This window comes from Ictidomys tridecemlineatus, chromosome 2 (genome assembly GCF_052094955.1).
Source record: "Ictidomys tridecemlineatus isolate mIctTri1 chromosome 2, mIctTri1.hap1, whole genome shotgun sequence".
Taxonomy (NCBI): domain Eukaryota; kingdom Metazoa; phylum Chordata; class Mammalia; order Rodentia; family Sciuridae; genus Ictidomys; species Ictidomys tridecemlineatus.
This window is the reverse complement of record NC_135478.1, coordinates 138,520,723-139,598,393: the sequence shown is the minus strand read 5'-3', so window position 1 is coordinate 139,598,393 and position 1,077,671 is coordinate 138,520,723. Positions and strand designations below refer to the sequence as shown.

At 38.9% G+C, this 1,077,671-nt stretch overlaps 4 protein-coding genes and 2 long non-coding RNA genes across 10 annotated transcripts; 5 read left to right on the top strand and 1 right to left on the bottom strand.

The window, feature by feature from the left end:
* Positions 1 to 130,493: 130,493 nt before the first annotated feature.
* Elmo1 (engulfment and cell motility 1) lies at positions 130,494 to 688,002 on the bottom strand. 5 transcript variants are annotated; one of them, XM_021722279.3, is made up of 23 exons: positions 687,487 to 688,002; positions 583,460 to 583,614; positions 560,327 to 560,367; positions 559,281 to 559,353; positions 521,185 to 521,235; positions 508,892 to 509,061; positions 499,202 to 499,237; positions 488,511 to 488,610; positions 480,815 to 480,966; positions 478,391 to 478,469; positions 474,071 to 474,115; positions 472,994 to 473,044; positions 469,637 to 469,759; positions 467,688 to 467,819; positions 403,856 to 403,960; positions 375,770 to 375,878; positions 288,145 to 288,281; positions 173,551 to 173,714; positions 166,662 to 166,774; positions 157,048 to 157,155; positions 149,547 to 149,629; positions 138,950 to 139,027; positions 130,494 to 133,625 (listed from the first exon to the last, which is right to left on the bottom strand). In XM_021722279.3, the coding sequence occupies exons 2-23, from the start codon at positions 583,535 to 583,537 to the stop codon at positions 133,425 to 133,427; spliced, it is 2,229 nt and encodes a 742-aa protein (XP_021577954.1). In that variant the 5' UTR covers positions 583,538 to 583,614; positions 687,487 to 688,002; the 3' UTR covers positions 130,494 to 133,424. The 5 variants fall into 5 exon arrangements, with proteins under 5 accessions (XP_021577954.1, XP_077895976.1, XP_077895977.1 ...); XM_078039850.1 differs by having other exon boundaries at positions 687,679 to 688,002; XM_078039851.1 differs by lacking the exon at positions 687,487 to 688,002 and adding an exon at positions 583,893 to 583,907.
* LOC120891974 (uncharacterized) lies at positions 383,766 to 386,122 on the top strand. Its single transcript, XR_005736574.2, has 2 exons — positions 383,766 to 383,951; positions 385,661 to 386,122. It is a non-coding gene; the product is annotated as an uncharacterized LOC120891974 (long non-coding RNA).
* Positions 688,003 to 886,253: 198,251 nt separating the features above from the next.
* On the top strand, positions 886,254 to 921,467 carry LOC144370179 (uncharacterized). Its single transcript, XR_013430094.1, has 3 exons — positions 886,254 to 886,390; positions 905,463 to 905,598; positions 921,371 to 921,467. It is a non-coding gene; the product is annotated as an uncharacterized LOC144370179 (long non-coding RNA).
* Positions 921,468 to 935,757: 14,290 nt separating this feature from the next.
* On the top strand, positions 935,758 to 938,786 carry Gpr141 (G protein-coupled receptor 141). The gene has a single exon (XM_040291155.2). It carries the CDS (start codon positions 935,761 to 935,763, stop codon positions 936,676 to 936,678), a length of 918 nt encoding a protein of 305 aa, XP_040147089.1. The 5' UTR covers positions 935,758 to 935,760; the 3' UTR covers positions 936,679 to 938,786.
* A 27,783-nt stretch (positions 938,787 to 966,569) lies between these two features.
* Positions 966,570 to 967,572, top strand: LOC101954302 (putative G-protein coupled receptor 141). Its single transcript, XM_005319285.3, has one exon. It carries the CDS (start codon positions 966,598 to 966,600, stop codon positions 967,483 to 967,485), a length of 888 nt encoding a protein of 295 aa, XP_005319342.3. The 5' UTR covers positions 966,570 to 966,597; the 3' UTR covers positions 967,486 to 967,572.
* Positions 967,573 to 1,006,293: 38,721 nt separating this feature from the next.
* Positions 1,006,294 to 1,071,180, top strand: Nme8 (NME/NM23 family member 8). Its single transcript, XM_078027775.1, has 15 exons — positions 1,006,294 to 1,006,326; positions 1,006,410 to 1,006,467; positions 1,006,666 to 1,006,772; positions 1,010,327 to 1,010,398; positions 1,015,497 to 1,015,613; positions 1,015,981 to 1,016,047; positions 1,017,106 to 1,017,179; positions 1,019,884 to 1,019,976; positions 1,021,218 to 1,021,462; positions 1,032,010 to 1,032,185; positions 1,054,634 to 1,054,778; positions 1,055,581 to 1,055,688; positions 1,060,226 to 1,060,377; positions 1,069,778 to 1,069,922; positions 1,070,949 to 1,071,180. Exons 1-15 carry the CDS (start codon positions 1,006,294 to 1,006,296, stop codon positions 1,071,178 to 1,071,180), a joined length of 1,824 nt encoding a protein of 607 aa, XP_077883901.1.
* The last annotated feature ends 6,491 nt before the right edge of the window (positions 1,071,181 to 1,077,671 follow it).

Here is a 1,077,671-nt window from a genome sequence, read left to right as displayed (position 1 = left end):
TGTGGTGAGGCTGGTCTCCTTCTTTTGTTTTTAAAGGATATTCTGATCAAGTAGTCACCGTCAAGTTGAAGATTATTCCTCGAAGGATCAAATTTTCTCAAGATCTTTCATCTGATGTGCAGAAAATAATGGGCAGCCAGTCAGCAGGACTGGATTTAAAATTAAGTGAGAAAAAAAGTGTCAGAATTCATCAACTCATATTTATTGTGCTGGATGCATCTTTTTCTCCAGAATTTCAAAATGCATTTACATTTCCCACCTGTGGATATTTGTTCATTTTTAAGAGCCTGATTTTCTGCTTTGAAGGTGAGAACTGAATACTGTTTTTTTCAGGGAGAAAAAAAAATCTTTGAAAGATCAGAGATAAAGAAAAGACATATAATCTGAATACTTTGTTCTAAAATAGGATACAACAGTCATATGCCATTCTCACATAAGATTGGAGGACAAGGTCAAAGTATTACAGTCTAGATAAGTGTGAGAAATCATGCAATTCTTTTTCTCCCTGCTTAGGGTTGAAGGAAAACTTAATACAGATTTGAAATCTTATGAATGCTAATTAAATTGGTAGCATTTTAAAAAAAGAATAACATTTTAAATAGCAGATAAAGTTCTAGAATTGTATCCTTTCCAGGGTATTGGAAGTACTTCCAATTTTTATGGCTTGAAGAATTCTTGGGAAGGCATTGGTCTTGCAGATGTCAATGGGGCTAAAATTCCCAAATCTGCAGCAGAGATGGCACACATTGGGGTGTTTCTCTCATTATGCCCCCAGCGTAGGTTGGGCCAATGAATGCTATGGATATCTGAATGTTCTTGGTCTCCCACAAACTGTGACTTCCTCTGAGGCTAAGATGCTGCTGCTTAAGGCAACCATCACAGGAGTGGAGTTTGGAGAAGTTCTAGAGGCTTCCTGGGAAGACTGGATAATGGAGTGAATAAGACAGAAGGGCCATGTTCAAATCTCATACCTCCTGTTTACTTCCAAGTCACGTATTAGACCAGTGACATAAACTGTCTTCCTTCCGTTTCCTCTTTTATGCAGGGATAATAATATCCCTATATAGAATATGATATGTCCCTATATAAAATAAAATACCTGCTTCACAGGGTTGCTGGAAGGACTCAGGTAGATGATATATCCAACTTATAAAGCAGCCTGCCTGGCAAGAAGTGCTTAGTAAATGGAAGCTCCGGCTATTTCCTCAGTGGGAGTGTGATGAACCTGTGCCCCAGGTCAGGCTTCTAGAGAATTTGAAGGCACTCATGGTGATTGCAGATCAAGCAATACTATGTGGAGAAATGGTATGGTCATTAAGGAGGCAGCAGTTACCAAACATCTTCTCTGTGCCCTGTGTAATTCTAGGAATGCGTGGTCTACTTTGTCCAGCCAGAGATTGGTGAGGCATCTTCCAAAAGAGCATCTGGCACAGGCTCTGGGCCTCCTGAGGATCTCCTGGTCTAGTCGTATAGATGTACACGTCTGGGAAATCTTGAAGTGTGAGGATTTTCTTGCTGCAGGCTGTTCACCAATTTTGTGCCCTTTGTCATGTGTATGTGAGCCAAGCAGTCCACCTACAACCATTCCAAGGATGGTGAGCCCTGACAAAACTGGCATGCTCAGATTTTGGCTTGGCTATGTGAATGTCACTGGCTTAGCTGTACAGCATTAAACCAGTCCCTTACTGCTCCCAGCAGTGAGATTCCTCAGTTGGAAAGGGAGATAAGATGATCTACTTCCCAATGGTGTGTCTTGGTAACACCTGACACATAGTAGGTTTTCAATAAATGGAAGTGCTTTTTTGTGCCTGGAGTGTGATTCTTATTGGGCAGGGCTTCCTTAGAGAAGTTGGGATGTGACTTTGCCACCAGCTGATACGGAGAGCCAAACCAAGGCATGTGCACATGGAATCTTGGTCTCTCATCTCCGTCACCACAGTGGGGTCCTTCTATTTGCACAGGTGTGCTCACGCTGGCTGATGTCATCTGCTGGACAGGGCTGCCTTTGTTCATTGAATACTGAATACAAGTAACTCAGGATCTCTGAACAGCCTACGGAAAAGCCCTGCACCCACCTGTGCTTTGTAACCACCAGCCGGACCCTGTATGAGTCCCCAGAGGAATCCTGCTGTCAGCCGCTCCAATTTTGATTTTCTCAAAATGTCTTCTGGAGGATGAAATTTCTTCCTGGAAGCACTTTGTTACTTCACGCACAGAGTCAGATTCTGACCGCAGCCTTTCTCTCTGCAGCAGGAGGCTGAGGATTTATGGTCCCTAAATGTTCACCTGCGGTTTGGGCTTGTTTAGTCTGAATCTGCTTCCTGATTACTTCTTGACCTGCATTGGCCCTACCATCTCATTCACAGCAAGTTCCCTAATCAGAAAAAAAAAATTAAGAAAAGAAAAAGACCTGGTGACAGTAAAAGCTGGCACTGTCACAGAGGTGCCCTGAGTCTTGGCTTGCTCCTTTTTCTAATGCCTAAGTTCCTGCTGTCTTCTCCTTGCTTCTGGAGGCTTCTTAGGATTGTCTTCTGCACTAATCCATTCCAACCTGGCAAACCCAGGCCCTTCATGGACACGCTTCTCCCGGCTCAAGGATGCCAGCTCTAGGCTAGCCTTCCTCTGCTAAGGAAATGGTAAGTTAGTCCAGGACAAGAAAGAATTCCAAGGTTAGGAGAGGACGACATACATTGTCATCATGATTCTAACACAGTCGCTGTGTGCCTAGGGCTAGCTACTCTCGGTTTCTGAATATCAGTTGATTTAACTATAAAATGGGGTACGTAATGTAATATTATTAAAAATTGTGAAAATTAAAGAGACATCATGTGTGGAAAAAAAAACTAAGTTAAATGCTAGATAAATTTAAAACCAACAATGAGAAATGTCCAAGGGGATATTCACACCAATTATTCTGACCTCATCATTATAAATTGCGTATATGTATAGAAATGTCACACTGTACCCCATAAGTGTGTACAATTACTATGTGTCAATTTAAAAGAAATTAAAAATGTCAAAGCTAACAATGAATTAACATTATCTTTCTCAAGTGACATTGGGTTTTAATGTTTCACATAATATATTATCTCAGAACACTTAAGTGGATTTGTTTTAGTAATGAAGTCACATGCATACAAGGTTAGAATTCAGAAAACTCCAGAGAAATGACATCATAGGTTTTCAATAGGTGGAAGTGATTTTCATGCTTGGAAGGTGAGGTCTTACTGAACAGGCTCAAAAAAGACATCAAGCATGGGTACTGTTACTGGTAAAAACCTGGGAACCCATCTCCTAAGAAGTACACTGGTTACTTACAAAGGAAGAACCATGCACCAGGAAACAGGCCAGTGGTCCTGCATGCCTTATTATCACTGCAGTAGATGCCACAGCTTGCAAAGTCACCAGAGCAGCCAAGTCTCCTTCCCCAACCCCCACCCGTTCCACACCTACACCCATTCCTGCACTTTGAGATGCTTGAGATTTGGGGGAGTACATTCACACCTACTAAGAATAAAAGTCTTAGGACACTTGTATTCAATTTTCAGAAACATACCTCAGAAAAATTATGTCATTTATAACTACAATCACCTTCTAAAGAGGGTAAAGACTCTGAAGTAGAAGTTCCTTTGTCTGCTGGGTACTGATCGTTGGGGAAAGGAGCTGTGCAAGTAGCTTTTCATGAGTCAGGCAGACAAATTTGGACACAAGAAGTAGAGGAAGGAGAGAGAGAGAAGGGGAAGCAGAAACGGGGGAGACACTAGGTTCTTCCTGCCTAAAGAGCCACCAGAGAATTGCTGCGAGGCAGTTGGCAAAAAGACCAGTGCTAACAGGACGGTTTGACGAGGGAGGGGGTAAGTTTGCTGGGTACCTGCAGGAGAAATGGTAGTGTGCCCAGATCCTGAATGGACTTCTGTGGACACCAATGAGGGCCTGATGTTCATGTTTGGATCAAAGGAGGGCAGAGTTAAGAAGGCAGGCAGAAACAAGTGCACAAGTGTGGAGGAATTCAGACTCCCACCTCCTATAAACTGGGGACCCAGGGGATTTAAATCACTCTTACCTCCATCTCCAAGGTGTAAAGTTAAGTCTGAATGCACATAACAGAATAAAACAAAGTAAATATAGCTTAAGCAAGTAGGAAGTTCCTTCATTCATTCATTAACTTTTAGATAGAAAAAATTCCAAAAGTTGGCATTCAGGGCCAGTGTGGTAGTCTCTGGGTGTCTTCAAGAACTCGAGCTCCTCATTTCCTCTTCCACTATTCTAGAACTGACTTGCATCTACAAGATAATTAAAGGTCTAAAATGACTGCTAGAGCCCCAGCCATCATATCTATGTTCCAGGCCTTTAGCAGAACGAAGCCTAGGAAAGTCAGTAGAGCTCACACCTTCCTTTATGAGGAGTTTCCCTCCTGCAGATGTCTCCTCTAACATTTCTGGATGCTGGGAAATAAATTTATGTCACTTCTGATGGCAAGAGAAGTTGGGATATGTAGTCTTTATTTGGCTGGCAATGTGCTAAGCAAAAACAAAACAAAACAAAAAGACAGTGTTTTTTAAAAAGGGAGAGAATGGGACATTGGGAGTCAACTGTCTCCCAGGTATACCACATATACAAACATGCAAATATTTTTCTTCTGAACTAACTATGTTTGACTCCCTCATATCATGGAGTTTTGGAAAGTGAAGAGGAAGCCCACAGTTCTGCCTGTTTTTCCCAGTGGGGTTTTCCTTAAATAATGGGCAGACAGATGTTCCCTACAGTCACATCCCCACCAACCCTTGTCCTGGATTGCTCTGAGAAACAACGGTGACAAAGGCCCCCTGAAAATGTCAGCTGAAACTCAGAGGAGCAGAAGAGCCTGTGTTGTGGGGCCACTGTGAGACAGGCTCCTGCCTTCCAGGGGTTTGCAACTGCATTTCTTATTTAAAAAATTATGGATCAGCTAAATGTCTTCTGGAGATATGTTTTGTGAAGGAGTACAAGTAAAGGGCAGTGTGCTGTACATTAGACGTGAACAGAATGCCAAAAACGGCTTCATCTTTCAGGATGATAAAACAGATCACTGCGAACTGCATGGAATCCTCATAGGATATGGCCAAACTAAGGTATTCCAGGTTGAATGATCTGAGAGGTGAAGTGGTTAGACAAATAGTGTTTTAGTCAGCTTTTTCCTCTCTGTAACCAAGAGACCTGACAAGAATAATCAGGAGGAAAAGTTTATGTGGGCTGACTTCTATAGCTCTGGGCCCAAGGTGAGGCAGAGCATCATGGTGGAGGGATGTTGGGAGGGAAGCAGCTTAGCACATAGCTCTGCTCACCCAGAGGTACCACCCCTCCTGTGACCCACCTCCTGCAGCCAAACCCTACTTGCCTACAGTTACCACCCAGGTAATCCATATCAGTGGATTAACCCACTGATTAGGTCACAACTCATAATTGAAAATTATTGCATTGTCTCACACAGGAGATCTTGGCAAGGGGGACACCTCATATCTAAACTATAATAAATAACAGTTTGCCTATTTTACTGCATGGACAGGAAGGAAAGACTTCTCAGCTGCCCCAAATGCACATGTGAGCTCAGACCAGTTGATTACAGGCTGCTTTGCACTTCCCATATTAGGACTGAAGTTCTCTTCCTGATATTCCAAGTCATTGCCTCAGGAGTTGGGGAAAAGACATGATAAGGGGAGAAGGGGATGGTCTTAAAGTCACTTCACATGGTGCCTAGCACAGCGCAAGTGCTCAAGACGTGGAATCCAAAATCCAAACCTAAACACCATCCAAGTGTTTCCAATGGGAGGTGATGGGAAGGAAGTGAGGGTCAGGATGGTACCTTTTTATAGATTTTTATAGATTTGGGAAATTCAAGAACCAGCATAAATATATCCTTAAATGACCTTATGTTAAGATAACATGGATTTTCAGAAAAGAAGGACACCACAGGAACGTAAGATGAAATTAAAGTGGAAGAAAAGTAGTAACTTCAGCCAAAACACAATGAACTACATCACTCTCCTACTTAAGACCTGTCAAAGCTCTCCATTGCTCATAAAATCAATGAGTAAAAAACTCAAAGGCCTCACAGAGCTCTTCATCATCTGGAACCTGCACATTTCTCCAACTACATTTCCAATCACTTTTTCTCATGTTTCCTGTGCTCTGATTCCCCAATTGCCCGTGATGTTCCCCAGCATGCCCACATGTTCATGCCACAGTACCTTTGAATGAACATCCACCTGCCTGGGATGTCCTCTCCAGCTTCCAGGAGAACACCTCCTTTCCCTTCAAGGTCAACTCTTCTCAGAAGCCCTCCCCATCCCTTGCCAAGCACAGGGTTTGCTCTGTCCTCAATCTCCCAGGACATTTGGGCATTGGTGTACCCTTTATCTTCTCCCATGGGTTCCTGGAGGACAGGTTATTTGGCACCCTCACTATGGGGCATGCATCTGACTCATGGCAGAAACCAAGTCAATGTTCATGGGGTGGGAGAATGAGGAAAATAAAGTAAAAAGAAAGAATATGTTTTAAATATTATAACAGTAGAGTGGAGTAGGTGAGGATGTTTTGAAAAATGTTCTTGGAGTATTATGTAAAATAAATACATGAGAAGCAATAAACTTGTGACCCAGAATTGAACCCTAATGCAAATGCTGAGGTCAGCAAAGGATGGAGTAAAGGTTTAGCATTGAGATTTGAAGCAGTCCCTGGACAGGGTAGTGAGAAAACAGGAAGTGAGAGTGTGGTATTTCCAGGATGGAAAGTCTGAAGTTGTGTAACTTCCTCAAGTCTGACACAATCTTTGTAATAAGATGGCAAAGTTTATTTCTCTAAAGACTTTGGACCTGATTTGACCCAGGGGAGTGGAGAAGGGAGCACTGGTGTCACCTTGGTAAGCTCAGAGCCCCATTGAGTGCTGCTCTTAGGAGTAGGAAGGAGGTGAGCTGACAGATCCCTGATCACCTGAGAGAGAGAGAGAGAGAGAGAGAGAGAGAGAGAAGCCAAAAAGGTCCTGCTGTTTGCTCCTACAGCTGTAGGTCCTCTTCCAGCAGCTCAGGGATGCTTGAGCATCTCTTAGCTAGGACCTTTCAGGATGATAACACAGAACACTGCAGTTGCACAGAATCCTCATAGGATATGGGCAAACTAAGGCATACCAGGTTGAATTATCTGAGAGATGAAGTGATTAGACAAATAGTGTCTTAATCAGCTTTTTCTTGACTGTGACTGGAAGACCTGTCAAGGATAATTAGTGGACGAAAAGTTTATTTTGGCTTACAGTTTCAGAGGTCTCAATCCATAAATGGTGGACTGCACAGCCATAGGCCCAAGGTGAGGCAGAACACCAGTTGCTTCATGCTATGGTTAGTGATTAGGTGTCAGGTTGGAGGAGAAGGGCTGACTTAAATGTGGATGACAGAGCTGGCAAAGTAAGTAAGCAGGTTGCCAGGTGCAATGAGCGAGCGAGTCTGAACTGATCTGTGGTTTTCTTTTTCACCCATACCCCAAGGAGAACTTTCAAAAGTGATTCTCATCTTGCACTCCTTTTTATTATGCAGAGTTTTAGAATATGAGTGTGTGTGTCCGTTGTCAAAGGTAAACAGAGCAGGATGCTTGTTAAAGCATAAGGACAGATAGGAATCAGCAATGTACTGTTTCATCAGGGGAAAGAATTCAGATTGAATTGCACTCAACTCAGGGTTTTTCATTTGTCCTGGGGCATTTTAAAGGGTGAATGGGGACTAGAGGGGAATGATGAGGCATTGGAAAGCTTGGGAAATGAAAAAAAGTTGCAAAAAAGGGGAAGTGGGTCTGATCCAGGTGAAACCTATGGGGTCTTCTACCCGGTACTGCTCAAAATTAGGACCCCTCCCACAGAGACTGGGAGGCCGGTACCTTCTCTTCAGGTGTCATCTGGCACAAACCATCAATTCTTTGGGCATTCTGGAGTATTCTCAGGCAAGCACTTACTTAATGCCCAGAAACGTGGCATTGAGCTTAGAAACCATGTTTGCATTCATTCAAGTCTTTCTAGACCAAGGTGGGACCCTATTTGAGAAGAGGTCTCAGAGGAGCCTGGCTAGAGACTTAGTCACTGTGTGTGCATATATTGGATTAAAGATGGTCCCAAATTCTTTGATAAATCCGCCACTGAGAGATGAGACTCATTTGCCCTCCTTTGGTATCTGGGCTGGCCTGTGGTTGCAATTCCTGGGCTAGAGTCAAGTCTGTCCTTTAAGAGAACTAACTGGTTATTTCTGTCTTGATCTCTTGGAGCCTGGACTTCTATGTAAGAAGTCTGGTTTCCTCTGCCACGGAGACATTGTTCAGATCTTGAGACTACATGGGGAGGCAGGAGGACCTTCCAGCTGTCCCTGCAAAAGGTACCTGACATGTGACTGAGCCCAACTTTAACCTTTCAGACCAAAGTCATCCCTGACTCTGCAGACTAGCCCAATTGCCAGCTGAATACCAGTCAGTCCCTTCAGTTGACACTTCTTTGAGCAAAAGAATCACCCAGCTGAATTCTACCAACAAAACAGAAAATAAAATGGTGATTGTTTGAAACTTCTATGTTTTGGGGTCATTTTTATATAAGAATAGATAATGAGAACAGAGTGTAAGACTGGAAATTAGGGTATGGACGGCCAGTCTGTGTCAAGCAGGTTGTTAAGGGTTTGGGCAGATGTGACTCACATTTTTGGTGCTGTACTTGGGGGAGCATAATCATTCCTTTTGTATCAAACTAAGTCAAAGGTGCTGAGTTTTTCTTGTGATCAGAGGTAATTGGCGTTTATCCCTAAGAAATGATAACCCAGGCTTAGGAAAGAACCGTGTGAGACCTTTAGAGATAAACATCTTTGAATAGGGGGCAACGGTCATATATTCTGACTCACCTTTCCAGTCTCCTGAAGATACTTATGCTGCTTATTGTGGGATGTGGGTCCAATTATGGTGGAAGCAGGGGAGGAGAGTGGGAGGAGGGTGATGAGGTGTCCTGTACAGAGCTTGTTAAACATCCAGGGCACGTTGCAATTGGAGGGGGGACTGAGGCTGTGAAATCATTTGTCACCATTTGCTCTTTGAACTGGGTTTGGAATCAACTATTACCTACTCTTTGCACCAGGAGGTTGATAAAAATCTCTTCAGAGCTGGTGAGTGAGACTTCTTCTGCCTTGATTCCTTTCTCCCCAGAAGTCAAGGTTCCTGAATCAGATTAGAAGCAGGTAACAGAGAGCCCAGCATCCCTGGCTATTCTGGGGTCAAAACCCAAGGTGGAAGCCCATTCTCAGCCAGAACCTGTCCTGCTATTTCCTTTCACATTTCTTCCAATGCATTTGTTTCCCATGTCTTGCTTTCAAGGGAATATCACCATATTCATCATTCATATTTTAATTGAATAAATACTTTGCAGGAAGACGTAAATAGTGAACATAAAAGAATGTTGGCTGAATAGGAATCATGCATAAAATATAATTAGGATAAAATAACTTTGCTTTAATAGATGTACATAGCTATTAAATCCCCAAATTTCCAAAATCATTCATGTGATATGTTTTGCTAAAACAATGGCCCCTTTCATTTGCTCTTGTATATTGAAGCACCAGTTTATAAGGCAAGGATTCGCCACTGAGCAAAAGTCCAGGTGTCCTTTGCTTCGGCCTCATCCCCTAGACAGGTCTGGGTTTGGGTGACACCTGGAGGCCGACCCAGACATTCCAGGGGAGTTGCTCAGGTTGATGGGGACTGGCGTTCCCTTCAGCACATCAAACCTCTTAAAAGGCTTTTCCCTAAACAGGTAGCTTCTCCAGATACTCCTCACCCAATTTACCTCTATCTGCAGCTAGAGAAGCCTGAAATTAGGGACTAGTGCCTCTCAGGGCTTTGTGGCTTCAGGGCAAGCCTGATGCCATGGCCCTGGGCCATCTGTGGGCTCAGCTCTGGTGACTGATGGTTTTAGTTCCCTGCCACACTCTCTGGGTCCCCCTCTGATCTGATTCTCATCCAAGACTGTACATACTAGGTCTCTGCCACCAGCAAGCATTTGCTCCTTCCTTCAGATGGCAGTTGGAGTCTCACTGGGGTGGTGGGATTTTCCAGACCACATCTCACTGTATACCTAACTCACTTGGCATATTCCCTGTTGCTTGCATGTCAATTCCTGAACCAGAACTTCCGGGTTATTAATGTCTGCCTGAAATAAACCCTGATTCCCTGTATGTACCCTTTGGACCCTGAACACTGGACTGTATGTCTTCCCTGATTAGGACCAACCTCAGTAGCTGTGTTGGGGTGACTGCAACTTTGTCCCTCTTGGTCTTAGGATCTTTCCCACCCTTACTGGGTCTGCAAGGCTGAAGTCCAGGTGGCTTTGTAGCAGAGGCCCTCTGGTTAGGATGTCCCAGACTTGATGTCATTCTAAGGTAGAATCAGAACACCACTGCTACCTATCCAGTTTGCTCTGACTGAGAGTGACCTTGTCTTCAGACCCTCATCCCTTGATCCCCAGGAACCAGACTCTCATAGGCCAGTCAATAGACCATCCACTGCCCCTGGAACTCATGGCTTTGCTGGAATGCCTTTCAGTATTTTGACCCTCCACAATCCTTGTTCCATGGCTCCACTGCTTCTGCTGTCCCAAAGTTTGAGCCAAAAGACATTGGGATTATATGGGTATTTCTGTAACCTGATTCATAGGATGCCATTTCCCTACAAACTGAGCCAGGCGGGTAAAGTACCCAGCTAGCACCTCACTTCAAAAGCTCTGGGGAGACTTCTCTCTTGGAGGGGGAGGAAAATCTCCTGGCTGCAGGCCTTGATATAAGAAATCTTAATTTCAGATTCAGAAGCATTCCTTCCCGTCTTTGATGTGAGAAATTGCTTAGACTTCAAAACAGACTTGTGGATTGAAAGGCTGCTGTTTGGTGGACCTGCCTCAATATATGCATTTATAAGTGACGCATGCCGGGCTTCTACCAGGTGCATCAAAGACCACCGAATCAGCACATGACACCTGTGAATGATATCCTTGAATTCTACCATGGAGGGAGAAAATAGTTTATTCCCGAATAGCAACAGCAGAGAACCTTCATCCTGTCGTTATTAACTCTAAAACTTAGATATTTTATTTCCATGGCGTTCTAAATTATATGGCTATGAGTGGAAAGAAACTGGTAGTGTCTTTTCCTCCTCATTTTCTTTCATAAGTGACTTTTCTACATAAATACAATGAAATAGTACATTGATGAAGGTCAAAATGTTTCAGTGAACAGCTTTTAGACTTTCAGCACTACAGCAATTATTAATAAAAGTTATGATTTTGTGTTCAATGCTAATCTATGGCTTTTAAGTAAAATGAAATGCAATTCTTCCTGATGTTAAAATAAGCTAAAAGTCAGTTTAATGTAATTACAACTACAGTCTTCATGGGGGCCTAGAAAAACTATCAATTCATGCTTTCAATGCATGTGCAGTCAGGCACTGTTGTAGGATTGAAAGTTAAAACTATTTCATAAATTTCTGCCTTTTCTGTTGACTTGCTGTGTCACCTGGTAAATCCATTTATTCAAATATGTTAAATTGCTTTTGCATTTTGTCATTATTCATTCACATGATCACAGATGATGCATGTATGCCCAGCTTCTCCTTGGGAAACTCACAAACCCACTATTGCTATAAGGCAGAGAGCTGGACTCACATTGCCATGCCCTTTGACTGGTTGCTGAGGCTGGGCTGAGGCTGCACATAGGTTAGTCCCCGTGGTGAGTATTAGCACATTTCAGGATTAAATGAAACAACTCCCATTCGAGATAGTAATGGCATTGGGACTTTTTATCTGTTCATGATTGATAACCTTATATAAAATACCTTATATTAGAGTCATAGACTCCTGTGACAATATAATAAAAGCTATGTGTCTTCTTTTGGGAAAAAAATGCACACAATACAAGCACAGTAAATGTGATGCATGAAACACATGAATTTTTTAAAATCATGAGCCCTCCAAACCTACTTATTTATGTTGTAGTGGTTCATGAGTCCCAGTCAAGAACACATGGCTTAGAAGACCTTATTTTTCTGCTCTTTTTATTCCATATGCCATATGTTTAAAACTTCTATGAACTAAAATTCTCTTTAAATTTAGCTACTTGGATTGAGGCTTTGTGTGGAACCCTTGGCACACAGTATTAGCATGGTGGTATATCCCTTCCTGTTGAGCAAGACCATCCAGAGAAAAATTGTGACATCCCTGGGTCCAGCTGCTGACATGAGATGGTGTATGGGAAACTCTAGTGCAAACACTGGTCTCCCATCTTTAAGTCAGGAACCACATACTGGCTTTCATTTCTTCTTTTCATTTTGTGATAATAAGACCAGCATTCCTTTGTATATTTGCTTTACATATTTGGGCAAGATTTTTTTGTGTGTAAGTTTGTGCTTCTATTTTTGCCTTTGACAAAATCCGCTGAACACCACATCTTCACAATTCAGAGAAAGAACAGGTGGACAACCACCAGGATGAGTTGTCTTCATTTCCCTGGCCATACAAGGAATGCTTTCAGAAGGAAATGTTGACATTTATTTAAAATTTGTCATGAAAGTTATTGTTCAGTATGGCAACTTGCATAAAAGCTCCCCAAAGATGTTCATGTCCTGATCCTGAGATCTGCTAACATGTTATCTTACATGGTAATAGAGATTTTGCTGATATTTAGATTAATTTAGGTATCTTGAGATAGGGAGATTGGGTCAATCAATCACAAAGGTCCTTATCAAAGAGAAGTAGAAGGGTTTGACTCAGTTATCACATTCCTCAGTATCCAAAGGACTTGAAATCAGCATACGACAGTGATGCAGCCACATCAATTTTCATAGCAGCTCAGTTTACAATAGTTCAGCTTCAACAGATGAATAAAGTAATATACACAATGGAATACTACTAATGATATATATATATATATATATATATATATATATATATATATATATATACACACAATGGAATAACTACTCAACCATAAAGAATAATGAAATTATAGCATTTGCTGGTAAATGAATGGAACTAGAGACCATTATGCTAAGTGAATAAGCTGATCCCCCCCAAACAAAGGCTGAATGTTCTCTATGATATGCAGATACTAACACACAATAAGGGGGCAGGGAATGGAAGTTCATTGGATCAGACAAAGGGGAATAAAGGGAAGGTTGGGGATGGGAATGGGAAAGACAGTAGAATGAATCAAACATAATTTTCCTATGTTTGTATATGAATATGAACAACCAGTGCACTCCACATCATGTACAACTGCAAGAATGGGAAGTCATACTCCATGTATGTATCAAAATACATTCTATTTTCATGTATATCTAAAAAGAACAAAATTTTTAAAAAGAGTCTATGTGACTGTGGAAACATGAAGTTGGAGTGATAAGAGGAGGGGACATGGGCCAAGGAATGCAGGCAGCCTCTGAAGGCTGGGAAAACCAGGAAATGGATTCCCTCCTGGAGCCTCCAGAAAGAAAGCAGCTCTGTTGGCACCTTGATTTAAGCCTGCAAAACCCTTCCTGGCTTTCTTTTTTTTTTTTTTTAATTTTTTATTTATTTATTTATTTATTTTTTTATTGGTCCCTTCCTGGCTTTCTGAGCATCAGAATTTAAGGTAGTAGATTTAGTTTTTTTTTTTAAAAAAAAACAACATTGTTGTAATCTGTTACAATAACAATAGGAGATGAATACAGTCATTAATCATTTCATTAAAAAAGTACAAAAGGGTAAAGAAGAAGCAAGATCAGAATTCCTAAGGAAACTACTTTTTCTTTGTCCTCTAAAGAGTATAAGAGAGTTCATTGAAGTGTATGTGGCTATCACTGTCCCTGGACTGGCTCTAGATTGCTATTCTGTCATAGTCCTTGTTCTTTCTGTCTCCCTGCTCAATGTCTTCCTATAGAGTTTGCAAGCCTCCCTGCTCTCATTTGCCATCTTTGATCTGCAATAGGCTGAAGACCAAACAAATTATGACTGACTTTAAAAGAGAGAGAGAAAAGAGGATTTGAATGTGAACTGAGAATCCCCTATGAAAAGACCACATGATCTTTAAGGATTTTATTGTGGCATCTATTTTTGACCCCAAAGACTTTTAAATTATTTATTTCACTTACATTCTCTTTCTCATTCACTTTCAGAATAGTTGGGTATTCTGGATAAGCATTCCCCAAATAAATTGGGTTATTGCCATATTGTTATTGGATGCAAATCTCTCGAATTGTTTTATAGTGATAATTACTATGGGTCCATGGCATAGGTAGGGAAACTAATTAGGAGACTCCTTACCAGTTGAGTAGCTTTATCCATTTGGATGCACCCTGCCTCTGTTTCCCCCAGTGTAAGAATGAGCATCATAGGACTTGCCCTCTTTTTTTTGTCACCAGATCCTCGAAATGATCAGATGAGATAGCACATGAAACTGTCTTTATTTTAGCTGCAAAACATATTAGACTAATACTTGTTATCAACAGTCACAATGCAAGTTTTATTTATCTACAATTGTTTGGGGATACCAAGGGTGTTTTTTTTTTTTTTTTTTGGTAGAAATCCCTCCCCACCCCCTCCTTTCTTTTTTTGATCATCTGCTTATTCAGTTAGTTGAGCATATTCAATGTGTCAACCAGGGCTGGAGAAGGAGCCCAAACGCCACCCAGGGGTGGTGAGCTGTGATGAACAGATCTTGGGAGTGATGATGTATTTGGGTCTGAATTCTGCCTCTATGTTCTTGCAGGGGCAATCTGTGATCCTAGTTTCTTCATCTTTAAAATGAATCAAATGATACCTACCAGTAAGCCTGCTATAAAATATATAAAATTTTATATATATATATATAAAACATAAGATATAATTATTCATTAATTACAAAATGTATAAAGCACCAGGGACATATGTGGCACTCAACACATGTTTAATAGTTATATTATTGGGAGGCTGTTAGACTCCTGTATTTTCATTTGTGGTCATCCCTAACTCTTCATTGTCCTGCAGCTTTTGTATTGATTGACACCTGAGGAATTTAGCACACAAATGACTTCAGTGGATCCTTTGCTTGAGGCAAGTAGGCCTGAAGAACTTATTGACCAGGTAACTTTATTTTTTATTTTTTTTGGTAGAAATTTTTAGTCAGGCAAAAAAGGAGAGGGAAGCATGTCCCTTTTGAGCCAGTGATGTAGAGGAAAAGAAGAGGATCAGAGACAGGCAAGCAAGTCATCCAATAATACATTATGATTTCTCATCTTGGCCCCAATCAACCATCACAGGTGTGAGAAAGCCATGACAGGAACTCCAGGAGCAGGGGGATTTCCCCCTTGGTGTCTGCTTGGGACTCTGCATAGGGAACCTGCCTACAGGGCAGGAAGAGTGGTGAAGCCCATCTGGCAGGGAGAGGCTCTGAGTTAGCATGCTCACACTTCTCTTGGCTGGAATGTGGTCTAGAAGGGGACTTACAAATGTACACACTGCCTGTGGAGGAAGCAGAAAAGGCTGGTGATATGGCTGGTGACGTTTGCTATGACAGGGACAAAGAGATGCTATACTCAAGGGGCACGGCATACACTTCAGATTGGGACATCAGCTAGGACCAAGTTGGGGTCAATGCTATGGGGAAGGCCACAGGCTGAGATGGAGCCCAGAGATCAGCAACAAATGTACCAAGTACAAATTTCCACCCCAGAGTCAGCATGGTGCAGGGACTGTCCTCCTGACATGCAGCTTGCCAAATGACACTGGGGCAACCAAACAAGTGATATCAGTCCACTCCTCCCATCGCCCTGAAATCTGTCTATCTTCCACATCTGCAGGTCATCTTAAAAAGCAAGGGATGGAGACACCTGAAAGTTTAAGCCCTTCCCCAAAAGTGACCTAAGTACCCCCCCAAAAGACTATCCTAACTCACAGACGCTGAGAGATTACTTACTAATTGACAAGATTATAATGTAAGTCCTATGTAGGCTCTTAACAAGATGAAAAGAAAATTCCTACCGTTAGTAAATAAAAAGAAAACAGCACCCCATTAACCTGAGTGAGCTGGCAATGTGTGCAATTTTTGATTCCAGAACCCATGACAGCCATGATGAGAAGAGTAGGGGCTACACTGAGGGCCACTCAGCCTTGCTCTCAAGTAAGGTCTCTTGGTCACACTTGTTAGTGACCAAGGCTGAAGGGCTGAGGGCTATGGCAGAAGCATGTTAGGAGAGGCAGGGAGCACAGAGCCAAGATACATAGCCTCAGCTCAGGGAGCAGAGACAATTTCCCCAAGGAAGGTGGTGTAGTGAACTAGGCAGGGAACATGCTTCCCTTTTATAGGAAGCAAAGGTCTCTTAGGCTGTGAATTGAGCTACAGAAGCCTGGCACCTTCATTATGGTTACAAGATATAGGAATATACTGGAGCTGGCTTGGCAAAACCTAAACCACAACAGGATACTGCACAAACCCATAGGTTCCAAAAGCAGAGAGACCATGGGAATAGGGAAGGCTCAGGTTAGGAGGGAACCTGTAAAACATCCAAGAAGATCGGCTGCATTCTTCCCCTTGGCGTTGGACTATCCTTCCATTTCCAGTAGGAATGGCCTGAGATGATATGTTGCAAGGCCAAGATCCTCTCTGTCTTGGTTGAAATTTCTCACAATGGAAGTGTTCTGCCTCATCTACACCCATCAACTCTAGACAAGAGAAAGGGAGATTCCGGGTGCAAAACTCTTGCAAAGCAACTTTGTAGGTTATAAGGGGAGGGATGACTTATTAGTAAAGGGGTAAAGGCTCCACCCTTTTGATTCCATGACATTCTCCTCTGTACATTAAGAAAATTCTAGAGAGAACAGAGCATGACTTGGGGAAGGAGATTGGGAGTGGGCAGAAGAGAGCTGTGTACTTACCTCTCCTTGGACTTGGGCTATCACTTTTCTGCTCTTAAGTCAAAAAGCAGAGATGCAGGGGTGGCTCACCTAGCTTTTTAAAAAATATTCTTTCATAATACCACCTTAAGAAAAACAAGTAAAACCATCATTAAGTAAGAAAGAAAACATGGTGGGGATGTTACTCAAAGGCAGAGATTGCTTAAACATTACACTGGGATTTCACAACAGCTGGTAGTATTGATGATACAATTTTAACGTAGTGTTGATTGCTTTATTCTTGGGTCAGCCTAAGATGTTTCTTGTGACATTATATTATTTATTTTTACTAGAAGCTATGTAAATACAAGTGTAAGTACTGAGATGTCAGTTACGAAATTTTAGAAACTTGGAGAAAGGGGAAGGAGAAGATAAAAATAAGGGGAAAAGCAGGAGGTAGCCAAGAAGAGTGGCTTTGTTCATTTCCAGAATCAGGGCATTATAGAGAGCTAACTCTAGGCCTCATATATAATTTGATGTTAATGTATGCCCTGCAGCCTAAGAACACCTGGGACATACCTGTAGTCAACAAAGTTAAGCTTTATTACTGCTGTGGACACTTATTAATGCTACCCTCCATGGTGGACTCAGGGTCATCTCCAAAAGGAAGACTAGGGAGGGGATTCACAGCAAAGTTTTGTGGTGGTTGGGGGTGGGGGCTGGAGTTAGTTACTGGATGTTCTCAGCATGATTTGTTCAACTTTTGTAAACTAGAGTGTTCCTAGAAAAGCATGTGATATCAACTTTGGTGCATGCGAGTCTGTGTGGAGTTACATTAGATTAATTTCTCTGTGGTCTTATCTTGGAATAAATGGGCCTGTTAGGGCTGGTGTTTTGAAACTTGGATCTTAGATCATCTGATGCCCAGCATGGTATGGTCTGACATAACAAATCTGGTTTTGTGAGCAGGCTTATGCTTTGAAAGTTGTAGTTTCTGTTTCAACTCTCAATCCTTCCCCACTTCCACCTCCAGTCTCCTAGTCTAGCTGTCAGCAGACTCACTTTTCATTGAATCACTGTTTTTTCTATTTCCCAGCTATGGTTATTCTTCCAGCATGATGCATGTATAACACAAACGGACCTAAAGTCAAATAAACTCCTAAAAGGTGACTTCTTCAGTTTGCAATGGAGAATCAGGAACGGTGTTCACTCACAAAACCCTAACACTCATTCGGCATGTTATTTTGCTCAATTCCTCTCTCCTCACAGATCTGTATCATAGCTATGCATGGCAGATGTTCTGTGACTTAGATTTAGCCAACAATTCATCTCAACAAATGGCCATAGCAGAAACCTATGAAGAGTTGCAAGAATTACCTCCCCTTTCCTCCTGGCCAGGCCTTCAGTATGGCCAGCTGCTTCCTGGGACTGCGTCCTGTGGTGGGTGAGCTGATGGGTGAGATATCACCTCCCACTCATTGTTAGGATGGCTACTATCAAAACACCAGAAAAGAATAGCTGATGTCAAGGATGTGAAGAGATTGGAGCCATTGTGCACTGTTGATGGGAATGTAAAATGGTGCAGCTACTGCAGAAAACAGTCTGACAGTTCTTAAAACAAAATATAGAATCACCATAGGAGCCAGCAGTTCCACTGTGGGGTATAACTAAAAGAACAGAAATCGGGGCCTTGAAAAGGTATTTGTGTAACAATGTTAATAGCAGTATTATTCGGGAGCCAGAAGGTAGAAGCAAACCAAGTGTCCATTGATGCATGAATAGGTAAACAAAGTGTGGTATATGCATACAGTGGAATATTATTCAGCCTTAAAAAGCAGATAAAAAATATAGTTTTTAAGCAGATAAACTCAGACATGGTACAACATGGGTAAACCTTAAAGACATTATGTAAACTGAAATAAGCTGGTCATAAAAAAAATAAATACTATGTGACTCTACTTATATGAGATACCTACAACAATAAAGCTGATAGAGACAGAAAGATGATTCTTGGGGCTGGAGGATGGCAAAAGGGAGTTATTGTTCAATAGGTATAGAGTTTCATTTTGAGAAAAAGAAAATGTTTTAGAGATTAATGTTGGTGATGATTGCACAGTTATGTGAGTGGCACTTAGACATGGTTAAAATGGTAAATTTTATGTTATATATATTTCATCATAATCTAAAAATTGTTTCAAAGCTTAAAAACAGTTCACCTGGGGGATTTTTCAAGATGGTGAAATAGAGCATGTTGCTCTCTCTCCTGGCTGCTCCAAGGCATGAAACCAAGAAAACAGACAGGCAGCTTCTCAGCAAAGCGGGTGAACAAAAGAAAAGAGAAGGAACTTGACTGGAATTTAATGCTGGGCCCTCAAAGCAGATCGCGGACTCAGGAGGTTGGATATAATAAAATAAGGAAGAAATGTTCAAGTGCCACAGCTGCTACTGCAGCTGGAGGCACCAGCCAGGGCAGTCCCTCCACAAGCACAGAGGAGGGACAAGGGAATTAAAGGAACCTTCATTTTTTAGGAGGCCTGAGGTATGTAGGTATGGAGAGTTTAGAGATCAAGGACACTGCCTTACTAAATGGAAATGTGCACCGTGCAATATCCTTGTATGGGAAAGGAACCGCCTCTCTCCCAGCAGCATGTGGAGGACAGAGGAAGGAAACATTTTGCGGCTGTGGCACAGGGGCCAGTAGCTAAGCCAGTGAATCCTGGCAAACCTGAGTCTGGCCCAAAATACAAGCCTGGCAAACCCACACTGTACAACATACAGTGTGCCTAAGTGACCAGGAGAAAATCAAACATGGAGGTCAGGAACTGGGGCGCATGCCTGTAACCCCGGTGGCTCAGGAGGCTGAGGCAGCAGGATTACAAGTTCAAAGCCAGCCTCAGCAAAAATGAGGTGTGAAGCGACTCAGTGAGACTCTGTCTCTGAATAAAATACAAAGATGTGGTTGAGTGCCCCAAGTTCAGTCCCGGGCATCCCATCCCCATCCCCCGGCCCGCAAAAGAAAAAACAAAAACAAAAACAAAACAAAACTGAAGTGAGGTTTACACAGAGGACGACTGGTTCTGGGAACCAGTCCTCTGGCTCTCCCCTCCCCTTCCAATCTGGCTGCTTACAGGACTGGCTGGGAGAGATGCACCTGCTAGAAATTTGAAAGGGCAGAGGTGGGAAAGATTGAGTTTGGAGACTGAACCCTAGATTAGAAAATGTGGAGTCTGCAGGTAATCTAGTGGAATAAGAATTGGATTCTCCAGCACGTGAGTGGAATCCAGGGGAGATTCCTGGGGTACAGTCTTGTAAAGTGGACCAGCAATGGCTGGGCCATGCAGATGCAGTGATTTAAAAATCTCCAGACTAACTGGCATTTAGCAAAGAGCCTGGAGCCTACCTAAACCTAAACCCTGCCTCCAGAAACTCCATCTATGGGATTGCCATTCTCACCCTAGCAAACCCACCTGGGGTAGAGCAAGCATCATACTCCAGATGACCCCACCTAACACTGCTGAGAAGGAAAGTGAGAATCTTTTGAACTCCAGTTCTGTCACTTTTCATCGAGGGCTTTTCCCCTTTTTTATTTTCTCTACTTAATTGTGACCTTAATGATTCATGGACATTTAAACATATTCATATTTGTTTTCTTTCCTTCTCATTTCTAGTATTTTTGAAACAGTTATTTTTCATGAATTAGTTTTTTGAAGACTAGGAAGTTTGATTAGTATATTTCATATATATACAATACACACATATACACATATATGTTTCTCTCACTTATTTTGTGAGAGAAATATATATTGTGTCCAATTATAAAAAAAATAGCAAAACACTAAGCATCATCTTGTAAGTATTCAACAAATAGTAAATCTTCTTCCATATTGGCAAGGTTAATTTTTCATAATTTTTTTTAAAGAGAGAGCACGAGAGAGGGAGAAAGAGAGAGAGAAAGAATTTTAATATTTATTTTTTGGTTATCGGAGGACACAACATCTTTGTATGTGGTGCTGAGGATCGAACCCGGGACACACACATGCCAGGCAAGCACGCTATCGCTTGAGCCACATCCCAGCCCAATTTTTCATAAAATTGAGAAATAAAAGTAGGCTGCATCTTGTGACTGTCTGATCAATTTTCTGCTCAGACGTGCTTACTTATTGTCATCTAGAAAGTCCTGTGAGAATTTGTTTCCAGATTGTACATCTGGGGCCATGAGTTTATCATCTGCAACAGCATGCCTTCCAGGATGACCACATGGTACCATGTAGATCCTTTTTGGATCAAAGCCAGGGGGGTTGCATCAATCTGTGCCAGGTATCAGGGAGAGGAAAGGGAGGAAGAGAGGAAGGAGAAAGAAAAAAAGAAAAAAGGAGAGAAGGAGGAGTTGAAAGAGGTAGGGATGAAAATTTTATTCAGGACTTAATTTTTTAAAGGTTTCCTGGGTTTTTTTTGAGACAATCAACCATTCACTTTTAGCTATTTTTAAACAAACTATTGTGTTGTTTCTTATTTAGACAGCATTTCCTGCAAACTTGTTCAAATTTATTTACTACCTGACTGTGAGCAGCCACAACCCAGGATGGATAGACCTGTGGTTTCCTGAATTCTGAGCCAGGAAGGCAAGCTACCGGATGTCACAGGTTATTCATATGCTTGCAAATGCCTATGACATGCAAAATTGAAGAATTGGCTGCCTGCATCCATATCATGATGGAGAACATTTCAGAAAACTGTCTCCATGTGGGGCTCTGAACACAGCCAGGGGAGCCAAGCAGCAGCTCCAGGTACCTAACTGTCCCAATTACTCAGGAGTTTGGGGTTCAGGTCACTGTCACCTCAGTTAACCCAGGAGAAATTGGATGGGCACTCAAACCACAGGAGTGTGTGCATGTGAGAAAAGTGCTTTAAGCTCTTACTGGAAGGTCTGATTTACCGTCCCATCATGCTGGGAGCTTTGGTCATTGATAAAAGGAGTAAGTCTGCTTGTGACAAATATCTGAACAACTGCCTCCATGTCTAATTTAAGCCATTGCATTGCAAATTGAGAAAAATGTCTTTTTATTGTCCATATACAGAGAAGTTGAATGTGTTGTGTTGCTGGATTCCTCTTGTCCCCATGACTAGTAAATGTACTGTTGAGATAAATATATTGTCTCTTGAGGGCCAGAGCTGGATCATTTCTACATCTGCAGAAACCTCTGCTTCTCAGTATAGTACCCGTGTGCATATGTACATGTGATCATACCTGGGAATACACTCCAAGCATATGCCTCAGTAAAACACTGACCTGCTATTATTCCTCACAGAGATTTTTAAAAATAATATAGTCCATTGCCATTTTAAATATGTATCTTGAGCTTCACTTCGAGGGCTTTGATTAGTTAGCATCATAGCCCCAGTGCTTGAGAGGAACTCTAGACTGACCAAAGTCAGAACGATGGCTGCAGTGACTGGTGGGTAAACAGAGGGCAAAATCAAGTGCAAAGTCTCACCCACGTTCATTTCACTGAGGATCATGAGACAGTGAGTACATCCGAAAGTCACAGAGAAGTCAAATGTGCATAGAACATGTAGATGTATGGCTTGGTATGCAGAAAACAAGTGGTCCATACTAAGCCTATGTTTGTTCATTTCACTTTTTTGGAGGCTTAATGAATGTGTAATATACATAAAGTAAAATGCATGAACCTTGGCTTTACGACTTGAATTTTAACAAAATGAACACATCCAGGCACTTACCACCCACAGTGAGAACTCTATTAGCATTCAAGAAGTTTCTCTTGTGACCCATCTCAGACATTACCCACTCTGAAGAGGAACTCCATTCTGACTTCTATTACCTAGATTAATTTGGCCTAGTTTGAATTTCATATAAAAGGAAACACACAGGGTGAGTTCTTGAATGTCATTGTTCTTTTATTTAACATTATGTTAATATTGTTATATTTGTCCATGTTGTTAAAAAAGCAGTAGTTCATTACCTTTCATTCATACATACTAGTAAGTATTAAATACACATATCCTTTCCAGTGTCCATGGTTATTTGGGTGATTCAACTTTAACTTTTGTGAATAGTGCTGCTATGAAAAATCCTGTTCATAACTTTTGCTGCACATATATACAATTTTTTGTTGAGGGTCTAGGAGTAGAAATGCTGGATCATAGAGAATGTACATAGACATTGCCAAATAGTTTTTCAAAACAAAGCAATTATTGTATTTATTTACAACTCTACCAGAATAATTTGAGAGCTCCTTCTACCTTCTCATCAATACCTGGGTTTATTAGGTTTTGTTGTTGAATTTTCGTGGTATATTATAGTCTCTGTTTTCCCTAAAGAGTAGTGACTGTGCACACTTTAAAAATTCTCATTCAAATATCCTCTTTTATGATTTATGTAACTAAGTGTTTCCCCATTTATTGGTCAAAGCTTTTTCTTACTGATTGACAGAAGCAAGTTTTACACAATCACGTATCACTTAACAACAGGGATACACCCTGAGAAATGACACCCTGGCTGTCCAATATTGAGATTTGGTGAAATCCCTCTTTTATCCACCTCACAGAGAAAGTAGTACTCCTGCTGCCTCAATCCTGTGTCACATATTGATTAGGAATGCAGCCTTCTTCTAATCTACCATCTTGAAACTCTATCCTTGGGAGAACTGTAGTTGTGTGAACATCATAGAATTTTTTTTTTTTTTTTTTTTTTTTTTTGTACCTGGGATTGAACCCAGGGGCACTTAACAATTAAGCCTCATCCCCAGCTCTTTTTTTTTTTTCCTCAAGACAGTCTTGCTAAGTTGTTTTGTGCCTCTCTATTTGCTGAATCTGCTTTGCACATGTTTTTACACAAACCTAGATAGTGTAGGTCAATTGCTCAACATCACCTTTTGAGACAATCCAAAAGACACAATAAACTTGAGACACTGGCATAATAGGTATACTCTTTTACAATAAACTTTCTTTTCTAAGCAGAGGTACACTCTAAAATAATGATTAAAAGTATAGTATAGTAAATATATAGGTGTGATAGATTTATCCCAGCAATAGTCATTTCTAATCATTATCAAGTACTATATACTATATGTATTGCTATATGCTATACCTTTATACAACTAACAGCAAGTAGGTTTCCTTACACAGCATCACCACAAATATCCATGAGTAATGGTAGCACTGTGACAACACTGAGTGCTAGGGATTTTTCAGCTCCATTATAATCCTGTAGGGCTAACATCACATATGTGGTACCATCAATGACTATATTCTTGATACAAATCCTTTGTTGCCTATGTGTATTTCAGGTATTATCTTCTATTTGGTGTTTTCATTTTCACTTTCTTAATAATGTTTTTTGGTGAAAAGTTCTTAATTTTAAGGCCAAGTGATTACTCTTTTCCTTTATGATTAGCTCTTTTTTTGTGTGTTTTGTTTTGGAAATATTTGTATATATCAAAATCATGAAGATTTTTTCCTTTTACCTTTCCTCTTGAAATTGGATTTGTACATGTGAGGAAATAAAGATAATTTTTAAATTGTAAGTAGTCATATAATCCAATATCATTTACTAAAAATATTATCTTTTTGTAGTTGAATTGTAATGGTATATTGATTTAAAATAGGGTGTTTTAGGTCCTTTATTGGTTTATTTATCTTTACATGAATTCAATAGTTTTTAATTGGTGTAGCTTTTTGAAAGGCTATATCTGTTAGCACAAGTCTGGCAATTTCATTATTCTTCTTCAAGAAAATTGTCTTGATTATTCTTTAGCATTTGCATTTTCATAAAATTTTACATTCATCTTTTCATTTTCCAGAGACACAACATTTACACTGAGATTTTGAGTAGGATTGCACTAAATCTATAGACCAATGTAGGGGAGGATACACATCTTTATAACAGCTTCCAATCCATGAATATGGTACAGCCCCCTGATATTTGGGTTTCTTTATCTCAGGAATATCTTAAAGAGATATTTCATGTCTTCTTTTTTACATTTAGTTCTAGATATTTAAATATTTTTTATTCTAACAGTTGCTATTTCAGTTTTGGAACACTGAATCTTTCAAAACATTCAATTTTATCTACATTTGAATTTTCTGTTGGTGTAAAATTGTTCATAGTGTCTTCTTTTCTTGGTACTATCTGTTGGGTTTACAGTGGTGACACATTTTTTCATTCTGGTTATTATTAATTTGTACTTATCTCCTCTTTTTTTTTATCAGCAATGCTAGTGAACCATCAATGATATCAGTCTTTTAAAAGAATCAACTTTTTGGCTAAATTGATTACCTTTCAGTGCATTTTTTATTTTCATTTCAGTCTTTTCCACTTTTATCTTTATTATTTACTTTGGAAATGCTATTCCTGGTTAATTTATTGTTCTTTTTCTGTTTTTTTCTGAAAAATAATTGATCATTGGCTTAATTTATTTCCTTTGTCTAATGTAAACTTTCCCTTTACAGCTTTAGTGACATTCTACAAATTTCAATGCTATATTTTCATCATTATTCACTTAAAATATTTTCTAATTTTCCTTCTTGTTGGTTCATGGATTATTTATATGTATGTTGATGTATTTCAATATTCACAGGAATTTTCTGATTATATTTTTATTATTGATTCAACTATGATCAGAAAACATACTTAGAATAATTTTCATCCTTAGACTTTATTGACCTAGTATCTAGTTTATTTTAGCTGATATTCCATGTGTACTGAAAGAGATTGTGCATTTTTTTTCAATTATTTGGTTACCTATTTTATGTGTAAATTAGAACATGTTTTATATTTGTCATAAAAAAGTTTTATACATATGTTTTAAGCCTTTGGTTAATTGTTCTGTTAATTTAGAAAGCTATATTAAATTCTCTAAGTATTAATATGGATTTATCTTTTTTGACCTTTTAGTTAAGTTGGTTTTGCTTATGAACGTTTGAGGTCATAGTACTGAGAACTTAAAATTTTGGTGTTTTTATACCTTTTCTCCTTACAAAATAACCTGTTTTATCTCTAGCAATATATCCTGCCTTGAACCTAATTTGTTTCTTTTTTTTTTTTTTTGGTGTATGTTTTCATAGCATATTTCTTTTTTGTCCTTTTATTTTCAATTATTTTGTATCTTTATAGAAAAGTTTTTCTGTTTGAAGAAGCATATACATACAAACACCCCTTGGTATCCACAGGGGATTGGTTCTAGGAACACTAGAGGATACCAAAATTTGTGGATGCTCAAGTAAGTCTCTTATGTAAAACCACAGTATTAACATATAGCCTAGATACATCCACCTACATACTCTAAATTACCTCTAGATTACTTAATATACCTAATACAATGTAATATATGTTATATTGTATTGCTTAGGGAATAATGACAAGGAAAACTGTTTTTCCTGGATATTTTCAATTTGTGATTACTCGAATCCCCTGACATGGAACCCACAGATACAGAAATCTGATCTAGATAAGCTTTTGGTTTTTAACCCAGTCTGTTAACTAGAATACTTAATCTATTCATACTTAATGTAATTACGGATCAAGTTTTGACTAACATCTTAACCCTTTTTTAAAAATTTCTCTTATCTATTATTTGTTTCTTGAGAAAAATCTTTTCTAGTCTTTTGAATTATTTTATTATTACATTGACAACATCAAGTTCATTAGCCGTGCATGTGATTATCATTGTTTTAGTAGCTACATGAAGCAGGAGTTTTCAAGCTATTTTGTGGAGAAACGATTCTTTGTTGTGGAGAAATGATTCTTGTTGTGAGGGTTTTTTCTATGCATCGCAAGATAAAGTGTCCTCGGACATTACACATCAGATGCCAAAAGCAGGCTCACCACTTCTGCCTTCCACCATTGAATATGACAATCAAAGACTTCTCCAGACATTTCCAAAATCCTCTGGAGACCAAAATTACCCGTGGTTGAGAGCTACGGATAACAATAAGCTACAATAATAATGAGCTACTGATAACAAAGAGCTACATGATGACAATATGTATGAATTATTACTTTCACCACTTCTCATGTAATGTAAGGACAGTCTAACACTTTAGCTCCAGTTAATTCCTCCTGAATTCATTTTCTTCCACCTTTCATTAATATGCTTCCTTATGAAATCACTATTATTCTTCCTAAAGAATTTTCCTTAATACCTGTGAATCTACTAGGGTTGAATCTGATCTGATTTTGTGTGTCTGAAAATGTTAGTTTAATCTCCATTTTTTGAGGGAAAATTTCTAAGTTGGCAGTTATTATCTTTCAGCCCTTTAATGATACTGTCCCATTGTGTTCTGAATTCCATAGTTTCTGTTGAATAACGGCCACAGACTGTCTGTAATTCGTTTGAAGCTAATGTTTCTTTTATTTTCTCTGTTTTAAAGATTTTTGCCTTGCCTTTGGTTTCTAGCAGTTTAGTTATTTGTGCATAGAACTGGTTTTCTTTGTATTTGTCCTACTTGGGGATTGCTGATCTTCTTGAAGCTGGCTTGACTTTTTTTTTTATATCAGTATTGGAAAATTCAACAATTTCTTCAAATATTGTGCTTCATTACCACTCTTTTCTATATTTCTAGTTATTAATTACATACTTCTTGTGTCTTCTTTGTTCATTTTTATATTTTCATTTCTTGCCTTGTTTGTGGTTTAATTTCATTATTTTCTATTCATCAACTTCCTGGTAACTGCTTCCTTCTTCAGTGCCTACTATGCTGTTAAATTCACCTACTGAATTCCTAATAGAATTTACCACTTTTTTTATTTCCAGGTTTTCCAATTCTTTTGTAAAACTTCCATCTTTCATTATTCTTTGGCATTCGTTAGTTATAGTTAAATTTAGTATTTGATGACTTAAATATTTATGTCTCTTTGGGTATCATTCTATTTTCTGGGCTTTTAGTCCCTTAGTTTTTAATGATTTCTTTCTATTTCTTGTCATACTTGCTAATTTTTCCTTAAATTACAGAAATGTGTAATAAAAAAAAAAACATGGACGTTCTGGAGGATGTTATTTTATTCTGCCAGGCAGATAGAAAATGGGCAGATTTTCTGGGACCAGTTGAGCCCGGCCTTTTTTGAATTGTCCTTCCTGATCGGCTGTGTCATTCGGGAGTTTTAGTTATAAGCCTGGAAGTTTATCAGGGCCCTTTCTTTGCAAGTCCTCAACTTACTCTTTTCCTTCTCCAGTACTTCATAGGACTTAAATATTTATGAAGTTTTACCACTTTTCAGCACCTACTTTTCTTTTTTTGTTTCTCATTTAGTTTCACACAAGCACAACTTATGGGCAGAAAATGTCTTGAGAACCACTCCATCCATTATAAGTGGAATTACTTTTGTGTTTAGTTTTTAATTGATTCAATATAGTAGACTTGGCGACCCATTAGAAATTTAAAATAAGAGCCAGGTGTGGTGGTGCATGCCTGCAATCCCAATAACTGGAGAGGCTGAGGCAGAAGGATGGTAAGTTCAAAGCCAGCCTCAGCAACTTAGTGAGGCCCTCAGTAACTTAGCAAGGCCCTGTCTCAAAACAAAAAAATAGATTAATAAATAAAAGGGCTAGGGATGTGGTTCAGTTATTAAGTGCCCCTGGATTTGATTCCTGGCAATAAGTAAATAAATAAGACAAAACCAAGATATTTTGTGTCATTTTTTTTAATGTAAGCTTTTGTCTGCCTTCATGTTTTTGAGATATGATTGTATACAGCAAAATGTGCAGATCTAAATGTGTAGTTTGATGACTTTTGACAGATGTTTATACTCATGTAACTGTGATATTTTATTTTAAAATCTATTTTATTTATATTACCTAACTTAATCAACACTAAAGTAGCTTTAGCATGATAGTCAAAATTCATAAATCAAAACCAATTTTCATAAATCGGATTTTCACAATGTTTACTTAAGCAACTCTGTGAATTACCATTTTAATACAGCTCTTCCAAGCACATCTCCATGTCTGGCTTTTGCAAGGTAAATAAGTGTTTTCTAGATTGAAGTAAATTGCTGACTTTATTTTAAAATTAAGTTGTTCAAGTCTTTGCTTTCAACCACAAACAATTTTAAGTTTAGCAATTTTGTTTGCATTGTTTTTTAAATTACTTTTTACCATAGAGTAAAACATTTTATTGTTTAAAAAATAGGAAAATGTAGACAGAATTCTTCAAAATTTCTTCACCAATAAGTCTATGTTGGATATAATTAATACTTACAGTTTGAATATACCCTTTTTGATATTTTATGTGTATATAACTTTTTTAAAAAGTAAGAATATTGTACATAAATTTGTGTAAAATATTTCCTCTTAACATTTCCAAGTTACAATTAGTCTCATATCAATAATCACACTACCACATTTCCCTTTTAAATAGGACCAAAGAATCTATTAAAATATCCTATTGTTAGAGCTTTGGATTGTTTCTAGTAATTTTCCATTAAAAATTGTGCTGCATTATTCATCTCCAAAGAGAAAAAATTTCTCAATCAACTGCATATAGCCTTAGGATAAGTTCATGTCAGTGAAATTACTTAGTTATACACATTTTTAAAAGCTTCTTTTTAATTCATTGAGGTTTCTCATGAGAAATTGCTTGCCATTTTGTACTTCACACACTTCACAGAAAAGGTGAAGTGATTTCCCTCACTTCACTAATATAGGTAGAAAATTCATATCATTGTTTTATAATTTATACATCTCTTGTTACTTTGAGGCTGGGCCTCTTATATTTATTTGCCTCATGTGTGTTGTAGACCTATTTTTTGAATGGCTGTTTACATCTTTTAACCTTTTTGGATGTTCATGTTTTTCTTATTGATCTGTAATAGCTCTTTATATATTAACTATTCAAGTTTCATATATATTACAGATACTGTCCCCTAATTGTCACTTGCCTTCTAGTTATACTTGAGTTTATGGTGCAGGACCTGAGTGGGCTGAGGCTGAGATTTAGTCTTAGACTAAGTCACCTAAGGGTTTGCTGGTCATGCAAAGGATTGAGAAGTTCTACTAAAAAGAGAAGCATTTTAAAATATGTAAGAGATAAAATATTTGGATTATTCTGGTTGGATGAGGAATGTCCAAGAGAAAAGGTGGCACAGACAACACCTGGAGTACTGGCCTCAACAGTGAGGTAGACTTGTTTCCTTGAACTAAATGTGGGTCACCAGATAGAAGCTGATTTGTAATGAAAATGATTAGCATTAGGGTCATTGTCTTTGCAGTACCAGTAGCCAGTACAATTGGCCACCAAAACCTCATAACTGGGTAGTCCCTGGTACAGAGTGGATTCCCAAGAAAAGTTGAAATGAACTCATTACCAGCTTCCATAAAATATAATTATAATTTTCTTCTCTATGGTGACATTTTTAAACCTCTGTGCCTGATTTCACAAACAATTTAAATAATCTCAGTTCTTCTTTTTAGGAACTTATAGGACCCCAAAAGAATGAAGGTTAAAAATGACATACTTTCTATGTCTGGTACATGACCAGGACTTTCCTGGGTTCCTTTTTCTTTTCTTTCTCTACTCTGGGTTTTGTGTGACTGATAAAGCCAGTATTTCTACAAGGATTTCCTGGGAGACTTCAACAAGTGGCTTTCAATCATCAGCAATAGTTGTAACAGCTCGTAGTAGATTACTCTCAGCCCTGGGTAACTCAGACAGCATCCAGAGGGGCACTGCTCTGATCCACGGTGGACTGAGACACTTCTGTGCCACAGGCAGATTTGGGGAACTACAGTCCATCCTGCTTGGAGCTGGTGGGCAAGATAATGTTCTAGTTCTGTAGAAAACAAAACCGAGGGGTCTTTTGGAGGTACGTGGGGAGGTAGTGGGTCAGAGGGGGTGAAAAAGTGAAGGATCTAAAAGAAAACCTTAAAGAAAAGTCAGAACAAAACCTACTTTGCAATCCTACAGTTCCAATATTCACCATTGTTATAAAGCTCCCATTTGGGCTAATTCCACAAGTCATTAATCATCCACTACTAGTTGTGTTGGACTTGTGTTCACATCGAAGTTCCACAAGCAATTAAAAATTTTCCCTTGCATGTAGCCTGCTCTAGTTATAAATCTCGGAAGGGCAGGCCAAGTAGAAGAGGCTGCTGCATCCGTTCTCTATCTAAGACACCCGGAATGCAAGCATGCATCTGATTTCTGTTCATCCACTGCATGAACAGGTCTAAAAATTCTGCAGTGACCTAAGTGCAGTGACCAGGATTAAAGGTAGAGTAAGGAAGTAACACGGGATATCCCATAAGCAAACGTTTGCACCCCTCTGATCTTTCATCTCATCTCTTCTTTTTTATTCACGTTTAAAGCATTATCAGACACCTTTTTGGTGCCCTGCCATGCCAGGCATGGATAATTCAGAGATGAATAAGTGCCATAGTTCTTGCCTTGGAAGCTAATGAGCAGGCACATCAAAATTGGCAACTCAGTACCACTGTTGCCCTACAGATGCAAACTCAGAATCCTGTGGGCCCTGAAAAGGGGCACATGTAATTGTGTGGTAGGTTATCAGAAGGGCTTTGTAGAGAGAAGGTCTACAATGCAAAAGAGATTTAATGTAAAAGGGATTTCAGCTGGAGTCCAATCTGAAAGAACGCTATGAAGCGGAAGGAACGATCATGTATACAGAGGCACAGAGGATTCCTGAAGATAGTGGCTAGAGCTGAAGCTGGAAACACAGAAAGGCTCTATCCTGGGAAAAGCTCGGTGCCTTGACTGTGCATTTTCTGCCGATCAAAAGCAAAGCACTCTCCTTGGGTTACATGAGGTCACATGTGCAGCGGTGGGACATAGGATGGGGAACTCAGGCTCTTAACCTGTAATTCCATTTCATTATCAATATCAAATGGTTGTTCAGCCTCTTTAGGGAAGAGTCCCACCGTCAGCAAGGGGTGGAAGTCACAGGGTCAGGAAGACACAGTTCTGGGTTCTTATCTTTGTGACTTAAAATGGACGCACTGAGGTAGAAACACATGAGAACGGATGATGAAAGAGGTAACACTGGAGTTAATCAGACATTATCTACAAGGCTTTGCTATGTCCTTCTAGTTTGTTGACATCTTAGCACTTTGGTTTTCAAACATGTTTTCCCGTGACACCAAATAAGAAGTACATTTTATGCTCTGACCTAGAATACATACAATAGTTTCACTGAGTAATACAGAGATGCACTCTGATATTTTATATCCTATTATACTTAATTTTTTAAAAAAATGCTGTTTCCTAACCCTGTAAATTGATTCCATGACCCACTTCTGGCTTTAAAATTCCTGTCTTCCTGTATCTTTGAGGAGGAGATGTAGGCAGTGGATGAGATTGCAGATGGCGGGTGGGGTGAGGGAGTGAGTGTGTTTGTAGAGAAGGAAAAGGCAGTAAGTGTCTATGCTGAAAGAAGGGCCTCACTATTAAGAGATATTTATTTGCACAAATGAGAAGGCAGTTTTCTGATGTCTGGTAAAAGTATACAGGAACATTGACAAAACTGTTGCTTGGAAGATTTTGAGATAATGACAGGCACTCTTTTAAAAGCCAGTCCCAGCCGTGTACACCTATAATCCCAGATACCTGGAAGGCTAAGACAGGAGGATCACAAGTTGGAGGCCAGCTGTGGCAACTTAGTGAGATTCTGTCTCAAAAGAAAAAGTAAAAAGGGCTGGGGATATATCTCAGTGGTAAAGCACTCCTGGGTTCAATCCCCAGTACTGAAAAAAAAAATCAGTTTGGCACATGGTAAAATTAGTATCCCATGTGGACAGTCACAGTACATATTTAAAAAGCTGAAAACATCTGCAGTAACAAAATCCTTTTTTAAAACCATGATTGAATTTATTTGACTATAGAAGCTTTTTTTCCCCTTGGTATCAAGGATTGCATCCAGGGGCACTTAACCACTGAGCCTCATTCCTAGCTTATATATATATATAAAATTTGGAGACAAGGTCTCACTAAGTCACTTAGGGCCTTGCTAAATTGCTGAGGCTGGCTTTGAATTTATGATCCTCCTTCTTCAGCCTTCTGAGCCACTGGGATTATGGGTGTAATCCCAGCTCTACAGAGCCTTTTATATTCTTTGAAATACATGCACCCATCTTACGGAGCACAGTTTGAGAAATTCAGGTGTAGATAGTTCACTACAGAAGACAAGTTTGGGGTGAGCTGACAGATGGGAGAGAGTTAGGGTCTGTGAGAACCTCCCTCTGTGTGAAGGGTATAATCAGGCAAACTTTTTCTATAAAGGGCCAAATGTAAATATGCTGGGTTTTCAAGCCATTGTTCTCTGCTGCAACTGCCCAACTCTGTCATTGCAGCGCAAAAACATCTGAAGAGGATGTTCATATTTTCAACTTTATTTATGGAAACTTGGGAGTTAATTGTAATTTGATTTTCCTGTATCAAGAAATCTTACTTTTCTTTGTATGTTTTCACCAAGCATTTAAAAATGTAAAAGCCATGCTATCTCCTGTGTTGTGTAAAAACAGGTGGCAGGCTGGGTTTCATCCACAGGCCATAGTTGACCAACCACTGGTCTAAATATTAAGGTGCTGGCCTCTTTGAAACTCAAAGGAGAGTTCAGGATAGCAGACTGTTCCTCCTCTCCTCCAATGCAACACCCTATCGAAGTACCCCAAATCCCAGGGAGGAAATCCCCAAAAGTCTAACCTATTCTTGCCATAGGAATTTCAGCTGTAAGTTTTAAACTTGTTTTCTCGTTTCATGCTGGTAAGAGACCATGGCTTAGCCTAGGGACTCTTTGGGAATCCTCCTTGACCCCAGAGCTGCTTGACAGCCTCCCATCTGTCCTTTACCTACCATGTCTCACTGACTGCTCATGTTCTGCACACCTATGTCTTAAAACTTTCCACCAGGGCCGTAGGGACTATTATTACTGGAAGTCTCAAACTTTATCTTAAACAGAAATTAATTTTCATTTTGCATTTTCCTTTATGATACTTACCCTAATATTAAAAATAATGTTTTTCTCTCAGAAAAGTCTTTGAGTTAAATCAATGCTCCATAAAGGACTCTGCTTGCTTGGCTTGACCATCTACCCCCGACATAATGCCACTCAGCCTTTTTGTGTCCTATGTGGTACATTTCAAAGTTTTGGCACTTGCCAAACAAATCTTGTTCCAGCCTATCCTCCTAGACTCTCATACCACTAAGTTCCCTCTGTTTTCAGAAGCCACATTGGAGGCACTCCTCCAGAAAATCCCCATGAGGTTTCAAGCAGATGTGATCTTTGTTGCCCATAGATTTTGACATTCCTATTTTATATGTTATTACATGTTTTAAGCACATCTTATGATGTTTATGCCTCATGCATGTGGTATGATGATTATTTGAAATGCATTGAAGGAGATTTTATCTGCATGTGTACATTTATGTTTACATGTGTGTGTTTTCTCAAAAAGTTTTTGAGAACTGCAGAAATCTCAGCACACGAAAACTTAGTCTAAACTTCTATTCTAAGAGACCACCAAACTCTAGAATGGTTTCCAGCATCCATGTCCTCACCATGACCCCAGGTCCCACTTAAATGCCTGTTAGAGGAAGCCTAAAGCTGCCAGGAAAATCTACTATTCATTGTAGACAACACCTGATATAGGCCCAACCCCTCTTCCTTGAAGCAGTTACTAAAATAGGCTTAGACTTGTTCATCCTGCATGTACAACATAAGGAATATGGTTCATAATAGTGTATGGTATTCAGGATTTTTGCTAAAGGCATAGAATATACCTGTTCTTGCCAGGGGTGGGGAGGGGGATGGATGATTATATGAGATGATGGATATATTAATTTGTTTCATTATAGTAACCTTTTTATTTTATATATATACATATGTATGTATATATATATATTTCATTTTGTAACTTAAATATATACAAAAACATTAAAAAGTTAAAAATAAATTTAATAAATATGAAATAAAAAGCTTACACTTATGAATGTGTATCTCCTACGATTCTGAAATATCTTTCTCAAGGATATGAAAGCCTTTCCGTGAAATGTATTTTATCAGGAGGGACAAGGTGTCTGTCCTAAGTATCAGTGGGAGGATACAAGCCTAACTTCCATAATTGCCAGTCCATAAACACCTGGCCTAATACCATGGGCCAGCCCTTGGTAATTTTTCACTTCTCTGTGCTAACAAACCTCTGCTTGCCCTCTCCCTGATTTAAAAAGTCCAAATAGGGGCTGGGGATATAGCTCAATTGGTAGAGTACTTGCCTCACATGCAAAAGGCCCTGGGTCCAATCCCCAGCACCACAAAGAAAAAAAAAGCCCCAATAGGCATGGGGCTCAGCTCTTACCCCTATGTTAGTAGTTCCTGAATAAAATAGGTTTTGACTTCTTGAACTGATGTACAGCTTTGTTTGTCTTTGATAACATATGTGTGTATGTATTAGTATGTATGATATTTACAATATTTTAAAAGAAAACAGAGGAAGATCCGCCCTAACCCCATCCAAGGGAGTTGGAAAAGGCCGTCAGATCCTTAGTCTTGTCAAGGAGGTCTGTTAGTAGAGAACCTAGGAGAAAAACAATTATGCAAATGTTAGCAATCAAATTCTTTAAAAAGTAAGCCACCTTTTTGTTGGTATATTTGTTTGGGGTATTATTTTGCTCATCAAATCAGTTTGATGGGACAATTTGGCCCTGTAAGAACAAGTAATCAATTAGAAGTGATTCCAGGAGGAAATAATTGTTCTGCAAACAAAGAAGAGAACATTTTGCTTTTCCAATGGCTACTCAAAAGGAAGGACTGAGGGAGGGGGGAACAGGCTGAATCCAAGTAGAAATGAGAAGAGGCAGGTGAGAGTAAGGACTGCAAGAGGGAGGAGGCTGCAGAGAAATGTCCCCAGTGGCAGCCTGGCATGGTGGCTCTCTCCGATAATCCCAGAGGTTTAGGAGGCAGAGGCAGGAGGTTGGCAACTTCAAAGCCAGCCTCAGCAATTTAGCAAGGCCCTCAGCAACTTAGTGGGTCTCTGGCAAAACAAAACAAAACAATTAAAAATTAAAAGGGCTGGGGATATGACTGAGTGATTAAGCACCACTGAGTTCAATCCCTGGCACCAAAAAAAAAAAAAAAAAAAAAAAAGTCCTCAGTGGTAGGTTGGGAAAGGATGTTAAAAATTAGGGGTTCATTATCCAACTTGAAGTTTTTTGTTATGTGAGAATTGCAGCCCCAAATATGCGGGATGTGACCAGTAACTATTGCCTGAACTTCTGGTTATATTTTTGCCCCTCATCAGACTTAAAGCATGACTTAGTACTAAATTCCTTAAGGGCAAATCCACCTCATGAACATTGCCGCAGTCTGACTGGGCACAAATCATGAGCCACTCAAGCAGGAACAAACTTTATTTCTGAACTCCACCAGCACACTCCCCTGGGAACTCTCCCAAACGCCACCCACATGGCTCCTCCAGGACCACACCAACCGGAAATCCCTCCTCCCGCACTTCCCCAACCAATGCGAACTCTCCAGGAATCCCCGCGAGAACTCCAAAGTAGCAGGCCAAGGCGGACAGCAAAGGTCTAATATACAATTGAATCAATCCAGCATCATCTTAATGGCTCACCTCTCAACCAATACTATTTTGGCAAAATGCCAGGGGCCATTTCGACTCAGCTGTGGCTCTCAGCAGAACATCACCTGCAATTTCAGTTGAAGAGTCAGAAGAGGTTTTCCCATTATGCACAATCTTTATCAATCCTTTCTTCAATCCATTACTTTTTGTCCACACCTCACTAAAATGCTTGACCTGCTGGTGACAGGAGAGGAGGAGAGGTGTCTTTTTTCCAGGATCAGATTCACAGTCCCATGGCCTGTGCAGTCACAGAGAGCCCCAAACTCAAAAAAGTTCCATGTGAGATTTAATGTCATGCTTGCTTTCTCTTGAAATTATTAATAAATTTAAACTCTGTCCATGGGATAAGGGAGCACGTGTGGGACCCCGGGTGATACATATAATACACACATCAGCTGTTCTGCCTATGCATTCTCATGGAGCATTGCTGGACACCATCAGCACAGTACACTGGGGCTCCATGGTGTGGGAGTTTAGGAACACTAAAGGGAGTGCAGAGAATGTGCATTACAACTACCACTGATTAAGCAAGGCACTGACAGGCACAAGAAACGCTTCTCTTTTACATCAGAGTTTGACTGCAACATAGAAAAAGACGATGGTGCTCTAAGGAACACAGGTGACCAAGGAACCCTCTCATATTCTTTTTTTCCTTGTACAATGTCAGAGCAAGATATGACTAGGAGAAATGCAAGGCTTTCTGGAAACCAGGTGTTATTAGGGGGCAGAAATGGGAGGAGGAGAACTCTGACATTTCCCTTAAGTATTTTTGATAGACCCAACCTGATCTTTTATTAAAATTGGGAGCCATCTTGCCACAAAGCCATAAAAAGCTAATTTCGGCTTTACTATAAATTACTGCAAATTCTGAACCTGCTTGGAATGCCTGCCCGTGCCTTGAACTCACCCGTGCCTGGCTCTCTGACCAGATAGCAGCCCTCTCTGAAACTTTAGTGACACCTCATAAATATTGGCCTTCCCTGGCCAGACAACGACCCTCTCTGAGGCTCTAATGGTCTTCATAAGTTCTGATGTTGGGGCCAGCAAAAAAAAAAAATATATATATATAAACTACCATTAGTGTGATCCTTGTCAGAGTTCTGTTATCTGTAACCCCCCTTTTGTGTAACTTTCTGGGCTATAAAGCTGGGCTGTAGGAAAGGTGGGGCTGCTGTTTTGTTCCCACCGTTTTGGGAGGGAAAGGCAGCCTGGCCAGTCGAAATAATAAGCTTGCTTTAATTTGATTTTAATTGGAGTCAGTGGTCTTTTCTTGCGTCCTGGTCTAACATTTTCCCTCATTTCAGTCTTTAAAATTAAATATCACGGAACAGGAAGCCAGAGCTAGAGGACATTCGAAAACCTAACATATGGGTTGCGGCTATGGCATAATCCCCAGGAGGAGGAAGAATATTATTAGGGGTCTTTTGAATTAGTTATGGTAAGTAACACTGGCTGCTGAAACAACCCTAAAGGAACATAAGAAAAGTTCATTTATTACTTGGATAGAGTCCAGACTGGACTGGACTGTATCAGGTGGCTCTCCTCCAAGTATCTATTAAAGAACCTACACTGTGTCCTTCCTGTGGCCCTTTCTTCCATGGCTCTCATGACGTTCTGGTTAGTCTAAAAGAAACGTTGGAAGGACCTGTGGGGGCATTCTCATGGGTCAGGTCAGGAAGTGACCAACAACACTTCTGCTCACATTCTTTGGGTAGAACTCAGTCACCTGGCTACACCAATAGCAAAGAAGGCTGGGAAATGTAGTCCTTTCTGTGAGGAGCAGAGGAAGAAGAAATGTGTTTGATGAATGCCAGACAATGAAGGAGTAGGAAAGGCATTCCAAGAGGGGAGGCAGCTTCAAAAAAAAAAAAAAAAAAAAAGGCCGCAAGAGAATAATACAGTGGCATCAGCAGGGAGCTACAAGCCACTTGGCATTGTCAGAAGCTGTGAAAAAAGCCAGGTTAGAAGTAGAGGGCCCACATATAGCATGCAGCCTGCCTCTCTGGTGTGGGCCTAGCAGTGGTTGGAGCATTGAATTTGAAGTCCAAAGAGAACACAGAGATGAGCTGTACAACAAACTTTGGTCAACAACAGGTAACACGTAGGAGAGTGGTCCTATGGGATTAAAATGAAGCTAGAAAATCCCTACCACCTAGTGGCGTCATAGCTGCTGCAAGGTCATAGAGCAACACGTCAGTCACATGTTTGTGGGGATGCTGGAGGAAATTAACCCACTGCACTGCCAGTTGTATAAAAGTATAGCATAGCTCATGATTTTTGATGATTATCATAAATTCTAATGTTACTGCTTTATATGTTTCTATACTCTATTTTAATCATTAGAGTGTACATTTTCTACTTCTAAAAAAAAAAGTTTTCTGTAAGATAGTCCACTGTGGTACACTGGCAGCAGCCTTGTGTATCTTTATATTTACCACATCTCTTGATTGCCTCAAGAGGCCACTTCTGGTGACTCACCTGGACCCTCTAAGTCTAAGTACATGTCACGATGTTCACACAACAATGAAATCATCTCACAATGCATTTCGCAGAGTGCAGGTCCATCATGAGGGGACATATGACTGTATTTGTAGAGCAACTCTCTTTCCTCTCCTCTTCCCTACCTTCAAAGTAATAAGATGAGGAATGAAACGGAGCAGGGAAGAAGAGGATGGAGTAGGGTGATCAGGCTGCTGTTGAGGTACAGGGCTCTATGTCACCATGCTTCCTGACTACTCACCACTGCAGTCAATCAGAAACTCAGAGCTGACATTCCAGATATAAAGAATCGACATACTGTGAGTGTTTTTATTCTAATTTTCCTAGGAACTTGTTAGACACCAGCAGATGTAACATGTGACTAGACACAGGAAACGGAGTCACAATTCCCATTTTAACATGACCACCAGCAGCCATGCGACTCACCTGACTCTTCTCCTGTCCAGGCACACCCTCCTGCTGATGGCTTTCTCAGGATCTTATTGCACTGTTTTATCTCCTCTTTCAAAAAATGCCTCAAGAAAGAGCCCAAAGCCTTCTAGGAAAACAGTGATATCCTTCTGAGAATGCAGTCCATGGTGGATGTGAGGTGTATTAAAGGGTAAAGGAATCAGCTATCTGCATTAACTAAGTCTAGCCAAGGAAATTGTTTCTGTCTGCCTGGGCTTGACAAATCAATTGATCAATTACACCATTCCCTGGGTTTCCTGAGAGCAAGCACTCAGCTTTTCTGCACAAATATATCCCAATATTGAACTCAAGTAACAGAGGGAAGGTTATCAGCGATGATAAGAGAACAGAACCTTTCTCTAACATCACTTCTTAACACTAAATTGCTCTCATCCAAACAGTTTAAAGGGAGGAACCTGCCTCTTTACACCAGGCATCCCTCGTTTAGTCATGCTGTCCCCGTTGTCCCTTGCAGGCTGCACAAAGCACACAGCTGAACAATACTAGCCAACATCACCACCTTTCTTCCAGACTGCCTTTTCTCTTCCTGAGTCCCCCTTAATAATGTTCATGCAGGAGGGGGTATGGGGTAAGGAAAGGCTGTGGAATGAGATCGACATCATTCCTCTAAGTACACGTATGTAGACATGAATGGTGTGAGTCTGTGTTGTGTGCAACCAGAGATATGAAAAATTGTGTTCTATATGCGTAATAAGAATTGAAATGCATATATACAAATTATAATAAATTTTAAAAAATGTTCATGCAACTTCTCAGTCTCCATCCCTGCCCCATCAAGTTCTGAACAAAATGTTCCAAGGCCACATGGGTCATGCTCTCCTGGGCAAGGCTAACTACCTAATTTGCATGGCTCACTGCAAAAGGAAAAGATGGTTCAAATAGGAGGGGGAAAGTAGCATTAAGGTAATAAAATGAATACTTGTATTTTTTTTTCACAGTTTCTCTCTTGTTTTGTCATGGTGTTTTAAAATCTATTTGTGTCATATCATCCTCAGTAAGGAAAAATTGAACTTTTCTATTATTATCTAGAATTTTTCCATTTACATTTGTGTTATACTTTATAAATTTAAAAGCAATTATAAGGTTTAAATGCAAATGTAAAAACACTAAATCTTGTGTGGAATCTCCCAAGTCATGTAGTTCGTATTTCATAGTATATATAAGCATATATATTTTCATCCTCCCCTTCAGTGGAAACACCGCACAAAATTAGAAACCAAAAGTAAACTCTCTCTGTTTTTATTTCACATGTTCTATCAGTGCTCCCTACCCTTAGCATACTGATGAGAAAGGAAGGACTGAGAGGAATGAGAACTATGGTCGTTTCATTTTTTTACCCTTTCCTTCTAGGTCATCATTTTTTAGTATGTGGTCAGCTGCCACAGGGCAGTAACAATAGTAGGACTTCTTGGACATTCATGTTAGAATGCTGTTGCCTCCTTTCTGCACTCAAAGCAAGCTCTGGTTGGAACAATGAGCAGGGCCTCTCAGGGCAGTCTGCACCTCACTCAACACATTTAATTTGCATGTGGACCAACAAGGATTCTAGGCTCATGGTGCATCTCAAAGGCTAACTGTGCACAAAAGGGGCAGAGGGGTTCCATGGAAATATACTCTTTGCTGAGGCTCCAGGGTCCCATCTGGCTTACAATATACAGGATCAAAGGAACATGTAATAAAAATTTCAGGATGGCCATAGCAAAACAAGAAACAAAGCATGGAGTCCTTGTGAACTTGGCTCTTAATCTCCCACCCCAGAAGCCATCCCTGATGGGAGAGCATACCCAGACAGAAATAACCTGCATGTGGAAAATCATTCCTGACTTTCTGATATTCCCACCAGAATTTTGGCCACAGTTCCTTAAGGCATGCATACATCTCGTGAATTTAAAAAAAAAAAATTTTAAGAATCTTGGACCTTGGAGACATTAAAGTACAGGAAGTGAAAATCATGAAGTTGCAATACTGTTAACTTAGTTGTCACTATTTTCAACACTCTGAAAAGACCATCTGCAGGGTTCCAATATTAACTCCACCAAAGAACTGGTAAAAAGACTTAGTCTAGAATTACCTGGAGAATGATGATATTTGCTCTAAACTGTGTTTTGGTCTCTAAGACTCTATCTGCAGCAGTTATGGGCAGGTTGTTTAGATAACCTGAAGGTTAATAACCAGAAGGTTATTTAGATCATGTGTTCCTTCCTCTCTTCCTTTTACACACTGGCTCATTTTCTGAGGTCCATCACTCAAACCATGTTTTATCTATGGGAAAATATAAAGAGCTTAATTCTTGGAGAGAAGTTGAATTTTGAAGGGGAACCTTTTCCATTTTTAGGATGTCAGAGAGCCATATGTAAATTGCTGTTGGTACCAATTAATCATGACTGGTTGATTTAAGCAAAAGCACAAAGAAAGAAACTATTGTTACAAAAGGGAGGTAGCTCATTAAATTGGAGGAGAAGCTGACCAACTACACTTCAGAAAGTGCAGGAACAGAATCACTCCTGTGGGTTTAATAGGAGAAAGTCAGGGAAGGTCAAGTTTGAGTCATACCATTGCCATGTTTGCTACACTGTCCCTTTTTCTAGAATTAAAATTCCAGAGGAATAGAAATATATATATATATATATATATATATATATATATATATATATATATATATATATATATATATTAGAGAGAGGGAGAGAGAGAGAGAAAAGAGAAATTGATCTAGCTGGATGGAATAGTGGGCATGGATTGTGATGTGGGAATGTCTTAGCTTGGGACCAGCACTGATTTTGTCATGTCACAAATAACAAGAGAATTTTAATCTCTGATAGGACCACAATGACAACCACACACTGGCTGACTTAAACAACATTCATTTTCCCACAGTTCTGGAGGATGGGAGTCCAAGATGGTGGCATTGGCAGGTTTGGCTTCTCCTGAGGCCTCTCTCCTTGGCTTGCAGTTGGTTGCTGCTCACTCTTTTCACATGGCCTTTTCTCTGTGCACCTGTCTCTGGTGTCTCCACCTGATTCTTAAAATAACAGCAGTCGTACTGAATTGGAACACCATCCTTGTGACCTCATTTAAAGGTCTCGTCTCCAAATGCAATCACACTGGGCGATGGTGCTTTAGCATATGGATTTGGAAGAGCCACGATTCAGTTCAAAACACCCCATTGGTAAATGTGCTATTGTCACCAAATGAAGTGGTAGGACATGCCAGGCAGGCAAGAGCAGTGCCACAGTCTGGCTGGGCACAATTCAGGAGCCACTTGTCAAAAGAAAATAACTTTATTTTTAGAACTACAAACGCCAAACAAAACAGCTCCTCAGGAAAAAACCCTCAGAGCCCAACTGCCACCACCGGCTTCCACAAGCCTCTCACACACACAAACCTTACCACCTCCCACAATCCTCCTGCTCTTGAGGCCGATTGGCTGGGTCGCGTGGGCGGAGCCAAAGAAGTCCCCCAATGAGCAGCTTCGTGGTCTGAAAGGGCAGGGAAACAGCCCAATGAGCAGCTCCGTGGAGGAGCCAATCAGCTTGATGTTGCTGGGGCTGCTGTGAGCCAATCATCAGCTGGCAGCTGGAAGTTTCCTGGGGCCTCTTTGGCTGTGACTCTCAACAGAGCAGCATCTTGCTCTTCTGTACTATCACAATAAAAACCAAGGTGCTGCCTCTCCTATAGTTTTTTGTGTCATTTATAAGATGATAATTTTGTTTTTTAATGGCATAAATGATTTCTGGTTAAGGGAGAAAGTTTGGGAAGCCAACGGAGAAAGGGTTCTTCCCAACTAACCTCAGCTCTGTTCAATCCCACACTCCCATTGCAATACTGTGAGCAGAGCAAAGGAGAAGGAGGCATTGAACCCAGGGACACTCAGGGGGAATGGGAGTGCAATGAATTACACCAGACTGCATGGCCCATCTCAAGCACTGATCAGTTTTCTTTACAGAATCCTCAAGTTAAATAATGCATTGATACTCCTATGAGATTAACCAGAAGCAATGACCAAATAACAACTTCACTGGCTCTTTCCTTTTCTGAAATAAATTAAACCTCTTTCATGCCTCTCTCTTTCTCCACCATCCCCTTTCCTAACTCCTTCTATACTGGGAGGATTAGAGATCTGTCACGAGCATATCAGCAATTTGGTTGCAGTATTCTTCATCTCTTTCCCTATATCCACAATTCATGACTTTCACTCATCAGTATGTATTTATTGAACACCTACTATACATCAGGCACTGTTTTAGGTAATTTGAAGGTGTCTGCTAAAAGAGTTTATTTTTGAGTGGGGAGACAACATACCATGACATAAATGTAGATATATCATAAATGGTAGAGGATGAGTACCACAGAGGAAAAAGCAGAGTGGGGTAAAGAGGATGGGCAGTGTTGGAGGCTGGGGACATGTTGTAGACTGCTTAGGATGGTGGAGATGAATCCTCTCCAGTAGACCCTTCTGTTCCACTATTTGTTCTTTGCTCTGTGCCCTATATGTACTGCCCAATAGGCCCTCTTGGCTTGGCCTTTGCCTTCTCATTGGGTTGAGCTAATGGATGACACTAGCAAGACAATGAAAGACAATACAAAAGAGGTCAAGTTATTAATTCCAGCTATAAACATCCCCTGCCATCAACTTCCTTCCTTGCTATGCCACAGAATCTTCACTGAGGGGTACAGTTCTTTCTGGGCTCTAATAACTATCCCCTCAACCTTGAGTTCCAATAAGTGCTCCCCACTATTGCTGATCTCTTGGTGCTTCTCTATTTCGATAGGTTTCCATTAAGTCTGCCCACACTTTTGCAAAATGCCCCTTTATTACATTTTCCAATTACCTCATTTGAATGTACAATGAGTTTCCTGCTGGAATCTTGACTTATATAGTAATTAGTCCTAGGAGAAGTGGTCCCAGGATAGAGCTTCCTTCTATGATTGGGTTGCCAAAATTTGAGGAGGCACAGCTAACCTCTTTGGGAGGAGGAAGAGATGTATACATGGCATGCAAAGTATATCTTCTTACTTGGTTCATATGCTGCATTTATTTTTCCACTCTCCCAAAATATAATAAAAACTCATAATCTCATTGGGCAGAATACTCACATTAGATCCCAAGCTTGTGTAATGAGTGTTATATAGACAAGAAGAATCAAGTGGAAGCTCCAAAATAATAAACTCAAAGCAATATGGTATCTCTGGGGAGTTGCAAGGATTAATGCCATGAACAGAGATTTGGGAGATGAAGGGATGATTATTCCTACCACATCTCCATTTCACTGGTCTGTTTGGCTGGTGCAAAAGCCAGATGGGTCTTAGAGAATAATTGTGGATTGTTCCAGACTTTATCAGGTGGTTATGGCAATTACAGCTGAGGCTTCAGATGTGATATCTTCATTGGAGCGAATTAGTAACCACTTTGTCACTGGTTTTCAGCTATTGGTTTGCAAAAATTCTCAGTAGAGAGGTGGGAAAAGTTGCTGTCAACCAGCCTTCTTCCACAGACACAGTGATGTTTGCTCAATGAGCTCATGTCCAGAGTAGTGACAGAGACAGAAATGGAGGCTTACCATAGACTTCTCATCTTCAAGACTGACTTGACCAGAACCTCATCTAAGTCCCTAATAAAGCACTAGTCCATGAAATGGGCAGTGATTTATCCTCACAGGAATAGATACATATTCTAAATATGCATTTGTCTTTCTCTTTCAGAATTCTTCTCCAAGGATTTCTACTTGTCTACCTACAGATGCTCTATCTTTTGACATGTATCTCACAAAATGCTATAACTATCTAATCTTCTTAGCTGGTGGCAATGAACTTTTGACTTTTTTTGCCTGTCACTCAGAAACAGATGGATGTAGAGATCATCAGAATGGACTGATTAAGATAATTATAAACTCATGTCTTAAACAAGCAATCACCAATAACTAATGCCATCTCCTTGTAATCAGAAATGCATGGGCCTAGAAAACAAGGGAAATAAAAGTGGATGGATGAATGGTGTTAAGCCAAGATCTTAAGATTTGTGCCCTTCCAGAAAACAAGATCAGCATTTAATTAAGCTGAGTGTTGAATCTATTTTTGGTCCAATTTTTTTTCTCCTCCTGCCCCTGAACTAACAAACAAGAAAGTGGTAGTCACTTTTCTTGTATTTGGTATACTGAACTTGTCAAATAAACTTCTAAAAATCCTGTAATAAGTTTATAACCAACTGAAATAAATCTTTAAATAAACAGAAACCACGAATGTACCACGAAAAAAGGTGGTTAAGTGAAAATTTTAAAAGATTTCTCCTTCTTAAGAGAAGCAAAGGGCAAAAGTCCTATCTCTTCTCTTCCAAGGACAGCATCTGCCAAGATGTTCTCCCATCCTGGCACATATTCTTTGGAATCTGCAAAACTTCCATAACCATCTCTGTAATTTGTTTTTCATATTCTACATAATCTTTATTCATAGCCACATCAGTGTTTTATGATTGGCCTATAAAGAAAGCTTGATGCCAAAAGCACACAAGCTTTAGCCAAGACTAAAACAATTGCCAGCAATTTTTGTTTGGGGAAGAAGGCAATTTTTTTTCCCTATTTGCAGCAATTTTTACTCCAGGATGTTTTAAGCACCATGATTCGGCAATAACACAGTGCTGCCTCACATTAACAGAAATGACCATCAAACTGCATGGCCTGTTGGGTCTTCCAGACATGGTGTCCCCCAGTAGTGTCAAGGTCATAGAGCCAGGAATGGTGAAGCAGTAATAGCAAAGCAATAATATGGTTTGATAGTTGGGTTGTTGTCTATCACCTGAGGCAGAGAGGCTTGGCAAAGAAAAGATCTGGCTGTCCTTTGTGTGAGAGTGGAGAATGGCATCCAGGAAATTTGCAAAGCTGCATTGGAAACTAAAGACAAAAGAAACCTGGAATTATACCAGCTAGGATAGAGACCTACAGCTGCAGTGATTTCAACAGTCACCTGAGGACTATTGTCAACTTTTAAGATGGAGCTACCTGCTCAGCTTTGCCACGGCGGGCCAGATGCTCTGGGTTTAAATGGCCTTTACCAATTATGCTCTCATTGCCCATAAATTCTAATAAAGGCAGTATTTCTCATTGGTTAGAGCTTAGGTAAAGAGTATAAATCTTAACTCTGGTATCTATTAGTGTGAGACCTAAGGCCACTTGTATAATCTTTCCCAAATTCTTAGTTTTCTCCTAAGGAAAATGTGAATCCTGTCTACTTTACATGGGAGTTATAAGGATTCAATGAGATTATGTTTGTAAGGCACCTTAAATAACATCTATGAATAGAAGACTCAGTAAGAGGTAATCATGTAGATGCAGATGTTATTATTATTGATGTTGACGATTATGGTGATGGTGAAGGCAATTTCTCCAAGGTCCAGAAGAACATAAGATTTAAAATATCTTGGGGCTATTCTCCTTTGTCATGCATTCTTCATTAACTGAGCTGGGCAAGAACTACACTAAGAGACTCCAGCATGGTAAAAATGAGAAGTATATATCAAAGTAACTGGCATTAAGTATAGTCAAAATCAGGAGAATTGAAGAGTACCTGTATATGACAGGAGGAAGAAGTATAATACACAGCAAGAATATGCTCAGGAAAATGATGAAAGTTAGAGGAACTAGGAATGGAGAAAAATAAAGGCTGGTGAGGGATTCTGAAAGCTATTTCCAGAGAAGTGACTTAAACGGGGACTGTTTGTAGAAGGGTCATATGAAATTGAGAGTGAGAATGTTCTTGGAGTTGGAAGGCAAGGAAATCTTGGTCTCATGAAATGAGCAGTTTCTGGTGGCAGTACGGACCAGTCAGAACTCAGAGGGGTAAATCCAGTAAGAGATGTATGCAGAAAATACACTTTAATTACCTGTGTCAATATATTCATCGGTATTAACCATATTGAGGGATTTATTGTAGGTGATTGGCTTGCACGGTTGTGGAGACTGGTTTAGAAAGCCTGGAGTCTGTAGGAAGAGACCACAAGCAGCTTAGAATCCCACAGGCATGAGCTAGAACTTGTCCCCAGTCAGGCAGTGGAAGTGGAAGGTCCAAAGGGAACGGAGAGCCACCGCAGGGCTGGCAGCTGTTTGCTATCTCTAGCTCAGAAGGTCTATGCCCTCTTTAAAGGCTTCCAACTGAATAGATTGGGTCTCCTCAGGTTCATCTCCTTTTTGATGAGCTTAAAGTCATCTAATGAGACATGTTAACAGCTGTAAATCCCTTCACAGCAGCATGTAGATCAGTGTTTGAGTAACAGTGAGAACAGGCCTTCCAATTCTCATTGAAGAGTGTGCCTTGTAGCCTGCCCTCAGGGGGAACATACTGGAGAGAGCATTTTGGGGACTAGTTTAGCTTAGCCCAGTTGACACATCACAGAAGCATTGCACAGGGACTGAGGGCTGGAGACATGAATAAAGTGTGAAAATTTTGGAAATAAAGTAAGAGATGTTTGCAACTAGAAAGAGACACAACTAGAAGAATGGTTCCAATGGAGAAAAAATGTATAAAAATGTAAGTCGGAGGGGATAATTAGGCATCAAGAACTCAGTATTGCCAATGGAAGGACTTGGTGTGGGAAGAAGCAATCCACTATGGTTGCTGAGCCTCTCTACCCATTCTTGTTGGGTTTGCCTAAAATGCAAGGGCCTGGGCTGGTTCTCAGAGTTGTGTTTGCAGTGGGTGATCTTGAGGGATGAGAGAGCATCTTATGGAGGCAAAGAATGAGGTTGCTTTTGGCTGCTGTAAATGCAGTGAATTCCCTAATTTTAGTGTTTTCTCTCCTGCAATGCAGCCCATGAATATGCAGGTACCCATCATTGGCTCTCTGTGTCATCCTCATGGGACTTGAGTGATGAGGGTGAAGAACCAACAGACACAAACCAACATGAAACTATGGCTACGCCTTTGCCACAAAATCCTTTGTCTCAGACTTGGGAGATTTAGATCTCCTATTAGCATCCATAAAATAGCAGGCTAGTTTATGAGCATCTTAAGTAGGGTAAAATTGCAGACCCTTTACAATTCTTGACACTGGTAAGCAGAAACAATCTTTTAGTAACTATTGAAAGCACTAGACTTTAAATCTAGCAGAAAACCATACACAACTTTTTTTATTCTGCTTATTCATTTGTTTAAACAAGCTCTGGCTTTCTTCAAAATGCTGATTCATTGGTTCATACAATCTGGAAAGAGAACTAAGCATATTTTCATCTAGCTCCTAAATTGGAGTTTCAAATGGATTCTATGGACGGTGAGGTAATATGGTGGTCCTGTTTTAGAATCATAAGATCTGGCCTTGAGGTTTTGGAAGGTCTGGGTCTTATTTTTCACAAATATAAAATGGAGACAATAACACTTGACTTTCATAGTGTTGTTTCATGGATGAAGTGACATAGCACATGTGATACAAAGGACCCAAGATACAGTAGCACCTTATAAACACTGGAACCCCTCCCCTCTGTTTCTTACTATTCCTACCTCATTCTCAGCCTTAAAATTGTTTCCTAGGAGTTATGTATGTTTTGAATAATTTTTTACTTCAACCAGTGACATTCAGTACAAAGTCTGCCCTTCAGATATTTTAAAGATCCAGCTATTGATTGATTTCCATATTCCTCTTTTAAGATTTCAGCTACTTCCATTCTAATCTTTTGCTTTTTACTGTTTCGATCCATACTTTTATTAAATGTTTTGCTTTCTGTGTGAGTGCAGATTGTAAGCATTTAACATTTTACAAAGAATACTCACCTTTATTGTCTTAGGTGAACTTCCTACAAGGCACTGTTAGGTGTGGCAGCGATATCGTAGTCCCTCACTCTGTAGACCATGAAACCCAAATGCTGCTGTTATGATTTGGATCTTACATGTCCCCAGATGACCATGTGCTAAAGGCTTGGTCACACTCCTGTGGTACTATTGGGAGATGGTGGAAGTTTTAGGAGGCAGAGCTTAAGGGAAGGAAGTTAGGTAATTGGAGGCATGCCTTTGAAGGGGACTGAGACCCTGGCTGCATCCCATCTCTCTCTTTTCCTTGCTGGCTACCATGTGTGAACATCCTCCTCTGCCACATATCCCCACTATGATGTAGTGTACAGGCCCAAACCAATGTGACCAACTGACCAGGGACTGGAACCTCTGGAATCATGAGAGTAAATTAACCTTTCCTCCTCATAAGTTGATGATTCTGTGTATTTGTCACTGTGATGGAAAGCCACCTATCACGGTTATGCTATCACCCAAGGTCTCGTCATAGGTAGATGGCAGAGCTAGACGTAGATCCAAGGGCTCTGACTCTGAGCCTCTGTCTCTTCCCACTTCACCTACTGCCTGCTCTATCCATTTGTCTCTTCTGCCCCTGTTTTCCCCACCTCTGCGTTTGTTTTTCCAAGGTCTCTTTCTGACATTGTTTTTGCAATGACCCTGTGTATTAGCTGAGGTTCTTTCCATTTCCAGGGACAGGAATCCCTCTCAAAAGAGATCGATTGGCTCATGTACAGAGAAAGGGAGGTGTTAAGTGCTGCAGGGCACAGCTGGGGCTGAAGACTCAGAACTGTCAGGGTGGTTTTTTTTTTTTTTTTTTCTCTTTATTTCTCAGCCTTGCCTCTTTCTAGTTTGGACCTTTCTTCACTTCCTGCAGGTGTGCTCCCTTTTTGTGGCAGAAACAGGCTCCACATACGTGTCCACAGCTTGATATCCCAAAGGAAAGAGAGAAAAGCATGCTCTTCATCTGTCCTTACAAATGGAAGCAGCTCCATCTGGTTCAGATGTCCATTCAGGGGCCCAATCAACAGCCAGGGTCAGTGTCACAAATCGGTTCCTTCAGTTAAGGTAGGGGTTCTATGTCAAGCAGCTCACCAGGGTCACCTGATCAGAATGGGGGAAGCATGCATGCCTCTGAGGAAAAGAGCAGGGGAAGGGGAGGCACCTGACAGTAAATAAACCAAAATGAAACCCCACAGGCATGCTCACCAAACCTGGCATTCTCCACTGACTCAGACATTTCTAAATATTATAAAAACCCATCTAGATTTCCCCTGAATTTTCACAGGAGATTGTATCCTTCACAGTACAGACTATGCTCTAAAATTCACGTGATTTAATTTAATATCTGTGAAAGCCTTTTCATAAAAATAAATTTCAACTGAGGAGGAAAAGTGTTTGTCAGAACGCATGTCTTGCTTTGGAGCTTGGAAAATGTGGTCCTTCTCACAGGTAAGGACAGCATAGTCTACGGGCAGCTGGGTGTCTCTCGTTCCTACACCTGCCCACCTACAGGGCTCCACTTCTTGGCAGGAGAGCCAGCCTGCTTGAGCACTCATGAATGTATATTTAATAGTGCGACATTTATACAATGCCAAGGAGATTTTGAAATGACTAAATTTAAAGGAAACCTTAATACCTAAAGTAAGAGAGAGAAAGCAGAGGAAATGAAATTCTGCAAGTTAAGAAGATACATTACAAAAGTGCTGAAGCCTAAATATGCCTAAAAACTTCCAAAATAGATGTTTATTGTTTTATATTCTGCTTCTGTCTCTTCCTGCCTCTCTAATCTAAATGCACCAGGAAAATTAGTGAGCAATAATAGCAATGATGATGCTAATGATGTCATTATTACTAAGAACAACTATCAATGGAGCACTCATTATGTGCCGAACGTGTATAGTTTTAAATGATGTTATATCTCATTTAATTCTTTATTATAAGTGAAAATTATCTATATGTTGTAGGAAGAGACTGAGAATTAGGAACACTAGTATCTTGTCCATGTTTATACTTTTATTAGTTTCCTGTTGCTGCTGAAACACATTACCATAAATTTCATGGTTTAAAAATCCATACATCTATTATTGTACTGTTTTGAAGGTCATAAGTCCAAAATAGTCCACAATAGATATTAAACACTAGGCTAAAGTCAAAGTGTTGGCAAGACTACTTCCCTTTTGGAGGCTCTGTGGGATAAATCATTTCCTTACCTCTTTCAGCTTCAAAAGGATGTCCACATTCGTTGGCTGGTGGCCTCCTTCCATTATCAAAGCCGGTGAGTCCTTCTCATGTGGCCATCTTCATGCTTCTTCATCTTGCATCTTTAAGGATCCTTGTGATTACATTGGGCCCACTGGGATAGTCCAGGATAATCTCTTTATATTAAGGTCTGATGATGAACAACCTTAATTTCATCCCTTCTATTAATTGACCATCATCATGTAGCCTTATAGATGCTCAGGTTCCAGGGATTAGGACTTGGGCATTTATATGGGACCATTATTCTGCTCACCACAGGATTGCCCTCCATTACCCTTCTCTTGCCCCTTTTGGTTGCTTGCACCCTTTCTCCTGACCCTTGGACTTAATTTTTGAACCCCTAGCCACAGCTTTGCCCCTCAGCACTCTCTAAAGATGCTGGCTATGCTCTCAGCACCTGCCTTTTTAGGCTCCTGGTACTTCAGTTAAGATGGCTCAGTCCCAGATGCACATACACATATTCATAGGTAAATGCAAAGGTTCTCCAGGGAACCTCAGGATAGCATGAGCTTCTCTGGCTCTTCGCTTACTACATTATTTGTTTTGTCCCAACTATGTGTCTGAGATTAAAGATAGTCCCTGCTATCCAGATGCTCACAAAGGGCAACCAGCGATTATGGGACCTTGTGATAAAGTGCACAGGGTGCTGTGGGAGCAAAGAGGAGTAGGGGAGGGAGGGGGTATCTTAGGGAAAGAGTCAAATAGAGGTGACGCCTCTCAAGATCTCTAAGGCGTGAATAGGAGTTATTCAGGCAGAATAAAAAGGAGACAGACTAGACAGAGGCAACAGCAAGTGCATAAACATGGAAGGCGACTGTGCAGCATTTGGACACTGCAGCTCCCTGGAATGGAGGGACTATGAGACCCGATTGAAAAAGAGGGCAACTGTGGCTTGAGGATAAAGCAGACTTCCTAGTTAGAGTCAAGACTAGTGTAGAATATTAAAAGGCTCCAAAATGCAATGGCCCAAATAAGAAATATTTTTATTTCCTTTCATACTCTCTCTGACTGGCCTGGAATGGCAGGAGATTTGCGGTAAGAGAATATCTGGGAGCCATCTTATTCTTGAACCTCTGCCCAGTTGAGGATGGGTCATGGCCATTTCTGTGTTCCAACTTCAGTAAGTAGAAAATGAAGCCTAGGCTAGCAATGTCTTATTAAGCAAATAAAATGCAAACTTTATTTAAGTGTGGCCAGACTTAAACTTAAGGGAAATATAATTGATGGCTGGACAATTCCGAGGGAATCAAGAGCAGATTGTATATGGGGGTGACAACAAAGACTGTCCCAATGGGAGAGGAAGGCAGGGCTGATTAGAAGGACACCAGAGGTTACATAACAGAATTTCAACTGCATCTTGAAAGCAATGAGACATCATTAAGGAGTAAATAATTTAATTTCAAAAATGCAAATTCTAACACAAACAAGGACAGTACACTAGAGAAAAAGCAAGACGAAGAAGTAGGGAGCCCACGTAAGATGCATTTTATTTTTATCAGTAATCCAAGCTGTGGATAAATTATAGGAAAAGTGATGAAACAGTAGATGGAATTGAGAACTATTTGAGGAATGTACAGGGTTTGTGACTGTCCTGCTGTGGGGTAAGGGTAGAGAGAGGCATACGGGAAGATTCTAAAGTTCCTGAACAAAAAGAGTGAATGGAAGTGGCACTCACCCAGATATCTAATATAAACAGAGAAATACAATGAAGCAATCAGATGTGTTCTTTGGACACCTGAAGAATAATCTGCCCTGAAGACAGATTGGACTGTGCCCAGGATATGACTGGGTCCTTGAGACCGTGGGAGTCAATGAGACATCTCAAGGAGAGAGGATCAAGTGAGCAAAGGCCCAGAGGTCTGGGAGGAAAACCAAGAGCCAACCATATGCAAAGAGACAGTTATCTAAAATGAGGATGTGCTAAACTGCCAAATGCCGCAAAGTAGTCAAACAAAATGTGCATGGCAAACTCATTCTTTGAGTTGACACTAGAAGCTCATTGGTCAGCTTGGGGAGAGCAGTTTCAGTAGTGTTGGGGCAGAAGCTGGTGGAGAACTGCCAATAAGGAGTACAGACAGTTCTCCAAGATGTTTGGCTATAAGGTGGCATCTGTTGGTTCTTTTTAAAAAAAATTAATATGAAAAAAGTTGAAGAGGGAAGGGTTGAACATAAATGAAATCAGGGAGTAATTACCAAAGAAAAGTAGTTAAAAGGAGGGAGAGAATGGGAAATCAATTCAGCGACAGAAGACAGACCCAAAGCCATAAAACAGTAGCATTTCAATCCTCAATCGAGAAAAATAGAGAAAATGCCAGCAAAGCAGTCAGACATAAAGGTAGAAGACAGTAAGCCAAATATGGTAATGCCTATTTTTGGTCTAATTGTTTGAAAAAATATTGCTAGATGCAGGAAATAGACCAAAACCCAAAAGAGTCAGGGAATTTTCTAGGATTAGAACATTTAACCATAAGGAAAAATTATAATAGGAATCGAGTCAAATTATTATTGTGATATGTAACTAATGTAATTAATTCCCTGCAGGTGCAACTAGAATTACCTTAACAGCCATAAAATGATGCCTTACAATGAGGTAAATTTGTTTTCTTCCATTATCTTATTCTGTAGATTCTGTACTAAATCATCCTAACAATGGGCCTGCTCTGATTTGGGTTTTCCCCTTTTCCTGTGGCTTTATCTGACTTCCTAACTCACTGAGTTCCATCTCATGGTCTACAGTATTCCCCTGAGGACTTTTTAGGCATCTCCACCCTAGTTTCAATTAAGTTATCTTCACTAGACTTTTGCACTACATCAATAGACTGTTCATCCTAGACTTTTCCTTTAGTAATAAGTTAGTTAATATATGATTTTGAAAGTGTAAATACAAATACACACCATGAAGTGCATTGGAGTTGGGAGGAGGAAAAAGCAGTCTGTGTTTGCCTAAAGCTGCAAAACCACACAGTATGCTAAGCACTGAATCTATAAAGATGAATTCAAATTGGTTGCTGCTCACTCAAATGATATATGTGAATTTCCCAGTGCAATGCTTGGTTCATTACAGGTACTTAAATGCTGGTTCTCTCTCTTTATTCACATTCTCTCACAGACTTCACTATCAAGGGAGAGGGAGACAAGCATAATTAAATACTTATAAATGAAGTGGAAGGGGACTTCAGAAATAATGGAACTTCACAAGTGAAGGAACATAGGCACAGAAAAGCATAGAGAGTACAAGGAAGAATGACAAGAAAAAAAGTCCACACTGCAATTTTCTCCAGGATCTTATTAATGACCACATTTCTATTTTGGGAAATCACTCACTTAAATTGTTTTGTTTTGAGAGATCATTGAATAAGAATCTAGGCTGAGCCAGGTATGGTGGTGCACGCCTGTAATCCCAGCAGTTCAGGAGGCTGAGGCAGAAGGATCACAAGTTCAAAGCCAACCTTAGCAATTTAGGGAGGGTCTCAGTAACTTAGTGAGACACACTGTCTCAAAATAAAAATTAAACGGGTCTGGGGATGTGCCTTGGTGGTAAAGCATCCCCGAGTTCAATTCCAAGGTATAATAATAATAATAATAATAATAATAATAACACTAATAATAATAATAATAATAATCTAGGCTGAAACATTTCACAAGAGAAGGCATTTTTTTTCTATGTAATTGCTCTAGCATTTTCATTTCACTGTTAACTTACTCAGGCAAATTCAATACTTTTAGATACCATCTTTTTTAGTTCTAAATTTTTAAAATTTGATTCTTTGTATCTTTCTACTTCTCTACCTAGACTTCCTGTCTCGCCAGGCTTTGCTTACATATTTTTTTACTTACTTTTTTTTTTTTTACTTTGAACTATTGTTATAAATGGATGTTTCAAACCTTTTGTATGCTAATTCCTATATATGAATAATCTCAGGGTTGGTCTCAATTGATATTTCTTTTCTCCTGAGAATGTGTTTCATTGTTTTTTGGACATTTGCAACCTGAATAATTTCTCACTGTATCCAGAACATTGTGAATGCAAAGTCACAGAGATCCTGTGCTTTGTCTTTTAGCTTCAATAAGGAAAACTATTAAGTACAAACTATTTGGAGTGGCTGCTTGTGTCTCCATTAAAACTTTGTGTTTTTATTTAAGCTTTTTTTTAGCCTATGAGGTATAACGTGGTTCAAGGATTGGCCAGAGTTGGGGCAGGCAAATTTTGGGAATCCTCTCTCTGACTCTTTCCTTTTTGAATTCTCTTTCTTTCTATGGCTGTGGTGTCCTTGGATTTAAATTCTCATTTTTCAGGCTAGAAAAACTGATTTTTTTTTTCTACTAGGGCTCTGCCACTCTCTGGGCCACTCTGATTACATTGGTCTACAAGTGAAAAGCTGTCCCTATAAGCCCCCTCATCTGAGTATGGATTATTCCCCCTGAATCTGCTCATTGTTCTGTCAAATGCCTCCTGAAATCTACTTCTTGTATTATGTCCTAACCTGAACATTGTTCTTTCTGTTCAGAAAGGTCAGTCTGGGAAGATCTTACTCACCCCTTATTGAAAGCAGAAATTAAAAATCTGGCACTGATCCAAGTTGGATTTCAACCTGGAATTAGCATAAACAATTGTATTAGTCATGTTTTCATTACCATGACCAAAATATCCAACAAGAACAATTTAGAGGAAGAAAAGTTTATTTTGGTTCACGGTGTCAAAGGTTCAGTGCATGGTGGGCTGACTCCAATGCTCTGGGCCCAATGTGAGACAGAACATCATGGTAGAAGGGTGGAAGAAAGTTGCTCAGTTCATGGAAGCCATGAAGCAGAGGAAGAAAGTGGAATGAGCCATAGGATCTAACCTTTCCAGGGTGTGTCCCCAGTGACTCACCTCCTCCAGCCATACTCCACCTGCCTAGAGTTACTACCCATTCAAACTAGGATGGATTGATTAGGTTACAGCTCTAATAATTTAATCATTTTACCTTCCAACATTCCTGCACTGACACAGGAGCTTTGGGGAGACACCTCATATCCAAATGGTAATGACAATGAAAACGGAGACAAAAGAAGTAAGGAGCCTAGCATTGTCTTACCATGATGTGCCAATCTTTCCAATTAAAAATTCATATTTTCCTTAAAATCAAAGGGAGATCAGTACAGGAAAGGGACTGTGGCTGGAAGGAGTGGAGGGAGGAGTGAAGTTCTGGGGATGATATTGGCCAAATGATATTGTTATATTGTGTTCTGGGTGAATGTATAACAAGAAATCCCATCATTATGCACAATTGCAATGCACCAATAAAAATGCAGAAGGGAGGAGATTCCTATTCTCTTACAATTCTTTGTGAACTGGTTAGTATTTTCCCCCATTTTATAGTTGAGAAAACTGAGCCCCATAAAAGGGGCTCACATAGCTAAGAAAACTTACATAGCTAGGAAATGGCAATGCTGAGATTCAAATATAGGGTACAAGTTTCAAAATAAATGAGGCTTTCATCACACCATGCTGCATTCCATTCTTTACAATCCTATGAAGTTATAAAGAGAAATTTGAACATTTTCCTTTTCTCCTGAAATGGAGAGATGATAATTGCTTCTATTTTCCCAATAAAAATTAGATTCCTAAAAGATATTTAGACTACTTTGATCAAATCTTTAAAATTTTATATGGTAGGTTCTCAGTTCCATTATAAAGAAATATTTTAAATCCGATACACATTAGATTTAATCGAACTAAGAAAGCAGAGAATCAAAAAACTATGGGAAATGGAATCCATTTTTCCTCCAATTCATTTCAGATACAGCAACAAAATTGAAATACAAAAGGATGAGCCAGGCCAAGACAGTTTTTCAAACATGGTCTCATGCTCCGTTTCTTTCAAAGCACTGTATATGCCTCATGTGTGCTTGCCAATATGCCACAGGGGTGATAATTCTATGCTTTATTTATCTTTTTTTGTGAAATTCCTGCACAGTTATCTTTCTGTCTGGCTTCAGATGAGAGCAGAAAAGAAACCAGAAGAATGTGTTCCACACTGATCAAAAACACTAAAGAGAAGAGAGTTTCTCTCATGGTATTGAGAAAAATTATGCAATTTTCATACATATAATTCTATACAGGTTATTTGGATTGTAAAGAGCACAGAATTGCTTAGGGCACCCCCAAAATTACACAAGGAAGTGAATAAACAGAGGAATTTGTCTTAGAGTTGCAAGCTTCAGGAGGAATTGGATCATCTTTCAGGACATTGTAGCAGCTCTGTTATCTTTGTGGCTTAACTTCTGTCACTTTTTGCTTCTTGGTCTATGGTCAGGGCTTGACTAGGAATAGATGGTTAGCCAGCATTTCATTGCTGTGACAAATGCCTGCGAAAAACTACTTAGAGAAAGGAAGATTTATTTTGGCTCACGGTTTCAAAGGTTTCGGTCCATAGTTGCTGGCTTCAGACAGAATCATCAGGGCAGAAAAGGCATGGTGGAGAAAAACTGGTCATTTCATGGCAGCTGGGAAGCAGAGAGAGTGGGAAAGGTAGAGGGAGAAGGAAGGGGTCAGGGAAAAGATCCTGTCCCCAAGGGCACACTCCTAAGGACCCACTCCTTCAACTAGGTCCCTCCTCCTATCATTTCTAACGCCTTACAATCATGCCATCAGATTATTCACCTACTAATGAGATTAGAGCCCTCATGATCCAATTACTTCCCAAAGCCTCACCTGTGGACCATGCTGCACTGCGGACCAGGCCTTCAACACACGGGCCTTTGAGGGACATTCCAGATGCAAACTAAAACAATAGTATTCTCCAAAAGATTCTGTATGAAAGGCTTGGCTGCTAGGGTGGCACTGTTGGGAGATGCGGTGAAATCTTTAGGAAGTGCAGTCAAGTGGGACATGCTATAGAGGGTTCCTAAGGTCATTGGGTCATTCTTTCAAAGGATATTGTGGGACCTCTGTCTCTTCCTGTCTCTCTTTGCTTCCTGGCTCATGATACAATCAGTATGCTTTACCATGTGCTACCCTCACAAGAGTCCCAAAGTAATGGCACCACTTAATCTTGTACTAGAACTTGTGAAACTAAGTCAAAATAGACCTTTTAACTTTTAAGTTAATAGACTCAAGTATTTTGTTATAGTAACACAAAGCTGACTAATATATCTACTTTATCTGTTGTTTTCATCTACTTTCTACAGATCTCTTCACCCTTGGACAACTGTAGCTTCTGTTTATAGCTTACTCTCTACTTTTCCTGCCTTCTTCTACATACTTATTCCACAAAAAAAAATAGAAATGATGCCACTTCTAATAGTAGATATCACTTTTATAATGCCTACTTTGGGTCAAGCATGATTCCAAGTGCTCAACTCCAAGTTACCTCAATTAGTTCACTTAAGTGTCAGTCCTGCTTACTACTCTAACGGAACACTTCCCACAGTGTTAGACACATAAAAGATGCTCAATTTAAAAAAATTTTTTTTAGAAATGTATGTATTTCTGGGTATTTTGCATTTAAATCTGCAGGAGACAAGTGCCAATTAACCTGATACAAAAGGTAGCACTCCCATCACTCTGGGATCCTATGGCCCATTGAAGGTGAAGACTTTTAATTTGTATAGTGAATTTCTGCTTTTCTAGACTGTGGATAGAAAAGTGGGGCAAAGAAACATGGTGACCTGTGAATTTCTTAGACAGGAACATTGAAGATGCCATTTGCTACTGCAGTGCAGATACCACCAGTATCTTATACATATTTGTGAAATGCATTACATGACTTAAAAAGCTACTTTATATAGTAGCTACTTTATATAGAATTAGAAGAGAATGTCTGTTCTCTTTTATTTTGCCACTAATATTCATTAGGAAAGAGAAATATTAAGTAAAATGTTAACCAATTACCCAAGTGCCCAGGCCAATATTGCAGTATGTGGGTGAAAGGAATTCTCAAGTGCCAGGAGAATCAAGGCTCCAACCAGGGCACTGGATTGGATATGCAGGCCCTTGTCCTTAAAATTCAGTAGCTACTTGAATCCCTATATTCTCTAATCACAGCCATTCCTTCATTTGTAAAGAGGTAGACAAAACTCTTTGCCATTACATTAGAAATATCCAGATAATAACAATAACCCTGCCAGTGAAATAGAGTAATTATAAAGATATCTTTAAAAACATTATTTAAAATGGAAAATATTGAAAAGAATCTAAATCTCCAACAATAGGGAATAAGATGACAAATATTTTCCCAGTTATAAAAATGATGGTATAGAAGAATAGGCAATAACCTGGAAATACATTAAAACATATTGTTAAACAAAAACAGCCAGTTATAAAACATGCACATTTGATAGGTTTTTGCTAGGCAATATCCACCTCTCCTGTCTTCACTTAGCTTCACGTCAGTCATCCACCTATTGAAGGATACACACCAAACTGCTAAAACTGGTTATCTCTGTGTGGAAAGATTGTGGGTCGTTTTAGATTTTATTTTCTTTTTGCTTATCTTTATTTCTACAGTATTTTTTCCTCTGCTGGGTATTTTTTACTTCTAAAGTAAGAAAAATGTGGTGCATTATAATGAGCGAGGGTGAGGGGGCAAAAAGAGCAAATGCCAGCATGCTAGGAAGAATGTTCCTGTGAGACAGAAGAGATGGTGTTCTTTTATAGTTCATTTATAGCTCAGCTGGATCTCCAGTGGTTAGTTACCCACCTTAACCCTGATGATGACTCTAGCTATCTACCTCCTAAACTAAAGTGATTTAAACCAGGTTTTAAAATAGATCCTTTTGATTATCAGCTATCTTTAAGTTGCTCATGCCTGTCACTTGAAACCAACACATGCCTGAGTCTGAGCCCCGCTTAGCCCCTACCTCCCTAAACCCATGTAGTTACAACAGAAAAAGATTTTTGTTCTTTGTGAGAAGTTGGACCACAGATGATGTTCCCAGGCTGCATCTATTAATTTTATAAAATATTAGCACTCTTTTGCAATGCATCTACATACATGTAGCAAGCTTGCACTCCATAATATATGTATAAGCTACTTTCCAGTTTTTATTTATCAGTGCTCTTAGTATTTTTTGTCTTAAAACCACATCAATTTTCTCAACTACATTCCCTGTCCCAACCACTAGCATATTTTACATAAAAATAAAAACACCTTTTTTATTATAACTTAAATATTTCATACATAATGAAATTTAAATTGATTCAATTGTATATAGACTCCTGCTGTCCGCCTGGGGCACCCGCTACTTTGGAGTTCTTGTGGGGATTTCCTGGGGAGTTCGTGTTAGTTGGTGAAGTTCTGGTGGAGGGAGTTCGGGTTGGTGTGGTGTGGTGTGCGGGAGAGTTCCCGGGGAGTGTGCATGGAGTGCTGTTGGAGTTCAGGCAATAAAGTTTCCTGTTTGAACTTACAAGTACTTTGTGGCAGCTCGGTGATTTGTGCCCAGCCAGACTGCGGCAAGTAATTGGGATTTTGTTGGTTTGGGAAACAGATTTTATATTGACAGTTTTATTTCTTAATGTTATAAATAATATTTCTTGAATCAGTTTTAAGGTGGTTTTCCAAAACTTTTCATTGGGGTAACTATTTTATCTATTTAGTGCTAGGATACTGGTAAAAAAAAAAAAAATATATATATATATATATATATATATATATATATATATATATATCTCACCTGGTTCATGGAAAGGGTTTAACAAAGGAACGATTTACTGAGATGGGAGTGAGGTTGAAGAAACCAAAACTGATGTGAAGACAGCCAAGAAGGTAGGAAGCTGTCACTAGGCCTAGGAATAGAGAGGAAAGAAGAGCAAAAGATATTCCTGGGACCTAAGAAGAAGAGGCATCACAGAGGAAGGTGTCACCCCATGGGTGATGTCATTGGCCAAAACCAGGCCAGCGCAAAATACAGAAGCTGATGGGAATGGTAGGGAAAACCCAAAGTATGTTGTTTTCCACCTTCCAATTTCCCATTGTGGTAGCCAGAGGAACCAGCAGCAGGTGAACCACAGTTTTGCAGTCCTCCGGGGTAAGGACAGAAGTGACCAGTAGAGGATGGACAGTCGAGAATGAATGGCAAAAGGGGAAATAAACATAGTTTATTAACTCAACAAATATTTTTAAAATAATCGCTGTGCTCCAGACGCGAGGTAAGACACACTTGACTCAACAAGCTTTGTTTGGGGTGTGTAAAAAGATCTATGGGGCATCGCCCTTGAGGCAATTTCTTTTTTCTTGAATATTATTTCTATTTACAGCATTTCAATAGGGACGGCTCTGTGCAAGAGTAGACTGCCAATCAGGTTCACTACCTTTTGCGTCTGCTTGCTGTTCTACATAATGGCACATTTTGAAAAGCCATCAGTATAAAATAGGCCTGACTTCTTATAATTAAAGCCTCGGGTACAAACACAGTTGAAATTTTAGAATTTTACAGAAGGGAGCTTTCTGGGCTCTTTGTTGGCTGTAAAGGAAAAGCACAAATAAGGCAGCAGAACACGGGAGAGGAGACAGGAGGCAGGAACAAAAGCAAATAACTTAATGAGCGATTCAAAGAGAAATTCATAAACTGCGCTTCCTGGAGCCTTGCTTAAAAAGGTGGAGGCAATCAAGTGAGCAGTTCATATTATTTCCGGGAACGTGTCCTAGGGAGGAAGGCAACGGATTACCAAAGAACGGTTCTGATAAACATTCTAGGTCAGAAATGGCAAAACATGTGTCTTAATTCAGAGCTTCATAACCCAGTCAGGTTATGAAGGATTGACAGGTTTACATTTCCCTCTTCTATCTTCTGACAACTCTGAAGGCCATTCCTTATCTAAAGACTTCCCTGTGCCTTTCCTTCATAAAGGATAAGCAGCATAGAATTTGCAGGGAAATGGATGGCACTAGAGCAGATTATGCTAAGCGGAGCTAGCCAATCCTTAAAAAACAAATGCCAAATGTCTTCTTTGATATAAAGAGAGCAACTAAGAACAGAACAGGGAGGAAGAGCAGGAGGAAAAGATTAACATTAAACAGAGACGAGTGGGGGGAGAGAAAGGGAGAGAGAAGGGAAAGCATATGGAAATGGTAGGAGACCCTCAATGTTACACAAAATTACATAGAAGAGGTTGTGAGGGGAAAGGGGGGGGGAACAAGGGAGAGAATTGAACAACAGCAGATGAGGTAGAGAGGGATGATGGGAGGGGAGGGGAGGGGAGGGGGGATAGTTGGGGATAGGAAAGGTAGCAGAATACACAGTCACTAATATGCCATTATGTAAAAATGTGAGTGTGTAACTGATGTGATTCTGCAATTTGTATTTGGGGTAAAAATGGGAGTTCATAACCCAATTGAGTAAATTTATTAAAGATGATATATCATGAGCTTTGTAATGTTTTGAACAACCAATATATATATATATATATATATATATATATATATATATATATATATATATAGGATAAGCAGCAGAATTTTGAATAGTGCAAAGACGTCTTTCAGTACACAGGAGATGAGTTCCTTTACTGCTTTATACAAATTAGGCACTTCTAAATGAATATAAAGCCTCTTGGGAATTGGAATACCTATCGATTCACCAGATTCTCCAAGACCTTTATGACCCCTAAAAAAAAATCCCAGTGCAAATCAAATCCCCCCAATATTAGGCAAATCATACTTTAAATTTGAAACTTCTATAACTTTGGTTGTGACTGAGATTTCAGTTTCCCCATCTGTGAAATACTATTAGTTATGGCAACCAGAGGTAGTTTTGGATTAAATGCAAGAGCATCCATTAAATGCTTAGATATTATTAGTAATAATAATAACAGCATCCTACTTTCTGGTTGTACTAATTATTATATTTCATCAGATGTGATCCCCCCAGTGATTTTGTATATGGTTATTCTTATTTGAGAAAGAAAAAAAATGTTGATATTCCCATGGGTGAAGTGACATGCTCAAGGGCAGGTCAGTTCATCCAGTGCCATGCACCAAAAAGACCTTGGACCAATTTCATGTTCTTACCTTGGGTGTTGGTGAGGGCTCAGTCTGTGTGTCCCAGGGATTAGGAGTTTTGTATAGTAATCAGGGGTCCATGCAACCTTTGGAAGAACCTAAGATGCATAAGGCAGGGAAGCTGCCAGCCAAGGCCTTGTCCAGAATTGCTAGAACTGGGGATTCTCAGGAGGACCTTGGAAGCTTTCGTGAAGCCCCATTCGCCCAGGTGTCTGAACATAGAGCCATCTTCACAGAATAAAGACCCCTGCTCCTCTTCTGCATTCCAGACTCCTGTCCTTCACCTGGCTCCTTGGAGAATGGCCCTGTAGGAATGTCCCTCCTGTTCTTCCACTGGAGAGGACTAGATGAAGCTTTTAGAGATACTGAGTCCATACTGGAGAACACAGCACATGTTCAGGGGATTCATTTGGTCATAGCAGACTATAGGAGGCAAAGTGATATGTGAGAAATTCTCTGGACCCTGATGCCTCTTTTGTCACCTATAGTTATTAGTAGACAAATCACTCTCTCTCAGGTTCTTTGTCTGTTAGGATCAAATAAACACTCTCTAGATGATTCTCAGAGCATCTGGGACACATTTACTGCTGTCCACATACCTCCAGCTATGAAAAGACAATTGTATTTTTTTTTTTAAAAAAATTTTAATTGACATGTAATAATTGTACACATGGTGGGATACAGTGTAATATTTTTCTACATGTGTACACCAGACAAGGGAATTCTGAGGGCTGTTTGCCCTGCAAGCTCTTGAATATCCTGAAGTCAATGCTTTCTGTGCAAAAATTGCTGATTACCCCCAATATCCACTCTTCCTTTCATCCATAAAGGCAGAAGCCTCAAGAGGGCCCAAGTGAAGACCGCATTCTGGCCTCTTTTGAAGCCAGGTGTGGCTACATTTTCATCTGTGGGTGTGGGGAGGTGATGCATGCACTTGCAGATCTCACCTCTTACAGCAAATGGCCTCACACCGCCCTTTATCTCTCCCTTTTCCTGGAATAGACCTCACTGATGGCAGCCAGGGAGACATTTTAAACCATAGACTGGCAGCCATGGATTGAAGGTAGCTGAGCAATGAGCCAGATGAATGGGGTTCCTCGTCCCTCCGGTGCCACAGTATCATCCAGAATAGTTTAGTCTCAGTCTACTAGATAAGTGTGAAATAAACTTTTGTCTTGTTGCAGCCACTGAGTTCTCTTTGCTATAGCAGCTTGGTTTGTACTCTAGCTTATGCCAGTGGGTTCAGAAACTCCTACATAATTATACTATTAAGGCATTTTCTTGTAGGGGTGTGAACACTCGCTTGAGACAGATTTCAAGCCAGAATGGCCGAGATCATACTCAGCCAGTTAATTTTATTTTGAAAGACAGAGCCTGAAAACGATGGGTGAGCAAAACGAGCAAAAGAATAGGAAATGACATGAGCGTGATGCTCGGACTCTGAACAGAGCTCAGACATCCTTCTGGGAAAGCAGGCAGCCTTGGAAAGCAGCAAGGTGTTCAGCCCCAGATGACGGGAGGGGTGATGGAAAATGCTTCAGAGGCAGAAGCCAGTGACATTTCTTGGCTTTCATGAGCACTGCTAGTATTAAAAGCAAACAAACTTGACAGATAGAGCAATGCTTCCCACAGCTGATGCCTGGGTGATCGTCCGTGTTGAGCAGAGCTGTGTGCATGCTTCCATCAATAATCATAACTTAAAGAATCCAAGCTATAAAAGCATCACACTGAAATATCTTCCTGCCTTCACTGCAGGGCTGGCTTCACAGACACAAAGCACTGGAAGGTTGGGATCCTGGCATGCATGTTTATTGTGGCATTTACTATGTTGTAATCTCATCAGTTGTATAGATGTCCTTTCTTGACTGTGAGCCCTCTATGAATTATTTGTCCTTATACTTTTTGCTCTTAGGATGATCAATAAATATTTAAATGAATGAGTCCAGCTCAACCTCTTCACTTTGCAGTGACTTGTCCAAAGTCAAAATTAATTAATAGTTAAAAAAATCTGACAATTTTTCCTGGTAAGTGGAGAGTTCTATTTTTCCCAGACAAATCTTTAACCCAGGTCCACATATAAGCACACAGATACAATATAAAATGCCTATTTATATATATGCACATATACTTAGAGACACACAAATATGAAAGCATATGAGAAAACGCAAGATACATAATCACATATATGTAAAACACACTAACAGACATATGTTACACATTTGAATTTCAGGTAGCAATTGGGTAATTACATTAGAGTAGGTAAATCATAAGCATTGCATGCACAAACACACATGGGATATATTTATACCAAAGAAATCATTTGCTGCTTTAAACCAGAAATTGGAGTTTAGCTGTGCATCCTGTATTTTTATTTGCTAAATCTGGCAACCTAACAAAAACACATATGCAAAGACATACAGAAACACACAAGTTCATACATCCAAATATGCACTCAAACACACCTACACACCCAACATTTAGTTCCTGCTGACAGATTCTTCCACTACCAAATTAGTTGTTAGAATGATCAGTTTTAGCTTTCACTCAGAGAGTTGGGGAGATTATATAGTGGGATGGGGAAATAGGAGATGATGCAGTTGGAAAAGGTTGCAGAAGATTGATTCTTTGCTTAGAGTGGTCCTGTGTGTCACAGGAAAAGGAAGCCCCATTCTGCAATCATATGAGGAAGTGCTTTGGAAGGGGCATATTCTTCCCCACAGACCTATTTACCTCAGTATCTGCAATCACAACCAATACCATGATCACTTCCTCATCATGGTTTTGTAAAGAGACTCAGGCTCCAGGGAGAAACTTCTTTCCCTGGAAACTATATCCTTGGTAATGAATGGTGGAGTAGGTTTGCAATAAATTCTGCCTCCATTTATGGGACAGCCATGGACCTGGAACAGCATTTGGGTAATTCCTGGCCCTACTTTCTTTGCTGCCCCTCTCTGTGACCCTTTTCCATTATACACCCACCAGTGTCTATTGAAGTCACTAAAAAAATTCTTGGATATGCCTTTTGCTATCATTCTCATAGTCACCTGTCATCCTTAGCTTCTTATTATCTCTCGCCTGGATGTTGTCCTCATTTCTACTGCCTCACTCCAAATGTGCCAAGTAATTCATCTTCTGAGAAGTGACCAGAATGAGGTGTCCAATGTACCTGTCTGTTCATGGTCTTCATTTCTTAAAGTCCTTTGATGGTGACCCATTTTCTCCCCAAGAAGTCCAAACACCTTAGCATGGCCTCCAAGGCCCTTCACTATCAGAACTCATTCCAGCTACAGTTCCCATCTTTTCACCTTAGACATTCATATGGTCTTAACAAAATGAATTATTTTTTCCCACAAACACCCAGCCACTTCCACATCTCAGCCTTTCTCACATCATTCTCTATGCAGGAGGCATCCTTCACCTCCTCCCCTGCCTAGTAATTTATTTATTTATTTTCTCATTAAGAATTTTTTTATTTCCCTCTTTTCCTTTTAAAACTTTTAAAATTTTTAATTTAATTTTAATTTTTAATTTTTTCTTTTTTTGAATTTTGATAATTTTATTTTTATTTTTTAAAAATTTTTTTAAATTTTTTTATTGTTGGTTGTTCAAAACATTACATAGTTCTTGATATATCATATTTCACACTTTGATTCAAGTGGGTTATAAACTCCCATTTTTACCCCGTATACAGATTGCAGCATCACATCAGTTACACTTCCATTGATTTATATATTGCCATACTAGTGTCTGTTGTATTCTGCTGCCTTTCCTATCCTCTTCTATCTCCCCTCCCCTCCCCTCCCCTCCCCTCTCTCTACCCCCTCTACTGTAATTCATTTCTCCCCCTTGTATTATTTTTCCCTTTCCCCTCACTTCCTCTTGTATGTAATTTTGTATAACTCTGAGGGTCTCCTTCCATTTCCATGCAATTTCCCTTCTCTCTCCCTTTCCCTCCCACCTCTCATCCCTGTTTAATGTTAATCTTCTTCTCATGCTCTTCATCCCTACTCTGTTCTTAGTTACTCTCCTTATATCAAAGAAGACATTTGGCATTTGTTTTTTAGGGATTGGCTAGCTTCACTTAGCATAATCTGCTCTAATGCCATCCATTTCCCTGCAAATTCTATGATTTTGTCATTTTTTAATGCAGAGTAATACTCCATTGTGTATAAATGCCACATTTTTTTTTTATCCATTCGTCTATTGAAGGGCATCTAGGTTGGTTCCACAGTCTTGCTATTGTGAATTGTGCTGCTATGAACATCGATGTAGCAGTGTCCCTGTAGCATGCTCTTTTTAGGTCTTTAGGGCATAGACCGAGAAGGGGAATAGCTGGGTCAAATGGTGGTTCCAATCCCAGCTTTCCAAGAAATCTCCATACTGCTTTCCAAATTGGCTGCACCAATTTGCAGTCCCACCAACAGTGTACAAGGGTACCCTTTTCCCCACATCCTCGCCAGCACTTGTTGTTGTTTGACTTCATAATAGCAATTTAATTATCCTTCAGATCTACTTCAAATATCCTCTCCAACTCCATCTCACACTGCCTTCCACTCCTTTAGAATTAATCACTCCTCCTCGGTGCACCCACAGCATTTTGCATAAACTTCTTTCTCCTTTACCATTATAGTTATTTATTGACATTTGCAGGCCTCTCTTCCCCACAAGCCTGTGAGCTGTTCTGGGGCAGGGTCAACTCATTTTCCTATATGAACCACCAGTATCCAAAACAGTGTCTGAGAAAAGAGATCTTAGGAAGTGATGTTGTGGATAGAATTTTACTGGCAGCAGAGTGCATTGTGGCAAATAGTAGAGATTTTGCCATGAGACAGATCAAGATTCAAATCTAAAAAATTCCATTTATTAGCTCTAAATTATGTAATATCTCTGTGGTAGATAGAAATAATGTCCCCCCCAAAGATATTCACATCTAATTCTCAGAAGCTGTGAATATGTTGCATACATATCAGAGGAAAATTAAGATTGCAGGTGGAATTAATGTTGCTAATCAACCAACCTTTAGATAGGGAGTGTATGCTGAGTTAGCCAGGGAAACAAAAGGTACTGTTGTCCCTCTGTATCCATGGGAGATTGGTTTTATGACTTCCTGCAGAAACCAAAATCTATGGATGCTCAAATCCTTATATAAAATTGTGTTTGCATATAACTTATACATACATTCCTAAAACTTTAAATCATCTCTAGATAACTTTCAATACCTAATACAATGTTAATGCTATATAATTAGTTGTTACTCTGTAGTGTTTAGGAATCATGATGAGAAAACTTTAAAATTGTTAAATTCACAGATGCATAACCCACAGACACAGAGAGCCAACTGTAATCACAAAGGTACTTATAAATGAGAGATTGAGATGCAAGAGATTTGGGGTGATGTAGTATGAGAAATCAACCTACCATTACCAGCTTTGAAGATGGAAAGAGGTCACAAGGTCTAGCGTGGGAAGCATCTAAAAGCTGGAAAAGTTAAGGGCATGTATTCTCCCCCTAAAGCCTCCAAAAAGGGATCTGCCAACCTTGATTTGAGCCCAGTGAGACTCATTTCAGACTTCTGGCTTCCAGAATTGTAAGTTTCTGAATTTGTGTTTTAAGACATTAAGTTGGTGTACCCAGAAAAGAAAAAGACAGAAATTAAGGCCAATCTGTGTTTTGGAGGCAGCCTCTACAAAAGGATCTTCAAGGAAGCCTAAAGAAAAGGATGGAAAAGACCTCCTTCATTGCATATCAATATAAGAAAAAGACACCAAAGGAGACTTTGGATACAATTGACAGTGGGGAACTCAAAGTTAATGGCATCATGATAATGATAAGGCAGACAGGTCAGGCTCAAAAAATATTCTGTGCTCCAATGCTTTGAATGCAACCTGGGAGAAAAAAGATTAAGGTGTAGTTTTTGTATATGGCAGATTGTCCAATCCTCTCCTGGGTTAAAATTTTTTGTATCAATTAAATGCATAGACAACATTCATAAGGATCGTCTCAGAATATAAATTTAAGAAAGGGTCTAAAACTAAAGAAGATAAAAGAAAATTATAGATATGGAAGTTTTATATTAGTACAGAAAATTAGAAGGGAAAAGAAATGTTTCTGGATGAGAAAGTATGTTGTCTGGTAAAGTAAAATTCTTGTGCTAAAATCCAAGACAAAAGAGAACCAAAGGATGTAAACAAGTTGTAAATGTCTAAGGAAGTCACAGAAGGTTTGAGAAAGGTAAATCTCAAAAAGTTTATGTTTGTGATTTAATTGGCCATAATTAGCACAGTAATCAATGTTATTTGAACTTTAATGTATTGATATGAAGCAAAGTCTGAAACATTGTTCTTTTTCTGTCTAGATCATTTTCTTCTATCTGTTAGGTTTTATTATGTAGGGAAACTAAATCTTAAAGGAATTAGGGTTTGTCCTGTTTTAAAGTTTTTTTAAATGATTATTTTGTAACTGGTTAACTAAACAATTTATTTTAGGTTATTACAATATAGTTGACAGCATAAATTTATGTGACTTTATTGTATGTTTGCATCTAAAAACTATATCTGTCTAAGCCTTGTCTAAGTATTATGTAAAAGTTTATAAAATGAAAGTTTCTATAAGTTCACTGGCAAGATAACCAATAAGTGCTCTCTTTTACACATGGTATCTAATGTAGAAGGGTTATACTGACATTTGAAGACCTGCCTTATATGTGTTTGTTTTGACTAAGTCAATTTCTAGTCACTAATATTGTTTCTTCAATGTACAAAAGATTTAAGGTTATCCTTTGATTTTTGCTAGTACTGCTAACCCATGCAGACCTATGATCATTGTTTACCATACACTATGGGTTCTAAATTGTACTTTAAAAGTTAAATTTATTTAAATGTAAAGCTTAGGGGAGAGTACTTTACCAAGTTGGTGTTTTCCAGACTAAAATTATCTGTAGCAATAGTGTCTAGTTTGTACAAAAAATAATAAATTTGGTTGGTATTTATTCATCTTATTTGATGTTTTATAGCTGGATAAAGTCACATGTTGTCAATAAGTTATATACACACTTTTGTGTTATTCTTCACAGTGGAATAGGAATTTAAATGTATTTTTGGAAGGTAATAAGGACAGCCCTATCTGTTTAAAGGTTAGACTATAAAATATTGAAGCATTTCACCACTTTTTCCACAAAAAGAAAGTTAAAAGCTCTCTTAGCATTTCCTTGATTCATGTTTCAGTTGTAATATTGTATTGTGTTATTTTTCAAGAGTCCCACCTTACCTGAGATAAAGCTCTGCCTCTCACCTTATTCCATGTTAGAATGTTTCCAAAATAGGCTAGACTTTAGCTCATTTAAAGTTATATTCAAAAGATTGGTTTTGTTGTAAAGATTATTGTGATCCCAAAATAAACAGGGGATATAATATATAACCAAGTAAAGGTTTAACATTATAAAAATCACTTTTCTTAGTTCATAGTTATTACACAAATGGGAATGGTTTTGTTTTGTTTTGTTTCGGCTTGGTTAATTTTATTTTCTATTTTCCTTGTAAACTTTATAACTATTACCTAGGTTAGTGTTTTGTAGAGGTTCTGCTTCTAATAAAACAACTTGAGTTAATTTGAGATAATAAGTCATCCTCTGTAAGATAGTATATAATGCTGACTTCCAGCACTAATACTGACTGCAATTTAATGAAAGGGGTGACTGTAAAATTAAAGATATTAAAGTTTTAACCTATTACTCACTTTAAGACTGGTGAAACTGGCCTGCTGGTGAAACTAACCTCCTGCATCGATACATTCAATAAGATTACAAGGTACTATCTTCATGGTGTTCAGAGACTGGCTGAAATACTAATTGCTTTTGTGATAATTACTTTAAAAAAGTAATGCTTAGTTATCTTTATTGTTGTATTACCATAATCCCTGCCCTATATATGCCTGGTCCAGCTCCCTGCCATCTGCCACTGTGGACCTCTGAACTGCTCTGATGCTGGATGCCCTTAACTGTCCATGCCCCACCTGATAGAGAACAGGGATTCTGAATTACTTTCCCCAACTTCACCCTTTTTCAGCAGGAATATCTTGGAGATATCTTCACTCAGTTTTCCACAGATACGAAATGTAGAATTTGACAGTGGAGAAATGTAATAATGGTTCCCTTTATGCTTTGAATGTAGCCCTTGCTGCTCTGCCACTGGGGGGAAAAGACATATAGTTGGAAGTAATTTGTTATGGCACTCCTAAGAAACTTATCCAAGTTGTTCATCTGTTTCTAATCTAAAATGAGATGCCAATAAAGGATGATGGTGAGAACCAAGTGTTATGCAGCTTATCATCACTGTGACCAAACTACCTGAAAAGAAAAATATAGAAAAGAAAAGGTTCATTTGGGGCTCATGGTTTCAGAAGTTCAGCCCATGATCAGCGGAAGCCATAGCTCTGGGACTCAGGTGAGGCAGATCATCATGGCAGAAGGGCATGATGGAGGAAAGCTGCTCGACTCATGGCAGCTGGGCAACACAGAAGGAGATGCAGGGTAGAAGTCAGGAACAAGACATAACCCCCAAGGGCATACCACCAACCCCCTCCATGGGCCACTTCCCCCAGCCATGCGCCACCTGCCTACAGTTACCACCCAGTTGTCCACTCAGATTATGAATCCATCAAAAGGTTTAATCCACTTCTGAACCTTCCTGCACTGGGAATCATACGTTCAATACCATGAGTTTTTAAGGAGATGTTTCTATACCAAACTAAAGCACCAAGTCAGCTGATCATGTAATTCATTAGCACCATGCTTTTCACAGGATGAGCACTGAATAAAGACTGTAAATGAATAGAAACCTATAGTAATAGTTGTCCTAGTCCTAATACTGATGCCATTTAGGCAGACTGGAGGATAAGTTCAGAGTTCAAAGAATCACCTGGGGAGCAGCAATCTGACTGAATCCTTCACGAGCAGGCAGTGGGTATGAGAGAGGGAATGAAGGGTCACTATATTGGGAAAGGGGATTCAGAAAGAGGAGACAGGCATCATCCTAAGAACATCCATATCTGCCTCTAACTCACTGCATGAGATTAGGGGATGGGAAAGTTGGCCTCATCCTTGTCCTCCCACCTGAAACTCCCTGGCTAATCCCACATTGTTCCACAATGTTGGCAAAGATAAGTGGCTGGAGACAGAGGAAGAAAAGGTCAACTTTCTGTAGATCCCGAAAACAAGTCCTCTGGGCCTTTTCCATCTATTCTGTATATCTCCTAAGAGACTTCTGAAATGACATCCATAAAGAAGCCCATCTTTACTGGTATAGATCAGCCATTTCACTCAGAGAGAGCTGATTTTGATGTTGGGAACCCAAGTTTCAGACCAGGCAGAGTTCTTGACCAGCTGGTGCCCTTGAACTGGGAAACCTCTCAGATCCTTATTTCCTGGTAAAGGAAGAAGTAATAGATTTATAGTTTTCAATCTATGTTTCTTAAGAGGCATCTCAGGGCCTCCCTTTTATGTGCAGCTTAAGTTAGTTTTCTGGTTCTCACTTCCCAATTTCAACCCCAGAAGATACTGCATCTCATAGAGATCAGAATTTCACAAATCTGCTACAGGCATTGGGGGAGATGCTAAAAAGAACTTTGAAGACCACCCGAAACAGATTGTTTCTGGCCTAAAATTTGATAATGTTGGGCCCAAACACACATTGAAGACAGATGACTTGAGAGAGAATCAAGCAGGATCTTTGGAAGAGGCAAACTACCATTCCTATTTCAGAGAATGAAGGTGTAGTCAGGAGAATATGGGTTTTATTTCCAGAAAGCTTTTGTCTAGAGGCTTCACTATCTGGGGAGAATTGTCCTCTAGAATGCAAGAGACTTTGCAGATTCACTACTTGTGGGAGTGACAATGACCCAAGGCCAGTTCTACCCTTCCCCACCATATGGGAAATGATGACAGGTCACCAATGTCTGGCTTCTGAAGTCCTAGCAGCTCCAGTCTGGGTCCTTTCCAGGTGTGTCTCCAATTTACAAAGGGAAACGGAGAGTCCTAGTTCTCAGTCCTGGTTGTGCATTAGAATCATCTTGAGAGTTTTAAAATTTTTGATGCTCAGGTTTTTAACCTATGAAATCAGAATCTCTGGTCGCTGGACCTGCTGCAGTAATTCAACTGAGGCTCACTGCCCTGGAATATAAGGGTGGGGTAATCCAGTGGGAGACTGCTTGCTCCCCAAAGGGGCCAAAGTCTTTTGTCCCAGAGATCCCCTGGGACTGACTCTGGGATGGCAAAAAGAGTTAAATATATTGTCACTCCCCTTCTCACTCAAATTCTAGAGTAATGGCAGTTGTGCATGTGTAGGGTATCTTAAACACGTAGCTCACCACATCAGCTTGTAGCTCATACAGATGAAAAGCTGTCCTTTATTTCTCAGTGATTTTTCTCCTGTGATCACTTTACTGGAGAAATGTTTTAACTTTGTCTTTTGAGAAAACTTGGGATCTTGCATGTGCTATGTGTCAGGGCCTCAAAAACAGCAGAGGAGCTTAATGACTAACTTCAGTTGAGTGAGAGATACTGTGTAAGTTGAATAACAATGAACTGCATTACTACTACTATTATTATTACTCCACGGGAAGCAAAATAACTGTACAGGGAAACAAGCCAGATTCTATTAGCCAGCTTACCCATCACATATTTGAAATAAATTTAGTATGCATTGTCTTTAATGTGACTTCTGAGATTAAGAGTCTTTGTCAAAGTCAATGCCAGGAGAAAACAAGAAAACTAAAACAAACACATAGCTCTCTTGAAGGGTCTATTTTCATTAGAATTTGCACGCCTAAGGCGTTTTTTTCTTCTTATTATTTTTTTTTTTCCTTTTTTTCTGGATCCACAGATATCCAGACTTGTAATCAGATAAACACATTGCGTGTCAACCCTTAGACAGAATTTTACAGGTAGGCAGATGTGTTTATATTCAGGTAAAATCCATATGCCTTAGCTCATTATTTAATATTTAGTTTACACTCTCACCAGTGTGTCGGTCTTTATAGCCATAGAAAGCTTTGTTAATGTGGGCTTCCTGCCCTTTCCCATCCTCCATCCCAAGCTCATTTGGAGGAATTACTGAGCAATGGAGTGACTGAAGGAAGCATGGAAAAGAGACAATGAGGGAAATGTGTGTGTGTGGGGGGGGGGTGTATGGACAGATAGGAACAATTGTTGAGCCCCTACTATATATCAGACTCATACTTTGCAGCTATTAACTCTACTGAAACCTCATAATGGCATTGCAAGGTAGCCCCATTCTCACAAACAGGACCCTGTTGAACTCTAAGCCCCAGGACCATCTGGTTGGGCTCATCACTGGATCTCCAGGGACTGACACAGGCATGCCTGTCAGAGTGACTCATATGACTTGGTAAAGGCAGTACAGTCAGTAAGGGAGCCAAGCTTTGGACCCAGGCCCATCTGAAGCTCACAGCACATCAGCACACAACACTGTGATCTGGACGACTGGGCTTCCCAACTAGGACTGTATGCATAACAGTCATGCTCACCTTGCAGGGTGGGGAGTTAGGGTATAAAGTGCTCTTTCTAAACAACAACACCTTCAGTCATGGTAGAAGTGTGTTTGTGTATGTTTGCAAGAGGCAGACTGATGGTGGGAGAGACTGCAACTGACTGGGAAGTGGAATCATAAGTCCTACCTACCTGCCTCTTTCAACCAATACACACGTCTGTACTAGTGTGTGACATTTCTGTCACCATAAGAACCTGTGGCATCTCAGGGCAAATTGAATGATTCTCTGCTTCTAGATCCTTGTAGGCTTTCCCAATTACTAACAAGTGGTGCAAGATGAGGGTGCAGCAGCCTCAGCAGGTGCAAAATACTGCTAAAGAAGGCTTTCCATTGCTCAGCCCATGTTGATATGCCTCACAACCTACCTTAGCTTATGAGTAGAAAATATACATTGAAGTGAAGTGTCTGGTCCACAACACAGTTGTGCCAAGGGAGTGGAATAGGTTGAAGACAGGCCAAAGAAAGTGCCCAGAGACAGCATGGGAGACATATGATGTATTGGGGAAAGTTTGCAAGAGATCAGTGACTACTCAAAAAGCAGCAACAGACTCGACAGGTAGCACCTCCACCCCTTACTGTGCTTCACCAAGCAGTGCCTTTTCTCCCTAATAGTGTTTTGGTCAGTGGCAGCTGGCTAGATGAGTGATATATCCTTTCCATAGTGCCCTAGTTTCACACCTGTCTCTGCTCAGAGAAGAGTTTTTATATTTGGCTACAGAAGCAGTAACATCATCAGTATTGGCTTGCTTAGTGCTATATCACCAGCATTGCAAAGAGCAATTGCCCTGTTGTACATGCAAGAAAGTAGCTTTCGGTAGATAATGCTAACTTGTCCTAGTTCCCAGTGTGCATAAGAGAAAGCTAATGTCCCTCAAGACAAGATGCATCTGGACTTTCTGGTCTAGGCTCTCTCTCATTATTTTCTTAAGTTGGCTAGGTTTAGGGAACAGAAAGGGGGCATTCAGGGACATGGTGTTTTATGTGTCTCCCTTTGCTTTAAAGATGATACAAGAAGTTAGGGAACACAGGAATTTAGAAATTGTGAACAAATGAACGATTATGCATTACATGACCTGAGAAGGATGAAAAATCAGAAAATTAAGTTGGTTGTGGTTCTTTACCTGTGATTTTTCTGAGTTTTTAATGAAGCCGGGAAAATTTGGAAGGAATGATTTCCAGCTCCCTCTCAAGGTACATATTTATTTTTCACTAGTAAATCAGAGTTTAGTCTTGAAAAACTCAAAAGAAAATCATGTTGATTTTTTTTAAAATTAACAGATAAATCACCAAAAATGACACTGCTGAGTAATCACATTTGAAATTTTGGTGAATATGATGTCAGAGGTGTGTGTGTGTATGCATGTACACACATATCTACTCTTACAAACATGGCATTAAAGTGCATGTAATATTGTTTAATTCAGGATTACTTTGATGGTGAAATGCAATCCTGCAATATTTACAGGTTTTCTCCTCAGTAACATAACATGGATCATCTTGACATTGATTTTTCTTCTTGTGCTCTTCAGACACAAAAGAATTAGTTTCTTTAGAAAGGTTTAACACATTTCTGATTCAATCTGCAGAATTTTCCATTTGGGTGGTTATAGTACAGCTTTTTTGGTACATTTTCCAGGAGATTAATGATTTTTAAAAAAATTTGTATGTAAGCTATGTATTTTTTACTATTATTTGTTACTATCTTACTGAACTCTCATATTAATTCTAGTAGCCTTTTGGTTGATTCTCATGAATTTTCCAAAAAAGGCAATTATATTTTCTAAAATAGTAGTAAATTTTCCTCCCTCCAAAGCCATTGTTCTTATTTAATTTTCTATCAAATTGAAAAATGCTGCACTCTCAGAACAATGTTCACTGACAGATATAAGTGATTGAGGGCATATATGCTTTGTGCTTTACTCTGTGAAGTTGCCTTTGTTATTTCAGCGTTAAGTATAGTGTCAAGTATTTGACCTAGGCATTTCAGGATTTATTTATTATATTAAGAAAAAAATCCTTCCTTTTAAAAAATTTTTTAAAGAATATTCTTTTTTAAAAAAAATTAGTTGTTGATGAATATTTATTTATTTAAAGGCAGTGATGAGAATCAACCCAGTACCTCACATGTGGTAGGCAAGCACTCTACTGCTGAGCACACCCCAGTTCTCTTTCTGATTCTTATTTGTTAAAAAAATTAAAGAAACAATGAGTGCTAAATTTTACCAAATGTCTTTGGGTGTCTGTTGAGACCATTAAATATTTTTCCCTCTCCTTTAGCCTGTTAATATGAAAATTACCTGATTAGAATATATTAGATACATACATTCCACAATGATATAACAGATGGGAGGAGTGTGTAGAGAGAAAGAGAGAAGGGAAAAGTAGAATCAGGATTAGGATCCCCAGATGGACAGAGGTTCATCTCTGGAGAATACTGGCCTTGGAAGTTGATGGGAGTTGGAGAGAGAACATTACCAAGGTATCAGAAAACCATTAGTAGGATACTTCATCTAGGACATTCTCGTATTTTTAGTGTAGTAACTAAGATAAATTTTCAGGAATGTCATACAATGAACAATACAATCAAATTTCTTATAAAAAATGAAAAAGTAAAAAAGAGATATATCAGGTTTGTTATGTGGCTAAAACTAGATGGCTGGTTAGAGTCAGTGATGGAGCAGAAACCCAAAAGCAATAAAGTCTGAGACTTACAAAAACTGCTTCATGAAACTCCACAAGCAGGGAATGGAGTCCAAATTTATAAGGAGCTGAGAGATCTTAATTGATGTGTAGGCTACAAAGAGAGTTTCCAAAGTTGAACCATCCTTGCATTCCAGCCATCAATTTTGCTTGTTTATAGTGCCTTATTCTATTAGCACCCTGCCGGTTTTCATTTGCTAGTATTTTATGAACAATGGTTGCACTCATAATCATAAAATTGATTTAAAGTTTTTATTTTTTAGTGTTACTGGTCAAACATTTTGGTATAAAATTTATACTTTCCTTAGAAAATGAATCACAAAAGATTAATTCTTTATATTTGTTAAAATAATTCAAATAAAATGGAACTTATCTGTAGCTCAAAAGTTTTATAAAAATTTTCTATAAAATTATTTGTATTTTGAGACAGATGTAGTTCAGTGATTTTGTTTTTTCAATTCTTTAGTGATTATCATTCCACGTAAGTTTTCTACCATTTCTTGGAATTCATGTTTTTCTAGAAAACAATTAACATTCTCAAATTTATATATCATTTTATCTAAATTCTTTTGTAGTTTTTTAATCACAACCCATTTAGCCATAGTTTAATGTTCTTCATTTCTAATGTTTTAATTGCTTTCTTTGTTTCTTTCTTTTTCTTTCTCTTTGTTTTGAAGGCTGGACACTTTAAGAACTAGGGTACAGGAATAAGAAGGGCTAGGAAAATGAAAATTGCAGTTATATTAATATAGTAAAAGCTCTTTAATTTCTTCTATTGATGCACTAGTTTCACCAAAGCTTTTCACTCACCTTGTAAAATTGATGTCTGATATACTGTATTTATAATGTTCACAAAAAGCATTTCACCTCCACTAGGCTTCTGACCCTCTCCCCCTAGCTGAGTTATAGGTTTATTTGAAATTTTTTTATGCCAGTTGAATATTTTTGTAAGTAAATTATCTATATAAATATTGTACCAAACAATTACTATGAACTTTTTTAAAAAATGTTGTTTCCATGAAAACTAGGTTGAATGTTTTGAAGTCCCCATATTTCAAAAATTACTTAAGTTTTGCTGTTGAATTTGGTGTAGGAGAGATAACTGTTAAAATATGGAAGAGAACTGCCAATCACTAGGATTTTGCTTTCATATTGCTTCTTGAGGAGTGTTTTAGTTCTCTTCCTACTTTAAAGAAATTGAAAGTAGCAATCAGAGAAGATTCATTACAGACGTGATTGATGGGAGGAAGATGATGGAGCACTCTAATTAGCAGACCCTACTAACAAAAAGCTTCAGTCCCAAAAGATGGGAGAATAACAGTGTGTTTATATTTTAGGTTCAAATAAAGTGTATGTTAATTTGAAAATCTCTGGCTCAATTTGAATTTTTCAGTTAATTGCTCTTGATTATGACAAAAAGAGAACTTCTATTGGTGTTAAGTACTCTGTTTGTTATTTCTCTGTTTACTTTCCTGTGGTTTATTTTGCTGTATTTTCCTAGCTCTGGAATAGAAATAAAGAGTGTAGTGAATCGATCTCCTGTTCCCTTCTTTCTCCCCACCCCCTGACATTTTTCTTCTGCTCAGTGTCTCTTCTTCAAGAAATGGTTCTTTCTTCTACCATCTGTGATTCTACTAGGTCCCAAATAATGTGGTCCTGGCTTTACTGGAAGAGGTTACCTAAGATAGTACCTTAAGACCTTCTTGGGATGTTGAATCAGGCATGCCAACATTCAGAGGTGGATGGCAGTGGCAACCCAGTCCTCTCATTTCAGCATCTTGAAGAAAAAGTCCATTCCTGAGGCTGAGCTCTGACTTCCCTTTTCTGCTTTGTTTCTGTGGTCGATTCTAGTGGGAAAATTGGAATTCCCAAATGATCAGGTCATGGAGAACTGGGGGAACTTTTGAATACATTCCAGGATCAGTATTTTTATTGTTGTTTTTGTTTTATTTATTTTTGTAATTAAAGGTATCTAGCAGAGACACTTCATTTATTTATCTTAAATCTTGCTTCTCTAATAATAAAATCATTAAATGCTATGAATTTCTCCTGAGGTACAGTTCATTAGAATATATTTATCATTACTATTTTGTAGAGTATATAATCGCACTTAGATTTATTATTTGATTCCAGAGTTATTTGGAGAAATATTTTTTAGTTCCACAAAACTCAAAAGTGTGAAGATTTTTAAAAAATTTTTGGCATCTAGCTTATTGCTTGGCAGCTCAGAGGTTCTCAGTAATATTGAATGAGTGAATGGATGAGTGAATAAATCATAGAATGGGACCTAGAATTTTTACTCTTGAATTGATTGGTGCTGTATTTGTAGCCAAGTTTGTTAAACCTTTATAAATGTTTCAGGAATAATTTAAAGAGTACAATTTGGGGGTAGGGTAAACAGTTCTATGTTTATTAGAGCAACATAAGTATATATTTCAGAGCCTTTTCATATTTTTGTTTGATTTCCCAGTTTATTAAGAAAACAGATTAAAAACCTTACATCATGTTTGAAATGTTACCAAAGTAGAGATAATTATTTTTCTGGACTAGGCTATATTTTTAATCTTCAGAAAGCAATGAGATGTTTGATGGCCTCAGAAGACAAAGCCCAAACCAATACAAGACAAGACTAATCTATTCAGATGTTACCCAAATTATTTTTATCCTTCTGATAAGAACAAATTAAATAAAGCTTTTTTTCCTACTCTCATGTGTCCCACACTCTCATGTTAGTCTAGTTCCATTGAATACAAGGTGGGCAGGAGCAATTGGCTTTGACTCAAGGACTCAGGTTGGTGAGCACTTCTGGGTCACTGGTTCCAACGGGGTTGTGTTATGTCCCCTTTTATTATTTCTCCTGGGGTGGAATTAGAGTGCTTAAGGATGACATCAAATCACAAAGCTATTAGATTTGAAATGCTAAGGGACCATCTTTATTTGTTTGTTGTTTCTTTTTCTCTAATAGAAACATTAAACAGCAAGCAGGCATCATTTCTAGACAGAGACAGTGCTTGAAGGAATTTTGCAAACATTACATGGTCTCTCTGGGACGGAATATGAAGCTTGGAAAAACAGCCACAGTTTATTAATTCCATTTGTTTTACAAGAGAATGATGTTTTTCTCATACAGTAGTGCTAAAGAGCCCCAGTCCATGAAAAGAGGTTTTCCAAGGATTTTTCTTATGTGTGTCACCGTTGTGGTCTGCTGTTTTTTCTTGTCTTTCTGTCTTTATTTCTGGACTATGTTGTTTGACATATAAAGATGCATGGTTGCTATATCTACCAATTATTCTCTTACCATTAAACTTTTTGGTTTTATTTAATGTTTTGCTTCAAATTCTACCTTGTCAGATAATATTTCTACCCTCTACCTTTTTTCATGTGTGTATTCACTTAGATCTCTGCTTCCTCTTTCATTTAAAACTTTTTTCTTGTTGGTGTTTAAATATGCCTCTTGTTAAAAAAAAAACTCACATAATCTGAGGATCCTTGTTTTATAGTGGGAGAATGTGATCTATTTATATTCTTTGCTTGATCTCCTCCCTGTCATCTCTAATAATTATTTTTTTTTCTTTTTCTGTACTCATATATGCTTTCTCACTCTTAAGGTTGTATATTGATGTTCTATATCCTTTGTTTTATGACTTAACCTTGTCAAAATTAACTCTTTTTCCTTTGTATATTAATTGTTCTGTTTATGGTTTATGAATTTCAGTTTAGATATTCCTTTTCTTGTGTTAATATTGGCAAAAGCACGGGTTATGCATTTTATTCTTTATGAAATGTCTTTTATATAACTTTGGTTATGTCCCTTTGAAATGTGAGATTCAGTCTAGCCATTATAGACACTTTCTAAATCATCCTTAATTGCTTTTTTAATTTCTTCTTTGATTCTACTGCTTAGTGTTTTTTTTTTTCTGTTCCCAAGTAGAATTTTTAAAAAATCACGTTCTGTAAATTTGCAGTTTTTTTGCACTGTGGTGAAAAATCTAATACAATCTCTCTTTTAGAATTATTAAAATTTGCTTTGTAGTCTAAGAAATTGATTTTTATAAATATTTTATGGATGATTGTAAAATATTCAATTCAAAATAACTAGCTAGAGATTCAAGTTTATTAATCAAATTAATTTTTTATATTCTTGATAATTTTCTCTGCTACTCTATACTAAAATTTTCTGTTATATACATTTTTAATCAATGTTCCCTAATATTTCTAAAATATTTTCAATATTTGATGACATATTATTCATTGAATAAATTCAACCATCATTTGTCTAATATGCCTTTGTTATAGATATTGTTCAAAAGATAAAGCAACCTACTTTGTCCCATGTAGTGATTATTTCTCTTTATCCCAACTTTATTTGGTATTATTATTGCCATATCTGTCTATCTATTTATTTTGTTCAGTGTATCTTTATCCACTTCATTATTTTTAAATTTTCTTATTTAGTTGAATCTCTGGAAAAAACACATATAGTTGAGTTTTTATTAACCAAATTGGAAGGTTTTTTTTTCTAATACTTCTATTTAATGTATTTATATTCATCTTAATAATTTTTTTATTTCTTTCAACCTAATTTTGTCAACTTATTTTGTACTTTTAGTTATTTTTTCTTATATTTTACTGTTTCCTTTTCTTGTTTTTTATTACATTGGCCAGATTTTTCTATTTTTTCCTAATTTCCTTAGAAATTAAATTTTCATCTATCAAGATAATGCTTTTTTTTGGGGGGGGTACAGGGATTGAATTCAGGAGTGCTCAACTACTGAGCTATATCCCCAGCCCTTTTAAAATTTTATTTAGAGACAGGGTCTTGCTGAGTTGCATAGGACCTTTTAAGATGCTGAGGCTAGTTTTGGACTTGCAATACTTCTGCATCAGCCTCCCAAGTGGCTGTGGATTATAGGCATGCACCATTGCACCTGGCCCAATGATAATCTTTAAACTGAAAAAATGTGTCTTGTTAATACCTCCATTATTATGAGAATTAGTAATTCATATTTCCTCTCCCTTCCTTCCTAAGGACAGCAGTGGTTCTCTTTAATGTTGTAAATCTGAACAGAGTTTTTCTTTTCTTTCTTTCTTTCTTTCTTTTTTTTTTTTTTGGTATTGAGAATTGAACTCAGGTGCACTCACCACTGAGCCACATCCCTTGTATTTTATTTAGAGACAAGGTCTCATTGAGTTGCTTAGTGTCTCACTAAGTTGCTGAGGCACGTTATGTGTATGAGGCTCTCTGATGATACTCTTGCACAAGTTACTAGAGACCCCTTAAGTGGTATATAGGACCACTAAATATAGGTCATGTTATTTCCTCTCCAGATTCTGTTACTATTCTCTGTTGACTTTTGGCATTCGGCATTTTTGTAAAAATCTGATATCAATTGAACTGCTTTTATATTTGAAAGATAACCTGCTTTTAACTTCTCAATGCTTGTTAATCTTTGACATTTGTGATGTCTTTTGTATTTATAAATTCTACCATATAGTTGTGAATTTCTTTTTGGATATTTTGTCTGGTACTTGGAGACTCTTTTGCTCTAAAGATTTCAGTCCTTTTCAATCCAAGTAATTTTTATTCTATTATTTGTTGAATTATTGCTTCTTTTCTTTTGTTCTACTTGTTTCTAGGGTTTCTTTCATATGAAACTGCCAAGGTCTCGGCTTGGCACCAGAATCACGAGCCAGCACACACCTTTGTAGGTTCAAACAGCAATTCTTTATTCCCGCTCTCACACTGCCTCCACACAGGTCCAGGGGCAATCGCCTTCTGCCGTCTCCCGCACAATTCACCTACTCCACGAGGCTATCTCCAAATCCCATTTTAATCTCACGAGAACTCAACGGGAACAAGCAGCAGGAACACCCTAATCCCAGCAATAATCTTCAATCTCCAACTTCCCTAAAACCCATTATCTTAAACTGGCAACGCCTTAAATTTAAGGAGCCAGTTACTTCCTCAAACCCGATCAGCTCTAAACCCAGATCCGCCTTGGTCCTTGAGCAAGGTCACCTTATTAAAGCATGCATGCAATGTCCCATCGAATGTCCTCTAAGCAGCATGGGGTACGCTTGGCAAGGAAATTTCGATGCGTCATTCCTACTTGGTAATGGCCCTCAGCATGAAACACACACACACACACACACACACACACACACACACACACACACACTCCTCTGGGTTCACTTTTAAACTTTTAAAAAAATATTTCCATGCATTGTATTCATTTATTTATTGCCTATGTTTGGGAGACTCTACATCATCTTCTTATGAACTCCTTTGCATCTGCAGTATCTCACAACTCTGAATGCTGCTTCCATTGTATTGTTTAAAAGATTAAAGTCAATAAACTTACTTTAATAATACAAAGTACTGATTTTTGATCCATCTTATTGATAAAAATTCAACTAATTCAATAAAAACTAACCTTAATATCTTTCTCAACTTATTTCTCTTTCCTAAAGTAAAAAGGTATATTCTCTCTATTCATTTTTTGAGTATTTATTTACACACATATAGAAATGTTTACTTTTGTTTTTTTCTAATTATTTACCTAGAAACTTTATATTATAGTTTTGCAATTTCCTTTTTTCATTCAGCAATAGGTAGTGGAGGTCTTTCTGTGCTAGCTCAGGTCAGGTTTCCCGGGAAACAGAAGCCGAGTTGGAGATTTGTGTGTAGGAGGTTCATTGGCCAGAGCTCTTAAGAATTGCACCTGTGGAGGAGTAGTGAGAGTGGGCTTGATCAGAAGGAAACAGCCAGCCAAAATGCCACCACAGCAAGAGGTGTCTTTATCTCAACATGGTTGGATGTGAACCAACCCTAGGGAAAGGCTGCGAACTTGCATAAGGCAGATCTCCAGAGCCAAGGACAGTTCAGCCTTTGAGACATCAACAACCCTTTGGGAAACTGGGAAAATAGAAACTGGAGCATCCGATCAGCCACCACTCCCTGGTGCCCGTAGATCTCATGGTATGAAGTTAGTGTGTGATGCATTTTAGAGTAGAAGATCCAAAAATGAATATTGTGTTCCCGTGGCTGCCTGTTGTGAGTAGCATATTGGATGGTGGAGATGATGTCCAGTTTGACCAAAGTATCATGATTATAATAAAAAATAAATAAAAATTTCAAATATACTAAAAGAGAGAGAAACTAGTACAATAAACATCCTATAGTAAATTCCTATAATTTATGTTTCCTGAAGCAGGCCTGGCTCACCCTTGATGTTTTCTAGTTTTTCCCTCCTCCCAATTCCTCAATGGGGTAGATCCAGATAGCTGCCTTATACAGTTGCTTCCTGGTCCCACTTCTGTCTGAGATAGCCAGATACTGCCAGCTTGATCCAGGGATTCCCCACATGGACGACACAGATATGTCACAGAGACCAGCTCTCACGCCCCATGAGAACATGCACCAGCTTCCTCTAAACCCACCAACTAGAACTCCTCACAGGAGTAATGTGGGTAATGGGTAATGCCCTAGCCCCAATGAAGCCTTCAGCTCCCAGATTCCCCAATTTTTCTCTCTTCCTCCCCCGCTGCTGGTTGAGCATGCATTTGTCCAAAAACTTCTCCACTCTGACGGATCACAAGGCATGCTGCCTTCTTCTCTCCACTGAATGTGACACACTGCTTCTGTTATTCATGTGTTTGTTGAGTAGCCTCCTCTGTTTCTGCTGACTGCCACATCTGAAGGTAACTTCTTTTGCCATCAGGACTCCCCCAATCTTGGTAGAGACAAACCACACAAGAGCCATAATGGCATCTGCCAGTATAATCAAGTTTCCCATGAAAGGGTCACCTGGTCATGATTGGACACTTAGACATTAGGCCATCCACTAGGATTGTTGAAAGTAGTGGTGGACACCTGTAATCCCAGCAGGTTGGGAGGCTGAGGCAGGAGGGTGGTAAGTTCAAAGCGAACGTAAGCAACTTAGTAAGATCCTAAGCAACTTAGTGAGACCCTATCTCAAAATAAAATATAAAGAAAAAAACTGGAGATGTTGCTCAGTGGTTAAGTGTCCTTGGATTTAATCCGTGGTACCAGAAGAAAGAGAAAGAGGGGGGTATCCCATAAAAGATGCACTGTACCCCTTTATTATCAGCTCCGCTGAAGAGCCACAGGGCAGGGATAGAGTTCAAAGCAACTCTCCAGACAGAGGCCTCAAGATGAAATTAGAAGAAAATTATAACACTCCCATACCACCAGCACCCAGATTCAATAATAATCAAGCTTTTGCAACACTTTAATTTATTTCTTTTTCTTTTTCTCTCTTTCTGCTGAGATATTTTAAAACAATCATGTCACTCCTGATCACTGAAGTATGCATAACTAAAATAAGATGGATATTTTCTTACATGACCATAATGCTACCATCACACCTAGTAAAATTGAAAACAACAAAAAAAATTCTTAGTATTACACAATATTCAATTTTGTAATCAAGATTCTCTAAACTTTCCTAAAATTGTCTTTTGGTTTGATTGAATTGGAACCAACCCCTGCCTCATATTTCATCATTTTTTTTTCTTATAAGTTCTTTCTAAATCTTCCCTTCTTATTTTTTGCTTTATGCCAGCTGCTTGTCTTATAAAATGTCCTGTACTCTGTATTTGCAGAATTGTGGTAGCAATTAACATGTCCTTTCCCCCATGTTTTCTATAAATGGCTAACTTTAAAGACTTAATTAGATTCTGTTTCACATTTTCTGGCAGGAATCCATCGTGGTGGGACTGTGTGCCTCCACTGTATCACCCCTGAGAGAAAGACGACATCTGGATGAAATGCCTTCAGTGCCACAGGCCCATGCTAAGGTGGTATTGGTCACAACAGTGATGACTTCAGCCTGAGCTCTCTCCAAAACGTCCCATTCCTCTAGTGGTGACCTATGCTGACCATCACCATTTGAATTGGATTATGCACTTAAAAATCTACTAACCAAGTTTTTCATATTCAAATAATCTTTTCTCTCATCATCTTGATTTCCTTTCAAGGTGTACTTTCTCTCAAATCCTGTCAAGATGCTAAAAGCATAGTTTTCAAATACATTATTTGTATTTATTTGTCCTGTTAGTCTATGTTGTAGGATGATTTTTTTAAAAGTATTCCTTACATAAAGTTCTTTTCTTTTGAAGCACTGAGACTTGTCAAATGTTGGGTGATTTGTCCGTGTTTGCTTACCATTACAGAGAAAAGTCTTTCTCAAGTATGTACACTTTCAGTGATTCCAGCACAACAAAAGGAACAGCGCTTGCCTGGCATGTGTGAGGCACTGGGTTCCATTCTCAGCATCACCAATAAGTAAATAAAGGTCCATCTACAACTAATAAAATGTTTTCAAAAAAGAAAAGGGACAGACATTCCAAAGGTGGCAGGGACAGAAGCTGTAACTGAGGGGAGGAGGCGGACAAACTACACTCTTCCTACTTCCAAATTTTGTAGCCTGAGAGTTGCTGCCTCCTGTGTGCCCCAAGGACTGCCCTGACTTCTGGCTCCTCTCTGCCAGGATTGTGAGAGCTGGGGGGCTCGGAACAAGTCCCCTCCACCTTCTAGGCTGTTCCTTAGTTTTTTATTCTTTTGCCATTGAAGTTAGGGGAAAAAGGGGAGTTACATAGAGGATCTCCCATGTCTCATCAAATCTAAACAACAAAACATTTGTTCACACAAATGAAACTGAATTAGGGAGCCATCACTTTTGCTACAAGATCATGCAATGTTGCAATCAGAATGTGTACCAAGAAATCAAAGACACCTGTGTACAGTGAGTTTCATTGTTAAGTATGAGCTTTTCTTTTAAACATGTTTGCTTCTTTCATCTTTCTCCCATTTGCAGGATTTCCCCACAGCTTTGTCTCCTCCACAGCAAGATGAACTTTTACTGTGGAATAGAGGTGTCCATCACCTCATTTATACATTTTTCTTCCCACTGAGCTCCAAAGTCTTCCTCACTGGTTCTGACTTTTTTCTTTCCCAGTGGGGCACATGACCTGAAACCCAAAAGCTCATTTTCTCAGGTGACTTTCCCATCTATCCAGTGTTTTGTGTGATAACACACAATGTGTATATATATATATATATATATATATATATATATATATATATATATATATATATATATATCTGACTGCTCCTAATTTGGTTTTCAGGTTCATCTTGGTAATCAATTTAGCATGTTAATAAAAAAGCCAGGTCTACCTATCTTAAAATGTTTTTAAACCATTCATGAAAATGAAACACAGATTTTACCAAGTTAGATTCCATGTTTCACTGCAGGGACTAGAAAATATTCTGCTTTGAGGCTTGTTCTCCTGGGAATTAACTCTAAACCTATTTAATTTCAACTTAATGCCATCATTACTGCTTCAGAAAATTCTACCATCGTATTATTGCATAATATAAGCATGATTGGTGCATGCACAATCAGGGTCAGATGATCTACCCAGTTTATACCTATATAGGCTCCAAGGTTGCACAAACCCCCAAACATCAGGTATCTGAAAGGGAAACCTATTTAAAAGTCATCGTGGAAAGTGGGCTTGAGTAGAAATCACCTGGACTTTGGCTTCAATCTTCATCCTCTAATTTCAGCTTTGCTGAACCTTAAATTCCCCATTTATGGAGAGAGAATAGCAATTGGTCAGGAGAGGCCACAGAAAAGCTTAAACTAAATATTTCCCCAAATCTCCATTCCATGGTAGTTCTTAAACTTTCTCATTTGCAATCTACTTGTTGGAATCTGCCTTTCCACTGGAAATTGATTTTTAATTGATTCTTTTTCATTATGTATGATAGTAAAATCCATTTGACATAATTATAAAAGCACAGAATATATCTTGTTCTAATTCAGTCTCCACTATCTCCTCTTGCTCTTTCCTCGCCCACCCTCTATGCTCCTTCCTCTACTGATCTTTCTGCCATTTACCCATAGTTATTTCTTCAGATTAATTTCTTATGGATACACACAATGGTGAAATTCACCATGGCTTATTCACATATGTACATAGGCAAATTATGCCAGATTCATTTCACTGTCTTAGAAATTGACTTTTTAAAAAATCTGTTCTAATTAGTTCTACATAACAATAGAATGTATTTTGACACATCATAATACATGGAGTATAACTTCTCATTCTTATGGTTGTACATGATGTAGAATTACACTGGTCATGAAATCATATGTGCACATAGGGTCATAATGTCTGATTCATTCTGTCATCCTTCCTACCCCTCTACCCATTTGTCAGTACATGGATACAGCTAGAGAATATCATGCTAAGCAAAATAAGCCAATCCCAAAGAACAAAAGGTAGAATGTTTTCTCTGATATGCAGATGCTAATTCACAATAAGTGTGGGGGCTAAAAATGAATAGAGGTACTTTGGATTAGACAGAAGAAAGTAAAGGGTGGACATTGATTTAAAAAATTATTTTTGTGAGCATTAAATATGTGCCAAGTTCTATCTATCTTAGGATAAGGGTCTTACTCCACTTACCCTAAGACAAATTTATGAGATTATCCCTGTGGAAATGCATGAAGACCATTCCAAGGAGAACACACACAGAAGCTATTCAGAGCTCACTATGGCCAGGGAGTCAGCAACCGTCTCTTGTGCTTGGCAGGACTCAAAGGTGAGCACAGGAGTGTGTGTGTGTGTGGGGGGGTGGTTTGAGAGGTAGTTTCAGGCATGCTTTGTCAGCAGGCATTAGGGGGACCAACTAGAGGTGGTGCACCTGACGTGATTTATTTGGGGAGCATACTTGGCTCTTTCTGGATGGTTCTGAGTTGGAAGGAAGGGTGCGTGAATGAGGCAGCTGCCAATTATTTCCCATATCCTGACTGTCTTGGACAGTTGCTCCAGAGGTTGTGGTTTGATTTCCTGAGCTGGTTGCTGCTGAGGTAGAGAGTAGTTCTCTTGTTAAGTAAGTATGGCTATTGGCCTTTTATAGATTCATTCTCTCATTACAGATCTGTCCTTACTGGCTGCAATGCCTAAGGCATTGTTACTTAAGATACCTGTGCCTCAGTGTCCTCAGGTGTAATGCAACAATAAAAGACTGACTATGCAATCAGATGATGGCCCTAGAGCCAGTGCTGCAAACCACCAGGTGACACCAGAGCTTCTCTGTCAGACCCGGCCCTCCCAGCGCCTTCCCTTCCCTGGCTGACTGCAGGACCCAGAGCAAGTGGCTTCATTCTCTTTGCCTCCCTTTCTTCATCTGGAAGATAAATGGGTTAGGGGTGGGACAACTCTCTTACAGGGTTTTAAAAATAAATATAAGAATCAATGAGATAAGGGTTGTAAAGTGCCTGGCACAAATGTGACCCTCTGAATATTTAATGTTCCATTTTTTTTTTTTGAGAGAACAAGAAGGCATTTTGTTGAATGTAAGTTGCACTTGAAAGCCCAGTTGGTAACTGGACATCCTGTCACTCATTTACATTCCCAAATTGCTTTTGTTTTCCTTGTTTTTGACAAGGAGATTGGAGAAGTTTATTTGAAAAATATTTCAGGCAGCTTTTCTCTGAGAAGAATAAAGTGTTATGGCTGTACCCGCCTCCTACTACATATAATAAGACATCTAAAAACTTACACATTATTTCTTCAAATCCCTTTCATTGAAATTATTACAGCTTGAAGTCATTTCTGCTATTTTCCTTATTCTGGCAGCCCCCACAGTGGCATCTGCTTTCTATTTACAGAGCCAAACCTACAGACTGTCAGTTGGTCTGATTAATCAGAGATTGCCATAGTGGGATGGACTCTCTTTTTCCTCTCCCCAAATATAACAGTGAATATTTTTTATCCAGCTTATGTCTCCAAAATTAAAGCATTTGGCCTTCACAGTTGGCTTATTTCAGGCCCCATCAGAGACTGATATCTTGACTGATAATGTTTCTGATTGCTGGAGGGGCTCCATGAGTTACTTTGGGGGAATAAATGACCCAAACTAAACTTTGGAGAACCAAAGTGGGAGAGCTGAGATTCGGGTAACCCTAACTGCTATTCACCAGGAGCTAGGGCTGAGCTCATAGGGACAAAAGGTTGGGTGAGACCCAGTGAGCCATTCAAAGCAGAGTTCTATTTCTGAGTTTGCACACACACCTATGGTGCAACCTGTGGGTGAGTCACAGGCTCAGAGAGTATAGGGCTCACCTTCCAGGCTTACCGTGAGTAGGAATAGTATGCCATTTTCCCAATAACCATCTTACCAAACTGTCAAAGAGCCCATAATTGTAATTCGCCAGAGTCAGATGCAGAGATTTAGCTAAGGTTATTGTCAAAAGACTATTTAATGTTATAGAGAAGAAGAACGAGATCGGGCCTTGAACCCTCAGCGGCTTTTCACTGTCATCAGGTCCATCCACCAGCTGGATGAGCCGATGCCAATGGAGACGGGGAGCAGGCTAAGATAAGGGGACTGGCATCTGTGCCTGACTCTGAGTCTGAGGCTATACAACTTTTATTTCTTTTATTAGTGCATTATAGTTATATGTAATAGTTGGGTTCATTTTGACAAAATCACATATGAATGAAATTTAATTTACTCCATCTCAGCTCTGGTTTTCCCATTACCCACTTCCTCCTATTTTTTCTCTAGTGGTCTTCCTCTCACTCATTTTATTTATTTATTTATTTATTTATGTTTGGTTGGTGCTTTATAGATATTCATAAAGGTGGAATCATTGTGGTATATTTATATATGCACATAGCATAGTTTCATCTAATCATTCCTTATTTCTTCCTTTTTCCTATCCCTCTTCCCTCCCTCTTGAAGTCTTTCTTCTACTCCACTAATCTTCCCTATATTTTTATGATATCTGATCCCCCACTTTTATTTCTTCTTATTTTGCTCTAACTTCTGTATAATGAAAGAAGATATTCAACACTTGGCTTTCTGAATCTGTTTATTTTACTTAGCGTGATGTTCTCCAGTTTCATTCATTTAATGGAAAATGCCAAAACTTCATTCTTCTTTGTGATTGTGTAAAATCCCATTGTGTATATGTATCACATATTCTTAATCCATTCATTTGCTGGTGGGCGTCTTGGCTGATTGTGTAATTCGGCTGTTATGGCATCAGTGACTCTATCGGTGTAGTATGCTGATTTTAGTTCTTTTGGATAAATGCCAAGGAATGAGATGACTGGATCATATGGTGGTTCCATTTATAGTTTTTTGAGGAACCTCTATGATGCTTTACAGAGTGGTCATACTAATTTGTGGTCATACTAACCCCACCAACAATACATTGTACATCCATTGACTGGCAACGTATACATTGCCAGTATTTATTATTGTTTGTGTTCTTGACATCTAACCGAATTGAGGTGAAATCTTAGTGTAGTTTTGATTTATATGTCCCTGATTACTAGAGATGGTAAACATTTTTTTTTCATGTATTTGTTGGTTATTTATGTTTCTTCTTTTGAGAAATACCTGTTTGGTTCTTTTTCTTATTATTATTATTAAGCTTTTTGAGTTCTTTATATATTTTGGATATTACTCTCCTGTCAGAGGACCAGCTGGCAAAGATTTTATCCCATTCTGTAGGCTCTCCCTTCATGCTCCTAATCATTCCTTTTTCTGTGCAGAACCTTTTAAATTTGATGCTATCCCACTTACTGATTCTTGGTTTTATTTCTTGAGCTTTAACAGTCTTTTTAAAGAAGTCGATGCCAGCATCTATATGATGGAGTGTTGAGTCTATGTTTTCTCCTAGCAGTTGCATAGTTTCTGGTCTAATTCCAAAGTCTTTGATTCACTTTGACTTGATTTTTGTGTGGGGTGGGAGATAGAGATCTAATTTTATTCTTCTACATATGGATATCCAGTTTTCCCTGAACTATTTGTTAAAAAGGCTATCTTTTCTCCCAAAATAGATATTTTTGGCACCTTTGTCAAGTATCAGATGACTGTAAGTATTGGGGTTGTCTCTGTGTCTTCTATTCATTGGTCTTTATGTTTATTTTGATGCCAACATTATGCTGTTATAAGAGCCATATAGCATAATTTGAAATAAGTATTGTGATGCCTCCAGTTTTGCTCTTCTTTCTCTGGTTGCTTTGGCTATGCTGGGTCCCTTATTCTTCTGAAAGAATTTGAGAACTTTTGTTTTCCAGTTCTGTGAAGGATGTCATTGGTATTTTAATGGGGATTGCACTGAATCTGGGCTAGACAACTTTTTGAGATTCTCACAATAAAGAACCCTATGGGTTTGAAAATCTACATGTTAAAGAAGAGCAAACAGGTTTGTTAAGGCTGAATGAATTGCCTAAATTTCAACTAACTCACAACAAATTCCTCAAGCTCATGGGAGTGACAGTCTGGCTTGGAGGGAATCACCTGATCAAGCATCAGGGAGAGCAACATTCTTTTCTCTTTTCTGTGTTTCCAGTCTCTTCCATACCTTTTCTTTAATCCTCACCACAACCCTATAAGGAAAGTGGTTCATCCCAGTTTTATAAGAGCTGGAACTGCAGCCAAGAGAGGTTAATTGACTTCCCCAAGTCAAACTGCAATTAAATGAGAAAGAATCTGAAGCCAGATCTGATGGCTTCCAAAGTAACTGCATCTTTTAATTACATCACATGGAATCAGGAAGCCTGGAAAGTAATATTCACTCTGTTTAAAGCCAAAGGACTTGAACTCTTGGCTACAGCAACTCCCAAGAAGAGGGGCTGGCATGGGAGAGAGGCTGGCAGAAAGCTCTCGTTTGGCCCTTGGTTATATTGTCTTTTGCCATTTCTGCTCTGACATTCTCTTTTGCTATTAACTTGTCACATATTATTGCCCTGGTGAGCCTGTTTAGCTCTTGAACCTAGGAATGTTCTTTAACTTCTCCGGGAACCCTAAATTCATAGGGAAAAAAAATCTGTATACATAACAAGATTTTGGTATTGAAATTCAGATGATGATGCATAAAGGGCTGTCCCCATAAGTCCAGTAGGCTGTCCTCCAAGAGAGCTCACAAGGAGAAAATTGGAAAATGGGGGATTTAGACCATCTCTCAAGCTTGGGGAGCGGGCATAAAAAATCTGGACTAATGGACACACACAAAATGAGATGGGCTTCATTTCTCAGAAGCTGAATCATGTAACCACATTCATGAAGTCAAAGTTGACTTAAATGAGAATTTTCCATTGCAGGTACAAGAATACTTGTTGACAAGATTCGCTGTTCCTTGGATAGAACACATATTAACTGAAAATATCCCTTTCTATGCTTCCTCACCAATTCATTCTCATCCTAATGGACTGTGTCACATCTTGAATGTATTAATGTGGGAATTTCAAATTTTGTTGACCAGGAAGATATACTTTTCTTTATTATTTTAATGTAATTTGTATATCCTCCATGGGTCAATTAAGCTTTGATTTTATATTTATATCTAATGTCAATTTTATTTATAAATTATTGGTGGAGCATCAAGCTGTAGGTTTTAGGCACTGACAACACTGAGTACTTCTTGTATGAATAAATGAATCAGGTTTTAAATAGACCCCCACCATCCTAATAAAATTATCCTTGACATTATTATCAGTGACCACAGTGCTGTCAAAACTGTTGACTAATTTTCAGCCCCAATCTTATTTGACTAAATAGCATTTAACAAAACTGATCGCTCTTTCTCATTTGGTTTCTTCACTTGTTTATTATGTAAATGGTTTCATCGCCTCTTTTTGATGGTTTCTTCTTTTTTTCACCACATTTTATTTTTTTACATTTGAGAGCCCCAAAGCTTAGGCTTTGGTTCTGTTCTTTGTGCCACAAAGGGGGATCTTAGCCTCTTGATTTTAAATATCATATATATGCTAACACTCTCACATTTGAATCTCAGGTCCAGACATCATTCCTGAATGCAAAGCTCACAAACTCAGCCCAAGGAAAATTAAAAAATAGCATGAAATGGCAAAAAAATACCATAATTTCTGTGATGCAGAAAATGTATTTTAATGAAGTTCCTTTATTAAAGATCTCTACTAAGATACAATCTCAAAACTTCTGAAGGGAAAGCAAATGAAAGGAAAGCAGAAGGAAGGAAATGATAAAGATTATTGTTTAATAAACTAGATAATAGAAAAACAATAGAGAAAAATCAGTGAAACAAAAATTGATTCTTTTTTATTCTAATTTGTTATATATGACAGCAGAATGCATTACAATTCATATTATACATATAGAGCACAATTTTTCATCTCTCTGGTTGTGTACAAAGTATATTCAAACCTTTCATGTCTTCATACATGTACTTAGGGTAATGATGTCCATCTCATTCCACCATCTTTTTACCCCCATGCCCTCTCCCTTCCCCTCCTACACTTCGGCCCTATCTAGAGTTTGTCTATTCCTCCCATGCTTCCTCTCTCTACCCCACTAGTCAGCCTCCTTATATCAGAGAAAATATTTGGCATTTGTTTTTTTGGTATTGGCTAATTTCACTTAGCATTATCTTCTCCAACTTCTCCATTTACCTGCAAATACCATGTTCATTCTTTCATATTGCTGAGTAATACTTCATTGTGTATATATATCACATTTTCTTTATCCATTTATGGACTGAAGGGAATCTAGGTTGGCTCCACAGTTTAGCTATGGTGAATTCTGCTGCTACAAACATTGATGTGGCTGTGTCCCTTTAGTATGCTGTTTTTAAGTCCTTTGGGTATAGACCAAGGAGTGGGATAGCTTGAGTCAAATGGTAGTTCCATTCCCAGTTTTCCAAGGAATTTCCATACTGCTTTCCATATTGGCTGCACAATTTTCAGTCCCATCAGCAATGCATGAGTGTGCCTTTTCCTCCATATCCTTGCCAACACTTTTTGTTTAATAGCTGCCATTTTGACTGGAGTGAGATGAAATCTTAGTTTTTTTAAATATTTATTTTTTAGTTGTAGTTGAATACAATACCTTTATTTTATTTTATTTTTATGTGGTGCTGAGGATTGAACCCAGGGCATCTCACATGCTAGGTGAGCGCTCTACTGCTGAGCCACAACCCCAGCCCAATGCAAATTTAAACCCCAGTAGTTTAATTTGCATTTCTCTAATTGTTAGAGATGTTGAACATTTTTTCATATATTTATTGATTGATTGTGTATCATCTTCTGAGAAGTATCTATTCAGTTTTTTGGTCCATTTATTGATAGGGTTATTTGGTTTTTTGGTGTTTAGTTTTTTGAGTTCTTTATATACCCTAGAGATTAGTGCTTTATCATTACCGTCAGATAAAGCACTAATCTCTAGGTTATATAAAGAACTCAAAAGTTGCTCCCATAACGTGAGCTCTCTATTTACTTAAATGATTCTTTTTGTTTCTTTAGCTGAGAAGAAGCTTTTTAGTTTGAATCCATCCCATTTAATAATTCTTATTTTTAATTCTTTCACTATAGGAGTCTTATTAAGGAAGTAGGGGCCTAATCCTACATGATGGAGATTTGGGCCTACTTTTTCTTCTATTAGACTTAGGTTTCTTGTTTCTTTCCTAGGTCCTTGATCCACTTTGAGTTGAGTTTTTTGCATGGTAAGAGATAGGGGTTTAATTTAATTTTGTTGCATATGGATTTCCAGTTTTCCCAGCACCATTTGTTGAAGAAGCTATCTTTTATCCAATGTGTGTTTTTGGCAACCTTTTCTAATATAACTGTAATTATGTAGTTTAGTCTCTGTGTTCTCTATTTTGTACCATTGGTCTACAGGTCTATTTTGGTGCCAATACCATGCTGTTTTTGTTACATTTGTTCTGTAGTATAGTTTAAGGTCTGGTATAGTGATACCACCTGCTTCACTCTTCTTACTAAGGATTGCTTTAGCTATTCTGGGTCTCTTATTTTTCCAGATGAATTTCATGACTGCCTTTTCTATTTCTATGAAGAATGCCATTGATATTTTGATTAGAATTGCATTAAATATATATAATGCTTTTGGTAGTATGGTCATTATGATAATATTAATTCTTCCTATCCAAAAATAAGGGAAATCTTTCCATCTTCTAAGGTCTTCTTTAATTTCTTTCTTTAGTGTTCTGTAGTTTTCATTGTTGAGGGCTAACTCTTTTGTTAGGCTGATTCTCAAGGTATTGTTTTTTTCTTTTTTTCTTTTAGGCTACTGTAAATGGGGTAGTTTCCCTCATTTCCCTTTCAGAGGATTTATCACTGATATACAGAAATACCTTTGATTTATGGGTGTTAATTTTATATCCTACTTTGCTGAACTCATTTATTAATTCTAAAAGTTTTCTGGGAATTTTTTTGGGTCTTCTAGGAATAGAATCATATCATTGGCAAATAGTACTTATTTGAGTTCTTCTTTTCCTATCTGTATCCCTTTAATTTCTTTCATCTATCTAACTGCTCTGGCCAGTGTTTCAAGAACTATGTTAAATAGAAGTGGTGAAAGAGCATATCCCTGTCTTGTTCCAGTTTTTAGAGGGAATGCTTTCAATATTTCTCCATTTAGAATGATGTTGGCTTGGGGATTATCATAGATAGCTTTTACAATGTTGAGATATGTTCCTGTTACCCCTAGTTTTTCTAGTGTTTTGAACATGAATGTTTGCTGTATTTTGTTGAATACTTTTTCTGCATCTATTGAGATGATCATATGATTCTTATCTTTAAGTCTATTAATGTGATAAATTACATTTATTGATTTCCATATGGTGAACCAACCTTGAATCCCTGGGATGAATCCCACTTGGTCGTGGTGGTGTACTATCTTTGTGATACATTTTTGTATTTGATTTGCCAGAATTTTATTGAAATTTTTTATATCTGTGTTCATTAGAGATATTGCTCTGAGGTTTTCTTTATTTGATGTGTCTTTGCCTGGTTTTGGAATCAGAGTGATATTGCCCTCATAGACTGAGTTTGGAAACTCATTCTATGAGGGCAATATCACTCTGATTCCAAATAGAAAATAGTTATTTTCTATTTTACAAAATAACTTGAAGAATATAGGTGTTAGTTCTTCTTTATAGGTCTTGTATCCATCTGGTCCTGTGCTTTTCATTGTTGGTAGGCATCTGATGGTCTCTTTTATTTCATTGCTTGTAATTGATCTCTTTAAATTGTGCATATCATTCTGGTTCAATTTGGGCAAATCATATGACTCCAGAAATTTGTCGATGCCTTCAATATTTTCTATTTTATTGAAATACAAGTTTTCAAAATAATTTCTAATCATCTTCTGATATTTCTTTTCTTCAACATGGATATTAGTAATTTGAGTTATCTCTTTGCTTCTCTTTGTTACCATGGCTAAGGGTTTGTCAATTTTATTTTTTATTTCCAAGAACCAACTTTTTCTTTTGTCAATTTTTTCAATTGTTTCTTTTGTTTCAATTTCATTGATTCAGCTCTGGTTTTAATTATTTCCTGTCTTCTGCTGCTTTGGGTGTTGATTTGTTCTTCTTTTTCTATGGCTTTGAAATATAGTGTTATGTCATTTATTTGTTGGCTTTTTCTTCTTTTAAGGAATGAACTCCATGCAATAAACTTTCCTCTTAATACTGTCTTCATAGTGTTTCAGAGATTTTGATATGTTGTATCTGTGTTCTCATTCACCAATCATTCATTCATCTCATTTTTTAGTCTCCTCCTTGAAATTGATGTGTTCTAAACTATTGAGAGGAGATTGAGAGAGCTTGGAGAGAATATGAGCAAATTCAAAGGAAACTACATTTAATGATCTGGGTTTCCCAGAGAAAGAACTATGAGATAAGATATATGGATAGACAGATAGACACAGATATGAGATTCAGTATAAGAATTGAGCTTACATGGCTCCATGCTTCTGGAGACTTAGTATTTGCAAGATCTGCAGTTGGCATGCTAGAATCCCAAGAGAATGGGTGATATAAATGCTTGTTCAAGTCTGAATCCAAACTCAGAAGATGAGAGTCCCAGTATGAAGGTGGTTAGGTAGAGAGCAAACTCTCCCTTCCTCAGCTTTTTGTCCTCTCCAGGCCTTAACAGGTTGAAGGAGGCATATCCACATAGAGAAGGGCAATTCCAGTTACTCAATCTACCAATCTAAACGTTAACTTCATCCAAAAACATCCTCCTGGACAAACACAGAATAATATTTAACCAAAATAACTGGGCCCTCAATGACCCAGTCAATTTCACACATAAATTTAAACTTCACTTTGTTTCGTTACTATTGCTCTGTAGTATAGTTTAAGGTCTGGTATAGTGATGCCACCTGCTTCACTCTTGCTGCTAAGAATTGCTTTGGCTATTCTGGGTCTCTTATTTTTCCAGATGAATTTCATGACTGCTTTTTCTATTTCTATGAGGAATGTCATTGGGATTTTGATTGGAATTGCATTAAATCTGTATAGTGTTTTTGGCAGTATGGTAATTTTGATAATATTAATTATGCCTATTCAAGAGCAAGGTAGATCTTTCCATCTTCTAAGGTCTTCTTTGACTCTTTCTTTAGGGTTTTGTAATTTTTATTATATAGATCTTCCATCTCTTTCAGTAAGTTGATTCCCAAGTATTTTTTATGAGGCTATTGTAAATAGGGTAGTGTTCCTCATTTCCCTTTCTGAAGATTCATCACTGATATACAGAAATGCCTATTATTTATGGGTATTGATTTTATATCCTGGTACTTTGCTGAATTCATTTACTAGTTCTAGAAGTTTCCTGGTGGAACTTTTAGGGTCTTCTACATATAGAATCATATCATCAGCAATAGTGCCAATTTGAGTTCTTTTCCTGTGTGTATCCCTTTAATTTCTTTGATTTGTATAATTGCTCTGGCCAGTGTTTCAAGAACTATGTTAAATAGAAGTGACGAAAAAGGGCATCCCTGTCTTGTTCCAGTTTTCAGAGGGATTGCTTTCAGTTTTTCTCCATTTAGAAAGATGTTGCCCTGGGGCTTAGCATAAATAGCCTTTATAATGTTGAGATATGTTCCTGTTATCCCTAATTTTTCTAGTGTTTTGAACATAAAGGGGTGCTATATTTCATCAAATGCTTTTTCTACATCTCTTGAAATAATCATATAATTCTTATCTTTAAGTCTATTGATGTGATTAATTACACTTATTGATTTCCATATGTTGAAACAACCTTGTATCCATGGGATGAATCCCACTTGATTGTGGTGTAAGATCTTTTTTGATATGTTTTTGTATTTGGTTTGCTAGAATTTTATTGAGAATTTTTGCATCTATATTCACCAGAGATATTGGTCTAAAGTTTTCTTTTTTTTCTTTCTTTCTTTTTTTTTTGATGTGTCTTTGCCTGGTTTTGGAATCAGGGTGATATTGGCCTCACACCAAAACAGACTGGTAGACCAATGGTACAGAATAGAGGACACAGAGACTAACCCACAAAATTACAATTATCTTATATTAGACAAAGGCACTAAAAACATGCATTGGAGAAAATATAGTCTCTTCAACAAATGGAGCTGGGAAAACTATAAATCCATATGTAACAAAATGAAATTAAACTCCTATCTCTCACCATGTACAAAACTCAACTCAAAATGGATCAAGGACTTAGGAATAAAACCATAGATCAGTGTCTAATATAAGATAAAGTAGGTCCTAATATCCATCAGGTGGGATTAGGCCCTAACTTCCTTAATAAGACTTCTTTGGCTCAAGAATTAAAATCAAGAATCAATAAATGGGATAGACTCAGACTTAAAAGTTTCTTCTCAGCAAAAGAAACAATCTGTGGGTGAATAGAGAGCCTACATCTTGGGAGCAAATGTTTACCCCTCACACATCAGATAGAGCACTAATCACTAGGGAATATAAAGAACTCAAAAAACTAAACACACACACACACACACAAAAAAAAAAAAACCCAACCAAATAACTCAATCAATAAATGGGCCAAGGAACTGAACAAACACTTCTCAGAAGATAATATATAATCAATCAACAAATATATGAAAAAATATTCATCATCGCTAGCAATTAGAGAAACGCAAATCAAAACCACTCTAAGATTTCATCTCACTCCAGTTAGAATGGCAGCTATTATGAATACAAACAACAATAAGTGTTGGCAAGGATGTGGGGGAAAAGGCACACTCATACATTGCTGGTGGGACTGCAAATTGGTGCAGCCAATATAGAAAGCAGTATGGAGATTCCTTGGAAAACTGGGAATGGAACCACCATTTGACCCAACTATCCCACTCCTTGGTCTATACCCAAAGAACTTAAAACCAGCATACTACAGGGACATAGTCACATCAATGTTTGTAGCAGCAGAATTCACCATAGCTTAACTGTGGAACCAGCCTAGAGCCCTTCAATACATGAATGGACAAAAAAAAAATGTGGGATATATACACAATGGAATATTACTCAGCAATAAAAGAGATAAAATCATGGCATTTACAGGTAAATTGATGGAGTTAGAGAAGATAATGCTAAGTGAAGTTAGCCAATCCCTCCAAAAACCAAATGCCAAATGTTTTCTCTTATATAAGTAGGCTGATTCATAGTTGGATAGGGAGAAGGAGCATGGGAGAAATAGACAAACTCTAGATAGGGCAAAGGGGTAGGAAGGGAAGGGAGGGAGCATGGGGTTAGAAATGATGGTAGAATGTGATGATCATTATTATCCAAAGTTCATGTATGAAAACATGAATTGGTGTGTGTATACTTGTATACAAACAGAAATAAGAAAAATTGTGCTCTTTATGTGTAATAAGAATTGTAATGCTGTCATATATAAATAAAAAATAATTAAAAATAAAAGAAAAAAATTAAACTTCACTGTAAATTTTTTTAAAAGAGCAACTAAGTTATTAATTTCACAGGAAACAGTTGTGCATATTCTACGTGGTTCAGCTGAGTATTCTCAGCTTATATAATTATAATGTCAACATTAAATATTCAGTTAATCAAAATTTTGACATAGGATAACTGGAATGTGAGGGGAAGAGAGAGAGAGAGGGAGAGAGAGAGGAGAGAGAGAGAGAGAGAGAGAGAGAGAGAGAGAGAGAGAGAGAGAGAGAGAGAAGGGGAGATAATGGTGAGAGGAAGAGTGAAAGAGTACTAAATGCTCACCTTCCTTCCACTGTGGGAAATTATCTTAAGCTGCCTAATACTGAAAAAGTATAAGTGTGCTAAAAGAAGTATTTTAAATATTGAAGGAATGTGAAAAACAAGAAAAATAGTATAAAAAGTTACAAAAGGTAGCCTCTTGGAAATAAAATCTTGAGATTGTGATGGGGAACAAAAAAATTGTTTTTTATTTTGTTTTGATTTTGGGTTTTGATTTTGGTGAAACTATTTGAGTGGATATATGCATATGTAACTTTGATAAAAAGAAAAGTTGATTTAAGAAATAAATGGTGTCTAAGTCTTTGATTTACTTTGAGTTGAGTTTTGTGCAGGGTGAGATAGGGGTTTAATTTCATTTTGTTCTATGTGGATTTCCAGTTTTCCCAACATCATTTGTTGAAGAGGCTATCTTTTCTCCAGTGAATATTTTTGGTGCCTTTGTCTAGTAAGAGATAATTTTATTTATGTGGATTTGTCTCTGTGTCTTCTATTCTGTACCATTGGTCTATGTATTCATTTTGGTGCCAATACCATGCTGTTTTTGTTACTATGGATATGTGGTATAGAACAGAGACCCTGTGCCTAACAGAAGGAAAAGTAGGCCCAAATCTTCACCATGTCAGCTTAAGATCTGACTTCCTAAACAAGACCCCTAAAGCACAAAAAGCAAAATCAAGAATCAATTAATAGGATGAACTCAAATGAAAAAGCTTCTTTTCACCAAAGGAAACAATAAATAATGTGAAGAGAGAGCCTATAGAATGGGAGAAAATCTTTGCCTCATGCCCCTTAGATAGAGCACTAATCTACAGGATATATTAAGAACTCAAAAACCTCAACACCAAAAAACACAAATAATCCAATCAATAAATGGACAAAGGAACTGAACAGATACTTCACAGAAGAAAAAATATAATCAATCAACAAATATATGAAAAAAAATGTTCAATATCTCTAGCAATTAAAGAAATGCAAATTAAAACTACTTTGATTTCATCTCACTCCAGTAAGAATGGCAATTATCAAAAATACAAGCAACAATAAATGTTGGTGAGGATGTGCGGGGAAAGGTACCCTCATACACTGCTGGTGGGACTGCAAATTGGTATAAACACTATGGAAAGCAGTACAGAGATTCCTCAGAAAACTTGGAATGGAACCATTATTTGACCTAGTTATCCCACTCTTCATGTTATACCCAAAGGACTTAAAATCAGTATATTGCAGTGATGCAGCCACATCAATGTTTATAGCTGCTCAATTCACAATAGCCAAACTATGGAATCAACCTAGATGCCCTTCAACAGATGAATGGATAAAGAAAATGTGGTATATATACACAGTGGAATATTACACAGCCTAAGGAAGAATGAAATTATGGTATTTGCAGGTAAATGGATGGAGCTAGAGAATATCATGCTAAGCAAAATAAGGCACTCCCAATAAAACAAAAGCCAGAATATTTTCTCTGACATATGGAAGCTAATTTATAATAAGTGGGTGGGAGCACTAGGGAAAAATAGAAATAGTTTAGATTAGAAAGTGGGGAGTGAAAGGAGGGTAGTGGGTGTTGGTATAGGAAGGATAGAAGAATGAATAAGATATTATTAGCGTAAGTACATATGTGATTACATGATCTGTGTGATTCTACATCCTGTACAACCAGAAGAATGAGAATTATACTCCTTTTGTGTATGATGTGTCAAAATGCATTCCACTATCATGTGTGTGTGTCTGTGTGTGTGTGTATGTGTGTGTGTGTGTGTGTGTGTGCATATATACATATATATATATATATATATCATGGTATTTGAACCTGGAGAAGATTAATGACAATATTCTATTTTCCCTGGTTATTTATAGCTCTGTATGGACTGCAAAGTTGATTAGGGGAGACAATTCTTTCTGCATGTGGTCACACAAGTATTATGTGTGTATGGAAAATATGCACACGTATATTCATGGGTATGCAGAGATGTGCTTGTTCATTCACGTGTGCTGAAATGAAAGGAGATACATTCATCCATATTAATGCAGGCTGGCTTACAAGCAGCAGGAGAGTCAATAATGTGGTGCTTATAAGAAAAGATAAGGGACAGTTTAAAGTAATTGAATTTATTAAACAAACCATAAGCAGACAGACATTACTTTTTTCTTTAAATCTCACTAAATAGTTCTTCTTGAAAATGTATAGGCACTCCCTAGATGAAATAATTGAGGATATAGAAATGACTATTGCTTTTTGATTTGTATTCATTTTCTATTAATAGAGAAATCTGATAATCATCATTGTTAAAAACAGTCTATTATTCATTATGAAACTTATGGATGCAATTAACAAGTTCTTGATAGTTTCTGGGGGAAAAATCACTGAAAGAAGCATAGAATGAAGCAAATCTTTAAATGCCATCTGATTTCTTTAAAAAAAATTTGTATTCAAAATATATAAATTTGGTCTATTAAAAATTAACAACTGTTTTAGAAAGATTTGTGCAGTAGTTGAGCACTGGAGACTTGCATGCTCCCAGAAGGAAACAAGCTCTGTCAAGATACAATTCTGCAGTGGAAAATATGCACCTGATTCTAACCCTGGAATCATAGCTTGCCCTGCCTGCTAGCAACCATCTAGCTTAGAGAATTCGTATTATAATTCTTGGAGATATGGTTTAGTTTAGACTGGATAGAGATTACCAGGGGCTACTTGAGGACATCTGGACTCACCCACTAGTGAAAACCAGTGTTTGGCAATTTTCCCTTGGTGGTGCCCTCAGGTGTCCATCTGCATTTATTTGTCCTGTTCTCTATGCCTCCTCTTCTGGTGAAAAAGAAAAAAGACAACAACAATAATAATAACAACAACAACAAAACCCTCCTTGACAATTGAAGAATGCATTCCATGAAATTTAGGAAGTCTGATTTCCCCAACTCCTTACCCCTGTTGAGATAGAAAACATTAGGAGTCTAGAAACTAGGAACATGGGAGAGCTAGTATGGCATAGGAATTCATTCTCAGGACTTTGCCTACGTAAGTTACAGAGATATACGGCATCCCATTTCCTTCTAGAAGCTCATGTTAGCACATATGAAATTCGGATATGACTTTAGTCTAAGGTCTCTTTACCACTTCCTATGTTCCTGTTAGCCTACCACAAGTGTTTTCACACTCTGATCATCAGAATCACTCAAGGAGCTTGAAAAAGAACATAGACAAACTGAACCTGAATATTTTTGAAATTATATATCAGAAATGGTTTTTAACGGAAGCTACCCACATAGCTCTTCAGATCAAGCAAATTTGGAATTCGCTAGCCTGCCTACATTATGGCATTCACTGGTTAAACCTTTGATTAAATGATTAATTCTCTGATCACCTCAGAGTGGCAGACGTTGGACAGAGTCCTTGTGGTATTTTGCAGCATCCACGTGTTTGCTTTGAAGAGCCTGATGCTTTCCAAAGAGAGCAGGAGAAACTCTACTTCCCACTCCTCAGAGAAGGCTGAAATCAGGACAATCAGTGATGGTACAGAACAGAGATGCTCCAATTAGAGAGTAGAGAGGCCACATCCTGCAGAAGAACCCACTTGAGAACAAAAATGATCAGTGGCCAATGCTTTGCAGGGCATATTTGAGTGACATACAATCTTTGTATCACTGAAAATGGATCTAACTAAAGTGAATAGTGAACTAGTTCACAAGCTTAGGATGAAGGATCCTGCTTCAAAACAGAGCCATGTCGAGACAGATGAACCCAGAGTGAGAACAGAACAGGACCTCCCAAACAAGCAGCAGATGATGGACAATCAGGACAGACCAGAGAACCAGACCAGAAAGGAGAGTCCTCTCTTTGCTAAATGGAGAGTCAGCTTGCAAGGTAGCCACCAATGATCCCAGCCTCTGGGTATTTGCATAGTGATGTAGTAGTCCCTTCACACACTGTGCCCAGTTGGTCTGTGGGACCAATAGCATGTGATACAAATGACATATGCCCCTTATGACATTGGGTCATAGAAGACTGCAGTCTGCCTTGGGTGTCTTCTCATTTGTCTGTGTTCTCCCTCTTGGATTACTTGCTCCACAGGAAGCTGTGTTGTGGGCCGTCCTATGGCAAGGCTCACACCAGAGGAACTGACAGCTTCTGCCAGTAGCCACATGAGTGTATTTGGACCTGGGTCCTTAAGCCTCAGTCAATTCTGACTGAAACCTCATATGCCACCCTCTAGCTTAGGCAGTCCTGGATCCCAACTCATCAGAAACCGTGTGATAACAAATGGTTATTATTTTCACCTGCTAAGCTTTGGAGTCATTTATCACAAGGCAATACATAACCAATGCACCATGCCAACTTCACAGTGTGGAGGTCTGTACATTTATTGTCAGAAACCACCATATCTTCAGAACTTGCAATACATTGATGCTTTCATTGTCTTAGTGTGCCATTTATATTCCAGAATGTTGGTCAGTAATACTTAACTAATTGTCACTGTCATTCATTTATTCCACTAATATTTAATCATCTACTATACCAGCTCCTGTTTCAGGCTCCATGAATATAGCAGTGAACAAGTAACAAAGTCCCTCTCCCATGCAGGGTTCATTTTATTGGTGACAGACCATAAAAGGGAAATTAATATTTTAAAAGGTAATTGCATTTGGTGATAATTTCAATGGAAGGTGATCTGAATATACAGGTGATCTGAATGAAGGTAGCTAGCTGCATAACTGGGATGCGGTAATTTCTCTTGATAGGGTGGTCCAGAAGGTTCCTGGAGGAATGGCATTTGAGCTGAGGTCTAAAAGGTGAGAAAGAGCAAGGAATGGGAAAGGATTGGGGTAAGAAGATAAGATTGTTTTCATCAGCTTTTTTCACTGCTATGACTAAAAGACCTGACTATAACAATCATAGAGGAGGAGATTATTTAAGTAAGGCTTACAGTTTCAGAGGTCTCAGTCCACAGAAGGCCAGCTCCATTCCTCAGGGCTTGAGATGAGGCAGAACATCATGGTGGAAGAGTGTGGCAGAGAGTATGTGGTGGGGAGTGGCTCACATGTTGATCAGGATGCAGAGATCACTCCAGATCCAAAATAGATACTCCAAAGTCACACTCCCAATGCCTACCTCTTCCAGCCACTCCCTACCCACCTTCAGTTACCTCTCAGTTAATCCCTATGAGGGGATCAATCCACTGATTGGGTTGACTCTTATAACCCAATCATTTCTCCTCTAAACTTTCTTGCATTGTCTCACACATGAGCTCTTGGGGACACCTCACATCCAAACCATAATGAAGATAGAACACAGCTAGAGCAAGGTACTAAGGTGGCAAAGTGGACCAGAAGGAAATACTTTCCATAAAGAGCTCCTATCTGAACTCTGGCTCCTACCTGATTAAGGCTCCCAAGATGTTGGTGCCCAGATAAGCAGCCATCCCTTCATTGTGCTGCTAATTCCAGATTCTGCTCCCCTAACATCCTTGATTCTTTTTGAACAGCAATTGAAAACACTCTTGTTATTTTATTGAGATTCATTTCATGGGTTAGATCCTTACCCAAGCTAACCCATTCTTAACTCTTAACACATCACAGTTTTTAAACAATCTTTTCTTTTATTCTTAGCTTCTTATCCACTGCTTCCTCCTAAATTTTGAGAGGATCATGTGTTTTAGACACAAGATCACATATATTTTGTCACATTTTCCTGGGCTGTTCTCTTTTCCAGCCTCTGGGGAAACTATCCCACAGGGCTCAGTCTTAGTGTGAACACCTTCTGTGTAAATTTAGGAGTGAGTCTTGCCATACTTCTTAATGAAGAGTGCTCTGAAGTTTCTCAGACAGAGCTTACCATCACTGTGAAATGCAGGTACTGCCCTCTGTGAGGGCACTAGACCCTCTGATGCACTGTCTAACTGTTCTGAGCACCCATGAATCAGTCCTTCTTTAACAATTTAGTTGTGCAATTTAGCTTGTACTTGGCATCAGTTAATTTGGAGGAAATTGGGTTTTGCATTTTTCAGTGTGATGTAGTATCACAATTAGTCATCACAGTTAGCTCAATGCCTAATATACACATGATAATGTGTATATTAGGGTGAACTGAGGAAGGTGTTGTGACCCTTGGAGAGAAGCTGGCCTGTGTGCAGAAACCTGTTTCATGTGACAGTGCAATGTCATTGCAAATCAGGCTAATTTCTGCTTTCTGCAAAGTGAATTATGATGATGCTCAACGTGTCACCAGATTGGTAATGAAAGAACACTTGGCATCTTCAAGAAGAGTTCAGATGGGGAGATAAATCTAACAGAACTTTGTAGAGCTGCCCCGCCCCTATTGTTCCTTACTCCTGCCTGAACTGGTTATAAACTAACTTAATACAATCATGAAGTGTGGTTTCTACTTAGCTGAAAAGACAGAGATTAATGAGTCTAAACTGATTGTCACAAATGAAGATGATGTACAAGTTGGAAAGAAATTAAAGTTACAACAAAGAACTCCAGTTGAAACAGCTCTGACTCATGTTCCTTGAAAGACTAACAGAGAAGAGCTTGCAGATTGTGGGGTGTTGGCAAATCATATGACTTGCCCCTTTGTTCTGTTTTCATTCACAGTATCTCTAAGACATTGTGTACCCCTCTTGACAGGGTCATAATGGATGTTTATTTACCATTTAGCATGGAGCTGAAAAGTAGAAAACATTTCAATGTCAAACACAATCTCATGACCCTGGGGGAGGAAAAGTTTTCTTAAGCATAATATTTCAAAAAATCACTAACCATAAAGGAAAACATTGGTAAACTTGATCACATTCAAAGAAGTCTGATTTTATTTGTGAAAACTTCAAAAATAATCAAAATGGATCTATGGAGTTAGAAGTGGTTGTAGTGGGAGGGTGGGTAGGGACTGGGAAAGGAATGGGGGGCTTTGGAGATTCTGGAGATGTTCTGTTTCTTGATCGAGGCGTGGGTGACTCACTTGGTGAAAATTCATCAAGGTTTATGTCTATGACTGGAATTTTTTTCTGGATGAATTCTATATTTAAAGGTTTACATTAAAAAACTTCCCACAGATGATTGGCTAGCCACAAGAAAGGACTATTCATATAATAAAGCATTATTCAACAACAAAAAGGAGTAAAGTACCTGATATGCTACAATATCAAAGAACCTTGAAAGCATTATGCTAAATGAAAGAAGTCAATCACACAAGTTACATATTAAGTGATTCTATTTATATGAAATTTCCAGAATAGGCAAATCCAGAAAGAAAGAAAGCAGATTATTTATTGCCAAGGGCTGAAGGGTGGAGAACTAGCCAGTGACTGGTAATGAATATGGGGATTCTTTTTGGAGTAATGAAAGTATTCTGGAATTAGTGGTGCTATTTGAACAATGTAGTGGATATTCTAAAACCCATGGATTTGTACAGTTTAAAGGATAAATCATATGATATATAAATTATATCTGAATTTTAAAAACCCTTCCCAACATAAGTATATTATATGCAAGATACCACCTTTCAAAAATCATCAAGACTCATGAATTCTTTAGTGTTTCAGTTGACATAGCCTACTTGGATCATTTGAACTGTGTATTCCACCTTGATTTGAGTATCCTGGTCAGGAACCCTCAGCTGTTACACTGAGCACGTCATTGCCATAGAAAGCTTTGTGGACCACAATGAACAGTTTTAAACATTTTAAGCCAAAGTAGTAGACTGGGATAAGAAGTTTATGAAGATTAAAGAGCATTAAAGCCCAATTATTTCTAACAAGTTGTCACTCATGTGCCTATAAAACACATCAGTTACAGAATACTATCTCTAATAGGGCATCCATCAGGAAAAAGCAAACATTTGCCTAACAAATGGACATGAATCAAGGTTCTCAAAGTTGTTTATGTTCTTTGACTTAGTAATTAATTCTACTTCTAGAAATCTCTCCTAAAGAGACAATTATTAATGCTTATCCAGATAAATTTAAAGGTGGTGTTTGGTACCAGGCTTTCTCAGTGAAACAAAAGTGCCCAAATGATAAGGGATGAACAAAGAGAAATGGAGGCAGAGGCTTTCTACACTGGAGAGTGGTTCTGGGCACAGAGCTAGGGGAGTTAACCTGAGGGCTTCCAACACAGCACTCTCACTCCAGATTCACACACTCCCCAGAGATCAGAGTAGTGTTGATAATGGGATAATATAAAGCCATATATGCCCAAATCCGCCAAATCACAAATCCGCCAAATTTGTGATTGCAAATTTCCTCTGTATCACCCTTTTCATCTCTGGCTTCCATTTGTCTTTCTTACCTCCTTGCCCAGGCCTTGACCCTGGCTAAAATCCCTGGAGAGAACACTGACCAGCTTTTGGCCTTGACCAATTAAAGTCTGCAGGGGAGCTTTGATCTGGAAACATCTCTAGAAGTGGCATGGGGCTGTGTAAATACACGTTGAAAGTAGGACAATGAAAGTAGTTGGGGTGTTAAAACAAGGACATCCTCATTCACTCGCACCAATGAGTTCTCTGCCAAAGTGTTTGATCTCTATCCTGTAGAAGCATTCAAACTAAGAGAGGAGGGGAAAGGTAGAGAAACTGGGCCGCCTTGCCTCTTCTTGATTAGCTTCCAGTTCTTTGAAGAGGAACATGGCAGAGCCAGAACAGGTGCATTTCCATTAGTGGCTCTCCATGGAATTCTAACTTCTGTCCTAAAGTAGCAGGAAACTGAGTCAATATTGGAGCCTAGGTTCTTGTGTCTTTTTCAGCTTTCTATCTTGGAGTCCAGATAGATTTCTACATCATAGGAAGACATTCAAAGGGATTGCATAATAACACTTAAAGTCACTTAATTAAAATCCCATTAGAAAAGTGGTACCTGCTTATTATTCAGGTAGTGATACTTGTCCCTATCGCTCTATCTGGCTCCACAAAACAATCATGCATAATAACTTCTGTGTTTGTATATTCACAAATGTGTATATATAGACATGTTTAAATGCAGTAAAGTAATTATTCTTAAAATTTAGTGTAGATCATGTAGTCATCTCGGAAGCTTGTTAAAAACACAGATGGGGACCTAAAACAGCATACTACAGTGACGCAACCACATCAATGTTTATAGCAGCACAATTCACAAAGGCTAAATTGTGGAACCAATCTAGATGTCCTTCAATAGATGAGTGGATAAAGAAACTGTGGTATATAAACACAATGGAATATTACTCAGCATTAAAAGAGAATAAAATCATGGGCATTTTCAGATAAATGGATGGAACTGGAGAATATCATGCTAAGTGAAGTAAGCCAACCCCCAAAAAATCAAAGGTCAAATGTTTGATCTGATAAATGGATGCTGATCCATAATGGGAGTTTGGGAAGCATGGGAGGAATGGAGGAACTTTGGATAGGGCAAAGGGGAGACAGGGGAAGAAGGATAATAGGGTAGGAAAGATGATAGAATGACATGAATATCATTACCCTAGGTACATGTATGAAGACACGAATGGTGTGACTCTACTTTGTGTACCACCAGAGACGTGAAAAAATTGTGTTCCATATGTGTACTATGAATTGAAATGCATTTTGCTGTCATGCATAACAAATTAGAACTAATTAATTAATTTTTTACAATGCAGGTGGAATTCAAATGATTTTGACAAACAGAATGATGCAGGTGATCTGCAGACCAGTCTCCAAAGTGGCCTCCAAGAGTCCTTCTATAATTGGCAGAGTATGTCAGATACAATAAAGTGTGACTTCCACAGCAAGATCATAAAAGTCATTTAAACTTCTACCTGGTGTTCTCACCCTGTCTGGAGGGAGTCAACTGCTGGGCCCTGAGGACACAGGAGTCCTGTGGAGAGATTGCTGTGGCAAGGAACTGAGGCCTCCAGCCAGGGGCAGCTTCTTCCTGAGAGTGAGCCACATGGGAAGCAGGTCCTTGGCTCCAGTCAGGCTGGCAGAGGCAGCCACAGCCATGGTCTCAACTGAAGCCCCAGGAGGGACCCTCAGCCACACACACAGCCCAGCTCAGCCTTCCTGCATTCCTGACCCACAGAAATGGTGTGAAAGGATACATGTTGATTACTTTAAGTTGATTACACTGTTTTGTGGTAATTCGAGAGACAGCAATAGATAATAACATAACACTGCTAATAAAGTATACTATTGATCCCATCAGCTACTCTTTAAAAACAGTTACATACACTAGTTCCATACACTTTGGTGTATACACACACACACACACACACACACACACACACACACCCCTTCTGGTCACTACCAGAAGGAGGATGGGAGACTCTGGCTCTGCAGACATCTTGTTTTAGAACACTTGGCCTCTGTAAAAAAAAAAAATAAAAATAAAAAAATAAATAAATAAATAAATAAATATATATATATTATAAAAGAGATGAAGAGATGATGTTTGGTGACAAATTAATGTTCAGTATTATAATATTAATCTCCAATATAATAAAAGTTTCTACAGACAAAATTATTTTACTTCCAAATATACATTAATGCCTTAAGAAGGGATCTTTCTTGCTTCTATTTAATAATACTATAGTTCTGTATACAAAGTTGAGCATAGATCTCTTAGAGGTACTTTTATTTATTTTTTAATTGAATTTTTTTCTATTTAATTAAGAGGTCCAGCAATTGAATCCAGGATCTTACTCACATGGTAAGTAAGTGTTCTACCACTGATCTACATCCTGAGTCCTGGGTACTTTTTTTATATGTCAGGGACAGGGCCAAGTGTATCTATATAAGTTATTCACTAGGTATTGCCAACCATCATGCTATGAAATTTACTAATCTGCAATCCTTAGTGACCTTCACTAGCAAAGTATCATTCCTATTTTACAGAGGAGAGGACTGAGATTCAGAGAGATGGATTTAAACACCTACATACCTTCAGTTACTAAGAGGAAGAGTCAGAAATGTGATTTTCAAAGTATCAGACTCATTTTTTGTTACCGACTTTGATTTACTACTCTGGGTTGGTATGGGGATAGGTGCACCTACACTAGAATGTTCCTTATAGGTATAGCATTCAGATGGTCAACAACTATTTTGATTGTTCCCTGTGTTCCAGACGTGAGTGATAAGAAGTTAGTGGTGGAAAAAAAGTGAAGAAGCACAAGCTTTACCTTGTACTTTGGTCAGCCAATTAACCAGAATTTATCCTTATTTCAGTGGAAGTCACAGAGGTTAAGAATCCCTTGAATAGCAGGTGCCTTATAATTGCAAATAATGAATTCAATAACATAATATGAAGTGTTTTTAATAGCATACAGGGTACTTGGAACACATCTAGCCCAACCATCTCATAGAAAAATCTGAGGTTCTGGTTGAGGGCTAAGAGGGGAAACAACTAGTGAAAAAGAACTTGAACCTAAATCTCTGGGAGAAACAAGTCCAGAAGCTTCTCAAATCCCTAGGGGCACGAGGTAAAGCCACTCCAATTATCTTGCCTGTTATGACCCTGGAGTCTGGATGATTGCTCACCTCCAAAGGGTTCTGCACTATGATTCTCAATCCTGACCTTCAAACCCCCAAGGCCCAGGCTGCTCTGGGACCAATTAACTGAGAATCTCGAGAGGTGGGCTGGGCTTACAGGTGATTCCACAGTGCAGTCAAGTACAAGAACCGTGGACTAAGATCCTGGTGATGGAGTGTCACATGGTCTCACAGGTCGCTTGTGCTACTTGGCTTCTCACATTCTTTGGGTTTGGATAGTGCCCCCAAATTATTATTCTTCCCAGAATCTCAGGCTATAACTGTCTTTGGACATAGGTTGTTGCCATGTAATTAATTTAACAGGAGGTTAAACTGGAGTAGAGAAGGCCCTGAGTCCAATGTGACTTGTGTCATTGGAAGAGGAGATTCAGAGACACAGGCTTACAGGAGGGTGCCCCTTTAGGAGTTGTAAATGCATGGAGGAAAGACAGAGGCTGAGAGTGGAGTCATGCTGCCAGCTGAGGAATGCCAAGGATTGCTGGTCACTACCAGAAGGAGGATGGGAGACTACAGCTCTGCAGACACCTTTGTTTTAGGACCCTTGGCCTCTGTAAAATGAGAGAAAATAAGTTTGTATTGAGTTAAGCAATAAAATTTGTGGTGGTTTGTCATGACAGTCCTAAGAAACTATCCACACTCCAACTAACCTAGGGGTCCCCCATATGCCATCTTCCACTTGTGTGGTACAATTCCAGGAGACCCGGCCTCAGTTCTCCTCCCGGTCCTCCTGTGGCCCCCTGCCCTCCCTCACATGGCTTCTCTTTGGTCCACTGTGACTGTCTGATGCTTTTTCCTTCCGTTGTCTCCAGATTGCCCTAGCAGCAAAAACACCTTGTCCCCTCTCCCTGATTAATATCCTTCAACTCTAAAGTGCCCTGATTCTGTACTTGGAGAACATTTCCCATGTCCTACTTTTGGATCTCCAATCTTTCATCCTTTGCCTTCACCCAGGGAGGGAGGAGAGGACAGTATTTAGAGCACAAACATCAGAACCAGAGAGGACCAGTCAATTCCCTGGCTCCATTATTTAGTATCCATGTGGTCTGGTTTTTTTTTGTTTTGTTTTTAAACTGTCTTGAAAATCTAGGAACTTTTTAAACTTCCATAAACCTTAGTTTTCTACAATATAAGGTGCCTGATAATACATTCCACACAAGGTAGAATCATAAGGATGAAGGAGATGATGTCTCAATAGCATTTAGAATGGTGACTTCAATCCATAGTAGGGGATGGAGGACTTCTCCCTAACTCTCCAACTGTTCTTTCTAGTGAACCCCAACTTTGCATTCATATTACCCCTATTAGTGGATCCAATTTCCTATTTTTTTTTTTTTGCACCCATGAGATACAGTCTCTTTGAACATGACTACAGCCTATGGAATTTCCTCTCTTCCATTGTTCTTTGAATTGTTCGGAGTCAAGAGTTGAACCCCAACCTCTTTAAGCAGTGAGGTGGCACTAGCCCTTTAGATGTGCTGTTGGCAGGGGCAGAATTATTGACAGGAAAGGAATTTTGTTCCAGAAGATAAGTATGAACCTGAGCATGTGTGTATGTGTGTGCACACTGTTTTAGAATTCATTTCTAAAAATCTATGTCGAAAATATATTGGGGTTATCCAGATAGAGACAGAGTACTCAGCTAAAAGGGGGAAAAATATTTAATTTCTGTGTGTGAAAAACTGGGGGAATTATATTCAAACCTTCAAAGAAAATGTCAGCCTTACTATATAATAAAATCAAACCCAGCAGTAACCAATGACTGGGAAGAAGAATAGACTTAAAGTAAAAATAAATAAAAAAGAATATTAAAAAGAGGTAAAATAGCCAGGCATGGTGGTACACACCTGTAATCCCAGTGGCTCAGGAGATGGAGGAAGGAGGATTGCGAGTTCAAAGCCACCCTCAGAAAAAGTGAGGTGCTAAGCAACTCAGTGAGACCCTGACTCTAAATAAAATATGAAAAAGGGCTGGGATATGGCTCAGTGTTCGAGTCCTCCTGAGTTCAATCCCTAGTATCTCCCCATCCCCTCAAAGAGAGATAAAATTAGTAAGATAATGGTTGAGAGATGCAGGATACAATCTTCAGGGTAAAACTTTTGAAAAACTCAAAAGAATGAAACAAAACTTTCCAATGAATTAATTTAAAGATTGAAGTAAACAGAATTTTAGTAAATGAGTGATTCAATGATTTTAAAATAATCAATTAAAAATAAAAGCTCAAAAGGTAAGGTGGAAACCAAAACAAATTCACATTTACATAAAATAATGAAAAAGAGAATGCTAAAAATGAAAACATGAATGAATACTTAAAAAGGAAGTCCTGGCTCTAAAACCCGGAAGGTTGAAGATCAAACGGGAAAGTGGTTAAACAAGACTAGATATGGCACTGGGGTAGAAAGGCATTTTAAAGTTGAGATATTGAAAACAAAAATGTCAATAAGGAATGGCTTGAAAAAACAAGTACGGTGCTCTTTACGGAGGCAGCAGATTCTTTGAGCTCAAAGGTTCTTTAGGGCTGAGGTCTGAGGTCCTCCAAACTGAACCTGGAGATCACAGATGCAGTCACTTTTCTAGAACGTGAAGCGTTTGATTTGCAAAGCAAAGAAGAAATCAGTAGCGTCCTTCCACTCCCTCCACACTGCCAAAGTCTTACTGTGAGACCCTGACTTGCCATTTCCCCTGAGGTCCTGCTATGGTTTGGTGTCTTAGTTAGCTTCTGTGCTGCTGTGACTAAAGAACCCGAACAGAACCACTGTGAAAGGAGAAAGGTTTGTTTAGGGACTCACGATTTTAGAGATCCAAGTCCACAGAAGGCCATCTTCATTCCTCCGGGCTCCAGGTGAGGCTGAACATCTTGGCAGAAGAGTGTGGTAGAGGATAGTGGCTCACAGGATGATCGGGAAGGGGAGGGAGAGGGAGACAGGGAGAGATCTCCACTTGTCAGGTACAAATATATACCCGCAAGCCACACCCCCAAGGCCCACCTCCTGTAGCCACACCTCACCTGCTTTCAATTACCACTCAACTAATCCCACCAGGTGACTATTTCAGGGATTGAGTTAAGGCTCTCATAACTCAATCATTTATCTGAACCTTCTTGCATTGTCTCACATGAGCTTTTGGAGGGCACTTCATATGCAAACTATAACATTTGGACAGGGTCTGTCTCCCCGAGGTCTATGGCTGAGAACTTGGGTCTACAGTGTGCTGGTGTTAAGGTGGTGGAAACTTTAAGAACTAAGGCCTTGTGGAAGGTGACTAGGTCATAGGGGCTCCACTCTCATGAATGGACTAATGCTGTCCCTAAGGAGCGGGTCAGATCTCATGGGACTGGACTAATTCTAAGACAGTGTGTTATTGTACATAAGTCAGCCTGGTCTTTCCCTGGCTTCTTGCTTCTTATCTCACCATATAATATTTCTCTTTTGTACACACTCCTTCCATGCGTTGCCATCTGCCTTGTTATGATATAGCCAGAAGGTTCTCATCAGAGGTCAACCAGATCACTGCCTGATCTTAGATGTTGAGTCTCCAAAATGTGAGCTAAAGAAATCTTTTTGTTTGTTTGTTTGTTTAAGTACCAAGCCTCTGGTATTTTGTTATAGCTACAGAAAACATACTTAAGATAAGGTCACCTTCCCAGTTAGAAGAAATCTGAGTAGACAATGGAGCAGGAATCTTGAATGTTCTAGTGAACAGGCAGAACAAGTGGGCACTGAAAGTCACTGCAGGGAAAACTTACTTCCTCTCATTGCTTGTTTCCTGGAATGTCCCACAGGTGCCTAAACCCCCATGCCCTAAATTCAGTAACCTTTTTTCTCCAAGAACTGTTCCTCCAAGCCGACCCCTGCCCATCTCATGTTTCTTCTGGTTAATGTCTTGTATCATCAGCCTCATCAATCAAGAAGACAGCCTCTTGGCCACTCGGGACTGTTCCCATTCCCACATCCCATGGGTCATGAGGTGCTCTCTTCTAACTTCCCAAATCTCTCTTCCATCTTGGTCACCTCTGTACTTTTTCAAGGCTTCACTGAAGAGAAGTAAGTTTGAGGAGAGACATAGGACTGTAACATGAAGGGCTTTCACTTTCTTATTAGGATGCAAGAAATTTGGGTAAAAGATACTACTTTATGGTGGTATGTTATATCTCCAGAGCGGACCATGCACAGAAGCTGGGGTAAATTGACATTCAGAAAATGGTTGCTAAGCACCAGACCTAGATGGACAGATGAATTTTAGAATGACTTTCATGGCATGGGGCCTGCCTTGTGTTGTCCCACTTGACATGGCTTGATACTCTTTACTGGACACCATGTCCTTTTCAGCAGTGGAGGCGGACTGGCCAGCTCGTCCACCAGTGCAAGTGGGTCTCCAGAGATCAGCCTTTTCAATGCCTGTCTTGCTTAACATGTGTTTTATTCAAAGACAGGAAGATCTGAGAGACAATGAAAGGCTTTGGGGCCAAGAGGCTTTTTAATAATCCGTGTCAATCCCTCTCTGCCTTTATCCCTCCACAACAGAGCAGAGGCCACACATGCCATGTCTTATTGTTATTAATACAGGAGGATTCAAGTCAAGTGACCTCAGGCCAGGGCCCAAGAGTCTTTTCTCTCACTAATCTGATTAGACCTTCAATCTTCTGCTGCTATCTGATTCAGGACAACACTTGGACGCCACAGCATTTCCAGGCTCTTGAGAGATGCGTCGGGACTTCCTTTGCATGAAAGCACTTTAGCTTAACACACTGTGGACCTACTGTGTCTCAAGGGGCTTCCAGGGCTGGGAGAAGATGATGTACCAGCAGAGATTTCTGGTAACACACTCTGACACTGACATCCCTGGGAAAAATCACTGCTGCTTATTTAAAAAGCAGCTTCAAGTGGTGTGCCGTGCTGATGGTAATCAGATTTAAAATTAGCCCTAACATGTCTTCATCAAGGGAGGCTTAATTGCAGGGTCCAATCAGTACGCAAAATACACCAATGACAATTTTGCTGATGAAGTAATTCTAAACAAACGGAAAGATTTCAAAGTGGATAAAAGTCTTCCCAGTGAAATGAGTCAGTTTTTGGTGTCACATAAACCTGTCTCCCTGTAAGTTGATGTCTTCATGTTCCAGGTTTTCTGATTTATAATTTATATACTTAGTCTTTATAAGATTTACTTACTCCTAACTCCAGGAATTGTGACTTTTTTTTTTTTTCTGGCCAGGTTAGATAGACTATTGCAGAGCAAGATGCTCTACTTTTTACCTGCTGTGCGGGCAAGTTATTTATCTTAACTGAGCCTCAGTTTCCCCACCTAGAATACAAGGAAAATAAGTTCTAATTTAAAGGGTTGTTAAAAGGATTCCAATAAATGAGCTTTCATCCATTTTCATTTCCTTTCTTCTTAATCACTCTTTGCTTTAGGGATGTTGCTGCTGACGCTTTTGTGATTTACATGTAGAATCATTCACATATCTAGTTCAGTGGTCCTCAAGGGAGATTTGGCAGATCCTGGAGACATTTTGGTTGTCACAATTAGGGGAGAGGGAGAAGTACTACTGTCATCTAAAGTGTAGAGGCCAGGGATGTGGCTAAACATCCTATAAGGACAGGACAGCCACCACCACAAAGGTGATCCGGTCTTAACGTGATAGTAGTGGAGTCGAGGATCTTGGCCCTAGAAGACAATAAGTCGTTACCCATGAGTTCCTTAAAAGTTAGGTGTGTACCTTGTACATCCTCCTTTCTTGAAGGTTTTAAGGAGGGTTGGTTGGTGGGGGCTGGGGGACATGCAAGTGGGATTGCCGTGAGCTCCAATTACTGAGCATAAGGCAAATGGATCTAAATTCAGCCTCAACTGAGATTCTAAATCCAGTATCTCTCTCCTCTTTGTTCTTCAAGCTGAAGTCTGTTAACAGTTTGCTAACATCCTGCATCATCTCATTTCCTTTGGACTTGAAGTATTTCTTCAAATTTTCCCCATGTGGTATGTGGGATTTATGTAATTTTGCTACTGTTCTCATGTATCCACATTAGACATTGAGAAATAAACATGGAGAGATTTGGTGTGTGAAGGCAAGAGTACCTAGACCTGCCAAGGGTCCAGAACTTGTGGGGAGATATCTCATGAAGCAAGATGCTGAGCCCTGGAAGGTCAAGAGGATCACTTGATGGGATCCCAAGGAAATCCAGCTAAACTGAGGGCAGTCGTAGGAATTGACTCATTCTCCCTGGCTGATGCCGTTCAGTCGGTGATACAAAGGCATATAAATACACAAGATATTCTCAATTTTGTATACTAGAAAGGGGAAGATATTAAAATATTAATGATGTTCTCTTCTTGATTGGAAATGATTTTTCCCTTCGGTACCTGCTTTTGGATTTTTTCCAAGTTTTCTGAGTGTTTTATATATTAGAAACAATAGACATGATTTTCAAAAAAGATCTGAAAAGACATTTTGAATACGTCTGCCTAAACCTCATGTTCTGAGGATTTCTCCTCCTCTGAAAGTCGCAGGTTAGGTGTTGGCAAGCTGCTGCTAAGAGATAAATTGCTCTCCCACCTCCCCAGCTGAGAGTCACGTCTGGGTAACAGCTGCTTCGATAATGACTTTATTTGTTGATAGATGAATTCTGGCTTTACAGACGCTGAAATGACTAGGGCTAAATGAAATTGCACGTATGACTGTTCATCTCTCTCTTCTCCACTCACAGCAGGTGTCAGGAATAGATGGCCCCAAGACAGGGCAGGAGGAACGGTGTAGCATCACTTTCCTCTTCACAGGGGCAAAGTCAGCCCTGGCACAGGCTCCTGGAGAGCTGCAGGTTCGGAGCTGGAAGCACAGCAGTGCAGCAATACTGTCCCCCAGGTGGGAGGCTGAGTTTGAAGCACGTCCCACACCAGGCCCTCACCGCTCTCTTCCTTTGCATGCTGTGGTGATGCCATATCACTCTTTCCTAAATGTAAACAGTAAAATGCAAAATTCAGTCTTGAGAAGGAAATGTTCTCCTTCTCTAAGAGCCACTGGAGATGCTGTAAAGCTGCTGATAAGAAGAACCATGGATGCTCTTTGTCCTAAGTGGGTGACAAAGCCAAAAGTATAGTACTTTGGAACTACAACAACCACTTATATATTTTTTTTAACCTAAGCTTCTCAAAAAGCTACCCTGACAGCTTTCAGAGGCCACAATGGTCTCAACGAGAATGGAGAAGTACCTGAAGAAATTAGCCAAGAGCAGATATAAACCAGAGAGAAGGACCAGGAAAAAAGAGGAGTTGGGAAAACCTAGGATAATCAAGGTTCGCAGGGAATACACAGAACAGTGAGAAAGTTGTCGTACAATTTATGACCAGGATAAAATTTTATGTGAGTCCTGGAGCCCAGGGTCCACCCAGGGATTGTAGGCTTCCAAGCAGGCTGTGGTATGGCACATAGCTCAGAGGGTTGGAAGGCAATGTGTAAAAACTAAGGGGTTCCAGTAGCCTAAACAGGTGGTCTGTATCCCCTATGCAAGACTGAAATAGGAAACCCCAAGCTTAGGATGAAAGAGAATGAATGGCATAATCATCAACAGGTAAAGGTCTACCTCCAACGGTCTTTATGAGCATAGTAGTGTCTATGGCGTCAGAGAAAGCCCGACAACTCCCGATTCAATCCTTTCCTTACTGGGTGGCCTTGGGAAGTGCCCTAAATTTTCTGAGATTTTGACTTTTCAACTGGGATATAGATAACCATACCAACTGCCTGGAGGGAGTTATGAAAGGAAAATGAAATACAGTAATCCCTCCTTATCCAGTGGGAACTGTGGCATTGCCCCAAAAGTAGGCCTTTTCTCAATGATTAGTAATTATCATACATACAACAATGTAGCCCACCCATATACACAGGCACAATTTGGTAGAAAGGCATTCGTGGGTTATTTATGACTTTTTAATGTCCTTTGTTATTTTTAAAATTTTTATGTCTTTATTATTATTTTATTTATTTATTTTTATGTGGTGCTGAGGATCAAACCGAGTGCCTCATGAACCTTGTGCACTCTTACCACTGAGCTATAACCCCAGCCCATGTCTGTCCTTTGTTCTTGAAAATTATGTTTATTATTACCAAATTTTGCCAAATCTCTTAGAAGTTTGTGGTCCACAGTGCTACCTGGTTCTAAAAATGAAATTGGATGAAACAATAAAGCGAAAGTGATTGCATTCTTGAGCTTTAATCATGAAAAAAAAATACTTTGTAAATTAAGTAGTCTTTTGTTTGTGGGATAGCCCAAACACACTTAGAAAGCCATTGGTTTCATTGATCTGTTTTAAGTGGATCATTGTCAAACTGGAATTGAACCATTGGAGGTGAGCAACAAGCTCTGTCACATTGAAAGGGTTGGGGGAAAACTAAAAACAGGAAAAGAGAAAACTCAAAAGGTACATAATAGCTGCCTTCAAGTATTTAAAGGTTTTCAGAAGAAGGATTGAACATATATCTATGTGACCTGTAAGGGGTGCACATGTAATTGTTCAATGAAAACTACTTAATGGAGCAAGTGTTCTCATATTCTTGTATATATTTTGTGTTAGGGGCATTTTGGTGGTTAGTTGGACTTTTTTATTTTTTTTTTGTACCAGGGATTGAACTCAGGGGCACTTGACCACTGAGCCACCTCCCCAGCCCTATTTTGTATTTTATTTAGAGACAGGGTCTCACTGAGTTGCTCAGTGCCTTACTTTGCTGAGGCTGGCTGTGAACTCGAAATCATCCTGCCTCAACTTTCCGAGTCGCTGGGATTACAGGCGTGCAACACAGCGCCCAGCCACCAATTGGTCTTTTGACTCTATCATTTCCTCACTGGCTTGAGGATGAAATTTTTGTACTGGGCAGGTCAGATTAATCATTAAGGTTCTGTTACTAAGACTCTGAAATATCCTCATCCAAATAGGTGGGAATCTTTATCATTGTTGGAAGGTTTACAAGAATCTAGTTTGGACAACCTAAAGATGGGAATAGGGGTGCTACTGCCATAGGCTAAGCGGGGTTGGGGGGGAGGGGGTGTGGTCAGAGAAGGGGGATATGAGAGGAGAGATAGTGAGATGAGGTCAGAGGTCAAGAAGAGCCAGTCAAGAGGGCCAGCTATGCCTGGTAGAGCAATAGGGCATAGAGAATTGGTGGAGGTAGCAACAAAGCAAGAATCAGGATACATGAGCAATGTGAGAGACCAAGTGGTAGTCCAGGACTGAATCTGCTGACACTGGTTTTTAAAACACAAAGTGTATTTTTAAAGGCAAGGAATGTTCATTATAGAAATCTGAAACAGAATTTCAATAAGAAACAAGCAACAACAACAACAAAAATCCCAAAATTCTACCCAATCAAGAAAAAAAGTTAAAAACACCTCAGAGTATATTTTTCTAAATCCTTTTCTAGGCAGATATATATGCACATTTATAAAAATACATGTCTATCTCATACCGTTTGATAATCTGTTTTTTTTTTTCAGTTAATATCTTTCCTTTGAATGAAGCATTTCATATTATTTTAAATGTTGTTCATGTGTGTCATGGTGTAAATGGAAACATGGTGTAAATACACATTTTATGTAGCCTGAGGTTTTAAATTTTATTTTAAACCGTAGGCTCCTTTTGCCAAACAGAATCATACACAGGGGCTTAGTATGTAAGCAGACAGAACAAACCAGAGCCACTCCGTTTGATGAGTAGAATGCACATCAGTCATATTTTGGAAATTTTGAATATGTGTGACAAAATTCTCCAGAGAGATGTGACAGCCTGTTTCCTTACCTTTCTACCATTGATGAACAAGCACCTTAGCTAAAATTTTGTCTTGTGATTTTGATGTGTTTTTTAATATCATTCATAACCTTGAACATTTCCTTTGCTTATTCGTTATTCATGATTCTTTGAAAATTTACTATCTTATATTCACATTTCTTACAGATTGTCCTGCTTTTCTTTTTTAAACAATTTTTTTAAAAAAATTAAATTTTTTTTTAAAATTAATTTTTTAAGTTTATATATGATAGCAGAATGCATTACAATTCTTATTACATACATAGAGCACAATTTTTCATATCTCTGGTTGTATACAAAGTATATGCATACCCATTCGTGTCTTCATACATACACTTTGGATAATAATGTCCATCACATTCCACCATCATTTCTAACTCCCTTCCCCTCCCACCCCTTTGTCCTACCTACATATACTGCATTTTTATTGTTCTCTTCTTCTGGAATTCTTATTGAATTCTCACCTTCATGACGGCTATCCTTCAGAATTTTTTAAAATCTCTAATTTCTCTGTGTGGCTTTCTTGATAGTTTACTCAGATCTGACTCTCAGCTCATTGATTGTTTCTTTAGTTGTGTTTACCCTGTGTTTGACATGTCTCTGAGCCCTTTTTTGCAGTGATTATATTTTTAATATTTTATTGCTTTTGACATTTTTATTATTACTGGAGTTTCAATTTCTTTTAAAGTATATTTGTTTTGTTAGATTCATGTTTTATTCTATTATGTTGATTTAAGGGTATTTAATCTCTTACTTGTTATAGATTGTTTCCATATGTTGCCTTGCTTTGAATTGTAGTTGTTTTTGTCAGCCTAAAAGACCTAACAAGAGCAATTAGAGGAGGAAAGTTTATTTTACCACTCAACCGTTTCAAAGGTCTCAGTCCATAGAGAGGCGGCTCCATTCTTTGGGGCTTGAGGTGAAATAGAACGCGTCATGGTGGAAGAGTGTGGAGAATGGAAAGTAGAGGGGGACATGCCCCCAGGAAGAAAGAGAGAGAGGGGAGGGGAGTCTTCTGAACGAGGACAAAATATATAATGTAAAGGTACGTCCCCAATGACCCATCCCCTGTGGCCACACCCTACCTGCCTCCAGTTACCCACTCAGTTTAATCTGTATCAGGGGATTAATTCACTGATTGGGCTAAGGCTCATAGCCCAGTCATTTCACTTTAAACCTTGCATTGTTTCATACATGAGCTTTTGGGGGCACCTCATATTTAAACCATTACAGTAACCAGGACTTTTAAATGGTATTTGTTTTTTCTATGGAAATCTCTTGTAGCATAGCTTTATAGAATCATGCCTAGATTTTGTTTGTTTGTTTGTTTGTTACCAGGGATTGAACTCAGGGGTGCTTAACCACTGAGCCACAACCCCAGCCCTTTTTATTTTGAAACAGAGTCTCTATAAGGTGCTCAGGGCCTCGATAAGCTGCTGAGGCTGGCCTTGAACTTTCAATCCTCCTGACTCAGTCTCCTGAGTCCCTGGGATTACAGGTGTGTACAACCATCCTTGGTTTCAGAATAATTGTTTAGTTTACTTTTGCAAGGAGATCCATTGTTGTGCAGCCTAGGGCCTTGTGTTATATTAGTCTTTAAAGTGGGCATTCTAGGACATATGGAAGCTTTGTAAATTTGAACCTGAAAATCATGATTTATAGGCTCAAGGTATGAAAATTTTGGCAAATCTTTTTGGATCTAGAGTCTAGTCAGACAGATAAGCTTTAATGTTATCTTCCTTTGCCAGTGGAGAGATATTCTTTTTCCCTCATATAACCTACAACTGAAGGTGTAGCCTTTTAAGGATCCTGGCAATTATGGGAAGACCCAAGTTCCACCCAGTGCGCACATGGGCTGTGTTCTCCACCCCACCTGGACGTTGAGAGCCCATACCCCTGTCAAGACGGTGAACATGTTGAAGAGAATATAGTCTTACCTACAAGCCTACTGCTTTGGATTTCAGTTCCCTCCTTATTGCTGGTACTTATGGATTTTCTTTTCTTTAAGAAAGTTAAGGTTAAATAATGTAAAAATCACTTTTATTATATCAACATGTTTTTGCTGTATTTAAGATTATTTTGGGAAGAGGATGTTTTAGGTACTACCATGAAACCAGAAGTTCTTTAGACTTTATTTCTATTTTAGGATCTCAATATTTTCTTTGTGATAAACTGTTATGAACATATTCTTAAGATCCATAAAGAGTATATTCTTTGCCTACATTAAAACATCTATTGAATCCAGTTTAATAATTTTGTTAAAATGTATGTGATATTATTTAAAGTTGCAGCCTAAGGAATGGTACTCATCAATTCTCTTGTATCTATGTTCAACTTGTGCAACTGTGGTTGGCTTTCTTTTATTTATTTTGGTACTGGAGATTGAACCCAGGGGCACTCTACCACTGAGCTATTTCCCAGCCCTTTAATTTTTATCAATTTTTAAAAAATTCTGAGACAGAGTCTTGCTAATTTGCTCAGGGCCTTACTAAGTTGCTGAGTTTGACCCTGGGCTTGCAATCCTCTTGCCTCAGCCTCCTGAGTCAGTGAAGTAACCTTGACATGAGGTTATCTTGGTCTCCCTGCCTCTAGTCTCACTCTTCCCTAACTAGTATGATGCTGCCAGTGTGATGGTGGTGACCTTTAAATGCAAGTCTGCTTATGCCACTCACCCAAACAAAATGTTAGTGACTCCTGGTCAGATGAAGGTGACTCTCCCAACTTTTTGACAGACTATTCAAGGTTCTTTGCCCTGTTCTCTAAGCTCATCTCTTATTTTCTGCCTCCTATTCTCCTCTCTGTTTCAGTCATAGATTTCTGCTTCTATCCCCTTCAAAGGGGTTAATTCTTCCTGAAAAACCCTGTATCTATTTAGAAAGTACAGTTGGTCCTCTGTATCTGTGGGTACATCTAAGAATTCATCTAAGAATTCAACCCACCATAGATCAAAAACACTTGAAAAAGAAATCATATCTGTATTGAACATATACAGCCTTCTCTTCTTGTCATTATTTCCTAAACAAGACAGTATAACAACTATCCACACAGCATTGACATTGTACTAGGCATTATAAGTGATCTACAGATGATTGAAAGCATAGGGGAGGACGTGCACAGGTTATGCAAAACTACTGTGCCTTTTATGTAGGAGGGACTTGAGCACCCATGGGTCTGGTATCCGGGGAGCTGTATAACTAATCCCTCACAGACACCAAGGGATGGTTGTATTTATGGAGCATCCTAAATGCTGGTACTGTGCTAAACATACAGTGTAGGAGTGGTAAGAACAACTAGATTTGTTCCTGCTCCCAGGGAACTCACAACTGGTGATAAAGAGAGTGAAATATTCCATCAGTTACAACGTGGGGTAAGTAGGGGTGGCTATGGAGTCCCTCCCTGGATTTTGATGTCCAGGAAATATCTTCCAGGAAAAGGGATGACCAAACTGACCCTCCAAGGATGAGTGGTGATTGAGCATGGCCATGCCCACCAGAAGCCTTCTTTCCTCAGCCCCTGACGGGCAGTTCCTGCTCATCCTGTCAAGTCCTTCGGTCCTCATGTCATCCGGACAGAGCAGTCACCTTCTGCTCGGTGTGCCAAGTATCTGTGCACTGTGGTCCTTTTAGCATTGATCTGTCTGCAGGTCCTTGAAGGCAGTCCATTTCTTATTACTCCTGTGTTCTGGGCACTTTGCCTAGTGCATAGTGAGTGTCCAATGTATGTCCCCTTCTTGCTGCTCTGTTGTTCTCTGGTCCCTGTTCTCTCTTTGCTCAGTATCTGTCTTCTAGCCCTGGAGACACCCTGTGCATTTCTGAACATTTCTCTGCTCAGTCCTTTCAGACTTCTCTTCTGATTCCTGATTCTTGAATTCCTTTGTCCCTAAATTCAATCCAGGACTCAAATGTCTCCTTCTCTGGTGCCTTTTTAAAAAGTTTTTTAATCCCTTGAAGGGCTGAAGGGTAACATCCTTCATTCTGCAAAACAGAACAACAAAGAGCACCTTCTAAGAGACAGCTAACGAAGGAGGCAAGTGCTTTTAATAGCTTACCTTCTTCAACACTGGGAGCCCAAGAAAGAATATTTTCTTGTGAGAGAAAGAAACTTTTTAAAAAAAAAAAAAACTAAGAGCTACATATCCCAATTTACTTTCTTATTTACATGGGTTTCCAGGAAGCCCAGATTTAAGTTTAACACTCAAGTGGAGCAACTATCTTTATATCATGTTTCTCATGGGATTATGGAATTATTTCCCTCCTTTATCTGAGCATGTGCTGGTTATTTTTCTGAAATTCTTTTTAAAGCACTTAACTTGATGTGTTTATTTTACATATATACAGTCAGAAAATATGTAATTACTTAAAAAAAAGACTTAGGGTGTAATTATGCATTCATATGGGATTATGCCACATACGTCCCTCCTGAATGTATTTTAAATTGTGGTTTTACCGCATTACCTCACATCCTTAATTCAAGAGGCATGTTATGATGCTTAACTGTTCCCTTCTTCTACTCCCTCTCTTATTTTTCTTTCTCATAAAACAGGCTGAGTGGGTTGAAATGTCTGGTTTAGTTCAACTGTGCTAAAATCCTATGCTTAAGTCACCCTGGGTCACCAAAGAAAGAGACTGAAGGAAGGAGTAGGGACAGGAAGGGAAGGGAGGGGACTTACCTTCTGGACAGTGACAGTTTCCAGGCACCTCATGTACAGCCCCCTGAAGTAATGAGATTTCCATTTCATAAATGAAATAAGAGGCTCACGTGGTTAAATGACTCACCCCAGATCTTATTTTTCTGTTTGGAGGAATCCAACAAATGCCTACTACCTCATTACCTGATTTCATTATCATTTCCTAAAATCTCCTGCTCCTCCTCTCTTGTGGAATGTAGGCAACAGCCCTGTTATCTCATTCTGCTTATTCACCCATTCCAGAAGCTCCAGTGCTATCTGCATTGTTCTCCCCGCCACCACCACCATCCCCTGCTTCCAGCCCATTCTGCTTTTTAATAATAACTTTGTCCCCCTTCCTCTTCCCATTGCTGACACCAAAGTCTGGGGCCCCGTGGTTCTGGTTTGGGGCTATTTCAATAATCTCTTTGCTAATATCTCTGCTTCCAGTTTTCTCCCCCTCTAATCCTTGCCCTCACGTGGCTGTTTTGTGATATTTCTGAATGGCGGGTTTGACAACATGACTCCTCTTAATGCACTCTCCTTTTCCCTGAAGAAAAAGTCTCTAGCCAACTCTGTCAGAGTCGTCATGATCTGGGCCATTTTCCTCGCAAGTATCGTGCCCCTTTGCTCTGTCCCGTGCATCCTTCACCAGCTACGTGGAATGGTTCAAGTTTCCTGAGCGGCTGCAGGAAACACCAAGCTCTGTTGGTACTCTTTGCTCCACTTGGAAGGTTCCTCTCTTGCCTGGAAAACATCTTCTCCCTTCTAAGACCTAACTGGATTCTCTACTCCTCTCACTTTCTCTTTACCCCACTTTTGAAAATGGGGGTCACCACCTCCTTTCCCCTGCTCTTCCTTGAATGTACTTATATAATACCATCTACTATGCTCGGCTGCAACTTTTTGGTTTGGTATTTGAGTACATGACTTAATTGCCGTTTCACCAAAGGTACAAATTATGTTCTTGATGTATTCCTGGTGCCTGAATTTTAAGAATGCTTTTGATGGTGAATGTTTTTGTTTCCTTAAAGGTTTATGTTAAGTGTAAAATATTTTTATAACTCAAAACAAAATAGATGAGAGTTTTATATGTCACAGGGTTACCAACTTTCATTATTAAGTGCAGGTAGGCAGAGTGTGCTTGAGTTGATTATTGGAAGATGGTTTAGAATGGACTTGTAAGTAGATCAAGGAAACATTCAGACTTGTACTTTTTATTCTGCAGTAACCATTAGCCTTCCCTGCTTGTTGGGGTTGGGATATAAGCTGTCCCTGCAAAGCTCCTGTGTTAATGAAGGAATATTCAGAGGTGAAATGACTAGATTTTTGACAGCTGTAACCTTATCCTACTTTGATAGACTGTCTGGGTGGTAACTGTAGGTAGGGGAGTTGTGTGAGAGGAGCTGGGTCACTGGGGTATGCCCTGGAAGATTCATTTTCCCTGTGACCCTTCCCTTGCCTTCTGTGCTTCCTGGCTGCCATGAATGGAGCAGTGCTCCCCTACCAAGCCCTTCCACCATGATGTTTTGACTCACCTTGGGCCCAGAGCAATGGACTCCACCAACCACAGACCCCCCACTCTAGAACCATGAGCCAAAATAAATTTTTCTCTCCTCTCAGTTTTTTTTATTGTTTATTTTGGTCACAGTGACAAAAAGCTGACACATACATTGCCCTTAAAATTATTCACAGGGAACCTGGTGTGGCGGTGCCCACCTGTAATCTCAGCAGCTCCGGAGGCTGAGGCAGGAGGATCACAAGTTCAAAGCCAGCCTCAGCAAAAGCGAGGTGCTAGGCAACTCAGGGAGACCCTGTCTCTAAATAAAATACAAAGTAGGGCTGGGCAGGTGGCTCAGTGGTTGAGTGTCCTGAGTTCAAGCCCTGGCATAAAGTAGTCACAGGGGTCAAAAGACCCAATTAATTACCCTTCCTCCTTTGAGTTCTGAATGAGAGTAAGATAAGAAGTAAATTATCAGCAGATTCAAATTAAATCATCAGTTTTATTTTTAGGTAAAGCCAAATTGGAGAACATGACTTAGACTTAATGACAAAATCGGGTTTCCTGTTTCACTTCTGCCTTGGATGTGGCTGATTTGCTTGGGCTTAGAGAACTGTGGGAAGCAAGGGCTCAACGTGAGGAGGTGTGCTCACTGTGTGCAAAAAAAGCTTTGGGTGCCTCAGGAGAGAAGTTGAGGTGTTCAGATCGGGCAGCAACCCTTCACCTCACTGCCACAAAATGAAGGAATAGAGAACAATGTCAACACACTCTGAGGATCACACTAGTCTATAGAAAAGTAGAAAATGATTTAACAGTCTTGGGTATATTCCCAAAGGAGACAGAATCAGCATGTTAGAGATACCTCCACTCCCATATTTATGGTAGCACCAACCACAATAGCAAGTATATGGAATCAACTCAAAAGTCCATCAACAAGTACAGAAAGTAGTTAAACTATAAATCTAATAGGGAATCGTTGAACTCTGAATTGGGCCTTGGTGAGCAGAAAACAAAAGTAATTTTGACTACTTTAAACTCAGTAACTCAGTGAGGGTTTTTTTTTTCCTTCTTTCCCCCCCTCCTCTGGAGGTATAGACTAGCATAAACATTCCTCTTACTTTAACACCCTCACCACATTTTCTTGTAAAAATTGTAATTAGCAAAATTCATATAACAATGATTTAAATTAGTATTTCAAGAATTGTATATTATTCATTTAATATTAAGATAAGGATTGGAATAACTGATTTCCATAAATATTTTTATTAAAACTGAAATAAACAACTAATGACATTAAAAAAATCCATCAACAGATGAATAGGTAAAGAAAATATGGTATATATACACAATGAAATACTATACAGCCACGGAAGGATGAAATTCTGTCATTTGCGGCAACATAGATGGAACTGGAGGACTCGCGTTAAGTGAAATAAATCAAGCACAGAGAGACAAACACCATATGATCTCACTCATGCAGAATCTAAAAAAAAAGGTCTCATTGATGTTGAGAGTACAGGAGTAGTTACCAGAGATTGGGGAGTGTGCAGGAAGGATGGAGAGAGATTGGTCAATGGCTACAATGTTACAATTAGCCTGGAGGAATAAGTTCTAGTGAATAGGTGAATATAGTTAGCAAAAATGCATTGACCACCTCAAGAGAGCTAGAAGAGAGGAATTTTAATGTAATGTGATGATGACCTAAAGAAATGATAAAAGTTTAAGGCAATGGATATTCTAATTACCCTGGACGGTTACCTAATGTGTATACACTAATTAAAATGTCATATTGTATCTCAAATGTGTAACTATGTGTCAAAAAAAAAAAAAAAAAAGGGAAAGAGAAATCCCTGACTGAAAGTGTTCCTTTTTATTTAATAAATGAAAGTAGGAATACCAGAAGACCAGGGTAGAGGCCAATTCTTTCCAGCCAGAGTCACAGGCTAGATCATTCTCTTAAACTCAAAGTCAGATATCTTGGTTCAGGGAATTCTCTTTTTTCATGGATAGGCTCTTATGCTCTAAGTAAAAAATGTTATGACTCTCTGTGTTTTTACCTAATGTTTATTTTATCATGATGCTGGTTAGAACAATATTTTCTGATCCGTAGTCAGACGCGTTATCCATTGTACCACTGGCCCAAACTTAGAACAATGATATTTTCAACACAAAGGACACATATGTCAATAACGGAAGTTTAATGATAAGAACAGTTGTTGACTTGACACAAGGGTGTGAGTGCTTTGATGGGAAGACTGACCCTGTTTGAATGACTAGGAATTACAAGGGACTTTTTCCTGCAATTTATGGAGTGCTCTGGACCATGTCATCTCAACCCCAGGTCAGTGTGTAATTGCACATCCTGATGGCAGTGAAGAGCAGTCACCTGGATGCACCCAAAAGCTTGTGCTGTGAGTTCAGTGGCTCGTGCTGCCTATGCCGAGTTCTGCATGCTTGGGTCAGTCCTTTAAGCTCATGGAGTTTATGATCCAGATGAAGTTTCTAGTGGAACTAAATTATGACAAATATTAGGCTGTGCTCTGACCTGTAATTTATTAATTCACAGTTAGATTTTAGTTCTGACTTACTTTCTGTGGGTTTGTATTCTTTTTTACTGCTAAATATATTCCCTAAAAGTTGGGATCTATTTAATTTGATCCATTCTAAAAGTTATCATAGTAAAGGGAAAAAAAAATTATGGTCAGGAGGCAACAATGTAAAATGGGTAGATCAGATTTTTACACAGCAAAGTCTGTTTTTCCAGGTGAGTTAAGATGATCTTCCTAGAAGTAACATCCTTTACGGATGCTCAGCGCCTACGATGCCCTATCAGTGGAAGACGGAACTTTAGACCAGTGCTTCCCAAATTAAAAACAAAATGTGCACACAAAGCACCGACTCAGAAGGTGTGGGGTGAGGTCCCAGGTTTAGCATTTCTAACAAGCTCCCAGATGATGCCAACGACCAAGGAGACCGAACCCAAGTTACCAAATCAAAACACCAGCTCCCAACTCATCATGATTAATTTTATTCCACAGCATGTTTAAGGGAATGTTATTCTCAGGAGGATGTTTGGGATTAAAATAATTAAAAAAAAAACCTGGAAAGTACACACACATTTATGTATCTCTTCTTTTCATTAAATATATATCTGTTTGGCAAAAAATGTTAGACTCTTTTGTACAAAAACAAAGCGAAAAAAAGAAAAAAGAAAAAAAACCCTTGCAAATTGTAAATACCTGTAATAATTACAACGATGTAAACTTGGATGTCTGACAGCTTGACCATCCCATGGAAAACCTGTGTTGCAGCAGGTTCCCTAGGAGAAGGTGACACGAAACCCTAGGATAGTGACAGCCCGTCATAGAGGCATTTAGGTTTAGTCTATTAGAGATGGAGTGTAACTACTGATTTCATTTGTGCTTTCAGCTAAGAGGCTGGGAGCATGTGTGGAAAGGAGGAAGGCAGGTCTGGGCTGGGGCAGGGAGAGGAAGCCCAAGACTAGCTAGCGCAGAGGGCGGCGGGAGGCTGGTCACGGTCACAGTGCAGATGCGGAGTGGGCGTGGGCTCTGTGGACTGTTTGGGAGACCCAGTGCTGGCGAGGCTTACTATGAGAATACTGGCGCTGCCCTTGGGACCCAAGAGGACAAGGGCAAGGCCAAGTCAGGAGACGGGGAGAGAGATCCCAAAGCAGACCTCAACTCAAATGAACCCGGTGACATGAGCTGACCCTCGAGAGAAGGGAAAGGAGAGCATGGCGTCTGTCTTCCCATCAGGTAGCTGCGCCATTTCTTCCAGGCACAGGCCATGGGGTATTCATTCCTTGAGGTCTGGGGCTGCTGGCTTTCCTACTCTAGGAAGGAAGGACTTTCCTGCCAGGGATTAGGATGGAAATGCCCAATGGCTCTCTTGCTAGCAGTGGCTTTTGGCTATTGTCCCACCAAGTGAACTGCAGCAATGGGCAGAGATCTAAAGCAGCGAGTCCAGAAACAGATCCAAGGAGGTGGAAGGGGCCAAAACATTTTGGGTTAGAGGTGACGCCAAAGAGAGGGTGACCTGCAGCTTCCCTTTACCAAAAGATGATTCCAAAGCACGAGTTATGTTTTCGTTCCTCTCTCCTGTTAGCTAGATTTTCCAGTTTGGGAGGTGTGGGGGCTTGTCTGGGCCCGGCCACTTCAGTTACAGTCATAGACGAAGTCGTAGTTGCTGGGCTCCTTGGGGATGGGTGGAGGTGCGTCAGGGATCTGGATGTTTTCCAGGTCCAGGAGGCGGAGCTTAATTTCCATGCTGAGCAAGGTGTCCAGGTCATTCCGTGTCAGGTCGCTCATCATGTCTTTCCCAAGCAGCGCATTCAGCCCGTCCGTCCAGATACAGTACTGGCAGGGAAAGGAGGCAATGGTGATCACGATTGCTGGCAATTACAAGAGCAGTGCAAACAGCTAACACCTAGGGAATACTCAACATTGCTAGGCTCTGCCCTAAGAGCTTTCTGCCATTTAATATTTGCTGCTGCCTCTCTACAAATTGGACATTTCTGTTGTCATCTCTATTTTATAAGTTAGAGAGCCGAGGCAGAGAAATTAAGTAAAAGGGTAGTAAGTGGAGTGGGTGGAATTGGAAATCAGGCAACCTGCCTCCAGAGTCTTTGCTCTTCCATGTAGAAATGTGTCCCTAGGGAGCAGCAGAGGGTCTGAGTTCTCCACGGTTGTGCAGCACAGTATTGCTAATAACCTACCAGTGCATGCCTGGCTTTAAGGTATAGTGGGATATATATATTCCAACACTCCTGGACACGGCATCATGCCAAGCTTGCTTCTTTCTTGACTCCAATCATTGTTCCTAGTCCACTAGCTAATGTCTGCCTGACCTGATTCCTAGCATGCACAATGCCAGCTCCATTCCACTCTACAAAGATGTTCTAACCTGTGTTTCTCAGTGAAAGAGTAAGGAAACAGCTTTTGGCTGCCCAATGTCTGGTAGCCAACATGGCTAAAATGATTGAGTGATCTCAATGGGAGATGGGAAAGAGGACCATGATACTTGGAGAAGGAGTCAACTTCTGTTGTCAGCATCTCAGAAAACTGCCTGTATTTGGATGCTGTGCTTCCCTACCAGGTATGTTGTCCTTGGTCCTACACAGGGCTCTATAATAGCATTTGCTCTGCTTCCTGCCTCACTGGTCTTTCTTCTAGCATACACTCTAGATTCAGTTCTTTCCACACTTTATTGGATCAAGTTGCAATTTCAGATCCTCCTTAAGTCTATCCTTGGATTGTGGCTACCTGGGCCACAGAATATACAAGAATTATAGCCCAGAATATTCAAGCATATCTCAACATAGCATTAAAAGACTGGTGGCATTATATAAGTCTTAAGTCACTGTGATGGGATGGAAATCTGCCATGATACACGCCAATGGCATCATTTTTGGGGCTGAAGTGCACCTGCTGTGTGAGGAGTGCCGCAGTGAACTGTTGGACTTTGGTTCTGCCTTGGTTATGTGATCTCAGCCAAAGCATTTAACCTATCTAAACATAGGTTTAGTGCTAAGGGATTTCTGGAAGCATTAGTGTCCTCATGAATACCTCAGCCAGATTCTGAACATGTCTAACCATCTGTTTCCTCACAAATAACCTTGATAGAAATAGATACCTAGTTTCTACCCTGGAGATCCTGATTTTTTTTTTGTTCTTGGATGAGGAAATTTTATCTGTAAAAGCTTCCTAGGTAATTCTGATGAATATCCACATATGGGTACCACCGAATACCATGCTCTCAAAGTTCACTACCAGCTCTGACACTACTTTATGGGGAATCCCCCAATCCTGGGGATAACTGCTCCTATACACAACTTTGATAGCCCTGGCCAGACTCCTGGTGCAAATTAACCCAGAGGAACATTTTTTTGAGAAGTGACCTACAAAGAACATTTTATTAAAAATAATGCTGAACAATCAATTAGAAATCCTGTAATACTTGCTTTGAGTTGGAACTATCAGTATCAACTCATGGTATATTTTATCTCAAAAAAATCATAACTTCTAGTTTTGTCCCCCAAAAGACCTAAAGATAATGATCAAATGTTAATAATCATACCTCATGTCCAGATTCTCATAGCTACCATTTCCTATCACAAGTAACCAAGGGTTTAGAGAGAAAAGGCAGGAAAGATGAACCTGGTGTATCTTGTCATAGCAGAATGCAGAACATTATCAAAAACACAGGGTCATGTCATTAGTATCCATAAGCCAACTTGATGGTGTACCTACTTGCCCCAGATAGAATAATTTGGATGCTAACATTGGTAATAACTGCAATATGTTGACACAGATATGTTTAAACCCTAACTTTAGGGTAATCAAATAGTTGATGAGGCCAGTTTCTCTTTCTATATCCCACTAATAAATGAAGACAGAATGACAGAATTGAGATATCAACATTTGGCAACTCTAGTGGACTCAAAGATCAAGGCAATGATCATCAGTAGCTGCCAACATTCAAAAAAGAAAGACAAGAAGTAGAAAACACTATTGCTACTGCTTAAAAATTGAGCCCGACTTTGGTTAGTCTTCTAAACACCAATTTATAGGCAATATTAGGTAGGGATGAATGTATAAAATGACATTGCAGTCTGTGGAGGGTAGAACAACATCTACCTGTCAAAGATATCCACATCCTACTCCCTGAGCCCTGTGAAAATGTTATGTGATGTGGCACAGGGAATGAAGGTTACCACCAGATGACCTTAAATTAGCAGATTATTGGAAAACTGGATTTTCCACCTGTGTCCAATGTAGTCACATGGGTCCTTAAATTGAGAAAGAGAGGGGAGGGGCAGAGGGACATTTGACTACAGAAGAGGAGGCTGATTTGATGAGAGGGCTCAAGCTGTCACTGCTGCAGACGGATGGAGGCCAAGGAATGCAAGAGGCATTCAGAAGTAGGAATGATAATTTGGATTCTCCCCTGAGCTTCCAGAAAGGAATGCAGCCCGTACCATGTTGATGGTACCTCAGGCTCATCTGACTTTCAACCTCCGGAATTCTAATATAATACATTTGTGTTGTTTAATACTAACAGTCTGTGGTAGTGTATTGCAGTAGCAACAGTAACAAATACACAGAATTACAATCAGCACCATCTTAGCCTATTGACCACATTAGAAGAGTAATGACCTGGTATCTTCAATAAGTAACTTGCAAGGAAGAGAGAAGCACATGCACATTATTGTGAAAGCAGGAGAAACAGAGAGGGACCCAAAGATTCAGAGAGACCTAAAACTTGGCAACCAACTGCAGTGTACGCATCTTAGTTAGATTCTCATTTGAACAAAGTATAAAAGAAAAGAAGAAACATGCAAGTTAGACAACTGTAGGGGTCTGGGAGTTGACTGTGCGTGATGATATAAAAACTACCACAAGAGTAGTTTGGACTGGCAGGAAATACTGAGCTCAATTCTGGCTCTGTCCCTCTAGTGTAGGGGTTAATGGGAAAGGGTTTCAGGAGAAAGACTACCAGGGTTCAAATCCTAGCTCTATTATTATTTGAGTGATCTCGAGAACTGTTTTTTTTTTAATTTGTTTTTTAGTTGTAGATGAACACAATACCTTTATGTTATGTATTTATTTATTTGTTTATTTATTTTTAATGTGGTGCTGAAGAGTGAACTTGGTGTCTCTCATGTGCTAGGCAAGTGCTCTGTCACTGAGCTACAACCCCAACCCAAGTTTCTTAACCTCTGTATGCCTCGTTTGTCTTTTTTTTTTTTTTTTTACAAAATAGGGATACTATTAGTTTGTTTCTCGTAGAGTTACATAAGGATTGAGGTGATCCACACATAAAATTATATATCTATACGTTTAGATCAGTATTTATAATATGTAATAGGGACTGTCACAGGATGAATGAGGCTAGTTATAATTACTATTATCCTTTCTGTTGTTGAGGTCTTCAATTTGGGAAACCTTTCTCCCCTCATTTGATAAATAATATGTGTAATAGAACTTTCCATTTTATGGAGTGATTGTGAAAATAAGATGAGGTAATCAATATGCAAGTGTTTTGAAGACGCTATAAGCATTCATAAGCATATGCTATCTCTGTCCTCGTTGCCTCTATAAGAAGTGACAGGAATAAAAATCTAGCAGTCCTAGAGCATATATTCTTATCTGAAATTAATGTACTTACACAGGGGAAAATAGCCTTGCATTGATTTAAATTACAGCTGACGTTCTACTATTCGGAGTAGTTTTCTATAACGTTCTATACATTTTGAATATGGTGGCCTGTGTATAACCACTCTTTTACTTAAAAACAGAAATAGTAGGACACAGTGTCTATTTTCAGAAAGATGAAGACAACGTCTTACCCTTCTGCAAACTAAATGTCAAGTGACACAGAATTATATTTAAGCACCATTCTAAATGCAGGATTTGTGTCTAATCTTTCCTCTTTCTTTGGGATGTACGATTTTATTCAAGAGCTTCAAACCAGTGAAAACCAGATACTAAAGACCTTCTAAATGAGCTACATCTCCTAGGGGAAATGAGGAACAAAAGTCAGATTTCACTAAAATGTTCCCTTCCCTTTCTAAAACCTGTTTATGCAATGACATGCAAAACAAAAACTTGAATGGTATCGTCTAAAAATAAAATTTTCAAGCATGATGTTGGGTTCCAGTTTACAAGAGAAAAAGTTAAATCAACCATAACTGCTACTTTGTCTTACAAATGCATTTTCCTAGATTTATGCTAAACCTTTTAAATATAGCTGACAGTGTGCTTCAAGAAGAGAAACAAATTATACATATAACAAGATGTCAAAAAGGAATAAAAGCATCTTGGAAATAAAATTCCAACAGCAGAGACAGCCCTAACCCTCTTAAAATAGCTTAAAGAAACTTGGAGAGAACCTACTTCATCAGATGTTTTAAAGAATAGAGACTAGTTTATCTTGGGAAAATCCAGACCAAAAACCTAAACATTCAATGAAAACCAAAGCTCTAGCCAGGGCTGCTTCTTCCTCTGGATTAACAATTATGCCTTTGCTAAATATGAAGCATTTGTGCATCTATTTTCTTTACTATTATGCTATAATTTGGACCTTAAATGTCCCCTTAAGTCTCATTTGTTAAAGGTTTGGTACCAGCCTGTGGTACTACTGGAAAGTGGTAGAACCTTTAAGAAATGGAGCCTAGTTGAAGGCAGTTAGGCCATTTATAGTTGCCTTCAAAAGGATATTGGGACTCTGAACCCTTCCTTTTCTCTTGTTTACTTCCCAGTCACCATGAAGTAAGGAGCTTCCTCTTTCATAGGCTTCTTGCCATGATGTTCTGTTTTACCAGATGCTTAAAAATCATAATAGATTCAACCAACCACAGCCTAAAACCTCTTGAACCCTGAGCCAAGATAAACCTTTCCTGCTTGTTAAGTTGATTATCTCAAGTATTTTGTCACAGTAATGGAAAGATGACTAACACACATGAAATATCAACCAAACTACTAAGAAGTTGGACCTGTTATAACTGGCAATTTTTAAAGAGGTTTCTAGTCTATCTCAAGATAATAAGATTCCCTTTTGTTTATGATTATTTCGGGCAGACTTCAAAATATTTTTCTTCCTTTCCAGTATTTTTCCTTGTACTGTTTTTCTAGAAACAATATAACATTCTGTAATAAATTAACCCCATTGAGACTCTTACCTCATGCTTGTCAGGAGCAATGAAGTTCAGTTGGCAGTTTGAGTCATACAAGATGGAGAAAGCAAGTTCAAGCACCTCCTACAAGAGATCCAAGAAAACACTACATTAAAGAAGATTGGCATTTTCTTTTTACAGTTATAATTGGCTGCAGCTTGAACATGGAGTAGAGCTTGCTGCCTGTTTGGACAAGAGAAGCAGCAACGAAGATAGCAGGAAGAGGGAGCATGCTTTTCAAGGTTTGCGGCATGAATCCTTCTCTCCATTCAGGAGAGATCTGTGGGAATCACCTGATCTCTCATAACAGCCATGTAAGTGATGTCTCTACCCTTATATGGGGCAGAGTTGAGAGAGGTTAAGGCCACATGGCTCCAAAGCTGTTCTCTTCTTCTTTCTGCAGTATCTCCCTCCCAGGGAGACATAGCAAACACTAAACTCTCCCACAAGCAGCAGCATGAAGGGCTGCTCTATCTTCTATCACCCCCAAACAGACAGAGGTCCATAAAGGTCTGACCTCCCCAAAACATAGAGGCTATCTCCAAGGCAACGAGGCTTCTGGGTGAACCCAAATCTCAATGGCTGTCCTTTGCCCTTTGCACTACTGTGGAGCAAATGCACACACAGATTTTATTCACTAGAGGCTGCAGGATATTAAGGAGAAGCATAGGTTCAAGTGACAGACCTGGACTCATTCACTGTGGAGGGCAGACTGCAGGCCAGGCCCAGAGTTTCAAGAACCAAAGGACACTTTCATTTCACTGCAGCTAAATGACTTTGGCCAAGGTGCTGAGTGTCATGTCTAAAATGTAAGTTAAAAACCACTTTTCTAGGCATGCAATCTACCAATATCAAGCACTATGATCATCCTGCTGGCCTGAGCAGTCAGCAGAGTGGAATCTCTGGAAAATGAGAGTCCTCAGTACATCCCAACACCCCGAGGCTCCAAATCTGGAGGAGAAGGGTCAAGTGTATCCATACCCCTTCTCTCCTGTGGTGATCTGGGAACTGCACTGCTCAGTAACTGCCCCAGGGAACATTCTCTCCTAGGGAGCCAGACTTCTCCACTTTATTCTCCACCTCAGTACGCGTCAGAGGATTTGCCTTTGGTGAGTGAGCCCTGGCGCCAATGCCCCAGAGAAAAGGTGGAAGGCAGCCAAAGTCAATGCCTCCAGATTTCAGAAGAATTAAAGAATTTTTCCAAAATAAACTCTGAAGACCTACTGTGAGCCGAATCCTCTCTCAAGAGAGTCCACCAAAAAGTTCTTTCCCATTCTCGTGGAGTTCCTGTGTGCCCTGGCTCACCTCTAGCTGTTCCCTCATCGAGAGGAAACAGCTTTAGTTCTGAGGCCAGACCTTCCAGAATCTCACACTCGAATGGCTTCCCTCACTCCACCAGAAATCGAAGGAAAGAAGGATGTTGTGGCCTGGAAGCTATTCTGAAAAAACACTCCTCCATTTTTTTTTTTTGTTGTTGTTGTTGTTCTTTTTATTCCTTAGGATTCCATGCAGGTCTCTGCCCAGTGAAGATGACATGTAAAGGAACTCACCCAAACCAATAACAAACAAATCCTATTTTCCCTTAAGTTTGGCACCTGTTTCCATAACCATATCTCACAGGTCTCTTAATTTACAATTAAATCATCATAGCTTTACTAGTAGTAGCATCAATCGATATTATCCTTAAAAAAAAAAAGCAATACACATCAAGAACCAAAAATCCCCCTTCTGAAGTTATTCCAGAAAGAATATTCAAAAGCAAGCAAAAGTTACATACTACTACCTGTAAGAAAATTATGACAAAGTAACTATCTCTCCCTTCTTCTTGGGTACTAAGGAAATCACAAATTAGCAACTGAAAAAAAATATATATGGTCAGTCATTCAGTAAGATAATTATGAACACCTGATATTAAGTGAAAAGCAGAAGAAATGAACACTGTGCACACACAGATCATAATTATGAACAACTGTAGATAGAATACTAGAGACCAGTATGTGAAATGAAAATTGCGTTAAGGTGCTGGGATTATAAATCTTTTCTCTTCAAAATATTTTTTTTCCAATAAAACCTTGAACTCTAATCTCAAAAATTCACAAAAAAATTATTGTTGGATAAGGAATGTTGTGTAAGCAACTATTTCTTTACTCATCGGGGAGTCATTCATTAGAAAAAACTCTGACTCATTCTTAAGAGAAGGGAGAAGATGGGCTTTGCTTTTGAACAACCAGTCTGGATATCACAGCAGCACGAGGGGACTTTTCGTGGTAAACAGGACAAGGCAAAACTCATCAAAATCTTTCTGGCTGAGCCCGGATGACAACTGCCACTTTGCTCAGGGAAATCGCATGGCCAATCACCCCTGGTGGCAGCAGCCGGTTTGAACATCACCATGGCTGGCCGGGACTGCGAGCTCCTGACAAGGTGCTGAAGTCTCCTGAGACCAGGGTCCTGGCAAGGTCAGCGCTGTGACCCTGTAACACTTTCTCCTCTCCAGAGGGATGGAGAAGGAAGAGAAATAAAGGGGTGTGCTGACTTTGGGCTTTGCCCTTGTATGCCTTACTTAGGACGCAAATGATCAGAGCTGTCCTGACCTAGATTGCTGATAAACACAGGCAGGAAATGGGAAATTCGTGAGAATGTCAATCCCCACTTTAATTTCACTGAGGCTTCCTGGGAGGGTGGGAGGAATTAATTCTCTGAACCACAGGCCTGTGTGAAAGGGTGCTATCGCTTATAATGGGTTTTATTGACGTCTTCAGCTTGCTGTCATTGAATCATTGGTGGAGGTCAGCTCTGCAGCTGACTTGGAGCAGGGAGGCTGCCGAGCTGGGAGCGATGGCGCCTCTCAGGCCAACACTCTGGAAGATGCCACCTGTCCAAACTGCCTGGGAGGGAGAAAGGCGCCAGGTGGTGGCTGAGCAGGCTGTCACAAAACTGGGGCAGTGTCCCCCTCAGGGGCTTCCAGCCACAGACCACAACAATCATACAGACATCGAACGCTCTGGGGCTTTGCTGCTCACTTCCGAAGGCCTTTCATTCCCTCTGGATTGAATTCAGTGAAAAATCACACCCAGGAGCAGCTCATCTCCTCCCGTTTTGGTGACGCACACCTGCCAGCCTGCCATGTGGAGGAAGGTTCTGGAGGGGCTGAGTTCTAGGGAAGGGAGGGATCATCCCTCTATATCCTCAGGTCCCTCTGTATTGTCAGGTCTCTGACTTTGAACTCAATCCTCTGGCCCTGGGATCAGTGACAAGGCACACTGGGTCAGGGATGTTCAGAGAAACAGCACCTCGGTGCAGAAAGTGTATGGATGCATTTTCTTCCATGAGTCAAAAGATAGACTGGCAATACAAGAACAGAATCTTACACAACATATTTTCAGTGCATAGCACTGGTTCAGGTTTTAGGGCAACTTAACGTATCTGGACATTTTACCCAGCATCCCCTTAAATACGTTGGTTCTCCATCTATTCAGATCATCCGGAGGACAAAGTATGCTGATGAAAGACACAGGATGGAACTTGGCCTATGCGTAGGTGTTAAATAGGGCCCCAGAAATAATAGTAGATTTGATAGCTACAGTGCATTGCTGCTCATCTATATATCTGTGGACCTGAGCTTCTGTTTTAAAAAGCAAACAAATTTGCTCATTCGGATAGTGCACAGTAGAAGAGGATGCTTTTTTCAGGCACCTATACCTTCTAGGCTTCAATCCATCTTAATAGCATTAACTACTGGTTCTCCAACCCATTTTCTTCTCCCTGTCCCCGGGTATCCTAGGCTCCCAATTCACTGGTTCCCAGTCAGAGAATGCTCTTTCACACCTGGAGAGGCCCCTGGGCCTTTTGACACGCTGTGTCCTCCTCCTGGAAAGTCTCACCCTCATTTCTCCACCTGGCCAATTCCTTTTCAAAACCCAGCTCAAGTGCCGTTTTCTCCATGAACTGTTCTCAACTCTACTACTCTGTTTAAATTATTATTTTTTTTTGGCGTAGATGATGAATTGTAATTGTACATTTATAAATAAATCATATCAGTGGACATCTAGGCCCAGGGCCAGGTAATATTTACCTTTGGATTCCTGGTACCTAGCACAAAGAAGATGCTGGATGGATAAGGAGTGCAGTAAATCTGAATAAAAGTCTTTTTAATTAAGACCAGGATTTCAAGCTGACTCTAAGACATCACCTTCTAGGAGAATCTGTTTCTTATTTAAGATTTAAGAATTGCAGTATAAAAGCAAAAGCTGGATTCTGGAATGTTGGAAGATGCTAGCTTCACTGATAACCCGTATTCTCCTATCAGAATCAGGATCCAGTGAGATCCGCCCTCTGATGATTACCCAGTGACGGTCTAAGCTCCAAATCCAGTGAGACAGCACTGCATGTCCAAGTTAAGCCACACAACAAGAAGTCAACTTATTTTTATAAATTATGGAGTTTGAATTTAGAATCCTTAATCCTTAAAAATCGAAAGTCTTACAATTGAATTTCCACCCACCCATGACAATTCCTTTCAAATCTCAGTCAGAAATTTTCCACTCTCTGTGAAGAACCTGGCATTTGTTTCCACAGAGATTTGCCTGTTGCACAGAGCTTTGTTAGACTCTTAGATTCTAAGCTCCTGGAGGCTGGGCCATGTCTCCACCGTTGGCCACCCCATACCCAGTGCTCACCAGATCTCAGGCACCTCAATGCTGAACGACTAAATGTGTGAATAAATGCCTCTACTATGGAGGGCCAGTTCTCTTCATCTCTCTATAACAGTGCCAGAGACATTAGCAAACGTTGAATAGGTGAGAGGATGCTAGTCGCTAATATTTTTCTATTAACAAAATGTCTTTTGTGGATTCTAGTAGATGAGTTGGCCTTGCTCAGCAGCAATTCAGCCAACCAAGTCCCGCGGCACAAAATGTGAGAAGCTACGGAGTTTCTAGAGATTCTGTGGGAAGGGTCAGCAGCAAGACTGGGTTGTTGCCCATCCTATACTTAAAGATCTCCTATGGACAGATTTTGGCTAATTCTTCTTTGAAGTTGCAAGTGTCCCCCCTCTTACTCAGAAGTCCCAAAGGTAGGGAGGAAGGGGCCTCTGGGTTCCTAGAAGAAAGGGTATGGGTGTGGGGAGTTGAGGAAGAACTGTGGATTTCCTTTCTACCTTTTGACATTTTGCCTAAAGAAGTAGGTATATGAACCAAATGTTATAGGACAAGTAATTTTCATGAATATGCAAATGAGAATCCAGACTGATGGAGATACTGCTGTCCTCACTCCTCAAGTCAGATTGAAAGAGGGTGGTGGGTGGCCAAAACATCAGGGCCACTGAGTTCAAGAAAGCAGCTTCCTGATTTGGAGTCTTGTTTATGTGTTTAATAAAGTGTAGCCCATCCATCCACCCACCCACCTACCCACCCATCTATTCATTCATCCTTCCATTTATTATGAGTGCCATGACAATAATAATTTTAAAAGTATAGAAAACATCATTGACTATGTTAATCCTATAAGGGAAGAGGAATGAAAAGTAAGAAGGCCAAATCTACACATATATATTATGTTCAAATGTGATCATCCTCTCCACACCTGTTTTGATCTTGGCAACTTGTGTCTTTTGTTGTTAGGCTGGAAGAGAATCAATTTTATTCATCTTTTCAAAGACCCAGCTTTTGCTTTGTTGATTTTTCTCTACTATTTTCCTGTTTTCAGTTTCATTGGTTTCTACTCTAATTTTTATTCTTTCTTTTCTTTTGCTTGTTTTAGGCTTAAATTGCTCCTCTTTCTCTAGGGACCTAAGGTAGAAACCTTAATGATTTGAGATTGTTATTTTTTTCTCACATATTCATCTAATGTTATGAATTTCTTCATAAGCACCATTTTTTTTTTACTGCATCCCACACATTTCAATAAGTTTTATTTTTATTTTATTTGGTTTAAAACATGTTGATATTTTTTCTTGAAACTTCCTCTTCAAACTATGGGTTATTTAGAAGTCAACTGTCAGATTTCCAAATATTTGGGGGATTTTTAAAATTTATATTTTTGCTATTGATTTTTAGTTTGTGTTTTGAAAATATACATTGTTATTTTTTTTAAGTTTAAAATATATTTTATGGTCTAGAATGTAGTCTATCTTGGCAAATGTTTCCTGTGAGCTTGAGAAGAATGTATAGTCTTTTGTTTCTTTGGTGGATTATTTTATTAATGTCAATTAGATCAGGTTGATTAATTGTGCTGTTCAAGTCATCGATATACTTTTTTGATTTTCTGCCTGCTTGATCTATCAATTACTGACGATGGAATGTTGAAATCTCCAATATAATAATGGATTTGTCTATTTCTCCTTTTAATGCTATCAGTTCATGACTCGTACTATGAAAATTTCTTGTTAAATTCATATATGTGCAAGACTGTTATGTCTTCTTGGAGAATTGACTCCTCGATAATTTTCTTTTTTCTCAAGTTTGCTCTGCCTGAAATTAATATAGCTACTCCAGTTTTCTCTAGATTAGTGTTAACATGGTATGTCTATCCCTATCTAGTACTTTTAACCTATCTTAGTCTTATATGGCAAGGGGTTTCTGGTAGAGAGCAGACAGTTAGGTCTTGCTTTTAAAAAAAATTGACAATATCTTTTGATTAATGTAGTAGACCACTTATTTTTCAAAGGATCACTGATATAGCTAGATGAATGTGGATGTGTTGGTAACTCTTTTCTATTTGTTGATTTTGTTCTTTGTTTCTTCTTTTTTGCCTTCTCCTTTTTAATTACTGTCATTCATTTCACTTATCTATATGCTATAATCATCAATGCATGCTTACTATTATAACCTTAAAAATGGGAAGTTATCTTTTTGATGTGTTAATGATAAAAACTAATATTTTTATTTTACCTTTTATTTATTCTTTCTCTGATACTCTGTCCTTTCAAATGTAGATTCAAGTTTCTCATCCTTATAATTTTCTTTCTGATTGGACCAATTCTTCTAACATTTCTTGCAGAGTAGGTCTGCTGACAATGAATTCTTGTCACCAAGTTTATTTCAGTTTTTGTTTATTTGAAAAAAACCTTATTTTCCCTTCTTATATGTGAGTAACATCACTGGATTTAGTATTCAAGGTAAGTGGGCTTTTTTCTTTCAACCATCTGCTCCAATCTACTCTCCTTGCTTGCAAGTTTCTTATGAGAAGAAACTAATTCTTATCTCTAATTCCTATCTTTGTCTTTGAAGAGTAAGGTGTTTCTCTCCCTATAGCTTCTTCCAAATTTTTCTCTCTGCCTTTGGTTTTCTATAGCTTGAAAATGATATGTTTAAGTGTGGGTTTTTTTGGTGTATTTATCCCCGCTGGTGTCCTCTAAATTTTCTGGATTTGTGGTTTGATGTCTGTCATTATTTTGGAAATTTCTTGACCATTATCACTTCAATAGTTTTTCCGTTCCAATCTCTTTCTTCTCCTTTATTCTTGGAATTATACATATGTTATGCCTTTTGCAAATGTCTCATGGTTCTTTGACATTTTGTTGTGATTTTTTCTTTTCTCTTTGCAGTTCAATTTAGGAAGTTTCTACCAACTCAATTCATCTTCAAGCTCACCGAGTCTTCCCTCAACCATGTTAAGACTACTCATGAGCCCACTGAAAGCATCCTTCATTTTCATTACAATGTTTTTAACTGATAGACTTTCCTTTGGACTCATAAAGTTTCCATCTCTATGCTTACATGATCTCTCTGTTCTCGAACATGATCTACTTTTCTCCACTAGAGCCTGTAACATTTTATTTTAAATTCCCCACCCAACAATTTAATATTTATGTCATACTGGAGTCTGGTTTTTATCATTGTTTTGTTCTTCAGACTTCTTTTTATTTTTCTTTATTGGCATGTCTCTAATTTTTTGTTAAAATGTAGACATGTTCTATCAAGTAATAGGAAGTAAGATATTTAGGCCCTTAGAGCGATAGCCTATGCTAAATTGGCAAGGAACTGGGTTATGTTTACATTTGTTATAGTTATTAAGTGCCAGAGGCCTCCAAAGTCTTCTTGTGTCATTGTTTTTGTGTCCTTTACTGTCTCTGGTTTCCCTAAGTAACTCTCTTCAGAGAGGCAGTATCTTGCAGATCTTTCATCTACAATCCACGGTTATTACTTTGGAGTCTGAGGATGTGGCAGTGGGGTACAGGGAAGATATATAGCATTCTATAATCTTCCAATTAAATCTCAATCTTTTAGGGGCTCTTTGTCTTGGGGATGTCAGTTTTCCAATAATATAGCTTCTCTAGTAGTATACCTTTATTCCTCCTGTCCCTTCCCCTTTTCCCTGGCTATAAAATTCCCAATTAATTTCTTTTAGACCCTGATTGCTGTTTGACTATGTCTCTTATCACCTCCAACCCCACAGCTGAGATAGGGATGCTAAAAGGGGATGAAATCAGATAAATTCCTTGCCCCTAGTTGGAAAAGGGCCTGGAGAATTAGGACTTTTTAATGAAAAGGGCTCTGGAATATTTCATAACTATTCTTTCCCATCCCTGACTATGAGGGATTTTTCTCAAAGAGAGAACCTCCTGAGGTTACTGAAATCCATGGAAGTATACCCCGCTTGACAATGGAACCTCTAGGAGTTTCTTTCTCTCAACATGAGTCTATACTCAGCCTGAAGAAATTCATCTAAAGTTTCACAAGTGTTCCTACTGTTTAGGAACAGAAATCCAGTGGATTCAGCTCCAGGTAAACAGATCTGGGTTGTGTCTCTCTTGATGACCCTGAGTCTACATTTCAGGGTGATGATTTGCCTGCATCTTCAACTCTCTGAAAGGTTCAAGAAAAGTTGTTAATTTCTAGTTTGCTCAACTGTTTTTGTTGTTGTTGTTGATGTTGTTTGTTTGTTTGTTTGTTTTACTATAAGGATGGGAGTGACAGTTTTCAAGCTCTTTACCTGTTGGGGATGAAGCAGGAAGTCTCTCTGATCTATTTTACTTAATTCCTTCTGTCTCTCTTCAGCATGCTTGAGTCCTGGCAGGCTGTCCCATGGCCAGCTAGGGCCTTCTCTGGGTTAGACTCCCATTGCTATAAATTTCCTCTAGTTTTCTGCTAGGCTTCAAACATTGTATAACCAGGGCTCCTTAGCTGGAACTGAGCAGGGACAGTGCTCTCTGAGACTGCGGAGGGAACACTGATGTGCACAACATATGGTAAACCCTACTGGTGTTACAAGAAGGCAGTGCCACAGGAGGCAAATCAGGAAAGCGGGGACCTTGCTGCTACAGTTAAGGATGCTCTTTGGAATCTGAAGAGCTGCACAATCCCTGTTGTCCCACATCATGGCAAAGAGAGACATGGGAATCGCTATAGGTACTGTATAACTGGTGATCTACAGACCCTGGCCTCTGAGACATGCACTTACATCATTATTCTTGTATTTTAAGGACATTATATGAAAGTGTTCTGATGGGCTTTCAAAAGGAGGAATACACATGGACTTGGGTTACACATATAACTTAAGAAGCAAACATCTTATGTTCAGCTTCCCTGGCTGCATCTGCATCCTTCTATTAAACTGAATGATAATTTAATTGTAGTTTTGTTTTTTCCTTAAGTATAAGTAGAGTCATCTCACAAAGACCTAGGTTCCTCTTTATCTGACAACATTTGAAATTACAGACCAGGGACTATTTATTTTAATTCTGATTAATAAGGATATATGTGATATTGTTTTCCTCTTAGATACTGATGCTGGAAATAAAGAAGCAACCTATTGATCCATGTGACACTTTTGGCGCCAAAGTGTCTAGAGCAGCCAGAAAAATCTAGATATGTTTGTTCGCTGATGATATATATATCACAAGATACCAAGAAGTATAAGAAAAGGATTGGATCCTCGATGGCCCCTCTGAAGGCAAATCCCTCCAAACTGGGGACAAAGAAAATTATTCCATCTTTCCAAATAATGCCCCCTGCTGTACCCTCTGTAATGAAATAAGGACTATCTATCATGGTGGCAGCTGGTTGGTAGACTAGGAGGGGTGGTGAGCAATGTGCAATGGGAAAGAGGCTGAAACAATATAACAAGCTGGGAGATTTTCCTCCTTTCATCTGGGTTTGAGATTTTTCACAGACTATTTTTTCCACAATGCTGAATGATAGCAGGTCCCTATAGTTTTCTGCAAGTTTTTGAGTCATCTGGTATCTGCCTTTTCCAGGCCCCATTGACCCCCACCCCTCCAGCAAGGTTGCTGTGGTGCCAAGTCGGGAAGGGAGAATGAACACAAACAAAAGTTTAAGAGAAGCCCCAGAATGGACAGGGATGTGTAGAGGAGGTTGGAGATGCCAGATTAGAAGAACCAGGGCAATTCCCAGGGTTGGAAGTAAATGGGAAGTGAGAGAATGGTAGAGATAGTGGGCATTAAAAAAAGTGCTGGGGGAGAGAAGGAGTAAGGGTGAGAAGTACAAAATGAATCAGGAAAGGAAAAAGGAATGTGACCCTACATAATACACACAGACACACACACACTCACACACACAGAGCTATAAAGGAGGGCTGAGACATCACAGTCGCTGACTGCACTGTGCAGATAGAGCTATTTGCAATAATTTGGAAATCATACCTTGTTTTGTTTAAGGGCACCTTTCTCTTTCATGTGAGGACAGTCCTTTCCCGTCACCACAGCTTTGATATCTGCCACCGGCACTGCAATTCATAAAAGAAAATGAAAGTAATGACACCATTGAAAGCTTCAGCATCAATAAAGAAGCAGAACTAAGCACTGAGTCTGCTTCCACGTTTGCCGTTCCCAGAAATGAGTGCAAAAAAAGAGACAAGAAGAGTGGTGAAAAAAAGAGAAGTCAGGCTGTGTCCCAGGACTAGAAACTAAAACACATTCTTATATTCTGGTAAAAATGCATCTGTGGGGAGAAAGAACTATGTCCACAAAGTCTGGTTCACTAAAACAAAGACACTAAAAAAAAAAAAATACCATTCTAGGAGTGTTAAAGTGATGGCATTAGAAGCAGCAATGGATAACAGTGATTGTAAATGCATCAACAGATGAACACTGTCATTACAGAGGGCTTCTGTGTGCCAGGAGCAGTGCCAAGTGCTTTTTCCATGTCAGTATCTCTCTCTACAGCATCTGCATTTATGTAGTTTCCAAGTTTGGGATAAAGAAGGAAAGCAGCCTTATTTCAAAAAACTTACCTGACTCTCAACAGTTCTCAACTCTCACTCCTTGATCTCTCTCTATACCATCTCATTATTTCTTGGGATAATTCCAAAAAGTAGGTAATATTATCCTTATTTTATAGACAATGAAATTAAACTGAAATAAAGGAAACCTTAATCTGATAGGGAATTCTTAAAATAATGCAGTTAGATAAAATGATGTTATCTCATGTCTTAGGAGTTGGAGGAAGATAAGAAAAGATATGAAAACATCTCTGCATTTAAAACTTTTGTTAAAAATCAACTAAGAGAAGATAGTAGGAGGCTGGTTTGAAACTTTAAGGTAAAAATACAAAGTCATCCCTCCTTCTCCAATCACTAATCCTTCAGTCCCAGGAGGATTGTGAATCTATGGGCACATTGCAGACTAGCTCGTCTTTACCAAAGGTGGGAATTTAGGATCTCTGAGTGATCCATTTTTTATGCTGCTTCAAATCAGGAGAATGTGAGATTTCACAGTTAAAGATTGTATGATTTTTTTTTCAGAAAATTGGTTGTAAAGTTGATAAATATAAAATTACAGAACATAAAGAATGTTGAAACAACTAAACAGGAAGGCTTATGTTTTCTGAATAAACTAAAATCAAATCTGTTGACAGCCCTCAAGCTCTCTCTATCATAAAAGCAGTGGGGTTGTAGAAGCCCTTCCAGGATTCTTTGTAGGCTCCTCACCTCATGGGTTCCTCCATCTTGAAGCCCTGATTTTAGACCCTTTTGGTAGACATTATTCTATCTTGAAGCCCTGATTCTAGACCCTTTTGGTAGACATTATTTGCTCACTCCTTTCTGCTTCTTTTGGCTACATGAAAGACTACATTTCCCAATAGCCTTTGTACATAGGTGGGTCATGTGACTAGCCTTGGCCAATGAAATGTAAGAGGAAGTGCTTCTTTTCTAGATTGAGCCAGTAAAAAGCCCACATTCTATTCTGTTTCCCCAGCTGCAGAAACTGAAGGAGTACAAGTCTCATTCAGAAGGTGCAACTATGGATGGCAAAGCCAACATTGGCTTGTGTTCCTAAGTGCAAGTTAGATAACATGAGAAACAAACTTTTGTTGGGCTTAAGCCACTGAGATTTTTGGATAGTTTGTTTCTACAGCAAAATGTGGCAGTGCAGTCTGTCCTGAGTATTATAATTCTTTACTTCAAGATGCCTTTTCTGTCTCCCTACCTGGACCCCTTTAAATTGGCATCTTGCTGTAGGTTGTCTGTATGGTTCCTGAACCTACCTTTGACTGTAAATTCTGACTTCAGTACTCCTCAAATCCATTTTCATAATGAAAAAAATCAGTCTTATTGCTCTTAGTAGCTGAGCTGGCTGCCTAATCAATACCCTAAAGAGGGCAGATTCAGACACTTTGGGAAGTTGATTAAAATTTCAATGGGCACAGTGAAGTGAATTTTTAATATGACTAGCACACCAATTCAATAAACCTCAAGCTTCATATGAAGTTTGGATTACAAGTACATTGTAGAAAGTCTTTTGTATAATATATTATGTGGCCAGTAAATTATAGAGAGGGTTCACAATCTACAAATAGTAAGTTACCTGTTGGCTTTGAGAACTCATTATATGGAATGGGACAAGAGGAAGATAGAAATGAGTTCATCTGTAATGGGAAGAATTCAGGGATGAAGTTACTTCCCCAGTGGGTTTTGTGGAAGTACACTACTTTATCTTTTTAAATATGTATTGCCCCTTGTTAGAGAGATAAACTGCTGTCTCACTCATAGGATTATGAAACTCACAAAAGAAAACCAAATATAAAGTAGCTTTGCATTTTGCATGGTTTTTCCTCTAGATGCACCAGAAGATTAAGCCTAGGAAGGACTGAAAATGCCATACTTGCGAGTCCTAGGGGCAGAAACAGAGGGGTCAAGAGGGGTCAGCCTTATGCTCTTGAATATTTGTTCTAAGGAGGTCATAGAGGGATTTTAATGACTTCAAAGCCAAGCCAGTATTTACATTGGAGCAAAATAAAGAGGTGAGGCCCAGAGATAAGCGAACCAGGAGGGCTACTACTGCAAGAAGTACAGCCCTACTCTTATCCTCTGAGATGGGGCCTCTTTTATTAGAATTATTCAGTTCAAGTTTGATTGAGACCATCTTGATTCAACATTCCCATTTTATATATGGGAAGACAGAGGTTTTGAGAGAAGAAATCAGTTATACAATGTCATATATCTAGTGAAAGACAGAGCTGGGCTTAGTGCTCCATGTTCCAGTGTTAAGATGTAATTTATTACTATGTTTTGAAAATGCCAGCACCCCAAATCATACTGAGCATAATTGTCACTTCTGACATGTTTAGGAAACCCTTTGCTAGTATCTGTGGAAGAAACTTTAATTTGAAACAAAAATATCACTGAAAAAAGTAAATGTGGCCACCATGATGAACAGAATTTCAGTTTTACTACTGGGAACTAAGCAAGGCAAAGCTGTCTCCAGAGAGCAGCTGATAAGTCTTGAGCACTTGCTTGAGTACATAGCTCCATAGCAGAAGCTCCTGTGGGTGGAGACTCAGAGGAGGGGCAGGATGACTTCAGGAGAGCTGACTGCAGAATCTGGTCTCTCCAACCTGAGTAGGCTGGTCAAGCAGTATAGCATGATGGGAAGAGCTGTGCTTTTGGAATCAGGAACCCAGGGTTTGAGTTCTAGATCCTTTTACTTTACTACCACTTTGGGCTTAAGTTCTCAGAGCCTCAACTTCCTCATTTGCAAGGTGACATTATAACATTATCTATCTTAGGAGTTGCTCTAAGAATTCATTCCTAACACTGGAGCCAAGATCACATATGATTTTTAATCTAGTCAGTAGAGAGTATGGGGAAATATTTGGGCCATGATGTTGGATGGCTGCATTTAGATCTTTGCTCTACTATTTACTAATCTTGTGATCTTTAACCAAGGTGCAGAAAAATAAGGATGTAAAATGAGGATGGTAATGTGTACTTCTTTAATGTAGGTCGAAGGAAATTTATGTCAAGCTCTCAGCACAGTGCCCAGCATATTATATGCACTTAACAAAGGTCATTTGCAATTATTCTCATTATCAATAATCAAAGTTCACTCTCTCTGTAGATGGAAGGACCCAAATCCTTTACTGTGCTTCTATGACCCAAATGCACCACTTTGCCTGGCTGTATCAGCACTATCCTCACCTACCATGACAGGCTTAATCTCCTTCTGGGAGGGCATCAGCCTGTGCTTTTCTGCCTGTCCCTTTGATGTGGGAGTGAGGAGTGCTGGCCTAGATTCTTTCAAAAGGAGGCTGCGAGGGGCCTGGGGCATGGCTGGGAAGCAATAGAGCCCTGTGTCTAGTGGGGACAATGACAGCTTATAAATCCCTCCCCACCCCGGGGAGGGGAGGGAAGTAGGATGAGAAGGATATAAGGAAATATGGATTGCAAGGACCGCATTTCCTGGCAAACAAAAAGCATATGAAAAGAGAGATTTCCTAAACCTTTAGGGAAGAAGACAGCCAAGGACAGGCCCTCAATCTTTCCTAGTGCTAGTTGAATTAAGAGGATTCAATTACACTATTGGATTCATCAATATCTCAATATTCAGCCCTGATTAACTCAAAGAGCGGAAGACAATTTTTTCCCTCAGTCTTAAGAGAGGGCAATTGTACATGGCAAGAGCAAAGGCACTTAACATTAATTAAAGGAATGTCTCATTTTCCTAGTGGAATAAGTTTTTCTGACTTTTAAGGGCTCCAAGAGAGGAGCTATTTTGCTCCAGGCAGAATGCAGAATTGGAAAGAAATGCAAACCAGGACACTGGTGTGTGTTTTCATAAAGCTAATTTATTCATCAGAAGGAACAGTCTTTTATTCTAAGAGTAGATCCTTCTTACCTACTATTTTGTAACCAAGGGTCCTTTGTTTTGTGAAGAAAACTGTGATTTGTAACTTTTGTTATAATTTTTTTTAGTTATATTTTATTTTTTAAATAAAATATGCATGCTTGAAGCAGTAAACTTCAGTTTCCCAGGCCAGGGAAATAGGTGGACACAGATACAATCTCACCCTCCCCCCAAACACACCCCACAAGCACACTCACTCACAACTTCTCATTATCAATCTATATTGCAATGGATGAAGTGTTTGTGGAGTGGGCTTTTTTTGTGTGCATGGGGGGCGTGGTACCAGGAATTGAACTCAGGGACACTTGACCAATGAGCTACCTCCACAGCCCTATTTTGTATTTTATTTAGAGTCAGGGTCTCACTGAGTTGCTTAGCACCTCAGTGTTGCTGGAGTTGGTTTTGAATGCATGATCCTCCTGCCTCAGTGTCCCCAGCCTCTGGGATTACAGGTGTTCACCACTGTGCCAGGCTAAGGAGTGGGCTTTGAAATTTCATATTACTGGATTTCCAAGGCAGCAGAGGAAAGAGAGGGACAAGGAACAAGCATTTTGAAGGCACTGCCAGGAGGGACTGCTGAAACCTCCCAGATCTAGCATCATTCCATGACCACCACCAAAAGCCATGAGATTTGCAGCTCAGGCTTTGCTCCTCTGCAACCGCTCTGGAAAAGTGGCTGTCCCTGCCATCGACACTCCTGGCTGCCAGACAGCCGTTTCCATTCTGGGTTCTTGGAGGCGAGGTCTTAAGTAAAGTGGAGAGGGCATCAGCTTGAGTATGAACCCAGGAGGGGGTGTCAGCTTGTGTGTTGTTCACATGCAAGAACCTTCTTAGGAGAGGGGTTGCCCATGTCCTAAGCAACTGGTCAGCTGGAACGGGTGTGCTGTACCTAGCAGCTAGCAAATCTCCAAATCACATGAGTACTCTAGGATTGAGAAGTGGATTTTATCCCTATAATTATGAGGATATATAACATGTCCTGTGAGTGGGAGAGTCGATTCACTGGACTACAGGGGAAGGAGTGAAATAAACTGATTTTCCCATCCAGATCACTTTTTCTGTGTTTCGAGCAGGTGAAGAATAGGGCTGGGGAGTCCTCCCAGAGAGCTGCTGGTTACTCTGACCTCTAAGAACCTCGGACTCTTCATCAAACCACAGTGATGAGCAATGATTCCAAATTACCATCCCTGGATGGTCCCTAGTTCACAAGTTTTCACCAGTGAGTTTTCATCAATTTAAGTGGGGGGAAATGAGGGTACTAGTATGTTTTCATAAAGCTAATTTATACAGCAGAAGGAACTGTCCATTATTCTAAGATTAGGTCCTTTTTTGTGTATGTATGATCAAGTATCCTTTCTTTTGTGACAAAAGTTGTGATATGAAACTTTAGTTAGATTTTTTTTTTCAGTTGTTGTCGAACACAATACCTTTATTTTATTTATTTATTTTTTTGTGGTAGTGAGGATCAAACCCAGCGCTTCACACATGCTAGGCAAGCATTCTGCCACTGAGCCACAACCCCAGATTTTAATTTTTAACGTTCATTTTTACAAAATTTAAAGTAGGCAATACACTAGCCATTCACTTAAAAATTGTTACTTATTGGTGAAAGCCAGGTTCAGGGACTCACTATGTGGAGTATCAGGAAATATCTAGCTCAGCAGTTCCCAAACCTGTGTGGACGTCAGAGTCACCTGGAGGGTCTGTTTAAACAGAGTTTGCCAGACCCTACCCCAGAGTTTCTGATTCAGCAGGTCTGGGGTGTAGGTCTAATAATCTGAATGGCTAAGAAGTTCCCACACCTAGAGAACCACCCTCCTGGATATTTGAACTATGATCATAGAGTCCTCATCTACAGGCAAAAGCCCAGGACCCCCCTGGGTAGGTATGCAAAGGCACAGACCACTTAGACTTTGCAGCAGATTTCAGATTTCTTGCTTCCTGCTTTAGGGTGGTAATGATGTGGGCTAGGAAGGGAATTGTCCTATGGAAGGAAAAGAACTATATTATTCCCATTTTTAAGTTGCCGGAAGACAGAGTGTTCCAGGTTATCTGCCTGAGATGTCAGCCCAGAGTCTGAAAGTGTCAGGAAGTCTCTCACTTGTGGTTTATTTTCGTCTTTGATGGCCATGAGCTGTAAGGAAAGTATTCCAAATTTGACTTCCATGGGCCCTGGGGCGACAAGAGGAAGGAGTGAAATAGGGTTGGGGTGAGGCTCAAGACTCTGGGACATGCTTATCTGAACACCACAGGGTTGGTATGACTTCTAGAGGTTATGTAAAATGTCCTAACTGCTCCCTCTTTGCTTTCTCTACCTAAGATATCCTCCAAGGCTGTGCTCCCTTTTTCTCATTTCTCTTCCAAATTAAATCATCACCCTTGTGTATTTTATTGTTTCTGTAATGCCTTGTTTAATCTGCATTTAACACTGAACTTGCACTTGGTTTGTTGTAGGGCTAAAAGAAGCCTTCCCATAACTCCCTCTTCAAAAGCATGCATATTAAAACAGGCAACATACAAAAAAGTGCAAATAAACATAAGTAATATATATCTTGTGGAATATTTAGCAAATAATAGAATTTCATTCATCATAAGTTTTCAAAGTGTTTGAATTACTTCTCTGAAGCAACTCAACCATACTTGAATCTGCCATTGGCTCTACATTTCCATTATGCGATACATTAAACCATCATGAATAAATATGGTAAAGATCAAGTATGTAAGTTATGTGAAAGTCTTCTGGGTAATTAAAAAAAGACAATTGACAAAATTAGGCTTATGTTATTTTGGATCCCTGAAATATCCATCTGGATAAATTATGTGAAAAGCAGATATCTGAGCTCTAAATTTTTATCTTTCAGGAACAATGTCTGAGCATCCCATTTACACTCTCTGTGTGGATGCACAAGATGAACCAAATTCAAAGGGTTTATTTAGACAGTTTTGTTGCACGACATATTGTGACTAAGAAAAAACAACCAACCAAAACTCAGGTGTCCTACGTGAGAGAGCCACTTACATTTGTCCTGCAAGGAATCATGGGGCACTTCTCCCTGAGGGCTTTCTTCCAAGTCTCCATAATGTAGGACCTTGTGATTTGGAGAAAGCCGACAATACCAAAACTTGTCTGTGGAGAAAAAACATAAATTAATATGATAAGTGATTCTGGTATTCAAAAATATTAGTATGATTATTTCCTAATACTCTAACCTGGAGGAACAGCTAAAAGTTATAATTCCTTTGATTTTAAATCTTGAGAAAGTATGAATTCTAGTGCCCCAGGCAGTAAGCCTCCTTCTGATTTTGATATTTAGGTATCACCTATCCTGCTTGGTCCTATTTGGTAACTATTGCAAAGTTACCAAATCCTGGTGGTTTCCAGAGGGTATTTAACCAGTATCTGTAACCACCCAGGGGACCATTCCTTAGGTCTGGTAAAAGTGGCAAGAGAGCTAAGTGCAGAGACATGATCTGTAATCCCAGGACTTGTCATGCCAGCTACTTGGGGGCTGAGGAATGAGGATCACAAGTTCAAGGCCAGCCTGGGAAATTTAATAAGACCTGGTCTCAACAATTAAAAAGGGGGGGGGGGGCTTGGGTATAGCTTACTTGCAAAGCATTGTCACTGAGAGATAATGGGTTCAGTTCCTAGCCAATACTACCACTATCACCAGCAGTATCACAGCTACAAATTGGGTGGAAGATGAAGGAGAAATAACTTTCTTAAAACTTTTTGACTTCCACTTTCCTCTCTGAGGGGTTCAGACTGCTGAGATAGTTGTCTACGAGGCCACGTCTTGGTTGACATAACAAACCCCCACACATAATGACCATTGAATGAATTGCTAGGGACTAGTGATACACAGAGGCCCTAGGAATCATGAGAGGCTCACTTGAATGATTGAGGAATTTAGCAAAAGAATAAAGACACAATTATCTCCTTCCTAATATCTTAAAGTTTAGTTTTCTGAATAGGCATGACCCAGGCCTTAGGATTATTCTTACAAATAATTTCCTTGATTTTACCCCGTCATCCCCCAAAGATAATAAGAAATACTGAATAAGCCTGTGAGGCAGGGAGAGGGAAGTAAGAGCCCTTTATATAGATCTACAGACGTACAGATAAGGAACTTGAACTTCAATGTTCCTGAAGCTAGATAGGCTCTGCTCCAGCCACCTCCTCCAGGAAGTTTCCCTTGACCATTTCAGCAGAAGGGCCTCTCGTCCTCTGAGCTGCTCCAGCATGTTCTTTGTACCATGAACACAGATTAGACTGGCATTACCGGTTCTCACATGTCAACCACCTTAGTACCCCCCTGTATCTGCCTCCTCCCTAGGTAAGCAACTTGCCCTAGTGGGTGTACTGTGAACAATGACAGAAGGGGAAAGAGGGCTCCTGGATCCTCATTGGCCCTGACCGTGTGTAGAAGTCAGGGTCTCTCTGCTGACAGCCACTGTCCTCTCATAATTGCAATGTTCCAATGCTTGGGTGCAGTCCCTAGCATATAAACACTTCGTAGTAGGTGTTGGCTAAATTTATCAATGAGGACCCAAGGGCACTGGGTTATAGCACCTCAGGGCACACGGCATCCGTTATCTACAAGCCCTTTGTAGCTTTATGCAGCTGGATAATGCTATGGTTTCGGTCAAGTCATCTCATTACTGTGCTTGCAATCCCAAATTGTTTTGAAACCACTCTGACAAGAAAGCTCTCCACTACATTTTAAGAAAAGTGGTTTTCTCTCTAAAATTGCTTTCACTGCAAAATCATGTTTTAATAGTATTTCCTCTAATAGTCAAACACATTTTAAGAATGGAAGTAAAAGTCACAACGAACAAGGAAAATACCCCAACTTGAGCCACAAAATCTGAGTGCCTCTGTGATTCCTATCTTCCTTTTAGTGTGCCAATGAGGCTTGAGATTTCCTGAGTGTAGTCAGAATATGGCAACCCATATTTACAGGAATCTGACCTCCGGTGGAAAAGTTTGAGAGGGTGGAGAAGGTCATTTAATGGCTAGGAAAACATCTTCAATTGCTCAATTTTCAACATTATATATACACAAAGCTCAGGGTTGTTTTTCTGGGAGAGCACTTCAAAGGGACAGAAGTTATTCCCTGAGTATCTCACAGCCATTTTAATTAGGCAAATGTGCAATTACTGGTTTTCCATGAGGAGCACGCATTTGAGAATTTGATTTGAAATTCACAATAGGAATTGTGAATTCCAAAGGAGGATGTTCTCTTTTCTGAGCATCCAGTGTGCTCTTGGGAACCTGGCATGACAGGTTTTGGTGGCTGTCTCCCCACAAGGACCTTTCATCTGGTCTCCATGCCCCATGATGACCACAATTGGCTGTATAAGGCTTTTCCTCCTCAGCTACCTCTGAGGTAGGATTTTGGGCTAAGTGAGTGACAGAAAACTAGGAAGGAAGTCAGTGAGACTTGACACTTGGAGAAGGCAATCTTATACTGAATAATGTCTTAGCCTGTTCTTTTAGGAATCCTCTCTTCAAACTGGGATAACTCAAGGGGTGAGGGGTGGTACTAGAAGACAAGGAGTCAATAGGGCACAACAATCAAAGATCATTTATATCACAATATTTTGAGGGGAGGAGTAAAGAAATTTAACTGATACATACAATTTAATGCAAACATATGAGTAAATTGTACAACACACCCATCTGTAAGATATATTCACTTGTGAGACTTTGAAACACTTTGCTGCTTATATTTTCAGGAGAAATTTATTCATCCACTAAATAATTATAGTGTCGCTGCAATGCAGACAGCATTCTACTGGGTGTAGCAAGAAATCATTAGAACAAATGGCAGACATGAGAGAGAAAATAGAAAAGCTCAAGGAAAAGGAGTCCCCTCTGTTTTTCATGTTGGCTAAGAGAAAGATGGCAGAAATGCTTGTTTCCCAGGTCTAGGAAGTAGGGACAAAGACAAATCAGGAATTTGGGATATACTATAGGGAAAATAGGAAAGGGAGGACCTCCCAGGCAATACCTTTTTGTGTTCATAAACTATCAGGGAACAGTGACTCTTTAATCAGGGTTCTAGCAGGCAAACAACCATCTTCCTTGCAAATCTACCATAGAGGCTTATTTAAAAGAAACACTAAAGTCCACCTGGAACTCTGCCATAACTATCTGGTATGTCCCTGACAGAATGTCCTTTCAGGAGATTAAAGTCTCTTGATTTATACTATGCCACTCTTCGCTGGTTTTCTTCCTACCTCTGGCTAATCCTGCTCTCATACAAGTTTCTCTTTCTCTGTCATTTACCAAAATGATAGAGTAAAGAGATCTGTGCATCACCAACATCAGTGATGTGTTTAGCTCTTCTTCATCAAATAGGAAGTCTTGGATGGATGACAGAACATTGGAAGAAGGGGGCTGTAAGGCTGACAAGCTTGCCTTGACCAGTAATCCAAACAGGAGTGCTCAGCCAGCACGGTCCTCAGGTTGAAGGCTGGAGTTTTGGAAGACTTAGAATCATCATCGCCATGCATTTCTATCTCAAAGGTGGGGCTGCAGGAGAGTCCAACTGCCAGCAACTACCAGCACAGCACACTGACATGTTGGTGGAGACAATTTTGGTGTCAGCTACCAGCAGCAGCTTGATTTGCAGATTCTTTTATGGTAAGAAAAATGTGCCTTTTCCTTTCAAAACCCAGCAGGATGTTACTAGTTCCTCAATCCCTCTGGGCAAAGAAAAGAGTGGATTTCGTCACTAAAGGCAATCAGCAGGAAATGATGAGAACATTATCAAAGATTGTTTACTAGCATTTAAGGAGAAAATAAGCATTAATATGGAGGTCTTCTAGTCAATTACGAATGAGAATATGTTAATAGCCATCTCTCCATTCCTAAACTCAAAAATATGGAGACAATTTTGTACTTCAATCTTTTCCTCCCCCCATCCCCGTGGTGTGCGTGTGTGTGTGTGTGTGTGTGTGTGTGTGTGTGTGTGTGTGTGAGAGAGAGAGAGAGAGAGAGAGAGAGAGAGAGAGAGAGAGAGAGAGATTGTGTTTAAAGGATTAAAAGGAAAAGTTGGTTTCATAGCTCATAAACCTGGTAAGAAGGACTGTTAAAGCTACCCCCAAAGTCACATAGATTATTATGGAGCTAATTACCACCGACAACTAGATTCCTTGCAGTGTTGTCCAACAGAACTTTCTGCAGTGATGGAAATGTTCTATATCTGCTTTATTCCATAGTAAGGAAACAAATTTTAAAATTTCTTTCACTTTAATTAACTTAGCTACAGGTAGCTGGTCATCAGGTCTTCAGGGGAGACTTGGCAAGCTACATAATTGTGTCCATTGGAAAGTGTGACATGCTGGCCTTTCTGTGAGGCAGAAAGCACAGCAAGAATCAAGTCCTAATCAATTCTGGTAGGGAATCAGGGGACATCCTCATTTTGGGCACAGAGCCCACAGTTGGGAGCTGGCTACTGACCCACAAGGCCTCAGAATCCTGCGTTCAGGAAGCAGAGTTTATACAAACTACATTCTTAGAGCACTTCCACTAGGATTTCCTATTTGTCCTAGGTCGACCTAAAATATGTCAAGTTTCCCTGTGTTCAGGAGAAGGACTGCTTCCTGCCTGAGATGGAAACATTCCAAGTCACAAAACAAGAAGGACCCAGCAATGCCTTCAAAGGAAAATGTCACCTTCTAGGTGATGAGATGCACAACTTCTCTATTGGTCCAAGAAAAGGAAAAAAAAAAAAAACAGCTAAAGATAGAGAAGAAGGTCAGCATACCTTTCAAATCTTTCTCACTTCACTGAATGTTCAAAACCAGGGAATTCAGAATTCTGTCTCCCTAGAGACATCTGTCTCTTCTCACAGCTGGTGAATCCAGAGGCCCTAACTAAATATTTGCAAAGAGGACTTGAGATGCCTTGAAATCATAATGGCCCCTAAACTTATTACCTGGGAGCCTTGGCCAAATTATAAAAAAAGTCCTGCTCTTCATTTGTTATGTAATGGTCATAAATGCATGAATGAAACACATGTAAAGTACATACAAAGTCTAACTACATGAGTAAAACTCGTAAAGTATCCATCAAGTGTCTTCCATCGGGTTGGCTGGCTGGCCACAATAAATCATCAAGTCTTTCTGCTTTTCCATTCCATGGTGGCCTCTCTCATCCACACTACAGGGCCCTCCACATTTAGGGAACAGAGATCATTCATTATTCTGATTTATTGAAAAGTGTCCCTTTCCTGAAAATGAACTAGCTTTTACTTGAAAAATATGCATTTATTTATATCTGCCTTTTTGTTAAAATGAGTTACAGTTATGTTTAATAAAATATTTAAAGGAAATTTCCATCAAATATAGAGGAAGAAATAGCCTGATGCCCCGAGGGTTTATATGGTGCTATGCATGAACATCCTGTTTCCTTCCAGGCTTTCTGACTAGGCCACAGGAGTCAGGGAAGGCTGTGGGCACAAGTGGGGAGGCACGCCTGTTCTGTAAGGGTGGAATAGGGCAACTTTTGTCCAGTGTTGAATTCCAAGGTCATTTTGTCATGTTAGCACACAGAGAAGTCATGCTGCTCACTGAAATGGACAGTGTCCTCGATAAGAAGTAAACTTTCATGTTATCATTTCTTTTTTTTTTAATTTTTTTTAAATTTTTTTATTGGTTGTTCACAACATTACAAAGCTCTTGACATATCATATTTCATACATTAGATTGAAGTGGGTTATGAACTCCCAATTTTTACCCCAAATGCAGATTGCAGAATCATGTCGGTTACACATCCATATTTTTACATAGTGCCATATTAGTGACTGTTGTATTCTGCTACCTTTCCTATCCTCAACTATCCCCCCTCCCCTTCCCTCCCATCTTCTCTCTCTACCCCACCTACTGTAATTCATTTCTCTCCTTGTTTATTTTCCCATTCCCCTCACAACCTCTCATATGTAATTTTGTATAGCAATGAGGGTCTCCCTTCATTTCCATGCAATTTCCCTTTTCTCTCCCTTTCCCTCCCACCTCATGACTCTGTTTAATGTTAATCTTTTCTTCCTGCTCTTCCTCCCTGCTCTGTTCATAGTTGCTCTCATTATATCAAAGAAGACATTTGGTATTTGTTTTTTAGGGATTGGCTAGCTTCACTAAGCATAATCTGCTCTAGTGCCATCCATTTACCTGCACTCTTTAGCCCTGGAGTCTTATTAACATCATTTCAATGCAAGGGATTCTGGAAGACCTTAATTTCCAAAATATAGAAAGCAGAAGGCAGATCTTGAGACTACAGATTCTCAGGAAGCAAATAATGGCCTTAACACAGACAACTCCTCGTATTTCTTTCTTTCTTTCTTTCTTTCTTTTTTCTCTCCTCTATGGGAGTCCAGGTAACACAGAAGGTAAAGCCTTAGATTCCATGGTGAGGACAGAGCAGGGAGAAGTAGGTATGTGACATCCAAAACCACTCTACCTCCTGTATTTAAAAGTCTATATTCTGAATTACTACAAGTTAAAAGCAAGAATACACATCATTAATGAATGTTTGATTGATGGGCGAATTACCATACTAAGTGGGACACATGTATGATTTTATTTAACCCCTGAAACTATTTGATGTTAACCAGCAGCATCCTTGCTTGAGAGGAGAGGAAACAGAATTACAGAGATGAGAAGCTAGAGCAAGGCCATCCAGCTCTTGAGTGAGGAGGCAGGGACTTGAACCTAGCTTCATTTGGGTTACTGCCTCCCAGTTCTAATGTGCCTAGTATTCCCAGAAACCCAGATTTGTCTTGTTTGAATAAGACTATCCATGTAGCAGAGCTGTGAATGAGATGAGGAAAATAATGGGCAAGAATCAGTCAGGGTGCCTTCCAAACAAATGTGGCATAGGGAAAGACACTTTGATCCTCCCCTTTCTAGCTCTGTGGGACTGGAAGTGCCTTCCTACTTTCCTCCATAAATTTAATTACTTAAATCCACTCATCTGTGTCCTCCTCACTGTTGGACAAGCTTAAAGGGAGTGTGGCCCTGGTTCCTGCACAGGGAGCACCTGTTCTGTAACCTGGTAGAGAGGTGTGAGATCCCCGTGGAAGCAAATCTCTCTTAAAGGGATTAAAGTTGATTTTACGTCACATTCTCATTAATCTGTGTAAATCTAAACAGAATGTTTTGATGGGTGATAGGAAACCAATTTCAGCACAGTCTATTTTGAATCCCTATTTTTTAAGCACAGAAGCAGTCATCCATTTTCAAATCCACTTACCAAGCATCAAAATGCCTTCCTTTCTGCACATGGAAGGATGATCTTGTATTAAACACAGATGGTCATGCTCCCTAGGGAGCTCAGCTAATAAATTCATCATCTAGATGCTAATTTTTTTTTTGTTCATAAGGTAGCTCATTTCAAGAAAGTTGAAAAAAATCAAGACAAGGGATGAACACTTTATTTAAAGAAAAAAGAATCTGTAGTTATTTCATCTAGAAATAGTATTATTCTGGTAAGTCTCACAGCAAAGCAGAATGGAAAGTTAAAAATTAGGATTTTACCTGGGCATCAGAGGAGGCAATTGGTGGTATTGTTCTATTTGCCATCTTGCATCCCTAGACTCCTGTGCTCTTTGCCCAGTGTCAAATAAATAAAAACTTTCTAAGTCACCTTGATGGGGGGGCCCTGTAATCCTAAATATCACTTTTTCCCGAAGGCAATGAAATCAGGGCACATAATGGACCATGTGACTTACTTGAGTTCTCTGAGTCTCTAGTGCTGTCCTCCAATTTATAGATGGGAATTTGTGGCCCTGAGAGATGACATCCTGTTTGAAGATGCCGAGGTGGTTAAGAGCCAAGAGGCTTAGAACCAAATCTATTCACTCTCAGCTCACTTCTTTAACCCTACGTAATCTTCCAGAATAATAGTGGCTGTCTTTTGTGTTGTTTTTGAAAAGCTACATTCAGGAGTGCCTTCTTCCTTGCAATAACCTTAGGAGATGGGTATTGTTATCTGAGAGGGAAGCTGCCTAAGATCACATGGCTGAAGAGGGGTGCGGGCAAGCTGAATCACCTCGTTCCTATGTTCTTTGGCCACCGTGCTACTCTGTCTTCCTGGAACACCAGTTATTCTGACACGATGCCCAATGAAAAACTGCAGTAAGTAAGGAGGCCATGAACTCATCCTTCGGTGGATGAATGGGAGAGGTGCGTCCTCTTCCACTGCTTTTCTAATGTGAGCTTTTCTTGTCCCAGCTATAACTCAGTCTTTTGTTATTTTTCCCCTTTTCCTCTCCTGAGGCCCAGTGTAAAGCTCACTGTGAATCTTACAATTTCCTTCCTCCAGGAAGCTCTGCCTTTGGAAGTTCCTCAAAGTCATTTTTAATGGCAGCACTGAAATATTTCAAAGTTTCTTAATACTCAGTATTGAGAAGTTATACAGAATGGCCAGAGGGGTGGGTTTAACACAGACACAAAATGTTGATGGTCATCCATTAGGTTTCTAAAACATCTGCCAGAGTTTCTCCTGGGCTGTAACTAATGATTTCCTTAGTACAGCTGTTAATACCTTCACTTATTCCTGACTCTTCCTCCATCTCTTTATCTCTCTCCAAACCTTACTTTTCAGTTTCATTTTCTGGTGGTTTGTTTCTAGGGCAATATGATAGGGACATTTTGACTATACAATCAGCAGCAGATCAAGAGAGCAAGAAACTGTTCAAGGTGAATAAATAGCTGGAAATGCTTCCCAGCTATTGGATCTTGTCTACTGGCACCATTTTGACTGGACATTTTCAGGTCAAAGATTGTAAAGACAATTTATAAATCTGTCTTGAAAAAATTGTAAAAATAGATTCTACCTCACTCAATTCATTGTTACTCATATCCCCAAATAAAATACCTCTGACCTGGGAGAGAATCCGTGTTGGATATTTAAGAATAAGGGTCATCTATGCTGAAAGCTCTCAGATCCAATCCAATGATGGGTGGTGTGCCAATAGCACAAAGAGGCAGGTAAGGAAGGACCATGGAGCTATGGAAGATGAACCCTGCTCTTCTGTGGCTTTGGGTAAGTTACTTCACCCCTCAGTGGTAAGTTTTCTTATCTGTAAATGAAGCATCATCACAATAGCTACTATATAGGGTAATTGTGCATTAATACAGTCATGCTTTGCTTGATAACGGGATATATTCTGAGAAATGTGTTGTTAGGTGGTTTCATCACTGTGTGAACATCATAAAGTATGCTTACACAAACTAAGATGGCTACAATGTTGCTAGCTGATAAAACCTTATGGGACCACCACTATGTATAAGGGTCATTGTTGGCTGAAATCTTATGAGGCACACAGCTGAAAAAATAACGTTTTGAGAAAAGTCTTGCATATGGTAAGCAAAGAGTACACATTAGTTATTATTGACACCAACAACTTTGTATTATTAAATGACAAAGAATGGCTTTTAAGTTCTAAGGGCCTTTTGACAATTCTGGACTTGGTTTTCCCCAGGTGAGCATGGAAACAAGGACTTCCCTGGACTGCTATTCCTGTCCTGAGAACAGTGCTGCTAGACCAGTATCATGCTCTTGTAATACCCCAGGAGCAGTCCACTGTTGACCTAGCTCAAGTGTGGAGTGTCCCCAAACAATACCTTGCCTCCGCCGGGCATTGAGTTTCCTAAAGCAGGTCCCTTCCACCAGACGGTTCAGGCGTTGTTGTTTGATCAGCTCTAAGATTTCTGGCTGGATCTTCTCCTTTAGTTCCCTGTTGGAGGATAAACACATATTCCACCATGCACCTTGAAAAACAGGGATGGGTCAATAGGGATCATAGAAAGATGGGCAGGGGAGTGTGAGCCTCACCTTTTCATGAACCCATCCTAGAACCTGCCAAGTTCGTGCTTTAGAGAATCATTTATTACGCGTCAGTGGCCAGGGTTATCTGTCACCGTAACTCTACGGAGTCTCTGACATTTGCAGTCTATCCACAAAAGCACCAGTGGCTTTAGTGGTGTTTTTCCAGAACAAAGTATCCTGTGAAATGTCTTATTGTACAAAGGCATAGATATAACTAATGCAAAAGTCCAGAGAGTAAAATCCCTGGCCATACTTTTTTTTTCCCCTTGCAGCAAGTAAACACCTAGATTATATTTGTGATCTGACCAAACAGGATTATTGAGAAATTATGTGATTGCTATTCCACAGCAAATGTAGCTTGGGCAAAACATAGGATCACTTTTTGCTTTCTATTCCATCTCATAAGTGGGAACCACAATAGTGTCCTAGATTCTAGTCCATAGAGATTGAGATAATTATGGGATAAATTGAACATTATTTGCATCTTGTTTCAGGCTAATAGGATGTAATTTAGTTTCAGATGCACTATGCTACAAAGATAGTATGATAGACTGCTGTGGTCTTCCTAGTTTTAAAAAATATTTTTTTTCATTTTTTTGTTGGTTCATATTAGTTATACATAGCATTAGGATTAATTTTGACATAATTATATATTCATGGAATATAATTGGCTTCAATTCAGACCCCAGTACTAGCCCTTCTCCTTCCCCCTCCCTCTACCTGATCCTTTTCCTGCACTCCACTGATCTAAAAGACATCTTTATAGAAATTCTATGTAGCACCCTGGTATTCCAGTCTAATAAAACCAAAGATGATCTAGCTGAAGCTGGACTGGGAGATTCAGAGCCCAGCCCCCAGAGCCATGTTGAAAGTACTGGCTAGAGCACAGATTCAAAAGCCAGAAGACTAGACTTACAGTCTAGGCTGTGCACATGATTGGGTTTTTGTGTAGCTCATCTAAGTCTTAGTTTTCTTATCTGTAAAATGGGGATAAGAATCTCTCCTGGAATCAGACATAACATTCCTATGTTCATATATGAATATATGACCAGTGAAACTTCACATCATGTATGACTGCGAGAATGGGATCCTAATTAGAATACCCATGTATGTGTCATATGTCAAAATACAGTCTACTGTCATGTGTATCTACAAAGAACCAATTAAAAATTTAAAAACTTTAAATTTTTTAAAATAAAAGCAGATAAGGAAGAAAAAAGTTTGATCATCATGTTTACTAACATTCTCAGCTATTTTAATTTTTTGTCTTCAAGTATTTATTTCATATGCTTACACTTAAATTTTGAATTTTGTTATCAATATTTTACTTGCAACATATTTGTAGTACGTCTACAAAACTGGGTGGGAAAGCAAGGCATCACTGAATTTGCTTTGGTGACCATCTCTCCTTTCCTCAGCCCAAACACTCCAAATGCCTATATTCCTCTGTAGTCGAGACCCACATACTCATCAGTTTCGGCTTTGACTTTGCACGTGCCCTGACACTGGATAGCACACAACCTGTTCACCGGATGCCCTGCCCAGGTGGGGAAGGTGCTGACGCTCTGCAAGCACCTGCTCTGAATCTAACATGTCGTGCAAATAACTGACACACCCTAAATAAAACAACTTTTGAGGACAGGTATTAATATCATCATTCCCATATAACCAATGGGGAAACAGGTCATGGAGTTTAAGTGTAGGATAGGGTACAGACTCAGGTCTGCCTCTTGCAAGCTTCTCTATTTAAACATGAGCAAAAAGAAAAAAGATGTACATAAAAGGATTCAGCCATCTAACAGGGTATTCTAGTACTGCACTGATACATATTTGGGAGCTGATTAAATGGCTTCAAACCTCTTATCATTTGATAATGTTCAAAGTGAATACTTATAAAGCATAATATGAAAATTCTGCCTTAGTAATAATACAGCGTGGAACATTTGTAAAGGCTTCTCTGCACAGGTCTCTTAGGGTCTCATCTCGGGCTTTCAGATCACTATAAAACTATTTATCATCAGCGTTCAGCTTTTGTAAAATGGACTCAGTAAACTGAAGCTTTGATGAACCCTGAACTGAATGAAGAAGAAGGTGAGGAATTGCTTAAACAGTCACACACAGCAATAAATCACCACTACCGACTTCTAAGTCCTGGCGACTGGGGAGAGAGGATGAGATGGGACCTGTGGATGAAACCACAAGAGAATGGGTTTTCAAATTTCAGCAACTCTTAGGTTATAGATGTGTCTTTAAGTAGTAGTTTCACTGAGCTATAGTTGAGTTATTAAAAAGGAAAGAAAGGTGCAGAGACTAAGGGAGGGAATTCTGAGTAATTTTAACTGATGGTTAATACTCAAATATTCTTGTCACAGCATACTTCAGAACCATCTTCGGGGAACACACTATCAGAAGTGAAAATGTTGCTATAAGAGTTTCCAGGAGGGGAGGGAAGAAAACGGAAGAGGCAAGGGATTAGCAAGGATGGTGGAATGTGATGGACATCATTATCCAAAGTACATGTGCGAACACACAAATTGGGTATCAACCTACTTTATATACAGAGATATGAAAAATTGTGCTTTATATGTGTAATAAGAATTGTAATGCATTCCTCTGTCTTGTATTTAAAAAAATAAAATCAATTTTAAAAAAAGAGTTACCAAGTATTTTTAATTTTTGTCTTTAATTCCAAAGTCTCCAAAACCTGATTGGGTAATGAGGGAAAATGAGCCAACGTTTCTTTCTAACTGATTTCTTCTTCTTTTCTTATGAATGGACTTGGAGCTATAAGATTCACACATATTAAGAAACTTTATTAATTCCCACAATATGCTTCTGTGGCTGAGATCTGACCTTCTGGGTGACTTAGGTAGTAATAATGTAACTGGGTTTTGAAATTTTTAGCTTGGGGTCAGTGAGGGTAGGGTCGTGGGTTCAGTGACTTTGCTTTGATAGATATTCCTTTAATTCCATCCAAAGGATTTGCAAATTAGGAAAAAAAAAGGAGGAGGGAGGGTAAAAGAATGTGTGAAGAGGAATTCAAACTAGCACCATTTCTGGAAAACAATTACATGTCCATCCCCGAAGAGGCCACTACATTACAAAGAAGACAGATAGCATGATTAGACAGGTGAATTCCTTCCTCAACCTGGAGTCTGTCCACTGAGCTACTACCCACTGTTCATCTAAAACATGGGTTGGTAAACTTTTTCTGTAAAAGGTCAGACTTTAAATTCTTTAGGCTTTGTGGGCCATATGGTTAACTTTCAAAAATAGATGTGGGCACATTTGGCCAAAGAGACATAGTTTGTGGGTCCCTGATCTAGAATCACTTTGTATAGACTCTGGGCTGATTGACAGTGTCAGTTTCAGAGAAATTGATCTGTTTTTGTCTTGATACTATAAGGACTCAGGATTTAGTCTTTGAACATCTTTTGTTCTTTCTATAACCGACACATGGCTTCAAATACCAACTTTACACTGACAGCTTCCAAATTTATATTTCTAACCTAGAACTCTCTGATGAACTTCAAACTCACTTGTCTGACTGCCTGCTTGGATGTCTCACAGCTTTGACATGTACAGAGCTGAACTCCTGATCCCCTTGTCCAAATCTGCTCCACCCACTCTGCCCACTGGCTGTCCTTTAGTTGTTTAAATTCAAACTTTGAGCTCATCCTGACTCTTCTCTTTCTTATAACTACATCTAATCCATCAGAAAATAACATTGTCTCTTCAAAATATATCAAGTTCATAGTAAAGATTCTAAATCACTTCTCATCACCTCTTGCTTGGATTATTGAATGTGCTTCCTAAGATCTTCCCATTTCCAAACTTTGCTTCCTTACTTCCTGTTCCCAGTATAGCACTCATGTCAGTCCTCCACTCAAAACCCTCCAATGGCTTCCAACAAGACCCTATGTAATCAGACTCATGAGTACCTTAGAGGTCTTGCCTCCTATTTCTCTCCCCCTTGCTTATTCTGATCCAGCCACATTGGCTTCCTTGCTATTCACTGAACACTCTGATCTGATCTGTTCTCAGGGCCTTTCCAGTGATTCTCTTTGCCAAGAATACTCTTCTTCCAAATACCCACATGCATGCTCCCCGAATCTCTTACCATCCTAATCAGACAGATCTACTCTTAAACTCTTTGCAAAACTAGATTCTCTATTCCCCTTATCCTGCTTCATCACTCAATGGATGAATTCCTTCTTAACATGATACATCTAATTTACCACATGTTTTTCTGTTTCTCCACAATGAAATATAATCTTCATGGGGGCAAGAGTTGTGCCTGAATCATCAACACATGGAAGAGTGGCTGACATGTAATAGGCCCTAAACGCTGAACACTGTATACCTGACCAGACCATCAGGTCTGTTTTAGCTATGGGTGAGCTTTGAGTGACGTACACGGCCAGTCTTTAGGGAGGATGCAGATGGGCGGAATAGGTGTATTTCTGGACTGATTGTTTTCACTTTTCCTGTCTAGTAGAGCACTGAAATAGACAAAACATACCCTATCTCCTGCCTGCTGGTTCCAGAGACTGGGAGAATGATCCCTGAACTTCCCGTTGAAGTGCTTCACCTTCTATCACCCCTTTATGATTTTACCACAGCTGTATATACCCAGAGCTCCAGTGGGGCTGTGGTGCTTTTCAGTCTCTCACCCACCAATGATGCAAAAGCTATGTCTGTAGGATTTCCTCTATTTGTATTGCTTCCCTTTACAGAGCCAACGTAATGGTGAGAGTTTCTTGTAACAAAAGAAAAGAAACTTCCCAGTGTGACAGGTAGAACCCTGGGAACTGAAAATATGAAGGCAAAGCAGGAGCCAAGTGTTCACCCTGGACACGCAGCTGACATTCTTCCTTGGAACAAAGTCATGGTCAAACATCAATTTAGAATCACTTGGCTTTAACTGAAGTGATATTAATTTAGAATCACTTGGCTTTCACTTAAGGGATTCCTCAAGTATCCCTTTAGGTTTTAAGAATTGTTGTCAAAAGCATAATGAAGTATCCTTGTGTAGCACATCTGCTGAAACTGATGCTATGAAACGCAGCATTTCAGGAATGTGGGACCTAGACAGGCCAAGGCACCATTGTCCCTCTTCACAGGTGAGAACTCACATCTGCAAGGAGCCAGTCACTTATTCCAAGTGAATTCCCCTTCATGTTTCTAGCTGTTGCCATCTTCTGGCCGAGGGCCAAGGCAACACCCCGGCAGCCTAACCTCCACTAAGGCTGGCTGGTGCACAGTGTGGGTGTGACGGGATTTACAAGGATGCTAGCCAAAGCTCTCTGGAAGTATTTCCTGCTCTCTGCTGACTAATGCCATGCCCTCTAAAGTCAGTAGTTCTACTCTACAGTTTTTAGTGGTGCTTAAGATTTGGAAACAAACATATATCCAGTATTATTACTGTTTGGCTGTTGTCATTTAAGACCTGTTCACTTTCTTAGCCTCATTTCAGTCTCACACATGGCAAAGAGGCTCTGATGGGGTGAACAAAGCAGTCATGGAGGGATAAGCAGCCTTGAGTTCAAGTCCAGGATCTCCACTTGTCAGCAAGACTATATCTGAGACTTTGAATGGGAACAAGACCTGCCCATCTCATAGGGATGCAAGGAAATGAAATAGCATGAAGGATGCTTTGCAAATTGCTATGCATTAAACATGCCAAATATGAGAGGAAGAAATGAGGTGCAGAAAGAGAAAGAATTAGGAACATAGAGGTGAGGCTGAGTTGAAGATGGGCTCCAGAATCACACCTGTGGTATGATTTGGCATACACGTGCACACACACACACACACCACACACACACACACACACACACACACATACATATTCAGAAGAAGCGGGGCCATTTTTCTGAGGGCAGATGAGAATTAATGTCAAACACCTTTCCTCTTCCCTACCCATTCTCTGTTTTCTTTTCAATAAAATGTAAGGGTAAAAAAACTGAGTTCTTAGAAAAAGACATGGCAAGAGATGAGGCAAGCAAAACAGTTCTCTTATTGGAGGTTCAGAACATTTTAAAGACAAACATACATGAAAATTTGTACAAGCTATCTATGACATTTTATGCAAAGTCCTGTAAAAAGGGGGTGTGCTGCCTTCTACTGTGAGCCTGCAGGTTATAGCCATAGGGTAATTAATATGAGATGCTCCAATGCCAACCACTGCCAAGTGGGCAGGGGGAGGGTGGCTCTCTCTCTCTGCCTCTCACTTTCTCTCACCACTCACACATGCACTACTTTGGGGTTCACTGCTTTAACTATTGGTGGGTTTCACTCTGGGTAGGTTGGGACATCTTGCCACTCAAAGGGCACCTATGTAAAATACAGTTTCATAGGCAAAAAAATTTGCTCAGATTGTTAGAAAAAGTCCAGAACATTTTAGCTATAAATCCCTGGAGGATTGCCAGTAACTGGGCCAGCTCCTGGTTTAGATCCATTCTGCCAATACCTGACCCTACCACCCCCTCAGCTCAGCCCACCTGCTCAGCCCTTCCTCAGGGAGCTGCCAAGACTGCTTTACGTAACTGGAAATCATTTGGAAGGTCTTCTGTTGACCTTCCCTAGTGAGGTCATGACATCTCATTTGGGTGATTGGCACTCACTACAGAAATGGTATGTTAGAGCCTTCAGGGAGATGGAAGTCAGAAGTGGGTAACTTACAAAATCGGACGGGATTGGAAATCTTCCTGGTTCATCCTCTCAGACTGGCGGATTTTCAGGATCTCGGTGTAGCTCAGGTTCTGCAGTTTGCTCTTGAACTGGTCCAGGGAGCTAGGCTTGGTTGTAAGTGCTCTCATAACCTGCTCCTTCACCACCTGCATTACCTGCAGACGAAAGAAGGAAGACCATCAGTATCCTGGGGGCTGTCATATCCTGTTCAAAAAAGTCTTCAGGAGTTAATAGCTCACTGCCTCCTCCCCGGTTGCTGCTGCATATACTCTCAGCCCCAGGCTTGCGTGTGCTTTTCCAAAGAGTAAACTTCCATTATGTGCATCTTCATCTTATCTTTTTTTTTTAAAACCACAAGGAAGGAAATGGACTGATTAACTTGAAATGGAGGGGAGTGAAGCTTGGGAAAGGAGGAGAGTTCCATTTGTTCCATACATTATGTGATTGCTGCTGAAACACCACTGTAAACAATACAAACTCAAGAGTCAGAAATAAGCAAAGGCCAAACAATAGCTAGCAAGCCTGCCTGCTAACTATTTTTTTTTCCAGGAAAAATTGCTAAGACACAATTAACTGTGGAAGTTTGGTTTCAGTTGGCATCAGTTCCAATGAATGCATACAGATACCCACACTTCCCAGTCTTTTTTCCCCATATTGTTAGGGCCTGAGTATTCATGAAAACTATACACTTGGTTATAAGCATGTGGTTTAAACAAAGAGGTTTATTAAATTAGAATAGGTAGATCCCATTGGAAACCTCAAGAAAGAAAGAAAGAAAGAAAGAAAGAAAGAAAGAAAGAAAGAAAGAAAGAAAGAAAGAAAGAAAGAAAGAAAAGGTAATTTGCTGCCTCAAGACAGGTCTAGCTCACCAGAAGGCAATTAACCACTGCCTTTGTGAAAGTAGATTCATCCACAGGATTTGTAATATTGCATAGATCTTTTCATTTTTCATTACATATGAAAGCAAGTATTATCCTTTATAAGGTGTCTACTATGTGCTGGATGTTATCGTATATTTTATATGTATACACATACACACATACACACACACACACACACACACACACACACACACTCTTTGTCCACTCAAATCTATAAGGTGGGTATAACATCATCTTAACATATTGAAGAAACAGCTTTGCAGCATTAAAAAATTAGTTAAAAATCACATGGTTAGGTGATAGTGGCTGAGTTGGGATTTGATCCTAGGCTTTTAAACGTTTTACTACATTGCCACTCATTCCACCATTCTTGATGTCTGGAGACTGTCATATCCTGTTTCTTTTGGAAACTTAAAAATAAGACAAAACCAAACACAGACCTCTTATCCAATGAGTTCTGTGCAAAGCACTTTGCTATTCATCATCTCATTTAATTTTCTCTCTAATACACTGGACTAGGTGTGTGATCATTATTTTAAAGGTAAAAGGACTGAGAAAAGATCGACAACTTGCCCAATGTCACAGATCACTGAATCCTAAGAGAGCAAGTCGCCCAGATGGATACTCCACAGACCTGATGCTGAACAAACATGAATGAAGTATGGTCTTGCCTTCTGTGAACTGAGGGTCTAATGAGAAATGTGGGCATGGCCAAAGATCATCACAGGGGAGTGTGGAAAAGACAGAGAATGATGGATTTTGTTGGCAGGGACACAAGGAGGGGGATTTCATTGAAGATGACATTTGATATAGGGTTTAAAGGAAGAACAGCTATTCAGTAGTGTGGAAATAGATGAATTCCCTGGAATGTCACCACACATTAGCCATTTTGGACTGGGCTACATCTAAATTGGAACCAGTTATATAAGCATCATTTCATGCTCTCAGCAGAATGGCATAAAGGAAAATTCCCAGTTGATTTTCCCCAATCTGCTTCTTTTTTTACTCAAGCAAAAATGCTAAATTTGGGATGCATGACAAATTTTGAAATAGTGACCATCTTACACCATGCTGCATAAATGGTGCTGATTTTAGCCGACTATAACACTTTGCCATCTTTTGTGAGGGACACCCCTTTCTCCATTTAGAGAAGCCTCGGAGTTAAGGCAAAGAGGTCATCATTGCCTCCCAATGTTTTTTGACCTTCTAGTGAGAAGGAGGACATGTAAAAGAGACAAAGAGAATGAAAGGAAAAAGGATTCTAATGTTGACCCTCTCCTCATCTTGTCGAGAAAGAAACAATTTCAGAGGGCCAAGTGATGATGCCCTCACTTCTTAAAGGGTTGTCACAGAGATGACAATTTCCATGCCACATCTGCCTAGACTCCAGCAACAGGGCTAATAACTGAGCCTATGACCTGAACTGACTAACTCATGTCCTTGCCCAGACTTCTCTGATCTGATCCGAGATGGGGCAGTTTCCCCCTCAAATTGGGAACTATAAAACTATGTCCCTTAATATTGGGGAGAGTGGAAGATAAGGAGACCAATGCCAATAAAAGACAGAATCGTGATCCTGAGACAGTGTTCGTAGGTTAAACTTTAACCATCAGGTAATTTCAACCCTTATCTTTGGTGCTTTGGTTAAATGAATCTTTTCTTTTTCCTAAGATGGTTTGAATGGGATTCCTGTCACTTGAAACCAGAGTAACATATAGATGCAATGAAGTCTAAGAGGAGGTACCAACTTGTGGGGCTGAGGTTACCCAGACAGAGGGAGAAACAGGGAAGCTGGATAAGAAACAACAAAGGTACCTCATGAAGAAAACACCTTTAAAAAAACCACCTTTCATTTATGTGTGCCTGGTTGTGCCTTTGCATGGAAATGATGATGTATTATGGAATGTGGGGAACACAACTCCTACCTCATGCTTAAAATCCATTCTTAGAGCTTCATTACTCTAGCTTAAGACTTTGATCCCTGCTAGATGCAAGAATACATAGTAGAGAAATCCTTTAAATTCCCCTAAATGACTCACACTTCAATTTGAGCAAAGTATAGAATCTTTCCTAAAAATAGGTTGGGTGATTGGGAGAAGGGACCACACCACCATCAGGTCCTAAGGGAATGGAGGCTAGTGGTGTGTCTAAAGCACAAAATAGTCTGGTGGAGCTCAAGGATAGGTCTCCCTTGGTTACTGCCCAGTTTTGCTTGGTGTTGGCTTTGAGAAATTCTATTGTTATTCTGTATGCCAAGGAAAGCAACCTCAGTGAAAGATGTCATTGTTTGTTTATGTTTAAAGCTTTTTAGTTGTTGATGGACCTTTATTTTATTTCTTTATTTATATGTAGTGCTGAGAATTGAACCCAGTGCCTCTGCTAGGCAAGCACTCTACCACTGAGCTACAATCCTAGCCCTCTGTTATTGTTTATTTTAAGAAGATAACATAGTTATGTAAGTCAAATACTCCTCTGTGCCTTTGCAAAGTAGCTTCTACAACTGTCGTAATGAATCATGCTAAGTATCTGTGAATGCTCCATGTGTACAATTTAAATCAAGACTTTCACAACCACCATTGTTAACTTTGTCCTCAAGAAAATAGCAGACCTTTTACTATTTGTTTGAAAAACCTGCAGAAGGTGTTGCAGAGGCGTCAGCAAATCAACAGAGTTATATTTTCTAGTTACAGCACATGCTTTTTGCCATAGACATCAAAGAAAAGAATGCTCTTAGAATCTCCATTTGCTGGTGGTATTGACGCCTTCTTCAAGCAATGTCTGCAACTCACCAGTGGTATGCTTCTGGAATTTTCCGAGTATTTGTCTGTTCTCTGTAATAATGTCATATTTTACAAAAATGTAGGATTCCCACAAGATGATTGTACTTCAAACCGAGAAACATTTTGGCTGCTTGGAAGACTGGATTAGAGAATGGAATCAAAATTGTTGCTGGCAAAGTAGTTTAACTGTGCACCTGGTTTCATTGTTGTTTATTTAAACGTGTTCTTGCATCTTAATCCAAGATCTACTGAGCCTCTGTGTGTTCCTGGTTTAATCACTTCTCTGATCCTGCTTTAATACCCACAATCCTCAACAGCATCATTCACCCATTCATTCAACAAATGGGCTTCAAGCACCTACTTGGGGAAGGGCAATGGATGACACTGGGAGCCTTGTATGAAATGAGCTCTAGGTAGGTGACTCAGACACACACAGGATGTCACAGTGGATTAAGAGGCTGTGCATTCATTCTATAAATACAGAGCCCCTCTCAGGTTCCAGCAGGATGAGGATATATCTTGGGAACTTTGGCTGCAGCTTGAGGAGAGGCCACAGGTAGACACACCAAGGTGCAGGGGAGAGGCCATTCTTGGGAGAAATAATGTGATCAAAGACTTGGAGGGAGGAGACGCAGCTGTGAGTGGGGAAGGGTATATGTATATGCTGTTCTCCTTTGGGTGGAGAAATGAGATCGGGCTCCAAGGTGTAGTTGAAAGGCAAGCTGGGCCACATGGTGGCTGGCTTTGAGAGCTAAGGTGAAAAATTTGGAATTTTTGTTTTCTGTAACTAATGATAAGTACCTAGAGGATTTGGGGAGGTGTGCAATGGAATTCATTCAAGCTTGCTAGGACACCTATGAAATAGTCATTATTTGTGCTCGAGTTGGGGTAAGGAAGGGATGTTAGGGAAGAAGTCTTCATGGCTGAGACTAAATTTGTGCTGAGTCTTGGAGGATGAATGGAAGTTATTCACTGAAGAGAGGAAGGAAATTCTAGGCAGAGGGAGGTATAATAGCAAAGGCAGGGAGGTGAGACGGTTATGCCTCCAGACATTAAAGAAAATATACTTTTTGGAGTCTACACCAGCAACTTTCCACAAATGGGGGTTATGGTTGCACTAGATCATTTCAGCCTCTAGAATCTGCCACCCTGGCTTTGAATAAGGCTGTGTGTTTCTTGAAGTTGTACCCTTCCTCAAGATACTCAAACTCTCCACGACTCATTGTTACCATCTGGAAGCTAGGAATACTAATAATGTAGAGTTCAAGGGACTGTGATTAGATAATGCCTGACACTTTAGCAAAGGCCATTTCCCCTTCCTCACTGTATTTTGCTCACTGTAAAGTCATCATAGTGATACAGAATTAATAGAATCATATAACAAAGAATTATCATGAAATATAAATAATACATGTATGCAAAGTACCTCATACATCCAATGGAGAATACTACATGCCCAATAAATATCCATTCTCTTTCCCTCCCAGGAGGAAATTACTTAAGTCAGAGGTTTCTCCTATAAAGATATCTTCCACAGGGTGTTCTTAGATCACATCTGTATCATCTGGGAACTTGCTAAAATTGAAATGTGTTGAGCCGACATAGACCTGCTGAATCAGAAACCCCAAGTGTAGTTCCAGTAAACAGGGTTTTAGCAGTCCTCCAGATGGTTCTGATGCTCAAATGTGAAGACTACCAATCTCAGCAAATTCAGCTCCTCCTCTGGGCCTTCTGTATGACATTTATGACCTGGAGTGATTTTTTATTTTTGGTCATAGTCTTTTTATTTGCTTTATCAGAAAGTAGTTCAATTAGTTATTGGTGTGCCCTTCACCCCATCTAGATTTCCAAGTCCCTGGAAGATAAATCTGTTTCCTATTTGTACGGTGGCCCATAGATTTGAACACAGTATCTCCTAGACTAGAATAGTGAGTTATATGTTTAATGTCTTTAAAGACCATTTCATGTCAAAGACTCATCTGTAGAATTAAACAACAAATAAGTTCTTAATAGAATGATAAGACTGCTGGCATAATTTGGTAATATACTTCTGCAAAGCCTAAAGAATGAAGTCTGGCTTGGGGATGGTATATTAGGGTGCCAGAGGTCACTGTGGGCTTCCATACAGGGCTGAGCTGAAAGGGAATGATCTATAGTTGGGCAGAGGGCTTCTAGGGAAGCCATAGTGGTGTACACGACTGGGTACTGCACCATTAATGGGTGCAAAAAAGTACTATTTATCTCCACCTCAGTGGTACCCATTAAATTGATTTATCTTCACAATGAAGAGAAAAGGTTGTCTAGTGGAAGACAGATGCCAACACAGTCCAGCTTAAAAACAGCTCATGTGGGAGACGTTTTCAGTGCTGGACTATTTTTCTTCTCAGGAATGTTTCTTCTACAAAACAATATGACCAAAGGCTCATAGCAACAAAAAAAAAAAAAAAAAATGGAGGGATTTGGTGCCCAGAGAGAATTCTTGGGGAAAGAAGACCTTATATGTGTATGTGTGTAAAGGATAATTTCCCAGAGGCCAGGAATAATTTGGGGGCTATACGGTAAGGGTAGAATGTGGAGAAATAGCCTTGCTCAGAAAAAGCACTGGGAAATTAGGATAAACATTGGTGAATCAGCTGGCAAAATAATTATTGACCCAGAAGCAGGCTAGCCACTGATTCTTCCCTGCCCTCAACTCACCAGAGAGGTCTTTAAAATTAGGTGGTGCATGAGGATCACAGTTCAAGGCCAGCATTAGCAATTTAGCAAGATCCTATCTCAAAAAAAAAAAAAAGAAAAAAAAAGGCTGGAGATGTGGTTTAGTGGTTAAGTGCCCTTGAGTTCAATCCCTGGTATTCTCCCTCCCAAAAAGTAAAAATAAATAAATAAATAAAATAAAATAAAATTAGGGCGGCTTCTGGAAAATCAAGATGGCTTTACTTTGCAGTTTTGCCATTGTCAGGGAATGGATAATTTAGGCTAGGACCTGTATGCAGGACATTTTTTCTGAGTTGTGTCAAGTGTATTACAAGAAAAGACAGCAAAAAATAAAAGTGCTCTCTGGATTCAAGAGGAGCATTTGAGTTTTCAGAATTTATTTTGGGGCAAAGAGAGAGAGAGCAGTAGTTGGCAAAGTTCTTCTGTTGAGGGGCAAATAGTAAATATTGTAGGCTTTGCTGGGGCCCTGTGGAGTCTTCTGAAGTGTCAGAGTGAAAGTCATTGCCAGCAAAATGTCAATGAATGGGTGTGGCTGTGTTCCAATAAAACTTATTTACAAAACACAGGTGGGGCTGGATTTGGCCTGCAGCAGTAGTTTTGCCAACTGCTGGTTTGAGAAAAAAACATGGCTGATAGTTAGTGTTCATACTGAAGTCTGGCTCTGCCATTCCCCACCTGGGCAAATGGCTCAGCTTCTCTGCTTCCTGATTTATAGAGTGGGGGTGGTTATCTTTAGTCAGGTTTAGGAGATGCGGAGCATTAAGCCCAACACCTTATGGGGTTCCCTCTTGAACCACAGCCCTAAAGATAGTTTATCTAAAGAAAATAAACTTCCTTGAAGCTTGCAAACAAGCTACACATCCTCACACGATGACACCATGGGTTCGTGGAACACCCAGGGCAATTCATGATTATATTTTGGTTGCATTAAACATAATTGGTTCCAACAGATTACAGAGAGGTTTTTTCTTTAAACAGTATTTTCAACTCTTACCCTGAATAGTTTCACTGCCTTGGCAGGCCCATGCTCCCTTCTGCCATACAATCTGCCCTGGTGTGACCACAGAAGTCCCCTGGTGCAGAGCCCAGGTTGCTCAGAGCCCTGTGGGTCAGGCTTAATGTAAATGAAGAGAAACTGCTCTGAAATCACAGAGGGCCAGTTCAGCCAGTGCACAACCTCTGACCCCTCTCAATTTCTCCATGTGTCCTCAATTATACCAGAGGAATTTGAAATATTTTGTTCATTAATAAATGCAAAATAGATTTCCTGCATTTCACAAAGGACATGGTCTCATCTTGGCTTCTAGTAATAAGACTTAGCAAGTCATTAAAATTTCTCTCTGCCTCTATTTCTCCAGTGTGTCTCTAATGACCTTTTGTGCCTCCAGGTCTGGTGAGCATCTTTTTGAAGCCTGATTCCAAGCTAAAAGCTGGTGCTGTGCTTGATGTGAGTAGTGAGGTTCTGAAAGATAGCATTTCACAGTCCAACAAGTGCTAGGCTTGTGGCACCTTATATCAAGAACTAAGTATGATGAGCCAAGACAATAACAATTGGCTGCAGACTGGATCTTTTCAATGGTTTCATTCCTCCTAAGTTAGAGTTCTGGAATGCAAACTGCTGCTAACCCAAGGCCTGATCTCTGGGTGCCACATGCCTGCCTAAATTTGTGGTCATCAAGCAACCCTGAAAGGTATCTTTGGATAAGGCCAGTAGACTTTGCATGTGGGTTTGGGAACAGCACATTCACAAGAGCTGGGAATTTTGCTCTGTAGTGCATAGTTGTCAGATGTAGTATGATGAAATGTTGGCTCTGCCTCTTGAATACTTGTTCCTTCTGTTTACTTGACGTCATTCACACTGACCTCTCCTGCTGCCCTGTCACCTTTCCTGGTTTACCCAATATCTTTATAACTTCCCCTCTTTTCCTCTTAGTCTCTCATCACAGAAGCCTGCTTACTTCAAACTTATTTCAAACATCATTTGCCTGCTGAAAACCTACACTGGCTCAGTATTGCCTTTGGGGTACAGACTAGTCTATCTAATGTATGACCTTCCTCCTCCTCTCTAGCAGATTTGTACTTACAGCCCTTGTACCCAATGATCTCACCAGGAGAACTTCTCAGTGCCTAGAACTTCATTCTTACCTGTGACTAATACCTTTCTTCTGACACCTGTTCATTTGTAATGTCTAGGCTTAGAAGCTACCACCCTTGATAATCATTATCTGACTTTATGCTCTACCTGCAAAATAAGGGTTAATGCCACATCCTCCCATGACTGGTGTTCTTCTTGTTTCTATTTTTATCTCTGGTCCCTGCATATGCTAGATGTTTTTTTGGGGGGAAATATATATATGCCTGTTTAATTTGTGACTGATGGGCTCATTGATTGATGGAAGAAAGAAACAGCCTCCAAAATCAGTAGGTCTCTACTCTCACAGAAAAACAGAATTTATGAGGTGTCTTTGTGTGCCTTATCCCTGGAGTTCTGATTGGGGAATAGGTTCTGGAAACAGGTCATATTTTACCAAGCTTCCCTGGGAATGCTAATGTGCAGCTGGGCTTGAGGAACACTGGTCCTACTGCAAGGACACAAGGAGGGAGAAGGGGAGAGGACTGCGGTTCCCTGGAAAAGGAAGACGGAGCTGCTCCTGCCTTCAGCACTACCAAGTGTGATCTACAGACGACATCCAAGGAGCTGAGTCCTTAGCTTCCTGAAGTGTGGACAGGATCCGTGCTCTCATCAGGGTCATCAGAAAAACACCTGGGGGACTGTGCCTGCTCTCTGTCTGCTCAGACAGGTCCTCAGGTAGCCTCCCTACACTGGGGACAGACCACGTTCCCTCAGGCTCTCACTGAAGTGGCTGGCTGCAGCCACAGTGTAGAAGGCATTTATCTGCCTGCCTCTACTTGGATCAGGAACTATTTTACCGCGGTCAGCCAAACATCATCAAAGTAGCCCATGATTCCTTGGGCATCAATCAGAGTCGGTACCCCAGACCCCTGATTAGAGCAGGGCAGCAGCTTGTACGCCGAGCCTGAGGGGCAAGCCTGTGGCTGGCAGCATTCAGGCAGGGCCTAGAAACCCCAGAGAGGGTTGTTATGAAAGAGGATCAAAGGTGACTTTTCAAGTGTGCCCGGAGAGCAAAACAGATGGCACTGATGCCATGGGAAAGGGAGCTGCTGCCCAGTTCTGCCACTGCCTTGCTCTGGTTTTGATTTCTGATGACATAGAAGCAGAAGGGAAGAGGGACACAGTGTTTGGGCAACTTCAGGAATCCTGAGAATCTGACCATGATCCAAATGGAGAGCTTTGAGGGCCTTGGTGTTAGCCCCTAATGTAACATAATAATAAAATAATATAATACATAATAAAATAATCCATTACATAATGCCTCACCCTGCAGTTCGGCACAGGTGCTAACCAGGAGATGTGCCACTGCAAAGACTAAGATGGGTGGCGTTACCAGCTGCCCTTTTCCTCCCGAGAAGGCATTTTCATTTAAGGTTTAAGGCATTTTTATAGCCAGTAAAAAAATAAAATAAACATTTCAACAAGTGATTCATCTAAAAATCAATTAGGGGTAGGTTTGCTGGAGAACAATGGATACAAATACAACATCCTTCCCCGCTTCCTTTTGCATCTGCAGGAAGCCAATCCGAAAGAGGAGACACGAAAGGTGAGGTTTGGGATCACTGCTTTCTTTTATTGCAGCCTACCCTCGAGGGGAGAGAGATCAGGAGGCAACAGCTGTGTGACAAACTGCTCTTCCCCACTGAAACGGGGAGCCAAATTAATACAGCAATCAGACTAAATTTGCTGGTTAGCTAATTGAAGGCCCCGGTCGGACCACACGAAGCTATTTTCACCAGTGTCTGTTGGAGTCCGCCTCAGGCTGACAGAAGTCCAAGCAAATCACATTAGTGGGTGGCATTTAATCCACAGCTTTAAATAAACAACATGTCAAGCAAGTCCATCAAAACATGTAGCGGTGTGTGTGTGTGTGTGTGTGTATAAGAGGAGGGGGCACTAATTCTCTTTCTTGCACCCACTCCAGCAGGATTGGGGGTAAAAAAGATACACATTTCTTAATAATCATGCTATCTGTTGCTTTTCTAAGGCCAGGTCAGAACACTTTTCCAAGTATGGAGGCTGAAAGTAGTCTTATTGAAGTTGCAGTGACCTTCACCAATAGGAGTTCTCCCAAATTGGAGCAGCTAGTGTAGTGCTAGTTTTCTGATGCTATGGTTGCCTGATTATGGGGAGCGGGGTGAGGAAATGATGATATGACTTTACTGAGAGGTCCTCAAAGTCAGGAGGGGAATTTCATTGAAGAAGTGACTGAGCTTGGGTGGATTTTTCTTTTTTAAGTTCCATAGTCATGGTCTTAAACTATAAGGTGCTAAAAAAGATGAGTGCCTCATTGTCTTAATAAAGAAATGGTATTTACAGTACCTTCTTAAAACATTTTATGGGCTTCTTGCCAACTCACCTGGGAGCTGATCACTGCCCCTTCTTCACTCTCTTAATTAAAGCCTAGAAAAGGAGCAAGTGGTAACTGTGCTGATCTCCCTGGGTATGTCCCTACCTCTCTGAAGGTTGAAACTTTACCTAATTCATCTCCATGTTTCCAGTATTTAATATCATTTCCTACACATCTGTGGATAAGATTAGTCCTTATTAAGAAATAAATGAAATGTCTCTGGTCTCATTTTGAGAGGCAAAACCTGAAGCCCTGCATGTTTAGATTTCTCAGCCTATTCTAGATCCATTATTAAACAGTGAAAAATGAAATGGGACAAGCTGCCCCTCTGGAAGTGACATTTAATAAACTTTTCTTAAGCAGACTGCTCAGGCAAGACCACAGGGGAAAAGGAGTCGGAGGAGCAAAGTTTGATTCCCATGAACCAGCTCTGCCACCAAGCAAGGCTGCTGGGCCCAGAGCAAACTTGGACAGCTGCTTCACCAAATCCCTCGGCAAGGAGAGAGCAGCCAACATGAGACTGCTGGTGGATGCTTCTCAGCAGACAGACCCTGCCATGGAGGTGGCCACATGGTCAGAGTCCACTGGTCAAAACTCTGACAGATAGAGCCTTCTCTTGGTAACCATAAAGGATTGGTCCCAAGACCGTCATGATACTAAAATTCAAGGAAGCTCAAAGTCTCTTGTGTAAAATGGTATTTTCTGATAGCTTCCTCACATTATCCTATGTACTTTAAATCATCTCTAGATTACCTATAATACAGAATACAATGTCAGTGGTTGTTATTAGGCATTGTTTAGGAAATAATGACAAGAAAAAGTCTGTACTTGTTCAGCTCAAAGGCAATTTCTTTCTTCCTAATATTTTTGACCTGTAGTTGGTTGAATCAGTGGATATGGAACCCACGGATACAGAAGACTTGACTGCCAAGAAAAGGCTGTTCTTGTCACCACCCTCCAAATTCTCTCACCCTTCTAGCAAACACCAGACTCAGTGTGAGATATCAAATGGCCCATTGTTTGTTGGCACAGTGAGAACACCATGATATGCATTTTAATTTCCAAATAAACATAGCGGAATTATCAACAGAATATCCTAAGAATAAATATGTTTGGATTTTCTAAATTTATCTGACAAGTATTGGTTCCTGTTATTGCCTTAGAGGCTTTGGAAGTATAATCAGTCCTGCATTTGCTTAGCTAACATTTACCCAGCACCTAACGTGCTCATCATCGGTGAGGTGTTGGCAATGCAAAGAACCAGACCCAGTGGTTACCCCGTAGAATTGCAGAAGCAGCTAAGGGGAACCTGAGGTGTACATAAAGAATAACAGTGGTAAGTTATTCAACAGAATTTGGGGGCAGGGGAAAAAAGTGATTATTAAACACACCATTGATTTTTTTTTGCTCATATAAATATATTTCTATTATTACTCTATAGTTTCGACAATCACATTTCTCAGAGTGCATTGAAACTACTTACTCACTACTCATCTCCCCAGAAAGAACTTGAACCCTTTCAAGGAAGAGACCACACTTAATTTGTCTTTCAATTCACTGGAGGATTTAAAAGTCCTTCATACCTGGAAAATATTCCCCTCAGTCTAGCAAACTGAAGGTCAACTAGATTGTGTTTCTAGAATTACATGTTAAAAAAAATGATTTCTGACAAGTCTTTGTAAAGGCTGGGGACAAATTCCTGGGATGGTTTTTAAGTAGAAGGAAAGAGAGGGTTTATAGCAGGAGCAATGATAGATTAACTCTGGTTAACACACTGTCATGCCAGCCTCCTGCTGTATTTCTCCCAGATGGTTGAAAATTGGGACACTTCATAAATCCCCAGGCTTTTTCCTCTCTCTGGCCAGTTATTATAGTGTCCCAGGGCAGAAGAGCACTTTCCAAAGTAAAATAATTGCAAGCCATTTATTATCTTTAAAGGATGACCTGTCACCCACCAGAGCCACAAGGCTCAGACAATTAAAACAGCACAAAGTGTTCTGACTCTGCAAAACCTGGACAGACATTTTTTTGGTAGTTTTAGAGCCAATGAGCCCAAAGGGATCTGAAATGGTTCTTGTGTTTCTCTACTCAACAGCCATGCCTCTCACAGCTGTGAAGCTAGCTGTTCCTGGGGTTTCCCCCAATCCACCAGAATGCCATGCTTTCACCTGAATGTGGTCCCCTTCTTTACTGAGGTGTCTATCACAGCAAACAACATAGATAGACATTGGATGACATATATACTACCATTCCTCTCTCCCATAAAATAATATAAATATAAAATAAAATAATAAAAATATAAAATAATATAAAATAAAATAATATAAATATAAAATAATATAATACATACTCTCCCATGCCCATGCCCATCTTTTTTCCTGCTAAAAGAGGAATCCACCTGCAAGTAACCACTATCAATCAATTCAATTTGACATTCACAATGGCACCCATCCTCCATTTCTGATGTTAGTGAGCACTAGTTAATCTTACTAAAGGCAAAAGACTGATCATTTAATTTTGGATTAAATTTTCTTAAAAGTCCCAATGTCCTCTAATCAAATTTTCTTGAAGATCAACCCAAGTATTTTTAGAATTTGAACTTCTGTTCAATTTTATGTCCTCATGAAAGTTCCTCAACCTAATAGCTAAACAGAACTTTTACACCGCTTACCATCTTAGTCACTTAAGCCCATACATACCTCTGGAAATGGTGTAATGGTTTTAGTAAGGACAAAGTCACGGGCCCTATAACAATGTGAAGCCCTTAGGAGTAGCTGACAAATGTTGTTGACTGAGGGAAACAGAGGGGCAGATCCAGGTCAAACTGTAGACCTTCTGATTAAAGTCGAGTATGACTATCTTTTTATTTTTTTCAAATTTCAATGATTTTTGTTATTCTAGAAAAAAAATACTGGCTATAATCCATCTCTAAGGAACTCCCTTGAAATTGTAATTTGGATGAAACTAACTGGGGATTTATTTTTAGAAATAATATGTATCTATAAAATAGAAATGCGGCTCTTCCTATTTTTATATCAAACATAAAATTTCCAAAAGGATTTAATTTGTTTTAGAATTCAGTTATACAGTCAGTCATATACTGCTCATGGATGGAACACATAGACGACAATGGTCCTATAAGGTTATGTCACTTAATGACATCAAAGCCATCTTAGTTTGTGCAAGTACATTCTATGATAGTCAGGCAGTAATGAAATCACCTAACAACACATTTCTCAGACATCCCTGTTGTTAAGTGATATGAAACTCTAGAGTCAATGTCATATTAGGTTTTATTATTTTTTACAAGAGATAGAGTGTGAAAGAAGAAGGGGGAAAAAAGGCACACATCATGTAAAGTGACAACCAAAGCAAGCTTTCATAAATAAATAAACATTAAACTACACCGTGGCATAAATAAATAAATGTTAAATACCACTATGGCAGTTCTCAATTTCTTATTTAAGGAAAGTATACAAGTTACATTGCATCTCTCCATGCATCTCATTCTTGAATTAGAAAATATATTTTTAAACTGAAAACAAATTCAAACCCCACCCAGTTTGGCACAGTCATAGAGGTCAAACAGTGTGAGTGCATGTAAAGCAGTCATTTGACCTCTTTGGGGGCAACAGTGCAATGATGGTTAGTGTTTCCTGTGCACATCCTGAGTATAGTCCAGGCCAGCTTCTCTAAACTCACTGTATTTTCACCACAATCCTATCAAATAGAGACTATCTACTTTTCTTGGTTCTAGAAACCCCAAGATTCAGGGAATTTATGTTGGCAAATGACAGGGGAGGTATAGGAATCCAGATTCCTATGCTTTAAACTTTTACAATGAAAATCTTGAGCTGCAGTTGATATCAGACTACAAGTGCTGAATAAAAAATGTGTTTCTAATGTATAGCTAATGAATACCATTGCACTAAGCAGACAGAAAGACTTGAAGATAATGCAGATCTAGTAAGTTGTAGGCAAGTAGTAATCAAACAAAAAAGAGTATATTATAAATAAAATACATCCAATATGGGAACTTTAATTTTTTATGATTATTATGAAGGGCTCCACAAATTAGCACACACATCAAGTGGAAATTGAATTTCTGTTGGGGCAGGGACATAAAGACGACTTCTACTTTGCACATGGCGCCTAGTGATGGATAGGTGGAATAGCCACCAACTAAATTGAATGACTGAGTACCTGCAGGAGCTAAAAGTGACTTAAGACTTTATAATCTAAAGGGGACAATCATCCCTGAAGGAGATACAGAAGGTGATACTCTTAAAACCCAAATGGAGCCTGGTGACTTGAATTAATTGGCCACCATCTATTTTTCTATGCAGCTTCGTAACTATGGGCTTGTTTGTACAGGTGCCTGGGGATTGATGAAATGCTAGAAAAACTGTGATGCTGAAAATGTCACAAATGCTATGGGTATTTGTCCAAATTTCTTTTTCTGAGATCTCATATTATAAAAGTGACTTTTCCTTATTTGCTTTGGTTATAAAAAATGGAAAGTCCTTACCCTTGAGGACTCAGTCCAAACCTATAATTACATTTTCCAAAAGCAGAGATAAGGCTTCCAGAAGATCTCATGAAGGATCTTGGGAAGTAACTGGAAAAATTCAATGCCAGCACTAAATAAAAGAATGATTAACTAAATAGACAAATGAGCAAACAAGTGGGAGTGAGTTAGAATGGATGAGCAAAAGCCAAGGTCTATCGACAATATTCAATTGACCCCTCTTCTGCATAAGGCATTCCACAAGACAGTGGGAAAGTGGGAAGATGTGGGCGCAAGTGAGAATAGGATTCAATTTATACTCACTGGAAATTTTATACATATAAATAAATAAAATAACCTTATAATCCTGGAATTTTTTGGCTGGTTGGGACTTCAGAGGTCAGGCTGCAACATAGGTTAGGACAGAATTAAGTGACTTACTCAAAATCTCCCATCACATAGTGGCAGAGCAGGGATTTGAACCTAAAGCTCATGACGCCTACCTGCTCCCTAATATCTTCCCTAGTGCCATGTAGTTTAAGGAGGAAGACCTAGTTCTGGTGGTTAGAAGACAGCTCCGGTGGTATGAGCATGGTAGGTTCTGGGTGGATCCTAAAGGTGGGTATGGTTTAGGTCTAAAAGGAAGGATGAGGGGTTAGGATTCTCCAGGTCAATGGAAAAACAACTGCTTAAAATTCTTTATGGAAAGGCTGAAAGAAACTATTACAGTCAAATAAATCCTTGGCTCTCTCACCTAGCACCTGTACATCCTTGGACAAATGTCAAAACCTCTTTAGGTCTCAGATTCCCAATAAACTGGAGAGTGCAATACAGATCCCACAGTGTGGGGGATGAAGCAAAGAGAGGATGTGTCAAGGAGCTTCCATGGGACTCGACATAAAAAAAAGTCTGTTGCTTATTAATTTAGGAAGAGGTAGAAGGTAGAAGTCAGGTTGAGATCAAACTGAGGGCATCCATATCTGTCTTAGGGAAGAGTTTGAATTGTATCTTGCACAAAGTGGGAAGATGCAAGAAATTTTCATGGAAAATTTCAGTCACAGATTACCAGCTAAGCTAGAATACCTGGTGCCTCCCTGGCTTCCCATCTTGCTGCACATTCTTCCTCTTGTGGAACCTTTGCCATAATTCTTTTCATATTTCTGTATTTTTCACTCAAAATGGTTTTGTAACTTGTGACTAGAAGATTATGGGTAGGCTCTTGAGAAAACGCATTCCAAACAAGGGCTTATTTATCTTTGGGAAACAGATGTTCCTAAGGTTTCTGCCCAGGAGTTGCCAATGAAAGTTACAGTAAGACAGAGAAAGGTGTTTTCTGCCAGGAACAAACATCCACATGGTGCTAGAGAGAAAGGGACTATTCTGTAAAAGAAAATTAAAAAAAAAAAAGTTCTATTCTCAGCTTAGGCATACTGTTAAAAAGATAGTATCCCAAGTAGAGCTGAGCTACTTTCTCTACCAAAACCTTTTCCTAATTGCTCTACCTAAATAATAGAAAGAGGCACAAAGGAGAAAATTTGTGTAAAGAAATTGATGCCAAACCAACATGGTGCAACAGGTAAATGAAACAGGGAAGGAAAACCAAAGAGGAAATACTTAAGGCAGAATAAGTACAAAATGGGACAACATCAAAACATTCCTCAGTGTAAAATCCATTTGGTAAAGAAAAAGCAAGCTTTTCATGGCATAATATATTCTGAAGTCAAGATACTTTACTGATTCAAGTGCATTTTGTCTCAGGGCATAACTTGGACATTGGCAGTCTCCATCATTAAGTTGATAAATGGTGATACCCAAAGTACAGAGTTTAATGCGTACAGATATAATGTGATGCAGTTTAATGTGTACAGATATTCTCTAGCTTATGATGGATTAGCTTGTGATTTTCTGACATTAAGATAGTGCAAAAAAGAATATGCATTCAGCAAAAACAGTATTTTGAATTTTGATCTGCTCCTGAGCTCATAATATGTGATATGATACTCTCTCTCTTGACACTGGGCAGTGGTAAGTAAGCCACAACTCCCAGGCACTTTCATGGCTATGAGAGCAAACAACTGATACCGTACAGGGCACTGTGTTGCTAAGCTATGGTGTTTAGGTAGGTTAAGTGTATTGATTTTTTTTTTTTTTTTTTTTTTTTTGAGAACGGATTTCATTATGTTACCAAGGTTTACCTCAAACTTCTGGGCTCAAACAATTCTCCTGCCTGAGACTTCTGAGTAGCTGGAAATACAGGGGCACATCACCTTGCTCAGCTAAATGCAGTTTGACTTCTGATGTTTTCAACTTACTTTGGACTTATTGGGTCATAACCTCTTCATAAGTTGAGGAGCATCTGAACCAAGAAATCAGACCTGAAAACATAATCCACCATAGAATCTATCCCTTTCACTAGTTAGGGTACCCAAAAGTCATACTGGTGTCTCTGAAGGACTCCTCTTATTTAGGAACCCACATTTGTAGCTGCCAGCAGCCAACTTTCAGCTATTTGTCTTTGGCTAACTAGGTTTCTAAGGTAGCTCTGCAAACTGCATGCTCCCCACACATCATTAATCAGTGCCAAACTAAGCAGGCTCCAGGCCCAGCTGAGAATACAGTGGCTTGGCTCATCACCCCAACACCTCATGAACAAACATGAGTGATGACTGTTGGGTAAACATATCCAGAGAATTCGAGTCAGCTAAACGAGGATTGCTTTAGACGTGACATCGAGGAAGTCTGTATGGCAAATATTGATATCCAAGTTGTTTTAGACATATAGTAATTTTCCAATGCGTTCAAGCTTGCTGGCATTTATTTAGAGTGTTAAATTGTGAGAGGGATAAAATCTGGGTCATTTAGTGAGCACATCCAGCAATTTCTGTGATACTAAATAGATATATTAGAGTGGTAATAATCCCCTTCCAGAAAAGGAAGACATCAGGGTTGGCTTGTTAGCAGCTTTGTTAAAAGGAACATGAGAGGCCCTGAATTACAAGAGAAGGTGCCTGTCATGCCTGTGTCTGGGTAGGAAATGCTCATGCCTTAGGGGAAAAGATGGCGGCCCGTGGAAAATCACCTTGTAAAGCAGCATGGTTAATTATCCCTAATAAGAATGCTACCAGGGATAGTGTACATTACAGGAGAAGAGAGGAGAGTTGCTCAGCCACATCCAAGGTGTTTCTATTTGAAATTATCAGAATATTCATACTAGTTAGAGCTGTTGAGGGACAAACCCTAAGGATGTTCCAGGGTATACATTTACCTCTTCTGGGAAGGAGAAAAAGAAATTGAGAGAAAACTAGAAGACTGAGTTGTAGCTAAATGGGTCCAATTCTTTTTCACTTTGATATCTTTTATATGACATTTTAGTGATATAGAGTAGAAATAGCATGAGGTTAAGAAATAAGGAGATCTTCAGCAACTTTTATTATCACCTCTGAAACTGAATCACCTCCTCTCTGACATGGGGATAACTTCTGTCTCAAAGCCTAGCTAGGAGTTCTAAATTAGATAATGTAATGAAAGTGCTAAAAAAGATTCCTGGCATGTAGCATGTGTTCAATAAATATTAAATCCCCCCCAATTTGGTCTCCATCATCTCTCTTTCCATTATAACATGTCTCTATATATTGGTTAAGCTGTGAAAGTATTTCAAATTCAAGATTTACTTGAGGATCTGTCTCTGAAGTGCCTAGCTTGTTTCTTAAGAGAGGTCTAACAATAAAAGCCAACTAAACAACATGAACCTTCAGGTAAGGGACAGCATGGCAAATATATTATGAAATTCTAGGCCTGCCTCTATGGCAATTATACCATGTACAACATATGATACATATTTGCCTTCCTTCATCAGATTGGATTCTCCAAGGGACCCTGTATATAACAAGTACTCAATAAATACACCTTTGTATCTGTCTGGGGCCTCTTGATCTGAAGGACTACTTATTGCATTAGGGAGAGGAGTATCGAAAGATACTTTTCTTGGTGAACAGAATGTGTGAAAAAGCTTATTTCAAGGAAACCTGTTCAGAGATTGTGGAAAAAGAGTCAAATTATAAATGTGAAAACTGCAGAATGTTTATATTCTTGTGATAAGAAAAGTTAGTTGAGTTCCATGTACAGTTTGACTAGCTCAAGCAAAGGGTAGAATGGAATGTTAAGCGTGTGCACACCATTCTGACTGTCCTCACAACACAATCCTGCCTTATACAATGAATCAGGACAAGTAAGACTGTTTACAAGTCAGTAATTGATAAAAGCCTGAACATGTGTTCTACAGTCTCCACCTTGGAAGGAATCTTGGAGAAGTTTATAAATCAGGCTAAGAGTGGGGTCATGCGGGGGGGGGGGGCTGAGGCAGGAAGGATGGTGAATTTAAAACCAGCCTCAGCAAAGGCAAGGCACGAAGCAACTCAGTGAGACCCTGTCTCTAAATAAAATACAAAATAGAACTAGGGATGTGGCTTAGTGGTCGAGTGCCCCTGAATTCAATCTCCGATACCAAGAAAAATAAAAGAGTGGGGTCATGAGGAAAAGTTTCTGAATAATGAATTACTAAGTTAAAATGAAGCTGTATGTTACAGTTTTTGGGTACCACGACTATTTGCTAATCTGTGGTTTGCTGTTAATAATACATCCTGGGGCTAAAACGAGAACCCTCCAATCATATAGCAGGGGAACCGGGTTCTTGAAGTCTTTCAATATATAACTTGGCAGCTCAAAGACTTGTTTGGAATTTTAAAACTCTATGTCCCATTTAAAACAAGAGTTATTAAATTGGGTTCCAAAAAAATAATACACCCTGAAATTCTGTCATATTTCATGAATATGTCCATGTGTGGTTTTCCACCCCCATAGTTTCTGGCTGTTTGAAATTGGCCAAGTGAAGAATTATAGGAAGCTGTCCTGAAAGGAAAGGGGAAAGAGAGAAAACAAAATAAAATACAACAATATCTCTTTAATTTCTTTCTTTTGCCTAATTGCTCTGGCTAAAGTTTCAAGAATTATGTTGAACAGAAGTGGTGAAAAAGGGCAGCCTGTCTTGTCCCTGTTTTTGTAAGGAATGTTTTCAGTTTTTCTCCATTTAGAATAATGTGTGCCTTGGGTTTGTCATGTATACCTTTTATAATGTTTAGGTATATTTCATCTTTCCTTTTTATTGTAGTTTTAAACATGAATGGATGCTGTATTTTGTCAAACACTATTTCTGCATCTATTGAGGTAATCACTGATTCCTAGATATGAATAGGAAAAGAAGAACTCAAACTATCTGTTTGTCAATGATATAATTCTATATTTAGAAGACCCACAATACCAGAAACCTTCTAGAACTCATAAACAAATTTGGCAAAGTAGCAGGATATAGAATTAAAAACTAGAAAATAATTGTGTTCCTAAACTCTAACGATGAATCAGCAGAAAGGGAAATTAGGAAAACCACCCCATTCACAATAGCCTCAAACACACACACACACACACACACACACACACACACACACACACACACACTTCAATAACAACAAAAACTTGGGAATCAATCTAACAAAAGAAGTGAAAGATCTCTACAATGAAAATGAAAGAACACTTAAGAAATTGATGAAGACCTTAGAAGATGAAAAGATCTCTTATGCTTTTGGCAGGCAGAATTAATATTATCAAAATGGCCATACTACCAAAAGTGCTATACATAGTCAATGCAATTCCCATCAAAATTCAAATGAAATAGAAAAAGCAGTCATGAAATTCATCTGGAAAAATAGATGGCGAGAATAATCAAAGCAATACTTAGTGAGAAAAGTGAAGCAGGTCGCATCACAATACCAGACCTTAAATTATTCTACAGAGCTATAGTAACAAAACCAGTATGGTATTGGCATCCCAAAACAGGCAGGAAGATCAACGGAACAGAATACAAGACACAGAGACAAACCCACAAAAATACTTCATACTAGATAAAGGCTCTAAAAACATACATTGGAGAAAAGAAAGCCTCTTCAGCAAATGGTGCTGGGAAAACTGGAAATGAATAAAATTTAATCCCTATCTCTCACTCTGCATAAAACCCAACTCAAAGTATATCAAGGATCTAGGCACTTGACCAAAAACCTTGCACCTACTAGAAGAAAATGTAGGCCCAACACTCCCACATATTGGCTCAGGAACTGAATTCCTTAACAAGACTCCTAAAGCACAAGAAGTAAAATCAATATCAACAAATGGGATGATATCAAACTAAAATTCTTCTTCACAGCAAAGAAAATCAAGAATGTGAAGAGAGAGCCTACAGAATGGGAGAAAATCTTTGTCATCTGCACCTCAGATAGGGCATTAATTCCTAGGATATATAAAGAACTAATATATTTTAGCATCCAAATCCTAAATAATCTAATCAATAAATGGGCAAAAAAACCAGGTACTTCTTAGAAGACCAAGTACAATTGGTCAACACATATATGAAAAAATGTTCAACATTTCTAGCAATTAGAGAAATGCAAATTAAAAACTACACTGAGATTCCATCTCACTATAGTCAGAATGGCTTTTACCAAGGATACAGGTAACAGTAAACGTTGATGAGGATGTGGGGAAAAAGGTACACTCATACATTACTGGTGAGATTACAAATTGGTACAACTAATCTGGGAAGCAGTATGGAGATTCCTCAGAAAATTAGGGGTGGTACCACATTTGATCCAACGATCCCACTCCTTGATTCATATCCAAAGGAGCTAAAATCAGCATACTACAGTGACATAGCCACATCAATGTTTATAGCAGCTCAATTCTCAGTACCTAAGCTTTGGCTTTCAACTTAGGTGTCCTTCAACAAATAAATGAATAAAGAAATTGTGGATCATGCTAAGTGAAATAAGCCAGTGTCCCCAAACCAAAGATTGTATATTTTTGTTGAAGGTGGAAGCTAACCAACAATAATGGGGGAGGAGAAGAATAGATACTCAGTAGATAAGACAAAGGGTTAAAGGGAAGGAAGGGGAGCTAGGAAAAGGAAAGATAGTGGAATGAATCAGAAATAATTTTCCTAAGTACTTGTATGAATCTCACCATCATGTACATCCATAAGAATGGGGACCTAAAGAGAATAAGATACATTCCATGCTTGTATCAAAATTGAATTCTACTATGATGTATAACTAAAAAGAACTAAAAAACCAGAATAACAAAAACAACAAACAACAACAACAACAACACACACACACACACACACACAATGCAGTTCCCAACTAAGGACCTGACTCTTCACAGGAAAATATACAGCCCTGCTTAATTTCATAAATCCTGACCCTCTAACATTGACCTGAGTGTCAGTTGTCTAAATAACAATTCAGTCTTATCTCAATTTATCATACAGATCAGCTGTCTCAAAGAATACTTTTTTTTTAAATTTCTTCATCAACGTAGTGTTGTATGTGGCAAAAGAGATAATTGCTTGCATGTGTTAGGCCCAGGTGACTCTGCTGAAGTTTTTAGAAACTAATGCTCTATTATACAATTTAAGGCTTTTTGCATCCGAATTTGTTACCTGAATAGGGATGATACAATCGATCCCACAGTCATTGTGTTAAAATAGACAACATATATAAAAGCACTCCCTAAATTTCAAGGTGCTACAGATATGTACATTTTTACTCTCCTATGACTTAGAAAGATCAGAATCATTTGAATAAACAGCCTCCTGGTATAAAACACATGATAGCCTCAGTTCAAGTTCTGAAATTCAGGCAGATTTCACTTAACAAAGCAGTTTCTAAAAAAACACTAAAATAAAAAATAAAGAGAACCCTAGTAATAAAAGACTAAATTTAAATGAACTTATTTTTGGTGACTCTTCTGTTTTGCTCAGGGCATTAGTCATAATACATGCATATATTTGAAACAAAACTTTTCAGCCATGTAATTCAATATGTTTATTCATTTACTTAAGATGGGAAGAGAAAAGAGTGATTTCATACCTTGAGGGATTTGAGTTGGAAGAGTGAAAACAAAGATAATCAAAGTTGAGAACACAATGAGCCACTGTTTTGGGTCCCAAAGATTCACCCACGTCAAGGAGGGAAGAGCTTTTTAGTCTCGCAAACCTCTTCAGCTTGAAGTATAAGAAGAATTCATGAATGAAGAGGGAAAGCCAGGAGAAACAACAACTTGGTAAACCAGAAGGCTGCACTGCTGCTTTCCAATCTTTCTATCCTAGGCAAACTTAAAATAGCATGGCTTTTGTGTTGGCAACCCAAGAAATCAAAGCAGGAAAGATGCTCCCAGCTGAGTCATGGCAAGTGACCTAATCTATAAGGAGGATGAATGCAGCTGTGAATGACAGATGATGTGGCTCGACCCTCAAGCAGAAAATTCTGGAAGACTGGAAAGGACCAAGAGATCAACATGAAGCCCAGTGTGAGCCAGAGCTACTTCTAAAGAACTTCCTTCCAAAACAGCAGTTGCTTCAGTAGGTTTTGGAGAGGCTAATTTATGTGTTGCTTATGTGGAATTATTATGCAGTGGAAAGGGCACTGGTTTGGGGGCTAGAGAGCTTGGGTAGAGAATCTAAGCTTTCCTACTTTGCCTTCACCAGGTTCAGTCTGGTCATCTTTACAAAGGGTCCAATAATCACTCTCCCCCAGCGCAGCCCTAAGGATTTGGTGAAAAGAGGCCCCTGGCATGATGACTACAACAGAACTGGTGTTCAGTGAGTGTGGGAAGCCCTTCCTCCCCACCACCATTAGATGACAGGCTTAGTTTAGGTTTTCAACATTAATTTCCAATCATTTTTAGATTTTCATAACATCTTTGGAGACAATCAGGATATTAGAGATCACTTAGTTCCATCTTCTAGCCAAGCTGGGGACAAACTCCTACCATGCTCCTGCGGCCTACTGCTGAAATGGATTCTGCTACACAGAGCTTTAATTGTGAGAAAATATTGCCACAGCTGCTAAAATATGCATACCTTTTGATTGATAAATTCAAATAATATAAAAGTGTCTTTTCAAAATGTGAAGCACTATATAAATGTGACATAAGGAGATGGAATTGTATCAGTTTATATTAAGTAGTCTAGTTCTCTAAGATGGTGCTTCTTATCCTCCACCCCAAGCTTTGCAGGAGAATGCCTTTTCAAACAGATCTTACATTTCCCTAATATACAAAACTGATAAAGGCGACATTTGTGTGGGTTAAACGGGAGGAGGGGGTGTGTGCTCAGCCTCCTCTGCAGTTCCTATTTTATTCCTGATTTCATTTATACCCTCTACAAGCACTGGAGCCACCTCCCCAGAGCTCCTTAGAGAAATATAGCTTGAGATCTCTCCCTAAAGAGAGACAAAATTGGGGCTGGGGCTGGGGCTCAGTGGTAGAGCCCTTGTCTAGCCGGTGCGAGGCCCTGGGTTTGATCCTCAGCACCACATAAAATCAAATAAATAAAATAAAGATATTGTGTCCATCTACAACTAAAAAATAAATATTTAAAACAACAACAACAACAAAGAAAGACAAAATTCTGCTATGGGCCCCATACTTTCCTAGACAAGGCAGAGACATCGCAGAAAAAAGACTGGTTTACAGTGTTACTTGAGTGAAATGGCTCCATTTGGATACAAGTAGTAATTAGCTTAATGAAGGCCAAAGCTATAATTTTGACTAGCCTGGTTGCAATACAATTTGAGACACTTTGCAAGAATTTAGGGGCAGAAAGGAAAATTCAGTGAAATCTGACTGACAGAAGTTGCAAGTTGATGTTTTTGAGAGATCTCAGAGTGAAATTCAGAGAATGATTTTTTGTGCGAATAATACTTGATTGTTTACAAAATATTGAGAATATTGTGATTTAATTAACAGCTAATTATTAGTAGTTTCAAATCATGCTGCAACAGTGTAACTTCAGGCAATATTACTAGATAAGGAATAATTTCTTCATTTACAAAAATAGGAATCAAAATTCTTACTTTGGATGGGAAATTATTTCATAAAAGAGATCCTAGAATTGCTAACTATTATATATATATATTATATATATATATATATTACACATATATATATACATATGTATACACATATTATATATGTAATATATAATATATATCTATGTATAAGCTGTTGGATTTACTTATTTAAGAAGTAAGGATATTTGTTTTACAAAAGAAATTATTGTTAAGTTATCAAATCACAACCTGGTGAGGGTTAATACTTAATAAAAACAAAATAGAAAAGTCGATAAAGGACATGGAAAAGCCATTTGCAGAAAGGGAAAACTCCTAATGGGTACAAAGCACATGAAAAGTGCTTTCACTCACTAGTAATCCATGGTACAAAAAAATTAAAACAACAATAAAATGCCACTCTCTGACATCGAAATTACCAAAACTTAAAGGTTTTTCATACTGAATATTGGTGAGGATGTGGGAGATGGGAATTCCCATGCAATGTTTCCATTCAGGAAACCAATCTGAAATTAAATATGTATACTTCTATGACCTCAGGTTCTACCTCCTGGGCATGCATCCCAGAAATTATTCTATACAGGTCCCCATCGGTCACAAATGACGATGTTAGTTGCAGAATTCCTATGATAGTGGGGAACTGGAGGTATCATGGGTCAACTGGGCAAGATATAAATAAAATGGAGTGAATGCAGACAAGGAAACACTAGACAAGTGGACACAGCAACACGGATATATCTGAGAACACAATATTGAGTGAAAAAGTTAAAAACATTCTTACTTTTTATGATCTATTTGTAGAGGTTTATCATTTATGTAAATTAAAACACACAATACATGCATGCACGTATTTTATAAATACATGCCAATTTCAGTTCCAGCATATTGGGAACTGTCTATGGAAGAAGAGAAATGAATGTGGGGAACAATGACAAAATAAGAAGAGGGTCATGCATGGACTTGTGATGATTAACAGCTCTGAACTGAGAAATATACACAATTCCTTATCTGAGTGCCACTTCATTCCTTAAGTGATTTCTTGTGAAGATTAAGTGAGATCTGTAAGTCAAATTTCCTGGTAACGTAGGAGCTGCTCACTACCTATTCCTCTCCTACAAATTGTAGAAAACATAGAAGGGATGGAGTCTCCTTTTCTTTTTTCCTCTATTGTACAGATGAAAACACAAGTCTCAAGAGAATGAAGGATAATTAGTTCTCAAACATGGGTGCAAATCAGAATCACCCAGAGGATTTATTAAAAATAGACAACCGGGCTCAATCCCCTCACTCCCTCTTCTCCTTATGACAGAGTGGAACATTATCTCTAGAATGGGAGGACCTAAGTCCCAGGGCCAGGTTCAGCAGAGCAGAATCTGAAAGGCATTAGTATTGTGCCTGAGTATCTGTCCACCAGCATCTGAGCCACTCATGTTCTTTGGATTGTTGCTTTTAAAACTTTCAGTGGCTTTTTGCTAAATAAAGCAGCACCAAACTGCTCAAAAAGAAATACATTTCAAAATATATGACTAGTGTATACAGTATGGTACTCCATCTGCTCTTCCAAAATACTTGAGTTTTAGAAAATAATGTGTAGATAGGTCTATAAATTGCTACCTCCCACAAAACAAAGTAGACTCGCTTTAAGGGGTAAGGGAAAATATGTTTTCCTTTGGTTTGCCTGTAGCAAGAGAGCTAATCTATAAGAGCGAGCAAGCGTGCCTTCATTCATTCAGTCAGCCGACACCTGCACTAACATCAAGTACTTTATTCTGAGATTGGTTCAACTAATTTATAGGAATTCAGCATTCATAAAGACAACTTGCATGAACTTAACAATTTCTCTTCTCACAGTTCAATATTCAAAAAAGTAACTGTGTGCCTTTGGTTGGAAGAGCCTAGGTGGTAGAGAATGTAACTCTCTGCTAGATATCACTCTGTGCTCTATGGAATCCAGCATTTAGTTAATATTAACTTGGACAATCATTCACTTGTGTTACATTTCCCACAGCATTTAGTACCATGTCAGTCTCTGACTTTTTTAGTGCTGCTCAGGTGCAGGTTGGAGACCCAGGAGACATAAGGTCATTCCTGACAAGTTCCTGAACCAGTCTTTCTGGCCAGTGGTTGGAGCTTAGATTTTCTTACGGAAAGTAGCATAGTAAAACAGGAAAATCAAGACACTTTGGGGTCAGATGGTTCTGGATTTAAAGCTTGGCTCGGTTACTTACTAGATAAGTCTAAGTCTCTATATCTGTACAATGGGACAATGGCATCAATTGTGCTGGGTTGCTGTGAGAATCACATAATGTACATATAGTGCCCAGAGTAGAGTAGGTGTGGACACTATGGACACGAAGCTGCAGCTGATTCGAGTGTGTTGCTGCAAATCCAGTATTGATTGAGTCCTCCTATGAGCATCCCTGATACCCCAGTGCTCACGAGTTCCAGTTCACATTTCTATGCTCTGTGACGAACGCTGTGCTCCTGTGGAGGACATTCTGTAATCCAAAGCTCTTATCAGATATGGGAGCCCTTCTTGAACTCCATTGTCAATCTGGATGCAACTAGAACAATCTATTGAATCATTTCCAGCTCCTGTTCCTGATGTCCTAGTCCCTGGCATCAATAAATTTCCAACCAATGTCTGAACTTTCAGAACTATAACGTGTCACTATTAGAAACTCTCAAAGGGCGGGGGGGGGGGGTGAAAAGATCCTTCCCTTTGACATCAACACTGACCTAGACCAAGGATGCTTTGGTTCTTCCCTTTGGACATTCTAGTTTAGATTGATGTCGAATAGAGTTCTCCTCCAAGACAAGCCTTAGACTTCATCCCTCCAGCCTGGGTAGCAAGTCCCAGCTCTTGCCTCTTCTGCCCTGACTAACATGCTCCTTGGCCAAGGCACCCAAGGGCCAACCTATGGGGCTTGGGACCTACTCAGAAAGTATTTGTGGAATAAAAGAGTCAATGAGTCCATGAAAATGAATGACTGAGTGAATGAAACGAGTCACTCCTCATCTCCGAATGAGATTTGGATTGATTGGCTAGCTGGACGGTTGCCCAGAGCAGGCAGCCATTGCCTGGCTCTACCTCTGGAGAGAGAGGCTGACCTCATACAGCTCCAGAGGGTTTATGTGTTCTCATTCAGCTGATTTGTAGATATTAAAAACAATTGCCACAGTGTCCAAAATTACATGGTTGTTTAAAATTTAATCATAACATGGTTTCTAGTTCATATTCTAAAGCATAATCTTTCACCTGATACATTAATTTACACATCTACATAATGGAATTCATGCATATATATGTGCACATATTTTAATGAATCTCAATAGATCACTATGGCTTTATGCATAAAAAATCTGGCATAAAACATATTCATATTAAATCAGTCTCCAAAATCATAAGAATAGATTTTTTTTTCATGTTATTTTCCACTGCTGACTTAATTTTCTGCTGTTAGACTGACCATCTTGCCTCTCTTGAAATGTCATCTCGTTCAAGGAGTCCTTTTTGATTCTCTCATGAGGCACCTATTCTTTATATACCCCCAATTTTTTTTTACAGGTCTTCATGAGTACATCTTAGTATTAATTTCAAGGTCTGTTATGGTCTGAATGTTTGTGTCCTCCCCAGATTCATATGCTGAAACCTAATCTGGAATGCAACAGTATTAAGAAGTGGGGCTGCTGGGCACGGTGGCAGATGCCTGTAATCCTAGTGGCTCCGGAGGCTGAGGCAGGAGGATCACAAGTTCAAAGACAGCCTCTGCAAAGGTGAGGAGCTAAACAACTCAGTGAGACCCTTCTCTAAATAAAATACAAAATAGGGCTGGGGATGTGGCTCCGTGGATAAATGCTCCTGGGTTCTCTCACCCCTTCCCTCCCCCAAAAAAGAAGTGGGGACTTTGAGAGGCATTCAGGGTGGGATTAGTGCTGTTATAAAAGAGGCCAGAGGGAGTGTGTTAACTTCTCTGCCACCAAAGATGAAGAAAGAAAGTGTCATCATCTATAGACCAGAGAGCAGTCCTCATCAACAGGGATTTGCCAGCTCCTGGATCTTGGATTTCCCAGCCTGTGGGAAGGGTAAGTAATACATTTTTGTTGTTTACAGATTACCCAGTCTAATATATTTTGTCAAGCAGCCTGAAGGGATTAAGACAACTACCTTGAGAAGCAGTGTGGCCTTGTGGTCAAGAGCAGGCCCAATGGACCAGAACTTCTGCCTTCAGAACTTGTCTTACTAGCTACATAGTTTCAGCAAGTTACTTAACCTCTCCTGGCCTCAGTTGCTTCAACTATAAAAAGGAAACAATAGCATTCTTCAACCTTAAAATATTGTGAAAAGGGTGGGACATGATCTGCAGTCATTTATGTTCTGGCGCTAAAAGCACAGCAGCAAGCCTAGTGATGAATATGATTATTGCTACACTACTCACTTCTCACCGGGTCTGTGGCTTCCTTTGTACTTAGAAGAGGATCTTTGTTTTTCACTTCACTCAAGAGTCAAATATTAACTGTTGGCATACTACAGGCATTCAATAACTATAGAAGCATTCCCCAGAACTCTTATTTTACACAAAGAAAAGATGATGTTGATGCTTTTTGACTCATTAAAAACAAAACAAAATAAAACAAAACAATTCACTATAGTTCTGAATTCAAGGAGGTGCCTAAAAAACTTCCCACCCAATCTCTTCCTCTGGGGAAGGCCTCACCAATCTTAAACCCATGCATAATTCTCTGCTGTTGTGTAGTCAACCATCTCATTTTCCAGAATGGCAAATTCTAAGATTTTTTTTTTGATGGAAAAAAGAATTGAGATAAGACACATTGCACAAGCTCCTATGATTATGGCAGCCTTTTATTTTCCAAGATTGTAAATCTCCCGAAAAAGTTCCCTGAGAAAAGAGGGTATCTGGGGTGCTTTCTGGTCTTTAGGTATTGGATAGTCCCCAGGTAAAGTCAAGTCATTCTAAAGAGTGAGGGAACCCTATGCATATGCCTGGTTGGCACTGTCTACATCTCTGTTTCTTTCCCCATTGCTCTCCAATCATTTGAAATTCTAAACATTTGCTCCCTGCTAATTTTGAATTTTTAATTGCCTTATGAGACTGAGACAAATTTTAGGGAAACAAAGTATGGTACCTATTTGTAGTAAACTGGTTAAAAGTTCTAATAACAATAAATAGGCAGTCAAGTACCCAGTTGTCTGACAACTTTAACATAAAATTGTTAAATAACAGTTGTTTTTTTAAAATTTATTTGTTCCAATTTGTTATACATGGCAGCAGAATGCATTTCAGTTCATAGTACACAAATGGAGTACAAATTTTCATGTCTGGTTGTATACAAAGTAGAGTCACACCATTCGTGTCTTCATATTTTGTATTAGTGTAATGATGTCCATCCCATTCCGCCATCTTTCCTACCACCACGCCCCTCCCTTCCTCTTCCACCCCTTTGCCTTATCCAAAGTTCCCCTATTCCTCCCTTACCCACCCACCTCCATTATGGATCAGCATCCACTTATCAGAGAAAACATTTGGCCTTTGGTTTTTGGGGGTTATCTTTCTTCACTTAGCATGATATTCTACAATTCCATCATTTACCTGCAAATTCCATGATTTACCTGCAAATACTGGTTGGCTCTGTGGCAACAGAGAAGTATATGTGGGTTTAAGATTGGTGAGGCCCTTCCTAGAGGAAGAGACTGCTAATATTCCATTGTGTATATATGCCACAGTTTCTTTATCCATTCATCTAATGAAGGACAGATTAACTGGCTGCTATTTGGGAGTATAGCAAAGGGAACGAGTGGCTAGTTTCACAATTTAGCTATTGTGAATTATAAATAGCAATTATTTTTTAAAAAAAATAAATTGCTTTATATTAAACAGCAATTTAACAGAAAGGAGAGAAGGCCAGCTGAGGGATGCAGATTTTGAAAATAAACCTATAGATTCATTAGCTATTTTACTATAATATACTTTCTCTCAACCTCCAAATTCACAAAGGCCCATGAATTTCTATTATTATTTTGCCTTATATCCTTAAAAATTTGGCCATTTTCTCCCTTTTAAAGTCAGATATCATAGACTTAAAAAAAAAAACCCAACTCAATAGATAATTGAGTTTCTTTTATCAGCCTCCTCCACCAGGCACTATAAGAGACATTTTATTTATTCCTGGCTTTTGGGGAAATTTCAGACCACAGATTATTTGTCATTTTTCTCATTTTGGTCAATTTGTCATTATAATTAGTTTTATTCTTGGATTGTGGAAACTTTTCCCTCTGAAAATTAAGAAAGCTTCCCCAAAACGACTTGTCAGAGAAGGAAAAGGAAGGAAAACAAGCAAGACAAAGAAAAAAAAATTGAAAACCTCCAAGTATAAATGAATTTGACTTAACAATTTTAACTGGCTGTTGCTTGGGAGTGCAGCAAGGGGAACCAGGGGCCAAGTTCCAGGCCATGGTGAACGTGTCCATTGCGGATGCTGTCCTTGGCCACCAGCACTAATGAAGTCTCTTAGAACCTCCACTCACATTCATATTCCATGATAATTTTAAAAATTGGACAAGTGCAGGCCTAAAACTTCAATCTAATGACATACTTCCTGTGAAACATGCTCTCAGAGTCCCTCATTGTACTTCTTTTCTTTTTTAAAGGTGATAATGAGTAGGAATGACCACCATTAAAGGAGGTCAGGGAGGATAAATGACAAGCCGGTCTGAATCAAGAGGCTACAACTCAGGTAGGCTGGTGATAAGAACCTTTGTACTGGTTGGCTCTGTGGCAACAGAGAAGTATATATGGGTTTAAGATGGGTGAGGCCCTTCCTAGAGGAAGAGACTGACCAGGTAATTTTCTAGGTACCTCTTAAAATTTAGAACTTCAGCGAATTGATTAAAACAATTTTTTTTTCTCCAGAATAGCAAATCCTAAATTATCTTTATGGGATTGGGATCATGCCTTACTTAATTCATGTAGTTACACTGAGAGAATGTCTACTTTGTATCAAGTATTGAAAATTCAGAAAGGAATATAAATAATGCCAATATATCATGAAAAGAACTAGGAAATGCCGTAAATACTAGGCAGAAGTAGTATTAAAGAGATGTTTTAATTAGGTTAAGAGTGAGTAGGAGTTCCCCAGGCCCAAGAGAGGGAAGGGATGGTTCAAGGAACAGCATAAATAGCCTGGCTTGTATGGAACAGACAGACAGAGCCATGGCCAGAGGAACACTGGCAAGGAGATAAGTATAGGCAAGTCATAGAAGCCTGCACTCCAGGCCAGGGAAGCCAGATGCATCCCTCAGGAGCCACCAAGGAGCTCTGAATGAGGAGGAGGATATGGTCACTGGAGCCATGTATTGGAACAATTGCTCTTCTAAATACTACTGGTTCCAGCCAGCTTCTACTGCCAAATTCTAAATTTAGATCTTATTAAACATTTAGATCTTAGGCCTTGATTTCATGACTTAGCTACCTTTTCTTGATTTCATGACTTAGCTACCTTTTCTTAGGAAAAATGTCTTTCTCCCTTCTACCTGGGTGCCCCACATCTGGGAATACATTATCATTCTGGTTATATGACATGTAGGTGCTGTGACATGAGACCTTTCTGCTGGAAATATATCTCCCTGTTCTCCTTCTGGGCCTCAAAGTATTGAGAAGATCTAAAAGGAAACTAACACTACCAAAAACGGAACCATAGAGGCCTCAGGAGGAATGCGTCCTCTTGGCTCTGCCTTTGAAGAAACACATACAAACAAAGCCAAATGGAAACACTGAGTGGAAATGTGTTTTCTCCTGCTGAAGTAGCACATTTGGCAAACTTTTACTTAAGGAAATATATTTGGTAAATATAATGCAAACATTTCCTGACAAGAACAGTGTGCACTGCACTGGATATATCTTAGTGTGGGGGTGGGGTAGGAGGGGTGTAGAATGCATATCATCTGACGAAAGTGAGCAGAGGATGGAAGGGGAACAGTGTCCTCATGGGAGGTGGCACAGGAGAGAGGACACAAGGGAGGCTGACTGGCTGAAGTGTGGAGCTGACCACTGCAGAATACAATGCAGGGGCTGGAGGACAGGTTGTTTCCTGTCTCCACTTTGCATTCATTCTATCAAGGACAGAAAGTTGATGACTTTGAAATCAACTTGGGATAATCTTGTGCCTCCTGGAACAATGGCAATGTGTGGTCATCCCAGACGCAGGTGGGGGGGTCTACCGGCATCTGGTTTGCAGAGGCCAGGCATGCTGCTGCTCATCGCACTACACACAGGAGAGTCCCCCACAGCCCAGAACTATCCAACCCAAAATACCAGGAGTGCTAGGCTGATGCACCTTCGCCACCTCACAAAGTCCCTGCCAGTGCCCACCCTCAGCTGCACTGTTCTACTCTTTGTGGCTGCCTCTGAAGACAACCGTCAGCAGATTAGGGAAAAAAAAGTAATATCTAAAAATAAAACCATTTTTATACTTCAAGGAACAAACAGAGTGATCATTTCTTCGTGACTCTCTGCGTGCTTGAAGTTTCCCCAAGTCTGGGAGAAGCAGCTCTGCAATCTATACTTAGCTCCTAGCCTCAGATCCTCTCTATTGGTGCCTCAGGCCTCCCTGGGCTAGCTGCTGCACAAAAGATAAAACCTTAATTTATGAAAGGATGCTATTCTCAGCAGGAAATGGCCAGAAACTTCCAGTAAAGATTTCCTTCCTTATGACCAGAATCTCTCTCCGCCTATTATTCAATCCCCAGCATTTGGTCCCAAGATTGCCCCTGACTCATTTTAATTTTCATGGGCCCCCACTGCAGGCCTCAAAAGCCCAGAAAGTGTTTGCTCCTTTTCATTTTATCCTGACTCCTCCAACTGATTGCCAAGATAGGGTGAAAAAAATGAATTTTGTAATGAGCAATTTTTAAAAAGGCAAAAGGTCTAAATGCCAGTAAGAATCCAGAACCCAGCCTAGCGATTACCTCAGACAAATCACCTACTCGTAATTTTCTTCCAACAAATGTCTGTGAAGGCTGCCAGGCTGCAGCCGAAATTTGTTTAATGACAGTCTCTGGAAAATTAAACACTCTGAGCAATGGTGATGGATGTGTCTCCCCTCCAGCCCCACCCCCGCGGCCTCTTTTCCAACCACAGCCCCAGCAACCATGCAGAGGGCTGAATACAGATGAAGGCCTGGGGCCCGAGGAATCAATCTCCATTTTACGTCTGCTGTGCTTCTGCCCATTTCCCTGCACGTCCCTTCATCTTCATTCTCCCAATTCTTCCATCCCCAGGACCAGCACAGTACTGGCTTGGCTACAATTGCGGGGTAATCTTTTTACCTTCCTGCCCTCTTTTTACTGAACACATTACATAAGGACGATCCCAGCTGCCCAAGGCAAGGAGGTGGAGAGATGGAAACATTCCAAATTCCATATGGAGCGTCCATCCTCAGCTCTACTCTGTTTTGTAAGTCTCAGCACAATTCGCCAGGGGCAGGGCGATCACAGACTATTCCCCTCATTTCACCGATGAAGAACCAGGTTTGGGCCTGCATGACTTGCTCAAGGTCATGCAGTGACAAGGTCAGAGTCCAGGCCTTACTGGACTCCTATTTCTCTTTCTCATAATTCAGAGAATGGCTGAATTTTTAACATGAGGCAAGGTGAGGGTCCGTTACTCATTTGCAGGGGTGGCCAGAATGCCAAGGGGAAGCTGGCTCACTCAAACTGAGGTTGGAATCCCAGGTTTGGCCTCGTTTAGCTTTTGACTGTGCTCAGAACTGTATTGAGCCTTTCCCTTCTTCCTTCTCTTCTTAGCAAGAAGGAAAGGAAACCCAGCCACACAGTGCCTTATACTCCCTGTGAGGGAGGGTGCTGTCACACCAGCTCTCAAGTTATGGAGTTGCAAACAGGAGCAGGTGATCTGACCCTGGAGCTTCCCTTTCACCACTTCTTGACAAAGCTCAGAGGCCTGCCTCTCAATGTTCCCAAAATATGATGTTCAAATTCCTTCTTGACTCTCACAATTTGTATTTTTCTATATTTATAAAGCAAATTAGTGCTAGTCATCTATCATGCAACGGAATCCCATAATTTTAGCATGCTTCCTGCTTTTTGAATTAATTTTATCCTAATTACATATGTGCTAGAGGAAGAAAAAAAGGTACCATAACTTACTTGAAAGCAAAAAATAAACAATTAATGCTGAAAAAATTTGTTTCTTATGGGAGTTGTCAGTAGGTGCTTAGTACCATTTAAAAAGATGTCTGGCCTTACAGTTTCAAAACTTATAAAATCCATAATATCAACACGTACAGAATACTTACTGTGTACTACTAACATCTCTAAATGTTTTGTAGAGTTAAAGTCACTCAATTATCTCAAAAAAAAAAAAAAAAACCTCAAACCCTAGGAGGTAGGTACTACTATCATTCCCCACTTTACAGATCAGGAAACTGAGGCGCCCTGCCAGGCCAAACAGCAAGTGAGTGGTGGAGTAGGGATTTGAACCCAGACTGTCTGGCTTCAGAGTCTTTAATTGCTACACTCCCCTGTGTCAAGAGATGGTCTTTCATAAATGGGTTTAAGGAACAAAGGGGAATGCAAAGGATATATTGGAGATTTTTAAGCAATTAGCAAATTTGAGATTCTTTACTTAACCAGTGTTTCTCAAGTGAGTTGGCCGCAGAACACTCTGATGTATTTTTTTATACCTGTTAACATCCTTGAAACACATATTACGTGCAATCTAATTTAGAATTTGGTGCTCCGGAGCAATCCCATATATAGGAATCCTTGTCTAAATTAGTGCCAGGAAAGGCCTAGAGTCTTTCAAGGCTGATTCTCATACTAACATGAAGGAGTGAGCTATAATAATCTTTCCTTGAGATAAATCTGAGGAGCAGAGTTAAAAGCTTACAGTACTTGAGGTATCCCAGAACTGGGGACTCCCAACTGGGGTACCACATCTAGTCCTACTTTTTAGGAGACAGTACTAAACTATTTTGGTATTTTTTCCCTTCTCCCCAACACATTTAGCTAACTCTTAGGATCGACTTGAACTAGTTGATGCTAGAGTTATGAAGGACTGACAGTGGCCCAAAGGATATTTACATACTTAAAGAAATTGATTACTTCCAAGAACTGTCATTTCAACCACTAAAATAGAGTCAGGTTGAAGAGATTGGGGGGGGGGGCGCGGTTGAATAGTATAAAATAGGTGACCCATCTCTTAACTGTTTTGGGAAGGTAGACTTTCATTTAACTTTAATAACCATCCCAGTTAGTCCTTATTCAGAAACTCAAAGTTTGTCTCTTTGTGTTTATAGTTTACCTTGGGTATTGGTAAACCTCTGAAATATCTCAAAAGGCAAGTAAGGGAAAAAATGATTTGAAAGTCCCCCTCCCACCCTACTTTTTTTTTTTTTTTTTACACTACTCACTAACCAAGAAGATAAATTCCTTTGATTCAAGTGAAGTTTCAGGATTAACTTCAGTATTCATAAGTGCACTTCCCTTTGCTCCAAGAAAGAGAAATCTGGCTGTCTCTACCGCCTGCTCTTCTACCCAAGAAGAGGATTATTTTAAGACCTTCTGGACCTCTCCCCCTTCTTTCCTGCAGACTTTGACAGCACTGCTTGCCCTTCCCCATCCAATCAATAAGATGAAGCAAATCACTGAGTGTAACCAGTCAACAGGAACCTTCTGGAACTCAGGTGCAGAAGGCAATTACAACAGTAGCAGTGACACACGGAGGACAGCGTTCTATATTTGAAAAGCTGAGACTCTTAAGAATGTCATAATGTGCCATCTTTTTTTTTTTTTTTTTTAAATCCCCATCCAGGAAGCACTGACAAGAAAAGCCGAGGGGCAGCGACGTCCTGCAACAATGAGTGAGTGCAGACATCTATTTCAGGGCCTGCTTGTTCTGCTGCCTGGTGAGCACTACTCGCCACTGAGGAGTCGGCCAGGCATCCCCCAGCTCCCTTCCCAGTCCAGACTGTAAATATTAACTGTGGACTAAAATGCAGTCAGTCATCCCACCCACTGAGTTTGTTTAAAGAGGCCCTGGGGAATCAGACATCCCCCTTGTGGAAGTAGGGGCCTCTCTAAACTAGACTGAGTGTGAAATAGCTTTTCTGAAGGCTGGGAATGTTCCAAATGCTACATATGATACCCACAGAGCCTCACCGTGGGCACAATCCACTTGTGCACACCTGTGGATGTCCACGAGGGGTCAGAAAGACAGGACTGACAGCACCAGCCAAGGACAGCCATCATCTAAGGAATGTTTCTTTCTCTGGTCAGTCACTGAGCCAAGAACTCTATCTGTCCTACTAGTGGCAATTACTAAGAAAGGGCAGTTGAGAGAGGTTAAGAGTGTTTACTTAAGCTCACAGGAGACAATAAAGCTCAGATTCTTTGCTCTTGTCTCTGACAAGGTGACGTTGGTCTGTAGCCAGACTAGAGTGTGGACTCCTGTGGGGTTCACTGCCTCATGTCCAGAGTCTGGCTACACTGTCAGTTTGGTACCAACTCTTTCCTTCACACAGAGGTGGGGCTGAGCTTTGCATCCCCTCTTGTGTGGAGGAAAGAGTTGGTACTACCATCTTCTCTTAGTTCCATAGAGCCACTCCTCCTCTTCCCCCAAAATCTGAATTTTGTGATTGAGGGCAGGTAAACACATATCAAGATGCTGGATAAAAAATTTCCCATACCTACTTCTTAATGGGCCAATATATCATGACCCTCAACATCACCCTCCAAACCTTTGTTAAGTACCCTTAATAGACCTCCAGCCCCAAGTTCAGTGTGGCCCACCCCAGAATAGCTCAGTTTGTCTTGGAGCCACTATAATGAAACAGTATGAACGTAGCTAGTGACATGTAATAAAATATGAAATATTAAAGTCTGTGATGGTCAAATCTATTGTATTGGCTTTCAAATGCACTAGAACAACATCACTCCCAAATGAATGTCCTGAGTATGGACCAGAGCTTGTCTGGTCAATGAGTTGTTCCTAAAGTGTAAGTAAGGAGGTCCATCTGCTTTGCACACCCCCTTGGGAGCAACTGAGAAAATGAATAGACTACTGCTCCATGAGATCCAAGTGGCCTAATGAAATAATGCATCTCCACAAGGGTATAAATTATCTTTAGCAAGTACTTTCTCATTAGTTAGCATCCCTGCTATGAGGAGAACTGGTCAACCCAAAGTAAAGAGACGGGGGCAATACATTCAGTCACTGAGCAGCCATGAAACATTTCTACAACATGCATCTGAATCAACTCCTCTGGTGTGCAGATTACCTGACCCATGTGTCAGCTGCTGTTGACTAGGGAATAGTTAGACCCTCTGGATGTGTCCAGAAATTATAAGGTGGCTTTCTGGGCCCAAAGCAGTTATGTTAATAACATAAATAGCAGGCCAATGTTAGGCTAATTCAAAAGCTATATTTTGCTTCCAAATTACAGATTCAATGAATTTTATTCCACATGCATATATTGTAATATTTTAGGATGTGCCTTTTTAAGATGAAAAGAGTAGAAAGCCTAGCTTCATGCAATTCCCCCAAGTTAAAGTTAAAATTTCCTAGCCTTTGAAGGTTCGTTTCTCTTAGGCTGTCATTTAAATTACTTATGCCTTTAATTTTCTGGGTTTCACTTAGTGGGAAACCTCCCAAACTGCATGCTGTGCTCACTCCTGTGTGGATACTCACTCCTGCACTCCAGGAGCATCACAAGAGTAGCCATAATTGAAATACCCCTGAGATAGGAGAAAAATCTTCTACAGAGCATGCACAGGTATGTCTTTTATTTTTATTTTTTTGGTACCAGGGATTGAACTCAGGGACAATCAACCACTGAGCCACATCCCCAGCCCTATTCTATTTTATTTAGAGACAGGGTCTCACCGAGTTGCTTAGTGCCTCAATAAGTTGCTGAGGCTAGCTTTGAACTAGCGATCCTCCTGCCTCAGCCTCCCAAACCACTGGGATTATATGCATGTGCTACCGTGCCTGGCAGGCACATCATTTTTTAACAATGTGTTTTTAGAAATATCTCACTGATTTTTAAAAATTAAACTGGATTTTGCTTTCTTCCCTTAATGAGCAAGTTTATGGTTCTAACCATGTCATGGTTCCAAGGAGGCAAGTGAAAAAAAAAAAAAATAGAAGTCGGAGCACGTTCTCTAGGGTGGAAAAGATGTACTTCCCCCTCTTGTGCATAATGAATGTTTGCAGGAAAAGCCAGTGGACCTGTGAAGGATCACATGTGAGTTGTGACTCAGGGCCTCCTCAGCAGCCTTTCTGTCTACCCCCATCAGTCTTTAAAAGGGGTAAGAATGGAAATGAATTTCTGGCTTTCCTATTACACTTGATCCATTAGTGTCAATTTGCTAGTCGAGGAATTTCGTCTTAAATAATGTAGAATTTAATAAGATGGAAAGTTTGGCCACTGCCACGCTATTGAGTGCCATGTTACAGAGAAAGGAAGGATGAAGATTTGGAAAAAGTCCTTCTTTCAGCAGGTTTATTAGGTGAAGTTTTGGGATTTATCCCAGAGGGTCAATCTTTCAGAACCAATACTAGCTGCTTGAGCTGTAATGGATACTCCTGAAAAGAGACTTGCCATTTGAAAAATTGTAGCCTTAATAAAACTCATTTATCTTCTTATGACCTCAATTTCATAATCTCTTTAAATCACAATATGAATATAGACAAGCAGAGATGTTGTAGGATTAAATTACAAACACAAGGATAGCACCCAGTGGTACACCCAACACCTAGTAAGTCCTTAATATATGATAAGTGAACACAAATCCCAAACTTGAGTGGTGTGACCTGGGACAGAAAAAGGAGAGGTTATTCGCTAGCTGACAGAGTTTTCTTAATAACCATATGCATTTACACAGTGACTGAGCAAATTATATATGCTAGGAATTTTTGCTTATATGTGTATGTCACTCTTTAAAGATGTGCCTGAAAATCAGAAAGCTCTACATCACATAAGGCATTATTTTAGGTAACCAAAAGAATTTACATGAGCCCAGATACCAATACACATGTGCTGAGATGTAAGATGACCTGTCCTTCAGAGTATAAGCTTCAGTCATTCATTCAAAAAACATCTGTTGTAGGTGTGTTAAAAGGCAGGTAAGGAACTACTGGACACAGTTTCATAAAACATGGCTGTTGCACTCCTACCAAAGTGGGTTCCCATACAGTGCCTAACCCAGTGTCCTTCATCCTAAGTATAAGTTTTCTTTTCCCTCAAGAAGATTCCTGGTTAACTGGGATACAAATTAAAATTTATTCAGGATTAGATAATAGGTGGCAAAAGAGATAAATGTACTAAACACCCTTTGGTTACTTGCAGTTTGATGAACGGAGAAAGAAGTGTGTTAGGATTCAGGAGTGTCTCTATTTTCTAGTGGGGATCTTGAAATTCATGAATAATATATGTCATGAATGCAGACCCCCCACTAATTGAGTCTTTGTAATTCAGGGATTGATTGACATTGCGTACTCTTGTAAAAGTATGGGATTGGGAGGGGTAAAGCCCTAGGAAATACTAAGCAAAAAAAGAAAAAAAAAAGTCTATTATGTTTTGTTAACTCAAGAAAAAGCAGGCTGTGAAGATTCAGAGAGCAGAGACAGAGAGGATGAAGCCAAGAGCTGATTTCCTTCTTCTCTCTGTGCCTCTAGTTCCAATAGCCTTGTAAAATGAAGGCTCCCCATAACTCTCCAGCTGTGTCAGGCTGGCAACACCCTCTGTGTGTGCCACTCATCACCAAGTGCCCAGGCTCAGTGCCTGACACAGAGAGGGCTCCATAAATATTTGTTGTGGCAACAGATGAATGGGAAATGCCTGCTTCCCACAACTGGAATCCTTCTGGTGCTACAGAGACAGTGGGTGGAGAAAAGCCTTCCCAGGATTGGTGCTCTAACCAGGACTCAGGGATTCTATTCATTCCGGCATTGAAAAGACAAGAAGAATCAGTTCTGCCCATTCTTTACAGCAACCCAGCACTACAGTAATAGACAGTGAAGTGTCCTTTGGCTCAGTTAACCCTTGCCTCAAAGTGGCTCAGAACATGTAGGGCTGGAAAGCATCAGCTATGCCACTCATTCCTCCTTTGAGGTTACTATGGAACTTCAGGATGTGGGCTAGGAATGACTGACTGTTCAAGAGGCTCAGACGTGACTGTTCACAAGGACACAGATTTTCGACAGGGTGCGACAATGGTAGTTTCGAGGACACCAACCCATTTGGTCAAAGGAACCCCAGATAGGAATAATGTGTTACTTTCTTCTAGAAACTCTGAAAGGGCTCTAGGTCTGCACTCTTCTCTGGGTATTGGGGTGTGGAATGATGAAGCGTAAGCTCCTGCCAAGCCTCCCGGTTGAGAAAGGAGCTGTGAAATCACGATTGCCTGAAAAACACTTTCAAATCTCTGTATGGAATACTCGGGGTTCTTGGAATGCCAGAATGAGAGGCAGGCAACCAACACAAGCTCTTGGAGCACAGAAATCCAGGACCAGGGCAAGCAGATGAAAGCCACAGTTTCCTGCCAAGGGATTGTCTCTGTGGGAAGAAGGGCAATCCAATGTCACTCTCCCAGACATATGGAAAAGTGGAGAAGTTTGAGGTCTTCAGCAAAGGAGGTAGGGGCTAGAGAACAAAACACAGGAACAGGGAGGCATCCTAGCCAGATGGGCAGCATCCTTGTGGTTTGAGGTCTGTGATATTTTACAGAGTTCAAAATATGTAGAGGGATTCCAAAGAGGTGATGTGAGCTAAGGGCTCATCTCAGAGGACCAAGTTGTCTTTCCCATCTGAATGATTAAAGTTCTGCTCTTTTTTTTTTTTTGGTACTGAAGAGTGAATCCACATCATCATCCTTTTTATTTTTTATTTTGAGACAGGTTCTCACTAAGTTGCTTAGGGTTTCACTAAATTGCTGAGACTGGCTTTGACTTGCTGTCCTCTTGTCTCAGCTTCCAGAATCACTAGGATTACAGGCATGCACTATTGGGTCCAGTTAAAAAAAAAAAAAAAAAAAAAAAAAAAAAAAAAAAAAAAAAGCTCTACTTTGAACTCTGAGCTTCTTCTAAACCTTTTTCTGAAGCAAGGGTTTGGCTGTGAAAAAGCTGGATATGGGCTGATATGGGTTTTGCATGTAGGATCCCAGTGACTTTAGTTGGCTTTCAGGGGTTGGAGAGAACCCTCCAGAAATGAAGCCAAGGAAAGTGGGCTGAGGGCAAGTCTAGACCTGGAGAAACTATGGAGCAGCAGGCAGGGAGGTAAGGTCTCGATGAGGCTCTGGGCCAACGTGGAAGCAGCTGAATGTGGAGAAGTGGGCAACATGAATAATAAGTCTCGTTCCTGGCAAACTTCATTCAAGCCTTTCCCTGACCAAGACAGTGAGAACAGGTTGCTAAAACACTTTCCCAGCAGGCTGAGGAAGGAAAAGGGAGGTGAGGGCCAACCATAGCTGCCTGAACTCTGGAAATTCTGCAGGTCAGAAAGGGAGCTGGGCTGTGTAGTATCCACACTCGATTTCATTCTTTTGCACACATGTGTGACACCAAACCTTGGAAGTGCCTTCCAAGGTGAGAAGAAACCTTCAGGCAGGGCAAGGTGAGGCTCAGACATGTTTACTTAACACTATAAAAGTTAATATCATTGGGACTGTTTCTGTTTTGGAAGCAAATAATCAAAATTATTGAAATGGAAATGAAAACATGTGCTTTTGATGATTAGGAGATGAAAAAAGAAACAATTAGTGTGAAGGTTAATAATGGTCAAAAAATAGTTTTGTGTTTTTTTTTTTCTTTTCTCCTTGACAAAAAGTCAAATGTTCATAAAAGGAAATGTCCTTGAAAAACTTTTGGGTGTTGCAGTCCTCCTCTGGTGACACCAGAAAAAGCTTTAAATAGCCGAGGGCCAGAGAAATTCTAAAGAAAACACCTGGAAAGAGTTCAACTCAGGGTTAGAACCAAAGCCCAGGCTGCCCCTAAGGTTTTGCTTGACTGAGATGAGAGGTACAGAAGGAAGTTCCCTCACACCTCGCATAACTCCTGTTTCTGCTCAACAATACTGTTAAGTACCACTGCAGGCTCCAGAGGCTGTTCAAATCCTGTCTTTTTCTCTTTTGAAAAAAGACCCAAAGGAAATAACTGCAAAGTTGGAGAGAGTACCTCTCTTTTTGTTGACATCATTACCTTGTGACTCAGCCTATCTGGTAATCTTTATCAAAGAGCATTAAAGTACAAAATGAAAAATAACAAGGTAGTGATTCTATTGAGGAGTGGGATCTTCCCATCACAAGCATCCTCAGAATTCTCTCTCTACCCTCAATGATACTTCAACAGCACATGATGAGGCTTTTTGTGCTCTTACTAGGAAATGCACAGTCAAGGGTTTTGACGACCAGGTTTTCAATAAGCTGAGACTGTGTGACTACTCCCCAACCACTAGGAGATGGCTAGCCACTCCCATACCAATGTCCACTCAGAAACATGTCATGGAAAGAAATCTGGTGGAAACCACCAAATTTAAACCACTTGTCTTTTAGAGAATTAAACTATACTTCTATTGATGGTAGTTTATATCTGATTCCAAAAAGTCTAAGATTTCCTCTCTAAAGCATTCCAATATACCTTGTTTTAAGATACTATCATTTTCTAAGTCTTTTTTTTTTTAAATGAAATTAAATGCAGCAGTCAGCTATATAAAGCAGATGAAAAGTGGAGCTCCTAGAGTTGATGAGAGGAAGGGAAATTCAGACCTGCTTCCAGTTCTCTAGAAGTGACTTCTGAGGCCACAAGACCCCCAAGTTTCCCTAGCACTCATGCTGAGAAAAAACTGTCTTAGGGGTTACAAATAACAGGTGCATATGGCCACATTCAGGAGTGATTGCCACGGAACTGACTTGCCAGAATCAGAAACAACTATAGTTCTTTCTGTAAAATGTACCGACTGATGCCCAAGCTGACACTCCAAGCTAACAGTCAAACTGCTGAAACGCTCCCACACTTTTGCTTCCACCAACTGAGATGTTAGATTTAGGAGTCTCTGTTTCCAAATGTGCTTCTGCCAGTTACACTTGTTATTGTTATTATGTAATTTGGTTGTGTATCATGTACACTGATGAAATAGGAATGTGAAAAAGAAAGAGTTGTAAGTTGAATGCTTGGAAAGACTAGATAAGGAAAAGTTGCTGAGACCGAACCAAACCCGATGTCCATCCAGGTTTGGGTGGGTCAACCACAAAAGACTAGAAGATTCTGGATGTAGGTTTCTTCCAAAGTGTCTTTAAGATGTCATTCCATTTAAAGAAAACTGAAATTGGAAAAGACAGATGACGTCTTTTAGGCATGGTTTGGCTAAGAATGGTAACTAGAAACTCCAATCAGCAAACCTAAGAAAATGCCTGGGTTCTATAATAAAAAGTGACTGAATGTACATTTGAATGTTTTTAAGTTAAAATGTTTAATGGATGCATGTATCATGTTATGATTAACCATAACCATTACTATGATTTGAATATGTTAGTCCCCTAAAGAAAACCAAACAAAAACAACAACAACAACAATAAACTCATGTTAATATTTGCCATCATGGTGGTATTGGAACATAAGGTCTTTAAGATAAGGATTAATAATTTTCTCAAGTGCTTGGGGCATCCCAGCTCCCAGAACTGTGATTAAAAAATAAACATTCTTTCTTTATAAATTAAAAATCCTTGGGTATTCTATTATAGCTACAGAAAACAGACTAAGACAACCATTTTATTAACTTTTCAATGTGCTAAGAGGATATCTCCTGCAGTTGCTTCATTTTGGGCGCTGTGTTCTTGAATGGGCAAATGCCATTTTTTTTTTCCTACAATAATGTCATTTAAAATGAAAGTCCCATAAGAGAGAGGATGTTTGTTTTGTTCAGTGGTGTTAATTCTTAAAAAATATATATTGTCTCAAAATTCTATTGATTCATTATATACATTGTAAATTTTTTTAAAAATGAGAATGCATTTGTCTGTATAATTTTCTAAGCTACTAAGATCCAAATAACCCATAAGTTACCTTCTCGTGGATATAACCGTGCATCTCAACATATCTCAGAAGACATGTCTTTGTTGCTTTTCCAGTCCTATCATATTGAGGCCAAATACTCAAGCCACTACTTACAAGCAACAGAAATCAAACCTGCTCCAAGAATTAACCCAGTCATCCGTGGGGGCCTGAGTATTCCTAGAATAGCTCTTTGTGTGGACTCTGCATAACTTCACCTTTTGCAGATAAAGGTCTACAGACAGAAGTCTCCACTCCAACTGGTGCTTCTGTTTTGATTTCGCTCATGGAGCTGTGTTCTTTTAACGATGAAGTGGTGGGTAGAGAATGCCAGATGCACTTCAGTGCTTCCTACTGTGCAGTGTGCAGACAAGGATCCTCAACCCTTCAGTTTACAGAGAAATCTTTTTCCTGGGAAGGCATTCCTGCTCTCAGAAAGCCAGACCAAGAAGCAGAGAGCAGGGAATGCAATATCCCCCTCTCCTACTTTAGTGCAGTGAGGACTGTGAGCAGGAGGGACAAGTAACTGGTCCATGGCACAAGGATTAGCATCTGACCCAGAGCAAAAAGTCAAAAATCTCCAGCTGAACTCGTTAGCATACTCTAAGCCCTTAGTAAAAGCACACCAGGATGAAGGATCAAAATGAGCACAGATGAGTTTGCAATGCCCATTCTGGCCTTAGACTTGGGGCATGTGCTCCATAAAATACTGGTTGGTTTGACATTCTGACTCCACAGGTGGCCATAGACTGAATTTCGAGTATAGAAATCATCAAGACTTTGTAAATGAGAAGAATCTGGAGTGGCATATGTTGTTGGCATCCTCCTAACCCCATTAGCAGCTGGGCAAGTGGAGTGCAAACAGAAAACCATCTCCCAGTTTGGAGGCTGTTCTCCCTGGAGGGACTTTTTAAACTCCAACACTGCCTAAATTGGCAATTAACCCAAGCTTAACAAGGGCTTACAGTCACAGCAGGGCAGATCTGGTGAAAGCAACCTCAGATAGAATAGGCCAAGGAGAGGCTTCCAAACTATGTGATAAAAAGAAATTGCTCGTGGCCAATGAGCCTTTCATTTCTGGAAGTGATTATCTCTACAGTGGGACTTAAGTGGGAAGAACCAAAAATGTTCTTCTGAGGCCACTCTTGGGTTGTGGGTATTTGTGTATTCTTTAGTCCCGAAGAAGGCAATTTAGTAATTTGTAACAGACTCAGTGAGATACAGGTGTAGTCTATAATACTGGTTATAATACTGGGCAAGATACAGATAGCTTTTTAATGCCTAAGTTTCTTTATTTGTAAACTGAAGGGAAAAGAGTATCTATTTCAGCCAGGTGTGGTGGCACATGCCTGTAATCCCAGTGGCTCAGAGGCTGAGGCAGAAGGATCGTGAATTCAAAGCCAGCCTCAGCAACTTAACAAGACCCTAAGCAACTCAGTGGGATACTCTCTCTAAATAAAATATAAAAAAATGGGATAGGGATGTGGTTCACTAGTTAAGTGCTCCTGGGTACAATTCCAGGTACCAAACAAACAAACAACAACAAAAATAAAACAAAAACAAAAACAAAAAAAGTATTTCAATATTTCAGAATTGTGTTATGAATACCAAATAAAATAACTTGTTCAATAAGTATAAGTTACTGAGTAATAACAATAATAATGGCAATTAAGTAAACTTAGGGGAACAAACTCTCTAAGTGAGCCATTTGAGTGTCTAGCACGTGCAAGTTCTCTGCTAGGCATTGTGGAACTCAATAACAGGAGTTTCTTCATCAGTTTAGCAAGATAAGCCACCGGCTCTTGCATGGGGGGAAATTATAAAAGCATGAGCAAGATGCAGAAAAACGTGATAAATGGTTAGGAACAAGAAAACACAACTTTTAGCTGAGGAATCTAGAGCAGCTTCATGTAAGAGGTGGTTTGGGCCCTCAGCTATGTGTTTTATGAAAAATCTCTAAGCAAGGTAAACTGAATTTCTAGTTAGTTTCCAATTAGATTGTACATTCTTTGAATAAAGTCCATTACTTCTTACCCATAATGGTTCTAGAAAAAAAGTAAGTCAATTACTGAAATTTCAACTGAACAAAGAACATGTAGGAAAAAAAAAGGCCTGGTGCTCCAATCACCTTTACTTACTGTAGTGCACATTCAGAAGTCACTCTTTATATAGTGTTATGTATTTGGCTTTATCTATGACACAAAACCTTTCTCTTAGCACAGGTGGTCAAGAGCTGATAGTCACTTTATGTATCCTTAATTAGCAGTTTTGGGAGTATGGTCCTGGTTACATTAGTTCCATGATATACTAGGTGGGGTAGGGGAAAGAAAGGGAGTGGGAGATGGAGGAAAGAATTTTAAGATGTAAAGTTTTGAGAAATTCAATTTCTTACCCTCCCCTTCTCGAGTCTCACTATGATATTAGCACACATAAATCCAATATGCTCAATTTCTTAAACAGCATACCACAATCATGTTTGTCCTTTGATCTCTTAGAGGCTAATAGATATTAAACTTTTGACTCTCCAATACCTTGCAAACTGTCACTGTGAGTGACTGGCACAGCTCTGCCAAAGTGTGAATGCTAAACCTAAAACCTTTCTGGCAATCCAGAAAACCAGGAAGGTAGGTCTGTGGTGTCTGCCTTGTGACTATTCCTGGGTAAATGATCAAGCACATACTTCCAAAAGATTGGACTCACCTTCTCCTTTTAGAAATCACTATATCTACTCCTCTACAACACCTTATGTGTCCTGCCATATCACCCTCTTTAAGAGGGCCTTATTCCTCTCTTTACTGGTAAGAAAACTGGAGTTCAGAGAGGTGAACCAACTTACCTACCATTCCTCAGCTGGGAAGTGGCAGGACTTGAATTCTTTCCTTATTCTGCCTGGTTGCTCCATTCCAGCCCCCTTGATTCATAATAGTGTTAGGAAGCTATCATCACCTTATCTCCTTGCTGGGTAATTCCAGGGAGCAATAATTTGGAGGCTAAAGACAAATATTAATTTGTAATTTGCATAAAAACTTATAGACAATGCAGTCATCATTTAACCAACATCTGTATATAAATTTTCTAAAGGAAAAACAATCTCTACATGCTGATTCACAAGCTGATGGACACTGACCACAGAACTGTGTAGGTCCCTGAGCCAGACCCACTAAACAGCCCTCTTCTCTCTTCCACAGTAGAAAATCTTTTCTCTTCTACCAGCAAGTGCAGCTGCATGCTACTTCCAAGACCCCTCAGCTATATCTGGAAGAAACAAAATGATTTTGCCAGAGCATGTCAACAACCCTTAAAATAGAAATCTGAAGTAATTACAAGTGACAACCCTCGAATTGTAGAAAGACTCAAAAGCAGCGTTTTCTTTGTCTCAGGAGACAGGTTGGTGCTGCCGCCCTCTGAGGAAGCTTATAACACAGGATGGGAACGTCAGGTGAGAAATGGAGAGCACGTTTTCTTTGATGTAGACAATGAATTATCTCAGTTGCATGAAAACCACAGATTTTACACTGTAAAGAAAGAAATCTGTACAAATGGCATGGTTTATTCTACCTGAAGGAAGTGCTCACTGTGATGACAGGCTTACCATATTTTAGTTTGGAGGAATTATAGCTTGAGATCATTGATGGTTTTGCATGCTAATTAAAAGACTTAATGCCCCAGCCTGGACATTTTTTTTAGATTCTGTGAAAAAAAAATCTACAAGTATGAAAAGGAATTCACAGTACAGGAACGCCAGGATGCTCCCGGGAAGGAGGAAAGATGTCCAAGGAGCCAGAGTGGGAAAAGGCAGTCACTACAGCATGCCACTGACCTACTGTATTCCAGAATAATGAGAATCACAGTTAAGAAGACTATCAGGTAACTCACTCAGTACAGTACCCCGCACATAGTACATTCTCAATAAAGATGACAGATTCCAGAGTTTGGGGGAAGCAATAAATCATCAGGGTGGACCACTTCAGAGCATGGTGGTAGCAGATGGCACAGTAGGCAGAAAACTGTGGCACAGACCACAGCCACCTATGGAACTTGGTTTTCCATCAGAGAGGGCTCCTCGTGAATGCTCTGCCCTCATTTTCTTTGAGTTTCAGTTTCTTCACTTGAATAATGGGGTCATCCCTGATGGTCAACCCTGCAGTGGCTAGAGGAGGAGCCCCATACAAATGAGCAGGAAGCAAACTCACTCAAGGGACTGCTGAGGGTTGATTGCAGGTGTCCCTCCAAGTCCATGTTAGAACCTAATTCCCAGTGTGATCCTATTAAGGGGGAGGGGGAGCTTTGGGGAAATGGTTGAGTCTTGAGCATTCCATTCTCATGAAGGAGTGGGGCTGTTGTTCTTAGTAAAGCCCTAGTCCCTTTGCCCTTCCGTCCTTTCTGCCATGAGAGGACACAGAAAAAGGTAACAATTCGAAAAGTGAGAGTGAACATTTACCAGGCACAAAATCTGCTGGTTCCTTGATCTTGGATTTCCCAGCCTCCATGAGAAATAAATTCCTAATGTTGATAAACTATGTAGACTATGGTATTTTGTTATTGCAGCAGGAATGGATTAAGAGGCTCCTTCCAACTAGGTGAGGTGGTGCATGCCTGTAATCCCAGAGGCTCAGGACGCTGAGGAAGGAGAACATGAGTTTAAAGCCAGCCTCAGCAATGTAGTGAGACCCTAAGAACTTAGTGAGACCCTGTCTCAAAATCAAATATAAAAATGGCTGGTTGTGGTTCAGTGGTTAAGCACCCCTGAGTTCAAGCTTCTTCTATTGTACATGTTCATTATTACTTATCTACTTAGGCTATGTACTTCTGACATTGTTCACAATATCTTATCTTCTATTTTTTAAGTCTCAAAAAAGGAATTCAAAGTGAAATTGGTGTTTATTTACCAATTTAGTCTTCCTTTTCCCTCCTTTTCTCTTGAGCTCTACCTCAGCGTAGGTACTACTCTAGTCCTAACGCAAGGCTAAGTGCTTTCCCCTTTTCTGTACTCTCCTTGTTGGTATTTTGGATCTTTACTCATGAATGGATCTTTCTTCAATTGCTTGCCTCACTAAATTTCTTTCCTTGACTTTACTAATTTGATTGGAATTTTAGGGGCAAGGACAGTCATATTCCTATTTCTACCCCCAGTTCCTGGCTTGAATGTACAATTGCTAGATAAGAAAGTTTGAATAAAGGAATAATCGAGAGTATTTACCTACATCTTGAATACATGAGATTTATTACATATCTATGAATAGTTCACTCCTTACTCAATAAACTGTATATTAGTTTAGCTTTCAGAACACTTTGCACTCTTTTTCCATTGAAGAAGCTATTTTCACAATGATGAAGAGAAAAAAAAAAAAGAAAAAAACCTTAACCACTCTTCTGAAGGACAGCATGCATTCATTTCTCTCCTGGGGCCTCAAGAGCTTCCTTTTCGGCTTAGTATGAGGCAGGCACAAGATTTCCTCACAGAGAGGCAATGCACACTAAAGAATATTGTGTGCAGTCCTTGATAAAAATGAGAACCATATGGGTGGTTCCAAATCTTATGTTTCTGAAGCTGAGATGGAGGAGAGAACCTTAGGCAGGGCATCTCTTTTCTTTGCCACAAGGTCATACAAAGTACTTATGTGCCACATTGTTCTAAGATGTGGCACATATAACTACTCTTCACTGAAACTCTCCCCATTTTATTTTCAATGCTGGGGATTGAACTTGTGGCCTTGCACATGTTAAGCACCTGCTCTGTCACCGAGCTACACCTCCAGGCCCCATCCCATTTTGAACATGATGACATTCGGGCACAGAAAGTTTCAGTAATTTGTTACAGATTACTCAGCTAGTATATGTCAGGGCAGGGATTTGAACTTGGCAGTACAGCTTCAGAGTCCCTGCTTTGCAATTGTAATATTTTATTAGCTTTTGGATAGGACAACCTGGAGAGTTCAGTTATTATTATCTGTATTGTAAAAATGAAGAAGCAGAGATTCAAAGAGACTCAAATGTGACAAAGTCCGTCAGTTCACATGAAAGGGTGCACAATTCAAATGGAAGTCTGCTTGATTTCAAAGCCCACAAGCTTTTCATGATACTACTGGGGACTCCTGCACAATCTTTTCTATCCTTCTTACAAGTTTAATAGAAGATGATACATTGTTTTCTATGCTGATCAAATTTCTCAGCTCTACTATAGAACACCGGGCTGCAATTTTACTTATGAAGAATTTCTCTAGTCTCTTCTCCATATGGAAATCAGATTTCCTGATAACCAGAGCTCACTGAAGTCATCTCCACAAACACTGATCTGTTGCCTGCTGGATGCTAAGAACTGTATAATCTGCAGTGAACACAATGTACAAAAGGTTTTCTCAGGCCTTGTTGAAAACATAGGCCCTCATCCATGGAGATAAGACTTGAAGGAAAACCTTACAGCCCAGAGTCCTAATACAACAGCAGTACTTCTTTATGTTGAATTATAACTAGAAAGCATTATCCTGCCAGGAATGCAAAGAAGCCTGTGCTAATGGTGATCAGTTGTCTAAGAGTGGGAATTAAGGGCCATGAATTCACTCTTTGCACACAGAAGAGTAGGAGATGCATTTGATGTGCTACTCAATGCCTGCTGACTCACATCAGCTCTGCTCCCCTCTCCCATCATGAGGCCAAAGAAACCACCAGAACCACTCTGCACCAGGTGTGGACCCATTGGGACTTCACCATTCACATGTTAGCTCCTGCTCCAGATGTCAACACTATATTCCTTCTCATTTTCTGTTATGATATTTTTTTTAAAGAGAGAGTAAGAGAGAGAGAGGGAGAGAGAGAGAATTTTAATATTTATTTTTTAGTTATCGGCGGACACAACATCTTTGTTTGTATGTGGTGCTGAGGATCGAACCCGGGCCGCACGCATGCCAGGCGAGCGTACTACCGCTTGAGCCACATCCCCAGCCCAACTGTTATGATATTTTGATTCCACAGTGTCTATTTGTGTCAGATGTTTTTTCAAGGCATTTGTAGAAGGAGAATAAACAGTACATTTTTGAGGACTATTGGTATCTTAACGAACCTTATATAATTGTTTGACTTGCCTTTACACAATGTATACCTGGTCTAGTTCCAAAAGAGATGGAAAGAGGCTTACAATAAGATGTACTAAATCAATGAAACCAAAGAAATAAAGAGGAGCAGAAAATAAACATTAAGGAGGAAGGGGAGTCTAGATGTAACCTAAATCAGATCCTGGCCATGATACCAAAGCATGTAACTTGGCACTAAGCTTTGTGGGCAACCCTAGAACGATTGTTTACAACGTCATCACCTCACTCGGCTTTACTCTGGTGACAGGCTCTTAACTCAGCATTTGAAAAATAAGAATGCCCCTGTGTTTCTCTAACAGGGGCTCACTGGGCTCTCTTTAAGCTTCTGGAAGGGGTGAGGTGACCGCTGGACAACTTCCCTGCTGAGATGGCTTGCTGATATGAGGGGCTTCCTGCCCCACACCTTTTCCCTCAGGTCAGAGTCCACAATGTGCCCACAGACAATGTCTGCCATTCTTCCCAGAGCCTCAGAAGCCCTATTATTAGCAGCACAGCCATATGGCATGCAGTTCAGAATGACTGTGTCTCATCCCACCTGATTTTCTCTTCAATAGGACCAACTTTAATTAAAAGAGGACAACAAATCCCCAGATCAGACAAATTCCCACTTTGACTGTAAAACCTGAAGAAGAGACAGTTTTAAGAAACCCTTTTGGAATCCTGGAACGAAAGGCCCGGAAGGTAGGTTATTGAAATGATTGATCTCCACCTGTCCTCAACTCCTCCTGCCAAAGGAGGATGGGACACGGATGGTCTGCAGCACAGCAGAGGCGGCCTGGGCTCGGAACAGGAACAGCAAAGCTGACAGCTGTGCTTTTCTGCACCACGCACCCTGGGAAAAATCAACGCCTGGGCAGCCCTGCTGCCATCTGTGGAGTTTCTGCTGCAGACAGGTTATTTATAGAAACTTGTTTGTGCAAAGCCAATATTTACCTGTCGGGGTTGTCAAAATTTACAATTCATCTGTGCCATTAGCCTGCTGTTTCCCCGTCAATAATGGAAATTTTCATCACCAGGAAGGGAGGCTTGGGGCAGCTAGGAGCACCAGGCTCCCCTCCCAGGAGGTGAGAGGATGAGTGGTATGAATGGCTAACTGTATCTGTTGTCCAAGGGGCCACTGGACACTCCCACTGTGCTGTGAAGATGAAGGCTTGTCAGGATGCTAAAGTGGAATTCTCCCAATCACTTCTTTGTGCTGAACCTTCAAAGACACACCTACTAAAACCAGGATGATATTTTCTGCAACAACCTCTATGTTGTGTTTTTCTGTGCCTTCCACAGGAAGACTGTTATTAGGATAAGCAGGAAGGGCCAGGTGGATCCCATAAAAACCCACCTTCTTCTGAAGGCAGGAGCAGCTTCCATTTTTTTCACTGCAAACACCATCTTGTCTACCTCTCTGATCATCCTTGTGAGTCATTTTATATATATATATACCCTCAATGCAGGTACATAGTGCCAGGTCTTCCTTCTCATGTCCCTCTCCACCTTCTGTCTCAATATGGCCATTATTCAAATGACTTACCATTTTATCTAATACTTATGACTCCAACTTTGTGTCTCCAGCCCATCCCTCTCAGCTTTCCTCCGTAGTCTTCTAGCTTTGACCAAGACATTATCTCCCATGTGGACTTACCCAAAGCACCTCCCTCAAGTTCATATGCTGAACTCATCTTCTCTTCCCCCAATTCTGGTTTTCTCCTACTTCTCTATTCTCTAGCTTTAGATATAGGCCAAATATCTCTTATCTGAAACACTTGGGACCAGAAATGTATCAAATTTCAAATTGGATTTTGAAATACTTGCATATACATAATAAGATATATTGAGGGTAGGATCCTGGTCTAAAAACAGAATTCATTTATGTTTCATTTATACCTTATAAACAGAGGCTGAAGGTATTTTACACATTTTTAATGTACACATATTTTGATGGCAACTTGTCACATGAGATCAGGTGTAAACTTTTTCCACTTATGGCATTATGTCTGCTCTCAAAAGATTTTGGAGCATTTTAGATTTTTCAGTTTAGCTTATAGATATTCAGTGTACACCAAAATTCACCAAGAAATCATCCTCAATTTCTCATTCTCCAATTCAATCTCAATCACATGCAATCAACCACTGAATCTATTGAGTCCACAGTCTAACTAGCTATTGACCTCATTCCCATTTTGGGTCACAACATTGATTTAGGCCTCTATCATCTCAAGCTTAGATTTGGCAACAGCCTCTGAAATTGGTCTCTCCTCCAGTGATCTTTGTTTTACCAGCCTACAGTGTTCTCTTTCTAAAGCACAAATCTGTTCATGTCTCTCCTAGACTTAACATGTTTCTGTGGTCCTCAGTGACCTCAGGTCAAAGCCTGAACTCCATAGAACTTTACATAAGGGCCTTCCCACTCATCCCTGCCCCTCATTCACTCACACTTTGACCGGTAACCTGAAGTGTCCTTGTTCCCTCTAGCTTCCACAAACAAGACCAGTGTGCTATGTCTGCCTGGAATGTCCCATACCTGCACCCTTAGCTAGAGATTCTTCTCATGGCTGACCCCATCCTCCCTTAGGAAGTGTCCCAAGCACATTTAATTAAATAATATGGACAATTTCATGAAGGTAGAAACCAAATTATGCAAGATGAGCAAACCCTCATCTATAAAAATGTCAAGTGAGGCATTGTGCATTCTTTGACTTGTTATGTCCCCGATACAGAAGAGGTGAGAAGCATAACTTAAATCAACAGGTACTTAATTTTATATGAAATATTCATCTTAGAACAGCTTATAAGCACTTTGGTGGGCATATATTTTGTTCTTAAAATTGTTTGGTAAGATAGACAATGGAAGCTGGGGCTGCTCCTTGTATGGATGGGAAAAGTGAGGGATCCTGAGGCAACATGCTGAACCTGAGTTCACATAAGGGCATGCAGAAGAAGCTCGACTCCTTCAGCCAGCTCCTTCTGGTGCAAGGGGGAGATTCAGTATTTGGTTAGTATGTCAGCCATGGACCAGGTACTTTGCATACATTATCATTTTATCCTTACAAAGCTTCTACAAAATAAATGATTTTATCTCCCTTTTGCGGATGAAGAAACTGAGGTTCAGAAAAATTACAATAAATTATATTAACATGAGTCACAGGAGCTATTTGAACCATTTTAGATGATCTCATTTTTTTCCTCACTGTAATTCTATTGATCTCTGCTATTTAGAAGGAAATGAAGATCAAACCCAGTTTTCACCTCTTTTAACTCTCACCCTTAAACATGACTGCACATCAAGATGGACATGTTCCCTACAGAAGACCCTGGTCACTCTTCAAAACCCCATGATACTTGGTTTTTCACCCTATCAGAGGTGCCTACTTTAATCTACCTTGCATGATGGGGACTCCACCAGTGAACTATAAATTTCATGAGGGTGGAGATCACCTCTTCTTATCCTCTATCTTCCCCACATTGCTTTGCCTTGTTCTTTACCTGCAGATAAAGGGTGATAGACATTTGCTGATTTTCAGAGAGACTTACATACGAGCTGAAATTACAGGCAGAATTTTGCCTCATTTCTTCATCTAGTCCTCTGATGATGGTCAGCTGATGAGCACCCTTTCCCCACATGCATGGCCATTCCCTCTTTTAATGGCAGGCATCGGACTGTGCTTTCTTGATCTGTACTCCTCCCATGAACTAGCCTTGTGTTCTTCAACTTTGGCAGTACTGAACTTGGCCCAGATAATTCTATGCATTGGAGGGTGTTTAGCAGTAACACTGGTCTCCATCCACTTCCCAGTGGGCCCCTCTCCCAATCCAGTTGTGACAAACAAACCACCTCCCAATATTGTCAAATCTCCCACCCCAGGCAAATCCTTCCCCTCATTTGTGAATTACTAATCTAGCCTCATGCCAAACACATAGACACCATGAACATCTTTCCAAAGCAAATCTTCAAAGTCCCACTGGTTCAACTTCTTGGACTTAGTTCATGGCTCTTTGGGTGACAGTTCCAATGTTCTATGTTCTCCCCATCTTTTTACATTTGTCCTGTGTAACCCCCATCTGTCTCACCACTTTTCCCAGGTTTGCATCTAGACTATGTAGCCTCCTGATAACCCAAACATGCACTGTAAAATAGGGACAAGGAACTGTACAAGAGGCACCAAAATAAGACAGTTAGAGGTGACAAACTGCTGACTGGGTGGACTGTTTGGCATGCTCCTTCTTGATGGGCATGAAAGACGGAGGGAATGTTTCCTACAGCCTCATAAGCAAGACTCAGGAATTGAGCAGCCTACCTTCTCTGTAGGAGAAGAGTTTTAAAATCTGTTTTCCTCCCTATTCCCTTCTGCAGTTCACTCTTCACAGTGGGTGACTGCTCAAAGGTTCACTTATAACAGAGCTATAGATTTCTCCAATTTCCTCTCCTGCCCCTGGCCACTCCTATCTTCTGTTTCTGGGTTTTGTTTTTGGTTTGGCCCCCACTGGATTCTTGGACTGTGTGTGCTTCAGGGCTCCAGGCCTTTTGTCTCTCCTTTCTACTCTTTTCTCTTCTGCAGTCAAAGAAACAATAGATACCTCAGGCAAGGCTAAGACAGACTCAGTCCTGTTTGAATGGGAACACTGCTCTCCACGCAGACATGGTCATTTAGGTATTCCTCAAATTTCAGAGAACAAGACACCCTGCTATCTAGGGACAGAATCCTTATGGAATCAGTCCAGTGGCTCCCTGTTCAGGGGTCTGGGATGGATAGAGGATGTAGCCTATGAACGAATCTGAGGATGGGCTCCAAGAAGCTAAGTGGGATTATAATCTGAACACATTTGGGAAATTTGACAGAAAGAGCCTCTCCAAAGCAGAAAATGATACCTCTATCCACCTGGTTACTCAACTCAGACATGAGTCTAGAACTTCAAAATCACCGCACCTATTGCCAATTCATTAATGAGTCTTTTTGAGCTTCTTTCTAAACAATCTAAGGATTATCTTCTTACTTCTCTTCATACTGTAGCCACTTGGTCCAGGTCACGACCATCTACTGCTTGGACCATGAATCAGCCTCCTAAGAGGTCTCACTTTTTACTCTTAAGCCACTCCAGCTTATTGTGGAATTAGCAAGAGACATCATCTTAGACCATGGCATAGCATTGCTTAGCACACTTGAACAGCTTCTCACTTGAATACATTAGGTAGTTCTAGGAGAACCTGTATGCTGTGATTGGGTGATGAATATTCCTCAAAGGAATATAAAGACTTGGTCCCTAGGGTCGTGATATTAGGGGAGTATAATGTGCCATTAAGATTTGGGACCTCATGGGTCATTGAGGGTATACCTTCAAAAGTGATTATGGGCCCTTGCCCATGCTTTCTCTCTCTGATCTGGTTTAGGGGTGACTATTTGCTCATATATCACTCCTGCTATTATGTTTCCCTGCTTGCTGCCCTTACCAGTGGCCAAACCAATAGTATCACCAATCTTAGACTCAGAACTTCCAAAACTGAGATATAAATAAACTTTTTTCTCTTTATAAAGTTAGATGCCTTGGGTATTTCATTGCAGTAATGCATAACTGACTAATACACTGTATGATTTGATATAGGTCCACATCACCAACAACATCTTCTGCCACCTTCCCCTTTGTTTTGCCCTACCCAATATGATCTTGGTTTTAGTTCTTTGAGCAAGATGGGTTCTTTCAAATCTTTGAAATTTTGTACCCTCTGCCTGGAATGTACTTTTGTACCTATATGACTGCCTGCTTCTCATCATACACTTGCAGCCTAAATCACTGTCTCTCAAACTGGTGTGGGCACCAGAATCTCTTCAAGGGCTCATTAAATAGATGGCAGGGTCTCTGATGAGTCAGAGGTTGAAGTAGGTTTGAAAGTCTACATTATGAACAATGCTCCTGCTCTAGGGACAGTAGCCTTTCCTGACAACCCTACTTGCAATCGGGTCTGTCCATTCCTAATAAAGTCTGTCTCTGCACTTTTTTTGTTTACTTATAGCACTTCTTATACTTGAGGACGTATTTACTCTTTTGTTGTGATTTTGCATCTCTTTTCTGCTAGAGTGTTAATCTCATGAAGGTAGAGCCATGTCTCTTTGGCTCAGCATTATGTCCCCAGATATTGGTGCAGGTCCTGGTACACAATAGTTACTCAATAAACATGTATTGAAGAATGACTTAAATGAAGGTCAAAGGCCAAAGCAAAGACGCCAAACTCAAAAATGTTTATATGGAAATTGGTGGTGCATAAGGAAAGGAGCTGGCTGGGAATCAGAAAGGAAGGTCTGTCACCAGCAGGATGTCCCCAGATGGATGGGGGGCAGTGACTGATGAACAGGGCTGTCATACTGGCAAACCCACTCCAAACAGATGCTCAGTGGCATGCTGAGGCCCATCTTCACTCTGGGGGGCTGCCATTTGGCTCAGTGTAGAACACAAATCTTGAGAAGAAGCTTCCCAAGGATCCAAGGATTTGAAAGGAAATCAGTCAAAGAGGCCATCAGAGGCCCTTTAATTAAATGTTCTGCTTAGTAACCTCTTAGTGATCTTTCCCTGCACCCAGGAGGGCAAACACAGCACCTGGCCATGGGAGGTGAGAGACAGCGAGGGAGCGGGTGACTGGAGTGATGGAGGCGTTCTAATGAAAGCCACAGGAGAAGGAGCAGGGTAGGGAGAGGACAGCAGTGAAAGATGACACTAATGAATCTCACCCAGCTGTGCGGGTGTGTGTGATTAATGCTCAGCACAGAGCACACGTTTTGATTAATAAGGCAGCACCTCCGTATCATCAGCTAACCTTCTGAGGCTCCCAGGTAAAAGGGGGCTCTTGTCAAAGGGATGGGGGACACTTTCACGTAAGGTTCAAAGACAAAGAATCACTTTAGAGTCAGTTATGAAAATGAATGGAGGGAAAGTGGGAATTGTAATGACACTATAAAAAAAAAGAGAAAAAAGAAGAAGAGAAGGAAAAAAAAAACACAAAACCTCAGTACATTGTTTTCTATCACAGAAAGTTTTACTGGAGGTCAACTTCCATGAGAGAAATTCTATGGCTCTGTGGACAGCTGAGGAGGAAATAAATACACAGAGGATCCAGAAGGTCTGGAGCAGTTTCTGCTCTGAGAGGGGTCAGATCTTTCTGTCGTTCCCAAAGTATTTTCGAGGGGGCCCACAGGAAGGTGAACACCCCTGAGGATGTCCTCAATATAATGACATCAGGGTGCTGAATGATGGAAAGAACGGCTCTCTTGACATAGAGAAGAAGATACCACCCAAAAGCCTCAAGTAGCTGGGCAAATATTTTTAGGTCTGCAGCTAATGTCTCAAAGCCCCAGATGTTACAATCTATTAGATCTATCTGGTTTATCACACAAGTATATTAAATTAAATGTAATTAAATTCGAATGAATAGATAAGCAATATTTTAAAAAAATAATCTCTAATTATACTATTTACAGAAAGCCACTGTTAAAAATTTCAGTGCTTGGGGGCTGGAGCTGTAGCTCAGTGGAAGAGTGCTTGCCTAACATGTGTGAAGTCCTGGGTTTGATCCTTAGCACCACGTAAAAAACTCAACAAATAAAGGCATGCTGTTCATCTACAACTATAAATTAAAAAAAAATTGGTACTTATCTTCCTAAAAATTTTTCTAAGCATGGTTGTATATCATACAGTACATTTTGCTTTTAAACTTTTTAGGGTAACAACATAAACACTTTTCCTATATAAATAATGAACTTCTGCAGCTCTTGAAAAGGGCTCAGAAGCCAGGAGGAAATCACATCTTATAAATAATGATGCTTACATATCATTATCTTTAAAGTAACACAGTTTTCTATTTATGGAACTGTTGAACATGTAGGTTATTTTCAATGTTAGCTTGTGGGAAATGAACCCACTGTGAGACTGGCAGCTCATAGGGCTTATGCTTTGCACTTTACTGAATGAATGACTAGTATTGACCCTTTCATTGCCCATTCCTGGTACATTCAATATGATGATGTGGTGGTGGTGGTGGTGATAGCGGTGGTGTGTGTGTGTGTGTGTGTGTGTGTGTGTGTGTGTGTGTGTGTGTGTATGTTGGTCATTTTGATGGAAATTTTAAAAGGAAGAGAATGAAATGTTGCAATCTAAAATTACCTTCTTTATTCAGAAGCGATGTAGTATTCTCCCCTTATCTGTGGTTTTGCTTTCTGTAGTTTGTTACCTGAACCAACTGTGGTCTGAAAATATTAAATAGAAAATTCCAGGAATAAAAAAATTCATGAGTTTTAAATAACTTTCCTTACAGTATACCATTAGAATAGTCCTATTTTATTATTAGCTATTTTTGCTAATCTCTGATTGTTCCTAATTTAATTTATAAATTAAACTTGATCACAGGTGCCTATGTAGAGGAAAAAACGACATAGTATATCTAGAATTTGGTGGTATCTGTGGTTTCATGCATCCCCTGGGGGTGTTGGCATGTGTCTCCCTGAAGATAAATGTCTTTTAGTGAAAATTTAAAAGCTGCTTTCTGCTGTCATGCGTACTACTCAGTCCCCTCACTTTGACTCCTGGGCAAGCTTTCCAAAGACACTGTTGCTCCTCAGAAGTGCATCAATGCACAAGCTCCTGGGACACCTCGCTCAGTGTGGTCCAGACAGCCGACCCCATACGGCAAGCACACAGACAGCATCAAGCTCCCTGCCACACTGCTTCATCTTCATGGCAAAGCTGTGAGTTCCATATGTCATCCTCATTTACAGTTGAGAAAACAGAGACTTAGAAGGCAAGGGTATTGCCTGAGGTCCCAGAACCACTTAGTATCAGAATTAGAATTCAGGTAACTTCCACTGCACCACAGATGTTCTCTTGAGGCAAGAGGAAGTAGGAAGCAGATGGAGGAGAAGAGGCTTCAGAAGGCAGTTAGACTGATTCCCATGTAGGGACACTGCTGACAAAGAAGGGTCCATTGGATAGGAGGCAGCAGCTGGGAACCCAGGGGTCTGAACTTATGCAGCTCTTGAAAAGGGCTCAGAAGCCAGGAGGAAATCACTCTTTAATCCTCTACCCAAACACAATCATAGGAGTCAAAAAATGCATGTGCCCTCTTTATTTGGTGCAAAACAACAAGGTTAACCTCAGATGTGGAGCCCATCAAAGAAGACCCTCAGAAGCTAAACAGGGGCATCTGCACATCCAGAAGGCAAGAATCCAAGGTCTTCTTACTAGGCTGAGCAATTCTTGGCCTGATTTTACTGAATGCATATATCTTTGAAGATCTTTTAGGACAGTTTCTTTAAAAAATTCCACCTACTTTGGAATCTCATGGGATGCTTGCTAAAAATATAGATTCCTAAACCCTATCCCAGTCCTACTGAATCAGAAACCCCGGGGGTGGTTCCCAAGATTTGACATTTTTACAAGTTTAACAGGTAAGAGATGTTTCCAAAGCTTGAGAATCATTCTTAAATTCATCCCCAAATCTGTGACTCTGAGGCTATAATAAAGCAGAGTTTAAAAAGTACACGGAGAGATTAGCACGATCATCTGCTCTCATTTCTGTTGTGCTTTATGGCACACCAAGGGGCTTTCTCATGTCTCACATGGGGCATCGATGAGTCTTAGGTCAACTTATCATCTCTCTTACACAGAGAAAGGAAGGAAACTCAGGAGGTCAAGAGACTTGAACGTAAGGTCACATGGCTCTTAACTGGTTCCTTAGGAAGTAAACCCTTCTCTTTTGGCTCACATTTCTGCTTCTTTTACTACACCATCTTATTTCTCTTCTTTCTTATTATCATACCCTTTGATTCTCATTCCCCCAAAGTTGGAATATCCATTTTCAAGAATAAACTCTAAAGTAAACATACTTGGAAGGACAAGGAACTGAACAAGTATAAAACTTTCCTTTACAAAAATACCCACCAGATGAATTACTTTATCATGGAACAATGGTCCAATTCCATGTTAGTTCAGTACCATAATCTAATTTCTGAATGGCTTGGAGTTGTATAAGTAATGAACAAAAACTAGTGTCCTCCATAATATCTTGAAACTCATATTTATTGTAAAAGTTCTCCATTGATGTGTCAAAGATAGGGTGCCAGGATTCAATCAGAGTCTTTTCCAAGGACCTAGCTCACCAGGAACTTCTTTCTACCCCTTGCTACCACCCCAGGATCCCAAAGGCCACATTATCCATCCTGTCACTCCTGTGCTCGGGCTCTTGCCTCATCTTTGAATTCCTGCTCGGACACCCTCTGCCCTGTTCCTGTCCATAATGGATGATAAATTATTAACTTACATCTGAAAGTCCAGTTCTAACATCTCATTTCTTCCTAGGCTCCTAGCTTTCCCTCCCACCCATTCCTCACCTACTCTGCTTCCTCTTCAAGGCAACAAACTGTTCCCATGTCCTCTATTTAAGTCTGAGGCTAACTCAACAGGGTTAATGGATTACATGTCTCTCCGCCTGCTAGACCATTCCCCTTAGATAAGATTCTCTTTTTTTTCCATTTTTATACTGCTATCTCTTATCACAGTGTCTGAGGCACAATAGGCGCCCAGTTCAAATTTATTTATCTCCATATCTGCTCTTTTTCTAAGAACCTTCTCTTATCTAGGGTGTCCTTAAGGCTATAAACATTTCTAGTGAGGAACAGGTCAGAGCAAAATCTATACTTGCTTTCAAATTCTGAATTTGCCTTCTTCCCTTTTGAAAGAAAATCATTAAGTCAGAAACTTTCAAAGCAAGGCCTTGTTCTTGCTTATATCCAAGAAGTAATTTTAGACCCAAATGCCATCCAATCAATCAATGTGTTATATGTTTGTAAAGGACAATTCTGAAATGGGCTAGATTGCATATAGGAAAAAGGTCACTTTGTTCAACAAGTTTTATTTTATAGTTCCAAAAGTCACCCAGGCGTACAAGAAAACTAATTAAGACTTTAAGACTACCAAGTGAGGCCATCTTGTGACAGCCTGTAGAGACAAAGTCTTTTAGCAGTTGCTGAAGAAACCATCATCAAAAACGTGTTTTTCTTACATAAAATTAATCAGTTGGGCAATTTTTCAATGACTACTTTGAAATGGGAAAAAGCAAGAAAGCTGAACTTGTAATAAATAGGTAAATAATGAGTGGTCTATGGATTTGATTATAATGCAGGGGAAAAGTGGCAAGAAATCATTAACTGAAGCAAGTACCCTTCATAAGTATTGCTTCACAAGTAAGCAAAAATATTACCCTTTCATAATAACTACTCCTCTGGTAGTCTGAATTTCCTGAATCCAAAATGTTCAGTGGTGAGCAAAGAAAAATATCATTTCCAAGTTATGTTCCATGGTAATGTCGATTTCCCACCAACTGTGATCTCCCAACGAGATAGCCAAAGCTATTTAAGTGCTGTCAGCCTTGTTTCTGTGGAGAGGATGGCACCAGCTCCTCTCCAATGTAAATGCAAAGTGCTTTCCATGAAAACAGTATTTGTTGAAGCATTCAACCAACCTAGTAATTCTGAAATACATTCAGGCAAAGACCCCAGTCACTGCATGATGATTTTCCAATCTAGGGAAGATAATGGACAATTGAAGGAGTACAGTTTCTGGAAACCTTAAGGTTGCCCTTGACAAATTTGAGGCATCAGCTAGAGCTCTGCAGCCCCTGGATCTTGCTGCAATTCCTACTCTCCCTCCTTCAGCCCTTCCCACCCTCCTCATGAAAACCCACCAAAGTGGCTCCACCTAGTACTGAGTATCCTATTCTGAGACCCTGCCAGAATCAGCTTGTCTTCTCATTCCTGTGTACTTCAGCCAGGGGCAGGAGGCCAGGACCCCATCCAGCTCATCCCACAGCACTAATTCTCATAGATTTACACTCCCAAAGGCTCTGCTTACTGCCTGATCTAAGCTCTTCTCTCCACTATCACCAAACCTTTGCAGGATGCCCTCTAGGAATTGGGGCCTGTCCTCAGTAAATTCCCCTGTATTTGCTTCTCCAAGCATTTGCTTCTCTTTCTTGTCCTAATAGAAACCTGGCTGAGTCTCCAGGTGATTGCTGTTCTCTCTCAGCCTTCTCAAGTTTTTTCCTCCCACACCCTGGTTCCTCGTGATCTTAGAAGTTGTACAGATGTCCTTGCTCTGTGTCTTGCTGCTTCCAGTCCACAGTCTTTTCTACTTCCCAAATCCCTGCCTGGTTCCTTAGAGACTCTGCCAGCAGACTTTTCTACCCAGGATTCCTCCTTATGTTATATAATCTCCTCCTGGTTATAACACAGTTCATGGAAGATTTTCTTGCCTTGCTTTCTCCTCATTATCAAGATTCCTAAATTCAGTGTCCTCCATAGATGATCCCTCCAATGTCTAGCTTCTCAGTCCCATAACCTCCTCGACCAATGATCTTGCCCCTTAAAAGTCCTTCACCATCCTTTGTTGTGATTGGATTCTAAACCCTCTTATTTTCCAATACAGACACCCAGGTCTCAGGCTTACCATCACCGTCTCAACATCCAATTCACTCTTTCTAGTATCTCACTGCAAAGCGTCTCTGATCCTAACAATCTGTGCTGTCACCACTTTCCTCCTTGCCCTCCACTCCATTCATGTCTCTGCTTCTCTCTATACCTAACTTCTATTTCATGATAGTTATCATCACTGTCCTTACAGTCACTGCCAAATCCATAACCCTTCATATGTGCCTAGTAAAACGCTGACCTTACTTAAATCCTGCTCTCTTCCTCCCTTCATCTGAAGAGCTGAACAAGGCTGAAGACAAGAATTCAGGGGTGCTGTCTAGTCTCATTTTAAGTTTTGATCTGAACTACCCAGCGGGTTCTTCATTTTGTTCAGGGATCTTCCTGCTTCCCTAGCTGATTCACTCTTCAGATGACCATGCCATGGCATCTGCTCCACTCACAAACCTCCAGGCCACTTCCTCCCTTCTCATTTGTCATCATGTAACTTTGATTCTTTTTCACTAAGAAACTAAAACCAATCATAAAGGAACTTCTCTAATCGGGCAGTGAATGAGAGCGGAGACTGCTCGAACCACGGGCACAGATGACCTCCAAGAGGCCAAAGGCAGCAATTTAAGATCTTCATTTCGCAAGAGCTCTTGGAACTGCCTCCCCTTACAGAGGCTTCCTTTTCACGGCGTCCACAGCACTGTGGTTTTGTTGTGGTTGTTTGCATCTTCCTACCTTCAGCATCTCCTTCTCAGTCTCCTTTGCTAGGTTTCTCTCAGTTGTCTGACCTCTCCTGTGGCAGTGCTCTGGGGTCTTCTCTTCACTCACCCTCTAGGTGATTTGACCTAGAATCATCATGTGTGGACCCCTTCCAGATTGTACCTCTAATCCTGAACTCTTCCTTGGGCTCAGATTCATCTATTACACTGCTTTCTCAACATCTGTGTGTGGATATCTATCCATCATCTCAAATCCAACAACTCCAAACTCAACTCTTCCTTTCTCTTGCCTTGCCTAAACTCTTCTCTTCCCAACTGTTCCTCATCTCCATTAATGGTGCCATCCAAACCTTGAGTCATACTCGACTTCATTCTCTCCCACCCAGCCCTCCATCTGTCATATCCTGTTAGTACATCCTATCAGTTCTACCTTTAAGAAGCTTCACAATGTAACCCCTTCCCATCATCTATAATCCTTACCTTGGTCTGAAGCATCATTCATTTCTTGCCTGATCTATGGCATTAGCCTCTTCATCTGCTTCATTTCGTCCTCACTACCCCGAGGTCACAGTGATCCAGAGATCTCTGATCCTTAAAGCCTTCCAGTGGTTCCCTTTCTCACTCAAAATGAAAACAAGAGTTCTTACCATTCTTACAAGGCCCTGCAAAATCTGGTCCATGGTTAGGTATCTGACCCACTTCCCAATTGCTTTATTCCTTGGTTCACTGGCCCCCAGGCACAATGATTCCCTTGACTTAAAGTTTTTTACTTATTAATTTTGTTTGAACTTTTGCCTTGCTCTTGTGGAAAAACCAAACAACCAAACCACATTACACTTGCTCCCACCTCAAGCCCTTTTCAAACATGTTCTTCTTTAAGGAACACTCTTCTCCCGTTAGATTTCTATAGCTCCTTCCTCATAGTTCAAGTTATCACTTCCTCAGAGGAAACCATTCACAAGCCTTCTGTTTCAAAAAAAAAAAAAACTTCTTTATTTTTCCCATGACAGTATTTCTACCTGACATGACATCTATCCAACTAGCTCCATAAAAAAATTGCTGACATCTTAAGTTTAAAAGAAATTCAACAAATTGAAATTGGCTCCTTAAAAAGGCAGTTTGGAGATTTTTTTTTTTTTTTGGATTAGAAAAGACTTTGATGAAAATCAATACCTATTCAATGCCTGGTTATAGATTAGTGATAGTCCATGAACAATTTGAAACCAGTTTACAGCAAGAACGAGAGCTTGGGTAAGAAGGCAAGTAATTCACAGCTTCCTTCATCTAGAAAGTCTTACTAGGAAAAGGAAATGCATTAACTTAACATGGCTTGATCACACGCTTGATTTGCAATTGGTGTAAGCTCCTTATCCTGTTACAGGTCAGCCACAAAGGGCTTGCTGATCAGCATTTTGAGTAACATTGATGTAGCTTATCTAGTTCTGTCTTCCCTGCAATTCTTTACCTATGGTTTTGAAAACTGTTTTTTAATTTCTCAACATGGCTGGAGAGAAGTGGGAGAAAGCATGCTTTCTTGATCTCAACACACACATACACATATGATATACATGTCATGAAAGTTTTGGAATACATGTATTGAGGATGTGAATAAAGGGTGATGAGAAAAAGCAGATATGAAAAAAGAAATAGATTTTCTGTTGAAAAGTCTGTTTTCCAATGTGCACAGCATGTTAATGATTTGATGATAAATCAGGCAGGTCAGAACAAAAAGGTGCTTTCCGCTACTGTAAGCTTCCTTCAGGTCAAGGATTCAGATTGTCCTTTTTTATTTTATTTCTCCTTGTAGGAGTATGCTACATGACATATCATTCATTTGGCAGATTTTTACCATGAACCAAGTACTGGGGGACATAGTGCTTGTGTCCCAGACAGACAGAGATACTGACTTTGTGGACATTATATTCTTGTGGGAGGAAAGACAACCAAATTGTTTTGAAATAACATCTCTATATTTTTAGAATGCTATTAAACAGTATTAGTGACTATACAGCATGTGCACATTACATGATATGGAAATTAGAGAATTTCAACCCATCAAGTGACTTCAAGATTAGCGAGAACGATGGCACAAAGTAAAATAAAGTATTATTGTTGCAATATCCTTTTCAGTATCACACACAAACATTTTTTTCTGAAAACTTCACTATTGATCCCAGGGAAATATACAATTGCTCAAAAAAAATCTTTTCTTCATCGTTTGATGATATCTATAAACACCTTTCTTAGAAACACAAAGAATTACCTTTCAGGTTTTTTCCCCCTCTAAACAACCCAAAATTGAAATGTCTTAATTGAAAAATATTAACATAATGCTGCCATAGAATTTAAGCCAAAATACTCTTTGCTCGTCTGCCCCACAGAACAATTCTCTCTGCTCTGACCTTTGTTGTAGGCTGGCAGGACTGTAGTATTCTGCTGAAGCCAGTTTCTAATTTCAACTACCTGCTTTACTTAGCAGAGAGGCAAAAAAAAAAAAAAAAAAAAAAAAAAAGTCCTTACTCAGCAGGAAAAGCTTTCATATCTCAAAAAATGTGTCACTTAATTAAATTAGGCTTCCTAAATGGAAATGATCTTCTAATCTATACTTACAAACATGCTTCTCTTTGGCAGAGGAATGCTTTTGAAATTTTTCCTAAAATAGCCACATTGTACTGGATAATTTGAAGCCCTGGCTGAGGGAAGTTTCCATCTGTAGCTGGCCTGCAGCCCTTAGAGAGGGTTCCAAGCAGACCAGGGTGTCCTCCATGTACATCTTGGGATCTGTGAAGGGCCAAGCTGCTTGCACTACAATCAGAGAGGAGGTTTACAAAAATATGGATTCTCGGGTCTCATCCCTGGGACTAGATCCAGAAATGAAAGTCTGAGTGTAAAGCTGGGGAGTTTGAAGTTTATCTAGAGAGCAAGTAGAAGGCACTAAAAATTTTGAGGTAGGGCATCACAACAGCAGATGGACATTAGAAAGAAGTACAGGAGATGAACTAGAGTGGGAGCCAAACCCCCAAAGAAGAGTGTATGTAGAAAATTTTATAGTGACCCAGGGTAGGTGATCAGAGCCAGATGAAAGGTGTGGGTAGAAGGCAAAAATGCATACTCAGGGCAGTTTTTAGGAGGCAGAACTTAAAAGAACTTGGTGACTAATTGGACATGGTAGGTGTTGAATAAACAGGAGGAGTTGAAATGCCTTCCACGCTCTGGCTTGATTTAAGGGAATGAACATGAACCCCAGGGAGGAAAAGAAGAAAGGAAAAGCAAATGAGACTCTAAACCTGATAATCTCATTAGGTGCTTTGAAGTCCTTCCTTCTGCAAAAAAAGTGCAATAGCTTAGCATTGTCTGCAGTTAGAGCCAAGGAGCAAAGATCTGAAATAAAAGCTTTGGGCAGGTGTGTGACTCATAAAGAGCAGGATCAAAACCCTCTGTTCTACATCTACACAAGTATTAGAGAAAATTGGAAAAGTGAGAAGAGATGTATTTTAAAGAATGTTCAGCCCACCATTGCATCTAATAGTGAAATAATGGGAACAAGATGGGTTAAGATGCTGATCCACTTATGTCCTCGTGTGTGACATAGCAATTAAGAGTGGCACCTTCAAACTGCATGACTTCATGCCAAAACAGGGTAAGAAAAGGGCCACAGAACAGTTGAGACTGAGTGACATTCCCCCTATCTACACAGAAAAGTGTCTGAGAGCCTATAGAACAAAGTGTTGGTAGTGTTTTTCTTTGGGTGGACGGATTAGAGACATTTTTCCTTTTGTAATACACACATTTAAACATTTTTTTTGCCCACAGCTTGAATTGATTCAATATAAAAGATGCATTTTAATAGGGAAAAAAAGCATTATTCAAGTTTCACAGTGTTGATCTGTCATGGATACATTTGATATCCAATGGCCCTTCAATTAGTGATGCAGAAAACCTGCCCCAGGATCTTGACAGAGTCCACTCTGAATTGAAGGAGGATAAGCTTCTGCATCTGAGAATGATACCAGTGGGTGATACCCTAAAGAAGCTACCCTGGTGTCCTGCCTGTGGGTCTTGAGTTAACTTCCTGTTTACATAAAAAATATAAACCTGACTGGCTAATAATTTCACCTTCTCCTCACCCTGAAATGTCCCAGAGTCATGCTTTAGTACCACATCTATGATTGACGAAAAGTTCTATGAAAGCCCATCTCTCGATACTCTGAAAATGAATCTCATATTTATACTCTCTGCCTTGTAGTAGAATCATTCGTGTTTGTTCGTTATACACCCTATTAAACTACAAGCTCCTGGAAGGTAGAATTTATGTCTGATTAGGGTTTGTATTCCCTGCAGTGCCAATAGTTTGCATACATTAGGTATTCAATGTTCATAAAGAGAATTATTGATGTTTCTTATATAAGACCCAGTGGAATAGGTTATATTTAGAATTTAATGCTAACCATTTCTTCCCTTAAGAATGGAGAACCTTTCTTTATAACTAATCAAAATTATGTAAGTCATCATTTTCTTTTTTTGTCTTTTTTACCTGGGCTTTAAGGAAATGGAAAACTATATTTTAAATCCTCCATCTTACTATCTACAACATCCTGCAGTTTCAAAAACACATTTGCTTCCTTCTCTCTTGCCATGGTCTTGAGCTTTCACTTGAATGAACCTGTGGACAGACAGAACTCTATGGGAGCTTCCTCAAAGTCACTTTGAAAGTCAATGGGATGAACACTTAGAGAGCTTAGTCATGAGTACTAATCTGACAATTAAAACAAGATTAAAAGTGGATTTAAAATAAAGTGACTTTCCATCATGGATATAGAGGTTCCTTCTGCAGGCTTAACGGTGACCCCTTGTCCTTTCCCAGCCCCAGAACTTTCACATCCTTGAATGGGTTCTGGCCATTTGGCTAGTCCTGGAATACTTCTATCTCAGGGCTTTTAGGACATTTATTTGCCTGAAATACTCTTTCCTGAGCTCTCCTCAGCATTCAGGTTTCTTCCCCAGGCCCTTCCTGCCCATTCTCCCCACATGAGTGCCCTCCCGAGGAAGGGTCCCTCTCTGTTCCCCACCCTTCTTTGCTTTCTCCAGGGCACCAGCACCCACTGGTTGCCTGGCTGCTTCTCTGGGACCCTGAGGACAGGCACCTTGTCTTTCTTCTTCACAGCTAATTCCCTATGTCTAGGAAGAGGGCTTGGCCTATAATGGGCACTGAATGAAGATTTGCTTCATCACAGAATGAATGAATGCTTCACACACTCCCCCACTAGGTCACAGAGAGAAAATTTGGTCTTTCTCAGCATGGCCAAAAGGGAAGTGAGAGAGGCCTTGGGGTCTGGGGGCCGGGAGGGAGGGAAGCTCAGCAGGGGGCATGGCTGAGAAGTCTCACATGGTGTCCACTAGAGCCACACTTCACTGTGTTCTTTATACGTGGTTCCCCTCTGTTTCATAGAAAGGTGTGGCAGCTAAAATAAAATGTGAAAAGCAATGATCAACACGATGATATGCCTGCAAAAGAGCCCTCTCTCTAGTCAGCACTGAAAACTGGACTCTAGCTTCTATTAAAAACCCAATCCTGATCATTATATGTTGCAGTCCATAAAGATGAGAGTGGAAAGGTACAAATGGGACCCGGATCCACTCGAAACACCGTTTCCTCGGCATCACCTAGCAGATTGTTAACACTGCTTGGGAGCAGCATGTTTGCCTGTATGTTATGGTCTTAATTGGAAGCATGCCTATCTCTTCACACAAGGATACACACACCAGATATAAGGCTTGCATTCTGATGTCTTGATTGCCCCAGACTGCCTGTGTTAGTATTTCATATTTTTTCCTTCCTTACAGAATGTCTTCAAAGCAAAACTCTGAAGGAAAAATGAATACACTTCATTTATTTTTAAACTCTGCCAAATCATCACAGGCAGGCAATAGAAAAGAAAAGAGGAAAGTGCGTGGTGTAATAGAGCTATATTTTTTTCTGTAGCTGCTTCATTAATTCTCAGGACCTCTGGCCGCCTTCCTTTCAGAATGCAACTCCATTCAAATCTTACATTATCTTACCTTCTTCCAGCCGTTCGTTATTGCACAAGTCATGCTACCATGGCATTCTGCCAACATGAGTTTAATGTCGGTTTTATACCACCTAACTGTCCACCTTGGAAACCATTTGTGAGGTGGGAATTAGACCTGATTCTAGCTCAAAGGTTATCTATATTTGGAATCCTTTGTATAGCATCAAACGTCAAGACCACGGATTTTTAAATGAAATCCTGAAAAGTTGGTCTATATATACTGGTCTCCAAATAATGCTATTTCACATGACAAGGATACTCCTTCCTGAAGCAGAATCAGTAATGGCAAGAAGCTGCCAGTCTGTGATTCCACAACACAAAGTCTATTTCCTTGCTCATTCAATAATACTGACAAACCTAATTTCTCAAACTTTACATGTAAATGATAAATGATTGGGGCAATGTGTTGATATCAATATGAACAACCTCCTCCTTCCTGCATGTATGACTAACATCTATGAATCGAATTAATGTGCCATTTGACAGTTTTGAACATAGTGGTGAAAAGAGATCACAGAAGATGACAGAGTAATAATGAAAGAGGAACTTTGACCATAAAACAAATTATTCTATAAAAAGGACCAGAATAGAAACCTAGTTAGAATTAGGACCAGTTTTATTTAAGAGACCCATTAGCCATCTGGAAAACATGATAAGCAGCGTGTTGATTAAATCAGCAGACTGTTTCAAATGGGGCTGGCTGATTGGCAACCGGCAAGAAAATCCAAGGTGTAGAGGATGTTTAGAAATGTGCGTAGAAATAATTAAGCATCCATGTCCTGGGGTAACTTGCTTGTTTGTAATCTACACTTGTGTACATTGTCAGAAAGCATAAAGTAGCAGCCAATGTTTCCGCAAATTTTTATTGTAGGGAGTTAATAGAAGCTAATGTACAAGAGCCTCCTTATATATTACCTTTGTTTTCTAAAACACATAGGAATATATAATTCAGGTAGATAGAAAACTTCAATATTTCCATGATATGGGCTTCTAGCTAAAAAAGATGACATACTTCTAAGCCACACTCCTGAGGTGGATCCCATGATATGTTCTATTAACAATCACCCCAATTAACTCAGGCTGGCCTCAGTTCTCAGCCCTGGCTTGGGGTAGGCCATCTTAGGACGTTTCCTAAACTGCCACTAGGGGGAGTGTTGGCTAAACTTTGTGCTTCTGGGAAAGGGAGGGTGCTGCTTCCAGAAGCTCAGACTCAGTGAAAGGAAGGATAGAGAGACAAAAAGAGAGAGAGAGAGAAGTCATGGTCCCTGCGTGAGTAAAACCAAGAGCATGTCTGGCAGAGTTTCGAGTACTTGGCAATGAACAGCTGATTGACTTATTAGGGGTTAATGATAAAAGACTCATAACCAAAGACCTCAAGTTCTGGAAAGAGAACCTGACCCAGCTCACATCTCCCCTCTCTGACTCTCAGCCATATTCCTTCCAGGAAAATGGAAAGTACACAAACTACCCAGGGAATATCAGGATCATTGGGCACCTTCACTCTTGATATGACATGCACACATACTTTTTGTTTGTGCTTTTCCTGGTGGTATAACCCTTCCATTGTTTTTATATTGAACTTTCTCTTTCTGTATTAGTAATTTTTCTGTCCATTTGAAAAACCATTACAATTTAATTGAAGAATATTTGGAAGATATACAAAAATACAAAGAAGTTAAAAACCACTTGTGATCTGTACGCTCCGAGTGTTAACATGGCGGTATGGAGTTTTTCAGAATTATTTTCCAAGATTATAATTGCATGTTTTCTTCTAGATGAAATCATTATATTTGTCGTATGTTTCACCACAAACATTAAAGTCATTAGCTCACTCGCATGATAGTCTTCTTAAATACCTATATTTTAAAATGCCAGTGTTTAATCTGAATTTCTGATTTTTCTTAGGATAAACTCCTTGCTTTGGAACCAAGTGTTAAAGATTGGAGAAACTTTTAAGTTCTTGATACCACCTGCCATTTTCAGGAAAATACTAATCCGTACTTTAAACAGCAAAGTGTGAGATTTTGCTTTATTAGTAATTTATATATTTTTCCCGAACTCTGAACATTCATCAGTAGTCTATGGTTATTTTTCTCTGTGCAGTGGTCTGTGTGTGTGAGTACTAACTGAGCTCTGTCAAGCACCCTGGCATGCTGACACCCATCAAGCCATTAATAAGGTTTTAACCTCCTCTGTTTTCACATAATTTTAATTATAATTTTGTTAATTCATGTCTCCTCTATATTTGATCTGAGAAATATGTTAATGGTTTATTTTATTTAATAAAAGTAGTTCTTGAATTCACTTACGGGTTGAATTATTTCCTTATTTTCTAGTTTACCACTTTTCATTACCTTTCCTTTTGTATTCTTTGGGTGCTTTTGTTGTTATTTTCTAACACAAATTAAATCCTGAGTTTATTTATTTTCATTCTTTCTATAAATAAGTTTTTAATGATGACTGTAGGGCTATAAATACATTATTTGAAGGCAGCTTTGGCTGTATTCCATAAGTGTTTTTGTTGTTGTTGTTGTTGTTTTCTGTTTTTTTTTTTTGGGGGGGGGTATTGAGAATTGAACTCAGGAGTGCTTAATTACTGATCCAAATGCCCAGCTCTTTTAATATTTTTATTTAGAGACAGGATCTTGATGAGTTGCTTAGGGCCTCACTAAGTTGCAGAGGCTGGTTTTGAACTCCCACCTCAGCCTCCTGAGCTGCTGGGATTACAGGGGTGGGCCACCACGCCCAGCTCCCATAAGTTTTGACATGCCATGTTTCAGTGTCATTGTTTTCTAGATAGTATTTTTTAAAAATTATTTATTTTGTAGTTGTGGATGGACACCATGCTATTACTTTATTTGTTTATTTTTATGTGGTGCTGAGGATCAAACCCAGTGCCTCACACGGGCAAGGCAAGTGCTCTATCACCAAGCTACAGCCCCAGCCATGGATAGTTCTTTTTTTTTTTTTTTTCAAGTGTTTATTTTTTAGTTGTGGTTGGACACAATACCTTTATTTTATTTTTTTATTTTTTTATGTGGTGCTGAGGATCGAACCCAGGGCCTTACACATGCGAGGCAAGTGCTCTACTGCTGAGCCACATAAATAGTCTTTAATAGTAGTTTTTACTTCTTTGATTCAATAGTTATTTAAGAGTCTGTTGTTTTCAGAATCTATGAAGATCTTTAGGCATATAGGAGATACATTTTTTTTCCAGTACCAATGACTGATCTGATGGCCTTGTACATGGTTGGCAAGTGCTCTACGGTGATCCCTTTTATAAAAGTTGTTTGGATATTGAGGTATACTCTCAATGAAAGGTACCAACTCAATATGAAGCTATTAGTAGACTCTTACTAATTATTTAAGTATTCTATATATTATTTATTTATTTTTACTGCATGGAGTATTGAACACAGGGATGCTCTATCACTGAGCCCTGATTCCCTTTGCCTTTTAATTTTTTATGTTGAGATGGGATCTCACAAAGTTGCCAAGGCTGGCCTCCAACTTGCAATCCCTCTGCCTTAGCTTTCCAAGTTGCAGGGATTACAGGCTTGTGCTACCATGCCCAGCTATATATTTTTAACATAATATGGTGATAATGTAATATGTCATCATGATTCTATTTTTGTCCTTTTCTTCTTGCATTTCTAGCTTCCCCCATATTTTGATGATACTGGGTTAAGAATAAAGATTCATGATTGTCATTATTCTCATAGCTTGAACTTCTAATCTCTAAAATGACTCTGTCACATTTAAAGCATTTTAGCTTTGTGATGCCCCTATCACCATTCCTACTTTCTGCTCTTTTCATTTGTGTGCTATAATTTTTAAAATTTTTTTTCTACCATTGAAGTTGTTGTTTTGAGTGGTATATGATTGTATATTTTTAGCTTCAATTTGAGATCTTTGTCATCTCACAAGAAGTTTAACTCAGTGTGATTATGGCCCAGTGTGTTGTTTTTATCCTTGACATTTCCTCTTTAGTTCCATACTGTAAGTTTGTGCACATCAGAATCAACTGAAGAACAGTAAGTGGTGGTGGTTTATTTGTATACTATGTGGTGTGTGTGTTATTTTTAAACACACATTGCTTAAGCTTCACTACACTTGTGGTTTAGAAACTGCGGTAATTCTGGATCAGGTCTGTCAATTTTTAAAAGATTCTATATGTGAGTCTGATGTGCAGCAAAGGATGAGAACACTGCTTTAAATATTTCCAAACTCTTCATTATATTTCTTTCATAACTGAGTCACGAGTTAAAAGAGCTCCATTAGCAAAATTCTTCATTCACTTCCCTATTGTCAATAATATTTTGCAGAATTTTGTTTTCTTATTAATAGTCTAGAAATTTTTTTTTAAAGAATTCACACTGTGAGTTGACTCTTACTAATTATTTAAGTATTCTATATATTATTTATTTATTTTTACTCTATGCAGTATTGAACACAGGGGTGCTCTATCACTGAGTCCTGACAATTAAAAAGTTATTATAGAAGTTGGTACATTCTGATAGTAAAATTTAGTGCAGAAGAACATTGTTTGGATCATACATGTCTACCAAAGGTCCCCTGTGGTAAAGACTCAGTCCCCAGTTCGTGGTGCTTTGGGGATGTATGGAATCTTTACAAGCTGGGGCCTAGTGGAAGGTCTTCAGGTCATTGGGAGCATGTCCTTGAAAGGTATGATAATGGACCCTCACCTTTATTTTTTCTTTGTTGCTTCCTTCCAATGAAGTGAGTGGCTGTGCTTTGCCATGTACTCCCTGCCATAATGTGCTGCCTTGCTACAGGTCCCAAAGCAACAAAGCTGACTATCCATGGAGAGAAACCTCCAACACTGTGAGCCAAACTAATAATCCTCTTAATAAACTGGTTATCTTAGGTATTTGTCATAGTGATGGGAAGCTGACTAACACAATTCTCATACTAAAAATTAAAGCCCTCTCTGGATTCCCTAGGCTCATTCTTCAACAGCCACCCTTACAAACATACAAATACATTCATACACTTAAAACAAATATACAATACACACAGAGGTCACATTTGGTATATTGTTCTACAGTCTTCTTTGTTCAACAAAATATTTCTTGGCAATTTTTCCATGTCAAATATACATAGATGCACTTCATTCTATGCAATAAATTCATATTATTACAATATATTTATCCAGATACCACCATATAGCAGACATGATAACCCATATAGCAGACATGGAATAACCAAGTAAGTATGGAGCATGGAGCTTCCAAACGTGGCTCCAGAACAGTGTCCTTGGACTTAATCCACTTGAGGTTTAAAAACTCTATGATTTAACTAGATAATATTGTTTTCTCCCCTGTAGGTTTTCACTGTTTTTTGAAATCCCTGACTGCAAAATCAGGATCCGTCCTGAGCACTTAATATGTATCTGATAACAGTTTTGTTGAATCAATGAATATTGATAAGAATTCATAATGACCACACTTTTACTACTCTTATAAAATAAGAGTTAAATAGTTTACTGTTTTCTATTCTCCTCGATGTAGGAACAAAAACCAAAATCTGAGTCAATTAGGTATATGTTTGTGCAAAGTCAGAGATGGTCACTCCATCTGGAATTCCTGTTCACCCAGAACCCTGCTCAGTGGAATCAGGTAGAGGTGGAGATCATTCAGAAGAACCTGATGCTCAGTGTAAGGCTCTCTGAGTGAAGAGATATCAGGGGAGAGGCCAGGAGCCTCCGGTGACCAATAGGGCTGGACACCAGAATGGATACACCATTCTCAAGGTGTATCCATTCTGGTGTCCAGGAGATGGTGAAGCCATGTTTATGCATCATTTCAACATGAGGGGAGTTTGAAAAGGACTATCTGAGAGGTCTTTTCTAGAAAAGAATTTAAGGTCTAAAAATATGGAGTATTGGGCTGGAGATGTGGCTCAAGCGGTAGCGCGCTCGCCTGGCATGCATGCGGCCCGGGTTCGATCCTCAGCACCACATACCAACAAAGATGTTGTGTCCGCCGAGAACTAAAAAAAATAAATATTTAAAAATTCTTTCTCTCTCTCTCTCTCTCTCTCTCCTCTCACTCTCTCTTTAAAAAAAAAAATATGGAGTATCCCCAGACTCTATGGGGGCATGGTAATTATCTACAAGTACTTAGCAGGCCTAGCACCAAAGTGAAACATGTACATTGTAGAGGTGTGAGAAAGTCTTGGCAGGTAGAGGTAATTAAATTAAATTAAGAAAAATGACATTGCAACTGGGGATCCAGGGAAATCTCCCTTTGAGAGAGGTCTATTAAACAAGGGTCCCAAAGCGTACACTTAAGCCATTAAACTGGGCCAGTTATTTGAGAATATAAGAGGTCATTTCAATAGGGATGTGTGGTGATGGGAAGGGTAGAGACAGCTGGTTTAATTAGTTACATTTTTTCTATTGTTTTGGAAGAGTTGTAAACATCGAGCTTCCATTTCTTGCTTGGAGTCCAGCGATTAGGAAAACATTACCAAGAGATCTAAGCCTAGCATTATTTGCCCACCAAATTTGCTCTTTGAAATGTGTTTGGTCAGCTGTGCTTGGCCTCTGTGACTAGCTATATTTGTTCAAAGGCTAATTACCTCGAAGGGTAAAAAGATCAGTGAGTTAATCCATAATCTCGAGTGACTGATCAAATCTAACGGCCAAGTGATGCTGGAGCAGATTCTCCCCTTTTCTTTTAAAGGATTAATAAGGGATGCTCACAATTCTCAAATATTAGCCTTTCCAAGAATAAGACTGGATGAAACAAGAGAAAAAACAATCAGATATTTTTAAACCCACCCCCCAACATTTATACAATCATTTTGCCAATAAAACTTCTAGAATTTCAGGGAAGTATGCAAGCCATCCTTGTTGGGTCATTCAGGGGTCTGGTATAGATTTAGGCAGAGTTGCCTTTTTGGTTTCCCAATAGTTGCAATGAAGGCTTCTTTGTGAGCACAGACTGTGCCAAGCACTAAGTGTTTTACATGTTATTAACTTACTTGGTGCTCACAAAATTCTAATAAGACAGGTATTGTGCTTCAATTTTGTGAATGAGGCCATTTAAGTCCAAGGTCACATGTCAGCTACTGAAATTTAAACCCAAGAGCTCTGGCTCCAGTCTTGATCTTGACTGTCCTTAGGGAAAGAAGAGAGGCTAGGTAGGGGTCGGTATAACTTGTCCTGGTGGACACTGTCATGAAGTAGTTTTAAAACATAGCTATAGTAAACATAAAGATGACCAGGTTTTGGAAAATCCATTAAAAGATTTTGAGTGTACTATATTAGGCTGCTCGAGCTGCTATAACAAAAACAGAATGGCACGAATAACAGAAAATCATTGCCTTGTGATTCTGAAGGCCAGGGGTCTGAGATCAAGGTGTTAACAGAGTTGGTTCCTTTTCAGGGCTATGAGGAAGAATCTGTTCAGGCCTTCCCCCTTGGCAGATAGATGGCCATTTTTTCTCTATGTCTCTTCACATTATCCCTTCAAGAATGCCTGTCTCTCCAACCAAATTTTCTTTCTTTTCTTTTATAAAAACATCAGTCATATTAAGGTTCGACCCATCTAATGACCTCATTTCTTACTTCATCTCCAAAACAGGTCACCTCTTAGCATACTTTTTTTGGGGGGTGATACACAACTCAACCCATAACATGCACCAAGATTACCAAGGAGGATTAAATATCCACTTGGTTAATATAACCCACAGTCAGGATAGCCCGAGCACAGTGCAGGTTCCCTCCAGCTCTGCAAGTATATCCTGGAAGGCCAGCCTTCCACCTCCCAGAGAGCACTGCTGTTCTTTCTCCCCCTAGCTAGCTGATGGAAGGGCCACATTTTGAGGATTTCTCTGATCTCCATGACTGAGCCTAGAAGTTAAGAAACTAGTCTTTGACAGTGTCTCGTGAGGTACTGGGTTCTATCCTCAGCACCACATAAAATGAATAAATAAAATTATTGTGTCCATCTACAACTTTAAAAAATATATAAAAAATTTTAAAAACTCAACTATTAATCGTACCATCATATTTCCCTGAAATAAAAATATATACCAACTAAAATTTAATTCAAAAATATATATTCTGTGAACAGAGGCTCTAACAAAAATTTTTTTCTTGATTATGATCAATAGTGCAACTGTTAATATGAATAAATTATTATTAAAACAAAAGAAGATCTCACTGGGCAGGTATCTCTTTAATAGGATTGGGATCTATGTATGGATCCTTATTTAAAGAATCCACCACAGATCCTTTGTTTGGCTCTCAGAGAAGGTTTACCTACTTTGGGAAACAAATACCTTAGTAAGGTCGGCTGGAGGTGAGAAGGGGGTCTTTCTTTGGACAAGAGGAAAATGGATGGCTGGCAACAGTCATTGGGAAAGCCCCAGGTAGAAGAGTGTCAGTTTTAATGTGCTTGTGGAAGCTGGAGATGGATTACTTTAAAACTATCCACACCTGCCTTTCCAGTGAATAGTCTCAGGTTGAATGCTACTTATCTAGTGCATTAGCTACCACTTAACATACAGGTGGTGTTGAAATGGAGTTGTTAGACATCAGAAAAACCATGGACTTGGGAAAAAGATGCACTTGGATTTGAACTTCACTCTGCCACTTACTAGGTGGATAATAAGGTAACATTCTAGGTGTCTATTTCCTTACCTGCAAAATGGGATATAGTGCCTTTTGATATTGCTTTTAACACTATAGAAACTCTTAGGAAAAGGATGGGGACTGAAAATTGGAGTCTTCTTGATTAGAGATCTTCATCCTTTGAATATAACATGCATTCTCATAAACCTTGTTTCTTAACAGACTACCTCATGTGGTAATTTAAAAATAATTAAAAACATAATTTAGGAAATTGCACTAACAATGTATTTGAATATGCGAAGTGCCTAGCACACTACACAATTCTTATAACTATCAGTATATGCATTTCCAAGTTAGGTCTGACCTTGAAGCAAGCGATGGGGAGTCAGCTTATGAAGGACATTATTAGGATGCCAGAGAAAGACGACTTGCCACACACAGTTGGTCAGGTTATTATATTTAGTTTCGGTGCTCAAATTCGGGAACAAGAGAATTTTATGTATATTATCATTCATACCTCTACCCAGAAAACATGGATAGCAGTCTAGATTGCCATAATTGCAAATTCTTTCTTCCTTGACAATTCTAACTGTTCAGAACCCCTTTGTAAACTGGAAAAAAAATTTTGTTTCATCCAGGCCTGATCTTGTAGGTTGCTATCTAGAACTAGGGTAATGTATAGCTATAATTCCTCAGCTGTTGTGGTTCAACTTCTCCTAGGTATTCAGAGGGCAGGAAGTTAGAGGGCAAGGACAGTTATTGGCCAATTTGTTTTCATCAATTAATTTCGGGTTGTTTTCAAGCAAGGGCCCTGTTTTTTTTTTAAGTGGGTAGTTTTTCTTCACTTTAAAGGACATGAAAACGAATGCCTAAGTATGCACACAACTGATTTAGTGAATATATAAATAAATGTGGTTTCTTGGAACACTTTCTTATTATAGCCTCCATATTCTGGGAAATTCCAACATTGAAGCTAATGATTGCATAAATAACATGCAGACTAGATCAGATCACAACCTGTAATCCCAAGGCTTAGAATAGTAACTGATGTATAAGGCATTCACAAAATATTGTTGAAGAAATCAAGAGAGCAAGGAAATGTGAATTTTTCCCCTTGTTAGAAGTGGCATGTTAGCGAGTCAATTAATTTTTCTGAATCTCTGTTTCTTCCCCTGTTTTAGGGTAATTTTGGGTCCAGTTATAAGGCCACAGGTAGTCATCACCAGTGGACCAAGTCATCTCCAGAAGAAATCTATTTGCCATCTCAGGACTCAAAATTTCAAGTTGTTCTAGGATGCTATGGATTTATACTAATTATATGCCCAGATGTGATATAGAAAGAAATCACCTTTTTTTCCCTGTCTTGACAGAATGTAAAATTCAGGGATGAGACGTACGTGGGCAATGGAGGGGTCGGGGGTGGAAAAGCCAACAAGAAAGGGGTGGACATCTGCATACACAGGAATTAAAATGTACATGTTTTTCAAAGCTTTTATGAGGCCTTCACAAAGAAGAAAGACGAGATCAAGTGTAGAATGGCTAAAGCTTGGTTATACAGGAAGATTTATGGGCCCTCTGCAGACTCCAAGAACGTCTTGTGACGCACAAATGCAAAAGCCACCAATTATTTACAGCAGGTCATACCCTTTCAGAATGCCACAGGCAGCTGCCTAGAAGCACGATTGTCTGATCTTGACTGGCTTCCAAAATCAGGAAGGCATACATCACTACCCTGAAGCTTCTGGTACTCTGGCTCCAGAAACAGGTTTCCAATAATTCCTCCTTAAAAAATGAAGGTGGGGTCGTTGAAAATATTAGATTTGGAATGATAAGAGTAATATTTTATTTGACAGTCCACAAAGCATATGTGATCATGTGGGCTCCCTAAACATTTCTATGTATCAGTATAGATATTATCAATATTTCATCTATGAGGAAGACATATTGAAGATTAGAGAGTCAATATGGCGAATCTCAACTTTTACTTGGTGGCTAACGCTGGGACTTGACCACAGGCTCTTGACTGTAAGTGTAGTGTCTCTTTTATTTGGATGGCCTTCAGGGCTAGGAGGGTCAGGGTCATTGCTGAAGATGTAGGAAGTAGAATCTCAGAGTGGGAGAGTCAAACTTGACATTTTGTGAGATCTGGAAAAAAAAAAAGGCTTCTACCCAAGAATGTAACCCATACCATTCTCCCCTCACATAGAAGCTTGTTGTTTGCTAAACACTCACCATTCTCATTTTTTATTCTTTCTGGACCCCGTGATAAATGTAGTTTACCTCCATTTTTACAGGTGAGAAACTAAGGTTCAAAGAGATTCTGCAGTTCATCTACTCAGCTCTAAGAGAAGTTTAAAGGGGGGCAGAGGCTGATCATAGAGTGTTCTTTGCAAAGCCCTGGGTGTTGACTCTGCAGTTGTTTGAGTCAGGCTCTTGGAATCAAGAATGAATTTTTACAGCTGGGTGTGGTGGCGCATGCCTGTAATCCCAGCGGCTCTGGAGGCTGAGGCAGGAGGATCGTGAGTTCAAAGCCAGCCTCAGAAGTTCAAAGCCAGCCTCAGCAGTTTTAGCGAGGCCCTAAGCAACTCAGTGAGACCTTGTCTCTAAATAAAATAAAAAATAGGGCTGGGAATGTGGCTTAGTGGTCGAGTGTCCCCGAGTTCAATCCCTGGTACCCAAAAAGAGAATGAGTTTTTACACCTTGACTCCCATTATCCTCTGAAGCCAAAGGGTGTGTGTGTCCTTGCTTCTACCATTATGGGTTCTAGAAGAGTGTGGATGGAACCCTTTACACTATGTCATCTTGGTCTAGGAGCAGTACCAATGTCATTGGCTTCCAAACCACTTCCTGCCTAGATATCACTCTTTGTAATATGATTAAGCTTTTGAAATGAAGATTTCAAAATGTTGGCCCATTAGACAGGAGTGGGCTCCATTTTGCCTGCTGAGACCATGGCCTGGCTGACTCTAATTAGAACTGAGTTGCTCTGAGGGGTACTGCCTTGGTGTGCCAGTGTGAAGGCCCAAGTTCCATTAGCTGATGAGTGCTTCTTTCCAACCAGGCAAGAATTGCCCCAGATGCCATCTTAAATGTTGAGCTGCAAGAATTCCAACTGAGTCGGAATGAAACTTTATTTCATTATGCCTCAGGGTCTGGGAATGATGCCAGTGAACAGCTCTCCTTGACAGGTCTCTCATCACTTACAGCTCAAAGGAAAAGAAAAGTGAGCTCCCCAAGTGCCAGGCTGCAGCCCTCTCTGTCAGATGGCAACACCTCCACGGAACAGCTGAGCAAGAGGATGGGTAAAGAGCTGCTATTGCTGCCTTATCATTGAAACACTGCATGCTGATGATAATACCCTGCATGGTCCTTTTCAAGGTCTTGCACAAGGCACAGAGCTGAGGAAAGGACCTAGGAGCAGGATGAAAAGATAGTTTCAGCTGTAATCCAATTCTGCTATGTCAGTAGTGCCTGACTTCAGGCTGTGTTAGGAAGGATTCTGAAGCCCTATCTGGATACACTGGAAAAGGTCCATAGGATCAATTGAACATATGCCCCAGTGGAGAGATGGCTACATTGTTCAGAAGTTGGACACCTATTTGACATAGGAAGCCGACTCTTCTTTATTCATGCTGAAGGTCCAGAGCATAAAAGTTCAGTAACTTGCTAAACTAGAAACAATAAACCAAGGCCTTAAATTCTAAGTTAATTCTCTGTCATCCACATGAATTCTGGAAGTTCCAGATTTCTAGAATATTGCAGTTTGCATGAAATAGACTTGCAAGTCAGTAGATGTCAAAATCCCATAGTGATCCAAAGACATTATAATGATAACTTATATAATGTACAGATATCTCCCAGTGTCTCTGTACTCACTGAAATCCCAAAGGACATCTTTCTCTCTTTATGATTGAGGTCATTGGTGTTTGGGTTGGCCAAATATCAGCATGCCAGAGTTGGATTCAACCTACTCATGGTTTAATCAACTTGGTCTACCAGTGATGCCTTAGTGGAGAGGGGTTAAGTCATGCTGTGCAAATGAAGGAGTTGTGAAGAACTCACTTGATTGACTCCAATAAAACATCTCCAGTGTCTGGGCACAGGAGGCATTCTCCCTGGGGATTCCATCTAACATGCAGGACATGGGGACCAATGGAACAACAGGCATCCCTGATATGATAGGTGAAAAAATTCTGTATGATGTAATACCATCTCTCAATGTTTTTAATAATTTTTAGAAGAAAAATTATTAAAAACATTGATTTCGTTTCTAAAGAGATTGCTTACATTTGAAGGCTGGTTTTACATGAAAAAATCTTTTTGGGCAATAGATAAACAACATGCTGTCTGGTGCTGAAAGTAAAGATTTTAAGACCAGATATTTTCTTGCTTAAAAATTTGCAGAATTGAACAATATAGGGGTAAAGTAAATTGCCTCTTAGCCTTAATTTATACTTGTCTTCATGTTTGCAACAGAGATACCTTCTCAGTCATGGTCTGCTCGTTGTTAAAATTAAATCCATCCATGTTCCATGCTGAGTTGAGAAATGCTATGGTTAGCATGTGTCCCTCCTTCCAAAGTTCATGTGTTGGAAACTCAATCCCCCAATTCCAAATATCAACGGTATTTGGATGTGGGCCCTTTGGGAGGTAATTAGGTTAATGAGATGAGGTCCTAAAGGTGGGGCCTGACAGGAGTAGCGGCTTTATAAGAAGCAGAAGGGAGAATTGAGTTTACACCCTCTCTCATTCCTCAGCATGTCATACCTTCCACCACATTATAATGCGGCCAAGAGGTCCTTGCCAAATGCTAACACCTTGACATTGGACTTCCTGGCCTCCAGAACTGTGACAAATACATTTCTTTATAAATGATCTAGTCTTGGGTAGTGTTGTAGCAGAAGAAAATGAACTAAGACAGAGAGGTGGCTTCAAACCACACTAAAAGGCAGTGCCAAAATATTCGGGGACTGAAAAATGCCCTAGAAGGATGAAAGTTAACTTTCTGCCAAAGGAAAAGGCTCACCTTTTCATTTTCCAGGTCAAACACTGTAGTGGAAAATTTAGCTATGTGTTGAGTTTGTCATGTGCAATGGTCAGAGCCAAGGGCAACATATTTATAAATACTAACACTTTATTTCTCTGTGTACCAGAGCATTCTTCTAACGATGGAGGCAAAGGAACAACTTGTGTAGTATCAGAGGAAAGTTCCTTGAGAGTCTAGCCCCACACTGTCCCTGTGAAACAGCCCCTGAACATGGGGTTATGGAAGCCTTGAAACGTGGGCTACTGTGATTTTCTTGAATTTCACTTGAATTTCAAATTTCGTTTAATTTTAGCTAACTCAAATTCAGAAATCGATATTCAGTTCGGCTATTGGAAAACTTCTATGTGTATGTGGAACAACTTGCATATGTGAATCTACTTTTTTAACTATAAATTTTATGAAGTCTAAATACAGATTTCCTGTGAAAATGCAGTATCCAAATCAAGCTGGGTTGTAAGTATGAAACACATGTCAGTTTTCAAAGACTGAACATGAAAAATTCAATGTAAATATTTTGTTAATAATTCTGCAGCTATCTGCTAAAATGATAGCATCTAAGATATAATGGGTTAAATTAAGTATACTATTAAAACAGCCATTTCTTTTTACTTTTTAAGGTGACTACTGAATATTTTAAGTAATTTGTGCTATAGTTCCATTGGAATATATGCAGTAATTATACTTGTAATGTATTTTTGTATAATTATTAAAATTGTCTATTATACCTATACATACATAGTGTAATACTAGCATGTACTTAACATTAGGCATGCATAGTAAATGACCTAGGTTTTAAAAACCTGCTACTAAGACGTCTACAGATTCCTTTTCCATTTAGAAATGTGATCTTGCTTAAGTTCTCCAGTCTTCCATTTCTTTTTTTGTTGAATGGGAAGTGTTGATGAGATCCATAGTTTTTCTTTTTCCTCATAGCAAGGTAACCCCTTCCTTCTCATTTTTTATTAATACATCTTCCATGTGAATGTCAGTTTATAAAACAGATAGAAGTGAAGATGCTAGTTCAATTCACAACAGCCTAGCTAGGAAATCAACCTTGGTGCCCTTCAATAGATGAACAGATAAAGAAAATGTGGTATATATACAAAATGGAATATTACTCCGCCATAAAAAGAATGAAATTGTGGCATTTGCCAGAAAATGGATAGAACTGGAGATTATCCTAAAAAACAAAGACCGAATGTTCTCTCTGATATGTGGACGCTAACACATAATAAGGGGTGTAGGATTGAATTAGACAAAGGGGAATGAAGGGAAGGGACAGGGAATGGGAATAGAAAAGTCAGTAGAATGAATGGGATGCAACTTTTCCTCTGTTCACATATGAATACATGACCAGTGCAACTCATCATGTACAACCATAAGAATGGGATCCTAATTAAAATAAGTTATGCTCCATGTATATAGAATATGTCAAAATACACTCTATGGTCATATATATCTAGAAAGAACAAATTAAAAAAAATAAAGGAGTGGCCATGCTAGGTTTGAATGGGGCTGAAAGATTCCCATGCCCACTCAATTCCACATTACACTAGCAGCCATCCATTTTCTCTGGAACTCTGAGGAGTATGGTTTGAAAACCATTTCACCCAGTGATTTCCAAGATTAATCTTCTATGAGCCTTTGATTGCTCCGTCAATGTGTGTTCCTGGTCACTACATGGAACTGATTTCTAATCTGAGCCTCACTCCTGCTCACAAGGTCTTCAGAAAGACTTAAAAATGGCAGCCCTGGGGATTCCTGCAGCACTATGGATCATGCACACCCCCAATTTGGTTACCCTGTTGTTCTTGGTTCTTCACAACCTTAGCCACTGCTCTGGCTACCTAGAAAATGGAAGCAGAGGGTAGATGTATCTTGACACGTACCTGTATGTGTCACCTCTCTCGGATGGCCCAGCAGGATTGATCTCCCTATGAAAACAGATCTAATTCATAATACCAGTCAAGTAAACATCATGGAATGAAGTCATCTGTCATGTAACCAATGGGGCTAAGAATGTTGGTGATAATTTTTGCTTAGCTCAAACCTGTTTTCCTTAATGGAATTATTCATAATTCAACCATCCACTCCAGAATGCCTTTTTGTTTTGATTTTAATTGTTGTGACGATCACTGAATTTAACTAAATGTGGCCTGACTTCACTACACAGACTGGTAAGCTGATGAGAACTCTTCCCTATCTGCTTACTCTCCTCCCATCTACAAACATGCACTAAATAAATCCACATGAATGAAACCCCAGATTCTTGCCATTCCTAGCTATAACGTGGGCAAGTTCGTTAATTATTTGGTGACTCAATTTCCTCATCTGTAAAATACCAAAGTGTCCCGTTAGGGCCACCGTGAAAATCAAAGTGTTATTACCCCTACATATGAAATGTGTTGCACTGTGCCTGACACAGAAAAAAATCCAGGCAGATCAGTTATCAACATTGTGATTGATTTTATTCCAATTGCTAGAAAAACTGGGGAATCTTATCATTCAAACTCTTGATACTTAATTTCAAATCATGGATTCAGCAAATTTATATTTGTTTTGACCTATATGGGGTAACCCTGAAGTGCACTTGAAAATCTAAGGGAATTCATCTTCCTTTATCTTTACATTTGTCTTTTCAATATGTCCCACATCCTACAAATGCCAGGAGAAGGCAGTGGGAAGAAGCCTTTTCTTTGGGGAATGAACAGAATATTTAAAAGGATGCAGTTCTCATTCTGGCACAAGAAAGAGCACTTTCAGTTCAAGACCCAGTAATTCTAGTTTCATCAACCCTCCAAGCTCAGCAGTCAGAAAACCACGTTTCAGAATAATTTCCAAGACATTTTTTCCTCCCAGTGCTGAGGATCAAACCCAGGGCCTCACACATGCTAAGCAAGTTCTACTGCTAAGCTACACCCCCAGACTCAAGACTTCTTAATATGAATAGTTACTGAGAATACCCACGACCTCATTCGGGTATCAATGTCATTGTCAAGTCCTGCAGTTGACTGAGGTGGGGCTATAGCATCATTTAGTGGACCCATTTGAAAAAAAAAAAAGTTGATGATGAACTCCAGGATATAATAATTCTTGAATATTCTCTCAGGACAGGGATCCTACTTTACTCTGAAATAGCTTGTCATCAAAGTATTAAGAGAATTCTGCAAAATACACTTTCTTGTGGGCAGGGAAGAGGTTTGTAGCTTTCACATTCTTAAAGAGTTCCACCATCCAAAAATAGACTATGAAATCCAGTTTTAGATTTTTTTTTTTTTTAAGAAACATTTTCACTGCTTCCATAAAAGGCTGGTTTCTTCTCTCATTCTTGCCAACAGGTGCCAGCACTTCAGTGTGAAGCGACCATACTGGGTGAGAGAAGAGGCCAAGAGAGGATGGAGAGTCACTCTCATGAGATGACGGTCACTTAAAACACATCCACTGGAAACCAGACTTCCTCAAAATCATGCATGCATGGGGATGGATGGCAGAACGAGAAGCTGCAGGGGAGAGTTAACCTGCAGCAGAGACCTCAGATCAGGTGCAATTCTCAATGTATGCAACCACCAGGAGCCTCTTGGGGCCAAAGGCCAACCCACATCTCCAGAAAGGTCATCAGCTAACAAACAGGTCACTGAACTGATCAGATGACAGGTATCCCCTAATGCACCACTACCCTGTCGGAAAACTCGCCTTCTCCTCCTGCAGCATAAGCCCTGCTTCGTGAATGGTCACAGAGTGGAAGGGCTCTTTCCCAGACACCCATTGCCTTTCCTGCCTTGAGTCTCACACAGGCGAAACATTCCTAGCTCTTTTGTTTTTTCAGGAGTTCATCACAGATCCCCATTTGGGACACTGAAAATTCCATTCTAGAGCAATAAGAAGACCCAGAACACTATCAAAAGGACATTTTTAGAAAAGGACAAATCAGTAAGAATTCCTATCTATAATTATTTGACTTGCATTTCTTTATAAACCTGATGATAATGTTCTATCCTCTTTTCCTCTCTCCATTATTTGAACCCAAGTGGACTGTAGAACACACAAAAGTGTGCTATGACACTTTTTGCACATAGGATAGGCAAATCACATTTTCATAAAAAGCAGCACCGATAAAGCCTCAATATCAGTAGGCAGACACAGAACAGATCTTCAGCAGAGACAGAAACCCAAGTTTGGCCCCCATGCTCTGCACCCCAAGGCAAAGGCAATATACCTTTCCTCTCGTGTCTGGAAAGATTATAGCTTCCTCTGGAATCCTGCACTATGCTTTGGGTTCTGCCTTGCCATGTATATTTTTAAGTTTGCAGCTAGAAAGATCCCTAAAGGCAAAGAGTTTCCCCTTCCCCAAGCTGCCCCTCCATCGCCTGTTTATAATATTGCTTTCCTGTTCTTCCTGTTTCTACCCAACGAAATTGAAAATTTCATCACCAATGTCAGAAAATTAAACCCCAGGGAGCACAGCAATAGCTCAGAGCATCCTTTCTCTGGCAAAGAGCCAATCCTTGAATATAAGTTTGCAAACCCTCTCTGGTTTGCAGAGGTTTGAAAGGATGCAAAGCAGAGTCATTTCAAAGCATGCTTTTTGACTGCTCAAATCTTTCTGACAGCACGTCAACTCATCTTTGAAATTAGTTAAAAAATATTTCAATTTGGAGACGGGATTCATGAAAGAATGAAGGGACACAACCGAGCTCGGATGCACATTTACCAAGCAGAGAATAGCATCACAGAGAGAGGAGATGCTTCGTTCCGTGGCCAGGGGTCTGAAGAAGTGTTTGATAGACCATTGTAATAACATCTCTCTCCACAATGCAAACACCGGCAACACAATCAAGCAGCTCTGGGCTCCGTGCCTGTACCTTTCTCTTCCTAGCAATGCACAGGGGTGACTCTAATTAATTTAGTTTGAAAAACATTTTCTTTTTAAATAAATCAATATCCAGGGAGATAAGGCAGAACTGAACTCCTCACACTAATCCTAACTAGACCACCAATGTCCAAATATAATATACAGTCAACCACAAATCGGATCAAACCAAGCAAAGCATGCAGCCTTTTGAATACAGAGTCTCCCACATGATGGGAACCCCTGAATGCCTGTTCATCCATGTGCTTGCTCCAATTCAGTTTCTGTGGCAGACAATAAGACAAAGCTACAGTCTCACTCAGGCTGCTAATACCAGTGGACAGATGTGTAAGACTGAGCTTTACTCACCCAGCTCCCGTAAGTCCATCTTCTCCAACTACAAACACTGCTTCCAAGCTGCTGCCACCACAAAATGACTTAGAGTCGTCCCCCAGAAGAACAATGTGCTAGAACACCAGATGGTTCCCGAGTAAGCTTGTTCATGAAACAGGTTTCCAGTTGAGCCATGTGAACTGAGACCCGCCGCACACCTTTGAATGGTATACACTCCAAGTCCAGAAGAATAAGCATGTAGCTTTGCTTATGTTTATGGAGCTGGAGCCCAGGGGTGCTCCGATTGGCAGGAGTCGTGGAAAGATCAGCCAATCAAAGGGAGCCTCCATTTCAGGGAAACTCCTGCTCATTTATTTAGCATCTTCAGAGATCATCGGCTTTTTCTGGGAAGAGCTTTTCTCTTATAGTATCACAGGGAAAAATAATAACTTCACTTCTGTTTCAGTATCCTATGCTCTTTATCAAGCAAACAGCTCCCCTTCTTGGTGCTACACAATACCCCCTCTTTTTCTTATAAAGAATTTAAAGAAAAAGAGAAAAGAAGAGAAAGAGAAAGAGCTAGTGATGGGCTGGGGATAGTTCATATTCATCAGCCTCCACCTTGTTGGGAGAAAGGGTGGGGGGAGTGCCTGGGCTCAATAATTACTGATTCTGTTGCCATGGAAACAGACTGGCTGCAGCGAGTTGGATTCGTGTAGAACATCTGCTGCCAGACCCATAATCAACTGCAATCTCATCTCTTCCCCCCCCCTCTACTTTTATTTGATTGTGAGTTTGCTCACTTCCACCTTCTCTTCCCATACAGTTTTTTTTGTCCAGAAATGTCAATGTAAGCACCTTGCTTTGTATACATTAGGTGTGCACACCAGAGATGCTCACATAACCAGGAATGCATGCAGGCAAGAGTGCATCCCAGCAGGGAATCCTAGGGGATTCCTATTCAGGATGTAAACAAACACAAACAACCTACACCCCTAATTAAACTTCCAACCTAAAGAATTAGTGGGAGTGTGTTTTGAAGTATTTTCTAACAGCCTAGAAAGCCCCCAAATAAGTTTGCCATGATATTCTCAGAGGGCACTGTGGTGGTTCTTCCTAGCAAACCTTTGGAATAAGTGATTAAACCAGGAGGCTTATGGAAGACTTTGTAAGGCTCAACTCGTTTCTGACTAGCACTTCACCACGGAGCTCCCAATCCTGGGAATCTCCCTGGATTTCCTCAACCCATTCCCGTGCCCCCCTCCCCCCTCCCCCCCTCCCTCCTTGCTTGCTCTAAATTTTCCTGATTGCATGATCAGAATTAATGTCACTGACTCTGCATGTGCTGCCATCTTTCTCCATAGCAGCAGGGGCCGCCACTGAGCAATAAAGGGCTGCCTGAATGGCCTGGTCAAACACAGGAAGGTGATCCCATGGTGGCAATCTCTCAGAGATGCATCTGTTGAAGCCCTCAGTTCTACACAGATGTGTCAATCTCTGGTAAAGGATAAGTGTGAAAGAAGCTATGATTTGTGTTGAAGTTAGGGAGAAGGAAACTCCATCCCCCATCATTAATCTAAACATCATCCTAATTTCAAGGAACCTTCTCTTACATAAAAGTCTTGCAAGTCAGGGACCCTCACATGTTAGTGACACAGACCAGGCTTTTGAAGAGGTTGGGACTGAAATGGCTCATTGCATGTCTCTGGGAAGGTGTGCAATGAATGTCTTGTAGCCAAGGTGGATTATCGATTTACCACATCCTCTGTCCCACAAGTAGTGGTAGTAGCCCTGAGCCTCCTTTATTCCTGAAGCAACTCTTGGTACAAAAGTCCCATATCTATCTGTTTTCTAGTACTCAGCTCTGCTTCTTTGTCCCAACAATGGATTTGCTTTTTTAAGAATCTTGAATAAGAATCCTGACGTTCCATTTTATTTCTTTATGCCCCCATGAACTTAGGAAGTCTCACCTAAATTCTGTCTCCCAGGCACAAAATCCATCGCTGGTAATTTTTCTCAACTCTTTTTCAGCTATCTCCAAGGCTTTAGATAGCTCAGGTTTCCTCTACACCTTTCCATACCATCTCTAAACCTGCTCAGTCTCCTCTGCCATAGAGATGCCCACCCACCCTTTGCCCTCTCACCCTCTTGAAACCATCCAGATCCTTTCTGTTTGTTTTCCAATGTCATTTCAATCAGATCTTCCCTTAATCAAAATCGAACATTATTTTCAACAAATATTCAGTGAGTGTCTGTTTGTCAGGCGGTTGTGACTAGTGACAGGACAAATGGACATGGTTCCTGCCTTACAGCCATGGGCTCTTGTGTAGGATGCAAAAATATTAAAGCATAGCTGTGTATGGGGCATAAAGAAGACCTATGAACTTTAAGTGCTATGAACACTAATTATCAGACCTAATGGAGTCAATGACATCAGGAAAAGCATCTTTGAGGAAGTGATATTTCAGCTAAAATCTAAAGGAAATGAAAGTTAATGAGCTGAAAGTGAGAGAAGAATATCTCAGACATAAGGGATAACACATGCGAAAGCTTGTGCTAGGAGGTAGTAATGGCACCTCTGAAAACATGAAAGAAGCCAAGTGATGGCTGGTGACTGCAGAATGATTGGGAGGATGGTGTGAGACCAGGATCCTAGAGGCCAGGTTAAGAGTTTGGATTTTATCCTACAAGCAGGTTTCCATAGATGAATTCTTTGCCCCTGCCATACCAACACATATCTTCTCCAGTTGATCTCAATGATGTATTAGTAGAATAGCAATCTGATGAAAACCATCTGTTGTAAGACATTCATAAGTTGTTGGCTTGATCTAGTGAACATTGAGTTGTGAATAGCACAGGTAGCATTCTAAGGACTTTATCTGGATTAGGAAATTAAATCCTTCCTACAACCCTGTGAAAGATTATCATTATCCCTTTTATACGGGTGAAGGAACTGAGGTATAAGGAGGTCTGATAACACGACCAAGTGGCAGAGCTGGGATGTGAACAAAGGGATTCTAGCTCCAGCTTCTCTAAGTGTGATCCATAGGGACTACTAGATCAAAATCATTTGGAATTTTCCTAAAAATATAGATTGTTGGAACCCTATTGCATTCCTACTAAACCTGAAGATCAGGCTACACTAGAAACATTTTCAAACACTTTGGAGGATCTTACATCTAATTCAGATTGAGAATAATTGCTTTGTTTATATAAAGGAGGGGGAAACTAACCCTGAATTACTGTATATACATTATGATCCCTAAGATCTGTAAAACTGGGATAATAACACATAAAGGGGAAAGGACATTTGGGGGGAATGCAGACTCTCAATACTTGAAGCCATCACAAAAGGCCCATCCTTATCAGAACGAGGTTACTTTCTTTTGAATGACTGCAAATTCCCATTGTATCTCACAATACAGATACCTTGGATAGCTATGGGGCTCAGGAGCAGCCTTACTGAGCATGTTCATGAAGAAACATAAGTTCCTCAAACCCACATTCACTAAGGAATTACAGATGCTTTAAGACTCTCCAGTAGTAACGCTGAGTGATCATGTATTATTGTGGACACTGTGAAATGTCATAAATTTGTTTTATGTAATTTTTTCCTGGAAAACTCATTTTAAGACAAAACTGCAAGATAGATGAATAATGTTTTTAACCTTTAGGTTAATCCATAACCCCTAGTCCATTCAAAAGCTAGTAAATAATCATTTGGGTTCACTTAGCTAATCATGGGTTCAGTTTTGAAAAACAACCAACTTCATTGATATTTCCAAGGGGTCAGTTCATACAAAATAGCTACAGCATCTCTGAAGACATGTGCAAATAATTTTTCCATGGAATCTTGTCCAATAGTTTTGTTACTAAGATCACAGACTGGGTGCTCTATTTAGTTAACCTGGCCTTATTGATTACTCTTCCCTTTCTAGACTGTGCAATGAAAAGGATACACAAAGCTGCTACTGAACCACAAAAATAGGGAGACCTATTGCCAGGTCCCAAGAACTGGCAAAAGAAATTCAACATATATCTGAACACTCCCATGGCTCAGACTGTAGCATAGCATCAAGCTTCTGAACATGTCTAGATTTATTATTTACTATCCATAGGTAGAGGGTGGAATCACAGATTCAGATACCTGGAAAATTCAGGGGGTAAAAATTACCTCTGGGTATCTGAATAAGAGTCAGAAGAAATTTCTTTCCACTTTGACCATATATTAAAACCTGTATTTTTGTTCTGCTCGGGGTAGACAAACATTTCCAGTACCATTTATTCTGTGTTTCCTTTGGGGCAGATTCAATCAAATGAAATTTTATTCCTTTCCATAAATATGATTTATTAAATGAATTATTACTAAATCTGGTACAGTTCATGTACCTTTATAATACTTTTAAACTAATTCACAAAACAAAGTGTTCTGTTAGGTGATAAGCTGTGTATTTTGGGTGAGGGGGTCACACAATATAGTGACTACTACCGAATGATTTCTAAACTTGCTGTTCAAATTTTCCTTAGCCCACCCACTGGGCTAAAATGAGCACCTTTTATATTAAGCATTTAAAAGAAGGCAGGAAGCCTCCACTTACTTCATCCCAGAGAAGTGACACTAATAGCCAGCTCTTCATTTTCCAACTCATGGTTCCAAAAAGGTTGCTTCCCTAGTCTGAGTATCCATTTCATCAGGATGCATCTTAATCACAGGAAATGGATGTGATGGTAATGATCCCCATAGTTCATAACATGGCTACATGCCCCTGCTACTCATTCTTACCATGAGGTCATGAGGGTCAAATTGAGCTTCCAGCAAAGTCCAAATGAGTAGGGTGTGTATTGCAGCAGGTTAGAGGCTCACCTCTAACTACACCTGTGTCTTTTCTTAAAGCACCTCTTGAATGTCCATGAATCTTTCTCTGACTTTGCTTCTATAACAGAACCAGGCTCAGTGCAAACTGGACCAGACCATATAAGATATAAGATTAGAATGGAGACTCTGACATAATTGGCCAGAAATAAAGTTCCTGCTTTTCATTCTCTCATCATTTGGACTGACTAGTATACAGTTATCTCTGACTGTTTTACATGGTGCATTTAAAAAACCCCCAACATGTAAAACCTCAACTAAATATGGCCAGGATGACTTTTACATATTTTTGATCACCAAGGGGGAGATAATCAATAATGTCTCAGAAAGAGATTCCCATAGACAGCTACCTTTTTCTTACTTTTATGGAGAGGAGATCCTAACAGAACATACGAAGCCTACTACACTGTCCCTTGATGTTACAAGATGCTAGGCTGTATGTGACAGGCCTGGGTATCCATGGGATTACAGAGGCATCACAGTGCTTACCCCTGGTCAATTCCACAAAAACCCCCATTTCCACATGGAGATATTAAGGCCCAAGACATATAAATAACATGTCTATGGTCACCCTGAGTAGGCGAAGAACTCTTAGGACTGAAACACAGGAGACCATCAAGCATCAGAAGCAGCAGATTATACTGTAGCATCAGACCTCACCAGACAAGTAACTGGAGCAGGATCACTCTCATAACACATAAAGCTGAGTTATGAACTATGAGGCATTAATATGAGGATATTTATTTTCCTAGACTTTGCTATATTTATATAGCTCACAAAAATGCCTAAAATATGAGCAAATCCTACAAACACCATGAAATAAAACCAGATCTACAAAATGAAAACCCACTTATAAGCAGATCTCTAGCCCATACATTTCTTCTTCCCTCTTTCTGAGAATCAACCTCTCACAGGTAGCTGTGATTTGCATTTATAGAGTTGGAGAGTCACAGTCTGAAATCTTTGGGGCATGATCGAATTGGCCAAATGGAATGAGCTGATCTAAGAAGTACATGGGGGCCAAAAAAGCAAGGCCTGGTATGATGCACCTCTAATAATTCTGAGTGCCCGTGGAGGGATAGCTGGAGAAATTCCGGAAGATTACCATCTTGCCAATTTGATTTTCCAAATATACCAGGGAAATGAAATAGAGAATCGCAGGCTGATTAAAAAAAAAATGTGCCAAAAGGAAAAATGAAAATGCCAAAATTCTCAGCTCAGTCTTGCCAAGCATTTCCAAGGACAATATGGTAGCAAAAAGCTACGGGCCAAAAGTAGGATACTCTTTTGATGATGCAAAGTGGGGAATAATTTCCTTACCATTAGAAAAAGAAATTATATTCCATTTACGTATGATGCATCAAAATGCAGGTACTTTGGCAGATGAAAGGCCCATTGATAACCTGTGCATCTTGGTCCTTTATCCCAACAGGAATTACACTGCAACAGAATGAGTCAAGCCAGGGATAAGGGAAAGTGTGGAGAGTGCTGAGCAAGAAAGAAACCAAGAAGATCAAGAAGACATGTGGACTCTGAGCACTGAGGCCACCAAGGAGAAAGAGGGGATAATCAGAAATTTAAAGAGTCCATGCCAGGGATGTCATGTTCTGAGATGTTGAAAGAGGCAGGCAAAACAGAGGGGACTTGAAGGAGATCCAAAAGGTCTGCACAGGGCCAAGTATGGAACCACCCAATGGGGGAAGCACAGAGTTAAGGGGGTCACCCATGGAATTCTAAAGTGAGACTTCTTTCAACCCAGTTATTTTTACTTTGTCTCTCTATAAAGATACTAGGCTTTATCAGAAGCCAGTCACATCACTATGTCCCCAGAGTTTCAACGAACACCATAAACAAACCCTTGCCTCTCTAGGAAAACCAGCCCGAGTGTGTGCCTGGTCATGGTGAACCACCAGTGCCTTCTCTGCACCTCTCGGTTGTTCTCTAGTGAGAGACCTCTTGTTCTTCTACCTCATTCTTCTGTATCAACAGCTCCTAAAAGCCATGTTGCTTCACACTCTTCTCTACCTACTCCCAGAAAAGGAAATGGAGAGCCATGACCCCTAGGCAAAGAAAATTGATAGATAGACGAGACTCTGATGGAGAACAAGCTCTACAACCTAAGTTGTACAGAAATTAGATTTGGATAAAAATACAATCTTGTTTTGTTGCTCAGTCAGTACTTGCCTTCATCTTTAAGTCACTAATTTCAGAAAGAACGTAATTTGAAAACATAAATAAAAACAAGGGCAATAACTAATCTACTAATATGCAATGCAAAAGGGCTCCTGTGCCCTCACCAAGTCATCCCAAGGCAAATATGAGACATAATTTACAAAATGTGCTGCCTACAATTCTATCAGCACAGTGATAAACGAGAATGGTGAAGCAAATATTTCAAATAAGCACATCAATTGAACCATGAATAAGTGCTCTTGCTCGTGTTTGGGGAGTTGATTGTGTATTCATTCGACACCTCAGCTATTCGGAACATACACTGAAAAAATAACTTGTACCAAAAAAAGCCAAGTTTGGAAGTAAGAAATGGACTTCTAGCTATTCAACTAATATTTAGGAAGTGTCTATAATGTGCTTTTGCATATTGCCTCATGTTTCTTTCATGTCTTTGGAATCTAAGAATATTGACTTAATATCTGGAAAGTAATAAAGTTCTACTTTATTAAGTTTAATCTTCATGTATTTTGTGTCTTTCCCAGCAGACTCTGTCCCACTCATCTAGTGAACTCCTATTCATACATTAAAGCTCTCCTAATAAAGTCTTTCCTCTAAGAAGTAACTCCTCCCTTTGGATAATTTCCAATGGATGGGCTATTGCTATTGCATATGTCATCTTATTGCAAACTTATCTCTTTCTAGAGCTACCCATAGTATTGGGAACCCAGCAACACAACATCAGGAGTACCATTTCTAGATGTTTTGATACCTCAGTAGAGAAGTAAAAATCCAATTGCAAACCTTCACACTTAGGCACGTCCATAAATGCCTTCTGCATACCTCTCTGTTGTTCTACCCAACATCGTGTATGAAGTCAGGAGATGAGGGTATCTGAAAACATCTCAGTGACTCATTCTCTGTTTTCTCCCATTCCTTCCTCCTCCCACTCATGCAATCCCAGCCTGAGAGGGAGGAGACTTCTCTGGAAAGCACTCCTGCACATCCTCCACTTCAGAAACCCACTTCACAAGCAGCGCAGGTGCTGGGCTCACCTCTGTCAGCAGTCTAGCTTATTTTTCCAAGGATGCCATATCTACTCAGAAGCTCCTTCCAGTTAATGAGTATTCTTCAAATCAATCCTCAGAGGGCTTCTGATCTCAGTACCAATCAACTTTAGGATAAGTTGCTGGCCCCTGGCTGACTGAACCCATGCTTTATTTCAAGGAACATTCAACACACAGCCTGAATTTATAATGTGGAGTATGAAGACTAAGGAATTCCCCTCAGATCAGCACCACTGATTAGACCACACTTGGAACTCAGTGATGTTTTTGAACCCATGTGGTTCAAAGTGTGTTTTAAAAATACAATTTTATTTACATTTGAAATTATAAAGAAAAAACTTCAAACAATCATACTATGCAGAAGAAACCATTGTTAAAATCATTCAAAACTTTTTGTGTTTTTTCTTAGCAGAGATAATCTTGTATCATGGGTCTCATAACATTAAATATAATATAGGATGTGTTTTTTGATATTTAGAGACTATGCACCGATTTTCTGAATGAAAAATTCTAACATATAAATACTATAACCATATTTTAATTTATCAATTTATTTTTATAGAAATGCATGTTTTCTCTTTTTCACTTTTACAAGTAACAATGAAATGAACATCTGTATGCATACCTTTGTTCCCCCCACCCCAGAATGTCTACAATTCTAAATGGCTGCATTGTACTGATGGGCTTTATAGCTGAGATCACCCACTCTTGGTGGATTTCTCAACAAGAATGTTGTCCCAATTTTTAAAAAATTCAACTTGAAATGTTGAGTTCTTTACCAGTAAGTGAGACAAAGGGCACTGGCCATCAATGTCTGATGCCAATTCTTCCCTTCCTCTTTGCAGAAAGAGCTATGGGTCTTCTGCCCATGCAGAGGTGAGTAATCAACGCCTTACCCAGCTGGCAGCAAATCTTCATAGCCTCTGCCACAGTGTGGTCTGGGATGTGCATTTGGTCTCTGTGCAGGGGGCAAATGCCAGCTTGAAAAATCAATTGGCTTCTGTATGGCAATCAATATCACCAAAACAAAACCCAAAGGTCTTTTTAAGGCAAGAGAGAAAACAGCCCTTTTCTTTTCTCTTAGAAATATCTTAATATTTTTTTCTGGTCATAAAAAAAATTGCCACTATGAAGAATCATTCTGTCATAACAGCCTACAATGCCTTTCACTTACAAACTTAATTTGTTCCAAGGTAGCAAAGTTTGCTCTAGAATAAACTTTTTCCTTTTATAACATTTTATCAGCTGTTTTTAGAAAAAATGAATATTATTAGCTACTGTTTTTCATCAATGGCAGGGTAAAAATTCAATGTGGGCAATGTGTGTTGACTGTCTCTACTGTTTTCTTTTTGTTAAAAATGAGTCCCAGTGTTCAAGAGTAGAGTCCAAAGGGAGAGGTAGTAGAGACCCTAAGGAGAGAAGAATTGGTTTCTTCCAGGATTCTGCAGTATTGCCTCAAGGCAGCCATGTGGTAGGACAGGGGGTGACTAGGGACCCAGCTCAAGCAAAGCTAATTGGCTGAAGGAAGTTTCTAAGGTCAATATATGGCTCAACACTCAGTGCTACAGGAGGGAAAAGAAAGTGCTCTAAAGAGGGAGCAATCACTTTGTTCCATGAGAGGGCTCTGAAGGGTCCATGAGCTAGGTCTTGAAGGAAAGGCAGGTTTTCTTTCTTTTTTTTTTTAACATTGTAACAGAATGATTTTATTTTATTTTCCCCCTCAGTGGGATTTATTTTTTTATTTTTTTAAAGTATTTTCTTTTTTATTATTATTATTATTAGTTGTTCAAAACATTACACCGCTCGGAAAGGCAGGTTTTCAACAGAAAGGATGAAGGTCTTCCTTGATAAGGGAACACAGTGGAGGACAGCTATTTGGAGGTACAAGGCATGCTCAGGGAATGATTACTTATAGGTTAGCAGGGGCTGTGTTGCTGGGAATACTATGTCTGTTATTTGGGAAATGGTTTGGGACAGAATGTGGAGCTTTGTTATCATGCTGTAAGAAGAGGAAATAGAAGACTTTTTTAGTGTGAATGCGTGAGGTAGAGTGAGGTAGAATGGGGAGGTAGAGTTGCCATTCTCTCCTGGTAGATCTGGCAGCATAGGGAATGACAGGGATTGGATTAGACCATGAAAGGGGAACAAGGTTGAAATGTATTGTTGAAGATTAGAGTGATTTTGGTATATTTTTAGGCTGAAGAGAAGACGTGGGAGTGGAGGGAGGAGGGGATGAAAATAAGCATGAAGGTATAAAGGGATAAAAGATTTATCATTTTTTTGATGTCTGTCTTCTTCATCAGAGCAGAGATTCATAAGAACATGATTTCTTTCCAGTCTTAAATTTAGAACAACTAAATGACTACTCTCAATCCCCACGTGTCTCTTGGAAATCATGTCTTTTAGGGGTTTGGGGATGCAGCTCAGTGGTACAGTGCTTGCCCAGCATGCAAGAGGCCCTGGGTTCCATCCCCCACATTGAAAAAAAAATCAGGTTTTCTATGGGTAAAGAAGTTTTCAAAAGTGTTACATTGTTTTGGTGCTTTCTGGAATCATATTTCCCTTTTTGACCTTGGTGTTTTCTCCTAAAAATAACACTAGTAGCAGAAACAATGCTAATTACTGAGTCTCCCATGTATATATATGATGTGCTATTTGTATATGTATCTTATGTGCATTGTGTAGATATCATGTATATGTGTGTTTCAAAAAAAACCACAGCAAGAGAGTTTTCAAGGACCTTCACAACAGGGTCCAAGTGCTGCAAAGAAGGCAAGTAAGATGGAAATTTGAATCTGTCCATCAGAGATTATCCTTGACTTGGTCAGTGGTTTTTGTGGCTGAAGAGGTTTTCAAGGACCGACAATATATTTTAGTGCATTTTAAAGCCATATTTTTCTTCCTCTGCTTAGGTGTATTTTTATTGAGGTCGTGAGTCAGATTGCAGCAAATTGATAAGGGAATAGGAGAGAAGGTGAGTGGTGTCAGCCATTTAAGGAAGTCTGGCTTCGAAGGGGCCAGGGGTGAAGAGAAGGTTGAGAAAGTTACTTGCTTTTTAAAATATGAGAGATACAATGTATTTGTATGCTGGTGAGAAGACAGAGTGGAGAGGAAGGGACTGATGATGTAAGGATTAGAAGTGATAACTGGTAGAGCAGAGTCTCAGAGTAGCCAAAAGGGAGAGAATTCAAAGCACCACAGAACCCACCTTAGGTGTCTCTAGGGACAAAACCTTTATCCAGGAGAGGGGTTGCGAGTGCAGATACAGGAGAAAGGCCCATGGTTATGCAGTGAGTTACAGGCAGAACAGGATAGAAGCCAAGCCTCCTCACACCTAATCTAGGGTGCATGTTAATGTTTCCTGTTTCCCTCCCAGAATGGTCCCTATACTTTACATACATTGGTATGTTATATATAACCTCTACTTTTGCAATTCAGAAATGGTTGAATAGTGACCATTGCAGATGGTTCTGCCTCATATTGATTGATTTAACCTTCACAACAACTATGTTAAGATCCATACTTTTCCAAATGAAGAGACTGTGGTACAGGATGGGTTAATTACCCAGCAAGGAAATGGTGGAGCTGGGGTTTGAACTCTATTCTTTGGGTTCAGGGTCAATGCTTTTGCCTATCAGACTTAATTGCAATTTATTTAATAAGTTAAATGGTTACAGAACAAGGGTGCATGAAATAGATTTAGATACTATGGATAATACACAAGAAGACTGAGTCCAAAATCAATGACTATGTGAATCAGTAACACCCCTGGATCCCACATGACCCACAACTATTATGTTGAACCATTTGAAATTGTTCGTCAGAAAAAAAGTAAAATATTCACAATGTCTTATAGTGCTATCTAATCCTCCCCCCCACAACCTTAATTCTCCAAATCCCTCTCTTGGTTCCTTGCCCATGGGAATGAAGGGAGACAAAGACTAAGGTTGCATCTGTGACAGCTTCAGATATCCTTTATCAACCAAGTAAGTCCTATAGTGTTTTATAGCTCAAAAATTTAATGAATAAAAAATTCTGATAAACTGCATCCAATAAACATGGATATCTTGTACTTACAGTCTTATTTTTCTGGTACATGCCCAAGTGAATTCTTATCTATTTGAAAAAAATTCAAAAACAACTCTCCATCACTTCCTGACTAACCTCTGCTTCTCTGTGGCTTGGGAGCACGTCCCAGTCTGCCAAGTGCCCTGACCACAACAGAACAAGTGAAGCGGTTTTTTTCTGACACTCGAGGGCACCAGCATGTCTGCCTCAAACATACTTTTTATCACAATAAGTGCATCTTAATAGGAATGGCATCTTTCCGTGATGCATGGCTCTTACCCTTTTCTACTTCTGCTTTAAGAACACGGAGCGGCCAGGGAGCTTTCGGACAGAATTCCATGCTCTGTGATTCACAAAATGGAAATCTGGCATTCTATGCCAATGACATTTACTTCCGTGGCAGCTCAAGCGGCAAAAAGCCATATGCCATACACTTCGGATTCAGCCAAGCCACGCAAACGGATGTGTGAAAGAGAAATCAGAAAAACAGGACCAGAGCAGTCCCAGGGAGCTGACTACCTCCAGCAAATACACACCACTGTGGCAATTTGTGGGGGGGATGAGATTCTTTTTTCTAATTTAAGAGAACTTTGGGAGGTAAAGGTAAAATGCTTATGATTTTGTTTTGAACCGCATGATGTATTCATGTTTGTGATTTAATATGTCTGGCAGGCACATGTTTCTCGGATCTGCTTGGGTAGCAACCAGTCAGTCACCTAAACGGGATGGACAGCCAGAAGCTGCAGTTGTCCTCTGCACTGAAGGTCTCTTGACAGTCATCCTGGGAAAGGATAAGTGCCCTTATAGATATTATTTTCCCCACTGGCCAGGAAACCAGTCAAATGGGGAAATAGAGTATTCCCTGAATTGCAAGGGCATGTGGGCTAAGCTGCCTAAGAGTGACATAATAAACTACTTACGGTGAAAAATGAAAGAGGGATTATTTATTTATTTATTTGTTTTAACCAGGAGGTTGCAACAAAACTCATTGGAAAAGAGGAAATTCAGGTATTGTTTGTTTGGTTTTTTTCCCCCCTAACAATTCAATCTGTTCAAAGTTTTCCATTCACCTTCTATAAAGTTATATAGATGGGAAAATACTACTATGATTTTTATTAAGAAACAAACTGTAGAATAATTTTATAACTTCCTCAAGCATTGATACCTGAAAAAGCAGATGGGGTTGGTTCTAGAAGTGTTTCTCAGTATGACCTATCTGGATTTGGGGCAAGAAAATTCTTTATTCCATTGAAGTACAAAATACTTAACTATGATTCCTGGGAATTGAACAACACTGATCACCCATGTTTAAATGGTAATAAATTCAGATAATTTTAGCCAATTGAATCAATTTAATTAATGAGTGAATTAGACATATCTAGCCATTCATTCATTCAACACTCAACCCAAAATAATTGAGCAGATACTACTTAAAAAGCATCTGGAAGACACTAAGCCTTAAAAGTTCTTGCTTCCAATGATATACTGACTTAATTTGGAAAGATAGATTTATAAATAAATAACTACTATAGAGCTGGAAGATATTTTTCAAAAGAAATTCTGAATTCCATACTGTGGAGGCAGAGGTGCAAAAATTCATACTGAATGAAAGGAGATGGTAACCATCTAAGGTGGTGCTTGTGCAAAATCCTAAAGGATAAGGAGAATTTCAACAGGCAGATGGGGGAAGACATTCCTGGCAGAGGAAATGAGTATGAGCTAATTCCTGTGATATGAAAGTGTTACAGCACATACCAGAACTGGTGGGCATTCAGGATGTGCTGGTATTGCCCAGGGCAGGTGCAGGGTAAAGATGTGTGGGATGAAGCAGGAAAAGTACTCATCAAGTAGAGATCAGAACATCTTGTTAAGGCCCTGAAACTTTCTAAGCCAGGCAATGTACACACATGGAAGGATAAAAATCAAGAATGATATGGTCATATCTGTGTTGGGGGAAATTTGGAAATGAGAAGATTTCAAAGCTGGGAGATAAGTTAGTGCAACAGTTGATATCGTAGTTTTTCCATAATGATGCTGAGTGATGAACAGTTCCTACAGTTAAGAGGAAGTTTTTCTCACATCCACAGGCCTGTAGGTCAGCTGAGACGGCTGTTTCATTCTAGGGGATGGCTTGGGGAAACTGTGCCCCACATGTCTCATTGTGGGGCCTACACTAAGAGCAGTGGCTGTCCATGGTACATTGTCCTCATGATGAAGGCAGAAGTACAAGAGCCCAATCCCACTGGGCAAGCTAAGCCTCTGCTCACTTCACAACCTCCCCAGCTCAAGCAGGTCATTGACCAAGTCAAAAGTCAAAAGGTGGAGAAATACACTTCACATTCCATGAGTGGTACCAAGGAAGTGAAGGTATACTACCACCAAGAAGCCGTGAGGAATTGTGACCAGCCAGTCACTAGACCATGTTTGGGGTGAGAGAAGAGGAAGACATGAATCAAGGCAATGATAAGAAGGCAGAGGACCAGATAGAGACTATAGTGACTTTGTCCAATGATTGGATTCACAAAGAGTCAGTCCTTAAGTTTCCAAATAGAAATGTACCAGGCTTCCAACTTCAGGAGGGTAGAAAACAACCTGTCTTGTAACCTCCATATTCCTATGCCTGTCACAGTGCACACTGAGTTGCAGATGCAAATAAACATTTGTAGAAAGAATGGAGAGCATTGAAAGTGTAGCTCGGATTGTGACTGTTAACCAAGATGACAACACTGGTGTGGCCATGATGCAGCATGAAGGTTGTGGGACAATAACTTTGCATGTCTTTTAAATCACAGACCCAGTGGCAGATTTGAGATATAGAAAATGCAAGCCTCTGCTCTCAGAAGGCCTGAGAATTGCAGTTCACTGTGATAAGTTCTAGGGTATGTGCATCCACAGGGCCAGAGCTGGAGGAACATCTCAGAGGCATTAGAGTAAGTTGAAGCCAAAAGTGATAGCTTCAGGCTCGAACATTTCTTAAAAGGTGTTGGTTACCCCAATTGGGGGAATGATATCTGTTTAGATGACTTTCTCCCCCACAGAAGCACAGAGCACCTATTATTTTTAATTTTACCAGAACAGCAGGCAAACACAGAGAAACAACAAAAGAAAGAGAAGTGGAGGGGGACTAGCAATCTGGAAACCTCATATCACAAATTCAAATTTCAACATTCATTTTTCTCCCCATAACAACTGCCATGAAAGAGCTGGAGAAAAAGCTGGAAAATTTAACCTTCCTTTCAAGGCACACTTCTGACCTGTTTCCACTCAGTGGCTAAGCCCTGTGCCTGATGATGGAGCAGACAAGCCAGTGTTGGGGGTTGAACAAGGGAGACCAGTGTTTCAGGTCCTGTTTGGCAAAGAGAAAGTGGATAATCTTTACCGATAATTTCATTGTTTCGCAGATACGGAAGCATGATTTTGAAAAATCTGCACAGACATTTAAGCAAGGCAAATTAGCACTTTAATATTTAATGCATATTTAAATAATTAAATATATATTTAAACTCCTGACCCCCCAGATCTGGCATTTTTGCAGAGGATATTAGGAGACTTCAGTTAGGATTTTCTCACTTCTCTTGTTTTAAACTTGTTGCAAATGGCTTCTGGTCCCACTCATTCATTCTGTTTCCTCATCTCATCTTATCCTGGAATCCTCTTTGCCCTCAATCCTCCACCCATCTCATCTAGTACCCTCAGCTGGCTCCTATATATGCTCTTCTTTTTGTTCTGTAGGAAACAGATCTGTTTCTAGTGGTGTGTCCCCAACCTCCCATTTAACATAATTTACTTTGTAATAACAAGATAAATATTTTTTTAAATCAATGAGGACTTATATTTTATCAGAGATCTCCACCTAATATACCCTTCTTAACTAAACAATTCATTCCTATCCACCCTTTAATTTAAAATGCCTCAGTCCTCATTATGCCTTACTTAAAATATAGGTAATTTCCTTTTAATTGGACATATGCTGAAAAATGGTTTCTGTGCCATTATCAAATCCCTTGTATAATCCACAATGGAATCTGAAATTCAGGTCATAGGTACCTGTTAACAACTTGCACAGAGCCCCAAAGTGGAGTTAATAAAAGGGAAAGAAGTTTCAGAAGTCAATGAATAGACAGCTATGTAAAGCAGTTCACTTGGAGAACAGTCTTTATTCCTATGTTCAGGGATGGTCTGAAATTGAACCAAGGGATTGGCATATCACCTTGCTGCCCAGCAAAGGAGCCTAACAATTATTTCCTTCTCATAATTGGCAAGTCTCAATTTAGCTCCTGTTGTACATGCAAAGGAAGATAAACCAGCTTTAGAAAGACTTAAGTATTGCAAACTCTGCCAGACCTCTATCTCAAAGAAACACTCCCCAAATATTTTTTACTGTTGTCCCTCTTGTTCAAATTTTATACTCACTCATGGTAAGCACAATTTGTTTAAATGTGCACATTTACACAAATGTGCACATTTGTGTCATTACAGATAATGATCAGAAAGCAAAAACCTTTAGCAATGATTTTGACCAACTAAAGTTCACAGTTAAATTTTAAGCAAATTTTAAACCGTTTAACCATTTTTATAGCAACTACAGGAACAGGTCAAGAAAATCTAAACCTTCCTCGATAACTGTGGGTCTTCACATGTTTTCCTTTGTGAATGCAAGGATCCAGTGGGAGGAGGGGTGGTGCAAAGCCCCTGGGAATAGATCCCTTTTAGGGTCACCTCTATGTGCCTCATAAATGTTGCATGGGTGTGCACATCTGGGACCACCACGATGGGAGCTCCATTAAGTTAGCTGCCCTAAATCCAAGGGGGAAGCTTGTCTACCTTTCCTAGATTGCCTGCATTAGCATTGCCATAAGGATCCTTTTCCTTTTACAGAGGCAATTAGAATCCTGTGTCACCCCGTCTTCTCCCAGCTCGACATTACCATTGACTGGTGCTGGCTCCAGGCCTGGACTGAGCCAAACAGTTTATATGCCCGGTACATGAAGGTTCAGACCATTCTAGCCGTGGGTAATGTCCGTTTTTCTATCTCACAGATGAGGAAATCTGAAGCTGACAGGGCTGAGCCCTTGTTCAAGGTTATCCAGCTAGAAGAGAGGACCTGGCTCTTTAATCTACAGTGTCCAGCCTTGGGTCACCTGCAGAGGGTTGTGGGTGTGCTCATAAATAAACATGAGGGTTCCTTTCACTTAGGAGTTGATTTCCATTGTGGTCAAAATTGTTCAGGGATCCAACCTAACTTCAACGGTATGAGAAAATTTTTATTTCTACGGAGTTGAACAATCTATCTTGGGAACTCAAAGCAGCAAATTACACTGTAGAACCAAGTGCAAAGTACTGCCAATTTAGGTTTTGAGATTATTATCTGTTGAGATTAATATCTCTCATATATATGGGACCATTTGCAAAGCAAACTTTAGGAGGTCTCTCCTCACAGCGACTCTGGGAAATACCATTATTATTATTGCTTTTACCAGTGTACAAATGAGAAGGGACTTGTTGGTTAAAGGAAATGTTCAAGGTCATGCTGCTTGTGAGGGGTCAACCTGGCACTGCCACCAGGTCTTCCTGATGGCTCTTAGCCTTGCTGCATCAAGGAGGGAGGAGTATCTCAACCTTAGGAGGATGAAAATTGGTTCTTGGAGGGGCAATAAAATCCATTCTTTATATGTCTAAAGCACAGATAAACGTCCATAACACAAACATATAACAATTTTAAGAGGAAGGTGATTGGGGGATAAAATGTCTAAAAAGGCTCCTGGGGGTGGGGACAGGTTGGTAATGCAAGAGGTTGAGAAATTCTGCTCTATAGCACAGGGGCCTTTCACACTTGGCCTGACCTATGTTACCTATTATGAATATATTTCATTTTCTAAAGCCTACACACTTGAATCTATTTAAACAAATGCCTATTTTTTTTTTTTTTAAAAAAAAAGGTAAGTTAATGAAGTCACTCTTGGTCATCTGCCTCTGGCTAGTATAATTGTTACAGATGAGGACTATAGGGGACATAACTCCATAGTTTGTTTAACAGAAAGTGTCAAAGTCCATGAGAAAAAGGCTAATGCTACCTTAAATGAGTTGCTTAAGTGCAAACACACACAAAACCATTTGCTATCTATTCAATGGGAAACATCAAAGGAAAAAAAATAAATCTCTTCACATAAGGCATTTGGTTCCAGAGGTCTGCCCGTGCAGCAACCCCAAAGACCTGTGTGAAGCTTGAAAAGCCTTTTGAATAAATACTAGTTAATGGTCTCGACAGTTGAAAAATGGATAACCTCATCGTACAACATCAGGGCTCTTTAAAAGACTTCTCCTCTACTTAAATATTCATGTTTCAATTAAAACGTACACCTACTTTATTAGCCACACCAGGCCCAGTTCAGATCAATAACAGCAGCACTCGATGGAATTCTAATGAAGATAAACAACTCTGAGTCCTCCCAGCTTCCCCTGGGCACAGACACACAGAGCTTCCTTTCATAACTTGCTCCAAGATATTTTACAGTCACCTGCCTCATGCAAATGCGGAGATTCATGTTTATTCATGGCGAGATTTACAGACCACCTTTCATTCCCTAGGCCAGCTCAGCTAACCAACAGAGCGCTGTCTGCACCGCTATGAAGTTGAGCTGGCCTAGGAAGGGGACTCCTGAATGTGTAATTGTCCCTTGAAAAACATGCACAGAAAGTCAGTAAGCTGAAAGCAGCTTCAAGAGCAAACATATTCTCCTATTTTATTCATGCCTTTGCTGCCTTTAAAGTTTTAAATGTGATCCCTTTTTATACCATACCATAATCCACTAGATGTGACCAGTTGGCAGTAATTTTCTATGGATACTTTTCCAGAAGATTTCTCAGGATCTTTTCTTCTGGCCTGATCTCCAATTCTTCCTAATTGAGATTTTTCTCCCATTGACTCGGAAGAAGCTCATCCGAGCTGGCCAGGGGCAGCTGCGTCTTTGTTGGGCCTGGGTTCCCCCATTGCACAGTCTTTGCTCTTTTAAGCAGGGATGGTTTCTCATCTGCAAGCCTGAGATTCTAACCCCATCCTGTGTACTTAGCTTATTATACCACTGGATAAAGTTTCAAAATCGTCTTTTTGTACTAGAATGACTACATTTTTCAAATCACTCGTTTCTTCCATTTTGGTAATTTGAAAGTGTGGCAAAGTCATGTGATCTTGGTTTACAACGTTGATTTGATAGTCTAAAGTAGCACCAATACTACAAACAAGTATTTTGATGGTCTCTAAAAAGACTCAGCTACCCCAGACAGCAGGTGGTTGTTGGAGAGGCCTTCATTCTGGTCAGCCACAAAGTACAAGAGAATCGTAAGACCTGCTGATTTTTAGGCTGCTACTCACGAGAAACAAAAGTACCTAATAAAGTGGTTTGAAAGAAGATTGTGCCAACATCCATGAACATTTCAGCTTAGGGCCTATTTTTTTTTTTTTGCCAAAGTTAAATGGGTTATTAATTCAGTTCAGAACTTAATATGGGAATTATAGACAGCTTCACTTTTCTTTTTCATTTTAACATAATGGACAAAATAAGTCTTCTTTGGAAAAGGGCAATTTACTCATACTTCATAGGCAGGATTGATCTTGTGATTAAGAAAAGAGCGCTTTCCACCTGCATATGACTCTTTACTTCCTCAAAGCATTTTTACATTTATTACTTCCATTTAATATTGTCCCACCATAGGAGAGGGTGATGGGATCCCAGTCTCCATTTATTTTTTATTTTTCATTAATTTTCTGGGTAGCAGAATGAGGATTAAAATTGCTTCTTACAGACCAACAGACATGCTACCCTATCCATGTACACAATCTGCCCTAGTTGGTGATACATATCCTATGCAACAGCTGATGGTAATTCTTTTTTTTTTTTTTTCCTACTGAGCTGATGGTAATTCTGTTGACACAAATCACCAATAGGGAGCAAATCTGCCTTAATGAAAATACTCATTGATAGCTTTGTCCCTACCCCATGGGTTAATTTTTCTTTGTGCAGTTGGGTCTGATAACAGGCCCCAGATGATCCTAATGCACAGTCAAGGTTGAGAAACACAGATTCCCAGAGATCTATTTTTTACATGTATACTCTTGTTAGAATTTTTAACAGGGAGCAGTCAGCCACATGAGCTTTAAATGAGATTCCTGTACCTGAAATTTCCGTATCACTTGTGTCCTCTTTCCTATCCTCAAAAAGGAAGGCTTCCATGAAATGATTATGGGGCCACTTGTGTGCCGAGGTAACCAGCTGCAGTTTAGCTCTTCTCTAATGCCCATAAAAATGAATAATGCATGCTCTAAAATATTGGTAATAAAAGGCAAAAACATAGAATACAAACTCAATGGTCTGAATCAATGGATTATTCTGCAGACGGCTATATTGAAAAACTGAAAGAAAGTACTTTTCAAAGCATAAATATTTTAATCACTCTCCAATTCTACTTCTCTTATATAAATAAAAAAAACATCCCATCTGCTACTTCCAAAGCCTGGAAGAGCAGAAGACAGCTGCTTTTCCAAACATTCTTTTCTAGCTGCAGCATTAACCATGCATCAGATATCTGCAAATTAATGTCCCAGGCAAAGCAGTTGCAGGAGCTGTTCCTGCCCTGGACAGACTCATATAGTTTGCTGGATAAATTAAAATTTTGAGTTGCAGGGGACTGCTTCTCCATTGAGGAACCCAGGAAGGCAGATGAGTGAGCCCTTCTCACAGAGCCCTGGATCTCAGAGTTGACAATGCATCTGCCTTTCATACTCTGTTCAAAGTGGCAAGAGCCTGAGATGGTGTCCAAGAAAGTTCAAAAGAAATTGTTTCATGTTGGATCTTTTAAGATATTTCTGAATTCAAATTTGGACAGTCTTAGGGGACAAGAAAAACATTAAATCGACCAGTAACTCCAAGTCCCTATTTGTTCCTAAATTCAATCTCCTCTGCTACCAAGTTAATAACAAGAAGAAAAGTGAACTGATTTCAATTTCGGCACTTCTCTCCTCTTCAATTTATTATGGAGTAAAGCAGAACAGTGGCTGATAGGCAGGTGGAAGAAAAAAAAATTAGAAAGACAAACTTTAAACTGAACTAGTGACTCTTACACAGGGCCCTTCTTTGTTAAAAAGGCTAGTGGAGGCAGAACAGGGACATAAAAGAAAAGGGACATAAATATATTTGGATTTGAGCAGCCACTGGCAGAATACCATAAGTGAGATTATATCTGCCCACAAAAAGAAAAACAAAAGGCTCGTCTCGTCCAAATTTCATTAATTTAGATTGATATACACACCTAAAAATCAAATATAGCTACTAATAAAATGTATGCATACATTATTCTGATGGACAGAATAATGGTCCCAAGGATGCCCTGTTCCAACTCCCAGAACCTGTGAATATGTTACCTTATATGGCATAGGGGAATTAAATTGCAGGTGGAATTTAGTTTGTTATCTGCTGATCTTAAGACAAAGAGATGATCTCAGATTATCTAAATTCAATGTAATCACAAGGGTCCTTAAAAGTGGATGGCCAAGGCTGAAGAGGGACCACAGTGATGGACCATCTGAAAGGCTGGACCTGCAGCTTCTGGCTTTGAAGATGGAGAAACAGGGCACAGCCTGAGGAAGGCAGACAGCCTCTAGAAGATGGGAAAAGTCTAGCTTCCCCCTGAGAGCTTCCAGGAAGAAACACAGTTCTGCTGACACCTTAATTTTAGCCCAGCAAAACGCATTTTTGGCTTCTGAACTATAGAATTGTGAGATAATAAATTTGTATTGTCTAAGCTGCTAAATTCGTGGTAATTTGTTACAGCAACAATAGAAAATGAAACATATGTGATAACTATGCATATAATGGTTGCACTTTTCTGGTCACAAAAGTAATCAGGAAGACAAAGCAAAAAAATATATATATTTAATGTAGAAAATTAAATTCCCTTGTCTTTCCTATCTCTGACCCTTCTTTGATATCCACTCTTGACTGACACCAAGACACGGGCTGGTTGGTGGGGTCTCCTTGCCCTGGAGAAGCACATGTCCTCACACATAAGGCTGAGGACTAGAAGTATTTCACAACCCAGCCCTTGCGGAGAGGAACTGATCCAGGACAAAGTGGCTGTAGCCACTTTCAAAGACTATTAATTTATATCTCCTTCTTTTTTTTTTTTTTGGCTTGATTGGATGAAGACTATCCTGTAGATGATTTGCACCGAATTGCAGAGTCTCCCATAATCAACTTAAGTACACTGAAGAGGTTCAGTTATAATCACAGGAGAACTAATGGGTTTCTTTCCTTCGCTGTGCTCCTTGAGTCATGCCTGTCCTCTGGCATAGCTGCTTAGGCACATGGAAGCTCTGGACTGCAGCTTCTAGATCAAAGAGTGTGCTCCATAAAGGAACATCACTATCGCCTAATTCAGTGAAATCAATAGGTGGCCTGAGGTGCAAAGGAAAGATGGCAGACACAACTGAGACAGAATGGTGTACATCCATAAAGGCAGATGATGAGATCCCTATGTTGAGGGAGACAGGTTAGAACCTAAGGATAGAGTCCTTTTCCTGATTTTTTACCTGCAACCAATGTTAATTCAAGATGCCACCCACCAGAAACGCAGCAGAAAGGAAGGATGAGACAGAAATTTAGAGATAAGGAGACAGGGAGGCAAAGACTAACAAGATCATTAAGTGCAGTTGGAATTCAGATAGGTTAAGCTTCAAGCCACAGCCCACAAAGGCCCCAGGGTGTGAGTATGAGACCAGATTCTTAGACTTAGGTTATATTCATAATACTGGGTGAATGGGCTTGTGTGCAGGGAGCCAACCATACCAGAGCCATTTATAAGAGCATATCTAAGGCATTAAAGGCCAACATATGTCTGATCCAGTCCTACAAACAGTTATTAGTCATAGTATTATTATTCCTAGGGCTTTTATTGAAGGATATAGAGTTTATTTATCTTTAAAAACATGGACTTTGCTTCTGTTTCCTTTAGGTTGGTCAACACCTCTCTCTCTTTACTTGACATTCACATATAGATGGTTGTGGGAAAGTTGCACTCTTGTGTGAAATCATACCACAGAAAAACCAAACGACAGCACAGTGCAAAGGATTCATTGCTTATAAACCAAGAATGCTCCACAAAAACCTATACAATTCCCTGAAAAATACCTTTCCTTTAATAAAAATTCTTTTTTTAAAGAGAGAGAGAGAGAGAGAGAGAGAGAGAGAGAGAGAGAGAGAGAGAGAGAATTTTTAATATTTATTTTTCAGTTTTCAGTGGACACAACATCTTTGTTTGTATGTGGTGCTGAGGATCGAACCCGAGCTGCACGCAAGCCAGGCAAGAGCGCTACTTCTTGAGCCACATCCCCAGCCCATAATAAAAATTCTTTTTAACAAAGCACAGGGCAGATGATCTCAACACCTCCATAATCCACAAAGAGACAAATGGCTAAGACAAGGCTGTCTTCCTGATCCGATTGGCTCTGTGCTTGTCTACTCAACAGGTGGAGGAAGGGCACCCTCCCCATTAATTTTATAGTATTGACAAGACATCCCAAACTAAAGCCACAAAGTGATAAGTTCACCTTGACAAAGTTGAAAAGAAAGGGTCTCTACCAGGGGACTCTGACTTGGACAAAAGGGACAAATCTGCTTATACCCAGAGGTTGCTTTCATTGTTGCAGCAACCCAAAGCTGCAGTCTTCTTCTTTCTCTTGCCTTGCCCACCACCTTCTCCAGACAGCTGAGAGACCATACTATAGGTTGAGGATGATGCCCCTCTAACAAGATGGGGAGCCCCTTCCTCTGCCCAAGACCCACTTTACCTTGTTGAAGTCTTCAGAAGTTGCCCTCATTTCCTTCCATGTCTTATTCAGGAGCTGGATACAGATGCAGAAAAACTCCTCAAAGGATCTGTCGTGGGTGAAGAACATCGGGTGGAAGTCATTGCAGGTCTCACTAGCTAGAGGAAGGAGATGGGAAATGAGGAAGTTTTAGAACAGTGAAACAACCACAGGCAGGTTCCCCAAAGAGAGACAAGGACAGCATCTTTACTTAAGCGGCCATGGACAGAAGGGATTTTAAAAAGGCAATCAAAGGCTAGCCCTCATAAAACAAAGAAGTTTAAGGTCAGATTGGCAGACCTACACTTCAGCATATATTTTTTTCTAAAGAACATCAGCTCCAGGACACAGAACTTATGGCTTTGTTTCAAGACTATGTCGAATATGAGCCCTGTATGTGCCTTTTTGACCTTATAGAGATTATTCCAGTTGTCCCCTTGGGCATAGTGCCTCCATCACCCTTAATTTCCCCTTTCTTAACAGAATGACTGGCAGAAGATGGGCTTTCTTGAATACACAATTAATTCCAACTTTGGAAATAGCATCCGTGATTGTGTTTCCAGGGGGCTCTTTTTCCTCTTATGGCAGTGAGGAGGGGACATTTGTGATCATTAACCATCTGATGCCATTAACCATTTGTTTTACATTCCCAGGCACAGATGGCTGGAGGTCAGAGCAAACAAAATGGCTGCGAAGGCTGCATTGGGTCCAGCCTTGCAATCAGTCAAAATTGCATATGAGCCCACCCCTGGTAAGCTTTTTCAGGTCAGATTCAGTGCCCTGGGCTCTAGGTCTGGACACCTCCCACCTCCTCCTCCTCCTCCTCCTCCTCAAACCAGAGCCCAAGCCCCTCCCTGGATCTGTGTCACCTGCCAAGCTTATACTTTCATAGCCCTTTAATGCATATGACACCTCATTTGGTCTTTGTAAGGTCCCTTACTACTCACAAGAACATTGCAGAGCTCAAGGAACTAGGCTTTGTGATCCAACCCACCCCAAACAAATATATATGCTGTTACATATAGTGTAAGTGTTTTTATTTTATTTGGAATCTCTAAAGACCAATTAGTCCTCAAGGCCCAGGATGGTGAAATTTCAGGCATTGGAAGTCCAAGAGAGAAGGGGGAAGGGTCGAAGTGGAGTGAAGAGAAGAGACTTTAGGTTGGGGAGAGCCCTGGTGCCTACCATGTGGATGCACAGCAACTCCACACATACAGAAGATTCTGGTACAGGCCCCCAGAAGCTGGATGAACCCTGACCAGATCTAAGGGGAACATGCTATGCTCTGGCACAGCTAAAGTTGTTGCATACCCAAATCGCCTCTCTTCAAACTTTCTGAATATAGTGGATTCCAGAACTCTGAACATCCTCAAACAGTCACAAATGGGTATGTGTTTGTATAGCTCACCCTGAAAGGCACAACCAGATCTGAATACAAGGCAATGCTATTTTGTCCCAGACAGCTAAGGGCAAAGGTCAACTGCTATATGCAGTCATGGAGAAAGGGTTTGAGCACACAAGATTTAGGTTCATAAGTTCTGTCCATGCCAATCAGAAGCGAAACCTGAAACCGTTTTCCTTTCTGGGTCTGGATTTTCCTAACTAGAAAATAGAAATGAAATCTCCTGTGCCTTTTCCCTAGGCTTTTTCAAGGATCAAATGACACAATTCATGGGAAAGAGCTTTAGAGAGGATAAAAGTTAACACAGATACACCGGGAGGTGGGGACAATGACATGAACCCTATATCAGCACAGTAGTTTCAGGATCATGGGTGACTGTGTGACATTTCCCCTAATTCCTAGTCAAGTGTGTTCATATCTCAGCAATTAGAAGCAAGAACACACAAGTCACCCTCTCTCCCAGCCTGGGTTACTGGCAGTGAGACACTGGCAAATGTGAAGTTTTGACCTGAGACACAAAGCTATTTAGGGAACTTGGAACATCAACACAGGCAAATTGTGCTGTTTGCTGCCCTGGGTAATGAGCTGTCAGTCTCACTTTCATAAGCACTGAAGCCAATGAAATTTACAAGTCCACAGAAGCACCTTAAAACACTATTACCGTCCAAGAACTCGTTATTAATCACATTATCACAGAATCATTTTGGGGCCAAGTGTGATTATGTGTGTACTTTATGCCCCAGATAAAATGTTTATGGGATTACTGGAGCTGAGATTGCCAGGCGAAACTGAGACCCAAAAGCCCCATTCTTGCTTGGGTGAAGAGGGAGGAAGTAACCTCATTAATAACAGGCATGTTAGCTGGCTGCACATTAGGTGCCAGGGCTCCTCCAGGCACTATCTCAACCATCCCTGGAAGGCAGGCATCATGGCATCCTCACTTTATATATAAGGAAGGTGAAACTTGGAGAAAATAAAACCATCCATCATGAGCTTCTTTTAGGTGGCCCCAAGTGCAAGCTTGAAACCCACAATTTAGCTGACCCAGCAGCAGCCTTCCTGCTTTCGTTGACATCAAGAGCCCCGGGCATTTCTTTGTGGTGGCTGCTTTGAAAATTAATTTCTCCACCCACTCTCCTGGATCTCCTGTCATCTCTTTCAACAGAAACCCAGATTGTGACCTGCAGTCCAATGGGGCTCCCAGCAAGTGCAAAGCCAGCGCCTGCTGATTGAGGACACCTGGCCCTATGATAACAGTACCAACGCCAACAACACCACTGCCTGTGACCACAGGCCAGGTGCTGGATGGCAGAGTCTATGTAAATTATGGTCATTTATTGCAACAAGCACTCAAGAGAGAGCTGTTATTAATCTTCCTTTTTTTTTAAATGTTAGAAATAGGATATTTAAGCAGGGGAGGCTCAAGGTTGTATGGATTACAAACCATAAAAGCAGGATTGCAACTTGGATCCACTTGGCTCCAAAACCCATCATCGGTGTAATGTTCCCCTGTTTCCTCATTCTGTTTCTCAGTGAACTCTGTCTCTATTAGACATCAGGATAAAGTATTAAGTACTTATGTCTTTCCTCCAAAACTTTCAAAATGCAGATATTTAAGATTGAAGGGCATTTTGTAGGAAGGGACTGTTCAGATAATCTGATCCATTTGTAGGTAAGCACTGTCAGAAAAGGCAAAATCACTCACTCAGGAGACGATCGTGGTAGGTGGGGCACAAGGATGCCAGAAGCTAGACTACTGAGGCTCGAGTTCTGGCTCTACTACCTCCAAATGAGTTGCCTGGGCAAGTAATTTCACCTCTCTGTGCCTCAGTTCTCATCTGAGGGACAGCAATAACATGTATTTTATAAGGTTGCTGTGAGGATGGGAGGAGTAACTGTCTTTATGACTTAATGCTTTCAACTATGAGGATCATTCGGTGCAACATTTATCAAGTGAACTCTGTCCCAGCCTACCCATTTATAAATGTGAACTCATGTTGGATTACAGGGACATACTGTGTCTTAAGAATAGTGTCCTTCATTTGAGGGTTTAAAAAATACACAAGTAAAATGAGGAAGGTAAGATTTATTGTGCTTTTAATAGAAAACAACACTTATTGAGAAAAAGAAAAGAATTAGCAAGCAATGATTTTATAAATGAAATTTAGAGAGAAGCTTTCAATGAGACAAAAATAGTAAGACATTTTAAAAATCAAATTGTTTTTAAGCACACTATTTTTAACACAATGAGATTCTGCTTTATAAAAAAAGAATCAACTCACTGGTCTTTTAAGTCTGGAATATAAAGATATTTTCAGAGTTCAGTGTAGAATGGATTCTATTAATTTGCTGACATCTAATTTATTTAGAAGTAGGCCAGCTTTGAAAGCAACTATAACCTACACTATAGGTTTAAAAAATAAAAACAAGAATGTAGTACATTTATGTAGCATTTTGTTGTTGTATTAGTCCATTTTCTATTTCTATAACAAAATGCCTGAGGCGGGGTTCTTTGTAAAGAAAAAGAGGCCTATTTAGCTCACAGTTTTGAATGTCCAAGACCTTGGAACCTGAATCTGCTGGCTCAGATGAAGGCCTTTTGGCTACATCACAACATGGCAGATGGAATAACTGTGGGAGTGTGTGCTAGAGGATAGATCACATGGTGAGAAAGAAAGCCAGAGAGATTTGGGGACCAGCTTTGCTCTTTTATAAAAATTCATAAGGGAATGAACTCCCTTCAAGACACGAGCATTAAACCTTTCCAAGGGCATGTCTCTAATGACCTAACTAGCTTCTGCTAGGTTCCACCTTTTAAAGGTCCCGGCATTTCTTAATACAACTGGGAACCACGCCTCCAACACAAGAATGCTTGAGTTACAAACCACATCCTAATCATAGCACTTGTCAAAGCAGGTTCATTCCTCTTCCAAAGGATAATATGAAGTGAAATAGGTATTGTTATGAGAGACTCAGAAGACAGGGATGCTGCAGAGTAACAGCTAAATATGAAAAGAGGAGTATGAAGAATGGGGTCAGGAGTTGCCCTGCAACTTTGAGAAGTTCATTTCAGCTCTCTGGGCTCTGGGTGTCTTAGCTATAAATGAGGTAGAGCAGTGGATTTCTAAGGTTCCTGCCAAGTCTAAAATCCCATCTGTCTGTACACACACACACACACACACACACACACACACAGATTAGATCATGTATTTTTAATACTCTAGCGTCCATCAAACTTAATAGAATTTGGAGACTGTGCCTGCACTGAACTTTAGTCGCTTAACTATGATTTCCTTTATTGACAGAACGGCTACACATTTCACTTCGGGTGTTAAGGCAGCAGAGTGGTATTTGATAGGCTTAGCAAATGTTGATGAGCTAGTATTTACTCTTCATAAGAAAATTGTTACTTGGTTTTATACCCTTTCAACCTATTCATACCACGAAATGTAGACCATTACATAAGAAAATTACTTGATTAAAGATAGAATGACAAAATGACACAGGCAAATACAGACCCTTTTAGTTCTTTCATGAGAATTTTCTAAGACACATATAATTTTCTAGATGCTGAAAAGCTTTCTATGACCCCTGTTATACTAAAAGAGACATTGAACCCATTTTGAAATGACTAGTAGGATACAGATTTAGGAGGCTCTGGGAAAATTAGAATATTTTTACCACAGCATTATAAGCTATTTTGCTAGCAATGGTCTTTGGAAATTGTGCATTTTGAAAGAGATAAGTAGTTCTAATAGAAAGGGCACTTTGCTGTAAAATTATGAATTACAGAAAAAAGGGGAGTAAATCAGACATCCCCCAAAGCATTTAACACATGAAAATTGCCAGAATAGTCATGAAATCTTATTAGTAATGAACAGCACAGAAACTCAGATTAGAGTTATTTGTGGTTTTAGGGTCAGTGTGGATTATATATTTATGAACTCTCAGATGCAAATGCATATTTATACCTTTGCAGAAAAATCATCTTACTCTACCTAGAAAACCTTGAGTTTTCTATTTTTAGATCTGGTATTCCATAACCGTTTGATTTTAAAGGATGGGACTGTGGGGGAAGATGCTAAAAGTTCAGAACCTTTTGTAGGCAGAAGAGGTGAAAAGAGGAGAGTGAGGGCAAAGAACTTCAAGTTCCCTCAAGTTTAGCCAATACAGAAGCCACCACCCCCACTGTTTCAGGATAGGGGATCAGAGGCTTCCTGCCTCCCCAGCTCTTCCCAGCTCCTGAAGTCTGGTTTAATAGGACTCTGAATAGACTTTTCTATCTTTTTCCATGCCTAAAAATAGCATGAAATCTACACTGAAAAGACACACAGGAGCTAATCCAATGCTTCATTGTTCACTTTCCCTATGTGCCTTATTTATTTATTTGAGGACATGGAGAGAAGGAAAAAAAATAACCAAACAAACAAACTAGTGTTAGGGCTGTAAATCAGATACAGAGCACCAAAAGCCAGTCCATTCAGCAAAAGTGAATGAGGCCACATTGCAGGCAGGCAGTATGTGTTAACAAAAGAGCAGAGGTTCTGTAGTCAGGTTGGCCTGATAGCAAATCTTGGCATCATTACTGAACAGCTAGGTGACTTTGACCACCTTAAAATTCTTCTGGACTTCAATATTCTCATTTAAACAAACAAACAAAAAATGGCAAAGCCAGGCATGGTGGCGCCCGCCTATAATCCCAGCGAGCTAGGGGCATTTTGAGTTCAAACCCAGCCTCAGCAACTTAGCAAGGCCCTAAGCAACTCAGAGAGATCCTGTCTCTAATAAAAACTATAAAAACTGGGCTGGGAATGTGGCTTGGTGGTTAAGTGCCCCTGGGTTCAATCCCTGGTACAAAAAAAAAAAAAAAAAAAAAAAGAAGACAATACCATCTACCTCATTGAGGTACTGTTAGGATTAAATATAAATGTAAAGTGACTCTGAGAAAAAATAAGCACTCAATAAATATTAGCCAAAATGGCAGATTTAGAGGACTTAATACTACCAAATATAAAGACTTAAAATAAACCTCAACAATAAGGACAGTGTGGGACATAGTTAAAAAAACAGGATGATGGAATAGAATAGAGTCCAGAGAAAAAGACCTGCATATACAGTCACTAGATTTATGGCATGAGTGGCACCATGGAGGAGAGGATTTCCAAAACATTGGGTTGTGCCAATTGTATATGCATCTGGAAGAAATTATTTATGACTCTCTCACACCATCTACAAAAATCAATTCTAAATGGATTATAAATCTCCGTGTAAAAGGAAAAACAATGGGGCTCCTATCTAAAACAAGAGACTTTAAAGTTGGCAAAAGGTTCTTAAAACAAAACCATCAACCATAAGGAAAAGGTGTGATTGTATTATACTAAATGCAAAAATTTCTGTTTATCAAAAAATACATTAAAATGGCAGCCTCAGAATAGGAAAAAAACATTTACAACATTATCTGACAGAGAACTGGTATATATATATGTTATTAATTTATAGAAATTCTGATTTATTTATAGAAATATGCATTTCTATAAATAAGAAAATGACAACCCAGTAGGAACATGGGCAAAATGTAATATGCATTTTAAGAAGTAGAATATCTTAGTGATAAACACGTGTAAAGGTATTAAGATTTTTTAAATCATAAAGGAATGCAACTTTAAAAAATAAGACACTTTTGAACATTCACTAGAATGGCTAAAGTGAAAAGGTTACACATATTAATTGTTGATAATACCATAGTACAAATGGAATCATCATACACTGATCATGGGCATGCAAAATGGTTCAACCACTTAAAAATTTTTTTTTTTGGTACCAGGGACTGAAACCAGGGGCATTTAACCACTGAGCCACACTCCCAGCCTTTTTTATTTGAGACGGGGTCTTTCTAAGTTGCTGAGGCTGGCCTCCAACTTGTGATACCTCTGCCTCAGCCTCATGATGTCCTGGTATTACAAGCATGTGCCAAGGCTGCTGGCATCTCAAGCACTTTGAAAAATAGTTTAGCAGTATTTACTAAAGTTAAAACATTCTTACTCTATGAAACAATAACTCGAGCCAAAGGCATAAACCCAACAGATAGACACACAAATGTGCTCTAAAAAAATGTTCATCAATGTTCATAGCAGCAGTATTTATTACAGCTCCAAACTTGAAGCCATCAAAATGTGCATCCAGCAGTAGATTAGATAAATAAATCATGGTTCATATAGCAGCATACTTTACTGCAAAGAAATTATTTTTCAAAATGCTACACACAATATAAATATATTGAGATGACAGTCACAATACATGAAACAAATATACTGTTGATGGGAAGGAGTCCTACCAAAAGAAAAAAGAGTACATTATTTGATCCTCTTTATCTAAAGCTCCAAACAGCCATGAGTCATCTAGGATAATGGAAATAGGATAAGTGTTCCTTTGGAAGGGAGAAGGGATTGGGAGTTTGGGGGATGGCCTAAGAGAACCTCTGGGGGTTGCATAATACTCTCTTGCATGTAGCCCTCTTTCTTGGTAGGTACGAGGATGATAGATGGACAGGTAAGCCACTTAAGGATAGTTGATGGTTGAAGACGGGGTTAACTATTTCATATGCTATATATGAGTTCAGTAAGCTTTTCAGAATTTGTGCCACACTTGCCCTGTATGTAACCTCTGGAAAAGGAAACTGGTGTCTCATGTAGCTAGGTTTCCTGGATGGATTTTAAAAAATGATATAACCTATCTATGCAGGCAAACTTGTTTATACCTAACTTGATCAGCTTCTGAAGCTGGATAGAGGCTATCTCTCCATACCTCAACTTTAGTTGGATTTCATCTGTTGGGTGAATAAAGTATATGTATGCATGTTCTTTTGCAGGTGGGGACCCCAACCTTACTGCAAAAAGTACTGCAGAGGCTAATGCAAAACTATACTAGATTTGGCTTATTGTATAAGATGTAAGTTTCTGTTAAATGGATCATCCCCTTTCTTTCCTTCCTCCTTTAATCCACTAATTTATAGATCTATTCTTCCTTCTTTCCTCCCTCCCTCTCTTCCTTCTATCCATCCATCCATGCACATATTCATCCATCTATGAGCCCCTTCATTCATCCAACTAGCAAAGCATTTCAAAGCCTATGGTTGTAAAGCCAGTCTTTCTGAATCTGGATCCTGGCTCTGCTTATTATCTGTGTGATCTTGAGCTCATGAGCAAGGAGAAATGGGTAAAAGATGAGGCTGAAGAAGCAGGCCAGACTCATACAATGCTTTGTAGACCCCACTATGGAGTGTGGACTTTATTCCACCTGCAATGGACAACAATGAAGAGGATTAAACAGGACTGTGATGAGGGGACAACTTCTATCTTTTTTTTTTTTAGTTTTTAGTTTTTGGCTCTTTTTAATGGAATGAACACTCTGGCAATTTTAAGAGTCTTGTTAATCTTGCATCTAATTAATTGATACTTTAGTGTATCAAGGATGAGTGGTGACCAGGTAAAAATGTTAGCACAAAGTAGTTAGAAGTATTCATTCTGAACTTAGGAGGATGGTGATTTTCCCCTTTGAAACTTAACTGTGTTCTCAACCAGGTCCTTTGAGGTCTCTGGGCCTCTCCTGCTATGATGAGAATAACAATAACTTATGTCTAGTAGAATTGAGTGAAGATTATAGATATATAGTAAGAGGATTCCCATAAAACACTTAGCACAGTGCCCAGCATGTACTAAGCACTCAATAAATGTTAGTCATAAAAATGTTGTGCAGAATATAAATATGATATATAAAATTTTTTTCCCAAACATCTTTAGTTTAAGGTTTAATTTGTGATGAAATCTTATGTACTTAACTTTCCATCCCCTAAAAAGTTATAGAGCAGGGCTCCCAAGGTCATCTCATGAGATGCCTAATCAAAAGACAAGATATGCAGAAATTCTAGTAAATGAAGATTTCTGATAAGAGGAGCAAAGTGACCCCTGGAAGTTTGCTTATGATTAAAAAATGATCTTGCTGATATGTATCTACTCTTTTTCTTTGTTTTCTAATTGAAGCCATCAATACATGCAGGAAACAGAAATTGTATCCTTGACGCCTCATCTGTTTCTAAAGTAATTGTTTCTGGAACCACCTACACATCTTCCTACAAAAGTGTATCAAGTTTGTGGTGTGTTAGCAAATCAAAGCTAAGTGTGGGGCACATTTACCTTGCCTTATATACTTTACTACCTTTTGAGGGCGAATTCTGTATATCAACTTGACTGGGCTAAGATGTCAAGTCTGGTCCAGAGAGTAGCTCTGGTTGAGATTAGTGCCTAGATGAGTAGATGTGTATGTCACTGTTCCCAGTGTAGTAGCATTGTAGCATTGAACGAAAGTTGGAGGAAGGAGGATGTGGTCTTTTTGCTTCTTCACTGAGCTGGGACATGTCATTTCATTTTCGGGGATGAAATGGGATTGGCACTATCACCACCCCTAGTTCTCAAGCCTCTAGCCAGGGAATGAATGACACCACCAGCTTTCCTGGGTCTCTAGCTTGTCAATGGCAGATGCTGGGACTTCTCTGCCACCATAATGTGTGAGATAATTCCTCATAATAAATCTCATATATATTCATATATTTATGATATTTAGCATGAGGAAACACACACACATACATATATATGAGTGTGTTTGTGCATATATATATATGTGTGTGTGTGTATATATATATATATATAATCTCCTCTGTTGGCTTCATTTCTCTGGAAAATCCTAATACAGGAAGGAATAGTGAAAGATTAAAAAATGAAAATTCTAGTCATGTGGTAAATAGTCCAAGGCAGGGCAAAGGACTGCATATTTAAGAAGTGATTTCTGTGTGCCCTTGTTGAACTTTCTTTATGAAGAAAATTATTCTGAGAGGTGGCACATTAAGAGACTGTCATATAGTAAATTTAGCATGGACATAAATAATTGCCTGTCCAACCATGTGAGATAGGCACTTGAGGGTTATGTTGGGTTAAAGGCAGATTAATGAGCTTAATGATGAGCCTCACTGAAGACCCAGTAAGAACACTGTGTGTTGTGCAGGATCATAATGTGATCTTAGATTACACCTCGACATGGAGCTCATACATTAGCCAGGTCTAGGGAGACAACAAAAACAAGATAAAAATAGGATAGATGTGACTTTAAGAAAAGGGGCTTGCCAAGGCTTGCTCTTAGCACATGTTCTTCCTTGTCTTCAGGGAAGAACAGTAAATGCCGCCCTTAGTAAGTCATGACCACACAGTGAGCACCTGTAGGTATCGGGATAAAACACACAAATGCTTCAGCAATGTGGTCAACTCACCTGACCCTATTCCACCACTTCTCACTTTTCTCTGATCTATGAGCCAATCCTGAAGTCAATCATCATTTCTACCTCTTTACCAGACAAACCACTTATGGCTTAGCTCTTGTTTTTCCCTCTGCATAAACCCATTGAGCGTTCTTCCTAAGCCCATCCCTTTGCTAAAGGCACTTCTGACTTCCTCTTCCTTTGTACTTCCACAGACCTTTTATCTTCACCTGTTGGGATTGGCACTCTTCATTGTGGGCTTAGAAGAAATATCAACCTCAATTCAGTCGTTTCTGCCCTCTTGGTGTTCTCCCTTGACTAGCTTCCCATGAACATGTATGTGATGGCACCCTCTTCCTCACGGGGCCTCCAGCTCCACATTTCCCTGCTATGTGGTTTCATGAAGTCCCACTTCATGCACAGGATGAAGAAGAGTGTCCTCCAGCTTGTGTATACCCAATGTCAGAGCAGTGCTGCGGGGGAGCCAGGACACACAGAGGGTGCTTGCTCATGAAGGTTCCACACATGCCTTCACCTATTGGTCTTAAATGACCCATGGCCCACCCAGTCTTTTTTCCTATCTCCCCCAACTTTCTTTTATTATGTAAATATTGTTTTTAGTTGCTGGTGGACCTTTGTTTATTTTTACTTAGTGCTGAGGATCAAACCCAGTGCCTCACACATGCTAGGCGAGCGCTCTACCACCGAGCCACCACCTCAACCCTCCCTCAACTTTCTGAAGTCAAGGATAGGTGTTCTCTTAAAAGGGAATAATGAAGACCATTATAAAGAAAGCAAGATTCTTACACAAATTCAACAGAAAAGAAAAACAAATCTGATGACACAGATATAATCCTCTTTTGTAGATCAATTGCCAACACCTAGTCCCCAGCAAGCAGCTCCTTCTAGCATTCATTTACTACGCACAGGCTCTGAGCAGGGGCATGGGCTCAGTGGCATCCTCAGCCTTTCTCAGACTCTGTCAGGATGAACATATAACCACAAGGTTTGCCTAACAGCATTAACAACGTGTTAACCCTGGGTGGTGGAATTAAGGGAGATATGGGAGATATAAAGGGAATAATCCATTGACAATCATGCTTTTGCCAATGTGGGATTTGAGAAGATAGAGATTTATATCAGTAAACACCCTCCCCCCCCTCAAAAAAATTTTAAATCTCTAACATTTCAGCTTTTATACTGTTCTATTCAGTCCCTTCAGGAAGAAAGTATAAAGACCACGCTCTCTGCAGCTCAGGATCACATGGAAGCATTGTGAGGGGAACACAAAGAGGCCCCCTCAGCACATGGACAGGACACCAGGCCCCATGGAGCACATCCTCAAGCATCATGAAACTAATTTAGGAAAAGGCCAAGCTTCACACAGGCACTTGACTGAGATTTACAAAAATAAATAAATAAATAAATGGGGAGTTTGGAGTGGAGAAGGGATAAAGCATTAAAGATCAAAGCAGTAACAGCTGGCTAGAAAATCTGAAAAGGACACAATCTGAATAACATGACACTTGGGGAATCTGCTTCTGCAAAAGCAGCCACGCAGCCTGGAGAGGTGAGATATTTTAGAGTAATGACATGACATGTACTGGCAGCTATTTTCTTATAAGTATTTTCCTTAATCTGCATAATAATTCCATGAGTTTGGTGCAGCTATTATTAGCCTCACTGTGCAGATGAGAAACTGAGGCACAGAGACTGAAGGGGCTCAACCAGACACACAGAGATAAAGGGAGGAAGAGCTGGAGTTTCACACGAGTTTGGGGGTCACAGTTCCTGGTATCCTGCCACTCACCAGAAGGAGACTCTTAACGGAGGAAAGGTAGTACTTTCTAGAGTGCTTATTTGTTGTGATTTCAAAAAGAAAAAAATCTACATCTTTCTTTTTTAACCCACCATTTCGAATAAGGCTTGATCTTGCCAATTAGGTTTTGAATATGCAATGCTTACAGTTGATAAGAAAGCACTGCATTTTCGGGTTAATCTATGGCAAATATGTACTCCCATAGAAATGTTACTCCTGGAAGGCCTGAAAATAATAAACAATTTGTAGGCTGTTAATTTCAGAGGTCTTTTAATTCTTCATTAGTTTAAAAGATCCTTATCTTAATAAAGAAGGCATGAAATGTGCTCCATTAATGCAAGGGTAATACCCTGAAAGATTAGGAAAATCAAGGAAAATCAAGCTAATCAGACTGGTTTATTTTTGTTATACAATTATTCAGAATTCTGTATACATGCCCCTCTGTTCTTGGTGCTTTACAACTGCTGAATTATTTAATTCTCATATGACCCCCATGAGAATGGTTTGATTCTTACACAAGTAAGATATTTGAGGCCCAGAGAAACTATGTGACTTGACAACTTGCCTGCTTCACATAACCAGAGAGGCAGAGCCAGGGTGTAGGTCCAGGAGGCACTACTTATAACCGAATTTGTGGGTAATAAGTGCACTTAGAGGGCTCTTGGTCCAGAGGCTAACTATCTAGATGCAGCAACTGCTTTTAACCAGAATTTGTAGGTGGATGTGAACTTGCCCAGAGTTTCCACAACAGGGACTCAGCCTCCTTGATGCTGACTGATTCACGCATACCCATAATTACTCCAAGATTTCTCATATTTTACAATCTCTTATCAACAGTAGCTAAACTGATGTGCTAATTACCCTGAGCTGATCATTATACTTTGAGTACACATAGTAAAATGTCACCCAGCATCCCATAAATATGTACAATTACTGTGTGTCAATTAACAAAAACAAGGGAAAAAAAGAAACAGTAGCCAAATTATATGACTTCCATTCATTAAAAACAATTCCATGGGGGCTGAGGTGGTGGCTCAGTGATAGAGCACTTGCCTAGCACGTGTGAGGCATTGGGTTCGATTCTCAGCACCGCATATAAATAAGTAAAATAAAGGTCCATTGACAAATGAAAAAAAATATGTATTTATTAAACAATTCCATGGGCTCTATTTTTTTAAAAAAAATAATGTAAGGCCTGGATCTCTTTCGTTCTCAGAAAGAGGCTCAAAACCAAAGTAAAACAAAATAGGCGTTAGATATTTGGTGATACTTTAGGGGAAAAAAAAATTGAGTAGACCATGCCTATTCACTAGAGTGTACTCCCGGAATGCATTAAATTGTCTTGACCATGCAGACATCCTAGTAGTGAATCTGGTTTTGCAGATGATAAAAAATATTTGCACTACAAAATAAGCACTAATAAAATTAAGTTTAAGCTCTTGTTATTGCTTTAATGAGATTATTTTTTTCATCCCACATGCACTGTAAGCTAATTGGTGCTGCAACAAATGAAACATTGGTTTCTTGTTCCCAGGCCACAGGGAAGGATGTGTTTTAGTCAGCCTTTTCACTGCCATAACTAAAGGACCTGACCAGAACAACTGTAAAGGAGGAAAAGTTTATTTAGGGGCTCAAAGTTTCAGAGGTCTTAGTCCACAGATAGCCATCTCCATTTTGTGAGGCTTGAGGTGAGGCAGGACATAATGGTGGAAGAATGTGGCAGAGAGAAACAGCTCACATTATGATCAGAAAGCAGAGAGAGGCTCTGCCTGCCAGATACAATGTATACCCCAAAGCCACGCCCCCCAGTGCCCACCTCCTCTAGCCACACCCCCTTGCCTCCAGTTACCACTCAAACCTCTCAGATGATTAAATCACTAATTGGCTTAAGGCTCTCCTAACTGGATCATTTCTCTAAACCTTCTTGCATTGTCTCATATGTCAGCTTTGGTGGCGGGGGAAACCTCACATCCAAATCATAACAGATGTGTAAGTAAATGTACTTTAGAACATTTAGAAATGTACATTTGTGAAAAATGTACATTTGTGAGAAATTCAGAGTCTTAAATTGATGACTGGAGATGACTTTGGTGAAATGAGTTGTCTCCCCAGTTCTTGATAATGAATGCTGGCTACTTCTGCACCCCCACACCTGGTCTTAGTAACTTATAATGATTAGCCTCTGAGGTTTCAATAAAATCCCTGCAAATCTTTCCAGGTGGGTGTTATGCAATTACAGACTTCGCCTCCAGTTCAATTGGTCCTAAACCAAATTCAGCAAGAGTTGCTCCAGCCTCCAGCTTCTTGAGTGCCATTTTTCTTTTTCTCTTTCTTTTTTAAACTCCCACCAAGAAGAGATCATTTTAGATAAGGACCCATCTAATAGAAAAACCTCACTGAAGATGGGACCAAAAATAAGATGTGTTTCACCTCAGGAGGAAGATACTGATGGAATTTATCAGACCTTCCTTCTAGGTGAATGCTCTTGGACATTTTCATTCTCATTCCTGGCAGATTGTTTATATTTTATTTTATATTTTAGTCATTTAATTTGGTGATTGATATTCTGAAACTGTTTTTTTCTTTCCCCCCTGAAAAATACCTTCTGGACATTTCATAAAAACTTCCCAATTCTCTAAAAGCAGAGGATGGTTTTTTTTGTTTTTTTTTTTTTAAAGAGAGTGAGAGGAGAGAGAGAGAGAGAGAGAGAGAGAGAGAGAGAGAGAGAGAGAGAGAGAGAGAGAGAGAATTTTTTTTAATATTTATTTTTTAGTTCTTGGCGGACACAACATCTTTGTTGGTATGTGGTGCTGAGGATCGAACCCGGGCCGCACGCATGCCAGGTGAGCGCAATACCGCTTGAGCCACATCCCCAGCCCAGCAGAGGATGGTTTTGTTATTGCTACTGTTCTCTTATACACACAAGACCCAGAATGTCTTGTATGGTCATTCGAATGCATCAGAAGATGTCCAAGACAATACCATGCTTCTTACTAAGAAAGGTGTTGTATCTACTGTGTGTCACTCATGTGGAGTCCTTATGAATACCTCAAAATTATTTGGCAGCCCTTTGTATCTCAGGGAGGAAAAAATAATAGCCTGCTAACACTGGAAAAAAAAAAACACCTGGATAATTGTTCTTTTCAATGTTGGAATTCTCATCTATGTAACAGATGTGGTTTTCCTTTTTTCTTATCAAGATTCTATTACACCCGTCTTGTTCTCTCGCTCTTCATTCTTGTCCTAGGAGAACTCCTGAGACTTGCAGTTTCCATGCTCACAGATGCCAAAACTTTATTTCGAGTCAGTATATTTCCTTGACTTCCAGACCTCTAACTCCTAACAGGGTATGCCCATTTCAATGTCCCTGAGTCACTTAAACTGAAAACAAACAAAACAGAACTCACTGTCTTGATGGTCAATCCAGACATACCACAGACCCTGACTCAGCTCCTATCCAATCCACTGCCCAGCTCAGCCTGGACTCTGCCACCTCCATCTGGTAAACGTTTACCTCTTTCCTTTCCCACTGCCACTGGCCCTGTTCAGTTGCTGTCCAGTGTAGCGCAGTTCATTGCTGCTCTCCAGATTGACAGGGCCACTACAGTCACCCAGCACCAAGACAGATCCATTTTCCACAAAGTCCTTGGGGGGGGGGGGATCTCATTAACGTTTAACTCAGCCACTTGCCTCTCCTTAAAAACCTCCAGCAAAATCCTCACTCCTCTTCATGAGGTAGACCCCATCTTCCCTGGAATGAGCCCACTTCAGGCCCAGTTTTTTTTTAAACTGAAATTTCCAGAATGCATCTATCTATCTGTCGGGAGAGAGAACAACACAATTTCAACATTTTGAAAATAAAATAGAATGACCCAAACCACAGTAAACTGTTTGCACGGCTTCTGGAATTTAACATATGCTTTTCCCTCTGCCTTAAACACTTTTCCTCATCTCATTCTGCTTCAGTGACAACTACTACAGATATTTAAAGAGCCAGTGCAGTTGTTCCCAGCTCTAAGGAATCTTTTACTCCCATTATCGACAGACTGATTCTTAGGAGTGTCTCCATCTCACACTCTGCCAAGTTTCCAACACTATTTGCTTTTCTGTCTCCCTGTAGAAATTCTAAGATCCTTGTGGTTTGGGACTATGCTTTCTCTGTCTTTGTTTACTCAGTACTTAAGACCTGATAAATGTTTGTGGAATGCACGGTTAGACATAAAATGATCCTCATCCAATGGAGCAAAGCCAGACTGAAGTCGCTATGGTGGAATGGTCTTCATCTCCTTACCTTAAAATACTGCACTGGAATCTTGTATCCTTGCTAGTGCCAGTTAATCATTAAACATCCCTCCCAAACATGGCAAAACAAAACATGACCACGGGGGAAAGCTCCGTGGAGATAATACCCACACATTTCAGGGCCTGGGCTAAAATAAGCCTGCAAGTGTGTAGGACTCATCATCATATTGTACCAGGAAATGTGCCCTCCCGTATTTAAAAATATACTTGTTTGGCTTGATTCAGGCTCCTCATTGCAAGCCCGCGTGAGTCACTGGAGAAACATCCTATTAGAGCGCACCCCGCGGATTGGCTTCCTTTGTATGTTCATGGTGAGTCACAAAAGATGACTCACAGTTCACACTTATGACAAAAAGAGCTTGCTCCCCCTTCCTTCCCATTACCCATGGCTTTCAGGCTTTATTGGCACCTTGAAAAACATCTAAGTGAGCGAGGGAAAGGGAAAGGCAGGGGGCAGATGGAGAACTGGCATTACTTATTTTTAACAAGCAGCTCCACTTAAAGAGTCTTTTATCAGAGCAACACAGCCCCACTTGGGAGGACCAACATGTCCAAGCTCACAACACTCCCTGGAGGTCAGAAACTGGACACTATTCTCTGCCCTATCAATAGGTGGAGAGCAGGAAGGCTCATCTGAGGTTGAGAGGTTGCTCAGTGTCCCTCTGCAGGTTTCAGATCTGTGGTGACAAAACGGCAGTTTGGATCCTGCTCTCTTGGTCATCCTATCTTAAGCCTTGACCAAGGAGACAGACATGTGGCCATGAAGCAAACTGAGAGGGCCGTAAACAAAACCAGTCTTCTACATGCCTTTCAAGGCACTCATGAAAGAAATGTTTAGGTTCAGTGACAGTTAAAAACAATAGATGTTAATTCCTTTCATTCTGTTCCAGAAAACATTTTTGAGTACTTATCCACAGAGGTAAAAAAAAAGACATAGACTTTACTCAGGAGAACAACAATATAAAGTACCAAGAGTGACACCAGTCCCCTATTATTTGCAAGGGACATGTTCCATGACCCCCAGTGAATGACTGAAAACCACAAACAGTGCTAAAATGTATACATCGTATGTTTTTTCCTGCACATATATACCTAGGATATAGTTAAGAATGTCATCTTTTTACTTAAAGAAAGTACTTTACAGCTTCTCTTGGGCATATCTGAATTGCAGTGCACTACTCTTACACTTTGGGGCCATTATTAAGTAAAATAAAGTTCACATGAGCACTGTGATACCAGGACAGTCAATCTGATAACTGAGACAGCTACCAAGTAGCCAATGGGTGGGTAGCATAGACAGTAAGGATACACTGGACAAAGGGATAATTCATATCCTAGGCAGGATACAGGAGCATGGTGCAAAATGTCATCTTGTATGCTCAGAACAGTGTGTAATTTAAAACTTATGAGTTATTTATTTCTGTAATTTAACTTAATATTTTTGGACTATGGTTGATCATGGCTAACTAAAACTGCAGGAAGCAAAACCATAGATGAAGGGAGACAACTAAACAACAAAGGAAGAATTAGGCAATAGATTCAAAGAGTCCCGAGCAAGAGTATGTATTTTTTCTTAGAGTACTAGCATTTGAATTGGACCAAAGGATGGGTAGAATCTAATTTATGGTTCTGAATGTGTTTTTCTTTCTGAACAATTTTCCAGTCAGGCACATCTCAAATTCCATTTACATTCAAACTCCAAATTCCATAATCACTGTCACTTGGAAGCCTTTGAAATGCATGCACATAATCCTGCCTGCAAAGGACACTCTTCTGTGCACGGTTCTGTCAGGAGTGGGTTTATGGTGGCCAATAAATGAAGCAAAGCAGAGTCTAGCTCAGTCCAAATTGCTCTGCTTTCCAGGGGATCCTTGTGCAGCGAATTCTGCCTCTGCTTTAATAAAAGTAGATAAAAATACTTGCCACCTACCTACTTACCTCAGAGGCACATTGCAAGGATGGATCCTGTTCACAGAACTCTGAATTCTTCAGGAGAGAAGTACTTTTATGAAAAATAAAGCTTCATTATCAGGAATGCTGGGTGAAAATGAAGGCAGGCCGATATCTAGGACATGATCTTAGAGAGGAAACCACTGAAGGGACACAGGATTATAACTTTCAAGCAAGTCAGCATTCCCAGTCAAGGTCCAAATGCCTTCCCTGGCCCCTGCAGGAAGTAGGGGATTAATGGTCCAGGGTAATAAGAATAAATAAAGAAATGAGGTGAATGCATTGTCTTTGATGATAGAAGTTTCTGATAAGAATAAAGAATCTGGAAAAGGAATCTCAACACAAATTTGTCCCATGATGTGGTATCAGGGACAGGAACATTGGAGGTCAAAGTAAAGGAACTGATTCTTTGAGAGCCCAGAAGAGGACCCATGGAAAACATTAATGTCCAAGGCAGAAAGAGGCTTGTGGTCCAGTATACTCAGTGGTTCAGAATAAAGACCACATACAATAAAGGAAAGGGGGGGATGCTTTGTGAGCAACTTTAAATCAGATCTGAGATAAGAGGAGAGTGAAGCAGGGAAATTAAGATTGAGACTTAGAGGAGTTAAGTTAAAGCTCTTCTCTGGTAAAAAATAGAAGTCTGTTTTGGTGGGGTGAGTTGCTTAATTTCCTCAAACCTCACACAGATGAGATCATCAAAAGAGAAAATGTATGATAACATTAGCTGAGTTGTGTCTCCCAAAATCCATATGTTCAAGTCCTAACACCCAGTACTTCAGAATGTGATTGTATTCGGAGTCAGGGCTTTTAAAGTGATAACTAAGGTAAAGTGAGACCCTACTACAACATAACTGGGGCCCTTCTTTGAAGAGGGGGTCAGAACACAGAAAACAAACAGAGGGAAGACTTTGTGCAGGCAAGGGGGAAGACAGGGTCTACAAGTCAGGGAGAAAGGCTCCAAGAAGAACCCAGTCTTGATCTTGGACATTGAGCTTCCAAGACAGTGAAAAAAGAATTCCCATGTTGAAACAACCTATGGTACTTTAAATAGCACCTTCAAAGACACCTAATGCCATATATATGTTAGGATTATTGTAGTTGGGCTGGGTTCTAGGAAATAATGGAAAATTAGGAGAAAGTTCATAAATAGGAATCACACGTTTTGATTGTGGAATTCTTTTCTTTTCAAAATGGATGCAACAAACTGAAGTTAGAGGGAATTTTGTGACAGGGATCTAGGGGGCCCAGAAGTGATATTGCTAGGATTTAACTGACGTGGCAGGAAAATATTCAAACACACTTTAAAAAATTTTTATATAGAAGACAAAGGTTACTTTGCAGATGGAATTCATAGAAATCATAGGAGAATGAAATGATCAAATCAATAGAAACCCAGGTAGAAACAAAACAGTGATAAATCAGTGAGAAATAAGGATTTTACTGGTGATAAATACAAATGGGATTATTACAGAATAGGACAAGTTTCTGATAAAATAATAAAATGAAGGCTTGAAATTAATTTGTGACATTTTCTCCTTCCACTAGTCAAACTTGCAGCAAATAAAATGGCAACTGTCCCTATGAAGAAGAGCAGAACATGCCCTTCAATGTTTTAATGAAAGAAAATCTGTGATGAAGAGGTTTCTTGAGAGAATAGGTTCGATGCCAACAGTTCTTGGGCATCATGTGGGAGATTCACACATGCTTTTCTGTTATTTTCAATAACCTTAAAAGCTTTTGTTTATTCTAGGTTGACATTTATGTTTACATTTCCTTCCTCAAGTCAGCCAAAATCTGATCAGCCGTTCGTTCACTGGGTTCCAGCCAATTCCATCCACTAACTCCCATGGGAGAGGAGATGGGAAAATAAATGTGCTGCTAGCTGGAAGTCACCATCTCTTCCTGTGGCAAGGACTTAGCAAGCAGTACCAGGAGCGAGTGGAAAATGAGCTGGAGGAAATAACAGTTCTGTATCAGAAGCCACAGAATCTCATTAGCCTGGGCACCTCACCTGCCAAAAATACAGGTTTATGTTTTTATATTTCAAGATATCATCCCGTTCTGTCTGAGTGGATGATACTGAAATGCACACACAGATACATTAATGTATGGCTTCAAGATATGGTCAACCTGGGAGTTGACACCTCTTAAATGTTAATACTGAATAAGAGAAAGATGGGAATTATGGACAAGTCAGTCCATTTGAACAACACTGCCTGAAGACTGCAACTGAGAGGACAACAAATGCTCAAGCACCATTGGAACCATCTGCTCTGGTTATCATCCCCTATAGCCTAATAATATATATTCCCTAACTGTTCTCCATGGCTTTGAGGCTTTCTGCTAAGAAACCAGGCACAGATGGTTTCACTAGAAACCAAACAAAATGAGCATCAGACAGATGCCCATGAGACACAACTGCCCTGGAGCGTCCAGCTTTACCTGAACAATTGCCCAGTCCCCTCTCATGGGTTCCAATGTTTCCCAGACTCACACGTTCTTGACTTTCTCCCGTTTACATGGCTTCCATCTCATGGAACACAAAATGCACTCGGTTGCATGTTCATCCTGCCTCCGTAAGCTTGAGGTCACTGGTCATAAGACTACACTGCCTGTATAGGCTTATGTACCCTGGAACTCCACACCTGTAGTACCTTTGTTTCCCAGAACTGTTACTTTTATTCAAATAGAAGCCTCATAGAGGTAAGGACTTCAGTCTATGCCTCTGACCAAAAGAATGCACATGATATTTTAGGGAAACTTTCTGATCTCCTTCAATTCTTAACACAAAAGTTGTTGTTTTTCCTGAATAGCAACATATACCTCTCAAATTCTCAGCAGCAGAAGATAGAAATGGAAAGATGTTATAAGCTTCTTCTTTGCTTAAAGATTTTCCTTCTAATATCATGTCATAACAAAAATACCATATTTTGGGAGGGTTCAACAATAAAAATTTATTTTCTCACAGTTTTGAAGACTGGAAGTTCTGCGCCATAGGCTGGCATCTGTCTGCCAATGGTTGTTATGGTTTAGAATATGAAATATCCTCCAAAAGCTCATGTGTGATACAACACATGAAAGTTAAGAAGTGAAATGATTGGGTTATGAGAGCCTTAACCTAATCAGTGCATTAATCCCCTGATAGGGATTAGCTGGTGGATAAATGTAGACAAGTAAGGTATAGCTGGAGGAGGTGAGTTCCTGAGGGCATATCTTTAGGGTATATATTTTGTTCTGGTTGAGTAGAGCTCTCTCTGCATCCTAGAGCCATGTTCCCCACTGCTTTCCTTTACCACACTCTTCCATGATGTGCTGTTTCTCCTCTGGCCCAGAACAAAGAAGTTGGCCATCTATAGATTAAGACATCTGAAACCATGAATCCCCAAATAAACTTTTCCTCCTCTTATTTTTCCTGTCAGGTCTCTTGGTCACAGCAGCAAAAAAAAAAAAAAAAAAAAAAAAAGCTGACTGAAATAGGCCCCATCTCTAAATTCTATCCTATTGTAGGTCTGGGCTTCAATATATGAATTAAGTGAGAGGGGCATACTTAAGTCTATATAGCACTGGGGAAACTGAGATTCATGACTTTCTTCAAAGAATTAGAAAAAGTTCTATATTATGTTTAGAAAAGCCGTTGCTATGAATAAATATAATTTAGTTTGCAAGGGCTGTCATATGGATAGACACAGGACAGAATGAGTGGTCTTTTACATTAAATATTAACCAAGGGACAGGACACAAAGACTATGACATTCGTAGCATTTGGAAAAATGATTTGTTTCAAAATACTGATGTGTGGGCTGGGGACTTGGCTCAGTGGTAGAGTGCTCACCTAGCATGCGTGAGGCCTTGGATTTCATCCTCAGCACCATACACACACTGGGTGACATTCTTTCCTTAGTCAGAGCTGCATTACCTCCATCCTCCCAGAAGCTTCTTTAACACAGGCCCAGGAGCAGGGGAGTTACAAGAAGGTTTCTACTCTACCTGGTTCCCTGAAGTAAGCAACATGCTCTGGGTCCAGATGGACAGGGCACTTAGCACACAATGTCTTTGATCCTTTGAACGTAGATTCACTATTCCAGTTTGTCTTAATACGGACCCAACAAAGAAAGCAACTGAAATGCTAAGAGGGCCATTTTCACTTTCCAGTGACTGCACTGTAAGTAAGCACAACACAGACACAGAACCACTCAACATCAACCATTCAACAGGAGAGTCGTAAAAATAACAAAGCAGAAATGCCGTGACAGTCCTGCATAGACTCCTTAGGAGAAAATTCTCTTTTTCATCTAGAGTGCAGTTGTACCTTAATCCAGTCTGTAACTAATCCCTCTTACCCACTACTGACAATCAAAACTTACCTTCTTTGTGACTTATGGGATACATAAAATTTTTGGTTTTACTTATTTGATAGTATGAATTTATCTCCTCTCTATACATGATCAATACCTTGTTTTGATTTAACTTAGAATATAGGTAACTAATTCCAAATAATTAAAAAGTGCTAAGATTTTTTATTCATTTTGCCTTAGAAAAGGTTACATGACAGTGCTCTTCAACAGAAATTTCTGTGATAATGGAAATGTTCCTGTGTATATATGTGTCAGGGTGTGTATTGAGCTTTTTCAATGGGGCTAGAGTGACCAAGTGGCTGAATTTTACAATTTTACTTATTTATCCTTAATTCAGAGTTAAATAGACACATGTGGCTGGTGGCTAAGGTCCTGGACAGCACAGCTTTAGGAAGACTGGTGTTCCGATTAGACACTTACAACAGACATCATTCCCAAGCCAGAAAGTGAAAGCCAAGCAGAAGCAGTTTGGGATCATTTTATTCATCATTACCTGCTGGGTTGATGATTACATATTGGTGAATTTATTAGGTTCAAAAGTAGCTGTGATGCTGTACACATCATTCATGCATATTAGATCTCCCAATGCAAGATGAACACAAGGGAACCCACAAGTAAAAGGGTTTAGTATAACTTTATGACAAAAAAACATAACTGATAAAAAGAATAACAAGAATGTAAGCCATAGGGCACCTGACATTGCCATGTGCCTGATGTGATACGCAGAAGTCTATGGATGGTAAACCCCTACTCCTCAAGATAAGACATTGTTTACAGTGGGCCCTGGAATAAAAACAGCCCATCACAAACGAAGAAGTGCATATTTCACATACTATGTTCTTATTGCCTATTGGTATGTTTCTCTATTAGCGAAGAATAGGATATTATGTCACTCATCAGCCAACACAGCAGTTATAAGGAATACCCCTCCCCTTCGGATTCTATAGCCTAAAAGCTATATGGGAACAGGAAGTTGGCAGAAGGGAGGAAAAGCCACATACATCACAGTTAACATCAATGCTTTGTATAGGAAAGGGAAGAAGGGAAAACTGTACCCAGATTCCATTGTTGCACTGACCTTGGCTATCCCTGTAATGTCCGTACCAAAAGAAACAACACAAAGATGAATGTCATCGTTTGTCATTTCATAGCCATAAGCCTGAACAACATGAAGCCCTTATTCATCACAAATAGACCTTAAAACACACAAGGTCTCTTTCAAATAGGAAGGTCCTCACCTGCCTAGCTGATCTACAGTGGGCTCCTGAGCTATGGCGGCCACAGGGGGGTGGGGGGGGGCCCAGGAAGGCTTCCATGGCAGTCCTATGGTAAGAATCTTAAGGTTGGTGTTTATCATGTCACTCACATTAAGTTCTGTGCATAACATTTTCTATTCTTCCTCTGCATGTATGTTTATTCTTCATTGCCTATCTCCACTCTCTTGCTACAAGCATCACTGGAGTCTCTTAATCTCACCTGTTTCTCCCAGAAGTTCACAGCCAGAGTGAGGGAGGGGGGCACAAGATAGAGGCATTGTTTGAAAAGCATGATCAAAGAGACAAAATGGTGGGTTTGTGGCATGTGTCAAAAATAAACACATAAGTTTAAAAGTGAAAATACAGCACCTGAAACGCTGGCTAAAGGAAGCAGGGTGAAAAGACGAGCATGGAGCTATGCAGAGCCGTGGACTTATTGGCCCATACACGCAGTTAACACGGCAGAGCAGCAGCCCACCCAGGGACCCACTGTTCCTGAATAGCTAGCTGCCCACTGAGTTAACCAGAGTGGTCACAGTCTTTCTAGATTTTATTTTCTATCTAGATGAAACACACATAGTTAATTATGCTTTAGAAAATAAAGAGATTCATGATTTCTGTTTTACAACATATGCAATTGTTTTTATGTATTCCTGACAGCTCTATTTTGTTCAAGAGAGTCACACATTCACCGAGACTTTGAATTTCATATTTTACTTTATGTTACACAGTAAAAACAGATTCAGAGCCTTATCTTTTTAGAAACGCAGCTTGTTTGGGGCATACAGTAGTAATTAATTGAATATTCCTCTATTTAACCCTATTTCCATGTTTAACCCTATGGCTGTACTGATTTTTCTGTTGTAGTCTGATTTCTTTCCACCTGCTGTTAATTGGCAGAAGCACAACAGTCCAAAGTCAGCAGCTGCTCAATTGCTAGGTCGGCAACATCATGGGTACAGTTTACATCTTTGGGCCCAATGAGTTGGAATTCCAGGTAGTGACTGGGGATCTATATGGAAAGACACAGCTTCTATCAAATGAAGACAGTGGAAATCTATCACAAGTGACCTGAAAGTGTTCAATCTGTGATGTCTTGAACTTATTCTTTCTTTCATGCCCCATACCCAATAATCAGTAAGTCCAGAGGATACTTGTCCAAAATAGCTGTGTCTAAAGTCCACCTGAATGGACCACTACTCTCCCACCTAGGGTGACTGACTGGTGGCTTATGCAGTCCATTGCCATCTCTGTTAGCCTAGACCAATCATCCTCCATCAACATCTTAAATAGTCTTCCAGACCCCATTTGGGCCCTATTCTAACCCTATGAACCATTTTCCACACAGCACCCCAAAAAAGGAGTATTTTTAAACATTGCAAACCATGTTACTTTCGGGTAGCCAAGACAGGCCAGTCACACTTAGAATGAAAACTGCTTGGATGTCATTGTAAAAGTCCCAGGAGACGTGACCCCTGCCTGCCTCCCTCCTCCACTCACCTCCACCACTCTCCCTCTGCCCCACAGGCACAGTGGCCTGCTTTATGTGTTCACTGACATGATTATTCTTTCCAACTCTAAATCTTCCCACTGCCTATTCTCTCAGCCAGAAATATTCCTTCACTGTGCAAGGCTACTTTTCTTGTGACATTCAATCTTAAATGGGACCAGAAAAATCCTTCCTGGGCCACCAAATGTAAAGTAGCCCCCGAACCCTCTCTATCACATCACTCAGATTCAGTTTTGGGTATAATATTTTCTAGAACATATTCCCTTCTTTGTTTCCATGGTCTATCTCCCCTCACTTGAAACAAACTGCCCTTGAGCAGGGACGCTGTACACGAGGCTCATCATCGTGGCCACAGTGCTGTGGACTTTGTTAGCACGATGAAGGGCTGTGAATGTCTCTGGTGCCCCCACAGTGTCCACCCTGGCAGATAGTGGATGTAGACCCTCCCCAGACAATAGCTCAGAGTCTCCCACTGACCCCATTCCTTTCTCCCTTTGAGCCATTTCTAAAAACAACAACAACAACAACAAAACTGCAGAAGCAAAGAGTAAATAGTAGAGCTCTCTTCTCTGGGTGATCATCCTAACAAAGCCTAACTCTGATGCCATGGGATGGACTCCCTATACTGTGTTAGCAGAGCCCAGGGCTTCCCTCCCCTTGCCCTGCCATTCTATTAAAGGCTGCTAAGGCAGCTATACTCCTCAACTGCATAATAGAATCAGCTAGCTTTAAAAATTGCTGATGCTGCGGGAAATAGATGAGTTATCCCCAGGGCCCCGGGTGAGAGGACTGGAAAGGACACAGGGAGTTGTTTGGAGTGACACAAATGACAGCATCTAGGCTGGAGTTGGCCGCATGGCTGTGGGCATGCCTCAGAACTCGAGGAACTGCACATGCAAAATGGTAAATTCTACCATTTGTAATTTATATCTCAATAAACTTAAAGACGTACTGGTGTCTGGGTTGACCCCTAGGTGAATTAAACCAGAAAATTAGAGAGCATGAATGAGAACATGGGCACAATTTTTAAAGTTGCCCACTGATTCCACAGGTTTGGGAAGGATGGGAGCCTTTGAAACTTGGGTCAAAATTAGAGGAGATGAGCATAGAAGGAGCTGGGGCCTAAGCTTTGCTGCCTGACCTGGATGCAGAATTCAGGGTCCTTGTTATTCAGTTCGGGTTCCTCTGTCTCTTTCTTGCAGTGAGGCCATCTCCATTACTCGAAAAGGGGTTAGGAAATCATAAACAGTCTGTTTCTTAAATAAACACACTTGATAAGGAGCAGAATGAAGCATGGGATGTTTATTTATAAAGGAAAAGCTCTAAAACCCACTTGCTTTTTAAAATGACGAATTACAATAAACAGTTTTGTTTTTGTTTTAGTTTTTGTAATACAGCAAACAAGTGATTCTTGGGACCAGATGTGAAATTTCTCAGGGAAGAATGGATTGGGAAGCATTCTGTCTCGGTCACCTTGCTATTCCCTCTGACTTCTCAGAAGATAAGCAACTTCACCAATAATCAAGGACAATGACTGAAAAGGCCTCCACTTGCTTCCAGATCATCCAGGAGGCTAAGGACCAATGTCAAAGTGATCTATGAACTTTAGCCCATTAAGGCCGCTAATGTGAATTGCATATTTGCTGTGCTAAGCATTTCACATGCACTATATATTGATCCCTATTAACACTGTAGGTATGTGCTATTATTATCTTCAGCTCCCTACCATCTCTGCAATACCAAATCCAAAGGTTTGGGTAAGATCCACCTTTCTCTACCTATAGGAGAATTTGATATGGTGACTGCCCTTTCCCTTGCAGGTGGAATTTCACTCCCTCTTGGCTTTTTTTTGGAGGGTGGATACTGAGGGATAAACCCAGGGGTGCTTTACCTGAGCTACATCTGCAACCCATTTTAAATTCTCAGACAGGGTCTTGCTAAGATACTGAGGTTTCACAAGATGGCTGAAGCTAGTCTCGAACTTGTGATCCTCCTGCCTCAGCCTCCCAAGTTGTTGAAATTGCTAGCAATGTACCCCTGCACCCGGCTCTTCTTAAGATTAGTTGCCTGCTTTGCTGGCTCCTTTTCCAGTCTTCAACCTCCAAACCTGGAGCTCCAGCCATCTGGTCTTTGCCTCTCTACCTGCATTTACTTATCCTGTATCACAGCTCAAGAGTGCTCTGCTGCAGCTAGATGCAAGCTTTCAACCACCTCCCAACATCTCCATTCAGATGTCTCACTGACATCTAAACCTGAGACTCTTGTTTCCTTCCTCAGGTTCCCTGTTCCCTGGTCAAAGTGATCAAAGACTCTGAAGCATCCTCCTCTTTTCTCAAATCCCATATCCAACCCACCAATGGAGCCTGCTGGCTTTATTTGCAGAATAAATTCAGAATTGCATTACTTGTCACTATCCCCACTGTCACCACCTGGTCCAAATCACATTGCCTTCTTTCTAAGTGGCCTCCTCCTAATTGTCTTGTCCCTCCCTTTCTTCCACAAAGAAACCAGAGTGATTCTTTGATAACACTAAGGTGTGGGCCTCACTGTCACTCTGCCTCACAAATATTCCGGTCTTACTCAGGGAAAATGCCCCAGTCCTTATCTTGATCTTGCTGAAGTCTCTGACACACCAATTCCCCACCTTGTGCCTGGTCACACCTGCCTCCTGACTTTGCTTCTCAGAAGCTGAAAAACTGATTCCCAGCTCAGGGTCTCAGGATCTGAGGTTTCCAGAGACCCTCACTGCTCACTCCCCTGCTTCTTCTGTCCTCTCCTAGGGTGTCATCTCATCTCAGAGGCTCCCTCTGACGTACCCATAGCCAAATATATCCCTCACCATTCTCCTTTGTTTTTTTTCTTGGCTTGGACTGCCACCTGATATTATATATTTATACAAACAGAGATTACTCCAGAGAACAGAGCATGGGCTCCAGGAGATGGGGCCTTTCCTTTGTCTCATCTGTTCATTTTGTAACTCTAGTGTCTTTGCACTGGAGTGTTAGTTCAGCAAACAGATGAGTTCACAGATAACTTCCACATCAGGTCACACAGCTGATGAGCGGCATGGCCACAAGCTTGACCTAGGTTTAGCTGACTTTGATGCTGGCCTTCTTCCCAAGGCCTCTCAGGTGGAATAAGAAGTCACAATTACTGAGTCATTTGCTGACTCTAGCTTTACAAAGGGAAATCTCCTAGTGGTTTCATGTACAAACCACTCTCCCAGTTCTATACTCTCCTCTGAGATAAGCAGAGCCTAGATTTAGCCTTGCTCTTCACAGTTTCCTTGATCACGTGCACACCACTATTATTGTCTGGACTGTATCCACCTTCATTCTTATCATCATGCTGGATTCAAAGCCACTACAATTAGTAAAAGGATAACTCTTTTACCCATACTATCTTACGGGTCCTTGGGCTCCAAGATTTATTCCAGATTGTCAAATACCACATGCTTGTGGATATGGACTGATTCTGAAAGGTAAGTCTTCAAACTAATCTATAATGGTTATATATAATGGTTAGTTGTGTATAAAATGAAAACCAATAAGTATGAATGTCAGGTACGTTAAATATATTATCTCTCTGTCATTTGCTGTGGCTGCTCTGTGCTAAATGTTGCCTGTGTTTGGCTTAGATAAAGAGGCTATAATTGCTGAGTTCTGGAGTAGAGATAATATTACTATCCCAGTGTGAGGCTGGCATGATCAATAGAGACTTGTAGAAAGAGTAACTAGTTTAATACACAGATACACCTGCAGACACACACAGTACAAACTGAGACTGAGCTCTTCACCACCTATAGGACAAATCAACCACTAAATGTAATGTGGTGCTATGGATAAGATCCTAAAACAGAAATAGGGCATTGCATAAAAGCTGAGGAAATCTGAATAGAGTATAAACTTTAGCAAATATTACTATTACTAATGGTGTGGAATCTAACATACTAACAAGAAATTCTAACAACAGGAAGACTAGGTTCTGGTATATGAGGCCTGTTTGTACTATATTTGTATTTTCCTTACATTTTTTCCCTAAAATGTACTAAAAAAATATTTTGGTGATCTAATAATGAAAGTACTTGCACTATCTACTTGCTACCCCAAACTTATGACATGTCATTATTACCAAAAACAAAACAAAACAAAACAAAAAACCCAACAAATATTTTTTTTTCAAATAACAATAGTTCAAAATCTTTTTAAAAATTGTCTTTCTCACTTCTTTCACACAGCAGCAATTTCCTTTTCCTTTCTTCTCTACTAAACTTTAGCATAAAAGAAGGAAAAATACCATTTATTTGAACTTGAGAGGAAGACTTATGTATTTATATATTTATAAGGTACCTCATTCCACAAAAGAACAAGAGAAAAGGAAAACAGTTAAATAAAATCTCTCTTCCCAGATTCCCTAAAATAGCCTAAGATTATGAAAGTCTTTATTTCCATGATAATAAGTATCTTGTATGCAATAGTTCAGAGTCAACAAAGCCTTTCCCCACACATTTCCATGCATTATCTAGATAAGCACAACTGTGGGGTTTAGAACATTCCTTTGCCGTCTCAAGTAAAACCTTCCTAGTCAGGCAGGGCTGCCTGCTTCCTGAAAAATCCCATATCCTCTCCCCTGCCCTGCTGGCCCTAGGTTCCACTGCTGCCCCACCAGAGGCAGCCACAAGGGCATTATGTCCACAGAAGCATCTTGCCAAAATCTAAATCAATCCTAAATTTATAATCAACATGTCCACCTTTCCAGTCATACAACGTCCCTGCTTCTTGAATAAAAATAAGCCAAGAACCAGCTGTTATTTTCCTGTCACCTATAACATAGATTTTCCTTCTTTCCTTTTAAAACTGTAGAGTCTGTACAACTGCCCAGTAATTATATGCAATTTCAACAGACTGAAACAGACTAGCTCAAGGTCAAGGTTTGAAAGAGGGAGACTGTTTCTATATATATGAAGTCATATATTTTTTTAGAAGTCAGAAAGTCACAGATGACTCCACCAATAACATCAAGCTTTCTTTGCATTTCCCCCATGAAGATTCCCAAGATATGTGCACTTGCTAATGCGAGGAAAAAGTGGAGAGGCCCAGGCCTCTGCCCAGTGACCTCCTTATTGGAGAACAACAATGTGGAGCATTTCCCCCAAAGCTATAATCTGGGGTTAGGGTTGTGCAAGGAAAGAATCCCAGTGTGACTGTTCTCGTTAGACCAGAGGTTCAGGTTTTATGTTTTGATGTTTTATAATCATGGATGAATCAAATAGGGGAACAGGAACGATGAAAACAAAACAAAAAGAAATGAAAGTATGAGACAATCAAAGAATAAAGCCAATGTCTGCAGTTAACCCTAATGCTCTGAAATTCATGGAGGGATCAAGGGGAAGGCAATGGTATGTACCTCACATCAGATTTTGTTAGATCAAGAAGGAGGTCTTTGAAAGATCAAGGGAGTTTGGGGAGCAAAATAACAGCTGACACAAATTCACTTTCTGATTTTTTAAAGGGAACCTGGGAACTCTAAGCAATTCCAGTACAAAGCACAAAGGGATTTTCAAGATCCTTTCAAGCTTGGGGAAGCAACTGGGAGATGCTGGGAACAAATCAGTGTGTTCACTAATGAAACAAATTCTCCTATGTTTACAAGCCATAAATTCCAGTATAAGGAAATTATAAATGAGGATGAATCAAACATTATACTTAAAAAAAAAGATTGTTTTAGGCACTTGCTTTTGTTGCTTATTTAACTTATAAAGGAAAAACAGAAAGAGCTGAATCACATAAGTGAATGTCTACAGGGGCAGGGCTGTGTCTTGCTCACCTTTCTGTCCCCAGCCTCCAGCATTTTTGTCTGCAGTGTATGTTTGTTGAATACAAATGACCTGGCATTTCATTTTATAGGCCAATTTAACAAAATAGCTTGTTAAATACAGAAATAGCTCATTAATCAGAGTTACCTTCCTGTTGCAACCTTTCCTTGTCTTTATACACCTGATGTTTGCTGGTTTGTACAAGCTTTAAAACATATGACCAAGAGAATTGGATTGACCACACCACCTGGGTTCAGTTTAAAAAAATGGACATGAATGACAGGCTGGCCCTCGTGAAGACTGAACCTATTTTGGTTTATGAGCACTTGAGATAAATCAAAGAGAACAAATATCCAAGAGAGTGACTGCAGCTAGCTATGCAATTGTCATTTGTTCCCTATGGGATTCACACTTCAAAATTTCAGCATCTTCCCCAGTAAGAAAACTCTAGGTAAACACTCCAGCTGCAAACTATTCCTTATCAGGTCATTAGATAAGACTCATAAGCATCACCCTGGCTTGCCACCACGGATATGTCTGAATTATGCCTCCACTAATTATAAACCCACTCTGTGCATCTGTTTGAGGGGCACTTTATTGAATAAAGTATGTGAACTTCAGTCCATGAACTTGGAAGTTATCTATTTGTCAGCAAAAAACATTTGTGCATTCATTTGAGGATACTGGGTAAGTATGCCCAGGAAAAAAATTCTGTTATAGTTGTTTTTCTCTTTTCTTTCCTTTCCCTATTTTCTTAGTAAGAGAATTTTTTTTTTAATATTAACAAAAGGGAAGCCTTTTTTTTTTTTAAAATCAGAGTATGTCACTATCTTACATATTTACTCTGATAGTTGATCTGGAAAAAATCTTCTACTTCATTGTAAATCAATGGTTTTGCCTTATAAAACTAAATCTTCACATCTTGAAGTCTGAAACATATATATATATATATATATATTTTTCTTTTTAACAGCTTAGGTCACGTCACGGTCCCTCAACCTTGGTACTATTGACAGTTGTTGAAAGGTTACTGTCTTGTTGGTTAAATGAAGTTTGCCAGTCTACCTGGCCCTTTACCCACTGGATGCCAATAACATTCTCCACCAGTTGTGACAACCCAGAATATTTCCAGACATTACCAAATCTACTGCTATCAATGCAACATTTTATTCCCACTATAAATAACTACATTTTTTCTCTAAACATTTTGGTGAATTTTTGACACACATCATCTCAGTTCTCCTCACAACAACTGCATGAAGTGGTCTACTTATCTCTGAGAGATGAGGAAACTGAGACGCAGAAACAGTAAATAGTCTACCCATTGACAGCCAACTATTAGCTACAAATTTATGAGGCTTTAAAACCAAGTAATCTTGTTGCTATTTTAAAATACCACTTTGTCACTCTCTTAAAAACTTAACAGCTTTATTGAGATCTAATCTATTTACCATGAAATTCACCCTGTTAAGTATGCAAGCCAATGGTCGTTATGTGTTTTCAGATGGTGTAACTGACACCATCATATATATTTTTAGAATATTTTCATAATTAAAGAAAAAACTCGTTAGCCATCAATAGTCACTCCCTATCTACTTCAGTATTTAAATTTATTTTCTTATCTTCTGTAGTTCTAGCTACTGGAAATGACTTTGTTTAGCTTAATAAATTTTAAATTTTATACCATGTCAATCTATCTATACCTGCTTCCTCAAGTGTGGCTTCTTAAAAGTCTGCCTTTTCCTTTTCTCTATGACAACTGGATAAAGCAAGAATTTAGATTATTTGTCATATTTAGACTTGGATTGGAAGAGCATTGCCCCTGCCCTCATAAATATCCCCTATAGGAGGAGATGGGATTCCTCATAGACTTACTATGAAATTATGTTAGAGGCAAATGATATCTAGGCACTTAAGCATTCTGATACTAACTGGCAGGAATAATTTTTTTCTTCCTAGTTCTCTATTTTAGAAGTACTTACTTTAACATTGAAAGAAAGCCAACAGGTACTGTGTCCCTACTATGTTCAAGCTCCTTACAGCAACTCCATGAGGTTATTTATACAAGTCTAAAGATCTAAAGTGTATCAAGAGGACTAAAGTTAATAATATAACATTGTACACCAAAAATTTGCTAAAAGACTAAATTCTAGGTAAATTTATGTATTTATTTATTTGGTACTAGGAATTGAACCCATCCATGCTGTATTCTATAGATAAATTGCCTTCCTGGATGGTACTTAAAATTCAATTGAAGTAAACTAAATATCAGCAACATTTCTTCCACTGAAATACAAATGAGGCTGTGATAAAAAACACTTCAAGTTGGCCTTTGATCTTGGCTTCTACATCTATAAACATCTATCAAATAGGGATTATCAAAGAGGGATTATTTTTAGTCGTATACATTTACAGTATGCAACATGATGTACCACAGGTGTACTCTGAGAGCTTCAGGTGGGATGCCCTAACTTAACCATGGAATTTCCCCTGGGTATTACTTCTTCCTTCTTTCTCGGAAAGTACTTAGTACACGTTCTGTGAAGTCAAGGATCGAATGCTGTTTTCCATAAGAGTGGAAGTTAAGTATCACCACAACTTGAAAGAATAGCAATGCTAAAAGGACAGGGAAACAATGAGAAATGGGCCTTGTCTACTTGGACTATTGAACATGCTAGGTGAGGTATGATAATGAGAGCTTTTAAATTAACACAGGGACACCTTAGCTCTGGAGATCATCTTACTCAGGGGATAAAAACTTTAAATGAATTATTCAATAAATGGACTGCTTCTTTAGTGACTCTTCCCAATTTGGATAATTTTTCTAATACTAATAAATCTGACCTTGAATTTGACCATATGTTAAAAGACTGTTCTAAATTATGAAAGAGTATGAATTCTGTCACTCTTCAAATTCTTTATATAAATTATTATTCAATCACAAAATCTCATTGGGTGAATCCTGAGGATTAAATGTTCCACTTGTTATATTTCCTGAAACCCTATTCCTGTATCTCCCCTTATTTTTTAAGGATTTTTTTCTTCTTTTTACTAAACTCACATGAATCATAGAATGCATCTACTAACTGCATAATTGGGTGCAGCAACATTCTATAAATTATATCTAGTAAAGTACTCTGAATGAATCCTTTCCTCAAGGAATTTTGCCATTAAATTCTGGCTGTATAATTTATGAATCTGAAATGGTTTTCCTTCTGTGCGGGTTTTTTATATACGTTAATTGTCATAAATAGTAGAGGTTCTCAGCATTCTCTTTCCAATGAAGACTCTTTTCTTGTAGTAGATCCTTTTCCTCCCTTTAATGCTGATATTCCCCCAATCCTCTCATTCAAAGTCAATTCCAGTTTCCTGGGCTCATGGGAAGCAATGATCACCAGTGAATTTCTGTCTGTGAAGACCCCACAGTAGGGCTAAAGTACCGTTCCCTGCCAGTCCAGTAGTGTCCTCCTCTCCTCTATAAGAGTATGACTGTATTCTGAACAGCCTGAGTTCATCAGATATCTGCTTTTGTTTTTGAGATATTCTGTCCATGTCATTCTTCTAGTTGTCATTTGGTGACCTTTACTGAAAGCTTCAGTATGCAAAGCCCATGCTAGTTCAAGGAATTTATATCTCTAGTCACCAAAAACTATGCTTTGTATGTATGAAATAAATCAAAAGCATAAAAATACAAAATTTTCAAAAATATGTAGCCTATCCATGGCTTCATCAAACCTTTAAGATGTCTTTTCCACAGGCAGAGCAACCAATGTCCAATATGAGTCTTCAGGTTTAAGTTTACTAAGAATCAATGCACAGATGGCTTTGGAGGTGATAAGAAGTACAAATGCTTATCCAGTTAATACAGACTTGTGAAAATTATGTTTCACCTGCCACAGCACACTCTCAAATCTCTTCAATAACTCATATTTCTTGAGAGACAGGATAGAGATGCCAGCCCAGTTTAAGCAAAGGCTGGCCATCAGAAGGCTTGATGTAAAGATGTAATCTATATGGTTTGGAGCCATAATACTAAGGCAGATCAATAAGCATAAAGTGTAGTATGAATTGATGCAGAGGAGGAAAAAGAAAAAGCAAATCCTTAGCCTGGGAGGGAGCTTGAAAGGCTGTGTCTAAACTCAGCACCAAGGAGAGTTCCTCCTCAAGCCTACTAACTAGTCTGAGAGTCTCTAATGTTTCAGTCTGGCCTCTTCCATAGAAAGCTGGACAGATGTGTCAGTGGATCACTCAATGTTCAACAGATGTTTTGGAGTCAGGAGTCAGGTAAAAACAACAACAACAAACAAACAAACAAAAAACAACCCAGCTGCTGGCGGCTCTCCTAAAACTCCCAATTGCTTTGGTAATAGCTTATCCTCTAGAATAATATTCACAAAGTCTAATATCTTTTCACTTGACTTAAAATACCTGGAGAGTTATTGTGTCTCCTCTTAGCTTTCTCTACTCAGGGCTTATCATGCATCATTCATCAACTGCTGCTTAAAGATATCATTACTAATTTCTGAATGTGGTTTTGTTTGCCAAAGACTTTCTTAAAATACATACCCCAGAACTATTCCTAGAATCCCAGGCATAGTCTTAGGCAAGTACACTTGTCATGAGACTATTAACTCCCTCCTTGGATCTGGAAACTATTTCTTAGTATCTTGATATGACATTGGTTTTACTTAACAACCATTTATCCTGGGTATTGACTGACATTGTTGTTGTACCCAGAGTTATTGATTAAAGCCTTCTTACTTCTACACTTGTGCAATTGACTTAACACCCTAAGTTTAGAATTCTATTAAAGTTAAGCTACATCTTGATATTTGTCCCATTGTTTCATCAGTCTATTATGATATTAAAAAATCTTTAATTATCAAATATGCCTCTCTTGGTCTGGGGTATTCTGAAAGAAAAAGTCTGGTAAGTACAGTTTGCATGCCTTTATTCTGATTATGGATTCCCATCTTTACAAACATTCAGCCAAGGATAGATCTGCACTTCTTCCAGAGAAATCATTCTAAGAACTCTCAAAATATGTCTTCAGACTAGATCCCAGATAATCTAGAGTTAGATCACTTGTGTAATTCATCATTTTAGTATTTCTAGCTGACAAGAAAGTGATTTGGGGATAAAAATTAAATTTAATGAATCAAACATGGCCCCATATTATATGTTACTTTCTTCTATAAACACTAAAAACTACTATTTTTCAATAATCCATTAAAAATGGTCACAAGTATAGTTTTTCAGAATCTACTTCTTAAAAGACTCTAAAAATTACATGGATCCTCAGTCTCCAAGCATATACTGATTAACTGCCTACCACAAGATGCTTAAAACATGGCCTGTATTTTCAAAGATCTGGGAAGAGTGGGAGATTGTTTATGAGCCCAAGGACTGCTTTGTTCAAAGGAAAGTGATGTGTGCCACAATAAAGTAACATACACTTTTTCAAGGAGCCATTTTGCTTTGAGATTAACAATAATTAGTAAAGATGTGATAATATTCTATTAAATACATTAAGGAAATATCAGGCAACAAATTAAAAAGTAAATTTTTTTTCTATGTTATATTTATTTATTTATTTATATTTATTTATTTTTTTTATATTTTTTTTATTGGTTGTTCAAAACATTACAAAGCTCATGATATATCATCTTTCATACATTTGACTCAATTGGGTTATGAACTCCCATTTTTACCCCAAATACAAATTGCAGAATCACATCGGTTACACACTCACATTTTTACATAATGGCATATTAGTGACTGTTGTATTCTGCTACCTTTCCTATCCCCTACTATCCCCCCTCCCCTCCCCTCCCATCTTCCCTCTCTACCTCATCTGCTGTTGTTCAATTCTCTCCCTTGTTTCCCCCGCCCTTTCCCCTCACAACCTCTTCTATGTAATTTTGTGTAACATTGAGGGTCTCCTACCATTTCCATATGCTTTCCCTTCTCTCTCCCTTTCTCTCCCCCAACTCGTCTTTGTTTAATGTTAATCTTTTCCTCATGCTCTTCCTCCCTGTTCTGTTCTTAGTTGCTCTCGTAAAAAGTAAAATTTAAGTATTTTGTATAATCCCAATTTAAGGTCAATTTAAGAACCTGTGTTTATTCATAGTAGGTTCAGTGTATATGAGGAGCTGATCTAATATATATATCGTGTAGTATTTTAGAGAATCTTAGGATTTCAAGATTGACAATCATTCCATCCAGTCCCTTATAAATAGCATGCCTGCTTACAGCAATTCAAAGGAGGGCATCACTATGTAGCATTCTCCAGTTTCTGGCACTTCTTCACTTTCATTGAAAACCTGCTAAAATTTTTTCTTTTCAATTTCATTGGCTGTAAATGTAAAACAGACACGCTTCTTTGATAAAAACATCTTTCCTAACATTCATGTACATATTAGCATATGTATTGCATTTCTTGTCCTAGCAGGAATGTGACTGCTTACAAACAATAGAACTGAGCATATTCCATCACCCAGGGAATAGATTTCTAAGGAGCTAATCATTTAGCTTTCCCCAAGATACCCATGTCTCCCTGTCAGCCATGTCAACATGCGGTTGCAACTCATCTTGCAACAAAACCACCAAACACAGAAGCAAATATGAGCAAATGGTTTCCGTGACCAGTGGATAATGATACAGGAATGATAACAAGAAACCCAAAGCTGAAATTTCTATTGAAGAAACCTGTCCAAACTAGAAGCAGCACAGTATACTGTAAAGAACACAAGCTCTAAAGATTTGGGTGAATTCCATCTATACTCTTAGTAGCTATGTGAATTTGGGCAAGCTGAATTACCTCTTGGAACTTCAATTTCTTTATCTTTTGGCAACTGATACTATAGCAAGAGCCAAACTAAAACTTCTGGGGCCATAATTATGGATTTCAGAATTTCTGATATGACTATGAATATAGAATCAAAGTTTATGCAGTCAAGAACCATAGCCCCCAGCAACTTATTTTTCAATATTGTCCCAAGAACCAGCAAAATGTGGTCTCTAATCATTCATTTGTAGGAAAGACCCAACAAGCTAGGAAGTCAGGGTTTAACCAGTTGTTAGTACCCACCCTCCAGCAAGTGGAATCTCTTACGGGAATGTCTCCTGGGATTCTGAGGGTGAGAAGTTGTCCAGGATTAAGTCTCATCTATGGGTCTGGCAGTATCCACTCCTGGGCCACTACACCTGGTTGAATGGTGCCTAGTCTAGTGACACCAATATCCCCAAGGTTTTATGTGAATGATATACCCGAGAGATGGGCAGACCCCATTATGGGCTGTCACAATCTTTCCAAGGGAGATGTCCTACTCATGCCTCTGCTGAAAGAGCAGTCCTGTAAACCATTAATAATCAGTGCCGAACTTAACCTTAATTAGAAACCTATTAACCACAAAATATTTAGTAAACACCGGTGCTTTGGGAGGAACAAGAGAAATGTAAAAACATAATCCTACCCAGAAAGAATTTATAATTTCCGATAGCCTGCTTTCCTCAGTTATTTCAAGAAGATTTTTCGTTCTAGTGAAATTTGTGGAGAAGTTTTTACACTTTGGGGGAAAGGTGATTTATAAACACAAGTTATTTTTATTGACTATAGATTTCTAGCCAGTTCTTTACAAGGCTAGTGTACCCAGGAGGAAAGAAATACAATGATTAAAAAGCAACAATAGTGGCTGTTTCTTCTAAGTGACTTTCGCCACATGGGCACCAGGCAGGGATGGTTTTTCACACATCAGTCCACAACGAGATAAGTCATTCTGGGTGCATCATCCTTCAGAATTTCTACTGTAGCCACCTTGCTCAGTCCATCCAGATGGACTGTCAGTGCCCGTTAGAAACCCAAACAGGATGTCTCTACCACCAGCTGCTTTTAATCTGTAAGTTTTTAAAGAAGATAATATGGAGAATCAAAGAAACATGCTTTTCTTCTGATTCTTTCCAGCAAGTAGATTCGATAGCCAGCCTAGCCTGGGTTATAAGGCACCAAAGGTGAAACCCCTTTGCACACTAATAGGAAAGGTTCTTGAAATACCATGTGAGATCATCCACCATCAAAAAAGCTGATTTGATTTTTGCATGTGTATGCATGTCATGGAGGGGAGAAGTGGGGGGAAAAGAAATATAATGATATACTCTGGGAAAGAACAGTGGAGCCTAGTGGTGGTGGCAGCGTTTGGATTGGAGATACAATTTCTGAGTTCCAGTTGTTATTTGATTTCCTATCCATTATGCAATTTGTTCTAGTTGCTTGACCTCTGAATAAACACCCTCCTATCAAATAGAGATAAAGGCACCTGTGTGTTAGTCAGTTTTCTACCACTGTAACAGAATACCTGAGACAATCAACTTATAAGGAGACTCATGGTTTCAGAGGTTTCAGTCCCTGGTTGCTTGAGCACATTACAGCAGGGACAGCATGCCAGAGGAAGCTGCTCACCTCACGACAGCCCAAAAGCAGAGAGAGAGAGAGAGAGAGAGAGAGAGAGAGAGAGGGAGAGAGAGAGAGAGGGAGAGAGAGAGAGAGAGAGAAAGGGGAAAGGATCCCAATATCCCCTTCAAGGCAATATCCCCTTCAAGGGCACATCCCAGTGACCTTCCTTCCTTCCACTAGGCCTCACATTCTAAACATTCTACCATCCCCCAACAGCACCACATGTTGGCAACCTACCTTTAACACATGGCACTTCAGCATATTGAGCCAAACTATAGCAATCTGTCTCATAGGATGGCTGAAGTATTACATGTGATAATAAATGAAAAAATTTTAGCAAACTGTCCAGCCCATGTTAAGTACTCAGAAACATTCTTGTTTTTATTTTTAATATGTCAGGTCTGACACAGAAAAGAGAAAGAGGAAGGGAAGGTGCTTAATAAATGAAGACACATGGATTGAAGCAAACATTGTAACAAGACAGGCATTAATTCTAATCTCTTTGAAGGAAATTATGTTACCTAGGGAGTTTATATATGACTCTTTTCCATGTAGAGGTTCTTTGGTGGGCTTTGCATCCTGACTCTGGATTAAGATTTAAAATCAGTGATCTTATGCTACATAGTTGTCATGATTTTTGAGAAAAAAAAATTAATTTTAACAACCTTTTACACCAGTGTCTAACTTATAGGATTAAAGAGAATGAGAGAAGACTAATTCTCCTGGTAGTCTCCTCAGGCACAGTTATACATTAGCATGTCCTACCAACAGAATTTCAGGTACAACCTGGTAATATCCTTCTGAGGTTGAAATCAAGGTCTCCCAAACTATGAGACTCTCACTAAATTCTTTACAAAAGAAATTATTTATTTTATTCATTTATATATATGTGGCTCTAAGAATCAAACCCAGTGCCTTACACATGTGAGGCAAGTGCTCTTCCACAGAGCCATAACCCAGCCCTAGTCACAGCTTGTGATGCACATGTGTGTATATCCATGTACACACTCATGCCCACAGTGAGCTGACTTTTAAGTCTCTTATTAGTGAGAATGCTTGTCTTCAACTTTTCTGAGTTTAATCTAAACATGATGGAAGGGAGTGGGTACTGGCAGTTCCTCTAGTTATTGATCTCTAGCTGGGGCTTTTTCAGACTAGAAAGCATTATCTTCAAAATTTGGGCCTTGACATAATGTTTACCAACTTCCTATTGTGTTAAGTAATACCATGTGAAGATTCTTCTACCATTACCCCCAATACAAATTAAAGAAAAAGGCTTATTTTTCCCCTAAAGAAGTTGGCAGGAAACAATTACAGGGAAAGGTTAGTCCTTCAGTGACACAAGGGAGAAGACAGATGCCCATTACCCATGGGCATGCACATGCATAGGCACATGTACGCACATAGACATTACATATTATATTATTATACTGTATTATATGTCTTGTTTGATTCTGTGGGGTTGGTTTCCTATAAATGTTGTTTTCTTCAGGATATATCACACAAGTCAAAGCAACAGAGGTATAAAATGTTTTTAAAATCACCCACTCTTACACACCCACATAAATACAGTTACCTCATCTTAGACAAAAGCGCCATAAACATACATTGGAGAAAAGATAGCCTCTTCAACAAATGGTGCTGGGAAAACTGGAAACCCATATGTAATAGAATGAAATTGAAGCCCTATTTCTCATCCTACACTCAACTCTAAGTGGATCAAGGTCCTAGGCATTAGACAAGAGATCTTGTATTCGCTAGGAAGAAAAAGTAGGCCCAACTCTATCATGTTGGCTTAGGAACAGACTTTCTCAATAAGACTCCTGAAGCACAAGAAGTAAAATCAAGAATCAATAAAGGGAATTGTATCAAACTGAAAAGCTTCTTCACAGCAAAGGAAACAAGAAAGTGAACAGAGATCCTAAATAATGAGAGAAAATGAAAATGTTTACCACATGAACCTCAGATAAGCAATTAATTTCTAGGACAAAATAATAAGTCAAAAAACTTAACAGAAAAATAAATAACCCAATCAACAAATAGGCAAAGGAACTAAATACATACTTCACAGAAGAAATACAAATGCTAAAAATATATAAAAAATTCTCTAGAAATTAGAGAAATGCAAATTAAAACTACACTGAGATTCCAACTCACTCTAGTCAGATTGGCAATTATAAATAATACAAGTCACAATAAGTGCTGGCAAGGATGTGGGAGGAAAGCACTCTCATACATTGTTGGTAGGACTGAAAATTGGTGCAACCGCTATGGAAAGCAGTATGGAGATGACTTGGAAAACTTGGAATGGAACCACCATTTGATCCACCCATCCCACTCCTCAGTCTATACCCAAAAGACTTAAAAAGAGAATTCTACAGTGACACAACCACATCAATGTTTATAGCAGCTCAACTCACAATAGCCAAGCTATAGAAACAACTTAGGTTTCCTTCAACAGATGAATGGATAAAGAAAACGTAGTATATATACACAATGAAATATTACTCATCCATAAATAAGAATGACATTATGGCATTTGCCAGTAAATGGGTGGAACTTGAGAGTCTCATGCTAAGTGGAATAACCCAATCACCCAAAACCAAAGTCCAAATGTTCTCTCTGATTTGTTAATGCTAACCCAAAACAAGAGAAGTTGGGGAGGGGAATGACAGAAATCCATTGGATTAGACAAAGGGAAATGAAGGGAAGGGTGGGGGAGGTAATAGGAAAGATAGTAGATTTAACTGGACATAACTTTCCTAGCATTCTATTTGAAAACACGATCAGGGTAACTCCGCATCATGTACAGCCACAAAAGTGGGATCCTAAATAGAATAAGTTGCACTCTTATGTCTGTATAATTTGCCAATATGCATTCTACTGTAACTAAAAATAACAAATTTAAAAAGATTTTTTTAAAATTTCCCACTCTTGGGGGAGAGTTTCTAGCTGGCTTATTGCATTTCATTGTTTTAAAATTCACTTTAAAAATCTGAGATGTCAGGAGCCATGCACCAATTGCTCTATCTCCTTCTGTCCTCAAGGGCACACCTCTGCTGCCCTGCCACATGGAGGTGCAGGTGACAGGCACACCAACCAGAAGTGGATGGGAAGAAAGTGAGGAAAAGGAAGGAATACTGTAAGCTTTTATCAGAGTGATGGGAGGAAGTGATGGAACTTGATTCTGTGCCTGCCTCTAGGATAAATCACTTTGGTTCTACAAGCACTCAGTTCCTTCTATCAGAGCATAATGTGACCTTTCCTCCACAGAATCTCAATTCAGGAACTCCGTGGGTAGTTCTCCAGGACCAGGACCATTTCTGGATCTGTGAACTATTTAGTAAAGTCTTTAAAAAAATATATATATATATATATATACACACACACACACAAACACACACACACACACACACACAAACACACACACATATTTTAGTTGTCAATGGATCTTTTATTTTATTTATTTATTTATTTATATTTGGTGCTGAGGATTGAAACCAGGACCTCACACATGCCAAGCAAGTGCTCTACCACTAAGTCACTACACTACTTCAGCCCCTTAAGTAAAGTCTTGAGTTAGCAGTTTGATTGTATCCACACTCAACAAGGATTTATCAGAGATTTCTGGAACTCATGGTAGGCTCCTTCCAAGAAAGAATGGGACATCCGAGAAGGGATTGAGAAGGACTGTGGGAAGGGGCCTAGACTCCTCAAAGAATTACTATCCATGAGGCAGTCCACTGGCTCAAGATTTCCCACCAGGACCACAAAGACAGAGGGAGGTCTCACTGTGGTTGCAATCTCAGGTGAGAGCTGGATGCTGGAATCTCTTCCAAAGTCCAGTGAACCCCTTCAGACAGCTCCTTTATGTTCACTCCTATATTATTCTTCATCCTGAAGAATTCTCTCCACGAACCCAAGGAGACCAATTCCAATCCACCTAGGGCAGCTACCACCTCACAGAGCTTTTACAGATAGATGCTGTGAGTACCAGCAAATCAATGCAATCCTCATCCAAAGTCAGTTCTGAATCCATGTCTTTCCTTGCAGCCATCTTTCCTTATTTATCTATCTTCTTCCTGCGATGGTATCAAAGAAGCCCTTGGAAGTGATGATAACTAAATGCCAACAGGTAGCCTATGTGTGGGCCTGTACCCGCCCTTGGGCAAGTCGTTTATTTATCATTCCTTTCCCTTTCTGCATTTCCAGCTCTGATGGGTAATTTGGAGCCACTGGGAACTAATGAGAAAATGAAAGACATTGTTATCATTATTGTTCTGGTGCCATGAGGTCTCTGGTGGGAACCCCAGATTGTGGGTGCCAGCACATCACAATCCTTTGCAGCATTTTTTTTAAGAGTGGTGGCTTAAAATTATTTTGAAGCAAGAATGCAAGATTAGGAGGACCACTGTCTCAGCTTGTGCATATGGAATACCATAAAAATTGAACAGCTTCTCCTTGTGGAAAACTAATAATATGTGTGTTAAACTTCTAGTGTACAGTAGTAGAAACTATTTTATGGCCTGTTAATTAGCTATTATATTTTTCCCTTTCCTTGTATGGCAGAAGCCATTTCTCTGTTTCATTGCTTTTCAGTAGGGACTGCCATCAATAGTATCTCACAGAGCCAAAAAATGATTCAGTATTATGTTAATCATTAGGAATTATTTCTAACTGGCAGGGAGATTAAGCCTTTAACTCCCACTTGGGGAAATGTGGCTTTGAAGTCATGTGCAGGAGGCACCAGGCAGCGTGGCTTAAATCTGGGCAGGTTTCTCTTTTTCTTTATTATCCTTTTCCTCCCTCAAAGGTTCCCACCAGAGACCTCACGGCACCAGAGCAATAATGGTAACAATGCCTTTCATTTTCTCATTAGTTCCCAGTGGCTCCAAATTACCCATCAGAGCTGGAAATGCAGAAAGGGAAAGGAATGATAAATAAACGACTTGCCCAAGGGCGGGTACAGGCCCACACATTGGCCACCTGTTAGTGTTTTAGTTATGACAATCATCACTTCCAGAGGCTTCTGTGATACCATCACAGGAAGCGGATGGAAACAAGGAAAGATACATATTTGGCATCCACTATGAATTCAGCCCTGTCCAGGACTTCTAGACCTGTGATTGCTTATTACCTTCACAAGAGGTAGGAATTACTACCCACACTTTTAAAGGCCAGAGGAGAGTTTAAATTAAATAACTTGTCTGATGTCACAGAACCAACAAGAGGCAAAATGAGAGTTTAGTGGTTGAATTCTAACCCTGCCACTGAACTGTCTTTTGTGGTTGGAAATAGACCTACAAAATTCTAGAATAATGAACCAAACCATAAAAACTAGAGTCAAAAATTCTTTTGGGTTTTGATGCCTATGGAATATTAGATATTGACTTTAATTTATTTGAGTCACCTGATTCTAACCCCATTTGGCAGTGCACTGGGCAGGAGGGAGGCCAAGGAGGGGAAGAAGGAGGACTCAGACAGAAGGCTATGGCTACGGAGGATCCTCAGACTAAAATTCAGATTTCCAAGTATACAAATAAATGGCTGCTTTTGTCAATGACTGGTTTTTATTTTCCAAGCTTATTTATTATTTGTTTCGCATTTTGGCAAAGAGAATACCTGTTATGGTTTAGATATGAGGTGTCCTCCAAAAGTGCATGTGTGAGACAATGCAAGAAAGTTTAGATGTAAAATAATGGGGTCATGAGAGCCTTAACTTAATCATTGTATTAGTCCCCTTATAAGGATTAACTGTCTGGTAACTATAGGGGGTGGCTGAAGGAGATGGGTCACTGGAGATGTGCCTTTGAGGTATATATTGTGTCCATGGTGGGGAGAGTCTCTCTGTTTCCTGGTTCCACGTTCTGAGCCACTTCCTTCTACCACACTCTTTAGCCATGATGTTCCACCTCACCTCAGGTCCCAAGGAATGGAACCAACTGTTTGTGGACTGAGACCTCTTCCAAAATTGTGAGCCCCAAAATAAATGTTTCCTTCCTCTCTAAAATTGTTCTTGTCAGGTCTTTGGGTCATAGCAGTGAAAAAGCCGACTAAAACACTGACTGAGCAATATCAGGTTTGTTTTAGCCTAAAATGTGTACCTTCAGTTGTCATTAACAGACTCTGGTACTCAGAGAACCAGATATAGTTAGATGAATGAGGGAAGGAGGGAGTCATTTTACAAGGAAATCAGGTCAGATGGAAAAAGCAGTTTGTTTTTTAATGTACAAGGAATTTAAAATGAACAGACTTCTATGATGATAAAGATCAGTTGAATTGTCACCTTCTATTTTTTGCCAAGATATAGTTACAAAAAGGTAGCCCCTCCCCGCCCCATTTAAAACACTGGACACAGCCACAACTTGGAGATCTACTCTGAACAAAGAAACTTGTTCTAAAGAGAAGCTTTTGACTGTTTTTATTTTTTTATTTTTTATTTTTTTTAACAAATGGCTGAAGAAAGAAGGGACTGGGCTGCAAACTTCCTCCCTTCCTATCCCCCTTCCTTCATTCCTCCCTCCCTCCCTTCTTCCTTCCTTCCTAGTTTCTATGTTGTTTCCTTGATCGCCATATACAGAATAAATACTAAAGCTAGACTAGTGGGGAACAGTGTGCTAAGTCAGTCAGTGGTTTTCAAAGAGCACATGTAAGCAGTTAATAGAATAATGAAGGCATTTAGGAATAGGTTTGCTTTGGCTTGAATGTGTCCTACCAATTCATGTGTTAGAAACCTAATCCCTAATGCAGCAGTGTTGTTGAAAGCTGAGACGTTTAAGAGATGGTTAGATGGTTAATACTATTTTCTGAATGAGTTCAATCTCTTTCCTTTCTGTCTTGCTCTTGGGCTTTCCTGTCCTTACATCCTTCATTGCAGAATGTGGAAGCACAAAGGCCCTTGCCAGATGCTGATGCCATAACTTTCAAACTCCAGACCATGAGCCAGACAAATTTCTCTTCTTAAAAAGTACCCAATGTTAAGTATTCTGTTATAGTAGAAGAAAACAGGCTAAGGTGATGTACTTTAAGAAGGCTATTCTATTTGCTGCATTTTACAACAATAATGAATTTTTTAAATAAAAAAGAAAAGCAGACAAATTATATTCAAATGAACATATTGAGAAACCTCAATACTCATGGAACTTTATAACTCAAACTTTAGATTAAGTACCAACCTTTTCACATTTTAATATTTTACATCCAAAATCTTATTCTTTTAATCTCTGATATTCTATGACTGGATACAACCCCAAATATGCTTCATCTAGAAAAAATGCAGACTTTCACTGAAAGCCAACGTGTGACTCAAGTTGAAGATGAATGCCGTCAGGGCTACATTTCATTTTATGGGAAGTGTTGAGCATTCAACCTGCAGTGTAGTAGTTGACACAGCAGCATCCTGTAATCACCCCTAAAGGCCATTTGATTTGATAATATATTCACCACCATGTGCAATTTACATAATGTTTTATAATTATCCATTAATATGCAAATGTTAGGCTAAAGATTAGGTGGCCTAGAAATGCAATGCAAGTACTTCTCTGACAATCACACTCTGTGTGTATATAGATATCTGACCTGAAAGGCCTTTCAATTTTAGGGGAGAAATGACTTGTCGTGATTAAGAAGAAATGTGAATGAGCACAGCGTTCTAAGTTTGCAGTTCACTTACCTTAGTACCCAAAGCCATGGTAAGTGCTATAAACTGTATGAAGATGAACATTTTTTCTAACTTTCTGCATGAGTCTCTCATATGTTTGAAAGCCTGTCAAAACCAGCACCAAAGGTGACAAATAAAGTTTATGTACATGCATCCTTTGGACACCTAATTACCATGAAAATGATTCGCCAGGTGAATACTATGTATGATACATGAATCAGATCAAACAGCCTGTGAAATTAAATCCTTTCTCTTTCCCAATAATATTCCAACTAAAAAGGGAAAAGGAAAAGAAAGTGGGGAAAGGAAGAAATACTTATGTCACTGTAATATCACTGTGGATGTGTTCAATGTATGAAAGCCAGGAAATTCAGTTACTGTTCCCACAGCAACTGTACCCTGCCTCCCAGACCTGGTAAATTAAGTTATGAAAATTAATACTACTTAGGGCATAAGGAAACATGGCACCTGAGCAAGGGAAACCACAGTTGGATCGAAATTTAGATTAACCGAGTAGCAAACTCTCCTGGAGATGAGATGTAAGGGAAGAAGCAACACTTTCATTAGTTATTTTTCAGGAAGAAAAATGCAGCCTTCTACTAGTCCCACCAAGTGAGTGAGAGGCCAGATATTCCAGCGAGAACAAAGCAGGAATACAGACATATTTCCACTACACACCAGGCAAGGGATACAAATTTATCTCACCCACCTAGTAAGAAAAGAAGTCCCAATACATTCAATATAAATTTATACCACTTATGAAGGCCAGTTTTAAGGTGCAGAAATCTGCAACTTCTGTGAAAGTCAAACTTTCAAGTCTTCTGTGATTATCATTCCAATTTATGATATTTACACCTGACAAAGTCTGATTGCATTACTGCACTTAAAATAAGCCAGTAGTTTTTGGTGAATAACTAAACCTTGATGAATATTAACCTAACGACTTCTTTATTATGCAGGACTCATTTTCAGGTTCAAAAGAAGTCTAAATCTTCAAAATAACCCCTGGCAAAGGTCCTTATCTTAGATAAAGTTTAATAAAAACTAAGACATGTAGATATTTTTCCTCTAATGCAACAAATTAGTATAAGTAAACTGAAAAGTTGTCTACGATATCAGCAAAACTAAGTTCAAAGACATGCTATTTAAAAATAAATATTCTAGAGCCATGATCACCATCTTTTTCTTCACCATCCTGGACTACTTGCAAATTCACATGTGTGACCCTTGACTTCCTTTCCAAAGACCCTTGCTCTTCCTCACATCCCCTTCCAAAATCTGACCTTGAGCAGAGTATGAGAAAAGACACTGTCACCAAAATCAATACATTGCAAAGCTTAGTTCTCAGTGATGTCTTCCTCTCCTCCCTCTTTAACTGGCTTAAGTTTTCCAACAGCCACAGATGTTCAACCTCACCTAAACCTCAAGTTCAACCAATCCTCTCTGCCTCCACAACTTTTCTCCAATGCAGATCCACAATTACTGACATTTTCTTTCTTCCAAATTCTCTAGACCCCTAAATTCCTTCATCTTTCCATCCACCTGTTATAATCCAAACCATGGAAGACTCTTACAGGCCACTTTCTCTGCACCGAAGCAAAACAGCTAGGAGTCTACAGGAGAACAATTCTACCCAATATTTTCACTATACCTTTAAAGTATAAACCACAACTGGACTCTCTGCTTACCTGGGCATCTTTTCATGTTTCCCTGGTCAGTCTGCTCCCTCTGCTCCACCACATAATTTCAATACATTTTTTACTTTCTTTAAACATTGTTCACTGGCTCCCCTCACTCTATGGTCATGTTGCTGCATTCTTCATAGAGAAAAAGAAACCAACAGCAGGGAGTGCAGGTCAGCATCCTGCTGTGGATTCTGCACAACCTCTGGAATGCTGCAGAGATGGCAGGAGCCAGGTATGAGGCAGAAGCACCAGGTCATTGGGTTTAAATATTGGATTTGTGATTTGGCAGTTGTTGGGCACTGAACAAACTACTTCACCTCTGTGGGCTTGCCCCAGATCCCTCATTTATGAAGACATAATGATAATACCTGTCTCAGTGATATAGCTGTCACAGGACATAATCCAGGCTAGGAAAAATGTTTTGCACATGAGAGACACTCAGGAGGGTTAGCTGAATAATTATCACGGTTTTGGTTCTTGTCTGTCTTATGTCACCCTCTTTTCCTTCCCTTCTCCTAAAATCCAGTCTCCCAATAAGTACTTGGATCTAATCTCCTCCCCCATCCTCAGGGCCAAGCTCCATCACTCAGTACCCCCTCTCTCCTACACCATTGTCAGTGCCTTCGTTATCCTGGCTGTCTGCATTTAGATGTGCTCAGTGGTATTCTAGTAAATGTTTAGCAGCCAACCCTTGGTGGTGATAGAGGGGGCTTATTTGTGTTTGCCAGTTTCTGTGGTATAAATACTCCCACTATGGCCAATTTTAAGCTGTCAACTGTTTCACAACTGGCTACCAAACTTGCTGAAAATTTAATAATTGGCTCTAGTACATCAAATCCCAAATATCAACATGAACAAAAAAATCAAATGCAAAGGCCCCCAGAATTTCAACAGCCCTCTTCACTCAACCAGCTATTATGCTCTCTTTTCACCCCCCACAATCTTGGAAGGAGATGGCTCTGTCAGCCTGGACTATCCACCATCAAGCCTCTCCTCCCTGCCTTATATTCACTCTGTCTTCCATCTCTATGCCTCCATGGAAACTGCTCTTCCTGAGGTCTCCAATGAATATCAGGACACATTTTAGCCCCCCTCAACTGTGGGTCTGTCTCATTTATCTCTGTGTCCATGTCTTCTGATCTGTGCTTCCTCCTCCACCCAGTCTTTACATGGTTATTCTCTCCTTCCTCTATGAGGCCTTCCACGTGTCTGCTTCCTGAACCTCTGTGTTTCTTGCTTTGAATTCTCTTGAGACAACACTGGCTAATCTCATGACCTTAGCACCAACTCACAGGGCAAGGAGTGCAATTTATTTTCTAACATAGGCTTTTCCCTGTGTTCCCCTATCCTAGTATGTATCTATTTTGAAAGGGAAAATATTCTTATACTAGCATATGGGACCAATAAAACAAGGATAGTAAACTTAATAGCTTTAAACAATATCCAGGCTATCTTGGAAAAATAACCCCCAAAGTTGGTCAACTATGCAAATCACAACTATGCAAGTGACAAACTTGGAATACACTGGGTATGGTGTGTCCATCAATGCCCAACTCTTCTGAATCTGGTATTTTGCTACTTGAAGACAGTGACAAGAACTGGGAAAAGTTGAATTTCCCTCTACACATATGATTCTCCAGGGACAAATGCAGGCCCCAACTGCAGCCAATGAGATGTCCCTCAGCACCCGTGCTCAGGCTTTATGGGGTTATTCTCCAAAGAGGGCAATGTGGATACAGGTCAGTGGAACTCAATGCCTCAAAGAAATATTGATCCTGAGAAAATTGGACTCCAAGAGCTCACATCAATTTTAGAGTAAAGCAAAATTAATTTTAAAAACCCAGAAACTTGAGGATACTATATTTTTGACATGTTCTGATTATTAGAAATCCACTTGCATTCTCAGTTAAGAAATGTTATGGTAACTAGGTTGCAGTAATCTGCAAGATCTTCAGATGATTAGACAGCCATCAATCAAAAGGATTTGGGAGTAAATTCTCTGGGCAATTTTAAGGGCAAAATCTGTTTTATGGAAGCTACATTTATGAAGCAGACTTTGTCAGGATTTTAGAAAGATCTCATAAAAATCAGAACTCATGTATTCTCCAGAAACTCTTCCAATCGTCTTTAGGTAAAGCCCTTAAATTTGTGGATGCTGCTGGTTACTGAGGTGTGGCAGGCAGCACAGACAACCATCTGTACATGTGATGCTTTGGAAGTAAACATTCTGATCAACAGTACTAAGGTGCCAGACCATTCACAAAGAGTGAATAATCAACATGTAGAAGATCATCCAGCCACAGCCAAGCTGAGCATCTTATTCCTCTTCAGAAAGTCTGCTGGAAGCTGAGTTACAGTGATAAACAGGATTTCTGAACATGTGCATCCAAGATCGACAAAGTATATTAGCAATGGCCACTAAGATAATGTTTATTTTCTTTTTTACCATTTCATTTTCTAATTATTCTAGTGTATAAAGTATCTCTTTCATTATCAAAAAATAAAAAACAAAAAGCAAAACTTTGTTTAAGGACAATTCAGAAACGGCTTCAGACTGTTAAAACATTAAGCCAATTTTTGCTTCAACATTATCTCTATTAGCTTTACAATCACAAAATTAATAAATCAGAAATAGAAACATCCTGGAACAGCTTGAAAACTCACATAATATTTTTTTGTTGTTTAAAGGAGGAATTTTCCTGGTTAAAAATAGGAATATTTCCTATTTTTAACCATGAAGGTTAAAAAGTTTCCTGGAATTGAAGGTTATATGGCTGATAAATGTGTTCTTGTAGGCTCTCCTTGGACTGTATTCATTCACAAATCTCAGAAGGATGAGTTGAAATACAAACTCCAGGCAGGTTATTCTCACTCATAAATAAACTAGATCAATTTCTGCTTGGTGTTATGAGAACCCCAAATGGATGATCATGGAGGTATCCAGAAGATTTGCATTTGAGTATTAGAGACAAAGATCATCCAGAGCTAAAAGAATGGAGAACAACAGATAGCAGACCCCAGATTGCCTTGGCACTTGTCAGCTCCACTGGGGTGGAACTGAATGGGGGTCTCCTCTAACACTTGGCCACATGTGAAAGTTCACATGCCCAATTGCTACCCCAGGGAGACCCTAAATTAAGACTGGGATGATATAAGATGGGCCTTGCAGTTCTCCTGTCCCTAAGCAATCCTGGTGAAACTTGATCCAGTCCTCTCCATCTTGGGAAAGTATGTCAGTCAGCAGGAATGATCTCTCCAGGAGACATTCTTGAATTTACTCTCAGAAATCAGCACAAGCTTTGGTATTTTATCTACTCTCAGTAACAATGTTTTTGTGGCCACTAATGTAGGATAATATCAGTTGACAGTGACAAGTGTATCTGATACTTGTCTACGTTAATTTCCAGGATGTACCCTCGGCTTCTTCCTACTGTAGATGCCAGAGTATACCTATAAGGCCCATTTCATAAGGCAAATGAATTTAAAGATAAGTCTGAGCAAACCATAAAGAAGAAAATCAATTTCGTGAAAGGAAATAACACTTAAGATACAGGCAACTCAGAAACCAACATGATCCACGATATTCCAAACCTACAGAACTGATGACGCAGAGTATGGTTGTTGGCTCATGACCTGAAATACTGAAACCAAGCAGTGCTCAGGCAGGCTTACCAATGGGGGATGTGATTCTCACTCAAGCATGGATCTCTTGGGGGTGGGGGTGGGGGTGTCCCTAGAGAAATTCCTTGAAGAAGGCCTGGCCCTTGATCATACCTGAACCCTACATTATCAGATGGCCCCCCCAAACTATTTGAAGGCTGTTGATCTTAAATATCAAGGTGACTGATACAAATTCATTTTAAGCTAGCAGTTTGAGGGTAAATAACAATTCTGTGGCTGAAATATATACGTGTTTAATGACCTCATTTAAAAATGATTGGTAGAGTCACTTGTCCCTAAATGCCTGGTCTCTCCTCATTATTCAGGGCTGGCCCTGGAAGTCCCACAGTGAGCTGCTATTTCCTGTGGAGCTCCCAGGGCCCCACTTTCACCTGCACCACCTGGAGCTGTAAGAACTTTTACTTCCCTGTTGGGCCCACCAGTCCTTCTCTTTTCCCCACTGGGTCTAGGGAGGACTGGAACACATATGAAAGTTGGCTTTACCCACAACCTGCAAGTCTATTCCTAAGTCTGATCTATTAAGAAGGGGAAAACTTGTTTCGAAATTCAAACCAGTGGAATTAGAAAGCTAATCTTCAGACTGAGAGACTAAAACCAAATTTCTCTCCATCACTTTTTAGCTCCTTCACCTATGAGGCAGGATACAAATCTAGAGCCACAAGAACTACAAGGAGAAAAGCTCTAGCAGCTGCAAATACGAAAGGAAGAAATCCCTTAGAAGAGAACGTCTCAAATTGTGCCAAAAATGAATCACTAATAGGAGCTAAAATCTCTAATGTTTCAAAGCTCATAACATTCCCACATTTTAATTTATCTCATAACAAGAGTTTTCAGCTGAATGTTTGGGAGAATTATTTTAAATGGAGCCCATCTCTAATTTTATGCTAAAAGTTAATGAGAAAATGGGTCTCAGACTTAGTAATCAACTTTGCTACAATGTTCCTACTGACTCTGTTAAATATTATGAATTGGAAGAATTTTGGGATCTAATTATGTGCTATATTCTATGTTGCTCCCTGGTACTAGCATAAGTTGAAAATTTTCTTATGTGAAGTTACTCCAATTTCACCCTTTTTAACTTTGAGAACATGAGTTAATTTGTGTGCTCACTCTGCATATTTATATCTAAATCCTAGATTTGCTTGAAAATGTGAATTTTATCAGTTGTCAGAAGCAACTCAACACGGGATGGTGAGAGGGGGAGAAAAATCAAATTATATTCCTATGAAACTTAAGCTGGCTCCCATCTGGTTAAACTTTAAGCTTAAAATAAATGTGATTTTCTTTTCTTTGCCTTATCCTATCAGACATGGAAGATATTCTTCTGGGGGGGGGCAGAGATAACAATCTAGGGAGGGAAAGAAGAGGAAACTGTAACTATATTATTTTGCATCCTTACTACCCCACCTTTGAGGAACCATTGTCGCCCAGCTGTTTAAGACTTCCTTCTGCAGCTTTTTAAGAGCCTTTTTGCATCTTGTGGGAGTGTGATAACCAGACTTAAAGAGGCTCTTGAAAAGACCTTGTCTGAAGACACATGTGAAAGAATATAGAAGAATATAAAAGAGGGTTAAGACCTAAAAAAAAAAAAAAATACCGATTTATTAATTTGGTTTCACCCTTTCTTGAATTTTGCTGGAATCTGAACTATGCATGTATTACACTCAGAATATGTGTCTAACTTATCACTTTGGGATAATATCTCTAAATTCTCTAAATTAGCAACAACGATTAACAAATACAGTGGGTTTGTCCCCTGCTGTGTTGATGTATAACCCCTTGTTTTCTTGGCTGGAACCTTATATTTGATCCTGGGCATGACTGACTTCTAAAAGATGATGGATGCATTTCATAGTAACGGGTATCAGATCTACTGTATTGTCCAAGAGGAGTCCTGGAAATGAGATTCAAGATGGCAGAATGCATTTAAGTTGCTCCCTGGCTAAGGATTTAAGTACTGCATCTCAGCAAGGTGAGTGAAAGAGGGAATTCAGTGAATTTCAACATCAGACAGGCAGAGACACTTAAAGACCACAAAATTCAGACACTCTGAATAAAAGACAATAAGGTGCACATGGAAGCCAAGCTGGTGCCTGCAGTGGTGCTGGTTCACCATAGCGGGAAGGGATAACACACAGAGAGAAACACTACAGACAAATTTGGCACAGAGAAAAACGTAGAACAGAAATGCAGCCTGAATGTAGCTGATCCAGAGGCTACAAAAAGAACTGGTACTTGAAAAATGCTCTCTGTTCCTCAACTGGCAATAGAGAGCTGAAGCAGGAGTCATTTTGATAGGCCATTCTGAAGCTTGATACCACAGGAGTCTGGAAGGTCATAGCAAATATTGCCATACTGTCCTGGCAAGCACCTACCATGTGGCCTAGGCTGCACCTAGCAGAACATGAGTGAAACAGAGAGAGAGAAAACTGTACCCACAGGGATTCAAGCCAGAATAAGGAAGGAAATGCAACTCTCTTTTCCACTGAGTTTGGCAGCTTGCGTAACCAGCTGAAGAGGGTCAGGAAACTGAGCAGGTGGGTCCAATCATACTCAGGGACTGATCCTGGGAAGACCACAAGTCCTGAGTGTCAGAGTGTGCAAGATCTGTGGAGGTTTGGCTGCCCCACCCTATGAGTATAATTCTTGGGAGATCCCTGAGATTGAGACTCCAAGCAGAGATATGCATCTGCCATTCCCCAGGGATGTGCTGATCTAAGAGAAGATACCACTGGATGGAAAAGTCCCAGAGGCCTGATTGGAGCTAAGCCCCAGGTGCTGGAACTTCCCATTTAGAACTCTACAGCAGCCTTACATTGGGAGTGCATCAATCTGGTCTGTCCAGACAACACTCCAAGTAACAGTATTTCCCATCCATTCTACCATATACTGGTGAAAAGAAAAGCTAAGAGCTATTTCAACCAGCTTCATTTTCAGGCCACTCCAGCAGGAAGAAAGGCAGCCTGACTTAGGGAGTGAACATCCACATCCACCCTTGTCAACTATTCTACCTCAGTGGAGGCAATTCATTAAGAATTTTTTCCCCTTTGCTTTTTCTTTTTTGAATGTTCTTGCCAGGCTCATTAGTTTTTGGATATACATACTTATATATTTGTCTTATTCTCATTTTTATCTTTTTTGTTATTTTCCTTTGTTTTGTCATTTGAGGGTTAGAGTTTTTATTTGTTTATGCTACTTTTTTTTCTTTCTCTTTTTTCTGCCACTCATAGCCAAATTCTCATTTTCTATTTTTTTTCCATCTTTTATTATTTTTCCTCCTTCGTTATAGCCATTGCTTGTTTCATGTCTTCTGATTTCTCTCTGTTCACATGCTGAACATTCTAGACTTTCTTTAACCCTCCTCTCACATTTTCTTTTACAATTGACTAGAACTTTTTTGCTTATATAATTCTTGCCCCCACCATTCATAATGCTATGGTTATTAATACTATCAAAGACATAGTTTACACCTGCTGTTAAATTTAATGCCAAATCTAGTTCGTGACTATTTATTGTTGTTGCTCTTGGCAATCATTGACCCTGCAGTTCTGATTTTTATGGTAATTAGTGTTGTAGATGTCATAGTAAACAGTGGGTATTTATTTTAATGCTGTATATTGTTTTCTGCCATCATTCGTTTCCCCATTTTCTGTGAGGTGCTGGGAATCTACAGACACTCCAAGAATTCACAAGGTAGACTCTGCTGCTCAGCTACATGGAAAACCCAGACAGTGCACCTTGTTCCACACACAAACTAACCATGCTAAACCTTCAACAATACTTTATTACAAAGAATAGGACAGAAAAAATTCCCAAACTAACACCTGGCCCCAAGTAGGAAAGGATACAGTGGGCCCTCACAAATACTCATGGATTTCCACTCCTACAGCAAAAACAGAGAATTTAACAAAAATTTTTTATAGGCACCACCCTATAAAAGGGTCTCAATTTAGATTGTTCAGATACCCTTTAGTATATACACACTTGTTAAGTGAAGAAGAGCAATCACAGAGGAGAGAGTGTACCCTACATACTCTGCTCTAAACAATACAGCTGCTGGATTTACAAGAAGTAATCCAATCTTGTAAGACATACAGGGAAAGTGGGATCCTTAAACTCTGACAAAATATACACTGTATTGGAATACAACATTGATTCACCAAAGAACCAGCAGGGAAACTACTTGCAAAACCCACATGGAAACATATTGAAAAATTCACAGTATGAGTTTTCCACAATACTTTGCCAAGAGAAGGCTATACCCTAAAAGGCCCACAAATAAGATTTGTGGATTTCTCTTCCATGCAAAGAGATGCAATAACCCAAAACAAGAATATAAGAAATATATTTTTTTAAAAAAACAACAAGGTAAACTGACACCTCCTAAAGTTCATAATTCACTCTAAAAATAGTGAAGTAAATGAAATAGTAGTTAAAGAGTTCATAAGAATTATTATAAAAAGCGATCAATGAATTCCAAGAGAACACAGAAAAACAACCAATGAATTAAAGAAGTCCATATAGGAAATGAATGAGAAATTCAATAAGGAGATAGATATATTGAAAAAATCCAAGAAAAACATTGGAAGTAAAAAGAATAATAAATCAAATAAAATGTTCAGTTGAATGTCTAATAGAGTAGACCATATTGTAAACAAAATTTCAGAGCTAAAACTCAAAGAAGCTAGCCTTGAATATTCAGACAGTATTTAAAGAATAAAAATAATTAACCATGACCAGAATATACAAGAATTTTGGGACAACATTAAGAGAACAAACTTAAGCAACATTAGAATTAAAGAGGGTTATGAGAGGTAGGCTAATGGCATGGAGAATTTCTTCAGGAAAATAATAACAGAAAAAAATCCAAACCTTGGGAATGAGATGCACACCCATATATGAGATAAATTCAGAATTCCAAATAGATATCAAAAAAGAACCTCTTCAATGACACATGATAATTAAAATGCCTAACATACTGAACAAAGATAAAGTTATAGAAGCCTCAAGAAAACAAATGTCAGGTCACATGTAGAGGGAAGTCAATCAGAATTATTTCTGCTTTCTCAGTACAAACTCTAAAATCTATGACTTGGAATGACATGATCCAAATCCTGAAAGAAAATAACTATCAATCAAACTTGCTATATCCAGCAAGGCTATCCTTCAGAATCAAAGAAAATATAAAACCTTCCAAAATAAACAGAAACTAAAATTCATGACTACTAAGCCAGCACTACAGAAAATACTTTAAGAAGCACTACACACAGAAGAATCAAATACATATTCCAGAGCTCATAAATGGACAAATTTCATTTGAAGACTAGCTAAGCAAATGAGAAACAAAACCAAATTAAACATTAGAAATAAATCAAAATGGCAAGAATTAATAAACATCTCTGTATAATAACACTGAATGAAAATGATCCTAACTCTGCAGTTAAAACATTTAGTTTGGCAGATGGATTAAAATAGAAGACCCAACTAACTATACACCATTTGCAAAAGACTCAACTCACAGGTAAAGACAGCCACAGGCTGAAAGTGAATGGATGTAAATTGACTACCTAAGCACATAAAATAGACACATATTTACTTAAAAACTCAGAGAGATGCCAGTCAAATAATATTAAGTCATTTCAACACAAATTTCTCACCAATAGATAAGTTATTCAGACATAAACTCAGTAAAGATTCTTCAGGTCTTAAAAAATGTTATAAATCAAATGGATTTAACAGGCATCTATAGAATATTTTATCAACAACAGCCAAATTTAATTTCATCCCAGCTGCTTATGAAAGCTTTTCCAAAACAGACTATATTTTAGGCCACGATAAAACTTTTAGAAAATACAAGAAAAAAAGTTCATATATAATTCCTTGCATATATCTGATCATAATGGAATAAAATTAGAAATCAATACCAAAACAAAAGCAAAAACCCTACAAAACTACTTTAATACATGGAGACTGAACATAAACTTTTGAATGTTGAATGGGTGAGAAAAAAAAATTGGGGAAGAAAATTTAAAAATCTTAGAGTCAAATGAGAATAGTGATATAATATACCACCACCCATGGGACACCATGCAAGCAGTTATAAGAAGAAAGTTTATATAGCACTGAATGCCTACATAAGAAAATCAGAAGGGTCCCAAATAAATAAATAAATAGTACATCTCAAGGCCCTTGAAAAAAATAAGAACTGATTCCAAAATAAGTAGAAAGAAGCAAACAGTTAAGATTAAACCAAAATCAATGAAATAGAAGATTTAAAAAATACAAAGGATGAATGAAATGAAGAGTTTTTAAAAAGAGAGAGAAGGTCAATAAATCCTTTGAAAAACTAGCCAAAAGGGAAAGAGAAAAGACACAAATTAATAAAATTAGAGGTGAAAAAAGAGAAATCACCACAGATATAACAGAAATCAAGAGGATCATTAGGGACTACTTTAAAACATAAACTCCAATAAATTGGAAAATCTACAATACATGGATACATTTCTAGATGACAATTATGACTAATAAAATTGAATCAGGAGGACACAGAAAACCTAACCAGACCAAAAACAAGCAATGAGACAGCAGCAGTAAGAGAAAGAATTCCAACCAAGAAAATAACAGAACCAGAGAGATTCTCAGTGAAATTCTACTAGATGTTTAAAGAAGAACTAATTCCTGTGCTGTTCAAATTATTCACTAAATAGGAAGAGATGGGACACTTACAAATTCATTCTATAAATCCATTATCATACTGATACCAGAACCAGATAAGGACCAATCGAGGGAAAAACACTACAGACAATATTCCTGATGAGCCAAGATACAAGAATTTTTAATAAAATATTAGCAGATCATATTCCATAACATTAATAAAATTATAGCTGGGAATGGTGGTGTACCCAGAAGCTCAGGAGGCTGAGGCAGGAGGATTGCCAAGTAGAAAACCAGCCTCAGTGATTTAGCAAGGCCCTGAGCAACTTAGCAAAACCCTGTCTCAAAATAAAAAATTCAAAAAGGGGTAAGGGGAGGATGGAGATGTGGTTCAATGGTTAAGTACCCTAGGTTTAATCTCTGGTACAAAAAAAAAAAGGAAAAAAATAAAGAAAAAGAAAATTGTACATCATGACCAAGTTGACTTCATTCCAGGGTTGCATATATGATTTAACATATGTAAATTAATAAATGTAATTCACCACACAAATAAGATTAAGGACAAAAGTGACATAATCATCTCAATAGATGCAGATAAATACTTCAAAAAACTTCAGCATCTATTCATGATAAAAATACTGAGGAAACTAGAGATAGAAGGAACTTACCTCAACATCATAGAGGGTAAATCTGACAAGCCCAAAGACAACATCATGGTGGAATGGGAAAACAACTGAAATCATTTACTTTAAAATTTAAAACAAGGATGTCCACTCTCATCACTCCTATTCAGTCTAGTACTAGACACTCCAGCCAGAGCAAGTAGGTAAGAGAAGAAAATAAAAGGGATACAAATAGGAAATAAAGAAGCCAAAGTATCACTGTTTGCAGATGATATGATCCTGTACTGAGAAGATTCAAAAAGCTTCACCAGAAGACTATTAGGGCTTATCAACAAATTCAGAAAAGTATCATCTTACAAAAGGAACAGAAAGAAATCAGCATCTTTTCTATACCCCAATAATGAAGCTACTGAGAAAGAAATTAGGAAAACAATCCCATTCACAATAGCATTGAAAAAAATGATAACTAGTAATAAATCTAACCAAGGGGGTGAAAAACCTCCACAATGAAAACTATAGAACACTGAAGAATGAAATTGAAGAAAACAAGATGGAAAGACCCCCATGCTCATGAACAGGTAGAATTAATATTGTTAAAGTGGCCATACTACCAAAAGCTGTATACATCTTCAAAACAATCCCTATTAATGTACCAATGACATTCCTAACACAAGTAGAAAAAGCAGATCTAAAACTGAAAAGCAATTCTAAGCCAAAAAGGCAATGCTGGAGGTATCAAATTACCTGACTTTAGATTATTACAGATTTATAGTAATAAAAAATACATTATAATAGCATAAACACACACACACACACACACACACACACACACACACAGAGACCAATGGTACAGAATAGAAGACAAAGAGAAAAACCCATGTATCTATAGTCATCTGATCCTTGACAAATGTACCAAAATCATACACTGGAGAAAAGACAGCCTTTTTAACAAATGGTGCTGGAAAACTGGTTATCTAGATTTTTATTTGAGACTAGATTTTTATTTCTTACTCTGCACAAAAGTCAATTCAAAATGTATCCAAAACCTAGAATTAGATAGGACATGTGATTCCTAGAAGAAAATGTACTGTCAACATTCTTATATATAGGAGCAGGGAACAACTTCCTCAATAGGATTCCTAAAACTCAGGAAATAATGACGAAAGTTAGTAAATGGGGTCACATCATATTAAAATGTTTCTGCATGGCAAAGGAAACAGTTGAGAAGGTGAAGAGAGAACTTAGAGAATGAGAGAAAGTCTTTTCAGCTACTCTTCTGATGGAGGACTAATATCTAGAATATAAAGAACTCAAAAAACTTAACACCCCCCCCAAAAAAAATCCCATCCAAATAACTAAATAATAAATGGGAAAATGAATAAAACAGACACTTCTCAAAAGAAATACAAATTACCAACAAACACAGATAAAAAAAATTCAACATCTTTAGCAATTAGGAAAATGTAAATGAAAACTACACGGAGATTTCCTCAAACTCTAGGTAGAATGGCAGCTATCAAGAATACAAACAATAATAAATACTAGAGAGGAAGTGGAGGACAGAAGCAGTTCTACAGTATTGGTGGGACTGTAAATGAACACAATGTACAACCCCTTTGGAAATCAATATGGAGCTTCCCCCAAGAGACTAGAGATGGAACCACCATATGACCCAGCTATGTCACTCCTTGGTATTTATCTTAAAGAATTAAAGTCATCATACTATAGTGATATATGCATACCCAGGTTTATAGCAGCACAGTTCACAATAACCAAATCATTGAATCAGCTTAAGTGTCAGTCAATGAATTAGTTGATAAAGAAAAGGGGCATATCCAGGTGTGGTGGCTCATGCCTATAATTCCAGGAGCTTGGGAGGCTGAGGCAAGAGGATCACAAGTGAAAGCCAGCCTCCGAAACTTAGACCCTAAGCAACTCAGCGAGACTCTGTCTCTAAATAAATTATAAAAAAGGGTTGGGGATGTGGCTCAGCAGTAAATGCCCCTGGGTTCAATCCCCAATAACCACTCCCCCCCGAAAAAAAAAAAGAAAATGTAGCATATATACACAATTGAATTTTATTCAGTCATAAAGAAGAAAGAAATCATATAATTTACAGGAAAATTAATGGAACTTGAGAACACTTAACGAAATAATCCCAAATCACAAAATCAAGGGCTGTATGTTTTCTCTCATGTGTGGAAGTTAGAGAGGAAAAAGGAAAACAAAATGTGTAGAGGGAGATCTCATGAAAAAAATCAAAGGGACCAGGGGAGGGATAAAGAAAGGCGAGGGGGGACTACCAGGGAATGATTTGTCCAAATCTTATTGTTAAATTGTGTGCTAGTACAAACATGTAACAATGGATCCCGCCATTATGTGTAATCATAATTATAATGTACCAATAAAAAATATGGAAAAAACACCAATCGGGATCCTGGCTCACCCTGTGAAACTAGTCACAACAAGATTAAGCAAACGGGGGCAATCTAGTTGAAGGGAGCCTCTGCCATTCACTGGGACTTTCCTTTATACATGCATCTTTCTAATCAAGGAACAGTAACCCTAACAGTTGGATTAATAAGATTAATGGAGGTTTACAACAATCAGGCTAGACTTAACTTCACTGGTTCCCTGGGCTGAAATTTACTGGTCAAAGAAGCGAAACAAATTGCCAGGAGGAAATTTTCTAAGGAGATGGTATACATTTACCAAAGCAAAAGCACTAACACTTAAATATGCTAAATTGTGCTCTATTAAATGATATCTCAATAAATCTGACTTAGGAGGAAGAGAGGGAAAATGAAAACAAAACTAAAACTTACCCGGCATAAAACCAGTATGTAACAACCTGAATGGTTCTCCAAAACATGAAAGAAACCAAACACAGGACTGCATACTGCACAATTCCATTTACATGGCCAGCAGGTAGAAGAGAAAGAATCAATGATTCTTTCCTCCCCACTCCAACACACACAAACTTTATGCTCCTTAGACACTCCCAGTCTAAGGTAAAAACCAATTAAGTTTTCCTCAAAACCTGCCTCATGTTCTCAAGGAAAAAAAAAAAGAAAAAACTAGCAAGAGATTTCATAATTAGCTATAGAGTCTTGATTGGGACTGCTCAAGAGCAGAATCAATTTTAGATGTTTTCATTCAACTCTCCTAATGAGAATTCCAGAGAGAGCTGCAGGAGAATGCACATTCAGTTTATATCACTGCCTCAAAATTTTTAATTAGTCTCCAAACTTCAAGTAAATTCAGCAAGTAAAGAAGACAACCACATGTGGTAATATTTTATTTCATGCGACTGAAAAAAAACAAACAAGAAAAATTAAATCATTCTAGCATATCTTCTCTACATTAGTCTAAAAGATTACATCCAAGGCCCTTCACTCTCTCCATCATATTAAGATAAACTCCCTGTAGCTAAAAATAACGTGGTTTGTGCTCACATTTCAAACATTATCTTGGGTCAGATGTTAATCTGGAATATTATTCAGCCATTAAAAATGATGAGTTCTACAACACCACTTGCAGATGTGTGCGTGAGTGCACACACACACACACACACACACAAAAAATAATAGATTAATATAAGCTATAAACAAAAAGAGATAGGAAAGCCCAACAACGGAGAATTGAGACTCCAGGAAAAAAAATAATTTGAGAATAAGAAATGGAATTCTTTATTTTAAATCTCCATTTTAATTTAAGTGTGTTAAATATCCCAAGTGCTATTCTTCTAATAAAATCTTAAATGAAAAGGGTGAAAACTTTACAAAGTTAAATATTAATTGAATATCTCAACAAGCTTTTGGTAAGTCAATTAAGGGGAAGAAAGTTAAGTGGATAAAATGCCAAAAACAAGACTTTTTTTAAAAAAAAGGGTCCTGCTATGGTTTGAATGTGTCCATCAAAGTTCATGTGGTGGAAACTTAATCCCCAAAGTCAAATGTTGATGGTACTTGGAGGTGGAGGCCTCTGGGAGTTAATCAGTGTTAGAGGAGGCCATGAAGGAAAAGCCCCCCATAGTGGCACAAACAGCTTTATAAGAAGTGGAGCAGAGATCTGAGCTGGCACAATAGCACTACTTGCCAGGTGTCTGATATTCTATACCAGGCTATGAGGCACCAAGGCCCTCACCGGACGTAGCTCCTCAACCTTGGGCTTCCCAGCTTACAGCATCGGTCATCTCTACAAATAGGGTATAGGCTCCACAATTTAATTTCTTATTACCTAAGAATTCAAGTCTATAGAGCAATTCTATTTTAATGTCTTCAGAATAGCATGAAATATAAGCAAAACCACCATTCAGTGTATGTTCCAGATAAGAGTCACCCATCCTCCTTGTTAATTAAAGAATCAACGTCACTAGTTTGTATGTCCCTAACATGTGCCACTTGCTAACTAAGTAGAGCCTGCAATAAAGGAATGTCACTAGTTTGTATGTCCCTAACATGTGCCACTTGCTAACTAAGTAGAGCCTGCAATAAAGGAATGTCACCAGTTTCTGTTACAAAACTCAAGGCATGTGCCACTTGTGGTTAGAGCAGAACCAACCATCCCGATTCGCAAAATAAAAATGACCAATACATATGTCAAAATGCCATGTGGTAATGTCTGTGTTTAGACTTAAAATAATCCTGTAATTTCTATCATTTTTTAATATTCCTCTTGAGTCACGACTTGAATCATTTGATTTCTGACTTTGAATAGTTCATGACCTGTAAAAGATAATCTAAAAGTGGATCGTGGAATTATCTTATGCTCCGCTTTTTTTTTGCAGGGCAGTGGGTACCAGGAATTGAACTCAGGGGCACTCAAACACCACTGAGCCACATCCCCAGCCCTATTTTGCATTTTTATTTAGAGACAGGGTCTCACTGAGTTGCTTAGTGCCTCACTTTTGCTGAGCCTGGCTTTGAACTCAAAATCCTCCTGCTTCAGCCTCCTGAGCAACTGGGATTATAAGCATGCACCACCATGCCTGGCTGCTCCTCTTTAATTTATATTCTGCCATCATTTTAAGCTTTTCAGAAAAAAAATGAGTTCCATAGAAACAAAATAAGAGTGATAATAAAGTTGTTTTTCTCACAGATCAGAAAAGTTTCAGCAGCTAAACTAAGGTCTGGGACGAGCTGATCTCAATAGCTATCTGTTGAATAGTTCTGTAATGTGGGTTCTCAGGAGCCAGAGGTGACAAAGTCAAGACTCATGTCTTTGTTGTTCCATCTAAACACCGTATGGGAGCATAGTAGATGCTCAATGAACTTAAAGTTAGTCTTGAGGGTCCTAAAGGTTTTGTGGCAGAAGTGGCCATTAACCTGGGCCATAAAAGCTGGGTTAATATGAAAGCAGACCCAGCTGGGAAAAGTGCTAAGGCAGAAGGGCTATCGTGTGACTTGTTCAGGTAAGTTACAAGTGGGCTACAACTAAACAAAATGCTGGCTGGTTTTGGTCATTAATTTTTTTAAATTATATTAGAAAGTTAAGTCAGAAAGGCAGCTAGAGGCCAGTTGATGAAGTCTTTGAAGATACAAAGCCACAAATGTGGCTGAGTGGGAGTCAGTGCCTATTCAATGATTTTATTAGTTGGGACCTTGAAATTGCTTTCTCATGCCCCACTTATTCCCATTCCCTAAGCTGTGTCTGCAGGAGTACAAGAGGAAGGAAGGGTGTTTATCATTTAACCAGCCTTTGCTGACTGGGCTTTAGATACAGGGTTTTTACATACATGGTATAGTTGTGGTCTTTTCATTTGCAAATATTTGAAATAGAACATTCTCTTTCGGGTAAAACACTGGTTTGGATATGAGGTGTTCCCCAAAAGCTCATGTGTGAGACAATTCGAGGTTTAGAGGAGAAATGATTGGGTTGTGAGAACCTTAACCCAGTGAATCAATCACCTGATGGGACTAACTGAGTGGTGATTGAAGGCAGATAGTGTGTGGCTTTGGGGTATCTACTTGATCTTTGCAAGTGGAGTCTCTCTGCTTCCTGATCACTATGGGAGCCACTTCCCTTCACTACATTCTCCCACTGTGATGCTCAGCCTCACCTGGAGCCCCAAGGAATGGAGCAGACTGATTTCCTCCTCTACAGTTGTTTTTGTCAGGTCTTTTAGTCCCAGTGGCAAAAAAAGCTGATTAAAACAAACACTTAAATCTAAGAGATACACAATATGTTTGAAGATCCAGGTTCTGGAGGATGAGTGCAAAGTCTTTTTCTGGCAGCTTAGAGAAGGGACACTGTTCTTTAATTTTGAAGAGACATCTTGTGGCTCCCTTTGATGCACACATAGGAAATGTCACATACACAGCTCTTATGTTCTACATTAGAAAGAAGCCCTTCGAAGAGGAAAAATCCCCGGGGTCGTAGATAACACAAGAGATACAGAAACACTATGAGCAAAAATCATGCACATGGCCATGGAAGAGAACCAGCCTCACTGTCTCTCTGTGTGGCAAGCAACTCATCCCCCAAGATAAACCTGATGGAAAATAACACATTTGGATCTAGAAATGCGTAATGTGCACATTAATGTGAAAGCAGACAATGCTCTATTGAGTAAGAAATTTCAAGGTGAATTGCCCTATTATGGGGCGGGTATGGGGGACTTAAAGTCTTTTCAGCTGTGACCTACTGTACAAAACACATTTTGTCCTGCATCCCGGTACACATGCAGATGAATGTAAAACTGATTTAATGAAACACTTGCCTTTTCCACTTGCAAAGCACTTTAAAAATTATTTTATTCCATTTTTAAAAACACTATTCAAAATTCACTAAAGTGATTTCGTTACCCCCTGATGAGTCACTATGCGCAATTACTTCAAGAGAGCAATCCATTTGACTGCCTCTTTCCAGAGATCATTTTTTTTCCCTCTTTCTTGAGATAAAATGCCTACAAGCACATCTCATGAACTATTCAAAGTCAGAAGTCAAATGATTCAAGGTCGTGACTCAAGAGGAATATTGAAAAATGATAGAAATTTCAGGATTATTTTAAGTCTAAACACAGACATGATCACACGACATTGAATCTGGTGAAATAAGAGTGGATGCCAAAAGAGATCTCTGATCATCTTACCAGCCATGATGACCAGTGTTCTAATAGAGAAGCAAAAGCAATCCACAGCCAGACAATTAGACTCACTTTGTTTGTTGTGCTTTTAAAATTTATTTCCTCATCACCCCAAACCCCAAACCCTCAGCCAACCACAAGAGCTCAATAAGTGTCATTGGCTGTGATTCCAACTGTTTCTTGGGAACAGGAGCAGCCAAGGAACCATGGGCTCCAATTGCACAGAAAGAGAACAAAGATCTTGAGTACTGTTGGCAAGAATTTTAGCAGCAGTAGTTCTCACTGGTTTCTGACCTCCATCTGACACCTAGTGACACATACCATGCTGCGAGCTGCCCTGTCCCTGACAGGCAGCACCCAGAGGGCAGAGGGCAAACCCCAGGCCAACCCGATTCCCAACACTGCCTCTTTTCAGATGATAATGAGAAGCAAGTTCTGCTAGACACTGACTGTGTGTCAGCCACTGTGGCTAAGCCCCTTCCCACTGCCACTCTCACCCCCATGACATTGCTTTGTCCTCACTGGGAAGTCCTATTGACTATTGACCACCCAGATGATGGCCCCAGCCAAGGGATTTAACTTTCAAAGGGAACTGTCTTCTGTGCAATCCAATGTCTCCCACTCACTGCCCCCATGTAGCTCCACACATGTTGGATTTAATGGACAACCTCATGCTAGAATAAGAACAGAACTGACAGAAAGAGAAGCAAATAGCAATTTCAATACAGTGTCAGCTGTGCCTCCGTAGGGAGCTCAGGGGGTGAATCGAAGGAGTAGGTCTGAGTGAGGCAAGAAAAGCAAAAGAAGAAAGAACATTCTAGAATGAGGAGCCAGAGTAGGCAAAGGTCTAAGGTGAAGAGGAAGCAAACCATTGTGAGATTTCTGAAGTGGAGTGTGGTGAAAACAAGTTTGGAATTCACCTTAAGAGGAATCAGGAGCCTATGTGGGGTTTTAAACAGATCCACAAGAAATCAGGTTAGAGGGAAGCAGGGAGAGACAAGAGGGGGCAAGTCTGGGAAATTTGGATGGCCAGTGGAATCCAGGTAACGGTGGTAGAAACGTAGAAAGATCAGTAGAAATAAGAAACACCCAGGTACTAAACTGATAGATGAAAATTGGCTAGCTGGGGATGTGAGGCTGTGACTGAAGGTGAGAGCAGGTTTCAGGGGCCAACAGCCTGGTGAATGGTAGGTGCACCAGGGATCAAGAGCAGCAGCAAGCTGGAGGAGAAACTAGTGAGTTTTTATTTATTTATTTTAAACTTTTTCCCTACATAAGGAGCCAGGTCTTCCGTTACAGCCACAACATGGGATGGAATACATGAGAAACAAGGAATATAGCTCCTCCCTTTGTGGATAATGGGAAAGAAACCCACTTAGGAACCGTGAATATATGCAAATTTAGTTTGATTGTCCTCTTTTAGTTTTTGTGTCATAAGCAATGTCTTAGTCATTATCCAACATATAAAAAATACAGAGAGGAATAATCAGGGGTAATCTGTCCACGAGGCTTTATCAGACCTGACACTTTAAAAGGCCCATGAAAATATTTTATTTTTTTTAAATCTAAAGAAAAACATAAGCAGGTTAATAATGAAATATAACAATGAATCATCTTTATATAACAATGCAGTGATAAGATACAAAGTTTAATATTATTTTATGGAAGAGGAGACCCCAGAAGGCAAAAGTTCTTAGAGCCCATGGTCATGTGGCTATAGCACAGATAAATATATAGCACCTCTAAGACTGTATTTTAAATCTCCATCATGTGAATATCTATAAATCCCTATCATGTCTATATCTTTTTTAAAATTTTTTAAAAATTGTTCTTGTTAGTTACATATGAGAGCAGAATGCATTTCAATTTGTTGTACACAAATGGAGCACAACTTTTCATTTCTCTGATTGTACTCGATGTAGTCACACCATATGTGCAGTCATACATGTAATGTACCTAGGGTAATGATGTCCATCTCATTCCACCATCTTTCCTGCTCCCATCCTCCCTCCCCTTTGCCCAAAGTTCCTCCATTCTCCCCATGCCCCCGCCTATTATGAATCAGTCTCCACTCATCAGAGAGAACATTCGGCCTATAGTTTTGGGGATTGGCTTACTTCCCTTAGCATAATATTTTCCAACTCCATCCATGTCTATATCTATTAGTTACCCATTCACCTACCAATATGTAATCACCCAAAATCTGCCTTAGGTCTCCTTCCCCACTTCAAATTTTTTCTATAGTTAAAAAAACTATATCTAGATTCAGGCACCTGCTCAGTGGACTGCAAATGCTTCAGTCTTTCTGTGAGTAAATTTTGTGAAGAAATAAAAAGCCTTAAAATTTCAGATCATTTGACATAGAATGTCTCCAAAATTAATCTTCAAGAAATAAGCAGATAGAACTACAAGGATGTTCATCACAGTGCTATTTTTCCCTAAAAATGAAAATATCCTGCAATTAGACTCTGGTCAAATTAATTATAGTAGAATCATAAAAGGAGATAAAAAGCAGCCATTAAATAATGAAATCATTAGATATGTACTGTTGTGGAAAGATAGTCACAATATACTCAAAACAAAAATAGAATATATTGCTATCAAAGCAATAAAACTTTCTTCCTTTTTTCTCAAAAAACAAATAGAATGTAAAAATAGTATAGTTTGATCCTATTTTAATGCCCAAAAAAGTAGAAAGAAATATACCTATCTATCTTGGTGGTAGGATAATGGATGATTATTAGATTTGCTTCTCTGCATTTTAAAAATCTTCAGTGATTATCGTGTTACTATGGAATTTTAAAAAATGCTAAAAATATATACTATCTGATTCAAGATCCATTGGTAGACATTTTTTTCTAAGGAAATTATTAGAGATGTGTGCAAAGATGTAGCTAGAGAGATATAGGTCATCTTCATAATCAATATCCCCTTCTCTACTGAATCTGTCCCACAAGTATAAGAACATGTCATAAATTCTATTCAAAAAATGATGTATCCTACTTGACCGCAACTTCCCCTCCAAGATTCTACCTACTTACTCTTCTGCTCCACTGTGGAGCAAACCCCCTTTAAACAGTCTTCTATATTATTTGTGATGAGAAGCTGGCTTGTCTTAATTTTCTAATCTGTTGATTAGAAACAAGATACCCTTGAAAAATATAATGAAAATTAATCACTGGAAAGTGACCGTGTGTGAATGCTCTGGCAATGTCACACATATACAAATGTTCCTGAGCTGCCTCTGTGCACTCCTCATAGACACTGTCAGGCCACCCTGAGCAGCGCTCAACCACACTCACTGTCCATGGCCTTGGTACTCCCTTGTTTTTAACCCATCAATGGAGGCTGTCACCTGCACCACCCCATGGAAATTACTCTTGTTCAGGTGGCCCCTGACTAACTCTGGACTCACATCCATGTTTCATTCCCAGTCCTCAATTAACTCACCACCTACAGGAAGTGATACAGGTGATCTCTCCTTTACATTCAATTGAAAATTTCTCTTGATTTTCTTCTTACATCCCTGGTATCCCCATTCAACTCCTTTTCTAGTCTTTCTTCTTCTCCTCAACCACTATATTTTAGGGGTACTTAAGGGCTCAAACCTGGAGTTTCTTTAATGCATCTGTATGCTGGTCATGCTCCATGTTAAATCTCCAGCTCAGAACTCTAGGAACATGTGTCCATCTATGAATTGACATCTGAATTTGGATGTCCAAAAAGTATCTCAAAGCAGAGCAGCCAATCTTTGATGCCCCACCATCAGTCTCCACAATGACTCCATGCTTCTAGCTATCCATCCCTCAGCCCTCTTATTTCCCACCCCACATCCAATCCGATGGGAAAATCCTGTTGACTCTTCTTTTAATATATATCTCAAATCCAACCTGCTACCCAGATTGAAGATACCATCATCTCTCCACTTCTTATTGTAGCAGAGAATATTAACTTGCCCTCCTGCAGTCTAATCTTAGTGGATCAGCCAAACACTTCTTATACAATCTTTTAAATTGAGTACTTGAAAAGAAAGAGGTCTGCAATACCTTATGTGAAAAGAATCAAGTTACAAGGAAATAAGTATCATACTGGTTCATTTAAAAATAACATCAAATAGAAAAAAAAATGTTTTAAAATGTATGCATTAAGGTAAACTCTGAATCAGCCAAACAATTCTTTCAAATTTTAAGTTACATAATATCATGTATATGGTCCATCTGTCCAGTGGCTTCCTTTTCCACTCAGAGTAACAGCCAAATTTGTTACAAGAGCTACAAAGGCCTACTGGACCTCTCATCTACCAACCTTTATTATCTCTTCCTCTTTTCCCCTGGTTCTCTCTGCTGCAGCTCATTGCCCTTTTTTTTTCCAATGTGGACACTCCTGCCACAGGGCCTTTACACAGGCCTTTACATTTTGAGCATGACCAGCATACAGGTGCATCAAAGAAACTCCAGGATTGGGCCCTTAAGTACCTCCCCCCAAAAGGGTTTTCTGAAAAATCCTTGTCCAGATACTATGTTGGTTTATGCCCTCATTTCATTCATACTTATGATCACCTCTTCAGTGAAGCAATCTTATGCATTCTCCTTTTTCTGTCTGATTTTTCTCCATTTTATTTTTTACGACAGCACACATTTGTTTACTATCTGTTTTTCTACAACTAAAATATATGCTCCTTAAGGGAAGGGACTATAGTCTGCTTTTTTTACTGCAACAATCCCAATGCTAACATGTTGGGTATATTTAGTGAGCTAACATTCACCTTTCTGTCATTTATAAATCGAAAATTTGCAAACAATATAAATGTGTCGATGGGGCACCTGAACTTTTATAAAATGGAACGCCATTTACATTCATATCCACGAAACGGCCACATCTATGAGGAGGAATACTATTCAACTACTAAAAGTCTGAATAAACTTTATATGAATATATCTGTTGAAAGCAAAGAGGGTTGTAACATACTATGTGAGAAGAATCCAGTTACAAAGTACAAATATGGGGGAAATTAGTTCATTTTGAAAATAAAATCACATAGAAAAAATTTGTTCCAGTAAGGCAAACTCCTGCCCTAAAACAAAAACAACAACAACAAAAATGATCACAGCAGAGAACCCAGGAGGTCTTCTTTTTGAGTGCTCCCCTATGGCACTCATGACACAGGAAAGCAGCAGACCTCAGTGGGAAAATAAGCCTGCATCTGGGACTCCAATGCAAAGCAATTTCTCCAACTATTAAATCACCAATAAAAGCCAAAAAAACCATTAGTGCTGTGCTTCTCAGGGACAGGTATGACTTGCAGAAATGTTAGCAGCACTTGGATTTAGGCTTATTTGTTCCTCTGAGTTTGGGATTTATTTAAACACTCCTGTTTACAAAGAAAGATGGGCAGGGGGGCAGAGCTGTTTCAGTACCCAGTAGCCTGGGGCATCATGGAGTGACAAGAGCCACCAAACCTGTCCCAGAGGACATTGAGGAGGCAGAAAACAAGGAAGAGAACAGGCTGGGAGTGAGCTCAGAGGGAGAGCACACACTTAGCATAGGTGAGGCCCTGGTTCAATCCCCAGCACCAAAAATGATGATGATGGTGACAATAATGATGACAATGACCACAACAGCAGCAGCAGCAACAATAATACTAATTGTAAAACCCTGGGAGGCCTGGGAGTGTAGCTCAGTGGTAGAACATGTGTTCAGGATGTAGAAGGCTGGATTGGAGCCCCACCACCTAAAAGAAAAAGAAAGAGAAAGACAAAGGAAACAAGAAAGAAGAGAGAGAGAAAGGAAAGAATGAAGGAAGAGGAATACATCCTGCCATTTCTTACATCTGTTCTGGTGAAACTTATGTTTAATTCTTCACAAAAGACTCTGTGCTAGCACTAAACTTTATAGGGTTGAGCATTCCTAATCCATTAATCCAAAATCCAAAAAATTCTGACCATTCATACAATGACACGGTGGAAAATTCCACAATATAAAACTTTCTTATATTATATTATATTATATTATATTATATTATATTATATTATATTATATTATATTATATTATATTAGTTTGTTTAAGTACCAGGGATTGAACCCATTTAAACCACTGAGCCACATCCCAGCCCTTTTTATATTTTATTTTTGAGATAGAATCTTACTAAATTGCTTCAGGCCGTGTTAAATTGTTTAGGTTGGCTTTGAGCTTGTGATCCTCCTGCTCAGCCTCCCAAGCTGCTGGGATGACACATGCATCACTGCACCTGGCATGAATTTTTTTTTTAAAAGTGTAAAATTACCTTCATATAAAGTATATATGAAACATAAATTAATTTCCTGTTTAGATTTGGGCACCATATCTAAGATATTTCATTATGTATATATACATATATTTATATACATATATACACATATATGTGTGTATATACATATATATATATACATATATTCATATTTATATATATATACATATATTCATATATATATATATATATATATTCCAATATCCAAAAAGATCCCAAGTCTGAAACAATTCTGATCCCAAGCATTTCAGAAAGGGGTACTCAATCTGTGTTTCAAAAAAAGAAAATATTCAGAGTGACAAAGACACATTTTATCAAATTCTCTGTTCAGAAGATGAGAGCAGTCAAACCTGCATGGGAGAAAAACAACACCTTCAGCCCATACTGCCAAGCTGCTCAACCTCTTAGAGTTCCTCCTAACAAGGCCTGTGTGCATTTCCTTAATTCCTTAATTCTCTTACACAAAATTCAATAGCCAATCTAAGTTCTCAAGAACAAATGAGGTCAGGAGGGATGTAGTTCAGAGATCTTTGGAGTACTTAGCTAGTTGTATGCAAGACTCTGGGTTTAGTCATCAGTGGGGGAGTGGGAGGGGAGGGGGTTGAGGAGGGGAGAGGAAGGAGGTAGAGAGAGGAAGGGGAGGGGGAGGAGGAGGAGGAGGAGGAGGAGGAGGAGGAGGAGGAGAAGGAGGAGGAGAAGGAGGAGGAAAAGGAGGAGGAGGAGAAACAACAAACACCTTTCCATAAAAGAATAGATAATGACAAAAAGTTCTTCTAAAACTAATTTAGTAGTTAGAGTTGCTTTACTGGTTACATAAAATGGAGGGTCCATTCCCCATCAGCTTTGGAATGGTGCCACCTGGGCAATTACCATATTTGACTATGTGAAAGAAACTTCTCTATAGCTGGTCAGTAGTAGAGTCAGAAAGTCAGAAGCAGAATAGGTTTTCTAATATCCACTACTCCATATAGACAACCATATAACCATGATCCAAATTGTCATGGGAGGGTAGATACAAACTTGAAAGGGTCCAGTCGGGCTGCCTAGGAATCAGTTGGAGAGTTTATTTAACAAGCCAATTTCTGGATTCCTCTGCAGGAATTTGCATTTCACAGAAACTCCCCTAAGTGAATCTGAGGCATAGCCAAGGTCAGCAATCACTGGACTAGTTTATACAAGACAGAAGAGCAAAGAAACCAGCAGATTTTCACTTAAAAAAAAAAAAGTGCAAGTCATTCTCCTTACTCACTCTATGAAAAACAACATGGGAATATGCAATTATAAAGCTCAAAATAGCTTCTTCAGGGGGAAAAATATGATTCACACTTCTAAAGATGCTCAGGCCACAGCTGCAATCTGTTCTGGTGGCCAAAACCCTTGGAAAGCCAAATTAAGGGAAGCCACGTTCCTTCGGTTTGTTTGCTGGAGATCCAGACTCTGTTCCACTCTTCCAAGGAGATCAGAAAGGCCTCCCTGGGAAGCAGGGAGTGAGCACACTGGAGGAAGAGCCCCACAGCTGTGCTCACCTGCAGAGGGTTTCATCGGACAGTTTGGTTTCCTAGCCTGCAACAGTTCTGGTGGATGCGTGCACCTGTCAGGGGTGAGAAGTCTTTGGCCTCTCAGAGCCCTCTCTTGAATCCTGTGCTGACCAGAGAATAAGACCTCTGCTGGTTAAAGTTGAATCCTCCATCTTCCATAGCAAGGGGGTGAGTAGGGGAAAAAAATCAAAATAAAAGCAAGATGAGAGCTGTCTGGAGGCAGTTGGGGATATAATAAATTGGGAAGTCAGACAGCTGTGCGTTCTGCAACACAAGATTGAAAATAGATCATTTTTTCCTCTTTGGGGAACACACTGTAGTGTTGATATTTTCTAATTCAAATCTGGACTCAGTGGCCCTTCTCAACCAAATTACCCTGAGGAGGAAGGGGAAGGAAGGTATGAAGAGGAGTCTTTTTGTACAACTCATTCTCACTTACTTTTGAAGAAAAGAGAAAACAATACTGTTTGAGATCTTCAGGGTAAAGTGCAGAGTTCATTTAAAGGAAAAAAAAAATTAGTGATGTCTGAAGAATATTTTTGGAACTGACCCTGAAGTAAATGGCAAGGAGGACTGATTCATGCAACAAATTCTTGCTAATTGCACTTGGTGTGAAATACTAGAGGTTAGGAGGGAAGATGAATTTGCTAAGAGTCTAATCCTCAAGAAACTTGCACTCTGTAAGGTAAAAAGGACATTCAAGAAAAAATTAAAGGAGCCATGAATAGTATTGCACTAGTTAAATGCAAAAGGCACAAAAGTTGTTTGCATCTCATGGCTGTTTGAACTCAGTCTATTTAACCTCTCTCTGAATCCCATGTTCCTTATTTGTAAATGGGGTTATCAAAAGGGTTAACAGAGGTAAAGTGTGCTTGGTGTTGGCCTCAGGGAATTGTCTGCTATATAGAAACCATCCAATAAACAGCAGTGGTTTGTTTGTTTGGTTGGTTGGTTGGTTTGTTTTGCACACTAATGTTTGTACTTTAAATCAGCAAGTGCTTTTTGATTGAAGCTCAAGTGCCTAGGACTGGGAGACTTGATTGACATCCACCTCCTAACCAATTCTAACCACCAGGAAGATCTCTATACCCAAAGGCTGTAGGTTAAAGATTAAAAGCAAAAGGCATTCTAGCACTTTCTGTTTTCTGCTGCTCCTCCAACCACTGTGGGTTCCTTGTGGGAAACAGGATGTCCGAGAGAAGAGTTTCAAGGATGTTGGCTGTGGGCATGCCTCTCTTGTGTTCTGTTTTCTCCATCTGTTTGTTTGACTCATGTATATTTTGGTTTTTAAAAACCTTACAGATTAGTATTTCTCACTATCTCTGTGCAGTGTAACATACTGGCTTCTGTTGTATTAATTACTTTCTTTGGGGGAATCCTATTCACCATCTCTTTCAAACTTCAAGCCTTCTGCCTGTACTTTTCCTACAATTTCATGCTCCCTCCCATATTAACATCTACTTTTACAACCTAAAACTACTTTTGGAGCTCCTGAACTGGTCTAACACAATCCTACAATAAATGCTAAATGGTAATTATAGTTCTTTAAAAAAAAAAAAAAAGAAAAAAGAAAAAAGACTGTGTGTCTAAGCCAAGGATTTCAAAGCATCTCTCTGGGACTAGAAGATATTTTTTTCACTTCACATTTTTTGGAGTGAGGGTAGTAACTGGAACACTACATTGATTGTACAGATAAGGTGTAATGATGTCATTCATGCAAATGGTCCCCTTCTTGGACTAGAATCCTATTACTTTTATCATTTTTATTTATTTTATGATGTTTTCTCCTTCTATAAAAATAATGATGGGATTTCAGGCGAGTCACACCCACAGTGCTGTAAAAGAACAGAAGAGAAGGTGGATGTAAATTTCATCCAAAAAAATAGCCTGTGGGCCTAAGCCTGAGATTTAGAGGAGACTGGCTTCAGTAAGAAAAGATGGTTTTTGTACTTTACATTTTGAAGTGAGGCTACTAACTGTAGTACAAGATTGATTTTTCCAGATGAGGCATAATAAATCACATGGAGGAACACCCTGACCTGCTTTGGAGAAATCAAGCAGTGGCAAGCCTCGCTAGACCTCCATCGACCTTCCTCTGCTCCACAGGCAGGGCTACCGGCACCATTGCTCTCAAAGAGAAAAGACAGCAGAGCTAATCCCCATTTGAAATATGTTTTATTTTGAATTTTTATTCAAAATTTTGTTTTAGAAACTGTTCTTTTCCTTGGCTAGAAGAAACATAGTTCCCATATTTTCATTACATCAGGGGTGAATGTGTGTGTGTGTGCAGAGAGAGATGGGGTGAATGATAAAGTCAATTTGGCAAAATGTTAACATAATAGTGAGCCTGGGTAAAAGGCATATGGAATGGTTTGAATGCGCCCCCTTGAAGTTCATGTGTTGGAGACTTAATCCCCAATTATGCAGGGTAGAACTTTAAAGAGACGATTAGGTCATGAATGAATTAAGGTGGGTATTCCAGCAGTAGGCTAATTATCGTGGGAGCAGGTTTTGATAAAAGAATGAATTCGGCTCTCATCTGTCTCTCCTGCAAACTCCCTTCCACCTTCCACCATAGGATGACTCAGCAGGAGGGCCCTTGCCAGATGCAGCCCCTCCATCTTGAACTTCCCAGATGCCAGAACTGTAAGAAATCAATCACTCCTTTATAAAATTACCTACTTCTGGGTATTCTTTTATAATAGCTCAAAACAGACAATGAATAAGTTCTTTGGGGCTTTCTTGAAAAAAAAAAAGTTTTAAACCATAGTATAAGTCAGGTGCAGTGTTGCACATCTGTAATTCTAGCAACTAGGGAGGCAGAGACAGGACGATCTCAAGTTCAACGCTAGCCCTGGCAAGGCCTAATCAACATGGGAAAACCCTGTCTCAAAATAAAAATTAAAAATGGCTGGGGGTGTAGCTCAGTACTAAAGTGCCCCTGGCTTCAATCCCCTGTACTAAAAGTAAATAAATTAATAAGGAATATATATATTTCCTCTTCATTGTTATTCATTATGGATTCTTCAATATCCATTTTCACCTTTTTATTCCTTCAGATGAACTCTACAATCTTTCTGTGAAGTTCCCACCCTTATTCCCATTGGTTCTTTAGGATGAGATATAAATCTGTACACTAATTTAGAGCAACTTATATCTTTTTCATGATATTAATGTTTTCCTACCAAAAATAAAGCATTTTTCTTGTTTATTTATTTGAAATATCTATTGTATGTTTTGGCAAAGTCTTATAGCTTTCTTCGCCTAAGTACAAGATATTTTCCACTGGGATTATTCTGAATTTACATTTTCATTGCCCAAGCTAAAATAATCTTTTTTTACATTTTATAATTAATTGCTGTTGATGTATGCAAAAGCTACTAAGTTCTGTTTATTGTCTATCAACTCTTCTAAATTACACTGTCCTAACAGTTTTTTCTTTGTGTCTTCAGGAATTTCTAGATAGAAAGCTTTATTATCTATAATTTATTTTGTTTCTGTCAATGAACTTCCCACCTCTTTTTGTTTTTGTCTTTCTGACCAAAGTGAAATAATATAAGTGAATATCAGCAGCCTAATTTTAGTTCCAGTTTTTAATAGCAAAGCTTTTTAGTTCCATTATTTTAAAAGTAAAATGCTCGTTTGTTGCTTTATAATGACTTTTAAAAAAATGATGACAAGAATGTGACCCTATTCAATTATCTTTCACAAATGATGCCAAATGTCATCAAACATTAATTTAGCATTTAATGAAATTAGCATCTGGGTTTTTGCATTGAGTTTCTTCATGTGAGATAAAGCACTGATCTGTTTTCTGTTATTAAGCACCTCTTCTCTGGCACAGATGAATGTTTGAACCAATGTTAGTGTCTACCACTAACAAACACACTGGCTTCATAACATGCACTTTGCAAACACTTGTCTTCTTTTTTTAAATTTTAATTAGTTTTTGCCTATGTTTTCACCATTTATTATTAATTTTTAAAATCATCTTCAAGGCTTCCTATAAATTGCCTCAACATTTAGGGAAAATAGGGCCTGGAATTGCAAAGGAAAAAAAATAGAAAGAGAGAGAGGGTCAGGGGATAAGTATTAATAAACAATAGAAGTATTTTTAAAAGGCAAAGATAAAGTGCTGTAGGTATTTTGGGTTTTGTTTTTACTGTTTTGTTTTTGGTTTGTTTTTGTTGTTGTTGTTGTTGTTGCTGTTGTTTTGTTTTGGTTTTGGTGAGAGGGTTAATGCCCTCCTGTAGCAGGGTGAGAGAGGAATCAGAAGTCACCCAAACATGATGCTGAAGATGAACTCCAAGAAGTGTTTCTAAGGAGATGATGACAGGAATCTGTATTCATTCAACAGGTCTGCATCTCTCTTCACAATGAGGCTGAGCAAACCCTCAGAGTAAACCCAGGTTTACCTCTCACTATGTAACCAACTCCCTTTAAGAGTCAACAGGAATGGATGCTGATTGGTTCCAGCTTTTTATCTTTCTAGAAGGAGTAAGTCCTGAGAAAATCTAGGATAAATATAAATTTACTTCCATCCACGTATATTTGAGATCTGCTTGATATAGTCTCCTTTTTAAGTGTCAAGTTTAGTTTCTCTCAGCAATTACTTCCTATGAAGATAAATATTTTATTGGAATTTCAGAAATATTTACCATATGGCCTTTTCAAACAAGAACAAACTGCCTTAGTCCTTTCAAATTACAAGACAGCAACCAAGTACACAGAAAGAGCTGGCTTTGCTATGGGATACCGCTCAGTATCTCTGTCTGTGTGGATTCAGGATAAGGTTATTTCCTGTATGAATGGGACATTTTACAGTTAATGAAGCACTTTTAACTTTTAAATTTCCCCACCTGACTCTCAAATGAGAGTGATGATGATGATGATGATGTCCCTAAGTTGGAAATGGAGAGCAAGACAAAGGTTGACCATATGGACAAAAGCCCGCACATTAACTCCACCTATTTGGGACTTCTGATTCTGAATGCAAGAATCTCACATGAAGTCCTCCTATCTAGTACTAAGGACTATTATAAATCCTGTCATCAGTTTATAACTATTGTAAATAACCATCTCAGAATGACTTTTATACTCTCTCCTTGGACAGTTTTAATTTGGACCAAATTACATATAAATTTCTAATGCCAAGTTCAAAACTTAGACATTTATTTTGTTTTTTTTTGCTATGTACTCTTAAAAATTGGAACAATATGAAAGCAGGAGTATACTATGAAAATTCAAAGGAGAATCAAGATCTGAAAGTCTTGGGCTTTCCAAGGAGCAAAAGTCCAAGCTAGTATTAGGAGAATAAGATTCTTAAGAGGTTTAATTGTTAAAAGCTAATTTTCTTGAGCTTTCTTTAGCCAGAATGTTCTAAGAATGAAAGTGATGGATGGTATTTCTCAAGTATGAAAACACCAATGTCCCAGAGTTAAGTGTCTATTCTAATTGCTGCTGCACTCCAAAGAGTCCTTCAGCTTGCTCATCTGTGTTATTTTTACTTGCTAAAGCAGAGGTGTCTGGGTGATAAATTGTACAAGGTGCTCTGCTCAGCACCACTGGTGTGTTATAATAAATATTGCCACTGAAAGACAAAGTAAGGAACCAGTGAACATTTTCATAGTGTAGGATGAAAGGTTTTTTTCTGACTTTTTTTTTAAAAACAAGAGAAGCAGTTATTAAATTTTAATCTAATTGTAAATGGTCAAACAGGTGAAGATGGTAAAACTGTTTTAGGGAAATATGAAGGCTTCGATCACAAATGTACATCCATTCCGTCCTTCAAAATACACCTGAGAGTAACTCCCACACAAAAGCATAATTAAGGAAGTAGAAATGACCATCTGCTAAACAGAAAGTAATGCAGGGGAGCCCTAGCATCTTAGTAAGGAAAAAAGAAATGCGTTATAATCTAAACCTCAATTTCCATTTCTCTGAGACCTTTGCTATTGCTACATTAAAAAAAAAAAATACTAGTGCATTTCTTCCATTCCTGGTAAAGACAAAATGACAGAGGGCTATAATCTGACTTCAATTTGTTACAGTTTTCTACATCCATAAGGAAAATGTAGAAAAGACTTTTTAAAAGATAGAGAAAGAATCAAGGATTCCAAATTTCTTCTAGCTTAACAGAATTCCAATTTTCTTTCGATACAGCTAACATTCTGTAATCACGTATTAGGGGAGGCTGATTTCACCTTCAGCTGAGGGAGTGGGTCATGATGGGTCTGACCTCTGGACCTTGTTCTATATCAATATCAGGGTTAGGCACAGGCACAGGCCATGGTGTTAGCCAATGAACATGAGAGGGAGTCTATAGAGTAGTTTCTGGGAACATTTCCTCACATCGAAGAAAGACTTACTGCCAAAATCAGCCACTTGTTCCTGGGGACCAAGTGATGGTACCTGTCACTTTGCTACCAGCAGAACTGAAATGGAAAGAACCTGGGCCCTGATGACATCACTGAACAGTTAAGTTAATTGGCCCAAGGACCTGCTCACCTGGACCTGTGCACCAGGTTGGGATTTCTATGACTTGCAGCTGGTATCAATCTAACAGCCACATCATTGGGGTTGGAGCTTAGTGGAGGCCAGCTTGTCCTTGTTCCTGACCCTAGACATTATCATGCTCACAATTTCTTATCACACCCAGAAAACATAATGCAATTCTAGAAGTTGATGCCCCTGACTGGGATACTCCTTCTTATTACTAAAATACTGCTATGGGTTTACACAGCCTGTAAGGTAGACTCCAGACTATTCTGCACAAAAAATTCAATGTGATGCTTGCTCCCTCTGGCATCTCCTCCACTTGCTTGCTCCCTCAAATCCTCTGCTAGGACAATACAGAAATAGAATTTTCTTAACCACCAGAGCTTTCCACCTGCAATTTCTTACTTCCTGCCACTTTCAAGAGCCAGCCCCAAAGTCCACACAGTTGTGCCTGTCTGGTTACTCCTTCCTTTATCTTTGTGATTCCACACGTGCAAGAATCTCTTCTTCTCTTTCACACCTTCCAAGAATCTCCCTTCCCCAACCCTGCCCAGCTCCCGACAAACAGACATGACTTAAATGCAATATTACAAATGACAAGAGCTTATAATCACTTACTTACGTGAAGGACTCCCCAATTGCCAAGCAGACTGCTCTAGGGTGGAGGGTGGAAAATGTGTTCTATGTCCATGCGATCAGTGATTAGAAAGACGGGGGCTCATAAAGAAGAAGCCCTATAGTTACTGAATGACTGCAAGACAGAGACAGACAGATCCTTCCTCTACCCACACTGGAATATAGTTGGAGTAGGGTGCTATATATTCAAAAGATAATTAACCTGTTTGTATCAGAAATCAATTTTTCCTTGCATCTATCAACAATTTTTTATGTCTTGGGGCATGAATGTAATAATAACAAAATCAAAGACTCTTTTTTTTTTTTTCCCCCTGCTAGAAGTTGGGTATCTTTTTAAGGATTTCAGATCTGTAATGAGCATCTGGATATGTCCAAGTGATTCCTCTCTTCTCTGAGGCACCACCGCCTGCCTCCCTCCACCCTCACTGACTCCACACTGACAAATATAACCCTTCTTTTGAAGACTCGCGTCTTCTCCTTCACTCTTATTCTCCTAACTGGGGCTGCCCATTATACAAGGCAGGCTATGGGGATTTGTGAGCACAACAGGGACTCTAAGAATTCTTTTGTGAATTGCCAACTTTTAGAATTGAAACAGAGGGAAAACATAGGCCTTGCTTTCAAAAGAACCTTATTGAAAAAGCAGGCTAAAAAGAACATTGTCCTTGGGTTCTACAGGGTATCAATTCCAGTACCCCCAGAGGTTATGAAAATCCATAGATGCTCAAGTTCCTTGCATAAAATAATGTAGTATTTTTATATATCTTACACAATCTTCCCTCAGACTTTTAAAATTTAAAATATTGTTTTCATACAATTATACCTAATGGTGGAATCCATTGTTACATATTCATACATGCACATAATATAACAACATAATTTGGTCAATATCATTCCTGCCTTTATACTTTAATCATCTCTAGATAACTTCCAGTACATAATACAATGTAAATACTATGCAGGTGATTGCTATACTATATTGTTTACAGAAAAATGACAAGAAAAAAATGTTAGCTACAAATGTTCAGTATAGATTCAATTTTTTTTTTCCAAATTCTTCAATCCACAGTTGGTTAATCTATGGATTCAAAATCCAGGGACATGGAGGACCAATTATACTAAATTTTTGCCAGTATGTAGAGAGGGATATTGTTCCAGGTCCTGGTTCCAGCTGCCACTTATGTGGGAACACGTTCCCCACCTCATTAAACCTGAAGTTTACTCATAGAAAGTAAAATTCTATCGTGAAAAAAAAAAAAACCAAAGCAAAACAAAAACAAAATAACTACCCATTTTCTAAAGGCAACATCCATTCTCTCAAGCCTCCCATCAAATGCATGCAAAGGTGTGATCTTTATTTTATAGATAAAGAATCAGAAGCTCAGAACAGAAGGTCAATGTACCCAAGGCATCCAATTAGGAGCTGGGCTGTCATTCAAAGATGGATTATTCAGGATGTCCAAATACTACCATTCAGCTTCTTCCTACTCGGGTATTCTCAACACCAGTTTGAGCTCAGTGACTTTAGACAGAATGCAGTTAGTGCAGGTCTTCCCTTCATTAATAAACATAGATGGTATTGATCTTAATTAACTCCTGGGGGTTCTACAGACTTCAGATAAATAACCTTGATAAAGTGCTCTAAGAATATAAATAGACATTATTTTAGACCACACTGTTAGAGATAATATTTGCCTCTTGCAACATCAATAATTGGGAAGCAGAAAAATAGTGATTTTTAAGGGAACCTTTAAAAATATATAAATATTTGGTATAAGTAACTTAATTGAACATTAATATGTTTGTTTTGGATGCCAAAATATAATTGGTATTTCAAGAGACTTAAAATTAAAATCAAAAGAGAATTCATTTCTAGAAAATTGAGTCTTTGTACTTTTGTAAACATTCTTTTTTTTTTTTTTTCAACCAATTGGATTTTTAATTGCTTCTTTGGTCTCAGTGCTTAGTTAAAGAACTAAACTGACCCTGGTCTTCGAGGTCAATTATTAACACAAATCTGAATAGGGCCCTGAACCACAAACTTAGGAATAAGAAAAAATAGATGCATGCAAACCAAAGGAAGATAAATTTGTGTGTGAAACTAATTTTCCTCAGAAGAAAAATAGATATCTCCTTCAACATAAGGGTGCATTCAGATTTGTTTTTCATATTAGTAACTTATTTAATATGGCAATGGGCAAAAAGCAATCTATTAAAAAAGCAATTTTCCTCTTACCATGGGGTGTTTTATCATTTGATGTCTAGCATTCAATCAGAATGTGGCAATCTTTAAATATTTTATGAGCAGAAAACAACTCATTTGGGCATGTAGACTCCAGAAACGTGAAAGTTTTTTTGTAAGCCTTGAAAAATATCCTGAATGGCCTTTACAGATGCTGGTAAGAAAAAGGTCAAACTGGAAACTTGAACTTCAAAGTTCAAAACATTGAGAAAATTATGTTTTAGAATAGGCAAACATTTAGGCATTTATTTTAAAATATAATGTATTCAACTCACAGGAAAAAAGTATTAGTTCCAACTCATTCTTCCACTTTCTGAAATCTAAGACATTATAGAAGCTCCTGGGGGGACAGGCACTGTATCTGGTTCATATGTACACCATGTGCTCCTGGCACATTTTAAGTGTTGAGTAGATTTTTATTGAACAAATGAATAAATGCATTTGTTGTTTTAGATGAAAGCAAGCTGGCCTGACAAGACCAGGACCCAGCCTGACTGTAGACACCAGCTTGACCAGATGCTGCGTGAGTTGTGGCAGCATGTTAGGGACTTTGTCTTCACCAGAAGGTGGGTTATAGAGTAAGCTACAGTGCAAAAAGAGCATCTCCATCACCTCCGGCCTCTCTACAGCATTTGCCTCCATCTCCATTCTGTTACCTCAGTCCAGAGGAATGAGGTTCTGTCCTGCTTCTAGAATTGACTACCAAGTCTTCAAAAGGCCAAGAGAACTACTCTATACCTGCCAGGGGTCAAATCCTGTCCCCTACTCTGTACCTACCTCAACCCTAGGCACACAGCAGGTGCTCACTGGAGGAAGACATGGACTCAGACTCTTGCCACCATGGTTCTCCTCTGCCCACCAGATAGGGACCCACAGACCCAGAACTCTGCCTAAATTAGGGCTGCCGTTACTCTGTCCAGGCACACTGTGGAAATTGGCTATGTTTTCCAAGTCAATCCCTCCAGGTTGAATATTATCTGCCCCCAAGAGAATCTTCTCAGAGCTAACTCCATGATCCTAGCCACAAAATGAAGACAACCCACCCAGACCATCACCCAAAATATGACCAACCATTTTTGGATATTTTGCCCTGGGGAAAAACCAGGGCTGTAAGAGGATAGTGAGGTTGGTGAGTAATTTCCCCAAAGACACATGGTCCTAAGTGGCAGAGAGGAGAAGACCCAGCTTTTCTTCACCAACCACATTCTCCTGCTTCTACATCATATCACTATGGTAGACATGTCCACGGGGGAAAGGAGAAGAGCAGAAAGCCGGATACCTCCTGCTGCCTTCGAGAGGACAGCAGACAGCCACAGTGTCACTGGGTAGGATGGGAAGGGCTGGTGAGAGAAAGGGGAAATGCAGGGCAACAACTTGAACCCAGAAATCAGAACCTAGGAGAACAGGATTGTTTCCTGATTCCAAAAAATTTCAGATGGGCTTGATATGCTTTAAATTGAGTGACTTTCAACAATTCCCCCTTCTGAAATGGAGATAAACATGAAATTGTCATAGTGATCGGGTGGATAGATCCAGTGGGATTTGTGTGATTTATCCTAAATTGAATAAATACTAAGCGTTACTGCAGCCTACGATCTCAGGAGCTACTTTAATTAGGGGGTGGGACAGATAACTCATGTCCAAGATTGAAATCTTAACATCTGGTAAAAAGTAAATGAGAGCAGATTAATTCAGAAATCTCCAGGTTAGGTTGCTACTATCGTAATGTGAAAATGCACTGATTGGGTCACCTAAAAGTAATGAACTTCATGCAGTTCCAGATCAAAGGTCAGCTTCTTCTCAGGACCCGTCCTCACTGGAGGGTGACAAGGCCTTTTGTTTGGTCAAACACACTCAAACTCTTAGCCTTTGCTAAGTACTAAATTTTCTAAGTTGGTCTCAGCAGCAGCTATAATCAGTCCTACAGTGTATATAAAGATCACCCCCCTTTTCAATTTAATCATTGGATTCCTTCCCATTCATCATTCTAGACCATTATTTTAAGCTCTCAAGCAGAAGACTGCATATTTATGCTTTCCCAATAATACCAAACACCCCAATGACTTCCTGATATAAAGAGTCTTCTCCAGCACTGATGTTATTAAGGCTAAGAGCAAAGATTTATAAGTTTGCTGGCTCCATAGATGTGGGAGAGAGTCAAAGTCAGCCACTTTAAGGATGTCAACATTGACAATGAGATTGGGGAAAGGTTAAGTCATATCCACCTTCATTGGCTAAAGCCAAATTTTGCCAATGAGCAACAGACAGAAAACTGGCCTCTCCTCTTTCTCTAGCCATCCTCTTGCAAAATTAACAATATAAGTAAGAAAAAGAGCCATAAGCATATCTCTGACTATATTTTTCAGTTGCAGCTACCCATTTTCTTCAATAATTCCTTTTCCCTTAGAGAAAGTACTCTGTACAACAGAAACACTAGGAGCAAGAGAATTTCATTAAGGTATTCAATTTTTCTTTATAGAGAAAAATGGTTTTGAAAGAAAGAAGAGAAAATGATCTACTGGTAGATTATGAACTGGAATTAAAAAAAAAAAAGAGTTCCACATTTTCCTAACCTGCAACAAGATTGGTATAATATACATTCATTTTTAACATATTTGAAACTCAGTCACAATATCTGCAAAATTCTCCACTCTCACAGGTTTCAATGTTTCTATCCAGAACAGACACGTGGAAATGCAGACACTGTAAGCCCCAGCCAAAGAATAACTGTTCCAGAGTAGTGATCGTGAGAAGCAGTCAGCACCTTGGGATTCTTTGCATAGGCTGGGGACCTGCAGCTGGGTGCTGCCAAGCTTCCCGCCATGTGACAAACAAGAGTACTTACGCAGCTCGCCCACTTTCAATATCTCACACAGCATCTTGGTCAGCTCTATACTACTGCGGCCAAAGGGACACTCATGCTTATCTTCTCGGCTACTGTTCTCCAGCACGATCTGCAGTAGAAAAGGATATAGGTCAGAAAGGGAAGTCAGTGACTGAAAAGACCCAGAACACTGGCTCCGTTCCCATAGAGGAGCTCCAGATCCCCAAACTAAGATTGTCAGGGCCAGGGCAAAAAAAAAGCACCTAATATTGAGTATGCAGGATCCTGAATTCTCAAGTTTTCCAAATCTCCCACAACAACTCTCTCTGATTTAATCAGGAAATATTTTGCATCTTGGTTTCCATTTGCACAGAGGTATCTAAGGGGAATTTTTCAAAAGAGTGCAATGAAGATTTTTTTCACTTGAGACAAAACTACAGTCCAGGCATTCCAATCTTAGCTTCCCTTTCTTGGGAACAGCAAAATCTTCTGTGGCTTCAATTCCTATGTTTCAATTGTACATTTCCTGTGGAAGTTTCTGTGTTCTTGCAAGATCTCACCCCTGGCATTTGTTGACTGAATCACTTCTGTGGGACATGTGACACAAAATGGACCAAACAGAGTCCCTCCCTGAGCCATCTCCTAAAAGGGGAAAAACTGGTCCACCTATGCTGATGGCGGTCAGGTCAGAAGTTACCCAGATGTTGGCCTGCAAAAAAATGAAAAAGAAGCCCAAGTGCAAAGAAAAACAGATGAGAATAGTATTTGGGTCACGGGGTCCACTTATTCCTGTGGCAGAGATACTTCTCTGGCCTCAGGGTGTGTTTACTTGGTTCTTCCTCTAAAAAATAAAAAAAATCCTTTATTTCATCTAAGAAATTCTCCTCTTTCCTTAAGCACCTCAATATGTTCCCATCACTTAAATTTAAGGGAAATATTCTACACATAGATTAAATAAGATCAGAACAGAGCAACAAAACACTCAGGTAACTAAACTTCTAATTCATATGTCACAAAAGGAAAAATTCCCAAGAAGGCTAGTTATTTCTCTGTCTTATCCGCCATTTGTTCATGTCTAAAGTTGTTCCTGAAACTCTTCTGCAGTAAGCAAGAGTGGCCTGGTACCTCCACAGTGAGGCTCTGCAGAGACTGACTGCCCCTTTGTTTCCCCTTTGCTCTGGTGTGGACATAATTTTAGTGTCCCCTAAGGCTTCATGTGTTGAAATCTCATCCCCACTGTGAGGAATTAAGAGAGGGAAACTTAATCTGACCATGATGTTTTAGAGATGGACCTTTGGGAGGACATTAGGATTAGATAAGGTCATTAGGGTAGAGCCCCATGACTGAATACTGGTAGCTTTATAAGAAAAGGAATCAAGATCAGAGAAGACACAAATGTATGCTCCTTTTCTCTTGCCATGTGATATGCTATACCACCTCAGAACTCTGACAGCAGGAAGGCCATCACCAAATGTAGGTTCTTAACCTGAAGCCTCTAGAACTGTGAGCAAAATAAATCTTTTTTATTGTACAAAGTTATCCAGCATCAGGTATTTCACTATAGTAACACAAAACAAACTGACACCTATCTAGATTCTGGGTAGCAAAGTGGTGAGGATGGTATTTGATCAACTTAATCAACTACACAGGTGTGTGTGTGTGTGTGTGTGTGTGTGTGTGTGTGTGTGTGCATGCACACTCACACACACACACAGTTTTTTTCAGAGCTGAGAATAGAACCAGGGCTTCACACACACTTGGCAAATGTTCTACCACTGAGGCAATTAAGGCTTCTATCCCCAGCCCTTAATCAACAATATTAATCAAGTACCTCTTATCTACCAGGAAGATAGCTGGGCCTCATCATATGAGGAACCAGGTAAATAAAATTCCTGACCTCTGAGTATTCATTACAATTAAAGTGAGACAGATTAAAAACAAAAGAGGTAGCTACAGGTCATCACAGGGGCTAATGAAAATAAAATAACATAATTTTTTTAAAAAAAAAAACTTATGATAAAAAGTGACAGGGAAATCTTCAGGGAGAGAGTTTAGATGACATGATCAAAGGAGGTTCTCTGACTATTGAGAATCAAAAGATGAGAAAAGGAGCCTTGCTATGTCAAGGTCTGTAAGAAAGAAAACACTGCAGATAGAAGGATCAAGGTCAGTGTTGCCTGAGGGAAGCTGGGTGCATTTCAGGCAGCCCAACACACTGCCTGATCTACAGCATAGAGGAACTTGACCTGGTGCGGGGCAACTTCCAGGACCTGGAGGGGCCAGTCTGGAGCAGAGTGAGCAGGGAAGCCCAGATGGTAGGGGAGAGACCCAGAGGGAGCAAGGAAGGCAAGGAGGGGAAGGCCCTTAAGAAAGAGAGATCAGAAGAAGACAACTTGGAGAAAGGGAAGAAGAAAGCCAGCCGAGGGGGTGGGTGTGAAGGAAAAGTAAGCACAAGAGCTGTTTTATTGAGGCAGGCAGGGTAATTACAAAGAGGAGTGATAAGGACAGCTCATTAGAGGGTTGAGTTATTTAAAACTAAAGGAGTGGGAATTTAATAAAAATGTGCTCCAATTATTTTCTGTATAAACACCATAACAATCACACACACGCACACACACACACACACACACACACACAATTACACACATTGGCAGTACTCTAATGACAAAGTGAACTGTTTCCATCTATGGATGTTCCTTGCCACTTGACACTTCTACCTGACCCTACGGATCACATTCACAGCTGGCACGCTGGATCTTGACTTAACGTGATGTATCACCAGCAGTTTTCACAGCCTTCGTGATCATCCAAGGAGCTGATGAACTATGCCATTTCGTGGGACTTTTCAACCATTTGTAACGTACGCTCACATGAATAATTATACATCGAAGATCATCGTGAACACAGCCTTCACTCTCCCTGAGAGGGATAATGAAAAATGCCTCCTTACGATCTCTCTAGGTAGGTAGCACATGTGATGGGCTGTATTTTTCTCGAAGAAAGCAGAAGGGGAACTCCAACTACACCCTTGTTCCTAGCAGGCAGTGAAGGGCCATGGCTGGAGTCCCGGAAAGCCTCATCTCCCTCTGCCTGGTCTGCCACAAAGAATCTCCTTAGACCCAAGTCTGAATCACCCTTTTTCTCTTAAGGGAATCCTTCCTGGTTCTAACCAGGGATTTCAGTTCAGGGAAAGCAGGAAGGGAGAACAACTAAGTCCCCATCAACCAGGGAATCATATATCTCTTTTAAAAATCCTATGTTGGAGACATCCAGATCAGTAAGCAAATCTGAAACTCCTGATGATGGAAAGACGAATGGGGGCCGGGGAAGGGGAGCACGACAGGGAGAAGACAGGCATAAAGAAAAGACAGGAGACAGGTATTTTTCAGCTAGCTCTGGGATCCCAGCTCCCAGCGAGCACATTCCCTTGTATTTCACATTAACATTCTATTAACATTTCATGAGCGCATCAATATTTAATGAGGATGTGATCCGCATACACTGTAGGTAGAATTACTGCAGCCAATAAATGTTCGGAAAACATTTCCAAGGCACAGTTTATTAGCAGGCACTAAATTAAGTGGTAATTTAAGTAATCAATATGTAAATCCGCTTGAAGAAGCCCTTCTCTTTACTTTTTAATGCACTGTCCATCTTCTCATATTTACCCACCCAAAGAAAAAATAAACTCTCCTTTCTGACTGATTTCTATAGTAAAAAAAAAAAAAAAAAAAAAAAACCCAGATATTTAAAGTTGCTTGAATAAGCTTTAAGATCGAAATTCTTACAAGAATACCTTAGAAAAGACTATGGTTATGTCTCTTACCAATTAGATATTACTATAGTGAGAAGTCATTCTTAAATTAGATAGTAGATTTTATTTTTTTAAAACGACACTGATACATCTATATGTACCTTCAATATTCTGGTATTAACCAATGTCCACTTGAGATGTTTAGAAAAGTTCCCTTGGAAATATCAAGGCATATTTTGTACCCTTATTTCCCCCTTAGTGTTCACTTTAAGAGCAAATATTCTGGAACAGAACCCACAAAGAATGAAATACTAAAACCTGCTATTGTCACTCAGCATTTACCAAAAGAAGTTGTAACTCTCTGCATGCTTTGTAAAATAGACAAACATCTGTCCTTGGGCTCCCTGTCAACCTCACAATACTGTACGATGTTGTGTATTTTATAAGATGCTTCATACAGTGTATTTATACATTCTCTACCAACTTTTCATTACCAAATCTCTTCCTTCCTCTTTATCGTTTACAAATCGGCTTCACATAAGTACTTCTGTGAAACTCAATGCATTTCGTGCCTAAGGAGGCTGAGGGAACTTTCCTTAATTTCCTCTGTCTTGAAATTAAAAGGAGTAGCTGAGTCCTAGCTCCTCCTAGACAGAACTATAAGGTTCTCTTTCATCTCATTTACCCCCTAAACATCAGTGACCAAAGAGGCTGAGGAGTATCCCCTCAGATTTTATAGCCATAAATTCTGAGCTCCCCATAGAATGCTGTGTATTTCTTCTGGTCTTTCTTCAACTATGCAGTTCAGGAACCCTTTGGCTTGGCTTGACCATTCAGTGCTGAGGAGAAAGCCAGCCAGCCCTCCTCTGGCTGCAAGGGCCACCCTCACAGTCTTATTTTGTTTCCAGCATTAACCTGCTGACGTATACCCTGTTGGCTGTGCCTCACCCACTTCCTACTGCTTTGTGGAAGCTGTCTCCACCAGGGCAAACCCAATCCATTCTGTGGCCCAAAGCCATCTCTAGAGGACACCGTCAAAGGCGTCCTGACATCTACAGGCTTCCCTCCCTTGCTGAACCTTCATGATCTTTTGACTTTAACCTGCATTCAGTACGTGTGTTCTCCTCACAGGCCACTGGGATCTGTGTGAGAAGTCATGTGGTATCCTCTCCAAAGAGAAGGGATTGTAGGTATTGCCCAGTTCTGATCCCAAGACTGAATAGTGTGGAGAGCTGGGCAAAGTTGCCACTAACTCATGGAGGCTTAAGCAAGGCAATGCATCTCTGTGAGCCATGCAGACATACATAAAACACAATTCGTGGGACTGCTGTGCCTGTCAAGCTACACATGGAGGCAAAGTGCCCAAAACAAACTCATGGAAGTCGTGAGAATGTATAATTCTGCCACAAAGAATCTCATTAGACCTATGTCTGAATCACCCTCTTTGCCTGAACAGAATTATATTCATGATGATATTCGATGTATAACTCATTGCCCTCCCCCTTCGATTCCCACGTGGCCCTTGGCCAGCATTTCACACAATAAACCAGCAACTAAACCAAAATCATGAATGCTATGAGGTTGGCTGTCTGATGATGGGCCTCTCAGGACATATGAAAGTAAGCCAGACACCTTCTCGTCACTTGAGCATAAGATGCACAGCCAAAAATTGGTGTCCTCACCTACTTACGTTGAAAGTGCCTGACAGGTAGTACCCTGCAGCTGCATTCAAACAGAAACCTCCACAGGAACACAAGGTGCTGCCAGCAGAGAGAATAAGCAAAAACCCCAAAGAACAAGTCACTCCATGGCATGATGCTTCCACAGGGAAGTCCTAATCCTGAGCAGTTCCAACCAACATCTGTCCTCAAAACCCCTGGCAACCTCAAGATACCATAAAACCCTTCTCCTGCCCTCAGTTAAGGGAAATGACCACGTTGACACATTTTAAGCAAACAAATAAACTTAAGAGATAAAACTAAATTTTTAGCCAGGAGAGCACCCCCCCCCCGCATACCCTGAAGAAGAAGTCACTTTACATTAGTAACAGAGGTGCCCAGAATGAAGCTTCTGCCCCTACCTCACCCCCCACCAAACCCAGACCCCTCCCAAGTCAAAGAGTAACCCGGCTTTCTTTCTTTTTACAGAAGCTTGGGAGCCACGAAGGATTCACTTCTCCTCCATTCTCCCTTGGCACCAATGCTCATGGCGACTGGTCCCCAGAAAGTCAGAGACGAGCACTGGGAAGAACACTAAGTAGCCTCGAGGGGGCTGCACACAAGGTTAATTGTGATCATGAATTGTAAGCAAGTCCAGGGAATTAAACAAACATGCCAGAGTCCTAATAGGATGATTTCAAATGGGCAAAAGAAAGAACATTAAAATTATAGTAAGTCTGCAGAGCAGAAAAACAAAACAGAACAAATTAGAAGAATAGGCTGCTAGTCCAGATCAGCATGAAAGGAAGTGAGGCTCCAAGGAAAATAATCCTAAAAGAAAAAAAAACTTTAAGGGTGCAGATAAGATGACAGCAAAAGATAAACAGCAGCTGATATTTGTAGATGGCGTTTATCCCCCAGACCTGTTCTAAGAGCTTTGCATTGATTGTCTCATTTCACACAATGCACGCGCGCGCGCGCACACACACACACACACACACACACACACTAACAGCAGAAATGCTACACCATTCCACTTTACAGACGGAGAATCAGGCAAAGAGATGTTGAGTAACTTGTTAAAGGTCACACCGCACAGAAATAAAAAAGAACCATCCCAGGAACTTAGGTGGCTGACTCCAGAACCCACCTTCCTGGTTACTAACTCTTGCTGAAAAAAAAAAGAAAAGGTAAATAGTAATGAAGGTTTGATGAGGAAAGGGCTTAACATGAAACAGATGTGTAAACAGCACTGTGATTCTGGACAGAAACAAACCTCCTGTATCTACTTCTAACAAAGTCTATTTCTTGGTGACTGTGCACATTGCTTAGCCTCAGTTTTCTGTGTAAAAAATGGAGGCGGGAATTCTACCACAAAGGGTTATAAACTAAACCCTTTTCAGTCTTATAAATTTTTAAAAATCTTATAAAGGGTTATAAGACTAAATGAAAACACAGTTCATGCCCCAAACACAGCAAATATTGGACAATGATGATGGTTGATACCAATAGTATTCTAACAATGCCGTGAACTGTTGTGCTTGGGCATTATCATTTGCATATCTGAAATATTCTTATAGCAGCTAGGGTAAAGCTATTGGGAAAAATGCAGAAGAAAGCAAAACACAACTTCTATAGATTAGTAACTGCTCTTTGGCAAAGTGAGGACTTGAGTGGAATAAACATTATTTCTGACTTAGATGGGTCCCCTGAAGTTCTTGCAGCACTTCTTTGTGATAGTGGTTCTGACTTTAGTGTGCATCAGAATTCCCTGGAGGGCTTATCAAATGCAGACCTCTGGACAGTTCCTGTGAGGGTGATTTAGTTGCTCTAGTGTGGAACCCAAGAAAATAAGCAAGTCAGTAAGCCAAACCCCAAATACTGCTGAGCTATTGCAGGGGATTGAGGATGAGAATATTGCAAAAGAATTGAAGAGAATATTTAAAGGTTATTTTTAGCAACATCCTTCACCTTCCCTGAGTCTTAATTGGCCATTATGATGATAAGCTGTAATGGGCTTTCAGAAGGTCGAAAACAACTGTGTTAGGGGTGTCAGTGTAACTGACCACCAAGGAAAAGAACACCCAGAGCAAGGTGTGCAAAACCTTCAGGAGCTGTTTCCAAGGGCCAAAGAACAATGCATTCCAGGAAGTGGAGGGGAAAAAATTCAGAGGTCAAATTGGTGAAAATACAAAAGTGGAAAATGCACACAGGGAACTCAGATAAATAACAATCTGGACAAATGAGAGGAATGGAATAAAACCCAGCTAATGAGGTGAAATGCTTCTAGAATAAAATTAGGCAATTGCACATACAGAGGCATAATAAAGGACATAAATATAAAATGGCAAGGAATTGACTGGGTAATGGTGTAGTAATTAAAGCCTGGAGGTTCATAATAGACCTCGAATTGAACATTAATCAACCAAAAAGAAATGCTCCCCGCACTTTGATATACAGCAACAAAAGCCAGACTTGTGAAACACACCTAGCAATCAGAGCCAGGCTCTGCTGAAAGGCCCTCCCTTTGAATATTCAAGTGAGTGGAACAGAAGGTATTAAATCACAGAGAGAACAACTTGTGTTTATATGTGCACAGTGACTCAATATCACCGAGGGAGGCCCAGGAACCAGCTCTGTTGACCACTCCAAGGCCAGCAGGTCCCTATTCCTCAGCAGACACCTCCACGGAAGAAGCTGGGCTGGCATATCTCCTCTCCCAGGCCTGCACAGTGTTCCTGGATCCAAGGATGGCTGCAGGGGTGGAGGGCATCTTCAGGCACCATCACAGGTTTGTTTATTTAAAAAAGTGGTTCTCTAAACTAAATATGCATTAGAATCCTCTAGAAACATATTAACATACAGATTGCTGGGCCCCACCCCCAGAATTGTGTTTCATTCTGTGATGGAACCAAGAATCTGTGTTTCCCAGGTCACGTGGAGGCTGCTAGTTTGGGACTATACTTCAGGAACCACTGATTTAAAGGCACTTCACATTGGGCTGAGGATGTGGCTCAGTGGCTGAGCACTTGCTTAGCATGCATGAAGTCTTGGGTTTCATCCCCAGCACCGCAAAAACATTAATTTAAAAAGGTATTTCACATCGATCCTCCCAGCTTCCATCATTAGCAAACCTCTGGTTTCTAAAGACATGCAAAGAAATGAGAGTCAATGGAAAAAGCAATAAATCTGGTAATTTTTTTTTTGTCTGTGACTAATAAAAAATATTGGTAAGTTAAAAGCCCTAGAGGGAGAATGCAGATAGTTGGTTGCCAGAAGCTGGGGAGAAGGGAACTAGGAAGCAAATTGCTTATTGTACACCATGTTTTGTGTTTTTTTTGGGGGGGGGAGGGGGGAGCAATGTAAATGTCTTGGAAGTAGATTGAGGTGATACATGGATAACATTGTGAATGTCTAAGTGCTACTGACTAGTTCATTTTAAAAGGGTTACTTTTATGGTATGTGAATTTCAAAAATTCTTTTAAAAAGTCTAACTATAGATCAAACGATTACCATGTGTAAACTCTCTCGAGTGTTTCGCTCATTTGTTCCTCACCAGCCGCTGAAACAGGATTACATTTCACAGATGAGGAAATCAAGACCCTGGAGCTTAAGTAAATTGGCTGCGGTTTAGAATTGACCAGATAGGATCACTATAGGTGATGGTTTAGAAATGGCCCAGTCAATTTCTTGCCATTTTATATTTATGTCCTTTATCATGTCCCATAGGAGGCCCAAGGACAGGGCACAGGATGTAATGGTGAAGCCTCACCGCATCCTATGAAATCTCCTGATGGAAAACTATTCCAAAGTACTCTGTTTAAATGCAAACCAAATGCACTTCTTTGCCGTTGTTTCTGGAAACTCACATTTTAAATTACCGTACAGACATTATCTATCAAACTTTAAGGTATTCACGTATCACTGGGGGAGCTTGTTAAAACGCAGCTTCTGATTCAGCAGTGTGAGGTGGGGGTCGGAGGTCCACCTCTCTAACAACCTCCCAGATGATGCTGTTGCTGCAAGTTCAAGGTCCATGTTTTGAAAAACAGAGCACTACTTCCTCAAATTTCTCAGCTGAATTCTAGGTCTCCACTTCCACCTCCCCAAATCCCTACAATACTTCCCTCTTTCATTGGTTCATTCACTGGAAAGATATCTTAAGCATTTATTATTGTGGGGCAACTTGCTAGGTGCTTTGTAAAAAAGCATGAATGAGGTACTAAGCAACTCAGTGAGACCCTTTCTCTAAATAAAACACAAAATAGGACTGGGAATATGGCTCAGTGATTGAGTGCCCCTGAGTTCATTTCCCAGTACAAAAAAAAAAAAAAGTATGCATGAACTAAATAACGACTTGAAGGATTTATAGTCTATTTGGAAGATAGGGATTTATAATCTATTTGGAAGATAAAAGGGGATGGGCTCTGTGGGGCAGGCGGACTTTCACATCCTAGCCACCTATTTGAGGTGCTTCTATAATGTTTGCATTGTTTACAGGAAAGCATCAGGGATGTAGATGGGGTGAAGTGGACAAGGTGGGGGAGCCTTGTGGAGAAGGTGAGCTCTCAGTCCCATCTTGAAGGAGAAGACATGGATGCCAGCCTGTCTCTCCAGAGGCATCTTTTTAACATTTCAAACCACAGTGAGTGATGGAATGCAATAAAGATTAATTACAACTGGGAAATGGATGCTGAATGAAGGCAAAGAAGCCCCTCTGCATCTTGGGCAATATTAGCAATAAATCTCAAGATCACAGGGCTCAACATTCATTACTGAATACAAATGCCTACCATCTCCTTCACCAGAATGCAAAGACACCAAGACGCTGGGCTTTGCCTGACAGTCACCGTTGGATGAAAAATTAAGCCTGACATTTCTCAAGCCTGGTTTCATACTGAGAAATTGTCACCACTGTGTCAACAGTTATGGAAGTCTCAAAATAAAGTTACCTTGCACATATATTGTCTGAAACACATTTGGATGTAACTTGTGATACTAAACAAACACCTTCCAGGAGAGCCAGTGGCAAAGTGGATTCCTCTAAGTCAGCTCCCCGCCCCCCCCCCGCGCCCCCCCCCCCCGCCTCCCTTTCTCACTTAGCTCATAAAAGTTAGAAATTCACAGTATAGGGAATGGATCGGAGGAGATGGAAAGGTGAGTAGAGACAACTCCTTCCCATCATTCTCTTCTGACAAATAATAAGCCAGCCATGTCAGAAACATATTTTCCAATGGGAAATGTTACTTCTGTTGTTACATACGAATTTAGCTACAATAGGAAAATTATTGACTGAAACCCAAATAAGAAATTAGGCCATAAGTTGTTTTATTTGAAGTTAAAGGCAGGTGAAAAGAAAATTGCTTTTTTAACTTTTTTTTTTATTATTAAATCTAACTTTTTAAATGGAATTCATCTCACTAGGTCTCATTCTGCCTAAGAGTCCCAAATCTTGGCTACTTCTGCAAGAGGAAGGAGCCCAGCTGTGGGAGAGCCCTCCTACAGGAACAGGCCCAGATGTGGATCCCTCCTATGGAAACTGCATCTGTGACACCCCTCCCCACACTTCCCCTCTAACACCTGTCCCAATTTTTCTTCTCCTTTAGATTCTCCTCAAAATGTCACTTTCTCCAGTTAAATGCCTTACATAATCTCTTCCTTTAAAGGCCTGTGATTTTTTTTTTAATCTATATCTTCCTTTCAGCAATTCTCCCTTTTGCCCCCAATTGGGGTGAAGTGTGTATGCCTTACCTTTCCTGACAGGGTCAAGCTATGGCTTCCTCACCTCTGAACCTCTCATACTGCAGCAGAGTGTGGCATGCAGTAGGCACTTATGAACGAGATAGTTAGCAATGGCAAATGGTAAGCAGAGGACAGAGTTCTGGCCTCTGGTTGGGTGGGCTGAGCCCCACAGTGACTATGGAGACCTCCAGCTTCCCTGGTTCTCCTAGGAGAGTTTCCATGACTTATTCGTTCTTCATCTTCAGATGAAATTAAATCACAATATGGCAAAATCATCTTGCTATATCCTCTGTCACCCACAGTCCCATCTCAGACCAAGGGCTCAGGCAAGGTTTCCGGACCCTCCACCCTCGCTAGTCATCATGAGGCTGGCTTGGGGCCCAGCAGCTCTTCAGCAGTCGGTACATGGCATCTGCATACGCTATCCAAGCTGTGGAGGAAAGTGCACTTGGAAACTGCCAGGGTGTCAACTTCACATGCCTGGTGCACCCCTGGGGACAATGTGGCTAGAGACACACAAGTGGAAGGCCACACTCACAAGTGGATTCTCTTCAGGCCAAAGCCCATATTTCAAAGGCCCATTTGTGCAAACTGTGTGCTCAACCTTCTTTGAGTATTGGGAAGAAATAAACATTTACAGAATGTTGGAATGTGTGAAAAATGTCCTTAGTTGTGTGTTTATGGAAAACACTTGGCAAGTATTTGCTATAAATGCTTCCTGTAGATGCTGTGAGTGAGAACCAGCAGGAATATATATGGGATGACAGACAGCCAATTCCCATGTCAAAGGAAGGCCCCCTACCATGGCTGCCTGCTGCCTGACTCCACCTTCAGGTCATCCACAAAGGAGGCCCCAGGAATGCAGGTGGGTGGTGGGAAGGGGGGAGGCAAAGAGCTGTGTACTCCACAAGGAGTACAGGGAGCAAAACCACTGAGTGTTTCCTAGGTGATAATGGCCCCCAGGATTCCCTCCCTCAGGCACAGCGGTTAGCATCTCTGATTCCAAGTGCCCTGTTCCAGATGGAAACATCCCCTGAACTCCCACTTGCCTGAAGCCTGGCCTCACTTGGCTCAAGGATGCTTTCAGGTGAAAAGGGAACATTGGAAAACAACTTTTCCAAAACATTGGAAAACAAACTATTTATTGAGAACAGGATGAACAGGGACATTTCTTTTAATTCCTCTCTAAGACCTCTGAAGATAAGGATGGAGAGGGAAGAGGGTACCATATGCCAAAGCAATGAATGACTATGGTCTTCCTAGGGAGCAACCCAGAGCAGCTCAAAAAAGGCCCTCTGGAATGAAGCCAGCGTCCTTCTTTCTGCCACATGAGGGACACATTGCTACCACAAGAGGGGCTGGCTATTTTGAGTTTCTCATTAGTCCACCTAATAAACAGCACAATGTTTGAAATATTAGGGAGAACAATCATCTACAGGTTTATATACCCATGGACTACCTTTCTTCTTCATTTCAAAAAACTTTTTAATTTGTTCTAATTAGTTATACATGATGGTAGAATTCATTTTGACACATTGAACACAAATGGAGCACAACTTCTTCCTCTGGCTGTACATGGTGCACTGGTAGTATAATCACATGCATATATAGAGTAAAAATGTCCGTCTCATTCCACCATCCTTCCCATCCCCACTGCCCTCTACACAAAACTCTTTCTTAAAAAAAAAAAAAAAAAAAAAAGACACAAATCCAATGTGCTTAAGCTTGTCAAGGCAAAGAGGCCAGCTGCCTGGCTCTGCTCCTATTCACACAGGTGCCCACTTTGGCCTCTTCCTCACAGCCTCACCTTCAGCACAACCCCCGTCCCCTGCCTAAAGCCTAACATCCTTCCACAGCAATTTTTGTGCTGATTTACAAAGTTATTTCCTTTAAGAACATTTCTAGAAATGGAAAGGTTAAGTTGAAAGGTTTCAGCATTTTCACCGCTGAAAATATGTAGATAAACCATCATCTAAGAAATGTGTGTCATTTCACACTCCCCAAAGCAACATGGGAGAGTTTCCTCTAAAAATCATTTCACTGGCTCATCTGGACTTAGGGCAGGTAAAGAAATTTCTGTGTGTCCCTGACACTGTCCTCAGGTGGAGAAAGAACAGCCAGCAGGCCCAAAGGCTCTCCTCATCAGTGCCATTGCTGCAGACCTCCTGTAGAGCCATCAACCTGATTCAGGTGCCTGCTTCCCCAGTGGTGGGGAGGATGGAGATTTACCTATCTGCAGGTGCCCACTGATATCCTGAGAGAATTGGTAAGACAGAGAGTGTCCCTCATTTAACTCCATGACTGCTTGGCACTGTGAACAGGACACACGTGAATAGGACTCACTAATGAAAGCAATCAGACCCCTGCAGTTAACTCCTCAAGTTCTCCAAAGTTGGCTTACTGCTGAGAGGAGCAAGCAAGACAATCCTTGAAAATGTAGAGGCTCTTGTGGGATCTCCTAAGCCACATGTGAGAGCAAGCTAAGCAGAACTGCTTGACCTTCAAAAGGCCTACAAGCCTGGAATTGTTGGTAGCTTGACATCAGCCATGAGGGACTATTTATACTACAGAAACTGGCAAGCGCCCCATGCTACAGGGAGAATATTTTTTTAACTTATTTATTTTCACTCCCTTGAACTGGCCATGAAGTACTAAAACATTTCCACTAGAACCGCCTGGATACAAAGTCCAAGTTTGCCATTTACTATTTATTGTAATAAGGAACAAGCTACTTCACCTCCCTGAACCCCTGGTGCTCTCATCTGCAGAATGGGCACAATAACAGTGTCCACCCTGGAGAGTGACTTCGAAGTCAAGTAGGGAATACATGCAAAATGTTCACAACGGTTGCGGGGCACACATTCATCACTCAGTAAATTTTAGGGCTTTTTGTTTTGTTTCATTTTGGGGTATTTATTTATTTATTTACGTTTGGTTATTGCCATCTACAGACCCCCAAGCTACCAGATTATGAAGAGAACTGACACTTCTACCAAAATAATTAACTAAACTTTGTTCTTAGTTATTGGCTGAGGCTGAACTCATGTCTAGCCTTGTACCATGCACAAGTCCTCACAATTTTATTATAACCAAGGCATCGCATAAGGCTTAATACCATGTAGCTTCAACCTTGGACATCAGATGGTCCCACCAGCTCATCAAAAAAATTCTTTCCCAGTTAAGCTTCAGCTGTGATCCTTTGGCACTTTCACTTCGGACCATTAAAGACATCACAGGGGAAGGAGGAAGGCAACACATTGTCCCTTTCATCACCTCAGGGATTCTACACAGCATATCCTTCATCATTCACTTAATGAATCCAATGATTCAATTAAATTAAATGACTCAATGATTGACAGTGAGGGCACAGGGCAAAAGAGACAGTCCGGGCTTGAATGTTTCATGATTAAGGAAGATAAGGATTGGATAATAAAACATAATATCTAATTCCAAACTAATGCTCCTAAAGGTCGTAGCACAGAAACAAAAACGATAAAAGAGGAGCCTGAAGAATGAGGAGTGGAATATAAATGGACATGGTGGTGGCTGGAGAAATGAGAGGCAAAGTCCCATGGCACGGGAGAATCACCATCTGAATGGTCATCCAGGCTGGCTTCACTGACCTTAGTAATCACAAATTTTTAAAGAGATATAAACCACATATACAGGCATCGTGAATTCTCAAGTCCTCCAAGTGTCAAAATTCTTATTCTTAAATAGCATTTAATAAACTAGCCAAAGAGAAGTTGGCTGTTAGTGCTGTTATATCCATTATTAAAACTGTTTCCATTGCTTTATAAAATACAAGAAAACACTGTATATTATTTATGATTTATACTAAATTTTTGAATCTTGGGTTTTACTAATGCAGCGGAAAAGTTGATAACGTTAAGGTCAATGTAAAAATAAAATTCCCTGACAATGTCAGACACTTCTGGGTGCATCAGGCATATCCCACAGTACCTACGGGGGAAGCTATTTTTAACGAATACAGTGGGATATTTGGGAACATCACCACCTCAATTTCATAATACCAATGCAAAATGCCTTCTGAGTTGGTTGGTAGGCAGACTGCTAATATGGGCCAACCTGTGGTCACATAAATACGACTCAAAAGCAAAAGTCAGCAGTGATTCACCCAAGTATGAGCATCAGCGTATCTGGGGCAAGGCCATTTTGGGGCATCCCAATATAGCTTCTCATTCAGTTTCCATTCCACGGTGGCCAAAGCCAGAAGGGCAGCTGCAGCTGGGGAGGATAAGTGTGCTCCAGATAGAAATCCATTTCCATGGCTTCCTTTCTTGAGGTCAATCCTGACAGAAGGCATAGCACCAGAACCTTCTGGCAGGGTCCAGTCACCCACTTGGTTCCAGCACTCATTTAACCAGTGTGTTCTAAGGGCCTTCCGTGTGTCCAGCACTGCTGTGGACAAAGGTATGCAGAAGTGACCCAACAGATGCTCCTTGCCCCTGTGGAGCTTCCAGGCTCTGAGGGGAGAGAAAGTGAAGGACTGAACCACACAGCTGCCTGGGGAATTGATCCACAGGAGAGAAAGCAAGTGAAATGCCCAGCGGCCACAGCGCACCTGCTATGATCAAGGTCAACAAGCAAGTGAGGGACTGAACTGTGGCCCCCTCCCCTGAATTCCTAGGGATTTTTGCTAATCCTCAATATTCTAGCATGTTGCACTTGGAAATCAGACTTTTAAGGGAGGAATTAACCTAAAATGAAGCCATTTTATTTCTCAGCTTTAACTATCTTGTAAGTATTTTGTAGATGTTCTTTACCAAGGAAGTTCCCCCTGTTTAATTTTATTTTAATTAATAAAAGTTCCCTGAAACTTTTACTGTGGATTGGGTGTTGGATTTTCTCAAATGCTTTTTCTCTATCTATCTGTTGATATTATATCGTGAACCATTTCATGATACAATATCCATAGATAGGTGAGAGGTTAATTCAAGGGTGAGATGTGAGATGCTAATCCAAGATGACTGGCATTCATCTAAGGAGAGACACCTGGGACGTGAGTGCACAGAGGGAGAACCATGTGAAGAGGTAATTATTTCCAACCCAGGGGAGAGAACCTCAGGAGGAACCAACCAACCCTGCTGGCACCTTGATCTTGGACTTCCAGCCTCAGAACTATGACTAAATACATGTCTGTTGTTTAAGAAACTCCAGCCTTGGTTACTGTGTCATGGAAGCTCTCGCTGACTAATGTAAGGAGGTTTCCATGGCTGGAGTTGAGTGGGAGAAGAATAGAAGAATACAGATGAGAGGAAGAATAGTGTAGAGCCTTACAGGCCAAAGTGGGAGATGGGAGCCATGGGAGGGTAGGGAGCAAGGCAGTGATACAATCCACCCCATTTCTGAAGAATCACCCTGGTGTCTTAACATGCTGTCTACTGGGTTAAGAGCAGGCAAGGAGAGGAAAAATGGGAGTAGGTAGAACAAATTAGGAGGTTATTTGAGAGAGATTTGATGGGCTGTATTGTTTATGTGGTGGTATAGGTAGAAAAAAGTGGAGTTATGGATAAGAAGTTAGGGTCACAGGACTTACTTATAAAGGTTTGCTGGTAACTGGGTCTGAAGGGAATGAAGAACAGAGATCTCAAAGCTACTGGGAGGGTATCTATCAAGGTCACCTGTGTTCATTACCATGAAACATCCAAACAGAAACTCATGAGCAAGTCTAGCCATACCTAACCCTGCAGAAGGCACAGCCATCTCCACAAGAATATCAGTAGTAATGTACCTGTTGAGTGAAAAAGTTGAGTAATAATAGAAAAATACAAAATCAATAATATAAGCTTCCACCTCAGGAAAATAGAAAAATGAAGAATAAATCCAAAGCAAGATGAATAAAGGAAGGAATAAAATCCAGAGTGCAAATTCATGAAATTCAAAACTGGAAAATCATAGAGAAAAATCAATTAAAATGAAAGTTAATTCTTTGAAGAGATCAATAAAAGGGATAAACCTCTAGTCAGACTAACAAAGAGAGAGGGAGGGAGGGAGGGAGAGAGAAAGACAATAACTACCATCAAAAATTCAAGAGAAGTCAGTATTACAGACCCTATGGACATGATAAAGGAATCTTATGAACAATTCTGTGCTCACAAAGGTGATAACAGATTAAATGGACTAATTCCTCAGACCATACAATATACCAAAACTCAGATAAGAAGATATACTCTGAATAGGTGACATCTATTACAGGAACTAAATCAATAAATAATAACTTCCCAAAACTGAAAGCATTGAGCCCAGATGATTTATCTGGTAAATTCTATGAACAGTAAGGAATAAATGATACTGATTCTCTGCAATCTCTTCCAGAGGATAGACTAACTCCAACACCCATCCACAATAAAAGTCTCAGGGAACTAAGAATTAAGAAGAGAACTTCCTTTGTAAAGAATGTCTACAAAATACTAACAAGATAGTTAAAGCTGAGAAACTTGACTCTTTGTCCCTACAGAATGGGATCAAGGCCGGAATGTTCCCTCTCATCACACCCTTCTTCAGAGTCTTACTGATCCTTTTAAATAATGCAGTACATTAGGGAGGGAGAATAAAAGGGGTATAAGGTGGGAAGGAAACATAAACCTGTCTTTGATCACACAGGACATGACTGTCCATGTTGAAAATTCCAAAGTGAATACAAAGATTCCAGGAATTAATAAGCAATTATGGGAAGATTGTGAGCATGAGCTCCTCAGTACAACAAAGGTGCTATATGAAGACAAGATGTGAATAACAGGGGACACTGGGTGGGAGAAGGGGAAGAAGGGATATAGGGGAACACTACACACTTTCTGCTTAACTATGCCATAAACCTAAAATTGTTCTAAAATGTTGCAAAGGCCAGAAGGCCTATAACATCTTCTAACTCTCGACAGGGGAGAGAGGATTCCCAGAAACCTATTCCTTTCAAAGGAATGGGCAGAGGTGAACTGCTGCTGTGTGAACCCCTGTGCTGAGATGCCGCTCAGGGATCAGTATAGAGGAGGAGGAAGCCACAGCACACCTCCAGCGTGCAGCCTGGAGATCTGCACTGCGAAGGTAGAAGCAGCACATGGAGGTGAAAGCTCAATCAGTTTACAGCAGAAAGGAGGCGGTCTGGCCTCCACACAGGTACTCAAAACAGATCTATCTGGCTAACACTGCCTGACATAAAAATGGGCAACGTGAACTAAATTTGGAGAACCAGTTTGGAAAAATAAAGGGAAGATTTTAACTAGGTCTAAGAACATGAAACCATAATAGTTACTGTTGGCAGAAGGCCTGGCGGGTATTTCAGTGAAGGGGTCATTCACACATGAGCCTTCTGAGGTTTTTAACCTGATAATTCACCTTAGACTATTTGCATCAACTGCATATACTTCATTATATCACTGGATTTCAGGGTTTTTTTTTTCTTAACCAGTCCAACATCGTTCTGAAGTCTGTAGTCTTGCTTGTTGGGTTTTGTTTTTTGTTTTGTTTTGGTTACCCCCAGCCAATCTCACTGTATTTAAAGTGTAAATGATACTAAGATTTCTTTCAGAGAAAACTAAATGAAAAATTCTAAACCTGATGCCCAGCTTGGGTTCGTACCAAGAAAAACTAAACAGGGAACTACCAGGTTCGAGACCTGCTTCAGATTGCAGGTACTGAATCCAGTTCCAAGAGAAGGCAGGTGAGGAGGGCAGGTGGTGGGATTGCAGCCTGGAACCTGCAACAACACCCAGCACTCTGTTGATGTGTGCGGAGTCCGCCCTCCCTCCCTAGGATATGATGAGTTTTCTGAAATAACACCAAGCCCGTGTCTAACAGTGATCTCATCCTGAGGCCTGAAGCATTCCATTCAAATCGTTGGCTTTGGAAGTCAGAATTTGTGCCTTCCAGCTCAATTAGTAAATCTAATCACATATATTCACACTCTCAAGGGGTCTCGATTGTTTGGCAGTAACAGCTTGGTTATTCACAATCAACCAAATTAATGCTGCTATTTTTAAAACATGGGGTGGGGGGAAACGTACATAAAAACAAGTCTCCAAGCTGTGGACCTTGGTCAAAGAAAGAATAAAAATAAAAGCCAAGAATAAACTATTTAAATAAATTATTAGACAAAGAGTCATTTTAAAAGTCTCAGCAAGGCTGTGTGGTAGGGTCCTTGTTATTCTAAACTGAATCTTTGCTCCACATCACCTAGAAGGAAAATGTCACTCAAATAAAAAAAGGTTCCTTTACACCAAACTCTGTGTTTAACTGGCAACATATAATTTTATTAAAAAAAAAATTAGGAGCAATTGCTGCCGAAGCTGTTTCAGGGACAAGGGGAGGGGAAGATCTGTCAGCACTATGGGAACAAAAAAAATGATGTGCCACCAAGCTTTATTCCCATCATTTGCTTCATAGTTAAGTTTAATTACACATTACACACTGTCCTGTAATTATGCCGCTTGGGAAACTGCCAATTTCCCCCTTGAAATGTTAAAAGTTCCTTAATTTACTTTGAAGACTCAGCATCGCCTCCACCAGCACCCTGTCTTGGTGCACATGGGCTCTTTGGTTCTGTTCTCTTGAGGCACCCTGGACAGTGAGGGACTCATAGGGTGGTCTGAAACCACAGGGCAGAGGGCTGATGGAGCTCAGAGCTCCCGGGACACTGGACCCCTGAATTTATAATATCAGATGACTTTTTTTTTTCTTTGAAATTTACAACAAGAGAAATCAAGAAACATGCTTTTTTCCTTTTCTTTTGTCTTGGGAGGTTGGAATTAAAGTCCTTTGTTCTCAGCAACGGAATAAGCATCCAACACAAGATGAAGTATCCAGTCTCTGAGGTTTACAACCACGATGGAAATACAACAAATATACACATAAAACCCCCAACAGACTATACATCTATCCTGCTCCGCTTTATAGACTGGCAAAGGGAACTGTCTATCAAAACTGAGGACCTTCCATGAGCTGCCAATGTACTCAGGACTTCGCAAATGACTGCAGACCATTGGTATCCATAATCACTAACTCAAGGATTATCTCAAGCATCAGGCAGACAACTAAAATTCAACAAGCAGTCACACAGTATAATAAGGAGTCTGGAGCTCCCAGCTAATTGCAAAGGGAATGTGTACCCTGCCTACTGGCGGTGAAAATTTCCTTTCCTTTTAAAAATATTGGTCAGTGAAGCAAAGTACATCTGTAGGATTTCTTTGAATTGTGGTTGCCACCTCCAAATGCATCTATAAGCCCTTAAAAGGAGCAGGACATGGACAAAGGAAGTAGACCACCTCGACATCCAATTCAGCTCTAGTTCATCCTTAGCTGTGTGACCTTGGGCAAACCACTTAACCTCTTTGTGCATCATTTTCCTCATCTGTAATATGGAAATACTAACAGTGCCCACTTCAGAGGGGTGCTATGAGAAACTAACAAAAGTATTTAGGACAGCTGGTATCTCGTAACAAGCTCCAAATCTGTTTTCTATTATAATTATACTTATGCTTTTTTATTTTATTTTATTTTTTACATAGGAGGGAGAAAATCTTAAAAAGATATATCCTCCAATGACTTTGAGCTTGAGGTGGACTTCAATAGGAAAGGCAGAGAGATCTACCTCTGGAAGAAAGTGGCTCAGAGATTACCTTATCTTCCCATACCTGGGGGCACGGAAGGGAAGACCACTAATAATGTATGTTAATAATGTGTGTTAAGTACTCAATATAGAGCAGAAGCTCAAAAGTTCTTCTCATACTAGGATAACTCATAACGTTTCTAGAAGTTTCTGCCTGAAGAATCGGACCTCCTTGGCCCAACCATGAGCGAAGATCCAACTAATATTTCTCCCAATGATTTGAAGAAATTTGTGTACTATGTATGTATCAGAAGAAGGAAAAACCCACCTAAGGTTTATAAATAATTATAAACATGCTTTAAATTTTTCACCTGTGGGGGGAAATGTCTTTAATGAAAGAACCTTGAGAAAGCCATTCTTAGGTAGAAATATCCATCTCCTTCCATAGCCTCATTTACTCGACATATTATAAATATTTCTGTCTTGATTTGGTACTCGCTTAGAAACATATATATGCCCTGGATCACAATTGCTTGAAACTATAGTAATTAATCTTATTTTTAAAGACATTTCTATGTTCCCCTTTCAGGAAATTCATTATCTTCTATTACAGTCACCCAGGATACACAGCTATCGCAACTGGAATAAATGCTGGTGGTAAATTATGAGGGACGATGAAGCAAGAATTGCTAGAGTACATCACCAAATTGCACACATTGATTATGTGAATTGTTTTTGTATACCAATTATACCTCGATAAAGAAAGAATTGCAGGGTATGTAAAGAACATGCCGTTTCCAGGATTTACTTTTTCATTTTGTTCCTAGAAGCCTCCAGATTTTATAAATTCTGTTGGGTAACAGCTTGGTCGGGTAAGATTTTATAAATCATTAAGAAAACCTTTAGGCTGGGGCTGTAGCTCAGTGGTAGAGCACTTGCCCAACGTGTGGGAGGCCTTGGGTACTAAAGGACTGAGAAAAGAAAACAAAAGGGAGAGAGGAAAGAAAACCTTTATTGATGACATAGCACCATGAGAAATAAAACTGAGGAAAGAGTCATGTTTGTTCTGTTCCCTACCAAACCACCATCGGGATGTCTGCCTAGGAAGTGAAGCCATTGTTCAAATTCAGGTCACTGGGAAAGGAAGCAAGTCCTGAGTGATTCCAATTTAACAATATAATAATGTATAAAATGACAAAATATTTACCAGCTCGATATATTATGGAAAACTGGAAAAAAAAAGTATCAAGCAAAGATTAGAGGATTTGCGGTGGCACACACCTGTAACCCCAACAGCTCAGGAGGCTGAAGCAAGAGGACCCAGAGTTCAAAGCCAGCCTCAGTAAAAAGCAAGGCACTAAGCAACTCAGTGAGACACTGTCTCTATATAAAATACAAAATAGGGCTGGGATGTGGCTCAGTGGTCAAGTGCACCAGTTAAATCCCTGGTACCCACCCCCAAATAAAAAAGACTTGAGAACACATTAAAGGTGCTCAGTATAGATAGTTTCTAAAAATCCAAAAGGGAACAAGGAATCCTCATAAGCAAAAAACAAATTGCCACTCTCTTCCTTGCTTGCTTTTCAGACCCTAGCTTTCTTCTTCACCACATCTTCTATGCATGGCCCCAGTGCTTAGTAGTGTCTGATAATAGTTCCTGAATGAGTCAACAAATGAATGATTGTGAATGTTAAAGAGATTTTTTTCTTCCTTTAGATGCTATTTTTAGCATCTAAGAAACTGGACTATTTTTGTTTTCTGTATATTTTTTTTATCCTCTGAAAAAGATACAAGCAATAACAGAACCATCTCATTTGCATGCATTTGGCTTTTATTGCAGCACAATAAAAGTTTATCTGAATTTTTTAGGATCTGAGATTAATGCACAGCATGCTTCTGTCTGGCTGGAATGCCAAGAGGGGGCTAGATGACTGGCAATAGTTTTTGAAGGTCTGGAATGTTTCTGTCACGCTGCTTCTCATGTCGCTAGTCTGAATTGAAAGACCACATCTGAAGTCTGGAAAGCTCTGCAATGATACCTTCCCTGGGCTCATTTATTCCTTTAAAGAACATTGTTCAAGCGTCAATCAAATATTTGGTGATACAGTGATATATAGGAAAGAGACGACGACCGATATATAGGAAAGAGACGACCTCTGTCTTCAAAGGATTTACAATCTAATAAAGACAGTTTGATACTGTCTATAAGGTTTGTAACAAAAAGAGGGAAGGCACAGCCTTTCATTTTTCGAAACTGCTTCCTGACCAGGATGGATTTAAGGAGATCATAACTGAGTACAACCACTTGTCTGATGGTCCTGTGAATGTCCCATCTAATCGTCTCTGACTCTGTCCCCTTTCCATATCAAATGGGACAGCACTGCTGTTTACATCACACTCAACATGGGACAGGAGGCTGCAGAACTGAACATAACCCAAGATTTACATCCAAAAATGTGAGTTTGAATTGCATTTGTCTACTGGCTCTTTGGCAGAGTGAATCTCTGTACTTCTCTAAGTTTCAGCTTCTGAACCTATAAAATAGTGATAGCAGTGCATATTTCCTAGGGCTTCTAGAAGACTGAGCTAACCTCTGCAGCCTGGCTTGCATGATATAACCTGTACCATGCATCCATTTTTTCTCTAATCAAACAGGAAGTTAGATATTAGCATTAAGGATTACTTTTTCCTGAGCCAGGCATCATGGCATATGCCTATAGGCCAGGAGGCTGAGACAGGAGGATCACATGAGTTCAAAGCCAGTCTCAGCAACATAGCAAGACCCTAAGCAACTCAGTGTGACCCTGTCTCTAAATAAAATATAAAAAGGGGCTGGGGATGTGGCTCAGTGGTTAAGCATCCCTGGGTTCAATCTCTGGTACAAAAAAAAAAAAAAAAAGAATTACTTTGTCTGAAACCACCCTTTCTGTTAATTGGAGCATCTCCCCTCAGCCCTGGCTATCCTGTGTTTGGGTTTGGGGGTCTTGGGTTTCCTAGCCTTTACTTCCTGTTTTGTGGTTGAATCTTGGCTCCCACAGTAATCAGTACACTGAGGATTGTCATGGGTAGGAGGAGCACAGAATCAAAATAGACCACTCCCTCAGCTCCTTCCTGTTACCTTGTCTCTAAAACACTAACAGCAGGAACATATCTGCCTGTCTCCTCATAGAGAGAGCCTAATACCTACTGCTCCCTTGGTAGGGAGAGTTAGGGAGTGAAGCATCCCCAGAACAAGTTAAGAGCAATTATGCCCAGAGTAAATAAGACTCAGAAGTCTGAAATCATGCAATGCCTCCAGATTTTATCCACGCACAGTGGGATGCTCAGATTTGCTATTCCTCCTCATGTTCTGTGCCCGTCCAAGTGTGGGGTAATTCAATTACATCCACCGCTTTCATTAGTACATAGTTACAAAACTTTATTCAAATATTACATAAGGAACCAATCCACCGTCAAGGAATGAATGTGGCAAAATATACCTTTATAACTGTTACGAGAAATGAAGGCCATGATTCTCAGATGATTAAAAAAAAAAAAAAGAAAAGAAAAAAATCATTGGCAAGAGACCACTTAGATAAAACTAAAGAAACTCTTCACTGGCTTAATTAAGAAGAAATTATTGAAAGTTGCTATGTGCTAGGTACTGTGCCAGGGTCTAGCTATAGAGGTGACCTTGTAAAATTAAAAGCGCACAAGGAGTGACAGAAAGTAAATAATTTAAAGCTATAAGAGATTATAGGAATAACATTGTCATGTGTGCAGGGTGTAAAGAGAGCCGATAATGTCATTTTCGTAGAAGGCCGGGAAGCTTTGTGCAGAGGGATGAGCTTTACTTGAGGGTTGTTCAACAGGCAGATGGTGTGGGAGGGGCATTTGGGCTCAAAGAAGAGTGACAGCCAGGATCCAGCACTGAGGATCTGCCTGGCTGGCTTGCAGCCTGCCATCATTCTGTAGGGACAAAGAAGTCCATCGCAGTGTGGAGGGCAGAGAACACAGAAAGCGGGGTAGGTAGGGAGCGAGAAAGCCACAGAGATGAGTTGTGGCCTAGGAGTGGTCCCCGAAGCATTCTGAACTATGTTTAGAAAGATCATCCTAACAATTGGCGTGAAAGGTGGGTCTGAAAGTACCAGACTTTGGCAGGGAAGCCATTGAGATCAAATGCAATGCTACAGAGGAACAGATTGGAGGGAACAAGAATGTTTAAGGAGGTGGACTATGATGACATCACCACTCATCTACTCCTCCAAGCCAGAAATCTCTCTCTTGGTTGGAGACGATCCAGTTTAATTTAGCTTCAACTAAACAGCTTCTCTCCATTGCTATGCCCACCACCCTGGTTCAGGTTACTTTCATTTCTCTACAATTTCCCCAATTTTATTTTTGCCACTACTCTGTATTTCTCATGTTGTTTTTCTAATAAGAGGGATTTTTTGAAAATTAATTATCACCTTTTCTTAAAACACTTCAGAAATTCTTCACTGTGTGTAGGTCCAAACAGGCACCTTGATATGGCTTCAAATGTTCATGATGAGCTGTCTCACCTTTGCCTCTGAAGCCCTGATCACCTGTCCACTCCCATCTTGGCCACCCTGTGCTAGCTGGCTCCCCGAGCACACACTCCTACACCTTCACTCACAGGGTTCTCCCCCTTTTGGGGTATTCTGCAGGCTCTTCCCTTCACCTAGTTAACTAGCTATCCAACAGCTCTCAGACTGGACACCATTTCCTGCAGGAAGCTCTCCTAATCTGCCCCCCAAATCTGTGTTGGTGACTTTCCTCTGTCCAGTGTCTCCTCCCCAATCAAGACATGCTGCAAGTGACTTGGAAACTGCCTGGTCTTTGGTGCTTCACCCACACACAGCTCACCTGTACCTGTCCTTTCCATCTCTAGGCAGTAGACTCTGCCATGTCAGAACCATGAGCAAACTGCTCCCCAAGGAATCCCCACCACCCAGCTCACCGCTAGGGTGCAGTATAAAGAGCAAGGGGCGTGTGTGTGTGTGTGTGTGTGTGTGTGTGTGTGTGTGTGTGTTGTATGTGATACATTAAAAAAAAAAATCTCAACTATAAACCTGCCTGGCAAAGAAAGTGAATAGTAAGACTACCATGATGCAGAGTAAATGTTTATCAAATGAAGACATAGATAACAAATGAATCCCTGCATTCATACAGGGGATGTACCTTGTCAAAAAAAAAAGTAAATTTTATCAAAATGCAAACTTAAAAAAAAATAAACTCCACTTTATGTTCCAGAAGAAACCATTCCACTCTTAGATCAAAATGTAATGCACTGTCAGGGATCACTACTTTCACTATTTATAGTACTAGTACTTTATCTTTGGGGTGTTTATCTTCATAGTCACAAGAAAACTCTCTTGCAGAAAGCCTCTGATTTTATACAATCCACTAATAACATCCATTCATGGAAACAGCTTTAGTTTTCTATCCAGTGGTTAATGCCTCAAAGTCAGATAAGACACAGAGAACATCAGGAAAGAATCGCTTTTGAGGAAAAAAAAAAAAAAAGACATCCTAGGTATAGGAATGTCTAACTAATAAAGCAAAGTGCATATGAACATGAACAAAAAGGGTCACACTTTTCCTTACACGTAGGTTTTTCTTTTAAGTGTATATTGTGTACAAAGTTCCTTTCTGGTTGCTATGGTATTAATTTCACTTGTAACAGAAAATTCATTAAACTATTTTTCATGAGACATATGTTCCTTATGCAATTAACAATACATTCAGCATCAATAAACTCTAATTTTAGAGACATTCATCTGCAAACATTAATCACTTGATGGTAAATTCAATTCCTACTTGACTTCTGCTTTTCACGCTCAATTCTCCAAGGATATATACCACGTAGTACCTCAAAAATATTAATTTTCTTACTATGAAAGCAGATTGAATTCCTAGAAAATCTTTGTGCAATAAATATATAAGTATATAAGTCAAATCAAAGTTGTATGAGAAAACAGTTTTCTTAGGGAGGACTTTGTTATTGACCAAACACTTCCAAAGAACCTAACCTTTCAGGGAAATGACCATAATATCCCCTATATTATCAAATTAAAAACAATATTTCTGAATAGGTCAAAGCTTCCCAAATTACATACATAGAAAAATCACATAAATTTAAAATACATTACCTACAAAGAATATGGACACCTGGCATGACTTTATTCAAGGGGGTCACTACCAGGGGGCATAATTTTTCTCTATTCAGATTGCCCGACATAGTACAGGTCTGACCAGTAACTCCCTACCAGGAATGGTGACAACTAAAGAAATATGCCTCCATATTTCCAAATACCCATTTGAGAGCTGGGAAGTCTCCCTTGTTTGTTGAAGAAACTTTAGCTCGACAAAAAGAACTTCCTGAATTGAAATCACTAGAAAAAGACAGTGCCCTCTCTTGAACCCAAGTCTCTGGGAAGTCAGTGTCCTGAGACCAGCAGAGAATGTCAAAGTAAGGGGCAAGCTCTGACCTGACTTTCAGTTCAGTCTTTGGCTTCCTGCCTTAGGTAACTTGTTCATCACATATTTTCTAAGTTAATATCTATTCATGATACTGATTACTTGCCAACTCCCTTGTCCTTTTTATTCATGTCTCTCCCTGATCTCAATCTTGGATCTACCCCATCCCAACTGCACCTGGGCTCTTCTCTCTGTAGACAAGAAAGGGTAGGGGGCATCATGAATCCAGAGCTTCCATTGTGCAATCTGAGGGGCAAGCTTTCTATGTCACTGTCACAAAACACTCCTATTCACTCCACAGGACAGGTGATATCTTCCATATCACAGAGAAAACAGAGGCCTCCACTTCCTTCTGTCTGTCCACCAACTAATCTAACTTAGTAGCTGGAGTTTGATTAGTCAGCTGTGAAATGTGAGAGAGGCATTTCTCTTACTTCCTATCTCTCCCATTTTTCTCTTTTGCTTGGTTTATTTTATTGCATTTCCAGCATTAGACTGAACAGAAGCCACATGCCAGAGATAATTCTGTGCTTTTGCCAACTTTAAGAGTAAGTCTAAAGGAGTCTCACTAAATTAGAGGTCGGTTGTATATGTTTTGGGTAAATAGTTCATTTCTGTACCTTGTTATTTAAGAGTTTTGTCATAATCTTGTATCAGAGTATATAAAATGTTTCCCAGTACCTACCGTCTTTTTTTAAATATTACTATGTGGGAAATTTTAAAGTAAAAAATTCCTATTTCAATCCCCCTGATCCATTTCACCAAGTTTTAATTTTGTAGTTTACCAATAGAAGAAAGACAAAACTCTGGGGCCACTCTTCTAAAAGTAACCCCCCTCTGTAGTTGTAGGTTTGAAATTAAAATTCAGTAGTAAACTTACAGTAACTAAAAGGGTCTTGCATGCTTACCCGGATGTATGCATCCTGATGGTGCTTAGCAAAGTAGAGCATATTGTCCAAAGCCAACATTCCAGGAGGAGTCTGAGTAAAGTCCATGGCAGGGTTGACATGGTTCTGTGATGAAAATAAAATGTTACATGAGATTTTACTATTATCATTATTGTTGTTATTATTATTATTTGCTTTCCATGAATTTATTTTTTAAATTTTTTATTGCTACATTACTATTTTAACATTATTTTTAATTCTAAAGTTTTATAAATGTTAATACTTATAATTTAAATACAAATGTTTTCATAGGCTAAGAGCACGATATACATGTAAATGCTATTATGCTTTATTAGTGCATTAAAGTTATACATAATAGTGGGATTCATTGTGACACATTCATATATAACATAATTTACTCCAATTCATTTCCCAGTGTTTCCCCTTTCCTGCTCTGCATTCCCCCCACCTTGTCTCCCTTCTTGTACTCTCTGGTATTTCTTTTATTTGTTTACATGTACATTTTTTTCATCATTGCATTATAATTAAATATAAAAGTGGGCTTCCTTGTGCATATCTATACATGCATATGTTAGCAGACTTCACCGACCACCAGTGAACTGGTTTCCCTCCTCACGACAGAAGTGCCAGAAGACAAGCTCTAAATAATCAAATATGATGGTGTTTTCTATCTCCCTGTAAGCCTTCTAGGACTGGAGAAGGTACTTCTTCCAGATCTACAGGTTCAGCAAAACCAGCTTTTATACCCAGAGTTAGGAGACCTCGCTGCAGCTCAAAATGTAAGCTTATTCATAGACATATAACATTGTGAGGAAAAAAAAAACACAAAAATTACATTTCTGGTAGCTTCACTGAAGGGGAGAAAGATCTGGATAAAGCCATGTGTCTGCCACTTATCTCAGAAGCTGACTCCAGGAGGCATTACCTATGAGCACCTTAACTTCCTCACTCTCATGTGTGAGGTTAAGTATGGACACATCTGGCCACAGGCTTTGGGAGGCGTCCAGGGTTACAAAGTCCTCAGGCCTCTAAATTGTATAGACATTGAATGCAATTCAGATGTCCACAAGGTCCCGACATCCACCTGCTCCCAGAAAGCATGTCTGGAATTATGGTCACCACAGATGGCACGATGACATAACAGTTACAAATATGCCTAACTGGGGAGCAGGCCTGACTGACTGACCCAAATTCTCCATATACTTGAAATGATTGAATAACTCCACAAGGACTCTCATTTAGACACCAATCCACTCTCCACCATTAATCACTGAAAACAATCACTAAGAACTGTCTTGAAAATGCAGATCTAAATGTTATTAGTACATTACAGTTATACATAATAGTGGGGTTCCTTTTGACATAATCATACATACATGAATGTAATGTGCTCCATTTCAATCCCACGTGCCTCTTTCCCTGGTCTCCTATCTCCTTCTATTCTCCCTCCTCTGTTCTACTACTGGTCTTTATTCTGTTTATTTGTTTTTTAATTTTAGATATGTCTAAAGGTGAAATTCACAGTGGTATATTTGTATAAGTAGATAGCATAACTTTTTCCAATTTGATTCCTCAGTTCTTCCCTTTTTCCATCCCTCTTCCTTCCTCCCTCAGTCCCCTTCATATCCTCCATCAATCTAACTGTTTTGTGGGATCACAAAAATATCTCCAACCCCTGCTTTTTTCCTTTATTTTGCTCTAGTTTCTACATAGGAGAGAAAACATTTGACCTTTGACTTTCTGAGTCTGGCTTATTTCACTTAGCACAATGTTCTCCAGTTCCATCCATTTTCCCAGCAAATGCCATAATTTCAATCTAATTTGGGGCAGGGGGCTAAGAAAACTTCACTCTCTTTCTGTGTGTGTGTGTTTGTGTATATGTTCACACACATAAATATATTTATAGCAGCACAATTCACAGTAGCCAACTTATGGAACCAACAGATGAATGAATTAAGAAAATGTAAGATACATGCATATACACACACAAAAAATTCCTCTGTGTCTATACATATATACATATATATACACACATACATGTACATACATATATACACACACATATATACACACATACACATATACACACACATGTACACACACATATATATATAAAACACATATACACACACACACACACACATTACAGGCGCTATAAATTTTGATATGCCTGTATCTCTACAGTATGCTGATTTTAGTTTTCTAGATAAATACCAAGGAGAGGTTTACTGTGTCATGGTAGTTCTATTCCCAGTCTTTTTTAAATTTTTTTTTTTAGTTGTAGATGGGACACGATATCTTTATTTATTTATTTTTATTTGGTGCTGAGGATGGAACCCAGTGCCTCACGCATGCGAGGCAAGTGCTCCACCACTGAGCTGCAACCCCAGCCCATTGACCCTGATTATTTTTGTGTGTTTATTTTGTACCCTTCAACTTCATTGAATTCATTTAGTAATGTGAAGATTTTTGTTTGTTTGTGGGGTCCTCAGGGTTTCCTACAAAATATCATGTCATCTGCAATCAGGAAAAATTTGGTTTCCATTTTCCAATTTATCTAACAGTCCTTCCTTCTCTTACCTGATTGCTCACACACTGAATAGAAACTGTGAAAACGGGCATCTTATTCTACCTCAAAAAATGATGACTGTGTGATATAAAACACTTGGTACTTAGCTACATTTAACCATTCCACAATATATATGTATATTTCAAAGCATCATGTTTTACATGATAAAATCATACCTTAACTGTTGTTATAAAAAATTGAAACAATTTAAGTGCCTAAAAAAAACTACTTTTTCATTACTCAAATAACTTGCATGAAATGGCATATTTACATTTGGCCCTGAAAACTTTTTAATAAACAGTTTGAATCTCTGTTTTGCTAGGGCAATTTGTGTTAAGGGTAATTTTTTCTAATTCTGGTACAGGAAGGCCTTTTCATTCCCTTGTTCAAGGTTCAATCCACCTACACTTTTCTACATTATTCAAGAGTACATCAGTTTAGTCTTTGCCGAGCTGCTTTGAAATTTTGTTTATGAGCTAATGAACGACATCTAAAATCATGAAAGAGTGGGGCTGCCTACTGGCCAGAGTTCCAGTTTCAAAACATCCCTATTCATCATGTCTATTTAAGTAGGTTATGTCACTGCATTGATTTGAATAGTTTACTTTAACATTTTATCCTGATTCATTTGTTAAAATGTTGGAAAGTTTTTAAAATACCAAAGTACTACTGCCAATAAGAAAGATAGAGCTCACAAAATACATATAACTGTAACAAAAATGAAAATCATTTTGGATGTCAAATGCCGTGCAGTTCAGCCTCAATTTGACATTCATTGGAGTAAGAGGGTCTAACATATTCAAGAGTAGAAAAAAAATTCAAAGTACTAGAAATAAATGAACACAGAGATTTAGTCAAAAGAATAGCTTGTACTTAAAGATGTTATATTTTTAGCTATTTATCAAAGAATGGTGGAACCTTCCCCATTACACACAAATTTGTAAATTGATTACTTTGCTACATTAGATTTTCATGAACATATGTAATAACATAAAAAGGTTGCTATTTGGTGAATATTATCTGTGAATGAGCAATATCATGTACTTACATATATTAAGTCTCAAAACACCCCCATTTTGTAGGTACTATTGTTATTCCCATTGTGCTGATCAGGAAATTGTGGCTCAGATAACTCAAAAGCCTGCCAAGAACCTCAAAACGTGGCTTTGGCTGAGCAAGCAATGTCCTCTTTGGACAGTGCATCTCAGCAATCTTTTGTTTCCCAGCCTTTTCCTTCCTGCCAGTATAGAAGCTGGATGCCTTTGTTTTGGTATGCTTAGCATTTAGATTTAACATGGATGGAGAAAATTTTATTTCACAAAAATGTAGACTAAGCAATGTTAGCTTCCATACAGCATGAGCCAACAAAGGCAAGTGAGCCAGATGGAAAAGAAGAAAACATAACATTTATTTTAGACCTATTTCTATTATTGGTCTATGAGTCTATTTCAAAACTAACCCTGAAGAGTAAATCAAGTCAAAAAATTAATTTCCCTTAATCTGATTTCAACAAGCCTCTAAAACTGTATGTTAGTGAAGATGACCAGAGAGATTGGTGTCCACAGCTCCAGAATCGTCCATGGCTCTTGCTTGAATTCTGCACCCAGGACCCCCTGGAAGCCTCCTTCTATCTATCCAACCCTTCCTGAGGCATATACTATGGGTATAAAATAGGAAACTGTTGTTTTCAAAAGATCCTTAGAGTTAAAAATTATATACACTTGATTATTTATATACATGGAGAAATGTTCTAGGATCCTCTATGGGTACCAACATCTTGAGATTCCCTATATAAAATGACATAGTATTTTCATATAATCTAAATACATACTCAGTGTACTTTAAATCACCTCTAATGTTATTTATAATACCTAATATGATGTAAATGCTATGTAGCTATTTGTTAATCTATACTGTTTGAGGAATCCTTAATAAGCAAAAAGTCTGCACATGCTCAGTACAGTTACAATTTTTAAAAACATTATCTATCCACAATTGGTTCAATCTGTGGATGAGGAATTCACAGATATGGAGGGTGAACTGTAACTGATTTTTGGAGTTCTTTTAAAGAAACATACAGCTAGTTGGCAAATCACCCTAGTAAAGTAATACCTATTATGTGCAGCTATTGTGCAAGATGTCTAGCATATGCTAGCCCTTTATCCTCACAAAACCCTCGGTGGGTCAATGCTATCATTTTCTTCTTTGACAAGAAAGAACCCAAAGGCCTGAGAGTTTGGGTAACAAGTCCAAAGTTTCAGAACCAGTATGCATCAAACCCAGAAGGTGAACTCAAGAGCACAGGCATTGGAGAAGAACTGTATAGTATCAGGTTGTTGACCAATCTGACCTTGCTTCAGATTTCACAAAGATGTCCAGTGCAGGTCCCCAGTTGTTGGGGTCCTCCTCAATCAGCATCATTCCCTCAGACAGAAAGGGACTGCAATTCATCCCACTTAATAAAAGCTATAATTTCTTCACCATTTCCAGACATTATAACAGACCTAACTCTCTTGTGTTCATTGAACCATGTCCTAATTGTCCCCAACAAATAGGCTCTTACTAAACAAAAGTCAATTAGAAAAAATTGCTTTTGATTTTCAATGATTCATTCTAAATTATGAAGCATCACTATATTTTAGGTGAAATGAACATTTTGTAGTTGGAGAAGAACTATGTCTATTCACTCCCCCGCCCTCTTCAGGTATCATTTTATCATTTTCCCAGCATCTCTCTCCTTGAAATGATTGTTTTGTTTTCTTGGTTTTAATAGCTAGTGAAATAATTTTATAACCATGGATGTTTGATAATGGAAAAAGGAAAAGAATTACAGGCCCAAATATTTGAAAGCTTTCTGTACTGTGACAAAAATACTCTAAGAACCGGCAAGGCCAGAGCTCCCCCACTCCTTTCTTATTTATGAGATGCTCTGGGTACAGATTTATTTTCTTTTCTTGTTCCATGTTATTTTTTTCCACCTGTCTTGAAATGGAAGCTGCAAGAGCTTTGATAAATGGCTTGAAATTTCCCCTTGTTTTACTGCAAAGCCTGTGTACCTCTGTACATCCTTCTGAAATGTCATTTGTTAACTCCTGTAGAAGCGCAGCTCTGTGAATCACAGAGGACAGCTCTAAACCCCTAGAGAGAAGGGAAATGGCTGCTTCCCTTTCCAGAGCACCAGAGTTTGTCACTTTGGGAACGTGGTATCAACCAGCTGAAGACACCTTGAGCTATTTTATAGGAAGCACCCTATGTGCAGTTTGCTAGCTAATTCTTGGAGATCAGTTTCTCTCCTGTTACTCACAAACCAGTTTTTCAACTAAATTATTTCAACTATACATTCAAGGGAAAGTTATAAGCTCTAAAACATAAAATCTCTAAATCTCCTCTGGGCCCATACACCACATCCATTGGAGAGGATGGTGCACCATAAATACAACCAAGGCCAGCCCCTTACTATATAGACAGAACACCAAACCTGTGATGGAGAACAGCAGTGTTAAACCATGAGCAGTTCCCTGAATCTCAAGAGCAACACTTGCTGGCCTCTGATTTCTGGAATCTCTGATTTCTTAGGTCTGAGGTGGGTTCCCAAAATTTGCATCTCTAATAAATTCCTAGGCAATGCAGATGCTGCTGGTTTGGGGACCACATTTTGAGACCCAGTGAAGGATAGAATGGTCTCCAGTAACACAATTAATAACAGAAGATCTAGAAACCTGGATCTACCAACTTCCTGAGTCTCATGCAACATTCATTTCATCACACTTTAATTTACTGGTTAAATATTAAATACATGTGCTGTTCATCTGCTTTGTGTTTAGGCCTCTCAAGAGAGGATCATAAGAGAGCACATAGGGTGCTTCCTATAAAATAGCTCAAGGTGTCTTCAGCTGGTTGATACCACGTTCCCAAAGTGACAAACTCTGGTGCTCTGGAAAGGGAAGCAGCCATTTCCCTTCTCTCTAGGGGTTTAGAGCTGTCCTCTGTGATTCACAGAGCTGCGCTAGTCTGAATGATTTTTAAAATGATCTGTGTTTTTCAATTATCAATGCCATGCTAGTCCTTCATTAGTGTGGATAATAAAGAGATGATTACAATAATGCCTGCCAGATGGCATATCGTGGGGAAAGCCTTTGAGGATTTAGGAGTTAATATTTGTGCAATATGAGTGCCTACATTTGCTGAACAAATATAGCATTAAAAGGAACCTTTAAAACAAATCACATTGAGTGAATATTCATTTCGTCTACGAAAAAACCCCATTCAAGGATATTCCAGGAGGCTGGCAGTTTAAGACCACATTCTCCCAGGGGAAGAAGAGTCAGCGAGCAAGGTGCTCTCTTACCCATACACAGGATGCACTCCCTCTCACCTCCCCAGCCAGGAGAAATGAGTGTGATGGTGCTTCAACAAGCTCCTTGGAGGCAATGAAAATTTCTCTGGGGAGCTCTTAAAAAAATCTAAATGTCCAGCCTGTATCGCAAAATGAGAAACTGCAGTTGGGAGCCAAGGAACTGGATAACTGGATTCTCTCTCTCTCTTTCTCTCTCTCTCTCTCTCTCTCTCTCTCTCTCTCTCTCTCTCTCTCTCTCTCTCTCTCTCTCTCTCTCTCTCTCTCTCTCTCTCTGGTACTGAGAATTGAACCCTGGGGTGCTTAACCACTAAGCCACATTCCCAGCCCTTTTTTATATTTTGTTTAGCAACTGGGTCTCACTGAATTGCTTAGGGCCTTGCTATGTTGCTGAGGCTGGCTTTGAACTCTTGATCCATTTGCTTCAGCCTCCTGAGTTGCTGGAATTATAGGAGTGTGTCACTGCGCCCAGCAGCAACTGGATTCTTAAAGCTCTCCAGGTGATTGTGATGCCCAGTTTAGGCAGAAAAACCAAGCCAGTGTTTCTCAAACTGTAGCACCCCCTGGCCCCTCTTAGAGGGTTGGTTAAAGCCCAAGTTACTGCACCCTACCCCAGTGTTTCTGGTTTAGTAGATTACTTCCATTCACACAAGTTCCCACAAGCTGCTTAGTCTCCGGACCACACAAGAACCACTGCTCTAAAACCAGTCACAAATGCATGAGGGGTTAGGGATCTCTGTCCTCCAGCTGACGAAGCTGGAACCCTCAAAGTACTGTTGGGTTAAGCACATGCTGTTATTGGAACAGGTGCTTTAGGTAAGACACACATTCTCTGGGTTGATACAAGCTCACCACTCTCTTGCATGGTGGCCTCACAGATTTCTATAATGAGGCTCTTGAAAGCATTTGACTTCAAAGACCCCAACAACCATCAGTGTCCCAAAGATCCCTACAAATAACACGTAAGAATCTTTGGATTCCAGCCTTGGTCTCTCTCCATTAAATTTAATACAAATCAATAGTTTAATTGAAAACACAGAAGACAGCCTATAAAATCTGAGTTAAGATTGGGAGAGATGGCAAAATGCTAAAGATCAGGAAAACAACTGTGATCAGGTATTGGCATGAGTACCGGTGGGCACTGAGCCAGGCATTCTAAATGTTGGATTTCAGTTGGTTTTCCCAGCTCCCCAGTGAGGCAAGTGTTAGTGAAGAGGCAAATCTTATTCTTATCCTCCTGATGAGGGTCAGAGTTCCACAAGCTCACAGCTAGCAGAGTTACTACTACAATTCCACAGCTTTTTTGTCTTACTTAGGTTCAAAGATCTTTGGAGACTAGAAACAGGGACCCCATTAGCAAGAAGGAATTTAATCAGAGAAATTTAATCAGAGAAAATCAAAGTCCTGTTAGAAAGATTTTTAGAAATTTAAGCACATATCCACAGAATAGGGGAAATTGGCCTTGCAAATAATTTATGAAAGCCCAGCTCCTCCTCATTAAAATTTGATTCTTTGAGGTAATGCACAAAAGATCTTCATGAAAGAAGCACCCAAGAAGATGCTGAAGATTCAGGTAATAGATTCCAAGCTGCCTCAATGGCTCACTGTACCTTCCCTTAAAGAGCACATTCTCTTCTCTTTGTCTGGCCTCCCGAACACCTCTGCTAGTCTGATTCCCTTCACCTACCTTTACTTCCTAGCGTTCAACCTGGGCTCTGTGTCTCCTGTGTCACAACTAAGCTGTCAGGTAACATGCCCTGGCTCAATCAAGCTCTGGAACCATCACAAATCACCCACTGTCATGAAGGGAACCTCCTCCCTGGGAATGTTCTGCAGTCTAGAACAGTTTATAACCATTCATACGACTAAGAGCTAAAAGTTAGAGTAGGCAATAAGTTCAGGAGGAGTCAACCTCATGTGGCAAGCAGAGGCTTTGACATCCTGGGTTGCACAAACAGGAGCACAAGCATAGAGGAGGTTTTACTGCACCCTTCTTAGAGCAGGTCACATGAGGACAGAGTATACATTTAGGAAGACACACTGCAGCCAACCCCAGACACGTGTAAAAGTGTGCCCCTTAAATATCACGATCAAGAGACCTGTCAGAAATGTTGGAAAACAACTTTAGAAATTGAGTCCATTGTAAAAAGAAAGGTGTGTGTAGTACAGTGGTGGGGGTGGGACGGGATGGGATAGACCATCTCCTGCCTTCCAACATCTGACATGAGTCCATGCTGCTATAGAAAATGGGCTTAGCAGACAAGTTTGTCCTTTGAAATATGGAAGCAGGGCCTGGAGCACAGCAGGAGCACTGTTGAGATGGAAGGACATTCTCCCTCAGCGTCTCCTGCCATTCTTTCTCTCATGGCGTAACTTTAGATGCCTACCTCTGTGCAAGGTCCTGAGCCAGACAGAAATGATACATTTCATCTAAAGATTAATTTAAAAAAATATATTTTTATTAGTTATTGATGGATCTTTATTTATGTATTTGCTTATATGTGGTGCTGAGAATTGAACCCAGTGCCTCACACATGCTAGGTAAGTGCTCTGCCACTGAGTCACAACCCCAGCCCTAAAGATGAATTTTTTAAAAACAAAAATAGTACCTGATTTCAAGGGACTTCTATTTCAAAGGTGAGTTATTAAAAGTGTTAACAATTCTACTTTGAAATGTGCTGGTATGTGCATACACACGTGCTTATACGCGCGCGCGCACAAACACATTCATAAATAATTTCACATGTGCACACAATGAAATATTCCACCCCAAAACTCTGGGGTTTAAAGTAAACTTCTTTAGGTAACTTTTTGTTTTTTAGAAAAATCGCTCTTAAAAATTCAGAAAAGGTCATACCTTACCCTGCAAAGAATTCATGAAATTCTGGGTTGATTCTCACTTCATTATCTTGAAGAAGCAGAGTTGAGACCCGCTGAATAAAAGGATCAACTGGAGTACAGTTTATCTGGTATGTTGACTCAATAGTCAATACACAGAATTACCATAAAAACTCAATTAAAAAATGCCTTGGGAATAAATTTCCTTAAAAATGAAGCTGGTTATGGTTACAAAAAAAAAGTCTTCATGAATAATGAAACAGTGTTGTCAAAGTTTATAAAGATATCTGCGATTTTTCTACTCAGCTGAGTACATGCGGGATTATGATGTGCTCTGACAACTGTATTCTTTTCTCTCTTCCCTTACTTCCTAGTTTCTTTTGGTACCACTCATTTTAGAACCCCCTTTTCTCCTACCTCTTATCACTTTAAAACAGGGTGAAGTAACATCAGTCAAGTACAGACATTTCTCCATCTCCCATCTTTAGGAGAGCACAGGCTAAAAGTCAGTGAAGGACACAGCTCACAAGTAACCACCACTCCAAGTGGGCCGCAGTCATCCCTTGCAAACCCCTTACATTGGACCCCAACCTGCTCTCTGGTAAGGGGCCACCACTTGCATGGGAGACAAAACCTCCTTGCTATGGTAGAGCTAAGAGTCTATTAAGCTGCAGTTGCTACAGTCAGACTCCCAGGAGGTCAATAGATGCAGTAAATTGGGCGCTACAGCCTGGCTTCTTCCAGAACCTGGCAATGTCTGACCCTGGCATCGGACTGCAGTATAATTGCAAAAGTAGAAGAGAAAACCTTTCTACATGAAGATGTTCTTCGTGGATTTATTTATAAAAGCAGAAAGGCTTAGAGGGTGATGACAGTGATAAACCCCAGACGTGGAAATAGAAGCTAACACATTCATAGCACTTTAATGGAAGCCAAACACTGTTCCAAGCCTTGGCTTGGCAATCCACAGCCCAGGAGTCAAACCAGGTCCACCATTTATTTTTGCACAGTTGTGAATTTAAGATTTTTTTCCTTTTTACATTTTTTAAATAGTTGTTTTGAATCAAACAAAAAAATAATCTGCAGCATACAAATTATGTGAAATTCAAATTTCATAAGCACAGTTTCATGGGAATTCAGTCATGTTCATTTATTTACATAATTGTCTGTGGTTGCTTTCACACTAGGAAGCAGAATCAAGAAGTTGTAACAGAGACCTGAGGATGGCTCACAATGCCTAAAATATTGATTATGCCAACCTTTGTACTAAGCATTTGGTCCTCACAGTGACCCTTTGAGTTGGTAAGAAAATCAGTCCTTGCTGGGCATGGTAGTGCATGCCGGTAATCCCAAGCAGCTGAGGCGGGAGGATCATGAGTTCAAAGCCAGCCTCAGCAACAGCAAGGCCCTAAGCAACTCAGTGAGACCCTGTCACTAAATAAAATACAAAACAGAGGACTGGGGATGTGGCTCAATGGTGGGGTGCCCTGAGTTCAATTCCCAGTACTCCTCCCACTCCCCACCCCCACCACAAAGAGAGAAAGATAGAAAGAAAGAAAAATAAAAAGAAAAGAAGTTCTCTTTTAACAAAAGTTAAAAATCTCAACTAGCAAGGAAATTCTAATGTTCTGTTGCCTAGATAACACTGTGACTCCTTTAAGATGTTTCATGTTTTACTCTATTCAAAAAATACTGTAATGATATTCAAGATTTAAAAAGTCTAACTAAACAAATTCTGTGTTCTGTAAATGTTATCTTGAAAGGAAAGCTTTCAGTAACCTCCATTCATCAACAGAAGTTCCCCTTCTCCTGCCAGCCACCGTCACAATGACTCAAAGTCCAACCTTAGAATTTGGGGTCCCTTTTCCCCTATTGTCTGACAACAAACTTTGGATGGGTCTTCAATATATTTAGACATAGAAAGACTCCTGTTTTTTGATGTGTTGGGGATCTGGGTGGTATCTGGTAAGCATTCTCTTCCTTCTTTCCTTCAATGCACCTGTTAAAGATGGCAAAGTCTGGCTTTTAAATTTGGAGACTTGTCTCTTTCCCTTAACAAGTTAAGTACAATTCTTATGTGCATTTAAATATGAATAACTGAGGCACAGAGAGGTTAAGTATCTTGACCACATTCACACAACTAGTGTGATTGGACTGGAACCCAATAATCCTGAATCTATGTTGTAAATTAGTGCCCTAAAAGGTTAGTTGCATGACAGAAAATCTACTCAGTGGAATACTTGGCAACCTTTTAAAATTGTGGTTATTGAGTAGTTATCAAAAGTGAAGAGGATAGAAATATAAATATATAAAAAGTATGTTACCTGTATTTTGTGTACAATTTCTATAGTAGTAGATGTTCTTCATCGATGTCTATTTTATATAGAATATTCTCCATATTCTTATTACATAAACCAAGACATAGACCTATCATTTATGTATTTTTAAAAATACATTAAAAACTGGAAGGAAATTCACCAAAGTATTAATGATTTGTAGTGGTGGTAAGATGGGTAATTCTTTTTCTATCTGTCCATATTTTCCTTATGAAGATGCATTGATTTTAACTTATATTTGATTAGGGGTGTGCCACTGCTCTCTAACAAAGAAGCAAATCCATTTTGTAGAACATGAGAAACACTTTGGATTCTCATCCTAGATCCTGCTCGAATCTTTTCCAAAGCTCTCCCTATAGGTCAGCAACCCACTGTGCCAAAGGGATACACCCTGGTTGGAAAGGCTCAGAGCCATCTGCAAGATTATGGTCTGTGCAGGCAGGATGAATGGCCTGGATCCTGGGAGCAGCATTTTGGACAGTGTGGCTGCGAAGAGTAGCATTACAATAAAAGAATGCAGGAAGAGGACCTGTCTGATCCAAATCCTCAGAATCAGGGGCAATTTCAGGTCCTGAGGCCTCTTGGGTTTGTTCCACATCAGGGTGTTTGCTCAATTTGCTGGCCCTGCCTTAGAGGCCTTTCTGGACCTACCTCCTTTATCCTGACCCTTTAAGACAGCATTTCTGAAGCCTGACAGCTCATACCACAGTTCCTGGTCTGTGAGGAGAATACATGATCAGGGCTTGAGCCTGGGTATAGCACTTCATCATGAAATGGGCAATCTGCAGTCAAATGGCCAGCTGCAGGTGATCACCTATAAATGCTGAGAATCAGATGATATGATTATGATAGAACTTTCCGATCCCAATTGCCAACTGTGGGACCCCGGAGATCCAGGCCGACTGATTCGTGCGGCCTGCCCTGCGGCTACAGAAGGCGTGGCGCCCCAGGGAAGCCATTAATTAGCAAGCAGGGAGAGGCTCGGCTGAGACCAGGTGGAATCCCGCCAGCCAAGCCAACACTGACCCCCGGGCTGAGTTCGGGAGTTTAGACGGGGAAGGAAGCGGTACAGTCCCATCCCCCACAGCGGACACTCCGCCAAGGCAATCAGCAGTCAGCATCTTGAACAGCTGAAATTTCCACCGCCATTCTCCGACAGATCTCAACAACAAAACAGGTGTGTGGCACTCAGCCCATCCCCCATACATCGGGAACTCGCATAAAATCTCTCCTAGGCCTGCCGGGGGAGGGAGAATCAGAGTGAGCCTGCATAAAGACTAGAGGGGAACTAGAGGCACCTGACCTGCAACCCCCCTACCCATCTGCAGCCAAAACGAAACCTGTCTAGCTAGAGCTGGGGGAGGGGCAAGCAGGAAAAATCCAAAGGACAGAGTGCCTGGGATCCCAATTGCCAACTGTGGGACCCCGGAGATCCAGGCCGACTGATTCGTGCGGCCTGCCCTGCGGCTACAGAAGGCGTGGCGCCCCAGGGAAGCCATTAATTAGCAAGCAGGGAGAGGCTCGGCTGAGACCAGGTGGAATCCCGCCAGCCAAGCCCACACTGACCCCCGGGCTGAGTTCGGGAGTTTAGACGGGGAAGGAAGCGGTACAGTCCCATCCCCCACAGCGGACACTCCGCCAAGGCAATCAGCAGTCAGCATCTTGAACAGCTGAAATTTCCACCGCCATTCTCCGACAGATCTCAACAACAAAACAGGTGTGTGGCACTCAGCCCATCCCCCATACATTGGGAACTCGCATAAAATCTCTCCTAGGCCTGCCGGGGGAGGGAGAATCAGAGTGAGCCTGCATAAAGACTAGAGGGGAACTAGAGGCACCTGACCTGCAACCCCCCTACCCATCTGCAGCCAAAACGAAACCTGTCTAGCTAGAGCTGGGGGAGGGGCAAGCAGGAAAAATCCAAAGGACAGAGTGCCTGGGATCCCAATTGCCAACTGTGGGACCCCGGAGATCCAGGCCGACTGATTCGTGCGGCCTGCCCTGCGGCTACAGAAGGCGTGGCGCCCCAGGGAAGCCATTAATTAGCAAGCAGGGAGAGGCTCGGCTGAGACCAGGTGGAATCCCGCCAGCCAAGCCCACACTGACCCCCGGGCTGAGTTCGGGAGTTTAGACGGGGAAGGAAGCGGTACAGTCCCATCCCCCACAGCGGACACTCCGCCAAGGCAATCAGCAGTCAGCATCTTGAACAGCTGAAATTTCCACCGCCATTCTCCGACAGATCTCAACAACAAAACAGGTGTGTGGCACTCAGCCCATCCCCCATACATTGGGAACTCGCATAAAATCTCTCCTAGGCCTGCCGGGGGAGGGAGAATCAGAGTGAGCCTGCATAAAGACTAGGGGGGAACTAGAGGCACCTGACCTGCAACCCCCCCTACCCATCTGCAGCCAAAACGAAACCTGTCTAGCTAGAGCTGGGGGAGGGGCAAGCAGGAAAAATCCAAAGGACAGAGTGCCTGGGATCCCAATTGCCAACTGTGGGACCCCGGAGATCCAGGCCGACTGATTCGTGCGGCCTGCCCTGCAGCTACAGAAGGCTAGCAGGAGAAACCAGGAGGCTAGAGGCAAGGCCCTCGAGACTGGGCAGCTGGAAATTGCAGGCCCGCCGGCGACAGTTCACCCACTGCCCGCATAGGTGGGCGGTAGGAGAACACCCGGCCGCAGGTGACCGATCACCCGCCTGCGGCCTGTGATACTGGGCGGCTGGAGACCGCCTGCCTGCCGCGACTGGGAGCTGAAATCAAACAGAGACAGTTCAGTCATACCACCTCCTCAGGACACCCCGGCAAGGAACTGGGGCCAGTCATAGCGAAGTAGTGTCGTCACTGGAGCTCGGACGTCGGATCTGCCTTCACAGTGGAACCCACGTCAGCAGGCATAGTTTAACAACACTAAGGAGAGGCATCAGAGTAATACAGAACCGAAACAAATCTATAGAAGAGAACAGAAACACGACAATCAAATAGAGCTGGAAAGCAACGGGGACAACATGAGAAAACAAGGGAAAAAAGGAGTACAAACAATGCAAGACAACTTAATTCTACAAGAGGACATAGAAACATCAGAAGCAGGGATAGGGAAAGAACTCAAGGCATACCTAACTCAAATGGAAAGGAATATTAGAGAAGACATGAGACAGCAAGTCCAAGCAATAAAAATATATTTTGAAAATGAGTTAAACAAACAAATTCAAATGGCAAAGAACGAGCTCTACCAGGAGATAGAGATCTTAAAAAAGAATCAAAATATAATCCTAGAATTGCAGGAAACTATAAACCAAATTAAAAACTCAAACGAGAATATTACAAATAGACTTGATCAAGTAGAAGTCAGAACATCAGATAATGAAGACAAGGTTTATCAACTTGAAAAGAGTATAGTCAACACAGAAAAGATGCTTAAATCCCATGAGCAATCTATTCAAGAGATATGGGATGCCATTAAAAAACCAAACTTGAGAGTCATCGGGATAGAAGAAGGCACAGAGATTCAAACCAAAGGAATGGACAGCATATTAAATGAAATAATTGTAGAAAACTTCCCAGAGATGAAAGATGGAATGGATTGCCAAATCCTGGAAGCCTACAGGACCCCAAACATTCAAAACTATAATAGACCAACTCCAAGACACATAATTATGAAGATAGCCAACATACAGGACAAGGAGAGAATATTAAAAGCTACCAGAGAAAAGAGACAGATTACATTCAGGGGTAAACCAATTAGGTTAACGACTGATTTCTCAGCACAGACTTTGAAAGCGAGAAGATCCTGGAACAATGTATTTCAAACGCTGAAAAATAATGGATTTCAACCAAGAATACTGTATCCAGCAAAATTGAGCTTTAGATTTGACAACGAAATTAAAATCTTTCACGATAAACAAAAGCTAAAAGAATTTGCAGCAAGAAAACCAGCACTGCAAAGCATTCTGAGCAATATACTACAAGAAGAGGAATTGAAAAATAGTGCCCAAAACTAACAACAAGAGGTATCTCAGTAAAGGAGGAAGAAAATAACCAAAAAAGTAAAACTAGCCAAACTAAAATAAATAAATAAAGAAGCATGACTGGAAGTACAAATCATATCTCAATTGTAACTTTAAATGTTAATGGCCTAAACTCACCAATCAAGAGACATAGGCTAGCAACCTGGATCAAAAAAACAAATCCAACAATATGCTGCCTTCAGGAGACTCATATGATAGGAAAAGACATACACAGGCTGAAGGTAAAAGGTTGGGAAAAATCATACCACTCACATGGCCCTCGGAAGCAAGCAGGAGTGGCCATACTCATATCAAATAAAATCAACTTCAAACCTAAGTTAATTAAGAAGGATAAGGAAGGACACTATATACTGTTAAAAGGGACCATCCACCAACAAGACATAACAATTATCAATTTGTATGCACCAAACAATGGAGCTGCAATCTACATAAAACAAACGCTCCTCAAGTTCAAGAGTCAAATAGACCATAACACAATAATTACGGGTGACTTCAACACACCGCTCTCGCCATTAGACAGATCCTCTAGACAAAAACTGAATAAAGAAACTATAGAACTCAACAGCACAATCAATAACCTAGACCTAACTGACATATATAGAATATACCAACCATCATCAAGTGGATACACGTTCTTCTCAGCAGCACATGGATCCTACTCAAAAATAGACCATATATTATGCCATAAGGCAAATCTTAGTAAATATAAAAGTGTGGAGATAATACCATGCACCATTTCTGACCATAATGGAATGAAATTGGAAATCAATGATAAAAAAAGGAAGGAAAAATCCTACACCACATGGAAAATGAACAATATGTTATTGAATGATCAATGGGTTACAGAAGACATAAAGGAAGAGATAAAAAAATTCTTAGAGTCAAATGATAATACAGACACAACATACCGGAATCTATGGGACACAATGAAAGCAGTTTTAAGAGGGAAATTCATATCCTGGAGTTCTTTCATCAAAAAAAGAAAAAACCAACAAATAAATGAACTCACACTACACCTCAAAAACCTAGAAAAGGAAGAACAAAACAACAGCAATTGTAGTAGAAGACAAGAAATAATTAAAATTAGAGCAGAAATAAACGAAATTGAAACAAAAAAAACCATTGAAAAAATTGATAAAACTAAAAGTTGGTTCTTTGAAAAAATAAATAAGATAGACAAGCCCTTAGCTATGCTAACAAAAAGAAGAAGAGAGAGAACTCAAATTACTAATATACGGGATGAAAAAGGCAATATCACAACAGACACTACAGAAATACAGGAGATAATTAGAAACTATTTTGAAACCCTATATTCTAATAAAATAGAAGATAGCGAAGATATCGATAAATTTCTTAAGGCATATGATTTGCCCAGATTGAGACAAGAAGACACACACAATTTGAACAGACCAATAACAAAGGAAGAAATAGAAGAAGCCATCAAAAGACTACCAACCAAGAAAAGCCCTGGACCTGATGGGTATACAGCGGAGTTCTACAAAACCTTCAAAGAAGAACTAATACCAATACTTTTCAAACTATTTCAAGAAATAGAAAAAGAAGGAGCTCTTCCAAATTCATTCTATGAGGCCAACATCACCCTGATCCCAAAACCAGACAAAGACACTTCAAAGAAAGAAAACTACAGACCAATATCTCTAATGAACTTGGATGCAAAAATTCTCAATAAAATTCTGGCGAATCGAATACAAAAACATATCAGGAAACTTGTGCACCATGATCAAGTAGGATTCATCCCTGGGATGCAAGGCGGGTTCAATATACGGAAATCAATACATGCTATTCACCACATCAATAGGCTTAAAGACCAGAACCATATGATCATCTCGATAGATGCAGAAAAAGCATTTGACAAAATACAACATCCCTTTATGTTCAAAACATTAGAAAAACTAGGGATATCAGGAACTTACCTCAACATTGTAAAAGCTATATATGCTAAACCTCAGGCTAGCATCATCCTAAATGGAGAAAAACTGAAGGCATTCCCTCTAAAATCTGGAACAAGACAGGGATGTCCTCTATCACCACTTCTATTCAATTTAGTTCTCGAAGTACTAGCCAGAGCAATTAGACAGACAAAAGAAATTAAAGGCATAAAAATAGGAAAAGAAGAAATTAAATTATCGCTATTTGCAGATGACATGATAATTTACTTAACAGACCCAAAAGGATCTACAAAGAAGCTGCTAGAGTTAATAAATGAATTCAGCAAAGTGGCAGGATATAAAATCAACACGCACAAATCAAAGGCATTCCTGTATATCAGCAACAAAACCTCTGAAATGGAAATAAGGAAAACCACTCCATTCACAATATCCTCAAAGAAAATAAGATACTTGGGAATCAACCTAACAAAAGAGGTGAAAGATTTATACAATGAAAACTACAGAACCTTAAAGAGAGAGATAGAAGAAGATCTCAGAAGATGGAAAAATGTACCCTGTTCATGGATAGGCAGAACTAACATCATCAAAATGGCGATACTACCCAAAGTTCTCTACAGGTTTAATGCGATGCCAATCAGAATCCCAAAGACATTTCTTGTAGAAATAGATAAAGCAATCATGAAATTCATATGGAAAAACAAAAGACCCAGAATAGCAAAAGCAATTCTAAGCAGGAAGTGTGAATCTGGAGGTATAGCGATACCAGAGCTCAAACTGTACTATAAAGCAATAGTAACAAAAACAGCATGGTACTGGTACCAAAACAGGCAGGTGGACCAATGGTACAGAATAGAGGACACAGAGACTAATCCACAAAGTTACAACTATCTTATATTTGATAAAGGGGCTAAAAACATGCAATGGAGGAAGGATAGCATCTTCAATAAATGGTGTTGGGAAAATTGGAAATCCATATGCAACAAAATGAAATTGAATCCCTTTCTCTCGCCAGCCACAAAAGTTAACTCAAAATGGATCAAGGAGCTAGATATAAAAACAGAGACACTGCGTCTGATAGAAGGAAAAGTTGGCTATGATCTACATATTGTGGGGTCGGGCTCCAAATTCCTTAATAGAACGCCCGTAGCCCAAGAGTTAATAACAAGAATAAACAAATGGGACCTACTTAAACTAAAAAGTTTTTTCTCAGCAAGAGAAACAGTAAAAGAGGTAAATAGAGAGCCTACATCCTGGGAACAAATTTTTACCCCTCACACCTCAGATAGAGCCCTAATATCCAGAATGTACAAAGAACTCAAAAAATTAAACAATAAGATAACAAATAATCCAATCAACAAATGGGCCAAGGACCTGAACAGACACTTCTCAGAGGAGGACATACAATCAATCCACAAGCACATGAGAAAATGCTCACCATCTCTAGCAATCAGAGAAATGCAAATCAAAACCACCCTAAGATACCATTTCACTCCTGTAAGATTGGCAGCCATTATGAAGTCAAACAACAATAAGTGTTGGCGAGGATGTGGGGAAAAGGGCACACTTGTTCACTGCTGGTGGGACTGCAAAATGGTGAGGCCAATTTGGAAAGCAGTATGGAGATTCCTGGGAAAGCTGGGAATGGATCCACCATTTGACCCAGCTATTGCCCTTCTTGGACTATTCCCTGAGGACCTTAAAAGAGCACACTATACGGATACGGCCACATCAATGATTATAGCAGCACAATTCACAATAGCTAGACTGTGGAACCAACCTAGATGCCCTTCAATAGACGAGTGGATAAAAAAATTGTGGCAGCTATACACAATGGAGTATTATGCAGCACTAAGAAACGACAAAATCATAGAATTTGCAGGGAAATGGATGGCATTAGAGCAGATTATGCTAAGTGAAGCTAGCCAAGCCCTAAAAAACAAATGTCAAATGTCTTCTTTGATATAAAGAGAGCCACTAAGAATAGAACAGGAAGGAAGAGCATGAGGAAAAGACTACCAGTAAACTAAGACGAATGGGGGGAGAGAAAGGAAGAGAGAAGGGAAAACATATGGAAATGGTAGGAGACCTTCAGTGATACACAAAATTATAAGAGGTTATGAGGGGAAAGGGGGTGGGGGGAAAAAAGGGGAGAGAACTGAACAACAGCAGAGGAGGTAGAGAGGGAAGATGGGAGGGGAGGGGAGGGGAGGGGGGATAGTAGGGGATAGGAAAGGTAGCAGAATACAACAGTCACTAATATGCCATTATGTAAAAACGTGAGTATGTAACAGAAGTGAGTCTGTATTATGTATTTGGGGAGTTCAAATCTCAATTGAGTCGAATGTATGAAAGATGATATGTCTTGAGCTCTGTAATGTTTTGAACAATCAATAAAAAAAAAAAAAAAAAAAAAAAAAAATGATAGAACTTTCCGGCTCCAAAGCCTCTGACTTGTAAATATTCAGAGTCCCACAGACATATTGGGTCAACCCATTGAACTGCCAAAATCCAGCCATTTTTGACCTGCAAAAATCACATAGCTCAATCTAATAATGCCTAAATACATGCAATCAACCCATGTGGTCTTGAAAGTTGAAAGGCAATGGCTTTTTGGAGAAATAAAAGCCATTATAGAGGGAATGAGTCAGAGCTGGAAATACATAGATCAGATAGAATGTGATACTTTTGCTTTAAAAATTAATCATGAAATTAATTTTTGAATCAATATTTGCATCTTTTGACACCCCTCTATTAAACTAGCAAACATGGAGGAGGAATTAGACACTCTTCTTTATATCACTGCTCAAGGCCAGCAGTTTTGTTTTAGCCCATAAGAATCTACCCGTCTATAGACAGGGATGTGCCTTTCTCAGCCCAGAGAATAAAAATTTGAGACAACTAACTAACAAGAGAAGTAATAAACCTTAGAAGAGAATGAGGAATACTGGAAATGTTAGGTAAATAGCATGGGAATGCCAAGTTGCCCCTAACCTTAGCAAACAGATTAAATGGAATTAAGAACTAATATATTTAAAAGGAAAAAAAAAAAAAGTTTGGTTGTCCTTGTGAGACTCATGTGATCATGATCCCACGCAGAATCTAGCATGATCTCAGGCATCAAAAGGAGCTGTCCTGAAATCTGGGCAGTGTAAGGTGGCCAACCTCTTCAAACCAGAGGTATGGTCGGGGAAGGTTCACAAGATCCACAAATGCTCACCCTGTGCTATCAGGGACCCTAGCTCAGAGTTTGTGACTGTATAGAAGCCTCTTCATTTGCAACTCAGGTGCAGGGGAAAGGGGCCTTGTCTGAGGACACAGGGAGAACTTTTTGGCTCTGCCAGGTTTATTATCACACCTCGACTTTCTCTTTGTACAGCATTTTCTTAAATGTTTTTCAAATCTCAATAATAACAGCCTATTAATATGTAGAAAATAGCAAGTGACACAATATACCAGATCCCATTTTTGTACAGAAATGACCAAATGCATCTATGTAAGTGTGTGTGTGGAGGTGTGTGTGTGTGTGTTCATGTGTTCACATGTATACACAATCTTACGGCACTTAGAAACAGCAGGAAAAGAAGACCCAGATGGTTAACACATGTTACTGGGAGGGAGTGAAGAAGGGTATAAAGAAAATAAGTTTAATCAAATGGCATGAAAGAGAAGAGGCTGTGTTTAAAAAAAGAAAATGAAAGAACAGAATTTGCAATATGAACTTAAATATAAATACATTAGAAAGTGCCAGATTTTTTTTTATCCACTTGTGTGTGAACATATCCATGATAGTAGAAAAGCATGTATTCGTGTAAAGTGTATAAATTGGCTGTACTAGGAACAATAGCCCTCTATGTGTGTGGGCAAGTTATATTTCCAGAGGAAGATGAGACACATATGGAATAGAATCTAGTGCGCTTCTCAGAGGGTAGGGCAGGGCAGTGAGGGGCCGAAGCAACCAGAACTAACTTCTTAAGCTCCAACTTAGTGTTTGGTAGTCATTTTATTAAAAATTAACCTCCACTCAGAAGTATGTATTACAGCACTAATCTCTAGGATATATAAAGCACTCAAAAACCTTAACACCAAAAACCAAACAACCCAATCAATAAATGGGTCAAGGATCTACACAGACACTTCTCAGAAGAGGATATACAATCAATCAACAAACTAATGAAAAAATGTTCGACATCTGTAGCAATTAGAGAAATGCAAATCAAAACTACTCTAGGATTTCATCTCACTCCAGTCAGAATGGAAGCTATTAAGAATACAAACAACAATAAGTGTTGGCGAGGATGTGGGGAAAAAGGCACACTCATACATTGCTGGTGGGACTGCAAATTGGTGCAGCCAATATGAAAAGTAGTATGGAGATTCCTTTAGAAAACTGGGAATGCAACCACCATTTGACCCAGGTATCCAACTCCTCGATTTAAACACAAAGGACTTAAAAACAGCATACAACAGGGACACAGCCATATCAATGTTTATAGCACCACAATTCACAATAGCTAAATTATGGAACTAATTAAATTATGGAACATCTATTTATAGATGTCCTTCAGTAGATAAATGAATAGGGAAACTTTGGTGTATATACACACAATGGAACATTACTCAGAATTAAAAAAGAATAAAATCATGGTATTTGCAGATAAATGGATGGAGTTGGAGAATGTAATTCTAAGTGAAGTAAGCCAATCCCCAAAAAACCAAAGGCCGGATGTTTCAAGAGGGAGTGGGGGATGAAGGAACTTCTTCAGTTAGGGCAAAGGGGAGGGAGGGGAAATGAGAGGGCAAAGGGGTAGGGATGATGGTGGAATGAGTTAGACATCATTACCCTAAGTACATGTATGAAGGCATGAATGGCATGAAACTACTTTGTGTACAATCAGTTACTTGAAAAACTGTGCTCTATATGTGTGATATGAAATGAATTGCATTCTACCATCATGTATAACAAATTAGAATAAATAATTTAATGAAAAAAGAAGTACATATTTCTCATAAAAATAATTTTAAATATACATATGGCTTATGATTATAGTAACTGAGACAAAACTCAGTTACTAACTCCATGATCATTTTTCAAAATATAAAAGCATGCAGGAGAATAACAGACTTCAGCACCAAGACAGGAGGGAGGGAACAAGAGCAAGGAAGGGCCGGACATCATCCATATCTGTCATGTCCTATTCTCTTAATCATCATGAAATAGTCACATTTGAAGAGAATATAGCAAAATGTTAGACTCTGTTAAATTTGAGTGTCAGGTACATACATGAATACAATTTACATTCTGGTTTTCTTCCCATGGTCAAAATATTTAATAATGATCTGGGCATGGTGGTGCATACCTATAATCCCAGTGGCTTGGGAGGTTGAGTCAGGAGGATCTCAAGTTCAAAGCCAGCCTAAGCCAAAGCAAGGTGCTAAGCAACTTGGTGAGACCCTGTTTCTAAATAAAATATAAAATAGGGCTGGGCATGTGGCTCAGTGGTTGTGGCTCAGTGGTTGAATGCCCCTGAGTTCAATCCCCAGTACCCCCCAAAAAATTAATAATAAAAATATTAATTGAAAAAATCCAAATTTTATAACTAAACTAGTATCAGACTATAGTAAACTCAAGCTGGTATGATTACTTGAGGAAATTTCACTTTAAATATTATTGAATAATATGATGTAAGATCAAAAGTTGTTGTTGCCACAAATGGGGTGTACATTTGATAATACTTTTATTCTGAATTGTCCATCCTCTCCTTCTACTATACACCCGCAGGTAAAGGACAGCTGAAATATATTTATAACAATGAAGGAGGAAGCAAAATATTAAAGACGACGTATGGATATCAGTTTTCATATTACATTTCATGACATCCAGTAGATGCCTCTGTTTCTCTTAGATAAGGAATATTAATAGGAATATTTCAATCTTCTACAAATGAACTTTCTTGAGCAGACTTGGTACAGAGATGCACAGTCTTTTAAAAAACATTCTGAACGTATATATATAAAATCCTCCTTTGTCTACCAAAGAACATGCTTTCCTTTCCTATTCCCCATTTGTTAGTCGAGGACTTCCCGACCCCTGACTTCCACCTTTGGGCTCCCTCATGTGAAGGAATCTTGTGGGCTTCTCACACTGTCAGACAAAACACCAAAGGCAGCAGTGAGGTGCTGCTCATTGGAAAAGTACTAATGCACAAGAGAATCCTTCGCCTGAGCCTTGTGCCTACCAGGCTCACATAGCCTACGCACTTCCAGAGAATCCACTCCAGCTGGGCTTCAGCACTCCAGCCCTTCAGGCCTGATGGTCTTCATGGGGCAAGTGGCCAGCTAACCAGTCACAGTGGGAGAGGAAAGCACACTTAAGAGGCAGAAGGGCATCGTGGTTGGTAGCACTGAAGATTGACAGGCTTGGGTTCCAGGGCAATCTTCAATAATAGCTAATGCTCTTAGAAATGTCACCTTGCTAACCCCATATCTTCCTCTGTCCTACTGTGGAGGTATCACTTCTCTCACTGACAAGGAGTGAAGCTAAAGGAGGAAATGAGATCATGAATAGAAAATGGTCTAAGAGATTCATTTACCCCTAGGTAAATAGCCTGGTATCAAAACTTCAAATGACATTGAACTCTTAGTCTTGAGATGTCAATTTGAAGTTTGGCTTTCTCGCTGACGTCAGGGTTCTGAATCTGGAGAGCAATCTGAGTCCAAACTGACTCCTGGATCTCACATCATACAGTGTACCAAAGGGCCTCCTTCCCACACTGCTGACCCATCTTCCCATGCCCAGCATTTTACCAAAAGGATTGGACAACTAATTAAAGAATCAAAAGATTCCCCCGGGCAAAGATAATGAGGAATGCTTTCCCTTCTCCAACTCCCTACATTCAAGCATGGAAATTTCCAGTGTCCCATCCGGATAGTAACTTGTTCTATTTATAAGGATTTCTGGCAAAGAAAATTCAGTAGCATTTCTCATTTTTGATGCATTTATACATTAAGCAACATTGTTCCTGACTTCCAGGTGCAAAATTATATAAGATACTACAGTTATGTACTTCAGGTATTCTGTCAATTCAAACTTAGTGACCCTCACCATTTTCAGAGACAAAACACTTTAATTACTCCTTGAGCATCCCTAATTGGAAAATCTGAAATCTGATAAGCTCCCAAATGCAAAACTTTTGGAGCATCAACATGACACTCAAAAAAGTTTTGGGTTTTGAAGCATTCAGGGTTTCAGATTAAGGATGGTTAACCAATAAAACCTATGCAGATTTTCAAAATCCAAAAACTTCAAAACATGAAACATTTTTGAGCCCAAACATTTCAGATAAAGGAAACTCAACCTGTACCATCTTCAGAAAATTTCTAACTACACCAAATACAGAAGAAATTAATTGTCACTGTTTTCTATATGTTTCATGGGTCAGTATTTACCATAAAGGATTTCACTAAAGCACTTCTTAAAAAATTCAATTAAGTAAACATGTATCTCAGTTAAGCCTGATGTCATCTTCCACACTAAGTGAGGGAGTATTTGTGAATGGCAGAAGAAGGGAAGGGAGAGATCAAAAACAGGGAGTGAGGGAGAGAGAAAAATGGGATTTATGGAAGAGGCGGGAGAATAAGGAGACAGTAAATGGGAGGCAGCAAGGAAGTTAAGTCTAATGTCTCATACACCACTATTTTCCTCGAGGGATCATTCTGAAGACCCCAGCAAGGCTTTCAGGAACCTCTGAAAACAGAAGAATCATCTCCCCATGATGGACAAGGGGTCACTGTGGGAACCACTACACACAAGGTTGAGAGCATAGAAATCCCCACTCCAGGTGCTAAAGGAGGAAACACAAATGGCACATGCACAGGATGCCCCTGCACCCACACCCCCCTCACTGCTCCCCAGAAATGGGTCTCACAACTCTGTATGCAATCCCATACCTAAGCCCAGGCCCAGTTCTGGAAATTCCCTCATCCATACAGGGAGAATCATTTTCTAGTCATGGTAGAATTACTGGATGAAGTCTAAGTCATGCACAGTCCCAGCAAACTATTTTTGAATATGGTAAACATGCATTTCATATTTGCAGGTTCTTATGAACGATGACAGGTGCCAAGCATATTTCTCAACCTATAAATATGATCATAATGACTGGCAATGATTCCGTGTCACTTAAGAAGTTTACATCTTAACAAAGAACATTTTCCCTAAAGTCAAACCCAGGACTCTTAAAAATATAGAATAGATGGGTTGATACTTACACAGGACAGCAATTAAGAACCCAGCAGGATGGCAGAAAGGTAGTTCAAAGAACATTTGAGGTAGGATATGTTGACAGTATTTGCTAGAAGAATTTTAGTATAGGACTGCTAGGTTACATAGAAAGCTACAGAGCATTAGCTAACTTAGGGTTAGCTTTCTTACTTGTGTTAATCTTCTTTTCATTACTGTGATCTAAACACCTAACAGGAACAACTTAGCGGAGGAAAGACTTATTTTAGCTCATGATTTTGAAGATTTCAGTCCATGGCTATCTGGCTCCAAGGCAGAAAAACGGTAGAAGTATGTAGTGAAGGACAACTGTCAGTTCATGGCAGCCAGGAAGCACAAAGAAAAGGACCCAGGATAGGATATGGTTCCCAGGAGCCCCAGAGACCCGTTTCCTTCAATCATGTTCTACCTGCCTACAATTTCCAACTCCTCCCAGTAGTCCATTCCTATTATTAATCCATCCAATGGATTAATCCTGCTGATGAAGTTCCAGCCCTCATGGTCCAATCACTTCCCCAAAGCCCTGCCCCTGGACAGAGATACACTGGGGACCAAGACTTCAACACATGTGCCAGATCAAACCATAACAACAGTAGACTGTTTCACCAGTCAGCAATCTACACATTAACATTTAATTTCGAGTTGTCTAGCTTTCATGAACAGTTAGTAACAAAGTCAAACATGAACACTCTCTGGAGAATTAAAAAGTCCTTGGTCAGCTTATTTTTTTTTTTTATGCTCCAATATGACATTGAAAGGATGTCTCCTTTTTCATACCTTATTTCCATTTCTGAATAATTTTATATAATAATTTTATACCTCTGGCCATAATACTAAACATTTCAAACAAAAGAAAAAAAGGGCTATGACCTGAGCCACTCTGGGCTGCAAATACAGACACGTGTCTGTTGCTTTTCCCTTTGTTAATTGGAAGAATATCCTTAAATCAGAGTTCTGCATTTCTTATAGTAAAACAAGCAGCTGACTCATTAGGAAAGAAACCATTTTTTCAACCTGCCACTGAAATATTCAAACAGACTCACTTCAAATGCTTTGAAAAAGCATTCTAAGAAAGGAAGGATTCGTACTTCAGATATTAAGACATTTCATATTCTCAAAGCTTTTGACTTACGGTTTATATCAGTACCACAAGGTTCATAATTTAGATAATAAAAGATAATTCTAATCTAAATATTAAAAATTCTAGAAATTTTATTTTTAATTAATTAATAAGACCCAGAATTACTCTTGCCATCTTTCATTGACTTTAAGAAGCTATTTGTTTTTCCTTCAAATTTTAAATGATTCTAAATTTGGGGAGGATTAATGGCATCATTCAATTGCTGTCAGGAAGACAGCCATAATAAAGTATTTTTCTTCACAGGGGCATATGTGAATACTAAAAAAACCAGCATCAAATTAGCAGAATAGGACTGAGTTCTAGATAAAATCTCAGAGACATACCAGAGCAGTGTTTTACCCCAAACTCCAAATGGTTGTGGGGAGCAGAAGGAACTGGAACCAACCTGGCCTGTTTCTGTACATTACCAGGCCAGCAGCTGTCAAAAGGAGGTTTACCCTATAAAACCACAGAAGTAAGTCATTTAAGCACCAATAAATTTTAATTCTTTTTCAGATTCTTCTTAAACTGAATCAACAATGATCTTCATAGCACAAGGGGGCAACTATGTGGTGGAATTGAAAGTTTTTCGGAGGAGTTGAACTGTTATGGTTTAGAAATGAGGCATCCCCCAAAAGCTCATGTGTGAGACTTGAGGAAAAATAATTGGGTTTAGAGCTCTTTACCCTAATCAGTGAATTAATCCACTTGAATGGATTAACTGGGTGGTAACTGTAGGCCAATGGGCAGTGGTTGGAGGAGGTGAATCACTAGGGGCCTTTGGGTTATATATTTTGTCCCTTGTGAGCAGAGCTTTCTCTGCATGCTAGTGCCACACCCTTCTGCCATGGTGTTCTGTCTTACCTCAGGCCCACAGCAATGAAGTTGGCCATCTATAGACTAAGACCTGGGAAACCAATAACCAAAGTAAGTTTTTCCTCATTTAATTATTCCTGTCAAGTCTTTTTGTCACAGCAATGAAAAAGCTGACTAAAACAGAATCCCAAGGGGAGAAGTTTTAGGAATGAATTTAGTTGGAGAAGTTTTAGGAATGAATTTAGTTTAATTTACTTCCTTTGTGTTTTTTCTTATAAGAGTATTAAGTATAAATATCTGTGTTACCATTAAATCAAGTAAAGTTCCTTTAATAAATATAATAGGTTTAATATACATAAATAATCAGAGGCATTAGGTAATAATTAGCTAGGTTATTTTTATTCCTTACCTAGCTATGTATCAAATGTGGATCTACCAACTGGTGGCATCTTAGATGATGAAATATGGCCACATAAATATAGACATAACAGAAAGTTTCACCTAGGAGATTTCTAGGGAAACTTATGGGATTAAGCTAAAAATGATCCCTTACTTAACTCCTATAACTAAGCCTCATTTTCTCTTTTAATACATTTTAGATTTATGGGAACCAATAAAACATATCTAGTTTAAAGACCTCCCTTATACCACATCTGCTCCAGAACACAATAAGATTCAAACCCAAGACTAAATATCTTCAAAGAATTCGGGAACAATATTTGCCTTTGTGAAAGGGAATAGGGAATCTGGAAGAAACAGTGGGACATTTCTCATGACTTTGTACTTTTGGAACTTTGTACTATTGTCTGTTCATGTGAGTAAAGTTAGTAAAAATATTTTTAACAATAAGAACTTGCCACTAGGGAGAACACATTTGTACCACGCGTAGAAGATACAAATCATTGGACGATGACAAAAGCCAGGAGTGACAAGAGCCTCTGATGACCATCCTATGTGAAAATTCTCAAGGGCAGCCCAGTTTCTAGGACTCAGAGTGAGGACAATGTCAGAGGAAAAGAAAAAAGCAATTCCATATGGAGAGTTTTAATTTTAGACGGTGTCTCTACTCAACTTCATTTCTGTTCCTCCTCTCCTTTGAAACTCACCGTTCTCAGAAATTCTGTAAAGGGTTGAGGGTGAAGAGAGAATCATCTGTGCTTTCATTTAAAAAAGAAGAGAAAGGTCATTTCAAACTGAAGTCCTCTTCTGAACCACTTAGGATACTTCAGGAAAAAAAAAATGTTTTCCTTGCAATAATCAGGAAATGCTTTCTCAGTGGTACTTTTATCATTAAAAAAAAGACTGAGTGAGATGCTTTAATATATCCCTCATTTTGTTCCCTGCCTGCCCTCCTATCCAAAATACCACAGCATCAAAAACTGTTGATGATATTAGTCTTCCCATTCTCTTGAGGACTTCATCACCTACATGCAGAAAAGGCAAAATTTGGCACCGGTTTTATGTAAACTGAGGAGCTAAGGTGTGATCGGGAGGTATTATTATCCTTGATTAGGATATCAGAGTCTACAACTCGTGGTTAAAAGACTATATAAGTGAGCACATCACCAACAATACCAGAAGCCAAGCTCTAGTCACATAGTCCATTACCAAGCAGTAAGTGGATTATATGCTACATTGAGAAGGAAAATTGTCATCTGGAGCTAAACAAATAGGTCCCAAGTGTGCATCCAATCACCACATGTTTGGTGGAGCAAATGGGTTTCCATTGGCTCTTTTCAGTGACCCCAAACGCCCACCCCTGGCTCTGCCTCATCTCAATGAGCTCCTATCAGGTTGACTTTCTGCTATGGGAGGAGTAGGGGGCAACAGAAAACTTGGTACCTGAAACAATGAGAAAATAAAGTTGGAATGGACACGCACCAATCTTCAGTTACAGTAAACAACTTTCACAAGACTTGATTTCCTCTCCAGTGAAATGTGAAATACCACTTCCTGTATCTTAATTTAATCTACCTAATAAAATGTCTCTCAGAATTACATCATCTGAAGCAGCACAGAAGTTATGGCAAACTCATTTAGCTCTAAGATGCACTCTTTCAAATTAGATTTAGTGACTGTAGCTTCAACCCCGGGTTCTCCCACTTGGCCCCTCGGGACACCTGGGACTGCAGCCTACACTTGTTTGTGTGTGTCACACCATCTGCTGGCCGTGAGTCACCATCTGAGGTGCCACAAAGGGCCATGGAGGGTGGGAGGTGGAGGGAGATGGGTCAAGTCACCATAGTCCCCTTTGATAGAAGGAAGAAAAGGAAGAAATGACCAAAAACTCATTTGGATTTACCTTTGAATGTGTAATTTTTAATCTGCCTTTGATTATACATGAGGCCAATTATCAGGGAATTTATTTCAACTTATTAGAGGTGTATTGCAAAACCTCTACCAGTTCTAGGCCATGCAAATATTTTTGAGTGAATAATTAAAGAAATGGATTTGAAGGAAGTCTGGGACAGCCGGGGTGTCCCATCCTCTCTGGCCTCCTCCATAGCCCTGTCAACATCTCGCCTTAGGTAGGCTCAAAGCATAACCCAAGGTGAAATCCTCCTTTGATCTCAGCTTGTTAAATTCAAAACTTTAACTTAGAGAATAGAAAAGAATTACATTCCTTTTAAAAGGCCTCTGGCTCCCCTCTGGGCTCCGCTCAGAACCACTTGAAAGCCCAATACAGAGGGTGGCTGCTCAGCTGGTCTTGGTGAGGCTCGACAGAGATGCCTCACCATGGGCTGGCTTCCCAACTGCCAGCAAGTCCATGACTACATGGCCACATCTGCCCAGCTCCTGGTGAAAGTCAACTGATCTGGTTTGTGCTGGAGACAATACCTGAGCCTTTACTGGAAGATCTGTTTCACTCCAGCCCTGCTCTCTCGGAATCCTGGATCTGTCTGAACCACCTCACCGAACCCTTTAGTCTAATAGACGAAATCATGATTAGAGGGTTAGCTCTTCTGTGTTGCACCCCTCCCAACCTACTCCAACTCCAACTTATGGTATGTATCTTATTAAGTATGTGAGTTACCCACCTCATGGTTTAACACTTCCCCTACTTCTTTCTCCCTATGAAAGTGCCTGCAGTCGGCTCATTTTCCCATTCCTCAGTATACCACATGGAAGCCATGGAAAGGTCTGACACTCATCAAGGGATGCAAACCTACTTCCCGGTATGCTGCTCTGCCCTTGTGTTTAGGGCTTGGGGAAATCTATTTAGAAGCCTAGCTTAATCACCACAATTTGACTCCCTAATCTTCAGCTGAAAAATAAATGGGAATGTTTTTAAATTATTTTCCAAACAGCCAACACAGACACTGTGCCTAAGAGGAAAGGGTCAGTGTGCCCCTGGGCTCTGGGACGTGTCAGTCTGAAGCTCCAGAACTCATCAGCCATCTGTATCGAGCAGCTGTCTGGGGATGCACGTCAGAGAGCTCATAATCCAGCATCAGGCAATCGAGTTTAAATGCCACTCCTGGCTAAATATCCAGGCACACCCCATGCCCGATAGATCCCCTGGGGTAACACAAACTCCAGGCGACAGAATGTAATATTAGTCATCGAACTACACTCGCTTTCTGATCTGTGGCTGGCATACTGTTAATTACACAGCAAGCAGAGGTCAAAATCCAGCTAAAATGGAATCTGCTGTCCCAGAATGTAATCAAGTCCACCTGAGACACACACTGTCGTCCTTAAATCACTCCCACAAGCCTCTCCACTGTCAAAAAAGCAACAAATGCCGTCTCTGAATCCTGCAGTTTTTCACCATCAAATGACATTTTCTTAGCACACTCCAAATGTAAAACCTATTTTCCCAAAAGAAAAGGAAGGGGGTTAAGAATGACAAAAACCAAGGGGAAAATGAAACCTAAAGATGAAATGGAAGAAACACAGAGAAAGGCAATGTCAAAAAGAGAATAGGAGGGGAAGGGAGAAAAGAAGAAAAACAGCATTTGAAACATTGGGAAGAGACAGAGGCAGAAAATAAGGAGGAAAAAAAGAGAAATAGTTTGTGAGATAAGCATATTCATGAAGTGTCTGTCCCTTCCCAATTTTGAACATGGGCTTCAGAACAAGCTGTCACTGATGATCATCACCTCATATAATACAAAATTAGTCACTGCCCACATCGCTTTAAATTGGCTCAGTGAATTTTCACTGTCCAGTTGGAATGGGATCGCAATAGTAACCCGTGGCAGAAAGTGCCATCAGCCTACAAAAGAAGACCTTCAGGACTGCAGAAACCAAGTGGGTTGGGCCAGGTGGCCTGCCACAGAGCCATATCCAGGGTCTCCCCCTCCTTGTCCAACTTAAAACCCAAAAATGACCCATGATCATGTTAGAATGGTCAGTGTCTCTATTCTCAATGCAGAAGGATGATGCTGTTTTTAGTTTCAAGTTAAACTGTAATGCTTGAAATGATTTTTCATGGCAACCTGAGGTTCAGATTAGACTTAAGAGAAAACTTCCAAGTGATGTTCAGAATGATATATAGGGGACCAAGGTGAGATTCAATAGTCTTCAGATATGGCTGAGAATATGCTGTTATTTACCAGATGTATTTTCGGTGTGGACCAAAGCCGGCTTTGAAAGTTAGTTTCAAGATCATCTAACAACAGGACAAGCTTCCCTGAAGACTCACAGACTACTAGACATTCTCTGTCACTCCCTAGAAGAACTTCCTAAGAACACAACAATAATTTCGCATAAGAGGGTGACTTCCTTATCATCATCTCATCTTTAGTCATTGACAAAGCACCTTCATATAAATGGCACCATGCTAAACACAAAAGCCAACTCAAAGACTAAAGAACCATGAAAACCTTCAAATGCTTTGATCTATCCTAATGAAGTAACTCAAAAGGAAAGAGAAAGCTGTAAGAACATGCACTATGGGATAATGTTTATAAATAGAAAAATACTGGAACTTTCAATGTCCAGTAACTAAAAATACCAAAATCCATGACAACGCATCAGGACAACACATCAGCTCAACGACATAAACAGCTACAAAAATGATCATGATGTAACAAATGAAGAGATGCTTGTGCTTCAAGTATAACAGAGAAGAGCCTCTCCTCTGGTAGTACAATTACTGGATCATTTGCAAAATGATCAAAAATTAGAAACAACACAAAATTAGCTGGCCCCTTGTAATGGGAACACAGAACTAATTTTTCTTTTGTTTCCTTATTAATATTATGCTAATATTCATGCAATAAGCAAAAACTGGAAGAAAAATAATTAAAGAAGAAAAAAGGGAAAACAACCATAGCTTTAAAAAGTATGTGCAGTCAGTGTCAGACAATGCTGACGTAAGTCAATAAAGCACATCCAGCTCCTTATGGAGAATGTACAGAGATGTGTGGCTTATGAAAGCTCCATTGCAGTTAAAAGCATGCAGGAAGAACTGCGGATGGATAGTCCAGTGGGGACAGTGACCTCACACAAATGGGCATGCCTAGGATGTTTAAAATGAGGTGAAAGGTGGGAAGAAGAATTCTCAATGGAGTAGATATTAAGAGCCTGAATGAGTTACAGATCACCTCTCCCTGAGACACTTGCAGCCTGAGTGAGTTACAGATCACCTCTCCCTGAGACACTGGCAGAGCCGGTACTCTATCACAGCATGCTCTAGCAGAAGATCATGGGCTGAGGCAGATCTGAGACTTTCTTTTCTCTGCCCCATTGGAAAAGAGTCTGCACATATGTGGCTTATGAAAGCTCCTGGTACCCAGCTCTGCAGCAATGGCTGCCAAACACATTCACACATCAAGCAGAGATGCTACCAATTAAAAACATCGGAAACACAAGGAAGTACAGAGAAGTGGTATGGGAATAGTGCTTATTTCGATAGTTCTCAAACTTCAGAGCTAATTAAATTTCTCCCCCCCCCAATCGGAAGCATAGGTAATTAGTGATATTCGAGTTACAGCACAATAATTTAGAATGTGTTCTGGGAACCATGATTAGAATTAAATCTTAGGAAATGAACGAAGGTGACCTTCTAAAGACCAACTCTATTAAAAAAAAAAAAAAAAGACAAGACTACATGCATTGGTTTTCCTTTGTCAGTGTTTTATTGCATCTCTGTCACTCTGTGTTCGAGAGGACAGTACTCTAAAGGTTACTGAGGGGTAGCTGCTGAGTGGTCCTGGATGGATTACATTTTGTGGAGGAGTCCAGCTCTCCTTTTGGACTCACTGGTTACTATTCAGTATGTACCAAGACCGAGAGGGTTCATGAGTGAGGGAAATGAGATAAAAATACGTATTTATGTTGTTCCTCATATTTAAGAAGGACACTTATATTAGAGAATAAAACCAGCTTTCTGAAATATCCATAGATTTTTCTGAAATAAATAAACCCCTTTCTCCCAAACTTGAGACAGTCAGTGTGGGCTTCAGCAGAGGGGTCAGGCACGGGGAAACTCACTGGGATGGTTCAAGCCTGAAATAGTTTTCTGGTTCTGTAACAGAATATCACAGAGTGGATGAATTATAAATAATGAAAGTTTATTTGCCTCATGGTTCTGAAGGCCAGGAATTTCACACTGAGGGGCCTCATCTGGTAAGGGTCTTCTTACCAGGGCAACATAGGTACATGGGAGACAAAGAGAACAATGGGAGCCCACTGCTGTGATCACAGACCCACTTTCTCAATAATGGCATCAGTCCATTCTTGAGAGCAGAGCTCTCAAGAATGTCTTCATAACCTCTTAAAAGATCCACCCCTTCATGCTATAATAATAGCACTTAAATTTCAAACCTGAGTTTAAGAAGGGAAGTTCAAACTACAGCGGTCAATTTGGTGTGTCAACTTGACTGGACCAAGGAGTATCCTGGCATCTGTTTAAACATGATTTCTGGGTGTGGCTATGAAGCAGGTGGCCCTCCCCAGTGTGGATGGTCATCATCCACTTCACTGAGGTCCACACAGAACAAGTGGGCAGAGGAAGACTGATTTGACTCTGCCTGATCACTTGAGCTGGGTCATTGATCTTCTGCCTTCAGTGCTCCTGGTTCTCAGGCTCCTGAGTCTGACTGGCATTTCCACCATCAGCACTTGGTTCTAAGGCTCCCAGGCCTTCCAATGACAACTCTGGCTTCCCTGGGTCTACAGCTTGCAGACAGCAGATCACAAGAATTCTCAACCTCCAGCTTCTTCTGTGAGCCAATTCCTTATAATAAAGCAAACTCTCCTATCAGTTCTGTTTCTCTGGAGGACTTATCTCAGAACCTCACCTCAATCACTTCATTGTTCCTTTGCATTATTCATTCTGCTGTATGAGTCCCAGTTCAGGATTCCCTAACAGTATCCTAAAGGATAACCCAAGATTTGATATGTTTTGTCCAAGAGTTTCTAAACGTTTTAAAAATGATAGATCAATGCCCTTCAGGTGGAGATGAAAGGTTGAACAAGGGTTTGGGAAACAGGAAGCATTTAATGTTCTGACTTGCTATTCTACCATGGAGCTGCCCCATGATGTGCAGCTACCTTAAAGGGATTCTAAGGGTTTGCATGAAAAACCAAGTAACTGATCCGCAGCATTCTGCTTTAGAATGCAGTATCAGTACCACAAGGAAACCACAAAACAGAGGGAGAAAAGGAACATGTTACCCCTTATCCGACGTAATGAGAAGGGCACTTGAACTCTCTGGTGGTCTTTTCAAAAAAAAGTATAATCCCAGTCTAACCATTAGTAAATTACCATGGAAATTCAAATTGAAGAACATTCTACAAAATACTGGACCAGAACTCACTAGAAAGCACAAAAGTCCAATAAACAAGGAAAAGCTGAGAAGGTCTATAGGTTGGAGGAGACTAAGACATGACAACTAAATGCAACAGGAGATCCTGAAAAAGAAAGAGGCCTTTTGAGAAAAACCTGGTGAAATTCTATTAAGCTCTCTGTAGTCCACAGTGTCAGGCAATCCTCATCTTTAGTTCTGGTAAGTAAACTCTGTGTAAGATGTTAGTGCGACCAGATAGAGGCTGGGTGAAGGGAACAGGGTGACTCTGATATGCTGGGGAAAAGGGAGAGGAGAACTACTATCCCTGCAACATTTCAGTTCATCTGGAGTTCATCTGAAATTAAAAGTTTAAAAGAATAAAGGCTATGGAGAACCCGAGTAGGACCAGACCAGGGAGAGGAATTTTGTCCAATTTTGTGGCTGAAGAGTTATCCAAATTCAGAGTGATATATTTGTGCATAGATTTTTCAGTTCAAATTTTTTTTTAAAAAAATGGAAAATATTTTAGGAAAGATGAGTTATCAAATATGCCAGGATGGGGACAGAAGAAGCAATGATCCGGGAGAGGCTGGACGAAGGGAATTAAGAGTAGAAAAAGACTAACATTAAACAGAGACATGAGATGGGAGGGAAAGGGAGAGAAAAGGGAAATTGCATGGAAATGAAGGGAGACCCTCATTGCTATACAAAATTAGATATAAGAGGTTGTGAGGGGAATGGGAAAATAAACAAGGAGAGTAATGAATTACAGTAGATGGGGTAGAGAGAGAAGATGGGAGGGGAGGGGAGGGGGGATAGTAGGGGATAGGAAAGGTAGCAGAATACAATTACTAATTGGGCATTATGTAAAATTGTGGATGTGTAACCGACGTGATTCTGCAATCTGCATTTGGGGTAAAATTGGGAGTTCATAACCCATTTCAATCTAATGTATGAAATATGATATGTCAAGAGCTTTGTAATGTTGTGAACAACCAATAAAAAATAAAAAAATAAAAAAAAAGAATTGTAGTGCAAAAAAAGTACATGTATAAAGACATGGATTGGCGTGAACATACTTTATATACAGAGATATGAAAAATTGTGCTCTATATGTGTAATAACAATTGTAATGCATTCTGCTGTCCTGTATTTAAAATAATAAAATCAATAAAAAAATGAAAAAAAAAGAGTAGAAAGGCCGAGTCACTTATTCACTGGGTCTGCTTCTAATATAAGCTGCAAAATAACAATAAAATAGTCATAAGAAATGAGCTGGATATCAAAAGTGAGACTGCCAATTGATTGTCAGGGTAGTAATGAGTTTGTTTGTTTGGTGGAGGGAAATTAGACTGCTGAGGAAATGAAATGATCCGTCCTGCCTGAGAAGGGTGCAGGAGCCTAAGAGGCGGCCTTGGGGATTCTTCACCCTGCTGTGGAAGACTGACTTAATTATCTTAACAATTTACATTACAAATTGTCACTTTCTTATCCAAAACGTCTGACAAGTGAATAAACATGCAGCAAACTCCATTTGGCTGCACAGTATCAAGAACATTGATTTTTTTTCACAGGGGGACTTGCAAGACAAGCTTCTCCATCCCTGCCTTGGGGTCTTAGAACCATAAACCTCCCATTATGATTCCAGCATCCAAAGTAACAGATCCAGACATTCAGTGGTCTCAGGGAAAGAGAATCTAGAATTATCAAAGCCCACAGGATCAGGAGATCTTTACACAGTAAAACTAAAATATGCTACCTAAAAGTTGATATTTTATTGTGTTTATTTACTTACTTATTTTTGGTATTAGGGATTGAATCCGGGACACTTAACCACTAAGCTACATCTCCAGCCCTTTTTCATATTTTATTTAGAGACAAGGTCTACCTAAGTTGCTTAGGGCCTCACTAAGTTGCTGGAGGCTGGCTTTAAACTCGCCATCCTCCTGCCTCAGCCTCCCCAGCCTCTGGGATTATAGGCGTGTGCCAAATGCTGACTTTTGATGAACAATGTTCACAGAAATAACATTTGCAAATCAGGACTCAGGTTTCCATAGGAGAAGGATGGTCTGAAATATAGTGAGAACTTGAATCTAATCCTGACGAACATTAACCAAATCCAAATTGAGAGACACAATTCACCAAACAATTGTCCTGTGCTCAAAAAAAGTCAAAGTCAAGGAACACAGAGAAGGGCAAGAGACCTATTCCAGATTGAAGGAGGGCACAGGGAATGACAACTGAATGCAATGGATGAGTATGGTCTGGATCCTATACTGGGGGAAAACGGCATAAGGACACTTGATGACATTGGAGTGAGAACTGTAGATTAGATAACAGGACTGCATTAGACTTTCAGGTTTTTGTTATAGACCCTTCCTGGGAAACATATATGCCACAGCCTTTAGTGATAAAGGGGACAAGGTCCCCACTGTACTTGCAAATGTATCTGTGTATGTGGAGATTGATAGAGACAGACAGACAAAAAGAAACAGAGACAACACTGAGTAAATGAGAAATGAAAACGGAAAAAGTGAATCGGCCTGAGGGTTATGCAGGAGTTCCTAGTACTATTCTTGTAATTTCCCCCTAATTTAAAATTACTTCAAAATAAGAGCCAGGCATAGTGGCACACACCTGTGATGCCAGGGGCTTGGGAGGCTGAGGCAGGAGGATTGCAAGTTCAATGCCAGCCTCAGCAACTTAGCAAGACCCTAAGCAACTCAGTGAGACCCTGTCTCTAAATAAAATACCAAAAAAGGGCTGGGGATATGGCTGAGTGGGTAAGTACCTCTGGGTTCAATCCCTGGTACCACCCCAAAAAAGTTGAACGTGATGATTTGGGGAACTAGGCAGAGGAAGGTTGCATCACATTGAAGGTGTGCTAGGTAAAATACTTACTTTAAAATAACTATTATTATGTTATGTGAAGTTTACTTCAATACAAATAAAAATAATGAGCAGCCCAGGATCCATAATTCCAGGAACCACAGTTGCCCAAAGTCAAAATGGGAACAAGTGGCAGAGATGAGCTTCCATGGCAAACCTTAGAGAACCTGCGAAAAACAGGGTCACTGCCATGTCCTGAGAACCATCTCAGAACCTGCTCCAAGCTCCTCCTCCTTTCTGGCTCAGGATCAGCTGTAAGAGGAGGATGCCTACCTCCCACCTCAGGGTTTTCACCAAGGCTGCCACCTCTGGGGAGAACACTCAGTTTCCTCCTCACAGCTTAAATAATCTGGCATTACCTGTGGTCTCTCTCTCCTATACTCTCAGATTGAATTACCTTTGAAATCCCCCATAATCAGCCAGGGCCTTTGGAAGAAATACGAATCGAGTTACAGAAACAAGAGGCCAGTTTATATGAGAGTGAACTGAGAAATAAATAAATAAATATAAATAAATAAATAAATAAATAAATAAATGTATATATACCATCATATCTAAAATGTAATGTTACATTCCATGTATAAAAAATATTTCTAATAAATATTTATTGAATGAAACAAGTAGAAATTGTTATAGTGTTCCCATTAGAAACGAGTATGTGATCTTCAGAGAGGCTAAGGAACTTGCCCAAGGTCGCACAGCCATGAAGTGCCTAAAATATGGGTTTGAATGTAGACCAGATGATTTGAAAGCCAATTGTAATTTGAACAGTGACCTTGGAACCCCAATTCTACACAATGAGCCATGGTCTCCAATTATTGCCATGTTTAAGACTATATGGTTTAACTTGTGCATGAGACAGGCACTGTTGAGCATAGCAGCCCAGGAAAAGGAATAGTTTGTTGTTCTTTCAGTAGAGGGAAGAATTCTGAAGGCACATAAAACAGCTGTTCTTATAAAATACCAAATATGTTAAAATGTGTATGCCTCCATGTAAGGTATATTTCCTACATTTTCATTGATTCTGCTTTAAAAAACAAATACACACACACACACACACACACACACACACACACACAAAATTGGTTCACATTTGGTTTACCCCAATAGCATTATCAGGCTAGCAAGATAAGAGGTGAACTGGGCTGGGGCTGTAGCTCAGTGGAAGAGTACTTGCCTAGCATGTGGGGGTACTGAGTTCAGTCCTTAGTAACACATAAAAAATAAACAAACAAAATAAAGGCATTCTTTCCATCTACACCTATGGGGGGTGGGGGGGAGATAAGAGGTAAACAGCTAAGGGTTTTAGTGTGAAGTTTCCTGACAGCACTACCCACCTTCAAAACTGTGCATCTTCAAAACTATGTGAAGGTGCTGCCCCCTGGTGGTAGTGTGAGGCAGTCAGGTCACCGCAATGAAGACTGGTTTGGTAACCTTGGTAAAGTGTCTGCATGGGTGTGCTCCCACACACCGGCAAATACCGTAGGGTACAGTCACAGCAATCACTATGGCAATCCCATGCCTGTGGGTTCCAATGTGCCCTTGAGACAGAGAGAAACAGGCAGAACAGCTCTAAAGCCTGACAGACGGATCATATTGAAATGAGAGCCCTGGGAGCTTCCATGATAGGAAAAAGGTTTACAGTTACAACAAAGGAGGTCAACGGGTCACTCTTTCTCCAGGAGCACTTTTTCACTTGTATTCATGAGTTCTACTAACTTTTTATTTCAAAGAGACGTAGTATGATTTCAGGGGGGAAAAAAAGCAGATAGAACCCAGAGGCTTAGGCATGGGACAAAATAATCACGTTCCTTCTTTTCTGTGAGTCTCTGGGCAGGTTACTGAACTCAGGATATCAGACATAAGATAAGGGGTAAACACCTTCTTCACAGGTGGCTGTAAAGGAAGAAAACTATGTCAAACACCCAGGAGAGCCCCTGCCTGGCCTCTTATGATAAGTATGCAAAAAGAACTTAGTTCCTTTTCCTCCCTTGTGCACATGATGTATAAAGAGGGATCACCTTCTGCTATGCTCTCTCTTTTTGTCACAGAAACTTTCGAAAACCTCTTCAAAGACAATCATATGGAAACTACATTTTAAAATGCAAAGACCAAGATACACATGGAAAAGTGAGCAGTGTGTGGACCTACACTTATGCAATCGTTTTAAAGGGGAGTATTTTAGGAATGAGCATCATAAACCTTCCTCAGAGAACTAGGAATTGAACCTACCCAGAAGAGGATATAATACAGATGGAGGAAACAGGAGGAAAAGGAAGGAAGGATCTATTTATAGTGATCAAGGCATTCATTTTTAGTGATTAAGTGTGATTACACATAAATAAAATCCAGTTACTAAAAAAAAAAAAAAAAAACAGTAAACTTTCCACCATCAGACTCACTGTATCACATTGTGTCAGTAATTAATGTAATTTCTTGTCAATCACCCTTAACACATTTGCAACACACATGACACTTAGGAGAAAATGGCAGAGGATAACAATAGGAACCAAGGGATCCAGAAGCTTTGTCCATTCACTCAGCACACATTCAAGTCCAGTTACGGGAAGAAATGAGGATGACCTGCAGGCTGACCTCCTGTCACTCAAGCCCAGGAGAGGAGAGAGCAACAAGGAGAGAATGGAATCTGCTCTCCATCCAAGGCCAGCCCAAGAGAAAAAGGAGTCAAAGTCCAGTCTTGTGTGGCCCCAGCTCCTCAACTTCATCCCTTCAGTACTTAGATTCCAGAATTTTTTTTCCTTCAAGGTTAAAGGGAATAAGGTTTACAAGATGAAAATAGAGAATTGCCCTACCTGCTTCTATTTCATTACTAAAAAAACGTAATAAAATAAAAGCCATAGGATTTGTGATTTATCCTCATATATAATAATAACAATGCCCTACTGCTTTTTATGTACTGGGAATTTCACAAATTGTGTATTTCATTTCTGGAGTTTCCAATGGGTTTCTTCCCACTGTTTCTATTTCTCTGCAGAGACTTCTAATTCCTATGATTTTTCACTCACTAAGATGTGTTCTGCTTTGTTCAATGGGGATCCTTATCACGGTGGATTTTAAACTTCTCAGGTGTCAGTTTCAACACCTGGTTCATTTTGGAGTTCGATTGAACTTTCTTTTGTCTTGGTCCTTCTTTTATCAGGGAACTCTGGACACTGTGAGTGCTATGGTGTAGAGATTCTAGATTCGGTTATTTTTCCGATGAGGGCCATTCACTTTGTTTTAGCAGATTTCCTGTCTCTGCTTAAAGTGGAAGCTGTTTCTGGGGCTGCAGCTCCTGTCTCAGCTGAGTCCTTTTGTCTGTGATGGGCTGCTGACAGGCTGCCCTGAGCACCTGTGGTTCAGAGTCAATGATGTGGGTAGACAGGGTTTGGGGTGGTTGGACACTCAGTGTAAACTGCAGAAGGCTGTTGATATGGATCCCTATGAATTGTTCTATATTTCTACATAGTTAAGACAATAAGGGTAAAAAATATCCTAAAATGTAATTTAAAAAAGTTTCCATAGGAAAAACAGTCTATTTCCTAATATGTTTAAGTCCATCATAAATCACTAGATTGCTATCTGTTTTGTTCCATTCCACTTATTTGACCATTTGTCATACTAATTATTTAAGAATTGAGACTCTGTAGCACGGACTGTTTGTCTATTCAAAGTAAGTGAACAACAGAAGAGGGCCAATGTGGGGATGTCTTCCATCTCTTTTCCCACAATGCCATGAAAAACTTTCTAAGGAGGTATTATTTATTCTGAATCCAATCACGTAGCCTTCAGGCAAAGGCGCCAAAACTTTGCCTGTTTGTGGTCAATCTGAATGTATGACATAGTAGCAGCCAACTAGACTTTTAAAGCAGAAACCATTTCTATACTTCTTAAAAGAGATCAGGGGGACTGGGTTGTGGCTCAATGGTGGAGCACTCACCTAGCACATGCAAGGCCCTGGGTTCGATCCTTAGCAACACATAAAAATAAATAAAACAATGGGATTGTGTCCAATTGAAACTAACTAAATAAATAAAGGCTATTAGGATGGCATTTGATACTGGCCCACAACACTTGATAGGGAGGTCTAACTAGTATGGTTTATATAGACAGAGACTTCACTATTATTTTTTTTCCATGTACTACTTGTGAAAATAACACAATGCTTTTATTATCACAAGGTAAATGAATAGTCCTGAGACAAAAACAGTAATAGGTACATTTAGTATATTTAGTAACAGATGATATCAAAGCCCCAAACAAAAGTGCATTTGTTCGGCAGGGAGTTGCAGTGGTCATGCTAATCACATAACCCCTATGCACAGCCTTTTACAGGGAAAACCATGCTGCATAGATCAAGGAAGGACCACACAACTCTGGGAATGTTGGATTGAGCCAATCAATCAGACAAGATTTTTCAACCAGCAAAATGTTAAGTCTATTTCTTTACAGGCTCTACAATTCCATGTATGATAGCATAAAAAATAATGAACAAATTTAAAGGGAAAAATACAAAATTTATCTTCTGAAGGTATAACACATTGTAGAAAGAAATTATAAAACCCCAATGCAGGTATCCTATATGCATGGATTGGAAGGCTTAATGTTGTCAGGATGGCAATCCTCTTTCTAAACTGATCTACAGATTCAATGCAATCCTTATCAATAGCTCAGCAGATTCCTTTATAGAGATTGACAAGATAATCCTAAAATTCATTTAAAAAATTCAAAAGATCCAACCACTGCCAAAATACTCCTTATAGAAAGCATAATAAAGCAACAGGCCTCACACTTCCTGATTTCAAAACTTACTACCAAGTTACTCTAATTAATCAGTGTAGTGGTGGCACAAAGACAGAAACACAACTAGATAGAATCGAGAATCCAGAAATCAGCCCTCACAATCACAGTCAACTTGATTTCTGGAAAGGTTGCCAAGGCAATTTAATGAGGAAGGAATGGTCTTTTCAACAAATGGTGCTGAGACAACAGAATATCCATAGGCAAAAAGTAAGGTCGGACCTCTTATTTATACCATACAAAACTAGCTAAAAATGAACCAAACACCTAAATGTAAGAGCTAAAGTTATAAATCTCTGAGGAAAAAGAAAACATGGGTCTACATATTCGTGACTTTAGATTAGGTAAAGACTTCTGAGATATGACACCAAAATCACAAAAAATAAAGAAAGATTAGACAAACCAGATATCATCAAATTTAAAAATCTGTGTGTGTGTGTGTGCTGGGATTGAATCCCGAGCTTCATGCATTCTAACAAGCTCTCTACTACTAAGCTACACTCCCAACCCAAAATATAAAAACTTCTATGCCTCAGACAACACCATCAAAAAAATGAGAGGCTAATCCACAGAATGCGAGAACAATTTTGCAAGTCTTCACTGATTTGTATCTAGAATAACTATTATTGCCTAGAATAACTCACAACTATTATGGTTCCATGATAAATAATTCAAAAATGAACAAAGGACCCAAGTAGACATTTCTCCAAAGAAGATATGGAAATGACTAATAAGCACAAGAAAAGATGCTGCATATATAGCATCTAGTGTACATACCCATATATATATGAATATAAACTAGACAATAAAAAGAAAGGAAGCATTGAAGCACCATGCAACATGCATAAGCCTTGAAAACATTATGCTAAGTGAATGAATCCAAGCAACAAAAGATCACATAGGATTTCATTCATATGAAGTATCTGAAATAGACCAATTTATAGAGACAGGCAGTTGGTATACCAGTGGTTGCCTAGGGCTGTGGGAATGAGCAGATTGGGGGTGACAGCCACGGGGTCATATTGATATCCTAAAATGATTTTGGAGAGGGCTGCCAACTGTGTGAATATACTAGAGCATTGACCCATACACTTCAAATGAGTGAATTTTATGAGGTGTGAATTTTATATCAATGAAACTTTAAAAATCTAAGAATTATTTTCTCACTTTTTAAAATTTTTTAAATTGATTAAACAAAACTGCCTCAACTCAATAAAACTCAACCCATTCTTCTAATAATATATTTTACTTTTAGCACCCTGCATTCAATAACTTGGTTTACTATCAATATTACTATAATGGGTTTTCTTTTACTGGTCATCTAGTCCAAGGACATTGTGATTGTTAAAAATGATGACAGCACAGGTAAACTGTATTACTATAAATACACAGTTGTGAATGCACCAAAAAAAAAAATGAGACAATTTAACTTTCAATTAAATGAAAAAGTGCCTTGGCTAATTTATAGGCTGACTAAACACTGTTAAGTGCTTGAAATCATAGTGACTAAGAGAGAAGAATTTAAAAAAAAAAAAAAAGCAGAAGCTCATTCCTCAAAGGAATGCTCTGAGAATTAAGTTTCCGGAAATTTCTATCCCAGTTCCAAGTTGGGTGTCTATACAGCCTGGTTAGCTAATGTCAGAGGGTCTTCTCAGTCTAATCCTTCCACCACGTTGTAATGAGTAGATTAAGACCACTCAGGAAGAGTGAGCCAACAGGGCTTTGGAGCTCTGCTTCCCAAGGATATTGCTGAGATGTGTTCACACAGACCTGGACTGATCTATGAACCTTAGTTAAATGAGGCAAAGCTCGTAACCATTTATTCAAAGGGAGGAAAGTGCTTAACATTAAGACAGATTTTGTTCTTTTAAGAAAGACAAATTCACTAGCCAGTGGGGGCAGAGAGGAAAAAAAAAAAATAAGCACTTCCTAACAGCAAGAGAAGACTATACTAGGGAAATGGGAAACATGGCCATGATTCAGAGAAAAGACGTCTTCAGAGATTTTTTTTTAACTATAAAATTGGTAAGTCAAAAGAAAGCCTTCAGAATGACTGAGGGTTCAGTCTCATGATCACTTTCTAAGACTAATGGAGGATACACTGTCACCATGGTCCTTTTGGAAAATTTTGCAATATGCATTAAAATCCTTAAAAAAAAAATCCAGAGGATAGCTAAGTCTTGTTAGGGATGGGAGTACAGAATGCTTGGGGGAAGTGGGCACAGTAATCAACTCTGTGGCTTACCCTTCTACTAGAAGCTTCTATGAGAATATGCATAAAGCACAGGGCTTGTCATTAGGGTAGTTTAGCTCATGTATTTTTGAGATTTTCATTAAGTTTATGACAATCTCTCTATGGTTTGGACAAAGTTTGAATGTGCCTGAACCCTGAACCTAAAGAAAAATGAGTCTCCATGGATGTGCCATTATTCAAGAAAGACGTGGTGGGGTTCACAGGGCCCTGAGGACAGAGAGGATCTATGAGCACTGTGGTCAGATGATATAAGGATGAAACAGCTGCTCTCAAGGGCATTAGGTGTCCATTGTGGTCATTCAAAGAGCTGATCTTCAGTCTCTACATGGAATCAGACAGCTACCTAGATCAGTAATAAACTCCCCAAAGAATGAAAAGACATATTTCCAGGGAAGAATTCAGGAAATCTTGCCTAATACTGTTGCTAAAAATTTTAAAAAGAAAATAAGATAAATGGCAGAAGATTTTTGTGGTAGGAATCAAGTACATATGCATCAAGTTATCTGATTTATAAAACACATGTAAGACCCAAGTCACAATACGGAATGACATATTCTCATTCTACATTTTTATTTGGGAAGGGGCACATTGCCAGATTGGATTTTATGGATTAACTGGAATGTCAGCCTGAAGAAGAACTTGGGCATGTATTTCTGTGATTAGAATTTTGCACTGTGAATCTTTCTATGACCACACTGGACCATCAGATACCTGGAGATGACTTTATGGTTTGTCCTTCACCTACATAAAACAGGAACGATGATATTTATCAGAAATTTTTGTGGCAGACAGAAGAGCAGAAAAGATCAATAGGGCAGACACAAGAGCAGAAAATATCAATAATATTTATAAGCTACAATTCAAGTGATAAAAAGCCTGCAGATGCATAAAATAAACATTATGCTAATGATAGACTATTGATCATAAAAAATTATTTTCTCAAGGGCAACACCTTGTATATGTTCTGCAGGCTGCATGGATGATAGTCTCAGATGGATACTACATAATAGTAATAATTATATTTACTAACCCCAAGATTAATGGGGAGAGCACACTTCTCAATATGCTTTCCACAAGGGAAGGATTTTTTTTAATCATAGTTTTGCACCTGAGACATGAAAAAGAGAAAGCCATTCATAATACTGTGTCAGATAAAGCTAAGCACATTCTCAGATGGCATAATAAACTCCCCTCTTCCAAGTTTTCCCTTAGAAATCTCATAAATAAAATTCAGTTTGAATTTTTTAAAAAAACCTATCTGATCATGTTTTAGTAAAGGAACAATTATTTCTAGAAGCTTAGAATATATCTGGATAACATCTGTAAAGATATACCAAAACTACAAAAATGTTTTATTTATATGTAGATGAGAATGGCTGATTTTCATCTAAATCATTTTAGTTATTTACATTTCTAAATCCTACTCATTAAGCACATCCTGCTTTCAGAATTAAAATACTTAATTTAAAATGCAAACAAGAATTAGAATAGTTAATTAAAAACACAAAGAGAAATTAGAAGTAGTTAGAAAGAAATATGAACAAAAATCCCATCTTTTGGAAAGCAGGAAGAATAATTTAAAAATAAAAACCAGAAATAAGGGAAATAAAAAAATAGGAGTTTCACCAAGGTTCTTACATTTTTTATCCAAATTAAGAAAATAACACTAAATATAGACAAATAGTTAAATACATATGTTCATGGAAGTCTTTTTATGTAATGAAAAATTCCCTGAATATTCAGGGAGATGCTTAAATAAATTAGGGTCCAACCATTTAATGAAATGCTATCCAGCCCCTGCACCTGTATCAAGGTTTATTGATGATTTATGGGAATTTTGGAAAATCAAACATTAAGAGCTCAGTCCCAGCTATGTAAAGAATAAGGATCTTTACAGAAAACGGATCCAGGGAAAATTGTTCATCAGTACCACTGTTTTGCCTTCAGAAGTGGGATTTTTATGAGTGGGTTTGTGTGTATGTGTGTGTGTGTGTGTGTGTGTTTATTTTGCTTTTTTTCATAATTTCCTCTCCAAAGCTTTCCCCTACTAGGAATGTACAACATTGTTGAGCCGAAAGAAATACTGGTGAAAATTTAAAATCCATGGTTTAAACATATGGAAACAAAACAAAACATTGCAGATGTGTGCTCAGATTCCAAGAGGGAATTGTTGTGAGGGATGTGAAGAATCTGACCTGAGAGTTACTATCTATCTTGTGAAAACTGCTGAGGATCTGAGGATTTCCCAAGCGCTTTGACTGTGTTGTCTGCTTGATTTCTTCAGGAGGAAAATAAAGAAAGTCTGCCAGAAGGGAGGCTCTGGAAACTCAAAACCCCTGGACCAGACCAGACAGGGGCCACAGGGCCAAACCCACATCCTGATGTTAATCCAGCCACAGCGCCCCCTGGTGGTCTGTGCTTTCATAAGGCTCACATTGTCACAGAAATCTCTTCTAAATTCGAGATAATTTTTTCTAATAGGCAAACCAAGTGGACCAAAAAACAAAAACAAACAAATGAAAAATTAAACTCTGTGATGTAAACAACAATGAAGGATGGAGAGACAGGGGAGTAGACAGTAGGACTAAGGATATATATCCTGTGATCAGAGAATGAAGGACGCAGAGCCTGGGGACAGATGCACCCAGGGCAGCTCCCTGCAGGGCCAGGAGCTAGAGGGGGAGCCCCCTTTTTAACTGGCAGTCTTAGGCAGCATCCTTACTCATACTTGGCCCTAAAATAGACAGTGCCATATACACAGTGCTGACTCACTAGGAACCACTAGAAATAGGAGTGGGCCAAGGGCTTTTTATAGTTTGTTTCCTAGCTCTTACAAACAAATCCAAGTCCTGTGTTACAGGCTACGCACTTCCAATTACCCCTCACTGTCACCTTCTGCCCCGCTGGCAGATGGGCCACACATGCACACACACACACACACACACACACACACACACACACACCCCTGTGCACACACACAACCTGTGAAACTGTTTCAACATACACCTTGAGTACTCTACGTTGTCCTCTCAGAGTACCTTCACTGTGAAGTCCCACATCTCCAAGGTGTGCACACAACAAAGTCAGAAACATTATGCACAAAAGGTCAAATTATCTTTTTGGAAATGGTGGATTGACAGGGAATTTTTTTTTCCTTTTTTTACAACTGGGGTCTTAAGCTAGAGGCACTTTATCACCGAGCTATATCCCCAGTTCTTTATATTTTGAGGCAGGGTCTTGCTAAGTTGTTGAGGGTCTAAGTTGCCCAGGTTGGCCTTGAACTTGTGATCCTCCTGCCTCAGCTTCCAGACTTGCTGAGATTACAGGCATGGCCCCTGCACCTGCCCCTGTTTTTTTGCATTTACCTGTCCAGAAACCCTTCAAGTTTCTAATTGATTCACACCAGATGGCACCCTATGATCTGACCTCGGCCCCATCTATACCTCTGAAACAATTTTCTCAAAGGTCTCCCCTTTGGTGCCTTCTCCAAATGCGGCAGACGTTCTTTGGTTCTCATCTACTCTTTCCCCCTGCTGTATCCAACACACTCTGACTAGTTTCTGTGACCACAGTTCCCCTGGGGGCCTAGCTGAAATCAGCTTTCTCCATGGCTTTGCCTTTTCCTCCTTCCTGAATGCTGTTGTTGGCCATCCCCAGCACAGGTGCCTCTAACCTCGCTGTGTTTCTATACACTCTCTGCTGTAGCCAACTGTGTGGCCTAGGGCTGTTTCACCAACTTGTCCCTCTGTGTGAATCCATGACGTTGGCACTTCTGGCTCCCCAAGGCTCTGGCTTCACCAGGAAAGTTCTCAAAACATCCTAGGATTTGAGGGGTGAAGAAGGGAGTCTCACGCCTCATGTATGGGTCTTACATATTGACTGGGGGTCCCAGATGATTCTCTTTCTCTCCTCTCCAAACAGTTTCTTTTTCTTTAAAATAAGATCATGAAAAACTGGCCGAATTATTGTCCACACTGAGCAAATGTTAGGTGCAAACTGTTATTATTATTTTTAATGGTCTTCTGGATGTCTCCAAGTGCAAGTCTCATCAAAAATCCAAATGGCTCATGTCTTCGTATATTTGGGTTGCTATAATGAAATATTTTAGACTGGGTGATTTATAAGCCACAGAAATTTAGTTCTCACAATTCTGGAGTCTGAGAAGTCCAAGATCAGCAGATTCAGGGTCTAGAGGGGGCTGCTCTGCTTCCAAGATGGCACCTTGAACACAAAGTCCTCACATGGTGGAAGGGTAAACAAGCTTCCTCTGGCCTCTTTCATAAGAACATTAATCATCTTCCAAAGGCCTTACTTCTAAATACTCACTTCTTTAGGGACTAGGTTCAATATATGAATTTGAGGTACACATTCAGACCATAGTATCCTATATCCAGAAAGGAATAAGTCATTTCCTTACCAAAGATGTTTCCTACATGCATGGTTTAGATATGCCATGCCCCGCAAAAGCTCATGTGTGAGGTAGTGCATGAAAGTTTAGAGGTAAGTAATTGGATTATGAGAGCCTCAACCGAATCAGTGCATTAATCCTCTGATAGGGATTAACTGGGTGGTGACATTAAGCAGGTAGAGTGTGGCTGGAGGAGGTGGGTCATTGGGGGTATGACTTTGAGGTGCATATTTTGTCCATGGTGAGAAGAGGCTCTCTCTCTCTCTCTCTCTCTCTGCTTCCCAGTATAACGTCTCCTCAGCTGCTCTTCCAACCACAATGTTCTGCCACACTCTTCCAACCACAATGTTCTTCCTTACCTTAGGTCCCAAGGAATGGAGTTGGCCAACTATGAACTGGAAACTCTGAAACCATGAGCCCCAAAATAAACTTTTCCTCCTAAAATTGATCTTTTCAGGTGTTTTGGTCACAGCAGCAAAATAGCTGACTAAAACAGTGCAGAAAGAGCAACCCTGGCCATGTAAGTTGTCCTACATTACACTCAATCAGTTACCAAGCCCCAATACTTAACACCTTGTGTTTTTCCTTCTGTCCCTATAGTCCCTATTTCTAGTTCTGTCCAACACTACATCAACCCTTTTCCAATTTTCTACCATCTTCTTTATATTACTGCTGAAGTTAAATCCTTAGCTTTAGCCATAGTAACTCAAAATCATCTCCAAATCTAAAATTATCAAATATCATCCAAACATCCCAGCATGCTACAGTCTTCCATGACCTGGCTCCAATGAGCACCCACTGAAGGAAATTTCATATCCTTTAAACTTCTGCTCCTTGTTCCCTACCCTGGCACTCCTTTCTCCTCCCTGGCTTACTCATATCCAAAGAGAGATTTTGAGGTTCATTTCCATCATACACTCCACTGGAGAATTTCATGGACTCCCTGAACATATTCTTCTTCGTATTCTCATCTTCATATTCCTCATATGGAATTTCAAAAGCTCTTTAAAGTCTACCTGTAATTTTCCCATGATATATATCGACTTCTACCTGTTATCCCAGATGCGCACACACAGGTAAATGTGTCTCCCTTCTTGAATGGTGGAGCCATTACTTGACTGACTGACTCATTTAACATGCACTCACCATCTGTCTATCCAATATCAGGAATGGTTCTAGGAGCAAGGGATTCAGTGGTGTGCAAAGTAGATGAGGTCCTACTGACTAAAGGGATCATAAGTAACAACAGTGTAAGGTGACATATGTTGAAACTGGGGTGGCGGGGGTGGGGGTTGGACCTGGAGCTAGGGAAGCTCCAGGTGGACTTACCCACAAGAATTAACAATGGAACCAAGAACTGTAGAGGAGAGAAGAGACTTCTAGCAGAGGGAACAGCATGCATGGAAGTTTAGAGTGTCGTGGAGTTCACAAATAGTAAGTCCCATGAAGACCTTAGGTCCCCCCCCCATTCATCTTTTCATTTGTCCAGTGCCTTAAATGTCATAAATAATGTAAGTATTGATTACATTAAAAAGACTCAATTCGTGAGTCTCTGATTTTTAGACTAGATTAAACTCCAATGGGACCCTATTCCACTGCATGATCCACTGTCAAGATGACTTACAGATGACCAGTGGGGATGCCACTCTTCAGTGATCCACTCAGGCCAGACAACTGAAGCCCACTGCCCTCTCATCTACACATCAGATACCTGCTGAGGATCCTCAGCATGCCCAGCCAGCTGAGGTGGGCTTCCCTCAATGAGCAGCTGCACAACTCAAAATGCTCTCCCAGGAGAAGGGACAAGTGTGCTCCACCATACAGCTTTCTCTCCACGAGGGCTGCTGGCCTGGCTCTTCTCCTAACAGATCTGCTCCCAAACATGCTCTCTGTGGAGGATCACTCTGGACCAGCCATCAAATTGTGGGGGGCCTTCTTCATCCTGGTCCCTTTTCTTTTTCCCTAATGCTGACAAGGAATACCTACAGTGGGAAGGTGAGAAAGACCTTCCAGAGAGCAAAGGAGGAAAGGTCTTAGCATATGACACGTCCCATAAACACAAGAGAGGGCTGGGGAGTCAGAGAATCCACATCAAAGTTACTAACTTCAGACTTGTTGCAAAAATATTCAGGCCAATTTCTAGGTTATCCTGGACCAGGTTACCATGGACTAGGGCTGGGTTATCATTTCCAGGTTTCAAAACCTCAACCATCAGAGCACTTGCCTCCCTTCATTCCCTTGTCTACACGGCAAGGTGAACAAGGTGTGATAAAGAAAGCGTCTCTGAGGGGAAGAGGCTCCAAACCAGGAGGAAGAAGGAGGAGGTCACAGAAACCTTGAAGTCCGGTGAAATTCAAACCAGTGAAAACCAGAACGGCAGAGGCAAACCAGACAGACAGCCCAAACCATCCTCCCTGTTTTACCTGCATGACCTCCATGAGACCTTCCAGCTAGCATTTCACTCTTCCTGGAGTGGCAGGACAGCACAGCCTAGAGGCCAAGCCAGATGGGAAACCCGAGCCTGGCAGGAACGGAGCCAGATGCTGGCAACTGCCACTTGCCTGCCACACGCCTGTGGGAAGGTTTTCCAGCACCCTGGGAAACTGGAAGTGACACCGTTTCCAGTGACAAGTAAGCACTACTCTGCTTTCTGCCCCCAGACAAGGACGTGGCCAAGATCCCATTGGCTTTAGTTTAAAAACCTTCTGCACTGAGTCCCCGAAGGAGAAGCCAGCAGGTGGCTGGTGCAGGGTCTTCAATAATGCCCTGACAACCTGGGCATGACAAGGTCACAGTGAAACAAGCACTTGGGGTTTCCTCAAGGACTCCAAGGGAAGGGGAGGGTCCTCAGAAACCCCTTAGAGCACCTTACGCCACAAACAAGCCACACCCAGGTATGTTCTCTTCCTCTATTTTACCATCTGTCTTCCATTCTAGCAGCTTCAGCTAAACAACTTGAGAATGAAAAGGAAGTCTGTCCATGTGTCCTCGTCCTGCCTCCACACTGCAGTCTCTGGGGCAGGTTATTAACCTGTTGAAACTGTTAAAGTCACATTTTCTTCAACTCTGAAGTAGGAATTATAGGAACTGTGCTTTGCAGCTTGTGGAGATGAAGTGAGGTGGGAACCATCTGACCCAGGTCCCCCAAAGCACCCCAAACACTATTGGTGCTGGGGTGGCTGCAGCTGTTCACTTAACCAGTGTGAAACCAATGAAACCCCACTGGACCACCTACAGATGATCTATTCTCAGCAGGCTAACCAGCTTGGTAATGCAAACATTCCAAGAGAAGAGGCAAGAATACCAAGAAATCAAAGGTTAGCATGCACCTCTTGTGTTCTTAACTATGTTGTCCCCGGCACCATCTGGGGGTCACTTTGAAAGTTAGTAGGTTTGCAGGAATGCATGGAAAATTCCACCTGCATCTCTCCCTCTTCTTTAAAATGAATAAGAACAGAGAGTGAGATGCCTGCACGGGGACAGTTCTTATATAACCATGCGATTCTCAAATTGGTTCTGTCCCTTCCCATTGGAAAGGTTTTGACAGTCTTCCTACACAGACAAAATGCCATCCCCAGAATTAGAATCCCACGCCACGGAGCCAGCTCCCGATGTATAAATTGCTTCCTCTCAGACACGAAACATGTCCGAGTCTGGACATCGGCTCACACCTTCTCTCCCAATGTCCACACATACCAAATTCAGAGCTATGAAGGACACCTTGACAAATGGTGACCATTTGGAAAAAGGAGAAAATGAAATAAAATAAATTGCAATTTCACAGTGTTTCAGGGAAAAGATAAAAAGAGAAGGCACAACGAGAAGTTCAAGTCCAGCTGTTCAAGACTGTCAAATTCAAGGTCCACTGGAAGCCAGGGACTGTATGATGGCTCTCTAATCTCTGCCCTCCTGTCTGCACCCCAGAATACCCAGTACTATGCTCAGGGGGTGCTCCCAGGGCAAAATCACCAGCCCAAGCAACTATATAGCAAAACGTAACAGGTAGAGGTGCTCGGTGATCATAACAATTCACTGTAGGTGCCAGAACCCCTTAACTGCTCATCCTAGGATCACCTGCCTAGGTCTGAGGCATTTGCTTTTAAAAGGATATAGTGGGTGAAATCATAGAATTAAAAAGTGCTTCCTGTTGCAGAAAGAAAAATTTGTTTTCTATAGACTGTGGTTTTGAGCCTTAACTACTTTTGAAAATCCTCCTGAAAGCAAGCACCTCTGATAAACTGAATCAATAAGGACATACTTAGCAAATTGCTTACATGATAGTTCCTGGGTAGCAAAAGTGTAGAGAAAAAAAAATCGAAATAACTTCTTTCTTTAGAGGTTTTGTGAGGGGTCCTACCCTGCTAAGCACTTTTATGAAGATTCCCTAGTTCACAGATTTGAAGATGTGTCAGCCCGCCCAGGGTTAGCTCTGATGTCGAAGCCCTGTGTTTCTATTTTGTGACCCAGCTGGTTACGGTCAAAATGGAAGACTACTCTAGTTATCCAGCAGAAACAGTGCAGGCCCCTGACTCATTTCATTTATCAGATCCAAGTGGCAATGTCAATATTAAGAATGCTGTCAGGTTTCTAAGAAATTGACATCTACTAACTCATTAATCTCCAAAAAAAAAAAAAAGCCTAAATAAAAACTAGTGCCATATCCAATTTACTAATGAGTCATTAAAACATTAGATAAGGGCTGGAGCTGGGGCTCAATGGTAGCACACTTGCCTGGCATGTGTGAGGGACTGGCTTCAATTTTCAGCACCATATATAAATAAATAAATAATAAATAAAGGTCAATCAACAAATAATTTAAAAAAAAAACTAGATAAATTGCACAAGGTCACACAATTAATGAGCAATGAAGCCAAGATGCAAAATCTGGACTCCAGTGTCAGAGGCTACTGCAGCCATAAAAGCTCTGCTTTATTTCTGTCAAGTAAAACCAGCGTGCTTATGCTTCACTAATCCTCAGGTTTCCTTGCCCTTTCCCCCCATGCATCACCTTCGCATCTTCTGGATAATGATTTTTGCTCTAAAGTCCCATATACAAAGAAAAGATACCAAGAAGATTTGTATGATTCTCTAAGAAGTGAATAACTGACCCTAATGATAAATTGCCTCCTTTTCCACAGCTGTGCTATAAAGGGGACAGAACCTTTGTGGATTTTAAGCTAAAATGTAAAGAAGAAGTTTTAAGCAGGGAGACGTTCTTCTGGACCTTTTAAAATCACCCAACATAGAAGCTTAAGTATTCCCCCTTCTCCAGCCCATCAGGGCTGCTCCCTCTAAAGCATCATCTGGCTGCTCAAGTAAGTGCATTTTCTCACAACGCCCTCTCGTGGCCAAAAAGCAAATCTGCCTCTAGCAGCAGATAAATGAATGTCCCTCCTAGGTTTCAGCAAGGGGGTGGGGGGGGGGGCTGCTAAATAGGAAAGCAGCTGGGGAAACCAGGAGTGGAAGAAATCTGTCTCCTCACCCCATCTTCAAAAACTATCCCTGAGAAATTCTGTCGAGAGTTAAAATTAATTTCAGTGAAAAATACTAGGAGACTGAGACTAGTATTGTCACAACAATGTGTGATAATTCATTTGTTTTTAAAAGTTTCCCTTTAAAAAATATCAAAACATTCTAAAGATATAATGATTCACGTGTCCTCTGTTCAGAGGGCATCCAATGCAGGTGGTGGGTGCTTCTAAAATGAAATCTTAGGATGGCTCAGTGCTCTTTCCTATTGGGATAGGAAGAAGGGAATGACAAACTACACATGCAAAGTCACCAAACAGATGGAAATGGCAATGACAACACAGGTCCTGCAAGAAAAAGAAAAATGGGACTCTTGACATCAGACAGTGACAGAGGACACTGTTAGAGTTGCCCCTACAAGCCATCCTGGACCAGTTTGGGACATCATTTCCCAATGCAGCCAGGAAGCAAAGATGGATTAGGAAAGAAAAGACCTACAAGTACTTCTGGTCTCTCTCTCCCCTATCTGCCCCCATCCATCTCCAGGAATTATGATGATACCAAGCCAAAGTGGAGCTGGCTCTGCAAGACCTTGAGCATCAGTGTGAAGAGCCCACTGGGCAGTAGCCCTGGGCAGCAATGCACTACACTGGGTTTGATGACAGGAAATAAAGCTGGACATCAGTTCTTCTCGGGTTCTTCAGGAGAATTTTCCAGTGCTGTTGGTATTTATTTATTTATTTATTTATTTATTTTTCCTGCTTGTGCAATTAAAACGTTTGATTTAGTCTCTGCAGGTGAATTAAGCACAAAGACAGTGTGTGCCATGTTCTGTATGATTTCACCACAAAAATCCAAAACAAGACCACACCAGAGTTGATCCTGAAAAGAAAAGGCAGAAGTTTGGTGGCCTTCTCTTCACCTATAACTGTCACCTGCCAATCAGTGAGGTGAACAACAAAACTGCCTAAACCACTGGGGGCCACAGAGGCTGGGTTACAGGCTTTTATGCCCCACGACAGAACTTCCATGAACAGCATAAGGGGAAACAATTATAGTAAGACACAAGAGAAATGTGTGCTGGATCAACAGCTCATGCACCATGATGGATTTGGAGCCCTCTGAAGAGGCTCTGAGGCCCCCTGACTCACTCCATCCTACAGCTCACAAGCAGGGCTCACAAGCAGGGCTGCAATTTACCCAGGAATTGCTGCCAGAGTTCAGGGCGCTTGCTCTGAGCGGATAGTTGTGCATTGGCGCCACCTCGTGGTTCACTAGGGAATCTACTGACTAGTTCAAGTCGACGTTACTTCCATGAAGCAAGACACTGCCTAGAAATGATTAAAACGGGAATCTGCAGCATTTCAGATGGATAAAGAGGATATCTAAGCAGAGAAAAACATTAATTAGGCAGGTAATGTAAGATCTGGTTCCCCCCCCCAATAAAATAGGCCCACACAGTGTCTGCCTGTGAGTTCACCTGGCATGATCCATAAATAGGTCCTGGTCCCTGATCACCCCTTCAGTTGGTGGGAACTTTCTGGGGCTGATGTTCTTGCTAGCACTGGCCATAGCCTCCCTGAAGAACACCCAGGGATCTCCTTAATTCTATGTAGCTAAAATTTACAGGATTTTAGTAAATATGGGTTTAAAACATATATGTATGGTCCTGCTTTCACGATCTGTTGTATATGGGAAATATCTGTAACTCAGTGAAAAGCAAATATGTTTGGTGCATATTACTATCCCAATTATCAAATCATTCACATCCCTATGTGATACAATTTACAAAAACTTGCTTTAGTCTGTGCCTAGAGATGCTTTGTTGCAAACAGAGGGGATGAACATCACAGCCATTAGGTAAATGTCACAATTTAATTTCTCTGATCCCTACTAAAGTGTTCTGGATTATTAATGTTGTGCCTGTACTCCAAGGGACAGAATCACATTCTCAGTGACCAAACTTTATGTCCATATCCTGTTGAGCACAATGCCATAATGTAAGACAGATTCATTAGAGACTGAATTCTCTACCTAGAATAAATTTAATGATAATTCATGAGATTTCAGGGACATTGTATTTTAGTATAGAAGCAATTTAAGGCAGCCTGTCATTTTAAAATAAATGAATCAAGTCATAGTAAGTTATAACGCTCTCCCCATGAATTCCTTCTCTGTCCCGCATAGTGTTATGTGATAGGCAGAAATTTTTTATTGTGTCCTTTTCACCTCGGTACAAACCATTTAGCAGCAGGCTTCCTCTTGCCCAGTAGTTACTCAGGGATTTCCAAGTATAGTAGATCCTCCTTATTAGTAGTAGTTACATTCTATAAAGTTCTAGCAAGCCCTAAATTCACAAATACTGAACCTCTGCTCCTAGGAGTAACATAGAACAAGGACCCTTTGAAACCTTGCTCACAAAACTTTTGTCAACTGGTCAGTAGTATATGTGCTAGTCAGTTTTCCATTGCTGTGACAAAACACCTCAGGTGCAACAACTTAAAAGTGGAAAGAGTTATTTTGGATCATGGTTTTGGAGGTTTCAGTCCATGATTGCTTGATCCCATCACTATGGGCTTGTGCTGAAGCAGAACATAATTGTGGGGAACATGTGGCGCAATAGAGTTGCTCACCTCATGGTGGCCAGAAGGGAGAGTTTGGGATAGGAGAGAGGGACAAGAGGCATCATTCTCATACACAACCCCAGTGACCTACCTCCTCCAATAAGGCTATACCCGCTACAGTTTGTCCTATCCACTAGGGACCAGCCCTCCAACACCTGAATCTTTGGGGGACCTTCTCAATCCAACTATTAGCAGTATATATATTTTTCTTTTATCTGTGTTTCTATTTTAAGGCATCTTATTTAATATGTATTATTGACTCCACTACATTCAACTTGAAGCCAACAGCATTTTAATGGATGCCTGAAGGAAGTTTTCTAATGCATGCATATTTGTATTTTCTGCATAAAACAGAGAAAATATTTAATATCCTAAGTGCACCCTCCAGCCCTGTTGCATTTAGGAACCCCTGACTGCACTTCAACACCAAGACACTTTAAACAGCAACACTTACCAATGCAAAGAAGAGAAATGGGGAAAACGTGGCCCTAGATAGACCACAAAAGGAGACTCATTTACAGTAGGTGAGCTGAAACAAAAGGCAGACCACTGCCCTGTTGTTCTGTTCAACGGGGAAAACAGCCACTGGACAACTCACAAGAATAATCTCCAAAACACCTTGAATATTGTTTGGACGTTACTAGCAAATTTTAGTGAATGGGGAATTTCTAAGTATGGAATCCATGAAGAGCAGGGACTGACAGTATATTTCCAACTCTTTTGAATTTATGACTCTCTATGATCTATCCCTCACTCCTAAAGCCAACTCTACGTCTGTCTCTCTGGAGGCAACGTAAACACTAGCTGAACGGAACAACCCCGGTTTCTCAAGCACACAGTGTTCTTTCATCTTTCACAGCTATTCTGTACCCCACATCTTCTCATCACCCTCCTGGGACAACCTATTACTCCCACATTTCCCTAGCCCATCTGTCACAGTGTCATGGGACTCTGGGCGCTTTTCCAGTAATTTGAATAATAATCACAACATCCTAATTATTAGAGCTCATTTCATGGACTGTTTACTATGCACCCAAGCACTGCTCTCAACAATTTACAAGTAAGAACTTAACCTGCACAACTTATTGACAGAGATCATTAGTATCCTCCATCAGAAAAGAAAACGGAACTGAAAATATCAAGTACCTTGCTCAAGTCACTCAGCAGAGGAGTAGGAGCCTCAGAAAGGGATGTGGGCCACCCGAATTGGAGCCTAAGCTGAATCACGGTGCTGCGCTCTCACAGTAACTGCTAAATCTAGGAGCACTAAGATGAAGATGCTTCTTTCAGCAGTATGGGGACAGGGATGGAAATAGAGGAAGGAATACAGAAATACACAGTTCACTCCATACCTTACCATTGGCACCCAAGAAGAAAATATTCTAATGACAGCAAGCACTGTGTGTGGAATTATATCTGTGTACTATGCATAATTATCTTTTATCACATAAGAAGGTAGAAATCCTCTTAAAAATTAGAAGAACATGAATCTTAATTCTGAAATAAGATTTTTATCATTACCCATTATCTTTTCTACCTTCACATCTCAGTTGTTTTTTTTTTTCCTTAAAGATAAACCTGAACAAATTAAGGAGAATGTTTATAAAACTTCATAGGTTAAAGCACATCGTATGGTTTAGAAACAATTTCTTCAAAAAAAAAAAAAAGATAAAGAGTGTATGTTGTCCTCAGTGAAGTTAAATAAAAGGGTTGGGTGCGGTGGTGCACACCTGTAATCCCAGTGGCTCAGGAGGCTGAGGCAGGAGGATCATGAGTTCAAAGCCAGCCTCAGCAACAACGAGGCACTAGGTAACTCAGTGAGACCCTGTCTCTAAATAAAATACAAAATAGGTCTGGAGATGTGGCTCAGTGGTTGAGTTACTGTGGTTGAGTTACCCTGAGTTTAATTCCCGTTACCAAAAAAAAAAATCAGGTATTTTTCTGTGTCTTGTAGAATCATACAAACATTTAATCACTTTGGATTGAGATTTTGGAGTTATTTTATCAGAAAAATCTGTTCCATAGTGACACTGTGCTGAGAAGGAATGAGAGGCCCATCTGCCTTCTCAAAGATATTGCGGTTCATTATCCGTTAACAAACTGTTCTTTCTGCCTTGTTGGAAAACTCAAAAACATGCCTTTGACTACCATAATGTGATTTCCCAAAAAGGAAGGAAGGGAAACACCATGGCTAACTACACCCTGGATTCCAAGCGCCATGCTAATCACCAAATGATGGCCTGGCAGGGCCCTCCAGCAACCTTGAAATAGAAAAGTCACTGTCCATCTTCACAGCTGAGGAAACTGATGCCACACAAGTATTTTCCCTCAGAAGTAGGGAAACTTACATTAAAATCTAGAGCCACCCCTTCCTACCTCCAGGACTACAAAGACATCCTTTAACACTTCCTAGCTGTTGCCTAACTTGGAAGAAATGAAATAAAAAATTCAGTTCATCTTATGGATTAAATTTTTCTTCAGAGAGATTCAAAATATCATTCAAGCCTCAAATTTCTCCTTCAAGTTCAGTGAGGAGTGTAAAGGGAAGACGACATTTCTTTTGGGAACACAGAGATAATTCTGTACAGAGTGCTAACTCCGCCTAGAGTCTGCAGCCAGCTTGCAGTGTTGCAAAACGGCCTCTAGGTGGTGCAATGAGCCCGTGAGTCCCTGGACAGGGGCTCATTTATTTCTGCCATTATTCAAAAGTGAAAATACCAGCTTGTCAAAGTGGTTGGCTCACTTCCAGCACAGAAATCATTACTCAACAGTCTTTCCAACTTCTAGACTCTCTGATGCAAGACCATGGCCTGGGAGGAGCTGTAGGGGAAGATCTAAAAATTTAAACTAAGAAGAAACCACAGGGAAAAATAATAATAATAAAGGAAACCAATACTCTTTTTGTTATTCTCTGTTTGAGGTTTTCTTTTTCCCTAAAATAACTTTTCAGGTCCTTGGGAAGGGGACTCATCAATTCTGAAGGCCTTAACATCACAATAAATTGACTTTCAGCAGGGGAAAAAAAATGCTTCATTAAGTACTCATAAAGCAGAGCACTCACCAGACACAGAAAATGAAAACTGAGATAAACCCACAGCAGAAGTGTAGAAGGAATTAGCAATAATGTAAAGACAGATGGAGCTACATTGAGAAAAATTACTCCCATGTTGGCTCATGGAATAGGCTGGAGATTTTATATAAAAACAGAGTCCTGCCCCCCTTACTATATAACCTTCAGAGGGCCCAGAGCCTGGAATAATTCCAGTTCTACTCACTGCTCATTCCCCAAACTTAATCTCTCCTCTGTCCCTTTGCACTATGCACTCTGCTACCCCCAAACCATCAAGACTTGGGGCAGGGGCACAAGGCTGTCCTGCCTCCAGGTAATTTATGGAAAGAGCTCAGCATCTGCATTTTCCACATAATTCAAAAGAAATCCAGGCAGTGACAGAAAGATGATAAAATTGCAGCAATACACGGGTACCAGGCTCTGGGCCAGAAAGGGGTAGCAGAATCAGTCAGGAGTATGTTTGAAATGCACACACCATAATCTCATCCTAAGTCTGATATGACTTAAGGGTAAGGCAAGAGGCTAGGGTATTTTGCCAAATCTCTCAAGTGATATGGATATGTCCTGCACAGCACAGGAAAGTAAAATTAGAAAGAACTGGAAGGGAGGCAGAAGGCAAGTGTTGTCCACCTTCCCTGGGGTATATCTTTGGGAAACTGCTCTTCTTACTCTAAGTAAAAACAGGACCTTGATCATCAACACACACCAGGTATAGGAAATTCTCACCTGGTCCATCAATCCTGACTCTTTCTGCTGAAAGTTTTAAAATTCAATTCACTAAGAGATCAAATGTTGAATGTCAAGGTCAAAATACAGGATATGATGGTGTAAAAATTCTGTCAGAATACCTTTTTAAAGCAAGTTCCAAAGCTGAATACATTGCCAACAAATATTCTTATTAGAAAAGACAAGTTGAAACTAACATTATAAAAATGGTAACTTAGATTATTTTTCTAAGTTTAAAAGACATTATTGAAGAGGGATTGAAATATATATATATATATATATATATATATATATATATATATATATATATATATATGTCAGTGTGACCCACTGTTAGTTAATGTATAAATTACAGGATGTTAATGGATAGTAATGAGGCAATATCAAAAGTATCAAAAATATCTACCATAGATAATTATAGCTCCACAAATTTATACTAATAAATGTGATCATAGATGTGCATAAATATTGGGCTGCAAAAATGTTAGAGATTTAATGAAAGTTATTAATAGTTTTCAAACACTGAATCAGTAAAAGAGCTTACTTAGTTAAATCAACTTCAGTACATTTAAATTAAAATAAATAAATAAATATTTCAATAATGAAAAACACCTATTATCTGAAACGAAAGTATTTTTAATTAAAAATTTCGAAGAAAATTCAAAAACATTGTGAATTTTAAAGAAAATTCCTATAGAAGACAAGTCCTCCCAAGTAACATATAAAGTACCAGACTACTTTTGTTAAATGTAAACATTAACATATGTATACAATACATACATACACATAGTGTACATGTTAGTATATATTAACACCCGAGTATGTGTACATGTATATATACAGGTATAATTTTGTCCAAGAAAGAGTATTTAAAATTTTAAAAAAAAAGTACCTAGTTATTTCTAATCACTGAAGCCAAAATCTCATTCATGTCATTTTTTTTATGGAACTTAAAAAACCCAAATTTATACCTGCAAAATTTGAGCTTACCTGAAGGACACCCTGAAACTGATGGTGATAGGGTAAGAACAGACTACAAGTGGATATAACAACAGACTACACTCTGAACAAGTTGTGTTCTAATTTGCAAACTGAGAAATAAAATCGAGGAGTCAACCTATTAGCATCTGTGGCAAGATAAACCTTTCAGGAAGATATAAAGTGTATGAAACTTATCATGATTAAATTTCAGAAATTTTCAATTTGATTTTTGATACAAAATCCATGTACATAAGTAATGCAATCACTGACCCAATGACATGGCCTCTCCCACCATTGCCAGCATACAGCATGTAACTCAAACAGAACCTCAAGCATCTTGTAAAGCAGATTTCAGGGAGATGAGATGCAATCCGGGCTAACTACTCTTGGTTACACTTAATCAGAACTGAATAAACAAAGGCAGTATTAGTCACACTTGTGCAAGTTATTCCATTTCACTGCAGCCAGAGGACTTTCATGTGATCCTGTTTAAACCAGCTAAACATCTGGAAATGTGGAAACTATTCTGTAAAGTACAAGAGGACCACACGCCTGATGCGGCTGAGGTCAGCCACGGGGAGGCTGGAAGGAGAGAGAGCTTACTGGAGACGGCTTACTTACAATGAAGCCAAGTTTTTTATAATCCCGAGTGTACATGGACTTGCGCTTCTCCATGCTGCCGCTGCTGTTGTTAGGCTCAGACTCGGCATCAAAAGCAATTCTTCGAAGTTCAAATATGATGTCTCTTTGAGCCTAAAGGAGTTAGGGAGGGGAGAAAAAAGAGGGAGGGAAAGCTGCTTTCATTGTGTGATGTGACACAACTACCTCTTTCCCCAGAGTCCAAATGAATCACTGCATTCAGGAAAAAGAAAAACAGATAAAAGACAACCAATGCTCGAAGTTAGGGCTTTGCTGACTTCTCTTCCTCCTGCCACTCTCCCTGATGGTTAGCCTGGGCCGTATTCCACAATTCTTCTTGCAGCCAACTCATTTGGAGGGCTAATATCAGTTGCCCAGGACTGTCCTACGTGAGACCCCCAATGTGGTGGAAGGGATGTGACTGGAAAAGATAAAGTTGAGAGAACCTGGGAGCACTGCACTGTTAGAGAGGCACACAGGTTCAGGGACAGTACTCAAGTTACAAGGGACCCCTACAGAACGATTTTATGGACTCTAACATGTCACTAAAACAAATGAGCCAAAAGGAAGAAACAACCCCAGTGTCCATCCATGGATGAGTGGATAAAGCACAGGTCCAACAGATGGACAGTGGTGGCATATTATTCAGTCACAGAAAGGGACAAAATTCTTACACAGGTGACAATGTGGATGAACCCAAGATATTTTTTGCCAAATGAAATAAGACACAAAATGACAAATATTTTCTAATTCCATTTCTACGAGCTTCCTAAAGTAGTCAAACTTCTAGAAACAGAAAGTGGCATAGGGTTACCAGGGGCTGAGGGGGAGAGGGCAGTTGGGCAGTTATTGTTTAATGGGCACAGAAATTCAGTTCTGCAAGATGGTGATGAATCGTGGTGATGTTTTCACAGCAATGGGAATGAGCTTCATGCTAGTGAACCGTACACTTAAAAAATGGATAAGATGATAAATGTTAGGTTAAGTATTTTTATCATAACAACAAAAAAATTTCATAAAAAAAGGAGAATTTGGAAACAAGGAGCATTGCTCCATTATTAGGACGCACTGCTCTCCATCACTAGAATTGGTAAGATGACAGTCTCATCTCCCTGGGATGATTACACTTGGCCTTGCCAAAAATGTGCAGCACGGTCACTGGCCTCTCTTAGCCTCCTCCATCATTCTTAATCGCATGGCCTTGTGCCATGAATGAAGTGTTGCAGCAGCCACACACTCCACACATGCAGCCCACATCTGCAACAGATCAGGCCCTCACATGCCAATAATGAGTGTTTTCCTCTCCAAAGCTGCAGCACAGCTTAAGTTGAAAATGTGCTACAGAGGGGCAGGCTTCCCAGCTGTTTCCTCTCACTCTACTCTCACACAGTAAAGTTCCCCCAAAAGCTTCTGGATGGAGACAGAATCTTTCATGGAAACAACCAAAGACTTAGCAGGGAGTTAGAGCAAAGAGCCAACTAACAAAACTGCCAGCCCCAAAAATCGGGTTTATTTAACACAGGACTAACCACTGGCATTGATCATCGGAGAAAGGAAATTACTTCCAATTTGCAGAATCAGTATCACACAGAACTATCCTTGGCCCTGGTCATCTGGGAACTTGATCCCAAAGTTATCACTATCTAAGGTACGGTGGCCAAGGGCCAAGGTCTGAGGCCATGGACAGCAAGCTCTCCTATCTAAAAGAGGAAGAACATGGATGTGTTCAGGGCCTAATGGAAGAATCCATTTATTTTATTCTCTGATCCCAGGTTCACCTAAATTTTGAAGTCATACCACCAAGTTTGAGAGGGTAATAAGTCGATCATATGATCATCTTAAACTCCTGGTTTCAGGGTAGCTCCAGAGAAGACTTTTAATGACACCTCCTTCCCCTCATGTGCTCTCACTGCTGTCTGCTGGGCACCCACCTGGTCCTGGGGGTCCATCTTGGTCATCATCCTGTCTTCCAGGAGGTTGAAGGTGAGCACTTGGAGAACATAGAGCTGGTGGGCCATCTCATTGTTAATGGCTCGCTGCGCTCGGATGACATGCTAGAGAGATGGTTCACAAATGACACTTTTAAATAACAAAGAATAAGTAAAAATAAATAAATAAATAAATAAATAAATAAAGGTTAACCCTTGTCGTTACCCCAAGTAGAACTTGAACAGTGTTTATTTTGGATGCACAAGGGATGGAGAATTACGGAACCACCTCTCACAAGAAAATCAGGGCACACATAATCTCAGAGCTTTCCTTGACATTGTGGGGCCCAGTAAGGTTCCTGATCTTGAGGCCAAAAAGTCTGGAAAAGACCTACTGTGTGCAGAAGCTCCTGGATGAAGGGAGAAAGGTACTTCAAGAAAAGATGTACCTGAGATGAGTGACTGGAGGATACCTCTGAGTATGCTGCAAGGGACCAGCAGCACCCACCTATCACAAGAACCTTATGGTCATCTCACCCCAGGACGGCCTCTCCCAGGTTTTCCCACTTCTGATGCGGGGGTAAGTTTGAGAAGCAACACACAACAGCAAAATATTCATCTGATTTGTAGTGAACTCACTGTGGGAACTCCACAAGCCCCACTTCCATTCCTGGTGTAGTCTGCAAATGCTGCTTCATTTTTTTTTTAACAGTTATTAGTTAATAATTAAATGAAAAGTGAAATGACATTTCTTTATAGAAACAAGACTAAAAGCAGGACAAACATAAAAGGGGTGGCAGGAAGTTGGACGCATGGGGCTTTGCTTCCACCGCAGCTCATACAACAGCCAGGTCTAATGTGTATCCTTTTCCGAGAGACCTTGGCTATACTTTGAAAATGCCGAATGACCAGTCACAGTGGCAAAACACTATTCAGATCCACGATTTTGAATGCAATAGACCCAGCCAGGCTCTGCTATCTGCAAGAGAGCTTGGTCTTGGCACCCCCTGTTGCTACCAGTAGATAGCTGGCAACTCACTTCCAAGTGACCCTTCAGTAAATGTCAGAGGTCCCCAACATGAAAAAAAAAATTATCAGATAATTAACCACTTTCTCTAGCCTCATGTACTCCTTTCTCAGAGAGTCATGGTAAAGGCTCTTGCTCACACTCTGGGTTCTCAGGGTGCTGCCTGGCTACCTCCTTACCTGGCACGCACCATGTCCCCACATGGGCTGTGAACATGACATTGAAGCGGCCTGCTAAAAATGGAGGAGAGGGAGAAGAATGAGGGAGAGAAGGACAAGGAGGAGGAAGAGAAGAGGGAGGAGGATGTAATTCAAATGGCTGAACCAAAATTATGGGAGGGGAGAAGCTGGAGGATGGAAGGTAGGGGGTGGGGTGTCACACTCCATATCCTTCATTCTCCAAAAGGGAATGGTAACTTGTACAACTTTAGTGCCCCAAATGTATGGGCATCCATTTTACTAAAATCTCCCAGACCTCTGCACTTCAACTTGCTGTCAGAGAGTAGAAACCTTAAACTTCCAGCTATGGACATTTCATAAAAGAAGTGACTCTGAAGCCAATTATCTTTGAGACAAGGTGGCTATTGTCATTCCACCCACTCATTTCTCTGAAGATTCCAACCTCAAGTGCCACACCCTGGAGGTATGAAAAACAAGCTAAGCCTTCTTCATCCATCATTTCCAGCTCTTCATCTCCCACCTGGATCCCTCTCCTTGCGCAAACACCTTCAGTGAACTACACCTTACTATTGACTGCAGCTTCCACATTTTTAGGGCCAAGATAAAGAATGGCCTATTATGAATCTTTCTGTACTTTCTACAAAGCCATAATTAGATGTAGAATCTATTAGGCTGTTTTACGAAGACACTTTTCAGATTTCAGTTTGGGGGTGGGGGGCATTTTGCCATCCCTGAAGAACTGGAACACCTCTTGTTTTATCAGGTGGTGAAATTTACATTTCATTCTTGGTAGCCAGGAAGTTTAAAATCAAACTTGATCACCAACTGCAGTCCTTACCATCGGCCTTGAGTTCTAGAATATTTAGTTTCTTTACCTGAAAAAAGGTTTTCATTTTTGAGAAAAGGAGGCAGGGAAGAGAAAGAGAGAGAAAAAATGTGTGTGTGTGTGTGTGTGTGTGTGTGTGTGTGTGTTGTATCTGTATGTGTGTGTATGTATGTGTTGTGTCTGTGTGTGTGTGCCTGTGTGTGTGTGTGCCTGTGTGTGCCATGTATTTCCTAACTGACTCTGAGGCCTTGCCAATTTCTAGAGATAACAAAGTACTTCTTTCATATGCAAACCAGCTGGAGCTCATGCCACCAGCCCTCTGTCCTCATCACCAAGGAACATGTCCCAGACAACTAGAACAGTCCATAAATTCCAAAACCCACTGAATTTATTGAAACTTCCTAATCCTAAACCTGCTTAGCCACCTTCTCTAGCCTCATGTACTCCTTTCCTAGACAGTCACAGTAAAGGCTCTTGGTCACACTGCCCCTGACTCCTGACCAACCTGGCTTCCTGTGAGGCCCCCTCCTGGTTGTGGTCAGCTCTTCCTTTTGGGAATTATAAGTAGCAAGCTCAATGACCTCTAGACCTGTTGGCTTCATCATAACTGAGCAATAATAAAACATTGTGTGTGTGTGTGTGTGTTGTGAATTCTAAGCTTGCTGAACTGGAATCGTATTATCAGATTTTTTTTTTTCATTCTAAGCAGAAAACCTGCTTCTCTCAAGTAGCTGAGAAGGCCTCAGGAAACCTTGCCGTTTGGTTTAGTTATAAACACTCACAGTGCGACTTGAAGGGCTACTTTCTCCCTGAGGTACAAGATCAGTTCTGCACTGCAGTTAGTGAACGGTTCCCATGTACTTTCCTTCTTTCCTCCTGTAAGGGGGCCAAGAAAATAATGGCCAAAATTTCAAGGCTTCTCTCAGGGCCTGGTATGTTTCCAGACAGCTTCCTCATTTTAAAAAAAAAAGTACAAGTTCATTTTGGTGTTTTTTTTTTTTTTTTAAAGCCCCTGATGTCCTTGACTGAAAAGCCAAAAGTCTCAGTGTCTGTACTAAACCTGCCACAGGAAGAGGAAGGTCCAGCTCCTCAGGCCCCTTTGCTTCCTAGAGCAGGGTAAGACTCCTCCCGCCAATCACAGGAGATAATTCCTGTGGGAAAGCCTTACTTACTCCAGTTCCAAACACACACATTCCCCTCCTTTATAGACCCTGCTGCTTCACCACTGTTCCTGGTCACAGAGCAATCACAACTGAGACCAAAAGAGAAGTGACAGTGCACCAGGCCGCTCCTCCCAGCAACACAGTCCCAGCCCCTGAGGTACTCACTGTTAGAATGATGGAGCGCAGCTGCTTCTGAGCCAAAATATTCGCCATCTCCTGTAGAAGAAAAGCACACCCACACGAAGGCTTAGGTTAGAGAGACACATTTCAGCAGGGCCAACAATGACTTTATCCTGGGGTGTGCTTCATAACTGTATATCAGCAGTATTTCTTAGGAACTCCCATTCAAATTATTATTTTTTTGCATATTCCATTTAGATTATAAAAGCCAGATGCAAAAACAAGGAAGGAAAATCTGGCACCTGTACACTATTTTTTTTGCCTTTAGAAAATTCTTCTTTGCAGAAAAAGGTGAGTGCTGAATAAAAATCAAACATTCCAAATGAAAGCAATGGGGTTCTCCATTAGAAAGACTCATCATCTTTTATTAGACTGTGTGCTGAAAGCTTCTGCGAGGCAATGCATGCTTACTACAATATTGTCCGATATGAAAGAACCATCGCTTTAAAGAGCGAGGTCTTCTAAAAGCCAGTTCACTTTTATCTGTGCAAGACCAAAGGGGGAGTAGCACATACCCCAGACCGGAAAGCAGGCTCAGTGGGGTTTTAGCAGATGTCCCATATCTGGGCAGATGCCGAGCTCTGGTGTTCATACTCGGCTTCCACTCTGCTAGGGTTCATTCCTGCAGGTTGTGCTTTGTGCTCTGGCATTTCCTGACTGGCACAGAGAACTTAGGAGTAGTTTCACGGACAATCTTTATCAATACTGACAAGTAGATACTAACTGGAAAATTAAAAAGTAGAGCATGGCCTTGGCCTTGGTGAACTTTCAAAAAAGCTCAAAATACTGCTCATATTCAGGAAGACACTGAGATGCTGGTTTTTGGTGGGGAGTATTTTTGGCGTTGCTACTCTTACTAAGCAGAGAAGAAAAAACTAAGCTACGATTCAAACAAAATAACCATAAATTCTACCAAGGTTGAAATAAATGTGCAGAAAGCTAGGAGAACCAAGAGCATGTGGGGGAAGGAGCTACGAGGGGACACAGGCAAGGTGGACAGGAGCAGAATGGCAGAGCGGGGCCTACTTATTCAGGCTGACGGAGGGAACGTGGGTGACTTACAGTCAGAGGACAATCAAGGATGTCAACATTGCTCTCTACATCAACCTAACGGCGTCATCGCCACCACAGAAAGGAAAGCAAGCAGGAGAGAAGAAGGGATGGAAATTCAGAGCACTCTGTTAGAGGTTGGCAGCTTCAACGCAAGGCCCCTTCTGACCCACCACACTGAGAAGCCGGTAAATACTGTCAGACGATTCCCAAGGGTGGATGGCATGGGAGACCAAACCCAGGACAAGGTCCTCTCCCCCACTCTTGGAAACTCAAAAACTAGAGCAAGGACACTATTCAGAAACAAGCTCAAGGACAACCCAAAATGGAACCTGTCCTCCACACTGCAGAGAAAGTAGCTCTCTCCTCCCTATCTAAACAGAAAGGCCTGGAGGTTTGTCTTGTTTTGCTTGGTTTTGTTGTCTTGGACCAGATGACTAACAAAAGGCCCAAAGAATCCTACATCTGTCTTAATTTCCGTCTATGAATTTTATAAATATCCTTTATAAAAGTGAAAGTACTGCCCAATAGTCACATGAATCAAAAAAGAAAAAAATACTCCTTCTCGATGCCTTTTTTGGCCTGTTTATAAAATATTAAAGTTAGAAGTGACAACATATTTCTGATATCTACTAGAGCATTCATTAATTATCTGTTTACAATATTTATCTTCTGCATAACACTATGGGCTTCTCATGGGAACAGAGAATATATTATGCTTTGTATTCCCAGCTCAAGGCGAGATGTCTAGCACCGAGCAGACAATAAATGTTTGCTAAAAGAACAAATGAATATTTTATGCTCCCCTCCTGTGGAACAGAAGCTTCATCAGAGAGAAAAATTATGTATGCTTGTCCACATCATGGATATTTTTGTCTAATATTGGGGAATTGTGTAAACATGAGAATCCATGGGGAATGTTTTAGAGCACTAAAAAGATCTAAAATCATAGATAGACACAAATATGGATCTAGATATACCAACATAGAAAGACATCCGCAAAATATTTTTTTAGTTCTAAAGGCAGATATTTTTCCTTAAATGAAATAATGCACAGAGTATGCTTGCCTTTAATGAAAAAAAAAGGATACATGTAGAAGAATATTTGCATAGAGCAAAGCAGGAAGCAGAGCCATGAGCCATGAGAGTCACAAGGTTCGTGAGGAACTGCAGTGGTTCTTTTTCTGGGTATGCAATTATGGGAGTCTTTCAAACTTTTTTCAAGTCTGTCTTTTCTGAGTTTCCTATCAAGTCCTTTAAAAGTCTTTGTTTCAAATAATGCTTATCAAAATCACCAATGTCTATAAAAAATTTTGGAAGACACCTCATCAACACATTTGCCATTAAAATAGTAATTTGAGCAATGGCAAATCATTGTAAGGAATTCACTCACTTAATAGCAACCCCTTTTCCTAAAAATCCATTGTGCATGTTCCCATCATTTGTGCAGAGAAAGGAGAATGTCTTTAGTCCAGGAAGCATGGGAAAGCAGGACTTCCACCCCAAGGACAGCCAACCAGAGCAGATAGGAGGGAGAGGAGCTTTAAATTCACTTTATACAATTTAAAAACTAAAGGAAACCCAGATAATAAAGTCCAATGAATGTGATGGAACCCAAGTCAGCAAAAGAAGCTAAAATAAATAAAAGTATTAGACTGAAGTAGGTTTTAAACACACAAGGAAACAATGAGTTCTGTAAGTGCAATACACAAGTTTTTAGACTACATTTTAATCTAATTGGAGCAAGAAAATGGTCCTGGTATCTTCTATTCTTCTGGTAAGTGTTTGTGTGACAAATACAAGGAAATTCTGTGGGTGGCACCCGCTTGATTGGCATTTGATGGAACTCTCTGCAGGTAAAGGCAAGGAGTCTGGGCTTCTAAGTCTGGCTCTTACCAGCTCAGTGACTTGGTCATTTTTTTTTTTTTTTTACTCCTTTTGCATCTCAATTTCCTCATTTGTAAAATAAAAATAATACAGCTTTCTCTTAATATGTGAATGAAATTAAATTAAATGATAAAATATAACTGAACATCATGCCTGGCACATGGCAGACTATTGATAATACTGTCATTAATGGCAGTGTTTGGCAGATTTTCCTATTTGACAAAAAAAAAATTTTTTTTTTTGAGAACTTTTAGTTTTTCAGAACATATGCCAATAAAAATGTCATGTCAAAATTAGCCCGGTTAAAACTTTATTTTACTGGCTTAAGTCTCAGCTGTTAATATAATCTTCTGTTTTATAGGCTTCCAGTGACCTTCAGGAAAAAAAAAAATAGCAAACTGTTCTTCATTAAGAACTTGCGATCATTTTTAGAGCACTCACAGCTCAGAAATGTTTTAAATTCAAAAATCATAATGCTTCCTTTGTTTTGATGAACAACAGTCTTAAATTCAATGGTTTATAAAGTCAACATCAATTTTCCATGGGCAAGTAAATAACCTGTGGCTACTTTTACTTCAAGGATTGAATTTGTCATATAATACTTTGTAAATTTTTGGTGGATTATATGTACGCTTTCTTAGCTGGATTGTTTTCGTAAATGGTTTAAAGTTATTAGATTACTCTATGTGGTGGTTTATTACATGGTCAGACTGTCTTATCTATCCATACTGCATAATTTAAAAAAAAAAAAAAAACTTGTTTCACAGAATCCAAAACTAAAGTTGTTTTGTTATTCCATTATATTTCCATTGGTATCAACATTCCAAAGTCAGTTGCAGATTGATACTGGGTTCCCTATGTGCCCATGGCCATGATAATTCAATTCAGTAAACTAACAGTAGTGTTTAGTGTAGAGGGAGATACAAAAGTAAGCCAGGTATATACGCCTTACTCAGGCCTAGATCCAATAAAACCATAGCCCTTGGGCAGGCATGAGCTTTCATTTCCTCTGATCTAACCTCTTCTTCCACATTTGAGAAAGGAAAGCCCTAAGAGTTCAGACCAGAATATAGTCCTCCCCACCCTACATTCTATCCTGATCTACATGTGGTTTGGCCAAATGTCCTCTATTGGGTCAGTAGAAGGATTATATTCCCTCAATGACCAGTTGAGAGCTGCCAGACAATTTTCTGGGCTGCCTGGGAGCTACCATGAGCTCAGTATTTAAGTACAAGTATCAAAGGAGTAGCCCACCCACGATCCCACCTCAGACCTGCGAAGTCACGCTTACAAGCCCAGCATAGGCTCCCAGAGGCCAGACACCTCTTCCTGGTTCTATCCAATTCAAATCAAACTCACAGGAAACTATAAAGCAACACCACTCACTATGCAAAAGTAGCACCTCTCCCCATGTAAATGTAGACCCTGAGGAATGAACAAATAATTCTAAATGGAAAACAAACCAGAACCCCTGGCTTTAGCCCCCGAGGTTTAAAGTCTGTAAAATAATAATAATAATAATAGTAAAATAAAAAGATTCTTGACTCAGCATTTTCCTAGTATGCTGGTTAACTTTCTAATTTCTTCTCAAATAATTCTTGGACAACCATCATGAAGGTCCCCCTCTGGTTTTCTAATGGTTAAAAGATCTGATATTTCCATGAAGGTTTTAAAGGAAGTGAATTGTGACCAGGGAAATATATTCTATGCTTTGTTGATAGAAAAAATACACAAGGACTTTGAGGTATGAGTTAAATTCCAAGACACAGCAAAATCAAAATTCTAGTTCTTTCACATCTCTCTCTGTAATGGCCCTTTCCCTAATGGAAGAGAAGCAAAGAACTACAGAGATAGCAAGGGATAGGCTTCATATGGGTACACTTAAGGGGCTCCCTTCTTTTTTTGCACAGAGGAGGGGAAAAGACTGCTCAGTCCTCCCAGTCACAGCCACATGGACAGAAGACATAGCACCAAACCCAGCCCCTCTGACATATCTCATCCAAGGGCTGTAATCTGCATCTTTTCCCTCCTTTCTTCTCACCTTTCCATCTCCCCCAACCCAGGGAAAGGCAAGACAGCTTATCCAAAATATAGGAACAGCACCTCCTTCACCCCAGTCAGCATCTATCAAACTCGCAGGGGTTCCATTGCTTCCAACCCCAACCACAGTGATGATGTAGTATTCTATGATTTGGGCTTCTACACTGAATCAGACTTCATGAAATGAGTCCCCTGTCCCAATTCCCCATGTTCTTCATCAGTCAAAGGGCTTGCCCATCCCCACCACTAGGCCCAACTGCAGGACAGAGCTGCTCTGGACAATCACCTGCAGAAAGAGCAGCAGAGCAGCCCAAAGAGTCTAGATGGGAAGGGGAGGATGTTCAGTGCATGAAACGTCCCCAGTCCTGGATACAGCAGTCATAAGACTAAGGTGCTGCAGCTTACCTGCCTTCTTTCATCAGGGGCCTTCAGGAAAAGTGCATTGATCACAGCGATGGTATAGGTTTGGATTTCCTGGTCTGTTCTATAAAGATACCGAACAACACAGCAAAGTCAGAAGAGGTGATCCCTGAGGCAGATGATAGTGAGGTTCATCATCACATACATGCACCCTCTTCCCAGGAGTTAGAAAGGCAGGGAGGGACTAGGAAACTCATTCAGCACTGAGAGTGTATTTCAACCACCACGAGCCTGAAAATAAGGTAGGTACAAAATTGCCATTATTAGGCACCTGGTGGAGATCATGCAGAAACACAGGAAGCCAGCTGGCTCTCTCCAATCTCTCTTCTATTAGGATTAAAGACGTGGGCCCAGGAGTTGGGGATGTACCGCAGCGTTAGAGCACTTTCCTAGCACATGTGAGGTCCCAGATTCAATTTCCACCACCATGAAAGAAAGGGGGGGGGGAGCATGGATCCAGGGGATATAGTCATGGTCACAATAGTCATTTTATGTGTGTGTGTGTGTGTGTGTGTGTGTGTGTGTGTGTGTGTAATTTTCTGTGTTATGCATGATATAGATCAGAGAGCAGCTATGGATACCTCCACATTCCTGTTCTTATTTTTAAAGGAATCTACTTTGTCTCCATGGCTATGATAACACATATTCCAAAAATCTATTTCCAAATGGAAACTTTTAATAGCAAGAAGAGTAGGTATTGATGTTTATAAATTTGTTTTTCACTGGAAAGAAATCAGGAATTCTAAATGAAGCACAAAATGAAAGTAAAGTGCATGGTGAACAGCAAACAAGAAGGACATAAGGCAGAAACAAAGGTGGCCTAGAAGCTCCATTTAGGTTTCATCTGTCAGGCTGGTCAGGGAGAGACAGGGCTTAGAACACAGCCTGTGGCAGGATGGGATTCAAAGCCCAGTTCTCCACAGGCTGCCTATGTGGTCTTGGACAAGCTAGTGAGTATCCCCAAGGCATAGTTTCCTCATCTGTAAGAACAATATATTTCACAGTGTTGCTGGGAGGAAGATAAAATGAGATAATGTCTATAAAACCCTCATCACAGTGCTTAGCAAATAATAAACTCTCTTCTTTGGTAAAGTGCATTGTGAATGAGCACATGTGCCCCTGAGAGTCAGAAAGAAGCTGTGACTATAAAGTTAATACATTTTACTTTCAGGGACATGTGAAATGGATCTTATTTCTAGAGAGGTTACATAAAAAAAAAATCTCCATTCTGGAGAACAAGGTACTATTCACTGAAGCCACAATGTACAGCTTCTTTGACTTAAATTTTAAATTCTGGTCATCCTCCTGTCTCCAAATGAAGGTGGAGGGGGGGAGGATGTGTTTTGGGAGTTTACATTATAAACACAACAGTTAACATTTTCAGTGTATTGAGAGAACTACTGAATACTCTCTCACACTTCTATCCTGCATCACCAACCCAAATGAGCCAACCAGATTTCCTCTTAAGAATTTGCACATGTGACCTGAAAGACCAGAGGTACTGCCACCAGAAACAGGTCATGCTGGTGCCAGCCAATATGCTACAGGAAACGTCTGCTGCTAAGGTCTCTTCAGAGGCCATAGCTTCTTTCACAAAAGCATTGTTACTTAAGTCATATCTGGATTCTAGTGAGATACTACTGTGTCCCTCCAATAAGCTCCCTCTCCTGTATAAGCTAACACAATTATTTGTTGCAACTTCAACCCCAAATACTTTACCAAGTAGCATTGTATAATGGAGTCCTTGTTAACATGGTATCATAAGAGGCAAACTTATTAGTCACCTCAGGGTGGACAGAAAGGAAAAGACTTCAGGTTGCCAGGTCAGCTATTGAATAGCCACATTATATCTCAAACGTCTAGGGAAAAGCACCTTTCTTATATTATAAAACACAAAAGAAGAATGTCACTGTTATCACCTTGAATATAACTCAGGAAGAAGCTTGCCACTAAAAATTCCTGGTTGAAAATGCCTAACATAAAATTTCCAATTAATTATGAAAATTAATTGGAAATAATTCATGATGTAATTCATGATATTACATAAGATATAATCTTACATAGTTAGGGAAAGACTATTAAGAAGAAAACAAAGGGTCTTACTTTGTCTTATTAAAAGGATAACTATTAATATCCACTAAAATTCATCAAAACTGAGAGTCTCCTAAGGTCCAGACAGTGTCTAGACATGAAACTCATCAGGGATGGAGAGTGGGTAGGAGGTAGTAATTGTGCTGCTTCAATGTGATGGTGGATGATTGTGGTACATATTTTGGTTATGGGACAACTCAATATTCTTTTTTTTTTCTTGTACAATTAATTGGTCCAATATATAAAGTTTCCCATGGCATGATTTCAGCTGCCTCCCTGAAGGGCACCCCTACTCCCAGGGCGCCTCCGCATGCTTACCCTTGAAGATGAGGAATGAGTTGGCCAATAGTGATCTCCTGTGCCACCTTCTGGTAGAGGTCATGGCTATTGAGCACCATTGACTCCAAGATGGCCAAGGACCGTTGCAGGATTGAGATGTCTATGGCTGACTTGTTCACAAAGCTTGCTATCTGAAAATCCAAGTGGGACAACATTGATTGCTCATGGTAAGCAGCGCAGGGAAGTAGACAAGGGAACAGATGAAGCAAATCAGAAACTCGATTAAGGAAACCACACATATAAGAAAACAGCAAGAAATCCATTGAGCCAACAATGACTGCTCACAACATCATTCAACAAAAATTGAACCTCTCTTTAAGAGATATCTTTAAAGAACTATTCTGTCTGGTCTTCTCAACCTTATTCTCTGAGCTTCAGGTTTCACAGGCAAGCAATTATAGCACATGTCTTATAAGGATCCCTGTGTTTCTCTGATGCAGTAATTTCAACAAATGCTAATAGCTACTCCTCCCCGATTCCCAGGCTAGTCCTTCACTCACACGATCCATGACTTTTACATTTTTATTATGTTCCTGTTATGTTCTTAAGGGACTCACACAAATCACACTTGTCAACACGATTGAAATGGCAAATTTTCAGTGCCTGGCCACTCTCCTGGCTATTCCTAAATAAAAAAAAAATAAATAAAAATGAAAAAAAAACTCCCGCCCCTATTCTTTCAATTTCTTATGGTTATAATAAATTCTTCTCAATTCTCCCAAATATAGCAATCAGGAAATCATTTAAATTAGCAGTGCTAAAAGTTAAAATACTAGTTTAAGCTCTAAAATATATTCCCTAAAGAATTAATCACTAAAGCCTCAATATAATAAATCACAATATAAGAGGGAAATAAAATAGGGGTTAGAATAATGGATCACAGCAATCCAAACAAATGGGCACCATAAAGGCTTTATTTTAGAGACCTCATTAAAAGTTATTGCAGCCTGTTGACAACTCATACTAAAAGGCCATTATAATATCAGCATAATGACTGCTTTCTTAAAAGCTGAATAACGTGGTCCCATGACCAGTAAGCACTCACTGCTTCCCTCTGTCAACACCAATTTCTCTCTTTCTGTTGTCCCACCCATCCTGGTCCTCATCCCCTCTCTATCCCTGTAACTCCGTAAAATGTGAATGTTCCCATGACAATTCCCAGTTGTCCTCCCAACTGTCTACAGTCCACAGACTCCCATGGAAAGTAATGGTGGGAGGGGAAGATAAGGATCCCCGCCTGCTCCGGATACATCTAGACCTTTGGGGTGGGAAATAGTGAAGGGAAGAAGTACAGGGATATTAGAGTTTTACATTCCAAAAAGCTATTATTTTATAAAAACCAACTACAGGAAGAGCATGAGAACTTAAGACCTTCAACAAACTGTTTTAGTTCCTCTCATGCCTAATTAAACTCCCCAACGTGTTTACTGTCCCTGGTAAGCATCTGCACTAAACCTCACATCTGCTCCAATCTAACAAACCCACCACATGAAGGCCACCTTTGGCCATTGTTCTCTGACAAAAAAAAAAAAAAATCCAATTGCTCTCACCCTGCATTCACAGTTTTATACTTAACTTAGGCCCCTTCTAAGTAGAGTATGAACTCCTTGACTTCTCCACCTCCAATCCCCTCACTTTTTAATGTCCCAGTATGATTGGAAAGCAAAGAACTCATAAAGACATTTGCTGGCAATAGTTCTTATTTTCTCTATTCTAATTCTCCCCTCATTGCAGGCTCCCATCTTGTCTTCACTTGTTAAATCTGGATGTTCCCTAACCCTCCCTGAAGCCTTCCACCTGAGCACCTGTTTTGGAAGTTCCTCCACCCCAGCCTTCATCCCCTCTTTTCATACATTTGGTATTTACTCATGGGTTGATTGATTCACTCAAGTAATAAGCATCGTGTGTGCCATGCCTACACCAGGCCCTCACAGTCCTACAGATCTGGAAATGCAAGGATGACCAAGAAACACACAGTTTGTAATTTCAGAGTCTTGCAATCTAGCAGAGATAGATAAAATATCATTTTCTATAAAATATATTAAATGTTCATTCTTGTCATAGAAAAGGTGATCTCCATTTGTATATTTCGACAAAGCCTCAAAATTAAGCGGTGTAACAAAAATTTCATATTCTTCTTTCTCTTTCTTTCCCTGTTATTACCCTTTCTCATGTGTCCATAATCATTAGTGATTAACATTCCCAGTTCCCTACCTTTCACCTCTGTGAATACACTTTAAATACATGCTAAATATACCTTCAGCATATTTATATACCACTGTCCCATGGTATATGCGGTTACTTCATGGGGATTAAAGTTCTATCTTCTTCAGTTCCCTCCATGTTCAAGTTTTCTAATGAATGGAAATTTACCCTCTACTTCCACAAATATTTTTGGACAATATTTCCTTTCTCAAAATGTTCAATTGCTGCTGGGCATGGTGGCATAGGCCTATAATCTCACCAGCTCAGGAGGCTGAGGCAGGAGGATTGAGTTCAAAGCCAGCCTCAGCAAAAGCAAGGCATCAAGCAACTCAGTGAGACTCTGTCTCTAAATAAAATACAAAATAGGGCTGGGGGTGTGGCTCAGTGGTCGAGTACCCTGAGTTCAATAGATGGTACAAAAATAAAAAGTTCAATTGCTTTTCACAAGTTTCCTGACATAAAATACAACTTTTTATAATGGTTCTTAAATTCTATACAAACCATTAACTCTCCCCTGTTCCCCAATGGGCTAGTTCAATGATGACAAAATCATGTGTTATCTTTGCTTTAATTCAGGGATATTTATAACCCACATACATATTTCCCTTCCATTGGCCATTTCTACTTATATCTTTCCTATGAAACCAATCTTTTACTTTCATAAAAACATTCTTTAAGAATTATTTCCTATAAGTTCATCTCTTCCTTAACATAGTACCAACGCTAAAGCAAGGAACCTGATGAGCATTTTGTATAACGCAGTGAGCTGTGTGTCTGCCTTATATGGACAGGGTGCGTTAAGTCTTATGTGCAATTCTGGAGTAGATACCAGTCACTTTTGAAGCGAACTTCTTTCTCTTGTCTGTGTCAGTGGTTTTAAACAGACATTTTGAAGGCCCTGTACTTTCACTGAGTGTGTATTGACAACAAGGTCAGGGCTGATCCAAAAGAATGTAATGATTATCTTCCTCAAGGGAACTTGAGACCTACTCACTAGTGAATGTTCAAATCAGGAAATGTACAAACATTATTATCTGTGCCAAGTTTGAAAAGTATAGATCTTAGTATAACTACAGACAGTTACAAACTGTTCAGTTAAATTTCGTTTTCCTTTACTTCTCAAAATATTCATAAAGGTTTCCTTTGTCTTCCAATCACTCCCTGCTCCAAGACTGCACTTTGGCAGACATAGCTCAGCTTCTTCTCTATGGTGCTGGAGATGGAACCCAGGCAGTGCACATGCTAGGCAAGTGTTCTGAGACTGAGTTAAACCTTCAACTTGACAGCCTCTATCATAAAGAACAGGTCAGAGGAGTTAGTGGTAACTATATATCTGACCTCATCATGCTGTTCATTCATTTAAAAATGCTACCTAAAAAATCAGAGGACTATTTAGGTAACTTTTAAGAAGCTAAGCGGCATCACAGTGCATGAACCAATAGCATAATAAATACTTCTTAGGGTCACTTAGAACTTGATCTCAAAATTCTTGTATGTTATCAAAACCAAAAAGAACCAAGGAGAGCATGAAGGGCCACTCTCAACTTTTAAATTGGTACTATGTTAAGGGCAGAGGCTTATAAATCTCTCAAAATTTTAGGAGGCAAAAATGACTGGATTTCTTTTTTTAAAAATGACTGCATGTTTGTCTAGGCACTGAAAATATGTGCAGGGTGAGCCAGGTCTCCTCAGAGCTCAGGCCTCCAGAGCACGTTTATGAAACTTTCCTTTCTAGAGAAGGCACTGATGTTGTATTTGGCTAGGAGGAAACCAACTCATAACCCAGAAAGTTCTTTTTTTTTTTCTTTCCTCTCCATGTCTTCCTACCCTTTCCCTAAGTAGCCAAGTCTTTAAAAAGCAACCACATTATATATTGGCATCAAGGGATTCCAAGTCTCAGAGTGTTTATGAAATGATGTTATTTATTGCAGCCACAATTTGTAAATCAGAACCCAGATCCATATGTAATGTAACAGAGAAAGAGACAGGGGCTGGCAGGGAAAAAATATTTCTCCAAAGTGGTATGAATTTGGCATTAATAGGAAGCCAACTTTGGACCATGGAAATAGGCATCTTTTGTCAGTGCATTTCCTAGTTGATTTTTGTGGAGATAAAGCTCCATTTAAAAGAAAGTTGCCTGCCTACAAATCCGGGGTTGTCAGAGTGCTGAATTTGATCCAGCTGATGAATAAAAAAAGTTAACCTTATAAAAAATTAAGTAATTTTCTGATGACAATTTTTCAAATGCATGTAAGAAATCTAAGTAGTAATGTAGGGGAAATATAATAACCGAGAATGAGACAGGGAACATATTAAAATATGTTCCCTTTTAAAAAAAATATTCAATTTTTTTTTAATTTAAATAGCCAAGGCTGTTGCCTTTGCTTCTTTGGATTTAAAAGAATTTTAAATCCCATTTCAATGAATGAAACCATTTTTTTAGGTACTCAGAAAACTAAATCATTGTCTTTGTTGATGACTACTAATCACATCATTTAAAGACACACAGCTTTGTCATTCTTTTTTTACTCATGACTGAAACTTTATTTTTAAAATATATGGACTGGGGCAGGGGCTCAAGGGTAGAGCACTTGCCTGGCATGTATGAGGCACTGGGTTCGATTCTCAGCACTGCATATAAATAAATAAGGGTCTATCAACAACTAAAAAAAATATTTTAAAAAATATATTAAATATAGCACCACTATATTGTCTCTCTTTTTCAAGGTCTATTGTTTTAAATGCTTCTAATGTTTCTAAGAAAATGCCATTTATTCATTTTATAGAAATGCATGAAGGTCTCCCTCAGCACCAGGTCATGAGGATAAAGTTATGAAAAAAGACAAGTTTCTCCCTCCTGGGCTCAGAGTCTGTTGTGAAAGACAGTGAGATGAACAAGAAAATCACAAAAATAGGAGAAGACAGTGCTGGCACCAAGTTACACACCTGAGATGTGAGGGGCACAGAGAGCAGTGGAAGTCACAGAGAAAACCATACTAATTAAACAAGGCTCCTGGCCTGACTTTTTGCAGTATTGGAGAAACAGCCCTGTCCTATGTGACCAAGGACGCCCCCTCTCACTATGACTTCACTCAACCCTCCAGTCACAGGATCCTGGCATCTAACCAGGCACAGTAAGACTCAGCTGCTATGTTCTGGAAAGGGACTACTGTGGGGAATCCAAGGAGCTCAAGTCAGTGACTACAACCTAATTCCAAGGCGTTCACATTCAGGATATGATAGTTACATTTTAGTAATTAGAGATGAGCAAAGCCACTTGGATATAGAAAAGAAAAGCCTGCTGCAAATTCAGAACAGTGTTAAAATTTTTGTTAGCATGAAAGTCTACAAAACCCAGTACCTTCAGAGTCAGGCTTGCTTCTTTAGAACTTATCTTAGAAAAACAGAATAGAACAATTTGTTTTCTGCTCTCATAATCGCAGGCCTCCGTTCCCTGCCACCAATTAAAGAATGTGCTTATAACACATTAGAATTCCTCTGGCTTTCTCATTTGTACTAGTTCCTTTGCTTTTTAGGAATTCATACCACTGACAAATAAAGACAGTCTTCCTTTTTTATATATGTTTCCTTTTGGTTCCCTTAACTTTTCTCCTTTGGCTTCATGGATTTACTTACATAAGGAAAGAAGGTCCAGAGTTACGTCAAGAAGGCTCTGAGTTTCCAATTATCTTTTGTCTTAAATAAATCTGCAACCCCATACAGACTTTCCGTTCTCGACACCCTCATTGAATCGAGGGGATTCCTCTGGCCTTCAATTCCAAGTGGCATCTTCCCCAAAATTTTAGTTACTTTAAATAGAAAATCAGTAACTTTCCCCAAGGAACACCACCTCAACCATGTAATCAAAAGACATATTGATGTCACATAACCCTGGAACAATGCACAGAGAAAAGGCACACCAATACTAATGTAAGACTGTTGTTCAAAATGCATAACCTTCCTTAGGTTGACCATAGAAGCATATTAGACATCTAAACTGAGAGAGACATTCTACAAAGTAACTGACCAGTGCTGTTTACAAGTGTCAAAGTCATGAATGACAAGGAAAAACCGAGGAACTGACAGACTAGAGATAAAACAGCTAAATTCTATGTGGGATCCAGGATCAAATCCTTAAACAAAGAAGAAAAACTGGTGAAATGAAATAACAACTTTACTATCATGTAAAATGTCAGAATCGGGGAAAACTGGATGAAGAGAATATAGGGTTCTCTTAGTATTCCACACATTCTATATTATTTTTACAACTTTTCTTTCAGACTGCTATTATTTCAGAATAAATGGCTTAAACTTGAAATGATCTTTATTAAACTTCACTGTGATTTTCTAGTCTTTGCACAGATTCACTGAAATTATTTTAGATAACTCTTCCCAAGATTCTGTACTTTTAAATTTTTGAATTCTTAACATTGCTTTATAACTAACACAACAGTAGACAGAAAAAAAATGTCAATTAACTTATTTCACAAATACTAAGAGAGGAAAACCTGATAACAAATACTAACCATTCAAGTTTAATAATACATTTTAAAGAGTTACACAGTCAGCTTTGTTTGGTTTGGTTTTGGTTTTGGTTTTTGGTACTAGAGATTGAGCCCACGGGAGCTTAACCACTGAGCCACATCCCTGTCCTTAACATATACATATATATATTTTAATTTTGAGACAAGGTCTCACTAAATTACTGAGGCTTAGCTTTGAACTTGCAATCCTCCTGCCTCAGCCTCTCCAGCTGCTGGGAATTACAAGCGTGCATCACCATGACTGGCAGGACTACTTATTTTTTCTCAGAAAAATAGAAACAGAATTGGAAATGTGCAGGCATGTCTTTATCATGTGTCAATTGCTGGGAACAGTAAGGGCTCTTCTGCCCTCTCTCCCCAAGCCAGGTCTACCTTGGCCCATCCCTTTATCAGATTCTTTTCAAAAAAGGAAACAGTCAAACTGGTCGATTCCTGAGACATTTATTCCCTCGGGATACAATTAGCAGCACCCTTTATCTAAGACTCCTGAGCCTGTGTGCCAGGCCTGTTTTCTTCTATCCCTGGTCCAAACTTAGGAATGTAGGAAATCATCAGTGGCCTTTGTTTCTTTCCCTGTCCCTGGGGATGGATCACTGAAGGATAGTAGGAACCTCATTTAGGTTTTGAAAACTTGGAGTCCTGCTTGGGGGCAGTGGTAGACACATGTATGGTCTTTAACAAGTGGCACGTTGACTTCCCTTAACTCTGGGTTCCCATATGCAGTCTCTTATAATGTCTGCAGAGACAAAAGGTCATTTTCACAAAAAATTTGGGTGCTCTCATCCCCACATACCTAATGCTATAAAACACCACGCTCACCTGTTAACATAATGAACCAAAAGAAACAATTATAGAATATTTTCAGAGAAAAAAAAATCTGTGAAAGAGGAAGCAACCTAAGCCCAGGGAAGCACAGTCCACGTTACCTTCTTAATAAATGCCACCGAAAATGTATCCCACGACACAATGCCATGGTCCATCAGCTCCACAAAGGCCGTCAGGGTGAAGGACAGCATGTCTCCAAAGCTGTAAAACAGAGTCATGGGCCCAGAACTGAGCACTGGGAAAGATACAGAAAGCCTCGGGAAAGCAGAATTTTCAAAGACCCCCGGCATAAGCCGCTGGACACAGACAACTTCCTCACACACCAGTGTTGGAAAGGGGCATTCACTCAAAGTCAGCCGGGGGCTTCACAGTTGGACAGGCCTGGTCTCATGCTGACCTCACTCTGGAGAGCTGCATCACACTGGGAAATTCACTTAACCTCTCTGAGCCTCTGTTTTCTTAGCTGAAAAGCTGGGTAGTGAGTAATAGCTTTTTAACCACAAGGCTGCTTGTAGGGCACTTAATAAAGTGCACATCATATAAACATTCAGTAAATGCCAACGTGAAGAAAAACTTCTCAGCACATAAAAGATCTGTTAAGAGAGGGCAATGTGCCGCTTTTATTATCCACAGCTATCAAGGGGGAAGATTCATAATAACAGTGAAGAGTATCAGCCTTTGGAAAGGATCCAAGAGCCTGCACTTACCTCTATGTGTGTACTCAGATACAGTCTGCGTCTAAGTAAAAATGGCTTACTTAGATGTTACACTGGCCAGCACTCCATCTTTAGCCAGAGGGTTTTATGTAGTAGCTATGGAGACAACAACCCCAGTTTAGGGCTTTGCTGACCCTAAACTTACTGTGATTCAGAAGCTGTAGATAGAGTCTAATGTGTGATTTAGAAATCAGAGAAAGATGAGGAGGTGCTATGGCTTGAACTAATGTCTCCCAAAAGTCCACATGTTAAAGGCTTGATCTCCTGCTTGGCATTTTTGGAAGGTGGTAGAAATTTTAAGGTCTTCGGGTTCTGGGGATATGCCCTTGAAGAGCACTGCTGGGCCCCTAGTCTCTTTATTTTTTACTTTCTGGCCATGAGATGAAAGTTTTGGCTCCATCAGAAGCTTCTGCCATGACGTACTGCCTCTCCCAAAGCCAAAGGGCCAATCAGTCATGGACTGAAATCTCTAAAACCATGAACCAAAATCGACCTTCTTTGTTTATAAGTTGCTCATCTCAGGTATTTGTTACAGTAAATGGAAACTAACACAGACAGGCTCAGGTAAAAGCACTTTCTTTCTTTCTTTTTTTTTTTTTGTTCTGGAGATTGAACCCAGAGGTGCTTTTACCACTGAGCTACCTCCCCAGCCCTTTTAATTTTGTATTTTGAGACGAGGTCTCACTAAATTGCTTAGGGGCTTGCTAAGTTGCTGAGGTTGGTTTTGAACTTGTGATCCTCCTGCCTCAGCCTCTATGGCCACTGGGATTATAGTTATGGACCACCATGCCTGGTTAAAAGCACCATCTTTCTATGATAGTTCCATCTGGAACACTTGCCAGACAATATTCTGGTTTCTAGTGCTTTCCAAAGATATTTTGACAGACCTTTATATACTCAGAATCCTTTACAGATAATCACCTTTACCATGAATGATCAAGATCACAAATATTAATTCAAAATTCTCAAAATTAATTCTCTCTCTCTCTCCCCCTGAGGACATAAAATTATGCCAATCAGGATTATTGCACTATATTATATGATTGATTTTTTAAAAATAAAGGTTAGTCATGTATTTAATCTATAGGCCATTATTTCTACCTTACGAAGTCTCCCAACAAATTTAGATAGAATCTTCCCACTTATTTTCAATTAATGAAACAGAAAACCAGGTTCACATTTCTTTTAAAACAGCTTCTCAATTTCCCTTCCTGTTATTGTTCTACTTAGTCCAGCCTCAAAAACAACCTTTTAAATTCTGCCCCACCTTAGAAGTTGTGATGCTAAAAGAAGCCTATAGAAAGGGAAGTCTCCCTTTAAGGAAGAACTATCATGCTTGGCCGCTGAGACCAGAGGGGAAGAGACTCACTAGACAGAAATGGCTGAGGGAGTGGTGTCTGGCTTAGGGCAGCAGGGGTTCCCCTCCAGCTCTAAGTGGGCAAGTTATCCACCATCCCAGACTTCTTTCCTCATTGATTAAAAACACGGATGAGGATGATGGTAGCAATGGTGGTATCCCACTCGGAGACCGCTGGAGAAAGGAAATGAGCTAATATACTAAAATCCCTTTTAACAGCATGTGGCAAATAGCAAGCAGCATGAGAGTGCTAGCTATTAGCACTATACAAAAGTAGCATTTTAAAAAGTGAATGACGTCCATAATGTCCATAATGTTCATTCATTTTGCCATCATTGTGCAAAGAATTCTCTGTTCTTAGAACCAGGAGGGAAAATGCAAGAAAAGCCAAACCATTCAGGCCACTTGGAAAAGTACCTCTAGCCTTTCAAAGCGGCACACAGCCAGGCCCAGTCCTACAGGTGCCCCTAGGTGGCATCAGAGGCTCATGCCTCAAAAAGAAAATCCAATGTAGAAAAACTTACTGGAAGGAGAGAACATAAAACTAGAAAGATGGGGAGGAAAATGAGTTTAACAGGTTAACAAGAAAGGTTAAATAAAATTTCTAGAATAACTCTCTTTATAGACAATGAGTCACTAGGAGATCCAAGTCTCAAATTGCAAAAGAAGAAAACTGCTTCAGGAAAATAAGAGCCAAGCAGTAAATACAACTAGTAAGATTTATTAATAGACTAGGTAAGCATTAGTATTACTGTGAAAAAGTTATGACATAATAATATGTAATATTGTTATTAGCAATATGAGCAAATATTTTATTTATTTATTTAAAAACAGAAAAATAATCACCATATATTAACCAATAATTAGCATTTGCTTTTTTCTGGGATGGTTAAAGTCTCAAAAACTAAGATCATCTCATAAACATGCCAGGAGTTGACTGCATCCATGGCCTACACCCAGTGTGAAAATTCCTGCCTCAATGATGTTAATAACAGAGCCAGCTATGGAACAGGCCATGGCAGAGGAATACACAGATTGTTGGAATCAATCTCCTTTTCACAGTCCTAGTCAGCAACCTGAGACTGCATGCAGATGGCATTAGTCTTGAAGTCAGTCTTCATCAGCTGCTTTAAAAGCAAAAGTCAAGTTATATACATGCCCTCTATAATCTTAAGATAAAATGACTCGGTTCCCTACTTACCTACTGAATAAAACTCTAATCCAAATGGTGCTAGTAACATCTGGGAATAATTGATCTCCCCTAAAGTGCTCCAGAACTCTATCTACAGACTCCTCATACAATCTGTAAGAACCCTGGAAAAAATGATGGAGAGCAGGAGAAAGAATACCAGTTGGTTTCCAAATCTCCAAGTTGATTTGGGGCCTAGGACTACAATCTCTATAGCTCTCCAAGAAGTGAAGCAGCATTTCTGAGAGGGTTTTTCTGTGCTTTTCATTTATCCTTGGGTGTGAATGACTGTCAAGTGAAAAAAGAGCTTCTTCGCACCACACACCAATCAAGGTGTTCACAGGAAGTATCATTTTCTCTATTTAATAACATGATCTGTAGGTAGATACATAGAATGAACCCTATAGTCTATTATATATTAAATATAAATAATATTGTAATAATGTATATCATATTAACAAAATATCTAACACACCGGCCATATACTCATTATATAAAAGACTATATACATATATTCTATATATGACATATATAATTCATTAAGACTGATTGATTGAGTAGCATAGTATATTTCTACAAAGAGGAACTTTTTCAAAATTGAATCTCAAGCCTTCAGTTGCAAGGAATGCCATGCTAAAATTTTATTACATTGCAAATAAAAGGACCTTTTTTAAGTGAGGTTGCTATAAAAGCTCTTATTAAACCCTGACATCAGTGTTTATTTCCACTCCTTAGGGGAGTGATTCAGACTCCAAAGAGGGAAGGCAGGAGCTAAGATTCTACCTTTGGAATCAATGCTGAGTGCACAGTATCAAGCCTTAAAAGAATTACAAATATAAAGCAACCACATGGCACATTAGGAACATTTTAAATTTTATTTGGTTTATTTGTTTTTGATAAAGTGTGAGGCTAAAGATTCTGCCGTACCGACTGCCACGAATTAAGCCGTCTGCAAACTTTACACGCTGGTCTACAGCCACTGTCACAGCCAACACACCATGTGTGCTGGAATGATTCAGATAAATGTTTCTCATCAACTTAGTAGAGATCATCTCTATTCCAACAAAATCCAGCCGATCTCAAAACAAGCATGTAAATTTATGTTGCTAATTTTATAAGAGAATTGTGCTTCCAAATGTTTCTATGCGGTGGCATGTTCAATATGGAGCAACTTGTAAAGCTATCAATAAATCATACCGAATAAAGATCCTTAATTGCCAAAGTTAATAGTTAATAGCTATAGCTCTGCCCTGCCCTTTGAGTTTTTTCATTATTTTCTACTGATGGGGGAGGGGTGGTGGTGGTAAAATTTACACATAAAACTATTTAGATACCTCCTTAGCCTTCAGAATCCTAGCAAACATTAATGGATCCTTTTTTAAAGATCAAAGTGGACTCTACTCTATATCATTGATTTTGATTCGCCTCTCCTCTTGTATTGATATCATTCTCCTTTGACAACAAATTGTAGCAAGACTTGAAGTCAGTTAAGGAAAGCTTCCAAGTTTGTTTGTTGGACTGTTTGGGCTATTGTAGGCTCTATGGATTTCCAATTAAATTTTAAGTTAAGAAATTATAATTTCTTTAAGAAATTTAAGAAATTATAATTTATTTTTTTACAAAAAAAAATGACTGATGTTGCATTGAACCTATAGATTCACTTAGGAAGAATTGCTCTCTTAAATATTATCTTTCAATCCATAAAATGATATGTCTCTCCACTTACTAAAGCCTCTAATTTCTCTACACAATATATTTATTTTTCAGTGGACAGATACTGCATCTCTCTTGTTGAATTTGTTCATAAGAATTTGATGACTTTTGATCATCAAAACGATCTTTGATGCTTCATAAATGGAATTTTTAAATTTCATTTTCCAGTTTGGGGCAGTTAATATACGAAAATACATGGATTTTTATACAGTGATGTTGTATCCTGAGACCTTGTTAAATTCAACCATTAGAACTAGCAGTCTCTTTGTAGAGTTCTTAAGATTTTCTATGTATATAATCATTGTCTTGTGAATACAGACATCTTTACATCTTTCTTCTGAATTTTTTTCTCCCTCCTTGTTATTATATTATTTCTTTCTTGATTATTGCAATAGGTAGGAACCGTAGTATAATGTTGAAGAGAAGTGAAGAAAGTAAACATATCTGCCTTACTCCTGATCGTTATGTGTAGGAAAAATTCAGTGTATCAGCATTAAGTCTGATGCTCTTAAGTGGGCTTTTTCAGGTTGAGGAAGTTCCATTTTTCTTAGCTTGCTGAGAACCTTTATTATGAAAGGATGTTAGATTTTATGAAATGCTTTATCTCTAATAAGAGTTTATTTGTTTTTTGATAAAGTGTGAGGCTACAGATTCTGCCATACCAACTGCCACAAATTAAGCCATTTATTTTTCTCCTTCATTTTTTCTTAAAGCTGAATTATACTGATTGCTTTTCTAATATTAAACCATTTCTGATAGAAATCCTTATTGATTATGATGGGTTATAACTTTATATTTGCTTGGTTATGCTTGTTAATATGTTGCTGGGGATTTGTGTACCTCTGTTCACTGGGGACACTGGTCTATAAATTTTTATTACCTCTATTGTCACTGTCAAGTGTTGGTACCAGAGTGACAGATACAGGCTGCCGAAAGTGATTGGAAAGTGGTCCTCCCTCCTTTATGTTCTGAAAGCATAAGTGTAGATTTGATATTTCTTCTACAAAAATCAGATAGAATTTACCACTGGAACCAGTTTTCATTGTGGGGAAGGCTTTTGATAATGAATTCCATTTCTTTCATAGCTATGGGCACTCAGATTTTCTATTTCATCAGGAGTCAATTTTTTGATTATTAGTCCTCTGAGAAGTGAACAGGAGGTTTACTTGGAGACTAGGTAATACCTGTGAAACCTCAAGGAGCAGAAAGCAGGATTAGATGAGGCCGATCTGATGTCTGTGAGAGGAACAGAGAAGGGAAGTAGATGCAGATCTGATAAAGTCTCAGTTGACTAGATAGGAACTCCAAAACCAACATTGCCTTTGGAGGATCCCACAGTGAGCAGAAATGGCCAGAGTCTGGGACCTTCTCCATGCTGACCCACTGGAGACTGCATGATAAGGGTTCAGTCTTGACATGGATCTTGCATGTGCTCTAGCTAGAAGCTACTAGCTAACTGCTTTCCTGGTCGTTGAGCCAATAAGATCTTTCATGAAGAGAGTTCAAAGCATCTGTTTCCATAGTTAATATATTTAGTAACTTCTGTTTCCCAAAGCCTTTGTCCATTTCATCTAAAAATTAAAATTTTCTGGCATAAAGTTATTCACAATAACATTTTTTTTTCTTTTTTGCTGCTAATGTCAGTAGGATCTATAGTGATATACCTCTCTTATTCCTAGTGTTGATATCTGGATTTCTTTTTTTTTTCTTTCCCCTAAAAAAGTTTGCAAAGTAACTTGAGTTTGACTTTTAATTTTCTCTACTATTTGTTTCTTTTCTATTTCACTGATCGCATCTATTTTTATTCTCTCTTTTTTTTACTTACTTAGTTCACATTCTTTCCCCGGCTTCCTAAGCTGAAATTTAGACCACTGATTTTTTAAATCTTTATTCTTCCCCAATATAAGCATTTAAGCCTATAAGTTTCCCTCAAACCACTGATTTAGATTCATCACAAATTCTGGTGTATGTTTTTATTTTCAACACTATCCAGTTAAAAATATTTGGTAATTCAACTAGGTTGTTCCTTGACTCTCAGGTAATGATGCCAAACATCTGGGAATTTTCAGCTATATGATTGTTACTGATTTCTAATATAATTTCCTTGTGATCCAAGAACATGACTTATATAGTTTCAATCATTCGTAAATTGATTGTCAAGCATATGATCTTTTTGCCAGAGCCTTCAAAAGAATATATATTTTTGCTATTGTTGGGTATGATGCTCTAAAAATGGCAATGAAGACCTTCAACAGTATTAATCAGATCTTCTATACCCTTATTGATTTTGTGTAATTTTCCTATCAGTTAAGAGACAGTGGCATTAAAATATTCAGCAAGGATTATGGGTTTGTCCATTTTCCTTTTTGACGATCAGTTCCTGTTTTGTGTATTTAGAATCCTGATTATTAGGTGCGTATGAATTTAACATTTTCATTTTCCTAGTGAATTGACCAATTTTTATTATGTATACCACTTCATCTCTGATATCACATTATCTTTAAATCTTATTCTACCTGATATTAATAAAACTACTTAACTTTGTCATTAGCATTTGCATGGTATGTTTTTCCATCCTTTTATTTTCAAGCAAGACATGTGTCTATGTGTCCATGTAAGCAGCATATAGCTGAGATCATGCATTTTGTTTTCTGTGGGTTTTTTTTTGCTGGGGGTGGGGGTGGGGGTGGGGTTCTGACAAGCTAACCCTTTTAACTAATGTGCTTAGTCCTCTTACGTTTATGAACTGAGGTGATTACATTTAAGCCAATCGATTTGTTATTCATTTTTTTATCTTTCCTAACTACGTCTTATGCTCTAGTTCTCTTTTCCTACCTTCAACTGGGCTAATTAAATATTTTTAAACTGGTCTCTTTTATATCCACATCCTTTGTGCTACTTTTGTCATGTATTTTACAACTCCACACATTATAAACCCTGTTAAACAATACTGTAACTTTAGTTTTATGTGTCTTTTAAAGAAGTCTAAGAAAAAGAAAGAAAAGTGTGCTTTGTCTTTTATACTTATCCACTCATTTACAGTTTCCAGGTTTCTTCACACTCTACTAATAGAACCTAATTTCTAGGTAGTATCAAGTCCATTCAGTCTGAAAACCTTGCTTCATACCTCTTGCAATATAGATCTGCTGACAATGAACTGTCTTCATTTTCCTTCATCTAAAAGTGTTTTTAGTTCACCATTATTTCCAGAGAGAGTTTTTCTAGTTATAGAATTCTGGCTGACAAGCTCTTTTTCTTTTTTTCAGCATTGATTGTTAAGAGGTCCTTCTAGCCTCCATTATTTCCAGTAAAAAAGTCAGCCTTTATTCTTGTTTTCAAACTTATGTCGTTATTTTCATTAATAATTTTTTTTCTCTGACTGCTTTCATTTTATCTTTGGAATTCAAAAGTCTGACTATTATCTTTTGAGGTAGAGTTTCCTTTGTATTTATCCCTCTTGGGGGTGCACAGAGCTCCTTAGATCTGTTAATTTATGAATTTCAGCAAACTAAATTGTTTTTATATAATTGTTTCCTCAAATATTTTTCTTCCCACTCTCATTCCTCTCCTGTTGGGACTTCAGTTAATTATATTTTAGGTCACTTCTTGTTATCTCATAGGTCAAATACTCACTATTTTATCTATTTTCTCATATATGTATATATCTTCAAAGTTACTGACTCTTTTTCTGCCACCTTCAATCTTTATATAATGAATTTTTCATTCTAACTCTTTTACTTTCCAGTTTTAAAATTTACATTTGCTTATTTTTATGTTTTTTTGTTTCTCTGATGTTTTAATAACCTTAGTCTCTGTTAAGGTTTCCTAAATGTGCATTCATTATACAGACACTTTTCTTTGGTCTTTTAACATATTTTTAAAAGTTGTTTTAAAATTTTCATCTGCTAAATCCAACACCTAATGTTGGAGTTCTTACAGTCAATTTCTATTATCTGCCTTTTTCATTTTCTTTAACTGTAGGTCATGCTTTCCTATTTCTTTGTATACATAGTAAATTTTTTAGTATACTGCATATTGTGGATAAAACATTGTCAAGGCTCAGAATTCAGTTTGGTTCCTCTAAAAAGAGTGTTGATTTTGTTCTAGCAAGAGGTTACTCAAACTCCAAATTGTGCAGTGAGTGACTCACATCTCTGTTCAATTCTTTAAGTTTCTAGTCATTCATTTTACGGGGCCCTCTGGGTTTCCACAGATGTATGTACATTCATGTTTCCATAATCAGTAATATATCTCAGCAGAATTTATATGTAGATGTTTGGTTTTACACAATAAGAGCTTCCTTTCTTTCATGGATTCTCTTTACTGATCAAGCTACTCTTCCGGTTCCAAACTAGTCATTTACCAATGCCAGGGATTTCTGTCACCCCTTGCTACATGGATGAGCAAGTGATCTGGGGCAAAAAGCAGCAAATACACAAATCCCATTCAAGGCTCATCTGTTCTGTCAAGGGATGCCTTCCTTCTACTTTCTGCCTTGCTATCTGGTGCCTTCAATTGGTTGTTTTTAGATGTTCTGTCCACAATATTTAGCCATGATATAGTATCTGTATTTGTGTTCATCTGATTCTCTGATCATTGATTTCTGTCCATGACTGATAAATGGATCACAAACTGTTCAGCATCCCTACATACCAGTCAACTAAAACTATTGGCTGGCAAATTTTTAAGAAATTATTTCAGCTTTAGCTCCTCAAATGCCTCTACATTATCAAATTATATGCGGTTGATGGAGAGAAAAAAAGACTTTCATCCTACCTCTACCATCTGATTTTAACCACCGCATTAAGGAAAGAATGCTAATTTGTACTATGTGGTGGATATAAGGGTGGGTAAGAAGCAGTGGGTGTAACATTGAGATTATGACCAAGATAAATGCTCATAAAAGTGGTTTCTACTGCCTTTATCATTAAGTGTTTCTACTATATTAAAAATGTATGCCAAAATAAAATTTGGCTTACCCTAGAAATGCACTTTATTAGAATTTAATAAACACAAGAGTTCCTGTAACTCATCCTCTTTCTATGTGGGAAGAGTGGGGGAAGGTGAACCCCCTGAGCTCAGTATCACACTAGAGTACATTGAAGGTGCTAAGGATTTTGTCTGAGGGCTTGAGAAATAAGGTCCACATTTTGAGGTGCTGTTCAGTGTTCCTTCTCAAATTGAAATTATCTTGAAATTTCTCAAATTGAAATTAACACTTGGGTTCCAGGGAAATCTGTTCAGCCTACTTAATAGAGTTTCTTAGATCCTATTTGGACTCACCTTGATTAGAGAGTAAGAAAGCCACTCGAGGGGGAAGACTCAGATCTCCAGACACAATTTGCAGGCATTCCACTTAATACATAGATAATCGAGCACTTTCTCAAGACCCAGAGCAAATAATTTTCATTCCACAGATCAGTCCTGAATATTTTTTTAATGTGGATCTTTTTCTTTCTGAGCCATTGAAAAAAATCAAAGACTTTTAACTTTGAACATCACATAGGCCACAAAAAAAGAGAGTTTTGTTTAAAGTAATGCATAAAATTATGCTCAGTATTGCTCCAGGAGAAGGAAAGCAATCCTGATGTGATCATTTAGTGGTTCTAAACCTAAAATGCCCTTTCTACTACAAAGGCAAAAGAGAAGGAAAATAAATTTTTAAAGAACCTGTTTATAAGAACATCAAACAGAAAGAAAAAAATCATTTACTCAGAATATCTAGCTGCATAGTTATGAAGATAGGGGACAGGGCTTAATTATACAAAGAAAAAGGAAGTATAAAATTATCCGTATGAATTGATTATATATTCTTACCAAGGCTTCATAATCTTCTGCAATTTCTGGTATCGCCTGCAAAATTTAAAAAAAACAACCATGTGAGAAGCATGTTTGAAAGCCATGATTTTTACACAAATAATATATATTAAAGAAAACTCAAGAATAGCTGGGCATGGTGGTGTGTGTTTGTAATCTCAGTGACTGAAGGCTGAGGCAGAAGGATGGCAAGTTCTAGGCCAGCCTCAGCAATTTTGAGAGACCCAAAATAAAAAGGGCTGGGGATTTGGCTCAATAGCAGAATGCATCATTTGGGTTAGATCTTTAGTACTGAGAGAGAGAGAGAGAGAGAGAGAGAGAGAGAAGAAAACTACACATCGGATATAGGACAGAGAATCTATTGCCAAGAAAAGCCATTTTATCCATTTTAAAACATTATTCAAAATAATAAATTAGTATTCTTTAATGATAAGAGGCAATCAAAAGATCAGGATTAAACTACTCTCAAAACTCACTGCATTGAGGTATTGCTAAAGACAATGAGAACACTCTCTTTGGATCAGAATGGGTCTGTTCAATGGTGACCCTTAGGGATAAGAATGCCTACATTTGCAATGAAAAAAGTTAAGCCCAAAAGTACTGGACTAAAAAGAAACAATTTATTATCCTTCATGGTAAAATATCCACTAATTGTACTTTTTCTTCAAAATGTGTGCCTCTTCTGAGGGAAGACACTTCAATTCCTATAATGAGAAATTGTGTCAGACACCAAGATCAAAACTCTGGGAAGAAACCTGCAATGGGTAAACCTGGCTACAACAAGGGACAAGGTACTTAAACAAACCAACAAACGAAAAAATCTTGAGGGTACCTGAGTTTCAACAAGATAAGGAAACCAGAGATTCTATTCTGATCAAACCACTTTCCATTCCTCACACCTGCCAGAAGTCTAGCTTTAAATCTGTTGTCTAGCTGTATTAAGGATCCTTCTGTTCCTTCCAACTAGTCATCTCCTATCCCCAAACTCACCCTAGGCTCCTGTGGAGAGCCTCCCTGACCTTGCATTACCCTAATTCAGACTGCAGGGGGCACCAGTTTCTGCACACCACAGGCCATAGGATATCTCACTACCCTGGTTCCCTGAAGGCCAGGGATCTTTACCATAACTGGCATAACATCAGACACACACAGAGTAGGTACTCAATAAACCGTTGGTGCATGATTCTGTTCTGAAGGCTTCACATTCTCAATCACATAAAATATAACTCCTTCAACAACTAAAATAGCTGCATGAAGACTAAAATCTAGTGTTTTGTAAAACGATGAAAAAAGGTATATAAGAAGATTTTTTTTTCTCTTTCTTCCCTTCCACTCTTTTGACTGCTTTTCTTTTAAAATATTTATTGTTTTTCTTCCTTCCTTCCTTCATCAAAAAACAAATGGCAGAGGGAAAAAAAATAGGTAACCAGGGGCCGGCCGGCTGGCCTGAGCAGAAGCTGGGGACATTTGCAAAGCCAAACACAAATTTCCACTAAAAGGAACTAGGGGTCCTTGGAGAAATGGCTCATGCCAAGGCCGAGGAAAGGAAAGATCTAAATATGCTAGGAACATCTGATTGAGCCAGAAAGCAAAGAAATGCTCAACAAATGATGGGGAAATGGTCAAAAGGACACAGAATCTAGGTTGAAGGAGCTCCTGCCAGCCACATCTGGGACAAGATGAGTATCCCAAAAGTCATAGTACTGATAGATGATAGCCACCGAATAAAACAGAACAAATGAGTCCATTTATTATCAAGTGATATGTTGATAAAGTTTCAGAACAAAAGTCCTGGGGGGGGGGGACACAGAAATCTGATGTGTATCACTTTCCAATGTCTACGATGTCACTATTTTTACCATGGCTGATTTAAAGTACCAACATGACATCTGTGAGCATGAAGCTGGGAAGAGTTGCTGTGCAAAAGCAATACTATTATTGGATGTTGTACAAGCCAGCACTAGCACTCCACTGGCAATCAATATACAAATGAATAGAAACATAGGAGAATGTAGGTCTCTTCCAACAGAGAAGAGGCAACTAGAAAATGAAGAAAAAAATGATAACATCAGAAAAGTCTCCTTTGGAAATTATAATAATAAGAAGTAAGCTAAATAAGAAAATTAGTGTCAAAACTGGTGGGTGAAATTGGGATGAGGAATTGGATTTTACATGGTTTCCAAGTTATCTCCCTACAAATTATTCATAAATTAATTGCAAAAGGTTGGTGGTAAATGTTATAATGAAGACAACTGAAGATGTTCTGAATCAAGTGGTCAAAGTGAATGTGATTATGACAAAGAGACACCACAGGCCAACAATAGCATACAATGAAAAACAAAAACAAAATCATCTGCATCAGTGAAATTCCAATCGAGAATACATAATACAGACTCAATCATGAGAACACATTAGACAAACCTGCCCCCTGCAAAAACATGTGGAGTTCAATGGAAAACTGTGCAGACTATATACATACCCTTCTGGGTTATCAGATTCTGGCTCCGTGCTGCCTTTGAGCTATTTTATAACTCTTGCAAGCCATAGGTAACTAATGGATATATATTTTTGTCCTGTCTGGTAGTGATTTAATTGGCTTCCTCCCTGCTGGTGGAAAACCAGTTTGGTCTCCATTTGCAATTCATCTCAACATTCCTTTGCTCCATATAAATTTGTTCTCTTTTGACTTTTCCCTTTGAAACGATTATACCATCTGCTGGTCCCCTCATATCATATGGGTAAAATTAATTCTTTTAACACATGTCCATTTGTACATCTGTAAGAAAGTCCTAGGTTTACCTTTCCCTGAAAAGGATCCATATCCAATTACCTTTTAACAAATCCAACTGGAGGACAGGCTAACTAGATTGCTAACGTATAATCTTAAAAAAATGTCAAAGTTGTGGAAGAACAGGGTGGAAGGTGCTGCCTGGAGATATATCCTTTATATTAAAAGATGCAATCAGGACAACAGGAAAAAAAAAACTGAGTGACATTTCTCTAGGTAAAGGACAAATGAGAGTTCTCTGTCTTGCAACTTTTCTGCAAGTTAGAAACTATTTTGAAATAAAATGTGTGCACATGCATGAGATATATTAAGTAGTCACTGCAAAGCTTCAAAATAACTTTCTGGCTGGGGGCCCAAGCAACTTCAGGTTTTTCATGCATTCCACCTTGACTAGTGACTCAGTCAGTCCTGGATATTTCTCCCAGACCAGAGTGCAAAAAAATACCTGGGCCAAGTCAATATTCCTCACATCTCTATTTGTGCACCCTCACTTTATTTAGATTCTACAGAAGAAAGGAAGTGGTTTTTTGTTGTGATATGTGTCTGTTGTTCTAACTGGGATACTCTCTCCCTCCCAGGATATTCTTTTATTTATTTATTTATTTATTTATTTATTTATTTTTAAAGAAATGTGAGAAGAGAAATGGTTCCTGGAAAGGCTAAGGTTTCACAGTGGCCAGAAACCTCTTGCCCCAGCCCAAGGAATGGTATTCTCTGCATTAGCAGAAGATAATCTCTTCTTGAAACTGGCCTTGTGACCCCTTCTCATTTCCATTACCAGTGAGATTGACAAAGACCCAGAGAGAAAGCAAAGGCTGGTGAGGAGGGGGTAGATCCTGTTTAAGGAATTTTCTGAAGTTGGCCTCTGAGGCCTTTGTGATGCAAATTCTTGGCTGGGCCCCAAAAGGGCTGTTCCAGTTGGGACTCCCTTAGATATGCAGAGAAAAGCCACAAGAAAAAAAAAAAAAGTAGAGAGAGCTGGAAAGACCAGACAGTCCTTCAGCTGGGGCTGACTGCAGAAACCACATGGAGCAGGCTTCTTTCTGGCTCAATCTGGGAGCTTGTTTGCTACTCCCAGTGGTCTCTGAGGAGGTGAAACTTTCTAGGTATGAGCAGGGCTGAAGCTGCTAGGCTCAGTAGTTGGCTGATTCATCTGGCCTGGCCTGGACCTCCCAGAACAGCCTGAACTTACAAATACACCAGGTTCTCAGAAGCAATGGTATGAGTTGAAACTGACAATCTGACTGTAGCATTTAAGTTTATTTCAAAAAAAGAAATTCACCTTTTGGGTGAAGACACAAATAGTCAGAACTGTCATATGCATCTCTGTATTCTTCCCACATACCTCCCTCTACCCCTCACAGGCCTAGCCCAGTGTCAGAAATACTGCTCAGCACTAAGAACATACGCTTTGCTCAATGAATAAAACTACAAACCCATTTTCAAGTGTGGGTGCGAAGCAACAAAGCTACAGCAGCATGTGTTAAGTGCCACCTCAAGTTTCACAATACCTAAAAACTGGAAACAGCTATGTTTCATGTAAAGAAAAGAAAATTTGAATAATGAAAGTTTAACATGAGACTATTCTTGTGTTGTAATGACAACAATCTTTATACACACATGCAATATACCTATATATAGCATCAGTCTTCTGAAACATATGTGACAGAGTGGATGGGGGCTAATTATTTACACAATTAGTGTTGTTCCTTTTGAAGACAATTACTTAAGGATTTTCTCTATCACTAAAATAATTACAAGACTCTTTTACACTATTCCTGACTCGGCCAAACTTTGGAGAAATGACCTCAATCAAACAAATAAATCAGCACTTATATATTCCCTAGATGAATGAGAACTCCTCAAACACCTCCCTGCTGTTTTTCCTCGAAAAACTAGAAAATCTGTAGGAATTCCAGCCCAGTATTGATCAGGGCATTAGAAATGGATATATTCTTATACAAATGGGAAAGTACAAATTAGAACTTTCTGACAAGATCCTAGGCTGTTCTGATTTTAAAACAGCTTTAACATGTAGATATCCTCTGAGTCAAGAATTTTAATCCAACAAAATAATTTCAACAGTCACTCAGATTTTGCTAAAAGGAACACTGACTTGAGGATATTCAGAAAACACCCTGAAAACGATATAAAGACCCTAGGAGAAGGGGACTAGTTAACTCTAGTGTGTACATACTTCCAATTATATTATGTATCAGCTGTACCTCAACAAAGCTGTAAAATGAAATAACATGCAGGCAATGTAGGCAATAAAGATGGAAAGAGTAATATTTAATGATATGAGTCTATTGTTAGATATAAAAAGCGGGTAGGTTATAAAGAGTATGAATATTATAACTCTATTTTTATAAATTCTGTGCCTAACTGTGGATTTAAAAGGATATATGTTAAGGATATACACCAAGATATCAATCGCGCTTGTCTGTGGAAGAGGAAATGACAGATTGTTCATGATTATTTTCCTTCTGTTTATTTACATATTCTTAACAATAAATCTGATCTTGTGTTAAGGAATGAAGGTTAATTTTTAAAAGACTGTCCAAGTTCTTTGGAAATCCATGGATTTCAACTTCCTCTCTGTGGATACCACTGCCCAGGGCGGTGCCAGAGCTTACTCATATCCCATCCGCATCATTCTCTCATCACGTTGCCAAGCGGGAAGGAAACTGCTAGTGCTCTGCCCTTTGGTTCTTGGACAGGTTCCACTGTTCTCTGCCCTCAGTGATGACTGGCCATATAACAGGACAGGGCACAGAGTAAACTGCCCAATTATCTGTGTGCATGGAGGCACAAAGAATGTCAAGCTGTGTTAAAACCCAAAGAACAGACAGAAACTTGAAGTTGCAGGTAAAAATAAATAAATAAATAAATAAATAAAATTCAAATCAAATATATCATTTCTGAAAATGTTTTGATAGCCATCTCTTTTTTTGAAACACTGTACATTCCTTCATATTCCTCACCTTGCTTTGATGGAACAAGTTTCCACACTTTGTTTCCCCACCTGTTTCAATCAGAAACTAGGAATGGGATTTCGAAATTCCACAAGGATGGAAAAATTGAATTCAGGCTTTCAGCACTTTCAGTACCATGCTCTGCCAAAAGGATACTTCCCGGTTGCTCCTTGCTGGCTGATTTGGTCCCTTGGCCCTCCTGGTGCCAGCGGGAGAGAGACTTTGAAAGCATAGCCTTAGGTCATGAAAAGCAGGTAAGAAATCTCTGAATCTCATTATTATTAAAAGTAAGGAGAAAACTGCCAGCTGTGTGTCTTCAGTGTTTCCTAAAAATTTCCACAGGTCCAGCTTGGGAAGTCTCCACCTTCCCCAGCTGACATCTGCCCAGGAGTCATGACTAACTGCCTTCCTGACTGCAGAATCTAGTAAATTCTTATGTTTTTTTTTTTTTATTCTGAAGGTTTCCTACCAATTAATTAAGATGTCAGTGGAAGTTTAATTGAAAAGCCAGGTTTCCTTATGAGAAAAGCATCTTTCTCTTTTCTTTTTTAATCTGAGCAAGAGATCAGAAAAACGAGCCATCTCTTGGAATGAGATGTAGCCCTGGCAGAAGGAAGAGACCTCAGGATCCATCCCTCAAAAGCAGCATCATTCTGAAATTAGGTAAAACAGGGAGAAGACATCAAAGGTGACCCAGAGAGATGTCCTCATTCCTTCCCACAAACAGAATGTGATTGTGAGAGAAATATGCAAAACAGAATTTGTCCAAGATCTGGTGTTGTGCTCTGTTTGCCAATCTAGAACATGGACAGATGTATGGAACTGCAATTGCAATGGTTTGCTGATGAGGATAAATAGTTAAAATGTTAACACGCTAACAGGTGGAATGGTATGATTGACATAAGAAAATTGAAGATTGACATTCTCTCATGCTGTACGTGTACAACATGAAAACCTGAGTCAGATCTGCTCTCCACAGACCCCAGATCCTGGGTCTCAGGGATGGTGAGCTTTGAGGCAGCTCTATAGGTTGAGATGAGTTATAAGATAAAACAACAGGGCTGATAGAAAGTAAGAATGTCAACAAGACAAATGTACATTATGAATTTGTACTGTTTTTCTTTTAAAACCAAAGTAGAAGTGTGACTTTGGTAAGAGTCATGGTCTGAATTCACGTTGATGCTCTAAGCTTTAGTACTTCAGGATGGGACTGTATTTGGAGATGGGACATTGAAAGAGGTGATTAAATTCAAATTCGGCCCTTAGGAAGTCTGCCCTAATCCAATTCTACCAGTATCCCTTTAAGAGGAGAAACGTTTGTACACAAAGAGCCCCTGGTTCACATGCACACAGGGAAGCCCATATGAAGACACAGGGAGAAGGCAGCCACCTGCAAGTCTCAGAGGAAGATCTCAGAAGAAGCGAACTCTGGGGATCCCTTGACCTTGAACTTCCAACCTCCAGAATGGTGAGAAAAAATGTGTGTGATTTAAGTCACCAGTTTGTGACACTGTGCTATGGCATCCTTAGCAGACTAATGCAATGAGATTGTGAAAAAGGAAAGCAAGCCCCCAGCCCTGTAACAACATCTTCTTTGTCAAAATACACAACTGCCAGTCTCTGGCGCCACTGAAACTCACCACACTCCTGCGCTCCACATGCATGTCACGCAGACCCCTGCTTCCATGTCTTTATTATTAAAACTGTAATTATTATGGCTACTCTTTTAAACTCAGAAGTATTTACACAGTATCACTACGAATATTCGAGTCCCTGGATACCTAGGCATCTGTCGCAGAGCCACCTACAATGAACAGCTGTCATTCCACCTGGCACACTGCCCTTGACATAGCAGTGACTGATACTTAGGTGAATCCATAAATGTGGTAACATTTTTCTATTTTAGTAAATGTCCCTGAGGCTGAAGCCCCAAGGGTCACTGTCCACCCGGCAGTGGTAGGCAGGCAGCGCAGGTTACCACAACTGGCAGCACCTGCAGTAATCCTCAATCAACAGGGAAGGTATTTATAACCACGGCTCCTACTCCTCCTCTGTGCACTAGAAACAAGGATGAAAGGGCTGACACTCTAGGTTTCCCCTTGAACTTCTGCTACAGACAGAACCCTTTTTATCCTTTTCCTCTGTCCAGGCCTTGGATCTCTGAACTCATTTTTATTGAATTCCTCCTAGCTGTCCCAAGCTTTACCTCCACTTAGAGCAACCACTTTGGATGCTGGAAGCACTCAGAATTTGAGCTTCCCCATCCCACTCCAAGGTGATGTACTCTAAAACTTTCATGAGCAAACTTTTAGTTACCATTAAAACAAAACAAAACAAAAACTGGTACCTATCTACAATTGACCTTTTCCAGACCATCCAAGCAGTTAGCATTCTTGGATTTGATGTGCATTTTTTTCCCTATACAGTTTTAGACATTTTTTTTCCTACTTTTCTGTATGTCAAGATTCCCAGTGCAAACTCTAAAAATCATTTTTATATGGGACCTATCCCCAGTATTGTAAAACATACTGTTTTTAAATGAGAAGAAAAGTATCTTTCACTAGTGCCAAATGTGGTGGATAAACAAAGTCAAGCCTAGGCCAGGAAGGAAGGGATCAGAGAGGGAGGAGAGAAGGGACCCAGACAGGTCCCCAACAGGTACAGTCATCAGTTCATTCTTCATATCATTAGGTACTAAAGAGAGATGTAAACAGCCCAGGATTAAATCTCAATCCTCTATGGCAATTTTTTTCCTAATACATGCCTATCCCAATCTTACACATATTAATATGCAACTGATTCAGCCATTTCTCAAGCCAATAGCACCCCTCCCTGTGAACAGGGACAGCTCCTTGTCCATCCTCCCTGGGCATTCAGTGGTCAGGGGAGTTGTCTGCCCATACATGTAATAGCTAGACTCTCCTGGCTCCTTATTCCACCCAGAGAATCAAAGCCTTCCCTGAGGAGGTGAGTTCTGCTACCAGAAATGCTGGTCCCTCTCTATCATGAAGGAACCTGAGCTCCTGCACAGCCCAATTCACCAGCGTAGCCTCTGAGAGACCCTTTGATATTGAACAGCTGCAGCTTCTAGCCTCCTACCCTCAGCAGGAACTATATCCAATGGAGTTCTGTCTGTATCATAGTGTCCACCCTTTTGGAAAGCAAGGTTCAAGTCTTTGAAAATTTTCCCACTCCCCACTCTTTCACATACAGTAGGCATTAAATAAATATTTACTGCATTTAATTTTAAATAATTAATAACATGTATTTGATTATTCAAATGTTAATTAAAAAAATAAACTCCAGGGTGATATCTTGCCCTTGTTTAATACTCTGCAACATAATCAGGGAATCAGGGAAAGGAAGTTTCCTTAGAGATAGGCAAGAGATATGAGAGATTAATATTCTGTAGAATTATAATTTTAGTGTTGTTAAGGACCACAGGTGTAATAACCTAATTTTTTTTCCTCCAAAATGCAAAACTTCAGGCATTTATGGATTACTGCTATGCCTCAGATACTGGTCAGTTGGTGAGTAAAGGACATAAGAGTTACTGAAATTACAAATACATCCTCTGGCTATTATTGTGTGTGTGTGTGTGTGTGTGTGTGTGTGTGTGTGTGTGTGTGTTACAGGAGATTTACTACTAAGATACATCTCCAACTTTTTGTTTTTCTTTTTGAGATCAGGTCTCACTAACTTTTGAGGCCAACCTTAAAATTGCAATCCTCCTGCCTCAGCCTCCTGAGTCTCTGGAATTACAGGCATGCATCATGGTGCCCAACTATAACTACTATCTTAAAAGCCATTTTCTCCTAAGTCTAGAAAGTTCTGAGCTTTTAAAGTAGAAACTGCAAACACAGGGAATTTAACAAACATCCAAAATGCTGGAACAACTAGGACAGAGTTTGGGTAAAGGATGCTTACTCAGTGCCGCTTTCAACCATCTGGGTGAGGAGAGAGATGCCGTCCAGGTTTATAAACTCCTGGGCAAAGGTGACATCCCGGGAGAGGCTGGCCAAGTCCTTCAGGGCCTCCAGTTTGGCATCCATGCTTGACGACTGGATTCGTTCATGGAGCTGCTGGGCATTTTGAGCCTCAAGGGGGGCAAAAACAAAGGGAACATTGTTCAAAAAGGAAAGCACAACAGCACAAAAAAATAATATCTCCATGAGAAATACAGACACGGAGGACCCAAATATGAACGCACACTGTGGAGTAGGCATCTCAAAGGCAGGTTCCTCCTGCAGAGACTCCACCTCCATTCCCTTGGCAGTGGGCACCAGGATCCTTCTTTTGATAGAACTTGTCATTTCCATTTCAAGGAACAGCAGGGTAAGAGCACCGGGATATTAAAGCAGCAGAAACCAAACAGTGGCGTGGCAGAGAGGAGGGAGAGTCACGGTGGAATGTTTACTTTTTAAGTAAAATTATTATCTGGAAGTGACAAAAAGCTATCTGCTCAGTTAAGCAATCAGACAAATGCAAAGGGCACGCTGGCCCATTCTGTCAGGGCTCTGAGCAACAACTACATACTACATCCTGAAGCTTTGTTAGACACCCAAACCACCTTTCCAGGCTACTGAAAATCTTGCAGAAGGAAGTGCTGCCTGCAAATCCAATTTTCAACAACATGTGTTTCACAGAATTGGCTACCTTCTGTGCAAACTTAAAACAAAATAATCAAGAAAGCCAAATGAACAGCTATGCCTAGGACTGCAGTTCTCCTTGGTAAGGTGTCTGCATTCGGCTTCTACATGCAGGAGAGAAAGGCCGGGGTGGACTCTGTATGATGTGTAGTTTATGTGTCTCATTTGTTCACATTAAGACAAGGTTTCTATGAATTACAGTAGATGGGGTAGAGAGAGAAGATGGGAGGGGAGGGGAGGCGGGATAGTAGGGGATAGGAAAGGTAGCAGAATACAACAGTTACTAATAGGGCATTATGTAAAATTGTGGATGTGTAACCGACGTGATTCTGCAATCTACTTTTGGGGTAAAATTGGGAGTTCATAACCCACTTCAATCTAATGTATGAAATATGATATGTCAAGAGCTTTGTAGTGCTGTGAACAACCAATAAAAAAAAACAAACAAGGTTTCTATACCAATTTTCAGTTGGGACAGGAAATAAGAAAAATGTTTTTTTTTTTTGTAATAGAAATAACTGAACATCTGTTGTAGTTATTTAACCCAAAATTGCAGTGGTTTAAGTACTCTGCCATCTTCACATTCTCCTTCTCGGTCAAGGTTTCTAGACCTACTTTTCAGTTGTGGCAGGAAATAAGAAAAATAATTTTTTCTTAATAGAAATAACTGAACATCTGCTGTCGTTATTTAACTCACAATTGCAGTGGTTCAAGTACTCTGCCATCTTCACATTCAGGTACTCATTTCCTCCTTTGCAACTCTACTGTACTTTAGAGAAAAGGGAAGGTGGGGTCTGCTATGGTTTGGATGCAGTTTGACCCCCAAGGGTCCATGTGCTGGAAGCGTGGTCGCTATCTGGACATGTGAAGAAGTGGTAGGATCTTTAAGAGGTAAAATTTAGGGAAAGGTCATTACTGGCCCCTCCCTGCTCAAGTTCTGGCTTCCTGTCCCACCTTGTGATCTCTCTTTACAGGCTGTCTCCACCATGGCTTCCACCATGAGGTCCTCACCAGAGATGAGCTAACTGCCCATACCATGCCCTTGAACCTCCAGAACTGTGAGCTAAACAAACCTCTTTTCTTTGCAAGTTATCTAGTGTCAGGTATTTCATTATAGTCACAGAAAACAGACTAATACAGGGTATTTGACCCCAATGATGAGCTTTCTTTCCTAAATGAAGAACATTCTATAGACTAGGAGAGGGTTAGACTGCAGAGTAGAAGTAGGGAATCCATAAAGATAATGAGAGCAAAAGGACTCTAACTCAACAGGCCCCACAGAAACAGCCTCACCCTCCTGGACCATTTCCCTTCACTGACACCGGTAAGCAACCCCCACGGAGATAAGTAGAATTACCCAGGACATCAATGTAATTCTTTAGTAACCATGCCAAGGATGAACACATGAACCATCACTTGGTCAGAGATATCCTAGAATCTCCCATTTTATTATAACAAAGACAGATACTTTGCACCAGATATTAGAAAGGAGGAGGAGAATGAGAACACTCCTTACAGATTCACTGATTCCCAAATAACTGCAAAGGCCCTCAAATACTAAATACCAAAATTTGTTAAAGAGACAGTAGAAAGCTGAGTGAGAACTTTATTTACCTTTTAAAACTGTTTAAAGGTACATGATTAGCAAAAATTTTCATGGATATATAGCATTCCAATGGATATTTCTAATGGATATAATAATATTGAACTATAATAGTTGACCCAAGTGTATCACCTCAAATTCCTTGGAAAATATACTTTTTTCCAAGTAGGAAATCTGCATTTACTATACAGATTATGATAAAAAGTACTCAAAAATTCTTTGTTATTATTAAAGATAACTAACAGGGTTTGGTGATGTTAAAACTGTGTGTCTCTGACTGTGTCACCTAGCACTTTTGATGAGCCACTGTTCTAAATACTATCATTAAGTAATTTATTTCATATGCATAACAGTCTTACCACCTAAGTACTTTCATTTTATTAATTTAATAAAGAAAACTGAAGCCACAAAAAGGTTAAGTAACTTGCCCAAGGTCACACAGATGATCAGTATTGAAACTAAGATAAAACCAAGGCTGCTGGACCCTAGAGAACCATGCTCTAAACAGTGGGTTTCAATTGTTGCATGCACAAGAATTACCTGGAAAACTTGTTAAAACACAGATCCCTAGGCCACCTCTGGAGTTTCTTGTTTCTACAGCTTGAGGTGGGGTCCCCCAAATTACATGCTGAACTAACTCCCAGGTGCTGCTGATGCTTCTGGTCCCTAATCATATGCTGAGACCTACTGCTCTAAATCACTGAGGACATTGCATCTTGCAGAGATGATGGAATGTGTATCTCTGATTGTGCCTTCCAATTACCACCTCATTTTCCCCAGCTGGGGCACAATGAGCCCATCAGGATTTACTGTACCAAAAAAAAAAAAAAAAAAGAAAATCTACTTGTTCTTGTAAAGGCTATGCATTTCTCAGAAAGAACTTTTGCTAAGAAAATAATGGGGAAAAAAGTCAATTAGATGGAAGCGAGGCAAATGGAATTTATGAGACCATTCCTTTCTACTTCATTTGTCTGTCTTTGACATGTTACCTACTTCAGAGTAAATAAATAAGTAAACTTTAAAATAAGTGAAAAGATACAACAGAAACTTAAAAAGGACAAATGTCCCAAACAGAGGAATCGAGACCAAACAGTCCCAAATCCCAAGACTGCTAAGGGGTTGCTGCTATGGAATTAAACTATTTTAGCAAGGCAATCACACATCAGAGTAGCAAAGCAATACCCTGCCTTGTTGGCTTCTCAGCCAGGAAGTCACACTAAAACCAGTATTACAGGTCCTCCAAATGGTGCCCAACTGCAACATTTAAAGGTCATAAGATGCAACAGCTTGAAACGTTCCTATGGAGCCTTCTCTCCTCCTGGCCCTCCTGGCCCGGGTGTCTGAGTATAGGTCCTGTTCTCAGGGTGCTGTTTTTAGTGTTCCCAGCAGGGCTTGCTCCTTCCCGTGGTATCATGATCTAGGGAGGCAACTGTTCTTAAAGTTGTAGGATTCCCATGGGGTTTGCTTTGGGGTATGCTTTCCTCTTTGTTTCAGAACCACTGGAGGACACATCATGAATGAGAATCAGGTACCGTGGCTAGCAAGGTGAGTCACCTTGAAAGGCTCCCTGAATTAGGAGCAACTTCCTTCCAACTCTGTCCCTGGCTGCTCTGGAGCCTTGGTGAACTTCTCTCCACCCTCATTTTCCCCATCAGTAGGTACAGGGAGGAACTGTGATGGGATCATGGTTACGGTTTCCTGCAACCCACAGAGTGACAGATTACTTCCCACCTGGGCAAGAGCCCTCATCAAGGAGTCTGCCAAGAGAAAGTGTTCCAGGTGAGTCTCCAACATGGCTTTGAATAAAAATATTATGTCAAGCTACTGGGACGTGGTTAATGTAATATATTTTCAGTTGGAACCAGAACTGATATGTATTCTTTTTGTCTTCTCTAAACAAACAATCGGGGTAGAAATAAATACAAAATAAAAGGGAATAAACGTTTTTATGATTAAAATGTTTGTATCAGCAAGAAAAATTTATATTTTGGACACCAATTATTGTAGACCCCTTTAGATTTAATTTTACTTGGCCTCTACTCAGACAAAATCTTTATATAATTATTGATTTGAAAATAGTGCCAACCCCCCAAATCTCCAAATACTAATTTATCAAATACTTCCAGAAAGCTTACTCTGAGCCTGGCACCGTCCTGTACATTGCAACAGACAAGACAATCAAATTTCTCGACTTCCTGGGGCTGACCCATTTTCCGGTGGGAGATGAACAATTTTTTTTTAAATTAGGAATAAAAAATCAATACAATATTGCTAAGTTTCATTGCAAAAATCTAAAATGGAGGGACATGATAGAAAGTGACTGGTGGCTTCTGTAGATGGGGTGGTTTTCAGGGTCAAGCTATCTAAGGAAGTAGCATTCATGCAATGATCTGAGGAATAGACAGCCAAACACACTGGGGAGGGGGAAGTATCCTGGGATGTAGCAATGATTAGCACAGAAATCTCTTTAGGTAACATAAGCCTGGCATGTCTGGAGGGACAGAGGACCAGTGTGTGTGGAGTTAGTGGGCAAAGGGCAGAGAAGAGGGAGAAAGGATGGAGAAAAGATAAGGAAGATGTGCTAGGGTGTTCTGGAGCATGCAAAGATAGGGGAGTTCTGGTTGGTGATGTGTTTCCCTTCAGTGATGCATTTAAACATCTGCAACAGAGACCTGGAGCACTGAGTGGGAGCACCTAAAACGGCATTTATATGCACACTAGAAGCCCTGTTCAATAGAACAATGGTGAAACACTCAGGACACAGGATGAAATAAATGGAATTAAAAATCAAACTTTCAGAGAATGTAAGACACCATAGGTGCAGCCTCATGACAGAATAATGGAGAAATTTCCAGGATGCAAATATATTTTATTATTTGTGAAGGCAGGGCTGTATGTATGCAAGGCTGTGTGGATCCATTAGAATCGAAACTCCAGGAGAGGAAACTTGTTAGATTTGCTCTCAACACTATATTCCCAGCATCTAAAACAGTGCTTGGCACTTACTAGGAGTTTAAAGAAAAGTCACCAAATGAATGAATAAGTAAATGGATATATATATATATTCATGTATGCACACATATATTCATATATTTGCATACAAATAACCAAAGAAGGCAAATCAAGATGGCTTATGCTTATTGATGAATCATAATATTTCACAAAATTTTCTTTGTAGCAAGCATAATTTTTTCCATAATGTTAATTTTTTTTTCCATAAAGATTCTATTTTTATATTTGAGAAGAAAGAACATTACTAAAACGTAAGGTGGCAACCAGTTGTGGTGTTGCACTCCTGTGATTCCATCTACTTGGGAGGTGGAGGCAGGAAGAACACAAGTTTGAGGCCAGCCTCAAACTTAGCAAGACCCTATCTCAAAGTAAAAAACAAAAAGGGTTAGGCATGCAGATCAGTGACAAAGAGCCCCTGGGTTCACTCAATCCCCAGTACCAGAAAAAAACAAGTTAATAAAATGACCTTACTTCCAACTTTTTTCAACCAATCAGCACACCACACACACACACACACACACACACACACACACACACACGCAGCATCTTAAAGTTGTGTAAGTGACTGTATCCAAAAGTAATTTTTCTGGTATTGTTCTAAGGATAGAAAACAAGTTTCACTTAGGGTCACTCAAACAGCTGGAGGTGGCTGCCTCCTATTCAGGAAAGGGAACAGTTCTAGGTCCTGGTCCAGGTAGAAGCAGCCCACGGGGGATCAAGCAGTAGCCACAGGAAGAAGTACTGATGTGTGGGATCTGAAAACTTACCACCTCTGTTCCTAAAATCACCCCCAGGAACTTCCAGCATGGTTCTGGGTCCATGATACCCTTTAAAAAGGGACTTTTAAGTCCATAAGCTCAACAGATATTCTCAGATATTTTGCACCTCATAATGACCAGCAATCTAACTGTACTTCCCTAGAATGTTTATAAAAGATTCCTTCACACCTTTCCTTCTCTCCACAAGCCTCCCCTAGCTCCTGCCCCTACCTTCCCCTGCCAGCTCACATTCTATTGAGGAAATCAGAGCAAGCAGTCAGGAGCTCTCACTTCTAAGATCACCTGCTCCTCAGCGCTTGGCTCATGCTCTGCTGCCTCCTGATACCAAGCGCCCCATTTCCTGCCAGAGATCAGCCTGTCCCCTGGGCTGCGAAGCCTTCCTCCTCTTTACTGTCTCCAGCAGTCTACTTCAAAAATTATCCCTCTTGCTTCTGTATCATCGGATTCTCTCTCTCTCTCTCTGCAGTTGATCGCTTCCAGCTGCAAAACTCTCCAATGGCTCTTGTCTTACAAAACAAACAAAAATGTCCACACACCTCCATCCATCCCAGTTCCCCTCCTGCTGTCCCTCATTTCACTGCTCAGAAAAAGCTGTGCAGGGAGGAGTGGCTCTGAAGTCCCTGCCTCCACTCCACTCCACATCCTCCCTCTCCAATGAGGCCTCCATGCCCAGCCCTACAGGCAGGGTCTCCAGGGTGCTATCAGTACCCAAGAGGGCATGTCCAGGGGTCTCTTCCCTCATCTAGTCTTCCTCATAGGCCCCACAGTTTTCCACACACCTAAGTCCTTTCTCCTCCCTGGAACTCCTTTCCTCTGTGGCTGACTTCTCTGAACTTGACAGTGCCCAGAGGGCTCTATGCTGAGCCCACTCCCCCCCCCCCCCCCCCCCCCCGCTTCCCTGTGGTGACTCCTCTAGCCAACAGCTTGAAAGAACATTTGCACGGTCATGGCTGGCACACCTGTCTCTCTCCAGGCTGTTCAACGTGGCACATACGGGAACTGCCTAGCTGACGTGTCCTCACAGGCACAGAATGAGCAGCAGCTCAAATTCTTCACCACCGCGCTCTCAAACCTTCTATTCTAGGAAACAGCGTACTGTTTGGCAAAATGTCAGGAGTATCCTGGAATATTTCCTCGAGGCCCATATTATGATGCCCTGCTGTCTCACTCTCTAAAACACCCCTTCTAACCCTCCACATCCTGACAAGACAGGAGGCCCCGGCCATCTGCCTGGACCATCATCAGAAACTCCCAACATGTCCCTTTGCTATCCCTACAATCTGTTCTTGGGTAGCAGCCGTCACCGGCTTCTTCTCCCAGAGTTAGGCTTCCTAGAGCAAGGGCAAGAAAAAGAATCTAAGCCATTTTACAGCCTTTTTAAGTTTCTCAAACCAGTCAAAAAAAAAAATTGAAAAGTCATAAACTGCTAATGGTCTTATTGTTAAGAATCTCTGAGAACCTGAATCCTCTGAGTGACTGAGATAATATCGTTTTTCTTATTAACGGAGGAACTAGCCCCAAAAATCCCTGTGACAGGCACTCTGACCTAGATAATTCTCTTACTGGTTCCCCCAACATGAGGGAGCAGACAGGAAGGATTAGGCTTCGAGCTGAGAAGGCAACAGAAAGTTACTTAATGAGCAGCTGGTTCTATGTCCACAGGGGCCAAGACGAGGAATAATGGGCAAGAAGAATTCAGTTCGTATACTTCTGAGGCTCTTCAGAAAATCTTAGTTTGGAATACTGAAATAGGCTGTATAAATTGGCATTTATACTCTGACTCCACAGCAGGTTTTCTACTCACGCCTTGATTGCCTAGCAGTATAGATTTTCATCTCTTTTAAGACAGGGGTTGAGCTTTTCTCTTTTACAGGTATATTTATCACCTGTCTTTGGGGGCAATTTCCTTATTCATTCATAAAGGATCCAGTAAATAAAGGCATTAGCCTTCTATCATGCATTTTTTTTTTTTTTACTTTGTGTCTGGAATTCATTCCAATCATAAAGGTTTGAGAGGGTGTTTGGGTTTTTTTTTTTTTTAAGTTTTTTGGTAGTCAAATTTATTGATCTTTTTCTTTATGACTTCTGGGCTTCATGCCCTATTTGGAAAGGTTCTCTCCACTCCAAGTCCCAAAAAATAGATGCATTGTGAGGACTTTTTGAAACAAAAATTTCAGCAGGGCACGGTGGTGCACGCCTGTAATTAATTCTAGCTGCTACAGAGGCTGAGGCAAGAGGAGAGTGAGTTCAAAGCCAGCCTCAGCAATGGTGAGGCACTAAGCAACTCAGTGAGATCCTGTCTCTAAATAAAATACAAAAAAGGGCTGGATGTGGCTCAGTGTTTGAGTGCCCCTGAGTTCAATCCCTGGTACCCCCCCCAAAAAAAAATTCAGAAAGTGAAAACAACGCTCTGGTAATACAAACAGCTACCAACACCTGTTTAAAAATATGTCTCAGATTTGACTTCCATAGTTGTGATCACGGAAGGGAAGGAGACAGACACGTGGCTCAACTGCCCAGTTCAAAGATCCTCAGCTCCAAACTGCTTGAAGCTTACATACATGTGCACACATTCCACAGATGTGGTCCTATCTATAGTTTTATGACACTGTGGAGACGGATAAAGATAGGATGCCAGAAAGATACGTGCTTAGGATGGTCGCTTGAGAGGACGGCCAGTGCAGCAAAGGATTGCCAGCCAAGTACAAGGGTTTTCACGAGAAAAATAGTACAAGTTGTTCACTTAGATCTTTTTGTATTAACACTCTACTTCCTTAAGAAAAAAACTGTTCTGTGATAAAGAGTGACCAAAAAAAAACCCAAAAAACTCACAGACCACTTTTGCCAAAGTGGACGTAAAATAGCACAGCTACACTTTGCCAAAGAATGGAGCTTGTACATCTGTGTGAATGTGTTGGTATGAATGTGTGTGTGTGTGAGTGTGTGTGTGTGTGTGTGTATGTGTGTGTTCTTATCTAGGTGCAGGAAGAGTTCAACTGTGGCAGATGTAGGGAATTTAAAAAGTAATATAATACACATCTACTGGTTTCCTTATGACACTCTAACACTGCCTAACAAATTTGATGGAGTAGTTTTTTAAAAATAGATTCTTATTGTGCATGTAAAAAGTGAAAGAGCATTTGTGACCTATATTTTTCATGCAATTATACACAAAATAATTTTAAAATCTACTAGTAATAAATGAAGTTTACAGAATCCAAGTACCTTGCTATAGAGTTATTCTCAGTTCTAGACTCTGTGACCTCAGCCACACCACAAGGCAACCAGTCTAAGTGCAGAATTCTGGGCCCCATTCTTAGACCTCCTAACTCAGCCTCCCTGTCAAGACCAGATATGAGCATTTTTTAAAAAAATATATATATTTTTAGTTGTAGTTGGACAGAATGCCTTTATTTTATTTATTTTTATGTGGTGCTGAGGATTGAACCCAGTGCCTCGCATGTACTAGATGAGAGATCTACCACTGAACCACAACCCCCAGCCCCTAGATATGAGCATTTTTAAAGTTCTACCACTGATCCAGGTTTGGGGCCACTGCCCTAGGAAATGCAAACCAGTCTTGTATAGGTAGACTCCCATTGTTAGGTACCACTTAATAATCAGCAGTGGAACACAAAACCAATAACAAAACAGGGCCATGGGTTTCTTTGAATTGCCTTTAATGAATAATTGAGTAACCTGTAGAAAAAAAAAAAACACAGGTGTACTAACCCTAAGGATAAACAAGTGGAAACAAACAGAATCAATGAAGAAACACATCAAGAAGGAAAGATCTACTGGAATCACTGTACACTTAGGATTTATGGCTGTAAGTTTCTTAATGTATTTCACAAGGAAGATTAGTAGTGTTGAACAAAGACAACGTTTATTGGGCCACTGGCCCCAGCACCTGCATTAACATAGAATTCATGTACAGAAAACACCCATCATCACCATGGGATGGTTACCATGATGATTCCAGAAAGGACCAACTAGGGTCAAAAATTCCCCCACCTGGGGACGATAATACGAAAGATAGTAGAATGAATCGGACATAACTTTCCTATGCTCATATATGAATATATGACCAGTGTCACTGCACATCATGTACAACCACACGAATGAGAAGTTATACTCCATGTATGTATGAAATGTCAAAAAACATTCTACTGTCACGTATAACTAAAAAGAAAGAAAGAAAGAAAGAAAGAAAGAAAGAAAGAAAGAAAGAAAGAAAGAAAGAAAGAAAGAAAGAAAGAAAGAAAGAAAAGGAAAAAAATCCCCCACCCAATGTGACAGAGGACTCCAACATCAGATTGGTAAAGACTGCAGAAGATAGACCCCAGTTCTCACAGCAAACATAAAACAGTGATAAATTTAAAAGTGGCATTAACTTTCCTTTGTCTTTGTCTGCTCAGAGACAGCCCACCCTCTTTCTCTCCTGAGAGTGTTCTTTGCTGTCACTTATGATGAAAATTCTCTTCCTTGGCTTTTTATGTCTGACCTTAAATTTTCTTTTGTTAGGACATAAGAACCAAGGCTTGGAGCCTTGCTGCCCATGCTCCTGTGACATCATCCTGTAAAACAGTACCTTGCACACTGACTTTCACCTCGGTCCATGGATTGAGGGGAGACTGAGGATCATCCTCTGAAGATCACAAATTCCACTGTGTCCCCGATGACAAGTCATGTCATGGTCTTAAAACGTTCACTTTAGGGATGCTGAGGACTTCACCCAACACCTAAGCTTCCTCACAAGAGTGACTTACATTGTGGGGATTTTGTTCATGTACCCATGACAATAAAGGAGAACTGACTCCTTCTTTGGCTTAGAGAAGGCCTACATGAAAAGCTGAGTCTTTCTGATACTAAGGTGAAATAAAAGACAAGGTATACTCTTGCTGCCTGGCAAGCAGATGATTAACCTAGGATATACAGGAACTACAAAAAAAAAAAAACAAATAAAACAATCATATCTTTAAGGGTCAAGGTAACATTAATTTGTGCTGAATCAAGAAGGCCAGTGTGAAATTGAACAAAAATGGCTCAGGTCTCATTATGTAGCCCCTAGAAAAATAGAGACAAACTATAACCTCTATTAATTGGCAGGAGGCATCAGAAGCTCCAGCCGTGCAGTCCACTGAGCTCATTGCTGGGCTAAGAATTCAGGATGTTATGGGGTAAAATGTTTAAGAGTTTTTAAGCCTCTCTAATGTAATTTTCAACAAGAAGAATTTGTGGTAGTTCCAGTACCCACAGTCTAATTCTAGCCAGATGCTTTTCCCAATTTTTAAATTTATTTTTAGCCGACCACATGGCTTCAGTGGAAACTGAAAACGATAGTCAGACACAGTTTTCATCACATACACAGTGTGAAAATAGTAACACTTGGTGTGTTTCTGTGTAGATTATTATTTTTTTTTTAGGAAAGCCATAAAATGCACTGTGAAATAATGTAGTTTAAATATGCTGATGTTACTATCCAGAGTCTCTCCCAGGAAGTCAGAAAGATCAAGATAAGCAACACAATCATCTACCATCATCTAAATACACTGCAGCATCTTGTTCAGCACCTTTTATTCAGAGACTTTCAAGTGTTCTATATAGAATCAGTGGTCAATGGCACAGCATAAGTGGCTTGAACTGCATTTTTATGAATTGTCATAAGACCTGACCAAAGCTGAGAAATGTTTAAATTCTCTTTTCACTCAATATCCCCACCTCTCTCTCTCTCTCTCTCTCTCTCTCTCTCTCTCTCTCTCTCTCACACACACACACACACACACACACACACACACACACACACACACACACACCCTCTGACTCAGAAGGGAATTAACAAGCTTTGGTTTTGTTTTGCTTGTGAGCAACTGGGTGAAACCAATCATGACAGCTCAGTTATCCCATCCATCATATAAGAAGTGTTAAATGACCCGGAAGCTCAAACTTCAAGGCTTCACAATCAATTTACTTTCTCTTTCCCTGGAAGGAAATCTTCCTCCTCTGCAATGGGAAATATGGAGGGGGCATTCCTGCCAATCCAGAATCTGCATGTGAAGACTTTCCAGAGCCCTTTTGTTATGCACTAAAGTCACCCTCCAAAATCAATCCCCCAAAATCAAAAACAACCTGAGGGCAAAGAGTATACTAGGAAGAGATGAACTAAGATCAACTTACTGGAGATGTAGTTAACCGAAGGATAGTGCCATTCTTTATTTCATTGCGATTCTGGAAAAGAAAGAAAAAAAAAGACAGTCTTGGTCAATGTTCAAATAGAAGCTCAGTGAAGAAGAAACAAAGCCAGGTCTAGGGTTGTGGCTCAGTGATAGAGCGCTTGCCTAGCATGTGTGAGGCACTGGCTTCGATTATCAGTACCACATATAACTAAGTGAGTAAAATAAAGGTCCATCGAAAACTAAAATTTAAAAGAAGGAGGAGGAGGAGGAGAAACAAAGCCAAATATAGCCTAGTATCCAAACTAGATAATAAATTGAGGTGTTTTGTTTTGTTTTGTTTTGTTTTTGAGGCGGGGATAGGTGTACTGGGATTGAACCCAGTTGTGCTTAACAACTGAGCCACATCCCAAGCCCTTTTTGTTTTTTATTTTGTAATAAGGTCTCACTAAGTAACTTTAGGGCCTTGCTAAGTTGCTGAGACTGGCTTTGAACTTTTGATCTTCATGCCGCAGCCTCCTGACTGCTGAGATTATAAGCATGTGTCACCATGCCCGGCAATAATAAGCATTTTTTTTTTGATTCACCTTATTCTCACTTCAGTAATTTTTAATTATTTTTAAAAAGAATTTCAACCAGGGTTCCAGATGTGTTGACTTTATATCAAGTCACAGATAATGTTCAGCACAGAGTAAGTGAACGCAAAACTAAAGAACAGGAATAAGGGACCCAAGAACAGCAAACAAAAAAGAAATAATTTTAAAGTTTCTTCAGGGAATATGACCTAGCATTTCTACTCCTATATCTATATCTGAAAGTACTGAAAACACATATCCACACAAAAACTTGTATACTAATGTTCATAGAAACACTATTCACAATAGGCCATACGTAGAAACAAACCACATGCCCATCAACTGGGGAACAGATAAATAAAAGTGGTCTATCCAGTCAATGGAAAATTATTAGGTCATGAAGAGAAATGAAGTACTGATATAGGCTATAACATGGATGAACCTTGAAAACAATAAACATAAGAAGCCAGACACAAAAGGACACATTTTATATGATTTCATTTATAGAAAATGTCCAGAACAGGCAAATCCATAGAAATAGGAAGCAGATTATGGATGCCAGGGGATAAGGAAGGGGAATCTTGGAGGGTCATTGCTAATGGGTACAGAGTTTCTTTCCAGGGTGATGAAAATGTTCTACTATTAATTGTAGTGATAGTTTACAACTCCATGAATATACTAAAAACTACCAAATTAAACAACTTTAAAAAGTGCCATTTGACCCAGTTATCTCACTCCTCAGTTTCTACACAAAGGACTTAAAATCAGTATATTACAATGACACAGCCACATCAATGTTTTCAGCCACTCAACTCACAATAACTTACAATAACTAAGCTAAAGACAATGTGAGATTATACACACACACACACACACACACATATACCTACACAATGGAATATTACTCAGCCTTAAATAAAAATGAAATTATGGCATTTGCAGGTAAACGGATGAAACTGGAGACTATCATGCTAAACAATAAGTCAATCCCACAAAAAGGAAGGCCCAGTGTTTTCTCTGATATGCACATGAAAACTCAAAATAAGGGCAGAAGAGCTAGGGAAGAATAGAGTTACGTTAGATTGGGTAGAGGGAGGGGTCTAAGGATAGAAAGAATATTAGAATGAATCAGACATTATTACCCTATATACATATATGACTACACAAATGGTGGGGTTCTACATCATAAATAACCAGAAAAAATGAGAAATTATACTCCATTTATGCATGATGTATCATAGAGCATTCTACAGTCATGTATAATTAATTAAAACAAATTTTAAAAAAGAAAAAAATGTGCAATTTGGTATATTAAGTATATCTCAATAAAGCTGTTAATTTTTTAAAGTTTAGAAGCCCTGTTTGTTAACATTTGCTGGTTCCTTCTGCATGTGGAGCAGATCCCAAGTCAGTCTGCCTGCACTTGGCAAGTAAATCGAGGTGAGCATGTTGAAGCCAGGACTCTGCATCTTCGGCACCATAACAGAATTACACTGGCAGTTTCATGTCCTTCCACCAGAGTCCTCCCCATGCTCAGTCTCCAGGAGGTGGCCTGCCAGGACCCAACCTGGCTGCATCCCCCACAAGGAGCCCTGAGGCTGGGAGGTGCACAGAGGACCTTGAGGGTGCTCTCCTGCATCAAGACAAGACACAAGCTGGAATTTGCTCAGGAAGCAGCAGATACAGAAGGTGGTGGCAAATTACTTGAGATGTCAAAGGCATCCCTTGCTTCCTCTGCCAATTCTGACTACTTACAACAAATTTTTACTTTCTTCACTGGGAATTGAACCCCAGTGGTTCTCTCCATCCCCAGCCCTTATCATTGTTTATACTGAGACAGAAGCCCTCTGAATTTCTGAGGCTGGCCTTGAACTTGCAATCCTCCTGCCCCAAGTACCTGGGATAATGAATTTTCTAAAATGAACAACCTGAAAGGGGGCAGCCTTTAGGCCAGTCATCTCTCCCAAGGAAAACTGCATCTAAAGGTTTCACACCAACTGCAGGCGGGACTGAAACCCAACCCTGCTGAATGAAAACCATATGAGGACTGCAATCTAAGGTGTCCCTGACACAATGGGCCACCTCTGAGTGAGCTTGCACCTAGTAACCTCAAGTGTGCTGAATGGTCACTAGGTAGGGAGACTCAGGATGGCAAAATAAATTCAGGTCATTTGTAAAATCCCTTCCACTCTAAAATTCTATGACTCTAATAAGAGAACTGAAGAGGACGGCAAACACTAATTAAGGAAAATTAGGGAAGATGAACACATCACATACCTCTTCCCTGCTCAGCTCCTAAACAAACAGAAATTCAGGAGCCATAAGCCAGAGAACTAAAACAGCCTCTTGATTAGTGATTACAGAGAGCAAGCCTGGGAACCTGCAGACTAGCAAAATGAACCCTCAGGTGTGCTTTGCCTGGTAAGTCAAGGCGAGTTCCTTCCCAAGGGGAGAAGGGAAAAGTGTATTTTTGCCCGATTTTCTAAACAAGTAGTGAAAGAGGCCAGGAGATGATTTAGAGATCATCTCTTATCATGAAAATCTGGAGTAGAGGGTGAGGCATCCCTGGTAACACTATTAAGCTAATCATTTCTTGAAAGGCACTAGGCTGAGGGTTCTTATTTTTAGTGCTTATTTAACCACCACAATAGCTCTTAGCCCCATTTTAAAGACCCCAAACCAAAGCTTCTAAGTTATTTATTTGTCTAACATCATGCACAAAACCAAGAGCCCAGGTCACCAGAAGCTGTGCTCTATCTACCTGGAGAAGAAAAGAAGATTCAGATCTTGTCTGTTTCCTTACTGGGTAATAGTTAATGTTCTTGAAAGGGAAGAGGGAAGAATGGAGTTAATTCATGCTCTGCAGCTTCCCAAAGCTTGCCTGCCAAGTCCAGGAGTACATACAGGGTCCTGGGAAGGAGTAAGACAGGGGTGGAATTAAGCAGGTACATTCAGACACTCCTGCTCTACTGACTCCTTACTTTCTGGAACCCAAGCAAGACTGCTTTGAAGAAAGGACCTTAAGGATTGTTTGTTTGTTTAAAAATCAAATCAGGATATTTCTATTAAAGGAATGCAGGAGGCATTAAACAAGATACAACAAAAAGCTCGTAACTCTCATATATCTGGGTTACCAAGACAAACGCAGAGACGACTGCAATCTAAATGCAAAGGTATGTGACCACTGAAGCTTCACTGGAGTTCTCTTTGAAATGGCTAATTGAATTCTTTGGGGAGTGATTCATTTTTAAATGCCTATGGCACTATTTTTACATTTGTGTCATACTTGTTTCATATTATTTTATTTCCCATACTGACTTAAAATCTTTTAAAAAGTCAGGGATTCCCACGTTGCATTCCTCTGGGTGCATATCACCTCCATATTAATGCTGAAGGACTATAATTAGTCCTAATAAACAAGCCTAAATTCCAAAAAATAATAAAATAAAAGCAGGCCAAGCATGTTGGCATTCACCTGTCATCCCAGCAAATTGGGAGGCTGAGGCAGGAGGATTGTAAGTTTGAAGCCAGCCTCAGCAATTTAGCGAGCCCTCAGCAATTTAGCAAGACCCTATCTCAAAATAAAACATAAAAGGGGCCAGGGGTGTAGCTCCATGGTAAAGCACCCTAGGTTCAATCCCAAGTACCAAAATTCATAAAAATAGATAAAACTAAAGCATAATAAAAGCACTGATTGGCAGAGCTTCCTGCCTTGAAGCAGCTGGGCAGACTCAGTGCAAGCTACTTAACTGACCTGACCTAATGTTTCCTCCTCCTTAAACTGGGGTGAACAATTCATTGTTTAGAGAATGTAGTAGGAACAAGAGGTGCCCTATGTGCTGGGCCTGTCCTGAGAAGGCTGAAGAGTGACATCTGCTTTTCCAGGGGGTGGGGCTCTTCTCCCCTGGCTGGGCCTTCTCAGTCAGCAGTCCATTCACCTTCTCTTCCTTCCTCTCCCCCATTTGGAAATCAGTGTTTTATATTCTGGAATAAAAGGAGATTTGCAGAAGAGCTATCTTTTTAATCTCATATTTTTATTTAGAAAGAGGTAAGCTTCAGGTCCCACGAGAATGTAGACAAACTCAGAAAGGCAATGGCGGGCTCTGCTTTGGAGACTAAGCCCTAGTGGTAAGCAAAGGGGATGGAACCTCTTTGTGTGTAGAGGACACCATTCGCTCTGTAATGAAGAATATCAACTGTTTTTACTCCAAGATTCTTTTAATCCCTTATCTCAAATTTCCTACCTGGGAATGCAAACCTTTTTAACCAAGGAAAAAAATCTGCCTGATGCTGTGATTTCATAAATTCTACCCAACCAGCCCAGAGCATGCCTAAGAGTGATGCGACTGACAGGATTGGACAAAAAAAGTCACTTTTATATGGAGACCTGGTACAGGTGGCATGGCTCCCCTCTGGCCCAGCTTCCTCTTGTGGAAAACAGGATAATGCCTACTTCCTGAGGTTATTATGAGGACCCAAGATAATCCATTTAGAGTGCTTAGAACGAACGTGCAAATGTTCTCAGGGAAAAGAAAAAAGTTAGCTGTTTGTTATTAAGCATCAAAATAACATCCCAAATGTATATTGCTGTACCTTTATGTGTTTTCCACTAGTCTTTGCATGTCTTCTATTTAGAAAACAAAAAATAGTGTAATCTATATTACTTTAAGACCAGGAGCATACAACCAGCAGAATAATAAACATTAACAAATGTTTGCCTCTTCTGTAATCAGAACAGCATGGCTATGGAGGAATTCTGCCTCAGAGCTACTTCACATCAGAGGCTGGGCACCTGTCACTCACTCTTTCATCCTACCCAGCCTTCCACATCTGTTTCAGAGGAGCATTCCTTGATGCAATCCTCCAAGTATTGTATTGTAGAGCTGTGTGTGTGTATGTGTGTGTGTGTGTGTGTGTGTGTGTGTGTGTGATTTTACTTATTTATCTTGTTTACTGGCCATCTTCCTCCATCTCTATAATGTTACTTCCATGAGAGCAGAAAGTATATCACTACTATATCACTTTGTATCAAGAACAGAGTTTGTATGGCCCCACATTTGGCTAGCACTCAGTAAATATTTATGGAATAAATGCCCTCATTTGGTGCCAGGAGCAGTTAGGAAGGACAGTGGAATGAGACGGACATTATTACCCTATATACATGTAGGATTACCCTACCAGTGTGAATCTGCACCATGTGCAGCCAGAGGAAGGCTCCATTTGTGTACCACGTGTCTAAATGCATTCACTGTCATGTGTAACTAATTAGAACAATTTTTTTTTTAAAAAAATGCCTTCATCTACTATATGCCAGGCATAGATGAAGCACTGGGTCAAATACAAAATTAAATAGGACTAATTCTTGCCCTCTAGAAATTTAATAAAGAGAGAATAACATAATAATTATACTTGGGCTATGAAACATAATAATTATACTTGGGCTATGAAAAAGTTAAGGGTAAAGGTGACAGGTGATGTTTCAGTACAAATGCGTGATGGGGAGGGGAGAAGAGTGAGAAACTGAACAAATGCTTTTAGTGCAGATAACACCCAAGAAGACCCTCTCAGCACAAGTGGAATTTCCCAGGGAAGAGAAGAAAACAGGGACATCCAAAGTTCTAAAGCATAAGAAGACATCTTCACAAAACAGAGAGAAGCCTTATGCTGTCACTTTGAACCAAGGATGAGTGAAGAATAGGAAGATGTGACATAAGACAAGTGACTGACCTTCAGTCATTTTTTAAAAAGAGGACAGAAATAAATGGGGAACGATTCTAGCCTTGATGTGCTGCTATGAATTTGTCCCCTGAAAAAGCCAGTTTGGCAATATGGTGGACATATCCATTCATAGTAATAAGGGGAACCACAAGGCCCATGCTTTGGGAACCAGAGTGTCAGGTCTTGCTTCATTCAGGAGTCCAGAGCATCTGGGCTCAGAACCAGACACCATCTACCCCAGCCTCATGCTCAGCTGGACACTGAGACCCAAACCTTACAGTCTACAAAAACAGCACCGTGTGCACTTCCTCTGACTTTGGTCACACAACTTTATTCTTCCAGGAGTCTGCTGCCTAGGCAAATGCCACAACTGCTCATTGCAAAAAGAAAACTTCCTGAAAGATCTGGAAACTCAAATGAAAAACATCAACTGTTTTTACTCCAAAATTCTTTTAATCCCTCCTCTCAAAATTCTCCGCTGTTTCCACCAATCCTAGATTCTAGTATCATGATCCACACAAACTTTGAAAGACTCACGTAATCAAAATTTGAATTCTCCATAGAGTCAACCTTCTATGGTGGACTTTGTTTCTGTTTTGTTTGTCTGTGATGATGTGTCAACTTGACGAGGCTACAGCAGTCCCGAGTTATTTGAACAAACACCAGTCTTGATGTTGCCATGAAGGTATTTTGCAGATCTAATTAAGTCTACAATCAGCTGATTTTTACAAGAGTACTCCTAGATCATCTAGATGGGTCTGATTCAGTAAGTTGAAAGGGTTTAAAAACAGGCTGAGGGCTCCTTGAAGAGGAGAACATTCTGTGGGTAGATAGCAGATTTACTCAGTAGCCCAGAGTTCCAGCCTGCTTGATGGATTTCAGATTTTCATGCCCAGCCTGCATAATCACGAGGTGATAAATCTCTGGCAATAAATCACTCCCTATAGAGCTACCATGGGTTCAGCCTCTCTAGTTGAACCCTGACTCACATGCCTCTGCCCCCAAGTCATGCCACAGCTTTGCATGATGGTTCTCTCCCTTCTCAACTGCCTGTGTTGGTGATACCCAGGGAGCCAGATGTCTCAGGGCTAATCCAAGCAGCAACAACTGAGCCAGGGTTGCTTTCCCAGGCTGAACAAGGGACATCATTAAATGACATATACAAGTGTGTGGAGGAAGGAAAGAAAACAATGAGTCGATACTACCCTCCTACTGCAGAGAGGGGTTCTATAAAAATGAAGAATGTGTCCATCAACTCACAATGCCAAGAAAGTGTCACATGTCCTCTTTTTGGAAAGTAGCCTTTAATTCTCCAATTCTGGTGATGATCTTGAGACATCCCACTTCAGAATTACAAGGGCAGTATTGAAATGCAGATTTCTAGGGCTCCCACTCTGCACACTCTGCAGTCATGGAATCAGAGGTGTAGTACACTACTTTTTCACTATGACCTCAAGTAATTCTGATGCACGATGAAGTTTAGAATAATCACAGTCTCTTTGTATGCACAAAAAGAGAAACAATCAAGAGTGAAAAGACAACCTGTGAAATAAGAGAAAATATCTACAAAGGATGTATTTGACAAGATGCTATTATCCAGAATACATGAGGAACTAAAAAAAAAAAAAAAAAACAGAAAACAACTCAGTTGAAGAAAAACACATAATCCTATTAAAAGTGGGCAACAGACCTAAATGCAGACTTCTTCAAAGAAGATATCCAAATAGAAAGAAGCCTATGGAAAAATGACCAACATTTCTAATCATCAGACAAAATGGAAATCAAAATTACAAAAGCTATTATTTCAACCCAGTAATAATGGCTATCATCAAAAAGACCAAAGATACCAAGTGCTAGTGAGGATGTGGAAAAAAAAGGGAACCCTTGTACACCATTGGTGGGAATATAAATTAGTAGAGCCATTATGGAAAAGAATACAAAGTTTCCTCAAAAAATTAAAAACACAAATTACTCCAGCAACTCTACTCCTGGGTACATGCCCAAAGGAAATGAAATCAGTATGTTGGGGGAGACATCTGTGCTCGTGTGCTTTCTGAGGCACTGTCTATTCATAGTAACCAAATAATGGAAACAACCTAAATACCCATCAACTAAGGAATGCATAAAGAAATGGCAGTCCGTGTACACAGTGGAATAGTATTAAGCCAAAAAAGAAAGAATGAAATAGTGTCAACTGCAGACAACATGGACAGAACTGGAGATTAAAGGAGAGAAGCCAGGCATAGAAAGAGAAGGACCCTGTGAGCTTACTCAGGTGTGGAATCTAAAAACACTGATCTCACAGATGCTGAGAATAAAACGGTGGTTACCAGAGGCTGGGGAATGTGGCAGGAAAGGAGGGAGGGACAGACAGGGAGAGGTGATCAATGGGTGCTGCATTACAATTAGACAGGAATTAGAAATTCTCGTGTGCTATTTATTGCACAGTAGGGTGGCTATGGATAACAATTACATAACTGTATATTTCAGAAAACTAGAACAGATTTTGAATGTTTTCACAATAAAGAATTGACAAATATTTGGAGAGATAGACCTGTTTCCCCTGATTCAAACATTAAATGATGCATTGAAACATCACGTGGTATCCCATCGATACGTACAACTTTTATGTTTTTATGTATCAGTTAAAAAGCTAAGTATAACTTTAATTTTTTTAAAAAACAAAACCTTTATGAGATTACCCAGCACACTGGAATTAAGTATTCTAAATTTCAAGGTAATCTGAGGCAAACAAAACTAACAACAGCTCTTCAAAAATGAATAGGAGAAAAGAAACAGAAAAAACATTTTCTGCAAGGAGATGTCCTGCTTGCACACAAAGCCCGAGGAGAATGACAAGTGGCCTGGGAGTGCCAGCTAGAGCCTGCTGTCATATTTACTCACACCGACTGTTCCAGACTGTGCTAGCCCCTGACATTCACAGACGTCTCGACGGGACGTCTTTGTGTTTCTTTATAGAACCAGCTCATCCACTCAGCCTCTGTGTGGACTGGATAATAAGGCCCTGCAGAAAAAATGTCATTGTTGTCATAGTTTTCACTCTGAAATGTATTTTCCTCAGTATGCCCACTTTCTACTTAGCCAGACAAATTAAGAAATATTGCCTGGACAAAAATTCAAGTTATGCTCCCCTTTCTGTCATTCAGCAAGGGCATTGAGGGTGGGGGAGGGGACACTTATGATCCCAGGGGTCCAGGATCTTAGGGGGCAGGCAGCTCCAGGTCCTTCTCCTTGACACAGACTCTCGTCCTCCTCCCTCCTTCCTGCCTATCTCTGTCTCTCTCTCCAGATGTGAGGTTCATCTCCAGATATACTGCTGCAAAATAATGCAGTTCTTCAGGTTCATTACTTAATCATCACAAGCACTGATTTTGCAGATAAGCCTCATCCCTTCTGTCTGTTATGTGTCCACTGCTTGATCTTTACATCTTCAGGCTAATGAAACAACACAGGGCAGTATATGATAATGCTGGTTGCTAGGCTACGGAGCAATGCCTCTAGACAGAGGACTATGGATCTGACATTTAAGGAGGTATGTTAAGAATACCCTAAAATAAAATCTTATCCCCCAAATAGATGGTAGGGGGAGGTAGAAAGGAGAGGGTGAGGAAGAAGGATATAGGAGAAAAGGTAGCCAACACTTATAAATGTATATTTTTCGTAATGGATATTTTCTGGTTTGCCCCAGAGTTGCTCATCATTAGGGACGATGTGCCCACTGCCCCATTATAGCTGTATCATTTCACCTCCACCTCCATTAATAGGAAGATTTGTGGTTTGACTTTTCTACTCATTTTTTCACGCTCTTAACTGGATTCCATTCTCAGTTGTCAGGTTTTTTCCCTTTAATAGTTTTACTGTGCACAGCTCTCAGATATCTTGTACCCAATTCCAAAAGCTGAAAATAAAAGAAGAATAAGACAGGTCTTAAGAGACGTATATTAACGACCTATTTGTGGTCTAAAAACAGAGATGCTTAAGGTAAAGGATTGTTCCACAATGAATGGTTTGCTCTCTTTCAATCTGTAATAAGATCTGGGTCAGAAGGAGTGGGCATAGGAGGATAGCTTCCAGAAATCCAGGAGTCTAGCAAGATCCAGCAAGTCTGAGCAGGACATAAGGAGACTGCCTGTCCCCTTTGGTGTTTTAATCAAAAACCCGTAAAAATAAAGAACAATGTGTTTTTCTGGAGATGAACAAGCTTGCCTTAAAGGAACACTCACCATTCAATGTCCCCTATAGCTTAAAAAAAAAAAAAAAAATGAAATAAAGAGGTCCCCTGTTAGATAGATATGTCACACAGCAGAAGCAAGCCAACACTACTTAAGCCTGCTGCCTAGGCCCAGGATCAAAAGCTCAGGGTAGAGCTTCAGTCACATCCACATTCCTCCACAATGAGATGCTATTGACTCTAATTTGTTAAACAGTGGTAGGAGGTGATCATTTAGATAAGAGCATCACACTTGGCATTGAAGGAAGCACAGGTAGTCTCTTTGGGCACCGAAGCTGAGGGGGACAATTTTTGCATTCCACACAGTGCAAGGGCACCACCAAAGGCACAGTGTGAACAATGGATGAGATCACTCATGCATTCCATCCCTCTCTCCACAGGTGCTGTGCTGAGGAACCACAAGGCAGCGAGGATGCGGGCAGACAGTGCTCCAGTGGCCAGATGAGTACAGATGACAGGAAGGAAGGATGCCCCAGGTTGGGCCACCTACCTTCCCATGTGACCTTGGGCAAGTCAACATTCTGGTTTCTTTATCAACATAAAAGAGGCAAGGGGCCATGGTCAAAGGTCGATTGTCCTCTCTTCTCTTACTTTCAATACAATAAAAAAGGAAGGAACATTTAAGGTCCTTGAGCAAGATTATTGACATGGTGAAGGGGATGTTTATGGAAATAAGTCTGCCAGATGCAGTGGATTAGAGTCGGAGGGGAATAAGTTGAGGCGAGTGAGCCAGGGGATGGAGGATTTAAGCCACACACCTCTGCCACCATGCTTGGAAATCACTATATCAGACTATTGGTTCCAACATGGGAAATGCTGGATCTCAGCTTCCCCTAGCTCCGAAGTTATCCATCTTGGAGATAAAGCCAAGATCCAAAGCACCAACAAGTATCAAGTTCTTTGACAAAGATAAGTGCATTTCCTCCCATCAATAGCCTGTTCTAAATATAGAATCATGTCATCAATAAATAGAGATAGTTTGAGTACTTCTTTTCCTATTGGTACCCCTTTAATTCTTTATTCTGTCTAATTGCTCTGGCTAGAGTTTTAAGGATGTGTTGAATAGAAGTGGTAACAGAGGACATCCTGATCTTGTTCCAGTTTTTAGACGGAATGCTCTCAATTTTTCTCCATTTTAATGATATTGGCCTTGGGTTTAGCATATATAGCTTTTACGATGTTGAAGTATGTTCCTAGAACTCATACATGAATTCAACAAAGTAGCAGGATATAAAATTAACACTGATAAATCAATTGCATTCCTATACATCAGTGATAATCAACTATAAGAGAAATTAGGAAAACTATCTCATTTACAACAGCCTTGAAAAATAAAATATTTGGCAATCAATCTTACAAAGGAGATGAAAGACCTCTACAATGAAAATTACAGAACACTAAAGAAAGAAATTGAAGAAGACCGTAGAAGATGGAAGGATCTCCCCATGTTCTTGGATAGGCAGAATTTATTTTGTCAAAATGGCCATACTACCCAAAGTGTTATATAGATTTAATGTAATCCCTATTAAAATTCCAATGACATTCTTCATAGAAATAGAAAAAGCAGTCATGAAATCTATTTGGAAACATAAGAGACCAGAATAGCCAAAACAATCCTCAGCAAGAAAAGTGAAGCAAGAGACATCACAATACCAGACCTTAAATCACCCTATAGAGCTATAGTAACAAAAAACAGCATCGCACAAAAACAGACCATAATACAGGATAGAAGACACAGAGACAAACCCACATAAATACAGTTATCTCATCCTAGATAAAGGTGCCAAAAACATACATTGGAGAACAGATAGCCTCTTCGACAAATGATGCTGGGAAAACTGGAAATTCATATGTAGCAAAATAAAATTGGACCCCTATCTCTCACCCTGAACAAACTCAAAGTGGATCAAGGACCTCGGCATTAGACCAAAGATCGAGGGCCTACTAGAAGAAAAAGTAGACCAAACTCTCCACCATGTCAGCTCAAGAACTGACTTCCTCAACAAGACTCCTAAAGTGCAAGAAATAAAAATCAGGAATCAATAAATCAATAAATGGGATGGTATAAAAAAATCAAGAACAGAACAGAAATCCTACAGAATAGGACAAAATTTTTGCCTCCTATACCTCAGATAGAGCATTGATCTCCAGGACATATAAAGAACTCAAAAAACTTAACACCATAAAAACCCAAATAGCCCAATCAATAAATGGACAAAGGAACTAAACAGGGACTTTACAGAAGAAGAAATACAACTGGTCAACAAATATATGAAAAAAAACTTCAACAACTCTAGCAATTAGATAAATGCAAATTAAAACTACATTGGGATTTCATCTCTCTCCAGTCAGAATGGCAATTATCAAAAACACAAGTAACAAAAATATTTTTGAAGATGTGGAGGAAAAGGTTCACTTATACATTGCTGGTGGGACTGCATATTGGTGTAACCACTCTGGAAAGCAGTATGGAGACTCCTAAGAAAACTTGGAATGATACCACCAGTTGACCCAGTTATCCAACAGTGCAGAGTGTGGCAGGCAGAAGTTCACTGGATTAGGGGAATGAAGAAAAGGGAGAAGAGATAGGAATAGGAAAAGCAATAGAATAAATGGTACATAACTTCCCTATGTTCATATATGAATACATGACCAGAGTAACTCCACATCAAGTACAATTACAAGAATGAAATGTTATACTCCTTGTATGTTTGATAGTCAAAATACATTCTGCTGTCATGTATGGCTAAAAAGAACAAATTTTTAAAAATAATTTTTTTAAATAGCTTAAAGGAAAGTCAACAGGGACACATTTTTGGTGGATGGTTTTATCGTGCATAATGAAGTCCTTACAAATGTTCAGGTTCAAATTCCATTCAAATCTTTCAAACAGAAACATCAGAGATACAGACACTGTTTTATGTCAAAGGGAAAAAAATATTAATAGGCAACCCAAGTATTCCAGTTATTTATTTATCTTTCACCTCAAAATCTATCATTCCTGGTCCTGATTTGTGACACTGGAGCAGGGCCTAGCATGGCTTTCACCTTTGCCCCTGGGGGAAAGTAAAGCTTCACCAATAGAAGGTATTGGAGTAATTTTCTCTGGGAAAGAGAAGGGGGATCCCTTGTGCATGTGTGAAAGCCCCCCAGGTCTCTGTTTTCCTTATCGTAAGCCATTTCTAATTAGCTCTGCCTTCTCACCCTCTGACAACTGGGACATTTCTGCCATCTAACATAGGTCAACTAGCCAAGTTTCCCTCCACTGACCTGTTCTTGCACCACTAGGAGGTAGTGATGTCCTTATGGTAGGCAAACCCTCACTGCACAGCCTTGTAGGGAACAGCAGGGCCTGCTGTGGTCTTCAACTCCTATATCATCCACTCATCCTCAGAACAAAGGCCATAGCCACTTTTTTGGAACTGTTTCATTTGGACCCCTCTGAGTCCTCTTTCATCCCTTCACTTAGCTTCTACTAGTTGCCGATTCTTTCAACTAAATCTCCCATTTAAATAATGGTATGGTTTCCATACCCTGATTAGACCCTGACACCAAACCTTCCAATGGCTTCCTAGTATGAAGAAGTAATTATGATAAATCAGGCCAATGACATATAACATAGCTATGAAAGTATTTTTATGAAAAAATATTTAATAATATGAGAATATGGAACATTGTACCATGAAGCAACAAAAGCAGGTTGAAAAATTGTATTTCTGGAGAAGGAGTCCAAATGTAGAGAATATAGTGTGTATTCATGCAAGGAGACAAACATCATGTATAGTGTGCATCACTCACAACATGGAAAACACAAAAGCAGGATAATGTCTGATGTTGTGGGTATTTGCCCAGGCCAAGTCATGAAGATTGCTAGTTTTTATAAGAGAAAGCAGTGTGGCATCAGCCTCCCTGGTTTTGGACAAAAGAGCCCTGCACAAGGTGAGTAAATCATATTTTATGGCCTTATTTTATCCTTTGAAATGAAGACCTGATTGCCAGCCCCTATCACTGCTATCAACTATAACACACCCCTCAATCAAAGGCAAGTACGTATGCATAAGCCTGGATTGTACTAGGCAAGTTAGAGCCTGTAGTCTCAGAAAGCCACAGAGTGCTGGAAACAAGAGCCGCTCTTACAGGAAAGAAGCTCAAGCTTGGGGAAAAAAAAAAATCAAAATTTTTTTTTATTGTGGCATTGGCAGGAACTACCAAAGATGCTACTTTAGCTGAGAGAATACTGATTCCATGGCCCATTTAGGCAACACCAATACAGACAACGACCTATGGGTACAGAATGCATGTAAGCCTTTAGAACGAAGTGCTATGGAACAAAGTGGATGGAAACACCAGGAAAAGAAGAGTGGCCAAGCATGAGGCAGTGTGGCATCAAGTGGCATCCTGAATGTAAATAGCTTCCTTTGGTGAGAGCCACCGGACAATGGTATCAGGCCTAATTCCAACCTTGGTTTTGTCACTTGGGCACTTGGCATCACTCCTGGCACACAGTAGGTGATTATCAAGCACAGAGTAAATGAATAGTTATCCCTAAGTATTCACAAAGAACTGGTTCCAGGTTGCCCCTCAGATACCCATATCCACGGATGTTCAAGTTCTTTATATAAAAACGCTGTACTGTTTGAATATGGTCTATGCACATCCTCTCATGTACTTTAAACCATCTCTAGATTATTGATAATTCCTAATAGAATGTCAAAGCTAGGTAAATGGTTGTTAGATTATATCATTGAGGAAAAATGATCAAAAAAAAAGCCTCCACGTGTTCAGTACAGACACAATTTTTTAAAAAATATTTTCCATCAGGGGTTGGTTGAGTCTGAGGACTTAATCCATAGACATAGAAACCACAGATATGGAGAGACACTTCCCTCACTACTGCATGAAGATAGTCATTCCTACTCCACATAGTGTCACTGTGAGGAGTCAATCAGACAGTGTGAATAAGGTGTCTTTCTAACATACTCAATACGCACCTAACAGCTCAATTATCATTCATAAAGAAGAGGCAGGTTTGCTACCAGATACTGAATGAAATAGAAAATCTACCAAAAGGAAGAAGAACTAAACATAAGTCCATTTGCTGCCCCTGCCTAAGACATTGTGGTACAGGGATTCTCTCTTTTTCACCAGTTTCCTGGTCACAGATATCTCAGCAGTCTGACGAAGTCCATGGGTCTCTTCTCTGAATAACATTTTTTAATGCATAAAGTAAAATGCAAAACCTTGCAAAGGTTAACTATTTGGGTAAATCAAAAATTTACCCAAATAGTTAAAAAGCATATCCCAGGTAGTATATATGCTGCTTTATCAATGCAGGTGTGAGAAATTTTTTTTCCAGAAAGAACCAGATTATATTTTAAGTATCATCAACAGGGTATCTGTCACAACAGTGATACATAGATAAATGGGTTTTCTGGGAACTTTGTGTAAAAAAAGGTGGCAGCTTGGGTTTGATCCACAGAATACAATTACTGACCCCTTCATTAACGCATTAAATAACAAGATATGTTACCAGATCTAATTACTACCATAATTTCTAATCAAGTGTAATAATCATAAATGACACTTTTAAGATAACTAATAGCAGCAGTAATATCTCTGATTTCTACTGGTAACAAAAGCACAGATATGGCTTACACTATCATGGCTTGTTGCAGACATTCCTGATTGAAGTAATGCAAAACTGACAATTTCAGACAGTTGCAACTCTCTTCCTATACAAGTTCAGGTACAACAGATTAAAACCGTGATTTTTCCTCATAGGAGATCCAGCCTGATGTGGCCCTGGCCATGTATAATCATGTCTGGTGCCTCCTCCCACCCCAGCTCACCAGCTTGTTCCTTTTTGTTCTATAACACCAAGCTCTTTCATGCTTCAGGCTTCTACAATGTCTGTTCCTTTCCTACCACGCTATGCTCTGGGTCCTTGATATTCTTTTCAGACAGTTCTGGACACCCTGCAGGAATGTCGGTCAAGGTGGACAGCCAGGGCCTTGCAGGGAGGCGTAGATTGGCACAGACAGAAAGTGGATCCAAAGCACAAATCTTTACCTTGGGTAGAGTGAATTCTAACAGCAGAACTACTGCTTCAGTCGGGGTTTAAGTTTAGTTCTTGAGATGATTCACATGGTTGGAAGACAAAGGGCCTTAAATCCCCAATTCTGGAAACCATGTCCACCTACCTGCAGCTTTCTTCAGTCTTATTGCTTGTAAAAACTGAACCCAGCCAAGTCATACGTCTGGTCCATTCTTGAATCTACACTCTAAGGCCAAGTTTCCAGAATAAATCAAAATAGCAACATCCCTCACACTCTGCCCCTGTGACTTTACTATTCTGCTCCCATTTAAAAATAAATACCTTGTTCATTTTCTAAAACTGTCCTGTCTCTTTTCACACCCACAAGAACATATGCTGAAGAAGAGTGGGCCTCTTTATGTTTTGTTCATCACCAGTGCCTAGGACAGAGCCTTGCAAATGAGATGTAGTCAGCGAATGCTTTTTGAATGAATGAAATGGCTATTTTAATCATCGAGTGAAGCAATTGTCAAAATATAACTATAAACTAAAGCTCAAGGGTCACTTCTGCCTTCAAAGACAGAAATAATAGTACCTTCTTTTCTCCCACAATACAGATGAGCCTTAAACTATTTTTCCTTTCCTTCCCTATTCTATAACCTTCAGTCAACCAGTGGATATTTATTTCATGCCTACAATGAGGTATACGTATCATTAAGGATTTTTTTAAAAGAGAGAAATGAGATATACTTACTCAAGTTCCTCTATCAACCCATGAGTCTGCAATGTGACCTGAATATAAAGGAACCATATTTCACCCTGGTGTTCACCTAAGTCACAACACAAGACAGTCCTAGTCCCAAAGCAAAGAAAGGTACTAACAGCCCCAGACATCTGCAACTACTGTGATGTGAGGCTCAAAAACTGTCCAGAACCACTTCCAGAAGTTCACCTGTTACAGCCCTAAGAGGAAGGACCCTAATTTGAGAGAAGGCCAGAAGGGAGCCTTGGAAAAACGAGATCTGTACTCAGAGCTGGAAGGGAACCAACTCAACAGTACACACCAGAGAGAGAATGGGATTTCACTTAAATCCCACCCGAGATTTCTTCCTTCCAACTTCTCTCTTTTTCCCCTTTTGCCAGAAGTAAAATTAGAATCTAAGTCAACTTCTAAAGGAGTTAGCAGGAATGCTGTATTTAGGAGGAAAGTTGAACAGCCAAAACTTGGAAACTATTAGAAAGTAAACTGCAAATAAAAACATCAAAGAGCTATTATCTGACTGTGACTACTAGCAAAAAGGCAAAAAAACAACAAATACTGGTAAGGATGGGGACAAAGGGGACACACATACTATAGGTGCAAAGGTAATGTAAGTACAGCCATTATGGAAAACAGTCTAAAAATTCATAAAAAAAATCTGGAAATGGAACTACCATATGAATCCAATGATACCATAAATGAGTATATATCCAAAGGAAATGAAATCAGTATGTTAAAGGAATATCTGCACTTCTGTAGCACTATCTACAATAGACAAGATATGGAATCAACCTAGGTGTCCAACAAAAGATGAAGAAAAAATAAATATTTGTACATATATATGTGTGTATACATGTATATTATACATAATGTACATATATGTGTGTATATATAGATATTATATATCTAGAATATATTATAGGTATCTATAGATATTATATATCTATAATATATTATAGATATCTATAACATCATATATATTTTTTAAATTATACACATTCACACATATATATGCCAGGGATTGAACCCAGGAGTAATTTACCACTGAGCTACATCCCCAGCCCTTTTTATTTTTTATTTTGAGACAACACTAAGTTGCTGAGGTTGGCCTCAAACTTATGATCCTCCTGCCTCAGACCCCAGTCAATGGGATCACAGGCCCACATCACCATGCCCAGCTCTCAATGGAATAATATTCAGCTATCAGTAAGAATGAAACCCTGTCTAATGTATATATGTATTGAAATATCACACTTTACCAAATAAATAAGTATAGTTATGATATTTTAATTAAGAAGCAAAAGAATATATTTAAAAACTCATGTGCACTTTAGCCTAATGCAATAACTTTTCTCTTCCTTTATCCCTGGAGTCCCCACACTGTGTTCTAGACCTTGTCTCCAGAGCTGTCCATCACTTGGGCAGACTCACCCCACATTCACTTAAGCATTATAAGGTAATGAGCAATTTTTAAAAAGGCTAATTTAATTAGGCCTGGTGTTTTCCTTTAGAGCTGATCCAAAGATAATGGTTATAGAAAGCATTTATTTTATAGACTTACTCTTTGCCATGTATGTGTCTATCCAAATGAATTAACTAATTGGTCATAAGGGACATCTATGTGATGAATTAAATGCCTTTTTCACATAAAGGATCTATAATAACACTTTGGCTTTTTCTATAAAGAGATCCTGCTAGATAAGCATACATCAGAGATGCATTAGCCAATTTAAAAGGAAACGCTTTTAGCAAAAAGTAAAGACTTAGATTAAACAGAGTTCAAATACAGGCTGTACAGATACTCATATACAACCATATTCAAATTACTTAATTTCTCTGATGCTTACTTTATTAAACTTTAAAGGAGGAGGAAATATACTGACAAATACATCTCTGTATATTTGCAGAAATTAAGCTCAACAAACGTCTTGTACACAGAAAACAATAAATGGTACATAGATAGCTATAAACGACAGAAGTCCTTAAGAACAGATATGATTTATAAGGGATACAAAACTATGAGACAGCTAGGCATACATCTTACTAAATATTTACAAGAACTTAAGCCTTATTGAAAAATGTTAGAGAACATTTTAATAAATGGAAAGATATATGACTTTTCATGGATGAGATAGTCAATATCCTGAAGAAAGCAATTTTCCTCCAAAATTAATCTACAAATTACATTTGACTTTAATCAAATTACTAATGAGATTTGGCAATTATATGCTCTTCGTTTGGTAGACTAGTCAAGGTGATTTTGATGATAATGATAATGAAGAAGAAAGAGGAAGAAGAGGAAGGGAAGAAAGGATAAGAGGAGAAAGTGGAAGAGGAGGAGAAGGAGGAGGAGGAGGAAGAGGAAAGGAGCCCATAACAGCAGAGGTTCATTCTAAGTAGCTATGAAGTCTTGTTACTGAGTTGTAAGCAATGAAAGCTGTACAGTGATGGAATGAAATGGAAAGCCATAGAGACTACTGTATTCATGAAAACTTCACATATGACAAAGGTGATCATGCAAACCATGGAAGTGAGGAGATGGACAATACGTTATTCAATAAATGGTGCTAGGACAATTGACTGTCTCCATATGAAAATCAAAACTTTCTAACTTTTGAATGAAAACACAGAAAAAATCCTTAAAATATGTGGAAATAAAAAGTGCTTTTAAACTAGATACTGAAAGCCCTAGTGATAAAGGAAAAAAAAAGATAATCCTGTTCATATAAAAATGGTTAAGGTCTATTTGACAATAGATATAATAAAAAAACGTTTTTAAAAAAACTGCTATGGGGGGATCAGGGTTGTGGCTCAGTGTAGAATGCTTGCCTAGCATGTGTGAGGCATTGAGTTTGATCCCAGCACCACATAAAAGTAAACAAATAAAATAAAGGCATTGTATCCATCTATAACCAAAAAAAAAAAATTAATTGCTATTGGAAGTGTGGAGATAAATTTTTTAAAAAAGGATTTGTGTCCATATTGTTGAACCAAGATTGAATAGGTGGTTTGCAGAAGGGGAATTTGAATAGGTAATAAATACAGGAAGTATGCTCAGCCCCAGCAGTGGGAGAAATGCCAGCAGAAGCCACAAGAAGTCCCACAGCAGCCCCATCCAGTTGGATGACATTAGCAGGACAACACGCACTGGTTTAAGTAAGGAAGAAAGAGAGAACTCTACACTCTTCAGGTGGCCCTGGAAGCTGGAACCATTTTGAAAAGCCCTGTGACAATATCTATAAAAGTTCAAGATGGCATACCTTCTTTTTAAAAAAAAAAAATTTTCAGTTGTAGTTGAACACGTACCTTTATTTTATTTATTTGTAGGTGGTCCTGAGGATCGAACCCAGGGCCTTCACACATGCTAGGCGCATGCTCTACCTCTGAGCCACAACCCCAGCGCCCCCATCCCCTCTAGCATACCTTCTTACCCCAAAGTTTTCTACATTCTGTCCTACGGAAACTTCCAAACAGTCCCACACACATACACATACATATATGTATAGCACAGAATTATCTGTGATTTCAAAGTTGAGAAAATAACTGTGACAAATGGATAAATCAGTTGCTTTATTCATACCATAGGATGTCATACATTATTCATCTCAAAAATGTTACCCTGACTGAAAAAAAATTAAATTGCAAAGCATTACCTGTGGGAACATACCTATAGTTTCTATTTCAAATACAAAATAATTCTATATGTTATTCACAAGTACATACATATGTAGAAAACCTATCAAACATTCATGGTAATAAAACACATTCATTTCAGGCTAGTATTTACTCTGAGAAGGGAAGTATGGGGGTGGGGTCAGACAGGGAAAATGAGAAGGTAAGACTGTAGCTATACTCATAATTTTTTTAAAGGTGATGTGAAGCAAAAGACAAAACGTGAGCATCTATGAAGATCTAGATGGTGGGGTATATGGATGTCAATTATATAATTTTCTGTACTTTCTTGATATACTTGAAACATGGCCAGATTTAAAAGTTTAAAATTACTATTTAAATGAATTCTGCTTTAAAAAAAAAAAAACTAGCACTAGCACAAAACTCATCTGTCTGAATCAAAAGTAGTGGTTGAATTTCTTACATCTGTGCATTACTTTGTAATGAAAGAACAATTAAAGATAAACATATATTTAAAAACAATGTGCTGACTATAAATTAGCCTTGCAAAATCCTACTCTTCTTTTTCCTGCCAACAGTTACATTCTTAAAACAACCAAAACACAGTCTTTTTAAAAAGTGCCTATTAATCAAGCCAGTGGTTTCCCAATAATGGAACCCTTTTGTTCAAGAATAGAAAAAAAAAATCATATGATATCTCAGAACCTAAAACAGACAAAGAAGTATTGCATTAATATTAGTATGCTTTATGAGCTTAGGTTTGAAAATGTATATTTTATTAAGGTAATCAGCAGAAATAATTAGACTTTCTTATTAACATAAAAATTCAATAACCAGTATTATAGATGATCATTATAATACCAAGATTCCACATTTAATTTGTTTTGTGTTTTGTTGTCTTACTCAATGTGGAGAAAATCTGAAAACATTCACAAAGTATACTTATTGGTTTTCTATTGCTATCTAGCAAATTTCCATAAATCTAACTCACAGTTTCTATGGGTCAGAAGTCCAGCACATTTTAACCAGATCCCCTGTTCAGGGTCTCCTGGGCCAAAATCAATGTGTGAATTAGCTATGTGTTGTTCCTAATTTGGGACCCAGAGTCCTCTTCCACGTTCACTCAGGTTGTTAAAGAATTCATTTCCTCTGGTTGCATGACTAAAGAGCCCTCTTCCCCAGGTTTCCTAGTGGGCTGCTGGCCAGGGACGTGCTCAACTCTGAGTGGGTGCTTTCAGGCCCATACTCCACAGCCCTCTTCACAACATGTGGTCATCAGGACCAACAGGAATTGTCTCCTTAATGATTCTTTTTTTGAAAGGCCCAGCTAATGAGTCCCACCAGCATACTCTCACTATTGATTAATCCAAAGTAAACTGATTAAGGACCTTAGTCACATCTGCAAAATCTTTGTGTCATATAATATAGAAGTGATGTCCCCCTTATTCACAAGTCCAGACTACACCGGAGGTAAGAGCATTATGCAGGGCCTGTAATACCACATGTGGGGATCTCAGAACCTCCTAGAACTTTGCCCACCACACTTGGGTTGGTAGCTGCCTATGGCAACCATTTTAAAGAGATTATACTGAAATTTCAGGAGTCTTCTAGAGGCTAAGAAAGAAGGAAAGAAAGAAAGAGATGTTTTCCCTTTCAAATTTGTATACCTAATTTCTAATCCCAACAGTTATTCCTCACAGTAAATAATAGAAATCTAGCTAAAGTACCCAAAACTTACTGAAAAGAGTGAAATTCGGTTTTCACATTGATGGTACACCTGACACACTCCCAGCCAATAAATTGCAATTATCCCTGATCTCACATGAGCCAGGGACATGGGCTCAGCGGAAGTTAACTTGCTTAGATGATTTCTCTTGAGTGGGTGGATTCATGCCTGGTTTAAAATAAAAGCAGAACAATCTTCCCAGTCAATGACATATTTATAAGAAGTGTAAATCTATGCATAAGGAGAGGAGGAAATGAAATGTTTCCAATTAAGATCTGCTCAAAATCAACCTAACATGGCAGCATAAGTTAACGATATTGATGCTTGCCTTCACTGTGCCACTGTTGATTATTACAATCTAGAAGGATCTATTAGAGCTCAGGTTGATTGTTTAATTCACTCTCACATAGTTCAAAACAATATTTGAAAAGGCTGTATAAATCACAGCCGTCAGCAATTCCTGAACCATCTTTGAAGGCTATTCAGATGGAAATTTCTTTGTAATAATATTGAAGGATATTGGTTTCAGTTCTAATTTTGACCCTCTAAAGTTATACAGCCTTAAATTCCAACACTCTTAAGACATGTGTAATCTCTAAATGCTGAAATGAAATAGCCCATGAATGTATCAAGCACTTAGGGCTCTTCCATAAATAATGACTACATATATGCCAGGGTGACGGTTTCTTTGACTTCACATTCAACTTCTAATAATATTTTATAAGGAAATATTTAAGGAATTATAGACTTAGTTTAAAAATGGATATTTTAGCATTGTTTTCAAAAAATGTAGGGCAACTGGTCGGGGGGCAGGGGGTGGAGGGAACTGGGGAGAGAAAGACAAAAGTCCAAATACAAGGAACTGATTTTAAAAGTTGAGTTGGATATTTTTCAGCCATTAAGAAAATCTGACAAATAAATAGGAAATGTGACTCACTGAGGGATGACTGGGAGCTAGATGCCTTGCACACTGTTTTGCTGGCATAACTGCATTTAGTCTCCATTATACCATGAAATAGGCCAAGTACATTAACTAGTGTGTTATAACACCTGCCACAGAATGAGTTAAAATGCAAGTTATGAAACCCTATGCAAGCTATTTTACACACTTTCAAATGCAAATACATTCCTAAACTCAAATATTTGAAGTATATAGTCTAGAATACCTGTTTTCTCTGAGTAATAGGATTCCAATAATTTTTAAAATTTCTATGCTTCATTTCCTTTAATGTCTCCAATGTGCTTAATCTGTTTGTATAAATTTAAAAAGATATTTGAGAGTTCCTATCTATTTGCTTCAGAGATGTTATATACCTAGAAAAGAATTTTTATCTAAGTTATTTTAAATGATTAAAGTACACCTATTTTTTTAATATCTAAAATCTGAACCTAACTACAGTGCTTATAAGTCTAAAGTTGCAAGAGAGGGCATTTGAGCATCAAGGAAGGAAGGGAGCTGGAGGTTTATAGAAGGTCCCTAGCATGTGGGAGGCCCTGGGTTCACTCCCTAGCACAAAAGAAGGGAGGGAGGAAAAAGAAAGGAAGAGAAGCAGGTGGAAAAAGAAATAAAGAGAAGAGTTTTTTAAAAAATGGCTAATAACCCAATTCAGGAGACAGTAGTAGGAATACATAGAGTGAAATAAGAATGAAGTCACAGGTAGCTTGAAAGAAAGGAAATTAAGTATAAGCAAAAAGACCAGAAGAGAAAATAAATAAATAAACATTAGGGAGGAGAGAAAAAAGAATACAATTGGGGCGGGGTGGGAGAAATTAATAGAAGACAAAACTCTCCCTCTTTATTTATCTCTTAATGAAATGGAAAAACTTAGATAAGATCACAATGAATCACTTTTTAAATTTGTTTTTTGTAGCCCCCACCTCCAAGAGTTCAGAGTGCATGCACTAAAAGGTGCTTGAGAACCAAGGTAACCTTGACCTATGTCAGAGCCAGAGACAGAAAAGGGCTACAACTGGACTACCACCGCTTCTCGGTTCTTTCTCATTCAGAAACCATCAAATACCTGCAAAAGTTAAGAGCAGTTACTGGTTTACCAGAGCACTTATGACATCAAAGCACTCACTTTTATCCTTTGGCTTTATTTTCATGTATATTTAAGGTGAACCAATTTCCCTAAGAATTGTTCAAAGAAGAAGGGGTAAATAGCTAAATGCATAATAAATTCTCAGGAACATGTTTACTCTATTGCTCCCTCCTCCTTGCCCTTAAGAAAGACAAACAAGATGGATTTTGTGGTACACACCCATAATGCCAGCAACTCCACTCAGAAGGCTTAGGCAGGAAGGTCACAAATTCAAGGCCAGCCTAGGCAACTTTGCAAGACCCTCAGCAACTTAATGAGACCTTTTCTCAAAATAAAAAGGGCTGAAGATGTAGCTCCGTGGTAAAGCACCCTTGGGTTTGAGAAACCAGCTTCTACCTCAGAGCAAAGCCTGTCCAAGGAAGGGGGCGGGGCAGGATCCTTGTCCTTGGAAAGACCCACAGAGTACTCCTAGGCACATACCCACCCTGCTGAGTTGTTTACCTACAAATAACAGGAGAGATCTGCTGTGCCAGGTGTCCCTGCCTTGATCAGGCTAGGTGAGGACCCATAGCAACCCCCTAGCAGCCACCAATCAGCATGAGACAGGGAAAATACCTGGGATGCCAGATGACCCTCCCGTAACATGTTGGGAAACCTTGTAGTTTAGCACATACACCCCTCACGGATTAAACCAATCAGTTCAAAAGAATCCCCCTCTTGTACTAACCCATCACCCTTACTCAACTTATTACCGCCAGTGAATGTGCTACTCATGTTTTAGAGTTGTTTTATGATTTTTCCCGTGGTGTGTGATGATTTGCTAAGATGTATGTGAAGTCCCTGCCTTCCCCAAAGAGTGTATAAAACTGCTGCAAACCCTGGGCTCAGGACCTCTCAGCAGTCACCAGTTGCCGGGTGCACGCAGAGGACTGAGCTAGCTCGCAATAAACACCTCTTTGCTGCTTACATTGATCTTGGTCTCTGGTGGTCTTTTAGGGGTCCCAAATTCGAGCATAACAGGTTCAATCCCCAGCACCAGAGAGAGAAGATACAGACAGAGAGAGAGAGGAGCAATTGAGCTTTATTTGCCACATTTTCCTTATCAGTTTGGGAAAATTACATCATTGCTGTTCTGTTTTTATGATACGCGCTTTCTTCTGTTTTTCTTACTTTATCTTGTCCTCTGGCTCCCAGTTTTGAAGTTGCAATCTAGCAAAAGACACAGTTTCATCTTTGGCTAACTTCTGGAAAGTGTTATAACTTCCTGACAACTTTTCTCTGAAAGGGATGATGGGTGGGCTTACTAACAAGCTCCACAGTTCTTACCACTCCTTCCATGGAGATGGGGGGGTCTCTGTCCAACTCCTTAAATCAGGGCAAGCTCTGACAGCTTGGAGCAGTACAGCATAGGCAAGAGAGGTGGAGGGATCCCTGTGGCTGTGTCATAAGGAGCCATGGAGTTTCTGCTGGGCTCTCATGGAACAGTCACTCTCAGGGAGCGCCTTCTCAGATCACTGCCACCAGGCTGTGAGGAAGCCCAAGCCACATGGAAAGGCCGCACAGAGGGCACTCCAGCTACCCCCACTGAGGCCAGCCCTTAAGTCATCCCAGCCCAGAAGCCAGACATATGAAGACAGAAGCTTCCAAATTCTTCCCGCCCCCAACTACTCCCCAGACTGTTTGTGTCCCCCCCAGCTGTGGCTCCAGACATCAAGCAGTGATAAGTCATCCCTGCCTTGCTATGTCCCAATTCCTGACCAAAGCATCAGTGAGGCTAACTCATCATCTACACTGGGAATGTGTTTTGCTTTAAGTTACTGAGTTTGGGGTGATTTTATAAGGCCACAGTCCAAAGGGGTCCAAAAAAATGTCAATCATACAAGAGTTATTCTATCTTACCTTAACTATAATTGCAAAGGAAAGAATGGGTAGCCTAGTACCAATTGTCATCTGCATAAAACAGCCCTGGGCACTCCACCTTTCCTAATGGAAGCAAGATCCCCTTCCTTGGTTCTCTCTCCAGTATTCCATCCTAACTTTTTACCTTTTCTTCTTTTATTTATTCCTTCTCCCTTTAGACTTGTTCCAGTGCCTGACCCTAAGTGCTGGTTCACTATAGTCGGGATATTCATTTTCCCATTAAATTAATATTTATTTACTGGGCACTGTTTAATACACTAGGAAAACAAAAGTAGGGAAATCTAGCTTTGTTTTTGATCTTGGAGAGTAAAGACTATATTGAAATGTTTTTCAACTATGGACCACAAGCATTAGTAGTCATGAAATCATCCCGATGGGTTCTGGCAAATATTTTAGAAACATAAAGAAAAATAGAAAATAACAGACTAAAAATATCAACAAAAAAAGCCATTCCAAGCTGTTCAGTATCTGTTGTTCCATGAACCTTTTATTTATTCTTCACACACACACACACACACACACACACACACACACACACACTATATATATATATTTTTTTTTTTCTCCATCTCAAAATTTTGACAAAGAGTCTAACAGCTATTAAAATATAAATCCCATTGCTGAAGTATGAAATCACAAATGGGATTGTGCTTAGATTGGCAATTAAGCTTCTAGCAAATGGAACTGATCTCTACTGATAATGATTTTTTGTTTTTCACTGTTGTTAGTTTTGTTTGGAAAGAGCTTTCTGGTGTTTCCACTGTCATTTGTGGTAAAGAAGTGCCTGTCTTTGGAGGAAAACCATGTGTCACTCATTCCGTATCTGAGCATTACACAGTTAAATGTTTCAGGACTTGACTCAATCTATTCATTGGTTTAATAGCTGAACTGGAGAACATGGAATTATCATGACCTCTGGCATTTATCTTTGCCTGCAATTCTAGAAGCAGTCGTATCTTACCAAACACAAGCTAGGGAGCCCAAGCAAAAAGTAAGCTGCCTGTGTAATCATCTTGTTATAGCCTGGATCCAACAGTCAGTGGTAAACATTAAATAACATGTCACAAAGCCCAGTGACATCTGAGTAATACCGATGGCACTCACTGCCCTCCTCTCTCTCATTCCCTCTCATTTATGTGACTCAACTTAGGCTGTCTTTTTTTCCTCCGTCCTGAAATAAGTATTACATGCTTCCAACTCTTCTCTAAAGGAAAAACACCGAGTGATTTAAAATGATAGCTTCCATCCAATTCTCAAACTCTAATTAGAAAAATTTTAAAACCACCCAAAATATGTTTTTAGAGACTTCAGAAAGTCTACTGCCAATTTGTTTTGAGTCACTAGGAGCAAAGGCACCAGGATAGAGGTGGGGTAACACTGACTGAAAAGAGAAGCCCAGCACCAGGGATGGATAGCCCCTGGGGAGATCAGGATGAGTTTCAGGGTGTGTATGTGTGTGTGTGTGTGTGTGTGTGTGTGTGTGTGTGTGTGTGTGTATGTGTATGTGTGTGTGTTCACGCACAGGCATGTGCATTCCCAGGTTCACAAGTTGTGCTGGATGGACTGAGAAAAGGTAAAGGGAGTCCAAAGTACCACCTGCCTCGGCACCTCAATCAACCCTCCTGCAAACCAATACCAGTCACGCCCCATGACTCTTATGATGCCCTTGGTTCAATCCTGCCTTTTGTCTTCAATTACTGAATTGGGAAAAATCCAAAATGTTACTAAAGGAAATAATCATACTATCCATAATCTTTCAGATTTCTGATAGGAGAAACCCAGAAGTTGAGGTCTAGGGGAAAGGGCGTAACATAAAACACTCTTAATTCATAGTTTGCATTTTCAAGCAAACTACAAGATGGCTTATTTCAAAGTGCTTTTTCCCAGCTGGCCAAAATAACCACTCCAATCTTTATTCTTGCTTTCAACATAGGTACATAGAGTTCTGACTGCAAATAGTTGCATCCCATTGTTCCCTGGTTATTGGAAAATGTGTCATTCAGTGGGGTGTGGCCCTCCTAAACTCTCCTTCATGTAATGGAAAAGGGAGTGTCAGGGGACACCACAAGTTTTCAGAGTTGGTGCTGTTTTCCTTCATGGAAGCTCTGTCTGTAAGCTGACAAGTCTCTCTGCTATTCTATGACCACTGTCTTCACAGAACCAAACTGCCTAAAGATAGAGAGCCACAGAAATACTAATGGATCCTAGCTTGGAATAGAACATAGTAAAACTCACTTTCTCAGAATTGAACCATCACAGAATTTGGGGTAAATTACCTCTCATAACCACCATTTTACTCTGTGGTAATTTGCTATAATGAGAACGAAACTGGTAATATTAAAAATATTAATGAAATTATATGACTGTTTGATCATTTACATAATGATGTTTATTTGTATATCTTAAGGGACCAAAGGGCTTCTATTATTTATTTCAATACCTCCCCTTCATTACTCTTATAAACTGGAGATAAATTCCTACAACTGACCAAGTTCTCTAAAATATATAATTTCAAAAAAGGGGGATATTTAAATCCAAGGGACAAGGGTTGCATATCATTTTCTGACATCTCATGAATATTTAAAAATTTTTGGTTGACATTTACCACAGTACATATTTTATGTACATGAATATGCGTATTTATTTTGAAAAGATAATTAATCACTTGTGGGGGCTAAAAAACAAACAAAAAAATTTAACACTATTTTAAGACTCTAAGAGGATCATTAAGATTGATTTATTCACTCTGCAATTCCTCTACTGTGAATAATCTAAACACATTAAGTGCATATTCTGGTAATTGAATTAACTAACACCATACATAATTTATTCAGCAACTAATTGTACTTTTTATCTTACAATGAAACTGCATCATATAAAATCAACAATCTTTGAATACCCAGGTATTACTTCAAGAACCCATGAAATACAATCAGTGGATATAGGGTTGGAACACAGGTGTGTGTTTGTTTGTTTTTATGGTAAGAGACTTGGAATCATGCTAAGGAGACAACAACAAATCAACACACAAACAATTGAACAGAACTTCACTGGAATAAGAATTTGGGTCCAGATTAGCTAACAAAGGAACCTCAGAGGCAGTAAACTAAAAAGACAATGATTGCTATAGCAGCGGAGAGAAATGAGTGGAAAAGATAAGAAGGTTGAATTAAGAAACTAATTTGCACTGGACACAGTGGCACACATCTGTAATCCTAGTGGCTCAGGAGGCTGAGGCAGGAGGATTTTGAGTTCAAAGCAAGTTTCAGCAACTTAGAGAGTAGCTAAGCAACTCAGGAAGACCCTGTCTCTAAATGAAATACAAAAAAAGGGCTGGGGATATGGCTCAGTAAGTAAATGCCCCTAGGTTCAATCCCCAGTCTCCCCCCCCACATACCAAAAAAAAAAAAAAAAAGAAAAGAAAAGAAAAGAAACTAATCTCCAAAATTGGGGCAAAATTTATTTAAGGAAAAAAGCCAAGGTTCCTTACAGCTCAAATCATTTAGGATTTGCAGGGAGATGCTAGGATTTGAATGTACCCCCGAAGTGCTTGAATCCTTAATGCAACAGTGTTTTGAGGTGAACCCAACAAAAGTAAGTAGGTTAAGATGATTAATTCTTGTTTTAGTCAGTTTGTTTTTTTTTTTTTGGTCACCATGAAGAGTAAAAGTTTATTTGGGGCTCACCATTTCAAAGGTCTTAGTCCATAGATGGTGGACTCTATAGCTCTTGGCCCCAAGGTAAGGCAGAACATCACAGGAGAGGAAAACAGATCAGGCCATGGACAGTTCCACTCACCAGGGACAAAATATAAACCTTAGTGGTACACCCCCAGTGACCTGCCTCCTCCAGCCACACACTACCTGCATATGGTTACTGACCAGTTAATCTATATTAAGTTAAGGTTCTCATGACCCAATCATTTCACCTCTGAAAATGCTTGCATTGTCTAACACATGAGCTTTTGGGGAACACCTCATGTCTAAACCATAACAGTTGTTATCACAGGAAGTGGGTTAACACATTGGCAAGTAGAAGTAAGTGAGTTAGGGCTTTTCTTCTCATCTTTTGCGTAAACTCTCCTGCTCTTCAGAAAGAAGGTCCTTGAAAGACACAGCCCCTCCACTTTGGACTTGCCATCTCCAGAACCATGAGAAATATATTTCCCCCCCCCTTTTTTTTTATGAATTAACACGTCTGTGGTATTCTGTTATGTAGCAGAAAATGGACTGACAGGAAAGGAAGGCAGTTCCTGAAATGCAGTTATTTTAATGACTTCGCTTGCAGGTATGTGCTTGTCTCTTCACCCTCAGGCCCTGTGGAGCAAGGGGGATATCATGTCATGTCTTTATCCTCAGTCCTAATCGAATACCTGAAACACAACAGAAGGTGGAGAAGGAGGATAGACTGAACTGATTCCGGGTTAGTAAAGCTACAGGAGAGAGACAAAGCAGGTATGTTTGGAGAAGACTATGGCGGTTTGGCTAAAATTGAAGGAACAAGAAAAAGAAAATAAAATTGGAAGCACTGACTGGGGGCTAAACTGTGAGACACTTAGACACCAGGTTAATTAAGGAGGTTGGACTTCCTTCTCTGTCTAGGTAACAGTGAAAACCAATCAGAATGACACCTGGCTCAGGCAGCACAAAAACAGAGTCAGTCTAGAAGTCAATAAAACCCCACAATACAGCCAGGGGCTGTGGTGCATGCCTGTCATCTCAGCAGCTTGGGAGGCTGAGGCAGGAGGATCACAAGTTCAAGGCCAGTTCAGTACTTAGTGAGGCCCTTAGCAACTTAGTGAGACCCTGTTTCAAAATAAAGAAATAATAATAATAATAATAATAATAGGACTGGGGGTGTGGCTCAGGGGTTAAATGCTGCTTGGTTCAATCCCTAGTTAAAAAAAAAAAAAGAAAAAACCCTCACAATATAATTTTCCATCAGGAATAAGGGTAACTATCTAGAGGCTGGCCACACTTGCAGCAGTGAGGGTTGAGGCATGGTACCAGGACCACCTGTAGCTGTCAAAAATGCCTGCACCCTAGCCTCAAGCTGCTTGACCCACATCTCCAGATCTACCTTCAAGTCTGAGAGCTCCTGCTTTGGAAGATGAAAACATCCTGGGTGAAAATGTCACAGCTTTGCTATCTAAAAACTAAGTGCTTTAGAGAGTCTTGAATACACTAAAAACCACTGCATTGTGCAGTTGACACAATCATATTTTAGGGGATGAGCATTATATCTCAATGACAATTTTTTTTTCAAAATCAAAGTAGAAGAGTTTGTGTCCTATGCAAAGATTTTTTAACATGGTTTAACAGAATTATAAGACTAAGTGACTGAAAAATCATATTCTCTATAACCTTTTCAATCATCAGGTGAGATCAACTAACCTATGTCTAGACTAAAAACTCTATGGGGACAGGACTGTGTCTTAATTATATTTCTCACCACAACACATATAGGACTATCAAATTAGGGCAAATAAATTTCCCTCCCTTATACTGCCATGCCCCATTCTATAGAAAAATATTGCAGATGTTTCTCCACTTATTTTCCTATGAATATAATTCATATCTGAAATTAGGAGTGTCTGAATTCTAAATTAGATCCAAGGGGAAAATTAAAATTGCATGTGTTAGGTAACTAAATATAAATATGAACATTACAGATGTAAATTGACAAATTTTCAAGAAGATGTCATTTTGGAAATAAGTAAAATGAGCCAGTTTTATTCACCTGTAAAATATCATTATAATCCTTAGCCAAGCTGTCAAGGAGGTAACAGACAGTAAGCTTTTTGGATACAGACATTTCAAGACTATTATCTGGTCCCATTTTCTTCTTGGAATCAAAAGTGCTACCCAAAATTTGTTGTCAATCTCTCTGCATATTTCAAACCACCCTTGGATTTTTTTTTCTTTCTCCACAATGAACTATGTTTTCTCATAGTTTCTACCATAGATTGACTGCCTTCAACACAGCATATTCAGAGTAATTGGAGTCCAATCATTTGTGGTCAGTTCCAGCTTTAAACTATCTCAAGGATTCCCAATGCTCTTAGGATGAAACTCAAAATCTTTAATATGGCTATAAAAGACCTTGAGAATCAGGGCTTATGCAAAACTTACTGGCCACATCTGGCCCATCTCACACCTGGATTCCCTGTAGGACACCAATCTGGACCATTTTAAAGACTTCCATCTATCCACCCTCCTTTCTTTTTAGACCTCTGTCTAATGTTCCTCTAGGCTTCATTATGTCCAGATCCTTATATTTGTACTTTGTGACACTTACTGTCATGCTCATCAATTAATACAGGGTAAATATTTCTCTATCAGAATCAAATGGATTAGGACTGTCCCCAGAGCTTAGCACAGTGCCTGGTGCATACTGGAAAGACAATTCAATTTTATTTTACTGAATGTATTTATGTATGGTTGGGTTTTGTTTGTTTTGTTTCCTTCCAGTGTGGCCATTTCTTTCTGGTAGCCCTGGATATAAGCCGTCTAGGACCGTCCCATTTTGACCAAGTCTGGGGACAGACATATAAGCTGCTAACAGGGCAGCCGTAAAACATCAATAACAGTTTTGATCACAGGGCAAGAAAGAATTCTGGAGGCAAGGCACATTTTTCACAGAGGGGACCACAGACATTGAGGTATCAAAAGGGAAAGGAGACGGCCAAGGAGGAGCATGAGAGAAATGCTTGGAGTTGGGAGACACAGAAGACCCAAAGGGACAGGGCAAAGAGAAGAGCAAGAAGATTTTTCTTCACCCATCCTGGCCAGCTGAGAGCTGGTCCTGTAGGAGCAGGCCCAATGTCCATGTGCAAGCGTGCACTGGTCAGACTGGGGAAGGGAGTGGCCTCCTGAGGAAGCAACAGTGACTTCTTTTGAAAGAATCCAGAATCTTTTACCACAGGCAGCAGAAAAGGGAGTGTTGTCCAGGGTATTTGGCTGAATTAGGAAATTTACAGCTTTCCTGGGCTTTGGTTTGCCCAAGTGAACATACTATTGCTAGGAAAGCTCTTTGAGTGAAAATCACAAAAATCAGCCAACAGCTGGTTTTATTTTTTAATTATTTTTTTTTTTAATAAAGAGTGAGAGAGAGTGAGAAAGAGAATTTTAATATTTATTTTTTAGTATTTGGCAGACACAACATCTGTATGTGGTGCTGAGGATCAAACCTGGGCCGCACACATGCCAGGCGAGCGCACTACTGCTTGAGCCACATCCCCAGCCCAAACAGCTGGTTTTAATCCAGCGGCACATCTGACAGACCCCAGCAGGCCATCTCATGAGGACAAACAGACAAGGGACACAGAAATCAGAGATGGAGATCAAGACAGGAATGTTCCCCTCTCCATCTCCTCTGAACAGACCCTCATCCCCTTTATCTCTGAGCCTCCTCCATCCTTTCTGAAGATTGGTTTTGCTTGTGCTTGCTTAAGGCTATGTCCACCAAAGCATGACAACTGAACTAAATTACACACAGTGATCTCCCCAATAGAATGTACATGTCCCAGAGACCACACGGTTCTGTCTGCCCAGGGATTCTAGGTAATTCAGGGACTGTCCAAGAACCCCAAGTACTTAGAAAGTGGGGATGATCAAAAAGGGGTGTTCCCCAAAAGACCACATTTCCTCCCAAAGGCTCCTGGGGCCAACTTTGCAGAGGATCTGGATGAGGCTTAGTTACTACAAGATAAGAAATTTATGGTAATAGGATAGGCTTAGTTACTACAAGATAAGAAATTTATGGTAATAGGATACTTTCATCCATTCTGGAGTCAGTCTTACAGAGTGGAGCCAAATAGTGTCCTGCAATCATAATAAATCATCCTCTAGTACACAACCCTATAATGCTTCTTTCACCATGCCCTGCACTTTTGGGGGACACAGCTTTCTGAATGCTTGGGGTTAAAGACAAAAGGCAATTTTCTCATCTGCCTAAAAAGAATGATATTAATATAATTATATTCCCTTAAACAGTCATGCAATCCAGAGCAAAAGACAAATAGAATGCACTTTGCTAATCCGTAGTGAGCAGAAAATTACCTGTTACAACTTCCCACAATTTACCCTCACATGGAAACCACAGACTGAAACAGGTAACCAGTACTCACAAGCTGTAACTTCCTGCATTTCATGTCTTAAGGCAATTACCATCAGGAACAATTGCCTGATGTCAATAAAGAAAGGGCATCATAAATAAATGGGGGCCAAGACAGTGGACACAGAGGGTTCATCAGAGGTGGCAGAGAGAGTTCTGGAGTCAGACCCAATAAGGTCCAAATCTCAGCTTGGTCATTTCTGGCCTGTATGACCTATATACATTGTCATGTAATTTCTCTTGGTCTCACTTCCTTATTAAAATGAAGATGATCATTAAACTGTGACAAGGGTAGTGACCAAAATGCTGAGTACTCTCTCTGCAATCCTTATTCAAAAGACAAGTCCACTGAAGCACACAATTCATTTTTCACTTTTTTATTCTTTCTCTCTCTCTTTCAGACATCACCCTAAAATATAGGCTCCCAGGGAAGAATTTGAATGTGCAAATAGCTGAATCTCAAGTAGCAGAATGCTACTTAACATGACATTTTCTCTGCTGCACTAAAAAACCCAAGTTAACAGCCCAATGAGTAGATGATCACCATTGAGAAAAATGGATTTGGATAACTTGAGAAAAGTAGGAGAGGTGTCTTCCTGAACATATTAGCAGAGAATCATCAAGCATCCCCACTAACCACATCTCTTTGCTTATTAGGCCAGGTCTAGAAAATTTTCTCCCTTTGAAATGACAGGTGATTTTTTATCTTTGGCAGAGGGAGGGAGAGTATCTCATATGCAAGTGAAAATCTGTAACTAACAGCATGCACGAGTTTCAGAAATTAGTCACCGGTTACCATGGTGATACAAATATTACCTAACAACTCACTGGGCTGTAAGTAACAGAGAGGATGCTAATTACATTATTTTAAGGATGGAGAGGTTTTCTATTTTTAGGAATACTTGTAAGAAATTACTTGGACCTACACAGCACACGGAAGACAGCCCAGATTTGACCCTGTGGAGCCAAGATTCAACATAGCCTCCTGCCCTGTGCGTGTCCAGCCCTGTGTCTCACACACGCACACACAGCTGTGCCAGTAACAGCTGCAGGAGAAGAGCAATGACATTTTATTTACAAACAAAAGGGTTATGACTGGGAAGATGAGTCTTCTCACTCTCTAAACTCTTAATTAAAAAATAATGAAGGCAAAAAGACCCAATGGTAGTCTTAGGGGGCCAGTCCCTTTGAAATTCAACATTGAATTTGAATAAATTTTTCAGGCCAAACAAGGGTCCCCAGAAAATGATTAAGATGCCTCACAAAATAATAAATATTATCCTGTTCTCAGGAGTTTGGATTTTCTGAGTGTATCTGAATTTTAATTAGGAAAAGAGAAAGCAACATTATAGGATGCTGTTAATTTTTAAGTTATTCCAATCAAACTCTGTGACAACCTGTGATCAGAGTATACTGTGCTCTCTATGCAGGGGTCCTCGACTTCAGAAAAGAGACCCCTCCTTGAGCAGTGTTTCTTTTGAGTGGTCGCTGGGTATCCCACATCAGAATTCCCTGGAGGGGTCCTTCAAATGAAACGTCCTATGAAATACCCAAGAAAGTCCTGCACCATCTGGACGTCTGCTGTTCGGATTTGAAAACCTACATTTTTAAAGTAGTCTCCCCATAGTGTTTATATTCTCTGAAGTCTGAGAATTCTGTCTTAGTAATCTCCAATAAACTGAGGTCTCCGACAATGATGACAGAAGACACAACAGCCAGTGGGGACGCAAGCCGCAAGCCCATACACATTAATCAATGGCAAGGCTACTTGTGACTCAGCTTTCTGACCAAAGGATAAAAGAAAAAAAAAAAATAGTACAACCTACATGCATTTCACATGTGGGTGTCTGAAACAAAGAGTTCACAAACAATACAGGTGACATATTCTCTGAACTATTCTACTCTCATTTTTTAATGCTCTTGCAACCGACTGAGTTGATTTCACTATCCAAGGCTGATGAATGAAAGCAGGTGATACACTTAACTCCTCACATTCAACTTGTATTTATTTATATGTTCCTTATCTCACATGGAAATTGTACAACAAATAATTATACTCAGAAACCAAGCAAAGGGGAAAGAGACAGGAAACAAAATGTTTACGGAATTAAGAAAAGGTAAAATTAATGTATGCAACCAACACTCTGGGGCCCTCCTTAATTCTCATCTTTGTAGCAAATCCATTTGAAGAGGAAAGAAAGCATGATCCCTTACAAAAGTTGCAGTGTCCATCTGGGAAGAACAATTTCTGAGAAGCATTTCCAGGCATTTAGCCAGCCCCCTCCTGCTAATGGAATCCCCGTCCTCTCCAAATTAGTGCAAGGGAGGCACAAGTATGTGTAGGATCCTTTTCGCTGTGTCCACCTTCCACCACTTGACTCATGCTGATTGGAATAAAACTGTGTTATTCTCTCTCCTCCCAAAGCAGTTCGTACTCACTTCCATTCCAGGGCTGACCATCTTGTAATGGCAGCTGTTCACTGAGCTGTTCCTTCCCTACCCATCAACCCCACAAAGTTCCATGAGGACAGTACAGATTCCTATGCATTTCGGGGAGTTTTCCCCCCAAATCGAGCTGAGTGTTAAACTATTCTAAAAATTTCCAAAAAGACAAAATCATAGAAGCACAAAGATCTAAACTCACTTCTTTCCTGAAAAATCAAGTATGTGACATCAGTCTGGCCATTTGACCTCAGTGATTCAGTTTATTATCTATTAACCAAAGCCAATATTTTTATATCACAGGTTAATCTTCAGGAAAAAAAAATCAACAAACAGATGTTCATTTGCCTGGCTCAGATCCTAGCCTGGATCTCTTGGATATTAATTTTACTTGCTGCCAGGCCATTCATGGTCCTCATGAATCCCTCTTTTTATCTAGGCATATTAAGGAGTGAAAAATCATCCAATAAGAAAGTAGGTTCCCAAGTATTGGTAAAGATTTCTTGTCATTATTTCAAGTATTTTAAGCAAAAATAAAAGGGGGGAGGGATGTGAGAAGAAAGTTAAACTAAGTCATTAAGTTTCAAATTCCTTAATCAAACAATGAGAAAGAGAAGTAATTAACATTCACTGTTAGGAAGCAAAAGTAGTTTGCTAAACAAGACTCAGAAATTATTTGGTCTTCACTCTTAAATGAACTAAATATTGTCTTGTTGATACTAAAGCAGCAGTTGTTTGCTTTACAGACCCTATTTCCATAGATGGCAGAGATGTAGAATTCAGACCAGCATGTCTAGTCCTGAGCAGAGGAAACAGGAAACCTCAGTCATGATTTACTTTCCTTAAATATAGTGTCCCAGATGAAATAATGTAGCTGACCTACCTTTTCTGTGATGTAGAAGTTTGAACTATCGGCATGTTGCAGTGCAAAATATTCATGGTTGGCAAGAGACCACCTTAAAAAATATAAGCATAAAGTGATCAGGAGAACAAAAGTGATCATTTTCATTTTTATTAATTGCATAGAGCTGGATGAATTAAAAGGCCCTATGATTAGGATGAGCAGTCCTAACTAATACACCACAATGGAGTTTCTCAAGTAAATGGTGTTAGCCCACGCTTCATTACCCTAACACCAAACATTTCGTCTACGGATTGTCTGGACCTATTCCAAGGCTACTGTTCACCTGGAAGCATTTCATCTTCAGGGACGGAGGTGAGAGATTTAAATATAAATTGGAACCTTCTTTCCTACTTTGAAAGATTCAAGCAGAGAGAGGAAAACAAAGGAAACAAATGCAATTTAAATTTTGATAATTAACACATTTCAATTGTCTGAGTTCAATAATCCCCAATCTGTATGCCTGATGCAGATTGGAATATTCCAATTAAGGATTCCAGGTCTTACATAAATTCCAAGTAATACTCTGTACACAATTCTGCTTTACAAGTCAAAATCTCATGCAACTTTTATATGTGCTTTCCCTTGGACTGTCAGAACAGCCAAAGAGAATAGAAAAGCCATATCAGAGTGAAATTCCACATGGCAGTTCAACTGCCCATGGACTTGTCTTCTCAATTCTTTCATCTTCTATGAGGACCTGAGCGACCTTTTAGCTTACACCAGATGCAGTGTGTATTTAACCTCAGGAACCTTTAGACTGCTCCCCACTGAGTAGAACAAAAGGAACACAACTTTTCAAAATAAATAAAACCAATCCCACTTTGGATAATCCAGCCATTTCACACTTTCTTCTCTTAGTAAATTTTTGGTGGAAAAGGGTTTGTAATTCTTAGGCAGTAATTCTTAGTGACTTGGGATGGTCAAGTGTGAGTTATGAATAATATTTTACTACTGCACTGGAAATATTTTATTTGCCTTCAACCCATAAACTGGAGTGCTTTAAATGAACCCTGAGGAACACTTACCCATCACAGACTTCCTTTATTATTGCAGACAGTGGCTTTTTCTGCAAAATAACAAAAAAGGAAACACTATCTGTTAGTTTCATTTCATCATTTTATAAATTTAAAAAGACACCACCTAATTTTCTTTAAATGTAAACAAGAAGAATTTACATTTGCTATTCTTAGTTGTTGTCAATGAGTTTCTTACTTTTATCAAAGTAACAATCTACCAGCCAGCAGCACCAAATTTATAAATGATTTATCACCCCTGTGGTCCTTTTTTCTATACTTAGTATTATTAATTGAATAAAACATGCATAATATTTAATTTTTCCTTATTAAAATCAGGATGAAAATGGGGCTTCCTTCAAAGACCTCACAGGCAATAGAAGGTCGAAAGGTCAAGGTATAACCAGAATTCCTCAAGTGGTACATGAATTGGGCAAACAGCCATTCGGTTTTCTGCAAACAAGCTTGGATTCATGATATTTTTATGAGAACATGTGGCAACTGGGATATGAGACATTGTGAAATTGTTCCTACAAAGTGCATAGAATTCTTCCCCCAACTGTGGCCCTGATAAATACCAATCACACAACAGCTTGAGTCAGTAACACTGGAGTAATGTGACCATGATACCATGTGCCGAGGTATCAAATGGAGGCTGACTTCAGCTGTGCTCCCTCCCTGACAGCCACAGTTGTGCTCTGCCTGCCCCCAGATAGAAGAAATGCAGCAAAGAGACACACCAGCTCACCCTCCGGAGATGTGGCTGTTGAAACTCTTTCTGCTTTGGATGCAAACAGATACTGCTTGCCCTGTATAGTAGGGAGTAGTTTGCAACCAAAAGAATAGGTCACAGACAAGAACCGGATGGGAAGAGAGGAAAGAAATCAGAGAATTACTATATAAGATCCTGGATTTTCATATACACCCATCCAAAGGCTATCTATATAAAACCATGGTCTACTCTTATCCCTCCAAAAGGGCAATGTGGTGTCTGGGAAGAGATTCCGAATCCGGCAGACCAGTGCAGATCTAGCTCTGTCAACTTGTCTGCAGTATAAATGCCATTTCCTTAATCTATTGAACTTCATCTAGCTTCTCTGTTAAATGGGAATAGAACCACCTGTCCCTCAAGGCTGTTTTGAGAATTACTTTTAATTTTAGAAGGAATTCATTAAAAATGGCAAAAAGATTCCTGAAAGATTAGGCTCCTGGCCTTCCCAAGTCACTGAAAGAGCTCTGTTTCCTCCCAGTATCCTGCCCTTGACAAGATGCTGTTCTGTCTGGTAATTCTGAGCACCATGTAGTCCTCTTTGAGGGACCCTCTAGCTCTGCAAAAAGCTCCAGCTCAACATGCAGTGTCCCCCAATTAGCTCCTCCGTTACCTCCACCTCCAGGTGTTCAGAACAATGTCTGTTAGGCAGACTTTGTATAGGTAACAATGTCTATTGACTATAGTTATCATACTGTGCTATAGAACATTAGAAGTTATTCCTCCTGGGCTAAGGATGTAGCTCAGCTGTCCAGCTTATGCTTAGCATGTGTGAGATTCTTAGCATGGGTTTGATTCTCAGCACACACATATACCAAAGGGGGGAAAAAAAACACAACACTATTTCTTCTACCCATATGCCCCCCTGAACCCATTAACTATCCTCTACATCCGGGGCCTTCAAAGCTCTGGTAATCACTGCTCTGTTCGCTACTTCTTCAAAATCAACATTTTAATTTCCACACATAAGTAAAAACATATGCTATTTGCTTTTCTGAATCTGACTTACTTCTAACATAATGTCCTCCAGGGAACTGAGAATTGTTGAGGAATGGCAAGATTTAGGGATATTCTCAACATTCTGAGTCTGTCTCCTTTAGAATATGATTTGCGTTGGTGACTGGGGCCTCCAGGAAAGTTACAGGTTCCACAGTCCTAGGCCATTGCAAGGACCTGTCCATTGTTTATGGCTCTGGCTGTGAGCTGAGGGGCAAATGTGCTCTCAACCACAGGGCAAAGAAACTGTAGGAACAAAACTTCTCTCATACGATTTTCTACTTCCAGCTACCAGAGATCCCCTCCAGAGAAAGGGCTATCAGAGAGTCTCCCATCCCAAATCTTACTTCTTGTATCCTAAAGCATCAAACACATTTTCAGCCTAAAATTACACTGAAGCAACAAATTAGGCCAAAAAAAGGTATTGTTGAGGTAGGACAAGGCATTGGAAACAATTATTCCCGGAATTAAACTTCTTGGTTGAGGTCTCTCAGAATTACTCAGCTTTTTATTCAGATCTGATTCACAGATACAGAATCAAGTTTAAAAAGACAGAAGTCTCTGGGGGTACTCATATCGAGAACATTCTGAAGTCAGATATATGAAAGAACAAAGACCAGGGAAGCACAAAGCTTAGACTCAATAGAAAAAGATTAAAGAAAAACTCTAACCCACAGAGGAAAAGGAATGATGATTACTGAACACCCATAATGCCACTGAGCTGACTAAAATGACCATTATATAAGGACAGGACTGGCTCCACGGCCCACTTCCCAGCCCCACTTCAGCCAGGACCAATCAAATATTACCATGCCCACCCCCAAACCCTAATTCCAATGCTCTTTCCCATCAGCCTTGACACTGTTACTACTCCTTCCTTTTGTAATGTCCTTTCCAGAGCTTCTAAGACGGAGGAGAAATTTATAACCAATCCTTCAATGACGCCCAAGCAAGACTCTGCAGTTCCTCTTTTACCTCTAGCTTCCTAACTTCAAATTTCACTTCTTCACGGCTTTTATTTAATCAGTCAGTTCCTCATGGATCTCATTCACTTCAACTGTACAAAGTCTATAGTTCTGTTCCCAAATGCTCTCAGGCAAATCTCTGTTAGAGGCAATGTATTAAACGTATAAGCCAAAACCACCAGCTCTCAATTCTAATGCCCCAGCCCTCCATCTGCCCCAACCATTTCCTCCCACTCTCCCATGACTCCTCCACTCTCACTGTGGTGCCCCTGCTGCTTAGGAGGATCAATAACACCCATTTCTTCAATCATTTATTATCATGTTTTGTGTGTTGCACAGCGTCACTCTCAGCTCCTAACTACTCCTATGAACTCCTGCCTTTCCTCATCCCAACTCCTGACATCTGATGACTCATACAACACACTTACACAACTCATCGCCACCCCCAGTGCCTTCCTGGGCACCAGCAGCACATCATTTCTAACTAATTCCATACACTTCTAATCACATGTGCCACAGGCAAATTGACTCCAATTTATCTTCTATGGGTTCCTGCACTCCACTTGCCTGCTTTGGACAGTTCTTCCAGATACATTTCCACAGAACGTGGCCTTGCCTTCTTTTTCACCCTGTTCTGCGGCTTGAACATTTACAAGACACCAAGTCTCAACATTATTTCCTCCATAATCACTTTCTCCTTTGACCCTTCCAGACCTTTCCTTCCACCATTTTCCTCAGGATCCCTTCACCAGATACCATCAGAATCTCTGTCTCTCCAACCCCCGTGTCAACTACAATTAGATGAAACTAGACTTTCCCCACAAATATTTGTTCATGTCATTCTTTTGCTCTAATATCCTCCATGGATTCCTAGTGACCTTTACCTATAAAATATAAATCTGAGTTGAACAGGCAAAACCTTCCACAGTGTAGTCTCAAGAAATTCTATTCTGTACATGTCACCCATGATTCTGGGTTTTGTTGGTGATTCATGAAAAAAAAAAAATCCCATCTCTACACTTCCATTTATGTCATCTGCTGGGCTGAAATGTCCCTTTCCTTATTTCTATTCCACCTCTAACAATGAACTCTTACCTACCATTTAATATCCATGTCAAAGCCACCTTCTCTAAGCACATGTCCCTGATCCCCCAAGATAGGTATAATTATCCTCTCTGCATTTAGCACATTAAATGAATCACTCCTCTGGACTTTGTATATGTGTCTTTTCTTCCTGTCCCTTGAGAACAAGACATCTTAATTCCATCACTGTAACTTCCCCCACACACCACTCCTCAGTATTAGCTACCAGAGTGTGTAGATCATAATAGGATCTATCAGGACACTCAATATATTTCTGTTAAATGGAAAATCTATACATTCACTAACTTTCCTTTTAAAAACAAAACCAGGGGATAGAGATACACCTGAGGGGAAGAGCATCTGCCCAATGCCCTGGGTTCAATCCCCAGCATCACAAATAAAACAAAAACAACAAAAAAAGGCATAAATCAGAGGCAAACTATTTGAAAGGATAGTCTGGACTGATCAGCACGTTCCCCACTTCCGACCACATATTCCACTGCTGGGTGGCTCTAAGCAGCTGCTGGCCATAAGCTGTTAGACACATGGAAGCTGTTGCTACTTTCTGCACAAAATCAATCTTCTAGGAGTTCTGCAATGCAGGTCTTGGAAAGCTTTGAACCAGTCAACTCATGAAGAACATAACTCAAAAGATGATAAAAGAGATAGCAATCAAATCACCACAGTAAGGAGGACCCAACAAGGAGCTACCCTGCTTTCAACCAGATGAGACTAATTGAGATACCACAAGTAGAATGCACTTGGCCTAGTACCATGGTTTTCCCTCCCTTCCTGTTGAAACCCCTCAATTTTGTTGTTGTTGTTGTTGTTGTTTGGTTGGTTGGCGGGGGGGGGGGGGGGGATTGAATTCAGAGACGCTTAACCACTGAGCCACATTCCCAACCCTTTTTTGTATTTTATTTAGAGACAGGGTCTCCCTGAGTTGCTGAGGCCCTCACTAAGTTGCTGAGGCTGGCTTTGAACTTGCAATGCTCCTGCCTCAGCCTCCCGAACTGCCAGGATTGCAGGCTTATACCACTGGGCCAAAAAGAAACCCCTCAGTTCAACTAGTCAGGTGCCGAACTGGTAAGTTCCAAGATAAACACCATCTCTGCCCAAGGACCTGTTCATTAAAATTATCCCAGAAGGTTACATAAGGTGTTTCTCTGTCCAGTTCTCTAAGACCTGGAATGAGGTGGCTTCAGTAACACACCGAGAGATTTTTGAAGACTCACTGAGTAATTGACCTTTCACTTCATTGTGAACAAAGACCCAAGAGAAAAGAACATTCAATCTAAAACGAGGAAATCAGTTCTTCCTGTAACTCTGCAAACTATAAAGGAACTACAAATTAATTTCTAGATTCTATTTGAAAATATTTGGATTTAGAAGATTTAGGCAAAATTATTTTTACTTGCTGAGTATGTTTTTAAAACTTTTATAAAAATCATCTGAATTCCTTAAGCTTCTTGTTTTGAAGGTCAAAATGACCTTCTCAGATTCAACAATGAACTGAGATCAGAAGATAAAGGAATGCTTCTCAGGACAACCTAAAAGGGATACAGTAGCCAGATTTCTATGTGCACAGTGAGCCTCTTCGCTCATTCCCTTCACCTAAGAGAATATTAATCTGGGAAAATTTTATAGTTTGCAAAAACATTTTTATTTGTAAGAAGAAGGGTGCATTTCCATATGAATCCGATTGGCAAAGTACTATGGAACAAAGTTATACTTAAGGATTTAGCCTTTTTAAAAAGAATTCATTCCTCTCTTATCTTAACTCTTATTCTCTAAAAGCATTCCTTCATTTAATTGACCAAAGTCAGTTAAGTTCAGACAGCACATTTCCTATACAAAAAGATTTTTGCCTGCTTTTCATAAAATAAGCTAAACTTCTGAAAATGGCCAAGTTTTCTGAGTTCATTTCTAATCTACATCTCTGGCAATATTCTTTATTCCTTAATGTGAGTTTTCACCCTTTGCTTTCCTTTCTGTATTCTTTCTCTCTTGTCTTTAATAGAATGTCAGTGCTATGAATTCCAAAACCCGCATCTTTCACCCTTATCCTTCTTTTAAGGTCTGACCCTGCATAACCCCTTAAGCAAATCCATGGACCCACATCCACAGGATGTCTTGCCATCTCTTCAAAGGTAATACTTTTTTTTTTTCCTTACTAAACCTGATTCTCCTTTTGCTTCCCTGTTATCTCAAAAAAAAAAAATATATATATATATATATAAATATATAATATATATAAATATATAATATATATAAATATTATATATATATTTATATATATGATCACTCTCCCACTCAGGGCACATGTCCCTTGAAGGCATCAGAGTCCCCCTAAGGGAGTCCTTCATTGTTTATTTAGGAGATGGCCAGGCTGTCCTGCCAGGAGGCTCCTTCCCAGGGGACCCCCCCACCAGCTGTCACCCCTCATCAGATCCCCTCCCTGGCCTGCCTACAATGAGCCTGGCAGCCCATGGCGGCTCAACCACCTGTTCCTGTCTGTTGGCCAAGGCACCTGGCTTGGGGACTTTACTCAGCCCCCATGTTCACCTTGGAGCTCTCCAGTCTGTGGCTGTCGACATTTCTGCCTTGGCACCTGTCTGCTGAGGCTGGCAGCGCTCCCGCTGAGATGCCCACACCTGTTAGCAACTTCCCATGTGGGCACAGCCCTCTGCTCTGACATGCGCACTGCAGGCACAGGCCTGCCCCAGCAGGGCAACAACCAGGAGAGACAGTCTGGCTGTGCCATGTTTTTAATGACATGGAGAAAAATGTTCAAAAGATGATATTAAGGACTAGACACATGAAAATACACAGAATGCAATTTTTGTCAACTAGTTGGCTTTTCCGTCTCTGCTCTGAACTATGAGCTCTTGAAGTACTTTAGCAAAAGACTTCCTGGAATTGAATCCTGGCTTCTGCAGTATCTGGCTTTGTAACTTCAGACTTATTAATTACTTCTCTCGATGCTTCTGTTTTCTCTTCTGAAAAGCAGTTTTGCGCCTACAGTAACATCATGGAGATTAACGGAAGTTTGGAATAACACCTGGTACAGAGTAACCTATTATATAAAAATCACCTATAAATAGCCCCTTCATTTCTTATATCCCATTTGGATATAAGATACAGGTAAATTGCTGATTAAATAAATTACATAAACAAATGAATGAATGTCTAATTCTTCTTTCTTCTTAGAGTGACTCTAGTCCTGGGTGCTCCCTTCAGCTCTTGACCTAGCCAGTTCTTTAATTTTAAATTTATGGTTGTGTTTTGCCAATTCTAGATGATACTTTCTTTGAAGGCAGCGCTGCCTCTGAGACACCCAGTCAACTCCTGGTCTGTGGCTGCTGAACCTCAAAAGGTGTGATTGATGGACATTAATTAACAACATACCTTTTTTTCTACTTCTAGCTTCTCTCCCTTTTTTTTTCATTCTTTCTGACTGCTACTAAGGCTCAGGTGAGCAGTTAAAGATAGGACACAGCAAGAGGACAGAAGCAATCCCCAGTCTCCCCTTCTTCCCCTCTCCATAGAGCCATCATCTCACAGTCCTTTAATTTCAAAACTGTTTTCCACAAAGACTTAAAGTTTTTGGTTCTCAACTCTTAAAACAACCTTTCTCCAGTGCTTTAAAAGAATCTGACAGCTGCTTTATTCTGACACTTTGAGGCGGTACAACACAGCATTTGGGATTTTCCTTTGCTTTTATAGATGGAAATTCATTGAACATATTCTGCACAGCAGTTATGAGTAATGTTGGCCCAGGAAGAAAAGAAACCCAGCTTCCAAATGTCAGGATACCACTGAGAAAGGATCTGCATGTTGGCTATGACTTGTACAATGTGACTTGGAGAAACTTTAATGTACAGTACCCCTTCTAGATCCCAAAGGGGCTTGGTGACATTGTGTCACTGACACCAGCCACTTTATTACAGTTTTCCTTCTCCAGTGATCCTCCTGACTCTGCTCCATACTTTCAAGCCATATATTTTCAGGATGGAACAACCTGAAGTTCTGAGGAGGGTGTGTGCATACTGTTTTCCTAATAACAACCTAACTAGTCAGGAAGCTAATGACAAAACCACACTTTCCAGAGGCAAATTTAGCTGGTTCTTGGAAAGCAAGTATTTTGACAACAGTTGCAATGTGAATCACTGACACAAGATTCCAGTAATTACCAGAAATGACAGAGGCTCACAACAACCTCTCCAATGTGGTAAAACCATGTTATCACATAAATTTCAAAAATTAAAAGATGACAGGCTATGCCACCTTTTTCTTGACAGATGATGATTTGCTTCAAAAATGGTTCACTAAAAAGGACTTATTTCAAGCTTCATGAAACTAATTAAATATGATCTTTCACCAAGATAAGGTCTAATCTTTGTCTCATAAAAATCACTGGACGATGAAGATAATAAATGAAGACATTAATAATTAACACCCAAATGCTCCAGTAGGTTAAAGACAAACAGATATGCTTTCCCTTTTAGATAACAAACCTCTATGCAGCAGAAACTGTGTTTTCCTTCCATTGGGAGAGAAATTGCAAGTCTAGAAGACAACAGAACTATTGAGATGGACAACACAAAGTAAAGCACAACTTTTATCAGTTATGTTCTTCTGTTATTCTCTTTCCCACTCCTTGATTTGTCTTTCTTAAACCCCGCCACTTTTTTTTTTTTTTTTGGTGGTGGTGCTAGGGATTGAACCCAGGGCCTTGTGCATGAGAGGCAAGCACCAACTGAGCTATATCCCTAGCCCCCACCTTCCTTACTATTTACAAGTAGAAGTACCTCCAGATAATTCTAGATTCACTAGCAGGTCATTTTCCTCCACCAGGCCTTGCACTCAAGTCTTCTTTTTCTTTTGTGAAAATGAATGATTCACACTGCAAATCACTTCAGGTCTTATGGACTACTTACTTCATCCCTTTCAAATAATCTCCTTATTTGTCTCCAGCTCATATATGGAAGGCTAACTCTATTTATGCGCAAGGTATAAAAATTAAATGTCAAACAGGTAAAGTAGAAGAAATAGAAATGACTGTCCACTGGATGGACAAGATATCATCAGATTAGAGGAGTAGATTTGAGGAAGTCGGATAAGCTCTGAAGGCAAGCAGGGTTCAAGTTTAGTTTAAACAGATTATGAAGGCTTATCAACAGCAAAGAAACAGATGGGAAGGAAAACAGCAGTCAAATTAAGTGAACTGGTGGCAAAGGAAGTATTAAGAAGTGAGTTCACATTTTTCATTTAGTTTTTTCCCACCTTTCACTGGTCTCTCTCCACCACATAGCAGGTCTATGTGTTTGTATGAGGATGTACCAATTTCAGTTCATCCTTTTTTGAGTGGTAATGGATGTGCTAAGAAATCTTGCCAGCAGATTGTGGGCTCCCAGGTCTCAAACAAATATCCCATTAATGTGCTAGTGGCAACCTGAGGCAGAACCACAGCCTCAAAGAACAATTAAACAGGCTTTGCAGGAAGGACTTAAAAAATGGAAACAATAGCCACAGTCTCACATTCTTTCTCCAAACACCCCTACTTCAAAATCATCAACCCAGACTTTCATTATCTAACATCACTTGGCCCATTCTTCTGATTAAATTGATAATGACAGTAGCTCTTTTCTCAGTGACTGTCACTTATCCACCACAAAAGAATATCACTAAGTCTATTTTACCATGAGAAAACAGCATGAGAATTCTGAGACAAAAAGTCACATGATTGCAGCTGCACAACACAGGTGCCAGAATCAGGACTTGAACCCAGACATGTATTACAATTCCAGAATTCTTGCTCTTCAACTCCATCCCAAATCTAGAGTCTTCAAAGTGAGCAGCAACAAGCTCAGGTGCCCAGAACCAACAGCTGAGGGGAAGGATGCTGGAATTCTGGGTATCTTGGTCCCAGACATGTGTTAAGTTTTTGAAAACTGTTATTTTAAGCATGTCTCATAGCATTACTATGAGAATAGTAAATGATCCTTTCTCATGCATTATCCACATAAATTATAAGGAAAGCCCACATTAACACTGAAACTTTGGACATCATCTCCTCTCCCAGGGGAAGAAACCTCTCTGTTCTAGTCCTCTTCTCACATTTAATGCCCAAATCACTACCCCCAACTCAGCTTTTCAGTAGTGCCCTTCTATGCAGCCACTCCAACTTAAGCATAAATCCATCTGTAAGTTCAAATTCAAATCTTACCTCAAAAGTCTCGTCCAGTTTTCAACTTGCATGCATTTTGTTCTGATTTGCCAGAGTGTAAACCTGCAGTAGACACTGCATCTGTCCTAGCTTCACACTGTGTTGACTCCCAGTACTGCCAGTTCAATCTAGGGCAGCTCTCTAGACTTTCCTCTCTATCCATCCTGTGGGTACATCGGAGCAATTAAAAGCAGACTCTATTTGGATTGCCCCAGGTGTTTTTGGCTGAAGACACAGTGAATGCATACTGAGTGAATGTTTGTGATGTATATGGAGGAACTGACAATGTCACATAAATGAGAGAGACTGCTTAAAAAGGCAGGTGAGAAGCAAAAAGTACCCAAGTCCTAAAGACAACTCTTGAAGGTTTGGATCCAACACATAATTTTAGACAGGAAAGTGACATAAATGGTTATGTATTTTCAAACAATATGGGATTTTTCTGGAGGCTAAGAGACTAGTTAAATGGACAAATTGGCCAGTGCACCAAATCCAAAGGAAACATGGAAGGATATCCAACAATACTGATGTCTGACTCATTTTCCTATATCCATTTCTAAATTTTCCATGAAAAATGTGAATCCACTTAAATATTCCTCTAGTGGTATTTTCTATCTTAGTAGATGTCACCACCATCTGTTCAGATGTTCACAGTGGCTCAAGAGGCTGAGGCAGGGGGATAACAAGTTCAAAGCCATCCTCAGCAACAAATGAGGCCCTTAGTAACTTAGCAAGACCCTGTCTCACCCTGGGGATGTGGATCAGTGGTTAAGTATCCCTGGGTTCAATTCCTAGTAACCAAAAAAAAAAAAAAAAGAATCTTGGAATCATCCTTAACACCTCAACCTTACCACTACCACATATAATCATTCACACTTTCCTGTCAAATCATTCTTCTCGCATGTTTCATTGAGGCATGCATCTAATTTCTTTCCATCTCTCTTGTCACCAATCCAGGCAATGGCATGATCATTTCTTGAACGTGCTTCTACAAGAGCAATTGAACCAGTCCCTCTCATTCTATCTTTCTTCTCCTGGAGACAATTCTCAAACTTGTATTATCTAAAAGTGCTAATCACCATGTTATTCTCTTACTTAGATATCTTCTGTTTTCCCACCTTTTGGACAAAGGATCAGTTGATAGGGCTCTTTATGATAAATCCTCATCTCATCCAACCAGTTAAGCCCAGAGATCTGTTCTTCCTCACTATCAAATTTTTCTTCAGTGCCAAAGGGGTAAGTTACTAGGCAGGATCTCTTTAAATATTTCCTCTTTTCCATTCATTCTCTTCTTGATTAGTGGAACTGCCAAATGAGCATGGGTTGGTATTTTTTAAATTTATCCTTTTCAACATATTTAGTATTCACATTTTTCATTCCTTTAACATTTGGGCCATGTTCTGGAGGAATCCCTTATTTTTATCCTCCAACTTACCAATTCTCTCTCTAGCCAAACCCACTTTATCTATGCATTTTATAGTTTCGAAACAATTACTATAGTTTATTTTTTACATTTTACTTCCTGTCTGTAAATTTTCATTTCTAATTGGTTCCTTCTTATCATAGGTTTTATATCCACCTACTTTGTGTTCATAATCTCCTGTCTGCCTGAGTATTATTCACTCTCTTTAAAGTTTTCCCTGTGAGGATACTTGACACTTATTTTTAAGCTCTCCTTTGTGCTCTGTGTTTCTCCACACTGAGCAGCTAGGGAAGAAGTAGCAGATATGATAAAGAGAAATTCCCAATGGTAGGTACATTGCTGTGATGACTGAATAGATAGAAAAGTTGAGGGAGAGAGAATTGCCTAGGAAGACACATGATTTCAGCTGGAGCAAACTCAGCATATGTTCATATCCAACACCAAGAAAGGGAAAACACAAAAAGTAGAAAAACCACACAGATTTGGGGCAAGGAGGCACAATGAGGACTGTATGAGTCTGACATACAAGGAACTCTAGATGAACAAGGCAAATAGGCAGATGGGTAGTCATTTATATGGGTCAGAAGGTCAAGGAAAAAAGTGATAGTAGGAAAGTACAAGCAACTTATGATGATGACACTGATAAAGCCAAACAGAGCACCACAAACTTGTCCCTAAGCAAAGATTAGTATTAGTCATTTTGAAAATGGACATGACTACTCTAAAAGTCACTTGGTTGTTTTCTGGCCATGGGAGACATTGATGGGAGGATCTACTTAGGTCTTCATAAAGTGAATTCATGGAAATGTAATAACATGTTTAGAATGTACGGTGAGGACAAAGGAAGGGAGGTTCTCACCAGAGTCACTCCTTTCCATAATTATGTTAAATTTTCTGTATCAGTAGGCATAGAGAGTACAAACATGAACTCTCTCCTTTGCTCAATGAACATTTGTTATAAGTTATGGCTTTACCACCTGCCAGGCAGGACACAGGCAACCCATTCAGAGCATCACACAATGAGTTATGACACTGGCAAGTGGAGCCACACAGGATGCTACGAATGCATCTAACAAGGTCCCTCTTCTAGACAGAGGAGTCATAAGAGACCCTTTTCTAGGGAAATTATACTTCATCTGGGATGGAAGAACAAACAGGAGTTAGACAGGCGGAGACATGAGGGGTGTGATTTCCCATTAAAAGAAGTGACATTTATGAAGACTCGGAAGAGGAAAGGAATTTGTGTTCATGCACAGAGAAAAAGTCACATAGGATGAGAGCCCAGATAAAGGAGCAAGAGTGTCTCTAAATGAGTCTGGTGAAGTAAGCAAGGGCCGGGGATAGCAGGGTTCCAGAAACCACAGCAGAATGTCTGGATCCTATTCCAAGAGCAATGGGAGAGCCACTGAACAATGCCAAGACTGGGAAGATGGATTGGAGTAGAAGCAGGGGCAGAGGCCTGGAGTCCTGCTGTCACCCAGTGCAAATAAGCTGGAGTAAGGATGGACATAAGATCAATAGAACCCAGAACCACTCAGGCTGTAGACTACGGGATTAGCTATTTGAGGGGCTGTTGGAGATGAGGAGGGGGTGTCATGCATGAGGGTGATACTGCTGATTGAAAGGACTCACTAATCCACTTGATGAATAACTAAAAAACAGAATCTAGAAAAGCATGCATTTTATTTCCCTGAGGCTCCTCTCATTTCCATAGAGTTCTGGGCACACTGCACATTCTGTCTACATACCCGGAGGGATAAAGTACAAGCTGCCTTTTCCTATAACAAGCTGCCTTTTTCTGGGAACCCAGAGTCCTCCTTTCATACTGAAATCTACACACGTCTATATCCCAGCATAAATTTCCAGTTGACTTAGCAGGAAAATAAAGCACATGGTGTGACATGCACAGAAGTGTCAGGAAATGTAAGAGGTCTCAGTCACCAAATCAAAACAAAATACTGCTGATACAAGACTCTGCCCTAAGTTGCCCAAACTTCCCTCAGTGATAGTGTTGTGGAAGGAAGAAAAATGGAAGAGAATAACCATCTCCACCTACTTAGATGGCAAACTAAACTCTACAGTCCATTTTCAAAAGGAAAAGCAGAATGAATACTGGAGTTCATTCTGGCTCAATTAAACTCACTTCTCAACTGAGGAGACAAGCACATTTGCCATCTTTCTTTTCCAAAGCATGGTGCGCTCTACATGAGGTTATACGGACTATCTCACAAGAAGAAAGCTAAAACCAGAAAAGGAAGTACCCTAGTCACTTTATTTTAAAGGAAGTTTAAGAAATAGCTGGTACATTACCAAATCCAACGGTTGCAAAAATCAGATGAGGGATGGCTATTTATCCACTAGTGTCATTCTGAGAGCACAAAAGCAATAGTGCAATATCACACAATTACAATTTTTATCATGCCTTTCTTACATGGGACAGAGTGAGTAATTGAAGATGTTATGTATGTATTCTGTAAAGTAAGGAGAGGCTAAGAATTATGGAACCATCGTTCCACTGGAGAAATTGAGGTTCTACTTTTAAGGGACTCACTAAAAGTTACTGTGGGAACAGGAAGTATTACCAGCAGAATGAGTGAGAAATTTCAAGAGCTCCACACTAGTGAGTTCCAAACATAGCTCCAACTACATGAGCCAACCCACCAGGGGAGCATAATAAAAACAGGAATCCCTGCACCTTGAACCACACTTATAAGATAATTTTCCCCAGTATTTTCAGTATGTTTCCTGAGAAATTATGAAGCAGAGTCACACTTGGAAACCCTGATTCAGTCCATTTTCAACAGGAAGTAATTCTATCCACCACCCAGGGAACATCTGGCTATGTCTGGAGACACTTTTTGATTATCCTATTGGAGGAAAGGATTATTCGAGCATCTAAAAAATCAAGGCCAGGATGCTGCTAAAATACTACAATATACAGGACAGTCCTCATCACCAAGAATTATCAGGCCCAAAATGTCAATGTGCAAAGGTTAAAAAATGATCTAATTCAACTACTCAGGAAAAAAAAAAAACAGTGTGGGGAAACTATAGGACTTCTAGTTTCAGCAATGCAAGGTTAGAACTCAGCTCTCCAGATATTCTATCCCATTTTCCTTCAGATGATCTTAAAAGACCCATCTGAATTCAAGTCGCTTAATTTGGAATTCAACTGTCTTTCACTAGGCAGTTAATATTTAAATGTGTTGGGAATTATGCTTTTTTTCAGGCTAAAGAACAGGCTTTCATGCACTTAAAGGAAATTTTGTATTATCGATTCCCATCTTGTCCAAAACGTGACACTTGTTCTATTCTGTGTACTAGACAGAATTTACAATTGGCTTCTAGTAGTTACCATTATTAAGCAGAGAGCTGAATGATTATCTCACAGCATCCCCATAATACCAAGAAGGGTTCATAAACAGTGCCAATTCTCCTTATAAAGCACTAAATCTGTTCCTGATTTCACAGCAGGTAAGTTGCAGAACTCAACTGAAGTCCACCCTGAAGTCCATGCTCTTAAGTGGCCTGTTAAAATCCTTGTCCAAGAGTCCAGTCCTGACCAAATTAGCTTTTCAAGGCTGGTGTCTGGCTTCAAATGGGCTCCTCTGTAATAACCCAGACCACTTCTCTACCCAGGCTTCTCTAAATTTTTAAGGAAACACAGTTTGGTTGCATAACAGAACATGTCCCTGGAATTCTCATTGTAGATAGAGCAGGCTAGCTCTGCAATGATGTATGCATCTGTTCAAACTAGACTGGCGTGACTGATGGGAACAGCTACATAGGAATATAATACACGGAGACACTCAAACAGAACTGACCAACAGAAAGGCAGAGTGTTTGGTGTCAAACAGTGCTGGATTCAAATCAGCACTCTCCCAGCTGAGTATTTTTAGGTAATTTAATAATCCTGTGAATAATTATGAAATAGGAAACCTAAAGCCAAACTTGCAGGTCTGTAGCAGGATGATAAAATATTACTTGTGAAGCACACTGCCTGGGACACAGTTTATGTACACAAAAGATCACAGTTGTTATTACTATTATTATTACTATTACTACTATTACTATGCCCAGAATGAGCAAAACTCCATAACATCTTATACAAAATGTGCTTGAATGTTCTTTACTCAATAAGCTTTCAAAAGGTCTTGTGTACATTGATTTTATGCATATTGAATCAGATCTAAAATATGCTACAGAAATACAGTAATTAAAAACCACAGACAATCATTTTGTATGTGCTTACCTAAAAACACATGCCTCTGGGTTTTTGTTTTTTTTGGGGGGGAGATACAAAAGCCTATCGAAATATGGGGAAGAGGTGCTAATATAATTTTTCTGTGTGTAGAATGGAGAATGAAGAATATCAATGTTTTATTCTTATCATCACTGTTCAGAATTCAAACTTCTAGTAGACACACAGAAATAGAGATTAATGCAATAGCCCACAGGACCCAAATGACTGTAAACCACAGGCTGACCACCAGAAGCTTGTACTCTATTTCAAGAGATGTGCACACATAAAGAGAAATGTAAATTACATTGCGTGTGGAATATATTAACTGCCAATAAAAGCTACAGGCAAAAAAAAAATGGTTCAAGAAGTAGAAGGCTGGAGAAATTACTGCATATAATGTGATCAAAAAAGTTTTGAGCACAAAGCAGCTCTCAACAGGGCTTAGCGAAGCCAGAATTTTGAGCAGTGGTGAGCTGTCCAAGGCAGGAGGAATTCAGGCTATTGCACTGTTAGAAGGAAACTGTAAGAGATGAGAAAGTCTGTGAATGTGTAGGGACGCATTTCTAAAGGAGTACTTTCTACAAAACAGGAGGACACTTGAGAACTGCTTATACCATGCAGATACCTTGGACCACAAGTAATGCTTAGGGAAATATGGAAGGATATGAATTTATGTTAAGGAATATGATTCTAAAGAATCTGAAAAATATATAGAACCAAGGATTAAAACTCTGTGTCTCTTCCCATCACCCTTTCTGGGCCTGAATCAGCCACACCATCACCTCTCCAAGTGTTCATCCTACACACAGCTCAGTAAAGATGATGGACGTGCTTGCCATTATCTTTCTATCTCTTGGCTGAAACAGCTTGTACTAGCTTTGAAACACCTTGTACTAGCTTTCCTTGAGCAGAGGTGAGATCTGTCTCCTGTACAGAAAGGATGGAGTCCATACACTGGGTCATGAATGATACATCTCATGATCCCTCCTCTATATGAAATAACTTGACAAAGTTAGTAATACCTCTGAGACCCCCATATCTTCAGGTTGACATACAGACAGTTTTATCAACCATGTATCTGTCTTCCAAAGGCAACTGAAGGATTGTACAAGGCAATAATATATCCATCTAGCAGAAAAATAAAACGGTGATCAGCTAGTAGGTCACACTGGTGATGGGAGCTGGTGGAGTTAGGCAGCATTGATACTTCATATGATGAGATAAAGTGGAATCCATCCGACACTAAGGGCATCCCTCATGAACACAGCCCAGATGACTGAGCAGCGATTGGAACATATTTAGACAGAAGGAGAGAGACGTGGGACTATGAAGGAAACTTACATAGACTAATAAAACAAAGAGAAAAATCACAGGCTCCGAAGCTTAATGAGGAGGGAGGTGCAGAAAACATGAACCAGCAACTTTGCCCAGTGTAACCATGAAAGTGAGGAAACTAGGAAAGGCCCAGTGGAGACCACCTGATTGGGCACATCCATGAGGATGGTTGTGAAGAAAGGCTATCTGTCCAAAGATTAAGCAGACACTGAAATAATATTAATGGCATGTACTGATGACATTTAAATAAGCTTAGACTGGAAAAGACAGAGGAAAAAAAAGTACCCACTAGCAAAAGACAGCTCTAAGACAAAGGAATATTTTCCAAGGTAGGAGTCAAAGAGTTTTCTGTTAGAGACAGAGAAGAACACAATGAATGAAGAGGAAGTGGATAGGACACAGATGCAGAGAAAGGATGGGTTAAAACATACATGAAGGCCAGGTAAGGTGGTGCAGGCCTTTAAACCCAGCAGCTCAGGACACTGAGTAGGAAGATTTTGAGTTCAAAGCCAGCCTCAGCAAAAGCAAGGCATCGAGCAACTCAGTGAGACCCTGTCTCTAAGTAAAATACCAAACAGGGCTGGGGATAGGGTTCAATCCCCGGTATTCCTCACCTCAAAATAAAACCATACATGGAGCAAAAGAGGTGAGGTCTAGGACAGGCCCAAAGCCCTAGGGACAAAGGGGTAGCACCTCTCTTCCCTCCTCTGCTCCTTTCTAGAAAAAGAAGCCATATGGCAGATGTCAAAGGTCTGGAGCAGTCTGTGCAAATCTATAGACATCAATGGTGGCTTTCTGGTCCAGTGTTCTCCTTAGAAAGCAAGGCATGAAAGGACAGGGCATCAATAGGAGATGCAGGAGACTTGAAGAGTTTGTGTAGAGAACAGAAGAGCTGCTGTCCATAAGTGTTGGTGGGCAGCCAAGAGATGGAAGAAAACATCACGGAGGCGTTCTAGGGAGTCTCTGAACATTCCACAGCATGCACTGGCCTCGTGTCCACCTGGTGCATGCTTTTATTCCCAGTGATGCCTCCCTCACACCCTTTAATCTTCTTGCCTTTCTAAACATTTACAAAGTTAGGATAAAACAGGATGCAGTGGGGAACTGTTCACAGTGGAAAGCCAGGTAAAAAAAAGAAAACTAGAATATCTAATTTTCCAATTGGATGAAAACTTGCTTAAACTAGCAGCAATCCCAGCTGCCTTACTGAGGCATCACTCTGAAGCAGGCAATATTGTACATTCTTTTCACATGCTATCTGCACAAAAACCATAAGAGTAGCAAGTTATTATTCTGCTTTCACAAGACAAGGAAACTGAGATTCAAAGACGCTAACTGAATCTCCCACAGAAATCAGGGCTCTCAGACTCCTACGGTATGAGTCTTTGTGTCCCCCATAAAACCCATGTGTTGAAAAACTACCTCCCTATGACGCTGGTATTAAGAGAAGGTCTATTTAGAAGGTGATTAGGTCCTAAGGATGGTTATAAAGGAGGCTCCAGGGCACATGCTTGCTGTACCCACCAGATCAGGACCACAGAAGGTCTATGTGTGAGAAATAGGTCCTTGCCAGACACTGAATAACCTGTTACCTTGATCTTGAATTTTCCAGCTTTCAGAACGGTGAGCCATAAATCTCTGTTGTTTATAAACTAGCCAGTTTTGAGTTTCATGTTATAGTAGCCAAAGGAACTAACACCTCTGTTTCAGTGTCCCTGGAGCCTGTACTGTCCACTCTGTATCTTAATGGTGCCTCTTCTCAAAGTTCTGGAGGTCCATGCTCTTGACTGAGAAAAAGACCGTTCAGTAAAAGCTAAGATGATGTATTAAGAACTGTGTAATGTTTTGAACGACCAACAATTAAAAAAAAAAAAAAAAAAAAAAAAAAAGCTAAGTTAACGAGAACATCGGTCATGGGAGCCTTTTAGCTTTAGTATATCCACACAACCATCATCCTTAGCCTAAAGCGGCCCCTAAGGTTGGAACTCAACAATAGATAGTGAAGATCAGAAAAGAAGCCAGGAATGTTTGCAGAGCTTCATGTGATGCAGCAAAGTCCACTGGTAAAGAACTCCTGAGACTTACCTGCCTAGTGGAAACAGAATTGTCTCCTGAAAATTGTTACAAAGAAGGTCAACAAGTTCACCGTGTGCAGACAGCCCATTGAACACAATCAGCGTTTTTTGAGAATGGCTGAGTAGAAGAACCCAGCACCCTAAGATAATCACCAGTAAGGGAGTTCTTCCTCTCACTAACTCACCAATGCTACATCAACTTATTAAGTGAGGACTGTTAACCAGACACTGGAGAAACAGCAAAGATGAGGCAACTCCTGTCAAATGACTGTCTCAGTATGTAGGAACCTCTGCATTGAATTCATCTGCTGCTTATTACAGGCCCCAGCCTTGGCCCAGAATCAGAATATCTGCAGTAGAAGTTGGGAATATGCACTTTGTAGAAGCTTTCTCAATGATTCTTGTGCACACTCAAGGTTGAGGACCACTGGTTTGAGAGACAGTGTCAACATATGATAAGTGGATAGACACTCAAGTTCTCAGAACACAAAGCAACAATGCCTAACCCAAACATCTTTTAGTGAAACAGTAGCTATCCAGTTTAAAAAGAAGTGAAGAGAATTTTAAATGAGACTAACATTCAACAGAAGAAAGGCAGACCGTGTGATCCTTACGGAGCAAAGTAGAAGATTAGGAGAAAACCCAACTCTTCATTGGACTTGCAAGTACATTTCTAATTCTCATGCCAAGATCTGATTCCATCCAAAAAATAAAAATAAACTTACCTGATATCAACTCTGCCACGAGCTTCCCTCCAACTTTTGCAAATGCAGATAATAACAGTCTGAGTTCCTAATTTTTGTCTATGTCTCAATGTGGCATCACCAGGAAGCCTATAAATTAGTCAACTGTTTAAAAGTTCAGGCTTAGAAGGAAGGAAAGCTTGGGGGTTATATCCTGGTCTGCCACTGACTGTTAAATCGTCTAACTTCTCTGAACTTTAATATTCTTATCTGCAAAATCAGAAAAATCACCAAGAAATACAAGAAAGCAATGCTGGGTGCCATGACACACCAAGAAATACCATCATAGCTTTGGTATTTCTTCCCAAACTGCAAAACCAGAATCTAATTGGTAGGATGCATCAAAAAATGCAAATTAAAGAATTTCCCATAAAATAGCTGTCCGGTACTCTAGAAAATTATCAGGAGAGATAAAGACTGAAGAATTGTACCAGATTAATGGAGACCAAAGAGACATGACAATAAATATAGTACTGATTCCACTCAGGATATTAGACTATGGAGGAAATAACTATAAAGGACCTATTGCAACAATTGATGACATGTGAATACGGACTGTGAAGCGTGAATTTGATAATACAGTGCTCAATTTCCTAGTTTGTGTACATGTACCATATATTAAGATGATTTATTTCTTAGAAAATACATACTGAATCATTACAGTAAAGGTGCATGGTACACATGTGACCCCCTCAAGTCATTCAGAAAAAGCACAGGTAAAGAGTTCTTTGTAGCCAGCTGTGGTGGTGCACGCCAGTAATCCCAGCAGTTTGGGAGACTGAGGCAGGAGCATTACATGTTCAAAGTCAGCCTCAGCAACTTAGTGAGGTCCTAAGCAACTCAGTGACACCCTGTCTTTAAGTAAAATATTTTTAAAAAGGGCTGGGTATATGGCTCAGTGGTTAAGTGCCTTGGGTTCAATCCCTAGTACCAAAAAGTAAAAATAGTACATAAATAAATAAAGAGTTCTTTGTACAGTTTTCACAATTTCTCTGTGTTAAAAACCATATAAAAATGGTTACTCCTCAGAACTATCAGGCCATGAAGAAAAAAAAAAGGAAACACTATGAAGCCATCAAAGATTGGAGAAGATCAAGGAAATAGAACAACTAAATACAATGTGGCTATACAATACAATCTTGGATTGTTGGATTGGATCCTAGAACCAAAAACAAAACAAACAAAACAGGAAATTAGTGGAAAAACTTGTAAAATCCAAAAAAAGTATGTGGTTTAGTTAATGTAATGTACCAATATTCATTTCTTAGTTTTGACAATTGTAGCAAGATTGTGTTAAGGTGTTAATGTTAACATTAGGGGAAACTGGGAAAAGGGTATAAGCATAAGAGTATACAATCTTTGCAATTTTCTATAAATCAGAAAATATTGTAAAATTAAAATATTATTTTTTAGAAAAGTACTAAAACACACACACACACATAGCAAAGAACACTACACCAACTCCCAAGTACCAGGGAATATATACATATCAAGAGTTGCTGTGTTAAAGCAGAGATTTGCAAACTCTACCAACTGTGGTTGAGTCAAAACTTAATAGTTCATCAGAACCACTAAATTAAGGTTCTCTTGTGAGGAAGCCATCAAGAACATTTATTGGAACAGGAGCCCCAGGTGGTTCTGATAAGCACCAGGTACTCAGCTCAGCACCTCTCAGACTTAACAATGCACAAAGACACCCCAGAGATCTTGTTAATGTGCACATTCTGGACCAAAGGTCTAGGAAAGTCCTAAGAATGTGCATTTCTAATGAGCTCCCAGGTGATGTTCAAGCATCTGGTCCTCATCCCCATGTACCAAGAAGGGCAAAGCAAGAAGGCAGAAGGGCCTGGGTACACACTGCCAAGCAAACTCCTGTTAATGCAGAACAACAACGTGTGAGACCAACTTCTGGAAGTTACTGTTCTCTTACATTGTAACCAAACCTAATCCTAAATATGTTTAATTGGCACCAAGCATTTCTTAAAGGTAAAATTTAACCAACAACCTTTAAAAAACCACACCTGCTACCTGACAAATGTGTACAAAACTACTATCCATCTCTACTCTAATTGCATAGGTCACTTCTAGAGTCAGTCTCTCTCTCTCTCTCTCTGTCTCACACTCACACACACACACACACACACACACACACACACACACACGCCAGAGATCAATTAAAACAATGTAAGATGCGGATTGAATCCGCACCTTTTGACAAAAATCCCCTAAATATACCCTTTCTTACATTCAAGTTTAAGTTCAACTAACTCTTATATGACCTGTATCATTTAATGATTCCTTTGGATTCACAAGATGCCATATAACCCTGGCATTTATTTTCTTATCTTCAACCAGATAATAAAATCTCATCAGGAAAAAAAGTTGCAAATCATAAATATAAAATCATATCAGAAACATAAAATTAAGAGTTGCTATGGTATCCTTATTTTGAAAATGTAGAAAACCATGTAGAATCCTGTTATTATATGTATTTTGGAATCCATAAATGTATATTAAATCACAACCTTTTTTACTTCAGTCATTTTCTCTAGAATGACTATAGTACAATAAACATAAAATACTCTTCCTTAGACTCTCTCTAATCAAACAGTGAGAACCACACCACTTGACTGTCAAGATCCAAGCTAAAGGATGCTTTGAGAGGTAAAATCATTCTCATAAACCATCATGATATTTTTTCACTCAATAAATATTTACTGAGTATGTATTACATGCCAGACAGTATGCTAGGCACATTGTGAATTCTATACTAGTAATAAAATTACAGTTGGCTGGGATCCAAGACTGAGCCCCTCTATCCTAACTTTATTATAAAGCTGTTAAAATGACAAAGTGCTAATGTACCTGTTGGCTGCTTCTGCAAAATGCAATGAGAAAAATGATTTTAAAATTTAAGTTGTGTGTTGCTTATGTGAAAACAAAGTGCACATATTCATGTATCACTGCAAGGCAGGGCTGGGACAGCCTCCACAGTGTCAACTGCTCAGAGCCCAATCCACAGTCCCTCCCGCCTCTTCTGTGCTTCAGACACAAACCCCGTATTGACACAATTCAAGTAGATGCTGCAAGAATATAAAAACCCCATCCATCGCCACTGCATGTGGTACAGAAATTAAACTACACTGCAACTATTATTGTACATATTTTTCAGCACAGCAACAGAGAGCGAAAAGGGGAAAAAAGGGGCTATCCAAAGTCTATAAACATTCTAGTATAGAAAGGAAACTGAAAATAACCACCCCACTGCCGTGGGCATTACTAACCTGATCGATTTCCATGAGCTTGGGGTAGGCTCCCGGCCATTCTATGGCCACCTTGACGATGTCCGCGGGTGGCGGCATTGTGAACCCCAAGACTGTCCAAAGCCCTTGGAACTGAGGATCCTACAGCGTGGACAGCCACACGTGTGTGTCTACACCTAAGGAGGAATGACAAAAAGAGAAAGAGAAGTCGTTCAATGCAGATGCAGGGCAAATTCTGCTTCATCACTTCCTGTTTTCACTGGTGGTTTAGGTATAAGAAACGGCTCCCCTTGGCGCAGGGTGCTGAAGACACAGGGGGTGCACCACAAGCTCCTGAGGAAAGAAGAAAGATGGGGGGACTGTGCCAACGCCCAGGAGTTAAACTCTCCAGGGGACACTGCCCTGTGGGTCCAACTTGTGCAACTTCTGCATGGGAAGACAGCAGCCCCCTTACCACCAGGTTCTGCTCCCACCAGTGCCCAGGGGCTGAATGGGCAGGGCTTACCCTGTCCAGACACACATGTCAGCGCCTGGCGCTCAGCAGTCTCCGGAAGGACACATTGCCCAGGAAGTCATGGTCAGGAAGCAGCTTTTATTTAAAGCATTTTCTGTGTCACAAATAGATCTCTGCACTATAGCAACCAGGATATCATGAGGAAGGAGCAATGCCCTAAGAGTTCACACACGTACACACACACATTCCCCAAGGCCAGTTCACACAATGTGTCTACAGGGAAAGAAAATGTACAGGAGCGGATAGGACCACATTCAGAAGCGACCTTGAGTTCTCCTTTGAATGAGCGTTGATTACACAAAGGAAGTAACAATCATCCTCTACTGCCTCTCCCCATTTGTTTATTAAACTTAATTTTTTAAGTGGGTAAAACGGCCATGTGATCCTGTGTGTGTGTGTGTGTGTGTGAGTGTGTGTGTGCGCGCATGCATACGAAGATGTACAGAGTAGTCCCCCTTCCCCATGTCACACACTATTCAATATCCACTTATACCCCTTCAAGCCACCCAAAGTAATTTGTTTTTTTTTATGCTTCTCTCCTGAATGTCTTCATGTATGGAAGACAAACACAAAAATATCCCATTGCATGTTACCCTCTCTTTACATAAAAGATAGCATTGTATCCTCTCCTTCTTTTTCATTTAGCCTATCTTATCAATCTTTGCATGTGACTACAATGGAGCATCCTTAATCTGTACACAGCTACACTGCAGCCAGATGTAGGATGTTTCCTAGCTGGTGAACCAGGTCTCTCTTGTGGGTGTTTAAATGATTTCCTACCTTTGGCTATGATAAACAAGACTGGGATACATTAAGCAAAGCAAACATCATTTTTGCATATGTGAAAGTATATCCTTGCAAAAAAAGTCACAGAAGTTAAAACTGCTAGAGCAAAGAGCATATGAAGTTTTACATTTTAAGAGTCATTTTCAAACGTCCCTCACAGAGGTGCCACCAATTTAGATGCTTCCTCCAGCAGCATACGAGATTGCCTGTTCACACATTCCTCCAACGGAGTTTTCACAAGCCTGACAGGTTGAAAAACATCACAGTGTACTTGTAACTTGTATTTTTCTGATTTTGAGTGAGGTTGGATGAAGGGGAAAATGCACATGTTCAAGTTCCTGTGAACTGTTTTTTGCCCTTTTCTGTCAAGTTCTTGGTCTTTTTTTTTTTCTTTACTTTTTAAGAAAATGATCTCTTTGTGAAGATTTAAATGAAACGTGTGGCTTTCATTGTTTATCCGACCAGAGTAAGCCTTGTCAGTCTGTCCCAAATCTCAATGGCAGTTGGACATTGCTGCGATGATAGAGATAGCAGAGCTAATAATGGCAGCCTCCACAACATAAATAACCAACTGCAGCAGAGCTGACAAGTCAAGGAAATGAACCAAAACAAACTGCTGCTCCTTTGGCCAAGGATGATCAGGGAGGCCTGCTGTGAAGCTAATCAGTGATGACCAGTGAGGGCAAATCTACAAAGCAGTGGCTGAATCACTCATTCAACAAATAATCATTGAGCCTCTACTCCAAGCCAGGCCTATTCTCCAGGTTAATGATATAGCAGCAAACCTAGGTGTCAGGCAGCAAAAAAGAACATAGCTAAAAATAAAACTTCACTAAGAAGGCAGTACTTGAGTACACACCTATGAGAGATGAGGAAGGGGCCTTGTGGAGAAATCGTGTCCCGGGCATAGGAAACAGCAAGTGCGAGGGCCCTGAGGCAGGAACATACTAGGTAATAGTGAGTTGTTGAAGCCAAGTAAGGGTAAGAGTAGTAAGAGAATGAGTTGGGTCATACCTTGGCAGGCTTATCCCCAGGCCCTTGACCCCTTGGGAGCCCGATGATACCCCTTGGCTTGTGACTTCGAAAGAAGGAAGTTCATGTCCATGCACATCTGTGCAGAGTATAAATTTCCCAGGGGACCTTTACCAAAATGCCGAAAATCTTGCATTCCATTTGAGTAATTTTAATTTTCTAGGCTGTTATCCTCAAGAAACAATTATTAACCTAACCATAACAATACCAACTGCTGCTTTGTTTCTAACTCCCCAAACCTGCAAACAGTTGGATATGTAACAATAGGGACTTGTTAAATAATTACGGTGTCTCATATGTGCAAACACAAGCAGACAATTGGGCTTCCTCTTAATAGTCTGCACTCTGTTTGAATACTTTAGCGTTGGAAAAACAATGCATTCTATCTGTACTATATCACTTCAATTCAGAATCCAAATTCAGCTTCTACACCTTAGAATAAGAGTTAAGAAATCAAGCTCTACTGTGCACCCAGATTCTGTCCCTATCAGGTAACACCATTGGAAACAAAGGGCAAACAGTCCTGGGGGTTAGGTAAATAGGTCATGGAAATAAAAATGCAGATTAAGCACCACCTCCCCCTTCATAAAACACCAAGACTGCACCTGAGGAGGCCATTTAACATTCGAGGAATCAAAGGCCAGGCTTGTTTTCCTGCCCCTTTAACTGGCATTTATTTCTCAAAGACTGTTCAGGGAAAACCTGCTGAACAGGTGAGAATACAATAAGGAGGCTCTCTCAGGTCTCCTCTAAGAGGCCATGGTGGACAAAGCGGCCATTGAGAGGAGGAGGAAGCAGGGGCTTCCCTGGGGACTCACTCAGCCCAGCCAAGCCAAGCTGACCCTGCGGGCTTCCCCCATGAACAAACAGCAAGGGTGGGGGCAGCAGCATGTCTCCTCTGGGGTGAAGGCAGCTGCCCAACTGCAGACAGAAAAATCCAGTCCACATTTTATCCTCAGGAGTCCACATTTCTGTGCTCTCTAATTTTTATTTCCATGAGGACACAGCAAGCTCTAAAGGCAGACCCTGTTGCTTCTGATGGAATTCTGGGGAGGTTTCCAGCTCTGGCTTTCTCACACTTGGTACAATTAGCAGTTGGGGCCATAATTATTGTTGGGGGCAGGGGGCTGCTCTGTGCATTGTAGGGAGGTGGCAGCATCCCTGGCCTCTACCCATGATTAAAGGTCAACAGCCCTCCTCAGTCACCACATCAAAAAATGTCTCCAGATTGCCAGATGGCCTCTAGGGGACAAAAATATCATCCCTGGTTGAGAGGCTATAAGCTACCAGATCCGCCAGGCAGAGTACTAATGACCAGGGCGAGCCATCCTTGACCTGACAAGAGGCAAAAGGCCTCATTAAGCTCTGCAGGAAGTATCAACACACAGGCCCAAACTCTTTGTTGTCAATAACAGAGATGGAAATGCACTTTTAAATCTTTAGCCAACACATTCACTATCTTGCTGTCCTTTGCTTCCCCCCAGCAGAGCATTTGTGGCACGTGACTCTTGTTGTCAACTTCTCTCCACTGCACTTGGACACTCTGGATGCAAGACCCACATGCAGTTCACAGTTACATATCCAGGGTCAGTCAGGCAGGCATTTTAACACATGGTGGTTGGACAGCGGACGCTGCATCTATTCTGTGATTAACATCTCATTAGAGCTACCAGCGGTTAAACTGAGTCTAGTGTCAAAATCACCCAAGTAGACACCTAGGGTTTTAGTCAGTATTTTTTTCGTTGCTTTGACCAAAAGACCAGACAAGAAGAATTTTAGTTGAGGCTCACGGTTTCAGAGATCTCAGTTCATAGATGGCTGACTCCATTCCTCAGAGCCTGAGGTGAGCTGGGACATCATGGCGAAAGAATGTGGTAGAGGAAAGTGGCTCAGGACACAGCCAGAAGCAGAGAGAGAGAGAGAGAGAGAGAGAGAGAGAGAGAGAGAGAGAGAGAGAGAGAGAGAGAGAGCGCTAGCTCTGCTCAACAAGACAAAATGTATACTCCAAAGACACACACCCCCAGGGACCTACCTCCTCCAGCCATACCCTACCTGCCTACAGTGACCACCCAGTTAATCCCTGTCAGGGGATTAATGCACTAATTAGGTTAAGGCTCTCATAGCCCAATCGGTTCATCTCTAAACCTTCTCACATCCTCTCCCACAGGAGCTTTTGAGGGACACCTCACATCTAAACCATAATACTTTGTATTGTTTGAACTGCCCAATAAGTATAAGCAATACAGATTTGTGTAGACAGCCTGGTACTTGTACACAAACTGAAACTTTTAGATCCACTAAAGGGAGAAGCAAAAGGCGAACTATGCAGCTGACTGGACATTCCAACCACTCAGCCTTCTAATGCTACTATTGAAGCCAGATTTAAAGTTAGGTAGTCAGTGTAGTTAGGTAAATCAGGTCTAATATTGAGTGAAATCTAAAATGGAGGCCATGTTGAGAATGAATTCCCAGAAAAGTTGAGCAACTCTCTCGGAATATTAATGAAGTCTAGGAAACAGCCCCCAACAGATATGAAGATAGCCCATCCCAAAGAAATGTTAATGAACAGCCCCAGCAGATTTGAAGATAGCCCATCCCAAAGAAATGTTAATGAAGAGCAAACTTGAAGATGCTGACTCAGAAGTGCCCAGATTATTTCTTTGGCCCACCTGTGTCCCAACCCTTCTGGGCCTTCCCACCTACATTCCATCACCGAAAACTATAAAATGGAGACACAACCGCACTTCCATGGATTCCATCTCTTGGGTCCCCTTCTTCCTCTGGGAGAAGTCTTTTCTGCTGTCCTTTAATAAACTTCTAATTTTCCACTCTGACCTTGCCTAGGCATGCTTCTCTGGTGTTATTCTTCAACATTGGGGAAGCAAGGACTCATCACCAGTCTACAGCGGTAACACTATCAAATCCCTGGAGGCAGCTAGGGAGGAGGTGGAGAATTCTACAATGTTCCTGTTTTCCTGCTGGATTTACTATATCTCATGGCTAATATTAAGATTCAGTAACCTCAATATGCATGTTTAATAGTCCATTTATAGTCAGTTGCATGCACTGAATGAGACAGAGGAGCCCCTTCTTGCTAGAACATTTGTTGCTAAAACCTGCATATCAATTGCATGTGACTCCACAAGTCCTGAACAAGGCCATCCTCCACTGAATGTGTCCTTTGCTTTAGGGCATGTTTCCCAAACAAGGGAAAGTAGACAGTCCATCCCTTCTGTAAATCTGTTCTCTCCTCCCACCAGCCCATGTCCAAAGATCTCCATGTCTGCTTATGTCGAAAGCTCATTTTGTTCTGGTTGATTAAAGATGCTATATCTCTACATGGCTTTCCAGGCAAGTTGAACAGATCTTGGGTTTCAGAAGTTTCCCAAATAACTGACTGATTTGGGTTTTTTTCCAAATTCCCCATGTAGTTTTTGTTTTGGGGACCCTGCAATCACTTCAACCCCTTTTATCTAATCCATAGTCTTTTGTTGAACCTCACACCACACTGGTGCAAAAAGGATGGTGCAACACATCATGCCTGCAAGATCTTTGCAGAAGCCCAGTGCTGGGAAAACCAACACTGGCCATCCCCACCTGACCCCACCTCAATGAAAGAACCTAATAGATAGGCTAATGCAGGCAAGGCAGAGCCATGGGAGAAAAAAAGACCAAACAGTTGGAGAAGTCCTTCAATTCCTCCGCCCCTCTCCTCTTCCCCAGAAAAGTGGTCCTCTGCCCTACTAACCGACATTATCTTTACTGATGGGTTAGATTTACATTGGGTTAGAGAGAGGTGGAAAGAGACTTGGAAAGCAGCCTTCCATTCACTCTCTGCTCTATTCAGTCTTCCTGGAGCTCCCTAGTTTTCATTTTTGAGGTACTGCTTTGCATGGAGCACGATGCCTCAAGGAGGCACCTGGAAGACAGAGCAGATAAAAGTTTTGTCCTTCATGCTGCATCCTGCTTTTCCAAACAGACCGATATCATCTACATCCCATATGGACAGGTATAAAAACTACAGGACAGTACCGTCAGGTGCATGTTATTCTGGCTGTACTAGTTATCTAGGCCTCCTGAACCCTGTCTTTGTTTCTCTTCTAAACACATGTCAGTGAGGGTCAGACAATCCTCTTGCCAAATTAGATGGATGAGCAAAGCCTCAGGGAAGACCACGGAGGCAGGAGTGGAAGGTGCGGGTGGGGTGGTTCAGTACATGATGGAGTACCACTGATTCTGTTTTAGTAGGCTTTTGCATGCCTGGGACCTAAAGACCTGACAAACACAGAGAAGAGAAGGAAAGGCTTATCGCGGCTTACAGTTTCAGAGATCTCGGTCCAGAGAAGGCCAACTCTATAGCTTTAGGCCCAAGCTGAAGCAGAACATCAAGGCAGAAGGGCCTGGTGGAGGAAAACAGCTCAGGATATGGCAACCAGAAAGCAGAGAGACAGAGCTAAGCTCACCAGAGACAAAATATAAACCCCAAAGATACACTTCCAATAACCTACTCCCTTCAGCCACACCCTACCTGCCTACAGTTACTACCCAGTTAATCCATATCAGTGGAATCCTTCACTGATTAGGTTAAAGCTCTCGTAATCAAATCACTTTACCTCACACCTCATATTTAAACCATAACCGATTCTGTTTCTATTAGGGACTCTCTACCCATTCTGAGGACAGAAGATGGCCATGGAAGAAACTCTACAGCTTCAGAAAAGAGGGAGCACTGTAACTTCAGTACAGAATGTATAAGCATTCAGAAAAAAAAAAAAAAAAGTGAGGAAAGAACTAAATCAAATGTGGAAGCTTAATATTGCATTTTATGTGTACGCTGCTGACAACAGTCATGCGTGGTAATCTTAGTAATAACTTGGCCCATTTACTTGCCAGGAAGGGAAATGTGCTATTGGCTTGCAATAGGCAAGAGACCTGCAGAGAAAAGTCTTTGCTTTCAGTGTCTCGAACTCTCATAGAAGCTATGGAATAGCTTCCAGAAGGGACTGTGGGCAGGAGCAGAGAACAGGTACTGGGCACTGGATATTGGAGACTGGGCTACACACACCCCTCCACTTAGTCTTCATCACAGCCCTGAGGGACAGATGTTATTACTTGCACTAAATTAATGGAAATACTAAATCTTAGTGCATCTATATATTTTCCTTCAAATATTTACATCTTTGACAGAAGTCTCCATGGGAAGATCCCTGTTATGGAATTGGCCAGGGCCCCACCCCCACCCCAACCAGGCCATCCCACCATTCTCATGTTGAAGTCCTATTCCCCAGGACCTGAGAAGGTGACTCTATTTGGAGACAGATGATTAAGTTAAAATGAGATCTTCAGGATGAGCCCTAATTCAGCATGGCTGGTATCCTCATAAGAAGAGGACACAGAGAGGTGAGAAGGAAAGACCATGTGAGGTCACTGCTATCAGCCTAAGCAAGAGGTCTCAGGAGGAACCAGTCTTCAAGATACCTTAATCTTCTGGCTTCTGGATGTGTCAGAAAATAACTTTCTGATGTTTAAGCCACCCAGCCTGTGGCTTTTGTTCTGTTAGTCCTAGCAAACCAATAAATACAGCACCAAGGACAGAAAGCATAAGGGAAAGACTAATGATGTGATACAGAGTCTGCATTCCAAAAAGCACTGTTAAGAACCTAAAGACAATGATCTGAGGAAATATGTGCAATGAATAGGACCCAACTTGGCACAAACATCCTTAATCACAGGCTCTTAGGAATTTTTAAGAAAAAATAGCACAACCTAAAGAAAACGGACAAAGCAATCCACAGAGCAGGAAAGGCGTATTTAATAAATATTCCCCAAAAGTAAAAGGAATGCAAATTAAAATAACAAAGCATTCCCTTTGGCCTATCATATGGGCAAGGAAAATGTTTATTGATTGGTGAAAACGTAGAAAAACATAATACCTGCTATTGCCATCAAGAAAAAAAAAAAAAAAAACAAGCAAAAGCCCTTTATAAATTTAAATTGCTTTTTTTGAATCCACAAAATTTGGAGTGATGAATTTGGTCAATATAATTTCTATTCTCATAAAACCACTAATACAGGATTTACAACATTATTGGCATTTGGGGCCAGATATTTCTTTGTTACAAAGGCCATCTCCAGCACTAGAGGATGTTGGTAGCCTCCTGGCCTCTTCCTACTAAATGCCAGCAGCACTTCCTCAATCAAGACTTTTGGAAACATCTTCAGATATTGGAAAATGTCCCTTGGGGGCAAAACCTTTCTTGACTAAGAATCAGGGCACTAAAATGAGTGACTCTACTTTTGCTTTTAAAAACATTCATCCAAGCATGGTGGTGCACGCCTATAATCCCAGCAACTCCAGAGGCTGAGGCAGGAGGATTACAAATTCAAGGCTAGCCTCAGCAATTAAGTGAAACCCTGTCTCAAAGTTTAAAAAATAAAATAAAAAGAGATGGGGATGTGATTCTGTGTTAAGCATCTAAGGTTCAATCCTCAGTACTAACATACATACATACATACATACATACATAAATGCTATTCATCTTATTAACCAATTTTAAAAGTGGGCATTAACAGGCATGAATATAATATGTTCAGTAAATAAAAGCGAGGTAAAAGGTAAAGCAAGGATCAGTTCAAGAAATTCAAGGTTTTATTTTTGTTTAAGCTGCTAAAAATCCAATAAGATGGAATTCGATGTGAAAAGGTGAATACCCGGAGAACATGTGAGAACAATTTTAACTCCAGCACTTTTCTCCCACACACAGCTCTAGGAAAATCTTGTAGCTTTAGGTTTTGTTCATCCAGCAAACTTTTCCATCTCTCCCTTTCTGTCCCCTCTGGCTCCTGGCCAATGACACTGCCCATCTCCTTGGCACTAATGACTGATCCAATATACAGAGACCCAAACAAATTATTTTCTGTGGATTGATGGATGAAGAAAACAGTTTCTCCTCCTGCCAGGAGGAGAAAGCTGCTGCAGCCATGCTCCCTCCATGTGGGGCAGGGCCTTCTGCAATAGGAAGGAATGAAGCAAAGAGAGACAAAAAATGAGAGAGCTAAGAAGAGGACAGGAGTCCTAACTACATCTGGTTTCTGGTTTCTATCACTTTCCTTCAGTTCTCTGAGTTACCTAATTTTCTTCCTACATATATAAATGAATAAATTCTCCAGTATGCTAACTAAGCAAGTTTAAATTAGGGCTCTGCTACTTGTAATTGAAAAACTCCTAATATAGAAATCCTACCCTGTCTGTTTACTGCCCTGAGTTATAATCTTGTCATTAGAGGATTGGAGCACAAACCACATATTCAAATTACACAATCTAACCTTGCAGCCAAGTGAGAGTGTTCTATTGTTCCCCAAGCGAAGGGCCCATATGTCTACTAGTCCTCAGGCTGAGAAGCTGTCTGGGCTCTCTGGTACTGCTAACAGAAGTCATGCATGGATTTCAGGAATTAGTCTCACTCCACCATTTCCCACACAACATCACTTCTCTGAGTTATTAATAAAGGGAATGCAAAAATAAAGAAGTTAAGTCTCTCGGAAAACACTGAATGGAACAGTAGTTACTAATAAGTAGTATTTATACTATCTACTTTTCATAAGAACTTTATGAAATAGGTACCATATGAGCCTATTTGATAGACAAGGAAACTGAGATGCAGAGACGTTATGCAAATTGCCATCATCTCACATTCATACAAGCAGCCCAGCCAAGAACACCTGTCTGATTTAGTAGCCCATGTTTATAATCACTACAGCATTTCTGAAAAACAAAAAAAGGTTCTTTTACTACAGGTCTTCTCAGGGTCTTTAATGGCCTACATGTATATTGTGAAATTTCTATATGCAATCTACAATATTTCTCAAATGTATTCAGAATTTTTTTTTCTCTTTTCACAGGACATCTCATGGCACTGGTTTCTCATGGGAGATATTTTAGGAAATAATGATTTGAGACTATATGCCTCTTCAGCTTCTCAGGAAAAAGAACCGTTGAATAGTCTTGGCCAGAAATGTAATGGAACATGGCAGAGAAAACTCTTTCCTTTAGTCCTGTATTGAATTATCATCACCTGCACCTAGGGATTGTCTCCAGGAAAGCAGCCCAAATCCTTTAAGTAACTCTTTCCAATCCACACAATAGAGCAAAAATTCAATTAACTATAGAGTCTACTGTACAAATTGGCAGACACCAAAAAAATGACCAAAAAAAAAAAAACCCAGAATATGTATATTTGTGGTCTTCTATAGTGTGGTCACTTTAATCTGAGCCGAGCTTCCTGCTTTAAATCTGTGGATGATGACTTGGTACCTGTATGACATAAGCTTTCACAGCCTGCCTCCAAGTAACCACCGACCCATCCTTCCTCACCAAGTGCAACCCTGTCTCCCACCACTCATGCACAAGCAATTACTACAAGTCACACTTGGCGGACTGGTTTTCTCTTATCAAAAGATCCCTTGCAGTGGCTGCTGATAGCACTGATGAAAGAAGGCAAGGCCCCAGAATGCCAGCTCAGGACCATTCTCCAGGTGTGCCAAGGTCAAACAGCAAAGAATGAGAGACTTGTCACTGATGATGTTCACTGTCTCTTTCCTCATCCAAAGGCTGCTGTTTCCTGAACATGCCGCTGCCGTTGTTCATGATGGTCCCTCTACTTCAGATGTCCTTTCCTCCCCTATAGGTCAGTCAGTGTCAAAGATTCCCATCCAGACTTCAAAGCCAATCTCAGGCACCAGCTCCTCTGAGAGATTTCCCTGACCTATTAGCTTCCCATGCCTGAATCTGACCTCTTGGGCACCTATAATGACCTACCAGTGCTCTTTTTTACCCCCATCCTATTAGTTTACAAGTTTCCAAAGGGAGGAATCCTTGTTCATCTTTGTAGTTCTGGTCCTTTCCAGATGGTATAGCAAAGAACAGCTCAATATTTTTTAGACAAGTGAATGAATGGATGATTGAATGAACCACTCTTAAAAAAAAAAAAGGAGATAAAAAAAAAGAAGGATTCCTCAAGTCAATGGTGCATTTTTAAAATCCAGAATTCTTTGCACAGAAAACCTCCAGGCATTTCTTCAAACAGCAGCTATTCAGTTGTCTCATTGGACAGAAATAGAAATGGAGCTAGCTGCTCAGAGGTGAGAGCGGTGTGCCTATTCCAGATTCCTTTTCCTCCTGGAATAATTACATCAAAAACAGGATGAGACCCTAGCAGAGCTGCTGGGCCCCTTCCCTTCACTCAGCTCTCTCCCACTTTGGGAATCAGCATTTCAACTGGAAAGTTCATTATTTTGCAAACTAAAATGCACACTTCCTCCCTTGTTCTGGTTTTTGGATATTTGCTTTTCAAATTCCTTTTCAGCTGTTGTAATGCCAGTGGCTGGCTGTTTGTCTCCTCCCGGCAAGCGCTGTCACTCAGTCATGTGTGCACACATTCCCCAGCGGAGGAGGCAGAGCTCGGGGCCCAATTCCCTATCGCACAACCCAGACTCGAGGCCACAGGAAATGCTGGAGCCTTTCCACCATCCTGCAGCCAAGCACTCAAAGTTTCCAAACCTGCTGATCAAAAAACAATATGGGAAACTTCTTTCTCCGCCTCCCTCCATCAACAGCAGAACTATAACAGCCACCCAGGGAAATTCGATTGCATCATATGAGCAGGGAGGCCCTCTGCAGAACACGGGGAGCTGGGCTGTGCCTCCGCTGGCTCCCACCTGATGACCTCACACAGAATAGGCATTCTGCAAACCAGAATGCAGTGCCACATGGCACACTCGCACCCAATGGCAACTGCCATCACCTTTTTCTCCCTCCCTCAAGGCCCCAGGTTTCATTCTGTGCTTGTCGAGGGTCACAGGCTGGCCTAGGTGTTCATCCTGGTTGTGCCACTTGCAAAGCTTTGTAGCTCTGAAAAAGTTTACATAGCGTATGTGATTCTCCCTATTCGTCTATTCAATCGGAACAACAGTAATACTACTGGGCTCAGAAATGAAACCCTGATGTCCCAAAGTATGAGGCTTTGGCATGTAGAGAAATTTGAACTGAGAGTCATCCAAAGGCCCTCAGAAAGAGCTTCAAAAGTTAAGTCTCTCTCTCCGACCTTCTCCTGCCCTTCCTTCTCCAGCTCCCTCTTCTCCCTGAGGCAGGCAACAGAAGCTAAAACTCCTTGTCCCTAAGGCTGGCCATAAAAACTAGAACTCCTCTTCCCTAAGACAAAGATAAAACCTAGAGGGAAATTCTAGAGAGGCCACTTTCACCCTTCTCCCTTCTTCCTTGAAGACCCTTGTTCCAGAGGGGTCCTGTCCTATCCCCTGGAGGGAGAAATGCTTCCCAGAGAGGCCAAGAAGAATCTGAACAGACAGGCTTGCTGCGTTGCCCCCTCTGTCTATTACCATTAGATCAGACCCTTTTGATCTAATCACATTTTCACGTGGCTGTCCATTCTTCATCAAGCTTAACCATAAAAGTAGAGTCTCTGAATGCTTGGTGCCACGTAAAATTTTGATTAACGAAATGTGCTATGCTTTTCTCTTGTTAACATTTCTTTTGTCTTATAGCAGTGTCAACTGTGGCCCACACGATGGGTAAGGAGAGATATCACATCTTCCCACCCCTATTGAATCTTTCTCATGATATTGCAGTTGGAGCAGTGCCTGTCCCAGTATTATTACTCACCCAGACACGGGGTACCCGGATGGATGAAACCACGGTAACATGTCTGTTATCTCCTATCATGAATGCACAGAAGCCCCACTGCCCAGGGATCTTTTCTACTTTTAGACCTAACAGCTTTATGATATCGGAGAAGAAATGATAATCTTGCCTCCAGTCCAGTGAGGTTTTTAGATTTGGAGAGGAGGAACTGGAGGAAGAAAAGTAGGGGTACAATGTGGGAACATTGACGGGAGAGAGAAGAGGATTGCCTAAGCAGATGTTCTGATGGAAGATAAGGGACTCATTTTCTCTCCTGACCACAGGGAGGTGACAGGGATTCAATTAGTTCTAGATGCTTCCTCCCCACCAAGAACTAATACAATATTTTTAAAAAAAATTTTAAAACTACAATATTTTTTTTAAAAAAAATATAACAACTATTTGATAACATTTACATTAAATATATTATTATGTATTATAAGTTATTTAGAGATGATTTCAAGTATCTGGGAGGAAGTGCATAAGTTATATGCAAATACTAAACCATTTTAGTATCAGGGACTTGAGTTTCTGCCAATTTGTGTACTATTTGACCCTGGGACAAATTCTCTAAGGACCCTGAGGGACAACTCTATTTTCTCCCTTTAGTTCTTAGGCACACTCACCAGCAAAGCAAACCAGAACACCTATAATTTTTTTTTTATCTCTTTCCCCTTAAAAGGCTATGTCAACCCCCCCCCCCTGGACTTTATAACACAAATCTCTTCCTTCTAGCCTTTATCTGAGTTTCCCCAGAAGTTTGATACAACTTGTCTTAAAGCAACACAAGCAGAGCACCAGTTATCAACATGGACATATGGCCACACTTTGAGGATTTTTTCACAGATGACAAGAGATCCAAAGAGTAGTGCTTAAGAAGAACAGAACTCGGGAATGCCTAATCATATTTATTGATGCGTAAAACCTGGAGGTACTAAAAGACAGTCCCTGGAACATATTTAGGGAAAAAGAAAATAGTTCTTTTCTAAAAGCCAGTATTATTGATTACATCCTGGGGTTTCCTGTCAAGCTGTCTACCACCATCCTGAGGGTAACATTCTGGATGGTAGATTGTTTATTTGTTTGTTTATAATGCCCATTTCCCCCTCACTGCAGCCTGGACAGAGCTTCCCCACAACCAGTTTTGCACTCCCTGGGAAGTGGTCAGATTAAAACCTGATAAGAGGGATAAAAAAGAGAGGAACTTCCAATTCAGTGTGGCGGCTTGCTGATTTCCAGACCTTTGAAAACTTACTTTGGTTTCTCTTCTACCCTCCACTAACAGGATGCTGATAATTTAAAATCCTTTTAATCTGTACCCAGTTCTAGCAAAGCTGGGCTTTGATAAGTACTTTGTATGTTAAAAAAAAAAAAAAACACCAATGACCATAAAAACAACCACAAAGAAAAAAAAATCAGAAAAGGCCACCATGCATCTTAATCACTTTATGATTGCAATATACTTCACCTTGCTTAGAAAAATATATCAGGCATTAAAAATCTGTGTACAGCACATGAGTTTGCTGACAGGTCCAGTAATGGTAGCAGATTCTGAGACCTAATTATTTAAATGAGTTCAAAGAAAATCAGATTTTACTGGACATGGAAAAATCTTACTTTTCTCAATCTTCTAAAGGAAAAGTAACTCCTACATTCTATCTACAAGCAAGACGCAAAAGAAAGAATAAGTTCTAGAGGCAGACAGAATATTTTAATGCAAAAGGGGTGATGTTTTAAGCCAAGCTACAAGATGAGTAGATGTGCATTTTACTTTGGCCCACAGGAAGACCAGACTGAAATGGGGCAGAGATGGCCAGGTGCAGATGGGTAAGAAAGCCACTGATGGCAGTGGTTTGGGCTGAGGTGGAACTGGAGATGGAAAAGGTGACAGATTTATAATGTACTTAAAAAACTAAGATCAAAAGAAGTTGATATTAGGGGGAGAAAGGAAAGCTGGGGTCCAGGGAGACCAGGATTCTAGCTCCCAAAACAGAATGCATGATGATGTCCTTTACTGAGATAGGAGTGTTCCAAATAGAAGCTGGCCTCCCAGCCCACTTGTTGAGCAGTATCAAGTCAACAGGTGATCAGACTCACCTGGAAGAACCAGGGGAAAAGTCCAAGTGTTAGTGCAATTCACATCCCTTTACTCTCCTCGTCCGGCGGACTTATATGCTCTACTGTAGCCTTTGAACACATGGCCATTTCCTCCTTAATAAGTGGGAGGCAGCAAAGGACAGCAGTTACAGTCACAGCCTGGACTCAGACTGCCCGTGTTCAAATCTTAAGTTTCACTACCTCCTAACTTGGTGGTTTTGAAAAAATTGCTCTGTATCTCAGTTTACTGAACTGTAAAATGGGGAAAACTACAGCACCTATCTCACGGGTTTCTCAGGATGAGCACTGAGATGCTGATGATGATAGTTAACTCTTATAAAATTTATCATGTCCCAGGCACCCTGCTGAACAGTTGACTCATTCAGTCCTCACCAACAGACCTACCACATAGGTGCTCTCTCCAGAAAGGAGGAAATGGAGTCATTAAGCCAACCAATCATGAACTTGGCTAGTTAGCAAGCTGGACAGTCCAAAGTCTTTGCTGTGACCATTACACTAAACTTCCTCTGACCTTAATACACATGGTGCTTAGAACAGTGCCCAGCACAGAGACGAGCCAAAGACTATTAGCCCTGACTATGAAACGGCCTGCTTCTAGGACCTATATGGTTCTCAAGGAAGAAGTGGTGAGGCCGTGGGGTACTAAACACATTTCCACCACTGATCACTGCCACTCTTTACCAACTCGGATTTATGCAATATCGACTGTGACTTGCCAACCTGCTTCTGAGTTTGACTCTCTGGACAAGAATCAAGTTATGGCCTGAGATTTTCAGCCTCAACAAAGACTCGATTCTTGATGCTGTTTTAGAACCTGCAACTTAATACTGCCTCTGAGAGACAGCACTGCAGGAAAAGTACCCCACAGCTCAGATCTTAGCTTCCGGTGTGGTAAAACAGGGATCTTTTCATGACCTCTATCTTTGTACCTTTTCGGTTAATGAATGGATAAACTTCACTGTGAGTTGAATATACTCTCCCACCTGCTAGAGAAAGAACAGAGAGAGTCTTTTATAAGCAGATAACATGATTTTATTTCCACTAACAAGGAATAATCTTAATTGACATCTAGCTCTGTCAGAGCACAGCCTCAGAACAAGTACTCAAAACTGAAATAATCACTTTTTGGTAGCAGGTCCCAGCATTTAATGAGCTTATTATGGCAAAGAACCTAAATAGCAAATCAATTCACTCAGGTACAAGAAAGTTCATTGGGAAGTTACACAGCTCAAAGTGAAAGTTTATGAAACTTGACTGAAATTAAAAAAAAAAAAAAAGAAGAAGAAAAAAAAAGCAAGCCCTGGTTGACATTTCAAACATCTACTTAAAAATTCCCAAGCAAAGATTAATTCAGTCACGCACATAAAGCATAAAACTCTGAGGGCCCAGCAGCCCCAAATAACTTTTCTGAATAAAAATCCAAACTCTGCCTGTGGGTGTTCATTGGCAAACTTAGGAGGAGGTAAAGTGGCAAACCATTTAAACAAGTGATCAAATTAAGTTACTTGAGTTTCAAGGATTTCAACCCAATATTCAGTTCAACTAAGGAGGAAGACCTATCTGGTTTTAACTACCTGCAAAGAGTAAAGAGTAATTGCACTCTGCACCCTTATCAGTAAGTGTAAAGTCACTACTATCTACAAAGATAGTGACAGAATTGGCTTCAATACAAAGATTATATAAACAATCTCAAAGTTTAAGAAGAGAAAACTGGCTTAAAGATCTCTGGTAAAACCATAAGATAGAATAAGCAGTCCTCTAAAAAATAACATTAAAAAATCAATAACAGTAGACAATATTCACAACATATTTTTATTGACTCATTTGTGCCCATTAACATAAAAATGTTTGAATAAATATTTATTCAATACACACCCAGTACATCGGCAAGAAGTTAGAATTCTCATACATTACTGGTAAAATGTAGGGCTCCTTTAAAAATCATTTTGCTCAGTTTCTAATAATAATAAATACACTTTTATCATATGCTCCTACTACATAGCAATTCTACTCCTATGGACTGACCTTAAAAGAAATGAAAACAAACATCCACAAAAGACTTGTATGTAAATAATCTATAAGTTTTTTTAAAAAAAAAAAGTCAAAAACTAGAAACAATTCAAATGCCCATCAATTGATGAATTTATGAACAAATTATGGAACACCATCTAGACAATGGAAGATTATTCTGCAATAAAAAAAAAAGAATGAGCTACTGATATATCTAATAACAGAATTGAATTATGCCATGTCAAAGGTTGGCACATGTCACCCTACAGGTCAAATCTCATCACTATCTATTTTCACTGAGTTTCATTGTGCCAGAAGGACACCCATTCAGTTCTACATTATGAGGCTCAGAAAACAATACCCTAGAGTATGATACCTCGACATGCAGAGTACTTGGAAATAAAGGAAATTGGATGGCTTCAGAAACAGCCTCAGAAGCAGTATCTTTCCACCCTTCTCCTATCCTTCTCTCTCCCACCCTTTTTCTTCCCCAGAAGCAAGTCATAGAAACCAGAATTCCTCTTCCCTAAGGCTGGTTATAGAAACCAGAACTCTTCTCCCACAGAGCAAGCCATAAAATCCACAAAGGTCACTTTTCCCCTTCTCCCTTCCTCCTCGGAGGCCCTGCCCCATAGCCAGCAGGAAAGACTGCCACAGAGAGGCCTAGAAGAATCTGAACAGACAGGCCTTGCTGGGTTCCTCCCTCAGTCTCTTACCATTAGGTCAGACCTTTCTGTCCAATCACATGCCCACACGGCTGTCCATTCTTTCACCAAACCTAAGCATAAAAGTAGATGGTTTTCCCTGTGTGTTTGGATCGTCATTTCTGAAGGCTCCTATGTCGCATAAAACTTGGGTTAAAGAAATGTGTTATGATTTTCTCTTGTTAACCTTACTTTCGTTTTATGGGGGTGTTGGCTATGACCCGTATGATGGGGAAGGAAAGGTGTCACATCTTCCCACACCACAATATGGCCTAAGACCTCTTACACTACTAACAACAGAGCTAAGTAGTTCCAACAAAGATCCTCTTCCCTGTGTTCCAAAATATTTACTTCCTGAATCTTTATTTAAAAAAAAGGTCTGCTAATCCCTCTGCTGAATAAAAGAAGACCAATAAAAAAGACCATATACTGTATGATTCCATGTATAGAAAATTCTAGAAAAGGCAAAGCTATATTGATTAAAAACTTATCAGTGGTGGCCAGAGGTGAGGAGAGAGATTGGGTAGATCCTGACTCCAGGGGGGCACAAGGGAAGTTCTGAGGTGTCCAATATGTTCTGCTTCTTAACTGTGGTGATGGTCACCTGACTACATACATTTGTCAATATTCACTAAATGAAAATCGATTAATTTTATTATACCTCAATGAAGTTAACCAAAAGGAATAGTGTATGTGATGAATGCACGCACAATTTTATCAATTATTACCTTCTGCCACATATTACCATGTACTGCTTCCTGCCTAGTATTCTTTCAGGTAGTTAAGAATATAACTTTGAACAAAGAAGACCATGTTTCTTACAAGATGGGACCATTATAATACAGTGGGGCCTCACATGTCTCAGAGCACACAGGCAGCAAAGTAAGCCTGTGGTGAGCCACTCGGACTTCAAGATTGTTCAAACCCACAACAGACTCTAGACTCTCCCTCTTGGCAATCTCAGACAATGCCATATAAACACTTCAAATGTATAGCCAAGGCCCAAACCTATATCCCTGCCTACTGTCCTATATTTCTTAAAAGCCTATAGTCCTTCCTTCCTCAAACACTCATATGCCTAATTCACACAGCTACTCAGTTATCTCACAAGAACCTCAAGCTAAACATATATAAAACTAAACTCTTTCCTGCAAAATCTATTCCTTCTTCTGAGTTCCTCATATTGAAAAGTGGGTTTCTAGGCTGTGATCTTAGCCTCAAGGGGGCTTAGAGAAGAGAAATAGGAAAGCTCATCTAATCCACTTGAGGTTTGGGATGTAGCTCAGTAGGAAAGCATCGGCCTTGCATTCACAAAGCCCAGGGTTCAACCCCTAGTTCCAAAAAATAAAAACTAAAATAAAACACTTGACTAGAAGGAGAAGTAACTTTTAAAAAGTGTCATGAAAGTCAAGGTAAGGTAACTCATAAACTTAACACCTAAAAATTCCTAGTACCATAGGATCTAACCTCTGGTGGAATTGGAGAGAGAAGGAAGATGTCTCCAGGGCCTGGGAATCAGGAGAAGAAACAAATGAGAGTGACTAGGAATCTAAAGAAGTCAGGGAAGTCTTCCTTGGAAAACTTATACCCTAGTAGGACTCAGACCCCCAGGGCCATCAACCCTCTACAATGCTCCTGCATGGACTAATACAAATCTTTCAGGAATCCCCACTCAATTCAATTCCATCTAAGACCTGACCTTGGGTCAAGGGCTCTCTGCCATAAAGCAACACCCTTCACACTGAAGGCCAGAGAATAACCCCACATGCACCCCATCTCTAGACCCAGCGTAGAAAAGGCCAATATCCCCCTCAGCATGGCAAAGTGGAACCTTCCACACATTTTTCCTTGGAATGAAAGACTAAAAGCAATTTTCATCTATGCCTTTATTAATATAAAATGAGATTTCAGAGAGATGCCAGGAACCCTCGTATGCTGCCTATTTAATATGTACTCTGCCTAATATAATATTAAATGCATGACCAAAGGTGAGGTAACAAGTTAGAATATTGAAACATACTTATTCTGAAATTAGGGATCGCCTAAAGAGTTTTATTCACACTTGACCATTTTTCCTTTGCCTAAATGTTGGAGATCAAGAGCCTATTTGAATTGTTTCTTTCTTTTTAAAACCAATAGTATTTAGGGGGAAAAAATAACTCATAGGTCCTATAAGGCATGCCTTAATTCTGGTCTAATACTTTTTCCCCCCAGAAAAAAAATTATCTTGATGATAAAGGGAAGAAAAACATTCAGGTTAAACCAAAAATCTTCTTCATGTCATTTCACCATCTTAAAATACAGCAAGCTTGGCTCCAGGAAGGAGAGCAAACCAGATTGTTTTTGTGGTCACATCCTGTTTCACAGGTACCAGATAGCTCACAGCTTTTGCTACCACCATTGATGGAAAAATAACACAAGAAGTGAATTCTGTTGAAGATGGGTCAGAAGCATCTTAAAAAGCTCAGGATGTTTTTATAAACTCTTGTGTGTCAAGGCACTTGGAACTTGTTAAAGATTACCTCTGAAAGGTGTCCAAAATGTCTTTATTCTTGACAGTTGTGAATGACTGTCACAACTTGAAAGGTGAGAAATGTGACTGGTTTTTTTAGCTTTTATCAAACAAAAAAGCTCTTCACCTTCACAGGTTTACATCTGAGCCTACATGGAGCAGGAAAGCAATAGCAGTTTCCCCATCTGCTCCTATTGATTGGAAAACACATCTGGTCTTACCGAAATAACTTCTAATGGCAGGCCACATTTCTACTTTGTGTTTTAAATTCTATGAAGTGGCCCTAGCTTCTTACCATAATCAAAGACTGGGAAACTTCACAGAGTGAAGTCTTTCAAAAGGACACCTGAAAATAAAAAGGAGCTGTTTTGAGGAGCACTGATCATTTGCCAAGCTTGTTATCAGAGATCCTGCTAAAATGTGGCAGAGACCAGAGTGGAGCTGGGAGCTTCAGAGCTCCACAGGGATGACCGGTACTGCCTCTGGATAGTGTTGGTCCACACCAAAGCAACTGCAGGAGGAAAAGGGCAGCCAGACACCTGCTCAACATGGTACCTGAGGAAGTTCTCCCCATTAAAAGAGCAGAAGAGAGGCCCTGGTCCAACTCAGAACTGCCAGAGTGCTGGATCTTCACACATCAACTTCTCACCTCAGTTGTGCTGTCTGATGACCAAAACTTTGATCTCAGCAATCATAAAAGTTCAAAACCAGGGAGAAAACACAGGAAAAAAAAAAATGTGGCCTCTGAGGTAGCACAGAGCGCCGAAGAACTCACCAATGAATTAATCAACACAGACCTCTGAAAAGCTCTCTTTCCCTCTATAGTCGACTCTTTGCTCTCAGCTACTTAAGTTAATTATCCCGACTTGCTACTTATCTTCTCCCTGACAGACAGAGACAGAGTGAAGTTTCACCATAGCATCCTTCTCCCTCCAGGGTTGTTGCTATATCACATATGTGCAGGATTTTATGCTTCTTGAGTATAACAATGTTGGAAGGCTTATATCCATTGCAAAAGATTGCAGCCACTACATTGATAAGCAAATATTATGGTTTGGACCTGAGGTGTCCCCTGAAACCTCAAGTGTGAGACAATGCAAGAAGGTTTAGAGGATAAATGATTGGGTTATGAAAGCATTAACCCAGTGAATTAATCTCCTGATCGGGATTAACTGAGTGGTAACTGAAGGCAGGTGGGGTATGACTGGAGGAGGTGGACATTGAGGACATGACTTTAGGGTATATATTTTGTATCTGGTAGATGGAGTCTCTTTCTCTGCTTCCTGATTATCATGTGGGCTGCTTCCCTCCACCACACTCTTCTGCCATGCTGTTCCGCCTCACCTCAAGCCCTGAGGGATAGAGCCAGCTGAACTTACAGACTGAGATCTCTGGAACTGTGAGCCCCCAAATAAACTTTACCTTCTCTAAAATGTTCTTGTCAGGTCTTTTAGTTACAGCATCCAAAAAGCTGACGAAAACAGAAAACATTTGACAGATGCATCACCAAGCTAAAATTCCACTTCCATCATAGACTTACTTCTCTACCAAGGAGGATCCCAAGGAAAAGAAAATGACCTACAAACTGTTTCAAATTTCCAGCAGAAACATCCCATCATATTCAAAAAGGCTAGAGGAGAAGAAGGAAAATTCAGATAAAGTACTCTTATTTTCGACCCTTAATTTTCTTAATACCTATTTCATTCTTCCATAAGAAGAAATCTAGCATATTTTTCTTCAGAGTTAAATTATGTCACCTACAGCAAAATAAACATTATTTGCCAAAACTATTGGATATCATATTTTATCACTAACTATTTTTCATGTGTTAAAAAACCAAAGATTGAGGTTGAGAAAAATGATACCCCAAAGTATGGAGCCTTTGCATCTGAATACTTTGAATTGAAGGAAATATTCTCAGAAGCAAGATTCTTTATAACCTTCTCCTGCTTCCTTTTCTCCCTCAGGGCAGATCATAGAAACTAGAACCCTTCTATGCTGAAGCTAATCATAAAAGCCAGAAATATGGCCCTAACCTTTCCCTGCCTTTCTGTGTAGGAAGTGGCCACAAAGAAATTCTTTGACATCTCTTGTCTGGTAGGTCATAGGACCCTCATTGGAGAAGGGGTCTTGTCCTATACCTAGGAGGGAAAAAATGCCACAAGGAAAGGCAAAGAATCTGAACATACAAGCCTTGCTAGGCTTCTTTCTCCATTACCCCTAATTGGACCCTTTTTGTCTAACACCGTTCTACATGACTGCCTATTCTTCATCAAATACAAGCATAAAAACAGTTTCCTGAGTGTCTTCAATCCTGAAGGCTCCTAAATCAGATAAAACTTTGAATAAATATATTTGTTATCTTTTTCTTATTAACCTGTCTTTTGTTACCAGAATCTCTATCTGTGATCCTGATGTGACCCTTGCACAGATAAACCACTGCTCTTCGCACCCTGAACATTTCATCATACATGCAGCCTGTGTGGTAGATCAGCAGATAATTGTTTAGCAATCTTGTTTTACAAACAGGGAGCTAAAACCCAGTAGAAAAGGGGACTCATTCCATTGACCTAACCTCGAGTGTATGGGATAGTAGCAAAGCAAGATGAAGCACTGGGACCACATGGGAATCATTCACACATGGCAGTAAGACTCTATTTGAAGGAGAAAGTTACACTTAGAGTTTCCCACCTTCACACTGACAGCCTGTCATGGAGGAGGCTCAAGGCTGGAAAGACATCAAGGGCCCTTCCTCTGAAGTCTCTCCTGATAGCATCATCTCCCAATGTCACACAAAGAATGAGGTCAAGTTCAGAGACAGTATTTGCCAAACTCCATCAAGGGAGAAAGAGAGATTCTTTATTCAGCTCACAAACATCAACAAATATCTTCTGCCCATCCTCCCTGGGTTTGGAGATTGTGAAACAAGAGAGGAGTAAACCTGGGTGGTTGCTCCGAAGACGTTCTTCATCTCAGAAAATGAATAATGGATCCAAGAGTCCACTGAGAAAGTAGAAGAACAAAAAGATATCAGCTGCTACTAAAATATGTCACACAGTTTCATTCCACCAATAAAATGCATTCCATCTAAAGCAAAATCTCTCAGCTGAAGTTGTTTACGATCCAATGCTTTCTGGCCTCGACCTTCTCCTGTGTCCCCTAGCATGCTCCTTCTTGCTTTCCATCTGCCATCCCCACCACTTCCTGTTGCCAACTTGCTCACTATATGCAGGACTCAGCCCAGATGTCATGTTCTCAGTGAAGCTTTTTCTATGTTGCTAATGCCAATAAAATTGGCATGTCTACCTCATCACACACACACCTTGCTAGCCATCCACTCCCTCCCTCTCTCATTCACTCTCCTTCACTCATAACTTATCACTGCCTGGCACCATATTGGACTCTTGCCTATCTGTATTGTCTGATTTTGCTGTAGAGTATAAACACTATAGAAGCAGGAATGTTGTCCTTTCCACCATTATTATCTCTAGTTAAATACTAAATGAATAAATGAATGAAGAAATAAACTAATCAGACTCAGGAGAAACCATTTATTTCTTAAACACTTTCAAAAAAACTCCTCAGGAATAGAGTGAAAAATAACAGCCTACAGATTCAGCTCAGGAAATGTGTGACTCTCTTCTGCAATGGTCAAACACAATATTGGAATCACCAAAAGACACATCCTAATTTTTTTGTGTATGATACTGAGGATTGAAACCAGGGGTACTCTACCACTAAGCTACACCCCCAGTCCTCTTGAGTTTTTGAAACAAGATCTGGCTAAATTTCTCAGGCTGGCCTCAAACTTGCAATCATCTTGCCTAAGGTTCCTGAGTTGCTGGGATTATAGGCTTGGGTGCTGGCATTCAGCTCAATGATAATATTTTAAGCATCTTAATAAAGTAGGTAAATTAGAAACAGACAAGAACTTCTTTCTCAAAGAATGTCTACCAAAAGCCTATAGTCATCATCAACTTCAACTGTAAACCATCAGGCTTTTTTGTAAAAATAGAAAACAAGGCAAGGAAATAAAATATCACTACCTCTGTTAATTATTGCACTGGAGGCCTGAGCCTACTTAATAAGACAAGAAAAATAAATAAGTCTTATAAGAACAGGAGAGGAAAAGTTGTCATTACTGAAATAATATGACTGTCCTTTCTAAAACCATATTAGTATTAATAAGGCAGGTTATTAAGGTTTCTGAATACAAATCAATATGTTAGAGTGATGTGTATTTCTGTACACTAGCAAGAAAATATTAGAAAGAACAGTATCTTACATATACAATACACCAACTGCAAATATATATATATACACATATATTTTTTAAAAATTCCATTGTTCCAAAAAGCAAAATTTTAATTTATTACATATGTTGAATCCACAAAAGTGGTGTGATGTATAGGCATGCCCTGCTGTAGCCTCTCATCTTTTTATAGACTCTCAGTTTTCAGCACTGAAAATTGATAACCTTGACTCTTATTCATGTTTTATGTCATTAAACCTGTGATGCGTGTGTCTGTATTAAACATGTACAGACATGCTTTTGTCATTATTCCCTAAACAACAGGGTATAACTATTTTTTTTTGGGGGGGTGGTGCTGGGGATTGAACCCAGGGCCTTATGCATGCAAGACAAGCACTCTACTAAGCTATACCCTTAGCCCCAGAGTATAACTATTTACACAGCATTTACACTGTATTAGGTTATCATAAGTAATCTAGAGATGATTTAAGGCATTTGGGAGGATGTGCATAGGTTATATGTAAATGCTAGGACATTTTATACAAGAGACTTAAACATCCACAGATTTTCCGTATCCTTCGGGGGTCCTGAAATATATCCCCCATAGATACTAAGGAGTGACTACATATAAAACATTTTATCAGGTCTTTCTGTATAAAAATAATAAAATTTATTGAAAAATACTAACGAACACCAAAATAGATGAAAAGATACATAAAGTTAATGAGTGAGACGATCCAATATTGTAAAGATGTCAAAAAGGATGCATGAGGGGCTGGGGATGTGGCTCAAGCAGTAGAGCGCTTGCCTGGCATGCGTGCTGCCCGGGTTCGATCCTCAGCACCACACACAAAGATGTTGTGTCTGCCAAAAACTAAAAAATAAATATTAATTTATTTATTTTTTAAATAAATTAATATTTATTTAATTAAATATTAATTAAATATTTAATTAAATAAATTTAATTAAATTTATTTAATTAAATATTAATTAAATATTTAATATTTACTCTCTCTCTAATACTTATTAAATAATATTTATTTAATATTTATTAAATAAATATTTATTTAATAAATATTTATTTAATATTTATTTAATAAATATTTATTTAATATTTATTAAATAAATATTTAATAATACTCTCTCTCTCTCTCTCTCTCTCTCTCTCTCTCTTTAAAAAAAAAAAGGATGCATGACTAACATAGAGCCAGATAAGAACCTCTACCTACATGGAAACATTATATATAGTAAAAAATATTACCACAAAGCAGTGTAGAGGGAATTTAATAAACAGAACTGAGGCAATTTAGGGGGCAAAATGAAATTCAAACTCTACTTCACAATCTACTTTACATGAAACAATCCCAGAGTTATATTTGAATGATAAAAAATGGGGAATGAATTTTAGTTATCATAGGATAATCAGCATTTCTTAAGGAAACTATAAATAATCCAAAATAAAGAGGCTGACCAATTCATCTGCAATATAATTAAGAACTTCTGTTTAACAAAAGGAACCATAAGAAAAAAATATGAAATATAAAAATACATTAAGAAAAAAATATAATCCATATATTGAGAGAAGATATTTGTAACATTTTTAATAAACAACAATGTACCACACAAAATAATGAATAATGAATAATAAAATATGAAAACTAATGAATCCATATGAAAATGATAAGCAACCGGAAGGATATATCTAGGCATTTCATGAAAAATAAAGCAGGAAGACCAAGAAGCATAATGCAAAGTTGCTCAGCCTCATTAAGTAATCAGGGAAATGCAAAGAAACCCCAAGATCAAGGTGATACTATTTTACAATTAAGAGAACAGAAAGTGTATGCAATCTGATAGTCCAAAGACTTAGCAAGTTTGTGGAACAAGAGGAATCTTCATGTAGAGAACTTAAACTGCATAACAATTTTGGAAACACATCCATGTTGCCTAGTAAATTCGTAGGTGTGGATATTTTTCATAGTCTTCGACACATTATCTCCTTTCCTGGGTATAGATCCTGGACAAACTCTTGCTCATCTATACTAGGAGATGGACAAAAATCTTTATCATCCTCCTAACAGCAAGAAACTGGAAATAAGTAAACATCTACTTCAAGAGAAATTAACCATGCTATTTTCATAAGATGGAATACATTATCAAAAGCAAAAACCAACTACAGCTGTATGCATCATATATGAATCTCAGCAACATACTGTTAATGTTCAGCAAGCCCATGAAAAACTCAGGCAGAATAATTCTATTTTTATAAAGTTGCAAAACATACCGTTTATATTTATATTACGATAATGGAAAATAAAGACGTCACTAATAAACTATTCAGAGAAATCTTTACTAGAATGAGGGAGGGGAATGGATCCAGACTTTAAAGGTATTTGCAATGTTCTACTTCTCGGGTACAAGGGGCATCACTTTGTAATTCTTCATTAAAGAATACATATATGTTCTAAATCCTCATTTGCCTATAGAGTATACTTAATTAAAAATAAAATTTCATCATAATTTATGAAGAGATGTCCAGTTTTGGTTATCATTTCCCTGGATATTTTACTTATGTGAAACACCAAATATACATATGACAAAAAAAGAATGCTGGATTCTACCTTAATACATATAGAAAACTTCCTGGTACATATTTAAATTAGCTATGTCTTGGGAAACTCTGAGCAATGCAGATGGCAGTCTCTCTCAGGGCTTCCAATCAATGGTGCGGTTCTCCTTCCTAGCCTGAAATTCCCTGTCTAGCTCACCTTCTGCATTTTGTCTTCACTCCCTTGATGAGTTACTTAAAGCAATCAATTTCCTGGGCTTGGCTTGAGATTGTGTAGCAGCTCCTGGGAGATGACATGGTTGTAGGGGGAAGGTTTGTCCAAGGAGCAGTCGGAAAGCAACTGAGATGTAGGCTCAGAAAGCAACTGAGATGTAGGCCAAGAAAAACCTTCTCCCTGAGTCCCTGTTACTAAAACTAATAAAAATAACTGTCAGAGGCAAAATCTTGAAATGACTTAAATTGCTACAAATACTACTGGTAATTATCATTTAGTCATTCTCATGACCTTTGCAAAGAATACATGATGAGCACTGGTTTTGCTCAGTTTCAGTTACAGAAAAAAAAAAAAAAAAAGACCCACTTCACTTCTAATTCCAAAACTGTCTGATATATTGTGAAGTATCTGTTCCTAACCTCCTATTTTTAAAATCAGGAAAGTAACCACATAAGTTAAATGATAAAAGCACCTAACATATGCAAAGACAAGACCATAATCTCTGAGGTCACAGGACCTGGGTTTGAAATCGAGGCCCTATCACTAACTTGCCAGGTGATTATAGGCAAATCTCTTAACCTCACAGGACCTTAGTTTCTCCATCTGTGAAGTGTAAAGTATGAATGATACTTCTACCTCATAGGATTGTTGTAATGATTGAATGATTCCAGGTGCTTCAGATGAGTTCCTGGCACATAATATATGATCAACAAATGATAATCATTATTTTTTAAGGTTACAAAGTCAAACAGGTCCAAAATAAAATTTTTCATAAATATATCTATTTACCCACCCTTGACCTGCACCTCATTTTAAAAAGTTACATAAATTGAATAATTAGCCCTTTTTATAACCTTGAGTTATATTAATAAACTCTTCTTTCCTCCCCAAGGCTAAGAGGAACATATGCAAGTATATTTCAAAGTAATAAAAATGCAATAATTCAATAACAAACTGTCACTCTTCTTTCTGCTGATCCCTCCGTCTAGTTTAAACACGTAATGGGAATTTTCCATTGTGTTTCTAGATAAATCCCTTACTCATTAGGGGATCTGGCAGTTGGTGTTTCTCTTCAGCACTCTTTTTCATAATCATCTTTCTTTCCAACCTGGCATGGAGCAGACGGGAGCGATTACCATGAGAAAACATCTTTTCCAGTTAGATAGGCTCTTAATGATGGCAAATGAAGCTAGAACCAGCCTTGTATCCTGAGCCTTGCAAAAAGACAGCCAGACTTGCAGTGCTGGAGAAATGTCTGCTGGGACACCTACAGGGATACATCACCCAGGGCAGGTAAATGGCTCCTCCTGAAATCCCCCCACACCATCTGCCTTGCAAGTCAGCATTTCACAGGGCAGCAGGAGACACAATTAGGTGTGACAACTCAAGATGGCGCTAGCAGAAATCTGTTCTCAGAAAGACTCTTATTTACCCTAAAGCCAAAAGGAAATGATTTCACTAATCCAAATGGCAAAAGTGATAGCGTAATAAATTTAGACCTTTGTGGCAAATCCCTCTGTTGGGTATTTTGCTTATATTCCTATTAAAAGAAGTACAAGACTTATTTGTTCATGGTGCTATTTTAATTTAAACAGAGCTTTCCTTTTAAAGGCTGCATTATCATAAACTCTTAATGGCTGTGCAAACAATTTTTACTTGCTGCAAGCCAACACAACTACCAATGGAAGCTCAAAATGTAAATAGAAGCAATCCATAATTCCTAGTTCTTTCCCCTCTGCCTTTGGAGGCCCACTCTCAGCTCAACAAAGGCTAATGTTTAAGGCAAGGGAAAGCAGGAGCATCCAATCAATGAGCAAATAAAATATAATTTGTTATTTAATATTTCTAAAAACATACTGAAGTCATCATCATGGGAAAAATGCACACAGTGTTGGACTTCTTTATACTCATGTTATGATTGTTTTTCATTTTAATTATATACGGGGTGTGGGCATTATTCATGAAGTTCCCCAAGAGCTAATCTGGCAGTGGTGCAGCTTCTGCCTGCCTTTTTTCAAGAGCTCCAGTTTATTATACCCCGAGATCATATTTAAAATATTGAACACCAGTTTAGGGGGCCTCATGTCCAATCAGAATAGACTGTGGCCATTACAGATCAACACGCGAGTAAGTTCTGGCAGGACTCCAACTCCACGGGTCCCCAGGAGCCACAGAAAAGAGGAGGAGGGGAAGCTGAGGCGTTGTTCTTGTCATGAAATCATTTGCATCTAACCGTATCAGCATCCAGCTCCCATTTCTCCATGTTGTCCAAGACTTTATTAATAAATTTCTGGAAGTCTTACGAAAAGCTCAACATAACTATATCCAAGGTATCATGATCACTGGACAGATATAAAAAAAAAAATTAGAGCCAAGGATGTAGCTCAATGACAAAGCATCTGCCTAGCACAGACCATGGCCCTGGGTTCAATCCCCAACATTGAAAATAAACAAACAAACCTACATGTTATAATTTCTTGTTCTTTGTTTCCACCTTCCTGATTGCTCTAACATCTCCACTCCTTAGAAGCAAAGCAATGCTCAAAAGTAGACATCATCAGATTTTAACAGACAATTCCCCTGCTAAAAATGTGACAACAGGGGGCGGGGGACGGAAGGGACAGGAGAGAACTCCCTGGTTTTATGAACCAGTAAACAAATATTAAATGTTTCCTAACCAGGGCTGCGAAAGTAGCTTAGTGATAAAGCACTTACCTAGTGTTATGGTTTGGAGATGAAGTGTCCCCCAAAAGTTCCTGTTGATGCAGAAATGTTCAGAGGTGAAATGACTGGATGGTGAGCTGTGACCTAATCAGTCCATCCGAGTCTGAATGACTGGGTGGTAACTGTAGGCAGGTGGGGTGTTGCTGGAGGAGGCAGGTCACTGAGGGTGTGTCCTAGAAGGATTCACTTCCCTACATTCCCTTTTCCCTCTTCTGACTTTGCTTCCTGGCTGCCAGAAAAGGAGCCGAGCTGTCCTGTCATGCCCTTCAGCAATGATGCATGGCTTTATTTTGGGCCTGGAGCAATGGACTTGGCCCTCTATGGACTGAGACTTCAATCCCCAAATAAATTCTCCCTCCTCTAAGTTGTTCTTGTCAAGTATATTGGTCACAGTGACACAAAAGCTAATACACCTACCAAGCAGGAAGATTTGAGCTCCACACCCCATACAGGAGAGAGAGGGAATGTTTCCTAACTAAAAAAAAAAAAAAAAAAAACTTAAGGAAAGGGTTCAACCAACTCAATTTGCAAAGTTTAGAATTATACCTTTAACCCAGTCCTCACCAAGTGACCACTTGTTTTGTTTTGTTTTGTTTTTCCATTTACCCTAGATCAAAAAGTCTGCATGGAATCCGTGAACTTGGAACTTACAGCATCCCTTAAGTATTCATTAATCAAAAATCTCTGTATCCACAGGGTCTGATGGTCTTACAAGTTTCAACAAAAGGAAGCTGCCAGGCCACATGCTCATCTTGGGATTGCCAAAGTAAAGCCCCTGGAAGCAGATTTTCTTGATTAGGGATGGTCTCTCGCATGGTCATGCAAATGGAATGAGCAAGTACCACTGACCCAAAGGTCTCTCTCCCTAAGCTGCCTGGTAGGCAGAACAAGTCACTGAAACTTTCGTGGGCACCTCTGCCTAAGGAAAAGAGAAGCTGCCAGGAGACCTTTCCTTTTGATCTTATCGTTAATTAGATTCTCTGGTGGGTTGGGATAATTCTGACAGGGAAGGAAACCTAGGATCTAAAGGGATTAACAACCCACCAAAGTGACATGAAAACTACTTTAAAAACTGAAAACATTCAAACAATCAGTAACCACAGAAAAAAAGTCTATCTGAATTTAAGCAGAGCCCCTGGGAAATAGAGCTGCTATTAAATTCCCTCCAAAGGAGTCTCCTGTTTGGGAGAAGACTAACCTGAAGCACCAAGAAGCATAAGTCAGCTGCCATTAGAATCAAAGACTCTAATAGAACCTTCCATGCCTCCTGCTTAAACGAACTGGGTGGTGGTGGTGGTTGTTGTTGTTAAATCAGCATATAAATTTTTACCTCTGGCTATTCAGGTATTCCCCCAGTATGCATGTATAAATAAATCTTGTCTTTGCTCCTGTCTCTAGTCTTTTGTCAGTTGGTTCACAGTCTCCACTCCTAAAACCATGTAAACCTGACTGAGTGGAGGAAATGTTTTTTCTCCCAGCAGGTCCCAAAGGTAGAAAGAGAAGTCAGAAGTGAACCAAGTCCAAAAACAGAATCTCCAGGTCCTGATAGTCAGGTGGTCACCCTGGTGATCCTGTCTGACGAAGCAGAAAGATTCCAAAATTGTAGCCACACTGCCAGGGGACTCCGCCCTGGAGCAATAGCTGACCTTAGGAGGGAACTTGAAGCACTAACACCTTAACAGGCCGATACTGGGGAATTATGGTCGGTGCAAAGATCCAGACAGATGAGGTCCCCAAAGCAAACGTGAAGACTGCACCAGGTAAACCACAATAGATTGCCGATAAGGGCAGAAATGAGTAGGTGCAAGTTGACTGTCTGACTAATCACACGAAAGAAGGTTCAGGAAACAGATACCAAAAAAAATGAAAGAAGACTGACCAAATTTTGACTCCAATAAACACAGATACTCAGTGAAAAAGAATGGGAAAGAAAAAATATATATGATTTTTAAAAATCCTACCACCAGGACAGAAAGGGGCAAAGAAACTATGATTTCCAGAAGGTCTATGCAAATACATATATATCTCATTTGTTAAATTCTTGACTCTGATATCCACAATCTATTTCTCCTTTAGTCTTTCCTCTTTCAGAAAATGATATAGCCATTCAATCTGAAAATGATTCCTGATAGCTACTTTTTCATCCTGAATACTCATACTCACTGTCAATAGCAACAACGCAATTTCCTAAGTGTCTTTCCCCAAACCTGTCTTCTCCTCTCACCTCCACTGCCATCATGACTTTTGCTAGATGCTGTAGTCCCTCCTACCTGGTTCTTTGTGTTGACTTGCTCTTCCATCCACTCCTAATTCCATACACTACAGAGTGTAAAATATACCTTTCCCTGCTTTAGATTTCTCCATGGACTCCCACTGCTTCTAGAATCCTTAACAGGGCCTTATCCTATATCTCATTCTCCCCCTCGAAAGGTCAGGTCCTAGCCTATTTCCTTCTCCACCAGGAGAGCTCTCTGGTAGAACAAAGTTCATCTCTGACCTCAGTTTAAATATCGTCCTCTCAGAGAGACCTTCCAGCCTCACTGTTTCTAGATATTTATTCTCACCAATAATAGCTTTTCTATTTCTTCATGGCCACTGGTCAAAATATATAATATTATATTTATTGGGGGACACATCATTTCATGTCCTTCTTTTCTAGTAAACTATAAATTTCATGAAGTCAGGGGCCAAGACGATTTTATTTCCCAGGTAACCACTGCCCACTACAATACCCAGTTCCACAGGAGATGATCAAATATCTGCTGAAGGCTTCTGCAAGGAGGTATTTTAATTTCCTTATCATCTATAACAGGATGATCATATGACATAGGTTGCTCAACACAGTCCTTAAATGCTCATGTTGCCCTCACATAAGGATTGATAATGTATCACTTCTACTCTCCCAAATTCTATTATAAGTAATATAGTCAACTTATCTATAAGGAAGGTAAGATGCAGAGAAATTAAATGAAATCTGTGCTTACCCCTTCAGGGAGTTATGTTCTATAGAGTCATCATAAACACAGAATTAACCAATGCCAAACTAATGTTCCTAAGGAAAGATAAGGAGTTAGGACTTTGTGAGAGTAAGGACACAACATTTTGGTCAAATGATCAACACATAACCTTATTTTCTGTGTTTCTATGTAAAGATACCTTATTCAATATTTTTTGTTGAACTCATGGCCAAGGGCACTGTAACTCATGCTTGCATAATGCACTTAACCGCTTCTTGCACTTGGGAATGCTAGAGAGCTATTCAACACCATGCCTGGAGCCAATTTACAGACTGAAATTGTCAACAAAAGGCACAACAATACAAAAAAATGTGGCATTAAAGGGCACACATTCACCATCTGAGAGCTGAAACAAGAAAGCAAATTGCCACCTTGTTCAACCTCAGCTGGGAATGTGCCTGTTGGAATATTAAAATTTTTCACCACTTCCTCATCTGCAAATGACCACAAAAGCACCATGAACAAGGATTTGACAGTTATAAATAAATATTATTGGACACTCTGTGTTGGCCACTGCACAGACCAGGCTCCCGTGACTGGTGCAAGTCATTCCACTTCCTACGCAATCATGTCTGATAAGCCAGATACAGCTGAGATTAAAAAAAAAAAAAAAAGTCCAAGAAGTTGAAACTGAAGTAGACAGAAAAATGCACTGCTGCCAGGTGTGTGACAGAACCCGCCCACACTCAGGAGGCTGAGGCAGGAGGGCAAGTTCAAGGTCTAGCTCAGAAACTTGGTGAGACCCGGTCTCAAAACAGACTTAAAAAAAAAGGCTTCAATAGAAAAGAACAAATACAAGCAAGTATGCAGATCATAGTGAAGTGTGTGCCACCAATAGGCACTCTCCATCCCACAAGCATGGCCTTCTTATTGTACTTCTTTTAGCTGTTTAACTTTATGAGATGGTGCCGGGTTTCTGTTCTCAAGACTAAAAGGCTCAGGGGTCACTCTAGTTAAACTGGGCTAACTCAGCTGCAAGAACTAACCACACAAGAGACACAAATACCTTTTACTTTGGGGTTGCTGTGACAGTTCCTCTGACCTTAAGGGTCTGCAGAAAGAGAGAGAGAGCAAGAGCACATGCTGACCCCTTTTCTTGAGAGAAGCTATTCAAATGAGGCAAGGGGTCAGGTTTCAGGGGGCTGAGTATCTCATGATGTCCACTGTCAGCAGGTTGACTGACACCTGTGTAGGCCACATCTAAGGGCACAGTAAGAGGAGGGGACACACACAAGGCACTTCCATGGAAGATTCTATCCTAAACAGGGCAAGGGGTTAGATTACAAAGGAACAGGTGAGGGTAGCTTCACCCATGGGGCTGTAGCAAGACACACCCATGCACGAGACCCGGACCCTCAAACCCAGGAAAGGTGACACATTTCTTCCACTGAGTGCCTCAGTACCCAGCCAGGGAGTGTAACTGAGTCACGTGTAAGGTTGGCCTCCCACAAGATGGGAAGAAGGTGGATCAAGTATAAATGACTGTGCTGTTCCCTTTCACATCAAATAATCAAGACAAGAAAGGCTGCACTTGCCTTTCCTACTTGCCTATCAAGCTGGCAGGGGAGGAAAAGAACTTGAAATTGGTGAAGGAAGAAACTGGGTAGGATGACCGTAAAATCTAGAATGAAATCCAAGCTGATCCAAAGTGACTTGCAATCTAATCAAGAGTGCCATTTTTTAAAAAATGATTTTCATTGATTTTTTTATTCAATACGCAAATAAAAAGTTTTAAACCAGAAAAAAAAGATACTAGTAAGTAATGGTATTCTCAATATACAACCTGGAAATAGAGTACAATTTGTGTAAGGTCCACATCCACTGTTGATGGAGAACAGACCCCAGATGACCTCCAACCTCACCAACTATGTCCATTCAAGTAGACAGGTTTTATCAAGAAAAGAATTCTCCCTTATAAAAGAATATACCATTACTTTACTTCAGTCAGTCATAATGATTAACACCCACACACACACAAATTACCGGCTTACTAAAGTTCTAGTAGAAGTATAGAGTTTGAGAAGTTAACTTCATGAAGCAGATAAAAATCTGTCTAAAAATAGGCAGTAGTCTACACTGCACTTCTGAAGAGTTAAACCAGAGTAACTAGCTACTACCTTTGCTATGATTGGAATGTGTTCCCCCAAGTGTATTTGTTGGAGACCTAATCCCTTGTGCAACAGTGTTGGGAGGTGAGGCCTAATGGGAGGTATTTAGGTCATAAGGGCTCCACCCTCGTGAATGCTGATTATAATATAGCCTGAGGCTTTCAGTTCAGCACTTGCTTTCTCTGATCCACAGATGCTATCCACCAAAGGGATGGACAGAATCTTTGACCATTCTCATCACTCAGGAAATTCTCTCTAAAGGGAATGTCTTACTTCCCAGTAAATTTTTATTTGCTCTTTTAAAGGACATTCAGTAACAAGAATTGAGACATACCTGCAATCTTAAACAGTATAAATATTTTAAATTATATTAACTTTCTCTACGAATTGAGTGAGCTATGCATTAGAAAAACACTTCCTATGGTCCACTCAATTCTAACTGGTCCTTTCAGCATGTCAGGAGTCATACTGCTCTGTGGAGAAAAGATCATGCTTGAAATATTGTTAGCTACCTCATATAATAAATTGAAGACAATTTCAGAAATACTTGCCATTCCTTTAAATAGAAAAGTTTCCTTCCCACTATTAGGAACCACTAGTCTAGAGGCAGTTCTGAAATTATGGGGAAAATAAAATGTTCTCTCCTGAACTCAATTTAGAGCCGATAATTCAAAATAATTTCAGACTTATATAAAAGTTTCAAGATGCATGTGAAGTATATCCCTTCACCTAGTTTTCTCAAATAGCAATATTTATCACAATAGCTTTATCTTTTTTACTTATCAGAATCGATTTATCTTTCTTTTTCTTATATTATTGTTTTGTTTAGTTTTTCTGAACTCAGAAGGAGTTCAGAATATGCCATTCCAGTCTGGAATAAAAATTATTTTGAGTTGAAGGTGATTTAAAAAAATAAAATAAAAATGACACAAGACAAGCTCTTGTCCCTCTATGTGCCTGAAAGCAGAAGATAAATTCCTCTAGTAAAAGGATCTCCCACCTTTCCAAACCAGGAAGAACATAACAACCTGACCACCTGAGATGAGATGGCATGGAGATGGACCTGCCCAACAAGGCCTTCCTAAATCAACTCTGAGCTTCCTACAGTAGCCCCCATATATCTACCTTCCCACAGCCTGCCTCCCTTGGAAGCCCGAGACTCTTCTCCTTGATCTTGTCACCTCTCTAAGAATTTCTGATTCTGTGTTATGATGATCTCATGTGAAGCCCAACTTCTGATGATCCTTCAGAGTAATCCATCACACATACCCACATGCATGTTAACCAACTGTTTTCTCTCATTCATCTGTCTTTTGCATTCTAATTTGCAAGACCTCAGAGAGAGAACCCAGGAGTAACTAATCATGGGTTACTTTAGAGCAAAAAGAATAATTTTTCCTCCTCTAAAACAGTATACCTAGAAGTTGAAGCTGTGTTTCACCTTGTCCTCTCAATACTTCCATATGTATTTCTAAATATCAAAAGCAAGCCATTAAAACTGACATACTCTTTAAAAATTGGCTGGTCCCCTTTAATTTTACTAATTGTCCCAAGAGCATCAATTATCATAAAAGAAACATGAATTTGTTCCCCTGACCCAGGAGCCAACCCAGGATTACTTATGGCATTGAGTTGTTCCTTCTTCTTGACTCTTTTAGTCTAGGATAATTCTTCAGCTTGCTATTCATTTATTTATTTTTGCCTTTCAAGACCTTATTGTTTTTGAAGAGTACTAGAAAAATCTACAGAAGTTAATCTACAGAATGTCCCTCCATTTGGGTTGGGTTTATCTATTATCTCCTCACAATGAGATTCAGGTTATGCATTTTTGGCAGAAGAATCACAGGAGTGATGTTCATGACTCACGTCAGGAAGCACATGTCATTGGTTTGTCTCATTAATAGAGATGTTAACTTGAAGAACTTTGCTGAGGATTGAAACTGCCTGGTGAGTTCATGAATTTTTACTTGTCATTTAAGTGACAAGGCATTTGAAACAAAAATTTCAAAACATTTCACTAATGAGACCACTTATGTAGTTTCCACTGCCTGCCTTGTTTTATTACATTTTCAGGGATTTTATTTGGGGTCATTTTTATTTTCTACCTATTTAATCATTCCTTTTATTATTGAGTATTATGTTCATATTATTATAGTTACTGAGTATTATGTTTGTAGCCTTTTTTGTTTTTGATCTCATAGCATGTGTAATTGCAACGGAGTCTAATCATGGGTTACTTTAGGCAACATTTAGGAAGATCCAAGTTTGGGATTTACTTTGAGACATATAGATCTTGATGGCTTCTTCCGTATTTCACTTGGGATACTGAATATGCTGCATAGACAGTCTCTTCAGTACTAAGGAGTCACACCTCCTTAGTAATATAGTATTACCCTGTTCTGGTAACACAGACCAGAAACATATGACATGATTAAGTTGTTAATATGCACATTTAATTACCTAGACTCAAACAAGATTAATGAGGTGACACAAGTGCAAATAAAAAGTGTAAGTCAGAAAAGACACAACATCCATAAACAAGAGTGAGCAAAATAATTAGAGGAAAGCTGGAAATTTTCTATTGGTTTATTTGCTAGGAAAACTCAAAGTTCTAGATCTCCTCCAGCAGCTGTCTCAGAAATTTGACCCTGACAAATTACTTCTTCCACTCTAATCTGTAATAAAACTTGTACAGGTTGCACACAGCAAGGACATGAATAAAAATCCACACAAACTTGCCTGAAGTAGTGACCGTGTTCCAACAACACTGCAGACATCATGTCTGCCAACAGAATTATTTAACAAAGAGCAAAAGGTATATATATATATATATATATATATATATATATTCCGTACTTCATTTATTAGTTCTTAGCATAGTTTACACTGTTGAGGAATTATTTGGAAGATGCGATTTAATATTCTGCCTGCAGCATATACATAAACCTCTTGTAGTTGTTCTTTAGACAGGACTGAAAGTCTTCGAATAGTGGATGTCTCTGACTCTACTCTTGCTCACCAGAGTCTACTCTTCAGTGATCTATTTAAAACACAAATCAGACCATGCCACTTCCTGCCTAAAACATTCAGACACATCCCGTCACATTTAGAAGAACTTTCAAAGCACCATCTGCAGCCCATCAGCCTCTGTGGTCAAGCCTTGGACCCTCTCTGCCCCTCATCGTCCTGCTGTTCCCTGGCACACCAAGCACACAGATGTCTTTCTGCCTGGAACATTCCTCCTGAGTTCCTGGTTGCTCTCTGCCCATCTTCACTCAGGTTTGCATTCACCTGCAAACTCCCAGGGGAAGGGGGCCTTGATTCCCATCTCCAATGAGGGGCTCCCTGTCCTACCCTGCTTTATTGTCTATGGTACTTCTCAAAGTTAGAAATGACACCCGGAATTTGTTTACTTGTTTGTTTTCTGCATTATGTACTAGAAAAGGAGCTTCGTGCCAGCATGAGTGTTTGGTTCCCCATTGGCTCCCAGTGTCCAGAAGAGGGCCTGGCATGTACAGACTCCTAAGAAACATTGTTGAATTAGCAACTGAACGCTTGCCTTTCCTCATAGCGAAACACATGCACACCCTCATGCACACACACAGAATATGGGGCTGGAAGCAATTCAGTCTCTTCACCACAGAAGATCTCATAGAGCTTTGGAAATTATCAATGTCCTAGAAAAGCCGACTTCCCAAGCAGTCGTGGTACTGAGTGCTCCTTAGCTGATCCTGATTCAATCAGGAGCCAGAAGTGTCATACAAAGGGCTGAACTACCTACTAATTTAAGATCTAGGCCCCTCTTCAATCTGAGGGTACCTAGGCATCTTACGCCTCCTGCTCTTTTCCTGGAATGACTTTATGTACAAAAGAATGCCTGCAGCCCACAGTGGCAAGAGCCACAGTGACTCTGTGCATAGCCCTGGAGCCTGCTTCCTTCAGGAATAAGCACTCTTTCTCAATCAACAGGCTCTACCATGAACAAAAAGTGTGCAGACTCCAAATACAGGTTTCCTATGTTTGCGAGCATGCAAACTTAATCCCCACTGCAGCAGTGTTGAGAGGTGGGGCCTTAAAAGATGACTAGATCATGAGGGCTCTGCCTTCAAGAATGGAAAAATGTAATTATATCCTGAGTGGGTTTGTTGCAAAAGCAAGTTTGGCCTTCTCTTGTCTTCTTTCTGTCTCTCTGGCGTGCTCTGTTGCCCTTCCACTTTTCACCATGGAGTTAAGCAGCAAGAATACCTCTACCAGATGCTGGTAACTTAATCTTTTTTTTTTTTAAGTAATTGACTTTTTTTATACCTTTGTTTATTTATTTTTATGTGGTGCTGAGGACCAAACCCAGAGCCTACAACATGCTAGGTGAGTGCTCTACCACTTAGCCAAACCCCAGCCCTGGTAACTTAATCTTGAACTTCCCAGACTCCAGACCTATAAGAAATAAATTTCTTTTCTTTATAAATGACCCAGCCTGTGGTACTCTGTTATAGAAACACAAAATGGACTAAGATAAAGTCTATCGAATGTTACGCCTGTTACGTGCAGGTGGCTAGGAGGGTAGGGTAAGGAAAGAGGAATCAGAAGGTAGGTTTGAAAACCGGAAATACAGTGGCAGAGATACATTGTTTTTGCCTATGGAGACTCATCAAGGAAAGGAAGAGGGACTTGGAGAGGCAGAGGTCAGGTGCTCTACCTATCTCCCTATACTCAAAGCTCATCACTGTGGCCCTCAGCACCTTTCAGGAGAGGTGCTCAAGCAACCCACCTTTACTAGGTAGTCCTTATTATCCCTGATGTAGAAGCGAGGAAGCCACAGGAGTGAGCAATTAAATTAGTTGCACCCAGTGATACAGGAAAGTGGAACATCCACTTTCAAACCCAGGTCTCTGAGACACAGGCTGAGTGTTCTTCAGCTTCAACCAGGTGCCTCTTGCTCCCTGATAAATTCAGGTTGGTGCCCCACCCCCAGCCTTCCCAAACACACACAGCTTCCTTAGACTCAAATGGAGGGCTTTTAAGGAAAATACTTTAATTCTCTTCCCAGGGGATTCTAGGTTAATTGGCCTGGGGTGAAACCTGCCTGACTAGGGAGCTTTTTTTTAAAGCTCCCTAGATGATTCCAGCGAGAGTTAGAAACCAGTATTCCACATCCATGGGAAGAAAGTGCAGGCCAGGTGGAAACATCATGAACAGCACATAAAAAAAAGAATCCACTGGCTAAGATCTTCTCTAGAACTAGAAATAATCCTGGCCCATCCTGAAAAGAAATCTGAGCTGAAGCTAAGAGGGGTAACCTATTAGTTTACCAGGACCGTCATAATAAATATGCAAACTAGTGGCTTCAGCAACAGAAATTTATCATTGCACAGGTCTGGGGGATGGAGGTCAGAGACCAGCCAAGCCCTTCTTCCTCTGAAGGAGCAGGGAAGGATCCACCCAGGCCTTTCTCCTAGTTCCTTAGCTCATGGCAGCACAACTCCAGTCTTCACAGGTGTTCTTCCCAAGTGTGCTTCTGTCTTTAAATTTCCCCCTTTTCTAAGGCTACCAGTCTTACTGGATTAGAGTCCACCCTACTCCCGTATATCTTCTTAATTACATCTGCAACGACCCTGTTCACAAATAGAGTCACATTCTGAGGTTCTAGAATTAGACTACAACATATCTCCTTAATTTTATTAGTTCTTCTCAGTTATACATGACAGTAGAATCCATTTTTATAAAATTATACAAATATAGGATAGATCTTATTCTAATTAGGAACCCCCCATTCTTGTGGGTGGGCACGATGCTGGGATTCACTTAGGTAATTTCATGTGAGTATACAGGAAAATTATGTTAGATTTTATTCTACTGTCTTTCCTATTCCTATCCCTGCCTCCCTTCCTTTCGTTCTGCTTTGTCTAATCTACTGAACTTCTCTTCTTCCCTCCCTCCGCTTTATTGTGGTTTAGCTTCCACATATCAGCAAAAACATACACAATGGAATATTACTCATCCATAAAGAAGAATGACCTTATGAGACATTTGCCAGTAAATGGAAAGATCTGGAGAATATCTTGCTAAGTGAAATAAACCAATCCCCCCCAAACAGCATCTTTTTTTGAGGGAGAAATAATTCAACTCAAAACAGTCAGGCAGAGACAAAGCTCGAGGTCATGGTTCCAAAGCATGTGCCTGAGAATATATTCCCATGGGAAGGGAGACTTCTACTCCACTCATTGTACTAAAAAGTGAGGATGCACTTTTGTATAGTAATGGCTAAGGAACTCCTTCAGGAAAACCATCTGTTCAGCCTGGCTTATCGCAATGCCTCTCGAATTTACTTCACTATGGAACCCTTTAAATACTATACCTAACAACAAGTATGGGGAACACCTTGGGAAACACTGTCTCAAAGTGTAGGGCTGAGGATGTAGCTCAGTGGGAGAGTACTTATAGGTTCTATCTGTAACACCACAAAAGAGAAAAAAAAAAATCAAAGTGGTGAGATGAGCCATGATCACAGGAACAGATGCATGAATGCATCATATGAAAAGGTATAAGTACCAGCCAGCCGCCACCCCTAAGGAGTCAGCAATCTGACATGGAGATGGTGGGTCTCTCCTCAAACAGACACTTATAGACACTCAAACAAAAGGTCATTTATTGTGACAAAAAAAATAGCAGTTTTTTTTACAGTGTTATAATGAAAAATTCTGACTTTCGGTTGTCATTTATCTCTTTTCTGGTGCATGGGCCTCGAACGTGTAAAGCACATCATTCATACTGAGCTACACCTCCAACCCAAATCCTGACTTCTGATGCACAGTTTACATAGCTGACTTTTGAAAATATTAGAATTCATGTGCCAACACATGAAGGACACAAAAGAAGGACATTTTAGCCCTCTGGGAAATTGAGATGGGGGAACTGAACGCAGTATTATAATTTAGGACAGGGTATGTTGTGGCTGGAGAAACCAAATGTCATCCTGGCTCTCCACCAGTGTCAGGCTATTGCCTAGAACTAAACAGAAGTTGGAGAAAGTGACCTTGGTGTTCTTCACCCCCGTCCTCCCACACGCACCAGGAATGTACTCACTGGGGGGTACATGACATGGTATATCCTGTAAAGAAGACCCTGCAGCACATTGCTGCACCTGTCAACACGAAATACATTCCAAATTCCAACAGAAGCTTTGGGAAAGGATATGTAGGCAGCACATAAAATAATCCAACATGCATTTTAGAAGTGTGCCTTCTAAAAATAAAACCGTGTAATTTACATGTTTTTAGAGCAGGACATCCTCAAACAGTCCTCTGAACACAGGGGAACCGTGGGCCATTTCAATACTGAGTGGCTTACGTTTTCAGGTTTTCTCTTTTGAATAAACTAGACTTTCTTTTTTAAACTTTAATTCAAGGAAAGAAATTACAATGCAACCCCAAAGCAGTACTTTCTGCAGCAGCAAATTAGAGAGGGCTAATTTGTGGGCAGGACTGCACCCTGTTATCTGTACCTTGTCACTTTAATTTAACACAACCAAAACCCGGCAATTCCGTTCATTTTTACTTCTCCACATAGCAGAATTTTTGCCTTCACACCGAGTTTCAAAGAGTCCAAAATAAAACCAACCCACATTAAGAAAAACAGCCACATAAAACCTTTCCTTTATGTATGGAGAAAAAGACTTTCAAAGTTCAAAAGCAGGATTTTTTTTTTAAAGCACTAAGCAGTCTTGGTAATGTTTTAAAAGATCTATTTTAAAACATTGAGACTTTTTTCCCCTTCATGGTGCTGATGTGCGCATGTATATTTCTTCTAACAGAACCAACGTGGTCGTTGTTACTTGAAATCTTTGCACTTTAATACATTGCTAACACATCTCAAGTATGCAAGAGTCTCTAAGTCATGAATTGTCAAGATAGAAGAGAAACTTTCCATCTTGCCACCCTGTGAAGCAGTAAAAGACATGGGTAACAGCTTGGGTTCAGAAAAGGGGACACATGAGTTTCTAGATCCCAATATCCAGCAGGCCCTTACAATTGGGAATCCAGCTATCCTTCAACCACAGGAAATAGGCTGTCAAGACTGTAGCAGAACCAAATGCTTCCACCTCCTCTATGGGTGTGTATAAAGCATGAAGCACAGGCATCTCCCAGATTATTTATTATTTCTCTAGCACATACTACTCTCATTAGGGAGAACTGCTCTTTCAATAAAAAATCAATCACAGTTAACAGTCTTGCAGGTGTCACCCAACTTCCCAAATTTCATGACTTTCCCCATCCCACCTGCTATTCTCAGCTCTTGAAATTCAGAGCAGATTCTCCAGCACTTTTATCTCCCAAGAAGCAAACTCTTAAGTATCTTTCACCTGCGCTCTCATTCTGCAAATCATTCAGTTAGAAATATTAGTAACAGGGGATGGCTGTGTACAGCTCGTCACAGCAGCAAGTTGTGCAATGCATCACAGACATGGGAAGGTAGACTTTTTAAGAACTCAAAAGGTAATTGGAATTCAGTGCTTATGCCACCCCCATAAATCTGCACTTTGCAGCTGTCACTGGGAGCCAAAAGTCAGCCCCTTGCCTGAGCCAGGACAGAAGCCCATTACAGGGAGCGCTTCCTTCCCCAGCTGTCAGCTTCATGCCACTTGTGTGCAGAGTGATCAGTTTCACATCAAGCCCATGTGCCCTTGGCAGGGGGAACGCCTGGCGGAGCTGAGGACAGCAGAACTCTTTCTGCAAACAGGAAATGTGACTGAGGAAGTGTGGCACAGCTTAGGACAGTGGCCCCAGAAGCACATCTCTTGTTTACAGCCTGACTTTTGTTTCTGACTCCCAGATGCACAGAGGCCCAGGAACAGAGTAAAATGAAGGTTCCATGTTCCTATGTGGACCACAGGCCCCACCTGCTTTGGACAGTGCTGTGTTTTAGGTTAATCTCTTTCTAATCCTTTTTCCCTGGTGCACTCAGTTTGGGGCTCATCACAGTCCCAGACTCTAAAGGATCAATCAAGTAGACCTGGAAGACTGGTGGGGAATCCAGACCAGGCCTTACTATTCTATTTCATTTGCAAATGAAAACCAAGCCTCTGTTCTTTGAGCCTTCAGTGTGATTACCTCCCCACCCTCCAAGCTACTGTTTCTGTCCCCAGGTGCAGAGGGCCATAAAATCCTCAGGAGGGAGCACTGATAGAAAAGAGGATGATACAGTAAGGACAGCCTCAGGAGCCCAGGTGGCCGAGCCAGAACACCAAGGAGACCTGGCGACCCTGAAGGCACAATCTTCCAGGCCCCAGCTGCATCCATGATCAAAGATAGTGGACTCCTCCTTTGGTTCAAAGTCCACAGTACTGAAATGCCAAATGAGGCACATTCTAGAATAGGGATGGTTATTTCTAAAGGCCTTGTAATGGTATGATAAAGGATAGAACAAAATATACAATTACATTAAATTGAGGACCCTTGAATTGGGCCAGTGTGAGCTATTCTGTATATGTACTTCCTTTCTAAAAAAAATTCTTTTTGGATAGGACAGAGGCTAGATAAAGCCCATGGCCTTTTGTCACCCACAGATCACTCACAGACCCTCCTGGCTGGTCTCTAAACACACCGAGCCCTGAGCTATAGATCAACTCACAAGTCAGGTTTCTGATACTCCCCCCACCCCCACCACCTCTTCAAAATAAGCTCTTAACACTCAGGTCTCCCTGGAACACCTGCCAGAGAACAAACAGATTTTACACAGGAGCCATAGGTTCCAGGGCTAAATTCCCAGAGGGCCTAAAGGAGGAGATATGACCACCTGTGCAAGAAAAGCAGGAATCCCAAGGGAGGGGTGGGGCAAGGTGCAGGAGGCTGTCTCACACCTGGGAGAGCACTCAGATATAATAGGAAAACTGTAATCTCCACACACAGCCACCAGCCTCTATGGACTTTGCTCCAAGAAATGGAAGAACTTTGGTTCACAGCAGGGAGGCACACTGTTCTCAAAGACAAATACACCTATTTTGTTACTTGTAAAAGAAAAGCCTGAAGTTAAAGAACTCTAGAGATAACAAAATATTCCAAATTTGTAAGCTATTTTTTTTTTAAGGTTCTTCCTTCCTTTTACAGGGCTCCAAACTTAGAGGGAAGTTGTTACTTCAGAGTCAAACACTCCTCTCCCCACTTGTTCCCACGTGACAAGTGGTTGCTGAGCTGGTACAGGGTGACAAGGAGAATCTCTAAGGAGCCTAAATCAGAGGGTATTTGCCTCTGAGGAGTTAACATACAAAATCAAAACAGAAATAGCCAATGCAGAATCAAAAAGACCCAAATATTTTCAAGAGTCCATAGGGCTCCACAGTCACCAGAACTTGGTAACAATCTAGCTGAGACTATTACCATATGTAGAGAAAGAAAACATCAGTCAGAATCAGAGAGGTGGCCAAGCGTGAAAGCAGACAAAAATTGGAGCCTGCTGGGTTGCCCCAGCTCTATCCAACGGAGGGGTAAGCACCAGTACCATCCAACTCACGTCTCCACACCCCATTGCCAAGTGAGGACTCCACGAAGGGTAGAGGAGTCAGGCTGCCCTGGTTGGATGCCTCTGGACCTTCTGAGCACACTGGCCAACTCCTCTCCTCTCCTCTTGCTGCAAGTCATGTTTACCAACCACTCTCCAGATTACTACTCAGCTTCCCTTGAAGTTTGCCTACAGGGAAGAAATCTGCTAGTCAAAGAGTGCCAGGGGCCTTGATTACATTTCCCACAGTAAATCATCAATCTGGCATCCTGCTCCCTAGGTGATAATTGCACCTGCCTCAGAGAGAAGGCCCTGCTCTCCTGGAGCAGTAGCTCTGTCTTCTGAACCTGTTTGCATGTAAAGCCACCTCCTGAGGGTTGCAGAGACAGGATGAAGGCTTTTTTTTTTTTTTTTTTTTTTGCTTGTTTGTTTTTCTTTCTTTCTTTTCTTTTCTTTTCTTTTCTTTTTTATGGCCAGGCCCCTCAGTTTCATCAACCCTCTACCCTCAATTCATCCCAAGGTCTACCAAGGTACCATCTGTGAGCATCCCACCATTATACATGGAAAATACCTTGCTTGGAAAATTTGTTCATGGGGAAAAATCCAAGCTTGTTCACTGATTAGTTTTTTTTTTAAGTATATTTTGCAACAATCATATATATATATATATATATATATATATATATATTTATACACACACAACACACACACACACACACACACACACACACACACACTCTATAGTACAAAGAACCTCTTTTTTTTTTCTGGGCCAAATGAGAGCAACATGCCAACCCAATACTCTGTCGCCCACTGATAAGTCAGTGCACGTTTCCTCCATAACCTCAACATGATCATCTAAATCAGAAAATGAACATTTAATGCATGTTACATTTGCTGCTCGGACATCATGCAAATTTCACCCAATGTCCTAATAATATACTTTACAGCAAAAGGATCCAGTTCAGATCCACCCAGTATGATCTTAGCTCTTCTTTTTAGTTCCTTTAATTTAGTGGATGCCCAGCAAAAGTCTATACCTCATCCCTCATGCCATAGGAACCACTAAAGGAACCTGCAATAGGTGTAAAAAGGACTCTAGGTCAGATTGTGAGCAAAAGGCAGCTGTAGGAGAGGGGAGAAAAGAAACTGTGCAGTGGATGCCCAGCAAAAGTCTATACCTCATCCCACATGCCATAGGAACCACGAAAGGGTTCAAAGTCAACTTCCTTCAGCTGTCCCTTGATCTTTCTGACCTTGACACTTATGAAGTTTACAGGCTAGCTATTTAGCATAATGTCCCTTAATTTGGTTTGTCTGATATTTCCTCTGATTCCATTCAGATTATGCATTTTAAGCAGGTATATCACAAAAAAAAAAAAAAAAACCAGAAGCTGTAAACTTTTTCTTGCATGCCATCAAGTGGTACCAGATTTTGGTTTGTCCTGTGACTGATACTGTTCATTTGTTCCCCAGCTTGTTTTTTATGTTCAGATCCAAGTCTACAGAGATTGGCCTGCCTACTCTAAGGTCAGGCTGAACAAGGATGACCTTGGGCATATCTTGGTCTATACCTTCTCTGCCTTTTAGGGTGTCCCATGCTGTGCCTCCTCTTTGGAGGGAACTGCATGGATGGCAATGGTAGTTTATTTACAGAGATGGGGTAAAGTGATGAGAAGGGAAGAAGACAGAAATATGCTTTATGGACAAAGTTGAGTTAAGAGACTTCCATCTTTCACGTAATAAAGGTTCCTTTTCACTTATCCATTCATTCATGCCACAAAAGTTTCTGGGGGAGTTTCTTCCTCTTAGATACAGGGATACCAATAGATATTGGACAATGCCCTCAAAGAGCATGATCTCTTACAGAAATAAGGTGCCTACACTGATATGAGAGAGTGTTCAGAAGGGGATGCTTAACCTAAGACACACTGAGAGAGAAGGAGTCCAGAACAAGAAATAGCTCCATCCAGTCTGGCTTCTGCAGGAACCTGCAATAAGTATAAAAAGGACTCTAGGGCAGATTGTGAGCAAAGGGCAGCTGTAGGAGAGGGGAGAAAGGAGACTGAGCAGTGGATGCCCAGCAAAAGTCTATACCTCATCCCACATGCCACAAGAAACACTAAAGAGTTCAAAGTCATATGAGTGGATCATACAGACATGTTTACAACAATCTGAGGAACCCACTGCGTAAGGGGGAGAGGGAGATCAGAAAGAAAGCAAGATACACAAGGATACATGCAAGGAGACATCTGCAGTGCCTTCCAGACAAGAAGCTGATGAAGGTTAATTTAAGGCAGGAACAGTGCAGAGGACAACAAGGACACATTCTGGAGAAACACAGGATTCATGGGGCATTGTAGAGGTGTGAGAAGTGGAGGGGAGGGAAGTATCAGGAGAATGTAGAGGGCTCCTGGATTGAGTGCACAGAGCTGGGGTGCCTTTGACCTGGATGAGAAGAGTAGAAGCTACTGGTAACTCTGCACTTCTAGCTGTAAAACCAACTTCCCTATCTCTTAAATGTGGACCCTCATGAATTTATACTCATCGTGTTTATAGAATGTTTCAAGAACAAAATTTGCGGCAATGGATGGCTATCATGACCCGCTGGGTTTCATCCCCAGTATTTTAATCACATTTGTATTCTCAGTGTTATATACTATAGTAATTATTGTGGGCAGAGCTGGGAGCAGTTTTACAGCATTGAAAAGAAGGAGAACTATGTTTTGTTTTTTGGGGAGTGGGTACTGGGGATTGAACTCAGGGACACTTGACCACTGAGCCACATCCCCAGCTTTATTTTGTATTTTATTTAGAGACAGGGTCTCACTGAGTTGCTTAGTGCCTCAGTTTTGCTGAGAAGGGCTTTGAACTTGCAATCCTCCTGTCTCAGACTCCCAGCCGCTGAGATTATAGACATGTGCCACCGCGCCCCGTGAGCACTGTGTTTTAAAACTTGTTCATCCTTCCCTATCTCCATACCGTCTACCAATTATATGTCTCTAATCATTTTCAGTAATGTTGGAGTTGGAGCAGCCTATTGTTGACTTAATTTTATAGCACACACCTCATATATTTACTTTTAAGTAAAGTAAATTATAATCAACTTTATTTTCAAGACTCCATGAGATCCTTGAGGGGGAAAAAAAAACTGAAAACACTCCAGAATTTAAAAAGCTAACCTTAGAGAATATACATATTTTCATTATGTTTATTTATCAGAAGATGAAAACCCAATGTTTGGTCAGAATCTAGAAGCAATTATGGCTTGTCTTCCCCTCTGCTCCCAACATTATGTTTGTTTTGCTAATGCAAAGCAAGCAACTCTATTACTTCTTATTTAAAACCACTTCTCTCTATATATTCAATAAGCAAAATTCAGTTCTGAGACAGGTGATAGGGACTTTCCAAAGAAAATCTGTGTGATGCTACAATAAATAAAAACAACTGCATAGATATTTACACACTCCATTTCTTACTCATAGAAAGAAATATCCAAAAGTATCAAAATTGTTTTGAAGGTAATCTCAGTCTTTTTTTTTCTTCCACTTACTTATTCCTTTTAATTTTTATTAACCTGCATTTTTTAAAAATATTTTTTCATTGTAGATGGACACAGTACCTTTATTTATTTAATTTTTTATGTGGTGCCGGGGATCGAACCCAGTAACTCACACATGCTATGCAAGTGCTATACCACTGAACCACAACCCTGAGCCCTTAGCTTGCATTCTTCTGTGTACCTTACTGAGTCACTCACTCTCAGCTGCACTTTATCCTCTGAAAGAATCATGTTTTTTCATGGTGACATGGCAAAGCATAATCAACAGTGGACCTTGATTCAGGTGAACTTGGGCTCACCTGGTCACCCTTTACTGACCATTAGACCTACATCAAGTCACTTGAATATCTCCAAGCTTCTTTTAAGTATAGTGAAAAAAAACAATAAGCTCACCTGAGAGAATTTACTTAAGGATTAAGCCACAGAATGCATGTGAGAGCTTCTAACTTTGAGTCAAGGGTAATTTTCAGAAGTTAAAATGATGAAAAAGATTGTCGGAGTAGATTCTAAACTGGTCAGTGCTCTACATGGCATTAAAATTTTACTCTGAGGATTATCTTTTCTAACGAACACCAAAAAAAAAATCACATTAGTATCACACAAGAATTCTTTGCACCACTCTCCATTTTCTTTGGTAGTCATTTGTCCTTATAAACCTGTAAAATATCCTAAATCAAAGAAAAGCAAAGAAAGTTACATACCACAGAGAATTAGCTAATCTTGGGGATGGGGTCAATAATCCACTATGACACTGGAGGAACATGCTGCTGTTCTTTTGTCTACATGTCTATTTCTGAATGTTATGTATATATAGTTTCCTTTTGTAATAGAAAAGTTAGTTAATAAATGTTAGCCAGAAATTAATGATTTAGAGAATGCTATGTGTGAAATACCATAAGATTTAGGCAAAGGAATAATAAGAGGAATATTCATAGCAATCAAATGCTTCCACTAAGCAAGAAAAAAAGGGGAAAATTCAATATGACTGTGTCATTTTAGAGAATTAGTTGCCTACATCTGATAGCTAAACCCAAAGAAAACAGACTAATAAAAACTAAATAGGAATTTTCCTCAGAAAGCAATAAATTGACTGGATTTAGACTCAGCCATAATTATAAACTAATAAACAAGCTACCGTGTTTGCAAAATAATCAAACATACCTTACTTACTTGACTTACATATGAAGACAAAAAACAACATAATACCAGTAAGAAATTTGAAATACTTTTCTGTGGTCTCTCCTATTATACTTTCTTAACCTCATTTGTCCTTTCTCTTTCTAATCTCAAGAACAACAGCACTTAAAATATCTCATATTCAAAATAGGAAAATTCAGCATATTACAGTGATGCAACTACATCAATGTTTATAGCAGCTCAATTCATGATAGCATGATAGCAAAGCTATGGAACCAACCTAGGTGCCCTTCAACAGATGAAGGGATAAAGAAAATGTGATATATATACATGTGTATATATATGTATATATACACACACATATATATATATATCCCACACACACAATGAAGTACTACTCAGTCATAAAGAAGAATGAAATTATGGCATTTGTTGGTAAATGGATGGACCTGGAGACTATCATGCTAACTGTCATAAGCCAATACCAAAAAACCAAAGGCTGAATATTCTCTCTGATATGTGGATAGTAACACACAAAATAAGTGGGGGAAGGAAGAATAGAAGTTCATTGGATTAGACAAAAGGGAATGAAGGAAGAGAGAGGAGGTGGGAATAGAAAAGAGAGTAGAATGAATTGGACATATCCTTCCTACGTTCATATATGAATACAGGACAAGGAAACTTCATATCATGCACAACCACAAGATCCTAATTAGAATAAGTTATACCCCATGTGTATATAATATGTCAAAATTAACTCCACTGTCTTGTATATCTAAAAAACAACACAAAATAGGAAGATTCAGTTATCCAGGGTTTGAGAGAAAACTGACAGAAGGTATGAGTTCATCTTTGGACCAACTACATTGGAACACGTAGGGTAAAAGGAATGGTCATGAAAGGAATCCATAAGACAGACCCATCTGGCATCATCCTGCACTAAGTGACACAGGCAGCATGTCTGTCTTCATAGCCGGCCTCGTCCAAGGCCCACACCGTTAACTTCCCTTCATGTGACTCACACCACCTCTCTGCACCTCCATGTTCTCATGACTGAGGCCAACAATGCACATTTCATCAGGACCACTGTGGAATTAAACGAGTTCACATTTGCAGTCTCCAGATCAGTGCCTGCCAGCTGAATTGACACCAGTAAACATGTACTCCCTTTCTGCCCCCAGGGTTACTGGATTTTATTAGTGTATAAATACATGAAAAAGCAGTAAGGGGCTTTTGAACTGTATTCTGCAGCACCTGTAAAGTAAAAAGTTTGTAGTTTTCCCTTCCTGTCCTTCAGGACTTTAAAGTTTCTTTATAATGAAAACTGAACCCATTTATCATTTAAATGTAAACATTCAATTAATCATTACATTTTCTTTCTTCTGAAGCTTCGTCATTTCACTCAAGAAACAGGATAAGGAAACTTAGGAACCAAAAATAGAATGATTCACTCACCTCATTCATCTTTTGGCTTTGTTTCCACTATTTTATTTCCCTCCTGATATTTGAGTCCTGGATCCTTGAAACAAAAGAAAATCTTTCTCCGGAAGGAAACCAAGAGGCTACCATTTCCTTCTCTAAGAAAGGAGAAGGGATCAGAGAACACAAATGCTCTTGGGTGCTGCTGCTACTTGGCACCCGCATCCATGAATACCTCTTGGAAAATGGAAAGAAGGACAACCTTAGCTGGAGCCCTTTGCCACAATCATGCTTCACTTACTGACAAGGATATGTTCCCAGAATATGCATCATTAAGTGATGCCTACTCAGGAGGCTGAAAAAGAGCGCTGCTAGTTCAAGGCCAGCCTGGGAAATTTAGCAAGATCCAGTCTCAAAATACAAAAGGGGACTGGGGGAGTGTTCAGTAGTAGAGTGCTTGCCTAGCATGTGTGCAGTCCTCCTGTGTTCCATCCTCAGTACCCCCCCCTGACTACACACACACACACACATACACACAAAAGGCATTGTTAGGTGACTCTGCCACTGATCCATCATCATAGAGTGCACTTACACAAACCTTGATGCTATTGGTCAACCACTCATTGTGGTCTCTGGATGCAACCAGGAGACTGAATAAACAGGAGATGGCTGAGGCAGTTCTGCGTAACAGCATACTACTTTATGATAAACTTGTTTTGTATGTAGCTGAAGCATAATATAACAATTAAAAGTATAGTATGATAAATACATAAACCAGTTAAACATAGTGATTTATTATTATCATCAAGTATTATGTATTATACACACTTGTATGTGCTACACGATTACATACCTGGCAGCACAGGAGGTTTGTTTACATTAACATCACCCCAAATACATGAGTAAAGCCTTATGACAGCTGCAATGCTATTAGGCAATAGGAATTTCTCAACTGCTTTATCAACTTATGGGACCACTGTCACATATGCACTCCACTCCACCATTGATCCCCCAATGTCATTATGTGCCACTGGACTACACTTCTAGATGGGCTTGTCTGCTTAATTGGATAAAAAGGTTTTCAACCTGTGTGAGATCCTCTCTCACTCCCCAAATCACAGAAAAACTTCCTTTGAATCCCCCTATCCTGACAATTCAAACCCGGCTATACGAACACGACAGCTGAGCAGGAAAAGGACCAGGATCCCACATGCACCCTATAGGATGCTTACCAACCCCACATGCCAAATGCTTACCTGCCAGCCATCCCTGAGACCCCCCCCAGTCCCTGACCCCATCCTGCCTTTTGGCTGAAGGAAGCGTCTCAGTCTCCTGCTGAGATTTTTACCCCCCCCCCCCCACCTCCAGGAACCACTCAGTCCAAGCTGCTTTCCAGGCTCTGAGTCTCCCTGATCTTCCTCAATGTCATAACCTGCTCTGGCTCTGCCAAGAGCTGACAGGGGCATCTTGTCCTTTTTTCAATTGACTCCACAAACCCTGGAAGAGAAGGAGAGAGAAGGTGCAGCAATTCTCTCCTAGGATTGGCAGGGCAGGGAATAGGCAATTTACTAAATATCAGTCTGAACTTTGTGGGCAAATTTTCAGTCAGTGAAACTGACAGTGCTGGAGAAACCACTGATTTTTTTTTTTTTTTTTTTTTTTGCATTCCATCAGGGCCCAAACTTCCACTCAGGAAGCCCTGTGCAGAGCTACCCTGAACCAGGCTACGACCTCAGCCTGATGCTGGCCCAGTGCAGGCAGAGAACGCAAGCCAAGTTCAGGCAGCCTCCCTACCCACAGGCTCCACATCCATGGATCCAACCAACTGCAAATTGAAAATATTCAGGGGAAAAATTCCCATCTGTACTGAACATTTACAGACTTTTTTTTTCCATGTCATTATTCCTTACATAATGCAATATAATAGCTGTTCACATAGTGTTTACATTGTATCAGTATTATAATTCTTCCAGACATGATTTAAAGAATCCAGGAGGCCATGCATACGTTATGTACAAATACATTGGTCTACATGAGGCACTTGAGCATCCGAGGATCTTGCTTGCTATTCAAGGGGGCTCCTGGAACCAATCCCCGACAGATGCTGTGGGACAGCTGTACTGTGCAACTGTGCAGAAAGGAGGAGAGGAGAGCCTTTTCAGCTTTTTGTCTAGGAGACAATCATTTACCACCCTTCTGGATAATGTGTGACATACCAGCTATCAGAGGAACAAGCTGAGTGACTCTGGGTGGAAACTTTACAAATGTGCAAAGAGGACTAAAGCCCTTATCTGAAGCCCTCACCTGTGGCAATTTTACTCCAACATGTTTAGGAGATCTTCAGAGGCCCCGAAAGGGCCCCTACCTCTACAATTCTCAATCCTCAATTTGATGTGACCTAAAATGGGGGATAATACTGTAGCCCCCCAGTCCACATACCAGCATAAGTTTCCTCCTCCAAAGTTGTTGTGAGGATTAAACGATTTCAAACCTACAAATCATTTGGTAGGAAAATGTATTCCAAAATTGGCTAAAAATTCTCTTCCACTTGTTTTTATGTGAAGAATGCCAATTAATTTTAGAGAGGCAGAGTTATTGATTTAGTGACAAAGCACAGAGGTTTCTGGGGACACTTAGCTCCGGCTCTGCCACTGCTCAATTACATAATGTAGCACAGGTTTGGCATATCAGTGTCTTCCACAGAAAATGGGACAACTCTTACTTTGGGATTGTGGTGTGCTGTCGCTGGGACGGTGCATGCACACCTAGACCACCAGAGAGCACATGCTCACTTAGGACCGCAGCCCTCTAGCTGCATGCAGCAGAGCTCCTTTATTTAAAGACCGTGCCAGTAAGCTTGGAATGCCAGCATGCCTCCAGGATCAGGGGCCGGATCAGCGTCAGGACATTGTCCATAAATCACAATGTGCTGTGTGAATCATGAAGCCACTGAAATTATTTAAAAAAAAAAAAATGCTTCCCCTGCAGCAGACTTCTCTTAGGAAGTATGGACCCAGTTTTTAATTTTTATTTTGTTTTCATGTACTTACCTATTCCTCAAATTTCATAAATCACTTCAGGGCATAAATGCCAATGGCAAAGCATTTTAACTAAAATATACTTTTAAAGTGCACGGCATTTCCCAGCACAGATTAAATACGACATCAAACCTACAAGACCCATCTGGAAAGTTCACAGATTTCACATCAACACAAAGGGGAGTCAGGAAAGGGCAGCAGAGATGGAAGATCATCCTTTCAGCCCCTTGAGGACATTTGATGTTGCATTTGAAGAGACCAGGCAAGATCAAGCCTTAGACGTTTTAGGAGCCACACACAAACCGCCGGCCACTCTCTTATCTCCCCCTTCCAGGCCATCTCCTTGTCAAGGAAGAACTAAGATTTAAACCACTTTAAAAATGGGCAGAGAAAGCCCTCCTTCTTTGGCACAAACAACAAAAAAAACAGTTTTCTTCCAACCTGGGCTCAAGCTGGCCAAAGTTTTCAGGGCAAAACTCCTAAGGATTTTTTAAGGACTCAGTAGGAGACTAATAGCCCTGTCTCCCCTCATCAGAATTGAAAGAGGCGTCCATCTCGAAGGCTCTGCCTTTACTTGGAGCTGCAGAATCTTCAAAGGAAGCTCTGTACCAGCCCTCAGGAGTGAGGAAGTGGGAGGAAGAAGTGGGAAGCCAGAGCTGGGCTAGCTCTACCCCATTCACCCTCCCTGTAGGGACCCCTAAGGTCCTGCCATACACTTGAGCTTAGGTATCTCCACAAAACTTGAACTTTGGGGCTCCACAAACTACACTTTGAAAGGACTGAATAACCCAGCTCACCCACATATCCCAGGTGAAATAAGGACTCTGGGGTGATGGGGTTCCAGACATGCCACCCAAAATATGGCACCTTGGCATCTGACAAGACAGAAGAAGCAGGAAGGCCACTCTCAACCTTCCCCTCACCCCTTCTCCGTTGAGATGGTTAAAAACCTAGGAAGGATTTTTCTGACCCTCCTTGAAGCAGGTCATAAGACCCACATGGAGAGGTACCCTCCTTGTACCCAGAGGAAAGGAGCAGAAGTCACAGCGGTGACAAGAAGAATCTCACCAAACAGGCCTCGTTGAGCTTCCTGATGTATTACAGTAGGCTGGCCCCTGTCGTTCATCATGGCTCTCCATGACTGCCCACTCTCCACCAAACCTACCCATAAACAGTTTTCCTGCATCTTCATGAGGCTCCCGTGAAACTTATTTTAAATAACTACACATTTTAAAACTTATTTTAAATAATTACACATGTTTTCTATTAAGTCATGTTTTGTTATACAGGCCCCAGACATGAATCTAGTGATGGGTGAGACAAAGGTATCTCCCTTTCCCTACAGAGACCCAAATACTAAAAGCCATTCCTAGAAGACTCCACTGGGTTAGTGAGTGAGGCTTGGTTGTCAGTGAGAATACCCTTTGCTATGGTCTGGATCTGAACATCTCCCAAAGGCCCATGTGTTGCAGGCTTGATCCAGTATGGCACTATTGGGAGGTGGTGAATACCTTAACAGGCAAGGCCTTATGGATGGAAGGTGGGTCACTGGGGGCATGCCCTTGGAGGGGATTTGGGGGAAACTGTTTTTGTTTTGTTTGTTTGTTTCCTGTTTTCTCTCTCTGTTTTTGCTTCCTAGCCACCATGAGGTGAGCATTTTGCTCCACCATATGCTCACCACCATGATATACTGCCTGACCAAAAGCAATGGGGCCCATTGAACATGGACCAAAACACTCAAAACTATGAATCAAATAAACCTTTCCTCTTTTTAAGCTGATAATCTCAAGTATTTTTGTTATAGTAATAGAAAGCCAACATAGCCTCACAGGAAGAAACTATAAGTAGATATAAGAGAGACTCGACCAAGCTATTTTCCAGTCTCTGCCCAGCTAGAGTGACTCCGGGACCCATTTGAAGCCCATAAGACATCAGAGGATATCTGCTGGAGGTTTCTGAGAGGCCTTCCACTTTTCTGATAAAAGGGACAACGTGAGAACCGAGCTGCTGGTATTTCCCCTTCCTCTTTCTTCCTGTTAAGTGTGTGAGGAAATGATGCCTGGAGCTACAGCAAGGCTCCCTGGAGACCAAGAAGTACAAGTGAAAGACAAAAGGCCAAGACACCCAGGATGAGGGAATGGGAGAGACTGGGCTCTGGTCCTCATGGGATCCTTTAGTTAATGAATCTTAAGCCGTGATGTGCTTGATGTACTTCCTGACTTCTGTTAACAGTTAATGTCCTCATACTCACAGACTCTAGCAGGTCTTTGCTACTGTATTTCACCTGGTACAAAACATATCCCAGGATATTTCAGAATCATGGTGCTACACTTTAAGTAGGACCCAATTTTTTTCCAAAAATTACCCTTAAGTTCTGTTCCAAATTAAATAATGCAGAAAACTTAAAAGTAAGGGGGAAGAGAATAGCCACCTTGAAAGACAGTCTGGTACTTTCTTGTACAGCTAAATGCAGTCTTATCATACAAATCCAGCAATTGTGCCCCTAGGTATTTACCCAAATGAGTTGAACTGTATGTCTAAACAAAAAAGCATACCCAAATGTACCCTTACTTATGATGGCCCAAAACTGGAACCAACCAAGATGTCCTTCAATAAGCAAAAGATGAACAAACTATGGTAGAGATGTACAATGGGCTACTAGCAATAAAAAGAGAAATAAGATATTATGCCACAAAGAGACACAGATGAAACTTAAATGTGTATTTTAAAGTGCAGAAGCCAGTCTGAAAGGTACATACTGTGTGATTCTGATTATTTGCATTCTAAAAAAGGCAAAACTCTAGACACAGTAGTTTAGTGGGGGAAAAAAAAAAAAGAACTAGTTGGAGGTCAGGAGACAGATCGGGAGGCCAGGCAAAGAGAAGGGGACAGCCAAGTTGCACAGAGGGTATTTCGGACAGTGTACATATTCTATATGATGCTTTCACAGTGGACCCATGACTTTGCGCAATTGGTGAAACCCATTGAATATACAGTACAAAAAGTGGACCTTACTGTAATCTGTGGACACGAGTCAACAATAATGTATTGATAATACTAGTTTACCCATTATAACAAGTGTACCACACTAATGCAGGACGATAAGCAGGAAAACCCAGTGTGGAGAGGGGGCATATATTACAACTGTCTGGACTATCAACTCAGTGATTCAGTAAATCTAAAACTGTGCTGAAACACAAAATCTATTAATAGAAAAACACTTTAAAAGGAGATGGTGGGGGCATTTCCTAAAATTACAATAGTTTTCTTCTCCAATCAGTTCAGAAAGGAACCCAATTCAGCGAGTTCTGGGGAAGGGCTGGGCCCATCCTTGCTGGGCTAGACCTGCCACAGGTACCTGCCCACTCATTCCCACTCCCTGCCGCTCAGCCAGCTTGCCCGTGCTTCCCCAGGGTTCCATGTTATTTTTACCTCTGATAATGACATCCCTGGCAAGGAAAGGTATCCTTTAGATGCTTCTTTGTGTTTCTGGAAGGAACAACCTGGTAAATAATGAATTCCCTGGGCCCGGAGGCTGTTTCCAAAAAGGTTCTCATAACCAAGACTTGCTTAAGCACTCCCCACCTGCAATGCCCAGGTGCTCATCAGTACTGAGCTCTGCCTCTGCTGTGCATCCATAGCAAGGTTTGAAACCTCAGTACAAAAAAGAAGGTACCACACCCCAGTCCCAAAGGTTTGTTGAATTTTTTTTTCCATAAATTTCTTTGAATTTTGGAAGGCTGGCTTATAATTTGAGTTCTAAATTGATTTCACTTATATCTGGGCAATTATTAGTTGATTAAAAAAAAAACAGCTATTAGTTGGCTGTCCTCTCTTCCCCACTTCCTTTAATTTTTTTTTTCTCTTTTATATTCTCCGAACAAAATACTAATGGCATATGCCCAGGAGTCCTCACTAAAGTGTGGACTTCATGGAATTTGCCAGAAGAAGGCATTTGCTGAGCAAGCATTCCCTGGAGAGAGTCACTGTGGCTAGATCAATGAAGCCTTGGTAATGGAGCCACCAGCTGTGCCACTGAAATGGTTTTGAGACAGCATAATTCTCAGTGATAATGAGATTTTATCTGAACAAATCATTCCCAAGAGTAGGGCCATGGATGTTTTCAATACCTGAAGTCTGTAACAGCAACAAAAATGAGGAACTTCAAATTCCTCCCAAAGGTCAGGCTTTCTCACACCTCCCAGGACTTGTACCCAGCACCCTGTCTTCTCTGCCTGGATTAGCCTCCCCTCCCAGCTCCCAGACACACCCTAACAGCCTCACCCCTGTCCCTCTGTCTGTCGCACCAACATACTTTACTCAGGATACAGCAGGGAATTTCGTCCCTGAATTTGGATGTCGTGTCCAAATTCTCCAAACTGTTTATTCAGCTGTTCCTCTCTGCCCCAGACTGCCTGGTACCCATCTCCTCTCCCAGTGACTACAGCATCTGTCTGCAGAGAGCTCGGGAGGACAGGGCCTCTCTGTGACAGCACGCTGTCTAAAGTGGGTCATCAACAGATGTCTACTCAATACACGGATCACAGAAGAAATGAGCACACAAATGAACTTTATACCCATTCTGCGTGTGGTGGCTTTAACAAGCCTGTATGTGAAGTCTTTTTCGGCAAGAAATATCTTTCAGCCTGACAAAACATTAACATGCTTCACGTGCCTCCTTTAGCACAAAAATAAGCCCACAAAGTTTAACTCTGGGGGAACGCTTGCTCATCTGCAGTTATTCTTCCAAATCACAGAGAAATACAAAAGAAACTCAGATCTTTTAAGTAAAACAAATACACTTGCAGGTTGCTTTAACTGACACAAAAGATACCTACGATGAGATAAAACGCACAGAATCACAAATGCTTGCCTGGCAGGCAACATGTTCCTTCATTTCACCTCTTTTGCAGCCACAAAGTAATTAAACTTGCATGTGTGCAAAGGGCGCTGAAATCAAGTGGGGCAGGCTTACTGGGACACAGGACATCAGCTCTTTAATGGGAAATAGGGAGGCAGAAAGATAGGTTTATTGGTGTTGTGTCAGTTAAGATGCAGTCTGGCTGAATCAGAGCTCAGCCAATCCTCTCCAAAGACTCCAGAAGCTTTACAAAAGAAAGCAAGTGTCCTGCTAGTCTCAGGAGACACAGCACATGCTGTTTCACCCAAGAGGGTCAACCCATCTGGCCCCAACAGCTGGCCTCTGGGAGGTTGGCCTCATGAGAGCTGAACTCAGGAGCATCAGCCAAAATACACTGGGGAACCCAACCTAATAAGGAAAATGTCAACACTTCCTTTCCTTATCAGTAATTCCCAGTCCACGGCAGCTACAGGCTGAATGGGGAAATGAGGCTCAAGCTGCAGAGATGAGATACCAGTTAACTTCAGAAGTCACTCTGAGGATGTCATCTTTTGCTCATTGCATCTTAGGGTTCATTTCATCATTCATGCAAACACTTGAGTGCCCTCCCTAGTCCAGGCCTGTGTCAAACATAGTCCAATTTATAAGAATGGTGAATAGCCATCGTTGTGAGGATGCTGGTGAAAAGCAATGGTGGAAGGGGAGAGGTCTTTCATCATTTTTCTCTCTTCGTAATTTTCCACCCTTGTGGCACGTGTGAAAGCAAGGTTTCCATTTGATGAGATGCAGAATTTTATATGACAAAATGATGAGACTCATACAACGAGATTAAAAATAATATTCTTAGGAAACAAAAGTAAAAGTAGTAAGGAAGTAAAGAAAATAGTCTTGCTTTTTTGTTTTTTGTTTTTTTAAATGTATTGTTGACTAGAAGATTTTAAGGGTCATCCCAAGTGAAAAACTTAAAGATTCACTAATAAGAAAATGTAAATTAAAACAATAAAATATCACATTCACCCTTTGGATGGGCAAAGATTAAAGAATTTGGCAATATCAAGCTTTAATAATAATATAGAGCAAATAGGATTGTGTATACTGTGGAGTAGAAGTGGACATAGCCTGTGTGGAGAACATTTGGTAATTTATAATGAAGTTAAATAAATTCTATGGAGCTCCTATTTGGTGTTCAGAATAATAATGCTCGAGGTTACATGCACAAAAATATTCACTGACGAATGATTTTTGTAGTGAAATTACAACTTATGTATCTATTTTATTTATAAAATTGAACTGACAATCTTAAGGGGACCCAATGCACTAGCCAGCTTTTCATTACTTAACCAATACCTGAGATAAATCCACTTTTATAAACAAAGATTGCATTGGCTCACAGTTTTAGAGGTTCCAATCCACAGCCGGTTGGCCTATTGCTTTGGGGCCACAGCAAGGCAGAAACATGAGGCATAGGAGGCTGCTCAACTTCAAGGTAACCAGGAAGCCAGAGAGACAGGAAGTGGAGGACCAGGTCCCCATATTCCTTTTGAGGGTACACTTGCAATGACCTAACTTCCTTCCATTAGGCCCCATGTCCTACAGGTTCCTGGAGCTCCCAACAGTACCACAGACTAAAGACCGAGCCTTCAACACATGGGCCTTTTGGGACATTTTAGATCCAAACTATAGTATGCAATATATATCAGTTAAAGAAATAAACTCTACAATAAATGTGGTTGAATCTCAAAGACATGATAATGCATAAATAAGCAAGACATAGAATAATACTTAAGTATCAGATTGTTACATAAACTAGAAAATAAAGTCTATACTGTTATTCATGGATGTGTATCAGAGGGGAGAAGTGGGGGAAGAGGAAAAAGAGAGAGAGAATGTGTGTGCATGAAATCTATGGTTCCCAAACAGGAGTGATTTCACCTCCCCCTTCATGTGACATTTGGGAATGTCTAAAGGAACTTTTGTCATGACTCAGGCATGGGATGCTAGTGGAAATAGGAGGGTACAGGCCGATGATGGTGATAACTATCCAACAGTGCAAAATATAATCTGCCACCAACAAAGAATTATCTCATGCAAAGTGTCAGCAACACTGAGGTTAAGAGAACTGCTCGAGAACTCTGGAATAAAGTTGTCTTTACATTTTTATTATTTAACTAAATAATCTCCTGGCACACACTTCCCAGTGTACACCAATAGCTTACCCAACCACTGGCTGGAGTATGAATAACCTGACCCGAAACACAAAAGGACGTGTCTCCTCTTCTTTTCAAAACAGTCACATTGGGCCAGGTATGGTGGCGCATGCCTGTAATCCCAGCGGCTAGGGAGTCTGAGGAGGAGGATCGCTAGTTCAAAGCCCATCTCAGCAACTTAGCGAGGTCCAAAGCAACTCAGTGAGACCCTGTCTCTAAATAAAATACAAAATAGGGCTGGGGATGTGGCTCAGTGGTTAAGCGCCCCTGAGTTCAATCCCTGGTACCAAAAGAAAAAGATCACATTGGCTACTGAGGTACACTATTATCCCCTTTGAGACTCCAGAAATTAAAACGTTCCCAACATCCTAATAAAAGTCTTTTGTGTGCAATAGCACTACTGTCAAACATCCTTCACCACTGCCAGAACTCACAATGATGCCTTCACATCCCCAATTACACCGTCCTGCTCCCAACTGCATCTGCCTCTCTCCATCACTCTCCTAGTTTCTAAAAGTGGCATCATTTCCCAGTTAGTGAATATAAATTGATGTTTCTTCTGAAAAATCATTTGTATATTATGTTTTGGTAAAATTGAATCATGTTTTAAATGAACTAAACTAGGTCATTCCTTAAAGGAAATTGCTAATGAACCTTGTGTGAAGTTTTTTTTTCTACCACATAATAATCTTAGCCTAATTTACCTACAGCATGAAGCATTATTGATGGCACATAAAGATCTGCAGAAAACAAACATATTAAAGTTTCTTCGTACCCAACTCATAAGAAGAAATTGTTCTAGAGATGCATGTGCTTATTCTGACCAACCTGTGACTAGACCCATAAATGGGAAATGTCCAAAGGAAGAACAATCAGTAACAACCTTAGATGATCCTGAAGCAGAGACAAAATGGACCAAGAACACCGGAGATGTGTTTCTAAACAGTATTCAGACCAATCATCAACAGAGGCCAGAGTTCGGGTTGGGCCAGGATGGGACTAAATTGGGGTTATCTCCAGGAACTTTGTGTTGATGGAACACTTCTTATCTTGATTGTGGTACTGGTTCCAAGAATCTACACATGCAATAAAATTTCAAAGAACTATAAACACTCACAAACATAGAATGAGTACATGTTGAAACTGGTGAAATTTCTGTAAAGCATGGGATCTGGTTCGCGGTACTGTGAAGACGTCAGTTTCTTGATTTGGATCATGTGCAAGTCACATAAGTTGTCACCATTGGGGAAAGTTGGGTTGAGGGACCTCTTTACACTTTTTTCAAAATTTCTTTTACATGTACAATGAGTTCAAAATTTAAAAAAAAAATTAAATAAGTGAAAATTTTAAAATGTTCTCATCTGAAAAGAAAAATGTTCAGCATCATATGTCATCAATGAATTGAAAATTTGATTTTATACCTATTAGAACAGGTAAAATACAACACACTGACAACACAAAGACTAGTGAGGGTATGGGGCCACAAGAACTCTTATTCATTGATGATGTGAATAAAAAATGGTATAGCTTCTTTGGAAAAGAGTTTGGCAGAGTTTTACAAACTAAACATGCTCTTACCATATATATATGATCTTACAATCATACTCCTTAGTATCTACCCAAATGAATTTTAAACTTCTGCTGAAAAAAACTTCTTGAAAACCATTCTGTATGTCAGCATAACTGTGGACACATGACCTGTGTATTTGCCTAAACTTATAGAACTGTACAGAACAGTGAACACTAAAGTAAACTCTGAACTCTTATTAATCATCATGCACCAAGAGTGGTTCCTCAATTGTAGCAAATGCACCACAGAAATGGAAGATGTTAATAAGAGAAAACTGCAAGAAGAGGGGGAATATATCAACCCTGTGCCCATTTTTATGTAGACATAAAACTACTCTAAAAATAAAATATATTAATTTGCAAACATTTATTAATTTTAAAAAACTGTATCAAGTCTATTTGTGAGTGAAGCCCACTCTGATAAAGAATAGGGAATGCCTGTTCAATAAAGACAGCTGCAACAGCTGACAGCCACTCCATGACTATACCCTCATGTTCCCCACCAGGTGGTAGGGGTGAAAAAAAATAACACCTATAAAACTGCTCTGAAAGCAATATAAATCCCTGCAAATAGAGGCTTGACTCTAATACTATCCAGATCACACAAGGAATATATGTAATAAATTGAAACACCCAGAAAAAAATCTACACAATGGCTCCCTGATAATGTGTCACTAAGATATGTAAGTCAAAAGATGGCAATGAACCCAGAAAAAAAAAACCTGCCTCTCTCTCCATTGCATTTTAGAGATTCTATAAGTGGTAGAAGGTGGAAAAAATAATAGCAGAGCAAGATCAACCATGTTAATTGCAGCATTATTCACAATAGCTTAGTGGTAGAAGAAATCTAAATGTCCATCAGTAGATAAATGTCTAAAGAAACTATAGGATATAAAGACAGTGGAATATTATACAGCCTTGTAAAGAGAAGGATATCCAGGGCTGGGAATGTAGATCAGCGGTAGAGTGCTTGCCTAGCAGGTGCAAGACCCTGGGTTCAGTTCTCAACTCCGCCAAAAAAAAAAAGAAAGAAAAAGAAGGAACTCCTGTCTTATGCTATAAGAAGGGCAAACCAGGAGGCCATTATATTAACTTCAGTGAGTCCGTCACATAAAGATAAATACAGTCTGTTTACACTCATATGGAGTATCTCAAGTAGTCATACTCTTAGAAACAGAAAATAGAACAGTTTCCAGGGGATAGCGGTAAGGATATGAGGAGTTGTTCAATGGGTAGAGTTTCCATCATCCAAGCTGAGAAAGTTCTAGAGAGCTGTAGCACAAAAATATGCATACAATTAACATTATTCTATACACTTAAAATGCTTAAGGTTGTAAATTTTGTTGTGTGTTTTCTAGAGCAATAATTTTTAAAAAATAAAATAACAGCAGAAGCATGATTTTTTTATCACATAATTGTGAAGTTTAAACACCGTTTAAAGTCTGGTCATGACACTGAAGGCTAAGAGAGACTGATCCACCTAAAGACAGAAAGCTCAGCACAACAAGAACAGAAAGGAACTCCAAGAAGCTGACACACAACAGTGTTTGCTAATGAAAAATAAAAAAGTGAACAAAATTAGTTCCCTTAAACCTATTGGAAACCAGAAGTTCATGGGTAGCACTTTAGATTGTGAATGCACTTTGAAGTAATTCTGATTTCCATTAAACATCTTCTCTTAAACGGTAGACGTAACGAAGAAAGCCATCCATCATTAGGTGGAGAGCTAGTTCTGGACTGGTTTCTATGTATTGTTTCACTGACTCTTCTTAGTGATTTTTATGGCAACTGTCCTGGTTATTTACTGGTGTGTAAAAACAATCCTAAAACTTAGAGGCGTCAAACAACAACAACAATCATTTTATTTCACTCCTGAAACTTCAGTTCGGGCAGGGTGGTCAGGGACAGCTTGTCTATGTTCACATAGAGTTGGCCAGGCCACTGAGCTGGGCTGGCTGGAGGATCCTTTCTAGATGGTCACTTCTATGGCTGGAGAATTGGTGCTAGCTGTGTCAGCTGGGAGCTCGGCCAGGCCTGTGGGCCAGAAGTCTGTTTTCTCCCACCTGGGCCTCTTCATGGGCTTCCTGGCTTCCTCACAATATGGCGGCAGGGTGCCAAGGGCAACACTGAAAAGCAAGACGGAGGTGCCCAGGAATCTTAAGACACAGCCTTACAAATCACACTTCTGCTAGACGCTATTGGTAAAAGCCACCATAAATGTTTCCCTCAATATCAAAGAGAAGAGATGTAAACTCAATCAGATGGGAGGGACATCAAGGTAATATTGTAAGAATGTGTGATAAGGGATACTGGTAAAATCATCTTTGAAAATTACAATCTGCCCCCATATTACTGACCATCATCACCATTTTGTAGATGGGAAAATTGAGTCTTGAAGAGGTCCCTCAGGCCCCCTAAGTCACACAGCTATGAAGTCATGGACCAAAATCCAAACCCAGATATATATGACTTAGAATTCAGATCCCTTCACTGCTATGACTAACCCGTTTTGCACCTCCTCTACAATTCCCTAATTGCTCTAGTGCAAATGCTATCTATTTTCTTTGCATATGAAGGGCTTATTTCACATAACTGACATGAAAATAAACTTGAACTTCCCAGCCTTACAGCAGCTTAGTGACTGACACACAGAAAGCTCTCTAATTTTTTTTCTAAAATAGATAATGTGTCTTCTCTAAGTATGAACTCCTTGAAAGAAAGCAACAAGTTCAGTAAGACCTGCTATCCACATGAAATTTAATCCTGTTCTGTGAACAAACACAACAGGAGTTCAATAAACACTTATTCAAAATGCACCTACATGTTTATATGCCTGTCTCTTCAACTCCTCAGCAGACCATGGCTACTAAAAGGCAAAGATAGAGAACTGAGGGTCTGGATTCCAGGAACCTCCCAGCCCCAGACCTACCAATCCGTCAACACATACCCAGCCCTTAAAGGGGGCCTTCAACAAAAGCATGTCCTCAAAATGAATGAATGAACGAGAAATATAGGTGAAAGCAAGATGAGCTGTTTTCCAGGTGTATAATCCGTTTCTTCATACAAATAAGCAAAAGCTAATAAAATGAGTGAAACAAAATCCCATCCTTGGGCCTGCTGATCCAACCCTAAAGGAAGGTGACCTGACATTCTAATGGAGAAATGAAAAAACAGTGGGTCACATGTTGGAGAGAAACAGATAAAGACCCGAGGCAAAGAAAACATGAGTAGAAGAGTTCTTAGCTGAATGAAGAAAAGGATGCAAATTCATAAGCCCATTCATCTACTCTTGACACATTTTGTCACCTTCTCTACTTGGATTCTGGGGTCAAGTGCAGAACACACAAGGAGAAGAGAAGAGGAAGGGAATTAATGTTTACTGATGTCTACTCCTTGCCAAGCACTCTGCTCAGAACAAACTGGGGCTTTTACTCCCACTTAGACATTTTCATAATAAAACCTGGAGCAGCTAGAACAGGAAGCAGGAATAAGAACTAGCAGGGCATTTTACTGGCTTTTAGGAAACCATTTTAAGAAATAATTACAGAGATGTAGCAACTAATTCTACTTTACCAATATTCTAAATGGGAAATCCCACAGGTATACTGGATTGTTAATGGATGAATTCAAAAGAGCAATATTCTCCTTTCCTACACACATCTTTGTAAATGAAGTTCCCTTTCTCTCATTTACCACCCAGCCACCAGTTTCTTTTAGGCTTTCTACATCTACCACATACTTCTTTATTTTAAAAAGAAATCACCACATGAAGCTATGTGCTCTTTCTTTTCCAGGAACAAGTGGGCACAATGAATTGTGCTGGTGATTAAAGTGGAAAGTAGAGTGGAAAAAAATTAATATCTTTGTGCTTTGCATCCTCCAAATTCTTTAAATAAAATTTAATTTTGCTGGCTTTTGCCCTTGAAGTGCGTTAAGTTAGAGAGAGGTAATGCCCTCTGTTTTTCTGATTTCTCTATCGTATTAAGGAGTCTCTTCTCATGTCTATAGAAACAGTCTACAGAAATGTTTTGGGGCAAGAGACCTCAGAAGTGTATAATTATGTTGAGAAAACCAATATTCATATAATGGGCACAATTTTCCTCATCTCATCCATAAAAATTTCCTGTGCCTTCTGGCAATTTCCAAAGCCACTTATGCAGAAGCATACCCTCTCTACATTTCTCAGAAAACCACCTCCCACTTCAGCAGTAGTACTACCATGATGGTATGAGATGACATGATCCTAGATGGCTTTAATTTTCTGTCACTGAGAATGGTGGCTCTTGTCTTTCTCTGCTGTAACCCACTGCTTTATGATTCAGGCCCGAGTACAGTCCATGAGCAGCATTAACGACATTTCAGTCAATGACTGACCGCATATAAGACAGTGGTCCCTAAAGATTAGGAAACAGCTGAAAAATTCCTATCACCCAGTGATGTCACAACCATTAAAGGAACAATGTATGACTCCCGTCTTTGTGGTGAGGCTGGGGTAAACAAACCTACTGTGCTGCCAGGCATATAAAAGCACAACCAGTAAAATTATGTAAGTATATAATACTTGATAATAATAATAACAAATGACATTACTGGCTTATGCTAAACTCTTCATCCTTAGAGTGTACTCTTTCTACTGTAAAACAGCACCCTGCCACCCTAGCAGCAGCCTCAGACATCTCATATTTGCCGACTGCATCAAGAGGCCTCCTTGAGGGATTGACCTAGACTATCTAGGTTCCTGAAAGCACACACTAGGATGTTTGCACAACAGAATCACCTAAGGACTCACTCGTATGAACTCGTCTCGGTTGTTAATGCAGGACTATGTATTTAATATGTGTGTCCCAGAGGAGAGAATTCTGTTTAAATTAAAGCCCCCTTCCCCACTCTCACCTCCACCCACAAAACAAAGCTTCTGGAAGAAACAATACTAACTATCATTCAGGTTCAGAGCTCAACTAGGTATTTAAAATACAGAAAATAATTCTTAGGATGATCCTAATTCTGCAAAGCAATGATGTTTTTGAAATCTTTGAACAAGGGTGAATTTCTCAAAAGAGTAAAACTGAATTTCAAAATGAAAACACAAAAGAGAACAGGTGAATCCATGGAGTGGCTTCCCAACAGCTCCTTGCTCAGGGTTGGAGGTGCTGGTGGGACCCTCATGCCCACCGCAGGGTAGCTGGGCATCTCAACCCCTACTCCAGTCTCAGTCACTTCTGTTAAGATATCTTTTGAATAAATTATCAACTTTTATCTTAAATAAGTGGTTTCCTAGATAAAGACAACGAAATCATCATCATCATCATCATCATTATCATTATCATCATTATTGTTGTTGTATTTTATTTAAAGACAGGGTCTCACCTAGTTGCTTAGCACCTCACTTTTGCTGAGGCTGGCTTTGAACTTGTGATCCTCCTGCCTCAGCCTGTGGAGCCCCTGAGATTACAGGCGTTTGCCACCTGGCCCAGCTAGATGAAGACATTATCAATGTGACATTTTACCAATCAAAAAAAAGAAAAAAAAAAAAAACCACAGCATTCCAACCATGTGCAGAAGTGACAACTTAAAAAAAAAAAAACAATGCAGTTACCGCTTTCACTTCTGTTAACATTTTTCAAGATTGGCATTAGTTTTAAAATGTGTCAGTATTCTTAGACATGCCTTCCTTTAAAAGGTGAGTCCTAATCCTTTCTGCCCCTTGACCCACCTTAGTGACTGCTACAGTCTGGATCTGGAATGTTCCCCAAAGTCCTATGCATGGAAGGCTTGGTCCCCAGTCTAGTGGGGTATGGGGCAGTGGTGGAACCTTTAGGATGTGGGACCCAGTGGAAGGAAGTTAGGTCACTGAGGGTGTGCCCCTAAAGGAGATATTGGAATCCTGGGGTCCGCTCTTCTTTGTTTACCTCCCAGCCTCCAAGAGCTGGGCAGCTTTGCTCTATCACACTGTCTATTATATGCTGCCTCATCACAAGCCCAAGATCAATGAGGCCAACTCACCGTGCACTGGAACCTCTGAAAGTCTGAGCTAAAATAAACATTTCCTCTTTTTAAGTTGATTGTCTCAGGTAGCCACCATACATAATTCTTTCATAACACCTAGAATGTGTAGTAAGGGATGCTTTGTGATTTACAAAGCTAATTCCAAAAAGGACACAGCGGCCACCTGACCATCTCTACCCTGAACTTTTGCTCTGGAGGAGGCCAATTGCTATGTCAAGAGGACACTCAAGCAGCCCCCAGAAACATCCCCAGCCAGCACACATTTGCCAGGCGCACAAGCATGCCACCTTGGAAAAAATCCTCCAGCCCTGGTCCAGCTTCCAGAAGACTGCAGCCCAGTGACATCAGACTGCCACCTCACCAGAGACCCTGAACCAGAACACCAGGCTCAGATGCCCCCATGGCTGACCTGCTGGAACTAAACTGTAAAAGACAATAAATGCTTATTGTTGGGTCAAACCACAAGTCTTGGGGGTAACTGGCTTGTACCAATAAATTACTAATAAAAGAAATAATTTGAGTGATTTCTGTTTCAACTGCATTACAATATTTAAGCTCCAACCAAACCAGGTTGTCCTTTTCTGAACACTCCCACTGTCTGAAATCCCCCGCTTCTCCCTTCCTCTGTCCCATGTGGCTTCTCCTCACAGGGATCTGTCCTCCCTTCCTCCCAGCTCCCTAGACCTGTTTTTTGGTTTGCACTTGACCCCTTGTCTTTCGATTTCAGAATGCTTGTCTCCTTCCCCTGACTAAAATGAAAGCCCAGGAAGGCCGTGTTTCTAAAAAGGTCTCCTCCAACTTTGGATCTACACAAAATACCTTGCACACAGCAGACGTTCAGTTGACTTTCTGAGCCAAAGAGAGAAATACCAGTTGGTGAGACATGGCCAACAGGGTAACCACCACATGAGCCAAGTCATCTGAAAGCATTTTCACTTCTCAGAAGAAATCCCTGTGGCTCAAAGCATGTGTCCACTTGACATGCAAACTACAGCCCTTACTTCTCTATTTCTTGCTGTCTAGAGCTCCAACCTGGGGTAGAGTAAAACACCCTTCAGCACTTTTCTAAGATCTGAGGGAAACTGCAACAGGAAAGTGAAAGGTAATGGAGAAAAATCAATTTATATCCACTGGGATTCTTTAACATCAAAATAATAGTAAGTGTAAATATAAGTCACACAGCAATGAATCACTGCATCATTCATTTTGCTAAGAAAATAAGAAAACTTACTTTGATGTTAGCACAGCCAATGCTAATTAATATCTTATCAGGTCTGCGGGGTTGCTAATGGAACACTGAAAAATGAAAAATGGTACCTCTTAGAATTATACTGGAAAATGTTTCTATGTTTAGAGGTAACAATAGAAATATTCACCTAAAATATCTGAGGAGGGGGGAGCTCTCTGTACACTCCATATAGAGTTTTTTTTTTTTTTTCTTTTTGGTGGTTGATGCTGAGCCATATCCCCAACCCCTATGTGAAAAATACTAACACACTGCTAGGTGGAAAGAAAGGAAACTTTTGTTTCAGAGTCACTGGCCACAGGGGACCCTTGTTGGCTACCTCTAACACCCATGTACTATTCGCTTCTGCTAAAAATTATCAGATTTTTGTTCTGGCATTCTCTGATCACCGTCCTGTTTGTTGACTGGGAAATTTGCCCCATGGCCAGCTCCAAAGTCCAACTTTGGCAAAGAATGAAAGACAAAAGTAATCAAACCTTAAATGACCAGAGAGTGGCTGAGTCAAACTAATTCTATAGCCCATCAGACCTTTAACCTTTTCAGTTATGTAGGCTTTTCCTCTCTGAGCAAGTCAATATGGAGTTTTCTGTTATAGACCATCTCACTTCTGGAAAACTCTAAAACAACACATCCCAGAAAGTTCAATAGGATGATGCACCCATCCTTCAAAAAAAAAAAAATGCAACAAATAAACAAGCAAACACTTTTCAGAAGCATTTCAAAAATACTAATATTCCCTCTCTCTCTCTCTCTCTCTCTCTCTCTCTCTCTCTCTCTCTCTCTTTCCTCTTCCTCCCTCCCTCCCTCCCTCCTTGCCTCCCTCCCTCCCTCCCTCCCTCAGAGATTTAAGTGCATATAGCTTGTATTAAAAACCTTGAGGGGCTGGGGTTGTGGCTCAGTAGCAGAATGTTTGCCAGTGAGGTCCTGGGTTTGATCCTCAGCACCACAAAAAAATAAACAAAATAAAGGTATTGTGTCTATCTACAATTAAAAAAATTAAAAAGACCTTGAGAAAACTATAAAACATATTTAACTTTGGAAACCACATCTAGGTTGATTGGATCTTTATACTGTTTTATTATATAAAACCAAATGGTATCTACATTCTGTAACATACTCTGGGCCACAGTACTTGTTTAGACAGCAATGAGGTCAATTCCACAGTGATCTGTGTAGGAAGCCTCTGCACCTTGTCCTCCATGATCACTTCTCTTGCAAACTGGAGCTCTGGTGGAACATCTTCCACCGCTTTCAGCTACTGCCTGGCCTAATGAGCATGAATGTCCCCCTGAATACACCAAATTAAGCAAAGTGAATCTGCTGCCCCAAATTCATGTCACATGAAATGCAGAGGTCTTTAAAATCACTTAAAAATTATGGATTGCATCAGCATTTCTCTCCTGAAATGAAAAGATGTGCCTGTTTCTGCAGTATCAAAAGTACAGGGGTTATCCTGGGTGTGGTGGTGCACATCTGTAATCCCAAGGACTTTGGAGGTTGAGGTGGAAGGATCACAAGTTTGAGGCCAGCCTCACTAACTTAGCAAGGCCCTGAGCAACTCAGTGAGATCCTGTCTCAAAATGAAAAATTACAGGGGTTAGGAGCAGAGAATCCAGGATCAGACCAACTGGGTTCAAATTCTGGCTCCATCACTGATAAACATGCAACTTTGGCAAGTTGTTTCCCCCAAGTCTTAGGTCATTATTATAAAATATGAGTCAAAATAAACAATACTGCTGGGCACAGTGGCGTACACCTGTAATCACGCTGCTCAAGAGGCTGAGGCGGATCACCAGTTCAAAGCCAGCTTCAGAAAAAAGCAAGGTGCTAAACAACTCAGTGAGACCCTGTCTCTAAATAAAATACAAAATTAGTCTGGGGATGCGGCTCAGTGGTCCAGTGCCTCTGACTTCAATCCTTAGTACTCCCCCTTCCAAAAAAAAAAAAAAAAAAGGACAATACTTAACATCTAGTATTGACATAAGAATTAAATAATAATAACCATAATCCATCTAAGGCAGTCAGCATAATTCCTGGCAGATAAAAAGTCTGAAAGAAATCCTCATTGTTGTGGTTGTAATCATTTATCCTGGAAAGGAAAAGTTACACACAAAAAAGGTATATCTTCCAAAAGACACATCAGGGCTAGAGGGAAAAGAAACACAAATTAAAGTAATAATAACTTTTCATATAAAGGAAATGGATCCAACCCAAAAAAATAATTCTTGATTATTTGCTTTGGGAAGAAGAAAGAGCAGAGTATATTAAAAATAAACAGTACCTCAACAACTCAAAAACCAATAGCTACTGCACCTCTTCAACATATCTTTAGAATGGAATTCCCAGAACATCAATAGACCCACATATAAACCAAGTTAAAAATACATTTCATAATGAAACCTACAATCTTTCTACTAATCAGCACTTTAGAGTATCAGCACCACTAGATGAGCATGCAAATTCAAGACTGTGTTTTCAGATTTGCAGCTGATTTGTAACCGAAATAAGTGAACTAACTATAGATAATTTCTTCATTGAGCTTCAATGTAAAATGAAGCTTTATTTAGGTCTTCAACTTCTAGCACCTACTTCCTAAATCAGATTTGCTGCAAAAAGTACTAATTTTTTTGGCAACTGTCAGTAAAACTGACAGTATGAGCTTCACAAAGATGAAGCAGAGAGGGAAACAGTTTGACTTGCAGTCAACTCTTCGATTTTTAGCTTGATGCATGATAAAATACAAGCACATATTCTCCAAAGCTGTGGAAAATGCTTTAAAGTCTTGGGCATCCATCCCACTCCCACTGGCCAACCAAGCCAGCAGAATATGGTTCACATTTCACACCGTGATGATGCCACTCCCAACCTCACTGAAGCTCCAGGAGGATCCACAGCCACCTCACCCAGCAGTGCAAGCCAGGCTCATGCACACAGGCCAAAATTTGAATGGTGACCCTGGAACTGAGCAGTGTGCAATCTACAAATCTCAGAGGTCAACCTTGAAAGGAAGGACACATTTGCCCAGTCTAGCTCAATTCCTAGAGTCCTTGGAACTTCCCCAGGAGGGATTCTTTGCATACCCTTTAACAAAGCAGCATAAGAAATTTCAAACAAGTAAATCCTTGAGCAAAATCAGTGCTTGACAGCAAGCTTGTAAGCAAAATTTCTATGCATGTGAGAGAAAATCTGTTTCCCAGCATCAAAAGCGTTAACAATCTGCTCTATCTCAGCATTAATTTCTGTGTGGAGCTTGTGTACTTCCTCAATTTCTCCACGAACTAGCTCTTGTGAAACTAGAGAATTGGAAGTGACTAGTGATCAGAGATAATCCCTCCAGCACTTTCTACGAGCCAAATACTGCACCAAGCATGACCTCATGGAATTCTCACAACAATCCAGTAACAGAATACCACTAGTTACCTTCACTTTACTGCCAGGGAATTGGAGACACAGAGCAGTCTTGCTGGTGGCCACAACAGTAAAAAGGGGACAGGGAGACTGGATCATAGGTGGCTGTTATGAGTTGAGCTGAGTCCCTTGAAAAGATCTTGTTGACGTCTTAACCTTCTGTGAATGTGACCTTGCTTGGAAATAGGGAGTTTGCAGACATAATCAAATTAAAATGAGGTCAGTAGGGTGGGCCCAATCTCACTACTGCAGTTGTGCTTCTAAAAAAGAAGAAACGCATGCAAGGACAGAGAACTAGACAGGGAAAAAACAGCCTTGTGAAGACCGAGGCAGAAACTAGACAAGCTGCACACGCCAAGAAATATCTGGGGCCAGGTGCAGTGGTGCACACCTGTAATCCCAGTGGCTCAGGAGGAATGAGAGTTCAAAGCCAATTTCACAAAAGTGAGGCACTAAGCAACTCGATGATACCTGTCTCTATATAAAGTACAAAATAGGGCTGGAGTTGTGGCTCAGTGGTTAGGTGTCCCTGAGTTCAATCCCCAGTTCCCCCCACAAAATGTCTGGGGCTTCTAGGAGTTGGAGGAGGCAGGGAAGAGTTCCACCCTGGAATCTATAGAAGGAGCATGGCTCTGCTCCATGATTTTGGACTCCTAGCCTCCAAAACTGTGACAATACCAATTTCTCTTGTTTTAAGCTACTCTGTTTATCTCAATTGGTTAAGGGAGCCCCAGGACACTCATCTAATGTTCCAGGCGCTCACCAGGTACCTTCTTCCCTGTCTATACTTCTCACTTACCCTGACCTATCTGTTAAAGGAGAGAAACAGAAAATCCCATTCTGCATTTCTTTCCTGGATTTGAAACTTTAAGTAGAAAGTGCAGCACACTTTGAAATGTCTTTAACTGTGTTTTGTTTTGTTTTTTTAATTGAAAGTGAACTAAGAGTATTCTACCCCTAAATATCTCTAGAGCAGCTCGGTCCTCGATGTTCCCCCGGCCTCTACCCCTCCAGCAACCTGCAGCTCCCTTGTACTCAGTTAGCAACTTTAAAATAGATTGTCTTTTCAAAGCACAGTATCCAGTGGACTGGCCCAGTTCACTGCAATGAGGTGAGGCCTATGGGGAGATTACAGAACCTGGAATTGGAACTGTCCAAGTCCCCAGAGGGAGCCAGGCCTCTAGCAAGGAGAGAGAGCATCAGTAGCTGGAAGGATCATGCTGCACCAGTGGAACTCTATCTGGTGAATATCAACACCCCGGACACATCAGAAGCAGCTCAAATAACCTGGCCAGCATCTGTAGGTCAGACTTGGAATAAGCAGCAGCAAGCAGGGCCAAGTGTGGAGATGGAAAATCCAGGAACACACCATGTTCTCATTTATAGGCAGGTGGTCAGAACACAGGCATTATAAGGAGGGGTCAATCACAGGAATGGGCGTGGGAGGCAAGCTTCAGTTTGTGCAATAAAGGACAAATAAGACAGGGAAGGGGATCAGTAAGAGTCAGGAGCCCAGCTCAGGCTAGAGTTCTAGCACTTAGACCAAGACTAAGCTAGGTATAGAACACCAGTCACCTGGGAGAAACAACCAGAGTAACTGGGGCCTCTCTGCTGTTGGTCTCCGAATCCTAGAGATTCCCACTGAAACCCTACTCCCCACACTCAGGGCTGAACTTTTGGGAAGAATGTGACAGAATAGAAAAATGTGCTCAGAAAGCCATAGCCTCTGACCCAATGTGCACTTCTAAAACATTTCTGGTAGAACATTCCTAGCATTTGGCATTAGTCAGCTTTTTGCAACTATAAAATACCTGAGACAGGCTACATTATAGAGAAAAACAGTTTATTTAGCTCATAATTCTGGAGACTGTAAGTCTAGACAGCACTGCACAAGTTTGGTGAAGGCCCCAATGATGGTATCACATCATGGGAGGAACATGTGTGTATCTCTCTGTCTCTTGGCCTCTCTCTCTCTTCTTATTCAGCCACTAGAATCCAATTATAGGGCTCTACCCTAATGACCCTGTATAATCAAATCACTTTCCAAAGGCTTCACCTCTAAGCACCAGAGTCGAATTAAGTTTCCACCCTCTTGATACCATTAGCATGTGACTTTGGGAATCAAAATCCCACAAAGTTTAGAGAAAAAAAACATACAAGCCTCAGCAGGTTCCTACTTTTACTGTAAAATGCCCATGAAAAAATATCCCAAACAAGTGCTGTTAACATACTTGTAAGTAGAAATTGAAATAGAAGAACTATTACTATTCATTGAGATCGAGCAGTGTTTTCATCTTTGTTTGAGTGCTTGGTGAACAGCAGAATATTTAGGGGAATATGAGGAAGAGGAGGGAGATTTCTGTAGCCCTGCTATTGGAAACATCAATAAATTGAAGATTTTTAGTAGTTGAATGGTTTTTCTTTGTTTTGTTTCCTACAAAAAAAAATATAATGTGGGTTTATTTTTTTTTCTTTGTGGTTCTCTTAATGTTGCTTTCAGTATAAAAAATAATAATATGTGATAGCACTTTGGAAACAAGAAAATATTAGGCAAATTTAGGCAGCAACATTACTGGTATAAAAGAGTACCTATTATCATTATTTAGGTAACTGTATTCAATTTGCTAGATGCAGAAAAGTATAACAATGAGGATGAAGTCTGACTACAAGTCTAGGATTTAGAGACAACCAACCCTGATGTTTTCATATAATTTATCTTGGTGCTTCAAATTCACTCATTGTTCACATAATTGAGATCATACTATTTCATATAATGTTATTTTCTCTTATATATATTCTCCCTTGCACAAAATGTTTCATCATTATTTGTGATTGCTATAATATCCCACTGCATGAAGACAGAATTCAACCTTCCACCTATCATTGGACAATTTAGGATGTTTTCATTTTATTTACACATGCCTAATGCAGGACATCTTCAAATACAAATTTTTGCCCAGAATGGATGATCACAAAAGATAGACAGCATAAACAACTCTTATCAACATGTAGGCACTATGCTAGTACTTCCTCTGCCTTATCCCAAATCATCTTGACATAAACACTGAGGTACATTCTTTATGGCTATTTTACAAAGGCAGGAGGGGGGTTAGTTCAGAGAGGTAAAGGGAAGTGGAGTAAATCATGGCTGGCTTCACGACACCCAGGAATCTGTCCTGCACCCATGCCCTCCATCCACTGCAGGTCCTCAGAGCATGGGGTGAGACCAGAGTCAAGCACACAGAGTCACAAGCTCTCAGCGCATACAGCCAAATTGCTTCCCAGAAAGGCTGGAGCAATTTTATTCTGAAGGGCAGGAACTGTCCTGGCACACCCTCACCAGCACTAAGTGCTCCACAGGGGCACTGAGCAAGGACAGTTTTATTAGGTTGCTAGTCGGAGACAAACACATTTCATATTTGGACAACTAGGAGCAGAGAAGCATTAAGCATGCAGCTAAGAAAACTTTCATGTGATGGAGCCCAGCCCCTTCACACCGTGAACATATTTTCACTTCTGTACCTAATTTGCATTCTTTTCTTAAAGTGAGCCTCACAAAACCCATATGGACCATTGTCTAGAAAGAACATTCTGGGCTGTGACAGAGACAATGCACTATGTTCCATATGCCACTGGTGTTTTCCACAAGCACACTGCTAAACCATATTTCCCAGACTCTTCCAGCCACAACTATGATTAAGTCCCAATTAAAGGAACACAGGTGCAAGGTGGGCTGGATGTACCTAGATGGTGATAAGTCCAGCACTGGACTTAAAAGTAATTTTTTTTTTTAAATTTAAATCACACTTTATCAAGTCACTGATTTGGGGGTCATGTGCACTGAATGATATTTGTAGGAGGCCATAGATTGGAACTAGGGTCCTGAATTGGGCCCAGCGGATCAAACCAATATGAAATCACTCATGCTAAACAAACTAATTAACGTAGGAACAAACTCTTGCGAATGGCTGGGTTTGGTCAGTCGTGGAAGCTAAGCTTCAGTTAATTGCAGAAGGCCAGCTGATTTGAATAATGTAAAATGTCGAGCCAGAACTAATTAACCAATTAAACTGTAACCAATTAGATCCTCTTTACAACTCACTTCTGCTTTCTATCTATAAACATTGCCTGATCACGTGGGCCTGAGTTCTCTGAACCTGTTTTGCATCTGAGGGCTAACCAATCCACTAATCATTTTGCTTTGCTTTGCTTTTAATTGCTCTTCTCAAATAAACTTTTGAGTTTAGTTAGTCTAAGGTTTTTAATTTTTTTTCCCCTTTCAACATTTGTAAGAGCATTCAGCATTAACTAGGTGACTAAAGAAAGCCAAGGCACCACTCAAGTCCTGCCCCTTCTGATGGCTCTCTTTGCATGCCCGCGTCACAATTATGTGCTCCTTGGCATCTTTCATTCTTCTTTCCACCAAGTTATCAAGTGTGCATACTAGGATCTGACTGCCTTAGACTTCTTCTCTGGGAAGTAGCATATGCCACATGGTGTAGGAAAGTCAAGTCCAGCACCCGAAGCCATGTCTTTATTACACAAGCACGCTCTGAGCAGCCGAGGCTTACATCTCTAATGAGGAGGCAGAGAGTGAGTGGCAGAATTACACAATTTCCACCAAACACTTTAAATCCTGAATTTTCTGCAAAGGAGCACAGATGTTCATATCTCTGACAAGAGCCAGAAGCTTCTGCCAACACATCAGCCCATTTCAAGAGAAAAACAGACACAAATACCAAATACATGCCAAGTTCTCTCTCAAATAGCTTTTCCCCCTATTTTCCTACTCCATCCAACTTGAATGTCTTTCTGCCTTGTCCACTAACATACTTTCTGATCTCCCAGTACACACACACATTTTGGAATTATCAGCCAGGAGGGCTCAAAACTGCTACACCCTTTAGAAACATACTCTGTTCTACATCCAACAACCTTATCAAATTATCATGGTTCATTTGGGTCACACTTCATATTCTCACCCTAGATGCCATAAATCTTTCCCTGTGAGGATAGTCTTCCAGATATCAAAGCTAAGAACACTCAAGCCTGAAGATTCTCGAGTATAATCAAGACTTTTGAACTCCAGGTTGTTTTGAAGCTATCCCTTCAATTCAAGCTTGAATTCTTGGGGTTTGAATATGAAGCAAATGGATGAAGCTTCAAAGAAAGGGGTGGAAAATTAGAGGCTTTATCAAAACTGGAGATTGCAATGGATTTTCTTGAATGTTCTTCCAATAAGCAGGGATAAAAACAGCCATGCATCATTAAATGCAGCCGGAGAGGGCTAGCCAGATGGGTTAACCACTTTAATTGGTTAAAATTTGTAAATGTTGCAATTTACAAAGATAGTGGGATCTAGCCAACAAGAAGATAAAGCCAAAAGTGATGGACAGTGGCTTTCAGACCTGAGTGGAACCAGGAAGTCAACCTATCCTCCCAAAATACAAACAAGGGGTGCCTCTGTCCCCATACAAATGATGACCTTTAAAGAATGTAGTTTGCAATCCAATTTCATTGTGCAACTGAGATATTTGTGGCCATGTCTGACTGGTGAGCTCTAATGCTTAGAACATCTGGCTAACAAGATTAAGGCCAATCCCAGCACGAGAAAATTAGCTTGCCTATATTTCAACACCACAGACTCATCCTCATCCCAATGTGATTCACAAAGCAAGCAAATGATATTTATTGATTACTGATTACATGCATAGCATTAAGAGAAATACATGCAAAGAGGAAAAAAGGGAGTCTGTATATTTATCAAAGTCTTTTGCAGTCCTGAGCAAGTCTTATTTTTGTGAGCTTAGACAAAGAATTTACATCTCTCTAGCCAAGAGGCTGGATGTTATTGGTTTAATTCATCAGGTTTTTTTTACCCCTAAAATCTGTGCTTTGCTTTGGCCTAAGGGACCTGGTACAAGTCACAACACATCAGTGGCATTAATAGAGAAGCTCATGTGGCTTTCCTGCTTCTTTTAGAGGATTCAGCTGTTGGCAGGAACAGATAATGCTTTTAGGGAATTTTGTTTAGTCATGGAACAATTGGCTTTCATGATTTTAAATGTTTTGATGGATTTTAAAATGCTTAAACAGGTGTAGAAGCAGACAGAGGAGCATGCCACACCTACCTTTCTACTTTGGAAAAGGGTTTTAGAATTCATTAGCTAACTGCAAAATCTCCAAAATGTGTGCTAGTAATGACATGCCCCCCAAGCTTCTTTGGAAATCAAAAAAAAAAAATATCACTCTAGCATGATGTCACAAAGTTATGAAGTCTGTGGAGACCTCTTACAGGAATTTGGTAGTTCCTTTTTGGGCTTGGTGGGGATCACTGAGATACTTTCTATATATAATTCATAGTCAACGCAACAATTTATTGGATACTCTCTCTGTATGCCACGCCTGTTAAGACTGCACAGGAAAATCTATAGGTCTGATTATCACCCCCACTTTATAGATGAGGAATCATGAGCTTCCAAAACACTACGTAGGCATGTTGAAATTCTCATGTCTAGTAAATGGAGAAGATTCAAGCCTGACTTCTTCTAGCGCCAGAGTCCATGCTGTTTGTCCTGAACCAGTGTCATCCCCAACACAGGCTATACCTAAGTATATGTAAGAGGAAAATAAACAAAGACAACATTTCCAACATATGCCATCACTGCATCAGTTTACTGCAGGCTTATAATCTACAGTAAACTCCAATTATGATTAATCCTGTGTCTCTTCAGCTAACCTCTAAAGTTTGCTTTCACTTCTGAAGCTAAAAGAAACTCATAACCTTCCATTTTATCTTACTTTATTTTTCCAACATCAACTACTTAATCCTAACTTTTCTATATATGTATTTCCTCGCACACATGTTTGATTTTACTATAACCCATAAAGCCATGTAGAGTGAAATGATTCCTTCTTGGGGAAACCTAGACTTCCACAAGAGACCTAGAAGTGAATTTGACAGATGGTGTCAGGTTCGTTTCCCTTTCTCTTCTTTTAAATGATGAGTGCCCTCTACCAGAAAGGCTGCACTTGTGATTACTAAAATACCAGTCTCTAGAAAGATAATACCTTCCCCCTAAACTAAGTGATCTGTTCTCCTGAAGTGTTAGGCAATGACTTTCGGAAGGTTTTGCTGGGAAGGGGGTGGTGATCCATAGACATGGTGGATAAGGACCCCTCAAGAGCAAGGAGACCCTGGGGAACGCACATCAAGTTTGGTAAAGCACATCAAGTCTGGTAAGGCACAGTCCCCCCCTTCCCGCCACCAGCCAAGGGCCCTGAGAATGCTTGCATCAGATCATACTTCATAACAGAACGGTCTTCTTCCTCAGTCATGAGTTTCTTAGAGAAAGCCATTTGCTTTATTGACTTTCTCTACTTTTCCTGCTAGTAGTGATCATCTAGGCAGCCAAGAACCTCTTAACCAGTGGGCTCATACACTCCTCATACTTCGCCAACACTGGCCATTTTTCTTAGGCTTGAATTACACACTGCAAAGAAAGCCATGCATCCTTCTATTAGTCCTTCTTGGTATTCATGGACAGAAAGCTTAAATGCCGCAGTGGGGAGGGGCAGAAAATTGCCAGCTGAACAGATTAACTGGTACTCTCTCATTCAAGCCATGTAGGACTGCACAGCAAAATCTACAGGTCTGATTACACCCCCATTTTATAGAGAATACATCAGTATTCTCCAAACTCAAGTTCTGCAAACTCCAGTCCTGAAAGATTCTGGATTTTACCCCTTTATTATCTGAACAAAGCATATACTCCCCAAGATTTTTATATATTGATGTAAAAATCTGGGCATCAGTATCCAGATATTCTGATACTCTAGTAATCTGGCCAAATGCCCTAGGAATTAAAAAAAAAACATAAATAATCTAAAAATTCTATTCAATGATATAATTTTAGCAATGCTGAAAAATCTATAGAGATAATTCTCATAAACAATTTGTTCTCTAATGAATATCTAAGATCAATAAAGTTCAGAACTGGGCTTCTTAGCATAAGGGACCAGTAGAACTCCTTCAATCTGGCAACCTCTTAGAACATTTTGTTTTCCACTTCCCGAAGAACAATATTACGCTAAAACTAATAGTTACTATTATTATTAAAGTGACTTTTGGTAAGGATGGGAAAGACTCCAAATCATCAATGGCCTGTTCATTTACTCAACAAATATTTATAGAAGCTGTGTTGTTTCTGCCTCATGCTAGAAGCTCAGAAAACAAAGATGAAAGACGATAAAGACATGCCCTTGGTCTTGAGAATACCCAGGAAACCAGAGGATTTCCAATTTCATAAATGTATTTTTTTTTTTTTAGTTAATTCAAGCTGCCCAAACAAAGTACCATTGCCTGAGTGGCTTAAACAACAGAAATTTATTTTTCTCAGTTCTAGAGCCTGGAAATTTGAGATCATGACTGTATATGCCCATGTGGCAGGAAGAGGGTGAGAGGGCTCTCTAGCATCCCTTTTATATGACCCTAATGCCCTTCATGAGGGTTCTATCCTCATGGCCTAATGACCTCTTAAAGGCTCCAACTTCTAATATTAGCACATGGTAGGATTAGGATTTCACCATATGAATTTGGGGAAAGGGGAATAACAAACATTCAGTCCTTTGCAGTTATTCTCTAAAATTATATATGTGTCCTCTTATGTCTTTGTCTTGTCCACTTTTTCACTGTAATCCCTCCATTCCTAGAAGGCCCAGCACACTAGAGGCACTGGATGTATGTCTGTTGAATGAATGAATGAACAAACACAACTCTGCCAACAACTGGTTTTGACTTTGGCCAAGTTCTCATGGACCTCAGACTATCCATGTGTAAATGGAATTTTAAAAATTAGGTCAGACCCAAATGGACATTCCACAGAATACTGATTCGGCAAAATGTAATAGGTTTTATTGGAAAAAAAGGGAATAGGTGGTTAAACAAGTTTGAAAACCATCAATGTTACAGAAGGAAACAGATTTCCGACTGCAGGGTTCCCAATCTTTAGCATACTAATATACACAGAATTTCCCTGGAGATGTCCTATAAGGTAACAAAACCCTTCACTCACAAGAGTCCCCAGAACAAGGCTGGGATCCCTGGTGCCTGTGTCCCTACGGCCCACTTGTTAAGCTCTCAATAAATATTGGTTCCTAAGGTCATTTTAATGTCTTCACAGACAGAACCATTCAAGTCTTCTTTGATGTTAACTATTCTCACTGAGTTAAGATCCCCAGATGCACAGTACAACTTCTCACTCAGTTCTGCCTCTCTCTGGCTTCATAACCTTCAGCAAGTTACTCATCCTTTCTAAACTTTGAGTCTGTTATCTAGAAAACAGGAGTACTAATCATAGCTGATTCAAAGGATAGTAGTCAGAACCAAATGAGATCATTTTGCAGCCTTCATAATAAACACTATAGAGGTTAGGTGTCCTTGCTGCTAGTCACAAATGTATCAACACTGTGTTTGGATTCCAGTCTCAACTTCACACTAAGAGGCTTTGGCAAGTCAGTCCCTTTCTAGCCTCAGTATGAGCTCAGGCGAAATCCATGCTTTGGATTACATCAGTATTCTCCAAACTCAAATTCTGCAAAGACCATTCCCCAGCCTTACAATGCTTAATATTTCTCATTATTGCAGCTTCGTCTCACCCAAAGCAAGAAAATCAGTGAAATCATAGGTCTGATGTGCATGGGATATTTTCTTGAATACACATTAAGATCATTAAAATGAATTTAAAAAATTTAAATATTTCTTAAAAGCCAGCATTAATGTCTTACTCATTTTCTCCACATTCTGGGAAACATTAACTTGGGAATCTCCATCCAAGATCCCATCACTAAAAAGAGTCTGTGCCTTTTCTTCTGAAAAATCACATACTAACCTTTGCAAACTACTCACCTGAACTCCCTAAGGCAGTTCAGACCACCAAGGGGCCCTCTTTAGAAATAAATTCAAATCATGAAGTATCTGAACATCAGAGATGACAAAAGCCATTGCAATAGGCTGGACCTTGAATATCTCCCAACCAGTCTACGGCACTATTAGGATAATGCAATCATAGGATGTAGGACATAATAGAAGGAAGTTAGATCATTAAAGACATAACCTTGAAGGAGTACTGGGATCCTGGCCCTTAATGTTTTTATCTTTTTGCCTCCTGGTTGCCAGGAGGTAAACAGCTTTGCTCCACCATGTACTCCTGGCCATGAGGCAAAATGTCCAGTCACCATGAACTGAAACTTTTGAAACAGTGATCCAAAATAAACCTTTTCTCCTTACAAATTGATTATCTCATTTATTTTGTCATAGTGATGGAAATCTAACACAGACACAGAGTTGACTTACAGCAGACAGAATTCTCCCTCAAGCTCAGATATTTTGGCCCCTTTTCTCTATCAGGCAAATTAATATATGTACTTATTTGGATCAAACTGCTTTGCCCAAATGGACAACTTTTCTGCAGTTTAATTGACAGATTAAAATGACATCTCTGTGATGTGCTACATTAACTGAAATGTGAGGAGGTATTTTTTAAGATACATTTTGGCTTAAGACTTTTATAAATTCTACAATTCACAGAAAGCATGTTATAGGCATGATGGCACCTGGCCAAGAACGAGAGTCTCTGTTTCCCCTCTAGGAAAAGTTCATGTGGTAGAGCACTGGTCACTCTAGATTACCTCATCCTGGGGGGGGGGGGGTGCAGCAACCAGCACTGAAAATGTGTCCAAGTTTACTCCAACAGAATGTTGCCCTCTCTTAGATGCCCACAACACCAAAGCTACTATGAGATGGAAAAAAAGTAAAAACCATAAAAAATATTTTAAACTAATCAAAAATAAGATGACCCATGATGATATTTGGGAAACATTTTATGGACTCAAACATTCACTCTTTCATGTACAGAAATAAGTGGTAGGTGATAATATAGTTATCTTTGCTTTTAACTGCAATTATTCAAAAGCCCTTTTAATATTTGTCACTTACTTGTTTCCAGCCTGCAGCAAATTATAGTTAGAGGAGAAGGGAGCTGACAGCTCTTTTCTTCTGTGAATGGCATGCTCTCCCGTTGCTACAAGGCCTGCCTCCCACCTAAACACATTTATGGCATGTCCACCATGAGCACAGAAATGCTACCACAAGGAACAACAAAGACAGGAATGCCCAGGTCTGTCAGTGTAGAGACACTGGGCACTGTTAGAGACCCCAAGTCAGTGGGATTCCTTCTCCTGATCAAAAGAGGCAACAATACATCTTTCCCTAGACGTATTTTTATCAACATGAAGGGTGCGTGTTTTCATGTATGTGTGTGTTGAAAGAGAACAGGGATGGTGGATTCATTTGCATTAATATTCCAGATATCATTAATATTACAAACCTCATCCTCCAAGGACATACATCCCAGGGAAAAGAAAACTGGGTCAAAGACACAAAGCAGTCCATAAAAAATAAAATATTTTAAAGCTAAAATAGCACCTAATAAAAGACAAAAAAAAAATAGAGTGATCACTTTGGCACCTAAAAAAAATAGTGCAGCCTGTCCCCAAATATTAAAATTATATGAATACAAAAATAACTCTTAGAGGACTTTCAGCATTCAAGTTAATGAATTGGGTAATAGTGCTGTTTAGCCGTCTTGACTAAAAGGAACATTCTAGTCCAGAAAGGGACTAGGCAGAGCCAGCTCACAGGCATGTGTACACTCAGAGCCTGGTGGCTTCTGTATCACCCTAGTGATCATAAGGAACGGGAACCCCAGGATGACATTTCTTTTCATAACACTGGTTCTGTTTCAAGTCAACACAGAGTGGAAAGATCAAAACAATCAAACGAAAAGGCACATTGGAAAGACCCCCCTAGGAAATATTTTCCACCCTTTATGTTTTCAAAAATTCAAAGACTCAACAGATGAAAGAAGAGCAACACACAAATTAATCACTGCTCAGAACATGAGCCTTTCACTTTTAATTAACATTCTGTCCCTAATCCAAAAGCAGAAGTAAAACACAAGATGCACAGTGCTTACGTGCCACTTGCTGGGAAGTGTTACCTCTCTTCCCCAGGCTTTCTCTATTCTTGGAGAAATGTGTTTAAATTTAAGATGCAGCCTCAGCACTGCGTGGAGCTGCGTGATGCAAACAGTGTGGGCTGTCACCACCCAGAACTCCAGGGTGGGGGGAGGACAACCCGGAAGTCAGCACTCCTGCTCAGGAGGCTCCATTCAGTCCCCAGGACTAGGGTGCAGGTATTGTGGGTTTTTCAATGGGGGGAGGAGGAGGTACAGAGACAGGGATACCAAATAATGTTTTGGAAGGATTTTCAAAACACCTGGGTTTAAACTGTAGGTGTTCAACTTCTCCTCTCCCCACTCACTTTTTTCAATTGATTCCACTTTCACTCTGGAGGGCTCCAGGGCAAGGGATAAAATGGAGTCACAGATTGCAAAGAAAGAGGTTGGCACAGGTGAAGCATCTCAATGGGCAATCCCAAATACAATGGAACAATTTGTTCAAACCCTTTTTTTTTTTTATTTGATGATGATGATGATGACAATGATGATTTTGCAGTGCTGGGGATTAAACCCAGGACCTCACATATGCTAGGCTAGTGCTCTACCACTGAGCTACACCCCCACCCCCACCCATCTGAAACATTGCTTAAATCTTCCCTAGAGGGGCTACTATGGTCTGGGTGTGGTTTAAATATGCTCCCCTGAAGTTCGTATGTTGGAGGATTGGACCTGGGTATCGTGATACTAAGAGGTGGTGAGATCTTTAAGAGGTGGAGCTTAGTGAGAGATCTTTAGCTCACTGGGGTCATTGAACATGGAAGGGATTGATTATGTTCTCACAATTGTGCTCTGACTTCCTGTCTCATCACAAAATCTCTCCCACTCCACATATTCCTGCCATTTGTGATGCCATCTACCATGAGGCCTTCACCAGAGCTGAGCCCGTACCAGCACCATGCTCTGAAACTTCCAGAAATGTCAGTTAAATAAGCCTGTTTCCTTATAAGGAAAACCAGGTGACATCAACACAAAACATCCTCCATAGCTATTAGGAAGCAGAGAGAAGGGCTGATCTTCATTTTCACCCATCTCCCGTCCAGCCATCTTTGAAAATCTCCTGATGGGCATATTCTCTGTACCAGGCAGTGGGCCATGCCCAGCGGATGACAAGATGACTCACCACCATTAGGCTGATGTGCTCCTGGGTCAGCAGGGAAGACGGAGTATGAAACAAGCACAAAATGATGAGTTGTCTTGGTTTCTCTGGTTGTTTTCCTTCTCTGCACAGAGGCATGAACTAGTCCTCTAAGAAGGGCTGCTCAGAGGCCAAGTAGGCTTTCTGAAGGAGACATTTAAGATGGCTGTAGGTTGTGATGGATGAGAAATAAAGCTTCGGGAAGAAGAGAGACCAAAAGTTATCCAGCAATTTCCAAAGTAGGCTTCATGTCATATCGGGGTAGTCTTTGTATAGATGAGGATTCTAGGAACCCACCGCAGAATCAGGATTTTCGGCACCAAGATCCCAGATTCTAATTGTTCCAAGTTGCTGAGATAATTGTGAAGCAGCTGATCAATTTACAGATTGCCACTCGGGATCTATCGACCATGCTTAGTCCCCTCCCTCAACATCTACAGCTAAGGAAGCACAGGTGACAGTCACTGGCAGCCCTGAGACTAAGATCCAAATTCATGACTGGACCACAAGACCCTGCAGAGCTCCACCTGGAACAGTATCTCTCATGGAGCACATCTTTGGTCAACAGCACACAGGCCTCCTCTGCTTCCCTTCCCTGGGTCCTGCCTCAGGGAGTAGCAGTCACTGCTACTTGTCATCTGCTGTGCTGTGCTCCCAACTGCCGCTCTGCCCCCGGAGAGGGCAAAATCCCTCCTCTATCACCATTTCCCTGGCCTTGCAGGCTTGAAGAATGAGTTAATGAATGAACTCCATTAATGGGACCCATAAACAGCTCTGCTTACAGCATCAGGGAAGTTTTTTAAAAAGGCAGGGTAGGGAAGGAGGGAGAGAGGAAGGGTCACCTCTTCCAGACAGACCTGATTTTCTCTAAGCAGAGAAGAACAGGACACAGGAAACTGGTCCTGAAAAACAGCCCTTGAAATTTAAGTCATCATGCAAAGAATAGCAAATGTGGTGAATTATTTTTGCAGATAAAACCTGTTCAAATGAAAATGGCATTTTTTAAAAAAAATCCAAAGTTAAAGTCAAACAAGTGTGTCAGATGGCTGAACAGGGAGGTATTTGAGGGAGCAAGTGGGGTCAGGCCTTGTAATAGGCAAATATTCCCTACTGGGGAGAGTTATCACAGTGGACATCGGTCAAGATAGTAATGAGAATGGTCTGACTTGCACAGTTCTCAAATATTTCTAGAAGTGAAATAGATGGGAAGCTGCTATGGTTTGGGTATGGCTTGGGAGTGTCCCCCAAGGTTCATATGGTGAAACTTAATCCCCATTACCTAGTGTAAAGTTAGAGATGCAGCCTTTGCCAGGTGATTAGGATTAGATAAGATCATCAAGGCGAAGCCCTTATGATTGAATATGAGTGGCTTTACAAGAGAAGGAGATCAGAAGACACGTACACACACTGTCTCTGGCCATGTGATCTCATGAGCCACCTTGGGATACAGCAAGAAGGACATTGCCAGATGTAGGCCCTCAACTTTGCACTCCAGAACTATGAGCCAAGGTAAATTTCTTTTTTTTTAAATAAATTTATCTAACTTCAGGTACACTGTTACAGTCACACAAAAAAAAAAAAATCAGAATATCACAGAAACCTCCAAAATTGTCACTTGGTATGTATAAGCAGAAAAGTTCCAGTTCAAGTAAACAAAAGTCTAATCTGAATCATAAAAACTGAGAGCCACAGCCTCTCAAACAATTTTCAGACCTGAACCAGTTTATAGACTCATAATGAAGGGGAAGTTGGGTTCCTTTGACAAAGAACCCTAGCACACTGCCAAAAATGTAGTCAATCTTTCTCTCAGCCCTCCCCAAGACTGATGCACAACTTCTTCCTATTGATTAGGGAATATATGTATTGGGGAAACGGAGCTAAACAGGACTTTTGGGGACTGGTGGACAATGGCTTTGAACTGACACCAATTCTAGGAGACCCAAAACATTACTGTGTCCCCAGTCAGAGGAGTGGCTTATGGGGGTCAGGCGATCTAAGAAGTTTTAGCCAGGTCCATCCCTCAGTGAGTTTTGTGGGTTCCTGTGTCCTTCCTATGGTTATTTCTCCAGCTCCAGAATGCATAATTAGAATCGACATACTCAGCAACTGGCAGCATTCCCACATTAAAGAAGCGGGGGCTTGTTTGGTTATTTGGTTATTCTATTGAGGGAGACCAGGATTGTGGAAGGCCTGAGAATGTGATTCCAAAGGCCCAAATCTTCTCTCCTTCCAGAGTGAACTCAGAACACTTACGTTTGGGGTTTACTGAGAGTGTGCTATTTGCCTTAAAAGAAATAGGCTCGGCTCAGCTCTTGAACATCAGGATAAATCATTCCAGCCATGAAGAGCCAAGACACTATCAACTTTCAATTGCTAACTGAAACCCCTGATAGCTGCTAGAAAAACAGTGCACAATTATAGCCTAGAAACACAAATTACCAAGGCCACGGGACTCTCAGAATGTAATAGATGGAGTGTGGGTAACCGCACGTGTGGTCAAGATCCCAGCCCCCAGTGTGTGTCACAAATGCCTGGTGACCCACAGGACCTGGGGAGATTGGAAGAAAAAAGATTCTCCAGAAATTCCACACTGGCTGCATGGTGGATAAGTGACAAAAGGGACAGACGTTTCAGGGTTTAACCTAAGAAACACTCTCTACGTTCCTCTGAGTTTTATGGTCTTCTCGTGTTTATGCTCCATAGGTTCTTTGTGACCAGGAGATAATTATAAGCAGACAGGAGAATGCCTCTGCGTATAGTTCTACAATGACAGAATGTGGTTTCCTCCTCTGGAACATTCTTTACATCTAGGGTAGACTGGGGCACAGTGGAATGACACTAAGGCGGTAACCGAGGCTTTTCAAGGATGATGCCATGTGTCTCCCCACATCTGAAATATCCAGACTCTCCTCAAGCACAGTGACCTCCGGCAGGGCTGGTCTTCAGCACCATGGAGGACAGGGGCGTCACATGCCAGGCCTCCCTGAATGGAATGCTCTAGGGCCTGACTCCAGGATAGAAGGGCCATTTGGAAGGCTCTCAGAAGCAGAGCTCACGTGCATGGGGTCCAGAGCATCTTTGCACACTCACTCACTAGGTACCTCTTAAGGACCGGGAGAAACTGTTTTCCAGGTCCTTCATGTGTAAAGGAAGCAGGTCCCTCCCTCTGACAACCCCTCCATGTTGCCTGAAGCCTTTTGTGTGGCTTCTTTTCTGCATGAACTTGACCTAAATATTGATGAACACTCAGTCCCACGTGAGGAGGAATTCTGGGCTGTGATACTAACTCCCTGGGGAACAACCTGAGTCCTTCTTCTCCCTCACCAACAGCCTCCAAGCAGAACCTGCAGATATGCCCAGGGAACAGGAAAACAGTTATGGACCAGTCTCCCCTGTAGGCTGAGCTCAGACTCCTGCTCCAGAGAACAAAATAGGCAAAATCCCCAGAGGGCCGGCTCCTTTCCCCACCATCTGAAGCCATCACCTCCCGACCTCCCAACCTCATCCGGAACTCAAGAGTCCCCTTAAACAGGGACAAAATGAAAAGTAAAATATCAGAGACACCGAGAGATTGGGACACAGAGCTGGGAAAAGAGCAGCATATGAAAGGATTAAAAAATGCATTAGAAAGAACTCAAGGGATTTAGAAGTCATTTCAAGTGCACTGGAAGAAAATCCCTCCAGCCCTGGGAGAACAGGTCCAGGTTCAAACCTGGGTGCTAAAGAGGCTCCATCCTCTTCTGATGTCTGATGAGGTTTTTGCCTTGAGGTCTTTCATTCTCTTATCACTCTCTACTACTTTCTAGGATGATGCTTGTCAGAGAGGAGGCGGGGGCCACCTGCATCAGAATCACCTGAGAGACTGGTTAAAAATGGAGCTTCCTGGGTTCCCAGTCATTCTAAGGCAATCTGAATCTGAGAAGCACAGAAGTAGATCCTTTATCATTCCTAAGTGGGTGCAGTATCTAAGCTAAATCACTCATTTAAATGGCTGCTTCAACTCTGAAGGAGACATAAGTGGCTAAATTGATTCTTTTAGAAATTGTTAGATTCTAAACGTAGTGGTAGTGGAGTCACATTGTGACCAGTTTCAAATGATGTAAAAATCTACACAAGGAATCCAGGAAGAAATTTTTTGAAGCACAGATGTGACCATGTCACTCCCTTGAGTAAAACACATCAATGTCTTCCCATTTCCTGTTTTTTTTTGTTGTTGTTGTTGTTGTTGTTTGTTTATTTTTGAGGGGGTATACGGGGTATATAAAACCCAGGGGCACTTTAAAACTGAGCCACATCCTCAGCCATTTTCTATATTTTACTGAGAGATAGGGACTTGCCGAGTTGCTTAGGGCCTCAGTAAATTGCTGAGGCTGGCTTTGAACTCACAATCCTCCTGCCTCAGCCTCCTGAGACACTGAAATTATAGGCATGGGCTACCATACTAGATCCCATTTCCATTTTGATAAAGACCTAAACCTGTGGTACCCATCAAAACTGACCCTCCAGCAGTGGAACAATCCGTATTTACCTCCCCCATCTCAGGCAGAGATGGAATACTACTTGCCCCTGACACTCTGGTCTTCTCTTCCTGAAAAAGCCAAGGTCCACCCTTCCCCTGGCCTTCACCTGCCATTCCTCTGCATGGCCACCCCTCTGTCCCTAGTACAACACTTTTTGCCTTCTTCCCAGATATCCCTACTACATTAATTCTGCCACTGCACATTCATTCTGCCTCCACGGGCCTTAGTCAATTTGAAATGACATCTTCAATTGTGTGATTGTGACATCTTCAATTTGATTAATGTGTATTTCCTTCACAAGTGTATAAAGCAGCCCAAGAAATAGCAACATGTTTAGATTTTTCCCTAGGAATGAAGCTCTCGATGTGTACATATAACCTATCATACTGTATGGTACATAGCAGGTGATCAATAAATATTTGTGAAATGAGAAAATGAATCAAAAACAGATTTCCAGATCAAACACTTGGGGCAAATTCAGATCCAGGGCAGCAATGAAGAATTTAAAGTATACCCTGGTCCTTCTCTTGAAAGTCAAAGGTTACAATATTTCTCAAATAGCCAAGGGCTAACATACTGTATTGGCTTCCTTTCCCTCACATATGGTCCTAACCATCCAGTTTTGCATTTTTCAAATGGTTGATCCAATCTTCCTAATATAATATCTGGATTTCAAAAGAAGGGGGGAAATGCAATACTATAACTGCATATCCTAGCAGCACACATAAAAAGATTCAAAATGTCCCCATGCAAGTCTTCAACAATTAGTGGAATAATGTCTCACTGGTTGCATAAAGAAATATACCATTAAATCATTAATACATCATCTTTCATCTTGCAGGCAGTTGGTCACAGCTGGGGTAAGGGTTTGCTGCCTTGACTACAGTCTTTTACATGTTCCTGAGGTGGTAAAGGTCTTTACACAAATTGTTCCCATCCTTCAACAAGTATTATGACTCTCTCAATGCAATGTTTCAGTGCAACAGGTTTAACTGAGGCAAAAATGAATTTCACAAAGTGATGGGACATTGGTAGTTAGAGAATAAACCATAAATTTTGCTACATAAATGCGGATCCAGTTTTGAATGTATGCAATGCTGGGCAGCAAGCCTCTCTGACACCTAAAAGTCCCCATCTGTACAATGGGTACAAGGTGAGTTCATATACTTGAAGTCTTTTAAGCTGCTTTTGTTATTTTGGTGTGAATACAGTTCTCCAGTGATTGACCAAAAATCTATATTTCAACACTCCAATCTTTTTCGTGGGTCTTTAAACATATTTAACATTGGACCCTATTTAAAGCTACATACCATCCCTGATACACTGAAAAGAGGCATTGTCAAACAACTGACCCTCCAGCAGCTGAAAAAAAAAAAAACTCTATTTAACACCCTAGTTGGTAAAAGAAAAGAAAGGGACCAGAAATTTTACAAACGGAAGACAGTGTGCAATTTGTTCCAATCAATATTTGCATACCGTGCTTAGATAAGTGACTTTTCATGACTCTAGTTATGGGAGTGGGGAGTGGAAACCAAATAGCACTACTCTGAGAGCAGGAGCTTGGAGAAGTAGTTTCCATTTGGTGCACCGCTGTCTCATACCCATACTTCAATCCCCAGCGTTTCAGTGTCTAGATTGAGGTTTATCTTTCCTCAGCCCACTCCATAAAAGCCATTACTAAGGGAGTCGTTAATGGATACATGAGCAACGGCTTACGGAGCTGCTGAGCCTGAGAGCTCCTTTCTGCTTTCCTGGAGCAGCATGAAGTCCAAGAGGCACCCAACACCAACTGCCACTTGCCAGAAATAATGAACAGAAATGAAAACTGGAGGCTTCTACTTAAGTGACCATAAAGCAATGGCCCATCATAGGACATTCTTCCCCCGCCCCCCACCCCCCCACCCCCCGCCACCCCACAGGACACTCTTGAGAGAGAAATTTGGTGCAATTAATTACACTGGGACAACAGAGCTATCCTGGATAGGTACTCTTAGGACCCTCCTCATCCTCCTTTTATTTTTCTATTTTTGTCCTCAGAATAATTTCTATCATGGCTGACAGTCTGACAAACCGGCTCAGATTAAAGAAGAAAGATTAACACTTTACAACCGCCCCTGTGCCAATGAACATTTGAATAGTCTTCTACTTACTGGAAGGTTCCAAATGATTCAGAAGGGATGTTTACATTGAGCTTCCTTTTCACCCTACCTAACCCTAGGAAACCCAGTTCAACTGAATGAAATTCTGCCAAGTGCTCCTCCACTTCTGTTCCACTGCCCAGGTTTCTTACAGGGCTCCTGACTACACTTGGATAAATGCAAACAGCCCCAGACAGCCAAAATCAAATAAAGGGGAAGAGCCCTACTCAGCATCCTCCATTCTGTCTCCTTAGAGTAAAATAATAATAGAAGAAAAGAGTGAACCCCAGGTTAGTTTGAATTGAACTGCGGATATTTACAAGGGCTATTATTTGAGGGCCCCAAATTGCCAACATGATGCATTACGTCAGTTCTTTTCATTCACAATTGATTGCCATTTATCCTGACCTGTATTTTAGCAGTTTACTTCTATATTCTTGAAGAGAAGATGTATAAAGCAAACTAACAGTCTAGTTGAGATTTCAGGAGGAACGGCCTAGGCCCACTTAGAGGAAATGAAACAATAAATGCGTGCCTTCAAATGATTTTAGCAAAACACTCCAATGAAAAACCCGAATAGAAACTATTGAATTAGTAATAATAACATCAATAGGAATGGCAAATCCAATGCTTTGGGGGCACCATTACAATCATTATTACATGTAATCATCTCAGCAACTCCAAGAGCTAGGGACTTAGAATTATCTTCATTTGAAAGATGCAAAAACTGAGGCTGAGAAAGATAATTAACTTAACGCAAGTCACCCAAATGGTATACTCAAAAATAGACTTCAACAAGTATGTATTTACTTAGTTTTAAACTTCTAAGACTCCTTCTTTTCCTCTTTTTCCCAATCGGTCATCAGGTGATTCCTTTGCCTCATCAATGACTTTGGGCAATTCAGGAATGCAGTGCAGGAAAGCAATGCAGGCCCCCCACTGTCCCTTCAGCTCAGGCTCTGGCTGGCATCCAGCTGTGGGGTCTCCAACAGGAAAGTGGAGGTGGGGCAACCTGTTTTCAAGTTGCATTTACATAGGGAGAGCCCTGTTTTATTTATTTATTCATCTGACCAAGATCTTGTGTTTATTTGGTTACGCCTTGAAGGCAGGAGTTTATAGCTCCCAGCATTCCTTCGTTCCTCCCTCCTGCTGTACTATCTAATCTGTCCTCCATGTTGCCTTGGGACTTAGGAGTTTCTGCCTGAAATCTGATGGCATCTTTTCTTTGCCTCTTTAATCTAAATACACAGGTCCCAGCAGAACTGACATGAGGCCTCTTCCAGACTTTCTTCCGCCATGCTGACTGCTGCATTCCCTGAGCATATCACGTGCTTTTTAAAAAATACTCAGCTTTCTAGATCTTTCTCAAAAGATCGATCATGAACTCCATCCTCTGTGATCTGCAAGCACTTTAAATATACTTTTAGTAGACTTACTTATTAATAACTATGTCTTGACAGGTGTTCTCTGATTCAGCCCCCAAACATGGAGGGCCTGACTACACTGCATGATTGACAGGATGAATGAACCAATGAATGAATGGACGAATGAAGTACTGTGATGAGTGCTGTAAGCCCAGCAATAGTTCAACTTGAAAATATTTATAAATATTTATGGTTAAGTGTAAGCCCCCACTTCTTTTTTCCTTATTTATTTGTTTATTCATTCCTTTATTTTTGGTGCTCGGGATGGAACCAAGGCTTTGCGCAGGCTAAACATGCACTCTACCACTGAGCTACATCCCTAGTTCCTTGACATTTCTTTTCAATATATATTACAAATAATAGATAAATGATGCTTTATTTTGTTCCTCTCACAATCCAGGCAAATGTTACTTGAAAACCTTCAACTGGAAAACAGATATGATTAAGGAAATAGTTCTAATGAGTCAAAGTCACTTGCTGGCAGGGGACTGGGCCTAGAAATGATGGAAACATATTCACTCCTTGATAAAAAGTTTTGATTTAATGTGATTTGCGCTGACTTACTCTGAAAGTTACAAGCACTGGAGAAAACATGATTTAGCAGCTGATGGAATTGTTTGTTTGCTTCTAAACCCTGTCATGATTAGGACAGTTGTGTCTCTGTGTGTGTGTGTGTGTGTGTGTGTGTGTGTGTGTGTTTCACACACTTAAAACACAGCACACATATTTTTTTAGTATACAAAAGAATGAATCCCGGGCTGGGGATGTGGCTCAAGCGGTAGTGCGCTCGTCTGGCATGCGTGCGGCCCGGGTTCGATCCCTAGCACCACATACAAAGATGTTGTGTTCACCGAAAACTAGAAAATAAATATTAAAAAATTCTCTCTCTAAAAAAAAAAGAATAAATCCCATTTCCCCAACCAAAACTTTTAAGTAGTTGTAACTTCCACAGAGTGGCCCATAGTTGAAATAATTAGGGCACCAGTCCACTATTAAAAATCTAGGGCATGGTGGGGCAGGAGTCAAGTAAAAACCAGCCTTACTGAGTGTTATTGGAATTCACTTTTAATTCCGACAAAAATGTGCAATCTGACCAAAACCCTTCCATTGGCCCTTCCTCCCAAGCCACATACCTTCTGAAGGCCAAGGGCAAAGCCAGCTGTGGTTATGCATTTGGGTTAAAGAGCCCAAAAACAGAAAGAAAAAAAAATTATTTTGAAATGCATTACACTTCAAAATTAAGGGTAATTGTGTGTAGCAGCCTGGAAAATTTAGCTCATCCAGTACGACTCAGCCACTGAGCCCAGAGCACAAAACACTAGCGCTCTAAATGCAATTTCAAACCGAAAATAAAAAGGTACAAAGGGCGGAAGGAAGGGCGGGACAAGGGGTGGGGGGTTGCTACAGAGCTGTGACTTTTGACAGGGCTGCTGCCTGGGGAAGGCATGACCAATACACAACTTAGCAATGGTTCTAAATTATTTAAGCCACTAGATGCTGCTCTGGACCACTACAGCAGTGAAACCAAGAAGGTAAATAAAAGATTGACATATAATGACCTAAGAAAATACATGTGGTAAGATTGGGAAAGAAATGTGATGAGCAAAGTGGAAAAGGACTTTGCAATAGAAAAGGACTTTGCAATAAAGGTTTGTTTGCTACAAGGCCCTGGTCACTCTCCAGCAGTATCTTTGTCCAACTAGACAAGCAAAGCAGGAGGCCCTTCACTCAGTTAACTCACTCCCAAGGGGATACTTCCTTGCATGCAACACAAGCCACGTGAATGAGTCAAGCTGAGTTTGTTACCCACCTTCCTCCATTCATTTATCTTATTCTCATTACGTAAAGGTTGAAATCAATGCAATAATCAGTAGTTAGAATTCAAACTGCTTTCAGAAAACAGAGACATAAACTCACTAGTTAAGTTTTCTTCTGCCATAGGGGACCAAGAAGAAACATAAACATGAGACTTGCAAACCATCTGGGGTAGGAAGACAACTGCAATGCAGGAGTGAATGAAGCTAGAGAACTTGGAAAGAAAATAAATGAACAAAAAGGGTAACCCCCATCTTTGAATACATCTAGGTTCCAAAGAAAACGGGGACACTTATAACGGCTGTTGAAAGTCTAGATGACTTAATAACACAACTGGTTCAACTTCTTCAAGAAAACAAAGACATGAGGTTTTCAATGGCCCCTGAGAGGACAATCTGCAAAGAGTATTTTTGATGGTCATAACTGAGTGGTGCTATGGCACCTAGTGAACAGAGAGACCAGGGAAGCTTGTAAACATCCTACAGTGCCCAGGACAGCCTCACAAGGAAGAATTATCCCTCCTGAAGTGCCAACAGTACTGAGGCAGAAACTGCCTGAAATAAATGGCCAATAATGGGCCACATTCTGCGAGAAAGAACACCGGTAAACTCATCATCGCCCAAGGGAGAAACCATCCTGGATCACAGACTCCAGCCTCCGATTCCCTTAGTCATGTTAATCTAGGAGCAGGAGAAGTAGCAAAGTCATGACAAGTTGGAGAACACTGTGAAGTACGTTCCCTTCCAGCTGGTTCCCTCCCAACTGGTTCCAGACTTTTGCCTTCACCATGACTCATCCCCACAGGAAAAAAAAAGTGTTGGCTAGAGAGTATGTGTCTGTTCTCCTTAGCAAATAGTGTTCTCCTTTTTGATTAATAAATTGCACTCTGGGCTCACATGGTTCAATATCATGAGCTTGGGTGATGGACATAATGTCCCCAAGAGAAGAATCCACTGACTCAAGGCTAAGTTCAAGTTGAGAATGAGATATTCACAGAGGGATTCGACTCTGAAAAAACTCAGGTTCCATGGTAGTAGAGATATATCTCTAGATGCCATGACACCCAGGGAACCTCCATCTGAACCAAAGGCATTTCTTTTCTTTTCTTTTTTTTTTCTTCCCCCAGTGGTGCTGGGGATTGATCCCAAGCCCTAGAGTATGCTAAACACATGCTTTACCATTGAGCTACAGCCCTGGTGGAACTAAGGCCATTTTTATTTGTTTGTTTGTTTGTTTGTTTGTTTGTTTTATAGCATCTATGTTGCCCAGACTGGCCTGGAACTAACAATCTTCCTGCATCAGCATCCCAAGTGGCCAGGATTGCAGGTATGCCCTCCACTGTGCCCTGCCAAACACTATGGGACATTTCTAACAACATATAGGATTGAAAAACCTTTCTGGATGCCACTGCAGCATAGCTTGACAGGCAAGTCCTGGCTTTAGAGGCTGGCAAGTCCAGGAGAATCAATGATTCAAGGAATTAACCAGTATCAGCAGCATGATTCAGGGGAAACAGCAACAGAAAAAGAGTTGGAAAAGTTGAATTTAAGGTTCAGATTCACCCTCCAAATACCTATGACATTTCATTCCTCCAAGTCACATCTATAAAACAGGGTAACAATATTATGCTGATTATTTTCCATCATTTCCAAAACAGAATCCCGGGAGGAATGCTGTCAGCCCATGGAGGAAGAGTCACATTGATGCTATGACCCCAACCCCACTGAGGCAATGCTTAGTAAGTGGGCTTACCTGATCATCATTCTCTCAAACCACTGCTCCATATCCAGAAATACAATCTGCCCAACACATAGCAGCCCCAGAGAGCAGCAAGAAGTCCCTTTTTGTACTGAGGGAAGTTTTTGTTCCCTACATTAACTGCCAGAGCTAAAATAGCCCAAACTGCACCCTCAATTTCTAAAACTGAGGTTCCAATAATAATCTCACTCAGATTCTGGAAACCAGTGTTTGTGGGGGCCCAGAATACTAAGAAGCATCTCCTGCTATTTATACATGTGACTAATTTCTCTACTCAGCACTCTGCCAGGTTGTTGCCGTGGTTAATTCCTTTTGATGAGCTAGCACTCCTTCACCCACACTATTCCTATCTGATACTTAACTGTTCACCTCACTTTAGGCCGGCGGCAAAATTCTGCTCAATTGGTACCGGCACTTATTTTGTAAGAGGTTAGAAAACAGAATACTATGGCACAAGTAGTTAATTGAATCCCAGGTCATGATCTGGCTTTGCAGGCTTGAATTTCAGCTATTATAGATAAGTTGCAATTGTTAACACTCAGTCAACTGAAATTATCCAGGGAATTGAGCATAGCAACCAGTGTGTGTATGGCACACGCAGTCTGGCTTTACTGAACCTAAAAGTGCTGTGCTGGCATACTGGAAAGCATTTGAGGAGGCTAGGCAGATGTCACAGGGGCCATCCCCTGTACGGATGGCAAACAGTGCTGAAACTCTCAGCCACTATCTTTGGATAGTCAGTCTCAAGCCTAGGCCCGCTGAAATGCTTGAGCTAATAATCATGCATCACAGCCGTGTGGCTGCCACCAGGAGAGATTACCATTGTCTTTGCAAGCCTCTGAAAATAATTAAAAATCACACATATGGAGAATGGTAGGCATCAAAATTAAAAGGAAGGTCAAGAAGAATAAATTTCATATTTCCAAAGACCTCAAAAACCTCTAAAATAAAACTCGGGGAAAAAAGCACATGTGTGGTCCATTTCCTAAGTACAGTGAAAGAGCTATTGAGATGGATGGCGTGCCTCTCCCTATCACTACAGTGAAAACATGACACTTGGGTTTCCAGGCCCTCTAAGATGACAGCATCTGGGCCTAGCACACCGTCAAATCCTATTAACAGGAGCATTTTTTAAAGTTAAGTCAACGACTGACTCTTTTATTGCATCTGGCTCAACATTTGTAAACAGCATCTTTCTCAGGGAATTAAGCCAACATCATTTTGTAAAAGGGGACAGTTCAGTACTTCTTGAGGTATGGCCCTCTGAACCATTTTCATCAAAATCCTTGATTAAGTGTTTACATAGACTCCAAGAACCTCCAGAATTATCAAAAAAAAAAAGCACCATTCATATTGAGCCATACAATAGACATTAATATTCAACACCTGTTTTGTGAAACACCCTTTTCCCTTCTGCTCTCTTCTATTTCATGCTTTACACTGCTGGTCTTAGAGCTACTAAATTGGCATCATGGCCTCCTCCTGGGTTATAACCTTAATCTTAAAAAGCACAGGTCTCCTTGACTAGAAGGAAGCAGAACAGTAATTGCAAAATTAGCAGCAAACACTTCAGGCTTTGTGATACCGAGAGGGTTTAGTATTTCCCCTACCTTTTTCAAATTCAATAGGATGTCTTATAAACGAACTCTATCTACTTGGATGGCTGTAGGCATTAAAGAGTGGTTGCAGGCTTCACTTACAAACCATAATGGTACCCACTGTGTGAGATCTGGACAGGAAATGTTACCTCCATAGGAATGATCATCTCCAGCCTTAGGCAAAGATGGGAGTAAGCAAAGTGTGTGCTCAGTGCAGCTCCTTGTCACACCCCCAGCCACATCCTCTAGGCAAGGGCTTCAAAGCCCTCTCTTCCTTCACCTCTCCCCACCCATTCACACCAAACACCCAAAGGAGGTCAATTACATGAAAACACTTAAGCCCTGGCTTTTCTTCACTACTGTAATTTCATAAATGTCTATGATGTAGCAGCACCCCGAGAAGCCCCCGTCGGCTTTCTCTCTTCCGTTTTTCTTCTCCTAGGCACGTTTTTTCTCTTCTCCTCTGCATGTGCCACCCCAGCGTCTTCGGCCTCCCTCACAGCCCCCTCTCCTCTGCCTTCACTTGCATTTTCTGGGAGAGTGCGCTGGGACCCAGTTTACGTCTCTGACTTCACACCATTGACAAAGCTCCTCCAAGGGGAGTTTTCTTGGGCTAAAGCAACACAGACTTTGAAAAGATTTTTCCCCCAAGGAGAGGGATAAAATACCAGCTCAGGAGTGGGGATGCGTTTTTAATAAAGTGCGCTGGTTTTCTACTTTTTCCAAGGAAATCACCCCTCTGCTTCCCTTCTTCAGTCTGAAATTCTAAGGGAGGAGGATACCCAAGGCAGAAAGCAGTCTGAAAGAAAGAGTGGCTAAACATGGAGGAGAAGATGCTGAAGAAACGCGAAACCCTGGGCTTTGCACTTGCCACGGATGCAGAAACATTTTCTTTGTATATTTCCTTGGCAGGCCCTCACCCAATATGGGTATTTCTCATTCAGTCAGCAAACGTTTACTGAGCACCTACTATGTGCTAGGAATCAATCGAAATATTGAAGTTGCCAACAAGAGAAAAACCATAATCAAATAAACAGATGAAAACATCATCTACTGGGTAGAAAAATGCAAAGAGAAATAAGTTAGAAACATAAAAGGACCAAGGAAGGCTTGGCTGTTATTTTATATGGAGTAGTCAGGGAAATCCGGGTAAGCTGACACAAGTGGGCAGAGACCTGAAGGAAGCAAGAGAGTGAGTCATCTGGACCTGCAGGAGAAATCCTGTGCAAAAGAAACAGTGTGTGCAAAGGCCCTGGGGACAGAACTCTGAAAAAGAAGGCTGTAAGGTCCTCAGAATGGCTGCAGTCAACAAGGACATTGTGTGTGTTCTGGGGGACATGACCATCCCCCATCAGAAGGACCAATGACTCAATGACTGCTTCAAGTCCTGAGTTTCCTCAGTCATGTCTGGGCCTACCTCCCAGCCTGCCCCCTTCCTGACACATACCAAGCTTCCTGTTCCCCAGTTCCCTTCCCTCCTGACACCTCTCCCACTCCAGTTCCAACACTTTGAGTTATTCCCTCACAATTTACCAGGTCATTTAATTGAACGAAAACAAACCAACAAACAAAAACCTGAGTAATAAATGTGGTAGAAAAGAAGGTCACATGCACACTTAACCACAGCTTTCAATTGATAGGAAATGTACCACAGGAAAGAGCAAGGATCAAATGGTAGCTATAAAAGAGAGAAAGAGAGTGAGAGAGAGAGAGTAGGGGGAAGAACAATTAAGTCTGGTGATAGGCCTGCAGGGGCACAGACCTCCTGATTTACTAGGATCCAAGTTCTATAAACCAGGGAACTATAATCCTTGAAACAACCTTGGAAACAGGTATGGAGGTGAAACCACATGAAAAACCATAACCAGAGGAGACCTTCATCTATTATGTTGACAGTCTTTGTAATCTAAAACTGTGACTGGACAAGTCTCTCTAGTACCCAAGATGCTCTCAAATATTTGGAATTTAAATACAAGTTATTATTTAATTTTATTTTATATAAGTTTAAAAAAAAAGTATTCTCCCATAGTCCCTCCTACCATACCCCCAAGTCACTGGCAGCTCCAGACTGGGGGCCTTTGGTTCTAGGAACACAAAATTCATCTTAGGTTCTCCAAAATCTTAACTGTGATCAGTTAGGTCCACATAAGCCCTGGCCAGTAGTGGGAGGCCCAGGATGCATCACAAACTGTGTTGAGCAAGCCTCGGGAGCTGTCCAGAGGCCCTTGGAGCTACCCTACTGGGGGAGACAGAGGGGGCGGGGCGGACTAAACCCTGTAGCTTTTCATCAAAGCAGGTCCAGCCGCCAACAACTCCTCCCCAGCTGCCAACTTCAAATGGCCCCCAGATGGGAAAGAGCCAGAGGAGCTGGAGTCCCTACTGCCCAGATCTCGCAGTCGAGGACACACACACACACACACACACACACACACACACACACACACGCCGCCTCGCGCGCGCCAGCGGTATAGCACGGACTTCCCAGCCCCAAACACACAACGCGCACCCCCGGGACGACTGAGTTCTGTACTTCCTCTTCCTCAAAGCTACTCTGGGAGGTCGAGGCTGCCCTTCTCCGCTCTGATTCCAGGGGTCCCGTGCTCTGGTGGCCCGCTTCTCTGTGGACGCTCCGGGTGCGTCCCCTCTCCCATACCAAGATCTCTATCGAAACCCCTTGCCGCCTTTCCGGGTCCTCAGTGTGTCCCCAGAAGGCGGGTATTTACTAAAAAACACCCCCCAAGAATCCCAGCTACCTGAATCACCTCCTCTCGCCACCCTGTGAGCCCCCCATCCATCTAGCCCATCACTGCTAGCTCCCAGGAACGCGCTGGCCAGAGGATTCCCTCCCATCTGCGATGGCCGGAGAACACCCCAGAGTCCGAGCAGCCAGCCGCCGTCTCGGGCGCAGACTCTCCGGTCTCCGGCCCCAGGAATCTAGACTCCAGGCTCCCAACCCCACACTCTTCCGTCCCCAACATCCCAACGCGCCAACCGCCAAGCCTTCCTGCTCCCTCCTCCAGCCGACCCCAATCCAAACGTCTCCGCTCTTCTCGGGGCCCGGGCCCTGCGCTCCATCCTCCCGCGCCGCACCCCCAGAGCCCGGTCCCTCTGTTCCCACCGCCATTCGGACCACCCTCTCTGCCCAGACTTCCCCAACTGCAGAGCGCCCCGACGCGCCGGCAGCCCTCACCCAGCCTAGCGCGGTGGCCACCCCCGCCCGAGCCGTGGCGCCCCCAGGGAGGAAACAAAAGTGTCTCCGCGGCGCCCGGAGTCCTCGGAGCAGGACGCCTCCTCCCCGCCCCAGTCCCAACCCCCTCCAGGGCCGCGCTGAGGTCAGCGAGTCGGGGCGCTGAGCCAGCCCAGGAAACTTTACGAACCTGCCCGGGGTCGCAGGACAGCGGCGGCAGCGACGGGAGCTCCTGGCTATTGGAGCTCTGACGACCCGCGACCATTGAAGGGAAAATCCGAGGCTCTGTTGCCCAGCTCCGGGCTGCGGCGGTGTGGGTGGCTCTGCCTCTATCCCGTGCCCATCCTCGCCCGCTCCCGCTCGCCCAAACACACGCACTTACACTCTGGGTCGGCCGGCTGCTGCGCTGCCGGCTGCCGCTGCTCTCACTTCCTCTTCCTTCCTCCTGCTGGCCAGAGACACATTTTGCATCTGCAAGGCATCCCGAGAGCAGCCGCGAACTCTCCTCCCGAACGGACGCTGCGGAGTTGCAGCCGCCGCCGCCGCCGCCCCCGGCACCTGCGCCGGGACTAGAGTGGTTGGCGCGTTCTCCTCCCGCCCGCGCCCTGCTGCCTGCCCACCGCACTTTGTTTAGGAGGGGTTGCCCACGACTTTATGAAGTCCCCCTACTTCAAGAGGGAAATGTCAAACACCATGCATGCCTCATATCTGCTATAAATAATGTGTGTGCAGAACATGACTTCTCCGATGAGCTCACACACGGCGTTTTGCAGGCACTAATTAACTCCGTCACCCTCGTAGCGCCACCTCCGGGAGGCCAAAAGCGCGTGGCATCTTTTTATATGCTTTCCTTTTTGGCAAGTAGTTTGGGATTTTAAGGGGGGAAACTTCGGTGGGCTCTTTTGAGGCTACTTTAAAAGGCTAGCCACATTTGCCTTTGTGCCTTGTTCTTGGGCAGTGTGGAAAAATAACCGATGTATTTACCTCCCCTATAATTTTAAACGACAAGGTTTCTTTCAATGAAGTCAGGGATTCCCTAATTTTAAATAACTTCGCAGAAAGCAAGACGTCCTACCCACAATTTGGTATTTAGGAGAAATTATTTAAGTCATGCAAACTACTTCATTTTCAAAGCAGAAATCAAACATGTTAAATCTCAGCTTTGCTGGCAGGAGATTGCAAGAGAAACACCTGTCCTCTCCAAATTCAGAAATCTCTGCTATAGCTTCACTGGAAAAGGCAGACAGTTGCTCTGCTTTCCCTTCTAACTGGAAAAGGAGAGAATCTGGGGAGCTGAGAGGCATCAGTATCTAATGTGGAAAGCAAAGCTCCCCTTTGAGATTCAGCCCCTTTCCAAGGAGATTAAAATTTTAACCCTATGTTGAGACTGTCCATTAGCAACACAAAACATTGTGAAGCCTTTGAAATGTGACTAGTATTGAGACGTTCGGTAGGTGTAAAATAGGCACAGGATTTAGTTCGAAGATCAAAATGTAAAAGAGCTTAATTATTTTTATATTCATTGCATTGTCTCAATGAATGATGAAACTATAGTTGACTTATTGGATATAGTAAGTCAATTCGGTTACTGTATCAGTTAAGATACATGTAATCCAAATTAATTTCTTTTTCAAACATTTTAATGTAGCTACTAGAAAAAGCCAAATTACACATATGGCTCTCATCAGTGGCTCACATTATACTCCTAATGAACAGCCCTGGTCCAACCTGTATTAGAGATATAACTCTGGGAGGCAGTAATAGTAGCAGGAATGCCTGGGTCCAGATGGTTATAAGCCAGTAACTTAAAGCAGGGTGATTCCAGGAAAGTAACTGAACTTCTCTATTCCATTGTCTATAAAACAGTAATGGTATAATAATAACAGTCAAAAGGGCAACTATTAAATGAGGTCATTTAATAAGCAATTACTAAGTAGAAACTTTAATAACGGTTCAATGAGATGCTTGTAGTGATGAGTATAAATTTGATCTACAACTTTCTAGCAGAGGCATATTAAGACCTTAACTTTAGTGCTGGCATCTAGAGCACTCAGTATGTGTGAGATGTCATAACTTTCCCCTCCTTGCACAACAATTAGATAAATGTAGTTCCCTATAACCTGTAGACCCAGGACTGCCCTCTACAGTTAACATAGAGTAGGTCACATCTTTGCTCCGTGAGATTTTTTTTTTTTCAAATTTTTCAAGATAGTCCCAAAATTTACTGCAATATATCCTTCCAAGTTTTAAACATCTTTAGTTACTCTGAGTCCCCTCAATGTGAAATGATTTCAGATCTCTCTTATCTGAGCCATCTTCCCCTGAAGGACACTACATTCTGTCCTTAAACAAATTAGTTGTGTTCTAGATTAATCATCTAATTAGCCATTAACAAACAGAATACAGCTAGGCTCTTGTGAATTTTTTTCAAATGCATCTCATTGTTGATTCAAGTGCAAGAGGAAAATAGGAACTCCTTTGCTGTGTTACATTAAGCCATATCCATTCTTGTGGAGTTGATCTTTGGGAACCAAATCTACCTGGTCCAAGTTATCTAAGTCTCTATGGATTCAATTCAGGCAATCAATGTATCCCTGTAGCCAAAAATGAGTTAACAATTCTAGGATGTCCTGTGAAACTTCATTAAGGACCCCCTAGGGTTCCCTCTGCCATGGCATGGAACAGTATTCTTTGGCTTTCTGGTTCATTCTGTAATTAATAGCCCCCTTAACACTGTAATCTCCAGATCTCATTTTTCTATTGTATCCATGAAGACATTTTAGAGGCATTGTCAAGTGTCTTAGAGGAATCTACCTTCTTCCTGGGCCTACTGGTGTTCCAGTAAAGCCGCCATCTCTAGGTCTGGGTTGTCGGGTATAAATCCCAACATTGCCATTTACTAGCTGTGTTTTCCTCACAAATCACTCAGATTATGGGATTGAAACCTTAAGCTGGTAGGATTGATTAGTGGCTAAGTAAGTTAATTCATTATGAAGTTCTTAGAACAGGACTGAGCACATAAAAATACTCAGTGACTGTCAGCTTAGGTATTACTATTATCTAATATCTACAACAGTCCTATAATCCATAAGTCATTTTAGCAGATTCAAAAAGAGAGGAGAGAGAAAGAGAGAGAAAGAGAGAGTGCATGTGCATGCAACATCTACACCCCTTTTCCACATACCAGCTTCTGCATATGGTGAAGGGAAACTACTAATATCGCTGAACTTTTTCAGCTCCTGGTCAAAGATTGGGTCATTCAATTATTAGATCACATTTTAGCAGGAAGGAGGTCAATTTATGACAAGGAACCAAATCCAAGTGCAATCTTTATATATATATATATATATATATATTTAATTTTAGGTGGACACAATACCTTTATTTTTTATTTTTATGTGGTGCTGAGAATCGAACCCAGTGAGTCACACATGCTAGGCAAGCGCACTACCACTTGAGCCACGTGTCCCCAGCCCCCAAGTGCAATCTTTCCTTTGCACTTCGTGTAAGCACACCTGGGGGTACCAATGGGCCAGTCTCACTGATGTCTCTAGTGGTTAGGGAAGTGAACTCAGGATCTCCTCCATAGACTCATTTCAGTCTCAGGATAAGTAGGAGAAAAGAGAATAGGGAAGGGACAGATGGCCAGAGAAGGAAACTCACTGAAGCATCAACCCTAAACTTCACTCCCCAACCATGCTTTTATAAGAGGGCTTTGCATTGTTGCTGGATGGATAGGTGTTTGGGGGAGTTTCTCAGATTTAAATACCTTGAACTTATATTTTCCAGATTTTTATTCTTTGGTATGTGTTCAGAACTCCAAGATAGGAGGGGTGAGTGGGAGCTTATCAAAATGTCACGGTGAAACTTCTAAGTGCAAAAATGTCCTGTTGTATTTTTAATCAATGATGACTCATGTTGATCAACTCTTTCTTTTCTAAGTGCTCACAGACATTCATTTATAATCCATTAAATTAAAAAAAAACATTTATTGGGCTTCAAATGGGCCTTGTGTAGTTAACAATACATTTAGTAATATGTTTTGGAATTCTATCCCAAATTTGCAATCAAATTCCTTGATCTATAGCTTGACAAATCTACTCCATTTTCCTATGTTAAAAACTAGTTCATACTGGTCTTCCTCCTGTCCTTAACAGTTCTGGGGACAGAGAGTATCTCCAGCTCAAGGAAGCCACTACCCCAGGGATAATGAGGTCTGGGTAACAGGCAAACACCTGTCATCCAGAGCCATCAAGCTCAGTGCTGGGGCAAGCAGAAAAAGAGTCTGCTGTTTTTTCCCTGGGTTGTTCATTCATTTGTGCACACTGAGTACCTCTGAAGGTACTCTGCTTCCATGGTGAACAAGAAAGGCTTACCATGCATCCTCCCAGAACTTCCATTTTAGTAGCTAAGAAGACAGACTTTAAGTGAACATAGTAACAATTGAGGAGTATAATCAGGGAAGGGCAGAAGATTTCAATGTTAGAATCAGGGATATTGATCTCTTCTGCAAGTTAGGAAAAGCCTCTTAGGGAAGCTCCATTTGAAAGGAGACCTGAAGGGTGAGTAAAAGGGTATGAGCTTCAAAAGGGGGAAAGGAAGTGGGTCCAGTAATAAGGGAGGGCATTAAACAAAGCCTCTTTATGTGAGGTCTATAGAAATAATAGTGTATACAGATGGAACCTTAACAAAATCAATGTGGCTAAAGTGTGAGAGGATCAAAATTAGATTATAAAAACAGTGGGTAAAAGTGCTCTTAGAAGCACTTGAGAGTATTTCACAGAATTGGGGTATATTAACAATAACAGAAAGATATTGAAACTTTTTTTGTTTGCTTTGGTTTGGTTTTGTCTTGTTTTCCACTGAAATGTTCTAAGCAAGAGAGTCTCATGGTCACTTTTATTTCAGAAGTCATCCAACTGAATAGAGAATGGATTAAAAGGTAGACAAAACTCCATGTGGGATGACAGTATCTTATTCTGCTCAGGATGCCATGCCAATCCCATGGACTGGCTGACAAACAATAGAATTTTTTTTTTTTTTTTTTTTTACAGTTCAGGAAGCTGGAAGTCAGAGATCAGAAAGCCAGCATGGTTGGGTTCTGGAGAGCGCTCTCTTCCTGGCTTGCAGACTGCCACCTTCTCTCTGTGTCCTCACATGGCACAGAGAGGAGAGAGAAAGAGAAACTATGAGGTCTCTAATAGCATGACCTCATCTAACTCTAATTACCTCCCAATGGCCCCATCTCCAGATACAATCATGTTGAGAGTTAGGGCTTCAATGCATAAATTTGGGAAGGTGAACACAGATATTTGGTCCATAGCTCACAGGAAGTCAAGGTCAAGGACCAACACAGGAAATGAAAAGGTTGACAGACATGACAGCACTCTTGCTTGACTCCTGATCATTTCTGTGAAACCATTACCCTGAGTTCATCTCCAGGATGTACCCCATTTCCTAGTCATTATATATTACTGTCTACTGGCTAAGGACATCTATGCCAAAACATAGCATTTATCCCCTGTAATACCCCATTCCCTTTTTTTCCAGTCATTCCTACTTTAAAACAAAATAATATTTTTATGGATTTCCAACTCACCTGTTACCCAAATATGATGTCCTATATGAAATTTGTTTCAAGCCTTTTCAGATTTATATCCATGTATCCATGGTCTACCATCCATTATCCAAAGACCAACTGCCAAGGAAGTAGCATTGTTATTAATTCCAGGAATTAATTCCAACCTTACAATAAATACTGACAAAAAGATTGACCTGCCAGTCTCATCAGAGCAAAATAAGTAGACTTTTTAAAAAAATATATATTTTAGTTGTAGATGGACACAATACCTTTATTTATTTTTTATATGGGGCTGAGGATCAAACCCAGTGTCTAACATGTGCTAGGCAAGCACTTTACCACTGAGCTACAACCTCAGCCCCAAAGTGCAGAATTTTTAAATTTCCATGAAATGTAGTTTACAGATATGAGAATCTCAGCTCTTCTTCTTATAACCATGCACACTTGGACAAATTATTGTATTTATCTCTGAGCCTCTAAAATGGGGATGTTGGAATACTGATTCCTCTTTCAAACAGTGCCTAGAATGTACTAAATGCTCAATAAATTGAGCCAATATGAATGTTAATCCCTATATACTCATTAGGGTTTTTAAAGTGTTGCATGATAGGTTAAATATAAATATTTCTTACTCTGTCTTTTAAAATGTTTAGAGAAACCTATGTTTTATATATATATATATATGTAAATGAAAAGTGAAATTTTCCCACACTTATCCCCAGGTCTAATCTCTAGCAGTCAACACACTTAATTATTTTTGTTTTGAACTCTTTTGGTAATTAATGAGACTGTTCTAATTGTTTATACTTCTTTGTTTATCAGCTTCATATGGTATCTATTACCTCCCTTCTACAAAGGATTTTTTTAAACTTTTGCTCCTATCATTTCTCCCTAACTTCCATCATTTCTTTCATTGTATCATCATATTTTGTTGTTTTTTTTTTATGGATGGATCTTCTGTTGGGTGAGTCTTCTGATATTTTCATTTGTGTGACTTATCTTCTTTCTCATTTTTCTATCCTTTTCTGTCTCCTGATTATTTCAGCTCAATAATTCGGTATTTAACATTGCCCATTTTTTTTTCTATTTATATTTTAGTGAGGTTAAACATTTTTTTGATGATTGTAACTAAAAATTTTCAATTATTTAGTTGGCCATGTTTCACTAGTGGGTGCTATGTGCATCACTCATATCTCAACCTCCTCAGGACCAGGGTGCTATTCCAATCCCTCTCCCACCTTCACTGAGGCTGCCGAAAATATTGACAGCTGGTGTATGCCTATGTGTATGTATGCATGTTTTCCTTTCTAGCAGCATTGAGAACCTCCTCTTTATCCTTGGCACCGTGTTCTTACCGGAATGGAAATGGAGTATTTTGTCATTGTTTCAACTTGGCCCCACACAGACCTTTTCAGTATAGACCTTAGCTGAGGAAACTTTTCCCCATATTTTCTTTATGTTACTCTATTTCTCTGTATTATAGTTCCTAAAAGTTCTACTTCAATCTTCCTGGACCTTCTGTCTCCTACTTTTCTTCTCTTTTGTGCTCTGTGTTCTTCTAGAAGATGCCTAGACTTTACTTTCTAACCCTTGTTTTGAATTCTTTTAGTGTCAGCCCTAGAGTTTTAGTATTTCTGATAACGCTTTTTTCCATAGCAGCCTATTGATCTTTTAAGGACATAATATCTTCTGAAATTTCTTCTGAGATTTTAATTAGAATTTGTTGGGAGTTTTGTTGTGGTTTTTAATTTTTTTAATTCTGTTTCCTAAATTCTCTGTTAAGTGAGATTCCCTTTTATTCTTTGGCTTATTAGCATTGGATCTTTGCTCTGGCACTGTTTTTATTTTATTTTTCATAGTCTCATGATTCTAGATCATTGGTTTCTATTTCCTAACATTTTTATCTGTGAACATAGATGGTGTATGCGTGGGTGTTTCAGCTATTAAGAAATTCCTTTTACCCAGCAGACCTCTCCTCAGTGTGTGACGATTGCCTGGGAACCCTGTGGTTAGGGTGTATGAACAATCCTCTCTTTAGAGTGTCCATACAAAACCACAGGCCTGCTCCTGTCCCCTCAGCTCACTGCCTCAGTCTCAGGGATGTCAATAGCTAATCTAAAACCCCAGCCTTTTAAGCAAATCTTTCAGTTTCTGCAAACAGCAGCTCTGCATTTGTAATTAAGTGGTAAACAGTATTGATGCTAGTCACCTAAATGTGGACAGGACATAGTGGCCCAGTGTTTCTACACCCTATTCCTATCACTGTCTTCCTGGATGATTGTGCCATATACCATTCTTGCTCCCCAGGGCCTACACCCTCCAGCTTGCAGCTTCATGAGGTCTGATGGACAGATTTGTCCTGTGGCTTGATAGTAGCCTTCTCCTGTATCTCCCCTGGGTTCCATCTCCCTCCACTATGATAGACAGTCGCTAATATCCCATCTGCTTTCTAAACTCACAAGTTCATCAGGCTCTGGACTGAGATCCTTCCATTCCATTCTCCCTGTGATTTCCATGTAGCCCCCGTTGGATAGATTTTAGTGTTTTAGTGGGATTTTGGGAAGAAGATGAGAACGTAAGTGTTCACATTACCACTTTAATCCAAAGTCACTTAATATTCTGAATCTATTCAACCTAACACAGCACCACCCAGGTGCTGGATCTATCGGAGACTTAAACCTCAGTTGATTTCACAGGTTCATCACCCCTTCATAGTTAAATGAGTGAACTGGAATATTTATAGGTGATTGCCCCCTCCCAAAGAAATTTCTTTGGCTTCATCATGATAGAAATCCCATGTTGAGGGTAGAAAGCCCAGCTGGTGTCCCCTGCTCACTCTCAGCTACATGCAGCTATGGGAACCTTGCTTACTGGGATTTCTAAAGACCTGGCACCCAGTCCTCAGCCCTCTGGCTTCCTGCAGCCAACCCTCCCCTCCTTATGGGCAGAGAAGCTTTCCCAGGTTCTTCAAAATGTTAATGTCATGAAAATCTTAAAAAGAAAGAAAAAAAGAGCAGTAAAAAAAGTGAAGAGTCTATTGCAGCTGAAAAGAAACAAGATCAATCACACACAAAAATATAATGGGGCTGTGGTTGTGGTTCAGTGGCTTGCCTTGCACATGTGAGGCACTGGGTTTGATCCTCAGCACCACATAAAAATAAACAAAATAAAGATATTGTGTCCATGTATAACTAAAAATTTTTTTAAAAAATGCAATGTATGTCTCAACTAGATCCTGATTTTGGGGGGAAGAGGATTTTATATTTATAACATACCCATATGCATATTATCAGGCCTTCAGAGAAATTTAAATATTTACTATATACTAGACAATATTATGAATTAGTCTTCCTTAGATATAAGAATAGTATTGTTTCTATTAAGGATGTTCCGATATAAATATGTAAGTCAAAACTGGCAAAATGTAAAACCTAGGAGCAGGGAACACAGGCATTCAAATTTGAATGTCCTTTCAAATTTTTGTATGTATGAAATTTTTGATGATAAATTTTTGGAGTCAAAGTCATGTTTCTTGGAAAGACAAATTCTGAGTTTTATCAAAAGCTACCTGGGACTGAAGATTTGCCTGTATCAACCAGCTGATGCAGAATACCTCCCTGAGACTCAGAATCTGTCTTCTGGAATGAGTTGGAATCTAGCAGGTTCTTATAGAGAGCTCTAAGAATACCTAAAAGGCCTTCACTTGAGAGTTCATAGTTGACAAAAGGACCAGTTGGAAATGGCTAAATAAAATTGAATATAATATACATTTAATTATTTAGTTAACTTAAGTTTAATTATATTCTGAATTATGAGGCTCTGGTTTTCATTGCCTATTTTTTTTCCTCATTAAGCAATTGTTCTAAGAGTTCTGGAGTTTCTTCTTTAGTCATCCAGTTTCTAACTAACTTGTTAATTTTATATATAGCCTCCAATACTAAAGGATGAAGTACTTCTTTTTCTCTAGAACTGGATTACCCTTTACTAATATTGATAACTTGTAGGGCCCAGGCATATCATCTAATGGAATATCTCACACCTGGATTTATCTGTTTCCTATGGCATGGTTGTATTTATTGTGTTGGTCTTTGGATTTCCATAGGAGCTAGGTCTGATGAGGTTCATGTTAAACATCCTTGGCAAGAACACTTTATGGGTGATATGATGCTTCACACTGTGTTCACATCACTGTCAATCAGTCCCACTACTGCAGGTGCTCACCTGACCCCTTGGTAATACTATCACCATTAACTAGACTTCTCCAGTGAAAAGGTGCACTTTTCCTTCCCAATTGCTAAGAAATCTGTGGAAGGATATTTTGTACAAATATTCAATTCTAGAACAACCTCCACCCTGGTGGGTTTAGTTGCTACTGATTATTTTCCTCAATTACAATTTTATTCAGCTTGCTTCCTATTATTTTAGTTTATTTCTTGGAAGAAATAAACTTCCAACACTTCATTCCCACCTCCAGGCACCCCTGTAATTAGTACTTATCAGTAGGCTTAGCTGCTTTTAGACCCCAATTCTTTTGTATTCGAACAGATTCAACACATGTCTCCAGTCCTGTTGCCTTTCACTTTTTTGCTTTCAGTTTCTCATGCTGTATGACCAGAGAAGAACTTTCTCTTTCAGGGATGAAGGGAATTTGGCATATCTAGTGAACTGGGGGAGGGGGGAGTATTTCTATCCAGGTATGTCATTTACTATATCCATATTACATACTTTCTGGAGATATAAAAAGCTCCCAGCAGGTCATCAGTAGAAAATGGCATGCTGTATTTTGTCATGAAAGTATCCCAAGAAAAGGAATGGAATTGTTCCATGTTTGTTTTCTGCAAGTAATAGTGTGTTTGTCTCCTACAATGAAAACTTGAGGCTGTGTACTTTGTAAAGAAAAGAAGTTTATGTAGATCACCGTTTTGGAAATTGAAAGTTCAAATAGTATGGTGCTGGCTCAGGTGAGCAGCTCCTGCTTCCCCACTGTCCCCACTGTGGAAGAGGGCATCTTAGTGGAAGTTCATGGGACAGACAGAGATCACAGGGTAAGACAGGGGGACTTACTAGTCTTTTTTTTTTTTCTGTACTGGAGATTGAACCCAGTGGTGTTGTATTGCTGAGCTGCTTTCCTAGACCACCCCCCCCTCCTTTTTTTGGACAAGATCTCATTATGTTGCCCAAACTAAACTCAAACTTGTGTTCCTTCTGCATCAACTTCCTTAGAAGATGAGATTATAGGTTTGTACCACCAAATCCAACTAATCTTGTTCTTTTATAACAACCCTTTTTTTAAAAACTAACCAGGCTTGCACAAAAACTAGCTTAATTTCTTCCCAGGATGAAGCCTCAAATGACCTATTACCTTGCACTAGGCTGCACCTCTTTCCTACCTCCCATATCACGACACTGAGGACTAGGTTTCCAATGAATGAATCTTTAGGTAACATACTTATCCAAGCCAGGCCAGAGAGGTAATTCCATGTCTGAACAATGAAAGGAGTCAGAGAATTTTCCTCTCAAATGCTATTCTTGTCATTTTTACCTACTTTTCTTTTGCATTTATGAGGCCAAGTTCTCCTACAGGATCTAAAGATCATATAAGACCATAGCACACATAGCTATGTAAAGATAACAGGGCAAGTAGGAGGAATTAACATAATACAAAGTTGATCTCAGGCTCACTTCCCTGGTATTATGGTCTCCAATCAGCTTTCTGCAGTTTGGAATTTTCATGGGTGTCTTCTAAGAGTCCTCTGTTTTCCTTGTGGGGACTCATTTTTCTTCCATACTTTGATTCCTTGGACCTCTATTGTTCCTACTTTACTCTATTTTCTGTCCTGCATGAGCAAATTTATTTTCCATCAATTCCTTGTCTTTGGTGAAAGTAAGAATCTTCTATTTTTTCTTTTATTTAGTTTTATTGGTGCATTATAATTATACATAATTGTGGGATTTACTATGCCATATTCCTCCATGCACATAGCAAGATGATTCTTCTATTCTAAACAACAAATCTCTTCACATTTAGGATTTAAAATATTCTTTTACATCAGAAAAAGATTGTTTGTGCCTCTTTGTAGTTAATCCTGCTCTCTCCCAACCCATCCACTCACCCAATCCTAGGCAATTGCTCATATGCTGACACCATTGATTAATTTAACCTTTTCTACAAATCTATATAAATGGAATCATGTACTTTTTTATGTCTTTCTTTTTTTTTCACTGTCTGGTATTTTTGAGATTCATCCATATTGTCTATTTCAGAAGTTCATTGCTTTTTACTGCTGAGTGGAATTGCATCATATGGATATCTCATAATTGATTTGCTCATTTATTTATCCATCTGTGGTTGGGCATTTGGATTGTTTCCAATTTTCAGGTATTGCTGATTAAACTGCTACAAACCACAATTCCTGTAGTTTATATGTAAGCATACATTTTCATTTCTCATGAGTAAATGCCCAATTAATGGACTGTGGTGATGATTCCATGAGTTATCCGTTTGTCAATACTCATTGAAAATGTATACTTAAAATTAGTACATTTTGTCTTTCAGTATGCCACTGAAAGATAAATCCACCCACATTGTGGATTACTACTCAGCAATAAAAGGAGTGAACGCTTGATACAACTTGGACGAATTTCCAAAGAATTGTACTGAATTAAAAAAACCCTACCCTAAAAGGTCACATGCTGTATGATTCCATTCCAATCAGATCCCCAAAATGAAAAACTGTAGAAATGATGAATGGGGAGAGGAAGAGTGTGTGTTTTTTATAAAGGCTTCAAGGGGGACTCTTGTGGTCTTGCAACTGCTCTTTGTCCTGGCCATATGGATGTCAATATCCTTACTTTGATGCTGTGATACTGCAGGGTATGTTGTGATATTGTGATCCTGGGATGATACTGTTACTATTGCATCACCATTGAGGAAACTGGATTAATGATACATGGAATCTTTCTCTCTGAACTCTTACAACTGCACATGAATATTCAATATTTTCATATTTGCATTTTATCATTTGTGAATTATGCTTCGCTCAAGTTGCTTTTACTAATTTATTTTTGCCCAACACGGAATTGAACCTGGGGCCTCCCAGATGGTAGGTAAGCACTCTGCCACTGAGCTATACCCAAATATTCAAGGTGCTTTTTAAAAAGTTATCTTTTCAGTATGTAGAACACTCACTCCATTGTAGTCTCAGAGACACTCAAAAATTTCCTGAAATGAATTTCCTATTTTTCCAGGCACAAGCACAGTAATCAGATGCTCTGAGCCATATTACTCTTCCATTTTTTCTCTTGCTCACATACTCTCCAAGATCATATCACATCTTGCAACTTCCCTGTATGGGTCACCACATACAATTCAGGAAGTCAAAATACTAGTTGTTCCTCTCCAAAAATTTAGGCATTTAGGGAAACCTAGCTTACCTATAACTGTACACACATTGATTTATTGATTTTAAAAAATTTAGTTCCCAGATTGATGGAAGATTACTCTCAATCCTCAAAAGATGCACCTGGACATTATTTTTAAGATCAATGTCCTAATTTTTGTGATTTTTTTTTGTAAAGACCTATGTTGTCTACCCCCAAATACCTCCTTATGTCCTTTATTTTTAAAGGAACATGACTAAAAAACAAAGAAATTACCAGTAAAAAGAAAATGTAAAAACAGGGTAGTAATTTTACTATTAATTCTCATTCCGGAGTCTTTGGACATGCAATGGTCCTTAAATCTTGCTAGAAAAAAGAAAAAGAAAGTTTTGATATGTATTTGGTTAAAATTTAGAGGAATAACATTACATTTCATGTTAATAAGATAGCCTTTATGACCATGCATGCTTGCTTTCAAGCATGTGAATTTGTTCTCCTAACAAGTCTAGTATTTAGGGCATGAGCTAGGAAAAGAAAGGGTAAGTAGAATTCCCTATTTCTTTGCCTGAGGGCAAAAATCTTAAATAGCATTTTGTATCCATGAGCAAAATGTCTTAGATTAACCTAAAGAAGGTAGGCCTTTTAGAAAAATATACTACAGATTTGTATATAAGATCAAGATAAGTTGCAGGAATAACATAATTATGTTATCTTAAGTACTCATAATTGAGGTGAGATTCTCTAATTTGCATATGCATTTATGAAAATAGGAAAGTTTTGTAATACTTGGGAAAGATGATTCTGTAGTTTATTCCAAAGAGACTAATTATAAAAGGAAAAGTGTCTCAGCATTTTAGGCAGCGGGTGGTGGGTATGTTACTTTTTAATTAAGATAAAAAAGTACCTACTTTAGATACTGATATTCTCATCTGAAATTCCAGATACAGAGAGACAAAAATTAAGTAAAGAAAGAGATTTTCTTTGTGTTCAATTTCACCACAGCCAAAGGAAAGATCTTTTATTATCCCCATTTACAAATGAAACAGAAAGTCAAAGAGGTTAAGTAGCTTGCCAAATTCATAGTGATCAAGTGGCAGATTTAGAACTGAAGGTAGATTTCTCAATTCACAGCCAAAGATCTTTGTGTTACCACGGAAATCCACCCAGAACCTCTATAGCTGATTTTATGAGGTCTGCTGAGAGTCCTCATAAATTCAAAAACTACCAGGTGATTAATTAGATTTTGGGAAAAGTATCTTTGCAATCATAGAAGCTGAGAAGAATTGAGATATTACTGCATATTTTAGGTCTATAGGATGCTGAGCCTGTACTAACTTGAGGCACATAATTATGGAGTACCATTTTGGAGCATAAAGAAAATCTGGTCCCTGCTTGATTTTGCTTCATTCCATACAGGAAGGAAAGAGAGGAATTGGATTATTTTATTTAGTAAAACTTATTTTAAATATGGTTTGCTTTTCACTGTGATGAGAGTCCTACAAGAGTCACCTGAATAAGAGGATGCTGTAGTCTGGATGTTCCAGTTTAGCATCAGCCTTCGGTACTAATAGGAGTGGGTGGAACCTTTAGGAGGTAAGGACTAGTGGAAGGAAATTATGTTATTGAAAGTCATTGGGGGTGTGACCTTGAAGGGGATATTGAGACCCTGGCTCCTCTCCTCTTTCTGTCTTTGCTTCCCACCCACTCTGAGATGATCAGCTTTGCTTGGCCACACACTCCCCACCATGATGTTCTACTTCATCACAGATTCAAAAGTGACAGAGCCTGCAGACCATGGATTGAAACCTCTGAGACCTGAGCCAAAATAAGCATTTCCTTCTTTGAATTTGTTTATCTCAGGCATTTTGTCATAGTGTCAGGAAGCTAAGGCAGATGAAATATATGAACAGTTTAAGTATATTGTTTTTTGTGTATCTGCTTTCATGTAGATATATTAAAAAAATCATTTCAAGTTGAACAAATGCAAAATGTCATCATGATACTTAATTACTTCATAGTATTTAATGTAATATATTTTTTGTGAGTTTAATTTTAAATTTTTCTCTTATAAATAACAATCTAGAACATCCTTATGAATCTATCTCTAAACATTTTTTTTTCTATTATTAACAAAAAAAATTTCTAGAAGTGAGATGAATATATAGATCATGGGAAGAGCATTTGCCTTCCATGAGTGAGACCCTGGGTTCAATCCCTACCATCACCACCACCCCCCACACACAAAGTAACTAATTGTTGCATCAAAAGATATGTCCTGTAAGTTCTTACATATTCACAAATTGTCTTCTGAAAATTTATCAGAGCAATAAATTCACAAGTGTCCTTTTTGCTTCTTTTTTTCTCTGTTTTTTTTTTCCAATTCTTACTGCACATTTGTAGGTCAATGTTCCAAATAAGCTGCTTAATTTATGCCCCAAATTTTCAAGACTACCCATTGTCTACAAATGATTTGAAGCTTTATGTAACACTCATTGCCTTCTAAACTTAGGCTAGCCTATTTCTAATAGTTTTGTCTCTCCTACTTTTCTATATGATTTCCAGGTTTCGACTAAATAGTTTTACCAAATAGGTATAAAAGAAGTATCCGTATCTTTTTAATGTCCATCCTATACATGTTTTGAATTTATTGATGTCTTCACTCTTCTCTACCTGTTCACTTTCTGTGAGAAGGAGGTGTCCATTCTACTCCATTCCACACATAATTTAACTATTTAAATTCAACAAAAAATAAATAAAAATCATGCAAGTCAAACCTAGGAAATAAGTGAGAAGACTCATTGCTTAGTCTGAGAGTAGAATTCCCACTGCTAATCCACAATCTTTCCATCATTAGACCTTGATTTCCTTCTAGTGATTTTTTTCTCTTTTATTTACTTTTTTACTTTTTAAAATTATTATTATTATTTACCATGCTGGGGATCAAACTCAGGGCCTCTCACGTGCTAAGCAAGTACTTTAAGCTACAAATCTAGTCCAAGACCTCTATTTATAAGACATGGATGGGATTATGTCAATTCCTTTTTTTTAAAAAAAATTTAAGTTATACATGGATACAATATCTTTATTTTGTTTATTTGTTTTTATGTGGTGCTAAGGGTCAAAACCTAGGGCTCCACACGTGTTAGGTGAGTGCTCTACTGCTGAGCCCCAACCCCAGCCCAATTCCTTTTTATTTTTTTTAAGCCCTCAATAATTCAACACTGAATACTAATAAAAATCCAAATATGGACCATTCACAGTTCTCAATGCCTCACTTTTCTAGCCTCATTTGCAGCAGCAGCAGCAACACACTTGTGCCCAGGAACTGCACACCAACTCAAACCTTCCTCTGTAAAGCCTAGTGGAAGGAATTTAGGGCACTGGAGGCATGCCCCTGAAGCGGCTTCTCGAATCTCTGCTTTGCTTCTATCCAACCTTCTGATCAAAACCAGAGGTACAATTGAAAGACCATTAGTAGGGGAGATGTTTGGAAATATTGGCTACAAATATAATAATGGGTTACTCTTGTTGATATACAATGAACTCAAAACGCTTCATTAAAACACTAGAACTCCAAAATATCAAATAAGCAAAGGATAGTAATAGATAATTAGGAGGAAACAGTGGATGGTTTATGGAACATTAAAGCAATGCAGATAAAGAACCCAAAATTTCAAGTAACAAATACAGTTTTTCTCATCAAATGAATGCATACAATATATTAATATATTCACAATGTATTTATATATGTATTCACACACACATATGATACCATTTTCCTGGTCAGGATTTAGTGAGGCAGATATACTTAGGCAATCTTAGAAGAAGTAGAAATTGCTGTAGTCTTTATAGAAAGTGATTTGCCAAGAGCCTTTAAAGATTCAGATCCACTCACTGAACAGTATTGTTCACTCCTGACCACAGGAAATAATAAAGAATGAGGACAAAGATGGTTGGCACAAAAGTATTTATCCCAGCTTATTTTATTAGCAATCAAAAATGTCATGGAGGGGCTGGGGATGTGGCTGAAGCAGTAATGTGCTTTCCTGGCATGCGTGGGGCGCTGGGTTCCATCCTCAGCACCACATAAAATAAAATAAAAGATGTTGTGTCCACCGAAAACTGAAAAATAAATATTAAAAACTTCTCTCTCTCTCTCTCTCTCTCTCTCTCTCTCTCTCTCTCTCTCTCTCTCTCTCTCTCTCTCTCTCTCTCTCTCTTTAAAAAAAAGAAAGAAAAGAAAAAATTCATGGAATCCAAATGGTGGGGATTAAGGCCATACTTAAATAATTCGAAGTTCATCCGTATAATGGAACTAAATGGTCATTAAAATGGTGTGCATACATGAAGAATTTTTAATGAAGTTGGAAATTACATAATATAGTATGAAGTACAGCATACCACTGAATGAAAACAAGGGAAATCTTTCTGTGCATTATATCTCAACAATGTAAATGCATAACTCAGGGATATCTATGAGCTCTGAGTGAATTGTGTTGTGTTTTACTTCTTTGAAATTTAAACAATGGACTCTTTAAAATTTGCAAAATTAAAAGATGATTTATATCTCACATTTGTCATTAGTCTTTCATGCCATGTTACTCATCTTTTCTATCCTTTCACTACCCTGTTTTGTTATCTATTGCTTCTATGGCACTTGGACAAATAAGCCAAGAAATCATCTATCTCCCTTTGAAAACCATAAACTCTCCAAAAACTTGAACTGATTTTTTTTTAATTTATTGATATATATACTGGGGATTGAATCAAGGGTGCTCAATCACTGAGCCACATCCTCAACCCTTTTTCATATTTTATTTTGAGACAGAGTCTTGCTAAGTTGCCAAGGCTGGTCTTAAACTTACGATCCTCCTACCTCAGCCTCCTGAGTTGCCGGGGTTACAGATCTGTTCCATCATGATGAGCCAATGCTATGAGCTTTGTAAAATCTCCAAATAATTTGCAAAAGGACTAAATGCAGCGTGATTGTATGTCTGCCAGCTTTAAACTTTTCATAAAGTTGAGTTGTATCGCTTTGCTCTCATAATGGAACAGTTATTGGTACAGAGAAATGAATGGGTTTTGTCTTGAGGGGAATCCATCCTGCGCAGGCCTCACACTCCATCTTCCTTGGTCTTTTCCTGATGTATACACATTTAGTGATCTCTTGGGCGAGGAATGAATCTCAGATTTCCACTGGGAGTTTGTCTTCAGTACTGATGCAATGCAGGGCTCTGCTTAGTCAAATGTTTGGGGAGCCTACATTTTTTCTTTAAACAAGTCTAGATGCTATTTCTGTAAGCACATTTTCATAAATTCAGTAAACTAGAATAGACACTTCCTTTATGAATATCTTGGGAATATTGTCAGAGACCTTATTTAGAACATTTGATCTTAAATATTCCAGATTTAGTGGAGGTTGATGGCATTTCCTAACCCTTTCTCACTTGAATAAAAAATGGCATTTCCTAAGACCGTTTCCCACTTGAATAAAAAAAAATAATAATTACACCTAGGGCCTCTGCTCATTTATTCTCATTTATTCTCAGCAACCAGCAAAATTATTTAAATTACTGATGCATATTATTCAACAAAGACATTCATCTTATTACCAAAATTATTAGTGAATTGAGAAACATCATAATGTGGCAGTGGCAAAGATTCTAGTTTTTATTCTATGACTAACACAGTCTTTCTTGTCTTTAGAACTTGTTTTGCAAAGGATGTGAAATTGGACTCGGAAGTTGAAACTTGGGTCCCCATCCTGCTTCTACCAACGGGTACTAGCTGTGTGGTCTGGTGCAATCTCTTAACTCTCCAAGACTTGGATTCCTCATCTATGACATGAGGTAGTCAGAATACCTGCTTCCCAGGGTCATTACAAATATTAAATAAAACAATATATTTTAATTGGTAAATTTTAATTGCTGATGAAGTGTCAGCTATTATTAATTCATTTATGTAGGATAATGCAGAAATTAGCAAAAAAGTAATGTAATTAACAGAATGCATCTTTCACACTCATTCCATTTATTATAAGTACTGCTATTGATCAGTTTATTCTTCTTATATTTTAAGTGGGTTTGAAAAATGAGTATTACATTATGTTTAAAATCTTGGGTCTTGTAAATATTGTGGAAATGGACACAAAGGGATTTCTCTGCTCTGCTTCACAGTAATGTTTGTCAGGGGCCAACCTTCCCTTTGTTACCTCTGGCCCTCTCTACAATCCTTTCAATCTGAGAGCTGTCCCCATTTGTTATGGCTTAGACATTAGGTATCCCCAAAGAGTTTTTGTGTAAGACAATGCAAGAAAGTTTAGAGTTTAAATCATTAGATTATGAGAACCCAAATCAAATCAATGCATTAATCTACTGATAGGGATTAACTGGGTGGTGACTGTAGGTTGGTAGGGCATGGCTAGAGGAGGTGAGTCATTGAAGGCACGCCTTTGGGGCATATACTTTTTCCCTGGAGTGTGGAGCTCTCTCTCTGCTTCCTGGTACCTTGTTCCCAGCTGCCTTATCTCAGGCTCCAGGGAGTGGAGTTAGCCATCAATGGACTGAGACCTTTGAAACTGTGAGCCCCCCCAATAAACTTTTCTTGAGTCGCACCATTGAAAAATCTCACTAAGACACCATCACTCCATTGCAATTGCTCTGACAAAGCCACCACCAACTTCCCATTTACCAACTCAAAAAGACACCTGTTTATTGCCATCTATCCTAGCTGGTGACCTAATGCTGGGTTCACAAAATCTGACTATTCCAATAATTTTAAGAAAACTTCAAAGAAAGCATGCAAACACAGAGGTACCTTTTCAATAATCTGGGTATCGCTCTGTGACCTTAAGGGTCTGTGGAAAGAGAGAGAACAACTGGAATTCTTTATTCTTATATAGGGGACACACAAGGGGAGGTTCCATGGAACATTGTATCCCCAAAAGGGTAAAGATGTAGGATTACAATGGAAAGGTGAGTATAACTCAACCCCAGTGGGTAACACCTACTCCTAGATCCACGCCTCGTTATCTGAGCTGGGGTAACGCCCAAGTTACTGTGACCTGGCACTACATGCCACATTGAAGGCAATAATTGTTCAGAGCCTGGTGCATCAGAACTTAAAGGTATCTGCATCCAGGGCAGCTCCCAACGCCTGTTTAACCTCATTTACTCACTTTTCCAGCAGAATTCTACATATAGGCTGTGGCTTTTTCTAAAGTATTCTTCTTTTGTTTTCCTTTAAGCCATACTCCTCTCACCTTACTGGTTCCTCCTTTGGGGGCCTTCTTTGTTGGTTTTCCCTCTTTCATCTAACCTACAAATATTTGGGTGAACCAATGGACTTGGACCAGATTCTATTTCTTTATGGTCATCTCTTCCTATTTATAGCCTTAAATACCAGTCCATGTGAGTATCTCCCAACTTAAATCACTGATCCAGATCTTTCCCATTAACTCATAAATTTGCCTGTATACTTGATTCTTCTGTGTTCAGATAAACCATGTCTAAATACCAACCCTCTGCAAAACCCATGCTCCATCTTCTTCCCCATCTCAGTAAATAGCACCACTGGCTTATCAAAATGCCAATTTACTTCCACATTATAACTTTTAAAAAACAGAAATGAGGTAATACAACTTCCCTACTTAAAATTGTTGAATGGGAACCCTTGGCTAGTCCTACTACAATAGCAGGGCTAGTGGTATCTGCAACCCCCTACCTAACTGATTCAGTAGGGAACTCTTCTCCCTTTTTGAAGACTCTCACCCTTTGTTCCAGCCACACTGACCTTCTATTTCCTTTAAACAGAGTAAACTCATGTCTTCCCCAGGGCCTTTGCATACGTCCTTGTATCTGCTTGGAATGACTTTCTGCATGGCTGGTTCCTTCTCATGCTTCACACTGTGCTCTTAATTTTCCCTCAGTAGGCCTGTCTTAATCATCTTATCTAAAATAGACCACATCTCACACTTCATGTATATAATCCCATTTATTTTGATTACAGCTCCTTCAAAATGAATTATTTATTAGTTAAACTTGGGAACTCCATGTTCATTGCTATGTCCTGGGAGTCTCACAGAGGGACTGCCACTCAGTCAGCTCTCAGTAAGTATTGCTTTATTGAATACATGCTTTTCATAGTGTTCCAGGTGAAGGGGCTGAATAGTAAGGAGATACAGACCCTGTCCTTCCTGATAAGCATTGTCATAATTATAACTGTATAATGTGCCATGGAATCCATAGGTAAGGAAGAAACTCCTACAAAGAGGTAACATCGGCATTAGGGTGAATGTAAATATGCTGGGGGGAAAGGATGTTTGGGTCAAGCACAGCATGAACAATGTCCTGGAAGTGGGAAGAGGCTTGCTGTGTTACAATTGTAAGCTTGAATAAATTTTCCCAAGAAAGTAAAATTTTTGAAGATTCATAAAACTTTGGTTGAAAGTCAAGACCTAAATAAAATCAGAAGATGAAAAAAGAGTTTTATATTCAAGTAGAAAATGCAGTTTCACAACTATGGCTCATTTAAGCTACTGGTAATTAAAGGCATATATAGTAACAAACAGCACCTGGGGTTTGCAGGTGTGAATAAACTTTAAAAAATATGCAGGAAGAAATAGTTTGAAATGGCTCAACATACAGCTAGAGAAACCCAAGACTGTTAGTTGAATGCTTTTCAACTGCTAATGACAATGAATATTCTAAGAACAATAATCATCTGGCAGGAGAGTTTCATTAATATCAATTCATTTTACTTCAATTTGACAAACATAGCTAGGCTCTGGGCTAGGTAGTGTAGGTAGTGGGAATATCAACAAAATCTTGGACCTTCAAGAGACCATGGTCTAATAAAAAACACAGGTACATTAAAGACTGTCATTCTAGGATTTTTTTTTTAATAAAGAAAACTCCTTGAAACCTCAGTAAATGTGCAAAAACTTGTTGAAGGCAATGCATATTATGTTTTTTTACAAAAATTCTGATTGGAAGTTTGCACTAAATCCATTTTCTTTTGAAATATCTAATTGCATCTAAGCATAATGAGGGCATTTCTGATGGTGAATTTCAGAGAGCAAATAAATGTTGGTCACTGGGAATTGACAGGAGAGTTGGTTGTATGTACCTGTTTTTATTTATGTAGCCCTTATTATTTTTGTATTTAAAATAAGTGTATGCTTATTTTCAAAAGCACTGAAAGTTAAGAATAAAATAAGCAAATATTTACATATATTGCATACAGATCTATAGACATTTAGAAACTAAAAGTAAAATCATGTCATGATGTGTTTGCACATATCTCATTAATTTAAAGCTTATGTATTGTGTATTTTATTTTTTCATTGGTTAGCTGTGTTTTTCTTAAATGAAAGGCTATAATCAACTCACATTACTATCAAGAATGAAAAGCACCAGACACAGTGGTACACCCCTGTAAGGAGGCTGAGGCAGGAGGATCGAAAGTTCAAAGCCAGCCTCAGCAACTTAGCAAGGCCCTAAGCAACACAGTGAAACCATGTTTCAAAAGATTAAAAAAAAAAAAAAAAAGTGCTAGGAATGTGGGTCAGTGGTTACTCACCTCTGGGCTCAATCCCTGTACCATAAACAAACAAACAACAACAATGAAAAACAATTGTTTGAATTCTCCATTCTCCTTATGTGATATATGGGATTCGAAAACATTGTTTTTCTATCCCAATATTACAATCCTCCTAATTCCTGAGTTTTGTAACAATTCCAAGTTTTGACTAAGATTTGGATAAATAGTGTTTTTCTAGTATATGCCTTCTTTAAAAAAATTTGAGATTTGCTCTTGGTGCTGCAGGTTCAATTTTTAGCAGTTGTTTGAACTTAAATGGACCCAGTTGTTACAGCCTGGCGATGATATCAAAAATTCTACATTCCTATTTTATTTCAGTTTTTTATTCAGATGTAATATACCACTTAAAATGAGGGTGAAAGACTAAAATATTTTCAGAATCCTTACAAATCTGGGACTATTTTTATGTTGATTTCACACTGGAAGAAGACCATCTTGCATGTGATAAAATTCTTATGTTACAGTTTTACTCCTCAAACCCCTGCCAATACTTTGTCTTTAACATTTAGTGTCACTGAAGAAAAAAGAGTAAGGCCTGCCTGATTTTTTATCCTTTGCACATAACCCACTTTTCTGCTTATAGGCTCCCCACCCCCAGCTTTCTTTGCAGTTCTTAGAAATCAAGTATTTGTCAGAATGTAATCTGATTTTTGTAGGAATGTGGTGAAACTTATTGAGTTGCATTTCCTGATATATATTTTTAAAGTCTGGGAAACAATTCTTATTTACGTTTGAGTCTTGATTTTTGTCCCACCAGGTATCCCAAGCAATTTTTCAGTGGCTTCTCTATTCTCTGTCCTACACAATTATCATCTTATCATTCTTATCATTTTTTCATTCCTTAATGCCCTTTCTCTGTGTTCCTGAGAGTTTTTTAAATCTTGTCCTCCTGATCACTGATCTGATTTTCTGAATTGTTGATTTGGGTTTTGGTTTTCCCCCGTTAGTGCTGTTATATTGGCTTCTCCTATTTCATTTTTAGTTTTTCTTGAATGCCTTCCTTATCTTACCCATTTCCCTTTCCATCTCAGACTTCTACTGTCTATTTTTTCCTGCTACCTTTTCTCCCCATTGAGATTGGAAGTTTGTAACATCCCCCTGTTACTAACTGGTTTTCATAAACTTGTTTTGTTTCTGCTTTCTGTTCCTCACCTATCCAAGGTAAGAGAAGTCTGTATGACTCCAGAGTTGGGGTTTTGGTAGCCAGAGCAGAAGCAGATCAAGATGAAGGTGATGATCTCTTTTCATCTCATGGCCAACTGTCATCCACTGGGTGACATGATTGTATTTTCCAATTCAATCTCATCAGCTGTAATGTTCCAGAAGACTCTTTCTAAACTTCAATATTAGGGAAGTAGAAAATTAGTTTTTGATGTGGTTGAACACTCCCTCTCACATTTTCATCTGTATTTTATTTTTATAAGTTATAAAGAACCACTTTGGGACCAACCATTTGATTGCATTTTTATTCTCCTCCATGAAAATAACTTCCTGCAGACTTATTTCTTCAAGGCTCTGAAGTTTTATGGAATGATAAGAACTTCTCCTATGACCAAATGGGTTGGATTTCCACCATCAAGTAGCAAGAGCTTCCTGCTGTCATCAGCAGTCCTAAGCCATCCTTTTCCATCTTGTGACAAACATCAGAAATGAAGCTTAATGCCTGCTTCCCCAGATGTATTTTTCTTAATGCTCAAAGAAGACAAAACCCCAAGCTATGATAAAAATGGTTATGAGGTCGCAGAAGCAGTTTACTCACATTCCGTTTTCGATGATCCCTTTTCTTGATTTTGAACTTACAGGTAGCTGGGCCTCCCCAAACTGGAACCCCTGCTGTGATGAAGACCCCAAGTGGAGCAGTCACTTTACTACTCTGGTAAGCTGAACCTCTGCAAGTGATCTAAATGAGGGAATTAAAACTGTTTTAACCTACTACCTCATGATTGTATTTCAGAGCTGAGGAAATGATGAAATAAAGCAATGTAGATAGAGGGATCAGGGGAGTTTGGTGCAGGGAGAAAAGAGAAATTTGAACTTCATGGGCATTTACATCTCTAATTGGTACTTGTGATTTCAATGCCCGTTCCTAAAACAAGTAATTCTATATCTCCAGAATCAGCACCCGAAGGTTACTGAGTATTTCCTGTGTAGTCTGGACAGAGGGAAGCAGTTGGGTGTAAGTGTGTGGAGCAACAGTGTGCTTCATTCCCAGGTGCAGCCAGCCACTTGCCAGTGTGGGGTAGGCCCCCTCTGGGGTTCAATTCACCATCTTACCACATGCTTCATTTTGTTTACCAAGTTTTCATGTCTAATTCTCTAACCTGATATCAAACATTACTGTTTTTTGCTCCCATTTTACTCTTTATTTTTTTATTAATGGAATTTCCCCAAGTGCACAAATTAACGCATAAGTTTAAAAAGTGATCATTTCTCCTTGCTTGCAGTGTCAACAGCATGAACAGCAGCCCAATCTGTCCTGACAAATGACCCAGCTGGTAAGCACTCACTTCAGTCCTGGTTTTGAAAAGAGAGGATAAGGAGATGAGTCCTGAAGGTCACCAGTAAACAAAGGCAACTTGGGGGGGTTTATTTGCTATTAAAGGGACTAATTCCTTCTCCCGATAAGCTCTCGCTTTGCTTTTATTCCTCTAAACTTTTGATGAAATTCTTAATGAATTTTGTATGAAATTACTTATTTAGCAATTACTAAAAATACTGTGCCTAAATTCCCTTCAAAAATCAAAGTGCAAGTGTGATTAGCAGCCCGTTGTGGTCCCATTGATTTTTAAAAACTAATTACATACCAACATTTAAACACTGAATATTAATTGTCTACTACATGCCAGGCACTATTCCAGGTCTAGGATATGGGCCAGCAAATAAAATAGATTTTCTCCTCTTATAATTTAAATCTAAGTTTATTTTTGCCATACTTTTGGCCCACATAAAAGTAACACTGCCTAAAATATAAAAATAGAGATAATAATAACAATGTAAATATTTAATCTTTTCTACCTAGTTTTCATCCAAAGAAAAGTTCGTTCGTTCTTTCTCCTTCCTTCCTTCCTTCCTTCCTTCCTTCCTTCCTTCCTTCCTTCCTTCCTTCCTTCCTTCCTTCCTTCCTCTCTCTCTCTCTCTCTCTCTCTTTCTTTTTTTCTTCCTTTCTTTCTTTCTCTTCTTTCTTCCTTCCTTCCTCCCTCCCTCCCTTCCCCCCTCTCTCTCCTTCTTTCTTTTTGTTCTGGGGATTGACCCCAGGGCCTAATACCTGCTAAACTCAAATTCTATCACTGCACTATGCTCGCAGCCAAGTTTGGTTTATTATAACACTTTGGCCACTCAGAATGGATAAGGCAGAGGAACACTTGTCCAAGTTATGGCTAGGAAAGGAAAGATTCAGGCCCTGACCCTGGGTGGGAGGGATAGGGTTTTTCAATCATAAAATTTCGTATTGGTTCCTCTAAATCTGAACTCCACTGATGAGCTAGCACCACTGCCATGCATGTCCTGGTATTAGAGGGACCATCTGGGTGAGAGGTCCTTTTCTCTGAGTCTTCACTGGAAGTTGGGTGAGGACAAATGCAGAACCTGCAATTGAGATGCTACTTGAAATCAGTGATGGCTCATTCTGAGAGCCCGATTTTCAAAAGCTTTTTTTTTTTTTTTTCTGCAAACAGGTAATATACCATTAATCACTAAAAAAAGGAAAGAAAATAAAGAACCCTGTAATATATAATATGTGACCAAAAAATCTAACTTTATCTTTGATCCAAGACAGTGCAGATTTTTTTTTTTTTTTAATAGGCAGAAAATCTTGTTCTTGTGTCTGTGCTGCAAGGATTAGGGGAAATTGTTCCCTCCAGCAAGGTACTAAGGGATATTTAAAACAAGAAACAATAACTGCTCAAATGTGACTAGAAAGATGTTCTGTCCCTCATGGTTGTAGGTGGTGATCACCCTAAGTGAGGGCAGGACAGGAACTTCTCATTAAGGAGGCCTGAGGGATACTGGCATTGTGCTATGCTTGTTGAAGGAACATGTTGAATTGTCCTTGAGCTTATGCAAAAGTGCTCAAGAGCATTCCAGGATACTTCCAGAAATATTTGGGATGGGGTGGGATCTTACAGGAAGCAGGCCTTCTGTGAGCTAATTCAACCTTTTGCTGCAATGCTTTTTTTTTTTTTCTTCAAAATTCTTACGAAGCTGGAACAACTCAGGATATTTCCATGAATTAAAATGGTCTAGATCCGTAGGTTTCAACACTTGTTTAGCTGCAGTATTCCTTCTGTAAGAAGAAACTGCATATTTAAAATAGGTAGATATGGGTTTCTCCAGTGGCCACAGAGGTGGAGGACTTGGAGTACATCCTACCAAGCTCCCTCTCTTCCCAGGAGTCCTCACAGGGCACAATCTAAAAAAAAACTGACTTAGAGATCCATGCTGGGCTAATTATCTGTATAATGTGAACACACACATTGAAATATATTTAGTCTTTGCCCTGACTGTGCCTGATCCCAATGTTAAAATTTGGTCATTTGATCTCATTCTCACTAATTACCTAATCAAATTCTGGAAGATCCTTCAACCTATGTTCTTGACTTTATGCAGAAGAGAAAAACTATCAATTTAAGCTCAGAAAAGATTGATCACCATGACAAATGTCATATATAGTCTGTCATTTGCTACCAGCTTCACTTTGGGGCTGAGCTTTTTCAAGGCAAATGTACAGAAGATCAAAGTTCTATCCAAGATGAGTATGTCTTAGGAATCTATGGATATTGTTAATAATACTATAGAGTATACATTATTTGCTAACAGGGTAGATCTTAGGTTAAATAGTCTTATGAAGATAGTGCAGAAAAAAAGTTTTGAAAGTGATGCATGTTTATGGATTTGATTATGGTGATGGTTTTATAGGTGTCACTTCAAACTCATTAAATTATATACATTAATTATATGCAGATTTTGGCATATGCATAAAATAGATTCTTAGGGAAAAATTACTCATGTAAGATTCACCATCAAAATGTCATATCATGGGGGAATGAAACTTATGAAATAGATTAGGATTGGAATAGAAGTTTCTTTTGATAATTTTTATTTCATTTTTTCAAAGTAATTATTTCACTGATGATTTCATTGATAGAGTTTCATTTGATAAATAGCTTGGGCTTTCTAACAGAGTCCAAGATGCTGGCAAATAGCTTCCTTTTTTATTTTTACTCTCTCTCTCTCTCTCCTTTTTTATTTTGCATCAACTTTTTTTTTATTGGTGCATATTCATTATACAGAACAGGGGTGTCATTGTATCATGTATGTAATTGGATCAATTTAACTCCCTAATACCTCCCTTACCCTTCTCTCTTCCTCCTCCCATCCCCTTCCTCTACCCTAATCATGATTTTCCTACTTTAATGGCATTTCATTTTTTTCTTCCTGTTTTTCCCCCCACTAGCTTCCACATATGAGACCAAACATATAATTTTTTTTTCTGAGTCTGACTTATCTTGCTCAAACTTATGGTCTCTGGTTTCACCTATTTCCTTGAAAATGATATAATTTCCTTTTTTATGCTGACTAAAATTCCATTTTGTGTGTGTGTGTGTGTGTGTGTGTGTGTGTGTGTGTGTTTACACATATATATCTCACATTTTCTTTGTCCATTCATCTATTAGGTACCCAGGCTGGGTCCATATCTTCACTATTGAAAACTGTTGAACATGTGCATGCATGTATCTTTAAAGTATGCTGACTTTAATTCTTTTGGCTAAATACCAAGAACTGGTATAGCTGGATCATATGGTTGTTCTATTTTTAGCTTTTTGAGAGACCCCATACTGATTTCAATCCTGGCTGTACTAATTTATGTTCCCACCAACAGTGTCTAAGAGTTTCTTTTTCCCTGCATCCTTGCCAGCATTCATTGCTATTTGTGTTTTTGATGACTGTCATTCTAACTAGAGTAAGATGGACTTTCATTGTAGCTTTGATTTGCATTTACCTGATGCTAAAGATGAACTTTTTTTTTCACATGGTTATTGGCCAGTTTTTCTTCTCTTTCTCCTTCTCCTTCTCCTTCTTTTGAGGAATGTCTCTTCAGGTCATATGCCCATTTATTCATTGGGTTATTTAGTTTTTCTCAACATTGAGTTTTTGAATTCTTTATCCATTCTATGTACTAATTCTCTGTTGGAAGAGTAGCTAGTGAAGATTTTGTAGGCTGTCTCTTCATCTTCACTTTGTTGTTTCCTTTGTGTACGCAAATTTCTAAACTTGATGCCATCTCATTTACTGATTCTTACTCTTCTTTTCTGAGACATAGGGGTCCTATTAAGGAAGTCTTTGCTTGTGCCTATATGCTAAAGTGTCTTCCCTACTTTTTATTCTATCAGTTGCAAAGTTTCTGTTCTTAGGTCTTTGATCCATCTTAAGTTGACTTTTGTACAGTGTGAGAGAGAGTGAACAAATTTCATTCTTCTATAGGGATATCCAGTTTCTCCAGCACCATTTGTTAAAGAGGCTCTTTTCTCCAATTTATGTTTTTGGCTGCTTTGTCAAGAATCAGATGACTTTAGCTGTGTGCGTTTCTCTTTGTGTCTTCCATTCTGTTCCATTGGTCAGTGTGTCTGTTTTTTGGTAACCACTTTATTAAGATACAATTTGCCCACTTAAAGTACAGTATACAGCTCAGTAATTTTTGGTGCATTCACAGAGTTGTGCAACTATCACCACATTCAATTTTAGACATTTTCACTACCCTTCAAGAATCTCCATTTCCTTTAGCTATTGTTCTCTTATAACTTACATAGCCCCAAGTAACCATTCATCTCTTTTATATCACTATAGATTTACCTATTCTTAACATTTCACATTAAAGACATAATACGACCTATGTATATTCTTCCACTTAGTATAATGTTTTCAATTTTTATTCTTGTAGTAGCATGTCTCTATTTATTCCCATTTTTTGGCCATAATCCAGAGTATGAATGAACCCCATTTTATTTATCCTGATAGATACTGACTATCTGGATTTTTTCTATCTTTGGAGTATTATTAATAAAGCTCTATGAATATTTGTGTGTGGTTTTGTTAGATGGACATTCCCTTGCCTCATTTATGTTGGGTATATTCCTGAGAGTAGAATTGTTGAATCAAATGTTAATTCTTATTTTTAATCACTTGAAAAATTTCCATTCCCACCAGTAAAGTATGAGGGTTCCAATCTCTTTACTCCTCACCAACAATTATTATTATTTTTTATTATAGACATTCTAGTCCATGTGAAAATGTTTCACACTGTGGTTTTAATTTGTAGTCTCTAATGACTACAATATTGTGTGGTACCAGTTGGTCATGTATACCTTCATTGGAGAAATGTCTATTTTAATTCTTGGTCAATTTTTTAATTTTTTAATTTTATTTTTTTATATATGACAGCAGAATGCATTACATTTCATATTGCACATATAGAGCACAATTTTTCAAGTCTCTGGTTGTACACAATGTAGAGTCACACTATTCGTATTTCTATACATGTACTTTGGATAATGATGCCCATCTCATTCCATCTTGGTCCATTTTTAAATTGAGTTATTTTGGGGGGTTTATACATTTTAAATACGATGTCTCTATCAGATATATGATTTGCTAATATGTTCTCCATTCTGTGTGTTGTTTTCTTGTTAGTGTGCTTTGAAACAAACTTTTAATTTTTAAAAAGTCCTACTTACATATTTTTATGTCTTTCTGTTGTTGATCCTGCTTTTAGTGTCATTTAGTAAGAATCCATTGCCAAGTCCAGGGTCATAAATTTTTACCCCTATGTTGTCTTATAAGAGGCTCTTATGGTTTGGACTCTCACATTTAATTTTTTTTAAGTATTTATTTTTTAGTTGTAGTTCGACATAATATCTTAATTTTATTTATTGATTTATTTTTATGTTGTGCTGAGGATCAAACCCAGGGCCCCGCATGTGCTAGGTGAGCTCTCTACTGCTGAGCCACAGCCCCAGGCCACATTTAGATTTTTGTTCATTTGAAGTTAATTTTTTTTGTGTGTATTGTTCTTACTTTTGTTATTTTGTTCTTCAACGTGCAGGTCTTGAGAGATGACAGATTTAAATTTGTTTGGACAAATTGGCTGAATAACATGTAGAACTATTAATAAACTGGCTATTGATGTATTGAAGAAGGGGAAAATGTACACAATAAGATTAGTTAATTTTGTGGTTTTATGACATGTTATGTGATCCACATAATGCCTCCTAGATAATATTGTGGTCAAACAATATTCAGAATTTTATCTCCACTTCCTCCTTGCAAATGAACACTTCTTCCGTTTTACTTATGAATATTCATACCTTGTTTCCGCTCTTGCTATACAAGCCTTTTCAGTGTTGCTTACATAACCCAGCTTTTGTTCCCCATATTTTAATAAAATCGGCTTCCTCTACAGGCACACAGTTACACACACACACACACACACACACACACACACACACACACACACACGCTGGTGCCTCTTTGCAATATGCTCATGTGTTTGCTGGCACAGATGTTCCTGCAATTCACCTTTTTTTGTCATCTACCTTTCAAGTGTTTCTCATCTGAGGTTTCTTGCTTATTCTTACAGGCACATTTCAGCATGAGGGCAGGAAAACTGGATAATAAAAAAATCACAATGGAAAGGAAGGGCAAGATAACACACTATTTAGTCATTCCTTTGTGTTTTAGTATAAAAATGTAAGATTTAGCCACAGAGTAAGCATAATGCATAATTATCACATTGGGATGCTATACACAGACACTGCATTCACTCTGTGCATAGAGGGAGATCTGGTTCTCTCTAAAAATGCAGGTTTTGCATTTTTTTTTCCCCAGCAAAATAAGTGAGTGGGTGTGGAAGGAGACTGGCATTCTGATGATTATTTCAGAATACTAATGCCTACCAGGGGCAGTGGCAATGTTGCATTGACAGTCTCCTCTGCATCTTGTTGCAAGGAAGGTTTCTGCACCCATTTTAGATGGCAGCAGCCCAACAGGTCTTATTGATTAACCAACAAGTAATTCTTTTGCACTTGAGGGAAAAAAAAAAAAAACATTATCCAAGTGGTCAGGGAGAATCTGGCTTGGAAAACCACAGCCACATTGGAGAGCAATTAAGTATCAGATTGTGTGACCCTGAATATGAGGGCTTTAGGAATGCAGAGGAGGGAAGTGTGGAAGAGTGCTGAGAAACCTTTATGAGGCATGTGGGCTGGGACTGGATTGCAGAGAATGAAAGCAATTTTTAAAAGGAAGAAATGGGAGGGTACACTAAGTGAGAGGGAGAAGGGACAGAAGCTGAGTCTAACATAGCAGTTACGGTGGACCAGGCACTGGGCAGAGGCCTTATTATGATCTCATTTAGAGCATTTTACAATCCTGTAATTATCCCTTTGAAGAGTTTTTCAACTTACTCATGGTTTCATAGCTTCTAAGTAGTAACATAGTGCTTGGATTGTAACTTTATTGTTTCCTGCACCAACACACCCTAAAGATGCTCTCCTCTAGCGCAGACACTGGAGTTATTATCAATTCTCTATGCATCAGCTCTAATCCCACCCTCCTGCTCCTTCTCTGACCTACCAGGAAACATGGTGATTGAGAAGCACTATATCAAATCAGTGAATTCCAAACTTGCTGATCCTTAGCATCATCTCATGAGTGAAAAAAAAAAATTAATCTGCTTCTGACTTCCACTTCAGACCTAAGAAAACTGTATGCTCAGAGACATGGTGCTTAGATAATTTCTGATTGTCCTCCAGTACCTCACATACTACCTTGAATAAAGTAGGCCTCAATGTATATTTGTCAAAAGAATGACATAATAAATTATCTAAATAACTTTTCAACCCCTGGTGTGACAGTTGTGAGTTCCTTCTTTTGATTTATTTCTTCTACGTTACAGCATGAGCATCCTTGTGTGGAAATGGAAGTGAGGACCCAGGGACTTTCCCAGCCAGGAAGCTGCTATGAACCCAAAGAGCACCTGACCAGGACTTGCAGAAAGGCAACCCAAGAGTCCTGACATGACCCTGGGGGAGGTGCACACACCAACTTTCCCCTCCTGGCAATCCTTGCTCTCTTTTACTTAAATCTAAAACATTTTGGAAAGACCAGCCCTGGCTATTTCTCTGTTCCTGAAGTTATACATCGTTGCTTTTGACACTCTTTATGATTGTTCTCCTATGGAACAGAAAAGTGATGGATAGACCCTTACTGACTTTCCAAAAGTGCCCCAAATCTATAGTAGCTGCAGAGCAGAGTGGGGGTGGAAGATGGAGGTAGGCAAGTAAACATACTCGGTTATTATTAATTCCATTTGCAATCTGATTTAATGTCAAGTTGTAGATGTGCTTTGGGTGGGTGGTGTGCATCAGAATGATTTAAAACATTGCTTGATTTGGTTCCAAATTGAAGTGCTTGATAAAGTGGTTCTGTGATTTTTCTATCCCTTGCTTTCTGAATCCATCCACTTCATCCTGCTGCCAAAGGATCATCTGGATCTCATGTATAGATAGGTGATTGGAACTTGTGACAATATGATTAGAAATACTGGGGTTCTCCAAGTTTTAAGAGTGCTTCAGTCATAGACATAATTATTAGTGTAATAAAAACAGGAAAAGTCTAGTTTGAGATTCACCTCCTTTAGTATCCAGGGGATTTGAGGTGGTATTTCAGCCTTAGTTCATTTTTCCATTTTGCATTTATTATTCCATTATTATAAAATGTCACTTTGCCTATAAAATATTTTGCCTTGCTGTCAAGTTTTATTTGGTTCAGCTTTTAAGTCAGGAGCGTTTGGCTGAACATTCCCATGTATGCCAAAGGAATTTTCCAAGCTATAGCATTTGTTATTTTTGTAAGTCCACAAATTGCTTTTAAGGTGGTTGGAGAACAAACATTCACCAAAAAACAAAACAAACAAAGGAAACACAATTTCACTCCCCACTCCTCCCTGCCAACACCCTAACATGCAAAAGACATAAACACAATTTCACTCAAGTTTGTTGGGGACATCCTTTATGATACAAAATGAAAGTTTAAAATTGCCATTAGGATTGATTTGGGCAGAAGGAAAAAAATAAAAAAATAAAAAGAAGCAAACCATCCAGAAATTTAGTCAGTGGAGAGAACAGCAAACTGTTTGAAGTACAAGGAAAAAAAAGTTTCCTAAAAGCTTTGACATGCATGAGATGATTCAGTTTTGCCACACTATCCAGACCTGCTCCACATCTCCACCCACCCTTTCAGTTTCCCTGACCTTTTCCTTATCATTCATCTTTCAGAACTGTCATCCACCTTTTAAGTTGCTTCTCTAGCTGTGAAACACCAGCCATCCTGGTGGAAGCTCCAATTGTTGTCTTTTCCTCCTACAGCTTCTTTCTAAATAGAAACTCTTCATTAAATTAATTCTCCCCATATAGTTTGATGAGCAGGAGCCAGTTGCCAGGAGCACATCCTGTCCCTTAGTCTTTAAAAAGGGAACAAAATAAAACACTGACTGTCTTGAGACAAGCAGCAGGTTTTGTTGACACAATCCAGTAAGAGCCCTGGCTAATGGATACTTTCAAAGTTCTTGCTTACCAAATATTTGTATGGCCACAAATTTGGTGTTCTTACTACAATCTATTAGAATGTTTTTAACCATAAAATAAGACTTCTTTATTGCTGGTATTTACCGTATATCTCTTATATGTATAAGAATAGGCATGAATTATATTTGAAGAAAGCCAACCCATCTTATATAAATTCTGTGTCTGTTAGCAGACAGTGTGGTTTGTCATTGCCTCCAAGGACATAAATGCTTCTGATAAAAGTGTAATAAGTTAACAGATTTTGCTTTTTTTCATGAAAGAGGTTTCTTTCTTTCCCCATTTTTTTTAAAAATTAGTGCTTATAGTTGTACTTACTGATGAGATTTATTGTTACATATTTGTGCATGCACACAATACACAATATAGCAATATAATCTGTCCAATATCACTCCCTAGCACTTCTCCCTCCCTCCCGTCCTTCTACTCCTTGGTCCCTTACCTCTACTGATCTCTCTTTGGTTTTCTTAAAATCTCTTTTCTTTTTTTTTTCCTCTTTAGCTTCCACATATGAGAGAAAGTATACAAACCTTAATCTTTTGAGTTTTTGCTTCTTTCCTTAACATTATGGTCTACAGTTCCATCCATTTTTTTCTGAAAATCATGGAAGATGAGATTTTGACTTTGCCTAACCTGTCAAGGTTGAATTCCTACCTTTATCAAAGTTCTGGTCATGGTGCTTGGACCACCCATTAAAATGTCTCACAGTGACTATTGTCAACTTTCAATAAAGACAACAGATGAGGATCAATGATTTATGGAAATAGTCACACTGATTTGCATGTAGTTAATGGATACTGTCTGTTTCAGACATTCTGGCTGTCAACCCCCTTACTTCCAATGGCATTAGAGATGGTTCTTCATGTTTAATTAACAGCAATTTAAGCTTCAATATTCTTTTACCAGGAGACTGGTGATCAAGGATAAGACTCACCATCCTGGCAGGAATTGAGCATGATCCTGATCCAACCTACGGTAGAATCCTAATCCTAACCCTAACCCTGTGTGAATGAAGGCTAATGCAAAGAAAGGAACTATTGGAGAAGGAAAAACTAGATCTAGAATTTCTACAGTTTGGGTCAATTTACAGTAGCATCAGTCAATGTCTCACTGAAAAAGCACAAAGATGTGAGGATTGGAGCTTAGAAAGTTTTAATTGGTTATTACCAATACCCAGAGTGTACCCTTTTAGTTTAGAGAGTGGCAACTGATAAATATCAGAAACAAAAAAGTAAAGAAATGTGGTTCTAGCTGAAGGAAGAGAGAGAAGAAGCTGAGAGGATTTTAATGACATGGAAAATAGGTCACGTGCAAAATAATGGGCCCATACGCCAATGCTCAATGAGCCTACTCCTGTACTCACATCATTCTCTAATATTCAAGCCTTTGATACACGGAGGGAAGTGAAGGAGAAGGAACTCTGCCGTTTGCAGATGATCACAGCCAGGAGAAAATACGGTAGGTCTACAGATGAGTTCAATCGCCAACAGGCAGCAGTCATCCCCAGCTCCGTCAGCCCCCTTAATGGCAATTTGCGAAGGTGGTTTTTGTACCAGGTCCAATTGTCCTGATAAATAATGGAACTGGTGAAAACCTCCTGGCAAGGAACTTAACAGTAATTGAATAGATCTCCAGGCTGGATGCCATCTGGGAATACAGCCCCAGATGCTTGCTTGGCAGGGTCACAGGGCTGCTCACCCTGTCAGCGGGGCCCCTGCTCTCTGAACTGAAGGAGGTACTTACTTTGAAGGAGTCTCATTTCCCCATTTCCCCAGAACAATTGCATTTAGCCTTCAGTGTTCCTGTGAATCCATGGAACTGGCTCACGCCAATTCTCCCATGCATCGAATAGAATCTGATTTAACATGGATTTTCCTTTCTGTCTCAACAGAATGGGTTTCCTGCATGAATCACCTTGATTGTGGTTTTATCCTGGGTCACTTAGCCATGTTATAAACGATCTTTACAGGCAGGAGATAAATCTTCTGCCTCTTTGATTCACCATTCTACAAACCAAAAAAAAAAAAAAAAGCTTAGGCTTATTTAGCTATCTATTTGCAGTGTTGCCAACAGGGCTTTTGGTAGGTTGACAGCAGAAGATGAATGGGTGGATTCAGGGCAGTCTGTGAAATGGCTTGTGCAAGAGTTCCTTGTATTCCCTGTACCTTCATTTTTCTTCACAAATTCTGTTAACAGATCTTCCACCTCCAAATTGCTCTGTGTGTGGCTTTATCTTTTCAAAGTTTACCTTTCTCACGATACTACCTTTCACAGATTCCTCTGACTGGAGACTAGGGAGAAGCATCCTTTATTTGACACAGCATTTCGGGTCAGTTTCGACTAACGTGAGTTCTAAGAACTTCCAAGATCAGTCTCATTAATGAGGCAAAGTGATTGAATTCTTTGAGTCTCCCTCTGCGCCCCCAGGAGAAAACAAATGCAAAGATTGCAATTCTGGGTAGAGACTTCAGAAAAAAAAAATCTTTTAAGTTTTTCTTTGTATCAGTGCTTCCAATAAGTTTCTTTTTTCAGTAATGATCCCTAGGTGCTCAGGATGTTTTACAGAAAGTAAATTTCTTGGGCAACCATGTGCACATTCAGTCTGATGACAAAGCACGTGTATACTCGTGGGGCTCTGCTCTTGCACAGCTTTGCTTTTCTCTTTATGGCATGCTCCCATCCTGGAACCCAGCATTCCTGTGATCTGTCCCTGTCAGGATTTGGCACTGACACCTATCAGTTAGTATCCATAGCAGCAGCCAGACAAGAACAGCCAATTGTTTCCCAAATGCTGAAGATCTCATCCTGTTACCTGGCGAGTTCATCTTGTTCAGGAGATTTAGCGCCTCAGAGGCATTTGGGATTCTTCAACAGGTTGACTTTCAATTTTTGATGAGGCTTCTCAGAGGCAGCCTGGCTCTCAGATAGATTCCTGGAGGAAGGCAAGGGGTTGAACCTCTGACACTGGTTTATGGATGAAGCCCGTTGTTCCTTGCATAATAGCAAATAGTATCCCAGTCACAGATGAATGCTTATTCAAACTGATGGTTAATCCCCCAAGAGGAAACTCCATTGGTTGTAAGTTACCAAATGCACAACTCAGAAGTTCATTTTTCTTGGCAAGATAAAATTTGACTATAGTTTAAGCTGGAAATTGGCAATAATTTTGTGGCAAGGCATCAAACTGCCAAATGTGTGCTTAGGATTTGGAATTATGGTCTGCTATTTGCTTACAAAATGGTTATAAGTGACCATAAAGCATACACCCTCCAAGCTCTATGAAAAGAAAAGGTTCCTGGAAAGCCATTCCAGGTCATGTCAGATTCTCTTCCCACACAGCAAAAGGTTCTTTGCAAAGGGTGGTGGGTTATTCAGGAAGGGGAGGGGCTTTTAAAAATAAGGCAACTTCAAACAATCTTGTTTGTGGCTAATGGAGACATTTCAGGCATCTTTTTGTAGAACCCCATCCCCTAAATATTTTGAATATTATTTTGACTGAATAAAGTTTAGGGAGAATGGAAAAGCCAGCTTTATTAATATCTGTGTATTTAGGTTTGTTAGCAAAATATGGGTAACATTTATTTATCCCATAGGAGTTAAGAGCTTGGGTCCTGAATCCAAAAAGGTGAAGTCCCAGCCTCCCCTTGCCAAAATGTTGACTTTGAGCAACTTGCTTGACTGCTGTAAGACTAATTTCTTTTCTATAATATGGGTACAATAATAGCATCTGCAAGATAAATTTAATTATTAACTCTTTTAAGTTTATATTAGATGAATAATAAGCATTAGCTATTGTTATAAATAATCATCTATGATCAGTGTATTCTGGAAAATGATTATTATTCAATTCAGTTTCTTGGATATATTTTCAGTGTTGGTTCAGATAATTTTTAAAATACCTTCTAATCTTGTGGTATGAAAAGCAATAGGAAGAGAGTGAATGCTTATTATATTTGGAGCATTATTTTGACTTTCATTACAGTTACTAGCTTAAAATACCAATTGCTCAATATGCCATAATAACATTATAAATCATTGTGTTATTTCCAAATTATTAACTTTTTGTTGATAAATTTCTTATAATATAAAACAGTCTAAAATTGGATCAAAAAGAGCGGCAGGATTTTAAAGTGTAAAGTTAATACTACCTAGGTTCATATAATTAGTTTCACGTTAATATAAATAGTTTCATCATTACCTGGATATTAATTTCTTCGAAATGGTAACAGAAATCATCGAAATAGCTGTAACAAACAGTTGAGCATATACGTTTAAAGAACATTAATCAGTTTTGGAAGATTTTTATTTGTTGTAAAAAGTGAATCTGTTACCATGGTTGCTTGTGTCTCACTTTTAATTGTAGATTGTCCTTTCCTAGCAGTTGAAGACTAGTTTAGTAGTCAGTGTCAAATCAACCCTTTTCAACATCAGTCTTACATTGGCTGATAATTTGATAATTTATTAATTAATCACTGAACACTGCGTGTCAATAATTTCATACAGAATTTAGAGTGGCTGGAGAAGCTTTGCATGGTCTCCCTAAAACATTCTCATGCTTCTTTTTAAACAGAATATTACACTCCCAATTATGATGGTGCAAATTAATGGAATGAGAAAAAGATGTTTTATGTCAAAGCTTTTAAGGGAAGAGTTACCAGCAAAGAGCATTCACAAAATGAAAGGAGCCATAATTGAGGCATTTGGAGGTTTTGTAGCCAAATAATCAGATAATATTAAGTTCTACAAAAAGTTTTGTGATCCGGCACAAAAAGCAGATATCTCTGATTGATTGGAAGCACTTCTTTTTGGGGTTTAGATTTCAAAGGTAACACTTCATGAATGACTCTTTGGTTTCTTCTACTGAGACCCAACCCAACTGAACATATTTTTGTTGTTGTTTTGTTGCTGCTGCTGTTCATTGGAAGGAATAATGTCTAAGAATCAAAAGTAGAAGCAAGACTTTCCAGTATGTGTGAGACATTGGTACTGTCTCAGTCTATACTGAGACCCAATCCAAGTGAATTGCAGTGCCAGGAGAAGGGACTTGTGTGGGGATGCCAAAGCAGAACTCCGGAGCCCAAACCCAATACTCTGGATCCAGTTGTCATTAACAGTGTGGACCTGTGCTTTCTTTGTATTTCCTTTTTGTTAGGGTCTTAATTTGGCAGAGCGAAGTTACTCCTTTGAAATTCCATGAATTATGTTTTCACAGAAATGTCAGAGAGTATTTGTTTCCACTTTGATTTTTACATTTTCTCAAATAGAAGAAATCTAGGGCCAACAGATAGATTTTCTGGCTAAAGCAGATCAGCTGATCAACACAGGGAAGCACATATTTTTTATATAAAAATTTAAGTTAAATTGATTTGATCTCTGGATATGGAATGACTTTTTGAGCATAAAAATGATGGAAGGGGATGAGAAGGAGGAATAGCATTATGAATGATTACATAGGAATGAAGAAAATCTCATGTGTTCAAAACATAAATACAATTAAATGCCATATAGCAACAATATTTAGCCACTAATAGATACGTTGGATGAATGCTTTCAGTATTTAACAAATTCATATAATAAGAGTCACTAAATAGCAAGTGATGGAAACAGATGTTTCACATTGGAAAAAATGAAACAGTCTAATAACTGTGTCAGGGAAGCACAGAGAGTAGCTAATAGAAAAATAACAAACTTGAAAAAAAATAACTATTAGATACCTTTTTTCCTTTATCAAAGTAACAAAAAAAATCAAAATATTAGCTGTATCATTATCTTTCAATGCTGGCAAAAGTTGCTGCAGTACAAAAAGGACTCAGACCCTAGAACATCTAGATCATCACAACTTGTTTGTATCACCCTGGATGAAAGTTAGGGAACTTGTCTCGACTTCAGTTTTTCATCTGTAAAATGGATGTAAAAAGTACCTAGTTTGTATTGCTATGGATAAAGTTAAATAAGATAACACATAAAGCATTTAGCATTGGTGCCTGGCATATAATACATCAAAAAACAAACAAAAAAGATAGCTGCTACTTTTACAGTCTCATACACTGCTGGTATAACCATAATCTGCAAATTATAGTAAAACTAGAAGGTAATATAACAATAATTAATCAAAAGCATTAAAAATATAGTCTATGTCTAGGACACTATTTCGAAAGAGTCACAAACATTATGTGCACAAACATGATGCATAATGATGATAATAAAGATAAAATATTTCAAATAATTTAAATGTTCAACAATAGAGAAAAGAGTTTCAATTAATTATAGGGCATATTTATGATAGAACACAACTTGGCTATTAAAATTATGTTTTTTAAAGAGGTTTTATTGACATGGAGTATATGTAAGAAATAGTACTAAATTTAAAGAGCAGAATATGAGAGGCTGGGCACAGTGGCATATGCCTGTAATCCCAGTGGCTCAGGAGGCTAAAGCAGGAGGATCACAAATTTGAAGTTAGCTTTAGCAACTTAGTGAGGGTCTAAGCAACTTAGCAAGACCCTATCTCAAAATAAAAAGAGCTGGGATGTGGTTCAGTGGTTAAGCACCCCTAGATTCAATCCTCAGTACCAAAAAAAAAAAAAAGCAGAATATGAAATTATACGTATATCCCAATATGTACATATAGACATAAATTGAAAATATTAAACATAGAAAAATATGAAGGAAACAGCAGATATTTCAGTAGCTGTTACTTCTGGGGAGTGAGATTATGGGTATTTAAAAATGTATTTTTCTTCACTTGGTTTTTCAATTGTGAACCTGTCTTACAATGAAGATGAAACTTGATTTCAGGAAAGATTTGAGAAGTCACACTGTAATGTGTCATTTACTCCTCATAAAATTTAAAATATGTTCCAAAGATACATGAGAGGGAGCAAGAGTAGAGAAATGTGTAGGAGACACAAATAAACATATATTTATATCATCATCTGACTTATCCTTGTACGTGCTAAACTTATCCTCACCCACAAGTGATTTTCTGTGACTGGTTCCTCAGTTGATCAGCAAAGCTTACTGTAGGTCTACTTTGTGCCAGGCCTGGGGCCACCCTAGGAGGACCCCCACTGAGTTCTTTTCAGATAAGTATTTAGTAATCCCAGACCAAAGCAGTTTCAAGAAACTCAGGTCCCCATGTATGTAGAAATTTATGAATTGTCTGGTGTCATTCTCCATCTAAAAATATATAAAAGGCTTTATTTTTATTCTTGTCTATTGGAAGGAATGATTTTTTTAGATCAAAAAGCCAAAGCACGGGCTTCCAACTAGTGTGAGATGTTGGCACTGTAGACTTGGCTGGGAGACATGTTTAGCATAGGTCTTAGCGAGGGAGTTGATGTTTGGGAACCCAGTGTGGCCAGCTGTGCTGCAGGTTACAGAGAAGGCCATTGTCTGTTCTTGGAAACTGTTGCTTTTGTTCTCCACTCCTCCACCCTGTCCCAGAGAGAGCACACAAACAGTTACAGTCCAGGGGTACTGTTTCTTTGCAAAATTCCATCATTCCTTATTTGTTGGCATTTCTGCCATTTAATGACCTTGATAAAAATGATTAAGTAATAAAAATAACTCAAAAACAGATTCAAATATGGGAAAACCTTTTCCCAAAATGGAAGAATGAGCCCTTTCCTCATTCTGCCCCATATAAAAACATTCATATATGTACATTTGTACACACACTCACACAAGCGCGCGCATGCGCGCGCGCGCACACACACACACACACACACACACAGAGTCACTTCCCTTATCTGTGGTTTCACTTTTCAAGCTTTCAGGTACCTGCAGCTAACTGTGGTCTGAAAACATTAAATGGAAATTTCCAGAAATAAACAATTCACAAACTCTAAGTTTTTTTAATTAAAATTTCTTGTTATAATTGTTCTATTTTATTATTAGTTATTCTTGTTAATCTCTTACTGTGCCTAATTTATAAATTAAGCCTTATTGTAGGTATGTATGGCTAGTAAAGAACACTGTATATATGTAGGGTTTAGTACTGTCCCTACTGTCAGGCATCCACTGGTCTTGGAATGTATCCTCTGTAGGTAAAGAAGGACTACTGTACACACACACACACACACACACACACACACACACACACACACACATCATAATACAAATCTGCTTTCTTATAAATGAAATCTCAGAAGCACATTTAGAAATTTTTGCTAAGAAGGAAAATACTCTATGTTATTAGTGCATGGTCAATAAAATAATTAAGAAGATTTATATAACTTAAGGTGCTCCCAAAGCTTTTCTATAAATGTTATGATTATAGCTCCAAGTTAGATTAGAAAGATTTGTTTGAAATAACAGTTCAACTACCCACAAGTCAACCACCTGGAGTTTCACCTTTTGGGAAAATAATCAGGAGTGAAAAAGTAATTAAAAAGCAGAGCTAGGCAGGAGGGTTGGAAAGTACCTGCCACTTTGCTGAGGGAGTAGCCCATGTCCAAGTGTTCCTCCTTGCTCTCTCTTCCCTCCTCTCCCCTCTTCTTCTTATCCCCCACTCCCTTTTGTTCTTTCTCTTTTGTACAGGGATTGGACTCAGGGGCTCTTAACCCCTGAGCCTTTACATTCATTCCTAACCATCAACCTTCCAAGGCTTCTGCAAATCAGAAATAGAAGAGGCCCTCCAGAGTGCTTCGTGTGTTGATAGCAAACTGCAATGACAGTTGAAAGTAAAAGAAGAGAGAAGGAAAAGAAGGAAGGAAGGAAGGAAGGAAGGAAGGAAGGAAGGAAGGAAGGAAGGAAGGAAGGAAGGAAGGAGAAAACCATAAAACATAGGTGCAACAATTCAAAGAGCAAAACTGCCTGGGTCCATGTGCTGTAGGTGCCAACAATCCTTTAGCACCTCTGTAGGTCTGGAAGACATTACTACCTTCAAATACTGGATGGGAATATATTCTCACACTGATTGTGCCAAGTCTTAATAAAATGGTCAAATTTCTTCTTTACTCAATTGAAATCAGAGTGTGAGAAATACATTTTAGAAAACTGCCCACTAAAATTATTGTTTTAAAAAGTAAGTTTTAAAAAGCAGAAGTCAGGTGCAGTGGCACATGCCTGTAATCCCAGTGGCTTGGGGAGGCTGAGGCAGGAGGATGGAGAGTTCAAAGCCAGCTTTAGCAACTTAGTGAGACCCTGTCTCTAAATAAAATACAAAATAGGGCTGGGGTTGTGACTCAGTGGTGGAGTGCCCCTGAGTTCAATCCCTGGTAAGCCCACCTCCACTCCCCCACCCCCGCAACTGCCAAAAACCACCCCCCAAAAAACAGCAGAGTAGAGTTTTGACTCTATAAAAAAAATCTGGTTAAAAATATAGATATTAATTTCAAGGGATTTTAGAGCACGCGCACACACACGTGCATATACACACATGAATATATGCATATGCCTATGTACTTGTATAATAATTAGCTATACTTCAGAAAAAAAGGTTTCCTTTGTGAATCAAACTATGGGGGAAAAGCTGTTTTGGTTTAAAAAATAAGTTTTAAAAAAATATCCACAGGGAATGAGCAATACATTTTAAAACTCCACAGATCAATGTAATTACTTCAAAAGACAGATCAATGTGGTTCAACTTTTGAAGATCTAACATAAATACCACTCGTTTCTCTCTGAAAAGATTCATTTTCATCACATTCTATAAAATACATTCTTCCTATTCTGCAAAGCTGAAACCACTTTCCAAACATTTTATTACATACAGGGTTGAAACTGCTACTTTGAAATTTATTGGATTAATGATAATTTAGCAAAAATTCATTAGGAGATATTAACAGTGAAATCTGCAACCTCTGACCTCTTTCGAAAAAAACAAGTTACAACTATGGAAAAATGGATATCCAGAACTTATCCACCAACTGGAATTTCTTACTAATAGAAAGAGAGCAATTAAATTCTTTTGAGTTTTGCATAAAAATCAAGTTGAGTGCATGTTAGGAACACAGAGTGGTTTCTCCACTCCATCTCTACCTTTCTGGCACATTCTGTAGCTTGTGTGGGGCAGTGTGGTCTAATGGTCATTGCCATTCCTGGTGGTGGGTGACTGTCTCTTCAAGAAGCCCTGGCTATTTGAACAGGGGTTCCCTTCTCTGACATCTCTATTTTCTTTATCAAACAAGCTGAAATCTTGATATAAAATAGTTATCATTTTTCAATTTTAAAATTATGATTTCTTGTTCTTTTGACCTTGTGAAAATGAATGTATTCATCCATTTTATAGTACACCACCTAGCGTGAAGAGAGGTAACTGCAGGTTCTTTTGAAAGTGCCAAATGATTTGAATGCTTCTACAATTCTAGGAAGGTTTGGCAATCAGACTTTTTTGTTTGACATTCGAGGAGATGTGGAATATTTTATAATCTCTCCAAGGCTCCTTTAATTTCTAACCATTTAGAAAAGTATACTTAGTCAAATATTTAAAAGTATTTAGTTTTGCTGGAACAAATATTTTATTCAGTGTAAAGTTTCTTGAACATTGAGATTTCATCCTTTTGATATGTGTATGTTTTATAGTATGCTGGGTACCCTCGTATAGATAATATATTCAGCACCTACAATTTTAGATATAATACAGTTGTGCTTATCTTGTGGGTCTTCAGACAGAGTGTTGATATTCTGGATTTTGCGTTGGGTCAGAGACATGCTTTTCTTCTTGCTTGATCAATATTATAATTTCTGAGTCTCTGCTCCTTCTCTTTAGTGACAACTGATTTGGGTAATGCAGCACACTGTGGTTTTAGAGATAGACTGTATTTGCAAGGAACTTGGGGAAAGGATTGCTTTAAAAGCTTCTTTGACAAATGATACCAGGTTTTAAAAAAAACAACTTCATTTTATGCGGAACATGAAGCCACAAACATAAGTGGATAGTCAGGCATTTCCTATGTGGAGATTTCAAGAATAAAATAGAAAAAGTCAAACTCTGTCCTTGTTCCACCCAAAATTGTAAATTAGGTGTAAGTTTTGATACACACTTAAAACTATGTCCTAATTTTTAAAAAATCTACTTCATTGGAATAAGTGAGCAAGATGATACTATACAAACATATGACACATATAATACCAAGTCAATTTGATACTATAAAGAAAGGGAAGAACCCTTTCCTTCCTTCTTATTCCTGAGACATTATCATCTTTATTTCAAGTTGTCTTAATTAACTGCTGCCCATAAGCATGACTGTTGTCACAGATGGGTGCTATTCAAAACAGCTAGCATTTCATTTATTCATGTCCCAAAAGGAGAAAACATTATTCATTGAATTAAAAGGACTGCCTGTGACAGCAGAGTGCTTTGAGGTGAAGAAGATGGATAATCCCCTGTGGAGCACCACTCAGAATGCATCTGCTACCTTTGGTCGGTTGTGGCACTGCAAGAACGTAGCCCATTCCAACAGGAAGTGCCCTTCACCATGCCATAGCACCTAAGTGTGACCAGTTTTCCACCTATGATACGTCAGGCATCATTTCTCAAAATGTGTGTCCACAGAATTCTGCTTACTCTGAACACTTGTAGGTGAACTTGACAAAATCGTGTCATGGTTATGTAACTCCCAGAACCATTGTGTTCAACAATATCAGCAAGGCTCCTAGGAAAGGCTATCTCAGATTCTTTAATTTTGTTACCTTTGGGGGGATCCTTTCTCTGTCTCTCTCTCTCTCTTTTCTTTTCTGCAGTGTTGGTGTTTGAACCCAGGGCCTTATGTATGTTAGGCAAACACTCTGTCACTGAGCTACATCCTACAGTCCACTGCATCACGTTTTCACTGAATATATCCTGAGACTAGTGTTTCTGAGAACTTGCTTCAGACAATATTGGCTCCATGGGGTATTTTATATTTTGTGCACATGCACTTATGTGATGTGCATGGAAAAAAGCAAACCAGTGCTATCTGTGACCTATAATTTACTACACGCTTTCCTGTTAATTTGAGAAATATATACATAAAACTACCCATGATAAAACTGAAATATTCATCTCATGGTGAATATTTCAGCATCATGAGTTATATTGAAGTTTGTCTTCTCCTGTTTTATTCATTTCAATATAATGTAGGGAAGACAGTTTTGAGCTACTGCTACAGAATGATCTCGGAGATTGAAAGAAAAGAATTTTACTTTTCTGACACATGAAGCATTTCACTTGTTGGACATCCTTCATTTGATGGACAGTGGATCTTGGAGGAGATACACTTGAGCTGAGGACTGAAGAATAAATAGAGGTTAGTAATCAAACAATGGACTTAAGCGGGGCTTGTGTTCCAGGCAAAGGAATGACCTGAGGCAGGGAAGAGCATGTCATCTAACAGGTGGGAAGCTGTGTTTTATTAGGAAGAAAAAGGTGGAGACGTGACGACAAGATAGAGAAGAGCCAGGTCATGGAAAATGTTTGGACACAATTATTTCCAAATGTGAGACAGCAGAATCAATCAAAACTTGTGATTCATTAGGGCCAGGTTTACTCAAGAGAATCTGTGTTTGGGGAAACTCTTCAAGTGATTTGATCTTGCCAGTCAGCATGAAGGCATTAGAAAACCATTGCTCTAGGATCACTGAATGGTTTTTGATGAGTGAGTGGATCACCTTGCACCTTAAAAAACAAACAAAAAACATATTAATTAAAAAATATTGTCAAGTTTAATACATGCTCATTCCAGGAGAGAGAAAATGCACAAACAAAATTAAAAGAGAACATAACCCTATCATTTATCCCTCAAATCCGCTTCCCCCCAAAAGCCATTCTTAATTGTAAACAGGCATGTACATAATCTATACACAGCCATGCAAATGGAACCAAACCAAAGTAATACTAGGTACGAATGACCATGTGCCTAGCCCCATTCTAATTGTATTACATATATCAATGTCCTAAATTTTCACAACAATATGATAAGGAGTATCATGATTGCTAATTAACAGACAGGGCATGGTGGCATAGAGAGGTAAGTTTCCTAAGGTCACCAAGTGGTGGGTCACATCCCTGATCTCAACCTCCATTTCTTTCTACTGCCTCTCATATTATAATGCAATTAATTTCTTTGCTTAAAAATATACTATAGGATTGTTTATGTCAGACTCAGGAAATGCTCAAGTTTTCAGTTTCCATGTATGGTACAACTCTTTGATTCCACTGATCCTTGGCAGCACATCTTTAATAGGTTAAATATAGGATTCCACAATGCAACAATTTTACTATGTATCTACCCCCAAAGAGTTGGACACAAGTATGTAAACAAATCTAACTACCTGCATTTCCATAGCAGCTCTGTTCACATTATGGAAAAGGTAGAAAGAACTCAAATGTCTATCAGCAGATGAGTGGATGATCCAACAGAAGCATGCCTCTGGAATAAAATAGTATTTAGCTGTAAAAAGTAATGAAGTACATGATTGCCTCTTGAACAAGTGATATTGAACGAAAGAAGCCAAACACAAAAGACCATCTCGTATGATTCAACTTATGGGAAATATCTAGAAAGGCAAACAGAAACAAAAAGCAGATTAATCAGTGGTTTGTCAGGGGCTAGTGGAAAGAGAAATGAAAAATGATGGCTTAGTGAGTAGGGGTTTCCTTTTGGGGGTAATGAAATGTTCTAGAACTAGACAGCAATGAAGATTTGCACAACAGTTTGAATGTGTTAAATGTCACTGAATTCTGCACTTTAAAATGGTTAAAGTGGTTAATTTTCTGTGATGTGTATTTTAGCAGCTATTGCCATTTTAAAGTGCAGAATTCAATGACATTTAGTATACTCATATTGTTATGCTATCAAGGCCCAGAATGTAGTATGTTTATAATAAAGAAAAAAATGTTTTTATGACTTTATGATTTTAAAAGAAGTTTGTGTTCATTAAAAATATTCAGAAATGTTTTAGTTGTAAAATAAATGTATAAGAACAAGAGCTATCAGATTGTTTACTTGATTTCAGATACTTTACTGAGGTTCTGTGAATATTAATACATTTTATCCTCAGAACAGCTCTATGAAATAGGTGAATGCTTATTCCTAATTTACAGATGGGACAGAAGAGGGCCATAAAGGTTAAGAAATTTGTCTAACATCACACAGCTCATAAATGACAGAGCCAGGAATACAATGGCTTGTCCCTACATTGCTCATATAACCAAGTGTCACCTTCTCCCATGACATCAGAAGTTCTTTCTTGTTCCTACGTGGGGAGGTGGTAGCAATGGTCTCCCATCCATCCCTCAGTTCTTCACTTGAGCAGAGCTCCTCTGTAGCGCCTGTACCACACTGTGGTGGGTGGCCTATTCTGTAACTTTGTGACCTGGCCTGGAATGCACTGCTGGTGTGACCCTTTCTTCACAGGTCCTTGACAGTGGGCAGATGGGCTGGGAGTTGAGAGTGGTGACCTCACACAAAATTGTGCAAAGGTCAGCGGAATGAAAGAGTTGTACCACACAAGGAAACTGAAAACTTGACCTTCAGTGTGAGCATTTCCCAAGTCTGTGACCTAAACACTCCTGTAAGCCTCTTGGTCTTAGGGGGACCCTGAGCTCCCAGCTTCCTCCCATATTCACAGTTCTCTGAAGCTGTGGCATCTGCCTGTGAGTTTGCGGAGGAGATTTATTCTTCCACTTTTAGCCGTTAATTCCACTGCTGTTGATATTTGGCATATATCATTCAAAAATTCTTTTAGTTTTATATTTTTAAACAATGAAAAAACACATATGAAGACATGTAAGGGAACAAATGCAATATAACTGATGTTTAATAATTTGGCTTTAAATTTAATGTATATCATGGGCACTTATTAATGTCAAACACTGTCCTGTACAACCCTACTGCTGTGTAGAGCAACTCTTTGTGGTTGAAACGTCCCAGGTTGAAACGTGCAGGATTCCATCTCGATGGATGAAGAGGTTGTTGTCCTTTGTTGTCTCTTGAATATATCTATTTGAACACACATTCTTCAAGCATTTGGCCTATTAATACTTCAGGATCCCTGAAAAGTGGAATAGCTACCCATGAAGGGAGATTATCAAGAAAAGTAACATTCTTCAAAGAAAGCTTCCATTTAGGAAGCAGCACTCACTTGAAAACATCTGGAGCTGCTGCTGGGCATGTGGTGAGCTTTGGGGCACTTTTACCCTTCCACTGCAGGCATCTGGAAGGACCGGATAATCCCCTGGTGTCCAGGGACTCAAGATGTGCGTTGAAGTGTTATTTGACTCTTGTTTTGTAGACATTTTTACTATTGTATATACTTTCTTTTCTTCATCTTCTATCAGTCATGGTGCCCTCCTAGCCCCTCCCTGCATTCTTTTCCAGTGTCAACAGGAGTGTCCTCTTTAATTGATGTTAATTATTTTGCAATGATTTCAGAGCTCTTTGCCTACATATGCTATTCCTTTTCCTGTCTCCTTTGAAGTACCCATTCAGTGCTATGTCAGATGGTGCCTATCAGTTTGTGACTCCTGGATAGCAATTCCTAAGACCCCAGAGAAAGTTCTTTTACTTGAGAGTCTCAGAGCTTGAATGGATGGGCAAGTATCAAAAATGCTCACAACCCGTATTTTTATACTTTTTGCTTAATTGACCTCCAGGCAATTTTTAATTTATACCTTATACTTTTACCAACATTGGGTATTTAAAATATCTGCTAGATGAAGAAATAACAGTTCAACTTGACTTTTAAAAGAATTTATTACTTTTTAATTTTTTTGTGTGTTTTCATTGTTATTTGTTATTACATTGGTTAATGATGTAATTTAACAAAGGTTTAAGAAAAGGCAACTCTACAATGTACTTCTCTTTAACTTGATATTTTTTTAAAAGTTCATATGCCACAGCCATCTTTTCCTGAAATAGATTCAAATATGCCACATTCTGAATTTGCAAAAGATTCTACAGTGTGGCAATACTACTTTATGCACTTAGTTCACTCTTGATGAGTGTTCAGAAAATTTCTTTACAATTTTTTTTAAACCACAAAAAAATGAAAGAAATGTTAAAAGCAAGCATACTGTTTTATACTGTGGATATGTGTAAGACAATTCAAGAATATTCAGAGGTGAAATAATTAGATTATGAAAGATTTAACCTTATAATCCACTGATATGGATTAACTGGGTGGTAACTGTAGGCTGGTAAGTTATAGCTGAAGGAAGTAGGTCACTAGGGGCATCCTTTGGGATTGATATTTTTTCCCTGCTGAGAAGAATTCTCTCTCTGTGTGTGTTTCCTGGCTGTCATAAACTGAACAGGTTAACTCTGCCATGCTCTTCCGCCATAAAAGTTCTGCTTCACCTTAGATATAGAGCTATGCAATCAGCCAACCATAAACTGAACTTCGGGAACTACAAGCCAAAATAAAGTTTTCTACCTACAAGTGGTTCTTGCTGGGTCTTTTGGTCACAGTGATGAAAAGCTATCTAAAACATAAACATATGTAATTTGTGTGTGTGTGTGTGTGTGTGTGTGTGTGTGTGTGTGTGTGTAGACATAGATGTTAAGACAAAGAAAGCATTCCAAATTGAAAAGAGGATGCAGATCACGAATTAGTAAATGGAGTTGAAAATTTGATGGATATCTGTCACAAAGTAGCATAAAATGTATTTAAAAATAAATTCCTGATGAAACAGAGAGGTAGAGAAGAGTAGATATAAAACATCTTAAAACTTCTGTTCTTTTAAAGAACTGTAAATGAAAGTAAAAGACAAAGGATACACTCGGGAAAGATTTTCAATTTCTATTAAGAAGAAATGTTATATCTGACATGTTAGAATGGCTATTAATGAAAATGAACAAGAGCCCAATGGAAACATGGGCTAAGGATATGAAGAGGCATTTTAGGAAGGAGAAAACACATTCTGTAAACATGGACAGATTCAAGGGGTGATGTAGGTGAAAATAACACCAACATTCCATTTTTGTCTATAGAATTTATAAAATAATATTACCTGTATTTGTGAAGGTGTTGGGTTGTTGGAAGGTTGAATCTTTAACTTGATTCTGGTGGGAACAGAAATTGAACAATCATTTAGTAGCTGAATCTTTCTTACCTGGGTGTATTTTTTTTTTTAAAGCACAGGAAACTACATAAAGCTGTACATTGGGCTATTCCACTGGAGACATTGTCTCTATCATGCCCCCACTCCTCCTGTCACCACCATTTCTACCCTCTTCCATTCTCTAAGAGTTGTATATCTTCAGTATTTCTTTACATGATTCTTAATACATGTAAATTCTTAATTACAATCCTGTAAGAGAATGTAATTGTATCTCCATTTTTTTTTTTCCTTGCAGAGAAATGAAATTTGCTCACAATAATATAGCAAGTAAGACTTGGAATTAGGTACCAGGTACTCTAACATTCTAGTGAAGCTGACAAATTACTAAAATAATTTTTTTTTACTGGTTCCTTCAATACAGAGTTTTAGAAAATTGTGATTTGGTTTTTCAAGATATTTCTTTTCTCTTATCTGCACTGTTTTTTTTTTTTTTTTTTTAAATAAGATCACACTTTCCCCCATTGATTTTGCCTCAAATAGTGTCCTGGTGGTTGTGAGTATTCAACATTTAACATTTTTATTTAAGGTCTGCACTGTATGTTGAATGTACAGTGCCCCCTTTTCATATCTACATGGTTCTTCCTCACATTTTATAGTTTCATGGCATACTTTTCAGACTTTGATGGGCTTTTCTTTAGGGCATTTCTGCTGGCTTGAGAGTCCCTGGTACTCTGAGCAAATGGAGAAAATTAAAATTCCTAGGATATCACTTTGTCCATGCGGGTCCTCTGCCCTTATTTCCAGGACTTCACTGTGTAGTGACTCCTGAGATGCAAAGAACTCAAGTTGTTACGGATGTTGCAGGTTCTGACTAGATGGGCAAAAATAGGTACCCTGGGAAATGACTAATAATATTCTGGTGACTTAAAACCTCCACTTCATCATTAGAAGAACAGTTGAATGAAAGAGTCTGAATCAGGAGGTTAAAGCTGGAAAATATGCAGGACACCTTACCCATATTTTACAATGGAAGTATCCATCATTATCAGTCTCCCGTTAGTGGTTTTTGTCAACTGGTTGAATTTGGAGTTATAGTTGGAAGAAATTCTCCCAGATTCTGACAAGCATATATTTTTAAAAAAACTGCATTATAACTGTCATTAAAATTTTTAATGTGTATTTTAGTGGGAGGGAAGAGAGGCTACATCAGGGACTGCTATTCAGATGGGATTTTTAACCAATTATTTAAAAAATTTGTAACACATAATGAAATCCTGTAGCTATTTATCTCCTTCAGAATGAGCACAGCTAGTTGCTTGACAATTTCCACAGGAAAATCTTCACTTTTAGAAGCATATTATAAAAGTATTCTGTGCACAGGATACTTTATTCCAACATTTATATTCACTTGGACTTTGTTAAAACAATTTTGAAGTTAGTAGTTACATTGATGGATTGCTTTAATTTTTTTTTTTTCCTTAGGTAGGGCTATAAAGTTGAGGACATCTCTTTATTAAGAAATCCTGGTTAAATTAGCAGATAAATGTCATGTCTAACTGAGTATTACCTGACCCCAAATTAATCCATTGTCAGACAATAAACATGATGGGGTCTATGAGATGGTTAAGGAAGCTGGCATTTCTTGTTTGAGCTATGGAAATAACAAGGCCAAAGTTTTGAGCACATAATGTTCTTTTAGCAACAACCCCACTTTACAAGGTCACCACGCTTAAGGACATCCTTAATAGCTATTGTTTACTTCAGCAAGGTCTCTGGCTTTTATTTGGCTCCAGTTTAAAAAAAAAAAAAAAGGATTGTCTCTAAAATGACAGTATCGATGCAAGCAGTAGCTTGTAGTGACTAAGGATGAATATCCACTTAGCATTTGCTAGAGGTAAGTTCATATGTACTTTTTTCCCCTAAGTTTTCAAGTCTAATCATCATCCTTTCTTTTGATTTACATGAATAAAATGTCAATTTATTTATAAGATCGAATTCATACTGTTTTAAAATGACTTAATCTAACATAAACAAACCTTTACATACTAAACGATTTTCCAACATGCATGGATGTTATTCAATTTCTTTTGAGAAATAAGCAAATTAGATATCATTATAACTTAAAGGTAAGGAAACCTAAGGACTAGCTTGTCTCTGTCCTTGGGTAGGGGAACACAGCAGACAAACATCGTTTGTGTGATGTGTTGATGTGGCCAGAGAGGTCTTTGGGCTCCTAGTGTGGGGCTCCTTCCATCATAACAATGGGCTCTAAATTTAGAGTGTGTTGCAATTCTCTTTCCTTGAATTTAGAAAGGCTCTTTTTCTCAGTTTATATGGTAATAGCTTAGAAAATAACACTTATCTTCAAATTTTACAAAATTTGGCTAACAGTATTACAACAGGTACATTTATTACATAGGGAGAAAAAGTGTTTTCATCACTACCCTAAATTAAATTCTTATCATTTTATTGCACTAAAAATGCATGAAATAAATTAGATTCTAATCATTTTTGTATATTCAAATCTAGTCCTTTGTAGGCATATTTCATGGCATTTGTAATAAGCCTGCACTTCTTTTATAGGTAATTATTCTATTAGATAATTTATTGAGGACCATTCAATGCTAGTAATTGAGATAAGTTGTTTTTAATTTTAGCCCATTTAGTTTTTTTTAAGAGAGAGAGAGAGAGAGAGAGAGAGAGAGAGAGAGAGAGAGAGAGAGAGAGAGAGAGAGAGAGAGAATTTTAGTATTTACTTTTTAGTTTTCGGCGGACACAACATCTTTGTTTTTTATGTGGTGCTGAGGATCGAACCCGGGCCGAACACATGCCAGGCGGGCGAGCTACCATTTGAGCCACATCCTCAGCCCCTATTTAGTTTTTTGAACTTTAAAGTGAATGTAAGTTTTTCGCCTTCTGCACGTGAGAAATTGGAAATTTAGAATGGCTGCCGTGCTTGCCAAATTTAACACTGCTTATCACCAAAGTGAGCCTGGAAGATTTGCTTTCCTTCAAAATTACCAATTTAATGTCAATATACATTTCAAACAATGTGCCTTTCTGTAGTACATCCACCCATTTGTTGGACCACTAGTTGGCTTCCAGGTTTTTACTGTTCAATAAATATTAGACTTGAGAAGTGTTTTGAAAATAGCTTTTCCTATTGTTTTGTTTTCTTCCTCAGGATAGAACCTTAGAATGCAATTCTTGTGTTAGTCAGCTTCCCATTACTATCACAAAATACCTAAGGCAATTAACTTATAAAAAATGTTTTTTTGGTTTTGTAATTTGGGAGGTTCTACTCCAAGACTAAATGGGTCTCTGGCAAGGTTAAGTACATAGTATATTATTTGGTAGGGGGGATAGGGGGCTGAAGCAAACCGAAAGCAGGAAGAGCCTGGGGTCCCATAATCCTCATGTTCAAAGGGCCTCCCATAAAGCCCATCTCCTGAAAGTCTCACTCCCCCCCACACCCATAGTGCTACCCTGGGCACCTTCAGGGGGTATTCAACATCCAAGTCTAACAGTTCTTCTTTCTTCCTTCCTTCCTTCCTTCCTTCCTTCCTTCCTTCCTCCCTCCCTCCCTCCCTCTCCCTCCCTCCCTCCCTCCCTCCCTCTCTCTCTCTCTCTCTCTCTCTCTCTCTCTCTCTCTCTCTCTCTCTCTCTCTCCCCCTCTCCCTCTCTCTTTCTTTTTACTTGGGGTGGAAACCAGGGGTGCTTAACCACTGAGCTCCAGGCTCTTGCTAAGTTGCTTAGGGCCTCATTAAGTTGCTGAGGCTGACCTTGAACTTGTGATTCTCTGGGATTATAGGCATGTGCTATCATGTCCAGCATACAGCAGTTCTTAAAGTCAAACATTACAGATAGTTTTATTGCTCCTGATACCTATTCCCAAATTGATATGTAAAAGTAGTTTTGCAATTTGTGTTGCAGCCACTGTTGAACCTATGCTTCCATACACTTTGCTTATGTCCTACCTTCCTCCCAGAGTCTTTTTTTTTTTTTTGAGAGAGAGAGTTATGGGTATAAAACAAAGTGTATCTGTGGAGAAATTTGAAAAACTACTTTACATATAAATCCCTAATGGCACAGGACCAGTTAAGGATAGAATGCATAGTTATTCCTCAGGATAGCAGTCTTGCACCTGTGTATGTTTAAAGACAGATATGTTGTCCACCTGTTATATATTTGAAGACAGAAATGAGATTCAAGTGCATGTAATAAGGTAGTGCAATTCTCCCATTTATCCCTCACTAGCAAGGTTCAACACTGGGCTTTCTATGTGTGGACAAAAATTAGAAAATGTTTCGGAAGAGAATTTTCAGTATAGAATCAGAATGTAAAGCTCATGAGTCAAGATTCAAACAAACGAAACGATTCAGCTGGGAAGAATCCTTGCAGAGGCAGAGGGCCAGCTCTTCTGAAAGTAGGAAAAAGCAAAAAGTGCACAAGTTTCAAATAAGAGTAAGTTCAATTTACTCAAATATTTTACCTACTCCCTGTGTGATCGTAAACAAACACTGATCTCCCTGAGTCTCAGTTTCCTAATCTGTAACATGGAGATAATGTCTATCTCAAACAGTTGTTAGAAGGACTAAATGGAAAACTATGGATAAGTAGCCCTCTGAGGATGATACTTACCAAATGCAGGATGGTAGAAGGGAGGCAGGAAAATGGGGTTGAGAAGGATAGCAATGGCAGCTTGAATTTTACCTGGGATATTTTGCATCTTTTATTCAAGCTCACAAAGATCTGAAGCATGTATAACAAGATATTGGCATTTATTAATTTTGAGGCAGTGTATGTTATGTGATTTCCTGTACTTTTTTTGTGTGTTTGGGTTTTTTTTTTTTTTTTTTTTTTTTTAATTAAAAGAGATCCTGTTTGGCATGCACAGAACACAATACACACTCAGATTCTTTTCCATACTCCTCATCAGAAACCGAAGATCACAGGCTCCCTTATGATGAATTCAGGTGGGACACAAGGAAGGAAATACTGGTTGCCAGCTTGAGACCAGAGGAATGTACCTTGAGGGCAGTTGTGTGTGTTGTGGGGAGGAGGGGATCTACGCATGCGTCCTTCCTGATGGTTCTCAACACGGACTAGTTGAAGGTCGGTGTTCTTTTGTGCACCGTCTGAGCACACATGTTCCTTCACCGCCTGCTTTGGCTTGACGGGAACGTCCAGAGACCAATTGTCTGACCTACACTCTACAGCCGGATTCCATTTTCTGTATGGGATTTTTCTATCAAAGAAGGTTGTTTATATTTTAATTTACTGTGGCATGCAACTCTTGCCAATGCATGTGGCACTGTGATTTCTGTATTGGAGCCCTCCCTTCCCCACAAAGATGTTTATTTAGTCTATACAGTTTGTTTAGAGTCTCTGCATGGAAATTTTGGATTTAGGGTTATGGAAGTAACTCTTACAGAGTTCCTAAATGTGGTGAACATGAAAGCTAAGCTTGTCATAATGAATCACCATGCACAGGAGCACAGCTGAACTTACAGATGACATCGACCTATTTTTACATTTTAGCAAATATTCACATAATGCATAACACATGGTTCATTAACTCAGAGGGTTTTCAGATGCTGAAACCACAGGGATGTTTAGCTGTTGAATTGTCTTTTTTTTTTTTAATTCTATCTTCTCATCTCCTTTCCCTCCCTCTCTCTCCACCTTGACTTTTAGTATGGAAAAGGGAGCATTTTTGGAGAAAGGAATGAAATAAATGAAGCCCATCCTAACGTGCATTGTTACAGGATCCTCCATCATTTCTATAGAGAAAAGGGCATTGTTCATACATGCTGCCTTTGAGAGCAGTGTTCTTCCCTGCCAGAGAAAGAGAATAGTCTCCATCCTCTTTTTTCTTTTTTTCCTTTTTGCAGTATTGATGAAGGAGACACATCCCTATCAACTCACTCAGCAATATGCACAGAGGGATTTCAGAATGTTTTCACTGTTGTAAATTCGCACGTTAATAGCAGATCTAGGTATTTACGGAAATTAAGCAGTCTTTCAAATCATTCATCAGAGTGCTCGCACTTCCCACTTCAAGGCAGGTGAAATAATAGTGGCTATTTGGGACTTGAATCATATTCAATGCATGAAAGAGAAAGGCTATCTGCATCCAAATTATTGGAATAAATGGAAGAACCAGATTTCTCTGGGCAGAGACTGCTGCAGCTGCCAGGATTGCCATTTAAACTCGACACTGAGTGGCAGTCAAGGGAGAAGGCGAGGAGAGCCAACACTCATTGCCATTAAACAAAACCTTCCACATGAATCGTTATGCTACCTGTGTGGCTCACAGACTAGAAGGAGAAGTCAAAAAACAATCCCCAGCCTTAAATGAGATGGAGAAGGGTTGGCTTCCTTTGAGAGAGAAATCCCCTGTCACTAAAATGCTGCATCCCTCATTGCATATGACTTCCCTGGAGTTCTAAACTAATAAAATGACAATATTCTTTTAAACCAAGAAGCAGTGTCCTTGAAGTCATTATAGTGCATTGAGGGCAACTTGAAAATATATTTTAGGAAACCAAGGTAGAGAACAAATCAAGGGAAGGAAAAGATATTTTCTCAACTAACACTGATGTGAATGGCAGCACTTTTGTGGCATTTGGTTGTGGCAATATTGCTCAACCCGGAGGAAGGACACCTAAAAACCTGAATCCTATTAATTTTTTTTCTATTTTTTTATTGGTTGTTCAAAACATTACAAAGCTCTTGACATATCATATTTCATACATTAGATTCAAGTGGGTTATGAACTCTCATTTTTACCCCAAATGCAGATTGCAGAATCACATCGGTTACACATCCACATTTTTACATAATGCCCTATTAGTAACTGTTGTATTCTGCTGCCTTTCCTATCCTCTACTATCCCCTCTCCCCTCCCCTCCCCTCTTCTCTCTCTACCCCATCTACTGTGATTCATTTCTCTCCTTGTTTATTTTCCCATTCTCCTCACAACCTCTTATATGTAACTTTGTATAACAATGAGGGTCTCCCTCCATTTCCATGCAATTTCCCTTTTGTCTCCCTTTCCCTCTCACCTCATGTCTCTGTTTAATGTTAATCTTTTTCTCCTGCTCTTCCTCCGTGCTCTATTCTTAGTTGCTCTCATTATATCAAAGAAGACATTTGGCATTTGATTTTTAGGGATTGGCTAGCTTCACTTAGCATAATCTGCTCTAGTGCCATCCATATCCCTGCAAATTCCACGATTTTATCATTTTTTAGTGCTGCGTAATACTCCATGGTGTATAAATGCCACTTTTTTTTTTTTTTATCCATTCATCTATTGAAGGGCGTCTGGGTTGGTTCCACAGTCTAGCTATTGTGAATTGTGCTGCTATGAATCCTATTAATTTTGCCGTAGTGTTTCAATAAGTTTTCCACTGAGATTAAGCATGTTTCTTAGTGTCCATTTGTGGAAACACCAGTAAAATTATTTGTGGTGTACCTTGCACAATGATCTGAGTAAATGATGTACAACCAAATAAAACATACAAACAAACAAACAAAAATGATTAGTTAAACTGGGACTCTATTCTCACCAGAAAATCCAGCTCAACTGGGCAATTGCTTTATGTGATGATTTAATTTTGTGTGATAATTTAACCAACATACTCTGTGGGAAAAGCATTTATCCTTTGTCCTCTGAAATGGCTATCTTGGAAAAACTTCCATTTTTAACAACATTAAATTAAGATAGCATATTAGGGAAGAATGAAGAATAGTCACAAAAATTTCAGGGAAAAATGCCACCTCGACTCTTCTGCCCTCTGCTGGGTAGTGGTTAAATATCCCCTGAGTCACACACAAACACACCTCCATTCTTCTGGGAGGGTAGTGTTTAGGTAGGTCTGAATGTGACAAATATTTCTATTCTGGTGGCTCTTGTAGGTAAGTATGGTGAGAGTGAGTCAGATTTTTTTTTTCTGTTTTTAAAATTTTGGGATTAAGCAGATATAATGTTAAATTTACTATTGTAACCTTCTTTAAGTGTATAGTTCAGTGGCATTAATCCCACTCCATTATTGAGAAAACACCAGCAGCATTCATTCCCAGAACTCTTTCATCTTGTAAAACTGAAACTCTACCTATTAAACAATAACTCCTCATTGCCCCTCCCCCAGTGTTATGGTTTGGATATAGGTGTCTCCCAAAAGCACACATGTGACACAATGCAAGACAGTTTGGAGAAGAAATGATTGGGTTATAGCCTTAACCTGATCAGTTACTTTATTCCTAATGACATTAACTGAGTGGTAACTGGAGGCAGGTGGGGTGTGGCTGGAGGAAGTGGTTCATTGGGGGTATAGCTATGGAGTATATATTTTGTATCTGGCAAGTAGAGTCCTTCTCTCTTGTCTCTAATCATTGTGTGAATTACTTCCCTCTGCCACACTCTTCTGCCATTATATACTGCCTCACTTCCAGCTCCAAGGAATGAACCTGACCTTCCATGGACTAAATCCTCTGAAATGGTGAGCTCTCAAACTCTTTTCTCTTCTACAATTGTTCTGGTTGAGTCTTTTAGTCACAGCAGCAAAAAAAAGCTGACTAAAACAAATTGGTACCAAGAAGTGAGTAGGTGCTGTGACTGACCATGAGGTTTAGAATTTTTTAGAGCTTTTTGGAGTCAGCAGGAGGAATTTTGAGACGTGTAGTTGGCACACTGAAAATGCTTTAGATTGTTGTAATAAGAGATACATGGTTAATTCTGGCGGGAGCTTAGAGACCAGAATAGTGATAGGAGGACCATGATTAGTGACGTTGGATATAGAAAATGACAAACCCCAAAATAAAGTGGCCCAAGGAGAGAGAATGAGGGAGCCACTGTCATTCCCAGTGACAAGACAGGCCCTGGGGAGGAGATATCCATCAAATCTGAAATGACAGTTTCTGGGAAGAGGCCAAAGCATCGATCCCACCCTAAACAAATTCTTTCCCAGATACTGACCCCCACACCCTCTATCTGGCCCATAACTGACATGCTCATTAATTGAGTCATCTTTCGGTGTAATCTACATAAGTCTAAACTCCCCCTTTGGCCTGTAGCTCATTTTCCACCAGGAAAATGGTGAAAGGGTAAAGTTTCTAAGCTGGAAAGCTTGAATGTAAAAAGTTAGGTATTATTAAATTCCTCTGTTACACCCAGATTCCTGAGATAGTTAAAACAATGCCCTACTGGCCATTTAGCCTAGGGCCCTGTGCAGTTGTCACAGGGCCCGAACCAATCAGTTTGAATGTGTAACCCGCTTAGGAATGACCAATCACCCTGCCCGACCTGTTCCCACCAATGAATGTGCCAATCACGTCTCAGAGTTGTTGTTCAATTTCCCCGCGCCTCATGATGATTTGTTCTGATGTATGCAAAGCCCACTGCCCTCTCCAGAAAGTGTACTTAAGCTCTGCTTGACCTCAGCTCTGGGCTCCGGGCTGCTCTCCCTTCTTGAGTGAGCATGGGGCCCCAGCGCGCTGGAATGGATCCCCAATAAATCCCCTTTTGCCAATTGCATGGAGCCAGTCTCTTGTGTGGTCTCTTTCTCCGACACTCCGCCGGACCCTTACAGTGGGTCCATTAGAGGTGCCACTATCCGTTCTTGAATAAAAGCGGTGCTGAGCTGATTCATGAAGTTTGTGTCCAACCCAGTCCATTTGTGCTAATAAGTGAAGATCAGCCTCAAGAGGGTTCAGAAAAGGAGGACTATTGGAATTTGGTGTAGAGGCCATTCATGTTATGTCCTAGCTGAGAAGTTGTCTGTATTTTGCCCATGTCCTGAGACTTTCTGTGAGGCTGATTTTAAAAAGCGGTGTACTCCCTAAACTGGTGGAAGAAATGTCTAGGCAGCATAGCATTCAGGCAGTGGCATGGTTATTACCGGCAGCTTTTAGCCAAATTTATTGTGATAATCAAGAGCAGGAGGCAGAGCAGAAAAATTTGGAAAAGTGAACTTGAAAGGCCAGAGTATAAATCTAGGTTTTAGGAAGTTGCAGCTGTTAAAGACTTTACAGCCACTAAAGAAATGCTAAAGACTTTACCCAGAGACCTTAAGAAAGATGGCCTGAAGGCATCTCAGCAGTTAAGACCACACCCATCTTAGACTCAAGAAAATGAAAGTGAAAATTCTCTTGAAGAGACCAGTGAGGTGCCCTTCTTGCATTAGGGAGCCTAGGAAGTTTTTTCAACGGCTCAGCTACTCAGGCACTCAAAAGCTGCTGCAGCTAGGAAACCTGGAGGCTTGGATACTGCTCAAGATGGTGGCAGACCTTGGCATCAACCATATGGTGCTGGTTCTGCAAGACTGCAGGATGCGGGAGTTAGGGGTCATGGAAGCTTTCACCAAGATTTCAAAGGAACACATGGGAGGCCAAGAAAAGCGCAGCAAGGTTGGAGTCTCTGTGGGCAGCCCCTGAGAGGGCAATGTGTGGAGATTTGAGGAGGAAGCCAAAGCTGCAGGGGAGACCCCCCGAAATGCCAGTAACATGGGACACCGTTCTAGGAAAGCTGCATGAATTGAGCACAGAGAAACTAACAGGTCACTCTTGCTGCGACCAACATGACCACAGGGATGGAGCTACACAAGCCCTTTAGAGAGAATATCACTCACGATGCCATGTGCCCCATATGCCAGACATGGAGCTAAAGGACTTGTTTTCCAGCTGGATTTCAGTCTTGCTTTGGTTCTATCCCTTCTTTCTGTTTCTATTTTTTGTAAATGGAGATGTTTATTCAGTACCTTTATATATTAGATATTCACCAATTGCATTTTTTTTTTTTTGGTACCAGAGATTGGACTCAGGGGCACTGGATCACTGAGCCACATCCCCAGCCCTTTTTAAATATTTTATTTAGAGACAGGGTCTCACAGAGTTGCTTAGAGCTTTGCTGTTGCTGACTGGCTTTGAACTCTAATCCTCCTGCCTCAGCCTCTAGAGTCGCTGGGATTACACGCATGCACCACTGTGCCCAGCTGCAAATTGATTTTAATTTTACAGGAGCTGACAATGTGAGATTGCCTTGAGCCTCTCAGAAGACTTTAGACTTAAACTTTGAGCAATCTCGGAACTGTTGAGACTTGGAACTTAGTATTTCATGCTGTCAGATGAGTGTGAGTTTGGGGGGACCAGGGACAGAATGTTATGATTTGGATGTGAGGTGTCCCTTAAGAGCTCACATGTGAGACAATACAAGAGGTGGAACTCACACCTGTAATCCCTGTGGCTCAGGAGGCTGAAGCAGGAGGATTGTTGAGTTCAAAGCCAGCCTCAGCAAAGGCTAGGTTCAAAGCAACTCAGTGAAACCCTGTCTCTAAATAAAGTATAAAATAGGGTTGGGGGTATGTTTCAGTGGTTGATTGCCCATGAGTTCAATTCCTGGTAATCTCCACCCCCCATAAAAAAACAAGGGTTTGGAGGCAAAGTGATTGGGTTATAGCCTTAACCTAATCAGTTAATTAATCCCTGATGAGGTTAACTGAGTGGTAACTGGAGGCAGATGGAGTTTGGCTAGAGGAAGTGGTTCATTTGGGGTGTGGTTATGGGGTGCATATTTTGCATCTAGAGAGTAGAGACTCTTTCACTGCTTGGCCTGATCACCAGGTGAGTTGCTTCCTTCTGCCATGATGTCCTGTCACCTCATGTCCCAAGGAATGCAGCTTATTGTCAATGGATTGAGACCTCAGAAACCAGAAACCATGAGCCCCTATATAAATCTTTCCTCTTCTGTAGTTGTTCTGGTTGGGTCTTTCGGTCGCAGCAGCAGAAAAGCTGACTAAAACACACAACCTCTTTCTTTATGGATATGAAGACCGTAAGAGTACCTTATATTGGAGAAATCATACCGTGTTTGTCCTTTTGTGATCAAATATTTATTCTAAAAGCTATAATGAAATATCTCAAGAATATATAGGCAATAGGGAGATGAGCTTAAGGAGCTTGTAAGAATTTGGAAACAAGGAACAAAAGACAAAGAGAGTTAGTGTAGGAAGTCCTGGCAATGTGCTTGCCTGCTAAAACTCTGACTCAAAATAAAAACAAAACAAGTCAGTTACACAAGGGCATAAAACTACCGTGTGGTGGAGCTCCATTTGAATCTGCCATTTTTGGCTGCAAAAATTTCACTGGTAAGCCCATACCCTTATCATACTAACCAATTTCCTTTAGTGTAATCGTTCCACTTTTACAACATTAAGGAATTCTTCAGGGCTAAAGAACATGATCCTTGTTCACTGCTCATCTCATGCCTGCAGTGATCATTTATCAGTTAATTTTAATATGTTTGACCCTTGAGACCTTGAGTTCCAATTATCTGCTGTTATCCTACCTTTGGTCTGAAATACTTGAACTTAAGAGTAACTGCTTGCCTGGAGCATGGACCCACTTTAAGTTCCAGGACCAGGTTGGTAATTGCCACTTGGTTCTTCCTCATTTAAGTAAGATTCTTGAAAGGTACCTGAGGGGCTTCCAAACTGGAGACTCCTTGAATCAGCAAAGGGATTTGTTGAGACAAACTAAAACCACAGTGTTCCTTTTACAAAGCAGGGGAATAATCAGCAACCAACCAACAAAAAGAAAATAAATTAATTTTGGTGTGCTTGCAGGGAGAAGCTCACCAGAAGACTGCAGCAGTGAGAAATGCCCATGCTTTCTTCCCCTCACTCTTTTGCTGACCCACTCAAAGCAGGGCTGTCCACGTGGGACTTGTGGCATCTTGACTGATGTGCATCAACTTCCCTCCCTGGTAATGTCACGAGTCTTTATTACCTGCAGCATTTCTAATGCTGTAGCTGTGGATGCTCCCATTTGCTCTTGGCAAGTCTCTGTAACTGCTGGAGAGGCAATGTTCTCATTCTGTAAATCTACAAGCTGTTTAAACACAACAAACAAATTAACAGAGTATCCTTCTTGTTTTTGGTGCTAGTAGTGTTGAGGCGGAGGTGGACTTTATAGTCCTACCAGACTTTGGTGGGAAGACATAAAGTTCTGGTCTGAAAGAGTCACTTCTCAGCTCTGTACCCTGGAGGGAATTTGCTTGGGTTGCTTCCCAGGCTAGACTCTCATTGCTCCTCCTCCTGCACAGCAACAAGGCTGAAAAGTGTCCATTTGTTGATTCTGTAAGGTTTTATTTTGCTGTTTGTTTAATAGTCTAATATTGGAGTAATATCATGCTATCTTATTATGACACTTAGGATTAAGTTGTAGTCAGTGTTTAGTGGTTGAATAACCCATTAGAGAAAAGGACTTTAGTTAAAATATTCAAGGAAAAAATTCTCAATTTAGTCAACTCATCCTTTTATAGGACAATAAATTAGTTCATAGGAATCAAAAATAATTATAGAGAAGACTATTCTTTAAAATTAGATTTATAGACATAATACTTAATCCTTAGTATTTTATTACTATTTGCTAAGCCCAGAAAATTTAGTATAATAGTAAACTTTATGCAAGCCCAGAAGTGGCTTTATTTGGTCTTGGTAAGACCTCCACCTGGAGAATTCTTCATGGAATGGAGATAAGTTTGCATTGGTTCATAAGAGAGTTGGCCCACTGATACTAACTTGTTTGTTCACTGCTGGGAGATGGAGCAAGCTTGTATCCTAAGCTCCATTAGCATGACCCTTTGATTCCAACCTTAGTTCCATTGGTGTGGTCCCTATCTAGTTGCAACTGATTTTCACCTCAAACTGAAATGCATGGCTGCAACAGCTCTAACATGGCTGCAACATGGGCTCTAACAGCCCATAAGAAAGCCCTTAGATCTATTGTTTTCAGTATTAGACATATATTTCCATTACTATATACAAATACTGCTCAAAAAGAGAAAAGGTTTATTTCAGCACATAGTTTTGGAGCTCCAGTGGTTGATCAGTTGTCTCTGTTGCTCTGGACCTATGACAAGGCAGCCCATCATGGTAGGAGTGTGTGGCAGATAAAAACTGCTCCCCATATGGTCCGGGAGCAAAGAGAGAAAGATGAAGAGGAAGAGACAGAAGTTCCTAAATCCTCTTTAAAAGCATGAACCCAGTGACCTAAAATCCTTTCACTAGGCCCATCTCCCCAAAGTTCCACCACTTCCCACTAGTGCCCCTGGGAGACCATGCCTTAAACATATAGATCTTGAATGATTTGGGTTAAATTCAAGATCCAAACTATTCTTTCCCCAGCCCCCAAAGATTCATGTTCATCTCACAATTCAAAATACATATGTTGGCCTCAGGAGTCCCCCAGATTTTACCTGTTCTAGAATTTTTCAAAAGTCCAAAGTCTTCTCTGAAACTCAAGGCAAACTCAATTATAAACCCCTATAATCAATCAATCAATCAATCAATAAAAAGTTATTTAGTTTCAAGATGCAATGGTGGGACAGGCACAGGTTAAATATTTCTATTTCAGAAGGAAGGAATAGGAAAATAGTAAAGAAAGATTGGTCCAAAGCATGACTAAAACTAAGCAGGGTAAACATTAAGTACTAAATCTTTGGGTCTAGTCTCCAGAGCATCCTGGGACAGAAAGTGGGCTCTCAAGGGCTTTGGCAACCCTTTGGCTACAATCTTGCTGGTAGCATCTCACATAGTGTCATTATCGGGCAGATTTCACATGCTGCCTGTAGCTCCCCTTGGCAGGTGTTACATAATAATTCTGACCCCTGGCTTTGTGGGGTCATTACTGTAGCTTGGACTTCAATTCCACAGCTGCATGCATTGCTCTTTTGAGAATGCTTGTAGGGAGTCTGAGACCACAACACACTTCCTGGCCTTTTAGGTTTTCATTTGTAACCTCAGTGGAAACCAGCATGACCCCATACCTCTTGCATTCTGCATGCCTGCAAAACCAGCATCACATGTACAGGATTGTGGTTTGCTGCAAATGCAAGCTGTTGGGACCTGCTCCCTGGTTGCAGTGGCTTCTGAGTGCCTTGCCGCCTGAATAAGAAAAATGAATCCTAGGCAGTGAATCCTGCAGGCAGGATGCCTTGAGGCTCTTTTCTCAAATGATTCTACTGTGGAAAGTCTTTGAAATAAATTTGCATTCTACATCTTTGAGGCTTTGAAGTGTGGGATGACCTTGCAGATTGCTGAGATGCCACTTTGGCATCCTTGTCTCTTGTTCCTTTGCAAAGCACTTGACTTTTTCTTAACTGTGCTAATAACCTCTTTTTTTTTTTTTTTGCCCCAAACTTTCTACCACCTCCAAAATTTTCTGGCCAAGGTGTGAATTCTCCAAATCTTTCTGCTCTGCTTCTCTTTGCTCCTGATTCTTACTGGAAAAATGTCTAAAAGCAGCTGGGAATGCCCATGTCCCTGCTCAAATGCTTAGCTTAAAATTTCCTCTGCCTATTACCTCTTATCTTGGCCTCTCACTGAGTCTCAGGGCATGGACAAAATGTAGCCAAAGGCTTTGCCATGGTCTAACAAGGGAGTTCTCTTGTGACTTTCTCATTTTCTTCTGAAATTTCATCAACACTATTTTTGTTTTTAAAAAATTTTAGAAATCTTTAGATTTGAGTTTGTCGGAAGTGATTAGATAAAGTTTTTCTGATATCAGGCAGAAATCAAAACTTAAGAGATAAAATTTAGTTTTAGGAAAATAAAAAAGTTATATTTTTGTGACTTTCAGAAAAACATACTTGCTACTGCTATTATACTTCAATGTTCAGTTCAAACATGCCCTCCTTTTGAAGCCTTTCCAGATACTTGGTTGGTGAGAATTTAATCTTTTTTTAAAATTCTTTTTAGGTACATATGACAGTAGAGTGCATTTTGACATACTATACATACATGAACTATCATTTATTCTAATTCTGATTTGATTAATGGGTTTAAATTAATCTAAATCCCATTCTTGTGACTGTACATGATTGACATCACTTTTTATTTTGTTTGGTGGTGCTGAGGATTGAATCCAGGGCCTTGTGCATGCAAGGCTGGCACTCTACCAACTGAACTATATCCCTGGCCCTTTGAAATCACTTTTAATGTCTTCATTTTTATCAGTATTCATTCTTATGAGCCCCCACCATTAAGCTCTACTTGTAGAATTGTTGGCTTTCTCTAGCCTTCTCCTCCAAATGTTTACAAATTCCTTACATAAAAACCAATTCTGAATGCTTCTGGCACATCGTCTCAGGTATAGCTATAGTCAATAGCCCCACTTCATAGTACCAATTTTCTGTCAGTCAGCTTTCCATTACCAAAACAAAATACCTGAGATAATTGCTTATAAAGAGAAAAGGTAATTTTTGCTCACAGTTTTAGAGCTTCTAGTCCATGATTGGAAAACCCTTTGCTTTGGGTTTGTGGCAAGTCACTACATCATAGTGGGAGTGCATGATTGAGGAAAACTAAATACCTCCTGTCCAGAGAGGCAAGAGAGGAAGAGGAACAGACTAGGACCCTATAATCCTCTTCAAGGACAAGCCCAATGGTCTTGGTCTTGGACTTCTCACTTCACACCTCCCAAAGTGCCACACTGGGGACCAAGCCTTTAAAACTTGGGACTTTGGGAGATACTCAAGACACAAACTATAGCACTTTCTCATTGGCTAAAATACTTGTGGAAAACGTCTAGTCAGAAGTGTTGGGAACATCCAAGGAAGGGATGCTCTGAAGACCTATCTCAGTTTTCCTCCCCAAATGCTCAGTTTATGCGTCATGGCCCCCATTACACTGTTTAAAGGGGTCTGGACTTGTGGGCTGTGGGCTTTGATTCCACCCTTAATTCTTATTTTTGCTTTTCTTTTTAAAGCAGCACATATGGTGGTGAAACCCTGCTACTATTTTCCTTTGTAATCCAATTTTAGACTCAACAATACTTGACTTTCTAGAGACAGATTAGCTTAGGACTACATTTTTGGGTATCAACTTCTTGCATGCTTGAGATTTTCCAGAATGAAATGATCTTTTACAATAACTGATAGAGTCTGTAAAGCAGCATAATAAATATCCTGGCATACATTAGGCCTTTGATAAATAGTAGCAGCATTCCAGGGTGAAAAGGTGAGAGGGATGAAGTGGGAGGGAAAATAAATCTGGTTGCAAAGGTATCAGAGGCCAGGGAATATTCATGATTATTAAGAGCCTATTTTTCGAAAACGATCTCCCATCTTACAACTAAATCTGGGTTACAAAATAAAAATAAAAGACCCCACTAAATACATATCTTTTCTAGGCCCAGCATTAAAACAACGTGTGCATTTATAGGTAAAGGGAGCTGAGCCGGCAGGTTCATCTGTGTGCCAAGGACACCTTCACACAACTCTGTAATGTGGACCATTCCCTAGAACACCCTGCAGAAAGCTATGGCTTCACAGTGCTGTGTCCTCTCCATTTTAGCTGACCTGATTTTTTTCTTCAGAGATCATATGCAGACACCCATGCAGGTCAGAGTGCTAGGTGGTCCCCATGGCTGGGAGCTGATGCTTCTATCCCTGAGACAATTAGATTGGGTTCCAGTGTTGTTACCCTCATACCTGCCTAGAGTACAGAGATGGATAATAAGTTATTCTCTTAGTAATTGTTTTGAAATTCCTCTTAGGGAGTTCTGTCTGTGTTGAAAAGTGCTTTTAAGATTTCCACTTGGGGTAGAAATAGTTTTCAAGGTTGAAGAAAGAAAGGGCATGGAAATATACAATAGAGGGAGAAGAACTGTCTTCTTCAGGGTGGAGGGAAGACGGTGAGGAAGAGGGGAATGTGCAGAGGGCTGTGGGTTATATAATGTGACCCTTCTCTCATATCCCTCCAAATCTTAGCAATAAATAAAAAAGCCATAAACTGCTTGTAGAAAACAGCAACAGGTGGATTCTGGGTTGTCACCAGGTGATATACAGTAAAAGGGAACAAAGGGACTGGAAGTAGCAGGATAGGCATTATTAAGTCCAGGGGAATTTGCATATTTTGAGCGAGGGCTTGAAATGGTCTAGATATGGATGTTATGAGGTTAAAGAAAATGTCTTCGTTCAAAGGCAGGTTGGAACTCATGACTGTAGCTCTCTCCAAGCCTGAAGCTGGTGTGCTTGCTGCTCCCCAAGCATTGTACAAGACAAGAGTTCCCCTGAAATGCTTTGTCTCTCATTCCTGTATCTCTTCCTGTATCCTGAGTATGACCCTCCATGAGAAGGCTCTAAGATGACACCTGTTTAAGTCAGCTTTTTTTTTTTCTTCTGTTGTGACTAAAAGATCTGAGCAGAACAACTGTAGGGCAAGAAAAGTTTATTTGAGGGCTCAGGGTTTCAGAGGTCTTAGTCCATAGACAGCAGGCTTCATTCCTTGGGGCTTGAGGTGAGGCAGAACATCATGGCTGAAGAGTGTGGCAGAAGCAGCCCACATGGTGATCAGAAAGCAGGGCGGGAGGGGAGAGACTCTACTCTCCAGATACAAAATATATACACCCACAGCCATCCCCCTAATGAACCACTTCCTCCAGCCACAACCCACCTGCCTCCGGTCACCAAGCAGATAATCCCATCAGGGTTCAATTCACTGATTAGGTTAAGGCTGTAACCCAGTCATTTCTCCTCCAAACCTTCTTAACATTGTCTCATAGGTGAGCTTTTGGGGGATATCTCACATCCAAACCTTAACAACACCTGATACTGCTCTCCTCTGACCCACTCCTATTTTAACTTTTTCATAGCTTTTAGTGCTCTGGGACATTCATACCAATTCTTAAAAGTTGTTAGTCTTTTCTATTAGTGTATTTACTTTCTGGGGCCAAAGGTAGGGAGCTTGCCTTTCGTGTTTACTGCCTTGATTCCAGCTCAGTAAATACTGGTTCAAAGGTAACAGTTGGATGGCACCATACGGAGCCCAGAATCTCTCCTTTAGGGGGCTCAGAATCAGCCTGGTTAGATGGGCACCAGACACTTTCTCAAGGGCTGCCTTCTGGCCTTGAAGATTTTGTGGTTCTTTCACTCTTCCTCTTATCCTCTACTTTCCTCAACCTTCTTTATGCGATGAAACTTTTGGAACTCTTTTCTTTCCATCTCTTCTCCTGTCTATCCCTGCAACATACAGAGACCATGCCATTTCTATTCTCTGCACAGCAGACCCCACGCTGCCCAGAGTTTGTTTGCCTGAGTATCCACATGTTTCAAGAGCCTCCTAGTGAGAAATTGGGTTTTGGGGTGATCTGGTCTGGATTTGAATTCTGGTTCTTATCTGATTGGCTGTAAGACCAAAGAAAGTGATTTCCTATTCTGGATGACAGCTTAGGAATCTGTGAAAATGGGGATGATTTTATTAACCTGGAGGGTGAGAGAAACCCCACCCACTGTTCCTTCTTTCTTGCAGAATAAACACCTAGACAGTAAGGGACAATCATTGTTGTGAGCTCCCACCTGGAATAAGGATGGCATTTAAAATCTCTTTTTAAAATAAATTTCATTATAAAATATGTTTACATGGGCCAGGCATGGTGAGGGCTGACTCAGCTTTTCTTCTCAGTGTCCTTAAGTTCTTGTCTTCTCTAAATCCCCCACTCACCTGGCGTGGTTGCCTACCAGCTCTGATACCCAGGAAGCTGAGTCTGCAAGATAGGAAGAGAAGTAAGGATGCCTGTATTTCTTTTGGACCACCCAGAATCAGACCCTGAGGCAAGAACTTGGGTGCTGGTGGCTTATTAGGAGTTGATCCCAGGAACTACAAGCAGGGAGTGGGAAAATGAGTCAGAAGAAAAGCCAGGAAGAGAGTGCATTGCTCAGGGGGGGCGGGGGGACTGCAGGGCATAGCTGAGCTTTACTTCTTCTAGGACTCTCCAAGAAATGGCAACATGTCTCAGGACTGGACCTGCAGGCAAGGGGAACCTGGAGTTTTTATCCACAAGTTTCCATCGTCCCCAAGTTGTCCCTACCTGTAGCCTGCATTGCCTAGAAAACCCCAGGGAGACAAGTTGGTACAAGCAGGTGTTTGAGACTGGAAGCTGGTCATGTGCTATGGAGTATCATGCACAGCTGTGACAGGACTGAGGGGACATGAAGTGAGGCACTGTCAAGTTGGGTTTTAAAAAGTAGGCCCTACAAGGAATGTTAGTAGGTAGGAAGTACTTTAGGAACTATTCTTGGCATGAACAGCTATGTAAGTATTTAGTCATCTTTTTCGCCACTGTGACTAAAAGAGCTCACAAGAACAATTCTAGAGGAGGAGAAGTTTATTCGTGGCTCACGGTTTCAGAGGTCTCAGTCCATAGGCAGCTGATTCTGTTGCTCTAGACATAAGATAAGGCAAAACATTAGAACAGAAAGGTGAGGAGGAGACAGAGACTAAACTAGGCTCACCAGGGACAAAAAATATATGCCCCAAAGGCATGCCCCCAGTGACCCACCTGCTCCAGCCACACCCTACCTGCCTAAGGTTACCATCCAGCTAGTTCAGCTGGAATAGTGCACCGATTAGGGTAAGGCTCTCATAAACCAACCCTTTTACTTCTAAACTTTCTTGCATTGTCTGACACATGAGTTTGAATGTAGGGGGACACCTTTTATCTAAACCAAATCAAGGGGGAAGGGAAGGAACCAGGAGTAGGTGGAGGGAGAAGTTTGGTTGCAGTGCAGTGCGGAGGAAGGCCTTAGTCATCCTTCAGGGAAATATGAAGCAGAGCTACTCTTCAGAGTGGCTCTGAGTTTGAGTGAAGGGATAGGGTTCCCCACTGTGGACCGGCCCACTGGAATAGGGCTGCCTTGGGGGAAGCAGTTCTCTGTTTTTGAGGCAATTCCCAAGAGGGTTGAGAACTGAGGGATATTGGCCAGTCTTCCCCAGGGCAGCTGGAGAAATGAATCCTTTATTCCTGAGGGGACGTCAGGGGAGTACATCATATTCACCACAGACATCAACAGTGTCCATGTCAATGGCTTGAAAGAGAGGAGTGGAGATGGGGAAATCTGTAAAGTCACAATGCCTAAGTCTGGGGCCCTTAATCTGGGGTGTAGCCCTGGAGTTGAGAACTTGCTCTTACTTTTAGGGCATGAAAATTACCAAATCTCCACTTCTGTCCCCCAACTGTAATATACTCACTTTTGGAAGACTCCTAAAATTAACTGAACCTGCCGTTTGGTGTAATAATAACAGAAGCGGTTTTTCCTAATCTGTTGTCAATTCTGGCATTAGAGGGGCAATGATAGTAAAAAGTCCTAAAAACCATAGGTGGAGACCGGGCTCCCCAAGCCCACCTGGGTTGGATTCCAATAACTGTATTTCCTCTGGCAGTTGAGGGAGGCACTTTCTACTAAAGTAGATGAATGACCATGAATGGTCAGGAGATCTTCCTGATGGCACTGGGGATCCAAAAGAATGGCCTCATATCCCATGCTGCCTGGCCCATGAAAAGGATCTTAAAGTAATCAGTGTGTTCATTTAGTTGCATAGAGGAGATAAAACCCCACATTCCCCTGGGATTCTTCCTTGCCTCATCGAAATCCAAACTGGATTGATTCAATTTACAGATCATTTTTGAGCATCTTATTGGTCAATGAAAAACTGATTCTGTTAATAGGAACAGTTGCAATGATGATCCAAATAATTCTAGGGTTTGAGCCTTTCATGACACCTCCCCTAGGTGCCTATGAATCACTTCCTTGGCATTCTACATCTGTCTTCCCCTCTGTCTACCCAGAGTGCGTTTGCAGTTTTGTGTCACCTTAATGGGTTTCTTGGCTAATTTTTCTTGAGATCTATGCTGCAAAGTTGCCATGATTCCAGAGCCTGAAAAAGCAGTTGACAAATTCCCTAAGGTAAGGTACCACCCACACTGAATACTATTTGTGAAGTGGAAACTCTCACCGTTTGTGATTCATTCAATGATGTTTTGACCAAAATGCCATGTCACAGGTGAGTGGAGGATACAGTGGGAAAAGATGGGCAGGGACCATGCTCTCTATTTAGCAATTATGCGTTTGGAGAGGTGGGAGTAGGGGCGTTCTAGGACAGAATGTAAGTGAGTGGTATTCTTAGTGGCTCACAGTGGGCTTTGTAAAATAATAATTATTTTGGTTTTGGATAAAGCCTGAGGATGACATACTTAGAATTCTTAGCCCTAGAGGTACAGGTTATTGCAGGGTATCTGCAGGGTATGCTTATTGCAGGATATCTAATAACAGTTTGGGTCTTGGCTGTCGTAGCCCTCAAAGATATTAAAGGGAGTCCTTTATTTTAGCAAGTACTTGGGTCTATTCTGAAAGTGTAGGTTTGGGGTAGACAAGGACAAAGTGTCAGCAGTATAAATTAAAAGGGAGTTGATGTGAATAGCCCCAGGCATTTACTCTTCTAGGCATTTACTCCTTAGTCTTTGACAAGGGGGTTTTGAGGGAACTGAACACCCTAGAGTCCTTGAGAAGCCATCTGTGCTCCACCAGCACAGCACTGAGTAATTATGGAAAAGGAGGGAGAGGGAATGAGGTGACAGTTACATGAGTTACTTTCTATCCACCCTCATGATCTCTTACACTGTAGATTGTTCTTTTATAGCACTGTCACCTACTGCAATGGTTGATTTTTATTGTGTCAGCTTGACTAGATCATGGGATGGTCTGATATTTGGCCAAATCTTCCTGTGTATCTGTGGCTGTGTTTCTGGATGAAACCAGCATTTTAATGGTGGAATGATTAAGGCAGATTGTTTTCTCCAGTATGAGTGGGCATCATCCAATCTGCAGAGGGTTTGAATATAACAAGAGGCCAAAAAGGGAAGATTTCACCTCTGTTGTCGGACCATTTAAACTGGAATATCAGTCTTCTGGTCCAGGGACTGAGAGTTATGCTGTCAGCAACCTGGTTCAAGCCTCCAGACACCATGGGCTTTCCTGGGTCTCCAACTTGCTGGTGACTAATCATGGCCTTTTCAGCCTCCATAATTGTATGAGCCAATTCCTCTATCAGTCAATCATCTATTTGGGTATCCATGCAGGAATAGGCCCACCATACAATCTAGGCTTTCAAACAAGGAAGAAATTGACAATAGCCAAATAGTTATTGCTGGTGAAACATAAAAAAAAAAACAAAAAAACTTGGAGCTACATAAATTCAGAATTTGATGATAATTCACCCTGCGAATAACATGACTTATCTACTCAGGTGGAAATAACTAGTGAGAATTCAATAAAACGAGACCATTTTAATTTATTAAAAAAACAAATCATTTGAGAACTTCAGACACTGGCAAACTCTCACAATTAATGTTTGTTGCTGCATATGAAAATTAATGTATTAAATATTCTGTCCCTAATACCAGCTTAGGAGGGTCTTAATTTGGAAACACTTTGTTGATTTTTCATTTGGGTGACTCTGAGTATTTGAATACAGCAAATTGAGAAAATAAGTTGTTAGAAATGATGAAGCACATATAAGCCCTTAATATTAGGTAGGAAATAGAGAAAGAGACCCAAGAGGCTGAGAAATTACACCATTCCCCCCCCACCCCGCCCCAGGGAAGAAGCACCTATGCAAGGCCCCTCTGCATTAACCCACCTATACTGGATCAGAGGAGTTCTTTTTTCTTTTTTAGTTATTATTATTATTATTATTATTATTATTATTATTATTAGTTGGGCACGGACCTTTATTTTATTCATTTATTTTTATGTGGTGCTGAGTATTGAACTTAGTGCCTCATACATGTTAGGTAAGCACTTTGCCACACACTAAACCTCAGTCCCTGGATCAGAGGAGTTCTAATGTGAAAGGATATTTAATTTGTCTGGGCTCTTACAAATAGTAATTTTGAGAAAGAAGGAAAGAGGTTGTATTAGTGAGGGTTCTCTAGAGGAACAGAATCAACAGGAAGAATAATTATAAAAAGGGATTTACTAGTTTAGCTTACACGACCAGAAGCTGGATAGTCCACAATGGCCATCTGTAGGCTGGAGAGCTGGAAGAACCAGAAGTTGTGCAGTCCAAGAGACTGAAGCCCCAGAGCAAGAGGGATCAAGGGTGCTACAGTAATCTGAGACCAAAGGCTTCTGGAGAATCACTGGCAGAGTTCGATATCCTCAGATAATTGCAGCAGCAGAACTCTTCAAGAAGGAGCAAGGGAGGAAGATTACCTCTAGATAGGGAATAGGGGATGGGAGAGAAAGGGAGGGAGAAGGGGAATAGCATGGATGGTGAAAGGAGGCCCTCATCATTATACAAAATACAGGTATGAAGATGTGAATTTGGTGTCAACATACCTTATATATAATCAGAGATACGATAAATTATGGCATAATGGTATATTAAGAATTGTAATGCAAAAATAAATTAAATAAAAAATTTTAAAAAAAGAAGAATCAAGCTTGCATCTGCTGCTGCTTCCTTGATCTTCCAACTTTTATTCCATCCAAGTCATCATCCCATTGGATAGTGCTGCCCACGCTTAGGGATGGTCTCCATTTCAGTTGGCTATCCCACATGCCAGTCATTCCTGGACACACCTGCCTTGACCACACACACCCATAAGCCTCTTAATTCTTGGCATCTCTTAATCCAATCAAGTTGAAAATTCTGATTAGCCAATACAGAGGTTCCAATTCTAGGTCAGAATGGAAAACTTTACCTCTTAGTTTCCCTCTCTGAAAATGTGCTTTCTTTTCTCCTTGGACTACTTACTTCCCTAGAAGGGGTGAGGGTTTTGGTGAAGGAGCAGGAGTGATATCTCCGCCTTCCTAGACTCTTTCTTGTATCTCCTGGCCAGATTCAGATTCCCTTCCACTCCTGATTGCTTTTCCTTGGCCTGTTTTGCCTTGGGCTGGCCTTACCCAGCCATTTGAGTTGCGATAAAAGGCTACTTTGTGAGTCTGGGCCTAAAGAAAACATGCAGGGGAGACATCCCTGCTGACTTTGCCTCTAAGTTCCACAGCTGCCAAGTTTAAGGAAGAGAGTCATTGATCCTCCTTTAAATATTCCATATTAGAACCTGGGTCCAGAGCCCCAGTAGTGGTAAAGTGAGAGCAGCTTGGTCTTTACTTCTCTGTGTTGCTCTATGCTGTATTAATCACATGCTGCTACACAACAAATTACCCCCAAAGCTGAGGGCTTAGGACAATAAAAGTTTATTATTTTGTATAGCTTTTGTGTGTCAGAATCCAAGTGGCTTAGCTGGGTACCCTGGCTAAGCTCTTTCATGAGGTTGTAGTCCTGATGCTGGCTGGGCCATTGTATATGAAGGCTGACCTGGGGTGGGAGGATGCTTTCAAGCTGGTGCTGTCACATGGCTATTAGCAAGAATTCTATGTCAATGTGTCCCCCACCTTTTAAAAATACCTTTATTTTATTTTTTTTATATGTGGTGCTGAGGATCTAAACGAGGGTCTCACACATGCTGGGTGAGTGCACTACTGCTGAGCTACAACCCCAGCTCTATGCATGCCTTTTTATTGGCAGGGGTCTTAAATTTCACATCATCTCAACCTCTCTCAAGGTTTGAGTGCTTCATGACCCCGAGTGGCATTCCATAAGAGTCAATGATTCAGGGAAGAAGAGTGACCAAGGAGGAAGATGTAATACTTGTTAGGACTGCTATGGTTTGAATGTGGTTTGTCCATCAAGGGTTCAAATGCTGGTGGCTTGGTCCCAGATGTAACAATATTAAGAGGTGGTGGAAACTCTAAGAAGAGGGAAGTGGTGAGGTCATTGGAGGTGCTGTTCTTGGAAAGGATTGATGTAGTTCTTGTAGGGCTCTACTTAATTCCTCTGAGAGTAGGTAATTATAAAAAGAGCAAGGCTGGCCCTTCTAATGTTTTGGTTTTCCTGAATCATGTGGTTTTCCCCTCTTGCATGTGCTCTTTCTGTGATGTGCACATTGTGGTGCAGTCAAGGGGGCCCTGAGTAGAATCAAGCAGATGTTGTCATCATGTTTTTGAACCTCCAAAATTGCAACCAAAATATACCTCTTTATAAGTCCCAGCCTCAGGTATTTTGTTTTAGCGAATGAAAATGGGCTAATACCATTATGTTGTCTCAGAAGTCACACACTATCCCTTCTACTGTATTCTATTCATTGGAACTGAGTCACATTTGAATTTGAGCCCGCAATCAGGGAGAGGAGAATTAGAATTCATCTTTTTAAGTAAGATATATCAGAGAATTTGCTAACCCATTTTAAAACTGTCATATATTTTTTGGCTGGGGTTGTGGCTCAGCGGTAGAGCACTCACTTACCACATGTAAGGCCCTGGGTTTGAGCCTCAGCACCACATAAAAATAAATAAATAAAATAAAGGTATTGTGTCCAACTATAGCTAAAAAATACATGTTAAAAAAAAACTGTCACATATTTCAAAGATTGCTAACACTGATATCTGTGTGTTTCCTGATACTTAGAGCACAAAGCTAAATTTTATATCTTAGCTCTTTTTCAATTAGATGGGACTTTGTGATTGAAATTGAGTGAATAGAGTATGCTCAGAAGTGATGTCCACTACTTTGAGAGCTGGTCCACCTCAAAGAAAGACACCCTTCTTTCATCTTTTCCTTGTAGAGCCTGGGAGGGGCCTCAGAATGAAAAGCAAAATCTCTCTGTAGATGATCTGTGATCTGAGAAAGACGCATGGTCTAAACATGTTGAGATGTAGATTTCTAGGTTTATCTGTCACAGCAGCTAGATTTACTTACTCTAATAAAATGTGACCTACAAGGACTTAAAGGTGATATAGGGTATGTGGATGTAGGATATGCAGCTACCATATGGTAACTATGTAGCTTTTAATGTATTAACATGGAAAGATCTTTGAAATAATACACATCACAGTGTTAGAAGTGCTAATTTTGGGATAGTTGTAAAAATTCTTTTTAACACTTGCTTTAGGGCATTTTCTAAACACTCTAATGCTTGTCACAAACATATAACTTTTACCATATTTGAAAAAAGAAAACATGTATTTTATAAAGAAAATGAGTCCTTGCCTCTATTCTTATCTCTGCTATTTTTATTTTTGTTTTCTCTCACTTTGGAAACTTATTTTCTTCAACTTTTTGGCATCTAGTTGCCACGATCTAGCAGATTACTTCCCCAAGAAAGCTAATTACACACCCTCTTGTCACCTACACCCTCAGCTGTGATTCTTCCAGACAGTAAGGATTGGAGGTTGTGGGTGTCATACCTAGGGAGGGCTGGATGTGAAGACCTGCTGGGACTCCTGCAGCTCAGACTGAGCCAGAGGGAGAAGCCAGGACTTGGTGTTCAAGGTGGAGGAATGTGGCTGAACTGTGAGAAATAGCTTTTCATGGCTCTAATTCAGTCTTGGTTTTGTAATTCCTTTTTTTTTTTAAGTTCCACAGGCTCCTATCATATTTCTTTGTTCATCTCACCCTCTTCTGTCCTTGAGGCTTCCTTGTGCTGTTTATTCATGGACATGCACTCTGTGTCCTTTGACTAACATAGACTAAAGTTTTCCTCCCTCTCTCCCTTCCGTCCTTCTTCTATTGTTGACAGTCATTCCTAGATACACGCTCTTTTAAGTTTTCAGAAAACATTACCTTTTTTGTAGGCTCCAGGATACTTTTCTTTAACATGTTTTTTTAAATTTATTTGTTTGTTTTCCCATATTTCAATAGGAAAAGATCTTTTGAGACCAATAAATAATATGCTTGGCTTAAAGGGTATCAAAGAGATTCAAAGAAAAGGAACAAGGGCACTTGCCTACTGAGCCTACTGTCCCTACCTTTCAGGAGACTCTTAACTAATGATCATAATGCCAAATAGTAACTTCACAAAAGAAAGGTGCATGTACCAGCAGTAGAGAAGAGGGGTGAGGCTCCCTAGCTGGAGGTCTCAGATAACTATCCAAAAGAAGGACAAGTTCAATGCATAGCTTGAGGAATGGATCAGAATCCACACAGTAGAGGACAAAGTAGCATATGTAAAGCCAGAGAAATAAGGAAAGTGTAGGAGCCAGTAGTTAGAAATAGGGAGAGTGTAGGGTGATTCCCAGAGGCAGGAGAAGAAGACAGAGGGGTGGGCAGAAGGCCATCGTGAAGGGACTGATAGGCCATTTGATGCTTCTAGATTGTTCTTTGAGGGCAAAACAGTAGTAAGGGAGGAATGTGAAGTTTTTGATTTTGAAAAGCTCCTGGCAGCAGGGTGGTAGCATAGAGTTGTATGCTACCACCTTGCTACCAAGAGCTTTTCAAAATGCAAAAAACCCTAAGAGAGTGGCCCTGGACACAGGCGATTTCACATACTCCCTGAAAGTCTCCTGGAGATCCATGTGTGCATGGGCATAATTATAAGTGCTCTTGAGTTATGACAGGGTGATGTTCTGACAAAAACCCATCATACACTGTAAATATAAGTCAAAAGTGCATTTACTACACCTACCCTGACATCACATCATAGCCCAGCCGGCCTCAAGCACTCTCAGCATTCTCACACTAGGGGTCAGTGGGACAAGAGCCTATCTTATCATATAGTTTTGAATCTCACGCAATTTATCAAACACTGGACTGAAAGTCAAGAGCATAATGGTTGTGGGTATGCTTTTGTGTCATCATGAAGTCTGAACATCTTAAGTCGAATCATCATAAATCTGGGATGGTCTGTATTGTAAAAAATATGATTTAATGGTTCTTCATTCAAAAGAGTCCAATTAATTCTTTTTCTCTCTTGTTTAAAAAGAATTCTTTATTTTATGGAGCATTTGAAATACTCTTGGATTGTTCAATTCAAAACCTATTTTCTCTTCTTGAATCTTCTTTTTAAGCTGTCTTTGCCATTAAACAACTTGAAGATCTAAGCAGGGGTGAGAAGCCTTTTGCTTTCTCAGAGGTGTCTCCCATGTTTTCTTCTCCACAAGCTGGAGGAATTAACATGCAGCTGGGTTTGTGTCTGTCACCTTCTGTACGCCTGCTGGGACTTGGGGAGGTGTGAGAGCCTGTCAGTCTGCTTTCCTAGGCCTTGTATTCTTGGGACCATTGTGGCATCTGCCAGCCTATGTTTGTTCACTGGGCCTTTTGGCAGCTCCAGTTGCCTGTGAAAATAGGATGATTTGTATAAGACAAACAACTGCTGCCCAAATGTCAGGGTTTATGCTGTGTCAGGTGGTTGCAGGAGCTGTATACAGAATGGGAGCCTTTGCAAAGCCAATAAAAATCAGGGCAGTTTTGATGGTGGTGGGGGATTCTTTCTTTATCAAATGCTTTATGCAAAAAACAGACCCCAAGAAAGTAAAATTCTCTGCTGGTGTTCCTTGGTCCCTCCAGGAGTTTTTCTGTTCTTGATGTTAAGCAAGGTCTCTTCTGTGGATCATCATTGTTCTGTAGGATGCTCAAAGGCAGAGGAGAGGAAATCTTCTCTTGGAAATGGAGAAGCCAATGGTGAGAAATAACCAATAGGGTAAAAGTGTTTCAGAAATGTATTTCTCTAAAGACACCTATGGGGAGTTTTACGGTTTCTCTTAATTGTCTAGTGGACCTCTATGGTGTTATCATAGACTGTATTTTTTTAAAATATTATTTTTAGATGTTGATGGACCTTTATTTTATTCATTTATTTGTCTGTGGTTCTGAAAATCAAACCCAGTGCCTCACACATGCTAGGCAAGTGCTCTACCACTGAGCCACAACCCCAGCTCTTATGGACTGTCTTGATCAGTCTGGTTAGTTCTAACAAAATCACACAAACTAGGAGGTCAAACAACAGAAACCCATTTTTTTTCTCAGAGTTCTGAGAGTTTGGAATCAGAGTTTTTGAAGGTAAAGATATTGGAAAGTTTGCTCTATCCTGAGGCTTGTACATGGCCACCTTCTTAATGTGATCTCCTGTAGGCTTGCTTTTGTGCATATGACAGAGAGAGAGAGAGAGAGAGAGAGAGAGAGAGAGAGAGAGAGAGAGAGAGAGAGAGAGAGAGAGTTAGTTCTCTGGCATTTCTTCCCCTTCTTATAGGAACACTAGTTATATTGGATGAGGGCCCCACATTTTTAGCTACTCATTTAGCCTAAATTACCTCCAAATACCTCTGCCATATATCTGAATACAGTCACAGCTAGAGTTAGAGCACCAACTTATGAATTTTGCAGGGTGGGGGGACAGTTCAGTCTATACCTGACAAGAAAAATGAACACAAGTCTGGAGGCCAAGAATACCAGGAATTTGGAACTTAGCTTGGGCTTTATACTAAGTGGATCCTTTGGAATTTTGCTGCATAAAACCCAAGGGCATATTATCTACCACTGCTGAAATTTTTGCTTAAGACAGATTCCCCTGCTAATTCTTGGCAGGGTCAAAGGGAAGGCTTGCTTAGGAGAGAGGTGTGTGGCTTGGATAAAAGGTTACACTAAAGGAATCCTGGAGGCCAGGATGAAAATAACCATGGCTCTCAGAGCTCAGGGCAACCCTGTCTTCACTTCACTTTCTTTCTTTCCTGACATTTCTGACCTTCCTCCTGAACTCTGAATTGCCTTCTGGATGATTAACTCTTCTTTCTCTCAACCCTTGACTTATATTGTGGAGAGACATAGCATTTTGTCACACATTGAAACTTTCAAAAATGTTGAAATATCCCCAATACCTGATAGAGCTAGTCTTTTCCTTTGTTTAAGGGCCTATCTTTGTGGGGTTTTTTTGGGAAGCAATACATTTCATTTCTACATAAATACTCATATATTAAGCCAAGAGAAATATTTTCCAAGTACATCTTGGGAAAATGGATCCCACAAAACACTTGAGGAAAAAAATTGTTGAAAAATAATTGAGGAAATAGAGAATACTATTTCTTTTGCATAAGGTTCATATTGCTCAAGAGCAAAATCTTTGAGAAACATGCAGAAATAAAAAACACACAAAGCAAAAGAAAACCTGCTTGATTTAGCTGGACTCCAATTTCCCAAAATTGTGTGACCAAATAAGTTACTCCAGTTTTCAGGGTAGAACCTTCTTTGTAAATGTTGTTCTAGGTCCTGGTCATATTGGGAATGTTTAAAAAAAAAAAACAACATTAAATCAACAAATCAAATAAATATAAACAATAAAATAACAAGATTCTGGGGAGTTCCTCTGGTCATATAATTTATATCCCTCTAGGAGAGCTCCCAAGAAATCCCAGAAAGATTACCTCTGTCTTCATTTTAAACATTGTCAAAAACTTTCCTCAGTAACTCTGCTGGTTGACTTCATCATAACCACCTTTTACACACTGACTCCAAACCCTTAGGAATACAGGCTTTGAAAGCATTTCCTTTAGTTTTGTTCTAAACTTAGAAAAGGAACATTTGGTCCTAATCAAGCTACTGGTTAAGAGTCTCTTGTGTAATCAAAGTAGAAAACCATGATTTGAGTTTCTACCCAGGTTTCTTTATCTATACTAAACAGAGCCAGATCTTTGATTTTCTTCAGGAATCATGTTTTTTTTTTTCTGCATTTCCTTAATGCCTGTCTGTATTTCCTCTGAGCATCTAAAGATTGGGGAAGTTAGTAATACTGGTCATGTCTTTCTCCAACATTGCTGGCCAAGATTAATATGATAAAGTACAAGGAGACAATGTTTAATTGGAATAGAACTATAAAAAAGCAAGGTGGTATCATTATCTTCAGAAATTTACAAGGAATGCCAACATTCAGGGGGCTTCAGGATCAAATACAAACCTTGAGTCTGGTCCCTGAAGCAGAAGGAGAAGGTGGGCTCTGAAGGGGAGGGATGGAGGGTCCATACTGGGGACTGGTAAGTGGTTTGATGATTGTTGAGTCTTTAGTCAAAACTGCAGGAACTGGTTTTGGTAAATCTTTGGTGTCACTCAGGCAATCTAAAATTATTTTGTCATTTAGTGCATCCCAAGGGACATATAAGAGGACACAGGCATTCCTTTGCCCTATACTTGAACTGTAAGGTGGTTTGGGTGAATTGAGAATGCAATGTTACCAATGACAGCTGAGGTGGTCTTAGCTAGCCTCTTCCAAGGCAACCTGAATGTAGGTGAAGAGAATCTCAATACCATGTGTCAGTTGTCACTATGGTCTTAAAATTCGTGATATTTCAAAGAATGCCCTGAAATAAGCAAATTGAGGAGAGATTCAACAGGGGTTTCTAACTCCTATAATAGCAGGTGGAAAAAAGAGCTAATAAAAGTATTACTACTAATTTGATCCTGCTTTGAACTCCAGCCTTCACTCTGGCCCAGGAAAACAGACTATAAACTTGAAACTGACTATATTTCTGTCTATATTTACATCTATATCAATATCTGTATTGGTGTGTATGTGTATATTTGCCTATCTCATACTCCCATGATGATAATCTGAAAAAAATAGATCAGTCACTAAAATAACCAAAGAGTTATGGTTTTATGGAAATTACTCATACTTTTTCTTTTTAATAATTCGTGCCAGTCTAGCACAGCAGTACTTTCAAAATACACCACTGTAACTGCTAAAATAAGTTAGTGTTGCCTCTATTTGCGAAGTGTTCCAGAGTATTTGTTCTGGAGTCAGCCCAGGTTAAATTCCTGGTTTTTCTACTTACTAGTTTTGTGGGTTTGGAAAAATCACTCAATCTCTCTGATCTTCATTTTATTTTCTATGGAATAGATAAATAATAATGCAAAGAAAAAATGCAGTGATATTCTGAAGATGTGAAGAGAAGCGATAATTGACTATGATGGAACATCTAGAAAGTGTTCTTGGACTGTTCAGTTCTCAGGAGGCAGAATGAGGATACAGGCAAAATAAAATTGGTGAGTGTTATGATTTGGATATGGGATGTTCCCCAAAAGCTCACGTGTGAGACAATGCAAGAATTTTCAGAGGTAAAAATGATTTAATTATGAGGTATAATCTAATCAGTGGGTTAATCTACTGATATGGATTAAGTGCATGGTAACTGTAGGCAGGAAGGATGTAGCTGGAAGGAGATGGGTCACTGGGGGTTTATATATTGTCTCTGGTGAGCTGAATCCTTTGTTTCCTGATTGCCATGTCCTGAGCTGTTTTCCTCCTCCACAGTCCTCCACCATGAGCCCTGAACAATGGAGTCAGATATCTGACTGAGACTTCTAAAACTGGGAGCTCCAAGTAAACTTTTTCTCCTCTAAAATTGTTCTTGTTAGGTCTTTTGGTCACAGTGATGAAAACATTGACTGAAACAGGGAAGGAGGCTTGGGTCAGATCAAACCCATACTAAGGGTTTGCATAACCCTAATATTTATGTATTCTTCAGAGATGAAGTTGAAGTTACCTAAACTCTGGGCACTTGTTTCTATATTCTGCCTGTAGAGGCACCAAGGAGGAAAGGGTTCATTATTCACAGTGTAATAGAGTAATGCACCATTTACCCAGCAATGTGCTGCAGAAGTCATCCAACACAACTGTGAAACCACAGGAGTGAGATGGGAAAGAGCTGTCTCCAGCTCTCCACATCTGTCCACAGCAAGAGTGCTGTGGAGCTCCTCTAGGCATCTATCCATCTACCTTTCCTCCCGCCCACCCATCAATTCATTTATCCATCTCTGCAACTGTTGACTCTGGGTCAGCCTTACTGCTAGGATGTGGATAAAAATAAAATGATACCTGTCCCCAAGGAATGCACAGCCCAGCTGGGCAACATACATGTAAATGGATACATTATGACTCAATGAGCCAAGTGCTTTAGAAGAGGTAGGACTAGAGCTATGGGACGCATGAGGGAGAATGGGGAGACATAATTAAAGGGGCCAAGGCATTTAGCTTGGTCCTGAGGGGTGAGTAGAGATTCTCTGTGACTTGCATCTTGAAAGTGAACTATGTAAAATAATGAATCTTACTTTAGTTACATGGACTATTTGTTTTAATGGCAAATGAGATAAAGCATCTAGCATTTGTTTAGGGCCCACATGTGACAGGTACTCCCACTAGGGACTTCTCATTTATTCTTGCTCTCCTATAGCTAGTCTTTTCCTTTTTTTTTTTTTTTAATTGATGAACAAACTGAGTCTCAGAGATGGTAAATATGCTCAAGGTCTTAGGGCTAAAATGATGGGTTAAGAATGAAACAAAAGTGGTGTGAGGTCTTCTGTCTGGGTTTAGATAATCATTATAACAAGTAGAATAAATTATTAATAAAAATGATTATAATAACTTAGCAAGCACTTACTGTGTATCAACGGTGGTTCTAAGCTATATGCACACATGTAAATCCATGGAATTATTGAACTCACCCTGTGAGGTAGGTGCAATTATGATCATTGCCATTTTAAAAATGTATCACTTGGAAAATGCTTTTCCAACTTCAGTGTGCCCATGAATCAATCATCTTGGGATCTTGATAAGTTTAGACCCACTAGGTCTTGGAGGGGTCAAAGACTCTGCATTTCTAGAAGCTTCTAGGTGAGGTGGATACTGCTGTTCCATGAGGAAAGTGAGGTACAGAGAGTTGAAATGACTTGTGTGCTGTCATTCAGTGACACAGACAGAATTAAGGTATGAATCCCTGATGGTCTAGCTCCAGAACACATGTTCTGACCTAAGTGACATAATCCAGATGGGGGTCAGCAGAGCCCAAAGGTGATCTAAGCACATCTGTACTTGCTCCTTCGGTCCACACTCATCTTTGTAAGCCAAGGAAATTTGTAATTTTGCAACAGATACCAAGAGATGTTGTGTGGATAAAAATAAGTAAAAAGAAGTACCATTTAGGGGATGTGCTGCGAGAGCACTTGTGTACTTTTGTAAATGTGATTGCAATGATCAGCATGGAAATGGGTCTGACAGGGCTTGACAGTGTCTTGGGTTATTTTTTGTACCATTTTTTCCTTCTAGCAATAGCCTCCCTGGGTTACTGCCCCAGTGTTAATGCAAGCTCAGTGTGAGGGACTATGGTTCTAATTCAACTTGAGGATTGTTCTGTATTGAGGAATGTTAACTCACATGTTGGTCCACAGGCCATCTAAAGAGAATCACATAGAATGGATTCAGGCCTCATTCTATTCTGAATTTCGGTGAGGTGGGGGCTCAGTCTGCTTCCAGAATCACTGAACCTAGAGCAATGCTTTTCCAACTTCAATGTACCTATGAGTCCCTTTGGGATCTTGATAAGTGTACACCCGGTAAGTCTTGGAGGGGTCGGAGACTCTGCATTTATAGAAGCTCCTAAGTGATTGTGATGCTCCTGGTCCATGGAAAATACCTCGAAAAGCATAGATATTTTGTAATAGACAGGAGGGGTACCAGGTATTACTATTGTCCAATAAGCTAGCAGCTATAAGGGAAGCTGACAAAAAGAAAGGAGATGGAAGATCAGCCAGGATGAGTTAAAGTCAAGTGTTTTTGCCCATCTCTCTATATTATGATAGTTTTTCAGAGCTAATTGATATCATGGGATAATGACTGATATTCTAAATAAGATGACCTTCTTTCATGAATAGGGTCATTGTTTTCTAGATGATATATTGAACAAGTTAGGAAAGTGTGTGATACATGATCAAAATACTTCCATTAAGCATTGTTAAATTAAAACAAAGGGTGGGAGATGCAGGTAGAGAACATCTGTTACAGAAAAAAAATGCTTATTTCCCAAAGGATTCCGTAAATAAAGCAATATCTAAACTTGTAAAACCATTTCCTACACTCTTATAGTGCCATGGATTCTGCTGTGGTGGAAAAATCTGTTTGGAATTTTATGCAAGAAAACAACAGATGTTTCTCTGTTCCCTAGTGTGTTTTTTGCCCCCAGCCTTCTACCCATAGAGTCATCCACTGCTTTGAGAGATGACAGATTCAGAAACAGGTGAGTTAATGAATAAAGTCAACTATTTTGAAAATCAACTATTTGAAAATGGGTAGAGCCATTTTTGAGGAAAAATATTGAGTATTTAGAGAAGGTCTAGAGTATTTAGAGAATGTAGGATGAAAGAGCTCATGGGATATAAGATCAAGTTTGATTTGCTGGTAGAAAGATATTTGTGAAGGACATGAGAACTTGGACCTCAGGGGATATTTGAGAAGGGAGCAGGTCCTCCTTACCCATAGGCTGAGCCCTGGGCTTGAGGAGAGAAGCTCCAAGATGAATTTGAAGACACCTAGAACATATTTCTTCTGGGTGTAGTCTGAAGAGGCAGCAGTTCCAGAGACCAACCTGGGAGATATGAAGGAAAGATGGAATGGTGTGAGGAGCACTGTGTAGAGAGAAAAGCTTTCCATTCCCCTTCCTGGATCTCTTGCAGCTCCAGAGTGGTACAAGCAATTATCTCAAACTTGCATGAGGGACTCACAGCTGTGTACCTACTTTGTGGGAACAACAGCAACAACAAAATCAGTGATGTAGGCTACTCTGATGAGCAGGAGGTGGAGGTGATATTGGAATATTGAAATTGGCAGCAGTGGCTGCCATGGGGATAGATGCTACCCAACAAAGATCTGACTGAATAGGTAATAGATGTCACAGATGTCAACAGAAGATGTAACTATGTGGAGGAGGAGATGAGGGCCTTTTACACTGTACTGTGGGCTCTTCCCCACATAGAGAGGAACCCAATGGCCCAGGAGCTAAGCTCACCTCCAAAGAGAGTGGAACAAAAAGGGGCCCAGTGATGAGTGGGGTAAACTGTTCTATTTACTGTTTACCTTAAAAAGAACCAGAGGAAAAACCCATTGCTAAGATACCTGGTGTTTATCTATGGAATGGTTGTGTATACAGTGTGTAGTCTCTTGTTTGATTTTAAAATTAGTTGGTCTAAGAAAACTTCATATATAATATAGGATTTTGACAGAGACCTAACTGCAATGAAGGAAATTGCATACCTTGAAATGGAAAATTTTGGATCTTCTCAACCAGTGAAAATCGGAATTGGACAACAAAATAAAATGTAATGATAGCCCTGCCCCCCCCCAAAAAAGTTTTACTTTTATATACCCTAGTTAATGACTCTAATTTTTGTACCTGCTAACCTGGAATTTGGTAGACTAGGGCAAGTGTTCAATAAATATCCATTTGGATCAGAAAAATGTCTGTCTATTGAATTCCTACTGTCTAAGCTACTCTTTTAGGTACTAGAGAGAGATAGCAGTGAGCAAAATAAGTTACTGCCTTCTTGAGTGGGAGGAGCAGAGGATAAACAAATAAATATACATTAGGTGTTAAATTCTATGAAGGGAAGTTCAAAGGAGAGGCTAAGATACATGGTGTGCATCTTTGGAATGGTTGTGTGTACAGTGTACAGTCTCTTGTTTGATTTTAAATTAGTTAGTTGGTCTAAGAAGACTTCACATATAATATAGGTTTTGGACAGAGACCTAATTGCAATGAAGGAGAAGTCAAATAGCTCTGGGGAAAGAGTATTTCAGGAAGAAATAAACAGCAGGTGCATTGACCCAGAGGTCTGAGTGTATCTGAATGAATGGTTTTATTTTCCCTTAAAAATACATTTATCTTATCTCCTCTGAATATATTGTTTGGTTTTACATATTTTTGAATTTTGTATGTGTTTTCAGTGACTTGCTTTTTTTTTTTTTTTTTTTTGCTTGCTTCATATGAAGCTTTTGAGATTCTTTCACATTGACAAGTCTCTGTAGTTCACTGACTGCCCCTGGTGCTTTCCATTCCCCTGAATGAGCTCCTTGCCATTGATCCATTCTCTTGTCAATACACTTTTGAGTAGTTTCTAGTGTGGTTCACTTTTAAAGAAAATGCTACTATAAACATTCTTGCACATGTTTCATCAAAGTTTTTCTTAAAGGTCATACTTCCTGTCCCCTCATGGCACGTACAGAAAATAATGACCCTTGGCTGGTACATGGAGATGAAATGGAAGGGGTTTGGGAGAAGTTTTTATATCACATGATAATAGTAAGGAAATGAATTTAAACTTCAACAAAGAATCAATTTTTTTGAGTTGTAGGTGGATAGCGTACCTTTATTTTATTTGTTTATATTTATGTGGTGTTGAGGATCTGACCCAGTGCCTCACACATGCTCTGCCACTGAGCTATAGCCCTGGCTCCAACATAGAATGTTTTTGAAAAAATATTTTTAGTTATAGATTGACACAATACCTTTATTTTATTTTATGTTACACTGAGAATTGAACCCAGTGCCTCACATGTGCTAGGCAAGCGCTCTACACTTAGCCACAACCCCAGCCCTTCAAAATAGAATCTTTGCACATTTTATTTATTTATTTTTAATTTATTCAATTTAGTTATACAAGACAATAGAATGCATTTTGATACATTGTACACAAATTGAGCACAACTTCTCCTTTCCCTGGCTAAACATGGTGCAGAGTAATATAGTATAATCATACATATATAGAGAGTAATAATGTCCATCTCATTCCATGGTCCTTCCCATGCTCACACCCCCTCCCCTCCCCTCACTCCCCCCTGCACAATACAAAATTCCTTCACCCCCGACCCCAATATGAATTAGCATCCCCTTACCAGAAAAAACATTTGTTCTTTGTTTTTTTGGGGGGTTTGGTTTATATTCTCCAGCTCCATCGATTTACCTGCAAATGCCATAATTTCATTGTTCTTTAAAACTGAGTAATGTTCCATTGTCTTTGCACATTTTTTAACAGGTAACTTGAACTTTTCTCTTTGAACATATTTTTTGAAAAATCAGATTTTATGCATCAAATGGTTACATGCCACTTCTGGTCAAGATTTTCAATGATGGGCTGGGGTTATGGCTTAGTGGTAGAGTGCTTGCCTCACATGCATGGGGCACTGGGTTCGATCCTCAGCACCACATGAATAAACAAAATAAAGGAATTGTATCCATCTACAACTAAAAAAAAGATTTTAAATGATGATCTCTTTAAATTCTTGATAGTTACCACTGGCAAAAAAAGAAAAAAAAAGTAAAAAGAAAAAGAAAAAGAAAGAAAGAAAGAAAGAAAATTTTGCTCCCTAAAGTATGTAATAAAAAATTTAGAACCATTTAATACAATTCAAAATGATACTTAAAAATAAAATAACTTGCTGGGAGTGGTGGTACATACCTGAAATCCCAGTAACTCGGGAGGCCGAGGCAGGAGGATCATGAGTTCAAAGCCAGCCTCAGTAATAGTGAGGTGCTAAGCAACTCAGTGAGATCTTGTCTCAATAAAATACAAAACAGGGCTGGGGATGTGGCTCAGTGGTTGAGTGACCTTGAGTTCAATTCCCAGCATAAATAAATAAATTTATAAATAGATAAATGGATAAATAAATAAATAAATAAAATACCTTTTTCTTCTCTTTCATTGACAGATGTTAGGTAAAAAAAAATACCCTGATAATCCATCTCTATTTCAAAGTCAATAAATCTTTTTTTAACATAAACTATTCCAAAATAATGAAGAAGCTCTTATTTACTGAGTAGGTTTACATGGTTCGTGTAGTCACCCTGAAGAGAAATTGATGTCATGAAAGGAACACCAACTACAAATTACTAGAACTATACAGTTAAAACCTCTGACTAAAGCTACCTCTCTGGGAGTCCTGTGTCACCTCCCCAGTCCCTGGCTTTCTTTCCAGAAAGACCACTCCTCAGTTTGTATTCTTTAAGCATGGCTGCCCAACTGGTGTTTGGGGAGGAGATCATGGCTATGCCTTGGGTCAAGGGGCTGTTGGAAGACTTCCCTTTTTAGTGTGTCAGTAGACATTCAGGGTGGAGAGGACCTCTTTCCCCAAAGCAGTGTGTTCTAGATAGGAAGTAGGTGCAGGATTTTGTCCAACAGGCTTCCCGTCTCCTAAATGTCCTATTAATTCTGGGCTTCCTCAACTTAAGCATCCACTAAAGAGAGTTCAAAGACAATGGCCAGGGTGTCAAATCAGGTGATAGAATATTTTAAGTTAATCTTACTACACACATGATTCAAATTTGTGCCTCATAAAAATTATAAAGGCTAGAAAGCTTGGCTGTACATTGGACTCATGTATGTAAAAAAAATAACATAAAATAAATAACAATGTCTGGGTCTTATCCCTAGAGATTCTTATTTAATTAGTTTAGGTATAGCCTTTGCATCAGGATTTCTAAAAACACACTCAGTGACTGCAATATGTAGCAAAGTTTGGGATACATTCTTAGGAGTGGACTTTCTTCAACTTTCTATCTACTTCAACTTTACTTGGCAATACCTAATTTTAAACAGGTTGCACCTGTGTATGGGCAGGGAGTCTGAGTCCCTGTTGATTGCTCTCTATACTCCTCCTCTGCTTGGCATTTCATCTTGATGGTTGTAAAACAATATCTCATTGTGATTTGAACTTGCATTACTTGTCTACTAATGACATTGATCATGTTTTCACATGGCCTTTGACCTTTCCCATCCTCTTGAAGAATGTTTACAAAATATTTGTTTTACGTTTTTTTTCTCATTATTTAATTGGGTTGTTTCTCTTTTTTTCTTATCAATTCATAGGTATCCTGTTATTCTGGATAATACTCTTTTGTCAGTTAAATATGTGACAAATATCTACTTCCAATCTGTGCCTATCTTTATAATTTTGTATGATGTCTGAATGAAAAGTTCTTAGTATTAATATAGTTAAACTTATTAATAGCTTTTAAAAAAAGTTTGACCCTTTTTTTTTGTCTTTTTAAAGAAATTCTTGCTGGGCAAAGTGGTACATGATTGTAATTTCTGTTACTTGGGAGGAGGCTGAGTCAGGAGGATCCCAAGCCTGAAGCCAGCCTGTTTTCAAGTAAATAGAAAAGAAAAAGGATGGGAATGTAGCTCAATGGTAGAATGCTTGCCTACCTTGCTTAAAGCCCTGGGTTCAATATACAGTAACCCCCTTCACCCCTAAAAATTCCAACTCTGAAACCATCATGGTATTCTTTTATGTTTTCTTAAGATTTAATGTTTTGTCTTTTAATTTTTTGTTTATATTTCTATCTATAGTGTTTTTTTTTTCTTGGTCCTGGAGATTGAACCCAGGGCCTTGTGCATGCAAAGCATGTGCTGTACCACTGGCTATACCTCTATAGTTGATTTCTATCTTGAGATGGGACATAGTTTTACTCTTTTCTATTAAGGATTACCAACTGCACCAGAGCCATTATGAATTTATTCATCGTTCCCTCCTTGAAACTCTCTCAAATCAGGTGATAGAATATTTCAAGTTAATCTTACTACACACATGATTCAAATTTGTGCCTCATAAAAATTATAAATGTGATTATAATTGTGATTAGTTCTCAGCTATACGTTACTGTTCTGGTCCTCATAATATTTGTGTGAAGTAAGTACTTTTCTGCTGCCTATTTTACAGACTGAGGCTCAGAAAGGTTGTCATTCGTCCAAGGTTACAAAGTCAGGATTTAAATGCAGGCTGGCTCTGCAGTTTGTGCCTCAGCCATTCTATTGTGCTGTCTAGATGACTACATGTTCTGAACCTCTATGGTTCTCCATATTATTAATTATAATGTCTCTAATCCTACTGTGTCGATAATCTACGTAGAGGTTAAATACAGCATTCCTATTTGTGAGGAATTGGTTCCTAGATCCCCTATCCTGTGGATTCTAAAATCTGAGATTTTTCAAGTTCCTTGTATAAAGCAATGTAGAGTTTGAAAAAAAAATGCACACATCCTTCTGTACCATTTAAATAATCTCCAGATTACTAATAATATCTAATAGAATGCAGATGTTATATAAATAGTTGTCATACTGTATTATTTAGGGAATAACGACAAGGCAAATATCTGTACATGTTTAATACAGCTGCCAATTTTAAAAAATAGTTTTTGATCCACAGCTAGTTGAATTCATAGATATGAAAACTAGGGATATGGGAGCCCGTTGTATACATATTAGGAAGCATAATATAGTTAAATGATTCCAAATTCTGTCATTAAGAAAACACTCCAGGGCTGGGGTTATAGCTCAGTGGTAGACTGCTTGCCTCACACACATGAAGCCCTGGGTTCTATCCTCAACACCATATTAAATAAATAAAAATAAAGATGTTGTATCACCTACAACTAAAAGAAAAAAAGTTAAAAAGAGAAAGAAAATACTCCATTTAAAAATATTTTAAAAATCAGGAAATCTGCAGAAAAAGCTTCAATTCTCTAGAGTCTCCTAACTATAAACAGCTTGTCACTCAAGCTGGCATTTCAAAGAGTCTACAACCACCACTCAGTAGTTCAAGTTCACCTTGAGAGTGAGCACTGCAGTTCTTGGTTATTTTAAAAGACCACCCTCTATCTGTTTTAAATAAAGGAAATAACATAGAAGAGCTCTGGTTCCTGTTAAGTATTGATTGGGTTCAAGAAGCTGGCAGTAGGTGAACCAGATCCCAGAGGGCTCCTAGGTACCCATCTGGCTTCAGACCATGTCTGTGTTGCTGTGGGGGTGGGAGGCTGTTGGAGGTATGCTAATGTCAGAGCTTGAAGAATATCTACTTTTCCTCTTTTCTGAAAGCAAACAAGCAAGTAAACTGGTTTGAGACGAAGGTTTCATTTCTGATAAGTAGTTTCTCTTGCAAACAAGTTGGTGTGCAACATCAGATGTTTGCAATTCTAATGACCTTTTGGTGGAGTACAGAAATATTGCCAAATGACTCTAAAATAACCATGTGTTCTGACCTCTTTGCTCGCTCTCTTTTGAGCAGTGTTACCATAAGAAAATGGGTAGAATGAAATTCATGTCTATAAGAATTTTTTATTTCTTGGGAAAATATTTGCCCCACTGTACCTCGCAAAAGGAACACCTTGTTTCTCTGACTTTCAACTTTTGGGTTTCAAAATTCATATCAGATCTAAGGAAAACCTGGTTCACAGATGTTAGAATCCCAACTCATTTCCCTCTATCTTTTATTGATATCAGAATTTCAGTGCTGTTGGGGCAGGAAAGAATTGAGGATTTAATGGTCTTCTCTCTTCATTCTTGCCCTCACAAGATGAGAAACAATCAACATAATCAAACCAGGCCAGATGTTGAGCATGAAACCCAAAGGTAAAATCCCAAGCCTTTTTATGAATCACCTCTCATGAAGATGTGGTGAAAATAACAATCCTTTATTCAATTTTTACGTGGAAGCTCTGAAGACCAGGAAGAGATGTATTCTCCTATTTATTTTTCCATGAGGCTGAAAAGGAATTTCTTCCTTTATGTAGAGAGGAAAGGATTTTGGAAAGAAGAAATAGGGTTTGGCTATGGAAACAACAGTAGAGAATGGTGTGGTGGGGAAGGAGAGGATTCCTGTTGCTCACTGATAAGGGGAAATGTTGACCATGTGCCCGGTTTGGGAATTTACTAGAGAGATAAATCTGATGTGATTTGGTTCTTTTTGATTAAGACAATCAGAGGTTTAACAAAATATGATTTGATTTTCATATTTTTCAGATTATTTTCCTTTCAAAATTCACAAATCTCTTGTGAATCCAATGATGTGCTTTGATCCAGAGATGCAGGCACCATGATTACCCTCAGGCTCTTCTATCCGGGAGCCCTCTCTGCCCAGGACCTAGTGGGAAGTCGAGGCCAGGGTCAACATAACACTGCCAAGATAGCCTTTTCTTCCCTCCTGGGGTGTGGGATGCAGCAGAGGTGTAGACTAAAGCTGCAGGCAGGGGCAGTGGATGAGGTCATTTCTGCAGAGACAGGTGGCAAAACTGGGGAGGAGTCTAGTTGCTATGTGGGCAGGTGAGACTTCAGCACCATCAGGGGACTCAGGTAAGCCATGGGAGGGAGATGAGAGGGCTCATGGCTTGAGATCCTCATTGCATGACTCAACCTTCTCTATAAAAGAGTAGTCAAACATTTAGTGTGTTGCCTTTGGCATTCTCCCAATTTAACAACAACAACAACAACAACAAAAGTACAGAACCATTTACTACAGGGAAATTGAAGCCCAGAGAAGTTAAACAAATTATACCAAGAAGTATAACTAGTGAGTGGAAGAGCCAAGACAAGTCTTAGGACTGTCTGTTCCTAGCTGCCCAGGACACCACACTGCTGAGTGTTTACGGCCATTTGCTGCTTTTAGGTCGTTTTGCTTTAGGAGCTGAGAACTTATATAGGGATGACAGGTCTATTTTGGTGGCTGGGGACAGGAGAGGGCAAAAGAACAGTCAACAGAGTTAATATTTCTTTTGTAAGTAGCCTTCAGAGCTAGGCAGAAAGGACCACAATTAATAACATGAAGACCAAGGACTAGAGAAAAGCTTAAAATTCATTGATACCTGAATCGACAAAGAATGGCCTCTAAATTGACAGACAGCTGCCATCTCCTCTACTTTGTTTCCTCTGGGTACTTTTACTTTACGATTTTTCTTATTGAAGGAAAGGAAAGGTGCTTGTTATACAGTTTATTTAATGCAAATTTGATAGGTGTGAATTTGATATCATTTGACCTAAAACGTTAACACTTATTTATTTTCCGTTGCTGGGCATTGAACCCAGGGCTTCATGCATGCTAGAGTAGCACTCTACAGCTGAACTGCAGTCCAGACCTAAAAAGCTCTTAATTGGTTAATCAGAATTGAAAACAGAACAAACAAAAACATTCTATAAATATTCCAAATTAAAAAACCCCACAAAATTTCAAAGCAAGTGTCCCATATGATTGCATGTTGTATTTGCACACTGCCAGGTACCAGTGCCAGCTTCCTTGGGTTAATGGAAATACCCTTCTTTCATTGCTGGTGACTTGTGATCACCCTCATATGTGCATGCATCTGAATTTCTGTAAGGGATTTTGGTCACTTTTATGCTGTTTTAATATTCATTGCTATTTAAAAATTTAAAACTTTTTATATCACATAATATCATCCAAGATGTCATTAGATCATATTGCTTGTACTGAAAATCAGTAACTTTGTAATGGAAGTTACATAAAATGCCATTATATAAGCCAAGAAATCACTGAGATACACAAGGCAGTAAATTCAAGTGAGTGCCCAAGGGAAATTTTAGAGAAAACACTTAGAATAGAAAAAAAAAAAAGAAAAGAAAAAAAATTCTTAAAGAACAAACATATTGCATGTTTGTGGATAAAATGCATTTTGAGATAATAGCCTCCCCCTTCCCCAGCAACCATGGACTATTTTTCGGAAAAAATTAATTTTATATTATAAAAGTTTTAAATTATATAAAGTCTTTAGGAATGTGTCTTGACATAAATAAGAACATTCTGTACCAAAGTGCTAAAGGTTCAAATGTGTCCTTCCAAAATAGGTTGGAGTCCTTGCTCCGGTGCCTGTAAAATACAGATCACCATGTTGAGATGAGGCCGTTTGATGGGATCTGATCCAACATGACTGATATCCTTACATAAAGGGGAAATCTGAGCACAGAGACTTGTAAGTGGAGAGAAATGATATGAAGACAGAGAGAAGGCCATCTTTAAGACAAGTAGTGCCCAAGGCTACTGAGAACTGGCAGGGAGGCATGGAATAGGTTGCCACTCACTGCTCTTTGAAGGAACCAACCCTATTGAAATGTCCATTCAAACTTCCAGCTTTTACACCTTTGAGTCAAATAATTTCTGCTGGCTAAGCCACCCAGTCATTGATGCTTTGTTGTGGCAGCCCTAGCCAACTGATGCATCAAGTAACTGGCCTGATAAAAAATTACTCATTGTTGAGGATGAAAAGTGATGATCTCAATGTTTTGGCCAACAGAGGACCCCAAGGAAAACCTCTTAGAGGGAGGAAATGTCCACCCTGTGGTTACCTATCCCCAGGGGAATCTGGCTTTCTCATCAGTCACTACCCTAGCAGTGTTATTAGTTCGTCAGGTACATTTCTGAGAGATTGGTGGCCTTGAAGATGGAAAATAGAACTTTGGTTGGGTTGAAGAAATTGAAAGGGGGTCTTGGAGGAATGCCCTGATGACCAGACACACTTCTCATCTTATAATCAAGTGGGGTCAATTCTTGGGAGCAATCAAAAGAGATGAAGTTTGTCAAGGAGGTGAAAGGTAAAGTTCATCACCCGCATTTTTGCTTGGAGCCAGGACTGGACAATAAGGGCAGACTAGGCTGAGAGGTAAGAGCAGAGGTGGGGAGGGGAATGGAGGAGTCAGGAATGGGGGGTGGGTCAGTCAGAGTTGAGCATTGAAAGGTCTTTATGGATAGGTACCAGGGTTTGAAGTACTGCATAGAGTTAGCATCTGAAGGAGGGCCAGGCTGGGACTCTCCAGGGACAATCATTGAAGCTGGGCAGGGACAGAAACAAACCCTTCTTCTGCAGTTGTCCAAAGAAAACTGACAGTGCTACTCTATTTAGAGGGGAAGGATCAGGCAGCATGGGCTGTCTGTGCAGGAAAATTTTGGAGACACATGTCCAATCATTCACAAAACAAGATGATTTCTTGGGATGATGAATATTTTGTATACAGGTTGGAAGTTTTGGAGACAGAGCCAAGTGTCAGTTAGGCTGCTGTGATTTTATAGACTATAATTTTTTTTCTGAAGAAAAAGTGTCTAATGATGATTCTGTGTACTGAATATGAAACAGTTAAGCAGAGTAGTTGGTAGACAAATGTCCTCTAAGTCCTTGAATAGCTGAATCCCTTTCTCTGGTTTAGCAGGAACCAAGTTTTGCTTATATTTCTTTCACCATCTTCATCCCTCCCCTAGACATATGAAAGAATATGGAGAGAATTGTAAATATTGGAGGGGAAGACAGAGGTTGTGGGGAAATAAAGCATATGTATGTTTAAGGGGTGGATATAACATTAATCACAATAGCCAATATTTCACTGTAATTCATATTTACTGTGAATCATAGTAGCTAATGTTTACTGAGGACTCTGTTTGTGCAAACCCTGAGCTAGGTATGCTGATCCCCACTATTGTCATGAAAGGAAGCTATAATTATTCCTGTCTGAAAATGAGGACTCAAGGTCTCCCAGATTTTAAGTAGGAAGTCTACATCATACAGATGGTAAGATTAGCCTAGAGTGATACACAGTATTAAAGAATAATATATAGCAAGTAATAGAATCTACAGCTTATTTTTTTCCTCACATTTTTTATCATAAAACAAGAGGCTTGAACCAGATAACATATTAGTCCCTCACTGTGTTCTGTGACAGTGGGGGAAGGAATACCCTGTGGAGGCAGAGCTCACAAGACAGCTATCTCTGTTTTTCCCAGTGAAGTCTCCTGTAAATAAGTGGCTGTGGAATGAAATAAGAAGTGGAGATGGAATGTGTAAGTTTCCAGATGGTGGGGCTGGTTTGCTATATGGTGGAATTCAGATTTTCTAGATAGGTGTCAATAACATCAAATTAAGGGTTTGGGTCACTTATTCTAAATGTGACTTCTCATTCCTATAGATTGCAGTTTTGAGGCCATAAGGAGGAAATTTCAGAAATGGCTCCTTTGTCCACTATTTATTACAAATTGTAGAGGAAATCTTCTTTATGAGACACTCTTACAGCCAGCCCGTTTGCTGTTGCACTCCCTGTCTTGCTCTGTTCCTCAGCTGCCAAATGCTGGCAGAGTTTGGGCTGTATTTGTATGTGCAGTTTACGTTGTCATTTGGGTAATAAAGGGGAGGAAGTCTAGCCTGGCAGTATGCTCTTCAATGTGGCCATGAGCATGCTGTGCAAGTAGAATTCATGATGAATGATTAGGCTGGTAGCTAAGAAAGATTGTAGGACTTGATTAAGCTGGAAGCTGAGTTAGATTGTAGGACTTGATTAAGCTGGAAGCTGAGTTAGATTGTAGGACTTGGTGAAGATGAAGGTGCGATTGAGGGTTGGCCTGGATGAGGCCATCAAAGGTCAGAAGGTGCAGGTAAGTGGCAAGGTCCAGAGGAATTCAGGCCAGAACTCATTGTTTGGGGGCTACAAAGATGACCCTGGGAAAGGAGGGAGTCTGAAGGTCAGGGGAACAACGGGAAGGAAGGTAGGTATCTGTGCCAATGTCCTCTGCACAAAGCCAGCTTGGGACACTCTTCAGCCACAGCTACTCTGTAGGTTGCTCGATTAGTTTCCTGTAGCTTTCATAAAATTTTTCTCAAACCCAGTGTCTTTAAACAACAGAGAATTATTCTCTCACAGTTCTGGAGGATAGAAGTCCAAAGTCAAAGTCATTGGCAGGTACACTCTCCTAATGCTCTAAAGAAAATCCTTCTTTGCCTCTTCCAGCTTCTAGTGGTTGTCAATACTCCTGGACTTCCCTGGCTACATTATTCCAAACTCCCTCTGTTATCCCAGTCCTTCCTCCTCCTCTTCTGTGTCTTTTAAGGACATTTGTCATTGGATTTAATGCCCACTAGTGTAATCCAGAATGATGCAATCTCTTAATTACTTCTGCAAAGACCCATTTTAGAAATGTCACAATTGCAAATTCTGGGAGTTAGGAAATGGGCATACCATTTTGGAGACCATTACTCAAGCCATTATAGTTGTTGAGAGAATGAGAGACTTTTGAGAACATATATCTTTAGTTTAAAAAAACAAGAAAACTTTTTTTTTGTCTGTGTGTCACACATATGGACTGGGCTTGAATTTCCATTTGATGCTTAATAGCAGGGCAAGCCAACTTTCAGAAAGTCTGTTAGTCAAAACTACACTCTTGGGTGATCTCTATGTGACTCTACACTCTCTTGGGCTTCCCAGCTGTTAGATCTAGATAATAAGACATTCCACAAAATCTAATGTGTGAGACAATGCAAGACTCTTCAGAGGTGAAGTGATTAGAGTATGAGAGTTGTAATCAGTAGATTAATTCACTCATATAAAGTAATTGGGCAGAAACCGTGGCAGGGAGGGTGTGACTGGAGCAGGCAGATCACTGGGAGTGTACCTTTGGGGTTTATATTTTGCCCCTGGTGAGTGAGGCTCTCTCTCTCTGTTTCCTGGTTTCCATGTGCCGAGCTACTGTCTGTGCTGTTTTCCTCCACTATGCCCTTCTGCCATGATGTCCTTGTCTCATCTGGGGCCCAGAGCTATGGAGTTGGCTGACCATGGACTGAACCTGTGAAAGTGTGAGTCAAAATAAATTTTTCCTCTTCTAAGTTTTTCTTGTCAGTTCTTTTGGTCACAATGATAGAAAGCTAACTAACACAACCACCTAGTATTATATTTAACATTCTATTGCTCCCCTTCTACATATGCCCTGTCTTGTGGAAGATAAATTAGGCCCAATGACTATTAAGAATTTAAGGGACTTCAGCAACTATCTAATTCACATGGGCTGTAAGCATTTGGCTACCATTCTTAATAGACTCTACCCTAGATTCATGACAGATAGGCTGCATAGACATGTTTGGGTCAACAATGGTCCATACATATGGACCATAATGCTCCATAATTATTATATTGCCTAGTGATATTTTAGCCATCTTAGATTTTCTAAGTACATTCTTTGATGCCCACACAATAATAAAATCACTCAGTGGTGCATTTGTCAGAACATATTGCTATTGTTAAATGATACATGACTGTACTGATTATCTATTGTGACATCAGTTCAGATAGAACCTATAATGATTAACTTTATGTGTCAACTTGCTGGGATGACCATGGTCGCCATGGGACGACCAGATATCTGATTAAATATTATTTCTGGGTGTTTCTAGAAGGGTATTTCCAAAGAGATTAAAATTTGAATCAGCAGACTAAAAGTAGATGGTCCTCCCCAATGTGAGTGGACTTTCATCTGGTCTATCGAGGGATTAAATAGAAGAAAAAGGCAGGGGAATGTTGGACTCTCCCTCCCCCTGCCTGCTTGCTTGAGCTGGACATAGATCTCCTGACATTGGTGATTCTGGGTCTCAGAATCAGGCTATAATATACGCTATTAGATTACCTGTTCTCAGGCCTTCAAATTTTGGTGCTGGCTTTCCTAGAGGTCCAGCTTATAGATAGCAGACTTCTCAGAATCTACAATAATGTGAATCAATAACTTATAATAAATCTCACACACACACACACACACACACACACACACACACACACACACACACACCCCATATCCTATTGGTTCTTTTTCTGGAAAACCTGACTAAGACAGAGCCTCACACTTCTCAGGCTAGTCCTGACAGCAGAAACTGCCATGGGTGAAAGATAGCACATAAAGTGAAATCTCTTTGCTGTCTTTGGCCTAAAATAAGCCTCCTTTTATGAGTGAGAAAACCTAGACTCAAAGAGGCTGAGATAATTGAAATGCAGTTCTCTATCCAAGGGATCTCTCAATATATCACTTCCTTTCTTTAAAAAAATCAGATCAATAGCCCCTAGACATCCAAATTATGATTTTTTGCCCTTTAAAAACACCTAAGTATTAACCTGATTTTCTTTATATTTTCTAATATCTCCCTAAGCTGCACAAACACATGGAGCCTGTCATCCTACCAGTGTGACTTATAACATACTGTATAGCCATTTTGCTCTGTAGCTTTCAGGCCCCATCTGTTAGCCCATATAAAACAAAATTTATATTAAATAGAATTTTAGAAACATCATCAGGGCCTAAATGGAACATCATTTGATGAGAAACAAAACATATGTTGGCAATTTTGCTTTTGATTCTTGGCTCAGGGCTATTAGAGTTCTAGGGGAAAAGGGGAGACCCTCTCCAGGTCTCATTACACTCTGCCAGGATGTTACTCCTGATACCTCCAAGCCTTTGAGAGCAGCTCCCTTTGGAGGCTGATAGTTGAAATGCTGGCCTCCTTAGAAATTTGAATTTGCCCTGTTTAGACCTATGGTTTAAAAAGAACAGCTCTGAAACATCACATTTGACTCAGTCTCTCTGCTGTCAGAGCTTTGGTTTGCTGTGATTTGGGGAACAATTGACAGCCATAGCTTGTTTCAAAGAACAGGGTGAACATTTCAAGTTTGGAAAGAAGTGAGGCAGTAAGGCTAGAATCAACATTTGGCTTGGTCTGTTTGCTCATAAGGATCATGTCCATTAGATACAAGGGACATTGATGGAGGGTTGATGCAAAGGGGATTAAAATGTACAATTAAGGAACAGCCATATACAGTATTCCATTGAAGCCTCCCAGTGACCCTTGAGATCGCTCTTGCTCTTGTTTTACAGAGCAGAAAATCAAGAATGAGACTATATACTTGTTCAAGGTCAGCTCCTAAAGGGCAAGTGAAGTATTCAATTTCCTGGGTTGCCTTCTAATTAAGTAAGGTGTCTCAGTAGAAATCCATGATAACTGCTGGTGTTTATTTCTTCTTGAATAGGACATTTCCCTTGTATGTTTTCACCAGGGAAAGAACCAAGCATCAAGTAAAGCAGTGGAAGAAGACCACCATGAAAGATGAGATAGAGAAGGAAAACCAGCAGAGAAAGAGTTAGAAAATGGTGTAATAGGCTGTGTTCTTCACACCCCAATTCCAGCTAATTGGAATTTAGCAAACTTTACAGGCATTAAATACATTTTGACTACATTTTGAGTAATGAATAGTTGCCATACTGGGTGCTTGGCCATATCTAAGATTAAATATCCCATTCATAATCCTCAGGGTGGGATGGGATAGTTATTGTCATTTCCCTTTTACAGGTTAGGAAACAGATGCAGAAGGCTATGTAATTTGGCTCCAGTCCTGGGACAGAAATGCAATTTAGCTCCAAGGCTGTAACTTTCCAGTGTGTTGTGAGTGATATCCTCTGATTTGAAACTACTGTGTCTTCATTTTTTTTTTTTTTGGTTTCTCTTTTATCAGGGAGGATGCTGACACCAATGGCTCTTAGATTCCACAGTCCTAATTTATTCCATTTTGGCTTGGATTTCAACCAATTGAAACCTAATCCCTAATACTGTTAGCTGAGACAGAGTATCAAATATTAATCCTCTGGGGAGAGTGTTTTTGAAAGGAGACTGTGGAAGGGCAAAGGCCTTTCAGACCCAGATGATTCTTTCTCTAATACTGGAAATTGAAGCAGGCTGATGGGGAAGATCATTTTTGAGAGGAGGGATCATCTCAGAGCTTTAGGAAAGGTAGAGGAAAAAGTGTGGTTCATGGACTAGCAGCACTGATGTCACTGGGGAGCTTTTTGAAAATGCAGAACCTGGGGCCTCCTTTAGACCCATACCTTGCAATATTAACAAGATCCACAGGTTATTTGGGGGCATCTCCTAGTTTCAGAGGCTTTAATCTCTACTCAGACTTCTTTTTTTCTGAATTCAGGAAGTGGGATGGGCTCAGTTCTGGAAAGGTAAACTCTGAAGCTCTTTTGTTAAGTGTTCAGGTGAGAGGTAACTTGGGGTAAGAGTAGCCGAAAAATCAGATCTGGGCATCTGAGAGTTGGTAGTTTGTTGAGAAATACAATTGATTTGATTCAGAACTGAATAAATGAGCTCACCTCAACGTGGGGTGCTGAGTTAGCAAAAACTCTACCAGGGCAAATCCAATCCAAAGTGTTTTAGGTTTAGATAAGCAATATCTAGGCCCTTTCCCATGAGGGCAAATGTAAAATAGCCTAAGACTTTTATTAGCGGTGGGAGAGTTGGCTGGATCCTTTTCCTCTGGGATCCAGTACAATCATTTTTTCTCCACAGCTAAGTTTATGAATTAACTACTTCCCCTGGAACTGAAATTGGAAGAGTTTCCCTGAGCAAAAGCAATTTTGTTCCCCTCTGATTTCTTTTCTAAGTGCAGGTTAGCTTGAAGCTCAACGCTGCCCTGCTCTGCAGATGCTTGGAGCTGACCTCTTCCTCTCCACAATGTCATCTTGCAGATGAATCGAAGCTTCAGAATTAGGGGGGAAAAAGCAGCCCCAGAACTTGGCATTTTCTCAGCTTATCACACTGAGTTTTTGGCAAGTCTTTCAAACTTTAAGTGTTTCAAATTTTCCCCTAATATAATTTACCTTGCCGTCTCCTACAGGAATGGTGAGTGAAGGTTAATGAGATGACGCAGTGGCTTTGGTCTCCTGGAGAGAAAAAGAAGCATATGAATATATCAAACACAACGACCAGATATAGGCAAGATTTTAAGAAGCAAACTAATAAATCATTAACCTAACCATCTATATGCACATTAGCCATGCTATTACCAGGCTGCTTCTATTTGCAGGTTTGGCCCTCACAGTCATTCTGATAATTGAGGTGTAAAGAGGGTGATTGCTTTGCCATTCTCCTGGTGCAGACTTTGTAATGCCACCCCACTGCCTTCAGGATTGCCTCTCAAAATTTCAATTTCTGTGTTTTGATGCTGGCCTCTGCTAACTCTTCCTCGCAATAAGGTCTTTTTATGCTCTCTGACACACCAGGCTCTCTCTCCTTTCAGGGCACGTTCTTGGCATTTACTTCTGTTCTTTTTGGCCAGAACTTTCTTCTCCCATCTCCCCAACATCATCTGGCCAGTTGTCATGACCCATTGGGAAGCTCCTCTGGGAGGCTCCTTGTGACCTAAGCTGAGCAGAGAGGTGCTCACATAGCTCTATTTCATCATGTGCTTAAACTTCTCCTCATTCTTTCTCCTCTCCACTTTCACCAGTGGCTCTCAACCTTGGCTGTACACTAGAATCATTTAGGGCGTGGGATCCAGGGACCAGTACTTTTTAAAGTTCTTCAGGTGATTCCAGGGGACAGTCTGTTTGAGAACCATTGTACTAGGCTATAAACTCTAGAGAGTGGGGACAGTCGTGACTATTATAATAATGCTTGGCACACCACTGACATGCAATAGAGCCTCTAGAACGAAAGAATGAGTCCATAGCTTTGCAGATCCTCAGATCCTGAACTTTGATTGACAGCTTACTATTGGGGGATCAGGCCATTGGGTCCCTGGGGCCCTGAGATGTCTCTCTAGTACATAGGAATTCATGTTTTCAGAAATGGAGCCAAGTTAACCAGGTTCTTTACTACCCTTTTCCCTCCCTAGTTCCTGGTTATCAGCTCATTCTTTTCCCAGTGAGGAAGCTTATTTAAAAACTCCAATTAACATTAGATAAAAGAAAAGAATGCTGAAAACTTTATAGGGTGTTTATACCTGATTGTGATGCATGATAAATGATTTTCTATTATAAATATCTCCTAACTGAGCATTCTTGATATTTTTTTATGGCATATCAGGAAGGGCTTTGAAATCGTAAAGCAGCATATTATTGTTATTATTACTGCATGCCACAAGTTTGAGTCAGTTTTTTTTCATTGTTGTAACCAAAAGACCTGTCAAAAACCATGTAGAGGAAGGAAAGTCTGTTTACAGCTCATGGTTTCAGAGGTCTCAATCCGTAGTTGACTAACTCCATAGCCCTGGACCCCAAGTGATCTCAGAATGTCTCAATGGAAGGATATGGAGGAAAAAAAGAAGCTCGGGACATGACAACAGGAAGCAGAGACAGCTGCACTCTCCAGTAAAAATATAAACCCCAAAGACATGCCCCACTGACCCACCTCCTCCAGTCACCCCCATCTGCCTAATCACCACCCAGTTTATACCAGTGGAGTAATAAATGCACAGATTAGGCTGAAGCTCTCATAACCTAATCATAAACTTCTAAACTTTCTAACATTTCTCACACATGAGTTTTTGGGGGACATCTCACATCTAAACCATAACATTACTTATTCCCCAAATAAGTCTTTACAGGGTCTTTGTGATTGCATCAGATGGTAGAAATACAAGGGACACAGGGAAGTTGTTGTTCACAGGGAACAGAGTATAATTGCACATTATCTGCATGAGTCTTTGGCATCCAGGGTGGGAACTCAGGAACCTAGAACTCAGGAAGTAGAGCCACTCATCCGCCTTTTTCCCCCTGGATTCTGAATGCCTTAAGGGTGGAGGCCATCCTATTTATTTCAATTTCCTCCAGGCCTGACACAGTAATTATATCAACAATTAAGATAAGTAAATCATGGGCCATTAGTTAGTTGGGCTTCTTGGAGTGCACAGTGATAGAAAACCAGCTTGAGTCCATCCAAGCATAAAAGGATTTATTGGGGTAATTAGGGTAGTTCAGAAAGTCACTACCAACATCAGATAAGGAAAATACCACCTAAGAGCAGAGCCTTGGGGAGGCTGAGGATTTCTGAAACTGAGACCATCATGCTGTGGATGTTACTCACCTGTGTTTCTCTTGTTTATGTTGGGTTCATTCTTTCTGAAGGCAGAATTAGCCAGATAGGCAAGGGTCAGATCCAAAGAATGGAGGGATTTAAATGTTAATCCTTCAGAGCCCTTCCACCACCCTTATCAAGAACTTGCCCCTGCTCCAACCTTCTTGCTAAGGTTACCTGGCCCAGGAATAGCCTCTCCCTACAGGAAGTTGTGAAAATTGCTAATTAATGTGTCCTGGGCTGCTCCTTATGGCCCTTTCCCCATCCATCTGCTTCCCACCTTTTGGCCATCCCATAGAGCATTTCCTGAGCCTAGTCATGTATGCAGGACGGAGAAAGATAAGGGGAAGAGGGCAGGAGAACAAAGGAAGCCTAAGACACATAAGAAGGGGAAACACTCTCACTTCTTGGGATACCAGGATACCAGCTATGGCCCCCTTCTCTCTCCTGGGAGAAGTCTACTGTTACCCTTTTTAAATAAACACTGCTTTATATGCTTGCCTCAGCTTCCTTCTCTAATGTTATATTTCAACATGTGAAGAAGCAGGACTTGTCACCAGGAACCAGCAGTATCATTTCTGCGGGTGAGTTAGGACATAGGGTTTTATTTAGTTTTTATTCTCCTAAAGGACAAGGGTGGCTGGTGACCCTTGTGTTTGAATGTTATCCTCCAGAGAGGAGAAAAGTTTATCTCTCCTGAGTTGTTAGACCTGTCTAAGGAAAGAACTCTGGCCCAAGATGAAGAGGTTGCAGCCTTCGATCAGCCTCTGAGGCAGACTATAGGGGTGTGCCCATCAGAGCCTGGGGCAGGAGGAATTTTCCTTAAACAATGGTACTCTTGCTCTTAGAATAATGCCACTTTCTGGCATGTAATTATTACAGGACACTTCCTGGCTCCATTGAAGTGGATGAGATTAATAGACCATGGTTTAACTGTGGACTTGTTGAAAAGATACAATGAGGTCTAAATCCCCCCTGCAGATAGATTAAGTTACAACAAAGAAGGAGAGCATGTAACTTTGGCAAATCCTAGAATAAAAATCTATTTGTTTAGAAATCATGTTTATTTGCTGTCCTATTTCATCAAAATAAGGGTGATATTTATCCTAGAGTGAGTGTCCTAAATCTGGAAAAATAAACTTATGATAGTAACTTTTGGCCCCAATAAAATAATCCGAGGGTGGAGATGTCTGTTCTGCCCTGGTATAAGTTACATGGGCTACTCAGTTTTGGTGTTTCTGTCCACTGTCAGTGCTCCACATAGCTCTGGAACTGGATGGCTCTGTGGCTGGAGAAGACTACCTTTATTTGGGGGTGCTTTGTGCAGGTGCTATTTAAATGTTACCTGGTTGCCAGGCATGGTGATGCACAACTGTAATTCCAGCTACTTGGGAGGTTGAGGCAGGAGAATCCAAGTTGGAGGCCATGTCAGTTTGGTAACATAGGCAAGAACCTATCTCAAAAAATAAAAAGGGCTGGGGAATGTAGCTCAGTGGTAGAGTACCCCCTGGGTTTTATCCTGAGCATTGCAAAAAATATAAAAATCAATAAATAAAATGTTGCCTTGTACTTCACTTTTAAGGCATGGGAGAGTGAGACCCTTGTTTAAATTTCTATTACTTATTCTCCTAAAGTTTCTAGTTCATTGCAAACAAAAGACCTCAAGATAATCTTGGTCAGAACAAGGAGGCCTTTCACTGGTCTTAAGCCATTACGATTTCAGTGGTTCTTTCTGGTGGTCTAAATTTCCAGAAGTGAGGAAGAGAGGCTACTGGCCTCCTCCCAAATTGGAGAATTGAAATTAAGACTCTCTGGCAAGAAACATCCTGTGAGAGTTATAGTGGTAGAGGTAGAAATGACACGGACAGGATCCTGATCCAGAATGTTGGATGTGAAAGTTTAAGATAACAAAAACCATATGAGGGACAGAAACCACTGAGTCCTGTTCATGAGACCAAACCTTGGAGACATGCTCAGAAAGTGGAGATTCCCAGGAGAGGGTGGACCTAGCAGAGGTCCTGGATCCTGACAAAGGAAAGAACCAAGTAAGGTCCCAAAGTATCTGGTGAGATCTGGGCTCAAAGAGACTGAATAGGCTGACACTGAATAGCACTGTCAGCAGGAGGGCTGAGTCAAGAATACAGATGATAGTTGGGCAGATAACTGGGTTGGGAAAATGGGCTGGAGGTGGAATTCTTTACATTTTCTTAATTGTCCCCTCTCAGGTCAGTGACCCAGGAAAATACAATGGCAGTAGCATTCTTATAGCTCATTTTAAATAGGACTGCTTTCCTGTGGCAGGCTTCCCAGACAAAGTTCCCATACAAATTGGTTCTGAGTGCCACATTTTAAGTAGGGTTCTTTGGTGAAGTTACAGTTTCGAGTAGCAAGAGTTTAAAAAATTGCTATTTAAAACAAACACCTCATCAAGGCTTCTGCCCTCTGCTAGCATAATTGCTCTCATGGGGCACATGAATTTTCCCTTAACCAAATGAATTAATAGATATGTAGCTCTGTAGGGGGCAGCTCCCCTCCTAACTTACAATGAAGACACATGATTTAGAAGCAGAGGGCAGAATATAGAGAGAACCTAGTGGCTCTGCATAAGAAATTGTGTTGAATTCAGAGTTTGTGTGGACAAAGGGAGGTGGGGGTGGAGGAGGAAAGAGAACCAGCTGAATGGCATGATAGCAGCAGGGTCTTGAGAAGAGATGACCAGTAAAAACACATAAGCTGGCCCTTGTGGTGCAGGAGTGGCAGGGGGACTTCTAATGCCAGTAATGGCAACCCTTCAGTTTTCTCAGATTTTTAGAACTATTACCATAAGAATAAGATGGTAAAGTGTATTACTACTACTACTACTACTACCACCACCACCACCACCAGGGATTAAACTCAGGGGTACTCAACCACTGAGCTACATCCCCAGCCCTATTTTGTATTTTATTTAGAGACAGAGTTGCTTTAGTGTCTCGCTGTTGCTGAGATTGGCTTTGAACTCTTGATCTTCCTGTCTCAGACTCCGGAGCTACTGGGATTATAGGCATGTGCCACCACGCCCAGTATATTATTCATTTTTTAAGTATAAAAACAAACTGAGTTTTTGTAAGTTTTGATTTTGAATTACATTTGCGTTTCATATCTATAGATTCAACCAATGGTGGATTGAACAGATTTGAAAAAAAAAAGTTTTTTCCCCTTGTCATTATTTTTAAACAGTACAGTTTAGCAACTATTTATATAGCATGTATATTACAGTAAGTAATCTGGAATGATTTAAAATATACAGAAAAATGTGTGTAGACTGTGAATATATTAAGTCATTTTTATATATGGGACATTAGCATCCTTGGATTTTGGTATCCACGAGGATCCTGAGACCAATCTCCCTACAGGTACTATGGAAGGACAGGGTTCACTTTTCATTTGTCCTTTAGTGTTCTTCAATGAAAAAACTGCCCCCTAATAATTGTCCTGGAATTGTTAGAAAAGTGATAATGCCCAATGCTGTGAGTGGGGGCTTTGTGTGTAGCAAGGAAGAGGGTGCTGTACTCCATGTTGGGGTCAACATGGTGGAGAGGAGGCAATACCAGCAAATGTGAAATGAAAGTGGGGCAGCAGATTCAGCAGCCTGGTGGAAGGGTTGAGAAAAAATCCAAAACAAACAGCCTAAACAATAGCTGAAGAGCAATAGGAGAGGGTGCTGCATTCCTACCCTCTGGGTTCCCACACTCCCTGGGAAAACAGCCTGCTCCCACCTTTTTCTCATTTTATTTTGTTAAAATTTCAATTTATTTGGGTGCAGTGGTGAACGTCTGTAATCCCAGCGGCTCGGGAAGCTGAGGCAGGAGGATAGCAAGTTCAAAGCCAGCCTCAGCAACAGCGAGGAGCTAAGCAACTCAGTGAAACCCTCTCTAAATAAAGTACAAAATAGGGCTGGGGATGTGGCTCAGTGGTTGAGTGCCCCTGAGTTCAATCCCTGGTACAAAAAATTTCAACTTAAAAAATACTTGTAAAGTTTTATTTAATATTTATTTAAAAAATTATATATATATACACACACACACACACACATAATGGAACTCTATTGAGCCATTAAAAAGAATGAAATTACGGCATTTTCTGGTAAACGGATGAAAATGGAGAATATCATGCTAAGTGAACTAAGTCAAACTCAGAAACTCAAAGGTGGAATGTTTTATCTCACATGCAGAAGCTAGAGTAAAATAAAGGAAAGGAAGAGGAAAGGATAAGATTACATAAGGACTCTATCAAATACAAATTAATAGATAAGGGAAGTCTAGTAGAGAACAGGAAGGACAAGGGGAGTGGGGAGAGTGGGAAGGAAAAGGGGGAGGATAATGAACTGAAATCGATTTCTATGCATGTATGAGTTTGTCAGGATGAACCCCAACTACTATGTAACCATAAAACTTTAATAAAAATATTTCAACTTAAAAAAATTCATTTAAAAATTTAATTGACATAATATTTTTATATATTTATGGGGTGTGGAATAAGGTTTCAAAACATGTATGCAATATATAATGATCAAATCTAGGTAGTTATCATATCCATCACCTCAAACATTTGTCATTTCTTTGTGTTGGTAACATTCGAAATCCTCTCTATTAGCTGTTTAAAATTTAGGATTATTTTCAAGCATAGTTATCCACAAGCTATAGCGTTAGAAGCTCTTCTGCTTATTCAGCTGCACCCCTGTGCCTGTTAGCCAATTTTCTTCTTCCTCCTTCCCTTCCCAGCCTCTGGTTAAATGCTATTGTACTCTGTCTACTTTTCTGAGACCAACTTTTTAAATTTTCATATAGAAGTAAGAACTTGCCCGTTTTGTCTTTCCATTCCTGTCTCATTTCACTTAACATAATGTAAAGGATCACTTCTTACCAAGCTCATTTCTGTTGTTATGAATCACAAGATTTCATTCTTTTTCATGGCTGAGAAATATTTCATCAGTGGGTGTATTTACATTGAATTGCTTTATCCATTCATCTGTTGATGAGCACTCAGGTTAATTCCATATCTTGGCTATTGTAAATAGCTCTGCAAAGAACATGGGAATGCAGATATATCTTTGACATACTGATTTTTCTTTCCTTTGGATATACATCCAATAGTAGAATTGCTGGATCATAGGTAGTTCTCTTCCAACTTTTTATTAATGAAAAGCTAATCCTAAAATATTCAAAGCATAGCACTGACTTCCTATATGCCCACCACATAGTCATGCATTATTAGCATTTTGCCACATTTGCTGTATTTCTTTTTTTTCTACAGGTTTTTAAATTTTTATTACTTATTTTATTATTTATTTTCTTATGGAATCATTTACATATAAGTTGCAGATTATTATGACTTAAGCATCTCTTTGCTGATTATAAGTCACTATGACTTGAATATTAAAAGGAAAGATCAACCATAAACCTGGGGGACTCAGAGATCTCCAGATGGCTGCCATCAGTTACAAAGAGAAATAGGGAAAGGCTCTTGCTCACCTCCCATTTTCATGCATGTGAAGCCCCATGCCCACACCCACTCTCATCATCTTGCCCCCAGAACCTTTCCCCTCCGGTGCTCTCTTTTCTGGAGCCTGTTTCTTCCTCTCTTACTTTTAGAAGCATCTCCTTGCTGCTCCCACTCCAGACTGGGACTCCATTGGGTACCATGCCTTAGAGGACTGATATGTTTTGAGGGAGGGAAGAGGGTAAGTAGTGCAGAAGGACAGCAGAGGGAGTAGTGTTCAGGAGAAAACAAAGGTCTTAGACGCCATTGAACCCAGAGCAGGCCTGGGGCTGGGATGGAAGCTGTTTTGGAGGAGCCTGAGTAGTCTCTCAGCGCTTGCTGTGCTGAACATCCTTTGTGTATCTTTCTGTACATCATTCTGTCTCCATTTATGCCTCTGACTCCATTTCTTTCTCTCCTGACACTTTTTTAAAAAATATATATATTTTTACTTGTAGACAGACATAATACCTTTGTTTAATTTATTTGTATTTATGTGGTGTTGAGGAGTGAACCCAGTGCCTCACACATGCAAGGCAAATGCTCCACCAACCGAGCTACAACCCCTACCCATCTTTTTTACTGTCTTTCTTTCTGGCTTTCTCTGTCTTCCCTTCTTTATACCTCTCTCTCTAGCCCACTTTCTTGCTTCAAAAAACTTCCTCTCTCAAGTTCAAGTGATACTGAACTTGAAGAAGCCTGTTGAAGCAAGGACATTGTATACCGCTCAGAAGTATCCACTCTTTTGTTAGGGATGTTTGTGTCTGAATACCATCTGAGAAGTTCTTTGAGGCCTTTTAAAAGAAGACAGTGTTCGGCCCTGAAGAATAACGTTGGCAATAGCAATTAAGGGAAAGGACATAAACCACTTTGTAATCTTATGTTTGTTTCCCTTTGGGTGAAAGGGCTCAATGAATAAATGGATATCATTTCAATTGGTGGGGCACTTCATTTAACTTACTACTCTTCTAATTCCATGAGCACTTCCTGAGAAGATGGTGTCTTCTCTGTGCCAGTGAAAGTTTCAAGAAGATGCAGGTACTATATTTTGAGAGTCCTGCTGAGCATGTTTGCTACCCATGAACCTGTGGGAGTTGTGATTTTTCCCAGTGTAAAGAGGAACTTGGCCAAGAGGCTGGAATTCAATAAGCATCTCCCCATGCACATCTCTCAAGGCAACCACTGAGCGTCTGTCATGTGCCCACCCAAGCTCATGACACACCTCAAAAACTCAGTGATCTGGTTATTGTTACCCAGGAGCTGGCTGGCACATGGTCACCACTGATGAGCTGAGGTGTAAAGCAAGATCGATGGCAGTTTTCCCTTTGGTGTATCATTTCATCCTTTTTGTTGAGTCTAGCAGAAACACATATCTGGTTGGGCAGGCCATTTCTGAGCAGGCACCAGCATTTATAGGAGCCACTTATAAAAGATCCATGCTGGGATTGCAGTCTCTAAATTCAGTGTTAAGTCATTGCAATATGATTTGCTTTGTCTACAAGGAGAAACTTCTACAGAGAATGCTTTGTTGATCCAAATTATTTAGGTTGCTGCAAATAAATTCACAGGCATATCATCTTTAGATTCAAAGAGACCAACATTTTTTGGAACCAATTATGTCTCTATACTATGCTAGGTCTATAAAGGGCATGCACATGTGACTTAAGGTGACTGAGGCATAGAGGTAATAGATGTGCAGAGAGCTAGGAGAATTGGAAGAGAATTGGAAGCCCCTTCCAGAAGTGGTAGGATGAAGCAAGAAGAGGCTTGAAAAATGTGAAGGACACTGGAAAGCAAGACAAAAGGAAGTTGAGAAGGAGACAACCTACATGAAGTGACGCAGCCTAGAATGTTCCAGAAAGCAGAAAGTAATGTTAGGGCAATATTCTCTATTGAGAATATTGGGAGGCTGGGAAAGTCTCTTTGGGAGTTCAGGAGTTTTCACTGGGTCATGGGGAGGGCAATAATGTTTTCCCTGTGATGTGGTTTAGATATTTAATGTACCCCCAGGTTCCATATGTTGAAGGCTCAGTTCCCAGGTTAATGCTATTAGGAGGTGGTGCTGGTGTGGACCTTTAGGAGGTGGGACCTTATGGGAGATCCTTAGTTCACTAGGGGTGTGGCCTCAAAAAGGATTGTGGGAAACTGGATCATCCTCTTCCTCATTGCTTCCTGTATGACAACCTATTTTATCAGATGCCCAAAACAGTAGGTTTAATAGACCATGAACTGGAATTTCCGAAACTGTGAGCCAAAATGAAAATTACCTCTTTATAAGTGGATTATCTTAGGCATTTCATTATAGTGATGAAAATCTGATGGAAAGCTGATTAATACACTCTGTTTTCTGAAATCAGCACAGACTGAGTTTTTGCAGTGGATTGGCTTTTAGAAATGAGGATTATGTTGTATATGAACAGTGTAGTAGAGAATAAAATACTTTAAGGTCGGAGATACTTAGGCTCAATTACAAAACTGCACATCCAAAGAGAAATCAAACAAACCCAGGGGGCTGCACTGCTCACGTCCTCCCTCCCTCCATCCCTTCTCTTTTTTTCTTTCCTTGCCTCCTCCTCACCTCTTCCAGAATCTTGATGAAGGACGTGCACCCACAGAAGTGCCATCTCCCTGAGCTTCTGCATCTGCAAGAACATTGTCCATGCCCAGCACCAACCCAGATGCCAACCCAGCACTTGATGATCCCTGATAAGAATCCATTTATGGAAAAGCATTGGGAATAATGCACACTTTATTGAAGAGTCTTAGAGGGAAGACTATGGTGTCTACACCAAACAATTTTACACCAGAAAATAACTTTAAAAAATTTCCATTAAATATTTTGGTCCTTCCTGGTAGTATGGTCCCCTGGACACTGATCTCCTGCAGGATATCTGTAAGCTCCCCCTCTCCATTTCCTTTTCTTCCATTAAAATAATTTCCTTCAAAATTTACCCCACTCAACAGCTGTAGCTTGTGTACTCACCCACCATGGTGAACAAATTAAGGACCTGTTCTTGGTGGCCACTTAGTAGCATCTCTTGCTATTTGAGTATCCAATAAAAGACATGAAACAACACTTGCATGGGGTACTTTAATTTAGGGACTTAGGGGATAGTAATCACATTTGTAGATAGACAGAGTCAGCCTTCATCTGTGTTAAAAGCCAGGTACAAATTGATGGGAAAATTATGGTTATATTTAATTCAGTAAAGGAAATGCAAGATGCCCAGATATTAATGTGCAGACCCTGCTTGCTGCGTGACTGGTACCTCATGGTCTATCTCTGGTGAAATCTGATTCCATTTCTTTCTGCACCTGGTTGGTCTTGTCCCTCATACCCTTGGGGAATATCCTTTTCTGCTTTATGATCCCTTGCACAGTCCTTAACTACTGTTTGTTAGCCTCATGAGTGGCTTGTGATGCTGCAGCTCACTCATCACCTCCCCATTTTCTGCTGTTTGTGGTTGCTTTGCCAGATGTGTTCTGCAGGATCAAAGTTCTGGATGTTCTGGTGATAGGAGTGGGAAGATTAGCATAAAATAGATCCCCTAATTGTATCATTATGTGGTAGTGCTGAGGAGCATCATTAAATTCCACCCTCCTCTCATGGTAGCAGACTTAGATATTAAGCTGCAACAACTTCATGCCAAATACTCTCTGGGTTACCCAAGTTATATGACCTTAATTTTGAGTGTCTGTTTATCCATGTGTAAAATGGTGATTATAATACAGACTTCCAGTGTTGGAAGTGTTGTAATGAGGATTAAATGCTCTCTCCATGCTTATGTGGATATCTTGGAAGCTAATATTTACATGTATTTCTTTTTGACACAAATACTTAGCTGATATGACATTATAATTGATCAAATATTTACCTAGGAAAAAGAAAAATCAAGATAGTAAATGAATATTTGTTAAACATGTAGTGCACATTATTATGGAAATGAGAATTGAAACTAGGTAAAGCAGTTGGAGAATTAAGAATGGACTAAGGACTAAGAACTAAGGACCATAATGTTCCCATTTAGGAAAAATGTGCTCATCACCTATCCATCAAGATTCTAAATCAGAGATGATCACCTGGAGAATTGCTTACATTAAAATATTATACAGCCCATTACTTCACCTTAGGAATAATTGGTTCTATCTAAAGAAGTGTGGCTTACCAGCCTCTTACTATGATGGTGATACTCTACCACCACAACTTGGGACCTTTCATCCCTACCCAGCACCTTCTCCATGAACCTTTCCTGCCATCACTAGAGAACTCTGGATTTCTCATTATGCATTTAATTTCAACATTCTCTACCTAACTGATGATATCAAAAGAACTCTTGATGAATGAGTTTGAATTTAGACTGTCACTTAGAAGACAGGTGACCTTGGACAAGTGTTTTGCAATAATTATGATAATTCTGCAAGATGATACTTGACCTGCTTAAAGTCATACTGAACCTAACATGACCTCATTAAACCTTGAATCCAACCCACTCCCAAGTGTACTATCTGCTTTGACCATGAATATTTACCAAAACATTATCTTTTTTCACTTTTACTTATTCACATCTTCCTTGGCTTAAACTTTTCCTAGATGGACACAGATATCTTGCTTCATTGGACTTTTCCTAATATTTTAAATTAAATGTATATGTTTTACGTGAAGGGTGTGTGTGTGTGTGTGTGTGTGTGTGTGTGTGTGTGTGTATGTGTGAAGGTGCAAAGGGAGTTTATTTGTAAGCAATAATGAAACAGGACAGAGTTTTCCAGGGGCACTGGCTCATTGATGCTAAATGCCTCTGGACACACCCACATTGCCCCACCCTTGTTGTACACCCTCCCCTGCCTGTGGATACTTCAGCACTTTGGACCACACATCCTAAATGAAGCATTGGTGGGTGGGCAGCCCCTTCCAACAGGAAACTTCATATTTAGAATCTGCAAATATGGTGTTCCTTAGTGTCAACAGCAGAAGCAGAAGACTTTATAACTGGATAAGGCACAGCAATTTAAAATTCAGGTCAGGTCCGGTCTAGAAGGATTTTTACCTCAAGCATTTAACAGGGAGAATGTCTGGGTATGATTACAGACAGGACAGGCATCCAGCAGACTTGCCAGGTATTACAGTCTAAAGGTTTAGAGAAGTATCTGCCTGAGTGCAAGGAGTGAACCTCCAGCTGAGGTATGGAGGGCAAGATGTGTTAACTCTCTTCCATCTTTAGGTGTCTGCTGACTGTCCCAGCTCAGAGAGGCTCCTGTGCTGTGTTCTTCATCCTTAGGGCACTTATCTTGTTTTATAATTATACATGCATTAGTGTGATTTCATCTTCTTCCTCTTATACCGTGAGATTAGGGACCAGGTCTAGCACAGTGCCTGGCACTTGAGGACTCACCATTATAGAGAGAAAGAAAAGGGATAGGCACTTGCAAGTGTGTATTTATAAGTTAGTGCCAACTGAATGCTAAGTAGAAAACAAATACATCATTATCAAATGTAGTCAGGGAAGAACATTACTAATAATTGTATAATTTGGATTCATAAATTTTATATCAAACTGTAATTAACTTTTCTTATCTAATTGGTATTCTAAATAAAATCCCTTCATTTGAATGTGAGTTTGTTTGTCTTGGTACTCCAGTAACAACCTGGCAGGCAATTGCAATTTGCATATTCAATAAGAGAATGGGGCTGTGGATTTTAATAGTTTTAAGATATTAACTATAGGGTTCACTTTTAAAAACTCAAAATATTTAATTATTCTGGAATATAACTGTTTTCTCAGCTATAGCACAATTAAAAGGTATTATTTTTTATGGAAGGAGATGAAATAAATGAAATATGGAGGTAAGCATAAATTAATCAGGAATCACGTGAATATGGACGAAAACTAAAGGTAGGGAACAAAAGGTATGATTGGGGAAAGAAAAAGATCTTGAATCCATTTATTCTTTACTGAATGAGAAATCGAATAGTGACATGAATAAAACCTCATTGACAAAACATGAGGGCTACTGCGATAGGCAGAAAAGGCATGGTATGAAATCGAATACAATTCACTTGTTCTGAAAAACAACCGTTAGTGGCAATGCTTCATAGCACAGTTAATATAAAATAAATCATTATTTGAAAAAAAGAGAAAGAAAGCTCTCCTTATTATAGCACATCAATAATGCATTTTCTAGGAGCTCATCATGGCTTATTCTATAAAAGGCCAAGTAACACAGAGAAATCATCTTTTACGTCTGCTTCTGCCTTGCTGCCTGGGAGGATTCAGTTCATTATAACTGTTTTGGTCCAACCTATACAAATTCTCAAGGGTTTTCAATGCAGATGAATCCAATCACTCTATGGAGCACTCTGAAATAATTCAGGACACAAAGGAAAAGCTAACATAAATAACATTTCCTATTTCCAGTCCCACTCCCTTCTTCCTTGCAAGGTGCCTTTTTTTTTTTTAATGATCCAGCACTTAGCTAAGTTCTTCACCTATTTGTGTCTTTAGAGAAATGGTCATGGACTATGGGTGCACTTTTATTCCATAATCATTTGCACTGGTTATATGTTGGGGGCTGTTGGGGTGATCCAAGTTCCTAAACTCTTTGAGTCTTGATATCCTTCCCTGGAAAAGGAGGTTGCAATCTTGGTTAGGATACAAAGATATAACATAAACAAGACTTACAAGGCATATGGGGGATGGGTTCCATCCTTTATCGTTGTATCATCGCCATTAGCAATTAGTAAAAATTAAGCACTCACTAGGTACTGTCCCGAAGGGGCTGAAACAGACAAGCAAACAGAAACTTGGACACGCTGTGAGTATTGCAAAGATGCAGCTATGCTCAGGATGGCTAACTGTAAGCTGTGTGGAGAAGCAGGAGGAGAACCCTTTCATCCAGCAGAAGAGTGGAGAGAAATGAGGAAGGTGCCAGGGGGCCACAGCAAACACCCAGAAGGCTTTCTGCTGTTTTCAGGGAATAGAATGGTTTTGTCCAAACTTGAACTCCAGTAGAGGAGGCAACAGAAGAGCTGGTTTGCAAGGACCAGATAATGAAGGAACTTTACTTATCTTTTACTAAACATTGAACTATGGTATGAGTTTTAAAATAGAGCATTCTTTGTTCAGATTATGAAAGTTTTACCTTCTCATTATAAAGAGATACTGAAAAGCTTATGAAAGTAAATGAAAATACCCACAGCTCTTTCATCCAGAGGTAACCGTAATTATTTTGGTACAATTGCATTCATGATTGGGATCACACATTTTGTTGGCTTTTGTTGTTATTAAAAACATTACCTAGTCATTGTATAAAAAAAAAGGAACTACAGGTACACACAAATAAAACACAGCAATCTTAAACATTAATCTTGAAGTGTGCAAACTATGAATTAACCTAAGGAAAGAGACAATACCAATGTATACATATATATCTGCATTTGCTTACATTTAAAAAGTAATGTTTTTTTTTCTCTAGGTGGGTAAGACAAAGTAGAGTAGAAGGGATGGAAGGGATAAAGATGGAAGATTGAATTCTTAGCACATATTTTATCTAGGAAATTTGACTTTGGAATCATATATACAGTTTACATAATTAGAAACAAGATTTATTCTAAATAACAAAAGGCAAAAAGGTATGAGTGAACCTATCTTAGGATTGGGTTGGTGATGTTACCAAAGAGAGAAAAATTATTTCAAGTGGTTTAAAAAATGCAATGATTGATAATATACTGTGTGAAATATAACCTAAGGACAACAAGAACAATGACATAAATAGTTTTTAGTAATCATGGTGTTAATAATACTATTGAGATTGTTATTCTTTTAACTCAAATAGGTGTATGTATAGGTGTGTGTATGCTCATGTATATGTTTTAGGGTACAGGAATTATGCTAATAATTAGGATGATTATAGGAAATTATGTTAATGCTATTAGGATTCAATAGAATAGGGAAGAAATGCAAATTAAGAGGTACAAATATAAAAGGAAAGAGATACAAACATTAAAGAAATTGCACAAAAGCCCATGTTCTCAAATTTGAATTGTATTAGTGTGAATTGTATAATAAACATCTGATACATTTTCCCTTTAAAAAGTTACATATTTTCAAAGTTTGTCCCCTGAAAGGGGCTAGCAAAATTACCAGCTCAGAGCAAATGATCATTCCAAGCATTCAGACTATTCCCTAAATCCCAATTCTCATAAAAAGAATCAGGGATCCTTGGAGAAATTACTGATTCCTGGTCTGTAGTAGCAATGTACAAAATAAGCCTGAAACTTCAATCTTGAAAGTAAAAAGTCTTTGGAAACCACTGGGGTCAGGTCTAAAGGACCCTGCCTTGAATTGGCTCCCACTCATCTTAAAAGGTGGGATAACTGAACCATTAACAAGGATGATAACTGCACACATAGGCTTCATATATGTTCAAATGTGTTTAAAGCCGTGATAAAAAGACTAATAAAACTCTGTGAATACCACTGGAAGATGCTTTGGGAAGCAATCATTCTGACAATGGGCAACTGAAAAAAAAGACATTTATATGTAATTTGTATACAAGCCATAAGTAAGGAACACACACACACACACACACACACACACAAGGGAGGGAGAAAGAGAGGAAGGGAAGGAGGGAGAGAGGGAGGGAGGAGAGAGAGAGAGAGAGAGAGAGAGAGAGGCATTTTCTTAAAAAATTCCAGGTGATGAGACAGATGGAACGGAACCTTAAAGAGGATACAAGACAGCAAATTCAAGCAGCGAAAGAACACATTGAGAATGTATTACACAAACAGATAAAGGAAGAAGTTAAGCATCTTTATCAGGAGATAGAGACTATAAAAAAGAATCAAACCATAATCTTAGAAATGAAGGAAACTATAAACCAAATTAAAAACTCAAATGAGAGTATCATTAATAGAGTGGAGCAAGTAGAAGCTAGAACATCAGATAATGAAGACAAAATATATCATCTGGAAAAGAGGCTAGCCATCTCAGATAGGCTGGTTAAAAATCATGAGAGAAGCATACAAGAGATATGTGATAATATAAAAAAACCAAATTTAAGAGTCATTGGGATAGAGGAAGGGATAGAGATTCAAACAAGGGGAATGAGTAATCTACTAGATGAAATAATCACAGAAAACTTTCCAGAATTAAAAAAGGAAACAGATATTCAAATTGTAGATGCATACAGGACACCGAACATACAAAATCACAGTAGACCAACGCCAAGACACATTGTTATGAAGATATCCAATATACAGAACAAAGAGAAAATATTAAAAGCTACAAGAGAAAAGAGAAAGATTACATTCAGGGGTAAAACAATAAGGTTAACAACGGACTTCTCAACTCAGACGCTGAAAGCGAGAAGATCCTGGAATAACGTATTTCAAACACTGAAAGACAATGGATGCCAACCAAGAATTCTGTACCCAGCAAAATTAAGCTTCAGATACGACAATGAAATAAAAATCTTTCACGATAAACAAAAACTAAAAGAATTTGCAGCCAGAAAACCAGCGTTGCAAAGCATCTTGAGCAAAACACTTCACGAGGAAGAAACGGAAAACAATAACCAAAGCCAACAGTGGGAAGTACCTCAGTAAAGAAAGACAGAGGGGGGAAAACTAATCATGGTGAAACAAACGCAATTAAAAAAATAAAAATAAAAAATGAGATAAATAATCAAATATGGCTGTAAGTACAAACCATATATCAATAGTAACTCTAAACATTAATGGTTTAAACACTCCAATAAAGCGACATAGGCTGGTAACATGGATCAAAAAAACAAATCCAACAATATGCTGTCTCCAGGAGACTCACCTGACTGGAAAAGACATACACAGGCTGAAGGTGAAAGGTTGGGAAAAAATATACCACGCACACGCTCATCGCAAGCAAGCAGGGGTGGCCATCCTCATATCAAATAAAATCGACTTCAAGACTAAGTTAATCCAAAGGGATAAGGAAGGACATTATATACTGTTAAAAGGAACCATTAAACAACAAGACATAACAATTATCAATATTTATGCACCAAATAATGGCGCTTCAAAGTTTATAAAACAAATTCTCCTCAAGTTCAAGAATCAAATAGACCACAACACAATAATTATGGGTGACTTCAACACACCTCTCTCACCATTGGACAGATCCTCCAAGCAAAAGTTGAATAAAGAAACTATAGACCTCAATAACACAATCAATAACCTAGACTTAACTGACATATATAGAATATACCAACCATCATCGAATGGATATACTTTTTTCTCAGCAGCACATGGATCCTTCTCAAAAATAGACCATATATTATGCCATAGGGCAACCCTCAATAAATATAAAGGGGTAGAGATTATACCATGCCTTTTATCCGATCATAATGGATTGAAACTGGAAATTAATGATAAAAGAAGGAAGGAAAAATCCAATATCACATGGAAAATGAACAATATGTTACTGAATGATCAAAGGGTTACAGAAGACATAAAGGAGGAAATCAAAAAATTCTTAGAGATAAATGAAAATGCAGACACAACCTATCGGAATCTATGGGACACAATGAAAGCAGTTTTAAGAGGGAAATTCATCGCCTGGAGGTCATACCTCAAAAAAAGGAAAAACCAACAAATAAATGAGCTCACACTTCATCTCAAAGCCCTAGAAAAGGAAGAGCAAAACAATAGCAAATGCAGCAGAAAGCAAGAAATAATTAAAATCAGAGCGGAAATCAATGAAATTGAAACAAAAGAAACTATCGAAAAAATTAACAAAACTAAAAGTTGGTTCTTTGAAAAAATAAACAAGATTGACAAACCTTTAGCCATGCTAACGAAGAGAAGAAGAGAGAGAACTCAAATTACTAACATAAGGGATGAAAAAGGCAATATCACAACAGACGCCACAGAAATACAGAAGACAATTAGAAACTATTTTGAAAACCTATATTCCAATAAAATAGAAGATAGTGAAGACATCAATAAATTTCTTAAGACATATGATTTGCCCAGACTGAGTCAGGAGGACACACACGATTTGAACAGACCAATATCAATGGATGAAATTGAAGAAGTAATCAAAAGACTACCAACCAAGAAAAGCCCAGGACCGGATGGGTATACAGCGGAGTTTTACAAAACCTTTAAAGAAGAATTAATACCAATACTTTTCAAGTTATTCCAGGAAATAGAAAAAGAGGGAGTCCTTCCAAATTCATTCTATGAGGCCAACATCACATTGATTCCGAAACCAGACAAAGACACATCAAAGAAAGAAAACTACAGACCAATATCTCTGATGAACCTAGATGCAAAAATCCTCAATAAAATTCTGGCGAATCGGATACAAAGACACATCAAAAAAATTGTGCACCATGATCAAGTAGGATTCATCCCTGGGATGCAGGGATGGTTCAATATACGGAAATCAATAAATGTAATTCACCATATCAATAGACTTAAAGATAAGAACCATATGATCATCTCGATAGACGCAGAAAAAGCATTCGACAAAGTACAGCATCCCTTTATGTTCAAAACATTAGAAAAACTAGGGATAACAGGAACTTACCTTGATATTGTAAAAGCTATTTACGCTAAGCCCCAGGCTAGCATCATTCTGAATGGAGAAAAATTGAAGGCATTCCCCTTAAAATCAGGAACAAGACAGGGATGCCCTCTATCACCACTTTTATTCAATATAGTTCTCGAAACACTGGCCAGAGCAATTAGACAAACGAAAGAAATTAAAGGCATAAAAATTGGAAAGGAAGAACTTAAATTATCACTATTTGCAGATGACATGATTCTATACCTAGAAGACCCAAAATGGTCTACAAAAAAACTACTAGAACTAATAAATGAATTCAGCAAAGTGGCAGGATATAAAATCAACACGCACAAATCAAAGACATTTCTGTATATCAGCAACAAAACCTCTGAAATGGAAATAAGGAAAACCACTCCATTCACAATATCCTCAAAAAAAATAAAATACTTGGGAATCAACCTAACAAAAGAGGTGAAAGATTTATACAATGAAAACTACAGATCCCTAAAAAGAGAAGTAGAAGAAGATCTTAGAAGATGGAAAGATATACCCTGTTCATGGATAGGCAGAACTAACATCATCAAAATGGCGTTATTACCAAAAGTCCTCTATAAGTTTAATGCAATGCCAATCAAAATTCCAATGGCATTGCTTGTAGAAATAGATAAAGCAATCATGAAATTCATATGGAAAAATAAAAGACCCAGAATAGCAAAAGCAGTTCTAAGCAGGAAGTGTGAATCAGGTGGTATAGCAATACCAGATTTCAAACTATACTACAGAGCAATAGTAACAAAAACAGCATGGTACTGGTACCAAAACAGGCGGGTAGACCAATGGTACAGAATAGAGGATACAGAGACTAATCCACAAAGTTACAACTATCTTATATTCGATAAAGGGGCTAAAAGCATGCAATGGAGGAAGGATAGCATTTTCAACAAATGGTGTTGGGAAAACTGGAAATCCATATGCAACAAAATGAAACTGAATCCCCTCCTCTCACCATGCACAAAAATTAGCTCAAAATGGATCAAGGACCTTGATATCAAATCAGAGACTCTGCATATGATAGAAGAAAAAGTTGGCTACGATCTACATATTGTGGGATCAGGCTCCAAATTCCTTAACAGGACACCCATAGCACAAGAGTTAATAGCAAGAATCAACAAATGGGACTTACTTAAACTAAAAAGTTTTTTCACAGCAAGAGAAACAATAAGAGAAGTAAATCGGGAGCCTACATCATGGGAACAAATTTTTACCCCCCACACTTCAGATAGAGCCTTAATATCCAGAGTTTACAAAGAACTCAAAAAATTAGACAATAAGACAACAAATAACCCAATCAACAAATGGGCCAAGGACCTGAACAGACACTTCTCAGAAGAGGACATACAATCAATCAACAGATACATGAAAAAATGCTCACCATCTCTAGCAGTCAGAGAAATGCAAATCAAAACTACCCTAAGATACCATCTCACTCCAGTAAGATTGGCAGCCATTATGAAGTCAAATAATAACAAGTGCTGGCGAGGATGTGGGGAAAAGGGTACTCTTATACATTGCTGGTGGGACTGCAAATTGGTTCGACCAATTTGGAAAGCAGTATGGAGATTCCTGGGAAAGCTAGGAATGGAACCACCATTTGACCCAGTTATTGCCCTTCTTGGTCTATTCCCTGAAGACCTTAAAAGAGCGTACTACGGGGATACTGCCACATCGATGTTCATAGCAGCACAATTCACAATAGCTAGACTGTGGAACCAACCCAGATGCCCTTCAATGGATGAATGGATTAAAAAAATGTGGCATTTATACACTCTGGAGTATTACGCAGCACTAAAAAATGACAAAATCATGGAATTTGCAGGGAAATGGATGGCATTAGAGCAGATTATGCTCAGTGAAGCTAGCCAATCCCTAAAAAACAAATACCAAATGTCTTCTTTGATATAATGAGAGCAACTAAGAATAGAGTAGGGAAGAAGAGCAGGAAGAAAAGATTGACATTAAACAGAGGCACGAGATGGAAGGGAAAGAGAGAGAAAAGTGGAATTGCATGGAAATGGAAAGAGACTCTCATTGTTATAAAAAACTACATAAAAGAGTTTGTGAGGGGAATTGGAAGAAAAATAAGGAGAGAAATGAATTACAGTAGATGGGATAGAAAGAGAAGATGGGGGGGGGAGGGGGATAGTAGAGGATAGGAGAGGTAGCAGAATACATCAGTCACGAGTATGGCATTATGTAAAAATGTGAATGTGTAACCTATGTGATTCTGCAATCTGTATTTGGGGTAAAAATGGGAGTTCATAACTCACTTGAAACTATTGTTCGAAGTATGATATGTCAAGAGCTTTGTAATGTTGTGAACAACCAATAAAAAAAAAAAAATTCCAGGTGATGAACTTCAATGACCTATAAGCATAGGCAAAAAAACTAACAAAAAAACTTTATAATGGATAGCAAATGTGCACAAGGACCTGATCAGGGTGAATCTATGGACTGACTTGAACATTAAATAAAGACAATCAGGTATCATGTGCTCTCTGATGGGGTATGAGAGGAAGCATACAATATCAGCAATGAAGCATTCTTCAGGTATCAAACCCAAATCCTGTCCAGCCTCTGACTCTAACTACAACTGCACAGGAAACCCAGGAGATGGAGAGCAAGTTAAATCACACCCAGTGATCTGTCAATGAAATCCAGTATGTATAAGACTTTACAGGACAAATAACCCAAAGATAAATCACAAATAAACATATGATTAGAGGAGACATAGGAGATGTGGACCTTGTTTAGAGTGGACTTGAAGAAACAAATTCTAAAAATAAAATAAAAATCAACCAACCAACAACAACAACTTTTACATACTATTTTTTGGAAATCTGAATACAGATTGGATATTTGAAGATTTGAGGAATTATTATCATTTTTAAGGTGTGATAAAGGTGGGCTGAGGATGTGGCTCAAGTGGTAGCGCGCTTGCCTGGCATGCGTTCGGCCTGGGTTCGATCCTCAGCACCACATACAAACGAAGATGTTGTGTCCGCTGAAAACTAGAAAATAAATATTGAAAATTTCTCTCTCTCTCTCTCTCTCTCTCTCTCTCTCTCTCTCTCTCTCTCTCTCTCACTCACTCTCACTCTCTCTTTAAAAAAAAAAAGGTGTGATAAAGGTATTATGGTTATGTTAACATAATCCTTAACTTTTAGGAATGACACATTTATGGATAAAGTGCTGTAATATCTTTGATTTTGTTCAAAATAATCTAATTTTAGGAGAAACAATGATGAAGATATAAATAAGACAGGAAATGCCTCATTTAAAATTACTGAAGCTCAAGTGATAGGTACATGGTGTTCATTGTACCATGCTTTATATTTTGGACTTGCTTGGAATTTTCCTTTGTAAACAATGACAAAAAATCAAGGTAGCATTTCTATTGTAAAACCCAAGGGGTTCTCTAGGGGATATTTTCAGAGGTACCACATAACTAAGGTCCTTTGTCTTGACCCACTGAGATTTGGTGATCTTACCTTTGCACAGTTAGCTAAGAATTTAGGATTAACACATATTCCTAATTGTCTTTTTTTTTTGTACCAGGGATTAAACTCAGGGGCACTTGGCCACTGAGTTATATCCCCAGCCCTATTTTTGTATTTTATTTAGAGACAGGTGTCACTGTGTTGCTTAGCGCGTCTCCATTGCTGAGGCTGACTTTGAACTCAAAATCCTCCCAACCATCCTTCTCAGCTTCCTGAGCCGCTGGAATTACAGGTGTGTGCCACCACACCCGGCCCTAATTGCCTTTTATATCAACATTTTATGGTGTGGTCTGCAGGAAACATTTGTTTAACAATTTTCAGAGTTTTAACCCAATTATTGTACTCTTTTCTAAATAATATAAATATGAAATGCATTCTCATAAATCAGTATTGGTTTTGCTATAGTTATCCATATGGTTTCCTCTTTTCAAATACGCAAGAATTTGACAAACATTCATAAATGCTTGCTATATGTCCTGAACTAACAGATGCTTTGGGGATGTGGAATAAGTAGAAATGACAGTCTTTTCCTTGAAAGAAGTGACACAGGTAAAGTGCTCTGCACATCACTGAAGAGCTTCAGAGACTGACACATTTCACTTTCTGTGTGTCTGTTGTTGTTTAAAGAAGCAGGTTACTTAGTCATAAAACAACTAGAGTAACATGTTTTCCTGGGTGTTCTATGAATGCTAGCACCATTCATGTGTTAGATAGGTTAAAGAAGAAAAGATTGACCATTATGGAATCTTGCAACCTGTGGGGGTTCTGTGTTAGGGATTGTGGTCCCTGATGGCTTCATGGCTGTGGCATGCTTGGTGCCTGGGAAAGTTTCTGTGCAAAGGCATAGGATGCCCGGTTGCTATGGTAATGCCCTTCATGCCAAAGTCTTATCAGCTTGGACCTTAATCTTAGGCACATAACTCCTAGGAATCAAGGAACTTGTTTGCTTGATAACTACAATGTTTCAGCAAACTCTGGTGCTCCTGGATCGGCCTGCCTAACAGTAACTTCAGACTATGGACTTTCTTGAGAACTGCACAAAGCTCCTGACATTGCACATTGTAACTGTGAAATGTAACTGCAAAATAAGCAACCTTACCGATACTCTAAACAATAATGTAGTTATGGTACTAATGACCTAATGTAACCTATTGGTATAGATAAACGTGACAGCTTGGACAAAGAGCCACTCTGCCACCTTCCCTGCCTCTGCACCTTTTCTCTCTGTCTCCTCTTTATTATTATTATTCTTTACAGCAACCTTGACTTTCCCCAAGACTTGGCTATTTTACTCACTGTTCCAGACTCCTTCTATGGGGACATATTTGGCATCAGCCTAGGTGGAACAGAGGCTTAGGAATATTTATGGAAATGATTCTTTTTGATCGGCCATTACTGAAACTTTATTCAACAAATGTGTGTGTGCCTACAGTGTTCATGGTACTCAAACTACAGTGATACTTTAGAGAAGAAAACAGAGTTCTGACTAGCTGAAACTTATGGCTGTGGAAAAGATAGATATTTATCAAATACCCTTTTCACACATACATATACACACTTGAAACCTATAACAAGTGCTTAGAGAAAAAAATGTAGGTTTTTTTTTAATTGTTGTTTATTTTCTTTTTCTTTGTTTTAGAATGTAACAAGGAAACCCAACTTTTCTAAGCAACTAGCTGAGATGTCATTGAGGCTGATCAGGACTTAACTGAGGGTGGGGTTGTGTGGTGACTGGGGTCTTCTGGAGGGGTTGGCAGTGCTGTGGGTGGGTATTCAAGGGCACTGGAGATGGAAGGACACTGAGGCCCAGAACAAGGTGATAGTGCCCACTGAGGCCATTCTGGGCCCAGGTCATTGATAAGCGAATCTTCTGGAAAATGTAATCTGATCCTAACAAAGGTAACAACAACTGAGCTAGGCTATTCAGTATCCACAGAATGAAGTAATATCGTGGGCTGATGAGTAAACTTGCACATTGTAACTATGAAATGTAACTGCAAAATAAGCAACCTGACCGATACTCTAAACAATAATGTAGTTATGGTACTAATGACCTAATGTAACCTATTGGTATAAATAGGCAAAGACTGAGTGTTCAGAAAGCAACACACAGTCAGAGGAAGGCTGTCCCACTCATCTCTTGTTTTTCCTGTGTGTCTGTGCCTCACAAGGTGAGGTAACAAAGCACAGCCACCCTCTGATGCCAGCTGTTTACTCTCTGGAGATGCAGCATACAGAGGTGACAGAAACATCTAAGTCATCATTCCTCTAGTAGCAGACAGGAGATGATGATTTCTTTAAACCATCAAAATGCACTTTAATCCAAATGAAAATACAAAAAGGAATTTCACATTATCTCAAGCATTGGGAAAAAAAATAAGGTTAAGGAAGGGAAGAATTGAGCAAAAAAAAAAAAACCTAGGAAACAAGTATATTTGAATGAATGCATAAATACTGTGCTAAGTGCTTTAAATATACATAATGTATATTTTATATGTGTATACATAAAATGTGTATTTTATAGGTATAATATATGTTCTATACGTATTAGTTGACCTTCTGCCACTGTGACAGTATACCTGAGAAAAACAACTTAAAAGAAGGAAAAAATTATTTTGCTTCACAATTTCTCAGGTTTCAGTCTATGGTTGCTTGGTCCTCTTGCTTTGGGCCTGTGGTGACAGAGTACCTCATGGCGAAGCAGGTAGCAGAGGAGCCCTATTTACAGTACCTCATGACATCTGGGTATCAGAGAGAAAGAGAAAGGGCCAGGGTCTCGATATCCATATCAAGGGACATGCCTGCAATGACCTAACTTCCTTTCACTAGACCCCACCTCCTAAAGGCTCCCCCACTTCCCAATAGCATCGCAGACTGGAGTCCACACCTTTTACCCATACCCCTCTGGGGAACAGTCAATATGCAAACTATAGCAAAAAATGTATGTGTGTGTGTGTGTGTGTGTGTGTGTGTGTGTTTAGAATTAGTCTAAATTTATATACTATACATAACAAATTTATATATATATATATACTATACATAACTTGGTACAGTGTATACTACATATAGAGTATAAATTTAACACATATACTATAATTATTAATTATACAATATTTTTGTGTGATATTGTATTCACACACTCACACATATATCTTCTTTTAATCTTTCAGAGATTTTTCAGGTTATAGTTGTCATTGTTATTACTTTTCATTATCATCTTCCTGACCAAGAAAGGTAAGTAGTTCAGAGGAGCCTCTTCAGTGTGAGCTATTTTTACTAAAGCACATAGAACAGGGTTTATATAAATGTCCTCAGCTGATCTGTCTACCTCGTCCACTTGGTGTTAGAGCTCAGCACAGGCACTGGTCCTGCTTTGCTGTCCTGTCACAGTGCAGGCTACCCACATCATGAGGAGGGGAGTTGTCTGCTCTCTGGGGAGCCCAGTCAAGAGCCTGTCTTTGTGTTCTCGTTGTATACACAAGTGTTGAGATTCAGAGGATGAATTTTCTCCAAACCCTACTCTGAAAATCACTTTTGTTTTCTTCTTAGGAACTCACAAACTCCGCTTCTTTTTTTTTTTTTAAACATAATAACATTATTTTATTTATTTTTATTTTTTGATCTGGTGCTGAGGCTCAAACCCAGTGCCTCACATGTGCTAGGCAAGCACTCTACCACTGAACTGCAATGCCAGCCCTCAAACTGTGCTTCTGAGTACTTTATCATAGACTTTTTAATCAGGTTTCTATATCTGAGAAAACAATCTATTTTTTGAACTGAGGTTAAGCAACATTTTTATCTCCCCAAAGGGTCTTATATTAAAATTTTGTTTTTAACAAACATATACACTCACACATGTGCTTGCATGTGAGTGTGCTCACACACACAAAAATGAAAGACAGGGAAAAAACCACAGTGCTGACAGACCCATCATGGTCTTATCACATTAGAAGAGAGGCATTATTTCTACCAAGCAGTAGTCTATGGATCTCCTTGGAGATCACCAGAGGCAGAAAATCCTGGGTAATATCCTGGAGGCTCCATGAGCCCTGGAATTAACAAAGGATGATTGTAGCCTCTTCAGGTGAGGAGCATTCCAGAGAAATAGTATGACTGAGACCCAAAAGCTATAATTTTGGTTGTACCACTGACTGCCTAATGAGACCTTCTAAGTCACAAAATTCTTTGTGATTCAATTGCCTCTAGAAGTTAAAAAAAATAAAAGATATTGCCCTTACCATCCTATGCACTGATTGTTATAATTCTAAAAAGTAAAGACATCATTTTACAAATAATTGGATTTTGGAGGTCCCCAAGGACCCCAAAGATTTGATAGTCACTAAACTAATGTTTGACCTTTTTCAGCCTTATCTATAAAATACTACTTAGCTCAAATGAGATCATTTATTTAAAACACATAACATGTAATCAAAGTCTAAACACATTGGAATCCAGTAAACATTTTCTTTACAATTGTTAATATTATAAGCCAGAACATGATGTAATGATTTTCAAAGTGCACAAGATTTAGAGACAGACAAGCCTAGGCTGAATTTTTAGTCTGTCCCCATTTGACCTTGGTATAATAATAAACCTCACTCTTAAAACATTTTTAAAATGAGGGAAATAGTTCTATTATGAGAAGGAAATTATGCAAAACACCAGGTACAATGTCTAATGTAAATGAAGTATATACTGAAAAAGTGGTGGCTTCACTCTATTTAAATATTCATCTACCCATCCATCACATATTTATATCTTTAAGTATAGTGTATCATGCTTTCTAATACTTCCTTCTCTGAGATTAGATCACTGGAAATATTGACCCACTGAATTCACAGTACTGCATTTGGAGTATAACACTTTTCCAAAGAGGATGAATATGTATAAGAATATGCAACAAAAGTACCTCATCTCTTGCTTGAAATGCTATGGGAGTAGAAAATTAAGGGCTCTATACACACAGTGTGCTATGGAATGCTTGATATTAGTAATATCTTTGTGGGTAATTATGAACTTTTTTATCTCTGTTTATTTGTACTACTATCAGCTCTGAGATATATATCTGAATGTTTTATTTTCTTATTTGTGGTAATGACTTGGCCTGGCATCTTTGGAGTTAACTCCATTGCTATTACTATTACTGACATTACCACTGTACGGGGAAAAGAAACACTTTAGAGTTTTTGGTATCCTAAATATCTGAGATCAATTTATGAAAGTGGACCAAGCCCTATCATAAGCACAAAGTAATGTTAATGTTCTTTCCACTCAATTTAGTTGTCATGGAAAGAAATGTAGAGCAATTTAATCAAAAGGGTTATTATCTAAATAGGTGGAGTCTCCCTCCAATTGGTACAACATTCTGGTTGTATCTGGCATCTACTTAAATAGATATATATTGCAATAACGTATAATATACTTGATTTTTAAAATTTTCCACAGAGAGTTTCTTGTGAGGACCTACTATTTTCTTTCCTTAACGTTATTAATCAATCTTTTCCTTGATTTTTACTTACCTAGAATTTAATTTACTCAGCTATATTGTATTTGTGTAAGCTATATTAAATTCTTTTTGGAACAAAAAGCTATCTGTCCTGAAGATATCTGATTTTCAGATCCTGAAATTCCTATAAACACTTTGCAGAGCTTATCACATTAAAAACTCTTACATTCAAATGCTTCTACAGTATAAATATTAAATATAAAAGTGCATTAGTTTTGATATTAGTATTGAATTTAACACCAATTTAGCAGAACTATGGAGAACAAAACAGAACAAAATAAAGCACTATCTAGTAATAATGGAGTAATTAGAACATGGGCTTTGACTTCATGAATATAAAATTCAGAGATAATCACAGTCAACTAAAATTTTTAATAACCCATATCAATTGCATTTTCCAGAATAGGATTTAAAAAAAAAACATTTTTATTGTGAACTCAGCAAAGCATTTTCCATTTAGGCTATCTAATTCTGAAAACACACTAAACCAGATGTTAAAATGATATTTGGAAAAATGAGTTTCAAATGAGACAATCTAGGTATAGAAATAGGGTTTAGTACATTGTGTAAAGAAGTCAATAATTAAAGGAAAGCCATGAAAGGATGAGTTTTGCTGATGGAACTAAAGTGTAAGGCATGAGCCTAAAAAGTAAGATATACCTTTAATTTCTTGTATAGTAAAATGTATCTCAGCATATGTGACTTGTGACCTGAGAATGAACTTATGCTTGCAAAACAACAATGACTATCCTTTTGTTTCTTTCTTGATATCTATTGTGGTACATGGAAGATGAGAAGTTTTAAAAAATGCTTAAAAGTTCAGATCTACATTTATTGTATCCCGGAAGTTAATAATGTAATAGCCTTAAACCACTATTTTGAAACAAATGATTTTCTATTTGCTATAAAGGGCTCTGAGCCCCTGTGCTGGGCTTCTTCCCTCTCTGTCTCCCTCACAAGGAATCTACTTGTGGGAAGGAAGTTTGAGAAGAAATGGTAAAACTTCCTGCTCCAAAATGAAACAATTAAGTGAGAACTTCTGAGCAGTTGCCAAGAGCAATCAAGAAAGATGTAGCTTTTTATGCAAAACACTCACTGAATAGCTTTACATCTTAGTCAAAAGAGCAGATTCTCATTATTTATTTAGATTTATCTGACAGTTATTCTCTGAAGAGCTCATTAGAGTAAATTATTCCAATACCATGTTCATTTACAGATTCATGCTATTTATCCCCATGTTTATTTTCCTATTTTTGCAGATTTCCCCCACTACATGGCTCTTGAATGCAGTCACATCTGTTCACCTGCACCTCTGCTTGCCTTGGCCAGGAATTCAGTGTCTTTCCCTTAGACAAGAGGAAATGCCTATGCATAGGGTTTCCCGCCTCCTCTCTCGCCTCCCTTCTCTGTAGTGTTCTTTGTTTTAACAGCTTTATTGAGATGTAATTCCTATACCAGATAATCCAATAGCTTTTATATATTTGCAGCATTATACAGTCATCCATCACTGCTATCTAGCTTTAAAACATTTTTTTATTGTCCCTAAAAGATGTCTTTGATAAACTTCAATTTACTTCTTTTGGGTGTTTGTTCATTTGTGTTTTGGTGTTGTATCTAAGAATCTCTCCGTCACCATGGTTCTGAAGAATATTTTAAAAATTGAAAATTCATGTAACATAATATCCACCATTTTAAACTTTTGCCAAGTGTTTTTTTTTTTTTTTTTTTTTTAGCATAGTCACAATGTTATGCGGCTGCCATTGCTATCTGTCTCCAACACACTCCCATCAGTCCAAAAGAAGCCCATTTCATTGATTCAATCTCACTCAACTCTCTCCCAACCACTGGTAGCTACAGCTCTCCTCTGACTTTGCCTATTCTGATGTTTCACACACAAGGGATTCTGGAACATAAGTGACCTTTGGCATCTCTTTTCACTTTCCACAGAATTTTGAAGTCTCATTCATTTTGTTGTGTGTACTTTACCCCTTATTATGGCTGAATAGTAACCTAAGGATAGACCACAGTTGGTTTAGTCCTGTTTTAGTCATACTTTCCCCTGCTGTCATTAAAGACCCCATCAGAACAACTGTAGAGGAGGAAAAGTTTATTTAAAGTGTTCACAGTTTCAGAAGTTTAGGCCACAGACAGCAGGCTCCTTTTCTTAGGGTTCAAGATGAGGCTGAGCAACATGGTGGAAGAGTGTGGTATATAAGTAAGCAGCTCACAGCTTACATGATGATCAGGAGAGAGAGAGAGAGAGAGAGAGAGAGAGAGAGAGAGAGAGAGAGAGAGAGAGAGAGAGAGAGAGAGAGAGAGAGAGAGAGAGAGAGAAGAGAGAGGAGAGAGAGGAGAGAGAGAAAAGAAGAAGAAGAAGAAGAAGAAGAAGAAGAAGAAGAAGAAGAAGAAGAAGAAGAAGAAGAAGAAGAAGAAGAAGAAGAAGAAGAAGAAGAAGAAGAAAAAAAAAAGGAGGAGGAGGAGGAGGAGGAGGAGGAGGAGGAGGAAAGAGAAGAGAGAGAAAGAGAGAGAGAAGATATACCACTTGCTAAATACAATGGTCCACCTGCTCTAGCCGCACCCCACCTGCCTTTAATTATCACTTAATTAATCCTATCAGGAGGTGATTGATTAATTCACAGATTGGGTTAAGGCTCTCATAACCCAGTCATTTCTTCTCTGAACCTTCGTGCATTGTCTCACACATCCAACCATAACAAGTCCATTTCCCAGATGACAGTATTTGGATTATTTCCAATTTTGGTGATTGTGAATACTGTTGCTAATGTTCATTCTTCTACACATTTTGTTTTCATTCTCTCAGACTTACATACACCTAGGAGTGGAATTGCTAGATTGTGCAGGAACTCAATGCTTAACTTTGGAGGAACTGCTAAGCTGTTTTCCACAGTAGTTACAATATTCCCACCAGTAATATAGCAAAGTTCCTGTTTCTCCACATCCTCACCAGCACTTCTGTTTATCCCTTACCCCTTCTCTTCCTTCTTTTTCTCTTTTCTTTCTTTCTTATTTTTTAATTACAACCAATCTAGTGGGTATAAAGTGGTATTCTCCATGTAGTTTGGGTTTGTATTTCCCTAATACATAATGACATTGAATGACTTTTCATCTGTTTATTATGTATATTTGTATATCTTCTTTGGAGAAATTCTATTTGAATTCTTTGCCCCTTTTGAATTGAATTGTCTTTATTGTTGAGTTATAATAGTTCTCTATATATCTTGAAAACCAGCTTATTGTCAGATATATGATTTTCTTCCAGTATTTGTCCTTTCACTTTTTTGATAGTGTCTTGTGACCTTAAAAAAAAAAAAAAGCTTTTTACTTTGACAAAATCAACTTTAACATTTTTGAATTCTGTGCTTTAGTTCTATATTTAAGAAACCATTGCATAATTCAAGGACTCAAATATTTGTAATATGTTTCCCTCTATAAGTTCTATAGTTTTAACCCTCAAGTTTTAGAGCTTAATGCATTTTAATTATTTATATATGGTGTAAGAGTAGGGCATTCAACTTCCTTCCATTTTACTTGGATTATCCAATTATCTCATCACTATATTCTTTCCCCATTGAATGGTCTTATCACCTTTTGTAAAATCAATTGACTGTAAATTTAAGAGCTTAATTCCAGATTTTCAATTCTATTTTACTTATCTATATCTGTATCCTTATGCTGGTACTATATTGTCTTGATTAGTTTAGAAATTGAGAAATATGATTGCTTCAAATTTTTATTTTTCAAGATTATTTTGACTATGCTATTTACATAGAAATTTTACAATGAGATTATCAGTTTTCTCAAAAAAGCAAGCTGGAATTTTTAAAAGGATTGTATTGAATTGCTAGATCAGTTTTGGGAGTATTGGAATCTTAACAACATTAAGTCTCTGAACCATGAGCATTAGATATTTTTCCATTGATTTAGGTCTTTTCTAATGTCTTTCAAAGATGTTTTATAGATCTATAGTTTTGTTGTTTTCAATGATATTTTGTACTGCAAAAAATCTTGCTGTACAAACTGTGTGTTTCTTTTCTGAAATTTACTCTTTAGTATTTTTTTTTCTTTTACATTCCATTGTAAGCAGAGTTATTAATTCATTTTCAGGTTGCTCCTTGCAGTTGTATATAAAATACTGCCACTGAGATTTGTAGGTTGAACTTGCTTTATTCATTTATTAGTGGATTCCTTAAGAATCACTATATAAAAGATCATGTCCTTTGAAACTAGAAATGCTTTTACTTCTTTTTTTGCCATCTGGGTGTCTCATTTATTTTTATTATCTGACTGATTGGCTAGAACCTCCAGCACAATGTTTAAAAGAAGAGCCAATGCTAAGTGTTGTGCAGTACATCTGTAATCCTAGGGGCTCAGGAGGCTGAGGCAGGAGAATCACCAGTTTTAGGCTAGCCTCTGCAACTTAGTGAGGCCCTATGCAATACCCTGCCTAAAAATTAAAAAAAAAATAAAATAAAAAATGGTCTGAGGAAGTGACTCAGTGGGTAGGCACCCCTGGATTCAATTTCTGGTACCATCACCAACAACAAGAACCCCAAAACCAAAAACCAAAACAAAACACAAACAAATGCCAAGAGTGATCATTCTTGTCTTCTTCTTGATCATAGGGCAAAAACTTTCAGCTTCTTACCTTTAGGTATGATTTTAGCTATGTAATTTATTTTGTAGATGTCTTTTATGAAATAGAGGAAATTTTTGGTACTTCTAGTTTGTTGAGTGTTTATTGTTTGTAAAAGGTGTTGAATATTGTCAGATGCTTTTTGCTGGTATCAGTTGAGATGGTCATGTGGTTCTGGTCCTTTTCCTTCTTTGTTCTTCAGGTTACATAATAGTTACTGATTTATGAATTCTTTCTCTTCCCGGCTCAAATCTACTATTGAACTTCTAAAATAAATTCTAATATCAGTTATTCTACTTTTCAACTCCAGAATTTTCATTTGGTACTTTTTATTAATTTTTCTATTTGGTAAGACGTTGTCACCGTTTCTTCCTTTATTTCTTTAACAAGTATTTATTTAGTTCTTTGATATTTATAGTAGCTACATTGAAGTCCTTTTCTGTCACGTCCAACATCCGGGCCCTCAAAGAGAGTTTCTGTTGGGTGTTCTTTTTCCTGCTTATGGACATTTTCCTACTTATTGTAATGTCTCAACTTTTCTTCTTTTGCTAAAACTGGTCATTTTGATAATGTATGCATTGTATTTTGAAATGATATTGTAGCAACTATGAATAAACTGATTGGCTTCCTCTCCCCCATCCCCTTGAGGATTCTTATTTGTTTGCTTGCTTGTTTATTTATTTAGTGACAGTTGAGCAAGTTTAGTAAAGTCTATTTTTCCTTTGTAGTATGTGTGCTCTGACACTGATTCTTAGGAATTCTACCCCTGGACAAGTGCAATTTCTATGACCTCCCTTCCAAATCGTGATTTTAACCAACTATTTTTGTCCATTTTTCCCAAACAGTTAAGCTTCATATTAATGTAACACCTTGCTGTTTGCCTCCACTAATTGCTCGTTGATTGTTATTTTTGAACTACCAATTGCTTAAGAGTCCTGTGGGGTCCCTTTGCTGGGTTAGTTTTTGTGGCTTGCTTTCCCTTGAAGTTTTTTTGTTGTTGTTAACTTATTTCCTGGTTCTTTCTCTGTTCAACTTCTAGTTGCTCACCTAGTTTTCTTATTTTTATCAAGAAGTCTTCTTTCAATGGTTAGATGATAAGAATTCTGCTTTCATCAGTGTCCCTAGGCTTGAAAACTCCCAAGCGCTATTGCGAATAGAAGTATTTTCCTTGGTTCTTCTATTTAAACTAGCATAACTTGTCATTCTCTTCATTTGCTCTCCTTTATTTTTCTTTATTGCACTTACATTTATCTGACAATGAACACTGCTTCCTATCCAAAAGAAAAGAGGAGAGTCACAGTGTCTAGTTTTGGTATTAACATGACTATTTCAGAAACTTTTCCAGGTCTATGATTAAGTAACACCATCAATAAAAATGAAAAGTAGAGTGGATGAGGGGATATAATGCCCCAACTGAAGGTGAACACAATAATCATGAGGATCACACTAATAATAAGAACATAGCTGATAGTAACTTAATGCTTACAGTGGGCTGAGCCTTATGCTGTGTTTGGATCCATTATTTCATAAAGTAATGCTTTGAGGTAGGTACAGTTGTACCATGCCCATATAGAATTGTTTTCTTCTTTCTTTCTTGTATTGAGTATTGAACCCAGGACATTGTGCATGTCAGGTAAATCACTCTACCATTGATCTACATCTCCAGTGCCTTTTTATTTTTTATTTAGCCACAGGGTCTTTCTAAGTGCCAAAGACTGGTCTTGATCTTTCAATCCTCTAGCCTCAATCTTGGAGTAATGGGATTACAGATAGGCACCACCACAACCAGTTCACAGGGGATTGTTTCCAGGGCCCTTGTGGAGACCAAAATCCATGGATGCTGGGGTAGTATTTGTATATAACCTAGATACATACTCCTGCATACTTTAAGCCATATCTCGATTATTTACAATACCTAATACAATTTTAATGCTATGCAAGTAGTTGTTATATTATATTGTTTATCTCTAGTTGGGGTGAATCACTTAAAAATCGACAAAAATAGTGACAAAAATCTGTGCATTTAAAAAAACTTTTTTTAGTTGTTGATAGACCTTTATTTTATTCATTTATTTATATGTGGTGCTGAGATTCGAACCCAGTGCCTCACACAGGCCAGGCAAGTACTCTGACACTGAGCCACAATCCCAGCCCCAAATATGTACATTTTTTTTAAAAAAATAGTTTTGATCTGTGTTTGGTTGAATTTGCAGATGTACAGGCCATTGTTGTGGGAGGCCATCTGCACCATTTTGTGGCTGCTATAGTGAGTACAGAAAGGGTGAGCAAGTAAACTCAGGGAAGCAACAAAACTAGCAAAAGTCAAAATTGGGCATCTAGATTGGGAAGTTAGCCTATGCTATCAGGTAAGTTATGATATTATGCCCAAACAAGCTTGATATTAGGAGTGAAAGAAATGATTAAAAATTAAGAAATTAAAAGCAGCATCCTCATAGATACCCAACAGCTGTGGGTAAAACTGATATCCTGTCAATATATCAATTCCCAAGTTACTTTGGCTTATGCCCTTATCTCTTGACACATATCCTGAACCTTCTATGAAGTCCACTTTCTGAAGCCCCCTAAGAATATTCTGAGGGAATCTCATGAGGGATTCTCATTTGTGCTCATAATAACTCTAAAGGTGGACTAAACAGTGTTGCCTTTCTTTTATTATTTTTTTCTCTTCTTCTTTGCCTTTCTGCTCAAAGATCCACTGTACCTTCCCCTCCTCTTGCTGGGCATCAAGGTTTCCATGGGTATCCTGCCACAACTGTGTTGCCCCTGTCATTGTTACATTACTATTAGGGGCCAGAGTCATAATGATTGAGTTCTGAGCACAAATAAGGACCATGCTCATGACACTCCCTCTGCAATACTCTTTAGCTGCCACCAGGGAAGCCAAGATACTGCTCCTACCCAAGTCTGAGAATGTCTTGCAAAATGATTTTTCACCCTCTCTAGGATTTATAACAAGGCCCATGAACTCAACCTGGAAAAGATACTTGGAGATACATTCCATCAGCCCATCCTAGGTCTTTATGGACACACATAATCTTGCACATATAGTCTCCTTTTTCCTCCCACCCAGATGATTCCTTTTAGCAAAAATCATGCTCAGACACTGTTGAATTCCAGCGTTATTGCACCTTTAGTTGCTATTATTTGTTTCCAAAGCTGATGTTCCTGATGCTACATTCTATTATTAAATCTAATTAATAAAGAAAACTTTTGTATTAAGTTTGCCGAACACTAGAGAAGCAATTAGAAAAAGCAAAGAGCAAAACTGAGACATATTATTTGCCATGGCCAGGGTTCTAGGCTCTGAAACTCATTGCTGGGGACAATTGTCCATAACAATTATAGAATGTACACATTCACTTGGGGGATATCTCAGGCTGGAGGAAAAGGATTATATAGAATGCAATTTTATTTTTTGTATTGCATTGGGAGAGAGTGGGGTCTTTAAAGAATAGAAGCAATTGTTTGAACTGCTGGTAGAGTATGGTAAAAACAGTGTAAGCTCTAAAGTCAGACACACTTGGTTTGGAATTGTGGCTCTTTCACTTTACCCAAATCCAGCAAACATGCATTGTCTACTGTATAAGTAAGACACTGTTAGACAGCAGTGACAGAGATAAACAGACCATTATCCCGATAGAGTTCAAGTCTATGTGGGGTGAATCGTTTAAAAATAGATAAAAATAGCTAATAGGCAGTAAATAAGTGTAGTATAGAGTTTCACATATACTTATTTGAAATCAGATTAAGTTAATTAAAAATACTTCACCTCAATTGAAGTTCTTTATCTATAAAATTAATGACAATAATATTCTAAAATGTCATTTCAAAGTTTGGAAAAATATGAAAATATATGCATATATGATTCAATACACACACACTATATACACACACAGACACACTCATACACACACACATATTCTATATATAGAAAGAGAATAAGAGAGACATACAAAAAGAGAGAAAGGGGAAGAGAGAGTGAGAGAGCAAAAAATAAAGCAAATCCATATGTTTTTACCAAGAGCTTTCTTCTGTTAACAAGATTAAGAAATCTCTTGACATTTCTACTTTAAGTTGGAGGATGCAGGATTTTTATCTATCTCCTCTCCTGTCCATAATTTCATGACAGATCTGAAAAATGTATTTTAAAAGAGATCAATCCAACAGTGATGAGAAAATATGAAATGCTGCAATCATTGGAGCAGAAATCCTGAGGCATTGCAATTCTGAAGGAATCAGAGCTAAAATAATATAACACAAAATACAGGTTTGGGGAAATAGTCTCACATGGAAAACTTTCTTCCCTGAAGAGTGCCAGAGAAATTTAAAATTCAGTCAACAAACTCAAAGAATCATCCATCAGGGTAATTAGTTAAAGACCTTCCTTGAAAACAGCTGGGCTAGGTGGTCCTTCTGCTTGCTCACTTTCCACTGTGCAACAGAGGGTCCTCTGGGGAGAGAGTGGACTGCACTGAGAAGTAGGGCAGAGGTGGAGACTAGGCTGCACCTTGAGTGACAGACAGAAATTAAATGGAAGAGGAACAATAGACACCAGGCAACCTCTGTCCCCAGATGAGAGCCAAGGCATGAGTTTCTACAGAGAAGTTCTGAAACAGAGACCTGAAACAGAGACTACCAAAAAAAAAGCATTGGTAGTCAGGAAAAATGGAGAATCCTTCTGTATTTATATGGCCACCTGTACTCTCTGCCCAGTCTCATCTCTAACCCTCTTCTCAATAGACACCATCTGTCTTTTGTCAAGACTTCCAGTCACAAACAGGTGGAATGGTATTCTCTCTTGGATTAAAAAAATAGATTTATGTCCAAAAGTATTTCAAATATAAAACCATCAGCTTAAAATTGGAACGTAGATTTCTAAATCTTCATAATTTTTAAGTGTGAAACAGGGACACCAATATTACAAAAACACAAGAACTAGGTGAGGAAGCACCTTAATGGAGAACAACAGAAAACAGTAAAAAGTGAGAACTCACAATTCTTATAAAAATGAGATAGCATTTTTAGAAATTTATTAGAAAATACTAGATAAACCATCAGGTTGACGTGATTAAAGATGAATTCATAGTTCTAAGAAATAGAAGAGTGTTGTGACACATGACTAAACCAGTCAGGGTCACTCCAAGTGAATTTGGGGATTAAATAAAGACACACACACATAGAAACTACCTTTAATTTTCCTAGGCCCTAGGAGCACAGTCTGAACTCTTTTATTAGAGAGAAGCCATTCAAATGAGGCAAGGGGTCAGGTTTCAGGGTGATGTCTTGCTGTCTGCAGATTGACTGACATCTTGGTAGGCCATGCCCATCTCTTGTGCTATGTGGGGATCATAAGCAGAGCTAGTGAAAAGGATATATCCATTGCCAGCCCAAACAGAGAGCAATGTCAGTCCAGTCTACTTTATGTGCCCAATGTTCATGGTTCACACACACACACAGCCCATGGTTGGCTCGCCACATACATAACTCCTGTCCAGATTGGCTCCTATCAGAAGAGTATCCCAGAACTCACTGTAGAAGAAAAAGTAGGCTGAAGTTGTTTGTAGAGGTTGGTCCCTGTATTAGTCAGCTATCTATTTTTGTAACAAAATACCTGACATAAACAGTATATTAGTCAGCTTTTAAAAATCACTGTGACTAAAATACCTGCATAAAACACCTTAGGGAAGGAAAAGTTTATTTGGGCTCACAGTTTCAGAGGATCAGTCTATTGTTAAACGACTCATTGCTCTGGGTCTGAGGTGAGACAGCACATCATGACAGAAGGGCATGGCAGAGAAAAACTGCTCAGACCATGATGGCTGGGAAGGAGAGGGAGAGGGGGGTTGAGGGAAAGAAAGAAGAGCGAGAGTAAATGAGAGAGAGTGAGGGAGATATCAAAGCACCCAGGACGAATTATCAACCCAAAGTCCCCAATGACCTACTTCCTCCTGCCATACCCCACTGGCTTACAGTTACCCTACCAGTTAGTCCACTGAAGTTAGTAATCCACCAAATGGATTAATCCAAATTAGGTTATAGCTGTCATAATCTAATCTTTTCACCTCCTTCATTAATGCAGAAGCTTTTGGGGGCATTCCTCATATATAAACCATAACATTCTGTTCTCGAACCCCAAAATTTCTTGTCCATATTACAGTGCAAAATGCAAAATTCAGTTAAACTCCAAGAGTTCCCATAGTTTTAACAGTTTCAGAATTGCTCCAAATTCCAAGTCCAAATTCTCCTTTGAGACTCAAGGCAAACTCTTGGTTGTGAGCCCTATAAAAATCAAAAGCAAGTTACATACAATGTATCATATCCCAGACTAAATGTCTCTATTCCAAAGGGGAGAAACAGGAACATAGAAAGAAGGGATGGGACCAAAGCAAGACCAACATCCAGCTGATCAGACATTTCTTCTAAGCTCCATGTTCAACTCTGGGGCACATGGTGGTAAGATGTGACCCCCAAAGAGCTTGGGCAGCCTTGCCCCGATGGCCTTGCTGGTTGCAACCCACCTGGCCTTTCTCTTAGGTTGGCTCTGTCTGCAGCCAGCAGCTTTCCTTGGCAGATGGTCCATGTCCCTGACATCTCTTCATCTCAGGGGGCTTCACTGAAGCTTCAGCTTCCTTCTCATAGCTTTATGAATTCCCCTCTCAGGAGCTACTTGCAAGGATTTTGACCCTCCTACACTCTACTAGGCTTCCTAGGCCCTCTTTTGAAATCTCAATAGATGACTCTATGACCCCTTAACTCCATTAGGAATGCATTTTGCATATTGTGCTGCCTTGAAATTTCCTCTGCAAGATTAATTAGTTCATCACCTTGAAAATTCAGCATTAAAGAAGATCTCAGTACCTGACCAAAATGTAGACAACTACTCTGCTAGAGTGTAACATGAATGGCCTCTGATTGAATTTCCAGGAGATTCTCCATTTCCTTTTGAAGCCTTATAAGCACAGTTTTTTTTTTTTAAAGAGAGAGTGAGAGAGGAGAGAGAGAGAGAGAATTTTTTAATATTTATTTTTTAGTTCTCGGTGGACACAACATCTTTGTTGGTATGTGGTGCTGAGGATCGAACCCGGGCCACACACATGCCAGGCGAGCGCGCTACCTACCGCTTGAGCCACATCCCCAGCCCCATAAGCACAGTTTTTATTCTCCAAAGTCTGTCAACATTCTGGTCTTCTGAGTTTCCACCTATTAAGCTCTGCTTACAAAATTCTGAGGCATCTCCAAGATTTCCCAAACTTCTTCCACAAACCTGCTCCAAAGGCTTCTGAACTGCATAGTCAAGTTACTCACAGCAATGGCCCTGCTTCTGGTACCCGTGTCTGTGTTGGTTAGCTTTTCATTGCTGTGACTAAATACCTGACCAGAATACTGTAGAGGAAGAAAAGTTTCTTTTGGCTAGTGGCTTCAGAAGTTCAGTCCTTGGTCAACTTCATTGTTCTAGGCCTGAGGCTAGGCAGAAGGGTGCGGTGAAGGGAAGTTGCTCAGATCATGGCAGCTGGGAATCAAAGACAGACAGAGAGACCAAGGCACCAAGGACAAAATATAAGCCCTAAATTTATGCCCCCAGTGACCTACTTTCTCCTACCATGCCCTCACCTGCTCAAGGTTACCATCCAGTTAGTCAGTTGAAATTAGTAATCCATTAAATCTATCAATCCACTGATTAAGTTACAGTGCTCATAATCTGATTATTTAACTTCCTTCATCAAAACAGGAGTTTTGGGGGGACACATCATATCTGAGCCATAATAATCTGATTATAAGAGGAAAGGTTTATTTTGACTCATAGTTTCAGACACTTCAGTCCATAGTTACTTGGCCCCACTGTCTGTGGGATGGTAATGAGGCAGAACATCATGGTAGGAACACATGGGAAAGGAATGTGTTCATCTTGTAGGAGCCAGAAAACAGAGAGGGGGAGGAACATGAGGGCCAGGATACCAAAATTCCCTTCAAGGGCATGCCTCCAATGATCTAATTTCCTTCCACAAGGCTCCACTGCCTGAAGATTCTGAAGACCTCCCAACAGTTCTTAGGCTGGAGACCAAACCTTTACCATAGGACCCTTTTAGGGAACTTACTCAAACCAGAATAGCCCATAAATTTATGAAAAAAATGATTGTCTGGGGCATTGATTCCCTCTGAAAAAGTAGTGTATGCTACATCTTCAGGAAGCTGTGGAAACTGAGCAAGGGGAAACTGCAGTCAAGATGGGTTTTAGGTATTGATACGAATGGCAGAATTTTGTATTTCATAGGAATTCATTTTATTTCATGTTATTCCTTCTCCATCCTCAGGTTTTATGGCTGACCAAGGAAATGAGAAATATAGGTGTATTTGCCACTGTGAATGGGCCATCAGCTTCCACTCTCCATTGCTCATCATTCTTTTCTAAGATCAGCTGGGCAATTTATGGGCTGGATGTGAAAGGCCTCCTGTGGTGGGTTATTTCTAAATGTCTTCTGGTAGATGGTCTAAAATTCATATAATCTGGGACTCAGAGTAGCTTTCCTGTTCTTAGCACCAATTGAGGAAGAGATGGCACTCTCAAAATATCTGCTCTGCTGGGGGTAATTTTGGATATAAATGCAGATGTTGTGTTTTATCAGGGAAACTGTTAATTTTATGATAGCAACTCTGGACTGTTTATAAGATGAAAAATTCACAAAGGGGTTTGCAATGGTTTTACATTCCAGTTTGATGCTTTGGCAGATGTTATGGGATTGTTCTGCAAGATCATTAAAACATGGCTGGGTAGGAGTGTGTGTCCCTAGGGAGCCACCTGCCAAAAGCAGCTGTGCTAGTGGCTTGTTTAGACTTGTCCCCAAGATGGTTCTTGTGCAAAAAAAAAAAAAATCTTTCTGTGATATGACTAATTTGTACTTTTCTCCTAGACCTTGACAATGTGAATAAAGGAGATTGTTCTTATGACAAAAGTATACAAAGTACTGCGACACAGATATTTTTGAAAGGGATATACTGTTTTAGGGCAAGAAAATGTCACTTGTACATTGAAATTCAAAACCATTAAGTTGGATTTGGATCTTCTAAAGATAGAACTCATGTTGTCATGATTGAAAAAAGTTTGAGTTTTGTTTTCAGCAATGGTGAAGATGATCTGAAGCTGAATATTGCTCTAGTTTTCCACTCATAGGAAAATGTAGCAATTATACATGAAAAAGGAAATTGTGTGGTTCTGGTGTGCACTCATGCCACTGCCATCAGTTGGACCAGCCAGACCGTGAGGATCTCCCTTGAGCCTGCACTCAAATCATCTGGAGTGAGCACTCACCACCACTTTGCAGTGAGTACATTTTCCTATATTGGCTCTCAGTTTGTTAGTGGCTTCTTGTATCCTGATGTTGGTCCTGAGACTTTTTGGCTTTCAGGATATTAGTGATAAAAGTCATGTAGTTTTAAGTGATTTCACATTATATGTGCCACCTTTGTGACCATGTGAACAAGCCAAGCCTGGCCTCCCCAACTATGACCTAACACAAGAATGAACATTCCAGTTATCTTCACAATCTCAGTTATTCCAGCAGAGCCCCTGAACAACCAGTATGCCAACCACATGCATATCAGTGAGGCCATATTCATGACCATTTTGTCCCAGTTGAGCCACCAGCTTACCACCACAACAAGCTAAGCTAGCCCAAATAAGCTGACTCTTCCAAAGAACTAACCTAAACATGACAAATAATATTTGTTATTTAGAGCCACTTAGTTTTATGAAGTTCATTATGCAGTAAAAGGGTAACTGATGCAAAACAAGAGGAAATCCAGATTCTAAGAAACATTCACATTTGGTTGCTAGAAGTAGATAGATATCACCCTTTGGGTCTTCTGCACCAACTATATATTTTAAAGAAAATGGCATGCTGAATATTGCAGATGTCATCAGCAAAATCTATAAACTGCACCTCCTTTCCACTTTTCTATTTGTCAAGTGGACCTGATGGGTCTTGCTGAACTTCTGTACCCAGCTAATGCTGTGGACAGTGAAGGCATGAAGGTGTTTAGCTTACCTCAGGGACTAGCATGTAAAATCTGCTCCAGAAGCAGTTGCTAATAGAACTTGTGTGGGGGTCTGTGGATAATAATGTATTAATAGGGATTATTATAAAAATCTTATCTGTACACATTATGATACTGACTTCAGGCCTCTGGAACTGAATCAGGGGATGACTCCTGTGCAGGATGCAGGACCACACCAAAAGGAGCAGGTGCTCTCTGTGCATTATAAAGGATGAAGTCAAGACGACAGACATTTTTTATCTTTGGAATGTCTGCTGAGCTGCCCTGTCTCCTCTCTCCAGAACATGACTCTGATTTAGATGGGCAACTGAAAGCAGAAATCTGGTTTGCCAGAGCTTTTGATGACAGTATCAAAATGATTATCTATAGTGTTTTGGAAACTCTTATAAACATCACCCATAAATGAAACATGGTATTTCATAAATAACATTTCACTGCCACATAATTGAAACTTCTCAGACATTGGGCAACATTTTAAGCATTTTTTCCATGCACTGTTGACTAAGAGATGGACCTGTAAGATGATTGATCATCTGTGAAAATGCACATTAAAAAATTGTTATAACTGGTAACAGTAGAATTACCAATTTTAATTTTTAAGCTCTGTTATTGATTTTATCATCTCTCCTCCAAATGATATTGATGGTGCTATATCTGAATTTTGTGAATAAAATTTTATAGGAGCACAGCCGCACTCATATGTTTATGTATTGCCTATGACTACTTTGATCCTTCAATGGCAGCACTGAGTAGCTGCAATAGCAACTATCTGTCCATGCAAAGCCTAAAATATTTATCATTCAGTTCATAACAAAAGAGGTTTTTGATCCCTTCTCTATACTCACCATGAGCACAACCACACCCTTTGCCATTATCACCCAGTATTATTAATTCATTTTTTGTTTCTATAACAAATACCCAAGGCAGGCTGTCTTATTTAAAAAAATAGACTCATTTTAGTTCATAATTTTGGAGGCTAGAAGTCCAAACAGTAAGGCACAGGTTCTGGCTAAAGCCCCCTTTAGCTATATCACATCATGGTGGGAGTATGTGTGCATCTTTCTGTGTGGTCTCTCTTCCTTTCCTTATAAAGCCATTAGGATTCAGTCATGAGGTTGCCACCTAATGATCTAATGTAATATACTAACTTTACAAAGGTCCCACTCCCAAGCATCATGGTTAGATTAAGTTTCCACAATCTTTATATAATTAATATATGATTTTAGGGATTAAACTGCTGTGTGAGTTTAGTGGGGACAAACTATATTCCAACATGGCTGTTATGGTTTGGATAGGAGGTATTCTCCAAAAGCTCATGAAAGAGACATTGCAAGAAGGTTCATAGAAATGATTGGGGTATGAGAGCCTTAATCCTATCAGTGAATTAATCACTTGGTGGAATTAATTGAGTAGTAAATGAAGGCAGGTGGGTTGTAGTTAGATGAGGTGGGCATTAGGGAAGTGGCTTTAGGTGTATATTGGTATCTGGCAAATGGAGACTCTCTGCTTTCTGATCATCATGTGAGCCACTTCCCTCTGCCACACTCTTCCACCACAATGTTCTGCCTCACCTAGAGCCCCGAGGTGTGGAGCCAGCCTTCTATGGACTAAGACCTCCAAAATTGTGAGCCCTCTAATAAACATTTCCTCCTCTAAAATTGTTCTGGTCAGGGCTGGGATTGTGGCTCACTTGCCTGGCATGTGTGAGGCACTGGGTTCAATTCTCAGCACTACATATCAATAAATGAATAAAATAAAGGCCCATCAACAACTAAAAAATACATTAAAAATTGTTCTGGTCAGTTCTTTTAGTCACAGCACTGAAAAAGCTGATTTAAATAATGGCTCACATAGATGTGATCCCTGGCACGTACCCCCCCACCCCCATTACCCATGTTTGTGCCTGTGTTCTTTTTCTCTCCTATTCCTCCATATATATCTATCTCTTTCTCTCTCTCTCTCTCTCTCTCTCTCTCTCTCTCTCTCTCTCTCTCTCTCTTCCTTTAAAAGAAGGTAAATAGAATGTTTATAAAATGTTTCTTTTTAAACAAAACTTTGTTTTATAAAGCAAGCCATGCTTTTTTTCCTCCAAGATACTTAGTCTGTAACAGGATGATCTTTCACTTTCTCAGTGCTACATTCTGGGCATTTTGATCTAGCAGAATGTTGCCTGGTGATTTAAATTCTGTCTGCTCTACTCAATATCACCAAGATGCAAGATGGGAAGTCAACTTCTGATAAGGCTCTCATAAATATTTCCTATCCTTAAGGTTGTTGCTTAGCTGTGCTCAACTTTTTGGAAAACACACAGCCAGTCTCTATTGTTAGAGATGGAAACTTAGTGTCCCCATATTCTAATGAACTCTCTTCTAACTGTAAAGTAAATTTTATTCTTGCTCCATTTTGTCTGAATCAGTTCTGTATTTTTTATATGGTAGATTCATGCTGGGTTAAGTGGAAGCTGATTTCCCTCTCAATCTCTCTCCTCCCTCCCCAATGTGCCTCCCATTTCTCTCTCTCTCTCTCTCTCTCTCTCTCTCTCTCTCTCTCTCTCTCTCTCTCTCTCTCTCTCTCTAATAGAAAGTTTTGTTAAAGCACAATTTCATAACATTAGGTGTTTCCAAAATAATTTTGTAAACACTCTAGTATGTGCCATTCCTTTTATGCTCATATCCATATGATAGGGGTAGTGGTGCTTTTCCATTTTCCTTAGCAGGTATATTATTCAGTTCTTTTTCTAACCTCAGTTTCCTGCCCCCCTTGCTCAGACTGCTCCAGGACTGGAAGATAAACTGGGTTGGGCTGAAACTAAACAAGGATGTGAGAGATGTCCCTCTTGCCCAGTGGGTACCTTGTGGTTTTAAAGGTACTCTATTATTATCCCATCTTTGATTCTTCTTGCCTTTGTTTCAGAATCTGAACCCATTGTGAAACTTAGGGGATGTTTCTTAGGGGATGTTAGAGCATTGGGAGCAATCTCAAGGGCTGTAAGAACTAGATCAAATAATAGACCTGTCAGTATGTTTTTTCTCTATCTTGGGATGTTTGCAGAAGTAACTTCAAAGGTTCAGGTTTCTCATCAGGTAGCAAGACAAGCAGCTGCCTCATGGGTCCAGCAGGGGATGGGGCAGTTCCCTAGAGAAGACATTCAGGCCCATAAGGGAGATGCAAACAAGTCTATTGGCAATTATTGGTAGCCTTTGTTTGTGGAACTGGATTTAGTCCATCCAGGGGTTTAAATGGTGGCCAACAAAGATAAGTTTACCCAGGGCCTCATAATGTGACCTTATTTGAAATAACAGTGTTTGCAGATGTATTTAAGGTACCATGGAGATGAGATCATCCTGGATTTGGTGACTCTCTAGAAGAAGATGAACAGAGAAGGTCTGGTAAAGACAGAGGTGGAAATTAGCATGAAACCCCCACAAGCTAGGGCATGCCTGGATCCCCCAATTCTGAAAGAGACAAGGAAGGATTCACCCCCAGAGCATTCAGAGGGTGATGGTCTTGCTGACACCATGATCTTAGACTTCCGTCCTCTAGAAATGTGACAGAATGTGTTTCTGCTGTCCAGTTAGTGGTAATTGGCTGTGACAGCTTTGAAAGCAAATACAACTATGGACAGGCACTCTTGGAGGATTTGGTGACATCATAGAAGGGTTACAGAAGGAAAAGTGCCTGGGACAGAGAAATCTGTAGGTCAGTGTTGCCCCTAATTAGTCCCAAGGGTTTTGAAGTAGAACCATTCCTTTTCCTTTTCATTAATAGAGCAGTTTCCCTTGCCCTGGAAAATTCATTTTGAACAGTGTTAAAAAGGCTGAGAGTCAGAGATGACACTGCCTATAGGCTTTGTTTTTAACTTTACTGTTGTTATGAGCTCTGTTGATTTGAACATCCACAACCATAGTGTGCATGCTCACAGACAGGAGTTTATCATCAAGGGCTCCAAGAAGATCACCCATAAAGTACATGTGTAGAAAGCAGGTCACAATTCCTTGTCCCTAGATGTGCTGGCCAACTAGTTGATCATTTTATCAGATGCCACCAGCTGATTTCCTTTGAAACTCCCAATAATATCTTATTTCTATTTTTTCCCCATAGGTTTTTACAAAATAGCTTTAGCTACCTCCTGTACTAGAGAACCTAGTCCAGTTGTTACTGACTATCTAAAACTCAGTAGTGTGAGGAAGTGTTTTAAAGCCATCAAGCCATTTGTTGGAGTCCATTGCTGATTTTTTTTTTTTTTTGGTCACATGATTTGTCTCAATTTGTCACAGTGGTCTGCTCTTTTTCAAACATCTTTCGACTTATATGCCCATTTGGGGATGTAACCAATTATTTTAAAGCCATTAACATTGATTTTGGTACTGCTCTCAGCTTTGGGTAGTGCATCTGAGCCTGGGTAGATGTTATCCTAGATTTTTACCCCTGGTGGCTCAGGGCCCCATGAATCAGTCTCTGCAATGTTCTGTGCACCAACCCACTAGACAGCTCACACCACTAATCAGCTCCAGGGTGATACCAGTCTTTCTTCTTCACTGCTAAAAATAATGGAATCCTTTACCAATGATGAAGCATGTTAATTTAAGAAATCAAGTAGATTAGTCTTCTTTGTAAGTGAATGCTAAATTAAAGTAAGCAATGCTGGCACAAGCACTCTTCTGTATTAGGAAGGTACTTGAAATAAAAATTATGCTTCCAACAAATCATAGCAGAACAGTTACTTATGAATTGGCATCAGCATACCACATAAGAAAAAGAAAACAGGAAGTGGTCAAACTCTGTAGACATCCTCACTAAGTCGATGTTGGAAAGATTTAACTGTTGGGCAAATTTACAACCCAGTGAAATGAGAAATAGTTTGGCAATCTGCCTCTTGTGGGTTCTTATGCATCTGTTGGGGATTCAAAACAAATCCCCTATAGGGTGATAATCCTCAGGACATTTGTGCTTTCTGGCTTAGAGTCTCATACATCTGGGAAAACTGGAAGCCTCTTGTTTATGTCTTAGGTGTGGTCACAAGCATTACTGAAATGTTCTGTGGTAGTTCCTTTTAAATGCCAAATTTCCTCTTTTTAAATTTTTATTTTTATTAATAATTTATTTTAATTAGGTATATATGACAGCAGAATGCTTTTTGATTCATTGTAAACAATTGCAGCACAACTTTTCATTTCTCTGGTTGTACATGATGTAGCATCGCACCATATGTGTAGTCAAACATGTACCTAGGGTAATGATGTCCATCTCATTTCACCATTATTTCCTGTCTCCATGCCCCCTCACCATCTCTCCCTCCCCTTTGCCCAATCAAATTTCCTCCATTAAATGCCAAGCTTCTTAAGTCTCAGCACCACATTCATTTCCACTCTGTATCAGGTTCCTGTCCAGCAGTTCTCCTTGTTCCTAAAGTTACACTCGCTCTGCTGGGGATCTCAACAGAGGTGAAGGAAAGTGGAAATATGTCTTCCACTTACCTTGGAGTGCAGTGTGGGAAAAAGAATAGTCCGGCTGCAATTCCATTTGTAACAGCCCCAAATGGGATTTCTCAAGAGCTTCAAAATTGACAGAATTTGTTTGTACCTGCCTAACAAAGATTTCTTGGACTTATGTACAAAAAGGGATAGAATTATAACACACAATAGTATAACTTTTCAGTTCATTAAAACATGATGTAGATAGATGTTGTTCATTTGACTCCCAAAAAGACCCCCAAAGTGGTCTCTAGCAGCAAGAGTGGTTCTCCCAGATAGAATCTACCTTAAACCTCCAGCTCTGAGAATAATGTCATTAAAGTGAGTGGGACAACAACCCTAAATATTACAGCCTTAAAATTTAAAAATCACCATCATCATCAAAATAATCTGAAAGATTATCCATCCTTACAACTGCAGCATGTCAGTATCCCATTGCTTCACATGCCTGGGCTTACTGTCATTTTTGGCATTGAGAGTAACTTCCAGGAGGTGATAGTGCCAGAGCGTTTGGTTCCCTGCCTGCATGTAGCGGTGTAGAGTGGCTGCCAGCTTCACATACCAAAAACTGTTCCTGTGTGCCATGGAAGAAGTGGCATTGCCCTTATGTTTGTATTTGAAATTGCAGAGATGCCATGGGGATCATCTCTTTAAGACCCTCTTCCAAATCTAACTGTCCACTATAGAGTAATGTGACACCTCTTCATAGATTAAGTGCTTGCTCTTTTATTTTTTTTGGTATCATTTTCATCATGAGAAGCATGTAGAAATTGGCACCAGCACACAACATAAAAGAATCGTGTTCTGAGATTCGCATTCTCTCAGAACCAACAATAGAAATCATACAATTTTGATTCTGAACCATGTTTAGTAGTGGGGGAAGTTTTTTCTTACTTCTTAGAAATTGTACAGCTTACGAAAGTTTACTTGGCTTCAAAAGTAAAGAAAAATATATATAAATACATTTCATACAACATAAAAGAGTGGTATTTAACTTCTTGACCTCACTGAACACAAACTTTCCATCTGGATCATAAAATTTGGGAGCATCTTTTAAAATTATCCAGCATCTGCCACTAAATAATGGATGACAAATGAATGCAGCAGAGATTCAGCAGCCACATACAACCCACCAAACATAACCTATAGCCCCCAATTCCCACTGTTCTTTGTCTTAAACAGGTGTACAGTGTACATGTAGTTTGGGTATTTATTCCAGTATCTAGTATACAGACAAGAATTACAGACATTGGAATCCTTGGGGGAGTTTAGGATTTCCAAGCCCAGAGGCCCCCCAAAATGGATGTTTATCAATTTTGAAAGTATATTTTTTAGAGACACCAATAAAATGCTTCATTTTTATTGTGGAGTGGGGAGAGAAAAATCCTAAAACTCAACAGAAAATATACTTTCTTTATTTCTGCACCAGCAGCCTTCACTTTCCGCCATTTTAAGCAGGGCTCAGAGCTGCAGATGGCTTCAGACTGAGGGCAGCCAGTTAACGGTTTTTGTATCCTTCTCACCCAGCACCAACTGAGTGTGGTCTTATTGTGTGAATCCACTGGTCATAGATGCAATCATCACCTGAAGACATTATTTGCTTATATATAAAATCATCCTGCATAATAGCACAAAACCCATTTGTCTCATTACTAGCTGGGAACTCCATGTAGCAACATGGTCAGTATGGTGTGCCTGTTACAGGAAATGATCACAGCAAAGTCTCAGTGGCAACTATTAACTGAATAATTTTTGGAATGGGAAAACCCACAGCCTCTTGAAGTGATTCTGAAAGATATGCTCCAGCTGCTCTGTGGCTCTGTGATTCACCTGTAGTTACAGACTGTTCCCATCCTGATTTGGGGTTTAAGGGGTTGGAGGTGTTGAGCAGATTTCTTCCAACCATATAGTTCCTGAACATTAGATATTGTAGGCATCTGACACATTCTGTGAAGAACTTGATCTGTCTCCTTCTGAATCTATACCAATACATTGTCATTATTACAGTGTACCTTGAATAATATCAGTTTCTCACTTCCAGTTTTGAGTCTGTAAGTCAAGAGTTATATTCCTTTAAAACTGAATAGATCTACAGTGTTATCATACTATTTTTTGTTGTTATTTGGTTTGGTTTACTTTTTTTTTTTTACATCATAGATAAGTTTACAACTCAGATTACAAAATAGAATATTGATTCCTAAATGTTGCATTTAGCAAGTGTAAACACCAATTGCACACAGATCTATGACATTAGTACTTTTTAGACATTTTTTTGCAGTGGTGTCCAAGTTCTGGTGCTGCTTTTCCATCTTAGCTTTTCCCACATTCACATAATAGATAACTGTAGCCATGACACGGCAGAAGTGGCCATTTGAATAAAAAGGAACAATGAGGTTGCTACTAGTTTTTTTTTCTTTTTAACAATAAATTACATCACAGAGATTTTATACAAAACCATATATACATATTTCCCATTGTCAAAACCCATCTTTGAAAAAGAAAGTATGATAAAAATATAATAAATATATAATATAACATAGCCATCATACTTGCCAATGAGAATGTTTTCTTATGCCTCTGCAATAATTTTACATATAGATTTAGTAGAGCACAGACAACATTCAGAGAAGAGTATATTTTTGAGCTAGCTGCTGGGTATGAGATTATTATTTTATTAATTTTTCTATAATTAATAATAATTATACATATAGAATCTGTGATTTATTATTTTTTCATTCAATAATCTTTGTTATCTTTATTCAGCCACCTATCATTCTTTAAAAAATAGAGTTCTATAATTTGGATCTTCATAATTTTATTTAACACTTTTCTAGCTACTGGTCCTACATATTTCTAATAGTTGTTAAGCTGAAATCTGCATATGGTTGGGAGATTTTGAACTCAAGTTGCAAACTAAAACAAGTGAACTTAGACAAAGCAGATTATCTCCTGTGCTTCATTTTTCTCAACTGGATAATAGTAGTGCCTACCTATATCAAATAGTTAATATAAGTAATGTAGTCAGTATAGTTCCTGGGCATTGTGAACAATATCTTTTGTTCCTTTCATTTCTTTTTCTCTTTAAATACTATCTTCCTTCCTGCAGTTCTGGGGATTGAACCCAATACCTTGCATATGCTAGGGAAGCACTGTGATACTGAACTATAACCCTAGCCCAACAATATCTTTTTGTACATGTATGGATTCCTAGAATTGAGACCACTGCATCAAATATATTTACATTTTGATGGATTCTACCAGATTTCAGCAATTGTATGTGCACTTGCACTGTGATAATGGACCAGTCTATATCTAGTCTAATCATAGACAATATCGGTCACTTAAAAATATTCCACTGAAGAGGAAAAACCTTGGTACTTCAATTTCAATTTCCATGAGTGTTCACCATGAGTGGTGGGAAATCATGGGATGATGTAGTCAGCTTCTCACATTTGTTGATCATTTGAATTTATTCTGTTAATTTCCCATGAACATTCTTAACTATCAATTAGGTTAGTTTATTGGATGATCTTTTAAAAATGTAGATTTAGCATCCTGATTAATCTGTTACTTATAAATTTGTCAGTTTTTATCTTTAACCATGATTTTTCATGGAAAAATTTAAATAATTGCAAAGTCAAAAAATTATCAGTCTTTTAAGAAATGAATTCTGAACTTGGGATCTTCTTTAGTAAGACTTTAGTCATAAAAATACTCTCCTAATTTTCTTCTAAAATACAATTTTATCTGGAATTTGTTTTGAATGTGGTATCAGGAATATACTTACATTACTTACCTCATAGATACCCAATTTTTCCAATACTATTCCTTTACTGAGTCAAAATAAATTAACTTATTCATTCAACAAACATGTATGGAGAACCAGATGAAAACTGTCTCCTATTCTAGGTGCTGAACTTTCAGTGATGAATAAGGCAGCCCTGGCCTCCTCCACTTTCATGGAGCCTAACTTCTGTGGGCAGAGGAGGAAAAGGAGCAAGCAAACAGGTAAACAAGAACATTTCAGATACTAAGATGTGTTCCAACAAGATGGAAACAGGCTTTGTGACAAAGAAAGCTCAGGCAGTGGGAAATCATGGGATGATGTAGTCAGCAAGAACTCTCAAGGGGGTAGTTATGAGATAGAGCAGGAAGCTGCCAGATAGCCCAGATCTGTATTTCACACTTAAGGGCCAGGAATTGCAATTCTCCTTGTCGGGGTTAATGATGACACCTCCCTCTTTAAATCTGTATCATTTTAATTATCCTAACGCTCCCTAGAACTAGAACAATTAGAATTTGACCCCTGTAATCATACTCTCTTGTCCTTCACTTGGCTTGCAGGATACATTTTATTTTGTTTTCTTATTCATTACTGACCATACCTTCTCAATCTACTTTTGGGATCATCCCCGTCCTTTCTAGACCTGAAATTTTCACAGTTCCTTGGATCTTAGTACTTAGGTATCCTATTTTTTCATTCCTCATTTACTTGTCTCATTCAGTCCATGACTTTAAATGTACCCATGGATCCCAGACTTATACCTCCAGTCTGTAACTCTCTTCTGAATCAAGACTTACATATCCAATTGTCTAACCAAATCTCCACTTGGATATCTAATTAGTACCTCATACTTAACATATCCAGAATGAAACTCTTAATGTTTTTTCCTCAAGCCTGATCATCCTGGCAGTCTTTCTTATTCGATCAAGAATACTTTTATCCTTTCTGTTGCTTAAGCCCCAAACCATGGCACTGACCTTGTCCCCTCTCTTTCTTTCATATTCTGTATCTGATCTGACATCAAATCTTCCAGCTTTGCTTTTAAATATCTCTCCTGAATCTATCACTTCTTACTATCTCCATGGCTATCATCCAGGGTTGGCCATGATCCCTTCCTGCCAAGACGGTTTCAGTTATCTCTTTGCTCCACCCTTACCCATCCTCAGTCAGCAGAAAAGCCATAGTGATTCTGTCATCACAGTCTCCAGAGGTCAGATGATGCTATTCTTCTCAAAACCTCCATGGCTTCCCATCTTACTCAGAGTAAAATTAAATGTTCTTATGACTCCTGAGGTCCTTCATGATCTTAGGCTGCAACAACAAAATACCATTGACAGGATGGATAAACAATGGCATTTAATTCTCATTGTTCTAGATGATGGGAAGTTGCCATCAGATTTCATTCAAGTGGCTCCAGATTTCATTTCTAGTAAGAAAATTCTTCTTGCTCCTTCCCATGTCTCTCTCATGGAGGAAAGAGAGCTCTGGGGTCATGTCCTTATTTTTTATTTTTTTTTTTAAAATAAGGACACTAATTCCACTATGGTGGTTCTAACTCCAAATACCATCACTTTGGGTTTTAATGTATTAATTTTGGGCAGACAAAAATTTCAGTCCACAACACTGTCAGACACTACCCTTTTTTTATTGTTACCTCTTTGACATCATCCTTTTTTGCTCCCTCACTACAACTCAGCTTTTCCTCATTGTCTCCCTCACTACAACTCAGCTTTTCCTCATTGTCTTCAATCATAATGTGAGTAATTCTATGTTTGGGCCTTTGTACTAGTTTTTTTTTTTTAATTGAGTAGCCTCCTCCCTACTCCTAAGAAATCCACATAGTTCAATTTTTCCGCTCCCTTCTCCCTTTTCCTTCTCAAAAGTCTTCTCAGTAAGGACCCCTCTATTTACTCTGTATCTACCCAACCCCTATCTATGACCTCTGCTTTATTTATTTTCCTTTTAGCATTTCTCACTCTCTGATATATTATATTTTGCATTTTGATTTTGTTTCTATTTGCATCAGCCACTAGAATGTGGTGTGCTGGGCCACACACTACTTTAGGTGAAGGAATAATAGCAAAGAATAAGAGAAAAACTCTTTCCTAGAACAGCACCAGAGCCATATTAAGACCTCAACATGTATTTATATTGAATAAATAAATTTCTATTTTTCTTCAGAGGTCACTGTGATTGAAATGGGAGAACAGATTTAGATGGCAAGAGTAGAGGCAGGAGAAAAATGATTAACAAACTAACCCAAGCCCAGATGCCAGGTAATGGTGGGTCAGACTAGGCTAATAGCAACAAGGTGGTTGGATTTAGGGATTTCATTTAGAGGTGGGGTCAGCCAGGCTTGCTAAAGACCTTGTTGAGAGGAAAGTGGGAATCAAAGATGACACCCAGATGCTGATCTTGAATAGTTGGGTAGATAGTAGTGCCATTGCTTAAAGTGAGGAAGTTGGAGTCAGGAACTGGATTTCTGAAGCACTATTTTTTTTTAAATCAAAAGTTCTATTTTACTTTTTGAATTGGGTATTAGACATTCATTGAGACACTGGGAAAAAGAGAATTGAAGATATAAATATGGGACTCATCAGTGTCTAGGTAGAAAAGATGGACAGATAGAAGGTAGACATGACTGGAGGTTTATCTTTAGTATGCAGTGAATTGCCATATATATCTTAAGTCTTAATTCAAATTCAGTGATCTATTTGTCTTTGCATCAATACCATGTACAATAGTTTCTGTAACTCCATAGAATGTTTTATACTTGGAAGGGAAAACGCCTATATGTTTTAAAAGTTGTCTTGAGTATTTTTGCACTTTTCTTCCTGATGGAATTTCTAATTTATTCATCAAATTCCAAGTGAAAAATTGTTGGTGGTTTGATTTGAATTGCTTTGAATTTATAGAGTTATTTGGTAAGAACATTTAATATTTTCATACAAGATCATGATAATTCAAGTTTTACTTTATCTGAAAAGTTGATTTTTGGTAACTTTGTACATCTTTTCTAAATCTTTTCATTTCTGGGTACATTTGGTTTTGGGTATCTTGAGGTTTTATTTCCATTTTGAATGGTGACTTTTAAAATTCTATTTTCAAATTGGGCTGTTCCTTATGAATAAAGAGGCCACAATAAGCTACAGCTTATTTATTAAAACTCTTGATTTTAATATTTTTCCAGATGACTTTCTTAACACCGCTGCAGTTGTATGAAAAATAATAATTTTTAACAGTTCCTTTTAATTCACTATAATAATAATTTCTTTTCATTTTATTGCCTAGTAGCAACGAATAATAGGTATCCTTGTATTTCCTGATTTTGATGTAGATGGTTTCAATATTTCATCATTGTGAATCTCTCTAATTATTTTTTAATTAATTTTTTAATTTTATATGACAGTGGAATGCATTACAATTCTTATTACACATATAGAGCACAATTTTTCATATCTCTGGTTGTATACAAAGTATATTCACAAAATTTGTATCTTCATACATGTACTTTGGATAATAACGGCCATCTCATTCCACCATCATTTCTAACCCCATGACCTCTCCCTACCCCTCCCACCCTTTTGCCCTATCTAAAGTTCATCTATTCTTCCCATGCTTCACTCCCTACTCCACTATGAATCAGCCTCCTTATATCAGAGAAAACATTCTGCATTTGTTTTTCTGGGATTGGCTAACTTCACTTAGCATTATTTCCTCCAACTCCATCAATTTAAATGCAAGTGCCATGATTTTATTCTCTTTTATTGCTGAGTAATATTCCATTGTGTTTATATGCCACATTTTTTTAATCCATTCATCTATAGAAAGGCATCTAGGTTGGTTCCACAGTTTAGCTATTGTGAATTGTGCTGCTATAAACATTGATGTGGCTGTGTTCCTGTAGTATTGCTGTTTTTAAGTCCTTTGGAGAGGGATAGCTGGGTCAAATGATGGATCCATTCCCAATTTTCCAAGAAATCCTTATAGTGCTTTCCATATTGACTGCACCAATTTGCAGTCCCACCAGCAGTGTAAAAGCTAATTATTTATAAGTTAAGGATTTTTTTTTTTTGTAGTTTACTGGAATTGTATTGATTTTTTTTCAGGATCTAGCAAGACAATCGTATTTTTATTAATCTGGTAATTTGTGAAAATAATGACTACATAAAAAGAATTTCCAATATTATATTATACTGTATTCCTTATTAAAACCTCATGGATCATGATGGATTAGTAGTATCTTAATAAGCTATGATATTCAATCTAAAACTTAACATTTAAACTTATTAATGAGATTTCCCCATAGGTGGGTATACAGTGAACAGGAATGGTGTGATAACTGTGCTCTCCTTGTTTGATTTTGGTGTTGGGATTATATTATGAGGTGTTAACTTTCTGTACTCTCCCTGGCTCTGGTACAGGCTAGGTAATAAGACATATGTGTTCCTGAAGGCTTAATAAAACATGCTGTAAACATGCTTCAGCTTGTTGTTATTTTGGGGACTGTGTTGTGATTTTTAATTTTTATCTTTTAAATTTCCTTTAGAATTATTGCTAGGTTCATATTTTCTCCTTGACTAATTTTGTTAAAAAATTCATCAGTCTCAAATGTATATTGCAATTTTAGTGGTATAAATTACTCATACATATACATAGCATTAAAAAATTTTTTGTTCTTTTTATGTATTATTTACATTTTATCATTACTTTTGTATTTCTGTATTATTTAAATTTTATCATTACTCCTACATTTAAAAAGAAAAAAGTTAAAACACTTTAAATTATATGCAAATACTTTGCATAGTCACAAAGCAGATTAGCTCATTCCTCACAATAATTATTAAAGTGACATTGGACTAACTAAAATTTAAACACATATAGAAGAGCTACATATTTAATTTGAATGGTATATTCAGAGATCCAGTTACATAATAAGTTAATTTATGGTACTTACAAATTGTATATGAATTTTCTGTTATAAATTCAGGGATAAGCATTAAATTTAGAACTTCGTTATGAAGAGGTTATGTCTCATCTGTCTTTGTAAACCTAACCTGCAATTCAAATAAAGTGCTCTAGGTAATTCGGCTTAATGACAGTTTAAATGAAAAGTTTATTTAATGGTCATTCATGATTTTTTTCTTGAAAGAAAAGAGAAGCAAGGAAATAGCTTTGTGTTTGTTATAAAATTTTAGGGCTTAAGCTTAAATATATTCCTTGTATAATCCACAAACCATAAACCATTAAAAATTCCCACTATCAAATCTACTTCAATAAAGTACAGACGTTCATGCCCTGTACTTTTCAAAGATGTAAGAATAGTTAGGACTTTTGGGAGCAGTGATAATGAGATTTTAACAAATATAGACAAATATCCTAACAGACAAATGGATAGGTTCATGATTTAGATGTTCAACTTGTAAGATATTTTTTAAAATGGCTGAAAGTATCTGATTATTGTTAACTTATTTCTGAACAAATAACAATTTTGGGTATATATAGAAAAACTTAATTGATTTTAATATTTTTTTGCAAGTCATTTTTTTCAACAAGTAATTTTCCAAAGTAGCAAGTAGATGGCATTATATCACTATTCTCTGTACAATAGTAATGTTCTAGAAGCAAAGTTTGCCAAATATTTCTTCCATTGAATTTGCTAGAAAGATTAATAGATATATTCTCACTAAAACAAACTTAAGATTGTTATATTTCAAGAACATAATATGGCCAATGATTTCCTCAAAATAATTATAGTGATGAAAAAAATAAAATATTTAACAAGACAGAGAAAATAACATGGAAACAAAATATTCAAAACTGTTTCACATTTAACAATACAGTAAAAATTAAGTGGCTCAAAGGTCTTGAGAAGAGTTAATACATAGTTAATTGTGATATTTCTTCAATGAGTACAATGTCAAAATAGCAGTGACAGCACAGCTAATTATCATTGCTCTTTAAATTTGTATGCTACTTCTAAAATGTTCAGCCCTATCAGCAATGTGTTATATAATTGCAAGAATGTGCTTAATCATATTAAAAACACTGAAATCTTTAGATAAATAATATGATCCTAAGAGCCTTGGGGAGAAAAAGGCTCTCAATAAAACATTTTTCTATGTAGTTTCTTCAGTTTATTTTTTAATAAGGGCATTTAATCAGAAAGCAAAAGGTATAATCTATCTACCTTCTGAAAATAGCTCCATATAAATTTATTTAGGGTGAACATAAGCATGCCTTCATTTCAAGAATTAGGAATAGGCCTGAGATTTGTTGATTTCTATTTGTGGGATGGTCCTAGATACCCAATAATAATTATTATTATTAATTATAATAATTATAGTTACTATACACTTTTATTTTTAAAAATCAACCTTTTATTTTGGAAGTATTGTAGATTGGCATGTAGCTATAAGATATAATAGAGATCCTATGAAAACTTAAAAAAATTTCCCCTAGTAGTAGTAATGTGAAAAACCAAGTAGAATATCATACCAGGATGCAGATACAGAACAAATGCCACCTGCTTCACTCTTCTTGTTAAGGATTGCTTTAGCTATTCTGGGTCTCTTATTTTTCCAGATGAGTTTTATGACTGCTTTTTCTATTTCTATGAGGAATGTCATTGGGATTTTGATTGGAATTTCATTAAATCTGTATGGTGCTTTTGGTAGTATGGTAATTTTGACAGCATTAATTCTGCCTATCCAAGATCTTTTCATCTTCTAAGGTCTTCTTTAATTTCTTTCTTTAGCATTCTGTACTTTTCATTATAGAGGTCTTTCACCTCTTTTGTTAAGTTGATTCCCAAGAATTTATTTTATTTTTTTGAGGTCATTGTAAATGGGGTAATTTTCCTTGTTTCCTTTTCAGAGGATTTGTCACTGATATACAGAAATGCCTTTGACTTTTGGATGTTGATTTTATATCCTGCGACTTTGCTGAATTCATTAATTAGTTCTAGAAGTTTTCTGGTGGAATTTTTTGGGCCTTCTAGGTAAAGAATCATATTGTCGGCAAATAGTGCTAATTGGAGTTCTTCTTTTCCTATCCTTTAATTTATTTCATTTAATTGCTCTGGCTAGTGTTTCAATAACTATGTTAAATAGAAGTAGTGAAAGAGGGCATCTCTGTCTTGTTCCAGTTTTTAGAGGGAATGTTTAGAATGATGTTGGTCTGGGAGAAACCAGATTCCTCTCATTTTTTTCTTTAATTCAATTTTTTTTTTTATCTATTTGGATTCATATGCCTTTCCATATAAAACTTAAAACATACTGTATATGTCTACAAAAAAATCTTGCTGGGATTTTGATCAAAATTGCTTTAAACTGTATATGAACACAGGAAGAAGTGGCATCTCTACTATGTTGTCTTCTAATCACAAACATATTAGGTCTCTTCTTTTGTTTAGATATCTTTGATTTCTTTCATGGATGTTTTATAGTTTTCAGAAAAGTTCTGTACATATTTTGTTAGGATTAGACCTAGGTAATTTCTTTCTTTCTTTTGTTTTTGGAAAATGAGAAATGGCATTGAGTTTTTAATTTTGGTATTCAAATATTCACTTACATAAAAACATGCATCTGTGTGTGTGTATGTGTGTGTGTGGGGTGTTGCCTCTTTAATGCAGGTTGGGGTGCAAGTACAGGCTTCTCATGTGGCCGCATGATGACAAGCCTACATTCCTCCTCTTTTCTCTGGCATCCTGTCAGCAGTGAGTGGGCAGCGGATGGTACCTGGCTATAGCTTGGCAGCAGAGGAAGTCTTGGCTCCCCACCTAACTTTAATTGGTGTGGCTGAGGACGGAAGCACAGTTTTTATTCTGGTGTGTTTGGCTACCATAGAGCAGTAATATTTTAAAAATTTTCTGACTTGCCAGAGTGCCCTTATCCTGGTCTACTTGCTGGATAGAGTATGCTTTTGCTGAGTTTTTTTTTTTTTTTTGCCTGTATATATTGGCATTTATGGGTTAGCACCTCTCCCAGCACTCAGTGTAGGACAAATGAGGCAAAAATAAAATCCAAGGAACGCACTCCCATGCCACTGTTTGGGTCCTGAGGTCCATAGCCAGTCTGCCTTTTTTCCATTTTTTTTAGTGCCTGCTAATGACTTTTTAATATGAAATAACAAGGGTTTTAATATATACTTAGCAGGAAGAATGGAGAAAAATATGTTTATCTTCCCAGAAACAAAATCTTCCTACCTTTTCCTGATTTTATTTTTATATTATTCATTAAGTAGTTTTTAGATTTTCAAATACAGTAGCTCATATAAAAAATAAACCTGATCCTAAGACAGACCTATAAAAAAGGGACAAATGGCTATCTAAATATTAAATCTTCTATCAAAAATTACCATAGAATTGAAAAACAGAGAATACATACATGTATGTATTACATATATATCTATATACACACATATGTATTATATATATCTATATACACATGATATATATCTATATCTATCTATCTATCTATCTATCTATCTATATACCAAAGTAGGCCTGGCATGGTGGCGCATGCCAGTAATCCTAGCGGCTTAGGAATCTGAGGCTGGGGGATCTTTTCAAAGCCATGCTCAGCAAAAGTAAAATGCTATTAGGAGTGCTTGCCTTGCACATGTGAGGCGCTGGGTTTGATTCTCAGCACTGCATATAAATAAGTAAATAATATAAAGGTCCATCAACAACTAAAACCAAACAAACAAACAGTGAGGTGCTAAGCAACTCAGTGAGACCCTGTCTCTAAATAACATACAAAATAGGGCTGGGGATGGGCTCAGTGGTCAAGTGTCCCTGAGTTCAATTTCCGGTACGAAAAAAAAAAAAAAGGCAGAGATTTTATACATGCATTCCTGAGCTATGAATGTCAACATGAAACATTGATATGCAAAAGAGGAAGACTGAAAAATAGTTAACAAAAATGCATGGTCAATTCACTAAATTATTGCTAATCTTGATCAATAGACATTAAATATTATAAATCTTATTAATAAAATAATGCAAATTAAAGCTAAAATTATCTTTTGCCTCTCTGTTTTCAACAATTAAAATGGTTCAATAACACCATTTTTGATGTGGAAAAATATTTTCTTTCACAGAGTGTTGGCAGGTACACATGGCACATAGCTTCTGAGAGGCCATTTGGTAATATGTCACTAATAATATATTCTCTGATTTAGCATTTCAAACTTATTCTTAGGAAATAGCTAAATATACAAAGATGCAGCTAGACTTGATGGTGCACATCTGTAATTCCAGCAGCTCGGGAGGCTAAAGCAGGAGTATTGTTAAGTTCAAAGCTAGGCTCAGCACTCAGCGAGGCCCTAAGCAATTTAATGAGAGCCTGTCTTTAAAAGAAATATAAAAAAAGGTTAGGATGTGGCTCAGTGGTTAAGTACCCCTGGATTTAATCCCTGGTATGAAAAAACAAAACAAAACAGAAATCTCCCACCATAAAACAAGGTGTATATATGTATCATGTTGAGTGTATATTTCAGTTTTATTTATAATTATAGAAATAACATTGTAAATTGCATTTTTAATTTAAAAAATTAAAAGAGATTGAGAAATTGTGACATATTACTCTACTACTGCAACAGTGTATATATTGTAATAGTGTGTATGTGTAAGTGTTTATTTATTTTTAGTTTGTTCTAATTAGTTATACATGACAGTAGAATGCATTTTGACACATTGTGTACTAATGGAGCACCGCTTCTCCTTTCTCTGGCTCTACATGGTGCACAGTCACACCATTAGTGTAATCATACATGTATATAGGGTAATGATGTCGGTTTCATTCCACCATCCTTCCATCCCCACACCCTCTCCTCACCCCTTACTCCTCTCTGCATAATCCAAAGTTCCTTCATTCTTCCCTATCCCCCCATCATCCCATTATGGATTAGCATCCACTTATCAGTGAAAACATTCAGCCTTTGTTTTTTTGGGTTTGGCTTATTTCACTTAGCATTATATTCTCCAGCTCCATCCATTTACCTGCAAATGCCATAATTTCATTCTTCTTTAAGGCTGAGCAATAGTTCATAGTGTATACATACCACATTTTCTTTATCCATTCATCTGTGTAGGTCATTTAGGTTGATTTCATAGTTTAGCTATTGTGAATTGAGCTGCTTTAAACACTGATGTGGCTGCATCACTATAGTATGATGATTTTAAGTCCTCTGGGTATAAACTGAGGAGTGAGATAGAGAGGTCAAATGGTGGTCCTATTCCAAGTTTTCTGAGGAATCTCTACACTGCTTTCCAGAGTGGTCGCACCAATTTGCAGTCCCACCAGTAATATATGAGTGTACCGTTTTCCCCACATCCTCACCAACACTTATTATTGCTAGTATTTTTGATAATTGTTATTCTGATAGGAGTGAGATGAAATCTTAGAGTAGTTTTGATTTTCAATGTGCAAGTATTTTAAAAAAACTAAATGAACACATCTTTGAAAGATGCTATGCCACATTATCAAATATAAAATTCAGCTATAAGAATGGTACATTTACAATGACTTGATTTGGTGCATGGTCAGTACACTAAAGTTTTCTGGGGATAGTTGCAGTCAGGAACTCAGTTTCTTCTCCCCACCCAGCCACGCTGACCTACCTGTGCCTTTGTGTTTCTCACCCTGCTGCCTCCATTCAGAGGCCTCTGTCTAGAAGGCTTTGACCAAAGCACTTTTCCTCATGCAGTTTGAGTACTTTTCTACTTCTATCCTTCTTCCTTCTGGCCCAAGGGGGCTCCTCAAGAGGGAGGTGATCCCCACACTTGCAGTGCATCCACCAGAGCCTATCCTGGTGGCATACCTGGAGGGACAACCTGAACACTGAGGGGCTGGAGCTCCTTTGAGCCTCTGGCTTTCACTATGTCAGCCAGGGACTTACGGCCTGGAGTTTTGTTACTTTTAGTTTGTCCTGTTGACAAAATCAGACACCTCAACACTTAAAAGCTTGACAGTCAATGGTTAACATTTTCTTAGATTTTCTTTAAATAAAAGAAGCAAACATAAAATGTCTTAGATGCAGTTAAAGATCCATTTGTACTTTTCCAGCTTCATTCTCTTTCCTCTCCCTCCAGGATCAACCATGACAACTTTGGAAGTATCATTTCTGACTACACACACCACACACACACACACACACACACACGCACACACACATAGTATACATACATTTAAAACAATATTTTAATCAGAAAAATACAGACTTTTCATTAATAAGCTATTAAGTAATTTTTATTTTCTTCAGATAATGATATTATAATTTATAATCCAAAGGCTGTCTTATTCAGGATGCTCAAAATGTCCAACATACAAGTTTGATCCATTAGTCATAGAATGTCAGCATGGGTGAGTCTACAGAGGGACTACACAATTGATGAGCTGCTAAGACAAGAAGAGGTAACTCCTTAGATGGTGAGGGGGACCTCCTGATCCCTTGAGATCTCACTCTGGTCAACTGTTCTTACACAGTGTTCTTCTAACCTGGCCCTCCACCAATGCTGAATTTCTTTTTGACCTAATATTCTGCGACTGTTAATCGTTCTCTCTCTGTACACATTCTGTTCCCTTGCCTGGAATGCTTTCCTCTATATAGTTTCTCCTGGAAAGTTTCTATTTTTCACTTTGAATTTTAGCTCAAGTATTTTGTTGTAAGTATCTCCCATCTTCAATAAAGATGTTGAGATGTGAAATATCTACTGTGATTCTTTATATAAGAGAAGTTCACCGGAGAACTGGAAAACATGATTGTAATTTTACGTTTGCAGCACAATTTTGAAATTAAACCTAAGCAAGAAAGACTGAGAAGCAACATAATCGCCTCTTATTCTTCCCAGAGTAGGTATTTGGGAGGAGAGAGAAGCTGTGCTAAGGAGCCTACCTTGAAGGTCCAGTACACTTTCAGTAACCCCATGGAGCAGCTGATACCTCATTTAACACATGAGGAAAATGAAATTTAAACTGTCCAGGACAGACTTCAAGGTGTCAAAGCAGAACGAAGCCAGCATTGAACCACCTCTTCTAGAAAACCAACAAAAAAGCAACATGGAGATAAACAACCACAGGAATGTAAATTAAACAACAACAGCAATGATGACAAAGCAGGAGACAGCTGAAATACCAAACCATACTCAAAACAGGTGGAGAGGAACTCAGAAAAGTAGAAAGAGGAGAAAGGGGGAAGGCAGAGCCCTCCAGAAGTCACTGGGATAGAAACTCTCAAGCTTGAAGCACGGGACAAATGGTTTTCAGCAGGTGGTGAGAGCCCTGAAGCAGATACCACGTGGGGGCCCATAGATCCTGGAAGCTGTCCTCCATGTGGTGAGGACATGGAGAAACTGCCTTGGAGACCATTGCACAGCTGCCGGGTTCCATTTTTGGAGGAGAAGAAAGTCTGAAAATGTAATATAAAAACCATGAGAAATAGTTCCTAAAATAAAGCCTGGCACTTCCTACTTTCCCTACTTTCTTCAGAAAGATGTCAAATCATAACAAAAACATCTAAAGGAGAAAACTCCAGAAATCAACAGAGTATCTATATCATAACACTATATGGAATATATATATTATATATGGAAAAGTGAATGGTAAATGAGTTACCTGAAAACTTTGCCATGGAGAAGATTTCAAATTATGACCTACTATATAGCTATGAACTTAAAACAAATATTTTGGAAGAAACTCCCTGTATAAAATAAAAACTAACTGCAGCCATGAGAGATGTTGAGAACAAAGGAGATAGCATGTTTTCTAGTGGAACTCAGAAATATGTAGAACACTAAAATAAAACTATCACAGAAATAAAAACAATAAAATTGGAAATGATTCTGGTGGAAAAGACATTGCTGAGTGCAAAAGAATTCAGAATATAAAGGTCGATAACAAGGAAACTCAGCAAAATGAAATAGAAATAAAGAATTATAGAGATAAAGAATTATAAGGGATTGGAGAGAAAATTATTGATAAAGAGCAGGGACTGACATTTTTTTTGGTAAAGGGCCTGATAGAAATCATATTTACAGATTAGAAGGTCACATGTCCTCCATCACAGTGACTCAATCCTGCCACTGTAGTATGAAAGTAGTCATAAACAATGCCTTGCATTCCAATAAATATTTATTTATAAAGACAGGTGGTAGGAGGAATTGGGCCCATGGGCCCAATTTGCTGGCAGCTGACACCAAAGAAGATTTAATATTTAAAATATCAGAAACTCAGAGGAAGAAATAAAAATGTACAGGTATTCTCAAATATGATTCAAGATAATATTTCAAAATATAAAAGGTAAATTGAATATCTGCTTAATAAAGGCATATCATGACCTAGGAGAAAAAAAAAGAATTTTAGGAGAGCAAAGCTAAAGGGATCTACTGATATTAAAAAATCAGTCTGGCCTCAAATATTTACACCAAATAAATACAAATATTTATGATATTTAAAAATAAGCAAAATGTTTAAAGTTCTTGTGGAAAGAACATGGAAACATTTTTTGAAGCCAAGTCAAGCTGCCCTGTCACTGAAAAGTTGAGAAAGACATGTGCTTCAACACACAGGTGTTCTGGGACTGTTGTCCCTATAGATGCTTCTTTCTCTTTCTGTAATGTTGGGAATAGAACCCTAGCCTATACATGCTGGGAAAGTGCTCTACCACTGAGCTATAGCCCAGCTGCCAGCCCCTTTCCAAACCCTTCCTGCAGACATAACAGATGAACTATGAGCAAATCAAGATATAAAACAGTATGGATAAAGAAATGTAAAAGTCTTAAACGCTGACAAATTAACATGATGACTGGTAGGTGATTTAAGTTCCTTGACATTCTTATCTTGTCATTACCAGAAGTCAAAAGGCATCATTTAAAATTAATAAATCAAATAGTAGAGGAATATTTATGTTTAACAACCGTGTATATTAGGAGAAGAAAAGATCACCAACTGAATTGTCATGACATAGGAGGGAAGTGAGGGGGAGAGAACAAGGATATCAATTAATGATTGATCAGAAGAGAGAATTATCAGCTGCAAAATGTAAGATTCCTAATATCATCATATTATTATCAAATCGAATATTTATAATGTTACTGATATTACATAAACTCAGAAAGAAACAATTAGAAGAAAAACAAAGACTTCTCAATTATCACAAGAAGTATATACTTCCAAACTAAACCCAACAATATCCAAGATTAAAAAACAGAACTACATAGGATCCCATTCTTGCAGTTGTACATGATGTGGGGTTTCACTGGCTGTGTATTCATATAATACATAGGAAAATTATGTCCTATTCAGTCTACTATCTTTCTTATTCCCATCCTTGCTCCCTTCCCTTCATTCTCCCTTTGTCTAATCCAATGAACTTCTATTCTTCCCTCTGCCCCTTATTGTGTATTAGCATTTCAGAAAGGAGAACCAAATCCTAGCATTAACTATCATGTCAATAAATGTAAATGAGTACATTCAGCCTTTAAAAGACAGAAAATTTTAGATAGGATTATTATATAAAACTCAACTCAATTTCATATATTTGAGCTATTTTAATACAAAGTGATTCATAAAGTTGAAAATAAAATATGAAAAATAATATGCTAGTGAAATGCAAACTAAAACAGCAGGGATCATTATGTTAATGTCAAATCAGTTTTTCCCTAGAGCAAAAGTCCTCAGTAATTTTTAAAAGGTTTATTATATAATAATAGTAAAATTAACAATAGGAAAATCTAAATATACCAGTTATCTTCAAATAAATAGAGATTTCTCTATGAGCTGCCAACTTCCCACAAGAACAAACAAGCAACAATACAAGTAAACAAAGCAAACCAACACACTTTCATAAATACAACAACAACAACAAAAACCTTAAGATTAGGTAATTCTAATGCTTCAAATGTAGAAAAGGAAAAAATAAGCAAGTTTCCAAATTCTTTGAAGAACTGAAAATAATTGATACCTATAGCTAACAACAATTGCTTAAAATTGAATCCTCCTTGGGAATATTGATGCCAAAGTACCAAACAAAGTATTTAGCAGACAGGTTTTATTGATGTGTTATACAGAAAAATAGTGACTATGTAGGCTTTTTTTCTAAGAATTTAAGGGTTGTTTTTGTAGTTGTAGATGGACAGAATGCCTTTATTTTTTTATTTGTTATGTGTTGCTAAGGGTTGAACCACATGCCTCACATGTGCTAGGCAAGCATTCTACCACTGAGCCACAACTCCAGCTCATATGTATTCATATAATACATAGGAAAGTTATGTCCTATTCATTCTACTGTCTTTCCTATTCCCATCCTTGCTTCCTTCCCTTCATTTCCCTTTGTCTAATCCAATGAACTTCTATTCTTCCCTTTCCCCCTTATTGTAGATTAGCATCTACATGCCAGAGAGAACACTCAGCCTTTGTTTTTCGGGACTGGCTTATTTCACTTAGTATGACAGTCTTCAGTTCCATCCATTTAATAGCAACTGGCATAATTTCATATGTCTTTATGGCTGAGAAATATTCTATTGTATACCACATTTTCTTTATCCATTCATCTGTTGAAGGGCCCCATGTTTGATTCCATAGCTTAGCTATTGTGAATTGAGCTGATATAAACATTGATGTGGCTAGACTCACACTAACGCATTATTATGAAAATGCCTTACAGAAAAGGATAGAATTGTAAAGGCTGCCAGAGAAAAACAATGGGTCAGATTTAGAGGGAAACTGATCTGGATCTTGGCTGATTTATCAACATAGACCCTCAACTCTAGGAAGCCTTAGAATAATATATATCAAATTGTAAAAAAAAAAAAAAAAAACCCACAAATGGATGCTAAGCAAGTATAGCCAGAAAAAATTGAGATTCAGAAGTAATGATGAAATAAAAAACCTTCCATGATAAACAAAAGTTAAAAATATTGACAACTAGAAAGACTACACTATAAAACATACTCAATATAATATTTCATTAAGAAGAAATGAAAAATAAAACTGGAAACCAACAAAGGGAGGAACTACACTATAAGAATAGCCAACCAAAGGAAAAATTAATTCAAAATATATGTTCAAAATATATGCAAATAAATCAAAATGACTGGCAATAAAAATCATATCTCAGTAATAACACTCAAAAGACATAGACTGGCAGATGATATTAAAAAACAAGACTCAACAATATGCTGTCTCCAAGAGACTCACCTCATAGGTGAAGACATCCACAGACAGAGGGAAAAGGATGGGAAGAAACATATCATTCACATGCATCTTACAAATAAGCAGGGATTTCTATCCTCATACCAAATAAAGTAGACTTCAAGCCAAAGTTAATCAGAAGGGACATAGATGGCCATTTCATACTGTTTAAAGGAAATATAGTCAGCATTTTTATTGCTGTGACCAAAAGAACTGACAAGAAAAATTAGAGGAGGAAAACTTATTTGGGGTTCATGGTTTTAGAGATTCAGTCCATGATCAGTCATCTCCATAGCTGTGGGCCCCAAGTGAGGCAGAACATCAGTGGAAGAGCATGTGGAGAAAAGCAACTCAAAATGACTCAGCTCAGGACATGGCAAAGGAAGCAGAAAGAGCTAGTTCTGCTCCCCAGGGCAAATTATAAACCTAAAAGTCATATCCCCCACAGCACCCCCACGATCTACCTTCTCCAGCCACATCCCACTTGTGTACCGTTACTGTCCAGTTAATCCCTACTAGTGAATTAATCCACTTATTAGGTTACAACTCTCATAATCTAATCATTTTTACCTCTGAAAAATTCCTGTCTTACACATTTGCTTTTGGGGGACATCTCATATTTAAACCATAACAGATAAGACCCCCCAAAAAAATAATGTTCTGGGTTTGTTTTGTCTTACAATTTACTGTAGATCTATAATTACTTCAAAATAAAAAAATTTTGAAAAGTGGTTCTTTGCTTTAGTGGTATAAAAATAAATGATAAAATTTTCATATTGCTTCCTGAAAAATACTATTTTATTGTAATTCTACTCTTTATTGGTTTATCATAGATGTACATAACATTGGGGTTCATTTTGGCAAATTGTACAAGCATGGAATATAATTTTTTTCAATTCAGTAACAAATATTTTCCCTTTCCCTCTCTGGCTTCCTTCTCCTGTTCCACTGATCTTCTTCTATTTATTTATAGTTTTTTTAAAAAATTAAGACATTATGAATTTACATAAAGATGAAATTCATTGTGGTATATTCATATATGTACATAGAAAATTTGATCAGATTTATTCCACCATTCTTCCTTTTTTCTTTCCCTCTGTACCTTTCCTCTCCTCCATCGATCTCTATTCTATTGTAATGAAATTCCCCCCACTTTTTCACTTTCCTTTTTCCTTGTTTTGGTCTAGCTTCTGCATAAACATTCAACCCCTAACTTTCTGGATCTGGCTTGTTTCTCTTAGCATGATATTCTCTAGTTCCATTCATTTAACAGCAAATACCATAATCTCTTTCTTCTTTGTGGCTGAATAAAGCTCCAATATTTGCATGCACGCACGTGCGCGCGCGCGTGCACACACACACACACACACACACACACACACATTCCACATTTTCTTTATACATTCATCTGTTGATGGGCACCTACACTTGTTCTGTCCCATAGTTCCATAGCTTGGTTACTGTGAATTGCATTGCTAAACACATTGATATGGCTGTATCCCTATAGAATGCTAATTTTAGATCTTCTGGATAAATACCAAGGAGTGGGTCACATGGTAGTTCCATTCCAGAAGTCTGGTTAAGAAATTTGATGCCTCTACTAATGTGTTGGAGTGTTGAACCTATATTTCTGAAACAGGTTTTGAGTAAATCTTTTAGTAAACTAGGAAGGCAGGAGTCTTTTCTCCCTCCCTGCTTTCCTTTCTTCCTTTGTTCCCCATCCTCCTTTTTCTGTTATCAGCAGTGTTGTAGTTCACTTTTGTCTTTCAAAAACTTTTGCTTTTGTCATATCCAACTTGAGTTTAGAGAGATACACCCATGACACCCTGCACAATATGCCATAAGCATACCCGTCACCTCCCAAAGTTTCCTTCTGACCTTTTTATTATTGTTATATTAATAATTTAGTTGTGCATATGACAAGAACATTTACTATCTATACTTTTATTAATAAATTTTAAGATATAATACTGTATTATTAACTATATAGTAGTCTCTACAGGATTAATCTTCTGTATTAATCTACTGTAACTGAAACTTTGTACCCTTTGACTATAAGTCCCAATTTTTCTCTTCACCAGCTCCTAGGAACCATCAATCTCTCTATAACAACTACATGATTAATTAAAACGGTCTGGCAATGTCAACATTGCATTTATGAGTTTGACAATTTGAGATTCCTCATGTAAGTGGCATTATAAATTATTTGCCCTTCAGTGTCTGGCTTATTTTGTTAAATTTTTTTCAGAATCTCTTTGAGATACTGATTTGAATTCAAGGTTGTTGGATCAGGTTGCACTTTATTAATGTGATAAAATGTACTTATTTTAACTCCAAACCCTAAATTATGTTGAACACAAAAACAATAGAATCCTTCCTTTAAAATCAGGAACAAGTAAATATTATCAACAGTCCCTTTTACTGATTTTATGAAATAAGTACATTGCCTAATAAATTAAATGAGATATGTATTAGATGGGTATGGGTACTCCTGGAATTTTTCTGTTGAACTCTTAATACCTAGTACCTCAGAATGTGATTATATATTTGCCATAGATGCCATAAATAAGAAAAATAAACTTGTGTCTTCATTAAAAATACTTATGTGAAAAAAATGCAAATGCTCAGCAATGACATTGACAGAAGATGCAAACAGAAAAAAAGATATACTGGGTACTTGGATAGAACTAGTTACTATCATAAAGATGTAAATTTTCCTCAGATTAATTTAAACATTTAATATAATCAAAAAATGTGAAAAACACTCATATTTTTAACTAGAGAAGATGATTCTAAAGTTCATGGAAAAAATAAGCAAGAGTAGAAATAAAATCCATGGATAAAAAAATGTGTAATGAAGGGAAATTTGTCCTACCAAAAACTATAACATATATTAAACCTATAACAACTAGAAGATTAATTAAAACAGTCTGAATAGATAAATAAATAGAACAAAACTAAAGTCTAGAAATAAGTTCACACAAACGTAAAAAATGCATACATGACAAAATGGCTTGAAGAATCAATAGAGAAAATGCGAATTATTCATAAATAATGTGAAGATAAATGGATATCCTCCTGAAAAGAGTATTATTGTATTAATACTTCCACTTTTAAACCAAACTGTATATGTATCAAGTATTTCCAAGTGAACAAACCCATGAGCTCTAGAAAAAGCTATAGGAAAAGTGGAAATGGCCATCTAAATTAGAACACAAAGCCTAAAATCCATAAAATAAAAGATTTATACATTTAATACCTAAAAACCAAAGTTTCTAGGGCTGGAGTATATCTTCACAGTAAAGAGCTTGCCTAGCATGTGTCTCAGCACTGAAAAAAATAAATAAAAGTTTCTCCATAGCCAAAAGCATCATAAACCAAGTCAAAAGTCACACAGCAAACTGGGAAAATTATTTTTAACTCAAAAAAACCCAAAAAAACCCACCAAGGAAAATTTCCCTAATGTAGAAAAGACATAATAAATCAAGAAGAGAAAAAGTCAACAATGCGACAAGAAAGAAGGTGAAGGATTGAGATAATAGTTCATGGGTAAGCAAATACAAATGGCTTTTAAATACATTGAGGACGTTGAACATCATTCTTGGTAATGAAATATAAACTACTTCTTCATTGAAGTAGTTTTTCTCCTATCGTACTGACAAAAACAGAGTTTGATAGCACATTTGTTGACAGAGGTGAGGAGAAACAACACTCTCGTATGGTTGAGGGGAGGTAAATAGAAATCAATCTCTATAGTATTTGATGGCAGTATTTATCAAAATAACCAATGCGTACACTTTCTCACTTGTAGAAATTTATCTTACAGATTGCTATAGTTTGTGTATGAAGTATCCCCTGAAAGCTCTTGTGTTAATGCAGGAGGTGAAATGATTATAGATTGCAAGAGCTGTTACCTAATCAGCAGATTAATCTACTTGATGGATTAATAGTTTGAATGAACTAATGAGGTAGCAACCGTAGGCAGGTGGGGCATGGCTGGAAGAAGCAGGCCACTAGAGGTGTGCCCTGGACGGTCTTCTCTGTGCCCTCTTGCTACCCCGCTTCCGACTCCACTTCTTATCCACCATGAGGTGAGTAGCTTTCCTTGGCCACACTTTATGCCTGATCGTCTGCAGTTCCTTAGGCCCAGAACAATGACATTGGCTGACCATGGACTGAAACCTCTGAAACTGCAAGCCCAAGATAGACCTTTCCTCTTCTAAGTTGTACTTGATGGGTATTTTTGTCACAGCAACAAAAAGTGGACTAACACACAGCTACACCTGCATCTGTGCAAAATGATGCCAGAACAAAAAGTTATTTATTCAAGAATTTGAATAAGAATTTGCAAAAGCATAGAGTTAGAAACAACTGTCCATTAACAGTCTACTTCAATCATTCAGGGTACATCCATACCATAGAAAACAATGTAATTATAGGGGAAAATTGCAGAACTACCTGATATCCTAAATGTGAACAATTTCCAAGATAGATTATTCTGTGAGAGAGGGAAGACACCGTGTGCTCTATGTTCTTATGTCCCCTGTAGGGAAAGGGAGGGCAGGAGAGAAAACATGAGAGGAGGAGGAGGAGAGAGAGAGACAGAGAGAGAGAGAGAGAGAGAGAGAGAGAGAGAGAGAGAGAGAGAGAGAGAGGAGGGAGAGAGAGAGAGAGAGAGAGAGAGAGAGAGAGAGAGAGAGAGAGAATATGTCAGTTAATAAACTGCTTGTCATTGCTATCTTCTGAGGAAGGGGAGAGGGAAAGGGAGGTAGATTGTCATCCTGCATCATTTGTATGTTTTGAATTTTGAATCATGAGTCCACATTATCTAATAAAGAACCTTTCAAACTGTAAGAATATAGCTTTCTATAGAGATGTGTACAAGTGTATTTATTTTTTACAAAATAATCCAGATAAGAAAGTGACAACTTGAAGGTGAGAAAAACAGAGGCTCCTAAAATAAGACAGTCATATGATGTTTTAGCCTTTTAAAATGTCTTCTTGAATACTGCAAAAAAAAAGTGTTAGGTCTGTCAAAAATACAAGAACATTTCATAATCAAAACAAGAGTCTGTATAAACAAAGAATATTTTTTACACCATATTTTTTAGAATCATTTCAATTTGACAGGCATAGCAGGAGGAACCTCATCAGTGCCACATATAACATATCAGTCTACTTATTTTCAGTGTAGTACGAATCACCTTTGTACGTTTAAATGGCTTCTTTTGACACACTTCTTTTGTAAGAACTTGGTATTGAAAATTCTTGCTGGGCTGAGGGGTTTAGTTCAGTGGTAAAGCACTCGACTGACATTCATGCGGCCCTGAGTTTGATCCCCAGTATCAAAAAACAAACAAAAATCTTCTTGTCATTTTTTTTTCCTTTTACATTATATCACAAATGTATTTAATATTTCTCTTTAAGTGTTTAGAAACTAATTATGACTAAGGGTATGGATTCATGCCAGTTGAAGTAAAATCTTTTCAAAGAATGAGATAGATCTACCTGACCTTATTATAAACACGGAATTTTAATTTCTGAAAAAATAATGTATATGAAATCATATGTGTGTAAATATTATACAGAGAAATCACATATATTTCAAACAACCAGAATATATTTATTGTTTCAGCTTTCTCAATCTTTGTCTTATAATAAAAGATAGCTCTCTGAATTCATTTATTCATTCTACAAATACTTTGTGCTAAGATCACCTACTAAACCCAAGGTAGTTTTAAGTCTCAGTAATATTTCCACATTTGTCTTCTTCATTTTGTAATTGAGAAACTCATCAATTTAGATTAAGTATGTTTTAAGTAAAAAAAATACTATTGCTAAAAAAATATCAGCAGCATCATAAGTGCACTGTTTCTCACACAAATCAGATGAGAAATGAATTAAATCTTAAATTTTATTTAAAGCCAAACCTGTAATTTTTATTATGATATAATATTGCATATTTTTCTAAATATCAAATCTACTATAGCTCTATTTACTGGGAATGCCCTATGATGGCATTTTCCTTTCACTCATTATTGTATTGCCAAAGCCTAATACAGTGCTTGGTATAGAGTAGTGACTCAATATTTTTTGAGTCAATGAATGAAGGAATATTGTTTATTCCATTGTTTTTGAATCCAGGGATTCAAATGAGAGGAATATCCTATCCTCAAGGATATCATCAATATATACCAATGGGATTCATCATGGGAATTGCTATAGGAAGCAAACTTAAAGAAACAATTTTACTCAGAAGAGAATTGAAGTCCTGAGATGGAGGCACTGATGTGTCTCGAGGAATGAGTAGGAGCCTTCTGGTTGGTCAGGCAGGGGAGTATACTTTTTGAAAGTTTGAGCAAAGTCATTAAGATATTAAAGTTCATAGTTCATAAGGGAAACTGTAAGTCAATGTACGTGGCTAGTAAGACAGTGATGGCCAGGACTGTAGAGGAATTGGAGACCAAATGGCAGATTTAGGAAGTGCAAAATAGTCAGTGTCTCATATATCAACTGAGATGTACTGGCCTTGACTCCAGAGATGGGAGAAGACACGAAATTATGAATTACAGGTGCTGCCAGATCTTTTACTTAATGTGCGGGAAATCTTTCCTTGTTGGCAAATTTACTTGACTCATTAAGATATACTTATCTTAATGTAAACATATTAAATTAATGTCTGGAATTGGTAACCAATAGCAATAAGAGTATCTGGATTTAAAAAGTCCAGAAAGGGAGATGAATGTTCCTGGTCTGGCAAGAGGGGGTGATCCATTCTTCTCTCTTCCCTTCCCCCGCCTCCCCTCTGCTTCTCTCATCTTCTCTTTTCTTTTTTGTACCAGGGAATGAAACTAGGGGTGCTTAACCATTGATCCACATCGACAGCCTGTATTTTATTTTTATTTTTTTTATTTTGAGATGACTAAGGTCTTGCTAAGTTGCTGAGGTTGGCTTTGAACTTGGGATCCTCCTGCTTCAGCCTCCCAAATCGTTGGAATTACCGGCATGTGTCACCACTCCCAGCTAGATGGAGTGACTTAAAAAAGTTGTGTCATAGTGCCATCAGGTCCTCCACCAATTCTGTTTCTTGCTATTAGTAAAATGGGATCAGAGCGTTTATTGTTAAAGCCTTCACCAGATCATCAATAGGTCCACCTCATATCTTATGGCTCACGCTAGACCTTACAAAGACTAATGTCTAAATCCTCTTTTACCTGTTTTGATTTTAGTGAGCATCTCAATAGTGTTTTTTCCTGTAAATACAATGTCGTTTTTCAGTAAATTATGTTCCTTATTCATGATAAAGAAGCATAAATTAGGTAGTGAGAGTAAGACTAAAATGCCTGTGACATATCTGTCGTGAGTAAAGTGACCTACTTAAAACAGATGACAAATGAAGATTTTAAAACAAAGGAAGCTAGACCTATGTCTAAAGTAAAATTCTGATATTAGGAAACCACAAAGAAAACCTAAGATAATATTAATTTTAAAATCACATTCAGACAAAACATTTAAAAAAATAAAGAAGACAATTTTATATTATTTTATGTTAGTGTAATAAACATTCTACAATAAAGATAACTTCAGAGACATTAAGCTCCAAATTAAGTATTGAAGTATATGATGCATAACTAAATAGAAATGTTATTTGGAATTACTGGTATATTTTCTTATACCTGAGAGAAACAATACTCTTAATTTCCAATGCAGCTCTCTGCCACATGCAACTCTTGGAAGTCACTCAAATGTACATATCCATTCCTCATCTGTTTATTACTGGGTAGTGGTATTTTGGATCATTATTTTCCTTCAATATAGTTTTTAAGAATTTTTTGAACAGTCTGAGGGCACTATGTATCATTTTTAGAAAAACATAATTGTTCTTTTAAAAGTCTATATTAAATTTATTTCTCCACTAAAATAAATTAACAATTGTGGAAACTAGCAATTGAAGTTACATAAAATTAACAACAAAGCTACTGGACAGATGGGCAGGCAGAGATTTTGTGAGAGATTTTGTGGTTAGCACAGAAAGTAGCTGGCTAACATTTTGTAGTATCTTTTTCTTCTGATATATGTATTTTTCTTTCACCACGTTGAAGCATGTAGTAAGAAGTTTTCACAGGATGCAGAAGTAAATTTTTTTTTGTTTATAATCCTATGTCCTTGGAAAGTTTATCTGTATAAAGAGAAAGAGTGGCTTGAAGAAAACTCAGAGACTAAGACTCCTTTGTCTTAGGTCTTTCCCTGGTTGGGATCTAAGTAGAAGTGAGAGAGTTTATAGGTTATGAGAGAAGAGGGATCCTACGTTGTCTAATGGCGGTTCTACCACAGAGGCACGGGGTACAAAAATGTGGCTGCCTGGTTCTTTGGGGCAAATGGGGCTATGGGAGCCCCACTGACCTTCTTATGTTCCAAGTCAGGCTGGAGTGGCAGAAATCTGGATAATCTACTAAAGCTACTTGGTAGGGTAACTGTAGAGAAGCAATCAAGGACCTAATGACCACTTCTTCTTGCCATACTGAATCTTGGAAGCATTTAGTCTGTAGGAATGAGACATTGCTCAGGACAGAGAAGAGTTCTCCATAAAAAAAAAATGTGCTTTTTTTTTTTTTTTTTAAACTAACCTTCCAGGCGGTATGGGGTCTTAAAAAAAGAACATTGCTTACATAGAACTTAGGACATGTCTTGTGTCTTAGTTTATGAACAGAGTCATGCCCATTATTCTGACCCTGACCTTTTTCGAGCCTTGTTGTTTAAAAACTGCATCTGAAAGAGCCTCAAATATTGTTCAATGATTTTTCAACAGTACAAGGAAATACCTCTGTGTATATGCAACACGAGTGGTCTCATCTTAAACATCATTGTTGTCCAACATGGATTACGATTTTGAAACTGAACAGTAGAACCAGACAGGACAAAAGAATTTTTTGTAGATTCCAATGAAAGGACCAGGGAACTCCCGGCTTTCTGTTTGAACCTACTTTGTGAGGTATCAAAGATTCCCTGCCCCTCTTGTCTCCCTCCATCCTTTCTTCTTGCAACTCTTCTCTCATCTTTTTTTTTTATTTCTCCATTCCCATTTAGAGTATTGAAGTTTGCTTAGAGTAGGAAGGAACAATACGGACGACAGAAACTAAACCCAAGAATCCTAGAATAACCTCCTTTTGACAATGATTCTTAGCAGAAAACAATGATTTTGGAAGCATCTACTGTGTGTTCTCAAGAACCAACAAGAAAATATAGACACTGAAATGAGATGAAGGATGATATCATATGACTATGAGATAAGGCAGAGAGAAAATAGAAACTGGCTAGCTTGCAAAACGTTGTAGTCGGAGGGAAGGCGAACAGTTCTCATTTTTTTGCAAGAGATCCTCAGGACTGAAGTTGTGAGATACAAGATCAAAGTATAGATTTTCAAAGTAGTTTCTGTTTATCTTCTGTATTTCAGTGGTGTCCATGATGATATTTCCTTTTTCACCTCAAATGTTAGTGGTTTCACATTTCTGTCTCTTTTCGTTAGCTTGGCTAACGGATTGTTGATTAAATGTTTTCAAAGAGCCAACTTTTTGTTTCACTGATTTAAATTTTTTTTTGCTTCAATTTCATTAATTTCAGCTGGTTTTAATTATTTCCTTTCTTTTACTGCTTTTGGCTTTGATTTGTTCATCTTTTTCTAGGGCTTTAAGATGTAAAGTTAGGTTAATTGGTGGCTTTTTATTCTTTTAAAGGATGCACTTAATGCAATGAAATTTCCTCTTAGCACTGCCTTCATATCATAGTGTCCCAGAGATTTCATAAGTTGTGTCCCTATTCTCATTTAACTCTATTTCTTTTACATTTCATACCTGATTTCTTCAGCTATTCATTGGTCATTCAAAGGTGTATTATATAGGCTCCAAATGTTACAGCAGCTTCAATTTTTTATTTTATCATTGATTTCTAATTTTATTCCATTATGATCTGATAAAATGCAAGGTATTATCTCTATTTTGTTGTTGTTGTTGTATTTGCTAGGAGTTGCTTTGTGGCCTAGGACATGGTGTATCTTAGAGAAGGATCCATGTGCCACTGAAAAAAAAGTGTTTTCAGTTACTGATGGATGAAATATTCTATATATGTCTGTTAAATCTAAATCATTAATTGTATATTTTAGTTCTGTAGCTTCTTTATTTAGTTTTTGTTTGGAATATTTATTGAGTGATAAGAGCGTTATGTTAAAGTCACCCAGTATTATTGTGTTGCAGTCTATTTGATTCTTAAAATTTTGAAGGGTTTGTTTGATGTATGTAGGTGCTCCATTATTTGGGGCATAAATATTTAAGATTGGTATGTCTTGTTGATATATTTTTTCCCTTAAACAGTATGAAATGGCCTTCTTGGTTCCTTCTGATTGACTTTGGCTTAAAGTCCATTTTATCCAAGGTTAGGATAGAGACCCCTGCTTGTTTACAAGACCCATGGGAATGATAAGTTTTTCCCCCATCCTTTTATCTCTAGTCTGTGGATGTCTTTGCCTATGAGGTGAGTCTCTTGGAGACAGCATAGTGTTTGGTCTTGATTTTTAATCCAATCCAAGAACAATAAGGACGACAGAAACTAAACCCAAGAATCCTAGAATAACCTCCTTTTGACAATGATTCTTAGTAGGAAATAATGATTTTGGAAGCATCTACTGTGTGTTCTCAAGAACAAGTCTGTATCTTTTGACATAGAACATTTAAACAGGTCAATCTCAGGCAATAAAATTGAAGACACCATAAAAAGCTTATCAACAAAGAAAAGCCCAGGACCAAATGGCTTCTCAGTTGAGTTCTACCAGACCTTGAACTTATATCAATACTCCTTAAATTATTCATGAAATATAAAAGGAGGAAACCATGCCAAACTCCTATGAAGCTAATATCATCCTGATACTAAAACCAGACAAGGACGAATCAAGGAAAGAAAATTTCAAACTAATATCCCTGATGAACATAGATGCAAAAATTATTAATAAAATCTTGGCAAATCATATACAAAAACATATTTAAAAGATAGTATATTATGATAAAGTGGGTTTCATTCCAGGGATGCACGTCTAGTTCAACATATGTGAATCAATAAATGTGACCCATCACCTCAGTAGACTTAAGGACATGATTGTCTCAATAGATGCCCCAAAAGCATTTGACAAAATTCAGCATTCATTCATGCTGAAAACACTAGAAAAATTAGGGATTTTAGGAACATACCTCAACATGATAAAAGCTATATCTGCTAAAGCCAACATCATTCTAAATGGAGAAAAATTGGAAGCATTCCCTCTAAAAATTGGAACAAGCCAGGAATGCCCTCTTTCACCACTTCTATTCAAAATAGTCCTGGAAACCCTAGCCAGAGCAATTAGACAGATGAAAGAAATTAAAAGGATATGAATAGGAAAAGAAGAACTTGAACTATTACTATTTGCTGATGACATATTTTTATATTTAGAAGACCAAAAAAATTTCACCAGAAAACTTCTATAACTCATAAATGAATTCAGCAAAGTAGCAGGATATAAAATTAACACACATAAATCAGTTGTGTTCCTATACACCAATGATGAATCAGCTGAAAGAGAAATAAGGAAAACTATTCCATTTGCAATAGCCTCAAAAAAAGGGAATCAGTCTAACAAAAGAGACGAAACACCTCTACAATGAAACTACAGAGCACTAAAGAAAGAAATTGAAGAAGACCTTAGAAGATGGAAAGCTCTCCCATGTTCTTGGATAGGCAGAACTAATATTGTCAAAATGGCCATACTGCCAAAAGCACTATACAGATTTAATGCTGTTACTATTAAAATTCCAATGATGTTCTTCATAGAAATAGAAAAAGCAGTTTTGAAATTCATATGGAAAAATAATAGGCCCAGAATAGTCAAAGTGATTCCCAGAAAGAAGTGTGAAGCAGGAGGCATCATAGTACCAGACCTTAAATTGTCTACAGAGCCATAGTAATAAAGCAGCATGGTATTGGCACAAAAACAGACTTGAAGACCATTGGAACAGATTAGAAGACACAGAGTCAAACCCACATAAATATAGTTATCTTATACTGGACAAAGGCACCATAAACATACATTGGAGAAAAGATAGCTTCTTCAACTAATGTTACTGGGAAAACTAGAAATCCATATGTAGCAAAACTCACCCTCCACAAAACTCAACTCAAAGTGGATCAAGGAATTAAGCATTACACCAGAGACTCTACACCTACTAGAGACTCTACACCTACCAGAAGAAAAAGTAGGCCCAACTCTTCACCATGTTCTTGGATAGGCAGAATTAATATTGTCAAAATGGCCATACTGTCAAAAGCACTATACTGATTTCCTCAATAAGACTCCTAAAGCATAAGAAATAAAATCGAGAATCAATGAATGGGATGGTATGAAACAAAAAGCTTCTTCCCAGTAAAGGAAATCATCAAAGTTATAAAGAGAGAGCTTACAGAATGGGAGAACATCTTTGCCACCTGCACCTCAGACAGAGCATTAATCTGCAGGATATACAGAGAACTCAAAAAAACCCCCCCAATAATCCATTCAATAAATGGGCTAAGGAACTGAACAGGTACTTCACAGAATCAGATATATGAATGGGCAAAAAATATATGAAAAAATGTCCAACATCTCTAGCAATTAGAGAAATGCTAATTAAAACTACACTGAGATTCCCTGGCTCAGAATGGCAATTATCAAGAATACAAGTAACAATAATTGTTGGCAAGAATGTGGGGAATGAGGTTCACTTATGCATTGCTGGTGGCATTGCAAATTGGTACAACCACTCTGGAAAGCAGTATGGAGATTCCTTAGAAAACTTGGATTGGAACCACAATTTGTCCATGTTATCTCACTCCTTGAATTGGACTTTTTACCCAAAGGACTTAAAATTAGCATACTACAGTGACATTGCCACTTCAATGTTTATAGCAGCTCAATTCAGAATAGCCAACCTATGGAACCAATCCAGGTTCCCTACAACAGATGAATGGATAAAGAAAATGTGATATATATACACAATAGAATATTACTCAGTCACAAAGAAGAATAAAATTATTGCATTTGCTGGTAAATGGATGGAACTAGAGGCTATCATGTGAAGTGAAAAAAGCTAGTCCCCAAAAAAACCAAAACAGAATGTTCTCTCTGATATATGGATGCTAACACACAATGAGGGAGGGGAATATTAGAAGTTCATTGGACTAGACAAAGGGGAAGGAAGGGTGTATGGTAATAGAAAATACAGTACAATGAATTGGATATATTTTTTCCTGTCCTCATATATACATGATCAATGTAATTCCACATCATGTACAACCCCAATATTGGGTTCCTAATTGGAACAAGTTATACTTATTCTATGTATATTTAATATTTCAAAATATACTCTACTTTCATGTAAAAATAATTAAAAAATGATCAAGGTGCATGGCATAAGGATTATCTTGGATATAAAGCTGATACTGACTATTGTATGAGAGCCATATGGGCGTACCAGTTTTGTGCCCAATGAGCACAACCTATAGGAAGGAAAATTTGAGTCATAGATTTCTATATGTCATGGTATAAAAAAAGAGAGAAGAAAGAGACCATGTTTTTATATCACATGGATATATCAGCTCCATCCAAGATAGAAATGTAAAACCACTACTATCACCAACACCCAGGTAATTGATCTCACCTCTGTTGAAAGGATAAAGAGGTAAGCAAAATAACATAAGAAAAATCTTCCACTGGAAACCCTTTAATACTCTTTAGCTGCTGCCTCTCTTAGTTCACTAGGCTTTATTATTGAGTTTGTGCTAAAGGAATTAAGTGGTTACCTCCTTCAGGAGGTGCCTATCAGTACAGTCCTACTTCTCTGAGATGAGCCATTGTTTCTTTGAGGACCGTTCCAGGACTTTCACTATAATACTTTTTCTTCTAGAAGGTTATAGCAAAAGTCAAATCAGCATATTAAACATATTTAGCTCCATGATTAGTCTGTTCACAAGGCCACATTTTTTTCTGTATCATTCCCTATCCCATATTACATCCAGCTAGTTTATTCAATAGAAACTTCAGAAATGAGGTAAAATGATAGCATTAAGATGCTGATTTAGAAGAGATGTCTCAATTTGAAATGTCTCTTCCATTATGATATCCCAGAGGATAAAATTTAATTCAAAGTTTAAGTTCTCTTGCAAGTTAAAATCCAAACACAAAGACCAAAAGAATTAAAATGTGAAATTCAATTCACTTGGCCTTGAAAGTTAAAGTTGAAAGAAACAAAAGTCCCAAATTTATTTTACCCAGTTCTCAATTCATTCCATGCCAGCTCTGTGGGTTTTTGATACCAGTGGAATTGATGTGTTTTTGTTTTGTTTTGTTCTATTCCTGCCATCTTACACCTGGAAGAATATAGTTAATTCAGAGTTACTAGGTCAGTGCCAAGCCATTGAGTACCTTATATTTTACAAGTATTTTATAATGCTAAACCTGTACACATGACATTTAGGAAAATAACCAACTCCTAGCCCCCCCAAACTTTATTTCAGCTAAAATAATTCTCAGAAAACCTTAAGCCAAAGTCAGATCCAAAGTAGAAAAGAATGGGGACATTTCACTTGTATATTTGCAGGGCATTTTTCAGTCACAGTATAGGTATGTCTGTTGCTTGCCTGTATTGGAAATGGGATGGACTTAAAGCTGCACAGTCAAGAGAAATACTATCAGAATGAATTTTCCAATGATCCCCAGATGAAAGAAAGAAAAGTGAAAAACAGAAAATGTAACCAACACCTGTCTCACATACTTATTGGATTATTATAGTTTTCTGGTAGAATTAGCCTGATTATGGAAGATACGAAAACTTTTTTTCTCATTTTTTTTTCTCACAGGTGGTAGGACACACTCCATGAATTAAGAAAGTAAAGGTTGAAATACTAAGTGACATAAATGAAAAATGCAATGTGGACACATGACGAAAGTTCTTCATAGAAGTTTCTGTAAGTGAGGGCTGGGTTGTGGCTCAGTGGTAGAGTGCTAGCCTAGCATGCTTGAGGCACTGGGTTCGATCCTCAGTACCCATAAGAATAAAATAAGATACTGTTTTCACCTAAAACTAAAAAATAAATATAAAAAAGACGTTTCTGGAAGTGAGAAATATGAGTTTCCTATCTTGAATAGCCTTTATTACACAATGAAAATTCAGATAAATGCAATAAGAGCAATCATTTGCTGAGAAAATACTTATCCCCCATTGAAGATAATTCTCAGAAATTAAGGAAACTAGCGTTTATCAGGTATCTGACACCAATTAATATATCAGCTGTGTATTATGCAACGTTTCCTTTTCATAGTAATCTTGTGAATATAAGTCAAGTATTATCTTGTTGTTTTTCACAGGAAAATCTTGTGGCCCAGGGAGGCTCAGTAACTAACCCAAGTGGACAGTGGCAGACCCTGGTCTGGGTTCACTCTGGCTATGGCTTAACTAAAGATGCCTCTTAAGGATGCCAGCTCTGCCAACTTTCATTCAGTTGCACCTAGTCAGATGAATTGATTAATCATTGATTATTTAGATTTAAAGAAATAGAAGACATAATTAAACATGACTTAATTATACAGGTATTAAATCATCTCACATTGGAAGAAATTTTGAGACAGGGATTAAAGTGGAATATTGAATAGGATTTTGAATCCTGGCTCTATTGATGTCAAAGATCTGTTCTTTAATGATCTGATATGTCAACTTCAGCATGTTGGCTGATTTTTCTTAGAGTTCTTTCTGCATGGTTAAAGCTATGAATGCTTATTTTTATTTAACTGGGTTTTTAAAGGAGAAAGGACCATTTTCTTTGCTGTTTTTTAGTTTTAGATTTTTAATTTGTTTTTTCAAAGACAGAGCAAAGTCGATCTTCCTCCAGGGCCCGTGCCTGGCTCATTTCCCCATCTTTAGACCAATCAATCAACTAGCAAAGAGGATGGCCATCACCAAACTTGGCTAAGAATTATTTGGCTAAGAATATATTCACCAGGTCTTGGCACTTTGACAAACAAACAAAATTGACAATCCTTTTGAAAGGAAGTAGAAAAATTCCTGGCTAGACAATAGCAGAGTTGACACAAAGGACATTTCATCCTTGTGTCAACTTTCAGTTCATGGTGATTGGTGTGAACGTTAGTATCTAAAGAAGAATAAGAGAAAACTGAAGACTAAATTTCAACACCTGAAAACAATTGGCAAACACACTCATGCAGGTGGTAGAGTACTTTTAAATTGGAAATTATGAGATTAGCTAAACTTGATTCAGAATTCAGTTCTCCTATCATATAACAGTACTCCAGTTTAACTATGTAATGGTCTGAGATGACATGTAAAAGAGAATACTATTTATATGTAATGTACCATACATATATATTACAATTTATATGTAATATACATAGGGATATATATTTAATACTATATCATGGTTGTCAAATTTTGTGGTCCTATCCTGACCCTCTTACTAAATACAAAGTTTCAAATTGATTTAGTGATAACAATTTGGTGATTTGTGGAACTCTCTTTCTGGTAATGGGGAACTAGATACAGGAGCAACAGGAGATATAAACAGATTGTATTTGGATAGTGCTATTTCCAGGAAAACAGAAGCTTCCTTTGTATGCTTTACTTCCTCAGTTGGCCATGGAGAGAGAAGTGTGAATAAGTAAAAATATAACATTTAATGTCTCTCATTTACATTGCATACACTTGAAGGACACTTCTGAGTGTGACGCAGTTAAAGTGCTATCTTACAGGATTGTCTGGGGACTATATAAGACAATCAGAAGAACATACTTATGAAGGCTAGAGAGGAGGATTATAAATATCATTTATGCATTCTTACTAATATAATACAAAGTAATATTTATTAAAAATGACTTGGATAAATTACTATATAATAATTCTAGTTTGGTTTCCATCTATGAAATAAAATTAATAGTTCCTACCCTTAAAGTTGGTGTGGGGTAATATAAAAATTTTTTATATCTCCCTGACACAAAATTAGACTTTATTTATCTACCCATTAAGCAAACATTTATTGAGCATATGCAATATGTTTTATGCTATTGTGCTAATTATTGGTGAATCCGTTTGTACATAAACCATAGTCCTTAATTTCATAGACACCCTTTTCTCTTGAATTCTAAATAAAATATGGAGATTGAATCTAAATAAATGGGTTTATTATGGCAGATAAATTACAGTTTGATGTGCAAGTTGGGAAAGATAGAAAAGGAGACAGAAGTTGTGAAAGGGAAGACTGCTCTACAAAACAAGGGATTCAAAGACAAAGAGGTTGCCTAACAGAGCGCTGGCCTGCAGAATGAGGCCTATCAGAGATGCTGAGAAACAGGTGACAAGTTCCCAGCAGAGGCAGAGTCCAACTCTGGAAGCTCTGGACCCACGCTGTTAAGTACAGTAAGGAGTGCAATAAGCATTCATTGAATGAATTAATAAAGTCATCATTGGAAGAAATGTACTCTATAGCCATCAGAATGGGAGAGTGAGACAAAGATGTTGAGTAAACAGGAAACCAAGGAATTTTAATAAAGAAGAATAAACCTTTTTGGAGACTATTGAAGTAAAGTCCCACTATAACTGTCTCTTATCTCTGGCAAGAGCTGACAACTCTCTGGGAAATTCTCTGAACTTCTCATTTGAAAGGTGCATTATATAACCAAGGAAATTATCATTCACAATGAGTTCCAGGCTAAGGCTCAATCAGGTGGCGGGGAGCTTGCAGGGAATTGAAGAAAACTAATCTACCTTCCAGCCTAAGGGGCAAGCACGGGGCCACTTGAGGGAGATGAAACTAATCAAGAGCTAGGAGAATGTGAACTGGAGATGAGGAAGGAAGCCAACCAAGGTCAGGGTGAAGAGAAAAGGTCCAAGACTATTTCAGTAATCAGGACTGGGATACCTGAAGTTTATGTTGGGTGCTAGCCTGGCTTAACCTGGAATACAGATTCTTATTTGTTGGTTCCATTACTAAATCTATTCCATGTAAGTATATATGTATGTATGTGTGTGTGTTTGTATCTTACTGATAAATAAATAAATTAAAAAATGAAATCCTGCCCCCATATTTTAACATGTTCAGCCCAAGTCGAAATACCATTAGGTTTCTTCTCTAAAGATATAGAACTATTTCTCCCACAATGCAAGGGCCGCTGCACTGCTTCTAGAAAAAGAAGCTTAACCAGGGATTGAACCTAGGGGCACTTTACCACTGAGCCACATTTGTGGCTCAAATTTTTATCTTTTATTATTTTTTTAAATTTTGAGATAGGTTCTCACTAAGTTGCTCAGGGCCTTGCTAACTTGCTGAGGCTGGCTTTGAACTCACAATCCTCCTACCTCAGCCTCCCAATCATTGGGGTTACAGGCATGCACCACCTCACTGGGCTCAAAAAAGTTCTTTAAAAAATGACACCACAGGGCTGAGAATGTAGCTGAGTGATAGAGCTTGCTTCCTATGCACATGCTGAAGGACCTAGGTTCCATCCCCAGTCTTGCAAACAAACAAACAATGATATCATATTCATTTAAGAGAAGTATTTACACCCCAAGGCCATTGCTCAGATCTCCTACCAATCTAAATAAGCCCAAGATTTGTTTTTTAAATAACACCATGAAACTTTATTTGCTAAGAATTACATGAGCCTTGAGTAAAGTCTTTGTAGAAAGGAAGTTTAGATTTGAGGTACATTCGTATTACCCATAGAATTCATTTGTCACCCTAGCAACTGCACCAAAATGCCTTATAATATACTGACATGAATATAAATAGAATTTCTCATACTCTGAGAAACCAGGTGAGTGACATCAGTTATTCCAAAAGCAGAAGGATTCTGGCTGTTGACTTCAGGCTTGTTTCTTTGGGCATCATCACCATCACCATCACCATCATCATCATCTTCATTACCACCACCATTACTAGTAGTCATATTTCTTTACAGGGGACAAAGGTTTTAAAATATAGTATCTGAATATAATAAATGGTAAAAATCCCTGTGTCTCTGTACTGTACTTGTTGGGTTATTTGAGAGTCTCTGTTAAAGATTCCCCTGTATGTAGAATTTGAAATTCATAGAACACCTTAAAGAGAAAATGGCACTTTAGAAAAAGGTCACACAAATTATAAAACAAATAAAAGAAGTGAGAGAGAGAGAGAGAGAGAGAGAGAGAGAGAGAGAGAGAGAGAGAGAGAGAATGGGCAATTACCTCATTATCTTAATTTGCACAATGATACTCAAAGAGTTTTTAGGTCTTTCTAAGTACAACCAGCTTACTTGGTGGGGAGGAACTTGAGGACAGATGAACTTCCAAATGTTTGTTGTCCTATTGTGACTGCAGAGCCCATGTTCATAAGGATGGAGAGTCAATAATAATAGGCATATTTTGAACAGGTTACAAGAACACAGACAATATTCTTTAGACGTAGGTTACATGATTTTCAGCCAGGCATTTGGCAAGGTGACTGATGGCTGTGTTGATCTTATGGAAACACAGGCTGCATGGTTTTTGCAGAACAGCACTAGAAGAAGGTCATTCATAAATGGACTCATGCCCAATTAGAAGCTTTTTGAGTCTGATGAAAACCTTGAACCTGGATTCTGTTCTGTTGGATCATTTTTCACATTGAATAAAAGTATGGTGGTCAGACCTTGGATCCAAAAAGTCCTGAGAAAGTCTGGAACAAAATAACACTTAGTGAAGATCATTGCAAAGGCTTTCTTTTAGGTACAAATACACAGGATGCTGGAAAATGTGTTTATAGATGGTGTTTAAACAAAGTTCACGTAATAAAACTTCATTTCACAGGTCAGGACACACTGAAGGAATTTGGTGCAGTTCTAGATGAACCTTAAGAATAAGGAACTTAAATAAACAGGACAAAAAGTGGCTAGAAGGTAGAGGAACTGAAAACCAGAATATGTTTTTTTTTTTTTTCTAAGAGATCAAAGCTACAGACATGGATAAAAAGACTCATTTGCCAAACTTGGCAAATGCTATCAGGACATGCAGACCTCTCTTGCAGAAAAGAGATTGAAGTTTTTCTCTGTGGCTATAAGGTGAAGTGAAAGATGGGGGTAGATACTAAAGGGAGACATTTCAGTTTATATTAATGAGTAACTTTAAATGCTAATCCTGTTCAAAGATGAGGAAGTGAAACCTGGATGATCACTTGGCATTGTTCGAAGTATCAGTGAGTGTCTTCCAACCCTGAGACATGGTACTTCACAGATCCCTCCCTTGCTTTTCAGATATTCAGCCTGTAACCATCATTTTTTTAAATATGGGGGCCTCAATATTGGAAACCATTCCTTTTAAGTGATTAAGATGATTTTGAATATCTGCAGCAGAGTTCAACCAGAGTTTATTTTGCATTCTGACTTAACAGGTGAGAACTGGAAGCTCACAAATGCCATATGTAAATTTGTTCCAAATGAGCTTTAAATATGGATTTGGAGCTAATTGTTCTGGCACTTGTTTCAGAGAAGTTGGAGCATCAGCCAAATATATTTCAAAATGAGGAAGAAGATGTGTTAGCATCCTACCCAAGTAAATGAGCAGTGACATACAAATAATTTGGAAAAGGAGGACAATCGATCTGAAGTTCCAAGGGACAGAGGAGAACGCTGGCTAAACCATTATTTTAGAAAAAAAAAAAAAAAAGAAACTGTTAAATCACTTATTGCACTGACTTTTCAGTGTGGATCATTTTTAAAAATAAACTCATTACTTAAATATATTGTGCATAGAGAAAAATGCACAAATCATAAGGGAGCTCATTAAATAACCACCACTCAGATTAAGAGATGGCACAGTTTCCCCATCTTACAACCACTGATCCCTACTCCCCCCGTCAACCCCCAGGGCTCATCACCAGCCTGACTTGCAATATCATAGCTCAGTTGTGTCTTCAGCCAAACTTTATGTAAATGTCACTACACAGTGAATTTTTTGGTGTCTGGCTTCTTTTTTCTCCTGTTGGAATTTATAAGTGTTTTCCCACGTAGCCTCATTTCACTTATTTTCCATGTTGCCAAGATATTCCATACCACACAGTTGAGCAATATCAGGTATGTCTCCAGATTTGGGTTACTATAATACTGCTGTGATGAACCTCCTTGCAATTTTTTCCTTGTATATACATGTGCATTTTCTGATAAGTATATATGTAAGAATGAAATTTCTGGATCATGATATATTTGTACGTTCAGCTTTAGATGTGAAACTTTATTTGTAGCACTTCCCCACTCCCTCTGGCAGTGTATGGAACTTGTATTTGTCCCATATCATTTCTAATACTTGGTACCATGAGTCTTTCTAATTGTAGCCCTCTGTGTATATTTAGTGAAACTCTACTGCAGTTTTAATCACCCCCAAATGAGTAATTCAGACGAACAACATTGTGTGTATTTATTAGAAAACCTTTTGCAAATTGCCTGTTCATGTATTTTGTATGTACTAATTTGATTACCTCTTTCTTATTCATGTATATTTGATATCATTTCTTTGTCTATGACTATGAATTTATAAATAGGAGCTCACACTCCATGGCTTGCTCTTTTATTCCTCTTCATGATGTCTTTGACAGGCATAAGCTCTTATTCTAAGACAGTTCAACTTACCAGTCACTTCTTTAATGGTTAGCGAGTTTTTGTATTCTTCACTGTTATCTTCTAGAAGTCTTACTAACTCACTTTTATATTCAGGTCAACTGTCCATCTGGAACTGAGTTTTGCATGTGTCGGTAGGTAGTCAAGATTCATTTCACCCCATTTAAAATTTTTAATTGACCAAGTTTACACACACATACAGTCTTAAGTATAATATAGTCATACAAAAGTGTTTATGGGAAACATAATTCACAAACAGAAAATAGGCCATTTTGTTATTTTATTTCTTGTATATTCTACTTAAAATAAAACGATGAAAGTTAATAATAGGAATGCACTAGTTCTAAAAATTGGAAATTTTATAGATGAGAGAAGCCCAAACATCTATATCTTCTCTCAAATTCCTAACCATGAGGCTTACTGAACTGCATTCTCAGAATGTCTACCTGACATAGCACCATTTATTGACCCAGTGCCGCCATTTTTCTCGTGTTCTTTTCCTTTCTTTAATTCCTTTCACTTTATCACTGTGACAAATACATAAGAAAAACAAATTGGAAGAGGAAATATTTCTTTTGGATCATGGTTGCAGAGGCTTCAGTCCATAATCCACTGGCTCTACTATTTGGAACTGAGGTGAGCTGAGGTGAGGCAGAACATTACAGCAGTGGGAGGCTGTGTTGTTGGAGGAGGCTTCTCAGCTCACAGAAGCCAGGGAGGTGAGAGAAGGGGGGGAGAGAGAGGGGGAGAGGGAGGGGAGGGGGAGGGGGAGGGAGAGAGAGAGAGAGAGAGAGAGAGAGAGAGAAAGAGAGAGAGAGAAGATATAAACCCTTCCAGGGCATGCCACCAATGATCTATTCCTCCAACTAGGTCCCACCTCCCAGAGTCCATTCAGTTATCAATGAGCTAATCTATCAAATGGATTAATCCACTGATGAGAACATGCTTTTAACCCATGCCACCTTAGTGGATATTCCAGATCCAAATCATAACACTTTCCTTTTCTTTCTCCTTGCCTTCTCTCCCTTTATCTCTATCCCCTGTGTAGGCCCTATATGACTATTTAAAACATTAAATTTTTGTCCTCAAGTCTAATTTATCTGATACACGCACATGTGTACATGTGTACCCAAACATGCACATATACTCAAATAAACATGTATTTTTCTACATGTTTTTTTAAATAAATTTTTTCATTATATTTATTTTTCATTCTTTTGTTTCAATTTTTTGAAAACTTTCTTCTTTCTTCTGGTCTAGCCATTTTTTTATATCTTTTCTTCTTACGTTTTGGCATTTTTTTGGTATTAACATTTTCCATTTTTTCCTTCTTTGTCTTGTTAATTATATGCTGTTTTGTTATTCTTTTTGTGACTAGCCCAGATATTAGAGTGAACATTCTTGACAATTAAAGTCCAATATAAATTAGTGCTTTTAACACCTCCAAGAAGATGCAGAGATTTTATAATACTGAATTAAATTTAGTTCTTTCATGCTTTATGCTATTAGTGCCATTGTTCTACCTATATTTGGAACCCTGTCAGGCATTATTGCTATGACTATCTTACATATTCAGTACTTATTTTGGTTTACAACACACTGGTTGCTGTTCCATTCTATATGTACTTCTGGCTTCCATCTTGGATGCCGCTTGCTCTTTCTGAATTTCTCCTTTTAGCATTTGACTTAGCTTGTGTCTGCAGCATATAAAATATTATTTTGATTTGTTTGAAAATATTTATTATTATTTTGTTTTCAAGATACTAGATATTTTCACTGGATAAAGTACCTGTAAATTGGCAGTTCCTTTTTTCCATAATTTTGGAAGATGCCATTCCATTTTCTTCAGGCTCTGTTGTTATTTGCTAAGAAATCTGTTTCCCTTCAATAGATGAATGGATAAAGAAGCTGTGGTATATATATATACAATGGAATACTACTCATCCTTAAAGAAGAATGAAATTATGTAATTTATGGGTAAATGGACGGAATTAGAGAATATCATGCTAAGTGAAGGAAGCCAATCCCACAAAACCAAAGGCCAAATGTTTTCTCTGATAAATGGATGCTGATCCATTATGGGAGGGGGAAAGGGAAGAAGGAAGGAACTTTGGATTGAGCAGAAGGGAGAGAGGGGAAGGAGGGGGGGTTAGGGAGTGAGGAGGGAGATGGTAGAACGATATGAACATTATTAACCCTATGTATGGGTATGAATGCATGAATGGTGTAACTCTACATCATGTACAACCAGAGAAATGAAAAGCTGTGCTCCATTTGTGTAAAAAAAAAATAAAAATTATTAAAATAAAAAAGTTTCCTTCCACTCTTGCTGTTACTCATTTAAAAGTTATCTGCTCTTTCAAATTAATTAATTTATTTTTTTAATTTTTGGTCTTTGGCAACTTTGATATAATGTAAACAGGTGTAGATGTTCTTTGCTTCTATACTGTTTGAGATTCATAGTGTTTCTTGGTCTATAACACTTTTAGTGATGGAACTTTTTCATTTATTTCCTCTTTACTGCTTCTTTCAATTTCTTTTTCTTCTTTTCTTCTAGGGAAGCAATTATAGGCATGCTAGGCTTTTTCTGCATATTTTATATCCTTCATATAATTTTATATAATTTTTGTCCTTTTTATTTCATCTGTGATCTTCAATCTACACTTTTCTATTGACTTATATTCCATTTCTCTTATATTCTTTTCTTTCAATATTTTTAGTGTATCTTTATGACTGTGTGTGCAGTATTTGTTTGTTTGTTTGTTTTCTTTTGGAGATTATGCTGAATGTAAAAAGTGAGGCTGTGGACAAATGCACTCCTCTCCCCTGACACTCTGGTTTTAAATGTCCCCACTCTTAATTATAAGGTGGTTATAGTATCATATATTAGCACTATATACTAATAAAATCAATATAGGAGATAACCATATTCTGTATCTAATCACATTCTATATCTACTCTCCTATTAGTCCCTATTAGTTATTTATTTTATTTTTCAGTTTCATAATTTCTATTTGATTTTTTAAAAATAGATTCTAGTATAAAATTATCTGTTTTCATCTACTTTCTTCAAACTATTAACTACAATTATTTTAAAGTCTAGAATTCTGTACCTCCTTGTGCATTTGTTTCTATTTTCTGTTTGTTTTCATGGTTTTGATTTATTTGGTCTTATCTCCTGGCATGCCTGCTAAGAGCAGCTGAAGTTTGAACATTGTGCATAAAGAGTTTGAGAACCAGTTGGCTGATCTAGGCGGTGGTATCATGCTCCAGATGGGCAGGTGAGGCTGTTATGATGGTGAAATTTCTTTGATCTATGCAAGAATCACTTACTTACCTTATTTAATTCAATAGAAATTGGGCTTCCAATTTATGATGGAATATTTTTAGTTCCAAGACCTTTCATAATTCCAAATAAAAAACTGAGATAATTATAAGAGCACCATTTCCTTGGTTTTCTTTCATTTTCCCCTTAACTAGATATTCCTCACTTCTGAGCATCTCGGCCATCCCTTTCTGCTCCATTTCCAGATATCCAGTTGCAAATTAGCTGGACTTTGGTAAAAAAGAAGAATTGACAACCAGATTCACCTATATGAACTTCCTTTCTCCTGAGGATTTTATTTCTTCAAGGTCTAACTGCCTGGGGAGCTTTCTAAAGCCTTCAAACCAATAGATTTTTTATTTCACTCAATTTCTTTTAGCTGTTCTCAGTAGGAGGATTTATCCGCAAGAATCTTTTCTACAAATACTGAAATTTGAAATCCCTCAAGCATGACTTATTTTTGAATCATATAAGACTTTCACTCACATAATAGTAAGAGTGCATATCTGCTGAATGAAAAATGTGAACGTTGACCAAAAATGAATTGCACAATGTTGGCCAAAAATATTATGTCCCAGCACTGTAAAGAAGTTCAGAAATAATCAGAAATTACCAAAATTAAGGAGCCCTTAAATAGACAGAACCTAAGGCCAGTGCCAATTTTTTTGCCTCCATTTTCTTTTTAAAAATGCATAGATGTTCAACAAAATCATTATAATATTTATAAAGTATTAATTTATGTCATTGACATAGATTGGAAGGCAAATTAGAGCTATTTGACAGACATACTTTTCTTTCAATACTTTCAGTGTATCTTTATGACTGTGTGTGTAGTTTTTTGGTTTTTTGGGTTTTTTTTTGAAATTATGTTAAATGTTAAAAGTGAGGCTGTGGACAAATGCACTCCCCTCCCCTGACACTCTCATACACTCTGGTTTTAAATGTCTTTGCTCTTAATTATAATTAAATGAGATGATTATAGTATCATATCTTAAGGCTATTGTTAATAAAATCAATATAGGATATAACCACCAAAATTATGAGGAGAAGCCACAGGGATACAAAATGATTCTATAAATTTCATATACATAGATATGGATATATATTGCATATATATTTCTGTGTGTATATCCAGCTATCTATATATAATGATCTATAGATAGATAGATACCCACAAATATATATAGTATATGTATACATATTATAATATGTAAATGTACATATATGCATATGTATATATATATATATATTCTTTTACCCTAAACATAATACACAGTTTATCTCCTACTTTTGTGTTTGCTAATATTACTAATTTGCTAATATTATTGCTAATTATTATCTTTTTTCCACCTTTATTCTCTACAAAGCTTAGCTGAAATAAAATAAACAACATCTGACACATAATAAGAAATACCCCACCCTTAATAAATATTTCAGGACAGTTAGCCTTCCTGTCATTTTGCAACTTGGACTGTTCATCTTTAAGAGCTTGGTTTTTCAATGCTAGTGTGCTTGAAATGGTTTTGAGGTTTTGCAGTCTGTTGACACCCTGAGGAACTTGGAACACTTCAGCTTCCTTTTGTTGGGTGAGCAGTCCAGGGTCTTTGTGAATGCAGCAGAGCATGGGAGGGCTGCAGTGGCCCTGCTGTTAGCAAAGAATCCTATTTGGAAGTCAGACAAGTAGCCCATCTCTGCACTCCACCTTGAGAAAGCTGCTCTTCCAGGTAAGTGCAGGAGACTTGGGATAGGGACACGTGAATGACAGTGATGTCTCAAGAAGGCATGCTGAGCTGTGGGTCTGGTTTAATTCAGAATCTTCAGAAGCACTTGCTGTAAAAAGGAAGGTTATTTACTGTGACCATGACTCCTTTTATTAAAGAAAGAATTTTCTGTACTTCCAATCTAGTTTAAATTTGAAATTTAAATTTAAGTGGTTTCAGAAACTGTCAAAAAAGATTTTGCCTAAAAACATCATAGATAACCTGGTATTCATACAATTATTCAGATGCTTAACTTTTAAGTGATATGTTAATTTTGTTTTCATTATCAAAATATTTTAACTCTATTACTGGCAATATTGTTGCATGTAGTCTGAAATCATTCTGATAACCCGAATCAATAGAAAGAAATAATTAATAGTAATCCTGATAGTTAGGAAATTCTAAAGAACTGTTTCTAAAATAGCTTGTGAATAGTTATTGTAATTCTTCTCATTTGATTCTTGTTACTACATGACAGAAAGGATCTGAAAATAACTTTAAAAATCACTTAAATAAAAATTAAGAACACTATTCTTTCAAATAATTTTACTTTACATAAAACGGCTTCTATGCCATTATTTACTATTTATAGGAAGTAGTGTGTTTCAAATAAGTGGAATGAAATATAAAGTTTTAAAAATGAAGCCAGCAACACGTAACCTGAAATTAAGAGTTTAGTTTTGCTTCTTTGCAGTGTGATTTTCCATGAGTCACTAAATTCACTGGACTTCAGCTTCTTACACACCCGCATAAGCATACTTGTTTATCTGAGAAATTACTTATTAAGCACTCCAGTTTTCTTTTCTTTTCCCTCCCTCCCTTCTTTCCTTCCTTCATTCCTTCTTCCTTCCTTCCTTTCTTTCTTTTTTTTTGTGGGTCGGGGGTACTGGGGATGGAACTCAGGGACATTCAACCACTGAGCTACATTCCCAACCCTATATTGTATTTTATTTAGAGACAGGGTCTCACAGAATTGCTTAGCACCTAGCTCTTGCTGAGGCTGCCTTTGAACCCATGATCCCTGTCTCAGCCTCCTGAGCACCATCACGTCCGGCTATTAAACACTCTAGTTTTACAACTCCTTATTTTCTTTTTCATTGGGTTTAAATCAATCAATTCATTAACTATCAATATTTTAGTTAAGTAGTAGAAGTAATGAGACCATTGAAGGAGGAATCAGGCAGTATGGATTCTAGTAGTGTTTTCTAGTAATTGGCTGAATAATTTGAGAAATACTGGACTATTCTAGGTCAGAAGTTTGGCAAAATTTTTCAATAAAAGGCTAGATAGTACTTCAGGATTTACAGGCCAAGAGATAAAATCGAGGATAATATATAAGTATTGCATAGCAATTTAAAAACATGAAAACCATTATTAGTTCACTGACTGTACAAAAAAGGTGAAGTGAGGCAGGTTTGACTTATGGGCCATTATTTTCCAACTCATGTTTTTGGAGATGATTTTCAACAATTATAAAAAGAAAGACAGACTAGAACTGATATGATCAGCTTGAGTTCATGAGATGCCAAGGCAGTTCATGGATGTCTTTAAGGGGATTCACCAGTCCCCTCACACTGCACACAAAAGTGTGAGCATATGTAAATAGTGGGGTTTGTTTTAATGGGGAAAAATTACAGATTACATCACATTTTTTAATATGGTGCAAAATCTAATTTAGGTAAAGGGCCACAGGACTAGCTGATTTCAAAAACAATTTTTCAAATCTAAAACTCAACGAACCTATGAAGTGTTTATTGGTATTTACTGTGTATAAGCTATTGTGCTAGCATTATAAGAAATGTGTCATGTTATGACTAATGTGTCAGAAATATTTTTAAAAAGATTAGAATATGTGCAAATAGGCAATATCCTTCAAATAACCTTGAGAAAAATTCCATCATTAGGCAAATATTTCTTTTTTTTTAAGAGAGAGAGAGAATCTTTTAATATTTATTTTTTAGTTTTTGGTGGACACAACATCTTTATTTTTTATTTTTATGTAGTGCTGAAGATTGAACCCAGCACCCTGCGCATACCAGGCGAGCACGACACCCCCAAGCCACATCCCCAGGCCCTAGGCAAATATTTCTGAAATATTATTTTGCAAATTTTCTTCAAAGCTAGTTCATTAGGTAGACCAAATTGCTTGCCACATTTTCTTATCTCCCCATCTTATTTTGGATGTTAGTGATGATTTGTGAGGATCATAATCAAATTTAATATAAACAGAACCTTCTTCATAAAAATATGATTTGCTTAAAGGCAGGAGCCATACCTCTTCTACCTTTGTATTCTAGAGAGGTGTTTGGTGGACAGTAAGTACTGAATATCCTTGATATAGGTATGTGTACAAATGAAGGAAAAGATAAGCACACCATCATGGAAATTGTGTGCTACATTTGCTGAAGGTCTGGAACCCCAAATACTTTAAAAAGTATTTGGCGTTCCAATATACTTTGGACTTAGCTTTTCCAATAATCTTTGGACTTAGTCCAAAGTTGCTAAGTCCAAAGATTGCTTCTCTTTTCAAAGTTGAATGTAACCATCATTTCAAAATACTTGGTTAACTAAAGATTGAAGTTCCTGGGGATTAAGTCACTTTTCTTTAAGGAGTGACATCTGTTGAATTTAACTCATGAGTAAAAGAAATCTTTCCTACAAAGTTTCAGGTAACTCACTTTCTGGGATGAACTGACCAGAGACTGAAGGTTTGTTATTTGCTCTCAGCACCTTAGCATCTGAGCACTTCCTGCCCTGAGCTCTGGTAGAGAGGATTGCTGGCTGAAGAACTATTATAATTATAATTATTATTATTATTGACAATCTAAAAGTCTGACCAAATAGAATGGAGGGCACTACCGCAGTCCCTGCTACAGAAGTTCAGACTGAGCTCTGTGGTCTCCTCCACTGACAATGCCAAAGTCAGAGTGCTATTGGTCAGGGATTCCCTCAGCTTTGTGGGGCAGGGGAAGAATCTGTGATGTGTGTCCCTTCTCATGCCAGGAATAATCCCATTAAAAAAAAAAAAATAAAAAGGAACTTAATCTACTAGCTAGTTTATGGTTCTTTCACTTCTCAGGGGAGATTTAAATGTTCTGATTTAAAATCTTTAGGAAATGTTTATGAAAAGCCTGCACAGCTTTGTATATATCTTGTGTTATGCCTGTCACCTCTTTGCATAAAAGAGTCCTTATCCCCTCTCCCATTCCCTTCAGAAGCTGTGGGAAAATAGCAATGTACTGCTTACTGTGGGATGGAATTGTCCGGTGAGCCTGTGTGGAATCAGTGTAATCAATAACACCCTTTGCTCACCTGTTTAGCAATTGTGCTGAGGACATATTCATAGGCCTTCTTAAGGACTGAGGTTGTTCAAGATATGGTCAAAAAATCCAAAATCTTCATTGATGAGATCACAGATAAATAACACAAATGTGTCTCATGGTCCAAGGTCTCACTTAAGTGATGACAGGAAGCCTAGTCCACTATGCAAGGATTTCAGAAACTCCCTGGGCAGGGTGTGTGGGTTCTTCAGGTCCCAAATCGGTAGCAAGTGTCCATTGCTGGCTGCTTCCCCAATCTCTATCTCCTGCTGGATGACCTGTGTACCTCTCCCAAGTCTTTCCTCTAAATGGTGGACAAAGCCCTTGTGTTTCCTCACAAACACAACTAATTAAATCTGTGACAAACTATTTTTCAAACTCTTCGTGGAGGAACATAGAGTGTATATTTTAGGTTTCACAAACCACACAATCTCTGTTGCAACCAGTCAGCTCCACAATCATAGTGCAAAAATCAAAAACAACCAACAGTGAGTACATCAATTCATAGGAATAGCTATGATCAGATAAAAACTTTATTTTCAAAACCAAGGGCCCCTCTGGGCTGCAGTTTTCAGACCTCTGATTTGTACTGAAGATTGAAGACAGCTGTTTAGATGTACAGTATAGTAGAGGGAAGTAAAACACATAAAGTTAGAGAATGCCTTCTACAGATATAAGCACTTCATTTTCCTGGAGTCTCCTCACCTCTCACTTTAGCTCTGGCCTGGACCCATGCTGCTGGGACTTACTCACCATTCCTGGCCAGAAATTCTCTCTCCTTTTTGTCTTTGTGTCCACACCGAGACCTGTGATGCCCCAGCTGGAGGGTGCCAAGATAAAAAGAAACTATACAACAACAACAAAAAAATCAAGCTCGTATTAAAATCATCTCTGACAAAAAAGCCCATTAAACAGAAATGTGGCTTCTCTGGGTCTGAAGTAGCTCCATTATATTAAAGTGGCACTTGTTTTCCATTTGCCCTATTAAAAGCCTCACCCGAATCAACCTTTCTTTCCTAGAGAGGATCTGTCATGAAGGAAGTTCTTTGTCTGTAAATTTTTATTATTGCTGTGGGAAAGTGCACAAAGTTTACCATGTTAAACATCTTGGATACAGTTCAGGGACTTGAGGACATTCACTTTGTTGTGCAATCCCAACCATCATCCATTTTCAGAACTTTTTAGCATCCCCAAATGAAAGTATGTATTGAGCCACTACTCTCCTTCCCCAAGCTCCTGGTAATCTCTTTTTGACTTTCAGTTTCTATGAATTTGACTATTTTAGGTCGTTTGTATAAATGAGTTCTTGGAATAAATTGCTGATTTGTGTAAAGACAAATTTCTTGCTTCTATTCTTGAAGTCACATGGAAAAATAAATTACTCATATATTCTGGCTTCCAGCCACCTCTGGTTTGGAAGAATTGGAAACTAGTGTGAGAACGCCCCTCCATGTACTTTTCATGCATCATCTATTACTGTTCTCCAACCTGTTGCCCCTGAAAACACACTGCCCATTCTGTCCTTTAGAATGTCATGATCAGTGCCTAAAATGCAGCTACTTCTTTTTCTTCTGTGGAGCTCATAGTCATCTGCCCAGCACAAAAACCACTGATATGAGCAGATAGAGTTGCTGACATCTCTCTGTGTCATTCAGTACAATGACACTCACATGTTGCATCTATGCTGCCTTGCACAAAAGATAACTCTAGTGCAGGTCTTATCACCTTGTTGTAATCTCCTTGCAGAGGAGAGCTGGTATCTTTAGGAGTACAGCCTTTGTCCTATTCAGGGATTTCATGAAGACATTAAATGTGAGATGCAAAGTAGAAAAAACAATGGTCACATTCAATTCACTCTCCTGGCATTCTGTCTCTCTCTTCCCCATATCTGTGTTCCATGTATGTATAATCTATCATATAAACATCTCTACCAAGAGAAATTGTTGAATTGATCATTTCAGATCTCTTCCCAAGAAGCAAAGTGAACAAATATATATTTAGTTTCTTTTAATTGAGTTGTCAGGGAAAAATTATTTATTTTAATAGTAAAATAGGATTATTATTATATCAATTTTATTCTTTAAGGTGAATACACACACACACACACACACAGGGTGGGAAGGGAGAGATTCAAAGATTCATAATGTATGTGTCTCAGGAGACTGTAATCTTATTGGAGGGACACGATTTATGCCTGTAAAACAGATGTATAGATCATGTGTCATCATGAAAATCATACATTGTTGAGTGCTTTATGGTTTATAAAGAGCAGGTGGGTGTAGTAATTCTTGTTTACCTTTGTTCCCCAAAAAATTTAAGTAAGAGAACATTCAAGTTTAGTGTTCAATTTTCTTCGCTGAAAAGGATCTGAAATGGGCTAATTCAAATCTTTGCCCTTGGCAAAGACATTTATAGAAAAGCAAAGTGGTTAGATTATCTTTGTCAGATTGACATTTGTTAGCATAAACTTGGTTAGCAAAAATATGAAGAATATAGAATAAATACCGTTAGCCAAAGGAATGCGTGTGTAGCTAGTTTGTAGCTAGTTTTCTAGAATAGGTCTTAATACCATAAAAGTTTATGGGGAAGAAATGTAAAGCCTTTTATCAAGAATGTAAATTGCTTCCATAAGAAAGTGTTGCTGAGTTGAATTACACTGTAGCAGCTCTGACCCAGACCAACTTTGAGACCCTTTTCCCTTTACATTGCAAATGAGATCAAGGCTGATGGTCACCTGGCTAGTCTTGCAGATCAAGAAAGTGAATTGTGACTCCAAGTCTAGAGTTTTCCCCAGCAGTCCCACACTCAGGCATGAGTTGCCCAATGCAGCCCCTGAGTGCTGTTATAGTTCAGTGAGGTGGGAGGTCAGCAAACAGAGTAGCTGGAGATAATGACTCTGTGTCTGGAACTATGAATGAACTCTGAGTAAACAACAAGGAATCAGCCAGTCAGATGTGTCATGGTAGCATTCTTAACATACGTCTGTATCAAAATCACCTGAGCTACTTGTTATCAACACCCATTTCAGAGTCTTTCCATGGATTACCACAAAGTGGTCTGAAATGAGCCTCTGGGCATCAGTGGCTTGACTGTTTCCTCAGGGGTTACCAAAGCTGGTTGTTAGGTGGATGGTTCTCTCTCATCCCATTATTTAAACCCTTCGTAATAAGTGCTATTACCAAAGATATAATTAATAGCTGATCTGAGATTTTATATTTAAGATAAGGAGGACTAGACAAGTTTCTAAGATGTTCAGAGAGACAATCTTCATGTCCTGGTCCTAGTGCCCAACAGTGTGCAGTACACCAGGAGACACAGGAGTCACAGGAGACAAGGCCAATCCCTGTACTCTGCATTGCCTGTCCTTTCTTTCTTAAAACAAAACAACAAAAACCAGTAGTGATTCTCTCTGCTCTTGTAAACTTCAAAGAAACAAAAATATCTGTCATGTCCCAGATAATGTGGCTTGGCCAATTTCATCAAACCTCTGCTTCCTGTGGACACAGTGATATCCAACTTGTGACAATTGTGATGACCAAAAGGAAAAATGTGTGAAACATGCCTAGAATATGGAATTATTAATCATTATTTCCCTTCTTTGCTACCACCAGTGTACAGTTAGATGTTTTGACACCTGCAAATGTAATCAAACTGAAACATCCTATCTCACTTTTCTGTGCATCAACACTTTTCAGTTAAAGACCACAGGGACACCAGTAACTGAACAGGTAGGGCTTTATTCTTCATTGCCAGAAGGGAGAACACACACTATGGAAAGCCATGGGGCAGGGGGGTTGGCAGGATAGAAATAATCTACTATAGAATTGTGTTTTCAGCTGAGTGAGTTAGAAAAGTAAGCATTCATTCTATATTGGATACTGTCAGAAAGCAGAGATGTTTTTATGACCGGGTAAAGAAATGACAATCACTGCTTTTGACCAAGAAAGGAGATATTTTGTCTTTTATGGATGTCCAGTAATGTCATTTTTTGTCTATGCTTAAGATAAAAGTATGCTATGGCCTTGTTTGAGCTCATTTTATCATGGGCTCAGACTGACCTTACCTGAGCTTTCCATACATCTGGACTGGACCAGAGTGTAGGGAAAAAGCAGCTATTTACTTAAAATTTTAGAGGTAGAGAAAAGTGGAGAGATTAAACATTTATTGAGCTGTTACTGCATCGATCAAGCTAAGCTTTGATCCTCCCAATGGTCTCACAAGTATATAATCTACATAAGGTGGGATTTGAAGCCAGATCTAGTTGACTTTGGCAACAAAATCTTCTAGCCGCTGCACTGTGGAGCTGTACTTTTAACACCATTTGAGCACATGGATGAATTCCCACCTCTCACTAGCAATGGGTTGCCTTTGACTTTACTTAACAACCAGAAAAAAATAATTAGACCTAGGGCCAAGGACTGAGGATTGTTTTCTGTGAAGAGTCACAACTACTCCACTGCCCAAGTTGCAAGAAAGCAGCCATAGATCATATATAAACAAAAGGGTGTGGTTGTGTTCTAACAAAACCTTATTTACAAAATCAGGTGGCAGATGGGATGTGGTCTTGGGTTGTGGTTTGCAAACTCTTGATCTAGATTTTAAGTAACCAGAAATTCCAAATCAAGAGGGATGTTTTTAGAACGGTATTTTACATATTTAAAAGATGCTTTGAATAATTAAATATGTGTAAATTATGAATATGAATAATAAATGTGAGTAAATATAAATCTTACAGGCTTTTATTTATTCAAGCCTCAATTTATTTATTTTAGATAAATGGCTTGTTTCTAAACATGGCAGAAAATCAGGATGGTGCCTCATGCCATTTGCTTCTCAGGCTCTGAAGAGTGGCCAGGGGAGCTGAAATGCCTATCTGATGGTTATTCTGTGTTTCTGTGCCAGACATTACTCTTAGCCCCTTCTTTTCATTATTCCTTAAAGGACAAATCTTGTTAGTGAAACCGAGGCTCTAAGAGGTTGAGCAACTTGCTCTCAGTTTTTCAGATATTGTGAGTTAAGCCCCACATCCTTTCCACTACTCCCTAGACCTCAATTTTAATAAATGACAGAATCTGTGGATGGTCTAAGGGCATAAGATCCTGGGATTGCCTTCTGAACCATCAAAGTGAGATTACGTGCTCAGAATAAATTTAGTGCAGAGTATATTTTGTTACATCTTAACTTTTTGAAAAATTAGGACGAGAGGGTAATGGTTGAGGTTGAAATTCAGTCCTGGAGCTCTGCAGGCTCATGGTCTGCAGGGCCTCAGCAGGACCACTCCCTTTTTACAGATACCACTTTCACCAAGCAAAACATAATGTCCCAACTGAATGCAAAGAGCACCTGCTGTCACCAGGACAGATTGTCTCCCCTTCTGCCCTCAAGTGACGGATGTCCTGGGAGAAGTTCACTCAAACTCTCTGACACGTGCTCTGCTACTTCTCTTAGTCAAAAGGAATTTTCAGTTAGAATCTCCCCATTCTTGGGCTGGGGATGTGGCTCAAGTGGTAGCGCGCTTGCCTGGCATGTGTACGGCCCGGGTTCGATCCTCAGTACCACATACCAACAAAGATGTTGTGTCCGCCGAGAACTAAAAAATAAGTATTAAAAAATTCTCTCTCTCTCTTTCTCCTCTCTCACTCTCTCTTTAAAAAAAAAAAAAAAAAGAATCTCCCCATTCTTCAGACGTGGAGAACCAGTACAAGTGTATATTTTTAGGATTTAGAGTTGAATATTTCCCAATGATATTTTTCATGCAAATTAAACAAAATGATGCAGAAATTAAAAACATTGAATTAAATGCAAATTAAACAAATTCAATGCAGAACTTACTCCAACAATCTTACATTATCTACCTAAGATGGGATTTGAAGCCAGATCTTCAAATCTTTGATATTGACATTAAAGTAAAATACTCTGTTATGGGAAACCCAGCTCATCTTTTTCTCCTTTCATTAAGCTTAGTTTAAGCCTCACTTGCTCCAGCAAATCTCTGATTAACCTCAGCCTGGATTGCTTTACACTTCCAGTCCAGACAGAATTTGTGTCCTTGGTTTATGCTGCAAAGCAAATAGAGACCCGATGGTACATGGAACTGTCACGGTGGTGGGACAATGTTATAGTGAATATACTCCTGGAGTCCCGTTTGCAAACTTAAGAGCAGTAAAGCTTGTTATTCACGGTGGTTTAAAAAGGATAAACAAGTCTTCCAATGCTGCAAATGGAATATGGAAGAAGGAATGTATGAATATTTTGCTATGTCTCTTTCCTTCTCTAAAACTTTAATTTATGACATAATAGTAATATTAAATAATAGTAATAATAAATATAAATAAACAATCATAGGAAAATGATTGTGTATACATAAATTTTGTACATAAATGCATATACATGTGTATGTTTGTATATATTTCTACTTGAGTGCTTTATTGAGAGAGGCGTGGAGGAGGGACTTGCTTCTTGACCCAAGGGGAGACCTTTCAGAAGCATCATTATATCTTAGCTCAGCTCTGTCCTCCCTCTATTTCACCCCCTGCTCAGAGTTGCCAGATTTAGAAAATAAGACAAAAAAACTTCCAGTGAAATTTGAACTTCAGATAAATATTAAATAATGTTTAAAATGAGTATGTTTCAAACATTGCATGGGATACTTGCAGAATAATAATTATTTGTTGCTTATCTATATTTTAAATTTAAACTGAGTATCCTGAATTCTATACAGAGATCTTTAAGGCTCTGAGTTTTCGTGTGGCAAATTTTCTGGCTTGACAAAATTGCACTCAATTTCCTGCTCGGGCACTTAGGAAGCTTTCGACAACCAACACAGCCTGGAGGTAGTAATTCATAGCCTAGTGTCATCAGAGTATTAAAAGGAGAGAATGTAAATAAATCCCCTAGATTAGGGCCAGGAATAGGCAGATGCTAAGTAAACATTGGTCAAATTTCCCCCCCCCTGCAATTTATTTCACTTATTGACCTTTTTAGAAAGAACTGTTTTCTGTTTCCCTGACAACAGACCATACCTATTTCTATATCTGCGGTTGTCACATATAGTTTAAGGCCTATTCTATAATAATGACAATGTAGACACTTCAGCTACTTTATTTATTTATTTCATTAGTACTTGCCAGGCATAGCTTTATATATATACATATATATATATATATATATATATATGTGTGTGTGTGTGTATATATAATACATATATATTAAGCTTTCTAAGTCTTTTTATTTAAGATGCTTCTAAAGCATGGATTTCTAATTAAGATTTAGACATAAAAGTCAGATCATCTTTTTAAGAAAAACTATAGAAGTTTGTCTACAAATTACGTATTAATTAAATGTGCTTTTATTTGTAACTTTTAACTTTTGGCTATTTTATACATTTTTGTCGGTTTTGTGTTCTTTCCCTCCCTTCCTTCCTTCTTCCTCTCTCTTTCCTTCTTTCTTCTTTCTATCCTTCATTTTCTTTGCTTTTGAATTAATCTAATTTTTTTTTCATTTTTTTGTCTTTGTGTATTTTAATGTTTATATGATACATATTTTATTTTTATCCTTTTAGTGCTACCAAATAAATATGAAATTTACATAAATTTAAAGGAAACTAAAGTTAAACAATGTCTTAGTTTCTTCCCCAGTAATATACAGAACTTAGAACCTATAACACTATGGCCCAATATTTTAGTATTGTATTTTAATCCTATGAGGAAGATGTTATTATTGTTGATTTTAAATAAAATACATTTAGAGTAATCCATATATTTGTAGTTTCTTTAACTTATTTTCTTTATAACTTAAATTTTCCTTTGTGCCCAGCGACTCAGGAGGCTGAGAGACTGGAGGATCCGTGAGTTCAAAGCCAGCTTCAGCAAAAGCGCAGCACTGAGTAACTCAGTGAGACCCTGTCTCTCAATAAAATACAAAATAGGGCTGGGGATGTGGCTCAGTGGTCAAGTGCCCCTGAGTTCAATCCCTGGAACCCTCCCCCCAAAAAGATTTTTTTTTCTTTTTGTTTAACTCCCCTTCTTTCTTCATATATCATCTACATCTTCCTCTAATAAGAGCAGACTGCTTTTATTATCTTTCCATTTTCCTTGCTTTAAAGATACCATTCCACTGCCTCCTGGCCTCCACGCTGCTTTTAACAAGGCACCTCTCAGCAAGTAATTTCTTTTTAGTGATCTGTCTTTGTAATGGGCAGCCTTTATTATTATCATCTCTTCTTCTTTAGGAGTCTACAGCTTTGCTATGCTGAATCCAGATATGATTTCTTTTTATTCATTCTGCTTATGCATTTTTGACCTTACTGAATGTGATGACTGATGCATTTCATCAACCCTGGAAAATTCTCAGCCATCATTTCTCAAAAAAAAATTATTTTCTTTATTTTGCTCTAAGATTTATTTGGGGACAAATTTAACCTCCACGCAACTCCCCTTTTGTGATTTTCCATTTTCTCTACAGGAACATAGCATACTTGTTATATGGCAAAACTAGAGCCAACTGTCTGGGTTGAAATTACAGCTTCATCTCTTAGTAGGTGTATGAATTTGGGCAAGTCACTTAACCTTCCTGGGCCTCAGTGTCCCCTCCCTTCTAACTGGGGACAGAACAGTGTCTACTTTACAGCAGTATTGTAAGGACTGCAAGAGAAAATGTAGCATGTGTCAAGTGCTAAGGAACTGGTGCGGTGTATTTACCCCTACTTTTTTTCTGTGTTGTGTCCTGAGCAATTTTTTTCATCTCTATTGTACAGTTTGCTGATTTTCTCCCCAAACCCCAGAGCCTTCATGTTATTGATACAGGAAAAAAATAATGACTTCACTTCACTTTCCTCCTCAAATTGTCATTGTGTCACCTTTTATTATTGGAGGCATCAAGAGTAAACCTTGTGGCTAGGAATTCTAGAGGATGCATAGAAGGGTAGAAATGGTTTAAATCTTTCTATAGATGGAGGACCACCTGCTTTGGGACGGGTGAAATTCCAGGAAATTGCTTGTCCTGACCTTTCCTTAATGTGTTAGGAACTATTTACACAATATTACATAACTCTATTGTACAGTTCACTAATTTTTGTTTTATTTGTCTAGTATGTCCTTTGACATTCTAGTTCTATTTGTATATTTTTCATTTTCAAAAGTACAAATTTCCAAAAGAAATTTTTTGTTTTTTTTAAATGCTTGATCACTTAAAAATAATTTACTTTAAATGAAAGTGTGTGTGTGTGTGTGTGTGTGTGTGTGTGTGTGTGTGTTTGCGTGCGCGCGTGCGCGCACGCTTCTACCAGGTACCTTCTTCTAGATACCCAGAAACCCTGAGACATGTCAAACTGAATTTTCAACATGAAATTTTGGGATCCCACTCATAGTATAGATTCCTTTCTCCAAATGATGATGGTGTTGGCTGGAATTGTTTGGGTAGAAGTAATTTCCCTTCCACCCAAACCTAAAGTTGGAACAAGGAAGTATATTTTGTCTTACTCTGGGGTGAGATTTTCTCCAAGAACTTTTCTTTCTTTAGGTCATGTTTCTGTGTGGTTGTGTGCAATCTGAAATACACCTTGTGTGGAACTCTTGACTCTCTTTACTATGTACTGTGTACACACTGGACTAATAACATGAGAGCTCAAGGTTCTCAGGATCTCTGAGTAATTAGAGTATCACTGCCTTCAGTCTTCACTTACTAGCTTGCCCTTCTAGATTTATGCTTTATAAAATTATTTTTCCTCATTAAGACTTTTTAAAACCTATTTTTAACTCATCCATGAAATTTTTAAAAAATACTCTTTATGGACTAGAAATATAGCTCAGCGGCCTACCATGCTCAAGGTCCTGGGTTCAATCTCAAGTACCTCAAAAGTTTAAAATGATATGTGGCACTTCAAGTTACTTTCTACTGTGAACTAAGATCTACTCTGACTATCCTGCACTACAAATTCCACAGCTGAATTTTTATTTTGTTCTCGGTGACAAGCCCAATACTTGGTAGGGATAGTTGCTTTGATGATATTTGCTAAATAAATGAATATGTATAGTTGAACATAATTTTAGTATTATTTAGATACTACTTTAAAAGATTGAGGAATGGGACATTCTGTCAAAGCTCTGAACAGAACATCTCAATCTACAACTTTACGAATGTTTATTGGTTTAAGATAGACAGCCCACAAATTTGGGATAGAATAAATCCTCCAAATTTGTCTGAATTTGTGGTTTGCTCTTTCAAAGGATATTTTCCATAGAAAAGGGTACAGTTGGTCATCCAAACCTGCAGGTTCTACATCCTTTGATTGAGTTGGAGGCAGGTTGAAAACTGCAGGGAAAACTTTGTACTGAACAGGTACAGACTTTTTCTTGTCGTTGTTTTATAATATAATATAAAACTATTTACATAACATTTACATTGTTTTAGGTATTACATGTTATCAAAAAATGATTGTATATGGGTGTACATGCATAGGTTATATGCAAATACTGTTGTATTTTATATAAGAGATCAATAGTCACAGATTTTGATATCCTCAGGAGGTCCTGGACCCAATTCTCTGTGGATAACAATGGAGGACCATATTCTGCATGTTACTATGATCACCAAACTTATATCACTGATAAATTAAATTGCAGCATAAATACATCTAGCAAATATACTATATCCATTTATAATATTATTTATATGACCTCAGCAGAGAGGAAATTCTTGAAAGAATAATATAGCAAGTGGATTCAGGTCTGTGTTAGTCTTCTTAAGGAAGGTATATCCCTAAATCTAGGGTTCTTACATTAGAAATTGCTTTTCCTGACCTTTACTTAATGTGTTAGGAAGACATATTGAGGGAAAGAAATAAAGAGAATTCTCTGACTTCATAAACCTGAATTATGAGATAAGGATTCTACAGAAAACAGATCAAAGTCTGGGACTGAAAATTAGAATTTGAGATTGAGAAGATAGTTTACATACATGAATGTCCATGGAAAGTAATTGGAGAGCTTTTAAAAACTCATTATTATACAAATAATATACATATAAGAGGAAGTGAGGGGAAAGGGAAAATAAAAAAAAAACAAGAGAGAGAAATGAATTACAGTAGATGGGGTAGAGAGAAAAGAGGGGAGGGGAGGGGAGGGGGGATAGTAGAGGTTAGGAAAGGCAGCAGAATACAACAGACACTAGTATGACACTATGTAAAAACGCGGATGTGTAACCGATGTGATTCTTCAATATGTATATGGGGTAAAAATGGGAATTCATAACCCACTTAAGTCAAATGTATGAAATATGATATGTCAAGAGCTTTGTAATGTTTTGAACAACTAATAAAAAAAGAAAAAGAAAAATGTGAACTCATAAAAAAATAAAAAATAAAATAAAAACTATGGGTGGTTGGCTGGAGTTGTGGTTCAGTGGCAGGGCACTTGTCTTGTACATATGAGGCAGTGGGTTCGATCCTTAGCACCATATAAAAATAAATAAACAAAATAAAGACATTGTGTCCAGGTATGACTAAAAAAAAACTATCTATGGTGAGGCCACACTATATATAGAACCCTATATAAGAATTAAAAAAAATTTCCTAGGCAATTCTACAGAGCATCCAGCATTAATGTATCAGCGGGGGAGAAAACAAAATTCACTCCAGGTATTTCACACAGGAAGGACTCTAACATTGGGATTCATAGGCTGCAGTAGTATTTATTGGGAGGGTCAAGAGAGGGGAGATTAAGAAAAGCTGTCCCTGTTATTCTGGAAGTACAGAAATCTAGGAAACCACCACTGAAGATTATAGTTTCTTAGCTTCAACTAGGTGGTTTGGAGGAGATCTGAAACCCTCCAGCAGAACTGCAGGTCTCCTTTCTCCCAAACCCCGGAGCCTTCATGCTATTGATACAGGAAAAACTAATGACTTCACTTCACTTTCCTCCTCAAATTGTCATGTGTCACCTTTTATTATTGGAAGCATCAAGAGTAAACCCTGTGGCTAGGAATTCTAGGGGATGCATAGAAGGGTAGAAATGGTGCAAATCTTTCTATAGATGGAGGACCACCTGCTTTGGGATGGGTGAAATTCCAACATTCAGAGCATTATGGACTTGGGACTATCAGTAACCTCAGAAAATTGAAACGTTTATAAAAGCATTTATCCAGATTCAAGAAGACTTCAGGTTAAACTCTCAGTGGAGAAAATGTTGTTCAGTTTTCCAGATTTCTGTAAGTACCAAGAAGAAGTAGGAATATCTTTTTTTTTTAACCTCATGTAGCTCCTTTATGTTTTATGTCAGTGAACTTTATTGAAAGTTCACAGATCAATGGCAAAAGAATCTGTGCGAAGATTTTAGTCAAAAGAATGAAAGGCTACACTTGGCAGAGTCTCAGTTGAATCTGGTATCCAAAGGGAAAAGTTTTATATTGGGCAAATGAAAATTTAACTGTAAAAATAGGGAAATATGTGTGATACCAAAGTTCATGTTCTTTGTTCTCCATACCATTGTGTCTCTAAAAGCAAGTGACAGCATGAATTTGGTGGATTCTTTTTTTCCTTTTCATATAAAGACCATAGACCCTTGCAAAGAGGCAGGGCATATGTGAAGGAAAGTAAGAGATGCCCCTCTGTATGGGGGTGGCTCTCCACCTGCTCCCAACTGAGAGCTACCATTCACCCACCTGGTATGTTCTCCACTTCTCTTTAACTTCCACTCCCTCTCCTATTCCCTTCTTATGCTTCCTTCTACCTCCTTCCTGGTAAAGGGTCTGGTGGTTGAGCCAGGCAGAGCTGTGGTCAGACCCGTGTGGGATTTCTCAGAAGCAACACAACCTCAGGCACTGTGCCTGTGGGGAAAATATCACCTGACAGGCAGCCAGCTGCACTCTGTACCTTCCAGAACCTCTCACAATAACATCTAGTGTTTAAAATTACAATAATGTTTAAATTTAGTACTTAGTACCTTGAGTCTCACATACTTACTACCTTACAGAGGAGATACTCATCATCCCTGTTCTTTACATGAGGAAAGGATGAGATAGAGAGATCAAATACCTTGCTCAATTTCAGCCAGTTGATACCCAAATGATAAACATTCCACTATATTCTGAGATTTTCTAATGACCACATTTGTGTGTGTGTGTGTGTGTGTGTGTGGTGTTGATGGAACCCAGGGTATTGTACATGCTAGGCAAGTGCTTCACCACTGAGCTATATCCCCAGTCCCGTAATTATAACATTTTTATGTTTCTAGTTTTGGTGTTATAATTTATGAAGGTCATTGGAAAACTCAAATGTCCAAATAGCCTGGTCATATAATGGAAGCACTAGAAATCACATTATCTTTATCACTCTCATAAAAATCCATTGAGTGTGATGTCTTTGCAAAGTTCTATTTTGTTTTATATAGATTATCCATATGTATATAAGATAGTACAACAACTATGAAATAGGTAATCCTATAATTACTTCAATTTAGAGATAAGGATAATGTTAACTATGAAAATATTAAGTAACTTGCTCAAGATGATCCATCTATTAAATGATAAAAGTAGGTTCCAGAGTCAAAGCCTATAGTTATGAACTATGCTGGAAACCTTAGTTACTTGCTTGAATAAGACAAGATATCAGGGTCCAGAGGAAGACTGTGGCTGAGAGCAAAGAGAGAAGATTGGAGTGTTCAGTTGATGAGCAAAATATTAGATGTAATGAAACAACATTCACGTTGTAATGCTCCTAAGAACAGGATTATAACAATAGTTGGGCTGTATATACAGGAATAAATATCTATATGAAGTGATACAGACCTTTCCAGCCTTATTTTTATTTAACAATACCGCAGACAGCCTCTCAAAACATACTGTGAATTTTTTGGCCCTGAATGTTTCTAGACACTAAAGAAATTTCCTAAATTGAAGAGAACATTGGAGTGTGTATGACCTCTAAGCTAATAAGTGATCTCCAAGATGCTTTGGATGCACAAGTTAGCTCTTTTAAACTATCACAGTAGCTGAAGAGATTTAAAGACATCATTTTTAAGTGCTCATGTTGAAGCATAATGAAGATAAATGGTTGGATCCAGGTAAAGAATTAATTTAGTCATTGAACTGAGCTCCTGAATTTAGTCTCTGGTGCTGTCCGCATTTCTTTCAAACCATCTCCTAAAAAATGTCTTAGAGACAACGCTGGTCGAGAGCAGTCTACATCCTAATTAAGTAGAGAGTTGTTGTTCTTGAATTTATTTTTGTACTTGGGAGACACATTTCTTCCTCGGCAGCTTAACGGAAGTACTGGTGAGGTGGCAGCAAAGCAAGATAACCATTTTCAAGGAGTAGCAAACGCTCAAGCTGACCTTATAAGATCTGGAAAAGTGAGCAATTGTGTCATGTTTGAAAGCTGTAATCGTGCACTGTGTATGCAGAAAAGCCTGGATTCCTCCTCAGAGAAGGCCTATTGCTTCAGGGAACTAGTGAGGGAGAGCACGGAGGGGCTGAAAGGTACTGACCCCATACAGCTCAGGCCCTTTCCTTGCATAACCCTTAGCTTCAGTATGCAGGAGCTCTCCGGAATGGTAGGGCAGTTTGAAGACAACAAAGTGCAAAGTTTCAAAGAACACATTTGACTAAGTCTTAATAATGGCTCCTGGGCTGAGGTTGTGGCTCTGCGGTGTGGCACTTGCCTAGCACCTGAGGGGCCCTGGGTTTGATCCTCAGCACCACATAAAAATGCATGGATAAAATAGGGGTATCGTGTCCATCTACAACTAAAAAAATAAATATTTTTAAAAAAACATTTCACAGAGTACAATGCGTGTGTAAGATGGCATCTCATCTAAGCCTTCTCAACATTTGATACACAAAGGAAACTCTGACTTTAGAGGTTTACAATGGTTCTTTCGTAGTTAGTATCTTATGTATCTTCTAAATAACCCTGAGATGGAGATGTTATTAAGCCATATTTTTAACTGAGCTCAGAAAAACTATATATAGATGTACATGCTAAAACATCTATGCCAAGTGAATCTAGGACTGTTGTTTTGTTTTTGTCATCAAAGTCATTATAATCAATTGATAGATACAGGGCAATTTTGTATAGTAGAGAAATATCGGGAGAACAAATAGTTTAAAAATATTTTTATGATTATATTATGAAAATAGTATTCTGGTTATTGCAGGAAATGTGGGACACATTGAAAAAAAAGCCTACATAAAGAAATAAAAAGCATTTATGATTCAACCAAAGAAACCATACTTAAATTTGTGGTACAGTTATTTTCAATAAATGCATACATTCAGATTATATAGTTGAGACCATAATATATACAATGTTATCTTTCTTGTTTTTCATGGGAATTTTCTATTTTATTTAATATTCTTGATAAGCATCATTTTAATAAAAGACTAGAACATATGAATATAGTGTAATATACTAAACTTATTATGGGAAAATCTCCTTGCATGAAGCGTACACATTTTGTATATATGGCTGGTATTATTCTTTGTAATTTCTGGAAGAGGGAATGCCTATAGCCAAGGGCACAATTACTATTAATGAACTTTCCACACATTACCAAAGTAGTACCATTTTTAGCAAAGTGGTACCAATCTCAACTCTAATGAGCAGTGTCATTTCATCTTTGCAAACATTGAAGATTGTCACAATGGTTTAATTCACTGATTTGATAGATGAAGAAGATCTTATTCCTCGTTTTAATGTTTGTTTATTTGAAAACCACTGACAGCCTAGTCACTGTACCTTGTCAAGACAACTCATTGAAGACTTGGATGAAAGAAATATCTGTCACCGGCCGTCTGCGATACGAATTTCCCTCCAAGGGCAGAGATCCAACAATCACAAGTAACTCCCAATGGGCCAAGGTAAGTACTTCAAAGTGAGGGAGGTTTGGGTATTGAATACAGGGCATGGAGCATGGCAGGGGCCAAAGCGTGCCTGCCCTTTGTCAGCTTGTGTCTCTTCCACTTTGAGTATTCCTTATTGACTTAGCAGTTTCAAATGCCTTCTGTGTGCCCTGCATGCCTGCATCAAGCATTCTTCCAGCATTTATTTCACAGCATGGATTCTCTGTTCCAGAAGCCTTGTCTGCGCAGAGTAAAGCAAGGAGGGGTTCCCAGTAGAGAAACTGCGGATACTTGGTGACCCTGAGGAAGTGCCACAGCCAGTATGTCTTTGGAGGCACTGACTTCGGTCATGCGTCACTCTTCACAATAGAAAATCAAAGTGTGATTAACTTTCACCATTGTTTGCTTTCTTTCTTTTAAATTTGACAGTTTTCTGCCCTTATTCTTATGTTTTCAGATTACTAATTTTAAAATGTTATTATGGAAAATTTGAAACATGTAGTAGAGAGTAGTGAACTCCTCGTACCCATTACTCAGCTTCACTCAGCTACACACATTCCACTCAAGGGTCCTCTGGTTTGATTTATTCTAGCTCATCTCCAACCCCCACAACTACATCATTTTGAAGAAGCCGTAGAAAAATCTCATGTATAATATCATTTCATCCATATATATCTCTAAAAGATGACTTTAAAAAACTGTAATATTATCTTGCCCAAAATAATTTTTTAAAATCTTCCAATAGTTAGTTACTCCTCGAATTTTCCCAATTATCTCATTTTTCCCCATTTTTCTTGAGTAGAAGTCAACATAAAATTTACACCTTACAAAGTTGTTGATCTGCCAAGGACACGTATTTTTAAAAATTTTTATTAGTTATTGATGGACTCCTATTTATTTGTTTGTTTATATGTGGTGCTGAGAATTGAACCCAGTGCCTCACACATACTAGGCAAGCACTCTACCACTGAGCCACAACCCAGCTCCAAGGACATATATATATATTTAAAAGAATAGTCGCAACTCTTCTTCTTTCTGGGAGGTACACTGGGTACTTTCAGTGGGAAATGATTTTTAATAAATGCTTATAGTGTGAATGCCAAGGGTGCTTATTGTCACTGTGATGGTTATTATTTCTGGATAGAACTCACAAGTAATAGAAGGATATTTTTGTTTTGCTTATACAGTTTTAATTGCTATTTATTTATTATTTATATAAGTCTTTTATTCCTCCCACTGGGCATTAGGACTCTGTACTTGCTTAGTCCAATAGTCGGTGTGATTGTTATAACTAAGGGCATTCCAGGTCCTTTAAAGTGTGAGAGTCTCAAACTATTCCTTTACATACTGCAACATCAATGAATTAACAAGAAAAAAAAAGAAGGGAAGAAGAGACTGATATTATTTGGAATAACACTGAGGCATCATGGCCAGAGAGATGACTGGCTCAAAGTGACCTACATCATTGATTCTTAAATTTTAACATGGCCAGGATGTACCTGCACCATGTATTAATAATACCAGACTGTTGTGCCTTGCCCCAGAGCTCCTGATCAGCAGGAGCTGATGAGACTCTAGTGATGTTGATGCTGCCAGCACATTGACTAAGTGCCACTGGTCTACATGTTGTCTAATAAACAGCCACAGTAAGTTTTCTCCTGGGCTGAAGTCTTGTTCAAGTACAGATGAACTCACTTTATGCTACCTGGGAGAGGATGCTGGAACAATCAAGGGGTGGAATCAAGAACAGATAAACAGTGGGTTGACCCAGTGCGTACCTATCTGGAGTGACATAGGGAGAAGATCTGACTGCTGTTCTGAGTCTGAATCTACTTGGGATCTTCAATTTTCCATCCCATATTCATTCCTTTGGGTCAACTCCTCTTAAAAATCAAGCCCTTTAGAAAAATTCTACCTCTCCTCGCCAATTTAAGTCATTGATCTCAACGTCTGCCTGTTTCAAACTTCACCTGGGAGCTTCCTGCAAGTCTCCTAGCTGCAGGCAATTTTTCTCTGAAATCCCACAGCCTCTGCCTGTCTCCTGGTTTTTGCCAGAAATACTTCTTACAGGATTTATTTAAATATTATTGAATAGGAAGTGATCTAGAAAACTAGGTGTCTCAGAGATGCAAATTTTTAACTGCAGACAAAATATTACACTGAATTTTCTGAACAACAGCCCAAGGGTTTCATTAAATGCAGCCAGAATTGCTGGTGGTTTAAGAACTCAGTCTTCAATTCCAGAATTCCCAACTAAAAACCACTTTAGGACTTTGAAGTTTCTAAATATTTTGTAACTTTTTCCAGAAATCTGTCTTTCACATTTCTTGTCTATTAGTTAATTAGTGGTAAAGTCTCAAAACCAATGGGCAGGTCTTAGGAAGGCAGACTCTGTCCTAGAGAGAAGCACCAAGACAAAGAGTGGGCAAGACTCTGGCTGGCCTTGGGACACAAGTGAGCTTGCAGTGACTGAGGTCCTGCCTGTGACCCTCTTGGAAACAAAGGCTTATCACCTACCTTTCCCCTGGGTTTGCCCTAAAAGGTGATGTATGCTGCTGTAGAAAGAAGAACCAGAGGATTGAGAGTGGTTAAGGGACTCAAGATGTGTATGCATGGGGAACACATGGGACAGATAATCCAGATGATGGAAGGAGCAAAGACAAGAAGGATAGCAAGAGGATTTCTTTTGCCTTCTTAATATTGCTTTTGTTTGAATCACCGAAGTTAGAATGGCATTCAGCATACACCCCATCTCTCTCTCTTTCTCTAGACATATATCAGTGTGTCAGGTCATGCATCAAAGGCCTTTTTTTTTTTTTAAAGCAAACCTGATATCTGAAAGATGACAAAGAGTGAATGCCCTTCTGGGAATTATTCATGAGCAGTTGGGGACAATAATTTAAAAATCAAGATGCCTCTTAAGAACATTGTGTTCAGTTAGCTACTGCCACCAAAATGCTATGTAATAAGTTATCCCAAGACACAATAGCATGAAAGAGCAATTATTTATCTTCATAGACCTGTGCCTTGGCTAAGGGCCAGTCATTTGGTCTGGCTCAGCTGGGTGGCTCTGCAGATCTCAGCCTGCTCCCATGTCTGGTATCAGTGGACTGAGTCTGGGCTCTTCTGAATGATGGAACCTCACTCCCTGAATCTTTTGTCTTCTCTTGGAACCATGGCTAGTCCAGCATGCTTTTCTCACGGTAATGAGGGAGACACAGGGGCTTGTGCACAAACACTAACCCTTAAGGCCCATAACTTCCATCTTTGTCTATTGGCCAGAGCAAGTCACCTGGCAAACACAAAGCCAAGGGCCAGAAGCACATGCTGTTTCTGAAGTAGGAGGAACTGCTAAGTCTCTTGTGGTGGTAGTGGTCAAGTTATGCAATCAGGGATGGATAAAGAATTGGGCAAATCAGGTCCCTGAGCACAAATGTACACAGGTTTTATCAATTAAGTTCAACTTTGTTACATTTAAGAAAATGCAGATAGAATACCATTGTATTCTGAAGCTAATTAATAATGCTTTCATATGAGTAAACTGTTAAAAAAAGAGAAGTAACTTTTAGCCCATCTGTCTATATCTGTTTGGTCTTTGTTCAAATTTCTTTTCTTCTTTTGCTGTTTAGATCATTCTAATTACTTTGTCTGTGTTCCACATGCTTCCAATGCTGTACTTGCTTGCCTAGAGTGTTATTAGTCAATTAAAATTCTCAGACACTGTATTTGCCATTGCTTTACATTAAATATACACTGTCTTCAGAGTTGCTGCTAAAGAGCCTTCAATTCACTCCGTAAAATACCTGTCAATCACATATTTGTATAACTGACACCTTATTTCTCTCTCTCCTTGACTATTCTGTGTAATTTGTTAGTGTTTATTATCGAATTTCCTAATGCAAGTTTCTAAACTGGATCCCTTGCATCTCTTTATTGTCTCCTTTAATGATCACAACAATCCTGCAATATTGATAATGAATTTTCCTTTGCACAAACTATACTCAGGGAGATTAAATTAATTGCTAACACCAAAGAGGTAATAGCATTGAAATTCAAAGACAGATTTTTCAGCTGGAAAGTCAATGGCTTTTCTACTATTTTTTCCATGTTTCTTGCTTCATCTTCCCTCACCTCCCATACACATTTCATTTTCTAGATAGTTCACTGAGACAGAGTGCTGGACAGATTTTATGCCAGATATTTTGGTAGCAGATCCTTTTTACTCTCTTAAGAGCCTATGGGTTTGGCAAGGCACACATTATTATTATTTTATCTGAAGCTGAGTGTACTAATATTTTGAAATGAAGAGATTTACACAGCCATTAAGTGGTGAGGCTGGGATGCAGGCTCAGTATATTTTTCTACTTTATCATTTAAATTACTGCATTTAATCATGGCAATTGGAAGTATGAGAGTCCACAATTTTGTTAATGGATTTAGTCAGTTGGTTTGGACATTAAAGGACTACATTTTCTTTATAAGATTCTATAAGAACTTGAGAATAATGAAAAAGTGGCTGTTCCTTACATTTCAACAACCTAAAGATATATTAGTAAAGGAGAACTGCTATGCAGTCACATAGTCCACTATGTTCTATAGCATTAGATTTATTATAGGAATTTTTAGTACATTAGCAGTCTTGGTAAATTGTTGCTGATTGCATAACTTCGTGAACAACTTAAGTTATAAGAACAGTCTAGATAACTTAAATTTATCTAAGTAAACTTCAATAAAGAAAATTGCAGCTTCTTCCTTTAAATTATCTTCATTTTCCAATGAACACTTTGCATTGTAAAGATATAGTCCAAGAAACCACAAATTTCTTTTGTGCTGTTTTGATCTTCTACTAGTGTAGAAAGCAGTGTTACACCATGCTTTGCTACTGTGATGTGTAGAAACAGGATGTAAGCTGTTAGATTTTTGCAACAGCTTCCCATTAATCTGTGTCTCAAGCATTAGGAGTTTCAGAGAACCCAGTAAGTTTTATTTGAGTTACTGTTATCCTCATGAAATTTAGAAGCTGTTTATCCTAAATTCTTCAAAACATGCTATTACCAGAACTTTTGGTTATTGATACATTTCTTTCTTTCTTTCTACTTCCTCCTCCTCCTTCTTTTTCTTTTTTCTTTCTTTCTTTCTTTCTTTCTTTCTTTCTTTTCTTTTTTTTTTTTTGACAAAGACCTCTAGATGTGAAGGAAACGACAGGGAAACTATTTATGTTTATGGAGTGGCTGCTTTACCTATTTTATCTCATTACTGGTTCCATATTCAAATATTTCTGCGTAGGAATGAAAGATGAACTGGTATTAGAATCCCATCCACCTCCATTTAAGTCTTGGCTTTTCTGAGATCACAAGGGTGAGAGAAAGTATGAAGATCTTTCTGGATCACTGAATTGTAGCTAAGGGGTCTTGTTAAATCATAGCATTTTGATTAATTAAAGCTGAACAGACTTTATTTTAACCTTATTTAATCAGAATTTTAAGGGTTCAAAATGGTAGGAGATTTTCCTTCCGTATTAAAACACAGTTCTTAGATACCTACATATCTGCAACCAAGCGATATTAGCATCATGAAGTGAGTATTAGTTTAATACTAAACTAATACTATGTTTAATGTGATGGTCATAACATGACTGACTGCAGCCTTGCTAGGCTTCACATATACATATCCCACTGTTTTAAGACAAGAGAATGTGTCTTTGTGTAGCATTTCCAGAGAGTTCTGATATCATTCTGATTGGACCACCTTTGGTCCTATATCCATTATAAGCCAATAGTTATGATTATGATTAGTGGTGAGGTAAGAGATAAAATATAGTGATCCATTTAGTTTAGTCCAAGTTGAGTACCCATTCATGGGGCTGAGACATGGACTCCTTCAGAATGACAGGGACATATTAAAATGGAAATGGGTTTTGAGGAATTATGTATAAATTATGCATAGATCATGCATAAATGAAGGCCGAGGAGACCAACAAACCCAACTGCCTACAATATCATTTATTATTCCATTGAATCAAAGAGATATCTGTCCCGCTAAGAATTGTGGGGGAAATGGAAAGAATAAGACATAGTTCTTACCTTGGGTATCTGTATTTCATTATGGAGAAGAGCTAAATTAATAGCTGTAGTCAAAACTGATATGATATAAAAGAAGTATGACTAACTTTTAAGGCAGGTAGGAGAGTTACTTTTTTGGGGAGGAATGATGAAATGTTCTTGGAGGGGTGAAATGATAATAGAGCATGAAAAGCTAATTAAGAATATTTTGGCCACGTGTGTCAAGTTGCTGAGAGAAACTGGGACACAGAAAAAAAATAAATCTTGTTAGGTAACAGGATAGACAGAGAGTTTAGAAAAACAAATAATGCTCAAGTCTTAAGTAGAAAACAAAGGACTCCAAAGAGTCAAAATGACTCTTTTATTTGGAATCAGTTCACCTTGTTGGCATAGTAAAGAAGTGAAGAAAGTGAAGACCAAAGTATCATTTCTTTTTTAAAATGTTTTAATTGGTATGTTATAATCACAGTAGCAGGATTCAGTATCATATCCTCATACGTGCACATAATTTGCTCAATTTCTTGTTGGCTGAAAGTGGTAACTTCTGTATTTTTCAGTGAATTAATACCATTTGTTCAAGAAACTAATGCACTGCAATGTTTGGGGATTTTTTTTTTCCAGTTTATGTGGTTTCCTCTTAAGAATTTCTGTTTCTAAATGATGTTTCAACTACTTTCCTTATATCTCTTTTGTTCTAAAATGGAACGTGACAGCTAAGTTTTCAACTGACATTTTTTATTTCTAAATATTTAGGGGAACGTTTTCCTTCCTATGCTGGAGAGAGATAACATGCCTGCCAAGAGGCTGAGAATATTGTGAGCACTGACTAGGGTCTAGATTTATATAAGGTTCCCAGGAAGACATAGGCGAGTTCCTTGGCCAGAGAGCCTCAGATTTCCATGATGGGGAAAGAAGGCCATGTTCAACCCATGACTGTCTGATGACAGATGGGCCTTGCTAATTATACCTGTCTTCAACTAAGGTTCAGATTTACTTTATATCTTGAACATAGAGTAGATATCATCAGGGAAAACATGGACGAGTCTTTATGAGAAGAAGAATAAAAATCTGTTTCCAAGTAAATAAATGAAAGGGAAAGCTATATTTTCTTTTGAGTCTTAAGCATATGGTCTAAAACAGAAATTAAAAGAGGAATTGCAAATATATTTCTCACCGAAACATCCCTTCCCCCACAAAAGTTAATTGGATTGAGGATGTCTCTGAAAATAGTCAAAGTCTACATGGAGATTGTATATTTGCTGATAGATATACTTTAGAATGTAACAGAGAAGATCACGTTGATCATTAACATGCATTTGGTATTTGCCCTATGAGCTAATTCAGTGCCATCCCCTGATATTTCCTGTCTCCACTTTCTTTCTCACCTTTTCTCTGTCTGCCAAGTCCTTTCCACCCTCCTGCTCTACTTTAACATCAGCTTCTCTTCTGAGGCTTTCCTGGGTTACACCTTCCCATACGTTGGCTTATTCTCCCACCACTCTGCTCTCGTGGCATGGTCTTATGCTACCTTCATGTATTTCTACTCCATGGGTCTTTCTCCCTCACTAAACGACAGGCTTCTTGAGGATAGTTGTTCTTGCTTTATTTTGTATCCTTCATTCATTTACTATACAACCTTCACACATCAATTAGGCTAACACAAGTATCTTAAGTAAAATTATTCATATGGTTCCTGAACATAATTGTGTAATAAAATATGCACCAGGAAGTGAATGCTCTGGTCTCAGCCTGAGAAAGTACTTATTTTTCTCTCTCTCTCTCAGCTAAAATAAATCCATTATATTGAAAAGATTATAAATAGCCAGGGATATGAGAAGCCTTAAGCAAATAGTCAATAAAATATTTAGTATTTTCTATGTACCCAGAGACAAACGAGTGATGGTCTAAACGGTCATGGTCACCTCCCTTATGGATGTTCTAGTCTAATGATGAGAATTTCCAATTAATATGCAAATCTACAAGTATATTTACCACTTGACATCATATTAAATGCCAAGAAGAAAGCAAACAGTGATTCAAGATAAAATAGAAACTTTGGAGAAAATATGAGTTAGAAAATTGTTTTTGCTGATGAGCTTGATTTAAGACAGAGGGTGACTTCTGTTCATGCTGCTTCCTGAAAAAGTAGCTAGTTGTCAAAGGAAACATTTCTCAGCAGGAATGATAGATGAACTGGTATTAGAACCCCATCCGCATCCATTTAAGTCTTGGCTTTTCTGAGGTCACAAGGATGAGAGAGAGAGTATGACGATCTCTCTGGATCACTGAAATGTAGCTAAAGGATACTGTTAAGTTTTCAATGCAGGCAAGTAGTACAGAATTTGAGGATGCAGTGTCTCAAACAGGGCTCAGATTCACCATACTCTGCTATCTTAGGCTTCCCTGATCAGGGTGTGGGGAGCAAGCATTTTGGAGGCATAAAGAGTAAGCTTTACAGTTTGTATATGGGGAGTTTCACCAGATCATCTGAATTCTCTCCTATACTCCAGAAAAGCTGTGATATAAGCATCAGCAATTTGTACTTCAAAATGTCCACATAGACTTAGCTGGTTCAGATGTTACAGAATCAGAGGTGGGACCCCGAAACAATGCCTTTGGCTTCTTGCTAACTAGCATTATCAGACGATAGTTCTGCAATTTGAGTACAAGATGGAAGTTGGTATGAGCTAAGAAAAAGAGGAAGACAGGGCTACAAAGTCCAGGTCTTTATCATGTCATAGAATCTCAGCATTGGCCACCTTATCTGACCATCAGATTTGGTGATAAGTTTTCTGTACAAAAATCTGTCAAAAATTTTCCAACCCATGTTTGAATATCTGCATTAGAATTGATGGTTGTTAGCTCTTCTAACCATTCTATCATCTAATATGGATCTCACTGTCTTTAATAATGGATCTATTTTGGTTCTGGCCTTCTTGTACAGAGGGCCAACATGTTCCTAGCAGCTTAGTTACTTTCTGCAAAAATATTGACATGCACCCCTCACCCTTTGCTGCACATATCTGTCAATCATGAGTCACTGTTGTCAGAAGAGAACAAACTGTCTAAACTGAGTTCACTTTGGCTATGTTTAGAATGTGCAGCTCAGAGGCAGCTGGAGTTGAGAATTCAGTGGGAAACTGAAAAAAAAAATTAATGACACAATCCTTCTTGTTTCCTAAGATTTTTGCCAGAAAAAACTCCAATTCCTGTGTATGGGGGCAAGAGCTAAATTTTTGGAGGGAAGAGGTGAGGAAATGCCCCTGAGAGCATCAGAGCCAGGCTAAAACCAGAATCTGAGGGGTGGCTGGTGTTGGGATGGTCCCTGGTCAGAAAGGAACATCTAAGCTATGGCTGGATCCATGAAGTAAGAGAAAGGATTGAAGGCAGCTGGGTGAGTTTCAATGAGGTTGATGATACAAAAGAACCCCGGGGAGGTGAACTAGGAGCCAGGAAGAAAGCAGGAAGAGGAAAGATGATACGTCTCAGGTCTGTAACTTCCATAAGGGGGCCACATCTAGCCACTCATGTGTGGATGGCTGGGCACAGGGTAACAGTCCTTGTGCCTCTCTGTGGCTACATGTGGTTCTCTTTGGACTCAACCATCTGAGGCTGAGCTAGTGGGTAGGACCTATTATAACAATCTCTCAGCATGATTTCCAATCTCAAACAAGGGGAGACAGGGCCCTAACGTTAAAAAAAATAAAGAGAAATTAAGAAAGGCTCAGTGTTCTCTCTAGGACAAATTTAATTTTGGTAATCAAAATTTTAATGCAGTTTTGTTTTTCCTCTTACATTGCAAGCTGATGAACTGCTTTTCAAGACATTTATTGGCTTTAGAGAATACCAAGTGAACCCATTCTAATTATTTCTCCAAGACTCCTGCTAATATTCAAATTAATTGCCTTTAAAGATCCTTTTAACTGGTCATACAGAAATAAACACTGCAGTGAGAAACCAAGGACTGATAAGCTGAGAATTCTCAGCTCAGACAGAGAATATGGATAAAGCAGGGAAGCAATGTCCATTTCTTTCTCTTTTTATTCCCCCACAGGGGATGGCAATGTCAGTGGCTCTGACATTGTACCTCTCAGGTGGCACAGAACATGGGCTTCAGAGTCAAATATCCTGATGGTCTCATTTCAGTGCTGCCAATTGTTAGCTGAGAAAATCTGGGAGAATTGCTTAACTTCTCTGAGCCTCGATTTCTTCATCTAATATTTTGGATGAAAAGATGGTTGAGGGGATTTCAAGTAACATGAAATTCCATCATAGTGTCAGGAATGGACAAGGCACTCAGGACCTGACACTCTATAATTATCAACCACCTGTGCTGCCACAGATGCATTCATTATGGGTGAGAAATGATAAACCTAGAGTTATCTGGGACTAGGAATGTAATAAGAATGATCCTCAACAGAGTTACCTGGCTACTTTCTTGGGAGCTTTGATTTGAAGAAAGTAGCTTTGATCTGAATGAGCTCATCTATCAAGTTCACTTTGGGAGTGTAGTGCTTTCCTATCATGGATTTTGGTTAATTTTCCAAATGGAGTGCCCTCTTTCCCTCAATAAAGGGGTTCACATTTGCTAAAATCACTTTCCATTTCTGGTCCTCCTCAGCATTTCTGTTTGCATGGCATCTGAACTTACTGGCAGCTTATATTTGCCTCCAAGATGGAAGCCAATGGGTACTACCTGGGCACTTTCTGGGTGTGAAAGAGAGGCACCATTTGAACAGAAGAACACCTTTAGAACTTTCGTTTACCCTTGGCTTAGCTCACTGAAGCCTGAGAATTTAATGTATGTTTCAAGGGCTGATGAGTTACTTGAGGATGGTACTTTCCTCTTGCTCATTTTAGAATTTTACCTACAAGAACAGGGAGTAAAGACTGTTGGCTGATTGAAGTCATCTGGGTTACATATTTTAAAACCACTTAATATGAACAACTTAAATTAGAAAGCAGGAATAAACTTTTGACTTTAAGTCATATTTTGTATTTTTCAATGGAAATCTGGCACTATAAATCTATATCTATAAATATTTCCATGCTGGATGACCACACTTTTCTTGGACATTACCTTCTGGAAATCATCCAAAATATGTAAAATGCTTAAATTGCAAAAGCATTTATCATAGTTCCTTATAACAACAGTAAGTTGGAAACACACCATCCCTGCCAATTTGATTAAATATCTTTGGAAGCATCTACTTGATGAGATATTACATAATCATTGAAAAGTACAGGGACATCAAGGCTCAGTACTTTGATAAATTGCTAGTGAGAAATATTTGGTTGAAAATTGAGGTACAATGTGATTATAACTATCACACTAACATGCTTAGAAAGAAACTAGCAGGGAATATATGGAAATATTTGAAAGGGTGGAAAAATTCTTCTGCTTATTTAATTTTTCTTTATTTAATTATGTTGCCTCATTTTGTAATAAGATAAAAAGACAGGAACACTGAAAAGAAAAGGAAATAAAATTCTGGGAGTCGCTAAGGGGAGATAAAACTGCTGTTGAAGCAGATGAGGAGGTGGACAAGTAAATGCATGAAATAGTCTAGTGTTGAGTCTAGTGAAATAGTCTAGTAATAGTCTACCATGATTCTGTGGATGGTCATGAAAATAGCATTCTTTGGTGATTTCCTGTTCTTGCTTCATTATGTTTTGGTGCCTCATGGAGTTTATTGCTGAATACAATAGTCCCCTCTTCTCCTGAGGGGATACATTTGGAGGCCCCTCCTGGTTGACTGAAACTGCAGATACAGCAAACCCTAAAACTTAATGCCATTTCCATCTTAAATAAGTCCTTGTCACTCACTGTTGCAATATATTTTGCAGTTCGAGGTGTAACAGGCAGACTAGTACAATATTTGTCCTTCTTCTTCTTCACAGTTTTAGAGAGTGAAAATGTTTTCTAACCTTAGATGTCAGCATCTTCAACCTTGGCATAAGTTTTTCTTTCTATCCTTCGTAGGTCAAGAAGTTTCTTCTTTTTACTTCAAGGAAGCACTTTATGACTTTTCTCTGGCATATTCAAATTACCAGCATCACTTTTCCTGTGCTTTGGAACTGTTATTAAACAAACTAAGGGTTACTTGAGCATGATCACTGTGATACTGTGACAGTTGATCTGAAAGTATATATAACTACTCAGTGACTAAGGAGTGGGTAGTATAAACAGTATGGACACATTGGACAAAGAAATGATTCATGTCTTTGGAAGGATTGAGTGTAAGATTTCATCATGCTTTCTAGAGTGGCATGCAATTTAAAGCTTATGAATTGTTCAGGTTGGAAAGTTTCCATATAATGTTTCTGGACCACAGTTGACTGTGGATAACTGAAACTGTGGTACGTGAAACCACAGAGAAGGGAGGAGTACAATATTCACATTTGTCTGTCTGAAGCCCTTCTCCTTTAAATATTTACATAAACATGTTTCTCTGGCATATTGCTTCTCTATCTTTTGAGATTGGGTATTAGGTAGGCGAGATGGTGTGGCAAAGGTGGTAACTCTGCCACAGCATCACAGGTCACCCAAGAATTCCAGACACCACTTCACAGACTTATTTCTTAAGAACAATTCACAATCTCTGGAAATCAAGAAATTTCTTTGGAGCAATAGTTCTAGTAGAAGTCTATTTTAGTTAGCTTTCTTGTCACTGTGACCAAAAGACCTGACAGAAACAATTAGAGGGGGAAAAGTTTATTTGAGGCTCACCATTTCCGAGGTCTCTGCCCATAGATGGCCAAATCCATTGCTTTGTTCTGAGGTGAGGCAGAACATTATGGCACAAGGGCGTGGCAGAGGGAAGCAGCTCAAAACATGGAATTCAGGAAGCACAGAAAGAACTCCACTCACCAAGGACAAAATATAAATCTCAAAGTTATGTCTCTACTGGTCTGTCTCCTCCAGCCACACCCGACCTGCCTTCATTTAAAAATTAATCCACTGATTAGGTTACGACTCTAACAAACAAATCATTTCACCTCTGAACCCTGCACTTGTCTTATATATGAGCTTTGGGGGGATACCTCATATCTAAACTATAATGGGCTGGGGGACATCAGTGAGGATCAGAAGTCACTGCACATCTCCATACTTCTAGACCAAACATCTGTGCAAAGCTCTTCCCAGGAATGGAAAGTTCGTGGACTGGTCCTTGTAAAGAAGCAGGTGGTGAAACAGGTGTTAGATGTGTCTTGCCGAGCAATTTAGGCTTCTGTCTATAAAAACACAAAGCCTCTGAGTTTCAACCTCAAGGAGTTTAGACCTCAACTTCTGCTTCTCTTCTAGTTAACCAAAAGACATCATCACCAGTTACAAAGTCAGCACCATGTTTAACTCCTCAAGTGATAGGAGAAATAATAGAATTGAATAGAGAAATGATAGAATGTTGTTCTTTGGTGGAAATGGGTATTTTGATTAGCTGCAGGTCTTTCATTCAAAGGTGCCTAACTAAGCAATTGTTTGCCACTGTAGTGGAAGACCCAAGAGATTCCTTTCAAACTTCTGTAACAGTCTTTGAATAGGAAGATGACTATGACAGAATGCAAAAAGGAAAAAAAAATGACGTGTGTGGGGGGAACTTTTTGTATGCTACTTAGGCATATCATTCTCTCAAATGGATTTCTGCAGTTGATTTTTATTGTTGTATTTCACCTGTTCCTGATATTTTTAGACAGCTTTGTTTTCTTTCTTTCTTTCTTTTTTTGTTTTTTTTTTTTTTGTTTGTTTTTTAGCTACCCTGAGATGGTCCTTAATGTGGGAGCTGTCATCCCAGAGTCTTTTGTCAATACATTTTGGATAAACTGCTGTTTGATTTTCCCATAGTGAGTGATTAAAGTGACTGCTGCTATTCTTTTTCAGCAAAAATAACAAAATGTAATTGGCTGTAAGGCTATTTCAAAGGCAGGGTAGCCATTTACCCACCAACAATCTCATGTTAGGAAATCTGTTCTGTCTCTTCTAGTTGTGTTGGATACCCATGCTGGCTCTGTCCTGGAAGGGCGAGTATCAGGGTGGACTTAAATCAGGGCTCTGCTATATAGATGCTGGCTTCCACCTCCCTGGGTCTCTGGAGTCCACCTGTAGCAGTGCCACATCATGGGAACAGTTCTGGAACGAAACCCAGGACCTGGGATTTAGCTACCATCCAGTTGTGTTAAGGTCCTTGCATGGGCTCAGTGTCTTCCTCACTTTAACAGCAGTCGTGATCACCATGCTTCACTCTATCACTATGCTTCCGTGATTTTTGCCTTCTGATCTATGGTACAAGTGTCCATTCTGCTTTGGAGGCACAGTGGGAACAGGGATGGGTCTGCAGAAGGGTGAGAGAAAAGCAAGATGATAGTGGGAAGCACTGTGAAGACAATGAGTAGGGTTGGTTCCCTTGTATGGAGTGGTCAGGGGTAGGATCCATGGGCCCATCTGTTCAACGTGCAGTAGGAGAAAAGGAATCCAAGGACAGAGTCAAGAGCAAAGAAGAATGAGTGATAAGATCAGAAAGACCTTTTATCTGGGTCTCCCAGAGCTCTTGAGTATTGCCACTGAGCTGTCCAGATAGTACTTCTCTGCTCTGCCCCAGACATGAGGGTAGTCATTAGTACTGTTGAGTCTCTGTCTTTTTGGGGGGATATGGGTGCAGGAGTGCTGGGGATTGAACCCAGGGCCTTGCACATGATAAGCATATGATCTATCACTGAGTTACCTCCACCTGCTCTGTCTTATTTCTTTATATTTTTACCTCTCCTTCCTCATCACCAAGGTTCAGGTTAGACACAGACTCTCTCTTTTTAAATGATGACTTTACTGAGATGACTCACCAAATATAATATTTGTCCTTTCTTTATTTTTAATTTATTTTTTATTGGCATATTGTACATAATAATGAGATTTGTTACATATTCCTACATGCACAGGGAAAGAAAACTCACCCTTTTAAAGCATACAATTCAATTGGGATTTAGAATATTCACAAACCTGTAGACATAATTTCTCCTTTTTATAAGTAGAAGAAGGAACAAATTATAAATCATTCATATTGAGCATAATTTCAGATGTTGACTTTTTATTATTTTCTTTTTAAACTTGTTTATGCACTATGATTGCTTGTTTGTTTTCTGTTTTCTTTTTTCCTTCCTGCCTCTGATTGGATTGATTTGGTTTGCTGTGCTTCATTTTTTCCTTTGAGTAATTTGTAAGCCAGATACCAACTTCTGTTCACCAAGCAATTGCTCTGAAATTTTCATCAAGAATTTAATCTCACACTTTACAATTTCTCGTCAATTAAATGGCAATATCAACTTCCTTCCTGGTTAAAAAAAAATGTTGGCATACACCCTTTGTTTTATGTTCCCCACTCTCACTATGTTGAAACCCATAGGAATTTTAATTTTGTGCTGTCATTAACATTTTAGATTTAGTTGTGTTGTTTCACTTATACTTTAGTTTACTACTGTATTTTTTGGCATCCTATATATTTTCTTTTTTTTTCTTTTAGCTGGAATATACATTCTTAATTCAGGGGATATCCCAGAGAGATAAATATTCTGAGTATTTGTGTGTCAGAGCATGCCTCTCTTCTTCACTCTCTTGAATACTAATTTGGTAGAAAGAAGAATTTCCAATTCAAAATAGTATTTCAAATCCATTCAGATATTTTTCCAACGTTCAATATGTCAAACTCTGATGACTGTTTATAATTTTTTTTTCATAGATTTTCTGATGTTTCTGTGCTCTCTGGGAACTTGGAAGAAGTCTGGTTTCATTCATTCAGCAATTGTTTATCAAGAGGCTGTTACACAAAGGCACTGTTCCAGATTCTAAAGGTAAAAATGTGAACAGAGCAGATATCTTGTCCTCATGTTGCTTGAATTCCAGTGGAAGGAGCAACAAGGAAAACAAACACAGGAGAAAACCATGTGCTATGTCATTAGCAAATTTATTTTGGTTCTTGGTTTCAGAGGTTAGTCTGCAGTTAGCTGAGTCCATAACTCAGGGCCCAAGGTGAGGCAGATCATCATGGCGGCGGGGTGTGTTGCATGATCACCTCATGCTCACCTCATGGCTGCAGGGAAAGATGGGGTGTAGGGAGCACAGGAACAGCCACAGGAAAGGTAAACGCTTCCAGGGCATGCTCCCAGTGACCCACTTCCTGCATCCATACCCACCTGCCTACAATCACCACCCAATTAGTTCATTCAAACTGGGATGGATGGATTAGATTCTTGTAAATCATTGTAAATGATTGTAAAAATAGAATCATTTTGATTCCAAAGATGCCTGCATTAACCCAGGAGCTTCTGGAGAACACCTCATATCCAAATCATAAGAGGTGTGCTGGTTACAAGTGGCTAAGTATCAACATTAAAGAAAATTACTGAAAAAGTGAACTGTGACTGGAGGCATTAAGGAGGTGAGCATGTAAGTACTGGGATTTCTGGGAAAAGAGGAGCCACATAGAAAGAACTTCATGTGAATAGGACCTGAGGCAGGGCATGCCAGTGCTGTTTGAAGAAAGCAAGTAGTTATCATGTTTATTTGGCATATATTAATGAAGTGGAAACTTATAGGAGGTAAGATCAAAGATATAGAGAATGAGAAGGATCACTTACATCCAGAAGGACTGTATAGACCATTTCTAAATCTTAATTGGACCCTGAGTAAGATGAGAAGCCATTGAGGATTGGGAGAAGAAGGATGGCATTTTCTGCCTTATCTTTAGAGAGATTACTTTGGTTATAGAGTTGTGAATACACTGTAAGAGAAACAGTACAGTAAGAGAGTAGAATAAGAGAGGATTCCTGAGTTTGCTGTTATGATCCTAGGAATCAGTGATGTGACTTGAACCACAGTCATAGCAATGTGCATGGTGAGAGGTAGACCAATCTCAGATTTACTTAATTTAATATTTTGTAATATTATAATTTAGAAATAATTTTTACACAGGACATTTACAGAAATGTTGTAAGCATGGTATAAGGAACTTCAATGCCTGCTTTGCCTAAATCCCCAATTTTAATTTTTACTACATTGACTTTTCATATTTATATACATATTATATGTAATATGTCTATTATAATTTCTTGGATCAATCTGAAAAGAAACCAAGGACATGATGCTTTTATCCCTATGATATGCAGTGCACATTTTCTAAAGACAAGATATTCTTTTATATAACTGCATACAATGATCAAGTTTAGGAGAGTAGCATAGATGAAATTCTTTTACTTAATCTGCAGGCTCTGTTAATATTTTGCAATTATACCAGTAATGTCCTCTATATAAAAATAATCGTACCTAGAAATCCTAGTGGACTATTACGTGTGAAAGGGGATAGAAATGGTGGTGAATTTGGGAAAAAAACAAAAAATCAGGGAAGAATGCCAAGCTTTCAATAAAGCAACTGGAAAGTGAAGTCACTACTAACAGAGGCTGGGAGGTCTTTGAAGGAACAACTTTTGTGTCTATCTGGGAATGTGGGAGTGGTATCCAGCTTTGAAGTTTGAGATGCTCATTAAACATCAATGTGAATATGAAAATGTGTTCTCTGTGATTTGACATTCCATCTTCATTTGTCTAAATATGAGAATTTTCTATTAGTTTAGCACAGTATTAGTAGGCTCTTTCAAAACAAAAATTTCATCTTTTTATGCATAGTAAATATTCTTACTTATTTAAGTATTCCACTTCATTTTTCTGTCTCCTGGTTGTTGGAACTTCTAGTTTTGCCCTAGGAGTTTCTTACCTTTTCTTTTTATCTTTCATCCCTTGACCTTTTGGTTATTATTATTCCATCTTTGTAGATCTATTTGAATATTCTTGTAAGTTCACTGATTGTGAAGAAGGACATTTTTTAAAAAAACTTCAGTAACAATGGAGTCTTTTTTTTTAACATCATTCTCTTTCCTCTGAGGGCATTTATAGATGTTTTGCCTTTTTAGCTTACTAATTAGTCTTGGTTCTTTTGCCTGAGGAATTTGGTCTCCATCTAATGTGGCATTTATTTTCCTAAAACATTTAGTGATTATTTCTTTTCTTTTTATGTTTGTACTTGATCTGATGATCTCACCACTTGCCATGACGAATCTCAAGCACAAATTTTCCTTTCCAACCCAATTTTTGTTTAGTTTGTAACTGGCGCTGACTGATGCTAATCCTAATACTATTTAAACTTGACTGACATAATGGCCAGCTAATGATATCATGCTTCTGTCTTGCCCTTCTCTAACTCTTCCTTTATTATCAAAATGTTTTTGAAGTTGAAATGTTGAATGCTATTTGAGATTATAAAATCCACTGCATCTCATATTTTTCAGTATAGAATAGGAAATCTTGAGTGTGGCAACATAGTGGGTAAGCCTCATCTGCAGGCACTCGTCTGTATTTCATTAATGTAGTTTAAATTTCAGGTGTTTCTGGCTGTTGGTAATCCCCTAAACATGCATCCACTCTTTACTCTGACTCTTTGCTTGAGTGCTTTATCTTTTCTCTATGTCCAGAACTTCAATTCATCCTTCAAGATTGAGTACCCATCAAATACCTGTACCCATTTTGATACCTTTACTGTGACTAGATCTTAAAATAACTACCCTCTTTTCTGAAATTTTATAGCACTTTTTTACTTCCCTATAGGGGTTTCTTTAATAATCTACGTATCTCTATCTCTCTTGCCAAATGGAAAGAGATATAAATGCAATGATGTTTACTCAATTTCTGAATCTTTCCTGCCTACTATACAATAAACATTTAAAAATTATATTATTTGTTTAATAAGTGAAGTGAGAAATCCAAGATTATAGGTGCTCTTTTGTTTTGAAAAGGGTAGAAGTCCTGGTAACTGTGGTCTATACACTTATAAGGATGTGGATTGCTTAACATTATTTTGGAGGATTCTGAAAACTTTGTAGGACTCTAATTTAGTAGGCTGGTCTCTGATGTTGGTTGTATCGTAGATTTTTGTAAAACAACCACAGAAACCAGTTCCGTGTCTCACTTCTGAGGTTGGGGTAGTCTTTGGGCAATGGAGGAATGACCACTGAGGCCCAAGAAACATTGTGGGCAAGGCAAATGTGGGAAGGGAACTGGCAAGACACAAGGAAATTACCATGAACCAAGTCTTAGGTAAATCCAAGGAGCTCTCCTGTGTGTGTGGGTTGAAGTTAGAACAAAAGAAGAAAAAATCATGCAGGCAAGATGACAGAATCCTAGTGCTCTACCAGGATTGGGAGAGGCTGTAGAGCTACAAAAACCAATGGACCCTGTTCCAATATATTGTGCTAATAGGTAAATCAGGAGATGGATCTATCTATCTATCAAGATATATACAGAATGAAATATGTTCTTTTAGAAACCGAAGTGTTTTAAGTAGGAAAATGAGAGTGGACGGGACTCAAGCAAACTTGAGTTTGAGGCAAGACTTCATTCTAGACTTCTGAAGTCAATTGCAGAGAAAAAGAAGAGATCCCTGCCTAGGAGGGAGAGGTTCATGCCTAGGATGAGGTGGTCCACACATTGCCAGAGAGGCAGCCATGCTTCCTTGGGAGAGCTTGCTAAGGACCCATCGTTTATTTCTGGGATCCTGACATTAGTTACTGGTCTTGAACCAAATGTGGCTCTATCAAAGAAAGTAATGAAGTCAATAATTTTTCATCATTATTTTATTCATTCAACTAACAACCTGTGTCCACTATTTTAGAAAATTATGCTAACATTGAAGGAAATTCAAAATTAAGAGGTCCATAAGTGACTAAAATATGAAATAAGGAAGGAAGAAAGTAATTGAGAATGTCTGCAGGGCTAGGCAAGGACTCCTGAAGGATGTGGAATCTGAGTTTGCACATCAGGGATGTATAATAGCATGAGAAAAGGGCAGAATATTTTGGAAAGAGGAAATACAATGAAGACACATGGGTGAGATATCAAAACTGAATGATAAAGTAAATGTTAATGTTTTTTTTTTTTTTAAATCCCTGGTTCCTTGTATTGGTAATGGATTGTTTCCAAGACACCCATTGCCTTCTTCAAGTCTTAAATGAATTGGCTGCCTTTGTTGGAAAATGGTTCATATTGTACTAAACAGCTAACTAGGTAAATAGCTAAAATATTTTAATCACTTTTTGATGTAAAGGCCCAAATTCAGGAAAATACCATAGTTGGCTCAGAGCCTGAGAATGACAACAGCATTGCTGCTGGGACCTTCAGAGCCTCTCTTCCTCTATCCTCTTCCTCCTCCTTCCTGCCCCTTTCGTTTGTTTTCCCCACCTCCTCCTTTTTTCTCTTGTCTTCCTTCTCTTTCCTTCCATCATCTTCTTGACACCCTATTTTTTTTCTTTCATGAGTTTGTTGAATCATTACAGAAACACTAACCACTCACCTTGTGTCAAATTCTGGGCTAGTGCATATGTTATTATTATTTTTTCTGTGAAAATTAGGTGTGAGGTGGAGTTTTTAAGTCATAAAAGTATGTCTACAACATTCTATACTAGATGCCTCCTAGGTTTTTTTTTTAAATTCCTTTTTTTCCTCTTCAGAGTGTCCATATCCCAAAGCTCAGGGGAAATAATAAAATTTGAGCCTAAATATTAAAAAATTAAAATTCATATAATCCAAACTTAACACTCAGGGGAAGAAATGGCCTCTCATTTAAGAGGGTGTTTGTTTCATCACAGTTGGTGAGTTTTGCATGTAATGCACTTTAAATCCAGGAACAGTGCTGGTCCTTGAACATGGTGACTATGGGTGCTGGCTCAGTTGTTCCGGGTACCCAGGTCCTGGATGTGATATTCATCTCTCAGGCCTGTCTGTCACATACCCAGTAAGTCACTGCTTCACAGCCCACGGCATCTCTCAGACATTGTGGCTCTCCCACAGCCTCGGTGCCTGTTCTCATTTGCAAGCTATTATTCTGAAGCGAGACATTGAACACATTTCTGAACAGCATTTATTGTTTTTGTGTGTGCTCAAATTATTGTAATGGAGACGTTTCCTTCCAAGGTTTTTAAGCTTTGAACTTTCTTTTATGTGCAGATGCTTGAAGTTTCCTCCATCCTTTGTAGGCATCCAAATCCATCACACATGCAAAGGAACAGATAACATAATATTTAATAGTTTAGGTTCAAAGGAACACGTTCATTTTGGTTGAATTGCTGTTGTTATCAATTTCTATTGAAAACGTCTTTGTATCACTGTACAAAGAAATTTGACCTTCAAGATCAATATAATGCAACTAAAATAAAAACTCAGATTAAAATTATTTTTGTATTTTAATGTTTCAACTTCCATGTGGAAAATACAATTCTTCAAGGCAATATTGATAAAATAAGGTTACTGGCAACGCATGCCTATTTCTTCTTATGGATGAGAGAAGAGGCTTATGTGAAAATGTAGCAATAACCTTGAATCTTCACAGATAGGGAGGTCACCATCCTGCTCTGTTAGTGTGGTCTTGGACATGCTTTGTCATGGCTGCAAGCTAGTCATCCATACAGAAGATTGAATCATCTCTGAGAAAGAAAGGAGAGAGAATTTCAGGTCCAGTAATTAAAAAGTCCCATCAATCCTTAGATGCAGAGGAATACTTCTTGCACATATACATTCTTGTTTTTTCTTCTGTGGAAGAAATTGGGCTCCAATCCTTATTTGGCCTCCCGGACTACCTGTGATCTCCATAGCTTTTATTGCATCGTCTTCCTCCTTTGGCCCTATTCTACTTCCTGCTTGGCTTTCAAAAGCTGTGAGTCATCTTGGATGTAGGGTGTTCATTATATAGGATAAAGTTGTCTCCAAGAGAATAATAAAAAAGCAAGTTCCTTGTAGAAGAGGCAAAGAAGAAGAGACTTCTTTTTTTTAAAAAAAAGGGAACATGCTCTAGGCAGAAAGGACTTTTTAACTTCCCCTCTCTTTTCTCACTGTGTTACCTAGGAGAGTCAAAGCCTGGCTTCTTAGGAGTGATGTGAAGTGAGAGTGTGCCCCCAGCAGGCAGAGTGGAAGAGCGCAGGCCCAGTTTTGCTCAAGGATTGTTTTAGCTGGGATCTATGGGGCAGAATGAAGAAGCTGACTTGGAGGCAGACCATCTGGGAGTTTTGCACAATGTCCTGATTAAGTGTGGGAAAAACAACATAAAAATAGAAATAAGAACATAGCAACAAGCTAGGTCCATTCAGGCTCACAGGCAGCATCTGGAAAAACCTGTCAGGACCCAGCCTCAGGGGAGTTATTCACAGGCAGGTGGAATCAAGGAGCTTGGCCATCAAGAATATAATGCAGGGACAACCAATAGATTATGAAGATCATGATGGCCCATGTACAGCTAAACAGAACAGCTAATGGGTACCAGCAATAGAAATGGGATAAGGAAGCAGAGTAAGACTTTTTTGCAAGAACTGGATGGGCCATAAGGATAGGATTGGAATAGCAAATGGCTCCTGAAGAATCTCCTGAGATGTGTATAAACCCTTCCTGATTGGGAACTGGTTGCTCCAAAATCTGAGGTGGAACTTCAGCCACAGGAAAGAAGTAAGAAGAAATGTGGAAGCTGAGATTTGAAAGGATTATTATCTAGCAAGATAATTTTGAGAGAAAGTACTGACAATAAGTTTACTTGGGAAACACTCAATTGTGAGGTCAGGATTGCTGAATCTGAGTCAGAGTTTTGGTGGGGAGTGAGCCAGAGTTTGTCAGGTCAGACAGAGAATAAAACCAGATGTTAGGTGGCAAGTCAACAATGGGTAACATAATATGTGGATAGGTCTGGACTGGAAAGATGTGATGCTGGTTCCATGTAATTGGCTAGCTGAAGGGTTAGCCAATGTGGCCATACCTGGTTTTATTCTCATGCTGCCTGGCAAGGAATGTCCTAGATTTTTGGAAAGGAAGACACATTAGATACGGGGAATAATTGTGACGTCACCAGAACTCATAGCATTTATCCTTGCACATGAACTAGGGACATTGGTGGGGACAGCCACAGAAAGAAGATGTTGTGATTGGCATCCATGACTGTTATTGTTTCAGCTGTGTCAAATCAGTTTTCTGTTCCTCACAGGAAAGCAAAAAGTTGCAGAGTTTTAGCAGCCCGAAGAGGTTAGTTAGGCTGGAAGAAGTTTCCGCTTCTTACTTTGGGTTTATTCTTATTTCATAGAGCAATTGATATTAATCTGTGATCATGTTATATATTATTTTAACTTAGTGCATAAATTATCTAATTTGTCTCATAATTCTATATGAGATAGGGATTACATTTTAGATGAGCAAAATAAGCCTCATACAGATTAGGTAATTTTCTCATAGTAACAATGCAAACAGTAGCAGATCTAAGAATGGAAGCTGTGCTTAACTTAGATAGACCTTTAGTTATCCCTCCACTTAATGTTTAGGGACCATCTTTTGTGTGTTGACTACTGCTATGAAAACAAGAATGGGAAAAAATGCACACAGTTCTTCTCTTCATGGAATTTATAATTTGAGGGTAGGGGTGGAGTGATGCCAGCAACCAGTACTCATTTACTCATGTAATTATTTACTTTTAGAGAGAATTCTGAAAAAGAAGGTCAGGCAGACCTGACCTGGTATGGGTGTGAGACCCAGCATTTCTAAGGAATTAACAATAGCTGTAAGGTCTTTTAGATAGCTAGGTAATGGAGTTTGAGAGAAGAGGTAGTATTCCTAAGGCAAAGAAGAAGGAGGAGGAGAGGAAGGATAGAGGGAGGGTGGATCAGAGGAGGAGGAGGTGAAAGAAACTTGAGGCATTGGAGCACCTGGAACAAGGCCATTGTGACCAAAGCTCAAAGAGTGAAATGAGGATGTTATAGAGAATGCCTACGCCTACTGTGTGCAGGAGATAGTATACTTCAAAATTTCCAAAGTACATTACTATAACCTATTCATTTCATAAAATATAAATTTTATGAAACTTTGAGAACTAATCTTTGCATGTTTGCATGGAAATTACCTTTTTTGTTGAATTATTGAGTTCAAGACTGTAAGGATTTATTGCACTTTTAAAACATTAAAATTTATATTAGTTTCTGCATCTTCATGGGATAGAATGGCTATTGGCTGATGAAAGCTTCAAGCCAAAATAATCTTAAAAGCTAAATAAAATACAGAAGTTATTTGCTTGAAGACAGCAGGATAGAGCTGAGGCAATGAATGAAGAGGTTGAGATTCCAGAACAAAGAAAACCTCAAACTGTTAAGCAGCTCCTTTTTACAAGATGGCATTTTTAAACTCAGGGCTGTGACTGGAGAATTGAAGTTGTTCACCAATTTTGGGGGACATTTTGATGAATTCTGAGACTTTTTGGAGTGGGAGACTAAGATCTTTGACCTGAAAACTTTTGGAAAGCATAGCAGAGACATCGGAAATTTTATAAGAAAATGATTAGATGCCAGTCCATATCTATCAGAAAATAGGGGTCAAGGACAACAGTTTTAATGACAGTTGAAAATATAGGATGGCCAATGAGACCTGAAGGTAGATTAAAACTTACTAGGCCTGCAAACAAACCTTGATTCAAAATCATCTGAGTATACTGGAGAAAAGGGTGATCCTTCCTAGGAGGAAAAAGACATTATTTGGAAACTTTATCTTATTAGAAACAAAATATGCAAAACATAATAGTGAATTACTAGGCATGCCAAAGGTAAGATCAAGAGGGAAAAAATAGAAAAACATCTACAGATGCTTTTAACAAAGCTTTTAAATAAATATGGTTCACAAATTTAAGAAAATAGAGGAAAAGACAAAGAAAACAGATTATGAACAAATTCCATAAGCAAAATAAAATTTATAAAAAGTAATAATTACACATTCTAGAACTAAAAATACTTTATATCTTGTATTATGAACCCACAAGTTGGTTTTACAGCAGCTTAGCCACAACCAAAGACAGGATACTGAACAAAAATAATTGAAAATATACAGTGGAAGCAGGGAAGGAAAAATGCATCAGAATTTAGCAAAATGTAGAGGTTACAGAAAGAGTGAAAATATAATATAAATACAATTGAACTCTGATAGGAAAGAAGAGATTGGGGCAAAACAATATTTGCAAAGATAGTACTAAAAATTTCCCCAAAGTGACCAAAGACATCAACCAATAAATTTAAGAAACCATGAGGACCTCCAAGCAGCATAAACAGAAAAAAACACTACAAGCACAAAACAACATAAAACAATATATATAAGCTAAAGTAAAAAAAGACAATCATAATAGAAGAAGCAGTAGCAATGTTAATGACTGAAGTCTCAATGATGAAAGCTTGAGGATAATGTAATAACATTTTCAAAGTTATTGAAAGAAAGTGAGAACTTAGGTTTTTATGCCTTGCAAATAATCCTAATAATGTATATAAAATGAAAACATTTTCACAAACACACACACAATCTGAAAGAATTAACTTGCATTAGAAGAAATAGTGAATGGAGTTCTTCAAAATTGTCCTGGATGGAAACACAGAAATGCAGGAAGAAATAGAGCAATGAATAAGGACTAAGTGGGAAAAACACATGACTGTGGATTAAACATCAATATGGGGCTTAAAAGACATGTAGAATTAATATGCATGAAAACCACAAAATGGAGTGGTGGGATAAATGATGTTAAGTGATCTGAATTTGTAGGATTTGAAGGGAAGAGGCATAAGTAATTTTTGTTTACAAATGGCACACTTTAAGTGTAAGAATCATAAATACTGCTATTAGAAGGATGGAAAAATATGTAAAGTATGAACATGAAACAAAAAGGGCTCAAGTATGTTAATAAAAGTAGGTCTTAAAGAAGAATCACTATTAGAAATAAAGGTGACATTTTATAATGAATCTGTCACTTTTATTGTGATTCTTACATTTTAACTATCTTTTGTAAACGCCATATAGCTGGATTCTGATTCTTGAATTCAGTCAACAATCTTTGTATTTTATTTGGACTGTTTACTCTATTTACATTTGATATAATGTCTGATTGAAGTTATATTTAATATGTTATCTTAATATTTGTAATCTAGGCTATATACTAATGAGTACAAGAATTATGCCATAGCTGTCCCAGAGTAACCAATTTCACTACTATCTTGCCAAACGATCTAATCTCTCTGCACATTGACATTCTCATTTGGCTGACATCTGCCTCCATGTTTTGCAATCCAACAACAGACCAGTAAATGAAGTCATATGCAAGCACTAATGCTGAAAAAAAAAAAAACTATAACAAAAGCAGGCAAAAAAGAGAATGATTTTGATTGACCTAACCTGTGGGATCTGCTAAAAACCAAGTAAAAGGGGTAGGAGAGTTAGGAATCCAAGAAGCAGAAAGAGCTGCTCTGTTGAGATGTTGGCAGACAGCCATGCAAGCAGAGCAGTTTCTTGATGGCCTTCCCTCCTGCTTATGTTAACATTTAGAAACTTGGAATTAGCATATTCACAATGCTTCTTCATGACATACAATAATGTTTTGGAATGTGTGTATCGTGTGTGTGTGTGTGTGTGTGTGTGTGTGTGTGTGTGTGTGTGTGAGAGAGAGAGAGAGAGGAGAGAGAGAGAGAGAGAGAGAGAGAGAGAGAAAGACAGACAGACAGGCTCTGAAAACCTTAGTCAAATGGCATCCTGCCCAGGACTCAGTTTTATCACCTAGATTTCCATATGATAATACATTTCACTACTCACAAGCATATCATGAGGGTTAAATTAAATATGGCAATGTAGTGTAGTCTTAGCACAGAGACAATTATTTAACATGTGTTTCTGATATATGTAAGAGAGATATTGCAGCAGTTTACAATAAAGAAAGAGGATCTAAGTGATGTGCTATTGATTTTACTCCCTTCTTTCAAAAGTCAGTCTGACTAGGCCAATATTAGGAAATGGTGAGCAGAAGTCATGGCGGCACAGCCATTCTGACTCAGAGTTTAATGCAGGGTAATTCCTACTTGATGAAAACTATTTTTCCACAGAGAAAAATAAGAGGCAAGTAGAGATGACACATCACATAGGTCAAGTCTACCATGAGGCAACCCCTAAGGAAATACCCCGTCATGATTCTTTGAAGTTGTATTCCATGCTTACAAAAATAGAGGTTTCCTGGAGTTAGGTTATTATTACTTAAAAAAAATGTATTGAGGTATAAGTATATGCAAACAAATCCCTCAATTTTAAGTGTGTAACTTAACAAATGTTGTCAAGTAACTGTGGTGGTAACCAATATGACATAAAATATTTCTATAACCTCATAAGCCTCTCCACCTGCTTGGAAGTGGATCTCTTTCCCCATGACCTGGGCCAGGGCCTACATGGATTTGTTTTCTCTCACATTAGTTATGTCTTTTCTAGAAAAAGAAATCAAACAGTATGCACTTTTTGTGGCTGGTATCTTTCATTGAGCACAGTGTTTCTCAACTGATTATAAATTACTGTCCCATTAGACAGCACTTTTAGTTTTTTTCCCCCTAATTGTCTCTCAACTCCTGAAATTTTAATACCACAGATATTACTATGTGGTTATGTGCCAGGTGTATGTGTGTGTGTGTGTGTGTGTGTGTGTGTGTGTCTGTCTGTCTGTACATATATGTACATATATACATTTTCATACTTTATATACATAGAATAATATTTTCTCACACATTGTTTTAGTCAGCTGTTTCACTGCTGTGACCAAAAGATCTGACAAGAACAATTTAGAGGAGGAAAAGTTTACTTAGGTCTCAGTTCATCAATGGCTGACTCTGTTGCTCTGTGCTGGAGGCGAGGCAGAACATCAAGGCAGAAGGCATGAGGCAGGAAAGCAGCTCAGGACATGACAATAAGGGAGCAGAGAGAGACTAATCTTTGCTCACCAGAAATAATATATATATACCCCAATGGCACAATCCTAGCAACCATCTCCTCTAGCTACAACCTATCTGCCTACAGTTACAACCCAGTTAACCTCTACCAGGGAATCAATGAACTGATTATGTTAAGGCTTTCATGACCAATCATTTTACCTCTGAATGTTCTAGTATTCTCACCTCATGAACTTCTTTGTTTGTTTGTTTTGTTTTTGGTAACCAGGATTGAACTCAGGGACACTCAATCCCTGAGACACACCTCCAGTCCTTTTTGTATTTTACTTAGAGACAGGGTCTCACTGAGTTGCTCAGGGCTTACTAAGTTGCTAAGGCTGGGTTTGAAACTCCTGATCCTGCTGCCTCAACCTCCTGAGCCACTGGGATTACAGGATTTCGCCACTGCACCCCACACTCATGGACTTTTGGGGGCACCTCATATCTAAACCATGACATACATCAAGGACAATATTGTTTTTGCACCTTTAGGGCACTGTTACCTTCTTGAGAATATATATATGATTTAATATGTTTTTGTGATTCATCAGTGTCATGTATATCAAAAGTAGGTTCATTTGTATTGCTGGGACATATTCCATTATGTAAATGAAGAAAAATAATTGCAAATATGTTCCAAAGGTCCAGTACTGAGTGAAAAATTCAATTTGAATTTATTTGAGTTTCCCTAGTGTCGAGGCAATTGTTCAAGTCAGAAAGCTGGGCGTGATTAAGGCTCTTCTGTACCCATGTGCATTCCATCAAAGTTTGATTATTTCTTGAATCTGGTCTCAAAGGATCAGACTTTGCCATTGTAACCCAGAACATTCTAGATATGTAAAGATATCAATAGTTGTCTTAAATTGGAAGACATTGAAGGCCTTTAAGTAAGAAATGTGATATAACTTGTTAGTGAAATTGAAAGACTTCTAAATCTTTAATAATAACTAAGTTGAAGATGGAGTATGAGGATTTGAATAATTTGGGGGGAAGATCTTTCAGGAGTCTGGAGGAGGAATGACAATTGCCCTCTTATACGTTTGAATGCAGGGACTAGGAGAATGGGAAGGGCATGCCAATTTTTGATAGGGGCTCTGTTAAATTTAACAGTCAGATCTCCCAGTTACATGAAAATATAAGTATGATGAAAAATTCAGATAAAACTTCCTATTTCTTGTTGTTGCCTTGACTTATCTAAATTTTTCTCAAATAAATCAGTATCATAAATGAATTAAGTGTGAATATTCTCTGGTCATTTAAGAGCAAGTCAGAAGGACTTAGAGAACTAGAATCATGCTCTTAAAATATCTTACATCATTTCATCCATCCATTCATCTTTCAATCCATCTCCATTGTATGAAGAGATATTCAAGGAATGAATAAGAATAATTGCAAATGTATTACAAAGGTCAGGTACTGAGTGAACAATTCAATTTGAATCTCTTTGAGTCTCCCTGGTGGAAGGATTTAGAGAACTAGAATCATGCTTAAAAAATATCTTGTATAACAATATTTCCTAGTGGTTATTATAGTACTAGTGTTTCCCCATGGGCTGTAATTCTCTTAAGATTTATGCAGATTGCCTTGTGTGTGTGTTTGTGTGTGTGTGTGTGTATTTATGTGTTTTTCTGGCAGCATCTATCATTAAGATTAGATTTTTATTCCTATTAAAGATTAAGAATCAATGACTGTTATGGTTTAGATATGGTTAGTGCATGTTCTCCAAGGTTTCACGTGTTCAAATTTCATCCCCTTTGTGAGGTATTAAGAAGATGGAAATTTAATCCAATTATGTGGTTCAGAGGTGGCATCTGTGGGGGGGATTAGAGTTAGATAAATTCTTCAGGGTGGCATCCCTATAAATGAATCTTAGTGGTGCTTTATAAAAGAGGGAGAGAGACCAGGAGAGGCATAGACGTATATGCATGCTCTTTGTCTCCGTGATATCTAGAAAGTCTGCAACAAGAAGGCCATCACTAAGGGTAACACCTTGACCTTGGACTTTCAGAACCATGAGCCAAAATAAACCTAGTTTCTTTATAAAGTCACCTAATGTGTGGTATTGTGTTAATAACAACAGAAATGGACTGAAACAATGACTGCTGTGTTTTAGATTTAAGATACACAAACATGCATATGACCTAATCTTCATTCTTAAGGCACATAAAGTTTACATCATGTAAATAGATAAATTGCAAGCCATGTTGTTGTCAGTGCTTTAAAGGTACTCTGAAAGAAACTCTGGAAGTTTATCAGTGCTTTTTCTTTTCCAGGCGATGTCTGAAGAATGGCTGGTTACAATATCTCCAGGAACTCCTCTTGTGATCCTATACTGACTCCTCATTTAACCTGGCTCTACTTTGTAGTGCTCATTGGCGGACTGACAGGTGTCATCTCCATTTTGTTCCTGCTGGTGAAAATGAATACCCGGTCCGTGACGACCACAGCAGTCGTTAACCTGGTGGTGGTCCACAGTGTTTTTCTGCTGACAGTACCTTTCCGCTTGTCCTACCTCATCAAGGAGACTTGGACATTTGGATTGCCCTTCTGCAAATTTGTGAGTGCCATGCTGCACATCCACATGTACCTCACCTTCCTCTTCTACCTGGTGATCCTGGTTATCAGGTACCTCATCTTCTTCAAGCGCCAGGACAAAGTGGAATTCTACAGAAAACTACATGCGGTTGCTGCCAGTTCAGGCATGTGGCTTTTGGTGATTGTTATTGTGGTACCCCTGGTCATTTCTCAGTATGGAAATAATGAGGAGTACAATGAAAACCACTGTTTTAATTTCCATAAGGAACTTGGTCATGAGTATGTGCAAGTCATCAATTACATAATAGTCATTATTGTCATAACCACTGCAGTGATTCTCTTGGTCTTCCAGATCTTCATCACTATATCCATGGTGCGGAAGCTAAGCCACTCCTTACTGTCCCACCAGGAGTTCTGGGCTCAGCTGAAGAATCTATTCTTCATAGGCATCATCCTTATTTGTTTTCTTCCCTACCAGTTCTTCAGGATCTATTACTTGCATGTTGTGGCACAAAACAAGGGCTGCAATAACAATGTTGCATTTTACAACGAAATCTTCCTGAGCGTCACAGCCATTAGCTGCTGTGATTTACTGCTCTTTGTTCTAGGGGGAAGCCATTGGTTTAAGCAAAAGATAATTGATCTATGGAATTGCCTTTTGTGCCGTTAGCCATGAACCACCATAGTCATTTCTTTGTATTGGGAGTGGAAATAGTTCAGGGAGGTAAGTGGAGGGCTGTGGAAAATAATATTCCAACCAGATAGCCCCAGAAGAAAAGCGGAGAGATGGTGCAACTCCAGAGGAGGGAGAGAAAACTAGCCAAGCATTAACCTGTCGGTAAGTCCTTTCCCAATAACAATGGGCCCTGAAGGAAGGGAGTGGCATTTGAATGCTGGGCTATGGACTTGAACCTTCCCCCATAGCAAATTAGTCCTAAATGGAGACTCAGTAAATATGGAAACTCTGGGAAACAGTGAATCCCAGAGAAAGAAAAGCAATGGGTGAGATTTGAGGATACATCTCTCAGGATCTGGACTCCCATCTCTCCAGGTAACAATGAGTTTCAACCTTTTTAACCACTGCTTTCCTGAGTTAAAGTTTTAACCTGCACCACTAGCCCCTGACTGTCCAAAGGGCACATCCACAGTTCCCAATGATTAAGCCACCCTCACTGTATCCTCTGTAACTGAAGGCCACTTTCTCATCCAGAAAATGAACCCCTATGGTGCCTGAGTCTGTGAATGAATAAACCGGCATCTCTGAATCTTTTGAGGTCTGCATTCATCATTTTGTGCTTACAATAAGAATACCATTCATTATTTGCTCCAGCCAAACAAAAGTAGTATAAAATTACAGAGCACTCATCTCAATCTTTACTTGATCCCTGTGGTCTCCAAAAGATGCCCATACAAAGACCACTGATGATGACTCCACATGGAGTTACAATTATGCTTTTCTCTCTATGAGACTGTGTTATAATAAAAGGCTGACTAATGTGGACCTACAGAAGAAATGTTACCCAAATATGAGATTGCATTATTTTCTAGTGTGAAATGTTTGCTTGGCCCATCTAGGCAACATAGGTCTAACGGGTACAAGTTTCATTAGCTCATTCTAATTTCCTCAGCTAGAAGCATGGTCTTTTCTTGGGGTTTGGACTGGACTCAGCTGTCTAGTTCTTTTCATGCCTCTTCATCTTAGGTAGGTTAATCTTGGTTATAATTTAGCTCTCAATACACCAGACAAGATGATCCATCCAACTCACACTGGCAAAAGAGATGAAGGGAGAAATAGCATGAAATTTCTCTGGGTAATCATAACTGATGAGAAGTTCAGTATTTAGACATGAAGAGAAACAGATCTCGTGGACTACTGCTAGAACAAGGATTTCTAGATATGTCCTTTTTTTCTAGAATATTACTTTATTTATTTATTTTATATTTGTTCTAATTAGTTATACATGACTGTAGAATGCATTTTGACACATTGTACATAAATGGAGCACAACTTCTCCTTCCTCTGGCTGAACACGGTACAGGGTCACACCAGAAGTGTCATCATACATGTATATAAGATATAATGTTCATCTCCTTCCACTGTCCTTCCCATACGTCTAGATTTGTCTATTGAAAGGTCAAGTTTAATGAAAACCACTGTCATAGGGGTCTGTGTTCAGGATCACCAATTGTACTGTTCCTCCAAAAATCATTTTTAAGGTTACTGAATATATCTAAACAATGGTGAAATTCTAACCTAGAGAATATTCCTGATCAATGTGCTGCTAGGCATTAAAATGTGTTCCCAAGAGAGATGATTAACATTTTTTCCTTTTCTGTATTTTGGAAGAATTTCTAGATGTCTTGGGCTACAGTTAATTTAAATGTTCTTTTGATACAGAGTTCTATTGAAATTTTTGAAGTTCATTTCACTCTTAAAGTTACATATTTTTTAAAAATGAAAACTACATTCCTAAAAACTTTTGTTAAATGTATGGAGTAACCATTAATTTAGACTGTACGAGATTAGACTGTATCAAGAAAGTTTTCTGAACATTTGAGGAATGAATAAACAAATGTACTGAAAAATAATAAAAAATGTAACCTTCAAAATATTAAATAATTTGGGGTTTTTGCAAAATTCTGATTAGCATTTTGCCATTGTTTTGTAACTTGTGATATGTGCCACATTTTATTTCACGAATGTCTATTAGTGGCTAGGTCGATACTATGCTCCTGGATTTTAGTTCCCTCCTGCTGATATTTCTATTGCCTTCAAAATTTTATCATCTAAATTTGCCAAGAAACAAATCCAGTTGCATGTTTTTAATGCTGCAGAAAACCTGCAGTAACTAATGGTAAGAATAGAGCTACTGAATGAATTGAGAATTTTTTTTTCCAGCAAGGTATATCTTCACGATTTAGCAGTTTTCCATAATTGGCTGTCACCTTATGGATCCACAGATACATCAAGGGAATAAGAATTAGCTCTGAGACTTTCTAACATTAAAATTGCTGATTCATGGAAATTAATTCTGAGGAAGAAAAAACAGCAACATACTGGGGACATTTCTAGTTCCCGATTTTTTCCTACTTTAAATTTCTTTTATCTGTCTTTTTTTTCTCTTTTCAATTATATTGCTTTCATTTATTATGTGATTTCTCTTCCAACTGATTTTCCTAATTTTTTATTTCTCTCTTTGTTCCATAATGTTTGCAAGACAATTACTAAGACATGAACACTTTAAGAAAATTGGTAATGTCCAATAAATGTATAAGACAATAAAGAAATAGAGTAAAATATTTTACCTTCAAAAATTATTTGTGAAAATTTCATTATGTTTCTCTTCTTATATTATTACTATCAAAATATCTTCTACCTTACAGTTTGTGTTATGACCTTTTCCAGATTTTAGATATGTTGAGGTCAGGCAATTATGCTTCTCTCTGTTATAATAAAAGGCCTAGTTATGTGGGCCTATAAAAGAAATATTATCCAAAGATGAAAATGCACACTCTGTAAAATAAAACATCTTATTCATCAGTGTTAATGAAATAAAAAAAAATAGAATAATTTCAAGTTGCCTGTTCTTTGTCTTTAATTGGTATAAGAGCTAATCTAACCCAGGTATGGGGATGACATTGATCTCAAGGACCAATTTTGGATATCATAATTTTAAGCGAGGATTAAAAAAAGTACTAGTGTACTTCAAGGTGGAGCCAAGGACAAGTATCTTAACTTGGATACAGTTGTCTACATAGAAAAGAATTGTGTAGGTCTTGCTCTCTATTTTTTTTTAAGCTTAATGGATGTGCTTGCTCTCTATTTGAATGATCTGTCAAAAATTCATAAATTGAAATGCACTGAAAATAATCAGAACATTTGATTTTTATTCAGTTTTATAAATGCATAGTATTTTTTGTATGGTAAGAATTTTTTGAAGTTAAAATTTTTGAAGTTTCTGAAAATTTTATGTCCAATGTGGCATTAACTTCAGCCTCAGATAGATCATCAGGTGGTTCTTTAGATTCTGTCTCCAACTGAGGTTTAACTTCTCTCAGAGAATCTGGATTTTTTTTTTTTTTTTTTTTGGTATCATGGATTGAACCCAGTGATGCTTAACCACTGAACCACATCCCAAGTCCTCTTATTCTTTATTTTGGGACAAGGTCTTGCTAAGTTGCTTTGGGCCTTCTTACGTTGCTGAGGCTGGCTTTGAACTCACAATCCTCCTGCACCAGCCTCTTGAGCCACAGGTGTGCCCAAGTACACCTGTCCCAAATACCATGAGTTTTGAGAAAAGATTTTATTCTGATTCCCTCAGAACTTTACCAATAGTTGTTCATTCCTCTGGAAATTTACACAATTGATAGCAATGTTACGTATGACATTAAAATACAATGCAACATACCTGCAAGCATTAATTTCAGTTGTATTCGGTAGGTATTCCAATACAGATGACAACATCAGAATACTTTGCTTTGTCTGTCTTTGTGATTATACCTGAGTATACACTGACATACATATTATTTTATTATAAATCATTTTCCTCTTATCACTCATTTGTAGTTATAACACTGTATATATAGTATATATATACTATATATACTGTGTACCTTATTACTATAGGAAGGTTACAAAATTCATTTTTAAATGGCAGAATTATCTAAGAATTTCATTTGAGAATGGTTCAAGTGTTACTTAATATTTGTGGTAAATAGCAAGACCTCTGAGAATTTTGAAAACAACTGAGCCACTACAAGCAGGGTCAATTTAAAAGGGACATTTACCAATTTTAACATGATGAACAGGGAAAACATTCTTATATTTTGAGAATATTTACTTTAACTTGATTAGATTCTAATTATTTATTTTGTTTCTGAAGTGATTAAATCCATTTCTTAGGAAAACGCAAAGAAAACATATATGTGTATTTTCTCTTTTGATGAGTAAAAGATGTTTCTCTGAACTAAACTATAATTCTTAGGTTGGCTTGAGGTCAGTATCAATCAGATTCTGAACCCAGGGATAATGACATTTTTTGAGGTCCAGGCAGAAAGATTGCTTTAGCACCCATTACAAGATTCTCTACCCAGCAGTTCATTTCTTAATTTCCTTGTGAAAGGGTCAGTGATTACCCTCATCATGTCTTCCTCTTCAACTTCATATAAATTACAGAGAAAGGAACTCTCTTCAGTTGTAAAAATTGTGAAGTGACCTTTGTGTAGAGTGTTTCAAGAGATGCCAGAAAATCCCTTCTGGCTTCCAAATTCTCCTCCATGAAGCTGCCATTGAAATGGTATTCCTGGTTAGGAGGCTGATCTTCCTGAAGGAAGGCATTAAGCTAATCCATCCTTGGTCATCAACTCTGGGGTGGGGTGTAAGATCAGTGAGATGAACATCTGTGATGCTGTCATATCTGAGGTTAGATAGACTTTGCCCACTTAACTTCTAATAAAATGAGGCCTAGGGAAAGGATTCTCCTACCAGCTGGTACCAGTGGAAACAGAAAATTCTCATTGTGAAAGGGGCTGACTATTCCAGCATTCTTAAAGTAGTCAGTGCTACAAGTTCTATGATAAAGGGGGTCAGTGATGGCAGATATACTTGGATAATGCCATAAGAGCTCAGCAAGCAAGGGGCACCTTCAGCTACCAGAGATGAGGGGAATCTGGATAACCAGCAGGAACTGTTGCAGAAATGAGACCCAGGTCCGAGGAGCCCTGGCTGAGAGCAGGAGAACTTCAGTGAGTTTCCTTCAGGAATTTGCAGCAAGAAGAAGTCAGCTCTTGGCAGGCAGATAAGGCAATAGAGGCAGAACGCAAGAAAGACAGTTTTGAATGGGAGGTAAGAATATTCTAGAATCCATTCTTTCTATTTCAAGTCTCTCCTAACTTTTTTTTTTTTTTTGGTAGCCTGAGTCACAGACCTCACCGAGGGCAGGATGTAGGAGCAAAGACGTGATTGTTGGTTGCCTGAACAGAGATTTTGGACAAGCTCATCCCTAAATTAAGTAAGAAATGAAAAAAAAAAAAAGGAATTTAGAAGGAAAAAGTTTTCCTGTTTGTTCTCAGGAGGGTCTCATCTGTTTATCAAATATAGACAATCATCAAAGTCTACAGCAGCCTTCTGCAGGTCTTCTTAACGTCTCCCCACCTTCTTGCAGGTTCACAGAATTTCAAATTCAGAAGGGCATAGAAAGACTCTAGGCTAGCTCCTGCACGAGGTGCCATTCTACACAGAAAATCCTTCTCACCACAGTCCAGCTGGCTGTCACTCTCTCTGATCTGTCCCGTCTTTCAAAATTTCATGACTTTAATTGCATTCTGCTTGGCAATGAGACAGACTACCCAACTATACACCTAAAAACGGTTAAGATGGAAAATTTTATGTGTGTTAATGATAGTCAAACTTTTTTTATTAGAAAAAAAAAATAATGTTGTATCTGTAACAGGAACATAAATAGGCCATGAGCTGATGGAGAAAAAGTATAGAAAGAAAAAAGATATTCGAAGACATAGAAAACTTCAGGTAGTCCTCTTACTCAGTCCTGTTCAGAACCTCAGGGTAACCTACCAAATACAGGGCAAGCAAATGGAAAGACCTTACATGTCCTAGACAAAGTTTTAAATTTTAAGGACAAGGGCTGGGGATGTGGCTCAAGCAGTAGTGCGCTCGCCTGGCATGTGTGTGGCCCGGGTTCGATCCTCAGCACCACATACAAAGAAAGATGTTGTGACCGCCGAAAACTAAAAAATAAATATTAAAATTCTCTCTCTCTCTCTCTCTCTGTCTCTCTGTCTCTCTCTCTCTCTCTCTCTCTCTCTCTCTCTCTCTCTCTCTCTCTCTCCTCTCTCTCTCTTTAAAAAAATTTAATGAAAAAAAAACAATTTCACAAAAGTCAGGCCAGGGAAATGTTTACCACTAAGAGGAAAATAATCAAAAACAATTAGGAAGGCATTAAGAAATTTCTTTCACCGGGGAAATGGCAGAAGATGAAGCATGAAGGTGGGTCAGGGAAGGTCAATACCTATTAAATTTTGATGGAAAATACTGTGCCTGTGAATTTCATAAGAAGGCAAATCATTGTGTATGCATATCTGTGTAAATAAGGGGACTTCAGAGGATTTTCCTCTCAAATTCTAAGATCCAGAACCATTGCTTCTCAAACACCAGCATCTTTCCCAGGTAGAAGAGAAGCTCTGCTTTCTCATCTTGGGTCCAAGGCATCTTTTTAGGAGGTGAATTGCTGGTGAATCCTGCTTCCTTTTAGAATAGGCTCCATTAAGCACTAAGTCCAGGAGACTGTTGTAGTAGGAAGGCAGCCGGCTCCAGCTCCCAGCTTCTTGTACTCATCTTCTGTGCCTCCCCAGCTTCCATTATATATAAGTTAATATTTCCTTGGTCCTTGCAGTTAGAACTGGAAGAGAGCCTGTTTTGAAAGAGTTATCTTCCCTCCTCCCCTTTTGAATCATCTTCAAAATTTTGGTTTGCATTTAAATTTTTATTGCATGTCTACTTTTACAACATTATGACCTGAAATTTCTTAAAATTCGTTTTTTACCTCTTTCATTATTTTCATTTTTATCCTAACCCATCGACCTGTTCCTTTACATCTAGCTTCTTTTTCTATAGGAAACATGTGTTTTTAACCTTATGAATGCTTCACTCTTGACCAATATGGCCCACAATTTCTTTCTATCTTGTTCAGACTTCTTTTCGAAAGTGATTTTTTTTCCTCTGCGACTTGGTCCCACATTGTCTTTTGTCCCTGTTCATATATTTCTCTGTGATAGGACATCACCCAGGTCTTCTCTTCCCTGTGTCAGGGATTTCTTTCTAGCAACTGCTTATTAAGGTGGGAAGCTGATTGCCAGCTTCTGGAGTCAGCAGCCCCAGGGCAGGTGAGAGACTGCAGGGATTACAGAAAACCAGAGCCAGAGCTTCTTGATTATGGTTACTAATGCTGTTGTGTTAATGACCAGCCCTGTGTACTCAACATGCCTCTTGGGGCGGGGGAATTGCCCTATCCTTTTGTATAAACTTCCTCCGCCAATGGTAATGAACCTCTAGGTAACCTTATCAGTCTACAGATGAGTAGTGCTGATCCATAATAAAATCTTTATTTATCCAGGGCAATAAGAATAACAACAATAACATAGTGTGTTTATCTTAAAGTGAAATATACTCAATGTTATGTTATGAAATATATTTTTATGATTAACTTTATTTGTATTTTATATATAAGGCTAGAATTATGTCCTCTTCAAGATGGTGGATGTGATAAGAACCACACAGGGACAATTTAATTGACAGTATCAGTCAGTTTTCCACTTCTGGGTTTTAGACACCCTTTGGCCCATCTTGGTACATTTATAGAGATAAAAAGAGCTCTGTGTCTGCTGTTGCTGTTGGTAACATCATCCTGGATGACACATTGTTTCATGAAGATCTGCCAAAGTTTAAATTTTTTTTATTTGAGATTTAAGTTAGTTGTGAACATTCAAGAAGTGAACACACATTGAACCGCTCCAAAAGCACTGACTTGTGACATATTTAATTTATAAGATGAAATTTGCCTTTTATGGATGTTTAAAGATTAAGAATGCTAAACTTGTCAAAGTGAAGTTCTTTCCAGCTGGTCTGTTCAAATGTTCTTGAAAAAACCTGACAGGGTAAAACTGTGCATGCCCTGAATGGTGTTGTAAGTTCACAGAATGGCATGACAAGAATAATATCCAGCCTGCCAATGAAAATCGTATAGAGTGACTAGGAAATATGAGAGTTTGCATATTTGATTCAAATGTACTGAGCTAAATGAAACTATAAATGCAACTGTAATGCATGATGTAAATGAATTTTCTCTACCATGCTGTTTTGAAGCCACAAAACCTTTTAGGATATTTAAATATAAGGCACTTCTTTAAAAGATCAACATGGATCACCTTTTTAAATAAAAATACTCCAAAATGATAAAACTGTGAGTGTTGTGACAATCCCCATCCTTTCCTGGGTCCCATCCCCTTATCCCCTCAGGACTTTACCTTTGCCACATCAACCTGCTGTAGAGTCATTTTCTCTTTTTCCATGAGTTTTCTACCACTGGATAAGTGACGCTGGAGTGATGACACAAAACCTCTCCCAGTACTCAGTCATTGCTAGCAGAGGCTGTGGCATTGCTTTGCTAAGTTTTGCTTAAGGAAACTTTTCAAAAGCACTGTCTGCCATCTTTGTATTTCCTCATCTGCTATTTCCTTGGTCCATTCCCATGTTTCTTTTATACCTCACTCTACCATGCCAATCTTGTCAAGTCATTAATGATATCAGTCTACACATCCAATGGTTAACTGTGAGTCTTCATCTTGCTCAGTCTCAAAGAAAGATATCATACTGTTGAGCCATCTCCTTTGATTGAAATACTTCATTTATTAGAATGCCTCTTGCTTTTAGGTTTTCTCCTACATTGTGAGTTATTCCTTTTTGATTTCCTTATATTTCTTTCCTTCTTTCCTCCTCAATGTCTAAATGGTGTGTCATAGGATTCAGTTCCCAGTTCTTACCTCTCCATATACTTCCTGGAAAAATCCTAGACAGTCCTGTGACTTTAAATTCATCTATATGCTGATTTTCCCAATTTATATCTCTGTTCTTTGTCTTCTTTCCTGGATTCTGACCATGAATACAAAACTTCCAACTTAAAAGTCCCACTTATATTCATAAGCACCTTCAATTTAACTTACCCAGAGCAGAACCCTGATTTCTTTCATTCAGGAGCCTTGCTCGTTCCAATAATGACACCACATTTTTACCCATTTGCTCATATCTAGTACCAAGAGATTATTCTTTGTACTCTTTTGTATCCATCAGTGTCCAATCAGGAGACAGAAACTACATGGTAACTTGAGCAGGGAAATTGAATGTTATAAATCACTAGCTATGGCAGGAGATTAGAGCAATAAGAAATTACCTATTAAGAGGTAAAGAGAACTCTGAAGAATACAGGAATAGAAGATACAGGAACAGTCACTATCTTCAAGTGTAAGGAAGAACATGTGGTAAAAAAAAAAAAAAAAACAAATGTGGATAAGGGTGTCCCTCACCACCTGCCACCACCTGTGGCTGAAATGTGGACCTTGTTGGAAAGGTTACAAGGGGGACCCATTGGACAATGGAAAAGTTTACAAAGCCTCTGTACTGATGGAACTCTCCACAGTTCCACAGAAAGGTGTTAGAACAGCCTGCCTCAGGGTAGAAACTGCATCTCAGACCATGCTGGAAATTTGCCCAAGGAGTTTTGTGCTCTCAGAGGCTGCTTTCTGAGGTGCAGGGGAAGTTGCCTACAGGGAGGTGGCATATATGGTGACCTCAAGAGACTGCTAAGCAAGATTACATAACCAGGGAGAAGAGCCTGCTCCTCCCCAGGGTCTCTTCAGCATCTTCTAATTTAGAAGTTTAGTAGCCTCATGCCTACTGGCAAGGGAGAAATGCTGGTTTCACAGCAGTGCATTTGGAGATAAGATACAACACTCAGAAGATCTGTCTGTATTTCACACCCGCTTGTGCTCAGCCGTCTGGCACTGATGAGTCTACTTTTGAAACATGCCTCTTATCTGACCACTTCTCTCTGTGTCTGCTCCTACTACCTTCTTGGGCCAACACATAACTTCCCTCTCCCTGCTTCGACTTTTGCTGCACTACAGTCAATTCTTCACACACAAGCCAAGCCATTTACTGCTTAGAAGTACAAATTAGATCTCATTAGTGTCCACCGAAAATTTCCCAGTGGCTTTCCAACCACTCAACTTAAGAGGTAAACTCTGTGATCAGACCTAGGCCTCCCTCTCAATTTCTTTCTGTTCCTTTGTTTTTGCCTCTGAAATTTTGTGTCTGCTGTTCCCTCGAACTGGAAACATTTCCTCAAATGGCTGGTTCCTTCCAGATTGTCCACATCTGCTCCAATGTTGTCTCAGAAGAGACCACTCTGATTGCCCCCTCTAAAACTAAAGTTTCTCATTGCTTACCTTTCAGATTATTTCATATTCTTTGAAGCATTCATCATTACCCTAAATTATTATTATTTATTCCTTGTTTTCAGACTTACATTTCCTCTCTCCTTTACTACAATTTAAATATCACAAAGGAAGCTTCTTCCTCTGCCCACACAAACCTTGTTTGTTACTATGAACCAGGGCTTAAAGGCATTCAATAAATATATATTGAAAGAATGTGTGTATAGGTGAGAGAATGAATTCCTATATTTCAACAAATTCACTCTGATTTATATCCTCGATCTGCTTGTTTATTAGCATATGAAATTTGAGCCAGTTTCTGAATTTCTCAGAATCTCAAATTCCTCTTCTCGAAAATGGCAATTTAAAACATTCAACTCTCAGAGGGTTACTGTGGGAATTCACTGTGTCAAATGATAGCTCTTCAAAACACCATCAGAAATACTTGCTGATCAAGCAAAGTCAGCTCTTGAAAGAGTCTCAGTAGGATTTCTAAAGGGAAAATTTGGGCACAATGTCTATTGAGTCTTAAAGCCTGGGCTGGGTGGTTTGAAAGGTCCAGGTAAAGTGGGGAACTGATTGGGATTGGGTAGTGTTATGAAATAACTTTGCTTCAGTGGACATAGAAAGTCCAGGATATTGAATTGAGTTTAAATGAGGATTCTGTTAGCTCTATTAAATAAACGACTGAGTTGCTTCACAGTCTCACACAGTAGCCCCCTCCCCACTCATGTCTGTGGGTTCAGCCAACTGCAGATTGAAACTGTTCAGGGAAGGGGATTACATCTATAATGAAACATACAAAATACTTTTTTGTCTTGTCATTGTTCTCTAAGGAATATGGTATAAAGACCATTTATGTAGTATTTGCATTGTATTAAGTATTGTAAGTAGTCTAGACTAGACATGATTTAAAGTACCGGGGAGGATGTATGTGGATTATATGTAAATACTGTAGCATTTAATAGAAGACTTTAGTATCCTTTGGTTTCAGAATTGGAGGGAGGTCCTCACATGGATCCCATGGATCCCAAGAATCAGTTGTACCCCTGGAGCAAGTATTTTAAAGAGCAATCAGCTGATTTACTCCTGTTTGTCCTCAGCATTGGTTAGAAAGAAAGAGGAAGAATATTTTGCCTTAGATTTGGTTAGTACAGGAGCAGGAAAGCCTACTCCATGGCATTGTTCACATGGAACTCAGGATTATTTGGGTTCCAGATATCAAGAGAGATGGTATATGTGAAATGTGGAGATAGTGCCCGCCACTATGGGCATCTTGTGAATCAGCAGGGGTATAGATGTGAATCACCCTTAAATAGACAACTCAGCATGTATTTAGATTAAACCATTATGCTTAGATTTCTCTGGAGTGCTTTTTCTATTAACAAAATGTTCTTCTATCTCTTATGAAGAATGGTAAGATTATTCTTTCCAAGATGATAAGTTGTTTTCTTGGAGAAATCCTATAATTCTGATGAGTTTATAATGACTCTTTTTGACTTTCTGAGTTGGTCCAGTAGAGCATAAATCTGAAAAGTGCCCCAGGCCTTAATAGACTGTGTTCTACCTTTAATAATTTTGACAAAATTGTTGAGAGCATTTTAATTAGACAGTCTCTCGGCAAATTTGATTAAATTTTAAAATTAATAACATCTCCAGGTAAATGAAAAGTAAATGTAATAAAGCAGAGAGGAGAGCTCATCCTTGACTAGGCCTGCCTGTTAGGAAATGAATTGATGCTCAGCCTGTGTTATGAGGCTGTGTGATTTCATCAGCTACTCAGGATATCAAAAATTTTCATTCAGAGAACCTGCTAAGTCAAATGGACATTGTTTGCCCAGACTGCTGTTTTGAAGGATTATGTTTCTCTGAGTTTGAATGGGAAAGAGAGCTGAGGAATGTGGGTGGTGGCACATAGTATATTTATTGGTCGTAAGCTAAAATTTTCTCCTTTGTACTGGTGGTTTTCAGAAAGAGGAATTCATATTATAGAGAAGTCAAATTGAGAGAATGCAAATGAGTTCATAATACTAATACATCTCCAGCCTTGTAGATGAAGAAGAAAACCAAGCCACAGAAAAATTAAGAAATTGGCTTATAAATGCCAATGTTGTTCATTAGAAAGTGTTTGTCTAGTTTTCAAAAATCTGGGGTTGAAACATTATCTCTTCCATTGGCTAATTGCAGGATCTTGGTCAGCCACCTAACATTTCTAGACTTGGGTGGGTCCTTCATCTATAAAATGCTGCCTATCGGATGGGAGTGGTTACCATAGACACAGGTGTATTAATAAGGAGTGTTGTGTAGGAACAAGAAGAGGTGGGATCCAAAAATTGGCCTTCATCTGACTCTAAAGCAATGCCAAGTTCTCCTGGGTCACTTCTCATCATGCACTGCAGAAGCTTCCTGATGCAATTTGGAATGGGGTCTTTCCCAGGGGTTTCATGGACAACCAGAAACAGCTGACATTTTCTAGGCACTCACATGTGCTAAGTGTTAGGAAAGGGATTAATTTGATATTTTCAAAAGCACTTTGAATAGGGGCTAGTACAACTCCCTTTTTATAGATGAAGAAATTGGGGATCAAATACATTAAATAGTTTTCCCTTGGACACAGAGTAAGTAAACCTAGCAGGAGAGATTTGAAACCAGTACATCTGAGCATTCAAACTCAGGGAGCACATTTTCAGAGACACTATGTTATATTGTTTCTTATAATGACACACATTTATTTAGTTTCAGATTTGTAAATGGATTCAACATGACTAGTCATTTGACCAGTTCCCCATTTTAATTACACTTTTGTTTATGCAATTTCATTGTTCTTCATTATTCCTTGATTTCTTCCAATATGAGAGAATATTTGACTCTTGCATTTATTTAAAGGCAAGGCTTTGAGAATTTGGACCTGTGAGAAGCAAGAGCCAGCAATTTGTTCAGAGAAGGACTAAGGGGCTTAAAATAAAATTCTGATCACTATGTCCACTCTTCTACTTGGATGCTGAGTTTGGGGTGCTTAGGGGAAATGATATAGATTATTTAAGTGCTAATGGGCCATCTTCCCATGACCATTAGGTACATTGATTGTTTTTATACCTGAAGAATAACATGAACGGGCATAGAATCTGTTGATAACTCTCCTTTGCCTCTCAGAACTATAAAGGTAATGTTCTATCTTTCCCCTTGAATTGAATATTGCTATGAATAAGAGTTACACAAATCTAAACTTTCCTGAAAGTTTTTATGTTGTGTGAGTGTGTGTGTGTGTGTGTGTGTGTGTGTGTGTGTGTGTGTGTAGGAAGTAGATCAAGAGATGTTGTCTATTTTTTTTTTTTTTGGTACTGGGAATTGAACTGAGGGACATTTAACCACTGAGCCACATCCCTAGCCCCTTTTTATATTTTATTAGTATCTGAGTCTCACTGAGTTGCTTAGGCCCTCAATAAGTTGCTGAGGGGAGCTTTGAACTTTCAATTCTCCTGCCTCAGTCTTCTGAGACGCTGAGATTAAAGCCTTGCCCTATGGCACTCAGTGGAGATATTGTCTATTGAGACATCATATTCATTTTTAAAAATATTGATTTCAGGAGGGGAAGGGGGATAGGAAGGGCAGCAGAATAAAATAGACACTAGTATTGCTGTATGTATATACATGACTGTATAACCAATGTGATTTTGCAACCTGTACACTCAGAAAAATGAGAAATTATATCCCATTTGATTCAAATGTACGATATGTCAAGATCATTGTACTGTCATGTGTAACTAATAAAAAATAAATAAAAAAGCATTGATTTCAATAAGTTTACTGGGATAATTCTTAATATTTGTAGATCAGGACTTTATTTGTTTTTACTTGATATATGTAAGCTTCAGTTTTCATGTTCATACCATCCCAAATTTTACTTCAGAGTTTCTTTCTTGTGTATTTATTTATTTATTTATTTTTGTGGTGCTGGGTATTGAACCCAGGGCCTGATGTGTGCCTGGGAAGCACTCTACCACTGAGATAATCCCCAGCCCTTGATTGTTATTTTACTCTTCATTTATTTCACACCTTCAGGAACACTAATTATATTACCATTGGATAATCTTTGCTTTCCATAATTTTATGTCTTTTAATCTTATTAGTTCCTTATTCTTTTCTAACGCATTTAATTTGATTTCCTTCAGCTTATCTTATACGTGATTATCTCCTTATCCATTTCATTTTTTAAATTGACACATGACTTTCATCTCGTATTTAAAATTCTTGTCTTTCACTTCTTTTCTAAGATCTGAAAACTCATTTTTTTCTCCTTCCACTTTATAACAGCATTTTATTTGAACTTTTAATTTGAGAGTTTTTTTTCATCTAAAATTTCTGTGAGACTCATGAGTAATTATTTATCTGACTCTTTCCTCCATTTTTCTTTGGAAATTTCTTTGTATTATGATGTTCTTCCTTTGCCTTGTTTAAATGCCTTTCCTCCTCCCTGCTTATTTGATATTTATGCTAAAGCCTAATTCTGCTTTCTCATGCCTTACTTATCTTTAAATGGGGCCATCTGTTTGTTAAAGAAAAGCGTGGGTCTGGGCTGGAACAGAGAGCTGTCTTAGTTTTGATTTCCCCTTGTCAAAGAGTAGTCCTGGATTATTGCTGCCTTAACTGTTTTGATTTGTCACTTTGACTTTGTTATCTTATGAAATATTTCATATTTTGAGTGCATTTGACCCCTCACTTTTTAGGATTTTAGCAAAGTACTGGTAATCATAATTTCTCTGTCATTGTGTTTTTGATAATGACTGCTTCCCCACTAGTCAGCTACCCCAAGAGGGGTAAAAGTGAGCTTGCAGAACTTAAAAATATGTATCAGCTTAGTTTCTCCTGAAGCCCCACCTTCTTTGGAATTCAACAGGCAAACATTAAGATGATCTGAGTCAGATGCCACCTGTAATCCCAGGGGCTCAAGGGTATGAGGCAAGAAGATTGCAAGTTCAAGGCCAGCCTCAACAATTCAACAAGACCCTCTGCAACTTAGTAAGACCCGGTCTCAAAACAAAAATTAATACAAAATTTTTTTAAAAATTGGGGATGTAGCTCAGTGTTTTTGTGCTGCTGGGTTCAAACCCTAGTACAAAAATAAGAAAGGAGGAAGGAAGGAAGGAATAAAGGAAGGAAGGAATGAAGGGAGGGAGGGAGGGAGGGAAGAAGGAAGGAAGGAATAAATGAAGAAAAAAGAAAGAAAATATGGCCTGATTATGAGAAATATAAAAGCCCTAGCTGTGTAAGCTGAAAGTTGGTGCTCACAATTCTAGCATATAGAACTTGGTGACATGACTGTACCTAACTGCAGAGGAAGCTGCAAAGGCAGGAAGTGAGGATTAGGGTGACTGGTAAGCATTAGTGGTCTCTGCAGGCTTCATGTTTGTGGATTGTTGTTTCTGTTAGTGTTTTGTTGTCTCCTAGTTCATTGATGATTGGAATTTTTGTTTGTTTGTTTTTGTTTGTTTGTTTTTGTTTTTGATATCTGGGATTGAACTCAGAGGAGTTTAACCACTTAGCCACATCCCCCAACCCTTTTTAATATTTTATTTAGAGACAGGGTCTTGCTAAGTTGCTCAGTGCCTTGCGAAGTTGCTGAGGCTGGCTTTGAACTCTAGATCCTCCTGCCTCAGCTTCCTGAGCCACTGGGATTAAAGGTGTGTGGCACTGTGCCCAGCAGGAGTTTTATTAAAGAGCTGTTGGGTCTTATTATCTAATCATTCCAGTGCTGCAAGTCAGAGAGGTTTAGTGACTGGCCTAAGAATACACATCTAGAACATAAAAAGCTGAAAGTCTCTATGCAAAAATGTAGAAGAAAATCTGTCACACACACACACACACACACACACACACACACACACACAAGACAAACAACAAAGCAAAACAAAAATAAAATCTCTTTCTTGGTGAGACCTGAACATTGCAGAGAAATTGAGACAATTACAAACTAAGATTGGGTGAAGTATTCGGATTCTGAACATTGTACACTCTTCAAGATTTTACTTTTCTTGGAAGCAGAAATCAAACCCCTCTTTCCCTGTATCTATATGATTGGAAGACTGCTTTGCTGGATATTCTATGGATATTTATAGAGGATGATTATAATTAAAGACTTTTTTTCCAGAAGATACATAGCAGAATTAAAACACTTAGGTTAGATTTAATATATTTGTTAAGTGTAAGAGAAAAATGTCTCACAGTGTATGTGAATTTCTATTTAGTAGAATCAGATCCTAAATGAAACATCACTGGATAAAGTTTCATTAGAGCTTACATGACATGATTACTCTTCTCTTTTAGTTGACAAAACTTTTCTAAGAGAAAACATTTGTGCATGGGATTGTGGAGAACTCTGCCAAGCATAATTACTAGCTCTCAAGCAGGTGGGGAGTCTAACCTTGTCACTCTCCTGCCAAAAATGCTTCACTGCCTTTTACTTCAGAAGCCTAGGAATCTCCTGAAATTAGAAATTATTCTATATACCTTGTGTGCCTGTGTTTTTAGTTTTCATTGGGTTTTCAAAGTGGTCAGCAACCCAGTGGAGGTTCAGGAAGCACAGACATATAGGCTGCATCCTGCCTCTTCATCATGTCCTGCATAACTTCATCATGTGGCCTTTTCCTACCTTTATTTTTTAATTTATAAATTGAATATACACAACATAATATTTTTATATAAGTAAACAGAAAAATGATTACTAACCAAGAAATCAAGGTATTTCTCCTCTTCCTTCTCTTTTGCTTTATCCTCCTCCTCTTCCTCCTCCTCTGTCTTCTTTTGTAGTGAGGGCACCTAAAATTATTTCTTTTGGAAAATGTTCAGTGTACAATGTAATGATGTCTATAGTGCTCCTAATGTACATTAGCCATCTACACTTCTATGTAACTGCTACTTTGTATCCTTCCACCCACATGCGCAACATTTGACCAATTTTTCCATTCTAAATACCTCCCCAATTCTTTTTCTTTGGGTTCGATATTTATTTTATTTTTAAATTTTAATTTGTTATATATAAAAGCAGAATGCATTACAATTCATATTATACCTATAGAGCACAATGTTTTCATATCTCTGGTTGTACACAAAGTAGAATCACACCATTTGTGTCTTCATGTATGTATTTAGGGTAATGATGTCCATCCCATTCCACCATCTTTCCTACCCCTATGCCCCCTCCCTTCCCCTCACTCCCCTTTGCCCTATCTAGAGTTCATCTAATCCTCCCATTCTGCCCCTCCCCCAACCACATTATGAATCAACATCCTTAAATCAGAAAGCATTTGGCATTTGTTTTTTTTGGGATTGGCTAACTTCACTTAGCATACAGCAGCACAATTCACAATAGCTAAACTGTGGAACCAATCATCTCAAAAAAAGAAACAAAACAAGATGTCCTTCAGTAGATGAATGGATAAAGAAAATGTGATATATATCACAACGGAATATTATTCACATTAAAAGAGAAAAAAAATCATGGCATTTGCAGGTAGAGGGATGGAGCTAGAGTTCAATTTTTCTTTAAGACTGCAAATGTGAGATTGTGCAATATTTTTATTTTTGTGTTTGACTTATTTTACTTGGCATGATGTCCTGTGGGTTCATCCTTGTTTCAAAAATGGCAGCTATCTCCTTTTTAAAGGAGAAATAATGAACCATCACATGGATACATATGACAACTTCTGTATCCATCTGGGTACTTAGGTTGTTCCTATGGCTATTGTGAATAATACTGCAATCATCTCTATAATGTGGAGATTTCATTTCCTTTGGATATATACCCAGTAGAGAGGTGATAGATAGTTTCATTTTTTAATTTTTTGAGGACCCTCTATACTGAAATGGCTGCACTATTTTAAATTCCTTCCAAGAGTGTATACAGGCTTACTTTTCTTCTGAACCTGCACCAACATTTGATGTAACCTAACTTGTCTTTTTGATAATTATCGTCTTAACAGGTATGAGGCGATATCTCACTGTATTTTGATTTGCATTGCTCTGGTAATTAGTGATGTTGAACAGCTTTTCATATACCTGCTGGCCATTTATGTGTCTTGCTTTGAAAAAAAATGTTTATCTATTCATACCCTTTGCCTATTTTTGAATTATTAGTCTTTTTGTTGTAAGTTCCTTATGTATTTTGGATATTAATCCCTTATCAGATACAGGGTTTGGAAATATTTCCTCCTAATCCGTAGGTTGCCTTTTGGTTTTATTGTTTATTTTCTTTGCTCTGTAGAAGCTTTTGAGTTTGATGTGGCCCCACTTGTTTAATTTTGCTTTTGTCACCTCAGTTTCTGGTGTGCTACCCAAAACAATCATCACCAAGGCCAATATCAAGAGCCTTTCCCCCATATTCCTGTAGGGAATTTTTTGTTTTCAGGTTTTATGTTTATGTCTTTAATACATTTTGAATTGATTTTTCTTATGGTGTAAGATAAGAGCATGACCATGTTTTTTGATCCCAAGTCACTGACATGGGACATATTAGCTTGTGGCTGCTACACTGAGCTGAGTAAGTCCAAGCTACAAGCCAAAGCAGGTTCAGAGTTATCTCTGCATCCTCCTCCAGGTGAGACTCTGGCAAAGTTTGTCATCTTTGAGGTATAGATGCCTTGAAGCAAGACTAATGGCTTCACTAGATTACCAACAGGTTTCATTTTAATAAAAAAGATTATTTTATGATTCTGTGTTATTGCTCCACACTTAGACTTCTGGATTTTTTAAAAACATTTTTTTAGTTGTACATTAACACAATATCTTTGTTTTGTTTATTTTTATGTGGTGCTGAGGATCAAACCCAGCATCTCTCATGTGCGAGGCGAGTGCTCTACCACTGAGCCACAACCCCAGCCCCAATACTTCTGGATTTTTTTGTTAATATTATTTATTTATTATCCAGCTATCAAGGTTTCTTGATAAATTACAAATACACTGGCTCACTGTTCTGCAAAATCATTTTCTAGTTTAAAAAAAGAAAAAGAAAGAAAATACCTCTGTTGAGTTTACAGATTTAAGATTATTTTTATATTGAGATCACATTTCTTTTTTTTTTTTTAAATTTCAATTTGCCAAAGAAAAGGGAAAGAAGGAATCTTTCTGAGAGTACTATTTATTCTCTGGAAATAGCTTTAAAATTACTAGCTAGACAATAAAATTATAAGACATGAGTGGAACCAAGGAGGAAATCTAAATAGTTGTAAGGTACATGATTTGCAGAATCATTTAGCATAAATGTTCTTGTAGGGATATAGAAAAACATGACATTGTGTCATCTCAAAAAAAGCAACAAGACAACTTTTTACAACAATTCCTAAGATGTTTTCCCTCAAAGAAAGGAATACATTAGTGGTGCAACATCTGAGATGACCCTTGATAAAAATGAAGTGGAAAGGAGATTGGAAGAAGAAATCTTTGTTCTTAAAAAAGAAAAACGAGAAAGCATTCCAGTTAAAAAATGACAGCAAAATTTCTCTCAACTCTAGGGTTGAGATGACATAGAGAAGACCTACAGGGCCAGCACAGGAGTGTGTGCTGGAAATCAACATTGTGCTTTAGAGGAGGAGGAATGAAGGAAGGACTGGAAGTGCTGTAAATTATATTCAGAGCTTAGCTCCCTGACCATAATTTCCTTGCCATCATTTGATAATGAGCCAACCATAACGGATTTCATGCAATAAATTCAATCTGGATCAACTTCCAGTATGTATGATTCCTCCATGGGGTGAGTAAGCAAGCAGACAGTCAGCTGTCTTTTAAGAGATCTGCCCACTCCCCCCTTGCTCACTGCTTCACAATACTTTTATGCTCTAGGGGGCAGGGGACCCAGGGAAGGGAGACCCATCTCCACCACAGGGGGTGAGCCACCATGGTTCTCACATGGATTGAGGAATTAGTAAATAACCCATTCTGTCCAGGTGTAAAGGAAGGTCTGGGAAGGGCTTCAGGAAATGTTTTCTTCCTGAGAAATGAAGCACCATGGGAAATACAGTTTCTTTTTATGCCTCTCCAGAAACCTGTGTGAAGGTTTGGACATGGAAGTTAACGGTCTCTATTTTATAGCCATAAGAGGAAAGCCATGAGGATCACAAGGAAATTCACCCAGAGTTCTGCCACCCTTGAGTGTTCCAGAATGACCTGCTCTGAGAGCCATCCACTCAGAACCTCTTCTAATCTTGGCAAGAAATGTGTCATCTCACTCAAGATACTTGCATTGGTTTTCTGTTACTTGGAGTCATCTCTGACTATACACACCTAGTGAGGCTACTCTTGACATGCTATTTGTTTACACCTTGGACTTTTGAATGGCTGGGTCTGCCTCTAAACCCTGCCTCTAGGGCCATCGCTCTCAGATCACAGTCAGGCAAGAAGTATGGCAGGACTTGTATGAAGTAAGTGCACCTAGGTAGCTTCTGTGTTCATGCCTTTTACCTAACATACTGTGACTGCTTCCATTTCTTTTTGAGAATTTCAATTTACTCTGCAGTAAACTCTGGTCCTTTTGCCTGCTACCCTGATGCCTGGAAAGATGAGGCCTGGTTTCACCCTCTTTAGATGTGATCATCTGACCAACGGCGTCAGAATAACCTGGGAGCTTATCCAAAGTGGGTGCCTGGTCCCCTCCACAGACCATTAGGAAGTATCATGCCAGGAGGCCACACAGATGAATCTGATGTGAGTTACAGCTGAAAGCTCTGCCTTACCTTCTGACTGCTCCTTCACTGGGCCTGTGCATGAGTGAATGGACTAACAGGACCATTGCCTCTCGCTGCCATTATCTAGCTACACCCACCATCTCGGTTTCCTCCTGACGCCTTGTCCTTCTCACTAGGTGGAGCCTGCCCAACTCTGTTACTTTCTCTGAGCTTCCATCTGACTGCCCAATTGTCTCTCCAGAGAAAGCCCTTTGGGTGGAGACCATTTCCTCAGTGCTATCCTTCCTGTCTCAGTCTTTCTCCCAGGTGCCTGTAAGTAAGCCAAACTCATCTAGCTGCGCCATTTGCAAGTCCCCACTGAGCGATGAGATTGTCATAATGCTTTTAGACTATGACTATCTAAAAGGAAGACTATGGCCATATAGTTAGTGAAGGCTTGCAGCATAAGCTAGGGCAGCCGTCACAACTTTTTAGCAAACCAAGATGTGTTTGATGTACCTGTCAGTTTCATTTTGTTCCAAGAAAGAGAGAAGGAAAGAGAGAGAGAGAGAGAGAGAGGGCCACAGACATTCTCAAGACAGGAAAAAAAAAAAAACAATTATCTGGTGCCCATCTTTAAAATTAAAGGGTTCAAAGGTTCTGTGGCATTCCCAAAGTCACCCATCAGATGGAATTCCAGTTGTCCCACTTGTCTCAAGTGTCCAGTTGAAGGAACTTGTCAGCTATTCTTTGCCACTGCACAAGACACTGATGCAACTGTCAGGCAGCAATTTGGAGCAATCCAAAAGGTAATATTCTGAGAGTGGCCAAAGCACCACATGTCCTGTTCTACCCTGGCATGTGACACGTGCCATTTTCCTTGAGTGGGCCTTTGTGTTGAAGCAGCAGGAAAATGTAATCAGCCTTGCTTATCACTGAACTCTATGAATATTTTTCCCTCTCCTTTTTTTTTAAATCTGCAAGCTCTTATGTTCTTTTTTTAATTTACTAATAATAGGGCAATTAATATAATTTAAAGAATTTTATTTCCATTAATAGGAGGCTGGCCTGTGCACTTAATTAAAACTGCTTTTCAAGCTTTGGGCAGGGTGTCAGATTTTGATAGGCAAAATCGCCTGAGGGCTTAGCCTCTCTAAAAGAGGGTGTGTTTTTTAAAGGTCTGGTGAGATTTTGAGAAAAATATGATTAGTGAAATTGCTCTTCATCCTAGCTACAGCCTGCAAAACAGCCAAGAGTTCTGTAGTCACTGATGTAATAAAGACAAAGTAATTATTTTTCCACTGAGCCAGAAGGAAATGGGGAGGTTCCTTTGGAGGCTAGAGATCTGTGCCTTAGGATTGGAGACTCAGGAATCTTTGATGGCTAATGGTATTTATTTGAGTTCTTTGAACTGTCAAAGCACAAACTAGGTCACCACAGGGCCCATTTGGATTGGAGCATTCAATATATTCCCACGGCCAGTATCCCTTGCAGCTCAAGATAGGCATTTTTAAGTTTTATCATATAAATAAGCAAAATACTTTATCTTTAAAAATCCTTGTTTGACCTTGAAGTCTATCAACTATTGCCTTCTTACTCAGCCCTCCTCTTCATGGTGAATGAATGATTTCTGGACCTTCATTTATTTGTCCTCTCATATCCCAACGAGGACTCTGTGTGAATTTACACCAAGTCCCTGTCACGCTAAAATCAGATACGTAGTGAATTGTACCTTGATTGAACTCCCTCTGGAAGTCAAAATTCTAAGATAACTATCATTTCAGAAAACAGTTGAATTTAATCTATTGATCTGAGCTGCATCTCATTCTTAGGTCTAGCACACATCATGTGTTAGTAAAACCACTAGTTCCTTTTTTGTGTTCTCAGGAAACAGTATCTTCCTTTCAGAAAGCAATAGAATAAAGAAAAAGAAAAAAAAATAAACCACATTGTAAAATAACTCTCAAAGAGGCAAAACTGCTTTTTCTATCCTAAAATCATGCCAGAAACCTAAGGCACAAGAGATGATTCACACGCAACACTTAAAATCAAAATTTAAAAAGATCATAGGAAAAAGTGTGTTGAACAAAACCTCTCCTTATTCTTGATCAAATGTGTCCTTCCTCTGAGATGCTTCCAAAGGGTTAAGAGATACAGTTCCAAAAGCAGACAATACCTTTTGGAATATGAGGAAACATCCAGCTGTAGTTTCTTTGAGATTGTCACCTTGGACAGCTGTCCTGGTCAACAATGGAGACTAGGCTGAGAGTGTCAGAGCCAGGTTTTCTGTGTGGCCTCTGCTCAAGCTGCCTCTCTGAGCTCAGTTTCTTCTAAGATGATGTGTTTGAATTTGATAGACCCTCTTTTTGTTCAATGCCAGCTCTCACATTCAACTCCAACCCCTGAAGTTTGAAGAACTAACTTAAAAATATTAAATATTTATCATCAAAAGAAAAATTATCCATAGCCTCTCTTAAAAATCATGTATAGTTATGCATTCATCCAATACATTGAATTAATTCAACAAATGTGTGGTAGGCACTGTTCTGAGCACTGGAAAATACCAGCAATACAGTTAGGGGTCCTATGAAATATAGCTTTAGGAAGTGGTAAATAAATCAGCAACTAACTACTAATTCTTAAACCTGCTGAAACTGACCAAGACTTCAAACTGCCAGACAATGTGGTCTGTTTGATTTAAAACTTCAAGGCTAAGTTTACTGAGATACTGGAGACCAAGTGATCTCAGCAGAAAAAATGCAGATAATAAAACCATTAGAAATAGGTAGGCAATTGGGGCTGGGGTTGTGGCTCAGTGATACAGTGTTCACCTAGCATTGGTGAAGCACTGGGTTTGATCCTCAGTGCCACATAAAAATAAATAATAAATAATAAATAAAAATAAAGGCATTGTGTTCACCTACAACTGAAAATTATTTTTTAAAAAAGAAATAGATAGGCAATAAAAGCAAAATTCGAAGGCAAATCATATGTAAAGAATTCAGTCAGGGCAGTGTGATAGTGCCTGAGCAGTCTCCTGACACTGGTTGTTGTAGTGGGTTTCCCAAGAGGTGAATTCATTGTTGAGAACTAAATGACAAGGGACAGTACAACCTTCAGAAGTGAGAAAAGCACTCAGGCAGAGGTGCAAAGGACACAATGCACAAAGATGTGAATTGTCTCCAGGAGCAAATAGAAAAATAAGAAACGGAGCATGGTGTGGTTTGAATTAAGGTCCTTTTGTCAGCCTTCTGTAGAGAGGTTTGTTTTGTTTTTAAAGGTCTAATTTTAATCTCTTTCACTTTTCAAATATAGAGAACATTTCACCAGGACTGGCCCTTGCTATCGGTGGAGGATTGGTTCCAGGACTAGTGCTTGGATATCAAAATCTAGTCTCAATCAAGTCTCCTATATAAAATGGCATAACATTTGCATATAACCTTCATACTCCTTCCAGTATTAATTAATTTAATCTCAACATTATAATATTAAATACAATGTAATTGCTATGTAGATAGTTATATTGTTTAGGGAATTAATAATGACAGGAAAAAACGTGTATACATGCTTACTACAAGCACAAATTTTTCTCTGAATATTTTCCATCCAAATTTGAAATCTTCTCATATGGATTCTGCAAATACAGAGGGAAGACTGTACCTCCAAACACTATAAAAACTAATACCTATAACTCTCAAAAAAGACTTTTGTGTGCCTACTATGATTTTATCATTTAAGACTTGATGTATGGTAGAAAATAAATGCCAGAGAACGTGTTTTCTTATTTTTTTTTTTAATTTGTTTATTTACTTGACTCCTAAACAGTCTCAGAAATGCTGCCTGCCGTCATCTTCTTCTGGGGAAGAAGTGAGAGGATTACAATGGTTTTCCTGGACTTCCATCTTTTGTCCACAAAGTGGAGGGAAGGGATGGGATAATCTGTTTTCTTCTCATTCCCAATCTTATGTCTTATGCAATCAAACTCAGTTGCACCTACAAGACAGAGACATGGAGTGAAACATGCACATACAGCCACAGAGAGAAATGGATGAAGAGACAGACTAAGAACACAGGTGCTTAGCTTGGGGAGAGTCAGAGTTCAGGTGCTGCCTTCAGTTTCAAGGCTTGCTGAGCCTCTGGGCATTATGGATAAAACAAAGAACCAAGCATGCTAGTGAAGAGGTTTTGGTTTATGATTTGTGAGAGTAAATAGGTTTGAGAATTAGCAATTTCTGATCTTGTTATCCCTTTCCTAAGGATATTCCACAGTTGCATTTTTAAAGAAACGTAAGCAACCCCACCCCGCATTCTTTCAGTGGCAGACATTGCCCACCAGTGGCCATCTCAAATGGCATCTCCCATGGAAGGGCAGGAGTGGGCCAGATGGTACATCCCCAGCAGCCTCTGCTTCCAACCTCCCCAGATGAGGACAGATTGACTTTTTCTCCTGAAAACTAACAGGCTCCTCATTGATGTTCAGGTCTTACTCTAATAGCTTGGAAGGAAGGAAAATCATATTTAAAGAAGTATTTTAATTCTATAGGATTTTAAAATATACCTTTATTTAAAGGTTTAGTTCATTTCCAGAGGAGATGTACAATTAAGCCATAAATTGTTAATGTCTATCAGAGACTATCGCAAATTCCTCAGCATGTGTGTATCATTTTTTTTTTTTTTACAGTGGAATGAAAAGTTGGTACAGGAACCACGTTTTACATCCCTATCTGTCTCCTAATTAGTTCTGTGGCCTTGTAATAATTTCCTAAACTCTCTGAACTGGGTGGCTTCATTTGTTAAATAAGATCATACTATTCTGGAGTTAAATCTGTCTAATATTAAGGATTTGTTGTATTTCTTTCAATTACTGGCACTCCCCTAAGGAGAAAGTTGAATTTTGACTGTAGTTGGAAAAAGTACGAAATCCATGTATTCCTCTAGCTGTGTTGTAAATATAACAGAGATACATTTTAGCAGAAATCTTCCTGTCATCAGTGGGAACAATTAATTTGTGTGCTGCTCATAGTTGTGAATTTTTATGCTCCACCATTGGTCACATCTAACTTATTTCTCAGTTTGTCCTTCCTCAGACAAGCAAACCCTAAATATAGCATGGTTTCTATGGGAACGTACTTTATCCTGCAGATTCCAGGAACACATTTTATCTGAAAAATAAGGACTGTCAGATAATATGTCCAAATCCAAGCCTATAATTCAGATTTTATATTTTTTGAATTAATTTGATTTAAGAAGAGATGTTTAAAATTGGTTGAAAAATTGGTCCCATATGAAATTTTTCCAGCTGAGTCGAGTTGGTACAAATTTGCCTTCCGTAATAAGAGTGGAAATTTTACCTTTCATGGAGAGTTCTTCTTGAAATAATTAAGCATATGGCCCCATTACATTTAGATTCTGTTGTTTTATGTCTTTGTGGCCACAAGCACTGTTGGATGATCAGGTAGCAGATGGCAGAGGTGGGGAGGATAGTTACTCTTTTCCAAAGTAAATGAGAATTTTATCAGTTGGTACCTAAATGCAGGCCATAATGAACTTGCATTACAGGTGATCAAGTTTCAGTCCTTTTTAATTTCCTTGGCTGAACAATAACGTTATTCAGGGCTGGGTTGGCCCACAACTGATGAAGGCATATTGGTACCTTGTATCTTTGTGTAGTACAAAAACCCCGTGTTTCCTCAAAATTGTGCTTTGATGTCTTAGGACTGTTAAAAAACGATTGTGAAGTTAAGACAGAAAGTGAAAAGGTTCATGTAAGCAAATGAAAGGCATTTGAGAAAAATAAGCCTTCTTTTTGAACCACAGCATCAAGCTTCAAAAGAACCATATCTCCAAACAGCCCATACAAGGAGAAAAAGGAACTTTAGTGAATTGGAAGTAAGAGGTACAAATATTTTGAGCTGACTCTGAGAATATGAAAGTCACCCAGGAAGTACTTCCTCATACCATTCTTATTCTGAATGTGACCATTTCGGGTAGCACCACGAAAGTAGGATGAGAAACAACATTGGAAAAATCCCTTTAAGTGGTTCATTTTAACGAGGGAAATTTTTGCAAATACATCTACGGTAGTGAAAATGAAAGCTTTTACTGATAGGAGTAATTCTGAATCTGCTTCACCTCTAACTATAGAGATAAACATCCGTTTGTGGCTCAGATGGCTTATCTGGGCTCTCCATTTTGGCTGTTAAACTTTGTGCATCCTCAGTCTTAAGCTTGAGCTATACCCTCATCGTCATTTATCACAGGACTGCTGTGGTTGCTGGAGTCTTGGTTCTAGCAAACTGTTCTTACTGACTATCCGGCTGTAGATCACTGCATGCCACAGTGCCTTGAGCCTTCCACCAGAAGCAAGTCATAAAAGAAAAAGAGCAAGTAAGTAATTTGGGTAGCTATTAATTTTTGGATAGATTGCCTATCTAGAAATTTCCATATTTGGGTTTAGTGAGGAAAAAAAAACCCTAGAATTATGAACTTTTGAAGAATAAGGTTAAAAGGTTCAGTGTGATTGCAAAGGTAAGATCTCAAAGAAAAAGAAAAATGACCATCACACTTTTCCCTTTCCTGTGAACTTATCTCCATGAATTAAATATCTGTAAGGTCACTTAGAGACACATCTAAAAAAATAATGTTCCTTGTGTGCTATGTTTATGAAATAGCCTTGTATATGATGTAAAGGGACATATGATGTTGACATTTTGACAACAAGTAATATGTCAGAAAATCTAAGTTTCTTTATAGATGATGCAACCTAAATTTTCATAAAAATCTTACAAAGTAAGTACTATCACTTCCATTGTAATAACTGTCCAGTTAAATATCTGTCCCATTATTAGCCAGTTGGTAAGTGGCAATGCTACCTGTTTCCAAATAGCACACTGTCTTAGCAGGTGTGTCTATTTAAACTATGGAACTGATCAATAATCTACGCTCTCATTGTTTTTAAATAATTTCAAACTTATGTCTTGTTTGTTTAGACTTTCAGATGACAAGAATTTAATAAAGTAAATTAGTATTTTTGTTGTTTTGAAATTTAATTAGAATTATTGCTTTCCAAAAAAATCTTATAAACATCCTGTTTTATCTGTATGCACTTCTTTAAAAATGCATATTTTTTAACATATGAAATTTAAATTGAAGTTGTCATTATGTTTTAAAGTACAATAAAATATTCTTGTAGGTATGACATTTACTAGATCTAATGATGTTTGTATAAACAAAAAATTAATTATTCACTCCAAGAAGATTTACTATCTTGAGATTTGCTCTGTGGAGTAACTTTTCACTCAAACACAGATGATTAAACTCTGCCTCTGGCCATGCGTGCTGAAGATACATGAGGAAATGACATGGATCTTCCAAAGAGAGAAGTTTGAGCTGTTGATGTCTGTGACTCATACTCTCAGAACTAAGGTCTGGAAAAGTTGGTTTTTTTCTTTCTTTTTTTAATTGCCAGAGATTTATTAAATACTTATGAATGCAGTTATGATTTTCTATAACCTAACTGTACCTGTCCCTACTTGCAAAAAGGAGAATGAGGTAAAAAATGCCTTCATCTTGTTTCACCTTCAGAATCATAACATTTATTTGGTTCTTATTTGGTTTTGTTGTTTTCTTTTTCTTTTTTTTTTTCCAATTTAAAATTGTCTCAAACACACTGACTCATGGGATTTCTGAAGAACATTTCAATGCTGGGAGTACAGCATTGTCACAGCTAAAGCTACATGAAGCCACAGTGACTCGTGCCCTGTCCTTTAGCACCTAATGGCAGAATTGGCCCTTATGTGCAGGACGGCAGATTACCAGTGTTCTGTACTGCTTGCTGCAAGATCACTGCTCTTTAATCCCTCACATCAGCAAAACTTAAATAAAAACTAAGCAGATCCATCTTCAAACTCCAGCATTTTACCAACATGTCACATAGCAGTTCAAGAAAAGATCAGGTTTAAGAAGAAGAAAGGGATGCAGGAAATATATATATTATAGGCTTCTCCTGGATCAAAAGCTGCTCACAGAAAACACTCTAAAATGCTTTCTGATACATTTTCTTACAACAATTACACATGATTAATGTGGATTTTCTCTACATTAACCCAAATCAGTTTTTCTCCACATCACCCCAAATTAGGAAGGATGATCTTTATAAATCTGATCTGAATGCATACTAGGTGTGCACTGATACTCCTCTGATTTTAAACTTTGCTATTTTGTTCATCAAGAATTGTATTAGTTTTGACTTTTAAAATTATTTTGAGCCAGGCATGGTGGCACACATCTGTAATCCCAGTGGCTCAGAAGACTGAGGCAGGAGAATCATGAGTTCAAAGCCAGCCTCAGCAACTTGGCAAGGCCCTAAGCAACATAGAAAATTAAAATAAAAATAAAAAACAAAAGGGCTGTGAATGTGGCTCAGTGGTAAAGCACCCCTGGGCTCAATCTCTGATTCCAAAAAAACAAAATCAAAAGAACAAAACTCTATATAGATATAAATAGATATAGATATACATGATATATATATATATATAACTTTATTTTAATTACTAAGATCTTTGGCCCTAACTTAAATTTTGCACCTGAAATTAAAATGTCTCATGATACCCTCCTTCCTTATATGTGTGGATACACACAGCTGTTTGTAGAATCCTAGGTGCACAGCTCTGAAGTTCACATTCAAACAAACGTAATTTTGTTATTTTATTTCGCTGGATTCTGTTCCTTCAATATGTTTAAATTATTAGGCAGAATCTCTGACAATATGTTTTTGGTACAAAATTTGGGGCTTGTAAATAGTTGTCTGAGATTGCCAAATTCAGTACTATTAATGCTCAGTTGTTGAATAGTTTTTGTATATACATCATAATTTTGTTAAACTTTGATTTAGGTGATTATGATCTAAGTTCATCCTGTGACAAAACATGGAGATGATCAATACCACTGCTTTGCCAAATGTCTCAAACATGGACCTCGACCACTGTGATGCATATTGCAGGACGATTCTGATAACACTCTACAGCGTGGTTTTCCTGGGAGGCACTATTGGAACAGTTATAATGTCATGCATGATGTTCAAGAGGAATAGTCAGTCAGTGATTGCCATCATCATCTTCAATATCATGGTGCTGCACTCTATCCTCCTGGTCAGCCTTCCGTTCCGCCTCAGCTATTACCTGTCAGTCATCTGGGAGCTGGGAACCTTTGCCTGCCGAGTGGTTAGCAGCATCATATACTGGCATATGTACTTCTCCTTTGTTTTCTATATAGTTATTGTTATATTCCGATTACTCATCTATTTTAAAAAACTCCAGACACAACAATTACAAAAGTACCATGCGGTAGTCTTAAGCATAATTATTTGGATGGTGGGTAGCCTTATTTTTTTGCCAATATTTTTTTTACAATATGGCACAGATCCAAGTTACTCAGGAAAACAGAGATGCTTTGAGTTCTACAGAGATCTCAGCTGCAGGCAAATCATTATCATGAACTACTCTATGATTGTCATTATGATGACAACAGTTGTCATCCTCTTTTTGATACAGATGGCTGTCATCCTTCAGCTGGTGAAGGCTCTCTGGCCTGACATGTGGGCCCATCAAGAATATAGAGCCCAAATTAAGAGTTTTTTCTTTCTCCTAGTCATACTCATCTGTTTCATACCCCACCATGCATTTCGGGTATACTTTATTCAAAATTATTCGGGGAGAGAAGATTCTAAGTTAGTTCTTTACAATGAAATTTGTATTGCTTTAACGACTGTCTGTTGCCTGGACATGCTGTGTTTTATAGGTGGAGTTATCCACTAACCCTTCCTATGTTACTTGCTTTGTAATCAGTTTCCCCATAAATGTGACAAAATTGTTTTAGTTGACTGGTGTTGCTGTGATTTCAAGATTTTTCAAGCTCCTTGCTCTTACACATCAAATGTAGATTGCTCTTTATCAACATTGGTTTTCTACAAAAAGATAATAAGGACGGATTATTCTCCTTTCTTGCAAGAACAATTATCAGGCCCACATTTACTATAGTGCATGTTCAATCTTTTAGCACAATACAAATTGACCACACCATCCTTTTTTTTTTTCCCCCTAATGTAATGCTGACTTCAGCTAAGGTCAGGTGGTGGTACTCTCCAGATATTTGCACTTGCTACAATGCTCTTTCCCTCCATTTCTATTCTTTAAGATCCAGAGAACTTGAAAGTAGGAACTCAATAGTTAAATTGGGCTTTATTCTTTTTTTTTTTGAGGTATAATTTTATTTTATTTTTTAATTTTTTTATGCAGTTAAATTGGGCTTTAGAAAAACCTTAATTTATTCAACTTGTGATAGATGCCTCTTGAAAATTACTTATTGCCAATAAAGCTACAGGCTTTGGTATTCCAAGGAAAGCTTTAGCTCAAAGATAGTAGTCAAGAGATTTAGAGGAATGACTGGAATTGATGTGGGTCAATGCAGATGCAGAGGTGGTAGAAACTCTGTAAGTTGAGGCTACTCCCCAGATCTACCTTCCAAAACATGAACCCATTAAGCAGAAAATGAAATATGAAAAGGCAAGAAGAAACTGGACTTAGTCAAAGCATGCCCATAGACAAGTTCAAATCTTTGAGACCATGGGACTTCTTGTATGATTTCTCAAGGCACCCTGTACAACAAAGTAGCATTACATAATTAAAATTAACACTAGTATCACAGAAGCTCAATAAAAACAACCAAGACAATCAACTTGAATTCTACCTGTATGATACAGAAATTGACATGCACTACTAGTGATGTTATCTTTGAGACTATATTTAATGAACCATATAGCTAAATAAGATACAGGACAAAACTGTGTTTAGTAACCATGAACCTTTGAGTGAAATATTTATAATCTCTGTCCTGTTTTTAGTGTTGTAGGGTTCTGATGAAGCTGAACAATGTAACAACATGTGTTAAATATTGGAAGAATGCCTGGCATGTGGGTCTCAGAATGATATTGCTCCTCTTTCCTAATTCCATGACATCTTTTAGCAAGACAATTTTAATATGGTTCCTCAAATTACACAAAATGTTGATCCATATAGCAATATATTTTGAAATCCTAAGATGTTATTGATCAATGTTGACCTTATACTTTGTTATTAAATCAATAATTAAATGAATGCTTATTACTATTCTTGCCTATAAGAACTTGCCATTATTATTAATGTAATCACTATACTTCAAGTATTATAGTAGAGCTATTTCATAATTCTGTTGTCATAGAACAAGATAAATAGCAGTGTACTTGAATTGCATTTAATCAATGTTTCTAAGGGACATAGTGTGCCTTAAGTACTAATCTCAAGATGAACTGCAATTGACTTATTCAGTGCTCAACTTACTCATATACTGGAGTCCATGAGTTTATTTTTAATGTCATATGCAGTCCCTTAAAGGGCCTCCAATGATCCATGTCTCCTAATATTCATATCCTTATATAGTCTTCTCCTCCTTCATTGACTTATGAATGGAATAAAGCAGAGAAATGGATGTTATATCCAATGTTAGGTTGTAAAAAAGCTTCAGCTTCCATCTTGGGCACTCTGTCTCTCTTTCTCTCTCTTGGATTGCTTCATTCAGGAGGTATGTCATGCCACGAATCAGGCCTATGGAGATGCCCAGGTGGCAAAGAATTGAGGTCTCTTAACAGTCATGAGAATGAACTTAGAAACAGATCTTCTGAGTGGGCATGGAGTGAGCACAGAAGTAAATCCTCTCCTGTTGAGCCTCAAGATGACAGCAGCACTGGTTAGCACATTGCTTACTGCCTCAAGAGAGATCCTGAACCCCACCACTTGGCTAAGCTGCTTCTAGATGGATGACTTGGAACTATGAGATAATGAATGCTTGTTTTAAGACTTTATGTTTTGGGATAATATGCTATTTTATGCAGAAATAGAAAAGTAAAATGATAAACCAATTATTTAGGTTGTAGAAGACTGCTACATAAAACCCTGTGCCTGACATTTACAACCCACTTGCTAGTCTCCATCTGCTTCTGTTGTTGGTAATAATGAACACATGCTTGCCTGTTCTCTGATGCAGTCAGAAGTGTGTCTGTGATTGTATTAGAATCTTTATTTTTTATCCTGGATGAGAAGGAGTGGGTATACATGAGAATACATGGGTATACCTTGGGGTATTTGGGGTAAATATTGCAAGAGGAACCGTTAGGGGTGAGATAGAATTGTTAATTATGTTAAATATTGGCTATTGGATTTCCATGTGTAGTTTCTGACTATGAGCAGCACCTATGACCTTGTGTATTACTCTTTGTTGTTATAACAGAGTACCACAGACTAAGTAATTTATAAAGAAAAGAAATTTGTTTATCAGAAGTATGGATGTTGGGAAATACAACATCAAGATATCAGCATTTGGTGAAGTCTTCTTGCTTCATCATTTCATGGAAGAAGGCAAAAAGGCAGGAGAGAATGTGAGAGAAAGAGAAGGCCATATTTCTTTCCTAATAAGCCCACTCTCAAGATAACTAACCCACTTTTATGATAATAGCATTAATCCACTCATGAGGATAGAATCTTTATGATCTAATCATTTATTATTAGGCCCCAACTTCCAACTATTGCATTGGAAATATATCTCTATCCATTTGAGGGAACACATTCATACCATAGCACCTTACTGAAATGCAGATTCTCAAGTCCCACCTGAGACACACTGATTCTGAAATTTGAGGTGTGAGGCCTATAACATGTGGTTTAACATGCTCTTTCAGTGATTTTGTAGCAGGCTAAAAATATACATGATGCTGAGGATCAAACCCAGTGCCTCACACATGCCAGGCACAGGCTTTAAGAGATTGTCAACTTTCATATTCTGTTTTGTGAGCACTGGCTTTTGGAGCCTGAATTTCCATAGAAGAAGTCTGTTGGAGAGATTACCTGGAGATGAGACTACATGGAGAAGAGGAGAAGAGCCAGATAAGACCAGTCTTCCAGCCAAAGCACCAGCTATATGAATGAAGCTGTCTTGGACTCTCCATACCAACCTTGCTGCCATGTGAATATCACCAAGTGACCTCAGTCCACATCACATGGTGCAGAAAAATTGCCCACTCCGTCGTATCTAAATTCCCTATCATAAGATTATAAGATATAATGAAATAGTTTATTCTAGGGATAATTATATAGCAATTGATAATTACCACATATATAATTTAAAATTTTCTAGTTGCCATATTTAAAAATTAGAAACTATTTAAACTTAAGATTATAATTTATTTAATCCATTTTATTAAAAAATATTACCATTTAAAGACATAGTCAGTACAAAACTTATTGGTGGGATACTTTGCATTATTTTATTCATGAGAAGATTTTCAATCCAGTGTGTATTTAATGCTTGTAGCACATTCTAATTCTCAGAAGTTATATTTCAATAGCTATACATAGCTCATGGCCACTATATTGGACAATATAGATACAGGTCATCCAGAGATTATTTAGAGGTGGGTCTCAGGATCCTTTCCTTATAGGATGCTGGCCCTGTAATCTTTCTGATATTCGTTTTCTCCCCTGTTCAATGGGAGTAGAACCTACTTAGAGAGTTGACATGAAAATTATATTGGATTATATAAGGCACAAATTGACAATGTCCCAGTGTATATCAAAGACTCTAGAAGTCGATTTTTATCATTCTTACTGTGCTTGTTGGAGATACTGGGAAGAAGACAAGGGATAGAATACTGCAGGATCAGGTGCCCTTCAGCATTCCTGGGATGGTTTATCTTGTATTTTCCAGCAAAACTTTGTTCCTACTTCCTGCCTACTTGTTTCTGCATCCTACTAACATACCTGATCTCAGCTGTCCGTGAGTTCTGTACTACAAATAAGTACTGACCTTAAGGGTGGTCCTTCCTTGGGGAAAATTTTCAGACTGCATCCCCCTGAGGAATCCTACCTTTAATTTTCTTTGACCCAATCTGTGTTATTTCCATATCAGGTAATCTCTCTTACCTACGTGCATATTTAATTCCCAGGTATCAACATGTATTACTCAGTTAAATACAAACAAATACTTTAAAAATATTGAAGATGGGGCTGGAATTGCGGCTCAGCGGTAGAATGCTCACCTAGCATGGGCAGAACCTGGGTTCGATTCTCAGTCCCACATAAAAATAAAGGCATTGTGCTGTGTCCATCTACAAAAATAAAAAAAAAAGATTCTCTCTCTCTCTCTCAAAAATATTGAAGATGGATATCTCAGATATTAATAGGCCTTTGATTGAATAAAAATGTGTGCATTTTTTAAAAACATTTTTTAGCTGTTGATAGACCTTTTATTTATTTATACGTGAGGATTGAACCCAGTGCCTCACACATGCCAGGCAAGTGCGCTACCACTGAACCCCAGCCTCAGCCCCCATACATGTTTTTATTAACAAATTTATAATTAATCCAGGCCCATAGACTTGAGGGCCAGAAATGCTTCCTCCTGTGAGTCCACACACCAGATGGACAGCTGTAGCCACCATGTAGATCTGCCCTGTCCTGCCTTCTTTGCTCAAACTCATAATTGGTAATTTATTATCCTACAAAATGGCACATGATCTCTGATGTCCATACCTAAATGTCTTTTATCCTCCCAGTGTTTGTGGTTCTTGTGACTCTAGAACACTGCTGGGTTCCAAGAAGAGACTGAATAAATGGTCCCCTTTCCAAATTCAAGCAGTACTTCCTTGGATGAGCCCCAAAGCAGTTCTGCTTGGGCCAAGAGTCTCACAGAGTTCTGTTAGCTGTTGGCCTCTATTCCATGTGTAAAATGTCATCAAGCCTCTTGACAAATGGTTTTGAATGTTTCTGATTACGCTTTTTCCAACCATTTGTGTTGCTCCATTTGCCCCACCACATCTGTTCTCCATACTTCCCTGCTCTGCCCTGCTCTGAGCAGTCAGTAGGCTGGCTCCTATGCCAGTCAGTTTTTTTTTTTTCTGCTGTGATCAAAAGACCTGACAAGAAAAATTTAGAGGAGGAAAAGTTTCTTAGGGAGCTCACAGTTTTCAGAGGTCTTAGTCAATAGGCAACCAACTCCACTCTTTTGAGCAAGAGTTGAGACAGAACATCATGAGAGAAGAGTGTGGCAAAGGAAAGCAGATCAGGACACCACTTCAGGAAACAGAGAGGGCAGAGAGAGCTTCCCACACACTGGACAAAATATAAACCCCAAAAGCACATTCCCAAAGTCCCAAAGACCCACCTCCTCCAGCCACAACCTACCTGCCTATACTCACCTCCCACTCAATCAGGGAATCAATGCACTGATTATATTAAACCTATCATAACCCAGTCATTTCACTTATAAATCTTCTCCCATTGTCTTATCTAAACCCAAACATCTCTGTTATGGACTTTCTTGCCACTTGGCTTCTTGTTGGTTTTGGCTCCTGGGAGTTATTCTCAGGAGATAACATTTAGAGAAAGAAGTGAAGATGAGATGTTATTCTCTTCTTCTTCCCTGCTTTGCCCAGTTCAGGTGTGTCTTGCATCCCTTCCAGACAACCCCTGATGGTGGCCCAGCTCTCACTGGGTCCTGTTAATACCAACAGTTTGTTCTCTCCATCTCTTCAGACCTTGATGTGATAGTTTCTGGACACATCATGTCCCTGATGACTTCCCTATTACTGCCCACACCTCTGAGAAGAGCATCTTCATGAAGTTTATCCATCGAGTTACATTTTATGCTTCAGTTTATCATCGATTGGATTCTATTGAAACAGATTGAAATTAAGAGTCCTTCTGAAATCATGGACAACTTCTTCATGCTAAGAATAAAGGTTGAACAGCTGCCTACCCTGGGCTGGAGGACACCAAGGAAGCAAATTGCCCCTTCCTCTGGCCTGTCTACCACAGGCTGACTAAATCTGCATAAGTATATTTCGTGCTTTTTGTCCTGGTTTGCTACTACTCCTAAGTTTTTCCAGCTCTCAGAGCCTCCAAAGATGGAAATTTTGAAACAAAAAGTTTCTTTTGTCTTTCTTCAAAGCTGGCTTTGAATAAAACCTATTTTCCTACCAATTTGGCTCTGAACACTTGTGGAACACTGAGCAGCAGAGCCTATCCATACCCTCCATCCCACTGAGTAGTAATAGTAACAGCTGGTAAAACCATTTCCTATAAAGAAACTAACTGGTCCTTCATAGGAGCTCAAATCCATTCAATTCCATTCTTTGAGACAACGTGGGGGGAGAGAACCAGTTCCATCCTCTCCATTTGCTTGCCCTACCCAACTCAACCGTCCTCTTCCCCTTTCCACAAAGCCATCTTGAATGCCAATATATTCAAAGAAATAATGAGATAGGGAGAGGAGGTGGAGATGTCTTTAGTAATATCAATTTAGTGCTGGATGAAGTTAAACAGCATTTTATACAGACCTTAAAGTGGACTCACCAGCTCGTTCCCATTCTCCTGAGTGAAAGACCATAGGCTTCCATTTTACCCCAAACAACATCATGTCAGAGCACTGAAGAATCTGGCAGGAGGTTTGTGATTCCAGTGCCTCCTTATTCCCATCTCAGTTTCTTTCTAACAAATAGCAGTGCTGTAGCAAGTTTCTCTTGGCCAATACTTTATTGCAAAAAATGTGGCATCTACTTAAACTCTTTCTTGACTCTACTTAAAAACCCTTTCTCAAACCCCTGTGTACTCTGTTTTGAATACTAGCATTTCTACAGAGCTTAGTTTATGTAATGGGTACCATTGTCCTCTTTAAATTATGTTTACATAAAATCCCATTAAATTGTAATTTTATGAAAAAATTGCTTTCAACTCATTTTGGATTTGGGGAGGGCAGAGAAAATACCACCATTATTACGAATGAATATGTGTCTGGTAACTGGCTTTAGAGTTTCTACTTCCATATGATTCTCCACTGAGCCTATCAGTCAGAACTGTCACACAGATTACTTGAAAGAGAGAAAAATTGTAGTAGGAGAAAGGATGTAGGACTTGAAGCACAATGTGCCATATGGTCAATATCATGCATCTGTTGCATGGAGAATGAGAGTTTGAAAAATAATAATTTATTGGGATGCAAAAAGAGTAGTACAAGAAATTTATTTCTATTTATGTTTTATAAAAATAAACTAGTTGGATTGTTATCAATATTACATGAGTGGGTGGTCAGAAGTGTATGGGTATAAACTATGAATAAGCAAATATATAATGGGGATGTACACTAATCTTTAAATGATAAGGATAGATGATGACATAATCTGAAACCCACTGTCCTAAGACACCATTTCAGCAATGATGATATTCTTTCTCAAGGTTTTTCTCACAGAGATAAAACTGCTCTTGGTTTAGGAAAGCATTTTGATAAAATTTTATGATTTAGAAAGCAGATTTAATTCCTCTACTGGTCTACATGGGGGAGTTGAAAATTGCAGGAATTTGGGTATTGTTTCAGACGGGATTCAGGGACTCAGAGAAAAGAAGAGCTGGGGGAGTTCAGCAGGCAAAGAGGAGGCTGCAAAAAGATAGACCTGGGGGAAATGACATCTATGAGACAGAAAGGATCAATGACTCATGGGAGGTCAAATATTCATTGGATGTCATGTATTTTACTTTTTTATGTACTGACAGTTTTTGACAGCAGTTTCAGGCACATAAGAAATGTGTGGAAAGTATCTTCACAGCATCCCCTGCTATCAATTTCCCCACCAGTGATACATTTATTACCATCAAGGGACCTATACTGGCACATCATTAGTCCCCAAAGTCCATAGTTTGCATTAGAATTCACTCTTGGTGCTGTACATTCTATGCATTTTAACGAATGTATAGGGACATGTATTCACTATTATGGCCTCAGACAGAACAGTTTTGCTCTAAAAATCCTCTGTGCTCCACCTGCCATCCTTCTCTCCATGACCCTTTGGCAATTCTGAGATATAATCTAGACATCAACAATGGGTCAGGAGTTTAAGTAAATACTCAGTACAAAGCAAATCAGTTAATGAACAGCTCTGCCTCAGTGATACTCAAGACCTGACAAGATAGCTATTTCAGGCCTCTTGGTTGATCTCAACCCTATAAACTGTTCCTCTTACAAGAGAAGGAGGATAAATTCAGTTATGTTTGCACAAAGAGCATAATTGCTAAGAAATATTAAGCAAGACCTTGCATAGACAACAGAGACCAGAGATTCCCAGACCTAGGCAGACAGCATAATTGAGACTGAAGCCCACCTACCATAAATTCTGTAAAACCAGTTCTAATTAGGGCCTGCCAGCCAGGTGGAAACAAACAAGAATTGCCTTTTAGGTTGTTAGCTAATGTAATCTGTCAATGCAGAGCTGAGAGATGATACTTGGGTTGGACCTTCTAGTAATAAACACAAAGTGAACTGTCAGGGACTCACTCTCTTCCTGAAGATGCTTCCTCCTCTTCTTCCCCTTCTAATAACTTTGCTGTACTTTTCCTAAGTTTCATATCTTGCCTAAAATGGTCTCATGTGAAAGCACAAAGCTGAGAATATAGTTACCATTTTATCTTCATTATCACAACCACTGATCTTTTTACAGTCTCCATAGTTTTGCCTTTTCTAGAATATCTGGAATCCTGCAGTATGAAGCCTTGTCAGATTGGCTTCTTTCACTTGGTAATATATATTTGAATTTCCTCCATATCTTTTCATGACCTGTATTAGTTCTTTTTAGTATTGAAAAATTTCCACTGTCTAGAACCAGAGTTTATGTATTCACTCATGGAAGAATTTGCTTCCAATTTCTGGCAATTTTGAATAAGGCAACTATACAGGTTTTTTTTTTTTGGACATAAGTTTTCAATTAATATGGGTAAATACCAATAGGGGGATTGCTGGATCACAGGGTAAAGCTATGTATTATTTCATAAGAAATTGTCAAACTGTCTTCCAAAGTGTCTGTATTGCATTCTGATAGGCTCTGAATGGGACTTCCTGTGGTCAGTATTCTGAATTTTGGCCACTGTAATAGGCTCAGTAGTGATATTTCTTGTTATTTGAATTTTGATTTCCTGATAAAGGGATGTGGAACTTCTTTTCATATGCTTATTTGCCAAGTGAGTATCTTATTTGGTGAGGTGTCTGTTAACATCTTTAGCCCAGTTCCTAAATTGGGTTGTATATATTCTTATTGTTGTGTTTTAAATATTCTATGTATATTTTGGATAATTTATTAGCTATCTCTTTTATAAATACTTTCTCTCATGCTTTGTCTTTTTATTCTCTTCATAGTATATTTCCCAGTTCAGAAATTTCTAATTTTAATAAAACCCAGTTTGCTGATTATTTTATGGATCATGCTCTGTTGCCATTGTCTTTCAACAGTCACCACAAAACCCAAGGTCACCCAGATTTTTTTCTGTGCAAATTTTAGGAGGTTTATATTTTCATGCTTTATATTTAGTCCTGTGATAAATTTGGAGGTAAGTTTTGTGAATGATATTTGACTCTAGGTTTATTTATTTATTTACTTATTTATTTTGCACGTGGATGTCCAGTGGTTTCATAAAAATTGATTGAAATATTTGCAGCCTCAGAGATTGTTTCCTCAGCTACGTCCAGTCTTGTAATAAGCCCATCAAAAGCAATTTTTATTTCTATTACAATGTTTTTTTTTTATCTCTAGCATTTTGTTGTTATTTGTTTCATTTTTGGTTCTTCCTTAGGATTTCTCTGTGTCTGCTTACACTGCCCATCTGTTCTTGCACATTGTTTAGTTTCTTCATTAGAAAGTAGCATATTATTCATAGCTGTTTAAAATCCTGGTCTGATCATTCAACAACCTTGCCATGTCCGAGTCTAACTGTAATACTTGCTTTGTATCTTCAAACTGCCATTGAACATGTCTTGCAATTTTGTCTCAATAGCTGAACATGATATAGTGGGTAAAAGAAATGACTACAGATGGGCCTTTAGTGATGAATTTATACGGGATGGTGGAGGGGAAGCATTCTCTAGTCCTACAATTAAGTCTCAGCCTTTTAGTGAGCCTGTGCCCTGAACTTCATACATGCTTCTCAGTTTGTTCCCCTCCCCCATATGTGTGGAAAGATGAGGATAACTTACTGAAGCTTATTATAGCCTGAGTGGATTAGAATTATTTCCCTTCCCTGAAGTTACTATGGTTCTGTCAGACGTAGCTCCATAGAGCTTGTAGGTAGTAGCTAGCAATGAGCAGTGAAATGCAGGAAAAGTCACAAGTGTTCTTGGAAAGTACTTTAGGGTCCTTCTTTAAACTACTTCCAAAGTAGATGGAAAAGCAAAGGGTAGTAGATAATTAGTAGAAAATAATCAGACACAAAAGGAGCTAATTGGAATATCTGTCAAGAGGAAAGGATTAATAGGACTAACTCTTGACAGCATCCATTGATGTTGACGTAAAGCTAGGGATAATGGATGTAAGTGTCTCCAAGTCTGGAATGGAAGATTCCTTTAGCGGTGAAGGAGCACTAAGATAACTTCTGACCAGCGATGGACCCCAGTGCCCACATTAACATGGGGCTGACTGATGAAGTTCCCTAAATAGGATGACCACCATGGCAGCTCCAGAGAGGACCACTAAGGTCAAAATCTCCACCACCCAACATGAAGGAAGAGTTGAACACCTGATTGGCAAAGAGTACAAAAGGTGTTCCCCAGTTCTCCTGGTAAACATCAAACATCAAATAAAACTGGAGATAGCATTGCCTCCTTTGTTATTCTCTGCTTGGAGACAGCCTACTCTCTCCCTTGAGCATGCTTTTGCTTAAGCCTCACTTTTACTTTATTTTCACATTACTTTCACTTTAATAAAGTCCTCTTGCATGATCTTGGGTGTCCAATTTTAAATCTTCTTTCATCAGAAGGTTTGGAGTTTCAACTCCAGAGGTTTGGAGTTTCAACTCCCTGATTTCCTGTGACAAACCCTCTTGACCAGCAAGAGGACACCGGCAAAGACAAGGCTCTGGTTAAACAGTTTCTCCTGAGAGCAAAATTTGTCAAGAAGAGAATGCTCTAATGTGTTTCAAAATGGTTTCTTTTTCCCTTCCCTTGGGGGAAGCCCAAGGGAATTTTTCTCTGATATATATATATATAAATTTTTAAGAACTGACCAAACTTTTGTGGGTAAATCTCACAGAAGCCCAAAGGCTTTCCAAAATGCTTGGATTTGTCTACACTGAGCCTCCATGAGTTTGTTAAAAGCAGGTCAGAGTTTTCTCCTGGCTTCCTATGGATTTCCTGTGGAGGTTTTTGTGAGTTTCTGCTTAAGTAAGTAGTGATTTTTCTGTATCTGCCTATCGGAACTTCTAATTTGGTGGGCAGTAGTTTGACCTGTGACCTTATTTCTTTTACAGATCTAAGAACAATTGCTATGTTTTGTTTTGTTTTGTTCAGCTTCTTTCATGTTAAGACAGTAGGGCAACTTCCAAGCTCCTTACCTGTAACTCGAAACTTGAAGTCCTCAGACATTTTATTTGATCTGTCTTTTGTTATGTGCTGTGTTGTGTTTTACCCTTTATTAATATCAAAACTTTGGCCTAGCATTTTTTAGTGTTTTTTTAGTGTTTTGTATGGTTAAAATAAGATAATGATGAATTATAGGGTGTATTGCCATAGAAGAAGATTATTTTGTTTTTCTTCATCTTGCTCAAAGAATGGCAGAACTGGGCTAAATCTCACAGGGACTAACTCTATAGACAACAGACTAAATGCATTAGGCAGATAGTGAGTGAGTGAATTCCAATTTCTTCTAGAGTCCAATGATCAAAGCCTAGTTGTACAATGTGGATGGAAGCAGGCTTTTGTTGATATGGAGACTAACTGAAGTGTGGCAGACCTTTCTAGAAAAGGTTGCTGAGAGAGATGGTTTGACCAACAGGAGGAGACCCACAAAGAGAGAGAAGGTCCCTCCACCCTTCCCAGTGGTGCCTGTGTTGACAGACAGGGCTTCAGAGAACAGTTCAAAGGCTGGCAGAGAGTATCTCTGGGCTACTCAATGTGTCTGTCAGTTCTAGGCTTATGTGTTTTGACATTCAGTATGTGAGGCAAATAACTCACACATGTGTTCGGATAATATGTGATTAATATTTTTGTAAGAAGAAGGATTACACTCCATGTTCTTCTTACAACAAAACATGCACAGAGCAAATTACATAAGTGTTTGGAGTCATCTCAACATTACAAAACACTTGGGTTATTGGTTTTTTGGGTGAATGAATGCAACAGAGGAAAGTAGAATGGAGAGCTAACTGGTGCCATAGGACAATATAACAGGTATTCTGCTGACTGGAGCTCAGAGAAAAAGGTTCCAGGAAATTCTAAATTTTGGAAAACTTTTGGAAATATTTGAGATGGGACGGAATCACTGAATAAATGATTTGAGTATAAAAGCATGACCTCAGAATGCTAGAACATTTGAATATCACCAGGGTAAATATTAAACATAAGTTGGCAACAATGAATTAGTGATGATAATTACCCTCCCTATTCAAGCTCCAGATTACCAAATGCTGACACATTAGCAGCTATTCTTAAAAATCCACATTCAGGGCATAAACCACTGAAAGAAAGTAGTGGGGCAGATGGGGTGGTCACGCACAGCAAGGTTCTCAAGTCCAGAGAACAACGGGCAATGTATTTGGTGAAATCTTATCAGTTCAGTTGAGAACAGGTTCAAAACATGAGTTGTTTTAGACCCTGAATGCTTATTACTTCTCAGCTCTTCAGCATACACAGACTTCTTAGCTCATTTAACTTCTTCTGTCAGGACCTCCCTTCCCATTCCCATAGACTATCTGTGGCTCCATTCTATCTTTGCATGGAATCCTTTCAGTATTTCTCATAGAATGTTTTTTTCATTCCAAAACCTTTAGCACATAATGAATTTTTTTTTTAAATGACCATCAGGAAAGTACAGGAAAACATGTCAGACATTGCTATCAGATACCTGGCAAACATATTTATACATATAGGCAACCTCTATTGTTGCCCTTGTCAAAACTGGCTTATAATTATTCATCTGTGTATAATTCTTTCTTATACATCCCAATCCCAATGCCATAAGATACTTGAGAGTAAGGAATGGGTCTTACTTGATCTATATGTTTAACCTCGGATTAGAAATCAAAATACGTTAAGCTAGCAAGGAATGAAACCAGACACTGACTGGGGTTTTGGATTATGAAATCTGGATTTCTGTTCTCAGATATCAGTTGTCTGTTTATGAGCCTTTTGCCTGGAAAGGAAGATGCAGAGAACACCAATGGCCTCATAATTTGGCCAGGTGGTGGCTTGGGAGAGTATCTTTCACTATAAATGATGATAAAAATGAATATTTCAGAGTAATGTTTTCAAGATCAAGGATGATCTTTTGATTTACTGATTCCTGGTAATTTTTTTTCCTTCCAACCATTTATTTTGTCACTTGAAAGCAAGTACAATTTTTAAATAAATTCTATACACTCATAGTCATTCTTAGATCATCCAAATGTAAGAAATTATGAGGAAGATGAACCATTTTCCTATTTTATTAATACTACTATATCTGGATTCTTGAATACTTTAGACTTAGGAAGGGGGAGCCAACTGGTTCAAACATATCCAGCTACTCTACAGTCAAGGTCCCATCAAGAGAAGGATGGACCACACACATGAGGTTAATTCAATGATAAGATACTAGTTGCAAAGGGGTGGGAACAACCTAGGGAAGGCACAAACAGTAGTAAAACACTCCATGGCTACGAACTGCAACACTTCCACTATCTAGAGACCTAAGATGACAACAGAAATGAAGGTTCCAGAGGCTGGAAAAGGTAGCAATATGAAGAGGGCATCTTTGAAAGACCTATGATGTGAGATTGAAAAGCACAGCCATCCTAGGTTATGCTGCAGAAAATAGACTAGTGGGATAAACACCACAATCATACACTTATCCGCTCCTCTAATCTTTCAGTGTTGTGCTGAATTAATTAGAAGCCAGAAGGCCAGGGAGTCTGTTGATATAGTTCTGTTTGATTTCTAGTCAGAGTTGAACAGGTCAGCTTTGCTGGGCAGAGAAGCCCAAAGAAAATTATTGGCAAACCTCCATGTTTAGAAAGTTCTTTATTGAAGTAGTTACTTGTAAGACAAGAACAAAAAGAAAGTCAAAACTTCATGGTTATTCATGGTATAGAAATATACAGCAATGAAATATAAGCTGACCCATCTCAAAGATTAAGCATCCGAAATTTTTGTTTTTCAGGGATCAAGACTGTATTAAAAATTTCATAAAGGAATAATTGAAATTCCTGAAAATATATCCAAGATATGGAGATCAGGATAAAATAAAGACAAACATGATTACATGAAAGTTATCAAAAAGAATTAGTAAGAAAATGATAGTGTAGAACACAGGAGATCCAACATGCACACCGATATTCTCTAAACATTTGTTATTTAAGGTATAACATGAGAATTAGAGATAAAAAACTTGCATTGCATTAGGGATTTTTGTTAAATAAGTAGATTTTTAGCTGCTCTTGTCACCAAAAATAAGTAATAATGTAAGATGATAGATAAATTTTCTGTGCTATAGTAACTATTTTACTTCCGACTTGTGTACTGGACCATGTTGTAAACTGCAAATATACACAATAAAATTTATCTTAATAAATGATGAGAAAAATAAAAAAGATTTCTATATTGATGCTTCTTTTAATCTAGTATTTTAAAGGTGTTGCTCCACTATTTTCTCACTTAAATTATTTGTTATATTTTTCTTTCTTTCTGTTGTTTTTTGCTGTTGTTTTTTGTGTGTTTTGGAGTGCTGGGGATTGAAACTTGCACTTCGTATGTGCTAGGTAAGCACTGTACCAAGACATACATTATTTTGGATAAGAAATCTATTGACATTCTTATCTTTTTCCTCTGTGTATGATATTTCTTGTTTTCTTCTGCTACTTTGAAGATTTTACCTTTGTCTGTGGTGTGGAGAAATTTGATCCAGAAGCGCCTTGGGGTTGTTCTTTTCATATCCTCTGTGTTTGTGGTTCATGGAGCTGTGTGGATTTGTGGATTTATACCTTTCATTACATTTAGAAAACTTTTTCTAAATTTTAACCCTTCTTTAAAGACTCTAATTACAAGTTCATTGAAGTTTTTCTTCAGGTCACTGATATGATTCTCTTTTTCTTTAAATCATGGTAATATATGTATAACATTAAATGTGCCATTTTAATGACTGGGGGAGGATACTGGAGATTAAACTCAGGGGAACTTTACCACTTTCACTGAGCTACATTACCAGCCATTTTTATTTTTATTTTTTATTTTGAGGCAGGGTCTCATTAAGTTGTAGAGCATCACTAAGTTGCTGAGGCTGGCCTTGAACTCCTGCCTGTCTTCTGAGTTGCTGAGATCACAGACATGCACCACTGTGCCTGGCCATTTTAATGATTTTTAAATATGCATTTAAGTGGCATTTATTATATTCACAATGTGGTCCAACTACCTATTTCAAAAACTTTTTCAAGAGCCCAGTTCAAAACTGCAAACATTACACAGTAACTTTCAATTTCACTGTCCTCCATAGCCACTGGTATGCTTTAATCTACTTTCTGTCTCCATGAAATCTATTCTTGATAATTCCTGTAAGTGTAATTGCATAATACTTGTCCTTTTGTATCTGCTCTCGAGGTTTATCCAGATTGTGGTCTATATCAGAACTCCATCCCTTCTTGTGGCTGAATATTGCATTGTATGAACATATCACATGCTTATTCAATCAAAACTTGATGGACTCTCAGATTATTTCCATCGATAGTGAGCATTTGTATACAAGTATCTGAGTCATTATTTTCTTTTTTTTAAATTTATTTTTAATTGACAAATAAAATTTGCATAAATCTCTCATTTGTAAAATGTTTATTTTAACATAGAGTCCCTATTTTCATTTTTTTTCACGACTATATCTAGGAACCACACCATGATTTAGAAGTAAAGCCTTTAAAACATGGGCCCTGGAGGACATTAAAGATCTAAGCTATAGCAATTTCCTTACTGGTTAATTCTAGTATCTATGTCACTTCTTTACCAGTTTTTATTGGTTGATATTTATTGTCTGCACGAGTCATACTTTCCTATTCTCTCACATAACTGTCTATTTTTAATTGAATGCCATTCATTGTAAATTTTACCTGATTGAATGTTGGGTATTTTGTATAAATATTATGATGCTTTCTCATGGAATGCAGTTTGATGATTTCAAGTGTTTTCTTTAAGACTTCCTAGGCACTACACATCAGTGTCCATCATGGGATATTTATTCTTCATTATTCAGCCAAGATTGTCTTGAACACATTACTCAATACCCCATAAATTAATTTCTTCAATCTGTCTAGTGGGAATATGTACTATTTCCAAAGCTTTTAGAATGCTCTGCATTTCTATATATCCTCTCATATTCTTCTTTTCCCAGGATAATCAGTACTCAGCTGAACACCTGAGTTGCAGGGAGGAGGACGGGGGCTCAGTAAATGCTGGCAGTTCTCTGTTCTTCTCTCTCCATTCTACTTTTTGTTAGTCTGACCTGCAAATTTTAGCTGTATAGACATTCATCTTGACCTTCTCAATGAACTGTTCTTTCTGGTTCTGTCCGGGTTCCCTTTGCTGAGGCTGCAAACTGGAAACTTTCACAAGGTAGCTTTTATCCCATCTAGTTACTATCTTTCCTTATCACTGTCCTTTTTAACTTGATGTCTATTCAATATCTTGAAAATCATTGTCACCTGTATTTTGTCTTTTTTTTTAATGGTTTCAGGTGGGAAAGTGGATTCAGTCCTGTTACTACATCTGGACCAGGACCACAGGAATTTAAATGTATAACAACATGCCATAAGTATTCATGACCTTTCTTATTCTGTGGACTGAGCAATTTGTTTCAGATGACATTATGATGTTAAGATGACCTAAATACAGATGCAGTAATCATATTTTGTTTTGCTCTCTTAGAAATCAATCAATGAGTCATCAGTATAAGTGGATATCTGCATCCATCATATGAAAAAAATTTAACTGTGTAATTCTTCTCCCTTCCCCATGTCTACACCCATCTCCCCTGCATTCTTTCTTCCCCATCTCTATTCTATTTTTACTTAACAGTGATACAAATTTTTATGAAAAGATACTTTTGCAAGTTTTAGATAGAATGTATATCTGTTCCATACAGAAATACTAATGAAAATGTTTTAACATTATATCTCTGCATGACAATAAAGAACAATAAATAAGCTGGAGGTTCCCTAAACCTTTTACATAATGTAAATCATTGAATCTTCTCATAAGTCTCTAAGTTTTATTATAACCTTCAGCAAACACCTTAGAGAAAAATAGGAAGCTTTCCCAAGGTCACAACAATATAAATATTTCATTGAAAATGAGTTGGGGGGTTGGGGGGGGAGATTAACTAAAAAACATCCTTGAAGTAATAATCTTTATTCACAGATTACTCATCATGTAGGATAAATGTGGATCCAAACCTCATTAGAGAAGAAGATATTTTTCTTTATTATTTGTTCCTCAGGTAATCATCCTATCTGCGGGTTATAATAATCCTGGTTTAACTGTCAATCATAGTGATGATTTTTTCCTTTTGTCTTGCTATCCTTCAAACCCTGAACTCATAAGCTTCCCTCCAGATTGGATCCTCCTTTTACATGTCTTATTCATGGTGTTAATAAAAATGGTTATTCAATGGCAACTGTTAAAGATGGTAAGGAAGACTGCTCAAGGGGAATTATTGCTATGGGTGCAGGGAGAGAAATTGGGCTCAACTACAATAAGGACAAGTGAGGATTCATAGTCCAGGCACACAGGTGGGCTGGCAGGCATTGGAGGGAAAATTGTCATGAGGAAATGTCAAGGGCAAAAGGAATTTCTGCTAGACTGATGCAACAGAGCTCTTGCTGAAGGCCATCCAGGATGACAAGACTTCAAGCATGGTCAGATATCAAGGTTGGTAGATTTTGTAGGTGACTCCTGTGCTGCAGTCCCAGCTTGCCTTTCTGACTCACATGACCTCACGTGGGTCTTTCACTTCATCGTGCTCACAGGTCCCTTTACACATCAGGGTCTTCTATCCCTCTATGAGGTTGCACATACTGTTTTCTCCCCGGTGTTTCTTTGAGTATATTCTAGAACTTTCAAGTGCTTTCTCCTGGTGCTTCCTTTGTCTTCAACTCCTTAGCCTATGCATCAGGCTGAGTTCTATATTATCACCTTCAACTCTAACCTGCAGTCCTTATGAAGAATGAACAAAGTCATTAATTACTCCTATTTATCTGTTGCAAAATCTATGGGCCCAAATTCCAGGATTTTTCTTTCCTATCTCCAAATGGAGATATGAACCTCCTTAACCAACTCCCCTGTTAACCCAGCTCCCAGCTCTGCCTTCTTCATGATGCTTTTCACTTGGCAAACTATGACACGGTGAGAGAGAAAGAGAGAGAGAGAGAGAGAGAGAGAGAGAGAGAGAGAGAGAGAGAGAGAGAGAGAGAGAGATAGATAGATATTATGGAGGAAAAAAGCAAAATGATATTTATTTCTGTGTTTTCAAGTTCTAGAATAATGCCTTGTTGCCTGATAAATATTTAATGGTAAGTAAATGAATAAAAAAGTAAGCTGACCAATTTTCTAAGATTTTTCTCCTATACAAAGAAGAAAAAAAAAAGGAGAAATCTGAACTCTTACTTGAATGAAGTCCAGATGATCTGTTTCTACTAATGACATTGTTTTCCTAGTGAAATGATATAAATATAAAACTAGTATTCATGCATAATGTAAAATATATAAAGATATATACATATAGAAGCATTATAGAGTAGAAATGAGCTTGAAAATGGAGGGTTCTAAATAGAGAAGAAATGTGTAGATTTATTTCTAAGGAAGTCTGAAATGATTGGAGATACCATTTTTATCTGGCACTGTTTATAATCAGTCTCCTCTTATCTCAGGCCATCCCCTCTACCTGGGCCCTCCCACCTCCTATTTCTTCAACTTTGTTCTCCTGATGGTTAAATCACTGGTTAAATGCAGTACAGTCAAACTCCTTTAACCTTGTTTAAAAAAAGATAGACAAGCCCTCTATCACCTGCATCCCTGCAGCAACCGTCCCTTCTCTTCTTACCGTTCTCCTCCCCTAAGCTTCTAGGAAGATCTCTTGATTCTCTACATCTCCACTTCCTGTTTCTACATTCTCTCCTCAAGGGACTTTCCAGGACCACTCCGTGGAAAGCATTGTGATGACAGCAACACTGACATCTTTGCTGCTAAGTCCACATGACCCACATTTTATCTGGTCACACCTTGTTTTACTGGGCCACTCTGTAGCACTTGACAACTATTGATATTTGCTGCCTTAATATCACCTCATTCTTTGATTTCTATGACATCATCTTTCTTGGTTCTTTTGATGATTTTTTTCGGTGGGTTATTCCTTCTCATTTTCCTTCATGAGCTTCACTTCTTCTATCCACTCCTGAATGTCAATATTCCTTGTATACCCTCCTGGACACTCACTATTTCAAACTACACACTTTCCTTGGCCATTCCTCTACGGCTATTTTCCTTATATGCCAATTATATGAAAATCTCTATCTCTAGTCCAGATATTTCCTGGATATTTCAATTTTATATGCAGTATGATCCAGTGAATGATCCACAATTTCCTCAGGTATGCAAACAAATCTGTGAAGTTACAGGGAGAACAACTTAGATATTTCTGATTTTGTTGATAAGCTTATCAGAAACATGAGAAAGACATTCTTCTTTATTAGTGTTTCTTGATATACATTATCAGTAATTTCTCAATGGTGTCTTTGTCCCCCAATTTCTGGGTCACAGAAAATATACTCAGTCTTTAGCTCTTCAGCCACACATGTGTGCAAAGGTACCAGGAAGCCAAGGTCTGTTGGGTGTCTCTCACAGGGAGCTGGTCACAGAGGCACATCCTAGCTATGTGATAGCCTTGACCATTAAACCCTGTCTCCCTCTTCATCCCTGCTACCAGCAAAACCAAGAGGTAGAAATTCTAGATCCATTTACCATTCTTAAATAATGCTAATAGATTGAGATATCCTTCTAAAAAAAACTCAAAACAATTGGGTCCCATAGTTATAGGACACCTATATTGTCTTTAGCTAATGTATTATAACTAGAGTTGGCCAAGAGCCACTACAGTACTTGAGGCTGTGAGCAAGTCAGGCTAGCAGAGATGAACTTATCCTATACATATGTCACAGTACATCCAAGCTGTTAATTTCATTAAAAACATAAAATTAACACACTAGAAAGTTTACAATATTTCATATGGGATAAAGAGCACATTCCATTTTCTGTTGCTATAACTCAGTTCTGAGACTGGGAAATTTATAAAGATTAGAGATTCATTTAGCTCATGACTCAAAAGGTAGGAAATCCAAAAAGCATGGAAATGGCATGTGGCGAGGGTCTTGTTGCAACACCATAACATGGCAGAGGGCACCACAAGATGAGACATAGTCAGTGTACCAGCTTGGGTTTCTCTTCCTCTTCCAATAAAGCCACTTATACTGCAATGAGGGTCCCATCCTCTTGACCTCATCTATTCCTAATTATCTGCCAAAGGTCCCATCTCCAAATACCATTAATATGAGACTTAGGGGATTGAGTTTCAACATGTACTTAGAAGGGAGCAAACACCCAGACCAAAGCAGAGAATGGCTACAAAAATATTTGGTCCCACATAGTTTTTAGAGTTTATTTCATGGCAAGGTTTGTTTTTGTTTTGCAGAAAGTGTTTTAAATTTGAGTACATAAGATTGTCAGTCTTTTGCTATCTATGTGGTCTTTTTGAAAAAATAATCACCATTATCTTTCCCTTCAAAATTAGAGTGATGTTTTAAAACACTGAGAAAATTACTGCTTTTTGAAACAACTACCGGTAAAGAGATAGACATGCATGAAAACTGATATTTACAAATGTCTCCATAACTACCATGATGTTCACATTGGAAACAGACGTTACATGTGCTGTAATTTAAATGCATCCCCCAAAGTTCATGTGTTGGAAAGTTCAGCTCCAAAGCAATGGTGTTGACAGGCAGCTATACCACAAGGGTCCAACCTCAGAAGGAGCAATGCTGTCATCACAGGTGTGGTTAATTATCACTAGGTAACAATTGACTGGGTTTCTTACAAAAGGATGAGTTTGGTTCTCTTCCCTCCCACCCTACTACAGGCCACAAGCAGGCATAACCACGCCATCCTGTAATACCAGCTGCTCTGGAGGTTGAAGTAGGAGGATCGCAAGTTCAAAGCCAGCCTCAGCAAAGGTGGGGCATTAAGTAACTCAGAGAGACCCCATCTCTAAATAAAATACAAAATAGGCCTGGGGATGTGGCTTAGTGGTAGAGTGCCCTTGAGTTCAATCCCCAGTACCAAACAAACAAACAAAAAAAGACAGAGAAATATGTATATAACCTATTAACATGCATGCAATTTAAGGTGCAAGCTTAGATTACTAATGCAGGATGCCTCAGTTTATTGTGCTTCACAAAAATCCCCTCCTTTTTTTTTTTTAACAAATTGAAGAGTGTGTCAATCCTGAGTCAAATAATCCTATGATTGCCATTTTTTAGAACAGCTCAGATGATTAGTAGCAATTTTTAGCAATAAAGTATTTTTAGATTAATGTATGTACCTTACTTTTTGAGACATAATGCTGTTGCACACTTAATAAACTATAGCATTATTAGCAATAAAGCACATACACCCCCCCACACACACACCCACTACTTTTTGAGGCTTAATGTTGTTGCACACTTAATAAACTATAATATAGTACAAACAACTTTTTAATATGCATTGGAAAACAAACAAAAAGTAATTCCTGTTACTTGCTTTATTGCAGTGGTGCGGAACCTAGAAGAAAACCCTGCACTGAGGTATGCCAGGAATGTGTCATCAAGTGCTGCCTCAGCCTCTTTAGCACCATATGGTGTTTTCTGCTTCTCCTTGCTATCTCACCACAGACCATCATTCTCACATGGATTGTCCAGTACCCTCCCCTAGCCTCCAATTTTCCTATCCTCTTCCTTCTCCTCCCATCCTTTCTTCAGACCCCAGCTAGAATGAGGTTTCTAAAGTATGAAAGTGATGGGTCACTCTCCTCTTTGATGATTCCCTTGCCATCAGGTTGTTCCAGCTCCTTGGTGTGACTCCCAGGCTCCTGCAGACCTGCCCCCTGCTTGCCCAGTCCCAGCTCTGCCTGCCCACCCTGCTTACTTTGCACCCTGCTGCAGCTACACTGACCACCTTGCAGATTTCCTAACATGGCCTGGCCCCTCTCACAACACAGGCCAGTTTGCTTTCAAGAGAACCAACTTGTAAACCCTTCAGACCCTTCAGGAGCCATTTAAACACACTTCCTTCAGGAAGCCTTTTCAGACCCTCTACTCCCTAAGCACCTCTGGTCAAGACCTTTCCCAGGACTCACCATTCCATATTTGATTTGCATTTTCCTGGATAATCAGAGGTTTAAAGTCTTTGCGACCAGGCAACCCCAGGTAGAAGAGTTTGCTCACAGCAGGCAGGATTTTTAGTGATATTTTGAGGATGGGGCACCATTTTTGAACTTCCTTGCTTCTTATTACCCTGAGAAAAACCAACCACTAAACTTTTAAACCATTGTTATTTGGTTTTCATGTCGTATGCAAGTAAATGAAATTATTACAGATATAAATTTGCGTATATACATATATAAAAATATCTATAAACAAAATATCAATTTTTTAAAATTTGGATTTTCTATGATGAACAGACTTCTCTCTATGTAAGTGTATTTAGGATGCACTAGAACATGCTGTGGTAACAAAGAAAATGCCAGATCTTAATGATGCAGCACATGGAATGTTTTTGTCCTTCACACAAAAGACATGACAGGTTAACAAGGGCTGTCATCCAGCCGAGGACTCAAAGACCCAGCCTCCTCCTGCCTGTAATTAATAAGGAGTGGAACAGAAGAAGAAGGCAACATCTAATTGCCCTCAGTATAGGAACTAACTTGTCATTTCTAGTCCAGTCATTGGCCAGACTAGGTCATATGATCTGTCAGGAGCCTGACATTGTACACTTCCTAGAGTAACCCAGAAGGATGTGCAAGCAGCACATGCAGGAACAATGGTTATCTTTACCAAAACAAAAACCAAAAGTTTTAAAATGTAAGGTGCTGCCCTGGACTTCTCAGTGTCTTCCTTTTCTAACTGGAATGACAGGAGACAGAAGAGGAGGGAAGGAGAGGCTCATGCTTGTCTCATGTGTGTTAAAATTCCAAATTTGAGTAAAAGCAATGTTTTGCTTTAATTTTTTAATAACTCACATTAAAATTCTTATGCCTTGGACTGTATTTTTTTAATTAGTTCTGGGCCTCAGTTTCCACCTCTGGACAATGAAGGAGTCTCCTCCAGTTGACAGTGTGATTGCAGGAATAATAACTGTGCATTTTAAAAATGCATCCTGCGTTAGTTGATTTATTAATCCATATCTACAGAGGTGAACCTACCTAATGTTTAAAGAACTATGGTTTAACACTAACAAGGATTTCACTGAGCTCAAGGAACAATGGAAGCTAATTGCCTCTTAGGAGTGCTCAGCAGGGATCACCTCTGGCTATTTTAATCGAATGTGAATTTTTAGAAACTGTGGGCAACAAAATGAACCTGTGCTTAGCAATTCCTTCCTATTGGAGTTTATAATCTACTTAAGGGAGATGAGACATGAGCAGTTGGAACAATTAGAAGAAAAACAATTTGAATAAACCAGTGTTGCATACCAATAAAATTAAGCACTAAATTGTGCAGTTCAGTTACATAATTTGAGAATTAGGGAGAAAAGATAGATACAAAAGACTATGCCAACATGAAATCAAAAATAAAATATAATCACTATTATAACAAGGTTCATTACTTCCAAAGTTTTAATGTTTCCCTGATCTAAATGTGTCTATTCTTAACACCTGAACTGAAAATAACAGAAAGTGAATTCTCGGGCTTTGGCACTTTCTCAATACTGGCATTGTAAAGTTTTCTAAATGTATATTTGGTGGTGATTCTCTCACTTAATCCCAGTTGAGTAGGGTTGCAGAGATGGAGGGTGTTTTGAAACATACTAGAAGCAGCAAAAATCATATTGTGTTTTTAAAAAGCAGTATGGTTGTTAGAGCACATTGAAGCAAGGCTATTTTACATATAAGTAAAGATAACAGAATTTAAAAATAGTGTATGACATACTACGTATTGATTTTATCATTTTTTCACCATAGAGTTTTCACCATTATCTCTTGTGAAGACAGTATCTTTCCTATGATATCCATAAAAATTTATTTAAAATATTCTTCTATGTAATATTAAATTCACAACAAATGGAGTATTTCCTGAGTCACAATGAAAAAAAAAAAATGACAGAATCTTATTGAGCTTCCCCAGCCAGATGCTGCCCCCAGTCTTGAGGCTTAACCCACAGCTACTTCCCTCCTCCTCAACTCACTTCCTTGGCAGGTCTGATGGTCTCTGCAGCTCCTATCACAGCTGAGTCCCTCTGAGGAGTCAGGTTCCTCCCCAGCCTTAGGACTCCTTTTCTGCTCACTGGAGTCCCTTTCAACTTGCCACTTCTCTTGAGAGCTGCAGACATCACCAAGTGGTGGCACTTAATCCTGACCATTATTACCATCATCATCACCCGCACCTCTTCCCTAGGACAAGGTTGACAATACTTTTCTCAGACTAATTTCTTTGGTTGGGGAAGTCTATTCTAAACCAATCCTTCAAACAAAGGCCTTTGTTTGAAGGAAGCATGTAAGCTCGAAATGAACCATCAAACTTTCTTCCTTCCTCTTCTTCCTGTTACTCTGGATGGTAACTCCTTCTCCTCAGACTATCTTTCAAGATGAAAGCATAATCTTATTCTTTGGGTGTTCCATTTTGGGATCCTCTGTATTCACTTCTAAAAAGAGTTAAAGGTTTTGATACATGTTTTTATTTTTATGTTTCCTTTTTAACTACTGTGCTGTTACAGATTAAGATGCAATTAGAAAGTAATTCAGGAAATAAAAAAATGATTATGGTATAAAAAGATACACATGGAAATGATATCAAATTTGGCTGAAAATACAATCTCAGGTCCTTAGGGGCACAGTAGAGATGGTGGTAGGAGCAGCACTAGAGAAGAGGCATTTTTGCTTTTGCGTGGAGACTGATTTTGGAGACGCTGTTCCTTCTACTTACAGCTGATATAGCACCTCCAGATTCACGTTGGAATCTCAAGACTTTCTAACTTTACGGCTAAGGAAGCTCCTGGATTGGAATTTGGGGGACTGTGAGAAAAAGAACAGGCAGCTAAGCAGGACTGTCATGATGGGTTAGTGATGTATGCTGTAAAAGTGAGATGGTGTGGCAGGTCTCCTGTGCCACATTTATCACCTTACCTTATGACATGCTCACTGGCTGTACCTTCAGGTTGCTCAGAAGTTCTTTCCACTCTGAAGTGAAACCCTCAAACTGTTAATGACTGAGATCAAAACCAGTTGGGTAGGTGTGAATCCTAGGGCTTCATGCATCTTCTAAGCTGGTCATTTTATTACTGAGGAGTAAACTGATGGGCAACAGGAAAAAAACAACACCAAGCCCCCCAGATAGAAACTCAGGGCTCTGAATATCTTTAGTGCTCCAGGTGAGGATCAGTCCTCCGAATGATGAGCAATGATGAGCAAGGGCAGGGACGCTTCAGAGCCTCAGCGGCAGGATGTGGTCAACAACAACGGGATTTCTTGGCTCTGCTTCTTCACTGCCTCCACAGAGGAGGATACTGCCACCTGGCGGGCGCCGTGAGAAGTTGCATTTAAGCGTTTTAAATTATAAAATTCAGGTAGAACAGACAATAAACAACGCCATGGGTCTTTTTTATAAATATGTACAAATGAAAAAATAATAAAAGGGCTTCAGGGGGAATATATTAAAATGAAGAGGCTGAATTTAGATTTCATTGAAGAAATAAAATCATAACAAGAGAAGAATATGCTTAAGAATTTTTAGCATTTTAGGAATTAGGAGCATGTTACAAAATAGAACCCATGAACTTCTGTGAAATTCTTATTAGGAAATTCGCTTTCAGTTGTCATTCAAGTTGTGGAATCTTGCATTTTGTAAAATTCTGTGGCTGTCATCATGTTTTGTCTCAAAAGGAAACAACCAGGGAAAGTAGGAGGGCAAAAGTAAATTCATGTGCTAACTCGGTATTGCTCCCTGGTTAGGCGATGTTGGTCTTTTGCATTACCAACCTCAAACGTGCTACCATAGTCTCCATTTGAAGATGAAAAACTAAACTTGACACGGCTGTACGAAACATCCTCCAGGTGAGACTGAGGGACAAGCGCCACTGAGGTTTAAACCCACATCTTTTGATTCCACAGTCTGTGCCCCTTAGTTTTGAAGAGGGAAAAACACTTTGCTGCTCTGCCTACTTAGTAAAGGAAAGGTAGCATAATACCCCGATGTTTCTGAAAAACCGCCTGTTGAATTAGGAAAAAAAATGCAATACTCAGAAAATAAGTGAGATATGAAGTTAAAGCCTGAAGGGAAACCACATAAAGTGAAAGTTAATCTTCATTTGCAATATAGTTGAAGCATATTTGGAAAAGAACCCAAGGGCAATCAAAGAAAGCTCACTGTAAGAATAATGAGAAAAAAAAATGTGCGTACAATATTTACTTTTGTAAATAAGATTTTTATGACCTCTTGGGTGCTTTTTGTAAAATAAATATGCCAAAATAAAGATCAGAAATAATTCTACCACCCAAGGATAAAAGTTAAATATTTTTTCAATGCACCCATCATAATCATATTCTTTAATTATCCTTCAATTTTAGTATCCCTTAATACAATAATCTACACTTTCTAGGTCAATTTATGTTGCTTTTGATTTCATTCTTATAACCAATCTTGCCTTAACATTAATAATTGTTTCTTTAGAACTAATATATTTTAATAAGCAATACCTGCTTATTTTCAGCATCAGTATCTAAATATTGCAGATACACTTTATCATTCATTGGAACTATAACCTGATCTTGTTACAGTTCCAGATAAAGATGACTGTTATTTGATATGCATTTGGGGGTCTATCTATCTACCTATCTATATACATATATATATTTAAACACAAATATTTACATTTTCCATTCTATTTTTAAATATGCCTGTCACTTGGTAGACCCTTAATAAATAGTGGGTGAATAAATGTGTAAATAAATAAATTTGAATATTTTAAAGAAATATTTTAAGGTTTGGGGATGTATGGGTTTGTTTGTTCATATTGCTCATAACACTCTGTCACCTGCTTATTTTTTCATTCAAAAATACAACTTGATGTTATTCCCATGCCTGCACCTATAGATCTTTCTGCAGTATTTAATAATATAATATTCAATAGCATGTGGATCACATGGTTTATTTAACTATTCCTTATTGAACATTTAAGAGGTTTCTATGTTTTACTTTCACAAACAATGCAGGAATTAGCATCTTATACATGCTTCTCGAGCATACAGTTAGGTGTAACTTTTAGGTAAAATCCCTTCTCTAAAATTCAGATGTTACTGAACTCCTTAAATTCTATAGATGCAATTGCTGAAAAACAATATTTCATGTTGCATTAATTACAGTTTCTATGATTTCTAGTAAGGCTGGGTGCATATAGTTATTTTTCTTTGAGGTTTTAATTTCTATGACTGTAAAGGTTTTATTTGTGTACTTTATTTTTTTGTTGTTTGTTATGGGTTTTTAAGAGGTCTATTATATACTGAATATCAGCATTTTGTTAGGTAACTATAAACATTTTCATTTAGTCAGTCACATGTACTTTCAAAAATAGAAGATTGTTATCTTTTATTACAAAAATTTAGAATATTTTTTCTGCCTTTAAAATTTATTGTTTAAAATGACCTTTTGTCAGGTGCAGTGGCACATGCTTATAATCCCAGCAGCTTGGGAGATCTGAGGCAGGAGGATCAAAAATTCGAAGTCAGTCTCAGCAACTTAGCAAGACCCTAAGCATCTTAATGAGACCCTTCTCAAAATAAAAAATAAAAATGGCTGGGGATGTGGTTCAGTGGGTAACTGCCCCTGGGTTCAATACCTGATACACACACACACACACACACACACACAAAGTCTCTCATACCATAATTACATAAATATAAACTTTTTAGTTTTCCAATAATTTTTTACTTTTAATTAACTTGAGACATAAAATTTTAATCTATCTATAATTTGTTTTTGAGATGTGTGATAAGAGACTTGTGTTTGTGGATGTGTATGAATAGATTCCCCCTAAAGAAAATTTACCTCTAAACTTAAGCATTTGTACTTCAAAATAAATTTTTAAATCAGATTTTTATTTACTTGATCCTCTTTCTATGATCCTAATATATTTAATAATATGAATTTATAGGGAAAATACAACTATTGAGTCTTCATACCTACTATGAGCATGGTAGATTTTCTTTTTATTCAAGTTTTTGATGGTGTCTGCTAATAAAATTTTATTCTTTTAACTATGGAGATCCTAACTCTTTCTTGTTAGTTTATTCTTACACACCTTCCAGCTTGCAAATATTTTATGTTATTGTGTTTTCTAGAAGTATATAAGGATATTATATCCTTGGTTCTAAGGAGAAGAAAAAAAGTTTATTTATTTATTTAGTTTGGTACCAGGGATTGAACTCAGGGGCACTTAGTCACTGATCCACATCCCCAGCTCTATTTTGTATTTTATTTAGAGACAGGATCTCACTGAGTTGCTTAGCACCTCGTGTTTGCTGAGGCTGGCTTTGCACTTGAGATCCTCCTACCTCAGCCTCCTGAGCCACTGGGATTGCAGGTGTGCGCCACCATGCCTGGCCCTAAAAAGTTGATTTTTGTGTGATGCTTTTGTATCCAATCATGATACCAAGATTTTAGTTTAACTCTAATAGTCATATAAATGACTATTAAACAAGAAGGATAATTTTATTGAGAGATAATAACTACATAGTCATGTACTTTTCTAGTAGGATAGTTTTTATTTCTTCTTATTGTCATATTGCATTACTTAAGATTAACTACCCACATGATATTAAATAGCAGGATTGTAATGAACATTGTTTCTTAACCGTTATAATTATTTATTTATTAATTTTTTTGTGATCTTAAACCAGGTGAGATCGTCACACTCATTGCTTCTTTGATCACCTTTAATAATTGCACTTACATTTCATTCTCTTCTGATGTGGTAAGAAGAGTGGCAGAAAACTGATGACTAAAGGATTCACCCTCACGGATGTGGAAGTCTAATTTTTCTCCACTTCAATCTGAGCTGACCTTAGCAACTTACTGGTTCAAAAGAATGCCACAGACATTCATCTTGGGACTTCAAAGCCTGGATTAGAAGAAGCCTCATAGCATCAGCTTGAAAGACTGTGTGTGTGTGTGTGGGGGGGTGTTTAAATGTACTTTCTTTAAAAGTGTACATTCAATAGTTTATTTTTAAAAAATTGCAGTGAGAGCACGTAACAAAGTATCTACCATTTAACACACTTTTAAGAGTACAGCACAGTATCATTGACTATAGGTACAATTTTGAATAGGGGGTCTCTAGACCTTATTCACCTTGCTTTGCTTAAATGAGCATTCCTCCCGTTGCATAGCAGCTCATCATTTCCCCCTCCTCTCCACCTCTAAAGAACCACTCTTCTTCTCTTTGCTTCTGTGAGTTTACTATTTTAGATCCCTTATATAAGAGGAACCATTTAGGATTTGTATTTCTGTGATGGCTAATTTCATCTAGTATCATGTTCTCCAGGTTCATACATGTTGTCACATACAACAGAATTTTCTCCTTTCCAGCTATATGGTATTCAGCTCTATGTATGTACCATATTTTCTCTAGACTTTCATCCACCTAGGGACAGTTAGGTTGTTTCCACATCTTCACTAATGTAGATAATTCTGCAAAGAACACAAGAGTTCAAATAACTCTTCAGGATAATAATTTTATTTCTTTTGAATAGAGGCTAAGAAATGGGATTGCTGGTAGTTTGTTTTTTAAGATATCGAACTTTTTTATATATTTGTTGACCATTTGTATTTCTTCTTCTGTGAATTATCTGTTCACTTCCTTTGCCCATTTATTGTTTGGGTTATTTGTTTTGTTTTGTTTTTTTTTTTTTTGGTGTTAAGTTTTTTGAGTTCTATGTATATCCTAGAGGTGTAGGTGGCAAAGGTTTTCGTCCATTTTGTAGATTCCCTTTTCACATTCTTGATAGTTTCCTTTGCTATGAAGAAGCTTTTTAGTTTGATACCAGCCCATTTGTTGATTCTTGATTTTATTTCTTGCACTTGAAGGGTCTTGTTAAGGCAGTCAGTTCCTAAGATTACATGATGTAGAGTTGGGTCTACATTTTCTTCTAGTAGGTGCAGGGTCACTGGTCTAATGTGTAGGTCCTTGATCCACTTTGAGTTAAGTTTTGTTTAGGGCAAGAGATAGGGGTTGAATTTCATTCTAGTACATATGAATTTCCTGTTTTCCCAGCACCATTTTGTTGTAGAGACTATATGTATGTGGGTGTGTCTCTGTGTCTTCTATTCCTTTGGTCTTCATGAATGTTTTTGTTTAATACCATGTTTTTGTTATTATAGCTCTGTAGTATAATTTAAGGTTCAGTATTGTGATGCCTCCTGCTTCACTTTTCTCACTAAGGATTGCTTTGGCTATTCTGGCCTCTTATTTTTCCAAATGAATTTTATGACTACTTTTCCTATTTCTATGAAGAATGTCATTGGAATTTTAATAGGAATTGCATTAAATTGGTATAGCAAAACCTTCCTAGTAGTGTTCATAAAGAGTGTACCATATTAAATTCCTACCAATAATGTGCAAAACTCCCCAAATATTCACATTCTTGGCAATATTTCTTTTTATCATTATGTACTTAATTTTTGATAATAGCTGTCCTAACAGGAGTAAGGTGATACCTTGCTGTGGTTTTGACTTGCTTCTTCCTGATAATCAGTTATATTGAACATCTTTCCACTTACACATTGACCATTCACTTGCCTTCTTTGGAGAAAATTCAATTTCTTCGTTCATTTAAAATATCTGGCTTTTGTTGTAGCTTTTTGATGTAAGATTTCTTAATATACTATAGGGATTGATCTCTTATCAGATATTTAGTTGGTAAATATTTTCTTCCATTCCATAGTCTGCCTGTCCATTCTGTGGATTTTTTTTCCTTTGCTTTGCCGAAGATTTCTCGTTTTATGCAGTTCTGCATTTTCATTTTTGCTTTTCTTGCCTCTGCTTTTGGTATCATGTTCAAGAAATCATTGCCAAGACCAATGTCATAAGATTGTCCCCCTTTAATTTCTCCTTGGAGTTTTACAGTTTGAGGTCTTTCATTTAGGTTTTTGTCTATTTTCTGTTGACTTTTTGTGTAAGGATCAAATTTCATTCTTTTATAAGCGACAATTTCATTTTCCAAAACTCGTTTGTTGAAGAGATTACTGAGTATTAAAGGTACACTTCTTGAAGATATATTTGTGGTTATTTCTGGGCTTCCTCTTTTGTTCCTTGGGTCCATATATCTGTCTTTATGATAGTGCCATTCTATTTTAATTATTGTACCTGTATCATATAGTTTAAAACCAGAAAGTATGATGCCTCCAGCTTTTTATTTTCCCTCCAGATTGTTTTGGTTATTTTTGATCTATTGTGGTTCCATAGGAATTTTAGGATTTTTAAAAAATTCTGTACAATGTCAATGGGGGTCACCACTTTAAGAGTCTTGCTACATCTCAGTGATAGAACATTTGCCTAGCATATATGAGATCCAGGGTTCAATCTCCAGCAACCCCCCCAAAAAAATCACTGATATTTTGAAAGAAATTGCCTTTAATCTGTAGATTTGTTTGGACAATATGAAGTGTTTTAACAATATAGTCTTCCAGCTCATGGAAAGTAATGAACATTCTTGATTTGTTTCAGCCCTATTGAGAATATTTCTAACTTAAAATATCATAGTCTCCAAGTATTACATGTAATTATTTCTTGATTCTTAGTTTGCTCAGTTTCTTTAAAAAATTATGAATAAAAGTGAATAAGGTTGTGCACATATATAGTTTTAAATATTAATGAAGTGTCCAATTTATTAATTTTTATTTGATGGTCACCCTTTCTGTTCTTCCTAAAAATGACTCCAAGATTTAAAAAAAAAAATTTTCTATATTTTTTGAAGCATTCAAGTTTGAACTTTTATGTAAATCTATTATCCATCTTAAACTAATATGCATTTTAAAAGCAGGGCAATCAATGGTCAGTGTACATTTTTTAACACATGAGTTTTAAATTTTTCAATATCATATTTAAAAATACTTGTTTTTCTTATTGAAAATGCATTGAAGTCTTTGCGAAAGTAAATTGAATTATTCTTGTGCCTCTTATTATTGCATGCTCTTTCTCTTTCTGTCTCCATGAAGGACTTGGTGTGAGATTATTATACCATGATATCTTGGAACTAGGTTATTCCAGCTCAAGAAGACCTATTGTTCATATTTTTTCATGAATTATGTGAGCTAGTTGTTAATATCAGCCATTATAAATTGAATAAACTAACAAATTATATTAAAGTAAATGTAAAAAATACCCCAAAATAATCAGTCCCTCGCTACTTTATCACATTTAGTATTTTTAATGATACATGTATATTTAGGTTTATATGTTTACATATATTTATACAGCCTATATTTAGGTGAATATACCATATAATTATGTGCTAGTGCACATCTTTTTTGTTCATGTTAGTAACTTGAAATTGGCCATCATAGAAGTACTTAGACTATGGAAGTCAGCAAATGATACAGACTAGGGGCTTGATTTATTGTTTTATTAATTGTTATTGCAGATAATAAGAAAAAATGTTGTATATGTTTGGTTGCATTCTAAATAGCACCCACCACCATCAAAAAATAAATAGCACCCCAAAATTGAGAAATATTCTTCCTGTATTTGTAAACTCTTAGTTGATTCAGCAAGAAGTCACTAATGTCATAAATGTATGCGTGAAATTCTAACATATGTCTTTATCACTTTGCTAAGCTTATTAACATAAATGAAATTATCAACTAATATTTCTATTGGAGCTATACACATTCATGATGACACGAGCAATTTTTTTGCCGAACAAGATCATAAGCAAGCATTTATTCATATGCTAAATCTGGCAAGTTTTGATTGATTGCACCTATAACTTGGCTATGGATAGAAGAGTTAGGCAAAAATAATGAAAACATTCTGTAAAAATCAATTGGCTATATGGAATTTTCAATAAAGAGTATTGTATATTCTATGGGTGTTACTTTTGTGTGACATTATTTAGATCAATTAAATTTTAACATTATTAATACATTTTCTCAGGAGTGTTGGCTGTTAACATTTACCAGCACACCACTGATTCTGACTCTAAGGATGTCTCAAGCTACTTCTTCTATTCTCCCATACCTGCCTTTCTTATTTTGCAAGAATTGTGAAGTTCAATAAATACATCAAGTAATATAGTGATGGAAGGAAAACAATACTCTAACTGTTTCACAAGTCAATACATGGACTACAGAGAGATGGCCACTATTTTGTTTTATTGCAAGTCTCTATGAGTCTCTTAGACAGGAGGCAGACAAGAATGTTCAAAGCCTCTTCCCGATTAATTGCAGGTCAGCAGGTTTGCTCAGGTTTAGGAACTGTCCAGAATTATTTCCCAACCCAGACCCATTAGTTTTTCAGTGCCCAATAAGATGCAGTAGTAATAGTTTCTGACAGAGATTTTAATATTGTGACTTTTCATTATTGTTAGCATCTTCATTTTTTTATTTGATGGAAAAAGATAGTATATAGTTTAGTATTACTATCTATGTGATTTTGAGTATTAGATTCAGAATATGACATATTTATGTACAGGATAGGAGAAATTAACAAAAAGTTGTATACACTTCTTCCAGACAGTGATTGTTTTGCTTCTATCTCTAGCAGAATTGATAAACTTTAAGTCTCTATTCTGAATCACTTATTTTCATTGCAATCTACTGAATTCCTTGGACAAGATTGCTTGACTTTAAAAATAGAAGTTTTGTTTATTCTAATTAAAGAGTTCAAAAGTATGTCAAGGATATCTGCTAATTCCAAATGCACTAATATGCTAACTAATTTTTTTAGTGTTTATGTACAATGGTGATGGTAAGTGACAGAGAGTAGAATGAGGTAAACATTTCTGCAGGCCACTTCCTCTTGTATGGGACTTCACATATATTTAGAGGTCCTGAGAAAATGCAAATGTCAGTAGACAGAGGAAGATAAAAAGGATTTTTTTTTTTTTTGGTGAAGTGTTTGCATATCTGTTGGCAATGGCGGGGAGTGAATGACAGAGCAAACTACTTACCTCATAGGCATAAAGCAAAAGAGAAAGAGGTAGAAGCTGGGACCCCACAATCCTTCAAAGGAAAAAGGTAGTATATAGTTTAATATTATTATCTATGTGATTTTGAAAATTGGATTCAGAATATGGCACCTCCCAACAATACCACTCTGGAGATCAGGCTTTAACACATGGACCTTTGAGGAGTCATGCACTATTCAACCAATAGCAATTAATATTTGTTCTTGTTTTATAATAGATTGAAATATTTTTGTGTGTGTCAGTGCAGTTTTCCCTTAAAATTGAAAAGAATTATGTGAAAAATTTGCCTGGAATAATTGCATGAATCTTTGTGGCATTGGCCAAACTCTTCTTATAAGTGCCTATAATCTTTGTGGATTAACAAGAAGAATTTTATTAAAAACATTTTCAGATACTGCACATGAGTTAAGATACAGAAAACAAGCCAGGCACAGTGGTGTACTCTGCAATCCCAGTGGATTAGGAGGCTAAGAGTATCACAAGTTCAAAGCCAGCCTCAGCAATTTAGTGAGGCCCTAAACAACTTGGTGAGCCTCTGTCTCAAAATAATAAATACAAAAGGGCTGAGGGTGTGACTCACTCAGTTGTTAAGTGCTCCTGGGTTCAATCCCTGGTACAAAAAAAGAAAAGAAAAAGAAAAAGAAACAGGAAATGACCATAAGGTAAAAGAACACAACAAACCTTTATAGACAAGATCCCCATCTTTAGAGTGAGCAGAATTACCTTTAAAAAGATACTTGATGAGAGTCTCATCATATCAATAAAGTGTATGCATTACCTCTTCACTTTGCCATCTGTTGTTTTATTTTACTTATCATAATTATTATTTCATATTAATTGTACAAAGTAATATGATTCATTGTGATAATTTCACATATGAATATAATGTACTTGATGGTATCCATCCTTCCTAATCCCCTTTCCTTTCCTTAGTTGACCCCTTTATATTTCCCTCCCCTATATTCCAAATAAGAGAACATATGATAATTATCTTTCTGGGTCTAACTAATTTCACTTAATATGATGATCTCCAGTTCCATGGTCTTGTTCTTTATAGCTGAATTGTGTGTGTGTGTACGTGTGTGTGACATTTTCTGACTTTGTATATATCCAACAATGGTATATGGGTAGTTCTATTTTTAGGTTTTTGAGGAATCTCCATACTGATTTCCATAGTGGTTGCACCAATTTATATACCTACTAGCAGTGTGCAAGTGTTCATTTCTTCCTGCTTCTTTTCCAGTATTTGCTATGTTTTATTTTCTTGGTGATAGCCACTCTGACAGGGGGTGAGATGGAATCTTAATGTAGTTTTGATTTGCTTTTCCATGATGGCTAAAGATACTGAGCAGCTTTTCATGTATTTATTGGCCATTTGTACTCTCTTTGAGAAGCGTCTGCTGAGCACTTTTGCCCAGTTATTAATTGAAATATTTGGGATTTTGTTGTTGAACTTTTTGAGTTCTTTATGAATTCTGGATATTAATGCTCTGTCCAATGAATAGAGGCCAAAAATTTCTCCCTTTATCCTTTCTGTTAATTTAAACTTTCTCTCCTCTATGTTGTTATTGTCAGATCTTTTGGTCATACTGACAAAAACTCTGACTAAAACAGCATTTATGTACCAGGAGCATGACACACCCAAATTCCACGGGAACAGAAGCTCCCGTCCTAGGGATTTTTCATCTTTATCCTTTATCATATCTAAGTGGTCCGGCACCCTAACATTGATGGAGCCAGGCAAAGGTACAGAACATAGATAGGTCTCCACAGTCCAATTGCAGGAACTCACACTAAACAATCCCTGCTATAGAGTAGCTCATAGTTCAAATTTACCAACATCCAAAGGGAAAGTAATAGCCATGAAGGAGAGTCTGCTGACACAGTAAATGCAAGGACTTGCATCCCAGGAATGAGAGAAAATAGAGCAAGTGGAATGACATGTTCATGTCAGTGTAAAGGGTAGAATTCATATGGCATGTTACTTCATAGAAAATGAAGGTCTATTGGTGATTGCCAGGGTCCAGGTACAGGAGAAATAGGGACCAGTGTTTTAATAAGTACAGTTTCAATCTGGGGAGATGAAAACATTATGGAGATTGTTAGCATGACAATACGAACATACTTAACACTAATAAACTGTACACTTAGAAATGGTTAAAATTGTTAATGTTTTGTTGTGTGTGTGTGTTTTAGCACAACTAAAACATGCTTTAACAGTTGCCTTAAAAATATTCTTGACAGGAGGATCTCAAGTTCAAAGCAGCCTCAGCAAAAGCGAGGTGTTAAGCAACTTGGTGAGACCCTGTCTCTAAATAAAATACAAAATAGGGCTACGGATGTGGCTCTGTGATCATGTGCCTCTCTGAGTTCAATTCCTGGTACCCCCCCCCCAAAAAAAAAAAAAAACTTGGTGCAAATTCTACAAATGACATAATGATTGAACTTTAAAATAACAACAACAAAAACATTCCTGTGCAAATTACAAAAACAAAGACTGACTTAGCTCCTTGGAACTAAATGCAAGGAGGACTTGACAGGATCCTGGACCAGCTAAGGGTATTGGTGGGAAAACTGCAAATTTGTATAAGATCTTTAGAGTAGTTAAGTGTGTACCAATTTATCTTGGTTTCCATGATGACTGTATTATGGTTAGGAAGTATGCTAACGTTAGGGGAAACAGAGGGAAGGGCACAGGTACCATTTTGCAACATATTTGAAAGTCTAAAACTCTAAAGTTAAAAAGGAAGAGGTACTGGAATCCATCTCCTAGGGGAGAGCAGAGTGGGAGCCGGGGGGTGGGGGCAGGATGGGGGAAGCACCACTATCAGGGTAGATGCAGTCAGGCTCCAGAGTCAGGCCAAGGCTGGAATTCAGAGTATCTTCTGTTCTGGTCTGAGGAGTATGTATTCTATTTACTGTAAAGCTTGGGTAGTTCGGAGAGCTTCAAAGCCAAGGTGAGATCATCCATCTGCATTTGGGAAGTATATACTAGAAGCCAGAATAGCTGAAGGAAGGAACCAACTGGTGGGTAGTGTTAGGAGGGCGCAGTTGAAGGAGGGGCGAGCTTTGTGAAAGTGCAAACATCCGTAGCCACAGAAAAGGTAGAAGAATTTAGGGGCCAGCTGTTCTTGGACAGCAACCCAGGCCTACGATGGGGTAGCAGTGGGGGAAGAGGCGGAGCCTCGAGACACTGCCCACGGGAGGGGCGGGCCTGACCTCGAGGGCGGAAACGTTGGCGCCCTTGGCAGTGGGGGTCTAAACCTGCATCCATGCCCATGTTCTTTAACTGGACCAGACTGGGAAGAAAACGCAGCAGGTAGCCTGGCTACCTTAAGAGCCTCGCTCTGCCCAGCATCCCAGGTACTTGGACTTTGTCTAGCTAGCTCTAAAAATGGTCACAGTACTCAGCAAGGGAGCTGATTTAAATACTTTCTTTTCTTTGATTATCCTGGTCTGTCTTAAAGGAGGATCCATTTTGTCAGAGCATCTAACACTTTTGTTCAGAAGTTTTCTTGTTTGTGGCCATTCCAAACCATCCTGATAATGTTGAATAGGGAATTTTTGCTCCATTGATTTAACACCCTTGAAATGTTATGCTGTGGATCAGAGAGCACTAGTGATTTTGCTCTAAAAATTAAATATCCTTGGAGTGGGAAGAGCTCGAGAAGGACCCATGAAAATGTTCATAGAAAACTCACATGCAAATAAAAACGTAGAAAATCTTCCATAATACTTCAAAACAAAGCAAAACAAAACCCTGTGAAAAATAATTTCAAGTAATCCATTACTGCTAACCTTCGTTCTTATTTTGTTTCAGGATTTGGGGAAGGATAAGATACTATGGCAGCTTTAAGCATGTCTCATAGAGTCCAGTCTGCAGTAGTCCATCTGTGAGATTAGCTCCTTTCTCTCAAAACAGGTGAGACTGTGTAATCTGATATCGGGTATAGGGAACATTGTATGTATGCTAAGATGCTGTTTGAATGTATAAAGAGCACAGTATTTAAATTTTCCCTTAATGTTTTGTATTTTTCTTCCTTTGCCATATGAAAGTAGATCAATGGCCAGCAAAAAGCGAGAAGTCCAGTTACAGGTGGGTAGGATGCGTCAGCAGCCCATTTCCCTGATGCCCTGATAGTCATTCAGAGACCTTTGACAGTGCCTTGCTTTTTGCAGACAGTCATCAATAGTCAAAGCCAGTGGGATGAGATGTTGCAGAACAAAGGCTTAACAGGTACAGGGCTACCTGGTTCTCTGGCCATCAGGGTTTGTCCCAGTGCACTTCATAGCAGTGTGCAGAGTCCCTTCTCCACTGAATTCTGCCATCTTTGCCCTGGTGGGGGATCCAGCATGGGGATATGCTAATTCTGGATTCTTTGACTCTGTTCTTTCATAACTCTTCTAGTAATTGATGTTTACCATCATCTTCTAGTAATTGATGTTTACCAAGCCTGGTGTGGACCTTGCAAAGCAGTGCAAGCTTTATTCAGGAAACTGAAAAATGAGCTCAACGAAGACGAACTTCTGCATTTTGTTGTTGTAAGGATTTCTTGTTCACTGAACTATTGTTCTCTTGTTATCGTGTTTTAAGTACCCTCTAATCGTTTAAGTGTAGTCTTAATTTAAAAACCTGTCCGTTTTTCAAAATAGACAATGTTTACTTTGCAGTTTTCCAATTTGGTTCTACCATGTCTGAAAATGAATGTGGTTTTTATCTGATTCTACATGCCATGACTGTAAACACTGGAAAAGTGCAACAATGGATACCTCATGTTTAGTGTGTGCCCTTAGAACAAGGCCTACAAAAGCTGTTTGTTGGGTATCATGGAATAGTATGATAATTGTCATTTTTTTCTTTCATTAAAACAATTTAAATTTATATTGGTGTTATTTTGCAGCAGTTTTTGGTTCACAGAAAAATTGGCAGAAAGTACACACTTCCCTTATTTCTACACACCCACAGCCTCCCCCACTATCAAAATCTGGTACCAGAGTGATACATTTATTACAATCAGCAAACCTACCTTAAAACAACATTATCTGCCAAAGTCCATGGTTTGCATTAGGGTTCCCTCTTGGTGTTGATTCATCTGTGGGACTTAGCAGATGGATCATGACAGGTGTCCATCATTACAGTATCATACAGAACAGCTTCACTGGTCTAACAGTACTCAGGCTCTAACTATTCAGTCCTCTTTTTCACCAAGTCCCTGGAAACCCCTGATTTCTCTTTTCCAGAATATCATATAGTTGCAATCATGCAGTTAGGAGGCCTTTTCAGATGGGCATTCTTCACTTTGTAATATGCAGTGAATCTTTTTCCATGTCTTCCTGATTTGATATCATTTCTTCCTAGTATTGGAAAACCTTCCATTGACTGGATATACTTTAGTTTATCTATTCACCTTCAGAAGAATGTCTTGGCTTTTTCCAAGTTTTGGCCTTTTTGAATTAAGTTGCTATAAACTTCATGTTTTTTTGTGTTGACATGTTTTTAACCTAATTTTGGTAAATCCCAAAGAGAGTGATTGCTGGACAATATGATAAAACTATATTTCCTTTTATAAGAAGCTACCAAACTGTCCTCCCAAGGGACTGAATTGTTTATATTCCTACCAACAATGAGCAGTGAGTCTTCCTGCTCCACATCCTCTCCAGCATTTGGTGATATCAGGGTTCCAGATTTAGGGCATTCTAATAAGTATGTGGTGATCTAGCTAGCTCTCTGTGTCTCTCTGTCTCTCTGTCTATCTATCTGTCTCTCATACTGGGATTAAACCCAGAGGTGCTTTGTCCACTGACTAAATTCTCAGCCCTTTTAATTTTTTTTTTTTTTTTTTTTGAGACAGAGTCTCACTAAGCTGTCAAAGCTTGCCTGGAACTTGAAATCCTCCTGTTTCAGCCTGCTGAATCCCTGGTATTATTGGCATATGACACCTTGCCTGGCTCCTTGTTGTTTTAACTCTCACTTCTCTGAAGACATGATTTGGAACATCTTTTCATATGCTTATTTGACACTTGCATATTCTTTTTTCTTAAAACAGGTATCTGATAATGTCTTTGGCTCATTTTTTTTCATCCATTTTTTTTTTGTTTTGTTTTCTTACTATTAACGTTTAAACTTCCTTTGTGCATTTCGATTAACAGTCCTTTGTCAAACATTTCTCTTGCAAATATTTTCTTATAGGCCTTGGCTTGTGTTTTCATTCTCTGGGCTTTGTGGGTTTTTTAAAAGGCAAGCTTTTTTAACAACCTGCTTCAATTCTCTTGCAAATATTTTCTTATAGGCCATGGCTTGTGTTTTCATTGTTTGGGCTTTGCGGGTTTTTTAAAAGGCAAGCTTTTTTAACAACCTACTTCACTCTTCACTCAAAAAATCAGGCCATGTTCTTTTAAAAACTAAGATGTGATTTGATTTAGATTTGAAATCTAAATCTAGATTTGACTCAAATCTAGATCTGATTCTTGGCAAAGAGGAGAAACAAAGTTCAGAGAGCAGAAAACATGTGATCCACCAGGGTGGGCATAAGTTAAGGTCAATATTGGAAGAATCCAGCATTTGGCAGATGGAATCACAGAGAACTGAGGAGTGGAAAATTCTTTTGGGCGCCTAACATTCCCATATCTTTATTATGTAATAAATATTCTGTGTTTTTCCCCCCTGTCTTTAAAATAAAAAACTCTTGGGCATCCTGGGGGTTGGAATGAAAGAAGTAGGAGTGTAAGTTCAAAGGCTACAAGTTGAGGGAAACTTCAGTGTCCAGGGGGAAATTTAGTCCAATGGGGAGAGGCTGACAACAGGCAGGTTCCCTGCTCCCCTGCCAGTCTATCTGGAAGCCCACCTGTTAAAAGTATCTGGAAAGAAACTTTGAGCATAGAAAAGTTAGGAATCTTTAGATAAGCAGGAAGCAGAATTTGATGCTGTGGCCAAAGAGGTTAGAGTCATTAAATTCCTGCTGTTTATAGAGTCTGAATAGGAACTGCACACTATGTGAAGGCTGAGGTGGTATGTGTGGAAGAACAGTTAGACCATTTAGGCTTCCATTTTAGCACAGATCAACATCTTCAGGAGAGGAATACTGATAGCAGAGATGATAGTAGAGACAGTGCTTCCTGGAGGCCTCAGGCTGTGTCCACCTAGTAGCACCTAGGAACACAGACTCCCTCAGCTCGCTCCATAGAAGTCAATATACCCATTAACATAGCTACCCATGTAAGTGTAGACCTTCTTAGAATAAAGTCCTTCACCAGGAATCTGATCATCTGGCACTCTGGTCTTGGATTTCCAGCTTCTAGAACTGTGAGAAATACTCGCTTGTTTTTAAGCCATTCAGTCCATGGCAGTTTGTTATAGCAGTCTGAAATGTCTAACATGCCCTCAGTGTGGTGGCTGGATCAGCAGGTGCTGTTAGTATGGAGGAAGACAGTTACTTAATATATAGTTGTACATAATCAGCTTAGGACAACTTGAAGTTTGCGAGAAAATTGCATACATAAAAATGAAAGACTTCACAATTTGCCTGCCAGTTCATTCAAGAAGCATTTGGTGAGCTCCCTGTGGTATGGCCTTGCGACTGATAGCAGGGGAGGGCTGAGATAACATTGTGGATATGGAATATGCTCTATCCACACAGAGGGCTTTCCTTACTCAGTGGGTGAGAGAGGACTGCATCCATAGTACACCATGGAAAAGGACAATAGGTGCCCAGCAGAGGGGAATCAAGTGCAGTGTGGAGTAAGAAGTGATTTGTAGCAGGAAGAGTAAGAGAGACCCGTTGGAGGAAGTAAACTTGAACTGGGTTGAAAATTAAGGATGGGTCCAGGCAAGGAGGAAGGAAAAGACCAAGAAATGAGTTTGACTGAAGTCTGGGTACCATAAAGGGGAACAGTGAGAGTGACGTTGATGACAAATGATGCAGGGCTTGAATTGCTAGTATATGCAATTCGATCCTTAATGCAACTATAACATACTCAGAAAATGTCACAGTAAACATAAAAATTGTAAGTATCTCTACATTGTTTTACCAGAGTGTAGCAAATGACTTGGATATAGTTTTTCATTATGTAAAACATTTACTTTTTTTTTTTTCCAGGCAGAAGCTGACAGCATTGTAACTTTGCATTCGTTTAAGGATAAATGTGAACCTGTTTTTCTCTTAAGTCTTGTGAGTATAACATTTATTTTCTCAATTTTCCAGTTTGCAGTGTAGGAGCAACAGGCGTAGTGAAATTGCCCTGGAAATATTTGCTGATGATAGTAATTGCACCATGTTTGCCTTATCTCTGCTTGTCTAGTAATACTTTTTATAATTTGACCTCTGGGAGCTGTAATGGATTGAAGAGCTTAGACAATGCCACACCGATCAGAGAAAAGAAAAACAAAATGATGTTAACCTTCACTAAATAAATCATCAGATTTGTATGATGAAATATTTACAGAAATGAAAACTAGAAATTACTCAGGTAACCTAGTAGGAGAAAATTGGCTATAAATATTCATGCGTACCCATCCTAGAAAGTATTGTATAATACTATTTTGTAACACATATTACTTTTATCTCTGTATTTACAAATACATAGAAAGGAGACAGGAGAAAATGTCATAGTAATTTTCTATATTTGGAGAGAGAATGAATATTTTTCCTTCTTTAATTTTTTTCTGCATTTTCCAAATATTCTGTGATGAACATACATCTTTTACCATCAGAAAAACATAATCACTATTTTATAAAAGTGGAATCTGTAGGTGCTAAGTTGTGTACCATTGCTATAGTCAAAGAACCCATATTGTTGTCTTCTAAAGGAGATGGATGGGACCTGGGATACTGTGGGATAGTTACTTTCCATATTAAAATAATTATTAAAAATAATTCTTGGATGTACTTTTTGATTCTTTTAAACAATGCTTTTGCAACTTTCTAGGAAGAGAATTACTAGGTTGATTGAATGAAAAAAAAATTGTAACTGAGCTATATCCCCAGACCCTTCTAAGTTGAATATGTAGGAGATGACTTAGATAACAAATCAATCACCTTTCCTGTAAAAGACTGTATTTCTGAAATATAGTCTTTGTTCTGAGTCATAGTATGCAGGCCCCTGGCCTAGATGTAGTTGAGGGACCTGCAAATAGAATGAGTGACTACACAAAGAAAGGGATGAACTTGGTGGATCCTGGTCACATGAGGACACTCTAGCAGCAGGTAGCAGTTAGAAGCCTGGTACCAAGCAAGAAAAACGGGGAAGATAGGTCCCAAGCAGAGTTTAGAGCTCTGGGGTGACCATCACTTGGCCATCTGAATCAGGTCTGATCAGTATACCCTATACCCTCTCCCGAAATAGATGGTCAGGCCATATTCTCTACTGCCTGTAATCAGTGCCCAAAGTGTAAGCACGTGTTCTCTCTCAGCCACATGTAGCTCACCCTCCCCACACTCATGCTTCTCCTGACCCAGGCCTCCAGTTCTCCTCCTGTGATAAAAATGGTTCCACTGCAGGGCATTTGGAATCGATTTCCGCAATTAGAAAACTTCCCAAGATCTTTGTCTCCAACCTTTTGTTTTCATTCCTTGAATTACCTTAAACTTAGCTCCTTCCTTAGGACATTTTACCTGCAGCTCACAGGCTGTCAAATCTAGTAGTGAAATGTTTCTGTTGCTTACACTCACTTCTTCAATTACTTTCTTTTCTTTCTTATTATGTTTAACTAATTCTCCTTTCTCTCCATCTGACTCCTTTCAGTTTCTGACCTTCCATCATTTTTTATTTTTGTTACCAGGGACTGAACCCACCGGTGCTTAACCCTTGAGCCACATCTCCAGCCCTTTATTTGTTTATTTATTTGTTTGTTTGTTTGTTTATTTATATTTTGAGACAGGGTCTTGCTAAGTTGCGTAGAGCCTCACTAAGGTGCTGAGGCTGGCTTTGAACTCACAATCTTTCTGCCTCAGCCTCCTGAGTAGCTGGGATTATAGGTGTGCACCTCTGCCCTGACTTTTTCCTACATTTTCATTGGTACATTATAGTTGTACTTATTGATGGGATTTGTTGCTGTATATTTCTAAATGCATGCAATATAATGATATAATTTGGCCAATATCACTCCACCTTTCTTCCTTCCTCCTACCCCTTGGTCCCTTTCCTTTACTGATCAACCTTTGATTTTTAGGAGATCCACCCCTGCCTTTCTTTTCCTTTTTCCTCTCCAGCTTCCACATATGAGAAAACATACATCTCTTAACCTTCTAAGTTTGACTTATTTCACTTAACATGATGGTCTCTCCTTACATCCATTTTCTTGCAGATGCCGTAATTTCATTTTTTTCTTTGGAACCTACTACTTTGCCAAATTTGTTTGTGAGCTCCAGCAGCCTTCTGGTGGAGTTTTTGGGTCTTCTGTAAATAGGATCATATCATCATCTGTGAACAGTAATAATTTGACTTCTTTCTTTCCTATTTTCATCCCTTTTATTTCCTTTTCTTGCCTAATTATTCTGGCTAGAATTTCTAGCACTATATTAAACAGGAGTAGTGAGAATGGACATTTTTGTCTTCTTCCAGATTCAAACAGTTTTTGCTGTTGATGGAAGACTTTGGCATGTGGCTCAAAGTTTTATTCTCAAACCCAAATCCTTTCAGATCCTGGTGACCTCAGTGTCTGCACTGGCAACCCAAGCTACACCCTGGCCTTTCCATTCTTGACCTCCTTTCTACCAATGGACATTCCTCCTGAAAGTTCATTTTCATGTACTCAATTCTGTATTTATTTCTCTGTCATCTTTATCACTCTTCTTCCACACCCATAGCCACTAATTAAAAAATCTCATTTTCCCAACAGAACTGTTGAAAGGTTTCTTTTAATGGGACATGGTAATTAGAGTTTCAGCTTGCCTTTAAGCATTTCTAAACTGGATCTTTCTCACTGACTTTTCAGTATGATTACATCTTTTCAGTTGAAGATAATAGCCCTTTTGGATGCCATGCCATACATTTTTCCACCTACCACTCATTTTATGCCGTACCTAAATTTCTCCAAAAATTTAAATATTTATATTTACTTTATATCTTCTGTCCCCATTAAATCCTCAGTTCATTCATTCTGACTTCTGTCTGGTTATTCCACCAAATGACTGCTGCTGATGGATCCAGTCACTGGCCTGTGGCTAAATAAAATGGGCACACTTAGGTGTTCCTCACTGTACCTCTCAAAAGTCTTTCCATGGTGATCATGCCCTCCTTTTTAATACAAGTACTTCTTTTTTAATTTATTTGTTTTAATTAGTTACACATGACAGTACAATGACCTTGACATATCATACATTTGAATCAGATGGGATATAATATCTCATTTTTCTGAGTGTACAGGTTGCAGAATCACATTGGTCATGCAGTCACATGTAATACACACAGTAATAATAATGTCTGTTTTGTTCTACTATCCTTCCTATCTCTCCAACACCTTCCTTCCCCTCCCATCACTTCTCTCTACTTAATCTAGGGTAACCCTATTATTTTTTTTCTCACATCTTCATACATGTATTTTGTATAACAATGAGGGTCTCCTTCCACCATCCATGCAATTCCCTTTCTCCCTCCCTTTCCTTCCCATCCCTCTTCCCTATGTAGAGGTTATCTTCTTCCCATGCTCTTCCTCTCTTCCCCATTTTGAGTCACCCCCCTAATATCAGAGAAGACATTCGGCATTTGTTTTTTTTTTTTGGGGGGGGATTGGCTAATTCACTCAGCATAATCTGCTTTAATGCCATCCATTTTCCTGCAAATGCCATAGGTACTTATTTTATTGGTGTGACTTGGTTTTTCTTTCACTTTCCTGGATGCTGTTCTCCTCCTTCTCTTTTGCAGGTTCACCCTTCCTTATTCAGCTATTAGATATTGATACTCATCTCAGAAAATTCCCTCTGTACACACTTGCAGTTATCATTATCTATCAATAACTCAAGTTTTCATCCTCAGATAAATGCTGTACTGTGAACTCTTGACTTGAGGGCCCAACCAGTGCCTTGGCATCTCTTCCTGGCTTTCTCAAAGTCATCTTACAATGAAATTATCTAACACCAGGTCTTCATGCCTGCAAATGTGTTCTTCTCCCAGGCTCTCCTCACTTGGAAAATGACATTATAATTCATAATTTATCAATTTTTAAAAGATTCTCTTTATATTCCACCCAATCCAAACTATACCTTGGACCTGTCCATTTCACTGATCAAGTCTCCCACACCCATTTACCTCTTTCCACTGTTTGCAACTCCACCACTCTGCCATAAGCTGAGCAATCTCTAGAGTAGTTCCTAAAATGTATACACACATCTTCTCTTGCTCTGCTTCTTCCCTTTCTCCATACAATGGATAACATAATCTTTACAAAAACCAATTCTACTTGTGGTCACAGTCTGCTTAAATACATGCTCCAGTAGTTTCCACCTGTATTTAGGATGAAAGCTGCAGCCTTCTGAGGCTCCAAAGCTCTTCATGTCTGGCTCCTTATAAGTGCTGGGCTTCACCTTTGGCAGTTCTTTCCTTCAGGCTTACACCCTTGCATCTGCTATTCCTTCTTCATATCATGCTATTCCTTCTTCTTTTTTACCTTGTTGTCTCTTACCTGTCATATTTTAAACCAAGAATCACTTCTTGAGATTGAGAGGTACTTTTCCAGATCCGCTTGACCCGGACATATTCTGGTAGGTGCTCTGAAGTGCTTTGCAGCCCTCAGTGGCACCCATCATGGTTGCTATTCCACATGTGTTTGTGGTTTTATGGGTTGCATTTGTTTTGTTTTGTTTTGCAATTAATTTATGAGGCCTCTTATTCCATGCCATCATGCCTGCTACCATGCCAGGAAATACATGTTTAGTATCTATGAGTTGAAAGACAGACAAAAGGGGAAATAACTTGGGAGGGTAATGTTGGGAGGCTTGTCCAGGATCTTTCATATTTAAAGCAAGGGTTCCCCAGGAGAGAGTGCAAGTGAGTTCTTCTATTGAGTGATGACACAGTGCAGGAGGGTACTGGCATGCCCTGGGTGGTGGAAGGACAGGCAAATTGGAGGCAGAACCCAAAGAGTTTGGTTTGTCAAATTAATAAAGCCTTCACATCATTGATATGTTACTCTAAAAACTGGCTGATTATGATCGCTGAAAGATTGATGAGGATGAAAGGCAGGGAGAGGTGACCTGGTTCAGATTATAAGTTAATTCTTGATGTATTCTGAAAATGAGAGTTTCTTCCATGTTTTCTTTTCCCTTATAGAATGGAAAAATCATTGCAAAAATTGAGGGTGCAAATGCACCTCTTATTAATAGAAAGGTAACTAACTTGATCAATGAAGAGAGGAAGATTGTAGCAGGGGAAATGGAACGCCCTGAGGTAACACTATGAATGAATGTCTAATTTAATTTTTAAAATGCATTACCTTTCTCTTGTTTTCCTAACTTCATGTGTTAGTTAACTGCCCATCACCACCTTTTAAAGGACAAGGGCTGGGGACCAAGCCCTGAACACATGGGCCTTTGGGAGTCACTATCCAAACTGTAGTGCTTTATAACTATCTAGGTGCCTAAATGTTACAGCCTTTCTGGGAAGCATTTGGGCAATGTGAATCAAGGCACCTTTTCACTCTACCTTTTTTTATTAGCAAAATATTTGTTAGAAACAACAACAAAAAATAATTTCTAAACACTCTTTCACCATCAGATTAAAAGAACTGTGTCTTACTTGCATTTCTCCTTCACAGTATAATGAAATTTTGCTCATGGATTTAGATTTAGAAGAGAATGAGGAAGCACCTGGCGATAATGTAGGTAAGTAAATTTACTTTAAGTAATGGGAAGGGTTTTCCATACCGGTGTGCTTATTTTGTAGCAACGATATTTGGTACTAACATCAATGTTACTCAGTAAGGGCAGATAAATAATGATGAATGCCTTGAAAGACTTAGTTGTCAAAAGGCACCCTCTTCTGTTTCCCTTGCCTCAAAGGTTCTGCAGGACAATTAGATTCTATCTCCTTTAACTAATGTGGACAGCAGTGTACTATTTCTTTTTTTTTTTTAATTGTTACTTTGAGACAGGGTTTCATTCAGTTTCTGAGATAGGGTCTCATTCAGTTTCTGAGGGCCTTGCTAAGTTGCTGAGACTAGCCTCAAACTTAGCAATCCTGGTCCTCCTGTCTCAGCCTTCCTAGTTGCTGGGATTACAGGTGTGTGTCACTACACCTGGCTCTATACTTCATCCTTCATCATCTCCCAAAAACTTGCAAAAATAACTTATTCCTTGATGACAATGCCTTGGTTTCTTTTGCATTTAATCATTCTATGCCTTCCCTGAATTCCATGCATGTGTGTGTGTTTGTGTGTGTATGTGTGTGTGTATTCATTCTCTGGAGGCAGCAAGAGCAAATTGCTACCCTCATTGAGTGGGTTTGCAGTAAAAGTCATAAGAATGCAGATAAATTCATGGGTGGTGATTCTGTCCACTTTCTGCTGCATAGTGCATAGTTGAATATTTACTCACTGGTGATACTGAACTAGATAGATTGTAGATGTGTTTTAAATACATGTGAATTACATTAAAACCACTAGATTCCACTCAATCGATTTTTGCCTCCTTCTTAAGAACTCTCATGAATGTTTTCCTTGCATGTAAAGATAAGATCTGTGCTTTGATTTCAAGTGCTCCTCAATAAGATATCAACTATCTTATTAGTTGAAGCACCATCAAAACTATTGATGGGAGTTGAAGTGCCAAAATAAGATGCAAAGCTATCAATGGTCAGAAATTCACAGGGCATTAGGAATTTGCATTTCTAATTGCCCGATTTGGTGCCAAGAAAATTAAATTCTATTTTTTTTCATTTCTAGAGGAACATTACTCTATTATTCTTATCAGACCTGATGCTGTGGTTAATAATAAAGCTTTGGAAATTAAAAAAAAAGTAAGTGCTATTTGGAAAAGTAAGTAGTATTTACCAACAACCATTTAAATTAATTACACAATAATAATATATTAATTGTCAATTTGGAGAGAAGCTTGTCATTTAGAATAAAACCCAATGAACTGCTTCCTGGTATTAGTTTCCTCTAAAGGCTTTGAGCATTCTGTCATAACAAAGTCTCCATTTAATCATGCATCCTCCTTTTAAAAAGGCTACTCTATTATTAAATTGTAAAAATTGTCTTTCTTATATTGGATTGTAACAAATACTCTTGTTATTTAATTATCAGCAATGCAGTTCTGTTATAAATTTACATTAATTTGCTTTATTCCTTGTATGTTGTTACCAATATATGATTCTTTTCAATAAACAATAACTTAAGAAGTGATTAATGTTTTGTTTTAGAGCCAAAATAAATCTTTCATAAAATATATAAATAGCTGGACACAGTGACACATACCTATAATCCCAGGAGCTTGGGAGGCTGAGGCAGGATTGCAAGTTAAGACTTAGCCTCAGCATCTTAGTGAGGCACTAAAGAACTCATTGAGACCTTGTCTCAAAAAGTATAAAAAAGGGCTGGGGATGTGGCTCAGTGGTTAAGCACCCCTAGTTTAATCCCTGGTCCTCATTAATGACAATGCCTTGGTTTCCTTTGCATTTAATCATTCTATGCCTTCCTTGAATTCCATGCATATATAAAAAATATATATGTATATATAAAATATATGTACACATATTAATATGCAAATATAATTATGCAAATAATTATATTAATATATAATATCATATAATGTAATAATATATATAAATGTATATCCATATGTTATATGTGTGTATGTATATGTGTATATATATGAAAATTATACTATAATTCTGAGGTCAGCAAACTGTTTCTATAATGGATCAAATAGTAACTATTTTCATTTTGGGCTGCATAATGTCTCCAGTAACAGCAATAAATAATATGTAAGTGAATGGGTATGGCTATGTTGTAAACTATATTTACAAAAAAGGGCAATGGGCTATATTTTGACAGCAGCCTGTGGTTTCCTGAGCCCTGAATAAGGACATGGTGTCAAGACAACAAAATCATATTGCAATTTGAAGGAAAGTTGCATGTGCAATAGAAGAGGTCACATGGGGAGTTATGTAAGGTGGGATTGGACATTTCTTGATGAACTTCCTATCATGCAGGTGACAGGACATATACTATTTGTTCCATTTTTATATCAATTTAATTAATAGCACTCTCTAAGGTGAGCACTTTTTCTCCAGATTTTGGTATGTATGTGGGGGACTGGAGTGACACCTAACTACCCTATTCCTTTATACATTAGCTGTTCTTCATCAAGTGTTTCAATGTCTCACATCAATGGTTTACTGTTCCTTATGTTTTAATAGCCACCATTGTGAAGATTTCCAAAACTGCCTGGTTCTTTCAGTTAAGGCAGTCTTATTAGTCATTATTATATCTGAAATTTTTGTTTTTGGCATGATGAACTTATTTCCAGAGATGTAATAAATGTTTGCTAAAAACCCCTCCTCTCTTCAGTACAGTGAAAGCTATGTAACAGAACAGAAAAAAAAAAATGTAAGGAATATTGTGAATAAAAGCAAATGAACATGCAACAGTTTAAAACTATAGTAAGGGACATTTTATCAAGCCTAAATGTTGCTTGGATTCAATTTTCTGTTGTCAGTTACTATGTGACTTGACAAAACATTATTTCAGTTTTTAAATGGGGGTCAACGAAGAGGGGGTCATTAAGATGTAAGTAATGTTCTACAGTGTCAAGGAAGATAATGGAACTAGTAGAATTTTTATGTCCCTAACTGAAGCAGGATGCACCTGGTCCTGGATATTCCCAAATAAAATTGAGGTGACATTATTGGTAACAATTAATGCAATTTTATTTGATCACATAGGACTCATTGGGCTTGTCATATTTGCCTCAAAGTTTTTCTTTGTTACATTTTATCACATGTGAATGACAATGAAAACAGAATTTTGCCATCAAATAAAATTTTTACTCAAACAAGTAAAACATGGTAATTCTTAATTCCTAATATCATAGATATTTTTTTTTTTACCAAAGAGTATGTTGTCTAAAAACAGATTAGGAGTTATGACCTTCAAAAATTAAGATATAAAGTTCAAACAACTTTTAATATGCTTAAGAAGTGCTTGTAAGTATGTTTTTATGAGTGATCCAGAAAGCTGCAATGTTGTCACTTGAAATTAAGTCTTTTTTTTTTTTTTCCATTTTGAGGCAGTTCTCTTTCTCCCCTCCCCCATTTTCGTACTAGAGATTGAACTCAGGGGTACTTAACCACTGAGCAACATCCCCAGCATCCTTCCCCTTTTTTAAATTTATTAAGAGACATAGTCTTGCTAAATTGCTTAGAACCTCACTAAATTGATGAGGCTGGCTTTGAACTATGATCCTTTGAGCCAGTTTCATTTTAATGGAAATATTTTGCAGCCCTGGTTCAGGCTTTGAAAACTTAGATATCTAGGAGGCAAAAAAGAACCTTCTCACATATTTCAGAGCCACTTCAAACCTAGAGCCCTAGGGATATTGCTAAGGTCTTTACATGAAATGCATTAAAATCTGGGTGCTTCAAACCCAGGAAGTAAATGTCCTTAACTTGATTTACCTTTAATCTGCATCATGCCTTGTTCTGCTCTATTTCATTGAAGATTATCAAGGAGGGATATGTCATAGAAGTAGAGGAAGCAATGATGCTCACTGAAGGACAAGTGAGGGACTTCTACGGTCAAATAGAAGACAAGGTAAGAAATAAAAAAAAAAAGCCACTGTGTATTTAAATACATTCAAATACAGTGATTCCTATGAACTTCATTACAGAAAAGCAAATGGGTAGGTCTAGTCAACTAAGCTGCAGGTGTCCTTGGTAGTGTCCATATCTTGGTCAGGCCAAAGACAGTGGGGAAATCTCTCCAAAGATAGAAATAGTTATACTCCGGCAAAGCAGAATGATCTGGTTGTTTCCTTGGAATGAATATCTCTTTTTTATTATGTCCTCTAGATGTGTACCTCCAGTGAAGTCTCTCCTTAACTTCAGCTCCACAGGAATGGTTTTAAACCATTCTTTACCTAAAGTTCTTTCTTGCAGGTTGTGTTCATTTAAATTATCTTTTGCCTAGACAAATATGATGAAAACAGTGCCGGAAAATATTGGAAAGTGCACTGACTTAAAAGTCAGGAGACCTATCTTCTAGAAACCCACTGTCCAATATGGTGGATGCTAGACAACTGTGGTCATTTGAATTTAAATTTATTAAAAGTAAATAATGTTAAAAATTCAGAGACTCAGTTGCACTAATCACATGTCAAGTGCTCAGTAGCCACATGCAGCTACTCTGTTGGAGAGTGCAGAAGAACATGTTCCTCGTCACAGAAAGTTCCATCTGATATCAACTTGCAGAACTAGCTGCAATTTGAAGAACCACCCCTCCTGGCTCCACATGTATAAAGATTTATAAAATGAAAGGGTTGAAGCAGCTGTATCAGTAGCAACTGTGAACTGTTGAGTAAATTCAATTCATGAATTTCACCAGCAGGCTACTGAATCAAATCCAATGGGATTGAGTCCCAGAATGCTGTGCTTTAATAATCCCTGCACATGACATAGAAACATCCTAAAGTTTGAAAATAATTGTTAGACTGCCTTTATAGTCAATTCCTGCTAGCTGTGGGATTTTATCCTTCAAAAATGTCTTTATATTTTTAATCCCAAGAACTCGGGAGGCTGAGGCAGGAGAATGGAAAGTTTGAGATGAACCTGGGAAATTTAATGAGACCCTATCTCAAAACAAAATATAGCTTAGTGGAAAGTACCTCTGGGCTTAATTTCCTGTGTTGGAAAAAAAAAAGTCATTGCAAACAGGAGGTTTAATTCCCATGCTCAGTGATCATGAAGGAGAAGATTCCACTGGTCTTTATGTCTGTCATTTTACTCTACCTATTTCAGGAGGCTGAATTATTTTATTTTTATCATTTTATTTTGTAGCCTGACTTTGAAGATTTTGTGTCTTTAATGACAACTGGATTAAGCTATGTGCTAGTTGTATCTCCAGGAAATGAAAAACCAGATTCCCTAGAAGAAGCTCAGCTGGATATAGAATCTAACGAACCACCTGAAGATCTACCTGAGGCTGAAGTTAATGACACATTAACCACAATGAAGAAGCTACCTGAGGCTGAAGAAGTTAATGACACATTGGACACATTGGCCACAATGAAGAAGCAGGACAGGTAGCAAAGACAATTAAATTATCATTTATTTTTGTCATTAAATAATAGAAGTGTAATGTCCAAAATCTCAAAACTTAAGGGCAAATGTTTTTATTTTGAAGCCACAGGCTTTCTTCCAGTCAGCCTAAAATGTTTAATGTTTACACCAAGAACATTAGAAAAGGAAGAATTATTCCAGCTTGTTTTTCTAAACCTGGGAAACATCAGCCTGACATCATGGCCAGCCTGACGTCATGTATAATCCCTCCCAACCCGGTATTCTCTCCATCTCTCCACATTTTGCTTCTACCTTCCCTGAGCCCTGAAGACATCAGGCATGATGTTTTATTTAAGGCTGGTTATAAATTGCTGACAACAAAATGGTTGTACATTTTTGTCAGTGAATTTAAAAATTTTTGAAAGTGAATATAAAAGGTTTTCAGAATACTGGTTTGATATGCTGTATGTGTACCTTTTGCTCTTGTGAAGACTCAAGAGAATCTAGCATTTAACAGTTGTGAAAGCTATGCCTAAAAGAAAGTGGGGTGAACAGGAATGTATATAGAGTATCTGATTCTTGAAGCTTCATGGGGTGTGTCTCCCTGCTGCTCAGCAGCCCACTTAATTGCATTTTCTGCTCGAGAATCTCCAGAACTTTCCTTGTTGTCTTAATAATGATCTGTGGTGGCTTTTCTTGAGTAGCTACATTGGCTGGTTCCCACCAACGAGATAGGGGACAATTCTAATATCATTACTTCTAAGTTTTTAGCAGGATAGAGGAGCTGATAAGATAAATCAACAGCTGACAAAGGACTTTGTAAATGGTAGTGGTTATTTTCTGGTTTTTTTTTTTTTCAGGGTAAATAAGGGAAGATTTTGGTTGGGAATAATAGGCTTAAAAATATACCGAATTTTATACCAGAATTTTTGAGCCATTCAAAAACTAGCATCTTGAAAGACGCTCCATGCACTTGGTACAAGTCCATATTCCATTGGTACTCTTCCCCTGTAATAAGTTTCAATTACATCAAACTTGGAGAAACAATTGTCTCCAATTGTTCAATCCCCACATAATAGCCCAAAGTCAGCATTTTAATTGGCAGGATGGGAGTCGAATGAGGTTTGTATAACCTTGCTTCAGAAAAGTCTGCAGTATTTTCTTACTAAACTTAGGGATCCTATTTGCATGTGGCCTGTGTTTACCTTGAGCAATCGCCACAAGTAGGGAGCATGGGATGGTGTGGAGCATGCTTGTCTTGTACTTATTCTGGTTTCCATAGCTTGTTCTGGAGGAAGGGCCTAATAGGTGCTGTCACTTCCTTCTTATACCATTTTTTTTAAAGCAATACTTGAGCCCAGGAGCACTTTACCACTGAACTATATCACCAGCCCTTTTTATTTTTTATGGTGAGTCAGACTCTTGATAAGTTGCTGAGGAGGCCTGCAACTTGCTATCCCCCAGCCTCAGCCCTCCTGAGTCAAAGGAATTACAGATGTGGCCACTTTGCCAAGCTCCTATCTGACATCTTTTAGTAGACCCAGAACCTTAAAGATTAAGGACAAATACTTCTCATGAGTAATTTGCACATTTGTTCACTTTTATTTTTTACTGCTCTTTTCCCCATCTAAGAGCCTCCTCATGCTCCTCTTTGAATAGTGGGGATGCAGGGGGAGGCAGAAGGGAAGTTAAAAGCAGCACAATCAGACTGGGAATGATTGATGATCCCTTCCATGAATATGAGCTATGTCCAGGACAGCCAGGGCAGCAGAGGCCAAGGGCTATGCCAGGTTGGTTATTCCTGCATAGACAAACACAGCTTGTGACACCATATGTTATGGGAAAACATCCTCCATGCCAATGATGTAGTGCCTGCTATAATGGCTGGCTGAAAGGGGAGGGAGGGAGAACGGGAAGCACACAGCATGGGCACCCACATTTCAGATTCCCACTGGAGGGCTTTTTACACATGATTTACACTACCTATGTACATGTCTGTCTCCTTAATCTGCCGTTTATTAAGAAGTCAGAGGACAATGTCATTTACTTGTTTTCCAGTCTTCCTATAAATGAGGAAGAATGTGGTTCTGTTAGTCACACTTTCCGGAGTCACACAAGTAGTTACTGGCAGAGTCTTCATGCATCACTCATTTATCTGATATTTATTAACATCCTACTATATGTTATGTCCTGGAGGTAAAAAATGGAGAATAATTAGATGACCCCTGAGGTCCCTTTCAGCTTTAAATCTTTAAATCGAATGTGACATTTCCTATCTACGATAATATGAAGATGTTCCTTGATGTACTGTCCAGTTATATCCCAATAAACTCATAATTTGAAAGTATCATAAATAGAAATGCACTTAACACACCTAAGATACCCATGGTCACAGGATAAGCCATGCAGCCCACTGTAGAGGATCAGTATTTCCTGGTGATCTTAGAGCTCACTGCTGCTGCTCAGCTTCAAGAGCGATCCTACTGCGTATTGCTGGCTGGGAAAAGATCACAATTCAAAATGAAAAATGTTGTTTCTATGAAATGTACATCAATTTCTGTCATAAAGTCAGAAAAAATCATAAGTTGAATCATCCTTTGTCAGGAACCAACTCAATTATATTTTTTTGTCCATAGAAGGTGTCTCTTCTATTCTTGGTGAGTTCTCTATTTGTTCTTATACATGTTATAGCTATAGAGAGCTTGATTTTTTTTATTTAGTGAAATTCTCATTTTAATTAAAGGTAATAGACACCTTTCCTAAAGCAATCTCTAACATGTTTCTGGGATGAGGACATTTCACATTCTGTATCGTGACTCTCCACTCCCGTTGCCACAACTTTCTTGAGTCTCTGGAATCAAATGGAATTGCACTAATGAGCAGCTGGCTGCTGGTGAGGCCTGGAATTCTGCTTAGGCCCTCAACTAGAGACAAAGTGAGGACGGGGTGGTGGTCTCCACTGAGGGCTTAGGCAGTGCCTGAGCTAAGACTCAGGAAGCAGGAACCTGGAGACAGCATCAGGCCTTGAGAAAAATAAACAGACTCAAGGAAGGGTGATAGTGGACTTCACAGGCTCTTCCTGAGCCCCGAAAGGACACATGATGGAGCTGTTAGAATTATTGAATTCCCTGCCCTTGAAATCCAAGGGGACTCTCTTCTCTAATTGTTCTTACAGGAGCATGACAGCCTTCTGGCTTCTATAGCACAAGCTTGTGGCCTAGAGACTCCTTTGCTGTAAATCCTCCACCACTCTAACACACCACAAACCAGACCTATGTCCCAGTGATCCAATCAAGAAAAATGACAGCAACCTACAGAAGCCCAGCAGCCAGAGAAAGGAAGAGCTACATACAACTCATACCTGAAACTCAGGGAAAGGACCTACTAGAGGCAGAAAAGTCATAAAAATATATATAATAATAATAATAGTGCTTGAGATCTAAGTACTACATATACATTAAAAAACTTCACATTTGAATGATAAAAATCATGATATGAACTATAAATTCAGTGGAGAATCAGAAGGTGTGATAGTTATCTGAGACTTGAATTCATGACGTGGGAATCAGATACAAGAAATAGCTCAAATTACAAAGAGAAAGAAGAAATACTAAACTGAAAACATGAGAAGAATATCCTGAGGAACCAATATGCTAATAAGATAAATTTTATGCAGAGAAGAAAGAGCAGATGAACACACTGTAATTCAACAAATAATAGAAAAAAACATGCCCTACAATGAATAAACACAAATACAGGAATAACATGGGAAGAAACTGTGCACACTATTTTGAGACAGAAAAAAGCACCCAGTAGTATATTTTATGTTTATAATCGGGAGCAGGTCATTTTCTTCACAATCCCCTCCTATGTATGACAAAAATATTTTTAACTACTAATTATTGAATAAGTCATCAGCAATGCTAGAACATAAACATAGACATTAAAAGGTCTTTTTATGGAATATGTATAGATGAGCATATAAATAAAAAATAAAAATCAATATTACAGTGTCTAAAGTGAAAAAAAGTGATGGATTAATGCTGCTTAGATTTATTTAATGGTGTTTTTAAAATAAAAAATTATATCTACCACAGGAATGAGTTTTTATTTTTAAAAAGCATCACATCAGTTTTTGAAGACATGTTAATGATATTATCAATATTGAACTTTGTCTGTAGTCATATTTAATATAAAGAGATATGTAAAAGTCCCACTTTGGAATAATTCCAGAAATGGAAATACAGCCCACAGGTTTGTTACTGAGGTTGATATTTCCATGTGAAATACAATGTACAAGATTTTGTTTTTTTCAGTGCTGCCTTCTAACCCAGGGCCTCATGCATGAGATAACTACCGAGTTATAACTCCTGGCCCCATTAGAGGGCATGTTTTTAATTAAAAGATAGTCATAAAAAAGTGCAAACTTGAAGGGTAAATATATATTGTTAAAATTCAACACAAACTATAGGAATTGAGGATACAGATAAAGAAAAGATTTTTCTTTTGTTAGGAGTATTTTATCACTAACATGGTTAGAATTAAGGTGCATGGTGTGATAAAAGAAGCCTGGCTTTTAGCCTGTTTTATTATTGGCTTGCATTTTCCCTTGGACTTTCAGAGGCTTTCTTCCACCAATTCCACACTTGGCAGCACCTGAGAAGAAGCTACTTATAAGGGAGAAATATCTGACTGACATGGAACCTGTCATCAGAATACTAAGAAAAAGACTACAATCTCTTCATTCAACAAGTTGCCTGTACAGCAAAGTTACATACTGCTCTCATGGAAGATATTTGGAGACTTAGTCAAACAAAAACTATAGGGAAAAAGAAGCAAAACAGTTGTTAGTAAACCCTGGAATCTATATGCACACACACTGAATATGCGCATTGCATGATTCTCAATTATATAAGTGCTAATAAGGGACTCTTGAGGTAGATGTGTGCTGACAGATTCTAAATTATCTCAACAAAACCTAGAAAGTTGCTGGGTGTGTGTGGCCAGATGGTTCAAAGGTCTCAGAGGGTAGAGGAAGGAGGAGATAAAGAAGGCAGCTGAGCATGTTGTAAGGGCATGTTGCAGAAATGGGCATGAATGGAGTGTGAAAGGTGGGAAATGGTGTGCCAGAGGCAAGACATATTCAGAATGTATGTATCTGCTGTTGGGAACAGGAAAAAGATGGCTGGCATTAGTGCTTTGGATAACTACAGAACTTTCATGTTAACAAGGGAAAGACTTGAATAGCAGAATGAGTAGCAACTTGATCAGACCAGCAAAATAAGGGAAAGAAAAACAAACTAATATTAAAAATAAACAGTGCATATAAAGTAATATGGAAGGAGTGAAGTCCAGACTAGAGCTATTATACTAAATATGAAAAGGTTAATTCTTCCATTTAGTACAGAGATAACCAGGCTAAGGTAAATAGACAAGAGATAAATTATAAACCACCCTGATAATAATACAGATAAGAATCATCAGTGGGTATTAAGCAATTGTAAAAACCTATATGCATAGTTTCATATATTATCCTCATAGATTATTTATTAATTAAAAGAGAAAATTGTTGCTTCAGGGGTTGGTGGGACCATATTAACCATGCAAATATCACCAACGATGGTAAAAACTAACATCATGTAATACCTATTGTGATGCACAAGGAAGGTCACAGGATCACTTGGATTGTACCCCTGCCAGATACTCATAACCTGAATATAATTGCAAACTACTGGGTCATCCTATAGTTTGAAGCCATACAAAAGGAAGGTCAGGCCTGGACTCTTCAAAATGTCAATACCATGAAACAAAAAAGGCTGAGGCATTGTTCAAGATTAAAGGAGAAGAAGGATAGCTACATACAATGCATGATTCTGGAGTAGAAAAACCATTATTATCGTTAAGGCAGTAAGTTGGGGAATTAATGAAACTTGAATATGGACTGTTTGTGAGATAATGGATTTATATCAGTGATAAATTCCCTGAAGTATTTGGTTAGAGAACCTGCAGCTTGCTCTCAAAGGCTCTGCAAACCTCACAGTCACAACCAGTCCCTGGACTGCAGATACACACAGCTGGCTGGGATGGGGAAAGGAAAGAGAGAACAGATGTGGCAAAGGTTAACAGTTGGTGAATAAGACACTGAGTATAAATGCAAGTTCATTGTTCTATACTTGCAACTTTTTGGTCAATTTGAATTTTTTCAAAATTAAAAATATAAACAACCTCACTCGTCTATCTATATTCTATTTAGAAGAAACATACAAAAGAAAATGAACATAAAAGGATGTAAAAAATAGCTAGGAATAATTTTAAAGTTGATTATTAAAAGTGCTTCAACTTGTTCTAAAAAAACTAACATGATGGAGAAGACAAAATTGGTGAAGATATAGTAACCAAAACAATTTAGCTCAGCCAACATAACTACTAAGTATATAACAAAAAAAGTAGCAGAAAAGTAAGGAGAACTTGATAAAAAACACCTGCTAGTAGCTGGAAAGAGGTAGTGACAGAGAAGAACAAATAACACACATTCTACAAGCAATATACAATAGAGGATCTTTAGTATATGGAATGTGAAATAGAATAACCTTACCTACCTCAAATAAATTTTCTCTGTTCACAAAGAAAATTTTAAGAAAAAAATTATTTTTAATTTCTACCATACATTCTAGCTGATCATAACCTATTGAAATTGGAAATAAACAATGAAAAAATGATCAAAAATGTCTATGTGAAAGTATAAATCTTGTTTCTAAATAACCCTTGTTTTGGGGCTGGGGTTGTGGTTCAGTGGTAGAGTGCTCGCCTAGCATGCAGAGGATGATCCTCAGCAACACATAAATGTAAAATAAAGATATTAGGTCCACCTAAAACTTAAGAATAATATTTTTTAAAAACCCCTGTTTCAAAGACAAACTTAAAAGGAAAAGTAGAAACTATCTGAAAAGCTCTTCATAAAAAAGAATTTTAAAATGCTTTTTATATAATTTTTTTCTTAACAACATTTTATCTTGAGCCATGCTTATCGTCTCATAAAGTCAAAGACAGACAATGTTGTTATAACTGGTTTTTGGAGTAATTCAATCCAAAGTTGAACAAATACCATATTTTTGGATATAGTAGGGAAAAACAACTTATCTTGACATGAAATTCAATTTTTGTTTTATTTAATTTCATTTAGTTTTGGCAAAGTTTTTGAACTTTAATTTCTTAAGTTTAAAAGTAATTTCTAAACAATAGTTTTAAATGGTTTTATTAGTGCATTATAGTTATAAATAATAGTGGGGCTCATTTTGACATAATCATGGAATATAATTTGCTCCACATCAGTCCCTAGTCCTTCATTTTCCCCTCTCCTTCTCTACTTCCTCTATTCTACTGGTTTTCCTTCTGTTTATTTATTTTTAAATTGATGCTTTATAGATAAATATAAAGACGGATTCGCTGTAGTATACTCATATATGTACGTAGCATTATTTGGGCATTTTCATTCCACAGTTCTTCCCTTTTCCTGTCAACCGTTTCACTCAATTTGAGCTTGCTACTACAAAGTCTGGTCTCTAACACTACATTGAGAAAAGATTAATCCCAGTAATTACAGCCACTTCAGAACAATGCCTTATACTAATAAATATTTTTTTTTCAAAAGCTCATTAACAATGTTCTTCAGTAGTCCACTAATCTGAGGTAAATTGGAGTGATTTTCTTGAATTGGTTAAGCAATTCGATAATATGGAAAGGAAAAATTGTTTTTAAACTATATTTGGTTCTTTGGTCAGCTCATTTCCCACTGCTTCCATTCTGGGCTTAGAACAGTGCGGACTAATTTCCCCCCCACCATTTTCTGGGAGTTGATTTATGTATGTATGTGTGCACGTTTCTTGGTCAGGTTTTTAAAATGAGGTGTTTTATTTTGAGGGTGTCAATTACTATGCCATCTGTTTATTCGTAGATCTGACCTTAAGCAGTCGACATTGTTGGAGAAGTGTAAGCAGAGTTTCACTGAAGGGTTTCACTCCCTTCTTGGCTGGAGGGCTCTAATGCCTTCCAGTTTCTGGGTGTCACAAAGCAAGTTCTGAGGAGAGGAGACTGGAATGGACTGGAAGGTGTCAGCCTAGCCTCCAGTGCTTTTTAGACTTGTAAGCAATGACTCAGGGCTCACCAAAGTTGGTCTACTTTTAATTGGTCTCAGTTATTATCCCCCACCCTGAAGGATATGGAGAATGACAACCTCGGGACAGGGAAATGACACCCCCTCCCCCAAAAAAACTGTCTGTCCTGGAAGAAGAGGGAGGAAGAAGTCAATCCCAGTAAATCCTTTCCCAGTAACAATGCCCCCCACTAGGGTGGGAGGTGGGAGGTGAAGGAAGCAAACTTTCATCCCTTCCTGAGCACCTCTACCAAAAGCTAACATTCATCCTTTCCCAACCACAATGGGTCCTGAAGGGAGGAGGGGGATACTGAAATGCCCTTTCTCATGGCCGATGAGTTCTGGAAGGAGAAAAGCAAATAGTGAAGCTCTGGGTAACAGTGGGTCCCAGAGGAAGAAGGTAAACAGTACTGAGCTTTCATCCCTTTCCAGTAACAATACGTTTGGGACTTTTTGCAGTTTTTTTTTCCCTGACTATCCATACCAACATATTCTGCTTCAGTCTTCAATGATTAATTCACTCTCATTGTAACCTATAAAATTCAGAGCCCCTGTATAACTGGCTGTCATTTTCTAACTAGAAAATGTATCTCTCCAGAACTTGACTGATTGACTCCCGCTGTGGGATAAAGGAAAGCTTGCTGATCCATGTGAGGTCTGCTTCCAACTCCTCCAGTATCTGTGCTTCCACAATGGTGCTGAAACCATTTTAGTTATTTTTGCTTATGCAACCTGCATCTCCCAAGGGTCAACCAGGAGACAGGCTCCTCATCTCAGAACTTAGATCACAGGTTTCGAGTGAAAGAGTTCTTTGCTCTTCTCCGCTTTGTGGATTCAATTTGCTGGTTCTGTTTTTATTCACTCTTGGGAAGCTGCTATGATAGGAAAAAACATGTGGCTTCCTCTGAAGATGTTATTCCATTCTCCAAAGGGATAAATCATATGGATTTAAAGGATGTTTGCTTTAGTCATCTTTTTTGCTGCTGTGACTAAAAGACCTGACAAGAAAATTTTAGTTTATTTTGGGGCTCACGGTTTCAAAGTTCCCAGTCCATAGACGGCCGGCTCCATTCCTTGGGGCTTATGGTGAGGCAGAACATCATTCATGGTGGAAGAGTGTGGCAGAGGGGAACAGCTCACATGATAATTAGGAAACAGAGAGTCTAAGCTCACCTCACCAAATGCATATCCCAAAGGCAGGCTTCCAGTGACCCACCTCCTCCAGCCACAACCCTACCTGCCTTTGGTTACTACTCAGTTATTCCCATATGGAGATCAAATCACTGATTGGGGTAAGGCTCTTACAATCATTTCACCTCTGAACATTCCTACATTGTCTCACACATTAGTGTAGGGAATACTTGACACCCAAACCATAACAATGTTAAAAGTATAGTTCACTAGGAGTAAAGAAGTTGGGAAATGAAGTCAACTAGAAGATTGAAATATTCAAAGGGTGGGAGGAAAGGAAGTGAAAGCAAGGGAGTGCCTGAGGCCCTAAAATGGGAAGAAGTGAGAAATAGTAGAGAGAGAAGTTATATTGCTATTAGAGGGAGAGGTGAGGAGAAGAGGCATAATAAAGCAAAGAAACGAGAAGAGCAGAAGAATGTCATTGCCCCCCCCCCATTTCAACCAAAATTACCTCAAAACAAAACACCAAATATAATGAAATAGCAAAAGATTAATAAAAGGAAAAGAAATGATAAAATAGAAAAAGGGAAAAGAAAAAAGTATTTACATGTATATTGTATATACTTGAATCTATCAGCAAATGCAGTCAGAACAATCAAAATATTAATAATGATTATTAATAATAAAAGGAAAAGATTAAAGAAAAATTCTTAATTAAAAATGTGTAAACTTTTCCGCTAAAGTAGCTGAAGTTGAGTATCTGCATCCTATTCCAGACTGTCTGTCTTCCAGTCCTTTATTTCTTGGGCTGTGTGCCTCTTTGTGAGAGCCAATACTGGATGATGTTAAACCCAACCTCCTTTTTTGATCTTAGTCTCTCCTCTTGCTGGAGAAGTTTGGAAGTATAGCTGGTTGAGATGGCTCTCAGCTTCTCTGTTCTCCAGGGCAGGGGGATGGAACTGGAACCTTTTTGGGGGATTTTGGCTAGACATCTCAGATCACTGCTCTTCCTGGTTGGAAGTGGTGCACGGATCTATTTGGGAAGTTCTGGGTTCTGGGTTCGAGCTCTAAATGGAACTTTGGACTTTTATTTGGAGTAGGTATTTTTGAGTGATTAAATCCTTGCACATTTAGGGCTGGGTTGATATTGATCTCAGCTGGGAATCTGGGTTTCTATAATACCCAAAGAGTTCTACTTTTAGGGTGGGGTGACAGACCTTTCTACATTCTACCATCTTCCTTCGTTTAGTTTATAATAATCTTAAATAATGTTTTGTATTTGAACAGTTTACAAGCACTTCTGGATCGACAACACGTATCTCAGTATTGTGATATTGAAGATGATGCAACTAATGTTGCCAGGCTCCTTGATGTTTTCTTTCCTGATTTTAAATTAATGAAAAGCAGGAACGAAGGAAAGACAATGGCACTGCTGCGACCAGATCTTGTTCATGAAAGGAAAGGTAGGAAATAAAGTATAAACTGTTTAAGTACTTTTTCGAGGGATGGATATTAACTTGCTAATTTCTTAGTGATAATGAATAAAACATTTTTAAAAGAGTTTATGAACAATTTTTTTAAACTATGACTTGTCGGTTGATGTTACCATTGCAGTAATTATTATATAGGTGAGATAAGAAGCTTTCAGTGTTTGAAATGCCTCAATTCAGTTTGGGTCAACCCTAATTAAGTGTGACTGGAGGGCTGGGAATGTAGCTCAGTGGGAGAATGCTCGCCAAGCATGTGGGAAGCTTAGGATTCCATCCCTAGTGCACGCTCACATGCACACATACACACACCAAAGTTTGAACAGCATGACTTGAAGAAAATATTTCACCAAGTCTTTTTCTTTATTTGTAAAATTCAGAAGATTAAAGTGCAAACGCATACATAAAGTACCCAGCATTTTAAGTACAAGTTATTTTTAGCCACATTTTACAATCCCATAGCAGAGTAAATACCACAGGATAAGAAGAGGAAGTATAAATTAAAAATTCATTTGTAACTTTTTTCTTTTTTATTCTAATTTGTTACATATGACTGCAGAATGCATTACAATTTATATTGCACACGTACAGCATGATTTTTCATATCTCTGGTTGTATACAAAGTATGTAACTAGTGTACAGAAACACCATTGATATTGATCTTTTATTCCCTGACTTGCTGAATTCAGTTCTAGGAGCTTTGATGGTGTGGTCTTTATGTAGAATGGGATTTCTTCCCCTCAGGTCCACTTACATTTTTGAGTATTTCTGGTGGAGTGGGAACTGAAACATGGGTACTGTGAAGTGCTCCCTGGCATCCTTAGCCTCCTGATACCAGATGCCAGGAACAGTCCTCAAAGCCCCAGATATGACAACAAAATGTCTCCAGACAATGTCGAATGCTCTTCGGGGGACAGATCCTCTCTAATGGAGAACCATTGCTGTGGACAGCTGTGTCAGTGGCAATGCCATATACTACTTCTCCCCTTGCTGTTCTGTAGGGCTTTTATTCCCTCTGCTTGCCTTACTGGCCTTGCCTCAACTTGCCTCAACTTCCTGTGTGCTGCTGGATGGAAGCCACCTGGTCCTTAAGGAGTCAGCTCTTACATTATGCATCAACTGCCCTCATCAGACTATGGAAATTTCAACCTTTCCCTCCTTTGGGGAGAATTTTTTTTTTTTTTTTAATCTTGAATGGATGTTGTATTTGCTCAAGTATTTTTTTTCTGTTTATTGATGTAATTGTGTGCTTTTTCTTAGGTTTAACACATTAATTTTTGAGTGTTGAACAGCCTTACATTCTCCAGATAAATGCCACTTGGTTGTTGGGTAGAGTCAGTTTTACATATGCTAATCATATCCCTAACTGAGGGCTTTAGTGTCCCTATTCACAAGATAGATATGTGGTTCTCTTTAATGTCTTTATCTGGTTTTGGTGTCAGAGTAATGCAGGCCTCATAAAATGAGATAAGAAGTAGTCATGCCTCTTCACTTACTGGAAGAAATAGTGTGGCATCAGCATTTTAATCTTCCTTAAATGTTTATTAAAATATACCAGTAAAATTATCTGGGCCTGGAGTTGTCTTTGTTTCGAAGGCTTGGTTTTGTTTTCAGTTTTGCCTTTCTGCCCTTTAAAATTTTTTTTTAATTATGTGCATATTATTTTTAGTAGACTTTATTTTTTGGAACAGTTTTAGATTTGTAGAAAAATTAACATCATGCAGTTCCCATAAGTGTGCCCACCCCTCGCGTCTCCTGTTGACAACTTATATTCTTGTTATACATTGTTACATTTAATCAACCCATGTGGTTACAATTTATTAACTTAAGTTTCAAAATTTACATTAAGCTTCCCTTTTTGTTGTGTACTTTTTAAGGTGACACAAGGTCATGTGTCCCCACTACAGACTCATACAGAAGAAATTACTGCCTTAGAACTCCTGTGTTCACCTACTAATCCCTTCTCCCTCTCAACCCCTGGCAGCCACTGATCTATTTTCTATCTCAACAGTTTGTAGTTTCCAAAATGTGAATACCTTTGAAATCATACAGTATGTGGGCTCTTCAGATGGATTTCTTTCACTTAGCAATGTGTAGTTAGAGTTCCTTCAGGTCTTTTTGACAGCTTGATAGCTCATATTTATTTATTTATTTGTTTGTTTATTTATTTATTTAGTGTGTGTGTGTGTGTGTGTGTGTGTGTGTGTGTAGTATCTAACATTCCTCTGTATGTCTATAACAAAGTGTGTTTATAAAATTACTTATTAAGGGACAACTTGCCTGTTTCCACTTTTTGATGATCGTGAACAAAAGTGCCTTAGACATTCCTGTGTGGGTTTTTGTGTAGAATAAGCTTTCAACTTCATTGGGTAAATAGCTAGGAGTATGATTATTGCATCATATATAAAACTTTGTTTAGCTTTGTAAGAAACTGCCAGAATGTGTTTTGCAGTAATTGTTCCATTTCCTTCCCCCTCATCAATGAGCAAAAGTTCCTATTCTGCATCTTTGTCAGCATTTGATTTTGTCAGTTTTTGGAGTTTATCTATATCATTAGGAACATAATAATATCTTATTGTTGTTTTTATTTACAATTCCCTAATATGAGGGAGCATCTTGACATATGAGGCCAAGCATCTTTTCATATGCTTACTGGTCATATCTGTATCTTCGCCAAAGAAGATAAAGATTTTTTTTTTTTTTTGATCAGGGCTTGAATAAAGGAACACTTATCCACCCAGCCACATCCTCAGCCCTTTTTTGTGTTATATTTAGAGATAGGGTCTCACTGAGTTGCTTAGTGTCTTGCTAAGTTGCTGAGGCTGGCTTTGAACTTGTGATCCTGCCTCAGCCTCCCAAGCTGCTGGGATTATGAAATACCTAGAAAAGAGGACATTGAGTGTTTGACCACAAAGAAATGATGAATTTGATGGACATTATAATTACCATATTTATTTCACAGGACCTTTTGTCTATATCCTAATTGTGATGTTTGTTTTGTTACTGAGTGATAACTTTATTTTTATATTTTGAATACTAGTTCTTTATTATATATGTGGTTATGTGGTTTACAAATATGTTCTGTGTTTTTGATTCTGTGACTTTTTGCTGTCTTGGCAGTTTTTATCTTCTAAAATGTCTCCTCACACATTTTTTCCTTTGCTCTATGATCATTTACTGATAGAGGAGCATTGATATCTCCAATTATAATATTGGGTTTATCTATTAATCTTGTAGTTTATCAGTTTGGGCCTCATATGCTGTTTTGTGAGGTATATATACATTATGGAAGGCTATGCCTTAGGTAATTGACCCTTTTATTATCTCTAATAATTTTCTTTTGTCTGATTCATATAGCTGCTCAGCTTTTTAGAAAATTAGTGTTAGTATGTATATATTGTTCTTTATCCCTTTACTTTTAAAATTATCTTTATATCTTTAAAATTATCTTTATATTTAAAGAGAGTTTCTTGTGAACCCATTTAAATATATATTTATTACCTTATTACCTTCTGAAAATCTCCTGTAAGTGACATATCAAGACCATTCACACTTAAAGTGAATATAAATAGAATTGTATTAATATATGCCATGTTTGTAGTTGTTTTCTATTCACTGCAATTATTTTTGTTTCTTTCTCTTCTAAAAATCTTGAAAAATCTTTCTCTGCCTTCTCTGATTTTAATTGAGCATTTTAAAATTCTAGTTCTCTCTTCTCTCAGCATGTTGCTGTGAACTGAATCGGGCATCCCTAATACCAAGTTTACATGTTTAAGTCTTGATCCCTTCTCCATGTGAATGTATTTGAATTGATTAATTGAGGCTGTAAAAAAAGGGTCTTTATAGAAAAGGAATAGATCAGCACTGTCTCCATAGCAAATTTTGTCATTGTAAGGAGAGACATTGGAATTCTTGTATTTTTTACTGCTCACCCTCACTCCCTGCAAAATACCAAGATGCAGGTAAGAGGTAGCTCTCCCCATGCCAGGGAGGGAGGCCTCACCAGAAACCTGATTTTCTGATACCGTTATCTTGGATTCCAGGTTCTAGAACTGTTCAAAAACAAATTTCTATTGTGGAATTAACTCAGGCTGTGGTATTTTATTAGAAAAACCCAAGCTGAATAATATACATATCAAATATACTTAATTAAAAATCTTGGTTGCCTTGTAGTTTTCAATATATATTTACAATTAATCTAAGTCCACTTTCAAATTACATGTACTTTCTGGATAATGCGGTTGCCTTATCACAGACAATTATCATAGAGTGTTCCCAATTCTTTCATACTGTCCCTTTGATCCTGGAGATGATTCATTTCACTTATCCATAAGCCAAATTGCCCGATATAGGACATTAATGCTAATATTACTTTCAGCAAGTAGCTATCTATTAACTAAGAGTGTGAAACACAAAATCTGTAATGTTCCCTTTACCTTTTCTTTCTTTGAAACTCATCCTTTCTAGTTTTTTTAAGGAAATTTTTATTTTTTAATTTATATATGACATCGAAATGCATTACAATTCTTATTATTCATGTAGAGCACAATTTTTCATCTTTAATTTATTTATTTATTCTAATTTGTTATACATGACGGCAGAATGCATTTCAATTAATAGTAAACATTTACAGCACAATTTTTCATTTCTCTAGTTGTACACAAAGTAGAGCCACACTATTCCATTCGTGTCTTCATACATGTATTTAATGATGTCCATCTCATTCTACCATCTTTCCTACTCCCATCGCCCTTCCCTTTCATGCCCTTCCCTTTGCCCTATCTAAAATTCCTCCATTCCTCCCATGCTCCCCACCCCATCCCCATTATGGATTCGAATCCACATATCAAAGAAAACATTTGGTGTTTGTTTTTTTTGGGATTGGCTTACTTCAAGTAGCATAATATTCTCCAACTCCATCCATTTACCTGCAATTGCCATGTTTTTATTCTCTTTTAATGCTAAGATTATTTCATTGTGTATATATACCACAGATTCTTTATCCATTCATCTACTGAAGGGCATTTAGGTTGGTTTCACAATTTAGCTATTGTGAATTGAGCTGCTATAAACATTGATGTTACTGTTTCCCTGTAGTATGCTGTTTTTAAGTCCTTTGGGTATAAACCAAGAAGTGAGATAGCTGGGTCAAATGGTATTTCCATTCTAAGTTTTCCAAGGAATCTCCATACTGCTTTCCATATTGGTTGCACCAATTTGTAGTCCCACCAGCAATGTATTAGTATGCATTTTCCCTGACATTCTTGCCAACACTTATTGTTGTATTCTTTTTTTTAAAAAAAAAAATATATATATATATTTAGTTGTCATTGGACCTTTATTTTATTTATTTACATGTGGTTTTGATAATCGAACCCAGTGCCTCACACATGTTAAGCAAGTGGTCTACCACTGAGCTACAACCCCAACCCTTGTTTGTATTCTTAATAGCTGCCATTCTAACTGGAGTAAGATGAAATCATAGTGTAGTTTTGAGTTGCATTTCTCTAATTGCTAGGGATGTTGAACATTTTTTCATATATTTGATGATTGATTGTATATCATCTTCTGAAAAGTGTCTGTTTAGTTCCTTGCCCCATTTCTTGATTGGGTCATTTTTTGGGAGGTGTTAAAATTGTTGAATTCTTTATATATCCTAGAGATTAGTACTCAATATGATGTGCATGTGGTAAAATTTGCTCCCATTCTGTAGGCTTTCTATTTACCTCATTGATTGTTTCTTTTGCTGAGAAGAAGTTTTTTAGTTTGAATCCATTCCATTTATTGATTCTTGATTTTATTTCTTGTGCTACAGGAGCCTGGTTTAAGAAGTTGAGGCCTAATCTGACATGATGAAGATTTGGGCCTATTTTCCTTTTTTATTAGGCACAGGGTCTTTGGTTTAATCACTAGGTCCTTGATTCACTTTGAGTTGAGTTTTGTGCATGGTGAAAGATAGGGGCTTAATTTCATTTTGCTGCATATGGATTTCCAGTTTTCCCAGCACCATTTGTTGAAGAGACTATCTTTTCTCCAATATATGTTTTTGGCACCTTTATCTAATATGAGATAACTGTATTTATGTGGGTTTGTCTCTGTGTCTTCTATTCTTTATCATTGGTCTACATATCTATTTTGGTGCCAATACCATACCGTTTTTGTTACTTTAGCTCTGTCGTATAATTTAAGGTCTGTTATTGTGATGCCTCCTGCTTCACTTTTCTTGCTAAGGATTGCTTTTGCTATTCTGAATCTCTTATTTTCCCAAATGAATTTCATGACTGCTTTTTTTTGTTTCTATGAAGGATGTCATTGGAACCTCAATAAGAATTGCATAAAATGTATATAGTGCTTTTTGGTAGTATGGCCGTTTTGACAATATTATATCTTCCTATCCTAGAACATGGGAGAAGATCTTTATCTTTCCATCTTCTAAGGTCTTTTTTTTTTTTTTTTTTTTTAGTGTTCTGTAGTTTTCACTGTAGAGGTCTTTCACCTCTTTTGTTGGTTCCTAAATATTTTATTTTCTTTAAGGCTATTGTAAATGGAGCAGTTTTCCTAATTTCTCTTTCAGTTGATTCATCACTGGTGTACACTGGAACACAATTGATACATGTGTGTTAATTTTGTATCCTGCTACTACTTTGCTGAATTCATGTATGAGTTCTAGGAGTTTTCTGGTGAAATTTTTGGGTCTTCTAAATATAGAATCATGTTGTCAGCAAATAGAGATGGTTTGAGTTCTTTTCCTATTTGTATACCTTTCATTGTTTCTTCTTAGTTTTGAAAGATACTTTCACGGGATAAAGAATTCCAAGTTGGTGGATTTGGGGTTTCAGGACTTTAAATACCTCATTCCACTGTGCTCTTACTTGTGTTATCTCTGATGTGAAGTTTAGTGTAATTATTACTCTGCTTTACTTACCTAACCTATGAGTAAGGTTTTTTTTTTTTTTTTTTAAATGTTTCCTTCAGGATTTTCTTTTTCTTTTTCTTAAGTTTGAAAAAATTGTTCATAAATACAAATGTTTTGATTTTTTATCATGCTCAGTGTTCTATGAGCTCCCTGAATATATGGTTTGGTGTCTTTCATTCATTTTGAAAAATTCTCAGTCATTATAATTTCAACGATTTCTTCTGTTTTTTTTTCTTCTTTTTCCTGGAATTGCCATTATGAGTTTGCTACATCTTCAGAATTGCCCTTAGATAGTCTTCTCTTCTTTTTTTTGTTTTATTTTTCCCCCATTCTTTTTTTCTCTTTTGCATTTCTGTTTGGCAAGTTTTCATTAATATATCCTCATTCTCACTGATTTATTTCCTTGGTTGTATCAGAAATTACTGGTGAGTCCTTTAAAAACATTTTTCATTTCTATTATAGTGTTCTTTGTTTTATAGCATTTCCTTTTGATTCTTAGGGTTTCTATCTCTTTGCTTACATTGCTCATCTATGTACATGTTTGCTTTTTCTTCTATAGTCCTAAACATACAAGTCATAGTAATTTTGAATTCTCTGTCTGGCATTTCCAAAGTCTCTATTGTATCAGAGTTTGTTTTTTCCTCTTCATACTAAGCTTTTTAACAAATTTTTCTTTCTTTCCTTCTTTTCTTTTCCTTTTTTGTTGTATATTTTGAATTTTTGTTGTTGTTTTTGAAAGTCAGACATGATGGAACAGATAATGGGAACCGAGGCAATTAGGTTTTTATTGTGAGGTTTTCTGTTAATCTGTTTAGGAGCTGGCCTGTGTTTAATATTTTCTGTTGCTGTAGTTGCCAGAGGTTTCAGCTTCTTTTAGTTTAATATCTATTTTTTTGACAGTACATGTACTTGCATTTTTTTTGCTTTTTATTTTTATTTATTTTTATTCATATATGACAGCGGAATGCATTACAATTCTTATTACACATAGAGAGCACAATTTTTCATATCTCTGGTGGTATACAAAGTATATCCACACAAATTCATATCTTTATACATGTACTTTGGATAATAATGTTTATTACATTCCATCATCGTTTATAACCCCATGCCCCTTCCTTCCCCACCTACCCCTGTGCCCTATCTAAAGTTCGTCTATTCCTCCCATGCTTGCTCTCCCTATCCCACTATGAATCAGCCTCCTTATATCAAATAAAACATTCAGCATTTGATTTTTTGGTTTGGCTAACTTCACTTAGCATTATCTTCTCTAACTCCATCCATTTACCTGCAAATGCTATGATTTTATTCTCTTTTGTTGCTGAGTAATAATCCATTGTGTGTATATATGCCACATTTTTTTATCCATTCATTTATTGACGGGCATCTAGGTTGATTCCATAGTTTAGCTATTGTGAATTGTGCTGCTATAAACATGGAAGTGGCTGTTAGTTTAATATCTTGTCCCCAAACTCCATGTCATGTTTGGGTTTCTTGAAAGGACTCTTCTTTAGATAGAGTTTGTTTCTTATAACCCTCTCCATTGCAATCCACGTTATTTTACTGGTTTCCTGTTGATGTTCTGGTAAGGTGTTAGATGGAGAAGCACAGTATAATCTTATGATTAAATCTAAGGTGGTAGCAGGCCTGAATACCTGGGCTGAGAAATTCAGAAGCAATACTTAGCCCTTGTAATTTTCCCCCTCATGTGACACAGGAAGCCTGGAGAGGGCTGTAGTAGTCTGGTTACCCTTTCCTTAGATCACATCAGGCTTTGGCAAAGTAATTTTCTGTAAAAACTTATTCTGAAGAAGTCTATGAATGTATTTCAAAGTCATTATCCTTCCCCTGGGCATGTTTTAAGATGTTTACTTTTTCCTTTGTCCAGAGTACCTACATGTACTACTCACCAGTTAGTCACTTTGCACCCATTTCAGCTGTCAGATCAACATTGTAGTGAGTACAGCACAGTAAGATACTTTACTAGTATATTTACTAGAATTGCTGTATGTATATACGTGGCTGTATAACCAATGTGATCCTGCAATCTGTACACGTGGAAAAATGAGAATTCATACCCCATTTGAATCAAATGTATGATATGTCAAGATCATTGTATTGACATGAGCAATTAATAAAAAGTAAATAAAAATATTACAGAAACAAAAAAGAGCAAAATAGTCATCATTCACATAACTTTTATAATTATATATTGTTATAACCATACAATTTTTATTAGTTATTGTTTATCTCTCACTGTGCCTAGTTTATTAATTAAGCTTTATCATATGTATTGAAAACAACATGGTACATATATGATTCAGTCCTATCCAAGATTTCAGGCATCCACTTGAGAGTGTCAAAACCTATCTTCCAAGGACAAATGGGGACTAGTGTATTAACAAAAATATAAAAATCCCCATGTCTTTGTCATTGTTTTTATCTCCTCTGGGACTACAGAAGTGCTTCTCTCCATTTTGAGCCTAGCTTTTCAGGATAATTGCCATTATAATTTAAAATCTCTTTTCTTCTAGTCAAAGAACCTAGAATGTAGCCTTTAAAAATATATTGCGATAATCTCTTAAATGCCGTGTTTTATGCCACTTACATAAATGTCATTTTTTATAACTTTTGTTATTTTATTCTGTTTTTTGTTTCTGACTTCTTTAGGAATTTAATTACATTTTTTAGCACTCCAATGTAATCTACCTATTGGCTTTTTATAAATATCTACACTTTGAATATTTGTTTTAGTGATTGTTCTATGGATTACATAAAATACAACTTTAAAACTACTTGGGGATAATATCTTACCACTTCAAATGAATTGTAGTAAATTTAAAACCATATATGTCATTTTACCTTTTTCCATCTATGGTAGTTGCCGTGAGTATCACATCTACATATATTGAATATTCTACCAAACTATGTTGCAATTTTTGCTTTTTTATCAGTGGAAATATTTTATAGAACTTAACACAGGGACATTTTTTATGTTCACCCAAATACTTACCTTTTCTTTCTTTCCCTCCTTTTCTCCTTTCTTGTTTTGTATTGCTTGATGTCATTTCTCTTCTACCTGAAGAACTTGAGCATTTCTTTTCAAGAAGATCTGCTGACAACAGTTCTCTTTCACCTAAGAATGTCTTTATTTTACCTTCCCTCCTTAAGGATATTTGTACTGACATAGCATTCTAGGTTGACAATTTCTTCTCTCCCAGCATGCTAAAAATTCTGTGCTATTGCCTCTGATCTCACTGGTTCTACTGAGAAATCCACAATTATTCGAAGCATGTAATGTGCTCCATCTTTTTGTTGTTTTTCAAGTTGGCCAAGATTGGCTGCTTTTAAGATCTTTTTCTTTGTTTCTGCTTTTCAGTAATTATACTACCATGCATCTGAGCATACTTTGCTTTGAGTTTGGGGTTCACTGAGCTTCTTGAATCTATAAATTATGTCTTTTGCAAAATTTGTTTTTTCCTCCTGCCATTGCTTATTCAAAATTTTTTTTTTCTGTTTCAAACTTTTCTTCACTCCATCTATGTTTCAAAAGATACATAACTTAGATATATTTTTTTTTGATGTCTCATAAGTTCCTGAGGCTTTGGTCACTTTTAATGGTTTTTTTCTACATAGTTTTAATTGTATAATTTTTATTTAAAGTTCAAGTTCCATCATCTCCTTTTAGACATTTAGACTGTACAGTGAAATTCTTATTTAGTTGTTTTATGTTTAGTTTTCTTCATTTTGTTTGGCTCATTTCTACAGCTTTGATTTCTCTGCTGAAAACTTATTTTTTAATCACTTTGAACTCACTTCATGGAACATGGCTATAAGGGCTGCTTGAAGTTCTTAATCTGTGAATTCCAGCACATGTGTTCCCTGGGAACTGCTGTCTGTTGATTGAATTTTCACTGTAGAGTTGTTAAGATTTGTTTAATTCTTTATAGATGGCTTAATTTTGAATTGTATCCTGGTCCCTAGACATTTTGGATGTTATGTAATTTGGACTCTGAGTCTTGCTAAGATCTTCTGGAGAATTTCGATTTCTTGTTTGTGTGGGTGTTTGTTTTGGCACTAAACTAGCCAGGTTAGGTTCATAACTGCATATTTCAGCCTATTCTCTGTGGACTGTTGGCAGTGTCAGTTCTGTTCTCAAGTTTTTGCAATGTTTTATGGACATTGTGCAAACTGTAGTGATCAGGACCCACCTCCCCCCCATCATGGGAGTCTACTCTGCTGTTCACTTCTCAAGTTTTATTATGCACAGCTCAGAGGTGGACCCAGTACCTCAATAACAGATTTCTGGAATGATTTTCTCCAGCCCTGTTTTTTCTGGATCTTTATCGTGGGTCCCCTGGCTGGAAATCTGGGCTTCAGTCTCCCTGTGCTGCTGTCTCATTTGGGCCAGTGTCCAGCAAAGTGGACAGAATAAGAATTCTCCCATACTCTTAGGCCACAAAGGCCTAAGAGTATGGGACCTCTGGAGCAGGGTTCTGGCTGAGGTCTGCCTCAGGGCAGGGCCGAGAGAGTAAAAAACAAGACCACCCTCAAAGTCTCCAATGCAGGCCCCACTTTCTGGTCTTTAGTCAAAAGAAAGGACTTTTGCATCTTCTTTTGTCCATAGCCTCTGCATAGTTTTAAGATTTGATCTTCCCTAGGTGTAGTCTTGGAAATATGGGAGAAAAGATCCCAGAAAACTCACCTTGCATTGAATTTTCTTTGCTTTTTATTTCTTTCCCCAGTCGACCTGCAATTATTCAATTTTCAGTGACCTTAGATAGTTACTATATGCATTCAGTTCATATTTTTTAGTTATAATTAGTAGGACACATTTATTATCTTAGATGGACTTTCTATACACTCTTGTTTGAAATAATAAAGATTGGGGCTTGTTTTCTGATTCGAACAGTAAATAGTATGTGAAAAATCACAAGTGCTGACAAGGACATGGAGAAAAAGGAACCCTGGCAGACTGTTGTTGGGAATGTATATTAGTATAACTGTTACTGAAAACAGTATGGAAGTTCCTCAGAAACTGAAATCCCACTTCTGGGTATATATTCAGAGGAAGTGAAATCAGTATATGACCATGACATCTGTAACTCCAAGTTTTTTTGTAGCACTATTCACAATAACCATAAAATGGAAACAATGTAAATGCCCATCAGTTGATGAATGGCTAAATAAAATGTGGTACATAACAGAATGGAATACTGTTCAAACATAAAAAATAATTAAATCCTATCATTTGCAACAGCATGAATGGAACTGATGATGATTATGTAAAGTGTTAACAGGCCAGGCATGCAAAGACGGTACTGCAGGATCTCACTCATATATGGAATCTGAAAAAGATGATCTCATAGGAATTGAAAGAATGGTAGTTTCCAAAGATTAGGGAGAATTGAGCAGAGGGGTTGGATGAGGAAAGGTTGATTTATGGATACTAAGTAAGTTAAGGTTGGATAGAAATAAGAAGTTTTAGTGTGTGATTGCACAGTAAACTGTGGATAGATGTTATGTATTGTACATTTCAAAAGCTAGAAGAGAGAATTTTGATTGTTTGCACCATAAAGAAGTGATAAATGGAAGAGTTAGACAGGTTTGTTATGAGGACACAATGTATACACATATTGAAATATCACATGGTACCTCAGAAATATGTACAATTTTTGTGTTTTTATGTATATGCTAAAATATTTAAGATGGATGTTATTAATAAAGTGAATTAATTGAATTAAAAAAGAAAAATAAAAAAGTCTCATTACAGTTTTTATATACCTCCCAGAAAATAATATATATAAAAATATATATAAAAATAAATATATATATATATAAATAGTAATATTTTATGTACTTTAAACATAAATGTTTAAATATTACATATAATATGATTATTATAGTCTTAATAGATTAGAAAAACTTTGCTTATACAACTTGCATCATGCTTTAGTCACTTAATAAAATTAAAAGGACATTTTCTGTATTATTAAGAAATCTTTATAGACTTTTTTTGAGAAGTCATTTAAATGACCTTTTATTAACAATACTAAAATATCATTATTGAATAATGTTGGGAAAATAAATTTAAGAACAACCACAGTTTTCATTCTGCTTCCCTGCCATTTTGACATTTCATTTTTTCCTTTTAGGTTTTACATATTTTTATAGATACAGAGTTTAATATACTGCTTTTCTCAGTCTAGCATATCTTTAACATTTATTCATGTCTTTATTCTTTTAAAATAAGATTTAATCTTTGCATTGTTATAAGATTCTATGTATTTCAAGTTCTTTAATAACCATTTTCTATTACTTGCCATTTAAGTTTTGTTTTCACATTTTTGCTTTTAGAATTAATTCTACAATGACTGTATCTGCAAATGTTTTTTGTGCTATTATGGTTTGGATATGAGGTGTCCCCAAAGGCTCCCATGTTCATGCAGAATGCTCAGAGGTGAAATGATTAGATTGTTAGAGCTGTTACCTAAACATTCCATCCGGTTTGAATGGACTGGGTGGTACCTGTAGGCCAGTGGGGGTTTGGGGGAGGAAGTAAGTCACTGGGAGTATGCCTGGGAGGGTGCATCTCACTGTGGTCCCCTCTATTCCCCCCGCCACCCTCTCTGCTTTCTGGCTATCATGAGCACAGCAGCTTCTCTCCTCCTTGCTATTCCACCATGATGTTCTGCCTCATCTTGGGCCCAGAGCAATAGACTTGGCCAAGTATGGACTGAACCTCTGAAACCATGAGCTAAAATATACTCATCTTTTTCTAAGTTTTTCTTGTCAGGTATTTTGGACACAGGAACAAAAAGCTGACTAAAACACTGCCTCTAATCTACTCCCAGAGGGAGATTTCTGGGTGAATACAACCATTTATGAAAGCCTTTATATATAATATTACCTTGCTTTCCGAAAGTGTGTTGCTCGTTTACTATTCTTTCCTCAAAGATATTGAGAGTATCTATCTTATCATGATCTTGTTAACATTATGCAATTTTATTTTCAAAATTATTAAAAATTTAATTAGGAAATTGAATTGCCTTGCTTAAATATGTGTGTCTTGATTAAAAATGAAATCAGACATCTTTCCATGCAATTTAAAATCATTTTTATATGTGTTTGCTAATAATGTCCTATTATTCACAATATGTTTATCATAGTTTTGAACAAGTTTTTTTAAAAAAATAGATATTTTAAGTGAACTTATCTTGCTATTTTTAGTATGTTTAATATTTCATTTTAATTTTTCATTTAAATTTAAAATTTATTTACTTAAATTTGTCTAGTCTTCATTGTTCTATTTTTTATAATTATTTTTATAATATATGTTTTGAAATACAATTTACATTTCACACAATTCATCCATTTCAAAATCTAGTTATTTTTGTTTGCTTGCTTAATTTTTATTTAGGCAGCATCTTACTGTATTGTTTAGGATAGGACCTCAAGCTCTCTATCCTTTCACTTAGTACTCCCATGTAGTGGAGATCCACAGGTGTGTGATCTACACCCAGTTCCTAAAGTTCTAATTTTTTATGCTTACAAAATCTTTGCTCATTCATTTGTTAATATATGTCAAATATAGTTGTCTGTTGTTATCTTGAGGGGATTGACTTCAGGACCTCCCGTAGATATCAACACCCAGGGGTACTTGAGTTCATTATATAAAATGGTATATTTGCACATCACCTAAGCACACCCTCTCCTATACTTTAAATTATCTGTAGATGACTTCTAATACCTAACACAACATAAATGCTAGGTAAATAGTTGTTATATTGTATTGTTTAAGGAATAATGACAAGAAAAAAATGTGTATACGTATTCAGTACAGACTCAGCCATCATAGACCTAGATACTTTTTGGACTTGTGATTGATTAAATCCACAGATATGAAATCTGTGGCAATGGGGCCAACTATACTTGCCATTTGGCCAAAAGTGCTGACTTAGGTATTAGAAATATGCTAATAAGGGGCTAGGGACTTGGCTCAAGTGGTAGCGTGCTCGTGCTGGACTGGCATGCGTGAGGCACTGAGTTCGATCCTCAGTACCACATAAAAATAAAATAAAGATATGTCAAGGAACCCAGCATTAAAAAAAAAAGAAATATGCTAATAAAAGTTGCTACACATGGTGAGGTCATTGCTGTGGTAGTCATTACCAGTATTCTCCCCATCCCATCTCCTGCAGTCTGGGGAAATGGAAGATTGCATTCTTCAGTCCTTTACATTTGAATAGTGACACGTGATTAGTTTTAGCCAATTAACTATAAGAGGAAGTGCTAACTGTCACTTGTGGGCTAAGGCTATAAAACATCTATATTACAAGTAATATTGCATCTCTCTATCTGGTGGTTACCAAGAAAGACTTGCATTCCCATTGATGACAGTGTAAATGATGAGTAAATGATGAGCACAGCCCCTCTGCAGCTTTAATATGGATGTGGAACATAGGGAATAAGTATTGTATTACATCATTAGGATTTTAGGTTTAATTTGCATAAAATTTATCCTAACTAATACAGAAGTCTGCTATAAAAGACCCTAGGTAAACAGGCTGTCACAGAAGAATGTGGCAAGGACTATAAGACATGGCACTTAGTGTGAGTATAGGCTGAGTATGGCTTAGCCAAGGAAAGTGAAGGGGTCATGCAGCTTCTTAGAGGAAGCATTGCTCGTGCTAAGATTGAAAAGCCCAATCAGAGTTAGGTAGAAAGAGGAAAACCTAGAGCAGTTTCAATGGAGTACTTGCAAAAGAAGTTAGACTACAGACTGAGGTGAGAGATTATAGTCAATGAAATAAGAACAGTCTGTAGATAAAGAAATGATATTTGACAGATTCGATATACTTTATTTGATGTTGGAAAGATCTGATCATAGACAAAAGCTTATAGGAAAGAACCAACTAGTAGAAATGGGACAGTTGAAGATATAAGAAACAAAGGGAAGGCAAGGACAGACCTAGACCATTGAGAGCCAGGCAGAAGCATTTTTTATAGCTGACATGTAGGGTTGACCTTAGAGAGGAAAGACACTGATCTTTTATATAGCAAGAGGAAAGGAAGGCCAGAGAGACACAGATTTGATTTGTGCGTTTGGTGTCAGGAATATGGAGTTTTAATCTACCTATACCTTGTTTCTCTATAAAGGAAGAGGCACTGTGATTGAGGGAGGGGAAGACACCCATTATATATATAATCTACTAAAGACCAGGTCCATTTTCATGTTCTATCTGTGATTCCCACTTTGCCAAGACCTCTACACTGGCAAATTCCCCTCTTTTTATTGCAACATTGCTTTCACCTTCAAGTCTTGAGTTTTTCCTCTTAGTACAGAGACATGCTCCATATGTTAATAAGCAAGTTTAATGAAATAAAAATAAAACCAGAAAACTTCATCGTATTCCAATGCACCCTAGATGATATCTTGTTTCTCTGCACCCCGGCAAGGGTCAGCTTTTCAAGGGATTATCTATACTCATGGAATTGACTCATGCTCTTCTGTACCTCCTCCAATTTTACTTCTGCTGGACTAGCCTAGTCAAGCTCACCAGTGACCTCCAGATTGCCAGATCCAAGTTTCAAATTGTCCTTTATTCTCTGCTCTCCAGGGTATAGAGTAGTTTCTGTGTTCAAAGTGGTCTCCTGGGTTTATATGGCCATAGACCTCCTGAGGCCTGTTCTGGACAACAAACACATCTTACCATCCTCCTAAACAAATGAATTCACCCTCTACCAAGTACATCAAATCTCGCCTTATATTCTTAATAGTTTTCCAAAGAATTTTTGCTCAAACAAATAGAATTTTCTCTTATGAAGAATTTTGATGACCTAATATAATAACATCGTAACCATGATACACAAATCTTACTGATGCTTAAAGATATTGTGAAGATAATAAAGGGGGGGGAACAAAACTTAAAACTGATTATTAGATATGAATCTCCCACTGATCCATTGCTTGATTGTAGCCCCCATTTTTATAATTTCTGGTTTACATATGTTTCCCATTTGGTAATAAGAGACAACTCATTATTCTTTTTCAATAATGTTTTAGTTATTATTGAGAATTTATGGTTTTGATTCACTTCAAGAAATTCCAAAACCAAGTCCATGTGGATTATTTAACTTAGGCAAAACAAATATTTTCATCATATTCTTATTTAAAAAAATGTAATATACTTCTATTTGGTTCACTCAGTATATTTTTATTTGAATATGATAGTTTTCTTTTTATAGTTCTTATCTTCTTTTTATTGGAATACAGTACTAAATTAGATGCAAATTACTTTGTTTCAAAATATGTGATCAGTCATTTGTAGTTTTTTATGCACAGATTTTTTTTAAGGGTCATTCCTCATTTTTTTCCTGACATTAAGAATTAAGCCTGAGACCAAGGACAAAAAAAAGTGCATCCTGACATATGTTACTCCTTCCTGCTAGACTGGAAATAAAGTTTAAAAAAATTCTAGAACTAACCAAGCAATTGTAAGAAAAGAGTAAAACAAGCAAAGTACCAGGCACATTAAAGCAGTTTAAGTCATAATTTGCTTCAGAACTATAGATAAGAAAAATATGAATGTTTATATAATTCTTAAAATTTGAAAATATGGAATTATATTAATTCTTGGAGGAGATTGTTGTGTTTTTTTCCATTACTGTGTTTTAAAAAAGATTTCTCATGTAAGGGTACCCCATGTCAACTGTTTAAAATGTGACAACTAATCTGCAAGCAGTTAGCATATTGTGGCTTCTTATAATGACTTGTGATGAAGGCTAAGGGAAAGCATTTAAGGAAGGTAAATCTTTTTTAAAAAAATTTATTTTGTTATATATATAGGCAAGAGTATATTTTGACACATACATGGAGTATAACTTATTCTAATTAGAATTCTATTTTTGTGGTTGTACATGATGTGGAGCTTCATGGGTCATATTTTCAGATATGAACATAGAGAAGTTATGTCCAATTCATTCTGATCCAGGAAGGTAAATCCTGATAAGGCTAATGAAACTAGAGAATGGCAGAGCCAGTGGATTGACTGTTCTTCAGATGCTTTCCCTACTTTCTACTCTCTGAACTGGATGATCCTAAAATGATTACAAGCCAGGCACCATGCTTTCTGGGCTCTGAGTCCACCTTTGTACTTTCTACTTCTTTGCTGCAAGAAGGTCTCCATAGTTCCAAGCATCACGTCCTCAAATATAGAAAAGCAGGCAGCAGAAGGTAGAGCAAGGCAGAGAGGTTTTCCCTGGGTGCCTTCTCAGAAGCATCCCAGCACATTCTCTGATATGTGATTGATCATGTATGGATCACATTGCCATAGGGAAATGAATATTTTAGTGGAAGCAGGCAAGAGAGGAGTTTGATAAATCCATTTGGCTATTTAGCAAATTTGTTTATCCTCAAGTGAACAAATAAAAGTAAGAGCTACTCAATACAAAAATTTAAAAACAAAACTATTTAACTCTTTAGAAAATTGAGTTGGTTTGAGTATTTGGGTAGTAACCCAAATACTGTACACACACATACACACACACACACACACACACACACACACACACACACAAATGTGCATGTACAGCATAAGAAAATAGGAAGATACCTCTGTGTATGTGTGTATATATATAAATCCTATGTGGTGAAGAAGTTGGAAACAATATTATAATTTGGAATGTTAAGAAGTATCATTCGGGAGCCCAGGCAGGCCCAGGTTAGCCATGCATATCTGATCTTTGCAGAGCCCAGGCAGGCCCATTACAGACTTGTGGACCCTTGTGGAGACCAGGCAGGTCCAGGCACAGGACTTCTCACCATGCCAAGGACCATGCCCACACACCACAGCGCTACATCTCCAAATAGGCCACCTAAAGCCATCGTTTGGTCTCCCATTTCAGCCCCATCTCTAAAAGTGTTCATTGACATCTTGGGACACCTTCTACAGCATCTCAGGTTACCCCCACTGCTGCAACCACCATCTTTAGTTGTAGCAGCTCCTATCTTCAGACACTGGCAGGGGACTGGAAGCCCAACACCAAGGTACTCACAGGTTTGATGCTACCCCGCCACCAAGACCGAGAATGGCCGCTTCCATCTAGGGACAACAGCCAGGACCCAGAAGATCATCATCAAGGTCGCTGCAGGCTTGGATATACCAGAGATATCCCTGCTAGGTGTGCTAATAGCCACCATCTTGTTACAGAGGCAGGAGAGAGCCTTGCACTGGGTCACTTTTTTCTCACTTTTCTCCTGTTAACAGCTAACTTCTTTTGATTCATTTTTACTCTTCCTATGATCTGATACCTCTATATGTTTACCTTCTACTTTCATAAACTATCCACACTATTACAAACATCATACCCTACACCCACCCCTGTTTCTCTCTTTGTCCACCATTGGAATCTGTAGATGCTTTTTTCAAACCTACTGTTTATATTGCATATAAAGATTGAACACATTCCTGTTTATTGTGACAAAAATATAATTGTCTAAATAGGAACTCTTTGGTTTAAGGCTGTATATTGTTTGCATTGGGTGCTGTTAATATGGATCTCACTTTTAGTGGTGAAACATTGCTAACCTGCAGGGACACTATAAGATTATAGGGTAGAAACTATAATACCTAGGATCTGCACTGCTAGAAGGGAAGACTCTCAGAAAGAATGAAAAGACAAAAGAAGAAAGTTCCTCAAACAAACCAAGATGATACAATAATAGAATCCATTAACAGTACAGTAGATGAAATGTCAGAGTCAGAGAAGGAATTCAGAATGTACATAATTAAAATAATCTGCAAATCAAACAATGACATAAGAGAGCAAATATAGGCAACAATTGGTCACTCAAACAAAGGGATAAAAGAGAACATACAGGTAGCAAGAGATTACTTCAAGAAAGAGACAGAGATTCTGAAAAATTAAAATTAAAATTAAAATCCAGAAAAAATTGAAACAAAGGAAACAAACAAAAAACTCAATAGAAAACATCAACAACAGACTAGATCACTTGGAAGATAGAACCTCAGATAATGAAGATGAAATATACACTCTTGAAAATACAGTTGACCACACAGTGAAGATGGTAAGAAACCATGAACAGAATCTCCAAGAATTATGGGATAACACCAAAATACCAAATCTAAGATTTTTCAGGAAAGAGGAATGCAAAGAAATACAAATGAGAGGAATGCACAATCTCTTCAATGAAATAATATCAGAAAGTTTCCCAAATATGAAGAATGATTGGAAACCCAAATACAAGAGACCTACAGGACACCAAATGTATAAAATTACAACAGCTCTACACCAATGCACATTATAATGAAAATGCCTAGCATACAGAATAAGGATAGAATTTTAAATACTGCAAGAGAAAAGTTTCAGATTACATATGGGGGAGGGGAAATCAATCCAGGTCTCAGGAGATTTCTCAATCTAGACCCTCAAACCTAGGAGATCCTGGAACAACACATAACAAGCTCTAAAAGAAAATGGATACCAACCAAGAATCTTATATACAGCAAAATTAAGCTTCAGATTTGATGACTAATAGAAACCTTCCATAATAAACAAATTTCAAATGCATCAGTGATGAACCCTCAGAAAGAGAAATTAGAAAAACTACCCCATTCACAATAGCCTAAAAAAAATAAAATAAAGTACTTGAGAATCAATCTAACAAAAGAGGTAAGAGCCTTACACAATGAAAACCACAGAACACTAAAGAAGATGGAAAGATCTCCCGTGTTCTTGGATAGGAAGAATTAATATTGTCAAAATGGCCATACTACCAAAAACATTATACAGATTTAATGCAATTCCAATTAAAATTCCAACAAAATTCCTCATAGAAATAGAAAAGCAATTATGAAATTCATTTGAGAAAATAAGAAGCCCAGAATAGCCAAAACAATCCTTAGCAAGAAGAGTAAAGCAGGAGGCATCACAATACTAGAACTTAAACTGTCGTACAGAGCTATGGTAACAAAAATGGCATGGTATTGGCACCAAACTAGACATGAAGACCAATGATATAGAATAGAACACACTGAGACAAACTCACATAAATACAGTTATATTACACTAGACAAAGACACCAAAAACACACAGTGGCAAATGGTGCTGGGAAAACTGGAAATTCATATGCAGCAGAATGAAATTGAACCCCTATATCTCACCTTGCACAAAACTCCACTCAAAGTGGATCCAGGATCTAGGAATTAGACCAGACACCCTCTTCATCATGTTGAATTAGGTTCTGACTTCCTTAGCCAGACTCCTAAAGTGCAAGAAATAAAATCAAGAATTAATAAATGTGGTGGATTCAATCTAAATAGCTTCTTAATGAAGTGAAGAGAGAGCCTACAGAATGGGAGCACATTTTTACCACACACACATCAGATAGAGCACTAATCTCAGGATATATAAAGAACTCAAAAACTTAACACCAAAAAAAAAAAAAACAACCAATAAATGGGCTAAGGAATTGAACAGATAATTCTCAGAAGAAGCTATACAATCATTCAACAAATATATGAAAAAAAGTTCAACTTCTCTAATAATTAGAGAAATGCAAATCAAAACTAAGATTTTATCTCACTCCAGTAAGAATGTCAATTATCAAGAATAATTGGTGAGGATGTGAAGAAAAAGGTACAGTCATACATTGCTGGTGGGACTGCTAATTCGTGTAACTTATATGGAAAAAGAGTATGGAGATTCCTTGGAAAACTTAAAATATAACCACCATTTGACCCAGGTATCCCACTCCTAGGTCTGTACTCAAAAGACTTAAAATCAGCATACTATACTGACATAACCACATCAATGTTCAATAGAAGCTCAGTTCATAATAGCTAAAATGTGGAACCAACCTCAATGTCCTTCAACAGATGAATGGATAAAGAAACTGTGGTACATATACACAATGGAATATTACTCAGCATTAAAAGAGAATGGATGGATTTGGAGAATATCATTCTAAGCTAAGTAAGCCAATTCCAAAAAACCAAAGGCCAAATATTCTCTTTGATAAGTGAATGCTAATCTATAATGGAGTGTGTGTGTGTGTGTGTGTGTGTGTGTGTGTGTGTGTGTGTAGTGTGGGGAGAATGAAGGAACTTTGATTACACAAAGATGAGGGAGGGAAAGGGAGGGGGAATGGGGGCAGGAAAGATGGTGGAATGAGATGAGCATCATTATCCTTGGTACATGTATGACTGCACGTGTGGTGTGACTCTACATCATGTACAACCAGAGAAATGAAAAGTTGTGTTCCATTTGTGTACAATGAATCAAAATGCTACCATGTATAACTAATTAGAACAAATAATTTTTTTTTAGAAAAGAAACATCATTCACCTGAAATTGAAACCTAAGAAGTTATTTTTGTGAACTTTTATATTTCCTTTGAGAAAGAAATGTATTATTTGCCCTCATGATATTCTGTGTTGTTCCTATGACGCAGGTTGAAACTTATTATGTGATTACTTCTATTTAGATGAGGTTTTGGATATTATTGAAGCTGAAGGCTTTAAAATACTGTATCAAAGACAAACAGAATTGTCCGAAGAAGAAGCTCAAATGCTGTGTGAGGAATATGAAAATGAAGACTACTATGACAAACTTATAGAAAATATGATGAGGTAAAGTAGAATCCATGTTTATAAAAATATGTGACTTATTTTTAAGTCATTTAAGCCTTCTCTTAACCCTGCTTTCTATTCTTTTTGCAAACATGCTCTGAGTCTACTTTTTTTGAAAATACTTACACTATCCCAGTTTTCTGCTCAGCTCCTTGTCTTCTCTGGTTTTCCTGGGATTTTACTAGAGCATTGAGATGTTACTGGCATCTAGTTGAACTGATGCCAGAAATTCAGGTACAAACAGAGCACTGGCTCTGGGTTAGTCTGAATTGACTGTTGATCGGGGCTTTCTTAGTCCTACAGATCAGCAGTCCTAGGAAATGAATTGTATGCTAGAAAATTTTGAGATACCTAGAAGAGTAACTGAAATAGCAGCAGAAGCAGATATACAGCAAGGGTACATAAGCCAGCAGGAGCACAGGAGCCTCAAAAGAACTGCTCCCAAAGAACCACAGGTCTTCTCTTCATTTTCTTTCTCTGCTTACCTTTTTAAAACATGCTCTTGAAAGGCTATCAATAGGGCTGGGGTTGTGGCTCAGCAGCAGAGCGCTTGCTTTGCATGTGCGAGACCCTGGGTTCTATTGTCAGCACCACATAAAAATAAAATAAAGATATTGTGTCCAACTACAACTAAAAAAATAAATATCTGGGGAAAAAAAGAAAGGCTATCAATAGAAATTCAGACACTTCAAGAATTATTTTGACTTGTTTTTTAGTCTGTTTAACAACATATATTTGTATTATGTACATGTCATTGGACACTGAACCACACTTTATTTAATTGTTGTTTCTTTTCTAACAGTGGTCCATCTCTTCTCCTTGTTTTATTGAGAGAAAATTGTTTACAATACTGGAAAAAGCTACTGGGACCAACAACTGTTAATGAAGTCAATGAAGATTTTCCAGAGAGGTAGGATTCATATCATGGGTTCCTTAGATTTTTTTTCATGGGTCCATTTGATTTCACTTTAGTGTAGGGTAAAGGAACAGATTTGGTGAAAAGAAGCTTCTCAGAAAACCTTCTATTCCTTAAGAAGTAGTAAACAGATTATGATGGATGTCCTATCCAAAACCAACTCTGTTTTTGACAGCTGTTTTAGCTGCTGTGATTCAAAGACCTGACAAGAACAATTAGAGGAATAAAAGTTTGTTTTGAGGGTGACAATTTCAGACATCTTAGTTCATAGATGGCTGACTCAATTTTTCAGAGCTTGAGGAAGTGAGGTAGAACATCACGGCAGAAGGGTGTGGAGGAGAAAAGCCCCCTGGGAACATGGCACCAGGAAAAAAAGGGGCAGGGGTGAGTTTTCCTCAAGAGGCCAAAATATAAACCCCAAAGGCATGTCCCCAGTGACCCACTTCCAGTCATACCCTACCTGCCTACAGTGACCAGTCAGTTAATTCCTATCGTGAGATTAATGTACTGATTAAACGGATGATCTCATAATCCAAGTATTTCGCCTCTAAACCTCCTTGTATTGTCATACGCGTGAGCTATTGTGTAATACCTAATATCAAAATCATAACATATTATCCCTGGCTCCTCAAAGCTCATGATCATCACACAATGCAAAATATATTTAGTCCATTTTCAAGGTTTCCCATATGGTTTCCCATATTCTCAACAGTTCAGGATCACCCAAAAGTACAAGTCCAGAGTCTCCTCTGAGACTCAAACTCTTAGCATGAGCCCCTGTAAAAATGATATCTAGTTATATATATATATATATATATATATATATATATATATATATATATAGTATATATAATTATATCTATATCCAATATATAAAGGCACAGAGTCAATATTTCCATTCCAAAAGGGAGAAATATGTGCATAGAAAGAAGAGATGGGACCAAAGCAATGCCAAAATCTAACTAGGCAAACAAGTCCTGAAGCTTCATGCCCAGCACCTAGGGCACATGGCATCCTAATGTTTTCTACAAAGGGTATTTGTAGCTCTGCCCCTTCTGAGAAAACATTAGGCTTTGCTGGTTGCAGTCCACATGGCCTCTCTGTTGGCTTGTCTCTGTTCAATTTCTGCACCTTTGCTAGGTCAATGTCCCCTGTTACTGGCATTTCTTAATCATAGAGATATCTACTGCCACTTCAGCTTCCTTCTCACAACTAGCTAGCTTCAATTTGACTCCCAATTTTCTGATCAAACTGCAAGCTTTTCATATCTTTCTGCTCTTGATTATCATGGCAAACTTCACTAAACACTGCCAGCAACATCCGTAACAGCCCCCACACCAAAGGCTGTGCTGCCTTGAAATTTCCACCACCAGCCCATCATCTTTAAATGAAGCCTCACAGAAAGTCTTAGGACACAGGCAAAACATAGGCGACTTCTTAGCCAGAACATAACATGAATAACTTTGGTCCAACTTCCAATAGATTTCTCCTCTGAAACCTCATGAGCCCCATCTTTATTGTCCACAGTCCTGTTGGCATTATGGTCTTATGAATTTCCATCATAATCACCATCACCCATTAAGCTCCACTAACAACATTCTAAACCTTTTTCATCTTGCATCATTAAACTTTCCAAAAATCCTCTCACAAATTTAAAAAAGCTCCAAAATCCTCTGAACTATATGGTCAGGTTAGTCATAGTAGCAGCTGTGACTTCTTGGTACCCATGTCTGTTTTAGTCAGTTGTTTTTTTTCTCTTCTGACCAAAGGACCTGACAAGAAAAATTTTAGAGGAGGAAAATTTTATTTTGAGGCTCATGGTTTCACAAATCTAAATTCATAGATGGTCGATTTATTCCTTGGGGCCCAAGATGAGGGAAAACACAGAGGACATACATAGTAGAGAAAAGCAGGTGGGGGCATGGCACCAACTCTCATCACCAGGACAAATGCAAACTTCAAGACACAACCCCAGTGACCCTCCTCCTTTAGCCACACCCTATCTGCCTACAATTACTACTCAGTTAATCCCTATCAGGATATTAATGCACTGATTAAGTTAAGGCTTTCACAACTCAAAACATTTCACTTCCAGACCTTCTTGCATTGTCTCACACATGAACTTTTGGGGGACACCTAATATCTATACCACAAGAAGCTTGAAGTTGGACAATGTTTTGCAAGAGAAGGTTGTGAGATGCTTGACTTGGAACTGGGAACTAATAGGTAAAAACCTAACCAACAGGTCATCTTTTGGAAGAAATATCCATCTCACTTGCTATTTAGGAGAAAGTTCTTCTGAGAAAGGGATATGATGGCAACTGCAGCCTCTTTACATGATCACAGAGTTTCAAGATAATGATGACTAACTGAATATGTACTCTAATTTACTGTGTTAGTTTACTGAGGAATCTTAGAAGTCAACAAAACTCTGTTATCAGGTTGACATATGGCATGATATCTGGCACAGAGCAGGCAGTATTTCAATATTAATTGATCTTAGCTATTGGGCTTGGTAAAATCTGGAGGATAGGAATAATAACTCTTGCCACTTCATGCTTGGTGTGTAACTTGGGGAAACAAAGAGAATTACAATTCACTTGAATTTTTCATGCTGATTTCAAGCTAGGATTTAACTGAGGGGAAGAAAGGCTCTTCTTTCCAGTGTACATGAGAAAGGATGCTTCATAAGGCACAACAAACTTGACCTATGTGTTGACATATTAAATAAAGGTACATATGAAGCATCACTTAAAAGTGAAATGATTTATCTGGGGTAGGATATAATTGAATCTTACTTTTCCTACACGGCACATTTTACCACTTAATCAGGCTCAGTGCCAGTTACTGCAAAGATAATACAGATTGATCACTCTGCAAATGGTGTGAGCAGAGGGCCATAGACCCTCTCAATCACCTGTACCACAGAATGCAAGGCATGGTACCACAGAGAAACTCCTGTTGTCACAGGCTTATGCTCACAGGCAAACTGGTCTAGATGTGTGGTTCTAAAGATGGAGATTGCACATCAGTACAGAGACCTTTATGCTAAGCACAGATGCTCAGTGACTGCCCCCTCTCAAGGTTTTGACTAATATTATGTGGGAATACCCTAAGTTCATGGCCATTATTTTTCTTTGGTATCTCCATTTTCAGTTTCCTTGGCTCTATTTAGCTCTCATGTACGACTTTAGAAATAACTCTTTGAGCGAGCTCTGCCCCTTTCCTTCACTTGGTCATCAAATTCTTTTCTGTGTACTGGTTTATCTGAAAGATGTCACTTGCAACCACTCATTCTCAACCTTTCTTCCCTGTAGCCTATCCTTCAGTAACTTTTACCCCTACGGACTCTTTTGCCAGTAATCATGGTTAATGGCTGAACAGCGGGGCTGGTTGTGGAATGGCTTACAGTGTTTTTGTCATTCACTGTGAAAATTCCCCATTCCCAGCAATCACAGGCTTCAGGGGACTTGGAAAAGAATTATCTTCAAACCAGAGGTGTGGGAATAGCCAAGGGCCACGTGGAATGGTCAAGTGGATATGGCAAAAAGGAAATATGACTGGGTTACTGAAACAAAAAAGACAAAAAATTATTAAAGAAAGCCAATTTCCAACAATACATCATTCTGAGCAGGAAAGGATATTATTCAGCAGAGCTGGATTTTGTTGGGTTGGCTGCTCAGGACTGATTTTTTAAGGGCAGAAATTTAGATGGGCAGAAAGGGTCTCCTTTGCTGAACTAAGCATCAATAGAGAGACAGATAACGAAGACAACTGACAGAATTCAGGAACAATAATTGATTTTAGAGACGCATAATCTTCCTTAGGAATGGAAGCAAAAGCAGAATAAATGCTGCAACCCAACATGGATTCTCCAGTGTAGTTGACATCTCTCAGCTTCTTTCTACAAATCTGTACCATATGCTCCTCTTTTAATGCTGTGCTTACTTACCTGGAGGATTCTATTATAGTATCTCCTGGATTCAATGTTAATAATTTGTTATCTTTGGCATAAAGTCAGATGCCATCTAATTCTTAATAATATTTCCTGGAGAGCAGGGGAAGAAATATTAAGAATTCATGCACCATATGCATGAATGTATGCAACATATGTTTCAAATCACCATTTGACTGCATCCCCAAAACCACTTTCTAAAAGTTTTGAGACAATGAAGCACAGAGTAGTTTACTCACTGCCCAGTATCACACAGTTAAAAAATAATGCAACCAGGATTCTATAGGATCTGGGCTTTTTCACTAGGCAGAGTATCCATTCCTTCTTTCATATTTATCTAGCAATATCCATTACCATGATGATTTAAGTGATTACCTCCTTTATTCCTAATGATTGTTCTATATTTGAAAGGAAATAGCATGGCCCATGCCACTGTATAATGACTTCCTATGTCAGAGTACCTAGATCCAGATGTGTTGCTGTTTCTTGATAGCTTTTGAACAACTTACATAAATGGTGTTAAATCATGTGGCACTGTTATATTAGTTTTTTTTAACTTGACTTCTTTTTTCAAAGTTTATGTGCTCGGTTTGCAATGGATGGACTGCCTTTCAACCAGTTGTATGGAAGCAATTCCAGCGAAATTGCTCAAAGGGATATAGAGTATTTCTTTCCTCTTCAGAGCACTTTAGCATTGATTAAGCCTCATGTAACACATGAACAAAGAGGTAAGCATTTTAAAACAAAAGTGAATGCATGCACTTTTCTTCCAGAATTTGTGAAAATTTTGTAACTATAGAAAAGTTATAAGAATAATGCAATTACTATACAAATCCCTCCATCTAGGTTTAGCAATTGACTTTGTCATGTTTGCATGTGCACTTTATCATAATTTCAGCTCTGTATTTCTCTCATTTTCTGTTTCTCTTTGTCTCTTCTGTTCCCCCCCCCCCCGCCAATTCTTCTCTCTGTCTCTCTTGTAGTCAAAAATTACACTGGACTGGAGGTATAGTTCAGTGGTAGGGCATGTGTTTAGAATATATAAGGCCCCTGGATTTGATTCCCAGCACCAAAAGAACAAATGAACAAACAAAAACAACAACAAATTTTGTTGAATTTCATTGCAGAGTCGACCTAAATGATGATTTTCCTCTCCATATGTATATTCACACTGAAGATGATAGTAAGGGTATTCCTAATATTGAGCTATCTTTTCATTCCTTATAAATCTCACCTAAGTCATGATGTATTTTCAGATATGCTTTTCTGTTATATTTGCTTACATTTCATTTGATATATTTTTTTTTGCACTGAAACTTAAAAGTGAGCTTGGTATTTCTTTTAAATTTCTTTTTGTGCAAGTCTTATCAAATTTAGGTAACAATGGAATGCTTCATAAAATGAACATATTTTCAGTATTCTGAAAGAGTTTAAGCAGCACTGGAATTGACATTTGAAGGGTTGTTAGAATTTTCCTGTGGACATTTTGACCTGTTGTTTTTCTCCATTTTATGGAAATTGATCTATTTAAACTTTCTATCTCCCTGGAGTTAATTTCATGAAATTGAATTTTCCTAGGAAATTATCTATTCCATCCTTATCAAGTTTGCTGAGTAATTTCTTCTTCTCCTATTTCCTCTGTTTAAAAGACTGTTTACCTTGCCATTTCTTACTTTGTTGTCTTTCAAACAAGAATTTGATTTATTTATGAGTTCTCTTTTTATCTTATCTTCATTATTTCCTTTCTTTTATTTCTTAGTATTATTTAAAATTTTATGTTTTTGTTTTTTAAGTTAAATATATAATTCATTCACTTTTATCCCTTTATTTTTGTTGATTTTTTAAATAATTTTTTAAGAGAGAGATAATTTTTTAATGTTTATTTTTTAGTTTTTGGTGGACACAACATCTTTATTTTATTTTTATGTGGTGCTGAGGATCGAACCCAGTGCCCCGTGCATACCAGGCGAGCACGCTACTGCTTGAGCCACATCGCCAGCCCAATATAAGTTTTTAAGGTTATACATTTTCCTGTTACTTTTACTGAATTAAAGCCACAGTTTCTGATGGCACAGTATTTTCATTATTATTAGATTTTAGAAATTTTTCAATTTTGGCTTGAGTTTTCCTTTGGATCTTCAAGTCATTCAATAAATCAGTTTACTTTTTGAAAATAGATGTTTTTAACCAAATTATTCTAATGAAAGAGAAATTCTATCTTTTATTAGTGTCTTACTTCAGTGTGTTGTGATTAGAGAATTTTTCCCCTTATTTCTTTACTGAAATTTTTGTGGTTTCATTTAATTGCCATCTGGTAAATGCTTGTGAATCTTCTGTATGTGTGAGAGGGGATGTTCTCTGTTTTCATGGTGCAAAGTTTGAATATAATCTCTACTTTACTGGCTGTTTGATTCATGTTTGATACCCTTACTTTATTTTTCCCCTCCTTTATCTGTCTAGATCTGTTGGAAATACATTAATTACTTACTTTTTTAATATTTATTTTTTAGTTGTAGTTGGACACAATACCTTTATTTTATTTAATTATTTATTTATTTATTTTATGTGATGCTGAGGATAGAACCCAGGGCCTTGCACTTGCTAGGTGTATGCTCTACCACTGAGCCACTACCCCAGCCCCTAGTTACCTATTTTTAGTATGTTTCTATTTCTCCTCTAGTTCTGATTCATAATGGTGACTGCTGATATTGAGCATTTTTAAAATATATTTATTGGCCATTTGTATTTCTTCTTTTGAATGTTTAATCTTTTTGGTCCATTTTTTTAATTGACATACTTGATGTAACATTTTTTGAGTTCTTTATGTATTCTACATATTAAGCCTCTGTCAGAAGAGTAGCTAGCAAAGATTTTCTCCCATTCTGTAGGTTCTCTCTTTACATTTCTAATAGTTTCTTTTGCTGTGCAGAAGCTTTTAAATTTGATGCCATCCCATTTTTAACTCTAAGCATTATTTCCTGAGCTTTGGGTGTCCTGTTGAGAAATCATTGCCTGTGCCATTATGCTGGAGTGTTGACCTTATATTTTCTTCTAGGAGTTGCAAAGTTTATGTCTAAAACCTAGGTCTTTGCTTCATTTCGAGTTTATTTTTGCACAGGATGAGAAATAAGGGTCTAGTTTCATTATTCTACATATGGATAACCAGTTTTCTCAGTACCATTTGTCATTTCTCCAATATATGTTTGGGGCACCTTTTTCAAGGATCAGATGAGTGTAGATGTGTGAGTTTGTCTCTATGTCTGTTTTTATACCAGTACCATGAACTTTTTGATACCATAGCTTTGTAGTATGGTGTGAAGACAGGTATTGTGATGCTTCCAGCATTGTCTTTTGGGTCTAGAATTGCTTGGCTATTCTGAATCTTTTATTCTTCCAAATGAATTTTAGGACTATATTTTCTAGTTCTGTGAATAATTTCATTGGTATTTTGATGGGAATTGTATTTGAACCTGTATATTGCTTTTTGTTTTATGGACATTTTAATAATTTAATTCTGCCTATCAATGAACATGGGAGGTCTTTCCATCTTCTGAGGTCTTTTTAAATTTTTTTCTTCAATTTTCTATAGTTTTTTTTTTTTATTGTAGAGATCTTTCAGCTTCTTGGTTGTATTTCTTCCTGTGTAATTTTTTTTGAGGCTTTTGTGAATGGAATAGTATTATTTATCTGATTTCTTTCTCAAAAGATTTGTTCTTGGTATATAGGAATGCTACTTATTTTTGTATGCTGATTTTATAAACTGCTACTTTGCCAAATGGTTTATTAGCTGTAGTCTTTTGAAGGAGTCTTTTTTTATCATCAAGGTATAGGATTATATCACCTGTAATCATGATAATTTGACTTCTTCCTTTCCTATTTTTATCCTTTTTATTGCCTTTTCTTTTGGATAGAATTTCTAGTGTAATATTAAATGGAAGTATTTAAAATGGACATCCTTGGGCTGGGGATGTGGCTCAAGCAGTAGCGCGCTCGCCTGGCAAGCATGCGGCCCGGGTTCTATCCTCAGTACCACATACAAAGATGTTGTGTCTGCCGAAAACTAAAAAATAAATATTAAAAAAATTCTCTCTCTCTCTCTCTCTCTCTCTCTCTCTCTCTCTCTCAAAAAAAAAAATGTACATCCTTGTCTTGTCCCAGATTTTAAAGGAAATACTTTGAGTTTTTCCCCATTTGCTATGAGGCTGGCTTTAGGTTTTTCATATATGTCCTTTATGTCCATATATGTCCATCATTTCTTCAGCATTTTATCATGAATAGGTGCTGAATTTGGTCAAAGACCGTTTTTTTTTTGCATCTACCAAAATAACTAATTGCTTTTTGTCCTTAGTTCTATTTATGTGATGAATTACATATCTTGATTTGTATATGTTAAACCATCCTTGCATCTCAGGAATAAAACCAACATGGTCAAGCACACAATCTTCTTAACATTTTGTTGAACATAACTTGCTAATATTTTATTATCTATTTTTTTGCATATAAGTTAATAAGGAATATTCTTCTGTAGTTTTCTTTCCTTAATGTGTTCTTATCTGGTTTTGGTAAGAGTGTGATATTGGCTTCATAGAATGAATTTGGAAGTGTTTCATCCCTTTCAATTTTATGGAATAATTTGAGGTGCATTGGCATTCATTCTTCTTTAAAGATTTGATAGAATGTATCCATTTCCTCTAGGTTTTCCAATTTTTAAAGTATAATTTTTCAAAGTTGTCCCTAATACTTCTCTTGATTTCTGTGATGTCTGTGGTGATTTCTCCATTTTCATCTCTAACTTTATTACTTTGGACTTTCTTTTTCTGTTGGCTAGTTTGGTTAAGGGCTTAACAATCTTGTTTATATTTTCAAAGAGTCAACTCTGTTTCATTTTGATCCTTCATACTGTTTTTTTTATTCTCAATTTCATTGATTTCAGCTCAGATCTTAATTATTTCCTTCCTTTTACAGCTTCTGGAATTGGTTTGTTCTTTCCTTTTGAGGGTCTTGAGATGTATCATTAGGTTGTTTATATGGAATCTTTCTGATTTTTTATGTAGGAACTCATAGGTATAAACATTCCTCTTAGAACTGCCTTTATAGTGTTTCAATGATTCTGATATATTGTATCATTATTCTTATTAGAGTCTAAGATTTTTAAATTTCTCCCTTGATTTCTATTCATCATTTCAAAGTGTTCAATCTCCATGTGTTTACATAGTTTCTGCAGGTATTGTTTGATTTCTAATTTTATTCCATTATGATCTGATAATATACAAGGAATTATATCAGTTTTTCTTGTATTTGCTAAGAGTTCTTTGAGACTTGAAATATGGTCTATTTTGGAGAAGGTTTCATGAGTTTCTGAGAAAAAAATGTATTCATTTGTTGTTGGATGAAACATTCTATAGATATTTGTTAAGTCCATTTGAGTTGTAATATTTATCATGTCCAAAGAGTCTTTACTGAGGTTTAAATCTGGATGATCTATTTAACGTGAGAGAGGTATGTTGAAATCACCAGTATTATTGTACTGGAGTCTCCGTGAGGCTTCAGTTTGAGTAATGTCTGCTGTGTAATTAGCTACATATTTTTTGATTTCTACATTTACCTGTCTGAAGTGACTTTCTTTATCTCTTCTGATTAATTTAATTTTGGTTTGTAGTCTGCTTTGTCAAATTTGAGAGTTGCTACTTCTGGTTTTTTGTTTGTTTTGTTTTGTTCTTTTTTTTTTTTTAAGGTTCTAATCGCCTTGTATATCCATTTCCACCTTTTTACTTTTAGCCTGTGATTGTATGTGCCCCTAAGGTGTACCTCTTGCAAATAACATACAGTTGGGTCTTGTTTCTTTAATCCATTCTGACAGCCTGTGTCTTTCAATTGGAGAGTTGAGACTATTTATGTTCAATGTTATTACAGAGCTATTCATTAATTACTGCAATTTGGATTTATTTGTAATGTTTAATTTGGTCTTATTTCTCATTTGCTTTGCTACTCCTCAAATATGATTTGTTCATTTTTATACTCCGGGGTTTGTTTTGATTTCTTCTGTGTGAAGCATTTTGTTATATAAGTTTGGTAGTGCAAGTTTAGGTGTCATAAATTCTAGTTTCTGCTTATCTGGGTAGGTTTTTATTTCCATTTTGATCTTGAAGGATAGCTTTGCTGGATGTGGCAGTCTTGGTTGACAGTTATTTTCTTTCAGGATTTGGAGCACATCATTTCAAGCCCTTCTGGCTTTTAGAGTTTGTGCAGAGAAACTGGAAGTGATACTGATAGGCTTGCCTCTAAATGTAACCTGACATTTTTGTCTTGGGGATTTTAAAATTCTATCCTTGTTTTGTATGTTAGGCATTTTAATTACAATATGTTGTGGAGAGGTTCTTTAGTGATCTTGCCTATTTGGGATTCTGAATGCCTCCTGTATCTGGATTTCCATCTTATTCTCAAGTTTTTGGAGAATTCTCTGTCATTATTTACCTGAAGAGGTTATCAGTTCCCTTAGCTTGAATCTCAGAACACTTCTCATGTCCAGTGGCTCTTAAATTTGGTCTCTCAATGTTGACTCAAAGTTCCTGTAAATTCTGATCATGATTACTCGTTTTCTTTAATAGTGTCTGAATATTCAAGGCTGATTACTTTTTCTTACAGCTCTGAGATTCTGCCTTCAGCATGGTCTACTCGATTAGAGAGATTTTCAGCCGAACTTTTTATTTTTAGTGTGTTTCATTTCCAGGATTTCTGTCCTTTTTCGATATTTCTATTTCCTGATAGGAATTTCTCCTCTGTGTTCTGTATTGACTTCCTTAATTCATTAAGTTGTTTTTCAGTATTCTCTTGGAATTCATTGATCATCTTTGTAATGATTCTTTTGAATTCCTTATTTGATGTTTCATATACTTCAATCAATATATTTGGGGTCAGTTACTGTAAGTGAAATATGAGCTTTACTGGATGTTGTGTTAGCTTGCTTTTCCATATTTCTTGTGTTCCTAAGTGGGGTTTTACGCATCTGTTGTGAGGTATTTGTCTTCTGCTCTTATGTGTAGGCCTTTTGAGGGCACAATCTGCCCTTGCCAAAGTCCTAGAGTGATCTAGGTTTCGAACCCTTGATATCCACAGCCTTTGCATTAATTCTCTGTTTGTGCTGTAGCAGTAGATGTCCATAGTGGGACCTGGGGGCCCACCCCTGTCTGCCTCCACTTGGGGGCCTGGTCATTTGTTTATGTTTTTATCTCTTCTATTTGTATTAACACATCGCTGAGGATTGAGTATCGTTAATTTGTGTATGAAAATTGTTTTAGTTCAACAGCAGAGTCTCTACCTGGTGAATTTGTAGTTTCCCTGCAGGTTTCCTAGAAAAGGGCAAGAAAAAATATATGGTGCAAACACCATATAGCATTAAAATAAATATCCAGATTCTACCATGACATCTACAATACTAATTACCACACACAAAAAAAGAAAGAAAAAAAAAACAGGAATGATGTGATTAACTATTTTTCAATAGTAAAAACAACAACAACAACAACAACAAAAAAAAACTAGATCTGGCTTTAAAGCAACCAGCAGGTTTCAAGTAGGTCATCCACCACAGTAATAATTTCATTAATATTAATAGTAGAGGCAGGAGTTATGTAAGCCAATTCTAAAAGATGATAAAATACAGCTGATTAGAAGAAGAGAAAATGTGGTAGGAAGGTAGAAAAGAGATTAGATTTTCAAAAAAGTGAACAGAGAATTCAGAGGAGATATAGCAGGTGATAGTTATAAGGAAGGAAGAGGAAAAAAATAGGAAGAACAAGGTAAAGCAAGAGAGAAAGAGATAATGATAGAATTTGGTTGTTAGAAGGAGAAGAAAAGAAAGAGTCTGAGTCTGAGTCTGAGTCTCTATGACATTCTGACTGTCTAATACAGATTTTAATAAAATCCATCTTTACCCACCTCACTGAGGAGTAGTACTTCTGATGGTTGAATTGTTATCAATGGAGCAACTAGGAATTCAGCCTTCCTCTAAACTGCTGTCCTAAATCTACCATGACTTACAGTTTCAAATGTCAACTTTCTTTCTTTGTTCTAATTTTTTTTTCCTTAAGGATTTCACTGGAAATAACAGGAGATTCCCTATCATAACTTGCATTTTCTTTTCTTTTGGTATGACAAGATAAAATGTTAAAAATAAATACATAATATTTAATTTTGTACATACACATGCATGCACATATGTACACACACACACACACACACACACACACACACACACAAGTATATAAGCTTATTTTTACCTAACCTCTAACCTCTATATCCATTACTTTCCCTTTTATCATCTTTTCATTCTTCATTCGATTTTCTCTCTTTTAGCTAATTTTATTCCCGTTCTCTGTGTCACGTATCCTCTAGACCTCATTTAATTTGGTCTCTATTTCCATAATGGTTTTATCTTTTCTTTTGATTTCTTTCTCGAATGCAGTTAGCTTTTATTTTACATCTACTTTTTGATTAACAGTTTCAAAGTTTTGATTCATGGTGTTTTCACGTGCAAACTTCTTGATCCACGTTAGAGTGTTGTGTTATGATGTCTTCTGTTTTGTTGACCGTTTGCTGCTGCCTGCTACCTACCTACCTTCCTTCCTTCTTCCTTTCTTTGCTGGGGGAAGAAAAATATTGTTAATCACAAAAGTGATTTTAATTTGATCTCTTTGGGGAGTTTAGGTAAGATTAAGGGTGCATGGTAGCATTTATTATTGCATGTTGGACCTGCCTGCACAATCTCCTTTATGTGGTTCACTAAGAGTTAAAGAGACTTTGGGTTTATCTTTCTCAGCTTCTCAGTTCAGAATGTTCTCTCAGATTTGTATAATGAGTAGTTTTTGTATCAGGTAGGCCTTGGCAGAAGGTGGATCTATGTCTCTTTCAATATTCCCTATTTATCTAGGATCATTTTACCTCAGCCACTTTCTTCCTTTCTGCTTATTACCAAGTATAGAAATCAACTTTTATTTTCCAATATGCTGCTTTTTTTTCAGAGAACAGATGCCTTGAACACACAAGGCCACATCCACCTCTGCCACCCTAATTCATCCTCCATACTGCAAAGAAAATTGACTTCCTGGAGAATAAATCAGGACTTAGTCCTGCTTAGAATACTTTAACTGTGCCTTTCTGTCCTTTGTCTCCAGAATGCAGTCCTCAATATTAAGGCCATTGTGAAATTTTAATAAGATTCACTTTACTTCCTACACTGACCACCTAACTTTTCAGGAGACATCACTCCAACACAATTCCAGGAAGAAGTTCATGGGCATTTATACCACGGAGATGAAAACACATCTTTATTCTTAGCAGTCTGGCAGGGTTCCTCCTTCTCCTTTTTTTTTTAATTTTCATTTTTTTATTGATTATTCAAAACATTACAGAGCTCATGATATATCATCTTTCATACATTTGACTCAATTGGGTTTTGAACTCCCCAAATATAAATTGCAGACTCACTTCTGTTACATACTCACATTTTTACATAATGGCATATTAGTGACTGTTGTATTCTGCTACCTTTCCTATCCCCTACTATCCCCCCTCCCCTTCCCTCCCCTCCCATCTTCCCTCTCTACCTCCTCTGCTGTTGTTCAATTCTCTCCCTTTTTCCCCCTCCCCCTTGCCCCTCATAACCTCTTATAATTTTGTGTATCACTGAAGGTCTCCTACCATTTCCATATGCTTTCCCTTCTCTCTCCCTTTCTCTCCCCCCATTCGTCTTAGTTTACTGTTAGTCTTTTCCTCATGCTCTTCCTTCCTGTTCTGTTCTTAGTGGCTCTCTTTATATCAAAGAAGACATTTGACATTTGTTTTTTAGGGCTTGGCTAGCTTCACTTAGCATAATCTGCTCTAATGCCTCCTTCTCCTTTTTGTTAGTCCTCTAGGGCCCCAGATGGTTTCTGGACTAAACATATACATTCATGTCTTAACACTCTCCTGAGTAACAATTTGTTGACTTTAAAGTCTAATTTAGTTTGGCTCAGATTTGACTTCTTAAACCACAATATGCAAGTGAAACTATTATTTTCCTCTATTATTTTGATCTATGGAGCAATAGTGGAACAATCTGCAATATAACCAAATATTTGCTTCCCCCAGAGATCATCCTAAAGATCATCAAGGATTCAGGATTTGACCTGACTCAGTTGAAGGAAATAGTCCTAACTCCAGAAGAGGCAAAAAAAGTTTATTTCCGAATAGAAAAAAAAGAGTTTTATAAAGATGTGTTGGCAGTATTAGCTGAGTAAGTTTATGATATGTAGTATATATATAATTATATGTAATATTATATATAATATTATGTATATATAGTTAATAATGTTATATATATGTAAATATTATAAGACTAAATATGTTGCTTTGTAATATCCTTCTTCCACGTGGTGGATCTGTTTCTGGCAACACACAGCTTCGTTAGGCATTCCATAAGAATTAAAGGTTAACATTTTTTGAGTGTTTACTTAATTCCAGGCCTACTTCTAACCTACTTATACTTAATATCTCATTAGATTCTATGACAACTCTATGTCATAATTTTACTAGAATTTCTACTTTGATTATGAGAGAACAGAGGCCCAGGGCTGGGTTTGTTCACAATCACAAAACTAGAGTTTGGATAGGCCCCGGGGAATCTCTACTCCAGAATGATGTTCCACAGAAGTCCCTTTTACACAGAGCTCATAATTATCTGAAAAACCATGTCCATTCACCTTGAGTTAAAAAAAAATTGGAGAAACACCTACACACATGCACACATATGCACATACTTATTAGGCTTTACAGTTCAGAATGCTCTCTCAGTTTTAAATGCATTATCTCCCCTTTGCAGTCCCTGAACATTTGTCAGTGACTGTCATTTTGTTGCTATAGAAAGACAAAATTTACAGAGTTCCAACAAAAGGTTGGCCAATATGTAAGTTGTCATTAGATACAAATAATAAACAGAAACCTAGAGTCTGAGTACCTATACCATCACAGTTTAGAAAACAAAACTAACTTTGAATTCTGTTGCAGGTTCTATTTCCTGGAAGCAGCAGAGTTCAGGTTGTTTATTAAGGGCACCATGTAGGTGGGGCTAGAAAGAAACAGGATGCAAAAAAAAAAAAAAAGAAGAAGAAGAAAAGTCAAGATACAGTGCAGACTGACGCAGCCTCTGCTGACAGGATAGAGGCCCAGCTGTGCTGGGCCTGTGACATTCCGACTTTAGCCATGTATGTCATCTGCTCTGTTGCAAGCAGCCCATATCTTCCTAAAGTGTTGTTATTTGCAGGGGCCCATCTTTGATCATGGTTCTGACAAGGTGGAATGCTATTGCAGAATGGAGAAGATTGATAGGTACAGTTGACCCAGAGGAAGCAAGACTACTGTCCCCAGAATCCATCCGAGCCAGATTTGGAATAAATATTTTGAAAAATGCTGTCCACGGAGCATCAAATACCCTCGAGGCATCAGAGGCCATTAGTAGAGTGTTTGGAGACGATGAGAATCCAGAGAACAATTAAAGTAAGTACTCTGAAGTATATACCACTTTAATTTTGGTATTCTTCCCTCTGCTGCTGGGACTAAGTCTAAGACAAGACTGTCCTGGGAAGATCAGAACCATTCTCATATTTCTGAAACAAAGTATATTTACTACCAGACATACTAGGCTGTTTCACAGCAGCCTCACAATCCCAAGCTTCATAATGCCAGTGATTTGGGAAGTTCAGTTGCATGTAGTCAGGCTGGGGCATCTACAGTCAAGGGACAAGATGGAGACAGTGGGATGAGGCACCCCTGAGTTTGCAAGCCTTGGGAGTCTCATGAAGTCCCTGTACTTCACTTTCCTTTACTTTGACTATCCTGAGTCTCATTCAGCAGCCGGAGCTCTGTTCTCTTAAGTATTTTGAAATGCAGAACCTACTAACTGTGGGTGACATATGGTGATGTAACAGAAGAGTAAAAATCATAAGTACTTGTTGGATGGAGGTAGCTACCTAATAGGTATGTGCATTAAGTCCCCTTCTTTACTAAGCAGCGTAGGCCACATGGGAGATGGAGTGTGAGATGGATGACTTCTTTCATCAAAGCTTCTTATTTTTTTTAGAGGCCAAGTTCATAAGTTTCCACCATAATGGCTCTGGCTGCAGACTCATGTGGCTGGCAGCCTTTTCCTGAGTGTTGTGCTATCCTCCCCTGCATGGGCCAAACTGAGGTGCATTCAAAGCAAAACAAGAAGCACTATTGTTTGAGTCAGCTTTTTCATTGCTGTGAACAAAAGACCCCAATCCTTAGAAGGCGAGCTCCATTGCTCTGGGCCCAAGGTGAGGAAGGACATCCTGACAGAGGGGTGTGGTAGAGGGAAACAGCTCAGGATATCCCACCAAGAAGCAGATACAAACCCCAAAGGCACATTCCCAATGACCCACCTCCTCCAGCCACACCTTACAGTTACCACCCAATTAATCCCTCTCAGGGGATTAATGCAATGATTAAGCTAAAAATCTCATAACCCAATCATTTTGCTCTAAAATTTCATGCATTTTCTCACATATGAGCTTTTGGAAGATATCTTATCTCTAAACTGTAACAACTATGAAATGGAGAAACCCTTTCATACTCAAAAAGATTCCTTGGGAGAGAAGAGCCTATTGCTTCCTTAGTATTGTAATTTAGGCTATGATTTATCCAGACATTAGAATACTGAATCAAAGTATTTTTATATAAAATATATATAACATAACAAGGTATAGCTTCTTCCATAACTATCACTCTAATAAAGACCAAGGCATGATCACACCATGAGTGAACATTCAATTGATATGTGTCCTATATCTGGCTTGAACTGTGGGTTCAGTTAATATGCAAAATCAGTTGAATAAAACTTGTTTCCTCCATGGAAATGCAAACTTGATGGGATGACAAGTGACAAATGATTGGCAGCTGTGGAAGCTTTCGGTAGAGCTACATATGTTTATAGCTTCTGTTAGCAGTGTCTTTCGGCTAACATCTTTATTTTTTTTTTATGCTTGTGTGTGTGTGTGTGTGTGTGTGTGTGTGTGTGTGTGTATCTTGATGCTGGTTTGTCTTAATATGCGTCCTCTACTCTGTCATATCACTCAGAGGGTTAGGATTTTGGTCAGTGTTCAGTGTTGCTGTCTTCAGGATACAGTTGCAGGACTGAATATACACAGTCCTTTTGCTAAACAAGCTAGGACATTCAAGAGCAAGAGATAGAAAATAAGTGTGTGTTCTAGGGCTTCTAGGGATAAGCATGAGTGCTTGGTTCAGATGCATATAAGATACAGAAAGGAGAATGAGATCACACTAAGCAGGCAAGAGGCATGGCAATGTCAATGGGAAAGATTACAGAAGATTGAATCAATATAGAAATGAGAGTTCCGGATAGGTGGGCTGATCAGATAATTCTTAGAAACTTGCACTGTAGAGAGGACTTGATGATTGACTATGACCTCATTAAAGAACTGAGGGGAAAAAAAGGATGAAGCTTCCCAATTTAAGTAACTGAGAAAATAATCTAATCAATCCCAGAGAAAGGATTCAGAAGAGAGGGTCAGATTAGAAGGGACTACCTTGAGTTGTGATTTGGTCATGTTTGGTAGAGGATATCTGAATTGATCTGTTGGAGTGGTTGACACCAAAATGGTAGAAAGGCAGCTCCAAGCTTCCCTCCTTCTAGGAACACTGAAGAAATAAGAGGCTTTTAGAAACAACTTTTTTTTTTCAGGACTCCAGACACTAAAGATCTTCAGAAACCAAGAGAGTGGGTCGTCAATGTAACGGCAACTTAAAATAACATGAATCCTCTGTGGCCTTTGTACTTGACCTGTCTCACCGTGTCACCAGCTGACAGTCCTAAAGATGGAGGCCTGAATTACCAGGGAAACCCCTACTCTCTGGTTCCAAAGAGCAGATCTCCTCACTCACCAACAATTGTGGCATTACTGTACCCTTTCCAGAAACTGTCTGAACAAGGCACTCCTCTTGACTTCAATCAGAAATCGGTTCACTGGAAAATCACTCAGGTGGAAAAGCAAGTGGACAATGCTCGAAAACACTGTAGAGACTGAAAACCCCACCACTACCTGGGGTCAAAGATGACTGAGGCATTAATTGATCACCTACCTTCAGGGAAAAAAAGCTGGGGAGAGAGTATTCTTGGGAATAGGGCATTCAGGAATACTAGGGCACACTGAAGAATTTGGAAGGCTATGCTCATACCCAAAACTAGATGTGTGCTCTGAAAAAGACCCTAAGTTTTCACTGCTGGTCCATGGACAGACTCAGTACAAGCAGGAAGTGAAGATGGATTTAGAATTGTCAATGGCCTAATCATTAAAGAAGTGGGCCAGCAGAGGGACAGTCACAGAGACTCAGAGAGGTATTTGATGGTGGTGCTTTTCTAAGCTGGCTAAGACAAACTCAGTCTTTACACTTCAGCAAGAGCAAACCCTGATAAAGTGGGGGGCGGGGGGGTGAAATTTTGAAATTAAGTTGGTATTATTCAAACTAGATTAATATAAACTTAGGAATATGAGTGGTAATTCCCAAGGTGACCATGAAGAAAATAACTTTAAAAATTTACAGAAAAGAGAAATAAAATGTTGTATGACAAAAATAAATCAACTAAACCCCAAATTGAGGCATTAAGAGAGGAATGGAGGAAGAAAAACCATGTAGGACCCACAGAAAACAGAAATAAATCACTTTAATCAGGAATTACTTCAAAGATAAGAGCAATGCATTCTCCACCTTAAAGGCAGAGATTTGAAGAATGATCCCTGTTTATGTTGCTACAAAGACTCCCTTAAGGTCCAAAGACAAACACAAAAACACCAGGAACAAGTGATATTTATCCCTGTAATGCAAAGATGGTTTAACACTTGATAGTTATCTAATGAAATACACCACATTAATAGAATGAAGGAAGACAGATATCACTTCAACTATGCAGAAAAAGGCACTCAACAAAAATCTAGCAACCAATAAACGAGAATGACCAATCAACTAAAATTGGAAAGAAATTCCTCAATATATGATTAATGCCATGTATGAAAATTATGCAGCTCATGTTACATTCAGGGTTAAGAGGCTAAAATATTTTTCTTTAAGATCATGAACACAAGGATTTTCACTTTTGTTACTTCTATTTTACATAGTATTGGAAACTCTAAGGAGGACAGTTAGGCAAAAATAAAATACATGCAATAAATTGGAAAAGAAAAACAAAGTGGCAGAAAAATAAAATTGGCAGATAACAAGACCTTTTGTCTAGAAAATCTAAAATATCATGCACATTAATATATGAATGGAATGAAACAAAAAGAGAGAAACAGCAACTGTAGTGAGAATGTGGATGAATGGGTTCCTTGGAACACAGCTGGCAGAAGTGTAAACCAGGTAGTTGCTGTGGAAAATAGTTGGCAGTTCCTCAAAAAATTAAGCCTGAAATTATCATTTGAACTAGCAGTTCCACTAGTGGATGCCTACACAAGATTACTGAAAACAGAATTCAAATGTGTGTTTATATGACATAGAAAAATTATTCACAATAGCAAAAAGGCAGTAACAACCATGTCCATGAACAGGTGAATGAGTAAACAAAATGTGATACATCCATACAAGGAAACAGTCAGCCACAAAAGAGAATGAAGTGTTGATGCATAACATGAGGTGGATGAACCTTGAAAACATTTTTCTTGTATGGACATTCCTCAGAAAACTTGGACTAGGACCACCATTTGATTTATTTCTCCCCCTCCCTGACATATACCCAAAGGTCTTACAATCAGCATACTGTACTGATATAGATACATCTATGTTTATAGTAGATCAACTCACAATAACTAAGCTATGGAACCAACCTAGGTGCCCTTCAACAGATGAATGGACAAAGAAAATGTAGTATATATACACAATGGAATATTACTCAGCCATAAAGAATAATGAAAGTATGGCATTTTCCAGTAAATGGAAAGAGCTGGAGACTATCATGATAAGTGAAATAAGCCAATACCAAAAAACTAAAAGGCCAAATGTTCTCTCTGATATGTGGATGTTAACACACAACGGAGTATGTGTGGGTGAGGAGTAGAAGTTCACTAGATTAGACAAAGGGGAATAAAGGGAAGGGGGATGGGATTAGAAAAGACAATAGGATGAATTGGACATAATTTTCCTATGTTCATATATGAATAGTGACATGTGAAACTCCATATCATGTATAACCTAATTAGAATAAGTTATACTCCATGTGTGTATAGTATGTCAAAATGTACTCTACTTTTATGTATATTTAAAAAGAACAAGTAAAAAATGCAGATTACAAAAAAAGAAAACATTTTGCTATATGAAATAAGCCATACACAAAAGGACAGAAACGGAATGATTTCAGCCTTGTGAGTTACTTAGAAAAGGCAACCAGAGAGATAGAAAGTAAGATTGTAGGTTACTTCCTGGAGCAAAGGAAAAAAAAAATTCTTGATGAGAAGCAAAGTTTCTTTTTAGGGTGATGAAAAATTTTGGAAATAGATTATCGTAATAGTTACAAAAAATGTGAATGTAATTAACACCACTTATTTACACATATAAGTGGTTGCAATGGCATATTTTATTTCATACATAATGTACACACATGCATATATGTATATGATTAAAATGGTAAAAAATAAAGTAAAATAAGGAAGAATGGTGCCTTAGAGAAACACAAGAATCCCTTGCAATAGCACCTAAAAATGTTTCCCCAAATGATGGAAAATTAGGCTATTCTTATGACTTTTTTTAAAGGAAGATGTATGTGATTCCTATTTCATGACTCTTTTTTTATTATGTGTTTTAATTAGTTACACTTGACAGTACAATGATCTTGACATATCATACATTTGAATCAGATGGGGTATAATTTCTTATTTTTCTGAGTGTACAGGTTGCAGAATCATATTGGTCATACAGTCATATATATATATATATATATATATATATATATACACAGCAATAATAATGTCTATTTTATTCTGCTGTCCTTCCCTCCCCCCCTTCCTCTCCCCTCCCATCACTTCTCTCTACCCAACTAATGTGACACATTTTTGTTTTTTTCCCCCTCACATTATCATACATGTATTTTGTATAACGATGAGGGTCTCCTTCCATCTTCCATGCAATTCCCCTTCTCCCTCCCTTTCCCTCCCACCTCTCTTCCCTATTTAGTGGTAATCTTCTTTTCATGCTCTTCCTCCCTACCCCATTTTGGGTCACCCCCTTACATCAGAGAAGACATTTGGCATTTGTTTTTCAGGAATTGGCTAACTTCACTTAGCCATGACTCTTAAAAGTAAGTCTTCAATAATGTTCTTCAAAAGATAAAAATAGAGCAAATTTTTCTTTCATATAAAATACAGCAACACTAACAATAAATCTGTCAGACTCTTCATGGGCTTCTTTGCTCCTAGAGTCCTTTGGACCCCCTGAAACTGGAGCTGCTTCCCCAGTCCATGCCCCATCCTTCCCACTCCAGCCTCTCCACGTGTCCAGTGAATAGCCACATGATCAGTCCTGTTGTATTACTCAGCTCCTTCCAATTCACTTCTGGACCTGTGGGTCAACCTCGAGTCCTTGAATCGATGGGATAGAATGCTGTGCTTACTGACAAGTTCATATTTTTTAACCCTGTTGCAAAAATTTGTTCATCACCTTATTACGTTTTATTTATTTATTTTTCACATGGTAGCAGCTTTATTATGAACTTGGCTTCACATACAAAGTTGCAATGGTAATGCCACTTCCAGTTGACTCATTTAAAATGTTTAAACATCACATTTTAGAGATGTAGACTATCCAAAACTTCCAGAAGGGTTATTTTAAAAGAGAGCACATATTGGTACTCATCTTGGGAAGACAGAACAACAGTAATACCAAAACTGAATCCCAGATGAGGGTGCACCACTTGCTCCTAGAACTCAGGGAAGAAAGGAAGTCATTACACAGGCATTATTGG

Coding starts and splice junctions, on each gene's coding strand:
- Elmo1 (XM_021722279.3), bottom strand. CDS start 583,537: ATGCCGCCACCCGCGGACATCGTCAAGGTGGCCATAGAATGGCCGGGA. Junction 478,470..480,814: donor CTCATTCCTCATCTTCAAGG/GTAAGCATGCGG, acceptor GTATCTTTATAG/AACAGACCAGGAAATCCAAA. Junction 133,626..138,949: donor TTGCTCCTGACAAGCATGAG/GTAAGAGTCTCA, acceptor TTTCCCTGCCAG/TACTGTATCTGGACGGACGG.
- Gpr141 (XM_040291155.2), top strand. CDS start 935,761: ATGGCTGGTTACAATATCTCCAGGAACTCCTCTTGTGATCCTATACTG.
- LOC101954302 (XM_005319285.3), top strand. CDS start 966,598: ATGGAGATGATCAATACCACTGCTTTGCCAAATGTCTCAAACATGGAC.
- Nme8 (XM_078027775.1), top strand. CDS start 1,006,294: ATGGCCAGCAAAAAGCGAGAAGTCCAGTTACAG. Junction 1,016,048..1,017,105: donor AGCACCTGGCGATAATGTAG/GTAAGTAAATTT, acceptor TTTCATTTCTAG/AGGAACATTACTCTATTATT. Junction 1,054,779..1,055,580: donor CTTATAGAAAATATGATGAG/GTAAAGTAGAAT, acceptor CTTTTCTAACAG/TGGTCCATCTCTTCTCCTTG.